Source organism: Hyperoodon ampullatus (genome assembly GCF_949752795.1).
Source record: "Hyperoodon ampullatus genome assembly, chromosome: 12".
In the NCBI taxonomy this organism is placed as follows: Eukaryota; Metazoa; Chordata; class Mammalia; order Artiodactyla; family Ziphiidae; genus Hyperoodon; species Hyperoodon ampullatus.
This window is the reverse complement of record NC_136925.1, coordinates 44,506,857-45,660,289: the sequence shown is the minus strand read 5'-3', so window position 1 is coordinate 45,660,289 and position 1,153,433 is coordinate 44,506,857. Positions and strand designations below refer to the sequence as shown.

The 1,153,433-nt window shown below is 36.6% G+C and overlaps 1 protein-coding gene across 1 annotated transcript; it reads right to left on the bottom strand.

Annotated features, from left to right (window-relative positions):
• Window positions 1-523,920: 523,920 nt before the first annotated feature.
• On the bottom strand, window positions 523,921-525,153 carry LOC307061540 (upstream-binding factor 1-like protein 1; the record flags this gene model as incomplete). Its single annotated transcript, XM_079716726.1, has 1 exon — window positions 523,921-525,153. One exon carries the CDS (start codon window positions 525,151-525,153, stop codon window positions 523,921-523,923), a length of 1,233 nt encoding a protein of 410 aa, XP_079572852.1.
• Window positions 525,154-1,153,433: the final 628,280 nt, after the last annotated feature.

Below are 1,153,433 nucleotides of genomic sequence, written 5' to 3'. Positions count from 1 at the left end.
AGCTGGTGATCCAAGGCTTTGCCAAGCATCTGCCCTATCTGAAATTCTGTTTTTCGTGGTGTACTTGAGCATATGGTTTCTGGTCCAAATGGCCTGGTTGGTAGTGCGTTTTGTGCTGACTTTTCAGGACTCTTTGCAAAGATATATTATGTGAATCACAATGGTGATACTTTGGATACTTATTCAGATTGTGTGAAAGGCCACTTTAAAAAAAGTAAATGAGGCTTTTATACATGGGTATTGGAATTGCCAGTGGGTTATCTGGAAATGTTCAGTCCTTGTATTTCCTGGCATCATTACAGAGAAGTTTTGATCTATAATCTTCAACGTGATCCCAAAATTCCATGGAGTATGCTAAAAAAAAAGAAAAAAAAAGCTGGAAAGTTTGATGGAGAATACTTCAAATCTTTTAAATCCATGACCCTTGAAATATTTTAATTTTCACAGTGTCATCTTTTCACTGCCTACATTGCCCCATTAAACTCCTTCAGATTTTCCTTTTTTATATTAAGGAACTGATAGTAAAACTCTTTAATTATTTATTATATTTAGAAATGAACTGGAGAATAAAAATAGTGTACAACCCTGACTCTCAGAGCCTTTAACAAGTTTAGCTTCAATCTGCACTCAGATGTCACTATCTACATAGGAGTTATAAGATTAAGTTATAAGGAAAGAGACACCCAATTATTTCCATTTACACTTCTTGCTTGGGTAGTTAATCTATTAGTCATCTAAAGCAACTGACTGCAATGTAACATCTTTTTCATCCTCATAGAAAATAATCAGCTCTTCCAGAAAAGGGTAGCAAATCTCGAACATGCCTTAAGTATCTAGTTAAATGTATTGCTGTACAGGAGATTCAAATCATAAATATAATAACCATGGACTCATATGTTAGGGGAAAATGGTTAAAAGCAACTAAAGTTGCTTGGTTTGGAAGAAGCTAAATATTGTCTTATAATAATTTCTTGAAATTTTAGAATAGAGGCTTTAATTGTACTATTTGTGAAGGATAAAAATTGCTTGATATTAGCCAAATTATGTTTAATTTTTATGGCCTACACAATTTCAGGATAAAAGATATGATAGCTTTTAATCATTTTTCTAAATCTACATTTAATTATAGATTCAGAAAGTGGGAAACAAAGCAGATTAGCCAGATTAATATATTTTAAAGATACCTCAGTGAGATTTTTGTCTCTAAAAAATGTGTATTTCTATATTGTACTCTTTAATAATATTTACATGTGAATGTATTACACGTGCTTAATTTATATGTGTAACAAAAGGGATAAAAAAGACCTCTTTTAATTGTACCACTCGTTATACTGCTATTACTTACTTTGGTTCAAATGCAAGTATTTAATTTTTAAAAAACTTTTTATTTCTGTGTTCTTTAAAATACTAAGGTAAAGGCTTTTCTTGAAAATATATTTTACCCTAAGTGTTCTCTTTTCATTCACACTGGGTTTGTTTATTATGCTAGTTATTTCAAACTGATTATTTTTAACTTGACTTTTAAAAGTTGACTTTATTGTTTCAGAGGTCAAGTTAGTTGTGAATCCACTACATAAATTTAATGTATTTCATAGCAAGTAAAATGTTTCCTCAGTTGACTATATTAAAAGAATTTACATTTGTATGATGGGGAAAGTCTGTGAATCCTAGGAATATGGTCTTGTTTATGTCACATATTCACTAAAGCTTGGCTGCTTTATATCACCTTTCTCAGAAACCCAAGCAAATGGAGAAACTACCAGCTCTTAAGTTGTTGGTTGCTCTGGCAGTGGGAATGAGAGTGCTGGTGGGTCTCATGTTGGCAATTAAATCCTTGGGCTTACAACTCATCGGCCACAATCACAGGGCTTCACCCAGACACAAGGAGTTCTGGATGTGCAATCCTACCATGTACCCAGATATAGGGCACCAGAGATTCTCAGTAAATAGCACTAACACTGTCATACTGCATTAAAACATCAAGTAAGTTTTAAGAGATATTGTGTGGTGGAAGGTCATGTATACTCATTTATCCATTTCTTTTCTTTAATTATTTTATTCATTTGTTCATCAAACATATATTGATTACCTATAAGTAGCAGACATTGGGCTAGATGCTTAGATAAAATCGTGAACACGAGAGAAATAGACCCTGCTTTCCTAAGTTTACAATCTGTCAAGAGAGGCAGATTGGGGTATGTGAATCTCAACTCATAAACCTATAAGTACAATTTTACTTTCTCATTTTCTTCCTAAGAATTAACTTATTGTCTGCAAGCTGCTACGCAGTATCCATTCTCTCCTTGCTCCTTAATAGCAGAACCTGTTTTCTTGGATCCCAGCTAAAAGATCACATTTCTTAGCCTCTTTTGAAGCTAGGGGTGCCTAGGAGATGTAAGAGAAAGTTGTTTGGCAAGACTTCTAGGAGTGTGTGAAGTGAGGGGGAAAGGCACAAATTAGGGCTAGCCAGGCAGGTCCTGCCCCAATCATGGGGGGCTGTGTAGTCCTGGTTAGTAATCTTAATCTTCCTGGACAGACATTGATAGCCTTTAAATTGGTAGCATAATCGAATTTGAACTTTAAAAATATTATTTTCATAATGTATGGAGAATGAATATGGGGAGACAATCTAGGAAGACTGATTGGGGGAGCGATGATAGTGGGTCAGGTGAGTGGATGGCAGGAGATAGAGAAAACAATGAACACACGTGAGACACTGGAGGTAGAACCAGCAGCACTTGATAACTGTTTGGCTATGTGGATGAGGAATAGTTAGGTATCAAGGATGACCTCACATATCCTCTAGGGGAAACTAGATATGCCATAACAGAAAAGAAGCAGGTAAGGGAGACGATGATCATTGGAGCTAATTAGCTGATCAGTTGTCATGACATCCAACTTGAGATGTTAAGGAGTTGAGTATTTGTACATGGAGCCTAGAAGTGAAGTACGAAGCCAACTGTAAATTTGGGAGGAGTTGGCATAAGAAAATCACGTAAGGGAAGGGGACCACTGAAGGAGAGAATGGAGAATGAGGAAGAAGAAGCGTTCAGCATTAGTCCCTGAGGAGATGGGACATTTAAATTTAGGTGGAGAAGAAGAGGCCAGAGAAGTGGGTGAAAAATCAGGAGTGTTTTCACAGAAGCTAAGAATTAAGGAACAGACAATTGTATTGCATGTTAATGAGAGGTCAAAGACCTTGGAAAGTGAAGGTTTTCCATTAGCTTTTACCAACTTGGTGGTCCTGAGGAAGTGCATTTTCACTGGAGAAATGGGATCAAAAGTGAGACTGTAGTAGGCTGAGGCAGAAGCGAGAGATGAGTGGGGACAACGCCTATGGCCCTGGCAGTCTTTCCCCACGTGTGGTCGTGAGTGTAAGAGAGAGACAGCAGCTCACCGTAAATATGGGATTCGGGAGGCGGGAGTGTATGTTTCTAAGAATCAGGGAGACGACACCTTGTTTGCATGCCGTTAGGATGGTTGTTGGAATTTATTTTAGCAGGAGTAGAGTACATAGTGTAGGAACATTTTTCAATTCAAAGAAATCTGAAAGAACAACTGCTGTCTTGCTCACTGAATTTGTATGAATTTTATAATATGAATATTTCGTTGTTAAACGAAATATCTTTGCTATAGGGGAACTAAGGCCTGGAACCTACAAAAACATCCTTTGAATGAATACGTCTCTGTTCCAGGACCATTTATTTTAATGAAAATTTCATGGTGAAGTTTTCTTACCTGTTTCTTCAGGATTGATCTAGTTTCCTAATATTCTGTGAGTAGATAGGTGGCTTTTCTTTGGAAATGTAAGTTTTATCTGGATTAGAGAAACAGGGCAAAAAAAAAAAAAGAATTCAAGTAATTCCAACTAAAGTATCTATTCATTTTCCTTCAATATGGATGTCACGTCTAATTGTTCAAAATGAAACAATATGGCTTATTGCAGATGAATTATGAAATCCATTTAAGAGCATGTTAAAATAGTGTCAAAGAGGTGATAAGAAAGCTGGAGTTTTAATATTTCAGGGAGAAGACATATGAACCACCCCAAAGAATATAATTATAAGAAAGAATAAAAGGGAAAAAGAAAGGAAAATAAAGCAAAGAAAGGCAAAGCTATTTTAAGAAAACATATCATCAAAGTCTTAGAAGAAATTGTTCTTCCTTTATTTGGTTAATCGGCTTATGAATAATGCAGAAACGTTCTTATTTGGCTTTAAAATATCCTTAGTTCAAACTCTAAGTTTTAGGACCTGAGTCAGACAGAAGTGATTTTGTAGTAAAAATCTTTCCTGGGCATTATCAGCATCAATATATTTTCATAGAACTGCAGAATGTTAGAGCTGGTAGAAACCTTGGAGATCATTTGTCAGTCTCTCAGGAGTTCTTCTCCATCTTTTGGAATAAAAACTCAAAAGCAAAAATAATAAAAAGAGATATTTAGTCATTTGAGAGAGATTTTCCTTCAAATAAAACTGCTTCATAGACTCCTTAAATCCTTGCAGAATTATTTGAAAATCTTCAGGAAAAGACTTGGCATAAATAAAATTGTTTCAAGTTAATTGTCTCTTCCCTGTATTTTGGAGAAACTTATGGCACTTAATTTAGAGAACAGCGTAGAGAAACTTCAAGAGTTGATTTTGTGGCTGCACATTAAAGATATTTTAAAGCATGCAAGTTGTGCTATGTTGTGCAAATGGGAATGGGTGCCAATCTTAAGTAACAGCCAAAAGTCAAAGCAGCAGGATAAATTAATTCCATAAGTTCTCAAGCTGACCAGCAGGTGGGGGCCCAGATTGCTGCCAAAGAGCTTTTGATTGGAAGAAAAAAAGAAAAGGGACCTTAAAATAATCTAAAATTCTCATATAATATTCAGTCCATGTGAAAAAAATTACTGGAAGTAGGCTCACTTGATCGTAGGTAACTATGCTCAGGCCTGCAATGAAGACATTGATTACAGATTACAACACAAGTGCTCCCAGTTTTGGAGAAATGCAAAATTACATAGTTCACTTCTCACCAAACTGTAATTATCAAAGTAACTGAGTGATCCTCACCAAAGTAGAGTTACTGGTACATAGCCCCCATGAATGTTTCTTTTTCTATATATAGGTTCTAATATTTCAGCTCTTATTTTTATATGTATTTTTATGATGCATTCAATGTCTTCCCACATGCCCAATTATATCTCAAAAGCACTGAAATCTTTTTTATATATCTTTGCTGGCTTTCTTTGCTTATTCACTCTTTTAACAAAGAAGTATGAATAGACTTCTGTAAAATTAATTTTAAAAAATTACTGGCATTTGGATTTTGCTATTAATACAAAAAGTAAAACATTTTCAGTACCAACTTGCAAAACTGACAACTAATCATAGTCCATTTTTTCAATCATAGGAGAGTTAAATTATTTTTATACCAGTGAAAAATTGTGCAATTTTTCCTACTGTGGTTTAGAACTTTTAGTTCACAAAACAGTGAAAATGATACATTGTTTGTGGCATTAACTCTACTTAATTTGGAACCTTAGAATAATTTTATTTTCTTCCATTAAATCTTTAATGCATTTTCAGCATAAAATTTAAATGTATTAATATGTCAAATATTGATTCTGTGTTAACCTTTTAAGGCTATCTAAATTACATAGATACTTTTTGGTGGATCCGAAAACCAGTTGATCTCTACTTTATTATCTACTCAATATTATGATTTTAAGTTAATTTGTTGGCTAAAGTAGAATTACATCCTTCAGGTTCATTCTATTATGATAATAAAATTTTTAGTACTGTGTAAAAGACTTAGGAAGATTCACGTACTTTTTCTGAATAAGTGATACAATTGTATTTTCTTTCTCATTTTTGACATTACATGGTTAAATTCTGGCAGTCTCTTCCATGGTGAGAAGGTTTTAAGAAAGGGAGGCACTACTTGATTAATGCTGGAAAAATGCCAGTGGAAGGTTGACTTTACATCTTGTTGGTCTTATTGTTTCTCGGGTAAGACGGATGAGAAAACATAGAATGTTAGAACCCCAGTCTGGTTCTGACAGAATGCTGTGCTAAGAGAAAATTTGCCTTTGAGCCCATTTAAGAGAACATTTGATTTACCTGTGGAACAAGCTTTCAGTAATACCTTTATAACTACTAAGTGGTTTCAGGAAAAGACAAAACTTCCTGAAAGGGCAAGGGTGGATGCTTTCTGAGGAATTCAGGGATTTTTTTCTTTATGGATCCCACAGGGGTTGTTCTATTTTCCCTACGACATACTTCCTGTGTTTGGCAAAGGGTAGGAATGAGATAAGAGGGAAAAGGAGAAAAAGGGAACTAGGAAGAAGAAAAAATGTAGTTAGCAGCAAGACGGTGAGCTGGTGGGAGAAAACTAGTTCTTCCCTCTTGAGACTTAGTAGTCAGATTTATAGTATCTATTTCAGTCTCAGCCAGAGATTTACTGACAGATCTTTGCCAAATCAAATCACTTAGTTCTATAAGCCTTTTTTTTTTTGCTCGTGGTAAGATATTATTGTTAGTATTTATGAATTGCAATGAGGATTTCATAAATATAAAGCCATGAATATTTCATGACGATCTTGAGACATTTGGATCTAAGTATGTGTTATCAAATACAACCAACTCTCAAACATCACTTAGTGGGTAATGCGTGGAGAACTTAGTTCGGGACTGATATCCCCTTGCCACGTAATATATTTCTGAGCTGTCGCCCTTCACAAGTTAGTCAGTGTGTAGTTAAGGAAAGCAATCTAATTTAATTTTAGTCTGGGCAGTAAATCTCCTGCAATAAAGGTTGAGATATAAGGAGGTTGGGGAGTAGTGGAGGAGGAACTGATCTGGGCTTTCATTTAATCATCAGTCCAACATGTAATGAACATCTGCTCCATGCGAGGGACTCGGTTAGTGTTTGGGAGTAAAAGTATGAACAGTAGAGGAAGCCTGATGTGGTTATGTGCTGAGGCTTTGGAGCTAGATTTATAGAATTCTCGATTTGGGTTACTAGTCCTTAGCCTTGAGCATGGTACTGAATCTCTTTTACCTGTTATCTGTAAAATGAGGATAGTACCTAGGTCAGAGAGTTGTTTTGAAAATTAAGTGAGAAAAGCACTTGTAGTGAGTGGTATCTGGCACATGCCTATGCACTCAATACATGTTAGCTGTCAGGATCAGGTCTCTGTCCTCCAAGATAGTCATCTATGGGGAATTTGAGTAACTGATGACTATGACATAGTGTGGTAAGTGGTGTCACCCAGACATGCATGGGCTATTAGGAAGGCTCAGGAGACACACTGAAATCAGACTAGAGGGTTAATACAAGTTGGAAGAGGATGTCAACATCAGGTTTTGAAGGGAATTGCATGCTAAGCTAAGGACCTATATTCTAGTCTGAAAAAAATATGGTATAAAATTTTCAAGCTTCTAGTCTGAGTTTCAAGCTCGGGTGATATTTGAAAACTGACTAGGATTTCAACCTGTGACCTCTCTCTTAAGACATGAGAGAACATAGTTTTACATCTTTGACTTTTGACCCTTTTAGTCCATCAAATATTTCATTTAATTTTTAGGGATCCCTTTATCTGATCAAAAATTTTAAAATTAATTTTATGTTTCACCTATTTTTATCTACCTTTATTAGCCAATTTATTCTTTACATTTTATTCCTATTTAAAAAATGTAATCTCTTTCTTTAGAGGATTTTGGAATTTCTTGGCCCTCATAAAATATGTTTATTTGCCTCACATTTTCCTTCCAGTCTGGAATATATTGTGGAAGAGGAAACCCTGATTTAGGACAGGTGGCTCCAGGGTAGCGATGCAGTATGTAATGAGGTTTGGTAGAGAGAACTCAGTATATGGAGGAGAAGGCCTGTTCTCTAACTCTGTGACCTTGAGCTGACTAATTAATCACTCTCAGTCCCATTTTTATTTTATTTTATTTTTTTATTTTTATTTTTTTTTAATTTTTTTATTAGTTTCTGCTTTATAACAAAGTGAATCAGTCATACATATACATCCGTTCCCACATCCCTTCCCTCATGCATCTCCCTCCCTCCCACCCTCCCCATCCCACCCCTCCAGGCGGTCACAAAGCACTGAGCTGATCTCCCTGTGCTCTGCGGCTGCTTCCCACTATCTATCTACCTCACGTTTGGTAGTGTATACATGTCCATGCCTCTCTTTCGCTTTGTCACAGCTTACACTTCCCCCTCCCCATATCCTCAAGTCCATTCTCAAGTAGGTCTGTGTCTTTATTCCCGTTTTACCCCTAGGTTCTTCATGACATTTTTTTTTTAAATTCCATATATATGTGTTAGCATACGGTATTTGTCTTTCTCTTTCTGACTTACTTCACTCTGTATGACAGACTCTAGGTCTATCCACCTCATTACAAATAGCTCAGTTTCGTTTCTCTTTATGGCTGAGTAATATTCCATTGTATATATGTGCCACATCTTCTTTATCCATTCATCCGATGATGGACATTTAGGTTGTTTCCAGCTCCGGGCTATTGTGAATAGAGCTGCAATGAACATTTTGGTACATGTCTCTTTTTGAATTATGGTTTTCTCAGGGTATATGCCTAGTAGTGGGATTGCTGGGTCATATGGTAGTTCTATTTTTAGTTTTTTAAGGAACCTCCATACTGTTCTCCATAGTGGCTGTACCAATTCACATTCCCACCAGCAGTGCAAGAGTGTTCCCTTTTCTCCACACCCTCTCCAGCATTTATTGTTTCTAGATTTCTTGATGATGGCCATTCTGATCTCAGTCCCATTTTTAGAACTCTTAAAAAATATGTGTATCACATGTAATAATGAATATGAAAATGGCCAGCCCACCAAAGATACTGAACAATCTAAGTTGCATCTAGTTTGTGTTCATGAATAGAACCCCACCTTGCACTTTACAATTATTTTCTTGTCCTAGAGGAAACTGGCCTCACACTACAAATGACCAAATCTTAGCACAGCACTGGCACACAGTAGGCAACCGATATATAATATTTGCATGAATAAATTAAAAAGTGAGACAGCCAAAATCTCCACAACTAAAGCACAGCTTCTGTCTTCTCAGCAGGTTGCAGGTATACCCCAAGAGCATACTGGAGATGGTGTGGTTTGCTTACACGTAGATCAGCTGGTGCCTGGTGGTCAAGTGGTGAAACTTTCTGCTTCCAGTTAAGATATCATGCAGTTGGTACCATAGAGTAAATGTGAATAATGGAGCCTAAAAGTGCCATGTCAAAAGACATTTTCCAGTATTCACCTACTCACAATTCTGTTTCTACAAAAAAATAAAGTGATAATAAATTTTTTCTTCAAAGGTTTCTACAGAGAGTCACAGGATAGGGTTCCTGATACATTTATTGGAATACCTGCTTCCAGTATAAATAGAAACAAATGGATTAAATTCATTTTCGTCCTGGGCTAAATTTTACAAGGATTCTTTATCTCCATTCCCTTCTCTCAAACAAGTTACCTGTGGTTGGGATCAATAGAATCCAAATTTAGTATAAAGATGGATCATCTCATTTACATAAACTAGGTAAAAGAAGTACTTTTGTTGTTTTTATTTTCATCCATGCTAAGAACGAAAACTAAGTACACATGGAACCTGCTGTGGGTGATATCTGTTTGTCAGGTTTGTGACTTAATAATCTGAAGCGACTTGAAAGTCAGGATAGGAGATGATCTATCAAATCTTAGACTGAGAAGTTTCCACACTATGGGCTGGTTCTTAAAAAGAGCCTCCTGAATCATAAAGGAAAATTTCAGGTGAAACAAATTTATCATTATAATCTAATCCAGGTACACTCAGGCTAAGTCTTTGCTCAAGTTCCCAGGATGATTCACTATTAGTGCTTTTCTCCATTCTGAAGATACATGTTTCAGATCAGGTTAAAGTGATCATTCTTTCATTCATTTTCATCCAGCAACTATTTATTGAATGCTTATTATGTGCCAGGTATTTTCTAGGGATAATGGGGCAAATAAAACAGAGCAAGTCTCTGCCCCATATTCTAAGGATGATTTCATGCTTAACCTTACTATGACCCAGTATTCCTGCCTGAATCCTGCAGTTTACATAATCAGAAGCATTTTAACTCCATTTCACCTTATATACCCATAATACTGCCCTTCTGCCTTGGTGATTGAAATTGGTCTCAACTGCGCTATGCTTGGAAAACAGAATTGACAATCCCATCTCCTGGTTAAATAAAGATTATCAGACTTTTTTTATCCTATAAAATTTCTGGACACATTTCCGGTAGAACTCATGAGAAATGATTTAAGTGCCTACATTAAAAAAAATTTTTTTTTTTTGCAAAAGTAACATTTCAAGCTTAGATGATCATAGTTTACATTAGGGGAGCTACAGCAGGGTACTGTTGGCAATTATAGGTCTTTTAAAAGAGAAACTGAAAATACAAATACTACTGATACAAATACAAGCATTTCACTCAGTTCTTCTATGAGGGTCCATCTGAGTTTTGTCAGTTGCAGTGTTTCTGTAGCCGTAACAAAAACAACAATACCTCTGTGTTCTTTTAATCATCTGATCAGTAGACGAAAGCTGAAAAGGGCCTTATATCTTTTTTCATGAATCTTTGCTCCCCTGCTTTTCAGACTTCTCTGATAAAGCAGGACATTTTGATATCTACTTAATTCACCTTTTCCAAGTTTGCTTTTAAAGTTAGTGAGAGTAATTTGCTTAGTGATATGGTGATTACAATCAATTGATTTTCTCCCTCTTTTTACTATTTATCATTTTTCCTCAGCAGTGGACTCAAAGGCAGAACTCTACATTCTAATAAAGTCAAATAAACACCACAGGCTTCATGATGGATGAGAAATTTGTCTCAGTTGAAATGTGGGATGGGACAGTTTGTTACTGAAAATATTCACGGGTAAAATTATAGAATCAGCATATGAAAAAATGGGTGACCAGCAGCAAATATCATGCATGTTCCCTTGGTCCCTAAATATGGGCATTTCTTTTTCTTTTTTGCGGTCACTGTTGTGGCCTCTCCCGTCGCGGAGCACAGGCTCTGGACGTGCAGGCTCAGTGGCCATGGCTCACGGGCCCAGCTGCTCCACAGCATGTGGGATCTTCCCAGACCAGGGCACGAACCCCTGTCCCCTGCATCGGCAGGCGGACTCTCAACCACTGTGCCACCAGGGAAGCCCAAATATGGGCATTTCTTAAGATTTGCTCCTGGATTTTCTTTTCATTTCTAAATATACTTCTGCTAGAATTCTGGTCTACACTTTTGGCTTTAACTGTCATCTCTACGTAGATTGAGCAACTACTAGGTCTCACTGGACACTGTGCTGGTTATTCTCTGCTTGCCCTTGAGTTCTTCTCTGCCCTGCTTTGTTCCATGAGAGGCTGATTGCCATAGACTGCATTACCCTAGCTCCTTGCCCTGCACTCTGGTTGTATGTAGACAATGGAAGGATGGGAGGAAAGTGAATTAGGGTTATTATTTATCTTCCCTCCTCACTGCTGAACCTCAATTCTGGCTTCAGCTCTTGTTGGCCGGCCCCTTCTCTACCACCAGCTCTCAGTGGGCTCAGTGTAACATCATTTCCTCCGCTTTCTCCTTTGTACCTGGCGTTAAGGGCAGTTTCCTTCTGTTGCTGGTTTATGTGACTATCTCTTTTGAGTCTCTTAATCCTGCCACACTTTGTATCCTGACAGAGGCAGCCTCTCACTGGGTACCTGGAATCATGGTAAGTGGTTAACAAAACAGGTACTGTTTTTGTCTTTGTGGAATTTAACGTCCTAGTCTGTGGGCATAGTCGATAAACTAGCAAACTAAAAGTAAAAACAACAACTACCGTTTATAGTAAAATTTATGGAAGGGGCTTCCCTGGTGGCGCAGTGGTTGAGAGTCCGCCTGCCGATGCAGGGGACACGGGTTCGTGCCCCGGTCTGGGAAAGATCCCACATGCTGCGGAGCGGCTGGGCCTGTGAGCCATGGCCGCTGAGCCTGCGCGTCCGGAGCCTGTGCTCCGCGACGGGAGAGGCCACAAGAGTGAGAGGCCCGCGTACCGCAAAAAAAAAAAAAAATTATGGTAAGAACAAAGTGGTGTAAAAAACAGACAGATGTGGGGATTTGGAGTGTGAGCTAATTTAGACATGGAAATATGTTCCCGTGGGGCTAACACATGAGGTAAGACATCAGTGATTAGAGGTAAGCTAGCCATTTGAAGGGCAGGAGAAACAGATCAGCAAATACAAAGAGCCTGAGGCAGAAAAGAGGTTAGTGATACTTTAATCAATATCTAAGTAGAGGACCTCATATTTAAAATCTCTTCTTACATCTTAAGCTGTTTATAGATGTATATTTCTATACTAAACAAAGACTTAGATTGTACTTGCCAAGTGCCAGACACTGTTCTAAGTGCTTTATATTACCTCATTTAATCTTCATTAATATCTTAAAAACAGATGCTATTTCCGTGGAAACTGTAACACAGAGAAGATATGTCCTATTGTCTCTCAGATTTGGCAGATCCAGGACCAATTTTATTTCTGATTTTTTCAGACTTATTTATATCAATGGAATTCTCATTATTTCAATCCCATGGGGTACAAACTTTGATATTGGACTTCTTTTTTTTTTTTTTTTCCATTCCTCTCATTCCCTTTATCAGGCATGAGCCCTTGTCAATTATTCCTTCAACACATCTCTTACATGTGTCACTGTCTTTCCATTATCACCAGCAATGCCCTAATGCAAGCCCACTTCCCCCCTAGATCACTGGATTACAGTAGCATCCTCTGATTGTCCCCCCGCCTCAGAAGGGGAGGGTCTGAAGAAGCTACCAGATTATTTCTTCCTAGAAAAATCAATTCATCATGTTAGTCCCCTTTTAAAAAAAAACCCGCTAAAGTTCTCCCAATTCCAAGCAAAAGGACCCATCATTAGGGCGTTTGGCAATCTAACTTGGTTCTCTTTATCCTTAATCCCCTGTTCTTTCATCGGGGGTCTTCTGTACCTACTTTTCTGATTTCTCTACTCTTTTCTGAACATGAAGGAAACAGAAATTCCATGTGTACCGCTGTCTTCAAGCATAAATCAGGTGAACATGTTAGTTGTAGGGGAAAACGTGTTAATCTAGGAATCTATTAATATTTGGAGGATTCAATTAATATATATTACAAAAAGATTACACACATGTGACTGAGAACACATTTATAAATATGAGAAATGACTCCCTCTTCCTGCATCCACCATGCTGATTAAATAACAAGGTAGTGTGTTTTGTTTTTGTGTGTGTGCATGTGATTATCACAATTTCATTTTCTTTAGTCAGCAGTGCTTTTGCTAACTTGAATGTTGTATTTAGCTATGAGGAATGTATTTAAGGAAATTAAATCCATTCATTTACTATAGTATATTTACTGAGCCATTATTATGTGAAAATTCTGTTTTAGGAGCCATAGGGAATAGGAGAATAGGATATGCTTTTCCCCGCTAAAGGACCTTAGAGACCACCGGAGTTCAAAATGAAGCTTATACAAGTTCACCTGGAGGGTTACTGGCGAATAGTGGAAGGAGCTATTAGAGGAACCCAGGCACCAGGTAGGTAGAAAGCACTCATTAATTGACACGGTACTTGGATTCACCACTTTGTAATGGAGTTTGAATTTCTTTCCCTTTAGCCCAAAGCTGCTCTCTGGTTCAGTGCTTAATCTTCACTTATACTTTTTAGCATTAAGAAACTGCCAATATTTGTCTGAAATTAAGAACTGAGAAATCAATTTTTTTAAAAAGTCCATAATAACCAATCTCCTAGGGTATTTACTCACTTTCAGAATCACGTCTATTTCAATCAATGCAAAAGCTCTGGATTTATTATCCTGCCTCAAGAGCTAGTCCCTTTTCCCCAACATGATATGTTCTTGTGTCTGCATAACTCGGTCTAGAATAATGCCCCAGGAGTTCCGGTCTGTGGTGGCTTTTGTCGTTCTCTGTACCTCAGGGTAGTAAGGGGACAGGAGAAGGAGTCTCAGTATTTCAAATCCTTTAGAACTCTTTGGGGTGGCCATGTGCACCCCTATTTCAGTTCTCCTTTGAAATCTCCCCATTAATATAAATGGTATATAGGCCTCTTAGTTTTTCTCATTGTCTAAAACAATAACTATAGGAACATACACACATTGTCACTCCCAAAGACAAACATTAGCTCTCACAGACAATACAGCTTAAACTAGGGGGTTCTAAATTCAACTGTGTGCTGAGGCCAGCTAGGAAAACCAGGTGAAAGTGGGGACACAGTGTCACAGGGAGAGATGGGGACTGTGACAACCTCTGCTTGCATCCATCTTTTTGTTACTACACGGGATTGAGAGTCTTCAGTGTTGCCATACAATTTGAATTATGTCAAGAAGAGCTAGAAATCCATATTTTTAAAATAAAAAGACATAAATTTTTAAGTACTGTGATGATAAATTTTATGTGTCCACTTGACTGGGTGCCCAGGGATTTAGTCAAACATTATTCTGGATGTTTCTGTGAGGGTGCTTTTGGATGAGATGAACATTTAAATAAGTAGTCTGAGTAAAGCAAATTGCCCTCCCTAATATGGGTAGGCCTCATCCCATCAATTAAAGACCTGAAGAGAACAAAAATACTGAGTAAGAAGGAATTCTTCCTGCCTGACGGGTTGAGTTGGGACACTGATATTTTCTAGCCTTTGGATTCAAACTGAAAAATTGGCTCTTCTTGGGTCTCAAGCCTGCTGGATTTAAAATTGGAACTCACACCATCACCACCAGCATTCCTGGTTGTCAGCCCTTTAAACTTAGATTGGAACTACACCACTGGCTCTTCTGGGTCTTCAGCTTGTCTCCATAATTTTGTAAGCAGCCAATTCTAACCTCTCTTCCCCCGCCATATCTCTCTCTCTCTCTCTCCATATATATACATACGTGCACACTCATACATACATACATATAGTGCCTATTGGTTTTGTTTCAAATAAAATAAAACAATGGCATGAAGTCCTTCATGACATGCCTGAAAGCCAGTGCCATCATTTCAGACTTTATATTAAATCTGTAAGAGAACAGGTAAACATTTCTTAGCTGCTCCACACTTTTCAAAGTTCATTGCATCTCACAATGAAGATATGATATCAAGTTAGTATGTAGAACAGTGCTAGTGATTTTATTAATCTTCCTTTTCCCTTTTAATGATCTTTTTTTAGATCTTTCTAAGGCCTTCTAGGAATAAGAACCACCCCGTTTATGGACCACACACTTGTAAGTGACTGTTCTCTTAGTGACACAAAACCCATGCCAAAGCTTACTGGGACTAGTAAATTCTTAGATCAGAGACCTCATCCTCCTTAGTCCCCATTACAGGAGGTATTAGAGAAGCAGGGGATGGAGTTTCATTATTCCAGTTAGGTAAGTAAAGAGACTTCACTTTTAAGCAAACCAAACCATATACATCAAAAGGGCTGTTGATCTTTAAGGTAGTCCCCTTAAAAACTATACTTTTTAAATAAAGATTCTGCCATTTATTCAAATAATATTTTTATTCCTCTTTCAGAATTGCGTTTTAAAACAATTTCACAAGGAAATTTTCTACAATTAAATTAGTTACTCTTTGTGTTTGACTAAAAACATGAACAGCCAAATTAAAAAATTCACCTTTTCAAATAACTTTTGGTTAAAAGGTGAATTTAAATATACCCTCAAGGAAAAAAAAAATATTTGCTACCCCTAAGACTACATAAAAGAATGCACCATAGACAGGTGGCTAAAATATTTTAAGCAATGGCCATATCACTGGAATAAATGCATATTATGCAAAGATGGCTGCTCTGAAGGGGTCCCATGGAAGGGCTTTGGTGCATTTTATTAGAACTCAGTCTTGTTACTCAAAGCGAGGGTTGCAAACTCATTGAGTGACTTGGGTTGGGAATAAGACAGCAGGAAATGTGGTGAGTTTAGGGACGAGGCTCTGGCAAGAGCAGGCAGCTGCTCTGCGGCAACACCAGATGTGGTCAGGGAGGCTTTGAGCCATGTGTTCTCAAACTGCTGGTATTTCAACATCTATGGAGAATGCAGAGGAGTCTGGTGACGTGGGGCTGACTGGTACCATTGTGGGCATGTTTCAGTCATGTGGTGGCCAGAACAAGAGCGGGGAGAAGTAGAAACCCTGAGTGCAGATTGTGCATTTGCATTTACCTGTGAAAGGAAGACAATAAATTAGGATATTAGCAAGGTCCAGTGGATTTTCATTAAGGTGGATGTAAGTGGGAAGGAAGGATTCTGAGCGTAGGATATGAGTAATATGAGTGGAAAGGGAAGAGTGAAAATGTTGTGGAGAGCAGGACTGAGGAACATGGAACCAGGGAACTTGAAAAGGATTAAGCCAAGGGTCCAGGATGAAGGGAAGGTTATGGGAATGCAGAAGGAGATCTCATCCTCTGAAAAAGAGATTTATTGTGGTAGAGTGAGATGATCAATTACTTGGATAAAAATAGAAAACACACTTATCAAATCTGTGCATACTACCAATCTGTGAGGAATAGCTAATGTGATTGATAATAGAGTTAAGAAGTCATGTTGGAATGTGGGAATGATGAATTGAAACAAAATTAAGTTTAGTGATGATAAATGCAAAATTTTGTACTTTATACTATATACTTTATACTGAAATAAATCATTTAAATACAGAAAGGAGAATAAGTGACTTTATACCATTTCCCATGGAAAAGATTAGCATTTTACCTGATAAAAAGCTTACGTATTAGTAATACCAGAAGGGTAACATAATTGCTTCAAAGCTAATGCAACCTAAGTTTAATGAATTGGGAGAGTATACGGTTCACCTCAGGAGAGTCTATAATTATGATATGTGAAATGTCTAAAATCGGGGCAGAAGGAGCAGTCTATAACTGGGGCACTAATTAAACAAACTATGATAGATCCTTATAATGGAATACTCTGTAGTTATGAAAAAGAATAAGGAGGCTCTCTGTGTACTAATTAGGAAAGATTTTCAGAATATATTGTTAAGCAAAAGATGAGGGTGCATGATAGTACATATAGCTGCTACTTCTTGTCTATGTAATGGAGAAAATAAGAATATATAATCATGTTTTTAAAGTTTACATAACTAAATCCCAAAATAATAAAAAAGGAATTAAAAAATGTGGTTACACATAGCAGGCTGAGTGGAAATACAGTAGACGATGACAGGGTAGGAACCATCACTGTCCAAATTGGATAGGGACGCTATCCAAAATTATATTCTTCCTAATGAGGGGGTTTGCACTACATTTATCTGTTCTTCTTCTGTAGTGTCTTCAATAATATTTGTCAGGTAGAAGGCTATCAACTAAATATTTGCCAATCAAATGAACAAATGAATGAGTACATGAATGATACGACATGAGATGACAACTCTCCTCAAATGTACAAATGGCTTGTGTCAAATAAGAATTAGCCATTTTTAGTTCTATGTGATCAAACTAGAACGAATGAATGAGAGTTATGGGAAGAGAAAAAAAACCAGTTTGTTCTTTCAATAACCATTTTTGAGAGACTATTTTGTAGTGGGTACAAGAATTATCAAGCAGAATAAGACATGGTTTAAGCTTTCAAGAGGGTCGCAGTTTAGAATCAGAGTGTCAGGCTCAGAGATAAGTACATTATAACAAAACAGACACAATGCTAGAAGCAGGCATAGAAAGTGTGGAGAGTGCTGAATAAACCTGGGATGAAGGGGTATGTGTGAGTTTGGGGTGGTCATAATTAGCTTCCTGGAGAATGGCATGGCTGAGCTCGATCTTAAAATAAAGAAGGGGAGGGAAAGGAAAGGGGAAAGAAGGAATAATCCAGGGAGAGGGAAGGCAAGGGCAGAGACTCAGGGCAGAGGAGAGTGGAGTGTGTTGTGAGGAACATCAACCAGTTCATCTTGGTGGGAGCATAGAGATCAGAGCAGGGATGGCAGGAGATGTGACAAGAAAGGGACGCAAACAACCTTGAACTCGGTATATTAAAGAGATTGCTAGCAGGCTGCGTCATCTAAAAGCGGGAAATGGTCCTCAGTGGAGGTTTTCACGTTCAAGCCCAGGCAGGCTACATGACCTCTTGCTAGTGCTGTAGAAAATAAAAGAGCGTGGGCTCAGAATTTAAAGTAGACTTTTGTCTTTTAAAAGAACTGCATTGCAGGAAGAAAGGAGGGTGGGGATGATTACATTTGAGTTCCCTGACACATCAGAATTGCAGGTTTTCTTTTACACAAGTGCTACTTGCGATCACATCTACCACTGCCTGCTGGTTAGCAGGAGAGGAGGGTGTCATGACACTCAGGGAAAGGAGAGAAGACCTCATGATACTAAGCAGTGGGGAGAAGGTGGATCTTGAAGTGAGTAAACTTGAAAAAGGTTGTTTGCAAAGGGTGTTGATAACATGCATTTGAAAAATCCTTGTAATCAGTAAAGCATTAAGCAGCTATCATTTTGTTGAGGCTTAACTTTCTCTAAGGACTCTCATATAGAGCGGTCTTATTATGGAGAAGCTGATTTTTTTTTTCTTCAGAAAAGACAGTAAAGAGAAGAAATCTAAGCATAGTGTAAGGGGTTGGACTAGATCGTCATTTATGATACTTTACAGTCCTGAGTTCAGAATGTGAAAGATCGCTGTTAAAACCTGCCTTAGGACTGTCTGGCCTCATATCATTCTGAGAAAAAATCTTTTTGAGAGGAAGGAAGGTTTTTTGTTTGCCTTTGCTTCCCACGACTTACTACAGAAGCTTGCTACCTAGTAGGGACATGTGCTAAGTAGCTTCTATAAATCTTTTAATACACACACAAACACACACGCACACCTTTTACAGATGCAAAAGCTGAGGAACAGCAATGTTAGGTAACCTGCCTGACATCACACAACTAGTCAATGATGGAACACACAAGGTTTTCTAACTCCCAAACTCATGGTCAGAGACTACTGTACTGGCAGATTTATTTGGCTTCTTCTATTATTCATTCTTTTTGTATGTATTTTAGATTTTATTTTTTTAATTTTTAAAAAGTTTTATTTACTTATTTATTTTATACAGCAGGTTCTTATCAGTGATCTATTTTGTACTTATCAGTGTATACATGTCAATCCCAATCTCCCAGTTCATCCCACTACCACCCCCTCCCCCGCTTCCCCCCTTGGTGTCCATACTTTTGTTCTCTACATCTGTGTCTCTATTTCTGCCTTGCAAACCAGTTCATCTGTACCATTTTTCTAGATTCCACATATATGCGTTAATATATGATATTTGTTTTCCTCTTTCTGACTTACTTCACTCTGTATGACAGTCTCTAGGTCCATCCATGTCTCTACAAATGAACCAATTTCATTCCTCTTTATGGCTGAGTAATATTCCATTGTATATATGTACCACATCTTCTTTATCCATTCGTCTGTCGATGGGCATTTAGGTTGCTTCCATGTCCTGGCTATTGTAAATAGTGCTGCAATGAATATTGGGGTGCATGTGTCTTTTTGAATTATGGTTTTCGCTGGGTATATGCCCAGTAGTGGGATTGCTAGATCATATGGTAACTCTATTTTTAGTTTTTTAAGGAACCTCCATACTGTTCTCCATAGGGGCTGTATCAATTTACATTCCCACCAACAGTGCAAGAGGGTTCCCTTTTCTCCACACCCTCTCCAGCATTTGTTGTTTGTAGATATTCTGATGATGCCCATTCTGACTAGTGTGAGGTGATACTTCATTGTGGTTTTGAGTTGCATTTCTCTAATAATTAGTGATGTTGAGCAGCTTTTCATGTGCTTCTTGGCCATCTGTATGTCTTCTTTGCAGAAATGTCTATTTAGGTCTTCTGCCCATTTTTGGATTCGGTTGTTTGTTTTTTTAATATTGAGCTGCATGGGCTGTTTATATATTTTGGAGATTAATCCTTTGTCTGTTGATTCATTTGCAAATGTTTTGTCCCATTCTGAGGGTTGTCTTTTCATCACGTTTATAGTTTCCTTAGATTTTAAATACTTTTCAAAAGCTACACAAAGGAAACAGGGTGGGATTCTTTCCCCTTAAATTAAACCACAAGGTCCTGGTGCTTGTTAAGAAGGAATCCCAGGGTAGCAGCCTGCATCCCACGGGGAGCCCGTGTCTGCTTTAGAGATTTGTCTTGTAATTTGGAGAATGGTCGAAGCTGACAGTGTAGTGAAAAGGGTACAGTCAGCTTCCTGACATGGGAAGAAAGCCTGCTAAGAGGTAGTCTCCCTGGAGCCCCTGGGTGCCAAGTGTGGGACAGAGCTAACAACTTCCAGAGGGATTTGGGGCCAGCCCTTCCTCTCCAGATGGCTCACTGCAGGATGGAGGGCCCCACAGTGGGGGGCTGTGGAAGGGGCTGTCCTGGAGGCAGGAGAAAGCGATAACAATGAGGAACCCTTCCGGTACCAACTGGGGCACGCTATCCCTGAAAAAGAAGGATCTGAACTACTGTCACCTCACAGCAGGAAGCTGCCTCTCACACTGCTCAGCTGGACTCACCCAGGCACTCCTTTTGATGTGAATAATTATAAAAGCACTAGATACAATCTTGCATATGTTTCATTCTTTGGCAAAAGTGTTTATACTAATTACTAGCATTTTGAGGGCGTGTCATTGTAGCCAGACACCTGAGGTGAATGCGTTTTTTTAACCTCATAAGAGAAGCTACAACACCCTACACGTGTGGTCCTGTATTAATGAGTTACCGAGAATATAATTTAACTGATTTTGGCTGTTTTCCTCTTCTGTGTGTTATTTCCTTTCTACTTCCCTGAGCGATTGGGCTTGCAAAGTCTGCAGCAAATGGAACCCTGTAGCCATCATTTCTCTAACAAGAAGAAAAATCAAATGTAAAACCCACAAAGCTGGCTTCCCTTCACATAGCTATGATTTTCTGTTTTCTACCTTCCTCCTACAAATAAAATCTAAGAGAAACATAATACTTTCCAAGAGCTTTTTTAGTTTTTCTAAGATTGTAATTATGATAAGATTCAGTTTTACCTTCTGTTGTACGTCTAACCTCAAAGACCTTCTACACTTGCTAAGACATTAAATTTAACACACCTGGAAACCATTGTTTGACTCCTTCTTTCACTGTTGCTCGTTAGGCAAACTGCTGTTAACACTTTACACGTTTTTTGCTACTGGGCGGGGCCATCCCGCCCCCCGCCCCCGCCCCCGCCTTCCCCACCCTCCTCGTGCCGGACCTGGCGTCTCAGGCCGGAAGGCCCCCGCGAGCGGGCCTCTTGGAGACGCGCGGCGAGCGCGGCCGTGTGGCCCGCCCTCCTGCCACAGACACGGTGACCCTTGTCCAGCTTCCTGACTCTAAGCCGTAACGCCACCACACAGCCGGCGCCCGCCGGGCTTGCGCCCACCTTGCTCCTTACGCCTCAAGACCCGCGGAGGAAGAAACTACCCTCCCTTTTTGCAAGTGGAAACCCAGGGACTGGACAGGTCACATGACTAGCCAAGGTCACACTGAACGGGGACAAGGGCAGCGGGGACGGGCCGGGCTGGCCGCCTCCGAAGCCAGGCTGTTCGTCGAGGCCCACCCGGCAGCCCGCCTCCCCGCAGAGGCCGCACGGGGCGCATTGGGGCCCCGCTGGGCCGCACGCGGGCGAGAGCTCCCAGCTGCCGAGAGCTCCCAGCTGCCGACTTCGGAGTTGCAGGGTGACGACTCAACGCCAAGGCCAACCGAGAGCAGGCGGCGGAGGCGTCAGGTAGGTGAATCCGAACGAGGGACTCGGAAGCGACACCTCTCACCTCCACAGCAATGTCCTTCCACACTGAGGGAGAAACGGACCGATAGTGTATACTTTTAAAGAGCTTTTAAGACATACGTTATGTGCTCATTAAAATAATTAGTCCTGGGCTTTTCTGGTGGCGCAGTGGTTGAGAGTCCGCCTGCCGACGCAGGGGACACGGGTTTGTGCCCCGGTCTGGGAAAATCCCACGTGCCGCAGAGCGGCTGGGCCCGTGAGCCATGGCCGCTGAGCCTGTGTGTCCGGAGCCTGTGCTCCACAACGGGAGGGGCCACGACAGTGAGAGGCCCGCGTACCGCAAAAAAAAAAAAAAATTAGTCCTATTTTGTAAGAAGTTGAGTGACTTGCAGGTTGGCAGATGGTGGGTGGAAGCTGGTCTCTGATTTGTAATTTAGGGCTTTGATCATTGCGTTTTCTTGCTTTTCTGAGAGAGAAAATTTATCTCAGCTGCTAGGAACCCTTAGGCCATTTTCCTCTCAATTTATGGCTGCTTCATGTACAGCTATTTAATACAAGGGGAAGAAGCGGAGGGTGGAATTAGACGAGTATCTCTGGAAGGGTTGGTCCTTGACTGATTTCTTCTGCCTCCCAGGAATATTGCTGTGGTCACTGTTGTTCAGTTGGAAGCACCATTTCTCTCAGAGTTGTTTTTTTTTGGGTTACTCCAGAAGAAATAAAAAGGATCAGGAGAAACTGAAAGATCAAACAACCCACCTCCTAAAAGAAGTGGGGAATGTGACAAGAAGACATCACTCAATCCTCCAGAATTTCCTGGGTCTCTTCTGCCATCTTCTCTTCTACATCTTCTCTCATCTCTTTCCTAATTCTCTTTCCCCATTCCTTTGGTGTTGATACCCATTTCTCACCTTCATCGGTTCTGTGAATCTCTTGCCCTTTCCCTTTCCTTTTCAGTGTTTCTGTGGTATCTGGAGAGGGTATGACATTGGCTCTAGGTAGAACGAAGGATCTCGGTCTGTTTAACAAATAGTTAAAGAATCAAGAACTTAGTGGCCACAGTGTCACGTCATGCTTGTCTGTGTCAAAATCTAATGAACAGTAGTACCTCTTCCTTTTACCAACAGCTTGTTTAGCTAGAGTGGGCAGTGTAGTCAGGATATAGCTCTCTATCTCCATCTCTATTTGCCTCTGCATCTCCACCTCTCCTCTATTTCTGTATCTTCATCTATGTATCTATGTATCCATGGCTCTCTCTCTTTCACTCACTCACTTGCTTTCTCTCTCCTTCCTCCAAAATGAAAAGGAGAAAACTATCAGTTATATTTTGGTTTTACACATCTAAGTAAAAATTTATTTTCTTATTTGCCCCAAGGATTTGTAAAATAAGAGTAATGTAATGATACCTATAACCAGTATGTTGATATAAAAAAGTAACATTTAATAAGAAAATTAGAAAGTGTTACAGTTCGGTTGGGGATGCTGAGAGATGTCTGATTCTTGCTAGACAAAATTCATCTGAGGAGATTCTTAACTCTAAAGGTCCAGATATCTAGGAGTCACTGAACTTGAGACTTTGCCGCCTTTTAACAAATATTATGCTGAAATTTATGGAAAATTTCCATACTACATAGTGATATTTGTTGTTAAAAGTCAGTTATCAATTTAGTAGAAAGTAATATGACAGCTTTTCCTATGTTTTTTTAATTAAAGGAAAATATCAAACATCTGTGGTAGTCAAGCAATTAGGAAAGACTGGGAGCAAAATGCTGAGAGTGGAGAAAACTTCAACAAGAAGTAAACTGGCTATATAAGTGGGAAAAATGACTATTTACATTCTTTGTGTGAAAGTTTAAGGCAGTAACTGGAGGGAAAACCCCTAAGTACTTAATACTAAAATATATACTATTAGTTTAAGACTCTCAGAGAGACAGGAGGTCTAAGATTAATTACAACTTTATATTAAAACTATTGTGACAGAATTGTTTGTTGCCTACCCAATATCCACTTGCCCTTTTCTTTATGCACTAGAAGAAAATTTATATCAATGGGTGGCTATCTACCCAGCTAAAAACCATTTCTCAGCCTCCCTTTAGATATAGGTGTTAATGAGCTATAAGCAGGAATCTTTACCAAGGGTACTTGCTCAGTGACAACTGCCTTTTTTGTGCCTCTTTATCTTTACTTTTACCTGTGTGTAGACATGATAGATGGAGAACAGTGGCTATCTTGTGACCACAAGGTGACCTTCAGAACTGGGGCCATGGGACTGGAAGGCTGATAGAAGAGCCTAGGGTATCAGTTATACCTTGGAGCTTCCATACTAGCTTTAGTCTGCAGTACATCAGAAAAATTATCCCCTTTATACCTATGTGTGTATGTATAGTTTGTGTATTTCATGTGTGTATATATACACACATATATCATAATTAAGCTGGTTGATTCCCTCAGTGTTTCTTCTCCAACTTCCAGCAGTCTCAGTCACATTACACTGTTCTACCTTTTCTTTTTTTCTGTGCGCTTATCACTTTTTCACTGCTCTACAGTTTCTTTTGTATTATGTGTGTTGTCTGTCTCTCTTTGATAAAATATCAGCTCTACTAAGGCAGGGGTCACTGTCTGTTTTGCTCACTGAAGTATCCAGAGTGCTTAGAACAAGGTCTGGCACATGGTAGGTGCTTAGGAAATATTTACTGGATGAATGGATGTGCTGCTAAATACAAATAATGTCAGTGAAATACTTGGCAACATCGAAGAATAAATTGTAAATAGTAGAGAACGTAATCTTCCATGCATATGTGGGATATTTGTCTCTGGATTTTGTGTGTAATGTTGGTTATTAAAACTTGAGAAAGCATAAGGGGATTGGGGAAGGACTACAAAAGGACAGCTAGAGAGGGCTGGATATGAAGGTGGACTTTAAAAGATTAAGATTACTTAGTTTGGTCAGCCAAGCTGAAAGGAAAGTTAACCAAAGTTCAAAAATTCTGTATGGAAGTTTCTTCCACTGTGAAGTACCTTGTTCATCCCTACCCTGCCCTCTGCCTCCACCTCCACCAGTCAGAGTTAGAGGCCCCTCCTCTGTCCTTCTCCTCTCTACTTTCATGAGATCTCCTGCCTTATAGAACTTCTGAATGCTTCACTTTCTAAGGCATTGCCTGTGAAGCTGGTGTATTAATAGGTGTTATGCAAAGAAAAATCATGTAAATAACTTTACATAAAGTCTAAGTAAATAATTTTGGATTCTTAGTAAGTAATTTAAACGAGCTAAGGCTACTTGGAGTATACAGATGACTTTTTGGAAGTTAATATCTATGGAATAATCCCACCTCCCATGAACCTATTTTGGGGTCATTCTCAGAAAAGTGTACTAAAATGGAGAAGCTATGAATCTAATTGAGTTTATCAATTTATGTTTTTGATTAATGAGTTAAACTACAAAAGAGAAAATAAAAAATTTCCCTATAGAACGTTGGTTTTTAGTATCATAACCATTACTAACCCACTTATTTGTAATCTTTCTCCTATGGCTTACTTTTCATATTTGCGTTAAGGAGAGAATTTGAAAAATCACATTGCCCTGTGCCCATTTTTTTAATGCCAGTATGGCAAAACATTTATCTGTAAAATTATTTCACCACGTGTCTTGAAGTTTGTTTCTATAAATGCCCTGATTTTGCGTTTTTATAGGCAGTATTCTAAAGGGAGATATTGTGGCATTAATTAACCTTTTTTTGAGAAAGTATAACACGGTTGGGTTTGTATATATGTGCAAAGATTATTTATATAGAAATGGGCTTAGGGAATAGTGAATTCATACGCGGAGCATTGTGGTATGTTTATCACCACAAATATGCTATTATTAAAGATGGGGACTTTTTGGATCCTCATTGGCTGCAACCAAGGAATGATTCTGGTTTCTAGGGGTGATTCTGGTTTCGACAGGTGGTTCTTTGCCAGTATTCTTCATGATGGCCTTCACACAAGGAAGTTGGGCCCTACCTATAAGGCAGTACTCTGAAAAATCATTATTAGAAAAAGGAATAGCCCTTTTGCCAGCTAAGGAAACTAATACTTTTTATCCTTTATTCCCCTCTAGTCACGATGGATAAACACATTAATTCACTGTGTACAAAGGGCATGCAGCTCAATTATTTACTAGAGGCATAAATTAAATGCTGAGCATAGTTCAGGAGGCGGAGCATCTTTCTTTCTTGAAAAAGTAAAAGGAGAGAGAAAAGCTTTAGATGCTTCTAATCTTGCCTATTCATATTATAGGGAACAAATCAGGTTTAATCCATTTCACTGTTGGGCTTTAAATTTTCATCTTTTCTCTTTGTTTTTCAGTAGAAGCTGGCGTGCAGACCAGCCATAGTGCTTGTTTGTTTTTATCAGAACAAATGTCTCCATTCCCACCAAAGGGCTTGTGTATTCTTCACCCTTTCTCTTCCCAACGACCTGTCAAAACTCAGAAGTGCCGTGTTAATGTTTTACGGACAGACTATCCCAGCTGCTTCAGGAAACGGCAGCATCCCTTCAATAATTCACATGGCATTTCTGCTCTACTTCTTTTTGTGTCTGTGAAGCTTCAGCAGTGAAAAAGCAGACAGCAGTAGGGCTTTTAGGTAGCGTATCTATCTCTAGAGCTTTGTCCACTTCTAGTCCTACTTTTTCCTTCTTAAATAAAAAAGTCAAACAATTTCCATTTTCCAGGCCAGTAGGAACCATCAGTCCATTCTCACACAGGGGCTGTGTTTCAAGTTCATTTTGTGGTTCAAGTTTCACACTTGTTTTTACCTGTTGGATTTATTAACTGTACTTTGTAATTAACAACTTATTTTCCATTAACTTGTTCATTACGGGTTCCATCCATAAATAGCTTGGTTCCTTATCTTGAAGAAAATGTCCTGGCTAAGAAGGGAGTGCATACTTCCTCTGTGCCAATTTGATTTATTCATCTAAACTCTGGCACATTAGACTCAAGTATTTTTCAAGTGTAAAAAATATTATCATGAACAAAGTCTGCTTTTGGTTTAAATATGGTGTGGTGGAAAGAGCAAAGGCTTTGCAGCCAGGAGGCCTCGAATCAAATTCTAGTTTTGCCCCTAACCTAACCTTTTTGGATCATAGTCAAGGATCTCTGTTTCTTCATCTGTGAGGTGAGAATTCTAATACTTGTCTGACATCTCACAGGACCTGTGTGAGGACAAAATGAGATGCTGTATTTATAATGTTTCATAAATAGAGGATCTTTAATCAGATCCTTTCACTCTGTGAGTCTGGAGCTGTCACACACATTGACCTTTGTATCAACCTTTCCAGGCCTTGGTGCTCTGAGTCAACACAAGTCCAAGTGGGCAGGGCTTAGTAGAAGCAACATAACCTCGTGGCTTCTGGAAGTGTGAAAACGCCCCCCAAACAAGAAAGCTGTAGCAGGGCGAGTGCAGTTTGGTGCAGTCTTGTGTCAGAGTGTGAAATGTGTTAGATAAGAGAAAACCATTTCTGCTAATTTCCTTCCAATAAAAGGATGCCCTACACCAAGGCCTGGTCATCTTTTTCTAAACTCTCATTCTGAGGCATTAAAAGGCATATACTTTTCTGAAGAACCTTAAACTTACAGGTCTTTGTTAGATATTTTTTAAATAAAAGAGCATGCGCTTTTGTTTAGGATTAATTTCCAGGGCAGGTTAGCTGCTATGCATAATCTAAAGTCTTGGTTTATAAAACAAAAATCTAGCATCCACCAAGAGGTACATATTTTCCATCTTGAAAATGTGTATTTGGAATTTTACTTTACATGTAGATTATTTTTATACATAGCACTAAGTATCTATTATGGCAACTGTATATAAATTTGAATGCATTATCTTATGTTCTGGTATGTTTAATTGCCCTGCATCTAAATGGTTTGTACATTGTACATAGTTTCAGAGATTTCCCAACTTTATTTCTTATATTATAATATCTCCCTTACCAAAATGGGTTATTGCCTTGAGGTGGGGATAGTAAGTAGAGAGGCTTAAGTCTGTCTTATAGTTACTTCTGAGCTTATCTTTTCGTTCTTCTTTTTTTTTTTGGCTGTGTGTGCACCATGTGGGATCTTAGTTCCCCGAACAGGGATCGAACCCGCACCCCCTGCATTGTAAGTGTGGAGTCTTAGCCACTGGACCACCAGGGAAGTCCCTTCTGAGCTTATCTTATCTTTCCTTTGGTGCAGGGGATTCAATCATGTTTTCATAAGTCACATAATTACTTGAATATATTAGTTGCTGAATAGATACTTGTAGAAGGAATAAATTACTGTACTTTGTACTGTCTTGACAGAATGATTTCCTAAATGATTTTCATAATCTTCTCCTTTCAGCACTTTACTATGGCAGACTTAAACCATCTAAACTCTTGGGCCTGTTCATTGTGAATTCATGAGGCAAGTGATTTCATGTCTCCAGGTATCAGTTTCCTCACCTGTAGAGTGAAGATGCTGACATGGGCAATTCCCAAGTTACCAGAAGCTGATTCCATTGTTTTTCTTATCACTCAACTCAATGCCAGTTCCCTGATTTAGATGCTGTTACTCCTACCTGGAATTTGTCATGTGCCTTAGGGCACACATGTAACCATATGGAATTAATGACTTTATCATTCTATCTGTGTCAAATTTCCCTAAAACTTCCTTGCACTTTTGAAGTAGAAATTAGGTGGAAGCGGGAGTGTAAGTGAGTGTATGTGTACAGAAATTGGAAAATGTTTGCAAAAATAGGTATTTGTTGTCTGTAGGTGGACTGATTTTTCTTAACTAATTGAAGAAAAGGAAATCAGTTTGTTGAACCAGCAAAGGATGATTTGCAGCTCTTGAGAATTCTCCAACTATCTGCAGATTAGGAGACAGACATGGGAGATCCCCAACATCTTGGAGAAGATAGTTGCAGAGAATAGGGGACCTATGTACAATTTGGCGGGGGTGGTGGTGGATATCCTTCTTAAAAATGTGTGATGCAGGGACTTCCCTGGTGGTCCAGTAGCTAAGACTCTGTGCTCGCAATGCAAGAGGCCTGGGTTTGATCCCTGGTCAGGGAACTAGATCCCACATGCTGCAACTAAAGATTCTGCATGCCACAACTAAAAAATCCCACGTGCTTCAACTAAGACCCTGCACAGCCAATAAATAAATAAATAAATATTAAAAAAGAAAAGGAGAGGTCACAGGGGAGCATGTTGCTGTAGAGCTCTAGTACCTGTAAGTCCCTCCAGAGCACTCCTGGACCTCTTCCTAAAAAAAAAAAGTGATGCAAATAACATTATTTATTCCAAGGAAATTACATTTACCAGTTAACCTAAATATGTTGCTAAGTGATGCCAGTGCCATAACTTAAGTTTAACATTTTTATAATGGAATATATGCTTATAAATACAGTTTATTATTTCTCTCATAGTTATTGTTCACTCAAATTGTCCATGGTGGTGTCTCACTGCAGCACCCTCCTGCTCACCATTACGGTGGAGAGGACAGCATCCCTGGCGGTCATCATAAGGATGTTTATCCTGCATTGTGTGGGTGCAAAGGCTCTTGTGTTGCAGAGTTCCAACTGTTAACTCTCAATTTTGATCTTGGCTTAAAGAAGGACCACCCCCCATCTGCTACTTGCAGAAAAAAATAAACCAGTTTCCATTGCTGCATGTCACCAGTCAGCAGATGTTACCACTGTCTTTAACTGGGCATGATCCATAAAAATTATTTAATGTACCAACTAACATTGTAAAATAACCTATTATTTGATTTTTTTGTATTATGATTTTTTAAAGAAACAAGCAAACAAGAGACTTTGCCTTTCCAGAGGGAAATAAAGTGGATACCGCTACCAATTTAGGTATCTGTTGAAATAATGAAATAATAATGAAAAAAGTTAAACCTAGATGAAGAATATTACTGGTCACAGTTACAGAAAGTGAGGCATAAATATTAGGTATTAAGGACTTCTTGAATGCTAAAACACGTAGTTGTGACATCTCCCTCTTGAAGGAAGCTGGGCACTAAGAAATGTGCTACGCTTTTGGCAGAAAGTTGCTGGCTCAGTTACTGAGTGGTTTGGTCCCAGCTGTGGGTTGATTGATGGCACTGCATCGGAGAGCACTCTTAGGGGAGCTGTTTACCTCCATCTTCCATCTGGAGCTGCTGGGATATAGTTCACTGTGATGATGGCTACTGAATGAGCTGCACTGGCAGGACCTCGGCAACAAGGAAGGATGTTGGCTGGGGAGCGGGCCCAGAACCAAAGGATGTCAGGGTAATGAATGGAGCTAAGCACAGAACAGCCAGCGCTTCTCAAACATGACGGGGTGGCAATTCAAAAAGAAGGATGGTGCGCAGCTTTTAAAACTACAAATCGGGGAAATATCATGTCCCTTTGTTCTGTCACTTAGAGACGTTACTTTCTAGAGATTTATTTCAAGTCAAGGAAACATTGTACTTATGACTGAAATACAGTGACTTTGTTGACAACTACCTATTTAAAATTCATTTGACCACATTAGATGATAAACTTCTTTTAAGGAAGGTATTTAATATTTATCTGGGCACATTGACAACCAGTAGAAGAGGTGCGTTCTTGATCCACAGGTTCTCTAGGAATCTGTAATTATTATGTATTAGGAAAATGACAAGAAGTAAATGTTTTATATATATATATATATTCTTTAATGGGAGACGGTACAGAAAAGTCCATAAAAATAGTACAGAAGTGATAGTGCAGAAAAGCGTTTGCAAGAGGTGGATGCACACAAACACACACTCCACCAACCACAGGTGTAGGTGGAGTGAGTGCTAAGTATTACAGGGATTTGAGAGGCTATTGTAGAGGTGAGGGCATGCCTGGGAATGAAGCCAGCAGGAGAGTGTCTAGAAAACCTCTGTGGAAGGGATTTGTAAGGAGAGATTGCAAGGAAGGAGAGATGTGAGTGTCTGGGTTGTTTTTTTGCGGGGGGGGGTGGGTAGTTTACTCTTCTGCTTGTGGCTATGTATTATCACTCTGGCACTCTAGTTTTGCACAGTGTTACTAATATCCTTTCCTTTTCATAATAAAATCCATTTCCTAAACTATGCTGAGAGTTACTGAGCATGGCATGTAAAATATCCCAGAGATGAAAAATGTAAGACTTTTAAGAAGAGTGAATACTTAGGCTAGATCCTGAGTCGGGTATGAATTGGGGCAGTTTGGTTGGTGGAATAAAATTTTGTGAGCATTACTTGTAATTTGATAAGAGATTGTTGCAGTGATGAGATCAAAATGGTAGTTGAGGGAGGCAGAGTTAGCTGCGTGGAGTTCCCGAGGATTATTTTCTGGAAGGAAGTTTGAAGGAAGGAAAGCTGGAGTAATGAGAACATAGCTGAAGCATCGACACATCTTGGTTCTCACGCAAGCAAGGAAGGTCCAATCAGAGAGTTATATCTGTTTGTCAGCACTTTCTTTTATGAAAGTTTTGTTCATTTTGCTATTTGGAGTTCATGGATTGATCTGTGATTCTCACTATCCTGGCTATGCCATGTATTATCACTTTGCTCCCCATTTTTGCACAAAGTTAATATAATACTTCTATTTTTTTTGCAATAAAATCCATTTCTTAAACTATGCTGATTAGGTAAAAGAATGTGCTTTTTGGAAGGAAAATTGCATTGTGTATTCTTTTGCTTTGTAGGCAATATTTTTTTAAGGCCTGCACTCATAGACACTAAGATTCTCATTAACTGAGGCAAGTACAAACAGGCGTAAAATAATTAACACTTGAAAATCAGTAAAATTACCAGCTAGGCACCTAATTTGTGTCCACTGCTTTGTATTTGACTGCTTTTTAATCTCTCCACAAGAGTACCATGATGTAGGCATTAAAATGGATTGAGTAATTTGCCTGGGGTTATGTGGTTAATGAAAGGATGAGCGGAGATTTGCACTCAGCTCTCTGAGTGGATGCCCACCTTTTACCCATTACTCAATTTTGCTTGGATTTTTCTACGCTTGATTATCTAGACGTTGAGTTTCTCAAATTTTTGACATCCTACAAGCTGCTTCTTAGCTAGCTGCCCCAGGGAAAATGAAAAAAGGTAGAATATAAAATTCATCAATCTTGTTACTTACTATAGCTCATAAAGAGTTTTGCTGAAGAAGAAATGGAAACAAATGCCTCAAATTAGAAGTGTATAATTGTGTAACTATAATTTAAATTTTTAAATTCTGTCTCTGATGTAGAAAATTGTGACTCAAAAACAGGAGTTACAATGTAAAACCTTTGCATCTAAAGTCAACATTTTAAGGGAATGAAAGTTTCCCATTCTTCCTTATGTTCCCATAAAGTGTGATTGACACTTTTATTAGATATAAGTATTGCTAGATATACTAAACATTATTCTAAAGCATTTAGCTCAAGTTACAATGCTTTTTTTAAAAAGAGATTTTCCTTTTTAAATGTGCTTGCTGTTTCTGTTTACTGTTAGCTTCTGAAAAATTTATGGAAAATTATTTTCTGAAAAGAATTATGATTGGATCTGTTTAGTGTATTTGAGTCAGACATTTGTTGTGGGCTGGATTGGATCATCCTAAAATCTATGTTCAGATCCTAACCTTTGAATGTGACTTTATTTGGAAATAGGGTTATTGCACATGAAATCAAATTAAGATAAGGTCATACTGGATTACAATGGAGCTTAATACGGTGACTATGTGTTTATAAAGAAAAGAAAATTTGGACACAGACACAGAAGGACACATAGGGGAGAGTGCCATGTGAAGACAGAGGCAGAGATTAGAGTGATTTGTCTGTAAGGTAAGAGACACCAAGGATTGCCAGCAACAACCACAGTCTAGGAGAGAAACATGGAACAGATTCTCCCTTAGAGCCTCCAGCAGAAATCAACATTGCTGACACCTTGATTTTGGAATTCCAGCCTCAGCACTATAAAAGAATAAATTTCTGTTGTTTTATGCCACCCAGTTTGTGGTACTTTGTTCCAGAAGCCCTTGGAAACAGATACAAAAAAATCAACAACAAAGTGCATTTTTCTCCTCTAACGAGTATTTTCTTTTTCCAGTTTTACACTTTTTCTGTAATGATATCAATAAACTCCTAATAGGGAACAACCAAGAAGTATACATATATTCCTTAAAAAATTTTTATTGAAGGCAGAACATTTCCTAGTATAAAGGCATTTCTAACTTCATAGTTCTGAGTGCATCTGGACTACATTTTATTTTTAATATAGCTACAGTGCTTTTTGGGAGGAAGACTTATAAGACTCTCAGCAGTTTTCAAATATACAATACAGTATTATTAACTGTTTTCACCATGCTGTGCGTTACGTTTTTATTTAGGAATGGCAAAGGAAGACTTCTTGGTTCAAGATAAAAGGATTCAAACCATTTATATGAATTCTTAGGCATCAAATAACATCTACACAATAAGATGTAGCAGATGTGCTACTGTTAGGAATCAATGTGTGATCCTATCTCTGAGAAAAGAGGAATGTGTTGGGCAAAAGGATGGTGGGCACACGCCAGCAAGGAGACACTCAGTTTGAAAAGTTTGAGTCCCTGCACTTGACCAACCTCGCTTATATTTTGTCATTTATAACTGGGAAAAACATCCTTCACTTTAACATCTGTTTGTTAAATAAAAAACGACTAAAAGTAAAACTCAAGATAACTATAACTATTATAAAGGATAAAGTCATAAAAATGATTTAGAAAACCAAAAACTAATTGGGTACTGTACACTTTGTGCTTTTGCATATGTGGTCTTGTTAATCCTTCAGTAAACCCCATGATATACAAATATCATGGACAATTTCCCCTGTTTTTTCAGTCAAGGAAACAGCATCAGGGATGTTTAATGACTCAGCTGTGGCTGCAAAGCTTGTTATTTGCAGGGTCAGCGTCCAAACTTGTAATCCAAATCTTCTGACTCACGTAGTCACCAGTTGCCTCTTTTATGCTAAAGTGCATTGAGATGACCTTCTGTCTACTAATCTAGAATATAGAATGCTTATGAAACATCCTGGCTGAAAGAAGGCTCAGTGAAAGAGATGCAGAAATGATTTCTTACCTGGGGACCAGAGGCTTGATCTGAAGGATCAGATCAGGTCTATGTAATTGAAACGTTTATATGAACTTGAGCATTTTACAAAAGGATCTTATTTTGAGTGCCTTCATCTGCACTAACTAAGGAGAAGTAGAAATAATCAGCAGACATAAAATGAATAACATGCAGTGGGTTCCGATATCATTTTTCAGTTTTTACTCATGAAGGGGTTGCTGAAAATGCGTCACCTGAGGCTGAGATTTGTGTGCAGCTGGTCCTGTGGGATCCTCCACAGCAAACCTCAGGGAATTCCACTCCTGGCAGGGCAGTTTGCAAGGCTTCAGGCATTTTACTAAGCCTCAGTATTGACATTTGCAGTGGACCCAACTGCAGAGAATTGAGTACTGGGTCTTGACCAATTGACACCCACAATGGTGGCATAATGGCAAAATGCACTTATTATCCATCATGCCCTAAATAGTGTAGGCTCATGTTCACAAATGCCCTTTTAACCCTCTACCCAAGATAGAATGATTTACAGACCCTTTTCTGTCCTCAGCTTGTCTGTATATTCTCTTATTTCCTAACCAAAGAAAGCTCACCTGAGATTTTTGCCCCAGCAAAGATGTATTGACATACAAAAATACCTTCCTTTTTTCTCTTCTTTCTCTTTCTCACATAGCCTCTTTTTGGCTTTGTTGTGCTTATAATAGACTTTTCCTTTTGCTTTGAATATGTCTCTGCAGGAAGGATGTTTCTGGTCATTGCAGTCAGGCTGAATTGACAAAACCATCTTCTGGGGGATCTTAGTGGGTCATTACAGCTGAGTAAGTGGTTCCTTTTGCCATTCTGAAGTCAGTTTGCTTTTTTTATATATTTTGTATGATTCTAAGTCCATCTTAGACACGATATTTCTGTTTTTTAAATTCAATATTCCATAAGAACATATTCACCATTAAAGAACTTCTTTTCTTACAAAACGTGCAAATTTTCAAAATGCCATACATTAAAATAGAAGAGGAAGCAGAAACTAGGACATAGCTTTTTTCCCTCTCCTCAAAATTGTAGCATGGAGAGTCCCCACTAGAGGGTGTCATTGAGCTGTTATGGTGTATATGACCTGCTCCCACACAGGGTTTATTGCCTGGCAGTCTTGCCTCTTGAATGGATAATGTGGATAGCCTGGCATGCAAGGGAGGAAGTAGTGATGCTTCATGGCCCTAAGATTCTACGTGTCCAAATGGAAAAAAAGAGAGGTTTTGTATATATTTTTAAATTTGATGAGCAAACTCACAAGATAACCATTCTTCACAAACAGCACACATTTGTACACACATTCACACATAAAACAAAACTTCACAAAAGCCTAAAGATACTTGGCTCCAGTAGAAATATTGTTTTCTCTAGAGTTCAATGAATCTAAGACCTGAGGTCATGCAGATTGATGCATTTTTTTTTTAACCAGGAAGATTAACAGAAACATTTCCTGAAGCTTTACTGTGTGTTACTTCCCGTTACCCCTAATTACTAGGTTTGACTGTAAAAATTCCCATCTAGATGCTTCTTTTTCATTTCCGATCTCAGATGCCTTCATTCTCCATGCCACTCACATCAGAAACCTAGGGGTCAGTCCCAATTTTTACTTACCTCTAACCTCTTTGGACTAATTAGTCACTAAATCCTATCTCTCAAATATACTTCCTGTCCAACCTTATCAAGATTGAGTTAGTTCAAGCCTTCAAGAACTCAGACAAGCCTATAACTAGTACCCTCTTTCCCTCAAGTCTCTCTTGTCTATTCACCCTCTACTTGCCTTCTAGAGTTAACTTTAAAAAAAAACAGATCTAGATAGTGCAAAGTGACCTTGGTTTTCTGTGTTAGAGTGTTTTCATTATAAAACATTGTAAATAATTTTTAAATAAAAATATTGCATTTGGCTGTAAAGAAAGATGGACCACATAGCCTGGCATATAGCAAGCTCTTGATAAATGTTTATTTATTTATTTTTTATCAGTTCTCTCCCCCAAAGCCTTTGCCATTTTATTGTAAGTGTTAGGTGATATGTTAACTTATTCTTCATTTTATTCACAGGGCATAGCATAATCTCTGAAACATAGCTGATGCTTAATAATTATTGATTGAATGAAGAAAAGTGTAATTTCATTTATCTACAAATATAGACTTTCTTAGTTTTATTGCCTTTTACATTTTCAGTGTCTTAATTTTTGAAGATGCTATTATCAGATAAAAATATACTATAATAGTTTAACAAATATTACCTAACTATATGAAAGAATTAACCCGTGAACATATTGCCCTCAAGTTGGCAAAATCCCTAGCACATTTTACAAACACATTTCTTTTGAAGTCCTGAAGGAGCAAAAGTCTTAATCTGCCTGTAGCTGGGCATGGTGAGGGGTGCGCAGAGCCCCTGAAACTCCTGAAATTCCTCCTGATACTTAGCGCATGTGGCCTATGTGTTGCTTTTGGTGGTAGGAGTAAGGAGGAGAGGTCCATTGCTTTTGTCAGATTCTCAAAAGAGATCCATGACCCAGACACGTAATAACCACTGTCATAGAAGATGGCAGGCCACAAAGCACCAGGGGTTGCGAGGTCCCATGACAGGCTAGTGGGATGTATTCTTTGGCAGCGAACAATTTTGGAACATGTCAAATCACACAATGCAGGCAATTGTCACATATTTAGGACTGAACTTTCAAAATAAATTATCTGAAGTCCATGGCCTTGAACGCAAAGTACCTGAACCCTAAGCAAGAGCCAACAAATGAAACCGTTAACTCACAAGGCTTAATTTTGTTCATGCTTATTCAGAGTGCCTCTTGGGTTTATTGCCAACACTGCTGGGGTTCACACAGAGCCTGTCATGTTCATAACCTTGGGTTTTGTTTCTTTGGTGTAAGTCTCCTGACTTTTTCTTTCATTTATGTGTTTTCAGCATGATGCCTATCATTTTTTTAATTTTTAGAATAGAAATCAGAATACATCTACAAAGAGAACAGTGTAGCTTCCCTGTTTTAAAAAGCCTGAGCAGAGAAAAAAATGAGCTGCTATTTGACCTTATAATAGCTTTTGAAAAATCATATTTGTTACATGTTTTATCAGGCTCCTTTTGAACTTTGAACTTACTATGTAGATAGTGTAACTAAAACTCAGTAAAATATTGGAAGATTCAACTTGGATGAAATATAGATTCTAAATGTAAGATCATAAGCAATGGGACAGGAATGGGTAAAGAACCTAGAAACAGTGAAGAGAACGCCCAAACTACCCACAGCAGAAGTTTTAACTAGCACCTTTGATATGAAATTCCATATGCATCGTTTGTAAGTACCAGGCTAGATTAGAATCTAGAATCCAGTCCCCGCTCCATAGGGCATATGTTTCCATTAGCCCAAGACAAGCCTAGTTTATACCCATTGCCCTAGAATCTTATTGGTTCCTTTTTCACTCTCAAAAGTATCTCAGTTTGGACAGCAAATTATATGGACTTGCTCTCTGCCACAGTGTTAAAAGTCTACTGATGCCTCTATAATTACGTACATATGCAGTCCTGATTAAAACCGAAAGGGAAAGTGAGATACTGGGATGGCCAGGCATTATGCTCCTTTTGTAGAGGCATTAGCTCATAGCCTAGGGAAAAGGCCATAGATTGTGTTGCCTTAAAGGTTCAGCATTATGGTGGAGACATGAGGCATGACTGTGTAGAATAACCTGACCTCATCATTCAGCGTGTTCTTGGTGGACAGCCCATGGCTCAGTGGTCTGTGCAAAGGGATTATGATCAAGATCTTGTTCACAGAAAATGGAGAAATGCCTCAATGGCTACCATGGTCAGCCTTTTTTCTTGTGATGTATTTCATTTCTGCGTACGTGCACGTTTGCTGAATTAACTTAGAAGAATCGAATCTGTGATGAGGTTGTGGGACCATAGGTGACCTCTGGTGCTCCAGGTGGTCTGATGGATACGGAATGTGTTTTAATCCAAATTCCCGATTATCCATTTTTTCCCCATTTGTGGCTTTTGTAAATTAAAAGTAGAACCCTTTGTTAAAATGTATCAAAATGAATGTGTTGCTAAACACTTTAAAAATAACGCCCTCCTTGAAATAGCTTAATGAGAACAGCAGCTTTTGGATAGTTGGTGCGTTTCTTTCTAACGCTTTACTGTTCAGATTCCTGGTCCTCTCCTTTTTCATTTCTGACTTCAAAAAGAGACATTTCGGGCTTTTGTATTTGTCGACTGCTCACTTATTAGACTCTGCTGGAGTATCTGTGGCCCAGGTTTGTGAATGACCTTGGTTCCACTTCTGGCTGTGATCACGCTTGTCCCTCAGCCACTCCTGCAGACACACGAGGCAGACACGTGGGTGAGTGGGATGTGATTCCTCCTTTGTTGGAAACTCTTAGACCCAGTTTATTTATTTATTCTTTCCTGTGAAACTAGAAACACATTGTATACTTCATATCATTGGAATCCTACTTACCTCAGAGTTTTCACTGCAGGTTTTCTTCCTTCCTTCTTTTTTTCTGTTTTGAAGAGAGAAATAGCTCTGGACGCTTAATGGTGTTTTTTTTACTGTCACTGGAGTTCATGTAAACTAAAATTTAAATTCCTTGCAATAAATCTTAAGTGACAGTCTCTTTTCAGAAACAAACTGCATGTTGACACAGAGCTTCTAGTTGTAGGGACTGGATTTTAAAAATAAATAGCTTTTAAACTTGCTTGATGTAAATATGGGTTTTGAACAGGTGAGTGTTGTTTTGTTTAGTGCTCTTTTGTTTTCTTGAGGTGTTTCATCCATACTTCACATTCTACCAACAGCCAGGAATATATTCCTTTTTCTTTTGCCCCACTTATTCATCCTAGTCCATATGTAATGGCTGTAAAACCTGTGAGTTAGCAATGGCCACCTGTGCAAGAGTGTTTCAGGAATAGAAGAATATACAGGAAAAGAACAATTAAATGTGGGAAATATTGAGTGATACTAATCTTATCAAGTGATAAGGAGTATGCTCTTTTAATGAAAGGCTGGCTAATGTTCATTGAGAAACTCTGAGAGGTGGCGGATACTGCACAGTATTCCCTAGTATGTTTGCCCAAGGGAATCTTGTTTATGGATACTTCTTTGGTTTTGAATATTTCACGGGGGCAGTGGCCCATGGTAGAGATTTTGGGAAATGCTCTGCTTGTCCTATTGAGTGAAAACAGATGCGGTAGCTGCATATGTGTGGATACCTCTGCGTGTATCCGTGTCTGGCTGTGTGTGTCCACGCGTGCATGCATCTATCTATAATGACTTCCTGGCAGTGGGAGGCACTCTTCTGTTGGCCCCTATCTGGATTGACGCCTGCATGGGGGATGTGTCACTCCATGAGTGAATGTGCAGGTGAGTGTAGATGGATATACTTTATGCCTGTAGTTCCTGTGTAAGACAAGGGGAGAGTCAGTTTTCAGCATGACTGGTTTCAGGCCAGTATAAGATGGTGACTGGCGTTAAGCCAAGATTACTATTTCCATACCTAATTACATATACAGATCTGCTGGCATATAGGATTTATATTTTAAACATTGCGAGAAAGTTAACTGTGAGCTTAGAGTGGAAATTGAAGCTGTGTTGAAGGGAACATATGTAATTGAGGTGCCGGGGGCTCCAGTACCATGGGTAATTGTAGCTTTGTTGCATAATGTATGTGAAATTTGTATGGACTAGGGCAGGATTCTTCCTATTTCTGGATTCTCTTTTGTTTATATGGGCAATGACACATCAATTATCACTGTTCAAATCACTTAGTGCTCCAATTACCATTCACTCCAAAGTGTGTGCTTTTGACTTCAGTGCCTAGGTCAGAGGGTAACTTGGAAAATTATGTTTGGCTAATGGCTAAGAGCTCCCTCCCACTCCCATCTTTTGATAACAGTGCTGCCCTTATTGTATGCTTCTGTACATGAATAAAAATACAGAATTGCTTCCAAGGCGAAGCAAGTAAGGTGTCTGACACAAGGGCTTCCAGTGCCTCGTCCCTAGTGAAATCTCAGTGTCCGCTTGTACTTAGAACTCCTTTGGGTCTGTGACAGATTATATAATCACAACTGAGTCCCCAGAGGAATGCTTCCCAGATTATCACCGTTTTAAAAGCAGATCCGTGTCACAAAGGAGGCAGAGTTAAAGTGACCTGAGTGGAAGCTGACAGGTCGAGAAGGTGAATTAGCCACTGGGGTGTCTGTGGGTGCAAATCGCTGTAGGGGTCGGTGACCATGGAGGGAAAGGTCCCTTCTGGGTTAGCTGCTGGGCCAATTAGGTGCTAATGGCGGCAGAGAACTATCCTTTTGGTGGCATAAGGGGCCCGTGGAGATCAGTGTCAGTAGGATTGCAAAGATGAGCGTTTTGTCATGATATGGAAACAATAGATAGTTGTAACCTTCTTTTACAGCATGCTACAAAAGCACACAAGAGCTAGCCTGTCAATAAAAATTTTACTTTTCTTAAGGACCTTTGCCTCCATTAAAAGCAATATTTCACCTCTTCACTGTTTCATCTTTGTGTGTTTTCCTTCTCTTACCGTTATCCTGTTCAGCCACATGCAATTCAGTTTGTCCGTGCTTTATAGCAAGAGTCTGGCTTTGAATTATATTTTCTGACTGATCCACCCACCCTTGGAATATGGGATATGAATTCCTCTAGAAAATAGTTTGTGCTCTCATCATAAAGAAATAACATACATGTGATTATAATTTGGCAAATCTATTTTAAAATCACACATTTTAAAAGGCAGATGGATTATTTTATTAAATTAAAGTCTTATGGCATTATTTGAATAAAATAATTATGATGCTATGAACAAATTCCATGACAAAACACAATATTTAAAATTTGTGGTGTTTACTATCTGGTAAGATTCAGTAACATCAGTTTGAAGTCCTAAGAGGTTTGATTTTAGATTCAGTCCTGGCCAAGAGAGTAAACTTTTTAATCTCCTTTATCTATGGAGTGTCTTTCGCTTTTATACCATCTTGGCACTAAGTGTCACAAAAAAGGATCTGACAAGGACATTAATCTGACAAGGAGTAATTGTAAGTATGAAACAGATCATTTCGAATGTTAAAAAGGACCCCCCCCCCCAAAATGACTGCTTAGGCAAGAGGAATGAATCACCACATACATACAGACACACACACAGGCACACACATGCATGTGTATACACACATTATACATTGAAACAGACCTTTTTGGTAGAAGGAGAGTGGCCCTTTTCTCTACCTTTTTAATCAATTCCATTAGTACACAGTCTACTCCATGTCCTCATTCTGTACAAATTTTTGTAGTATTTTAAAAATAATCCTTCTTTTATCTTGGAAACTTGTAAAATACTGGATAAATGTATTAAATCTTTTTAGTAAACTGGGGAGAGATTTTTTTTAATTATAATTTTTTGAAACAATATATAGCAATAGTCTCTTCTACTACAACTCAATTGTAGTGTTTTCAGGAAAACACAAGTTATTAAAAATTGCATTATAACAATAATAATTTCAACGAGGAGAAGAGGGAAATGTTTAAGTGCTTTAGACCTACAATAATGAAGTTACTGTTTTCTTTCAAAAATTTCAATAGTGAGGGACTTTTAAATAGCTCCAAAGACCTCTGAGACCTAAGTATCAGGGAGCGAATCCAGCATTTGATCACATCCATTTCTGCTCAAGACTAATGAAGAACTTCCATTCACTTTTAGTACCTGTATCACTCATTGTTGTGAACAACAATACACAACTCACCTCAGTTTCAACAGCCCCACTGCAACAGAACTTTTTACCTAGCCCTGACCCTAGTAGAATTGATTTCTCATCTACTGTGGTTAGTGTAATGCAGAACATCCATAATTAATCTCTTCTGTTATATCCAGTACTTGTTATGAAAATAATAATCTGACAGAGAGACAACTTTTTTTTTGGAATGGAAGCAAGCATTCATGATAGACAACATGTGGTATGTTGGGTCATTCCAAGAGGTATAGACGATCAAGGCTTTGCAAAGACCATTGAAAGTATTCCCAAACTGGACTCAAGAAACCACTAATTTATGTGTCTTGGAAGAGGGGTGGTGCCTTGTGTAAGTTACAGTTCCTTTTCCCTTTGTTGTGTTTCACAAGCTTTGTTGTGTTTCTTCTTCACCCTATGTCTCGTGAACTGTTCATCTCATTCACTTCTGCTCTGCTTTTTTTTGTTTTAACTTCAACAATAAAACATTTTTTAAAACTGAACTTTGTATCTCACTGATTAAAAAAAAATTTTATTTTACATAAGAGGATAGTTGATTAACAATGTTGTGTTAGTTTCAGGTGTATAGCAAAGTGATTCAGTTATACTTATATACGTATCCTTTTTCAAATTCTTTTCCCACTTAGGTTATTATAGAATATTGAGCAGAGCCTTTACCTTTGGGAGGTGAGTGTGTGGACTTGTTTGAATCTTGGTAAGGAGCATCTAGAGACCACAAAGAGGAAAATGAGCAAATATGGGGGAATGGAAACATTGGGAAGAGAAATAGGAATAAACAGAGGTCTGAGAACAGGGAGAAATCCCCAAGCCAACTCATCATTTTCTTTATATATCGTGGTGAAGAATTTGAGGGACCTCCTGAGCTCAGTTCATTACTTGCTATCTTTTTTTTTTTAAACATCTTTATTGGAGTATAACTGCTTTACAGTGGTGTGTTAGTTTCTGCTTTATAACAAAGTGAATCAGCTATACATATACATATATCCCCATATCTCTTCCCTCTTGTGTCTCCCTCCCTCCCACCCTCCCTATCCCACCCCTCTAGGTGGTCACAAAGCACCGAGCTGATTTCCCTGTGCTATGTGGCTGCTTCCCACTCACTTGCTATCTTTAGATGCCCATTTCTTTTCTGTGCTTTTGACACACATTTCATCTTGATTTTTCTGTCTTCTTTGTTGCTGGAGGCTGCCTGGGCCCTTCTGTGCTGGTCAGCACATAGTCTGTTGCTTTGGCACTTGCTTGTCATCTTTACGTGAAGTGCCATAGGCATTCACATCTTGTCAGCCATGTCACTACTCTGTACCTATCAGCATTACAGTTGTCACCTTCTTGATAGATGGCTTTGGAAACTGGTTAACATTTCACTTTTGCTTTAAACCATGTAAGAATGTCATCTTATGGACCAGATAGAAAAAAGTAAATTAAGAGATTAGAAAACAGGGAAAATGAAGATCACTAGAAATAAAATTTTCCTATTAAAATGCTGAGCTTGAGGATTATTGAAGCCAAAATGGATTGATGAAAAGTGACCCTAACATACTGGATCCAACTTAACTCTGTTAAATATCTTTCCATAAAATTACCATCTTGTGTATCTATATTCACTTCACACAATCAAGTCATATCTTTCAATCAAAAGTTTTTGTACTGTCCATTTATCTAGAAGAAAAAAAGTTAAGTATTAATAGTGATTACCTCTGGATGGTAAAATTATTGGTAATTTTGTTGCTTTTAGAAATGTTTCTTTAATGTCCAAATTTTCCACTCTGAGCATTAAAATAATGCTACTCTATGATTATAAAAGAAATGCTTTTATAGTCATAAAAAATTTAAGACACAGAGTCGATAAAGTTGTTTTTGTCACATGCTTGTCATCTTCATGTCTTGTCGACTGTATCACTACTCAGCTCTTTTGAGTGGGGGATAAAACAGCAATAAACTGTTGTGAATCCCCTGAATCCATCTTTTTGCCAAAGATGGTGTAACCATTCATCTCCATAATATTTATGGAAGACTATCAATTTTCTCACTAACGCAATTTGCTATTAATTGGACTGCTATTTCCTTCAGGCCAATAATTATTTTATTTATCTTTACTTTCAAGACCCTCAGTTAGTGTCTAAGATACATAGAAAAAAATAGTTACATAATTTGAATTACTTTTTGGGATTTTGGCAGTCTAGAGTACTTTTACAAAAAGAATCTGTATACTTGAACTAATATGATCCACAGATTTTATAATATCTCCAAAGAATTTATTAACACCTGGATATTATATATTTATCTTATGTATTTATTGTTTGCTTTTTCTTCTCCCACCCAAGTCAAGTAGAAATAAAGTAAAAAGTCAAGTCTCAAGATGGCAGGGCCATCGTTTGTTTATGTGCCAATTCTGTAGCCCCTGTGCCTCAAATAGCACCTAGTAGGTACTCAATAAAAATTTGTTGGATGAATGAATATAGTATGTTTCTTCAAAATTATAAATTAAATGTTTACAGCAAAAAATTAGCATATATAGAATTGTATAATAAAGACAATAAAAATCACTCACAATTCAATTACTCAGAGATAATCACTGTTAAATATTTGGTGTATTTCCTTCCAAGATTTTTCCATGCCTGTAATATAAATATGACATTATAATTATAAAAATGAAATTATACACATATATACATATATAGTTATGTAATCTGACTTTTCCCAGGTTTTTTTTTTTTTTACTTTTTTTTGGCTGCACCCAGCGCATGTGGGATCTTAGTGCCCCAACCAGGGATCGAACTCACGCCCCCTGCTTTGGAAGCACAGAGTCTTAATCACTGGACCGCCAAGGCATTCCCTGACTTTTCCCATTTTTGATATGAGATAGACATCGTGATTTGTAATGACTGCATAATATTTCACTACAACTTTTTCAAAGTTTGCAACATAGGCTTGTATTTTGTGGAAAGGGCAGAGGCTTTGGAATCAGCCCAGGTTTGAATTCTGGCTCTTCTGTTTAGTACCTGTGCAAACTTGGGTATGTGACCTACATTTCCATGCTTTTGAGGCAGGTTAGGAGAAGAGAGCAGGAGAAAGAGGTGCTAGAGAAACAAGGAAGAGGGTAAAGGAGACAGAGTCCTGAAGAGGAGGGAGAAGGGAGGCAGACAGGCTGGAGACTGGACCCCGCTGGATTCCAGTGTCACACCCTGCTATTTCAAAGCAGTGTCTTCCTCCTCTGCTTTTTGCAATCATCTTTTTTGATGGAGCTGTGTGTTCAGAAGATTCCGGCATTGATATCTTACTACACTAGCCTAGTGCTGAGATTATGAGGTGTCAGTATCAGCAAAGAGTGATTTACGGTGCCCACAAGTGAATGCTGTTTAAGTTTTGTACTAGTTGCTTTTCTGCCTTAGTTATTCATATTCTTAAAGGAGCTCATTACAGGTCATTTCATTTGTCAGGGCTTAATCACCACTTGTCTTCTTTTTCTCCTTAAAACTTTTGTCATTTAGAACCACATACAATTTTAGAATCTGTTTTTCTGGAGCATTAACTAGTAGATCACTTCTTTGGAGATGTACGAACTTCCTAGTAGGTGACCTTCATGGTGTACTTTTATTTTTAAGAAGCCCAACCTTCCCCTTTCTTCCACCTCAGTCCAATCCCCAAAAGACCCCTCTCCCACCTTGGTCACTATAATTTAGGGTCCTTTCTGAATCTTCAGTCCTCGGGATAAATGTTATCTTAAATCAAATAGCTATCTACCATTACTTACTTGGTGCCAGGATACATTTTAGAGCCATTACTGTGTGAATGATTCATCAAGAAGTAGGCAATTAAAGTAGACCCTTTATTTTAGGTTTTACTTTAGGTTCAGCAGCCTCACTGAGGTTCTTTTCTGATTGAGTTGTTGGCTGGTAAAAACTTCTCAAAATAGTTTGTAGAGGGAAGGATCTTAGAGTGAAATCCTACTTGTGCAAATGCTTCAGAGACATTGAAGTTTTTTTCCCAAGAAAACTTTGGCTCTTCCAGTAGAGGCCAAGTGCCTAGGCTCTAAAAGTTGATGTGTTATTTGGGAGAAAACATAGATCCAACTCTTGGACTTTTACAACAGAGACTTTGTCTCTCTTGGCTTCTTTGTTTTGTTTTTATTCTCAGGAAGGGAATGTTCTTCCCAAGAGGTGACAGAGTGGCAAAATGGCCACCAGCGGCTCCAGGTTTATATCCTATCAGCTTAGTGATGCCAGTGGAAAGGAACGACTTTTCTGCAAGATCCTGTAACAGTTTTGGACTTGTAGCTCATTGGTCCAGCCTGAGTCATGCATCTATGGCATGGGTGGTGTGATAAACATACACACACACATATATCCATGCACACCCACATAACACACACACACAACCTAAACCACCAGATTGCTCCCTGGTTAAAGAAAGGGCTCATAATTCAAGCTGAGCAGACCAGATTTTTCCTGAGAATCTAAATCGTTTTGTAGAGACACACAGCACAGAGGTAAAAAATGATTAGGGAGGATTCATCCTTGGTAATGGCACCCTAAAAATGGCCCATTGGTTCTTGTTTCCTCTAATAGCCAAAGGGCTGCTGGGTGGCAACCTTCTGGTGGTTCCTAGAAAATTATATTAGGCAAAACCAGAGCATTTTCAAACTCAGACAGCCAGTAGCCTCCCTCCACAGCAACAGCAACAACAACAAAATCAAACTATAGTATTTAAAGTAAGAGAGAGAAAGAGCCAACTAAATTTTATTAGATGTGCTGACAGGAGATTTTCAAGCCTAAAATTGTTTTTAGGACTTGGGACCCAGATAAAATGGCCAGTATTATTTTTCAGGGTTAGATTCAGAACATTTATATTGAATGCAAGCCAATATTGATTTGATTAAAAAATTAAATAATTATTAGAACTTGTGAGAAAAAGCCTTAGATTAATAAATTTCAAACTTTTTCTCCTAAGCATAATTAAACTGACTATGTTAAAATAGCATGATAATAGGAGGAAATATAATTTATTGCAATGTATTTGTAACTCTAGATCTCTGGTTTCAAAATGATTAAGGTGAAAGCTAAATGTCTACTCAGTTTGCTAGCACTAACATACAACCCATTTGAAAAGTCATTACCAAAAAAGGTGCTACATGGGACAAAAATATCCCTGAATGGAGGTTATGTCCTCTTTCAGAACAATAGTATGATGCAAAATGCAAAGTGGAGGTTAAGATAACCTGTTCTCTTCCAAAGGAAATACAAAATTGTCCTGTGCCCATTTCTAAATTCTTTAGTCTGATTGCTTCTTTCTGGGTTGTTCATGCCCCATCAAACACAGAACATAGAACTGCTATACTAAGTCAGATATATTATGTTCCGTTGTCAGCTGAGCGAGAGGGTTTCATATGCTCCCCCCAGTGGCACTGGTAAAGGTGAGGCCAATACCATCATCTTTTTATAGTCTCTTATGGCTTATATTCATAGGTCTATTCAAATCCTTTCAGCAATAACTTCAATCACTTCCTGTAAAAAGTCATGTATATTTATTATTCTCAGTGTAAAGTAGGACTCTGTGCTTTATTCTTAGTTTAGTTTAATATTGTTTGAACATCTCTCATGTGGAGGCGGGGTAGGCATTATGCTAGAAGCTAGAGATGGCAAGATGTAGAAGATTCCTTTGCATCTTTTTTTATTGGGGTATAGTTGTTTACAATGTTTGATTCATGGTCTGACAAGGAAGGTAGACAAGTCAAGAGATAAATCTGGTATAGTGAGGTGAGGACAGAAATCATAGTGACTAAGTTTGTAAGTGCCCAATGTCACAAAGCTGGTAGGTGACAGAACCAGGAGTCAAACCCAGTGTGCCTGATGCTGAAGTCCACTTTCTTAGCTACTGTGATAGTCAAGCAGAGTAGGTGTTAAGACATACACATGGCAGTATATGGGAGCACAGAGGTACTGAACCAGCCTATAAATTCAGGGAAGGCTTTCCTGTGTGGTCTCCTAAACTAGCCTCTCAGGAGTTAGCCAAGTGAAGGTGGGAGAAGGGCTTTCTATGCAGATGAAAGATCCCAAAGAAAGGTATTGAAGTGAAAACGTAGGATGTGTTTGGAGTACAGTACCAGGAATGATTTAGTAAAATAGGAACCTAACTTGGCAATGGCCCTGATTTCTACCCAGAAAAGATCAGAAACACTGTTACAGGTTTAGGGAACTCACTGATGGTTTTAAAGCAGGGAAGTAATGCTTTTAGATGCCTGTTTCAGAAAATGCAGTGAGGAAGATGAGTTTGAGGTAAAATTTGAGGCAAGGGAACCAGTTAGGAGATTGCTGCCATAGCCTAGATGGCACATGCCTAAATAAGATGTAATAGTGGTGATGAGGCCATGGAAGAAGGAATCAAGAGATATTTAAGAGGTAGAATGGATGAACTTTATAAAGGGGCAGTATAATATGGTAGTGTCACACAGGGTAGGCTGAAAATCTGATTCTCTTACATATTGGTTATGTGACCTTGGGCAAGTTGCTTAACTTCTCTGAGATTCAGTTTTCTCATCTGTCAAATGAGGGTAATAGCAGAACCCATCTCATTGGATTGTTATGAAGATTAAATGTTACTCTGTGTGTGTGTGTGTGTGTGTGTGTGTATATATATGGAATATTATTAAATATTAATAAAAAAGAAGGAAACCTTGCCATTTGTGGCAACATGGATGGACCTTGAAGGTGTTATGCTAATTGCAATAAGTCAGACAGAAAAACAAATAATGTATGATCTCACTTACATGTGGAATCTAAACAACAACAAAACAAAAACAAATAAACGAACAAACAATGAGCTCATGGTTACAGGGAACAGATTGGTGGTTGCCAGAGGTGGGGCCATGATGAAGGAAAGGGGGGTGTTGAGGATGGGGGGGGTGGGCAAAATGGATGAAGGGAGTTAAAAGGTACAGACTCGCAGCTATAAAACAAATACGTCATGGGTATGTAATGTACACCATGGGAGCTATATTTAATAATACTGTGTTGTACATTTGAAAGTTGCTAAGAGGGTAGGTCCTAAAGATTTTTTAAATTTATAACCACATACGGTGATGAATGTTAAGTAGACTTAATTAGGTGATCATTTCACAATATATACAAGTGTCGAATCATTATGTTGTACACCTACAACTAACGTAATGTTATATGCTAGTTATATCAAAATTTTTAAAAAATGTTAATGAGTGGAAAATATTTAGAACAGTGTCATGTATTGTTGTTTCTGACTGGATGTGAGTGATAGGGTGGCACTTATTGGTGACTTGGTGGATGGTTGTACCACCATTTGAGGTAGAAAACTCTGAAGAAGGGGTTGGCTTACAAGGGAGATTTTTGATTTTGGTCGTATATTTATTGGGCTTGATGTGTTTGAGTTACATTCTCAGGTAAAGTTGTTTAGTAGACAGTTGCACACATGAATCTGGATCTCAGAAGAGATTTCTGAGAAGCAGATACAGATCTGGGAGTTGCCAGTATTTCTATGTGTGTGCCATTGGAAAGTATAGGTATTAATAAGATTGTTCATATAGACAGTATTCAAGTAAGAAGGGAGGATGATGAAGAGCAGGACCTAGGCAAGTCAGCCATGAGGCTGGAGGAATGAGAGCTGATGGAGGCACTGAAGTAGGACCAGGAGAGATTGGTGTCTTTCCTGTGCACAACCAGAGATATCTGATGACTGTTAAGATTGCTTAGATAATACTTCCCCTCTGGAGGGGATGAAAATAAGGTGAACAACAGGCATTCTTGTGAATCTCTGAGCATAAGTGGCTGAGAAGACAGGAAGTTTACATTTCTAGGAAGGTTCTACTGACAGAAGGTGAGCAAAATTCCCACTTTTTTCACCTACTCCATGAGTCAGCTTCACTTTCCATTTTCCATGCTCTTCCTCACTGCTTTTCTTTCTGCTAGGCAGTCTCTAGTTTCACCAAGCCCACTTTTTGAGTGGCAATCAGAATGAACACGGCTGTTTAGCTATGGATGAACCACAGCTTTATGTAAAGAAATATATTTTCTGATTATTTCCAGAACTAAAGACTGTTGACTTCATCTACTGCAAAGCTACGTTGTTCTGATTTTGTAAGAATCTAGCTTTCTGTGATGACTCTTGGTTCCTTAACTGGGTTGTAAAAAAGCTCTCAACTCTTTATTTTATATGCCCTTTGCAGCCACGGATAGAAAACAGAAACAACAAACTTTTCCTCCACTTCCTCTGAGGACAAATTCTTTCATAGCCTAAATTTCTCCTCTCTCGCAGAGCTTCCCTCCATGGTTTAGGATTGTAAACGTTCCTACTTATTCACACAGTCTGAGCAATGTTCAGTGCATCTCATCTGTTTTTTATATGACACATGGATAGAACAATAAATAATGTGTATACATAAATGAACAAATGTAAGTGGTTTGATCATGCACTCAATGGAGCACATTATACATACAAGATATTATGGCATGGCATGGGACATGTTCCTATAGCAAACAGTTTCTCTTTGTGTAGAATCAGAGTTCATCATTTTCTTTGTATCCCTAAACTGAATCTTTTTTACTTCAACTTCAAAAATGTTTGAATTAGTTTCCATGTTGACTAATACTATGGATGATGTCTGCCATCTTAGTGAAATGAGCATTTTAATGTAAGGTAAATGTCATCTATGAGCATAAACTTCTTTTATTCTTCTTCTTTGGGTTTTATTTTTGAGGCAAGAATAAACCACAAAACAAGAAAACACCTGGGAAAAAATGTAGCACCAGTTTCAGAAACAGAATTCCTTTCACAATATAAAAACATTTTTCCTTTGTGAGAACTATTGATTTGTGTAGTTTTCTACAGATTATGTGTGCTTTCAACCTGTGATATAAACCTTGAGACATGAGATTGGCAGGTGCTCCTTCCTCTTTATCATCACTGAGCAAACTAACCCAAATACTGCTTGGCATCTTTGAGAGACCTGCGTGCATATTTACACTATAATTATTAAGGATTTGGCTCCTGTGGTTTTCTGTAATTATGGGTTCATGTTTCTCCACAAGGTAAAGAAATTAGCCTGTAACAGAAGAACAAGGACTGAACTATATATATTAAAAGTAGCGTTAATTTGTAAAATGTTGAAGCTGTCTATAATTCTGATTCTTGGACATTATGAAAAATCTAGTATCTGAGGTATCTGTTTTTTATTTCACTTCTTTTATTCCTTTTTTAAAACCTTATTTCTACTTAAATATGCTGCTTATTGCTTAGCAACTATGTTGGCACTGCCATGTTTCTCCTATAACTGAATAATAGGCCATGCAGTAAATAAATTTCTCATAGGATCCTTCAGCCAGGAGCTGATCAAGATGCTAAAATGCTGTAAAAGGTGGGCAAGCATAAGATTTGGCTGCAGTAACAGCATTCAAAGGCACCATCAATTTCAAATATGAGTTCAAACCTACCATGCAAGTCTCATTAACAACTGTGGTCTGGTACCTCATCTAGGTTTCATCCCCAAGTACACTACTATTAAATGTGAAGTATTTCATTTTAATGTTACCATTGCCTACTCTAACTGTAGACAAAAGGCTGTTCTTACTTCAACAGTTCTTCTAGTATTATGATTCACCAGTCAGTTTTATTATCCTAAGTCAATTTTTGAAAGACTTTTTTCACAAATATTTCTGTTGATTAAGACTTTACCCATGTGTACACACCATCCTTCATAAATGGATCGGATCTGTGTTAGAAGTTTCTTCCACTTGCCCTTAAAATTTATTGGCTAAATGTAATCATAAGTTATAGGGCTAGATAGTAATTTCCAATCCAATGTTCCCCTGTCTTTGTGCATGACTTCTATGGCTAGGTATCATAAAGAGCTTATCAGGAAAAAGCAAAAGTTCAGAAGATGTAAAATGAATATGTTTATTTGTAACTCTCTTTCTGTTTTGTAGATAAGTTCATTTGTACCCCCTTGTTTTAGATTCCACATATAAACAACATCATATCATATTTGTTTTTCTCTGTCTGACTTACTTTACTCAGTATAACAATCTCTAGAGTTACAGATGTAGAAAATAAACTTATGGCTGCCAAGGGGTAAGTAGGGGGGGAGGGATAAATTGGGAGAATGGGATTGACATATACACACTACTATATATAAAATAGATAACTAATAAGGACCTACTTTATAGCACAGGGAACTCTACTCAATACTCTGTAATGGCCTATGTGGGAAAAGAATCTAAAAAAGAGTGGATATGTGTGTATGTATAATTGATTCACTTTGCTGTACATGGGAAACTAACACAACATTGTAAATCAACTATACTCCAATAAAAATTTAAAAAAAATGTTTATTAGATTCCTTCATGTGAAGACTAGCATTAAGAAGACTTTTCAGAGGCTCATTCCACTGGTAACTGCTCAATAAGCATCACTAATGAATTGGGTAGTAATTCTGCCCCAGGGTCCAGTCCCATCAGCTGTCACAGGTTAAAGAGAATGGAACTGGCCACTCAGTAAGGTCAGCAAAGACCCTCAAGGTCCTAACTAAAATGCTCTTATTGATTCAGTAGGTGGCTCATCTTTCTACAGTTATATATATATAGGTTTTTTTTGGCCGTGTGGCATGTGGGATCTTAGTTCTCCAAACAGGGATTGAACCCATGCCCCCTGCAGTGGAAGCACGGAGTCTTAACCACTGGACCGCCAGGGAAGTCCTATATCCTTTTTTTTATGAGCCAAAGTCTCTCTCCTATACCTTTCCCCTACCTCCACTCCATCATTCTCAGTTTGGTGCTCTAACACTTACAGAATATGTTTATTTCATCTCGTATGAGTGCTATTACAGATATTTGAAATTAACTCTAGCCTCCTTTTCAGTTAGGATATCAGTAATTCTTTCAACCATTCTTCAGTAGGAGAGCAAAGTTTGCACCCCGAAGCTTCTCTTTGGCATATGGATTATTTCGAGCTGAAAACAATCAAGGCCCAAAGACTCAGGAAGAAACTTTGACCTTCCTCCTAACTGCCTAAAAGAATTTAGATAGAGGACCTGTTCCTGGAATCACTAGAGATACCTGCAAAGAATATGGGCTAGGTGTGATTGGGGAAACACTGCAGGGCCTAGAGATCAGGGTCCACTCTATGTCCCATTGTCTCTGCAAGACCCAGCAAACATTTGTTTATCAAACATTTGCTTTTTCATCTTCATATTAATCGCCTTCCTCCCCTTTGAAGTCTCAAACCATTACCCCCAACATCCTTTTTTGTCCTTAGCTGAAGATGGTATTTAAAGTAAGAGTTTCACCCACTTTGGCAAGTTACTCAGTTTTCCTGAGTCTCTCCCATGTATACCTGTTATTTAACTTTTTAAAAAATTTTCTGCTATTAATTTGTCTCATGTCAATTTGATTCTCAGACCAGCCAGAAGAATCTAGAAGGGTAGAGGAAAATTTCTTCCTCACTGACACTTCTCACCTTATAGTTGTCAATATTTAAGAATCCAGGTTATTTTCTAAACGTTCGTGAGGTAGTTCTAGTACTCACTAATCTCTTTCACATATGGTTTTAGGACACTTACTTACTCTAACTTTAGTAAAGTTCTCACGGACAGTCTCCATGTCTTGTCTTTCTTGGAATTCATTTGAGGGTCTAGCACAGATTGTATCTTTTACACATAAGTGTTTAAAAGAAACACTTAAAAAAAAAAGAATTAAAAGAGTATTACTAAAATAGAATTGTCAACTTTCTAAATCAATGAATTGTCTGAAGCAACTAGTTGTTTTTACATCTACTCAGATATATCCTCACAATATTTCATAGGCTTATAGGGATGGAAGGGAACTCGGAAATTTAAGTAGTCCAGGCCTGTTGTCACTGGGGCATGGGATTAGCTAGAAGCCTTGCTTTCATGGAGGGTAATTGAATTCCTGTGGGTTTAATGGGATCCTTCTTTTTTTAAAAAAAATTAATTAATTTGTTTATTTATGGCTGTGTTGGGTCTTCGTTTCTGTGTGAGGGCTTTCTTTAGTTGTGGCAAGCGGGGGCCCCTCTTCATCGTGGTGCGCAGGCCTCTCACTATCGTGGCTTCTCTTGTTGCGGAGCACAGGCTCCAGACGCACAGGCTCAGTAATTGTGGCTCACGGGCCCAGTTGCTCCGCGGCACGTGGGATCTTCCCAGACCAGGGCTCGAACCCATGTCCCCTGCATTGGCAGGCAGATTCTCAACCACTGCACCACCAAGGAAGCCCTGGGATCCTTCTTTTTATCCTGACTTCACTGGGTATATAATTTCAGAGTACAGTAATAAAGGTCGAATTATATTGAAGTTGTTAGGATTCTGTGTCTCCTTACTAGCTTACTATTGTTTTTATAACTTGACATGATTTATTTACATGAACATGCTTAACCCTCCTGTTCTTTTTTCTGATGCAGAAATTGAAGCATATACATGGTTAAATTAAGAACCCAAGGTCAAATAGCTATTAAGGGGCAAAGATGGATGACCTAGGATATGTTATCTTTGCATTTCCAGCACAACATAGTGCTTTTCTCTTAATATATGTTTGTTTCATATATTAGTGTCTCAATAAATATTTGTTGAAGGAATAAATATATTTGTTTGTATTTAAAATTAAAATTGTATTTGTATCATAGTTAGTTATGGATTGAACCTAAAAGGTTAAATAGTTTTGCAAGGCTTAAGATAAAATAGTACTTGGTCCTCTCATCCACCTTTCCCTGTCCCTAATTATGAGTTTTAGGGAGAATTTTCAATATTTTGTCTTGCTGATTCTGGAATTTACCCCCAACTGACTAAAAAGCATATTTATTTTGTATGTTTAGACTTTGGTTTGACTTTTTACTGTGGAAGGTAAGGACTTTGTTTCTTACCTCTCTCCTCCCACACACGTGTATTTCTTACCTCTCTCCTCCCACACACGTGTATTCATTACCCATCTCTCATCCTTCTGATATAGGTATACAATAACTTCTATTAATTAGTATTTAGTGGTTACTTTGTTGTGACAGTAAATATTTTTTCCTTCTAGTTTTATTGAGATATAATTGACTACAGCATTGTGTAAGTTTGAGGTGTACAGCATAATGATTTAACTTACATACATCATAAAAAGATTACCCCAATAAGTTTAGTGAAATCCATCATCTCATACAGATACAACGTTAAAGAAATAGAAAAATATTTTTCCTTGTGATGAGAACTCTTAGGGTTTACTCTCTTAACAACTTTCGTGTATAACATACAGCAGTGTTCATTAGATTTATCATGTTGTACACTACATCCCTAGTACTTATTTATCTTATAACTGGACGTTTGTACCTTTGACCACCTTCATCCACTTTCCTCTCCCCTCATCCACTGTCTCTGGTAACCACAATCTGACCCCTTTTTCTATGAATTTTTTGTTTGTTTGTATGTTTTTGAAGTATAGTTGACCTATAATACTATATTACTTCCTGGAACACAACATAGTGATTTATAGTGATTTGCTATTTCTGTACATTTAAAATGATCACCATGGTAAGTCTCATTGTCATCTGTCATAATATAAATATATTTCATAATTATTGACTATATTACTCACATTGTACATTTCCTACCTGTGACTCATTTATTTTTGTGACTGAAACTTTGTACCTCTAAACATTCCTCACCTATTTCTCTTCTCCCCCACACCTTTCCTCTCTGGCAGCTACCTGTTTGTTCTCTGTGTCTATGACTGTGTTTCTGTTTTGTTATTTTTGTTCATTTGTTTTGTTTTTTAGACTCCATATATAAGTGAAATCATACAGTATTTGCCTTTGTCTTATTTATTTCACTTAGCATAATACTCTCTAGGTCCTATTCATGTTGCTGCAAATGGCAAGATTTCATTTTTTTATGGCTGAATAATTTTCCATTGTATGTATATGTACACCACATTTTCTTTATCTGTTCATCTACTGATGGACACATAGGTGGCTTCCATACCTTGGTTGTTGTAAATAATGCTGCAGTGAACATGGGGGTGCAAATATCTTTTTGAATTAGTGTTTTTGTATTCTTCAGATAAATATCCAGGTGTAGAATTGCTGGATCATAATTTCTTTAATTTCTTGAAGAACCTCCATACAGTTCTCCATAGTAGCTGTACCAATTTACATTCCCATCAGCAGTGCATGAGGTTTCTTTTTTCCCCATACTTCTCAATGCTTATTATTTTTTTGCTGGCTTTTGATAATGCCCATTCTGACAGGTGTGAGGTGATATCTCATTGTGGTTTTGATTTACATATCCCTGATGATTAGTAATGCTGAGCCTCTTTTTCTGTACCTGTTGGCCATCTGTATGTCATCTTTGGAAAAATATCTGTTCAGGTCCTCTGCCCATTTTTAAATTTTTTTTGATGTCTAGTTGTATGAGTTCTTTGTATATTTTTAATATTAACTCCGTGTCAGAGATATTGTTTGCAAATATCTTTTCCCATTCAGTAGGTTACCTTGTTATTTTGTTGGTGGTTTCCTTCACTGTGCAAAGGCTTTTTAGTTTGATGCAGTCCTATTTATTTTTGCTTTTGTTTCTTTTACCTGAGGAGACATATTCAAAAAAATATTGCTAAGACCGATGTCAAAGAGCATACTACCTATGTTTTTTCTAGAAGTTCTGTTTCCAGGTCTTACATTTAAGTCTTTAATCCATTTTGAGTTTATTTTTGCATATGGTATGAGAAAGTAGTATAGTTTGATTTTATTGTAGCTGTAGTTTTCCCAACACCGTTTATTAAAGAGGCTGTCTTTTCCTCATTGTATATTCTTGTCACCTTTGTCATAGATTAATTGACCATATGAGTGTGGGTTCATTTCTGAGCTCTCTATTCTGTTTCATTGATCTATATGTCTGTTTTTGTGCTAGTACCGTGCTGTTTTGATTACTGCAACTTGTAGTATAGTTTTGAAATCAGGTAGAATGATACCTCCAGTTTTGGTCTTCTTTCTCAAGATTGTTTTGACTATTTTGTGTTTCCATACAAATTTTAAAATTATTTGTTCTAGTTTTGTGAAAACAATGCCATTGGTGGGCTTCCCTGGTGGCACAGTGGTTGAGAGTCCGCCTGCCGATGCAGGGGACATGGGTTCGTGCCCCGGTCTGGGAAGATCCCACGTGCCGTGGAGCGGCTGGGCCCGTGAGCCATGGCCGCTGAGCCTGCGCGTCCGGAGCCTGTGCTCCGCAACGGGAGAGGACACAACAGTGAGAGGTCCGCATACTGCCAAAAAAAAAAAAAGAAAAAAGAATGCCATTGGTATTTTGATAGGGATTGAATTGAATTTGTAGATTGCCATGGACAGTATGGTCATTTTAACAATATTAATTCTTCTAAACCATGAGCACATTATATCTTTCCATTTGTTTGTGTCATCTTCAGTTTCTTTCATCAGTGTCTTATAGTTCTCCCAATAAAGGTATTTAACCTCCTTAGTTAGATTGATTCCTAGCTATTTCATTTTTTTAATGCAATGGTAAATGGGATTGTTTTCTTAATTTCTCTCTGATAGTTTATTGTTAGTGTACAGAAATATAACAGATTTCTGTATATTAATTTTGTATCCTTCAACTTTACCAAATTCATTGATGAGTTCTAGTAGTTTTTTGATGGTGTTTTTAGGATTATCTATGTATAGTATTGTGTCATCTGCAAACAGTGACAGTTTTACTTCTTCCTTTCCAATTTGGATTCCTTTTATTTCTCTTTCTCATCTGATTTTTGTGACCAAGACTTCCAATACTATGTTGAGTAAAAGTGACAAGAGTGGCATCCTTGTCTTGTTCCAGATTTTAGAGGAAGTGCTTTCAGCTTTTTGCCATTGAGTTTAATGTTAGCTGTGAGCTTGTCATATATGGTCTTTATTATGTTGAGGTATGTTCCCTCTATACCTACTTTGTTGAGAGTTTTTATCATAAATGGATGTTGAATTTTGTCAAAAGCTTTTTCTGCATCTGATGAGATACACCTTAACAAACTGAAGATTTTTATTCTTCAGTTTGTTAAGGTGTATCTCATTGATTGATCTGTGGATGTTGAACAATCCTTGCATCCCTGGGATAGTTCCCATTTGATTATGGTGTATGAGTCCCTTAATGTATTGTTGAATTCAATTTGCTAATATTTTCTTGAGGATTTTTGCATTTATGTTTATTGGTGATATTTGCCTGTAAATTTCATTTTTTTTAGTGTCTTTAGAATTGGGGTGATGTTAGCCTTGTAGAATGAGTTCAAAAGCATGCCTTTCTCTTCAATTTTTTGGAATATTTTGAGAAGAATAGATGCTAACTCTTCTTTAAATGTTTGGTAGAATTCACCTCTGAAGCTGTCTGGCCCTGGACTCTTGTTTGTTTGGAGTTTATTCTTTATTACTGATTTAATTTTGTTACTGGTAATTGGCCGGTTCATAGTTCCTATTCCTTCCTGATTCAGTCTTAGAAGATTGTATGTTCCTGGAACTTTATCCATTTTTTTTTAGACTGTACATTTTATTGGCTGTGCCTACTAGTGCACCCACAGTAGTAACCCTACCAGAACAGAAGGACCCATTCAGCCCACATAGAGGACGACCCTAGAGCATAGAGCTCTGGTGACCAGAAAGGAATGCTCTGCTGCACCCCACAAGATGTTTCTTATATGAGGCCACTTCTCTGAGATCAGGAAACGTAACCGACCCACCAGATACACAGAAATAAAAACAGAAAATTAGGCAACATGGGGTGACAGAAAAATATTAAGGAACAAAAATAAAACCCCAGAAGAAGAATTATGAAATAAAGATAAGCAATCTACCTGATAAAGAGTTTAAGGTCATGATCATTAAGATGCTCAAAGAACTCAAGAGAAGAATGAATGAACAGAGTGAGAAGGTAGAAGTTTTTAACAAAGAGTTGGAAAATACAAAGAAGAATCAAACAGATTTGAAGAACACAACTGAAATAAAAAATACTCTAGAAAGAATCAACAGTAGATTAGATGACACAGAGGAATGGATTAGCAAACTGGAAGACAGAGTGGTGGAAATCACTCAAGCTGAACAGAAAAAAGAAAAAAAGAATTATAAAAAATGAGGACAGTTTAAGAGATCTCTGAGATAACATCAGGCCTACTAACGTTCACATTACAAGGGTCCCAGAGGGAGAAGAGAGAGAGAAAGGGGCAGAGAACATATTTGGAGACATAGTAGCTGAAAACTTCCCTAACCTGGGAAAGGAAACAGACATCCAGGTCCAGGAATCACAGAGAGTCCCAAACAGGATCAACCCAAAGAGGGCCACACCAAGACACATTGTAATTAAAATGACAACAATTAAACATAAAGAGAGGACATTAAAAGCTATAAAACACTGATGAAAGAAATCAAAGATGATGTAAACAGATGGAGAAATATACCATGTTCTTGGATTGGAAGAATCAATATTGTGAAAATGACTGTACTACCCAAAGCAATCTAGAGATTCATTGCAATCAACAGATTCATTGCAATCCACAGGTTCATTGCAGTCCCTATCAAACTACCAATGGCATTTTTCACAGAACTAGAACAAAAAATTTCACAATTTGTATGGAAACACAAAAGACCCTGAATAGCCAAAGCAATCTTGAGAAAGAAAAACGGAGCTGGAAGAATCAGGCTCCCTGACTTCAAACTATACTACAGAGCTACAGTCATCAAGACAGTATGGTACTGGCACAAAAATAGAAATATAGATCAATGGTAGAGGATAGAAAGCCCAGAAATAGACCCATGCACATATGATCACCTAATTTACAACAAAAGAGGCAAGAACATACAATGGCGAAAAGACGACCTCTTCAATAAGTGGTGCTGGGAAAACTGGACAGCTACATGTAAAAGAATGAAATTAGAATACTACCTAATACCATACACAAAAAGAAGCTCAAGATGGATTAAAGACCTAAATGTAAAACTAGACACTATAAAACTCTTAGAGGAAAACATAGGAAAAACACTCTTTGACATAAACCATAGCAAGATCTTTTTTGACCCACCTCCTAGAGTAAAGAATATAAAATCAAAAATAAACAAATGGGACCTAATGAAACTTAAAAGCTTTTGCACAGCAAAGGAAACCATAAACAAGACAAAAAGACAGCCCTCAGAATGGGAGAAAATATTTGCAAATGAAACAATGGGCAAAGGATTAATCGCCAAAATATACAAACAGCTCATGGAGCTCAACATCAAAAAAACAATCCAATTAAAAAATGGGCAGATGACCTAAATAGACATTTCACCAGAGAAGACATACAGATGGCCAAGAGGCACATGAAAAGATGCTCAACATCACTAATTATTAGAGAAATGCAAATCAAAACTGCAATGGGGTATCACCTCATACCAGTCAGAATGGCCATTATCAAAAAATCTAGAAATAATAAATGCTGGAAAGGGTGTGGTGAAAAGGGAACCCTCTTGCACTGTTGGTGGGAATATAAATTGATACAGCCACTATGGAGAACAGTATGGGGGTTCCTTAAAAAACTGAAAATAGAACTACCATATGACCCAGCAATCCCACTACTGGGCATATACCCTGAGAAAACCATAATTCAAAAATAGACGTGTACCACAATGTTCATTGCAGCACTATTTACAGTAGCCAGGACATGGAAGAAATCTAAATGTCCATTGACAGATAAATGGATAAAGAAAATGTGGCACATATATACAATGGAATATTACCCCGCCATAAAAAGAAACGAAATTGAGTCACTTGTAGTGAGGTGGATCGACGTAGAGTCTGTCATACAGAGTGAAGTAAGTCAGAAAGAGAAAAACAAATACCGTACGCTAACACATATATATGGAATCTAAAAAAAAAAAAAAAAGGTACTGATGAACCTAGTTGCAGGGCAGGAATAAAGAAGTAGACATAGAAAATGGACTTGAGGACACGGGGGGTGAGGGGGAACCTGGGGTGAAGTGAGAGTAGCAGCAATGTATATACACTACCGAATGTAAAATAGATAGCTAGTGGGAAGCAGCAGCATAGCACAGGGAGATCAGCTCAGTGCTTTGAGACGACCTAGAAGGGTGGGATGGGGAGGGTGGGTGGGAGGCTCAAGAAAGAGGGGATATATGGGGATATACGTACACATATGGCTGATTCACTTTGTTGTACAATAGAAACGAAGGCAGTATTGTGAAGCAGTTATACTCCAATAAAGATGTATTAAAAAGAAAAACAAATAGAAAAATAAAAGCAGAAAGGAAAAGCAGCAAGTTACATACAAGGAACTTCTATAAGGATATTAGATGACTTTTCAGCAGAAGCTCTTTAGGCCAGAAGGCAGTGGCATAATATATTTAAACTGATGAAAGAGGAAAACCTATAACCAAGAGTATTCTACCATGCAAGGCTTTCGTTCAGATTTGATGGAGAGGTCAAAAGTTTTACCAACAAGCAAAAGCTAAAAGAGTTCAGCACCACAAAAACGAGGCTTTGAACCAAGAAATGTTCAAAGGACAACTCAAGTGAAAATGAAAAGGCCACAACTAGAAACGTGAAAATTATGAGACAAAAAAAGTCCTCAGCCTACCTGGAGCTTCTTTTCAGATTCAGAAATCACTTATTGTTGTGAAGGAGTATTTTGAAAACTCTACAGGATGAAAGGGTTTAATTTAAACTGTGGTTAAAAAAAAAAAAAAGGAAAAAGTGTGGTAGCTGGGTCAGTATTGATGGAGGTGTTCCATGTACATGCAAATATTATAATTGACTTCCTTGGTAGGATGGAATTATGAGACCTCTGGAAATTTACACCAAAGAAGAAAATATGGGATAGAAAAAATACAGTTAAATAAAACAATAAATGTGGTTTTAGTGTGTGCTGTATCTTATCAAGAAGTAATGCTGCAGCTAAAGTAAAGCAATTATAATGACGTTACTTGCTTAAGATGACCCTGTTTAAAAGTTCATGTAGGGGGCTTCCCTGGTGGCGCAGTGGTTGAGAATCTGCCTGCCAATGCAGGGGACACGGGTTCGAGCCCTGGTCTGGGAAGATCCCACATGCCGTGGAGTAACTAGGCCCATGAGCCACAACTACTGAGCCTGCGCGTCTGGAGCCTGTGCTCTGCAACAGGAGAGGCCGTGACAGTGAGAGGCCTGCACACCGCGATGAAGAGTGGCCCCCACTTGCTGTAACTAGAGAAAGCCCTCACACAGAAACGAAGACCCAACACAGCCAAAAAAAAAGTTCATGTAAAGAATATGCTGGCATTCGTGCTATGTAAATAGAATGTTCCCTACAACATCATAATATTAACATGTAGGAAAAGTTTTTTTTTTTCAGATGGCCTTCACTATTGTAGAACTTTCTGTATTTTTTTCCCATTTCATTTTCAATTGATTTTGACATTCAGGCTCTCGGTCAACTCTGGGTAGCTAGCTGTCAAGCAGACAAACACCTTTAATGGTAACCAAATCTAAATGGAGATAAAAACAAACCCTTCAGTATCCTGATGGATTAATGCTTCTTGGAGATAGTTTCCTTCAATAATTGATTACTTGCTGTGGTTTGACTATGTGTGTCGGGGACAGTATGTCTGTTGTCATAACAAACTAATTGAGCAATTCAGTTGACACGGCTTCTGGTTTCTGCAGTGTGGCGAACTTCAGATGTGACTGCTGAGCACGACTGTGCTCTGAAAACAGTATGTCTGGGAGACTTGAGCCTTTTCCAGTTCCCTTCACCTGTGACTCACTTCATGGATTTCAGACTTGTGTGAATCTGATCCCAGATGGGACAGCTCACCTTCAGTACCCTGTCCTGTAGGTAAAGGGAGTAGACCATCCATTACCATCTCCTTCTCATTCTTAGGTTAATGACTACATTAAATATTAAATGAGTTTCTGTCTCCAGAGTGCCCATGTAAGTGATTTTACATTAGCTCATCCACTTTTGGCACTGTCCTTTCTTTGATTTCTGATAAAGCATGTTGCTCTGTGTAACGTAATTCAGAGGAAATCATGATTGATTTGACAACTCTTAATGTGATGCTTAGTATTAACCTTCTTCTTTAGAAATGGAGGCGGATAGTGAAGGAGGAGGCGAGGGAAAAGAAAGAGGAATCAGAGAAAGAAATGTGTCTTAGGCTTTTTGAAGGTGACAGGGATGAATGATCTCATTAACATACCACAAAAAAGTTAACATGTTTTTCCCCCTCTTTCTTCTTCAAGACATCTCAGAATCTCTGATGACTCAGAAACTGATTCTAACTCCTCCCTCCCAGAGCTTTGAAGAGCTGCACCAAGAGGGTGAAAATCATTTGGGGATACAAATATCTTGGGAATAAAATCTGTGGGATTTGCTGCAGCTTTTCAAAAAGGGTTAGGGTTTCACCTTCAGCTACCTTCTGATTTAGCATTTAATGAGAAGAGGTGCTGTGGTGGAAACTGCAAGGAGAGCAGAATTAAGACATAATCTCTACGCACTGAGATTATTATCGGAGAAGACAGACAGGCAAGACCCCTAGAAATTAGAGAGTGGAGGCGGGAGCATCAAGGAAGGTGGTTTCCTGTGGGACTCTAGCTGGAGACCGTGAGGCATCTGTCCGCAGCTGTTTTCAAAAGCTTCAACCAGTAAAGGAAAGGCATCCCTGAGGCTTTTCCTTCTAAGGCAAAGCTTGTTCTTTTTTTTTTTTTTTTTTTTAACATCTTTATTGGAGTATAATTGCTGTACAATGTTGTGTTCCTTTCTGCTGTATAACAGATTGAATCAGCTATACGTATACATAAATCCCCATATCCCCTCCCTCTTGTGTCTCCCTCCCACCCTCCCTATCCCACCCCTCTAGGTGGTCACAAAGCACCAAGCTGATCTTCCTGTGCTATGCGGCTGCTTCCCACTAGCCATCTGTTTTACACTTGGTAGTGTATATATGTCAATGCCACTCTCTCACCTTGTCCCAGGCAAAGCTTGTTCTTAAAAAAAACCAAAAAACCTCTTTTTGATATTCAGGGGAGTATAGTTGCCCATGCCTCTTTTGGCTGTTCTTTTAGGAAGGGAACTAGGTTTATATACTTTTTCATTTCTTTGCAGTAGACAGAGAAGTGGAAATCCCTGGGTAATTGCAGAAGTTGGTGTTTTTGGAGCTCAGCCCTGCAACGTGGAGTCCATTCTCACTCCAAGTTGTCAGAAAGAGAGCAGCAGTGATTTGGGTCTGTTTATGACAGATTTGTCCTTTGTCATCTCTCGGAGGCACTCTTGCACACATTTTAACAGGATTAGGAGGAGGGAACATGGGTCTAGTAACATTCCATGCCTCACTTTTCTTTATTAAGCCTTGCATATTGAATGAACCTGGCCTGGATGAAAACTTTTATTGGATTTGTATAACTTTTGCTCCCTTAGGAGCCAATATATGAGCATGTTACTTAAGTGCTGAAGATTCGTAATTGAGTAAAGTTTTACAGTGGGAAGGGATCTTTTAACTAGATCACCCTCCTCATTTGGCCCATGAGGAAACTGAGGTCTTACCTGAGTAAGTGGTCATCTAAGCTTCACGGTTGGTGGTATACAAAATAGGGAGACCCAGCCACAGGGCCCCATCTATGCAAAACCACTCTGAGATAAAAACAGACACAACAGGGAAGAGAAATACGATTGAGAGCAGGCTAGCCAGCTCCCCCCTTGTAAAGGAAAATGTTACAAATATTCTAGTAGAACATATATGACCAGATTACTTTTTTAAAAAAGTATCTTATGAAAAATTTGTCTTTTGCTGCACAGGCTGGCTGGTAAAATCAAGTAGTAAGATTTTTTTAAAAAATTATTTAACACAAAGATCCCTCTCTGAAAATTCACTGTCTTTTGATACATGCTGCTCTTTTGTCTTCTCAGTATGCATATCAACAAAACAAAAAAATCTGTAGTGAAATTCAAGTTTATGCAAATCATTTAATATGAGCTGTACACAGCAACTGACAGCGATGGGCAAGATCGCTGCTATGTGATCACTGGCAACAGTTTTACATCCCAAGTAGTCCCTGTGACCTGCAGTAGCTCAGAGGCTACTGCAAGCATCTAGCAGCGGGAAAGTGTGGAGTTTTGTATCATTAATCAGAGTTTCTCAATTAATTGCTGACACTTTGGGCCTGGGAATTCTTTTCTGGTACATTGTAGGATGTTTAGCAGCATGCATCCCTGGCCTCTAAACCCTAGGTGACGGTAGCACCTCCCCGCTACCCTGTCCCGGCCCACTGTAACAACCAACTATGTCTCTAGACATTGTTCCCTGTAGATGGAGGAGGGGCAAAATATCCCCCAGTTGAGAGCCAAGAGCTGTTGCATTAGACGATAAAGTCACTTCAGAATCAACCCATGTGACCAGTTTCTTCCAGACCACAGAAGCCTGCCTTTATTTCTTTTCTTTTTTTTTGAGGTATGTGGGCCTCTCACTGTTGTGGCCTCTCCCGTTGCGGAGCACAGGCTCCGGACGCGCAGGCTCAACGGCCATGGCTCACGGGCCCAGCCACTCCGCGGCATGTGGAATCTTCCCAGACCGGGGCACGAACCCGTGTCCCCTGCATCGGCAGGCGGACTCTCAACCACTGCGCCACCAGGGAAGCCCTGCTGCCTTTATTTCTTAAGTAGGAGATAGCAGCGCAGAGGATGGGTATGCATGTATGTATGCGTGAAAGAAGGCAAAACGGGACACACTTTCTATTTCTTCAGAGACTTCATTTTGTACCCCGCCCCCAAAGCTAATGAGGTACAAATGTAAGTGCCAGGTAGGTGAGGGTGTCTATCTTGAGGCAATACCCAAGGAATTTTACACTGATACTGATTAAGCAGGAACTTTCTAAACCAATCAGATTAAATGCAGAAAAGGAAGAGACAGAGATTACTGGATCAGTCAGGGTCTAGCTAGGAAAATAGAAACCACAGGGGAATAAATGCAGGGAATTGTTAACACCGGTGATGTGTTGAGCTGAGAGTTATATATGGAACTGTAGGGAAATCCAGAAATGAGCAACAACAACCATTACCCTAGGCTGGAGAGACAAAGAGAGGTCCTCAGGGACCTGGGTCACGCCAAAAGAAGCTGGGACCAGAACGGGCCTCTCTGGTGGGAAATGGAACCATAATGGAGAAGTGAAGCTGCCCTAGGCAGAGTAAGGAGGAGAAATTCCCTGTTTCTCTCACCCTCCAATCTGTTGCCACTTCCTCCCCATTTCAAGAGCTAGTTTTCCCACTTGCCATATATGGTATATAGAGTACAGGGGGAAGGTTGGAAATGGACCTAAGGGCAAGCAGGCCCAAGGCTGGCACAAATAACTGTGTCCTAACCTGTTCAAAAGCAGCAAATGGCATATCCTGTTTCCTGGAGAACTAGAACTGGGGGCATGAACTTATCTTGCTTAATGTCTAAAACATGACACACTTCCTGTTTCTTCAGGGCCTTTATTTTGCACCTCCCCCCGCAAAGCTAATGAGGTACAAATACAAGTGCCAGGTAGGTGAGGGTGTCTATCTTGGGGCAATACCCAAGGAATTTTATACTGATACTGATTTACAATGAAAAATCACAGTAGTGAGTAGCTTACTTTTATGGAGTATTTGCCATGTGCCAGACTCTATGTTAATGACATGCATAATTTAATTATAACTTTCTGAAAAATTTTATGCTGCAGGCACTATTATTTTCCCTTTTCTAGAGATTAGAAAACCAAAGTAGGAAGAACTTTAAGCAAATTTCCCAAGGCCACATAACTTGTAAGTGGAGGAGTGTGATTTGAATTCAGGCCTGTGGTATTGTGTACCTCACAATCTTGGCCACTATGTTACGCTATGTTGTTGGAATATGATGATGATAGCTAACATTTATCAAGAAGCTACCGGGTGCCTTGCTATGTTTTAAGTGTTTTTCTATTTATTATTATTAGCTCACTGAAATCACACAATAGCCTATTTTACAGATGAGGAAACTCAGGCACAGAGAGGTGAAATAACTAGTTGAAGATCATAGAGCCACTAAGTGGTAGAGCTAGGTTCTGAACCTAAGCAATTTTGGTTTCCGACCTGTGCTTTTAACCACTAAAGTGATAAAAAGATTTTGTGTGTATGTGATTTATTTATTCATTTTTTCACTTCAACCAGTTCTATTCAACGCAGGGCACTTTCCTAGGCCTTGGAGCTACGAAGATGAATATGACATCAGTGAGGAGCTTATCATTTAGTGGTACTTACTGTTTAGTGGAATGCTCACCAACATGTAAACAAGTGATGATGATTTCATGTGACAGATACTATAAGAGAAGTTCTTCCCAGGAGATATGGAGGAGTACAGAGAGATCGGGAATTTTCTGTACGTGGGATAGAAAATTGAAAATGGAAAATAAATGAGGATTTCATAAGAGAGCTAACTCATAAGATGTATTTGCACTGCAGAAGTTACGCAAGTTGTGCAAAGGAAATGTCAGAAAAGAAAGTGGAAACTAAAGGAATATTCATTTGGCTAAAGCATGGAGTCCAGGAGGGTTGGACAAGGAGGTCAGAAAAGAAGATAAGATCTAGAATAACAGGTCCCATATGATCCAGTAAGGAGCTGGGAAGTTTTCCTTTTGCCATGCCTTTAAAATTCCTTAGAGCATGTGCTGCATTTGTTTTATTTTTCCATCTTCTACCAGTTATAAAATTATGTTTTCTGGTGCCTTTGAGTACACTGCATATTGTTGGCAAGACCTAATGAAATCTTTCTCTGACTGTACTACACTCTAGCTGCTTTGTGAGTGACACATGTGAAAACTCAGAGCTCAATCGAGCTGGCACTTAGGAGGCTCTGGTGACCTGGATTTGGAACAGGCCTTGACCTAAGGCTATATAAGTCCTTATGGAGAGATTGCTGTGAGGTAGCTGCTGAAATGTCACTCCAGCCTCACTGTCTGCTTCATTGCTGTCCAGCTATTCCCCAAATGGCTTTCTTTGGTGGTTAGCTTCACACTGAGTGTTCAGACCCAACAGACAAAGTGGAAACCTGCAATTTGTGATCAAAATGTGTTGTCGGAACTTTAGCCTGAAGATGTCACAGCTTCTATTTTTAGAATATGCATAATATAGAAAGGTAATTAAATTCCCCCATCATGGATACCATGCTTGGCTCAGTATTTAAGGAGGAGCTGCCCTGGGCAGCTTGGCATCTACCTTGTCCACTGGACACTTGTGTGACTTCTCCAGTTTCCAAAGCCCTGTTGGGGTATGGATCGATGGGAGAGTGGGGGAGGTGACATCTGCTTGAAGGTGATTTTGACATGATGCCATTGGCTTTTGACAAGTAAAGCAATCTAATGAGCACTATTACTTCTTTCCCAAACTGTGGTTCTTTTGTTCCTTGGTTACTGATAATAATATAGTGAATTAGAGGGAAATGTTAGTTTTTGAAACTTAGAGTAAAAACACCAACAGAAGACAGAAGAACGTGGATTTGAGTGTCAGCTCTCCTGCTTTTCTGTTGTATAACCATTGGGAAATCAATTAATCTGTAAGTTTTAGTTTTCTCTACTGTAAAATAATTCCTGTTTCATGTAGTTGGTGTGAGGAATAAAGGAATGAATGCATATGACAGTGATTTGTGCACTGTGAAATACTATACAATTTAACATATTCTTCTTAACAAATTGACAAGATAAATAGCCTGTTAGCCCCAAGTATTTTCATCACATTTGAGATCTAAGTATGAATATTGGGTAGTACTAAGTGCATCTCTTAGCAGAGGGTTCTTTTTCATAAGAAAACTTTTTCTAAGAGCCCCCCTTTGTTCCTCATTTTGTAACCATGGTCCAGAGTTGACAAATTTTAGAATAAAAGTTGTTATTGAGCCACAGTGATCTCATTCTGGCTGACAGATGACACGGGAGCACCTGGACCCCTCTGGCTCGAGTCTGCTTCTGAAGAAGGGGGATAATAATACCTACGGCAGAGGACAGTTTTTAAGACTAAATGAGTTAATTCTTGCAAAATACTTAGCATAACATGTGAAACAGTATTTTCAATGACTGTTAGCACCTGTTTTTATTATCATTATTATGATACCCACAATCTGCGGGCCCATGTGATGACTGTTGACTTTCCTTCTGGCTGCAGTGGAGAGCCACTGTGGGATTTTTAAGCCACTTTTGGAAAATTAGTTTGTATCTTCAAAATCACTCTCATTTTGCACAACTCAAGGTAGTGTCTGAGTATTGTGTATCAAGTATCTACTATACCCTGTTTTCTGTAGAAAATAATGGGACCTTGTGAATCCAGTATGAAAAGCAAATTTAACCAAGATAATTCATATATTAAATAATGAATGGAAGTTGATAATTTAATGGAATCCTATAGGGAACTTTTAGAACATGTTCATAAATTTTTTTGATGAATAACCCTCTGCTAACTTATTTGAGCATGTTTAGCTTTTTATTGTACAATTGACCTATATTTAATACAGAAGAATTAGAAAGGAAAACTACCAAAGAGAAAGAAATATAAAATTTCCTATTGCCTCATTAGCCAAAGATAATCATTATTAATACTTTGGCATATACTTTTTTTTGGTTAAAATTTTCAAAGTTACACTTACTTGAATTAGATATATGTCTTTAGCTTTGAATTCTGACAAGATAAAAGGCCTGTCATGAGAACTTTACTTAAAATTCAAAAGAAATAGAATGAAAATTAAAAAATCCTAACCCAACCTAGAATCCCTTTTGTAGTCCAGTTTAAATATGTAATTCAGATGAAAAGTACAGGAAACCTTTTGTGGATTGCTTTCCCAAACTGCAATAACGACCTTTTCTACATATGTTTACCTGCTTTGCACCATAAGCAATAAATCACAAATTGTCACCTCTGTGTGTAATGCTTTGTAGCTAAATTATCTTGAAATGTCCAAAGGGAGAACCATTCAAAGAATGATTTAAAAGAGATGAGTATATCTGAGTCAAATACATTACATAAAATGATTCACAGAACATGTCTTTGTGAATTCTTGAATGTCACTCTGAGTATATTTTGTCTCCATCTTTTTTGTTGGCTTTATCCCTGCACTCCAAAAAATCGCTGTCAGTTTGTATTGACACACCTGTTCTCATAACTTACTATTTACTCTTTGTTTGATACAGTAGACATTGGAAGAAAATGGGCTAGAATATTCTAATGGAATGGTTGGAAAAATACATTTTAGAAGTGTGGATACATTACTTGTTTAAGGGCTGCCACAGACGGTTTGTACTTACCTTAATTTGTGGATTCGTGGACAAGCTAAAAAGTCACAAAGCTATGCTGTCTAAATAAATGAGTGGTGCCGTTCTCTTCCCTAAGCTGTAAAAGCTAGTCAAGAGTAAACAAAGCACCTGGACATGAACAATTATTGCAGTATCATCATAAGAAATGATTGGTTATATTTACAGCGCTAAGGGGTTTAGCGGGAGAAGTGGAACACAACTGATTCTTTCAGAATAAATTTGCATTTATTTATGTAAGACTATTTCTTCAATTGAATTTAATCCCTAGAAGCAGTAAGTAGGATTCCTTTTCTCCTATCTACCCTTTGCATATGACCACAGGATCATAGAGGTGCGGACATCAACCACCTGTCATCCCAGTTTAACTCTTATCAAAGGATGATAGAGGATGACACGTTGAAACTCGCCTCACTTAAATGGTCAGCAGCAGTGCACTAGCTTGCTCAGCTTGTCAAGTCAAAGAAAAATTGCACCAGACAAGTTAAACAGGCAAGGAAGACTTTATTCAAGACTACTGCAATAGGGGTCAAGACTATTGAAATAAGGGAGACTGAACTCAACTCCACTAAAACAAAAGGCAGAGAGTTTTTAAGCACTAGGGTAAGTGCTAATGGAAAAGACCTGGAGGATGTTACAGGGACGTTGTTAGTGTGACTAGGATATCTGTGTTTGCTGATTGACACTTATCTAAGTTAGGCTCCTATTCCCCCACAGAGTCTGGGAGATAGGGGTGCTGTCTCCCTAGATGATTACATTTCAAAGGGATGGCTCTCAGGTCCTCAAGGTCCTGGGTTTTAAAACTGGCAAGAGGCTGAAAAAGATTTCATCTCAGAGGGGAGAGAAAGAATTTACAATTGCAAGTTTTCCAAAGTAAATGATCTAAAGAAAGGGGATTCAGGGAATGATAGTCAAGAAGGAACCTGCTTAAAGGTTAGTCAATCTGAAGGAAATGCTGAGATTGTCTTAGTCACCAGAGTCAGATATTCAGAAAAGCTGCCCTGTGGTCAAGAGCCTTTGCTTCCATCCTCCCAGCTCCTGATTGATTCCATAAGTAGACATGAGATAAGGTGGGTGTGGATTTTCCAGAGGGGATGAATTATACATCTGTGATCTGCATGAATATACATACATAAAATATACATGTCAGTGCATAGTAGTATATGTGTGTACCTCTCTATTTCTATCTTTATCTATCTGTCTTTGAGGGGAAGTCTGTCTTTGCCTGGAATTAAGAATCTTTCTTAGGAAGAGGGCTCTCTGCCCTGTTGGAACAGCAACTCCTGTGTAAATTAAATGTCAGTTCTTCTCTGAAACACTTTAGTGTTGAAAGACTTCATTTAATCTCTTCTTTTTTATTATAACTTTTACAGAATCTGATTTTTTTTAACTTTTAGAATGATCAAAGTTTTTGGTAATATTTACAGTAACCATTTTTTAAACACTAATTTTTATTGAACACAATACTTAATTGTCAAGAGGAAGGTGGTGTGGCATGTAGACCTATTTTATTGTATTTATCAAACAACATGATACAAGGCTTGGAAAGTACATTTGAGAAGAGGAAATGATGAAGCTTTGTGAGCACACAGAAGAAGGAATGGTTAATTTTGACTGTGGATGAAGAGAAAGGCTTTATGGGAGAAGGAGCATTGAGGTGGGTCTTGAAGAAAGACAGAATTTTGAAAGCATGAAAGAGAGAAAAGGGCAGCCCAGATCCGGGTGCCTGTAAGCAAGAATAAAAGGTGTGAACTTGTGTAGGGTGGTCAGGGAGCAGTGAGTAGATGGATTAGGATTGGATGTAGCACCTATGGCTTTCAGGACCAGATCATTAAACAGCCCTCTGTTCTCTGCTGAGGAATTTTGATTCCATTTTTTTAGAGAATAATAACCAACTAAACATTTTTGAAAATCGAAATGATAGCAAATCTAGTTTAAGAAAGTGATGACTGGACTTGTGGATTCCTGGAAAGTGAGTGGGGAGTTGAGAGGCAGGGAGGACAGAGAGGAAGCTATGAGTGTTTTCACTGTAAGGGGTGTGGTCTGACCCAGGGCAGAGGACAGCACATATCTCAGAACATCTAGGCATTGGAGTCAGTAAATATTGGCTGAATGCAGGACTGCATGAAAAATTAAATTGGGTGTAGGAGATAAATAAAAAGGGGAAGTGGGAAAAACAACTGAGGTATTTTTAGCTAGAATTATTGCGAGGATGGTGATGCAATCCTTATACAGTTTTTTCCCAAGGGTTTATAATCTATGATGCTATGGGAGCTTGGAGGAGGTAGCAACTCCCTCTGCCTGGGAGAATCAAGGAGGATTCAATAAGGAGGCAATTGATGTTGATTGTGTCAGAAGACGAAGGAGGGCACGTGTGGCCAAGACAAATGAAGGAGCAGGTACAGGGACCATACAGCAGGATGGGAGGTCAGGCGACAGGGGCACAGGCTTGTAGTCAGGAGAGTTGGAAATGGATGGGAGCCAGAGCTGTATTTCCATGCTAAGGAGTTTTGTTTTAATCCTTTAGCAATTTGTTGCTATTATTATCGTCACTACTACTTACTATTTGCTTAGTTGAATTAAGCCTATTAATTTCTTAAATATCCTTCATAAAATGGCATAGTGGGTGAGAGAAATTCCCTAAACACCTGTGTTAGCACATAATAATCAACACTGCTACCCACTCTGCTACCCTATAACTCTAGTTGACAATAATGTAATTGCCTTTCTCTTTCTCTAAGCATCACTTTACATAGTTTTCATTGCAGAATTATAATAAATTATAATATAAATTAAAATCATTTACAGACCTTAAGAAGCTGTCACATTTGACAGATGAATAATAACCTTTTTATTACTTTAGTTTCCCTAAACTATTTTCTTCTACCCTCTTCCTAGAAATAAACGTGATGACTCAGAAGACATTTTTCAAAATTACAGTAATGATGCTATTTCATATTTCTAGTATTATGTATGCAAAAATTAGCAAACTGATATGCCTGATCTCTGTAGATCCTCTTGGCATTGGACAAACATCTTACATTATGAACTTAGAAGGAAATAGGTGGGAAGTTTTATCCCAAAAGGGCCATTATAGGTTAATTTTGGGGGGGGTGTTCAAATGAGTAAACAGTTTTGTTGCTTCAGGTAAAATTCCTTGAAGAGCAGAACAGTAGGTGATCCACTACTAAGCTGTTACATTTTTTCCGCGTTAACCTGATCAGATGGATTTAAATTCTATCAGCTCAGAACTTGAAATGTATCCTTTTTAGGGTGTTCTCATATTCATTTCATTTTTAGGGAAAATAGAGAAATTATCTAAATTTGAGATTATACCCAACATATTATTTTGGACTGAGGTATGTGTAAAGTACAAAGACAGAGCACGCAAACCACAGGAACCCTCATGGATAGGGAGCTTGCATGCATTCCAGGCTGTATCTTGGCTCCATGGCAGGAGTCTTATGAGTATAGGGACCCCAGTGAGGAAGGTCTCCTTTCACATGCTTTCACATGCTGATTGGGATCTACCAATTAATCTTAACATAAATTCTCTCAACTTGGGAGCATTTTCACTGATAAGTATTCTTAAATAATCTGTCCCTAAATATTTAATCCAGGATTTACTCATTTGAGAACACTGAGACATTTTGTCCTCTTCAATTTCTTTGTAGAACTATGTACTATTCAGCTTGTCAGTGTGATTGCTTCCCCAACCTTCCTCCCATTACATAGGTCTCTTCTTTGATGTCCCAGATTTTCAAGATGATTTTGATGATCTTCACTCCCATGAACTCTTACTCTTTTTTTTTTTTTTTTTTTTTTTGTGGTACGCGGGCCTCTCACCGCTGTGGCCTCTCCCGCTGCGGAGCACAGGCTCCGGACGCGCAGGCCCAGCAGCCATGGCTCACGGGCCCAGCCGCTCCGCGGCACATGGGATCCCCCCAGACCGGGGCACGAACCCGTATCCCCTGCATCGGCAGGCGGACTCTCAACCACTGCGCCACCAGGGAGGCCCAACTCTTACTCTTTATAACCATTGTTTTTTATAATTTTTTTTTCTCATGGAATGACTCCTTATTGAATTTGTTCTTTCATCTGATGGCCTGGTATATAAAACCCATAAATTCTGTCCCTAAGAACTGGTCCAGATAAATTAGTTCTGTTCAACACAAGTGATATTAGAAAATCAGAAATTATGGAATGTTTTAACTCTGAATGTCCAAAGGCAAATGATTGGATTTAACTGGATGCTGAGAACATTCTGGAGTGTGCCTTCTAACGACTAAAGTTTTTCCTGGAATAGGAGATTTAAAATCATTGGTTTACTAAAGTCCTGACTTTCAGAGGATAAATTTTATTACACCCAAGGGTTCTGTTCCTTCCATCCCTTATGCAAATCCAGCCTTGCAGGAAACAAACATGGGTACACTCTTCTGATTTTAGATAATAACAGAGGGATAAATTCTGAACTCCATGCCACATATGATACAGTGTCTTTGTCTGGATGTTAATCTTGCTTTGTAATAAGGTGTGCACACTCACACACAGATGGAGAGACAAATGGCTCTATTCATGATGCACAGGAACAGTTTTAAAGTACCTTGGTTAAAGTTTCTTCCTTTAACTTTTGTAAGAAATGTTCTGTGTTCTTTCTGAGCACTCAGACTTTACAAACCTCCATTGAAGTAAAAGATTTAATATTAATCCACCTTTTAATGGCTGTATTTTATTGATAACCTGTTTTCTTCTATTGTCTTTAGTCCAGTCATTTACATAGATTTGATTTCCAGGTATGTAAGATATGTGCTTATTCTCTGATATGTGTGCAGATGGTCTATACAAAGTACGCATAAGTGGCATTATTTTCTACAGGTCAATACTATGACTTTAAGAATTTTGTAAGGATTTTTAAAACATTGTCACTCTTCCATGCTTGTTCTTTTTCACTTGTTCCACCAGTTTCCTCATAACAGCAATAAAATTCTAGAAAAACAGAGATGTGTTCTTGGTATTCAGCAAGGAAAGGCAGGCTTGGAAGACAGTGTCCCTCTTCCCAGGCAGTCTGTGAGTGGGACAAGGAACAACTCTAATGATATATTAGGTATAAGAAGCTTTAAAAGGTAAAAAAAAAAAAATGCACGTTACATTTATAAGCCTGCTGAATGGGTAGAGAGGTGAGAACTGGGAGCTAGTATGGGCATGAGTAATTGAGGTTCTGAGTTGTTCTTAACCTGGACACTCCAAGACAAAAGACATGACACCACATTTTTCTGTGCTTTAGGGAGACCCACAAGCATCAAACAGAGTATCATCATACATAAGTGGAACAAAGCAAGAGTCTATGTACAAAAGGGTACTAAACGTCCATCTAGGCAGGTAGAAATGTCCATTTGTAGGAGGCAGGGTTGAGTTTGCATGGGGCTGAACAGCAGACCCCAGGGCAGAATTTGGATGGAAAAGTGCTAGAGAAGGCAACATCATTACAAGCAAGTCAAAATCCTCTTAAGATATGAACAAAGTCACCATGACAAGTTCTGAGACACAAGTGATAAAATAATAGCCAAGCCTTAAACTTGGCTTATAAGGGTTCACTTCTTAGAGACAAGGTAAAGGTACAGTTGTTAGAACTAGTTTGTGAAGGTTATCAGAGCTCAAGGTGGAATTGAAAATGAATTCCAGATCTTTTCACATTCTCATACAAAGTGATATTTCTGTTTCAAAAAATTAAAAGTATGCCTAGGGGCTAATAATGTAAACTAGGAATTATGAAAGCATAATTTACCTTGATGACTGGATGAATTATTTCTTCAAACTTAATGGGTGTTGATTTTTCTTGTCCTAGAATTCCGTATGGAAGTTTTTCCCACTGTGTTTCCACTATTTCTTTGTTCATCCTTACCCTGCCTTCTCCCTCCACCTCCACCAGGCAGAGTTAGAGGCCCCTCCTCTGTCCTTCCCTTCTCTACTTTCATGAGATCTCCTGCCTTATAGAACTTCTGAATGCTTCACTTTCTGAAGTGTGCTCTGGTATATATATATATATTTTGCGGTACGCGGGCCTCTCACTGTTGTGGCCTCTCCCGTTGCGGAGCACAGGCTCCGGACGCGCAGGCTCAGTGGCCATGGCTCATGCGCCAGCCGCTCCGCGGCATGTGGGATCTTCCTGGACCGAGGCATGAACCCGTGTCCCCTGCATCGGCAGGCGGACTCTCAACCACTGCACCACCAGAGAAGCCCTGCTCTGGTATCTTAATAGGTGTTATGCAAAGAAAATTTTTCATCAAATAAGCTTGGGAGCTTTGGAGTTAAATGTATTTTCTTGCTGCATGTTGTTTCAGAGCCTGTAGTCAGCTATTGTCATCTTGAATCTCTAAGATAGAGTATTGATCAATTCCCACTCTCTTTCTAGGCCATGGGCCACTTTGTTTTGGGTAGCATCTCAGAGGGTAGTGTTTTCTAAAACACGTTAGAAAATGCTCTATATCTCAGGCGTTTATCTTCTTTTCTTTCCCTTACTAGTTTGTGTTAGTTTTTTGAGGACTATGTCTTGCTCATTTTTTTTTTCTCAAAGCTGAGTATAGGTACTTAAATGTAGAAGGACTCAGTACTTTTTCCCCAGTTTTTAAAAAATTCTTGTAAAATACACAAACATTAAATTTACCATCTTAACCATTTTTAAATATACAGTTTAGTGGTATTAAATACATTTATAATGTACTACCATCACCACCATCCATCTCCAGAACTCTTTCATCTTGTAAAACTGAAACTTTATACCCATTAAACAATAACTCCCCACACCCGGCTCTCCCCAGCTCCTGGGGATCACCATTCTACTTTCTGTCTCTGTGATTTTGACTACTTCTGGGTACCCCATAAGTAGAATCATACATGACTTGTTTTGTTATTGGCATATTTCACTTAGCATAATGTGGACTTAATATTTGGTGAGTGAATTATTGAAAAATAAGATAAACTAAAAAAAGCTACCTCAAGATCTTTGGGCACCCAAAATATTGACACCCTAATTTGAAAGATACATATTTATTTGTATGTAAAGTATAATTACTTTTACTTTTTTTTCATTTATGGACTCAATTAACATTCATTAAGCCCCTCATATGTTCCATGTACCTTCATCAGCACTGACCTTTAATGATGACTAAGACAAAGCATCTGTCTGTGAGGGGTGGCTTTGAAGGAGAGTTTATTACATTTTCAGAAAAGATAACCCTTTGACAAAATTGGTAACCCATTATTTGTTTAGACATCAAATTTTACCAGTTTACAAGGCTTGATCTTTCAATCTCATATTTTTAATGAGGAACAAGAATATTTTAAGTATATCAGTTCTCCTGTTGAACATTGTTATGCCATTTTTATCTTTCTGAGAAGTCAGTTAAGAACAAGGTAAGAATTTTTCTGCATTTATTGATCTGGTATGTACTGCTGATTCCACAGAAAAAAAGTGTCTGTGCTCCAAAGCCTATGATCTTGTTATAGAATGAATTATAACTTTATTTCAACTCCAATCCTCAATTATTGATAGAATTTGTATGAGTGGGAATGGTATTCAATTTTAAACAGAGTAAAAGATGACTTTGTTCCAGTTTGTCATGTTTTAAATATGTGGCTAAATAACTCTGTTGAATTTTAGATCAATTGGATCCATGCCCTTCTTCCAGAACAAACTGGAAAGAATTAGTTTACTTTAAAATGATGATATTATTTAGGTGTTTATTCAATAAATATTTATTGAGGGGATAGTTTTATAAGATTCTGCATTAGGCAGAAAGATTCAAAGTTATAAAAGACATAATCTTCAAGGACCTCACATTCTATTGGGAGAAGGCAATCAGTAAAATAAAATGGCAATACTTAGCATACCAAGCAATAAAAGAGGTATATGCAAAGTGAGGTAGAAGTACAAAGGAGGAATAATTAAGACTTTGCAAGGAAGAGGAGAATATTCACAAAGTAGTTAACATTTGCATAATTAAACTAAAAGTAGAAATTTTCCTGAAAAAGAAAGAAAAGAAAGGGCATTTCAAATAGAATAGAATGTGACCAGAGCCTGAGTTGCATGACAGGGAATGCTGCATCATGAGATTGAAGAGACATGTTAGAAGCTGATTGTGAAAATCCTTATGCAGCATGATACAGTATTTTGGACCAGGTAGCAAGAAGTCAAAGAAGGAAGATATGCAGGGAATTCACAAGATACTATTTATATTTAGAAAGATGTCTGATGGTTGAATATAAGTAGAATGCGGTTACCATAGTTCTGGCAAAAGATGGTAAAGATCTGTGTCAAGGCTATGTAAGTGAAAAGGAGGGAACAGGGAATTTTGAAAAAGCACTTGATGGCTGATTGTGTGTGATGGTTGTGGAAGAGATAATAATAAAAATAAGAGTAATAAAACCCTTAAACACTTCTTGGTTACACAAATGTGATAATGTTAACTCACATTGTGAGGGCAGCTATGAGGAAGAAGAGCAGAGATTTTTTTCTTTGTGGTTTCGTTAATTGATTTTGGAGGTGGTGAAGTGGGTGAGGTTTGTGTTAGTTAAGTAAAGTGTATGAGATAAGGCAGAATGCTCAAGTACATGAAAAAGATCAAAATGACTAGGGGTGGAAAACTGTTGGATAGCATTTAATATGTGTGAAGAGGAGTAGGAATTAATGAGAGACCAAACATGAATATTTAGTGAACTAGGAAAAAGAGGGTAGAATAGTTTTCACTTTGCACTATGCAATTCAGATTCCTTCTTGTCTTTTTGTGCCTTCATAGTTCATTTCTTTTTATGGGTGAATAATAATCCATTGTATGGATGTACCATAGTTTATCATTCACTTATTGAAGGACATCTTGGTTCTTTCCAAGTCCTAGCAGTTACGAATAAAAATGCTAAATACATTCATGTGCAGGTTTTTGTGTAGAAGTTCTCAGCCCATTTGGACAAATAAAGGAGTATGATTGCTGGCTTATATGGTAAGTGTATGTTTAGTTTTGTAAGAAACTGCTAAGCTGTCTTCCAAAGTGGCTGTACCATTTTGCATTCCTACCAGTAATGAGTAAGAGTTCTGTTGCTCCACATCCTTGTCAGCATTTGGTATTGTCAAAGTTTTGGATTTTAGCCATCCCATAGATGTGTAGTGGTATTTCATTATTGTTTTAATTTGCAGTTTCTTAATGACATATGATATAGAGCATCTTGTCATATGCTTATTTTTTATCTGTATACCTTCTTTGGTAAGGTGTCCAGATCTTTTGCTCATTTTTTAATCAGGTTATTTGTTTTCTTACTATTGAGCTTTAAGAGCTCTTTGTATATTTTAAATACCAGTCCTTCATCAGATATATGTTTTGCAACTATTTTCTCCCAGTCTGGGGCTTGTCTTCTCATTCTCTTAACAGTGTCTTTGGCAGAGCCAAAACTTTTCATTTTAACGAACCCAAACATATTAATTTTTCTTTCATGGACCATCGCTTTTGGTATTGTATCTAAGAAATCATTGCCAAGTCCAATGTTTTTAATACAATGGATTTTGTTGTCTTTTGCTGGGAGTCAATGTATGAAATTATAATTTGAAGCATATTTCTACAAATTCTAGAAACCAGTTGTTGAAAACATTGTTTTAATGTTTTATTCATTTTTTAAAAATAAGAGATCATCTTATAGAGTCCTGTTATAATTTAATTCTGGATAATATTTGCTTCTAAGATGTACTTTTAGGCTTTCTTTCATTAACGTGATTTAGTTTATTCATTGCTGAGAAATTCTAAACCTATGACTTTTTGTTTTGACTTCCTAAAAAGCTAAATTTATTCCTCAGTGGCAGTAATTATCTCAGTCTTATTTCCATATATGTCCCTGTCTTCCTTCCTCTATGTGGATTTCTGGCTTACCTTTTTCCTTTAAGTTTTAATGTAGCCATCCTACAAGAAATGTCTTTAAGTTATTTCAGTCAGTTTTAGAATGACATGACATCCTGAAAGAAGCACCACTAAAATTTGCTAACTGTATGGTAACTTGGAAACTTAACTGCATAAATCAGATTGGTTGATTTAACCAGAATGCCCAATTTTAAGTCAGAAGCAACTGGTTAAAAAATAGATTTTTTAAAAATTTAGCTCTGTTTTAATCAATAGCCTATTGCAACTGCCTGACTGGGGGCCCAGGTCACACTCACCTGTCAGAGTATATGATAGATGAGCACTGTTGATGGATCTGTGATGGAAGCTGTGCAAATCCTGCCCTGTGAAGTTATTTGAGATTCCTTCTGAGGGCTTACTAAAGGAAAACATTTACAATATTTGTCTGCTGCATAGGCCATAAATAGAAAGATTTCTCTAAGATCTTCAAAAAATATGGGTTTTGTTAATATTTGGGTGTATATTCCCATTCCTTTCTCTTGTTCTGACAGCTCCTAATGGGGAAGATAGTGTCAGATAGAAAACTAAAAAGGGAATTTTAACTAATATCCTAAGTTCTATAAAACAGCTAAGGAAGGGAGCTAACACATAGAAGGGCTACATATAGTAGCTTTAGGATCTTTCTAGAAACTTACATCAATAAAAGATCCAATCCCTGAATTCCAGGGTTAGCAGTCTACTGAGGAGATAGATAATTATGATAAAATGTGTAAATTACTACTGTGTAAGATGAAGAGAGAAGAAGGAATACTGAAAACCATAAAATAAAAGACTGTATGTAGTTTCATTACAATGTGCTGACAGGCAGCATAAGGGTTTTAGGTTAAAGGCAAGAAAATATTTCCTACCAGTGGGAGCTGTTAACATTTCATGGACATTGAGGAAATTTGTTAAACCATCCTGGCTGAAAGGTCTTTTAAAACCAGGGAGATTTTCACATGTCTGAGAGGGTAAGTGTGGACCTGCCTGCAGGCTGAGGGATGGATTGGATGACCTCTTAAGAGCCTTGATTCTATTAGTGAATTTAGAAGTGGAAAATTCATCTTGTGTATTAGATGTTACCTTAAAAATGTTAAATCTGTCACAAAGCGATAATCAGTGAAATATTTCACACTCTGTGAGGCCAGAGCAACCTTGAGGCTCTTTGTGAGCCTGAAACAGTGGGATGATGGCTTACTCAAGAGTCTGATGTGCAGCTCTGGGGTCCTTCAGACTAGTTAGAGAGATAATAGTTTCTGCCTTGGAACCTGAGATTTTGACATTCAAATGGCAGTTCGCCATTTGTGCTGTGTTGGGTCATTCATCAACATCAGTGGCATTGATATTCTGTACAATATGCTTGCATGCAAGACCATCATCATGTCTCCACAATAATTTTTTGTCTGGATCACAGTTTATGTATTCCAGCTATATTTTTGATTATATGTGCTCTTCACTTGTTTAGTTGTTCCTGCCAGTGGACAGCATGACTTTTTAAATAGGAAAAAATGTTAGACTGCTTTCATGTTATATCACCTCATAGTAGGATCCAGGCAGTGATGAATAGGCAGGGCTCTTCAGCAGGGGACAGGGCAAGAACTTGGCCAATCAGGAAAGGTCTGCCAGGAACTCCATTCAAAGAGCCAGAAGGTAAGCTCTGATGGGCAAACAGGACTGGCATGTGGTGGCCTATTCAGGCCCACCTTGGGAGGTTTATTCTGAGGGAGTCAGTCACGGCAGGAGAGGTACTAGGCAGGTAGGAAGGTAGTGGTCTGGGGGAGCTCAGACACAGGAGGGCAGCTCCTGGACGCAAGCCACAGAGCAGCGAACCTTGAGTCAGGGGCAGGGGCTGCTTTCCCTCTGCTAGGCCTGGACAGCTTGGAGTCTAAACTGTTAGTACTAGAAAGATGGAGGCCAGAGCCTAAAGGTGACTGAGGAAGGGGAGTATGTGTTCTCAGGGATGCAGTGGAGCACAGTGGGTAAGGGTGGTCACTGGAATCAGCCAACCTGGGTAAAAACTCAGTTCTGTTCTCTGCCATCTGGGTGACCTCAGCCAAACAAATTAATCTCTTAGCCCTTCAGTTTCCACATCTACAAAGTAGGGGGGATGCAAGTCCCTTCACTTGGTTGTACAAAGTACAGTGCATAGCACATTGTAAGCGCTTTATGAACCATTTAATTACATAAACACACACACACACACACACACTGCTTTAGTAACATAGTAGTAAAAATTCAAGAAGTAACGTCAGAGAGTTTGGGGTGAGAACATTATCTGGCATATCCTATCTTGGCAAAATACTTTAGAATCTGAATTTCGGCTTCTTTCTATGTTAGAATGAAATAATATTTTTAGATTGCAGAGTTGTCATAAGGATTAGGGCAATATAAGTAAAGGGGCCTGGTGCAGTGCTTGACAAATAGTAGGTCCCCAATAAAAGACACCATTGCTTCTGCTGTTATTGTTACTATTATTGCTATTACTGTTAAGCCACTTTGGGATGAACTAACTAGACTCTATCCACTGAAATAATGGCCTCATTAATGGAGTCCCAGAGTTTTCATCGCTGATTAGGCAGTGTTGTGGAAAAGCAACCCTAAACTACAGGCCTAATGAATCTGCCTAGAAAGAGTCTGGCCTGGGAGGCCACAGAACCTGCACTTAGGAAAAGCAGAGAATGCTGATGCGGAAGCTCCACAGTATGCAGCTGGGGCAGATTACCCTGGCCTTCCCAGACTTGTTTTAAGAGTTTCAATTTTTAAAAAAATATATTTTTTCTAATGACAAAAATAATCAATTTAGCATGTTTGAGAAACATGAAAGTATAAGAAACTAATACATAATAATTTCCAGGTATCCTCCAAGAACTAAAAATGATTAGTCACTATTTCGATATATATTTCCTCAGTTTTTCTAATCATATATATTATAAAGATTACAAATGTTCTATATTCTACATGCCTTTTCATATTCTAATAAATCATGAATATTTTTCCATTTTGATAAATAATCTATTATACTTTTTAATAATTGAACAATACTCCAGTGAATTCTTGTAATAGCATTAACCAATTCTTCATGGTTGGACTATCAGTATTTTCTAATTTTCATGATTTTCCCTTTTATATGTGTCTTTTAAAAACAAATATCAGAATTATTTCTTAAGTGAAATTCTGTTGAATCATGTGCAGATAACCACTAGTAAAATAATTTTACTCTTTATTCACACACACACACACACACACACACACACATGCACATGCACACACACTCAAGAATATTACACAGTGTTAAGAGAAACATGTTTAGAAAAGTCCTGTAAGCAGAATGCCGTTTGTTTGGTGGTCCTTGACCGTCATGCGGGGTGAGGGTTGAGTGAGTCTCACTTGCACTGCAGAGGTTGGAACACATCATAGTGTCTAATTTGATGAATCTGGCACATTAAGTCCTAAAAGTTCACTACATTCATCCCACTGCAGGCTTTGGTTATTATTTTCCAGTTGGAATAAATTGCATGTCAGACCTTGCCCCTTGAAACATGACAAACTCAGAAGTTGTGGTTAGAGGCAGGCTGTACCCTTGCTTGCTTCTGGTTGCCTTTGGCAAGGGCCAAAGGTTTGGATCCTTAGAACTCCAGTTCTGTAGAACCCTTATCTGTTTGTTTCCTATTGCTCCTTTCACAATAACCACAAACCTAGTACCTTTAAACAACCCAAATGTAGTATCTTAACAGTCATGTGAGTAGGAAGACCAAAGTCAGTCTCAGAGGGCTCATGTCAAGGTGTCAGCCGGGCTGTTTCTTTCTGGAGGCTCTAGGAGAGAATCTGTATGTCACCTTCCCCAGCTTCCAGACGCAGCCTGGATTCTTGGTCATGGCTCTTTTCTCCTTCTTCAAAGCCAGTAACATAGCATTGTTACAACTCCTTCACCAACTCTGCTTCTATTGTCACCACTGCTTTCTCACTCTGACACTCCTTCTTTCTTACTGAGACTCCAGGGATTACACTGGACCCACCTGGATAATCCAGGAATCACAAAATCCTTTACTTAATTATATACGTGCAGTCCCTTTTGCCATGCTACATAAAGTATTCATAGGTTCTGGGGATTTGGACGTGGCTGTCTTTGAGGGGCCAGTATTCTGCCTACGACGTCCTCCCTCCTTGATATCCATCTGTGAGTCCATGCCCAGATGGACATTGACATATCTGGAAAATGTTAAACTTGATATTATTTCTGGGAATACTGTTATTAAATCTTCCCTGAATTTAATGAGTGAGTAGCTCTGGGAAGCTGATGGTAAGATGTAAAAGGACTGAACTGGACACTGAGCTCCAGAGCTCTGTCATCTCTGTGACACCGTCTGAGCCACAAATAGAGCCGTCATTAGCAGGGTCCTTTCATTAAATCTTTATAACCTGCAAATTTACAGCTCTGTCAGTGAGGCCCAGGCTTATCTACATGCACTGATTGAATATAGAAGGAAAATTATTGGTGCTATTGTCAGTAGTTGGCAGAAAATTTGAACTTGGAGAACAACTCTTTCTTAGAATGAGCGGCAAAGGCTTACAGGCTTGCTCATATGTACCAGTTGATTGCCAAACTTAAAACTGTAGCATAGGGGCTTCCCTGGTGGCGCAGTGGTTGAGAGTCCGCCTGCCGATGCAGGGAACACGGGTTCGTGCCCCGGTCTGGGAAGATCCCACATGCCGCAGAGCGGCTAGGCCCGTGAGCCATGGCTGCTGAGCCTGCGCGTCCGGAGCCTGTGCTCCACAATGGGAGAGGCCACAACAGTGAGAGGCCCGCGTACCGCAAAAAAAAAAAAAAAAAAAAAAAAAGATCAACAAATAGGTAGAGCCAGGCACCATATTAAATCCTTCAGAAACAGCAGTGAATGAAAACAGACAAGATCCTTGTCCTCATGGAGCTTGCAGTCTTGTGAAGACAGATAACAGAAAAACCATAAAAAAACACAAAACGGTTATAATTTTGAAATGCACAAAGGGATTTAAAAGGGTCCTATTATAGGGAATAATAGAAGAGTGATCATTCTGGATAATGAATTGGGTAGGGCAAAAGACAGAATTTGGTGAACAGAAAGGATGATGACTTGGCTTAAATTAGTGGCAGTGAAAATGGGAGGAAGTTGTGTTTCAGAGGAAGAAACATCAGCATTTGCTATTAGATTAGATATTGAGGAGAAGAGGAAAGAAAATTCAAGGATGATCCTCAGGTCTTTAGCCTGAGGTCATTATGTGAGAAGGTCAGAAGAGGACTGGTTTGGGAAGGTGGAATCAAGTGTAAAGTTTTGAACATGATAGTTTAGAGACATTCAATTGGAAATACCATGTGTGGTAGTTTATAAAGTCTGGACCTCAGAGGAGAAGTTGGATAATAGTGCAGAGGAGATGTAAATTTGGGAGTTATGCTTATAAAGATAGGATTTAAGGCCATGGTAATAAATGAGATATTGTAGAAAGGGAGATATAGAAAGAGAAGTTGGAGGATCTAGCATAGAGCTCCAAATCACTCTATAATTTAGAGAATCGGTAAACAGGAATATCATATATATATATATATATATATATATATATATATATATATATATGCCAGTGAAATAGAAAATTAGTAGATTGTGGTGTTGTAAAAGCAAAGAGAAAAATATATCAGCAAGGAGAGAATGCCAGTTATCACTGAGGGTGAGTTAGACCAAGAGGTACGTTTTCCAGGATTTTGGTTTCAGCAAACGTTTACAGTCCTAAAAATTATGGAGGACCCTAAGGGGCTTCTGTTTTTGTGAGTTATTTCTATCAAAGTTTACTTTATTAGAAATTAAAGCAGAAAAATTTAAAGTATATATTAATTACTTTAAAAATAGCAAAAATAAGTCAATTTCACATTAACATAAATAACATACTTTTATGAAAAACTATACTTCTCAAAACAAAAAATATTGAGAATAGGGACATTGGTTTATGTTTTTACAAATCTCTTTGTCTGGCTTAAAAGAAGGCATCTGGATTCTCATTTCTGCTTCTGCACCAGTCTGTTTTGTATGAAGAAAATCTGGTCTAACACAAAATGTAGTTGGAAAAGGAAATAATATTTTAGTAGCCTGTAAAAATAGCTGTAGATATTCTTTTATACTATGCCAAAACTTGGTAAGTGGCAATTTGTTAAAAATTAATTGCTGTGTAGAATCTAAAACCATATCAGTGAAAATTTAATACTCTGTTTAATACCTATCAGTCTACTTTATACTTTGAATGGATATTTTCACCCATGCGTGATTTTGTAATATCATGTATCACCCAGAAAATATCGGTTTACTGAGTTATACACATTGGTCAAATATTGTCATATTGCATTTGACAATATTTAAAAAATCACATTAATTAATATTGCATCTGATGTTATCAGTATTATTATAGGAATAGATTTTATAACATAAACTCCTTGAAAAATTTTTTGGTATTCCAGGGATCCCTGGACCACATTTTGAGACTGATTAGTTAGACAAAACTAGAAAATTATTCATTGGATTTGACAACATGGTGACTTTGGTAAGAACAATATTGATGGAAAGAGGGAGACAAAATAGAAATTGGAATGAGTTAAATAAAGTAAGGAAGTATTGATTTCACAAAAGAGTACTCTCCAGAGACATTTATTTGTAAAAATAAGCAGAAAATTGGGATGGTAGCTGAGGATGTGTGGTTAAAGGAAGATTTAGTTTTATTTGCTTTGCTTTATTTTAAAAACACAACCACATATTTGCATATTGATGGAAACATTTGAGAAGACTAGAAGAGATGACTGGTGTAGGAGAAAGAAGCCATGGCTTCTTTAAAGCCAGTGGCTTTAAATCCCTTTGTCAGGGATTTAAGGTGACTTACTCTAGTTGACAGGTAGCAATTGCACATTATTTCATTTTTAGAATTCAGGTAAATACTCCTTCCTCCACCAAACACAATTTACTGCAAAGTAAATACCTCCTGTATAACTGAGCAGGTATAATTAATAAAGTGCAGAAAAGACTTGGAATGTTTGCTTCATCTATGGATACTCAAGTAGAACTTTTCTTTTTCTTTCTTTTTTTTTAGTTTTTTTCAGAACACTGAGCTGTTCATATAAAATGCATGTGACAGTCAAATGGCTTTTGATTTGCAAGTTTGCAGTCACAGATCTAGAATCTCTTGTTTCTGTTGCTGGCTAGATAAATGCTTCCAGGATCTTATACAAAAGATGAAAGTCCTGATGTGCACACATAGTCAGCCTTGCAGATGTCAGAAGGGCACGAAATGTTGCTATTCTTTTCCTGAGTCAGAAGGAGAAAAGTTAAGCCCATATTTTATTGAGTGGCATGTTATGTCTCTCCTTTGGAATTCAGATCTGATCAGCCAGAGGGTCAAATAAAAAGGGCTCACAACTGGATTTTGATCCAGACTTGTGCTTTTATTCAAAAGCACCAACAGCTTGTATGCTTGGGGAGTTAAATTTGCTTTATTATTTGGAATCAAACCTCTGCTCTGTGCCCCTGAGCTGGATAATTATTCTTTTAGAGAGAATTAGTCTTCTGATGACACATTAAGAGGTTATTTTAGAAAACAATACATTTTTAACATTGGACTAAGTCCCAGGATATTTGAAATTAGTGTAAGTAATGGTTGGAAAGCCCCCAAATGATGGTTGTAAATGACACGCAGAGTGGCAGGCTCAGTGGAGGCAGGGACTTAATGGGCACAGAGACAGATGCCCTAGAGGAGCAGAACGCCATGCTGAAGGATTAAATGGCCAGTGTCTAAGAGGCTGGATGCTACCATTTGGGATTTATTATGGCTGTTCTAGAATGATTTCTTCAAAACCAATGCTGGCATTTCAAACAGTGCTTCCAGGGGGCTTGGCTTACAATGAAATTTGACTCCGCTTGAACAAAACATTTCAGATATGCTGGCTAGAAACACATTCACCTTATATTAGTTCATTTGTGTGTGTGTGTATGTGTGTATACTTTCTTCCCTGAGGGGTAGATGCTGTGATGCTAAGCAAGTATTATTGCTGGATCTGTGCACATGACTCCCATATTAATGAGATCCCAGATGAGTTGCGAGAATGTACATGAAGGGTGTAGATGAGTCACAAACTGCTGTTCTGTAGAAAAAGTGTTTTACAAACATTGCAAAATGTCATTTCATTATATAAGAAGTAATTTTTCTTTTCATTTTTCCTTTGGCATTTTGTATCAAGTGCCATGTATTAATTTGTGAAATAGCAATTGATGACTGAGTAAAATTGCTACAAATATATTCTGTCAAAAATATGAAATCAAAATTGGTCCCCAAAGGAAACAGATAATATGCAAAATCATTGTTTATTACCCTTTCATTTTTAGGTTTTTTAAAAATGATCCTTTTCTGTTCTTCTGGGTGACTCTTTTTCTTCTTCCCATTTACTGTTTGTGAATATTCATTCCCCAAGGTTTTAGCCATCATTCAGTTCTATTTCCTTCTCTGTCTATCCTTTCAGCTGATGCCGCTATCTATTATAAACGAGTAAATGGTCCTACCTAATGCTCTGAGACCTTGGTGCCATAGCCTAGGGGCAAAATGGAGAGGTGGTGAATTTTCTGTCAGTCATAACCTTTGTCCATTTTCTCATCTTCTTTGGAAGAATTTTCTGCTCTAGTATGCATACGGTTCAAACCAGTGCATAAATGTATATTTACAAACTGTGAAAATCTGAAACTACACATTGGGATATACCAAAGGGACGTGAGAGACTGTGAATTCTAGATTCTAGTTGAACATCTCATGCCAGTCTTACTCATTTATTTTGTAATGGTTGCTATTCATATTTATCTTACAGAATGGTTTTGGTACTGAGATAGAAGTTCAGTGAGTATCTTTTACGTCCAGCAATAATTTAAATGGTTTTTAGAGAAAGAGTTACATTTTCTACTTCTTTATGTCTTTGGTACTATATTGGGTATACTGTGGTTTTAAGAGATGAGGGAAGAGTCAGTGAGTTAATGCTCCCTAAATACTCTACTAGGTGTCAGTTGGGATGAGTGATATGGAAGGAAGATAGAATGACAATGACATCTGTGACCTAGTTTGAGTAATTTGAAGTCAAATACCTGTAGGTACAAAGTTGCATCTATCAATGCAGATGGAATGCAGAATTAAGCAGGCAGTGGGATCTTTTTAAAATGAAAATCTGATCATGTTATTTCCCTTGTATAAATCACAACAATATGTTCCCAGTAATATTAGGAATACCCAGATTCTTTACTTGACTTATGAGGCACTTCATAATCAGCTATTTCCTTATTTATCCAGTCTAATTTTGTCACTCCATTCTTATGAAACTACTTTTAATTGCTCTAGTATGGCTGAACTAAAAGCTGTAGAAGAAACGAAAGCTTTGGCTCAACAGATCACAGACTTCCTCTTAGGTAGTATCTATTTATTTAAAGAAGAAGGAAAAGCATGTATATACCCAATATATTTACCTAATGAAGGTGTGACTTCAGGATTCAGTTGCTAGAAGTAGATAAGGTCACATTTGGCAAGTTTACACACTTGCATTTTCAGCTAAAAACAACTCTATCAGTTGTCCAGGATCATAGAATAACATCATCCTACCTCATTCTAAGGATAATGGGATTACTAAATTCTAAATGAAATAGTGGAAGAACTTTTCTTAACCATAATCTTTGTCTGTGACTGATGCTGCTTAAATTTTCCAGGGTGGTTAAAATCAGCAGAGGCCAGGGGAAGGGATTGGGGAAGAAAAGTTTGGGAAAGAAGTTTCAAAATGAAAGGCACACTTTCTTTTCCTTTTGTTTTAGGGTTTGTACGCTGCTTTGCTGCTTAGCACATTTTTATTCAAACATCATTGATCAATAAGTATGAATAGGGTTATCTTTCTTTCCCATGTTAGAAAATAAAGTGAACTTGTTCATTTTTTTTTATTCTGACAAAAGAAAATCTATATTAAATATTTGTTTTATTGGGCAGACTTTCATTATTTCTTTTTCTTAATGCAAGCATCTGTTCCTGTTATATGATATCCTTATGTGATACTGGGTTCTCACTTTCTACTGTATCAAAGTCAGATTCTGTGGAATATTATTATTTTCAATCCCTTGACCACCAACAAACTCTCTTGTCTCTCTTTCTCACTATCAGACTAGTTTAGTCAAACTTTGACTCTGATTGAGCTCAGCTATCTGACTTAACCTACATCCAGAAGAAAGAACTATCAGTTCTGCTGATTATTCTCCATCTAAATTATGAGCATAAATCTAAAAGGGCACTGAACATTTGCCTGCATTTATCGTTTGCTTGCCTAACATGCTTTGGATCTTCTATGCCTCACAAAGACTATAATACACCTCCCTTTGAAGTTCCTAGACCCCTACCACATCTCACTCACCGTTTGTGACCTTACTTCACACATCTGCAGACTTGAACTGCCTCATCATCTCACCACAGTCAGACCTACTAGCCAATCTTCATCTGAACCTACAGTTTCTCCTACTGCAATACTCCCATCAAAGCCTTCCCTCTGGGAGCTCCAGCCCGTGTTCCTCACCAGCAGAACTCAAAGGAAGATAGAGGGCAAGGGAGCACATTGAGTAGGTGGAGGAAGTGAAGAGTAAATCTGGAGTGCCCAAATTGCCCTGGACAAAGTTAACCAAGCAAGGAAGAATTTATTCAAGGCTATTGCCATAGAGGAGTGAGGCTAGAACTCAACTACACCACAGTTAAGAGCACTAGAGTTTTTAAAGGGTGAGGTGGGCTTGTGGAAAAATACTGGAGGATGTTAGAAGGAAGTCATAGGTCATCTGTGTTTGCTAATAAACTTCACATATTTTTATGAAAAGTGGTAGTTTTGCAGCTTGAAGCAAGGCCACCACAGAAGTTAGGCTGTTACCTTACCATAGAAACCAGGAGATGGGGACTCTATCTTTCTTGATTACATTTCAAAGAGATGGCACCCAGGTCACTGAGAAAGACAGTCCTGTGTTATGAAATAGACAAGAAGCCCTTAAAAAGAGTTATATTTAAAATGGGTCAGAGAATGAATTTGTAAGTTTTCTAAAGTAAATACTCTAAGAAAAGGGAGGTCAAGGGTCTATCAGGAAGAAGCTTGTCTAAAGTTTAGTCAAGCTGAGGAGAACTTTAAAGTGTCTTGGTCACCAGGTCACATCAGCATGGTATGGTTAAAACAAACATAACAAAGTGTATTTTTTTCCTGCTGCTACTGCTCCATTTCTCTCCTTGTCTTCAAAGCAAAGCTTCTTGAAAGAGTTGTTTATAGCTATTGTCTTTGATAAATCGCCTTTTGTTCACCCTTCAATCCATTCTAACCATTTCTCCATGTCAGATATTCTCCTGTGATTGATCATCATGTTGCCAAATCCAGTGGCCAGTGTCTCTCTCTGTATCTTACTTGACCTCAGCAGCATACGACAGAATTAACCACTTTCTACTTGAAACATTCTTCTCTTAGCTTCTGTTTTTTCATCCACGTCACTGGGTGTTCCTTCTTTGACTTTGCTGGTTTCCCCCTCTCTAATGTTTAAGTTTGGAATGCCCCAGGGCTTGGTCTTGGGTTCTTCCTTTTTGGACTACACATTCTTTCTAGGACAGGGGTCCCCACCTCCCTGGCCGTTGAACAGTACTTATCCATGGCCTGTTAGGACCTGGGCTGCACAGCAGGGCGTGAGCAATGGGCGAGCGAGTGAAGCTTCATCTGCTGCTCCCATCGCTTGCATTACCACCTGAACCATCTCCCCTGCCCCGTCCGTGGAAAAATTGTCTTCCATGGAATGGGTCCCTGGTGCCAAAAAGGTTGGGGACTGCTGTTCTAGGTAATATCATCCTGGACCATTACTTTAAATATCATCCTTATGCTGCTGACTCCCATTCAGTACCCTAATTTTGACATTTTTCTACAACTTGAGAATCAGGTTTCCAACTCCCTGCTTCGTGTAGGATGTCTAAAAGACACCCAAACTTAATTTGTTCCAAAGCATACTTCTTGTCCCTTAACTCAAATTTGTTTCTCCCCCATTTTCCATCTGGTAAATAGCAGTGTTACTCACCCAATTGCTCAAGTCAGAAGCCTATGAGGAGTCTGGAGTTACTCTTTTCCCCTCCTTTCCCACATCCAAATCATTAGCAAGTATAATTGATTCTACCTGCAAAAACGTATCTCTTCTATTTCCAACAATACATGATCCAACCCATTATTATCCCTCCCTGCAATACTTATCTGTTTGCACTTCTGCCTCCCCGTAATTCATTCTCTGTAGTCAGCAGAGGGATCCTCTAAAAAGCAGACATCAAATCATGTAACTTCCCACTCACACTTAGAACAAACTCCAATTCCTCCCATTCCCTACGATATCTCACATGAGCTGATCTTTGCCTCTGGATAAATCATGGATTTTGTGTCTCAACACCCTCCCTTTGCCTACTGCTCCCAGCCATGTTGGTCTCTCTGCTCCTGCAATTCTCTTTCTCTTGATCTTTTCATGGTTTTGTGTGTGTGTGTGTGTACGTGTGTTTTGTGTTTGTGTGTGTGTGTGGTAATTCAGGTCTCAGTTTAAATGTCGTGGGAGAAGATTTCCTTGACCACTCAATCTAAGGTGACCCTGCCACTCTATTACATGACTTTATTCTAATTATTTGCAGAACATTTATTATTCTCTGACGTTTTCTTCTTTATTTTTTATTGTCTGCCTTATCCTGCCCGAATCATGAAATCAGGTCCTTCATTTTATCCACTGTCCTTGGAACATGGGCTAGCTCATAATAATTACCATATAAAAATATGTTGAATTAATGTTAATAGAGGAGTGAAAGCTACATATTCAAGTGGATTCAATTTCCTGACCATGTTTCAATCTTGAAGCTAAGTCTATATTCTATAAACTGACATCACTTTTTTTTTGTATTAGCAGTAAATCAGTGTACTTCAATTAAATCAGAAAAAAAGACTAAGATTAAGTGATTAACCAACAGAAGAAATTGCCAGAGTGATGGAATGATTTTTTCATGTGACATAGAGGTTCCTATTTATAAGGTTTTATGGTGATGGTCTTTTCCTTAATGGTGCATTACATAGATATATGTATGTATTAGGGTTAGGCCTTGAGGCTTACATGAATACCATGTTAATTCATTATCTATAGCATTTCAAACATAGAAATAAATAAGAGTGAAATCACTAAATGGTAGGCAACTATTTTAAATGACTAGAGTAAAACTAGCTAATACTGGTAAGATTTAATTTGGTTGAACAAATTATTTTTAAAATTCTTAAAATAAGTACCCATGTATTACATGTTTTGGGTTCATTGAGGAGGATTCTCCCAGAGATTTTTTTTTATCCTTTTTGACTTATGAAATTAATTAGATTCGCAATAAATAACAGGAATTCACATACTGCCAGATATCAAAGTATTTTATAAATACAAATTGACCACATGAATGGTCTTTACAGAGTAGATGTTAGGGTTTATGAAAATCTGAATGGGCAACTGATATGACCACAAATATAAGTGTTCAGGAATAAAGTATATTTGAAATACTCAAGTCTAGCACTACTTAGGGCAAGTTTGCAATAAATTATATTGTATTAGCACAATTGTTTTGCTTAATTTATACAATGTTTTAAAAATCTTTAGACTGCAACTGAAAATCCATATTTTTGTTTTTGCTCAAAAAACCTAATATCTCTCCTTCGGTGAGCCCTCATTGCCACATGGCAGCAGTCAACTGAGCAGAGTAGTTTCTGGTCCACTCTCCACCACTCCCTAGTGTTCAGTGCTTGCCCAGTTTCTCAGTTCACTCATAATTTCTTGCCTGGGCCCTGTACACATTGTGTTGACAAATCTATCAATTGCTCTAGCTGATAGCTGATTAGGTAATACCTAATTCATATGGGGGAAGTATCTATTTGCTTCCTGTCTCAATGGCACAAAAGATTATATATTTTTTGCATAAAATGTTTCACAGTTGGTGGATTAAATCAAAGGTTAGCAGAAATTTTGAGGTACTTAACAATACAATAATATAAAATAATGTTATTAATTTTGTAATTTAAAAATTTTGGCCTATTTTTATGTTAAATGGTATTAACTTGACGAATTCTTTTTACCTAAAATTGCCTAGTAAAAATGACCAATTCAAGAGTATATTAGAATATATATTAGCACACCTTTTCCATATTGATGAATGAAAATGTACATTTATTTTGCAACATTTTATAATTACAAACTATACATATTTACAGTAGAAAAAACTTACATGCAGAAAAATTCAGAAAAGATAGAAAATTACCCATATTCCAACTACATTATGATAGTGAGTATATATGTGTATATGTATGTGTATATGTTTGTATATTGTGTGTGGATATATATATCTCGAAGTATGTATAAGAATTATATATATAGTATATATATATATTTTAAAGCAAAACTAAAAGTTAAAATTAAGATTAAGTAAAATTTAATAGTAATGTTTCATTGTCTAATATATTGTCAACAATTTCCTGTGTTACTAAATTGAATGGACAGTTCTGAGAGAGGAGTTCTTTTTATTTATAACAGACAACAAATGAGAATTTTTCATTTAATTTTAAAACTAATCTTGTTAGGACCAATCAGTCTTGCTCAGTTCATTTGAAAGGGGAAAGATCTGTAAAGAAAGCAAAAAGTTATAATAAATAAATAAATTTATAGCTTTGCCCCAAAAGAAATATTTATTTTCTCCACTTTTATACTCTTTACTAATTGTCTGATTTGATTTGGCCTCAAAATTGAGACTTAGAGATATTTTTACCATATGAAAGGCAAGACATGTTATTGTAAGAAACCTGCTACTAACATCTGAAAGATCCCCATTTTTCAGTATTCTGTTTTGATAAAAATAGAACCATAACTGAAAATGAGTAATTCAAAGAAATAATGTTACCATTTGCTAAAGGGGGACCCCTTTCTTCCTTCATTTTATTAAACATGAGAACCAGTGAGTTGGATTGGGGGGAACTTTTAATTATTGTGTGTATGTTTAGAACTAAATATGGGTCCATGTATACTTCACAGCAGTTAATTCACAGCTCCACTTTGTTTTACTTATAATGGTTTCAGCTATGAAATGAGTGAGTTTTACTCAGCATACCCAATAAAACCCATGTAAAATTTCATTTCTAAACAGATTTGATAAGATTTTTATTTTGATAATTTCACTTTACAGATGAGGAAAAATATCCAAGGAAACAAATAACTTGACCCAGTAACATAGGAAGTTAGCAAGATGGTGAGGCTCAGAACTCATCACCTGACAAACAGTGCAATAAAAAATACCGAATATTACAACCAACAATGCCAACTTACTACTTAACTAAAGCAAATAAAATAGCATGCAAAGGCGATACCTCTTTGTAAATTAGTGTCTTTAGGGACTTACATTTAGGGAAAGCATTATACTATAATAGATATAGTATTACCATCTCAGATATGTAACAATTTAGGTGCGCATTTCAGTCTGGTAATACCCAAAGCAATATTTCAGGCAATACAAACATTCCCCAATTTAAAAATGGCCATTTACCATGATCTTATCATTTATAATCTGAGATCTTAGTAAAAAATATTTTGATAGACGGGATTACATTGCAGCCATCAGACCATCATCAGTGGTTTTCTAGAAGTCACTCTTTACTGCTCTCATCCCCCTTTCTACCACCCCTCCTTCCTGCTCTTGTCCACATTTTCAGCAGCTGCATTATTTACTTGGTTATTATGTTCATATCAAAAGTTCACTGGTCTCGATTGGGCATTAGAAAGTAAATCACAGCTGAGGTCCAGAAGGGCTGCCTATAGTGCAAGGTACCATTTTAACTTTCCCATGTAATAGGTTATTTTGTCATTGGCATTACTGTGCTCCCCAAGTCCTAACAACTAGGCTAAAATAACTCCATTTGTTTCAGCCACCCTCTGATTATTGAACTGTGGAACAATTTTCCTTTTGTTTCCCTCTAACACTTTAGAAAATAAAGTTATATAAGTATAGTTCTGGGATCCTTATTGTCTCTAAAGGTCATCTGCTCTGGCCAGAAAGATTTCTAGGCAATGAGAAATTGATTTACCCAGAAAACAGGGAGCTTCGTTTTTAATTCTTCCTAATGGCCTTCATGAGGGAATTAGAACATCCTCCTCAGAAAGGTTGACATGCTCTGGCATAGATGGGGGTCGAGCTGCGCTATAAACATGTTAGTGTCTTGCCTGTGAATTGCTTGCCACCTAGATGAATGCTCATCACACTCTCTGGGAGACACTTGTCACAGCCTCGTCAAGATCTGCTTATCATTCATGTGGTCACTTCCATTACTTCTACTCAGTCAGTGCTGACCTGCTATTAGTGACTCTAATTTAATTTCCCTCACTAGTGTCATGGGTTATTTCTTCCATTACTTGAGAGGTTTAATTTACAGGGTAAACTCCGTTACATGAGAGAAGGAATTTTTCATGACAGTAGGAACTAGTACCTTTTGAAGATTAAGATGATGCTGGCTATTTATCTTGGTCATCTCAGTAGCTGGCAATTGAAACTTCATTGAATGGTAATATATTACTGTATTGATGGTGCCTCTGACAGGAATTAAGCAGTGTATGTTTTACTGATTTTATGGAGTCACTTTTTGGTGCTATTCATTCAGAGAATCTTAAGTAACAGGTACAGCATGACTTATGAGAGGTAGAGAAAGAATAAAAGGATATCATTTCCCTTTTGTTCCCCTATGGACTTCAGAATCTGACTTCCTTCTGTTTTATTATACTGTTTCAAAAGAACAAAGTGGGAAAAAGTCTCCATTGTGTAAGTTCAGATTAAAAGCTTAAAAGATGTTATTCTGCCTGTATTTAGATTTGATTTGAAGCAATGCCTGATAAGAGGGTACCTTTAGAGCAATGGTCCCCAACCTTTTTGGCACCAGGGAATGGTTTCATGGAAGACAATTTTTCCATGGACGGGGGTTGGGGGGATGGTTTCGGGATGATTCAAATGCATTGATTTATTATGGTCTCTGTGCAGTCAGACCTCTCTGCTAATGATAATCTGTATTTGCAGCCGCTCCCCAGCACTAGCATCACCGCCTCAGCTCCACCTCAGATCATCAGGCATTAGAGTCTCATAAGAAGCGCGCAACCTAGATCCCTCCTATGCTCAGTTCACAGTAGGGTTCATGCTCCTATGAGACTCTAATGCCACTGCTGATCTGACAGGAGGTGGAGCTCAGGCGGTAATGTGAGAGATGGGGAGCGGCTGTAAATACAGATGAAGCTTTGCTCTCTTGCCTGCTGCTCACCTCCTGCTGTGCAGCCTGGTTCCTAACAGGCCATGGACCAGTAGTGGCCTGGGGGTTGGGGACCACTGCTTTAGAGTACAAATAATGGAGGCAGAACTGATGGTACAGCATTGGAGACTATAAAAAAATTAAAGTGTATTCATTATTTTGATCATTATTTTTTTTGATTAATTGCCAGAATGTTTAAATATTTTTCACTCACTTTTCCCCTTATTCTTCAATCTCAGGACATTGCTTAAATGACTTATTCTTTTCTCTAAGTTCTTGGCTTACAAACACTCAAGAGTCCTTACAGATTATGACTGCTTTCCTTGGTCTGAGTAATGCCCCCAAAGGACTGATGCCTTGTGAACTTAAATAAATAAAAACAAATAAACAAACAAATGGAGAGCTTTGTGTCTGTGGGCCTGGATGTTGAGAGAGAGATGACTATCTATTCCTCTCCTTTTTCCGATTTCTGTTGTTGGCTTTCTTGTTGTTCAGGTCCCAAACTTGAGTTCATCCTCAACTCTTTTCTTTCTTTTACACCATAGATCTAATTCTTCAATATATACTCTACTCTCAGAATTGACCCAGAATGTGTCCACTTCTCTCAAACACTGATTTCTCTGAGGGTGAGGGCAGGCATCTGTTGCTCCCTCTTAGAGAACAGTGTGCTGGCCACACTGGGTAATGAGGGGGTGGGAGAAGGGAGACAGAGGAGGAGGCAGGTGCTAAAGTTTATTTTAAACTTTTAGTCCTAAGAAAAAGGGAAGGAATTTCCTTCACATTCTCTTTTTCAATCCCTATTTCAACTCTTCTATTGTGCTCCTTCTCTAGGGGATGAGTAATGGTCCTTTTAAATCAGTTATGGTAATTTCATTCCCCTTTGCCAGTAATTGGGCCTGGGGTGGTCATGTGATTTTATTCTGACCAATGAGATGCTCATAAACCCCACTGAGGAGATTTTATTCTAAAATTACCAGGTGAAAGCATCCCCCCAGCCTTCCTTCTTGCGTGGAACACTAAAATAATATTTGAGGCCATACTGGGGCAGGAGGGGAAAGCATGGGGATGACAAGACAATACACGAAAGACACAAACAGCCTGGGTCCTTGGTGACATTGCCAAGTGACTGAATCAATCCTCAGACTTCTATAAATAATAGCAGTCTCAATTAGTTAAGTTTGGCTAAGTTTAGTTTGCTCTCTGCAGCCAAAACCATTTCTAACTGATGAACTTCCAAGTAATTTTGCCTTGGACTCCCTGTCATTATGTTCCACCCAATGTGGAGTGATCGTGTTCTTTTTACTTGGAATCCTGGTGCACTCAATTTGTGTAAACCATGACTAGAAAGTGCATCCTTGGTTACTATGTCTTGTCCCATAGATGAACTTCAACTAGATTTCCTAGACTTAGGGGGTCACAGGTTATAGTGGTTTTTTAACATGTTACAAAGCCAGATCTTCGGCTGTGTTCTTTCTCTCATTAGCCAGCATGTACTGTTATGAGATACCTGAATGTCCTAAGTATTTTTTAGATTTATGGCTATATTTTATTCTTCTTAGGTGGGATAATATATGTGAATACATTTTGTCATAGTTAAGAATTGAACATATGTGTGGTACTATTATTGTTGTTATAATTTTTATCATTACTGTTCATTATCGTCCTCTTCCTTCTCCATGTTCATGATGGACTCTTACTCCCAAGATCAGAATTCTGACTAGTATTTCAGTGCTACGATCAGTGTATGGAATTACAATGAGACTCTTTTAAGATGTTGGAAATAAGAAAAACATGATTGCTCTCGGAGAGTTCAGTTGGAAAATTAATATAGGATAAACCAGAACTTTGCAAGTATAAAGAAGTGCCAAGGCTATAAAACTTTATTGTTACCTGAATGAATGTATCAACATGCATAAAGAAAAAGGATATTGATTAAAGGGGGGGGGGTTGGTTTGCTAAAGAAGCATAAATAAAGAGAGTTAGAGTCAAACATTGGCAGTGCTCTTCAACACCATCCAGGGTAGAGAAACTTAAAGCATAGATCTTGAATATTCTAGCTTTTGAAGCTTTCTTAGATTCTGTCATTTCCATTTCATCAGGGACTCCTGAACTCTTCAAACAAGGTTTTCAAGCTGCTTTGACAAAGCCAGTTGCTTCCTTAGGAGGCATTCTGAATGAATTTTATGATTATACAGCTTTTACTTATTTTTGGTGGTTGAATTGTTTCTTGGAGTGTGACTCCTTACCAGCTGCCAGAAGAAAATACTTTTTATTCCTTTTACTTGGGAAGAAAGAGAGTTGCTTTTTGAGGTGATGGAGTGGACTGTACCTTGATAGAAGTTGATTTGACTCTGACAGTTGGACATGTAGAGTCATTGACCTTCAAACTATTGTGACATTTGAGAAAGTGCTGAGCTTCTGAATAGCAGCAATTGTAGACAATTTTAATAAATCTATCAGTTATATACCTAAAACTAAAGTTTGTAGAGACAAGATGTTTAGTATTATTGCATCATATAATTTTTGCTTTTTTCTATTAATGTGTGTGTACAATATTTTAAATGAATAATTCATTATGGGTTTGTTTGATTAATTCTTCTGTACACTCCTTTGTCCTTGGAAACCCAGAGGAGTAAAATATTACATCTGCTCTTGTGCCTGTCCGTGAATGAGTGGATCTAAATGCCTAGTTGGGCAGTGATTAATCAGATCTGGCCTCCCCTGGAACATCTGTGTCCAGCACATCTCCCCTTGGAGTTGGTCAGAGCATAATTTACCCCTAGGGATGGCATATGTCTCAGTTTATTTTATAATTTAGCCCAGTGATTTTTTAAGCTTTCAGATGCAGGTGACATTTTGGTAAAGTATTAAGGGAACCAGATTTGAGGTCAAAGATCAAGGTTCTAGGTTTGTCTCACCCCACTGATTAACAGACTGACCTTTAGGAAATAACCTGTTAGCCCTACATTATACTCTAGGGCACAGAGTAATACTCTCCTCCTTAATTACCTTTCCATGTTGTCAGAAGCAACAAAGAAAACTATATATATATATATATACACACACACACACACACACACACACACACACAGTATATATATATTAAAATAAATACATAGAGAGCTTTGAAGTAGTTAAAAGGGTTTGTGTTTCTAATAAAGAAAATTTATTATTTAATCATGTAAGTGTTGGGCTACAATTTTATAGCATATGCTCATGAGCAAAATTATGAAATTTTTTGTTTTCTTATGCCTGAACTTCATACTACTGGGAGTTCTCATTCCCTTTGATGGAAAAACACTTGATCTGTTATCTCCTAAGGAAATTCCAACATTTCAAAATTTGTCTTAGTAATTTTGAATTTAACTCAAGACAGTGAAAATTTCTCCCTCCTTTTCCTCCCCTGCAAAAGTAGCTCTGAATCCCTGGCTTTCTGTCATACAAAGGTGTGTTGGTGGGGAAGGAGGGGGCATCTGGTCCGTGGGTACCCTTTGCCCACCTTGGCTGTGCTCTGGAATATTCAATCATCTTGTCCATTTCTAGTGGTTTGCTCAGGGTTCCTGCATCCCCACCTGGTGCTCACACTGACCGTCTACGGGTCTACATCAAGTTCCACTGCAGTATCCCCTTGTCCCAACTGTGAGAGTTTTGCTTTGCCAGCCCTTAGTGTCACTTCTCTGCCATTCTTGGTCATGTGGGAGGGGCAGGATGGCTCCCCAGGCAGCCCTCTCTTACTTTCTATGCATGAGTGGTGAGGAGGTTGCTGTCCTGATCAGGATGGAAAGGAGGAGTTTGGTTTTCTCTTTGTCTTCCTTAAACTCTCCTGAGCATTCAGCTTTTCTCCTCTTTGACCTGGGGGATCTTGCAGGATGCAGGGCTGTTCCTTTTCCCATGGTCCAATTCCATTTTCTCTCTTCTGCTGTTAATGTATATCTAGTAGGTAGGAAATTGGAGAGGGGCGTGGCTGTTGGTTCTGCTGATCATATTCCATTCAAATTTTGCCTATCAAACCTGGTCTAAGGAATTTTGAATTTAACAGTCAAGAATTTATAATCTTTTACTGTGATTTCCCTACCAGTGCTGGGTGACTAGGCACTTGGTAAAAGTGAAGAAACTCAATGAACAAGGTGAGTAGGAGAACAAAACATTAATTATAATCTGTCATATAAATTCATGTTTGTCTGATATTTTCCTGACAAGATATCTCATAGTGTCACTCAGAATGATGATTTTTGAGAAAGATGGAAATTTGAAATGTGAACATTGGACATATGGATCTCCAAAAAGTTTAAAAAATATTCCTGGAGGTTTTAACTATAAATCTGACGCATACTACAGTAATTTCATTCTATTTCAGTAGATGTTAATGAGCTTTATTTTTCTTGTATCCTTATAAAACTGTTTGTTGGATGACTGCTACCTTTTGAGGAAGTATGTTTCCTTATATATTAAGTGGGGTATCATTTAATAGATGAAAGATCTCTGCAAAGTACTATGGACATCACTGAGGTGTTGTGTGTTTTAATTAATGCCAATCACTTGCATACACATTCGGGAGGCTTAATAAATAGTAAATAATTAATTATCTTTAAATATTTGGAGGAATGTGAAGTGGAAGTCAGGATGTAAATCAACTTTAATTTTAAAAAATTGCTAGAACGAATAGATTATATTTTACTTGGTACTATATTTGTAGAAAGGAGAGAACTTCAGGAATAGGAAGGAAAAAGAGGAAATAGAGACTCCTAAAAATATTAAATGTGAAACAGTTTTGACTTAGAACACATTTTTTTCTGATTTTGTCCTAAAAACAGATATATTTTCATTGTTGATTTTGTGAATGAAAATGGTGGCTCTGCCTCTCTGAAGTTAATAGTCTATTCGGAGCAAGAAGCAAGTAAATAAAACTAAAGAAAACAAACAGAACTCCACAAAATACAATGCTGTAAATGCTGCAATCAAGTCATGACACCAAGTAGTATCAGAGTTCTATGGGAGAACCACTAATATATCAGTCTCCTCATAGAATTGCATTATGCTCTTGTGCTGTTTGAAACTCTGTTAATAATATGAAAATATATCACAATGTCCTGATACTGACAATATTTAACTTGATAACAACTTATAATTAACATCAACCAATCTTTCTTCAGTTAAAGGTGTCAAAGTTGCATGTTATGCTGTCAGCAACATAACCAGGAGACATGACTGTGATATAATAATCCTTTAAAAATATTACAGTTTATGTGCATACCATTTTTTATAGGAGAAATTCGGAAAGGAAACATGTGCTGTTACTTTGAAGCCAAACCACCACCCCACCCTGCAAAACCAGCTGTGAACAATTTAGCTGCAATAGTCTCTCTTTTAGCCTGTTCCAGTGGTGCTACTAAGTCAGAGATCAGAGGCAGTCCAATCCAGTCCAGTCCAGGCCAGCCTAGCCCAGTCTAGCAGTCATTTTATGCAAATACCTGTTGGCTTATTTGGCTGTAGGCACAGTTATCAGTTACATGTCCTGTTTATCTTGAGCTTCCTCCTATGACCTGGCATCTTTCCAGTTTCTCTGGGTCTGTCTTCATCAAGCTTCCTAAACCTTAAGCTTTGCCTTCCTTGAAGCTGAAGCTGCAAGTATCATTTTAGCATCTGCAAGAGCGGCAGCGTAGTGTGGGTCCCCGGATGTTGGTCCTTAGGCACAGTGAAAGGCAGAAGCAGTTAAGTGGATAATAAAACTCTGCTTGCCAATACTTCACCCCAATAGTTAACAAATCAAAAATTCACCTAGATTCTTCCTAGGATGTATTTTATCTTTTAGTGTTTATTTCCAATAAGACCTCAGTGACTCTTCACATAGAGCCTTCCTTTTCTGAGCAACAGTTTTCCCTCCAGAGCTCTTACTTGTAAACAGTGATTCAACTGCCTGCCACATGGCAAAAAACCTGGATTACTGTATTCTGTGGCTGCCATAGTGATAGCTTTCATAAAACAAATGAATTCTTGAAACAATAAGAAAATCAGGTCCAGAAGCCCAGAACAGTGAAGAGCTATTATTATTTTTTTAATAAACTTTTAATTTTAGAATGGTCTCAGAATTACAGAAAAGTGAAGATAGTAGAACTAGTTCCCATAAACCCCACACTCATGTCTCCCGTTATCGGCGTCTTATGTTACGATGGTACATTTGTCATAATGAACTGAAATTGATGTATTGTTTTTTAAAGTCCATACTTAATTCAGATTTCCTTAGTTTTTACTGAAATATCTTTTCTGTTCCAGAAATGTAATGCATTTTCCAGAAGACTACATTAAATTTGGTTGTCATGTCTCCTTAGGCTCTTCTTGGCTTTCACAGTGACATTCCTCTCAGTTTAACTAAATTTTAGACAAATTTCTTCCTGATGATAGGCCCTTAGTATACCTTTCCTTAGATCATTTACTTTAGAAAACATGCAGTTGTAAATTTTTTCTCTGCACCTTTGAGATGTAAACGTAAGTTTTCTCCCAGCCTCTTGCCACTTTTACAACCCAGTGAAGTCTTTCTCAAGGACCTGGGAACCATCCTTGGAAGTATAAACATGGAAGGAGATAGCCCTCCTATCTCCCAGTCTCTATAGGAGGGTAGGAACCTAACTTTTACTTCATAAGTGTCGAGATGGTCCAGTCATAGAGAAAAATATTTGCAAACTCAGGAATAATTTGGTATGCTTGGCATATCTCATTGACAACCTCTCCTAGTACTTTTCCACTTGTTCAGGCAGCTCTTAAAAACCCTCTTCCTTTTGTTTCTGTGGAATTGAGTTCAGTCTTTCACCCCTTTGCAATAATCTAATATAAAGTCTTCCTCCTTGTGTGTTTAACTTTGGTGCAGTTTTTGCTCTGACAACAAAAATTTTCCCTTTTTTAAAAAAGATTTTGATGACCATGGCACTTTTGAGAAGTCCCAGTCAGGTACTTTGCCGAATGTTTGTCAGTTAGGATTTATCTGATGTTCTTCTCGTGATCAGATTAGAGTTGTGGGTTTTGGGGAGCAGGGAGTGGATATAAAGTGCCATTTTCATTACATCATATCAATCACAAATAATATCAACATGATTTATCACTATTATACCAGAATGGAAAAGAATATGAAGAAAAGTATATATGTGTATCACTGAGTCACTTTGCTGTATAGCAGAAATTAACACAACATTGTAAATCAACTATACTTAAATAAAATTTTTAAAAAACCCATGATTTATCACTACTGACATTGACCTTGATCATTTGGCTAAGGTGGTTTTATCAGGTCCCCCTGTCCTGCTTTTCTCTACTGTATTTAACATGTGTAGCATAGTGAAGTTACGCTCCTCCTCCTTGAAACTGGAGTATCTTCATATATGATGTGGAATTCTTTTTCATGAAAGATTTTGTCTCTTCTCCATTTATTATTTTCTTCAATCATTTATTTATATCAATATGGATGCATAGATATTTCTTTTATACTTTGGGTTATAATTTAATGCTGCTTTATTTTGTTGCTTAGCTATTGCGACCCCTTTCGGTTGACTCTCATGTCACTTTGACACACCCCCATCTTTGTTATTTACTTGTTTATTAATTCATTCATTTATCTATTCATTCATTTATTTTAGTACTTCCTTACTTTCTGGCACTACAAGATGCTCCAGACCCATTTATTTTCTGCCTCAGTCCTAGATTCAGCCATTTTTTTCAAGGAATCCTGGTTCCTTTCATTTGAGAACGATACTAGAAATCAATAGCTGGGCACTAAGTGTGCTAGTTATTATGAGGATATCCTTGCTTCCAGGATTTCTCAGCTCATAGAGCAAGAAAATGCATGTGTTAATACTAACATATGTGTATACATATATTTATAAACATCTCTATCTGTAATCTGTATCTATATTAAGCCAAAACAAAGCTATAATAAAACTAAATCAGTTCATATTGATTTCTCCAATTCTAATCCATTAACACATGGATTATTCTAGCCTCCTTCCCTTGCTGATTTATAAACTCCCACCCCAACAGGGAAAAACCTAGCTCCCACCATCTGCCTCCCATTTACTTAATTGTTCAGTTCTGTTATGTATGTAGCAATATCAGAATTGTTAACATGTGTTTCCATGGGAAATAACTTTATCAACTAGAGTATAGTGTTTATGCACAGTTCCTTTTGCCTTTAGTTTTACAGACACCATTCATTTCCAAAGTCACTTATGTCAGCTCTGCCCACCCCTCCCCACTTCAGTGAGGCTTTTTCATATATTTGTAATACAGTTAGATTCTTTTTCACATTCTACATTTCATTCTGGGATTCTCTCAACCTCCTAAATGATTTTTTTAAATTTGCATACATTAAGGTTCACTCTTTGTGATTATTAATTTTAGATCTTTCTTCTTTAATATATACATTTAATGCTACAAACTTCCATCTAAGCACTGCCTTTGCTGCATCCTACAAATTTTGATAAATTATATTCTTGTTTTCATTTAATTCAAATATTTTAATTGCTCTTGATATTTCTTCTTTGGCCCATGGATCCTGTGAAAGTGTGTTGCTTACTTTCCTAGTTTGGGGGGATTATTTAGATATATTTTTTGTTATTAATTCCTAGTTTAATTCCATTCAGTCTGAAAACATGCTTTTTATGATCTCTATTCTTTTAAATTTGTTAAGTTATGTTATCTGGCCCAGATAGGCCCAGAATGTGGTCTGTCATGGTGAAAGGTCCATGTGAGTTTTAGAAGATGTGTATCCTGCAGTTGTTGGAGTAGTGTATAAATATCAATTAGATCAGTTGATCTAGTTGATTGATAGTGCTGTTCAGGTCAACTATATACTTACTGACTTTATGCTTGTTGGATATATCAATTACTAAAAGAAGATAGATGTTGAATTCTCCAACTATAACAGTGCATTTGTCTATTTCTCTTTTCAGTTCTATCAGTTTTTGCCTCACATTTATAATGCTCTGTTGTTAGGTGCATATACATTTAGGGTTGTTCATTCTTCCTGGAGATTTTACTCCTGTTATTATGTAATGCCCCTCTTTATTCCTGATGATTTTTTGCTGTTGTTTTGAAGTCTGCTTTGTCTGAAATTAAAATAGCTACTCCACCTTTCTTTTGATTAGTGTTAACATGCCATTTCTTTCTCCATCTTTTTACTTTTAACTTACCTTAGTCTTCATATATAGTGTTGGTTTCACATAGACAACATATACTTGGGTGTGACTTCTTTTCTCATTCACTCTGACAATTTCTGTCTTTTAATTGGTTTATTTAGATCATTCACATTCAAGTGATTTATTGATATAGTCATATTACTATAGACCATGTTTGTAACTGTTTTCTATTTAGTGCATTTGTTCTTTGTGCTTTTTATTTCTTCTTCCCCATCTGGGTTTAATTGAGCATTTTATATGATTCCCTTTCTCTACTCTATTACCATATCAATTTTACTTATTTGTTTGTTTTTTTAGTGGTTGCCCTAGAGTTTACAATATGCATTTTAAAGTAATCTAACCCCACCTGCAAAGAACACTATACTACTTACTAATTAGTACAGGTATCTTATAAGAGAGAATTCCCAATTCCTCCCTTTTGTATCTTATGACATTGCTTTCATTTCATTTATCCATGTGCTATAATCACCCAATACATTGTTACTATTATTACTTTGAAAAAACATTTTTCTTTTAGATCAATTATGAATAAGAAAAATAAAAGTTTCTTTTAACCTTTACTTATGCCTTCTCCAGTGATCTTCTTTTCTTTATGTAGCTACATTTCTGACCTATATCATTTTCCTTCCTCCTGAAGAACTCCTAACATTTCTTGCAGGGCAAGCCTGCTCATGATGAATTCTCTCAGTTTTTATTTGTTTGATTATGCGTCTTTGTTTCTCCTTCACTTCTGAAGGATTATTCTATGTTGCTGTTCTTTTTTTTCTCTTATTTTGATAGTTCAATAGTTCACTTCACTCTCTTCTTATTTGCATGGTTTATGCAGATAAGTCCCTTATAATTTCTATCCTTGTTCCTCTATAGGTAAGGTATTTTTCTCTTCTGGCTTCTTTCAAGATTTTTTCCTTCATCTTTGATTTTTTGAACTATGAATATGATATCCCTAGGTGTGATACTTTTGGATATCCATCCTGTTTGTTTTTCTTTGAGCTTCCTGAATCTTAGTTTGGTATCTTGCATTAATTTTGGAATGCTTTTGGCAATTACCGCACCAAATATTTCTTCGGCTTTGTTCTCTCTTCTTATCTCACATTGCAATTCTGCATATAGTACACCTTTTCAAATTATCCCTGAGTTCTTAGATATCATGTTCTATTTATTTCTTTATTTTTCTTTGCATTTCATTTAAGGAAGTTTCTATTAATGTATCTTCAAGTTGACTGATTCTTTCTGTGTCTACTGATAAGGCCATTGAAGGCACTTTTCAGCGTTGTTGATGTCTAGCCATTATTTTTTTTTCTGAGAACTTCCATCTCTCTGCTTACATTATCCATTTTGTATGTTTTCTACCTTTTCCATTAGAGTCTTTACCATATAATTACAGTTATTCTAAATTCCAACATGTATATCATAGCTGAGTTATGTTCTAATGATTGATTTGTCTCTTCACACTGTTATTTTCTTGCTTTTTGGCATGCCTTGTAATTTTTTGTTGTGAGCTGGATATCTTGTACTGGGAAGAGGAACTTATGTAAATAATTCTTTAGTGTGAGGATTTATGTTAATCTGTTAGAAGTTGGGCTACTTCTAATGTTTCCTATAGCTGTAGGTGCCAAAGACTTCAGATTCCTTTAGTGGCCTTGTTTTTGTTTGTCTTTTATTGGGCTTCCCTAAGTATTCTTGCCCAGAGAGAGTTTAGATTTGCAACCCTTCCAGCTACGCTGTTATTATACTTGAGCCTTGTTGGTGTGATTGTAAGTTGTGACCAGTGCAGAGAGGAGGCATTTTATAATTTTCTGATTAAATCTTAATCATTTAGTGGTCCTGTGCCTTGTGACCTTCACAGTTGTATCTGTGGTGGTGTAGTTTTTTCACTCTTTCCCCTATTCTCTTCATTGGATGCAGTGTTCCCAATCCATTTCCTTGAGGCACTTAGCCCTGTTGAATTCTTCTCCTCTTAGGTGAGCAGGAAAGCTAGAGCAGGATGGAGAGGGAAGAATGCCCCTCCCTCAGAATCTCTATAAACTTCTTTGTCCTTGAAGAATAGGTTTTTATTATGAAGAACACTCTGGATATATTTCATAATGATTACTTTTCCCTTCCTCCTGCTAGAGTTATGATGTTTCTTTCTTGGATCTTCACTATAAGAACCTGGTGGGGTTGTTGGAGGTAAAACTCATGACAGTGTAGGGGCCCCACTAAGATGGTGGCACCCAGGAGCTTAGCCTCCAGCAATTTATCAAAATTACCATTGAACTGGTCCTATCAGCTTATGGCTTCTGCAGCTTTGGCATCATCTCAGCAGATCTCAGATATGACTCTTTAGATGCACTGTTTCTCTAGATTTTGTTATGGCAGTTTGCCTGCAGCCTCAGTTCTCTGATGGGTCCAAGAAAAGTCATTGATTTTCAGTTTGTCCAGCTTTTTCATGTTGTAATCATGGGAGCGACTACTTCCAAGCTCTTTACTTGTTAGAGATAAAACTGGAAGTCCAAGGATTATTTTTTATGTAAATGTCTTGACCAGTAAAATTCAGAGTGAGACAGATAACTCGTTCTCTCAGATGTCTCTTATATTAGTAGCTCCAAAAGTTCATTAAATACTATCTTACTCCTTCTACAATCACTCTGAGGAGCAGAATCAAAGAAAAACATCCTAACTGTGCAACAGGGAATATCTTGGAACAAAGAAAGCTTAAATCACTTACCAAAGGAGATATAAAAGCATCACAGCAAAAGCAGGTACAGAACTTAACATACGGCCAAGTGTTCTACTTTCTTGACCTAATTTTGCTTGCTTTCTCTCCTTTTACTTACTCCTAATGCAAACAAAATATGGCTGTATGTCTCACTATGCGAGTGAGAGGTCGGAGCTCTGCGCTAAGAGATCCTCCTGTAGCTGTGGTAATTTTGACACATATAGCACCGCTTATTCTAACACATTATCTTTGCTCGTATTCTAATCCCAAGTGATCCAGTGCTGCTCAACTATTCCAGAAAAGCACAACAGTGAAATCTCAAGTAAGGCTTTTATATACTGGGGATTTGATTAACATGACTGTATGAGAATAGAGCTTGAAGCTTTAAAATATATATTCAGTGATATACTCTGTGCATCCTACAAAGTCTCTAATAACTGGTGTAAATGCTTAAGCATCAATTTAGGGAATTGAGTCTGAAAAGTGTGGACAAGAGCCAAGCAGATTCTCTAAAGGGCAAGACAGTGAGCGTTAGTAATGCTGTCCTGCCACAGAGTCATACATGGGTAAGCATAGTACCACTGAAAAGAGACAAGCCAGGGTGCTTGCAGCCCCAAGTCACACCTGAGTTACCCAGGGCTCTCTAGTTAGTGAGGCTTAGCTTGCTGGTCTCAAGGGTGAGATAAGGAAGAGTGGATTCGATTGTGATGCTGACCCAGCAGTGTGCAAGAGTGCTGACAGCATACAGCCCTGGAGTCTGTGGCAGAAGAGCAGCTTACTTGACAAGGTTCAGGAATCCAAAAGTGATATGCAGGACGTCTCCTGTCTCAGCAGCAACCAGCCACAGCGCAGAGTGTCAGCAAAAAGAAAGGCAAATGAATTTCTTTACTTTCTGTTGTTCTCTTGCAAGACCATAATAACCAAAGTCACCTGTTATTTTGTATTAATTCTCTTAAATAATAAGTAAAGAATGTTGTTAGTTGTATTAAAATTCTGTTCCCAAGTGGCAAAAAGGTGAAACAGGAGAGTGAAAAGTGACATCTTTGAACAAAGAATGTTTGGGGAGAAAAAGGCCTTGAGTCATACATTTTACAAAATAACTTTTAAAAAATGTCCCTTTCAAGGAAGGCTCAATTATTAAATAAGAAACGAATGCGTATGTGAAGAAAATAGCTTATTGAGGATAAAGCAGCATAAACTAAAAATTATACAGTGCTTTTATATTGGATTTGAGAAAAATCCATGATATGGTGACTGAAATAAAAATATAGAAGGATGCTGGTGCTAAATAATGTAAAGAATAGAGGAGATATACATTTAGAAAATAAAAACTCATGACCATCATTTGCTTTTTTCCCCCCTAGTTCTCTGTATAAGATGACGCTGAAGGATACACTGCTCTTACAAAAACAATTTTCGAATTACTACTACAGAAAAGGCACTGAGGAAAAGTTTTGTGAGTTAGTATAAAATAGCCTCTCTGCCATAAATGATCCTGTCTAGTTGGGATGTCATGGGTGCCCAAGTCTGCAAATCAGAAAGCAGTTCAGGACTCACATCTACTGCCAAATCTCCTTCCTGTGTAATGGGAAGGATAAATGGTGTGGGAGGGGCCCTCATTTCTAGTGTTTGCTGATTTCTCTGCTGTTACATACTCCCACCTCAGCTCATTTTAAACTGCTAGTGTGAAATTGACCATCTCTCAAAGTTCCTGACAATTTATAATCAGTGATTGCACATCTATTCAGGGTTGCTGCAACACTACACCAGCTCAGAGGTTGCTTTGAGCTGTTGTGGCTAAGAAATGCATTTTGGAGAAATTGGAACTTAGGTTGAGTATTAAAGGATAGGTACTATGAAACTAAGTTTTGGAGTTGGGGGTGAAGGCTTTTAATTCAGATAGGAAATAGGCCATGAGCCCAGACGAGAATTGGCAATGCTTCTGAGTGAATAAAACAGAATGAGTGCCCTGGAAAAAGAAATCTGATGTAGGGGTGTGGAGTTGGAAAAATGACACCAAAATCCATATAGTGTCTTAAATGATAAAAGGAAAAGGTAGTGTTTTTGCTGTATGTAATGGAAAACTGTTGAAGGTTTCTGTCAAGTTTAAGACAAGATTATAAGGTAGTGACTTGTGAAGATTAGTCTAGAAGAGAGGGGATTGAAGGAGACCTGAAGCATGGAGCACAGTTTTTATCCTATCACAATGCAGGTTCCCCAGGAAGCACACTGTGAGAGAGAGATTTGCCTGCAGGCCATTTACTGGGGGGAGCTCTCAGTTGAACTGCAACGCAGTCAGTCACAGCAAGGACCTTAGTTAATCCTGTGGGGAACTCCAGCTGTGATGAGCCTTCAGAGATGTGTTGAGTTGGAGTGAGGATGGTGGGTCTTTTTATTGTGACAGCAACAGATTATTAGATGTGAACTGTTCCCAGAAGGCGATATGACCTTGGGAGGCATCTTTCTTTAGCCAAGGACAAGTCCCAGAGAGGTACTTGTAGGCAGCCAACCCTCCAGGCAACTGGGAGAATGAATGTTGCAGTCCTGGCATGGGGGACCTGGGTGGCACATCACAACACCACATACCTTTTCTTAATATGCAGGTAAATTAATGAGAAACTAGTCTAAGGTGGAAATGGAATCGGAAAGGAAGCTACACCTGTGAGATGCATTTCAAGGGGACACTTTCTATTGCAAAATCATTTTTCACTTTTACAAGTTCTAATTTCTACAGTCTCTTGTTGCTTACTCATTTTGTTATTCTGTTTTTATTTCTTAAAGTTTCCTTTAAAATGTTTATTTTTAAACATGCTCTTTACATGATATTTCAAATATCTAAAATACTTAGTGTATGTATCTGTTGTTTGTTGTTTCTCTGGAATTTCATTAATGATTGTTGTTGTTTCTCTGAATCTCATGATGATTCTCAGTTTGTGTTTGGTGATATTTGATGATGAGACCATGTTTATTTGATCACCATCAGTGGGAACCTTGGGGGTCAGAATTGAGATAGCTCTCTCCAGAGAGGATTTGAAATTGTTCCCAAGGCAGCCAGGTGCTCTAGCAGGTTGAGGTCCCTTCCAGCATCCCTAGCTCGGTGCAGGTGTCTTCGAGTCAGCCATACTTACTTACAACTTCACTCTTAGGGCAGGGCTACCTTTCTGATTGTCCAGTGGTCATCGTTCTCTGCTCCCCACTTCTCTCTCTGGTTTCAGTTTATTGTGTTTTTTGTTTTGCTTTGTTTTGTTCTTTTGAAGGGGGTGAAGATAGGGGTTTCTGTCACTTTTGGGGAGTTCACTGATGCACTAAATAATGAGTTTTATGGAGGAGGTACTTGCTCTGTAGTTAGGAGAGTACATTGAAATATTTAGTTCATCGTACATTGAAATATTTAGAGGCCAAAGTGACTGGAGATATGACATAAGCAAGATGAAGGCATGAAACAGGAATTTCAAATTTCTGGATTATAAAACTGGAATAATGATGGGCAGAAGTATGAAAGTCAGGAGAAGAAGTCTTATTGATGGTTTGGGAGGAAGGTAGTGTGTTCTAATATACTTCACTCTATTCTGTGCACAATATATAAAAGTTTAAGTACTTGAGTGTAAACCAATAGTAAATTTTTATACAAAAGTATTTCAAACAAAAGCTTGCACAGCTTTCAGGACTATTTAGTAACTCATAAATAGTGCAAATATATTTAATTTTAGTTTTTCCCTTATTATTTTGGGTGAGAGAACACTATATTTAGTATGGGACGTGACAGAAATGTGTGACATGTCAAGGAGTTGTATGTTAAAAGTGTGATCAGCTGTGAATGAAAGTAGCTTAAATTAGTAGTCAACATTAGCTATTTACATAAAAAACACTCAAATAATTTCGAAATAAGGCATATATCAGAAATATTTTGCCTCTTATACTAGGATATCCCCAAGTAAACTGTGTTGACTGATTTTATATGAGGTAAAAGTTTAATTTATGGACTAATTGTTTGCTTAGTTAATACTACACTATTAATTTTAGGAGGTTTATAATATGTGTTAATATTTCGTAGGACAAATTCTCCTACTCTCCCTTGGCTTTTATTTTTCAGATTCTTTTTTCTTGATTAATTTTTTTAAAGTACACAAAAACTTTAGAATCAGTTTGTTTAGTTTGTTTCTGAAATCTTATATTTTGTCATTATTGTGCTAAAGTTATGAATTAATTTAGGGTGATTTACATCTTTATTATATTTTCCTACTTGAGAATATGTCATGACTTATTTATTGCTTGCATATTAGTTTTTGTCCTTTAGAATTCCTTACATTTTTGTACAATAGGTCTTGTACTTTTCTTGCCAGTAAAATGTTGAATTACTGTGGTGAGAGTGGGCATCCTGCTTTATTCCTGATTTTGTGGGAAATGCATCTAAGGATAACTAGTGTGACTGAGCTGGAATGCAAGGCCTAAGTTCTTTCTGTTCTGACACACTAACTCTCAGTAAAGCTTTATTCTTAGGTGAAAATGTACACTTACATAATTTTATAAAAACATGTATATCTATAAAATATAATAATAAGAGTAGTCAAATAATAAAAGTAGTTCAATACAAGCTAACATATACCTGGGGGTATTAATATTATCTTTTTACATTTTATTGAGTCTGAGGTAAAAGGCATTGCATTTTGAAGTGGTCTTTATTTCCTGAAATTCACTTAAAATGGCACTTTCTTGTATATTTTACCCATAAATGTTCCCATGATATTTATAAACATAGATTTGAAGACTGTAAAATCTTCCTCTCACATGCTGTTCTACAATGTGACTTTGCCACTCCTTCAACAAGAGGTGGCTAATTTTCTTCCATTTGGGTCTAGGTGGGCTTATGATTGCTTTGACCAGTAGAGTACTATGGAAGTAGTACTATGTGACTTCTGAGGCTGTGTCATAAAAGGCATTGCAGCTTCTGTCTTACTCATTTGAACACTGGTACTTGGAGCCCTGAGCCAATGTGTAGGAGGTCTGACTGTGAGGTTGCCATTTAGTGAGGAAACCAGTCTACATGAAGAGGCCACATAGAGGTGCTCCAGTTAGCAGTCCTAGCCTTCAAGTCACACAGTCCAGGCACCAGACATACTAAGTAAACAGATCTTAAGATGACTTCAGTCCCCAGCCATCAGGCCACTTCCAAGCTTTGAACCTTTCTGCCTAGACCCCAGAGATCATGGATCATAGACAGCTCAAGACCTACTGTGAGTTGCTTGAATTCCTAACCCATTGAGCCCATGAGCAGAGACAACATTGAACTTTACCTGAGCCCAGTGCTCTTGGAAAATAGCAATGGTTAAGAAATCTTCTCATGCTTTGTGTTCTGGGAAATGGTTTTTTCGTGAACATTTCATGGTTTTTTTTGTTGTTGTTTGTTTGTTTTCTTTGTTTAATTTGCTTGCCTCCTGCTCTGAATATATGATGACTTATGACAAAGCCAGACGCAGATCCTCCAAATTCCCATTCTTTGTCTCATAAATGATTAGTTGAACTCTTTATCTTCACTGACCAATACAGATAAAATGACTGTTGACTTGACCAAACTTTGATTTCCTGGCCCAGAATTTTTGCCCACCCTTAAGTTAAGAAAGTGTTGGAACAATCTAGCAGTGGAGAATCTGCTGACTATAGGGAAAAAATATCCTCCCCAACCATCCGATCATGTCACCTGCTCACCCCATTGCGCCACACCCAATTCTTTCCACTGGGTTATTTTTACTTCTCTCTGCAAAAGAAATCCCTTCTCTTTGTGCTTTCACTGAGGGAGACTTGCAGATCTTATGGTTTGAGGCTTCTCCCTATTGAAATAATCCCCTTCCTCATATTGTCTCAAGAGTCCCCTTAACATAGTCTTTCCTTACTAATGTAAGGACTTGCTTTTTTTTTTTCTTTGACAGCATAACAAAATGATTAATCTGCTAACTATTAGGTTAATTAATTGACTTTTTTTCCCAGCGTATTCAAAAGCTCTTTTTACTCAGGGAAGCATAAGTTATGTCAGTGTTGATTCAAAAATTAAGTACTGTAGGCAGGATTATTTCACTACAAAACTATCAGAAATGTTTATACTCATATATTTACTGGATAATGATTTGAATGACTTCTAATTTTTGGTATTTGAGTGAATGCAATATTTCATTATTATATTCTAGACATTTTAATGATAATTTTCATGTTAGTTGAGTATGATACTGATAAATTTTATCAGTCCATCCAAAATGTTTTCTATTAGTAGGTATAACATGATATAAATTGTATAAGAGCTATGTTACAGAAACTTGATTTTTAAGACTATTGATGGTGTCCAGCTAGAGAAGAAATATACTGAGTATCAATTTTGTGCTAGGTCTTTCACATTCATTACCTCATTTAACAAACAAAGCAGCCCTGAAAAACTATGTTTTAAATTACATTTTTATAAATGATAAAATGGTCTTCCTCAAGATAATTGAATTCTTTCTTTGAAATTTTAGTTCTTGTTAAAAATTAAACTAATCTAAAACTAACAGACAAAGACAAAATCAATACTGTGGAAACGGAAAAACCTTTCCTTAGTATTTTTATGGCAAAGATAAGAGATGACTTTATCTTATCTGATCGCATTTTTTTGTAGGTGACAACTAAAATTTTAGAGAGAAACAAAGATTGTGGTCCACACACAGGCTTAGTAAATGGACATAAATAAGGTTTTTTTTTGTTTGTTTGTTTGTTTGTTTTTTTGCGGTACGCGGGCCTCTCACTGCTGTGGCCTCTTCCATTGCGGAGCACAGGCTCTGGACACGCAGGTCCAGCGGCCATGGCTCACGTGCCCAGCCGCTCCGCGGCATGTGGGATCTTCCCGGACTGGGGCACGAACCCATGTCCCCTGCATTGGCAGGCGGACTCTCAACCACTGTGCCACCAGGGAAGCCCAGAAATAAGGATTTCTAATCTGGATTGTGCACTTATTAGCATGATGGCCTCTCACAAATTTCTTGTCCTCTCTGAGTTTCAGTTTGACTGTTAGATGCTAATTTCTGATACAGATACAATTCCTGAATATTGTAAGGTTAAAATTAGAGCATGTGCTGAGTAGTGCTTGGATATCAGAGTGTTCTACAAAAGCAATGGACGTAAAATCAGAACTTGACAAGAGCAATACATACAGAATCAGAACATGTTCACATATAGTCTCTCACTTGACTCTTACTTCCAAACCATATTTGCTGAAATGCTCCTTCTACCTGGAATGTTCTCAGGTATGAATACAGACATCTAACCCCAGCGTCAGGCTCTGCCTCAGACACCATCACTTAATGCAAACTTTTTCTTAATCCAAATGGTTGTACTTGATACATCCTTTTAAAACATTTCTATGGTAATCTGCACTTTTAAAAATGATACTGTTTAACAGTTAATTTTGCTGTTTACAGGTCATTTCTCACTTCCAGGCTGAAAGGTCCTGGAGAGAAAGGAAGGACTGCTTCTTATTTCCTGAAGCTTCAATAGTACATTGCCCAATCCTTTGTGGAGAGTGGGAAGCTCAATACATATTTTTTCAATTGAATTCTATAAATCAATAACTAATATTAATGACTTCTCTCTGAGATATTGTGAGAATAGCAAATTTTAACTTTTACATAAAAAATGTAGGGTAAATAATAAAACGAAAGTTAGTAAGGTTGTATGTCTGATTTATCACTTTTGTGAAATAATCACAATTAATTTGAGTACATCCATATTCCCTGACATGTTATAGTTTTTTATGTTCCTGTTAATCAAGTTTTATCTTTGCAAAGTGATAAAAAATACACCCTGTGATATCAGGGTGTATTTGATTAATATTTTATTAATATTCCTTTTTAAAGAAGATCTAAATTAAATTGATTTCTTAACATCAGTAGTATATTTTGCTCAATTTCTATTATTAGTTCCTTCAGGGTTATTCTCATCAAAAGTAGTGGTTAAATTCTTTTTTTTTTCCTTGAAGTTTTTGACAGTCCTTGGTGCCACTGGTGGATACTTTGTTGTCTGTGTCCAAGGAATGTTAACTTGCTCAGCACATAGAGTGAATTACCTGAAGATGGCCAGCTCTTTTGATGTGGCTCTCATTCTTTTAATCCTTTCTTTTCAGATAGAAAAATTGGAAGAAAAATGAAATACATTACAATTTTAGTTGCTGATTAGCTGCTTATGATAATAGAGCCAAATGGTTTTTTGTTTTGTTTTGTTTTGTAATGGAACCTTTCTTCCATTGATGGCTGAGTTCTCTTAATCTCACTTAACCTAACTGATTTGTGCAGGATATGAAATTTATGTATCACATAAAATTTTTTAGGAAACTAATATATCTGTTTGTGAGCCACCAATGCTACGGTCTGTGAAAAGCTCTGTTAACCCCTTTTACACAATATTCGGAGTGCTGAAGAGAAATCCAATATAAAAAATGATTTTTCCTAAAAATTGTATATAGACTGGGAATTAGTTGGTAAAGAAAAGAGGAGTTGGTTATCTTATTATTCTGTATGAGTCCTTCTGTGATAATAAAAGTAGAAGTTATCTTACAATCTGAGGAGGCATGTGAAAACTCACTCTATGGAGCATAGTGACACCCTCTATTGTTAGGTAAGATGATTTAGAATTAGTTTCATTTATTCAACAAGCATATTTTGAGTACCACCGTACACCAGAAACCATAAAGTTTTCTCAGGGTGCAACAGGGAACAAAAGAGATAGGGTCCTTACCCTCATGGAGCTTGCCCTCATAATGTAGTTGGACATTTGTCTCTAGCTGAAATTGCTTAGTTTTGAAATTCAAGATGAAATAAATTACCATTTTTCATCCTTTATGCTAGCACATAAGTTCCATGTGGGCAAGAATCTTTGTTTTTTTGTTCACCAACTTATCCCTAGTGCCTAGAACAGTGCCTGGCACATAGTAGATTCTCAATAAATATTTGTTGAATAATAAGTACTTTCAACAACAACTACCCTTGGTTAAATTTCTCTTATATGCTAGACATTTTACAAGACCCTGTCTTCTAGATGTCACTGGGTGGTGATAGGGGAGGTTGGTACTATTTTATCACATTAACAGTAGAAACTCATATTTTCTTGACTCCTCCTCTTACCTTCATAAATTATACCCTAGAAACCTCTTAAAAATTTCACTCATTTTTTGGAAATTGCTCAGTGGGTGTACAAATATGAAAAAGTTGTCATGCACATCTGGCAGATTCTTCCCCTTTATGGCCCAGGTCTACTCACCGACTTCCTCTGCCAATGAAGCTGCTGGAGGGTATTTGTCATTGACATTCCTGCTGGACAATCTGTCTCCATCAGGATAATGATGTAGTTTGTGCCTAGTGTACTGCCTCCTAATGTTTCTGAAATGCATACGTATTTCCTCCACTCTGTCACACTCCACCACAGAAACTCCAGAGCAAAGCTGCTCGTGCTCTGGGTCTCAGACTTTCTTTTGAGAAGAAAACCTTCAGATTCTGTGAGCAGTGCTCTCTACATTGAGCTCTGACATAAACTGCTAAGTAGGTTGTAGGCACAGGTAGACCTTGCTGCCTTCTCCCCTTCCTCTACTCTTCTGTTCCTTGTGTAGACTGATGCTTGGACGTGGTGGATGCAGTGTGGCCCAGGCCTAGACCTGCGGAAGTAACCTGATAGCGACAGGCTCAAGGAGTAAATTATAAAACTAGAACTTAACAGGGGAGAGTACTGTTACCATCATAGGGGCAGCAACTTCTAATCTAAATTCTGTCATTAAATCTGACCATCTCCCTAAAAATTATTTTTCCTAATTTCAGGAAACTAAGTGTTCAGGTCCTTGAATAAGTAAACCTCCTGGAGAGATAGAGAGAATGTCAACACAAAAACACATTGGAGGCTTCCAGCTGCATGTTATCTTATTAAAAGTCAGTTTGAATAAAACTGTTAAGAGTTAATCAGGCATTTATTTGTGCCTGGCACAGTTGCCCATGAAAGAAGATAAAGTTCTTGTTAACTTGGGAATTATTTGGAGGGGGGATGGAAAAATCCCAAACCGCAGGCAGATATTAGCAGCATGTACAGCTACATATGTGGTGTGATTTGGGGGTTTTTAAGAAGATCCTGTGAATTCCACAGTTCTTCCTTGTCCTGCATGCTTATGCATGAAATCGTATTAGGAGTAAAACATTTTTCAATTCAATTTCAGTTAGTTCAGTGTAAGGTGGCCACAAAGGAATTAAGACATTAAACATTTCATTAAAGGAGATTTTCATGGGGTTGGGCCCAGAGAGGCTTGGAGCTATTATCAGCATACTGGTTTTCTGCAGAGGTAGAGGAGAGGGGAAGGGCAAAGTTAGGATAGGTTGAAGGCAAGCTGCAGTTATCACACAAATTTAGTAAAAATAATTTCAATGAGGATTATATCTGAACCATACAAACATTAAAACAAGGATTAATATCAAGAAGTGGAGATTTCATTGAAGTAAAATTCAAAAGAGCCAGGTTTTAGTTCTGACCTTGATCCTTGCTGACTGTGTGATCTTGGGCAAGTCACTGAAACTCACTGGGCTTTCTCATTCTAATATCTTCTGGTCCGGTTCTCAAATTTTGTGATTCAAATGGCTGGGTTGTGTGGACAGACCTAAAAAAAAGAGCAGTGTAGGTTGGAATAGTTTGTAGACTTTGTGGGAAAGGTAAGTGTTATAGATTGAATGTTTGTGTCCCCCCAAATTCTTATGTTGAAACTTAATCCCCAATGCGATGGCAGTTGGAAGTGAGGTTTTTGGGAGGTGATTAGGCCATAAGGGCAGAACCTTATAAAAAAGATTCCAGAGAACTCCCTTACCCCTTCCTCTATGTGAGGACACAGTGAGAAGATAGCTATCTATGAACCAGGAAGAGGGCTCTCACCAGACATCCCAGACATTGAATCTGCCACACCTTGCTCTTTGACTTCCCAACCTCCAGCACTATGAGAAACACATTTCTGTTGTTTATTAGCCACCCAGCCTACGGTGTTCTGTTATAGCTCCAGAACAGACTAAGACAGTAAGTCTAGAGCTAGACCACCAACAAATACAGTAAAAGGGTTCTGTACCCCGTTTCTAGTTTGGGGGGAATCTCCACAGCACCAGGCAATTCTTGGGCATCAGCTGGGCATCCTACAATTCAATTCAATTCTGACACTATCTACCCAGAGATAGTACCAGATTCCACAGGCTAAAGGGACTGTACCCTTTACCCCACACTTCAGGTGCCCATTGCAAGCCCAGGTTTTCACCTGGGCTTCTACCCAACCAGCTGTAGATTGGAAGTTCCAATGACCCTTCTCCAGCTCAGGGTGCCAATCACAAGTCCAGGTTGTCACCTGGGCTTCTGAACAGGGATGGGCTATAAATCAGAGGTTCCAACAACTCCCTCTTTGGGTTCACTTAATTTGCTAGAGCAGCTCACAGAACTGAGAGACATTTTACTCACTAGATTATAGTAAGTTTATTATAAAAGGTTTATTATAAGAGGATATGACTCAGGAACAGTCAGATGGAAGAGATGCATAGGGCAAGGTATGTAGGTAGGGGCTCTGAGCCTCTATGCCCTCTCTGAGAACCCCATTCTCCTGGAATCTCCACCTGTTCACCAACCTGGAAGCTCTTGCAACCCTGTCCTTTTGGGCTTCAATGGAATAGGCATAATTGATTAAATCATTGGCCATTGGTGATTGAATTCCAATCTCAAGCTCCTTTCCCCTCCCCGGAAGTTAAGGGTGGGCGGTGGGACTGAAACTTGTAACCCTCTAATCACCTGGTTGGCTCCACTGGCAACCAGCCCCCAGCCTTAGGGTCTAAAAATCATCTCATTAACAAAAAACAATAATTAATAACTCTCACCTATTAGGAAATTCAAAGAGATTTAGGAGCTCTGTGTCAGAAATAAGACAAAAAAGACCCAGTAAATATTTCTTATTATAAATCACAATGATCACATACAGGAACTAGATTATTGGAGAAAGAGAAGAGGAAGGAATTCCAGTAAGAAGGGCACAAAATGCAAATTGTAGATCTCAAGGAAACTGATGTGACTGGAAAAAGGTCAGGTTGGTTGTACTAAAACTGTATACTGCATTTTCTAGAATGATCTTTATGATTCCAAGCAAAATTACTCTTCTGCAATTGTGTTGTGAAATATTAAATTCCTACCCTCTTTCCTATTGCTCCTACCCTGTCAACTCTCTAATTCCCTTAAGATGCCCACTTTGTGAATTTGTTTTAGCCACTAATATCTTGATTATTGTTGTTCTAGTTTCAATGACAGGTGTCCTTTCTCTGTGCAAAGCCAAGGAGCATTAATGGAGTCTCACTTTTTGTAGTAGGGACTCTTAGTTTGGGATTGGACTTGAGGCCTCACAGCATATTCTGTTCATCTGTATTTTTCTACTCCTTTCACTTAGACTGGCTGAATTTTTTCGTCTCTGCTTTCATATTAACCTGTGCATTCCTCTATTGCTTCATTGATATTTAACTATGTGTCTTTCTACATATGTATCTTTCTTCTCAGCAAGCTCTGAGTTTCTTCAGGACAGATTTCTTTTTTTAAGCTGTAGGTGTAACATAGTGAACAACACATGGTAAAGGTACACCTGGTTGAGTGAAGAAGTTACCTGTTGTTAAGCTATACGTCCCATGTTTTTTAACAGAAAATGCCATCTTGATGTTGGGAGCTGAAGGAACTTTTGAACTCAACCATATTTTAATACAATTCTGCCCTCGATTTTTTCCCCCTAATATTCTTTAGACTCCAGCTACATCTCTCAGCAACTGAAAAAAATGTGAAGCTCTATTAGCAAAGGGAAATATTCAGACCTAAAAGACCTCAAATAGAAGATCAGTAGGCTGTGAAGGCAATTATCTGATTCATCTGGGTCACCCTCACCTTTATTGCTAGAAGAACTGGCTTTCTTTCAATTCAGTCGTAAAACTGGTGGGTTATTAGCAAGAAAACAGGCAAACAGTTCCTCCACCATAGCTACAGTTAAGAACAATTATGGTATTAAGTTCATGGATACTGAAGAGATTAATAGACTTTTCAAGGAGTTTTATGGACAATTATATGTGAATGATAACTGTACTATATGTTAAGGGGAAAGCTCATATATCTGCATTTCCTTAAATGTGAACAAATTTTGGAAGGAAAAGAAACCTTCTTGAATAAAGCTATTCTTCCTACTTAAAACTGCCAAAGTCCTAAAAAAAGTCTAGGTAAGATCAGGATGTAGCCAGCTCCATTAATGCTTTGCATTAAAGGTTTCATTAATCTTTTACAGAATGTATGATAATAAGACTATTTTATCTCAATTGATCCTGGCCTGGATTTTGCTTGACGCGTGTTTTATTAAGTGCTCTTATCTGCCATCTTACTAATCCAGTGCTGGTATTTATTAAAAAGTTTTTGTTAAATCACATTTTTCTATGCAGTTCCTTCATTTGAAGAAGTTGGAAGAGTTTTATTGTTATCTTATTAATGTATGCTGTCTTTCTCTGCTGGAGATGTGTAGACAGTGTTTCTCTTTCCAGTATCCTGTTATGTCCTTCTACTGTGCATCTCTTCTGGTTGTTATGTTTCTCCCAAGACAGAAAAGGCAAAATGGAGACATTTTCTGCTGGGTTTAGGGAACTACTCAATACTGCTTCCTCATTTAAAGGAAGATTGAAGGAATCATACAATCCACAGAGAGTTGTCTAGAAAAGAAATATACTTTGAACTATTTTAAAGAATAGTAAGCATTTTCTTGCATTCCATGGATAGGCTTAAAGTTATTCTAATACAAATTGAGCTTTTATTTTGAATGGCACATTTTGTAAGATGTACATATAGTAAAGGTATGAGTATCATGGGTGGGCTGGTTTGGGGTTTTTTGAGTGATTGTACCTAAAGAGTTCACCTCTTTACAGTGTAGAATTCTCAACCTTTTAGGGAGTGATTAGGTCCCAGAACTGATTCACTTCTCAAATTCAACAGATGGATCTTATAAAGCAATGTGACAATTTATTCATTTTTAATATGTGGTATAATTTATTACTGTGCAGAATAGGAAAGAATATATAATAAAGCATACTATCTAGAATAGTACATGAAATAATATATATACAAGCCCTTAGGTGAATCCCTGGCATTTAAAAAATACACAAGAATTGTCAGCTACATCTGAAGTAGCAAGGTACCTGGGGAGAAGACTTTAATAACCAGAGGTTGTATTTGAAGTTAGTAGCTATTTTGAGAAATCCATGAAAGCCCTTGCTTTATTACATGGCTGAAATCTCCAGAATATGAAGGATAGTTAAAAACCCTGCTGATACAGTGACTTTCAGATTACAAAATATTTTCATGTATGTTAATGCTGTCCTGATAAAAATATTGTGTTAAGTGACTACTCAGTCACTTTTGAACTGTGCTAGTAAACATTGGTGAAATTAATTTTCCCAGTTCTCAATATTGCCACATAAAGGATACATTTCTCCAGTTCTCCTTTTCTTTTTTCTTGTTTTCTTTGAAATCTTCTGGGTGTTGTTTTATTCTTATCAGTAAGTCATTGTCAATTTCAAATAATTTTATTACTTTTGGGAACTTTCCTATTGATGGCTAAGCATATTTATTTGCTTCTTTGGTCCTGCATTCTTATTTGCTTTGGTCATGTAGGGGAGCCACTTAATCAATTGACCGCTATTCCTTCTGCCTTTCTCTTTAGATTGTGGATACAAGTTTGCTCTTGGTTCAGAACTCTTTTAGTGTTCTTTCAGCAAACATTTATTCACTACTTACTTGCCCCCTGACAGCCTAGCAGCATCTAAAATGAAACACTTCCTATGGGCCTGGCCCTGTCCAGTCAATGAGCCAGAGAGAAGCAACAGTGCCTGGCTTTACATTAGGAGCTCCATCTTCATTTGTCAGGGACGTTTGTTGCTATGCCACTGATCCTTGTTCTCCTTAGAAAATAAGCAGGATCTCCCTATTTAGTCTCCCCTCACCATATGGCAGACTATCTGCTCTGGCTTCTCATTCCATTTGGAATTGGGGCTTCATTCTAGTTCCCCCTCATCCAGGTCTTGCTGTCAACTTTATTTCCATATCAAAAAACTGAACCTGGAACTTGCCTAACCTATACCTTGTCCACCTACCTGAAGCTGAGAACTGCTCCCCTGGTTCATGTCAGATCCATCAGTCAAGAATGCCCTCCCATGTCAAACTAAGGTTCACCAAGCAACCTTTAACCATGTCAGTATGAACTGCTGCTCCTTTCTAAAGAGGGTCCAGTCTACGGCCATACCACCCTGAACGCACCCGATCTCGTCTAAAGAGGGTCCATCCAGTTCCATTTCCTAAATCCTGTCTGATCTGGTTTTAAGGGGAACTTTAGCTTTTATGTTGCTAGGGCTTTGGAGAGTCTCTAGCCAGGCAATCATATACCAGGCAATGCTAGGATACCCCTGCTGAGCTAGAACAACAGCGCTTATGTTCTCCACGAGTTTTTCCTTTCCTTTATGTATAAACTCTCCACTTCGCTCTCACACAGTATCTGTGGTGTTGACTAATGAGAGGACATCTATATTTTCCCCAACATCAGCTTGCTTTCTTTTATTAGCTAAGTCCTTGGTGATATACTGTTAAGTCTGGTGTGTGGTTTTACTCTAAGAAATAAAGTAGATAAACATTGAATCCAATCTGGGGTCATGTCTGTTGTAATATTTTAAAAGAGGGACTCTTAGATTTTTATTTTTACCACCTTCTCTAAGCAAGAGCATAGAGAGAGCATAGATCAAATAATCATTATACAATTATGTTTTTCTACAGGTACAAATAAAGCCTTTTCAAATATCTGCATCCTTTCTGGTCAGCCCTATCTGAAGCTAAATGACTCAGGAAGGGTACTGCAGTTCTATCTAAATCTCAGATTTTGAGGAGAGATTAATGACTCATTTAATCTAAAGCTTCCAAGTGAAATAAAACCCTTGGGTAGAATGAGCTAGTGGTACAAAGAAAAAAGGACCATAAAATTTAGTGTGCATAATAATTACCTGGGGTGGTTTTTCATAAGCCAGATTCCATGACCCAGCGCAGAGATTCTGAGCCAGCAGCTTGGAGCAGGACCTGAGAATCTGCCTATTTCACAAACACTTTTGAAGATCTGATGCAGGAAGTTCCAGAACCCCACTTACCAAACTGGATCAGGTCTGTGTGTGGACATGGCTTTATTGCCCTCCTTTGTCACGCTCTGGCCCTACATCTCTTTGGTTTGAATGTGGTGAGAAAGCTGTTTTCATACTACTTCCCTAAAGCTGTGTTTCTCCAAGTGAATTCTGTGGACATCACAATTGCTTAGGAAACTTGTTAAGCCTGTGACTTCCTGGGCCCTACCCCAAACTCTGAATGAGAATCTCTGGGAGTAAGAATTTGTATTTTTAATATGCTCCTAATTCGCTCATGTATGCTAGAGTTGAGAACAAATATCTCAAAGATTTTGACAATGAAATTAAATAATAAAAATTCCTAATGCTTATGTATTTATATGTTTCTCAAAATACTTTCTCATATATTAATGTATAGTATGTTGGTGAGTTAGGTAACGGTATCTCCATTTTACTGATGATGAAATTTAGTTTTGTGTTGGTGGATGGCCTGGTCCAAGATGGTAAACAAGTATGTGTCTCAAATTTTCTCTGAATCTTAGGGGAAAATCATTTCTTTATTCATTGCCCTGTTATTTATTTTATTCATCCATCCATCTATCCATCCACACACCTATCCATTTGTTCAACAAATACTCACTGAAGACATGTTATGTGCCAGGTAATCTGTCAGGTGCTATAGATACAAAGATAAGCAAGGCTCAAATTTCATTTTCAAAGACTTTATAGTGTAGAGAGTGATGGGGTAAAGTGAGAAGAAGTTTAAAAAAAACACAAGAATAGGTACAGTCTATTTTCCTTGTTTTGTTAAGAGTGGGCTGCTGGGCATCATTATATGGTGAAATGGAGTTAGTTCTTACGCACTCACTCTCCCTGTCCCTCCCCCCACCCCACGTGCAAACGCTGGGGACTTCCCCTTTCATACCATCATCATAGCTTTAGGTATCTAGTCACGTTCTCCATCACAGGGGCTTAGGAATATATACTGGTCTTTGGTTTTTCAGATGTGGCTAAGGCATAGATAAAGCTTATTGTTGCTGGACAATCAGCAGGCAATTTACTGTTAGCTGTTCTTCCTGGATGACAGTGACAAGGGCAGTAATTATTGCTTCTAAGCACATATGATATATGGAAACTACTTAAATGGCTACTAGGTGTTCTGCAAGTCTTGAATCATCTGCCACGTGCTAGTAGCAGCTGGCATTCACCAGGTAGAGGGTCTGCAGTTGCTTGCTGTCAACTCTTCTGGCCCTTTCATGTGATCTCTGTTCTTCCCTTTAATCTGGTGGAATTATTAGCCCCTCTACAGGCAGGGAGTCCAGGTCACTTTCTATTTCCCTCAGTCTATTAAGCTAAGTCACACCACGGAGTTGCTGATGTTTGCAGATGGGCAAGAATGCCATCGTTTTGGTGCATTTTCTTTTTTTGTGCCTGTATATGCGTTCTTTTTTTTTTTTTTTAACATCTTTATTGGAGTATAATTGCTCTACAATGGTGTGTTAGTTTCTGCTTTATAACAAAGTGAATCAGTTATACATATACATATGTCACCATATCTCTTCCCTCTTGCATCTCCCTCCCTCCCACCCTCCCTATCCCACCCCTCTAGGTCACAAAGCACTGAGCTGATCTCCCTGTGCTATGCGGCTGTTTCCCACTAGCTATCTGTTTTACGCTTGGTAGTGTATATATGTCCATGCCACTCTCTTGCTTTGTTCCGGCTTACCCTTCCCCCTCCCCGTATCCTCAAGTCCATTCTCTAGTAGGTCTGTGTCTTTATTCCCATCTTGCCCCTAGGTTCTTCTGACCATTTTCTTTTCTTTTTAGATTCCATATATATGTGTTAGCATACGGTATTTGTTTTTCTCTTTCTGACTTGCTTCACTACGTTTGACAGTCTCTAGGTCCATCCACCTCACTACAAATAACTCAGTTTCATTCCTTTTTATGGCTGAGTAATATTCCATTGTATATATGTGCCACATCTTCTTTATCCATTCATCTGTCGATGGACACTTGGATTGCTTCCATGTCCTGGCTATTGTAAATAGAGCTGCAATGAACATTGTGGTAAATGACTGTTTTTGAATTATGGTTTTCTCAGGGTATATGCCCAGTAGTGGGATTGCTGGGTCGTATGGTAGTTCTATTTTTAGTTTTTTAAGGGACCTCCATACTATTCTCCATAGTGGCTGTATCAATTTACATTCCCACCAGCAGTGCAAGAGGGTTCCGTTTTCTCCACACCCTCTCCAGCATTTATTTTTTGATTATGGCCATTCTAACTGGTGTGAGGTGATACCTCATGGTAGTTTTCATTTGCATTTCTCTAATGATTAGTGATATTGAGCATTCGTTCATGTGTTTGTTGGAAATCTGTATATTTTCTTTGGAGAAATGTCTATTTAGGTCTTCTGACCATTTTTGGATTGGGTTGTTTATTTTTTTGATATTGAGTTGCATGAGCTGCTTGTAAATTTTGGAGATTAATCCTTTGTCAGCTGCTTCATTTTCAAATATTTTCTCCCATTCTGAAGGTTGTCTTTTCATCTTGTATGGTTTCCTTTGCTGTGTAAAAGCTTTGAAGTTTCATTAGGTCCCATTTGTTTATTTTTGTTTTTATTTCCATTTCTCTAGGAGATGGGTCAAAACGGATCTTACTGTGATTTATGTCAAAGAGTGTTCTGCCTATGTTTTCCTCTAAGAGTTTTATAGTGTCTAGTCTTACATTTAGGTCTTTAATCCATTTTGAGTTTTATTTTTGTGTATGGTGTTAGGGAGTGTTCTAATTGCATTCTTTTACATGTAGCTGTCCAGTTTTTCCAGCACCACTTATTGAAGAGGCTGTCTTTTCTCCATTGTATATTCTTGCCTCCTTTATCACAGATAAGGTGACCATATGTGCATCGGTTTATCTCTGGGCTTTCTATCCTGTTCCATTGATCTATATTTCTGTTTTTGTGCCAACACCATAGTGTCTTGACTACTGTAGCTTTGTAGTATAGTCTGAAGTCCAGGAGCCTGATTCCTCCTGCTCCATTTTTCTTTCTCAAGATTACTTTGGCTATTCGGGATCTTTTGTGTTCCCATACAAATTGTGATATTTTCTGTTCTAGTTCTGTGAAAAATGCCATTGGTAGTATGATAGGGATTGCACTGAATCCGTAGATTGCTTTGGGTAGTAGAGTCATTTTCACAATGTTGATTCTTCCAATCCAAGAATATGGTATATCTCTCTGTCTGTTTGTATCATCTTTAATTTCTTTCTTCAGTGTCTTATAGTTTTCTGCATACAGGTCTTTTGTCTCCTGAGGTAGGTTTATTCCTAGATATTTTATTCTTTTTGTTGCAGTGGTAAATTGGAGTGTTTCCTTAATTTCTCTTTCAGGCTTTTCATCATTGGTATATAGGAATGCAAGAGATTTCTGTGCATTAATTTTGTATCCTGCTACTTTACCAAATTCATTGATTAGCTCTAATAGTTTTCTGGTAGCATCTTTAGGATTCCCTATGTATAGTATCATGTCATCTGCAAACAGTGACAGCTTTACTTCTTCTTTTCCGATTTGGATTCCTTTTATTTCTTTTCCTTCTCTGATTGCTGTGGCTAAAACTTCCAAAGCTATGTTGAATAACGGTGGTGAGAATGGGCAGCTTTGTCTTTTTCCTGATTTTAGTGGAAATGGTTTCACTTTCTCACCATTGAGAACAATGTTGGCTGTGGGTTTGTCATATATGGCCTTTATTATGTTGAGGTAAGTTCCCTCTATGCCAACTTTCTGCACGGTTTTTATCATAAATGGGTGTTGAATTTTGTCGAAAGCTTTTTCTGCATCTATTGAGATGATCATCTGGGTTTTATCCTTCAGTTTCTTAATATGGTGTATCACATTGATTGATTTGCAAATATTAAAGAATCCTTGCATTCCTGGGATATACCCCACTTGATCATGGTGTGTGATCCTTTTAATGTGATGTTGGATTCTTTTTACTAGTATTTTGTTGAGGATTTTTGCATCTATGTTCATCAGTGGTATTGGCCTGTAGTTTTCTTTCTTTGTGACATCTTTGTCTGGTTTTGGTATCAGGGTGATGGTGGCCTCATAGAATGAGTTTGCGAGTGTTCCTCCCTCTTCTCTATTTTGGAAGAGTTTGAGAAGGATAGGTGTTAGCTCTTCTGTAAATGTTTGATAGAATTCACCTGTGAAGCCATCTGGTCCTGGGCTTTTGTTTGTTGGAAGAATTTTAATCACAGTCTCAATTTCAGAGGTTGTGATTGGTCTGTTTATATTTTCTATTTCTTCCTTGTTCAGTCTTGGAAGGTTGTGCTTTTCTAAGAATTTGTCCATTTCTTCCAGGTTGTCCATTTTATTGGCATAGAGTTGCTTGTAGTAATCTCTCATGATATTTTGTATTTCTGCAGTGTCAGTTGTTACTTCTCCTTTTTCATTTCTAATTCTATTGATTTGAGTCTTCTCCCTTTTTTTCTTGCTGAGTCTGGATAATGTGTTATCAATTTTTTTATCTTCTCAAAGAGCCAGCTTTTACTTTTATTGATCTCTGCTATTGTTTCCTTCATTTCATTTTCATTTACTTCTGATCTGATCTTTATGATTTCTTTCCTTCTCCTAACTTTGGGATTTTTTTGTTCTTCTTTCTCTAATTGCTTTAGGTGTAAGGTTAGGGTGTTTATTTGAGGTGTTTCTTGTTTCTTGAGGTAACATTGTATTGCTATAAACTTCCCTCTTAGAATTGCTTTTGCTGCATCCCATAGGTTTTGGGTCATTGTGTTTTCATTGTCGTTTGTTTCTAGGGATTTTTTAATTTCCTCTTTGATTTCTTCAGTGATCTCTTGGTTATTAAGTAGTGTATTGTTTAGTCTCCATGCATTTGTAATTTTTACAGATTTTTTCCTGTGATTGATATCTAGTCTCATAGCATTGTGGTTGGAAAAGATACTTGATACAGTTTCAAGTTTCTTAAATTTACACATGCTTGATTTGTGATTCAAGATACGACGTATCCTGGAGAATGTTCCATGAGCACTTGAGAAGGAGGTGTATTCTGTTGTTTTTGGATGGAATGTCCTATAAATATCAATTAAGTCCATCTTATTTAATGTGTCATTTAAAGCTTGTGTTTCCTTATTTATTTTCATTTTGCATGAAGTGTCCATTGGTGAAAGTGGGGTGTTAAAGTCCCCTACTATGATTGTGTTACTGTAAATTTCCCCTTTTATGGCTGTTAGTATTTGCCTTAGGTATTGAGGTGCTCCTATGTTGGGTGAATAAATATTTACAATTGTTATATCTTCTTCTTGGCCTGATCCCTTGATCACTATGTATTGTCCTTCTTTGTCTCTTGTGATAGTCTTTATTTTAAAGTCTATATTGTCTGATATGAGAATTGCTACTCTAGCTTTCTTTTGATTTCCATTTGCATGGAATATCTTTTTCCATCCCCTCACTTTTAGTCTGTATGTGTCCCTCGGTCTGAAGTGGGTCTCTTGTAGACAGCATATATATGGGCCTTGTTTTTGTATCCGTTCAGCCAGTCTGTGTCTTTTGGTTGGAGCATTTACTCCATTTACGTTTAAGGTAATTATCGATATGTATGTTCCTATTCCCATTATCTTAATTTTTTGGGGTTTGTTATTGTAGCTCTTTTCCTTCTCTTGTGTTTCCTGCCTCAAGAAGTTCCTTTAGCATTTGTTGTAAAGCTGGTTTGCTGGTGCTGATTTCTCTTAGCTTTTGCTTCTCTGTAAAGGTTCTAATTTCTCTATCGAATCTGAATGAGATCCTTGCTGGGTAGAGTAATCTTGGTTGTAGGCTTTTCCCTTTCATCACTTTAAATATGTCCTGCCACTCCCTTGTGGCTTGAAGAGTTTCTGCTGAAAGATCAGCTGTTAACCTTATGGTGATTCCCTTTTATGTTATTTGTTATTTTTCCTTTGCTGCTTTTAATATTTTTTCTTTGTATTTAATATTTGATAGTTTGATTAATATGTGTCTTGGCGTGTTTTTCCTTGGATTTTTCCTGTATGGGACTCTCTGCTCTTTCTGGACTTGATTGACTATTTCCTTCTCATATTAGGGAAAATTTCAATTATAATCTCTTCAAATATTTTCTCAGTCCCTTTCTTTTTGTCTTCTTCTTCTGGGACCCCTATAATTAGAATGTTGGTGTGTTTAATGTTGTCCCAGAGGTCTCTGAGACTGTCCTCAATTCTTTTCATCTTTCTTCTTTATTCTGCTCTGTAGTAGTTACTTCCACTATTTTATCTTCCAGGTCACTTACCTGTTCTTCTGCCTCAGTTATTCAGCTTGATTCCTTCTAGAGAATTTTTAAATTCATTTATTTTGTTGTTCATCATTGTTTGTTTGCTCTCTAGTTCTTCTAGGTACTTGTTAAACGTTTCTTATATTTTCTCCATTCTATTTCCAAGATTTTGGATATCTTTACTCTCATTACTGTGAATTCCTTCATTCTTTTTCACATAGACTACCTATTTCCTCTTCATTTGTTTGGTCTGGTGTATTTTTACCTTGCTTCTTCATCTGCTGTGTGTTTGTCTGTCTTCTCATTTTGCTTAACTTACTGTGTTTGGGGTCTCCTTTTTGCAGGCTGCAGGTTCGTAGTCCCTGTTATTTATGGTGTCTGCCCCCAGTGGCTAAGGTTGGTTCAGAGGGTTGTGTAGGCTTCCTGGTGGAGGGGACTAGTGCCTGTGTTCTGGTGTATGAGGCTGGATCTTTTCTTTCTGGTGGGCAGGACCACATCCGGTGGTGTGTTTTGGGGTGTCTGTGACCTTATTATGATTTCAGGCAGCCTCTCTGCTAATGGATGGAGTTGTGTTCCTGTCTTGCTAGTTGTTTGGCATAGGGTGTCCAGCACTGTAGCTTGTCGGTCGTTGAGTGGAGCTGGGTCTTATTGTTGAGATGGAGATGTCTGGTAGAGTTTTCACTACTTGATATTACATGGAGCCAGGAGGTCTCTGGTGTACAAATGTCCTGAACTCGACTCTCCCACCTCAGAGGCACAGGCCTGACTCCCGGCCGGAGCACCAAGACCCTGTGAGCCACCCCTTTGGGAAGTCTGAGGTCTTTTGCCAGCGTTCAGTGGGTGTTCTGTAAGAGTTGTTCCACATGTAGATGTATTTCGGATGTATTTGTGAGGAGGAAGGTGATCTCCACGTCTTACTCCTCCGCCATCCTGATGGTCTGTCTACCATATGTAGCTTTTTGTATAGTTATGATTGTGAGGTGCAAAATTTTTTCTGAATATAATAGTGATTTTCTACATTATTTGCCTATATGATTACTTTCAGTCAATGTGTCAGTTTTCTTTTCCCTGTTACTTTTGTTCTGATTATTTTATTGAATGCAATGTTATTCTGTTGACTTTAATAATAAAAATATATTTGTATTTTGCATATCTTTTAAATTTTATTTTCTAATTTTTTATATTTTCTTTATAAAATATTGGTATGTGACTGATTGTTATAAATTGAAAATAAAGTGGGTCCTTCACATTAATTAGAGGACTGATCTAGAATACAAAGGAACCAAAGAAAATTACCAATAAAACAAAAGATAATAGGAATATTGGCAAAAGTTACAAACAGGCAATTTTCAGAAGAGATGAAAATTCTAGCATGGGGGCTTCCCTCGTGGTGCAGTGGTTGAGAGTCTGCCTGCTGATGCAGGGGACATGGGTTCGTGACCTGGTCTGGGAAGATCCCACATGCCGCGGAGCAGCTGTGCCCGTGAGCCATGGCCACTGAGCCTGTGCGTCTGGAGCCTGTGCTCCGCAACGGGAGAGGCCACAACAGTGAGAGGCCCACATACCGCAAAAAAAAAAAAAAAACCACAACAACTCAGAATAACATAACAGATAAAGAAAGCTCTTTCATGCTGAAGTGACTGTTCTCCAAGTCATCAGAGATTGTAGCAAATCATTTCGGGGGAAAAGGCAAAGAGAGAAAAGACAAGAGAATTGTACTGTTCAGCTTTCAATAAAAAATATTGTTCAGGTTTTTTTTTTTTTTTTTTTTTTTTAGTATTTAGCTAACAAAATTAGTTCAGGAACACACTTCTGGACAGATTATCAAATACCTTGCCCACTTCTGTTTGACAAGTCCTTGCTTTCCTTTGTTTCAGTGCAAATTTTTCATTTTCCTCAAGTGAGTCCATGAAATGGGATTGATACTATGTTTGACTAGGACTCATTGTATCTGATAAAACAGATTTCAGTGCTCTGTACTAGCATGCTGCATTACAGAAAAGTCACTTGCACTCAGATTAAGTAATATTTATTGGGTGATATACTCTTAAAATGGAAGTAAATCCCTTTCTTTCATACCTGTTTCTCTGCCAGTTTTTCCTTTTCTTTTCTGTTTTTGTTTTCAAAAAACTGAGCACCTTTTCCCTAAATGGACTCCGGTAACCTGTCAATGTGAAGAAACAGTCCATACCCTGGTGATGGAAGGTCTATTCTTATCCCCAGCCTATTGGGATATACCCTCTGACCTGTCACTCTTCTCTGTAAAACTAAGACTAATTTAAAGATAAATTGTCCGGAGCTACTGTGAAGCAGAAGCAAAGATAAAGTTAATGGGAATGTGATTCGATTTATAAAAATCTGATTTACGCACAACTTTTCAGTAGCACATTTATAACATCAAATGAGGAACATCTGTAGTAAAGGAAACAACAAATTCCTTGAGATTTCATTATGAAAAGAAATCAAATTGTGAGGAAAGACAAGATATATAGGCAATTACTCAATATCAACATGGCTGACAAGTTCAACTATAACTGGTTAGAAAAAAATAATTAAATTCCTTGAACCATAAACTTGTTCACTTTTTTTTTTATCTCGACTGTCTGGGGGGAATAGAATAGTGATTGTATATTGTGAAGCAAGGACAGGTTTTGTTACTAGAAACTTCACATCTTTCAGAAGAGCTGTGATGGTGAGAGTTACACTTTATTATTGGATGATATCAGCCTCTTAGCAGAGACATTTATTGTTCACTAAGCATCCTTGTTCTCTCTCACAGTCTTGGCTTCCTTCCAGTTACCTGCAACCATGTGACTTTCTAGCCAACTGGTTGGGGTGGAAGTGACCTTGTCACTTCTGGGCCAAGGCATTTGTGGACAGGTATAAGTTCTCTACTTTTTTGCCACTGTGAACACCAAAGTGGAATCTTCACCTGCTGAGATCCCCAAGTGAGTATATGGAACAGAAGCCTTCACTGACCTACACTGACCTGTAGATGAATCAGAAATAAACTTTTGTTGTATTGAGCCACTTAAGTTTGGGGATTAATTTGTTACTGCAGCATGAATCAGTGTGTACTGATTAACACAACTGCATAGGTGTTGCTAATTCAGACTTCATACTAATTTTATTGCTCTGTTATAATTTTTTGAAGTATTTAATTTTACTTTTTAAAAGCAGAAATATTTTAGAGAGGTAAAGAGAGTGGGAAACTACCATAGTTTCTAACTTTTAATTCAACTTTATTTTAAGGCTTTTATTTTTGTTCCAGGAGTTGTTTAATGGTATCATATTCAATATCACTAGATACAGGTAAAAATGTGAACACTTCTACCAGGGTTTCAGTAATTTCATCAACTTAGAATTTTATTTCTTTAGGTAGAAACATCTTTCAATCAAGGCATCCTTCAATCAGTCCACATTCTCCAGGGTTGCTATTAAATTTGTGGAAGAGGAAGGAACAAATTTTTTAAAAGAGCTCTGACAATTTATAAATAGGCACTGGGTTGTTAACTTCAAGCCAAGTGAGAGAATATATAGTCTTGCTAAATTTATATTTCAGATATTCTAGTAAACATACCTATTGTTTAGATATGAATTTTTATTCTGCTGCTGATAGAGCCAAGAATTTAGGAAGTGATTTTTAACACAAAATCCAATGTAAAAGGCAAAACCTTGACATAATAATTTCAAATGTGGATGCAGTGTACATTAATTTGGTAATGTTAGGTTGCAAAATGTACATTTAATTTATTAATAAGTATTTATTGAAGTTCTCAAGAATATTAATTGTTTGAACTCATCATCATCAAATTATTATAAAGCCCAAAGTCAGGGCATTATGTGCAACGATTCTTTAAATTCCACAACAACACGAAGAAAAATTTATCATCGTTAGCCTTAGGCTTAAATGAAGACCTTGAAGCAGAGGAAGGTATAGTAACTTGCCTGAGGCCACATGGCTAGGAAGTGATGTAGTCAGGCTTTGGATCCAGGATACCCAGTTCCAGAGCCCTGTCTCTTAATCCCTACACCTTACTAAATCTATTACTACTTGTCAGGTATTGTATTACACATGTCATGGATAATATTTTGATTACTTCACTTATGAGGTATGTATTAATATCCTAATTTTCACAAGTAAGAAGACTGAGGGAAGAAAATGTTAAGGTAAAATCAGCTATACTCCAATAAAAATTAATTTAAAAAAAGAGAAATGTTAAGGAGCTGGATCCTAATCATACAACAGCAAATATTGTGGTAGGAGTTGACTTCTAACCATGCTTAAAGAGGAATGAATTTGATTTCCAAATGATGATGCAGATAAAAACTCTGTGTTCAGATATATACACATGACACAATGGAAGGTCCTGTGCAAACGATAAATTTGGCAATGACTTTGTGGCCCTCTAAATACATTATAGTTCCCATTCATATATTTAGTAGGGCTGTCCGATTTCAAAACAAAAACAAAACAACTATATTCCCATTTAAATTTAAATTTTAGATGAACATAATTTTTTTTTTAGTATAAGTGTCCATACAATATTTGGGACATACTTATATAAAAAATTGTTTGTTTATCTGAAATTCAAATTTAATTGGACCTCTTCCATCTTATCTGGCAATCCTATTTTCTAGAAGTTTCATTACTTGTACTTTCATTTTGTGATTATTTACCACATTCAAGGTACAGCTCCCTTTTGTTATGTCTTTGGAGTAAAGGTATTATAAAACTCTATAGTTCATTATTGCTGTTTATTTACCTAAAACAAATGGGGAAGGTGGGATGAAACAGTTTTTAATCTTTCCTTTAGTATATGAAATATATAAACACGGACATTCATATAAATTGCTTTTTTGCATTATTCTCTAGTTACAGTGTGTCAGTTCCTCCTTCATCTACTTATAAAATGTAGATATAGATGCTCATAGAGCAAAACCCCACATATTTATTAGTATTTCATACACATGTACTTGAAAGATAATATGATCCTCCTTGAAGTCAAATACATTTAACAATAGATATTATTAGATTAGATTTTTGATGGTCTGACTGTTGTTTTGAGAACATCACTGAGAAATTTTGTTTATGGATCAGATCCTGAGACTGTCTCTTAGTTTGAATATAATTTTTCTTGGAAATCTTGACTGCTGTTCTTGTATGCTCTTTCCTTTTTTTTTTTTTTTAATTGCGGTACGCGGGCCTCTCACTGTTGTGGCCTCTCCCGTTGCGGAGCACAGGCTCCGGACACGCAGGCTCAGCGGCCATGGCTCACGGGCCCAGCCGCTCCGCGGCATGTGGGATCTTCCCGGACTGGGGCATGAACCCGTGTCCCCTGCATTGGCAGGCAGACTCTCAACCACTGCGCCACCAGGGAAGCCCCTCTTTCCTTCATTTTTAACAAATCACAATGTAGTCAGAGTACAAAAACACTTTAGAACAAAAGTTTGATGAAAAATAGTAAATTATCATTATCTTGGATTTTTTTTTTCATTTAAAAACCTGTCCTTTCTCCATTTATGGAGTTGGGGGCTGTAGAGGGCACTAATTTCTGTGTCATAGCAACAAAAGCCCAATATACCTGACAAAGGAACAAAAGGTAGGATTGGAGACTTGTGGTTGTTTTGGAAAATAGTTTCCAAGATGTGCTTCATTCATCTCTGTTAATTATTAAAATCAGCTGACTGACCCTGTGACAAGAGTGACTAATTTCCAATTTTCATTTGTTCTGGCTCATCTTCTTCTCTGAAGTTCCTTGTTAATGTGTGAAAATAACTGGTGATGCTTTTCATTTTCATTGGAATGGTTAAGCTCATTGCTTGGACTGATGCAAAGTTTGTGAAAAGGAATACATGACACTATATAAATGTGAACTTTATAATAATGAAAGTACATGAGGAGAAGAGAAAAGAACCCCAAATTTTTCATTGCAGAAGTAAGAAAGGGAAAAGGTGAAGCAAGTGCTTTAATCCCAGAGAGTTGCATCTTACTCCTTCCGTCATCTGCTCTCCATCAAGTGGTCTTGGGCTGTGAGAGGCTAAGAGTGGAGTTTCTTCTTATCTACACAGTATCAAAAATCCACAGATTTAAAAATCTGGTGATCCTCCTCCCTGTCTTTTTTTCTGGAACTTCCTTGATGGTCTGTGAAATTTACTGGGCTGAAATTGAAACCCAGGAATGTTAATTATTTACCTAAGAAAAATATCTGAAAATAAGATTTTTCATATAAATTACAGAATAAAATGTATCTAAATACCTTTTTGTTTAATTTTAATATTTCAGGATTGCACTTTATCTGCACATTGTATGTATTTCCTTATAACCATGACTGAGTTTGTTAAGAAGAATTCTAATGATGGCCTGTTTTATTCAGAGAAAAAGGTCCCAGAACAGTGTTTGAGAGCACCTCTCCACAAAAAGGGAGAAATCCCTGTTAAGTACAACGTCTATTCATCTTCACTAGGAAAGCGTTTCCTAGGCTCTTCTCTTCACTAATTCTGGGGAAATTGGTCAGAAGGAGGTTAAATTGCATGGCTGTATATTTATATCAATGTCTTTATCATCTATATCTAGATTTTGCCATAGTCAGTGCAGGTTTACATAAACCTTTTCAGCTCTGAAAGGATTCTTCACATTAGGAAAGGAGGGTAAGTCATCCTCATTGCTACTTAGGAGAACTTCTTTTCTACTTCTGTGACCCAGTTAGTAGGCTTCATCGTAGCACACCAGAGACTGACAGAATTTGGGAAATTCACTTCCAAATGCATGGACTCAAGAGTAATCTTTGCAAGTCAGAGTACATCGGTACCTGGGGAAACATTTCGTGAAATCATGTGCACTGGGTAGCTTTTATGGAGCTCATTTTCAAATGGGAACATTAGGCAGGAATCTGGCAGAGGAAATGTAATCAGGATTTATAATTAAATGAGAACAGAATTTATAAACTTGATTATAATTGTAGGGTTTCTAGGCCCTTTTCCAAATATCGGCCACATGCACTGCGACTACGAAATAAGAATTTGTATACTAAGAATTCTTTATTATGATTTCAGTTCTGAAAACTTTGACAGGTTTAATCTCAAACTGAAAATATTGCAATCCTTCTAAGGAAAGTTTGGTTATGGGATATTTCTGGTAGATCCAGTCTGGAAGTATTTCAAATAATTACATAACTCAAAATAACTTCTCAAACAAAAATTCATTGTTTTTCTTAAGAATGTTAGTACTGTTCTCTTTAAATGAAAGAATTTTTGAAAGATAAAAAGTTTGCTTATTTTGTAGGTACATCTTATCCTGGTAGGACTAAAGACAGCTCCATCTCCCTCTTTCATTTATTTTATTGTTGATCTTCTTAGGAGTTTAGAAACAATAATAGAATTTTTTGGAACTAGCAGCCAGGGAGTTGTGGGCCTTGGGCATTGTGGCTGCTGAGAAAGACAGATAAGCATGGCCCTGACTAGCTGCTGTAGCAGGTAGGGCTTGGAATTAGGTGACTCATTACTCAAGACTGATAGTCTAGCTTGTATAGCATTAGCCAACATAGTGAAAGAACAGTTTAGTGGTTCAGAGTTGGGTTTTATACCTAGCCTGACCTGGATGTGAACCCTGGCTATAATACTGACCAGCTGTGAGAATATGAGTGTTACTCAACTTAAGACTCAGTTTCCTCATGTGTAAAATGAGACTAATAAAGCCAAATTTCATAATTATAAAAATTATAAACCTCATAAAGAGGTTTAAAATTAACATGTAAACATATATCCCTGATACATAGTGGATGGTCAAATAATGGTACCTATTTTCATTTTTGTTATTTCACTGAAAAGTCCTTGGCTGAGTTTCTAGCCATCTATATATCTATATATAGGACATTATATTTCCTCTCTGATTACATATAGTGTGTGTGTGTACCTACTTGTTAAGATATACAAGTAGGAACTAGTGTTTTACAATGGGGACAGAACAAAGTATAGACATTAATTATGGCTCTGTTTTTAGGTTAAATATAGGAAACACCTTTAAAACTTAAGATCCTTGATTTTACTTGTAAATAAAATCAAAATTATTGATCACCTCAAAGTATTCTGACTTCAGGGGCCTTAAAATCTGTTTAGTGAGGCAGAAGGCATGAACTCGTGAAAAGTTAAAACAGACAGAAGACAATACATTACCAGTGGCCAAAGGAGTGGATGGGAGTGAGAGACCTTCATGGCCACAGGCAGAGCCCTGGGCTAGAGAAACCTGGGGGCCCTCGACAGCAGCCCTGAACTTAGAACTCTGCTGGGGTATGTGGGTAAGTGTGGAAGTCAGGCATCAGGGAGCTCTCACAGACAACCTCTTACCCAGCCAGAACACTAAGTAGAACATTCATCGTACAAACCAGTAGTGATCATGAAGATCTAAATAAACTTAATGGAAATTAATTAAAAATATATCAGCCTCTTTATAAAAAAGAATGTGGATTCATGCATTTAAAAAGATTTCTTATGGCCTATCTTGGAAATGTGATGCTGAAATAGAATAGTTTTTGAAAAGTATCCTGGCTACTCCCACTGCAGCCTGAAGTGCAGAGACTATAGGAATCCCTGGGCGGGGCTGGTGGAGCTACGATCACAGCAGGAAGACCCTGGCAGGGAGAGTGCTGTGGGTTTTGCTGCCTGTCACACTTTATTGATGGGATTCTTGTTACCAAACAGAACATTTCATGACATATCCAGTTTTTGTTTTATTTTGTTTGGCTACCGGGAATATAAGGGTAAATTATATAGAGCATGTTGACTTGGTGTTTGTTGTTTTCATTTCCTGTACCTCTCAGGTTGTAGTGATTCCTTTCTATTACAGTGGAGACACACGCACATACACACACCTTTCTAGAATACATATATTATGAATAATTTATTAGACAGATACATAAATGTGAGGGTGGCAGGAGTAATAAAGAAGAGTTCCTGGAGTTTTGCATAGTTTGTGTCTGAACTTCTGAGGAATCTGTCCTGTGAGTTCTTTCAGGCAGTTCTGTGTCTTATTCGACATTGTATCCCAGCACCTAACAGAGGGCTTGGCATATGGCAAGTACTCAACAACTAGTAACAATAGTGAAAATACATTTTAATAGAGTAAGTCACCAATAAATGAATAATAAAATAAGAATGAACATTCACTGAATGCTTACTCTGCTTACTGTGGGTGGGTACTGTGTAAAATAACATGCACATATTATTTCATTTAATCCTGAGGTAGGTAGTTTTGACCAAACTTAAATGATTAAGTAATCATTTAAGAGCCTTTAATTAACCTGTCTGGAGAAACATAACTAGGATGTGCCAGAGGAAGATGGGAACTAAGTCAGCTCGACCAGAGAGCCCTGGACTTAACTAGGCAAACCCTGCCTCCCTAAACAGATAAAGAGATTTCATTAGTGAATCTGTTGATGCAGAGGAAGGTCTGTCCCTATAGCTGCAACTTTTCTGGAATGACAAGTAAGGGTCCAAACATAAAAAGTACGATTTAAAAATTATATATATAATACTCTCCAGTTTATTATGTAGACTTTTACTTTAACCTGACCTGAAATTTGTGTTATTCATGTTGACACTAATTTTTTCTCTATGTATATATATATAGATATACACACACAAACACATGCACGTATAATATATGTGTGTGTGGGTGTGAGTGCATTTACGTGTGTATGTGTATTTGTGTAAATACCATCCCTAAAAAAATTATAGACCAAGGACTCCCCTTTAAGTGGCATTAAATTTAGAGAAAAAATGAAATAGGAAAACTGGAGGTAGGAATATTTGCATAGTATTTTGCCTTGTTTGCTAACTTTTAGTTCAATTTTTAGAAATATAGATAGTTACAGCATGATAAGCTTGGAATTACTCTTTTCTCTATGTCCTTCTGTGTGAACAGAGCAGAAAGTGTGAGAAGGTTTATTTTGATCTCCCAACAGAGGGACCAGTATCTCTCATACAGTCAACTGTTCTCTTCTTCTTGGAACATTTTCTTAGGTCTGGAACACTGTATTTTCTGTGTTCTCTGTCTTCTTAGCTATTTCATCTAAGTTGCCATTGCTGGCTCTGTGTCCTGGGCTTGAATTCTCTCGGGTTGCTGCCGGACTCTGTCCTACACCACCTCCCTCCCTTCCCTTCTCCAGCTGTGCTCTCTCTTTGGGTGGCCTTGTGAATCTCATAGCTTTCAATGTCATCTAGATCTTCACAAACTCTATTTCCAGTCAGTGCTTTTACCACACCTCAAAAATGTAAAAATATCTTACTGTGTATTTGACATCTCTTTAACACAGACAGTGAGAACTTCTGTTTTTCTCCTGAAACCTGCTTCTCCCTTAGTCTTTTCCATCTCATTAAATAGCACCACAATATACCCAGTTAGTTGCTCAAGGCACAAACCTACGAATGATTCTCAGTTCTCCTCTTTTCCTTCTAAGCCAACATGAAATCCTCAGTAGGTTCTGTTGTCTTTCTCCTTCATATCCTTAATTTTCATTTCATTTCCAACACTACCTCCTTGGTCTAGGCCACAATCTTCTCTTGCCTAGAATAGCCTCTTAAGTACTTTCCCTGCATCTGTTTTTCCTTGTTATCATTTAAGTATCAGGAGTAATCTTTTAAAATGAGTAATAGACTCATGTCTCTTCCCTGTTAAATGAACTCAAAGGCTTTCATCAGTCTTAGAATAAAATCCAAACATATCGCCTCGCCTGGTTTAGAACACCCTGTATAAATCTGCTCTCTGTTTACCTTGTTTACTTCATGTCATACTAATAACCTCCCTCCTCCTTCCCTCCCCATCTTGGTCACTGTTTTTGCCATACTGGTCTTCTTTCTGTTCCTCAAAAACACTGTGTCTCTGCCTGACTTAGGGCCTTGATCCCAGCTGTTACTTATGCCTAAATGCCCTTTCACCCGACCTTTGCTTGCCCACCTTCTTCTTGTCATTCAGATGTTATCTTAAACATCTTTGGTTTTGAGAAGACTTCCCTGACCACACAAACCAAAGTACACACCCAGTAATTCTCTCTCACACCACCCTGTTTAAATTCTCTCCATAACACTTAACATGTTCTGACAGTTTCTTATTTACATTATTTATATATGTATTTGTTTGTTTATCAGTGTTGTCTCCACTAGAATATAAACTTCTTGAGAGCACAGACCTTATCTATCTTGTTCACCACAGTACCCAAAGGCCTAGTTAGTGCATGTCATAGTAGACCCTTGGTATGTATGTGTTAAATATTGATAGAATGAAGGCTTGCATGTTGAATTCAAGATGTTTTTGAATGGATCCTCCATAGCTCTTAGCTGGCTCCAACCCTTTAAACCATGGATCTTGGTTTATAAAGGAATAGATGGAATTGGGTGAGTTTTCTGGCAGGTACTAAGCATCCCACTGTGGGAGCTAACAGGCAGTTTGCCTTATGCCAGCCTGAAAGGCTACATAGAGTTGTTGACTCTATAATCCACCCATAATTCTTGAATTATGATCCACCCATAATTCTTGGCATCTGGAGTACAGAATGAGAAAGTAATGATAAAAAATTGATATTCACCAACCATTATGTACTAATATAATATCCCAGGAAAATTAGGCTGATAAACACTCTGATTCAAAAATCCTCATAATCTAGCCCTCTAGGAATTCAAGCAAATCAGCAGGCAAACGAACAAACATAAACTTAGTTACCAACATACTAATATTAAAGAGTCTATAGTCACAGTTTTCTAGTTGTAAGGGTTGTTTAATCAATAATGTGATCTAAAAGGCATCCTCAGTAAGAGTTGACTAAAATGAAGCTCTGTGGTTGGTAGAATTTGATGTGGCTTTTACCACCTGCTAGTAGTCCTGTGATTATGTTTTCTTAAAAAAAGAGCTCTTGCAGATGTATAATTAGTGGATTTTAATTAGGGATTATCTAGGTGGGACTAATCGGATCCCATGAGCCCTTCAATAGCTGGGAGTGGTCATAGAAGGGGAAGTCAGAGAGATTCAAAGTATGAATAGGACTGATGCCCCATTCCCAGGTTTGAAAAGGAGGTGAAGGGACATGTGAAGAATGTGGGTGGCCTCCACAAACAGAGAGCAGTCCTCGGCTTACAGCCAGCAAGGCAATGGGGATCTAAGTCCTATAGCTGCAAGGAACTGATTGCTAATCTCCTGTTCCCCATCTGCACTCTGGAGGATGGCCTCCTGCTTGCTAGTAGCTGCAGACTACCTCTGGCCTGGCCAAATCAGTGAACTTTTCTATTATCTGGTGGGCTGGACCACACCTACTCCACCCCATCCCAAGTTTATTCTCCCCTGAGCATTCTCCCTCAGCCCTAGGCAGCATATAAAGTTCCCTTACATCTTATAGTTAATCTTTTATCATAGTTAATCATTCTTTATATTAAACTTCCACTGTTTAACCTACTGTGTGATTTCTATCTCCTGATGAAACTTAGAATGATATAGCTGACCACGATGAAATCACTCATTTTAGGGCATTTAAGACCTGTTTTTGAATACATGATTTAATCAAACCTATATTTAAAGTTTCTATAGGTCATTGCCCACTATAATAGGAACAGGAGTTCAAATTATACAGATTTTATCACGGGGAAGGAAATAGTCTTGTATTTGGATTTTTATTCAGAAGGTATTTTATCTCATATAATAGAAATCACAGGAGCCTTATTACCTGTGTAGCAAAAATTTCCATGCCTATCTCTGCAGTGCAAGGCAAATTTTCAGAACAAATACATAAATAATTGCTGATGTTTTGAAAGAAGCTTAGCTTACTTACTAGACATAATTTCCAGGTTCTACTTATTTTATAACAAAGTAATTTCTACTTTAGAATACCAAGTAATGATTGTTTTAAGTAACATTACTTTTTTTGCACCTTACTTCTTCAAATTTTACAACTTATTTACTCTTATTTTTAACTTAAGGTCTTGATAGACTTCCTGGTTTTAACATATAAAGTAAGAACGTTTGGGGTCAGTCCTTCTTCTGCCGTTTGGTGGTCAATATTGAAAATGCTTTGTGTCCACTCACGTGTACTACTTGGAGCTGAAGTTGTCCAGCTGGGGAGGAGTTCAGTGGGAGAATGTGGATGGGATGCAGTGGATACAGTAGGAGAAGGTGGGCTGAAGCCCATTCCATCTTCACTGACACCTGCAATGTTTCTAAGACACGATGCACAGGTGCATATGAAATGAAACTCTCATCAAAAGAGCATATGCAAATAAATGAAATTTCAGAATAACTCAAATCTTCCATTTGTACTTAATCATCATGAAGGGGACACAATGCCCAGTAATAACTCTTACAACCTCCTTTTTTCTCCTTTCCCATCCATTGTCTAGGTGTGCCACTTCTGCTTTCAGCCTTTCACTCACAGTATCTCCCCCCAAATGCCTCAGCTTCTATCAGTGTTTGCCTCTTGCTCTCTCCTCCATCTTCCTTCCTTATTCTCCATTCAAGCAAGGGATCACCTTAATGGAAGATGGAGAAGGAGAAGAAATTTGAAGCTGGACAAGTTGGAATCCATTTTAGTGGTAGAGGTTTGACTTAAGGCTGGGAGATCTCATTTATTCTTCATTTTAAATTCCATCACTGATGTTTACCAACAGTACCAGCTCCAATGAAAGACAACTGAAAAGTAATTTCCAGTCTATATTGAGTCAAAGTTCTAGAGCAGGAAGGTGTACTGTTTCTGAACCAGTTAATCTGTGATCACAAAATCTGTTCCCTAGGAAACAGATTTTGAAATGGAGATTAATGGGCAGGACATCCATTAGGGATTGCTGTTGAGTTGTGGGAGGGAGCTGAAAAGCGGGGTTGGTTAGGAAGGAGTTGAGCTTCAGTCAATCTCCATAATTGTGTTAGCTGACTCTTTGAGGAGCTCTAGGGCTGGGATGGCCCTTTAGAGCTTTCTTGGGTGGGGATGAGAGAACATGGTCTTCATGTTCCCACACTGATGTGTGGATGTGAACTGACCCTGGAAGGAAGTATAACTTTGAGCAAGGCAGTTTTCTTCAGCTAAGGCAGTCCTCAAAGAGGGCTAGTTTTTGGAGATCATCTTCTGTCAGCATTCTCAACAGCTGGGGGAACAGGCCCTTCATTCCTTAAGAGAGATCCAGGCAGTATATCTGTGCATCCATCACATGGGACCATATGATGGCATTTGTCAGCCAGACATGTGCTTGGTCAAACGTGTCTTTAACTACTACTTGTAGGAAATCTTAATAGAGATTTATCATGGAACCCTCTAGAAAAATCAGATTTTATTTCTAGCTATCAAGGAAATTTATAGAACAGCTTTCCTTGGCTGACCCATTTGTAGAACGAGAGAGGCTACTCCAAGGTTGGAATAGATAAATTAACAAGATAAAGATATAAATGAACACAGACTGGGCCTGGAGCCCATGACTCCTAGACTATTAGGAAATACTGCTTGTGCAGCTGGAAGGGTGACAGAAGACAGAGGGCAATGATCCTAATTTGGGATAATTTTCTTTCAGGCTTCTCAGGTGACTCCTGTGCCTCCACATCAATTTCTTCCTACAAATGAGCAAGGATTGGTGGTTCAGATGAAGGTGTCTATGTCCCTTCACCATTAGCTGGAAAAGTGGGCACTCTGGAAAGTCTGAATAATAAATATACCCCGCTTTGCTCCCATCCTACATTCCTGAAAGTTTTGTTTGGAATGCCTTTCATGTTTTGGAAAATGTGATCTAAAATTCTGAAGGTCTAAATCTTTCTCACAGAGCTATCAGAAGACACATCATAGTCAATGGTTCTGTTGGCTCACTTCCTTGTTCAATTATGAGCTCCTTGTGGGCAGAAGCCATGCCTCTGTTCTCTATCCCTCCTGACCAGCATTCCAAGCAGAAAGCAGATTCTCATCAATGTTTGTTGAGTGATTGGATGAGTAAATGAATGGTTATTCTGTACTGCTGTTATGGTCTTGCTACTCAGTACTTTTTTCTCTGAGAATTTAAAATTATTTTACTAACTGGCCGCTAGCCTCCTGCACAACAGACACAGCTATGTTGGGGCTTAGTATCAAAACATACCAGGGGGCTTCCCTGGTGGCACAGTGGTTGAGAGTCCGCCTGCCGATGCAGGGGACACGGGTTCGTGCCCCGGTCCGGGAAGATCCCACATGCCGCGGTGCGGCTGGGCCCGTGAGCCATGGCCGCTGAGCCTGCGCGTCTGGAGCCTGTGCTCCGCGAAGGGAGAGGCCACAGCAGTGAAAGGCCCACGTACCGCAAAAAAAAAAAAAAAAAAAAAAAAAAAAAAAAAAAAACATACCAGGAATGTCTACTGTGTATCTAATTAGTTGGGAGCAGAGTATCTTTCCTTAAAGACCATCTGCATTTTTTAAGAGCAGAGGGAGCTTGTGTGGCCGAAGCCTCCAGATTCCAATTCAATTAGGTGCCAGACTGAAGAGAGCTGTAATTGGAATCTAATCAGGCCATCAATACTGGTAAGAGTAGAAATCAGTCAGAGCAAACACATCAGCCTGAAGAACAGAGAGTGCCTGATTTGACCTTTATTTAACCGGAAGGTGATCATGTTGCAGCTGCATATGAGTACAGAAGCTCTGTGTGGCTGTGATGGGAAGTGGAGGACAGAGTAGAAGTTGCAGACATGAATGTGAAGTGGAAAGACCAAATCCTACTGGAAAAGACTAATAGTGAACATAAAGTAAGGTTAAAAGGAATAACCAAATGGGGATGGCATAAGAACTCCTGAAGTAAGAGTAAGGATTGTAATGCGGTGGCTCTGTAACTCCTCAAGGGAGAGCTCATAGCTCTATAGATGAGGCTGCAGACACATGACCATAGCATATAGAGAAGTTCTCTCGGTTAAGAAGGTGGTCCTTCCTTATACTTTACAAAGAAAGTAAAACATGTGAGGTGCTTCTTAGGTTTTGCTCTCCCACTTTACAGTGATTCAATCCTCTTGGTATTTACCTATATACATCTAAATAACATGCTTATATTGCTAGCCACTGCCCCCATTACAAAAAAAAGTTTGGTCTCTATCTACTGACTTTCAGCTATAGAAGATGAAGATTTAACCCTCTTTCATTGCTCCCTTCCCTCACACACATGAATAGGTTGCATTACAAACATTGTAATTTCAGTTAGATCAATACACGTTAATATTATTTTGATTATGTAAGAAGATTCTCAATGAAGCCATGCAGTACGCTGTGATAAATTTTCCTTTCCTGTCTATATTTTGTCCCTCACCCCATGGCTCGGTGCTTATATTTGTCATGGTTTTTTTTTCTGCCAGTTTTCTTTGCTGCAACTGTTAAAATCTACTCTCAATGTGTTCAAACACATTAAATATCATATCAATTTCATTTCCTTGAAGATATTTCACCTGAGACCTGTAATCTGCTCCTGACTGGCTGATGCTTTCTCAATCTGCATCTCATAATCTCTCTGTATTTTGCCTTTCTCCTTGTTTTAATCTCCATGTCCTAGATCCCATATCTTTCTCTTTCCAGGTTTACTCCCTCATTTTGGTAGATCACATTGTCCATAGCTTCCTGAGACTGGATACATAGTAGGTAGAGTTTTTGACAACTCAGTTGTTTGGAAATGTCTCTATTTTACTCTTACCTATAATTAATATTTGGCTGGATTTTTATATTAGAGACAATTTTCTTTCAGATTGTTGTTGAGGAGCCTGATGATGCTCCAATTCTATCCCCCCCCCAGCTTTATTGAGATATAATTGACATACAGCATTGTGTAAGTTTAAGGTATACAAGGTGTCGACTTAATACATGAATATATTACAAAATGATTACCACCACTGGGTAAGCTAACACCTTCATCATGTCACATAATTGCCATTTCTTTTCGTGGTGAAAATATTTAAGATCTACTCAGCAACTTTCAATTATATAATACAGTTTTATTCATTATAACCACCACGCTGTATATTAGATCCTCACTGATTCTTGATCCTTTGTATAAAGCCTATTTTATTATCTCTGGAAGAATGTATTATCTTTTTCCTGAAGTTATGAAATGTCGTGAGGATGTGCACTAGTGTGAGTCCATTTTAATCCATGGTGCTGGATTCTTCTCAGGCCTTTCCAATAAGGCAACTCAGAGCCTCATTTCTGGGAAAATTCTTAAATAGTTATTTGAAGAATCCCTTCCCTTCAGTTTTCTGTTTTTTTCCTTTTGGAGCTCTTTTTATTATCTTTTCTCTATTTCTGTCGTTTTGTCTTTTTGCAACATATCCTTTATCTTCCAAACATTCTATTGAGATTTTTTTTTTCATTTCTGCTGTCACATTTTGAATGCCAAGAACTTCTTTTGTTCTCTAAATACCCACTCCCCCTTTTAAAAATAGCATCATCTTCTTTCTACACAACTATGCTTTTTATTATTTCTTTCTGGCTCATATTGATAGTATTTGTTTGAATATTTTTCCTCTGCATGGTTTCTTTTCCCTTCAGATCGCTTTCTTCCATTCTTTATTTTCTTTGTTGCCACTTTTCATACTAGATGTTGCCTCAGATATGTAGTGATATCTGCCTCATATTTAAAGATGGGACAATAACAAGCTGATAGGAGCTCTGTGCTTGTGGATGGGCTTCCTTAAATGTGATATTTACTCCTATTGTGATCATGCTGGCCCTTGCCTTGGGTAACTTGGTAACCCTGGATGTCTGTTTCTTTAGGTGTTTTCTCTTGGGCTGGTCAGATTTCCAGGAGAAATCTCCTCCAGTTTCTTGACTCAAGGGTTTATGTCTGATTGCTAGCATTCTGAGAGGCTAGAGGTGGAAGAAAGCTGAAGGTCTGAATGTTAGTGTGTCTACATTGTAAACTATTTTAAATTGAGCCCCACGCCCACACCCCAGCTAATTGCACTGTAGCTGTGGTTAGTGTTCTACAACCCTGAGACCTTCTGTTACCTTTCTAGAAAACAAACCTCTGGTCTTCTGTCAGGGTGACAGAGGGGCACTGGTTTGTGCATAAGGCTTGTTTCTTACATTTTCAACCAAACTTTGTTTTTAGCTCCATCTTCACCCCAACTTTCCAAGATACCCAGAGCCACCAATTTCTGAGACTCTGTGGGTTCTGCAATGTATGTAATTTTGCTCCTCAGCTTTCCCAATTTGGGATTCAAAAAAGATCTCAGGTTGTAATGTCGGTTACCACACAACCTTCTGCTCTTAGGTTTCTGGATCTCTCCCTTTCTCTCTATCCTCGTGGGTTTATGCCTTTAAAAAAATTCACTTACAGTCATTTTAGAGCTAAATCCCTGTGCTCAATGCTCAATACACATTTAGCCAGAAGTTTTCAACTGTGTTACTACATGTTGTTACAAGCTATCTCTATACAACAAGCTATCTATACAACTAAGCCAATTTCTGTTCAAAATTTATAGTCCAAGGTTATATTAGATGTCACTGAAGAAAATGAACGGAATTTTCTTTTGGTTTTTGCTACTCTACAAACAAGGAAAAAAGAATAAAAATGACTTTGTGCTTCTCCTATGACACACTATAGTTGTATTTCTGCTGCTAATATATTAACTCTTTTGTAGTGGAATAGAGTATCTGAGTCTCAATTTCTATCCACATAATGACAAAGATCATCCTGGCTGGGATTTGTGTCTAAGGAGTAGATGCTTGGCACTGAGTCTTAAGGGCTAAAAATTAAAGGAAAGTATTTTACTTTAGGTAGCTGGAGTCAAAAGGGAAAAGAGAGAGTGAGTATGTGAGCTAAAGTTCTTGTTAAATGTTGAGGGTCAGAATCAGGTAAACCAAAAGCAAATTTTAAGTCCATGGGTAGAAAATTAGTCTGGGATTATATCTGGAAAGCTTTAAGTCATATGAGAAATTTACATTTTAAATAGAGATGAAGGGGTATTCTTTTAATAGAGTCAACTTTAATGAAATTTAAAATATGGAACTAAATTTTCGTGGATCATTCAGAAACCCCGGGTCAAAAATGAGGGACAGAGCTGAGTGTCAGTGGCCAGGTAGATCTAAAGCCTTATGGAGCAAGGAGACCTCTGTGGGTGAATTTGTAGGGTCTGAGACTTGCTTGATATTGGTCATTAACAAGTTGTGCAAGGAGGGTATGTCTGCTTTAAAGGCACAGATGAAAGATACCACATCTGAAATGCTCTCAGTACTAATCTGAATGAGAACAGATTCATGATATCTTTTAGGACACTCTTGAGTGTAAGATGTGTTTAGTCCTTAGCATCACAGTCAGTGAAGATAGAAAGAAACCTAAGGCTGATAGAAGGATGGGAGTAATCTATATAGTTCTGAAGTCTGGCCTCTGAGGGGCTAATGGGCTGTATCATTCATTGATTTATTTACTCATTTATTCTTTTAAAAAATGCTTATTTATTAGTTTCTATTTGTCAGGCCCTGTCCTTGGTACTGAGGATATAGTAGTGAACAAGATACATTCTTCTGCCTTTAAGTATCTTATAATTTCTTGAAGAGCTCAGGAGTGGATCAAGTGAAGATTATAATGGGGATTCAGTCCAACAGATAGGAGAGTAACAAAGGGATTCCAGGAAGGAAGTGATATCCAAAGTGATACAGGCTAGTGGTAGGGTCATGGACTAGGAGGGCATCCCATTCATCCGAATTCAATCCAGAGAGAAGTGTTCATTTACTCATTCCTTCATTCCTTCACATTACTTACTAAACATCTTACAGAGTACCAGGCACTGCGCTAGGGGTTCGTAGATAGACTCTTTAGTTATATATACATGAGAAAAAATGGTTCCTGCCCCCAAAGAGCTTGCATCTAGGAATAGAAGAAGGCACGTAAATGAACAATTATAACATAGGATGTGAAGTGCTACAATAGAGGTAGTACAGGATGCATATGAACATTCAGGAATGACACTTAAACTAAACCTGGGAAATGAGGGGAGACTTCTTGGAGGAAGTGGCATTTATGCTGCGACCTGAAGGGTGAAGAGCTCCTGAGGCAAGGGTGCAAAGTACAACGAATACCCGACTTTTCCTGGCTGGAACTTATATGCCCTTCTGACTGGTGGCTTTTCTACCTTGGCTTATAGGAACTCAAAGAAAGGAAACCAATATTATCCAAGATGTGTTTAAGTTTGTACCTTTCAGAGTTTCTTAAACAGAACACAGGACTTCCAGGTTTCTTGGGTACTGCAGTACAAATAAATCTATCTGTAATATGTTTGTCTAAGAAAACCAGGACTGGTTATTATAATTCATGAAAATTCCAAATGTTTAAGCAGGCATTTGATGAAACTTTTGGAAAACAACTACAACAAAGGCTAATGGCGTGTAAACGATGTTAAATTGCAAGATCTATTTGGAAACTTTAAAAAAAAAACAGTCTATACCATAGTGATATCAAGGGGGTTGTTTGGGGGATTTTGACAATCCTTGCTCTCCCCATATCCATCGATCCTCAAATGAACATTAGTAGCAATGTACTTACTATAGTAAGCCCTGCTTCAAGTCAAGTCCCCTTTTTTGGACTAGGTAGCTGCCCATAAGCTCTTTTTATATAGAAATCTAGAGCTGCCACTGAGTCTGCATAACATAAAACTTATGAAAGAATTTGTCTCAGCAGAAAACTCTGCAGCATTTTCTGATGGAGAGGATTCAAAAGAATACTTACGTACCAAAGCAGGTTTTAATGGATAAATCTAGTTTGGGTTTGGTAACAGATGATTCTAGAGAGTTTGCTTACTGCTTTGAAGTTGTATTTATTGCCATTTTATTGTTTATCTCTTAATCCCATATTTTGTGTAAGACCGTTATCTTGCCAAACAAGTTTTGCTAACCATAGTACTTTTTAGCAATACAACTTTCAAAATAGAGGGACAATTACTAAATTCCTAACCTTGTCCAGATGAGCTTAGGAAATATGTAGGGTCAGAATTGCAAATGTTGAGTAGGGATTTAGAATAACAGCATGTGTTGTATTTTATTGTTACAATAGCCGACCCCCAGCCCTCTTTTGAGTTTCCCTAAACAATTCTATCCTTTTGTCAAAGCAATAGTAAACAATGTAGAATAATATAAAGTGAAGGAAAAATGAAGGATCAAGTTTACCTAGTACCCAACACAGGAAGTAACTTGAAAAACTTTCTTAGATATTTTGGTTCTCCAAAGAATCTCTGAGGTTGCATCACTTACTGGGGATCCTCTTTTCTCTCAGTCACTGGCCACACCCTCACTTCTCCCTTCATGCCACAGAGTTCAGTACAGTTATTCCTCTCTCTGTTTTCTTACTTACGGATAACCTCTTTCTTCTATGGTAGGAAAACCAGGCACAGCCAGGAGAGGTATGCTTTAATCCTACCTAGAGTGCAGCAAATCTTCTTTTCCATAAAACTCTTCTCTTTGCAAAGGAATTAAGTCAAACCAGACACTAAGAGGGTTCTTGAGGAGTGGCCCACAGGTAGAAGTTGACTAGGCAGAAATGTTGAGAGAGATTGACAGACAGGCAGTGTGACTGCAATGCTTACCTGAGTAGAAGTTTATACCTTTGTGGAATATATGGAGCAGTAGAGAATCTGGTCTTAGCAAGAGTCTCTGTTTATTACTCTATCCAAACTTCATGCAATCTTTTTTGCATACTTTGTGTTTAAACAAAATTTTCAAATGAACCTTTGAACTGAATGCATAATTCCTAAGGAATGGAGTCAGAATTTCTGAACCTCATTCCAAGTGATCACGTTTGAATTCACTCCAGAATATCAGGAAATTGGAGAAGCTGGAGCAGAGAGCAGAGAGGTGCTCATTTAGGAAGGTGTGCTTTGTCCCCTTTCCACCTCTGACCTAACCTCCCGGAACCAAGAAAGAGAGTGGGCATGTTAAATAACATTTCAAGAGAAAAGGAGAATGCTTAGTTTACTTGCCTTAAAATATTGTAAATTTGGCATTTTTCCTATGACTTTCTTTTTTGATTGTCCTACTTTGATTATTATTTATTGAATTACTTTTAGCAATCTCCATTTATCTACTCACTGTGCTTTTTTGGTACATTACTTAAATAGCTCTGAAATTATAACATATTGTGCTAAAAGAAAATGGCAATTTCAATTTGCCCATGTAATGAACATAAATTCCAAGGACAATAAATTGTCATAATCATTTGAAAATTCAGTAATATGGTAATTTAACAATAGGGACTTTTCTGTGACATAGACTGTTCTGCATTATACATTTTAGTGCTACCATCAATTTGGAGAGGAAGCTATCTATAAGAATATAGCACTTGTGTGCTTTTCCTATCTTTAAGCATGTGACATTAATTTATAGGAAAATGGAATAGTTTTATCTGCTTAAGGAATGAGCAAAGAAGGAAATATTAATAAGTAATGTGAGTCAGGTTACTAATGACTTATTATCTTTATTAGATTTTGTGTTCAAGAAGGTTTACCTAATGACCTCTTAGAGTTCAAAATTATTAAAGAAACTGTACCTGACCTTTCTTTTTTTCTTGTTAGCATTAAGCAGTCCAGTGAAGGCACTCAACACATGCTGAGGTTCTGGCAATATTGCCATTTTCCTATTTTGTTATCTATTTTCTCTCAATATCTTGATTATTACAGGTGCCTAACAATGACGTATTACTTGTGACCTTGAAATCAGTTAAGTTTCAGAGCCCAGAATTCACAGGCTATCAGCTAAAACCTATGGAAATATATTTTTTCACTGCTTCTTCAATTTCCACATTTTCTGTTAGAGGAGATGTGCTTGCTTAAATATCTATTTTGCTAAAGGACAAGCAGGCATTCTAATTTCTGGAAATCTGTGTTTTCCAAATGTTCATTGATGGTGTGAATTGGTGGGACACCGTGAGTGAAGTGGTGACCAAATGATGATGGCTCAGAGGTGATACATAAACAAATCCTCATTACTTTTCATATTTAACCTTGATAGGAGTTTTTACTCTATGATCCATGAGAAGAAAAAAAGTATTTCACTCACATGTTTCAGTAGATTTTCACTGCATGGTTAGTGGAAATTTTAACTGACTTGAAATCAGCAGATTTGGGTCACAGTCCTGACAGCATAATTTTCCAGCAGATCACTGACTGTATGAAGCCCAGTTGTCTCATTTTCAGATCAGGAGTAAAACGTGCAAAGCCTTGCATAATTTTAGTGAAATTCTGAGAAAATAATGACCTTTAAATATTTTTAAATATCCAGTTTAAAATCTATTATGATACATAAAGAGTGCTATGTATTTATTTATGGTGTAAACATTTCCATTAACTAATTTACTTGACTAGAACGAGTCATTAAAAGTTAAGATATGATAAAGACCTATTATTTCTGGAGTGTAGAAGGCACTATACCAGGCACATCATTTTCCTTATTTGACTTGAAAATTTTTGGCTATACATGTTACACTTGTAAATCAATCAAAACAGAAATATGTAGAGTGATTAGTGAAGGCTCTTTGTTACAGAAACGTCTATGACTGCTCTATTTTCTTTATGACTTGAACTCCGTAATGGTTTTTTATCGAGGTAAACGTAAATATTGTAATGTGCACAAATCTTCAGTGTATAACTCATAGTTTTATAAATATACAGATACCCATGTAAACACCAAAGGATCACTTTCCAGTAGTCTCCCTTATGTTATTTCTTAGTTGATATTCTCACCTTTCAGCGATATAACATATGCTGACTCCTTTTCATCACTGATTAGTTTTGTCTGTCCTTGATTCACAAGTAAATGGAACATATGTACTCTTTTGTTGCTGGCATTTTATGACTCATCACTAAGTCAGTGAGATTTATCCACAGTGTTATATATAGCATTAGTTGATGTTTTTGACAATGCTATTTAGTATCCATTGTATAAATACACGAGGACTGATTTATCTTCTCTCCTGTTGAAAGACATCTAGGTTGCTTCCAGGTTTTGGCTGTTATGAATAAAGCCTCTGTAGACATCTTGGTACTTGCCCTTTGGTGGACATATGAACTCACGTCTCTAGAAGAGAATTACACTTTTTTTTTTTTTTTTTTTTTTTTTTTTGCGGTACGCGGGCCTCTCACTGTTGTGGCCTCTCACATTGCGGAGCACAGGCTCCGGGCGCACAGACTCAGCAGCCATGGCTCCTGGGCCCAGCTGCTCCACGGCATGTGGGATCTTCCCGGACCGGGGCACGAACCCGTGTCTCCTGCATCGGCAGGCGGACTCTCAACCACTGTGCCACCAGGGAAGCCCCTGGAGTATAATTGCTTTACACTGGTGTGTTAGTTTCTGCTTTATAGCAAAGTGAATCACCTATACATATACATATATCCCCATATCTCCTCCCTCTTGTGTCTTCCTCCCATTCTCCCTGTACCACCCCTCTAGGTGGTCACAAAGCACTGAGCTGATCTCCCTGTGCTATGCGGCTGCTTCCCACTAGATACCGTTTTTTTTCTTTTCTGGGGACCTTTTTTTTTTTTTTTTAGTTTCTGCTTTATAACAAAGTGAATCAGTTATACATATACATACATATATCCCCATATGTCTTCCCTCTTGCGTCTCCCTCCCTCCCACCCTCCCTATCCCACCCGTCTAGGTAGTCACAAAGCACTGAGCTGATCTCCATGTTCTATGCGGCTGTTTCCCACTAGCTATCTATTTTACATTTGGAAGTATATATATGTCCATGCCACTCTCTCATTTTGTCCCAACTTACCCTTCCCCCTCCTCATATCCTAAAGTCCATTCTCTAGTAGGTTTGTCTTTATTCCCGTCTTGCCCCTAGGTTCTTCATGACCATTTTTTTTTTTTAGATTCCATATATATGTGTTAGCATATGGTATTTGTTTTTCTCTTTCTGACTTACTTCACTCGGTATGACAGACTCTAGGTCCATCCACCTCACTACAAATAACTCAATTTCCTTTCTTGTTATGGCTGAGTAATATTCCATTGTATATATATGCCACGTCTTCTTTATCCATTCATCTGTTGATGGACACTTAGGTTGCTTCCATGTGCTGGCTATTGTAAATAGAGCTGCAGTGAACATTGTTGTATATGACTCTTTCTGAATTATGGTTTTCTCAGGCTATATGCCCAGTAGTGGGATTGCTGAGTCATATGGTAGTTCTATTTTTAGTTTTTTAAGGACCCTCCATACTGTTTTCCACAGTGGCTTTATCAATTTACATTCCCACCAACAGTGCAAGAGGGTTCCCTTTTCTCCACACACTTTCCAGCATTTATTGTTTGTAGATTTTTTGATGATGGCCATTCTGACTGGTGTGAGGAGATACCTCATTGTAGTTTTGATTTGCATTTCTCTAAAGATTAGTGATGTTGAGCATCCTTTCATGTGTCTTTTGGCAAACTGCATGTTTTCTTTGGAGAAATGTCTGTTTAGGTCTTCTGCCCATTTTTGGATTGGGTTGTGTGCTTTTTGATATTGAGCTGCATGAGCTGCTTGTAAATTTTGGAGATTAATCCTTTGTCAGTTGCTTCATTGGCAAATATTTTCTCCGATTCTGAGGGCTGTCTTTTCGTCTTGTTTATGGTTTCCTTTGCTGTGCAAAAGCTTTTAAGTTTCATTAGGTCCCATTTGTTTATTTTTGTTTTTATTTCCATTTCTCTAGCAGGTGGATCAAAAAGGAGCTTGTGTGATTTATGTCATAGAGTGTTCTGCCTATGTTTTCCTCTAAGAGTTTTATAGTGTCTGGTCTTACATTTAGGTCTTTAATCCATTTTGAGTTTATTTTTGTGTGTGGTATTAGGGAGTGTTTTAATTTCATTCTTTTACATGTAGCTGTCCAGTTTTCCCAGCACCACTTATTGAAGAGGCTGTCTTTTCTCCATTGTATATTCTTCCCTCCTTTATCAAAGATAAGTTGACCATATGTGCATGGGTTTATCTCTGGGCTATCTATCCCATTCCATTGATCTATATTTCTGTTTTTGTGCCAGTACTATACTGTCTTGATAACTGTACCTTTGTACATAGTCTGAAGACAGGGAGACTGATTCCTCCCGCTCCATTTTTCTTTCTCAGGATTGCTTTGGCTATTCCGGGTCTTTTGTGTTTCCATACAAATTGTGAAATTTTTTGTTCTAGTTCTGTGAAAAATGCCATTGGTAGTTCGATAGGGATTGCATTGACTCTGTAGACTGCTTTGGGTAGTAGAGTCATTTTCACAGTGGTGATTCTTCCAATCCAAGAACATGGTATATGTCTCCATTTATTTGTATCATCTTTAATTTCTTTCATCAGTGTCTTATAGTTTTCTGCATACAAGTCTTTTGTCTCCTGAGGTAGGTTTATTCCTAGATATTTTATTCTTTTGGTTGCAGTGGTAAATGGGAGTGTTTCCTTAATTTCTCTTTCAGATTTTTCATCATTGGTATATAGGAATGCAAGAGATTTCTGTGCATTAATTTTGTATCCTGCTACTTTACCAAATTCATTGATTAGCTCTAGTAGTTTTCTGGTAGCATCTTTAGGATTCTGTATGTATCTGTAGTATCTGTATGTATCTGTAGTATGTGTATGTATCTGTAGTATCTGTATGTATTTGTATGTATCTGTATTCTGTATATTCTGTATGTATTCTGTAGTATCATGTCATCTGCAAACAGTGACAGTTTTACTTCTTCTTTTCCGATTTTGATTCCTTTTATTTCTTTTTCTTCTCTGATTGCTGTGGCTAAAACTTCCAAAACTATGTTTAGTAATAGTGGTGACAATGGACAACCTTGTCTTGTCCTGATCTTAGAGGAAATGCTTTCAGTTTTTCACCATTGAGAACAATGTTGGCTGTGGGTTTGTCATATATGTCCTTTATTATGTTGAGGTAAGTTCCCTCTGTGCCTACTTTCTGGAGGGTTTTTATCATAAATGGGTGTTGAATTTTGTCGAAAGCTTTTTCTGCATCTTTTGAGGCGATCATATGGTTTTTCTCCTTCAATTTGTTAATATGGTTTATCACATTGACTGATTTGCATATATTGAAGAATCCTTGCATTCCTGGGATTAACCCCACTTGATCATGGTTTATGATCCTTTTAATGTGCTGTTGGATTCTGTTTGCTAGTATTTTGTTGAGGATTTTTGCGTCTATGTTCATCAGTGATGTTGGCCTGTAGTTTTCTTTCCTTGTGACATCTTTGTCCGGTTTTGGTATCCGGGTAATGGTGGCCTCTTAGAATGAGTTTGCGAGTGTTTCTCCCTCTGCTCTATTTTGGAAGAGTTTGAGAAGGATAGGTGTTAGCTCTTCTCTAAATGTTTGATAGAATTCGCCTGTGAAGCCATCTGGCCCTGGGCTTTTGTTTGTTGGAAGATTTTTAATCACAGTTTCAATTTCAGTGCTTGTGATTGGTCTTTTTATATTTTCTATTTCTTCCTGGTTCGTCTTGGAAGGTTGTGCTTTCCTAGGAATTAGTCCATTTCTTCCAGGTTGTCCATTTTATTGGCATATTGTTGCTTGTAGTAATCTCTCATGATCCTTTGTATTTCTGCAGTGTCAGTTGTTTCTTCTCGTTTTTGTTTCTAATTCTATTGATTTGAGTCTGCTCCCTTTTTTCTTGATGAGTCTGGATAATGGTTTATCAATTTTGTTTATCTTCTCAAAGAACTGGCTTGTAGTTTTATTGATCTTTGCCATCGTATCCTTCATTTCTTTTTCATTTATTTCTGATCTGATCTTTATGATTTCTTTCCTTCTGCTAACTTAGGGTTTTTTTGTTCTTCTTTCTCTAATTGCTTTAGGTGTAAGTTTAGGTTGTTTATTTGAGATGTTTCTTGTTTCTTGAGGTAGGATTGTATTGCTGTAAACTTCCCTCTTAGAACTGCTTTTGCTGCATCCCATAGGTTTTGGGTCATTGTATTTTCATTTTCATTTGTTTCTAGGTATTTTTTAATTTCCTCTTTTATTTCTTCAGTGATTTCTTGGTTATTTAGTAATGTATTGTTTAGCCTCCATGTGTTTGTATTTTTTACAGATTTTTCCCTGTAATTGATACCTAGTCTCATAGCGTTGTGGACAGAAAAGTTACTTGATACGATTTTAATTTTCTTAAATTTACCAAGGCTTGATTTGTGACCCAAGATATGATCTGTTCTGGAGAATGTTTCATGAGCACTTGAGAAGAAACTGTATTATGTTGTTTATGGGTGGTATGTCCTATAAATATCAATTAAGTCCATCTTGTTCAGTGTATCATTTAAAGCTTGTATTCCTTATTTATTTTCATTTTGGATGATCTGTCCATTGGTGAAAGTGGGGTGTTAAAGTCCTCTACTATGTTTGTGTTACTGTCAATTTCCCCTTTTTTGGTATTAGCATTTGCCTTATGTACTCAGGTGCTCCTATGTTGGGTGCATAAATATTTACAATTGTTATATCTTCTTCTTGGATTGATCTCTTGATCATTATGTAGTGTCCTTCTTTGTCTCTTGTAATAATCTGTATTTTAAAGTCTATTTTGTCTGATATGAGAATTGCTACTCCAGCTTTATTTTGATTTCCATTTGCATGGAATATCTTTTTCCATCCCCTCACTTTCAGTCTGTATGTATCCCTAGTTCTGAAGTGGGTCTCTTGTAGACAGCATATATACGGGTCTTGTTTTTATGTCTATTCAGCCAGTCTATGTCTTTTGGTTGGAGCATATAATCTATTTACATTTAAGGTAATTATTGATATGTATGTTGGTATTACCATTTTCTTAATTGTTTTTGGTTTGTTTTTGGAGCTCTTTTCCTTGTTTTGTGTTTCCTGCCTAGAGAAGTTCCTTTAGCATCTGTTGTAAAGCCAGTTTGGTGGTACTGAATTCTCTTAGCTTTTGCCTGTCTGTAACGGCTGTAATTTCTCTGTGGAATCTGAATGAGATCCTTGCTGGGTAGAGTAATCTTGTTTGTAGTATTTTCCCTTTCATCACTTTAAATATGTGCTGCCACTCCCTTTTGGCTTGAAGAGTTTCTGCTGAAAGATCAGCTTTTAACCTTATGGGGAGTCCCTTATATGTTATTTTTTGTTTTTTCTTGCTGCTTTTTTTTTCCATTTAATTTTTGATAGTTTGATTAATATGTGTCTTGGCATGTTTTGCCTTCGATTTATCCTGTATGGGACTCTCTACACTTACTGGACTTGATTATTTCCTTTCCCATATTAGGGAAGTTTTCATCTATAATCTCTTCAAATATTTTCTCAGTCCCTTTCTTTTTGTCTTCTTTTTCTGGGACCCCTATAATTAGAATGTTGATACATTTAATGTTGTCCCAGAGGTCTCTGAGACTGTCCTCAATTCTTTTCATTCTTTTTTCTGTATTCTGCTCTGCAGTAGTTATTTCCACTATTTTATCTTCCAGGTCACTTATCTGTTCTTCTGCCTCAGTTATTTTGCTATTGATTCCTTCTAGACAATTTTTAGTTTTATTTATTGTGTTATTCATCATTGTTTGTTTGCTCTTTAGTTCTTCTAGTTCCTTTTTAAACGTTTCTGGTATTTTCTCCATTCTATTTCCAAGATTTTGAATCATCTTTAGTGTCATTTTTCTGAATTCTTCTCAGGTAGACTGCCTATTTCCTCTTCATTTGTTTGGTCTGATGGTTTCCTTACCTTGCTTCTTCATCTGCTGTGTCTTTATCTGTCTTCTCATTTTGCTTAACTTACTGTGTTTGGGGTCTCCTTTTCGCAGGCTGCAGGTTCGTAGTTTCCATTGTTTATGGTGTCTGCCTCCAGTGGGTAATGTTGGTTCAGTGGGTTGTGTAGTCTTCCTGGTGGAGGGGACTAGTGCCTGTGTTCTGGTGGATGAGGCTGGATCTTGTCTTTCTGGTGGGCAGGACCATGTCCAGTGGAGTGTTTAGGGGCGCCTGAGACCTTATTACGATTTTAGGCAGCCTCTCTGCTAATGGATGTGTTTGTGTTCCTGTCTTGCTCGTTGTTTGGCATAGGCACAAGCAAAGTAGCTTGCTGTTCATTACGTGGAGCTGGTTTTAGCATTGAGATGGAGATCTCTGGGAGAGCTTTCGCTGTTTGATATTACATGGAGCTGGGAGGTCTCTGGTGGACCAGTGTCCTGAACTTGGCTCTCCCACCTGAGGGGCACAGGCCTGACTGACTCCCAGCCGGAGCACTAAGACCCTGTCAGCCCCACTTTTGGGAAGTCTGAGGTCTTTTGCCAGCGTTCAGTATGTGTTCTGTCAGAGTTGTTCCACATGTAGAAGTATTTCTGTTGTATTTGTGGAGAGGAAGATTATGTTCATGTCTTACTCCTCTGCCATCTTGAAGGTCTCCTTGCCTTGACTTTTGAGTAAGAACTTGTCTTTGGTGATAGTTATAGGCTACCTGGGAGCAGTTTCTTTTTTTTTTTCTCCTGCTCTACTGCTTACTCCATAGGTATTCATTTAATGTCACATTTTCTAATTTGGAAGCTATTCTCATGATTATATCCTCAGGGTAGAAACAAAAGTCAGCTACTCTGTTCTTCAACTAATTACCTGGTGAACAGCTCCCTGACCATTCTTTCTCACAGCTTTAATCATGCATGAGGCCATTCTTGGGTTCTGCTGTCAGTATTCACTTTTCAGTGGTGCCCTCATTTTTCTGTATGGTTTTCCTGTGTGATCTTGCTTTCCTGTATGGCCTTGGCTCTCTTTGGTCTTCTGTCCTGCTGTCATCTGCCTTATCTTTTCTGGAAAGTTAACAATTCTGATCAACTGATGACACCATCTCAGACTTTCAGTGTTGTTGGAAATTTATTTTTATTTGTGTTGTATTATTTTGATAGAATTTAGGGTTGAGGAGAGGCAAATGGTTGAGCCTAGTTAGTTATCTTGAACCAGGTATCTCTTGTGTGTTTTTTTCAATAGCTCTACAAATTGTATAACAGGAGAGAGATTAAATAATATATCAAAGTTTATATTACTGGCATGTGGAGAAGTCTGACTGATTTCAAAATCCAAGTTCTTTTCAGTACCCCCACCTTATTTTAAAATAATAGGGAACCAAATGCCCAAAGGATCAGGTCAATGTGCTGTTTTTTAGGATTTTAAAATTTTATTTTCTGATTTCAGTAGCTTTGTGTTTAATGCTTGGATTACACTTGAATAAAATATAATTGCCAATAATGGATCTGACAGCATGAGTGGATTAGTGTATTCAACAGTGGTTTGATCATTAGAGGGAAATACTAATTTAAAACTCCACATTCCATTCTTTAAGCCCATTTCTCATTATTGTAATAATATAAACAGTTGATTCCCCTTTAAATATTATTTAAAGATGTAACTCCACTTTTGGATAGAAGAAGGAGAGGAAGAAAGTTATGTGCTTATTTTTTTTCAGGAGTTTTCTGTTTTATATTGTTAGGTTAGGTTATCAGAAATAGAGCTCATAATAATGTTTAAGTATTAGAAATATATACAAAGTCGTTTATGTAGAATAACACTATTTGTGACAAATATTTTTTCTCTCTGAAAATTACATAATTGGAATGCTAATTGGTAGTTTTATATAAGCTTTGAATATTCCTTACATTTTTCTTTGAATGGAAGACCCTGTAGGTGAAAGAAATAATCACATCAAATATGTTCGTTTTATTATAGTTGTTCAAATAATAAAACTTAATTTTATTTGTTAGAATATTGAAATTATATTAGACATTCATTATCTGGTATACTGATGTTGTAGTTAAAAAATAGCAAAATTGGTTAGCTTAATTTCACTTGAACAAAGAACAGCGAAGCAAATAGGCTTTTCATTAGTAACACTGAAATATGTGTTTTCAAAGGACATGAATTACAAGAGGGCAATGTCACTGTAGTTGAGTGGAGCTTTGTTAAGTCATATTTTTTATGTCAGTTTCTGGTGATCACTGATGGTCGTGGTAATTACGGCAGGGGCACTATTTGACAATGAGACATGGAGCACGGAAGACTCCAGCTTTTTTCCTTATTCTAAAACTGGACTCTGAGTTAAGGCTTTTTTTTTTTTTCAAAAATTTGATGTGATGGCATTATTGAAAAGGATATTTTTTCCATGATAATTTGCAGTTATTAATAAAACATCTATTACACAATAATTGAATACATTTAATTAAAGTTGATGCAATGACAATAATAGAAAAAGGCAAGACTTTCCACCAGTGGGTCAGAACTGAGTGATGGTAATCAGTCTAGATAGTGCCAAAGAGGAAATAATTCCAGGAGATGAGCTTGATGGCCCTTATTCAGGGACTCTTGGTTCCCTTACAATGAAATTTTAGTAGGAAATGCTAAGTTATGCACCCTCTTAATATACAGTGACAGTAACTCAATATGTCATAATCCTCCCCATCGTCTGACACATCTTGACACAGATCAGCAAATCCTGACTTCCTTTCAACCCTCCATTGGTTCTTCTAGACAAACTCTAAAAATGTCTTTCTGTATCCCAAACAACCAACTATGGACAGTCTAGCCTTCCACCTAGAAGGGATGATTTTCACTCAAAGGCCAAGAAAGTGTATCTGGAAACAGTTAATGAATACACATTATTAAATTATCTGTTCCTAATGATTATTCTATTAGCTAGAAAATGATTGTGGTAATTATAAGCAGAACAGATATATGAGCTCATAACAATTGTGTGGATTTAAATTTTTACTCATGGTCTCTTTCATAAAAAATTCCAAACGATGATTATGTTTCATTTTCTGTATTATTAGCATTTAGCAGCTGTTTTGCATAGATACTGAGGAATCAAAATCGACTCACAGTTCAGGAAGATTGAATTCTCCAAAGCACACAATGATGATCCATATAATGAATTTTTGGAGATTTGATGTTAAATGGACATTGCTGTGAATTCTGAAGCAAAGAAGATGCACTTAGGGGAAAAAGAAAGGAAAGTGCTGTGTTGAGAAATAGATAAAAAGGCAAGGAAAGAGTAGACACTTTCAAAATGATAGTTTTTAAAACTAAAATTATTCACATTTAACTTTTCCCCTTATTCTTTTCCATCATGTACTCACACGACAACCCACACAAACCATGCAGATCTCCAACAGATGTCACAGACACTGGAGTGTCACACTGTTACTCCTTGTCATCCACTCCTAAGGGCCATAATCATTTACATAATAAGGAAGCATCATTTTATGAGACCATGACTGTGCTCTATTCATGGGTGAAAAAAATTCAACTCCTCTCCTGATTATATTAGTCAGAGAACAGTTATTGTTTCTTCCATTTCATGGCTCTTATGAGTTTTTAGGAGGTATGGCCTTCAAATATATTAAGCAATATCAATTGGATAGAAAGTGCTTCTAAAATTTTTACAGTTGGTAAAAATATTTTTTTGTGCTGTACCCAGCAACATCACACTTGTGTGTGTTTACCTGGAAGGTTGCATGACTCAGATCCCAATTATGCCAATGCAACAGCTCAACCTTAGGTCACCATAGGTCATAGAAAAGAAGAGTTTGGTGGTATAAATGAGAGAAGGGAAGCATGGAACATTAATATCCACAATGTTTGGGTTGTCTACGTCTGGATGAAAAGAGTAAGGCATTTTTCCTCATTATAAAATCAGCAAGGTTGTTTCTACTTGTTGAATATGAAAAGATATATAGAAGGTTAGTTTGGCCGAATGTGAGAAAAACTGGACCTAAAAGATCTGGCTTTACCATCTGGCTTTGTCAATTACTAGCTTCTTTTTTCAACAAATTACATAACATCTGAACTTCAGTTTAATCCTCTTAGATGTCTCACTTCAAAATTCGTTTAGAATATTTGAGAAGTCATAATTTATAGTATAAAGTGATTCAAACATAACATAATAGAAAATAATCACAATAATATCACTTTTATATATGGGAAACTTAAAAAGTTTTGGGGAACTTAGAGAGTTTTCACACTATTTACGCCAAAAAAAAGGCTTTGTGCTTCAAGGGCTTCTGAACAACCTCTATCATCTGCTGTTCCACAATCCTCCACATGTTTGGACCAAGTGGAAAGGATTGGTGTCAGGTTTGGGGCTTTTCGTCTTCCTTCAGTGTCTTTATTCACTAATACTCAGATTAGGCATTGCTGACAAATCAAGCTCACCAAGCCACTATCAGTGGCACAAAGCTATGACTGTTGCAGGAGTGGTTTGACTTAAAATCAGAAATTCTTTGAATTTTGCAACACGCTTAAGACAATCCTGTTCGATATGTTTCTTCATTAAAGATTACTGGACCTTTTCCATAGAAATATAGGAACTTTGGAGAAATTATGCTGAATAGCCTAGCATTTTATAAACCTTTACAAATGTCTTCTGTCTGAGTCAAAATTAAGTCTGGTCCCTTCCCCATATGTTTGTGCAAGAGATGGCTCCTAACACTTCGATGGGAACAATTCTGCAAAGAAAAACAAGTTCATTGGTCAAGATTCTATAATGGCTGCTTTCTAGAAAAGAAATAAGATTCCCTTTCTTTTATATGCTATTAACTCATGCTGATGTCTTGTGACCAGTGTGAATTCCTCAGGCACTTTCTTACCTTCTCAGCCATCCACCTTCAGGCACAAGTTACTGTGATTTGATCAACCAGAGAGCTTGGTCAGGGAGGTCTTGTAACATAACATCTTCTAATGGAAAGAATACAACATAATTGGGAATCTGCAATGGCAGGTGGCCCAGGGCATCATCTTTCAATATTGCTCTTCTAGGCTTGTAGATAAGCATGTAGCTGAGTGCACAGAACTAATCAAGACCCAAGAGCAGCATATGTGCTGTTATAATTAACTGAAAAAAGGTAGTATACTATTTCAGACCTTCGCTGTAAAGCTATAAAGCTTTGCTTCTCATAGTGCGATCCTTAAACCAGCAGTCTGCATCACCTCAGAGCTAGTGGGAAATGCAGCTTCTCAGGCCCAACCTCATATATACTGAATTAAAAACTGCAAGGTCCCCGGTGGTTTGTATAAATATTAAAAAATCACCACTCTAAATTTGTGGCACATGGTGCCATAAAAGTTGGATTTCTAGCCTTCCTTGGATATGACACTTCAGTTTTGTTTCTGTTTTCTTCCTTAGCTTGATTTTTTTTCAATAATGATGAATCCAGAGACTTCTAATACTTAGGTGTCTTCTTTTATTTGCTGTTAAAGCTTATTATCTCCTAGAAGTCTCCTTATCAAGGTTTTCATAACATACCAGTCATACTGGGCCAGCTCTTAAACAGAGTCCTTGGCCTTTAGAAAAATTAAAGCAGTTAGCGTCCCACATCTTGATGTTATGGTCCTAATAATCCACTTCAACTTTTGGCCTTGACCTATGTAGTTTAGGTGAATGGGGGCACTGGTATAGATCTTTGCAGATGCCCTGCACATTTGAGGAGATATGTACTAATTGGGCTAAATTCCAACCCATGTCAAATGTTATATTGTTTATTATTGGCAATTGGACTTAAGTGGTATCTGACCAAACTACATATATCATGCCTTGTGTACTAATGTGTACAGTCAAATATAAGACAGGAGATCAGGAAGAATTTCCTAATGTATTTAGCATGCAGGTTGTGGTAGGGGAATGGAGGACTGGCATATGAAATATCAACAGTTTTGACTTTGGATATTCCCTGACACTTAAGGAATAAAAGAGAGCTAGAGAAGTAGCTGAGGGGTGGTGGTGAAGGTATTCCTTCTTCTTGAGTAGAGTATGGTCTGCTTGGAAGGGGAGCAGCACCATATAGAGATGAGTCCCTGTGACCTTATAGGAGGGAATCCATGAGGATTCAGTGACTTAATGAATCGAGATGAGTGGTCTTTAGTTAATGGTATTAAGGTTCAGTCACTGCTGATGGTGGTGGTTTAAAGAGGTTTCATGGAATTGAGATGGTTATATATTTCTAAAGACTGAAAAAAATATTGAAATCTGAATAGAACATGATACTGCAAGTTGAGGGTATATTTACCTGCTGGGTAGAAAGCCAGTGATTCGATGCCCAGTCTTTTATTTAAGGTGTTTCTATTAAGAGAATGAAAAGGAAAAACAAGACCCCATTAAAATGAATTTTCCAGTCCTGGAGGTTCACCTACATGTCACCGACATCCCCAACCATCCCCCATCATGGAGCATAAACTATTTGGAAGTTCTGGTTTATTTGGATAAGGAAATTGTGTGATGGCAATTGTGTGTTGGCAAGCCTTTGCAAAGTGTGAGAGCTTTTAATTACCTTGAGGGATTATGTGGAAATTGTCACTGGTCAGATGTTTTTTCTAATGATTTGAAGGGTATGGAACAAAATATCTCTGAACAAGATATAAACACAAGTCCAGAAAATACTTTTTATCCCCTGTATTCATTACCTGTGATTGCTGTAACAAATCGTCAAAAACCTAGTTGCTTAAAACAACAGAAGTTTAGTCTCCCGCAATTCTGGAGGCCAGAAGTCTGAAATCAAGGTGTCGGTAGGCCTGCTTTCCTTCTGAGGCTCTAGGAGAGAATTGGTTCCCTTTCTCTTCTAGCTTCTGCTGGCTGACCCAGCATTCCTGGGCTTATGGCTGCATCACTCACTCCAGTCTCTGCCTCTATGGTCACACTGCCTCCTGGATAATCCTTTCTATCTATGTCTACACTCCCTCTGCCTTTGTCTCATATATATAAGGATGCATGTGATGGCATTTAGGACCCTACTGGATAATCCTTTCTGTCTATGTCTACACTCCCTCTGCCTTTGTCTCATATATATAAGGATGCATGTGATGACATTTAGGGCCCTCCTGGATAATCCAGGATAGAGGAGTGATACTAAGTAATACTTCTTAGAAGATGATATCCACTCTTTAGCTATATAATGTAACAAAAGGTTCCATAGATTAAGACATGGATATATCTTTTGGGGGCCCACTATTTAACCCACTATACGCCCTACTGTTCTTTCTAACAAACTTTAGATCATTACATTTTGGAAGATGCATTAATTACTGTGAGTAGAGAGTCAAATACAGACTTACATTCCCAAACTTCTCACTCTTTTGACTCTAGGTTTGTATCCTGGCACTCAGATCCTTTGCCAGATAAGGAATGACCAGGATCAGCTTGTGGCTTGGGAAGAGAAACATGGCACTGGCCTATGGACCTAGGGTATTATTGTCCAGGGAACCTAGGATCGAAGCAAGCCTTTTGTATACACAGTGACATCCATGTGGATAGCCTGATGTGGAGTTGTATCAGTCTTCTGGGGAAGGGTCTAGCCACTAGTTACAGTCTGTCAGATAATGCAGCTTGATATCTTATTTATAAACTTAATATTTACACTAAAGTGGTATACATAAGTTAAAAGACTTTTAGGGGTAGGTTTCCTTTTAAGTGAGGACTGATAACTTCCTCACAAATGCCTTTGGATGAATTGAGTACTATGGGTTACAGCAAGTGGCTTCCTTGGTGAGTTGTACTTTTCACATTGATTACAGATGGGTTGAGTATCAGAGCTGTACATGCTCTGTCTCAGAGGCCACTTGTGTGCACTGACACCATATCTAATAGAGAGGTATATGCCAACTGGGAGAGCAAAGGTGCTGCCTATAGGAAAAAAGAGAGTACGACTAGGAGCTTTGGGCTATCCCCTGAGCTGTCGCCGTAGCATTAGTGACTCCTATTTTCTTACTCCCTTTGCTGCTGTTTCCAGATGAGGGGGACAGAATGGAGGGAGGTGATTCAGAGCACTATGAGATGATTCACAGCTGCAGCCACTTGTGGAGGGAGGAAAGGAACCCTGACGTTGGTAGGGATGCAGGTATCCTCCAACTTCAGGAAAACTCTGCTCTGTATGTAAATGGGTGGAATTTCACAAACTGATAGCATACTGTGTGTGGTATTGCTATGGAAGTAAGTTTTCTGTTCTTAGAAAAAATGCCTGAGGTGCTGCATTAGACTTAGGACTTTCGAAGAAGGGATAGAGGCCAGGGCGAATTAGACGTAGGTTTTTCCTCTAACCCAGGAAGATAAAGGAAGTTCAAGCAAAATATGTTACTTGTACCTAATGCATTCAGTTACATTATTGCTCCCCAAAGCAGTCTCCTCAGAAATGCTTACCTAAATTCCATTTCTTTCTCTAAAAGTAGACATTCAGAATATAAGCATTGCTGGTCACAGGCACTTTACATGTTACATCAGAACATTTTCTGTCCAGGCAGAAAAAATCACTGTGAGTGTTTTGAGACAACTTCACAGGTATGGACAACTTGCTTAGTTCCAGATTTGTAAGTTTCCTAATCATATCCATTCTTAACAAAAAAGAAAACTGGAGAGTAAGTTGCTACAGGAAATTATTTCAGTTGACAAAAATGATCATCAAGGGTCTAAGAGATTTGACAGAACTGTTAAATATTAGAGGAGTGTCTAATGATTTCCTAATAGATGAACTAAGGACATAGATGTACTAGCAGCAAAGTGGAAACACCAAGTCAATTTTGGGGAATAGTTTTATAACTGTATATTTGAAAGAAAAGGTTCAAAATAATAAAATCGAAAAATAAGATTAAGTTGAACTTTATTTTGTAGTGTACCGATCACTTTTAATTTGACATATAAACAGGTGCTCACATAATCTTTTCAGTGCTTAGGTTCTCTAAAGATATAATCGTAGCATTTTCTGGACTCCAGATGTCAAGGTGCTATTAAGAATGAACTAGTATGTGAGCTTCCTGTGCCAGGCATGCAGTGCTACTAGTATAATGTTATCAATTGCCCTCCTTGTTTATTGATATTCAGGATGGATCTAAAGACACTCATTGGCCAGGGAGGGAGGCAAGAATAGATAGTTATAACAGTTCTACAGTTAAAATAAGGAGCAACATCCAAGTTACTCACTACCTTTGGATGCATAGTGCTGTGTACCAGCAAAGACACCTTAACTCCAGTGACGGGCAAGGAAATGCAGCCCAGAGACCAGGTCCTACTGTTAATTTTGGACACATGGTATATATAAGCTAGGGGAACATGGAAAGGGCTTCTATCTAGTGGTGAAATAGTGAAGATCGTTAGTAGTTAATGGTGTGGAGTGGCTCCCCAAAACTGAAGCTGTTAAAATAATGGCTCCCAACAATAATTCATAAATTAGGTAACTTGGTGGTGAGGTGTTGGTGACCGTGGAAGCATCTGTGGTAGTAGAAGTCACCCACTGCCGCCTCCTAACAGTAAGAGCCATGACTGGATGAGCTGCAACTCCTTCAGTGGAGTGAGTCGGGAGTAAAGAGTAACCTGGAGGGGAGAGAGAGGTCTGACAGCATATGGAGGTGGAGACCCAATACTTCTCCATTTTTGAAGAGTTTCCAAAGACGAATAAATACCCCCTAAAAATGATGTCAAAGATGGTACAAATGGGACAACTCCTCCCAAAGGGCACAAGGAATTCCACCCAATGTTAAGGCTGACAAAACGCCAGAGAGGATATGTCCCATGTGGTTAAGTATTTACCAGTGTGTGAATTGCCATAGTACACCCCAGGGTGGGAAATCTTCATTAAGAATGGGTCTGGAGTAATTGGACAAAATAGACTCTCTTTTATGCATAGCTCAGGTGAGTGTTTGAGCAAGTGTCAGAGTTCATTAACAGCAAGTAACAAAAAAACAACTCTTGTTTTTTTAAAAAAGGAATTAATTAGCTAAAAATTCAGCCTAGAGAAAGATCAGGAACCAGGCAGTTCTGGGGATCTTGGGAGGAGAAACTGATGAACAACCTTTTCAGGGTTTTGCCATTAAGATGAATTAAGTTCAGCCACTCTCCAGCTGTGTGACATTCTGCTTAAGCTACAACTGTTCCAGGTTGTCCATGTCTGTTTGTCCCAGCTGGGCCATGTGTAACTGCTTGTCCAGGAGAGAGCAGAGCAGTATACTGAGAGGTCTGGAGACATCTTAAAACAGGAGAGGGCTGTCTCCTCAATGGAAAAAATAAGGTGATGCTTGCAATATGAGAGGCAATGCTGAACAGAAAAAACAAAAGTTGTGCCCTGTAGCCCAGACCTTGCCTGCCCATATTCATAACATCTTTATACCCATATCAAAAATTAACCATCAATAGAACAACATAACTATCCTATGTACAAACATAAACCCTAAACTAAAGTCTAATGTGTTTATTTAATTTCAGTTTAAAAATAATTGGATGATGAACATTTTGTTCTAGTTCAGTCTCTTTCCTGTCACAAGGTAGAAGCGGAAAAAAAAGAATATATATATATATATAATATATATATATATATAATATCTGAATCACTTTGCTGTACACCTGAAACTAACACAACATTGTAAGTCAGCTATACGTCAATTAAAAAAAAAAAGTGGAAGCAGAGACAAGCAGGCAGTGTTTCCCCACAAGCTGTAAATGGGTCATAGCCTACCATCCAAATATGATTTATAGCGCCTCCAAAATTCTCGATGAGCGAGCCCAGTCTCCCAGCCCCCCATTCCTTCAGGGGTTAGAGGTAAATGATGTTATTTGTCTTTTATTTTGGAATTTGAGGGAAGTTCTCTTAAATCTTACTGTGTTAGTTTTTTTCTGCTGCTGTAATACCTTTCCACAAATTTAGTGGCTTAAAATAGTGCAAATGTATTATCTTATAGCTCTGTAGGTCAGAAGTCTAACACAGGTCTCATTGGGCTAAAACCAAGGTGCTGGCAAAGCTGTGTTCTTTTCTGGCTGCAGGGGAAACTCTGCTTTCTTGCCGTTTCTAGCTTCTGGAGGCTGCCTTCATTCAGTGGCTTTTGACTCCCTTTCTCCATGTTCAAAGTCAGCAAGATCACATCCATCTGACCCTTATTCCATCATTACAACTCTCTCTTTCTAACTCAGCCAGAAAAAGTTCTCGGCTTTTAAGGACTTTTATGATTACATTGGACGTGGCAGAATATCTGGGTTAATCTCTCCATCTGAAGGTTCATATTCTTAATCACAACTACAACGTCCCTTTTACCATGTGAGATAGCATATTCACAGGTTCCAAGGATTAGAGTGTAGATATCTTTAGGGGAGGGGACATTAGTCTGCCCACCATAGTGATTAATCCTGATAGTGGTGCCTTGAAGAGATAATGCCATAGATCCAGATGTCAGATACCAGGAGCTGCCTGGTTCCTGTTTATTCTGAAAGCTATTGTTCAGTTATTCCCTTGGTTTTATGAATCACCATCCACTATCCAATAAATTCCTTCTTTTCCCTTAAATTAATTAGACTTAGTTTCATTTGCTTACCTAAGAAATTTATACCGTGAGTTGGGAAGGGATATTGGGCTTGAAGAAAGAAAAAAATATCAACTTTCCATTAAGACAAATTGGTAAAGTTTATAGTGCAGGGAAGAACCAATGTGGAGTTGTGATTCACTTTGGATGGGTGGCAGGTAATAAACATAGGTAGACAGGAATTAAGCACAAGTAGGAGCTAATCCTTTTGACTTAATGCCCTTGGGGTGGGGGGGCAGTGATCAGAGATTGAAACAAAGCAGGGCTAAAGCATATTTAATTTGGTCCACTTGGGGAATTGAGAATCAAGAGACATCTTTCAGTAGGCCCTGTGGTGGCTTGGTGTAAAAATGGAGGTTATAGATTTGTTTGATGCAAAATAAGTTTGTTTCAGAAATTCAAAGCCAGGGGACCAGGGCAAGACCTCTAGGTAAAAAAAGCTAACAGGAAGCAAATAAGAAACAGATTTCAGATACACAGGGATAGCGGTTGACAATGTTATGGGCTTTGACAGCAGCGGGAGGGTATTGCACAGAGGTGATGGGTAGAATGTCTGGTTACTCTCTACATATACACAGAAGTGCAGATATAGTTCCTGAAACATGAGGCTTCAAATTTCAACTGAAAATTTAGATATCGTTTCAAAGCATGCTGATATCTGGGGTGAGGGTTATTATTATATTGACCTGATATTTTCTCATGTACCTCAGGAAAGGGTTGGGTAGATGGCTTGCAAATATCTGGTCTCGTAGGAATAAATTAAGGATAAATGAGGTAAGTTAGAGAGCGAAGGCTAACTTCCTCAAGACCTCACATTCCCTTAGCACTCTGGTAGGTGTTTTTATGAAAGTAGTTAATGAGAATGATATCAATAAGTACTTGGTTTATTTTAGTAGAATCTTGTACTATTTGGACACATAATTTTTGATGGTAGAAAAACTAATTCTGTACTCATTGAAATGCTATGCCATAGATATATACCTTTTTCTAATTGTTGATGCCATCTTGTTTTACCTGTAGTCTATTCTAGATCTGCTATTAACTACCTGCTTGACCTGGGGTAGATCTTTTAGCTGTTTTGGATTTCACTTTCACATGTATAAACATAAGCAAATATTAGGTGGCCTCCATCATTCATTCACTGGATAAATATTTATCAAGCATCATGGCTAGGGATGCAAAGATAAAAAACACATCCCCATACCTGTGAAACAGACAAATAAAAGCTTAATTTTAAAAACTGTGATTGATTTCTACATAAAGGGAGACAAAGGGAGCTAAGGAGGTACTGGGGGGTGGAGATAAGGAATGGGAAGGGCAAGGAAAGAGGGGCTGTCCCTAAAAGTCTTCAGTACATGTGACATTGTATCTGAGTCCATTGGTTCAGGAGTGAGTCAGGCAAAGGTGGCCTCATATTGGAAAGATGGAGGAATCAGTGAGGGCTTGGTGCCATCTAGGAAGAGTAAATGCTTCTGCACAGTTACAGCGTAACTGTGAGAATCTAGATGTTGCTGCTAGATAAGGTCATGAAAACTAGCCTAGAAAAGTGCTAGATAAGATCATGAAAACTAGTCTAGGAAAGCTGCTCGGCTAACCATCCCTCTCTCTGAAAACATCTGATGCAAGCATCCTCAATTTCTAACCTCTGGAAGGCACCAGAATGCACAAATCTACAGACAGATACGTCCACAGCCTCACCTCCTCCAAATCTTGTTCAAAGGTTGACTCTTCATGGACGCCTCCACCACCTATTTATTGAATTAAATTTCTTTAATTTGAAATTAAAGCTGCCAGCTTGCCTTCTGACATTGCTGTCTTATTCTGCTCTGTTTTTTGTTTTTTCAAACAATTATCATATTCTAAAAGTGTGTCATAATTTACTTCTTTATCACGTTTGCTGTTTATTAAGTATCTCTCCTCCCAGAATGAAAAGCTCTATAAAGACAGGGATTTCTTTCTTTTATATTTTCTTTTTTTGTGATTCTCTGTATAGCAGTACGTGGCACATAGTAGATGCTCAGTTGAAAGAATGAACCACAGAGGAGTTCAAGCCTAAAGGACATGCAGTGTTTAAAGAATGGACATAGAGGAACATTGGAGGCAGTGGCATGTAGGTAGATGAATATAAATCGAATTTGGGGTGATAATTGACCAGGAAAGCTTAGGAGAGCAGTGGGAGATTGAAGGCACCCTAAGGGCTTTGGTTGCCTGATTAAGAAATTTCGATTTCACTTATATCCATGTTGTTATGGGTAAGAAAGAGTCTAAATAAAAATTTAAAATCAGAGTTCTGGTAAGAAATTACAAAACTGTGAGCTTAATCTGAGCTTTCAAATATTAGTGCTAATGGTGAGACCCTTCCAGAATTCTAAATATACTATAACCTTCTTGCAGTGTTAGGTCAAAAGGAAAGGGACATAAATAAGAAGATGAAAATATAATGCTACAAAAACAAAATACAGTATTTAGGAAAAAAGGAAAGAACACCTAGACATACAATGTCATCTTAGAGAAAAATTAAAGTAAAACAGAAGCAAATAAAAAGAACATAATTGATCAAAGAAAAGAAAATGTTTTAAGGAATGTAGACTTTGATGGACAGTGTAACAGGAAATGAGAAATCGAGTGAAAAGGTTGGAAGATGTTTGACATTAACAGTACAACAAAACCTATGAGGCAAATTTGATTAAAAGTATTCTGGGGTTTCCCTGGTGGCGCAGTGGTTGAGAGTCCGCCTGCCGATGCAGGGGACACGGGTTCGTGCCCCGGTCTGGGAAGATCCCACATGCTGCGGAGCGGCTGGGCCCGTGAGCCATGGCTGCTGAGCCTGCGCGTCCGGAGCCTGTGCTCCGCAACGGGAGAGGCCGCAACAGAGAGGCCCGCATACCGCAAAAAAAAAAAAAAAAAAAAAAAAAGTATTCTGAAGGCCATTTTTGTTCTGTTTCATCCATTTTTCCCACTATACTCACTGAAAAAATGTCACTTTCCTTGTTCTGTATGTTATTAGAATCATAAAGCCTTGGGTGACAAAACTCATTCCCCCCTTCCCCTTATTTGTTCAGTGCAATGCAAACTGTATATTGACAAGCACAGAAGATCCTCTCACTAATGACAGGCACAGTGTCATCTGGAAAGAACTGGAATGATAATCTAGTAGATTGGTTATTAACCTGAAATTCATGAACAGGTCAATGACCTTCTGACATTTTATGGAACATTTTGTGAGTATGTACATTTTTCTAAAGGAAGGGTTCACTCTTTTCATTACAGTTTTGAAAGAATCTATGGCACCCAAGATGTTCATGGTTATTAGAATGACCAACTATCTCTGTTTGCTTGGATGCAGAACTTTCAGTTTTAAAACTAGGAAACATCCCAGGCAAACTGGGACAAGTTGGTCACGCTAATGACTACTGTAATCCATATATATATATATATATATATATATATATATATATATATATAGACACTTAGACCCAGAAGAATGGCACTGATTTCCAAAGATTCCAGATTTGTTGGAAAAGCTGGGGTTCAAGGGTTCTTGTCTTTTCCTTGTGAATAGGTAATTCACATGTTACAATCTTCGCCTCTCTATAGTAATACCATTTTCTCCTCTAAACTGTTGAATGTGAAAGAGTTACCACAGGCAAAAATATACATCCTACACTTCTCTATATAATTTCTCTCTATAAGAACACATATATTTAGTATATTCTCTATTTAGATACTGAACTTCAAATATTTAAAAGTCTGGTATAAACGATTAGAAATGGAGAAATATGATTTGAAAAGAAAGTTTTAGCAAGGTTTTACCCTGTTTACTTCTTCAATGCCAGCCACTTTAATACTGGTTTACCGCAAGGTTAATTACAGATTAATTACAGGTTAATTAATTATAGGTTAATTGCAGAACTACAAAATGTATCATTCACTCTTCTATTAAAAGAGAGTTAATTGCCTCCTCTGACTGGATATCATTGCAGACACTAATTTTCAACTACAATGAGAGTTTTAGAGCAAGTTTGAGCACTGTGTAATTTATTGCTCTTGATGGACTCATCTACAATGGCATCATCTAAATCGTATTTCACGGGATATAGTCTATGTTTTTCAACATGTGGGTTTTTTTTATTCACAGAGAAGCTGTATCATGATAAATATTATCTTAGAGTAGTAGTTTGGTTGTTTGGCTGACACGCATATGACAGTACTGAGGTTTCAATTATCCACTTGCATCAATCAGTCTTTTCGTTTTCAACACTGTTGCCTGCAGTAATATCACAGCTTTTCTGTCAGACAGAAGAACTTTGTGGGAAACGTTATTCATTATAGCTGCAAATCTGTCACCGTGCCTGGCATGGCTTGTTAATGACAACATTTATTTCAAAGAGCCACGTTTCGCTTTGTTGCAGGAGAGTAGACTTTGTGATCGTAAAGTATAATGAAATGCCAAGAAGATGAAGTGAACAAAGTTTTCCAAAAATATACTAAAGTGATCCAAATCTGTTTTTTAAAAAAGAAGACTATGTTTGCATTCTTATTTTTATGCCCTCACTTGTATTTGCAAATGAGCACCCTTGGAATCAGGAAGGCTGTCTGTGTTTGTGTGGCTGCGGAGAGATCCAAAGACTGTTCTTCCTTTGTCTTAAGATTTCTGGTGGACACAAGCTTTGTGAAAGCTGCATAGTGACTAATAGCAGTGCATAATGATTCATGAAAACTAATATTCTTACTAATTTATGTGTGGTATTAAAAAAGTTGAGTGCTAAAAGGGATATGGGTTATTGAGATGAGTGCTAGGAAAAAAATGGAGGGATATAACTCAATTTAAACTGAGAAAGTTAATTTCTGGTTTTTTCAATGGCTAAACTGACATGTAGTTTCACATGCTTCAAAGTGAAACTAACACTGCTGGTCATAAAACTTCTGTTTGGCAGGTAGGTTTTATTTTATTTTTTTTTTGCGGTACGCGGGCCTCTCACTGTTGTGGTCTCTCCCGTTGCGGAGCACAGGCTCCGGACACGCAGGCCCAGCGGCCATGGCTCACAGGCCCAGCCGCTCCACGGGCATGTGGTATCCTCCCGGACTGGGGCACGAACCCGTGTCCCCTGCATCGGCAGGCGGACTCTCAACCACTGCGCCACCAGGGAAGCCCTGGCAGGTAGGTTTTAAAAGAAGTGCCGTAGTTCCTTGCATCTCCTTCCATCCAGAGATGGGAGGTGGAGCCTATTTCTCTACCCCTTGAATCTAAGTTGGCCTTGTCACTAGTTTTGTTCAACAGAATGGGAGAAGCAAAGTTGAACTGGTTTTAAGCCTGGGCCTCAAGAGGCCTTGCACACTTTCTCCTGCTCTTTTGGAGCCCAGCCACCAACCTGGGCTGCTCTGGTGGAGAGACCAGGTGGATATTAGATAAGCCATAGCACTAGGTGAATGATCTTAGCCCAGTCAGCACCCCTTTCATCCTGGTGGCTCCCCATAGAGCCATGAGTGACCCAGCCTAGATAAGTAGTCAGTGCAGAAGACCTGCCAACCCATAGATTCATGAGTTAAAAAAAATGGTGCTTGTTGTAACCTACCAAGTATCAGGATGGTTTATTATTCAATTTCTTTATATGGAAGATGAAAGTATTGAACCAAATGATCTTTCAGTTTGTTTCAAGATTTATCTTTCATGGATCTTGTGAACCAAGGTGAAAAGACTGTTAAAGAAGATTAAGATTGCAGGTGTGATGTAAAAAATTCATATCTTTTTAAGAAAGTAAAGTATCTATATGCATATAAGTACTATTATCTGTTCCATCTACCTTTCACCTTATTTCTTTCTCTGTATACACCTCTCTCTGTATATACCTATTTTCTAAAAACCTTTACTGGTTTCCCTCTGCTTGTAGCATAAATTCTAAGTTCTTTAGCAGGTGGATTTTTTCTTCCAGTTTCATTGATATATAATTGACATATAACATTGTGTGAGTTTAAGGTGTACAGCACAATGATTTGATATATGTATATATTACAAAGCAAGTGAATGTTTGTGTCCCCCCCAACCCCATTCATATGTTGAAACCGGACCCCGAGTGTGATGGTATCAGGAGGTGGGACCTTAGGGAGGTAATTAGAATTAGATGAGTTCGTGAGGGTGGAGCTCTCATGACTGGGATAAATGCCCTAGGAAGAGTCACAAGAGAGCTTGCTTTCCCTCTCTACTCTCTGATATGTGAGGTTACCATGAGAAAGTGGCCATTTGCAACCTGGAAGATAACTCACCAAAGCCCAACTATGCTGGCATCCTGATCTTGGATTTCCAGACTCTAGAAATGTGAGGGAAAAAAATTCTGTTGTTTCTAAGCTACCCAGTCTACTGTACTCTCTTACAGCAGCCTGGACTGAGACATCAGGACACGTAAACCACTAGGATACCCGTTCCCTTCTGAATATGCCAAGATTTGTCATCCTTCTTGGCTTTGTACATGCTTTTTATCTTCTTTCAATATACCCTTCTCCTCTTCACCTGATGAACAGCTTCTCATTCTTCAAAACTTATTTGAAATCTTATCTCCTCTGTAAAGTCCCTCCTAAGTTTCCTAGTTGGAGATATTTGTTACAGTGACAAGCATCCACTGCAATGGATTGTGATTTTTTGTTTATATGTTTGTTTCTTCTCCTAGATTATGCAATCTTGCAGAACTTCAGATATTAGGGAGAGCAAATATTTACCACCTACACTGTCCTTGCATAAAAATATGCATCTTAATAATCACATGGATGAAAAGAGAGGGAGTAACTGATTTGTCTTTTAGATACTATTCAAGGAGGTTTCTAAGTTCAGTATAGATAAAATTCATGTACCACTTTTCTCTATGATCTCACTGATTTGTCTTAAGTGTATTACTAAAGCTAAGTGCTAAGAACAAAACAACAGTATATTAAAGGAGCAGTTTATTTAGCATAAATAGGTTATTCTTCAGATCCTTAAACACTGAATATTCTTTCTATCAGTAGAAAAATATTAAAGTCTGAAGAAAACCCAAGGTAGCAGCCTCATTGGTAGTAGTAACTGTGTACATGCAGAGGATACCTTGAAATCAGTTAACATGGAAGATTATCATCGATCGATTTGTCATCTTCCAAGAGCTTGAGTTACTGAAACTCTTGAAGCAACCTTTGCAAAAAAAGTGGACAACCTTCATATTTGTTGCTTGCTAATTTTCTTGGGAGAAAAACATGAACTCACTTTGTCTAGACATGCTGATTGTAATCCATCAAGCAATGATTAAAGAGTAATACTCTTCTTCATTATACAGAACGTTAAAGAGACCCTTGAATAACAATTAGAATTCTTGAAACACAGAACGTAAAAGGTCCCAGCCCATTATATATTTTCTGTGAAACAAAGGCTTTATAGAAACTCATATGCAAAATAAAAGTGAGGATAAATTCTTCATTCTAAGAAAAAGATAATGAAATAACAACCATGTTATAGGAACCTGATTCCAAGGAATTTAAAATTAGGTATCTTATAATCCAATTTTGGGAATAATTTCAATGTAAATATGTAAGTAAAATCTTAATACATATTAAAATATATAATATATAATTATATTATATAATAATTGTATATATTTTAGATATAAAAAATTCAACCCCATGTGGATTAATCATGCCATTCACTCCAGCACTGATATTGTAGGTTCCATACAAATGCACAAGTTTTTATTTAATTATCATCTCATCTGTTTTTTTCATATATATTTCTTTGGTCTCTTCTGCTGGGTTTTAATCTGTTTAGAGAGCAGAGTATTTCTTCTTCTAGGCCTTTTGTTGTCATCACAGCTGAGTGAATGTCTGTTCAATTCTAATCAATAATTTATTGATTGAAGAAGAAATGTTAGAGAATGTAAATTATCAGTTTCTATTGTTCCTTACACATGTAATTTATCATTTTATGCAGTTAAACTATCCCCACCAAGCCTTGCTCAAATACTTCCTCCCCCAGAAAAACATTCTCATCTGAATCTTAAAAATGTTAATCAATCTCAGCCACCTCAACTCATAACATTAACCCTCTACGAATCTTCTCTATTATTTTTTTCCAAAGACATAGCAATATGTATTGCTATATTTATTGTATTTTTCTTCATCTGTTATTAACAAGTGTTTATCTCTTTTTTTTCATTAGATTGGGAACCCTTTGAGTGCAAGGAATAGCCCTTATTTATTTATGTATTGTCCATGGTGCCTTCCTCAGTTCCCGTCATATGCCATAAATGATGCTCAGAAAAACATCTGTTATTTCTAAAAACAAATGGTGATAGCTGATCTATCAGTTTTCCACTAATACTTTCATAAATCCTGACCATGTTTACCTCTGCCAACCTCATTCTAATTGTCTCTTTTCCTCCAACCTTTGTGGGAGGAGGTTTAATATTACCAGTATAGGATAAAAAATGCTTCTGTCCCTCCAAAATGAGCAGGAGTGTTTGGGAAGCAAAAAGTCACAGTAATAAACATAAGAATTACATTATTGGGGCTTCCCTGGTGGCGCAGTGGTTGAGAGTCCGCCTGCCGATGCAGGGGACACGGGTCCGTGCCCCGGTCCGGGAAGATCCCACATGCCGCGGAGCGGCTGGGCCCGTGAGCCATGGCTGCTGAGCCTGCGCGTCCGGAGCCTGTGCTCCGCAACGGGAGAGGCCACAACAGTGAGAGGCCCACGTACCAAAAAAAAAAAAAAAGAATTACATTATTAATGGAGAATGGATTTTTAAAATATCTGTTATATAGTGTTTGATACCTTAGACTAATATGTACTCAGTGGTATCAGGAGTAACACCCAGAATAAATGATTTGTTGGGTCCCCTCTGGATACATCCAAGAGTCTGTTGGCCAATTCCATTGTCTCGTCTTTGAGTATGCCTCACTTTAAGACAGGAGCTGTACTCAGGATCTGACTGAATGACAGTTATCAACTGTCACCAGACCATTTAAAAGTGAAATACACTTGCAGCCAACTGTCAGTGCCAGATGCAATGGCAAATCACTTTACAGGTTGCTGACAAATTGCACTGATATAATTTCTGAAGAGCCTCAGTAATTTACACTAATTAGGAGTGGGCCAGTCTGAAAAGTGAGACATCTGAGATACTTAGGGAATCTTTATAAGAAATGCAATTTCTTAACTTTTACGTTCAATGAGTCACATAAACTTGGTTAAAGAAGGATTTTAGGGTGTATCTGCATTGATGAGTGATTTTTCAGCATATTCATAAATAAATGGAGAAATGATGCTGGAGGAATGACCCGTATGACAGAATCAGAAATTTAAGTGACTTTCAATAGGCTGAAATATTGAGTTAAGTATAGTAAAATAAAATTCTTTAGGAGTAAATCTGTAGCTCTATATACATTTTTAGAAAAAAAACCCAAACTACTAGACATGTGCAAGTTGGGTAAGCCACAGCTAGACAGTAGCAGTATTAACAGACAGACATAAAAAGACAAATAAACAAAAATAACAAAAACTCTGAAGTTTTCATTAACCAGAAGCTTAATATGAAGCAACAGTATCATGTGGCTGCTTCCTCAAAGTAAAATGGTGAGTTACACTAACAGAAGACTACTGTTTTCTTCAATGCAGAAGTAATAGTTTTAGCCTCAGCACTGGAGAGACCTTGAAACTATAGTACTATGTCCAGTTTTGGATGCCACTGAGGACAAGATGAGTGGCAGATGAGTGGAGGTCCAGAGGAAAAGGACTGGACAGTGAGAGAGCAGGAAATCATAGCCCACAATGCAGAAACTGGAGACGTCTAGTTTAGGCCGGAACTAGTTTAGGATTGACTACAATATCTTGAACTCTCATGTGGGAGAGTTGATTAGATGTCTTATCTTTGTCTCCATAAAACAGAACCAGGGCAAATGAGTAAGAGAAACAGATACCAGCCCAATAACTGGAGTGATTGAAGCAGGGATGCTTAGGACGTTATAGAAGACTTTCATCCATGGACCCAGATCCTTTCAACCATGACATGTGATTAATGTGATAGTCTCAAAAATTTTATTAATCAAACCCATATTTATAAGGCTCCTTTGCATCATTTTATGTTTATCTTGGCGGTAAAATAGAAACTTCCTGCTTTACATTCTTACTCTCTCCTGATCTGCCTGCCTGCAGGCTCTTTGCATTCTTCACTCCCCTCTCTTGTCTAAGGCTGAGTCTATAAAGCTCTTGGAGCAGGCCTTACTGCTAGCATCTCTGTGTCTGGTGTAGGTTAATCTAGGGAAGAGCAGATGTCCCATTTCAGACTCCAGTACCACGCAGTTTTTCAAATCCCCTTTACTCATAATATCCTTCTGTTTTTGTTTCTGTTTTTGTTCTTTTCATCTGTAAACAGGGCATAATAGAAGTACTTATCTCATGGGTTGTTGTGATAATAAAATGACTTAATTTATGTAAATCATAGTGAATCAACCTGTCACATGCTTAGTGTTAGCTATATTAGTAATATTTTGGACTCAAAAATTCAAATTTGAGTTGGAGAAACAGTTAAAGGTAGAAATTAAAGAGCTCTACTTCTGTTTTGGGTGTGGTGTGGGAGGCCAGGGTTAGTTCATGGAGAAGATGATAGATGATCTAGCAAGATGGGAGGAGAAGTAGGAGAACACGTATAGGAGTAGAAGAGAGAATTTCACTGAGGAAGTTACGGTAACGCCACAGAGAGGTTAAAGGAGCCTGAGGCAGCTGGGCAATGGGGAGGCCATGATGATCTTGCTGGAGCAGCTTCCTTGGTGAAGTGGGGACAGTCACATTGCAGAGGTTTTAAGACTGAATGGAAGTGAAGAAATGGGCATCAATTGCATGTGGATTGTCTTCATAAAAGCTGGCTTTGAAGTCGAGGAGAGACAATGGGTGGTAAGTTCAAGGAAATGGAGTTTAGAGACACCTTTAAGTTTGGAGTTTTTAATGACGTAGGGTGAATGTGTTTATAGGTAAAGAGTAACACTGTTAGGGAAATCAGCCAAACACGTTTCAACCTGCCAGTGACCATCCTACGGAAAAATAACATCTGTTCTTACCTTACCCCTGAACTTTGGCATTTCCTGTCTCCTTAACTCTGCTTTATTTTCCTAGATTTCATTTTTCTAGATAAAAGCCATATATTTACAGCTATATTTTTTTATTCCTTGTCTCTCCCCTCCAAACGCTATCTCCCTTGGGGCAGGGTTTCTTGTTTACTTGTTTGTTTTATCCTCAATACCTAGAAGAGTACCTGGCCCATAGGAGGAATACAATATTATTTTTGTGGAATAAATGAGTACAACATCTGTGCTACTCTAGCATTTTTACTGCCTTTTGAAAGAGTGAAACATGTTAAAAAGAAGTAGGGTAAATCAATTTATTTTTTAGCTAGAAATAACTGGGACAAAATGCGGGTATAAGATTTATTGAGCTAAGCCTGATTCTCCTGATTACAAAAAAATGAAGTACAGTTTGCTAAGAAGATTCTTGTAACCATATGGCAGGGACAATAAATGTCGCTTTTTTTGCAGTCTGTATAACTTGGCTTATTTTGTTGCTTCAGTGTGTATGCCTCTCCAGTTTCTTTCCCTAAACTCCTTAAAATGTAAAAGTCCATGTGCCTAATTTTTATCTAAGAAATTAAGGAATTGCTAGGAATACTGTCTAGTTGGAAGAAAGGGAGAGGCCATGTCAAGAAGCTTATTAATACATACATATATTTTTAAAATTACTTTGCAGGCTCTACATCAAAACCTCTGTTAAGCCTTGGTGAACTTCATTTCAGCTTTATGTGCTAGTTGGAAGTTATGGTTATTGTACACTAAAGAGTTAAGAAACAAAGGGGAAAATGGATATGGAAAAGAAACAAACAGTGATGTATGATCCCTAACTCCACAACCTCAAATTAAATGAGCAGGTGAACATTATTCAATGAGGAGAGAAAAATCAATGAAGTACAAACAGTCTTCCTCAGAAAGTGAATGAGGCAAAAATGGACTCTTCCCTTTATTGAGTTTGGGTGCTGCTGGTATCCTGTTGATGTGTTGATGCTAATTTTATTAGTTTTCAACATCGATTTATTTATTTATTTAATCTGGGTCAGTGTTTCTCACACACCTGAGGATAGAGTCCAGTATGACCAGGGGCCCAGAGATAGCAGAGTGTGGGTCTGTTAGAGATGCCGTGAAATATGTTGAGTCACACACAGAAGGTATGGATGCACCAGTTACCTCCGATTCTCTTTAGATGCACAGTTACTTATAAATAGAAATGACTTTTCTCTCTTCTAAATACATATTTATTTTGAAACAAGGAAAGGTATAATACTTGATTCTCATTTATATTCCCCACCTAGAGGTAAATATTGATCAGGAGTGGGTGCATATCTTTGTGGACTGTTGAATGCATTCACACCCATATGCATATATCCACATACATACCAACACACAACCAAGCACACTTACACATTTTCATACTACAAATGCTGTGATGTAAACTCCCTTTTTACTTTGATGTTGGTCTGGAATAAAGAAGATAGAGAAATACAGCTTTTTATTGGGAGCTAAAATTTAGGAGGACATGCAACAGGTGATCCTAATGGATGATCCTCATCAGAGGGAAAAATTATATTACAATTAAGAGATTTTGATAGACTGATTAATGTTTTGGCAAGTGCACTTTCTAGGTGGTCATACATGTCAGGGAACCTATTATTTAAAATGTTATATTTTGGTGTGCAAAACAGAAAGGGTTAAATCAGTAGAATAAAAAATATGACTTGGTCATTAAGAAAAGTATATTTTGGTCAACAAGCTATATGGAAACAAAGATATGGTACAGGAGGAAAGAATGGGCAGACTTGAAATCCTTGAGACTATGAGAGAGAAGGGAACTAGAACGGAATGTGGGAGGAGTCTGTGCAGAGGACAAAGACTGAGGTTCTTTGGGAAAGGATTTAGGTCAAAGGTGCCAGATAGGTGATATTCTGAATACTTACATGCCTGCTGTTTCCAGCTGGCACTTTCACAATCTGTGTAAATAAAGCAAATATTTTCTTACCCATCCTTATTGACTTAACTATCTGGAAGAAATCCAGTAGTGGGAGATGATGGAGTTCATATTACCTAGCACTTCATTACATAAATCTTTCCACATCACCTTTCCATGTCATAATCTTTTTGGATTTTAATGGTTGCCAAGAAATTCATTGTAAGATTATACCATGGTTTATTAAGTCATACCATTCTTGATAGTCTTAGGAGTGTGGTAGGCAGAATAATGACCTTCCTAAGATGTCTCCGTCCTAATCCTGGGAACCTGTTAATGTGTTAGTTTACATGGCAAAAGGAACTAAAGTTGCAGATGAAATTAATGTTGTTTATCAGCTGATTTTAAAAAGAGGGAGATTATATTGGATTATTAGGGTGGGCCCAATGTAATCACAAGGGTCATTAAAAGAGGAAGGGGAAATCTGAAGAAAGTCAGAAAGGTGGCAGCATGAAAAGTACTTGGCCAGATGGTCTGAAGTTGCTGGTTTTGAAGATGGAGGAAGGGGTCCATGAGCCAAGGAAAGCAGGCAGCCTCTAGAAAATGAGAAAGGCAAGAAACTGATTCTCCTCTACAGCTTCCAGAAAGGACGCTACAACTAGATCTTGGCCCAGTGAGGTGCCTGTCAGATGCTGACATATAGAACTATAAAATTATAAATCTGTGTTATCTAGCACCAAAGTTTGCTAAGTTGTCACAGCACCAATAGAAAACTAATATAAGGTCCAATTTTAGCTATCTAATGGCTTTCCAGATTTCAGTCTAGACCCAATACAATTCTCAGAATAGTCTTTTAAAATGTAAATTTTTTCACTTTACAGCTCTTCTTAAAGCTCAGGTGACTTCAAATTGCCCTTAAGGATAAAATTTAAACTTTTGCAAGGACCTATAAAGCCCTGCATGAACTAGTCCGTGTTGATAAACTTTCCTACACCCTTCAAGCCATTTTTCTCTTCACTCTTCCCTCATCCTGTCTTTCATTAAGGTCCTTAAAGAAGCCAAGCTCTTCATATCCATGGTGGTAGGCATAGTGGTTAAGCACATAGACTCTGGAACAAAAGTGCTTGAGTTTGAATATTTGCTCTCTTGCTTACTAGCTGTGTGACCTAAGGAAAGTCACTTTACCTCTCTTTCTCTTTCCTCATCTGTAAAATGGGATTAAATCTATTTTTATGTTTAGAGTACATGGAACAGCTCCTGGCACACAGTAAGCACTTTGTATTTGGTATTATAATGTGTAAAAAAGCCTGTTCTTGGAGCACTCTTCTCCCTGCTCTTTGCATAGATGGTTCTTTTTCATCCAACAAGTCTCATCTTGAATGTCATCTCAGAGGGTATAACTGCCTCTCCGCCTTTGTTATTCATCATCCTGTTTCCTGCAAGTACCCTGTTTCCTTCAAGGCACTTATCGCCTTTTGAATTATTTCTGCATTTGTTTTTGATATATCAACTGTGCTTCTACCTTTATATTGTAATTTATGTAAGGGTGAGAGCCATGTCTGTTTTTTTAAACTTTGGTGTGTCCAGTACTGAGCATGTAGTTGGTATGGGGGTGTTATTTTTTTCTTGCTCTTCTTGGACACAGGATGCTTATCTTTATCATCTCCCTTACACTTGGAAAACTGTTCTGGGCAATGGCAGAAATGACATTTAATTGCTGTGTGAGACCCTCCAGGGCTCTCTCCCATGTTGTGGAAAATCTTAAAGTAGTATGTTGGACTGAAGGTGTCACAAGATGGAAACAGCCTGAAATGCTGAACCATTGCATAGAGGACAGCCTCCCTGGAGAGTTGCAGAGTTTGTGTGAGAGAGAAATAACTCTTGTTGGAATAAGATCCTGTGGGTGTCATCTGTTATTGCAGTAAAACCTAGTCTCTGTCACTCATACAGGTGATAATTGTATTAGTTTGCTAGGGCTGTTGTAATAAAGTACTGCAAACTGGGGGGTTAAACAAGAGACATTTATTGTCTTACAGTTCTAGAGGCTAAAAGTCTGAAATCAAGATGTCGGCAGAGTTGGGTTTTTTTGAGGGTTGTGAGGGAAGGATTTCTTGCAGACCTCTCTCCTTTGCTTGTAGATGGCTGTCTTCTACTTGTATGCATGTCTCTTCCTATCATTTCCTCTCTATGCCTGTCTGTCTCCAAATTCCCCCAGCCCACTCCAGTATGATCTCATCTTTATTTAACTAATTACATCTGCAATAAACCTATTTTCCAATAAGGTCACATTCTAAGACAGTTAGGACTTCAATATTTGAATGTTGAGAGACACAATTCAACTCATAACAGAGATGATTATATACGTACACTCAATGGAGAATAGATGAAGTTTTTTCTGAGGATCTCTGTAACTCTTTGCTTAGTATCTTTTACCTCATATTCTCCGTCATAACTAAAATTTCAAAAGAACAGAAGTATGTCCTTTTAGATGGCAAAAACTTAGACAAAATGTCAACCATTTATGAAATAAGCCTGTCCAAATGACACCACACACTCAGCCTGTCCAAATGCTTGTCTCTGAAGACTTTGTTTTAAACCATTAAGTGTAATGCCCTTCTCATCCTGTGGTCAGTCTAATTGCTACCTTTTCCTCTATTCTTAATTCTTGTTAATTAACTTATTTTGATCTGGGGACTGAGGGCTTCTGGATTCACCATTTACTAATTGCTTTACTTTGGGCAAATTATTTATTTTTTGAATCTCAAGTTTTATATCTACAATATGAAGACAGTAATACATCATAGGATTTCTGTGGAGATGAAAAAAGATAACAAATCTAAGATGTCTAACACAGAGGTATGCACACAATGGATGCCTGAATGCTAGCTATTAATAATAATGATGCTAATAATAACAACAATAATAAGAGTAACTGCTAACATTTATTAAATGTTTTCTATGTGCTAGAAACTGTTCTAAGTGTTTAATAAATATTAGCTGATTTTTTAATCTTCACAATTACCTTAATAATATTGGTACTGTTGTTTCTCTTAATTTTCAGATGAAAGTGAGGCACAGAGAGTTTGAGTAATCTGCCCGAGGGCACACACATAGTAAGTGGCAGAGTTAGGGTTTGAACTCATATAGTCTGGCTCTAAAGCAATGAAAAAACCAAGCTTATTAAAAATTATACAGAAAAATAACAGAAATAAAAACAAACAGACAAAAAAACCCCTAAAGAACTCCTGAAATAGCTGAAGTAAACTTTGGAGGTGAAACACTTTTAGACTGCCAAAATTTTGGTCTCAGAGGAACTTTTTCTTTCTATCCAAGTGGAATTCCATGTCTTTGAAGTTAGATAGCCAGTGCTGTGACCTCAGGGAACATAGCTTTTTACTCTGTGCCTTTTTACTAAAAGCTTAAATCCATTTCCCATCTGCCAGACAATTGCAGTCAGGGAGAAGAAGTGGTGAGTCAGCAAATTAAAAATCACAGGAATTAACCATCTGAGGAAGGCGTCGATGTGGCAGGGGTTCAGGCAGACTTGGAGGAGGTTATGCCTGATGGTGGTCCTGAGGTCAGGGCTGTTCTGCTTTCTTCTTATGGCTCCAGTGCATAGCCCAGAGTCAGGTCAACACTTGGTGAATGTTTGTTGAACTAATTTAAGCTGAAGTTTATCTCTGTGGCCTCCAGCCAGTCTTGTCCCAGCTGACATTTCTCATCTTCCCAAAATTAACCTGGACCAAATTCTTCCTTACAATCTGGGTTTAAATCCTTATCATTGAATAAAGCCTGTCATCTCCTAAGAGATGTGAACATTTTTAACAAGGAACTCTAGATCAGTGATCCTCAGCAAGGGGCGATTTTGTCCCCCAGGGGACATTTGTCACTGTCTGAGGACACTTTTGGCTGTCACCATTGGGATGATGGTGTGCTCTATCTAATGGATACAGGTTAGGGGTGCTGCTTAATGTCCTACAATGCATAGAACTACCCTCTCCACCGCCTGCCTCCAGCAAAACTAAGAGTTGCACGTCAAAGAGTAGGACTGATATTTTGAGGATGGCTAGTGACTTGAAAGCATAGCACCATGAGATCCATGACTTCTTCCTTGTTGGATCAGGCTGGGGCAAGAGAAAGAATATGAAGTCTTCTAAAGCCCATCCATTTGATGCATGTGTCAATTGATGACTCATTTGAAAAACCAACAAATCCTGGAGTGATTGTAATAAAATAGGAGACAATAGTAAGAATAGTAAGGGTTTAAGCTTTTAGGCAACATGGCTTGTGTTCAAACCCTAGCTAAACTGCATGACTTTGGTAAACCTATTTAGGTTCTCTGGGATTCTGTCATTTCCTTACTAAAATGCAGATAAGACTATATGATAGCAGCAAGGATTAAAAGGGCTAACATATATGAAAGGCTCAGCACATTTAAGCACTGTGTAAGTGCTAACTGTATTAGCAATAATAGTAATGTTTGCTAGTATTAAAACAGTATGGTGTATCAGAAAGAACACAAAATCTACAGTTAGAAAAGTTTAGTTTTCTCCTATGTAACGTTGGGATAATAAAGTTATAGGGGAGTATAAAAACTAATAGTAACGACGGCAATAATGTTAACATGTGTAATAAATAGGTAATATTGTATGTACTAGGCACTATTTCAGATTCTTTGCAAGTTTTAACTGATTCAATTCTCACAGCAGTCCTACGATGTGGGTAATATTATAAACCCTATTTTGCAGAAGAAGAAGGTTAAAGCGCCTTATAAACTGCAAATCCCACCAAAATGTTGATCGTTACTACTAGTCACATATTACAAAGTCTTCTCCCTACACTATCTTTTTGGCTCCATGTGACATCCCATGACACCCTTAGGTGATATTTGATGTCTCTACTTCAAAGATATTTATACCAGTCTTAATGTCTGCTGAAAGATACACATACTTATTATTTAATGGAAGCAGAGAGACTGCCATCCAGTTCCCACCATTAACTTCCTTCCAAATGTAAGGACCAGAGCCAGCTCTTTGCTGCCTTGGCCCAGACTGATACTTCAGATGCAGAAGGGCCTTCCTGACAGAGCTCACATAGATCTCAAGTGTCCCTTGCCAAGTCTCACTCAAAATGGGAAAGGAGCGTGAATTACAGATTTTGTGATGTTTTCATTATTCCAGTCAGAAGGGTCAACACTCACCAGAGAATCTCACCCCCAACTCTATTTTAGTTCTAACATGTTTGGAGGAAGAGGAGGGGAAAATAAATCTGTACTACTGTCTTCCCCCATGGCTTCGTTATGCTGTGGGTGGTGAACTGATATGATAGGTGATGACGGGAATCTAGATACCTTAAATGCTATGCTGGTGACATACTCCTGTCACACAGCTACCACACCACAACTTCTGTTTTGACATATTGATACATTGCTTTTTTGTTTGTGGAATTTGTTCTGTGGGTGACTTCTGAGACTCGACATGAAAGTCTTTGCCAGCTCTGGGCAAACTTAGCCTAGGTTCTGGTAGGAATAGAAAGAGATTTTTTTTCCCCACTCTGTATGCCCAGGAGAAAGTGTTGTTTACACTCTCATTGAAAGCTGAGAGGAAAATCACACTGATGTTATTTTTAAAGTATTGTGAATTAAATAGTGATGCTTGACCCAAGACAGGGAGGAAAATTTTATTATGCCAACTTTTAACATTCTTTGGGCACCCTAATTTGATAATATTTCTTAATTGCTTAATGTTGCAATAATGCATTTCCTCCTCTCATTTTCGTATTTAAGTAGCAGCCATTGAGTAGAAAACATTTCTGGGAATTTACCTACATTATCATATATTGCCTTTGATGATAGTTGATATTTTTAGTAAAATTTCTATTAGAAAAGGAAATATATTGAGATGAAAATATATAGCTATAATATTTCTAAGTCTAGAAAGATATGTGTGTTTTATTCTTCTGGTAACATCAAAGTTCTTGTTCTTTCTCTGACATAGATTATTGCATATTATTTGGTGTATATTTAATGCTGAATCTCCAGTTTTATCTAGACTGATTCTCCCATTCACAAGTAAGAACTGAAACTGTGCTAAAGGGGCACAAATAATTTTAAATAAATAATTTTTTTAAAAGCCCTTGTGAGTATTTTCCTTCTTGTTGCCTTTTCTTTAATTTTAAAAGCATACTGATTTTTCAAATGTAACTTACTATTTTGTGTCAATGTTTAAATAAGACAGTTGGTGATTTTTCCCTTTGAATTAACGCTGCCTATGGTCATTTTATGGTCTGTTAGTTTAATGTTGATTTTCTAAACCCTATCTTTGGTGTATGACTATTGTACAAATGATTTTTTTTTTGCCTGTAATTTGTTCCAGACAATAATCCCTGATATCACACCAGGAAATTTCTGTGTAATGTAAATTTCAGTGTTAAATTATTTATTGCATATAAATTTTCTATCAGAAGAGGATCAACACACTGAATCCACTAATGCTGGCCTAATAGAAAGTTAATGGCTTATTCCAAGTGATTCTGCAAAAACAAAGGGATACCCGAACCTCGATGACAGGGTGCAATTAGCCAAATGCCCAGGGAATAGGTTTTCTATAGTCCACATAAAGTCTGCAGAACTACAAAGGTAGCAACTTCTTTCTAAGCCATATTCCTTATTGGATTATCACCATTAAACCCGCAGAGAGATGGTGCTGAAAATCAGTAGTACACTTGGGTGGATAGAAGTCTTCTGAGACAGATTGTTTACTTAGTGAGTGCTTAATACTAGGGTATTGTGCAGGCCCGGGAAGCGTACATGCTATAACTCCTTCAAGATATCATTGCTCTACTTTTCTAGTTTGAAAATTAGAACTGAGGGGACAGCATGAAGACTAGTGATACAGATTCAAATTATTTGCTTTTGAACATGATTCCTGGAAGCAATGACTCCACTTCCTTTTGGTAAATCAAAAGGCAACCAGTTACCTAGTCAGGCAGGATTCTCTACAGCTTCTGCGGTTATTTAAGCCATCACTCTGGCTTCATCAAATGAAAAACTTATGCTATTCAAAAGACACTATTAGGAGACCTTCAAGATGGCAGAGGACTAAGACGTGGAGATCACCTTCCTCCCCACAAATACATCAGAAATACACCTACATGTGGAACAACTCCTACAGAACACCTACTGAACGCTGGCAGAAGACCTCAGACCTCCCAAAAGGCAAGAAACTCCCCATGTACCTGGATAGGGCAAAAGAAAAAAGAAAAAACAGAGACAAAAGAACAGGGACAGGAGCAGCACCTCTGGGAGGGAGCTGTGAAGGAGGAAAGGTTTCCACACACTAGGAAGCCCCTTCGCGGGCGGAGACTGCAGGTGTCGGAGGGGGGAAGCTTCCGAGCCATGGAGGAGAGCGCAGCAACAGGGGTGCAGAGGGCAAAGCGGAGAGATTCCCGCACAGAGGATCGGTGCCGACCAGCACTCACCAGCCCGAAAAGCTTGTCTGCTCCCCCGCCAGGGCGGGCGGGGCTGGGAGCTGAGGCTCGGGCTTCGGAGCTTAGATCCCAGGGAGAGGAATGGGGTCAGCTGCGTGATCACAGCCTGAAGGGGTTAGTGCACCACGGCTAGCCGGGAGGGAGTCCGGGAAAAAGTCGGGAGCTGCCGAAGAGACAAGAGACTTTTTCTTGCCTATTTGTTTCCCGGTGCGCGAGGAGAGGGGATTAAGAGCGCTGCTTAAAGGAGCTCCAGAGACGTGCGTGAGCCGCGGCTATCAGCGCGGACACCAGAGATGGGCATGAGGCGCTAAGGCTGCTGCTACCGCCACCAAGAAGCCTGTGTGCAAGAACAGGTCACTCTCCACACCTCCTCTCCTGGGAGCCTGTGCAGCCCGCCACTGCCGGGGTCCCGTGATCCAGGAACAACTTCCCTGGGAGAACACACAGCGCGCCTCAGGTTGTTGCAACGTCATGCAGGCCTCTGCCACCGCAGGCTCGCCCTGCACTCCATACCCTTCCCTCTCCCCGGCCTAAGTGAGCCAGAGCCCTCTAATCAGCTGCTCCTTTAACCCCGTCTTGTCTGAGCAAAGAACAGACACCCTCAGGTGACCTACATGCGGAGGCGGGTCCAAATCCAAAGCTGAACCCCAGGAGCTGTGTGAACAAAGAAGAGAAAGGGAAATCAGGAACAGCATATTAAATCACCACAATCAACTTGATGTACCCTGGATCTGTGGAATACGTGAATAGACAACCAATCATACCAAAACTGAGGCGGTGGACTTGGGGAGCAACTGTAGACTTGCGGTTTGCTTCCTGCATCTAATTTGTTCCTGGTTTTATGCTTAGTTTATTATTTAGAGTTTATCATTGCTAGATATGTTTATTGACTTGGTTGGTCTCTTCCTCCTTTTTTTTAAAAAAAATATATATTTCCTTTTTCTCTTTTTGTGAGTGTGTATGTGGATGCTTTGTGTGATTTTGTCTGTATAGCTTTGCTTTTTTTTTTTTTTTTTTGGCAGTATGCAGGCCTCTCACTGTTGTGGCCTCTCCCGTTGTGGAGCACAGGCTCCGGACGCACAGGCCCAGTGGCCATGGCCACGGGCCCAGCCGCTCCGCGGCATGTGGGATATTTCTGGACTGGGGCACGGGTTCGTGCCCCCTGCATCGGTAGGTGGACTCTCAACCACTGCGCCACCAGGGAAGCCCTGTATAGCTTTGCTTTTACCACTTGTCCTAGGGTTCTGTCTGTCTGTTTTTTTTTTTTTTTTTGTATAGTTTTTAGCATTTGTTATGATTGGTGGATTTGTTTTTTTGGTTTGGTTGCTTTCTTCTTTCTTTTTTTTTATTACTTTTTAATTTTTTAATAATTATTTTTTATTTTAATAAATTTATTTTATTTTTTTCTTTCTTTCTTTCTTTTTTTCTCCCTTTTCTTCTGAGCCGTCTGGCTGACAGGGTCTTGGGCTCTGGCTGGGTGTCAGGTCTGTGCCTCTGAGGTGGGAAAGCCGAGTTCAGGGCATTGGACCACAAGAGACCTCCCAACTCCACGTAATATCAAACGGCGAAAGCTCTCCCAGAGATCACCATCTCAACGTGAAGACCCAGCTCCACTCAATGACCAGCAAGCTACAGTGCTGGACACCCTATGCCAAACAACTAGCAAGACAGGAACACAATCCCATCCATTAGCAGAGAGGCTGCCTAAAATCATAATAAGGTCACAGACACCCCAGAACACACCACTGGACTCAGTCCTGCCCACCAAAAAGACAAGATCCAGCCTCATCCACCAGAACACAGGCACCAGTCCCCTCCACCAGGAAGCCTACACAGCCCACTGAACCAAACTTAGCCACTGGGGACAGACACCAAAAACAATGGGAACTACGAACCGGCTGCCTGCAAAAAGGAGACCCCAAACACAGTAAGTTAAGCAAAATGAGACGACAGAGAAATGCACAGCAGATGAAGGAGCAAGGTAAAAACCCACCAGACCAAACAAATGAAGAGGAAATAGGCAGGCTACCTGAAAAAGAATTCAGTGTAATGATAGTAAAGATGATCCAAAATCTTGGAAATAGAATGGAGAAAAAAACAAGAAACGTTTAACAAGGACCTAGAAGAACTAAAGAGCAAACAGACAATAATGAACAACACAATAAATGGAATTAAAAATTCTCTAGAAGGAATGAATAGCAGAATAACTGAGGTAGAAGAACAGATAAGTGACCGGGAATATACAATAGTGGAAATAACTACCACAGAGCAGAATAAAGAAAAAAGAATGAAAAGAATTGAGGACAGTCTCAGAGACTTCTGGAGCAATATTAAATCCTCCGGCATTCGAATTATAATGGTCCCAGAAGAAGAAGAGAAAAAGAAAGGGACTGAGAAAATATTTGAAGAGATTATAGTTGAAAACTTCCCAACTATGGGAAAGGAAATAGTCAAGTCCAGTAAGAGCAGAGAGTTCCATACAGAATAAATCCAAGGAGAAACATGCCAAGACACATATTAATCAAACTATCAAAAATTAAATACAAAGAAAAAATATTAAAAACAGCAAGGGAAAAACAACAAATAACATATAAGGGAAACCCCATAAGGTTAACAGCTGATCTTTCAGCAGAAACTCTTCAAGCCAGAAGGGAGTGGCAGGACATACTTAAAGTGATGAAAGGGTAAAACCTACAATCAAGATTATTCTACCCAGCAAGAATCTCATTCAGATTCGATGGAGAAATTAAAACCTTTACAGACATGCAAAAGCTAAGAGAATTCAGCACCACCAAACCAGCTCTACAACAAATGCTAAAGGAACTTCTCTAGGCAGGAAACACAGAGAAGGAAAAGACCTACAATAACAAACCCAAAACAATTAAGAAAATGGTAATAGAAACACACATACCGATAATTACCTTAAATGTAAATATATTAAATGCTCCAACCAAAAGACATAGACTGGCTGAATGGATACAAAAACAAGATCCATATATATGCTGTCTACAAGAGACCCACTTCAGACCTAGGGACACATACAGACTGAAAGTGAGGGGATGGAAAAAGATATTCCATGCAAATGGAAATCAAAAGAAAGCTAGAGTAGCAATTCTCATATCAGACAAAATAGACTTTATTATTATTTTTTTTTTTGCGGTACGCAGGCCTCTCACTGTTGTGGCCTCCCATTGCGGAGCACAGGCTCCGGACGCGCAGGCTCAGCGGCCATGGCTCACGGGCCCAGCCGCTCCGTGGCATGTGGGATCTTCCCGGACCGGGGCACGAACCCGTGTCCCCTGCATCGGCAGGCGGACTCTCAACCACTGCGCCACCAGGGAAGCCCCAAAATAGACTTTAAAATAAAGATTATTACAAGAGACAAAGAAGGACAATACAGAGTGATCAAGGGATCAGGCCAAGAAGAAGATATAACAATTGTAAATAGATATGCATCCAACATAGGAGCACCTCAATACGTAAGGCAAATGCTAACAGCTATAAAATGGGAAATCAACAGTAACACAATCATAGTCGGGGATTTTAACACCCCACTTTCACCAATGGACAGATCATCCAAAATGAAAATAAATAAGGAAATACAAGCTTTAAATGATACATTAAACAAGATGGACTTGATATTTATAGGACATACCATCCAAAAACAACAGAATACAGTTTCTTCTCAAGTGCTCATGAAACATTCTCCAGGATATGATCATATCTTGGGTCACAAATGAAGACTTGGTAAATTTAAGAAAATTGAAATCATATCAAGTATCTTTTCCGACAACAATGCTATGAGACTAGATATCAATGACAGGAAAAAAACTATAAAAAAGACAAACACATGGGGCTTCCCTGGTGGCGCAGTGGTTGAGAGTCCGCCTGCCAATGCCGGGGACACGGGTTCGTGCCCCGGTCTGGGAAGATCCCACATGCCGCGGAGCGCCTGGGCCCATGAGCCATGGCCACCGGACCTGCGCATCCGGAGCCTGTACTCCGCAACGGGAGAGGCCACAACAGTGAGAGGCCCGCGTACTGCAAACAACAACAACAACAAAAACACATGGAGGCTAAACAGTACACTACTAAATAACCAAGAGATCACTGAAGAAATCAAAGAGGAAATCAAAAAGTACCTACAAACAAATGACAATGAAAACACGATGACCGAAAACCTATGGGATGCAGCAAAAGCAGTTCTAAAAGGGAAGATTATAGCAATACAATCCTACCTCAAGAAACAAGAAACATCTCAAATAAACAACCTAACCTTACACCTAAAGCAATTAGAGAAAGAAGAACATAAAAACCCAAAGTTAGCAGAAGGATAGAAATCATAAAGGTCAGATCAGAAATAAATGAAACAGAAATGAAGGAAATGATAGCAAAGATCAATAAAACTAAAAGCTGGTTCTTTGAGAAGATAAACAAAATTGATAAGCCATTAGCCAGACTCATCAAGAAAAAAAGGGAGGGCTTCCCTGGTGGCGCAGTGGTTGGGAGTCCGCCTGCCGATGCAGGGGAGACGGGTTCGTGCCCTGGTCTGGGAGGATCCCACATGCCACGGAGCGGCTGGGCCCGTGAGCCATGGCCGCTGGGCCTGTGCGTCTGGAGCCTTTGCTCCACAATGGGAGAGGCCACAACAGTGAGAGGCCCACATACTGCAAAAAAGAAAAAAGAGAGAAAAGGGAGAAGACTCAAATCAATAGAATTAGAAATGAAAAAGCAGAAGTAACAACTGACACTGCAGAAATACTAAGGATTATGAGAGATTACTGCAAGCAACTATATGCCAGTAAAATGGACAACCTGGAGGAAACAGAAAAATTTTTAGAAAAGCATAACCTTCTGAGACTGAACAAGGAAGAAATAGAAAATATACACAGAACAATCACAACCACTGAAATTGAGACTGTGATTAAAAACCTTCCAACAAACAAAGGCCCAGTACCAGATGGCTTGACAGGCAAATTCTATTAAAACATTTAGAGACGAGCTAACACCTACCCTTCTCAAACTCCTCAAAATATAGCAGAGGAAGGAACACTCCCAAACTCGTTCTATGAGGCAACGATCACCCTGATACCAAAACCAGACAAAGATGTCACAAAGAAAGAAAACTACAAGCCAATATCACTGATGCAAAAATCCTCAACAAAATACTAGGAAACAGAATCCAAGAGTACATTAAAAGGATCATACACCATGATCAAGTGGGGTTTATCCCAGGAATGCAATGATTCTTCAATATATGCAAATCAATCAATGTGATAAACCATATTACCAAATTGAAGGATAAAAACCATATGATCATCTCAATAGATGTAGAAAAAGCTTTCTGCAAAAAAATTCAACACCCATTTATGATAAACACTCTCAGAAAGTAGGCATAGAGAGAACATACCTCAACATAATAAAGGCCGTATATGACAAACCCACAGCCAACATTGTTCTCAATGGTGAAAAACTGAAACCATTTCCACTAAGATCAGGAAAAAGACAAGGTTGTCCACTCTCACCAATATTTTTCAACATAATTTTGGAAGTTTTAACCACAGCAGTCAGAGAAGAAAAATAAAAATAAATAAAAGGAATCCAAATCAGAAAAGAAGAAGTAAAGCTGTCACTGTTTGCAGATGACATGATACTATACATAGAGAATCCTAAAGTTGGTAACAGAAAACTACTGGAGCTAATCAATGAATTTGGTAAAGTAGCAGGATACAAAATTAATGCACAGAAATCTCTTGCATTCCTATACAATAAGGATGAAAAATCTGAAAGTGAAATTAAGAAAACACTCCCATTTACCATTGCAACAAAAAGAATAAAATATCTAGGAATAATCCTGCCTAAGGAGACAAAAGACCTCTATGCAGAAAATTGTAAGACACTGATGAAAGAAATTAAAGATGACACAGATAGATGGAGAGATTTACCATGTTCTTGGACTGGAAGAATTAACATTGTGCAAACGACTATACTACCCAAAGCAATCTACAGATTCAGTGCAATCCCTATCAAAATACCACTGGCATTTGTCACAGAATTAGAAGAAAAAAATCTCACAAAATTGTATGGAAACTTAAAAGACCCTGAATAGACAAAGCAATCTTGAGAAAGAAAAACGGAGCTGGAGGAATCAGGCTCCCTGTCTTCAGACTATAGTACAAAGCTACAGTAATCAAGACAGTATGGTACTGACACAAAAACAGAAATATAGATTAATGGAACAGGATAGAAAGCCCAGAGATAAACCCACGCACATATGGTCACCTTATCTTTGATAAAGAAGGAGAGAATATACAGTGGAGAAAAGACAGCCTCTTCAATAAGTGGTGCTGGGAAAACTGGATAGCTACATGTAAAAGAATGCAATTAGAACACTCCCTAACACCATACACAAAAATAAACTCAAAATGGGGGGCTTCCCTGGTGGCGCAGTGGTTGAGAGCCCGCCTGCCGATGCAGAGGACATGGGTTCGTTCCCCGGTCCAGGAGGATCCCACATGCCACGGAGCGGCTGGGCCCGTGAGCTATGGCTGCTGGGGCTGTGCGTCCGGAGCCTGTGTTCTGCAATGGGAGAGGCCATAGCAGTGAGCGGCCCGCGTACCACAAAAATAATAATAATAATAATAATAATAAACTCAACATGGATTAAAGACCTAAATGTAAGGCCAGACACTATTAAACTCTTAGAGGAAAACATAGGCAGAACACTGCATGACATAAATTACAGCAAGATCCCTTTTGACCCACCTTCTAGAGAAATGGAAATAAAAACAAAAATAAATAAATGGGACCTAATGAAACTTAAAAGCTTTTGCACAGCAAAGGAAACCATAAACAAGACCAAAAGACAGCCCTCAGAATGGGAGAAAGTATTTGCAAATGAAGCAACTGACAAAGTATTAATCTCCAAAATTTACAAGCAGGTCATGCAGCTCAATATCAAAAAAACAAACAACCCAATCCAAAAATGGGCAGAAGACCTAAATAGACATTTCTCCAAAGAAGATATACAGACTGCCAACAAACACATGAAATAATGCTCAACATCACTAATCTTAGGGGGAAATGCAAATCAAAACTTCAATGAAGTATCTCCTCACACCATTCAGAATGGCCATCATCAAAAAATCTACAAACAATAAATGCTGGAGAGGGTGTGGAGAAAAGGGAACCCTCTTGCACTGTTGTTGGGAATGTAAATTGAAACAGCCATTATGGAGAACAGTATGGAGGGTCCTTAGAAAACTAAAAATAGAACTACCATACGACCCAGCAATCCCACTACTGGGCATATACCCTGAGAAAACCATAATTCAAAAACAGTCATGTACCACAATGTTCATTGCAGTTCTATTTACAATAGCCAGGACATGGAAGCAACCTAAATGTCCATCAACAGGTGAATGGATAAAGAAGATGTGGCACATATATACAGTGGAATATTACTCAGCCATAAAATGGAACGAAATTTAGTTATTTGCAGTGAGGTGGATGGACTTAGAGTATGTCATCCAGAGTGAAGTAAGCTAGAAAGAGGACAAATACCGTATGCTAACACATATACATGGAATCTTAAAAAAAAAATAAAAAAATTGTTCTGAAGACCCTAGCGGCAGGTCAGGAGTAAAGACACAGATTTAGAGAATGGACTTGAGGGCATGGGGAGGGGAGAAGGTTAAGCTGGGATGAAGTGAAAGAGTGGCATGGACTTATATATAATACCAAATGTAAAATAGATAGCTAGTGGGAAGCAACTGTGTAGCACAGGGAAGTCAGCTCGGTGCTTTGTGACCACCTAGAAGGGTGGATTAGGGAGGGTGGGAGGGAGACGCAAGAGGGAGGAGATATGGGAATATATGTATATGTGTTGGTGATTCACTTTGTTATAAAGCAGAAACTAACACACCATTGCAAATCAATTATACTCCAATAAAGATGTTAAAAAAAAGACTGTTATGAGAATGAAAGGCATATAACAGACTTATAGGATATTTTTGCAAATCACATTATCTAATAAGGGACTTATATCCAGAATATATAAAGGATGGTCAAAACTCAATTACAAGAAATAAACAAAAATAATAAAATACAAGTAAAAGGTTGGAAGAGCTAACTTCACCAAAGAAGATTTATGAATGAAAATAAGTATATGGCAAGATACTCAACATCATTAGATGGGAATTTCAAATTAAAATCACAAAATAACATATACCTATCAGAATGTGCAGAGTTCAAAAGACTGAGCATACCAAGTTTTGTGAGGATTTGAAGCACCTGGAACTATCATAAACTGCTCTTAGAAATGCAAAATGAGAATTAGCCGTAAAATGGAAGAAAACTGGGTCATTTGTAGAGATGTGGGTGGACCTAGAGTCTGTCATACAGAGTGAAGTAAGTCAGAAAGCGAAAAACAAATATCATATATTAATGCATATATGTGGAATATAGAAAACTGGTACAGATGAACCAATAGGTTCATCTGGAATAGAGATGCAGATGCAGACGTAGAGAATGGACATGTGGACATGGCAGGGAAGGGGAGGATGGGATGAACTGGGAGATTAGGATTGACATATATACACTACCATGTGTAAAATAGATAGCTAGCGGGAACCTGCTGTATAGCACAGGGAGCTCAGCTCGGTGCTCTGTGATGACCTAGATGGGTGAGATGGGGAGGGGCGTGGGAGGGAGGTCTAAGAGGGAGGAGATATATGTATACATATAGCTGATTCACTTCGTTGTACAGCAGAAACTAACACAACATTGTAAAGCAATTATACTCCAATAAAAAAAGATACCCATTTTAGTAAACTGTTTCTTAAAAATTTGATCATATATATACCATATCATCAGCCGTTCTACCCCTGGGTTTTTATATAAGAGAAATGAAAGCATATGTCCACACAATGACTTATATATGAATGTGATGGCAACTTTATTGGCAATAACCAAAAACTGCCTAAATGTCTGTCTGTCAATAGGTGAATGGATAAAGATATTGTGATGTAGGCACATAATGTAATACTATTCAGCAATAAAAATAAATAAATTAAGGCAATGTTATCAGTGAATTTTAAAATAATTATGCTGAGTGAGAGAGGCCAGACCAAAAAAAAGTATATACTGTATGAGTCCATTCATATAGCATTCTAGAAAATGCAAATTAATCCAGAGTGACAGAAAGGAGAACAGTGGTTGTCTAGAGACTGGGACTCAGGAAGAGAAGGAGATGAGGATATAAAGAGGCACAAGGACACTTATTTGGGGTGATGGATAACTTAATTTTGGTTATGGCTTCACAGGTATATGTGAAACATTAAACTTATTAAATTGTACACTTTAAGCATGGGAAGTTTATTGTATGTCTGTCATACTTAAATAAGGCTATTTATTACAAACAATAAAAAGCTCTTCAAAATAGTCATGCCTTTCCTTGGAGAAACAATTCAACAATATGTGATTTTGAAAAAAAAGTTTTCCACTTGATGAATTTTTCCTTTATCTTACCAATTAGATGCATAGCCATCTTTCTGTTTTCTTACCTCATCTCTCTTACATTCCTTCTTACTTTCTTTTATGTTAGTTATTGATGTTCATTTGTATAGTCATTTGACAAGCATTTATTGAGGATATTCTCTGTGCCAGTCACTGGTCAAGATTTGGGGATGTATTAGTGAACAAAACAGAGTGAAATCCTGATGAAGCTGATGTTCTGAGGAAGACAGACATTGACATCATTTTAAAACAAACTAAGAGACTGTTAAGGGAAGTGCTATAAAAGGGAAGTGCAGGGTGCTATGAGGGAGTGTCACAGAAACCTTACCTGGTCTACAGGATGCTGGAAGTCTTGCTTGAGGAAGTGACACTTGATGTAAACTCCTTAAAAAAGGTATAGGCTCCGTTATGTCTACAGGTAGACCTGTCTCCAGGTAGATGCTGTATATATGTTTTTGAATTAAATGGAATATTTCCTTGTACTAAGTAAGTTAAATACTTTCTTAATAGTTTGTTTTCCTTTTTTTTCAAAGTAACCTATTAATACTTAAAGCACTATTTAACAAATAAAACTAATTTAATCAGATTAAAATTACATTTAACTCTACTTTTTTGTGTTCTTTTTTTAAAAAAATGGAGATATACATCTCTACTTTGTATCCTGCCTTTTTAAAGGTTCATCATAAACCCATGACAAAATCATACTAATTGAAGACAGATAATTGAGGGGGTAATGTTCAGGGATTTTCTTTATTAAGGAGAGTGCCTAAACTGCATGTTTTCTTCCCATGATTGCACCAATAATTTTAATTTTTTTCAAGACTGATATTTTCTTTTCATGTAACGTATTTTCCCCTAGAGCTCAAGAAAGTGGGACTCACAGACATAGAAAACAAACTTACGGTAACCAAAGGGGAAGGTTGGGGAGCGATAAATTAGGAGTTTGGGATTAACATATACACGCCACTACACATAAAATAGATAACCAACAAGGTCCTACTGTAGAGCACAGGGAATTGTACTAAACGTTTTGTAATAACCTATAAGGGAAAAATTTTAGGAAAGTGTGTATATTTTATGTATATATATATATATATATATGTATATATATCTGAATCACTGTGCTGTACACCTGAAACTAACACGACGTTGTAAATCAACTATACTTCAATTAAAAAAGAAAAAGAAATGTGGGACTGGAGAACCAAAGTGATCATAATAGCTTAGTCTCTCTGGACACCATTAGTCTTCCCAAACAGACATTTTTATGACCAGTTAACATCTTCCTCCAGCCACTGGGCCTACATTTGGAGGCTTGATGGAACAAGTCTTACATATATTTTTTCCTCACTTGTCTGCTTGGATCAATTTAGGTATTTTTCATATAAAATACAACTAATATGTACTTTAGATCAATACTCACAAAAGTAAGTTGTTTCTCATCTAACACAGATAAATAAATTTAGGAGGCTCTCTTTTTGAAATGGCAGTTTAAAAATCAAAGCTAAAGTTGTTTTAGATATGAAAATATAATACATGTAATGATTTATTTTAAAAATTGTCTCTAAAATGTTACTTTTTCATTTCTTTGGCATACTTAGGTGATCAGTCCCAAGCTGTAACTCACTTGGAAGATCAGGCTACAGAAGACTTCTTCTCTGTAAACTCTGAAACAGCCTTTGGCTAAAAGCAATAAGACAGGATTTGATCTGAAGATGTGCATCAAGAAAAAAAAAAAAGGAGACTTATTTAACGCTTTTCTGCACCACAGCCTGGAGAGAGATGAGGTGGAATTTGATGTTACTTCCATATTACCAAGGAGGGAGAGAAAAATCTTGGAAAACATCTGTGACCATCAAGGAGATTGGAAGTGTGAAACATTGGGGGGAATTTTTCAACCAACACAAGTGTTCTTTGCTTCTTCCTCCCTGATGAAATTCTGGTATGCTTTCCCAGAGGATGTTCACCTTATCTTCCTCACAAGCCACTTCCTTGCCCCTTCAATGCTTTTGTAGCCTCTGTTATTGAAAGGTAACTTTCTCAGAACTCAGGCTTGTTGGATGGTGGGGGGGAAAAAAAAAGACAAAGGACACCTGGACTAGGGCATCAACATAGAAGAATCAGAAATGTATAACTCAGCCATCTCAGCTCTGGCTGCATATCAGGATCACCTGGGGAGCTTTGAAACCTAGTAATGCCCTCCCAGAAATTCTGACTTAAATGACTGGAGTGGACCCAGGAATTGGTACTTTTAGAAGTCCCCTTGTGGGGACTCCCACTGTGGAGTCAGGGTTGAGAATCAATATTATAATTTCATCATTATCCTGCTATTTAGATTTGAAACAGAGATTTTCATAGCTTTTGTGACCAGATTCTTCTAAAGGAGACACTCCTAAACACCCTCCCCGTCATTCTGCTCATTGATCAAATTCATACTAGACCAAAGGAAGAGGTTTACAAACTGTTTGCCACCTCTACGGACACTGACATAACAACTGGCCTGATAGCAGTCGCTGTGAGGCTGAACAAATCACCAGCTAAGACACCGCAGCTGCCATCCACTGAAAGAGCTGAATGGTGAGTAATGCCAAGCAGAGTGGCCCAGCCCAGGGCTTTTCTCTGAATGGCCAGTCCTTATCAAGGACCTTTGTTTATTGAAAAAAAAACTACTTTTCTTTTATCATAACCTTAAGATGCTTGGGAATGTGAGGGTAGAACTGTCTATGATTTGTGCCTTATAAGCCTTGGATGCTGATAGCACGTTAATAGGAAAGAAATATGACCATCTTTTATGCACATCTCTGAGTTAGGAGTCCAGCAAACTGAGCTTAGTGAAGCCTGATGGACATAGTAGTGGTAACCAGCTTGGAGAGATCATAGCATGGTGAGTGTGGAGAGTAATTGAGTTGGAAAGGATTTGTGGTCATGGATCTGCCACCAATTAACCTTGTTACCCTGAGACCTTCCTTTGGCTTTTGGTACTTTCTTTTCCTTCATCAAAAGGGGCCTGGGATGGGATTAGATAATACCTAAGACTTTTTATAACTCTCATATAATCCTTCAGGATCTATTGGTGGATATTTATCTATTTATAAATATAAGGTGAGATATTGGAGGAAACAGACCCTCTTCACCAATTTAAAGTGGTCATAGAATGTTAGAGCTAGAATTTAGTCAATCACACACTTAGTGAGCACCTGCTCTGAGCAAAGGACTATGTGGTGGTTGGGGGTTGAGAATCAAAAAAACCCAGTTATGGTTCTTGCCTTTCCCAGACTGGCACAGCATGGAGGACAGAGGAAACCACACAGATGGCTGAGAGAATGCCAGCTTGGATGAATGATTTAATAGAGGTGCAAAGATCAGTGGGTGATTAAAGGGAGAAATAAAGGTCATTTGACTTCATTGTGATGATTAAGAATGGCATTACAAAATCTGTATTTGTTCTTTGGAAGTGTTGGAAGACATTTGGGAAAGGCACTATGTCCTCCTTATTGGTAAGCCCTATGGTGTTAGCTGGGCATCTGTGTTGGCTGGGTGCTCAGTACGTGCTACTCTTGACTGATTGTAGATGAGAAGTTATTGTTGGTATTGCTTTCAAACCTTCTCCATCCAAGAGCAGCATTAGCAGTGGCCTGGCACCCGCTGTATAGATTTGTCATCGTATTACCAGGAGCAAAGCCATTTGGCTGGGCCTCACTCCAGGCCTCTTTGCTGGATTCTCAGATGAGAAGTGCGTAATCATGCCAGTGAGTTCCGATGGCACTTTCACAAGCTGTTCGCACTGTAATGAGGGTGTGGTGGTCATCAGACCGGAGTGTGGATGAGCAGCCTCCTGCACCTCACACAGCTCCTCTCTCATGGTGGCAGCCATTGCACACTGGGGCAATGAGCTCTGTCACTGGGGCACGATAACACTGCCAGGAAGGATTATGAACAGAATGTACCCAAAGAAGCTGGTGGTGCTTGTGAGTGCCAAGAGGAACAGGTTGCACTGCAGAGGGTGTTTAGGAAGGCCATTAGGACAACTTAAGTTATCAGAAGACTGTGACAGGAGACCAGTGATGCACAGCAGTGATAGACTTAGGGAGTGGAAAGACAAAGAAGTGACTTCGGGTACAAAGGCAAAGTAAAGAGAGCAAAAGGTATATTCTGTATTTGGGTACATGACAAAGTCATGCACTCGTTGAAATGATACATATTGCTTAAAAATGACTTTAGCTGGGGACAAGAAGGAATATAGAAAAGTCTGCATAGTAAGTCCCTTTCATAGCAGGGAACACTTAGGTTCCAGTTAATGGGGATACCTAGGTGTGGCCTACAGGAGGGAACATTGTGAGCAAGGAAGTGGCCATGAAGCAGATTCATGGTGCACAAGTGTACATGGTACACAAGGGTCCGTGGAAGGCCTTATCCACAGCTGCCATTGTATTCAGCCGAGACCCAATGCATGCTCACTTCTCTGCTAATGCCTGAGGCCTAGAGATCAGAGTAGAATATCTGGACGCTTGGATGATACAAGCTCCAAGAAGCCAGAATCTGGATCTTATTGAGATTATAAACCAGAAAGAGGCAGGCAAATATTGGAAGAATCAGAATCATTGTGTATACTTCTTAAGGCTTCAGGTCATCTCTTAGCCCTGGTTCTGAGACAATCCCCTGCCCCCTCCCTGCCGTGCAGCAGAGGGGTGCACCCTGAACAGACGGCTGCACAGCAAAGGGACTGATCCAGGTCACTGTAAGATGTTTTTTACAAAGAGATAACAGCGTATACAGTGATGCCAGCTTTGAAATTAAGGTATAATAGAAAGAGCTGGGGGTTAGTCAGACACACATTTGGTGAACAGCTATTAGTGAACAAGGTGTTGTATGTGAGGGTTCAGCACTGAGCTTAAAATGGAGCCAAATCTGGTCCCTTCCTTTCCCAGATGAGCACCCCAGGGAAGGGCAGAGGTGCCCACCTAAATGGCCGGCAGAAGCCAGTTCAGATGAATTATTTAACAGAGGTGCAACATTCAGTGGGGGAAATGAAACAGAGAAATAAAAGTCTTCTAGATCAGATTCTTCAGTTAATGGATGAGGAGTGGGAGGCCTAAACAGTCACATAGTGAGCTGGTGGCAAAACTGGGACTGGAAACCAAGTTTCCTTCAGGGAAATCTGTGAATGTGCCATCACCATGTCCTCTCATTTGGCACTGAAGGTTTTGAGATTATAATGTGCACCAAATTATATCTTAAATTTCTATTGAATACAGTCGTTTTAAACAAAAAGTTTTTGCTTGAGATTGAATCATGTATTCCTTATTGAGTCACATCTTGAAGGTAAAACATGAAACAAAACCAAACGAAGCTGTACTTTGTGATACAATCTTATTTCTCAGTCAGTGTAAGGACCACCTTGGCTTGTCTGTATCTGAGACTCGTTCCCTCGAACGCGAGGAACCCTATTTGAACAGTTTACTCTTCTTGTTTAGTGAGAGCCTTGCTGTTTAAAATGTCATCCCTGGACCAGCAACATCACCTGAGGGTTAGTAAAAATGCAGCATCTCTGCTCTCACCACAAACCTACTGAATCAGAATTGCCTTTTAACAAGATCCCTTCCTTAATGATTTCTATGCACATTAAAATTTCAGAAGCTCTGCCTTAGATTCCTTCCTGACCCCAGATTTGTTGTTCCTAATACTGACTTTATGTCTCCATCCGGCTGAATCAGAAGCAGCTTTTATCCCCACTGCAAATGGAATTTATGATCATTCTCCCAGAATGACCCTTCTTATATTTTGAACTCTTTTTGATGGTGTGACTTCCCTACCCAATCCTAAACTCCAAACACCAGGGTCATTTTCAGCTCTATTTTTTTCTTTACACCGTTCATATCCAGTGGATCCAAATGGAACTTATTCTGTCCCAGAAATGCCTCTCTCACCTGCCAAGACCTCTCTCCCCACCTCTGTTCCTTCAGTTCTGGAAGTTTTCCCAGGAACAAATTCTTTTTCAGTGTGTCACTATTTCCCCTGGAACCTCATGCCCACAGCTTCCAACCCATCCAATTTCCCTTTGAAAAATATTTCCATTTTTTTCTCAGTGGTGAGTCATCAGCTAAAACTGCTATAGGTATTTTGTGATAGCTATGGTCAACATGTTGGGGTTTTTTTTCCTAGAACAACACACACATATATACACTCCACCACCCTATTTCCCCATCATCTCTAGCTCTACTTCTCTATGTATGTGTGTACACCTGTATCTCTATCTATCTATCTAATCAATATATTATACAAAACTTTTCAGCAATTTAAGATCCAAATTATAGTGGGAAAGCAACTACTCAGTTACTCAGTTACACTGAAAATTGCAAAATTGTCTCTTTTGCTCTAGAATAATCAGAGTACTTCAGTTATGCTTGTGCCATCATATTAATAGAAATAAGCTCTGTTCACTTCTGAACTTGGCAGCTTAATGAAATAGATTATATTTTCTGACCAAAACAAGAACCAAAAAATACCCCAAACCCTTTTATGTGTTCCTTTCGGGAGAGAAGTTGTTATTAAAAGTTACTCAGGCTTAATAGCATTAAAAAAATGGAGTTATTCATTTAATTTTAGTGCTACCATATGGGAATGATGGGTTATTCCTAAAATACATTTAAATTTTTATTTTTCTGAAGAAATTTTATGACATGTGCTACATTTATGTCCCTGATTTTAATTTTAATATAATTTAAAAAATTATTAGAAGGCAAAAACAACAATACAGTTTTCAATGGGAAACCTTGGAGGTTCTTGCATGAATTAAGCTGTCTTTCTAGCTGTGATTAACCTGTAGGCTGAATCAGAGGGGAAAAAAAGACATGGCTTCAGAGGAAGCCATGGCATTACAGGCTTCAGAGGAAAAAAAAAAAAAAAGACATGATTTTCTTTGCTTGGCATGTTGAGAATTTTTATCCCCTTTGTCTGACCTTTTTATCTTCTCCTTATAAGTCATATCTACAGTTCTTAAGCGTAATGACAACACTGGTTTATTTTGTTGGCTGTATGAAATCTGGTTTAAAATGGTTCTTTTCTTGCTCAAGTTTGGCACCTATTTATTTACTTAATGAAAAACTGCACCCTTTATTGTGACATTCAAATATTAATGTTTAATGCAAGGAACATGAAAAATATATCAAAGGTATTGCTTGTGATAAAACCTGAATCAGAGCCTGATCTGCTCAATATGGACACTAATGACTCCACAGTGGTTTTGTGAGGCCAGAGTGCTTGCTCCACAAGATTTTTAGCCCCAAGCTGAAAACCTTGGCCTAATGAGTTTAGCACATCCCTCAGGATTTATTATATTAGGCTGGCTGACAGCGAGTAAGGGACAGATTTGTTCAGACCCAAAAGGGCACACCGCTCCAAGGCAGTTAAAAGTAGCCAAACACTCCTGACTTCACATCTCCATTTCCATTTGGCAGGGCTTTTTCTGCTTCAAACCTAAGTGAAATTCCAAGTTGCAGTTGTACATTTATCATTTTCTAACCGAGAGAATGCTTTTGTGTTCTTTCCCCATAATAATACCTTTTATATGTGCAGCAGTTTGCAATCTGCACAGTTTTCACTTCTGTTATCCTTTTTAACCCACACACTAACACCGGTAGTTATTGTCTTACTGTTCTCACGTTTATAGATAATGGAGTTGACGCTCTGAGAGCATAAGTGATTGTCCAAGGTCACATAGGTGGTAATTGGAGTCAGAACTCAAACCCAGGTCTTTTGGCTCCGAGTACAGCTGAGGGCTCTTTCGACTATAGACCCTTTTACAATAGAGTAGGATGTCTTAACCTTACAAATTGCCAGAAGGTTTTCAGAATTTCTTTAGAAAGTGGATTGAAACACAGGAACATTTGTAACGAGTGTTTTTCTTTCAACTAGAACCAACAGTGAGTCATTCACTGTTTTCCCTCAGAGCATTCTCATTTTTCATTCTACACACAAAATGCAGTGTTCATTACATTTGACAGTACTTTGGGAAAACTTGTTTTTAATATTAAATATCTCACTGGTGAATATTCAAAGGACTTATGCCTGGTTTTGTGGATAACCTGCTGTGTGACCTTGATAAGGTTACTTAACCTTTTTCGTGTCTCTAAATTTAGGGTAAAATCTTTCTCGTGCTTGGCAATTGTAATGCATAATTAATTAGTGCTACTGGAGTGAAATCAAAGGCTTTGCCACTAAAAGCAAGGGAAATGCAGCACACAATATTACCTTAGATAATCACTGGGGCTAACTGCTCTGAGCCCATGACTGCAGATTGGGAGCTGAGATCCATTTGTTGTCATTGATGACAGTAGGTAATGCAACGAAGACTTGGTACTTTTTTTTTTTTTTTTTTTTTTTACCACTATCTGCCCTTCCCAATACACCCCAATACAGCACACAAAAACTCAAGGAATAATGGCAAGATGTTTCTTTGTGTTCAGCACCTCATCAAAACCTCTTTTACATGTTCGTATTTATACACAGTATACTTTCCAAAAAATTTCATTCTCCTCAGAGGGACACAATTACAATTTTTGCTTTTATTTATTCAGTTTTCTAGATTTTTTTGGTCAGTTAGTTGATGGTTTTATAGTGGTGGTATTGGTGGTGTTAGCTATTGCTCAAGAGTTCTCTGCAAACAGTCTGCCCCGTCACGGAAATGGTTTGGGGATATCTTTTCTTTTTGTGCTCTTCAATTCTGTTGTCTGATGGAACTGAGACAGTATGTGTTACTATCTCTCTTTTAACGGATAAGTAACTGAGGAACTAAGAGGTTAAGGAATATATTCACTGTTACAAACATAATAAATGTCAGAGTCAGAATTTAAATTCAGCTTTGTCAGATGTTAAAATCCTTGAAAAAGATACAACAAAATAAAAACAGAGCAAGACAAAAATTGTAGAGATACTTACAAGTACTATGGGAGGTCAGAGGACAGCATTGCGTACCTGTATAGATTTCTGGCTAATGATCACGGTGAGTCACAGAGGAGTCCCCTTTGAAGCTCATGGAGGGACTAGCATCTGATCTGGGTCTGGAATGATGAGCAGGTATTCAACAGGCCATAAATAGGGAAAAATATTGGTGGCTGTAACAGTAGGAGCAGATGTACAGGGGTAGAGAGATGTGGTGGTAGAGACTGCAAGCAGCCTTGTTTGACTGAACAGCAGGTGTGTTTGGAGAATGCTAGGTCAAGCCTCTGTGGTCTATGCAGAGGAGTATGACTCCCTGACATTGCAGGGGTAATGTGATCATATCTGTGCTCTTGAGGAGTTATTCTGTGGGTGAAATGAAGAATGGAATGAATGATAAGAAGACAGGAGGTAAATAATATCGACAGAGGAGACATCCAGATTGGAGAGATATTTAAAAGGTAGATTACCCGTTACCTAGGGAGGTTCAGAGGCAGGCTCCTTGGTCTGGAAGAAAGAGCCAGTAGGAAGTTATACTGAGAAACATGCTCTAGAGCCATAGCCCTTTATCCCATCATTCCAGTGGCCCCTATTATTAGTCCTTCCTTTCATAAACTTTTAATAACCCACTTGTGCTCTTCATGACAAAACCCACCAGATGAAATCACAGCCCTGGTTAAGTAAAACTTACTTAAACTCTTACTCTTTGCCTGCACTTCAGCTCTGAATGTGGCTGGAGAAAAACACAGAACTGTTTAGTCTAGTCCACTTAAGTTCATGACGGACTGACAGCTAACATTGAGGCTGCTTGGTGCTGTCCAGCGCTCCTGCTGCGTTTCTCCGTTCCATTTTCTCTCCCACTCTCTTAAGCCGCTAGATAATTTTAATTTTTACTACAGAATCATTTTTTGTTTTAGTCATTTGGAATGAAAGAATTTCAGCCTTTTTTTTCCAAAGTGCTTACCTTCTATTTCATTTTTCATGAAGTACTTCATTATGAGTGTCCTCAGAACAAGAGAATTCTCTAACATAAACATAATAACCCTGTCACATGCAGAACTTAGATGATACCATATTATCTGTTATACAGTCCATTTTCAAATTGCTCCAGTTATCCTCCAAATGTCCTTTATAGCTGTTTTATTTTTTTATTTTTTATTTTTTTTTGCGGTACGCGGGCCTCTCACTGTTGTGGCCTCTCCCATTGCGGAGCACAGGCTCCGGATGCGCAGGCTCAGTGGCCATGGCTCACGGGCCCAGCCACTCCGCGGCATGTGGGATCTTCCCGGACCGGGGCACGAACCCGTGTCTCCTGCATCGGCAGGCGGACTCTCAACCACTGCGCCACCAGGGAAGCCCTAGCTGTTTTATTTTTAAATCGAGACTCCAATTAGAAATCCTTTATTGGTTTTGGCTTTCAAATTTATTTTCTCCTTTATTGTACAAGAGTCCTTGCGCCTTTGTTTGTTTGTTTTTCGTGACATTATGACTTCCAAATACATTGTTTTGTAGAATGTTCCTCAATCTGGATTTGTCTGATTGCTTCCTAATTACTAGATTCAGGGTAAACAAGAATATTATAGGGGATATGTATTCCCGTTGCCTTGAATCAAGAGACACATAATGCCAGTTTGTTTGATCAGCTTTGGGTTAAGGTGAGTCTACCAGATGCCTCCATTATAGAGACAGCTTTCCCCTCTTTATAATTAATGAGTATTTGATGGAGTGATACTCTGAGAGTGTGTAAACATCTTGATTGCCAAAATCTTTTACCTGATGAGTTTAAGATCTATTGATGAACTTTTTCTCCATCAATTATTACATTGATGGATATAAAATTGGGATTTTTCCATTTCATTATTTCTATAATATTGATTAACTGGCATTGTTCTGATTAGCTATCTCCCCCCTCCCTCTTTGAATATCATTACAATTTTTTTCATTTTTTATATTCAGTAAGTTATAACTCTTTACCATCATTATTCTTTCAAATGGTGAAATTCTTTCAGATTTGTCAGTGGGAATTTCTTGACGTTGCCTTGGTGTCTTTTTGACATTCCTCACTTCTTTCTTGGCACGAGGTATCCTTTTGCTTTCTCTGGCTTTGACATGGAATCTGACATTTCTTCAAGGATGACTTGTTCATTTTATTTATCCAAGAGTTATTTAACAATTCATTTAAAATGTCCCTTGATAAGACTTTCTAGGTTTATTTTTAATTTCTAGTTGAATTGCACTGCAGTTAGAGAATATTTTTGTGTTATTTCGACCTTATGAAACTTATTGAAGTTTTCTTTGCGACTTAATATATGGTCAGTTGTGTATGCTCTGGGCCCACTTGAAAAGAATTTATATTTTCTGCTTTGGGGATGCCTAGGGGTTCTTATCCCATCCATGGTTTCAAGTGCCACATAAATGCTTCAACTCCAAGAGGTGTAGCTCCAGCCTTGGCCTTGCTCCTGAATTCTCGTCTTATAAATACAATTACCTTCTAACAGCTCTCTTGGAGACTTAATAAGCATTTCAAATGTAAAATGTCCAAAGTGAAATTTTTAATTTCTGCCATCAATCCTACTATCATCTTTCTTGAGTCAGAAAGTAAACAACTCCAGCCTGCTTGGAGATGTTCAGGTCAAAAAACTTAGAGCCATCATTAAATTCCTTTTCTCTTGTACTCTCACATCCAATCAATCAGCAAATTCTGGTTTTTTTTTTAATCTTTGAAATATCTATCTATCTATCTCCACCACTACTGCACCTCTTTATTTAATTGTTGCAGCAGCCTTTGACTGACCTGCCTGCTTCCCTTTTGGCTCCTGCTGTCTAGTATCTTCTCTGCAGCCTGACTGATGCTTTAGTAATGTAGAGACTCCTTACTCATCCACATGCCATTTAGGTAAATGTGAAAATATGGGTCTGTATCTGAGGGAGCTAATCTTACTACTTAAATCAGAATACCTAAGAGCATTGAGCTCACTCCATTAGTACTGACAGGATTTTCAAAACGTAGCTTCCTCTGAGAGAATAATATTCCTGCTAGGAGACTGTCAATTTTGCATCTAAGAAAACAAGTGGAAACTGGTCCTTAGTGCTGAATATTGCAGAAGTCTTATGTATTGGAAATATATTCGAGTTTTTTTACTTCTTTTCAATCAAATCTCTTAGTTCGTTTCTTCTGCTTTGACTGAATGCTCAGTAGCTCTTTCTTGCATTTCTTTAATCTGAATTTCTCTTTGATCAACCTGCTTGATGGTCAGCACTAACCTAGCAAATATAGATGAGAAGTGTTATATGTTTTGTAGGGATGCTGATACTAATGCAGCTGATATCTGGATCATATAAATGAAAGTGCTATGTAAGTCAAAATGTGCTATTTATCAGTGTTGTCAAGTGTGATATGATTACAATTATTATCATTGTTATTATAGCTATGAACTTTCCTTGATAAACTCAGGAGTGTAAGAAATAATAATAGTTCTTATTTAAAAACCGTATCAATTTAAACTTAGCTCAGAGCTCCCTTCTTGCTTAGCTAGGAAGAAATTCAATCTTGACATTGTTGCTCACCCCTTCCCTCAGACAGAATTCTGCAAAAATTTTCATGTCTTTCCCTGAGTCAAAGCACTGAGCTGGGCCCAATGGCCAATGGCAATTAGTCAAACTAACAGTGGTTACTGAAGGAACTGCAGGTTCCTTTCTGGTCTGGTTGCTTTGCTGCTTGCTTGCCATTCTTGGGACAGAGGACTCTGGTGAGGCTGGGAACTCATGTGCCTAGAATGCTACATTCTTATCTTATAGAACATAAGAAAAATCCTTTCCACTTAGTATTTTATCAGTTAGAGCTCAGATTTGCTGGAACAGAATTGGCTTTAGCTAGTTTAAGCAAATGGGTACATTATATGGAAATAAAAAGCTTATAGAATTTCCAGAGGGGCCAGGAAAACAAATCTGGAGATTTTGTAGTTAGATAAATGCCCAACCACATGATGGTACCATTCTAACAGGACAGGAGATGCTGTTAGGCTATAGAAGTTTATCTCTTGTTTTACTGTTCCCTGATGGCACAGTAACATTTAGGGCACAGACATGCATTGGTTTATACTGGGCAAGCGTTTCAACAGTTTGTTTGCATTGCATCTATCTATATTGGTGAACTTTGACGAGAATCCAGGCTCTCTTCCTGCTGATTTTCCAGGCACCCTGGAAAGAAGGTGGTTTGATCTGTGCCATCAAGTGTCCATACCTATTTGGAAGGGGAATAGAAAACTCTGAGAAATATAGTCATATTAGGTTTACTTAGTAATTTGCATCAAGTCAAGCAGACTGAAGTCTTTAGTATTGTCTTTAGTGATAGAGACAAGATGGCTATTTTATGCAGATGCTCTTCTTCACTTGCATGGACAATTCCAAATAACTCCATTTTGTGGTTCAATTCACCAAGTCAGCTGGGGGAACATTTAGCAGCTAGCTGCTCTTGGTTGACCAATCACCATGAAGTCTGTTCAAGAATAAATGTGCTGTAGTGGCCATACTAAGGCCTTTTAAGGTTGAAGCCACTTATTTGTAGCTGTTACCCTCAGGAAGTTTTAAGACAAAATTTTCTGCTTTCTGGAAAACTGTGGCTTAGTAATGTAGGTTTTCATACGTTTAAGCAGGTCCAAAGCTGCCTCCTTAGGAAAGTCTTGGCCTTATCTTTATATATTCCTATGGTTTTCATCCTGTAAAGGTGAAGGACACTTTAGGTGGTTAAGTTTCTACGAGAAGATACCAGTTTTTCTAGTGAGAACTTATTATCTGAACAATGCAAGGCTCTTTTTAAATAACAGAGTATAATGGACACTTGCTTTTCAGCCGCAACTGTGGTTTCTTTTTAATTTTGTTTGCTTCTTGTTGTTGTTTTTTCTGCATAGCATTTTAAACAAATATGAATTAGTTGCTAAAACTTAGACATTGAGAAATTTTACACAGAAATCTAGACTTGGGTTTTCTCCTGAAAAGTTGGAAGCTCTGGCCGTAGCACTGAGGCCTCATTGCTACCTGGTAATAGAAGGCAGGTGCTGAGGAGCTGAGCCTCTGGTCTGTTTCTCTTCAGGCCTCATGGCTTCTCACTGTATTCCCCCCAGCCCACTTCACTCTGTTATATGCTGATCTCCTAGGCATTTGAGTTTGTAACCTCTAGTCTTTGCATATAGTTATTTATTTCCTTCAAGCAGGAGTTTTGAGGAGTTTTTCAGTGAGTAAGCATTTTGCTTTATTTTTGTTTTTAACCTTGGATGTCAAAATGCACATATCTGTATTTTTTGAGGGGAAGATTCACAGCTTTCATTAAACTTTCATAAGAGCTTAAGAACCATTACTTTGTATGTTCTAGGTCTCTCTTCCTCCCATGTTTTAAATCTAAATTTAAATCTATGTTTGTGTTTCAATGTAAATGTTTTAAGTCATCTTTTGGAATTAGGTATAATAGAAATAATGTAATAGAAATAATACTAATAATAAATAATAAAGAAAAATATCATCCAGAAGCTAACTTGATCTTAAAGCATGTTCCAGTCTTATTCCGTATCCGTAAGTTGCAGAGTGCTCGAATTCACTCTGGGGCAGTGGTGAAGAATTGTAGAACCTGCAATTTAGTAATGTCAGTTTTTGTTCATATTGACTCGAGGGGTTTCTAATAGTCTACCACTCTCCAACTAAGGAAAGGCTACCATAACAAATTATCAGAGACTTGACTGCCAAAGGGAGGAACACAACGCTCTCATGGATGAGCCTTATGTAGCTGACAAGCCAGACACAAAGCAGGGGCTTAAAAATAGAGAGTTGAGATGGGTAACAATGAATACATACCTCACAGAACACCTGGCAGGGAAAAACTATAGGGAATCAAAGTCTAGTGAAGAATATCAACACCCAGTGTCTCTGACAGCACCTGTGATTTATCTTTCTCAGGTACTCCATCATCTTCCTCAGTTGTTTATGTGCTTTTCCCTTTACTTTAGAAGGCAAAAAATCCTTCACTTAAAATTTTGGAGGTAAAGAAATTAGAGAATTGTGATGTACTTTTTATATAACAATATACAGATCGTAAAAATACCTTCAGAAAAGAGCACTGGCATATCTAGAGAAAAAATACTGTAATTTACCTTCCTTCTTCTTGCTCATATTAGAAGCCTTTGAATGACTCATTTTTCCATATGAGTGAACACTTGGAGTCCATGGTAAATAATCTGAAATTTTGCCAAACTCTTGATATGACTGTAGCCTCAACACACCAGCATGGCAGCTTTGAGCATTGTGCTTATAGGATGGAAATCTATTGAGTTGTACAGAGAAAGAATGAACTGGTAAGATGCCCTCTGGTATATGTATTTCTGAAGAACAGCCACTCTAGAAAAATGCATTTGGAGAAATCATTTCAAAAGAACAGAGCAAGAGGGCTTCCCTGGTGGCGCAGTGGTTGAGAGTCCGCCTGCCGATGCAGGGGACACGGGTTCGTGCCCCGATCCCGGAAGATCCCACATGCCGCGGAGCGGCTGGGCCCGCGAGCCATGGCCGCGGAGCCTGTGTGTCCGGAGCCTGTGCTCCGCAACGGGAGAGGCCACAGCAGTGAGAGGCCCGCGTACAGCAAAAAAAAAAAAAAAAAAAAAAAAAAAAAAAGAACAGAGCAAGAAAAGGGAAAAGGATGACACAATGTTGTTTTCTCATAAATTAGTATGCAAGCTTAATTGTTTTTATCATTTTTATTTTTTAGCTTTGTTAAATGCGGTTTTGTTTTTTGGCAGAAGGTCTGAGTCAATTTTATAAGCATAGTGATAATTGGGACTGTAATAACTGCCAGCAAATGGTGTTTCCTGAGGGATGACTTATGCTGGAAGGTGATTCACTCCACTTCAAATTCTCAGCTCCGTGTGAACTGACCTAGCTCTGAGAGGGTGGAAATGATTATTTAAGTGTGCCGTCTTGCTCTTCAACAAGGATGAAGAGATGTTGGGCAGGGTATCAGGGTAAGTCCCCGGGGGGCAGAAAGTGGCTGTAGGCTGAGGCAAGTGAGTGCTTCAAGGCTCCCAGCCAGGGCACAGGAGCGTGTGCACTGCCTGCCTGGCTTGTTGTGGAACTGGGCAGAAAGCTCAACAGATGCGTTTCTTCCCATTTCCTCTGTCGCTGCTACTTTCCTACCTGGTCCTGTGCCTATAACCAGGGCAGAGGAGGAAAAGTCCTGTCCCTCATCTGTGAATGCAGCTCAGCTCCTATTATTAAACTCCAGACTCAACTCGAGGGTATAATGCAATGAACTTGACTGGGTTCCATATTACTAGTGACTGCTATGACATTTAGATAAATATGAGCCTTTTCTTATCATCTTAAAAAAATATGTCTTTATAGAATAAAAAAAATCCATATAAGATAGACTTCTTTTGGTCTGTTTTATACTAAGTGGGATGAAAATGTGCATCTATAATGTAAATAATAAAGAATAGACAATAGAAAGAAGCTAGAAATTAGAAGATCTGTTTTCCAGTCCTACTTGACTACTACCTTACTATTTTTGGTCTTCTAAAATATTAATGTGCATATGGGGAATGCTGTTAAAAATGCACATTCTGGTTCAGGAGGTCTGGGGTGGGGCCTGAGATTCTGTATCTCTAACAAGCTCCTGGGTGATGCCTCTGCTGGTGGTCTCCAGCCTATACTTAGAATCACATGATCTGAGTCAAATGCTTGACTGATTTCTGTCTCTTGCCTCTTCACTTCCTTCAGGCCTTGGGTCACATGTCGCCTTCTCTCCATAGTCTTCCCTGACTGTGCTAGCTAAAATGGCAGTTCCCACTGTCACCTCATTTTCTTCATTGCACTTCTCCATAGATTCTGACATAAGTATTTATGCATTTATAATTTTCCTATTCTCAATAGAGTGTAGGCTCCATGAGGGCAACAGCTTTATTTATCTGTTTATTTATTTTCTTTTCTTACTGTATCCTCAGTCTATAAAGGAGTGCCTGGCATGTAGAGGAGCACAACATTGAGTGAATGAATGAATGGCTGGAAGGATGGAGGGATGAATGAATGAATTTTTCTCCCCATCATGCAATGTGTGACACCTTATCTGGAGTCCAGGGTCTTCTGAAAGATTGAACAATCCCACCTTTGAACAATCCCAGCATAGGCAAGAGCAGTGTTGGTAATATCTAGATTCAACTTGTAACAGAATTTGATGTTGACTAAAGGGAGTCTACAACTCTGGTTGGGCTCTTGATATTTTGCAGTTTCCATGTCATTGTAATAAAAATAATCAGAGTACAATCTTGCCCAGAGAAGTCAAGCATTCTAGGCTTTGAAAGAGAGTTCCTCAGGATTTCATGGTTAATTAAAACCATATCAGGAATCCTTCTTCCAAATTATTTCACCTAGTACTGGAAGATAGAAAACCCTTCAGCCCTTCCCGCTTATATTCATCCTGTCTCAACACAGAAGGAATTTTGTAGGGGCGAATTGAGTTGTTACAGCTCCTAAGAACACAATCATAATTGCAGCTCTCAGGAGTGGAAACCATATTAAGCAGAGGTCAACCAGAATCGTAAGGTGTAATTTGTAAAACACCGGAACAGGCGAACAACTGTAACTGCAAATCAAGGAATTTTTGTTTTATTCTGGGTAGAAAGGAAGCGAGATGGGTTATGGGATTCTCTTCTGCCGTATCACAGTGAGTAATAGTGACTTCCATCAAAATGATCATCTTCAAATTTTATTTATGTATGAAATAATTTGTGGGAGCACAAATTGTGTGAAAATAATAATTTTTCCATCATTTTCAGAACCAAACCTCATATTTTAAAGAACCCCCCCACAGCAATAAATGTCCTGTCTTCTATGTGCAACACACAGCAGAAGGCAATAATCACACAAGAGCTATAGATGACTAAGAGATGGCTTTTTGCAATATTCTAACTCCAAATTTAAAACTAATTATCTTAATCAAATTAAATAAATTGCAAACTGCTAAGAAAGAAGAGATGTGAGTTGAATTAGTCTTTGTTCTTGCCCCTTGACAAGGGTGAAAAGGAGAATAAGTTATTTTGATTCAACTAAAATCTATGATTTAGGTAAACTAGTAAAGCAATAATTTCAGCCAAAAGTTTTGTTTCCTCTTTAATTCCAAACACACCTGCTAATTTTCTCACTTGTAGAAAAGCAAATTGTAAGATTTGTGGATGATTGCTTCTCCAACAGAAGGCCCTAAAACATTTCTGACAAGGAGCTATCTCTTATTTCCAGTTATTTCACAATCATTGCAGGGAAGTAAGAAGAGAAAACCACAATGTGAATGCAAGCTAATGATGGGGCTGCTGGGGGGCATTTTCTCTTCTCTGAGACTCCCTTTAAGCCACAGGGCTTGGAAGCCTTCCAGATTTATTGGTATAGAAGCTTATCCCACCTGCTGGATTGTAAAATTCCCACACACAGAGCTTTGTTGTCTATAAATCTGAACTAGAGATGACATGGTATCAACATTTTCTTCTAATACACATCTGTTGAGAAATAGAAAAACAAGTATTAGGTGCTCATAAAATCACCACTCCGCCAAATTCATTTGTATTTCAAATCTATGAAAAAATATTATTAATGGGATAAATTAAAGATGTCAAAGATAATAAGGTGATAAATAAATTAATAAATTCTTCCCATCATGAAAGCTATCAGGATTATAGACTTGTGTAAAGTGAGTTCCCTTTAATTCACGTGATGGTACAATTAGGGCCAAGACTATGTCGTTGAGGAAAACAGTGATGTTGGTGAAAGGAAATACACATACATACATATAGACACACAAAGGCAATTTTCACAGCTCACAATGACAGAACATTTTGTTTTTCTGTTTGATTTAGTTTTAGAAAGCTATTTTCTTAGGTCTAGGTAAGAACACGGCTGTTGGGCTTTACCAGTGGTTGCATCTTTAGTCATGTAATAAATATTGATAAAATAAAATACAGAATTTCCCCAGATATTTAAAGGTCATTTATCTTTCTGGCCTACTTCATGGAGTTGAAAAGAATATGACAAGAAGGGTGCTTCCCCTGAGATACTTGGTTAATAAAGCTTTACTCCAGTAGTGGTAGTTACATAATCTTGTGCAAGAAGCATAAATCTTACTGTGCAAACCAGGACTGAATAATTCCTGGGATTTTAAAGGTATGGTGGCAGGTGATTACCATATGAGAGCTTATCGGGCACAAGGACGGGACTCTACTATTGATAAAACAAATTAGTTCATAATATTGGAATAACCATTAACTAATGGATAACCACCAGTCAGCAACAGTGCAAAAGCAATATGTAATTTAGCTCTTGCCATTATCTAAAATGGCTGTACTGTTCATTCATTATTTGGTTCAGCATCTGACCAGCCTGTGTCTAAAAATGGCACCCTCTTGGAGGGGAACAGAAGTGGGTAAAGTAATATTTCCCAACATGGTAACAAATGTTTCTGGGTGAATATGTTACCTTATAATGAATATACAGAAAGCATTGGCAATATTAGGGGTATACAAAATGGTTAAATGGATGAAAATACCATTTTAACCAAATAGGAGGACATCCTATTACATTCTCTTCATTAAACGTCCAAAAAGTAAGTGTCACATCTGGCCTATTGTTCAGTCACTTTCCAGTCAGGGTTCTTAAGTGATTCCTTAGTGCCATGAAATGCATGTTGAGAGGGGTCCTTTTCACTCTGCTGTGGCCTCTCCTCTTGAATTGACATTACACAGTGCACATCACTGTCACTGTCACAGCATGAGCTGCATATTTTGGATGAAACTTCTTTCATATGGATGTCAGATACCCCAGCCAGTGCTACATGTTCAGAATTCAGATCTTGTGTTTTAGAAATAATTTTTTTTCCACTTGGTTATATAGATTCTTTAAGATTTGTTATTAAAATATGTTCAGTGGGCCCTATAATTGGTGAATTTTTGGAGAAGGCTAATATAAATTATTTTATTTTATAGCAAATCAACAATGATCATGTGGCTAGGGAATGTCCATTATTTTAACATCTGAGAAGCCAAGACTTTTTACTTGCCATTCATTTATATGCTTTGTGTGTGTGTGCGTGTGCATATGTACACACAGACGTTTATATAGCAAATGCCTGAGTTAAGCATATTATCTTGAATGCAACCTAGAAAAAAATCAGATACATCTGAGATATAGAATCAGTTATAATATAATCAGTTAGATACATTGAGAATAATCTTTTACAATCGTTCCTTGTTAAAAGCCAAACTTCTGCCCACCAAGTAGTAGAACTCAGAAACTTTGGCGAATACGTTAACTGGATCTTTCTTCCAGGTCTGATATTTGATCATGTGACATCAGTCTTAGAGGTAAGACAAAAAATTCTTACCTCTGACATTAATTTGCAGTGTGACCTTGGAAAAGTCATTTAACCTCTTTGAGTTTTATTTACCACATCTATAAAATGTCGGGTTTGGAAAGGTTAAAGGTATTATTTTGAAAAGTAAGCATTAACTATTATTTAAAACAATTATAAAAGAAATTCAGGAAAGGAAAAAAGAAGGTAGGTTTCTTGAAGCTTTGTGTTGAGACCCAGGGTAGAAATTTAATTCAGGGTAGAATTTCCTCCTATGGAGGAAATGACTAGCTGAGAAGCATTTCTTTCGCCCACCCAAACTGCCATGAAAAGGACTGACTGATAGAGGATGTCAAAAATAAGAAAGGGTTATGGTCCAGGAAATGCATGCTGCTGTGGTCAGTTTGATGGACTTGGTATCTTGAAACATAAGTGGCAGGTCCAAGAGGAAGTGTGGGCAAGCAGTGGATATCAAGGACATTTAGCTTAGTTTATTGATGGCAGCAGGTTGTTTCATAAAGCAGAGAGAGAACCAGCTGGAATCTTAAATCAGGCCACATTCTGTAATGTGACTGACTCATTGTCAGTATCAGGGAAGTATCAGTAGATATCAAGGACTAAGAAATGATAACATCATAGGTGCTAGACTAGGATGACTAGAAAATACCAGACAGAACTCCATACTTGAAGTCTACATAACTCCAGGCAGATTATGGAAAGTTGCAGCTAAGGAAGGGAAAGATGAAACATTTCTTCACCATTCTGTGAGCTTCCTTGTAATGCAGATTAGACCATGGACCATTCATATCATTTTTGTCTCCCTGGCACCTACCCCAGTGCTGGACATTCATTATATACCTAACATAATTTGCCATTAAAAATATTAAATTATAGGATTCAGATGAATGGTGTTAATTTGACCTTTGATCTTAATAAATCAGAGTCATAGAGGTAGGTCACATTTGTTATTCTGAAAAAATTTAGGGGATTTGGTTTACAAAATAGTGAAATGAGAGAAATATATATATATATTATATAAAGATCTAAATATTGTTTATGAGACAATAGAAAATCTTGGAATTTGTGACTTGTATTACTTAAAAGAAATTTTATATTGTATTTATAGTAATTAATGGTGTAGTCACCATTAAATGCTGGTTTTGCTGCATGACACAAAATAACTACATGATAAATGTCAATGAAATAAATAATGCAATTTATAATATGTTTTTTTTCAACATCAACTTAATCTATAAGTATGTGAAATAATTACATTAATGGAATTGTGGAAAAATTGGGACATGTAATTGATAATATCTAAAGAAAATACACTATCATTTTACTTAGTCATGGGGTTAATAAGATAATTGAAAAATCACTTTGTTCATTCCATCCCCTTTAGGCAAAGCTAAAATGTTTATAGTTTCCTTTGAGAGGAGTGTACTTTTTTATAGTGCAGTTTTTATAAATGATACTTATAAGCTTTGATAAAATGTAACAAATTTTAAAATTAATATCTCTTCCAAAAAATCTGATGTAAAACAAATTTCTTTTTGTCAAATGATATTTTAGAGTAATTGCAAATTAAAATTTAAAATCTATTCTCATGTTAAAAATTTGCCCTCTAATATAATAACATTTACATGTATAAAAAAGAAAAATTCATCAAAATATTTAAGGATAAAATTAATAATTTTCTAATACAGTGTATATAATCATTGTCACAAAGTTCAAATATTCTATTGAAATTAGAGTACTATAGAGAAAAGCTATATTCTTTTGGTTCTGAGTCCTTGGAAGAACGAAATGTGGTCTACATATTGCCTGATTCTACCTTGTGTCTCTGACTTTTATCCACAGCACTTAGGTTTTTTTGGTCCTTTTTCTAATTGGGTTTGTTTATCTTGTTTGATATTTCTTCATGGTTTATTTAGTAGCTCTGGTAAGGCCTGTTAGGGGTATTTGATTTGTTTGTTTAGCATACTTTTAAGCAACTAATTCCAACATAGGATACAGGTATCATTAGAAAAGGATGGTTACCACAATATATTTTTTCTTAAAGTGCAAATTTCACTTAGTGACTTTGCTTTTTAAAAAGCATATCTATAAACCAGAAGGATAAATGAACTTTGTTCACATGATTATATAGCGATTCCTATTTTTAATGTTGTCTAATATGAACTGAAGGCACAGGGATTGAAAATTTGCACTTCTGCCTTTCCTTTTATTTGCACTGTGGTTATAATAATCCATTTAGCACATAGATAGTTAGATACCAGAAATGACTGACTAATAAATGTTACTGGTTACTTCATGCAATATTATGAGGCACTGTACTAGGCTCAGGAGAAGCATAGACTGTGCTCTCTGAATTTATAGTACTACTAAAGCCAGACAACGTTTGCATGAATCTCCTTGGCCTTGGCTAACTCATTTTCATTTCATTTCTTTTTCATTTCATTTTCCTCCCCACCTTCAACTTCTTCATCTGTAAAAGACTAAATTTACAATAGAGTTCCAGCTTCTAGCTGGAACATTCTATAATTCCATAAATAGAAATTCCAGTTTTCTCTCTCTCGCTTCTGCCTTTTTAATTTAAAAATATTTATTTATTTGTTTGTTACCAAAGACTGTGCCATTCTTTAACTTATACTACCAGGTCACTTCTTTGTGAAAGTAGAGGTGACATGTACCCCTTCAAGGTAACTAGACCCAAGCTTGTTCAACTAGTCACTCAGCAAACAAATACGAAATATCTACCAGTGGAAGCTCTGTGCTCTACCCTGTGGAGGGTTTGGAAAGCAAACAATTCACACTGTCAAGAAACTTACATTCCAGTCCTGTGGTCTCCATCTTTTTAAAGATTAGGATTCCTTTTTTTTCCCTTTAAAAACAATTGGCATTTATTGAATACATATAACCTGCCAGGTACATGCACAATCTCCATGCTAAGTTTGTAATATGCATTATCTCTATGATGTTTTTTGACTTGCAGGGTTGTGTGTGTGTGTGTGTGTGTGTGTGTGTGTGTGTGTGTGTATGTATGGTATGTCTATATTTTAAAATTTTGGTAAAATACATAAAATTTTTACCATTTTAAACATTTTTAAGTGTACAATTCAGTGGAACTCATTATGCTCACAATGTTATAAAATTATCATTACTATCAACCTGGCATTTTCATCGACCCAAACAGAAACTCTATACTCATTAAATAATTACTTCTATTCTTCCCTCACACAAGTTACTGGCAACCTGTAATATACTTTCTGTCTCTGTGCAGTTGCCTATTCTAGATATTTCAGATAAGTGGAATCATAAAACATTTGTCCTTTTGTATCTGGCTATTTCAGTTTACATAATGTCTTCAAGATTCATTAATATTGTAGCATGTATCAGAACTTCATTGTTTTTTATGTCTGAATAATATTTCATTGTATGTACATACTACATTTTTATTTACCCATTCATCTGTTGATGGACTCTCCTCTGATTTAGCTAAGCTTCCAATTTTTGTAATCATAGATCTACTTGGTGTCCTGATATTTTCATCTTTTCCTAGTGCTAAAGGCTAAAATGAAGCGATCCTCCCTCCATGTTTGTCTTCACCTTTATTCTATTCAGAATTAGCTTTTTCATTAGCTTCTTTTATTCCTGTTTTATTTTCTCTTTCTGCTAATGATTGTCTTAGCATATGTATGACTATTTTTTTCGAAGGTATAATTTCAGTGGTCCAGTGTGTTTACATAGGAACCTAGATTGTTAAATATTAAGGAAATATCAAAGCCATGATTAAGATTCCTTTGAGTTAAATTTTTTCTAGAATTCATTGCAGTGAAAATATGAATGTGAATGTTATTTCCCTCAACTCATTGATGTATTACCATTTTCCCCCCAAATAATATAAGGAACTGTACGATACTTATATAATTTACTAAAATACTAGCATTGATCTTTGGAATAATTACTTAAATTCATTGCTAAGTTTTATTATAAATAAATTTTTAACATTTTATAAGATTATTCTAAATATGATGTACTTACTAAAGTCAAATTGCAGGAAAGACTAAGGCTGTGCCTATGTAGAAAATTCTTCCATAGTTGTTGACATTTCTATAAACCCTTGTTACCTAGCTAAATTTAAAGATGTCTTTTACTGATGAGATATTAGTAAATTGGGTTTAGAAAATAAATATTCCATATATTTTATTCTTAGGAAAAAGTTTAGACCAGGCACATTAATGAATTACATTTAATGAGGACTTTTGTGGCAATAATGATGGAGTGTCAAGGTCTCTAAAATGCCTCATGCTAGCTAGCTATTTTTCATTCTCTTTAATTTACACAAGAAGGCTTAAAGAGCTCTGGGCAAGCTGCTTCAAAGAAAAGAACATCACTGCTGAACCAAAGTTAATGCAAAATTATTTGAAAACTAGAGAGTCCTTTTAACACACAACCATAGAGGAACACAGAGCTTTTATATAACAAAATATAAGTTCCCTTGTAAAGGATTTTTCCCTCTTTACTGTTCAAATTAAGTACATCCAATTTATTTTTTATTCAGTCCACAAGTTTTAAGACTGTGTGGATATGTTGGTTTGTGGAAAAATCTGATATTAAAACCAATTCTATGTTAACAAAAACCAGCTGAATTTAGTTTAACATTTCTTATATTTCCATTTATTTTAAGTAATGACATGCATGAAAATGCATGCAAGTTGCATCTTTAAAGAATCTTTGGGTGAATAAAGTAAGGAAAGGAGGAAGGGTTTATAGTACCATATATTGTAGTTGGAAATCTGATACCTGAGATTGTCTATATGTGTTAGGGGAACAAGCATAAAGACCAATTAGCCCATTCTTTTGATTATCTTCATAATCAATACTGATTTCTGTGTTTTCATTGATCTGCTCACAATTCACATTGAGTCTTAGCTTGGAAAGAGCAAACACTTTCTCTCTCCCTCTCTCTCTCTAGCTGATTGCCTGTGCAAAGGAGATGCTCACTAAATGTTTATGAAAGAACAAGATGAAAGAGGGTTTGATATCATTTCCCAGAAGAAAACATGGCCAAATGGCACTTTACAGTGCAATGCGATTTGCACTTTTTATTCTTTTGACTTCTTTTTTTAAAAAGTGGAATAAAACACAAAACAATATAATGATACTTTAGCACTTCTCTGTCAAACATTCTGTGGAGGCTCAACAAATGCCAAAGCAAAAATAGAAACACTGTATGTTCGTAAGTTAAATTCAACTGAATTTATTGTTCAAGACAAAATACATACAGCAGGCATTATTAGCCAGGGTTCATGGACCCCAGGACTGCATAGTAGTGGAGAGCTTCAGGGTATCTGTGAAGACTCTGAAACCACATGCAAATTTTGGAGTGTATTTTTCTGAGATGATATTACTTAACAGTGATGGAGAAGTTTCTAACTGTTTGGAACTGTTCTAATCATTTATAAGTTTTTATTCACTTGATCCTCATGACAACCTTAGGATATAAGTGTTCCCACTATTTTCGTATTACAGATGAAAAAATGACATACAAAAATTTCATGTAACTCACCCAGGGCATCACAGCTACTAAGCAGTCAAGCCAGCATTTAAACCCAGAAGTCTGGCTGCAAGGTCTGAGCTCTTAATCAGCACACACACTGTGCTGTCTTTAATAGGGAATAGATTTTGTAACTTTTCTTTTCATATTTTCAAGAGGAGTTTGTGATCAAAAGACAATAAATATCTGCTGGAGTAGAGGAGACATCTAGACCACAGAAGTGCTGCTTTCATTAGACATGCTGTTGCTTAAAGCACACGGGGTTTGCCATAGCTAAGGAAAATCAGATGTAGTCGCCTGCAGTCACGTAGATGTTAGGCATTTTTAAGGTCTGCTGATAAATGTCCCAACTATTTATTTATTTAATCTGGCCACCCAGGATGTCATATTTCATATTGCCTACAATAAAATGGATCAAAAATGATAAGAATCAAGATTCTGACAAAGCAGGTAAAATGAATTGATCAAAATCTGGAAAAAAAAAGTTGAAATTTAAATGGAGACCATAGAGTAAGCAAAATGCATTTACTTAAAGTTGAGCCTAGAATTCCTGTTGATCAAAGGAAAGTTCAAAAGATGATCAGTTACATGATTCACAGTGTTCCTAAGAAAACCTATTACCTCCTCAGAGAGAATAATAACATTACTTTGTTTGAAGTCAATAATACATGCTCAAAAAAATATATAGTGAACACTTTTTTCAGTAGCATCTCTCTAGTAAATGTAATAACTGCTGTAATAGACTGAATTGCATTCCCCCAAGATTCATAGGTTGAAGAAGTTCTAGCTCCCAGTATCTCAGAATGTGACTATATTTGGAGATAGGACCTTCAAAGAAGTGATTAAGTTAAATAATATGGTTGGGCCCTAATCCAATATGACTGGTGTCCTTATAAGAAGAGGACATTTGGATCTAGATATTCCCATGCACAGAGGAGAGATCACATAAGGACACAATGAGAAGCTGGCCATCTACAAGCCAAGGTGAGAGGTCTCAGAAGAAATTGAACGTGCAGACACTTTGATCTTGGATTTCTAGCCTCCAGAACTGTGAGAAAATCAGTTTCTGTTGTTTAAGCCCCACAGTCTGTGCTATTTTGTTATGGCAGTCCTAGCTTACTCGTATAAGCAGGTTCCTTAAAATACTTTGTAATAATCTGTACTTCAGCATCATTCTGGTTCTTACAGTATTTTTTTCATGGCAGTTGAGGAAGCAGTGCAAGTTAATTGAAGACCCCCAGTGAAATTCTGAGACCTCCCCCCGTCCTCCACCAAATGTAGTTCAAACACAGTGCCGTCTCTGGGACAGCTTTATTTGGAGATAAGATCTAGATTATTCAGAGTAATGGATGAACTCTATGTGTGTTCGGGCTTTTGATAAGTCATATTGCTGAAGAAAGCACTTAAACTTCATAGTAAGGCATGAAATAAAATGTCGTTTCTGTATTGCTAATTAAGAGCTAAAAATAGACTATTGGTCACAAGACTTGACCTTTGATGAAAATGGAAAGCACCACCTCCCTCCAAGGGTTGGATCCCTCTAGCTCATGGTCACCTTCTCTCCAAACCAGGGGAAATTCTACTCAGGAGCAAGAATTTTTGTTAGAAAGAGTGTGACTCAAATCTGATGCATGAAAAAATTAATGAATGACATAATGTTAAAGTTGCACACTGCAGGTTTGTACAGAATATTTTCAAAGCAAGAGTGACCAGAATAACTATACCAAAGAAAATCTCATTAATGTAGGCATATAAATGCAAATTTAAAAAACAATGAAACGTAATGGTGATTAAATGTATGAAATGATTCACCATGAAAGTCTCACAGTAATTTATGAATAATATTATAAATAATTTCACTTTTTTATACCTCTATTGTAACATATGTCACCAAGATTATAATTAGCTGTTGAATTGGTTGTGTCCTCCCTACTCAGTTACATCTTTGAGAACATGAATCTCATTTAATTTCATTTTATTTTCTATCAGTGATGCTCAATACATGTTTTTAGAATGACTGAGCGAATAAAAAAATGAATAGATGAAAAATGAGCACATGATCAGCTAAAATGTGCACAGCAATTAGATTCTTACACTTTTCATATATCATTTAATAATAATTAACAAAATATTTCTGTACACTTTTTTTTCTATGATGTGAAATTTGATGCTACCCAGTTTTTTAAAAAATTACATTTTGGAAGATAAAGTTGAGAAAATGCTCTCAGTATAGTGTTAAGTACAGAATACAAAATTATATATAGACTATAACACACACACAGAGAAATAAAAGTAAGTAAACCAAAATATTAGCTATGGTTATTACCTGGGTGAAGAAATTCATTCTAGAATCTTCCTTCACAGCCAGGTTTCCTGAAAACATTAACATATAAAATTCACCGTTGTTAGTGCATAGTTTGATGAGTTTTGATGAAGGCATAGAGTTCTATGAGCTGTTTTTTTGGACATGTGACCACAACAACCAAGTAAAGAACACTTCTATGATCCCAGAAGTTCCTCAATGTTCCATTGCAGTCATTCTTCTTGACTCCCACCCAGTACACTGCCTGTGGCATCCACTGATTTCTTTTCTTATAGCTTTGCCTTACTCCCAGATGTCATATCCTGAAATCTTAAAATATGTAGTTTATGAATTTGGCTTCTTTCATTTAGCATAATGCTTTTGATATACATCTGTGTTGTTACATGCACCCGTATTCATTTTTTTTTTCTAGTTTTGGAGTGTATGGAAAATCTCCTGCTCTATTCCTAATCCCTTCATGAGTACTCATTAGAGGTTTGTAGATAAGAGTCAGAGAATGGGTGCAAACTCCTCTCATACCTGGAGCTCCCGTGGGTTCTGCACTTTCACACTATTTGGCTTTTATAAGTTTGTTAAACATTTTAGATGAGTTGTTATTATCTACTTCTATGATGCCTTGTGTCTTGTACGCCTGTGCTCTGCCACAGGTGAGCCAATGCTTACATCCTGTTGTTCTTTCCTTAGATTTCAGACCACTTAGTTTCTGTGGTCTTCAGCTCTCTGAAGAGTTGAGAAAAGGTCTCTTCATTAGATTGTAAGTGCCAAGAAGAAAAGGCTAGAGGCCTGGAGCATAGTGGGTACTCAATGTTTGTTACATAAACAAGTGAGCAAGTGGATGGATGAATGATACTTTTGCTTGAGCAGTTCTATGTAAAATTTATTACTTCTTTATTGAATGTTAATTAGCTTTTGGGAAACCTGTTAGAAACTTCTCTGAGCATATATGCTCCAGTAGATTGGTTTCTGGACCCATACTCATAGTGGAGAGAGGCTTCATTCAGCCCCTACTGAGGAAATTATAATCTGACTACAATATACCAAGGTAACTGGTAGAAAAAGTGAAAAATTCAATCAGCAGGTTAATTTGAATAACTGATGCCAGATAGCCAGTTGGTTTGATTTTTACCCCTCACTGAATTGAATTAATTAACAGCTTATTTTCATACTGTGTAGCTATCTCTATGCCTGTTGACACAGAAGATTATCATTCACAGTAAGCAAATGATTTCCCCTGAGAGCCAGAATTCAACTGCTTTACTACTCGGATTAGAATTTCTAGCTCTTTTTTTTTTTTTTTTAATATGGCACAACTTAATGATTTTGCTCTTGTTGGTGTACACTAAAATTTTATCTGTTTAAACACACATTTAACATAGAATATCTTGTTTCTAACTTTTAACACATATGTGTGGTTTAAAATGAACTTCAGTAATTCTGGATATTGCAAAAACTTATAAATAGGCAGCAATAAGTTGTGAAGAATTAATTCTTTTAGTTTCTGATGGCCTTATAAAACTTTATGCAACAAGCTACTCATGTCTATGAAATCATACTGGGTGATACAATTATTTTTCTCAATGTTCGTTTTTTGTTATATTTTCATGCTTTTTTTTGTTCTTTTTCTTTTTGGTTAGAATTAATATTTGAGAATAATTTCACTAACATAATATGGGTCTTACTTCACAAGAAGTTATTATAACAGTAGACCAATAGACTAAGCTCATTTTATTCATCCTCTGACCATACTTTTGAATAGTATTTAGTTGTATTGATTTATAAGCTTCTGGTGTTTTTTAAAATAACATGTTTTAAAATTCTGCAAATTGACATGTTTATGGGTCTAGTTAAGGCAGGTAATATAAGTGAAGGCAGCCAGCTAGATGTGGCAGACACTACGCCCACCTCTTTAAATGAAGCTGCTATCACTTGGCTCCTGCAGGAATGCAGGTTGCAAAGACCTTCAGGCTTTCTGTTTCTGGTTCATTTTTTTACCTTCAGCTAAAAACTGGATTTTAATTTTTTTTTTTGCGTTACGTGGGCCTCTCACTGTTGTGGCCTCTCCCGTTGCTGGAGCACAGGCTTCGGATGCGCAGGCTCAGCGGCCATGGCTCACGGGCCCAGCCGCTCCGCGGCACGTGGGATCTTCCCGGACCGGGGCACGAACCCACGTCCCCTGCATCAGCAGGCAGACTCTCAACCACTGTGCCACCAGGGAAGCCCTGGATTTTAATTTTTTAAAAAAATCCTCATACCTTAACATCAGATAGATCAATGTGCAAATCCTGGCTTTGCTGCTTAAAGCATTTATCTCAAAGGCCATCAGACCATTCAATAAATAATAACTGTGAATAGTTAAATGAACATGCTAGTTATTAATTGTAAAACTAGAAAAAACTTGTAAGTTGACTTGAACTCTAGCTTCTGTATTGCTCAAGAGTTCTTAAAACAAAATGTCTAACTGCATACTCTGACCTGAGTGTGGGCATATACGTGTTCACATATATATTAGAAAATAAAACAAGAAAAGAGTAAGAATTTCTGGATAGATATAGATCAAAATTGGCCAAAGGCAGAAAGACTAACGCAGAAAGAAGAATGTTTTCTGCTAATTCTGAAAACTTACTACCTCAGAAATAAAGTGCCCTTTTCCTACTACCCCATGGAAATGCATTTGTTACTTGTTCATGTTTGGTTCCCTCAAGGGTTTTGTTTGAGTGACTGAGACTAATCTGATGAGTGAAGCTCCTAATGGCATGTAATCACTTAATGTCTTATCTCTTCCACGCAACTTTTGCATTTTAATAGAGGCCTCCTGTGCCTTAACCCAGTGGAGTGTGTAATAAGATTAGAGTGACCAGACGCAGGGCTTTGCACCTGAAAGTACACAATGGTCAATGTTAATGGATAGCTTTGAGAATTTCAGGTCCTGGCAAGGCCAGGGCCAAAATATTTTTGAGAAAGAAGACATTTCAGTACCCTTCAAATCTAGATATGGGTAGGGTTTACTAGTTAGAACACTATTTTAGGTTGTATATATTATATCTGTATTATATGAAAAGTAATTAATAATTTGACTTATTTGAAAATGTTTTTGATCAGTCATGTTGGAATAACACAGGCAGATCATTAGAAGACCAAAAAAGGGTTAATGACAGAACCTCTCTTTTTTAAGCTTCATTTTATGCTAATATTTTGTGCTTTCTCTGACCATTCAGTATAATCTTATAACGAAGATCTCATTAGCTTTAACAAGTGCTATTTTGGTATCATTTTCAATTGCACATCCTCTCTCTCCTACAGAGTCTCCCAAGATTTCTTGAAGTTCTTGGGGATGGCACGTGTGCTCACAGATTAGCCCTATATGGCATATACATTTCTCTTCTGCTCCAGCTTTTTCTCTGCTGCAAAGGCCTAAGATAGCTGTGAAGCTGTGTCTCAGTATTTCTCCCACTGGCCTGCATCCCACTGAGAACCATTTTCTCTGTTGTGCACTAAACAGCTTAATTGGGTACCATGGTCACTTTCAAGCCCTATCGCTGCCTCATCTGGGCACAGTATCTGGCAGGCACTGCTCACACCTTTGCTCATGAATTGGGGCTTCAGGGTTCTGCAGTGTTACCATGCTCTTTGGAGTCCTTGGACTCCTTGAATCCTTTTAACAACAAAGGGTTTATTTTGACCACGTCATGTACGTGCTTTCTCTTCTTTTAGGAATGGGTTACATTCTCAGCAGGAACAGGTAGATAACTTTCTCCACTCTTTGCTGTCTTGTACTTCAAGTTAGTTTTAGATTAAATAATTCTTTCAATTTTAATTTTAGACCCTCTTCTTGTGTCCATACAAGCATAGACTGAGGAATAAACTCAAGCGATAAGATACATTATGTCTTGTTTAGACTAGAAAATCCTTTTAACAACAAAGGTTTTATTTTGACCACATCATGTACCTGATTTCTCTTCTTTTAGGAAATGTTCTCTCTCTGGAGACCATATGTTTTAAACAGCCTCCCTGGTAGCTACTCTGTTGACTGTCAGACATGACCACACCTCAGCAGGGCAAAACTTGCCATCTAACTGGGCTGATGCACATCTTCAATTGGACTTAATGCCAGTCCCTACATTAAGCCACCATTAGTAGAATCTTCTATTATTGTTATATCGATGAATCTGAATTGATAAAATTCTAGCTTTAAACATCGACATTTGTTGGATAAACAACCACATTTTATATCTTATATACCTGTTAAGCCTTGACAAGTTATTTTCTAAATGAAAAGCAGTTTATACAAATGAAAGATAAAGTATTTTGGAGCTTATGTCTATGTTTTATTCAATTCATCCCCAAACTCCAGCCAATATTTTGCCCTAAGATGAAATCATCATCTTAATTGTAGCCTAGTAGGATTTAAAATAACTTGAGTTTTTCTTTCCAAATGAGATATTTAATGGAAATGCTTTAAGGGTCCAACTACTGAGTGAAGCACTATTGTTACAGCTATTTCAAAATGACATTTATGCAGGCTATGTAAAACGTTCACAGTCATTAAGTAGCATCCTATGGCCACTCATTTATCCTCCCTCAATTATGTAACAAAAGGACTAATCAAGATCAAGTCCCAGTTTCAAAAAAATTGCCTTTTTAGCAGACCGCCCCGAAGCTCAAATAAGTCAGATTGGTGCACATACTCTTAAAAGGACTTAACGCCAATTTCTATACTTATGTACTAAAGAGTTGTAAAGTGGAATGAGTTTGCAGTGTTTCTTGGGGGCTTTCTTTCATATGAAGATAATTAAGACTTAACGTTTCCCTTCTTGTTTCCTAATATATATGACACAGAAATATACATTTAAGATGAACAGTATTAATGTATTAGTCAGACTGCCAAATAGGGACTTACTTGTCCTTTCCTCTCATAATTGTAGAAGGGTGGGATGTTGCTAGCACGGTGGGACACCTCCTTCATACACAGCGTTCCTCTGTTAATCTCACTTCTGCTCTTCATGATTAAACTGTATTGAAAGACTTCTTCCATGATTCAAAAGATTGTTTTTTAATATTTATTTTAATATGAAAGAAGGATATGCTCATTCATCATCAGAAATGTTGTTAAAACAGCACTTCCTATCAACCATTGATGATGAATGGGAAGATCTTTCCTTAGTACGGGAGAGAATATTGCACAAATCTTCCTGAGTCTTACCACAAATCTCTCTTAATAAAATTCAGCTCATCAGTTTGCAGGATAAGAATATGTCTTCAGTCATAAAAGGTATAGTGACAATCGGAGACGTTTCAGAGATCTTTTATTTTTATTTATTGTTTTTACTGTGCTTGGGCTTCTAAGTAGATAACAGGCACAGCTGAAATCATATTTGTTTTTAACAGAGAAAAATTTAGGCTGATAAAATTTGTTTTGAGTGGACAGCCTATCATCTCGTCATATAGTCTCTGATATTTGTTAGCTATCAATTGAATGTGGAAATAGTTCTAGATATTGAGAGAAGTTACAACAGAAAAGAAACCAATAAACAACATTCTTTTAAGAGCTAGAGTAAACATGTATTAAATAAAAGATGGTGCTATGCTTGCTGAAATTACTACACTATGCAGTCCTTCATTAGTTACTGAGCACTTGTTATACCTGGGGTCCTGATAGACCCAGAGGTACAGCTGTGCACAAAGCAATGCTCCTGCTCTCATGGAACTAACATTTAACATGTCCCAGGGGTCTTCCATTTGTCACTTGAGAATCTAGCCAATAAACAGAGTCATATTTTCAATCATCTAACAATTCTTTATAGATTGGCAAAAAATATGCCCTTTTTAAGTTAAATGTGTTATTTCTTTATCTTCAGGAAAAAATGATGAGGAACAAATTTGGATCAGATATTGCAGTCTAAGTAGTTTCACTGGCTGCTAGGTAGTCCTAAAATAAGGATCTACAACATTGACCTTGAGCCTTGGAAGCATTAGGACTGCAAGAATCAATTCTGTGTCAGAATCTTTGAACATATCAGGAGGTCAGTTCTGCATCATTCATTCCACTGATCTTCCATTGCTATCATTTAACAGGTCAGATGTGCAGCTGGCAGACAAACATTGCAAAGTTAAGTTAACACGTGATGCAGATGGAGAGTGTCAATTCAGAACTGTGTGTCAATTCATTGGTCTCTCCAGAGTTCAGGGTCACAGCTGAAAAAACTCAGTCTTTTTTTTTCTGCCAGCTAAGCAAACATGCTTGAAAGTATGGAAGATAGAATATCTGAATACTGTTGTACTTGCTGAGGAAATTTAGGCATATCTAAATGTCTTCAGAGTCAACCCATGAGATCCTTTGAGGTAGATAGGGTCAGCGTGGGATCTTCCTCTTAAATGTTCATTGTGTCCTGCCTGTATCTTCACTTCCTACAGTGCCATTTGGTTGGGTGTGGGTGTTGGCTAGAATCTCCATAGATACAGCATTTTGTCTTAAACCCAGCTCTTGTAACAAGGAAATAATGTAGGTTTAAAATAAAGATGGTAATGAAACTTTTAGTGCAGTAACAGTCCAACTGGATACACTACCAAATTCCTTCCCATGAGATATATAATCTCTGTAATGGAAAGGGGGAAAAAAACCCCAAAAGATGTAATGAATACAAATAATGGAATGAATAATTATAAAATGGTATGAAATTAACTTTGCGTTGTTAGAATTTGCTTTTAAAACCATGAGAATATTTAGGAGAGATTTATATTTTTATGTTAATAGGCTATATATGGCTACTGTGGCTGAATAATAAATGAAAGTCCTTCTGGACTCTATGGTAGCATATGAAAATGTGTAAAGTAATATTAATTAGAATGTAATGTTTAGCCATAGTTTACCAGTTAGAATTTAAATAGATACAGTACTTAAATATTCCAGGTATAAATACTGGTCTATAAATAAATCTAGTTAACTCAGTGTTTCTCAAACCTAGCACTTTTGACATTTTGGGCCACAAAATTCTTTGTTGTGAGGGCCTATCCTGTGCATTGTAAGATGTTTAGCAAATCCCTGGCCTCTACCAACTGAATGCCACTAGAACTGCCCCAGGGGTTACAAATAAAAGTGTCTCCAGATATTGCCAAATATTCTCAGGGGGAAATATTACCTTGGTTGAAAACCGCTGAGTTAACTAAACCCTTTTTATCTCTTATTAGAATTCACATGCTACTGTAGCAAGTGTGAAAGGGAGGTGGAGTTGTAAATGGAGTGTAATGGTTAATCATTTGTTCATATTTGTAGAAAATAACTGCTACAATTAAAGTCAAGTCCCCACCAAAAATAAAACCCTTGTCAAATGGCAAGATTTTAGTTGATAAATTGAGAATTTTACAAAAGTAAAGGAAGACTCTGAGCTATGTTATTGGGAAGCTTCCAAACTGGAAGCATGGTAAACAAAAGGAAAATCACATGTAGATAGAGCATAGAAAAACTGCTTAAAGCAAAAGACAAAGAGACACTCATAATAAATAATCAGAATAAAATGATATGTTAATTCTGAAATAGGAAGAATAAGATTGGCATCTGCCTTCTCATGATAAACAGTGGAAACTAGAAGGTAATAGAATGATATCTTGAAAGCTCTGAAAGAAAATTATTTCCAACCTATAATTCTATATTAAGTGAACATTGCCTTTAGAAAATAGAGACAAATAAAAATATTGTTTTGGATAAAGATTGAGAAAAATTATCTTCATGAGTGCTGCACCAAAGGAAACAGTCAAGAGTGTTCTCTAGGCAAAAGGAAAATAATCATAGATGGAAGTTTTGAGATGTAGGAAAAAATAAAGGTCAGTAAGAACAGTAAAAATGTTGGTAAAACTAAATAAATATTCACTATACAAAACAGCAATAATTTGTTTTGGGTTTCAACATATTTAGAATTAAAATACACAGCAAATATATAGCACATAAATCACAAGGATATAGATTGTCTGAGAGGTAGTAAAAATATAGAGTGAATATAAGCTGGTTTGCATAAGCCTCTTATCAAGGCATCATTCATGGTAGAGTCTTGTTTCACCGTCAGAATGTCCTGATTTGGGTGATAAATTAAATGTTTGCCCTTTAATACTATTAATTTTTATCAGAGGTTGATAAATTAAGAAGTCATATTGTAACTTCATGAGTAAACAGTAGAAGAATAGCAACATAATTTAAACTAACAATCTAATAAAAAGGAAAATAAAACAAAAATAAGTAATATTAAAAAAGACAAGAAAGAAAAAGAATATAATGTAGTACAAATATAAATCAAATAATAATATGGTAAATTTATCTTATACGTGGAATCTAAAAACAAAACAAAACAAAACAAGCTCAAAGGTATAGAAAACAGATTGGTGATTACCAGAGGCGGGAGTTAGTGGGGGGAAGAAGTGGGAGAAGGAGTCAAATGTTAAACAACAACAACAACAACAAAACCTAACTTTGTTGCTTTCTCTGTGGAATTATCATTACCTTACCCAGGGCTGACATGGGCTTCCAGAGTTTTCCAGTCCTTCAGGGATAATGCTTTACTGGACATGGGTAAGGGAATGGCTCACTGGAAGTATGAGGAAATGATGGTGGGGGCAGAATTCTTTTGCTAACATAAGAAAAGTCTAGATTCACTTGTAAAACATCTCAAACAGACCTTTTCTACATGACAGACTTCTTTCTTGAATCTGAAGCTGCGGAGCTCAACATGGGTGCTAGACATCTCACTTTTATTTGCTTCTTGTAATGGATGAGTCAAAACATAACCCCAAACCAGAAATGAAAGTGAAATATTTGGAGCTGTGAATACGGATATTTTATTTTGTCAATTAAGTCTAGATTAATATGCTTTTGGGAAAAAATAATACAGTAAATTTAAAGCAGAATTTATTGTCATTTTGATTAAATGTAAATAAACTGTATACTACAATTAAAAGACAGAGCACCAGACTTAATATAAACAACAAATAACTTCTATCCATATGCTGCATGTAAGAGATATACTGTAATCAGAAGGATACAGAAAGTTTCAAAGTAAAGAGATGCAGGAGAAAGCTTCTATAACTACACTAATATCAAATTTAAAAATTTAAGTTAAAAATAATAGAAATAGAAGGGCACATTGCATAATGGTAAAATGTTAAATTGACCAGGAAGATACTAGCATTCTAAATTCATATATACTTAATAAAACATAGTATGAAAATATAAAGCAAAATTGACAGAATTAAAAGAATTATATAAATGCACAATTATAGTGGGAGACTTCAAATAAAAAAAGAAAAGCAACAGAAAATACAATAAAGACAAAAGTTGATTCTTCAGAAGGACAGATTAAAATTGATAAACACTGGTGACACTGTGCATGAAAAAATGAGGGAAAACACAAATAACTAATGTGGATAATTTAAAAGGTAGCATTACTAGAGATCCTACAGATATCACAGAGAGATTACTTCCAAACTTAATTTTTGAAGGAACATATACCAAAAAAAGCTGACAAGCCCATTTACAGGAGGAAAATCAAATACCAATATCTTTCATGAATTATAAAAATTCTACACAAAATATAAGCAAACCAAAGAGAGCAATATATAAAAGGAAAATACAGCAGAGATGTGTCTAAAAATAATGGAGAGAAAAATAATCATAGTAGAGTCCATTTTAATAGCCAAACACTACAAATAAAATAGATACTCACCAAGAATAAAATGGATACCTAGATGGTACTATAGTTCATGTAGTAACATTATACAGCATGAATATTAATGATTTGCTGCAATAAAAAGTATCACAAGGGATAATCTCAAAAATATAATATCAAGCAAAGAAATCAGATACTTCTGTATGATTACATTTATATAGAGTCCCAAAACAGACAGTATTAATCTATGATGTTCAGAATAGTACTGATAGTTAGTTATGGGTCTTTTATGGTGTTTTAATGTTCCATTTATTTTCTTAGGATGTGGTTACAAAGGTGTGTCATTTTGTGATAATTTATTGAGTTATACATTATAATTTGTGCATTTCCATCTATAAATGTTACTCCACAGAAAAATATTTATTTTTTAAAATGGCGGCCCATAGACTGCTTTACTTCTTATTTGATTTTGATACCTACAGTCCTTTGACTGGTAAACATTTTTTGTTAGTTCAACTTTTGTTATTGACTTAATCTAATCAAATCTATGGGCCTGATTAAGCTGGTTAATGAAGGTAGGCATGGCCTTAAGAGTAATATTATATCTTTTCTAATTGATTAAACATTTCATAAACATAAAATATCATGGCAATTAGAGGGATATATAGGGCAGATCAATATTCCTTCTAGTGATGTGAAATTATTCAATAATTTCAATGAATAATACAATAAACACAATTTTAGGGAAAGAGCATTTGTTATTGAAAGGTGCTTATCGTTTCGTATAGAAATTATGTGTTATTTGGGATAAACTAGAGCAAAATTTACATAACTAAATATTTGTGAATTCAATGTTGATTTCCATGCAAGGAGATTATTAATTGTTTCTCAGGAGGTGTCCCAGTTTCCGAGATGTGAGTAGTGATCAGCAAAATCAGGTTGTGCAGATTTGTGCAGTTACCACTGGTAACACTCCAGCTGCCATTTTTGGAAAATTATTACAAGTTCTTGTAATACGACCACACATAGACATCTTTATTCAAAGCACTGTGTGCTAGAAGGTACTTTAAAGAGTGTTCTGCTCTGGGTTTTTATCATTCTAGGTTTTGGATTGTCAAGGCTGGGAACTCAATAGGTTGACAGTTAAAAACAGCAGCAATAAGATCAAGAAGTCAAGTGTTTGTTCTTTCAAGTAATATGAAATATATCATTCCTCTTCCATAAAAATGACTTCTTTTTTTGTGTGTGTGTGTGTGTGTGTTTTTTTTTTTTTTTTTTTTTTGCGGTACGCGGGCCTCTCACTGTTGTGGCCTCTCCCGTTGCGGAGCACAGGCTCCGGACGCGCAGGCTCAGCGGCCATGGCTCACGGGCCTAGCCGCTCCGTGGCATGTGGGATCTTCCCGCACTGGGGCACGAACCCGTTTCCCCTGCATCGGCAGGCGGACTCTCAACCACTGCGCCACCAGGGAAGCCCTAAAAATGACTTCTTTTTGGTAAAATGTGCACTAATCTTATTTTAACAGAGAAGAGCAGGCATTGCTTCAGAATTTCAAACTTTACTGATTGTACCAAAAGGCAATTGTTGAGAGCTGCTCAGCAGATTGAGTTCAGTTCACACCTCCACACACAAAATCATATTCAAGACAACCCTCCAAAGCAATTTCAGTGACATGGCAACCACAGACTATTCCTGCTTACCAAAGGGAAGTCCTTCCTAGGTCACAAGCAGGAGACAGGTGTTTATTAGTTTGGGCTTTCAGATAATCTTCCCACTGTCCAAAGATCCCATTAAAGAGTACAGTAGTCATTTCAGCTTCATGACTGAGGCAAAGGTGTAGCTGTCTTTGAGAGAGCCTGTTTTCAAGATGTCCATTCACTTGAGTTTATGAGGAATGACTACTGGAGGGAAGGCAAGCATTCTTCACAGAGGGAAGAAAGCACTTTGAACTTTTTAAGCAACAGACTCTTTCAAACCATCTAGCATTGCTGACAATTATTTCCAGTTTGCTAGAGTACTACAATCATAGTTTATGATATTTTGAAAGCATAAAGCTAGGACTGGAAGCTTTGAGGTGGAAACTTCAGCCTCCATTAGCAGGGTGCATGCTATAGTTTACCTCATTTTTCACAAAGGTAGTTTTGGAAACTGGTTCCAGAGGAGACTTTGACACTGATTAATAGATCTGGCTAACACAACTGAGGCTTCTCCTCTAAGGCTCACATTCACCTTTTAAAGATCTATAATGTTTTGAATACAAATCCAGCATCATCTACATATGGAGAAATTTATAGCAAGTTAAGAAAGTTCCTCTGATGAGAAAATGCTGAGGTCTGATCTACAGACCAGTATTTTTGCAAATACATCATTTTCACTGTAGTTTGATGGATTAATCCAGACATAGACTTGTATCTTGTCCTCTGCTCAGTGGCCTCTTCCGAGAGAAGCAAATGCCCATGTCTCAGGGCTGCTGTGATTAAATGAGATCATGTTTTCAAAATACCATGCAGTAGGTGCATGATGAGTGTCATCTGTTGCTTCTAGTAACTATTATGATTTCATTAAACTGGAAAAAGTTATCAACAATACACTGTATGCATTGGAATGAATATAACTCAGACACTGGGAGTTAGATAGATGGGGATTCCAAACTGAGGAAGATCCACTCCCAAGGTTTTTGTAAAATTTTTTAAGAAAGCAAAAGTAAAAGATTCACTAAATATTTCACTGAAAATATGGCCTTCATTGCAGTAGAGAAGCAGCTGAAAGAGTTAGACACAGAACAAGCAAGAGAGAGCATGCACTCTGGAGTCTGTGTCAGTAGGTCTGGGAGGGGTTCTTGGCTCCCTTGCTTAGCTGTTGAGTGATCTTTGCAAATCACATAAACCTTTCTGAACCTCCTTTACCTTGTCTCTCTCTCTCTCTTTTTTAACATCTTTGTTGGAGTATAATTGCTTTACAGTGTTGTGTTAGTTTCTGCTTTATAACAAAGTGAGTCAGCTATATGTATACATATATCCCCATATCCCCTCCCTCTTGCGTCTCCCTCCCACCCTCCCTATCCCACCCTTCTAGGTGGTCACAAAACACCGAGCTGATCTCCCTGCGCTATGCAGCTGCTTCCCACTAGCTATCTATTTTACATTTGGTAGTGTATATATGTCAAGGAGATGAGGACATCTTCTCTGATCTTCTCACAGGGATGTTGTAAAAATAAAATTGGACATTATGTGTCTGTGTAGATATCATCATGTTATATTTGTAAACTGCAATGGAAACTTTCACGCTGTTCACAGCTTTCTTCCCCTTTCCCTGAACTGAAATGCAAAACCTTCTTCTCTACTCTAGTCCACCCTCAGAGGACAAACTTCCCATATTAAGACAACCTTTCCTTCCTCCCATCCTCCCACCTGTTTCCAAGTTTGAAGAAGAATAGCTTTGAGAGGAGAATTTCCAGGCGGGGAGATAGAGAACCAAATCTATACCAGCAAGTTCTGCCTTATATTGGTTTCCGTGGTCATTAGCTCCCCATTGCTCCCTTTTAAATAACCCACAAATGAACTGAAATCCTTTTGTTTGGCTTCCCTTGGCATAGCTGAAAACGACTGACATTTTCAAAAGCAACTTTAATAAATACATTTTCAAAACAGAAATGAAATCATTAAAAAATGCCAGTAAAACCAAAGCTTTTTCAAAAATTTATAACTCTACAGGGATGGTTGATCTTGTTTTCATATACTGGAAAATGCCAAGGAAAGTTCCTGAAGAGAACCTGTGTACCCTTTTAAATCATAATGTAACAACCACTTCATAATAAAATATCCATTTGTTTATACAGTAAGAATTACCCATATATAGTAAGAGAGGGTACATTCTTCTATACTCATAAACCTGCTACCCTTTAAAGTTACTGCTCATTTCCTTCTTTGTAGACTTGTCAGTAGTCTAGCCCACCTTCACTGACTCCATTTCTTCCCCATCCTTTGGCCTCTAACCCTTTGACATCTATTTTCTGTTGCCAGCAGTTCACTGATTCCAGTTTCCTTCAGGCTACCTATGAACTACAAGTTACAAAGTCTAACCCCTTCTTCTCAGTCCTTCTGCTTCCTGCTCTGTCCTTTAGTCAGGATTCTTGGTTGTTAGTGGCAGAACCCTTACTATAAAGAGATTGAACAAGGGAAAAAGTAGCATTTATTAGAGTGATTCTAGGGAAGTGTGCAAATTAAAATAAAGTGGTAAAAAGTCAGTCTTGAGAGAGCAGGAGTGAGGGCAGTATTAAAGCCCTCTGAGATTTGAGCTCTGTCAGGACTTTCTCCTCCCATATCTCTTTACTCTCCCTCTGCATATCCCACCATGGACTAAATCCTCCAAATTGTGGGAGACAAAACCATTAGTTCTAAGTTCCAAGCTCAGATTTTCACAGCTTTGTCAATCTTAATTCGTCCTCATCTTTTCCTCCCAGTCATACAGGAAGGGGTCTAAATGATTGGACTCTGGTTCCAAATTTGAGTCCCAGTAATTGTGGTCATGGGCTGAAGTACCATGTCTGACCCAGCTTGGGATTCTAGAACCCTTGTGTTTCAGGAGAGGGTAGACATGGTACTAGAACCAACGACCCCAGTTGGAACCACAATTAGTATTGGAAATACAATTTCTTCTCCACACTAATTGAAAGTTCTCTCTACTTGAAAGAAGCAAAGGAGGAAGTGCTCTTTTCTGAAGATGGGGACATGGCAAGTCAAAGTATTACTTATCTCCTATGATCCTTTGAATATGACATGTTTTGGCCATCTCCACTTCCCTGCTTCTGTGAGACCAGAGCAGTTCTCCTGGTTATTCTCCTGTCTCTCCAGTGTTCTTTCTGGGTAACTTTTCCTGTATTGTTTCCCTCTAAATTTAGGCATTTTTGCATTCTATTCTTGTGCCAGTTCTCTTCTCTTCTAAATACTTCTCTCTTGGTATCTTTATTTTTGTAGCTAAGCAATCCTCCTTATTTAGATGACCCCCAAATATATATATATATATATATATATCTCTAATGAATTTTTTCTACTGAATCTTGTAGACTCATATTTGGACTGTACCCTTAATAGTTCAATTGGATATATTCAAAATCAAATTTATTATCTTTCCACTTTTTTACATTTATCTTTTGTTTTGCTCGGAATAACAGGCAGTACTAGAAAATTGCTGAGAAGTTTGAAATTTTGATTCATATTGTCAGAGGCAGTAACATGGGGAGGCAGCAATTACTACTATATGGAGGTTATTAGAATTTGAGGAACTGAAGAAAAAGAGGCTAAAAGCCTTGGTCCAGAGCTGAAATTTTATAGCATTTAATCAAGGTAATGAAACACAAAACTCAAGAAAACATTGTAATTAATTCTCTTCTCTGTCTGGGTTTAGGTTTTTCGGGCTGCCTTTGTATGTGCCCTCTTATACCCTATAGCATCTTAAGGCACCACATAACACCTAATTCACAGCATTCATATTGTCCTAGTCATCATGGATCAAAGTGTCCTCCTTCCCACTCACCTTCCCCATAGAATTAGCTGTCAGGTTCCTTCAGTTTTAACTCTGTAATACCTACTTCCTTTTTTTTCTTTTAAAAAAAATACTTTTGTTAAAAATCCCTACGTTCAGGCCCTTTTTTTTCCTCCTAAACTACTTCTGAACTGGGCTCTTCTTTCTGGTCTCTTCTTGCTTCAGTACAACCAGCCTACTGATGCCAGAACAATCTGTTTAAAGTGCAGCCCTAATCATGCCACTTCTGTTGATTAGAGAGAAGGAACTGGAGTAGAAAGGTAAAGGGAGGTGTCAAGTTGATGGATGATCAGATGTAGACTTTTTGAAATTCAATCTTTGGAGATACAAAGAGCTCAAGTCAAATATACTTATTATTGAGAATCTGGGGTTGATGTGTGTGTATGTGTGGATGGAAAGTAAAGTGTTTGGCTAATGGAACATCTAAAATGATGCTGTCATGGACCCAGCTAATGCCATATAATTCTTCATCTTGAGGAGAAGATTGGTGAAATGCTTTTCTCTCTTGTTATGCTAATCTAGTTTAACTAATACAGTTACTCAAAGCAGAAGAAAGTAGTGATGAGGAACACAGATTCTAAAGTCAGATGACCACATTGGAATCTTGGATCTCTAACCTAACAAGTGTGCAACTGTGTAAAATTATTTTAACATCTTTGAGTCTCAACGACCTCTGCTGTAAAATGAGGATTGTTGTGTGGATTTATTTATTGAATAGTTAATATTAGATTACTATGTCAATTTATTGTGTGGCTTATACTGTGGATAATATCAGATAAGCTATATATATCATATAGAACAGTGCTTACAAAGTAATAGTAATAATAATAACTGACATTGAGTGATTGCTATGTATTAGGTGCTGTTCTAAGCACTACCGATAAGCAGTGCTTAAAATGCTATTTAATCTTGATAAGATGCTATTTTACATAATGTACTGTTATTATTTCTTTTTTTACACATGAGGAAAATGAAGTGCAGGGATGTTAATTACCTTGCCCAAAGTCATACGTCGAATATATGACGGTATCAGAATGCAAAGCGGTAGTCACGCTCAGAGCCTGCGATTTTTCACTCTGTACTACACTTACCTTCCTGCTAATGATAACAGTATACTTTTCCTATCTCAATCGTGATCATTTTGCATCTCCAGAATTGAGTGAGATTGGATGAGGGAATCAGCAACTCACATTCTCATAAATCTTCAAGTTTCCCATTGCCTGAAGAATAAAATCCACAGTACTTATTTAACTAAAGGTTTTTTGTAATCTGGTTTAGACTCACATTTTCAGCTTTTTCTTCTGTTTCTTTTAAATAATCATAGAATATGATAGAAAACTCTCAGCTCCTTCTAGGTTAACAAGCACATTTATTTTTTCAGTCTCTTAATTTTTTACCTTGGCTCTCTGCTGGGAATGCCCCTCACCCCCAATGAAAATCCTTCACCATCTTATGGCCCCGAAAAAAGGTCCTTTTTTTTCGGTACATACTCTCCATGAAGAATTCCTCAAACTTTTATTCTGTTTACCAGTAGCAAAATTTTGCAGCATTTAATGTGAATGATTTTAGTTATAAAAGAATCAAGATTGCACATTTATCACAAAGTCATTTCTCTAGAATTAACATGTTTTGAGATACTGAAATATCACTGAAAAGTCTCATGTTTTCTTAATTGTTTTTACAGCTAGATGGACCAAAGCAAGACAGTGATTTGTAGAGTAGTTGTGCCTAAAACATCTGTTCACTTCTTAGAAAGGATATTAGACTTAAAACCTCAATTTGGAAATTTGTTGGAAAGAGTCCTAGCACAAAGTTTAAAAGGATTGACCAGCTGACTAATGGGATAGTAATTTGGGGAAATTAGAGGATTTCCCTTTTAGAAGATAAGGTAGAATATACTTTGAATTCATACTGAGGGAACTATACTTGAGGAGTTAATTAGGGTAAATACTTTGGCAGTTTTGGGGGCCCACCACTTAGGAAAAGATTCAAACATTTCTAGCAAAAAGAAATTCCCTCATGGGGCCCTATTTAGCTTTGGGCTATTGATCAGATGTTTTAATGTGGTTGTAGTTATTGGACTACAGATGGGGAGATCCTGCAGTCTCAAAAATGCATAGAGATCATCTTTAGAACCATGTGAATTAATGGTTCAGTTGCTGATAAAGATGGAGCCTCTGGATTTATCTTCTTGAAACTACACTGTTGACAACAGCCTCAGTCACTACCACTCAGGTAATATGCAGAGTCTCCCACTGATATCTCTTGGTATCTGAATTTTACTTTTGAGAGGATGAGTTGCTTATAAAAATATCTCATTTAAAAATGTTGGTTACTGTCATAGAGAGGTTTTCACAGAGGATATTTAATCGCATCCTTTTGAGCAAAGACAGGTCATCCTGAGTTGGGGAGGTCTCTTTGTATTGTGCAAATATACAACTTGGGACACAAGTGGAGATTTGAGGAAGGGATTCCTATAGCACTAGCCAGGACCACTGAATCAGCCTTGTTGACTGAATGACAGAAATTGCAGCTGCTTTTGCTCACCTCTGTCACCCCCATATGATTATCACTTGCTACGTGATTTTTCCAGGTTTATTTGGCTTTTTAACAGATAGAGCTAAATAAAATTCTTTCCTTGATTGCCTAGATATAGAGATACTGTAAATAAACTGTACATAGAAAGAAAAGTCTTGAGAAGAAAATGAAGAAAAGTGATGTATGTTATATAGACTTCAGAAAGGTACCTGTAGAATAGTATGAAAAATGGGACAAACAGCTTTCCTTCTAATTTCTCCATTCAGTATTCTAAATATATGTATGATAAGATACAGGGACAGCAATAATGGGGACAAAAAGTATATTTTTACCCAGCCCTCTCTAAAATGGAATTAAGCAAAAATATTTCTGGTAATTAAAAACTTTTTAAACTGTTTACTAAGTAATCTAGAATTTAATACAAATGTTTCTGTGGATTTGTTAAGGGTGCCTGTAGGCTCAAATGGGGGGTGGGACTGCTTTTGGAAACCTTTAAACTTTCCTCAAAATGTCACAAAATTTCTACTGTATCAGCACCTCTTGAGATGCTAATTAAAAATACGGATTCTTAAAATTTACCTCAGACATACAGAGTCAGAATTTGGGGAGGTGGATCTGGGAAATAAGCATTTAAAACAGGTTTACTATGAGTATGAGTTTTGTTATGAATGTTTGAAAACCATTTGTTTAAGGAAATCTCAGACATTTGCCTAGGATCTTAACTATTACTGATATGTACAGAACAGGAACACAATCTTCTTAAGATGAAAAACAGTCTATCACTTTGTTTGAGAAGAGTAGATTGGGAATCTCAATTATGTTTTCGGTAAACCTACCAACAGGAAAGGTGACTCCAAGTGGTTCAGAGGAGAAAATATAGGTGATATTCCCTATACTGGGCTGGAAGAGAATTCTCTTAATGTGAGGCAGAACTTAGAAGAAAAAGCTCATATTTTTGGAGTAGTGATCATTCTATTGCCCCTGAATAAACACAGCTCTGCTAGTTACTAGAGATGTAAAGATGAATAAGACAACATGGCTATCCTTAAGGAGTTGACATTATTTTGGGGAGGCTGACTTGAAAATAGATAATGGCAAGAACAGAATCAGTCATAAGACAGCACAAAGGAGGGAAGGATCAGGGAAGGATCCATTAAGTTAATTCTTGAAGGATGAGTTGAAATATCCAGTTGATTGGTAATGGAAAAGTATAGGTGACAAGATTGAATTTTAGGCCAAGGAACAATATGTGTAAAGACATTGACATCTGAAACAACATAATGTATTTGCTGAGCTGCAGATAATTTGATTTGGCTGAAATGTCTAGAACTGTGCATATGATAGATTTCAGGTCCTAGCTGTACAATGCTTAAAATTCAGAATAGACTCTGTGAGAATAGTCTAAAGTAAGTAAACCCTAGAGAAGGCTTCAAGATGATCCTCTCCTGTCCTGTCAGTAACTATTTTGACCTCTTTATCTGCACTTTTTCCTTAAATGATTCTTTCCTGCTCTGTGGCTTTAAATACCAACTCTGTTGAGTATTTCTGATGGATATCTGCAGAACCAGTGCCAGATTGGTATCTTATTTCCCACGTCACCTCTCCATTTGGCCTCTAAATGATAACATATTCAAGGTGGAACTCCCGATTTCACCCTCATCAACCTACACCTGGCTGAGTTTTCTCCATCTCATCCAAACAGTTGTTGAAGCTGAACTCCAAAGAATTCTTCTTAATTTCTCTTTTTCAATCATCTCTCGTACTCATTTATCAGTTTTTATCTGAAAAATATGTTCCAGAATATTCTACCTCTCTTGATTGCCCTTACTCTCCATCACCACAACCATCATTAGGATTCCATCTAAAATAGTAATTCTAACAACCGGCTAGTTACTATTCATCACATTGCCCTGCTGTTTTCCTTTATTATATTTATTGATGGTTCTAGTTATCTTGTTGATGATATGTGTTTTTCCCCACTAGAATTAAGTTCTCTGTGATAGGGTCCCTTTCTCTTTTATTCACTACTGTATTGCTTCCAGCTGGAACTGTGCCTGGCACAGAATACACCAAGGGTATCTGCTGTAAATATCTGTTGAACAAATGAAAAAATAAAGGGAGTATTTTCAACTAAAACAATGATGAACACAACACAATCTCTAGAATTACCAGTAAACCAGCCATCAGCCATATGTGGCTATTTAAATTCAATTGAAAATTAATTAAACTTAAACAAAATTCTAAATTTAGTTCCTCAGTTGCATTAGCCACAACTCAAGTGTTCAACAGTCACATGTAGCTAGTGATTACTGTGTTAAACACACAGAAATAGAACACATCATTTTTGCAGAAAGTTCTACTGGGCAGCACTCTGTTCTAGAGAATGAAGTGTTTAAGCCATAATAAAAGAATAGGTGTTAAAGGAAGAAAATTTCGAACCTAGACAGGTTATATAATTTAAGGAGTAAGTGAAAAGCCATGAGATTTTCTTTTAAAGAGCTCTTTTAAATAAGATAAATTCTCAGCTCCAGAGAAGGCTTAGCAGCCATATAGCCTAGAGGTGGGTCTTTGACTTTTGACCTCCCAAGGTCCCTCTTGGATCTACACATTATTCTTGTGATCATAATTACACTTGCATTGTGCCAGCCAAATGCTAAGTCGTTCACTGAATCCACAGAAGACATGGTCTTTGATTGCAAGGAATTTTTCAAGACTCTTTTCAAACTGTATTTAAGAATAGATCACATATTGTAAGAGCTTTAATGAAAAGATTCATGATGATTGATGACTGAGAAAATGTGGGTGACAGAGCCCACGATTTCAAAGCATTTCCTTGTCCTGTTTAATTTACAAATTAGAAGAAATTGACTTGTCCTATTTAATTTGCAAAACTTCAGAAACTCTCCAGTTTAAACTACTAACAATCGTAGCCAGGTTTTATTAGATCTTGACCTATGGGCTTGTCAGACTTCTTCTAGCAGGCTAGTGTATCTTCTAGCTCATTCCCAGAGTGCATTACAGCTGCCTTCCTTGTTATGGCAAAAACAGTCAGAGCTCTTTGGAATAGTCCCTGAGACAATATTTTAAAGGAGCTTTTTACTGAGTCTGAATACAAAGGTATCCATGGGGCTTGTTTGTTTTCAATTCAAGTCAAGCGACAAGAGAGGACATTGCTTGTCTGAGAAAATACGATCATGGTTCAGAGAATTCTTCTGTTCCATAGACAGGGAGCATGCTGAGAAGAGAGCAAGAGGGACAGCAGAGGGATGGAAAACCCTTGTTTTTGAAAAACCAGCTCTGGCCTAACTTTACAGAATGGCGAATCTGCATGTGACTCCTACCTGGAGAAAGGCAGTTTATTTGATATTCAGAGGAATGAAAGAGCATCAGAGAAGGCTTTCATGAGCTGTTTTCATCTTTGCTGGCTTGCAATGTCGTCGTGTATTTCGGGCCAATAGAGTTTGCATCAGTTCAGTTGACAGGACTTCATGAATTTTAATATCCTAACTTCATATTCATGTTGGTGTTGATGCATCCTTGCACCTTTTTTTCCCCTTCATTTTTTTTAGTAAAAATCTGGATTTGTGCCCAAAGTTCAGAGAATTGTCATTCTGTAAATTATGTGAAACAGTTAATGCAGGTTAAATGAAAAATTGCATGAGTTTGTGTAATTGGTTTCAACACATCCATAGGCTATAGTAGGTTTCATTTGAATGAGTAAAATAGAAGACACATTGCATCATTTTGCTCCTGGGCTCTTGGATTTGTTTAAATTGGACTCCTTCACAAAATCTTTCAATACCTTTCAGTCTTGGGTTTAGACAACCTGGGAGTTGGTTTGTGATGTCACTGCAAGAGAGTATTAAAACTTTGTATGCCTGCAGAAAAACAGATAATGCATTTTTAAGGTTATGTTCATACATAAAAAGATGAATACAAAACCACACAGCTACTATTTGGTTATTTATTGTCTAAGAGACCTGAGTTTGACACTTTGGAATGATGTTTTCACATGAGTAACTATGGTTCTCCTAATTAACATATGGTATTTGGTCACCTGCATGTTCAGTTACCCAAAGAGGGAATGTGCACATTATAATTTGAGGTGCAGAGAAAATAGCACAAAAGGGAAAGGTTATGCTGATAGAGAAAGATACACACATTCACAGTTGCATGAAAAAAGCAGTTCAATCAGCATATTTGTTTTTCCATTCTGCAACATATTACCGTAGGGAAGACAAAATTTGTTTCTTGAATAGTCAACACCAGAACAAATTTCTAGTCTTGCTACATAACAGATGTTACTTAGAGACGCAGAAGTGCATAAGTAACTGAAAAGTTGCAATTCTAGATACAATAATTCAGAGTTCTTGAACACAGGTGTGTCATTGCTATGCTTGGTTTTAAGTTATGTTGTCGTCATATCAAATCCAAGCCCATCCTAGGAAACTGAGACAGAACTTTTATCAGCTTTCATTGCATTCAGCTAGTTGTAGAGTTTCCTGTGGGTTGCAATGCCTTAAAGGTTAGCTCACCAACTCAATATTGTTTCCTTAAAATATATTGTCTAAATAGTGCTAACAGTGAGAGTATAAGGATTGCTGTGCCTTTCTGAATTTTTGGTTTAGAACAATAAGAAGAATTTCTGATTCAGAGGGCAAGAGAATTAAGTTCAAATATTTGACCTTTTATTAGAAAATATGTAAACTTAAATCCTGATTTCCCTTTGGAAAATTGTATTGGTATATAGATTTCCTTAGCTTCATTAAATATAATATTTTTGGCAATGACTGTAAACATTTTCACCCAGTACTCCTTCCAAGATGATCATCTCAAAGTTATCATCTCAAACCAAATGTCAAGAAATTTTTTTTAATATTTCTAAGCACATAGATAAAATGTTTATTTTTGAAAAAGGGAAAGTTGAAGAAGCATCTTTCCTTTCTTTAATCAGTTATTTCAGAAATGAGAAAGGCTTTACTTGAGACCATGGTTCCATAAGAGAGTATGAGGCTATAAAAAGAGGATAATTAACAAAGGGCAAGTCCAGGCTGTTACACAATGGAATAAGTGTAGCCATCAAACTTTAAAGCTGAATGGGGCTTTAAAGAGCTTTGTCCACTTGCATATAAGCCAGAGGGGAAGGCTATGACTACCTTACTCATTGATCTCCCTGCTCCCTCCAAGTAGCTAACACAATGTTGGAATGAAGTAGATTAATAAACACTTGTTGAATAAATAAAAGAACCCAGAGGGACTTCCCTGGTGGTCCAGTGGTTAAGACTTCACCTTCTAATGCATGCAGTGTGGGTTCGATCCCTGGTCAGGAAGCTAAGATCCCACATGCCTCGTGGCCAAAAAAGCACAGCATAAAACAGAAGCAATATTGTAATAAATTCAATAAAGACTGTAAAAATGGTCCACATCAAAAAAAAAAAAATCTTTAAAAAAAATATATAAATGAACCCAGAGAGGGGAGTGGGTTTTCCAAGTGAAAACAATGTTACAGTTTTACGGTGAATTCAAGAATCAAATCTAAGCCCTTTGTAGTCTGACTTATGATATGATGCTCTTTCATGACTCTGGTACTTTTGAAAAATTTTACAAGCAAACTCTTAGCAACCTGAAGACAGCCAAATCGAGCAGTGATCATTATAAGCAACTTCATTTTCAGTGGGGTAAATGTTTTCCCAGAAAAGGTGAACTCTTGCTGCAATAAATATAACTTTAGGGGGAAAACTTACGGGAAAATAAAAAGTCACCATTTAAGGTCCAGTCATACAGGTCTAAGATCTTAGGGTTGGGGGACCTTCAGGATGGCAGAGGAGAAAGACATGGAGATCACCTTCTTCCCCACAAATATATCAAAAATACTTCTACATGTGGAACAACTCCTACAGAACACTTAATGAAAGCTGGCAGAAGACCTCAGACTTCCCAAAGGACAAGAAACTCCCCAAGTACCTGGGTAGGGCAAAAGAAAAAAGAAAAAACAGACACAAAAGAATAGGGATGGAACCTGCACCTCTGGGAAGGAGCTGTGAAGGAGGAAAAGTTTCCACACACTAGGAAGCCCCGTCACTGGCAGAGATGGTGGGTGGGTGGGGGGAAGCTTCAGAGCCATGGAGGAGAGCACAGCAAAAGGGGTGCAGAGGGCAAAGCGGGGAGATTCCCACACAGAGAATTGGTGCCGACCAGCACTCACCAGCCTGAGAGGCTTGTCTGCTCACCCGCTAGGTGGGTGGGGGCTGGGAGCTGAGGCTTGGGCTTCAGAGGTCAGATCCCAGGGAGAGGACTGGGGTTGCCTGCGTGAACACAACCTGAAGAGGACTAGTGCACCCCAGCTAGCTGGGAGGGAGTCCGAAGAAAAGTCTGGACCTGCTTAAGAGGCAAGAGACCATTGTTTCAGGGTGCACGAGGAGAGGGGATTTCTTCCCTGTCTGCCCACAGAAGGCAGAGCACCAACTAAACCAGCTCCAGAGATGGGTGCAAGTCACAGCTATTATCTCAGACCGCAGAGACAGGCATGAGATACTAAAGCTGCTGCTGCAGCCTGTGCTCCACAACGGGAGAGGCCACAACAGTGAGAGGCCCGTGTACCGCAAAAAAAAAAAAAAAAGCTTCCAACAAACAAAAACCCAGGACCAGATGGCTTCACAGGTGAATTCTATCAAACGTTTAGAGAAGAGCTGACACATATTCTTCTCAAACTCTTCCAATATATAGCAGAGGGAGGAACACTCCCAAACTCATTCTTTGAGGCCACCATCACCCTGACACCAAAACCAGACAAAGATGTTACAAAGAAAGAAAACTACAGGCCAATATCACTGATGAACATAGATGTAAAAATCCTCAACAAAATACTAGCAAACAGAATCCAACAGCACATTAAAAGGATCATACACCATGATCAAGTGGGGTTTATCCCAGGAATGCAAGGATTATTCAATGTATGCAAATCAATCAATGTGATACACCATGTTAATAAATTGAAGGATAAAACCGTATGAGAATCTCAATAGATGCAGAAAAAGCTTTCGACAAAATTCAACACCCATTTACGATAAAAACTCTCCAGAAAGTAGGCATAGAGGGAACTTATCTCAACATGATAAAGGTGATATATTGAGAAACCCACAGTCAACATCATTCTCAATGATGAAAAACTGAAAACATTTCCTCTAAGAACAGGAACAAGATAAGGTTGTCCATTCTCTCCACTATTATTCAACATAGTTTTGGAAGTTTTAGCCACAGCAATCAGAGAAAAAAGTGAAATAAAAGGAATCCAAATCGGAAAAGAAGAAGTAAAACTGTCACTGTTTGCAGATGACATAATACTATACATAGAGAATCCTAAAGATGCTACCAAAAAACTACTAGAGCTAATCAATGAATTTGGTAAAGTAGCAGGATACAAAATTAATGCACAGAAATCTCTTTCATTCGTATATAATAATGATGAAAAATATGCAAGAGTAATTAAGGAAATGCTGCCATTTACCATTGCAACAAAAAGAATAAAATACCTAGGAATAAACCTACCTACAGAGACAAAAGACCAATATGCAGAAAATTATAAGACACTGATGAATGAAATTAAAGATAATACAAACAAATAGAGACATATACCATGTTCTTGGATTGGAAGAATCAACATTGTGAAAACGGCTCTACTATCCAAAGCAATCTACAGATTCAATGCATCCCTATCAAACTACCAATGGCATTTTTCACAGAACTAGAACAAAGAATTTCACAATTTGTATGGAAACACAAAAGACACTGAATAGCCAAAGCAATATTGAGAAAGAAAAACGGAGCTAGAGGAGTCAGGCTCCTGGACTTCAGACTATACTACAAAGCCACAGTAATCAAGACAATATGGTACTGGCACAATAACAGAAGTATAGATCAGTGGAACAGGATAGAAATTCCAGAGATAAACCCACACACATATGGTCACCTTATTTTTGATAAAGGAGGTGCGAATATACAATGGAGGAAAGACAGCCTCTTCAATAAGTGGTGCTGGGAAAACTGGACAGCTCCATGTAAAAGAATGAAATTAGAACACTTCCTAACACCATACACAAAAGAAACTCAAAATGGATTAAAGACCTAAATGTAAGGCCAGACACTATAAAACTCTTAGAGGAAAACATAGAACACTCTATGACAAATCACAGCAAGATCTTTTCTGACCCACCTCCTAGAGAAATGGAAATAAAAACAAAAATAAACAAATGGGATCTAGTATCACCTCACACCGGTCAAAATGGCCATCATCAAAAAATCTACAAAAAATAAATGCTAGAGAGGGTGTGTAGGAAAGGGAACTCCCTTGCCCTGTTGGTGGGCATGTAAGTTGATACAGCCACTATGGAGAACAGCATGGAGTTTCCTTAATAAACTAAAAATATAACTACCATATGACCCAGCAGTCCCACTGCTGGGCATATACACTGAGAAAACTGTAATTCAAAAAGAGTCATGTACCACAATGTTCATTGCAGCTCTATTTATAGTAGCCAGGACATGGAAGCTACCGACATGTCCATTGACAAATGAATGGATAAAGAAGATGTGGCACATATATACAATGGAATATTATTCAGCTATAAAAAGAAATGAAATTGAGTTATTTGTAATGAGGTGGATGGACCTAGAGTCTGTCATACAGGATGAAGTAAGTCAGAAAGAGAGAAAAAAAAAAGTATGCTAACACATATATATGGAATCTAAAAAAAAAATGGTTCTGATGAACTTAGGGGCAGGACAGGAAAAGAGATGCAGACGTAGGGAATGGACTTGAGGACATGGGGCAGGGGAAGGATAGCTGGGATGAAGTGAGAGAGTAGCATTTCCATATATACACTACCATATATAAAATAGATAGCTAGCGGGAAGCAGCTGCATAGCACAGGGAGATCAGCTCGGTGCTTTGTGCCCACCTGGACGGGTGGGATAGGAAGGGTGAGAGTGAGATGCAAGAGGGAAGGTATAGGGGGATATGTGTATACATATAGCTGATTCACTTTGTTATACAACAGAAACTAATGCAACATTGTAAAGCAATTTTTTTTTTTTTTTGTGGTACACGGGCCTCTCACTGTTGTGGCCTCTCCCGTTGCGGAGCACAGGCTCCGGACGCGCAGGCTTAGCAGTCATGGCTCACAGGCCTAGCCGCCCCGCGGCATGTGGGATCTTCCGGACCGGGGCACAAACCCATGTCCCCTGCATCGGCAGGCGGACTCTCAACCACTGCGCCACCAGGGAAGCCCTGTAAAGCAATTTTGTGCCAATAAAGATGTTAAATAAAAAAAAAAGATCTAGGGTCAATGGTATCATTTTGGCTAGTACTTTCCCAGTTTCAGCACTGGAATTTCCATGTCTCAGGAGCCCCTCAGTCCAGGTCAAATCAGGATGGTTAATCATCCTATTCAGATTTGCAAGAGGCATAATAAGATTGGGGGATGTTTCTGAGAATATAAGAAACCCATAAGTGTACACATTTGCTCAAAAATATCTGTCTCATTTTGGTATTTTAGGGGAAGTAACAATTTATATCTTTATAAATAAGCACAAGATATCAAAGGAACATTCACTATCTACCTTAAAATTTCTGAGGTTCTCTGCTGCGCAAAAATTATTTGGGTGGAAAAGTATGAGAATATCCGATACCTTGGTTGGGCTGAAAGATATGGGTGAATGCAGTGACTACAAAAGTTTGTATATTTGGAAGTTCTCATGTGACCAAATAAGGCATACTCACATAAGACATTAATAAAGATAAAATATATGATACAGCAGGAAAAAGAAAGCATAGGTAGTTTTTGAATAGTCCAAGGCTTCCAGAGGCAGCTCCCCAGGGCCCTCTCAGTCACACAGGTTGAATATGCTTTGTCTTTGGATTATGAATTATCCAAGATATGTGAGAGACATTTTATTTTTGAGAGAGCTCATGCACTAGTTTCCTGCATGGGTTTTTTTTTTTTTTTTTTTGTACTCTGCTAATGACACAGCTAAAAGTGGGCTGAGTAACCAATGAAACCCCATACAAGCCATCAAGCTATATAGCCTAGACATTGCAAACAAGCTAGTACAGAATACTTCCAGGGAAGTTTTGAACTTTAAATAACAGAGTATATCTATCATGTCTCATCTTTATCTGGCCATTCCCAAAGGTAAGCATAGAGTTACTCAAGTCCAACTATCCAGCTGCAAGTTAACCCTAACCACACACCGTGGATAGTTATTGGAAGTTACTCCTTAGTATTTTCATAGTAAGAAGATGAGCTTAGAATGGAGTTATTTATGATCAGTGGCTATAAAATAATGAAAATAACTGGAGAGTAAGTCTCAGAATACTAGAACTAGGAGATAATTTTTGATGCCTGAATGCTGACTTAGAATAAATGAAATGAAGTATTACTTTACGATTCAGGTTGTAAACCCATGGAACTTCATTTTCTATGAGAAGGTTTGAGAAGAATATATCAATGACTTCAAAGAGGTTTTAGTAAGTCATGTTGACTTAACCTTGATGGGATTTTAAGGAGGTAGGAATTGTTTGCAGATATTCTTTTTTTTTTTAAATAAATTTATTTATTTATTTATTTTGGGGTGTGTTGGGTCTTCGTTTCTGTGAGAGGGCTTTCTCTAGTTGCAGTGAGCAGGGGCCACTCTTCATCACAGTGTGTGGGCCTCTCATTATCGTGGCCTCTCTTGTTGCGGAGCACAGGCTCCAGACACGCAGGCTCAGTAGTTGTGGCACACAGGCCTAGTTGCTCTGCGGCATGTGGGATCTTCCCAGACCAGCGCTCGAACCCGTGTCCCCTGCATTGGTAGGCAGATTCTCAACCACTGCGCCACCAGGGAAGCCCGTTTGCAGATATTCTTGAGTCTGAGTTTAGTATCAAAAATACTGACATACCTCTCCATCATAACTCCGTAGATGCTCTGATAGAGAACTAATGTTCTGCTCAACAGATCATACATATCACTCAGGGTAGCATTTCTCCTGTTCTTAGTTGAGTCATTTTATCAAGACTCAGGATGTGAGATGGCAGCTAGAAAATCTGGTAAGCTGGCCCATGTTCATTGGTCAGTTCCATAATCAGGTCCCACTTACTTTGTTCATCTGATCCACTACTATTCTCCACTCTCCATTATCTTGCATCCCTTTACATATATCTGCCATTGGCTCACACTGGGCTAGTCACTGTTTTCTGATCTTCCAGGCTCTTCTTCACCACCCTTGCATTTGAAAATGTAATTCTATATTCAGGGAAAATTGGCAAAATCAGCATTTGTCATCTTCCTCTTTAACTGTTATATCTTCTTCTTATTTGGGTCAAAATTACACTTGCAGTTGACCCATTGTAAATGCTCAAAATGGTTGCTAAGTAAATGAATGGATATTGGTGTATTTTCCTCCTGAAAATGTATATTTCACATGTATATGTATATGTATATTTCAATGGGGGTAATTTCTTTACACACATAAATGATCTGAATATATCATTTAATTAGGGAGAAGAAAATTGTATTTAGGTACACATGTAGCCTCACACTAAGCTTCAAATGGCACCTTCATAGGAGATCTGCACACTTCATTGCATTTTCCACATTGATGTTTAGAGGAATCTGTCAATCTTGAATCACACCAATCTCTGGACTGCTCATCATCTAGCATCATAAGATTGTGCAAAAAAGAGAGATAAAAGCATAGAGAATTCTGTATTAGGCATAATTTGACAATCTAGAATATAGAAGTGGAAAACTCATTTCTGAAGAGTATCGTACATATATGTGTATGTGGTTTTCCTAACTCAGGTGAAAATGTAAATAAAATGACATGTAAAATTATGAATTTAAATATTTAAAAATATATATAAATATGAAAATATGGAGTAAAATGGTACTTTTAATTTAAAAATAACTGGTTTTGATTCTATATATTATTAATTTTTTTCTTTCACAAAACTCCATCATATCATAAGAATACATTCATTCCACTATTCCACATAAATGACAAGCCAGTTTATTACTGGCCAGCTTTAAGCAAAGAAATAGGACACATTTAATAAAAAAAATCCTGCATTTTCTTTTGTATATCCCTATTAGGTCATCCACACAGAAACTTCTCTGTAGCTACTGGTAAAAGCTTTTTATCCAGATATAGTACTTATTGGACTGAGCATTTTAAAAGGATGTAGAGGTTATTTCCAGTTCAGCCCAATTTATTTTCAATGTGAATTTGTTCAGATATTTCTCATCCTTTTCTTTTTGCATATAACTTATCTTTAAGCCTAATTGATGTGAACATCCTTTTGCAATGATGTAAAGATTTTCAAGAACCTGCACCTCCAGCAGTTAAAATTACTTACAGTAGAATAATTTCAGCTTGGTCTTAGTTTTATTTCTTATTGATTCATTTTTTAAGGGGAGGATAGGGAACTTGGCCTATTCTTTTGGTTATTCTATAAGCCTTTTTTCTAAACCATAGTAAGTCTTTACAACTCTCAAAAAAAAAAAAAAAAAATCAGTGAACTTTTCATTGCTTGCCCCGCAAGGCTAATTCTTGTTAAAAGCCTGTTTGAGTAGATGCTGCCACTTGAATTTTAAGTTCTAACTAGGTGTCCCATGCCATGGTTACAACTTTCAATTCCCTCTCCTTTCACTTTCCAATAGAGAACAATTAAGAAATGATCAGGATCAGTTATGATTTGTGGTTTCTTTCATAGGTTACCACAAAGAAGTATATGACTCCTACCAAGCTTTCATCTGTGAATTATGGGGAACAGGGAACTGATTCAGGGGCTTCCTACAGGGCTGCCAGCATGCTGATGAATCAAACATAAGCCTGACAGTGAAGCAAGAAAACAAAAATTAATTAAAATAATTTTTGGACACAAAAGTAATACATTAGCATTATTGAACATTTAAAAAATACAAGGGAATATTAGAAATATAAAATTATCATTATGCTACCACCCAAGAAATATTAATATTAAAAAAAATCTTTATATAGTAAAAAACTGAGCACATGTTGTATTTACCTTGCTTCTTTTTATGCTATTTTAGTGTTTTCACAATTTTTAACATGATTTTGAATAGCTTTATAATGTTCCATTATGTGGGTTTCCATAATAACCTGGAGTTACTTTGACGTAAAATTTGGAGATGAGACCTAGTTCTAGAATTTAAATTTCTATCTTACCAAATATATGTTTGTTGATTTAAAAAAAATCATACGTCCCTCATTTTCATGGGGTTCCTGTCCTTTGTGGATAACTGCAGTGACATTGGAGTACATCATCCCTGGTGTTTCTACTCATGGCACTTACTAACTGTAAAAGGTATTTCAAGGTATGCTGAGAATAGAACTCTACATCAAATGTGCTAACCAATGTGAGCTTCAGAGTCTCAGTTTGGTTTTGATTGCTCTCCGAAGCGCTTTCTGAACAGGGCACTGTTTTAATGTCACAGAATCCTCCAGAGGCAAGAAACAATGCATCACGAATCTGCATGAAAAGGTAGCTAGATGAGAGCTGAATGTAATTCTTTTGTTGAAGGCAGGGCAAATTATAGCAAAGTGCCACTGTAGCAAGTTTCCAAACAAATCCATAATAAAAAACTCAGCTGAAGATAGCATTGCAGCAGAGAGTTGGCCAAAGGCCATATTTTTTGAAATCCAGAAAAAACCATATATTTCTCACCTTCAAACATGGCAGTTGAATTGATGATCTCTCTTTGTTTCTTTCTGTTTTCATTCTCTTTACTCCTGCCCTTACTCTTAGTATGTGCCTTAGATGATAAATTGTCAGTGTTTGTGGATTTTCTTGTATGATCCAAATTTCATTACTTAACCAGCAGCCTAAATCACCTTCATTGAGTGTAGTACTTGATCAGTCTCCTTAAATTCATATTGTTTATTGGCACAGCTTTGAAACTCATTTCCAGAAATTTCACGTCCCATTTCCACTCTCATACACAGATTTACTCCATCCACACCCGCACACTCAGGCACATGCATTCAAATTGTTTCCGAAGTTTGCGCTTCTCTCTCAGCTGACTTTTGTTGTCATATCACCCCCTCCCCTTACCATCTCATAGAACTAAAAGACCATGAGCCCCGAGACAGAAAATCATGTTGGAAACTGCCTGGGTCTGAGGTCCAGAAGAACTTCAGTATCAGACTGAAGCTGCCATTGATCAGGTGTGTAAAATCAGGCAATTTACATTCCTTTTGTCACTCAGTTTCCTTAAAAAGAGACAATGAATGAGCTTATACCTGAAATCCTAAATGAAATGACTTAATAAATAATGCAGGTAATTTTCATAAATAAAATAACAGAAATAACCCTGTGTAAGACAATAGCAAGTCCTGAGAACTGCAGACAAATGAAAACTATATATCCAGTATAAAAGCATTAAAATGTGTGGCCCCAAACAAACAGATAAGCAAACAAAACAAAACAAAACCACACTCTCTGCTACCTGGATTCAGTCCATGGACTAGCAGTGTGCAGCCAAAGTTTAGATTCTCTCTTTCTCTTCCTACCTCTGAAACTCTATAACATTCCAGTGTCAAAATTCTTTACAGAAAGAATTTTTAACAATAGCCAAAGCTAAAGAGGAGAGGAAAAAGAGGATGTTGGACTACTTTCAGTATCTCTTTATCAAACCTCACACTGTATACCTGAAGACACCCAAGAATAAGGAACAGGCTTGGGAGCCAGACATAGTTCCCAATCAGGAAGAAGTAAGCTTTGTTAACACTTCGTTAGGGATGATGGATCCATTGACTTTTGAAGAAAAAACAGGGTACATTCTGAATGACTATATGCACACTCTAGAATGAGAATCATATACCAAGTATTATTAAATTAAACATGAATCATTTATAAAACCTAGCAAATAACATGTACTATAGTTATCAGTTATAAAATTGGTGAAAAACTTTTTAGCTAAGTCTGGATCAGACACCTTTCCGATCTATCCAGTCTTGCTACACTCTCCTCAGGATCCACCTAACCTTCAGTGACCACAGTAGTTTTATGCCATTCCAGCCAATGCAGAGGTTTGGCTTCCTTGTATTAATTTTGTACTAGTTTTTGCTTGTGTTGTTTTTCAAAATTCAGAGTAAATAATAAATCTTTTTCAATGTATTGGAAGGAGACATGCTCCTCTGCCATAAACATGGCAAATATCAGCTTCCACTTATTTCTCCTTGAATTAATGTTTAGCTCTCAATGTAAGGTGGTCTGAGTCACAGAGTAGCATTCTTTTTCTTGCATTACATTTCATTCTTCTAAGAAGAAATTCAACTTTCAGATTGGACTCTGAGCTTCAATTCAGTTCAACACATTTTGTGCCAGGTACAGGGATAGAAAGGTGAATTAAATATGGAAAGAAGAATGAGAAGATTCTTACTCTTTAGAGAGTATATTCACTTGGAGAATATAGGCACATATAATAGGTACTTTAAGTACAAGGTGATGAGTACAATAATGCAGGTCTCCAAGGTGCTTTGAGGGCTCAGAGTAGAAACAGCTCACCCAAAGTAGACTTAAGGGGCAGAGGAAAAGAAAGCATTCTGGACGTTATGTATTCTGACTGCCTTATGGAGTGACAAGCAATGAACTGGAGCTGAAAATATTAAAAAATTGAGTGCATTCAGGAATTTTCAAGTAATTCTGTGTGGCTTTAGTATAACATGATGCAAAGAATATTGAAATGAGAGTTTGGCAAGAAAAAGCCAGGTAACAAACAGGCTTGTATATTATATTAGAAAGTTTAGATTTTATATTTTATTTTTTTAAACTTTTTTTTAAACATGTTTATTGGAGTATAATTGCTTTACAATGGTGTGTTAGTTTCTGCTTTATAACAAAGTGAGTCAGCTATACATATACATATATCCCCATATCCCCTCCCTCTTACATCTCCCTCCCAACTTCCCTATTCCACCCCTCTAGGTGGTCACAAAGCACTGAGCTAATCTCCCTGTGCTATGCAGCTGCTTCACACTAGCTATCTATTTTACATTTGGTAGTGTATATATGTCCATACCACTCTCTCACTTTGTCCCATCTTACCCTTCCCTCTCCCCGTGTCCACAAGTCCATTCTCTACATCTGTTTCTTTATTCCTGTCCTGCCCCTAGGTTCTTCAGGACCGATTTTTTTAGATTCAATATATATGTGTTCGGATATGGTATTTGTTTTTCGGTTTCTGACTTACTTCACTCTGTATGACAGACTTTAGGTCCATCCAACTCACTACAAATAACTCAATTTCTTTTCCTTTTAAGGTTGAGTAATATTCCACTGTATATATATGCCACATATTCTTTATCCATTCGTCTGTCAATGGACACTTAGGTTGCTTCCACCTCCTGTCTATTGAAAATAGAGCTGCAGTGAACATTGTGCTACATGACTCTTTTTGAATTATGGTTATCTCAGGGTATATGCCCAGTAGTGGGATTGCTGGGTCATGTGGTAGTTCTATCTTTAGTTTTTTAAGGAACCTCCATACTGTTCTCCATGGTGGCTGTATCAATTTACATTCCCACCAACAGTGCAAGAGAGTTCCTTTTTCTCCACACCCTCTCCAGCATTTAGTTTTTGTAGATTTTTTGATGATGGCTATTCTGACCAGTGTGAGGTGATACCTCACTGTAGTTTTCATTTGCATTTCCCTAGTGATTAGTGGTATTGAGCATTCTTTCATGTGTTTGTTGGCAATCTGTATAACTTCTTTGGAGAAATGTCTATTTAGGTCTTCTGCCCATTTTTGGATTGGGTTGTTTTTTTTTTTTTGATATTGAGCTGCATGAGCTGCTTGTATATTTTGGAGGTTGATCCTTTGTCAGATGCTTCATTTGCAAATATTTTCTCCCATTCTGAGGGTTGTCTTTTGGTCTTGTTTATGGTTTCCTTTGCTGTGCAAAAGCTTTGAAGTTTCATTAGGTCCCATTTGTTTATTTTTGTTTTTGTTTCCATTTCTCTAGGAGGTGGGTCAAAAAGGATCTTGCTGTGCTTTATGTCAAAGAGTGTTCTGCCTGTTTTCCTCTAAAAGTTTTATGTGTCTAGTCTTACATTTAGGTCTTTAATCCATTTTGAGTTTATTTTTGTGTGTGGTGTTAGGGAGTGTTCTAATTTCATTCTTTTACATGGAGCTGTCCAGTTTTCCCAGCACCACTTATTGAAGAGGCTGTCTTTTCTACACTGTATATTCTTGCCTCCTTTATCAAAGATAAGGTGACCATATGTGCATGGGTTTATCTCTAGGCTTTCTATCCTGTTCCATTGATTTATATTTCTGTTTTTGTGACAGTACCATACTGCCTTGATTACTGTAGCTTTGTAGTATAGTCTGAAGTCAAGGAGCCTGATTCCTCTAGCTCTGTTTTTCTTTCTCAAGATTGCTTTGGCTATTTGGGGTCTTTTGCGTTTCCATACACAAATCGTGAAAAAAATTTTTTCTAGTTCTGTGAAAAATGCCAGTGGTTGTTTGATAGGGATTGCATTGAATCTGTAGATTGCTTTGGATAGTAGAGTCATTTTCACAATGTTGATTCTTCCAATCCAAGAACATGGTATATCTCTCCATCTATTTGTATCATCTTTAATTTCTTTCATCAGTGTCTTATAATTTTCTGCATACAGGTCTTTTGTCTCCTTAGGTAGGTTTATTCCTAGATATTTTATTATTTTTGTTGCAGTGGTAAATGGGAGTGTTTTCTTAATTTCCCTTTCAGATTTTTCATCATTAGTGTACGGAATAGGAATGCTATTCCATAGGAATGTATATAGGAATGTATAGGAATGTATAGGAATGTATAGGAATGCTAGAGATTTCTGTGCATTAATTTTGTATCCTGCTACTTTACCAAATTCATTGATTAGCTCTAGTAGTTTTCTGGTAGCATCTTTAGGATTCTCTATGTATAGTATCATGTCATCTGCAAACAGTGACAGCTTTACTTCTTTTCCGATTTGGATTCCTTTTATTTCTTTTTCTTCTCTAATTGCTGTGGCTAAAACTTCTAAAACTATGTTGAATAATAATGGTGAGAGTGGACAGCCGTGTCTTGTTCCTGATCTTAGTGGAAATGGTTTCAGTTTTTCACCATTGAGGAGGATGTTGGCTGTGGGTTTGTCATATATGGCCTTTATTGTGTTGAGGAAAGTTGCCTCTGTGCCTACTTTCTGCAGGGTTTTTATCATAAATGGGTGTTGAATTTTGTCGAAAGCTTTCTCTGCATTGCTTGAGGTGATCATATGGTTTTTCTCCTTCAATTTGTTAATGTGGTGTATCACATTGATTGATTTGCATATAGTGAAGAATCCTTGCATTCCTTGGATAAACCCTACTTGATCATGCTGTATGATCCTTTTAATGTACTCTTGGATTCTGTTTCATAGTATTTTGTTGAGGATTTTTACATCTATGTTCATCAGTGATATTGGCCTGTAGTTTTCTTTCTTTGTGACATCTTTGTCCGGTTTTGGTATCAGGGTGATGGTGGCCTCGTAGAATGAGTTTGGGAGTATTCCTCCCTCTGCTATATTTTGGAAGAGTTTGAGAAGGATAGGTGTTAGCTCTTCTCTAAATGTTTGATAGAATTCACCTGTGAAGCCATCTGGTCCTGGACTTTTGTTTGTTGGAAGATTTTTAATCAGTTTCAATTTCAGTGCTTGTGATTGGTCTGTTCATATTTTCTGTTTCTTCCTGGTTCAGTCGTGGAAGATTGTGCATTTCTAAGAATTTGTCCATTTCTTCCAGGTTGTCCATTTTATTGGCATAGTGTTGCTTGTAGTAATCTTTCATGATCCTTTGTATTTCTGCAATGTCAGTTGTTACTTCTCCTTTTTCATTTCTAATTCTATTGATTTGAGTCTTCTCCCTTTTTTTCTTGATGAGTCCGGCTAATGGTTTATCGATTTTGTTTATCTTCTCAAAGAACCAGTTTTAGTTTTATTGATCTTTGCTATAATTTCCTTCATTTCTTTTTCATTTATTTCTGATCTGATCTTTGTGATTTCTTTCCTTCTGCTAACTTTGGGGTTTTTTTGTTCCTTTTTGTCTAATTGCTTTAGGTGTAAGGTTAGGTTGTTTATTTGAGATGTTTCTTGTTTCTAAAGGTGGGATTGTATTGCTATAAGCTTCCCTCTTAGAACTGCTTTTGCTACATCCCATACGTTTTGTTTTCATTGTCATTTGTTTCTAGGTACTTTTTAATTTCCTCTTTGATTTCTTCAGTGATCTCTTGTTTATTAAGTAGTGTATTGTTTAGCCTCCATGTGCTTGTATTTTTTACAGATTTTTTCTGTAATTGATATCTAGTCTCATAGCACTGTGTTCGGAAAAGATGCTTGATACAATTTCAATTTTCTTAAATTTACCAAGGATTGATTTGTGACCCAAGATATGATCTATCCTGGAGAATGTTCCACGAGCACTTGAGAAGAAGTTGTATTCTATTTGTTTTGGATGGAATGTCCTATAAATATCAATTAAGTCCATCTTGTTTAATGTATCATTTAAAGCTTGTGTTTCCTTATACCATAAAAATTAACGTAAAATCAATCATAGGCCTAAATATAAAAGCTAAAACTGTAAGACAAATTGTGGTATAGATATATAATGGAACACTATTCATTAATTAAAAAGGAATCAACTATTGATATGCACAACATGAATACATCTCAAAAATAATATACTGAGCAAAAGGAGCCATGTGATTTCATATATGTAATGTATATGTAATATATGTATGTAATATGGAATTTTAGAACAGGCAAAACTAATTTATTGTGACAAAGCAAATCAGTGGCTGCTTTTGGTAGAGGGGGTTGGAAAGGTTATTGACTGTAAAAGGCCGTGATAACACTTTCTGTTGTGATGGAAATGTTCTATATCTTGATTATCAAAATACATCAAAGTACACAATTAAAATGAGTGCATTTTACTGTACCTCAATAACATCAATTAGAAAAATAAAATGTATATATTGATAATAGAAAGATAGGAGAGACATGAAATGTTTAAAAGCTGCTGTCAAAGTGCCAATAGAAAAAAACGTTGAAGATACTGGAGAAGCTCAATTAAGTAGGGAGGTGTGGTATCTGGGAAAATAGGAGGAAATGATATCAAGGTCAAAGATGGGAGGCAGGTGTTACATGATAAATAGGATATTTTACATTCTGAGGTAGAAGGGAGGTAAGTGGTAATACCACTGTGTCTGTTTATGGGGTTAGGTCTGAAAACATGAAAAAAATCATGATGTATAGCCTTAGTTCCACTGGTGAAGTAGGAAGAAAATCTTCTGTTGAAAATGGATTGTCCTATGGGCCAAAGACTTCCTTGCAGTATTTTCAAGCCAGAAACTAACACTTAAAATAAGACTCCATTAAATGTTAAAATTCAGTCCCACTGTCAATTCCAGTTTCCCTTCTCTCTGCAGTTTCTATTCAGCTCTATGACAAGTCTTGGCTTAATGAATCTCTCCACTTAGAAAAGAATGTACAAAACAATTCAAGTTATTGAGGAAATACCATGGATATTATTAAATATTTAAATTTTGAAAATTGTAATAGAAATATCAAGTAGACTTTGCAAAATATTTAAAATTTGTGATGTGCATGAAAGTCTGAAAGAGATGATATTATTTCAAGGCTTTTAATAACAAAACATATGCTAAAAACAAGCTTATTACTTAATCTGTAATACCTTCACACTTTCCTGTTTTCCTGGCTTCATGAGATAATATCTATAACTGGGAATAACATATCCTTCTTTTTGAATTTTTAAGATGTTTATCTGTTAAATTTATTTTCCTTCAAAAATATCTAATTACTTCTGTGTTCCTATTTACAGGGTGTTTAAGTGAAAATTTAGGTTGATTAGACCATCGCAATAAGACATTATAAAAGAAAATGTTGTATAATAAAAGCACTACAGTTAAATCTTCCTAATTTCAAATTTAAATGTCATAAAGATGTTCTTTTAATTAAAAGCCATAGCCAAAAATGCCACATAAGAACACCCATTAAATGATGCTATAAACAGAAATTGACTGAGATGTGTGGAGAGCAAGAAGCCAGGGGCCCAGACTTTAATCTACAGCTACTGTAATCAATAAATAAGTGAAACAACAGTCATTAAAAGGAATACTAAATAATAATACTTTAAAACAGCCTCAATGTCACATTTATGTAATAGGCATCTGTCTACCAGGGGCCTTTTAATGACTCTTTTTATGCTATCCAAGGGACTAACTCAGACCGAGTATAGTGGCCATTATGACAGAAATAGTGCCACATTCTGGAGAAATAAGTTCATATTCTCTAACATACAATGGAAAACATGCAAAAAACACAGGATATAAATTTAGTAGAACAACTTCACGTAATTATGTATTAGATATAACAGTAAAATTTTAAAAAATGGATCAAGAACACTGTTAACCTGTAAATCACAGACACACAGTTTGAACTGGCTTAAGCAAAAGGATGAGATTATTGAAAGGCTGCTGATATATTAGATAATCCAAGAGAAAAATTTGGATCAATCAACGTATAGGAAGGGTAGAGATGCATCTAGCCTTTGGAACTAATAGAACTAGGTTTGAAGATTGATGACATCCATTTATATCTAGACTCTGCTTCTTCTCTGTTTCCTTCCATGTTCTCTCTTGCTGAAGACTGGTTTTCTTCTTATGCAAACTCTGACCACTATTTTTCCTGAAAATTTATATCTCAGCCCTACACAATAGAAAGAGTTGTGTTTTCTCTTGGTTCTATATCTAAAAATTTACAGCAGGGACTCATTGGCTGTGCTTAGAGCAAATGCCTGCCCTTGGTCCAAGCGATTGTAGCCAGGAGAGAGGGGGCTCACGGTAAAGTGGGCGCTCACGCAACAGCTCTGAAGATGGATTGGGGGACAGGGAAGGGATTCTAACCGTGCAGATAGTTCCACAGATGACCATGCATTGCCTTATTTCTCCAAGGCAATAAAGGTGTGGTTTTAATGAAAAACATTCATAGTAAGATACAGGTACAGAGTTTAAATGTCAATTTGTAAAACCAAGTATAATTGAACCAATTTAAATTACCTTGTTTAGATGCCGGAAATACACAGGGTGTTGCGTTGGTCACTTAGAGGGAGCTTAATTTCCAAGATTTATTTGTGATCTTAGAAAAATAATTGGAGGTATATTTTCTATTTGATAATGCAAATAAAGGATTCTTTTAAAAACATTACGAGTTCTGTAGGTTTGATAAATGCATTTATGAGGTCCTAGATTTTTTTCATCTTTGAGGTTAGCTGATTGGGAGGATGGCGTTATACGTTACTCAAATAACTCAAGTAACAAATAAGTCAAATAAGTCCAACAACATATAACTCAGGTTTAGTCAGGACTCCAATAAGGGAGAATTTGTAGGCAGTTACATGTGGAAAAGTTTATACACACATATTTACTAAACACTTTGACGTGTGTCCCTGAGTGCTTATCAGAGATGCACATATTGCCCTCAAAAAGCAGTATAGGGAGGAAGATACATACAGTTAACTGTATTTCAATGATGTGTATCACTTTCTCTTGTTTTCCTTCATTTCTCTCATCTCTTGTGGGATCTTCTACTGATGTTTATCTCTTAATTGTTTAAAAAGAGAAGTTATCAACTCATGTAGATCATATATAGCTTTAAAAAATTAAACAGAAGTCTAAGTGCAAACTCTAAGAATGCTTATTATATGGTCTGAAGTTGCCCTGATAATCTGTATTATTTGATCATTTGCAGGTAGTTTTGATATGCCCGCCTAGTTAGAAACTAATAGTATTGATTCTGAGATGTGCCTGGGTCCCTGTTTTCTTTTTACTCTGAATATTCTTTCTTGATAATTACATATCGTCCTGTGTCTTTATTGTTGTCCCGTGATGAAGAAGCATAAATTTATATTTTTAGCTCAGACCTGATATTCAGACAGGTACATTCAACTGCCAACTGGACAGCTCTGCTTGCAAGTTCCACCAGAATCTCACACTCAACATGTCCAAAATTAAATTCCTCATCTCCACCCAGCTCTCCCAACCAGTTCTTTCCATATTTCCTGTCTTGAGACCACCACCATTCACCTAAAATTCCATACCAGAAAGCAGGCATGTTCCTTACCTCCCCTCTCTTCCTCACCCATTTCTCTCCATCTCCACTCTGTGCCTCAGTTCAGATGCTTATCATAACTCTAATAATGTAGTGACCTACTAACTGGCCCTGACTGTAGTCCAGTCCAGAGTAATGCCAGAGTGGCCTTGCTAAATGAAGATCGGCTTGCACAAACTCCTTGCTTAAAACTCTCCAGTGGCTTCCTGTATCTTCAGCACAAGGTTAAAATGCCTTTGTCTAACAAATAAAATTTTCCTTCATCTTATATATAGTTTTTGCTTATTATTTATATGACTAGAATACAGGTGTTTTTAGGCATCAACTTAGCCTGCCTTGTTGATTATTATATTCCCTAAACCTGAAATAGCCTTGGAATACTGCAGGAGTAAACTACATATTTGTTAAATGGATTAATGTGTTAGTCAAAGACTGAAGGTATCTAATCTCTACAAACTGTTTTGACTTTGTCCTTTGTTGTATTCATGCTGAACTATTGCAATTGCAGGGACAGGCTGTGATACCACATAACAACCTTCCTCCCAGTCTGCTTTCTCTCTTGTTTGGTATTCTTCTTCCTGTCTCTTCAATTTTTCTTCTTTTTTACTCCCTCCATCCCCACAATGTGAACTCCATACACACACATACTCTGACACACATGTACACATGCATGCACACAGGCATGTACACTTATATCCACACTTGAAGCAGACTCTTATGTATCAGATTTTTGAGAATATGTTTTCTGACGTGTCTTTCTTACCACCCCTCCTCCCACTCTCAAAGCCCAGTAGGTGTCCTTTCTTTATTTCCATAAAAGACTGTCTTATGTTGCAGTTGACTTTGGGGGGTTTATCTCCTCTAACAACTATAATATTTGAAAGCTAGAGCTGCATCTCAAATTCCTGAATCCTCAATATATGTTAGATAATAAATACAGATGAATGAATAAAACAATGAATGAGTGAAGCACTAAGGAAACACAGCGAAATAAGTGACAAATAATATGAAGCTGCTAAAGAACTACTATAATGTCAAAAGATGAGTGATATTAAAGAATTTATTAAGAAGTTGAAATTCACATTATTTATCTAGAATGACATACATGCCATCTGTTGAATAATTTAATTATAGATTCTAACCGACATTACTGACCTGTTACATTGTGAATGATAAGATCACATAAGTATTCGCCTTCTAGGTTTTGGACTGCTGCAGTGTTGGTACCTCTTAAGTACATTGTCATTCATGCCGAAGCCAACCCCAGAAATAACGGAAAAAAGGAAGTTGAGAAATCCTATTATATGTAATAAAAGCATTAATAAATTCAATCGATTATGGATCTCACAGAAATTAAAAAAAGAAATACAAAAGGTGTGTAAAGTGAAAGATGGACATCTGAAAATTCTTTACAGACAAAATAAACAGGAAATAATATTGAGAAGTGAAATAATGAAAAGATAAAATAATAATAGTATAACAATAATATTAAAAATAGTCTGTATTTCTTTAAAGAGAGCTTGCAGTATGCCAGAAACCATGCTTAGAAAGGAGTTTTAGACTAAGCTAGTTAGAAATCAAGTGAAAGTGGATCACGGAGTTTCTGATGCCAATTGAATTATGTATTATTTCTTTAAGCATAGAATTAATAGAGTGGATTCTGGAATTGGTCCACATGGCCTCAACTCTGGGCTCTACCATTCATTCAGTGGGTGAACTTGAGCAGGTTATTTAATTTCTCTGTGCCTCAGTTTGCTTCCTTACTAAGAAACAAAAGGAGTATCTACCTCATAGAGATGTGAGGACTCCATGCATTAATATACATAAAACAATGAGAACAGTGCCTGGAAAAGAGTTAACACTCAGTAAGTATTACTACTGCTACTACTTCCACTACTACTATTATTACTACTACGTCTTCCACTGGAGAGCATATTTTCCCCTGATGATGTGTGCTCGTGGCCTATGACAGGTCATAACTCAGTGACCAGCTTTCAAGACTGCCAGGAGGAAGAGGAAGGTTAGATATTATCAATGCAGAATCAAAGATTAGTTCTTTTGTATTTCAACCTTAATAAAATTTTTAAAATGGGAGAAACTGAGAGCAGATAGCAGATTCTGCCAGTTCATTTTGAAACACAAGTGCTCTTCTTAAAGTAAGTTTTAAAAAATAATACATAAACTTTTTTTCTGATTCTAAAATTACACATTTATTACAGAAAATATGAACAATAAGGCTTACAAAGAAAAGTTACTCATCTCTCACTACACAGAGTTAACCACTCAGGATTTCTGAGCAATTATTCTCTATCATATTTTTTGCCTGTAACAATTTACATGTTTAAAGACTCTCCCATCAATAACTTCAGTTGTCCAGTGAGTTTCAGAACATATGCTTGTGCATTTGTGTGTGCGTGTGTGTGTGTGCACGTGTGGAGGAAGAGGGCTGGAAGAAATGGAGTATTTAATAGTAATTGCTATAAATCTTTCATTTGTAGGAAGTGGTGGATTGGATAGCTTAAAAAATCTCCCCGTATATTTTAATCCTCAGGGCAAGATTCTCCTTCATTAGGGGAAGTCTATATTAGTATATATCTAACATATGAGCATATTATCTTATATAGTTAGGATCAAACTGCATTTTAATTATGTATCCCTCTTTTCTACTATACCATTTCCTCAAAAGCATTTCCTTCTTTTCAATAAAAATAATACTTTTTATGAGCATAAGTTTAAACAGCTTCATTAAACACCATGCTGGGCTGGGATATTGAACATATAGGCTATATGAGTCTAAAGCCCATACACTGAAATCTGATTGGCTCAGCCCCCACAAAATCCCATATGTCTGTGTGTATTAGTCCTGCGAGCACCTACTACTCTCCCAATGATGAGATATCGAGAGAGGGATAATCAAAATAAATTTGATGATATACATTTTAGAGCCACCAAGTATAAGAAAATGGACAAAAAGATTAATTTTACAAAACCTTTATCAAATAAAGTCTCAACAACTGCAGCTGACTTGAAATATTTCTCATGCAGAGTGACTGAGGTGATGATATTTTATCAAACTCTCTGACTTGGCAGGAGAGGCATGCAAAGAGAGGGCATAACTACCTAATTAAATATGATAGTGGGGAAGCTGAAGGCTACTTGACTCATTTCTTTCAGTTATTCTTAAAAAATTAGGAATTCTGAAGTCAGGAAAGTTGAGCAGATCTCATGGAGACCTTGAAGCATGGTGGTGGCAGTGGAAGAAGCAAGGATAACGATAAGAAGCCATAAGAACAATAATAAAAAACGGAGCTGCATTGCTTTGAAGAGATTCTTTATATTCATTGTGTAGCCATAGCATAAATTACTTTTTCACATTTTTAAATAGTATAGGATATGTGGGTGGTTTTCAAATATTCTCTATTAAAAATAATGATATAGATACATGAAAAGATGCTCAAATCACTAGTAATTAGGAAAATGCAAGTCAGAAACACAATAAGATGTCACCTTCTGCCTGTTAGAATGGCCAGCACCAAAAAAGAGAAGAGATAACAAATGCTGGTGAGAATGTGGAGAAAAGGGAACCCTTGTGCACTGTTGGTGGGATTGTAAACTGTAAACAGTGGTACAGCCACTATGGAAAACAGTATGGTGGATCCTCAAAAGATTAAAAAGAGAATTACCATATAATCCATCAATTTCACTTCTGGGAATATATGCAAAGCAAATGAAAACACTCACTCAAAAAGATATCTGCACCCCCATGTTCACAGCAACATTATTTACAACAGCCAAGACATGGAAACAACCCGTGTCCATCAAAACTTATGAATGGATAAAGAAATTGTAATATATATGTAATACATATATATATATGAGTATTATTCAGCCATTAAAAAATGAGGAAATCCTGCTATTTGCAGTAACACTTGATGGCTCCTGAGGGCATTATGCTAAGTGAAGTAAGACAGAGAAGGGTAAATACTTTATGATCTCACTTATATATAGAATCCAAAAAGCAAAAAACACTCAAATTTATAGAAAAAGAGATCAGGTTTTTGGTTACCAGAGGTGTGCTGGGAGGAGGGAGAATTAGAGAAAAGTGGTCAAAGATGTAAATGTATAGTTGTAAGATAAATAATTACTAGGAATGTAGTGTACAGCATGATGACTGTATAGGAAAGTTGTTAAGAGAATAAAGCTTAAGAGTTCTCATTACAAGGAATTTTTTTTCTTTTTCTTTTAATTATATTTATATGAGATGATGGGTGCTAACTAAACTTATTGTGTTAATCATCTCACAATATGTCAACCGTTATGCTGTATATCTTACATGTTTACAGTGATATATGTCAATTATTTCTTAATAAAATTGAAAAGAAAAAAAACAAAAACAACTAAAAATGCAATTTTAGTAGCTAGCATTTACTGAACACTTACTATGTACCAGGCAGTATGTTAAAAGCTTTTGTTTATATTCTTTTGATTCTCTCAGCAACTTTGTGAAGTAGTTGCTTTATCATGTCCATGATAAATGGAGATTTAGAAAGTTTTCTTTCCATGTGCGTCATGCTGCTAGCCTGTAGCAGAGTGGAGCTTTGAACCCAGGCACTCATAGAGAGTGGCACACACTCTTATCCACCAAACGGTATCACTATACATTGGTAATAGCCTATGTCACATAGCTCTTTCCAGATTATAAAATGCTTCATGTTAAAAAATTATAATGATATGATGAATCTTCTCCTGCTTAAGTCTTTGTTTGCATTATGGATTATTTCTTTTCAGCGAATAAGACAAAATTTCTTAGCATAAGTTGACAAATGATGTTCCAGAGTGTTTATACCAATTTTCACTCACCTGCCAAATTAAGAGAGTGCCTATTTTTTTCATGCCCCAAAGAGAGAAGTTTGAAAACAGAAGAGTGCAACATGGTTAAATCATATATAAATAATAATGAAATGGAGATTAAACATTAAGGTGGAAACTAGTAAAGTATTTCACAGAGAAATATCAGAGGAGCTTTACATAGGTTGATAGACTTGAATACAGTATTGATGGATTTGACAACAGAAAGAAGAAGAAGGTACATAAATTATTTGGAATTAAGAAATGCTCAAGAAACTCAAGAAATGCTCTTTAAAATCAGCACAAAATTCCAATTTATGAGTTACTTTAAGACTTGAAAAGAAAAGAAAGTGGATACCTTCCTGGGACATTGATTGAGTTGGCATAAACACAGATGTTGATAAATGTGAAAAAGATAGAAAAACAAGACAGAACGATTAATTATCATTATTATGATCATTATTTTCAGTTTAAACACATTTTGTTTTGGGCCAATCTACATATGTTTATTTCTTAATCTTTAAAAAAAGAAAAGGAAGAGAATAGACAAAAGCAAATAGGCATTTGTGAGTACTAGGTTCATCAGAAATTGATAAGGAATGTGTAGAGATTTTGCTGGTGTTGGTCATGTGAAAAGAACTTTAAATAGGTAAATACCATATAAGTAAAATTTTTAAGATAAAATATGATAAAGGATGTGAAAATACTCTGAAAAGTGTAAAGCACCATGGAAATGTAATAATTAGGTTATGACTCATTATTAGATCACAAATTATTTGAGAAATAATATGTTGGTACACTTCTCTGACATGATTTATCTTGCATTAAATCCAGAAAAAAAAATCATAATGGAAGATGTCATTTTACTAGTGGCTCAGTTTGTGTTATGAGGGCATTTGTCATTAACCATGTAGTTCGTGAAGCAGTTCTGAATGTCAGTTTTCAGGGAGGGACGATTTCTACTATTATTCTTTAGACCACATAGGACCTGGTAAACTTTATAATATGTTAATGAGGTTGGACAAAGAAATACTAAAGAGCTGAGCAGTTAAATCACCTTCTAGAAAATGAGCCCTACTGTAGATAATAAATTTTATAATATTGTCCCGTCTACTTTCTGTAAACACGTGTAGTACAGGCTCTAAGTTTATGAATAATGGCTCCATTTTGAAGCAATTAGGATTCAGTGCCATTAACAACCAGATGTCTGGATAATTATAGTTTAGAATGTAATGTCTAAGAAAAGGCATTTCTGTTCTTATGACAATTATGCATGTGATTAATGGTATAAATGACAATATCCAATATACATACAAAACAGCAAAATTAACTGTATCTATCATGAGTGACAGTATGAAAATTAGATGAAATCAATAAGCAGAGGTAAAGAATAGCTCCTTTAATATTGTGTTCTCCAAGGCAGGGCAGGTTGGAGCAGGGGTCTGGGGGATGGGTAGAGATGGTACCTTTGTCAGTCTCTCTAGAGTCTTAGTGAAGATCAATCAGTAAATACTACCTTTAATTATGTGCACTGTGTAAGTGCACCAAAATCTTAAGGATGCTTGAATGCTAAAGGAACATCTCAGGCCCAATTTTGAAAATTGCCATATGCAAACCTTTCAGAAGGAAAATTCAATTCTAGGATTTATCATATTTTTAGAGTAGTGTGCCCCAGGACCTGTCCCTGTTAGATGAGGCAATGGGATTTTTCCAAGGCATGGAGCACACCTTTAGGAGTTAACCCCAGGCATCTGGGCATTTCCTTCCTCTACAGTGAGAAAATGTTCTGCAGGTCTCCAAAACCAATGACTTGCATTTAGTTTTTTGTTTTTTTCATTGAGACATATTTGTTTCTTTTCCACCTCCTTCCCTTCACCCTCACACAGCCCTGCACACACATGCATTTACACAGGTATCTGAATTGTTTTTATTTTGCTTTGTTTAGTGTTCATTTATTATAATACTTAATAAAGACTTTCATCAACTTTACTTTCATTTTTTTGAAACTTCTTCCTTTGGAGGTATCTTGTATCTTTTAATTCTCCTTTGTAAATATATCTTACCATCTGTACACACTAGACACCCATTAATTTCTATATAGTAAGTACTTCTTCCTCTTTTATTTCTCTACCATGCTATTAGTACTATTTTCAAATGTCTTAAAAAAAAAGCGTCTTGTCATGAATAAATGGAAAAAACTTATAAAACAGATAATAATATAATCTACCTCCATGTGCTTATCTCTCAGTTTAAACTATTCTCAGTACATTTCCTTTCCTACCTACAATTACTTCCACTCTTGCACTGGATTATTTTGATGTAAATCCCAGGCTTCTTATCATTTCACCCATAAATACTCTATATTTAAAATATAAGGATCATTATTTTAAAAATAACCAGGGTATAATTATCTCACATATTATGTCAAACTACTCCCTGAATTTCCCATTCTATTTTAAACAATTAGACTAAATTCACTGCTTTATATTCCTATAGTCATCATTAAATAAATAAAAATGTTTTTGCTCCCATTCTATTGTCCTTAAAATAAAACCATTCTCTTTTTTTCTTATTTTCACCTGTTTTGACCATTATTAACTAAAAGTTATGTTTCTAATGATCTCAGATCCTTCAGTTTTCTTTGAGGTACATAATTTTATTTTCTTCTTGAAGAAAATAATAGGATGTAGCCAGGCCAGCAGGAGGGAAAGGGAATTTCATTAGAAATAATTCGAAAAGAGAAACAGAAACACATAAAGTACATTTTTGGTTAGATTAAGTTCAGCAATTTCACTCTTGCCAGAGCCCAGAGGGACTAGTAGGTCTTTATAGAGGAGAAGCTGTAAAAAGAAAGCAGAGCCCCAACCTATATATCATGTATGCAAGTGTTGCTTCTTTACAGAGAAATGAAACAACCTGCTTGAGGGACTTTGGGAGAGGAGTAACGTAATAAGATCAGAATTTTACCAGGGGCACAATTGAGACAGCATGGAAAATGTATTTGCAAAGGGGCATATCTGGAGTCAAGTACACAAGTCAAGAACATATTGCAAGAGTTAGAGTCAAAGATACTAGGGTCTTAACAATAATTTAAGGTAGTGATGATGAAGAGGGACAGATTTAGTAGGAGACGATGCTGAAAGAAACTGATGGGGATAGAGGGGGGAAAATCTTTGAAGACTTTAGATTTGGGACCTGACTCAGGTTTGGATTAACTGGATAGATTTTGGTGCTTTGAAACATGGGGGACATAGAAGAACTGATTGAGGTGGGAGCATTGGGAAAGGAAGCAGGGAAAGTTGTGATTCTAGCTTGGGACACTTTGAGTTGGAGGATCTGTGGGACATTCAAGGAGGAATATGAAGCAGGCAGTTAAATTAATCCAGAGCTCAGGACTGAGGTTGTTGCTGGGAATTTCCATCAGGAATTAATCCTGCTCAGTTGGTGTGGAGGCCTTGAGAATGAGCCTGGCAGACCTCCAGAAATGCCCAGTAGCTGAGCTTTCAAGTTCATTGCCCAGGCTGAGGCCACACCCACCACACAGGGTCCTTGCCAGTGACTGAGTACAGAGAGAACAAGATGGTAGACCGACACCTGGGAGAAGCAGGACTCCTTTGCTAATCAGCTTTGGCTGAAGCGCTTCCTATGGGCTTTGCCAAACCCTTCTTAGATGGCATGTCAGTTCAGGAAGCTTCCACTCAACCCTTTCTCCCAGGCCTCCATAACTCCTTCCTATACCCCCTTTCCAAGGCCCTTCCCCCTCCCCCTCACTCCATTTCCCCTAATAAAATCCTTGCTTGTTTAATACTTTTTGGTATCACTTCTCAGAGGACCCTGAATAATGCAGTGCATGAGTAAAGTCATTTTGGTGTGGAGAGTGTAAAAAAAAAAAAAAAAAAAATCGATCAACCTGAACATAGGATAATCTGGGATTATAAACATAATAAAATATATATAAACATAAGATAACCTGGGATAATCATAAGAGGAGTGTTCCATGGAAGATGGAAAAGATCTGAAACCTAAGAGGAAAGTCTTTAGCTGAGGCATTCTTTAAGAGAAATACAGAACTACATCCAGGTTCTTAGCTTGTTAGTCCCATCGCATCTCTCATTCCATCTACATTTGTCCAGTAATCAAAATAAAAGCCCCCAAAGGCACCTCTTCCCAGAATATTCTTTTTCTAAGACTGACTCCTAATTCTTCCCTACTGACTCAGTTATTTCAGGTGGGCCCTCTAGAACCACTACTGTTGGTTAAATCAACAGTGAGTCTCATACTGTTTATAGAATGCTCCCTCTTACTTCCTTACTTAATGGAAAAATTCCAAAGGCTAGACATTAGAGCCTTTTAATTAAAGTTAAGATTTCTAATATACAATACTATCAATTACATATTGACCACTTGTCCTGTGCCAGGCATTATGCTACTTGCTTGGCATATATTATTAATTGTTAAACAATGCAGTAAGATCATTAATATATCCAACTTTAACAGATGGGTAAAATCACCTGAAGTCCCTTGGCTGGAAAATTGGCAGTTGATGCAAATGAACCCTGATTCAGAGCCAGCATTCTCTGAACCCTTGAGTGCACTCTTCATGTTCTCCAGCACTCCTCTACAGTGAGGCCTTCAAGTGGGATCAACACTGTGATCTGATCTCTGGGAAAGGTGCTTCCTTCTCTGGGATTCATCCTTCTTTATTGTATCATCTACCAAGCCCCACCTTGGTTGAGATAACACACACTACATTTTCACCTCACTTGATGTCACTTTCTCTGGAATCATAAACTCTAAACATTAATTAAAGCTATCAATATTTTTAATTTTACCATTATTTCATTCCTAATATACTTACCCTTTGGTCTCATCAAGACTTGACCATTGTTTAAGTAAAGGGGGGTGGCATGAAACAATATAATGTATGAAGAATAAAATACTCTGGCAAATAGTAGTTCTTAATTTAACTATTCAAGACAATGAAGGAAGGAAAAAAATGAATGAACATATTCTAAATAGTTCTTATCATATTATCATTTAAAAATACAGTGAAATAATGGCCACTATTTCAGTTGACTCAACAGGTATTTATAAACTATGGAAGTTTTACTATTAAAAATGTGTTCCAATATATGTTATATATGCACGTAGTTGTACGTCTATATACATTATGTTAGCTTATCTAAACTACAATCTATTTGCAGTGGATTAAGCTAATTTCAGGGGATTACAAAGATATTCAAGTAAAGTTCTGTGTTGGGAACCACAGGTTATCAGTAGGAGAAGCTAACTTGAGGTTAAGAGGTTTTTACACTTTACATATCAAGAGGTATTTTTGCTATGGTCCAGGGGATGGCCTTCATTTAGCATGTCAGTAAATATGATCTTTAAACCTTGAAAGTATAACCATTTTCTCTGATAGACTCCCATAAACTAAGCTCATAGAAATGACATATACAATTTTAAAGTCACTTTATTAATTTATACTAAGTAGTATAAGTACCAATGTAATAAGGGAAGAAGCCAAATTTTAATCAGAATATTACTTGCTGAACATGGAATAAAACAAAAAGGATATTTAATGAAGGGGTTTATTTAGTAACATTGGTTTAGAGCAGTTGACTGCATCTGTCTCCACCAAGGGCATCAGGAATGGAGTCCTTTGGTTCCAACAAGACACTCTCTTCTCTTTAAAGTGCCTGGATAGGCACTATCTACATTTTCCTTTGTGAATTTTCTGTTCTTACATGTTTGCTGCTGCTTAAAACTATCTCCTTCCAATCAAAGGAATTTTTCTTTAAACATGATAATATAACAGAGATGTAAGCTAAACATCCCTGCCCCTTGAGATCTAGGTAAAACTGCTTTTTAAACTCCTATTTCTGGAGCTTGATGGAGTCCATAGCCTTCCCCAAGATTTCTGTACATTCCCAGAGTAATCTTTTAGATTCTTCTACCATTGTAATCCTGCTTCCTAAGTGTTTTCTTCTCCTTCATGCATTTATTCAGATGTGATTATCTATCCTTCATAATTTGACATACATGCGCACATTCTACTTACAGAGAACAACAATAATTATGCTAGATTTTTACTGAAGCATTGAAGCTCTATGGGAGGCTTCATACTGGTGTGTTTACTACATGCCATCTAGCAAACTCCATAGAGAAATCTCTGTTAGGCAGTCCCATCTCCCAAAATTGCTTTCAGTCATGCTGTTACTGTGGTTCCCTTCCTTGGATCTGTCTCTTTAGGCAGAGCTTGACCTCCCATGTTCCTCCTTCTTCTTCTCTTCCTGTTCCTCACCTCTTTCTTTCTAACCTGCCCTCCAGACTTTAAATTCTTCTGTATCTTGCAGAGGATATAAGCTGTATCCCATTTTCCCTAACTTGCACTGCCCAGCCTTTCAGGTAGCTGAAAGACAGAAGAGCCTTTTCATTTACAGAAATTATTCAAAGAAAGCAATTATATTTTTTAAATAACAATTAAAAATATTCATTTGTTGTAATGCCAAATCTTGAAGGACTGGTTTTAAGGTGACTTCATGCCTCCATGATATGTTACCCTTTTCAACTTACTTTCAGAGAGGAATATCACATCCAAGTTTTTGGTAGACATCTCCTGTCACCTCTGTGTACTGCCTACAGTTATCAAAATCTAAAAAGAAAATGATGTTAGTGAAAATCAAGGGTAAAAATCAACAGCAGCACAATGAACAAATAGATGTTTACTTCTTGGTAAGAATCATTCAGTGTAGTATGTCAACATCTGGAAACATAAACTATTCTATGCATTTGTGTTACCATTGGGTCCCTATGGATGAGAATATTTAGTCAGCATAATTGAAAAATTCTAATTTCAAAGTACAGGAAACTGTCATCCAAATCAATCAAAAGGTCTTTGAAGTTTTAATGTTTCAAGTTCCTTTTTTTTCATTTCTAATGGTCTGAAAAAACTTTTCAAACAAAATATGCCCAGAGAGTCATCTTTAGTTAATTGATTTACAATTTAATGACTTCTAAAGTGCCATATTGCTTTATCCACATCAACAATTTTGCTTTCACTTAATTGCATAATTTCTTTTCTTAGTCACTATCTGTTACACAAGCTTTAAAATTGTGATTACCACTGCACAGAACCATATATTTAAATAGTGGAAAAGTCCTAGAATTTTTAAGAAGCCCTAAAGAAATTTTCTTTCTGCAACATAACCTGGACAGGTCAATATCCTGTTTGTTTGCTTCTTGTTTTCCTGAAGATGTCTTAGCTAAGAGCTATAAAACACTTAGAATTCCAGAGTCCTTAGCCTCACTCCTCCTCTTGCCACCAGAACTCCACTTGCCACCAGAACCCCACCAACTAAAATCAGTGTGTGTGTTCTGGTCCCTTTGTCATACCTGACAGTTATAGAGGAATCCAAAACCACAGGTAATAGCAATGATGTTTCACAATCAATTAGAAAGTTACCAGAAATATTTTTTAATAATTCGATCTCTTTTGTAATAAATCTGTAGGCCTTGTCTAGGGTAGGGACTATGTCATACTTATACTGGTTCAAGCCCAGGTTTGCTATTTACCAGCTCTCTGACTTGGGATTATTTAGCAAAATCCTGTGTATCTTAGTTTTCTCCCATGGGAAAGGCAGAGTTCTGATACCTACTTCATAAATTTGTGATGAAGATTAAATAAACTAATACATATAAAGGGCTTAGTAAATTGTTCAGCATATACTAAACACTATACATATAGTAGTTACCATGATTTATTTATTTATTTATTTTTAAATATATTTCATAGCAGAGCCTTTTTTTTTTTTAAGATGTTGGGGTGGGAGTTTATTAATTAATTTATGTATTTTTGCTATGTTGGGTCTTCGTTTCTGTGCGAGGGCTTTCTCTAGTTGTGCCAAGCGGGGGCCACTCTTCATCGCAGTGCGCGGGCCTCTCACTATCGTGTGACCTCTCTTGTTGCGGAGCACAGGCTCCAGACGCGCAGGCTCAGTAGTTGTGGCTCACGGGCTCAGTTGCTCCGCGGCATGTGGGATCTTCCCAGACCAAGGCTTGAACCCGTGTCCCCTGCATTGGTAGGCAGATTCGCAACCACTGCGCCACCAGGGAAGCCCAATTTATTTTTTAATTGTTAATAGTTAGTACCATGCTTGGAATATAGTAAGTGCTTATTAATGTTTGTTGAATATATTCCTAAATTACACATTTAAAAGACCTGAATGTGCCATGAAACACATTTCAGCAACTCAGTGGGAGGAGGTCTATAGTTGTACAATAAACTGAAGCAGGGAAACCCTGTTATATCTTGGTATGTTAATAAAACAATGCTTTATGGAAAGCTGCTGATTAATTGGGATTCTTATTTATTCTTTTCCACCATGACAAACAAATGAGAAGTAATCAATAAACCTAGGTAATCCTTTAGGAATCTGTTCAGTAGAGCATACTATTAGCATAGGATTATGCCCCAGAAAGCACAAGTATAATATGGGTTTTTTTGTAGTTTGAGATATGAGTCACTTATAGTTGGGGTAACCATATAATTTGTTATTTAAAATGTAACCGTTTTAAAGAGTGAGAAGATTTATTTCATGATGGACTTGTTGATCAAGGTCATTAACTCTGCTAACCATCCATCCACAATATTTTTTCCAATACCACTTATAATAACATTTTGGGTACATAGAGAGACATAGCACGTCTATTTTCCCAAGTACAGAGAGTTACCTGGGCACAAGAAGATAACGTATTATTTGTTCTGTCGTGGAATACTACAAGTACTTTGAGAACTTCACTCAGGAAGCATTCCTTAATGTTATGCAGAACCTAGAATTTACATCTGATATCTCACCACCTGATGAACTGGGATAATGGCATCTCAAGCTGTATGGGAAAAAGGTTTGCCCTGAAATCCAGGTCTCAGAGGGTGGCTCTGGCTGTGGAACTTGCTTTGGTCCCAGCAGTCCACAGTCACTGTCTCCATGGTTGACAGCCCAGACTACTTATCAGAAGGTAGTTTTTGTTGAGGACCATAGTGATAACCAACACATGGATTTTGCTACAGGTTACTGGGGACTCTGGTTTTGGTTTGTTTTCAGTAAAGTAAAACCTGGAGGATAGAAGATAGTTTATCATTTTACTTTAATTATTAAATAAAAATGGCATCTAGAGCACTAATTAATTCATTTACTTAAAGGTTATTGGGAGAATGTAATATTCCTTTCCTTCTGAAATCCTATTTTATGTGTATATTCATGTATATGAATGTACGATTGTGTGTATATATGTATGTATGTATATGAGTATATATACATATTCCTTATTGAAAATTTTATTATGTATTATTTGTCTGTAGTTCCTTTCCTCTTACTAGTTATAAGCTCCTTGAGGGCAAGGGTTAGGTCAATTATATAAAAAATAATCCTTTGTCCTTAGCATGGTGCTTTCTTTATAGTAGGTGATAAATATATACCTGCTGATTAAATGTACAGATTCTGTTAGCATCATTTATCAGTATGGCCTTATGAAATATGTACATTCCCATGAAGCTATCCCTTGCTGTAAATGAAATAGCAGTGGCATAATTATAGAGAAAACAGCAATGAGCTGTAGACTTCTTTGATTCCAGCTTTGTAAGGGTTATGAGGCAGCATGGAAAACCTTTGGTGTCCTTCCGATACCCAGGTTGTAAAGTATCTGGAAAGTTCACATCCTCACTTAATAGATTTGTCCAGGAAGTAAGATCTTCTAACTCTGGTCATTCTTTCCTCCTGTCATACTTTGCCCTGAGCTCCAAAGTCCCCTGATCCCGTCTGTGATCCTTACAAGAATCATTATGCCTCCCATATAAGGAGATCTTTCAAAAGGTTTTACAGTGACATGGTCTTCCTCTTGACAGATAGAGCCATTTTAAAGATACCTTTCTTCCAGATAATTTATTTGCAAGGTGCCACTTCCATGATTAGGTTAGAAAGACTAGCATGGAGGTAAACTATTAAAAACAAACACAAACAAATAGTACAACTTTACTGAACACCAAATTAATTCCAGATGTTTTCTTCTTTTACTGAATAGAGAAACAAATGGGAGTTTATTCAACAAAATACTGAATTAATCACTAGAGACCAAACATATCTATTTTTAAAGCTATTGAACTCTGTATAACATAAAAAAAAAAAAAAAAAAAAAAAAGGATTGACTCTCTGAGTCAAGCCATAACTGAACAGATACCTCATTTGGTCCAAGCTCCTGATAATTAGTGGGACTTAAATCTTCCTGGCACACCTCAGCATGTTTAATCACAAGCATCCAGTATTTATAGCACTTATTTTCATTCAGCCTCCGCCTCTTTGGTTTCATTAGCAAGCATTACTCTCCAGGATATTTAGGCCGAGTTTATAGGAACATTGCCAAGTGAGTCAAGATCAAAACATTTAATAGATTCAATTCACTGTTGCTTATATATACAGTTATGCCACATGTTGTGTCCTAGAAGCACTTTTTCTTTAACATGCTGTGGTGGTGTGGCTGTCTTGAGATTTTTAAAATTCATGTTGTATTGTGAAATAATATTAAAAGAGAAAATATACTTAGCATGGAGAATGACACAAAAAGATAATCAGTAAATTACCAAAGTCATACATATGAGTGAAAATAAGGACCTAAAATCTTTAATATAAAGAAATAAGTAAAAACATATATATCTAAAGTTTCCTATTCTTACAGCATATACTCTGGAGGGAGACAGGGAATAAGTGAACTCTGATGGCCCAGGCAAAGCCACCGAGCAACTGAATAGTGCCTTTGCCTCCCCCAGTTGACTTCTTCATTCAGCACACCTTTTCTCCCTTTTTATTCTCTTTCCTCTTCTTTTTTAAAATATTAATATCATGTTTATAGCAGTTTAAGATTCACCAAAAATTGAGGGAAGGTACATAGGATTCCCCCACCATGCATAGACTTCCTAATTGTCAACACACCCCCACCAGAATGGTACATATGTTATAACTGATGAACCTATATTGGCACGTCATCATCACTCAGAGTCCAGAGTTTACATTAGAGTTCCACTCTTGGTGTGGTGCATTTTGTGGGTTTTGACAAATGTATAATGATATGTGTCCGTCATTATGATATCATACAAAGTATTTTCACTGCCTTAAGAACCCTCTGTGCTCCATCTCTTAATTTCTCCTCTCCCCATTCCTGTCAACCTGTGATCTTTGAACTGTCTCCATAGTTTTGCCTGTTCCAGAGTGTCATGTAGTATGTAGCCTTTCCAGTTGGGCTTCTATCACTTACTAATATACATTTAAAGTTCTTTCATGTCTTTTCATGGCTTGATAGTTCATTTCTTTTGAGGGCGGAATAATATTCTGTTGTCTGGATGTGCTGAAGTTTATCCATTCACTGATTGAAGGACATCTTGTTTGCTTCCAAGTTTTGGCAGTTATGAATAAAGCTGATATGGATATCTGTGTACAAGTTTTGTGTGGACATAAGTTCCCAACTTCTGTGTGTAAATACCAAGGAGTGTGATTGCTGGATTGCATGGTAAGAGTATGTTTAGTGTTGTAAGAAACCATGAAACTGTCTTCCAAAGTAGCTGTAAAATTTTGCATTCCTACCAGCAATGAATGAGAGTTCTTGTTGCTCTACATCATCACCAGCATTTGGTGTTGTCTTCCAGATTTGGGCCACTCTAATAGATGTGTAGCAGTGTCTTGTTTTAATTTGCATTTCCTTGATGATATATGATGTGTGGCACCTTTTCATATGCTTATTTACCATCTGTATATCTTCTTTGGTGAGGTCCTGTTAAGGTCTTTGGCCCATTTTTGAATAGCGTGGTTTGTTTTCTTATTGTTGAGTTTTAAGAGTTTTTTTTAATATATTTTGGATAGCAGTCCTTTATCAAGTATGTTGTTTGTAAATATTTTTTCTCTTAGTATGTGGCTTGTTCTCTCATTTTCTTGACACCATCTTTTACAGAGCAGAAGTTATTAATTTTAATGAATTCCAGCTTATCATGGATCATGTCTTTGATGTTGTGTCTAAAAAGTTATCACCATACCCAAGGTCATCTAGTTTTCTCCTATCAATCCTTCTTTTTCAAGCCTCTGGTCATTTCAGAATAGCTCCTTCACTTTCCTCTACAGTTATCCCAAATCTCCCTCACAATGATTACTTTCTAATATCTTTTTAGCCCTTCAAACTCTGTGTAAGGTAATCAACAAATCCATGGTGATGTATTTAATGGCACTCATTGATTCATATATCTGCCATCTCAGATATATGAATTAATAGGGATCATCTTGGGGTAAAAATACCTTAAAGCAAATGAGAAACTCTAAGTTAGTTTTGCAGGCAACAGGATAAACAAAGGTAAGATTCCTGGAAGACAAACTTTTAGGAAGCTGTTATAAATAATGTTATAAATGGATACTCCCACTTGTGAATATTCTACATTACCAAAGAGGAAAACATCATTATCAATATGTGTACATACTCAAAGGTAATTTTTTGAAGTATAAGAAAAATTTCTCAGAAGACTTGGAATAGAGGACAATCTCTACTTGATAAACAACATCTCTAAAAAACTTACAGCTAACATCATACTAATGGTGAACAACTAAATGATTTCCCCTTAAGATAGGGAACAAGGCAAGGGTGTTTACTCTCATCACTTCTATCAGCATAGTACTGGAAGTTCTAGCCTGGGCAAGAAAGCAAGAAAAGGTTATAGAAGACATAGAGATGGGAAAGGAAAAAACAAACTCCATCTATTTCCTGGTGACATGATTGTGTAGAAAATCCCAAGGAATCTAGGGTTCCTAGAACTAATAAGTGCATTCAGCAAGGTTACATGATATAAGGTCTACATATAAAAATAAAATATATTTCTGGATACTAACAGTAAACTCATAGATACCAAAATTTTAAAAAATGAAACACTATTTATAATTGCTTAATCAAATGAATTACTAAGGTGTAAATTTAACAAGACATGTACAGGACCTCTACGGTGAACACTATACATTGCTGATGAGAGAAATCAAAGGAAATCTAAATACATGGAGAGATACATTGTCTTTGTGGATTGGAAGATTCAACAGAATAAAGATGGCCCTACTCCCCAAACTGATACACAAGCTTAGCACAATTCCTATCAAAATCTCATCAAGAACTTTTGTAGATAAAGACAAGATTATTTTAAAATAACAAACAAAGGAAATAGGATAGCTAAAACAATTTGAAAAATAAGAATCAAGTGGAAGGAATCAATCACCTGATTTTAAGACTTATTCTATGGCTACACTGATCAAAGCTGTAAAGTACTGGTTGAAGGGTAAACACAAAGATCAATGTAACAGACTAGAGACCCCAATATAGACCCACACAAATATGTCCAACTGATTTTTTTTCCACCCTACCCAGGGCACTTTTGACAATTTTGTATGAGTATCTATCTCTAAAAACTGCTTCTCCACCCTCCAGTTCTCCATAATTTCTGACAGATTAAATGGGAGATAATTTAGCTGTGCCCTGGAGTCTTGGACTCCCTTAAAATACACAGAGGCCATATTATCCTTCCACATTTAACATCATTCTCTTGAGTGGAGCACTGAATAAGAAAGATAAGGTTTTTCCTTCTGTCACTTGTGAATTTGACATCGTCTTCCCAAGCACTAGATTAATCCTTTATTTTTTGCTTTATCTGTACATTTTCCTAAATAGCTTTATTTTAAAAAGATAATGTTTTTCCATGCAATTCACCATTTAAAGTGCACAGTTGTTACTCAGCTTGGGCTGCTGTAACAGAATGCCGTGGACTGGGTGGCTTATAAACAACAGAAATTTATTTCTCACAGTTCTGGAGCCTGGAAGTCCAAGATCACAGTGCCAACATGGTTGGAATCTGGTGACTACCCACTTCTGGGGTACAGACTGCCGACTGCCTACATCTCACATGTTGGAAGGGCTCTCTGCCCTCATCTTTTTTTTTTTTTTTCTTCATCAAACTGAACTTCTTTATTAAGTGCCAAGGGTCCAGGTGGGTGCTGCCCCCTGCCTGTGCCTGGAGCATTTCTGCCCAGGCCTGTACCTGGAGCATTTCTCAGGAGCCAGAGTGCCTAGCGGTCCTGGGCTGGGGCAGCCCCTGCAGAGCAGGCTGTGCAGCCTCTGCCTGTAGCGTGGCGGCACTCACTGCACGTGCTGGGCCGCGTGCACGGAACAGTAATCGTTCTTGTGGGTGATGAAGGGGGACAGGCTTCTGAACTTGTCGCACAGGCAGCAGTACCTGTGCTGCCTTTGGGCACAGGGGCCAAGGCCCCCTGGCTGGGGGGTCTGCAAGCCCTTGTCTGAGTGGGAGGGGGGCGTCCGCACAGCTTGGGGGCCCGGTCTAGGGCTGCCAGCTGGTGGAAGTGCTGGATGAGGTTGCCTGGGACAGCACCTTGGGGGCAGTAGGGCCTGGCGTTCTGGCTTCTTGCTCAGGTCTATCTCTGCCTCCTCTTATGCAGGTATGAATCCCACTCCCGAGGGCTTTAAGCTCATGACCCAATTACCTGATAAAGGCCTCACCTCCAAATACTATCACACTGGAAATTAGATTTCAACATATGAATTTGGGGGTGGGGGGCATACATTCAGTCCATAACAAGAATTTAATGGCTTTTAAAAGTATATTTACAGTATATTGCTTCCATCACCACTGTCTAATTTTGGTACATTATTGTCCCCCACTAAAGAAACCCTGCAACCATTAGCAGTCGATCCTAAGCACTTTTTCCAATAAACATATTTTTTATTGGAGGTATAATGGGAATATTAAAGAGTTTTAACTATAAAAGACTTATTAAAAAATGACTTAAAAGACTTTAAAAAATGCTTATTTACTATCTACATATCCTTTTCGGTGAAATGTCTCTTCATGTCCTTTGCTGATCTAGTTGGATTGCTGATATTTTACTACTGAGTTTGGAGAATTTTTAATGCATTCTAGATATTAATCCTTTGTCACATAAGCAGTTTACAAATAAATAAGCAAACCTTAGACTAAGTCTCATATCCTATAGAAAAATCATTTCAAAATGCATCAGAGATTAAAATGTAATACTGTAAGACTTTTAGAAAAAACGTAGGAGAAAATATTCAAAATCTAAGTCTAGGCAAACAGTTTTTAGACTTGTCACCCAAATCATGGAAGTATAAAGAGGAAATCAATGTATTGAATTTCATCAAAATTAAAACCTTTGGCTCTGCAACCGACCCTATTAAAAAGATGAACAGACAAGCTGCATACTTGGAACAACTAGGCATAGTTATGCAATTGAATTATAGAACAGAAAAGTGTATCTTACATACTGGAATTTGCAGGTTGACATGAACCTACACAGTCTATCTTGTTCAACACTGTGTCTTCAGAGCCCACCACTTACAAAGGGTTTAATGTGTTCCTGTGCCGAGTTTGTTGTCTGAAAGAATAGTATAGTGTCAGATAGAAGACTTGAGAGACTATGATGAGAGCAAAAGGAAGTGGTTTTTGGTTTTAGGGGAATCAATCCTGAGAGTGGATGGATGGCAATACTCAGGTTTCTTCTGAAAACTTGTAGGGTATCAGTCTTGGTAGGTAGGACAATGATAGGCTGTTTACTAGGAACTTTATTCCGGCTTGGATGAAAAGAGACTCGGTGGTGAAATTCAGGCTCCCAGTACACAGTTGAGGTGGGCCATGGGGTATGTGCACTCCCTGATGCAGGCATGAAAGCTCCAGGAATTCCTTCGTGACCTCTTCCCCACCGCTCTCCACCCCACACACAGAAAAGTAGAAATTGTATCATGAAGGCGTAACTGAAGAGATGATGTGCATGATATCACCTTCCACCTTGATCCTCTCTTGGTCTTTGTTGACTCTAGCAAGGTAGAGAGACAATCTGAAAATGCTCTTATGGACCCTAGGAAGGGCATAGATGGTAACTAAGAAATAATTGCCTGACTTATGTCACAGCCACCTGGGTGCAATGATCTCAATCCTGTATGCATATTTAAATCCTGGGTCCCTTTCCCCAAAATAGATTCTGATTTTATTGTCTGGATTGAGGGTCAGAGCACCAGTTTCAGAAACGTCCCAGGTAATGATAATGTAAAGCTAAGTTTGAGAGCAGTTGCCCAACAGCAGAAACAATGTAAGAGTTCCAGCAATGGATTAATGGGGTTTGGTGGAGGGAAGGGTGCAGTCAAGGCTCAGAGGTGTCTCCATCAGAGGTTTAAGATGACCAGCTTTGGCAGGGCCAAAAATAGACCAGGGGTTGTTCCAGCTGTGAACACCACAAGGACAGAGGCCAACATATAGAGGCCAAGCTGCAGGAGGCACCTTGTGAGTCAGGAGGACCAGGAGAGAAATAGAGCATTTATTCTACAAAGGTTGAATTATATCCTCAAGACATGCTTAAGAAAATTTGTAGTGACTGTAATATAGTTTTTTCTTAAATGTTGTCTTGACCCAGTTTTAAAGCTGTGACCAGAGGCTGGTCAGTTTCCCTTCTTGAGCAGCTGATTGTCTACACCTCAACCCCTTCCCTGTACTCAGAGGCCACTGTAAACCACCGTAGTCACACCAGGCCCAGGCATAAGACAGCTGTGGACAGCCCCTATGCCCTGGAGCTGAGAAATTATTCAAATTAACCAATCCGTAGCCCACCAAACCTAGCTAATCCCCACTTGTTTGCCATACATCAGTCCCCTGCAGATCCAGCTTGCTGTTACCTTGTCCCAGGTACAAAACTCTGTGCCCTTACATAGTAGCCCTTATGTAGTAGCCTTCTTTCCTTTGGAGTTGTGAATAATAGCCTTTTGTCTATCTGTATGTCATTGTGTTATGTCTCACTATGGAAAGAAATTTTAAGTCTTATAAAATATTCCGTTATGTTTAATGGACAAGATTAAGGATCTAGTGCTTTCCTCCTTTCTCCACCCCCTCTTCACACACATTCACAGGGAAAATTAAAGTGATGAGTGATGATGTGGTCAGTCACAAAAATAGTTGCTTGATCTTGACCAACAAACTATCCTCAGTGTAGATGACGACTTGAAATGCCAGTAACTTACCAAGAGTGAAAAAGGGTCTTGGCCTAGCTTCTGACCCAGGATTGACGAGCTCAAACTGTAATAATCCTTGGAAACCTTGATTTTATATCCATCATTTTGTAATACATGTTAATTGTATTACATGGCAAGATTCAAATGATCAGGCATGTGTCTTCCATAGAACTCACTTTAATGGAGTGAAAACTAAATTTGCAAGTACTGTCTTGCTTAGTGTTCAGTGCAGGGGCACAAAGTCCATATAGCAAATCACAAAAGCCCAGTGATCTAGAAATGCGATGAGAGTACATAAGTAAAAAGTGTGGCTTAGTGTAGCATTGAAAGTACTCCTACACATAAACCCTGGAGAAGATATTTAAGAAATAGAGTATGATTTAAGCAGATATTTATAACTGAAGTCTTAAGGAATAATTGAGGGTTACAAAAAATTTAAAGTTGCATGTACAGAAAAAAATGTATTTGAAATGGATCTGATTACCATGATGAGAGTCCACCTCAGGATGGTCATAACTCTTCAAAGATCTAAAATAAATTTTTTTTAACATGCAAATACTTAAACTTCAATTTTTAGACAGAAGTAGAACTCAAAGAATCTGAGCCTATAAACCTTTTGGCTACATCATTACAAAATTTCTTTCATTATGATTTTCACCTAATGAACCAGCTTTAGTGTACTTATAGGTTGGATGACTGACAGAGACCTCCATGTATTAGTTGCTCCGATGGAATTGCTTGAAGGTAGATGTTAGGAACAAGTTTGAGTTTAGGATGCAGTTGGAAATGTCATAAATGTTGAGCTTCAAGTGCATGCAATCTCCATTTTGCATTTACAGGTCACAAAAGATGTCTTTTCCACCAATTTCATGAATAAAATACTTCCACACTTGCCATTTGGTGGACAAATATTACATGTGTCAATAAACTGAGTGATTTAATGCTTGGAAATTATACCCTTCTTTTGGTTTCTTGAAACCTTGTTTTCAATGACGTGTGTTTGGGTGCTATACTCTAAACTCTCTTTGAAAGAAGCTACTAGAAATAGCTTCTGAATATATTGTGTTTTTGAAAATGCATTCAGTGCATCAGCCCCCTAAATTAGTACTACATGGAGTTCAAGAGCAATTGCTTATGAAATGCTTTGATTTCACTTATAACCTGTATAAGTATATGCATGTATATGTATATCTCTCTGTACGTCCACGCAAAGTTAGAATTATTACATTGTTTATTTTGTTTTCACTTTATACTTTGTTTTATAAGAAGCTCAATGTAAAATTTTATATCTCAGTAAAGCAATATGGATATTTTTATTGTTTGAATGTTTGTGTTTTTCCCTCCTCTTGTCATGGACTGCTACAATTTATTGTATATTTTTTGGTCACTGACATTTATTCTTACTTATCTTTTATTACATATGTTTTGCTTACTTTTACATCAGGGCCTTTGTGGGCCATGTCAGGATACAAATAAACTGGTAACCCAACATATAAATTGGTCATAGTAAACTCAGGGACAGAAATTCTTAAAAGTTGAGACAGGACCAAAAAGACCTGGAAAATGAATGTTTGTTTTACATACAGAGATTGAAGCCTTATAGCACAAAAAACATGCATGTTCAAATTATACATATTAATCAAGAGAAAAAGAAGGGATGTCCCATAAGGTTCTAGGGACTGTTCAAAAGAGTATGAGATCTTTGGGCTTCCCACCAAGAAAGGCTTAGGGACCACAGAGTTTGGAGAAAGACCTTGTAAATCACAAGGTAGCATCTCATTTGCAAATAGATTTGAATTTGAAAGTAAGCCTGTAACTTTGTTGAAATGAAAGAAATAAAAACAAAAATGCAAATACATCAACTGTTTTTTTAATAATCATCCTTCATTTTTGGAGGTGTTTTCAGAGGACAAGGGGCAACTTCATTTTGTGTGATCACAGAGAGTTTACTAATGTGTCTTAAAGAAATAACAGACACAAAATGACTGAAAATAACTTAAGAAATAAATGTAGAAAATTAAAATTGATTACCTGCCTGTCCAATCAATCTGGGAATTTTACATTTCTCAGAAAAATATCACAATGCTTGTCTATAAGCTCTTTCTTTTGATATATTATAAAATGTTGACAATTGATACTTATGAAGGAATTGAAAATAACTATATAAAAAGGATGAAATATCCCACAAAGTTTAAGTACCTTTTGCAGATGTAGAAAGGGCCTTTTACTATAAATTAATCTATTCATATGGTTGGAATACACAATCTCTTGAGACTAGCTCTTTTTCTTATCATATCCTGGGGCCTCATAATCTTCTTCTTGGGTTAGGAGATTATGGGTACTAGAAGAGAGAAACTCTTTATACCTGTAAAGTTTGGCATCATATGTATGTATTACTTAGAATGCTACTGTAAAATCTTTTGTTGTGGTAGCTGGAGTTAAGATTTCTAGGTCAAAGAGATGTGGGTGTGTACAAGGGAGGGTTCTGAGTATGGCTAGCACACAGTGAGTTCATGTGAGGTGGAATTGAAGAACAGGGCTGGAGAAGGCCAAAGCAGATAGCATGTTTAGAACCGTCTGGACCTAACGACTGTAGAAATAATGTCTAACAGTAAGAAACAGAACCACTTTTCAAATTTTATTTAAAATCATCTCAACATTTATAAACAAACCATAAATTTCCTAGGAAGTGTATTTAGTTTGCTTGTAAATCACAGAATGTTTATTTACATTCTGGGATTTGTATTAGTCGGGATTCTACCAGAGAAGCAGAATACACACACACACACACACACACACACACACACTTACAGTTTATATATATATGTGTATAGAGAGACAATTATAATTGTATGCAATTATATACAAATGTGCTTTTGTGGGCAAAAATTATGTATATATATTTATATTTACATCTGATTATCATAGAGTATATAATTTGTTATAGGGATTTGACCTTACGCAATTGTGGGGGCTGATCAAGCAGCTTCTGTGAAGCTGTTGTCTTGTGCCTAATGCTGAAGTTTTAAGTTAGTTGTAGTCTGGCCATTTGCCTTCTGTGAACTGCATGAACCAGAGAAAAGTACCAACATGTATAAGCTCCATCATGACTGCTGGCTCACATGTGCCATCCAAATCTCCCATATATCAAGAGTTCTCCAGCAGCCCACCTTAACTAGAAGCATACATGGAAGAGAAGTTGGATTCAACCTAGTCAAGTTGACCCATTACAAAAGCCATCTTAGCCTTTTATTTTAAAGAAGCTTATTGTAGAAGAGAAAATCCTCCCAAATAAAAATTAAACAAAACCCAAAATCTTAAAATAGAAAAAATACTCTAAATTATAAGAAAGAAAAAAGGTTCTAAGGTTCTAAACCTTAGAAGTAATAAGGTATAATATTAAACTACATTTAAAACATCATAAATTTGAAGGATGTGTTTTCTACATGTTTCCTGTTAATAGGGCTACCTTCAGGACCATGTGCTTAGAGTCCATTGCTCTACAATCACTATCTTGAAATTCTTAGTAATTATATCTTTGAATTTGTGTTTTATAAGTGAATGTGAAAAGGAGCATGTGCAGAGGCCTGGATCTTACCAGTATGGATTCTTTGCCACCTTCCACCCCAGGTGGGGGCCGGGGGCCAGGCATGGGGAGGGATGGAATCACAGTGCAAGGTACTTGGTGTAGGGTGTGCAGTCAGCCTGCAGGTGTCCCCATGACCAAGGGTGTGTGACATTAAATAAATATATAAATAGATACATAGATATTCTATGATTTATATATGCATATTTTATTAATCTATTTATTTAAAGATAAATAAGAGATAACAGGTTGAGAGAGAAACTGTGGAAAAATGAAAGAGCTTTTTTCCTGATTTTTGAACAAAAGGCCCTGATTTTCATTTTAAAATGAAAACCCTGAAAATTATTTAGACAACCCTGCCTGTTCAAATGCTCTTATTATATGAATACTTTTATGTTGAAGAAACTATTAATTAACATTTAAACTACAATTTTGAAATTTTTCATATGTGATCTTGTACATCATACACACTCAGTCGTGGTTCAAACACTTATAATTTGATTTAAAAATATGTACATGGAATTCATTTGTCTAAACTTTTCTGTATTACTAGATGATACATTTTAAGTGGTATATCTTATTTTTCACTGTTTTTTTTCTTCTGGGTATTATATACATATTTGTATTCCCAATTCTTCTATGTTTCTTAAAAATGATAAATAGAAGTATGTGTGCATAACACACATGTGCACACACACACAAACACTCTCTCTTTTTCTTTTGTGGTTAGGAGACTTCTAATTAGACGCTTTCCTATGTGCCTACAAGAAAAGGTGCTCTAAAATCTGAGAGGAAGGTCAGATAATCATCTAGACACCTCTCTTAGTGGCAAGGTTGTCCCTCTGTTGTTTGTCTCCGTAACTAAGAGTGACCAAATTGCTTCATTTACCTTAATATGTTCTTGACTGTGCATTTGCAATTTACTGACTCCTCAAATTTTAGTTAGAGTTGTCTGAGTTCTGTCCTTTAGACTTTGAAAGCCTAGACTGAAAATCTTGAAATACTTCTTAAAGAAAAGACTGTCAGACCATTATTTTCATCACTTCGTGTAGGATTGGATAAGCATCAAGGAACATGGTTTATGGAGCAATCTTCCACTCTGTGGGAGATGGGAGACGATGCCTGAGATGACCTGCTACTCTGGTCATCCTAGCAACTTAACTTCACTGCAATAAGGGCTTGATTGGGATTTAGTACCAGGGCACTCGCCAGGAAAATGAAAAGTTGGCACCTGTGATATGATTAAAACCTTTCATTATCTTCATGTGGAAGCAGAAAGATCCTGTATGTTATGAAAAAAATGATTTTCGAATACCCTTTGTTCCAAGACTTGACTGATTTAATATTTGAGAGGTCAAGATACAAGACACTATTCAAAACATGGGGAGGATAAAGACAGACCTCCTGTCATTTAGGAGTTTACAACCTAGTGAAACAAGATTTATAATATAAGGTGCTCTCTGTACAGATTTTTTTAAAGTTCCATTCTATTAGAAGATGAAGGACATGAAATAGAAAAATGAATTATTGAAATATTCTGCTTGAGGGCCTCCTGCTCCCCCACCTCCCCTGGCATTGGGAAAGAAGAAGAAACCCCCCTGATTCTCTTCCCACTTACTCCTCTGGTGGTAGTAGTTGTGGGTAGCCATTGCCTCTGATGGTTTTAGGGTTACTTTCATACAATGTAGAAAAATGTCAACAGAGGACTTCAAAGAGACATAGAGGGCACACAACCAGTGATCAGTGTTTTAAAAATCAAATAAACTGTGTTTATGTTTATTTTTTAAAGAAAGTATTATGTTTAAAAATATTACTATTGATATTATACTGATATTGTGCATGTCACTTAGTAAGAGTGACGTACCTTTCAGGCTTAGGAACTGGTCTCTTTTTGGAATAAAAAAGAGATATCTTCTTTATATATCTTTATATTTTTAACTCCTAGATGGAACATCAATAACTTAATTTTATTTTACTTTTTATCCCTCATGGTGCTTAGTATATTGCCTACACATAGCAGTCTCTTGGTCTGGTTATCTCTGTGGTTTGACAAAATATCCCAAACTCAGTAGCGTAAAGCAATGACCATTTTATTATGATCACGTATTCTGTGGTTAGGAATTTGGATAGATTGTAGTGGGGTTGGCTTCTCCCTCCTGCATGTTGTCCAGGGACTCGACTGGGAGCACACCAGTGGCTGACTGGAATGGCTGAGGGCCGAAGTCATCAGAGGCTACTGCACTCATGTCTCTTGCATCTGAGATAGGATGACTCAAAGTATGGGCTTAGCTATGACTTCAGACCTGACACCCTACTTGGTTTCTCCTTGTGCCTTTGGCTTCTTAAAGTATGGCAACTATGAGGGGAAGAGACCTGAGAGTGAGTAGAGTGTTCAGATGACCAAGGTCGAAGCTTGGTTATTTGCCTGACTTGTCTTCAGAAGGCATGCAGTGTCACTGCCACTGGATTCTATTGGTTACAACTGAATCACTAAAAACCACTCAGATTCAAAGAGAAGGGAATTAGACCCCTTCCCTTCACGGGGAAATATCAAGGTCGCATTGCAAAAGAGCATGAGGAATGGCAGATATTGTTGTGATCACTTTTATGAAAAACAGTCTTTCATAATGTGCAATAAATAGTTGATGTAATTAATTTAATTGAAGCCTCAAGCAAGGGAGATGATAAGTTCCCAGCTTTCATGTTGTCTTCATGTAGTAGGGATATATCAGTTTTTGGAATTTTGTTTTTTCTTATCTCTCTTTGGTTAGTGGTTGTGATGGTTAATTTTATGTGTCAACTTGTATGAGTCATTGTGCCCAGATATGTGGTAAAATATTATTTTGGATGTTTCTATGAGGGTGTTTTTGGATGAAACCAACATTTAAACTGGTGGACTTTGAGTAAAGCAGATTGTCCTTCATAATGTGGCAGGCCTCATCCAGTCAGTTGAATAGAACGAAAGACTGACCTCCCTCAAGCAAGAGGAAAATTCTGCAGCAGGGGACCTTTATACTTTAACTGCAACATCAGCTCTTCCTGGATCTCTAGCCTGACAATCCACCCTGCAGATTTTGTACTTTCCAGACTCTATAATCACATAGGCCAATTCCTTAAAGAAAAAAAAAAGAAAAAGCCCTATCTCCCTATCTACCTATCTATCTATCCATCTATCTATCTATCTATGTATCTATCATCTATCTATATTTCCTATGGTTTCTGTTTCTCTGGAGAACGCTGACTAATAAAGCAGTGTTCTCTGGGCTGGAGAAAATAGAATTGCACTTAGAATAGATTGGACGGGATTTCCCTGGTGTTTCTGACTCAGGACTCTAAATTTTCCCATGATAATTATTCTTCTTGCTACTGCTTCCAAAATTGGAGTAGTGTTTGATCCAAATTAAAAATAAACTTTGCTGAGACACTTTCTGCTTCAAGAATCCAGAAATATGATCTTGTACCTCTCCATAATACTGGTAATATTTCCTGTCTCGTTGACTTTAGAATAGGCCATGATTAAAAAGTAACCTTTAATATTGCTCTCCTCCGAAGAGCAAGTCAATCAGATATATTTGGGCAGCTCCCACACCTTTCAATCAGCAGTTGACTATTAAGTATTTGAGGGCTGACTTGTGTATCAGCTGATTAATCATGACACAGCATTTATAACAGAGCAAAGGATTTTCATTTCTGGCACTTAGGGTATAAACTCAGGTTACCAACCAATATTCTTATATGTCTTCTGGCTGCTTGTCCAGCCTGTCTTTAATTTCCCTGCTCCATGTTGTGTTTACTCTTCTTAGTCTCTGATCCCCATTGTACTTTTATTTCACTTTGTCCTGTGAAGGTATATCCTTTTAAAAATATGTAGACGAGAGACCTTTGGCAACTGTCCCACCCATGCTACTGTCAGAAATCAGTAAGAAATCAAGGCTTATTTCAGCTGAACCTCGGTAAGGCCTGGGAATCCTGCTCCATGTGCTGTTCCAGGCAGCCACAACTGGTTGATGAGAGTTGGCGCCGGAGGTAAAGTTTGTGTGCCAACTCTTCATTTGGGGTAATTTGCCTTCAACACTCTGAATGACTATCTTTATTAGATCTCTGGACTATGGAACAAATACATTAGATACGTAGTTTTGTTGATAGCAATATACTTGTTCTTCCAAGAATCAAAATATTTAAAATATTGCTTAAATCACGTCAGAGAAAAAAATTTACTGTATATAAGCAACAACAGTAGTATTACCTAGAGGCTTCTTTCAAAGCTCTAAAGATATACCCATGAGGATTATGGACTTTGGTGCCCACTAAGTATTTTTTGGCTAATTGGCTCACACTATCTTTGAATTTATAGTAGTACCTTTTTTTCAATTCTTAATTGAGAAGTATGTGTTGGCAGAGATATGGGCAAAAAAGATTTTCCAAACATACAAATGCCCCATAACAACTCAAGGAAATTTTGGTATCCGCTATTCTTCTCTATTACTAGAGGTAACACACGGAGGTGGGATGCAAACTGTCAAGTATTTAAGCTTGTGTATAGCAGTTCATACTTTGTAACTTCTTTATATTCTCTGTACTTCCATCTTTGAGATATTCAGAAAGGGTTGTGAAATTTTCTATATATTAAAACAAATTATAACCCCTTAAGCACAAAAACAAATTAAAAAGAAAAATTAAAGTCCTGTGGTAGATCCAGATTTGTCTAGGTAGTTTTGTAGGTTGTTATGTATCCATGTTAAAAACAAAGGTTTTAGCAGTAGCAGTAGTGCATGAAGCTGAAACTTTTTCCACTATTCTTTGCTGTAATTCTCTTTATATTTCTTAGGAATGGTACAAACAACTGCAGAAGTTTTCACACACAACCTTCCATCTGCCAACAGCTCAAGCTGGCAGGAATAGGCAGCTTTTCAGGGGTGTGAGCAGAATTGATTTGTACACACTGCTGGATCTGTTCCAGTGTATTTTCTCAGCCAGGACCAAAAGTAGTGTTGCAAATGAGTGGTACGGTAGGCTTTTTTTATCTGATGTATACTAGGTTACACATACCGAGTGCTCTCAGAAGCACAGTTTAAGAGTGGGTATCACATTAATCAATTCACGGCAGGAGGGAAAAAATGACTGTTACATTACAAAGGATGGAGATTGAGTAATGGTTAGCAAGAACTTAGGAGAAATGTAGCTGTGCTTCATAGGTCCTGCTGAAGATGAAAAACAATAGCTGCAATTAAAGCCATACACTCCTAGAGTGGATTCAGAATTTAGGTAAATGAGGAAGAGAGCAGAGCGAGGCATAGAAGAGTGTGGCTGCAAATAAAACCTGCTGTCTTTTGCCAGCACCCAAATCTTACTCATGGCTTGCGAGGGATAAACAAAAGCCAAAAAGGAAAAAGTTCACATTACCTGTAAGAACACTCTAGTTTCTGCAGTGCTGTGATGTAACCAGGTAGCCTGCTTATCTGTTTGACAAATAGGGAATACCTAGCAACACATTTTCTTGCTTAATTTTCCAAGTACAAGAGGTTAAGTATTAAACTGAGCTAATATTATTCAGGTCACTAAACATACTTTGAAGTCATTTCTTCGTACATGGAATGTCTTGTTTTTGATAGTTGAAAAGGATAATATGTCTCTTAGATATTTCTAGCTTCTCAAAGGGAATTTGTTCAGGCATGTGAGATAATTTTTACTGTAGGATAGTTTTCCAATAATCATGAGTACACATTGCATATTGTGACTCATTTGTTGGAAGAAACCTGAAAGCATGTTTAATTCTTTTGATAGGAAAACTGGAAGTTTCTACAAATTCTCATATTTGAATTTTATTCTTAGAAAAAAACCTATTTATCAACTTGCCAATATACTTCATTTCTGTTCTGTAAGCATAACAATTTTCCTGATGACTCTTTTCTTAAAAAATATCAATTACAATTGCTGAAAAAGAAAGTTTTGAACAGTGTCTCTGTGGAATACTGCAGTGGATTTATAATAACATTTTTTAACATTATTTAACCTCATTGTTGGAATATATTTTAGATTTTATTTACTGATGTTGAATCCAGTTAAACAATATACAGTCTCGTTGAATGGTATAATTTTCTTTAAAAACATCACAACATCTGTGAACTGAAAAACAGGTTCTGGCTGATCTAGGGAAAGAGAATTGGGGGGCCTCTACTGGGGCATGGCAGCCATCTGGGAGCAGAATCAGGGGAGTCAAGACCAGGGCTGAGATCCAGTTATAGAGCTTTATTCAAAGTATGTGGAACAAATAAAATATCTGGACCCTAGAAACCTAGGCTACAACTAAGAGGTTAGTAAGCCGATGGCAGATGAAGCAAGGAAGACAAGTGAAAGCTTGAAGAGCAAAGGTTAGAACCTCAGTACTCGATTTCTGTAGCTAATTAATGAGGTTGTCTACTCTCAAGGGCCAAGCCCAGGACATATGGGCTTCCCTGTCCCCATTCAAGGTCCTTCCTGCCTGGCTCATGTTCCAAGCTTCTGGCTAGCCACTCGACCCCTCACTGCTCCAGCTGGGCCAATACCCCACCCTATTCCTCTCCTTGCCATCTCCTTCCCATGCTGGAACTGCTCTTCTTCGCAGTTCTTTTCCACTTCCTCTCCCTAACTTTTAAACACCTCTGTATCTGAAAGTTTCTGTAAATCTCACTTTCTCTATGGTCACCTTGGACAGACTTAGGTGTCTCTTCCTCAGTGTTCTGTAAATGCAGTATTGTTGTATGTATCATTTTACATGATAATTACTTGTTTATCAATCTGTCTTCCCTTTTAATCAGTGTTCCCCAAGAAAGCAAAAATTTTGTTTTATATAAACTCAAATCACTGGTGCCTGGCACATAGTACCGATTTATTTACAGATTGTCAAATGGAATCATGAAATGTTCCATTAACTTTCCTCCACTTTAGGAAACAAATTGCAGATTATTTACAGGATTTTGAAACTAAAAAGAAAAACAAGAAAATTCTTACGTTGATATAGTGTTCCTGATCTGCACTTAAAAAAATAAGAAAACCTTAAAAAAATCTTAAAAAATGCTAAACTTATACAACCAAAACAAAGTAAAATGATAATAATCCTACCAGTTGAATAGTTTTTTACATTACTGTCTAGAACTTGGCCGTATGTATCCATATTTCACATAGCTATATTTGTTGTTAAACTCTGTAATTTTCACTTAATATCATATCAATAAGTAATTCTTCCAAGTATTGATGTTACGTGTGTTTTTCTAACTTTGAGTAAATGGAAATGGCGAAAATCTCCCCCACTGTTCACCAATTCTGAAGGAATTTTTTCTTCTTTCTGTTTTATTTTGCCAAATCACCTTAAATGAAACAAAATTCATTGTCGGAGAATTCATTTCAATGATGGATGACTGCTATCTGTAAACATAAATATTGTTTGAAATTCTCTGGCCAGAGATTTAGACATCAACTTTTGAGAGCATTGAGATGATGCTAAATTATAACAAAGTGTTTTTGATTGGAGGGCTATAATCTGTGGGTTAAAAAGTTTAAATATCTTATGAATGTCTTGCCAAAACTAAAATCTTCGTGTATAGAGAAATGAATGTGATTGCTCTCTATGTATTCAACTTCTTTATCTGACCTTGCTCCTTCAAAGATGCACTTGTTACAGGATGTCAGTCACTAATGAGGCCTAAAGTAATTGAGGCTGATTGAGCTGGCAAGATGCTGCCTAATTAGAATGATAAATGGAACTGGCTGATCAAGAATGGAGGAGTGAATGGCACAGAGGGCATTAAGCAAGGTCATTCTGTCAAGGAGGACCACTCCTCCTCCCCCCTCCCCCCAGCCAAATAATGACTGTCCTTCATGCCCTGTGAGCCCAACACTAAACAATGTATGAAGATCATTGCTTGTGGAACTTTCTGACTCTTTCTTAGGCTAAGTGTGGGGAGGATTTAATGATTCCCTAGGTAAGTCATTCAATATAAATATGAAAACCAAATACTTTGAGCCGTATAATTCTCTATTAAGAGTGTGGATTTACAAGTGCATTTGTTTTCTAAACAGATAAATCTAGGGTACCTCAAAATTTGCCCCATGATTTCTATCATGTTAAACTTTCCACACCACATGAGAAATACATCAAGCAACTTCACATGTTTGAAGGACACAGATAACATTTAATCATTGTGTTTTAGAACCTGAATCATATGTAACTGATCTTTTTATTTCTTAAATGTATCTGTTAGCATCATTTGCATTTTATTATTTTAGCATTTTTCCTTTTAAACAATATGTTGACTTTATTCTTCAAACTGATGTGGATGAAAATGTATAAATATAGATTCATAAATATTTCAATGACAGTGTAATTTCACTCAGCTTATTTAGTGATGCCTATTCACTTGCTATCATCTGGGAGTAAATGTTCTGAAAGAAAGCGGCTCCTATTCCTGTTAAGCCATATTTAAGCCATTTTTAATAGAAATCGCTCTAAAATGTATAATACATCTGTCAGAGCACCCATCCCCAAATTTCCTGGGACATAGCCCTTGATGGCACATGACAGTCTTCTAGGATGGTTGAAACTTGTTACTCTAGGCATTATTTTAAAGTTTGTGTGTCTGAGATGCAGACTCCAACTTCTCAGAACCCCTAGCTGATGCTTAGTGTAAGAAAATGCTTTGACCTGAGATCTTTAGTCAGACATTGGCAAAAAAAATATCTGAAATAAAAGACAGATGTGGCCTACTCAAAAACAAGTAGGTAAGCACCAGAATTTTGGGGAAAATAATTAATAGAAAGTAACATTAAATTGATGTAATATTAAAATAATTCAGTAAATGGCATTTGGAAATAGTAATTACCCCCTGCCACTAAAATCTCATTCATTACTATATCTGTCACTTCCTCCAATGATGAATTAGAAGGATGTTTATCTGATTCAGCTTTCCTAGAGGTTTTCTCTCTACCTTTCTACCTCTGTAGTCTTCTATAAGGATTCAGTTACAGATACAACCTTGCAAGATTCATAGGTAGGTACATCATCTCTATGGCATTCACAGCTGTCTGCTTGACTCCCTGAGTTACTCTGAAATTCACTGACTTTAGAAAGAAATGGTTAAGATATAACGTTTGTACTCAGTGAGGCCTGGCCTTCAATATTGTCCCCACCGTTTACTAGTTATGTGGTTTTGGACAAGTTTCCTGACCTCCATAAAATGGGCATAACGATGTTCACATCCCTGGCTTGTTTTAAAGATTAAAGGAGATAATGTATCTAAAAAGCTTAGCATCATGGCTGTTACATAGAAAGTACTAAGTGGTAGATAGGGATACTGCTTACACACTTAGTGGTGGTAACTAGGAAATGAATAAAACTTTTCTGTCTGTGTTGCCATTCCTCCACCCTTCCACGCCTCCCATTCCCTAGCTTGACAAGGTATTGCCATCTTTCTGTCCTCTACAACATTCTTTTTTCTGGCAAAGAGTCACTTCCAGTCTCTGTCCTGTTGGCCACTCTCCCTTCTCCATCAGTCTGCAGCCCCTACAACCTCTCTCCATCCAGCTGTCATATTGCCCCTCCTTACCCCATTGAATATCCTCTGTCATATTGCCAATTCTCTTCCCACTGACACGAGGCATGACTAAAACTGTCAGTCATCTCTTTCAGGCTCATTTATATCCACTTTATAAATGTATTCGACAGCCCCTGCTTTATGAAACAGAATACATTGAATGGAACCTTTTCTTGATGACTCAGGGTCATGTCCATGAACACCAATGATTGTTCTGTCCTATACAGAACCATCAAAATATATAGGTTGCTTGTCCCTATGTTAAATGGATTTCTTTTAAAATTTATTGTCAGGAAAAATCCAGCCTCTCCAGACAAAGCTGGGTATGTCCTGTTATCTGACAATGAAACATATCTACATTGCCCATGTTTCATGCAAACATAGTTTCTCTCTTTTACTTTGTACTTCAGTGGTTTTCTTTTTTGCTTGCTTGGTTTTTTTGTTTTGTTTTGTTTTTTATACTACTCTATTTATTTATTTATTTTTGGCTGTGTTTCAGTCTTTGTTGCAGTGCGTGGGCTTCTCATTGCAGTGGCTTCTCTTGTTGCAGAGCACGGGCTCTAGGCTCACGGGCTTCAGCAGTTGTGGCTCACGGGCTTCAGCAGTTCTGGCTCGCGGGCTCTAGAGTGCAGGCTCAGTAGTTGTGGCGCACGGGCTTAGTTGCTCTTCGGCATGTGGGATCTTCCCTGACCAGGGATTGAACCCGTGTCCCCTACATTGGCAGGTGGATTCTTAACCACTGCACCAGCAGGGAAGTCCCTGCTTGGTTATTCTGTCTGTTTCTTATTACTGAAAAGAGTAGGGAAAGAGCTTACAGTCCAGAATTGCTAGCCAGTGTACCTGTATTCAGAATGTAACTTCTCCTGAATGTGAGGATCTCCAATCTTCCATTCAACTCCAAAATTACAATTCTAACACCTAATTGACTTTTTGTTCAATAGTTGTATTTTATATATGATTTTATTGTCAGTTCCTTCGAATCTATTTTGGAATTAGGTGGGACAAATATTATATGTATATATTATAGAAATTGTATTAGTTTCTTAAGGCTGCCATAAAAACTACAGCAAACTGGATGGTTAAAACCAGAAACTGATTCTCTCAAAGCTATGGCAGCTAGAAATCTGAAATCAGGATGATGACAGAGCCATGAACTCCCTGAAGGCTTTAGAAAGATCCTTCCTTGTCTCTTCCTGGCTTCTGGTGATTGCTAGCAATCCTTAGCGTTCCTTTGCCTGGAGACACATTGCTCCAATTTCTGTATCCATCATTACTTAGTGTTCTCCCTGTGTGTCTCTGTTTTCTCTTCTTATAAAGGCACTGGGCATTCAATTAGGGCCTATTCTAATTGAATATGACCGCTTCTCAATTTAACTGCTTACATCTGCCAAGATCCTACTTCCAAATAAAGTCACATTTAAGGTTCTCGGTAGACATGAATTTTAGGGGGACACTATTCAACCCAGTACAAACACCAAATTTCTTTGACTTTCTGTTTGGTTATATTTTAGTCAATACCACCTGCTATTATCTCTTTGTGGTAATTCTTCCAGCTATACTCCCTTATATGTCCTAATTTCGAGTCTTTAGAAAAATATGTTAGGGCAAAACAAATTAAATTAGCTAAGTCGGTTCACCTGTTAACATTTTTAACGTGGTTAACATATTTTTTTAAAGGTGACGATAAGGTAAATAGCCCATGTCTGCATTGCAGTCCTTGCTGGTCAGGATAATGGCAGAAGCTTTCAGATGACAGCTAGAATCTACAAGCTGTGAAGTATTGGTCTTTAATAGGAGGCAGTATCCAATAAGGAAGTGATAAAACCCAAAGGAAAGTAAGAGCAGCCTATAATCCCCATTGAATATATTTGTAGAACAACATGCTCAGAAATATTGTTTAGTATAAGCATTCACTATTAATCCCTCCTTCTGCATTTCCTATTGCTGTAAGGGAAACTACTGTCTGCTCACTTGCTCTGACCTCAGTGATACTCAGTGATACTCAGACTCTTCTCTGTCCTTCATTCTCTGCATATAGTCAGTCATCACATCTTGCCTAGTCTATCTGACTAATAAATATTTTATTCCCTGCTCTCCATCCTTTTGTCACTCCCTTGGTTCAGGCCCTCGTCACGTCTCATCTGCAATATAGTGAGAGTAGTGAAACTAGTCTCCCTGGTTCTACATCCTATCCGTGTGATTCCTTTCAATACCTCTGAGAAGATGTTCTTCGTAAAATAAAATACTGTTCGTACTGCTTCCTTATCAAAACCCCTCCATACCTTTCCATACACTAAAGGATAAATTTGATATATCTGAACAGGACATGGAAGAGTAGTAATGATCTGGTTGTTTCCCCCCCTTCCAACCTCATTTCCCAGGGCTCCCCACATGTAATCTGGTCTATAATGCCGTGAAACATCTGGATTATACACACTTACTAGATACAGCTCACTGTCTTTGTGATGCCTTCTATACCCATTTCCCAGGCAGAATCCAATACTGCCTTTTCTCTGCTCACATAGCATCTTAAAGTATATACCACTAATACATTGACTACATATCATTTTGTGACATTGTGTGTGTGTATATCCTTTACAAATAGAATAAGCACAATAGTGGAATAAGATGGGCTTTGAGGGCTACATACGTGGTAAGTCAAAATAGGTTCCTTTACTTTCCATTCATGTGTTAAGCAGGAGGGTAGAAAAAGGAGAGAGTAAATATTCCAAGGGAGAGAGCAACTCCTGGGAGAGCATCAGAGAAGACACTTCTATAGGTACCAAGGATACAATAGTGAATACAACAAACTAGGTTGTTGCCTTCACGGAGGTTTTACTTTGCTTTCATGTAATTATCTGTTATTTCCATTTGCTATCTTCACTGCTTCCATTTCCTAGCACAGTGCCTATACAAGGTAATCAATAAATGTTTGTTAATTTAATTGACTCAAATATAAAATCCAGATTAGATTTTTACATGGAATTGTGAAATGTGCGTGATACACAGCAAAAAATACTAGACAATCAAGATGGTCATTTTTCTAACCCAGTAGTTTATGAAGTGACTATTCCTTAAGCACTCTTCCGTACTAAAATTTTGTATGCTGTCAGACTTAAAATGCTGGCAAAGCTGTCCAAGGCAATCAATCAATATATACCAGTAATAGCAGACATCAAAATCTTCAGCATCTGTAACATCTATTACATGTTCCCACTTTTAAACTAATAGAACTTTGGCAGAGGAGGACAAAATGTGAACAGAATTTACAGCTAGTCTCCCTAGGTTATAATCATCTAAGTGTATCGGAAAAAATGTAGAAATTTCCGATGTAACATTTAGCCAGGTAATGACAGAGAGAAATAAAAATGTTAGTCTGCAAGTCTTTAATATTATCTTTGTCAAAATCGTCATCACTCCCTGCAACTAGATTTGTTGGACAGCCACTCTGTGTGCATTATGTGCTAATGTTATATTTCTTGCCTAAAAATCAAATGCCGGATTCTTACCCAGATAAAGCTTAGAATGTAATAGAGGGGATGTGAAGTACACCCGACTGGTGTTAACAGAAGTACTAGCACACACAACCATAAATGTGTGAGCCATTGCTGAAGTTGGCAAACATCAAGTGATATCTCAGCTAATTAGTAGTTAGTGCTTTTGTTGATGACACATGTTCTTAACCTAATGATTTATTTACTTACCTGTGGTCAGTTTTTAAGTTTATGTTATGAATGAAATCGAGGTTACCACATGATCACCATATGGACTACCTAAATTGGCTTTGTTAACTTCTACTAGTTAGCTGGTGAACAGTTCACAGGAAAGAAATGATGACATGTCACTGTATCTAAACATTTGCGTCACAGCAGCCAACAAAACAACTAGAAGAACATGTCTTGTTAAAAATAAACCAGGAAGATCATTTTTATCTGCTAAAGAGGAAAAAGGGTCATTTGTGATATTTAGCCAGAGACAACTTAATGACTTCATTAATAGAAAAATCCCAGTGTTAAGCAAAGAAATATCCTTCTTCTTGGTAGTATTGTTAAAAATCAAGGAAAACATTCCCTGGCTAATGAAAGCAAATATGGACAAAGCATTTGGCAAAGTTTTAGGAAGATTATGCTTTGGGGACAAGATGAACTAACCAACAGTTGTTTCTGTCATGTGCATGTGACTCTCTTTCTCAAGATCATTTCTCTGGGCAGCATATTACTTCAGGTTGATGTTGCTTTTCATGATTTGTGCCATCCAGGGACCAGTGTAATCACGAATGCAGCGTAGTGGGTTTGCTCCGAACCACACTTTTGCTACCTCTGTCTGTTCCTACATGACCATTTTGTGCTTGTGCACAGCCTCAACCTTTGTGAATGCTTTAGATCAATGTCAGAAGCAATAAACTCCTGCCTCTGTTAAATAAATATAGAGCCACCACTGTTTATTTCCGGTTGTCATTAGTAAGAAAACGGAAGAGCAGAAATAAAGGACAGGAAAACAAAAAGTGGGGATAGCTGATTAAATCTAGTTCTAGCAGCAAAAATAGTTAACACAAAATCTTTTTTTCATAGAATTTTGTTTAGAAAGTGCACCTGAGGGACCAGAAGGATTAGCAAACCTTGCCAGTCACTACAGGGTGCAGCTAAAGTAGGCTCATTGAAGTTTCAGTTCAAAAATGATAAGGTTTAATAAATCTCTGTGGGTAGATTTATCTCATAATTGCAGATCATATTTAGAGGACTGGACTAATTAGACTTGATTTGTATATGTTTTAGGCTTAATTGAAAGTCATTTTTTTCCCATGTTACTTCCAAATTATTCTTTGTTAATGTGGAAAGAGGTAACTTTCGTATAAGCTAAATTCTAAAACATACTGTGTTTATCTTCTTTACATTTGAGTTGCATGCTGCTCTGCTGTTATGAAATACAGTCACTGTGCTAAAAAAAAGAAAAGACGCTGATTTCTGTGGTCTGTGATGTGTGATACTAAAGTATGATATTTAAAGGTAATTCTTAAAGAGAACACAAGAACATATTTATGCCAAAGCAGAGTTATATGTTAATAAAGGAAACAAAAGGATAAGAATAAAATAATTTCTTCTGTGCACCACCTTTTGTTTAACAAGGCCACTCTTGGTGGCTGATTAATTGTTTAAAAAGAATACTAAACCTAAAATGCTATACCTCATTGCAATAAAAATTATAAGCCTTTGGAGTATTTAAATTAGCATGGTTACAAATATGACTGTATATGTTGGTTCCATTATTAGGCCATTATTATTTAAATTTTGCATTAGTATTCATCCATTCTGGAATTTTGTCTTTGGATTTCCATAATGTTTCTCTCGGTCCTCATTAGGGTATCTCGGTACATACACTGCTTATTGCTAATGTGGCTATATTGCAATATCTTTTGAGTTATGGATGAAATCCACAGTCATTTAAGTGCATTGCTGCAGCAATCTTTGTGTAATATAGCAAACTTCCTCATGATTCAAGTTGTTTATGAAATTGTGGAGGGGGTCCAAGGACAGGAAGAGAGCTTTGGTGTTTTCTTTGTGTCAGTGTTTTCCTGGAATTATTTTCCAGTTTTCCTTTCCTAGGCTAAACTTACGAATTAACAGCTCATGTATACAGTTACAGGACAAATTTGGAAACCATTGGGAAGTCTCTCTTACCTCAGAATAATTGTATTTGAGTCTCATTTTCTAACTATAAGCTAACTATAATCTCCATCACTAGAATTTCATTAGGTAGAAGTTAATATCCTTTTAGTTAGTAAAAATAAAGTTGATCAATTAAATACCATTAAAATTCCCAGGAAGTTATTTTGTGGATATTGATAAACTTATTCTAAAGTTTATGTGGAGAGTTGAAAGACCCAGAATAGTCAACACAATATTGAAGGAGCAGAACAAAAGAAGCTGACATCACCCAACTTAAAGACTTACTATAAGGCTACAGTAATGAAGACAATGTCATCATGGTAAAAGAATACACAAATTGATCCATGGAACAGAATAGAGAGCTTCAGCTAATGGTGCTGAAACAACTGGATATCCACATACAAAAAGATTAATCTAGACACAGACCATACACACTTCACAAAAACTAACTGAAAATAAATCACAGACCAAAACATGAAGTGTAAAACTATAAAACTCTTAGAAAATAACATAGGAGAAAACATAGATGTCCTTGAGTATGCAGATGACCTTTTAGATACAATACCACAGGCACAATCCATGAAGTAAATAATTGATAAGTTAAACTTCATTAAAATTATTAACTTCTGCTCTGTGAGAAACAATTCCAAGGAAAATAAGAAGACAAATAAGAGACTGGGAGAAAATATTTGCAAGACACATTTGATAAGGGACTGTTATCCATAATACATAAAGAACTCTTAAAACTTGACAATAAGAAAACAAACAACACAATTAAAAAATAAGCCAAAGACTAACAAACACCTCACCAAAGAAGATAAACAGATGGCAAATAAGTATATGAAAAGATGTCCTATATCATATGTCATCAGGGAAACGCAAATTAAAACAACAAAGAGATACCACTACACACCTACCAGAATGGCCCAAATCCAGAAACCTAACAACACCAAATGCTGGTGAGGATGTGGAGCAACAGGAACTCTCATTCATTGCTAGCAGGAAAGCAAAATATTACAGCAATTTGGAATACAGATTGTCTTTTTCTTACAAAACTAAAAATACTCTTACCATATGAGCCAGCAATCAGGATCCTTGGTATTTACTTAAAGGAGTTCAGTTTCTTTAATTTATGTCTACATAAAAACCTGCACACAGATATTTATAGAAGCTTTATTCATACTTGTCCAAACTTGGAAGCAACCAAGATATCCTTCAATAGGTGAATAGATAAATAAACTGTGATATACCCAGACATTGAAATATTATTCAGCATTAAAAAGAAATAAGCTATTAAGCTAGGAAAAGATATGGTGGAACCTTAAGTCCATATTACTAAGTGAAAGAAGCCAAACTGAAAAAGGTTACATATTGAATGATTCCAACTATATGACATTCTGGAAAAGGCAAAACTAAAGTGACAGTAAAAAGATCAGTGGTTGCCAAGGAGTAGAATGAGAAGGAGGTATGAATAGGCAGAGCATAGAGAATTGTTAGGGCGGTGAAACTACTCTGTATGATATTACATTGGTGGACAACATGTCACCAAGTATTTGTCAAGGCCCATAGAATGCACAGTACCAAGGGTTAACCCAAATGTAAACCATGGGCTTTGGGTGGTAATGTTGTATTTATGTAGGTTCATGGATTGTAACAAATGTACCACTGTGATGAAGGATGTTGCTAATGGGGAAGGTTGTGCATTTGTGGGGGGAGGGAATATATGGGAATTTTGTGTACTTTCTGCTCAATTTTGCTTTAAACCTAGAACTGCTCTAAAAATAGTCTTTTTAAAATTGAAAAAAAAGAAAAGAACGTTTCAATTCAACAAACAACAAAATAATGAAGTTAACCCTTATATCCATTAGGCCAAATTATTAACTTTTTATGTCTCCTCGACTTTCAAATAAATAGAAATATTAATAACCAATATTAAAAGGAAACTTCAGTTCCCTTTCCTTCCCCCCCCCAATTGTCTGTCCCAAGACTTTCCACATGCCAGATTTTGACTACTGCTCAAAGATGCCAGCCGCCTTGATGACAGAAAACATTTAATAATTGTATGTCTAAGAAGGGGTGTGTTGGCAGGTGGGAAGGTGGGGTGTGAGATCTATCAGTCTGGAACAGAGGCTAAGAAAGAGAAAGGAGAGCAAGTACAAAATCAAAGGGTTCTGAGAAATGTCTTAAGAAGGAAAACAACAGAGAGGACACAGAATGGTAAGTGAATTTGCAGAGTTCTTTCCATGGTGGGCTCAGATTCAAAGGTGGGGTGAGGAAAAGATGAGCCTTGCCTCACAAGGAAGGGATGAGAGAACAAGCTGAGATGCCCAGAGGACTGCAGGATGGCCTTGAGCATGGATGGGAGGAACCATATATGACCCACATCCAACAATAACTTTGTGTTCATCATTCAGGGCATTTATTGTAATAGGTATAGTAAAGGGTTATTGTCCCGACAATTGATTTGTAAGTCAGATACCTCTCAGTGAGTTGAGATGATTGCTTATTGTGAGATTTTTGCTAGAAATCTGGCAGTAGCTGAAAGCAGTTTTTGTTAAATAGGAAAGAGAGAAAGAGTGCTGGATTAAACGGCAGTGGACATTAGAGAGGAGAGAAACTGGCAAAGACCCATGGGATGCTTTCTAGCTTTTCCTGATCAGGTTCCCCTCTTGCTTTAGAGAGCATGGCTAGTGTGCAGTGAACCATATGGGTAGAAAGATGACAGCTATTTATTAAATAAATGATTGTGTGTAAATGTTTTCAGTAAGTGAAATTAGTTTAAATTACATTAAAGGCTAAGATTTTTTAAACTTTTTATTTTTGAAAATTCAGTCACATAGCTTTTAAATTCAGAACTGCATCAAAGAGGGTGATGCAGTCAAAGATGAAAATAGTCAAAGGAAGCAAAATTGTTTGGTGAACAGCAAATGATGGGACATGTGGAAGGCTAAGATGGCCTATAATGCTTAAGAAATGCCATTCTCAAGGGCTTTGTTGTTGGGTGAGCAAGAAAGTAGATGCAGCTAATGCAATTTGGCACTAATATTCCAATTGATGATTCATTGGTTTTTAATGTGTATTGTTCATAACTTTGCAACATAAGGGAGAAAGCAGTGTAAGCACAGGGGTAGTATTCTGACCCTAGCATTCAAACTAATGCTGATTTTTTTCATAAATTGGATCTAAAGATAGATTGGCATCTGAAATATTTTCTATATAGATTTTAAGCTCTTTTTAAAATATTGTTGATATTAAGTTTTGAACTGAAAGAAGTAATAGTTGCCAGATGTATGTAGCCTGGAATGGATAATGTATATTTTGCAATAAAATGAAGTATTAACTTTGAGAAAATACTTCATCATATTGAAAACTGAACATGTTAGTCTGATGCTTACATAGTTTATAAGGCATGTGAATTCAGATATGTGGCCTTGTTTGGGGTCCTAAGAATCAGGGACCAGAACTTATCGTAAGTTTCCTATGCTCTTAAGATCCTTATGAGTGTTTGTGTAGTAAGGTTTCTAGTTCATTGTAAGTTAAGTTACACACACACATATATACATACATATATACACATATAATTGTGGGTGTATATATGTATCTGTATATATACATGGGAGGACTAAGGGGGTGACAAAGTGTGTGAGCACAGGAGCAAAGAGTATATGAGAATCATTTTCAGAAGAAATCAAGCAAAATTGCTAAAACATCATATAATATAGATCTTAGTGAATGAAGAATCGTATCAAAACAAATTAATGGATAATTGTTAAATGAATATTGCTTTATATTACTTACTTAAAATTCTTCCATCAACCGTTTTAGATGGTAAAATATAATTGTCAAGATATTTTTCTGTCCTTCATTTTTCTCATTCAATCATTCATTTAATGAATAAGCATATAATGTCCTAACTCTGATTTAGTGTTTTGAAAAAAAGATGCAAACACTGCATATTACTAAGGATAGGGTGGGGAGGTCAGACATTTTTCTAAAGAAAGTAGCTCTGGTCTCTGAGTCATAAGTGCTGTTAATTTAGCAAAGTTGTGGGTTACTAGTGAAAAGCACATTCTGTTAAGCATCAGTATGCACAAGGCCTTGAGGCAAATGAGAACAGCAGAGAAAGCCAATACATCTGAACTGTAGAAAGGGGGCTAACCTGCAAGGTGAGGATGGGGAGTTAGAACACAGATCATGCAGTGATATGTAGGCTTTGTTACCAATGTTAGTGTTTGTCTAAGAGAAGTGTAATTCTTTGGAGGGTTTTACAAAGCGGGATGAGTAGTAGCATTTGCATTTTGCAAAGATTGCTTTGGCCCATAGAGGTAATAAATTGGAGGAGAAAATTAAAATGTGTAGATTTAGGGTTAAAGTTCGTGGAATAAAGTATTTTTATTTATTGAAACACATAGAAAGAAAAAAGTGTGTGTGTCTGTGTGCGTGTTTGTGTGCGTAAGTATCAAATAGTAAGGATGACAACAAATTTTGAACAATATCTATAATAAAAAATGGTCCAAAACAAGACAGCATGTTGAGAGCTAACACAAACTACAACCTCAGGTTGAATACATACATCTTTTGTAGAAAGTGCCATATCTCTGAAAGGCTTATCCAATGTTCCCTTGATTAATAGAAAAAAGATCAAAGGGTTTGGATGGATCAAAGGCAAAGTAGGGAGAGTCCCTGACACTGCCGGTTCCAGGTCTCAGAGTGGAGAGTGGCAAGGGATGGGAAAGTGAGAGGACACCTTTATCATCTAATAACCTGCCCCTCCTGGTGAGAGAGCCTGCAAGAGGGAAGGTGCTTGAAAGGTGGGAGGGGAAGGGGCATGGGATTAGGAGATTAAAACCCAGAGAGTATGAATAAAGGAACTTCAAACTGCCACCTCCAAAATCAGAGTGGAAAATTGTACCCAACCAAAAAGAACACAGCAGATTTTGGGAGAGTGGTTCATCAAGGACTTGAAATTATTGATAGCCCCAGGAGAGTCTCCTGACTCTCACTGTATTTCAGACTCTGCTGAATGCTACCAGTCACAGTACAGAAAGGAACAAATGCAAGACCTGTGCAGATATGCTGTAAATAAAACTAAAACACAATAAGCAAACAATAGCAGAAGCATATAAACACATGACAATAACAACAAACAACAATTGGAAAGAAAGGAAGATAAAAGTAACATCTAACAAGTTTTAGTTTTAGAATCAGAAGAGGTCTGGAATGTGGTTCTCTACACTTTGTAGCAATTCTCACTCCATCATAAAGTGGAGACAAATGTAGAGAAGAAAATAGATGGCTCATGATCTATAACCAAGAAATGCATTTTAAATTCTCATAGACTTCATAAATTTGTGGAATTTGTGGAATTCCATGATTATATTGAATCCAGTACTTTACTGGATTTGTGGAATTCCATGATTATATTTGTGGAATTCCATGATTTGTGGAATTCCATGATTATTGAATCCAGTGCTTTAATTCTCCACTGTAATATTTGAGTCACTTTATATTACATTTAGGAGAAAAAGAGAGGTGACAGATCAAATTATCCAATATAAGTGTACTCTTACATGAGACTAAACATGCCCAGGGAAAATTGTGAAAATAATATCTGTAGACTATTACAGCTGTTCTTCTAAGGTTATCCAGACTATACACACACACATGCACACGTGCGCACACACACACACGGCAATCAGGAAATGCTAAAAATTCTATTTTCTTTTCTTTAGTTGTTCTTTAGAATATTTATCTAAAATTAGAAAACATAATTGGGAAAGCAAACAATGGAATCTAATCTTAAAAATTAGGAAATTATTATTTCATTCTTACTTATATTTCACTGTTTATAAAGAGATGCATGATTTAGTCATCACCTATGTCTCCAGCCTCACTTTGTACCATTCTAATTCCTAGCTCAAATTACTTCAGCCACAGTGATCTTCTAAGTATTTTTTGAATGATCCAAACTCATTATGTACCAGCTTTTGTCCCAGCTGGGATTGCCCTTCCTCTCAATTTCGCATGATTTTCTCTTCCTTTTTGTTCAGATCTCAGGTTAAATGTCATGCAATATAAAGTAGCTATTCAATCTCTTGCTATCTCTTTGACTTACTTTCTTTTCTTTTTTTTAGCTTTACTGAGGTACAATTTTCAAATAAAATTATAATATATTTAAAGTGTACAGTGTGATGATTTGGCATATGTATACATTGTGAAAGGATTTCTACCCTTGAGTTAATTAACACACCAATCATCTCACAAGTTTACCTTTTTTCTTTTTTCTTTCTTTTGGTGAGAACACTTAAGTTCTAATGTCTTAGAAAATTTCAATTTTACAATACAGTATTATCAACTAGAGTAACCATGTTATACATTAGATCCTCAGATTTATCCATCTTATAACTGAAGGCTTTACTTTTTTTACCAGCCTTTTCCCATTTCCCTCACCTCCTAGTCCCTGGCAATAACTGTTCTACTCTATGTCTCCTATGAGTTTGACTTTTTTAGATTCTACATATAAGTAATAGTAAACAGTATTTGTCTTTCTCTGCCTGGCTTATTTCACTTAGTATAGTGCTTTCCATGTTCGTTCATTTTTGTCATAAATGACAGGATTTTCATGGTTTTTAAGGTTAAACAATATCCCAGTGTGTGTGTGTGTGTGTCTCTCTGTGTGTATCACATTTTCTTTATCCATTCATTTGTTGATAGACACAGGTTGTTTCCATACCTTGGCTATTGGCTATTGTGAATAATACTGTAAAGAAAATGGGAGTACAGATATCTCTTCAAGATAGTGATTTCATTTTCTTTGGATATACACTTAGAAGTGGAATTGTGAATTATATGTTAGTTCTGTTTTTAGTTTCTTGAAAAATCTTTATATTGTTGTCCATAGTGACTGTACCAGTTTACATTCCCACCAACAGTGCACAAAGGTTTACTTTTCTCCACATCCTTGCAACATACGTTATCGCTTGTCTTTTTGGTGACCACCATTCTAATGTGTGAGGTGATATCTCACTGTAGTTTTGATTTACATTTTCCTGATGATTAGTGATATTGAGCACCTTTTCCCATACCTGTTGGCATGTGTATGTCTTTATTGGAAAATCAATTCAGGTCCTTTGCCCATTTTATTTATTAGGTTATTTGGGTTTTTTTTTTGTTTTGGGGTTTTTTTTTTGCTATTGAGTTGCTATTGAGTTCCTTGTATGTTTTAGATATTAACTCCTTATGAGATATGTGGTTTGCAAATATTTTCTCCCATTACATTGTTTGTTTTTTCACTTTTTTGATGGTTTCTTTTGCTGTGCAGAAACCTTTTAGTTTGATAATGTCCCACTTGTTTATTTTTTCTTTTGTTGCCTTTGCTTTTGGGGTCAAATCCAAAAAAATCAGCTTCCCTGAGGGAAGTAGCCACCCCCCTAGTGCACGCTAAATTAGAAGACTGGCTCTCAGGCAGCTTTTAAAGTATGCAGATAAACCCATTTCAGGGAAAAAGTGGGAAATGGGTATTTTTATCTCCTTCCTCTGGGCTGAGCCCTAGGGGGATAGTTGCAGTGAGTGCTAGTGAATTTGTTAAGATGTGCTTCTTTGTTTGCTGAAGTCCTGTGGGTCTTGTGGACACAAGCCCTGTTAGCTTTCAGAGCTGTTCGGGGGGCCCATTCCTCCAGTGGGAGTCTTAAAAGTTAGGGCACTAGATGTGAGGTCCAAGCCCTTTGCTCCTCAGAGAGAAGCTGGGAGTCAGGTGTTCCTTTCTGATTGTATGGTGCTATGCCATGGGTGGAGATTTTGACAAGAGTGTCTCAGCCTCTCCTTTGTGTTTTGATGTGGGTATTTTCTCATTTATCTGATGTGTAAGAGTCACTCAGCTAGTTTCTGGATCTCTTTCTGATAGACTTGCTCCATGGGTAGCTGTACATTTGGTGTGTTCCTGAGAAGAAGGAAACTCAGGAGGCTGCTATGTTGCCATCTTAGTCTACTCTGACTCTCACTAATTATTTTTATATCGAACCCACTAGGATATAAAAGTCATGAGAATGGAGACCTTGCCTATCTTATTCACTGCTGAATTTGGAGTAATACTAACACACAATAAACACTTAATAACTACTTCTTGACTAATTAGGTTAACTAAATTCAAAGGCAAGAAAATGTTAGTCATCCAACTTCCTAGTTCAAATAGATATTTTGTCAGTTCAAAAAAACTTGCAATGTTATGGAAATATGTTGCTGCCTCCCTCTAATATGAATGCAAAGTATTGGATCACAATACTTTTAATCTTTAGATATGGTGCTTTCCTATAAGGCAAACATTATCAACCTTGTTTTCTTAGATTTTGACTTTTCCAAATGTTTATAAATAATTCTGTATAATAGTCTAATACAACTGTCGTCTCTTAGAAGCTTAAATTTTTAACTTAACTTTCTTTAAGTGATATCTTTTAAAGGGTATTCCATGTGCATTTACATCAATTATTAATATTAAAGAAGTCCATTTTAAACTTTTTAAGAAAATTCATGTGGTAATTTACTTGTGTTTTACTCAGCTCAGGCTGCTGTTGACTGAAGAAAAATGAACAACCTAAAAGTTGTGAGTTAAGTTTTATTTGGGGACCTTACTGAGGAGTATAGCCTGGAAGACAGCTTCTCAGCTCAGAGGAACTGCTCCAAAGAGGTTAGGAAGGAGCCAGGATATATAGGAGTTTTTGCAGGAAAAAAACAAACATGGAGTCGAACATCAAAAGATTACTGCAAATCACAAAAAGCAGACATCTTAAGTTAATAATTTTAGCACTTTTCTATGTTTGGGAAGATGCAAAAGTCTGGGCTCATTGAAATTATTCCTTAGATATTCATCTTAACTATTTAGGGCCAGTATCCTCTTGTTTTTTATTTTCCATCCTGAATTCCCCTCTGGGTGCACCGTGGTTGGGGGTGTGTGGCTGCAGTGGCTATGGCTTGATGGTGATGGAGGGCAACATTCGTAGTCTACTGGAGTAGCAGGCAACATTTTTTGTCCACACTGCCATAACAACAACAACAACAACAACAAAAAAAAACACAGACTGGGTGGCTTAAACAACAGAAATTGGTTTCTCACAGTTCTGAAGCCTAGAAAATCCAAGATCAAGGTGCCAGCAGATTTGGTGGCTGGTAAGGGCTCTCTCCTTGGGTTGCAGTCAGCTTCTTTCTCACTGTATATTCTGATGGCCTTTCCTTAGTGTGTACACATGGACAACTCTCTCTCTCCCTCTTTCTAAGGTCACTAATCCTATCAGATTAGGATCCCACTCTCATGACCTCATTTAATCTTAAATGCCTCCTAAAAACCCTATTTCCAAATACAATCTCATTGAGGAGTAGGGCTTTACCATATGAATTTGGGGGCAGGGACACAATTCAGTTCATAACGTATAGATAATTGAATAAAAATAGACATTGAGGTCTTAAAAAGTAACAGCCCTAGAGTTTCTGGTTTTGCTTTGTGAGTGTGTGTGAAAGCACAAAGAAAATATTTACCGTTTATCAATCAGAGTGTCAAGAGGAAAGGTCTGTAATTTACGAATATCTGTGGCTATACGTACATGAATCTAATCCATGCAATTGACAAAGTAAAAAAATTTAGTCAAGCGTCATTCAGGGATCTGAACATATAGATGGTTGACTCTACTGTTTATTGTTTGGTGGTGTGTATAGAGGCAGAACACATTTGCATGAAAGGGTCATATTCCTTATTGAGAGCTAAGAGCTTTTCTTCATGCAGATAATATACTCACAATTTACAACATTATGATTTTTCTTTTATAAAAGACATTTTCTAGATCACTGACTCAGTTTTATATATGTGTGTGTGTTAGAGACTTATGACACTGATAAATTTTCAATAAAAATAGAGAAAATATATTGTGAATATGCTGAAGTGCACATTCACTGAAAAATCACCCATACCCTTCTATATTTGTTTACAGTTACACAACATAAGCATATTAATTCATATAAGTCACTCAGTAATTCATTCAAAAGATATTTTAAAATGTTTTCTATTTAATAAGCCATGGGTGAAGTTGGGAAGCATTTCTTCATGTATATTGCACATGCTATTTGATCAAAATATATTTTGTATAGAAAATTAACGATTATCCTGGGGACTTTTTTTTGAGACAGAGACGGTTAGAGAGTTGAATGATAATTGTGTTAATATGCCAACATGTACATAAAGGACTGCATAAGTAAATGAATTATTTTATGTTCTCTTGTACAGGGAAAATAACACAATATCCGAGTAGATAGGAACTAATAAACTGCAAGAGACAAGATCTATTTCATTGACACATTAATGCTCTGTGTCATTAGCACAGGAATCATCAAAGAAATATTTAAATGAGGAAAGCTAGGCAAGTCTAGAATCTGGATAGGCAAGGCCTATCAGCCCAGTTTCTCTGTGTAAGAAATAATAAAAAAAATCTCAGTGATATACAATAATAAGCATTTATTTCTTGTTCATGTATCTGCTACTCATTTGGGTAAATTTGCTTCAGCTGTGTATATAAGGTTTAGCCAGGGCAGCTGTTTCAGACTATGGATCCACCTTAGCTGGGTTACAAATGGGGTTCAGTTTTCTTCCACGTGTCTGCATTTGGGAGCGCAGATAAAGGAACAACAGATGTCCAGAGGAAGCTCTTCTCATAATGATCTCTAGAGTACATTCACTGATGCACATGATAAACCTCACTTGCATCACATCCATTAGTATCTTACTGGCCAAAGCAGTGGTGTATATCTAAGCCATTATCAGTTAGGCAAATAAATACAACCCTGTATTCATGGTGGGGTGAGGGGCAGGAATGAACATATGCTGAAGAGTAATTCATTTTCACAGTGTGCCCTCTCATTCATAGGTATTCACTTGCTTTCTTCATGCAGAGTTACTATCTCCTTAGAAAGAATATGCCAAAATCTCATTGAAAAGTTTCATTCAATCATGGCGTCAAGCTTGAAGTCTAGGATCTTGTGATTTACACTGGGCCAAGATTTTGCTCCTCTGAAACCAGAAACAATGAACTAAAAAGAAGTTATTTATTCCCTATATACCCAGTATAAAATAATGGAACTGGGGCAGGATAACTTCATTAACAATCCCATCCAAAAAGGTGAGCATATAGCATTCACTGATAAATAAAAATTCTAAAATTTGGCCCAGTAAATGCTACCAGGTTGTTCTCCTGTTAGGGAAGTTTCCTTGATCAGTCACCAATTCACTTCCTCAAAGTGGCTTTCCAGTCCATAGTTTTCCACAGTTCTTGGATTCACTTTCTAGGGACTGCTTCAGTTTTTGGTTTTTTTTTTTTTTGCTGTACACGGGCCTCTCACTGTTGTGGCCTCTCCCATTGCGGAGCACAGGCTCTGGACGTGCAGGCTCAGAGGCCATGGCTTACGGGCCTAGCCGCTCCACGGCATGTGGGATCCTCCTGGACAGGGGCACGAACCCACGTCCCCTGCATCGGCAGGTGGGCTCTTAACCACTGTGCCACCAGGGAAGCCCTGGACTGCTTCAGTTTTATCATTTCCCTTGGTCATTTCTAAAGAAAGTATTGGGAAGTACGTCACTCATTGGTGAATGCACAGCTTTTCAGCCTCTTTCTGCATCTAGAAATTTGGGATCCAGTCTTCTTTTTATACTTTATATAATCTCAGTTTCTTTTAATCTGGGTGCTTGTACTTTTTCCATCATAACTCTTTCAAAAACGTTGTATGCGTTTTACTCATTAGTTTCCAGCAAATTTATTTGCTCAAAGCTATACCCACAATTACTTTCCAGACTTGTCTTTCTTTTTAGATTTACTTACCAGTAATTTGGTATATTTAATTTTTCTGCTATCAAACTTTCTAAAAGCACACTGGGCCAGCTGAAAGAATCTTCTACAATCACCTTAATTCTTTTAGAGGTCTAAAGTTTTGCAGATACACTCTTAATTTCATCATTGCCTTAGCACCGGTTCCATTTTTCAGTTCTGTAAATTCTGGGCTGTTTTTATTTCCTCTGAACTCTGCTTGCCAACAGGTCAGCTCCTTTCTGAGCTCATCTTTTTCTTGTAGTGTCTTAACTAATTGTATTAGTCAGGGCTCTCCTAAGTAACATAACTGATAGGATGGATAGATACATACATACATACATACATACATACCTAGAAGAGGAGATTTGTTATAGGAATTGGGTCATACAGTTATGGAGACTGAGAAATCCCACTACCTGCCATCTGCAAGCTGGGCAAAGAGGAAAGCTGGTGGTACAATTCAGTCTGTGTTGAAAGACTGGAGACCCAGGAAAGTCGATGGTGTAAATCCTCAATTCTGAAGTTCTGAGAACCAGGAGCTCTGATGTCCAAAGGCAGGAGAAAATGGATGTACTATCACAAGAAGAGAGAGAGAATTCTCCCTTTCTTCACCTTTTGTTTTCTGTTCGGGCTTCCAACTGATTGCATGATACTACCCACACTGGTGAAGTGGATGTCTTCACCCAGTCAACTGAATCAAATGCTAATCTCTTGCAGAAGCACCCTCACAGACACACCCAGAAGTAAATTACCAGCTATCTGGGCATACCTCAAGCTGACACATAAAATTAACCCTCACACTAAGGTACTTGATATACACTTTCAAAATATTGCCTCAAAACTGCCTGGTTCAACACTGCCAATTCAGCGCATACATTTTCTTTTTACTTCATTACTGCTAGAGTTACCAAATGTTTTGCCACTACATTACACAGAGCATTCTTCTCAACTGCATTTAACAATTTCTTTACCAGCCTGCCAATTCCCAAAATCACTGCCACTAATTTTAGTTTTTAATTTTTGCAGAACCATGCTCCTAGGACCAATTATGTATTAATCAGTTGTTGTTGCATAACAAACCACCACAAAATCTTTGTGGCACATAAAAATAAGCACTTACTTCTTAGTCATAGATCTGTGATTCACCTAGAATGTCTCTACTTCAGACTGGGGTAAGGTTACTTTGGTTTGAGAGCCTGTGTTTGAGCCCATGTCTGTTCAAGTAAATTCATTCTGTATGTAGAACTGAAAGAGGAGAGAAGCAATCTGAGGGAAGCTCTTCTCATGGCAAAATACCAGAGCCCAAGAATGTTTGCCTAAAGGCATATCATATTTTGAGTCTTGTCATGTACACTATCATCCCATTGAACAAAGAAAATCACGTAGCCAAACCCAGTATCAGTGGGGCAAGGAGGATTTTCTTTCCATGGAGACCAAGGTTTGCAGGAAATGAGTGAATGCTTGCTAAACAAGGATTGAATCTACCAAAACAAGGGAAAGCATTAGAAGAATACAGTTATTGCATGTCCTGCCGTGATGGTGATAAGCATGGGCTTCTGGGTCTCTCTGTGTAACTTAATCTTGAGACCCCACAGATATCTGGGGAAATTGATGGATTTTTTCAACCTAAAAATAGACTGTGAGACCTTCTAAGAATAATAGAAGGTGGTTGGATTCTGGTGTTTGGGAGGAGAGAAAGTAATAGTTGGCAGCTCAGAGTAAAAGGGAGCTGAATACTAGGAAAGGAAGAGTGAGTAGGAAAAGGTGTTAGGTGTGTTTTTCTTCTCTTCCCTACTTGCCCATTTCTTTACGTGAAAGGGGAAAACACAGCATTAATCATAGCAGTAGTCCATGGGCTAATATCAAGATGACATAAGGGCAAAAGTAACTATACACCTTATGCTGGGAAGCCACCAAGGAAGACTATGCAGTGGTCAAAGCCATTAAATAAAGGTACCTGTCTATGTGTCTGCTCACACAGTCACCCTGCAGGGGGATTGTTTGGGACCTACATGATTTTCCTTAAAGGAGGAGCCCTGCTGAATGGAAGATGGACTAGAGTAAGAGAGTAAGGGTAGGGAAATCAATGCTTCTATGAGATGAATAGCTGATTCTGGCAAGATTTCCAGGAGAAATATGACTATGGCTAAAATGCAATCATATCAGAATTGATTTGCTGTGCCTGACCTCATTGTATACCAATCTACCATAAACTGAATGGGAATTACTTTAAAGAGGAGGTGGGTCCACTATAAAGCAAACTGTCAAAGCTGACAAATATACATCTTTCCCCTGCTGACTTCCTCTGCTTCCTTCTGGCCTGAAGGCAGCAGCCTTTCGTATTTATTTAATGGTGACCCTGAAACATTCTTCTCTATGAACAGCCTCATTGCTGTCCTGTTGGTAAGAAAGTGGTTTGTTTTTTAAAGTAGATCTCAATTATCTTACAATCTCATGCAATGTGCTTCTTAACCCAGGAATAATAGGAATTGATATGAAAGCCCCTGTTAATAAAAGGGTAGAAAGAAAAGCAGCATTTTTCTATTCATATGTAAATGAAGGATAGGAGATGAAAAAGAAGAACAACTCCTTTTTGTTGTGATTCTTTTTCTTTACACTTTATACTATATATTTTATCAAAATTAATTTCTTATCCCTATTAAACTTTATAGTTAAAAATTTAGATACAAGTAGTATCTTATTTATACTAACTCAAGATTCTCTTTTTATCAACAAAAATAATGTATAAATCATCTGAATCATGTACAAATATTGTTGCTTCTTTCTTTCATAAATATTTGAAACTCTTTAGAGTCAACTAAAGTAGAAATCAAAAGAAGAAAGCAAACCCCCATGCTTTAATAAAATGAACAGGTAACAGAATAGAGAGATATTTGGTGCAAGGAAGAGAGCTGTCTTTAGAAAAGTAACAAGGTGAGCTTTCAGAGACCCTGTTTATGTTCACCTATAGAACCCATCGATGTATGCAGTAATTTGCAAGCAGAGGTTTGTAAATTTCATTCTCTTTTCTACTCTCCTCTATTTATTGAAATTCCTAGTCTACCTGAAAAATTTTAATAAGTGGCGTAATGCATTCAGCCAAGATTTACAATGTCATGCATTGAGTTGGTAGAGCCAAAAGAAAGTGCTTTCCTGAGTTATGATTTTGCTCTCTCCCAATCTACTTTCTTTCCTGCACCTGTACTGATTGGCTAAAATCATCGAGCATAAATGGCTGGTCACCCTTCATGTATAATTCATGTAATCAAAACTTTGCAACTGTGCACAATTTCGAAACCTATGTCCTATGTGCCCAAATGGGCTTTCTCTAAGTTGTCAGGACTTGCTGCAATGCAACATGGCTGGATCTGCTATCATAAACTGAAGCAATAATGAAATTGTCTGAATGGTTCTAGAGAGAGCAGTTTAATCAGGCACTGCTTCTACCTGGGATTGGCTGACAGATGGCCCCAAACATTGAGAGGCTTAAAAAAACAAACAAACAGCTTTCCTCGTATCAAACCAAATGCTTGTATGGCTTACTGGGAAATGTACATGAAGAGATTTTCCTTTTTTTACTTCATAATACTGTGCTAGTTTCTGTTGCACAACAAAGCGAATCAGCCATATGTGCTCACATGTCCCCATATCCCCTCCCTCTTGAGCCTCCTTCCCATCCTCCCTATCCCACCCCTCTAGGTCATTGCAAAGCACAGAGATGATCTCCCTGTGCTATGCAGCTGCTTATGGAGGTTCCTTTAAAAACTAAAAATAGAACTACCATATGACCCAGCAATCCCACTACTGGGCATATACCCTGAGAAAGCCATAATTCAGAAAGAGACATGACCACAATGTTCATTGCAGCACTATTTACAATAACCAGGACATGGAACCAATATGAAGAGATTTTAATCAGTGACTTTTCATTCCTGAGGAACAAAAGTAATGCTTTAGAAAAATGTAGGTATTTTTACTTAACAGTGTTTGTAAATCCAGCATTAAATTTAATAATTATGTAATTAGATCTGAATTACAAAAATGAATGCTTCTGAAGCATTGGGACTTGCAGAGTATGTTATCTCACATATGCACATGCCTCTGAGTAGATTAATGAAATTAGCCAATGGTAATAGGGAAACATTTCTCATTGTCCTTTCTTAGATGAATGATTTCATGATTTGGTATTGTGTCCATAACCATGAGCTAGTGATAGAAGAGAAAATATGGAAACATTATGAAATGTCACATGTTTCCCATGTGCCAAATGTGAATCACTGGAAATTTTGAAATTTTTCACTGTGGGGAATACAATGAGTACTACTTAGGCAGCTCTTTACTCCCCCAAAATATAACATTTTCATGCCTTTTTGGTTATTTTTCATAACTGAAAGATTATACCTAGCTATTTTGTCTTCAGCATTGGAACTGGGTGCTTTATCTAGCTCATTCAAAGTAAAACTATAGTCCAGGTAGGTCATCATGCTATTTGGTATTAAAACAATCTTAAAATTAAGGAAAACCCAGAAAATGTACTATGAGCTAAGATGATACACTGAGAAGCAGAAGAATACTCATTTATTTAACCAACAAGCATACCCTGAATATCTACTTCATGTAAGACACTATGCTATATACCAAAAGGTATACAAATGACATTACAATGCAGATACTGTCCTCAAATAGCTTACAATGTATTAAAGGACAGAAGAGAGTTATACAGAACTGTGACACAAATTAAGGTATGATAAGGCTCCATAAGATGTAAAATAAAACTTTCTAATATGGTTGAGAGCAAGATAAGTTTTGGCATCAAGACTCCAGATTGTTTCTTCTCTTTCTATATTCACTCTACTGACTTCACTTTTGAGACACTAGCTCTTCCCTTGGTTCCAGGATGATTATATTAGTTCCATGTTTAACACTGCAAAATATTAATATCCAGGGTCAAAAGGAGTGAGGTTATAATAAGTGAGGAAAGTGATTCTTAAATCCACACACTTTTCTTTGTCCAGAATTGGGTCATATGCCCATTGCTTCTAGATGAGGCAGAATAGAACTACTATATGAACTTAGATTAACTAAGTTCTCCTGCCTGATTTGGGCATGGGATCACCTTTCTTTGAAGTAAGGCTGGACTTCTTTATGAAATCAGATTTCTGTTCTCAAGGAAGAATAAGGAAAAAGATGCTAGGTGGACAACCAGCTGTGTCTGCTGCAGTCAGTTGAGTAGAGTAAGAGAGGAGGGCCAGGACGTACAAAGTTACATGAAATTTTGTAATTAATTTTGTTATTGGAAGCAGCAGGGATGACAGAAGTCCAAGTTAAAGCCTTTCTGGAAGTATCCTGTATAGAGTAATTCTATCAAAACATCTGGTAGGAAAATGTAGAAGAGTAATGATATATTCAGGAAGAAAGTTCAGGGTAATGAGAAGGATTTTTCTAATAAATAAAAGAAACATGGGCATTTTTATTCAGAAATACTGTCAAGGAAGAGACCAGATATTACAAAATGGAAGTAAAATCTGGAAGGAGGCTAGAGTAGTATTTTCCAATATTTGTACATAGTATTTTCCAGTAATGTACATATAAATCACCTATTGATCAGAAGGATCATGGTGAAACCTTATCAGCAATATGTATCTCAATATAAAGAGCATGATGTTTTGTTTTGAGACTAGCCTTTGTTGAGGGAGAAAAAGGGCAGAGAGCATGTAAAAAATAGGTGACTGTTAAGGGAAGGAGTGAGGAGAAAACAACTGCAAAGAAAGGACTTCAGTTGTTCACAATGGCTAGAAAGAATTTGTTTTAGAAAAGGTAGAAGGGTGTCATGGGTGACTTAAAAAACCTTAGGTTTACTCTCACCCTATTTCACACATAGGAGCCTAGCTGAAAAATAATCAAAATTCTATTTTGGAACTTTCCCAGTTTTACCAGAAAAAAGAGAGAAAAGCGGGGGGGATAAATAATTTAATTTATCACTTATACTCTAAGATTCTACAAAAGTGACACATTGTAAGTCTTGGGTTACAGCCAAGGTTAGCTATTTTAATTTGCCATAATTAAAGAATCAACCAACTAAAGATAAATATTGGAAAATGACAAAGTCCTTTTTATGAAGTATTGTAAATTATAGTGAAAAATCTAGTAATCATGAGCTTAGATAAATAAGGGGTATTTTGTCCCTTATTTATTTAAAAATTATAGCTTTGAACAAGTTCACACTGCATCTGAGCCACAAATAAATTGTGTGAGAGTTTGCGTACGTGTGTGTACAAAATATATGAGATTAAGTGTTTAGAAGCCATAGTTCATGAAGTATGGTTTTGAAAAGACAGGACAGAAAGGGATATGAGAGCTATTTTTTAAAATAGGGACTTCTCTGTAGAAGTAAGAGTAGACTCAGAAGTTCCTAGAGAAGAAGTCAATAGATAGAATTTATAAGAAGGCAAGTTTTGACTTAATAAAAAGGAAAAGATTTTAACAGTTTAAAAAAGCTCAACAATTGATTAGGTTGTTTTTGAAGGAAGCAAGTTTTGATCCCTTGAAGAATGATTCACCATCTGCCCAGGACATTATGGAGGAGATACATTTATTGATGACAAGGACAAAATGGATATTGCTTTCAATTTACTAATATTAAGCTATATGTATGGATGTGGTCTTCAAATTCCTCTTAGAAAATTTTACTCCTCATCAGGGTTAAACACATTTAATTCAACAAATAGAAAACACAAATCTGATTACATTAGTATGGATAACGAGAATTTTGACAATGTCATTAAAATATTCCTATGCCAATTAGTCTTCAGAAATATACTTTCTGGGCCTGAATCTTAGGTACTTGGGATTTGTTCAAACAATCAAAAGTTCATTTTACTACAGTTCTTGTGCTTACTGATTCTTGTTGATTGATTGGAAAGCCATGTTTACCTCAAATGAGTTACTGGGAGTATTTATATCCTATTTGCCCAAAGAACTAGGTTCAGACTACATAAATTAACCTAAGGCTTAGCTTTATATATTCTACTAATCGCCAGGTATTTATAAATATCTGTGAGATGAAGCTGATACCTCAGGAAAATGAATGTTAGCTTATAAAGTTGATGATCTTATTTCATGCCCTAAATAGCTTTACATTTATTCCTGTTAGTTTATTGCATTTACAAGGAATCAGGATTTAAAAAATTATTTTAATTCTAATTTTTTCCATCTTAAGCAATGCATTTGAAAAGAGTAATTCATTATCCTTTGACAAAGATAAACATGAGAACAAGTTCCATACCATATATTCATAGTGGTTTACACATACAATGATTACAAATTCTGTAACAGTGGAAGGAGAGATGTGACAGAGTATTTATCTTCTCATGAAAGAGGATCAAACATTTGTTACCACCATCAGTTTTTAGACCCAAATGAAAGTAAGACCACCAGGGAAGTCCCCCTTTCTTTCTTCCTTCCTTCCTTCCTTCCTTCCTTCCTTCCTTCCTTCCTTTCTTTCTTTCTTTCTTTCTTTCGTTCTTCCTTCCTTCCTTCCCTCCCTCTTTCCTTCCTTCCTTTCTTCCCTCCCTCCTTCCTTCCTCCTTCCTCCCATCTTCTTTCCCTTCCTCCCTCTCTTCCTTCCTTCTTTTCTTTTCTTTTTCTTTTTCTTTTTCTTTCTTTTTTTTTGAGTGTCAGTTGACTCATAGCTGTACTCATTTACTCATTCTGGATGTTTTTTAAAATATTAATAGAAAGTGTTGCTATAAGCATCCTTGGATTTTGTGCTAGGTGATTAGTTGCCCCCTTTATTACTGAATGGTGAAAAATCTCATTCATAGTCATGTGGGAAATACATCAACTTGAAAGTAGTGACATACATCAAAAATCAATTTTCCTAATCAGACATCTGATGTGCCTACTTATAATTGGAAGGTGTTTTTTTTTTTTTTAACTTTCTGATTTATTCCTTAGGACTTCAACTTGACAATTTGGATGTAGAGGTACCAGGAAAAAATTCCAATGGTCATTCCATAGGAGTTCCACAAAGCTCATCTTTCTTTTTCCAATGGAAAGAATATTAAAACTTTGACTAATGTGTTAAAAAAATAATTGAACCATTTTAAATGATTAATATTTTATAATTTCATTGATTTGCCAAGATGATGCTAGTAGGAGTTTGAGACCATCAAATATATGGCCCATATGATGGTGTAATCATGTCTTACCACGTACTCAATTCCCATAAACAAGGAAGCAAGAATTTTAAATAATTTCCTGGTTGGGTGGATTGTATGAGTAGGAGTTCATTGCTATGTTCTTCTACCCAGGCTCAAAGGGCAGAATTTCCTTTATGATTCTCAGTGGTGTTTATTTACCTTAGTGGAGGTATGCTTGGTTAGGGTTAATTTTTGCTCCTGCAGTCTCTGAAAGCTCGGTATCTAAAGTTTCCTTAGGTTTCTGATTCACTGATTTCTAGATTTTACCTGTTATTCAGAGACCATGGCATAGGAACAATGGTTCTCAGATAACTCTAGAACTCTTATCCTGTTGGTTTAGAGCCTTTCTTTTAGAGAAAAAAAAAATATCTTTACCATGGCACCACCTTACAGAATAGCATCCTTTGTTGAAAAATTGGAGTACTGGGGTATACTATTGCAGCAGCAACAGAGTGGCTTGGCTTACCAGTGGCATAGATAGGGCACGCTGAAATGAAAATGGAGTCAAAGCTTGAATTGTGAACATCTGTATATAATTGAGTTTTGCTTTCAGAGGATGAACCATGTTATCAAGCTTGATTGGTTTTATGCTAAATGTATTATGGCAGCTTTCCCCAAAAGAATTGGTCAACTTCTCTGGAAACTCATTCTAGAAGACAGCTTCATTCTATTTTAGGTTTCTGACAAGGTTTGCGTAACATTGCTCCATTAACTAAATTGACATGTATTTATTCATTTGTATTTCATTATTTCAGATTTACTGGGCCAATTATAAGTGCTAGTTATTATGCTAAACATTATCATATGTTTTGAAAGTGTTCCTATAAAGGTATTCACTGTGATATTGGTACAGACAAGTGAGGCACAATAAGAACTGCCAACATCAGGAAAATGATGTTAGGGCTAATGTTTGAAAACTGTAGGCACTGACCAATTAAATAAAGGACTGTAGAGATTTCTCTTAGGACAAAGCAGTAACAAGTGTCAATGAAGTAAGTAGGAGCATGTGGCTTTGTAAACAGCTGAGTACACCTGAAAGAGAGGATGAGAAAATAGGGAGTGTTAAGAGTTCACAGGACCAAGATCATGAAAGCAAAGGAGCCTTGAAGTATTTCAGTGTCAAATAATGACACAATCAGAATTGGATTTTTAAATAGAAAGCCTGGAAGAAAGATGGAAAATAAATTGGAGTTTGGAAACTTGGGGTAAAAGTTAGAAATCTTATCCAGCAATCCAAGTGCAAGTGATGAAGTAATGGAGTGGCTGTAGATATACAGAAGAAAGAATAAATAAATGACATGGAAATGGTGGAATGGACGAATCTTGATTACTGATTGTGTGTGAAAGGTTTGGGAAAAAGTCACCTTTGGGATGCCTAGATCTGCAGTTTTCAAAATAAGTACTGAGGTTCCCCGGGATGCCACAGTGAACTCACAGGATCCTACACAATATTTTAAATTTTTAAGAAAAATGCAGCAATATCCACAGGACACGTGTGAATTACTAACTCAAGGTAGTTCATAGTTTCAACATTCGATTGTGCTGCCTTCCTTTCAATGATGTCATATCTTTGTAAAGCTAGGTTTTCAGTGGTTGTTGTGATAAATATAAAATATTGCTTAAAAAATGTAGAACAAGAAATGAAGGTGGAGTTGCACAATATAACTCCATGGTTGGAGAAATTTCACAGAGCCCAGAAATACACATCCCCTTAGCAAGTAATCATGGTTATTTAAAAATGAAATAAAATATTATCTTTTAAATTTATTTTTATCATTTTTTCTAACGGCTACTAAATTGTTAGAATCTAAACACTTATTAAATTATTTGGGTCTAATTTCTTACTAAATAGAACTCTTAGGTATTTCATTTGGCTTAGGTTTTTGGTGGAAAAAAAAGCAAAAAACAAAAAAACCTGAGATACTAAAGGCACCACAGATCAAAACAGTTTGGAAATCTCTGGCCTAATGATCTCAGTAGAAAGCCAAAGAAGACAGGGGAAAAATGATCTGGGCAGACACTAAGGACATAGAGTGGTTCATAAAATGAAGTGGCCCCAAAATTTGTGATGGCTGACAAGGGGAAGAGTATGAATGGTAGTGAGAGGAGAGAAAGCAGAGATTAATATGGTAATTAATGATAAATAACCACATTTTTATTTTTTTCCTTTTTTTTTATATGGCAGGTTCTTATTAGTCATCCATTTGATACACATCAGTGTATACCTGTCAATCCCAATCTCCCAATTCATCACACCACCACCCCCGCCCACCGCTGCTCTCTTCCCTTGGTGTCCATACGTTTGTTCTCTACATCAGTGTCTCAATTTCTGCCCTGCAAACCAGTTCACCTGTACCATTTTTCTAGGTTCCACGTATATGTGTTAATATACGATATTTGTTTCTCTCTTTCTGACTTACTTCACTCTGTATGACAATCTCTAGATCCATCCATGTCTCTACAAATGACCCAATTTCGTTCATTTTTTATGGCTGAGAAATATTCCATTGTATATATGTACCACATCTTCTTATCCATTCATCTCTCGATGGGCATTTAGGTTGCTTCCATGACCTGGCTATTTTAAATAGTGCTGCAATGAACATTGGGGTGCATGTGTCTTTTTGAATTATGGTTTTCTCTGGGTATATGCCCAGTAGTGGGATTGCTGGGTCATATGGTAATTCTAATTTTAGTTTTTTAAGGAAACTTGATACTGTTCTCCATAGTGGCTGTATCAATTTACATTCCCACCAACAGTGCAAGAGGGTTCCCTTTTCTCCACACCCTCTACAACACTTGTTGCTTTTAGATTTTCTGATGATGCCCGTTCTGACTGGTGTGAGGTGATACCTCATTGTAGTTTTGATTTGCATTTCTCTAATAATTAGTGATGTTGAGCAGCTTTTCATATGCTTCATGGCCATCTATATGTCTTCTTTGGGGAAAAGTCTATTTAGGTCTTCTGCCCATTTTTAGATTGGGTTGTTTTTTTAATATTGAGCTGCATGAGCTGTTTATATATTTTGGAGATTAATCCGTTGTCGGTTGCTTCACTTGCAAATATTTTCTCCCATTCTGAGGGTTGTCTTTTCGTCTTGTTTATGGTTTCCTTTGCTGTGCAGAAGCTTTTAAGTTTCATTAGGTCCCATTTGTTTATTCTGTTTTTATTTCCATTACTCTAGGAGGTAGATCAAAAAAAGATCTTGCTGTGATTTATGTCAAAGAGTGTTCTTCCTATGTTTTCCTCTAAGAGTTTTATAGTGTCCGGTATTACATTTAGGTCTCTAATCCATTTTGAGTTTATTTTTGTGTATGGTGTTAGGGTGTGTTCTAATTTTATTCTTTTACATGTAGCTGTCCAGTTTTCCCAGCATCACTTATTGAAGAGATTGTCTTTTCTCCATTGTATATCCTTGCCTCCTTTGTCATAGATTAGTTGACCATAGGTGTGTGGGTTTATCTCTGGGCTTTCTATCTTGTTCCATTGATCTATGTTTCTGTTTTTGTGCCAGTACCATATTGTCTTGATTGCTGTAGCTTTGTAGTATAATCCGAAGTCAGGGAGTCTGATTCCTCCAGCTGCAGTTTTTTCCCTCAAGACTGCTGTGGCTATTTGGGGTCTTTTGTGTCTCCATACAAATTTTAAGATTTTTTGTTCTAGTTCTGTAAAAAATGCCTTTGGTAATTTGATAGGGATTGCACTGAATCTGTAGATTGCTTTGGGTAGCATAGTCATTTTCACAGTATTGATTCTTCCAATCCAAGAAATGGTATATCTCTCCATCTGTTGGTATCATCTTTAATTTCTTTCATCAGTGTCTTATAGTTTTCTGCATAAAGGTCTTTTGTCTCCCTAGTTAGGTTTATTCCTAGGTATTTAATTCTTTTTCTTGCAATGGTAAATGGGAGTGTTTCTTTAATTTCTCTTTCAGATTTTTCATCAGTAGTGTATAGGAATGCAAGAGATTTCTGTGCATTAATTTTGTATCCTGCTACTTTACCAAATTCATTGATTAGCTCTAGTAGTTTTCTGGTAGCATTTTTAGGATTCTCTATGTATAGTTTCATGTCATCTGCAAACAGTGACAGTTTTACTTCTTCTTTTCCAATTTGTATCTCTTTTATTTCTTTTTCTTCTCTGATCACCATGACTAGGACTTCCAAAACTATGTTGAATAATACTGGTGAGAGTGGACATCCTTGTCTTATTCCTGATCTTAGGGGAAATACTTTCAGTTTTTCACCATTGAGAATGATGTTTGCTGTGGGTTTGTCTTATAAGACCCCTTATTATGTTGAGGTAAGTTACCTCTATGCCCACTTTCTGGAGAGTTTTTATCATAAATAGGTGTTGAATTTTGTCAAAAGCTTTTTCTGCATTTATTGAGAAGATCATACGGTTTTTATTCTTCAATTTGTTAATATGGTGTATCACATGGATTGATTTGCATATATTGAAGAATCCTTTCATCCCTGGGATAAATCCCACTTGATCATGGTGTATGATCCTTTTAATATGTTGTTGGACTCTGTTTGCTAGTATTTTGTTGAGGATTTTTGCATCTATATTCATCAGTGATATTGGTCTGTAATTTTCCTTTTTTGTAGTATCTTGTCTGGTATCAGGGTGATGGTGGCCTCATAGAATGAGTTTCGGAGTGTTCCTTCCTCTGCATATTTTTGGAAGAGTCTGAGAAGGATGGGTGTTAGCTCTTCTCTAAATGTTTGATAGAATTCACCTGTGAAGCCATCTGGTCCTGGCTTTTCTTTGTTGGAAGATTTTTAATCACAGTTTCGATATCATTACTTGTGATTGGTCTGTTCATATTTTCTTTCTTCCTGGTTCAGTCTTGGGAGGTTATACTTCTCTAAGAATTTGTCCGTTTCTTCCAGGTTGTCCATTTTATTGGCATAGAGTTGCTTGTAATAGTCTCTTAGGATGCTTTGTATTTCTGTGGTGTCTGTTGTAACTTCTCCTTTTTCATTTCTAGTTTTATTGATTTGAGTCCTCTCTTTTTCTTTCTGAGGCTGGGTAATGGTTTATCAATTTTGTTTATCTTCTCAAAGAACCAGCTTTTAGTTTCATTGATCTTTGCTATTGTTTTCTTTGTTTCTATTTCATTATTTCTGCTCTGATCTTTATGATTTCTCTCCTCCTGCTAACTTTGAGTTTTGTTTGTTCTTCTTTCTCTAGTTCCTTTACGTGTAAGGTTAGATTGTTTATTTGCGATTTTTCTTGTTTCTTGAGGTAGGCTTGTATAGCTATAAACTTCCCTCTTAGAACTGCTTTTGCTGCATCCCATAGGTTTTGGATTGTCATGTTTTCATTGTCATTTGTCTCTAGGTATTTTTTAATTTCCTCTTTGATTTCTTCAATGATCTCTTTGTTATTTAGTAATGTATTGTTTAGCGTCAATGTGTTTGTGTTTTTTACGGTTTTTTCCCTGTAATTGATTTCTAATCTCATAGCATTGTGGTCAGAAAAGATGCTTGATATGATCTCAGTTTTCTTAAATTTACTGAGGCTTGATTTGTGACCCAAGATATGATCTATCCTGGAGAATGTTCCATGAGCACTTGAGAAGAAAGTGTAATCTGCTGTTTTTGGAAGGAATGTCCTATAAATATCACTTAAATCTATCTGGTCTACTGTGTCACTTAAAGCTTGTGTTTCCTTATTAATTTTCTGTTTGGATGATCTGTCCATTAGTGTGAGGTGTTAAAGTTCCCCACTATTATTGTGTTACTGTCCATTTCCTCTTTTATAGCTGTTAGCAGTTGCCTTATGTATTGAGGTGCTCCTATGTTGGGTGCATATATATTTATAATTGTTATATCTTCTTCTTGGATTGATCCCTTGATCATTATATAGTGGCCTTCTTTGTGTCTTGTAACATTCTTTATTTTAAAGTCTATTTTATCTGATACGAGTATTGCTACTCCAGCTTTCTTTTGATTTCTATTTGCATGGAATATCTTTTTACAGCCCCTCACTTGCAGTCTGTATGTGTCCCTAGGTCTGAAGTGGGTTTCTTGTAGACAGCGTATATATGGCTCCTGTTCTTGTATCCATTCAGCAAGTCTGTGTCTTTTGGTTGGAGCATTTAATCCATTCACGTTTAAGGTATTTATCGATATGTATGTTCCTGTTACCATTTTCTTAATTGTTTTGGTTTCGTTTTGTAGGTCCTTTTCTTCTCTTGTGTTTCCCACTTAGAGAAGTTCCTTAAGCATTTGTTGTAGTGTTGGTTTGGTGGTGCTGAATTCTCTTAGCTTTCACTTGTCTGTAAAGCTTTTGATTTCTCCATCAATCTGAATGAGATCCTTGCTGGGTAGAGTAATCTTGGTTGTAGGTTCTTCCCTTTCATCACTTTAAGTATGTCGTGCCACTCCCTTCTGGCTTGTAGAGTTTCTGCTGAGACCCTCCAACACTAGCAGGTAGGTCTGGTTCAGGCTCCTATGGGGTCACTGCTCCTTCCCCTGGGTCCCAGTGCACACACTACTTTGTGTGTGCCTTCCAAGAGTGGAGTCTCCATTTCCCTCAGTCCTGTCAAAGTCCTGCGATCAAATCTCACTAGCCTTCAAAGACTGATTCTCTAGGAATTCCTCCTCCTGTTGCCAGACCCCCAGGTTGGGAAGCCTGACATCAGGCTCAGAACCTTCACTCCAGTAGGTGGACTTCTCTGGTATAAGTGTTTGCCAGTCTGTGAGTCATCCACCCACCAGTTACGGGATTTGAGTTTATTGTGATTGCACCCCTCCTACCTTCTCATTGTGGCTTCTCCTTTGTCTTTGGATGTGGGGCATCTTTTTTGGTGAGTTCAAGTGTCTTCCTGTAGATGATTGTTCAGCAGTTAGTTGTGATTCTGGTGTTCTCGCAAGAGGGAGTGCCACATTTATATTTTTAATGATTATTCTTTGTCAGCCACAGTGAGGATGGGTTAGTAGGCATTATCAGTCTCAAACTTCTCAGCAACCATGAAAAATACTCTTATTATCTCCTGACCAATATGGCCAACAGGGACATGAAAAGATGCTCAATATTACTAACCATCAGAGAAACACAAGTGAAAACCAATGAGATATCATCTCATACCTGCTTTTTTTGGACTATCATCCAAAAAAAAAAAAAAAAGTGACAGCAAATGCTGGCAAGGATGTGGAGAAAAGGGAAACCTTTTACACTGTTGGTAGAATTGTAAACTGGTACAGGCACTATGAAAAACAGTATAGAGGTTCCTCAAGAAATTAAAAATAGAACTACTATATGATCCAGCAATCCCACTTCTGGGTATATATCCAAAGGAAATGGAAACAGGATCTTGAAGAGATATCGATACTCCCATGTTCATTGCAGCATTATTCACAGTAGTCAAGATGTGGAAACAACCTAAATATCTGCCTATGGATGAATAGATAAAGAATATGATATATATATTATATAATATTATATATATAAATATTTGTTATATATATAATTCAGCCACTAATTCTGCCATTTGTGACAATATGAATTAAACTTGAGGGCATTATGGTTAATGAAATAAGTCAGAGAAACATAAATACTATATGGTATCACTAGAATGTGAAATCTAAAAAAGCCAAACTCAGAAACAGAGAGCAGAATGGTGGTTGCCAAGAACTGAGGGGGGAGGTGGGAGTGGGGGTGAGGAGATGTCAGTTAAAGGGTACAAACTTCAAGTTAAAAGCTGAATAAGTTCTGAGGATCTAATATACAGCCTGGTCAGTATAGTTAACAATACCATATTATATAAAAGTTGCTGAAAGAATAGTTCTTACGTGTTCTCACCACACACACACACACACACACACACACACACACACACACACACGGTAATTATGTGAGGTAGTGGAAGTATTAACTAACCCAACTGTGGTAATCATTTTTCAATACAGGCATGTCTCTTTTTATCACGCTTTGCTTTATTGCGCTTTGCAGATATTGCAGTTTTTACAAATTGAAGCTTTGTGGCAACCTTGCATTATCAAATGATGGTTAGCATTTTTTAGCAATAAAGTATTTTAATTAAGGTATATGTATTTTTTTTAGACATAATGCTGTTGCACACTTAAACTACAGTATAATGTAAGCATAACTTTTTTTTTGACCTGGGCCATTCACTCATTTATTTAACATGGAAGTGCTGACCGTACCTGGGGAAGCCCAGATTCCTGCCTGTGCCCAAGGAGCTCCTGGTCTAGCAGAGCAGGCAGACACACAAACAGAGGTGTCCTCTGTAAGCAGTGTCATTGTCTGAGTTCAAAAACATAACTTTTTTATGCACTGGGTAACCAAAACATTTGTGTGACTCGCTTTATTGTGATATTCACCTGATTGTGGTGCTCTGGAACTGAACCTGCAATATCTCAGAGATATGCCTGATGTAAGAGTAGCAAATTATCACATTGTACTTCTTAAACTTACATGATGTTAAATATCAATTATATCTCAATATAGCTGGGGAAAAAACTCCAAATACAGATGGCCTAATCACATTGACCAGTGTCTCCCAATGTCCCCCAGTACTTTTCCTTTAGTGCACTCCAGTGCTTCAAAACCCTCCTGCCTTTTGTTGTAGAGGAGCTATGTTCAGTCTCTCTCTCCTATTGCAATAGTTTTGACATCTACTGAAACAATCTTGAATAGTCTTCTTTGCCTGTTTAGCTTCATCGATGTAATTTTTTGGCACTCTCCATTTTATAGATGTGGAGCTGAAGTTTAGAATGTTTAAAAAACTTACTGAAACTCACACAGCTGGTAAATGATGGAGGCAAGATTCTTACCCAGGTTATCTGAGTCCCAAGCTTGAGCTCACAGAGGATGGTACAGGTTCACCTGTTGGGAGATAACTGTGTACAGGCATCAGACTTCATTGATGCCCACACTGTGAAGCCCACCAAGGCCTAATATTTTTCTAAAACTCACAACATGAATTGTTACTAAATTTCCGGTAACTAGAAACAAGAACCCTGGAGTTTGGAATGGGGCTAAACTTGCAGATAATAGAAAAAATAAGAGTTCAGGAAATCTTGATTTGGGGCTGAAAACTATCAATGCTAAAGAGATTGCAGTGCCTTTGAACAAGAGCCCAGAATTTAGTCAGAGAGACTCTGTGCATCAGTTCTGTACTGCTACCAGTTATGAGATTATTCATTTAAATCACTTAGCACAGAGTAAGCACTCAAAAATACATAGATAAAAAGAAGTCTGCCTTGGTGCCTATGTTAATAGTCTTTATAAGAAATGTCTTGATTCCTGCTGTAACTACAGCTTATCTTTGGTTTAACGTGCTTGTTTAAAGAAACATGTTTATACCATAGAATCTGTTGTTTGAGATGGAAGGTTTATGTGGCATCTCTTGCGCAGTAATGAGTGCTTACACAACGCTGCGTGACTGCCATCCTTTGGGACCCACAAGAAAATGAACCTCTTGTGAGTCAGTCACAACGATGAAAACATTTACAATAAAATTGGCTTCCCTTTGTGTGCAGTTTACATCCACTTGTACAGGGTGAGCTGATACAGGATATCAGCACGTATTCTCACCAAGGGCGATCCTCTTGAGACTCGCGAAAAAAAAGATCATTTCTGCGAAGCTCAATGTGTCTCTTTTTATTTTACGCTATAACTTTTCTTTGACATTACAATGTTTTCGTATGCAAATTGTAACTATTGGCTTTGTATTGTAGTGATCTGTTCTTCTACAGGTAATGGCAGTAAATTTTATAGAAATACAGGCTTGGGTGAAACTTCCTAAGCTCTCTCTTTCCATTTGGGCAAGTATAAATCTTTCCCTCCAGTCTTGCTCAGGGATAACCAAGATGAAGCAGCAGGAGACAGATAAAACACAATCAAATCTGGGAAAAAAAGGAGGGGGGTTTCAATTAGTTGCTATCTCAACTGAATAATGGATCCAAAATATTGTTTATCTGCAAGGAGTTCCACTGAGTTTTTTGAGGCATAAGTATGACCACTCCCTGCTTCGTGTACTGGTTAACTCCTGAACAACACAGTGAGGCTTGGTTCTAGGGTAGGAGTGAGATGGGAGAACCAAACAGATGATACAGCATTGCTTTTATTTGTCACCGATATATTTCTGAATTTGGGAAATTAAGCCTTGGGAGTAAAATGAGAGGTGTAAGCAAATTTTGCTGACTCATTCCATTCTGTCGTAGTTCAGAATTAGGTTTATGATAGACATAGGTGACTTGTATGAGAGGAAAGCAAGACTGTATTTTTGAAAGTGACTGATTTCCCATGTGGATTATAGTTTTATTTAAAAACAAACTAATAAATACCAACCTAATTACCTTTCCAACTAACAAACTAATCAAACAATAAACAAATACATAAAGTAAAATAACAGCTGAGCAAGTTTAAACGTGTTTGAAGTTTACATTGGTTATACTTAATCTGTGAGGGGAGAAACAGCTCACTCCTAACTGTTCTTGTGTTATAATTCATTTACTGTCTCTGTTCTGTTTATGTGATTGCATGATTCATCAGGCCCTAGCAGGAAATGAGAGGTCTCTTATTCCCAAGAAATGGCGTGTCCCATCCTGCATTTCACTCCTTTTGTTTTTCAGATCCTATGTCTTAAAATAAAAGTAGAATTCCTCAAGGACAGCATCCTCTCTTCTACATATAATTTGCTATGGATAAAGCAAGAGGCAGTTGGTGACTGATCATAATTATATTAATATAGAGCATTGCAAGTTCCCTATATATATGTGAGATGGCTAAATTCATTAGAACTACATTTAATAATATGAGAGTTATTTTAATGTTAAGGTACCTTTACTATAAAACATATGAAGAGTATACTACATTTTGAGATTCATGAAGATGCTGGCCTGCACATGCCTAAATAGTGTCGGATTTGGCAAGCTCTACAGTCATATACACTCACATAACTGAGATCTAAACAGTTGGATGTATCTAGATAGAAAGAAGATGTATGACTTATACACCACTGAAACATTGAAACTTTCATTAATTTGGAAATGTAAACTTGTGTGTGTTTTCATGGCATAGAATTAAATTGTGAGTGTTAACATTGGAAGCCTGAATCCTTTCTGAATAACTCTGCTTCGTGCTGCCTCATGTTTTATGCAAATTATGTTTTTACTAGAATTGCATTGCCAGGCTACATTAAACTTTAATGTACTTAGAGAATAATTGGATTATAAAAATTACTGTTAATATCATCATGTCTATATAAAGAAATTAAGGAAATTATTTGAACATTTAAAAAAGAGACATAGGGAGTAAGAATGAATGATAGTAGAGGAGGAAAATGATTATTTTTAGTCTATAGTACCATTTGGTGCTTGGTATCAAAATTTAGGCCAATCCTTCATAATCAGCTTTATTATAAGATTCACATTCAAGAGTTACTATTTTCTCTTTAAAGTGAGCTGAGATGCTAATCAGTTTCTTTAAGTTAGATTCTTCTTCAGAAATGAGTGTCTAATAGTTGCAGAAATTTTCTGACTAGATAAAAAGATTATTATAATTACATAATATATTATATATTGTATATGTAATATAATTAATATAATATGACTATGAGGAATACACCTTGGTATCCATAGGGGATTCATTCCAGGACCCTCACGTATACCAAAATCCTCAGATGCTCAAGTCCCTTATATAAAATGGCATAGTACAGTTGCCCCTCCATATCTCCGTATCTGTAGGTAATGCATCTGGGGATTCAACCAACTGCAGATGGAAATCCTAGGTTGGTTGAACTCATGGATACAAAAGGCCTGACTATATATTCTTATGTGACTTGCACTTCATATACTTTCTAAATTCGATTTAGGATAGACTGAATCCTGACATTGAAGGATTTCTTTTAGAGATTTTCCATTCCTATAGGACTTGCCTAAATATAATTTGGGCTTTTTCAATACCTTTGTCTTAAATGCCTACAGACTATTTAAAAAAGTTAATAAAAACAAAAGTTTTTCGTAAGGTAGATAGATAGTGGGAAGCAGCCGCATAGCACAGGGAGATCAGCTCAGTGCTTTGTGACCGCCTGGAGGGGTGCGCTAGGGAGGGTGGGAGGGAGGGAGGCACAAGAGGGAAGGGATATGGGAACAGATGTATATGTATGACTGATTCACTTTGTTATAAAGCAGAAACTAATAAAAAAAAAGTTTTTTTTGTAACTTCCTGATATGTATGTTTACATATTATACATTATTATAATGTTATATTATAATAATATATATTTATTTAAATATATGTTTACACACATTTTTTTAAGAAAATGCCTGTTTCATCTTTTACCATTTAGTTAAGGGAGTTAGTGATTGTAAAACAAACAGAGTATTTGAAGAAATTGATAAAGGCTATTCAGTTACGTTTTGAGGTTTATCCCCAAGTGAATGTATTAGGCTGGAGAAAAATACACTCTGGAAAAGATATGGAAATAAAGACCAGTGAAGGGGGTGCTAGATAGATATATTTGATGCTTCTTTCTTACCTTATTAAATAATTTACAACTGTAGATAATCTCAATATTTATCCACATATCTTACTGATAATTCCATTCCTTTCTATAGACCTGAGTTTCTATTTGGTATCATTTTATTTGGGCCTTTAATACTTCCTTTGACATTTCTTTTACTGCAGGTCTGCTGGTAATAAATTCTACCAGTTGTTTTTCTTTTTCTTTAATCTAAGATGTCTTCATTTTTTGAAGGATAATTTTGTTGGTTATAAAATTTGGGGTGAAAAGTTTTGGGTTTTTTTTCTGTTAGCACCTTAAAGTTGTTTAACAATTGTCTTCATATCCACAATGATTATGATGAGAAGTTTATTTTTATTTATTTATTTTTTTGCGATACAACGGGCTTCTCACTGTTGTGGCCTCTCCCGTTGCGGAGCACAGGCTCCGGACGCGCAGGCTCAGCGGCCATGGCTCACGGGCCCAGCCGCTCCGCGGCATGTGGGATCTTCCCGGACCGGGGCACGAACCCGTGTCCCCTGCATCGGCAGGCGGACTCTCAACCACTGCGCCACCAGGGAAGCCCGAGAAGTTTATTTTTTAACTTTCTCTTCTACATAAGCAACCATGTATGCAATGTGTCATTTCTATTTGTATACTTTTAACATTTTCTCTTTACCTTTATATTTAGGGATTTGTTCACGATATGTCAAGGTGTTGTTTTCTTCAGATTATCCTACTTAAGATAAACTGAACTTATTAAAAATCTGTAGGTTTAAGTTTTAACTAAATTTGAGAAATATTCATTCACTTTTTCTTCAAATATATTTTTCTATCTGTATTCTTTCTTGAACTTCACTCAGGTTGCTACAGATATCAGTAGTTCTTTTATTTTATAGCTGAGTAAGTTTTCCATTGTATGGATGTACCACTATTAGTATATCCATTCACCATTTGGTGCATATTTTTTGGTTGTTTTTCAATTTTCAGCTACTGTAAATAAACCAGGACTATGGGGAGACAGTTGCAATGTGTCTTGTAATTGAAAAGAAAGGAAAGAAAAAATAAATCATTAGCTCATAGACTATGTGATCACCAAAATTCCATATGACTCAACATCAAAATACCTTGACATGAGCATTAGGCTGCCTTCTTGCATTTATGGCTTTGAGTATATTTCATTTTGGTGTATTAGAGAGACACAGTCAAGGGCACATTTTCTAATTCTTTTCTTCAACTTCTAAACAATATCCTAAAGTGATGTAATTCAATATAAACTGTGGATTTTCATTAATTTAGTAAGAGTTTCCTGTAGATGTAGAATAAGTACAGTTTGGTGATTTTTGATCTGTTTTCGTTAGAGACCAGTAGAGCATATGATTTTCAGAATTTCTTTCAGACTTTTCAAAGTCCAAAGGTGACTCCCTGCCTTTCATTTCTACAGTGAATTTTTTTCTCCAAGGACAGAGGTGCTATTGATGCCCTCTGTGGTTCCTAGTCTCAGCTAAGAATGATGAATTTGGCTTTCACAGTTATCCCAAGGGATCTCATGCCATAAACGCATTTTCAGTCATGCAGTCTGTGGAGTCAGCTTGTAGGTTTGGCAAACAGTAGAAAACAAACTTATCATACTTCTCAGCCTTACTTGTGAAAACAGCAGTGCTCCTCTAGTTTCAAATCAAAAATTGTAGAATTTTCCATAATAGATTTGAAACCTGTTAGCTTCATGGGGAAGTTAAATTTATGTTTTGTATAGCAGTTTCATTTTTTTTGCAGTTAAATCACAGTGACTCGCATACATACTAGGCCAGTCTCTAAATATTTCAAGGTACATTCAAGACATTATACAATTAATCTACCCAAGGAAACTAGAAAGGGCCTCATAGGATTTTCTTTTATTCTGAACAAATAATAAATATGTAATGGATTAATTATCCATCTGATTCCAATTTTGAAATAAATCTGATGTAAAGTTGCCATAAATTATTTTGAAATACCTCCTTTCTCCTCTCTGCAGTGTCTCCCTGCTACCCACCCCTGTGCCATCTTGGATTATTAGTATTAAAAATGAGGACTTTTATGTCCAATGCATCTGCTTAGGGGCGAGAGAGCAAATATTCATTCATGTTACACAAAAGAGTAAGCTAAAAACCAAGAATAGTAAGAGACCTAGGCTTTTATTTATAGTCAGGAAGAAATCATCTATATGCTACTGCTCTGCAGAGAGTTCTATTAAAAAAAAAAAAAGGATCTTCAAAATTACCATGAGATCCAGGTATATTTAGTTAATGCTGTTAATCATCTTTTCTTAAATGTATTTTCGTAGAAAAAATGATGTGAGGATATCTCTACCTGTGGATAAAAAACATTTGCATGATTTCCTGAATTGAGCCTGTTTATTATTGTTGATTGGCAAATAAGCCACATCACTGCATGCATACCACCTTGTTTTGACAGTGAATACAATTAATCACATATACTGATGGCCTGCTTTGTGCTAATTACTATCCAGTAGTTTGGGATTCAATGAAGAAAAGGGCATGGTTCTGCCCTCCCTGTACTCACAGCTGACAATCAAGTAGAGACATACAAATTAACAAAAGAATTATAGTACAATGAGTGCAGACATAGATGTTTATACAATTTATATGGCAGCAAAGAACAGGAAGTGTTTTACTCTTATTTATGATTATCAAAGAAAAAGAGAAAGATTAATTGGCCTTTGTTTTTATAATTAATTAATTGGTTGTGTTGGGTCTTCATTGCTGCGTGTGGGCTTCTCATTGTGGTGGCTTCTCTTGTTGCGGAGCATGGGCTGTAGGTGTGCAGGCTTCAGCAGTTGTAACATGCAGACAGTAGTTGTGGCTTGTGGGCTCTAGAGCGCAGGCTCAGTAGTTGTGGCACACAGGCTTAGTTGCTCCACAGCATGTGGGATCTTCCTGGACCAGGGCTCAAACCCATGTCCCCTCCATTGGCAGGTGGATTCTTAACCACTGTGCCACCAGCGAAGCCCCCTGACCTTTGATAGGGTTTTGAAGGTCTCTAAGAAGACAAGGAAGAGAGAGAAATTCTAGGCAGAGGAAGCAGCATATAGAAAAGTTCAAAGGTGGGGGGAAAAAAGTATCTGTATTTGGGGATATGTTAAGCCTCTGGAGTATAAAGAGTGAGAAAGAAGCAGCAAGTTAGAAGGCAAACTGATGAGTGGGGCAAATCAGGAAAGGCCCTATGTGCCAGCCGATAAATATGCACTGAACCTGCAGTCCCAGTGAATGCCATGACCACTTATGGACTGTAGGTAATTTAATCTGGATCCTCATGGAGAATAATGGTCAGAGCTGAAGGAAAGGAGACTGATTAGCAGGCACTGAGAAAGTTTAGGCATGAGATAACAAGATCTCATTCAGAATAGAGGCAATGGTGACGGAGAGAGGGAACAGAAGAACAGATATGTTTTAGATGATTTATATCACAATTGGGGGTATCAAACAGATAGGGAAGGTCTAGAATGATCCCCAGTTTTTTTGTCTTGAATAAATGAGCAGTATGATAACATTACATGATACATGGGATAGGGATGGCACAGTGACTTCTGAGAAGAAATACAATAGTATTGCTCTTTGTAGATCATATTTATACTACAATCTTTCTGTCTGGAGAGAACCCAGGACCATCATGAGTCTGGATTTACACAGGACAGTCTCAGTTTATGCCTGTTGTTTTAGATACTAATTAGTAACTGATAAGGTGTATGGCTATGTTAGCTGTGATAGATTGCCAAACTAAAAATGATTTTTCTTTCTTTTATACCTCAGAAAGATCTTCCTTTTGAATTCACTTGCACTTCTAAAAAAGTCCATGGAAGGTACATTCCTCTGTTAGACTCCTAAATTACTATAACATGTACAAAATTATTTTCTTATGGATCTACCTGCTCCAGTAGATTGTCACTTTCTTGCATATAAGAACTTCATTTAAAAAATTCTCTGGCTGCTAGAACAGTGCTTGCCACACAATAAGTGCTCGCTCTCTCTCTCTCTCTCTCTCTCTCTCTCTCTCTCTATATATATATATATATATTATCTTAAGTGTACATTGATTGGCCCTATATATGGTTATTGTGGTTTCATAATTGGTCATAAAGTTAAGAGATTCATTAGGGAAGATGTAAAAGTTTTCCTCAGAGAAAACTATGATAGGCAAAGGGTTTGGTGAATTTTGAAATTATCTGGAAAAATTCCTGGGGATTTGGATATTATGTTGTAAAAATTTTCTCTCTTATTAAATAGTTATTTTGGGGACTTTAATGTCTGTGACTCCTAGTTTTAATATCTGCAAATGTCCTTGATTTTCCATATTACTGATTGTTATTTGGATCTGCTGACATAATGGATTGGCACTTTGCACCACAAAAAAAGATATGCAAATATTTGTTGGTGTTATTATCTTATTACAGATATTAATGTTACAAGGTTTATAATGATAATATGTTTCTTTTGCAGTGGAAATTTTTCTTAATCACTGAGACTTTTTAACAACTTCTTAAATTTGGAGAATGGAAGTATAATTATTAGATAAAGAGGCCAACTGGAAAAAACAGAATAAGCAAATCCTTAGTTGAAAATAATAGTGCCAATGAATGCAATATTGCACTTGATGAAAATGAGTCAGTTTCTACAACACTGATATAGAAGTACATTTGAATTTTATTAAAACCCTGTGATTTTTAAGTTTCTTATATAGTATCCTCATTAACAATAAATGCTTTAAAAGTAAGGTGATAGTAACATTTTATAGCTATGTTTTTTAAAAATGTCAGAAAAATGGAAAAAGAAAATTTATCCAGAAAATCGAAAAGAAAAAGGGAAACAAACCTATTCACTCAGAACTGCTGAGTTCAGGGTGTCCATAGAGGGAAGGATCATGAGTATAATTAGCCCAAAAGTCAAAGAGAGAAGGAAGTGTTAATCTGAATAGACTGCAAGTGTATTATATCTGCTTTCAGCATTGATTAAGTCTTCAGAACACTCTCATCAGGGGAATAAGAGCTGCGAAGTAAATATTAAAATCCTACCACAGAATACTATTCTCAAGAAAACCAATATACCAAAGAAAAATTACACTAAGGTAAATGCATACACACATACGTATTAATATAGCTTAGTGATCTGAGAGGAGACACTATTATTCATGTTATTTTTTCTAATATATATTTATATATTATATTTACATTGTATAATTTTATTTATAAAATGGTATAATATTAGTGTTTCATATATATTTTATTTGTCCATAGATTTTCAAATATAATACTCATAATGAATATTTATATGTCATCCTTACTTTATAAAGCATTTATATATATGTATACATATATATATAGTATATATATCCAGTATGATATATATACACTTTAAAGTTGACAAAGTAAAATTGACATATAAATTCATTTTGAATCTTACATTTGAAAGTTGCTGGACAAATAAAACATATATAAACACTAATATTATACCATGTTACAACGAAATAATATAAAGAAGTGAAAATCCATTCATTTGCTCGCTTAATTCAACCCATTAGATTAAACTAGTCATACAGCTCATGTACAGACACACAGATTAACATGTTATTTGAATCGAAGGGAGGAGAATGTGGGTAAAGAGTAGGAATTGGAGTTATGAGATCAAGAAAAAGAATAGAAAATTCTTCATTAAAAAACACAGAATGAATAAAAGATCAAAATAAATCTATGTGTGCTGATATATGAATGTCTATGAGATATGAAATGAAAAAAATCAAGTCAAGTAAGTATAACTCCTATATTTGTGCCTATAGTCTTGTGTATGATCCATGAGAAAGATGTATCCATATGGGGAGGAAATGTTTAACTTTGCCATTATGCACATTTACTGATTTTTTAAACAAACAGGAATTACTTTTAAATTTGAGAAACCCCAAACAGAGAAAATTTGTAGCATAAATGACGTCATATCTTTGTCCACGTGGAGCACATGAATATATTTGTCTCTTAGACGTACTCTAGTATTGATCAAATGCATAATTAATGTATCGTGTTCTTAGATACTTAGTGAAGAGCAGATATTTACTAAATTACACTAAATGTGCTTATCTTCTAGTGTTAGGTCCAATAGGAACTGATATTAATTCTTCTTATTTCATCTCTTCTATTATTTTCCCCATTCCCATTCTCAGTCATTCTGTTGTGTATGTCATGTTGAACTCCTGATAAATATGCAAATTTTCTACAATCTCCTTTTGTATTCTATAGGACTCTGATACATACATACCCCAGGTCTCTTTCTTTAGGAACTCTGGTTATATGTTCTTCCACTAGGGAGACTTCCTGAATCCCCAAAACTGAGTCAGTTCCAACTGTTTACATACTGTCTTACTCACTGTTCAAAACCCTATCACACTGAATTCCAACTGTATCTCTACTTGCTGGTATCCTGAGATGGGCTTTAAATCAGAAGAGGGCTGTAATCATATCTGCAGTGTCTAACTCAACAATTGGTACCTAAGTGATTCTCAATAACTATTTTAAGTGAAAAAGTTAAACAGTTAAATTGGCTACTCTCTTTGAGCAATATATTGGATATTTAAGCACCCAGAATAATTTTGGTCCAGCTACTATACCTTTATTGCAGGTAAACTGGCTGATATACCTTTTTTTTTGCGGTACGCAGGCCTCTCACCGCTGTGGCCTCTCCCGCTGCGGAGCACAGGCTCCAGACGTGCAGGCCCAGCGGCCATGGCCCACGGGCCCAGCTGCTCCGTGGCATGTGGGATCCTCCCGGACCGGGGCACGAACCTGTGTCCCCTGCATCGGCAGGCGGACTCTCAACCACTGCGCCACCAGGGAAGCCCTGATATACCTTTTATTCCCACATCCATAATAACATCAATGGATATTTTATGCTCTTTCAGATAATTATTAAATCACTAAGAAAATACATTTAAACTTGGCACATTATTATATATGCCAAATTCTCTTTTGAGTCTGTATTAGACTCAAAAGATGGAAGTTAAATTTTGTTGATAGAAAGGACATAAATGTATAATATAATTAAAAACTTAAGGTATATGTATATATATACACATACGTACATATATACCTACATATATATATATGGATCTATGAGATGACAAGCTAGAGTTAATGACAATTTTAAAAGACCCAGATGTGTATCTAATATTATAAGACTACTTTTGATCGGTCCCTATTAATGCTGAGTTATCTCAAGGACTGGTTGATATCAACTAATAAAAGCACTTTTATAATGGCCACCTAGACAGCAAATACTTTGCAGGGTGCTTACTAAGGCACAACTCACTTACTATTATTGGCAATAATTACAGTGGTTCAAGGTTGGAGCCCAGGTATGCCTCTTGTTATTAACCCCTAAATCCAGATATCCACTGAACATTGGCTAGAGAGCATTCTCCCTATTGAAAATACCAAAATGATTTTGGCTTAAATAATTTGGAGATAAAAAATGAAAAGAAAAGGGCTTCCCTGGTGGCTCAGTGGTTGAGAGTCTGCCTGCCGATGCAGGGGACACGGGTTCGTGCTCCGGTCCGGGAAGATCCCACATGCCGCGGAGTGGCTGGGCCCGTGAGCCATGGCTGCTGAGCCTGCGCGTCCTGAGCCTGTGCTCCGCAACGGGAGAGGCCACAGCAGTGAGAGGCCCACGTACCACAAAAAAACAAAACAAAACAAAACAAAATATATATATATATATATATATATATATATTATTAACCTTTTTGTAAAACTCATTTGTACTGTTTCAGTTGTTTCAAATTACATATTGAAATGTGTTAAGCTATAAATAGGTGGTGTTTTCTGCTGTAAAGTGCCCTGGGGAGGGCAAACATTCCCAAAGATTAAATTGCACACAAAAAATTCATATAGTTTATATTGCTCAAGATGGAGGATCTGGTGCTGTCTTCTATTACAATGCAATGATGCATTAACCTAAACGATGGAAGTCCACAAATAGATATCCTAAAGTGGTCATACCTGGGTTTTGGTTGGGCAGAATATACTTGTAATAAAATGAAATATATTGCTGGTGCCTAAGACATGGTTAGGGAGCATGGAAAATATTCTGGTCCAGTAATTTTACGAAATAAAAGTTAGGTTTCTACTCACTAATAGAGGTTAGCAACATAGCCTGTGCAAACAGGTCCCAAACAAAATGACTACTTTAAAATTTAGGAGGAGTTGTGATTACTTGAATTAGGAAAGTTTCTGGGTGTATCATTACTGCCTAGGCTCAAAATTTATCCTCCCTTTTTAAGAATCAACTTAGGCAGGGAAAGTTCTGGAAATATATAAGCCAAATATTAATGACAGTGGTGAGGGGTAGATAGATTAAAAAAAAAGGTATAGACACTTTTACTTTATACCTTCCAATTATTCTGATGCACATTTAGGTTAAGTAGCCTTCTTTTTCTATTTGCAACTAAAAAGTTAGTGAATATATATATGCATGTATATATATGTGTGTGTATATATGTATATGTATGTGTGTGTATATATATATATACATACGTATATATAAAAGAACAGTTATTTTAAGATGATCTTTTTAAGGTATCTATGTCCTTGATTGTAGTACCTTTCTTTTTTTTTAGGGAAGAAAACAGGCCGTAAACAACTTTATATTATCAGTCCTGCCCAGTTCCTGGCACAAAGTTGTACTCCACAATTGTTGATTTATTTTATGCACTTGTGTTTCCATGCAGAAAACACACAAACAAGAAAACCCACATCTCTTTTCTTAAAAGAACAGGTAGACATTGTTCGCATTTGGTGTGACCACTGTTGGGTATCATCATTCCCTTACCGGCTCTAAGTAGTTTGATCAGAGTCACCCTTAACACCTTCCTTTCCGTCCTCAAGCTTTTCTTGCCAACCCTCGTCCCTGATCCATCCACACAAATTCATGGGCAAATAATTATTTGGTTTCTAAGTACTGTTTCTATGACTCCAAACTCCCTTTCATCCAAATCCATCTCTGCTTCTCCACAGCTGCCAGTGTAGTTCAATACCTCACCATTTTTCAGCACCTCTCACCTGGAACATGGTAATGGCCTTCTAGCTGGTCTTTCTGCCTTTAGAGTCTCATATTCCAATCCATCATACATGAAACAAGCAGCATCATAATTTAAAAAATAGATTTAGTAGTATACCTGCCATGCTTAAAACAAATAAAAACAAAATATTTATGGTTTCCTCTTGCTTACAAGACAAAATCCCAACTGTGATAAAGTGGAGATTTTTTTAAATTTGGTTAATGTTTATCTTTAAAATCCTTAATTTCCATGGATTACTCATAGGTGCCTGAAACATGTTAGCTGACTTTTGTTTTTGGAGTAAAATAATAGACATCTATTTAGAAAAATATCTTAACCTATTTAGAATTTGTCTTGAGTGTAGAGTTGTACTGGTTAAACAAATGTTATTTCCCTCCATTATAGTGATTTTTGCTATGTTCATAATCTAAAATAGGAGCAGAAGGATTCATGACATGTCAGATCTTCTTTAAATCTATTCTCAACAGCAACACAAACTGCAAAAAGAATCCATGCTATTTAAGTGGAAATACATCAGTCACAGAATGAGCAGGCTGCAGGTCCAAGTCAATACCTTCCAGCCCCTTAAACAGAGGCAAGGGAAGCAAGTTTGCTTACGTTCACATTTGCCAGAGAGCGGGGATGAATAGCAGTAGTGAACGTCTCTGACTGCAGCTTGCCAATATCAACTTGAAAAATTATCAATCATTAATCCATCAGAGTCCTAATTATTACTGAACTTCTGCATTAACAGGAAAGGAAATTTAATGAAATAGGTTAAAGAGCTTTGGTTTAAGAAATCATCTTATTATTAGATTACATCTAAAGACTCATCTTCATACTAATGAACCTAAACATTTAAAAGAAATCCTGCGGGCAAGTTATGAAAGAAGTTATGTTGCAGAAGAAATCAAACGTTTTAAGACCTACTCGTTCCCTCAACAAGAAGTCTCGTTATTCTAATATTTTTTCATATTTAAGGTGATGTAGGAAATTCCAGAGTGTGTTTATGTTATTAAATATGACCAGGGGAGGAATGGATGAGCATTCTGCTTTCCTTAATCACGTAAGACCCAATGACAATTAGAGGGAACAAAATTTTCATAATAGATTGAGATAGTGTTTAGCATTAACGTGATCAGCGGTTTAGCTGAAGAGCAGGATGATATAATGAACTCTGAGAGTTGAAGCCTGAGTAGGTTAAACAGGAAGCCAGGCTGCTCAGTTGCAAATGCCTATAATATTAAACCTGGTCCATCTGTCATTTTTATCCTTTCCTTTTCTCTGGGGAGATATAGGGATGATGCCATGCTTACTCTGTGAAACATGCCTATGGAAGATGTGCAGAGTCAAAGATTTGTTAGGATGCTTCATCATTTAATTTCATAGTATGCTTCATAAGTCTTCATAATATTTATCCTATTTTTGTTTTAAATAACTATGAAATCCTTGCAGTGCATTGTATATTTTTAACACATTAGATTCATATCTAAAGAATAAAACCAGCTAATGAAGATAGTTTTTTATATTGTTTTTAATATGAGCAATTCTTTCCAATTTCCTTTTACAGAATCTGAATGTTTTGGACATACACAATTTAATTGCTGTTGTTTTTACGAGAGCATTTCAATAAAAGAGAAAAAGACTCCATTTGGTTTTCCTGCTTAGAGAATGAAAGCAGCAGGAAAAAATGCTGTTATTCAAGTCTATAACAGTCAACGTCAGTGAAGCAAATGATACTTGAAAATAATATTTAAAGTTGAAAGCAGAGTAAAGTAATGGCCATTAGCCTCTAGTGCCTAGATGTGACTTCCCAGCTGATGGCATATATGGTAGGATATTATATCTGATAATTCAACTAGCATATATAGTCACCCATTAACCTCTGGAGAATCAGGGATCCATGGCAAGCCCAGAATGTGCCACTTAACAACGTCTCCATTACTTTCAGTGGTCAAACTCTGTAACACAGTGAATATGGATATGTTCTGAAGTACTTCTGGTGATTTTTGCAGAAAGACATATTTGGAATAGTAGTCAAAGGCTCTTAAGAGTTAATTAAATATGAATTAGATTATATTTAAAAAATGATAAAAAACCCTGCATTTGGCCGCTTGTGAAAAACATTCCTATGATGGTCGCTAAAACACTTTGCAATAATTCTGTAATACTGCCCCCTTTGCTCAAAATGATTGATCCAAGCCCACGCTATATTTCCAAAGAGATTGAAATTTGGAAAGCAAATGTTTTTAAGGTATCTTATTATCTTATTTATTTATTTTGAGCTTTACTGAAGAGTCAGTGCCGTCAAACTCTATCCCTTAAAGCTAATTCTGTAAATCTTTTGTTACCTTTTTTTTTCAGTGTTTAACTTCAGGGAACTGTGTTGTTAAAGCAATGTTTTTATTTATATGGGAACTCTGAACCTAATCATGTGTTGTGCTTGCCCTAAAATTGCCTTTCTTGTCATGATCTCTTTTGTTTTGAAGCTGAGTTAAGGAGCAAACTCAGAGTTAAGTCAAATCACTCAGGGTATATCCCATTATAAAAATGGTCTAGAAAGAGGCATTTAAAAGATAAGTGAATAAATGCTCAAGAGAAAAGTGACAGAAAAGAACGGTGAACAAGAAAAATACACTTTCTAACCACGAAGAGATTCATTTACACTTTGATTACTAAAATGTTTTGCCAGGTCATTTAGATTCTGTGATTAAAAAAAAAAAGCTCATTGATGAATATATCAGCATGCTGTTCTTTTTATCCATACTTGGCTTAGTGTGTGTATTCTTTTTACAAGCTTGCCATCAACTCTTCATTTTAATTTAATTTTTACTTTTTATGTTGGAGACAGTTTTAAAAGCCAAATAATTCTATGAGCTTACTAAGAAACAGACCAATTTCTCCCTCCCTTCAAGTCCTATATACCATAGGCTCTTACCTCTTTTAGCCATTTTGATTTTTAATTCATTTTTTCTGGTAATCCTCTCCATATTTCCAAATAACAAGCTTATAATAGGGTTCTTAATGTTTCAATTTCAGAGTTATTGGATTTTTACTATGAAAAATGTACTTCTTTGAAGATTTTACCACTTGTAGGCCTGTGCTTTCTCCCTGAGTTTTCAGTAAAACTCTCCCATGTCCAGCAAGCTTCGTGTTTCAGTTCCTCAGCTCCCATCTCTTCAGTAGCCACCCACCACAACTCTGTCTTGTGAGGAAGGGGCTCTGAGCATCTAAATGCTTAGTACACAACTTTTCAGCCAGTCCTACTTCTAGCGCCACCTGGACACTTCAGTGGAGTAATTTTTGAGCCTTCTGGGGTTTTCTGGTGGCAGTCAGCTTAACTCCCTGCTTCGGCGTCTCCAGACCTAAGTCTCAGCTTTCTTCAGTTTGCTTAATCAGCTATCACTTTTACATGTGCTTTCCGGCTTCTGAAATTTTGTCACTGTCAGCTCATCCTGTTATCTTTGTTCCTGTGGAATTATACGGTCTTTTATCCTTTTCTTTATGTATGTGAGGTTTTTGAAAAGAGCACAGGTGCACAGTTTTCATGCTTCCATGTTTGTGTCATTGATTTTTTTCTATCTGTTACGAACTCATTAGAGGTACTTAATTCAAATATAGTAATATTACAAAAATGGTTTTATATAAAATAGTTCAAATCCTTATGATCTCTTCTGCTTATTATGATTTTAATCATCTTTATTTCAACAATTTATAATCTCTATACCACTAGTTCATTTCTCATTCTTATAATAGCTACTCTTACATGTGCTTGATAATAAGACTGAATTCTACTAACAGCACAAAGAAATGCTTATTTGACGTTTGCAAATGTCGACAAAATGTCAACTCATTAGTCCTTTCTCTAGCCCTGTGGAATAGTTGCCAAGAGGCAACCTTAACTTTACATTTACAGATAGAATAGCTGAGCCACTGAGGGACTGTGAAATTCGTGAGGTCGCCCCCCAAAATCAGTTGTGGTAAGAGAATCAAGAATGTTTGACTTCAATTGTTTTAACATAACCATGAAACATCACTCAGTTCTTCCTAGTCAAATTCACCTAAGTATAATGAAATACCTTTCTACAAAATCAATCTTCACTATTCCCCAGAAATATTTGAGGAAAAATTAAGAAAAATTTTACATTGCAAGCATATCTTATAGACAGCACAAGAATTTTCACTTGGAGAAGGGCTTACCCATCTGGTATATTTTTTTTCCTCATCAATATTTGTCAAAAATTCAAAATTATGTAGTACTCTCCTGGGCAAACCTGGCACTTGGTTACCGAAGATGTGAAAACCTATATGCATGCTGTCTTTCCACTCAACCGTATAACGCAGCACTTCACCATCTCCATTAAAGACTGACTTTGTACCATGCCATGCATTTTATAATATTTCTATCTAAATGCAGATTTCTACATTCCATGTGTACCATGTAGTCAGGTTTTCCATAAAAATACCAGCAGGAGAGTACACTGAAATTCATTTTGCATACTAAAGAAATCTCTTTCTGAGAGTCCTTTTATTTGTTTTATCAACTCAAACAATAAGCAAGAAAATTAGAGTTTCAGCAATAATGGAAAAGCTTTTCATGATTTTATCAGCCTTGCCACTTGTTTCCCCTGCTTAGACAATTTACTGACTCTTAAGAGCAAGCCAGTTTAAAATGTTCCACTGGAAAATGAAATAAGTCTATCTGTATCATTTCACCCAAGTACTGTAGTACTCTATTACCTGGCGACAGCTTCACTTTGAGTAACATGCCCCCTGAATGCTTTTCTTTGCAATATCTACAGCACACATAAAACATGTCCCATAAGGATATGTTCCACTTGAAAACATTATTACAAACGCCATAATATTTTCCAGCATATATCTTGCTGGCATGGTTGGGTCAGGAATGCAGTCAGAGCCTAACAGAAAATAATGTCTCTTCACACTTCTTGCGAAATTTTTAACAGAGAAGGAAAATTTGAAAATGACTGTCACTGGAATTATGGCAAATTTAAAACGAGCTCCTTATATGCAGTTTATTGAAGCTTTCCATATGCCCACAGGCAATTCATTATGTAAGGAATAAACAGAATACATGGAGAAATAAAGTGCACATGAAATTAAAGAAACAATAGTTCTAAACCTGTAAGCACAAAAATTAAAGTTATAAAAACCCAGTTTCCCAGATTTATTTTCTAAAATCTATCATAATTTAAAAAATCATGTTGTAAAAGGAAACCAAAATAAGTTATATATACATACATTCATATACAAATGAGAGTTTATATCTGAGGTAAAGCCAATTACTGAACTGAAGGCAGTAACTTAGAATGTTTAAACAAATTTGAATAAACGACCTCATCCATGTTGGAAAATATCTAAATTTGAATTGCTATAATGACCTGAAAACTATTTATTATTTTATATGCATTGTTATTTTTCCCTTGTGTAGATAGCTTACATCTATAGCATCAAAAAATCTTTCTCTAGTCTACTTTTTATTGTCCACACAGATTTTACAGTTTTTAAGACCAAATTATTTTTTTAATTTATCTAGTTCCTTCATATATACCTTCTTTTTTGTTTAAAAATAACAATTTTTAACTTTTTCATTATTCACTGTGTCTGCAACAGTAAGACACTGTTTAGGAGAGAAATGGAATAGCGCATTTTTTTCCTAAATCTCAATAGGCCAAATTCATAACATAATAAAATATATAGATATCGAATATTTATATATTCCCACATTTAAAAAATAATGCTTTTAATCCATTTGAATAAGAGAGTATACATCATGTAAAAATGAAATAAAACAGAATACTTTAGATATTTCTGATTTTTAATAAACATTATGATGTGTTTCAAATTCAATCAAGATGGATACCATTTGGAGGAATTGGAAGTTTAATCTGTACTGTTGTGTGACTATGTCATGGCCCAGGTACAGAGGCATACTGAGTTGTCAATGATCTGGAAAATGGCATGAGGCAACATTTGAGTCTGCAAATATACTCTTCTTAGTGGTAGAATGAATCTTCTAATTACCGTACATATCAGCTATTACTAGGATGTAATTTGTGTTTTCAGTATATCACCTATAAAAATTGCTTACCTACATTTGCTCTAATCTATATTTCCTTCTCAGCAGAAGCCCAATAACTAAAACACATTTGATCTGCCTCTTTAATCATTGCCTCCTAATGTTTTATTCTGTTCAGCTGGCAAAAACAAAGGCAAAAATGCTCTATGTGGCCTTCTGCAGGAAAACAAGAAAAGGCACTGTTACGGAGGGACGAATCATGTATGTCAGAGACTTTTGAAAGGAGTTAGCATGGAAATCAGTAGAAAGCGAATTATTTTTACCTCTTTTAGAGGAAGAAGTTGGGAATACTAAATCGAAAATACTAAATCGAAAGAAAGCTCACTGCAAGGCCAAAAAGACAACTATTGTTGGCAGCTTTAAAATGAAATGAAACACCTCACTTCCAGCAGAAGGTTGCACATTGTCCCTGGTGAGACAAAGAATTAAACACTTGTCATGGGTAATCTATGGCTGACATTCTGAACGATATGGCAGAGTATGGTTGCAGCCCTCTCTGGTAGCTGTTTTCTCCCAGTTGAGCAATGAAAAGCCAAGGACAAAGCCTCAGTTCAATGGTTCTTTTCCCCTTCACACTACCCTTTCTAATTTATCCGCAGGAATGGATTCGAAAGGAAAAAAATGTTTAACAGAGTTACTCAGGTACAATGGTGTCCACAGTTTACAGACAAAATATTATTTTGCTTGAATTTCCAGTACTGTGGCATGATTAGCCTAAGTGTTAGGCATTGTGAGTCCCAGTGTTTAGTCCCTGAGAGCAGGCATTCAATATAAAGTAAACAGAATTTTACTGAATACCCCTAGTTGATCTCTCACCAGAGTCATATGTATATAAATCTAATTTGGGGCTGGCCTTAACACCTGCCTTGAATAGTGACTACCTGAATTTATATGAATGAGGAAAAGGATGGTCCATGTGTTGTACTTCTATTTTTACCCTTTCACTTCATATTTTCTGACCCTTTACTGATGAAGGAAGAAGTTTAGCAACTCAAGTCCATGAACTAGGATTTGCATTACTGAAGAGTTGGAAATGTTTGTGATTGCAAAATTGCACAGTTATTTCACCACTCTTTCAGTATACAAAGCTACTTATGCCAAGGGTAGATTCTTAGGTCATATTTCTAGGAAGGCATTTCTCCAAGGTTTTCATAGGTCAGTGTGTGGTTTTAACTTAATACAGAGCTAGTGAATCTAGAGGAATAAATGGTTCACATAGCTCTTGAGCCATTCCTCTAGAATATCTATAGGGTCAGCCAAACTAATGCAATTAGTTTTTCATCAAAGAACTGACGGTGCTGTACTTTAAGTCCAGAAACAGTAGGTGGAAACTTCAGCTAACCATAGACATAGCCAACTGCAACATGACTCTCTCTTGTATATGGCCAAGAAATTACATGGCAAATGGCATTAAAATATTCAGTGATATGTAGATGCATGAATAAGTATGTCTATTTGTGGATAGTCTATACATATGCATTATATACAAATACACACACATATTCTTAGAGTATTACAAACGATTTTCAGTCCCCTCAGCATTTCACTGTGAATGCTGTTTTCAAATCTTTAAAGTGAGTCCTTTGAACCCTCTATGATTTCTACAACCTTCTCCAATTCATGGCCCAGAGGAAGCAATGACGAATGAAATGAAAATGTATTGTCACAGTTTTTATAGATAAGCATATGGATTTTATTTTTAGTTCAGCTAAGAATCTAGAATTAACAGTTTTACATTACAAAAGAAAATGAGATTATGTATACACAAAGAATTCACATAGCAACCCAGCATCTACTGAGATTATTTTCCAGTAACATTCTCAATAATTTGTTTTCATTCTGAGTAGGCACGGTCACCAATTCACTGCCCAACTTCAGCTTGAGTCACTTGAAGTTAGTGTGCTCACCTCCAAGTTTTCCCACAAATGTCATTTCTCACTGAGGTCTACGTAAAACACCCTCTCTAGAAGTTAAACTCACCTGATTTCCTGTCATTCTTGATCCCTCTTATCCTGCTCTAAAGCTTTTCTCCATTGTAATACCATCTTCTGGAATAGCCTATGTTTTTATATGTATTATGTTTGTTGTCTGTTTTCCACATTCAAATGTAAACTCCACAGAAATGGGTATTGTTCCTTGGGTTTATCACCTAGCTGGGACCCATGACTGACATGAAGCAAGTATTCAAGAAATATTTGCTGAATGAATTTCTTCTTTTAAATTTGAGATCTTGGAAATGCTCTTTGCCAATCTATCTTTTCGAATAAGTGGGGTTATGCTGCAGTAACCAGCAACCCTTGCATCTCAGTGAGTTAAAACAGTAAAGATCAATTTCTCACTCATGCCACCTGTCGGTCATGAATCAGGTAGGGGCTTTGACCTGTTTCCATCTGTCAGGTAGTCAGGTTGAGGGAGGCTCCACCTCAGTGTTTCCACTATTGTCAGAGCATGACAGGCAAACATGGCAAATGATGTGCTGACTCTAAGGATTCCAGTTGGAAGTGATACATGACTCTTCTATTTATATCTCATTTACTAAAGCAAATCACATGGTCACATTAACTTCCCACAGCCAAGGAAGTGACATCCTGCCATGTGCCCAGATAGAAAATGGAATATATCAGTGCGTGCTTGGTGATCAACACACATCACAGTAAATAATTGTTATTTATTCCAACAAGTCACTGGTACACATATGTATGCAACATGTATGAAATGGAAGAATATAAGTATAGGTCTGCTAAAATTGAATTATTTTCTTGAAAATTTCACAATTTTACTTATGTCATGACTAGCCCTACAACTTCAATGGACAGAAATCCTCACTGCAAGGGTCCTGGAGGAAAGATCGGGTGGAAAGCATTTAATAGAAGGGAAACAAATGCAAGCACAGGAGTTGGTCTTTCTTTTTTTTTTTTTCCTCTGTGACTTAGAGTGCTAAGACCTTTTTCTTTCATAAAGAATTGAACTCTAATTTAAGTCAAAAGCAATAAACTGGCCTCAGCATTTTTCCTCCTCCTTTTTTTTTTTTTTTTTTTTTTTTTGTGGTACGCGGGCCTCTCACTGTTGTGGCCTCTCCCGTTGCGGAGCACAGGCTCCGGACGCGCAGGCCCAGCAGCCATGGCTCACGGGCCCAGCCGCTCCGCGGCATATGGGATCCTCCCAGACCGGGGCACGAACCCGTATCCCCTGCATCGGCAGGCGGACTCTCAACCACTGCGCCACCAGGGAGGCCCTTTCCTCCTCCTTTTTCCGCTACTTCTTCTGTCCTCTTCCCTTCTCTCTCTTTTTTGTTTATCTCTTCCACTTTTTAATGTTGCTCTTTTCTATTTTTTTGAAAATGGAAATAACTTACTTCTTAAATTTTTCTGTATATAAAAATAAGAGAACAGCATCAGCGTTTAGAAAAGAAGAAACAATTATCTGAAATGTCAGCTTTATTTTAACCACTATGTATGCAGTGTTACTATTTCTCCCTCCCTCTCCCCCTCTCTCTAGCTCACACACACACACACACACACACACACACCACAACATTCATTCAAATACATGGAAACACACCATCCACATTTATTTATTGAGATGTAATCATACTATGTGAACTGATTTTTGAGGATTTTGTTCCCTCACAAATATATATTGTGATCTTTTGTAAAAAATAAATTTAAATCTACTTCAATATTTTAATGTTTGTGTAAAAATAATTGATGAATTCAGAATATCTAACACACAGTCTTCTTTTTTGTGGTAAAATATATATAGCACAAGTTGTCATTTTAACTACTTTAATGTATACAGTTCAGTGGCAATAATCACATTCATAATGTTGTATAACCATCATCACCATCTATTCCTAGAACATTCTCATCACTCCAAACAGAAACTACATACCCCTTAAGCAGCAACTTCCCATTCTCCGTTAACCACAGCCCCTGGTAACCTTTAATCTTCTTTCTGTCCCTATCACTTTGCCTGTTCTAGATAATACATATAAGTGGAATCATACAATATTTCTTATTTTGTGTTTCTCTTACTTCATTTAGCATAGTATTTTCAAGTTTCATCCCTGTTGTAGCATGTATCAAAGCTTCATTCCATTTTATGTTTGAATAGTATTCCACTGCATATATATGCCCCATGTTTTGTTTATCTAGTCATCTGTTGATAAACCGTTGAAGTGTTTCCATCTTTTGGTTGTTATGGAAAATGCTGCTATGAACATTGGCCTACAAATATCTGTTTGAGTTCAAGTCTTTTGGGTATATACATAGGAGTGGAATTGCTGGGTCACATGGTAATTCTGTGTTTAACTTTTTCAGAAACTATTTTCACAGTGACTGCACCATTCCATATTTCCATCAGCAATGCACAAGGGTTACAATTTTCTCCACATCCTCTTCAATACTTGTATTTTCCTCTTTTTCCACCTTAAATTATAGCCTTCTTAGCAGTTGTAAAGTAGTATCTTATTATGGTTTTGATTTGCATTGCCCTAGTAACTAAGGATGTTAAGATCTTTTCATGTACTGATTGGCCATTTGCATTTTTTTGAGAAATGTCCATTCAAGTTCTTTGCTCATTTTTGAATTGGTTTTTTTGTCTTTTTGTTGTTAGTTCTAAGAGCTCTTTATATATTCCAGATATTAAACCTTCATCAGATATATGATTTGCAAATATTTTCTCCCCTTCTGTGGATTGTCTTGGTAGTATCCTTTGATACACAAAAATCTTTTCCCAGTGCCTACTGAAGGATGTTTAGGAAGTGTCCAGACTTTTTCAGTATTATTCACAATTTTCCAGTAAGTATTCATGTCCTTGCATCTATGCATGCTTTTTTCAATAATGCCTTGTAGAAATAAAATTGATAGATGAGGCCTTCCCACTTTTAAGACTTTTGGTAGATAATAACTCAATTCCTTTATTTTAGTTGCTCACCAGTACTATATGGAAATACCTAATTTTCCCCAGATTCACTCACATTATCTTTCTTTTTCATCCTTTCATATAATAAAATGTTTTTTTAATGACTTTATATTTTTGGAGGCCAAATTACAATGTCTGTGTAGGGAAAACTTTTTGGACAAAAAAGTTTAGAAATCTTTAAAATAAATGGATATTTAAATGCAATAGTTAAGCTTGTAAACAAAGGAAATCCAGGAACTACTTGAAATATACATTTTAAATGAATAATATTTGATTTATTAAACTAATAATAATTTATAAAGTTAATAATCATTTTGGAATTCATCTGTTGTTCAAAAATGAATTTTTGCTTTCTCACTTGCACAAATGAAGGTGCAGCTAATAATAATTCCTATATGTAAGACAAATGCATTACCATATGAACAATATTTACTAAAGACAACTCACATGCTAATAAATAGTCCCATGTCACAATTTTTTGTTTCTTAGAAATTCTGAAGTTTCATTTGGAAATTACTAAAGCAAATAATTAACACTTAAAGATATAATGATTGTAATAAAATGAATATGAGTCATTTAAAACCTGATAATTGCTTGTAGAAAATATTTATTTAAAAAAGTAAATGAAAATATTCAGATAAACAGCGTTTCTTGCATATAAAATATGTAATTAATTTAACTTATACAAACTTGTTTGTCTTATACAAACAAGAGTTAATATTTATAAACACTGGAAATAATTAGATTCAACCATTATATCACATACCGTGTTAATCTGAGATTAAGAAATACTGTAACTGGCATGATGTGAAGAAAAGATCATGAAGCTTTGCACTGAGACAGTCCTAGGTTTCAAACCTGCTTTGAGCCTTACTATCTTTGTGAACTTGGGCAAGTTACACATATTTTCTAGGTTTCATTACCTTCATCCACAAATAAAGATGATAATATCAGCTTCGTTGGGTAAGTGCTGGGATTAAATGAGATAATGTATTTATCTATCACAAGGCCTAGCAAATAATATATAATCAATATGTGTTAGTTCTGCCTTCAAAAAAATATACTAAGTGTATAGTATCCATAATACATGGAAATGAGAGCTCAAGGCTTTTCTGTATGCTATTCTTCCACAGAAATATGTGGATGAAATTGTTTGTACCTTAGTTTGATGTTTGTTACTCTGATTTTACATAGTTATTTTGTTTTGTTAAATGCTTAATAGTAGCCTGTGGTGTTATTTAAACAGTGAGCGATTTGCTTCTATAATTAGAAGCATCTTTATCTCTAATTCTAAGACTTGCATTAATATCAGTGGGAGGTTGATGTGGCTATAATACGTAAGGAGGCAATCATAGAAATTCCTGTCTAGCAACTAACCAATGGGTTCTCTCGGAAAGGGAATTCCATATGTCCCTCCTGTTGAGATGTTTTAATTCAGCACTACACACTGCCTATACTAATTAACATGTGCGGAGTTTACACAGGTTATGGAATAGATAGTATTTGTTTTTAGAAAAGGTAATTGCATGAAAAACTAAAGTTGATTCTATTAGAGCCAAAGATTTATGTGATAAATAAACCTACCCTCCTAAAGGTTGCATGCAATTATTGTGAGTCCCAGATTTCAGGACATCTAAATACAGACCTGGCACATGATAGGCACTGAATAAAAATTGTTCAGAACAATATTGAATAGATAAAGATGATAAAAATAGAAAGAAAATAAATTATTGTGACTTTTAGCATTCTATGAGGGTGCTGAAGTGGACCATGAATCGGTTACCTGTTCACAAGATAACTGCAAAGCATAAGAATTTTTCTCAAGAAACCCTGATCTATTAATTAAAAATAAAAAAGCAGGAGCCATCACTGTGTGAGGATGCCACCACCTCATGCAGAACACATGCTGTCTTCTGACCTTGCTCATTATTGGTCAGGCCTGTAGTTCTTTATACTAACCTTGATCCTGCTGATTTGCAGTCTACCACTTCAAAACGTCATGATGAAATGTAAAAACAAATGGAAGTACTGATAACTTGATTGCTCTTCTTTCACAGTTGCAAATAGAATGTTTGAGAAATACATTGAAAATAGCTGGATTTCAAATGGAAAATTTAATCTCCATTTTTCATTTACTACCCCCAACTTTACTCTATTGATTATTACATTTTTCATTTCCTCTTCTGAGTCTATTTATTTCTCCCCCTCCATTTCCTCTGGGAGCCAGCCTCACTAGGAACTGGGGAATCCTGAGGGGTACAGAATGGCTGTTTGCAGAGCCATCTTATCTAAAAGTAGTATCTATGATCCTGAGGGGAAGGAGGTGCTTGCTCAGAGATGCTTAATGCTCTCCAAGCTTATTTTTAAAAAGCACCATTTGGGCCTCCAACCAGCTCAGCTCTAGGGCTTGCTTCTTTCTGCTTTCATGTTAAAAAGCTCCTTTGTCAAAGCCCTTAGGCCCAGTGGTGATAACTGCTACAGAAAAATACTAGTGATGGAAAGATATATTTTCAATAACCCTTGACTTTTATTAGTTCAGCCACTGCTAGAACAAAGGATGAGTGGGCCCTTGATATTTTAAATGTTCTATGTCCCCCTCCATATACTTTCCAGGTCAGCATTCTTTACTGATGAAAATTCTGGTCTGGATTTTGGTTTGCTCTCATGGGGAGAAGTGTCTGCAATTATCTACCTCTGAGCTTTGGTTGTTATCCCCAAAAGCCTAAGGACAATAATGGTAGCATGAGCTTTGTAGTGTGTGTGTGTGTGTGTGTGTGTGTGTGTGTTAATTTTCATTATGTCTGAAAATGAGGCATCAGATTAATAAATCTCTAGGAGTGTGTTTGGAGGGGGGAGGTTTCCTGAAACAGGGGAGAACAGTGCAATCTTCTGTGCTAAAAAATTTAAACATAATCAGGAAGATTTTTTAAAATGTCACATAAAACTTCTCAGAAGAGCTCTGTAGCTTCAAGTCAATGTTATGGATAAATTTTTAAAACTCAATTATCTGTAAAACTTTTACTAGCCCACAATTTTTCAACATCTCTTTCTACAGTAACTGTTGCTAGAATGAAATGCATTACATGACAAGAAATAGTTAGCACAAAGATGTATGGAGCTAATGTTATTATTTTTAGAATAATTTCAAGTCTGCTCAAATTTAATCCAATCTAATTGTTCAGGTATCCTAGGATAGCAGATCCATACTAATCTATACATTACACTGGGAAAAATTTAGCTCATGCATTTAGCAATAAATTAAAAGTTGACTTTCAAATGTGTAGAGATGAGCTAGATTTATTGCCCTCTGACTTTCAAAGCAGCTTTCTCAGGCTTTCAATCAAATGACCAGTGGTACAGTGAAAAAAGCACTAATATGAAAGCTAGGAAAAGTGGGTTCTAGTAATAACTTTGAATGTGGGCAAGTTAGTTAATGCTTTCAGATCTCTAGTTGCTCATACGTAAAATGAAGGCGCTTGATTAGACAGCATCTGAGGATCATTTGAATTAGAAAATTCTGTTTTTATTAAGAGATGCCATCTATAATTTTTACAAAACTGTTGAAGTCAATTTGAGATAAAATTGGCTGAAAACTTTATAAAACAGAAGAATTTTTCATTTATATGGATTTCCAGATATATTCTGTCATCTTCGCACTGATATTATATCATTAGTTCATTGTAAAATAATTTTAAATATCATCTTACCTGCTCCTGTTCTTAGGTCTGTGTTAGAAAAGAATGTATCTAGAAAGAAGGTGATATTGCTTTTATTTTATATAGCACCTTATATATTTTATAAAGGGCTTTCTTACGTTTTATCTGGTATGATGTACAAAAGAAGTCCCATGAGGTATATAGAATGGGAATTATGGTCACTATGTTAAGTTTGAGATAAGTGAGGTTAAATAAAGTATTTGTTCAAGTTCATATAAAAATAAAAACAGAAAAGGGCACCCTGCGACACTGTTGGTGGGAATGTAAATTGGTGTAGCCACTATGGAAAACAGTATAGAGGTTCCTTAAAAAGCTGGAAATAGACCATATGATCCAGCAATCCCACCCCTGGGTAAATACCTGGAAAAGATGAAAATTCTAATTAGAAAAGATACATGCACCCCAATGTTCACAGCAGCATTATTTACAATAAGCAAGACATGGAAACAACTCAAGTGTCCATCAACAGATGAATGGATAAAGAAGATGTGGCATATATATACAATGGAATATTACTTAGCCATAAAAAGAGTGAAATATTGTCATTTACAGCAACATGGATGGAACTAGAGAATCAGACAGAGAAAGACAAATATTATTTGATATCACTTATATGTAGAATCTTAAAAAAATGCAAATGAATCTACACACAAAACAGAAACAGACTCACAGACATAGAAAATAAAGTTATGGTTACCAAAGAGGAAAGGGAAGGTGGGAGGGATAAATTAGGAGTATGGTACTAACAGATGCAAACTGCTATACATAAAATAGATATGCAACAAGGATTTACTGTATAGCACAGGGAACTATTGATACATTCAATATCTTGTAATAACCTATAATGGAAAATAATCTGAAAAAAATACACGTATATATTTAACTGAATCACGTTGCTGTACCCCTGAAACTAATACAGTATTGTAAACCAACTATGCTTCAATAAAAATTAAATTAAAAAAATAAATAACAACAGAAAAAGTCAAGAATAAGGTTTATATAAAATCAATCTTCTTTGTAAAAATAGGGCAATCTATAAGAGAAATAAATATAAGCACATAAAAAATGAAAATAGAAAACTATAAAATGATAAGAATATTAAATTTCAATATTCAGAAAGTAAAATGAGAAGGGACTGAAGTATACTTTCTTTAAAATAAATTTTAAAAAGATACTCCGTGACGTGCTAGAGGTGTCAGTTTAGGAATATCCTTAGATACCACTCTCTTTTCATCCTAACTTTGCAACTTATTACTAGTTAAAACTCATACCACATTTGCTTCATAGGAATTTGAGCTCAAGTATTTAAACGTCAAGGGTAAAGGGTTCTTTGGACTCTCTTTGCATTTAATCAGCTTATACATTCTTCTCATCCTCTGGTGAAATGAGAAGTTTGAAAGACTCGAGAGACGAGTCTGATCTAGGGAAGAATTTGGAAGAAAGATGGTGGCAGATTTCCTGAGTATAAAAGTAGTTATTTCAGCAATGTTGGAGGAAGACATCAAAAAGACATGACTGCCATTTTACCATCAAGCTGGACTCAGGCATTTGGAGGCTTTCTCCCTCCTCCCCTGTCCTTGAAATGTGCATTTCACTTGCCTTCCAAGCTTCCAGAAATTGATCCAAGTATACAGCCTTGAGAAAGTAATATGGCGTTGAGACTATCTGAACTGGGTATGTGATTGAACCCAATTAAACCCTCTATATAAATTTTTAACAATCTGGTTAACCAGTGCAGAAATCTGCTCATGTTGTGGCCACCAAGATAAGACTCCTAAGTTCTCTTTCTTAATAAACTTAATAATCTGAAATATATATATGCATATAGCTGAATCACTTTGCTCTGCACCTGAAACTGACACAATATTGCAAATCAACTATACAGAAAAAACAAACAAACAAAAACCAACCCTGCCCCACCTATCAAACTGGAATAGCCTGCCTCTTTCTTTGGTCTCTCACCTGCCCCCCTGGTACAGGTTGGTTTCAGGTTACACCCAGGAAAGCTCCCCAGGAGGTTATGAAGCAACAGACAAGCAGCAGAATTAGATTAAAAATAAAAACTAAACCTTCTTAGATTAGACTTGAATGTACTGAAACAGGCTTTGAAATTCCATAATCAATAAATATACTTTGATAAAGACTGTCATTGATTTATTCAGATGCCAGTTATGGTGTGTTTAAACAAATCATTTGAACCTGCCAGTTGGTGGAATCCAATGGTGGAATGCCATAGTAAAATTGGTTTTAGATTTCTCTAGGATTTAAAAAAATATAGTATGTTGTTTGTTTGTTTTAGATCTAAAATCCATGTAACTACAGGACAATATATGAAGCTTAAAATTCACATAATTAAAACATAATTTAATTAAGTACTATAGTTGGTATGGTCATTGATTGAAAAATACATGCACCCCAGTGTTTATAGCAGCATTATTTACAATTACCAAGATATGGAAGCAGCCTAAGTATCCATCAACAGATGAATGGATAAAGAAACTGTGGTATATGTATATACAATGGAATGCCACTCAGCCATAAAAAAGAATGAAATTTTGCCATTTGCAACAACATGGATGGACTTGGAGGGCATTATGTTCAGTGAAATGTCAGAGAAAGACAAATATTGTATGATATCACTTATATGTGGAATCTTAAAAATACAACAAACTAATGAATATAACACAAAAGAAGCAGACACAGAAATAGAGAGCAAACTTGTGGTTACCAGTGGTGAGAGGGAGGTGGGGCAATATAGGGGTGGGGGAATGGGGGGTACAAACTATTGGGTGTAAGGCAGGCTCAAGGATGTGTTATACTGTACAGGGAATATAGCCAATATTTTGTAATAACTGTAAATGGAGTGTAACCTTTGAAAATTGTACACAAAATATAAAAATTAAATTAAAATGAGAATAGTCAAGATACAAATATCCAATTCTGACTTCAGATATTAAATGTAAATACACAAAGTGTGGTGATATTGACAACAGATATGAAGTCAAAAATAAGAAGTATTATTGAGAAAGTTTGTATCATTTTAGACTTTGAGTAAAAAGAAAGTAAATTATTTTTAAAAACCTTTTAGAAAATAGAAGAGCACATAATTTCTGGTTAGTAACTGATGTTATTGGCATTAGTCAACTGTCTCATATATTTGGAAGTGATGATACATCTGTTAATTCAGACTAATGCATATATATATATGCACAATTTAAAAAACTTGATGACAGCAAATGAGTACATGGCTCTACATCTGATGACATTAAAGAGAAAATGATCTGTACATATTGCACTATAAAAATAGAATAGTGGTGGTAAATAAGCTGATTCCACGACTGTATTATAATACATGGTCACTCATTTGTGTTCCACTGTCAGTCTAATACATTTCATTTCTCTTCATGAATAAGTTCACACTGACCTATAAAAAATAAATATATTTTGGTCAAATGATAGTTAGATTTGTAAATACTAGATTTATTTGCAGCATCTGAGATAATAATATCAGCAAGTACATGGAAATGTGTTTTTCTAGAAGAAATTGTGTACATGATGCTATTAGAAAAATACTATTTCCTTCACTGTTCTACCTCCGACACCAAGTTGCACAAAGTAGATATCACTTTGCAAATATTCATGTGTATTTCTTCTTACTGGTTTAAAGTCAGTGATTATTGTATGTTTAAATAATAATGATTGGATTGTGAATGCAAATCTCATAAGATTGATGAGGCAAAAATCGTGTTATCAATATTGACAGAACATTAACTTTATCATTCAATGACTTATTAGTGGCCATTCACTGACCTTTCATAGGTGAAAATAAACAACAACAAAATACTCTAAAACCCCACATGATAGGCCCATTTGAGTTAGGTGCTGTTTCATACTTGTATGTGAATTAATTAATTGGTTTAAGCTAAATAAATAAATACATTCCAGACACTTGGGCATATAACACTGAGCAAAAGAAGAAAAACATAAAGCATAAATATACATATAATAAAAAATATACTGTAATAAAAATAATAGATGAAACTGACCAATTCCTTGAAGAACACAACATACCCAAACTCACACAGGGAAAAACAGATAATCTAAACAGGCCTATATCTATTAAAGAAATTTCATCAATAATTAATAACCTTCCAAAAAGAAACACCATTACTAGATGGTTTAACTGGTGTATTCTATCAATTTTCTAAGGAAGAAATAATACTAATTCTATACAACTCCTTCCAGAAAATAAGAGAGGGAACACTTCCTAAGGCATTCCAAGAAGCCAGCATAACCCTGATACGAAAACCAGATAAAGACATTACAAGAAAGGATAAATGCAGACCAATATCTCTCATGAATATAGAAAAAAAAGTGAAATCTTCATTATTGTGGTAGTGCTCATTTTGGATCATTTCTTCTCATAAGTTCATATGCTAGAGCCATAACACATAGTTTCCAAGTATCTAATTCAATTTGCAATATCAGGATAAACCTTGATTAGAGAACTCAGCCTGATAAGATTAAATCAAAGAGGTATAGGTCATACCTCCTTTGCAGTTGAATGACATATTTCTCCCCTGTCTCAACAGACCAGTCCTCATCCCTGCATAATTGTTTTTCCATATTGTTCAATAATCTCTTGTATTCTTCTTCTTCACCAACCTGGAATGTTTATTCCTCCCATTCTCACTTTTCTTCTTTGAGACCATTTAGAATTTATATCCCTCCTGGGCCTTCCTAAAAGACTTACTAATTTATCATAATCTATAACAATGATAACTTTAGCTTAACTAAGTTTTATTTTCTTGTTCTCCCTAAATTTAAGAAAATATGGAGCTAAAAATCCCCCACAATATGTTTGAGATATGAATGCGTGTGCTAAAGCACCAGAATGTAATCAATGAAACTCAATTATGTTCAATATAATTTTGTGAAAATAATAATATTCTACTGTGGATTAAAGGAAAAAATCAGATTTTTATATACAGGAACAATGTCAATGGAAAATATCATGGAAACAAAAGAATGTCTCTGAAACATACAAAGTGCTAGGAAAATAGAAACTAGATGTGACATAGTGTTTAAATTTGACGGCTCCTCCCTCTGATGATTGAGTATAGTTTTGCTTCTGAAGGAGTTTCAGCAAGACTAGCAATTGCTGGATGCCAAAGAAACAAGGGCTTGAAGTGATACCACTCCAAGATATCTGAGTAACAAAACCAATAGTAGAGAGAAGGAATAAGTGTGATTTGATTGAAGAGAGCTGACAAAATTATTTTAACTGTTTGCAAGACATCACACTGGTTACAGACTTAACAGGGAAAAATCAGCTCTGAGTATGGAAAAACATCGAAGATTTCCCATGGTCACTCTGGAAAAGGAGGTTTTAATGAAGCAAATGAATTTTCCAGCTGATGGATCCCTGCTGTTTTATTTACTCACTTAATGATTGATACAAACAATTTTATGATTAAAATGTTTATTCTGTTTTTCTGTAATTTAAATTATCTCATTAGCTTGGGGGACCCTGACAATTAGATGTACAACTTTTTGCACATTTAATTTATAACATTTTTGCACATTCTATTACATTTTATTATTTTCTGCCTATATTTTTCCCTTTAAATTAGAATTTCTCAAACTTTTTTTGTAAATAAAAATCCTCATAATCTTAAATGTTAGAAATATATTTAAAGTTAAATGATAGTAAGATTAATGATGAATATCAGAGTGATGAGATATTATTTAGACCTTTACACTAAAGTTATCTGTACTAAGCTTAATGGTATCTAGCCTGAACTATAGCTCAGGTTTCCTATCCAGTCATACTTATTTTTACTGGTTATTATACAAGTTAGAAACTTATGACACATAATCACTAGCTGATAAGAATGATGATGAGTGTTTCATATGTCTGACAGATAGTTCTAGATATTCAGATTGACAAGAAACCAAGATGAGATTTTACACTGAAAACCACTGGAAACTAAGGGGATAAGAATTTCAAAGGTAAAAGCTACAAGTTTTCATATTTAACTTGGGTGAGAGAAGTCAGTGGGGCCTCGATTCATTTAGCTGTGGAAAGTTTTCTATTGTTCTAGTGTATCACTTTCATGTGGTGTCGAATATTCTCAAGAGTAATATGCCATTAATTAATTTCTCTGACAAGTGAAAATTTCGAGTCTAGGGGAGAAAATTCAATGTCTCAGCAATTTGCACTAAAATTGGGTCTTAAAAAATACTCTTTCCCTAATCTCAGTTTTAAAAATCATAATTTTCTTTCACACTATTTGAGATACTGACACATCACTTAGAAAAGTAACTTAAAATTTTATAAATTATCTTTCTTGACATTATTGAGGTATACATAAATATTTTAAAATCTGTTCCTTATTTCGAAAGCTCATGCAAGTATCTTTCCCTTGACAGCTTGTGTTCTACACTCAGAGGAAGTAAAATCTGTGCTTGCTGCTGTTTCTCTGCAAAGCACAAAGCAGCAGTGTATGCTTGGTGACCACAGTTTGATTATACTCCTAGTATTTACTGTATTATTCCATATTTAAATAAAATCCTCAATCATATTGTTGACCAGCTACTATTTTCTCTGAATGAAGCCATGTAAGGATTACAACGTTTTAAAATACATTTATTAATTCCATTCCATGTTGCACTCATCTACATTACTTTTTTCAGTTTGCATTATGTGAAAAAAGTTATTAAAAACACTTTTTGTCCTGCAGAAAACCTTTTCAGTAACAAACAGATACTATATATAGTATCTGTTTATATATATGTGTGTGTGTGTGTGTGTGTGTGTGTGTGTGTGTGTGTGTGTGTGTATGTGTATATATATATATACTGAATCAATGCCAAGAAATGGTTTTACCTTTACCCATCAGCGATCCTGGGAAGCAAACAACATATTAGTTATCCATAGGGTGGTGATTTCTTTCCCCATTGTACGAAATTGATGTTGAGCAAAATTCTATAGTGCTATTTCATAGAAGGATTTTGCCAAGAACTTCTTCTGTTTTTTGAACATACGTCATTAGCGTTATATCTAGTTTTATGAACTTCATATATATTTATTTTAGAAAGTGAAACTTTTAAAATTCTATCTTTACTGATGAAGGATTAGGGGAAAATGTATCAGTAGGACAATGAAATCCAGTTTTCAAAAATTCATCTTCCAATTGGCAGTTTTGTTTTAGATTTTGTTGAAAAATAACCATTTTTTCAGGTTTATTTATTTCTCTGGCCAAGTCTTTTTTTTTTTTAAGATCTTTATTGGAGTATAATTGCTTCACAATGGTGTGTTAATTTCTGCTTTACAACAAAGTGAATCAGCTATACATATATACACATCCCCATATCTCCTCCTCCTTGCGTCTTCCTCCCACCCTCCCTATCCCACCCCTCTAGGTGGTCACAAAGCACCGAGCTAATCTCCCTGTGCTATGCAGCTGCTTCCCACTAGCTATCTATTTTACATTTGGTAGTATATATAAGTCCATGCCACTCTCTCACTTCGTCCCAGCTTACCCTGTCCCCTCCCTGTGTCCTCAAGTCCATTCTCTACGTCTGCGTTTTTATTCCTGTCCTGCCCCTAGTTTCTTCAGAACCTTTTTTTTTTTTTTTTTTTTTTAGATTCCATATCTATGTGTTACCGTACGGTATTTGTTTTTCTCTTTCTGACTTGCTTCACTCTGTATGACAGACTCTAGGTCCATCCACCTCACTACAAATAACTCAATTTCATTTCTTTTTATGGCTGAGTAATATTCCATTATATATATGTGCCACATCTTCTTTATCCATTCATCTGTCGATGGACACTTAGGTTGCTTCTGTTTCCTGGCTACTGCAGTGAACATTGTGATACATGACTCTTTTTGAATTATGGTTTTCTCAGGGTATATGCCCAGTAGTGGGATTGCTGGGTCGTATGGTAGTTCTATTTTTAGTTATTTAAGGAACCTCCATACTGTTCTCCATAATGGCTGTATCAATTTACATTCCCACCAACAGTGCAAGAGGATTCCCTTTTCTCCACACCCTCTCCAGAATTTATTGTTTGTAGATTTTTTGATGATGGCCATTCTGACTGGTGTGAGGTGATACCTCATTGTAGTTTAGATTTTCATTTCTCTAATGATTAGTGATGTTGAGCATTCTTTCACGTGTTTGTTGGAAATCTGTATATCTTCTTTGGAGAATGTCTATTTAGGTCTTCTGCCATTTTTTGGATTGGGTTCTTTGTTTTTTTGATATTGAGCTGCATGAGCTGCTTATAAATTTTGGAGATTAATCCTTTGTCAGTCGCTTCGTTTGCAAATATTTTCTCCCATTCTGAAGGTTGTCTTTCCATCTTGTTTATGGTTTCCTTTGCTGTGCAAAAGCTTTTAAGTTTCATTAGGTCCCATTTGTTTATTTTTGTTTTTATTTCCATTTCTCTAGGAGGTGGGTCAAAAAGGATCTTGCTGTGATTTATGTCATAGAGTGTTCTGCCTATATTTTCCTCTAAGGGTTTTAGAGTGTCTGGCCTTACATTTAGGTCTTTAATCCATTTTGAGTTTATTTTTGTGTATGGTATTAGGGAGTGTTCTAATTTCATTCTTTTATATGTAGCTGTCCAGTTTTCCCAGCACCACTTATTATTTTCTCAGCACTCTTTCAGGTTTATTTGATCTAACGCCAGTAGAATCACATTCTGTAACAAGCTGACTCTTTTTGACTATTTGCATCTATAATGTTACTCTGAGATCAGACATGTACATTGATAACTTTGTAATATCTTCACTAAAACAATTTTAAGTCCTTTTAGTCATTTGGTGAAATTCGACCATAAAACAGCACAACAGAAACAATACTGCCAACGATAAACAACACATAAGTGATATAAAAGAGTTAGATGGGAAAATTGTAACTTATTAACTGATATTGTACAATTTTCAAAAAAAAGAATATATCAGTCATAAAATATAGTAGGATTTCTGTGAATATAGTAATTATTATATTCCAAAAGTGTAAAATATATGTGTAGTGAGTTGAATAGTGCCTTCCCCAAATTCATGCCCACCTGGAACCTCAGAATGTGACCCTATTTGAAAATAGTGTCTTTGCACAGGTAATTAATATGAGGTCAACCTAGAGGGGTGGGATAGGGAGGATGGGAGGGGATGCAAGAGGGAAGAGATATGGGAACATATGTATATGTATAGCTGGTTCACTTTGTTATAAAGCAGAAACTAACACACCACTGTAAAGCAATTATACTCCAAGAAAGATGTTTAAAAAAAAAAATGAGGTCATACTGGATTAGGGTGGGCCCTAATGGCTGATGTCATAAGTGGCTTATGTCATAAGAGGAAAAGAGACACATATGGAAGAGGGCCATGTGAAAACAGTGACAGGGTGATCAAGAGATGCAGGCAGAATCAAAATATGTTTTAAAGGTGAAAGTGGCATACATTTTAAGATAAAGATAGAGATGAAAGGTAAAAGAAAACACAATAATAACAGAAATGGTAAGAGGGGATATTGTTATAAATTCTAGAGGCATTATAAACATAATAAGGTAATGTTATAAGTAACTTTATGGTAATAAACAACTTGTATGAAATTTACAGTCATTGAAATTACAAAAAATGCAGCAGAAATAGAAAATCTAAATGCCTCAATATATGTTAAATGGTTAAATTCATTATAAAATATTTTTATAAAAATATCCTAGGTACAGATTATTTTACTGGTGAATTTTCTTTTTAAACACTCAAGTAAGTAATAATACAAACCTTCCAGAAACTCTTTCAGAAAATAGAGAAGAAAAACTTTCACTTTATGAAACCTGAATAACCCTGATAACACAACCTCACAAAGATATTACAAGAGAAAATTAAAGATTCATATCCCTTATGAACATCAATAAGAAAATACTTAACAAAATATTAGGAAATAAAGTGCAACAATTTTTTTGAAGATGATAATGCTTAATGCCAAGGGAGGATTAATTTAGCAATGCAAGTTTGGTTTAAAATTTGAATATTAATCAGTACAATTCATCACATTACTGGGAAAAAATGATAAACCCATATCAACAGGTGTAGAAAACCATTTGAAAACAGTTCAACATTCATTCATGATAAACAGTCTGTGCAAACTGATAATAGAGGGAAACATCCTCAAACTAATAATGTCTAAAAAAACCTATACCTATGTCTACATATTTGTCTACATATGTTTGTAGCAGATTTTTCATAATAGCCTAATATTGGAAATGATCTGAATGACCATCAACAAGAAAATGGATTAAAAGATTGTTATATATTTATATAATTCAATATTCCTCAGAAGTAAAAGAAATGAACTACTGATATATACAAGCAATGTGAATGGGGCTAAAAAATACTGTGTTGACCAAAAGAAACAAGACACAAATGACTATGTACTTTGTGACCTTGTTTATATGAATTACAATAGTGTATTTGCTCTTTAACCAGTGACTACAAGGTACAGTGCACTTTAAAATGAATGTAAGGTATTCATTTTTATTTCATTGATAATAACTGATTTTGCTTGCAGTTAAGACAGGTGGTAAGATTTACAGTATAAAATATTTTACACCTGAGGAGAAAAAGTTTTCTAGGCAGCTTTTAGTACAATGATTTCAATTTTCAATATAACTACACACATAAAAAGAAAAATAAAAGTTTTCTGTGCTAGCAAAGGAAACCATCAACAAAACAAAAAGAAAACCTACCAAATAGGAGAAGATATTTGCAAATTATGTATCTGATAAGGAGTTAGTATCCAAAATATGAACTCATATGACTCAACAACAAAAAACAAACCAATTAAATAATGGGCAGAAGAACTGAGTAGACGTTCTTCCAAAGAAGACATACAGATGGCCAATAGGCACATGAAAAGATGTTTATTACTAATTATTAGGGAAATGCAAATCAAAACCACAGGAAGATTCATACCTGTTAGAATGGCTATTATCAAGAAGGCAAGAAACAACAAGTGTTGGTGTGGATGTAGAGAAAAAGGAACCTCATACACTGTTAGTAGGAATATAAATTGATGCAGCCAATATGGAAGACAGTATGGAGATTCCTCAAAATATTAAGAATGAGCTACCATGTAATCCAGTTATCTCACTTATGAGTATTTATCCAAAGAATGCAAAAACACTAATTCAAAAAGATACAAGCACCCTTATATTCATCAGGACATTATTTATGATAGCCAATATATGGAAATAAACTACATGCCCATGAAAGGGTGAATGGCTAAAGAAGATATGGTATGTATATACAATGGAATACTACTCAGCCATGAAAAGATGCAGTCTTTCCATTTTGACAACATGGGTGGAACTTGAGGGTATTATGCTAAGTGAAATAAGTCAGATAGAGAAAGAAAAATACTATATGATTTCACTTATGTGTGGAATATAACAAACAAACAAAAACCAAAATAAATGAACAAACCAAACCAAAGAAAAACGAACACATAGATACATTGAACAGAGTAGTGATTATGGAGAAAAAGTGGCTGGGTGAGAGCAAAATGCATAAAGGGGATCAACTGCATGGTGATGGATAGAAACTAAATTTTTAGTGGTGAGTATGCTGTAGTGTATACAAAAGTAGAAATATAATGTTGTGTACATGAGACCTATAATATTATAAACCTATATTACCTCAATAAAAAATAAATTTTAAAAATAAGAATTAAAATTGGGGGGGAGAGGCTAAATGGGTAAAGGTGGTCAAAAGGTACAACCTTCCAGTTTATAAAATAAGTCCTGGGGATATAAAGTACAGAATGATGCCTATTGTTAATGATACTGTATTGTATATTTGAAAGTTGCTAAGGAAGTAGATTTTAAAAGTTCTCATCACAAGAAAAAACTTGGAACTGTGTGGTGATAGATGTTAAGTAAACTAATTGCAGTAATCATTTTGCAATATATACATATATGGAACCATTATATTTTACAGCTAAAACTAATACAATGTTGTATGTCAATTATTTCTCAATAATGTTTTTAGTTTAAAAAAAAGTATTCAAAGGACAAGATGCTGAAATTTGTGTTTTAAATAAATTGGTGAGTGGAAGATGGGTTTGAAGGGCTTCAATGCTGGAGACCTGGAGAATGTAGGTTGCTGGCAGCCACCCAGCCAAGAAACTTCAAGGGCCTGAGCTGTGGTGGTGCTTTTAGGAATGGAAAGAAGGGACTTGGCTAATAAATGATGTAAGCTTGATCTTGAAGAATAATTAGGCGTCAACGAGGCAGACATGTGAAAGGACATTCCTAGGCAGGTGTGGAAGCAGGGAGGTATGAAAAAGCAGCAGATGTTCTGAGACGTGGAAAATAATTCAGTGTGACTAGAACACAAGATAAGTACAAGGGGAGTGTCAAAGAAAAACCAGAGCTGGATGATAGATAAAGTGGTAAAACTAGATTTGATTCAGGAACTATTACTGTAAGGGAAAAGAGACCCCATTATAGAACTGAGCTCAATTTGGAATATAAGAAGAAGTGAGGATTTATAGCCAAGGAATGAGGTGGAGGTGTGGTAACGGGAGGAGTAAAAAAAGAAGTATCTGTGCCAATGCTATCATGTTAGGAAGACTATTTTAGTAAAAAAGCAAAACTTCAAAATAGCTCCTAGGGAAATTATTAACTCAGACTTTGTAGTGAATTATAGTTATTTCCAAGGAAATGTTAAGTTAGTGCTGAGTTGGAATGAAATGTATGATTTTTGCAGTAAACACATTTTTGATGCTCTGAGAAATTTCATAATCTCTGTATTTGATCAATCCTAAACATACAGTTTAATGGTAAAATGAGATGCTCCTTCATCTTTGCATCCTCATGCCATGCTCCCCATAATCCAGACAGACTTGAGAATGTATGTGGTGTCTTTTGAATTAAATCTCTGGGTTCACTGACTGCGATCATAATAACATATGAGGGAGTTACTTGTTCTTTTTTATTTTAATTATATTAAAAATATTCATCAGTGCATACCAGAGGGTATCCTTCATATCATTATATCATTTGTTTACGTTTTTCTTTTGTTTTGATGAGAACTTTTTTTTTTTTTTTTTTTTTTTTTGTGGTACACGGGCCTCTCACTGTTGTGGCCTCTCCCGTTGCGGAGCACAGGCTCCGGACACGCAGGCTCAGCGGCCATGGCTCACGGGCCTAGCCGCTCCGCGGCATGTGGGATCTTCCCGGACCGGGGCACGAACCCGTGTCCCCTGCATTGGCAGGTGGACTCTCAACCACTGCGCCACCAGGGAAGCCTGATGAAAGCATTTTAATATCCACTCACTTAGCAGCTTTCAAATATGCAATACTTTATTGTTAACTGTAGTCAATATGCTGTACATTTCATACCCAGAACTTGTCCATCTTATAACTGGAAGGCTCTACCTTTTGACCTCCTTCACACATTTTCTTCTCTTCCCGGTCCCCACCTTTGGCAACCACCAATGTGTTCTCTGTTTCTATGAGTTCAGTTTTTCAGGTTTCATACATAAGTGAGATCATGCATTACTATTCCTTTATATATATATATATATATATATATGTATATATACATACATATATATATATATCACATTTTCTTTATCCATTCTTCCATCAGTGGGCACTTAGGTTCTTTCCATGTCTTGGCTATTGTAACGAATATTGCAATGAACACAGGGATGCAACTATCTTTTTTGAGATAGTGATTTCATGTCTTTTGGATATGTACCAAGAATTGGAATTGCTAAATTGGAATTGCTAGATCATATGGTATTTTTAGTTTCTTGGGGAACTTCCATACTGTTTTCCATAGTGGCTGTGCCAATTTATATTCCCATTGATAGTGCACAAGAGTTCCTTTACTCCACATCCTTGGCAATGCTTGTTATCTCTTGTCTTTGATGACAGCCATTCTACAGATGTTAGGTGATATCTCATTGTAACTTCGATTTGTATTTCCCTGATGATTCATGATGTTGAGCACGAACACCTGTTGGCAGTTTGAATGCCTTCTTTAGAAAGATGTCTATTTAGATCCTCTGCCTTTTTTTTTTTTTTTAATTTATTTTTGGCTGTGTTGGGTCTTTATTTCTGTGCGAGGGCTTTCTCTAGTTGCGGCAAGCGGGGGCCACTCTTCATCACGATGTGCGGGCCTCTCACTATCGCGGCCTCTCTTGTTGTGGAGCACAGGCTCCAGACACGCAGGCTCAGTAGTTTTGGCTCACGGGCCCAGTTGCCCCGCGGCATGTGGGATCTTCCCAGACCAGGGCTCGAACCCACGTTCCCTGCATTGGCAGGCAGATTCTCAACCACTGCGCCACCAGGGAAGCCCGAGCAAGGTGATTTTAACGTTAATTTCAGGCAAATTTATTTTCATTGTAAATTCAAAAATGTACAACCATAATAATATATTGACTTTTTATTGAATTAAAGATTCTATTGTAACATGCTTAAGTCAAAAGAAAGGAAACACGCCTCTTAGCCTTCAGTAGATCAGATGAGTAAATAATTGTGTCACAATAAACCTTTCACCCTCATCTATAAACACCAGAAAAAAGAATTCTGCTGGCATCAGTGTATAATCAGATGTTCTCCTCTGTAAATTAAAGACCTGAATAATTGTCATATTTTTGCTCAAAGAGATGTATAAGTATGAATTAGATCATGAATACAGGGCTGTAAGTATATATCTTAACAGAGGACATGATCATGTAGATATGACACATTCAGAAACAGCAAATCATTAGTTCCTTTTTTTTTAACATCTTTATTGGAGTGTAATTGCTTTACAGTGGTGTGTTAGGTTCTGCTTTATAACAAAGTGAATCAGTTATACATATACATATATCCCCATATCTCTTCCCACTTGCGTCTCCCTCCCTCCCACCCTCCCTAACCCACCCCTCTAGGTGGTCACAAAGCACGGAGCTGATCTCCCTGTGCTATGCGGCTGCTTCCCACTAGCTAGCTATTTTACATTTGGTAGCGTATATGTGTCCATGCCACTCTCTCACTTTGTCCCAGCTTACCCTCCCCCCTCCCCGTGTCCTCAAATCCATTCTCTAGTAGGTATGCGTCTTTATTCCCGTTCTGCCACTAGGTACCTTTTAAGTGCCAGGCACTATACCATATACTTTATGATGCATTATTTCATTCTGTCTGTAATGTTGGTAGAAACTAGAGCAAAAACTAAACCATTTATGTTATTTACCATTAGAACTAAGCCCAGGACCAATCTGCTGGGGAGTGTTAAACTGCATACAATTTTCCAAAGTCTTTAACTTCTAAGATGAATATTTTTGGTTCTGGTGCTATTTTATATCTTGAAATTGAATCCAGTTAGTTTTATGAAGTCTGACTGTCAACTCACTTTTTTTTTCACAAAAATAAACTGAATTTTTAAATTGAATTTTCAAAAGGATCAAAAGATTATTGACACCTACTGGTCAACAGAAGCTGTATCCCATTTGGCTGGAATCTGACTATTTATATCAGCAAAGATCTCCCATGGAAAACCTAATCTACTAATTAATATAATATAAAGTCTGTAAAGATTTTATTTATTTTCTTATTTGATATCACAGGCTTTATTTCAGTGGCTGGAAGATCATTTTAAAACCACCAGAACGAGGAATCACTGATCTAATTTTGAAAATTGTGACCATGGACCAGGAAACACTAAATAAGTGTTTGAGTATTTTCCCTCACTCTACAGCATGTCTTGTAAAATTATGCACAGTGACAAAGTGGACTGTTTTGATGTTCTGCCTGTAAAAAAGGGATCAGGGTATATAGACATAAAACTTGTTTAGTTCAAACTATCAGGAAAGTAGCAGCCTTTTCAATTGCTCTTTCCAATCTTCAATAGTAACTTTGTTTTGATTGCATCAGAAACTGCCTTCCTTGTCTTGATATTCTTTGTAGCTGCTTAAATAGATTTATTCCAGAGAGTAATCCTTATTTTCATCACTGTCAAATGTACTCTGCACTTGGGTGGATACGTTTAGGTGACAGAAGAATGTTTCCTTGATTACAGTTTTCACAAAAGGCATCTCTGGAGTGTATCCTCTTACTTGACTGTTGATTGATTATATTCCAACTCCTCAATCGTCTTCTCCTTCATTTTCTACCCAATATTTTTCAAAACTCAATTTGGATAAGAAATCTCACTCAAAAAATTGTTGATGCTATTCAGTTTATACACATGACCATTACCTAAGAGACAGAAAGTGCCCACATGCTTTCTGTCAGTAATGAGTGTTTACACAAATAGCCTGGCTTTAGAAACAGTAATAAAGCCTTTGGTTTCTTTCTTCAAATCAATCATGAGACTTTTGGAGTTTCCTGATTTCTTAAAAGTAAAATATGTATTTGCCAGTTCACTTAGGCAGTTGGACAGGAAATCCAAACTTCCCATTGTAGAAATTTTAGAAAACAAAATGATCTGAGTTCGAATAATAATGATAATTATTTATCAAACACACATATAGCACCTTCTCTGTGCCAGACATTATTCTAAGACTTTCCTTAAATAACACATGTATCATTACTACTTTCCCAAATTGTACAATGTATGAGCTATATCTCTGTACATTTTACAGATGAAGATGGACAGTAAGGCTCAGATCTGTAAATACAATAGTGATTAAGGAATTTTTCCAAAGTCACCTATCTAGTAAGTATTGAGGATAAATCTGAACCTTGGCAGTCTGATTCCAGAGACTATATTCTTAACCACTACATGGTAATAAAGTGTCCAACACAATGCCTAGAACACAGCTCAGAATCAACACAAGAGTTTGTTCTCTTCCTTTCTTCCACCTTTAGCACTCTATGTAATCTGTTCTTATAAGGGTGCTTTTATATATCACCCTCAATAATATCCTTTAAAAGTTCTGACACAGATGGCCACATTCTCAAAGTCTGAACAAAATCTGCCCCATACCACTCATGATTTTGCTTCAAAAAATAGATGGAAGACCAGCACACTAGAGCTTCTATTTGCAAATCCTGTAAGCTATTAGATACATCAAAATCCTAAACTGGTGGCATATGTGGAAAATTGGGCAGGATTCTCCCCTGAAGGAAAAGAAAATGATGACTGAAAGAAAACATTTTGAATCTTTGGTGAGACGGGAGAAATGTGGGAAACTTGTGATTTTCAGAACCAGATTTCTCTCAGATGCATCTTTTGTGACAAGGAGCAGTGATTCCCAAATAACATTTCAGTTTGGTACAGCCATTCTCAGAAAAGGATTATGAGGATGTGGGATTTGGGAGAACTTGAATTTAGCTGTATAAACTTTAACACATGTTTAACTTCTTCTGATATTCATTATTTTCATTCATCCATTAAGCAAGTATTTCTTCAGGGCTACCAGGCATTAGAATAGGAGCCGAGATAGAATAACAACTAATGTCGTACTACTACTCTTAAGGCTATGGGATATTGGGGAAGACATATAAATAAATATAAATAAATAGATAATATGATTATAATGGGATAAAGGCCATAGTAAGTGCTGTGCTTGTGTAAAGAATGGACATCCCACTTATTAGCTTTATGATAAAGAGGAGGTAGCAAGCAGAGGTGAGAAGTAATGTTTCAAGGGAAGGAACATCTTAGGCAAAGGCTCTGAGTCAAGAAAGAGTCTAAAAGGTATAGTATGTCAGACCTTTAACTTCTGAGCGATGTGCTTCAATTTCCTTTTCCAAGAAAACTTCCGTATTTAGAAAATGACTGGCAATTTATTCTCTCTGTGCAAGCTCACACCCTTATAGTTGTCCTTCCTTATCAAGATGTTATCCTCAGGACGGCTGTACTGGTTAACACTCAGTATTTCAGCATGTGCTACCACATTTCCCATTCCCATCTATAATTTGGCATCAAGTTTGAAGCCATTATTTATCATGTTAGTGTTATAATTAACTGCAAATGATTGAAGCACATTTTTTAAGTGTCCTTAAAAAATAGAGTGAAGCTTGCCAGGGTCACAGTTGACAAAATATGTGGTGATAAAAGAGACATTTGGACTGTACTTGGCAAATACATAATCTTTCATTTTCTAAGAAATGGTACTAGATGATACCCTGTTATTTCCTTAAAACTCAAATGCCATATGTAATTTTTGATAATGATTAGAAACGCAGAAAAGTCTCTTTCCTGCTCTTTAATCTAGTCATAAACTACCTTGGAGTTAACACCTGAGCATGTATTGAGTCCGATGGAATTTTACCACCTGGTATTTGGCCTGCAATACTTGAATTTTTGAAAACATGACTGTGAGCTTTCTTAAAGATTAAAAAAAAAGTTTCTGAGCTCTTTAAAATGTTCATAACTTATCTGTCTAATAAAATGTTTATTATACTTGCCTATTAAACCATCAATTGATTTTTAAAGTAAGTATATTTTTCTATCCACATAACACTGAATTTTCATGTACCTTCCCTATCTTTTTCTGAAATAAATGTTCCTAAGAGAGGTTTGTACTTTCTGTTTAATAGAACTAACTCAAATCTCTACCATTCTACCCTGCTTTTCTCAATGCTTTTTGTATACCCACAGTGTTCTCCTAATAGCATCTTGTCTTCTATTTGGCTTTGTGCTTTGGACCTACTGCTTGGTTAGAGACTCACCAGTACTTGGGATATTGCAAAGGAGGACTGTGGAGGTGCTGATATAAAAGAGTGCTATAAAGTACTTTTAAGAAAAAAATCTTACCTCCTTGCTGGTAATTTAGAGACTTTGCTCAATTTAACAAAACAAGACGATCTTAAGTGTGAGAAGTTTTGTTTGTTTGTTTCCTGAAAGTTTTAGCATTGTTACTTAAAGGTTTACTCCAGGTTTGGTTCTCCCTGATTCCACCCATTTCCTCCGTCTTACATATCCCTAGATGCTGTATTATATGCTCCCACTGAAGGGCATGCTCCCTTAGCGCTACTTTCCCATATTCTGTTTTTATTCTGCCTTCTGAGAGTGAGGGTAAAATTACTTGAGCTGAAACAATGCTACAGAGACTTACTAGTTCTTTATTTATTACTTATTTTTCTTTTTTTATTAACAGAATGTTAATTTAATAAAGGGGTGCTAATACACTGGACTCAAAAATTATTTTTCCAGCCTCTCTTGCAGTTAGGGATGTCAGTGAGATATGAAGAAAAGTTATTGGTTGGGGCGTCAGGGAAGTCCATTTATCTCTTCACCCTTCCCATTTTTTTCTGCCTGAAACACTAGCCATGATAGATGGAGCTCTAAAAGGAAGAGTCTGTGTAACTTTGAGGAAGGAAGCAATGCACTAAGGATAGCAGAGGAGAAAAAGAAGGAGTCTGGGTCCCTCATGGCTTTTGATGACTTCTAATAGCTTTGATCTGTCTAAATCTGGATTTTTCTAGAGTAATACCCTGACTTAAGACATGGCATTCAAGTCTCTGTTACCAGAAGCCAAACACAGTTCCTGAAGGATACATAGAGCAAGTAGTTGATCAGTAAACTGCTTTGACCAGTAAATCAACTGTCCCACCCCCCTCAGTCTCCATTTCTGTGTCCCTCCTCACATACCATAAAGTGGAGGAGTCATTGGAATTTGAAGCAGAAGTAGATGAGAGCCATCTCAGGCCACACAGTAACATTACTAACACTAGGAAGGTGAAGACAAGAGAAGTTGAAATGAAACGTTTATTCAGTAATACTATGGATTGGGAACTATACTGTTAATCTTATTTGATAGAAGTACTTTGAAAGATACACATCATTTTACTGACTTTTCCAGAAAAGTAAATAGAATTAGAGAAATTAAGTAAGTTTCAAGGCCATGCAGCTTATTATTTCTAGAGCTAGAATTCAAATTTTGATGTTGCCCCTCCAAAACTCTTGCTCTTTAGAGCGATGTTTTGTATTTTTTACTAGCACTTTCATTATATATATGATGAACAGACCAGACTAAGTTCAACAGAGCTCAACAAATTAGAAAGGATAGGAAATTCTACTTTTTATTTCTCAATGAAGTGGCAGCTTCTGCATCTCACCAGGCCCGCTTATAAATCCTAGCATCCCCATATGAGCTGTAATAAAATTAGGTGAGGAAGAATCTTGTTGAAGTGGAATAACAAGAACACCAGATGTGAAGCAACTGGAGAAATGAATGAATGAACACCTTATCCTTATTAGTCACACAACTCTAGATTTGTCAATAAAGTTTTTTTTTTTTTTAAGTCAAGCAGATTCTCCAACATCTTGCTACTAAACTCACAGAAAAGTGCTGTTACTTGCAAAACACAAAAACCAGGTCCTGTATTTGTTAGTATTGGTGGGGAAAAAACAAGGTCAGTAAGATATGCTGACTTGTAGCTAAAAATATGAGCATTTATTAAACTTTGCCGTATGTGAGGACACATTCAAAAATTGGGGCAGGGGCTTCCCTGGTGGCACAGTGGTTGAGAGTCCGCCTGCCTATGCAGGGGACACGGGTTTGTGCCCTGGTCTGGGAAGATCCCACATGCCGCGGAGCGGCTGGGCCCGTGAGCCATGGCTGCTGAGCCTGCGCGTCCGGAGCCTGTGCTCCACAACAGGAGAGGCCACAACAGTGAGAGGCCCGCATACCACAAAAAAAAAAAAAAAAAAAAAAAAATTGGGGCAGACACAGTTCCACGTTAATGATCATCACATTAATCAATTCCACTGCTGTTTCCTTCTATCTTTTTTTGGTATGCGGGCCTCTCACTGTTGTGGCCTCTTCTGTTGCGGAGCATAGGCTCCGGATGCACAGGCTCAGCGGCCATGGCTCACGGGCCCAGCCGCTCCGCGGCATGTGGGATCTTCCCAGACCGGGGCATGAACCCGTGTCCCCTGCATCGGCAGGCGGACTCTCAACCACTGTGCCACCAGGGAAGCCCCTTCTATCTTTTTTGAAAGTGGTTTGTATTTAATTTGCCTTTGATGCTGCAAAAGTAGGAGAGTATTTAGTGTCTGTACATGGGTGGACTCTGAGATCTTAATAATGCTCCCTATAATAGGGTCATTAATAAAACCTAAAAGACAAGGTTTTGGAAAGAGTAGCATCTAGATTTTAATCCCAGCTCTAGAAGTTGTAGAGTTACAAGGGCCAATAGGTAAAACAAGAATTAACTATAGAAATAAGTTAAATATCCAAGTCACTTTGTTAAGTTCACAATAGGGTTCAAACCCCACAAAATCCAGTAATGCGGGATGCTGCCTACAAAGCTATGGATTAACTAAAAGATGGAGATGAGAGCCTTCCTGAGACAGGCTTATCTCTGAGTGTCTGAAAAGTGGCTACACAAAGAGATCATATTTTTAAATTATTCGTGGTTCTAACAGAGAAGGGAGACTTTAGCTGTCAAACAAGACAACCACCCTGACCCATCTCCTTCCCTACGGAAATACCTTCATAATAGCTTAGGAGGGCTTCCCTGGTGGCGCAGTGGTTGAGAGTCCGCCTGCCGATGCAGGGGACACGGGTTCGTGCCCCGGTCTGGGAAGATCCCACATGCCGCAGAGCGGCTAGGCCCGTGAGCCATGGCCACTGAGCCTGTGCTCCGGAGCCTGTGCTCCGCAAGGGGAGAGGCCACAACAGTGAGAGGCCCGCCTACCGCAAAAAAAAAAAAAAAAAAAAAAAAAAAAAAAAAAATAGCTTAGGAAAGCCTAGCTTATTTAAACAATGGGAAAGGGAATCATCATTAAATTCTAAACTAAGACATTGGACAAAAACGATGAAAATAAAATGAACAATATTTCATTAGTTAAATAAAGCACCCAGGAAAAATTGTTCATGAGGAAGGTGATAATTTTAACCCAATATTTTAAAATTAGCTATATGAATTTCAGAAGTCATAAATACGGAAGCTCAGAAATGATTTCGCTAGACACACAGAAGAATACGAATCAAGAAATAGGGGACTTAAGGGGAAAACTTTTTAAAAAGAAAATAGAACAAACTTCAAAAACTAACTCTAAATAGTAATCTGAAGTAGATATACATCAAAGAAATCATAGGGAGGGAATGAAAATAAAATAAGTAACAACAAAAAAATAGAATCAAGGATGGTTTGAAGAAAATGTAATAGACATAAAAAATATGCAAAGAGACACAATGTATACCGAGAGGAGTCTGTGAAGAGGAAATGCAAAGCAATAAAACATAATAAATAGTTAAAACTATAATTCTGGAAGCTTTCTTAAAAGAAGAAAATTTGAATTGCATATTACAAAGGTACACTCTACCTTGGAAATTCTATTCAGAATATTCAAAACTGAGATAATTCCTAAAATTACACTTTAAATATAATGAAAAATAATTATTTGGGAATCTGGGAAAAGCATCACTTAAAAGAGAAAATAAGTCAGAATAGCATCAGACTTGACTGTAATATTTTATTACACTAAAATGTGAACTTAAGACCATACGACGGTATTTTTAAGATATACAAGGAAAGGGAATGTTAGCCAAGTATTTTATATACTGACAAACTGTTCTTCCAGAATGAAGGCCATATACAGATATTTTTGAATTTTTTAAAACTTGAGAAGTGTTGTTCAAATGATCCTCCCCTGAGAAATCTAGTAGAGAACAAATTTCTGGTAACCATAAAATGATAAAGTTTGGGGTGAGCACTGAGTGTATTTATGGGGAACTTAAACTATAAGAATGAGAAAGAGAAGGCAGAATGTGTTATCTTTTCTTTAAAAATAAACTGAGATAACACTAGTGACTAAAATTGGAGAGAGGAGGGAAAGAGGGAGGGGAGAAAGAATGCTGTTTATGATAAGATGGTAATATATAGCATCTAAAGAAGGGTCGGTTAAGGGGTTTATATAAGGATATGAGTATCAAAATACAACTTGGAAAAAATGCAAACTATCCATAATAAAAATAGCTCTCTAAAAAAAAACAACTACAATTAACTCTTGAATAACACAGGTTTGAACTGCCTGGGTCCACTTATACATTATTATGTTTTCAATAAATACAACAGCACTGCACTATTTGCAGTTGGTTGAATCTGTGAATGCAGAACTGTGGATATGGACGGTTGACTGTGAAATTATATTGAGATTGTCTACTGCAAGGGGTAGACAGGGTGGGCATCCCTAAGCCCTGCATTGTTTAAGGGTCAACAGTAATATAAAATTTAATATAAAGATTGTATATATATATATATATATATATATATATATAATGAAACAATATAGCAAAGTTAAAGACCAAGCCATCATTTTTTTAAAAAATGTAAATAAGAATAACCCACCTAACAAAAGGAAAAAAATCATATTTGCAAATATAGTGAAATGCAAAATTGTGCCCTCCAAGAGACACATCAAAAACAAAGTGATTCAGAAAGTTTAAAAATAAATGTATGGGGGTAAGGAGGAGACCTACTGTAGTCACAGGCTACAGTGGACACAATGGCAGTGGCAGAGCTGGCCAAGCAGGTGTAGGTCTGCAGTAGATTCATCCCTCCATTATTAATGGAGTGTTTAAATATAGAAACAAGTACAAAAAGTTGTTGGTTGTAGGCAACTTTCAAACAAATTCAAAAAGTTTGCCTCTATTTGTAATATTCATATAAAGCATTTGATTAGATTAAAAGCCAAGGTGACACAGCAACAAAAGAGGAATTTATTCCCACATCCAACTTGATCCATGTTTACTAAAAATAATTACTTGAACAATATCCATGAGTTATTTTTGCATTTTCCACTATGATCACTATTTGCTGTGAGAAATACTGCGCTTGGTTACCACTTTATCTCCCTCTAGAGGGTAGAGTCCCAGGTGCCACTCTTTCTGAATTAGAAACAGTCCTGAATGACTTCCTATAAAAAGACCAGACTACCAGATCTTGACGTTGAAGGACAGCCTAACCCATTGATTGTGCATATTAGCTAGAAGTACATTGATATGACTTTCATATCAATGTACAAAGTTGAGCACAGATGATTATGAGAGAGATTGCATGAAAGTGCTGATTTTTTCCAACATTCATCAGTAAAGTTCATACATGTGCAGGTACAAAAATTACTTCAGAACACTTCAAAAAGTGTTTATAAAGGTCTAGATCATTACACCTAGAATTACTTCTAAAAGAGGATGGCCAAAGACACATCAGGCAAATGCAAGTACAAAGTGAAGAATTATCAAGAATCTGATATGACACACACACAATGGAGTACTGTCCAGCCATAAAAAAGAAGGAAATCCTAGCATTTTTAACAACGTGGATGAACCTGGAAGGTATTATGCTAAGTGAAGTAAGCTAGAGAAAGACAGATACTATATATCACTTACATGTGGAACCTAAAATAAATAAATAAATAAAGTAAGAAAGTCAAATTCATAGAAGTGGAGAGTAGAATGATGGTTGACAGGGACTGCAGGATGGGGGAGATGGGGAGCTGTTGGTCAAAGGGGACAAAATTTCAGTTATAAGATGAATAAGTTCTGAGAATCTAGAACATGATGACTGAAATTAATAACTCACCACACGCATACACAAAAGGTAGCTATGTGAAGTGTTAGATGGGTTAATTAACTTAATTGTAGTAAATATTTGACAATGTATATGAAATCATCACATTGTACAATTTAAATATATACAATTTTATTGGTCAATTATACCTCAATAAAGTTGGAAAAGTTAAACAGGATATATAATTAAGGAATTTGTAAAAAACGTTATGATATTAATAAATATTATATATATGATAAGGCCTTTAAGACTAAAATAGGGAATGAACAGATGGACTAATAAACCAGTAGGGAAATTTCAGAAATAGTCCAAAGTGAATTTGATAATTTATGAAAAGTTGACATAGAAAATCAGTGAGGATAAGTTAATCTTTTAAATCAACGGATTATGACAAACAGATTTCCATTCAGGAAATAAAATAAAATAAAAATAGACCCATATATTACATTGTATAAGAAGATACGTCTCAAATGGATCAGATATATAAATACAAGAAAACAAAATTATACAGGTATTAGAAGAAAGCAGAGGTGAAATGCCTGGCTGTAAATAAACCTTCCTAATTATGATTCAAAATTGATAAGTAATAGTGAAAAGGGAATAATACATTTAATTAAATAAACCAAAGAAATGAATAGAAAAATGTCAAAAGACAAATGGTAAACTAGGAATTTGCAATTTATATTACAAAGAATTAATATCTCTAAAATGTAAAAAACTTCTGTAATGAGAAGGAAATATAATCCAGCAATTTAATATACAATTTGCAAATGACATGAATAATTTACAGAAAATAATACACATTAAGAACATGGAAGAATGTTTAAATTCACTCATAAAAAGAGAAAAATAAATAAAACAACACTGAGCTACTATTTCTTACCACTCAGACTGGAAAAAAACAAAACAAAACAAAACAGAAAGTCTCATACCAAGCTGGTGAGTATGTAGTGAAATAGTCTCATACATTGCTAACAAGAGTGCAAAGTGTTATAACTCCTGTAGAAGATATTTTGGCAATGTTTAGCAAAGTGATATCAAATATTGGACCAGACAATTCCACTTCTAGAATCTTATCCCAAAGGTAGATTAGCAAACCACAAAATAGCTTGTATATAATATTATTTGTTGCAATTATTTGTAATAGCAAAAAATTAGGAATAAACCATATGTCCATTAATAGGGTGTGGGTTGCATAAATAATGGTACATACCACAGTGAATTATGAAGCTGTGAAAAAGAATTAGGACAATCTGTGCCCACCAATTTATTTTTTTAATTTTCTTTTTTTTTAAACATCTTTATTGGAGTATAATTGCTTTACAGTGGTGTGTTAGTTTCTGCTGTATAACAAAGTGAATCAGCTATATGTATACATATATCCCCATATCTCCTCCCTCTTGCGTCTCTCTCCCACCCTCACAGGTGGTCACAAAGCACGGAGCTGATCTCCCTGTGCTATGTGGCTGCTTCCCACTAGCTATCGGTGTTACGTTTGGTAGTGTATATATGTCCATGCCACTCTCTCACTTCGTCCCAGCTTACCCTTCCCCCTCCCCGTGTCCTCAAGTCCATTCTCTAGTAGGTCTGTGTCTTTATTTCTGTCCTTCCCCTAGGTTCTTTACGACCATTTGTTGTTGTTGTTGTTGTTTTTAGATTCCATATAGAGTGATAGCTAACATATATGTACACAGCAGTGTGTATAGTAGAGAAAGTTTCATGTAAGAAATGGAAGATCAAAATATGTACACTTTATTTACTTAAATTTGCAAAAGGAAACACTGAAAAAAATGTTAAAAAGCTGATGAAAAAGATCGTATGGGTAACCAAATAGTTTGAATGAATTAGGGAAAGTTCTTCTATACATAATAATTCCAATAAATGCAGAAGGAATGATAAAATTGGAAAATTACCATTTTCATCGCTAATGAAAAAACTGATCCAGGCAAGTAGTCAATGGATAGTAAAACCATTAGTAAAGGTTGATTGGGAACTTTAACTTGACATAGTCTTCACCTCTTGAACTCGTGAAACAATTTTAGCATCACTAGACATCACTAACATACAGTGAGAAAGCCAGACAGTATGTGCCTACTGATAGAATTAATATCAAATGAGCTGCAGATCCTACACAGTATTATTATGTCAACAAAACAAAATAAAAAGAAAATGAATCGAATCAGACTGACAGGAAATTCAGGGACTAAAGGGACTAGTTAAATGACATATCAAGGAAGCAGTCTCAAACACGGTTATGGGGGATATTCATTGGACATCTAATGTGGTTTCTAAAAGAGGAATATTGCATACAAAAATAACAACAGATATGCAAAACAGAAAAAGAAAAGCTGTTGTAGATTGACAGACACTTAAAATACAAAAATGAGCATAAGAATCGAATGTAGTGAATATAACTTGTCTCAATCCTAGTTTGAATGAGTTGACTAAGGGCAATTGAAGTAACTTGAAAGTCGGTTAGTTATTAGATAATTTTAAGGCACATTTTAAATTTGTTACGTGTGATAATGATATAGGATTATTTAAGAAAATTATCTGTTTTTGAGAAACATACAGAATATTTCTGACTGAGTTGACATGGTATATGCATTTTGCTTTGAAATATTCCAGTAAAACAATTTTGAAAATATTTTTTAAAATATGAGTGGAGGATAGATAAAGAAGAGAAAAATACACCTTTCATCTAGCTTTAAAAAGCTATCAACATTTTGCTGTACTTGCTTTAGCTATTACCCACTTTATTTCTATAAACTAATATTGTGAAAAATTTAAAACATACCAAAAAAGTTACAGCTAATACCCTAGTCATGCTTTTATGTATATTTTCCTAATGACTTTAATTGTTTTATAGGCACTCAATAAATGATCTAGGTAATAATTAAAGTCATTTCAAAGTACTTATTTATAGATTATCTGTTAAGTATATTAGCATAGATGAGCAAGGCAATTTCAGAAACATTTTCTATTAGGTATGCTTAGTAGGCTGAGGAAACCAAGGAAGGTCCCTCAATCACCTTTTCATGAATCATTTAAAATGAGACCATCTGAAACATCTGAAATAAAATGTGGAGAACAAATCACCATGGGCAAAGCAGTGTGTTGTGAAGAGGGTATTATCTAGCACTAAACTTCCATGATTTTATTATGCTTGTAGAAGCTTAGAAAATTGTCCCGTGTTCTCACATCACTACGTTGAAATGCTAGAAGGTTTGCCTCTCAGTGTGCAGACTCATAGAAACACAGTCTAGGACTTGGTAATGTCTTCTGAAAATGCACACCTTGCTGAGGCACCAAATGATTGGAGTGGTTCATTAATCACATTTGAGTTTTGCGACTTAGAAAAACACTCTCTTCCTTCTATTTTCCTTATCAAATCTATATCTTTGGGACTGTCAACATATTAAGTAGGTGAAATTTCATAATTTAATATTTAAAGGCAGTGAGATGATGTTAATTATTGATTGACTTGGGGCATTTTAGTTTGTAATTTAATAGTTTAACATTTTAACATCATTTAGGCAACCTATTTGGAGGGCTACTTTGTTCATATAATCATTACACCATCAGGCTGTTTCAACTTTTGAATCATATGGAGATATCCAGGATTGTTTTAAGAAAAGCTCACGTATAGCACAATACAGCAAGTGGCTTGGGGAAAGATGACAACCTATAGTACCTTCCATCCTTTACAAGAATACTAATTTTAGAAGGTGAGGTTTAGTAGTAGTAGAATGTAATAGCTAACATTTATTGAGCTCTTACTATTGGTCCCACCCTGTAGTAAGAAATTTACGTATGGGATCTCATGTGACATTCATGGAAATCCTTTAAACTAAGTACTGTTATCACCCTTTGCACTTCATATAGCACCTGGAACATCATTGTTGGTTAAAGTTCGTGAATAAACGAATGAATACATTGATGTGTGGGGAAAAATCATATTTAGAAAGTTTCTGGGAAATATTTTATCTTTTCTAAATAACTTCTTTTCTCTTATCAATTGACTGCATTAGAAGCATACGTTCCCAGGATAAGAATAGAATGAAGTATGTTGCCGTTGTTCATTTTATGTTTCTAAATGTAAAATCACAATTAAGTTGAATGACAGATGATCTTCACTATTTTGGTAACTTGTGAAAAGTTACATGGTAGAATAATCAGCCATAGCTTTGTTTTTATAACTTTATTCTTAAAATTGTGGTATTCTGGTTGCATAGGGTGAGGATAAGAAGATCTATTTTCCTGTGTTTGCTTACATATTCTCTTTTCCTTTCTCTGTGGACCTGGAGTTTTGGATTCAAATCCCTAATTATTCTGCAGCTGACAAGCAGAGATCTCTGGGGTAGAAGCAATATAGCTTTGATCTGAAATTGAATCTCCCTTGGAATTTTGTGATAAAATTGATCCAGCCTAATTAAGTTAGGTGGATAACACCACTCTACTATCTGCCTTTGAGGCCTCTACTCAGGTTTATCATTTCTGTCAACGTTATTCCACTTTGTGCAACTGATTCGTTGTGTGGCAGATGAAGGGTTTAAATTCTTTTCCAAACACCGCTGAACAGCGTTAGTATTTATGTCACATTACTTTTTTTCTTGTTATGAAAATATCTGCTCATTGTGAAAAATTAAAATTACAGAATGCTATATTACTAAAATGAAAATCACTAGTATACTTGTGTATATACTTCCTGCCTTTTCTTTGAGTGTGTGATTGCATTTATATGTGATCACACTGTGCATATTTTTTTTAACATCTTTATTGGAGTATAATTGCTTTACAATGGTGTGTTAGTTTCTGCTTTATAACAAAGTGAATCAGTTATACTTATACATATGTTCCCATATCTCTTCCCTCTTGCGTCTCCCTCCCTCCCACCCTCCCTATCCCACCTCTCTAGGTGGTCACAAAGCACTGAGCTGATCTCCCTGTGGCGGCTGCTTCCCACTAGCTATCTATTTTACGTTTGATAGTGTATATATGTCCATGCCACTCTCTCACTTTGTCACAGCTTACCCTTCCCCCTCCCCATATCCTCAAGTCCATTCTCTAGTAGGTCTGTGTCTTTATTCCCGTTTTACCCTAGGTTCTTCATGACCTTTTTTTTTTTTCTTAGATTCCATATATATGTGTTAGCATACGGCATTTGTTTTTCTCTTTCTGCCTTACTTCACTCTGTATGACAGACTCTAGGTCCCTCCACCTCACTACAAATAACTCAATTTCATTTCTTTTTACGGCTGAGTAATATTCCATTGTATATATGTGCCACATCTTCTTTATCCATTCATCTGTTGATGGACACTTAGGTGGCTTCCTTCTCCTGGCTATTGTAAATAGAGCTGCAATGAACATTTTGGTACATGACTCTTTTTGAATTATGGTTTTCTCAGGGTATATGCCCAGTAGTAGGATTGCTGGGTCTTATGGTAGTTCTATTTGTAGTTTTTTAAGGAACATCCATACTGTTCTCCATAGTGGCTGTATCAATTCACATTCCCACCAGCAGTGCAAGAGTGTTCCCTTTTCTCCACACCCTCTCCAGCATTTATTGTTTGTAGATTTTTTGATGATGGCCATTCTGACTGGTGTGAGATGATATCTCATTGTAGTTTTGATTTGCATTTCTCTAATGATTAATGATGTTGAGCACTCTTTCATGCGTTTGTTGGCAATCTGTATATCTTCTTTGGAGAAATGTCTGTTTAGGTCTTCTGCCCATTTTTGTATTGGGTTGTTTGTTTTTTTTTGTTATTGAGCTGCATGAGCTGCTTGTATACTTTGGAGATTAATCCTTTGTCAGTTGCTTCATTTGCAAATATTTTCTCCCACTCTGAGGGTTGTCTTTTGGTCTTGTTTATGGTTTTCTTTGCTGTGCAAAAACTTTTAAGTTTCATTAGGTCCCATTTGTTTATTTTTGTTTTTATTTCCATTTCTCTAGGAGGTGGGTCACACCGTGCATATTTTTAAGGTTGTCCATTTAACATCATGAATATTTTCTGTTGTCCCTAGTATTATTCTCCAGTATGATATTTAATGCTTGTGCTGTATTATGGGATTAAATTGTTTAGAATGTATAGTTCAGTCTTACATTGTTGGTTACTTAAAGTTTTTTCACCATTTTACTCATTTAAATAACACTCTGATGAACATCCTTATATATAAATTTCCATGCCTAATATACTTTTTATTGGAAATAATTTTCTGGGTCAAAATATGAGAATGGCATTCAGGCTTTTGTAAAACCATCTTTAAATATACATTTTTTCCAATAGAGAATAAGTAATATTATACTTCTTTACAAACATTTTATATACATGGACAGCTTCAGACATTTGGACTCCTATTTAGGTTGGCTCCTCGAATTTCACCTTTTCTGAAAGAAATGTTTTGTTCTTGTCTTTCTTTTACACTTTTAACTCCATTACTTGTAGAGTAATTCTCTCTGGAGCTAAGCACCTCCATTTTCCAGGTTATCTTGTGACATGATGAATATTGCCATTCTTCCATCACTATTGTCTTCCTCCATTTATCTATCAGAACTTTTCTGTTAATAGACAGGATATCTAACACTATTCCAAGCAAAAAACTCTTATTCAGATATTTCCTATAATAAACTTAAAATAAGACCTGAACTTACTAATGTAAACATTATTATTATATATTTCTTGCTTTGTAGTCAAAGCTACTTTTTTGTTGTTTTATATTTTTCTAGGAAAAAACAGGATGACATAGCAAGAATCTCTGGTTCTGTAATCTTCATAACAAATAATACTTTCAACAAAGCTTCTGTGGCATGACTCCCAAGGCTAGAACTTTACACACACAGTCACAGACAGCAGCCTGGTCACTTGCTAAATCTTAGCACTTGTGAATGCTGCAAATGTATTTTAACTAATTTATATACACTAACTTGTTTAGGATAATTAGCTATTTGATCAACATGCTCTAGGTCAAGTTACCCCAGCAACAAATTTCACAAGTTGGTTCACAGTGATTAAACAGATTTATCCAGTGTTTTGCTGAGGTCTTATTATGGTTTGGATACTAAATCAATAGATAATAACATTCCACAAGAGAAAGCACCAGGTCAGATGGGTTCACTGGTAAATTCCACCAAACATTTAAGGAAGGAATTGTACCAGTTCTCTACAATCTCTTCCAGAAGACAGAAGCAAAAGGAATACTTTCTGATGCATTCATGAGGCCAGCATTACCCTAATACCAAAAGCAGACAAAGACATTGTAGAAAATGAAAACTACAGACTTATATCTCCCATGAATATATGAAATAACCCTCAAAATATTAGCAAATAGAATCTAACAAGGTATAGAAATAATTGTATACCATGGAAAAGTAGTATTTATCCCAGATATTCAAGGTTGGTTCAACATTTGGAAATCAATTGATTGTAATCCATTGCACCAGCCAGGTAAAAAAGAAAAACTGCATAATCATATCGATAGATACAGAAAAGGCATTTGACAAAATACAACACCCATCCATGATAAAAACTTTCAGCAAACTAAGAATAGATGGGAACTTCCTCAACTTGATAACAAACATCTGCAAAAAACCTACATCTAGCATCATACCTAATGGTGAGAAACTAGAAGCTTTCCCACTTATATCAGGATCAAGGCAAGGAAGTTCCTCATATAGATTTTCAGCATCATTCTGGAAGTCCTAGCTAGTTCAATAAGACATTACTATAAAGCCTCACTCATCAAGACAGTGTAGTATGGGCAAAGAATAGACAGATCAATGAAATAGAATAAAAAGCCCAGAAATAGACCTCCATAAATATAGTCAACTGATTTTCACAAAGGAGCAAAGGCAACACAATGGAGAAAAAATGGTCTTTTCAACAAATGATGCTAGAACAATACTGGACATCTATGTGTACGCATGCACGCACACACACAAATGAATCTAGGTACAAAATTTACACTCTTCCTTAATGTTAACTCAAATAGTTCATAGTACTAAATGGAAAGTACAAAATTATAAAACTACTAGAAGATAATTTAGGAGAAAATCTATATGACATTGGACACAATGATGGCTTTTATTTTTTAGTTTTTAATGTTTTCATTTTCCATTATAGTTTATTACAAGTTATTGAATATAGTTCCCTGTGCTAGAAAGTAAGACCTTGTTGCATATCTGTTTTATATATTGTAGTTTTTATCTGCTGATCCCAAACTCCTAATTTTCCCTCCCTACCCCTTTCCCCTTTGGTAACCATAAGTTTGTTTTCTGTGTCTGAGTCTGTTTCTGTTTTGTAAATAAGTTCATTTGTATCATTCCTTTAGGTTCCACATATAAGTGATATCATATGGTGATTGTCTTTCTCTGACCTAACTTCATGTAGTACGATAGTTTCTAGGCCCATTCATATTGCTGCAAATGGCATTATTTCATTCCTTTTTATGGCTGAGTAATATTCCATTGTATATATGTACCACATCTTCTTTATCCATTCATCTGTCGATGGACATTTAGGTTGCTTCCATGTCTTGGCTATTATAAATAGTGCTGTTATGAACATTGGAGTGCATGTAGGTGATGGCTTTTTAGATACGATAACAAAGGCATGATCCATGAAGGAAATAATTGGTAAGCTGGACTACATTAAAGCTAAAAACTTCTGCTCTGCAAAACATACTGTACAGAGAATGAGAAGACAAGCCACAAGCTGAGAGAAAATATTTGCTAAACACATATCTGATAAAGGACTGCTTTCCAAAATATACAAATTATCCTTAAATCAATTATCAGAAAACAAAATTTTGATTAGAAAATGAACAAAAGACCTAAGCAGACACTTCACCAAAGAAGATATATGGATGTCAAATAAGCATATAAAAATATGTTCAACATTATATACCTTTAGGGAATTGCACATTAAAATGATGAAATACCACTACACAACTATCAGAGTGGCCAAAATCCAAAATGATACCAAATACCAGTGAGGACGTGGAACAACAGGAACTCTCATTCATTGCTGGTGGGGATGCAAAATGGTACAGTTAACTTGGAAAACAGTTTGGCAGTTTCTTACAAAGCTAAACATATACTTACTCTATGATCCAGCAATTGTACTCCTTGATATTTGCTCAGAGGAGTGGAAAACTTATGTTCACACAAAAACCTGCACATGGATATTTGTAGAAGCCTTATTTGTAACTGCCAAAAATTAGAAGCAGCAAAGATATCCTTCAGTACGTGGATGAATGAATAAATTGTGGTACCTCCAGACAATGGAATATTATTTGGTATTAAAAGTAAATGAACCATCAAGCCATGAAAAGACATGGAGGAAATTTAAATACAGAGTACTAAGTGAAAGAAGCCAATATTACAAGGCTACATACTGTATGATTCCAACCATATGACATTCTGGAAAAGGCCAAACTGAAGTGACAGTAAAAAGATGAGTGGGGGGCTTCCCTGGTGGTGCAGTGGTTGAGAGTCTGCCTGCCGATGCAGGGGACACGGGTTCGTGCCCCGGTCCGGGAGGATCCCACGTGCCGCGGAGCAGCTGGGCCCATGAACCATGGCCGCTGAGCCTGCGCGTCTGGAGCCTGTGCTCCGCAACGGGAGAGGCCACAGCAGTGAGAGGCCCGAGTACTACAAAAAAAAAAAAAAAAAAAAAAAAAGAGTGGGTACCAAGGGGTAGGGGGTTAGGAGGAATGCACAGGTAGAGCACAAAGGATTTTAAAGGCAGTGTAACTATACTGCATGGCACTATAATGGTGGATACATGCTATTACACATTTTTCAAAACCGTAAGGTATAGAACACCAAGAGTGAACCCTACATAAACCTTAGACTTCGGGTAATTATGATGTGTCATTGTAACAAATGTTAAGACTCTGGTGTAGGAAGCTGGTGAGGGAGGCAGTGAGTATGTAGGGCAGGGGTGCCGGGGGAACTCTGTACCGTCTGCTCCATTTTGCTGTGAAAGTAAAATTGTTATAAAAATAAAGTGTATTCATTTATTTTTAAATCACTAGGAGGTAGGAACAGGACTGCCTGTGTTCAATTCTAAAATTATGGGGCTCCTGTTCTTACTTGCTGTCACCTGCTTCATTGAATTCCAGGGCAGGGATGACGTATGATGCAAATCCTGACCGTAGTGCTTCTCCACTGGCACAGCGTTTTCAAGGGTAGGGATAGCTGTACTCCACTGCTTCCTCACACCACCGTTGGTCTTAGAGCAGTTGTCACCAATAGTATTATGAAACCTGCCCCCGTCTTGAGAAAATAGACTTGCATACACTTAGAGATTCTGGGGGGAAAAACTGAAAGTGAAAATATTCTTGATTTATGTTGGTACCAATCCACTGACCTTGTTTCAAGTTTGAACTAAAGGAATTTTGGATTGAAAACCATCTAAATCTGTGTCTATCTGTTCATATATCACACTTAAATCTATAGTGAACAGTGAAGTGTGCAGTACTGTAAAGATCCCTAGTATTCTGAGAGCCCGTAAGAGAGAGACTTAACCTACACTGTGGAGCTGAGGAAGTAAATCGAAGTCTTCCCTGAAGAAGTGACTCTGGTGGATCGTGATTAATTGATAGGAATTAACTGAGAAAATGTGAGCCTGCTCCGCTCCCCATCCTAACTTAACCAGGCCCTTTCCTCCTCCACTTTACCAAGAAATGAGATTCATCTTCTCTGGTACCAAGCTAAAGAGAATGAGATATTAGACTAATTACAGGCATAGTAAACCTACACAATGATTGGAGACCTCCAGATCCCTCCTCTGGGTGTCTTCTGGAATGCTTACAGCCAGATTTCTATATCCCAGTAGGAAAGGTGGAAGATTTCTCCCTGGAGAAACATTTTAGCTTCCAGATACCGATATTTACCGGGTACCTGAATGCGATAATTTGGTGCTCACCTAATTTCCCATGGTGAAGCCCAGCATCTAATGAGTCCCATCACTACTTATAGAATGTCCAGTCATTTTTAGTCAAAAATCCAGAAATAACAAAATTAAAACCACTAGACTAATAAAATAGTATTTAGTAAGAATTTTCAAACTCTAAACTGACATGAAGCTCAGGGGCATGATGTTACAGGATGGCTTATAACATGAAAATGAGGAAGTTGTTTAACCTTTACAATGATTGACTATTACAATGAGGGTTCCCAGATGGCCGGGGATGGGTTAAAAGTGAATATCTTATACCAGTTTTATGAAATGATTCAAGTTTCCTTTATGATCATCAGAAGCATTTACAAGAAAAAAGTTAAGTTTTGCTTATGTTTATAAAACAAGCTTATGTAGCTTAAATGGTTTTATCTGCTCAGAGAATTTTCAAGTCTATTCTCCATTTTATATTTAATTTTAACAGAGCTTTAGTCTTTAATATGAATGAACAGCAAGGACAAGCAGATATTTGAGGAAATCCTCTAATATGAAATATAAGATTTAACCTCCCTCATAAGAAAAAAAAAGAAAACCAGAAAAGTATACCTCAGGGAACACAGACAATACTAGAAAGAGAAGAAAATATCAATAAATCTATAATCAATATTTTCAGAGAAATAAGACAAAAATTGATTTTACATGTATATAAGAATTATATGTCAAAATGAATAATTAGAAAAAAATTTAAAGCCCTTAGAATTAAAAACAACATAGAAATTAAAAATTCAGTACATTTTTGAGTTGAAGAAGTGGAATAAAAGGCAAAGAAATGGACAATAAGTTAAAAAATATAAGACAATTAGAGGATCTGGCAGGCTTACATGCTACTAATAAGAGTTCCAGAATAAATGGAAAAAAGAGAGAGGAGGAAAATATCAAAGAAATGTTAAAAGAAAATGCCCAGAAACCAATCGCATGGATTCTTAGGTAAAAACGGACAACTCAGTGCCATTGAATAAAACCCATTTTGAAATCTCAGATCATTGGAGATGTTGGAACATTGGAGGCTCTCAGATTTTCCAGAGGTAGATAACAGATGGTCTATAAGAGATCAAGTTACATGCCACGGTCATGTTTCCATAATTACAGGAAAGCTGGAAGCTAAAAGATTACGGAGCAATGCTAACAGAATTCTGAAAATAATTTCCAACCCAATCCTACACCTAGCCAAATTTCCACTCAAGAGTAAACAGAGAATAAAGGTGTTTGAAAGAGAGCAAGAATTTAAAACATTTACTTCCTATGTGTGCTTTCTTAAAAAGCTGGTGAGAAATGTTGCATCCTTATTAAGGTGTGAACCAGGCATGAGGAAGATGTGGTATCCACAAAACAGGGAATTCAGCGTAAGGGAGATTTCAACACAAGAGAGGATGATAGTGAAGGGAGTTCCAAGTAGAATAACTGTGTAGCTAACTGAGAGGATGGTTATTTGCAGATGTTTTCAAAAGGATGTTTTTCTCAGAGTATGTGCATTTTGATGATTTGAAGAAATGAGAATTTTTACTTTGAATTATTGGTATAATCTTTAAGTCTTTGATAATTATATAATAGTTTGCATTATTTAACACCTATATTGTGCCTGGCACTATTTCAAACATTTGACATATATTTATTCACTTTAATTAATTAATTAATTAATTTACTAATCCTCTGACATAGATATTATTATTCTTTTACCCTGAGGACTTAGACTGCTGCTTAGTGGCAGAGCCAGGATTCAAACTCAGGAAGTCCACCTCCTGATTTTGTGCTCCCAGCCACTCCCTATCTTCTTCTCGTACAATCACTAGTTGGACTGAAAATTTTCCTAATATGAGAATGTAATCAAAAGGCTTTTTCTTTCTAATTTTATACTGCCTTATAGATTCGAGAGTTGAAATTGTGACTTTTTCTGCCTTATCTTTATAAAAATGTAAAAATTTAGTCCTATTGTTGGGTTTTAGCAGAAATGTTATATATCAATATATTTTGCCATCAGTGTTTAAAAGAGAAGGAAATTAGTAAGTGCAACCAACTTCCAGGGGTGATTTTATAAGATAGCAGCATGCTTTACTGCTTTCTACCTAACATTACGTTTCAATTTTAAGCATTTAACAGTCTCTCTTATAGATGAAACAGTGGTTAGAAGAAAGACATTCTATACTTTTCTGTTAGAATTCAAGGTAGATTCTCCTTATATTGGAGTCCACAGAAGCTAGTATTACAACGGAGCTCTTTTGTTGTTTTTTTTTGTTTGTTTTTTGAAGTGTGGTTGATTTACAATATTATATTAGTTTCAGGTGTACAACTTGTGAGTCAACTTTTTTATAGATTATACTCCATTTAAAGTTATTACAAAATAATTGCTATATTTCCTATAATGGAGTTCTGGTATAATAAATGTCTTTATATGTAGTTCAAGTTAGTTGAAAGAGCAATTTTTGTCCACTAATAAAGCCTAATTAAGAGCTTGCATCTGTCACTAACTATCTCTGTCAACTTAGAGCCAATATCACCTCTCTGTACACATATGGAGTATAAATGGGGGTAATAATAAATGGGGGTACCCCCTCAAGTGTAGATTTATGGCTTGTATGAGGCTCAACACACATTGATGGATTATGAAGTATTTAGCAAAGCACATGAGTAAGTGCATCCCTTTTTTCATTTTCTGGGTCAAAAAGGCTGAGAAATGCTGTAGCAGACAGAAAACTAACAACGATTATTCTTGCCCTAGAGAAATTCACACTCTGATGAGGAAGACAAACAACACACTTGCAAAGCACTATAAAAATTGCTAAAATAAGGGTGAGTGCAAACTTCTATGGAGCACAGACGCGAGAATCCCTGTTTCCCTAGTCTACTGATATTCCCAGTCTCCTAGACAGCTGTCACCACCTTCTCTCCTCAAATTTCCAACACCTGCTAACCCACCTTCTCTGTCAGCTGATCAGCTTGCTCTTTTGTGGACTCTGAAACAAAGATAATGCCAAGGCCACCATCACCATATCAAGTCATCTACCAGAATGTACATCCACATGCTCTGCCGTACTGTCTACTTTCGTAAATGAACTATCCATGGTCATATGCAAAGTCTGTCCTCTCTGTGGGCACTAGGTCATATCCCGTCTCAAATCAAAGAAGACATTATTCTAGTAGCTGGTCCTCTCTCTTCTTCTACATCACCATTTCCCCGTTTACTAGGTCATTCTTGGAAGCATAAAAACATGCTGCTATTTCTCCACTCCTCCTTTTAGAAATGAAACCTTTTCTTGAAGCCACTCCACCAGCCAGCTATTGCTCGATTTCTTCCCTTTATAGCAACAGTCCTTAGAAGGGTTGCCTACCTTTCCTTTCACTCTCTCTGATTCCTCTCCCCACGTTGTGTCTTCAACAAGCTCCAAGTGAGCTGTAGTCCCCAACCACTTCACTGAAACTGCACTCAACACTAGCGACTTCTGCTTTGCTAAATCCCATGGACAAGAATCAGTTCCCCTCTTGCTTGAGTTGTGACCAGCCTTTGACACACATGTTCCCTCTCCTTAAAGAACCTTCTCTACTTGACTGTCAGGTTGTTTTTCACACATTCTCATTACTTTCTCCTGACTCCTCTTGGCCCATTTTTCCTCATCTCTCTTACATCTTAGTTTTGGAGACTTCTCCCCGCCCCCTGGGCTTAGTACTTGCTCCTCTTCAGTCCTCTACCGAGATTCACACCCACACCTTTAGCATCTTGTCTCAACTCATGGTAATGTGTATGCTTTGTATGTCAGAACCGCCATATCTGTATCTCCACTCAGGACCTCTCACTTGACCTCTAGGACCAGAGGCAAATTATATTAAAGCAAATGGAGTTTAAGCTTTGGGTCCCTCACTTGCACGAATCCCTTTCAGGGCTCTGGGTTTTGATCATATGGGCTACCATTTTTGTAAAATGTACTGAAGACTCTGTGTAATGGAAATTTGTTATGATGCTGAGTCTCCAGCTCTCACACCTCTCCTCCTGTCCTTACGCATTGGAACAGCCATGGGCATTTTGAGGATATAGGCAATGGGATGTTGGCTATAATGCAGAGTGCGAGTGATTTTTTTTGTATGTAAGGCACAGACTTCCTGCAGTCCTGTAAATGGGGAGTATGTCTGTTTTTAGTTAGAGGTGTGGGAAAAATTAGGAGGAAGGAGGAGAAAAGTAGGCACCATGTAGTCACAAGAAATAAGCTGAAAAGAGAATTTCAGCAACGTATTATGAAGAGATTCTTCTATCAGTTTAGAGCAAATGGAAAAGCAATAGACTAGAAATGTTTCAGAAAATTTAGTAGTTTGCTACACACTGGGCTTTGTATCAGTGCTGTATGATTAGAGGGGCCTTTGTATTTGTGACTTGCAACCATCCTTCCATGACAGTTGGATACATAAAATTTGAGAGAGTTCAAAAGAACACATAAAAGTTGAGAGGATTCAAAAGTCTTATATTTTACATATAAATGATCAGTAGATAATGAGAAGATACAATATGTTCAACATATTCATTGGTGTATTTATGAATTCAGTCAATCATTAACAACTATTAATTGAGTATATACTATATTCAAAGCAGTATGCGTATATGAAGCAGTCTCCACACATTTCTCTCAGGAAGTCTCCTAAAGGAGTTTACAAAACATTTAGGGTAATAAAATATAGACATGTAAGAAGTACAAGGTAATATATGAGAATAGTTAAATCACAGGTTTAGGCACAAATGTAGCAATAAAGCAAAGATCTCGTAAGGTAAAGTGAGTGGAATTGCTTAGGTAACAATGAAGAGGTGAGAAGAGAGAGCACCGGAAGATTGTATTAACCATTCATATTGGGCAAGATTACAGAGGGTCTTAGAAGAGAGGTTAAAGGGATATTAATTTTTTCTTGAAGAAATAAATCTTCCTTAGTAGTTCTATGAAAAGATACAATATTTTTTCATTAAAATTTTTTTCAGAAGTTAGTCAGGAAAATTATCTACTTATAATAAGTTTCCTGCTTCTGGGAGCAGTTTACTTTAAATACCAGAAGTGTTAAAAATATTAGTATAGCTATAGTTTAGTATATACTATATACTTAGTATAGCTATACTAATATAGTATAGCTATAGTTTAAAGAATAAATAAAAGTGGTAATTAAAAGCCACATGCTGTGAAGAGAGTTTTTTCCTTTATTTTCTGTAAGAAAACAAAAAACATATAGGAATGTTCCCAAGATGATAAGTCTTCTGTTGGGAAGGGGTGGGGGGCTGCCTTGCAGAAGTTGAGTGCAGAAGTGCAGGAGATGAGTTGTCATCAACTTTTTTTCACTAAACTTTGACTGTTACTCAGCCCTCTATCCTGGCCCTGGGTGAAGAATTAAAGATCAGATATAATCCCCAGAGTCTCTATTAATAGAGGTTAGAAATCATTCAAATAAAAATTCAAACACTGATATTGTATTTGTGTCTTGTAGAAGATTATTTTGTCCAAGGGTGTCAGGTTGAGACCAGAGGCAAGGATAGCAATAGAGTTTTGACATAATTCATGGGAAAAATAGTAAGAATGTAAGATAAAGAGATAATTGCTTGAATAAAAACATTCAACCTTAAAACCATAATATATGCAAGGATATCCTGGGTGAATTATAAATAATTTGGTCAAAGTTGAACACATTTAGCAGAGCTGAAATTTGAACCCAACAGTTTGCTTCCAGAGCATGTACTGTTAACCATTGAACTGTCTCCAAACATAAAATGAATTGAAAGGTTTATTTTTTAATGAAGGTATTGTTAAAGAAAAATAAACTGAATTTTATGATTACAAATTTGAACTGAAAAAACCTAGTGAAGTGGCACAATTATTGCCTTAACAGCCTAAGAGACATTTGTCTGAATTCTGACTCTACTACTTGATATCTCAGCAACCTTATTCAAACTATTTAATTTTCTAATTTCTCTGATTCTCAGTTGTATCATCTGTAAAACTGGAAAAAATATCTATTTTGTAGAGATTAAATATGTGTATGTGTAAAATAAATAATAGCCCATAGTACACATTTATATGGTAGGTGATGCTGCCATTGATTCACAATTCTAAGCCTAGGTAGCATGGTAAATTATGATATTATTGTAGAATATACAAAATGAGGAAAGAAAATGTATTTGTGTTGAGACTTTCATATATATAATAAATTATTTATTATTTATTTTGCTTAATTGTGAACAAACACCTATGTATAAGAAAGAGGAAAGAAAAAATAAATTTTTTAAAAGAGAGAAATTAGATTAGAATCCAAATAATCATTGCAAAGCACACTCCACTCCCTCTTTTACTGTTAAAATGTGGGGGCTTGGGCAGGATGGGAGGTATTAACAAATCGAGAGTTCATTGACACTGGGAGAGGTAAAAATAATTAATCTTATAAAGTAAAAACAAGAAATAGCATTCTTTGTGAAATAGATGAGATCCTATTTCTTCACTCTTAAGGATGGGTGAACTCTGTTGAGGCCAGCATATCTCCCATTCTACAGATTATCTGTTAGGCTGAATGACATGGCAAACCATGTAATCAGTTTTCATGCATTTACATTTACTATACCAATAGGCGTAAATGCTCTGTGGATGACTAAAAAATAAGGAGAGGGATAAAAGGAGTCATTAATGGACATGCTAATAGTAAAATATTTGTTTTATGAGGGAAGATAAGAGGGAGAATAAAGAATACTACTCCTGGAGCAATTCCCTTGAAAAAGAGGAAATTTTTTTTTTTTTAATTGAGAAGAAAGATCATGCTGTGAGATAGGAAAGCAGAAAAGAAATGTCCTCTTGTCAAGGCCAGTAACATAAGTGAGAATCCTTGTTGGGGAAGGAATATTCCAAAGTGGAAAGGACAGGAATTGAATATAGACTCCCCTAAAGATATCTTATTTTTTAAATTTGACTTTGAAAATCTGGAAATATTTTACATAATTAGGAAAGAACATCAGAGCAAGATGAGACAAAGAGAGCAACACCTAAAAAATTGTAACAAAATGAAGCAAGTAAATCTAACTGTATATCCACCATGAGATTTATATCCTAAGGTCAAACAAACTGCAAAAAAATCCTTAAACTGATTTTGTAATCATGGTGTTATTAATATTATAACATTGGCATGTTGATTCTGAAAGTATGTGCACATGTGCAAACACACACACAGGTAAGAAATCATCTTAATGTCTTTAGCGTATTAGTTTCTTATTGCTGTTGCATCAAATCACCACAAATTTAGAGGTTTAAAAACCACACAAATTTATTATAGTTCTGGAAGTCAGAAGTCTAAAGTAAGTTCACAAGGCTGCTTCCTTCTGGAGGTTCTAGGGAAGAATGTCTTTCCTTGCCTTTTCTAGTTCTAGAGGCCACCTACATTCTTGGGCTCATGGCCACATGCTCCATATTCAAAGCCAACAGCACAGCAATTTCCAAAGTACCTTTCTGTTCCTCCGCTTCCAGTATCACATTGCCTTCTCTCTGTGTAAGACTCTCTTGCCTCTTTCTTATAAGGATCCTTGTGATTATTATGGGCTTGCCTGGATAATTTTTCCATCTCAAAATCCTTAATTTAGTCACATCTGCAAAGTCCCTTTTGCTATGCATGGTAATGTGCTCACAGAGAGTAGGACATAGATCTTGTTGGGGCCCATTATTGAGTCTACCACAACTAGGGACTAAGAATTTTAGTATTATATATATTTAAATGAATAAATAAAGCTAGGTTTATTGAGCTTGCTACATGAAAAGAAATGTACTTCAGAGGTATAAGATATCTTAGAATGGGAGAATTTATGGAAGGATACATAAAGGGCTTGGGGGCCTAAGGAATTTTTGATAATTTGTAAACTAAGCAGGTTGCTGGCACATTCAGATTATGTGAAGTTACCATGAGATCAGTTTATCTATGATCTTAGTCTTGGAGCTAAGACTGAATGAGTTAATACTACAACTATTTGAGTTTAGCTATTCTGTGATGTACTTCATGGTTGGGTTTCTTAAATATATCTCTCTTATTAGACATAGTACGGTCCACTTTGCACATGCAGTTTCTGTTTTAAATATCAGTACCCTTCCTCCAGGGTGGAAGCCTAAGAAATGAATAAATCATTATCTTCTGAGGATGTAATCAATCTGAATTTATACCACTGTTTGATGGATTGTGATCATTTGTTGAATTTTTAATGCAAGGTAAAAGACAGTGGAGGAACATCTTTAAAACACTTAACCTGTCAACCTAGAATTCTAAACACAGTGAAAATACTTTTCAAAAATGAAAGCAAAATAAAGATATTTAAAGACATATAAAAGATAAAAGAATTAATCACACCAGACCAGCACTACAAGAAATGTAAAAGGAAATCTTTCAGGAAAAATAAAAATGACAACAGATGGAAATTTGAATCTATGCAAAGAAATGTTATACAAATATATAAAGTATATAAGTAGGATTAAAACAACTCCTTATTTAATAAATAAGATTTTAAAAGATAATTGGCACTTCTGATTTCTGGTCATTCAAGAAACAGAGAAGTTGCCACTCCATCCTAACAAGTTGAACAAACTAAAAAATCAACAAGATTTTTAGATCCATCAGAGAAGTGAGGTCATAGGGCAAACCTCTGATGCCAAAGGTGGACAGACAGACAGGCAGATACAGATAATCACACCTTATTGGAGCAGAAACCCATCTCTGTGTGAACCACTACTGGGCTGGGAAAACCTGAACTACAATCAATGAATTGCTGGAGTCTCAGTGTAGTCAAGCCTGAGAGATAAAATCTCCAGGGGAGTCCCAGTCTTTGGGGATGTCTCTACACTTTTGTGAGTTTAACTTCCGCTTTAGATCCCATGGACTTTAAAAGGATAAAAAGGGAATACTCTATACAGATTTGATAACCTAGATGAACTGGACCAATTTCTTGAAAGACATAATCTGCCAAAACTCAAATGAGAATAAATAGACAACCCAAATAGGCATATATCTATTAAAGACATTAAATCAATAGTAAAAACTTTCTTTAAACAAACAAAGAAAAAACAAGGTTCACTGGTGAATTTTACCAAACACTTAAGAAAGAAATTATATTGATTCTCTACAATCTCTTTCAGAAAACAGAAGTAGAAGGATTACTTCCTAACTCATTCTCTGAGGCTATCTATCATTATCCTAATCCCAAACCACACAAAAATGTTATAAGAAATGAAGACTACAGATTCATAGGTCTCCTGAACATATACACAGGAATCCTCAAGAAAATATTAGCAGATAGAATCCAACAATGTATAAAAATAATTATATTCTACAAAGAAGTGGGATTTATCCCAGATATGCAAGCCTGGCTCAACATTTGAAAATCAATTAATGTATCCTGTCAATAGACTACAGAAGAAAAATCACACAATAATATCAATAGATGCAGAAAATACACTTGACAAAATAGAATACCATCCATGACAGAAACTCTCAGTAAACTAGGAATAGAGGGGAACTTCCTCAATTTGATAATGAACATTGACAAAAATCTACGCCTAACATCGTACTTAATGAATTGAAACTGGCAGTTCTTCTGTTAAGATGGGGAACAAGGCAAAGATGTCCCCTCTCACCACTGCTTTTCATTATCATACTGGAAGTCCTAGCTAATGCAATAAGACACCAAAAGGGAAAAAAAAAAAGATATACAGAATGTGAAGGAAGAAGTAAAATTGTGTTTGTTGGCAGAAGACAAGATCATCTATGAGAAAATCTGAAAGACACACACACAACCTTCCTGGACCTAATAAACAATTATAGCAAAGTTGCAGGATGCAAGGTTAATATGTAAAAGTCAATCACTTACCTCTATGCTAGTAATAAACAAGTGGAATTTGAAATTTAAAAAAAAAGTATCATTTACATTAGCACCCCAAAACATGAAATACTTAGACATAAATCTAACAAAATATGTACAAGATCTATGAAGAAAAGTACAAAATTTGTAAATAAAGAGCAAGGATCAAGCATTTATCCCACCTTTTCAGTATAAATATACCTCAGGATAACCATAAGTTGATAACGATTCTTTCTGTATGTAAAAATTGCAGCTAATATAGAAAGAATAACAAAATTAAATGTCACTATTATACCACTTTTAATGAAAAATGGTAAAATGAGCATAATTCTCCCTCTCTCTTTCTTTCCCTCTTAAGCAAGTTTGAATTGGGTTTCTGTTACTTGCGATGTGTTAGGCAGTATAGTGGGTGATATACTAATACATTTTTAGGAAGCACAATGGATTCCTGACAACATTTATTTTACAACACAAGTCTCTGTAATAGGAGAACTCAGCCAGACATACAGGAACCTGGCTTAGGCTCAGAAAAACATTTTTGATAAATTGTCATTACGCCATTCAATACACTGTTAAGAACACTGAAAATAATAGGTAAAAGTTAATTTATGTCCTCTATTGTTATAACTAAGAGAAAATAGAAAAAAAAATATTAGAATGGAACAAAGTCTGACTTTCCACACACAACAGTAACATTTTATACTGTATTTTGTGCAGTGGTTACCCAAATGTCATTTGAATTCTTTGATCATAGGACATTCACTACTTTTTAAGGTGGTTTTCTCATAAAATTTCACTGATTCTTTCTGTCATTCCTTAAATGATATGGTTTCCAGATATTTTATCCTTCTGTTTACTTATTTCTATTTCCTATTTACTATAGTACGGTTCCCAGAACAGAAAAATAATATTACAAGTATAATCTCATCAGTGAGATTCTTCTGGGACTACTGCTTTCACTGACTCCAATGAGTAAATATTTTGCTTCCATTTGTGTTTTCAAGCATCCTACATAGAGTTTTCCAGGCTTGGTGCCTGGTCACAGATATTCAGGATCTGGGTAGACATGGGAAACAAGGGCATGCAGTACTATTAAACCAGAAATGCAGAGCCACTAAATGTGATTTTTTAAAAAAAACAGATTTGGGTATGGATATTGTGAGCAAACAAGAGTTGTTCAAGAATGGAAGACTTGGACAAGTTGTACAACTTGAAATTTCCTCTATAGCCAACACTGTTTTTATTGGATGACATGCCAATAAAGTCACATTTAACCATGGTATGTTTTACATGCTGTTTAGCTTCAGACTTTAAGGTTAATTTATTCAAATTATCAATTAATGATCTCAGTTTATTTTTTCTCTTAGTAACTGTGTTTAGGTTAGGTTTTTTCTCTCTTAGACATATGAAGTTAATTCTATCAAACCATACCTGGAGCTTTATATGTACCCATTATGACCTCCATAATTTGGCAATAGAAATCTTTTCCATTCATACCCCACTAATGTATTATGTATCACTCCAGGTTTTATGTTATTTATAACACTGATAAACATATATTCCATGTTTTTATATACAATGATAATTAATGTTAGGGACAGGTAGGAACAAGAACTGTGTCCTGTGAGAAAACACAGAAACATCACTTAAGTTTTCATGGATCCATTAATTAACCCTTTTGAAATGATTATTTCAAAGATTTGATATCTATTTAACAGGATTACCATTCTGCAAAATTTTTCCACCTTGACCACAAGAATATCCTGATAGGCTTTGTAAAATTCTTGGAGAAAATGAACACACTCCATCTTCAGGATTCCTTTGGCTTACTAATGTTAGGAAATGAGTTTAGTTTTATATCATTTATTCTCAATGGTCCATTGCTATCTTCTAATAATTCAATACAGTAAATGTTTTCAGTCATTTAAAAACAATCCATTTAAAGCTTTCTAGGGATGGATACGTTTACTTGTTTATATTTTCTAGACATAATTCTTTATGTAGTTGTGTATGTTTGTTTTTAAAAATGAGGATATTTTCCAATCTCCAAAAATTCTTTCACCCCCAGTTCTCAAATATTATCTACCCTGAACTGCTATTGCATATACCTTTCAAAAATTTCCTTACATATCATTTTCTTGAGCTTAGACAATTATTTTAATCAGCTACATGCCCTTATGGTCATGATACTCTTTTAGGATATTATCATATTCTTAATGATTTTTCTTGTATTCTCATTTGAGATAATTTTTAATGGGCAGATATCAAAATCAAAGCTGAGTTATGTAGCTGTCAGTAGAGCATCCATCATAAGTTGTAAAAATGTAGGAAAGACAAGGTACTCAAAAGCCAAAGGGAAGAATGAGGATGCCATTACTGAGACCCTAGGTCTTATGCTAATAGCACAGAATAGCAACAAGAGTAGTCATATAGAATTTTCAAATGACTGTTGATTTTACCCAAATGTGATCATATTACATGTCCTTCAGTGAAAATCATATCATGGTAATCCCTATGTTACTATGTTAATATATGAAAAAGGCTGCTTAAGATTCTGTTAGGATTATAACGTTGTTTATTTAAACACACTGTTAAAGACAGACTTCCATTTTGTTATCTGTTTTCATACACATAATAATAAATGGTACAACAAAGATTTTCATATCCTTGCATAGTAGTCCTTTGATTTCCATGAGATTGACTCTCAGGAGCAAAGTTGCTGTATCGAATAGTATGCTTACTGTTCATTTAAATAGCTATTGACAAATTGCTTCTCTTACATTTGCAACAATTTATTTCCACCAGCAAGTGTGAGCAGAGTATTGTCCCTAGGTAACCACCAGCCATAGTTGTTTCATTCTTTTAAAACTATACAGTCAAATTTTCAATAATCTCATTATGGATTTAAAATTTACTTCCCTCTAAGTACTAGTGAGATAAAAACCTTTTCATATATTTATTGGCTATTTGGACTTAATCTGTGAATTTTGTATTTGAATATTTGGCTATTTTTATTGGATTTATTACCTTTATTGAATATGTTAAATTTGTCAAGTGTCTGGTAAATATTTTCATCAAATTATAATTTATCTTTGACTAGGTTTTTGGTATGCTTTACCTTATGCTTCAATTATTTACAAGTAAGGGAATCAAGTTGCTTTTATTTTATTTATTTACTTTAGTTTCTGAGTTTCCAACCTTGATTAAGAAGTGCTGACCAACCACTGGATTATACATTTATTCTCCTTACTCTTCTTCAAGACTTTATTATTTTACACTTTTATATGAAAAACTTTTGTAAGGCTAAAATTTCTTTTTGTTTATGGTGTGAAGAAAATGTCCAAAGATATATCCTGCTTCATGGTTATCAACTTGTGCCAGCATTTTTTTTAATTGCTTTTGAATTGAAGTAATAAAATTTTCATATGTTAAACTCCCAGATATCCTGGGCTTTATTTCTGGACTCTATATTTGCTTATATATTTGTCTGTTCCTACGATACTTCCAGAAATTTTTTAGTTGTTCTAGTTATTCTATAATAGTAAGTGTTAGGGTAAGTCAGTGCCCCTTTCCCAAAATAGTTGCCTTGTTTATTATCAGATAATTATTATGCTTTCCTAAGCTTAAAATAATTTTACAATTTAAAAAATCCAGTTGGGATTTTATTTGAAATTATAACATTTGCATATTAATTTGGAGGATATTAACATTTTTATATTATTTCTTTTAATTTAAGAAAATAAAATATTCTTCCATTTGTAGAGATGTCATTTTGCATCCTTCATTAGGTTTTCTTCCTTTGCACGCTCTACTTTTCTTGTTAAATTTATTCTTGAGCATCTTATAACTTTCATGGCTATAAGGAATTAAATATTTTATTATCTATTTTTAGTGTGTTATTACTGGTAGTTTTTTTAAACCTACCTTTTAAATAATTCTAATAATTTTAACAGGCTCTTGAATTTTCTCTTTTACTTTTCAAAAAAGTATATTTCCACATTTGCAATATTTTCACTGATTGTTTAAATTTCTTTTTGAAGTCCACATAATGTTAAGTGCATTACTTTGACTGAATGAGAGGTGAATACATATTTTGGGAAAGTTGGCTTATGAGATAACTCGGTAGGATCAATTAATTCTGAGTTTTGAGCACCACTTTCTTTCTTCTGTCTTCCTCAACCTGAGGAAGTCTCCCACAGCTCATCTCTACCAGTTCCTGAGTATATTCTGAACCTTAGCAGCATGCTATAACCATTCCATTCTCTGAAAACTAACCCCCATCTTACTCATTTTCCCCTTTCCTGCTAGGTCTCTACTGAACTACTCAGTATCTTGTGGTGACTCCATTTCAGGTATAAGTAGATTTTGGAATTCACAGAGAAAATAAATGAGATAATAATAAAAATTAAAATCAAATGATTACTAAACTCACTGAATGCTTACTACATGTCAGATATTTTTTGAAATATTTTACATGTATTAATTCATTTAATTCTCACAACAACCACATGAACTATCCTCATTTAACAAATGAGGAAATTAACTGTCGTGTGGAGTAGATTTCTCCTTTTAAAACTAGGCTTCTCTGATTTGTCTTACCTTATCCATTTGAAGATAGCAAAGTGTTTCCAAAATCAGCATAGTATGTGAATATACTTTCTGCTTATTCCAATCAATCATGGATTACTCTACACTCTTAATTTTTCTTAGCACTTTTTAACGTCTTATTTAATATGTGGCCATTTTCTGATATTCTTACTATCTTGTAATATTCCTTGCATTTATTTTTTTCTAATTATGGTATTTCTCTTTTTGTATGGCTTATTTCCTTTTATAACTCAAACTCATCTGTAAAATGATTGTTCATTCACATTGCTTTTTTAAATTTTATTTTCCTTCTCTCCTCACGATGAATTATATAATAAAAATTTTAGAGCTTTCTACCATGTTGAGCGATGTTTCCTTTTTAGAGACACTTGTTACAGGATTATTTCTATACTTCGAAATCTAATTTGAGGTAAATGTTTGACAATATCCAGAACTATGTCCTGCATTTCATTCTGGAAGCTTCTATATATTCCAGTTATATCAAGATATATCCCAGGTATATCAAGATATATCCCAGGTATATCAAGATTTCAGTAAGAGTGACTCACTGCGGGTTATTTTTTGTTCATTGTACAGAGCTTTCAGTGAGTCTATTCAATCAGGAAACTTCTTTCCTTCAGGCTAGGGAAAATATCCTTTCTCAGTAATACTGTCATCACCTCAGTCTCTTTTGCTCTCTCATTTTGAAATTCCTATTAGTCAAATGTTTGTTATCCTGAATAAATAATCTTACTTCTATTTTTTTTTTCTTTCTCTTGCCTTTAGTATATGTCTTGGGAGTTGGGAATTTCTGGTTTATGTCTCCTTTGAGATATACACTGGGGGAGAAGTCACTTGTCTACTTAGTGTCTGGGAGGTAACTTGAGGGTTTAAATGATTCTTACACAGGTATTCCTAGATGAGTCCTATTTTCAATCACTGTAGTTCACCTCACATTCATAGATTTACCGTATATTTGGGAAGATTCTCCAGGGTAAATCATCTGACAGCACATTTGATTCTTCCTCTAGGGAAACTGAGTTTGACTTCCCTTTTTTTCTGATGAATCTATCACAATAATTTAATCTGTTTTTATCAAATATCGTGATTTGGATTTACAAATGTTTCCTCATTTTATTGAAGATAGAGTTAGTGCTTTTGTTTCTTATTTTCCTTGAAATTTTGGAGTGGTTTTGAAATCCAGATTGTCAAAATTATTAGAGCTGCACCACTTTCAGTTGACCATTTATATTCCACTCTTGCCTTCAGGGCTTGGCACCTGCTTTTCTTTCTTCACAGAAGACTCACCTTACAGCGCCCTTTACTTCTCTAGCACGGCAATAATACTTGGTGGTTATTTGATAAATGCTTGTCTTACACAGGCTTGAGGACCCCAGGAGAATAAAACCATGCTGTGCTTGCTGTTGTCTCACTAACATAGTGCCACTCAATTAATATGTGTTGAAAGGATAAATGTACCTTTTTGTGACTCTATCCTTTATCCTCACGTGGACCCTTAGAAGTGGAGGGGAGTGAGGTTGATGACTCTGGGCAGGCTTTCTGTCGTGTCTGGGATTCACACTCCAGAAAGACAGCATAAGAGCCAATTAGCCATGTCATCTCTGCATATGGCTGTCACCATATGCCTCACAGAAAGTCACCAGACACAAATACACCATCATTTCTTCCTGGAATTGTAACAGTGTGCATATGTCTGTTATTGCTCATGGATTTTATTATTTCTTATTGCTATTTTGTAGAATGCCCTGACTAACTGGCTAGGAGAAAATCTTCATATGTATTATATACCTTGGAAATGCTGCCTATTCTTTTTTATTTATCCACTCTTCCATTATCCTCTTTGATCTGTCAACTTCTTAATGACTTTTTTTTAAACTCTTCCTTCCCTCCTTAGAAACTCTTTATCCTTACCCACCTTCCTGGAGTATTTCCTCCACCTGGTGTAAGAATTTTTCATCGTCTTCAATAAATCATAGGATAGGGATGTTTTATAAATGCTTTTTACCTAGTGAAGAGGTCAGCCTCCATCTATAACATTTGGAATAGGAAATAGCCTTAAATAGGAAGTTTGCTAAATATAGTACATCTTGTAGTTTTCAGAAACAGTTCCAACTGTGCCCATGTGAGTCTTGCTGGTCCTGGGGATATGTAGCCATGTGGCAGCTCTTAGGAAAGACATTTTTAAGCCTTTCAGTGATTCCATTCCTGTCTCCCTAATCTTTCTTATGTATTTATGGATGGATGCCTATGTATCAAGTCTTGCTTTCTTTCAAAAATACACCAGCATAAACAACCTTGCAGATCTATATCAGCACATTTAAAAATTCTCTTTCTCACCTCTAACAGCCCTATTTACTTGTGCCTACTCACCAGGGGGATTCTAGCAGGTCACATTTTCTTTCTAAAGAGAGGGCTCTAAAAACCATAAAAGCACTCACCTTGCCACTTCTCTCATTTGAACTGAACAGCTTTAAATTATCTGATAATCTTCACCCTTTGAAAGCTGAGTCTGAAAAATAGAAGGATTTACAATGACCGTCTGTTGCTATTTCTTTGTCCTGTACCATTAAAAATGAGGCTGTAACTCACAAGGATGCATGGATGTCCCCTTTAGCACTTTCATCCCCTGCAAGTCACCACTGAGTAAGTTAGTGGGCTCACAAGTTGGCTTCCGAATAGACCCAGAGATGAATAAAGATTTATCCTTTGTAGCATTTTCCTCATTTCTCTTAACTGAACTAGAAATGAGTTGACAGGAAGAGAAAACTGGATTAGTAAAATAAACAAGTATTATGTGTTTGTGTGCATAAAAAGAAATCACATTCTTTGCCCCCAGTGGTAATCCATTTGTTATCTAGAGAATGCAGAGAATGTATCTGTTCTCACACATTCCAGAAACATGAGAGCCCCAACCAACAAGGAGAATAACCCTCTGCTGGATTTCATATTAAGGAAGCTGGCATTCGTCCTTCCCCTTTGGGCCCTTACCCTTCAAGGCCGTTAGCCTAAATGATGCTGAGGCATTGAAACAAGCAAAGAAGCCCCAGTGGCCGTCTTCTTTTCTCTGAGCCAATTGTTAAGTGCTATAGGGTTACGAAGGGAAAGTATATATCTTCCCGATCCCTACAGTGTTGAGCTTATTTTCTGAAGAGTGAGATTTGATTACTCTTATTTCTCCAAGTAGAATCACTGATACAGTTTGTCAGAAACGGAGTTGAGCTCTTTTTCTATTTAAAGAGCCAGGCAAGTTTATTAAAACTGCAAATTTCACAGGGTAATAATTTGCTGGGTGTCATAGAATTTTTTTTTTTAAATAACTACTCTGCTTGCTGTTGCTTATGTTGACTCACTTTTTTATAAGACATTCAATAAATTATTTCACAACCTCCCCATCCAGGTTTTATCCAGTTTCTCCCTGAATTCCTCCTAAGAGAGGAAGCTTACTACTTTTTTGAGGCAACCAATGATGCTATTGACACATTAGCAGTCATTATTATGTTCTTTCATCTATCAAGCCAAATCTGCTTCATTTTCACTTCTGCTCGTGCCCCTGACCCTATGAAATCATAAATAACGAGCTTCTCCTTCTTACATAGTGTGTTATTTTATGTTCAGAACTGGATTAACTATTTCTCATGTATTTGCATAGCATGTTACAACTTACATAATGCATTCACTTAAATGATCTCATTTGACCTGCACAACGACCTTATGAAGGAGAGGATATCATTATACCAGTTTTATAGGTAAAGAAACTGGGCATTAAAAGGGTAAAATGACTTGCCCCAAACTACTCAACTCTAACATAAAACAGTAGGGTTCAAACCTCATCTTTCTGACCCCTTTTCCAGCTCTATTCAATCCATAACAATGAAGAGTTTCTGGAACCTTCATGCTTTTTGTCACCATTCCCTAGTTGATATTTGCCATGCTCAACTTCTAACAATATGGCTTACAAAATCAAACACTTTAAGCATGTCCTGTCCAGTGTAGAATTTAGTGAGGTGAACCACTGTCCTGTCCAAACTGAGAATGAGATTGTTTAGTCACTCCAAGACCACATTCCCTTCCTGAGACACCCTTCGCACTGTTGACTCATGCTGAACTTACAATTAACTTAGAGTTTGCTGTCATGAGATTATTAACAATTCATGACTCCTTTTTGCTATTGCACAATTAATTTTGAAATATAAATTTCTACCAAATACTTTTAGTATATTCTCCCAATATTTCCAGATTTTTTTTTTAATTTGGTTCTGTGTTTTGAGTTTATGGCACAACTGAAATGACAGGCTTCTTATTTGGCATCTAGCAGAGCATTTTCCAATGGCTTGCAGTTTAATATTTAATATTCATTGTCAGCAAGGGCTCGGTGAACTAGAACAAATGATGTATTTTATTTTATAAAGAGCTTTCAGTACCTTATGCTGATTAGAACGTTGGGAAATTTTAGACACTATAAATAGCCAGTGATAGAGGTATATTTGGTTTGCAGAATTCTTTAATCATATTTCTCAAGTATAACTATTCTTGTTATACATAGAATGACCCTATAGATGAAAATACATAATGAGATAGCAGTGGAAAAGTTATAAATTATAATCAAGGCTCCATCAAGTAATCATATATAAAAATAAATGCCTTCTACTCAAAAGAACTCATTATTGGGAGTCATATCTTGAGACGCCATCTGAATTATTGGAAGGAGTTCTGTACCTGGTTTCAAACCTAGTAAGTGATACGAAATAACTATGGTATAAAGAAAAACATGTTTTTTATTAACTGGACTGTTTTTGTTACTATATTTTCTATATTTAAATTTTGTTTTCTCCCCTTTCTTATTGAAGTCATTTTTGAAAAACCCTGCTTGTTTCAGTTCTGCGAAGGGAAATTGGGCCCTGTCCAGGGTCTGGCTTAGGACAGGCTACAGGAAAGGGAGTGAGAAGGTCACAAGAGAACTGAAAGTCATGGGAGCGTCGAGGCCATTTAAGCGATTGCCCATCTCCTCCTGGACGATCTCTTCTCGAAAGATTTCTCTGAAACCGGGGAAGCCACGGGTTTACCTTCATGAAGGGAGGATGTTTTCCATGTGAAAGTAAATCACAGAGATAAACTTTTGAGAAATTAGCTTCATTCTGAATCATAGCCAGGATTTAGAATGTAGTCTGTGCTTATTTTTGACCGTTTTATAGTTCCTTAATTTGAAGCCTACTTGGTGAGCACCAAATAATGGATACAAAACCCAATCTTCCTTCCCAGCCGTGACTGCCACCTGTTACCGTGGTTCAGTGCCAAGGGTCTCCTGTGTGGGTGAGTCTTCTCTAATAAACAAAGGGTAAACAAAGTGCACAGATCCTGCTTCTCTTTTATTAACCTCTCTTAAAGAGCTAAATGGATGGGCAGCATACAAGAAAAAGTATCTTGTGTAGGGTGTGAATCCTAAACAGTAGGGAGTTAACCCTGACAAATGTTGGTGGGGTCGAGCACAAGTTTTGGAAACAACCAAAGGTTTGTTGATCAATAAGATCCCTTAATGCGTAATGCTTTAACTGATTATCAGGGCATAGGGCTCTCTAGGCCAGCAGGAGAGCACTAACAGGAGTACATCAGGATGTTCCAAAGCAGCACTTACATGAAATTCAGAAGTTTTTACCCAATAGATGGTTTGGACACATGCCAGTTCTTTCACATAGCCACTCCAGAGTGGCAGGCAGACTCTAGCCCACCTCCAGATGTACCAGTGATAGCTCCATTATATTTCTTGCAACAACTAACATCTCACAGGAAAACTTGACTTATTAACCATGTGATGAATCATCCTAAACTTGAAATGTCATATCTTTCCAGTCAAGCTAAATACCATGTAATTCTCTATTGGACCATTCATCAATTCTTGACCACGGTCACTGAGAGATTAGGTTCTAAAGAATAGAAGATGTGATATCATTTTAAAACATAGAAAGTAACTTCTGTGTCAGGAAAACTATTGCCATAGAGGAGATCATTCAGCTGGAACCGTCAGGGTTTTTTTTCAAGGTTTTATCATGAAACTCATGAAAATGTGAATGTGAATTGCATACCTAGATGGACTGTGATAGCTGATAACTTTCTCTATGACTCAGCAGCTCTTTTGTTTAATGATATATTTTGTCAAATTTGCAGTCTCGACAATAGCTATTGTTTACATTCAGTTAGTATATACACATTTCTAAACTGAAGATATCACAGTTGGAATAAGTTATGATTGCAAAAATAAGCTGGTAAATTTTAGAGTAATGATCTGTTAGATCAAGCACAGATTTTAGATAGTACTACCTCTAGAGCCTTCATTTTCTCAGTAAGTCACCACAAACTTGAAATGGCTATTCAGAATTATGGTATCCATTAATAACAAAACTAGAACTTAACCAAAGTTCTCTTAATTACACATGTATAGAGTTGAAACCTCAAGAGGAGATGTCAGTTCCCCTGGTGACATTTAGATGGTAAATTAGTTTAAGAGCATGGGCTTTGGAGCCAGGCAGATTTGCTTTTAAACATTGGCTTTGCTGCTTACTAGGACAATTATCTGATAAATTACTTAAATTCTCAGAGCCCTAGTTTCCTCATACCTACGTATTCTACAGATATAGAAATAATAGTATCTGTCTTAGAGTGATGTTTCAGGAAGTAAAGGAGTATGACTCTGTAACCTTTCTCCTTACTTCTTTTTATTGATAAAAAATAATATCTTTTGAGTTACATAGATTTATTTTCAAATTCCTGCTTCTTCAGCTACTACTGCTGTCACTTTGGGAAAATTACTAAATCTCTCTGAGGGTGATTTTCCTTAAATTAAAATAGGTTGGTATTTAGTGACATTATCATGTTTAAACTATCAGAAGTATGACGTAAAAGCTTAATAAAGAGCTTTGCACACATATCAAGGTTAAATAAATGGCAGTCATTAGCTCTTAGGTTTATTGTCAACAACATATCTTATAGGTCCACAAGTCCATTTATCTACAAAAAAATGTGAGTAAAGGGAAATTCTGAGAATATGATATAAACATGAGCTTCTGGTTCAATGTGGTGTTCAGCTAGTGAACTCTGATAAAGCTTGTCATTATCTTGAACTGAAAATGATCTAGTAATACACAGAAGGAAGTGAAAATCCAAGACACCTTAAAATTAAGAAAATATAATGCTATAGTTTAGGATGGTAAAACTGTCAGAGGATAAATCACTGATGATACAACCTATGGGGTTTCACTAAGAATTGTAATCTATGTCCAGTGCACATGCTTTGCTTGAGAGTAGGAAGTAGAATGTCTCATTCCTTCTCAACTTCCTGCCTACATTGAGACCCACTGTCTTTACCTGTCAAAAAACTGGATGATATTTCTCCACTGCTTAGGTACTAATATTTGGGACAACTAGAATACTGCTTTCACAGACACTTCTTTTCTCTTCTGTCATGTTTCTTTCTATACTATTTCCAAATAGTGTATTTTCTATTAGAACGTACTGTCTTCTACTACTAGAAAATAGAAGAGCAATGAATGGTAGTCGTAATGATTTGGGTAGAATATTGACAGGCATGCGTGGCTGGCACTCTAGGGTGATAGTTTGTTTCCAGCTAACAAAAACAGAAAATTAATAATTCATGCACAACCTCTGTCACCATCAATAATTAACATTTTGCTTAAAGTTGTGGTCAAAGTGATGGAACACAAAAGAGAAATTAGGAAAATCACAACTATAAGAAAGAAAAGTTTAACATTATGGACAGATAATAGGGTTCTATAACAAGGAAACCCTCCAATAGAACTTTCTACAGTGCTGGAAAGGTTCAGCTAGTGGCTGTCCACAGCAGTCGGTATTAACTGTATATGACTGGTAAGCATTTGAAATGTGGCATGCATGACCAAGGAACTGAATATTTAATTTAATTTAAAATTAATTTAAATTTAAATAACCAAATGTGGCAAGTGGCTACTACATTGAATAGCACAACCCTAGGGGATTATTTTAAATTCCTTAGAATCAAAGGGAACTTCCAGCCAAATGGCATATACAATATCAATATTTTTAAATGACTTCTTCCATACACCATCATTAAAGCAAATGAAATTATAGTTGGAAAATTTTTCAATTCATTTTTGCATTAAAATATCTAAAACTTATAATAACTCAATAAAATGAATAATTCTCTTAAGACTATTAAAATTAAAAAAAATTTAAAAGCAGCTCAATCAATACTGGCTTTGGAAATTTCCCCTAATGAAACTTTTTTCCTGTGACTATGTACTATTGTCACTTGTTTGCCACCATATCTCAGAGGGTTGCCCTACACCATACATGATGCTTCCCTTCTGATCTTGTGATCAGCCCTGGCCGTGTCTCCTCCCTCAGACCAGATGCTTCTCACCTCCCCTCTTGGATCTGTGTATCTGCCCAGACTTGAATACAATTGTCATCAGCATTAAACTGTATTTGTGCTTCTTGACTATAAAAAAAAAAAAGTTGAGCGTTCTGAGAAAAAGATTTGAATAAATGAAGAGAACTGTGTTTCTAGATGAGAAGACAGAATATTGTAAATATTCTATTTCCTGCTAAATTAATTTATGGGTTCAAAAGTGCAATGGGATCTTCCTTGGGACTTAATTAAAAATTTTAAAGTTGATTTACAAGTTGTAGACTTGTATTACATGATGCCTTTCTCTGCTACGAAATTACAGCATCCCATTCCTTTAACTCGTGTCTTACCATATGAATAGATTTGGCCAATGAAATATGGGTGCAGAGGGCATTCTAGAAGCCAGCTTTGTCTCTTTTTCCTCAGCATTAATTCTGTGATGTTCTGGAGTGAAAGCATCCAGAAAAGCTGTAGTCAACCAGGATAGACTTGTAGCATGAATAAGAAGTAAACCTTGGTTCTTGTAAGCAACTGAGGTAACTAGACATATCTATCAATATTCCTTTGTGTTTCAACAATATTAAATATGGTTCATATTAAAATGCAATAAAACTACAAATATTTTACCAATCTGGTATTGGCAGATACCAGATTCTGGTATTGGTAGAAGTGTAAATTGGTACAAATTTTCTGGAGAGCAATTTTTCATTATATATTAAGAATTATAAAAATACTATTTACATCAAGTGGAATTAATAGATTCTGCTTCTAGAAATCTGCCTGAAGGAAATAGTAATTTAGAAGAAATGTTTGTACAGCAGTTTCACTGAATTTTTTTTTATAGTAAAGGGTAATTAAGAAGTAACCAAAATACACAATAGTGGAGTATAAATTTGGTATCATCACCATTTCAGATAATATAATTCATTCATTAAATATCTTTAAATCAGTGTTTTAAAGAATTCATAATATCTTAGGAAATTATTTGCCATGAAATAATAAAAAAAGATTAATAATAATACTCTATATCATTCAAATTTGGGGGAAACATACATACATAGAGAAAGAAAATTAACTGGATTAAAATAGGAAAAAAATTTTGGGAGGTTTTTATTTACTTGAAACTATTTTCCCTTCTTAATCACAGTTGCTTATTCAATGATGAAGTTGAATTTATGAGAAGAAACAGGGTATTTAACAGATATATCAATAATAAGACTAGCATTGACTTACTTATATATTTATTAAAATAGGCGGAATAGATCTTGTGCCAAAAAAGCCTTTCTCCTCAGAACCTTTTTAATTTAAATTTTGATGAGAAAAGTATAGTGAGTAAAACTTCTTCTACTATAAATTCTTAAGCATGGCTGTTTCTAACATGGTTGTTCTAACATTTGGTTATATTGAATAGTATAATTATCTTTGGATTGCTTATCATTATAATCACTGTAATGAAATATGACCTATACATCATTATATTATGCCTCTTTTGAGAATCTAATTAGAAATGGCCAAATCAACTAGAGACAGACAATCGTTAGCATCTATCTTTCTGGTCCTGAGTTGACTGAAAATGGATCTATAAAACTTCCATTGGTTTTAAGTCAAGATTCTCAGGAAATTATTTTTTTCTTTTAACTTTTTATTTTATATTGGAGTGTAGTTGATTAACAATGTTGTGATAGTTTCAGGTGTACAGCAAAGTGATTCAGTTATACATACACATTTATCTATTCTTTTTCAAATTATTTTGCTATTCAGGTTGTTACATAATATTAAGGAAATTCTTGAAGTCTACAAAGGGAGTAGAATTCTTTGCTTTCATCAAAATGATAGTCTGAAGGATAACAGATTTGAACACAGGAAGAAGATAGAACAGATTTTACAATGAATTGCTTTAAGTTTCAAGAATTTAAATGTAAATCAGGAGAAATTGGATGAACACAGAACTGGCTGGGAGCCTCCATCATACATTTTGAGCTATTCCCTTAGTACTCTTAGCATTCTGGAGGGAGCCACATTAGCAGATGCCTGCTGCTGAGCATGTGTTGTCCACCATTAAAGATGACAGACATTTAACCTAAAAAAGCTATTAGACTAAAGAGACTGTGTTCTCCAGATTTTCTGGGTCAGTTGGTGTTCAGATGTCATTAGGTTAATACAGAAAATAGAAACTTTGCCTTTGATAAGGATTTCTGAGCTGGGAGTCTGGGCTGGGTGTTGGGGAAAGTGGAACTCTATGCAGTTTTAGTTTCTTTTATAAGATCTGCCTGCAAGTTAAACTTCTTTTCCTTAGCTTCAAAAGTGAGGTTTTAACAATTATTATTGCTTTATTATTTTTTTTCTATCATGATTTCATCCACCTATGGTCAATGGTTATATTTTACTGGAAAACAATTTTTTCCTCAGATTTTCTCAACTAGGACTTATTTTCTTCTGATTTCTCAGTGTTTGCATAAAGGATTTCATCCTAACAGGATATTCTTTTAGGTTGGAGGGTTAGGCACTGATGTCAGAAACATGAGCCCTTGAAATTGAGGAGAAAAACACAAGGATGAAAGTGGCAGATTAATTAACCAGATGTAGTGGCTGACCTTTGCAATGGCAGCCAACAATCTCACATACAATGGCAAATTTAGCTGTGGGTCGGCTGGTGTTGTTATCTACAAAGATGTAATATAGTGGAGGAAGTCAAAATGATACTCAAGAAAGACTTGAAATTCAGTGGAGGACAGGAATGAGGTTCCAGACCACCATCCATTTAAAGAGCAGTGTTTGGGGATAGAGTGAGTAGGACCTACCTCCTAAAGACAAACACATTGAAAGAGCTAATTAATGGTTCTAGTCATGTAGGCGTTGGTGGTCCAATGGCAAGAGGGAATTGGAATGATAGGCAAGGTAATGCAGAATAGTTAGAGTTAACCTGACACAAAGACGTTGAAGAGTATGTGGTCAACACAATAGGCTTGTTGTCTGAAATCCAGCTACACTGAGTACTTGGATTTAGCCAACAAAAATAATGCTAAATAATAAGGGCTGGTAGGCTGAAGATACTGAAGGACTAAGTCATCATTACTTTCAGCTGGTGATGACGGGCCAGAACCTATGTAGATAGCTTCAAGAATCCCTGGAAGTAAGGCCTTGATAAATAATAATAAAAGGGAATAGGAAGGGAAATAGTTTAATATTTGCCCAATATTCTAGAAGTAGACACTAAAACGGCACCAGTTCATTATTAGTAAATTCCGAGTAAGTATTAATATTTTCACATTATAATTGATGTGATGAGATTCAGAATGTTAGATATTAGCATACTATTTGCAGCTCTGTATGTCATGGTTTAGAAATACATACTTTGGGCCCCATACCATGATGCATCCATATCTATGGCCCTTGTTATATTGAGAGGGGCCAAAGGTGAATGTTCTCTGCATACTTTCACATACATATCATTTAATTGAAGAGATTTGTTGTAAAGTTTAGGGGAAACTCTTTTATGTTTTATGGAATTATAATGAGTAGATTACAGAACCATTTTGTATGGACAGTCACCTAAATGCAGAGTACACTGGTCTGTGTTACATGCCCTTTAAAGAACTCAGAGAGACAACTTCTTTGTCTTCAAGGTGGGAGGCAAGCTGGATGAATGCACAGATTGCCCTATAAACCTGTCCCCTCAAAAGTGCAAGATGTATTCATGGAATTAGGTTTGAGCCTGTCACTATGAAGAAAAAATTAAAATGTGAAGATCCTTGAAAAAGTTTAAGAATCTTAAGTTACGGTAAAACTCTGCAAGGCTCTGTGAAGGCATTAAGCTGCAGAAGAGTATGCTGATAACAAGTGTGAAACAGGGACAACCAGAAGCACACAAGGAGATTAAAATGCCAGTTATGGAACAAATGACTTCAAAAGGGATTAAATTAAGATATAAAGAGCACAGGGATTTGTGCAGCTCAGATTGCTGGTGAAAGTTATGAAAGTTTTCTTCACTAATTTGTCAGCCTGAATGTAGTTGAGGCTGCTATGGGTAAATTGGATACTAATAATCACTGTTTGCTTGAGCTTTTAGCTCAGATGTTCAATGATTTCCATATCTGTAAATACCAGGGAAGCTCTCAAGTTCCATTCCCTTGTTGGTCTGAGAAGAGGCTGGCAATTGGATAAACTTTCTTTAGTTGCTTTTTTTTTTTTTTTTTGGTACGCGGGCCTCTCACTGTTGTGGCCTCTCCCGTTGTGGAGCACAGGCTCCGGACGCACAGGCTCAGCGGCCATGGCTCACAGGCCCAGCCGCTCCGCGGCATGTGGGATCTTCCCAGACCGGGGCACGAACCTGTATCCCCTGCATCGGCAGTCGGACTCTCAACCACTGCGTCACCAGGGAAGCCCTCTAAACTCAAAATGGATTAAATACCTAAATGTAAGGCCAGACACTATAAATCTCTTAGAGGAAAACATAGGCAGAACACTCTATGACATAAAGCACAGCAAGATCCTTTTTGACCCACCTTCTAGAGAAATGGAAATAAAAACAAAAATAAACAAATGAGACCAAATGAAACTTAAAAGCTTTTGCACAGCAAAGGAAAACATAAACAAGATGAAAAGACAACCCTCAGAATGGCTGAAAATATTTGCAAATGAAGCAAATGACAAAGGATTAAGCTCCAAAATTTACAAGCAGCTCATGCAGCTCAATTTTAAAAAACAAACAACCCAATCCAAAAATGGGCAGATGACCTAAATAGACATTCCTCCAAAGAAGATATACAGATTGCCAACAAACACATGAAAGGATGCTCAAAATAACTAATGTGCCATTTAAAGCTTGTGTTTCCTTTTTTATTTTCATTTTGGATGATCTGTCCTTTGGTGAAAGTAGGCTGTTAAAGTCCCCTAATATGACTGTGTTACTGTCGATTTCCCCTTTTATGGCCATTAGCATTTGCCTTATGTATTGAGGTGCTCCTATGTTAGGTGCATAAATATTTACAATTGTTATATCTTCTTCTTGGATTGATCCCTTGATCCTTATGCAGTGTCCTTCTTTGTCTCTTGTAACATTCTTTATTTTATAGTCTATTTTGTCTGATATGAGAATTGCTACTCCAGCTTTCTTTTGATTTCCATTTGCATGGAATATCTTTTTACAACCCCTCACCTTCAGTCTGTATTTGTCCCTGGGTCTGAAGTGGGTCTCTTGTAGACAGCATATATATGGGTCATGTTTTTGTATCCATTCAGCCAGTCTATGTCTTTTGGTTGGAGCATTTAATCCATTTACATTTAAGGTAGTTATCGATATGTATGTTCCTATTACCATTTTCTTAATTGTTTGTGGTTTCTTGTTGTGGGTCTTTTCCTTGTCTTGTGTTTCCTGCCTAGAAAAGTTCCTTTAGCATTTGTTGTAAAGGTGGTTTAATGGTGATGAATTTTCTTAGCTTTGTCTTGTCTGTAAGGGTTTTAATTTCTCCATCGAATCTTAATGAGATCCCTCCTGGGTGGAGTAGTCTTGGTTGTAGGTTTTTCCCTTTCATCACTTTAAATATGTCCTGCAACTCCCTTCTGGCTTGCAGACTTTCTGCTGAAAGATCAGCTGTTGACCTAATGGGATTTCTCTTGTATGCTTTTGTTGTTATTCCCTTGCTCCTTTTAATATTTTTTCTTTGTATTTAATTTTTGATCATTTGATTAATATGTGTCTTGACATATTTCTCCTTGGATTTATCCTGTATGGGACTCCCTGCACTTCCTGACTTGAGTGACTATTTCCTTTCCCATGTTAGGGACGTTTTCAACTATAATGTCTTCAAATATTTTCTCAGTCCCTTTCTTTTTCTCTTCTGCTTCTGGGACCGATATAATTCGAATGCTGGAGGATTTAATGTTGTTCCAGAGGTCTCTGAGACTGTCCTCAATTCTTTTCATTATTTTTTCTTTATACTGCTCTGTGGTAGTTATTTTCACTATTTTATCTTCCAGGTCACTTATCTGTTCTTCTGCCTCAGTTATTCTGCTATTGTTTTCTTCTAGAGAATTTTTAATTTCATTTACTGTGTTGTTCATCATTGTTTGTTTGCCCTTTAGTTCTTCTAGGTCCTTGTTAGATGTTTCTTGTATTTTCTCCATTCTATTTCCAATATTTTGGATCATCTTTACTATCATTACTCTGAATTCTTTTTCAGGTAGACTGCCTATTTCCTCTTCATTTGTTTGGTCTGGTGGGTTTTTACCTTGCTCTTTCATCTGCTGCATATTTCTCTGTCTTCCCATTTTGCTTAACATACAGTGTTTGAGGTCTCCTTTTTGCACGCTTCATGTTCATAGTTCCCATTGTTTTTGGTGTCTGCCCCCAGTGGGTATGGTTGGTTCAGTGTTTTGTGTTGGCTTCCTGGTGGAGGGGCCTGGTGCCTGTGTTCTGGTGGGTGGAGCTGGATCTTTCTTCTGGTGGGCAGGGCTGCGTCCAGTGGTGTGTTTTGGGGTGTCTGTGAACTTAGTATGATTTTAGGCAGCCTCTTTGCTAATGGGTGGGGTTGTGTTCCTGTCTTGCTAGTTGTTTGGCATGGGGCATCCAGCACTGTAGCTTGCTTGCTGTTGGGAGGTGCTGGGTCTTAGCAATGAGGTGGAGATCTCTGGGAGAGCTCTAGCCAATTGATATTATGTGGGACTAGGAGGTCTCTGGTGGTCCAGTGTCCTGAATTCATCCTTCCAACCTCAGAGGCTCAGGCCTGACAGCACGCCAGAGCACCAAGACCATCAGCCACATGGCTCAGAAGAAAAAGGATAAAAAAAGAAAAAAAAATTTTTAAATAAATAAATAAAAATAAAACAATTACAATTTAAAAAGTAAAAAAATTATTAAAATAAAAAATATATAAGTTAAAAAAGAAAGAAGAAAGCAGCCAAACCAATAAACAAATCCATGAATGACAACAAGCGCTAAAAACTATACTAAGATAAACCTAAAAATCAGAAACAAGTCAGTCACAGACAGCAAACCCCAAGTCTACAGTTGCTTAGGAAGTCCACAGTCTCAATTTTGGGTTCATTCATTGTCTATTCAGGTATTCCACAGATGCAGCATACCTCAAGTTGATTGTGGGGTTTTAATCTGCTGCTCCTGTGGCTGCACGAGAAATTTCCCTTTCTCTTCTTTGTTCACACAGCTCCTGGGGTTCACCTTTGGTTTTGGCCCACCTCTTCTTATAGGTTGCCCTCAGGTTTCTGTTCCTGCCCAGACAGGACAGGGTTAAAGCAGCGGCTGATTAGAGGACTCTGGTTCACTCATGCCAGGGGGAGGGAGAGGTACGGTAGTTATAATTGGAATGTAGGACGAGCCTGTGGCAGCAGAAGCCACTGTGAAGTTGTAACAGCCTGAGGCACGCCGTGTGTTCTCCCCGCGAAGTTGACCCTGGATCACAGGACCCTGGCAGTGGCGTGCTGCACAGGCTCCCGGGAGGGGAGGTATGGATAGTGACCTGTACCAGCACACAGGATTCTTGGTGGCTGCAGCAGCAGCATTAGTGTTTCATGCCTGTCTCTGGTGTCTGCTCTGATAGCCGCGGCTCGCACCCATCTCTGGAGCTCATTTAGGCGGTGCTCTGAATCCCCTCTCCTCGTGCACCCTGTAACAATGGTCTCATGCCTCTTCGGCAAATCCAGACTTTTTCCCATACTCCCTCCCGGCTAGCTGTGGTGCACTAGCCCCCTTCAGGCTGTGTTCATGCAGCCAACCCCAGTCCTCTCCCTGGGATCTGACCTCCAAATCCCGAGCCTCAGGCGGATGAGCAGACAAGCCTCTCAGGCTGGTGAGTGCAGGTAGGCACCGATCCTCTGTGCGGGAATCTCTCCGCTTTGCCCTCTGCAACCCTGTTGCTGCGCTCTCCTCTGTGGCTCCAAAGCTTCCCTCCCGCCCACCCCCATTCTCTGCAAGTGAAGGGGCTTCCTAGTGTGTGGAAACTTTTCCTCCTTCACGGCTCCCTCCCACTGGTGCAGGTCCCGTCCCTATTCTTTTGTCTCTATTTATTCTTTTTTCTTTTGCCCTACCCAGGTACATGGGGATTTTCTCGCCTTTTGGGAGGTCTGAGTTCTTCTGCCAGCGTTCAGTAGGTGTTCTGTAGGAGTTGTTCCACATGTAGATGTATTTCTGATGTATTTGTGGGGAGGAAGGTGATCTCCATGTCTTACTCCTCCGCCATCTTGAAGATTCCCCCCTACACTCAATTTAAAGCAAACATTTTTCACTTTAGAATATCTTGATTTTTTATTTTATATCTTTATAGGAAACAGAATCTACATTGTGTATCAAAGTAAAACAAAATCTAGCCTAATCCTTTCATTTCATTTATGTAAGTACCCAAAGCATTTATCATTTGTTCTAAATAATCTGCTTAACAATCTGGTGACATACAAAACATTGACACTTTCTAGACATGAGTAAGATAATATGTGGAAAAAGTGAGTTTGTAATATCTGATAAGAAATTAGTTGATAAAAGTTAGGAGAAGATTTAATGGTTCTTATTGAATATTAACCAGTTAAGCATAAGTCTAAAAATACATATCATTGCATCAGTACTATAAATATTTATATATATATAATTTTTAAATAAATATTATTCTATAGCCATAATACTTTCCTTAACTTTTAGGATTCTAGAAACAAATGATCAGGCTTAATGTTAATGTGATTGAAAGCGAACTCTATCCCTCAGTTACTGACAAACTAGGATTCATCTCAAAGTGTTTTATTTATAACAAATGCCAAGGTTAGAACTCATATTTCTGTTTTAACTACTACATTAAAGAATAACTTGAAATTTTCAGAAATTAAATTTAGGAAAGACTGAGATATACAATTTTAACCTTATTAAGTCATGTAAATATAGAAATGATTGTTATTTCTAATTTAAGCCCAATATTATTCTTAGCATGGCAGTTATTACAGATGACAAAGAAAAAGAGTTCTGTTCTTGGGGTATAGGGTAATAAATACTATGTCCTGTTACTTTCATTATATATTTTCCAATTTTGATGTAAATGAGAAAAAATATAGTCATGGAAGTCACTTACTATTATATCAATTTTATACAGACTTGACCTTGACCAAAGAAACATGCTTTGAAAAGTAGAAATGTTCCCACTAAGTAATATACATTAGTCATTAACATTAACTCAATTTTGAGATAAATAATAAATCTCTTCTGATTTTATAGCTAAGAGTTAATCCAGTAGAGTGGTTATCATCAACTCCAAGCCTTTTAGCGTTTTTAATTGTTCTATTCAAATGAAAAGCTTTATGCCAACTTTTGTTACCACCCAATTAATTCTAAAAACCAATTAAGATAAAATCATACATAATAATCTCCTACTTATTACTAAGTGTATAAAATTTGCCTCCATCATTTAGTTATTTTGACCCACTGTTGACAACTCCTGATTAGTGGAGCTCCAATACTCTTCACTTCTCTCCTTATTAGCAATAATGGATATTTGGAAAAAGACACCCACTTCAGTTTGCTAATTCAAATCAACATTGCATATTCCCTATAATTTGAATAGCTCTGTAATTGTTTGTCTTTGAATACCTGACTTCACATTATTTGGTTTTTTAATATCATTCCTGCTTAAGAACAACAGGATACCTCACGATGTGATTAACCTGGCTGTTGGTTGGTGATTATTCTAGTTCATGTAAATCTGAGAATAAAAACCTAAACATTAGAGATAACCTTTTTAAGTTCGTAAAATCAGGTGTGTAAATTATATTTCTGATTAATTTTGTTTTGGATAATTGACTATTGTATTTCTCAAACTCTGGATATCATTCTACATAATTTTAAACACTCATTCAAGTAATTTTATTATATGGTATTAGAAAAAAGTTATAAATTATATTTAATTATTGTATTCTTTCCATAAATATAATTTAGCATTATGTAAATTTAAATTTATTGCAAAAGTACTGTGAAATAATACGGTAAGATATTTTTGCCATCTAGATTTTAAAATAATTAGTCAAGTCTATGTCAGGAAGTTAACAGCATTCAAATGCATTTTTATGCTTCATCTGTATAAACAAGTTCAGTTAAAATATTTTAAGGAAATATATATTTTAAAGATGCAAAAAATAGATTAATGAATTTGTGTTCATGATAAACTCTGGGATAAACCATAAATGTTATTAGCTTTAGGGAATTAATTTGTCTGCATAAACATCTAAAATGATAAATTAATTCATTTTTATATCCCTCTTTATGATGCTTCATTAATGGGATATTTCTGGGTTCTCATTAGGTGTGCATATAAGATATCCCATGTATCTAATACACTTTCCCAATAATAGTAATGACAGCTTACTAAAACAATGATTTCCTATTATGATTTGAACAGAGAGTGGGCACATTTGTGCAGTTTTGTGAAAGAGGTCAGTTTAAGATATACTATGGGAAGACTATGAAGATTATGATGTGAAATAAACAAAGGTATGTCTTAACTTCAAAATGTCTTCTTTGAAGCTATCACATACTTGCCTCATATTGCATATATAATATTACCATAATTTTAATATTATATTGATAGGTAGCAATAAAAATATTTTGATTGAATGCTGATTAAAAAAATGAATTCTTGGTCCAGTCCTCCAATTTAAATACCACAAGTAAAGTTTGATTAGATGCCAGTGTCTCAGGCCACCAATCATGCAAGGATTGAAGGTCCAGGTAGTAAAATTTGTCTAAGAAATTAGTCAAGGGTGGGGCAGGGTGAAGTCACCCAGTCTAGATAATTAATAGAAAATGCAGTTAAAGAATATGTTGAAACAGCAGAACCTATTAGTGAAAAGTAACCTCTATTATCTTAAAGAATTAGAAAAGAAAGCCATTTGTTTAAAAATGAAGAATTTGGTATGGTTGAAGGAGATGAAATGAGGATGGTAGGGGAGATGTTTAAAATGTAATTGTCTTTTTTGGACAATCTTACTCTCAGGTGATAAACTACTTTCTTTATGCAAATACTGGTATGCATTTTAAAAATGTATATTCTGCTAGACTAGTGATTTCATCTCAATTGGATAAATGAGAAGAAATGAGTCAGTTAGATTGTACTGTTTTTCAGTGAAACTGCCAGCTGCCCTCAAACAAAGTCTTGAATTGAAAAGTAGGAAGTTAAACAGCGTAAAAGAAATTCAGGTATCGTTTTTTAACACAAAGTGAAAATAAAATATAAAATGGAATGTCAACGGTATCAACAGAAACAGCAACCATAAACCAGCTTGAAACAGCTGGGAATGCATTCTGAAAGAGAAATCTGGAGCCCTAAGTTGCTAGCGAGCACGATCATAACAGTAACTTTTATCTACATGTGATTTAACTTTGATCAATTTAGAAGAGGCATCTTTTTAAAGTTAACTGTATCTGTATTTGCAGCCAATTTTTCACCTGGAAACATTTCATCTACAAAGCCATTAATACATTTCCTGAATAATGTTTTTGATAAGAAAATGAACCTTGAGGCTTTGTTTCCTTTATAGAGTAAAAACACACTCACATGCCTTCATTGACAGTTGTCATTTTTTTAAAGCCTCATTCAACATGGTAAATGAAGGAATATCTCTTTATATGGCTTGGTTTCATAACTTTTATACTTTATGGCTCCAGTTTACCTAAAGGAGCCTGAGAGCTCGGAACTCAAGAGAGATGCTGAAAAAACCATCCCTCTGCTAATGCTACTTTATCCATATTACAAAATTCTGGACATGAAAATGATGAATTATATTAAATGAAATTCTGACTGTATGTGTATTTTAGGTTGTTTTTCTGTGCTAAAGAAGAGTTCAAAAACTTCCATTTCCACTCATACTCAGTTGGCAGACAGCAGTGCCTTAGAAATGGCTGAATGTTTTTTGAGAAGCAACAGTGATATGTTCAACTCCTCGCTTTTGGGGAGGTAGCTACAGAATCCATCACTCATTCAATAAACCTTCACTGAGAATCTACCAGGACCTAAGTCTGCTAATCTGTGAGCTGCATGAGAGCAGATACTTGGCTAATTCTCTTCTGCATCCCCCAAATTTAAACAGATCTGGTGATAAGAAATAAATACCAAAACAGAGTCAAGGACCTGATTTTGAAGGAATGGTGTTGTATGCTGAATTTAGAGACTGTCTTTATTCTCTAGAAATTAAGGAATATGGAAGGATTTTAAGCAGATATGCTGACACTCACTGTGTGAAAGATGGAATGTAAAGTGTTGCTTCTAAGGTAGGAATGTCCGTTAGGAGACACTGGCATTATCTTGGTAGAGTGAATAAGATTCTGAACAAGAGTAGCCAAAGTGAGAGTGGTGAAAAGAAGATGGATTTGAGATATATTTCAAAAAAAATTGATAAGTTTGGATAACCATTCTCTTTTACCCACGTTTGGAGAATTAGCATCCCTCTATCCTGGTCCTTGATTCCTCTACTATTTTTTACAATGTTAGTCACACACTGATGACTCAAATTCTATCTCTAGCCTAGATCTCTCTTCTGAGCTCTAAGACTTATAAACACCTTTCTTCACCATTTGCTGTTTCAAAGGCATCTGCATGACCAAATTATTATTTTCCTGTGTCCCTTATCATAGAATGTAGCTCCATTACCTGACTGGTTTCTGAAGCAGGAAATCAGAAGCAACCTTAAAATATTATTCTTACTTTATCATAGAAAATCCATTATGTCTTTACCTTTCTAATCCCCTCTTGGACACTACTCTAATCTAGGACTCTCTCGTCTTTCACCTGGATTATTGCAGGATATTCTTTTTTTTAACATCTTTAGTGGAGTATAATTGCTTTACACTGGTGTGTTAGTTTCTGCCTTATAACAAAGTGAATCAGCCATATGTATACATATATCCCCATATCTCCTCCCTCTTGCGTCTCTCTCCCACCCTCCCAGGTGGTCACAAAACACCAAGCTAATCTCCCTGTACTATGCAGCTGCTTCTCACTAGCTGTCTGTATTACATTTGGTAGTGTATATATGTCCATGCCACTCTCTCACTTCGTCCCAGCTTCCCCTTCCCCTGCCCGTGTGCATCGACGTCTGTGTCTTTATTCCTGTCCTGCCCCTAGGTTCTTCAGAACTTTTTTTTTTTTAGATTCCATATATATGTGTTAGCATATGGTGTTTTTTTTTCTCTTTCTGACTTACTTCACTCTGTATGACAGAATCTAGGTCCATCCACCTCATTACAAATCACTCAATTTGATTTCTTTTTATGGCTGAGAAATACTGCATTGTGTATATGTGCCACATCTTCTTTATCCATTCATCTGTTGATGGACATTTAGGTTGCTTCCATGTCCTGGCTATTGTAAATAGAACTGCAATGAACATTGTGGTGCATGACTCTTTTTGAATTATGGTTTTCTCAGGGTATATGCCAAGTAGTGGGATTGCTGGGTCATATGGTAGTTCTATTTTTAGTTTTTTAAGGAACCTCCATACTATTCTCCATAGTGGCTGTATCAACTTACATTCCCACCAACAGCACAAGAGGGTTCCCTTTTCTCCACATCCTCTCCAGCATTTATTGTTTCTAGATTTTTTGATGATGGACATTCTGACTGGTGTGAGGTGATACCTCATTGTGGTTTTGATTTGCATTTCTCTAATGATTAGTGATGTTGAGCATTCTTTCATGTGTTTATTGGCAACCTGTATATCTTCATTAGAAAAATGTCTATTTAGGTCCCCTGCCCATTTTTAGATTGGGTTCTTTGTTTTTTTGACATTGAGCTGCATGAGCTGCTTGTAAAATTGGAGATTAATCCTTTGTCAGTTCCTTCATTTGTAAATATTTTCACCCATTCTGAGGGTTGTCTTTTCATCTTGTTTACATTTTCCTTTGCTGTGCAAAACCTTTAAGTTTCATTTGGTCCCATTCGTTTATTTTTGTTTTTATTTCCATTTCTCTAGAAGGTGGGTCAAAAAGGATCTTGCTGTGATTTATGTCATAGAGTGTTCTGCCTGTCTTCCCTCTAAGAGTTTTATGGTGTCTAGCCTTACATTTAGGTCTTTAATACATTTTCAATTTATTTTTGTGTATGGTGTTAAGGCGTGTTCTGATTTCATTCTTTTAACATGTAGCTATCCAGTTTTCTCAGCACCACTTATTGAAGAGGCTGTCTTTTCTCCATTGTATATTCTTGCCTCCTTTATCAAAGATAAGTTGACCATATGTGTGTGGGTTTATCTCTGGGCTTTCTGTCCTGTTCCACTGATCTATATTTCTGTTTTTGTGCCAGTACCATACTGTCTTGATTACTGTAGCTTTGTAGTATAGTCTGAAGTCCAGGAGCCTGATTCCTCCAGCTCCGTTTTTCTTTCTAAAGATGCTTTGGCTATTCGGGGTCTTTTGTGTTTCCATAAAAATTGTGAAATTTTTTGTTCTAGTTCTGTGAAAAATGCCACTGGTAGTTTGATAGGGAATGCATTGAATCGGTAGATTGCTTTGGGTAGCATAGTCATTTTCACAATGTTGATTATTCTAATCCAAAAACATGGTATATCTCTCCATCTGTTTGTATCATCTTTAATTTCTTTCATCAGTGTCTTATAGTTTTCTGCATACAGGTCTTTTGTCTGCTTAGGTAGGTTTAAACCTAGGTATTTTATTCTTTTTGTTGCAATGGTAAATGGATAGCTTCCTTAATTTCTATTTCAAATTTTTCATCATTCATATATAGGAATGCAAGAGACTTCTGTGTATTAATTTTGTATCCTGCTACTTTACTAGATTCATTGATTAGCTCTAGTAGTTTTCTGGTAGCATCTTTAGGAGTCTCTATGTATAGTATCATGACATCTGCAAACAGTGACAGTTTTATTCTTCTTTTCTGATTTGGATTCCTTTTATTTCTTTTTTCTTCTCTGATTGCTGTAGCTAAAACTTCCAAAACTATGTTGAATAATAGCAGTGAGAGTGGGCATCCTTGTCTTGTTTCTGATCTTAGAGGAAATAGTTTCAGTTTTTCACCATTGAGAACGTTGTTGGTTGTGGGTTTGTCATATATGACCTTTATTATCTTGAGGTAAGTTCCCTCAGTGCCTACTTTCTGCAGGGTTTTCTATCATAAATGGGTGTTGAATTTTGTAGAAAGCTTTTTCTGCATCTATTGAGATGATCATATGTTTTATCTCCTTCAATTTGTTATTATGGTTTATCACATTGATTGATTTGGGTATAATGAAGAATCCTTGCATTCCTGGGATAAACCCCACTTGATCATGGTGTATGATCCTTTTAATGTGCGGTTGGATTCTGTTTGCTAGTATTTTGTTGGGGATTTTTCCATCTATTTTCTTCCATGATATTGGCCTGTAGTTTTCTTTCTTTGTGACATCTTTGTCTGGTTTTGGTATCAGGGTGATGGTGGCCTTGTAGAATGAGTCTGGGAGTGTTCTTCCCTCTGCTATGTTTTGGAAGTGTTTGAGAAGGATAGTTGTTAGCTTTTCCCTAATGTTTGATAGAATTCACCTGTGAAGCCATCTGGTCCTGGGCTTTTGTTTGTTGGAAGATTTTTAATCACAGTCTCAATTTCAGTACTTGTGATTGGTCTGTTTATATTTTCTGTTTCTTCTCAGTTCAGTCTCGGAATTTCTAAGAATTTGTCTGTTCCTTCCAGGTTGTCCATTCTATTGGCGTAGAGTTGCTTGTAGTAAGCTCTCATGATCCTTTATATTTCTGCAGTGTCAGTTGTTACTTCTTTTTCATTTCTAATTGTATTGATTTGAGTCTTCTCCCTTTTTTTCTTGATAAGTCTAGCTAATGGTTGATCAATTTTGTTTATCTTCTCAAAGAACCAGCTTTTAGGTTCATTGATCTGTGCTATTGTTTCCTTCATCTCTTTTTCATTTATTTCTGATCTGATCTTTATGATTTCTTTCCTTCTGCTAACTTTGGGGTTTTATTGTTGTTGTTCTTCTTCTTTCTCTAATTGCTTTAGGTGTAAGGTTTGGTTGTTTATTTGAGATGTTTCTTTAGGTAGGAATGTATTGCTATAAACTTCCCTTTCAGTACTGCTTTTCCTTCATCCCATAGGTTTTGGGTGATAGTGTTTTCATTGTCATTTGTTTCTAAGTATTTTTTTGGTTTCCTCTTTGATTTCTTCAGTGATCTCTTGGTTATTTAGTAGTGTATTGTTTAGCCTCCATGTATTTGTATTTTTTACACATTTTTCCCTGTAATTGATATCTAGTCTCATAGCATTGTGTTTGGAAAAGATACTTGATATAATTTCAATTTTCTTAAATTTACGAAGGCTTGATTTGTGACCCAAGATATGATCTATCCTGGAGGATGTTCCATGAGCCCTTGAGAAGAAAGTGTATTCTGTTGTTTTTGGATGGAATGCCTTTTAAATATCAATTAAGTCCATCTTGTTTAATATATCATTTAAAGCTGTGCTTCTTTATTTATTTTCATTTTCGATGATCTGTCCATTGGTGAAAGTGGGGTGTTAAAGTCCCCTAATATGACTGTGTTACTGTCGACTTCCCCTTTTATGGCTGTTAGCATTTGCCTTATGTATTGAGGTGCTCCTTTTTTGGGTGCATAAATATTTACAATTGTTATATCTTCCTCTTGGCTTGAACCCTTGATCATTATGTAGTGTCCTTCTTTGTCTCTTGTAGTAGTCTTTATTTTAAAGTCTATTTTGTCTGATATGAGTATTGCTACTCCAGCTTTCTTTTGATTTCCATTTGCATGGAATATCTTTTTCCATCCCCTCACTTTCAGTCTGTATGTGTCCCTCGGTCTGAAGTGGGTCTCTTGTAGATAGCATATATACTGGTCTTGTTTTTGTATGCATTCAGCCAGTCTATGTCTTTTGGTTGGAGCATTTAATCCATTTACATCTAAGGTATTTATGGATATGTATGTTCATATTACCATTTATTACTTGTTTTGGGTTTGTTATTGTAGGTCTTTTCCTTCTCTTGTGTTTCTTGCTTAGAGAAGTTCCTCTAGCAGTTGTTGTAAAGCTGGTTTGGTGGTGCTGAATTCTCTTAGCTTTTGCTTGTCTGTAAAGTTTTTAATTTCTCTGTTGAATCTGAATGAGATCCTTGCTGGGTAGAGTAATCTTGGTTGTAGGTTTTTCCCTTTCCTCACGTTAAATATGTCCTGCAACTCCCTCTGGCTTGCAGAGTTTCTGCTGAAAGATCAGCTGTTAACCTTATGGGAATTCCCTTGTATGTTATTTGTTCTTTTTCCCTTGCTGCTTCTAATATTTTTTCTTTGTATTTAATTTTTGATAGTTTGATTAATATGTGTCTTGGCGTATTTTTCCTTGGATTTATCCTGTATGGGACTCTCTGCGCTTCCTGAACTTGATTGACTTTTCCTTTCCCATATTAAGGAAGTTTTCAACTATAATCTCTTCAACTATTTTCTCAGTCCCTTTCTTTTTCTCTTTTTCTTCTGGGACCCCTGTAATTCGAATGTTGGTGTATTTAATGTTGTCCCATAAGTCTCTCAGACTCTCCTTGATTCTTTTCATTCTTTTTTCTTTATTCTGCTCTGCAGTAGTTATTTCCACTATTTTATCTTCCAGGTCACTTATCTGTTCATCTGCCTCAGTTATTCTGCTATTGATTCCTTCTAGAGAATTTTAAATTTCATTTATTGTGCTGTTCCTCATTGTTTGTTTGCTGTTTAGTTTTTCTATTTCTTTTTTAAACGTTTCTTGTACTTTCTCCATTCTGTTTCCAAGATTTTGGATCATCTTTACTATCATTACTCTGAATTCTTTTTCAGGTAGACTGCCTATTTCTTCCTCATTTGTTTGGTCTGGTGGGTTTTTACCTTGCTCCTTCTCCTGCTGTGTGTTTCTCTGTCTTCTCATTTTGCTTAACTTATTGTGTTTGGGGTCTCCTTTTTGCACACTGCAGGTTCATAATTCCCATTGTTTTTGGTGTCTGCCCCCAGTGGTTAAGGTTGGTTCAGTGGCTTGGGTAGGCTTCCTGGGGAGGGGACTGGTTCCTGTTTTCTGGTGGATGAGGCTGGACCTTTTCTTTCTGGTGGGCAGGACCACGTCTGGTGGTATGTTTTGGGTTGTCTGTGACCGTATTATGATTTTAGGCAACCTTTCTGCTAATGGGTGGGGTTGTGATCCTGTCTTGCTAGTGTGGCATAGGGTGTCCAGCACTGTTGCTTGCTGGTCGTTGAGTGGAGCTGGGTCTTAGCATTGAGATAGAGATCTCTTGGAGAGCTTTCACCTTTTGATATTATGTGGAGGTGGGAAGTCTCTGGTGGTCCAATGTCCTGAACTCGGCTCTCCCACCTCAGAAGCACAGGCCTGACACCCGATCATATCAAAAACACCCTGCCAGCCACACGGTTCAGAATAAAAGGGAGAAAAAAAGAAAGAAAGAAAAAATAAAGTGAAATAAAATAAAGTTATTAAAATAAAAAATTTAAAAGTAATTAAATAAAGAAAAAAAAAGAAAGAAGAGAGGAACCAAACCAGAAAACAAATCCACCAATGATAACAAGTGCTAAAAACTATACTAAGAAACAAACTAAAAAATGGACAGACAGAACCCTAGGATAAATGGTAAAAGCAAAGCTGTACAGACAGAATCACACAAAGAAGCATACACATACACACTCACCAAAAGAAAAAAAGGAAAAAAATGTATATCTATATAAAAATAAAAGGAAGAGAGCGACCAAATCAATAAACAAATCTACCAATGATAATAAATTGTAAATACTAAACTAAGATAAACATGAGAACAGAAACAAATTAGATGCAGAAAGGAATCCCCAAGTCTACGGTTGCTCCCAAAGTCCACCACCTCAATTTTGGGATGATTTTTTGTCTCTTCAGGTATTCCACAGATGCAGGGTACATCGAGCTGATTGTGGAGGTTTAATCTGCTGCTCCTTAGGCTGCTGGGTGAGTGTCCCTTTCTCTTCTGTGTTCGCACAGCTCCCGGGGTTCAGCTTTGGATTTGGCCCCGCCTCTGCGTGTAGGTCGCCTGAGGGCGTCTGTTCTTTGCTCAGACAGGATGGGGTTAAAGTAGCAGCTGATGTGGGGGCTCCGGCTCACTCAGGCCGGGGGGAGGGAGGGGTATGGAGTGCGGGGCGAGCCTTCGGCGGCAGAGGCCAGTGTGGTGTTGCACCAGCCTGAGGCGCGCCGTGCGTTCTCCCGGGGAAGTTGTCCCTGGATCACGGGACCCTGGCAGTGGCAGGCTGCACAGGATCCTGGGAGGGGAGGTGTGGATAGTGACCTGGGCTCGCACACAGGCTTCTTAATTGAGTTTGTTTACATCTACTCTTTGTCCACTCCCAATCCGATCTCCACAATGTAGTTGCTATGATCTTTTCAAAATGCAATTCTGATATGTACCATCTTTTCAACTTGAAAGTTTTACTGAGTGCATTATTTTATGATAAACACTGGCATCTTTAATATAATCTTTAACATTTTATGTAATCTGGTCCATGTCAGATTACTCTCTTGCCTCTTCTTGTGTCACTCTATATTTTGCTTTCTGTTCCTCTGCTAAATTGGGTGTATTTCAGTTTCTCCAGATTATAGATGCTCTCCCTCAGGACATTTGCACATGCTATTTCCTCTGCCTAGAATGCTCTTCTAATCTGTTTTTATCTATTTGTCTGTGTAACTACTTCAAACATAAATTCATTAGGTAGGACTCTTCCAACATCTTACCGCTCCCTACCCCATTAGAGAGATAGTACACATCTCCTATGAGGTTTCATAGTTACCAATATATTTTGATTCATATAACTGATCACAGTTAAAATTTATATATTGTTGTAATTTCTCCATTAATGTCTGGCTTCCTAACTGGACTGAGGGCAAGATACTATGTTTGTTTTGCTCAGCAAAATATCTTTAGATCCTGGTGCAATGTTTAGTGTATAATATATTCTTTTAATGAATGTTTGACAATTGAATGAATGGATGAATTAATGATCATTTAGAGGGATTAGGGTGAGCAAGAGATTTCAATATATGCCAGAATTTCCTGAAAACAGATTACTTTCAGGCTCATCTAAACAAATGATCACAAGTCAAATATGTATAATTAAAGTTGAAAGTAGTTTTAGATAAATGACTGGAAAATGAAGAATAAGCTATATTGAAATGTCAAGAATGCTTTACCCTGTATTTATTTGAGTTATGCTTTAGAAAACCATGCTAATCAAAGAATATTTTGGATCTCATCATAAAGAAAAAAGTGATACAGAGCTCTATGAGATTATACCTAAATTCAGTAAGTGGTTTTAAGAAAGTGCTCCAAAAAGTTTTTGAAAGGTTACCACATGGAGACCAAAGAATTGATGAAATATGATACCATATAGTACACAATAAAAATGTTGGTTTTGTTGACCTTCTGAAATCTATTACTCATGGTGTACTCAGCAAATCTTGTTAAATTCTTGCTACTAAGACCTTTGTGAAGGAAACTTTGTTTTATAAATTCATTTACTAACAGCCTGTCCTGGTAGTGTAACACAATACAAATATTTGCTGGGAATTCTACTTAGACTAAATTGAAAAGTCTCTGACCAGAGTCCTGCTCTCCCATCAATGACTGTAACTGGGAAAATGAGTAGGTCCCAAAGACTAGAAAATTTTGTATTTCATCCAGCTCTTATGTTCCATATTTATGGTTGTTTTGAACAGAAGCATGTTTTTCTCTTCCATGTAAAGGTAGAGACGTGAAAGCTCTTTGGATTGCAAACTCATAAAAGTCGTCATATTTGAGGTGGTTGACAGCTTCCTCTCAGTGGGTTCAAATTCAGTATTTTCTGTGTATAAAAATATTTACTTATGAAAATAAGTCTTTTGCACAAAATATTAGGGGCTAGGGCAAATACAACTCAACCACTTACTAGCTGTTACTTGACTTTCACATTCATGACAAGTTGATAATAATGGTGATAACCTCACAGATTTGTGGTGCGAACCCCATGTGCTGATATATGTAGAACACATGGAACAATACCTGGCACGTAGTAAGAGCTCAATACACTTTAACCATGATCATTACTATCACAGAATTTTAAAAAATCTGTGCCCTCTAAAATCTCACAATATATTTGGATATATTTTTTAAAACACAAGGAAAATGACAATTTCCAAATAACAGTTAATACATAAACTAAAGAAATATCACAAGGCACATACAATTAATTGCCAAATAAAATGACTTTCTAGAGATTGTTATAGGAGAGCAGAGGATGGATGGAGAGACCAATTAGGGTGGGGAGCTATGGAATATTTTTTCAGAGAAAATCAGTTTTGGCTAGAGCTCGTAAAATTAGTAAATACGGGGCTTCCCTGGTGGCGCAGTGGTTGAGAGTCCGCCTGCCAATGCAGGGGACACGGGTTCGTGCCCCGGTCCAGGAAGATCCCACATGCCGCGGAGCGGCTGGGCCCGTGAGCCATGGCCGCTGAGCCTGCGCGTCCGGAGCCTGTGCTCCGCAACGGGAGAGGCCACAACAGTGAGAGGCCCGCATACCGCAAAAAAAAAAAAAAAAAAAAAAAAAAAATTAGTAAATACGGGTGTCTTCTTAAGTTAGAAATTTCTGACACATACTTGCTTATAACTATATTTTAGCTTGCATCAAACCTTGTTCTAAAAATGTTGACAATTACATGAGTAGATAAGAGCATATATCAAAAGTATGGTGAAAATGCACTCTAAAGGAATATTCTTAATAAGCTATTACAAAAAAAAAAGTCAAATGCCACTTTTCTGGGGGGTGTCTAAGAAAGATTAGGAGGCCATTCCTCTGGAGCCCCTACAAATACTGGATTACTGATGTGGGGCAGCCACTTAACCACGCCAGATCTCTGAAAGACATGCACAATAGAAACAAAAAGCCCAGCATGACATTTTATTATGAGTGAAATCTGTTAAATTGTGCTTCCTTTTGCTCAAAAGCTCCATCCTAAATATCAGAAGTCACACTCACTGGAGTCAGAGGACAGAGGCCAGGTCCAGAGCCAGAAAGCAAGCATTTGCTCCTTGGTCTGTGGATTAGCCAGCCCAAGCTGCCTGCTGTGGGCTTTCTTATGTCTGAACTGTCCAACTCTAGCTGCCCCAACAGGGGAGAAACATGAGAAGAAATAAATGTCGCAGGCTAGCCTAGATTCTTAGTTTCAGGTGAATCTCTGATATGGAAGAGAGAGGTCTTTTTTTTCTTTGAAAATCTCTCTCCAGACACTGGAGATTGGCTCCCCAGCTAATCTGGTCTCTAGGATCTAATCAGTCTGTCAGGACTTCTCCTTAGGGGCCGTGGGTGGAACTAAGTGGAGGGGCCTTCCCCTGAGAAGTATCTTGCCCTAGCAAGAAGATGGGCAGTAAAATAACAATGAAAATAATCACTCTCTCATGAGGCCAAGAGATACAAACTCAACTTTATTTACCTAATGGAAATATACGAATAGCTTCGAACCAGACTCAGTTCCAAGTTTATACTACTTAGTTCAAATGACAGTGAAAGGCGTATTTATGGCATATTGTGCTTTGGAAAAACTGAGTTAAAGGCTCCTATCATAGTTAAGAGGTTTAAACATAGGGGGGCTTGGATTACAAACAACCTGAAAATATTTAGTAACAGTTTATTTTAGAAGTCACTTCAAAAAATTACAGCATTTGAAAATCTCCTTTTCAAGAAGCTGAAATACTGAATACAAGCTCAAACTTTCAGTATAAAATGAAGGAAATGTAGAAAATGACATGTTTATTAATTCTCTATAGAAAGTCATTATTCTTCTGGTACTAATCTTGCTTTTTTCCCCCCATAAACCCAAGCATTTTTATGAAATTATCAGATATACCACCAAGTAGATGGAAAGAAACCCTGACCACTTAAAAAAAAAAATCAGCTGCCAGAATTTTGAAGGAAAAAAAAATCCTCGTGCACCTAGGAGAAATTAATTGCACTGTCTAAACTGTTGATAACAGTGGCAAGAAAAAGATGCTACTTTCATCATTTATTCAAAGCTGCCAAAATGGTATTGGAGACATTGATTAAAAAAAACTACATTTGCAATTTAAATAACACGAAATATTTCATTTTTAGCTGCTCTCTTCCTTTTATTTCTTTGGCAAATTCATTCCTCTTTTCAGCTTGGCTGAGTTGATTGCTCTCCTTCATAATATACTGTTTGGAATGATTTAAATGCACTTCCTTAAAACAGAAAAAAAGATAAGTGGAATTTTTTAAAAGCTCACGTATATTGGTATGTCTTGACAGGTAATTCTTTACTCGAATTTTTATAAAATTTTGTTTCAAACTGTAAGCTTTAAAATTTGGAAATGTGGGGAAGGAGAGAAAAAGAATTTGACTTACAGTATGAAATAGGATGTCTCTCATAGACAAATCTTCATGGGTTCCATTTTAATTAACCTGCCTTCATTTTTATTGTTGTATTATTCAGTTTCACCTTATGGTGCCATTTAGACAGTAAACTTTTCACACATCTGCAGGGACTGATAACAATGATTTTAATTGTTACAATACCAGTGCTACTAAGAATATTTGCTACAATAGCATATATGAGTGCATTCTTCATTTTCAAGAAGCCTATAGAAAGACTGGAGGTCATGCAGAGAATTTTTACCCTGTTTTTTCTTCTTATACCAAATTGTTCATTTATATTAGAATTTGGAGATCTTTAAGAAACTAAACTGTTCTTGATTCTCAACTAATTTGTTCCAGCTTCTGTATGACTAGACTAATCCTGAGTTGTTTGAGCTATAATTATTATTTGGATTTGTCAGAGTTTAATTTTACTTTTCATGGAAAAATAGGAATTTTAATTATGTCTTATAAATAGAATTATTTAAATGGCCTTGGTAGTAAATATATAATCAAGAAGTTGCTTAGTAAAACAAAGAAAATATATTGTTCAGAAAAATTAAAGGATAAAAAACAAATAAACAATATATTTTGTGGAAATATATTGTCCAGAAAAATTGAAGGATAAAAAACAAATAAACAATATATTTTCTGGAAATATATTGTCCAGAAATATTGAAGGATAAAAAACAAATAATAATAAGTGGCAATAAAATACCTTATGGGAAAAAATAATTATCTGATAGTGGTTCCACTACTTGCAATACTGTTTCACATATGCATGAATTTTTAGACAACTCTAAGTTTCTAAGATCTCACCTCTGATTATACAACTGTATATCACATTTGTATCAATATTAGCTTTCTCTGAATTCCTTCACACTTACTTTATGATTTCAAGCATATTGTTAATTTGAATATGATTTTTGGTCTTCTTCAAATCACTTCTATTTCATTGTAGGCAAGGAATATGTTTTTCACTGGTCTGGTCTTCACAAGGCCTCCATTGGTTTGATAAATTGAAAAAAAGTTAAGTAAATAGATCTTAATCCATAGATTTATTGTTAATTATACATTAAAGGAAAATATTACCAGATGACTTAACAGTAGTATGTGGAAAATATTCAGCTAACCCGGAAAATAGCACCTCAGTAAATGAGTTAATGATAAATTTAAAGTCTGTTTAACTACAACACATACACATAAACATTAGCAACTAAAACACACAAAGTAATAAATCACAACATTGTGCTGTGCACAAAATTAGGAATTTTCTAGTATTCATTAAATATTTACTGTTCTAGTCATTATTTTTATGTTGATGAGTATTTTCCTGTGTCAGTTTTGATGTGTGTGCAAGTGAAAGTACCAGAGAGAAAAATAAAGTAGGGTAAGGGCAGAAGGAGAGTTGCGAGGTTGCAACTGTAAGTAAGGTTTTAGGGAAAAACCAAAAGCATTTGAGGAGAAACCTGAATAAGGTCAGAGTGAGCCAGTGGGATATCTGGAGTATCAAACAAAGTGTTCATTATGCATTATGGATGCAATGCAAAAAATATTAGAGATGGAAGCATACCCTGTTCGCAGTGACATTTCAGAGGGTGATAGAAAGTAATAGCTGTGGATGAGTGAAGAGGAAAGGGGATAACTTTCTTAAGTGGGAGGGATGAACCTACCGAAGTCCAGAGGGAGTTGTAAGCTTCGTGAAATGGAATGATGCTTAGTCTCCACAGATTGACTCAGTGATCAGGTTATTGGTCAAGATACACCAGATACACCAATAGGAAAGCTGAAAGACTGGAAGCTAAGCAATAGACCAGAACTCATGGGAAGAGCAAAGGAGAAAGAATCGCACCTCAGGACTTATTTGGTGAGAAGGCACAGCCAAGGGATAAGAACTCACAGACTGAAACAGGAGGGAATCATATGGCTCTCCTAAGACGTTTACTTGTCCTACTCTCTGTGCTGAGAATTTTTTTGAGCTCTACTCCAATGCTCTGTTATTTAAAAAAAAAATTGAGACATAAAACATTTTAAGTGTACATTTCAATGGATTTTTATATATGTATACATTTATGCCATTACTAAGTCAAATTCTAACATAGAATATTCCCAGCACCCCAAAGGCTCTATCGTGTCTCTTCCAATCAACTTTCACTTTATATCCCAAACAGTAAGTCATTTTGCCCATCCTTGAAGTTCATATAAATGGAATCATACAATATTCTCTTCTGAGTCTAGGCTTTTTATGCAACATAATGTATGTAGGATGTTGTTTAAGTTTAAATTTAATTTAATTTTTACTCTGTACCGTTCTATTGTGTGACTATAACATGGTATATTTATCCCATTTATTATTGAATGACATTTGGATTGTTCCTACTTTTTGGTCACTATGGGTAATACTTGTCATGAACATCTCACACAAGTCTTTTGATGAATACAACACTCATTTTTGTTGGATATATGCCCAGGCGTGGAATTGTTGAGTCAAAAGGTTGGTATATATTTAGTTTTGGTAGATACTGCCATTTTCCAAAACGGTTGTATAAATATATACTGCCACCAACAATGTACAAGAGTCTGAGTTGTTCCACATTCTTCATTGTCCATCTGTTTAATTTTAGCCATTCTATAGTAGTATGTCCATGTGATTTTAGCTTGCATTTTGCTGATGACAAATGGTGTTGAGTACTTTTTATATGTTTAGTGGTTATTTGGATATCTTCTTTTGTGAAGTGCCTGCCTGGATTTTGGCCATTCATTTCCGGTGTTGTATGGATTTTTCTTATTAACTTGTAGGAGTGCTTTTCATATTCTGGGTGTGGGTACTTTGTCAGACTAATTGAAATCCATTATTTAAATGAAATCTAATGTTCAACCTTTTATTTTCTGGTTAATATTTTTTTTTCCTGTTTAAGAAATCTTTGTCTATCTCAGTGCCACGAAGATATTCTCCTATGTTTCCTTCTAGAAGTTTTATGGTTTCAGCTTTTACATTTAGTTGTGATCCACTTTGAATTTCATTTTTGTGTTTGAAGTGAGATAAGACTCAAGGTATATTTTTCAAAATGGATATCGAATTGTGTCAACCCCATTTATTGAAAAGACCACTTTTTAATGATTTGCAGTGATGACATTGACATCAACCAGGTGATTCTGTATGTTTAAGTTTGTTTCTCATCTGTTTTGTTCCACTTATCTATTTATCTCTTCTTGCCAATACTGTCACTTTATATTGTCTCCATAGCCAGTATTTTAAGTCCTCAGCTTTGTTCTTCTTTCATATTGCCTTAGCTATTCTGTTTTCTTGGAGTTTCTATAAAAATTTCTGAATCAGCACTTTAATTTCTACATAAACACAAACACAGATATTCTTCTGGGATTTTTATAGGCAAGGCATTGAATCTATAGATAACTTGGAGAAGACTGATGTCTTAGTGAGATTCAGTGTTCCAGTCCATTAACATACTATGTCCCTGCATTTTATTTAATTTCTCTCAAGTATTTTGTGTTAATCTCTCTCATTTTTGCTGGTACTAGTGACTTCCTTTCCATAGATAATACAGACAGAAACTTATAAAACAAGAAATTATGTAAATATACTTTAAAACTCATAATGTGTACTTTGTGAGATTTGTATAACAAAATATCAAAATTATCTCAGAGATTAATAAACTTTTCATATTATTTCCCTTAAGAGTTGAGCATTTTACATATTATAAATGAGAGTGTGTATAATTAATGATCTCTTTTAGGGATGAGAAAAAGCAAAGTAACAAATGCCCTAGTTCTTTCGACCTGATTATCTGGAAGTCAGGGGAAGTGGCAGGGGACATCCAGAGGAAACTTAAAACCTATACCACCTCATCCTAGAATGTTGAGGACTTTGGAGGATTCTGGCAGAAAATGTCATAGAGTGGGACCTCCCACCCAGAGTTCTATTAAAATGGTGGTAGGGACTTCACAACCCACAAAAACAAAATTAAAAAAAATTGGAATCCACAAAATGCACTTAGAACTGGATTTAGTTCTTAATGAAGCCTCTGCTGAGGGAGAGGATTCCACACACCCAGGAAAAAAAGGGAAATGAAATACTGTGACCCAGAGATTTCTCTTAACCCTATCTCCCTATATCCCTGAGAGGTGAAGCTCACTTAAATAAATCAAAGGAGCTGCCATACTTAACTGGGATGCCTGCAAGATCTTGGTATTTTGACTTAATTCACAACCTCACCCCACCTCCTGTGCTGCAGCAGTGACTATAGCATTGGGGTCCTGACAGCAATTATTAGGAAGACTCAGAGACTTCAGGGGACATACCCACACTTCGGTACCACTCATTGACCAGCTGGAACATAATCTGCTCTCATTTATCTTTCAGAGAAATCGAGTTATTTAAGAAAAAAATTTAAGGTTCATAACTAGTGAAGGGCCCTTTCTTCTCCACACCCTGCTCTAAAGGATAGTTTTAATAAACCCACATCCAGTGGAGGGAGACAAAAGGAAGAGAGAGGTTGCGGTAGACTTCTAACATTCTCTGATGTGTTCATACTATGGAAAACTCAGGTAACAACTATTATTTACATGTATTTGTGTCAAAATTTCAGTCCCCAAAGAGTGTAAATAATTATTATCATTTAAATGAAGGCAGCGACTATCTAATTATCAATTGATTTAGTGATTATAGTGTTAAAATAACAGATGTATGACTCTTGACTCCCTTCATATCTAATATTCTATCTAGAAAAACAAATTGCCCATTATAAAGTAATAGAGTTCCTGAGTTGTAAATCCCTTGACCTGGTCAAGCTTATTTCCTACATTCTAAATTCTGTGCTCAAGAATTACTAACCTCCACAAATCTGCTAATCACAGTGATTATAATAATAAAACTTTGACAGAATTAGATTATATGTTTTATCAAATTCAGAGAAAATTAGTTAGTGTAATATGGCAATCTTAATAAGACTAAATGGAACTACATACTATTTCTCTATATGTTGTTGTTTAGAAAAGATTTTTGTATTCCTGTTACATTATTTTTAAGGAAGTCAAATTAGAGTGGAACATTGTTTAAGTTAAAACATAAGTGTATGAAAATTAGCTTAAGATGAGTTTTCTCCAATTTTTATTAAAACAACCATATCTACCTCCAACATAACACAGCATTTTTCATTAATTGCTTACAATTCCCTGTCTTATCTAAATATTTAAAAGAATATTTAATTGGATGCACATATATGTGTGTTGTGCGAGTGTGTGTTCATGCATGACATTTGTTTTCTAAACTATCCAGGTACCTATCTTTGTAATTTATTTATTTATTCATTCATTCATTCATTCATTCACTCACTCACTCATTCATTTATTTATTTATTTTGCCGTACGCGGGCCTCTCAGTGTTGTGGCCTCTCCCGTTGTGGAGCACAGGCTCCAGATGCGCAGGCTCAGCAGCCATGGCTCACGGGCCCAGCCGCTCCACGGCACGTGGGATCTTCCCGGACCAGGGCACGAACCTGCATCCCCTGCATCGGCAGGCGGACTCTCAACCACTGCGCCACCAGGGAAGCCCTATCTTTGTCTTTTAAAACCATCCATCCATCCTAAACATTTCAACATATTCACTACATATGTAGAGAATATAGAGAACATTTTGAGGTTTTGGTACAAGAGCATCTTTTCTTTCTATAACATTTCTATCTCTTTTCCCCAGCCCCTTGTCATATGTTCTCTTTTCCTCACTCTGTTGTTGTATGTTATCATTCCTCATTAAAACTTGGAGGGACTTCCCTGGTGGTGCAGTGGTTGGGAATCTACCTGCCAATGCAGGGGACACAGGTTTGAGCCCTGGTCCGGGAAGATCCCACATGCCGCAGAGCATCTAAGCCCGTGCACCACAACTACCGAGCCTGTGATCTAGACCCCGCAAGCCACAGCTACTGAAGCCTGCAGACCATAACTAGTGAAGCCCATGCACCTAGAGCCCGTGCTATGCAGCAAGAGAAGCCACTGCAATGAGAAGCCCACACACCCAAAGAAGAGTAGCCCCCGTTCGCTGCAACTAGAGAAAGCCCGCGCAGCAACAAAGACCCAACACAGCCATAAATAAATAAATAAATAAATAAATAGATAGATAGATAGATAAATAAATAAATAAATAAAATTTTAAAGAAAATTAAAAAAAAACTTTGAGATAGGATAATTAATGGAATATTAATTTATGAAGTTTTTCTTTATTTTTTTTTCCCCTCTCCCATTTTAAGAAGGTTGTCAGGACATTTTAAGAAAATTTTCCTTAAGGCAGGGACATGATGAGAATTTTATACAAACTCTTCCTTTTTTAGCTTCTTGCTTTCTAAAATGTGGACTAACTAAAAAACATGATGCTAAGATGTTTCAGAAAAGGAGGGAAAAGAAGGGTACATTTTAAGAGAAATAGAAAGGAGTGATTCTGAGATCTTGGGAAGAGTTTGACTATGTTGCCAATGGGTCTTAAGCTTATTAGGAACTAAAAATGCCCTGTGGAACAGTTGGGAAGATGGCAGAAGAGAAGGCAGAGAACAAAAGTGCCATGTGTACCAGAGATGTAGAAAGGCACTAGAGTTCAAGGGACCACTGTAAGCTTGAAACATGAGGATGTCAGTGTCAACAATGATGCACTGGAGGCCAATTACCACTTTCCCAATGGAGACTATAGGCCCATTTTCTACTTCCCCATAGTCTCTTAAGTTGTGCACAAAACATAAACAGAACTCAACAGTGACTACAAGATGGACTATAATTAATTTAAAGAAAAATGTTAAAAATTGAATATTTCTTGAGGACCTTGGTTTGGGGTCTGAATAATAATTCAGACCTTGGTTTCGGGTTCAAATAATTCATATTTATCTTTGATCATCAGTGAACTTTAAGAAACTTTTTTTAAAATTTTGTTAGAAAGGTGATGGGTATAATATAATGTCAAGGGTATAATATAATATCAGGCAATTTCTAGGGGATTTGCCAAATGATCACAGAAAATTTAGGAACTATAGATGTATAGTTGTCGTGTGGATAAGTCACATAGTAAAACATTTTGTAAATACATCTCAATATAATCTCAGTATTAAAGTCTTATTTTAAAACTTTAATTAAAAAGGGTGAAGTCTTCAAATGTTCCCTTGAATTGTTGGTCTATAGTTAAGTACCATTTAAAATAGTGCAAGAATACAGTTTACTCTATATAATTCTCAGAGATTTCAAATGTTATATATACATATATGTATATGTATATATATATATTTGACGGCGATAAAAACAGGAAGTAATTCCTTAATCAATATAAGATATTGTGAAGCCTTCTCATAATCTACTTGGAAAATGGTTTATCATTAGAAATAGTCTACATATTTACATTGTATTTATTTCCTATGTCTGCCCTAAGACAGAATGACAAACTGAGTGGTTTAAAACAACAGAAGTTTATTATCTCACAATGGTGGAGGCTAGAAATCTGAAATCAGGTGTGTCATCAGGGTCATGCTCTCTCTAAAGTCTCTAAGTGAGGATCCTTCCTTCCTACCCTTATGGTGTTGTCAATGACAAATTGCACCTGTCTACTGAAAATAATGTACAACCTAAAAGTTGAGAATTATGTTTTATTTGGCAGACATAGTGAGGACTTATGCCACGGTCGCAGCCACTCAGATAGCTCTGAGGGACTGCTCTGAAGAGGTAAGGGAGGATCTGGGATATAGAGGAGTTTTTGCACCAAAGACCAGGTATTCGGAACTTCAAAACATTACTGTCAATCAAAGAAAACAAGACATCTCAAGTTAATGAATTAAGCACTTTTCTATGTATGGGAAGATGCAGGAGTTTGGGCTCATTGAAATCATTCCTTTGATACGTATCTTAGCTATCTAGGACCGGTATCCTGTTCTTTCTCATCCTGAGCCCCTCAGGGTGCACCGTTGGGGGCTGCTGTAATGGCTTGATAGCTGCACATCCTTTGTTTACTGATGTGGCAGACAATATTTTTCATTCACACACTGGACAGTTAAATAGGCAAGAAGACTTTTTTCAAGACTTGCAATAGGAGTCGGGACTATTTCAGTAGAAATGATAGAATGAATACAACTCTACTGAATTCCTGAGTGGTGGCTGTGATCCCACCTCCTTCTCTCCCAAATTAGTGACAGTGACATTATTATAGGGATAACCTTAGTAGTGGGTCACCACTAAGTCTCACCCCTATATTTTTATAGCAATTATTGTGTTTTGTTGTATGTCTATTTTCCTAAGTAAACTTTTGTGTTAATTGCTGTATCCCTAGTGCCCAGTGCAGTGTCTGACATTGACCAGTGGACAGTGATTGAATGAATGAGTGAATGAACCAAAAAAAAAAAAAAAAAGAATGCAACTCTGCTGAAACAAAAGTCAGGAGAACTTTTAAGCCCTGGGATGAGCTAGTGGAACTATACTAGAGGACATTAGGTAGAGAGGTTGGTCAGTATGATGAGGCCATCTGTGTTTGTTAATTGGCATGTCAAAGTTAGGCTCCTACTCTTCCACAGAGACTGAGACTAAAGTAAACGCTCTAAGGAAAGAGAGGCCAGGGGCCTATAGTCAGGAATAAACCTGTCTAAAGTTTAGTCAAGCTGAGGGAAGTGTTAAGGCTGTCTTGTAAGTGTTTGCTGACAATCTTTGGTGATTCTTGGCTTATAGACAAGTTATCGCAATCTCTGCCTCTGTTTGAATTCCACATCAATTGTGGGAAACTACTGATGGCTTTTTAAGCAGGTTTGTAGCATGAGCTCATATTCTTAAGAAATTCCTTTGGCTGCTTGAAAAGACTACGTAGGTTGATAGCTATTGCCATAGTCTGGGCAAAAATTTGTGGTAACTTATGGACTAGGAAGGTGGCTAAAAAGATAAATAGAAGTGAATATTGAGGTAGATATTGTCTGTAGAAACATGAGAACTTGCTGAGTGTTTGGACCTGAATAAAGATGTATATGGAAGAAATAATGATGATCCTAAGTTTTGTCATTGTCAAATGGGTATATGTTATTGCTACTTACTGAGGTGGATAATTATAAGGGTGGGGGAAAGTTAGTGGGTGAAGTAATTAAAGGAATAGTTCTGGACTATCTAAATTTAAGATCTTATGGTTTTTTTTTTTCTAAGGAGGAACATGCAATAGACAGTTAATTATGTGTGTCAGCAGTTCGGGAAAGAGATCTGGACAGAGGTCAGTTTGAAAATCATGAATCTTATATGGAGTTTCAAGTAATGGGACTATTTTATACTAATCAATATATTTAATATTTATTGAGGAGTTAGTCTGTGCTAAACACTGTGTTACATTCATTATATTTATTACCTTTACAGAATCCTCATAATTTTATCATATTTGCTCAATTTATACCTCCATTGTGACGATGAAGTTACCTAGGTTTAAAGGGTACAATCAAGATACCTTTTGGTAAAATATCAGAAAATCCAATTCCAACTGGATAAGCCACATAGAAAATATGAAATTGTAGATAAGTGTAGCTTTATATGAGGGTAGATACAGTATCTCAGGAAAGTCACAAAGGTCATTATTTCTTTGTATCATTTTATTATTCTTTCGTATTATTGGCTTTGTACTAATCCTGACTCACCTTGAGAACAAAGAGAACCACTAAGAACTCTAATCTTCCATGGTTTGTATCCAGCAGAGAAGAGGGAATATCTTCATCGCAGCCCTCAAATCAAAATCCTGAAGTTCTCTTTGTTTCAACTGACTTAGGTCAATCATATCTACCTTCAAATTAATCTCTAGTCTTCAGAAAGATCCCAGGGCAGCAAGAAGAAAGATGTGTGGCACCAGGAGATTCTAAATTTCCTAGGAAGTGCCTACTGAAGCTACAGCTGAAATCAGAGATGGGCTGAGGTGATGAGACACAGGGTTTCAGAGGCAGTTTACTCTAATAATAGGGGAGAATTGTAGAAAAAAGATAAGGACAGGAAATGGAACCAGGAACTAGGCCAGCATTGCAAATGCATGTGGTGAAATTCCTTCATTTGTTAAAATTCAGCTATAAATTTGGTAATAAACTTTCTAACAGCCAATGGGAAAATGGAAATATAATCAGTTCCACAATGACAGAAATCAGGTATAAGCAAAATGAAGATAATTAATAAGCAGAGTAACTATTCTAAGTATCAAGCACTCCCCTCCCAAATAAATTCAAGTTTCATCTAAAAGAAGGGGCTGTGCAATGTAATAAATGATATCCTCAATAACATCTTTAAAAAATGAATCCATTAAAGAAGATGTGGTATATATATACGATGGAATATTACTCAGCCATAAAAAGGAACAAAATTGGGTCATCTGTAGAGACATGGATGGACCTAGAGACTCATACAGAGTGAAGTAAGTCAGAAAGAGAAAAACAAATAGCATATATTAATGTATATATGTGGAATCTAGAAAAAAGGTACAGATGATCTTACTTGCAAAGCAGAAATAGAGAAACAGATGTAGAGAACAAATATATGGATACCAAGGGGGAAGGGGGTGGGGTGGGATGAATTGGGAGATTGTGATTAACATATATACACTATTGATACTATGTATAAAATAGATAACTACTGAGAACCTACTGTATAGCATAGGGAACTCTACTCAGTGCTCTGTGGTGACCTAAATGGGAAGGGAATCCAAAAAAGAGGGGATGTATGTATATGTACAGCTGATTCACTTTGTTGCACAGTAAAAACTAACACGACATTGTAAAGCAACTATACTCCAATAAAAATTTTAAAAAGACAAAGAAACAAACAAAAAATGTAACCATGAGTTACATACAGAGTTCTTTGTACCGGACAATGGCATTGCACTAAAATTCAATTCAGCATAAGAAATCCACGAATGCAGTCTACTGATGATCAGAATTAATCTGGGAATAGCCTGTGGAGTACCTAAAGAAATAGATGGGTTGAATAGCCTTTAGGTAATATTTTAAAATATTGTGTTTCTTAAAAAAATTTTCATTTGCTCTTGCAGGCAAAGATTTATATATTTTAAATACATCTATATATAATACTATCTCACAAATGCTTAGAAGCAGTTATAGTCTACAAGACGGGGGTTAAAAATTAATTTTAATTAACAATCAGCTAAATATGATTCTATATTATAGCATTGATGGAGAAAAAGTAAGCAAATCTAATGCAATTGTAAGCTGCATTAACATAAGCAGGATGTCTGAAGCGGGTAGTGAGAATCCCATTCTACTCAAAGTAATTCTCAGACCATACCTGCATCACTGATTCAAATTCTGGCTGCCTGGATTTTAGATAAATATCAACAAATGAGCAGTTCTAGAAGCAAGTCACAAGGGTGATTTTAAAATGTTAACCATGTTTTATAAAGAGTGATTAAAATAATGGGGGAGGCATAGTTTTGAGGGTGAGGGATGATAGACCTTAATAGCCAGCTTCCAAGATGTGAACAGATGCTGTAGAGAGACATGCCAGGGGTGTGAGTGCTGATCTAAGAGGCAGAACTAGGGCCAATGTGTACCATGTACCAGGAGATAGAGATCTACTAACTAGAAGAAAGACCTATCTAGTAGTCAGAAATTCCAAACATGAAATAAGTTTCATCAGCAAGTAATGGGTTGATGTCCTTGGAGAAATGATGATAGGAAAAGACATTGGTGAGAGATGATTCAACTTTTGAATGGATAGTTGTAGTAAGTGATTATACACTAAGTGTCCATTATAACACTAAACGTCTGTTATTTTGGTCAGCATTCAAAATCCTTACTACTTATTAATGTTAAGCCATTCAACTTTTTCCCCAAATACTATATACTATGTGCATTTCTAAGCACTGGAAGATATAGCAATGAATAAGGAAGTGAAGGTTCCCTTGAAGCTTACCCTGTTTGGGAGGAGTTGGATACAGATTAATGATAAAAAATTCTATAAATTTTTAGAAAGCAAAAGTCAGATAAGGTGCAAAATATCACTCTGAATGTTTTTGATGTGACAGGTACTGACCACTGCTGTGAGAAGTGCTCCATTCACCTTCTGGTACAGTGGCCTCTGTCTGAATGTCTGCATTGTCTCCCTCCACCCGCCATGAATCCATCCTTATGCGCTTCTCCCTGACAATCTCTCTGAGATCACTAGATACTGGGCATCCTTAGTGTTTTCAATCTGAGTGCCATTTAAGTTTCTATTCTGATTGTATGAATGTGTGTAGTTGCACAAACAGGTAATAGGATTTGAGGTAGGAGATGTTAAAGCCATGGATGGAGAAACAGTCAACAATGGCTCCTCAAGTTAGAAACATCACATTAAAAATTCAGTATCAAAGTTTCTAAAGCTGTATGTCTCAAAGCATGATCTGAAAGACAGCTACATAAGAATCACAAGAAATACTTGTTTAAAATGTAGATTCCTATTCCTTCAAGTCACTGTTGAATCTTTGTGGGTAGAGGCTGTCAATCAATGTTTTGAACAAACTCTTCAGGGATGTGTATATACACTAAAGTTTGAAAACCTCTGTATTAAAGAATAAGAACTCAATAAGAAATATGAGTACCTTAAAGGGAAGCTTCTCAGGAACATCAAAAATATAGAACTCCTGTTAACAAGAGCCTAAGAAAAGACAATAGAACTCTTGCAAGCCCATGACTGTGGTACCTAAAGTTAGGAGACATGTCAGTCTCCTTACAATTATATAAACAAGGCACAAAGGCTATGCTTTCCCCCACCCCAGCCAGTACCTGATGCCTCTGGAGAGGCTAGTTCTGTTGATACTGAATGACATAAAATAAAAGAAGATGAGTTTAATGTAAGGTTAGGAGAACTCCTTTTTTAGAAAACAGAAGGTTTCTGTAGTGGCTTCGAGAAAAATTATGAAAAATTAAAAACAATTTCTTAATTACTTTCAAGCAGAGACATATTATGTGCTAATTGTCACCTGCATACTTGTACAGTTTTCCTATCTAGATTGTAATTTCCTTCATAAAAACTTTAATAACCTTTTTGTATATAATCAGGAGAGCTTAAAAATATTTAGCACATAGTGAACAATAAATACTCAGCTTTTGGTGATGATGGGATAGTTAAACCTCTAGATTGTTTTGGCCCAATGAGGATTTTTCTAGGGTGATTAAGAAAGGGAAACAAGATTTTAATGTATTTTGTAGTTAAATCTATGCAGATACAGGGATCTAGTCATATTCTTTATTCGTTACCAGTAAATGTCCTATATTGAGAGAGACAGAAGGAGACGATGAAAGAGAAAGAGAAAGGTTGAAAGAGCATTATGGATTTGATTTATGTACCATAAAAAAAGAAAAAGTGATAGTTATGGATTATAGAAATCCATTTACCAACATCTTGAAGACAGGGGTGTTCCTGGTTAAAATCTGCGTGACTTTTTAGAGAATACAGTGAATCAGATGAATTTAAATTATCTCCAATGACAAGCCTTGTAGATCAAGACAAGTGCTAGCTACAGTTTCAATTGGTTTTTAGTGAAGAATTTGATTCTATAATCTATGAAAAAATTATAAATTAGGTGTGAGGATTTGGTACAAAACAAAAAGCTAAGTAGAAGTTAAGTGAGTGAAGCTGTCTTCCCATTTGGAGGCAGTTTTCCAGTATTTTTCTCTGTAGGTTTTTATCAAACTAGTCAGCCTTGGCATATCTACATGGTGTTGTAATTGAAGCAACTAATACTCATAGATGCCTATAATTATACTGTCACATAGATTAGTTGTGGCTGATTGGTTGAACTCAAGGTCAGAATTATTTTCTAATACTTCTGCCACAGAGCATCTGGACAGGGCCTGAATGGTGCTATGAATACTGTACAACTATTTCCACATATGTCAAGGCTCAGAGGACAAACTTTACTAACTCTGACTACAACTTTGAGAGTCATTTGTGAGATACACATGGAACACAATATCTTACAAGTTCAAAGGTAAAGTTTTAGAGGATCCTATAATAATGTTCAAAAGAGAGTACAGTTTTGAGATTTTGTAAATTCATAGAATGAAATACTTCAGATTCACAGGCAAATCAGATTTACACCCAACTACTTCAAAGATCAATGTTTAAGAAAATATAGATATTGCTTTTCAGTTTTAAAGTTCCTGGAGACATTAGCCATAAGATATTGAGTTCATAAATTCAAACAGAAAGATTCAATTGCCAAATGTTTAAGAACTAGATTAAAAGATAAACAGTACTGAAGGATTAATTACAATATAGCCTGTTCTTTTTCATGTATATGTCAATGATACAGTGCTTAACAAATTTTATTTCTCTAGACATAGCAGGGGGAGAAGTTATACAAATGTGCAATTATAAACCTATGCTTTTTTGTATGATTGCATCTTTAATTATGCTTCTTAGGTCGAGGGTGCTGTCTTGAAGAAAGTGGTAAGGTCTATCTACCTAGTCAGCATTCTAGTTATGTATCATCCCTCTCACTGTCTATATCTATCGACTCCCTGCCATACTCCAAATTTAGTTTGGTTCTTTGATGCATACTTGGGAAAATAGTGTACAAAATTTGGCAGTCTATAAATTTGAACTAGGTTATATTTGCCTATCATAAAAATAGTTCCACCTTAAGGAGGCAATACTTTTTTTTTAAAATAATCTGATTACATAATATAGAGTAATTAAGAGGTTTAGGGACAATAAATAATAATAACAGTTCTTTGATTCTCTTTAGAGAAGAGATATTATTTAACAAATAGAGTGATAACACTATGCCAAGCTATTGCAGTGAAACTTCAACACATTCTTCATTACAGCAGTAGAACCATACTGTATTCCTCTCCAGAATTCTAAGCAGAATATCCATTAACTCTCCTAATTTCTATTACATGTAGGACAAGGGTTTTCAACCCTCCAACAGTTTGTTTAACAATAATTCACTCAAAAAGTCATTCATGTGGAGGTCTCTATAACAATGTAAAGTTCTCCCTCGTGTGTAGCAGGTAATTATTTTTCTAAAGTTGAGTTGGACAATAATCTTTGTGTAAACAAGACATTCCTATGCAGTCTGTTGTTGATTGTTAATTAATTTTTGCCCATTGATGTAATGCAAAAATTCACTTAGAAGCTGTGAGTTGTATGAAATAGTAATTATATTCTAGAGGTTTCAGAGCACCACAGAATGATGAAAGTGGGCATTGATAAGCTTTTAATTGCAACCCATTCAGTTGAGCTATTATGTTTTCATAACCCCTTATTTTTCATTAGTTATCTGTCAGTTTATAATATAGTTGTTAATTGAAGTAGAAAAAGAATGTGTGAACTTTGTTTTCCCAGTTGTATGCTTGAGTTATCCAAGAAGACAAACATACACATAGCCGTAGTATTGCATTTTCAAGGCTAACAAAGCTAACAAGATGGAACTAAAAAGAGAAAAAAAGGGATAGAGAACATACATAACACAGTCGCAGGGAGTAGTTTTTCCACAGCCCTCCATGAATAGGGAGAAGCCAGATGACTCAACTGACTACCAAGTGCAGAGAAAGCCCAGATGAATAAAATCATTTTATGTCCATCCTGTGTAAAGTTGTTGGAATAGAAAATGATTAGCTATTTTTGTTCAGGATTAAATAAAGCATCCAAAAGAAAAGAAGCTTTTCTCCTGCTTTAAAAAATTTAAGCTTGAGTGAGCCTTACTATTGAAACTGCTTTATTATTTTAAAAATAATTTGTCCAAGCACTGCAGTACTAATTAACATACTTTTAAAATTCTGCAAAAATAATACTTGATGATAGAATTAGAAGAAAATTTTTATAATTTATCTATGCCCACCTCCTAGGCAATCATAATTCACTAAAAGATAAATAATATATGTATCCATTTTGTTTAATATGTAGTTTTGATCATATTTTTTAAGCTCAATTTGAATCTTCTTTGTTTAGTATTGAAGACTGTACACACTATTACTCTATGCTGGTCAGTTCTGTCTTCACTTAGAGACTGACCTCATATTTGTCAAAATAATATCTTAAAAATTATCTGGAATTGAAATAAAATACAGTAAAATTCCCACATCCTCATAATTTTCGTAAGAAAAATGCATTTTTGTTAGCAAAAGAAAGGTAAAGTGCCACTCTGCAATAAACCATCTTCTGAAAACTATAACTCTTGAAAATATCCTTTGGTTAATTATAATGATTGAATGTCCATTTCCTTCATAGGAAGGAAAAGTTAAAGCTTATGTTTTATTAAACATTAAAATAATTATTATTTCCCAAAGCTAAATAGGGCCTTCTGGCCCACAGATGCTGTTCAATATGTTTAATGAAATTTTGTTATTGTATTTTAGATGCAAAAACTGAGCAGTATGATGTGTTGAAACACACACACACACACACACACCCCACCGCATTTCATTCTCTCCCAATCTCACTTCCCTTCACAGACATTTTCCTCAACATGTCCATGAGCACACACATAATGTATACTTGTTTGGGATCAGATTATGTACATTGTTCTGTAACTTGCCTTTTCAATTCATATTCCATCAGTTGCATTATGTCAGAAATATGTATCCATGTTTCTTTTTAAATGGATACTTCATTTTACATAGTAAGAATGCACCACATTTTACCTAACCACTTCTTTATTGATAGGAATTTAGGTGGTTTTTCAGTACTTCAATATTGCAATCACCGCTGTAAAGAACATTCTTGCTAATATTCTTAAACGATTCCATCCTGTTAAGTCTTGTAGTGTTTATCAAGAGTGGTGTTCATCATTAAGACCAAGAGAAGGTTCTCTTTGAATTTATTTAATCTTCCAGATGCCTATTTTCTTTCTAATAAATTTATTTATTTTTGGCTGAGTTGGGTCTTCGTTGCTGCCCGTGGGCTTTCTCTAGTTGCGGCGAGCAGGGGCCACTCCTCGCTGCGGTGCACTGGCCTCTCGTTGTGGTGGCCTCTCTTGTTGCCAAGCACGGGCTCTAGGCCTGTGGGCTTCAGTAGTTGTGGCTTGCAGGCTCAGTAGTTGTGGCTCGGGGGCTCTAGAGCACAGGCTCAGTAGTTGTGGCACACAGGCTTAGTTTCTCCGCGGCATGTGGGATCTTCCCGGACCAGGGGTTAGTGCTACTGCTGCAGGTCAGGTTGAGAAGCAGCCAACAGAAATTTTAAAAAGAGATAATTTCCTTGCCAGCTCTTACAGAAATCTTGCATTCAGAAAAAAGTACAGGCTCTGCAGGGAGAGAGAGTCCCAGGGGTGTACAGCTTAGTGAGCAGATCATGCCTCTATTAGCAGTGGTTTTCAACCCAGGGCAATTATGCCCCTGTCTCCCCACACACACATACCTCAGGGACGTTTGGCAGTGTCTGCCGACATTATGCTTCATAATTGGGGATGAGAGGATGTTACTAACAGCTAGTAAATAGAGACTAGGGATGCTTCTAATGTGTAGGATAGCCCTCCACAACAAAGAAAAATCTGGCTGGAAATGTCAAGAGCACCGAGGTTGAGAAACTCTGCTTTGTTAAAATTAGAAAAAGGCATCCTTTGCACTGGCTTTAATAACCTAGGTCACAGATCTTGGCAAGCAGAACACCGGTTGGGTTCTGCCTCAGCTTACACATTCAACCAGGTGTCCCTGTACAGGGCACACCTGGTAGGTAACCTTGAAGGACATGCACTGAGGCTGACTCTTATCACCTTTTGCCCTCCAGATTAATTATAGGAAGGCAATTGTTTCCTAGTAGCTTCAAAAATTAACAAAACTTCACCAGTAAAGGGACTGAATGTGCAATCGAAAAACCCGTGAGTAGCTATGTTACCTGTGACATGAAAATCTTGAATTGAGTAATTCTTAGGCCACTTCCAGATCTAAAATCCTACCATTCTTAACCTCACACTGTATGGTTAAACATTAAGACTCAGGGTCCAGACAATCTAGTTTCAATCCTACCTCTGCCACTTATGAGGTCACTACCTCGAGAAGTTGTTTGCTCTCTCAATGCCTCAATCTCATCACCTGAAAAAAGAAAATAACACTAGCACACACTTCATAGGATCATTGTAAGGATTAAGTAACTTAAAATACATAAATTGCTTAAGAAATTTGTCTGGCACCTGGTATGTGCTCAATATATGATAGCTATGATAATAATAATGAAATACATATCTCTAAAAGAACTTACCAAGCCCTGGGCCCCTTACGACCTCTCCATCTTCATTTTTTCTGCGTAAGGTTGTTCTTCAAAATACATCTGCCAAGGGCTTTTGCACATACCATCCCTTCTGTTTGATATCCCCTCAGCTTCCATGTATTTTTATCCTCAATACCTGGTGCTTATTAGGTGTTTAGCAGATATGTGTGGAACGCTATTTTCTGGAGACTGCGCTCTGCGTTTCTGTTAGCTACCGCTGTGGGATGTGGGACTAGTTAGAGTAGTAAGGTAGTACTCAGAAGTGTTCATAAATGTCAGATCTCTTGTTCTAAATTCTTGGGAGGACTTCAGTCTTTCATATGCTTGAAACCAGCTACACCCGTGTAACTTGCTTAGACCAAGGACATGTAAGGAGAACTGATATGTGGTTCACTTTCTGGACATAACATAAGAGCCACTACACAGCCACGTTCTTCTCTTAGCCTCTGGGATCATGGAAGCTTGTCTCAGTGGGATTGTCTGTCAATCCAGGTCACTGAGTGATTCGGTGAACAAAGCCCCCGTGCCAACCGATAAACATGTAGCTGAGCAGGAAATCAACGGTGCTGTTTTAAGCCACTGGAGTGTTGGATTGTTTGTTACCTTAACAAAAGCTATTCTATCCTGACTGATAAAAGTGGGCTAGGATAGAGCTTCTCACAATTCAGAGTCCTTTCCCTGATTTGTGAAGGCAAGTTTTGCCTATATAAGTTATTTTATTATTGGTAAAATATGTCTAATATAAAATGTGAAAATATAAACTTAATTCAAATTAAAACCTTTACTAAACTGAGAGAATGTAATATCTTGGCTTGTCTTAATATGTACCATTCAAAATATCTTGTTAATTAAACATTTTTCAAAATCAGCATTCTCAACCTGGATGTATATAGGACTTACCTGGGGAGTTGAGAAATAAATAGCTCCCAGGGCTTCACCTCCAGAGATTCTGACTGGCCTGGGTGGGACCAGGGCCTCACTATTGTACCTAGGATTCCAGTGTGCAGCCAGGGTCAAGAACTACTGCTCTGAATGTACATAAAGTCTAATAGGAAATGACTATCACAAGACTCAACCAGTTCTAAACATTTTCTGAGTCAGTGAAGATAGCTTACAGTATAACCCTGGTAAAGTCACTTAATTTTTCTAGACCTGCTTCTCATCTATAATCATCTATATTATTCTCATCTATAACAACTTCTATTCCCAGTGTCTTGCATGGCTTTACAGGTTTTGCACATATGAGAAGTGGTCTCTGATTCACCCTTCACCCATGAGGGATCCAATAAATGTCAGATACTAGATACTAGTGGCAATGTCTGAACAACCTTCAGTTCTAATAAACAGACTGGACGTTCAAATTAGAAATTTCCTCTCATAGCATACCTATTAGTCTTTGGGATTTTTGTAGCCACCATCCATGTCAATAATAGTTGGAGTCAAGTGCTGACCTGCGATGAGTAGTAAGGAAAATGGGAATCTTTTTCCTAAAATATGAGTTCACATTTCCTTTCATTTGTCTTGAAAAGAAACTAAAAGTATTTCACAGTAAGAGAACACTTAAAACAATCTGAGTTGAAATCCAGCCCTGTACTTATGTGAGAGAATGGAGACATGTAGAGAACTATTATGTTTGAAATACTGATGTCATTGCACAGTCTACTCCCTCCTGGTTGTTTTGCTTTCTCAGGGAAATAGACAGCATCTGGTTACATGCATCCCACATAGGCTTTCAGATAATAGTAGGTAATATCAGAGTTTTTGTTTAGGTTTTATTGTTTGAATTGACTAGTATATTTCAAAAGTCAATCATTTTGCCTACATTATGCTCATTGAGTACAGACAACATTGTTTTTTTTTGGTCATTGATTTTTAAAGATAGTATCTAGATAACTCAGTTGATTGTATTCCTCATTTGTTGTTCTTCAAATATGCCAAGACACTGGGCTGAGGCAGTAGTCTTACCAGAGCTATTACACATGTTCCTGTCTTTACTTCTCCTGCACATCACACTTGAAACCAGTTCATTTGCTATTCCTTGAAAGAAGCAAGAATTATCTTACTGAAACAGGAGAGAAACAAACAGAAATTCAACTCTGTGTAAATAATTATGCTGAGGAGAGATAAAATTAGTACAACATTGAGAGAAATATTATATCCATATATACATATATTAGTAGCTATAAAATAAAAGATATTTAGTCATATATTTATATGTGTTTTTAAATTGTCATTATTCATAAATAGTCAGACACAGTTGTGTCTGTATTAATGGGTAGGATCTGATATAATAATTTGCTTATTTAATTTTTTATTCTTAGCACCATGATAACATCCAAAATCAGTTATTAGTGTGAGAAACAAAAAAGGCAAGCAGAAACACAAGGAATATTCTTTCTTGTTCAGTAAACACGAAGATAATATGCTAGTGACCACTAATGAGGGCTGCTTATGTCTGTTTAATAAATTATTGTCTTGAAAAGAGAATTGTAGACAAAACATTATGTAAAAATGTCCCAATTTTTAATAGACAAGCAGACTGTGCTTACTTACACATAGAATCCATTAGGGGTGGTGACTAATTTCAGAGTAGTAGAAAACAGTTACAAATTAATAAATAGTTCTCTCCTTAAATTTCAAACAAAATAAAATTTAAAACAAAAGTTTTATTGCAGAAGCTGAGTTTACATTTCAAAAATCTTAGAATTTCAAATTTCACTTTTTATTTCATAAATCCAATCTCTTCCAGCTTTTTTTTTTTTTTTCCGATACGCGGGCCTCTCACTGTTGTGGCCTCTCCCGTTGCGGAGCACAGGCTCCGGATGCGCAGGCTCAGTGGCCATGGCTCACGGGCCCAGCCGCTCTGCGGCATGTGGGGTCTTCCCGGACCGGGGCACGAACCCGTGTTCCCTGCATTGGCAGGTGGACTCCCAACCACTGCGCCACCAGGGAAGCCCTCTAAGTATTTTAAAATTTCCATTTGTGTTCTTTCTGTTTGTTAAATATTTGAGTTATTGGGAAGTCTCTTAATTTCCAATTGTATGTTATTATCATTTGTATTTATTATACTGATCTTTGCATATAATATCGGTTCTTTTCAAAATGTTAAATTATTCTAGTTTATTATATGTCCTAAATATGATTAAGAAGCACCAACTAGAACAGTACCTGACACATAGTAGGAGTTCAGTAAATACATGTAGAAGTAAATAAATAATATCAAGCTATTAGTTGTGTTTTCAGCTCCTCTATATTTTGGCCTGCTTCGTCTATAAAAAATGAAAGAGATATATTGAAAGCTACCATATGATGTTGGATTTGTAAACTTCTCTGTATTTCTCCTGGTTTTATAAAATAGAATTGGACGCTTTAAGTGGTTATAAGTTTAAATGTGTTTTATCTTCTTGGTAAATTAAATCATTTATCATTAGGCAGTAACACTCCCTATTCTTAGTGTTGCTTTTATCTTAAAGTTCATTTTTATTTTATATTAATGTAACTACTCTAGCCTTATTTTGGTTAGTTTTTCGCGGATACATTTTCCCCATCTTTTTCCTTTTTAGCCGTCTATACCCTTATATTTTGTGAATGGTGCCTGAAAAAGACTATAGCTGGATTAAAAGTACAGTTTCACAATCTCTGCCTTTTAACTAGTAACCTTAGTGTATTACTCTTGTTATAATTACTAATATATGTCTTCTTTTCACTTATGGTATGTTTTTAACACATCTCACTTTTTCCATGCTTCTTTTTCTTTTTTTCCCTGACTTTACTTTTATATTTTGAATTTACTTGTTTGTTTACTATTCTCATTTGTTCTCCATCTATGAGTTTAGACATTATACACTTATTCCTGTTCAATTAGTGTTTACCCTTGAAATTGTATGTACATATTTAATATAACAAACTATGAATCAACCAATATCATAACTAACCTGCTCACACTCACAAATAATACAGGGACTTAAAATACTTTATCTTAGATTAACCCTGACTAGCTTGAGTTATTGCAGTTTAGTATTATGTTTCTGCCCTTATTTTAAACCTCATTAAAAAGAATTGTTAGGGCTTCCCTGGTGGCGCAGTGGTTGAGAGTCCGCCTGTCGATGCAGGGGACACCGGTTCGTGCCCCGGTCCGGGAGGATCCCACATGCCGCGGAGCGGCTGGGCCTGTGAGCCATGGCTGCTGAGCCTGCGCGTCCGGAGCCTGTGCCCCGCAACGGGAGAGGCCACAACAGTGAGAGGCCTGCGTAATGCAGAAAAAAAAAAAAAGAATTGTTATTCTTTTATAAAGACTTTTTAGATCTCACAAATATTTTTTTTTATTTTGTTCACCATTACTTATTGGAACTCAGGTTTTCCATTTGGGGACATTTTCCTCTGTTTTGCTGTAAGTCTGCATATATGTTATGTAATAGTTATGTTATACAGAAACGCAAATTGAGTTAAACTATCACTTGCTCTAAGCTTGCTTCCAGTGCATCCATACAGTCCATACATCCTACAGTCCATCCTCATCTCATCTCTTTATTAGGGGGCTATGTGAGCTGTTACAGGGCATCCTGTGGGCAAAACCATCCCAAAGTAGTCCAGTGCTCTAGTTTTGACTTGATGAGATCTCAGTAGGTCCGTGCTGAGGGGAAAAAATGGGTTCTTCAAGTAGAGAAGAAAGGTGGTCTGGCAGTTGGTGCTAAGGAGATGATACTTGTGTTAATTATGTCCCCATAATGCTAGAGACCTCAAAATATCAACAATCAACAGAAAGTGGGCAAGACTCTAACTTTTCCCCTTTGATGGTCTCTTCCTGTTAAGGTATCACTGGGTACTTATTTTCTGAGAGTTTTTTTGGTGCAAACATGAATTTGATAGGGTGTGTGTGTGTGTGTGTGTGTGTGTGTGTGTGTGTGTGTGTGTGTATGCAATCTTTCATCACTCTGTGCCTACCTCCTCTACACTTTCTTGAATCCACTGGTTAAGAGAATAGTGTCCTGACTGCCTATTAGCCATTTGTACTTTACCTTATTTGCTTTTAGAGGAAAAAACTTACGGTGCCCAATGTACTTTGACACTTTTATTCTGGTTTACATCTCAGCATGTTCTGTTCCTTTCAAACCTGTGGCTATAGAAACATTTATCATTTTTCTTGCTTTTCATGCAATAGTTGGACATAATGTTTCCTTTTATTCAGTGACATTTAGTAGTATTAGATGGTAGAAATGAACTCAAATTCTGAATGAAGGATCAGACAAGTATTATAGTTCCTGAAAGTACGTGGAACTGCTAATCATGATGATAAATGGCTCACTGTGAGTTGGTAGAAGAAGTACAATGGATTGTCGTTAGATGCCTTTTGAGTTACAGTTGCTTTTAAGAATGTTAATAGTACCTGACCAAATGCCAAAATGGAGAGAATCACAATTATCTTGTTTTGATATAGAATGCACAAACCATGCCAAAATACATTTATTTTTAAATTAGCCAAATTTCACATTATTCTCTACCTTCTCTTTATTTAGAACAATGTGGCCTGAGTATCAATAGCCCATGAAAATATATGAATTGGGAAGACATTTTTTTTTTTTTTGCAATCAATACCTCCAGTGTACTACTGATGAATAATTCACGTGGAGTATAGCAGGACCTCGGGGTAGATTTACTCTTTTTTAATTAAAAAAAAATGTTTAAATTTACCCTTGATAATTTCTTGAGGTGGAAAATGTTATTCTCAGTTGATAGATGAGGAAACTGAGGTTACGAGAGATTTAAATGAGGTAGTTCAGAGCAGTACAATATATGTTTCCTGATACATCATAATTTTACAGTATATGTTAATTTCTTTTGCTTCTGATCAACTCATCAGTTTAAGGTTCTATTTAGTTCTGTCATGAACTATGTGGATGCCATTTGGGAGACTGTTTCCACAGAAAACATAACCAGATGCTCCTTATATTCTCTAATTCCAATTATTCAAACTTGTGGACAGGATTCTAGACTCAGAGGTACTATTTCACAAGCAAATCTATTTGGACACAAGCAGGAGAAAAGAACAAAGCAAAACAAATGTCACAAAACAAAACAAATATTAACTTTTAAAAACTCACTAAATGGGGACTTCCCTGGTGGTCCAGTGGTTAAGACTCCATGCTTCTAATGCAAGGGGTACAGGTTTGATCCCTGGTCAGGGAACTAAGATCCCACATGCTGTGCAGCGTGGCCAAAACAAAAATAAAATTAAAAAATTAAAAAACCCCACTAAATGCATGTATATAATTCAGAGGAGACCCTTTCCACACCTCAGTTGAAATCACTTTCAGTTGTTTTCAAAATGTGCTGAACATCACAATTACATGTAAAATGTTGTCATCCACACCCCAGCCCTCTGCTGTGGAAGAGGCAGTAAATCCAAGTGGATAAGAAACCCAGTGCCTGAGTCAGACAACCCAGGCTTACATTCCAACTTTACACCAATTAACTCTTTTTTTTTTTTTTTTTTTTTGCGGTACGCGGGCCTCTCACTGTTGTGGCCTCTCCCACTGCGGAGCACAGGCTCCGGACGCGCAGGCTCAGCAGCCATGGCTCACGGGCCCAGCTGCTCTGCGGCATGTGGGATCCTCCCGGACCAGGGCACGAACCCATGTCCCCTGCATCGTCAGGCGGACTCTCAACCACTGCGCCACCAGGGAAGCCCTACACTAATTAACTCTTAAAGCTTCAATTTCCTCATCTGTATAAAAATCACAAAGCCAGGACTATAAGAGGACTATCATTCTATCTTGTGTGTAATTCTAATGAAGCTTTTAGATTAGAGAGTTTCTGCAAAAAGTTATGCATACTGCGAGCAGAAGTGCCAACCCATAAAGCAGGAGAGAGAACTACTACACAGGACACACACACACACACACACACACACACTTGCTTACTCATGCATATACACTCATGCATATGCATATACATCCACAGAAAGAAAGAAAGAAAATGATAGGTTTAATACTGAGATTGTCTGCAGTTTTATTAGTTATATACTCAAGACTACAGTTATTGAGTTTATACATATTGAGTTGTATTACAGACTGACAGGCCAGAGAAGAGCATCAGCAGGATAGAACTATGTGCTTTGGGGCAGATAGTCCTTAATTCCTCAGAAAATCCTGAGTAGATCACTGTATCCCTCTCTATATAATACCATGCAAAAGCCAAAGCTTATATACAGATCTACTTTCAGAATTAAATGTGGTAAAATACTCATTAACAGATTTTGGAAGTATTATATCTAAAATATTCTATTTCAAAAGTTTATTTTAAGAGATATTTATAAAACCGAGGTATCTAGACTGACGTGCTTTGAATGGGCTAGTTGACCAAGGATTTGATGACACCATAGGAGAAAAACACTTAAATATATATGGGACCCTTACTAACAGGTGTTTATATTTTGTTCTAGGATCGAGTATAATTAGGTCAAACATCAGGCATTTATAATTTTCAGAATCTCCAAACACCACATCTTTTTTCTTATTTCCTTCTTTGTCCCCTAATTAAATTCTTGCATGTATTTAATTAAGGCTTTGAACATCTAACCTCTACTCTCACAGGTACAGATCTATAAAGAACTTGTCACTGAGCATATCAGAAGCAGGTATAGTTTGAGTTCTTTTAATGTATTCCTACAATTTTGTAATCTTGAGTCATGCTTTTCACTTTTATACAATTGATATTACTCTAATGAGACACTGCATACCATTTCTTTGAAGGTGAAATCTCAGGATAGGAAAAAAAAGATATTGTAAGACACATGAAAGTGCATATATTTTTTGTGTGAGACAGTTATACAAATTAACTTGTCAATTTTTGCACTGAAGGATCCTAAGTGTGCTGCTTTATAATTTGGCCACAAGTGTCTAAATTCCCAATTATTGCTGTGGTCTAATATTCTCCAACACTAGTAGACATGATAATTACAAGAGAGTGTTCTGTAAATAATAATAAATAATAAAATAATAAGAGCGTGTTCTATATAATAAGGATTCTGTGGCTTCACCTTCAAACTTTGATTCTTGTGAAATAAAGAAATAAGTGTTTTTTTAAAAAAGGAAATAAGTGTTTTTACCAGTTGTCTCAAGTGATTCTGATACTTCAGGCTTGTTAACTGACTGACAACTACCCTCTAAGAAGCTCTGGGTTAGGCCTCGCAGAAGCTCTGTGCTGCCCAGTATTTACAAAGCCACTTACTCACTTTCATCTCAAAATTAAATGATTTAAGCACCTAACTTACTCTCTCATATGATCAGGTTAGTTTAGGGAAAATTTCCACACTTTCTGCAGAAAAGATGGGCAGAAATGCACGACAAGCCTTCTTGAGTGCAGGTTGTCAGTTGGATTGTTGCTTTCCTTGTCCAACATTTATTTTTCTAAGTCAACCTGTTTGTTTAACTGGGGCATTAAATATATATCCATATATTCAAAATATTTATCATAAAAATTTGGAGATACATAAACTACAAAAGAAAACTATCTTATTTTTTTGCTGGGTAGAGAAAGAGGGAAATGATTACTCAGAATAAATTACCTTTTTTTGAAGGCACAAAATAAAATAGCCTCCCTAACACCACCCAAATAGCTAGTCTCTCTGTGAAACTAAAATTCAGAAAAGGAGATTTTTTTAGCTGCATTTTTATAGTTTGATTGCCATATTTACAATTTCCTTTCTCTTGCAAAATTCTGAACATATGTTCTGTTATGTTCCATGCCTCCCAGATGAACAAGGAGTATGACTTGTAGTAAATGTAAATGGAGATTTGTTCTCAAGGTTTTATATAAATAGAAATAAGGAAAAAATATCACTAGCCTATGAAACTTGGAAGGTTGTTTAGTAGTTCCTAAAGAAATACTATTAAAGATTATATGGCCTAGACACTTCCAAATCTCATTATTAATTTAAAATATGAAGATATAGCCTTTTAGAAACTTTGGACACCAAGGCACATCAGAAATTTGATAAATATTATATACCAAGTTTCAACACTTGGAAGTCTTAAAGGTGTAGGATTCACACATTTAAAAATTGTCTTTATTCTATACGAATGTATCTATCATATTGGTTTTATAAAGGAACTTTTAGGTCATCATGAATTTTACAAGCTTGTAGAGACAGGTAAAGTGTATGGGATCTTCTTTTGCAAATAGGACAGGATGTATTTTTATTTAATCCAGATGTTCTATCAAACTAGAGATGGCACAGTGGATTTCTTATAGTCTTTCCTAATAATCTTATGCATACTTGTGTATTCTTACACTTCTTTAAGAAAGAACAATGAGGTAAATGCAGCAAATTGGAAGAATTTTGTAAAAAAAAAAAAGTATGTGTTTCACAGAGAACACTGAACCATTATTTACTAATAGAATTGCAAACATCATGGTCTGAATGAGCTAAGCACCACACAAATATGAGTTACTCTGTTATAATTGACATTATTTTAAAATTTCCTAAATACTCTTGAAACTGTTTACTATCACTTAAGATTATTTAAAATAAATAGGAGGTTGTTAAAACATTTATATTAGGGCACTTTAATAAGTCCACTTCATCTGTCATAGTGAAAGATCATCCACATATCACAGAAACAGGGAATGTATACTATAATCCCAACCTCTGCAATTTTCTTGTCTCCTGTTTCTTCTCCAGAAAGTTTAGTTGTTCTCTTCAGTGTCCATGAATCTTCTGGTCGGGTAGACAGGGCCCAGGGTTGGTAGTAACGTGGTCCAGGTCCTAGTCCTATCAGTGCCAGTCTTCCTCTCATAGTCCCGAGTATCTCAGGCAAGTCTTTTAACTTCTTAGAGCTTCATGTTGTTTTGCCATAAAAAGAGAGCGTTAATATTTAGCCCCTTCCTAACTCTAACCATCAAAGCTTCCATGATCCCAAGACACTTTTCATGGTCTTTTATTCTGGCTTTCTTGAGTTAGATAACTTGCTGTCTTTTCTTTGATAACTTAGACGCAATTTTTATAGCTGATTCGCTTTCTTATAAAGCAGAAACTAACTCACCATTGTGAAGCAATTATACTCCAATAAAGATGTTAAACAAAAACAACGAAACCCCACTGGTTTGCTAATAGTTTTCAACATTTTCTTTAACAAATTTAATAAATTTGAAAAGTTGTAGACAACTGCAGTTTCTGTCAATACACATAAAGAGAAATGAAACTCTGAAATAATAAGGTCCCATGAAATAAATGTGCTAGCGCATGCATGCATTTGTGCGCTCTGGGGCATTGGGAAGGCCATATGGCTGGCAGGCTCTGTGGAGTCAGAGCCTTGAAGTCCTGCTGCTTTATGTTCTTCTTTTCAAATTCCAGTCCCTGCCCTCTCAGCAGCATGATGTACAACAGAAGCTTGACACACACAGGTGACATTACCATTGCATCCATGCTCTGATCCCCTGCCTGCAGAAAGCCAGTAAAGGAGCCAGTCGACCCTATTGGTCATTAGATATGTATTTTCTAGCTTAAACAGTTTATGGTGATCTGGAGCAGAATGGACTGTGATGAATTCAGAATATTAGACTCCTTTCTTGCCTCTGTCTAGTGGGCAAAATCAGAGAAATAACTTAGAAAGTTCCCACATGCCTCTTCTCCTTTTCCCTCTTGCTTCTTTCCCTCTCCCACCCTTTTGACCCTCACTGAATTAGCAAGTGAATTTGGTGTTCCTCTTAAAAATACCTGTTGAGGGCTTCCCTGGTGGTGCAGTGGTTGGGAGTCCGCCTGCCGATGCAGGGGACACGGGTTCGTGCCCTGGTCCGGGAAGATCCCACAGGCCACGGAGCGGCTGGGCCCGTGAGCCATGGCCACTGAGCCTGCGCGTTCGGAGCCTGTGCTCCGCAACGGGAGAGGCCACAACAGTGAGAGGTCCACGTACCGCAAAAAAAAAAAAAAAGTGCATGGAAATATTGTATTCTCTTTACACTGGATGATGGAAGCTTTCAAAATATGTACCAAATGAGTAAACTAATTTAAAATATATTTATCAGTTTATTAGGTAATGTTTTACATGGTTAAAATATTTAGAAATTATAAAAATGTCTTCAGAGAATAATTCTCTTTTTCTGCTCATTTAATGATCCAACCAACCCCTGAACAGGTTAGCTTGCTATTTGTATCTTGTGTATTCTTCTGGAAATTATTATTTCATACAAAGGAGAGTATTTATCTAAACAAGAAAGCCCCCCTTATATTCTTCACACATGGGGGCTTATCATAAAAATTGTCCTGCACAGTGCCTTTATTATTACTTTAATTTTTACTGAGACATAGTTTCCATATGGTAAAATACACAGATCATAAGTGTACAGCTCATTGAGTTTTGGAAATTGCATATACCTGTGTAACCCACAGACCTAGCCAATCCATCAGTAAATTACCTCAGCCCCACCTTCAAATTCTATCCTGATTCTGACACCAGCCCCACTATTACCTACACTGAGTTTCCATCATCTCTCACCTGGATTAGAAATGACCTCCTAAACCATTTCTAGGCTATCTCAAAACAACAGCAGAATCCTTTAAAAATATAAAGAAGATTATGCTGTGTCCCTACCTCTTCTCAAAAACTTTCAGGGAATGTCCTTAAAATGAAGAGGCTGTAAGGTCCTAAATAATCTGGCCCTCCCCTATCTCTCTGCAGGACTGGCTACATAATTTGTGAAGCTCAGTGCAAAATGAAAATGCAGAGCCCCCTTACCTACATTTCTAAGTTCGGTTAAAGTACTGAAATATAGTTTGTTTTTTTTTTTTTCTTTCTTCCATGGTCCCTCTCAACCTGTCATGGTGTTTTTAAATTGTTATTTAATGTGGCACTCCCTTGGGCAAGGGAAGGCCCTCACCGGTGCCCAGGAGCCCTGCCCCACTACTGAGTGTGCATGATACTCACTGGCTCCTGGCTTCCCTTTCCCTTCTTTCCAGCAGCTGCAGGACCCAGAGCCTGTGTGCCAGCTGGGAGCAGGAAACCCCACCCAGGCATCTCCCCTTCCCATAGCCCCTATCCACAGCTACAGCCAAGAGTTGAGCAGCAGGCAAGAGTACTGCAAACTCTGTACCAAGATACCATAGGTACCCGGATGTGGGATGGGTGAGAGGCTTTCCCTACTAAGTCACCCATGGAATGCACGGGAACCAGATGGCCACTGCTGTGCTCCACCTGGAGACACCTCAGAATGTGCTTGTCCAACCTCAACCCTCCCCACTCCCCATCCAGGCCTCACCTGGTTCCCAGGGTGGAGGGGAATAGACAGAGAAGTCAAGGAGGCCCTGGAAGACAGGACCATGCATGTACTGAGGCTCCAGACTCTTACTAGTGTTCCACTGTCTCATCAGTATGCACTTACAAAACGCAGGTTCAACAACAAAATTATTAATAATTTTAAGAAAGTGGCCATGGAGCTTTCAACCTGAAGCTCAGGGCCTTTCTGGTTACAGGGGCCTGTGTGACTGCACTGGTCACACACTGGTGCATCTAGCACGGCCAGGTCTAACTCAACCCTATTCCTCGCTCCATCTCTCTCCCTCTTTACTTACAGTGGCCTCTTGGCTATTCCTTAAGCTTTTTTGCCTTTTTCAAGTCTGTATTCACATGCCACTCTCTCAAGGAGACCTTTTGTCACCAATTAATTTACAGTTAACACTCCCCAGTACTCTATCCCACTTACTCTGTTTTTTCAAGGCGCTTATCATCTTCTAAAATTCTATAGACTTTAATTATTTATTATGCATATTATTTATCATCTGCATCAGCTACTGAAAGATAAGCTCCATGAATATAGGAGCCACTTTCTGTTCTGTGTACTGGTGTATCCTGAGGGACACTGACTAGATGACTGGCATGTGGCAGATGCTCAGTAAATTTTAGTTGACTAAATGAATAAATAATGAGTGAAAGATTTCTATCTGGAAATAAAGTGCTATAACTCTCCCAGGAAAGACTGTTGCTTCTGTGTGGATGTGTATGAGTGTGTGAGGGTGGGGTGTGAGGTGGGACAGGGGGCGTCTAGAGAGGAGGAGGAATGGGTGTCAGTATTTGAAGAAGAATGCATAGCTTAGTGGGGAAGAAGCCATTTGTAGTTACTCAACAACAGCTGGTATTTTCCACTATATTGAAGGGAGCAAGTCTCTGTAAAAATCAATTGATAAATAATAGCTGCTTTCCAAAGTCACATGAGTAGTAAATGGCAGAACCAGGATTCAAGTACAGATATATGTGACCCCAAAGCCAGTGCTTAATCTTCTCAGGGGTTATTTGCATTTAGAAAGAGATACTTCTACTTCATAGTGGATTTCTCTTGGCAGGCTTCGCGAGGGACGTATTTTTGACGGAAGGGTCTTCCCTAGTGTCTGGAGCTTTTTGTTTGTTTCCAGTATGCTCCCTTCTTTTCCTATACTTTTAGAGTACACAGGTAGACAGACACAGATAGGCTGTTAATCCCTGAGTTACATGCACCCCAATGTGTAGCTCCAATTTCAGATTAGTTTACATCTAAAATCATATCATTACTGATATCAGTGGAAATTTTGGATGATACAAATTATCCAAAGCAGTGGGTAATTCAAAATTCATTTGGCCCAGGGACATAAGAACATGCTCAGTCTGGAAAATCTCTCTTTTCTGTCTCTCTCTTTTTCTCTCCCTCTCCCTCTCTCTCTATAATTAAAACTTTTCAAGATAGACTTTTACAACATATTTATTAAGTGATAGTTAAAATGTTTGGTAAATATTACTGATTCTTATTAAAGAGTCAGCTCCAAATACTTTTTTTCTAACAGTTTTACTCAAAATTCTTTCATGATAGAGTAGAAAATAAATCTCCATCCATAGTGTATATTTCATACTAGCAACATCCTGTTGATCATTGATTCAGTATTTATAGCTCTACAAATTCTAATTATTAGTGAGGGTTTACATTCAATAGCATTTTCATGAGAAGTTCTAATTGTAGATTATTTTAAATTTTTAAATAATGGATGAATAATTGTAGGGCAGTAGAGAATGAACACATGGTCAACAGGGCTGGTGGATCCATATGTTAATATGCTGCAACTTCAAATTCAAATAAATAAATATTTATGGAGCATTTATTATAATCTCCAGGCATTTATTTTCTAGTTGAAGCATAGATAATATTCTACTCCAACCTCATGAGACAACAATTTATATTGACTATGACCACTAGTTCTAGTTTTATTATAAATGTATTCTAAAATATTTTACTGTTCCTTTTTATTTATTGAGTTTTCATAATAATCCTCCTCCCAATACCTATCATTAAATCCCTCTAGTTTTTCTTTTACCATCTCTTGACAGATAACCTTGCCCTAATTACTTTTAATAATGCCTGGATTATTACACTAACCTCTTTGTCTCCACTTATAAATTTAGTCTCAACACAGCAGCCAGAAGGATCCTTTTAGAATGGAAGACAGCGCATGTCCCTCCTCTGCTCATATTCTCCTAAATGCTTCCCATCTCACAAAAAGGAAAAGTCAAGGTCCTTACAATGGCCTTAAAGGTCTATGTGATTGCCCCTTCCTATTTCCCTTCTGCCTTCCCTTGCTGCCTACTGCTGGCTTACTTCCCTCTATCTACTCTGCCCTCCTTGTTCCTCTAACATGCAGGGCATCTGCCATGCCAGGGCCTTGCTCTCTTTGTCCCCCTGCCTGATACTCTTCTCCCAGGGATGTTGCCTATCCTTCAGGTCTGTGCAGTTGCCATTTCTCAGTGAGGCTTGCAATCTTTTCCTTATTTAAATTGTAACTCCTACCTTCTGTCCAGCATTCCCTTATCCTTCTTCCCAAATTTACTTTTCTCCACATAGAAACATCTGACATGCTATATATTTGAGTAGTTGTTTGTTTATTGTATATGTCTTCATCCTCCTCCATCATCAATAAAAAATGAGTTTCAGGAGGGTGCGGTTCTCTTCATTGTATATCCAGTGCCTAAGATAGTCCTTTGCACAGAAAATGTGCCCAACATACAGGGCATCTTTTTTCTTTTGGTCGTTTTAGCAGAAGTTCAAAACAATGAGAGAATTTGAAAGTGCTTATTAAAGTTTTCTTAGCTTCTCAGTGGATTTTGTTGTGTAACAAATATTTTGTAATGAATGATTCATTTCTACCACATCTGAAACTCCAGAATGATTTGAATAGTGCTGGTAGGTTGATATGTATAAACAGATAAAACTGAACATAGAATTAAATAATAATAGCATGTTTAAATGAACTGAATACATTTGGAAATATATCATGAGTTAATACATAAGTAAGTGATATTCTTATGGCTCTACTCTCAGAGAGCTGACTCATTTTAATGATTTCATCTATTATTTTTGTACAGGCAAGTCTCACAACTATGGCTGTATAGTTTTTCCTTAATTTCAGGTTCTTCCGGATGACTCTATATTTCTATATATGTTTCAAACATGAAGTGTGTAAAGCTAAGTCACAAGCTTTTTTTTTTTTTTTTTTAAATCAGCTCTCTTCAGAATTTCCTATTTATTATAATGGCATCATTATTTTTTCTAGTTTTCCAACCCTGAAACGCTGTAGTTAGTTACTTTGGACTCTAACCAATAGAAGAAAGGAATAATGTACTTTTTTAATGCTACTAAGTTAATGAAGAATATTTTATCAAGGATAAATTTTTCACCAGAATAAAATGATTAAAAGGATTCAGAGCAAAGTTCTTTGTTTGGGAGAAAAATAACAATTAAATAAGATTTGGGGGTCATGAATTTAAGAGTGAGGTCCAGGAATAGGATTTTATAAAGTGAACTCATTAGACCAGCAATGAATATGCAGTGGAGATTCCTTATTAGAATAAAGGACAGTGGCTTTACCATATATTCATGCTCTCTTTCCAATCACCGAAGAACTGAGGAATGGAAGATGTTCTCAGACCTTACGAGCCCAGGATATAGATGCTAACACACCTAGAATGATACCTGTTATTGGTGCCCACTTACTGACCTTTTAGTTAGACTTTAAATAATAAGTAAGATTTGGCCATCCAAGGGGGTTAGGCATCCTGAATGAAAGACGAAAGAGTTAGGCAACCAGAGGTCAAACATGTAGCAAGGATAAACATTTCCTTAGAAAAGTTAACCCATGTTCTTCTGACTCATTTATCAACTCTGAAAGGTATTGAGAGGCTATGGTTAGGGGCATGGGATTTGGCTGAAAATTTTCCCAGCCTCAAATAAACCTTTCAACCATAGAAAGAAGTTTTGTTTAAACTTTGTAGAAATTCCAGCAGCAAGCAATTCTTGAAAATCAACCAGAGCACATTTCTCAGGTCTGATATTACATGGAGCCTGGATAAAATCATGTCAAGGCAGCATTGATCAGAACTTGTGAACTGGGTTAATTTTAGGTTAGTGATTTCTATAGTCTCTTAGTCCTCAGGTTGCCATGAGTTCAACCACAGAGTCACCACCCTCTGTGGCCATTTAGACTATTGCCTTTCTTTTCAGAGTATGCATTGCATTTTCCAGTGTGAAAAAGGCCACAACCCTTTTTAGGTAGGCTTCTAAGCACAGAAATAGTTGAAATATATATAAGCCACAACTCCCGTTGCCTCTGCTATGATTACTTAATTGTAAAATAAATTACCCCCAAACTAAGTGGTGTAAAACAACCATTTATTATGATCATGGATTTTGCATGTCAAGAATTTGGACTGGGTACAAGGATAGCTTCTTTTTCTGTTCCAGAGTCCTGGGGTCTTAACTGAAAGACCCCAAAGACAGGGGGGGAAATTATCCAAAGGTGTGTGTGCATGCGACAGAGAGACAGAGACAGAGAGAGACAGGCACAGACAGAAAGAGAGAGAACTCCAGGCAGTTGCCATGAATCTTTAAGACTTGGACTTAGAGTTACACAGTATCTCTTTTGCCCTATTCTCTTTATCACAAAGTCACAAGGTCTTCACAGAATCAAGAGAAGGGGAAATAGATTCCAACTCACCATAGGGAGTGGCATGTTCCTGGAGGAGCATATGGGTCCAGAAATATTGCTGTGGCCCCTTTAGAAAAATAGAATTGCCATATCCTATTTCAAAATAAATTGAAGGAGGAAAATTATACTGGATATGTGTGTGCACCTCCTTGTGTGTATATGATAATGTGTGTGAGTGGGTGATGATATCCCACTGTATTAATACTAAGCTTATTCTAATGTCAATTTAAGGACAAAGACACATAACTCAGGTGGTTTCTCTTCTGCAAAGTTGTAAACTCTGATGGTAACTAAGTTTATTGCCCTTCTCTAGTTGGAAATCTTTCACAAAGTTTTCTGTTCTTGCTGTGGTATTTGCTTAAGTATACTGTGGATTATTGTGGTCAGAAACATATTTGTATATACTGAGGAATCTGCATTTGCTATTCTAAGGAAAATATTTTTCCACATGTGCATTGGGGGGACAAAATCCTCAAAGGAGAGTCGGCAGAGCTGCTGGCATTTTGCCTTACAATATACATGTCACTCACCAGCCTCCACTGACAGCACTTTCCAACCTTTATTTCATCCTTACTAGAAAAGAGGAAGGTAATAAATTGTATTACTGGTATTCAGTGCAGACCAAGAATTGTGCCGGGCACAGCTTTAGGTATTTTTTCAAAGGCTATTATATTGAATATATTCTTTGTTTTTAGTTTTTATTTATTATTTTTTTAATTTTTAAAAATTTTCATTGGAGTATAGTTGATTTACAATGTTATGTTACTTTCAGTTGTACAGTAAAGTGAACCAGTTATACATATACATATATCCACACTTTTTTAGATTCTTTTCCCGTACAGGCCATTACAGAATATTGACTAGAGTTCCCTGTGCTGTACAGTAGGTCCTTATTATTTACCTATCTTATATATAGTAGTGTGTGTATGTCAATCCCAATATCCCAATTTATTGCTCCCCCACTTTATCCCCTGGTAACCATAAGTTTGTTTTCTACATCTTTGACTCTACTTCTGTTTTGTAAATAAGTTCATTTTTACCCTTTTTTTAGATTCCACATGTAAGTGATATGATATGATATTTGTCTTTCTCTGTCTGACTTACTTCACTCAGTAGGACAATCTCTGGGTCCATCCGTGTTGCTGCAAATGGCATTATTTTGTTCTTTTTGATGGCTGAGTAATATTCCATTTTATATATGTACCACATCTTTATCCATTCCTCTGTTAATGGACATTTAGGTTGCTTCCATGTCCTGGCTATTGTAAATAGTGCTGTAAAGAACATAAATATAGTCTTAATCAAAGAATTATGTATAGCTGGCAACTCTAACTGCTAGTGTGGGACACCTTAATTTACATGCTTAAAGGACCCAGGGAGATGACTTAAGTGTGTGAATCTGACCAAGTGGTGCAGAGCGAGTGATGGCATCTGCTACGTAGCCCCCGGGAGGGGTTAGGAACACTTAAGGTATTCAGTGCAACTGAAAAACAAATGAAAAATAAGACACGGATCATGCCAAACATAAGGCAGGCGATGCTGGATTTGACCTACTGGCTGTTAATGTGTAACCCCTAAGTCTAGGGAGAATTGAATGCCTTGCTTCTCCAACCCGAATTCTCAAAAGGAGAGGGTTTAACTTGGGACAGTGTTCTTGGGATAAGGGGAAGGTGGAATGCTGAACTTTGAAAGGGAACCTTAGAGGCCTTGTAGATTCTCAAGTGGGAGTGGTAGAGACATTATAAATAACATTGCATGAGGCAGCTCTCTCTCCCTATGTCATCTGAGTGGTAAGAATTCAAGAAGACCAGGGTAGGGCCTACTGGAGAGGAGGCTCACTCAGTTCCATTGCTAGTGCAGGCCTTAAAATAAAGTAGTCCTGGGGCTTCCCTGGTGGCGCAGTGGTTGAGAGTCCACTTGCCGATGCAAGGGACACAGGTTTGTGCCCCGGTTCGGGAAGATCCCACATGCCACGGAGCGGCTGGGCCCGTGAGCCATGGTTGCTGAGCCTGAGCGTCCGCAGCCTGTGCTCCGCAATGGGAGAAGCCACAACAGTGAGAGGGCCGCGTATCGCAAATAAATAAATAAATAAATAAATAAATAAGTAGTCCTGAAAATCTAGCTTGGTTCAGAGGAGTTGAGACTAGAAAAGGCATTTGGGTTGAAGCCCTACATAGTAGGACACAGTGATTTTAATATAAAAAATTAAAAAAAAAGGTTAAGTGTACATTATGGGCAAACAGGGAGAACCCACAGAAGTTAGACTTCTAGAATGAAGGCATCTTTCATTGTAATTGCCTATCATTATCTTCCTGCTTTAAAGTAGATATTCACTAAAGCTTCCCCTTAGGTAACTGTTTTGGGGTAAAAATCATCCTAGCTCTCAGTTCATTTTGTAGAGCAGGACAAAGCCATGCCCTGAGTTTATCTAATGATAGAGACTACCCTCCTGATGGTGTTAAACTTTCCCTCAGCTTGATGAAACTTTAGACAGATTTATTCCTGACTCTAGGCCCCTAACTTCCCTTTTCTTAGAACATTTTCTATAGAAAGCTTGTAATTGCAAATTCTTTCTCTGCCCATTTGGGATATACGTAAATCTTTTAAAAAACCTCTTGCCAGGTTTATAACTGAAAACGCCTTTCTCAAGGACCTGGGAGCCATCTCTTTGAAATGTAATCATATAGCATCCCTGTCTCCTGGGAGGGTAGGAATCTAACTTCAGTGGACACCAATTAGCAAATACAGATGGTCTAACCACAGAGAAAAATATTTTCAAATTCAGGAAATAACTCAATGTGCTCATCACATCCCATTGATCAACCTCTCGCTAGTTTTGTCCAGTACTTTTCCACTAGTTCATCACAACCTTTAAAAGCACTCTTAGCCTTTGTTCCAGTGGAGTTAAATTCTGATTTAGTTCTGATCTCTCTCCCCTATTGCAATAGATTTGAATAAAATCTTCCTTGCCTGTTTAGTTTTTCCCAGGGCAATTTTTGCATTGACCCTACTCTGGATACAGCCTTCTCTATTTGCATTGTCTGGGATCTGAGTGATTCACTGAAGAACCAGCATCTCTTTTTCTTTCTCCTTCCTTCTTGGTTCCTTGCTTCTTTCTTTTTTCTTCCTCCTTCCAGGCTCTACAATTGTTTTCCAGAGCCAGTCACTATAGGTTTATGCTATAAAATATCAACATATAATAATAGTGAGAAGCAATTTGCTTTATACATAATTTGAGATAACAATGAGGAATCATAGGTTAAACACGTCTAGACTGATGATCTTGCTCTGCTAACTTAAAAAATATACTGTGCTTATCTCAGAAAATTGTTATACTCTTGAAATGACTTCAAATCATACAAAGTAATGGGACTTTATACAGAGAGAGTCAAATAGGACATAAAGGTTTTGAAGCAAACTACTTAAAAGAAGAAGAGAGGTCAGCTGTGCAGAGATTTGCTTTTTCTAGCTTATTCTGAGCTAACTGTTCTGGCAACACTCACCTGGCCTCAAACAATCCCAGTTTCAGCCTTTGCCAACTTGTGGAAGAATGTTTACATCTGCCCTTGCCTGGCTTCAAGGTTCTGCTGTGGGGAGTTCTGTGCTGCTGGGAAATAAATGTTCCTCCTACTAATTATAGGTCCAACTCTCTTCCTCCCACTTCAAGTGTAAATTACCTCATCATAAAGAATTCCTTTTAAAACAGGATGTAATTCCCTGTCACCAACAATTGCTTCACAGCACTCCAGGCAAGTCCCAAAATTGTTTGCAAAGTCTGTATCCTCCAAAGAGAAGAAAGGAAACAAAAGAACCATGGAAAAATGCAACAAGGAATCAAAATAAACACACCAAAATCCATAGTCTCCTGTCAATATTTTAGAAAGAAACTTTACAAGCTTTTGGAACATTGCCATATCTGAGTTTCACAGGAATTCTAATTGTCCAGAATAAAATAAAGTACACCTTACAGCAAAAACAAATGCCTATGTTCATATGAAGACTACTCAACTGCATTACACACTTATGGAATACACTTTTTAAAGAAAGTGTTCTTATTAGTAAATAGAAATAAAATTTTTATGAGAGCTAATCTAGTTAAGTATCAAAATTTGGAAATATATTCTGATAAGTGTACTGAATCAGCCCATCTTTACCCTGAGTAGAACAGGGTAAAATACTTTTGAGTAGTTTTTTCCAGAATTATATGATTATGAACATGTTGTAAGTTATAATGTATTGGTGAAGTATCCACCAGAACTTCTGGGCTCTAATAGTCACTTGAAATAAATGGACAGAAAAGAAAGTGAGCCAGAAGAATTACTGTGATAAAATGATAAAAATTTGATTCATAGAATTTCTTCTTTTGTAACAAACAAAAATAAAAAATTAATAGAATCAAGTAATATTTATTTTTTACTAAGGACAATATGACATATAGAACAATAGCAACCATACCAAAACTACTGGACAGTTCAGGAATGCTATTTCTGTGGGCAATTTATAACTGTGAGTACTTGGGTGTGGTGATTTTCTGTTTCCTGGTTTTCAGGGTTGTGGCACTCTGTCTTTTTAAAGACAGAGTTTCTCATAATAATAAAGTTATGTCAAACAGAATTTTTATAAATAATTATTTTAATAGATTTTGGGGAAAATATCATTAGATATGGTATGGAATAGTTGAATAAATGCAGTTGCATACTTAGGAAGCACTACTCTAAATCAGTGAGATTAAAAGTCCAGTCCTTGGACGAGTAGCATTGCATCATGAGGGAATTTAGAAATGCAGATTCTGGGCTCCACCCAGACTTACTGAATCAGACACTCTGGAGGTGCAGCCCCGGATCTGTGTTTTAACAAATCCCCAAGTGATTCTCCGAGGTGCACTAAGGTTTGAGAACCACTGTCTAAAAGAGGGCCGACTTGGGATAAAGTAAAGAGGAGGTTCCCAGGCAGGGATACCTTGTGAGAACTCAGTAATAAAGGGATGGGTAGCATGGATTTGGACACTGCCAGCAGACAAAAATTGGTACTTGAGAAGTCTATATAGGTCTACATTTTAAAACTACTATCTGGAAATTTTCCTATTAAACCCTAAAATGATGCTGTTGTTTTCCTACATTTATCATCACATATTTTGGAGCTCGTTATGTATTCTGTTGAGTTTAAAAAACCAATTGATTTATATGGAAGAAAATTCTGTACTTGAGAACCAAAAGAAGCTACCTATTAATTCTGTCTATAAAACTCTGCATTTTCTTTTCCATTCTAAAAATAGCTTCTGATAAAAAGAGAAACAGTTTACTTTCCTGACAGTCATTCCCCCTGGATACAAGGGATTCAGTAGGACACAAATATAAAATTTTAGGGCAACTGTATGCTACAGGGGAAAGTCTTCACATTCTCTTTAGTGAGAAGCAGAAATCATGCCTGTCTGGATGGTATCTAAATTGTAGGATGGTTAAACTATCTTGGCATTGATTTACCCATCCATCCATTTATCTATCTGTTCATTCTTTCATTCTATATTTTTTGAGCATTTCTGTCTTCTCTGCATTGGCATCTATTGTCTTTTTTTTTTTTTCCTTCAGTTTGAGAGGTTCCTGGCTTTTGACATGGTCTGTGATTTTCTTTTGTAACCTAGATATTTTAGGTATTATGTTGTGAGTCTCTGGATGTTATTTACACCTTCCTTTTGAGATGGCATCCTCCAACCTGCTTCAGCAGAGGAAGGAAGAGGGACTGCCTCACTACTTCCAGGCAGGGTTAGAAGTCCAGGTTCCCCATTCAACATCTGTTGACACATGAAGGGAGCTGGGGGTCTTCTTGTCACTGTAGAATGGAGGTGTGATTTTCAGCTCTCCATTGGAACTCTGCTGATACTTCCTTGGCTGATAGCAGGAGGAATGCCTAGTAATTCCTCCCCAGGTGGTCTTCACTGACTTCCTGGGCAAAAGAGGGCAGAGGTCAGCCTCATTTTGGCTTGCTGGTTGTAAAAATCCTGACTGTCCTCTAGGCCTTCTCTGACATGTTTCCAGTGGAGAGGGGCCTCTTGTTACTTCCAGGTGAAGGTGAAAGTCCCCATGGGGTCTTCACTGACCTTGTGTTTTGGGCGAGGCCTCCTTATCATCTGTTGGGATTGAAAGTTGTGGCTCACGTCTTTGACACCATCACAGTGAGAGGATAGGCTTGCCTTTTTATAGCCTGGTAGCATGGAAGTCTAGGCTTCCAGCTCAATTGCACTGATGTGGTGGGACACAGTTTTTCTGTGGTGTTTGGCTGGGGTAAAGCAGAGATCGACTAAGTGGTCTATCTTGTTTTGTGCTCCTTCCTGGTCCTGTGGCTAAGAGAAAGCAGACTTTAACTGGGGTTTTTTTTGGCTTGTGCCGCTTGGTGTTTTTGAGTTTCAGCTTCCTTAGCTCCAGGTCATGAGAAGGAAAAAAAAAAAAAATGCCAGGGGATTCACTACTATGCTGTGACTTGAATTCTGAGTTTCATAGCTAGTCTACCTCATTTTTTCTACTGTTCAGAGTTTTGTTGTGCTTGTTCTATCTGTAATGTCCAGGGATTTTTGTTGTACTTAGCTGGAGGAATAGGGAACAGTATAGCTAATCCATCTTCCCAGAAGTGAAAGTCACTACTCTTTCATTTATAAAAATTGTTATTTTTAAAATATTTGATTACACTTACTTAAAAACTCAATTAAGTCTGATTGTAAATTAAAGGTAATGGTACTGCAATTTAAACAATAGTATATTTGGCTATGGTTATATGATTTAAAGTCAATAATTTATCTCAGGCTAAAGAATTTTTATATTTATGTGAAGTTAACAGAAACCCAGAACACTTTATTTAGACTTTAAATAATAAGTAAGACTGGGCCGTCCAAGGGGGCCCAAAAATACTGTCATGTCACTTATTTACATGACAGTATTTTTTAAACAACAACAACAAATTTCCTGGTAAATCTCTACTTATTAGCATATAGTATTGGTGACACACTAGAGAAAATATGTTGAGTTAAATTTCCAGTAGAAAGCTACTAAAATCTTGATCAGAAAATGCCAGAAATGCTTGAATAAGTAGAATATGCTTTTGGAAAATACCAAATTCCAGACTTAGAGTCATATCTTAATACGATTCTACCTAAAGAGGTACTACACCTTCAGCTTGAATCTTAATTATTTCCTTGAAGGAGATAGAGGCAAGGATATGATAATTTATAACTCTGAAAATACTTGTTTAGTTTACTGCATAGCAATTGATAACTACATTCTGTTCATCTTGAACAGTAAAACAAAACAACTAGTTTAAAAGAAAAGGCAAACACCTGAAGTGCTTAAAATAATCAAACTTCTACAAGTAAATACAATTCATCAGCAAAATTTATCTTAAATAAATAACTGTATAAATTTGTATGTATACATACATATGTCCAGATTATTTATAAAATAATCAGGTTATTCTTGTTCACTTATTTTCATAAATTTTCTCTATTGACTTCCACCTTTTAAAAAGTCCTGTGGATGGATTTGAGATAATGCTTGTGTGGCCAAGTGCCCACTTTGATGAGTAATACGACTCTTACACTCTCAACCAAAGAAAAATATTTCTTTTATTTTATTTATAATTAATTTTTCAACAAAGTTGATGTAAGGTTGTTTATAAAACAACCTTATTGAAAATGATATTTACATGATTTAGGAAGTAGGGGCGCAGGAAAATAAGAATTATTCTAAATAAGATAAAGCTAGTGGTGATATCAGCAGACAGATATCAGTAGACAAAGCATATGGAAACTATATACGTCATTAGAAACAGAATATAAAATACAGAGAAATACCATCAGTAATATGATTCAAGTGTTCTTAAAACCACAGCTATTCAAAGTACCAATGCTTAAAAGGAATTTCTCCTGTGGTCCATAGTATTGAGCTGAATTATTGTTCTCAGCATCTTCTTTACAAAACTTCCAACATAGATTTATTAGATTTTTTTAAATTAAAAATGTTTATAAAAATGTAATTTTTATTTTAAAAATTACATTTAAAAATTAAAAATGTAAATTAAAAATTAAAATGTAAATTTAAAATGTAAATATTAAAATGTAAAATGTAAATTAAAATTAAAATTGTAAATATTAAAATATAAATATTATTTATTTATTTAAAATCAAAATGCACGTTACTAATAATTGCTTTAAAACAAATGTTAATAAATAATATAGCATTATGTAAGATAATATTATATAACATATATAATTTAAATTGTCAATGCCTTCCTGCAAAGAGCACAAGAGTCATATCTGTAGTTTTACAGACTTGGGTTCATTACCCATTGTAACAAGGGAAAACATTCCATGGAAAACCATATGGTGTCCCAATAAAAGGGTGTTAGAAAGGGCTTATTGTATTTAGGATTTGGGCAAAGTGATTTGGGGGAACAGTCAAGGAAGTTGAAGTTTCCTCTGAATTGAGGCTGTGAGGAAGCATATTAATTCTATGATCTTGGTTAGTCTTATCTAGAAGGAAGGAAAAACCTGGTGAGATGAAAGCTATAAAGACACCACAGTCACTCATGTTAGTCAGGAGAGAAGGACATTTAGTATTGTGGTTTGCACAGTGCCCATGTTTGTGCTGGGGTTTAGACAAGACTAAGAAGCAGTTATTGCTTGTTTGTTTGATCTAACTTCACTGCAGTCAGAGTGACCTCATCTGAGGTTAGTGTTCTCTGAGATTATCTGGGTTCGACAGGGCAACACCATGGCCTGCATGATAATGCCGGGCTAGCACTTAACACCAACGTACTACTGCTAGTATGAGGCCAGTTTCTGAACATCAGGATCTACTCTTCTCTTGTTAGCCCTCTCTATATATAATGTTTTCATAATAGCTATGAGTATACATATTCGTATTTGCTTAAAAATAAAATTACAGCACGGTGATACATGTAGAAATATAATTTGCTTTTCACTTATTAATATATTACTAAAACATTCCCACATCAACAAATATGGAAACAAAACTTTCTAAATTCTCACTTTTAATGAGAACCTGGTACTTGATCATATGCATGCAACTTGATTTTTTTAACTTATATTTTGATATCTAGCTTGTGAGGTAAACTTTCAAGTGCATTTACTTTTGCTAACTTTCTCTGAGGATAAATTCCTAGAAGTGGAGTTTTCTAGGCCAAAGAGTAGTAATATTTTTTAAGACTTTTAATTCATACAACAAGTTGTCTAAATTATGTCACTTTATACACATATCATCAAAGTATAAGATGGACCTTTTGTTCCTACTACCTCTTCAACACTGATTGTTGTAGGATTTTTAAAAACACATCTCTCTAGGTAGACAAGTGATAAAGTTTATCACATAGTTGCTCTAATTTGCTCCAGTAATACTAAGTAGATAGTATTTATTAACTGTGTGCTGGGCATTATGCTAAATCTTTACAAATCTCAGGGAGAGGTGTAAAAAATACACATTTCAGTTGAGTAACGAATGGCTATATGCGAAAATCAACAATCTCAAATGAAGCCACAGTTGAATCCTACCAAATGAATATTAAAATTTCATTTAAAGAAACAGCTAATTTTAGAATTTTCCTTCATCATTATTTTATTAATTATTAAAAAGTTTAGAAAATAACATTTATTTTCCAGAAGCAGTAATTTCTCAAAACTTTTAGCTGGTACACTGTTCCTATGATCACTAATTACAAGAATGACAAGATGCCCACTTCAGCTAGAATGTTTTACCACTAACCTCTTTTGCACAGTGCAGAATATATTTCTGGAAGAATATTTTTTTAGTGGAATATTTTCTAGAACAAACTTTGTTCTTAAGATTCCCAGCTTAGGAAAAGAAATCCCTTTTTTTTCAGCTACTGAAAATTGCTGATGGTCTCAAGTAATTACTTAAAAATCAAATTTTTGTTTAAATTTTTAGCTACTATAATGCAAATCTATAAGGAGTGTCTTAAAGCAATCTTGTCAAATTTACTGTTTTAACATTTAATTAATAAGCATAAAATATGATTTGAGTATTTCTTTTTTCTCTGAATTTTCTTCTTTTCTTCTTACTCTATTGTGTCTGGATGTAGATGATTAATCATAGTTTTTATTATACATGACATTAGAGTTTTTCAAAAAGTTTAAAGTGGCAGAGTTGCTATTTATTCACCCTCAAAAGATGTCAAGAATACCAGATTTCTTGGAAGACTTATAATTTAAATAAAATTTAAGAAATAAGTATTAATTAGAATTCATAAAGTTTAATTTTTAATGTGTTAGTATACAAAAAAATTATAAATATTTAAGAATATGATAAAATCTAATTTTAATTCTGCTGGCATGCCATATTATATAAGTTTGGTAAGCATTTCTTTTTTTAAGGCAATCTAGCTAAAAAATTCTACTAACCATAATTTAGGTAGATAATATGTCCTTCCTTTTACCTATTTATTCTCTTTCAATCCAGTTTTGTTAGGATAATCTGGAAATTTCTATCTAGTTTACTATCTTCCAATTACTTTTTATAATAAACCTTCTCTTTTTAGAAACACTGACATCTAATACTCTCTTATAATTGTACTTACAGCAGTTAATCTAATGCAACGCTTTGGTTTCTTTGTTATTTTAATTCTCATTTTTGTTTTTATATTTCTTTTTTCTTGGTTTTGTTTTTTTCAACAAAGACTAGCAAAAGACAAGTACAGTCAATTTTGATGTTTGGAACAAAAGAATATTTCCTTTGGAAGTATAAATATTATCTTTTGGATAGTCTCAGCATATAAACAATAATTAAAGTCATGGGGCTGATGATATCACTCAAGGAAATTGTACATTAAAAAAAGAAAAGTGATCCTAGGGCTGAATACTGTAAAACATTTGAGGGGAAAAAATGCAGAAGAGAAAACCTAACAAATAAGACTAAAGTGGGATTCCTGCTTTTATATCATAAATTTAATTTTTTTCTGTTTCCTTACCATATGACCAAGATGGGCTTTAATGTTTCCCTCAGATTGACTAAATTTTAGCCAAGCTTCTTCTTGATGGTAGGTCCTTTTTTTTATAGCATTTACTTTAGAAAATTGCAATTGTAAATTGTTTCTTTGCTCCTTAGGATATAAATCTTTTTAATAGTCTCTTGACAGTTTTAAAACCCAGAAATACCTTTCTGGACCTGGGACTCACTTCTCTGAAATGTAATCATTATGGAAGATAGCACCTTCATTTCCCTGTCTCTGTGGGAGCGTAGGAGCCTAGCCTCATGGGTGCCTTGCTCTAAGTTGTAAAACGACCTCTTCTCATGAAGTTATGAGGAACTTTGCTCTTCCTGTGGGTAAGGTCAGTGAACAAACACACATGGCCTCAGATCCCCCATGCCATCTCTTAAAACCACTTCTGCCTTTTGTTTCAACAGGAGCTCAGACTGGCTTCTCTACCCTTTTGCAATAGCCTTGAATAAAATGTCTTCCTTGTTTGTCTAACATTGTCTTATGTAGTTTTTGCTTGACAACTGTGCCTGCCAAAATCTTTTGGTTTGTTGTAGTTTCCTGGACCTCGTTGCTTGATGCCACAGACATTCTTAAATTCTGCTAACTCACAGCAGATAAAAGGACTTGAATGGAGGTTTCTTTGTAGGTTTTAGTGGGACTTCCCTCATTAGTGGGACTTCCCTGGTGGCACAGTGGATAAGAATCCGCCTGCCAATGCAGGGAACGCTGGTTCGAGCCCTGTTCCAGGAAGATCCCACATGCTGCAGAGCAACTAAGCCCGTGTGCCACAACCACTGAGCCTGCGCTCTAGAGCCCGTGAGCCACAACTACTGAACCCGCACACCTAGAGCCCATGCTCCACAACAAGAGAAGTCACTGCAATGAGAAGCCTGCGCACCTCAATGAAGAGTAGGCCCTGCTTGCCACAACTAGAGAAAGCCTGCGCACAGCAACGAAGACCCAACGCAGCCAAAAAGATAAAAATAAAATTAAATCTTAAAAAAAAAGACCTCATTAGTTTTCATTCCTTCACCTCCTTCTGGGATTTCTTGGACTACTGCTTTGCCTTCCAACTTGTAAGGTCTGGTCCTACTTGTGAGAAGTATCCTGTGTGCCAGAATTTTGTTTTCTTCTTCAATCTGATTCCATCTGCACTTGAACTGCCAACTTCTTCAAAGTTTCTGGCTTGTTCTCATCTCAGGCTTCCAATCCCAGAAGATGTTATTCTCCAAACTACATTTTCTAGGTGATTTCTTTTCACAGTGAAGAAGTATGAATCATATGTGTCCTCAAGATGCCATCATTTTCCTGGAATTCATCCTGGGAACCAAGAAACCCACTCAAAAAGCAAAGAGAAATAATAGACACATTTTAAATTCATGTTTACTTAAATAACTTATATTCCTTCTTTAAAATCAATCTTTACCCCTTTCCTCCCCACTCCACCCCAACTCTAGGGCTCAATATTTTACAACTTTATAGCTTCTTTCTGGGCACCCTTTTCTGCATACAAACTTTTCTTCCTTGACTGATGTTTTGTAAATGATATTCTATTGTCTTCAAGCTTGTCCTCACTGGCTAAGGTAGTGGGGAAGACAGTGCTGAGACTGACTTTGCATCACAGCAACATTATCTTCATCTACATCTTTGGGCGAAACTTTATGGTTCTGTAGGCATGTACTTTCACCGTTTATAGGAGCCATGTTTTAGTAGATTTCCTTCTTGTCTATGTACATAGATATTCATCTGGACTGTTGAGTGTTTAGAAATCTGAGTGTGGCTGGAAGGCCAATCAAGTGACCTTCTCTTGTTATTTCTGGAGCTTCTGATTTAACAGATTGAAAAATTATTGAGGAAAACAATTCTGAATTACTCGGTAAGCTGTGAACATGTATGCCAATCATGTTTAGACAAATCCTTGCCTTATTACTATTCTATTTTTGTTGCGGTGGTGGGTAAAATAAACATATTAATCTCTCTACATCCTCTGTTTCCTCATCTTTGAAAATGGAAGTCGTTATGATGACCCCTGGTTTGTTATGAGGACTCAATTATGTAATGCGTGAAACTGATAACACTGGTCTTGGAACCTATTATATAATCAATAAATAGTAGCTACTGTGAGTATAATCATAAGGCTATCCATGAGGAAGGGGTAAAAGAAGAGTATTTGTAGAATTTTAACTTCTCTTTTCCTTTCTACAAAGAAGTTTTTTGTTTTGTTTTTAGCTTAGAGTTGAAGTATTTATAAGGAAATATGTAGTCAGAGAGAGGGAGGAACATTTTCTTTTTTTTGTTTGGCCACACAAAGTGGCATGTGGGATCTTAGTTCCCTGACTAGGGATCTAATCCGTGCTCCCTGCTGTGAAAGCACGGAGTCCTAAACACTGGACTGTCAGGGAATTCCCAGAAACATTTTCTTAAATTCTAAGTTTATATGCATTCAAGTTTTAAAAACATCTTTCCTCCAAATAAAGTTAACTGGAAAACTCTATTACTCACGTCTAACTAGAGAAATACTACCATTGCTAACGGCAAATTAATAAGGTAAGTAATAGTTTAGTAGGGGTACTTATGTGGCCATTAAGACATGTAAATCATTTAATCCTCTTCTGTGTGTTGAGCATCATGTTGGATTTAATAAGTACATGAATTAACACTAAAGAGTTTATAGAGTAGATGAGGACATAAAGCAAATTATACAAAAGCTAAAATATACAAAAGCTTAAAAATAACATAAGTATGAAAGAAGAGAGTTCTCTCTAAAGAAGCTGGAGACAATAATGACAGGATCTTACATATTCACACTGTACAATGTATTATAACATTAATTCTTTCATTTAAATCTCACTAAAACATACTGTTTTTAAATTACAAACTAAAGATTAGCGATGTTAATTCACTTCTAAAATTCACATACACGAAAAGTTCTAGAGCTGAATTTATAATCTAAGCTTTCTGATTACATACCTATACATTTCATCGGCTTGGCTTTATAACAAATAATCAATATGACTCAGTCAGATTCTTCTTGGCTGCTTCTTGACCCATAGTTCTTTGACAATACAAGATAATACTTTTAAGTTGATATACATCATCAACTTAAAGAAATTTTACACCTTAATTGAAGTATAATAAATAGAATATATTTAAAGAATACAATGCAATGTGTTTGACATATGTATACACCTCTGAAAATATAACCACAATCAAGGTAATAAGCATATCCATCATCCCCAAAAGTTTTCATTTGCCCATTTATATTCCATCCTTTCCCTCTCTACCTCCCCTCTTCTCTCCTAGAAAGCACTTATCAGCTTTCTACTACTATAGACTAGTTTGTACTTTCTAGAATATTAAATAGAATAGAATCTGTGCTCTTTTTATTGACTGGCTTATTGACTTAGCATAATTATTTTGTTGTATGCATCAATAGTTGATTCCAGTTGCTGAGTAGCATTCCATGTTATGAATATGACATAATTTGTTTACCCTTTCACCCTCAAGGAAGAATGAAGAGTATTGCAAATGGTAAATATCTTGGTAAAGTTAAAGACAATTTGTCTTCTTACTCTACCTAAAATGTATAGGCTGGTTTAAAACAAAAATTATAATCTTGAGGGGTTTATAATATACATAACATACATACATAGGGTCCAAGTTTTAAGGATTTGCAGTAATGCAGGCCTTTGGTGAGAAATTCTTAGTTTTTTAATCTGAAATATTTTTATTTTGCTGTTGCTTAAAGGTTATTTTCTCTGGACAGAGAGTGGAGGGTGGATTGTATATTGTTGTTTTCCAGCATTGCTAGGATGTCTCACTGTCTTCAGCCCTTCATTCCTTCTGAGGAGAAGCCAGTGGTTATCTATGTTGTCATTTCCATCCATGTAATTTTCATCTTTGGTATTTAGCTGTTTATACACAGAATTGGGGTTCCCCCTCACAGGCTTTCTCATTTCTGAGATTCACACCTCAATTTCTAGTATCTATGTTTGCAGTGAAGTCTGTTCTCTAATTCTCTATGATAGTAAAACATGGATTTCTGAGTTCCAGCTACCTTCTTGTAGCCACCTGGCAGATCTCAGATCTGAAGCTGTAAAAAAAAAAAAAAAAAAAAAGATGAGAAAAAGAGAACTTACTCCATGCTCTTCTTTTCTAAATGTTAATGCCTCCATAATATTGATCTAATTTTATTCACTCTCCAGTGTCTTCAGGTAGTTCTTTTATAAATTTTGTCCAGGTTTTGTTTTTACGTATTTAAAGGTTAGTCTGACAAGGAACTTAGTCATGATGAGAAGGGAAAACTTACTTGTTTTTAATGTGGAGAGATTTGAAGACATTTAAAGGATTATGGGAAATAAAGAGAAAAGAAAGGGATTTTAAAGATAGTGGAGAGCAAGGGAACGGATGGAGCCTGGACACTAAAGGAGAAAGACAGTGAGACATCTAGTGAACAGATATATGAGCCTTAGACAGGAGGACACAAGTGGTGAAAGGAGTAAGGGAAGGGATGCTTTATGAAGATAAAGTTTGTAGGTATTTTCAAATAGATTCAGAGTGCTTCTATCATATTCTTTCTATTATCTGAAGTATAAAGAAGTGTAAGCTCTATTTATGGTGTACAGTCATGTTGGTAATACTATAGAGTACATTCTGTAAAAAAAGGAATTTTTAAGTACTCCCTAACTGAGCCTTCACATAGCTTCCTACACCTGAGATTGGCTTCACAGTGGGATGGCATGTCTACCTACATGAGGTGTTTCTCCACCTGAAACACTCAGGTACCTCACATTAAACATCTTTGTTCACAAACTGGCTCCTAACAAGCAAACTAACATATGAAAAAAAGAAGGAATAATGAAACAAAATGAAATAAAACAACCATTAATGATGCAAAAGACCTCAGAAGACATTTACTCTCTTCTTTGAAGAAATTCTTATGAACTGATTTGCAGACCTTTAATCCCTTCACAGCACAAATGGGAGAAAATTCCATGTCTTTTAGACAGATGGATGAGAAGACATGCCAAAAACAGTCACTTCACTGGGTCTAAAAGAGACCAGCCAAGCTATTGGTGACGACAGGGACAGATGGGAAAGACTGAAGTCTGCAGTATACCCAAAATGCAACAATATTTTGGTTGGTGTTATACCTATCTATACTTATCCCAATTTTGCTGAAAAAAGGGCAATAAAATTGGAATTGAACAGGAGAAATGATATGGACAGGCTCACCCAATTCCCCAGTGTCTGGAACATCCAAAGGTAATACCTTGGCTCAACAAGACTTCTGGCTTCAGACTAACACACTATTAAGGCCAACAAGACTATGGTCTCCCAGAAGCAGTAACAGCATAGACTGGTAAGGGTTGGTTTATCCAGAATGAGGTCAATCTTCCTATTACTATGGCTCAGTCCCAGACGAACTGAACACTCGGCTGCTCAGCTTAGTGCAAGACATAGAAATGAGCTCTTTCTGTTGAACAGAACACAAATTATTTCTATACTTGTCTCGTTGTTTTACATAAAACATCCTGTACAATTTTTTTTAAAGCATAGGAAATAAAAAGAAGCAAGTAATATGACATACAGTCAAGAATAAAATTAACAGAGGTTAACCTCCAAATGACCCAATCATTGGGATTAGTAGACAAAGACTTTAAAACAGCCATTATAAAAATGTTCTCAAATATGCAGGAAAAGATATAAATAATTGGTGAATAGATGTGGAAATCTTAGAATGAAAAATGAACAATAAAAACAAACAAGAATGTGTGCTTCAAGAAACCTAAATAAAACTAAAACCCCTGGACACTATATATGGAAGAAACACAAGAAGATTCTGAAAGATAAAGAGAAGAAGAGAGGCTGTCTAGGGACATGGTAGTGAATTCTCCTGGGTTTTCTTTTCTGTCTCACAGATCCCAGACATGGAGTTGAAGAAAATGACAACCCAGAAATGTCAACAGGCACAGAGAGCAAAAGCCCTGACAAATCCTACTCTCTAATCAAAGGACCAGGAAAGGGGCAGTGCAGCCAGATACAAAACTTTTTGCCAAACCCTACAGAAAAGTGTATGGCCCCGTACCCACCCATGCCAGCAAAAGCCAGGTAGGGAGCCTAGACTTGTGCCCTCATGAGGCTACACTGAGGCATTCCAAGCCACTACTGTGGTTGTTTCAGAGAAGGCAAGGAAAAGAGCTGAGAATTTCATTACCATTGGCCAGCAATGAGACTTTCACTGCCTCCCTACTCCTCAGCCCCACCCACCACGGGAGATCACATGGGGAACCTGGACTTCCACTCCCATCAGGCAGTAACAAGGCACCCCTTTCTCCCTCTGCTGGGATGGTTTTGAGAAGGCCTAGTGGAAGGTCAGTACTTTCACCATCATCCAGTGGTTATGAGGCCATCTCCAGTGTGGTGTCAGTGGAAACAACTTGGGGCACCCGAGCTCCTACCCCTACCCAGCAGTAATGAAGGACACCTCTTTTCACATGTCAATGGAAGCCAAATGGGGAACTGGGACTTTTACTGCCACCGCAGTAATGAAGTTGCATCCCACCTTCCCCAGTTAGAGCAGTGTCAGAGGAAGCCAGCTAAAACTGAAGATTGACATAAGATACAGAGTTTTATAATATAATACAGAAGTGTCAAATTTTCAGTCAAAAATTACTTGTCATACAAAGAACCAGGAAAATTTCAAAATGAATGAGAAAAAATAAGCACTAGATGCCAATAGCAAAAAGACAGATATATTAGAATCATCGGACAAAGGTTTTAAAATGGTCATCATAAAAATTGCTTCAATGAGGAGTTACAAACACACTTTTAACAAATGAAAAATTAGAAAACTTCAACAAATAAATAGTCTCCATAAAGAAATAGAACATATAAACAAGACCCAAATGGAAATTTTAGAACTGAAAAATATAAAAGCTGAAATAAAAAGCTCAGCAGATGAGTTGACAGCAGAAAAGGAGGGACAGAGGAAAGAATCAGTGAACTGTAAGATAGAACAATACATATTACTGAAATTGACAACAAAGAGAAAATAGATTTAAAACAAAAAAGATTCAGGGATCTGTGTGACTACGTCAGAAATTCATGTCACTGGAGTCCAAAACGAAAGGTGAGTAAGGAAAGGACTGAAATAGTACTAAAAAATGATGCCTGAAAACTTCCCAAACTGGGCAAGAGACATAAACCTAGAGATTCAAGAAGCTGAGTGAACTGCAAACAAGATAAACCCATGTCAAGACACATTTTTATTAAATATAAGAGAACTAAAAAGAAAAAAATTATTGTAAGTCACCAGAAAATGGCAATGACAATAGGGGAATTTTTTTGAAAGGTAGCAGATTTCTCATCAGAAACCATGGAGGCCAGAGGAAGGAACATAATATTTTTTAAGTGCTGAAAGTACTGTCAACCCAGAATCCTATACAAGGTGAAAATATACTCCGTAATTGAAGGGGAAATCAAAGCATTCTCAAATGAAGAAAATGAAGTGAATTTGTCACCAGCAGACCTACCCTAAAAGAATAGCCAAATGAAGCTCTTAAAACAGAAAGGAAACAATAAAAGAATAAAGCTTGGAATATCACAAGAAAGGACGCAGATGAGACTTCCCTGGTGGCAAAGTGGTTAAGAATCTGCCTGCCAATGCAGGGGACATGGGTTCACGCCCTGGTCTGGGAAGATCCCACATGCCGCGGAGCAACTAAGCCCATGTGCCACAACTACTGAGCCTGCGCTCTAGAGCCCGTGAGCCACAACTACTGAAGCCTACACCCCTAGGGCCAGTGCTCTGCAACAAGAGAAGATGCCAAAATGAGAAGCCCGCACACCACAACAAAGAGTAGCCCCCATTTGCCACAACTAGAGAAAGCCCGCATGCGGCAACGAAGACCCAATGTAGCCAAAAATTAATTAATTAATTAATTAATTAAAAAATATATATATATTCATTGTAAAAAAAAGAAAGGATGCAGACAGTAAGCAACGTGAATAAATGAAATTGACTTCCCTTCTCTTCAGTTTTCTAAATTATTTTTGATAGTTGAAGTAAAAATTGTAACACTTTATGAGTGGTTCTAAATATATGTAAAGGAATTATTTCAAATAATTATATTACAAATGCTTGAGGATAAAGAGATATAAAGGGATGTAAGTTTCTACACTTCACTTGAACTGATAAGTACCAGTATACTAAGTTGTGTGTATATAATTTAATGACTAGAGTAACCACTATAAAATCTGTACGAAGAGATACACTGAAAAACAGAATACACAGATCACAATAGAATTCTTTTTTTTTTACATCTTTATTGGAGTATAATTGCTTAACGATGGTGTGTTAGTTTCTTTTTTATAACAAAGTGAATCAGTTATACATATACATATCTTCCCATACCCCCTCCCTCTTGCGTCTCCCTCACACCCTCCCTATCCCACCCCTCCAGGCGGTCACAAAGCACCGAGCTGATCTCCCTGTGCTATGCGGCTGCTTCCCACTAGTGATCTGCCTTACGTTTCGTAGTGTATATATGTCCATGCCTCTCTCTCACTTTGTCACAGCTTACCCTTCCCCCTCCTCATATCCTAAAGTCCATTCTCTAGTAGGTCTGTGTCTTTATTCCTGTCTTACCCCTAGGTTCTTCATGACATTTTTTTTCTTCTTAAATTCCATATATATGTGTTAGCATACAGCATTTGTCTTTCTCTTTCTGACTTACTTCACTCTGTATGACAGACTCTAGGTCTATCCACCTCATTGCAAATAGCTCAATTTCGTTTCTTTTTATGGCTGAGTAATATTCCATTGTATATATGTGCCACATCTTCTTTATCCATTCATCTGATGATGGACACTTAGGATGTTTCCATCTCCGGGCTATTGTAAATAGGGCTACAGTGAACATTTTGGTACATGACTCTTTTTGAATTATGGTTTTCTCAGGGTATATGCCCAGTAGTGGGATTGCTGGGTCATATGGTAGTTCTTTTTGTAGGTTTTTAAGGAACCTCCATACTGTTCTCCATAGTAGCTGTACCAATTCACATTCCCACCAGCAGTGCAAGAGTGTTCCCTTTTTTCCACACCCTCTCCAGCATTTATTGTTTCTAGATTTTTTGATGATGGCCATTCTGACTGGTGTGAGATGATATCTCATTGTAGTTTTGATTTGCATTTCTCTAATGATTAAAGATGTTCAGCATTCTTTCATGTGTTTATTGGCAGTCTGTATATCTTCTGTGGAGAAATGTCTATTTAGGTCTTCTGCTCATTTTTGGATTGGGTTGTTTTTTTTTTGTTATTGAGCTGCATGAGCTGCTTATAAATTTCGGAGATTAATCCTTTGTCAGTTGCTTCATTTGCAAATATTTTCTCCCATTCTGAGGGTTGTCTTTTGGTCTTGTTTATGGTTTCCTTTGCTGTGCAAAAGCTTTTAAGCTTCATTAGGTCCCATGTGTTTATTTTTGTCTTTATTTCCATTTCTCTAGGAGGTGGGTCAAAAAGGATCTTGCTGTGATTTATGTCATAGAATGTTCTGCCTATGTTTTCTCTAAAAGTTTGATAGTTTCTGGCCTTACATTTAGGTCTTTAATCCATTTTGAGCTTATTTTTGTGTATGGTGTTAGGGAGTGATCTAATCTCAATACTTTTACATGTCCCTGTCCAGTTTTCCCAGCACCACTTATTGCAGAGGCTGTTCTTTCTCCACGGTATATTCTTGCCTCCTTTATCAAAGATAAGGTGACCATATGTGCGTGGGTTTATCTCTGGGCTGTTTATCCTGTTCCATTAATCTATATTTCTGTTTTTGTGCCCATACCATACTGTCTTGATTACTGTAGCTTTGTAGTACAGTCTGAAGTCAGGGAGCCTGATTCCGCCAGCTCCATTTTTCTTTCTCAAGATTGCTTTGGCTATTCGGGGTCTTCTGTGTTTCCATACAAATTGTGAAATTTTTTGTTCTAGTTCTGTGAAAAATGCCAGTGGTAGTTTGATAGGGATTGCATTGAATCTGTAGATTGCTTTGGGTAGTAGAGTCATTTTCACAATGTTGATTCTTCCAATCCAAGAATATGGTATATCTCTCCATCTATTTGTATCATCTTTAATTTCTTTCATCAGTGTCTTATAATTTTCTGCATACAGGTCTTTTGTCTCCTTTAGGTAGGTTTATTGCTAGATATTTTATTCTTTTTGTTGCAATGGTAAATGGGAGTGTTTTCTTGATTTCACTTTCAGATTTTTCATCATTAGTATATAGGAATGCCAGAGATTTCTGTGCATTGATTTTGTATCCTGCTACTTTACCAAATTCATTGATTAGCTCTAGTAGTTTTCTGGTAGCATCTTTAGGATTCTCTATGTATAGTATCATGTCATCTGCAAACAGTGACAGCTTTACTTCTTCTTTTCCAATTTGGATTCCTTTTATTTCCTTTTCTTCTCTGATTGCTGTGGCTAAAACTTCCAAAACTATGTTGAATAAGAGTGGTGAGAGTGGGCAACCTTGTCTTGTTCCTGATCTTAGTGGAAATGGTTTCAGTTTTTCACCATTGAGGACGATGATGGCTGTGGGTTTGTCATATATGGCCTTTATTATGTTGAGGAAAGTTCCCTCTATGCCTACTTTCTGCAGGGTTTTTATCATAAATGGGTGTTGAATTTTGTCGAAAGCTTTCTCTGCATCTATTGAGATGATCATATGGTTTTTCTCCTTCAGTTTGTTAATATGGTGTATCATGTTGATTGATTTGCATATATTGAAGAATCCTTGCATTCCTGGAATAAACCCCACTTGATCATGGTGTATGATCCTTTTAATGTGCTGTTAGATTCTGTTTGCTAGTATTTTGTTGAGGATTTTTGCATCTGTGTTCATCAGTGATATTTTTTGATAGTTGAAGTAAAAATTGTAACACTTTATGAAGTGGTTCTAAATATATGTAAAGGAACTATTTCAAATAATTATATTACAAATGCTTGAGGATAAAGAGATATAAAGGGATGTAAGTTTCTACACTTCACTTGAACTGATAAGTACCAGTATACTAAGTTGTGTGTATATAATTTAATGACTAGAGTAACCACTATAAAATCTGTACAAAGAGATACACTGAAAAACAGAATACACAGATCACAATAGAATTTTTAAAAACAAAAAAACTGAAGTAATCTACAGAGAGGGAGAATAAACAATACAAAAAATAACATGGTAAAATTAAACCCTAAAACCTCAGTAATGACATTAAATGCAAACAGTCAAAATACAATAGTTAAAGAAAGAGACCATATTTTACCAATCTCTGGATAAAAAACATGATAAATCAAACTGTATGCTGTCTACAAGAAACTCCCAAATATAATGAGATAGATTGGTTGAAAAAGAAGGATGGAAATATATGTAACATATATGTTTGTTTTATACATACAAATATATAATATATATTACTTATGTATATTAAATATATAGGTATATATTTAGAATATATATAACAAATATTAGTCAGAAGAAAGCAAGAGTACTATATTAGATAAATTAGTCTTTAGAGCAAATAAAGTTACAAGAGACAGAGAGGGATATTATATATAAGAAAAAGGTAAATCTACCAAGAAAATATGGCTATCCTAAATGTGTTTGCAACAAACAACAGTGGTACAAAATATATGAAGCAAAAAATAATAGAACTTCACCACAATTAATTTTTTTTAATATTAAAATAGATAGCTAGTGGGAACCTGCGGTACAGCACAGGGAGCTCAGCTCGGTGCTCTGAGATGACCTAGATGGGCGGGATGGGAAGGGGTGGGAGGTCCAAGAGGGAGGGGATATATGTATACATATAGCTGATTCACTTCGTTGTATAGCAGAAACTAACACAACATTGTAAAGCAATTATACCTCGATTAAAAAAATAGAATAGAATAAAAAGTGATAGAACTACATTGCTTAGACACTTTTAAAAAGTGATTTGGAAACTAGTAACAGGAACTGTTACTTTTGTTTTTGGCCGTACTGTGTCCCTTGCGGTATCTTGGTTCTGAGATCTTGGTTCCCTGACCAGGGATCAAGACCAGGGATCGAACCCATGCCCTCGGCAGTAAAAGTGCAGTCTTAACCACTAGACCCCCAGGGAATTCTCACTTTTTTGACTATAATTAAATGAGAAGGAAGAGAAATATGAAGGCAAAGGACTGTATTATGATTTTGTTAAAAAAAAAAAAACTGTGGAGACAAAAGCTTTAATCAAATGTTTACTCATATTTTCCCAAAATAAAAGAGATGAGGGGAAGAGTAGGAGAAGGGAGAGGGAGAGAATATAGGTTTTATTTTGGAGGAATGTTTTAGGACTCAGATAAATTTGAAAAATGCCTAGGGTTAATGTAAAGTGGATCCAGAATTGGCAACTAACTGTGCAGAAGCTGCTCTAAGTACTTTATAGACCTTATCTCCTTTAACACTAACTATATCCTTTCTGAGTGAGAAATTATTCCCTTTCTGAAGATGAGAAAGCTGAGGGCCAAAAAGGGAAAGTAACTTGTTCAAGGGTTATAAAACCTAAAAAAAGTTTTTTTTTAACTTGCATTGTTTCATATACACATATTTTCTTATGTGTACATTTCACTGTTTTGACAGACACCTTCACCTGTGTAACAACAGCCCAGTCAAGAGACAGATCATTTCCATTACTCCAGGAAGTTCTCTAGAAGGTTACCCTATTCCTGAGAGACACTTTGGACATCTGTCTTTTTACAACTACACCTCCACATTACTTGCATTAAAAGGGAGATGGAAGTTGTTAGAGATAAGCAGTGTGAGAGGAGCAGTGTTCATAGCTCATGTAAATAGCTCATGGAGAGCGAAGTGATAAAGGTTGAAAAAGTAAAAAGAAAACCCCAAAAATATACTTAGGCAAATTTAACTCTGTTCTTCTTCATAGTTCATGAGATTATTACTGTTTTGTAAACTAGTTCTACTTTTTAGTTTCATATTAATACTCGTACACATTAAACTATTTTATTGAGTGCTTTCTATGTACCAGACACTATACTAGGCATCTTCTATACATTCCCATTCAATACACTAGTCATTTGAGATAATTACCTTTTATTATTCCCATTTTACAAACAAAATTGAGGCCCAGAGAGCTTACACAGCTTCAGGATCTGCACCTAACTCTAAAATCAGAAACCAAATTCTTAACCCTGATGGTGTCCCATGGATCATTCTGTAATACTAAATTATATTTGGTACTTTGTTTTTTAGGAGGCAATAAATTATGTACTGTCTAGGAAATATGTAATACCTTTCCAGTAGTTGACTTTAAATCTAGTCAATATGTCTTTGCTTAGTATCTGCCATAGTATACACTAGGCAGTGGTTACGTAAAGGTGAAAATATAATCTCAAGGAGTTCAGCATATTTGATGAATTGAAAAAAACCATAGTATTTTCAATTAAAAATCCTGGATTCAGGGACTTCCCTGGTGGTCCTTTGGTTGGGACTCCATCCTTCCAATGCAGGGGGCATGGGTTCAATCCCTGGTCGGGGCACTAGGATCCTGCATGCCATGTGGCATGGCCAAAAAGTGAAAAAAAAAAAAAATCCTAGATTCAATTTCTGAATTATTTTTTTGTCTTTTTGGTTTTTTTTTAAACTCTATGACCTTAGATCATATTGTTTCTGTTTCAGTTTCCCTGTCTGTAAAATAGAAGTAACTACTTCACAGGGTTGTTTAGAGGATCAAATGAGATAATATGTATAAGAGTAAAATTCTAAAGTGTGAAGTAAAATCTTATGGATTATTGTACTAATAACTACAATAAATTTGATTAATTCTATATGAGAGACATTGCTTATGAAAGAGCTTGGGTAAAGGAGTAATTCATTTTACTGAAGAAAATAGTATGGGGAGTAAACGTAAATGGTTGTTTAGTAAACGTTTTACAGAAGAAGTGGCAATTAAGATCGACAGATTAAAACACTGTCGGTGGGTAAAGAAGGGATAAGGTTATCTATAGTTTGTTAATTGAGATAACTTACTCCTCTTGTGTTTGATAAAAAGTGTGTCACTATAATTCATAAATTAGAGCTTGAATAAAGATTCTACATGAGGGAAAAAAAAGAAGGAAAAAAAGTGATAGAACTGAAGAGAAATAAAGTCGACAGTTATATTGGAGACATCAATACTCCTCTCTCAACAACTGATAAAACAACTGGCAGACAATTAGCATGGACTTAGGAGAATTCAAAACGATTAACAAAATGATTTAATCAACATCTATAGAATACTCCACTCAACAACAGCAGAACACACATTTTTTTTCAAGAGCTCATAGAACAAATTCTAAGATAGACCATATCCTGGGCCATAAATCAAAGCTTTACAAATTTTTTAAAAAATGAAATCATACAGAGTCGTTCTCTGATCAAACAATGGTATCACATTTGAAGTCAACATAACTAACATAAGAAAATCTCCAAAGACTTGGAGACTAAATCACATACTTCTAAATAATCCATGAATCAAAGGGTAAGTCTCAGAAGAAAGAGCAAAAAACATTATCAGTGACCTAAATGCCCATTAACAGAATAATGGATACACAAATTATGGTATATCTAAACAATAGAAGACTATTCAGCAATAAAATAGTAATGAACTACTTGAACACTCAGCAACAGGAATTAATATCAAAAACACGCTGAGAAGAAGAAGCTAGACACATACAAAAAAGTTAAAGATCAAAGAACACTAACCCAACAATATAGAAATCAGAATGGCGGTTCCATATGGAAGGTGAGGGATGGACAGAAAAGGGGTAGAGGGAAACTTTCTCAGGAGACAGGGAGGTACTATATCTCGATTAGAGTGTAGGTTATACAGTTGTATATGTTTTCAAAACTCATCAAACTGTATACTTAAGATCTCAACATTGTATGAAACGTAGTCCTACTTCAATAAAGATACAAAAAATTAAATAAAACAGAATAATTCTTAACTGCATCCTCTTTTCCCTTTTCTTATATATTCTATTTCCAAATGCTGTTGATCTATCCTTCAAAGTGTCTCTCAAAGTGTATCACATTCTATTAGCCTTGCTGTCACTGCCCTGGATGAGATCTTCATTTGGATGGGGACAATCTCCATAGTTATCCCCTTGACTTCAGTCCTTCAGTCCTGTTAGTCTTAAACCATTCTCCCCAAAGTTTCCAAATGATTAAAAGAAAAAAAAATGTTAACGTCTCCCATAGATAGAGTTCCAGTGCCTTAGCACACAAGGCACACCTTGATTTGCTGTTTGCCAATGACTTTATTTTGTAATCGTCTTTTCATATGCTTGCCTTCTCATTAGACTATGTGCTTTATGAAAACAGGACTAAATCTTATTTTTTTAGTAAATCTTAATTAATGTTTGCTGAAAGGATAAGTAGAGTACATTAGTTGATTCCCCTGAACTGGCTACTCTCTGCTGTGATTTTGAGGTCTTATTTTGTCAAAGCAAATTAGATCTCATTGTACAGATGATGCAAAATATTTGTTAGAACAATATGCTTTAACCTTACCTAACATTTTGACTGCCAGCCAGAGAATGAACTTAAGTTTTTCTTTCTCAAAATTAATTTATCACAAATTGCAATTGGTGAAGTGATTAAAAAATAGATGTCAATTCACCAAAGGAATAATTTCTAATTGAAATCTATACATTGGCAACACAAAAAGTGTCCTAACAAATTTCTTCATATTTGATTTCTCTCATCTTATAAAAATTGATTTAAAAGGCTTTGTATTAGTTGGCAATACTAGTCATTTAAGAAAATTAAAGAAAATACATGCACTAATACCATGTTAAGTATAACTACAGCTCATAGCTTGAACCTAACATTCTTTTTAAAAAAATTATTCAAACTATCAGGATTAAAAGTATTTTAACCATATGTATTCATCCTATATTCTCAAAAGCATAAGCCTATAAACATTTCAAAGTCTAAAATATTTTGCCAGGTTCCTGATATTTTTTATTAAATTTATATTTTCATAAATGAAGATTAGTATTAAACAAAATCAGTTATTTTGGACACTTTGCTAATTCAACCAAAATTGCACTCAAGATTTATTAATCTTTTTTTTTTTTTTAAATAAATTTATTTATTTATTATTTTTGGCTGTGTTGGGTCTTCGTTGCTGCACGTGAGCTTTTCTTTAGTTGTGGCGAGCGGGGGCTACTCTTCATTGCAGTGTGCAGGCTTCTCATTGCAGTGGCTTCTCTTGTTGCGGAGCACGGGCTCTAGGCGTGCGGGCTTCAGTAGTTGTGGCGCACGGGCTTAGTTGCTCCGCAGCATGTGGGATCTTCCCGGACCAGGGCTCGAACCTCTGTCCCCTGCATTGGCAGGCGGATTCATAACCACTGAGCCACCAGGAAAGCCCTAGATTTATTAATCTTTTGATGAACTCTACACCACTTGAAGTCTTTGAAGATCAATTGTCACAAGTCCAACAAGATTAATGATTCCCTTTCTATGCTTCAAGAATATAAGAAAACACTGATGAGTATGTTATAAAGCTGTACTTTCAGCATCCTGTAGAACTGAACTTCAGTGCAAATGTGGAGGTCTATTGTTGACCAAAGGATTTTTTTCCTTTAGCCTAAAAAATACACTTGGTGATGAATTTTTGAAAGTAAAGAATGCCTCAGTGTTCATTCTTAGGAAAGCTTTAGATTTCAAAAATCTAAGATTATCAGGCAAATGATCTTAAATGAAGTGTGTAGTATGTCCCTGAGGTTCTTTTCCATTAAGTAAATGGGAAATAACAGAAGAAATGGCTTAGAGACCCAATGAGATGTAATGTCAGCTATGGGAAAACCTGTGTTCTTGCTTTGGCTTCACTGCTTATTAAGGTCTGGACTCTGAAGCAAGCCACTCTACTGATCAGAGTTTAGTTTCAATATTTGAAATATGTTTATAATAAAGTTTACTTTCTTTAAATTTAGGTTCTGTAAAAAAAGGGCCTTTGAGTCAGATAAACCTAGTTTTAAATCCAAGCTTTGTGTTGCCTGTGTGGCCATAGGCAAGGTAACAACTTCTCCAAATTTTGTCTCCTCATGGTATACAATAAGGATAATAGTTTCTACATAATGAGGTTGTTTTGAAATTAAATGAAATAATAGTTTTCTAATCCAAGTGTTCCTCTAAAATCTTGAGATATGAATAACATGCTCCCTAGTTTATAAACAATAGAGTACTCAAAGTGCAGCACATGAAATATTGAGCAATTTCGCAGGAAGTCTAGTCTCCTGTCCTTGCATCCTCTTAACCTGCTCCCCAATGTTGAAGTCATAGAAACTCCCCGGGTTCACACTGTCCTTTCTCATGTCCAAAGGACCAGTCTTTTTTGTACTTTCTAAGAACTGAATGCTTGACCTCAAACTCAGCTACCCCCTTTTTCTGGAGAACTTCCCAATCATACCTCAAGCTCATTGCTCCAAAATGATCCAGCTCCGACCTGCTCTGCAGCCACAACAGGAGCCCGGTGTGGTCCCTGAAACAGTCAGAAGAGGTTCCTGTTCACAGGTGCTGCTGCATCCCTTGGAGTAGCATCTGTACCACTATGAAGTGGTACAGATACTACTTTGCATCAGAGAAGGGAGGTGGGAAGTGAACCTTACAGTCAGTTTATGGCCTCCGTAACTAATAAAGCTCACCCTGGCCTGCATTGGTCCCACAAGGTATAATGTAGGACCATCTTCTGCCAGTGTTGTACTTTGCCAAAGTTGAGCCAATGTCAAAATTGAACTGTTTTCCAAAGTGCAGCTCTTTGAAAAAATCACTCACCTTTCCTCTTAAGCATTACTTTCTTTCAAGATGATGCATTTGAGAAAATTTTGGTGTCTGTCCTGAGAAACTTCAGGCCATGATTAATCAGCTTTGTATTTTCAGCATATCTTTCCCACCTTGAAACTTACTACTCTTGCCAGATACCAGTTTTGAAAGAGATCAGCTCTATCCACAGGACAGAGTTTAGTAGCCTCGAGTTTGTGGGAAAGAGGGTACCAATTTAACCTCCTTTCTTCCTAGAAGGTCCTTGGTTCCTTATATAAATTTGAATATGTCCTCAACAAAAACTATAAAAAAAAGTGAAGACAATAGAGTAAGCTTTCATTACCAAACAATAAAATCCCAATTATATTCCATATATACTACAGTGTCAAGCAAAATACTGTAGCACATTTTAAATAAATACAATTATATTAATGTCTCAAATGATTTAGGTAATACCCAAATAAGTATGGGAAAAATTGAGAAATAAGTGCCTTTTTCATAGTCATAAAATTGATTAGATATGCCCCTTTTCCTTCTGAAATATCTCATATTCAGAAATGTGCATAGTGTCCTTGAAGTAACATTGACAGCTTCACAAGACCAAGTGAAACCCTTTGAGGTTAAACTTTCCAATAAAATAAAAATGTTCCTACACTTATCTTTTAACATCATTGAATTCTGAATCTAGGATTATCACCGAGTAACAGCCAATTACTTAATAATTTGGAACTTAATACTTTCAGAAGAATTATGCTGAACTTAAATTCAGAGTTAAAGTATGGAAAACAACAAAACATATGTATAAACATATGTATGAATTCCCTTTCTGGACTAAACATTTAATTAGACAGATTTATTTTAAAAAATGAATATATTCTCCTTATTCAAATCAACACAGAAACATATTTTTAAATGCTTGATCCTCTTCTCACCTATTCTACTTTCAAATAACCAAAATAAACAGTTTGATATACATTATTGCAGGTACACATATACTCAGGCATATATACACACATTATTTTATTAGTATTAAAGGCTATTATACTGAAAATGTTTTAGGAATATATATCATATTACAAGATGAAAAGATTTTAAAGGGGTGAATTTAACAAAATATTTGTCAGGCCAAAGAGATAGACATTTATTTTATTTTATTTTTTTGAATTTTAGTTTATTTTTTATACAGCAGGTTCTTACTAGTTATCCATTTTATACATATTAGTGTATATATGTCAATCTCAATCTCCCAATTCATCACACCACCAACCCCCGCCACTTTCTTTTATTTTAAATAAAAACAAATTCAATGCAAATTTGTAAGTGAGATCTAGTTTTTATAAAGTGCTATTGAATATACTACCTACTTAAACAGGCTTTTAAAAAAATACTTGATAAATAACAGAATAGGCCCTCATTTATTTATTAAACACAAAATCATCAGATGTTTGAAAATTCAAAACAAAATTAAACATTTACCTCTTTAAGTGTATACCTAGAGTAGGTCCCTGCATACTTCTAAAGATTGCATCCTTTTTATTATTAGTCAACCTGAAATTAAAGTGGCCATGAAATTGTTATTAACATTTTTTTCTCAGTAAAACGGTCAAATAAATGAATTATTGAATTTATATCATAGTATATCATGATTTCAGTGAGATTTGATTGTTGCTCTAACTTAATTCAAAATTGGTGAATATTCACATTCTGCCTTTGAAACTTATTTTTTCATTAAATTTTTCCTGAAAATAATATTTTCATTCTCTGAGTATATTTGCCTCTCTCTATCTCTCTCTATTGTGCTTGAGTAGAGATTATTTAACAATTGTTCATGCCTGAATTCTCCTTGATATTGACAATCGAAAGTTTTAAAATGTTGGCTTCTATTTGTAAATGTACAAATTTCTGAATGTGATAAAAAACTAATTAAATGAACTATATTTCATTCAAATATATTTTCATTGGAAGAGGCCATATAATTAAAGTACAATATATTATGACAACATTTAACATCAATTCTGACCTTGATTTTACTAATTTTTACAGTGTTCACTCCCCATTCTCAGTAAGATTATACATCCTTGCCCATTGCCATGTGATTTACTTTTTGCCTGTGAAAATAATACTCATTCCTGCCTCAATGCACTCTGACTTGACTGTGACTTACTTTAGCCAATGGGAAGTGAGCCACCATGACATATGCCATGTCTGAGCAGAAGCTTCAAATACTATTGCATGGTTTGGCTTAGCCAATGCTCTTCTCTACTGTGGAGACATGCATGTCCCACAAAGAGGCTGCTTCTACAGGGTGGACGTTTTAAGCCACTGAGATGGGGACGAAGGGCTTATAACACAACAAAGCTAACTAATACTAATACAAATTGTGAGAAATAAATCTGACTGATACCAATTTTGAAAAAGAAAACCAGGTGTTTAGTTCCAAAATAATTATAAGTAAATATGCTTTGTATGGAAATGGAAGCTTGTTCATGGGGCTTGCTCTAAACTACCCCCATTCTCTTCTCTGAACATCTGATTAAAGTACAGCATACCAAGAATATGTAATTTACCTTTAAATAACAAGTTAGCAGTTTAAAATGACTTCCAGTTGCAGGGACTATAGTCAGAGGTGTAACCATAACATACTCTTCTACCTTTTTATAAGATTATATAAGCTAAAGATGGTTTAAAATACAGAACAAATTGTTTCAAAATCACACAAATTGAGTAATATCTGATAATAGTTTAGAGTCTATTGAAAACAATACAAGACATCTAAACAAAGTGATATTACTAATATTTATTTTACCATGATGCATGAAACTTGTGACGAATTCCTGCCATCTTTTTATACTGAGAAGTTGAAAGCAGTTTTCTAAGTTGCATTTAGAAACTATAAAGTCTTACAATGCATTGGAAAGTGGCAATTGGAAAGCCCAGTTGGTATTTTAAAACTACTGCTTCTTGATACTCTATATTGGCAATGAAAAATCCTGGCCATGACTGGTTTCTCAGTTCAGCCTGATATCTTATTTCAGGATGTGAAGATCTGAATGTTGCTATCCTGTTGCTACTTCTCATATATGCCCAGATGTTACCATTTTAGTGCTAAAAAACATTGCCAACTTTTTCATTGGCATCCTTTTATGTGATGAAGTAGCTAGTCTTGCTTTCTAAGATTATGCATTCTCCCCCTGATCTCCCATAAAATCGTGAATCAGGCCAGGGAATCATGGCCATGTGTGAACAGTCAATGCATTCCCCCTCCTCCTGGAATTAAAAATGATTTTAAAAAGATAAACACTGTCAGCAAATAACTCATCTGTTTACCAGGTCCCTCCAATGAGATGACCGTTTCTAACCTCTGCTCTTTGGAAAAAGAATATTGGATCCTTGATATGTTCATATCACTACAAAAGATATTTTGTCCCTCCCTCAAATTTCTTCTTTGAAGAGCTATATGAGCTTAACAATCTTAAGGAAGTTAATCACTACTGAAAAAACAATAGAGTAGAATTAATTATAGTCACCAATATATTGGGCCCTTCATGCTGCCTGGACACATTTCTATAAATCTGAATCTCATAAATTTGAATCTCCTTCTTCCTACTCACTGTTTCCCCTTACTTCGCAGAGAGATAAACACACTACAGTTGCAGTTATCAAAAATGTTATCAGTGACCTCCTTGATATTTTTGGTCTTTGTCTACTTGAATTCTTGAAGGAATTCTATATAGTTACTTATAACCCTCTTCTTTAAAAAATCTATATCTTCAATACTTCCCAAGTGAATCTTTTCTTAAAACCCTGATCTCTTCCCTAAGCTTCCGACCCATCATAAATGCATGGACCTACAAAATTTGAAGTTTCAAAAGTACTCTGAACTCTTTATGTCCATAGTATCTAACCCATCAAATCTGGTTCTCTACTTACGTGAGTAAATAGAGTGAATGGATTCCATTCACCATATGCTTCAACCAGAATCCCAAGAGCCATTCTTCACAACTCCTACTCCTTCACCGTATCTAATCTGTCATTAGACTCCTTTGATTTTACTTCCTAAACATATCTCAAATTTGTCATATTTTCTTCATGTCAAATACTCCCTGGTCTCCTAACTGTTCATCCTAACTTAGTTTTCCCCCATTTGAATCCATTTCTTTCAAAAATAAAAATGTGACTGTATCGCTAATTTGATGACATCTTCAATTGCTTTTATGTCAATATGTAAAACTTTTTCATGGCCTATGGAGCTGTTGTAGTCCAGACCTTTCCTACCTCTGCAGACTCATTTAATGCCACTGTTCACTTTTCTCTCTGAGCTCACACCTTTGGCTTTATTTCTGACCCTCAGACACAACACGCCTGAGTTGTTTGCATGGTCTTTGCATATGAAGTTTTAGTCTTTTGGCATGAATTCTTTTCTTCTGGTGATTTCCGCTATTTGCTATTGATACTTAGAGGTAAACTCAAATGTCATTTCTTCAGGAAAGACTTCCCTTATCTTCCAGTCTAGATAGCGTCCCAATTTTATTCTCTCAAATGATTTTTATTGTTAAGAGTATTTGCCAGAGCTTACTGATATATAATGTTTAGGTGACTATACAAGTTATGACAATCTCTTACACTGGACTGTAAACAGCATGGACAAAGGACCATCTATTTTACTCAAGAATGTATCCTCTAAGCAGCAGGATATGTATTGCTAAGCAGCAACAGGTACTTAATGAATATTTGTGATGAATTTTTAAAAATGGATGACTCAGTGAATTCAAGAATGAGGAATTGTCACCACATTTTTGTCAGGCTCCTCTGTTTTTTAAGGTAGATGTTATGCTTACTCCTAGATTGGCTTCTAATTTTTAAAAACTGGCACCACACCTATTTTACAACCCATAATTGGTGTATTTCACAGCCTTTTCAATGAGAATGTCATGTTGAGTTCAGGACTATTAACTATTTTTAAAGCTTCAGTTGGAAGAAATTATATCTGTAGAGACTTGCCTTAAATCTAAGTATTTCAACAATTTTCTAGATCAAAGATGTCAATCAATGGGTCTACATTTTTTCATGGGTATGCTGGTGGGTAGGAGTGGCCTGGGTTGAGATAGGGAGAAAATACAAAGTAATTGCAAAGAATTTCCAAAATCTTACCAGGAATATTAATTAGAGTGAATAATAAAGTTAGTATATGTTCTAAATTTTTAAGTATATAAAGACAGTGTTGTGAAAAACAACATGTAACTTTCTAAAAATTTTTCATTTGATTTATAGTAGTTTTCTCTCTAATGCTTTTTCTATATCAACTGATAATAACAGCATAATTATATCATGTAAGGAGGTAGAACATTTTTTAATATCATAAAGCCTATTTAATCATATGTGGGCATTACACAGACTAATAAACAGCTCCATGTTTCAATGGCTTAAAACATAATAATGTATTTGGACTCATATGTCAGCAAGTCACCCACTGGTTGGTTGCCCTATACTGGGTTTTTCTGCGCCTCAAACTGTGGGTTAGATCAGGTCTGCTGTGGATATCTCTCATCCTCCTCAGGCAAATGAACAGGTTTGGGCATATTCTTTTATTAGCAATGACAGAAAAGCCATATATATGAAAGCAAACTCTTGATATTTCTTAAGGAATAGGCTCACACCTGGCACAGTCTTAGCTCTGCCCATATGTAATTGGCCAAAGAAGACTACATGGCTAAGCCCAATCTCAATGGTGTGGAGAAAGAGAATCTGATTTCAGTGCAATAAGCTATGGAGTCACATAGAAAGGTATGAAGAATCAGGAAAAGAAAATGCAATCTATCCCACAAATTATTTCTCCTAATTGAGAAATTTGAGATCCATTATTTTGGATATTTTATGTTCTTCCATAATTAAGCCAGGGCAACAGAGGGGTGTATTCTTGAATTGCATCACCAGTTCATTTACTTATTTATACATTACTCAGTAAAATACACTCTTTTTCAGTGTATTATTTTGTGGGTTTTAACAAGTGCATCATTATACAACATTTACCATAATCAGGATGCAGAACAAGTTTGGCTGTTACCCTAAATATTCCCACAAACAGCTTCGCTTTTATACTCTGTTAACCACATATATGTTAGTTTGGGATTTTCTTCCAGACTGTCATATAAACGCAGTCATACAACATGTAACTTTTCCAAATGAACTTCTTTCACTTAGCATAACACTTTTGAGATTCATTTGTGTTGTATATATCAAAAATAGATTTTTCTCTTTCTCCTTTCAGTTCTGTCAGTCTTTGCTTCACATATTTTGCAGCTCTAAATTTCATTAAAATTGCTCAGTCTTCTTAGTGAATTAACCCTTTTATCATTATTTAATCACGTTTTATTCCTGACTTTTTTCCCTCTTCTGAAGTTTCCTTTTTTGATAACGATATAGCCACTCCAACTTTTGATTAGTGTTTGCATAGTACATCTTTTCCATCCTTTTTCTTTATAACTTTGTTATTTCATTACATGTAAGGTTTCTTATATATAAAAAATATCTTGACTTATCTAATCTGACACTCTTTCTCTTTTAGTTGGTTTGTATGTACCACATTGGATTTAGACCTTCTATTTTACTAATAGTTTTTAGTTTGTCCCCTCTGTTTATTTTTTCAAATATTTTTTCTGCACTGCGTTATTTTCCCTGTACTTCTGGGACCACCAAGATTTGGATGCTAACACTTTTGATACTGTCACACATGTCTCTTAGGCTTTTTTTCATTATAATAGCTATTTTGCAGTTATATATATAGAATAATTTCTATTGATCATTTGCAAGTTCAATGACACATCATTTTTATTCTGCTATTGAATTCCTCTGAAGTTTTTATTTCTTTTAATTTATTTTTCTTCCTAAAGTGTCCATTCTTACATTTTTATAGTTTCTATTTCTTTGCTAGTAAGTTCTATCTTCCCATTAATTTCAAGGGCTTTCACTCTTCATAAAAACATGGATACGATAGCTACTTTGAAGTGTTTGTCTAACAGTTTCAACATTTGAATTATTTATGCTTGCTGTCTATTGATTGTATTTTTTTCTTCAGGATTTTTGACATTGTTTGCTCTTTTTTATGTTGAATAATTTTGTTTTACATCCTAGAAATTTTGAATGTTATGTTATGACTCGGTATTGTTAAAATCATCTGGTGAATGGGTACTTTCTGTCTTTTAGCAGTTAGTTATAGACCACTTGTGTCCAGATTCACTTTCTGTGTGGCCTGTGATTCCAATCTCAGCTTTGATTTCAAAGTCTTGAAGTGTTATTCTCATCCATTCTGTGTATCCAATTCTCAGGAGTCAAAATGGCACCTAGGTGGCCATCTACACTGTATTTCCATTCTCAAAGGCTTTGCTCTGCTGTTTTGTATCATTTCCTCACCTCCACAGATCAGAAATGAGTCCAGGACTTTAAATAAACAGTGTTTTAAAGGATCCCTTTATCCAGCTCTCTCCTCTCTGTAATTCTCTCACATATTTTAGCTTCCAGGGGACTGATTTTGGTGCTTTAGCTAGAAAGCTGAAGTTTTTGTCCTCTGTGCTATTTCAAGCTTTCTGTGATTAGGTGTGTTTTGACGAAAAGTGATGAGAGAAAAAATAGAGAACAAGTAATGGAGATTCCCTCTATGTATTTTGGCCACAGGAGCCTCTTTCTTCAGTTTCACTTGTCAGAAAGAAGGATATTTTTATCAGTATTTTAGGTGCTTGGGTGACTGCCATTTCTACTGCCATGACCATCATCATTGCTGTTGCCCTCCTGACACAGGAGTGCTGCTTAAGAGGGACTTGCTTTGAGGCAGTGCTGAGAGTACAAAGAGAAAGAAAACAAAAAGATTTCCTCCCACTCATATACAGAGGTGGCCCTTCCAACTTCTCTCACCTGAAAGCGAGTGTTTCTCTTGGAGATCATCTGTCGATATCAAGTGAACATTTTGGGTCAGGGTTTTTAAGCTTTAATTCATGGGAAAGAGAATATACTTTCTTCATCTTACCCTGATCCAGAAGTTGGGCTAAATCATTCTGATTGCTAAAAGGATTGCTCTCATTATGCTTTCAGCCTTCCCAGAAGGATATTATCCAAAAGTCCCTTTAAAAATTTCACTGCTATGTTCACTGCAAGTATGGTGGTGAGGAACGTGTTTTGTATCACTATTGTCTTTTTGAAAACTCATAGGACATTTTCACTAGCTTCAGCATGTGTAATAATTAGGCTACTTCTGTGCACCTAATTTATCTTTTATTACAGGTGATGTGATTTGACCTTTGTCTGACATTGCAAAGAAGTATACTTTTCTCCCACATTTGGCAAGTTTATTGACTAAATTTTATATTAATCTCACTTTTGACTTTATCATAATCTGCCTCTTTTAATTTTTCTTTTGATTAACTTCATTCATCTGATTTAAATTTTATTTTAACATGTTGTGTTATAGGTATTTATGTAGACAATTTTAACTCTGAAAAAAGAAAGGATATAAACAAATAAATCCGTGTATTATAATTACACTGCATATCATAACTGAGAAGAAGTCAGTGTACATGACTGGAACAGAAAAGACATGAATATTTTAAAACAAATATTATTTTGAACTGTATTAATTTAGTCTGCATTAAATAATTTGAAGTTTACCTTTATTTTAGAAAACTTTTATTAATAGGCTCTGGAAATTAATTTTCAGAAAAATGCATTCAGGTAAACGTTTAAAAGAGATGGAATAAAATTATTTTATATTCTCTTGAAGCTCATCAGAATCATCATTTACAAGTCAATAGCTAATATTATTATGTAATCAACAGATGACTAATGCTTAAGTAGTTGGGACCAATAGGCAATATGCAATTAATTTAAATTACTACTTTTCAAAATTAAAAACTTTTTTTTTTTTAATTCCAAGAGTCTTTATTGCATGGACTTTCTCTGGGGGTGGAGTTGGGGTACAGAGAGGAAACAGAAATTTACCTACGTTGTATTGAAGAGGGAGGGAAAGTAGGAAGGCAAGGCAATGAAAGGGCACAGGGAGAAGAATGCTTTAATTTGATGCAGATGCCATGTCCATTTGCTAGGAAGTTCTCTATCCCATCGCTCAGATTGTGAACAAAGCTCAGTTGGAATCTGAGTCAGAGGAGTCCCCTGAGGTAGATGAGCTGGAGCCACTGTCCTCAGACTCACAATTTTCATCTATATCCCCACGGCTGTGGTCTGAGGAGTTGCTGCCTTCCTCCTCTTCCTCATCTTCCTTGTTTTCTTGATCTCCCTGAGGCAGGAGAATGTCTCCAATAGTGTTTGGTGATTCTATCTCTGGAGGCTGAAGCCCCTGCTCCAGTTCAGGCCCTCCTTGAAGATTCCCCGATGATGGGAACTGCAGATCCATCCTTCTAACCTTGGGGTTTGGGCCCCTTGTCACGCTCATGTTCTGACGCTTCAAATAGGTTGTCTCTCTGTAATAAGCATGTTCTTCAGGAGACAGACTCTTGAGCCAGAGATCAAAGTCAACCTTGTACTGTTTCTGCAGTTCCTCAGCCTGCTTCTTATAATGTTCCTTCTGGTTCTGTGGGACACGCTGCCAGCGTCTACTAATCTCCACCATGCGCTCCCTCAGGGGCAGCACTTGAAGCTCCCTACTCGACCACAAATCCTCGTGGAACTTGTGATATCCATTCATAGGTGGCTTCTGGGGCTCTCCATGGAATTTTCTCTTCATGGATAAATTGTTTTCTGGGGAAGACTTCACTTTTTGCACACGTCCCTGAAACTTCTTTGGTGCTTTGGTCTGGCTTCCTTTGGGGACATCAGATTTCGTGGAGTTCTGGACTAGATCAGGGTGCTGTTCTCTGAATAGTGCGATTTTCTCCTCAAACTCCTGTTTCTCCTTCTGGAAATCTTGATGATATTTCAACTTCAGCTGCTCTGGAAGCTTCTTGTATTCCTCAGACAGAACCTTGGTCAGCTCCTGGTTGCTCATCTTAGGATATTTTTGGCTGTACTGGGGTTGCATCTCTTTGAAAAAGCGCAGGTAAGCTGTCAAGGGCTTCTTGGGTAAATCAGGATGCTTCTTGTGTTTTCTGCATTTGTAAGGATTGTCAACATTTTCCTTTGCTTCCAGGACTAATTCTTTCAAAGTGCGAAATTTTCTCAAGTTATAAGAAAGCTCTAACCATTTGAGTTTGCACATTTCCCCAGAAAAATCTTTAAAAGCTACTTTTTCCCAGTCCATCTGTGACTGGGTTGTTTTGAATGCGTGCCTGTCATTGGATGGAATGTTATTCTCCATACATTCCAATAACTTCACAATGTCTTCTTTGGACCAGTCATCTTGACCTTTAGGCAACACCATTTCTAGGTCTTTGGGACACTTGTATGATCCCAGCAGTTCAGACATCTCAGCAAAATCTCCAACTCCTTCACACTCAAGATTCAGAAGGTGAGTTATTTCTGGAATCCTGTGGTTTGTGAGATTCTATGTTCCAGAAGATGGGTGTCATCAATGCTGGTAGGAAATCCATCCAATCAGGCCAGGGGTTCTATGTTCTCTGGGTGGGTCAGCAGCTGTAACTTTCAGAGTTTTCCACAGTCCAGCCAACTCCAAATGACTCTATTTTAGAAATAGAGTCTTTGCAGATGGAATCAAGTCAAAGACGTCAAGATGAGATCATCCTGCGTAGAGTGGGTCCTAAATCTACTGACTGCTGTCCTTTGGGAACAGTTAAAGAAATGTTCCACTCTTGTTCAGTAAGTAACTCTGTTAAATTCAGTTCAGTGATTGGTGCTCCCCTCCTGGTGGCAGTAACTTTCAAAATTCTCCACAGCCCAGCCAAGTCCAAACACGACAGCTCTGGGCTCTGGAGAAGAATGAGTTTTGCTCTTTGCTGGATGTTTCATATATTTTCCGAAGACCACGCCCACTTCCTCCAAGTGATAAGGTTCTCAAACCCGGTATTCCTCAGCCATCCACAAAGTGGAGAAATGCCTGTGAGCCACATGCTCCTCAGACTTATAGCAGGGTAACCAAAGCACATCTTTGGTGACCTCACAAAAGTTCTTTGTTTTCATGTGTATCTCGCATATCTGTTCTTCAGAGCTTGGTAAGTCATAGGTTCCTGCCCGTCTGGCAAGGAATGCCTGTGTCTTCAAAATGATATTGGTGGTCAAGTTCATTTAATGGGATGTTTCCCTGCACACAAGGCAGCGAGGAGGATGTTGGGATTCCTCCTGGCAGAGACAGAGACAAGGCATGCAAAAGCTGTGCCCACAGCCTAGGGTGACTGGGTCTGTGAGATACTTCACACATAGGGAACAGGTGGATTCATTCTGGAAGCTGCTGGAACTCATGTTTCTGCTAGTGTTGGAGGGTCACCTGAAGAGGCGGGGGGTGGCTGTGTCTCACCCTGAGGACAAGGACACTGGCAGCAGAAGTTCTGGGAAGTACTCCTTGGCGTGAGCCCTCCCAGAGTCCGCCATTAGCCCTACCAAATAGCCAAGTAAGCTCCAGTGTTCAGCCACCTCTGTCTTTAACATGCATTTTTCAGTGTAGCAACTCTCTATATCTTAGAGTCAAGGGAGCAGACGGGGGAGACCCATGGCTAAAACAAGCTGCCTAGCCACCATCTGTCCTTCCTCGTGTGGGATCTGTCTAACCAGCTCTTGCTTCTCCTTCTCCAGCCCAGATTTTCCACCCCTGGTTGCTGCATTCAGCAAAGCTGGCACAGACCAGGCTCTCAGCCCCTGCTGTTGACCTGCCAAAAATATTTCTGCAACCAGTCTGAATGTAGAAAGTGTTCCACCTTTTGGAAATCAGATGCTGTATGCAACAGGTCGCTCACCTCTTGTTTCTCTTAGGCCGATGTGCTGTCCCTGGAGCTGCCATCTTGCTAAAGCCAGTCGGCTTCCTCGGCTGGCTTTACCATTCCTGCCTGGACGTGATAGCACGTTTATAAGGGTCACACTACTGGATAGAGCTGGCAGCTCCCAAATGCTGATTCATTGCTCCTACTGCCAAGCGCTGGGGCAACCGGTGCTGCTCTGGGGTATTTTGAAGGGAAGATGTCCCAGGACAAGTGGCTCCAGCAGCTGCTAGGGCTTGACGTGAACGGGCAGCCATGAGCAGCAAGGCTCCTGGTGGGCTGTGCCTAAATTTGTTATCATGTCCAAGCTCAAACTGCTCACTGCACGACAGGCCAATAAATTGAGAGAGGAGCTTGGATTCCTGAAGAAGGCAGGATGAGGTCAGTCTGAGTATTACTGATTCCTTCTGTTCAGAGTTCTTGAACAAGTTCTTTGCCTTGATAAGTTGTTCTACCCACTGCTATCAACAGTGCCATCTGTGAGACCTGGGAAAGCCGCTTACTTTTCTGTGCCTCAGTTTTCTCATCCATAAAATGGTCACGATTGTAGTTTAGGGTTGTAAAGATGGTTAAAAGAAGACATCTCATTTAAACTTCACAGCCATCCAGTCGGGTCGGGGCTCAGGATCACCATGAGGCACAGGAGGAGACTGGGGTACACGACGAGGTTTAGGTAACTTTTCCAAGGTGACACAGCCCTTGGGTGGCAGAGCTGCAGGCCCGGGCCCTCCGGGTTCCGAGGCCACCGTGGCACTGCGCTGTGGGGTCCCAGCCGACGGGGGAAGGGGGGGCATTCCCATCCCAGCCCGGCTTCCATCCGGCTCGCACCTCCTCTGCAGCCTCTGCCCTTTCCTGGCTGGGAGGTGAAGTCATCCATAACGGCCCTCTAGCATGGCCCTCACCATGGAGGGTGGCCCTCGGGGGCCTAGAAACTTTATCAAAGAGAAAAGCACTTTCCGTAAATCAAGTCTACCAGCCTCCTATTGATAGCTCTCCCCAACACCCATCATGCTTAACTCTTCCATATTACAGCAAGGTATATATATTTTTTCATGCTGACATTGAGCTTATAGGCACAAACTCCTGATCTGCACATTTTAGAAAGAAATGAAGCAACTAAGTTGTCTAGGAAAAGCAATTCTACAACTTCTCACTATAACTGTGTCAAATATACTTAAAGGAATATCCCTGTGCCTTGCCCCGTTATAACCTGTTATTTTTATCTCTAGCACAGAGGATTGGCCTCTTTTCTTAGAACAGACCTTGTTCTTCTATCTACACAAACTTCTTCCTTATGTATGTGTCATTATCAGCTTAAGGGGTTTAAAATCCAGCTTTCATACCATCTCCTCTTTGATGCTATCATGGGATAAAAGTTTTTATCTTCGGAATGGACAATGCCACATATCTTTGAGAATTCTATGGGGTTTTTAAATAATAAACATGAAATGGCGTCTTAGCTATAAGCATGAACTAGGAACTATAGTAAAGGGTAAACCAGTCATTTTAAACTCACATCTTAAAGTATCCTATCAAAATTATATTTGCAAGGTCCTATGCTGGGCAGACGAGTCACCTCATGTACTGTTAATGTGTAGAATAAGAGTTGGTAATGAAAGTGATGTTACAAAACAAGAAGAACAACATGATTCTTGATGTAGATGGCATTACATGTGTGAACTGACCAATAAGGGATTCCCTGATCTCTGACAAAAAAGTAAAAGAACAGCACAATGCCTATTGAGTTGAGGGTCGAGGAAATGGATTATTTAAGTTCCACTAAAACCTAACCCTAATCTTTAATATCCTTTTGAATTATGAGAACACAGCAAAATTTTTCCAAGAAGTTATTTTTATTGAATCTGTTTTTTTTTTAATTAAGAAAATATGTGGGGTGCGTGTGTGTGTGTGTGTGTGTGTGTGTGTGTGTGTGTGTGTGGCTCTCTACAGCATTTCTCTCTTCTGCAAACTTCATTGCCTATGTTAAAAACAAGACAACAGGCTCAAAACAGAGTTGCTTATGTTATGCCCCATGTCAACAAACTGAGACTTAATTTAATTAGCTCTGGCTGTCCCTGAAATAGAATCTTAAACTGGTCAATCAGCAATTGCCTAATCAGTATTAGTTAGATAATCTGCCTGATTGACCCCTGCCAGCCCCTAAAGGAAACTAACCTCGCAATAACCAGCTCACATTTTTGCATAGTATAATTTCCTTGTGCCTGCTCCCTTTTGCTTGTAAGTCTTTCATTTTGTACAGCTCCTTCAGTTCCTTTCTATCTGCTAGACTGGACGTTGCCCGATTCAAATCGATTTTTGCTCAAATAAACTATTAAAAATTTTAATATGCTTCTGTTTATCTTTTAACACCTGTAACCTTAAAACTCCCCTTTTCTCAAACCTTTTCCTAATCCCTTACTTTCAGGCTCTCACCACTCTTCTTCCACATTCCATCCTCATCCCCTTATAGTGGTTTGACCCCTGCCAATGTCATTGGCGTCAACTCTTACTCTCTATCCTCAACTTTGTTAAGAGTCAAGCTGGTCTTGCAGGTCCTGCAGAGCAAAATGATTCTCTCCCACGAGGGCCTTCAGGCTTGTTATTCCCTCTTATGAACTATTCTCCATCCCTTTCCATTCGTCAATTAAATCCAGCCTACAGCATTGGCACCACTTGGAAGTTTGCTGGAAATACAGAACCTCAGGCCTCTGTCCCAGGTAAACTGTACCAGAATCTGCATTTTAATAAGATTCCCAAATGATTCAAATGCGCATTAAAGATTAAGAAGCCCTATCCTTTCAGAGCACTCCTCATAATTTTAATGACATGATTGGAATCTATTGTTTATATAGATCTTCCTCTTATGAAGGTGAGCCCCAGGAGGGCAAAGGCCTCATCTTTCACTTTCACTGCTTTATTCACACTTCCTGGTACAGTGCCTTGCACAAGATAAACTCAAATATAATTATTGAACAATCAACAAATTTCATATATTTTGTATTGAGCAAAAAACTCTCATTTACCTAAATGATCAGAACAGCCTAGTGAAGATGACCTACAGCCATAAAATTGCTTAAATTTGTATTCTCTCCAAAGAATAAAATAGTGTCATTATTATAGCACCTTAGATAGAGCATAATATTTTAAGCTACATTCAATTCCATATAAAAAATAAATCTAAACTTTGGCATGTATTAAAGTTTTAAGAGTTTGCCAAAATACCCAATAAATGTACTATCAAATGACTATAGTTAAAAAATAAATGGATTCTAGCTAGTGCTCAAAAGACAATAGAGAATACATTTTTCAATATGCTGTTTGTTAGTTATAAGATTGAAATCAAACAGTCTTTTTTGGGGGGGCCGTGAGAGGAAATGCTACTTTTTTCTACCTCTCAAAATAGATTTATAGGAGTGAGACTTAAATCTGTATTTGAAAGTCTGATATCCTACTAAAAACACTGTAAGAAACTGAAAGTTTATTTTTCCCATTAATTATAATGGAAACTACTAGTTCCTAATTGCTACTAATACCATAAAACATAAAATTAAGTAATAACTATTTCGGATACTGCTAAAAGCATATCTAGTGGACAAGATGAATTTCCTCTTTAAGGTTATTGTCACTATTAAATCAAAGCCTCTTGCAGCAAGAAAGTTGGGGTTGGTATTTCTTGCATGTTCTCTCCAGCTGGGTGTGATACGGATTTTTAAAGGTTCTGAGTTAGTGACACAACTATCCAATCCACTTTGATCTAATAAGAAACTGTCCTTGCATGAGCCCATAGTTTGTCTTTGCTTCTGTTTTTCTGAGCAAATCTTGATGATTATCTCTTTCACCTTATACTTATGTTTCGGATGATTGGGTGGTTCAGTCTCTGAATCACTGGACTGGAACGTTGTTTAGAATCCTGTTGTTAACTGCTTGACTAAAAAAGTCTTTCTCAATTTATAAGAGAAGCTTAGAAATGAGAAGTCTTCAGTGAAACATGTTTAGTAGTTGAAGTTTCTGGCAAATTGCAGTCAAGCTCTCAGGCTTCCACAGACCTCCTGAAGCATACAGAGTTTCTGATGGAATAGCTTCTTTCTCAAGGGAAAATTAGGGGCCAGGAAAGGCACAGTTTATCAGGGATACAGGTACCAAGCCTCTAGGTCAGTACCTGTGATTTCAAGGGAAGTAAATGTGAAGTTCTGGGCTTCCCTGCTAACTGGAAATTTTGCATTTCTTTTAAAAATGGAATCTACTATGTCAACATCTTTACATAATTGTTATACAAAAGTTTAAGTGGAATCATTTTACACTGTTCTTTTTGTTGTCATTTGTAGCTCATGCTTCTCAGAATAATGAAATGTGCCTTATAAATATCGGAAGTCAGAGATTTCTGAGTCATTACATATTTTGCCTTATACATCATTTTTCTCTTACAGTCAGCCACCCTAATATTGAGTTTATTATCTGCACCAGCAAAGTATTTTCTCCATCCATTATTTACTTGTCTGTTACTTGAAATACTTAATTTACGTTGGCAATCTCTACAGAAAATTGAAATATTGATGTGAATTACTTTAGTACTCTGCAGCATCAAGGAATTAGCTACAGAAGAAAAGAATATATATGTAATTACCTCAAAGGTGTGACTTCCACATTTTATCAAGCCCACTCCTTGGTTTCTTTCATTGTGGTCCTTGATCTGGTTAGTTGTTCTGCAATATGTTTCATCTTTATGACTTAGAAATTTAACAAATATGGCGATGGCAGCCATCAGACAGATTAATTTTGCTAAAGCGAAATGATTGTTATCTTGTTTGACATGTGCTGCTGTGAAATAGAGATGATTTGAATGGTCTGCTGAAACCCTCAAGGAGTGCAGTGGTGGAATTCCAGCTCATGTTCAACCAATACGGTGAACAGCTTCAATCAGTTGAACTCTGCTATTGAAACACTCCTTTAAAAATAATCAAAATGATATCTGCATTTTATTAGAAAAAGAAAGCATTTATTCTTACAAATAGGACACCTAAAAATGCACTAACTTTGGCGGCAGTGCTGCCCCCAGGTGTAATAAAGTTGTTGAGCCCATGTAATAAAATTTATGGAACCAGAGCAAATTCAATTTATTGAAATATGCTCAGTTATGTTTTTGTTTATTCCCATAGCAGATGTTTAATTTACAAACCAGGCAATTATGACAGCTCTTCCAAACAAATAAGAGCAGATTAGTCAAACGTTCACATCAATTTTTATGTTTATCATTAGTTTTATGAGGTGTCATGAATATTCAGTGGTAAGAAAAACTATCATTATGGTACCTGGAAAACCTCAAAATGATATTTTGCTTCTCTAAATGCTATTTCCCCCTTTTTGATAAAGCTTTTAATGTGTGTTGTCTCTTATTACAAGTTGGGTTTACAGGCTGCAGTGAAAACACTCATTCTCTCCAGGGATCTTGAACATTCTAGTCAATGTGCTGATGGCATTTCTGTGGAAAGCATGTGACAATGTATAGGTGATCATGTTTTGATTTTTAGTATGCAGATAAAAACATATTTGTGCATTCTGTAAGGTTACCATGCAGATTTTATAAAATTTTAATTTTACTTAAAAATAACTCACCATACTTTTATTTATAAGGTTAATTTGCTTCCTCTTCTTTGCAACCCCTTTTGTTATACCAAGGGAAAGTTTTACTTTTCCAGATATCAGACCTGTTGCAGCTCTTAATGTTGAATCTGTAGATAGGAAGTCTTAATGTGAAGCCATTTATAAGGGAGTTCTTCACACAGCAGTTTTAGTTTTCTTTTATGTGCTTAAACTGTCAGAAGAAAAAGGCTGTAGCTCCATTATGAATCAGTACAACTACATAGCATGATCCATAAACTAGGACGTGATATTTCCAGGCCAGCTGCCTTTGAATGGATTGTATGTACTTGGACAAGCTCTGCCCTAAAAGCAGTGATACATCCTCAATATCCTAAACCTGATTCCCACAATGCATTTTTTCCCAGTCTACTGTAATGGCAGGTTACCTGTCATTAATCAGCATTCAGTCAGAAAAGAAAATTAGGAGATCAGTGTGTTAAAATAGCTCTAGAGAGAATAGCTTCACTAGAAATATTTTCAATGTAAGTTATACCAAATGTTGAAATAGAAACTGGAGGAAAACATGATTTTACTGTTAAAGCTGCTTTGAACTGAACTATAATATCATAATTTTGTGGGCTTTTTAAAATTCTCACTAGCATAACTTTTTTGACAGCAACCAAAATATCATCTGCTTCTTTGTCATTAGTTATAGTATAAATCTCCCAGGAGTGTTAACTTTATCATACACTTGTGATAATTATATTATATGCTTTGAATTTGAATGTAGGCCACATCAGAATACTATTTAGCGTATAGTCACCTCTTGGATTCTTACTGAAACTTCTAAAAGCATTAGTCATTTTGAATTCAAAACAGTCAGAATTGATTTACATATGCCTATGATGTTTATCTGCAACGTAATTTTTAACAGACACACACACCTTTTGACTTGGCTTGCTGTATTCCATTTCTGTCAGTTAGGTGGAGGATAATAGACTTAAAGCTGATTTATAAGATGTTCCTTTTTAATCTTGCTTTTTAGATCCACTAATAACAATAATCTGAAGGAGATGATGGGGATGAGTATAGGACACAAAAAGAAACATAAACCTTAAGCAAGAAAGCATGCAGAAATAGACTTCTTACAGCTCTGGGTCTACTGTTCAGCAAAGGCGATGCCAGTCTATGGAAGTAATGGACAACTTTTTGGGGGGAGGAAAAGCAGACACTGGGGCACGTAAACAGAAAGGGCCACTGATAAATAATTGCACACGATATATTGCTGTGCAGTATTCCCCTGGGAATCCAGGAGATGCAGAAAATGGTATGCCACTTTCTATCTGTAGATAGGAAGTCTTTCTTGGTATGTTTAGATTATAAAGTTCTTAGAGTATGAATTACTAGTGGGATTTGCTTTCTCTTAACAGGAATAAATCCTTTTAGATTGAAGGCTGGTAAGATTATCTAGTAATCTTGCACACCAGTCTGTTATAAAGAACATAATGACCTCTGTAAATGATAGAATGATATTTTTTGTAAAATGCAAACCAAGCAGTTCACATTTACAGTTGCTAAACTAATAATAGTCTTCTGAATGGATTTCATAGTTTGCTTCTAACATAATTTGCTTTGGACCTTTATAGTTCATCATTGTTCTGCAGTGGCAAGCGTTATAACTCTTTCTTTCCTATGAGACAAAAACTTTTGACTTCCATGATACAAAGAAAAATTTCACAGTTTTAAGGGTCTTCATAATAATTATAGGTCAAAATTATTAAATATATTTCAAAAGCTGTCAATTTATACTAATAAACACTAAAGTTCTTATGGATGAAATGTGGGGAATTTGTTCTTCTAATGCATTTACCACAAAATCCAAGTTATTTAGATTTCCCAATTGTTAGATTTTTGGTAGTTGCAAACTATTAAAATTATATAATACAATTTATTTCCTCTTTTTATTACAATAAATGCGCTTAAGTAAAATAATGCAAATATAGAAAGAGTATATAAAACCTTTTGCATATTGGTGAATATCAATATTTTTTTACTTTACCAAAGGTTGAATTGTTTTATGTACAGCAGTTTTTTTATATAAAATATTTTAGTCCATTATCTTACATATATGTCATAAGAAAAAGATTTATATTACATCTTTTCATGTATATAACATTAACTTACAAAAATTTACTCATTAATATATTTTTAAGATTAAGACAGAGTTACTTTTTGTTTTATTAATTCCTGAAAATAGACAACAGCAACAACCTGAGAGTAAAAAATTGTATGAAAAAAATGTCAATCAGGTTACATAATTTCTCATTCTTTCATGCATTCACTTATGCAACATTGAATTGATGATTATTCAGTTAATCCTTTACTTCACACTTACTATGTTTTAGTTAATGGCATATAAATATAAATACTCACCCTCCCTTCACTTGACGAGATCAAAGTATAGTGTGGGAAATAGACTCACCATGTGAAAACTGGGGGAGCAAGTGTGTGAGCTTCAGTTTCCTTAGATGTGGAGTGAGAGGCGATACTGGATGTCTCTAAAACCTTTGTCTCTTTTTACATTCTTTAATTTGTCCACTTTGAATGGTTATTTTTCAAAACTTAAAATAATCAATAAACTAATATTAAACATCATATTTAGTATTTATATAAACTTATTATATATATGTTAAGCCCATTTTGAATGTTAGGAAATGTATTTATAATTCTCTCCAAATGATGTCTTCAATGATCAATCCTTAATGATTCGAGGGTTCTTTCATTGACATATAATTGACGTATAAGATTATATTAGCTTCAGGTGTACATCCCTAGGATTTATTTATCTTTTAACTGAAAGTTTGTACTTTTTGACCACCTTTACTAGTGGTAACCACCAATCTGTTCTCTTTATCTATGAGTTTAGTAGATGTTACAAATTAACATATTTACATTTTCAAATTATGAAAATTAAAATTAAAGGAAGAAAACACACAACATTCAAAATGAGATTTTTCTACTTACTCATATATATTAGTATTCAGTTACTGCATTCCTCTAATGATATTTTGGACTACATCTGCTCAGTGGTAGAAAACATTACGGTAAAATAAAAAATAACATGTTTGCTGTCAACAATAGTTTTGAAATATGGAATTGGTCTTTTTTTTTCTTTTTTAAATACTCTTTCAGCTTTATGTCAACTTCTTTATTGACCCTCTATGAATTTGTTTAAGCTGCCTTCCTTTTAACGCTTGCTCCAGTTTTATGTAAATAATGTACACAGTTTTAAAGGATTATTTAAACTAGTTCATTAAAGTTGCTTTCTTCAGCTTGACTCTTTAAAGGTCAAATGGCCACATGATATTGAAGTTGTAAAGGAATTCAGAGATCATCTGGAGTCATTCTTTTCTAAAATGTCACTGACAGACAGCAATCTTGTTCTTTCTGAAATAACTCTGGAGGGGAAAAAGAGTATAGCCTTTTCACCCCTGGTCAGCTCTAATTGCTAGAAAATGTTTCTTTGGCTTTACTAAAGTCTGCTTTAGGAGAGAAAAAGACAATAAGTCTTGGTCCCTACTTCCAAATGTTAAAGTTAATGAGGGGCGTATTTTTGCAAACACTTATCAACAGTAGCAGACAGTGAAAAAAGCCATCTCTACCTGAGGCAGAATGCCGTAGGAGCCCAGGGGAGGAAAGGATGGCCCCTTCCACCTGAGGGAGGGGAGGTTCCCTGGATAGCCTGTCACATAATAAAGACCTTGAAGAGAATGGGCAGAATTTAGAAAAGTGATGTTTAAGGAAAAATCATTCCAGTCACAGGGAATAAAAGGAATATAACTTAGCTATTGTTAGCAGCATTATTATTAGTAGTAATAGTATTACTTAAATTATCATTAAATTTATAAAACAAAATTTTAAATGTAAATTAAAAGACCATAGGTTTAAAACAAACAAAAAATAAACTCCTACAACTCTAGAAACTAGCAAAAGTCATTAAAGGTTTGGAGTAAATGAATAACATGTTTTATTACATCATTCTCTTCCTTACTTTGTCTTTGAGACAAAAGAACACCCCATCCCTAAACTTGTCATTTACAGCATAAGATTGACTTATGCTGGCAATGTTACTTACCAGCCCAACTAGCTTTTAGCAGTTTTGAAACCCAAAGGAACAGTTCTGGACGTGTTCTGTTTGATTTCCAAATAATCTGAGTCGGTTTTCCTCTAAGTCAGCTTTGAAGAGTTGACGCTACTCAAACAAAACTGGGTTACTTATGAATTGCCTTGGGTAAGGGACATGTTCAGTTTTATTATTTGCTGGGAAACTGAAAAGACCAATTCATGGAAGTGGCCTAAATACAGGAATTAATTTGCTTTAAGTAAAAAAAAATCCTTAATATGAAAGAAAAACATGTAAGTAAATATAAAATAAATCAAGCTGCGGTAATATAATGAAAACTATATTAGTTGCACACCTAAACTCTGTCTAATACTATATCGTAACTCCACCCCTAGAAGTGTAATTCAGAGCAAGTTAGGCTCGCTTTGCTTTTGTTCCTTCATTAGTAACAAAGGGACCATACCCTACCTCATAATGTTGTGCTATAATTTTTTTCAGGTGATCCATAAAAAGTGCTAACAACAGCATATGTTGACCATTATTTTGTTGTTATACAGTTTACATTGATACAATACAAACACTATTGATGTCTAAATTTACTTTAGTTGTTATGTAGCAATTTTTATAATTGAGGTTTGGATAGTATGCAGAGAAACAGAAACATTTAACAAACATAAAGCATAATCACCAGTCATAATAGCTGATGACAGGTACTTCTAAATCATCTCAGACCCTCCAACTTTTGCAGAGGCAAAAAGCTGTTGTGTTTATTCTTTTATTCAGTTAGTATTTATTATGTGCCTGACGTGTGTCAGGCATCCCACTTAGGCTGGGCATTTGTGGTAAATAAGCCACAGATTCTAGGGGCAATTCCAGTAAAAGGTGTCTTTATTCTTTTGGACCACATCTTAAGGGACTGTTCTTATAAGGTCATGAAAAAAAGAGAAAAATATTATACAAAGCTGAGATTTTAAAAATTGCTTATTTTGGCTGCTGCTGTAATAAACCTATTTAAAACAACAAAGGATTTTCTGCTATCATTAGCCACTACACATGCCTTTCTTTTTAACCGTGCATCCCAAGCACATAGAACACAGCAGGTACTCAGCAAATATACAGTGAAAGAAAGAATTATAAAACATTAAAATAGCTAGTGATGTTCTGGTAATATTTAAAAACCAGTTCTCTGGGAAAAGGGCTGATTTGTAGTATTTGCTGGCCAATTTCTGATTTTTGTGGTATGAAATCCACAAAATGGCCAATATCAAGCTACCAATGTAATATCAATTGACTCAACATTTCTGAAAATTTAACCATCAGCTCTCACAAATCTGTCTAAACCAGCTGCAGCTAAAATATATATGTGTTTAGTCCTGGTTAAAACAGAGGCCATTATATATATATACTGTCTCCATTTATCATTTTAGAATGTTTTTTCAGATTATTAGACACTATTTAAACAGAAAGTCTCAATTTAAAGTATCAAAATTGTTCTAAAAATTTAAGCTTAATCCCATATCAACCCTCTGAGGTATGTTCAGCAGTTTTACCTATTTTACAAATGAAGAAACTGAGGGCATAGAATACTTAACTTGCTTTAGGTCTCAGAGCTAGTAAATGACAAAACTGGAATTCCAACTGTAGTATCAATAATTTGGTTCCAAAGCCTGAATTCATAATCATCATGTTATATTGCCTCTTGAATGATGAAAATGATAAAATACATGTTTATGTTTCTTCTCAAAATTTTACTCAATAGGATTTGATGATTGATCAATTCCTTTTTCCTTTAGTCCCTCTCTTTGGTTACTTATTTGCTTGTTTCTTTGTTTTGATAAAAAACCTTAATAGGCAGGAGATAGTCAGATCCAGGAGGAAAAATAGAGATTGTCGAACCTCTGAAGATTCAGCTCTGGAATTGCTATAATTGTTATTTGTCTAGTGGAGAAACCATGTAAATATTTAACAGCCTAGTAAGATAGTACATATTTCTTCTATACACCAAAATTTCAACTATATTACAGGCCCAGTAATTCCTTAACTGTGCTTTGCTAGGAACCAGAAGCATCACACTAATTGGGAAGGTCTTTATTTCTGTCTCTCAATATCTATAGTAAAAAGAGGCTATAATAAATAACCATCAATAATTACTAAGAGCTGAATTTTAAATTTCAAAATGTACTTTTTCTGATGCATTTACTGTATTTTACCTTTAGCCTAAAGTGAATACTAAATTTTCCACATGTTAAACCACCCCTGATTTGCTCTTCGGTACCAAATTTATTTATTTTTTGATCTGTGAACAGTTTGAGAGAATTTATTATCCATGTATTTATAGAATGTTCATCAAACAAGAGACCTTGGTACTTTGGGAAATACAGTAACTTGTGAAAAACCATATACATTAGACTTGTCAGTTGGGTTCCCTAGGGCCATCCTCTCTAACTCTAAAGCAGAATTCCTACTGTTAGTTAAATACTATTTCACTCCCTCAAATTAATCATCATAGAACCTTTTTTCCACATGAATAGCAGGCTTGTGCCATAAAAGTGCTATTTTTTTAGGGAAGGAGAAGCTGTTTTATTTTTTATTCTTTTTAACATCTTTATTGGAATATATTTGCTTTACAATGGTGTGTTAGTTTCTGCTTTATAACAAAGTGAATCAGCTATACATATATCCCCGTATCTCCTCCCTCTTGCATCTCCCTCCCACCCTCCCTATCCCACCCCTCTAGGTGGTCACAAAGCACCTTAAAAAACTAAAAATAGAACTACCATATGACCCAGCAATCCCACTACTGGGCATATACCCTGAGAAAACCATAATTCAAAAAGTCCTTTATACAGGATGTCAAAATTATTGAAACTTTGTAATTAAAAGATTTGTAGTATATTAGTTATTGTTATTACAGGGGCAACTAAACATTTAAAATGGAATCTTGGTGTTAGAGGCTTTCTCAAGATTTAAGTTGTAGCCAGAAACAAATCAAATTCCTTGTGCAATAGTACGACTAAATTCACCTCTTACAACCTTACTGTCTGATTCTTCTTTGGAGAGGTGGGGTTGGGAAGGCAGCCACAGCCAGGTAATTTCCAGGTAAGGACAAAAGGCACCAAGAACTCAAATCCTGAAAGGGATGCCAAGGTTAAATAATTCTTGACACAAACCTTAGACAAATAGGCCAAAAGGATGAGTGAGAGAGGGGGACCCCAAAGTGCGAGACTAGAAATACCAGAAAAGGAGGGAGAGAGAAACAAAGCGGCACAGCAGATGCCTGGGTATCTGGGTGTGCCTGACAGTCTTCTCTGAGGATGCCTTAGTTCGTGGAAAAGGGTCCAAATGTAGCAGACACTCTTCTCACCATGAATAGAGACTTGGAAAAGATAGAGAATGAGATGTGGCTGAATATCTCACTTGTCCCTTAGGAAATCAAGAGGAGAATCCATGCTTCATTTTCGTGTTTCTCAACCCACTGTAGAAATCAAGGGATCAGGAGAAGAGAAAATTATACACGTATTAGCTAGAGTGAAAAAGTCCATATCCCTTGGGCGGTCTTTTCGACACATTAAACCACAGTGAGTGAACGTCACAGGCATGAGGGTGTGCCCCACAGGCACATTACCCATGTATTACTTTTTCTTTGAATACCTAAATTCAAGTGCATACCATGTAATTTGACACAACTGTATTCTCTCTTGTATTTTTTATTGTTGTTTCAGATACTAACAATATGTGAAAATAACATTGTTTACTAATTGTGTTAGACAACTGGTAAATGTCTCCCCTTCTTCAATGTCTGATCCATCAGTTCCCTGTTCTGCTTTCCTATGGACACACTCACAGCCAGATGCCATAGTCCTGATTCCTATCTACTGGCTGACACCCCATTGCTGCCTTCCTGGGCCCTGTCCCTATACCATTGCTACTGATTCAGTGTCTTCTGGCCCAGATCTCTCTTTGGTGTTGATTTTCCTTCGCTATATATGCACTGTGTTGTTGGCTGTCACTGAATTTATTTAAAAGCACCATGTGAGGGACAGAGATTATACTATACCCAGGTGAATCACTTAATTCTCGTATTCTTGAAACTTAATTGCACATAACTACTGTACTTGGCATTTTTATTTGGATGTGATTCTTTTTGAGCATTGGCTAAGGAAAAGAGTTTGCTTTCCTACGAGATTTACATTTCTTCTCCAAGAGAAGAAGTGCTGAAATTATTTATAATATAGATGTTCTGCAATTTCACATCAATCCCTTGAGAATTACATTTCTCACAGGTCTGCTTTCTGCCTATAATTCTAAATATAGTTGACACAGAGTTTATATTTGTGCTGAAAAGGCTGATTTCAAAAGTTCACTTTCTTTCCTGGGAATATTGTGAAGAGTATTAGCAAAGTGCTTCTTTCCTCACCAATTCAGGTCATCAAAATGAGAGTGAACACTCAGTAGACAATATAAACCAAAACTTAAGTTTAGTCATTTACATGCATTATCTCATTTAATCCTAACAACAACACTTTGGTCAGGTACCCTTACTCCCATTTTATGATGATAAAATGGACTTGAAAAAATTACTTTGCTTACCCAGTGTCACTCAGCTAGTAAATATCAAAGGTTAGACTCAAACACAGTTCTTTCTACAAGTGAATTATTTGCTCTTACACATTATGCTGTAGTTGTCTAATATTGCTTTGGTGCTTTCTAAAGTTTTATTTAATAATATAACTTATTAATCAGAGGAGTTGCTGTTTAAAACCATTCCAGTTCAAGATCCAACATGGACATTGGTTTTACAATATCTCTAGAGATAATTTATTAAAAAGCAGTAAATTAAGCATTTTTACACATGTGGAATGGGTTTGCCAATAATTCTGGGGAAGCAGAATATTCTTAATCTTTATTTTTTCAGTTACCTAAAATCAGTTGTATAAATCCTAAATCAAGTTATTGTTTTGAAATTTAATTAATTACATATTTATTCTTTTGCCTCTGATATATTTGGCAATTGTGCCTATCCCCCCCAAAAATGGAAAGAAGAAATACAATAAAAGCATTGATTTCTAAAATATAATTTTAAATCTCTAATCCTAAAAAATAAGCTACTATAAAATGAAATGCTAGTTGTTATTTATAACATTATCCTAGTTAAAAAAAAAAAAAAAGCCTGGGGCTTCCCTGGTGGCGCAGTGGTTGAGAGTCCGCCTGCCGATGCAGGGGACGCGGGTTCGTGCCCCGGTCCAGGAAGATCCCACATGCCGAGGAGCGGCTGGGCCCCGTGAGCCATGGCCACTGAGCCTGCGCATCTGGAGCCTGTGCTCCGCAACGGGAGAGGCCACAACAGTGAGAGGCCCGCGTACCGAAAAAAAAAAAAAAGCCTAGCTGCTAACCGATATAACATAGTGGCATGAAAGAATATTCATAGAGAGATTAATCTAAAAAAAAAAAAAAAGAGTTTCTCAGGAGCAAAATGAGCATATGCCTTTATGTTCATAAAGTCTTCAGATTCAAATGTCTGATAAAATGAAAGACAGGTTAAGAAAGCTGATTTTTCATTAGATAATGCATAGAAAGTACATGATATAATATCCTGATCGCAGTTTTACAAAATTACTATTTATTTTTTCTTTTTCCAAATATTAATGAGTAATGAAAATACCTTACCCCTGGCACTTTTAATCCCTCTTCTCTATTTTGGTCTGTCTGGTTTTGTCCCTTATCATTTATCACAATGCAATGTACTACTTATTTTATTTATGTATCTCATTATTGTCTGTCTTCCCATTAGAATGATAGGAATTTATGATTAATTTATTACTACTAGATTCCTAGTGTCTAGAATGATGCCTAGTCCACAGTAGGTGGTCAATGAATTCTAATTGAGTAAATAAATTTGCTTAATTTATAAAGAACTTACTCTGTTGGGAATAATAAAATCAGAGATTTAGGGCCTCCCTGGTGGCGCAGTGGTTGAGAGTCCGCCTGCCGATGCAGGGGATACGGGTTCGTGCCCCGGTCTGGGAGGATCCCATATGTCGCGGAGCGGCTGGGCCCGTGAGCCATGGCCGCTGAGCCTGCGCGTCCGGAGCCTGTGCTCCGCAACGGGAGAGGCCACAACAGTGAGAGGCCCGCGTACCGCAAAAAAAAAAAAAAAAAAAAAAAAAATCAGAGATTTAAAAAAATTTTATATCTGAAGAAGTCAGAATAAAAGGGTATTGTTGTGTGGTTGTAATCTAGTAAAATATGGAGCATGAATATGTGGAGATTTATAAATAAAAACAGAGAACTTCAGTGATATAAAAGCACTTTGAGACCAATTTGTATGTAAAAACTAAGCATTTAGCTGTCAGACATCGTGGGCAGTTCACACAGATTTCCACATTTGTCACACTCTTCCCTCAGGAACCACGGAGGCCATGCGGTATCAGCTGTTTTACTCAGCAGGTGTGATTCAACAGCTCTTTCCGGTAAGTCATGCACATATGAGGTATTTTCTTTTTTTTTTAATTCAAGAGATCTAAATGTAATCTGGTAAAATATAGTGGTTCTGTTTACAAAATTCTAAATGCCAGAAGCCATCTATCATTCTAATCATCATCACTGTTTTCCTCCTCATAGCTTTTTCAGAGGAAAGGAGTTTTGGGGAGGTTTTTTTTGTTTGTTTGTTTGTTTGTTTGTTTTTTAGAAGATGTTTGGAGTAGGAGTTTATTAATTTATTTATTTTTGCTGTGTTGGGTCTTCGTTTCTGTGCGAGCGCTTTCTCTAGTTGTGGCAAGCGGGGGCCACTCTTCATCATGGTGCGCGGGCCTCTCACTGTCGCGGCCTCTCTTGTTGCGGAGCACAGGCTCCAGATGCGCAGTCTCAGTAGTTGTGGCTCACGGGCCTAGTTGCTCCGCGGCATGTGGGATCCTCCCAGACCAGGGCTCGAACCCGTGTCCCCTGCATTGGCAGGCAGATTCTCAACCACTGCGCCACCAGGGAAGCCCAGGAAAGGAGTTTTAAACATGGTAAATGTCCCCACGTCTCAGAATGTGAAAGGAGAAAGAAGATTTAGTTCTGATTTTCTCTTCTCTTGTTTTCTCTAATTTCTTATTAGATAATAGATTTCTTATTAGATCATAAATCTGTTATAAGCCTTTAAATGTATATGGAGGTTATAGTATAGCTTTTGGAGGAAGAAAACGCTTCACTTGAATTCCAGCTCTGCTGCTGTGGAAACATCTTTGGTGATTTTTCTGTTTGCCCCCTTCCCATCCTTCTCTGTGCTTCTTGAGCCTGAGTTCCAAGGGCTGCAGCACCAGGCTGCCTTGCTCTTGGGCTGCCAGTTGGGGTTGGCCAATGGGAAGTATGAGATGGAGTCTTGCTCCTGCCCAGCCTCACAGCCATTCTGGCAGTGGTTATGTTCCTCTCACTCACAACTCCTGTTGGTGTGGGTGTCTCTTATTCTCAGGTTCTAGTGCTCACAGGGTTCAGATAACACCATTCTCTCCCCTTGCTCTTTTAAGTGTGGAATATACTGGCTTCCTGCTCTTTTGCCTGCCTGATGTTTAACCACCCCATATTAGTTCCCCTAACCCTGCCCACCACTCTGGATATAGTCCCTTCTGTAGGGACACACCAACTGAAACATCAGTTTCTTTATGTGTAAATTGGAGGCAGTGTCTACCTTTTGGCTTGTTGGGGTGATAAAATGATACCACATATTTAAATTATCTAACACAATGCCTGGCATAAATTGAACTATCTTGGTGGTAACTGTGATGGCAGGGCTAGTAATAATAATGGTTTTTATTATCTAGCCAGAATAGCAATGATTTTCGCAGTTTTTGCGTTTATTGCATATATTTCTCAAGGGCAGAACACAGATGATCGTGATAAGATTTCAAAGGGAAAAAAATGCCTCTTTTATAACTGTTTTTATAATATCAGTTTCTGTGAAAGAAACAACAAACAAACACATCTTGGCTCCTAAGGAAGGTAGTCCTACAGTCGTATGTCCATGTTGCCACAAAAGCACAGTTATGAGTTCAGTGATTGCATCTGGGTTTGTTGTGGCTAACCACCAGCCAAATCTTTTCTTCTGAAACTCCATGCACATATTCCTTGTATCCTAAAACTGAAGTATTGTGTAGGTCACTGACTATTTCCAGAAATTCAAATTGATGCCATCTATTTGAATGGAACAGATGGAAACATCTGTTTCGAATGTTACTCTGGTTATTGTTATAGCCCAGATCCTCAGCATAGAAGACACTGAGATCACTACCCTTTAACTCAAGAATCCTGCTTTGAAGCTAGGGCAGTACACACCATGATACACACCAGCTGTATCATAGTGATATTTTCTTCTGTGCTTCAATTTTCATAATTTGAATTAGGACATTGACAAATTTCCATCAGAATAACTATTAAAAGGGTGCTGTATAATTCAGAGCAGTTAGAAAACTCTTGGGTCTGTGGACTTGAGTAGCGAGATAAATTGTTGAGAAAGACAATTATTGACTTAATGGTATCATTTTCAAATTGGTATGTTTTACCAAACCAATAAATTAAAATTTGAAAACATTTTTATGAATAGAAAATAATCTTTTAGTATTAAGTGTGTCATGAGCTTGAATTAGGATGAGTTAAATGGGAGTGGTGTACTAGTAAGAATTGATGTATTGGAAAAGATACAATTACAGATACAACGTTAATCCAGTAGGTAAGTGGATTATCAAGAAAACAAATGAAATGTTTAGATAAGTATATTGGCATGTAGAAATAGAGGTGATTATCATTTCAATCCAGTGTCTTAATGTATAAAGATCGTGGTTCATTTTTACAGAAAAAGCTACTTGAAAAATGTAGATTCTAAAATTAGTTTTAAAACTCTTCCCTCAACTGATGAAGGAAAGGCAGGATATAATGTAAGAGATTTGCTTTTCCATGTAAACAATCATTTATGGCCACACGAGACAAGAATTTTGCCATAATATTTATAAATTTTTCAAAGCTTTTGCCATGAAAAGAGAAGAAAAACTGGCATATTAACTCAATTTAAAAGCCACTTATCTTCAGCAGCAATATTCATTGAGTAAATTTGCATTTTGTCATCATGTGGCTGATTTTCCTTTCGTTTGCTTGTTTTTGTTTTCCCTAAGGAAATATGCACAGAGCATAGTTTGGACTTGTTTTTCTCCCCCTCTTCCAGAAAAGCATGTTAGGTGGATGAGGACAAGATGGGAGGAGCAAGACTAAATACGTGATTGTCATGTTTACAGTCATCCATAACTTGGGGAGTAACATGCTTTTCTTTTTTCATCAAGTCAGAAAGCAAGGAAATTTACAGTAAAATTAACATAATTTTGTCGATGTGTCAAAGTGAGTTTTTAATATCTGTCTAAAATGTAAATGTTAGTCAAAAAAACAGTTGGATATCATTTTGGTGAATATTTTCCTTTTCTCTAGTTTCACCAGAAATAATTTTAACTATCCCCAACCTTTTTAAAAATTAAATATAGGAGCTAATTATGCAGAAAAAGATAAAATCATATTGGGTGCCCAATATATAGTATTACTTTTTCTGCTCTGGTATTCTAAAGTAAAGTTGTGTTGAAGGAAAAGTTCTTAAAGAAATCTGATTCCAAGTCCTCTTAAAACAGTTGTAATTAAATTCACAGCTATCAGAACTAGTCTTGTTTGATAAGAATTGCAGCTAAAATGTTTCCCTTGCTTTCACTTTCAACTTACTTGCTGCATCTATAAAAGAAGAACAGTGGAAATGTTCTGTTCCCAAAAATAAATAAATAAAGTTAAACTAGCACTTTACTTATTGGTTGTTAAATGGTTGTTTGACTTGAAAAATGTTCAAAATCTATATATGTATGCATTTCATCTCTCACAGAGGTAAGTTAGAGTTAGGAAGACTCTGAACATGCTCATTTCTTTTGCAGGGTGGTGCAAATTAATTTGTCCATGAAAAATGTTTTAAATGTTTTTCAATGCATTTACTTCTACAGTAAATCGGTTAAGTAGTACCAAATACATATTCACTAGTAATAATTTATTTTTTCAGGATACAAAATTTCAAAGATTTTTTTCTTGGTTCTGTAGAATTTGCAAGAGTAGGTGACACAGAAACAAGAAAACGTTAACCCTGAAGAACTATGTTATAAAGCTATGTGATTTAGCTACTTCCATAATTTTCTAAAATAAAATCTAAAAATTTTATGAGAATACTTTAGTTATAAGTTGTAAGTCATTACAAGAATCTTCTAATCTTATTGACACAAATTGACACTCTAGTTGTTTCATTAATTTGAACTTGAAATTGTAAGTATGTTCATAAAAAGCCTCAATTTTTTTTACAAACAAATATCATCAAAAAGCAATAGTTTAAAACATCCACTAGGTTGGAGCATGGTATTTTGCCCAATTTGGAAAAAATATGGTTCTTACATTTTTGAAGATTAGCAAAATCTCTCTTCTTACAAATGTGGCATCTGAAAACCTCCAACAGGGGAAAATGTCAAAAAATTCATTTTTCTAATCTATTACAATACTGTTTGCTTCTTGGATGAAGCCAGGTGGTAGGAGATGGGATTGGATAGGTGATTTTGATTAAATATTCTTATATAGCTTTTGAAATTTAAATTATGTGAGTATATTATTGACTCAAAAAGTCAAATTAAAATTTTAGAAAAATGAAAGCATTGTCTCTATTTCAGTTGTTAGTTATTTGTTTTCATAGTTTCACATAGTTTGTGAAGAAGCTACTATACTACCACTTCAAATTAATAGAAATAATTAAATGTTAGCTGGAAGGTTCTAGGAACATTTATCTGTATGTGGGCATAGAGAACTACATAATGCTTAGTGCCATGTCAGTTGGATAAGAGATGACTGTTTTTCCTTCTCCCTGAGGAGGAAAAATGTTAACACAAATCACAAACGCTTAGACCCAGTCAATGCTTTTGGAAGGAAATAAACTATCTTTACGCTCAAATAATAGTAAAGTCTGAGTCCCTTTATTGCTAATTCCAGATTTATTTCTTTATATTAACAAAGCCCATTAACTACTTTTCTGTTTGTATGTTTTGGGTCCTCTACTGTTTGAACTCAGAACGCATCATCATTTGAATGTTAGAAAACCCTGCCCTTAACGTACAGTGATGCCAGATCAAGACAACTGACAAACATTAGCAAGGTGTCTGAATTTGAGTTTAACATCAGAGAATGATAGAATGATGGGTACTAAAATAATGCTTTTTCCAAGAAACACAAAATGCCTTACTTTTTAAATTTATTTAGTCTTTATTCAGATACAGGTATTTGGCAGAAAGTTTCTCGAAAGTTATTGATGTAGACTATAATTTCAAGGAAAATAACTGGCAAACTTTGTTGTCAGTGATGAATTGTGAGTCAAGTGAAAATTAGGATTTTGGAAATTGTACCCACTATTGTGATCTCAATGATTTCTCAATCCTTAAAGCCTTTCCTTATGAGATAACTATAGGTGGTGATATTAACTAACACATGTAATTAATATTGTATAATGAGATGTGCCAAAACTTGGAAGATTTGCATAAATAAGTGAACCAATATTTTTCCAAATGACCAATGGATAATGTTGCACTATCATGAATGGATAAAACATCCTTTCAGAGTACAAGCTAGATCAGTGGATGTTAGTGTAAAAAGCTTAATGACAGGGCTTCCGTTTCCACATTACTTGTCAAGTTTTGGTGTAGTATCAAGGAATAATATCCACAATTATCTGAAAAATCTATTAAAATAGTCATCCCTTTTCCAACTATGTATGTGTGTGAGACTGGATTGCCTTTGCATATGACAGCAACACAATATCTGACTACAAAAGCTGATATGACTACCAAACGTAAGGCAGATAGCTAGTGGGAAGCAGCCGCATAGCACAGGGAGATCAGCTCGGTGCTTTGTGACCGCCTGGAGGGGTGGGATAGGGAGAGTGGGAGGGAGACGCAAAAGGGAGGGGCTATGGGAACATATGTATATGTATAACTGATTAAATTTGTTATAAAGCAAAAAAATAAATAAAAAATAAAGATGAAAAAAAAAAAGATGAGTCCCATTTCAAAAAAAAAAAAAAAAAAAGCTGATATGAGTCTCAGGTGCTCTTCCATTAATCCAGACATTAAAGAGTATTTGAAAAAATGTAAATAATACCTTTCTCATTTCCATTTTGGAAAATATTTTTATAAAATAATATATTTATATTAACATGTAATAAGCTTATTTTAAATTTTAAATAAATTAATGAAATTAATTTTTTTTTGTTTTACTCTCTAATGTGCTAAATATCAATATATATAACCTGCATAACCAAAACTCTTTGGAGTCCTCAGCACACTTTAAGCACCTAAAGAGGTCCTGAGAACAAAATGTTTGAGAACTTCTATTCTACAAATCCTCAACTGAATACAGTGACAAGATTAATTACACAATTTATTTGAGAATATCTATTGAATTGAGATTATCCTAATAACAAATCAATCACCGAACATAGACCGACAATGGGCAAAACATCCCTAAACATCAGTCTGCTTAAATTAAATGAAATTATATATTGCTAATCCCTTTGAAAAGCTAAACAGATAGAAGTTAATACAAGTTAATTAAAAATAACTACCTTTCCAGATATCCTGAATAATTTAACACCCTTTGGTGGTATTATTTACAGTGTTACATTTCTAAGCTTTGTTGTTGTTTTTTCTTGAGTGTTAGATGAAAAAGAAATAGCTAATTTGCATGTTTGCATATATTTGCATATCATCTTTAAAACTTTACTCCTCAGTATGTAAACTAAAAGAAAAAGAATGAATTAGCACAATTTACAGTGATTATATTCACGGCCCATATTCTGCATAAAACACCTAAACACTTTTATAATTAACTGATGTAATACAATTTGAAATTGAGAATAGTAGACATGGATACAGATCTATAGTGTAAAACATGTATAAAGAACTCAATATACGATGCAGATGACCTTGCCCAGGAGGAGGATGGGGTAGCAGGTAAATAAAAGGAATGTAGGAGCCAAGACATTCTTTGTCTGCCCTAGCTCTGCTGTTAGACAATGTATATTGTAAACATGGATAACCCTAACCTACATATAGATATATGTGTCTGCATATTTTCTATATTATACATCAATATTCTATATATTTTATATTAATATTGTATAGTTAACAAACACTTCAAGAGTTCTCAGGGTGGCCTTGACATCTTTGGCAGGTTGTCATCTCTGAAATGCAGTTTAGGTCTCACAGTTATTTAAAGCTAGAGTATATTTTGCACTTATCATTTTATTAGAAATAATGGAAACCTGAAAAACTGCTTTTATTAGTGGAAGTACAATCAAGACAAAGGCTCAAATCATTCCTCATGCCAAAATCAATGGATAGCCTCAGTAAAGTATTCCGTAGATTTAAGCTTAATGCAAGTGTGAAGAAAGAAGGAAAATGGAATGTGTTCAACATACTATGATACATAAACATAAACATACACATAATATATATAATATACAAAAGTAGTATAGGATACTGTGTTTAACAGATGACATGACAGGATGCATTAATAATCAGCCAGGGGATCTATGGAGATATTTGTAAGGACATAGCTTGGCTATAGATTCATTTTAAGGAGAAGATACTCTTGAAATATTTTTTTGGGGGGGAGACAAAGTTTGTAAGAACATTTAAAACACGTCTTACCTTCTTCCCTAGTCCATTCTCAAGATATCAGCCAGCAATTCTTCAAACTGCAAAATGAATCAAAATGGACTTTTCAAATATTGCATGTGCACTCAGGATAAAATTCAAAACCTTTATTGCAGTATATGAGGTCAACAACTTGTTTCTTTCCAAGCACTCTGGGCTCACCCAGTATCCCTCTCCCTTCCCTCACTACAGATGGCCAGTGGGACTTGCCCAGTTCTTTGAATAAGGCATGCCTTTTCCTGTCTCAAAGCATATACCCAAGCCCAGTGCTTCTGCTGGAACCTCTCTCCTCATCTCTTTAATTTTTACTGATTGATAAATGTTTCCAATTGCCCTTCTCCCCCACCAGTGCAGCCCTGCTCCAACCTAAATTATTTCCTTTTACCTGATGCTTTCCTAGAAACCTGTGATTTTCTTTCATAATTATTATCACACTATATAAGTGTATACAGTATTGTGAAAGTTTGGTTTGATATCTTTCTCCACTTTGGAGAATGTTTAAATTTTATTCACTGTTGTGTCCTCAGAATATAGACTCTTTCACATAGATAACAGTAATTTCTTGAGTGAATACAAAAATGAAAGTCAGTATTACAATCTATGCTTAATTTCTTGCTCAGTAACCTGAAGGATGCCCAACTCAGGGCCCTGCAGTTACCATCATTCTTTCTTTTTCCATATGTTGTGTTTGTTCTAATTATATTTATTGAAATATAATCTTTTGTCTTTTGAATTTAATAATAAAAATGCTGCCTTGCTTTTTTTTTTTTTTTTTTTTTTTGCATTACGCAGGCCTCTCACTGCTATGGCCTCTCCCATTGCGGAGCACAGGCTCTGGACACGCAGGCTCAGCGGCCATGGCTCACGGGCCCAGCTGCTCCGTGGCATGTGGGATCTTCCCGAACCGGGGCACGAACCCGTGTCCCCTGCATCGGCAGGCAGACTCTCAACAACTGCGCCACCAGGGAAGCCCTGCCTTGCATTTTGAGTGCCTGTCCTTTTTTTAAAAAAAAGCTTTATTTAGATGTAATTATCATATCATAAAATTAACCATTTTAAGTCTATAATTCCCAGTTTTTAGTATAGTTACAGAGTTCAACTATCACCCTAATCTAATTCTGGAACATTTTTACCACTTCAGAAGGAAACCCAGCAATCATTAGCAGCCCCTGACAATGCTCCCTCCTATCATAGGCAAACCACGAAGCCACTTTCTGTCTCTCTGTATTTCTTCTGGAAATTTCATATGAATGGAATCATACAAGATGTGATCTTTTGGGACTGGCTTCTGTTTTTCTTTTTAATTCATTTTCTTAGTCACTGATTTTTATTTACTTTTACAAAGATACCAATCTGTGATTGATTGGGAATTTAAAAAGAGGGTCTTTATCCACAGGTAGGTTGAGAAGCACTATTTTAACAAATATGTATACATTGTGCATGTAATTGCTGGACAAATGACCACTTAGATCATTAGATGTCTTAAATATGTTCATATATAATGATTAAAAGCAACCTAAACACTCTTGTACATTTGACTTTCAAAAAAGCCTTCAGAAACCCATGATAGGTGAAAGCAGGATACGACTCCTATGTGGGTACTGTCTGGGTGCGAGAGTGGTAACACAGGCAGCTTCTCTGAGATCTCCTCGACCAAAGCTCTAAGCACTAAAATGTTTATTACAAATGCCGTCAGGTCATCCTAATTAAGCAGCATGTGTGTGTGTGTGGAATTTTTTAAAAAGATTTCTTCTACCTGTGATAAAGTTTACTTTTCTCAGATATGTACATGTATTTGCATTTGTATATAATTTTTCAAACTTTATTTTCCAAAATATTTGAAGGCAAATCTTCATGCAGCAGAGGTTAGACTCAAAGGCTATGGTAGTGACTGCATAAAAGGTATGTCTGAGTAAAGCATGCATAGTGGTGACATTCTCCAGAAAATTCAAGAAAGATTTGGTAGCAGAGGAGAGGCTTATCTGTGATTAATGTATATCAAAAAAAAACTTATCTAAACACAAAGAGAAAGGGATAGAGGTGGTCATTTCATAGAATCCAAAAGTTGGTAGGTTATTTAGGATTATTCTTGTTTGAAGTGTTACTTATTTAACTGACAAAATAAAGGCAAGGGAAACGTTAGCTCAATATTCTGTATTCTACATCTAATTAAAATTGTGCTTACTGTCTGCAACTGACTATTCTATTTTAAATACGCTAAACTTTTAATTCTTACAACAGTCCCATCTCTGTCATTCCAATTAAAAATTGTGTCACATGTACTAAGTGGTAGAATGGGCTTCAGAACACACAGATTCTGGTTCCAGAGTTTATGTTCTAATTATCATTCCCTATTTCTTTGTTAATATTAGGTTCTTCACACACACACACACACACACATGCACATGCACAGGGGTTTATATATTATTCACTGAATTCACTAGCAAAGAAGAAAAAATGTCACAACCCAATCTGTTACGCTTGGTTCCAGGGTAAAATATTCTCAGGATGTGAGATGATTTTTTCTCCTCTACACAAGCAATGTAAACACAAATAGTACTTGTAGGATATCTTCTAAAAGGTTTTGTTAAAACAATGGATTGTGAGATGAGTCCATCCAAAAAATTGTTTCAACTATAACTAAAATGCCTCTAGTGGATAAACTGTATAACCAAACTAAAATTAAACTTATCTTTTTATTTGAAGATTCCCATCACGACGAAGATTCAAATTGATCATTTCTTTTATCTATCTATCTATCTATTTATTTATTTATTTTTGGCTGTGTTGGGTTTTCATTGCGGGCTTTTCTCTAGTTGCAGCCAGCGGGAACTCTCTTCATTGCAGTGCGTGGGCTTCTCATTGCGGAGGCTTCTCTTGTTGCGGAGCTCGGGCTCTAGGCGCACGGGCTTCAGTAGTTGTGGCGCACAGGCGTAGTTGCTCCGCGGCATGTGGGATCTTCCCGGACCAAGGCTTGAACCCATGTCCCCTGCATTGGCAGGCAGATTCTTAACCACTGCCCCACCAGGGAAGCCCTCTAATTGATCATTTCTGAAATTGAGATAAGTATGTAATTTGGAGTCTTAAAGAACAAATATTACAAGAGCCTCCTAACTTCTGCCCCCCCAAAATTGTTCTTTGGATTATATTATTTCTATACTACAAGCCAGGCCTATTAAACTGATGTTGACTATTTTTAAATTAAAAACAAAACAAAACAAAATCCCAGAAAGAATACCTGTCAAAGTAAAAATTTTTGTTTTCCTCTATGAAAATCTTCCTTCAATTGTCTTTGCATTTCAGATGTGAAATTTCATCTTCTGTGGGCCCCTAAACAACTTAAATGCCCTACTAATACCTTCATATCCATGCTTCATAGGTATCAATCAATACTATCAAAGGAAAAAATAAGAGGAAATGTTCGAATTGATAAATGTGTTCAACTCACAAGAGAGAGGAACACTGAATTTTCCCATGAGAAAAACTGTCCTTTCCATGAGCTTGAAAAGCATGAATCTCCTGGGCATATGAAGAAATTGGTAAAAACAGCAGCATCAGCTACTTTTACTGATAACTTGCTTTGATCGTGCTACTTAACTATCCCTTGTCTCAGGCTGAACTTTACATAAATAGTTAATTAAGTATAAATTACTAGGACATGAGATTTTCTTTTCTTTCAGTTGGGGATATTTTAGTTATTATCAAAGAATAGCCTGAATAAATAGTCACATTGTTGTTTAATTTAATAATTATATATTTTAATTATTTTTCAAGATTTTGCAGTCCTTGGTGATGCATGTTTCTAAAGTTTACAAGAACATTACAGTACTTGAAACGGTAGGTTCTTTTAGAACAAGCATAATGCATTAATTACATATCTCTAAAAGAGATACACAAAGATGATGAATAGATTCATAGCAATTAAGGCCAATTTATTTCCACCAAATAGATAATTTCAGGTCTATTACTAGTTTTCTAATTCTTTAAAAGTCTTAAAACACTGTTAACTTTGATCAAATTATTTTATAGCAACTACTAAGATAATCAATGTTAATGTTTCCCCCTTTCCATGATTAATGTAGCTAAATATGGCTTTGGATTTCTTACAGTGAGGTATCTTTGTATTCCTAGAATGAACGCTGTTCAGTCATGGCCATTGGTCTTTGAAAATATTTCTGAATTTTAATTGCTAATATTTTATTTGGGACTTTTTTTCCTAGTTTCCAAAATTAATATTGGTGTTTTGTGTGTGTGTGTGTGTGTGTGTGTGTGTGTGTGCGTGTGTACATACCCTGCATGGTAAGTTAATAAGACTTCAAAGAATCAGTTCTATTTTTAAAAAAATTTTATTGGATTATAGTTGACTTACAATGTTGTGTTAGTTTCAGGTGTACAGGAAAGTGATTCAGTTATACATATATTCATTCTTTTTTCAGATTCTTTTCTCATATGGGTTATTATAGAATACTGAGTAGAGTTCCCTGTGCTATACAGTAGGTCCTTGTTGGTTATCTATCTTATATATAGTAGTATGTGTATGTTCATCCCAAGGTCCTGATTTATCCCCCCACCCACGTTTCTCCTTTGGTAACCATAAGTTTATTTTCTATATCTGTAAGTATGTTTCTGTTTTGTAAATAAGTTCATTTGTATCATTTTTTAAAATTTGATTTCACATATGAGAGATATCATATGATATTTGTCTTTCTCTGTCTTACTTCACTGAGCATGATAATCTCTAAGTCCATCCATCTTGCTGCAAATGGCATTACTTCTTTCTTTTTTACTGCTGAGTAATAGTCCATTGTATATATGTACCACATCTTTATCCATTCCTCTGTCAATGGACATTTAGGTTGCTTCCATGTCTTGGCTACTGTAAATAGTGCTGCAGTGAACACTGGGCTGCATTTATCTTTTCAGATTATGGTTTTCTTTGGATATATGCCCAGGAATGGGATTGCTGGATCATGTTGTAGTTCTATTTTTAGTTTTTGAAGGAACCTCTATACTGTTTTCTATAATGGTTGTACCAATTTACATCCCCACTAACAGTGTTGGATGGTTCCCTTTCCTCCACACCCTCTCCATCATTTACTGTTTGTGGACTAGTTCTATTTTTTATGACATGTAATTAATTTCTGCTTTAATTTGTTCTATTTAATATTATTTTCCTAATTTTATTTATTTATATTACAGCTTCCTGAGTTAAATCTTTTATTAATTTTTTCTGTTATTATAGCAATTTTTTAAAGTTTTTAAGTTATGAATTTTTCACTGACTATAGATTTGTTTTTATTCTAAAAATTTATTGACCTATGCTCATTGAACAACAAATTTCTGTCTTTTTATTTAGTTCTTTTAAATTGTACTGATTAAAGTTCTTGAAAAAAATTGATTAAAATGGTCTTTATTAGTTTTTGTCATTCATTCTTCATTTATATGTTACACCTCTCTCATTAGAGATATTACCAAATTTAAACCTAATTTGGGGAAATACAGTGTCAGTGTTAAACTTAAGAGTTCTAATATCAATGTCTAGTTTTGAAAAAAATCACAGTAATTATTACATTACTCCAAAAATTGGTTTGGGGAGCAGTAAAAGTGACTTTGTTTCCTATTTACAAAATACAACTTTAAAAGGTAATTTTTTAATTTACAAAATATAATTTTACAAAAATCAATTCAAAATGAATTAAAGACGAGATCTGAAACCATAATAGTCCTAGAAGTAAACATACCCTTTTTGATATCAGTCTTAGTAATGATTTTTTTGGACTTGACACCAAAATCAAAGGTAACCAAAGCAAAAATAAACAAGTGAAATAAAATCAAACTAAAATGTTTCTGCACAGTAAAGGAAACCAGAAACACCTATTTTTTTCTGGGAGGGCAGCTACCTTTTGCTTGGAGTATCATCTTCCATCCCTTCGCTTTAGCTTATGTTTGTCTTTAGAGCTGAGTTGAATCTCCTGGATGCAGCACATAGTTTGGTCTTTTTTTTGTGTGTGTGGTATGCGGGCCTCTCACTGTTGTGGCCTCTCCCGTTGCAGAGCACAGGCTCCGGATGCGCAGGCTCGGCAGCCATGGCTCACGGGCCCAGCCGCTCCGCGGCATGTGGGATCCTCCCGGACCGGGCACGAACCCGTGTCCCTCGCATCGGCAGGCGGACTCTCAGCCACTGAGCCACCAGGGAAGCCCCTGGTCTTATTTTTTTAATGCATCTAGCAACTCTGTGATTTTTGATCGGTAAAGTCAATCCATTTACATTTTCGGTGATTAATAATAAATGAGGACTTAGTACTGACATTTAATCTTTTGTTTTCTGGTTGATCTTTATTTTCATTGTTTCTTTTTCCTTGTGGTTGTCTGCTGTTTTTATGATGTTTTTATCAGTGTCCTCTTTTTTGATGTTTTGTGTCTCTGCTCTAAATGTATGTTTTGTGGTTACCATGAGGTTTGTATATAATATCTCACAGATAAAACAGTATCTTTTCTGCTGATAGCATCATCTTATCTTCATTTGTCTATATGGACTCTGTCCTTTTCCTCTTCCCCTTCTATGTTTTTGTTGTCTCAAATTATTCCTTTTAATGTTGTGAGTTCATTACCAAATTGAAGTAGCTATAGTTATTTTTACTACCTTTTTCCCTTTAAGCTTTATGCCATATTTAAATGCTTAACAACCTATTCTGATGTAGAGTTGCAATTTTCTGATTCTGCCGGTGTATTTATTACCTTAATCAAAGCTTTGTGTACTTTTGCGGTTTTGTTTCAGGTAGAAGAGCTCCTTTCAACATTTCTTTGTAAGGCAGTTTTAGTGATAATGAACTCCCTCTGCTTCTGTTTGTCTGGAAAAGCCTTTTTTTTTTTTCTCCTTCATATCTGAAAGATAACTTTTCTGATTAACTATTATTGGCTGACAGTATTTATCTTTCAGTATTTTGAGTATGTTGCATTACTGTGTCCTGGCCTATAGAGTGTCTGCTGAGAAATCTTCTGATGCCTGATGGGGATTACTGTCTTTTTTTCCCCTGGCTGCCTTTAAAATTCTTTATTTTTCATGAACTTTTGACTGTTTTAAGCTAATGTGTCTTGGAGAAGGTCTTTTTGCACTTTTTGCACTTTTTAAGGTTATTAGGTGTTCTCTTAGCTTCATGAACTTGTATATCCAGTTTATTCCCCAGGTTTAGGAGGCCCTCAGCTATTATTTCTTTATAACTCTTTGCTCCTTTCTCCCTTTCTTCTCCTTCTGGGATACCCATTATTATTATGTTACCCTTCCTAATGGAGTCATGTAGTTCTTGCAGATTTCTTTATTTTTTTCACATCTTAATTTTCTATTCCCTTCTACCTGTATCATTTCTAGATATCTGTCTTAAGCTCATATTTCTATCTTGCATATATTCTGCTATTTCTACTGCTTTCTTATGCATTCATCTCATTTATTGCGTTTTTCAGCTCGAGAATTCTATCTGGTTCTTTTTTAGAGTTTTTATTTCTTTTGTAAAATAGTCCTTATGTTCCTTCATTTTATTCCTGAGCTCACTGAACTGCCTTTCTGAGTTTTCTTGTTGCTTATTGACTTTCTTCATGACAGATATTTTGAATTCTCTATCAGATCGCAATATTCTGTGGCTTTATAAGTTTGGTTTCCTGAGAAATGTCATTTCCTTTTTGTAGTACTGTGTTACCATGGTTTTTCATGGTGCTTGATGTGTTGTTCCTCTCTTCATGCATTTAATGTAAGGAACACCTTCCTTATTTAGATAAAGCTTTTTTTTTTTTTTAACTTCGATTCTAACCATTCAACAGGTTGGTAATTAGAAACCTTTCTTTTGCTTTTCAGTAGGTGGCGCTACAGCACAAATTTTTGGTTCCACTTACCTGCGCTGCCTCTGGCTATATTTGAGAATCTACACTTTCCACCTTCCACTGCCACTGCCAGATGTGTCGCTAGTTCTCTCCTTGTCTTTGAATGTGCCTCTGGGGTTGCTGGTGCCTTGCTGCTGCTGGTGCTGCTATAGCTGGCATCACCACTGGGAGCGCGGGGATGGCAGGTGCCTCCGCCACCTCCAGGGTTGTGGGCACCTATGCCTTTCTGGGGTCGTAAGGTTTCCGAAGCCCACCAAAGCAGGCAGGCGCCAGAGTCATATGTGCAGCTGCAGCTGGAGAGACAAGGTTGTGGCCTCACCAGTGCTGTTGCCCAATTCCCTATGGGCACCGCTGTGGCCAGGAGGCCAGAGTAGTGTGCTGTTACTGGGTTTTCTGGGGCTGTAGGCTTAGCCACCTGGGCTGGGGCACTGGGATCACAGGCATTGCCTCCACCGTTTCACATCCTCTGTGTGTTCCAGTCTACCACCTCGATGTACAGATGTGCAGATCTCTCTGGTGTCCTGGTGTGTTGAGAAAGTGAAACCGTTCCTGAGTGCAGAAATTAACTTGGTTTGTAAATACTTTTTTAAGGCCCTTTCTCCAGCACAAAAGTATTTAAAGACATTATGTCATCTTTAAGTAAAATTTATTTTGTGTTAGCTTTTTCACTAAAAAAATGCCATATCTAAAGTTATATGTAAAAAGTTTTAAATAATCAACTTTAAGGATATTTGCTTTTAGAAAATATCAGTTGTGTAAAATATTATTCATCTGCATTGTGAAAGACTTAATAAGTTTCTTTTCTTTTGGGTCAAGAGCTTTTGCCATTTGAAGTAGTGCCCATTAGCCTAGGAGTATTGATCTTTTCAACAACTACAGTAGACAAAAGGCAAAATCCTTTCCCTTCAACTTGAGTAAACATTCTAGGCAAAAAAATTCAGAAACATATAAACAAAAATTATATGTATAAACTTTTAAAAATATATAAACTTCTAAAAACTACTGAGATAACTTTCTTTAGTGTTTTTTCTTTTATTGGGGAAAAAAGCTACAAGGCATGTTCTATCTTCAAAAAAATCTGTTTACTGAAATCACATTGAAATATATTAGCAACTCTGCACCCATATTTTATAAGTTTACAAGACTATAATTCCAACTTTGCTTCAAAAACATAGCATCAGCAAAATACCCTCTTGTTTACATCAGTTTATGTATTCAATTAAACCACCTGGTTTTACAACAGCAAAACATTTCTACACAGTTCACAAGCCCCATCAAGGAGGAATATTTTTGTGAAACCAGGTGTAAGAGTCCCACTGTTTTTAAATGTATGATTTAACTGGAATTATTAAAAGGAAAGGATTGCATCAGCATTATCACAGATAAATCTGGGCCCCCAAAGATGATTTGCTATTTGTTTTGTAAAGGCTAAAGGTCTAATAAAATGCCTTCTGAATTAAAATATTTAGCCACTTTGATATCTTTATTCAGTATCTCCACTTCCAGTCATATAGTTCATCTCCTTGGAATATGGCATGCCTCCAAGTAAAAAATATTTCAATAATTCACTGGCTGTTTGCATATTTTGCAAGTATGATTCCAGATTTTTAAATTGGATTTTTAGATCAGGTTACTTAAGATATTTGTTTTGCCAAAAAATTATTTTGCTCATTTTTTGTGCTATTTATGCTAGAATGATTGAAATAAAATTGCCTGCAACATGTCATTGTCCTAGTACAGGTTTCTGGTAACTGACTATACTGCTGAACTGAATGAATAAGCATTTTCAGAACTCTAACGGAAAACTGATGAATTCATAAAAGTGCTAACGAAAGATCAAGATTAAAAAATTAATTACATGGGACTGAGTGAACTGATGAGGATGATTATAATTCTTGTGACTTTCTGTTTGAATTTTTTTAAAATGTGATGGTAAAAAAAGAAAAATGTGATGTAAAAAAAAAAAAAAAGATAACCAACAAGGACCTATTGTATAGCACAGGGAACTCTGCTCAATACTCTGTAATAAACTAAATGGGAAAAGAATTTGAAAAAAAACAAATAACTCATTTTATTTATTCTGTACAGAAAAAAAAAGACTGGTTGATTGTCATTATCTGAAAATAAAAGTATGAGTGTGCTGAAAAAAAAAAAGGTCATTGTCCTATGCTGAAATGCTATCTCAACATAGGCTATTAAAGTCATGTCCTAATATGTATTCATATATAAGACATGCCAAATAGAAATATTGATCCTTTACATGTCTTTTGCCAACTTTTAATTTTTAAAAGTATGTAATAAAATGTTTATATTTTCATTTATCCCCCAAAAGATGAAAATAAGCCAGTTATTTGTAAATATTTTTTCAATATTGCTCTTTTTGATGCTCTATTTTTTAAAATGCAGTACCATAGATTTTTTTTAAAACTTTTTCCAATTTCTCCTTTTTCTCAAAACGTGTATCATTTTCTTTAGAAGGAAATAAGAAACGTTAAATTCCAACTTAAAATAAAACCAGGGCTGAAGATAAGATACTAGTGACACCTCAAACTTAACCATCTTGATTTCTAGGATGAAATGGATGGAGTGATTTAAAACTATAGCTAGAACAGAACAAAGCTGGGATACATTTTCTTGGGGAAAGAACACAGGTAGATCTTCCAGCGTTCTCTTGGTGCAACATGACTTTTTTTTTGGTATGCGTTGGGTCTTTGCTGCTGTGCGCAGGCTTCCTCTAGTTGTGGCGAATGGGGGCTACTCTTCGTTGCGGTGTGCAGGCTTCTCATTGCAATGGCTTCTCTTGTTGCACAGCAAGGGCTCTAGGCGCATGGGCTTCAGTAGTTGTGGCACATGGGCTCAGTAGTTGTGGCTTGTGGGCTCTAGAGCACAGGCTCAGTAGTTGGGGCACACGGGCTTAGTTGCTCCGCGGCATGTGGGATCTTCCTGGACCAGGGCTCGAACCTGTGTCCCCTGCATTGGCAGGCAGATTCTTAACCACTGCGCCACCAGGGAAGTCCCTTATTTTAAAGAAGAAAAAAAGATTATAATCTATCAAGAAAAAGGTGCATTAAAATTATATGTGCGTGCTATTTACTACAAGTTTCATGTGTCTTGTAATAATTCCAAATCTGTAACATATTTCCTGCTTCTCACAATTACAGCTCAGACTCCTTCCTTGGGACCACACATTGCCCAATTCCCAGTGGTGAGTTTCTATGCAATTTCTATCCAATTACGCTAATTCCTTCCCAATCAGGATGTTTTCTCAGCATTTACTGGAGGCTGAGCTTATAAGAAAATATCTGTCCAATTCCCTCAAAAGTTTGGTCAGTCTTTGTAGCAACGAGTAGGAAAAATGCTCATAAAGTCTACTGGCATTTTGGACTGAACTGGCTAGATTTGTTTTGCCATTATGCTGATCATACCTAATCAGGAGTTTCAGTGTGACAGGTGTGACTACAGACCCTGGGCTCTTAGACAGGATCGTTTTCCCATTGAAAGAGCCATCATGAGCACCATCCATCAAGACCTCAATCCATTTATAGTAAGTCCCCTACATACAAACTTTCAAGTTGCGAACTTTCAAAGATGCTAACGTGCGTTCGCATGTCCAATCACATAAGTTAGTTCACGTGTCTGGCATACATTGTCACGTGTGTGCATCCTCTACAAGTGGTTGTGCTTTTGTGCACTTTTCTGTACAGCACTGTTGCTGTGCAACATGAGGGGCTTACTAATGAAGACCTGATAGAATTGGAGGCCCAGAGAAAGGATGAAGAGAGTCAAGAAGAAGAAGTAACTGAAGAACGGAAGAGATTCACGATGCGGGAAATGGCAAGAGGATTTTCTTTATCTGAGGAGGCTCTGTTAGTTTTTGAAGCACAGGATCCAAACATAGAATGGTACATGAAGGTTGCAGCAGCTGTTCAGAATGCAATCTGGTGCTACTGTGTCATCCATGACAAGAAAAAAAAGCCACTCCCCAGACATCACTGGATTGTTTTCTCAAGAGGGTAGGTAGAATTGAATCTAGCAAGGAACCAGAACCTGTGCCATAAACATCAGGCATGAGTGAAATTGCAGCTTGCCCTCCATCTTCTATTGCTGACAATCCTTCAGCTCTACCATCTCCCACCTCCTCTCCCTCCTCCAGTCAGTAACTCTTTTTGCCTGTTCACTCGATGCCAGCCCCTGGATGCCAGCTGTGGTACTGTACTATTGTACTTTTCAAGGTACTGTACTGTAAGATTAAAAATATTTTCTTTATTTTTTGTTTTTATGTATTATTTCTGTGAGAAGTATTATAAACATTACAGTACAGTACTATATAGCTGATTGTGTTAGTTGGATACCTAGGCTAACCTTGTTGGACTTACTAACAAATTGGACCTACTATTGTGCTCTCCGATGGAACTCATTTGTATGTAGGGGACTTACTGTATGCAAATGGAAGCCTGAGTCACCTTATTACCTGTACCCATTGCCACCTCTATAGTCTTCATAGCCAAAACGAGAAGATGCAAAAATAAAGACTATAGCTTCTCAGAAACTTGAGGGGTACCTACTAGTTTATTGATGTAATTGGCATGAAAATCTTATATTCTTCTTTGAAACAACTGTCTGTGCTTATGTAACATGGGAATTTGGAGGAAAAGAACTATGTGCTTCTTGCTGGCTTGAAACAAGAAAATATCTCATTCTCTTCCATTCACTGCATTAGACTTTTACAACACCACAATTATACTTTTAACAACAAACAAGGGTATTAAAAATATTTCACTATTTCATTAAATCATCACATCAAGACTTAATTGATTATTAAAAAATAAGATAACTTTACCCTCAGGGCTTGTCTAATTTATGCCATTTTTATCATTGCTTTTCTAATGCTCTGTCAAAATGTATAGTTTTCTCTGGTTGAAGTAAATGTTTCACTTGTGTTCCCATAACATGTATTGATATACTTTCTAAAATTGTTCTTCCTCATTCCTCTTCTCATTTTTTTTTTCCTGGGAAAATTTCTCAAACATGAGTAAATGGAAATTGAATTAACCTGTGACCTGCCAAGGTCAGTTTTAAGCATTGTTATTCCCTAAGCTGCACACATCAAAAAATGATTAAGAAAAAAAAATGATTAAGTGTTTCATAAAAGGGACAGGAGCATAAAATGGAATAAATAATAAAGTTAGAATTTATTAATTTCTTCTCTAGCTCTAAATTTAACCAATTTCTAGACAAATACTGGCTGTAGTGTAAACTTTAGAAGCGTATGTATACAACAAATCAGCTAAGAGTCTAAACCTTTCCCATTTACCCAAACCAGAAACATTAGTAATCTCCTAGTTCTTCCCATTTTTGTGAGAAATAAAGAATGTAGGTCACTGGATGAGGGGGAGGGAATCTGAGTTATTTTATGGTTGTCATCTACTCTTTCCATTCAAGAAAGCATAATTTCCTCCTGGAAGGAAGCAGGTTTCATGCCTCAGGCTGGGCATAAATCAAACAAATGCTATAGCATAGACTATAATTTTATAAACTATGTTGTGGAAAATAGAGTTAAGCTATAATCTATGATGAGCTACCATCCCTCTAAGGAATATTTGAGTAATGGGCAAGAACTTTGGGTGCTGTGATCTTTTGGCACCTCTAGAGAATGGCTAGGCTCCTTCAGGTAAATGATTTGGGGCAAGTTTTCATAGTGCCTTTTATACCTTAAAGGTTGCTTAGTAAAGCCATGTTTCAGTAAAGCCATGAGCATATCTTTTACAATATGAACAGATCTCTAGCTATTTAAAAAATAGCATTTCGGGCTTCCCTGGTGGCGCAGTGGTTGAGATTCCGCCTGCCGATGCAGGGGACACGGGTTCGTGCCCTGGTCCGGGAAGATCCCACATGCTGCGGAGCGGCTGGGCCCGTGAGCCATGGCCGCTGAGCCTGCGCATCCGGAGCCTGTGCTCTGCAACGGGAGAGGCCACAACAGTGAGAGGCCCGCATACTGCAAAAAAAAAAAAAAAAAAAATTTCTCCCAAATAATATTTAAATTAATAGCTCTGAAAAATTGTGAGGCGTTTCTTACAAGAGGTTCCATTAAAAAAGGAGAGAGAGAAAAAGGAGAAAACTTTCATTACAAACTTCTAGAACAAAGTTAATTGTAATGAAGTAGGAAATATGTGTTATATTTTGTAAAGTTTCTGAATATCATGGTTTAGAATTATATAAATCTAATAGGTCACTGTGAATCAGCTCCAGCAAAACTGATCAGCTGGAACAAACAGAGAGATATTAAATAGTGATTTTAAGCATTTATTTTGAATTTCCAGTATTCAAAGAATTATCAACTCTCAACTGTCCAGTGTGCTAACAGCTTATAGCTTTTCCATTCTCTGCTGCCTGCCTTCTGGGTATCTCACCAGTCATCAGGCATCTCTATCACAAGCTAGCCAGAGGAAAAGGGATGGAGGACTTTCAAATCAGTCAATTTCATTGTTCTTTTCCAGTACTTTTTTTTTTTTTTAACAGACCAATGGAAGATAGTTTGAAATCATTGCCTAAACTCAAATATTACAATAACTTCATCTGTCTCTTATCCATATTGTGTCGCTTGAAATTACAAATATTACTCATTCTTGACAACTTGAGCACAAGTTAGGTTTTTAAGTTTTGTGCAACATGGGAACCTTGGCTAAGAATTTGAGGTTCCTTGTTCATATAGTTTTATTCACACGGCTATCATCTCCAAATTGTGAAATCCTTGCATTTCTACATGATGCCAGTCTCATTGTGGAAGTGTTTCTTTGTCTTACTTTAGTTCCTCAGATTGATGTTCAAAATCTTCCATAGGTGCAATTAAATTTTAGTTCCTCAGTAGGAAAGCTTGGATAAGCTCAATAGAAAATAAATATGAGAAAGGAGATTTCTCCACATTCTCGCCAATACTTGTTTTTTTGTTTGTTTTGTTTGTTTCAATTGATAATAGCCATACTAATGGGTATGGGTGGTATCTCAATGTAGTTTTGATTTGCATTTCCTTAATGATTGGTGATGTTGAACACCTTTTCATGTGCTTATTGGCCCTTTTTGCATCTTCCTTGGAGAGTTATCTATTCTTTCCTTGGTCCATTTCTTTTCCTGGATTATTTGTATTTTTATTTTTGAGTTGTTAGAGTCTTTACATATTCTAATACTAGACCTTTATCAAAGATACAATTTGCAAATATTTTCTCTGATTCTGTGGGTGCTCTCTTCACTTTTTTGATAGTGTTCTTGGAAGCACAAAAGTTCTAAATTTTGATAAAGTCTAACTTGTCTATTCTTTGGTTCTTGAATTTTTGGTATCATGTCTAAGAAACCATTGCCAATCCTAGGTCATAAAGCTTTACTCCCATAATTTCTTTAAAGAATTTTATAGTTTTAGCTCTTAAATTTAGATTTTCCATCAATTTTGAGTTAATTATATATCATCTAAGGTAAGAATCTCACTTCATTATTTTGCATGTGGTATCAAGTTGTCCTAGCACCATTTGTTGAAAAGACTATTTCTTTCCCATTCAGTACTCTTGGCCCTCTTGTTGAGATCAGTTGGACATAGACAAATGGTTTTATTTCTGGATTATTAATTGTATTCCATTGATCTAAATTTCCATCTTTATGCCAGTATCACTCTGTTTTGATTATTATTATTTTCTAGCAAATCATGAAAATGGGAAATGTGAATCTTCCTACTTTGTCCTTTTTCAAGACTTGTTGTTGTTGTTACTGTAAGGTCGGATCTTAACAAACGGCATCGCGAAACAGAGGAAAGCTTCAAGTGAGCTTTATTAGGGGGCGCTCCCGGGCAAGGTTCACTGGTCCGAGAGAAAGGGGCCAGAGAAGTCGCACCCGGGAGAGGGTCGGGCAAGATTTTATAGGGGAAGAAGGGAAAGGGGTGTGGTGCATCTGGGAGGGCGCAGGGTATTCCTTATTTGGTGGTCTCTTCGGGTATCGTGGCAATATCTGGTGCCGGTTGCATCAGTCGTGGGACCACTAGTCCCGCCCCTCAAAAGGCGGGAAGGCTGGGCCGGGTGGAAAGTCCCCAGGTCAGTTCCTGGAACTGGGTGGTCTGGAAAGTCTCCAGGTCAGTTTCTGGAACTCCGGAGAGTTTCAGTCTGATGCACCCTGTGAAACTGATTGCGTTCCCCTGCCTCGGGCCAGTTGGCCTTACATCCCGACATCTTTGGTGTAATGGGGCGGCGTTCTGATCTCTGGCTACTTCATGCTGAATGGGGGCGTCGAAAGGGGAGTCCGGCGACCAGAGGTCCGAGGCTTAGGGGAGACAAGTGGGGGGTTCTGTAGGAAGCAAGGTGTAAGGACCGAGGAGCATTTGGTTTGTGGCCACCCGAGAGACTTCCTCCATGCACCTGCGAAGGAACCTAAGAAAACGGGGCAAACATGAGCAAGATACAGATGAGAATTAAGGGGCCTAAGATTGGTGTTAGCCAGGTATAGAGGGTGGATCGCCACCAATCGGGAATTGGGGTGGCGGACTGTTGGTGTTTGCGTTGGAGTTCTTCTCTTAAGTGATGGAGGGCGTTTACGTTGTCTTCGACGAGTCCTGTTTCATTGATGTAATAGCAGCATTCCTCTTGTAGGAAGAGGCAGGTACCTCCTTTGTCGGCCATCAGGAGATCCAGGGCTTGTCGATTCTGGAGAGCGACTCAGGCTATGGAGGTGATTTGGCGCTGGAGAGAGGAGATGGAGGCGGCGGAGACTTCAATGGCTAGCTGGAGTTTATGTTCTAAGTCGCGGGATGTTGAAACACTATGTGCTAGAGCTCCTCCCCCGCCAGGCCTGCAGCGACCAGGGAGGAGGCGAGAGAGATACCTGCGACCAGAGGAAGAAAGATAGCTCTTTTCCGTCGGGTAAAGGGCGGCGTGATTAGTGAGGAAAATTCGGCTTGGCTATACAGTGTGAGTTGTGGGACGAGAGTAACGGGGATACATGGGAAGGGGGAGGAAGAATTGATCTCTTTTGTGAGGGAACCATTGCACCACAAGAACATGCCTGGTGGTGCTTCAATTGATGTGTTTACCGTGAGGGATGAGTTGCAAAGAAACCCAGTATCAGCTAGATTTGGGCGGCTGCCATAGATTTTTTGAATCAAGGAATATGAGGAATAGTAGGTGGAACTCCTGGATGCGGGAGGGGCCCAGGAGGGAGAGAGAGACTTGTGGCCTAGGAGGTCGACCAGCCGGTGGGAGGAAAACACAGTTAGTGGGTGGGCCAGAGTCAGTTTGAGTGTTTGTTTGGTCAGTTCGGCTGCTGCTGCTAGGGCCCGAAGGCATGGTTGCCGTCCCCGAATGGTTGGGTCTAGCTGTTTGGAGAGGTAAGCCACGGGGCGGTAGGAAGGCCCTACAGGCTGGGCAAGGAGTCCAGTGGCTATTCCGGCCCATTCATCCACAAAAAGGTGAAAAGGTCGGTTTGGGTTGGGCAGAGAAAGGGGAGGAGAAGGTATCAGAGCATTACTGAGGGTGAGAAAGGCCTGTCGAATGGCGGAAGGAGAGGTGAGGGGTCCTTGAGGGGTTTCTTTAGCGGCTAGATAAGAGGGTTTAGCGAGGAGAGCAAAGTTAGGGATCCAGTGTCAGAAAATTCCTATAAGTCCCAAAAAGGAGAGAATCTGTTCCGCTGTTTCCGGAGGCTGGAGTTCACGGATGATCTGGGTGTGATCGGCTGTTAGACCTTTTGTGGTAGGGGTCAGGTGGAGCCCCAGGTAGGTTACAGAAAATACAGATAACTGAGCCTTGGCTGGGGAGACCCGATAACTGCGAGAGCCAAGGTAATTGAGGAGATCTGCAGTATGTTGTCTTGAGAGGCTGAGAGATGGGCTACAAAGGAGGAGGTCATCTACATATTGAAGGAGTGTGCTGGGGGTAAGGGAGCAGGGAGTGAGGTCCCGTGCCAGCGCCTGACCGAAGAGGTGAAGACTGTCACGGAAGCCCTGGGGAAGAACTGTCCAGGTGAGCTGACTGGAAGTATAAGTATCCGGATCCATCCAGGTAAAGGCGAAGAGGAAATAGGAGTCGGGATGTAGGGGGATAGTGAAAAAGGCATCTTTGAGACCCAGAACCGTAAAGTGGGTTGTGGATGGGGGGATATGGGAGGGCAAGGTGTATGGGTTTGGTACTACTGGGTGGAGAGGAATTATGGCCTCATTGATTAGTCGGAGGTCCTGGACCAGGTGATAATCCCCAGAGGCCTTGCAGACAGGCAGGATGGGGGTGTTGCAGGGAGAGTCAGTGGGGATAAGGAGTCCCTGGTTTAGGAGTCTGGTGATAATAGGTTGTAGGCCCCTAAGGTGAGTCTCAGAGATGGGAAATTGGGGCCTTGATGGAAATTTGGAGGGGTCCTTTAGGCGGATGAGGATGGGGGAATGGTGTGTTGCTATTATGGGCTTAGAAGTATCCCAGACTTGGGGATTGATTGGGTTCGGTGTGATTGGAAGAGGGGGATAGGAGGGGGAGGGTTCTAGAGACAGGCCGAGAAAAGGAAGCAGGAGTTGGGAGGAGGGGACCTTAGGGTCAAGTCTAACCAGCTGGAGGGAGGCCCCTAAGTGGAAAAGGACATCTTGGCCTAGCAAGGGAACTGGGCAGGATGGTATGACTAAGAAGGAATGGAACTGGGCAGGATGGTATGGCTAAGAAGGAATGAGTAAAAGGGAGTCCTTCGATGTGACATGGGAGTGGACCGCTCTGGACTGGGAAGGATGGTTTGCCATCAATACCCATGACCGAGATATGGGAAGGAGAAACTGGCCCGGAATAAGTAGGCAGGACCGAATAGGTAGCCCCCGTGTCTGCCAGAAATGAGATGGACTTACCCGCTACCTGTAGCGTTACCCTGGGCTCGGCGAGAGTGATGGGCGTCTTCGAGTCCGGGCGCCGTCAGTCGTCAGCCAATCCCAGCAGTTCGAGTGGTAATGCCGTTGGGTCGGCCTGCCCCCTGCGTGGAGACGCTGAGGGAGGGCCAGTCGTAGGGCAGTCACTCTTCCAGTGGCCCGTTAGCCCGCAGCTGGGACAGGGCTTAGAAGGAGGTCGGGGATTGGGACATTGGTGAGCCCAGTGGCCTTCTTTTCCGCATTTGAAGCAGGCCCCCAGCGGGTTGCCTTTTGCGGACCCCGTGGATGCTGTGATCCATGGGAGATGGCCGGCCTTCGGGCGGCTACAAGAGCTTGGGTTTGGAGGGCCACCTTCTGGTGCATCCGAGCCTGTCGGCTGGATTCTGCCAAATCCTCATGGCCATTGTAGACTTTAAAGGCCATCTTTACCAGATCTCGAATAGGGGTTTGAGGGCCATCTTCTGCCCATTTTAATTTCTTTTGGATGTCCGGGGATGATTGGGTGATAAAATGGGTGGCTAGGACCGCTGCCCCTGCCTGGGTGTTGGGATCCAGCCGGGTGTAAAGAGTTAAGGCCTCTGTAAGGTGATTGAGAAAGATAGCTGGATTTTCGTTAGGTTCTTGGGTTATCTCTTTTAGTTTTTCAAAACTGACTACCTTATGAGCGGCAGCCTTCATGCCAGCCAGGAGGCATTGGATCATGAGGTCACGTTTACGACGGCCATCTTGGCCATCCTGATAAGTCCAGCCTGGATCGGTGCCAGGTACGGCAGTCGCTCCGACAGGCATGGAGTTGTCGGTAAGGTGAACCTGATCTGCATGGTTTCGGGCAGCAGTTTGAATTCTTTCCCTCTCGTCAGGGGTCAGAGTAGAAGATAGGATCACAAAGATATCGTGCCAGGTTAGATCGTAAGCTTGAAAGAGGTAGCGAAATTCTTTGATGTAGCGGGAAGAGTCGGCAGAAAAGGAGCCTAATCGCTTTTCTATAGGGAAAAGGGAACAGGAACGGTAACTAATCCTTCCGCTCCCGCTACCTCCCTCAGAGGGCAGAGGAGATTTGGATCTTGGGAGTCGTGAGACCGTGTATGTGCACTAACTGGCGAGGCAAGAGGCGTGGGAGGAGAAACCGTTGAGGGAGGCGGGGGAGGGGTTGGATGGGCCGGAGCAGGTTCGGGAGGAGGAGGGACCGCTTCAGGGTAGGGTGGAGGTTGGAGAGGAGCTCTGGAGGGGGGAGAGGCGAGAGATTCGGGCGGGTCGGCTAGTGGAGAGGGGTCATCGTCAAAGGAAATTAGGGGCTTGGATGTAGGAGATGTCTGTCTGGCAAGAAGGATCTGGGAAGTGGAACAATCGACCCGGAGGGAAGGGCGGGAGCGTAAATACCAGAAGGCCTGAGCATAGGGGACCTCGGACCATTTGCCCGTCCTGCGGCAGTAATTATCTAGATCACGGAGGATGTTAAAATCGAAAGTCCCTTCAGGAGGCCATTTGGATTGATTGTCTAGAGGATATTGTGGCCAGGCCACAGTGGAATAGAAAATAAGCCGTCGGCGACGGAGATCTTAGGAGAAACCAAGGGCTGTGAAATTGGCTAGGAGACCCCCGGGGGCGTCTTAAAATCTGGTTTCGATTGTGAGGTTCCCATGACCCCCAGTCTGTCCCTGAGTGAATGGAGAGGGAGAGAGGCGTCCCTGGTCTCAGTCTCCAATTCACGGCAGGTCGTAGGGCGGTCAGGCGATTGGGACGTCTCCACAGTTGCCCGAGGCCCAGAGAGAGGATGGAGGAGTCCTTGACGCGGCTGCGATTAGGGACAGGGGGTCCAGTGGGTAGGGACTCTGGGGTTCGGAGGGAACAAGGGAGGGGGACTTACCCCGTTTTCTGCCGGATCGGGTGCATGAGTAGAGGTTCCCTGGTTGTCTCCTGGGGGAGGGGAGGAGTGGCCCGCGTGGTAACCCGCGGGGCTTGGTACCCCTCCCGGGTTTCGGCACCAAATGTAAGGTCGGATCTTAACAAACGGCATTGCGAAACAGAGGAAAGCTTCAAGTGAGCTTTATTAGGGGGCGCTCCCGGGCAAGGTTCACGGGTCCGAGAGAAAGGGGCCAGAGAAGTCGCACCCAGGCGAGGGTTGGGCAAGATTTTATAGGGGAAGAAGGGAAAGGGGTGTGGTGAGTCTGGGAGGGCGCAGGGTATTCCTTATGTGGTGGTCTCTTCGGGTATCGTGGCAATATCTGGTGCCGGTTGCATCAGTCTTGGGACCTTTAGTCCCGCCCCTCGAAAGGCGGGAAGGCTGGGACGGGTGGAAAGTCTCCAGGTCAGTTCCTGGAACTGGGTGGTCCGGGAAGTCTCCAGGTCCGTTTCTGGAACTAGGTGGTCAGTAGAGTTTCGGTCTGATGCAACCTGTGAATCTGATTGCGTTCCCCTGCCTCGGGCCAGTTGGCCTTACAGTTATATCAAATCCCTTGCAATTGTTTAGGAATTCTAGAAGCAATCAGCTTATCAACTCCTAAAATTAAGTAAATTGAGATTCTGATAAGAATTGCATTGAATCTTACACAATTGTCTGGTACGAATCTTTTCAAGAACAGCTTATTGATTTTGTTAATTTTTCTCTCATGTTTATCTATTCTCTATTTCAGCAGCAGATAACTAGAGGCAGGATAAGATATTATGCCCTTCCTGGGAAGATAGCCTTCCAACTGGGAGTGGGAGAAAGGGAACCCTGTTCTCAGCTGTAATAATCTGGAGTGGAGTTTCCATCTTGCTGAGTTGGGCCAGCAGGCTCAAAACCCTGGAGACATGATGGTGCAGATGAGGTCTAAAGGCAGTCTACTGTAGAGCTCCCTTTTGCTCTGGAGGCTTGTCATTTTGTTCTATTTGGGCTTTCAACTGATTGGATGAGGCCCACCCACATTATGCAGAGCAATCTACTTACTCAGAGTTAACTGATATAAATGCCAATATCATCCAAAATCGTCCTCCAAGTTGACATATAAAATTAACATCATAATGACAAAGGATGCACCACACTATACTGGGAAAAGTACAGTCTTTTCAAAATATGATGCTGCATTGATTGCATATTCAAATAGCACAGTGATTCGTGATCCTTAACCCACACACACACACACACACACACATGCACACAAATCCAGAATGACTGCAGATCAAAATGTGAAGAAAAAATTAGTAAAGCTTTTAGAAGGACATTTTAGTACCCTTGAAATAGAGAAATATTTTGCTAAACATACACAAAATTTAACCATAAAAGGAAAACTGAGAAAATGGAATATTAAAATGAAAGCCTTCTTTTTATCAAAAGAAACCATTAAAAGAGTAGAAAGGGACTCCACAACACAGGGGATGATATTCAAATAAATATACCCAATAAAAGACTCTTATTTGAATATGTAATATCTTATATAAATTGTTAAGGAAAAAAGGCAATATTAAAAGGCAAATAGGGACTTGCTGGTGGCCTAGTGGTTAGGATTCAGAGCTTTCACTGCTGTGGCCTGGGTTCAATCCGAGTTCCCACAAACTGTGCAGCACAGTGCCCCCAGAAAAAGGGGGCAAATTTCATCATATGAAATGATGTCCAATATCATTACTCATTAGAGAAATGAAAATTAAAAGCACAGTGTAATTTTGTACCTACTGGAAAGGTGAGAATTTAGAATCCTAACTAAATCAAGTGGACAAAAATGTGTATAAAACATAACTTTCATATACTGCTGATTGGGTATAAGCTGAAAAAAAAGAATATATATGGGAGTATTTGATAAAGCTAAATATTTGTCCCCCATAAAGCCCAGAAACACTGTTCATAGATCTACACCCAAGAGAAGGGAGAGTATATAACCAACAAGGATGTTGTGATAGAATGTTTAAACAACTTTCTTTATAATATAAAAAAACTGGAAATCCCCAATTCCCATCAGCAATATAATGAAAAATTGTCGATGGGAGAGTGATAATAAATTATGCATTGATCTAACAACACATATAAATCTCACATACATAGAGACATCCAAAAGCAGCTAGACATGGAAGAACACATAGTATCTGAGTTCATTTATATGAAGTTCAATAACAGGCAAAACTAATTTGTGGTAGTAGCATTAACAACACTGGTTATTTCAGGGGAGAGAGGTACTGACTTGGAAGAGGCATGGAGAAACGTCTGTAAATAATCTATATCTTGATCTGAATGGTGTTTACACACACACAAATAATCATCAGTTTGTACACCTAAGATTTGTTCACTTTATTGTGTATATGTCATGAATCAAAAAAATCAATACCAGCAATATGTTGGTTATTTTAATACAATCAATAGGAAGGAGAAAAATCTAAAGAAAAAAGTACTCCTTGAAAGCAAAGTACTTATTGAAGTACTCACAAAGAAGTAACAATTCTTCATAATTGTCAACATAATTGTCAAGTCTTGAAATCCACAGGTATGTAATGATGAAAAATGCTATGTTTATGAAACTCTCTAATCATGGAGTAGTCATGATTAGAGACGACATAGCCAGCTGCTTCCTAGGAGGGACACTTTACCATGACACATCTTTTTCTTTAAACGTCAAGTTCTTTTGTGACTTTTTTTAGTTTGCAATGTGATTTTGTGCTATTATAGGTGGCCTGAGTTTGTTTCATTTTGTTGGGGGTAGAAGCAAAACCTAAATTACATTTGTGCAGGTGTGAAAGGGAAAAGGATGTTAGCTGGTGATGTTGAGTCACGGTAGGCTAGGGCAATAAGGCTGAAATGTTTCCCCTATGCCACATTACTGGCTAAATGAGGTACCTAGAGCATTTTTATAGGACCTCCCTAGTTTAACCATTAGCTCCATCTAATACAATCTTAAGCATGTGAAATATTCATTTTTTAACAGTGATAGGAAAATAAAATATCTTCTTTCCTATATTTAACTTGATTCTTTGGACTTCCTTTAGTTTACAGCAGGTGTGACTGATAGTATGTAGGCTTCTCAGGATTGTAGACAAATTAAGATATTTCACATTGAACTACCCCATTCCATTTTCAGATCTCTAGTTTAATCTTGTCCTGGGGAATAAATATATTTTATCACCATCATACTATATTTTGGCCCTTTACTTTGGTTGGCTTTTCCCTGTAAACCTTAAACTGCTTCAATTTAATCCCCTCTAGGCTTTCATAAATAACCTGTTCTTTTCGAAATGCTAACTCTAGATTTGGACAGCTACTTCCCATGGCAATTTTTTTGTATTTAGGGTATGTTATTGGGATGTATGTAGAGGCTGTTCTTATACTAATTATTGTTCTTACAGTGTTATAAGTAACTGAAAGTGTAATGCAAAATGTATTGATTTCCATTAACATGTCCTTGTCTAGAACTATGGGAAAGTAGATATTACAGGACAAATGTCCTTGTGAATGAAAATGCCTTGGGAATGGAATGGAGTAGAATGACTGCAGTTTGTCCCATTGCTAATATGTTGGGGTTTCATGGAATTGTATGAAAAATGAATTAGGTAGAAGGTTGCACATTTAGTTACAATAAGTAGTCTTGGTGAGCTATATTCAATTATCTCATTGATGAAGTTACTATTCTCTCAATGCCAAGTCACAAAACCTGGTTGTCATTTTAGACTGTTTTCTCTCCCTCATTCTTTATATCCAAACAAGCACCATGTCCTAATGTAATGGCTAATGGTTTATAGTGTTCTATATCTCCCTCTTCTCTGCTTCCCCATTTCCTTAAGTTGGACACTCATCATCTTTAACATAGCTATTATAATAACCTTGTGATCTTTCTTGACTTCCTCAAGTCTCTCCCCAAACAGCTACCAAAATGCAACTCAGACCATGTACCTCCTTTTACAAAATTTTACCAAATCTTCCATTACCCATGAGATAAAGACCACCCTCCATAACACTGGCATCTCACATTCATTATGACATAGCCTTTTCCTACATCTCTTTGTCTCCATTTCTGGTTTCACAATATCTGTTTACACAATATGTAGTTCTTTGTATTACTAACTACATACACAATGGCATAAATTTCTTCATATTTTACTCCTTTCATTAAATAAATATTTACTATGCAGTTACTATATGCCAGGCATATTTCAGTGCTTGAAATATATCAGTAATTATAACTGATTAAGATCCTTGCCTTCATGGACCTGATAGTGTAGCAGTGAAAGGTAGAAAATAAACCTCTAAGAGGGATCTTAATGTTTTACAACCCTAAGACAAAGCATGTCTTGTGTGATTAATAATGTTCCCTGGGAACTGTGCCTAGAACTCTTAGATCTCTCTAACGTTTGCCTGTGTTTTCTTTGTGTGTGTGTGTATGACTCTTTTCAATTACCTGGTTCTGCAGAGTTGCTGCACAGAATATGAGAGAGAGAGAGAGAGAGAGAGAGATTGGAGTTAAGGACTACTTCAGGGTTTTGGTCTGAGCAAATGGAAGAGTTGCCATAAACCTAGCAGAAAAATGTTCAGGTATGGATTTGGGAGTAAGAGGTCAGATCAAGAGCATCATTTTGAACATGCTGAATTTGAAATATTTATTAGACATCCAACTGGATATACTGAGTATATCCACAGTAAGGTAAATGCATTTATAGTTTGTAAGAAGAGTCTGCACTGGAAATATAAATTTGGAATTTCTCAGAATACAGATGATACTTAAAACATGCTACCTATATTTTCTTCTCATGGAAATTTATTTTTTCTCGTTTTCATCTGGCAACCCTTATGCTTCTTAAAGACCCATATCAGGAACAAACTTCCCAGGAAGTTTCTCTTGCAATTTCCCAGGTTGGGTTAGGTACACTTCTTTTGTGTTCCTATAATACTACACTGTATATAAATAGTGTTTAATTTAACACTAGGAGAAACTACTTATTTTTATATCCATCTCCCCCACTATCTAAAAAACTTTTCTTAGGGCAGAACTATGTATTGTATCTTTATATTTCCAGTACTTGAAATAGTACTATAAAAAAGTTCTGTAGGTCAGGCCTCATTGTTTCCTTGTAGACTTTAGAATGATCAACACTGTGAGCAGGGAGATTATCTCTTAGAAAAGGATAGATGGTAAGACTGCCATCACAGATGCCTAGCGGAGGCCTGTGAACCCACTTATTCAGGGCCTATGTACTCAGAAGAGAAGCAACCATCTATACTTAGGCTCTGGGAACTAAGATACTGAGAGTAGGTTGCTAGCCCAAACTGAGTTAGCATCTGTTTTCTCTGGTTAGGAAGCCACACAAGGTTGTATCTGCTAACTATATCTGTGCTAGATCACTGTGGTAGACACAGGTGTCCTTAAAATCTCACCAGCCTCCTGAAGCATGGAAAAAGGAAGCAGGTCTTGTTCAAATCAAGGAGTTTCTTGACCTAGAACTGATGAGCCAGGGGGCTTATCTGAATGGACCCTAGAGGCTTTGGAGCAGTCTGAGTCTAGACCTGGGTACCTAGAATCCTGAACCATCTAGTGGAGAAAAGTCTTTTGAAACATCCACGTCCTTTCTATTATATGCTCCTCTTTCCCTTCCAATTGTCATACTTATTTATGCTTTGTCTTATTGACTCCAAAAAGGAATATCAGTAGGAAAATTACCATATATGCTGGTTCTAGACTTGGGTTCCACTTATCCCTTATGTGAAAATCAAGGGCCAAGAAAAGCCATCTTATTGACTTGTGGAGTGCTTTTAGTTTGTTCGAGACATTTTTTGAAAATAATAGCGGGGAAATTAAGAAATGTTTAAATAATTAAAACATTAGGGAAAAAAAGTATAGTGAACTCTCCTGTAGCCATGATGACCCAGCCTCAGCAATTGGCTAAGCTCATTACATCTACCACTCAAGACATTTTCTTTCCCTCCACTGTAGAATTTTGAAGTCAGTTATTGATTCTATATCAGTTTATCCATAAATATTTCAGTTTGTGTAGTCTATTAATAAAATGAAAGGACTGTTTCCTTTTCTAAATCTAAACACAATATAAACTTCAAACATTAAGACATAAAATGACTTGTAATAATGTTTTAATATAATCAGTTATCAAGATGGGCTCCAAATTCCCCAGTTGTCTCATAACTGTGTATTTAAAGTTGGTTTGTTTCAACAATATTGTTTGAACAATATCAAAACTAGGTCAATTTTATTTTGTATTTTATTGATATGTATTTTAGATCTCTTAATCTATAAGTTCCTCTACCATCTTTTTTTCTTCTCCCTTAATTCACTTGTTGAAGAAACCTGGTGTCCCACAGAGTGGATTTTCCTGCTTGCCTCTGTGGGGTATTGTTTAATGTGTTTCTCTCTCATCTTGTATTTCTTTTAAACTGGACGTTAGATCTAGAGGACTGATTTGATTCAGACTTGACTTTAGCCAAAAAATATATCACAGTTTGCACTGTGTACTTTTATGTGTGGGTGATATTAACTTCCTTTTTTTGTGATGTTAACTATTACCTAGATCCATTATTTTGTTATACAGAATGGCAATATCTTAATTCTACTATTATTTCATTTATTAGCTAAAATGACTCCATGAAAAGAAACCTACTAAAATTCGTTTATCCTAAGGTACTATTACAGAAAAACAAACTAAATCAATTATTATTTCTCTTAACTTAACATTTTGAAAAATATGAGTGTTGTCTAGCATCTTCTGGAGGTGCTAAATAAGGTTGGTGTTTTTATCCCTTTCATATTATTAGGGATTCATGGATATTAATATATTTAATGTGTATTGATTCATTGTAATTATCATTCATATTAATGCTCAATTGTCCCATTTTGTTACTACTGCCTTTTTTAAGTTGTTCCCTGATCCCTTTTGACATTATCTCATACTTTTAATAGTTTCTTTTTTCTTTCTGGCTTGATAATATAGTCCAGGTTCATCTATATTACCTCTCACAGAACTGGAATCTGTCATTTTTTCAAGCTATCTTAGTTCCCTTAACTGTAAATGGTGTTTAGAGGCTGTAAGCTGGGCTGCATTGATTACATGTTGCCACTGAGTTGGTCATTTTTTCTAGGTTTTTAAGTTTACAGAGCTCGGAAACATGCTTATTCTTAAGAAATAAGACCAGTATGTTAAATTCAGGTTTAGAATTACAGAGTTTTTACTTAACTTCTTTAATTTTATATTTGCATCTCTTTTCTAACACGGAAAATCTTGGATTTTTAACTCCATTGCTGTTCACTTTATCCTACCATATATGTAAATTCGTGTAAGCATATATAAATTATATAATTAGTAACATATTATTACGATGATAAGATAACTAGGACTTGTTTTACCCACCCCACTTAAACAATTTTTAAAAACGGAATTTTAAAAAATTTAGATAATTTAAAAAAATAGATAAAATATGTGACTAACAGGTAGTATAGGACAGTGATTCTTAAGAGAAGGAAAAAACAAAAACTGAGTCTAATTATTTTCCTAGTTTACCACTTGGACTGCAGAGCAGAGAGAGTGAACCCAAAGAGCCTGGCAGTGTTGCTGAGAGGAAGAAGCAGCATTCAGAATTTGATGAGTAAAGATGGCTAGAATTCATAGGGCAGGATGCCAGAGAGAAGAGAGTTGCCAGTGATCCGAAGAGAAAGCCACAGGTCTGAAGAGGGTCCTTCTCAAGTCTAGACAAGAACTGACCAGCATACATGTGTAAGCAATCTATCAAAGCCAGGGAAAGAACCATTGGAAATAAGCAGATGGAACAATTCTTGAGCTTGCAAAAGGCTGTTATTACCCAGAGTGGAAAGAACTCCTGATACATAAGCAGAGTCTTCAGAGCGTATTGTCTTAAGAGAGGGAGAATTTCTTAGTTCTACAATAAAGGCTGCTTTTGACCTGACAAAATAGCTTAAAAGAAAGCCTTAGGAGGACTAAACATTTTTTCCCAAATAATTTAATTACCTCTCAGGAATAATCTAAAAAGTTTTAAGGAGATAATATTAATAATAATAAATAACAAGCCTAATAATCTAAAAGTCACATGTCTGTCATCCAATGAAAATTTCCTAGGATACAAAGAAGCAGGCCTATATGATACATAACAAAGAGAAAAATCAATCAATAGAAACAGATGAAGAAATTTCACAGATAATATAATTAATAGAAAAGAATATTAAAACTATATATATTATATATATATACACACATATATATATTTTCCTATGTATTTCAGAAGGTAGAAGGAACAGGATCATGAAAAAGAGAATGGCAAGATATAAAAAAATACTGAAATGGAACTTCTAGAGATAAAACTGTCTTTCTTCCCCCTTCTGCTAGGAGAGCCTTTTAAACATGGTATCATGCTTGATACAAACACAGCCACCTTCAGACTTCTCTTCATCTTTTTAGGCAAGGATGCTGATGGGCAGATAGGGGAAAATTGGAAAATATAATGACATGTATCATTGCCTACAATTATTTTCCCAGAATGAGAAGAAAATGCAACAAGTCAGGAGGAACCAGCTCAAGTGAATCTTTCTACATGTTTCTAAAATTTTGCTCTTCTAGGAGTTATTTCTCGTGTGAGGCAAAGCCTGTCCCAAATTACTACCAAGCTTTTTTCCTACTGGGCTCTCTCTCTAGTTATTATTTACTTATTATTTACTTAAGTTGTATGTGTTTTCTTTCTCATCAAAAAAACAATGCCATGACTACAAGGTGGCACTCTTTACCAAGGGAATTCGGGGTGGAGTGTTCCCAGTTTCGCCTCGATTCTGATTTTTTTATCTAGTGTGTTAGGTCTGATACGTTCTTGGCTTCCTTGACTTTGTGGTTAAACATATGACAACCATTTCACAGTTCTATGTGTATATGCTAAAGTTTGGCTGATCTGGAATAGTTTGTTCTGAATTCACTGTATTAATTCCATTTACATGTACATCTAAACTTAATCCACACTTCTCTTCCTGAGTAGTAGAGTCCCATCTTTGAATTTTTCCTCTAATTTTATAAAATCTATTCAAAAATTTAACAAGAAAGACTATATGTTTTGAAAATAATATATTAATTAAAATAGAAGATAACCAAGTGATATGGACCCTACAATTCCAACTTTATAAACTGATTTACACTAAAAGGCTGGGAGATATCTGTAAAATTAAAATTATTTTTGTAATTAAAATATGGGATTTTGTGTGAGTTTTATAACATATACCTTAATATTATTTATAATTATTGTTTCAATTTTTAAAGACCCTTAAATATACAACTAAAATAATAATACTGAGTTTTTGTGTGATATAAATTTGCTTTTTAAAATTATAAGTACATGATGGATGAAAAAATCATAGAATTTTTGAAATTAGTAAATTGGATTTGAATAGACTGTTTTATAAAAGGCAATTAAAGAAAAGATAATCTATTGTTCTAGAGTCTGACAATCCACAAACCTGATTTTTCAAAGAGAGCAGCAATTAAAACAAATATGAAGAATTTTAGCTCGAAGATAACTGCAAGGAAGAAGATTCCACATTCTCTCTTCATCTCTTTATGTTTCCCCCTTGGACACCCAAATGGAAACTCACTACAACATGCCTGCTGTCTCACTGGAGTGCTGGGAATGGGACATATGCCCCTGTTTTCACCACTCAATTCCTTCTTCCTTTCCCTCCCATGGAGAGAAATGACTTGTATGTATGTTGGGATCAGTATTAGTCTGACATTTCTTAAAATGTTCTTTCCTTTAAAAAAGATATTAACATTTGCTTCCTGTTTAGTGTTATATGTTAAGTCTCTTCAGACTGTTTTTTCTTGCCTTTCGGCAAGCTTTGTAATATTTGTTGAAAGTCAAGAGGCATGTTGTATTGGGGAATAGGAACTGAGGAAAATAGGCCTTTAGCATCTCAATTTATGTTACTAGGAGTGGTTTTATTTAACATTTATTGTTGTTATAGGCTGAGGCTTAAAATTCCACTAGTAATCTTGGTTTTTTTCCTCTCTTGGCTTTAGGGCTTCCTCCCTTTGGTACTGCTTTTAGGATAATCTCTTGTACCTTGCAGCTCTTACAGTCTTGCAGCTGTTGTATACTGTGGTTACCTTGGAGTTTCCTTAGAAGAGTGGTGGAGGGCAGGGGGCATTCTTTGATTTTTCAATTAAGTCTTTAGGGTGGCCTGCATATTGGGGCTGTGGTCTTCACAAGTGTTTCAGACTCTCCTCCATTGGTAAAATACTTTTCTCCCTGACGCCTACTCTGGCTGCAGCATTCCCAATTTACTTCCTTGAAGCCTGGTCCGCCATTGATTATTTTTCCCCTCTTAGGTGACAAAGGAGGGCTGGAGGAGATGGAGGAAAGGAATTATAGTCCTCCTGCTGGAGTTTCTGAATAGTTTTCTGGCAAAGAGGCTCTTTGTGAAGAAGACTGTGGGACTGGTTCACAAAGGGTGCAAGAAAAACCATTGATTTATAATTTGTCCATTTGTTTCTTACTGCAAAGATGGAATCAATGACTTCCGAGGTCTTTACATGTAAGAAACTTTAAGTCCCTACATGTTATTTTAATCAGAAGCATTAATATTAATTTTCTTAAATTTAACAGTATAAAAATAGAAGTTGAATTAAGGAATTCATTAGCTTTACTAGGCTATGAAAAATATTGTGAAAAATGTTTAATGTTAGAGTGATTATTTCATACATGTGTTCTCTCTTCATATCATATTATTGAATACTTATTTGAGAAAATTAGGAAATTAATACATTTATATTTCATTTACTTTGCCATTTATGCCCCCAATATTTTTTGTTATTCTGATGTGCTTTCATTTGGACAATGTTTGTATTTTCTTTTCTTTTTTTTCTATTCATTTCCCGATTTTGGCCCTGTGCTATCCTTCTGTAACTTATAGTTTCTTCTTTGAGCCTGTTTCTGGAAATATCATGCTGTTGCCAACCTCTTTGATTCTATGACAAAACAATTACCTACATTCTTCCTTGGTACTCTTAGGTAATTCCTCTTGTGATGTATGTACTTCATGTGCTTTTGTTCATCATTTTCATCTTCTGTTGAGGGAAAAAAATTGCCAATCTTTAAGTACAGCTTCTCTCTTGATTTCTTTCATATTTCTATTCATCTTTGAATGGTGCTAGGTATATGTTTGAGAAAAGCAGGTTGGGGAAAGGAGGGAGACAGAGAGCTCCAGTAATCTGCTGTGCTGACATCAGCTTGATTCCTCTTACCAAATCTATCATTTCCTTTCCCCAGGGAGAAAGTCTCCTCCAAAGCTTTTGGCATTAAGGGTGTCAACATGGCTCACGGCTAAGTGCTTTAGTTCAAAGTTTCTCTTCATCATGTTCATTACCTGCCTGGCCTTTTTCTATGACATTTACTCCTGGCAACTTCCTTTGGCTAAGGGGCTAGATTATAGAAAAATAAATGACTTGACAGCACAATTTAATTTTTCAACTCCACTTCCATTGCTGTTCTGAATTGTCATGCTGGGTCCCTACAGGGAAAACTCTCATTTCTGCCTCGGGCCACTCAACCTCAGTTCTCTTCACTCTAATCAAAGAATCAATAGAGATATTCTTTCCTAACTGCCAATATTAATATAAGAAAAACTGCTTCCAGCTGGGGTGAGAGGGACCTGTTGGTCACCTTGCAGCTTTATTCTTTGTTTGAGCAACATTCCCCAGTATCTGGCAGAATACATTCATTGACTCTGATTGGAGTTATGGTCTTATTTCATTTTTCTTGCTGCTACATTACTTTGATGAGTTAGAGGAAGTAGTGTAGACCAGTGGGATAAAAATGTCACTTTGACCTCAGAAATAGTTTTAATTTGCCAGTTAAAATAAATAATACTGCCAGGGAAAACAACAAAAACACAATGAATACCGCTCCTCTCTTTTCTTCATTATACTTAGGAATTTTCTGAATAGCCATGAGTAAATTTTTGGCTTTGAGATGGACTATGAAATAATTGGGGCAAATTTTGAGGTTAATCTAATGTTTGTGTCACAGTGGAAATTAGCAACAAGAACCTTTTGGTGGTAGGACTTGCATCTCTAGAACTTATTCTGTGCAGACCTTTATGAAATTCTAGGATATTAGGCCTCAGAACACAGGAGCAGACCTATCTGTTACCTGAGCAATTTCAAAGGCCTGTGAAACTGAATATAAATAAGCTCTCAGAGAGTGTCGGGATTCTTTCTTTCCTTCTACAATATTATCTTGAGAGCTATTGAATTCCTTTTGTATTACTATCTCTATTTTTAAATATCCTCCTCGAAGGGTACATGTTAACATAAACTCCAGAAGAGAATAAAGGACAACACCCTTTTTAAGATAAATATATGTGTAGACTCTATTTAGGGGTTAACATGTAAGAGGGACCATATTTTTCCTTATTAGTTTTCCTTATTTTATTATAAATTTTAAATAGTTAATAAAAGAAGCAAACAGCTTTTTCTTCCAGAGTATAAATGTAAAAAGAACATTATTGTTACAAATGCAAACATCATCATTCCCTGTAAGTACCTCCTTTAGAGACACAGATTCATTCCAATTCTTTTGAGACCTAGTGTGTAGACTGCATTTAGGTTGTCTAAACACTCCCAGAGTACACTTGTACAAATGTAATGAATATTAGTAATTCTTTCATACCTACACTGAGGAAAAGCCGGACAGTTTTTATGTAATTAGAAACTCACAATATGTTTATTGCCTTTTGTTATTACCTTGCTTATCTGAAAAAGTGCCTAAGGCCATTTTTTTTACTGTTAACGGAATATTGTATAATCTCATAACAATTTTCTATAAAATTATAAGTGAGAAAATCAGACTACTAAGACGTTGAATCAGATTGTAGAAAATAAATTTAAATTCCATTAACTCTTAAAAACGCTGGAGCTCCAGCTTTCTGAATTAAAAATATAATAATTTTGAGAAAATTTCTATTTGTCACTAAAACTCTGTAAAGTATCATATGGAGTGCTTTAATATAGGAAAAATGTAAATATGATAAACATTGTATGCACTATATTATGTCAGTTTTAGATAATTTTCATGACCAAACAGAGAAACTCTATCCTTAAGCTATCATTCCCTTAACCCCTTATTCCCCTAGTTGTAAAATAATCACTCATCTATTTTTTTTTTTTTTTTTTTTTTGTGGTACGAGGGCCTCTCACTGTTGTGGCCTCTCCTGTTGCGGAGCACAGGCTCTGGATGCGCAGGCTCAGTCCATGGCTCACGGGCCCAGCCGCTCCGCGGCACGCGGGACCCTCCCGGACCGGGGCACGAACCCACGTCCCCTGCATCGGCAGGCGGACTCTTAACCACTGCGCCACCAGGGAAGCCCCTCACTCATGTATTTGGTATCTCTATAGATTTAACTATTCTGGACATTTCACATAAATTGAATCATATGATACGTGGTCTTTTGTCCCTGGATTATTTCAGTAGCATAATGTTTTTAAGGTTCATCTATATTGTAGCATGTATGAGCACTTAATTAATTCATTTGAATGGCTGAATAATATTCCATCGTATGTATATACCATATTTTGTCTATTCATTCATCTGTTGATGCACCTTTTCACTATTGTTAATATTGCTGTTATGAAAATTCTGAAACAAGTTTTTGTTTGAACATCTGTTTGCAGCTATTTTGGTTATATAACTAAGAGTGGAATTGTTGAGTCACTGGTAAATCTACATTTAATATTTTGAGGAACCACCAAACTGTATTCCATAGCAGCTACATTATTTTACATTCCCACCAACAATGTTCAAGGGTTCCAGTTTCTTTACGTCCTTGAAAACACTTGTTATTATCATTAAAAAAATTTATTATCCTAGTCATCCTAGTGTCTTGTGATTTTGATCTGTGATTCCCTAATAACTAATGATGTTGAGCATCTTTTCATGTGGTTTCTGGCTGTTTGTATATATATTTTGAAAATAAAATGTTTATTAAAATATTTTACCTATTGTTTAAGTCAGTTGTGTGCCCTTTTGTTTTTGAGTTGTAAGAATACTTTATATATTCCGGATATTAGACTCATAAGATTTGCAAACATTTTCTCCCATTCTGTGGATTGTTTTTTTTTTACTTTCTTGATAGTGTCCTTTGATACACAGAGTTTTTAAAGTTTACAAAGTCCACCTTATCTATTTTTTTCTTTTATTGCCTGTGGTTTTGTTGTCATAGCTAAGAAACCATTGAGAATCTGAAGTTATACAAATTTATTCCTATGTTTTATAGGTTTTAGCTCTTACATTTAGGTCTTTGACTCATTTTAAGTTAACTTTTGTAAATAGTGTAAGAATCCAACTTCATTCTTTTGCATGTGGCTATCTGGTTAGTTAGTGATTAACTTTCACACTAAGTTTTACACATCAGTTTTTGCATGAGTTATGGGGACTACAGAGAATTCTATATTACTTAAACTGCATTCTTAGTGTCTATCATGTCGCCTAGTAGATTACAAACCTATTTGATTCAAATAGGTACAATTAATAAATAATATATTATTCAATATTAAGGAAGAATAATTTGTGGTGTATAGCATACACAACATAATGTGAAAAATGTTTCTAATTATATAGATATTTTAAAAATATGCTAGAGATAACTTTATTTGACTTACCAAATTGCATAAATTATCTTAATAAAATAGAAAATAATACTAATGTACAGATTCTACAGCTATGAAAAACTTAGATTTACATTTTCTTTTAATCCTTAGAAGAGTTCCATAAGTAATTAAGGATAGGTATTATATCTCATTTATGTATTAATAAATTAATGGGAAAATTTGCCCAAGGTCAATAGCAATAATATGATATGGTTAAAAAGAATCAATATTATTTTTATTGACTCTAAATCCATATTCCTTCCATGTCATCATAACTGCTTCTTCCTTAAATTAGATCTTTAAGTAATTTGTTGGTCCACCTAAAATAAATGTGTTCAAAATAAATCTTTCCTACAAAGTTGGTGGAATTCTCAGGTCAAACCAAATCAAAAAATCTAAGTTTTTTTTTTTTTTCTTCTTCTTCTACCTAGCATTTTCTCTCTGGAAGAAGACTGAATTAAATAAGTCCAGTACAATTCACTCATCATAAAACCATACTGCTTATACCCTGAGAAAACCATAATTCAAAAAGAGTCATGTACCAAAATGTTCATTGCAGCTCTATTTACAATAGCCAGGACATGGAAGCAACCTAAGTGTCCATCAGCGGATGAATGGATAAAGAAGATGTGGCACATATACACAATGGAATATTACTCAGCCATAAAAAGAAACGAAATTGAGCTATTTGTAATGAGGTGGATGGACCTAGAGTCTGTCATACAGAGTGAAGTAAGTCAGAAAGAGAAAAACAAATACCGTATGCTAACACATATATATGTAATCTAAGAGAAAAAAAAAAAGGTCATGAAGAACCTAGGGGTAAGATGGGAATAAAGACACAGACCTACTACTAGAGAACAGACTTGAGGATATGGGGAGGGGGGAGGGGGAAGGGTAAGCTGTGACAAAGCAAGAGAGTGGCATGGACATATATACACTACCAAATGTAAAATAGATAGCTAATGGGAAGCAGCCGCATAGCACAGGGAGATCAGCTCGGTGGTTTGTGACCACCTAGAGGGGTGGGATAGGGAGGGTGGGAGGGAGGGAGACACAAGAGGGAAGAGACATGGGAACATATGTATATGTATAACTGATTCACTTTGTTATAAAGCAGAAACTAACACACCATTGTAAAGCAATTATACTGCAATAAAGATGTTTAAAAAAAACATACTGCTTGATATTCAGTATCCTAGAAGTTAATATATTTCAGAAGGCAGTGATGAGTAATTGTTATAGATGATTGATTGTTAGGAAAAGCAGATGGAGATGTTTTAATCTTCAAAAATAGAAGACAAGTATTTCAAAGAACTTAATGAAACTCAAAGCTCACTTTCCTTTTGCAGTAATTATCTTCAAAGAGAGTGCAGAATGGGGAATCACGCACCAGAAGAAGGGAAATTTTATTATCAAGAGAATTATTTTCCACATGTTAAGGCAATAAAAAGAGATTCATAAGTTCATAAGTATTCAACAGCTCAGAATGTATACCATCCACAGAGATTCCACCCCCCCTCCAAAACGAATAAACTAAACAAAACCAAAAAAATACTTGAGAATGTGATTTAGCCAACTGGGAAATGAATACAAAGAAGAACCTTAATGGGAGAAAGGTGGTATAAAATATTAGTGTAATGTTTACTAAATGTACAAAAGTCAGATCGACTTTATGTAATTTTGTATACATGGTTATAAAACAATTCAAATGTCATAATAAACCATGAAAGAAAGTATGACTAGTATCAAAATCATCTAAAAATTATAAACTTCTTTAGAGATTATAATTCACTCATAGAAATTGGAAATAGAGAGGAAGGAGATAAGGGAAGAAGCTTTATATTAGTTTTCTCATATTAACTGAGGACATTCAATAGATACACTCTAAAACTTTGCCACTGTTATTTGTAGTATATGTTCAAATGTACATTAAAAAGAACCTCAAATGTAACCAACAATAGGATTTAAAACATGGTATAGGACTTCCAGGGAAGATGGCAGAAGAGTAATACACGGAGATCACCTTCCTCCCCAGAGATACACCAGAAATACATCTACACATGGAACAACTCCTACAGAACACCTACTGAACGCTGGCAGAAGACCTCAGACCTCCCAAAAGGCAAGAAACTCCCCACGTACCTGGGTAGGGCAAAAGAAAAAAGAATAAACAGAGACAAAAGGATAGGGACGGGACCTGCACCAGTGGGAGGGAGCCGTGAAGGAGGAAAGGTTTCCACACACTAGGAAGCCCCTTCCCGGGCGGAGACTGCGGGTGGCAGAGGGGAGAAGGTTCGGAGCCGCGGAGGAGAGCGCAGCAACAGGGGTGTGGAGGGCAAAGCAGAGAGATTCCTGCACAGAGGATTGTTGCCGACCGGCACTCACCAGCCCGGGAGGCTTCTCTGCTCACCCGGCGGGGCAGGCGGGGCTGGGAGCTGAGGCTCAGGCTTCGGTCAGAGCGCAGTGAGAGGACTGCGGCTGGCGGCGTGAACACAGCCTGAAGGGGTTAGTGTGCCATGGCTAGCCGGGAGGGGTCCGGGAAAAAGTCTGGACCAGCCGAAGAGGCAAGAGACTTTTTCTTCCCTCTTTGTTTCCTGGTGGGCGAGGGGAGGGGATTAAGAGCGCTGCTTAAGGGAGCTCCAGAGACGGGCGCGAGCCGCGGCTGAAAGCGTGGACCTCAGAGACGGGCGTGGGACGCTGGGGCTGATGCTGCCGCCGCCAAGAGGCCTGTGTGCGAGCGCAGGTCACTGTCCACGCCCCCCTTCCGGGGAGCCTGTACAGCCCATCACTGCCAGGGTCCCAGGATCCAGGGACAGCTTCCCGGGGAGAGCACATGGCGCATCTTGGGCTGGTGCAACGTCACGCCGGCCACTGCCGCCGCAGGCTCGCCCCACACGCCGTGCCCCTCCCTACCCCCCCGGCCTGAGTGAGCCAGAGTCCCCAAAGTGGCTGCTCCTTTAACCCTGTCCTGTCTGAGTGAAGAACAGACGCCCTCTGGCGACCTACACGCAGAGGCGGGGCCACATCCAAAGGTGAGACCCGGGAGCTGTGAGAACGAAAAAGAGAAAGGGAAATCTCTCCCAGCAGCCTCAGAAGCAGCGGATTAAAGCTCCACAATCAACTTGATGTACCCTGCATCTGCGGAATACATGAATAGACAACGAATCATCCCAAACTGAGGAGCCAGGAGTCACTGCTGTGCCTCTGAGGTGGGAGAGCCAACTTCAGGACACTGGTCCACAAGAGACCTCCCAGCTCCACATAATATGAAACGGCGAAAATCTTCCAGAGATCTCCATCTCAACACCAGCACCCAGCTTCACTCAACAACCAGCAAGCTAGAGTGCTGGACACCCTATGCCAAACAACTAGCAAGACAGGAACACAATGCCACCCATTAGCAGAGAGGCTGCCTAAAATCATAAAAAGTCCACAGACATCCCAAAACACACCACCAGACGTGGACCTGCCCACCAGAAAGACAAGATCCAGCCTCATCCACTAGAACACAGGCACTAGTCCCCTCCACCAGGAAGCCTACACAACCCACTGAACCAACCTTAGCCACTGGGGACAGACACCAGAAACAACGGGAACTACGAACCTGCAGCCTGCAAAAAGGAGACCACAAACACAGTAAGATAAGCAAAATGAGAAGACAGAAAAACACACAGCAGGAGAAGGAGCAAGATAAAATCCCAGCAGACCTAAAAAATGAAAACGAAATAGGCAGTCTACCTGAAAAAGAATTCAGAATAATGATAGTAAAGACGATCCAAAATCTTGGAAATAGAATACACAAAATGCAAGAAACAGTTAACAAGGACCTAGAAGAACTAAAGATGAAACAAGCAATGATGAACAACACAATAAATGAAATTAAAAATACTCTAGATGGAATCAGTAGCAGAATAACTGAGGCAGAAGAACAGATAAGTGACGTGGAAGATAAAATAGTGGAAATAACTACTGCAGAGCAGAAGAAAGAAAAAAGAATAAAAAGAACTGAGGACAGTCTCAGAGACCTCTGGGACAACATTAAACGCACCAACATTCGAATTATAGGGGTTCCAGAAGAAGAAGAGAAAAAGAAAGGGACTGAGAAAATATTTGAAGAGATTATAGTTGAAAACTTCCCTAATATGGGAAAGGAAATAGTTACTCAAGTCCAGGAGGCACAGAGAGTCCCATACAGGATAAATCCAAGGAGAAATATGCCAAGACACATATTCATCAAACTGTCAAATATTAAATACAAAGAAAACATATTAAAAGCAGCAAGGGAAAAATAACACACAAAGGAATCCCCATAAGGTTAACAGCTGATCTTTCAGCAGAAACTCTGCAAGCCAGAAGGGACTGGCAGGACATATTTAAAGTGATGAAGGAGAAAAACCTGCAAACAAGATTACTCTACCCAGCAAGGATCTCATTCAGATTTGATGGAGAAATTAAAACGTTTACAGACGAGCAAAAGCTGAGAGAGTTCAGCACCACCAAGCCAGCTTTACGACAAATGCTAAAGGAACTTCTCTAGGCAAGAAAAACAACAGAACGAAAATACCTACAATAACGAACCCAAAACAATTAAGAAAATGGGAATAGGAACATACATATCGATAATTACCTTAAATGTAAATGGACTAAATGCTCCCACCAAAAGACCCAGATTGGCTGAATGGATACAAAAACAAGACCCATATATATGCTGTCTACAAGAGACCCACTTCAGACCTAGAGACACATACTGATTGAAAGTAAGGGGATGGAAAAAGATATTCCATGCATATGGAAACCAAAAGAAAGCTGGAGTAGCAATTCTCATATCAGACACAATAGACTTTAAAATAAAGACTACTAGAAGAGACAAAGAAGGACACTACATAATGATCAAGGGATCGATCCAAGAAGAAGATATAACAATTGTAAATATTTATGCACCCAACATAGGAGCACCTCAATACATAAGGCAAATACTAAGAGGCATAAAGAGGGGAAATCGACAGTAACACTTTCATAGTAGGGGACTTTAACACCCCACTTTCACCAATGGACACTTCTTGCAAAATGAAAATAAATAAGGAAACACAAGCTTTAAATGATACATTAAACAAGATGGACTTAATTGATATTTATAGGACATTCCATCCAAAAACAACAGAATACACATTTTTCTCAAATGCTCATGGAACATTCTCCAGGATAGATCATATCTTGGGTCACAAATCAAGCCTTGGTAAATTTAAGAAAATTCAAATTATATCAAGTATCTTTTCTGACCACAATGCCATAAGACTAGATATCAATTACAGGAAAAGATCTGTAAAAAATACAAACACATGGAGGCTAAACAATACAGTACTTGATAACAAAGTGATCACTGAAGAAATCAAAGAAAATTTTAAAATTCCTAGAAACAAATGGCAATGGAGACACAACGATCCAAAACCTATGGGATGCAGCAAAAGCAGTTCTAAGAGGGAAGTTTATAGCAATACAATCCCACCTTAAGAAAAAGGAAACATCTTGAATAAACAACCTAACCCTGCACCTAAAGCAATTAGAAAAAGAAGAACAAAAACACCCCAAAGTTAGCAGAAATAAAGAAATCATAAAAATCAGATCAGAAATAAATGAAAAAGAAATGAAGGAAACGATAGCAAAGATCAACCAAACTAAAAGCTGGTTCTTTGAGAAGATAAACAAAATTGACAAACCATTAGCCAGACTCATCAAGAAAAGAAGGGAGAAGACTCAAATCAATAGAATTAGAAATGAAAAAGGAGAAGTAACAACTGACACTGCAGAAATACAAAAGATCATGAGAGATTACTATAAGCAACTCTATGCCAATAAAATGGACAACCTGGAAGAAATGGACAAATTCTTAGAAATGCACAACCTACCAAGACTGACTCAGGAAGAAATAGAAAATATGAATAGACCAATCACAAGCACTGAAATTGAAACTGTGATTAAAAATCTTCCATCAAACAAAAGCCCAGGACCAGATGGCTTCACAGGCGAATTCTATCAAACATTTAGAGAAGAGCTAACACCCATCCTTCTCAAACTCTTCCAAACAATATCAGAGGAAGGAACACTCCCAAACTCATTCTACGAGGCCACCATCACCTTGATACCAAAACCAGGCAAGGATGTCACAAAGAAAGAAAACTACAGGCCAATATCACTGATGAACATAGATGCAAAAATCCTCAACAAAATACTAGCAAACAGAATCCAACAGCACATTAAAAGGATCATGCACCATGATCAAGTGGGGTTTATTCCAGAAATGCAAGGATTCTTCAATATACGCAAATCAATCAATGTGATACACCATATTAACAAATTGAAGGAGAAAAACCATATGATCATCTCAATAGATGCAGAGAAAGCTTTCAGCAAAATTCAACACCGATTTATGATAAAAACCCTGCAGAAAGTAGGCATAGAGGGAACTTTCCTCAACATAATAAAGGCCATATATGACAAACCCACAGCCATCATCGTCCTCAATGGTGAAAAACTGAAACCATTTCCACTAAGATCAGGAACAAGACAAGGTTGCCCACTCTCACCACTCTTATTCAACATAGTTTTAGAAGTTTTAGCCACAGCAATCAGAGAAGAAAAGGAAATAAAAGGAATCCAAATTGGAAAAGGAGAAGTAAAGCTGTCACTGTTTGCAGATGACATGATACTATACGTAGAGAATCCTAAAGATGCTACCAGAAAACTACTAGAGCTAATCAATGAATTTGGTAAAGTAGCAGGATACAAAATTAATGCACAGAAATCTCTGGCATTCCTATATACTAATGATGAAAAATCTGAAAGTGAAATCAAGAAAACACTCCCATTTACCATTGCAACAAAAAGAATAAAATATCTAGCAATAAACCTACCTAAAGGAGACAAAAGACCTGTATGCAGAAAATTATAAGACACTGATGAAAGAAATTAAAGATGATACAAATAGATGGAGAGATATACCATGTTCTTGGATTGGAAGAAACAACATTGTGAAAATGACTCTACTACCCAAAGCAATCTACAGATTCAATGCAATCCCTATCAAACTACCACTGGCATTTTTCACAGAACTAGAACAAAAAATTTCGCAATTTGTATGGAAACAGAAAAAACCCTGAATAGCCAAAGCAATCTTGAGAACGAAAAGTGGAGCTGGAGGAATCAGGCTCCCTGACTTCAGACTATACTACAAAGCTACAGTAATCAAGACAGTATGGTACTGGCACAAAAACAGAAAGATAGATCAATGGAACAGGATAGAAAGCCCAGAGATAAACCCACGCACATATGGTCACCTTATCTTTGATAAAGGAGGCAGGAATGTACAGTGGAGAAAGGATAGCCTCTTCAATAAGTGGTGCCGGGAAAACTGGACAGGGACATGTAAAAGTATGAGATTAGATCACCCCCAACACCATACGCAAAAATAAGCTCATACTGGATTAAAGACCTAAATGTATGGCCAGAAACTATCAAACTCTTAGAGGAAAACATAGGCAGAACACTCTATGACATAAATCACAGCAAGATCCTTTTTGACCAACCTCCTAGAGAAATGGAAATAAAGACAAAAATAAACACATGGGACCTAATGAAACTTAAAAACTTTTGCACAGCAAAGGAAACCATAAACAAGACCAAAAGACAACCCTCAGAATGGGAGAAAATATTTGCAAATGAAGCAGCTGACAAAGGATTAATCTCCAAAATTTATAAGCAGCTCATGCAGCTCAATAACAGAAAAACAACCCAATCCAAAAATGAGCAGAAGACCTAAATAGACATTTCTCCACAGAAGATATACAGACTGCCAACAAACACATGAAAGAATGCTCAACATCTTTAATCATTAGAGAAATGCAAATCAAAACTACAATGAGATATCATCTCACACCAATCAGAATGGCCATCATCAAAAAATCTAGAAACAATATATGCTGGAGAGGGTGTGGAAAAAAGGGAACACTCTTGCACTGCTGGTGGGAATGTGAATTGGTACAGCCACTATGGAGAACAGTATGGAGGTTCCTTAAAAAACTACAAATAGAACTACCATATGACCCAGCAATCCCACTACTGGGCATATACCCTGAGAAAACCATAATTCAAAAAGAGTCATGTACCAAAATGTTCATTGCTGCCCTATTTACAATAGCCCGGAGATGGAAACATCCTAAGTGTCCATCATCAGATGAATGGATAAAGAAGATGTGGCACATATATACAATGGAATATTACTCAGCCATAAAAAGAAACGAAATTGAGCTATTTGCAATGAGGTGGATAGACCTAGAGTCTGTCATACAGAGTGAAGTAAGTCAGAAAGAGAAAGACAAATACCATATGCTAACACATATATATGGAATTTAAGAAGAAAAAAAATGTCATGAAGAACCTAGGGGTAAGACAGGGATAAAGACACAGACCTACTAGAGAATGGACTTGAGGATATAGGGAGGGGGAAGGGTAAGCTGTGACAAAGCAAGAGAGAGGCATGGACATATATACACTACCAAACGTAAGGTAGGTAGCTAGTGGGAAACAGCCGCATAGCACAGGGAGATCAGCTCAGTGCTTTGTGACCGCCTGGAGGGGTGGAATAGGGAGGGTGGGAGGGAGACGCAAGAGGGAGGGGATATGGGAACATATGTATATGTATAACTGATTCATTTTGTTATAAAGCAGAAACTAACACACCATTGTTAAGCATTTATACTCCAATAAAGATGTAAAAAAAAAATTACAGATCTAAAAATCACAAGAGCTAGAATCAGGGACTTTATTTAATGAAATATCTTAGCCACACCCAGTGACCTGAGGTGGTAAACAACATTTATTTTCAAGATGTTCTAGTGATATGACTGATGTGATATTTAATTTTTTATTCACCTGAAGAGACAGACAGGCAGTATATCTATAACGTATCCTGATTCATCTTAATGTAGGAGACATTCTTACAGAGTGGTGTCTTCTCACCTAACATTTTTTAAATTGAAATATAGTTGATTTACAATATTTTGTTAGTTTCAGGTGTACAGCACAGTGATTCAGTTATACATATCTATATGAATATATGAGAATTCTTTTTCCGATTCTCTTCCCTTATAGGTTATTACAAAATATTGAGTGTAGTTCCCTGTGCTGTATGGTAGGTCCCCGTTGGTTATCTATTTTATCTATTTTATATACATATATATTTTATACCACATAGTAGTGTGTATATGTTAATCCCAACCTCCTAATTTATCCCTCCCCCCTCACCTAACATTTCATAGGCATGTGTCCACACCCTGTTATCTCTATAGCTACATTCTCCATTTTGTCACTCAATAAATATTTATCTATCAAAAAAAAACATGGTATATATCTTCCAAATCAGTAGAGAAAAAATATTTTCATTTTACATGTTTTCATGTAACAAAATATAGAAATCAAAATAACTTGTTTCAAATGAGAGGCAGGAAAAGAAAAAGTAAGCACATATAAATATGGGGGTCAGCAGACTGCTTCCCATGGGCCAAATCTGGCCTTGTTTTGGTAAATAAGCTTATACTGGAATACAGCGATTCCATTCATTTAGGTATTGCCTATGGCTGTTTTCCTGCTTCAGTGACAGAGTTTAGTAGTTGCAACAAAGATTGTAAGGCCTACAAAGCCTAAATTATTTGCACTCAGGAAATATCTGTGAATATTACAATTCATGGAAAAGTTTGGCCAACCCTGGTCTATAGTAAAGATATATATACATGATTCTTTCCTTCAAAGAACTCATAACCTAATAGGGTAAGAGAAGGGAAAATAAAACTGGTAATGCAAAAACTGCTGTTAAAAGCACATTCACAAAATATGGAAAAAATAACTAAATAAAGCACACTAATTCCTCAAGTTGCTTTCTTTTCAAGCAGTAGAGTGATGAGAGAGCTTCATAGGGCATGTTATTTCTGTTGGATCTTGTAGCATAATTATGGGTTTTCTAAGCAGAGGACAGAAGAGGCATCTGAGGCAGAGAAAACAGCATGTGAAAAAAGCATGAGGGTGGGAAATAGAGGGATATTTGGGGAACAGTGAGAAGTGATCAATATGGAAGAAAGTGACCTCTGCAGGTCTTTGCATTCATTATTTCTTCCCCTTGGATCTCTCTAAAGCATTTGTCATTTTCCAAAATGATCTTTCATGCTCATTAATATACTTGCCTTCACCTCCCAGAGGGTAGGCTTAATAAGTATTTGTTGAATGAATGAATGACCAAATTAATTCATGGCATGGTCCATTAAGTATGAAAGACGGCTAGGGAGTCAAACAGCATCACCACCTATTCTCAATGACCCTGGTTTAGTGACTTAGGTACAATTGCCACACCTAGTACATTTCCTCTGAGCCATGCTTCTTCTACGCCTCCAGTTGGCAGATCATCATTTTCCTTAGTAAAGATGATAAAAGCAAAAGAGGATTTGAATAGTCAGCTTCCTCCCAGATAGTTATAAGCATTATAAGGTCTGCTTTTGACCAAAGTGTTTCTTCTTCTAGCTACAAATATAGTTTAAAAGTCCTTTTCTGCAGTTTTCTCTGCAGTTTTTACAGCTGCTTCGGTTGAAAGCAGTGGAACCTGCCCCAGATGCTTACGCTGCTGCTTAGATCTCTGTGGTCCATTATTTCAGTCTTAGCCTGTGGCTACAAGAGCAAAGTCAGAGATCCAAAGTGTCCATGATCTTGTTAAATTTAGTCTATTCCATTTCCACAAACTCAAGCCTGAGACAGTCCTTGGAAATGCAGGTCACTCACAGTGAAGAAGCAGATGAGAGTTGGTGAACAAACTTTTGTCAATTTGCCCTTAATCTGTAAATGACAACTTTCCACACAGGAAAGTTGAAAGGTGAAAGAAGCCATCATCAGTTATTGTCACTTTGATACTTTCATAAGATTAGCTCAAAAAACTAATACCTTATTTTCTTCCAAAATAATATAGCTAGAAACTTTATGTAATGGATGATTAAGTTGCATTAACTGCTTTTTATGACCTTTTAAGGATTAAATAATCAGCGTAGGGCTAATAGTATATTTATAGAGTACTTTTTTTTTTTTTTTGCTGTACGCAGGCCTCTCACTGTTGGGGCCTCTCCCATTGCGGAGCACAGGCTCCGGACGCACAGGCTCAGCGGCCATGGCTCACAGGCCCAGCCACTCCACGGCATGTGGGATCCTCCCAGACCGGGGCATGAACCCGCATCCCCTGGCAGGCAGACTCTCAACCACTGCGCCACCAGGGAAGACCCTATAGAGTACTTTTTACTTCAAATGAAATGTTAAATGCATATTTACCCCATATTTAATAGAATTATAACTTTAAAATATATAACAATTGAATTTTACTCCTATCAATGGAGGAATTTTCTTAGTTCCATCTGCTTGCTAATGGAACTGAGCAGGACACTGCAGCAGCCCCACACACACAAGTACAAAAGCCCCGCTATGTCCCCTGCCTTTTATTTGTAGAAAAGTAAGTCTCCCAGGCCTTCCAGAGTCACAAAAGAGCAGGCTCAAGCAGTTAATGATTAGGACAATAGAGTCACAAACTCAGTGTCTGATGCACATTCCTGAGTTGTTTTACAGATACTGTAACTGCCACCAGAGGAAAAAAAAAACGCTAACTTTATGATGACCAGACTATAGACATAACATAAGCTACTCCATCTTGAGCAGTACTGAATCTACAGCTAGCACAATTCCAAGAACTGGCCTCAAGAGAATAGGATTAACATTACTGCTCATAGTAATCTATATCTTTGTGGGCATCAAAATAATTGTAGCTTGCTCTGCCCATATATATAAGTGGGCAACTAAAATTGTCAGCAAAGAGAGTTACAGACCCATGTTGACATCTTCCACTCTGGAATACGGTGCTCTATGTCAGCATGAAGAAGCTGCAGAAGATGGATCTTTGCCCCTAATCCCATAGAAATGGAATGATGTTTGACGGTGGGGCCTGAAAGCAGCTCTTTTGCCCCTTTCCTTTTTGCACATTTCTGTCCCCCTCTAATCTTGAAAGAACCTAATTATGGGAATGAGATCACTAGGCAATTTAACCTACCTCCTGATTTATGCTGTCCTGAATGCACACTATGCCTTGCCTAACCTGTTGATTCCTTCCCTAGATTAAAGGAAGTAAGAATGAAGAATTAAGTAGTTAGTGACTAGCTCTCTACCCACAACAGCCCCCTTAGCAATCCTGCAGGCAGATCACATGGGCAAGATAACGTCTGAAGAGAGAGTCAGTCTGTACAGGATGGAGGATGATGCAGAATCCAACCTCCTGCCTTGATGATTCACTGAGATTCTTCCCCCTTTTCTCCCTTTAAAAACTGTCATGGCTGAGCAGAATTTTCAGAGTTGGTCTTGGGACATGAGTCCACCTTCTCTCCAGATTGCCAGCTTTTCTGATTGAACCATCTTTCCTTTCTACTGACAGTTGCCTCTTGATTATTGGCTTTTGAACTGTGAGCAGCCAAACCTGAGTTCAGTAACACTAATATTACATAACAAAACTAAAGTTATCATTTTCCTTCTTTCTTTTTTAAATTTTAGAGTTATTTTCTTATGCAATAATCAAGTGATGTTCTTCAATGTAATAGCAGCTCTATCTAATGTTTCCTAGCCTTTCTGAAAAAGAAGTGACAATTTTACGTTATAGTGAAACAGTCACACAAATGGGCTGTTTCATTTTCAAATAAGATTGCCCCTTCCAAAAATGGAGGAATCAAATTCCATTCCAAATTACATAACTGGCTATATTAGGGAATGTTTGGTTCCTCACCTATGGAAACCTGCAGGTTTATGCCAGATGAAACAATTTGGATACAGAATTTTCAAGATTTATAGAGGGAACCCAGCGTTTGGGAGGTGTTTTCTTTTGAGATTATCCAAAGCCTTAGGGAAGAAAGAAATATCGTCATAGGGTTTAAAATTTAAAATCCAGGATGAAAATACCTCAAAAAATTTGTAATGCTCTGTTGAGTCATTTTGTATCCTTACACTTCTGAGAAAATAAGAGAAATGTAGATATTGTGAAATAAAGATGAGGGAAAAATTAAAAGATGAAAAAATTGGGATGAGTATAAATCAATCTCTAAATATTCCTGTGCCCAGAGATGTCTTATCTTTGAGTGTTTTTCTCTGTCTTTTTTTATTCTAAAATCAATGTTGGGATTCAAATTTGTTAATTTTTTCCAGAATAACACAAATGTACTAGAAATCATCCTATTCTTGTTTTCAGCAGTCTCTTGGGGAGGTTGGGGGTGGAAGGATACAGTTGCAAATGAATGAGCAGTGAATTCGTTTTGTGTTTTATATGATAAAAATAAGTTTATCAGAATTTCTACATTAGTTATGTCAAACATTTTTTTGAGGCTCATAGACATGTTGATAATTCCTTTCTCATATTTTCAAGTGGATGCTTTGAACTAAGTTGGAATACAAAGCAAACTAGCTTCAAATATCAGAGCTCTTTTAAACCAGGGCATTCTGAGTTATGAATGATAGACCAATATTTTTGAAGCTCTTATTTCCTAAAGATGAATTTCTACAAAAAAGGAAATTTGAAAACAAATTAATATTTCTTCCAATGAGATTCCAAATTCTTTCCATATATACCTTATCATAGAATTCATACTTTAAACATCTTTTGCACATTTAATACTGCAGAAGCCAATCTGCACAGAAAAATCATTCAGTATTTGCTATGGCCAGTGGGATTTCATGCCTTTATGTTTATTTGTTTTGAATTGTCACTATAATTAAGCAAAGTTGGCAGAGTATATCTCAGATGCAAATATCCTAAACTAAATATAGTGTTTGCCTAAAATATTCACAGCTGATCAACAATCCATTAATAGATATTTTAGAAACATGCCAAGGAATTCTCTAGAGGATTCACTCTATGTAAGGTTGTTCCAGAGATAGTATTTTAGGACAAATTAAGATTTTTTTCCCATAATACACTATCTTTCTTGGGTCTACCACATTATCCAGTTGGGCAGGTTTTAACACTTAATTGTTAGGGATATTCATCCTGAAATTTAACATCTTCATAATTACCTCTTTTATTTGTTTGTTTAAATATGTGTAAACAGGCAGAGTTCATTCTGGAAATGTGTTTACTTAATACCACACAAAATAGTCTCTAAGTATACTAAGAAATTTAGATACAAGGCACTTTAAAATTCAAACTATTTTCATATACTCTAACAGAAGGAAAGAAAATGAGAACTATTTAGTGAAGAAAGATTCTTCAGTCATTTTCTCACATAGTTACAGGACCCTGTTTACACCTACACAGCTTTTCAACAGATGATTTTCTTTGTTCAGTGTGAAGTAATTATGTTGCAGTTTCATTCCTACCAGATATTTCCAGATGCCATCAAGATGAGAGAGCTGAAGCCACATCACTGTAGGCAGCAGACAAAGGCAAACAGTTAATCAAACTGTGACCGTGATTAGCTGGATAAAAAGTAACAGTTTCTAGCAGTTCTGCAGCACCTGCATTTCTTCAGAATGTAGCTCTGGAGCAAGTATGGTCGGCTCAGCAAATTCCAATATCGCAATTAAGAAATAATGTAAAGCGTTTTAGAGAAGAAGATTAACAGAGGCACGAAATGCAGACTGCAAGGAAAACAGTATTTGAAAAAATTGTGTAAACTTATAATTTTGTGTATAAAATGGGCGAATGTCTGTAATAAGCTCAGGAAATCATCTTTAAACTGTGAGGAAGACAAGCATTTGGAAGCCATGGTAATGGTAATAATCCTGCAAGATGAAATGCCTACAAGGAAAGGAAGAGACGTGGGAATACCTATAATGCATCTGAAGAATATTAAATGTGGATTAAGGTTGTATTAACATAAGGAAATAAGCACTCAGGTTTGAATAATGAATATTGCCCTTTCACTGTTTCTAATAATTATGTCATCAAGCAGCAGGCAGTTGCTTGTTTGCATTATATACATCCAACATTGAGATGCTTATTATCTTTATGTCTGAAAGGAGAAAACTAGAAGGTGAGGGTGTGCCTTGTGAAGAGGACTTTGAAGGCATCTATAGATCTCTTAAGAAATTCAAATAATCAAGGCTTTGATGAAGAATCGAAGTAATATATTATCTGCATATTTGAACAAAGTAACGAGGGCCAGACATTTATAAAAATGTAAATCTAAGTCTATGGTATAGAATTCTCAACTACAAGAGCACCTATGCTTCAAGGAAGTTTTCTTCATTCATCCATGAATGGACATTCTGAATTTTAACGTATGTTCAAATTTCAAGCACTGAGTGGACCTGACAGGGGACTGAGGTGTTCCCCCAACTCAATCATCAACCATAGGAGTTTAGCAGAATTTCAAGCCCTTGAGGAGTTTCAGAGTAGAGCAAGAATTTAGTACAAAACAGCACCTGTACTGTCATCAGTGTCCCAAGAATTCACAGAGCTGCTAGTCTAGGCTTAGAGTTCGGCAATTCTAGAAAAATGTTTCTTACAGATAGGGGATAGGACAGTCCAGGTGACCCCTGAGAATAGACAGTAGACAGTCTGCATCTGAAGTTATGAAGACAGGAGTCCCTATCAGTGAACTGAGGTTCAGCTCACCCACCTGAGTCTCTGGGTTTTTCAGAACAAATGTGCTCAACCTAACCTAAACTCAACTGACCTTAGTAATAAGTTGCTTTACAAGAAGAAATTTATTAAAGCATACTCCACCTACTTTCTGGAACTAAAAAACCCTCAAAAAACCACTTAAAGAGAAAAGATAAAGAGATTTAAAACAAGACTAGGGAAGATTAAGCACACCTAAACAATATGATGAGTTTTCCTCAATCACTTCCATGAGGACCTGAATACAGAGTAGATGTGAGCCTTATCATGTGGAGAATTCCAACATAATATATGGCTGAGAAAAAAAAAAATGAACTGAGGTCACGAAAGTTGGAAGTGAGATAAAGGCAAGAATCTGTTACTCTAGCTTTAGTTTCATCAAAAGTGAAATTTATAGCTCAGAGTAATCTATAATAATTACCAGACAGGGCTGGTACCATTGCAGGGCTGATGGTTATCCAAAAAATGACTTCACTGGTAAGGAGGAATTTCCCAAGCTCGAGAGTGAAAACTATCTGAATGATCTCAATGATTTGTTTCAGAAGTACTATATTTTATTGAACTCACCTGAACAGACAACAGTTTTTCATTCACCTGAAAACACATATTTCTTTTAAGTCTCAAATAAGCTTAAACAGTGTTAAAATTGTGTGTGTGTATTGAGATGGGGAATACCATGTGCAACAATGAACAATAGAATCCACTGTATTATATGGGATTTAGATTTTTTCCTTTGTATTTGATTCAGAACCTAACAATGCCTGCAGAATAATGTTTTAGTCTTTTACTTTTTTACTGGCACAAAAATACCATCTCCTTTATCTCTAAACACTAAAAAATATTTAAATCTCAAAAACACTATAGTTTTGCAATCAATATAAATATGGTGAATTTTCTAAAATTTATAGTTTGGACATGTTTTTAGAGGAATGGTTTAAAATTTTGTTTTTTTTTTTTTAATTATCAGTTCTTTTGAGCTAAAACAAATAGACTTCCAGTTATTTCTTCAGCAAAAATGGGTTTATTCAGGATCAATGAAGACTTACAATTTGGGGTTTGCAACCAAGGGGAGCCACATGCTAGTCCCCATACAGCAAGGAGAGGGAAACTTTTTTAAAGAGAGGAAAAGGAAGTTGGGAGCACTATAGTAAACACAGAGCCCATTGGAGGAAATAAGAGTTCAAAGTATAGGTGCTTTTCATTGGCTGAGTACGATAGTCTCTCATTGGCTGAGCTCTTACTAGGTAAGCAGAGGAAGTCTTTCTTCTTCCTTCTGGGCTCTGCTGTTGTTGTAGACTTTGAAAGCTTCCCCTTCTGCCCTCCTGACTCTATTTTAATTGAGATTTCTGTTTATTAATTTTTACAGCTCTATGAAAATATGCCCAGTGCTGGGCTTGCCACCTTGAGAGAAGAAAAAGGAAAGCATTATGCATACTTCCTAACTACAAGCACAAGATAAAGGACATGTTGTTTCTATGAGTGAAACAATGGCTGCTCAAAGAGGGTATCAGTATAAATGGGAAGAGCCCAGTATGGCTTCCTGGAAGAGCTAGAAGACTTAAAGAAAGAAGCATTGATATTAGGCAGGATTAGACAGCCAGTCAGTATTACTTTGAGTTCTCAAGAGATGAAATCTTAAATCACAAATCAAAAAATCAAACTGACAACAATTTCTGGAGAATATTATAATTTGCAATACTCATAAAATGAAACATCTTTTTTATAGCAATACCCCAAGTCAGAGGGGTAATTTTTCCTTAAATTTTCATTATTTCCAAATATAATCATACCTCACTTTTATGAGCTTCATTTTATTGTGCTTCACTGATATTGATGTTTTTACAAATCAAAGGTTTGTGACAACCTTGCATCAGACAAGTCTATGGGTACTGTTTTCCAACAGCATTTTTTCATTTTGTGTTTCTGTGTCACATATTGGTAATTCTCCAACATTTTTTTTTTTTTTTTTTTTTTTTTTTTTGCGGTAGGCGGGCCTCTCACTGTTGTGGCCTCTCCCCTTGCGGAGCACAGGCTCCGGAGCACAGGCTCAGTGGCCATGGCTCACGGGCCCAGCCGCTCCGCGGCATGTGGGATCTTCCCAGACCGGGGCACGAACCCGTGTCCCCTGCATCGGCAGGCGGACTCTCAACCACTGCGCCACCAGGGAAGCCCTCTCCAACATTTTAAACTTTTCCATTATTAATATATTTGTCATGGTGATCTGTGATCAGTGATCTTCGATGTTACTATTGTAATTGTTTTGGGGTGCCACAAACCTTGCCTGTATAAGATGGTGAACGTAATTAATAAGTGTTGCGTGTGTTCTGAATGCTCCACCAATCAGCCATTTTCTTATCTCTTTCCCTTTCCTCAGGCCTCCCTATTCCCTGAGACATAACAATATTGAAGTTAGGCCAATTAATAACCCTACAATGCCTCTAAGTATTCAAGTGAAAGGAAGAGTCTTTCAATTTAAATCAAAAGCTAAAAAGGATTGACCTTGGTGAGGAAGGCATGCAAAAAGCCAAGCTTTGCCTCTTGTGCCAAACAGTCAGCCAAACTGTGCATGCAAAGGAAAAGTTCCTGAAGGAAATTAAAAACGCTACTCCAGTGTTAGAAAGTAAACAGCGCTCTTGCTGATATGGAGAAAATTTTAGTCATCTGGATAGAAGCTCAAACTAGTCATAACATTCCCTTAAGCCAAAACCTAATCCAGAGAAAGGTGCTAAATCTCTTCAATTCTATGAAGGCTGAGAAAGGTTAGGAAGCTGTGGAAGTGAAGTTTGAAGTGAGCAGAGTTTGGCTCATGAGGATTCAGGAAAGAAGCCATCTCCATAACATAAAAATGCAAGGTGAAGCAGTAAGTGCTGATGTAGAAGCTGCAGCAAGCTATCCAGAAGATCTAGCTAAGGTAATTCATGAAGGTGGCTACACTAAAAACGTATTTTCAATGTAGATAAAACAACCTTCTATTGGAAGAAAGCCATCTAAGATTTTCATAGCTAGAGAGGAGAAGTCAATGCCTGGCTTCACAGTTTTAAAGGACAGGCTGATTCTCTTGTTAGGGGCTAATGCAACTGGTAACTTTAAGTTGAGGCCAATGTTTATTTACCATTCTGAAAATCCTACAGCCCTTAAGAATTATTCTAAATCTACTCCGCCTGGGTTCTATAAATGGAACAACAAAGCATGGATAATAGCACCTCTGTTCACAACGTGGTTTATTGAATATTTTAAGCCCACCATTGAGACCTACCGCTCAGAGAGAAAGATTCCTTTCAAAATATCACTGCTCATTAACAATGCACTTGGTCTCCTAAGTGTTCTGATGGAGGTGTGCAATAAGATTCATGTTGTTTTCATGCTTGCTAACACAACATCCATTCTACAGCCCATGGATCAAGAAGTAATTTCTACTTTCAAGTCTTATTACTTAAGAAAAACATTTTGTAAGGCTATAGCTGCCATAGATGGTGATTCCTCTGATGGATCTGGATGAAGTCAATAGAAAATTTTCTAGAAAGTATTCATTGTTCTAGATGCCATTAAATACATTCATGATTCATGGGAAGAAATCAAGATATCATCATTAACAGGAGTTTGGAAGAAGTTGATTCCAACCTGCATGGATGACTTTGAGGGGTTCAAGACTTCAGTGGAGGAAGTAACTGCAGATGTGGTGGAAATAACAAGAGAACTAGAATTCAAAGTGAAGCCTGAAGATGTGACTGAATGGCTGCAATCTCATTATAAAATTTCTACAGATGAGGTGTTGATGCTTACGGATGAGCCCAGAAAATGTTTTCCTGAGATGGAATCTACTCCTGGTGAAGATGTTGTGAAGGCTGTTGAAATGACAGCAAAGGATTTAGAATTATTACATAAACTTAGTTGATAAAACAGTTGTAGGGTTTGAGAGAAGTTCTACTGTGGGTAAAATGTTATCAAACAGCATTGCATGTTACAGAAAAATTGTTGTGGAAAGGAAGAGTCAATCAATGCAGCAAAGTTCATTCTTGTTTTATTTCAAGAAATTGCCAAAGCCACCACAACCTTTGGTGACCACCACCCTCAACAGTCAGCAGCAGCCATCAACATCGAGGCAAGACGCTCCACCAGGAAAATGATTATGACTCCCTGAAGGCTCAGGTAATGTTTAGCATTTTTTACCAAAGTATTTTTAAATTAAGGTATGTACATATTTTAGACCTAGTTCTATTTCACGTTTAATAGACTACAGTATAGTGTAAAGATAAATTTTATATACTTTGGAAAACCGAAAAAATTAGTGTGACTTGCTTTATTGCGATATTTGCTTTATTGCAGTGGTCTAGAACCGAACCCACAGTGTCTCCAAGCTATGACTATATAATTAACTCCTCTCAGTGGAGCCAGGTGATTTTTAGAAAGACTAATTAGTCTCAGGAGAAATATGGCACTAACTTTAGAACATCTACATAGATATACATATACATAACTAAGAGTTTACAATTATTTTTTCATCTATTCATGCGTTTTTCACTTATCTAAACAATGTTGGATATGCAAAGAGCAATAAATATGGTTCCTGCTCCCAAAGGATTTAAGTCTATATAACAGAGACAGATACATATATAAATAATTAGAGCAACATGTTGAATGAATAATAGAAATAGTATAGAATAAAATAGTAGTATCAATGAGGACATGATTCACTTGAGTCTAAGACTTAGGATTTTACCATATAAGATAAAAAGCAATTTAAACACTATTAATGGCACATGCAGAAATGTAGTAAATTTTGATAGCATAGCTTATTCAAGCAATAAGAAGCAATTTAATATTGCTGGTGCCTAAGATACAGAGAGAGGAAAGTAAGCATTGTTAAATGTGGCGGATGGTAGAGTCATATTTTGAAGGTTCTTTTACTAATGAGTTTGGACTTTTTACTGTGAGTTACGGGGAGCTACTGAAAGTTTTTAATTGAGGGAATGTCATGGACAAATATAGACTTTTGAAGTGTTCTCTGTATGAAGAACAGATTAGAGATGGCAGTTGAGTTAGGAGGTAAATATAATAATCCAGGGGAGGGATGACAGCAGTCACTATGGCTGGAGCAGTGGCATCGTACCTATTTTCAAGAGATTGAATCAAAACAATCTGATGACAAATTAAGCCATGTGGGGAAGAGAGCAAGAACTATGAGTTGACTTTCAGGATTCTACCATGAGAAGATAGTAGCACTTTTCATTAAGCTAGAAAATAACAAAGTGAGATACAAAGTTGATGCTGAAGAGTTCGGGTTTTAAATACTCAGTTATTGAGTTGAAGATTCTCTTTCGATTTGAGGGGATTGTTTTCTGAAGAAGAAATTCTCAGAAGGCAAAAGGATATATAAATCTGTAAGTTAGGCGATATAATGAATTGGATATATATTTTAGAAGTCATCAAATTTCAAAACGTTGTTAAAATATGGGAGTATGTAAAATCCCCAAAGGAAATTATTTATAATGAGATGATAACCTAAAGAGCCACAATATTTGAGGCAATATTGGAGGAAAATTATTAAGAACAAAAATATCTCATACAGACATTGGAGATTGAAAGATTTTTTTAAAAAGGGAAAAAGAATGCTACTTAACCTTAGACCATAGTCTTATAGAATACAGGAGGGTTGTGTCTCAGAGGGAGAGGCACTAGAAAGGTACCAAAATGTGAGAAAGACAGAAAATCCAAAACCAGAAGGTCCAGAAGAATTGCTAATTGGTCCAAAGAATAATGAACCATTGGCTCCATATATTAAAGTGGATTTTTTACATCTTTTTTATCCATTCACCTATCAATGAACACCTAGGTTGTTTCTGTATCTTTGCTATTGTAAATGCTGCTGCTGCAATGAACACTGGGGTGTGTATATCTTTTTGAATTAGTGTTTTTGTTTTCTTCAGATAAATACCCAGAAGTGATATTTCTGGATCATACGGTAGTTCTATTTTTAATGTTTTGAGGAACTTCCATTCTGCTTTCTATAGTGGTTGCACCAATTTGCATTCCTACCAACAGTGTAAAAGGGTTCCCTTTTTTCCGCATCCTCACCGACACTTGTCATTTGTTGTCTTTTTGATGATAGCCATTCTGACAGCTGTGAGGTGATTTCTCAATGTGTTTTTTTTGTTTTGTTTTCTTTTTTTTTGCGGTACTCGGGCCTCTCACTGTTGTGGCCTCTCCCGTTGCGGAGCACAGGCTCCGGATGCGCAGGCTCAGTGGCCATGGCTCACGGGCCCAGTCGCTCCGCGGCGTGTGGGATCCTCCCGGACCGGGGCAAGAACCCACATCCCCTGCATCGGCAGGCGGACTCTCAACCACTGCGCCACCAGGGAATCCCTCTCAATGTGGTGTTGATTTGCAGTTCCCTGATTAGTGGTGTTGAGCATCTTTTCATGTACCCGTTTGACATCTGTATTTAGACATTTAGAAAAAATATCTATTCAGGTCTTCTGCTCATTTTTTGATAGTATTCTTTGGTTTTTTGATATTTAGCTGTATGTGTTCTTTATATATTTTGGATATTAACCCCTTATCAGACATATCATTTGCAAATATCTTCTCCCATTCAGTAGATTGCTTTTTTGTTTTGTTAATGGTTTCCTTCACTGTGTAAAACCTTTCTAGTTTGATGTGGTCCCATTTTTGGTTTATTTTTGCTTTTGTTGCCTTTGCCTGAGGAGACATATCCAAAAAATTTGCTGAGGCCAGTGTCAAAGAGCATACTGCCTATGTTTTCTTCTAAGAGTTTTATGGTTTTAGGTCTTACATTTAAGTCTTTAATCTATTTAGAGTTTACTTTTGTATATGAGGTAAGAAAACAGTCTCGTTTCATTCTTTTACATGTAGCTAGCTGTCCAGTTTTCCCAACACAATTTATTGAAGAGACTGCCTTCTCAATTGTATGTTAACACCTCCTTTGTCATAGATTAATTGACCATATGTGCATGGGTTTATTTCTGGGCTCTTTATCTTATTCCATTGATCTGTGTCTGTTTTTGTGCCAGTACCATACTGTTTAGATTCATTCTTCTTTCTCAAGATTGCTTTGGCTATTCAGGGTCTTTTGTGGTTCTATATAAATTTTAGGATTATTTAGTTGTCACAGTGACAATTTGATTTGTACATGGCATTTTTTCAAGAAATGTTTGATTACAGTAAATTTGTCATAAAATGCTTTTCTAAAAATATGAGAAGAAAAATATGATAAATATGGTGATGAATATTTTGTCATGCCATAATTATGTGGACATTTACCAAAGCATTTATATTTGAATGGAAAATATCTTTCCTGTTGAGGGAAATAAAGAAATTCAGGGAAACAGGTGTTATACATATAGAGGCACATCATAATGTCACCTGATATCTGGGATTGGTTGATCAGAACTTCCAGTCCTTATGGGTTCATTTCTTTGCTTTGGGGTTTTATGTTTCAACCCAAAGTCATTTAACTATAGTTTGTGACATGCGAGTACAAAATAGTTAAAGATATGAAGATAAAATAGTTCAAACATTATTTATACTGAAGGTTCTTTCTTGGGATTCATTCTAGCCAAGAATGTATGTGTGATCTTAAAATTTATCAGTTGTTATAGTAACATCCATTTGAATTTAATCACAGTTTAAAACAGAATAATTAAAAATTTTCAAATAATCTAATTTAAATTATTTTAATCAGAAATTGCATCCATTAAAACAGAGACTCCTTAAGATGTAAAAAATTAGATATACTTTAAGTCAGTCAGCTCTACATTGAGAATGGTTGTACCCTGGAAAATTCACCTCAGAGAGACTGGAAAATGTAGAGCACTAGTTTTTCCAGGGGCAATTTTGTCCACTAGGACACATTTTTTGCTGTCACTACTGGGAGAGGGGTGAATTAATGGCGTCTAATGAGTGGAGACTAGCGAGGTTACTAAACATCCTACAATGCATATCTCAGCACCCCACAACACAGAAGTATCTGGCCCAAATGTCACTAGTGCAGCTGTTAAGAAACCCTGATTGAAACAAAATAGGTGTATCCTATCATTTCCTTTTTTCATAGCTGTTTATTTCTGACTCTCCCTAGACTTTCAGGGTCTAACTCTGTCTCAACTTCCTCTTTCTCTCTCTCTTTCTCATTTTTTCATTCTTTTTTTCTCTAATGAACCTCTTCGATGAAGATCCATTATACTTGATGGCAAAGGACATCTTGTAATTAGAAGTGAGGACTAGAAGTTGTCAGAGATAAAAGACTAAATCAAAAAAGAGTGTAGTAAAAGTTGCATCAGCAAGACAAAAAAATTTGATTCAGTGATACTATTTTAAAAAATATTTCAAATTGTCCTAAAAATGAATAGAAAGATTGAAGATGGACTATTTCCAAAACTTCATGAAAGTCAGCCTCAGAGACTGTAAACAGTGACATCAACCAGTGTCAGTGAGTACAAAGGATGCTACATTTATATACACCTTGAACTTTAAAATTGTTTTTCCTCCATTTCCTCAATTAATCTTTGTGAGGAAACCCCTGGATTTCAATCACTCACATTTCTTTGTCTTTGCTTCTATCAGTTTAAGCAAAAAATAATAAGACTGTACTTCCCTTTTGATTTGTGATTTCAAAAAATTCTTCAGCTGGGTTCAACATATTATTTTTTTATTCTTTTTTCCCTCTTTTTACGGTAAAATATACTTAACATAAAATTTACTATCTTAGCCATTTTTAAATGTACAGTTGAGTAGTACTAAACCTATTCATGTTGTGCAACTATCACCACTATACATTTCCAGAACTCTTTTCATCTTGCAAAACTAAAAACTCTGTGCTCATTAAAAAATGGTTAAGTGGGACTTCCCTGGTTGCGCAGTGGTTAAGAATCTGCCTGCCAATGCAGGGGACATGGGTTTGATCCCTGGACCAGGAAGATCCCACATGCCACAGAGCAACTAAGCCCATGCACCACAACTACTGAGCCTGAGCTCTAGAGCCCATGAGCCACAATTACTGAGCCCACGTGCTGCAACTACTGAAGCCCATGCGCCGAGAGCCCATGCTCCACAACAAGAGAAGCCACTGCAATAAGAAGCCTGCATACCACAACGAAGAGTAGCCCTGACTCGCGGCAACTAGAGAAAGCCCACACGCGGCAACTAGGGAAAGCCCGTACGCAGCAACAAAGACCTAACACAGCCAAAAAAAAAAAAAAAGGTAAGCGAATAACTTTCATCCAAAATTTTGGAAGAAATTACACAAAATACAATATGATAATTTTCATTGTCATTTTTTATGAATTTAATTTACTCATTTAAATTCTACCCATAATCTTTTTCTTTGGACCTAATTGTTCTCTATAGGAAATTTCTCTTAAATTTGACTTCACATTCATTTACTGCATTAATTAATTGAAGACACGGGAATTAGAAAATGAGAAAGTCTCATTAATGAATTAATTGAATGGGAAAGTTGAGACATGGAATAATGAAAATAAAATGTATTTCCACAATCAATTGATCATTTTACACAATTCTCCTCCTTTTATTATCTCTTTCTCCCTATTAACCATTTTATTTACTTTTGCTGTGCATCTTTCCATTATTTCTTGTTTGATACAAGCACACAAGGTTAAATTTTTCATTTTCTACTTCCACTATATATTCACAGGCACAGGCAAAGCTACATCTAATCTCTTATTTCCCAGGCTTTATGACTCTTCACGTATCTATTTTACACATTGGTATATATGTTTTTACATATTGGTAAAACCATACATTTTACATATTGGTAAAATTGGTTTTACATATTGGTAAAAGATGGAATTTGTAGGAATTACTTGGTATTCAGAACCCACATTCTGAACAGAGCATCTCAAAATCAAGTGCTTACCAGTGCCAAAAAAGTGAATAAAGTGGCAAGTGTAAGTACACAGGTGAATGGAAAGGACTGTGGACAATGGACAGTGGCACAGCTTTTGTGAAAAGGGGCCAGCTGCCACTCACAATTTTAAATCTCTGTAGACTAAAGTAATCTGCATGCCAAATATGTTTTGTAAAGCTTCAGCTTCCAACTACTGATCTAAACAGACATGTACATTTTTTCACATTAGACTGTGCAGAGCGGAGAGGTTGTCAAAGTTCTGTTGAGAGTAGCTGCAGACCCTTGAGAAGGATAGCTTTGATGTTCCCACGTCTTCCACTTTTATATATACTTTCACTTAATTTAATAACTAAAATTTGTCTAAAGATACCTATATTTAAATTGGAAAAGAAGGGGGCTTCCCTGGTGGTGCAGTGGTTGAGAATCTGCCTGCTAATGCAGGGGACAAGGGTTCGAGCCCTGGTCTGGGAGGATCCCACATGCTGCGGAGCACCTAGGCCCGTGAGCCACAACTACTGAGCCTGCGCGTCTGGAGCCTGTGCTCCGCAACAAGAGAGGCCGTGATAGTGAGAGGCCCGCACACCGCGATGAAGAGTGGCCCCTGCTTGCCACAACTAGAGAAAGCCCTTGCACAGAAATGAAGACCCAACACAGCAAAAATAAATAAATTAATAAACTCCTACCCCCAACATCTAAAAAAAAAAAAATTGGAAAAGGAGAAAGATTTCCTTTCTCTCCAGCTATCACATCCTTCTTTTTCCTCCCATAATTCTCTCTTTTTCTCAATGTAGGAGACTCTGGGAATACACTATTTGCTAAATTTTATTACTTCTCTTTATTATTCATAGAAAAATTATAAATACTAATTTTTAAACAGTTTGCCATCTTTCAACACATGTATTATATATGGTGGAACTAGTATGTTTTAAATGAACATACAATCATCATAAAATATTTTTCAATATGAATTCTTAATAATCTCATACATTATGTTTCTCCTACCAACTTCCATTTTGAGAATTTCTATGTGTTGGTTCCAGATCCCCAAGCTTATATTTTATTTTTTCAGTGCATGGAATTTATTTTTAGTATTTCTGCTATTCTAGTTACTAAGTTCTTACTTATTTCTTTGAAAGAACTGTATTTTATCCTGTCAATTTTACCTTCTTGAAATTTATTTTGTTAACATGCATTGGTATCTTGACTTACAAAATAATTGAGCTCTACAAAAGTTGTCCAATTAGGAAAACTCAATGAAGAAACTTGACATTTAAATGAACACTATAATAAATATTTTACAAAACAAAAAATGAACCCCTATTTGATTTATTCTTTGTATAAAGGATTTTGTAAATGTTAGATTTGTTCATAGCAAATGTGCATTTCCCTGACATCTCTCTTTAGACTATAATTTGAAAAATACATAGGAAGTCGTCTTATATTAGTATGAATTATTCAGATTTCTTTGCCTACAAAGTATATCCTAATACTCAAAAGTCAATCCAAAAATATCTGAAGTCATAAGCGTGAGTGTACATGCATGTGTACAGGCCCACTCGCGTACAAACACACACACACACACAATTTTCCTACTCAATTTCAAGACAGCTTTAACAATTTACAGGTGAAGAATCTATTTCCATTTGATCATTTCAAATAATTACTGTAACTAAGAATTATCTCCAGGGGGCAAGAGGTGGTATCTATAGTTAGGCTGTGTTATCAGTGGGCAAAGTCTGTGGTTCTCCTTGAATATATTCTGTCAAGACTCAATTTCTTGTTTCCAAAATGACATTTAATATACGCTTGACCTTTACCTCAAATTCTAAAATTGTCAATGTTCTTTATGATAGCCTCCAGTTAGGAAATTAATCAAAAGTTCAGGAAAATAAATTAGTTATTTAACTTTTGTCACTCAGCACCAAAAATAATATGAGAAATTTCTTGCTGCTTATAAGAAATATGCAGTGTATTTTTTTCTTTAATTATTTGGTATTTCTTTTACTCCAGCCTAAATATCTTGGATTTCTTGGGGACAGTGACCTCCATGCCAGTCTGTACAGTCACTCACATAAGCAGTCACAGGACAGATTTCATTATCATTTGAATGTTTTGTTAAGATGACCTACACTGAAATCCCACACTTGACTGTGCCTCCTAATGTTTTATATCTCTCACTTCTAAATTTCTATAAACCTAGATCTTTATATTTACCAAGATGAAGACCTCTAGTTGTCCCAGTTGTACATATTCTTCCTCATCTCCTAATTCTGGCATCACCTGCCTCTCTTCCAAATTAAAACCTTATAACCAGCTGCTAAAATTATACTTTTCGTACTATTCTTTTGCCACTGTGATCCACCTTGCCAACCCAAAGTCTTTCATATCTCCAATTATGGAAAGTTACTTGATCTTCCTCTTCTAGATTTTCTGGAGAAAGTCACAACACAGTGATGAATGAACAGATATACCATCAGCCTATTCTTATATTCAAACTCAAAACGTAGTCTTGCCTAACAACTGTTTCATATTTTATCATTGATTTCTATATTGAAATGCTGTTTATTATTAAACAGAAATAAGAAACAATCCAAATTTCCACCAATAAAATGGATAAATAATGTTTCATTTCTTCATAGGGTGGAATATTATACTGTGTTTAAAGAAAGTGCATTAGGAACTACATACCCATAAGTATTAATCTCAAAAGATAAAATGATGTTGTAGACATATGATGCAATTTATATAAATTTTAAGAACATGCAAACTGAGGTTATTGTTTATGGGTACATAAAAATGTGGTAACAATATCAAGCTCATCTTAAATAAATAATTTAAAATGATTGATTGGCATTCGAAATTAAAGAAAAAGTGACAGGAGAGAGTTCTCAGACCACATTTCTAAAGATTAATTTTTAAAGAAATGATCATAAGATAAAATATTAAGATTTGATGTAATTGGGTTATAGTTAAGTATGTCATTGTATTATTTCCTTCTCTCTTCTTTTTGCATTCCTGAAATATTTCCAAACGTTTTAAGTGGGTAAAAAAGAAAATAACGCTATAATTTTCTTTATTCTTCTAAAAAATTGTAAGATCTTCACTGGAGTGGAGCGTCTTCTTGGGGGCCATCTGCTGCTGAGCATATTCTGTTCACTCAGACGTTTAATTCTTTTCATCAGTTATGTACTCTGATATTATAATATCCTCTGCATTTCCAAAAGTAGATAAAATATATTTTGTGGTCCCTTCTCCAAATGATAAAATCATAGGCATACTCATGATTTTCATTCTATTAGTTGTAATAATGACAGTGCTGGCAGGATTAGGTCAATTAGATGATCAGAAAAGCCAAGAAAATAGGAAAAAGATGGGCATATCTGAGTTCCTTCTTCTCTGGACACAGTACAAACCCCTCTGGTCCTTGTTTTGTGTCTTCATGGTGATTCTTGCAGAGGTTCAGTCATCCCAGATGAATGGTAATATTTATGTCTAAATGGCTTTGATATTTATTTGAACGTGTGTGTTTCAGTTTTATATTGTGTTCTATTTTTTCCCCACCAATTCAAATATTTTCTGCAAGTGAGAAGGGCATAAATTCTAAACTAAACAAGTACTGCTGAAAAGGCTTCATGATGCACATCAATGCAAGGATCAAGGCCACAAGCTTACTAGAAATGATGCACACCCACAGTGCCATGTAATTCAGAAGATCATTTGTAACTGTGCGAGGTTAACTCATTTACACCAGGGAAAAGAAAGCTGAAGTTTAAATAGTGTATATGTTTTCCATTTCTCAAATAACTTAAGCTTTCAACTATTTTTCCTTTAATAATTGGTACTGTAGGGCTGCTGGATTCTTTTCCGTGCCTGCCTGACTGCTCAAATGTAGAATTTCTGATAGTACAGCAGCATTGACTGAGCAGTAACAGCAGTATTCAGAAACTCCTGGAAGAAGATCTCAATGGTGTTTCTAAGCTCTGAACTTGATTTGCAAGTTAAATGTAAATGCATATGCTAGTGGAAGCCTTATGAAGTCAGTCTCTGTTTGAGACTGATTTCCCACGATAAATGTTTTTGGATTTTACTTGACTTTTTTTTTAATCAAAAGAAGAAATCTTTTAATGGTATTTGTTTATTTGTGTGCTTGTTCCCACCACATGCCACTGAATTCTAGATTTCCTCTGCGTTCCCTGGAAAGCATTAATTATGCTTTAATACATGCATACATTTTTTTGAAACCATAGACTGTCTTCAGTTTAAGCCTGTTTCTGTATTTTCAAAGGGATAGTTCCAACTGCTACAGTAACTGGGAATATGAGCACCAGTGCTCCCAAGAGCTATGCCAATATACACTCAAGCTCAAGGATTCTTCCTGAATATCTTACTTCAAGTAACTCAAGCTGGGATCCCCAGCATGGTCTTTCATTCATCCCTGTTTCTTACAACCCTGTAATCAAACTTTGACTCCTATCGATGCTGATTCTTTTATCTTTGTGTCTTTCTACATCTCTTCTTTTCTCTTTATTCCCACAGGTTCTACCCTAGAGCAGATCCTCCTGTTTCTTCAGACCACTGCAATAACTTGCTGATGGTCTCTCACCTTTAACTTGGACCCATATCTTCACCCCCATTACCCTCCCCCCAACACACACACTGCTGATAAGATCACCTTACCCAGCACTGAGATCATTTCTTCTCCCTTAAAAGAATCAAGCCCAAGCATCTTGCATAGTATTAAGACTTTCACTACATCATGAATTATATGTTAAAAGATCTTTTTATATTATGTTATTTACCAAAGAGCAAACTTGATAAAAATATATGAATCACTTTCTATTCTCTTATTTTAATTTTTCAACTAAAATCTTCCAAAAACATTCATAAACTCAAACATTTACTCAGCCCATCTGTAGATTTGCTTATTAGTAAAATTGAATACTTGTAGCATCTAGTGCTATCATTTAAAGCACAGCTTATATCAGAGGAAAACAAGAAATTAAGTGTATGCAATTCAAATAAATAATTTTAAATATCAAACTGTAATTCACCACTTTTCCCATTTTAATCAGAAAACAAGAAAATACATGCAGGACAAATTTTGAATTTTATTATCGCCTACCTTGCTTTTGACAACATATTACGCAGAGAATATTGAATATGAGAAAATTCTTTTTAAGGTATCAAATGGAAAACTTTATTTTCCAACTGCTTTACTAATGAAGGTGACTATACAGAATTCCAGTAATATCATAAGCATTCTGAAGCTTATTCTGTCTTTAACAGGAATAAGAACATTCTAATATGCATTGAAGGATTCCTTTTCTATCATAAATGTACAGAGTAAACACTACTTTATCTCTCATTTGCAGTTTCTTTTGGCCAAATAAATATGCTCATTCTCAAAGTGTAGACATGTTTTTATGCCAGTGACTAATATAATTGGGAGAAAAGCAACTGAAATTTCTCAGAATCCTACATAATTATTATTTTTAAAAAATAGCTCCTTTTGAAGGTGACTTGGTGATTAGAAACTTGTCAGTTTACAGTTAGGGATCTCTTGGTGGAATCAACCACTTTAGAGAACATAACTGGTTTTTAGTATGGCAGCTGTATGGATTATGCAGGTTCCCACTCTGAATTACAAAGTAAACATTCATAAACAGTAAATCTTCTCTCCTGTGTCAATGCTTATTTATATGGTAGTATTAGTTTTAGTGGTGGTGTTATTTTACTTTACCAAACAAAGGTAGAGGTCACTATGAATTATTTCCAATTCAATTTAGTTTGACTTAGAATGGAGAAATTTCACTGAAAAAACCTTTTTCTTTTCCCTTTCTTCCTTCCTTCCTTCCTTTCCTTCCTTCCTTCCTCTCCCTCTCCCTCTCCCTCTCTGTCTCTTTCCCTCTCTCTCTCTCTGTCTTTCCTAATACAGGCATACCTCATTTTATTGTATTTTGCTTTATGTGCTTTGCAGATACTGTGATTTATACAAATTGAAGATCTGTGGTGACCCTGCTTCAAGCAAGTCTATCGACACCATTTTTCCAATAGCATTTGCTAACTTTGTGTATCTGTATCACATTTTAGTAATTCTCACAACACAGCAAACTTTTTTGGATATTACTGTATTTGTTATGGTGGTCTGTGATCAGTGCTCTTTAATGTTACTATTGAAATTGTTTTGAGCGTGCCACAAATCTTGCCCATATAAGACAGTGAACTTAATTAATAAATGTTGTGTGTGTTCTGAATGCTCCACCAACCAGCCATTTCCTTATCTCTTTCCCTTTCCTCAGGCCTTCCTACTCCCTGAGACATAACAATATTGAAGTCAGGCCAATAACCCTACAATGTCCTTTAAGTGCTCGAGTGAAAGGAAGTCTTTCAGTTTAAATCAAAAGCTAAAAATGATTAAGCTTAGTGAGGAAGACTTGTCAAAACCCAAGCTAGGCCAAAATCTAGGCGTTTTGTACCAATCAGTCAGCCAAATTCTGAATGCAAAGGAAAAGTTCTTGAAGGAAATTAAAAGTGCTACTCCAATGAACACATGAATCATAAGAAAGTGTAACAGCCTTCTTGCCTATGTGGAAAAATTTTTAGGAGTCTAGATAGAGGTCAAACCAGCCACAACATGCACTTAAACTAAAGCTTAGTCCAGAGCAGGGTGGTAGGTCTTTTCAATTCTATGAAGGCTAAGAGAGGTGAGGAAGCTGCAGGAAAAAATTCTGAAGCTAGGAGAGGCTAGTTCATGAGGATTCAGGAAAGAAAGCTGTTTCCATTACGTAAAAGTGCAAGGTGAAGCAGCTAGGGCTGATGTAGAAGCTGCAGCAAGTTATCCATAAGATCTAGCCAAGAAAATGAATAAAAGTGGTTATACTAAACAACATATTTCCAATGTAGGTGAAATACTCTTATATTGGAAGAAGATGCCATCTAGGACTTTCGTAGCTAGAGAAGTCAATACCTGGCCTCAAAGTTTCAAAGGACAGGCTGATTCTCTTGTTAGGGGTTAATGCAACTGGTGACTTTAAGATGAAGCCAATGATCATTTACCATTTTGAAAATCCTAGGGCCCTGAAGAATTATTCTAAACCAATTCTGCCTGGAGTCTATAAAGGGAACAACAAAGGCTAGATGACAGCACATCTGTTTACAGCATGGTTTACTGACTATTTTAAGCCCACTGTTGAGAACTACTGCTCAGGAAAAGCTTCCTTTCAAAATATTACTTCTCATTAATAATGCACTTGATTATGTAAGAGCTCCACTGAGGATGGACAGTGAGATTCATGTTGTTTTCATGTCTGCTAACACAACATCCATTCTGCAACCCACGGATCAAGAAGTAATTTCTACTTTCAAGTCTTATTATTTAAGAAAAACATTTTGTAAGTCTATAGCCACGATATATGGTGATTCCTCTGATGGATCTTGGCAAAGTCAATTGAAAATCTTCTGGAAAGGATTTACCATTCTAGATGCCATTGAGAACTTTCACAATTAATGGAAACAGGTCAAAATATCAACATTAATATGAGTTTGGAGAAGTTGCTTCTAACCCTCATAGATGACTTTGAAAGGTCCAAGACTTCAGTGGAGAAAATAACTGCAGATGTGGTGGATTAGAATCTGAAGTGGAGCCTGAAGATTTCACTAGACTGCAGCAATCTCATTATAAAATTTTAACAGATGAGGAGTTGCTTCTTATGGATGAGCAATGAAAGTGGTTTCTTGAGATGGAAACTACTCCTGGTAAAGATATTGTGAAGATTGTTGAAATGACAACAAAGGAGTTAAAATATTACATAAACCTACTTGAAAAAGCAGCTGCAGGGTTTGAACTCCAATTTTGAAAGAAGTTCTACTGTGGGTAAAATGCTATCAAACTGCAATGCGGAGAGGACTGGGGCTGGCGGCGTGAACACAGCCTGAGGGGCTAATGCGCCACAGCTAGCCGGGAGGAAGTCCAGGAAAAGGTCTGGACCTGCCGAAGAGGCAAGAGACTTTTTCTTCCTTTTTTGTTTCCTGGTGCGCAAGGACAGGGGATTAAAAGCACTGCTTAAAGGAGCTCCAGAGACGGGCGCAAGCCGTGGCTGAAAGCGCGGACCCCAGAGACGGGCGTGGGACGCTGGGGCTGCTGCTGCCGCCGCCAAGAGGCCTGTGTGCGAGCGCAGGTCACTGTCCACACCCACCTTCCAGGGAGCCTGTGAGCCCGCCACTGCCGGAGTCCCATGATCCAGGGACGGCTTCCCCGGGAGAACACACAGCGCGCCTCGGGCTGGTGCGACATCATGCCGGCCTCTGCCGCAGCAGGCTCGCCCCACACTCCGTGCCCCTCCCTCCCCCCCAGCCTGAGTGAGCCAGAGTCCCAGAAGTGGCTGCTCCTTTAACCCTGTCCTGTCTGAGCGAAGAACAGACGCCCTGCGGCAACCTACATGCAGAGGCAGGGCCACATCCAAAGCTGAGACCCGGGAGCTGTGAGAACAAAGAAGAGAAAGGGAAATCTCTCCCAGCAGCCTCAGAAGCAGCGGATTAAAGCTCCAAAATCAACTTGATGTACCCTGCATCTGTGGAATACATGAATAGACAACGAATCATCCCAAACTGAGGAGCCAGGAGTCAGTGCTGTGCCTCTGAGGTGGGAAAGCCAAATTCAGGACACTGGTCCACGAGAGACCTCCCAGCTCCACATAATATCAAAAGGCGAAAATCTTCCAGAGATCTCCATCTCAACACCAGCACCCAGCTTCACTCGACCAGCAAGCTACAGTGCTGGACACCCTATGCCAAACACCTAGCAAGACAGGAACACAACGCCACCCATTAGCAGAGAGGCTGCCTAAAATCATAAAAAGTCCACAGACACCCCAAAACACACCACCAGACGTGGACCTGCCCACCAGAAAGACAAGATCCAGCCTCATCCACCAGAACACAGGCACTAGTCCCCTCCACCAGGAAGCCTACACAACGCACTGAACCAACCTTAGCCACTGGGGACAGACACCAAAAACAACGGAAACTACAAACCTGCAGCCTGCAAAAAGGAGACCACAAACACGGTAAGATAAGCAAAATGAGAAGACAGAAAAACACACAGCAGGAGAAGGAGCAAGACAAAAACCCAGCAGACCTAACAAATGAAGATGAAATAGGCAGTCTACCTGAAAAAAAATTCAGAATAATGATAGTAAAGACGATCCAAAATCTTGGAAATAGAATAGACAAAATGCAAGAAACAGTTAACAAGGACCTAGAAGAACTAAAGATGAAACAAGCAACGATGAACAACACAATAAATGAAATTAAAAATACTCTAGATGGGTTCAATAGCAGAATAACTGAGGCAGAAGAAAGGATAAGTGACCGGGAAGATAAAATAGTGGAAATAACTACTGCAGAGCAGAAGAAAGAAAAAAGAATGAAAAGAACTGAGGACAGTCTCAGAGACCTCTGGGACAACATTAAACGCACCAACATTCGAATCATAGGGGTTCCAGAAGAAGAAGAGAAAAAGAAAGGGACTGAGAAAATATTTGAAGAGATTATAGTTGAAAGCTTCCCTAATATGGGAAAGGAAATAGTTAATCAACTCCAGGAGGCACAGAGAGTCCCATACAGAATAAATCCTTGGAGAAATATACCAAGACACATATTCATCAAACCGTCAAAAATTAAACACAAAGAAATCATATTAAAAGCAGCAAGGGAAAAACAACAAATAACACACAAGAGAATCCCCATAAGGTTAACAGCTGATCTTTCAGCAGAAACTCTGCAAGCCAGAAGGGACTGGCAGGACATATTTAAAGTGATGAAGGAGAAAAACCTGCAAACAAGATTACCCAGCAAGGATCTCATTCAGATTTGATGGAGAAATTAAAACGTTTACAGACAAGCAAAAGCTGAGAGAGTTGAGCACCACCAAACCAGCTTTACAACAAATGCTAAAGGAACTTCTCTAGGCAAGAAAAACAACAGAAGGAAAACACCTACAATAACGAACCCAAAACAATTAAGAAAATGGGAATAGGAACATACATATCGATAATTACCTTAAATGTAAATGGACTAAATGCTCCCACCAAAAGACACAGATTGGCTGAATGGATACAAAAACAAGACCCATATATATGCTGTCTACAAGAGACCCACTTCAGATCTAGAGACACATACTGACTGAAAGTAAGGGGATGGAAAAAGATATTCCATGCAAATGGAAACCAAAAGAAAGCTGGAGTAGCAATTCTCATATCAGACAAAATAGACTTTAAAATAAAGACTACTAGAAGAGACAAAGAAGGACACTACATAATGATCAAAGGATCGATCCAAGAAGAAGATATAACAATTGTAAATATTTATGCACCCAACATAGGAGCACCTCAATACATAAGGCAAATACTAAGAGGCATAAAAGGGGAAATCGACAGTAACACATTCATAGTAGGGGACTTTAACACCCCACTTTCAGCAACGGACTGATCATCCACAATGAAAATAAATAAGGAAACACAAGCTTTAAATGATACATTAAATAAGATGGACTTAATTGATATTTATAGGACATTCCATCCAAAAACAACAGAATACACATTTTTCTCAAGTGCTCATGGAACATTCTCCAAGATAGATCATATCTTGGGTCACAAATCAAGCCTTGGTAAATTTAAGAAAATTGAAATTGTATCAAGTATCCTTTCCGACCACAGCGCTATGAGACTAGATATAAATTACAGGAAAAGATCTGTAAAAAATACAAACACATGGAGGCTAAACAATACACTACTTAATAACGAAGTGATCACTGAAGAAATCAAAGAGGAAATAAAAAAATACCTAGAAACAAATGACAATGGAGACACGACGACCCAAAACCTATGGGATGCATCAGAAGCAGTTCTAAGAGGGAAGTTTATAGCAATACAATCCCACCTTAAGAAACAGGAAACATCTCGAATAAACAACCTAACCTTTCACCTAAAGCAATTAGCGAAAGAAGAACAAAAACACCCCAAAGTTAGCAGAAGGAAAGAAATCATAAAAATCAGATCAGAAATAAATGAAAAAGAAATGAAGGAATTGATAGTAAAGATCAATAAAACTAAAAGCTGGTTCTTTGAGAAGATAAACAAAATTGATAAACCATTAGCCAGACTCATCAAGAAAAAAAGAGAAGACTCAAATCAATAGAAAGGAGAAAGGAGAAGTAACAACTGACACTGCAGAAATACAAAAAGTCATGAGAGATTACTACAAGCAACTCTATGCCAGTAAAATAGACAACCTGGAGGAAATGGACAAATTCTTAGAAATGCACAACCTGATAAGACTGAATCAGGAAGAAATAGAAAATATGAACGGACCAATCACAAGCACTGAAATTGAAACTGTGATAAAAAATCTTCCAACAAACAAAAGCCCAGGACCAGATGGCTTCACAGGCGAATTCTATCAAACATTTAGAGAAGAGCTAACACCTATCCTTCTCAAACTCTTCCAAAATATAGCAGAGGGAGGAACACTCCCAAACTCATTCTACGAGGCCACCATCACCTTGATACCAAAACCAGACAAGGATGTCACAAAGAAAGAAAACTACAGGCCAATATCACTGATGAACATAGATGCAAAAATCCTCAACAAAATACTAGCAAACAGAATCCAACAGCACATTAAAAGGATCATGCACCATGATCAAGTGGGGTTTATTCCAGGAATGCAAGGATTCTTCAATATATGCAAATCAATCAACGTGACACACCATATTAACAAATTGAAGGAGAAAAACCATATGATCGTCTCAATAGATGCAGAGAAGGCTTTCGACAAAATTCAAAACCCATTTATGATAAAAACCCTGCAGAAAGTAGGCATAGAGGGAACTTTCCTCAACATAATAAAGGCCATATATGAAAAACCCACAGCCAACATCATCCTCAATGGTGAAAAACTGAAACCATTTCCACTAAGATCAGGAACAAGACAAGGTTGCCCACTCTCACCACTCTTATTCAACATAGTTTTGGAAGTTTTAGCCACAGCAATCAAAGAAGAAAAGGAAATAAAAGGAATCCAAATAGGAAAAGAAGAAGTAAAGCTGTCACTGTTTGCAGATGACATGATACTATACATAGAGAATCCTAAAGATGCTACCAGAAAACTACTAGAGCTAATCAATGAATTTGGTAAAGTAGCAGGATACAAAATTAATGCACAGAAGTCTCTGGCATTCCTATATACTAATGATGAAAAATCTGAAAGTGAAATCAAGAAAACACTCCCATTTACCATTGCAACAAAAAGAATAAAATACCTAGGAATAAACGTACCTAAGGAGACAAAAGACCTGCATGCAGAAAATTACAAGAGACTGATGAAAGAAATTAAAGATGATACAAATAGATGGAGAGATATACCATATTCTTGGATTGGAAGAATCAACATTGTGAAAATGACTCTACTACCCAAAGCAATCTACAGATTCAATGCAATCCCTATCAAACTACCACTGGCATTTTTCACAGAACTAGAACAAAAAATTTCACAATTTGTATGGAAACACAAAAGACCCCGAATAGCCAAAGCAATCTTGAGAACGAAAAGTGGAGCTGGAGGAATCAGGCTCCCTGACTTCAGACTATACTACAAAGCTACAGTAATCAAGACAGTATGGTACTGGCACAAAAACAGAAAGATAGATCAATGGAACAGGATAGAAAGCCCAGAGATAAACCCACGCACATATGGTCACCTTATCTTTGATAAAGGAGGCAAGAATGTACCGTAGAGAAAGGACAGCCTCTTCAGTAAGTGGTGCTGGGAGAACTGGACAGGGACATGTAAAAGTATGAGATTAGATCACTCCCTAACACCATACACAAAAATAAGCTCAAACTGGATTAAAGACCTAAATGTAAGGCCAGAAACTATCAAACTCTTAGAGGAAAACATAGGCAGAACACTCTATGACATAAATCACAGCAAGATTCTTTTTGACCCACCTCCTAGAGAAATGGAAATAAAGACAAAAATAAACACATGGGACCTAATGAAACTTAAAAGCTTATGCATGGCAAAGGAAACCATAAATAAGACCAAAAGACAACCCTCAGAATGGGAGAAAATATTTGCAAATGAAGCAACTGACAAAGGATTAATCTCCAAAATTTATAAGCAGCTTATGCAGCTCAATAACAAAAAAACAAACAACCCAATCCAAAAATGGGCAGAAGACCTAAATAGACATTTCTCCACAGAAGATATACAGACTGCCAACAAACACATGAAAGAATGCTCAACATCTTTAATCATTAGAGAAATGCAAATCAAAACTACAATGAGATATCATCTCACACCAGTCAGAATGGCCATCATCAAAAAATCTAGAAACAATAAATACTGGAGAGGGTGTGGAAAAAAGGGAACACTCTTGCACTGCTGGTGGGAATGTGAATTGGTACAGCCACTATGGAGAACAGTATGGAGGTTCCTTAAAAAACTACAAATAGAACTACCATATGACCCAGCAATCCCACTACTGGGCATATACCCTGAGAAAACCATAATTCAAAAAGAGTCATGTACCAAAATGTTCATTGCTGCCCTATTTACAATAGCCCGGAGATGGAAACTACCTAAGTGTCCATCATCGGATGAATGGATAAAGAAGATGTGGCACATATATACAATGGAATATTACTCAGCCATAAAAAGAAATGAAATTGAGCTATTTGTAATGAGGTGGATAGATCTAGAGTGTGACATACAGAGTGAAGTAAGTCAGAAAGAGAAAGACAAATACCGTATGCTAACACATATATATGGAATTTAAGAAGAAAAAAAATGTCATGAAGAACCTAGGGGTAAGACAGGAATAAAGACACAGACCTACTAGAGAATGGACTTGAGGATATGGGGAGGGGGAAGGGTAAGCTGTGACAAAGTGAAAGAGAGGCATGTACATATATACACTACCAAACGTAAGGTAGATAGCTAGTGGGAAGCAGCCGCATAGCACAGGGAGATCAGCTCGGTGCTTTGTGACTGCCTGGAGGGGTGGGATAGGGAGCGTTGGAGGGAGACGCAAGAGGGAGGGGATATGGGAACATATGTATATGTATAACTGATTAAAACAAACGAACAAAAAAATAATTGATTAAATAGGAGCTATATTTGATGTAAAAAAAAACTGCAATGCATGTTAGAGAGAAATCGTTCACAAAAGGAAGAAAAGTTCAATGGAAGCAACAAATTTTATTGTCTTATTTTAAGAAATCACTATGGATTCATCAACCTTTCGCAATGACCACCCTTATCAGTCAGTTGCCATCAACATAGAGGCCAGACACTCCACCAGGAAAAAGATTACGACTCCCTGAAAGCTCAGATGATGATTAGTGTTTTTTACCAATAAAGTATTTTTTAATTAAAGTATGCACATTTTTTAGACATAATGCTATTGCACACTTAATTGACTACATTATAGCATAAACGTAACTTTTATATGCACTGGGAAACCAAAGAAAGCATGTGACTCATTTTATTGTGATATTTGCTTTATTGTGACGGTCTGGAATCAAATCCACATTATTTCCGATGTATGCTTGTATTCCATTAAAACAGTGTTCCTTAAAACTAGAATAATTTGTCAAAGTAGATTTTTTTTGTAGTAATCATAGACATTATCATTGCTTCTTTCAATTTAACTAATAATTTATTCACAGGTGTGAAATAGTAATGCATATATGTGGATGCCTAATGGACGTTCACACTGTGTTGAACACAGCTAACTCACAGGCATCAAAGTGACCATGACAGTAGACTACATATTACAATTTTCTTTTCCAAGGGAATATTAAAGAGGAATTTAAAATCTGAATGAATTCTGACTACTACATAAACTACTAGGACATTGCATAATCTCCCTAACAACAATGCAAATTAGAAACAAACCTCCTCATTTTCCCACACCCTCTGTCAGTAGCAGGCATATATTATTACTATAACCATCAACACATCACTACTTTAGAGGGTAATGAGTTGTGATGGTTGAGAAAGGTTCTAAAGGAAGATGAAAGTATCTCCCTCTCCTCTCCTGAGAGAAATCAAATAGACTTCAACTGTTAACTCTTATAGACAAGGAGAGTATCTACCTTGTTTGACCTTGTGTCTCCAAGGGTTATCACCATGACTTTGAGACATTCTAGTTAATAATTATTTTTTGAAAGAATTAATGCATTATTTAGAACCAGCTAATATATCTTCAAAGCAAAGTATCATCGCCTCTATGTTCAGTGGACTCACGCAACGTATTAAAAACTATGAAGAGATACACGGACTTGTCTATGTCAGCAGCAAATAGATGGACTGCAGGGTTCTTTACTTCCCTATTTCCAGTGATGTTCTATGCAAGACCACACACTTCCCATCACCACCAAACTCATTATAAAATCTAAATAAAAGCAGCATAAGTAAAATATCTTGTCAAGTGTCCTGACAAACGTCATTCCAACTGGATATATACCCAAGGGCCCTCCTATTATAAAAACGATTGGAACAACATTATTGTTTTACTTAATTTTCACAGCAAGGCAGAGATTACTGCAAAGTGCTTCATCCCATGTGGAAGAATAGAACTCCATCTTGCTTGTGGGTGTGTGAAAATAGCTTAATGTTCCTTATCTGTGCTTCACTGGGATGAACAGAAAACATATCACGAATAATAAATGTAGTAAAATATACAACACCATTTGTCATATTCTGTTTCGTGTCTCAGTTCTTTAGCTCATCCTTTCCTTGAAATGATCTATAATATTCTCCCAAACCAGTCTTGATTGTATAATGAATGCCTATGTTTTAAAATTTAGGATGTGCATTTAAACCCCCTAGGAGGCCTTCTCTGACACCACGGTTCTACAGTAATACTGCCTGCATGTCTCTCTATACTTGCTATAGAGAGTGCTATAAATATAACTGTCTCACTACACAGGTTGAGTTCATTGGGGTTATAAGCAAAAAATTATTTAATTTTTTCAACTACTTGCCTCTAATTGTGCTTCATTGAATCCTTATTTCTCTGAATTGTGCACTCTATTGATGAAATCATGTTCCCATTCCCATTTCAGAAAATAATTTACTCGAAGATTCAAGTCCCTCTCCTTCCCCCCACCACACACAGTGATTGAACATATTTCTACCCAGGAAATGAGATCTTATTCTCCCTTTCTTAAAGGGCTCCCTAAACTTTACAAGTGACTTCCTGGGGACCCCCTCCCTTACCTTCAATAAAGGGAATTAGTTGAGCCTCTGACCTTCACTAACAGGGAGATGAAAAGACACAAGACGATGGCCTCTCTTTAGGATGATATATTTACACAAATGAGAGCTCAGTTTCCCTTCCCATTCAAGGGCTTCTCCAAGGGCAGACCTCCAAAACAGGCATACTACTCTCTCTCCCATGTGCACCTGAAGACTCTCATGCCTAGAACGAGGACTTTTTTGATCTGAATCTTGTATAATTCAAAGGAAGACTATCACCACTCTAATTCTCTGCACCATTAAAAAATAAAAAAGCAAACTAAAAACAAAAGCCTCAGGGGTATGCAGATTTCAATCAGTAACTCATACCACTATTTATTTACCTATTATAGAATTATGTTCTTTGTTGCCTTGGTACCTTCCCTAATGTGTAAGCCGAGTGACACAAGGGTCTGTAGCCTTTTCATCTTTGTATCTCTAGGCATCTTGCAATACTTTAGATGATAGTAAATTTTTCTTGACTAAATGACTAAGTGAAGTTAATTCTCTGTTGAATTAATACTCTCTTGAGATATGTTACAATATTATCAACATGGAGATGTCAGTGTCGACTATACAAGATATTACACTAAGTGATTTACAGTTACTTTCTTGAGACCTCAAACTATTCTGCAGAGAATTTACGATTATCAATAATTTATTATCAAATTGAGGCTTAGAAAAAAAATGTCTCCCAAGATTTCACCTTTAGAGGCAGAGTCAGTATTCACATTTGGGCACATTTGATTCCTCAGTTTATACCATGTCTACTATAATATAAGGCCTTCAATGAAGGGCCTAGATAAAATTTGTTTTTAGAAAACTCCATAAGCATGATATGCACATATGTATATATGCACACGTGCACACACAAACATTTGATTATATTATACATATATTATGCTCATGATATACATGTGAATATATAATATACATATATACATGATAAACATAGTTATATCATGTTTATATAATTGTGATTATATATATACAATAAATATATAAACTATATTTTATATTTCCTCTTTTTTCTTATATAAGGATGTTGAAGCAATGAATAAAATTATCTGAAAATGACTCTAGGAACTCACTCCAGGTTGCCTAGAAGTTGAGCTACCAGGTACCCTCTCCTTCTTTCAATGAAAGATGAGGTACTCAGACTCAGTTTCATAAGGGCTGGAAAGTTCTCCTAGCAGGGATAACCACAACATCCTTTGGACGTGGACGTGTACAAGAGCAACTGATATTCCCACTAGTCTCTTGTAAACAACTGACAACAAGCATCAGCGCTTTCTGGCAGCTTGTTTATTCTTCCAACGTCAAGGCTGATTTTTTAATGCTTTTCTGCATAAGGCAGGAAACACATGGAAAGTATGGTCTCTTTACCAATATGGAAGCCATGCCTTACTAAACAGATGCCCTGGTATGTGTTACTATGGGATGATGGGAAGCTGGGGACGTGTGCATCTCTATCTTGCCTACCCTGATATTGAGGCAATCTCCTTTTCAAGATAGCACCTATAGCTGAACTCATTATATGATGCTGTGGATGTCATTATGAACCCTGGTGTGTGATCTGATAAAACATAGAGAAATGATTTCAGTGGGAAAACTGTTTCAAACAATAGATAAACAATTGCAAAGGCAGATTTAACAAGATTTTAATATGATAGACCTAACAAAATGGTCTTTTCTTCCTTTCCTTTTTTAAAATTCATCTTGCCTTTCATAGAAGTATAGGCTGAAATCCTGGCTTACCCTCCTATAGGTTTTTCCATCATCCTTGAAAGACTGAAACCATAAGGAGGAGGAGAAAGAGGGGGAGGGGAGAAGAAGAGGAGAAAAATAACTGAAACAACTACTGGAGTTCCAATAAACATGGTTCACTACCTTGTCAGTGAGAATTCAATGGCCATTAATGTCACCATTCCAAAAGAAAAATTACCCCCACTTTATCTATCAAATCAATATCTACACAGAAGAGGGAAAGTATCATAGATTGTAATCAGCAAGCAGCTCGATAAATTGTCTGAGGTCCCTAAGCCACATTAATCAGATCCTTGTTTTAACAGATATTAATGCAACATTTTCAAAAATTGTATTGAATATTCACATCTGTTATTTCAGGGATATTTTTGGAATCTCCTCAATCATGCAATTATTGTTTATTACTCTATGGAGGTGAGGGGCAGTAGTGGGGAGACAATATTTACATATTTGCTGAGTAATATTTAAAGTTTATGTAAAATTTCATAGTGCAACAATTTAATAAATATATTAATGCTGAGGGAAAAATGATTTATATTATCTTCATAAAAATGATGCAGCATGGTTGTGTTACATTGGATAAATCATTTTCTTCCTTACTGATTCTAGTTCTGCTATTGACCATCAGTATATTCACCCTGTATCTCAGTCATTGAATGCCTTTAAAATATTTAAAAGAAAAATCTTTTATTCACTTAAATTTTCATTTATAATCTATCATTATTTTCCCAGTATACACTGATGGGGGCTTCATTTGTTTTGAAGCAGCTATCATTAACTGAACCATCTGGCCATCCTACTTGATGAGGTAGAGTACTTTGAAACACTCCCTCCCAAATACCTTCAAGTACAAAGACTGTATTTCCCTAAAGTGAAATGTTTCTGCTCACATAATGCCTTTCCTGAGTGCATTTTGCTCTCAGCTAGACACTTTTTTTTTGCTAGGGGCCAGTTAAATTCCTGCTGAGTGTTGAGTATAGATACATAAAGAGCAAGTAGAGAAGGCTTTGCCTCCTGGAAATACTTTATTAACACTAAGCAAGGAAGTGAGATACAAACACAAAAATGCTGAATGGGATGTCACAAGATACTAGGGTTTTGCAAGAAGGAAGTGAATTTGCAGACAAGGTTAAAATATGATTTATTTTAGAGCTAGGTTGGTCATTTTATTAAACAGTTTCTTTGGTGTTCAAGAATGAAAAAAAAAAAAAAAAACCTCTCCAAAGATTCTGTGAGCTGGACTTCTTTTGGTTCTTCTGAGTCACCCCAGAATACTGGTGGCCCAACCACTGACAAAGAAGCAGCAAGTGGCAATAACTGATGGTGGGCATCAGGCACTGGCCAGGTGAAAAGGTGAGACAGACATTGTCCTCTACCTCATGCAGTTTAGTGTGTTATAGGGAGATCAACTAACATGAAAAGAAAATAATAATAAATCATAAATGATTCAAATCTCACCTATCCCAGTTTCTAAAGAAGGAGGTACTTTTTGTTGGCTGGGTCTAATGACTGGTAAACTGGCAATTCATATCAGATTTGGTTGTTATATTTTATTTTTCTGTTGTTTGTGACGTTACATATACAGAGATTGACCTCTAGATTGGAATGTTATGGTCCAACAAGGTCCAGTAACATTTCATTACATAAAACATTGTGAGGAAGTATGGAAGGGGAAATAGAAATGCAATAAAAGCACAAAGTACTGGCCCATTCTCTATTCCATGGAACTAGAGAAGATGCCTTGAGAAAATAAAGCTTAAACTAATTCCTCTTGTGTAAATAAGAATTAGCCAGGGAAAATAAGGTAGCAGGGATGTTTCACTCAAATGTGTGAAGGTCCAGAAGTGAGAGTTTTAGAAGAATGAAGGCTTTAGATGTGTGTGGTTTAATTTCCAATATTTGAATATTTTCTAGACGCATTTCTGCTGTTAACTTTTAGTTTGATTCATTATGGTCTGAAACCATGTTTTGTAAAATTTTAATCCTTTCAAATTTGTTAAGGCTTGCCTTATAGCTTGTGATATGATCTACCTTGGTGAATAGTCCATATACACTTGAACTAATGTACATTCTGCTATTGTTGAGTATAGTGCTACCAATCAATTGGATAAATTAGGTTGATGACATTATTCAGTTCTTCTATAATCTTGTTTATTTTTTGTATTGAACTATTGATTATGGAGAAAAAAAATGTTGAAGACACCATGTGTAATGGTAGATACAGTTTCTGCTTTATGTCTTTTGAACTTCTATAGAAGTAATTCTATAGAATTACTTTGTCTTCTTGGTGAATTTATGCCTTCGTCATTATGAAATCTACCTGTGTAACCCTGATGAGTTTTCTTGTTTTGAAATTTACTTTTTCTGCAACTAACATAGCTACCACAGTCTTCTTTTGATTAATGTTTGCATGTTTTTCTCCATGTGTTTATCTCTAATTTACATGTAGCACTATAGTTTAATTTTTTAGGGAAGTATGTCATTCATCTTGTTATTTTATATCATCTGAAAATTTTTGTCTTTTAAATAGAGTTCATTTGTTTTTAATGTAGTTATTTATATGGTTAGATTTTGGCTCACTATTTTAATGTTTGATTTTTGTTATTCTCTCTCATTTTTTGTTCTTCTTTTCCCAACTTCCTATCTTCTTTTGGATTATTTCAAAGTTTTGTAGAATTTAATTAACTTATATTTGTGTTTTCTTTTTCTATTGTTTTTAATATTTTATTTGATAAATACAATATACATACCTAATTTTTATAGCCTCTTCAGAGTTAATATTTTACCACTTCAATTAAAATCTAGAAATCTAAAACCATACAGTGCCTTTATGTCATATATAAAAGACTTAAAAGGAGAAAAATAATTTATTCTAATTATCTGGAAATATACCACTTCTTCAGCTCTCCCTTCCTTCCTAACATTTCAAGTTTTCTTCTGTTAAGCCTCCCTTTAGTTTGAAGAACTTTCTTTAGTTTTTCTTTTAGATCAGTTCTGTTGGCAACATAAAAATTCTCAAACTTTTCCTTCAGCTGAAAATATCTATTTTGCTTTTTTCCCGAAAGATGTTTTCATTGTATACAAGACTCTGCATTAATATTTCTTTTGTTTCAGTTCTTTACGAATAGTGTTCCTCTATCTTCTGTTCTCCTCCATTTTAATTTTTTCTGGTAAGAAATCTGAATACATTCAAATTACAGTTTCCCCTTTGTGTAATGTGTCATTTTTTTCCTGCCTTGTTTCAGGATTTATCCTTGTATTTGTTTTCTGGTAGTTTTATTTTGATGATTCTGAGCATGATTTTCTTTAAGTTTATCCTTTCAAGGATTGGCTGAGCTTTTTAATCTACACATGTATGTCTTTTACCAAATTAAGTTTTTAGCCATTATTTCTCCAAATGTTTTTTCTTGTCTATCTCTTTCTATTTTCCTCAGTGACTCAAATGTTAGAACTTTTGATATTGTTCCACAGTTCTCTCAGTCTCTGTTCATTTACTTTCAGTCTTTTAATTTGTATGTTTCTGCTCTTCGGAGTGGCAGATTTCTATCAGCCTATCTTCAAATTTGTTGCTTATTTACTCTGCTATCTTCTCTCCATTATCAAAACCATTCAGTGAATTTTTACTTTAGATGTTATGCCTCTCAGTTGTTTGATTCTCATTTGATTTCTTTGTATATTTCTTGTCTCTCTTGCTGAAAACATATATATTTTCATACATTTCTAGAGCCTTCATCTTTAACTTATTAAACGTGATTATAATAACCACTTTTATAGTCTGATATTTTTTGCTTTTGCCATTTGTTTATATTCTTTTCTCTTCAAATTGACATTTTCCTTCTTATTTTGTATTGTGTCCTGGATGTTTTTATACCATGTTGTGGGATTTGAGTCCTGTTAAAATCATATGGAGAATGTTGATGTGTGTGTGTGTGTGTGTGTGTTTGTGTGTTTGTGTGTGTGATTGCTGTCAGTGAACCCAGTTAGATTTAGAATACAAGGTTGATCTCATCTTCTGTGTTCAGTGGTTCCAATTTCAAGCTCAGTTTTCAAATCCACTGCTATGCTTTTTAGATCTGTACTATGCATGTACCGCTCTGAGGTTAATTCAGGACTTGGCGTTGGTTTATATAACAGTCCAGGTTTCAAAGCCTGTGCTGTTGTTTCTTTGGTTCTGTTCTACATATGTGCAGTTCAAGACTTAGTGCATCTGGAGCCCAAGACTTGTGTTGTTCTGCACACAGAATGAGTGGATAAACTTTTTTAGCTCTCCTTCTTTGTGATTTCTCCTATACTGTCTAGCTCCTGTAGGTCCTTTTTCCTATGTCATCTAGCCAGAAAAATTGGTTACTTCAGGGTGTAAGCCCCTGTACTCTTGTTCAGCTGTGGGCAGCTGGGGCTGTCCTTGAGGCCACAGAGTAAGAAAAAAGAGCTAAAGAAACGTGTGCTCTCTAAACACATTATTTGGTCCTCAGGGAACCCTTTTCTTGATTCCTGTGGCTAGAGGATTTGATTTTCTATCTGGATTTTAGGTACCCACACTATTGTTTTTCTTGGGGTAGTGCAGTTAGCAAAGTGACTAACCTCTTGTCAAAGCTGAAAATTAAAGGAGGAAAAAATAACCAAGCAACTCACCCCTGATTTTGTCTTTCAAGTTTTGACTTTCCTTGCCAACCCTCCTGTAATTCCTTATTTTTCATGCCCTCAAGTTTATATTCTGTCCAGGGTTTACAGTTGTAATTCATGAAGGAGATAGGCTGTAGTAGGCTTACTCCATATGACTGGCACTGGAAGTAAACAAAATGATTATGAAGGCCCTGTGGAAGATCCACATCGTTCTCTCTGGTTAGAGCTATATATCTGGATCATGAGGGCTCTCACTGGGTTCAATTCGAGATTCATATATAAGTAGATAGTAGTTAAATCCATAGAAGTAACTGAGAATACCCAATTGGTGAGTGTAAAGTGAAGAAAGAGAGCAGAATCTTGGCACAAGAAACATTTAAGTGACATTTGAAGAGAGAGCTGTACACAAGACAGACTGAAGGGGATGAGGAATGTATGTGTGTTACAAGAAAATTACAGAGTATGGATTCTTAAAACCTATAATGTTGAATGCCCCAGGAGCTTTGAAAAATGTGACTTTGAAAAGAAACAAGTTGTTAAAAATTTGGAATTCTACTCAAAGATCAAGAAGGATTAACATCTGAGAAGCATCCATTTGATTTAAGGCAAAGATGTCATTGGCAGCCATGGCAAGAAAAGTTTACATAAAGTCATTAGGGCCAAATGATAGTGATTGACTGGTGAATGGAAGGTGAAGTAGATACTTCAAGTCTAGACAATGAGAAATGGAATGTGGCTGTGAAAGGGACAAAGTAGGGCAATGGCTAGAGGAAGAAGTTTTAGATAGACTTGAGAGATTTCTTTTTAAGTTTTATTTTAGTAGATTTTTTGTGTTCCTAAACTGGAAGTGGCCTTAGTACTTTAAAATGCTAATAGGAAGGAACCAGTAAAAAAGAAAAGGCTAAAAACAGAGAAAGGAATGAAATCTCTGAGATGGCAGTAAAAGAGGGATGCTAAGCACAGGTGGAGCCACTCGCTAAGAATGAAGAAAATAAAACTTCAGAATAATGAGACCTCTTCAGAAAAAATCTTCAGAAAATTCTAATGAATTACTGGCATAAAAATGCTTATTCCTGAGTGCTTCTGAGGAACCCAAGCTAGACAACTCTATAAGTATTTATCTAGCCCTGATTTCAAATTCTTTACAATATTTCAAACTCATCCATCCAAATGCCTATTTTATATCACTACTTTTTTTTATAATATCTCAAGCCAAATATGTTCAAAGCAGAACTCTTGATTTTTTTAATGCTGTTCTTCTTTCAGTCTTCCTCCTTTTAGTAAGCTCCATCCCCCTTGTCAAGACAAATAATCATCTTTCATTTCTCCCTTCCCCTTAACCCACATCCAAAACATCAGTAAGTAGGTTTGACTTTGAAAGTTCCAGAATTTGTTAAAACTCTGTCCACGTACCTCCATCTATTCCACTACCTCTCTTGCTAAGCCCCTATTAATCTTCTACCTCTATTAGCACAGTCATCACCTGATTTCTCCAATTGGTGCATCCCTACAATCTAATTAATCAAATAATAGCCAGAGGGACCTTTGTAAATGCACCTGAAGTCATGTCCCTTGCTATTTAGGAAGCTGGTGGTTTCTTGTTGAACTTAGAAATTTCTGCTTATTACCATGTCTATGTGCAGAAAGATATGAAGTAAATATTTAACAGCTAGTGTGGAATGACCATTCACTAATCAGGTGATATACTGGTCACAATGTGTAATGCTGAAGTAGTTCCTAATGATGGAATATCAGCCTTTCCTGCAAGATGCTACAAGCCCACTCTCTCCCTCACTCATTCTTCCCCATCATGCTGTCCTTCCAAATATTTCCTTTGTCTAGAATCTTCCCATGGCTGGCTCTCCCCTATCGTTCATCTATTGTCTCAAATATTACATCCTCTGTGAGGCCTTCTCTTAACAATTAATGTCAAGTCCTTATCTTGCCTGGCTTAGTCAATCTCTCACTTGTTTGTTCCATTTTCTCCATGGAACTGAAAACTACATGAAATTATTTTATACACTTACTTACTTCTTTTGTTCCTCTAACTAGAATTTAAGTTTATTAAGAACATGGATCTTGACTTGTATTCTCACTACTGTATCCTCATGACCAAGGACAGTGTCTGGCATATGGCAGACTTTTAATGCTCACTCATTAAATGATTGAATGTATGAATAGATGCATAGAAAAAAGTAGTTATAAAAACTATAAAATACAATTATCAACTTTATTATCTATAACTTCTATTTCTAGCCTACTCATGAGTGTCAGACCAATACATCCAAATTTCTATTGAAATGCTCAATATGAATTCATCCCTTTACTTTGAAGTATTCCTCTTTTATTTTTTGTCATGTTACATGAGGTACACTCATCCTCTGAAAATTTGCAATACAGTTTAAAAGGTGGGCTTTGAATTAGAATTGAATAGGTCCAAAATTCATTTCTGCCACTATTATGTAAGGGAAAGTTACTTAACCTCTCTGTAAGTCAATATTCTCCTCTATACTATGATGAAAATGAAAATACTTATTTTATAAATTTGTTGGGAGTATTATAAAATTAATTAATTTATGTAATTCCTTGAGATTACGCCTGGCAGAGAGTAAGCGCTTTTTCAGTCATAGCTATTAGTAGTTGCAAAGCAAGAAATATGGAAATAGTCTTAGACTTCTCCAGCAATCTTACTTTCCCTATCTGGTTGGAACACAGAATCAGCAAATTTTTCCATCCTACATTTCCCCAATTTAACTTCTCTAATAAACTCTAATTACTATTCATATCTGCACCATAGTTTGACTACTTACTGCAGGAATTGCTTTACTATTCCCCCTTTGCTCCACCTCTATTTTCCTGTCAATTCTTTCTATCATAATGATCTTCCTAAATTAAAAACTGATATATGATTTTCCTACCTATAATCTCTCAATACCTTTGTACTGACTTCAGGATAAAACCGAAACCTAGCAAGATAGGGAAAGCTTTTCATTTTTCATCACTCCCTCCTGGAAATCTATTCTTTGGCCACACTGAAGGTTCACAATTGCCCCAATGTGCCAGCTTCTCTCCCACCTCTGAGCTTTTGCTTATACTGCTCATTGCGTGAAGGGCAGCCTTCTCTTGACATTCTCTTTCTCCTTCTTCCAATATCTTCTTTACTAAGCAAATGCCAATCAGTCTCTAAAGTTCTCATCATCTCTTTATTTGACTGACTTAATGAGCGAAGATCTATTAAGGGCCTATCACATGCCCGGGTACTTGTGGTTATTGTTGCCTGAATATTGTCAATACCCTCTGAGCCAGATTTCTTCTTGTACGCCATCTTTTGTTTATTCCAGACAAAGTTACATTTGACTTAAGATTTAAGATCTCAGTCTTTCTGTGGCTAGGAAAACTCCATTTTCACAAGTGATTTTTCTTTTTTCAAATAATTTTGATTTAATTGAACTTCCTTATAGTTCCTCCTCCCAACACCTGGAACTATCATCAAAAGGGCTTCTTCGCTAACTTCCAAAATATCACTTTCAAGTTTCTGTGTGTCTATGAATTTATGTGAATATTAAACTTAGAATAGAAGAATATCAATGAGAGGTTATATAATAGGTCTTCCACTGTTATTCAGCCTTCAATTTAATAAATAAGAAAATTATCATAGTTTAATTACAGGTACAACATTATTTTGTTATGACTGTTAAGTGGGAAGCAGGTAATGATGATAATTTAAATATGGTTGGTCACATCCAGAGTAATTGTGTAAATTTGCATGATATTCCTGAAAAAGAAAGCTAATGAAAATAAGTTTGCTATCATGACAGCTCTGTCATATTCAGTTCAATTTCAACTTTTATTTTTAACAGGTTAAGGCACATCAATTGCTAAGCTACAGGCATCACAAAGCTAGTGAAATAAGAACTCCCTGGTGATAAAAAAAAAAAAAAATGCACTTCTCTTAGCAACTTATCAGTAAACCAAAATGAGTCCTGTTAAGGACCACAGTTTGACTCAGAGCTTGTAAATGTTTCTGGGTTGCTAAAGATGAAGAAATTCAGAGGTATAGACTAGAAACATTTATTCTTTGGTGAAGTGTCCTCCAAAGGTTAATTACATAGACCTTAAAAGAACAATTCAGTTTCCAATTCATCATGAAGATAGATGCGGTCTTGAAGTTATGGCATCAAAGTTTTTGTTACCTTCATTCTATTGTCCACATTACCAAGAAACCTCCAGATAGTCCTTAAAAATAGGCCAATATTTGATAATAACATCTTTATATTTCAAAAATAATGTTTTTCTTGACAGGGTTCTCTCCAGCCTGGCCATGAAACAGTTGTATAAAAATTCACAAATTGCACATCATCCAAAATGGAGAATTCCCTATTATTTCCCTGGAGCCTGAGGGGCTTCACAATAGCAGCTCCAGTGATGCTCTGGTTGGGGAAGTGCTGGGGTAGAGCTGAGCTCACATCCCCAGACTGAGCTAACACTTTCACCAGAGTGGCTCTTCTTTACCTAATTATACCAGGGATATCTACGTAAGCTTTTAAAATGGATTCCAGTAAATATTAAGGGTAGGATAGGGGTTGAGGTATTTCAAAAACCTTGTACTTCAACTCCTTATAAATTGTACATTTGTTAGTTTTATAAACTTATTTTAAAAAGTTAAAATGGATTCTGAGACTATTGGATGTTTTAAATCCACTATTCTCAAGTAAGCCTATTCACCCTTTTTAAGTACATTAGTAGTCACTTAACTATCAGTTTAAAGGTGTTTATTGAAGTATAACCATTTTCTATTATACTATAAGTAGAATACTTATTTTCAAGAACATTTCATAATTAAAATTATGAATTAATTACAACTTGAAATGATGTAAATGTGTTTAGGGTGATTTGGGAGCAGTTGTAAATATTTCATGTATGTATGTAATAGAAAGCTGCACACAGACACCAATACTCTGTAATTATTTAACAAACATTTCACAATATAATGTATAATCCTTAAAGTAACTTGAGTGGTTTCTGGTGTGTTATAATTGTTCTTTGCTGTAAACACTATATAAACAATTTGTAAGTTCTCTATGCAATGCTGTATTTTCTCTCCTACATATCAGGTAGTTATTTTTAAATATATAATTCTTTTTGCTATCTGGGAATGTATCACTATGAAGTACTACTACAGCATTTTGGGGAATGATTGTCTTGAGCTTTGGAAATTATGAATTCGTGCCAGAGATTTAATCATATACCTCTGTATCAGGACTAACATGGTAGGATTCAGAAAGTAAAGAACATCATGTTTGAAATTTATAAAAATAAGTCATTATCAATGAATTATTTGTATATGTATAGCATATACCTACAAAATATTAAACATCATGGAAAATTCAAAAGTAATAAATAATATGATATGGCTTCTTCACTCAAGAAACTTGAATTTTATTTCAGGCAATAGTTATTAAACATGAAATAATGAGATGGTAATGACATTCAATTAATTGCTCCATTTCTAATACATCACTCTTATAGGTTGATGGGTAAAATCATTGAAAAATCTACCACAAATTCACGTTACCTGGAATTAATAGGCCCTAAATTCTCCTTGTCAAATATTTTATGCATCTCTTTCCTATCATATTCCCTGTAAGACTGTTCTCAATAGTCCTTGCTTGTTAACACGTTTGATTCATAACCCCAAAACCTTCATCATTTGGAAATAAGTGCATATGCACAAACAAAAAGCAGTAAATACCAAAAAAAACAAGCAAATAAAACTTTCCCTCCTAAACCAATGGTCCTTTTTTCTCTTATAACCACATTGCTTGAAAAATAATCAACCTGTCAACCCCACTTTATCACAGTTCACTCTTCACTTTGCACTTTAATTTCTTCCTTAACCATTATACTGAAAATCTTCTCTTGAAGGTTACCAAGGTCCTACCATTAATTCTACTGAAACTGTGTTAAAGATCATAGGTGAAAGTTAAAAGTTACGATGATATTTATTTTGTAAGTATCTGCTTTAAGCTATGTAATCTTGTTATAAAAATGAGCAGAGCTTAACACATCAGCCTTCAATACATATGTGCTGAATTGAATGTAATAAAATTCTTTAGCCTATGGAATCCAAGAAAGCCATAAAATAATCAAATCAGTGGTTCTAGCTGAATTTTCTGTCACTTTAACTTTAGTGTAGCATTTGACACTGTTGAACCCTAACCTTCTCCTTGGAACTTTTTCTTCTATTGACTTTCATAAAATTACTCACATACTATTGATCAAATAGGGTTTTTCAGAATGTGCTCACTTAAAAGTTGATGGGCTATGGACTTCCCTGGTGGTCCAGTGGTTAAGACTCTGCACTTCTACTGTAGGGGGGTGCAGGTTCGATCCCTGGTCAAAAAAAAAAAAAAGTTGATGGGCCAAAACGAGTTTTGAAACTCCGGGATGGCCAGTGAGGTAGGTATAGGTTTTGCAGACAGAACTGAAAGTCAAGAGCACTTATGTATAGAAAAGACCAGGTTAAGCAGTGGATGGGAGTTGCCAGGCAGACATTATAGAGGTGGTTCATCACAAGGGGAATATCCCAATATGCACACTCAGCACAGCAACTGGTGCTCAAGAATCAGGCAGATAGAAGGTTGATATTCAGGTAAGAGGCCCACACTCAGCATCAGAGAGTTAAGAATGAGGGAGCCTCATCTCCAGGCACAGACCTAGGTCTAAAGAAAGTAAGATGGCAATCTTGGGATCTTAGAATACATCATCAACAGAAGGACTCAGGTTCAGATCTGAGACTCATTTATTCTACCTGGTAGAGCGCCAAAGAGCTTAACAATTAACAGATATTTTGATAGTTAAGATTATCTGTTTACTTAGCTTTTAAGGCTAGGCCTAGGATGAGGCAAACAAGGTACTTGTCTTAGAAAAAAATATTTAAGGGGATATCAAAATATTAAGTAATCAAGGTAAATAATATTTCAATGCAATATTTTAAAAAATCAAATTAAGGTAAAAATTCATAATGAGCAAACTATGGAAGTTTAAATTTTTCATCTCTTTCAACTTAAGTAACAACATAAGAGATACCATAAAGCCTTAGGCACCTAAATGCCAAACAACTGATATAAACAATAAATACTCTAAGTGCAAAAGAACAAAGGAAAATTATGGATTTGTGAGAACTGGAAAGAGTTCTGGAGTAGGAATTGACCTGGATTTTGAAGGAGAGGCAGAAGTGGCCAATGTTAAAAGCAATAAGTACAGCCATGTTTTATAATGATCACAAACAACCTGTAAAAAAAAAAAAGGCAAAGTCGGCTTCCCTGGTGGCGCAGTGGTTGAGAATCCGCCTGCCGATGCAGGGGACACGGGTTCGTGCCCCGGTCCGGGAAGATCCCACATGCCGCGGAGCGGCTGGGCCCATGAGCCATGGCCGCTGGGCCTGCGCGTCCGGAGCCTGTGCTCCGCAACGCAAGAGGCCCCAACAGTGAGAGGCCCGCCTACCGCAAAAAAAAAAAAAAAAAAAAAAAGGCAAAGTCAATTGTACTCATCAGATTCTCTCTTGGAGGCCACATTGTTCGCCTTTGGAGGAATTATTTTGATTTGCATCATAGGGTGAGGATTAAATGTTAAGGACATACTTTGAGGAACAACATATGATTCATTAATGAACTTGTGTAAGGTATTTAACTGATAGTCTTTCTTTTTTTTAATAGTGGCAAAGATAATCATTTAAATTCACCCTCCCAACAATCTCCAAGTGCAGTACAGTACTGTCAACCACATGCACGTTGTTGTGTAACAGATCCTCAGAACGTCCCCAGCCTACATGACTGAAACGCTCTACCTAAGATAGAAGCAACAACTCCCACTCCCTTCCCTCTAGTCCCTAACTGAAAGTCTTTTTGTTTTGAAGACTGTAGATGCTCTGAAATACCTTTATGACATTTGGAGATAGAAGCTGGGTAGATCTGAATCTCTCTGTAAGAGAGGAAAGCATCATCAGAGACCAAGGTGACTTACTCTTTGTAACTACCTCAGGACAAGTTAACACACTGAATGGAAAAAGTTATACAACTGCCTCTTACTATGTTAAAAGCATTTTATAAACCAGAGAAAAAAAAGTCTGTTACCTCTTCTTCCAAGAACTGACCTTCTAGGATATAACACAGATAAAAGAAAAGGAGAAATGAACAAATATATACTGAAACCAAGATGTTTAGTTAGAAGAAATTGAAAACAAGGAAAGAGGCATAAAACGTTCTGGGAACAAGGCAGACGGGGTCTAATTTTTCATGCACTACAGTTGACTCCAAAAACACCAGTACCCTTAACATATGTGACCATATAATTCATAGAAGATTCTTCCTTTATTCAGCAGCCTTGAAATAGATCACTGATGCTTTTGCATTGCAATCAGACTGTACTCATTAATCTGAACTCTTCTATATTGTAGAATGTGAAAATATTGAGAAAAAAAACATTGAGAAGGAATAAGATCATTCCACCTCTCCAATCTGTAGCAAACATGAGATCTGGGAAATCTCTTTCCAATTCTAGGATAAAAACAAAACCAAATAGATAACAACACAGGAGCCTTGAAAGATACTGAAGCATTAAAAATAAATAAATAAAAAGTATTTGATGAAAAGAGGAACACATTCCTAAAAATAATTTCAAGGATATAAACAGAATAAATGTACTTAAACTTTTTCTCTGAAAAATGTTCACAGCTGTTTAACATAAATAGCTCATACAACATTAAGTGCTAGAAGACAATGGAGTGCCATTTATTGAGAGGAAAATATCATTCGATCTGTATAAAAGTGACAGAAGGACATGATTCAGAACATATAAAACTCCTGTGTGTATTTTTTGAGAGTGGATTCAAAGATGAAACAAAATTTTAAACTAATCAAAGTCAGGAACTCAAAAATGGAAGCATATTATTCCATCGTATAGGTATAGAATAGGTAACTAATCTCATATTGCTGGCACTAAGAAAATTAAATTAAATTTGCCCTTGTTGAAAATTATCTGTTGTTTTACTAGTCAAAGCCTGGATTCTGACACTAGACTATCTGGGTTCAAATTGGACATGAACCATTACTAGCTTTATGACTCATTTTTTAATCTGACAAACAGGAATATTAATAGTACCTACCTCCTTGGGTTGCTGTGAAATTATGCATGTAAAATTATATGTCAGGCACTTTAGTAAGTCCTTGATAAATGACAGACATTATTATTGTTAGACTTTGAGATGTTCTAATTTTTTCATTATTATAAGTAATGTTTGATTCATTTGGTATGTTTCTTTGTATGGAAGCCATAATTTCCAATGGATGAATTACTAGAAGTAGAATTTCTGCGTCAAAATATGTGAACATTTCAAAGGCTTTTAATACTGTCTCTAACCAGCCAGAGTATATGAGTATACATGTAAGAATAAATTTTCCCATCTTCCTCTTGAAGATGATTCCTTTAATTTAAAAGCACAAAATTTTAATTAATAGGCAACACTGATATACTATTACTTAAACATGGAATTTGTAATGATGAAGCTAGCATTTTTGTACAATTTGAAGTAATTTTTTATGTGCGTGAATTGCCTATTTCTTCAGGATATGCATATTTCTACTGGAACACTGATATTTTGCTCGTTGATAAATAATCCAAAAGTTATTGTTTAAAAAAAGAGAACCGTATTATTAAAGTTATAATTATATAGTAGTAGATTGAGTATATATAACAGTAGATTAAATTAACAAAGACTGAAAAATATTGAGATAATTTTTTATCCTTCATGGTGGAAAATTGTGAATATTATATTGTCTTATTTATAATAATGAGAAATAAATTATAGCCTACCAAGTCAGAAAACAAAATAATAAGCAAGGGAATTTAAACTAACAAACAAACAAAAGGGAACTAGAAAATTTGCTTAAAACGTGAGGACAGGGGCTTCCTTGGTGGCGCAGTGGTTGAGAGTCTGCCTGCCGATGCAGGGGACACAGGTTCGTGCCCTGGTCTGGGAAGATCCCACATGCTGCGGAGCAACTGGGCCCGTGAGCTAAAATTACTGAGCCTGCGCGTCTGGAGCCCGTGCTCCGCAACAAGAGAGGCCGCGATAGTGAGAGGCCCGCACACCGCGATGAAGAGTGGCCCCCGCTCTCCACAACTAGAGAAAGCCCTCGCACAGAAACGAAGACCCAACACAGCCAAAAATAAATAAATAAATAAAGCAAACTGTCAACAAGTAAAAATAAACACTATTATAAAAAAAAAAATTAAAAAAAAAACAACAAAAAACGTGAGGACAGAAATTTTAACATACCAGATTTGACAATGAATTTAAATAAATTAACATTTTATCAAATGGCTAAGTTTCTTAGAATGGGTTTTAGAAATGATTCAAGTATGTAATGGGGAAAGAAGGAAATATTAACATCAAATGTTACAGAAAATTTAAAGTATTCTTGAATTTTACAGTAAAATTGAGTAATTTTTATTTAAAAAAGGAAAAATTAGAGAATAATTTTCCTCTAAGCCATTTAAAAATGTATAAGTCTAGCCCATTTTCTTTTAAATTTGATACTGGAATAAAAATAATCAATTAGATCAAATAGTTCCTATGTATAAACATATCTGTATAAATGTACCTGGCTAAAGAATTCTAAAAATTGAGGAATTAATTATTCAATAAATTGAGTATTGGGGGAAAAACCAAGGTAGCTGGTTTGCAACTCATACAGCAACCAAAATAAATACAGATCATTTAAACCCTAAAAGCAAAACGTAATCACAGAAAGTAGAAGAAAACAGAGGTAAATTTTTACTGATTTTAACAGCGCAAAAAATTTTTCTAAGCTTACAAAGAATGATAGAAATTATACATAGTTATGTCATTAAACTTGGCACTTTAAAAATAAGATCATTTAGATGGAGAAGAATACCATAAATAAGGTATAAGGCAATTTAAAAACTATGAACATATGAGCCACAAATATGACAAACAGTGGATGAGTGTCATATATAAAGGGATCTTAAAATACATGGGAAAGCACTAATAAACCAATAAAAAGTCCATGAACTGACAATTCCCAGAATATTCATCCTCATTAGTGATAAGAGAGATTAAAATTAAAACAGCAATGGCATTGTTTCAATATCAAGTTGGTTAAAATGTTTAAAACTTATAACTATCAATATGGCTGAAGAGAAGGTGAAAATAGTCACTCTCATGCCCTCCTAGTGGGAATGTTTATCATGTGAACTTCCAGCCATTGGGAAATATGTATTAAGAGCTTTAATAATGTCCTCAGTTGACCTGGTTATTTTCTTCCTGCAATTTTTCCTAATGAAAAAAATTCAGACATAGATGTGTATATGTGACCTTTATATATAATATTTAACAGATTATTATTTATAAAAGTAAATATTAGAAACAGTCTCAATAGATTCTTGGTAAATAAGTTATGGAACATAATTATAAGGGAAAACCATGGAATAGTATTCAATGACATGATAAAATGTTGATTATGTAATGTTTAGTGAAAAACTGGAACAGTCACTGAAAACAGTACATATAAATATATACCTGGATGGTAAAATGGAAGAGACTATGCCAATATATGGATAATCACTTGTGTCACATGGCTAAATGTCAGAATTATTTAGGAAATTAAAAAAAAAAATACACCTCAGTCTCATCCACAGATATTCCACTAGGTCTGGGAGTGGAATTGGGCACCTTCTTGTTTAAAAGTCATGATTACTATTTACTTGACTGTATTGCATTACTTAAAGCTGAGAATGATTGAGAATGGACTAAAAGAAGGATTTTCACTTACAGACATATACTTCAAAAATATGTTCAGTAAGCCCTTATCCTACATTTGGAATTTTGTTAGAAACTATTCTGTTGAGCTTCAAAGATTCAGTCTCAGTGTTTGTATTAGTCAAGGATCTCCAGAGAAACAGAACCAATAGAATGTGTATATAGAAAGAAAAAGAAGATTTATTTTAAGTAATTGTAAGGACTGCAAGTCCAAAACCCATAGGGCAGGCCAGAAGGCCACAGAAGGAGGGAAGAGTTGATGCTTCTGATTCTGAAGGTGATCTGGAGACATAATTCCTTCTTCCTCAGGGCACCTCTGTCATTCTTATTAAGGTCTTCAAAGGGTTGAATGGGGCCCACCCACATTGTGGATGGTAATCTGCTTTACTCAAAATCTACTGATTTAAATGTTAATCGCGGGACTTCCCAGGTGGTCCAGTGGTAAAGAAGCCGCCTTACAATGCAGGGGACACAGGTTCGGTCCCTGGTCAGGGAACTAAAATCCCACATGCCACGGGGTAACTAAACCCATGCACCACAACTACTGAGCTCACACGCCTCAACTAGAGCCTGCGTGTCACAAACTATAGAGCCCACGTGCCCTGCAGCCTGTGTGCCACAACTAGAGAAAAGAAAAGAACCCCCACGCCACAACTAGAGAGAAGCCCGCTCACCACAATGAAAGATCCCTCATGCCTCAACGAAGATCCCACGTGCTGCAACTAAGACCCAATGCAGCCAAAAATTAACAAATAAATAAATGAAAAATAAATCTTAAAAAAAAATGTTAATCGCATCTAAAAAACAACATCACAGTAACATCTAGACTGGTGTTTGTCCAAACTCTGGATACCCTTGCCTAGCCAAGTTGACGTAGTAAAATTCCCTAGACAGTCTTCTAGTCAAAATGATAAGTCATTAAAATAAAATATTTTAATTTCCCCAAATGACATGCTCTAATGATATCAAATAAAAGCTTTCAGGCCATTTCAATTAAACTACATTTCTAAGCAACTTATAAATGTCTACTCACATTTCAGATGAAGCTGCTAGGAGATACTCTGTATAAAACTTTCTCAGGGGGCCTCCCTGGTGGCGCAGTGGTTGAGAGTCCGCCTGCCGATGCAGGGGATACGGGTTCGTGCCCCGGTCTGGGAGGATCCCATATGCCGCGGAGCGGCTGGGCCCGTGAGCCATGGCTGCTGAGCCTGTGCATCCGGAGCCTGTGCTCCGCAACGGGAGAGGCCACAACAGTGAGAGGCCCGCGTACCACAAAAAAAAAAAAAAAAAAAAAAACTTTCTCAGATTATTAACTGGTATTCTGCAATTTTGTGTATATCAATGTCTCAAACTCCTCTAAACTGTAGTCAGCCTTTTCTCCAAGTGGGTAGGAAGAAAATAGTTCAGGAGAGAGGAGCTTAGTAATACATAACTTACAATATGTTTTATTTATTTTTAATTTCAGGAGTCATTCTAAGAATGTAAAAGTGAGATTTCCTGTGTAAATCCAGGTAGATGAGGCACAGTCATTAGTTCTTCCCACCCCTGTGCTTTCCATCCCATCTGCCTGGTACATGCTCCAATACATGTAATACTCTATTATTTTTCATCATTTCCTGTGGGATGTTTCCTCAGGGTCTCAAGTGAGATCCACCACAGTACTGCATGCTCTGTTTATTGCAGAACTAAATGAAGCATGCCGGGCTGCATCTGAAAACAATTAAAAATAATTGAAATGAGCTGTGGACTCTACTAGTCTCATTAAGTTTAATATTTCATCCTCCACACATTGGGGGATTTAGATCCGAACCTCCAATCCCTCAGGCCTCCGGCTGGCAAAAGGGATCCATTTCCCAGGGCAGATAAAGGGCCATCAGTTAGGATGCTGGGGCTGTGATCTACGACCAGGCAGGGAAAAGTTCTGATTGCTGCCAAGAGGCTTCTGCAGAGGAGACGATGTCTCTCTCCACTAGCTGCCTTTGAGCAGCTGCTTTATGAATTAATAAACATCACCATGAATATGCACACATTCCTTATTAAGAATTCACAAGCACATTAATCAAGCAGCACATGCAACTCAGTATATTAAAGTTAGCTTTTGTATTGCCTTTCTCCTTCTTCTTCTTCTCCTTCAGACAGACAGAGACAGAAATAGGGACAGAGAGGAAACTAAATATTTAAATTTTTCTTTATATGAAAGTCAAGATAATAGAAAAAGTTTGAAAAACTTCCTGAGATGAGACCATACTTCTGAAGGTCATGTTATGGTAACTTGGACACAAATAACTTAAATATCTCAAATGTTATGTTGGAATCAAGTTGATGGTTTACTTATGTCAAAATAATATGTATACTCTTATGCAGAATATAAAAATGGCTATCCTAGATGGCAATGTTTCTGAGTGGATAAAGCCATTCCCTTTTTTTGTACCCAGAAAGGCCAGGGAAATTCAGCTGTGAGGTAATTATTCTTAGTGAGATATTTAACATGATTCAGTGACAGGTATGAGGAAATGAGATTAGCTCTTACCATGAAGAATGACTTAGATGTGAGCTTGGAATAATGTATGTATAAGAAAGATAAAAGTATTTTATTAAACTGATAGTACTTGTGAAGATGCTTCTATAGGCAGCACTGCGGATTTGCATGTTTGACAAAAAAAGAGCACTGGGAAGCGTCAAAGGACAATTGACCTTTTAATTTTCTCTATTTCAGGAAGATCCGATTACCCTTAGGCTCATCTTACAATGTTCCTCCCCTGTCAACTGTAGAACACTGATATTACAATTTATTCCAGATGATCGTGTTGATGAGGCTTGGAGAGTTAGAATCAAGTTAATTTCTTCTTAAATTTGTATGAGTAAATAAGCCACAAGAGAAACTCCAACATTTCAAATAAATGACCCTTTTCACATAATACTGTAAATTCATGCTTATTCTCATCAGTGCTCTATTTGGCAATAACACATCCCTTTCTCCCTCATCTAATTTCTTCCTCTTGAAAAACATGTCCTTTATGATAATAACAGCCAGCATTTATTGAACACTTGCTGTGTGCCAAGGACTATTCTCAGTGCTTTACTTGTACTTTCTCATAGTAGACAGCAGACCTATGAGGTATGGTTATTAACTCCATTGTTGCATATAAGCGCAGAAGAGGGTGAAAAGTAACTTGCTTATGTAATATTTGAGGCAGAGCTAAGACTCAGATGCTGATATTCTGGCTCTTCCATTCATGTGCTTGACCATCATATCTACTGCCCTTATTGGATCTTGTCTATCCTCCACTGGCCTGATTTAGACACAAAGTCCAGAAGAGAAGAGAGAACAGGACACTCTGAGGAACCAAAAGAAGTTCAACGAATCTGGAATGGCGGAAGCATAGACTAAGAAGGAGTTAGTGGTTAGTGGTATGAAATGAAGCTGAAGACTAAGTCAGGGCCTGGAATGTCGGTGTTCTCACAATCTATGTAACAGAGTAGGAGGCTTGTGGAGAGTTTTAATCATGACAGTTGAATGATCCAGCTTGACTTTTCAAGAAAATACTGATTGAAAATCAAAATTTGTATTGAGGCTATTGCCATGGTCCACTCAGAGGTGCAGCTCTACTTTTTGCCCGAGTATGCTGGGATAGTGTCTTATATGTATTTAAACAATGTGTAGATAGATGGAGTCATAAGAAATTGTCAGCGACAACATATATATGAATTATAGTAGGGCCCTAAGTAAATTTTAATTTCTTCACCTCTTTCATAGAACTAAATGGATACATTTCCCTAAATCCTTCTCATACTAAATGTGTTTGTAGATACTCAAGTAAGCAAGTATACAATACCAGGAAAAGATGATTTTCTATTGAGGAGTGGATTTGAAATTTTATTAGCAAATTTAATAGTTCTCAGCATAACTTTCTAGTTGTGCCATTCTTTTCCCTTCTACACTAATTTCCATGACTACATGCAATTACAACCCCCTATTGAGGGGAAAGTGAAAATGATTTTGAGATGATTATGGCTCTATCATTATGCTTCTTGCATCATAAATCTCAGATTTAAAGTGTTAAGACAGTTTAAAGGAAAGATAGTAATCAAGACTAGACTAAAATAATATAAGACACAAAATTTTCTATGTCCCTAGAATTATTTTACTCTTTATTGCTCGTCTTCCACTTGTTCAGGAATACAAAAATCTCACCCATAGGTTACAGTCCCTTTTTGAAATTCTAGTATGAGGAAGTGACTCCTGTTGTCATCAGCAAGAAAATGGGAGCAAGAATTGAAATAAAACATGCAGTAAAGAAACAGGACTAAAAGTTATTTTTATGAAATGGCTTTAGTTGGGGTTAAAAACGTTTTTAAAGCCTGAATATTATATCTAGACGCAGGGAGCAAAAAATAACTGTGAAGAAAAAAACTGACCTCCTACGCTTTGGAAAGAAGTAATTGTGGCAAAATTAAGCTATAAATGCAAATATATATATGAAATGCAAATACAGATATAGAGGCAGATGAAGGTATAGATACAGAAATAATTATATTTACATATACATAAATAAATGTATTTATATGTACATGTATAAATAACCATTTTGTATCAATATCTTAGTCTCTCTGTACATATACATATCTATATCTGTATATATATGTGTGTATATGTATGTATACATTCATGTATATATATATATATATAAAACATGTATACATATTTTTTCTAGGATTTTAGCAGAGCTTCAGATAGAGCAGGAATGTTAAGAATGGTTAAATAAAAGTCATCTAAACTTAAAATAACCAAGATTTTTAAATCATAGGATCTGTGTAGCAGTCTAGGGAAACAAGAGTCAAAGATATTCAATTATGACATCAGGAACATTTGGATAAAGGAGTAGACAGAGGAAATGTCATTCAGGATTCCTTTTACCTATAATTTGATTTGTTTTGATTAAGCCAATCAGAACTAACAAGGAGTGGATGTATGGTTGATGGATGTTATACTACCAAGTTTCTCAGAAGAAGGGAAAATGAAAACAATTGTTCATTTTTACTAATGTACAACAACGAAATGCCATTGAGATTCTGTTTATTTGAAAAGCTTTCTTTTAAATTAGTTGTAAAAATTCTCCTGAGGGCTTATTTATGACTTCATTCACACAAACCATTTTTTTCTTATTAAAGTTTTGGTTTTTAGTGAAATAATTATTTTTCATAATGATAAATGTGTTTGTGAATTCCTTCTCTTTAAATAGTCCTTGAAAAAGCTCAGCAATCCAGCAACCATCTTGTAGCATTATTATTGTCTGTTTAATTTGTTTTATATGTCAGATAGTACATGTTTACTCTATGTAGAAATTTAAATACTTTCTCATAATTGATTGGATTTGAGCCATACTGGTCTTGACTGCATCATTTCTTCCTGACATTGCGCATGTCCACATTCACCCCAAACAGTCGCAGGCTTCCAATTTAATAGATGAACTATAACCAAAATTCATAAATGAAGTACGCATAGCAACATATATTGTTACTGACCAAGATGGCCTTACCTTTCCCCTCAGCTTTACTAAAATTTAGATAGGTTTCTTCCTGACAATAGGCTCCTAACCTCCCTTTTATTAGAGCATTTATTCTAGAAAACTTGCAATTGTAAGTTCTTTCCCTGCCTTTTTGTGATGTAAATCTCCTACCAGCTGGGGCAGTTTTACAACCTAGGAATGTCTTTCTCAAGGACCTGAAGTCATCCCTTTGGAATTCAGTCATCAAGAAAAATAAGGCCCCTATCTCCCAGTCTCTGTGTGGAGATAGGAGTTTAAGGTTCAATAAAATAAACAGGATAAAAGCCAATTGGTAAACACTGATGAATAAATCATGTTGGCTAAACCCCCTCCTACATCCTCTAGTACCTGCCCACTAGCTTATACCATGATTTAAAATTTTTCCTGCCTTATGTTTCATTGGAGTTGAGTTCAGTATTCCTCCTCTATTGCAATAGTTTTCACCACTATTGCAATCGTGTTGAATAAAATTTTCCTTGCCTGTTTAATTGTCTGGTGCAATTTTCTTCAACATTACCAGATTTTATGCTTTATTTTGAAATATTTTATGGATTATATCAGGAATTTTTTCCAAAGCATAGTTGAAAAGACATCAAAACTTAATAGGAAAAAATAAAATTAAGAATTTTATGTCTGTATTAATTTGATTTTATAGATTTAATGACATAGAAAATGTCATTAAATCAAAAACATAACTTTAATGAGTTTGACATGGACCCATTTTTATGATAAGTGTATCAGTGCATTTATATGTGTATGTGTACATAAAGAAAGAAAAAGATATAGTAGCCATCATTAGAAAGTAAGATCATTATATAATTTAACATTTATTTTTCTGTTTTCCTGAATGTTTTCCAAATTTTTAAACTTAGGTGTCAATGTTTAAAATTACTACTAATATTTAACTCTTCAACATTGAATTTTTGTGCCATGATAGATTGTATTGTTGGTAACTGGCTTAGAATATTAGTTGTGCTTGATTGCTCTCTTCCCCATAAAAACCATACAAAGGGACCTTAGCATTCTCTGCAAAAAAATTAAAATGACTGAGCTATGTTTTCCCAGTTTTCTAAAGCCAATATGGAAACTTGTCTATAGAACATTCAAAACTTTCCTAGGAAGTTTCTACTAAGCTAATATTGAGGGAAAAGAGGGAATTCCTGAGTGCAAGATGTAGAAAATATATATGCCTTACAACCATAGGAGTCGGTCTCTGTCGATTAAACACACAAAAAGTTCCTTACTAAAAAATTCTATGTCTCCATCCTCAAATTTCATTTGTATACTGGTCAAACTGAAGTCCTCTTTCCAGGAAGAGTGATTTACCACTTGAATGACTTTCATTCTTGTTATATATGGACTTGGGAAAGAAGCAGCCAGAAAAGCAAAACTGCAGAGTGCAGTGTCTGAATTGTCAAGGTGCCAGAGTGACTCTCTCTACCATTTTTGTATGTGGGTAAATGTCAGTGCTGTCAGGAAGGCTTTCTCCCATTTTCTTCAAACTTCTCCTTTGTTTGTCTGGTTGAAATGTTCCATTACAGTATGGCTGTGCTAAAGCCATAAGCCTTGCAGCTGTTTATCAGAGGTTCATATCGCTGCCAAAATAGAATGCCCCCACCTTTGTAAGTAGCACTAATGCATTTAGGAAAGAAAAGCAATGATACACGAGGGGAAAAAAGCTGTTTGCATTATTGTATTATTGTATTGCCGTATTTTTTTCCTTTTTGATGGAAAAGAGTTAAAGAGAGGCTGAAGAAATGTATGAGCTGATGTGTTTTTTTAAAGAAGTTGTTAAATTATAAACATTTTGCTTTAAGAGAAGCTGAAAGGTATATGAAGATAAATGTAACATTATTTGCATAATAAAAAGATTTTTCACATCACAAAAGAATTTCAAGGGAGATTTTAAAATAGGTACCTCTTTCTCTTGAATTTTAACTACATTTTGATCCCCCAAATTAGCTTTATGTAAACATTTAAAAAATTCCATCTATTTACAAACTAAGAAATTAAAAAATAACATCTTTTTCTAAACATGGGGACAAAGTTCATAAAAATTATTAACTGCCAACAAATAATTGTAAAAATTATCTTATTGTTTTCTATTGATTGATAGACAACACTGACCACAGAAAATTTTCTCCATCTACCTTTAAATCTAATTGAAAATAATTGATACTAAATGATTGATGTTGTCTTAAGATATAATACTTTTTACAAACATAAATATTCTGTGATCTAGTGTTTCCTTTAGCCGTGAAAGATTCTAATATGATTCCACAATAGTGTTTGACTTGTGAAATAGCTGGAAATTCATTCTTATCCTTAAACAGCCTTACATGGTTCAGCAGCTGTCTTCTGCAGAAATCACTGATATGGATGATTGTTTTTTGACTTCCAACCTCTGTGTAATAGAGATTAAGTGCTCCTTGAACGGAGTCAATGTTGTCTAGTATTGTAACTAATAACTACATTAGAATCATTGGGGAAAAGTAGAGCAGAGGGGGAGTGTTAGATAAAGGTGGGGGAGAAATTAGCACAACTGGCTTTCATGTCTCTTATCTCCTTTATTGAACTCTAGATTAAGTAGTTTATAACCCTGTGTGTTCTTATTGTTTGTCTAATTAGCTTTTGGGTGCTACTGCATTTATTGGGTTTTATTTGTTGACCTGATCTTGTTTGCTAAATCCTTTGAGATTTCGAACAAAAGGTGAATCTCTAAGGCCACACTAATGAAATCGCCATGTCTTCCTGTGTAAAGAGGTTGACGAAAAACATATACTCAGTGCCATTTAAACTGGATAAAGAACCACCTTCCTTTTTACCTTAGCACATTTGCAAGTTGTATGTCTATGACAGATATATTTGGAACTCCATTCACTGTTATTGTTAGAGGGCATTATAGAAATTAATTTTATATTATCTAAAGCTAAAAAACTAGTGGAAATTATTTTAGAATTTGATAGACCAAGGTCCTTCAAAATGATGGTCAATCAGAGAGGAGAAAAATATGCTTCAACTTCCTCTGATATTCATGAAGTTCTTTAAAAATTCTAGATTTTTAAAATAAAATTATTTTATTGGAAACTAAATAGAAGATTGTTTATAAGTATTTAGTTACATAAGGGCACAGGCCTAACTTTCTCTTGATGTATAGGTAGCTCCAATAATATGAGTGAACTTCTTTGAAAGACTCATTTAGTCTGCTCTTCACTCTGTGCCAGTGGTAACAACAACTATTAATTCACATTTTTTGCACGCTGCCTTTGAGAAGCCACCCTTACTTTGTTTGATTGGGTAACAACAACCCTGCCACATGGTAGTTACTTATGAAGAGGACATTCTTTTCAGCAACCTGAAAATAAATGAACAAAAAGACAGCAAAGCAACCTAAATTAAGATTAGAAACACAGAAAATGTTGGGAAAATTACTCTGAGAAATACAATGAAACGGAATTTTTATTAGTTGTGGCCAGGAAAATCTACACAGAAAGCCACATTTAAAAATAAAATGTCGTTTTTTTAAAACAGCATCTTAAATGTTGTTTGTGGAGTTTGCAGACAGAGCAAAGGGAGTGAGTTGAGGGACTACAGAGAGCTCTGTCACGGAGCTATGAGAGCTTGCAATGCCTTCATCTCCCACTAGAAATCTACCTGTCAAGCAGACTGGAAGGCTTATATTTGCTGATGAGACATACTCACTCAGGATACCTTAAAGGCATAATGTCAAGTTTTTCACAAGGTAAGTTTTTCAATACTCAAATGATGCTTTTGTAATGTGATGCTGAGTGCACATTTCTGTCGCACAGACATTTAACCCAAAAGTGAAGAGAAAGAAGCTTCATGATTTTGACATTTTGAAAAAAGAAAAAACAATAGGTGCAAGATAACTCTCCAGGTCCTTTGAAGATGTTGTAATATTTGGCTTTGCTAACTCTGCAATTACCTCCTTCCCCTTGCATGCCCCCCCCACCCCTTTTGTAAAGGAAAGATCATTTCATTATTCTTAGAGTTGATAGGCATGCAGTGGTCCTTTCTTTTCCCTGTGGAGGCTGGGGATACTCCACCTCCCTTCAACACCCTCCATGTAGTGAGAGGAGGCCCTAAGAAAGGGGCCAGCAGGAAGGGAGACAGGAGCCCCTTTCCCTGCCTGGATGCTTACTGCTAAGGAATCAAGTGACATTTACTGACATCAGAATAGAGTGTGGTGAGGTCATCCTTGAGAAGGCATGACTACTACTTCTTTACATTTTGGTTCTGGTACATAAGTTTGGTTCTGGTCACTACTGTTTGCCACATTATGAAGGCAAATGAGGATTGTAGTGTTCCATGCCTACAATGAGAATCCCATAATTTCCCCATAGTCTTCAGTGGTTCTTGGAAACCTGGAAAGCACAGTAATGGCTTCTGTGGCTCCATCTGAAGGAACATAAAGGTAAAAGAATGGGCATAACAAGAAATTGCCTAGGTGGCTTCCAAGGAAGTTTTCCCACTAAAATCTGGGGTTGGGAGCATGGTCTACTGCCAGGGACTGAGAAAGACTGGGCTGACTCTGCCTTAGGAGGGACTCTATGATGTCTGAGGCTCTATAAAGGACAACACTGTCCACAAGAAAACCAGGCATGTCACCTACATGGAGATCACCACACCAGTAAAAGTTACAAGGAGCAAGCAGACCAGGCCTGGCTGGAGTGAAAGCAGCAGTGTCTTTCCACCACCAAAAGGCAGAGACAACCACTGCTTTCTCTCCAATGCCTTCTCTCCATCTCAACATAGGAAAGAGTAGAATCAGGCATGTGTACTTCCCCATGGCAGGAGCCTGGAGTCACAGTAAAGCATAATGTGGAGGGAAGAGGGACTGCGTGGGGAAAAATCTGAAATAAGAATACATAACTGGACAGAACTGGATGATATTTTTTTTAATCTGAAAGCAACCAGGAAGTTATGAATCTCCCTGAGATGTCATTAGAGGTGGAAAAGGTAAATTCTCCAGAGCACGATTAACGGCAATCTTAGGGAAAATAAGACAATTTTATATTTTTTATATTTGTACTCCCCATGTTGATTCAGTGCAATAAATCTGAGAGAATTCCAAATTTAATGTGGGGAACAAACAGCCAAAAAAAGGTATTTTCTATTTTTGACTGTTCATGTTCTAATTTATTTTCATCAATTAATGAACTTAATACACTCATTTGATCACGACAGAAAGCAGCTACAACATGCCACACCACACCTGATCCCTACGTAGTACCAAATGAATCTTTAAAGCTGGTTTTAGCTCAGAGATCTAGTTGCCCGAGTTCTGTTATAAACAAAAGAAAACAAACAAAAATCAAATTAATTGTATTTTATTTTTGCTTATAGAAGCCCAATCTGTAGAATTTAATTAATTTGAGCCTAAATCTTTCCAATAGGGGCTTATGTTTCCAAGATTTGAGTATCAGGAAGCAATTTGTTATAACTAAAGAACACGGGCTTTAAAAACAAATAAATTTGGGTTCTAATTACTCTTCCACAATTTAATTTCATGAGACTTTGAGCAAGACTATTCTAATCCTTAGCTTATTGAGAGGTAAAAGGTATTGTTACCTGGTAAAGGATGAGATTGAAAAAGCAAAGGCAACTAGCACAATATTTATAGAGTACCTAGTAGTACTGAGTAGTAGTCGAGCTGATATTATTGAGTCTCTGCTGTGGTTACCATCCCTTGCTGTAATTCATGGTGTTGGGGTGAACTAGTGGAATGCTCCCTCCTGCAGGCATACGCATAAATGACAGGGACCCCCTTGGAGACTGTCCTCTTTAAGAGAAGTCAGAGTTAGGTAAGAATTAGTTTCAAAAAGGGCAGAGTGATTCTGGGCACAAAATGGCATCAAAATGACCTCTAGGCCCACCTCACCATGCATTTCTGTCTGAGCCTGCAGAGGACCATGAGGTCTGGGATAGGAAAAGAATAAACAAAAAAAAAATCTTTTAATAAAAGTTGTACCATATATTACAACTAAACAGTAGCATTTCTTTGGCATTTATTATCAAGCAAATTTTGAAACTAAATAGAAAATACATAAAAGTCAAAGAGAAAAAACTTCAAAATTTGCTGAAGAAAATGACAGGTTTCAGGTGTGACTACCAGAGGTACAATTCCTGGGACATCCAGAAATTAACAGAAGGACATTATACAGGCCTATATGTCCTACAGTAACGGTGGATGCAAGAGTTGGTGAAAACTATGTTGTCTTTGGGGACTTCCCTGTTGGTCCATTGGTAAAGAATCCACCTCCCAATGCAGGGGATGTGGGTTCAATCCCTGGTCAGGGAACTAAGATCCCACATGCCACGGGGTAGGCCCTTGTGCCACAACTACTGAGCCTGCATGCCTCAACTAGAGAGCCTGTGTGCCGCAAACTATGGAACCCACACGCTCTGGACCACACACGCAACAACTACAGAGCCTATGCACCCTGGAGCCTGGGTGCCACAGCTAGAGAGAGAAAAAAACCCTCACGCCACAACTAGACACAAGCCCGCGCACAACAACTAGAGAGAACCCCACACACCACAATGAAAAGCCCGTGTGCCGCAACGAAAGATCCTGCGTCGCAACTAAGAGCCGACACAGTCAATAAATAAATAAATAAATAAATAATTTTAAGAAATGTTGTCTTTTACCTAATGTTAAAATCTTATTTAAGTCCCCATGAGCAATTTGAATAGCTAAAGCTAAAATGAGAAGTTTTTCATTTTTTGTTGCCAGTCTTTTTGTCCAGTGCAATCCTAACCCATCCACTTTATAATTTATTACCTGAGGAGGAATCCTGAATGATTCTGTGTTCTATACAGTCTCTTTTGTATTACTGATATTCAGTTTATGTTAAGTATCTTGCATTTTTTAAAGTAAGTTCTTTTTATAATCTTTCAAATGTTTCTATGAAAGAGTATTGCAGCTAAGTACTCTGACAGGCTTAAATGATGACTCTGGAACCATGCTAAAAGCATAATGTTTTAGACATTTCTGCTCAAAAAATATTTTATTGTTAATAATTTGTAAGATTCTTGTGAACATATATGTATATATATCGTTACTAAAATAACCTGTATTAGGGATTAGAATTTCTCAAATGGACAACCAATGCCACGAGATGAATACATTGAACCTAATTTTAAAAGTCTTTATGTAAGGTGTATTTATTCAGTCATCAATAAGTAGGTAGATTCCATATATATACTGATCTGTTTTATGGTAATCTTTTGCTAAATGAAACCCTTGATTTGAATTTGTTTCCTCAGCCACTACTATTGATGTTAAATTTTTATAATGTTCCTCAACCAGATTATAATATCATTGATTATTAACTCTAAAATTTATGAGGAGTTAATGAAAAAGATAAATTAGTGTTAGGAACCAAGATACTGAAATATTAAGAAACTATAAGATAATAGCTTTTCACTAGTGGCACCCCAAGGGAAGTATAAGTCTCATCTCAGGAAATTAAAAACAAATAAACTTTTTTTAAAAAACATCTTTATTGGAGTATAATTGCTTTACAATGCTGCATTAGTTTCTGCTGTATAACAAAGTGAATCAGCTATACGTATACATATATCCCCATATCCCCTCCCTCTTGCATCTCCCTCCCACCCTCCTTATCTCACACCTCTGGTGGTCACAAAGCACTGAGCTGACCTCCCTGTGCTATGCAGCTTCTTCCCACTTGCTATCTATTTTACATTTGGTAGTGTATATATGTCAATGCTACTCTCTCACTTCATCCCTGCTTACCCTTCCCCCTCTCCGTGTCCTCAAGTCCATTCTCTAAATCTGCATCTTTATTCCTGTCCTGTCCCTAGGTTCATCAGAACTATATATATATATATATATTTTTTTTTTTTTAGATTCCATATACGTGTTAGCATACGGTATTTGTTTTTCTGCTTCTGACTTACTTCACTCTGTATGACAGACTCTAGGTCCATCCACCTCACTATAAATAACTCAATTTCATTTCTTTTTAAGGCTGAGTAGTATTCCATTGTATATATGTGCCACATCTTCTTTATCCATTCATCTGTCAATGGACACTTAGGTTGCTTCCATGTCCTGGCTATTGTAAATAGTGCTGCAATAAGCGTTGGGCTACATATCTCTTTTTGAATTATGGTTTTCTCAGGGTATATGCCCAGTAGTGGGATTGCTGGGTCATATGATAGTTCTAGTTTTAGTTTTTTAAGGAACCTCCATACTGTTCTCCATAGTGGCTACGTCAATTTAAATTCCCACCAACAGTGCAAGAGGGTTCCCTTTCCTCCACACCCTCTCCAGCATTTACTGTTTGTAGATTTTTTGATGATGGCCATTCTGAATGTTGTGAGGTGATACCTCATTGTAGTTTTGACTTGCTTTTCTCTAATGATTAATGATGTTGAGCATCCTTTCATGTGTTTGTTGGCAATCTGTATATCTTCTGTGGAGAAATGTCTATTTAGGTCTTCTGCCCATTTTTGGATTGGGTTGTTTGTTTTTTTGATATTGAGCTGCATGAGCTGCTTATAAATTTTGGAGATTAATCCTTTGTCAGCTGCTTCATTTTCAAATATTGTCTCCCATTCTGTGGGTTGTCTTTCGTCTTGTTTATGTTTTCCTTTGATTCGAGAAAGCTTTTAAGTTTCATTAGGTCCCATTTGTTTATTTTTGTTTTTATTTCCATTTCTCTAGGAGGTGGGTCAAAAAGGATTTTGTTGTGATTTATGTCATACAGTGTTCTGCCTATGTTTTCCTCTATGAGTTTTATAGTGTCTGGCCTAACATTTCGGTCTTTAATCCATTTTGAGTTTATTTTTGTGTATGGTGTTAGGGAATGTTCTAATTTCATTCTTTTACATGTAGCTGTCCAGTTTTCCCAGCCCCACTTATTGAAGAGGATGTCTTTTCTCTATTGTATATTCTTGCCTCCTTTATCAAAAATAAGGTGACCATATGTGTGTGGGTTTACCTCTGGGCTTTCTATCTGTACCATTGATCAATATTTCTGTTTTTGTGCCAGTACCATACTGTCTTGATTACTGTAGCTTTGTAGTATAGTCTGAAGTACAGATGCCTGATTCCTCCAGCTCCGTTTTTCTTTCTCAAGATTGCTTTGGCTATTCGGGGTCTTTTGTGTTTCCATACGAATTGTGAAATTTTTTGTTCTAGTTCTGTGAAAAATGCCATTGGTAGTTTGATAGGAATTGCACTGAATCTGTAGATTGCTTTGGGTAGTATAGTCATTTTCACAATGTTGATTCTTCCAATGCAAGAACATGGTACATCTCTCCATCTGTGTGTACTGTCTTTAATGTCTTTCATCAGTCTTTTATAGTTTTCTGTATACAGGTCTTTTGTGTCCTTAGGTAGGTTTATCCCTAGGTATTTTATTCTTTTTTTGCAATGGTAAATGTGAGTGTTTCCTTAATTTCTCTTTCAGATTTTTTGTCATTAGTGTATAGGAATGCAAGAGGTTTCTGTGCATTAATTCTGGATCCTACTACTTTACCAAATTCATTGATTAGCTCTAGTAGTTTTCTGGTAGCATCTTTAGGATTCTCTATGTAGAGTACCATGTAATCTGCAACAGTGACAGTTTTACTTTTTTTCTGATTTGGATTCCTTTTATTTCTTTCTCCTTTCTGATTGCTGTGGCTAAACCTCCAAAACTATGTTGAATAATAGTGGTGAGAGTGCACAACCTTGTCTTGTTCCTGATCTTAGAAGAAATGCTTTCAGTTTTTCACCACCGAGAACGAAGTTGGCTGTGGGTCTGTCATATATGGCCTTTATTATGTTGATGTAGGTTCCTTATAATGCCTACTTTCTGGAGGGTTTTTATCATAAATGGGTGTTGAATTTTGTTGAAAGCTCTTTCTGCATCTATTGAGATTATCATATGGTTTTTATCCTTCAATTTATTAATATGGTGTATCACACTGATTGATTTACATATATTGAAGAATCCTTGCATTCCTGGGATATATCTCACTTGATCCTGGTGTATGATCCTTTTAATGTGCTGTTGGATTCTGTTTGCTAGTATTTTGTTGAGGATATTTGCATCTATGTTCATCAGTGATATTGGCCTGTAGTGTCTTTTTTTGTGACACCTTTGTCTGGTTTTGGTATAATGGTAATAGTGGCTTAGTAGAATGAGTTTGGGAGTATTCCTCCCTCTGCTATATTTTGGAAGAGTTTGAGAAGGATAGGTGTTAGCTCTTCTCTAAATGTTTGATAGAATTCGCCTGTGAAGCCATCTGGTCCTGGGCTTTTGTTTGTTGGAAGACTTTTAATCACAGTCTCAATTTCAGTGCTTGTGATTGGCCTGTTTATATTTTCTCTTTCTTCGTGGTTCAGTCTTGGAAGGCTGTACTTTTCTAGGAATTTGTCCATTTCTTCCAGGTTGTCCATTTTGGGGGCATTTATTTGCTTGTAGTAATCTCTCATGATCCTTTGTATTTCTGCAGTGTCAGTTGTTACTTCTCCTTTTTCATTTCTAATTCTATTGATTTGAGTCTTCTCCCTTTTGCTCTTGATGAGTCTGGGTAATGGTTTATCAATTTTGTTAATCTTCTCAAAGAACCAGCTTTTAGTTTTATTGATTTTTGCTATTGTTTCCTTCATTTCTTTTTCATTTATTTTTGATCTGATCTTCATGATTTCTTTCCTTTTGCTAACTTTGGGTTTTTTTGTCCTTCTTTCTCTAATGGCTTTAGGTGTAAGGTTAGGTTGTTTATTTGAGATATCTCTTGTTTCTTGAGGTAGGATTGTATTGCTATAAACTTCCCTCTTAGAACTGCTTTTGCCACATCGCTTATGTTTTGCGTTGTTGTGTTTTCATTGTCATTTGTTTCTAGCTATTTTGTGATTTCTTCTTTGATTTCTTCAGTGATCTCTTGGTTCTTCAGTAGCATATTGTTTAGTTTCCATGTGTTTGTATTTTTTACAGTTTTTTTTCCTGAATTGATATCAAGTCTCATAGCATTGTGGTTGGAAAAGGTAATTGATATGATTTCAATTTTCTGAAATTTACCAAGGCTTGATTTGTGACCCTAGATATGATTTGTCTTGGAGAATGTTCCATGAGCACTTGAGAAGAAAAGTGTATTCTGTTGTTTTTGGATGGAATTTCCTATAAATATCAATTAAGCCCATCTTGCCTAATGTGTCATTTAAAGCTTGGGTTTCCTTATTTATTTTCATTTTGGATGATCTGTCCATTGGTGAAAGTGGGGTGTTAAAGTCCCCTACTATGATTGTGTTACTGTCGATTTCCCTTTTTATGGCTGTTAGCATTTGCCTTATGTACTGAGTGCTCCTATGTTGAGTGCATAAATATTTACAGCTGTTATATATTCTTCTTGAATTGATCCTTTGATCATTATGTAGTGTCCTTCTTTGCCTCTTGTAATAGTCTTTATTTTAAAGTCTATTTTGTCTGATATGAGAATTGCTACTCCAGCTTTCTTTTGATTTCCATTTGCATGGAATATCTTTTTCCATCCCCTCACTTTCAGTCTATATGTGCCCCTTGGTCTGAAGTGGGTCTCTTATAGACAGCATATATACTGGTCTTGTTTTTGTATCCATTCAGCCAGTCTATGTCTTTTGGTTGTAGCATTTAATCCATTTACATTGAAGTTAATTATCAATATGCACGTTGCTATTACCATTTTCTTAATTGTTTTCGGTTTGTTATTGTAGGTCTTTTCCTTCCCTTATGTTCCCTGCTTAGGGAAGTTCCTTTAGCATTTGTTGTGAAGTTGGTTTGGTGGTGCTGAATTCTCTTAGCTTTTGCTTGTAAAGGTTTTAATTTCTCTGTTTAATCTGAATGAGATCCTTTCTGGGTAATCTTGGTTGTAGGTTTTTCCCTTTCATCACTTTAAATATGTCCTTCCACTCCCTTCTGGCTTGCTGAGTTTCTGCTGAAAGATCAGCTGTTAACCTTATGGGGATTCCCTTGTATGCTATTTGTTGCTTTTCCCTTGCTGCTTTTAATACTTTTTCTTTTTATTTTTTTTGATAGTTTGACTAATATGTGCCATGGCATGTTTCTCCCTGGATTGATCCTGTTTGGGACTCTCTGCACTTCCTGGACTTGATTGACTATTTCCTTTTCCATATTAGGGAAGTTTTCAACTATAGTCTCTTCAAATATTTTCTCAGACCCTTTCTTTTTCTCTTCTTCTTCTGGGACCCCTATAATTTGAATGTTGGTGCATTTAATGTTGTCCCAGAGGTCTCTAAGACTGTCCTAAATTCTTTTCATTCTTTTTTCTTTATTCTACTCTGCAGTTGCTATTTCCACTATTTTATCTTCCAGGTCACTTAACTGTTCTTCTGCCTCAGTTATTCTGCTTTTGATTCCTTCTAGATAATCTTAAATTTCATTTATTGTGTTGTTCATCATTTGCTCTTTAGTTCTTCTAGGTCCTTGTTAAACGTTTCTTGTATTTTCTCCATTCTATTTCCAAGATTTTGGATCATATTTACTCTCATTACTGTGAATTCTTCTTTGGGTAGACTGCCTATTTCTTTTTCATTTGTTTGGTCTGGTGGGTTTTTACATTGCTCTTTCATCTACTGCATACTTCTCTGTCTTCTTATTTTTTAATTTCTTTAACTTACTGTGTTTGGGGTCTCCTTTTTGCAGGCTGCAGATTTGTAGTTCCCATTGTTTACCGTGTCTGCCCCCAGTGAGTGAAGTTGGTTCAGTGGTTTGTGTAGGCTTCCTGGTGGAGGGGACTGGTAGCTGTGTTCTGGTGGGTGGCTGGATCTTGTCTTTCTGGTGGGGAGGGCCATGTCCGGTGGTGTGTTTTGGGGTGTCTGTGAACTTAGTATGATTTTAGGCAGCCTCTCTGCTAATGGGTGGCATTGTGTTCCTGTCTTACTGGTTGTTTGGCATGGGGCATCCAGCACTGGAGCTGCTGGCCATTGGGTGGAGCTCTGTCTTAGCGTTGGGACAGAGATCTCTGGGAAAGCTCTCACTGATTGATATTATGTGGGGCCAGGAGGTCTCTGGTGGTCCAATGTCCTGAACTCGGCTCTCCCACCTCAGAGGCTCAGGCCAGACACCAGGCTGGAGCACCAAGACCCTGTCAGCCACATGGCTCTATAGATTTCTGATTTAGTGCTTCTTAATTTCAGTCTCTGTTGGATATTCTCAGGCATCTCTACTACTTTAATTAAAGCCAATGAACTCCAGAAGAGTCAGTGGAGAATCCTTAACTGACATTCCCTCTCTCTCTCTCTCCAAATAAACCTTCTTGTACACATGTTCTAGTCCATAGATTGAAGGGTCACTTTATATTTACAGTAGAAATGGAGAAAATATGCTCTGAGTATCCCAAGATGATATGTTTAGTTTAATGTGTATATTGAATGTGAAACTTAAGGTTAAGGAAAGTAATTGCTGATAGGGTGCAGAGAACAAAATGAACCTTGGTTGATGTATCTCAGCTCAGAAAGGTAGCTAAGTTATTAAAGGCCCCAACAGCACAATTCCAATATAGATAAATTATTTCCAACATAAACTATTCCACTAATGTTCTATCTCTATCCTGTCTTATCATCTGTATGATAAGAAACTGTGAAACAATACACTATACCTGTAAAGACTTTCATTAAATAAAAAAAGGTACAAGAAAATGAACATGATTTGCCAAATCTCACTATTTTATTCTTCTGTATCCATTTTACAAATAGGAGCAACCATCAAACTTCAGATATTATAGTCAGATTCAAGTTAACATAGAGTTCTGAAGAAATATATGAATTGAAAAGATGCAGTTCCATTTTCTAGTGGTCCACAGGGAAATTTCACTTATGGATACTTCTTGGCCTTGATACTATGTCATTTTCTGAACCTGACATAAATCAGAGGATGTGGAAATTTAAGGAAAATAATATTGTCTATTTTATATTTGGCACAGCATACAGTCATAATGTCATTTTACCTGTTAAAATGCATAAGTGACTGAGCTTTTGGTATTTAGAACATGTCTGTAATGCCTAAAAAAATTTTTTTCTCAATCCTCTTTATTTTTTTCAATGAAGAGTTGTTGTATCCTGTAATTGAAAAATAGTACAGCAGTAGGAAAAATGCAACATGATCAACATACTCTGTGATGGTCTTCTTAAGGAAATATTTTAGAACTAGTAAGAAAGAATTTTTTTTCTTATGATCTTTTTCTACTCCTTGCGTAGGACTTTTATTTTATCGATATTTTGTCACTGTTAATAAATTCTTCAAGTCTGGTAAACTTAAGTGGTTGAATTTTTAGGGTTTCCGTTTTTTTCTAGCATGTGCTTTCACCTATTTTCCTCTTTCTCTCCCTTCATAAGATATCCTTACTGTCCTGCAAGTGATTACTTATGTGAAAGAAAAGCTTCTGAAAGGTAATATATCATGGAAAAAGTAGATCAAGTGCTGTGTCCTCCCTGAGGGATAACAGACTTGCTTTGCATTATGCAGCAAATGGTCTTGCCTTTGCTCAAACAAAGAATGACTCATTATATTAGGTGCAATTATTATTTAACTCAAAGTTGCCTTCATATTTTTGTTAGCATTTAGATTTTTTCAATCTGCTTTAGATTAATTTTTATCTATTTATTTTATTTAGATATTGTGTTATACAGAAGCAAAATATAAATTCAATTGTATAAAAAATAAAATTAACATTCAACAAACTGTTTCTTTTAAGCAGTAGTCACTTAGTAAATATTTGTCCAAATGAATGTATTTAACTCAAATATATGCCATGTACTTTGAATATATAAATGGTATGATGTGGAATCTGAGATTACAGTTTTTGGTGTTAACATAAAGAATATTCTAACCCTTAGATCTAAAGGTGTTCTGGTTCAGAAGATGCAGAATTACTCCTCTCTAAGTACTCAAAGGAACATGCGTGACCCCTAGGTAGGAATATAGAAAAGGTATTCAACTATGTGGATGGTCAACATATACATCCTTACAGTTCTAGAAAATGCAGGTTTGAAGGTAAGAAAATTTAACTGTCTGTTCCCAAAGGGTTTTATTAATTAGATTCTTAGTGCTATTGAGACAGGCTGGGACCTGAAACCCTTTGCTGCAGTGCTGCAATGCTTGCACCTGGACAAACCTCTCCTTGAGAAACAAAATACAAAGAAACTATATAGGAGTAAAAGTAAGTGAATGTATGCACAGTAGGGGAAAGTTCTGGGCCAAAATATACAAAAAAACCAAACAAACAAACAACTGCCGCTTCTGAAGAGCTAGGAGCAAAAACCAGGTGTCGGGTGTTGGGAGCAAAAGCAGGCAGGGTACTGTGTATGCCCCCTTCACTCAACACCACAAAGGGGTGGGCAGAACACCTAAGCCGTCCCTCTGGCCCAACCCCTGGACACACCCCTACCCTCACCTCATTTAAGGAACCAGCTCGCCCCTCCTCGGGGAACGAGCAAGGGAACTTGTTACTTGTTCTTGATGCCCCCTGCTGCAGCATGGGCCTCAGTAAAACTTTGCCTGAATTTCTTGTCTAACTTCTAGTCAATTTCTATTGATTGGGAAAGGCTAAGAACGCTGGTCAGTATCACTATGAAGATGCTGTAGAGGATCCAAAGAAACATGCTTAGCAGTTGGAAATAGAAATCTGTAACACAGTAGAGATGTCTTATTTAGGAGAGAGGTTATAAAAAAAATACTGAAACAGCTAATTATGAAGAGATTTTCTAAGGAACCCGTACATATGAAGGCCCTTTAGACAGCAATGACAACCAATGAAGAGAAAAGGGAAATGAGTAGGGATAAATGTTGTGATGATTGGCCTAACTTCTCTTTCCTTGTGTCCCCCTCTCCACAGTGTTCAAGATGTTCCATGTACCTGGATGAAAGGTACACAATGCTCCTCAATATTTACAGACACACAAGTGTACACACACATACACACACACACACACACACCACACACCACACACAGGCGTGTGTGCCAGCATCCAGATTAAGATAAAAACATTTCCAGCATCTTGGAAAGCTCTTTTCCCCTTTCCTGGTGAGTTAACATCTCCAACGCCAGTAGTGACTACCATTTTGACTTCTATTACCACATTTAGTCCTTTTAGAATGTGCCTTCTCTACTCAAAGGTGTTTTTTATGTTGTTTTAGTTCAATATTAACTACACAAAAGAATTATTAAAATATGTACAAATTATTAAAACAATGAAATAGACAATTGTGTACTCAACTATGTTAAAAAATTTTTTTAATTAAAAAAAAATTAGAACATTGAACATAATACCCTCTAGGTTCTTATGGCTGAGTAATATTCCATTGTGTGTGTGTGTGTGTGTGTGTGTGTGTGTGTGTGTATATGTGTGTATGTGTATATATATATGTATTACATCTTTTTTATCCATTCATCCACTGATGGACACTAAGGGTGCTATGATCAATTAATCTATGACAAAGGAGGCAAGTATATACAATGATAAAACACAGTCTCTTCAATAAGTGGTGCTGGAGAAACTGGACAGCTACATGTAAAAGAATAATATTAGAACATTTTTCTATACTATATACACAAATAAACTAAAAATGGATTAAAGGTCTGAATATAAGATGAAAACCATAAAACTCCTAGAAGAAAACATAGGAAGAACACTCTTTGACATAAATCATAGCAATATTTTTTTTGGATCTGTCTCCTCAGGCAAAGGAAACAAAAATGAAAATAAACAAATGGGACCTAATTAAATTTAAAAGCTTCGGCACAGCAAAGGAAACCATTCACAAAATGAAAAGACATCCTACAGACTGGGAGAAAATATTTGCAAGTGATATGAGCAACAGGGAGTTAATACCCAAAACATATAAATAGCTCATACAGCTCAATATCAAAAAACCAAAAAACCCAATTAAAAAATAGGCAGAAGAATTGAATAGACATTCTTCCAAAGAAGATATACAGGTATCAACAGGCACATAAAAATATGTTCAACATCACTAATCATCAGAGAAATGCAAAATAAAACCACAATGAGGTGTCACTTCACACCTGTCAGAATGGCTACCATCAAAAACTCTACAACAGATGTTGGTGAGGATACAGAGAAAAGGGAATCCTAGTACACTGCTGGTGGGAAGGTACAGTGGTGCAGCCACTATGAAACACAGTATGACATTCTTCCAAAAACTCAAAATAGAACTACTATATGATCCAGCAATTCCACTGCTGGGTATATATCTGAGGAAAATGAAAACACTAATTCAAAAAAATACATGCAGCCCAATGTTCACAGCAGCACTACTTATAATAGTCAAGATATGGAAGCAACCTATTAAATATTTTTAACATAACTTCCTTTCCCCTACACCTTTGTTTTCCATGTACTGCCCACAAACACTCTCAGCTCCTCTTTCTTAAAAGCCTCCTCCTCCAATCCATATTAGTCAGCGAGGCCGTGCAAATCCCTCCTGCTCAATAAGGCCAACTCTTACCACTACATTTAAATTTGCACTAAGTCCCCTATTACCAACCATGTCATCCTTGCTCTCCACTCATCTTATTCTTTTATCCTGAAAATGTTAATCTTCTAACAAACTACATAGTTTACTTATTTATTGTGTCTATTATCAGTCTCCTTCTGCTAGAATGAAAGCTTCAAAAGGGTATGGATCCTTCTTTCTTTCGTCCACATGCCTAGAATAGCACCACACCTGTAGTTCATGCTCAATAAATATTTCTTTTATTACAGCTTGTGCAGCTAAGTTTTTTTTTTGCGGTACGCGGGCCTCTCACTGTGTGGCCTCTCCCGTTGCGGAGCACAGGCTCCGGACGCGCAGGCTCAGCGGCCATAGCTCACGGGCCCAGCCGCTCCGCGGCATGTGGGATCTTCCCGGACAGGGGCACGAACCCGTGTCCCCTGCATCGGCAGGCGGACTCTCAACCACTGCGCCACCAGGGAAGCCCCAGCTAAGTATTTTATTTCAGCCCTTGAGTATAGTAACAATCTCTTACCCTCAATATTTCTCCTTCTCCTGCTACTCCACAGGCCCTGTTCTTTACCACACACTCTTTGAATCTGTTTATGAAAGCCTCAGTGTTGTCTTTTAAAAGCCTAGGGGGGAAATGACAATGAGGATCTTACATGAAATCAGTTTCCCTCTGGGACACTGGAGAGGAAGGACATTCGTAAATACTCCCAAAGCAATTATTTTTTTTTTTTCCCATGTACTCCATGGTTTTATTTTATTTTGCTATTATGATAATTGTTTTTCTTAACTGCAAAGAAAAGGTATATAGAAGAAAGTTGAGTTACTTGCCTGACAACCAAGAATGTCATGTATTAGGATAAGAAGTAAATGGAGCAAATTGCAGGACAAAAATCACTGAGTTGTCTTCTGAATTATTCAATGACTCCCTACTGTCATACTAATTAGCCTTAAATACCTAAATTATAACATATATTGACTTTTCCACCTTATATTTAACCAAACTTTTTAAGCTTTACGTCCTATTTATCTCTTAAATGTAGTTTAAACACATAGCAAGTTGAACTACAGGAAGCTGATCTTTAGTATTTTTCATACTAATATATTGGACACACTTGCATAGATAGGTTTGATATGATACCCTAAACCTCTTCAGAAAAACTAGGATGGAAGATAGCGATGCTGAGTTTCTGTAGGTATACATGGGATTGACGTAAGTCAGGGGAATTTGGGTAAAAATCTTAATGCAAACTCTTCCTTGCTTGCAGGACCCTGAGGGCTGAAGATATTCAAGTTAACCAAAAATACAAATGGTTATTTAATGGACTACTTTAAAATACTGGTGATAATACATAAAGTCCATGCTTTGTTGAAAAAAAAAAAAAAGGTTTACGACAAAATTTTAAAGTCATTTCATTCACTGATGTTTTAATACTGGTCACTGTAGAATCTGTAAATAATACATGAAGTATACAATCTCAACAGCCAAAAAGTTAGTAGTACCATTTCATACTCTCTAAAATTCTTTTTGGCTCAAGTCCCCAAAATATATGGTAGTGAATATGTCAAATGACTTCTATTTTTCATCTTTTGAGAATATTTGGATTCTCACCTCTGAGAAAGCATAGAATGTAAAATTTCCACTTAGGGTCAAAAGAAAATCAAGAATTGCTGAGAGGCCCACAAATGATTAAGCTGCACCAGTAAAGAATGTATTAGAAATATGGAAACTTTACATGCTAGGAGAGACTTTCCTGCTGAATTGGGTTAACGGGTTCCGATAAGCTTGTGGCCTAAGTACGTTCTTCACTACTGAGCTTCTTCCTTTAAGGACCCCTCCAGGTGTGTCTGCTGTGACAGCAGTTTTAGTACTTCAACAACATAGTGCCTTTTGATTTCATTTCAGCTGCTGTGATTAAACAGACACACATCACTTGCTGTGCCACAGTGAAAGAAGCTTGTGGTTCATCTTTGCTGAATTAGCACCCACTAAGCACTGCAAATATTTAAAATGTCAGTCCATTAGATAATGTCAGAGCGGGCTGCAAATACCACAAAATGGCACCAAGGAAGCATTCAACACAGACAAAAGAACATTTAACATCTCTCTCCTTCAAGGTAAAATGAGAGCTAAATAGAAACAGTAAACCTCTGATGAAGTTACTAAGATCAGAAAATTTAATAACTGTAAGTGGGACACAGGCTTATAACTCATTCTTTCAGTACATTCTCTCACAAAAAGTGTTCTATTGCTGATCTTAAACCCAGTGCTGTTGCAGGAGAATTAATTTATATTGACACAAGATTAGGGAGCTCTTACAACAAAATCCATCTGGTGTCATTCTTAGGCAATCTCCAGATACTTGTTCCAAGAGCCCAGCTTCAAGTGGAGACTTCAAATTTCAAGTGACATCTTTATTTCATGTTCAAGTATTTAATTCCAAAAGGCAATAAGGGAAGACACCATACCTGTGTGACGTTTGGAAATGTCAGCAAAACCACAGACCACCCAGAAGTTTCATGATCTTTTCATAACCTGGTATTCAACTCAAACCCAAAATGCAACTATGTTTTTGGAATATTTTTGTTTTGTTTAGATTATAATTGATACACAATGAATAAAATTTCAAACTTTTTTGTTTTTTTGGTTTTTTTACTCACATATGTATTAATGAGGGTAAAACGCTTAGCTGCTTTGTGAAAATACCCAGGTCATTCCTCAAGCAAAGAACATTTAGAAGTATTCAGTGTCTATGGACAGCTCTGATCCATAAGTCTGTTTAGGGTCCAGGAGGGCAATTCTGCCATGTTCACAGAGGCCTTCCAAGGCCATCTGAGTCACTATCATTCTTGCCTATGGAACAAGGGAAAGAACTCTAGATTTTCTCTCAAAATGTGAGGTAGAAATTGTACATCTCCCTTTCTCTCATATTCTACTTGTGTGAACTTAGTCACATGACCATACTTAGCTACAATTCTGGGAAACATAGTCTTGTGTCCAAGAAGAAGTCAAGGAAATTAATTTCTCTTCATGGCATATTTGTTCATCTATGTGTTTCAAAGTGATTCTATTCTATCATCATATGGGAAAAAGTATGAGACTTTGAACTGAACCTGACAAACGGAGAGAAAAAGAATATGTGAATGCAGATATCAAGAATATTCAAATATTGATAAATATAAAATTCCCATATAAAATTTTAAAATAATATTGAGACATTTGTGTTAGCAGTGAAGATTACAAATCTCTCTTAATGAACACAGCTTTATTTTTTTCATGCTTAAAAAAACAGTAAATTTTATTTTTGTCATTAGATGCTTCTAATTTTCTAATGTAAAAAAATTTAAAAGATGGAATCAAACTTAACTTAAAATATAATAAATATTTATAATGACCAAAAGCTTGAAAATTATAGGAAACTCATGTTTGAAAGAAAAGACTATTATATTATACTGCATTACATTTCCAATATTTGCTTTATTTTAATTTTATTTATAATGCCCCATCTTCAAAACCACCCCAGTCTGGCTATTTCTTTAAATTGCTGCATAATGGATATTATGAGAATTCACTCATTTTAGAAAAAACAGTATCTTGAATAGGAATTTTATGCTTGATTGAAAATTTCCCAAGTTTAATTTCATTCTATTAATCTTAGAACTAATTCTTCTATCAAATACTTTTTATCCTCAACTGGTGTTTGCATGCTTTCAATAAACATAGATTATTATCATATTTCTTTAAACCATCTCTGAGCCATGCCTTTGAAGTATAATTATTTACTTTCTTTCTTTGGAAAAGAACAGTCTAATTAAATGTATCACAATTAAAATAGTAAGAGTGGAGATCATGACATAGAAAACAAGTTCTGTCTAGACCATGAAGAATGCTACTTCAAATTCAATGCTGGGCTGATCATTATTATTTTTCCCACTTGAGTCAGTTCCTCTAACTCATTAATCATTTCACTGCCTTTCTTAGAAGTTCCTCCACTTTGTCTTTATCACATACCATTTTTCTAACATGTTACATGTAAGTGATACTATTGTTTTAGATTTAGTCTTAACAAAAATCAAATAGTGTTACAGTATCACACTTTTAGAGCTGGTAATTGTTCTTAATTTTAATTTAAATTTCTGTCAAATTAGCAGTCATAATAAAGATTCCTTTCAGTATCGGAATTTCAATTCTTCTAAGTATAATACTCATAATTCATTCATTTTTGCTATCCAGTGAATATTCCTTGAGTTCCTACTAAGTGCCAGGCAGTGTACTAAGTATGGGGGCTTCCATGATGAGAACAAAGAGACACAGAACCTGTTCTCACAGAGTTTAGAGTCTAATAGGGAAGACAGATGTCAATACAAGAGTTGAATACTTAAATTCAAAACTTTAGATGTAACAAACACTAAAAAAGAAGAGTTACTAAGTATTCTCCAAGTTTACAATAAAGAAAATTGACCTAGTCAGTGAGGATAGGGAAGCACTCCCTGAAGATGATCTGATTAAGCTATGATTCAGGGAAGCACTGGAAATAACTAGGTAAAAACTAAGGTTAAGAGAAATGTCAGAAAGTAACAGTCTGTGCCATAAAAGAGTATAGGTGCATCCTGGAAAACTACATATAAGCCAGCCTTGCTAAAAGCAAGTTATAAAGTAAGACAAGGGAGGTAGGGAGGGATTTACAAAGCTAAGCTCTATCAAGAACTTGGTTCTTTATCTGGCTCTTAGAGTTATTTTAAGCATATGGATGATAAGACCAACCTTATATTTTGGAAAAATCACTCTTGCTGGTGTATGGAGTGCATAGTGAGGGTGACATGAGATGATCCAGAGAGTGAAGTTAGGGGGCTATTCTGTGCTTTATATGAGAAATTATTGTAGTTTGGACCATAATTTTGGTAAGAGAGAGGCATAAAAGTGAGTTTACTCAAGAGCTACTTAGGGGGTAACATTAGTATGACTTTGTATAATACACAAAGATGAAAAGGGAGAAAGAGGTCATATTGAGAATGGTCCCTTGATGGGGAATGGTGCTTAGAACCAAGGGGGAAATATCATAAAGTTCAATTTTGAAAAGTTTGATTTGAATTACTCTGCAGATATTCAGTAGAACTGTCATGTAGGCAGTTGGATACATGGGTCTAATGCTCAGAAAAGACACAGTCTGGATAGAAAAAGATTTGAGCTCCCCCCACCCCGCCCTGCCCCCTTCATAAAGGTGAAATTTAAGCCATGGGCATGGATGCAATTAAGTGGGTACAAGATATGGAGTGAAAAGAGAGAATGTACAAGGAAACTACTTGAAGAACTTCAACTTTTAGAGGCTTGTAGAAGATAAGCCTATGAGAGAGAGAGAGGTACACATAAAGAAATAGAAAAAGAAATGTTAAAGTAGTGTTATATCAAGTAAGTCAAGGTAATAAAGTGTTTAGAGATGAAGGCCAAGGTCAACAATGTCAAATGCTTTTGAAAGTTAACATAAGATTGATACTGAAAAACGTCCATTAGACCTAATGACATTGCCATTACAGATCACGTTAGAATGGAATGAGAGATATAAATCAAACTGGAAGGGCTGAGGATTCAGTGATAGGTGACAAAATGGAGATAGGAAATATACGTCACTCTTACAAAAAGTTGACTATGTAAAGGTAGGGTGAGATCAAGCAGCAGTTGGAAGGACTGTTGTATTCATTGTTTTTATTAATCCTTTTGTTGATATCTTTAAAAATGCTTGAATTAGAAATATTTGATTATGTGTAAAGATTGTTGAAAAGAAACAAATGAGCTGAATGAAGAAGTGAGAGAAGGGATAATCAAAGTGGAGAGAGGTGTGAGGACTCAGGTTGCAAAACACTGATGGGAAAGAGGAGACTATTTTTTCAATAGAGAAGGAGAAAATGGTGGGTAAGTTTAACAGAGGGGATTTACTTGCCCAGTGGAGGTAATATCAGGCATTTGGCCTTCTGACGGCCTCCACCTTGTCTGTATAAGAGGCGCTTCTCTGTCAGGAAGTTGAGAGGATGGGAAGGTTTGAAAAAGTCCTTGCAAAAAGAAAGCGAGTACGTGTTAAGGAAGCAATTGGTGACGATTGTTGATGCATCTCTTACTGGAAGGCATCTCGTTTGGTAAATCCTAATTTTATTGGGGTTATTACATTAATAGAAAAATAAATGATCGTGTCTCTCTTTTCAGCATCCATCTGTATATGAATGACACTAACGGGTACAGAAAAACATCATAAGAAACCAAAAGGGCCTCTATTAAATTGGGCTTATTAGATTTATGGTACAAAAAAACTGTATGAATCATTTAATTAAAAATTATAAAAGTATACTTTAATATATGTTAATTCAGGTGATTATTTAATCTAATAAAATAATGCAATCCTGAATGTAAATATGCAACCAGAAAGATGAAACTAGAATGACAAATAGAAATGGCATGAAAAGAAGAATCTAAGAAACGTAGAGAAAATGGAAACTACTTTTAATGTCTATTTGATTACCATAATATCTTAATTCTTTTCTAGAAGAAGTTTAAAATTTAAAATTTTAATAACAATTACTAACTTATTTAATAATTGAATTAGAAATGTATTAAGAGTAGGAACTGTAAGGAAATGATTAAATAGCTATCAATATTAATCCTATTTTAACTGTCATTCTTGGAAAATTGGCAAAAATGTTAGACATTTAATACCCATAATGGATAAAATTACTTAATTCTTTTATTGCAGTACTTATTTTTGAGACCTAAAATTACTAACTAAAGAGCCCCAAACACAAAACTCTGCCTCAGTTTCTAAGTGAAATAACTCAAAATTCAGGCAAATCAGGCAACAATAAAGTTAGTAACCAGTTAATAATACAGCAAGAATAAGAATAAATCTATGGAAATAATAAACATCATAATAATAGATGCTTATTCACAATATGCCAAGTGACAGACACTGCAAATCACTTAATCCTACAACAATGTTACACGATAGTTATTAACACCTGCATTTAACAAAGAGAAAAAATGAATCTCAGAGAACTATTTTGCCAAGGTTAATTTTTTCCATCAGCCTGAGCTGTCTCCCGTGGTGCCTATTAAATTAAAAACACCAATGCCAAGATAAAACTCTATAGAAAGGGCAATTTTTGGAGCTTTTTGTAACAGAAACAATCTCAAGGAAATAAAAGAGGTAGTTTACTTTAATTAGTGAAAGTTATCCCATGAAATCCAATGGCAAAAGCAATAATGGTATCAGTTCCCATTTATCAAGTGCTTACCATGTGCCAAAATCTGCTCTAAGCTCATTACATATATTAGCTTATTTAATCTTTCGAAAAACCCCATAGAATTACCATTGGGATAATATACTATAATTATTATAGTAATATACAGTATTACTATGGAGTAATATACTATTACTATTATTTCCTTTTTATAGACGAGGAAACTGGTGTACAAAAAGTTAATTTTCTTGCCTTGGTCACAAGGACAGAGGTAGAATAACCTGATGGAAAGGCCACTGGTCTGGTGCCACAGTCTTCCTGCCTTCTGAAGAATGTAACTAAACAGTAGAGCTAAAAAATAAATCCATCAGAACTTTCTTTCTCTGATCTCCTATTTTGTGTACATATTCCACTCTTTCTTTGTGTCTGACTTTCTCTAGTCATTGGGCTGTAAGAGTATGAACCACTGCTTCCAAATTTACATGACTTAGCTTGGTCATAAGCCACTCACAGCCACCTCTGAACCTTGCAGTTCTAACAACTTGCAAGGAAACATCTATTCAGCTCAGCTTGAGTCAACTGTCCAAACTTGGTCAAATAAGTTATGAGCAGAAAGAAGAGATTATATATGACAAATTTCTGGGGTTTTTTGCTAGGCTCTCCACGGTAGATAAAGAGGAGAGAAAAACTTCTCCCAAAAGAGAGTCACTCTGAATAGACAAAAGAAAAACTACTACTGAGGCAAAAGTAAGAATCAAGAAAAACAGAATGGACCATTAGCTATGGCACAGTATGATCATTATTTGGTTCCATACCAGTTTCTCTTTCTAGACAGCCTATTCCCTCAAGTCATTAACTGTGTCTTGCTCAACTTTCTGTTTCCACATTTGGGAGCACTGTCTCATATAATAATCTGCCTTAAAATGTTTTTGGAAGTGAACTGAATGACATACTAATTATTATTCTTCACATGACATGTATAATCTGTTAAGTATTCTTCCAGGGAGTGAATTTGTCAGAGAAAATGACTAAGATTTCTAGATAATTATTTTCTTTTAATTTCTGTAAGTTAATTAGCTGGATATTTTCTTTTTTTTTTTTTTTTTTTTTTTTTTTTTTTTTTTTTGCAGTACGCGGGCCTCTCACTGCCGTGGCCTCTCCCGTTGCGGAGCACAGGCTCCGGACGCACAGGCTCAGCGGCCATGGCTCACGGGCCCAGCCGCTCCGCAGCATGTGGGATCTTCCCGGACCGGGGCACGAACCCGTGTCCCCTGCATCGGCAGGCGGACTCTCAACCACTGCGCCACCAGGGAGGCCCTGGATATTTTCTTAATCACATTAATTGAGAGTGGGGTTCAAGGAATAATAGGAAGCAATATGTTCACAAAAAATAGACATTAAGGAACCTAGAAACCCTGAATGTATGGTGCAAACCTCATCCCATTCTTCGAGGTGCCCAGGAGCACAATGAAAAATTTTATGATCTCCCACAGTTCAGCAGACTACTAAAGAGCCAGAAAGGGTTCAGTATTGGGCCATTCTTTAACAGAACTCAGAAGGAAACAGAAATTGTCCAGCTTAATTTATGTAAATAACAGAGGTTCACCCAATAACTTTCATGCTGTAATTTAAATATATATATAGTATATTAAATAAACACAGAGATATTATGGAACAGAAAGTAAAAATTGTATGATTTCTAAGAAAAAAACAGCAATTTTCAAGGAAATATGGGTCTGTGGAGGGCTGTGTCCCTGTTTTGCCAGATGTCCTAGTTTCTTCCTTTCTGCCAAACTGTGGTTCTTCACCTTACTCTGGATCACAAATAGGTTATTGTATTTGATGAAAGTTATTTCTGAAAATATTAATATAAGCATAAAGACAAAATTTTACATACAATTTTAGGGAGTCCTGACCCACCCATGTATTCTGTATTGGTTATTACACCCCCAAATAAGAAGACCCACTGGATCAGAGTACACCAGTAGAAAACTCCAGAGTCCTGCACAAAGCATAGGCCAAGAGTGGTGGGGAAACTTCTTAAGCCATTGTTAATAATTAGCTTTTTTTTTTTTTTTTTTTTTTGCGGTACGCGGGCCTCTCACTGTTGTGGCCTCTCCCGTTGCGGAGCACAGGCTCCGGACGCGCAGGTTCAGCGGCCATGGCTCATGGGCCCAGCCGCTCCACGGCATGTGGGATCTTCCCGGACCAGGGCACGAACCCGTGTCCCCTGCATCGGCAGGCGGACTCTCAACCACTGCGCCACCAGGGAAGCCCAGCTTTTTTTTTTTTAAACATAACATACTACGGGATTCCCCAAAGTATATTTTATTGTTATCTGAAAGAGAAGTATGTCAAATGTGGCAGCAGATCATTTCCAGACTCAATTCATTTAGTCACTTTTTGGCAGAAGAATCATGCGTTGGAGGGCACATATGCCCTGGGGACACTCAAGGGTATTCACTATGTTTAGCTTAGTCAGCCATTTTGAGTAAATAGAAAAGGCTTGATCTCACATACAACAGAGGGTAAAGTGTGAAAAAAAACTTCAAGATTCAATTTAGGGTAGATAAGAGTTCTCTCCTTACTCGACAATTTAAAAATGTGTTTCAACTTCATTGAGATGAGAATTCAAGTATTTTCTTCTTGTTGGAATGTTAAATAAGGAATGTATTCTCAGAAAAGGAGTTTACTGAAAAGTGAAGATATACAAATAAACAATTCCTAATCAAAATTCTATACAATATGATAACTAGAATATATTAGCATAATATACAAAGCAGAAAATAGAGTGGTGGTAAAAAAAAAATAGGGTTCAGGGAAAGGTAATAAAGGAAGGTGAACAAAATTTTGAGAAAGAAATTTCAAAAAAGATGTCTTACAATCTATTGAGGTTCTTCTGTCACAAGAGAATCATCCATGATAGTAGAACATATATATTCACTGAAACTTGGAGTGGATCAATGAAACAATTATGTGATGCATATGCCATCTTTGTATAAAGAAAATCTGTAACTAGCACAAGATTACCACTCAAGCCTTAGTTTGAATGGAGGTGAGATTAAATAAACTGAAAATAAGCTAAATAAACTGAAGTTAGAAGATTACTTTGTACCTACACAGACAAATACAGAAGGATTCAGTATAAAGGTACACAACACACTTCATTAACTATGTGTCTCCAGATATAACTTTATAACTCTTTTTCTCTTAAGTATTATTTTTTACTCACTGCAGTACATATTCAGTCTAAAAAAAATTAGGAGAATTTATACTGGGATCCTGGTCAGATGGGTAAGGTAATGTAAAACATTTTGACAATCTTTAACAAGATTAGCCTGAAAGCAGATGAGACTGATGGAGAGAAAGCTCTAATATAGAAAGCTGGGCAAGTACAGAGAGTAGAGCTAGTAGGAGAAGGTCTTAAACTCTTAATCAAAGGTAAGAGGAGGTAGTCAACCATTATCTGGGGATAGAATAAGACTTGATACTAATGACTGCCTTTTACTGTGGTGACACAGCCTTTCATTTGGCAATCTCCCCAGGGACTCATTCAATTGGGAAAGTGTCTGTGCAACAGGATAATAAGGATTTGATGGTCTTTTTTCAATGAGGCAGAGAGTAAACATCCTTTTTTCTGAGTGTGTCTCCCAAAGCAGCACCTGGTGCTCTCACCAAGGTAAAAGAACCATTTTGTGTGCCCCAGATTTGCAGTGCATGATTCCTCTCATATGTTTCTCTACATAACGCATTTGATTATTGGAAATTTCATCCATATGCCTCTGTTTCATCCAAAAGAGTCCCAGCCAGTATACCAGGATCCTTTAGAATTTCTGAGTCTGGTCAACCCTTATGAAAATAAATATTGTGTCCTATTTAATATACTTAGGATATACTGGGAACAAAATTCCCAAATACCTCCAAAAGTAGGAGAAATGTCAAGGTTACACTCAAATATTTCTACATTTTTACTTAAGGAAATGAGAACCAAAATAAAATAACCTAATCTTTACCTTACTCTCTAAATTTTATCCAAGATTCTAGCATTCTTTTTCACATGTCATGAAGCACTTTTAATGCAACAGAAAATCTCATCTGAGACCATGTTTCATGTCTTTGGAATATTGGTAGTGGGTCACAATTAGGCTCAATTTAGCATTTTGAAGACTAGTTGGGCAGATAGAAATAGGAAAGAAAAAGTACTTAGTATTATGAAAACATATACAGATCAAATGATGCCTATCTATTAGAAAAATGTAATGGCATTTAAATAAAATATTACATCAAAGAGATTGAATTGGCTACAGGTTCAGGCATTAATATGATGAAAGAAAAATAATGTTGAGAGATATAAGACTCAGGAGAATAAATATATTATGATTGCATTTATACAAAGTGAAAAAGAAAAAAAAAAGGAAAAACTAAGTAATACATTGTTTAGGGATCCAAGCCTACATGTTAATGCCATCAGCACACACTGTAACCTCAGGCCAAATACAACCCTCCACCTGTTTTTGTAAATAGCACTTTTTTTTTTTTCTTCAGAACACAGACGCTTCCATTTACATATGCACTGTCTGTTATTGCTTTTACACTACAATAGCTGAGTTGAGTAGTTATAACAGAGACCATATGGTCTACGAAGACTAGACTATCTGGCCCTAGGTAGTTTTTATATTTTATGAAACTTGATAAACTTCTTTATAATGAACATGGAAGAATATAGTCCAATAATTGACAACCCCATCTTGAACAAGAAAAAAGTGGTGCAATATGTCTTACTAGACATCAAAAATTATTATACAGTGCTACTGAATTAGAGCACTCAGGTATTCTGAGTACAAGGATAGAAAAATAGATCAAAGGGAGAACTATGGAAACTTGAAATAGATTATAAACTAAACTGATTTGTAACTTATCTAATATTGCAGATGAGTAGAAAAATAAGGGATTTTTAATGATGGTGACATAATTTTTTATTTAGAAAAAATGAAAATGGACATCTACATATACTATACACAGAAATCCACTCCATATGGATTGAATTTATAAATGTTAAATTTTGTAAAATACTTAGAAGAAAATACATGAAAATATCTGAATATGGAAGGATTTCTTAAGCAAGAAACAAAATTTGCAAACCATAAAGGACAAGATTAATATATATGACTACGTTAAAATTAAAAGCTTCAGTTCCTCAAAATACATCACATAGAAAATGAAAATAGGGGCCTCCCTGGTGGCGCAGTGGTTGAGAGTCTGCCTGCCGATGCAGGGGATACGGGTTCGTGCCCCGGTCTGGGAGGATCCCATATGCCGCGGAGCGGCTGGGCCCGTGAGCCATGGCTGCTGAGCCTGTGCGTCCGGAGCCTGTGCTCCGCAACGGGAGAGGCCACAACAGTGAGAGGCCCGCGTACCACAAAAAAAAAAAAAAAAAAAAAAAAAAAAAAAAAAAAAAAAAAGAAAATGAAAATAATAAATCACAAATAGGAAAATTCATTTGTATTACTATTAAAATAAAACTTTTAGAGAACACTTCAAACACCATCAAAAAGAAGAAGAAGGGCTTCCCTGCTGGCACAGTGGATAAGAATCCGCCTGCCAATGCAGGGGACATGGGTTCGATCCCTGGTCTGGGAAGATTCCCACATGCCGCGGAGCAACTAAGCCCGTGAGCCACAACTGCCAAACCCGTGCGCGCACCTAGAGCCCGTGCTCTGCAACGAGAAGCCACTGCAATGAAAAGCCTGTGCACCTCAACGAAGAGTAGCACCGCTGGCTGCAGCTAGAGAAAGACCACGCGCTGCAACAAAGACCCAACGCAGCCAAAAATAAATGAAAATAAAATAAATTAATTTAAAAAAAAGAAGAAAACCAATCCAAGCAGAAAGAGAACAAAGAAATTTTAAAGTCACTTCATAGGATATTTTTTAAAACTTCAACAAACATGAGAATATAAAATTACAATTAAATACAATATATACCTTCTCTCCTTTCTACATCTACACTTGCTTTCATTTGACATATTAATTCTTACATTCTGATGGATATAAAATGACTAATTGTCATTGGTCACTTGTTTTTCTGCATGGTACAACTACCTATTCAATTCTTCATACCATGTAGATACCATAAGTAATAAACTTATATTATATACTACATCTTGTTTGTGAAGGTCACTCTCAACTAAGCTGGAAAAAGTCTTACAGATCTTCATGGGAAAATAAGGACTTTACTTGAGCATGATATGCTGAAGACCACTGGTTACTTACAGAGCGAGATGCAGGTGGGGAGAAAAGGAGAGCATTTCAGATGGAGTGTCAACATGTACGTGTGCTTACATTTCTTTTCTTGAACATTTATTCAGTAGGATCAAACAGCATTGTAAACTCCTCCTTTGGGCAGCAAACTGTGTCCTAACTGTATTAAAGTCTTTAGTCTACAGAAGAACTAAGCAGTGTCCAGATGCACTGATTTTGCTCACTGCAGGAGGTAATGAGTCAATGAGCTGTTTTAGAGCCACACAGTGGGGGTTTTTCGTTAGAACAGGACATGCCCACTGGAAATAGGTGAGGAGGATAAGAACTGAGAAACTGGCCACAGGAACCTGTGGTTCAGAAGAGGACTAACAATGGAGAAATTTAATTACTGGAAAAAGAGGTATGGAAGAAAAAGACAATTGTGTGAAGGAAGGGCACATATAACTACAGAGAAGAAGACAGGAACCAAACAGGCATAGTCAGAGACTCCACACAATCACACAATTAAGAAAGACAAATTTAAAGAAAAAAAAATTGCTTCTTTTTCTTATAGCTTATTCAGCTGTACCTGTTTTTTTTTTTCCCCAGCTGTATCTGTTTTCAACCACATAAGGATCCCATTTTCTTAGGATTTTAATTTCAAAAATAACAGACTATTCCATTTCTTTTCCTTCCCCTTTAATTGCATGTTGAAACTTTTCCAAAAGCAATATAAACTATGTATAATTCTTCATTCTTACTACTGAAATCCTATATTGATATTTCTGTAAAGCACCTTTGCTGTCAATTATCTAACTTCCTTTATTGTAGCCCCACATTCTCTCCTCTCCCTAAAGCCAATCTTAGTGTCATACTTGACTTTGTCCCTAACATCATATTCTAAATACAGATACCATTTAACAGGATGTACTTCAAATGATTGAGTAACGAACTGAGTGCTTTGATTTTTTTGATAGATTTATCAATCTATCAAAAAAAGTATGTTTTGATACATTTATCAATAGAGAGGTTTTCTAGTGAGCATTGCAGTATATCCTCAGAAGTGACTTTTTAAAGTGATTTCCTTGTCTTCCCTTTTCAGTGTTTGAATGTAGAGTTTTGTTTCAGTCAGGGTTCTTCGTTGCAAGCAACAGTAATCAATGAACTAATTGAAGCAGAAAATAAGGGGTTGAAATGATATTTCAAGGTTCACAAACTTGACAGGAAAGCTAGAGAACCGGGCTTGTAAAATGGTTAGGGACCAAAGAGGTTAGTCATCAGAGAACTCATCCAAAATTATACCCAAGAATATTTCATTTAACACAGTATTGATGACACCAGTATCAGACAGTTCGCCACTTCTCTGCTTCTACCACTAGAACATCGCCACTGCTATCACCTCCATGGATAATGTTTCAAATGACCTTGTGTCTTTGGCTTATTCCCTCAAGATTCAAAGCCCCAAAGAGAAGCATAGAAACTTGAATTATGTGCCTGTATCTTATTTCCCAGTAGTTATTTAAGACAAAATATTTAGTTTTGAGGGCTTCTAATAATGGGAGAGTTTACTTCTGACCACAACTTACACAATAAGGGCTACCCTTAAATTCAGAATGGTGTTTGGATGTAAAACTCAAAAGGTAACAGTTGTCCACATATCACTATTAAACTCACTTTTCTCTTTGCATATGTCACTGAGTTTTCTATGGTTTACCATACTTTCCTTATACCTAAGACCTCTTCTCCAATGTTCCAACAATGAATTTCCTAATTTACCCCACCTACCAGAAACCACTTCCCTCTTTGCAGTCAATAACCTTATCAGTGTTCTTCAAACCCTTTTTGAAGATAAGGTCTTTCTGTTTCAATATTGTTTATGCCATACTGTGAGATAAAAGTTAGTCATGTTTTGACTCACTTGGTATGGAAAGTAGAGATTAAAAGTTATGAAGTGACTGTATACATTAAAAAAATTATGTTGAAATGTTATCCTCTTAAAATAATAGAAAATAGGATATATAGACTTGTACCATGTTAAAAAGAAAGTATCTTTAAGAGAAAACCTGTAATTTTTGCTACTATATTCCATTCAGGAAACATATGTTCTGGGAACAAGTAGGTCCTGAGAATTAAGGGATGAAAAAGATAGACGAGATCCCTGTGCTCATAGAGTTTGAATTTTCATGTACTGTATATTTATAATTCTTTCCTTAGATTGTCAATGCATATAGGTTAGGAATCATGGATTTTATTATTCTCCATTGCTAATCCTATGACAAAAGCACGATATACAATTATGTAGATACATATTTAGAATTTCAATTAAATTTTGACTATTTCATCATTATTATTTGATTTTTTTCTTTTATATATAAGATGTCTCTTTTAAGTTGAGAGAGGAACTTTTATCTAATCAAATACCATATAATCAAATTTTGTAAAATTGAGACTAGTACTCAGGTATGATCTCCTTGAACTAGAATTTTTGTTGATTGATTTAGAGGAATACATGCTCAGGGTGAAAAAATTAAATAGAAAATTGCAAAACTATATACAATTAAAAGTATCTTCCTGATAAAAATCCCAGCAAGTTATTTTGTGGACACTGACAAACTAGAACTAGATTTTATATGGAGCTACAAAAGTCGCAGAGCAGCCAACATAACACTGAAAGTGTGGGAGGGAAAGGTGCTCACCTATTAACTTTGGAAATGAGTGGAGTCTATAAGACTAAAGGCAAAAAGAATTGTGCATAATAACTGAACTCTAGTTGATAAAGTTGTTGCCATGAGGGTACAGATTAATAATACTGACATTGCTATACATGCATATACGAATTGAATAATTAAGGAAATGGACGGTGGGTGATGGGAAAAAGACTTCTCATTGTTTGGAGTGGAAAGTTACAGATAAGTAAGGGGAGGAAACTAGAACGATCCATGTTGTAATGAATTAAAGTTGGAGACTCCACAAGAATTCATATTTAGCTTCATATACCTTGATGCAGATTCAAATGCTTACATATAGAAATCTTTATAGGTACATGTATGTACACAGATTAGTATACATATATTTCTTTGTCCTTTTTATTAAGAGGCCCTAGAAGTAAAACCAGCCCAATGGTAAGGAGCACTTACTCCAATATTGGTTTTTAACACCTTTCTCCAATTAAAAAAAGTCAGGAATCCTTGGGGAAATAGCTGATTCTGGGACTGAGGTAGAAAACAAGATTAGCCTGAAGCACCTTGTAGAGCCAGAAAGTAAGGAAGAACTCAACAAACAAACAAACAAACAAACCCACTTTGGGGTATGTTAATGTGGCACAGTTCCAACTAAGAAAGTCCCCAATGTTGAAAGCTGAAAAATTTGAACAGTTAATAGTATTAAATTACAACCCAAGTATAAGGTAAATATCTGTGAGTCTATGCAGCTATGACTAAGTACATGACTGGGGGAGATCAGACAAATCACCTGTTCATAAGCATTGTATACAAGCACTCTCACACCCAAGGAAGTGGAGCATAACTCTTCATTCCTTAAGTGTAGGCTGAACATTATGACTTATTTCTGAAGACCTCAGTATGAAGAGGGGGAAAAAATAAATTTACAGTGAAGAAATGGCAAACACTACCTTTGCCCAGTGATCAAGGTTAATATCAACAATGATAGTCATGTTGATAATATGTATTCTGATAGTATGATAGTATGTGATGTGATGACAGTGGAAATATATGTCTGTGGTCTTCCTCTCCCAAAACTCAAATCTTAGTCTAATCATAGGAAAACCATCAGACAAGCCCAAATAGAGGGACATCCTGCAATATACCAAACCAGTATTCCTCAAAAGTGTTGAAGGTCAAGGGAAGTCTGAGAAATACCCGGAGTCAAGAGGGGCCTAAAGAGTCATGACAGTAAATGTATTGTGTTATCCTGGATGGGATCTTGGAACAGAAAAAGAGCATTAAGGAAAAACAAGAAATTTGAATAAAGCATGACTTCAGTTAATAAAAATGTATCAATATTGGTTCATCAATTTCAAGAAATGTACCATACAGTTAAGATGTTAACAACAGAAGAAACTGATTGTGGGATACATGGGAATTCTCTGTACTGCCTTTGAAATTTTTTTAGTAAAGTTAAAACTATTTTAAAATAAAAAGTTTATTTTAAAAAAGATATACCTCTGTTCTATGCAGGGCCTAGTTCTGCAATCCTCTTCTCAGAGGTAAACATCAGACCCAGTTTCTTTGTTGCCTTTCATAGTCTTCATATTTATGGCAACAAACCTAATAATAATAATAGTAATAATAATAACCTATATGGTTAATCATATTTATGTTCATAACATCATATGCTTTATATATTTAAAAGCATATATACTTATAAACATATATATTTCTGCTTACATGAACTTTAGCATTCTATACACACATTATTCTGAATATTTATTTATTGTTTAATATTTCTTGGAAATAATTTTATGCCAATACATATAGATCCACTTCATTTATGTTCCAACAGCTCTTGGCATAGCACTGAATGAATGTAACTTACTAGAGTTAATGAATCTCTTGTTAATGGTAAAGCATGTTGTTTTTATATATATATATGTGATTATATTGATTCTATAAGTAGAATTGCTGTATCAAAATGTATGTGCATAGGGAATTCCCTGGTGGCCCAGTGGTTAGGACTTGGTGCTTTCACTGCGGGGGCACGGGTTTAATCCCTGGTCAAGGAACTAAGATCCCACAAGCCACGTGGCAAGGCCAAAAGGAAAAAGACAAAAAGAGACAAACAAAAAACAAAATGTATGTTCATATAAATTGTTTGATATAAATACCAAATTGCTCACCGACTAGGCTGCACTACTCTACCCTCCATCAGTTAAGTATGAAAATACCTATTTTCCCTCACAATCAGCAGTATCATCTATTACCAAATTTTTAATATAAAGTGCATTCTATCGTTGTTTTAAATATACTTTTTAAAAGTATAATCAAGGTTGTGCACCAACTTGCTATCTAATAGCCCTTTGTACCAAAAGTTATTGGTGGTAAATATGAACCTATTACTTAATAATGTTAGACAAATGGAGAGCCATTTAGAAGAGGATGAAAACTGGATCCATATCTCATACCAAACCACAGGTATAAATCTACGAAACTGTCAATAATTAAAATGCTTGAAAAAATGAAACCTTAAAGTAGTTAAAGAAAACAGAGGTAATTATTTTATGGCTTTGGAATTGGAAGGCCTTTTCCAACCATGCTCCAGGAGCTACTAAAAACTGCCCAGGAGCCATAGAAGAAAATTTTAGTCTTTAACTATATGGAAATTAAAATCGTCTACAAATTTAAGAGAAAAAAGCAAAATAAACAAAACAAATGCAAAACAAATACGTAACATATTCATATATGTACATATACATATAGGTAAATGCACACACAAAAGAAAAGCAAATGATACTAAAAGATATAGTCAATCTCATTCATATTAAGGAGAATTACACTATATATATCACCTATACAGACTGTCCAAGAGCTAAACGTTTGACAACACTCTATTTGCACGCCTTTGAGAAAAGAGGTACTCTTATATTGATGGAATTGATGGCAGGAGTGTGAAATAGTTCAACTTCTAACAAAGGGAAATGTGACAGTATCTTTTAAAATTGCAATTACATTTACTCTTTGACTCAGGAATTCCACTTGGGGAAATATGTCTTACCGATAGGCCAATAAACATAGAAGATGATTTATGTACATCTTTCTTCATAGAATTCCTGTTCATAATAGCAAAATATGAACACAAGCCAAAGGCCCATCTATATAGAAGTTGTTAAGTAAACAGTAGTATATTTATATAGTAGAATATGTAAATCTCTCTAAAGAATGAAAATGCTGCCTATGTAAAATAAAAGAAAATTTCACATTATATTTTTATGTCAGAAGAAGAAAATATGGTGTAGAAGCATGGATATTATATGGTATTTTAAAATATATTTGCATTTCTTATGTGTACATGATAAAAACTGAACAGATACATTTTAAGGCCTAATAAAATTTGCTTCTTTCAGAGGGTAGAGGTATGGTGTGTACATGGACACAGGGATAGAAATGACTTTTCAAAGTTTAGCATTGTGTATCATTTGGATTTGATCCCTGTGAATATATCTTATTGAAAAAAATAAATTAAATGATAAATTAAAAGCTACACACTGCTTCTGTGTGCCCCTTGTCCATTTTTATATTGAGCTATAGATTCCCTTCCTACTGAATATCATAATTCTTCACAAGGTAGAGAGATTGATCCTTTGTAATATATTTTGTAAATATACTTTTTCACATTTGATATCTGGGCCTTGTTTGTGGTATTTCTTCTCTTGGAAAAGTGCTTCATTTGTAATCAAATTTGTCAATCTTTATTTTATGAACATTTCTGTTGTTTGAAACCAACTTAAAATGATCTTTGCTGCCTCAATATTATTTTTAAAAATTACCCTTTATTTTTATCTAGTTCTAAGGTTTCTTTATATTTGACATTAGTCTTTGATTTGTTAATTTATTTGTGGTTTAAAAAAAAGTAAGTAGAGATTTACCCCATCTTGAAAAGTTCTAGCCAGTTATTGTTATAGTTATTGAGTGATACACCTTTCCTCCCTGACTTAGGTAACATTTTCAATACACACTCAATCCTTTTTACAAATTACACTCTATTATTTTCCTTTATAAATTTATTTCTGATCATTTGATCTATTATGAATAGAACATTTTCCCATTATATTTTCCCTAGATTTTTGTTTATAGAAAATCTATCAATTTTTGTTAATTAATCATTTAATCAGATGCTTACTGAATATTTCTATATTCCTAATAGTTTTAAAGTTAATTTCTTGGGTTATACAAATATAAAATAATATCAGTCAAAAAAAGTAAATTAATTCACTGCATAAACTTAAAGTCATAGCAAGTGTTTTAATTAGTGTGAAATTATCTAAATGAAATCACTTCTTGGTAATCCACATACAGTAAAGCCATATTAAAATTCCCTGTGTTGTCTCTGGGTGCTTTATTTTAATAATTTGTTTTGTGTCCCAGCACCCAGTACTGGTGAAAATGGACAAGGAACAAGAGCATACAAACTGCAGACTATTTTTTTCTGGTTCCAAAGCCTATTTCTTATAGGTTGAATTTGGAATTATTTTTTCACAATCAGCCACAAAGATAATATCCAATTTTATAGTGAAGGAGGAGGCTCAAGGTTCAGAAGAGAATGCTTTGCCTCCAGAAGAAGAGTATAAATAATGATGGAGGTCATTAAATCAGCAATATAAACAGATTGCTTAGTAATGTATAGCCTTATTTTCATCTTGGAATATTACATCCATAATTCTCAGCTAGTATTTTTGCTCTAGAATAATCAATATTCAATACAATGTAATAATGTAAGGTAATGCTGTAGAGAGTTTTCACAAATGTTCTGCAAAACTCTGTAGGACAAATTGTCCCTTTTGCTCTTTGCATTAGTTGGCTGAAATTTATTTATGTTCTTCAGTTGTTCCTTGTTTCTTAGCAAAATTAATAGCCATTGGAGTTCAGTTGCTTTACAACTTGGGTAGTTATCACTGTGTCCTGTTCAAATGTTTCTCTTAAGAATATGTTAAATCCTTGGGCTTCCCTGGTGGCGCAGTGGTTGAGAGTCCGCCTGCCGATGCAGGGGACACGGGTTCGTGCCCCGGTCCGGGAAGATCCCACATGCCACGGAGCGGCTGGACCCGTGAGCCATGGCCTCTGAGCCTGCGCATCCGGAGCCTGTGCTCCGCAACGGGAGAGGCCACAATGGTGAGAGGCCCGCGTACCGAAAAAAAAAAAAAAAAAAAAAAAAAGAATATGTTAAATCCTTTTTACTACCTTTTCAATTTTCCAAAGCTGGAAATGGTAACAAATTCCTGGTTCAGTCTTTTATATATCAACACTTATAGATATGTGCACTATATTCTAAAGATTATGTGATATCATGACATATATGTTACAATAAAAACTATTTTATTATCATATTTCTGAGACCAGTACATTCCCTTCTGGAAAAGGGAGGAATAAGAGTCCAGGCAAGTCACCAAAACATAGCCATTCTGAAATTCCTCTGCATAAACACTGTAAAAAAAACTTCTACTCTGGGGGTTGGGCAGTTCCTTGAATTGGCCATGATTCTGCTCTCTGTGTGGTTTACTGCATCCATTTTTCTCCTGAAATATGCTCTGGAAAGTTTCCTTTATCTATTGATGAGGAAGATGCTGCTTTGCAACCTCCTCCCTGATTTTGGATTATTTTAAGGCTCAACTATCAATCTCAGGCATTTTAAAATCTGGCCCTAATTTTCTTTCTACCAATACAAATCCCTGCAAAAATCAGTAAGCTTCTGATACATTTGCTTTCAGAAAGTACCCTGTATCAGTAACCACCACCCAAATGTTATTTTCCTAGACAGAGTTCTACAGTCTTTTCTCCATAATTTTTCTTTCAACTTGTTGCAGCTGCTTGGTGGCTAACAGACTTGTGTGAACAGGACAAAACCTTTATCCATTCTTTGCCACAGGCTGAGTCACTCTGTTTGAAGTCCTGCTGGGTCTTTATTACTCAAAATCTATTAGAACCTCATCTATTACTAGGTCTAGAAGTTTTCTTTCCAAAATCTTTAACTCCAAGTTCTTGAATAGTCTTTAGTTCTTTTCATTTCTACTCCCTATCTGGATCAATCCTTTTTTTGTAAACTCATATTTTCTTTTAATTATCTTCTAATTGAAGCCTATAAAAACCAATGTAAATCATTACTAATTTTTTTTTTTTTACCTAGAGCTACAAGCTCAGTAAGCATTTGGTTTGCTTTCTAATTTTCACAGGTGATAGTTTTAGGAAAGGTATTACCATTATATTTCATGGATATTTAGCCATTTACCCAGTTTGTTTCCTCCTAGGATCTACCCTGAACCACTCAGCCATTTACATATTTGCCCCTTCTCCCTCCTCTCAGGTCCAGTTCCCCCACAAATACAGTTCCTGTATTAGTCAAGATAAGCTAACTATGTAACTATCTCCAAAAATCATGTTGCTTATTATAACTTTGAATTATGTATATTCTTTATTATTATTGTAATCAAATATTCCCTAAGTTGTAACTTCATCTCTCCCTATCTATCAAAGCATATTCATCACTATTTAAACTTGCTTAATCTTTCCCATTGGAAAAAAAATCTAACTTTCATTTAATGATGGCAGTATAAAGTCTTATCAGAAAAACTTTCTCCTATTTCTAAAGAAATAAGCACACACAGAAAAAAATGAAGGGGCAACACTTAGCACCGGAAATATTTTTTAAAGTGTTGGTCAAGAAAAAAAGCCAAAGAACTTGTAACTGTACTGCACAACTCCAAGTAACACACCCCCTTCCCTTTTGAAGTCATAATGGTGAATGGGAAAAATCTAAAGAACTCTTTTGAGACCCTCAAATATAGAGATATTCAAGATGTTCTTATCTTTTCCTTCTTAGAATTGAAAAGAAAGCTATCACTGAGAATATATAGGTAAAATAGGAGAGGAAATTACTAGAGTTATCTGAAAGCAGTAAGGCACTAGGGTTCACCCTGAAAGAACTGCAGTGATCTCAAATTTGAAAACTCTTGTCAAAAATTTTAAAAAATAATAAAAAAAAAAACACAGAGTGAAGTAACTGAGAAAGAGAAAAACAAATACTGTATGCTAACACATATATATGGAATCTAAAAAAAAAAAAAAGGTTCTGAAGAACCTAGGGGCAGGACAGGAATAAAGATGCAGACGTAGAGAATGGACTTGAGGACCCGGGGTGGGGGAAGGTTAAGATGGGATGAAGTGAGAGAGCGGAATGGACTTATATACACACTACCAAATGTAAAATAGATAGCTAGTGGGAAGCAGCCGCGTTACACAGGGAGATCAGCTCAGTGCTTTGTGACCACCTAGAGGGGTGGGATAGGGAAGGTGGGAGGGAGACGCCAGAGGGAGGAGATATGGGGATATATGTATATAAAAAAGAAAAAATATATATCACCTGAATAAATGTAGTGCACATTTATTGACACATTTTCTAGTTGTGTTGCTTTGGGCAAGACACTTAACCTTTCCAGTTTCAGGTGCATTATCTGAGAAATGAAGGTTATACTTCAATGAGTTGTTATGATTAAATGAGAAAAGCCTAAAGTGCTTAGAACTATGCCTGGCACTTAGTAAGTGCTCAATAAATATTATCTATTATTACTATTTTTTAATTAATATTATTACTATTATTTTAGTATTATCTATTATTACTATTTATTTTAATTTGTACTTAATTTAGCCTGTTTCCCTAGCCTGTTTTGGAGTCATTTTACCTTCCACGGTAGGTCCGCTGGCTCTTAGCTCAGTATCCACATGTAGACACTAAGAACAGCTTTGGAAAACCTAAAACAGAGGATCTCCTTTTGCCTGATCACCTGAGCTACTTTTCTTTTTTAGTTGCCTCAGGGAAGCCTACTTGCACAGAATTCCAAGTGGTTACTTGAGAATACCTTCTCTTTTCTCTCAGTGTTACCCTTAGTTTCTTTAAACTACTTCTCTAATTGCTGAGGACAAGAAAATCAGGATACAGGATTCTTTCTCTCCCCTCCCCTCTTGCTTTCCCTCTTCTCTCTTCCATTCTCTAGAGCCAGAATACAGTTTGCTTTATTTTATTCTTCTCCCCTGCTGTATCTTACTATTATACGAAGGCCTTAGAGGCCATAGAATAATAACCTCATTTTTTAAGTGCGTTTTTACCACTATACCATAGGGAAAATAAATCTATGATTTGAGATATCCAAATCCTTTCTCACTACAACAGTGTGGTTTGCAAGACTGTTTACTTGTTATATAATCCTATTTTGAATGCCAAAAGCTGAAAATTATCTTGATCTTTCTCTTTGTATACTCCAATAAAAATTAATTTTAAAAATCCTTCTGGTAAGATATAAAAAAAAGACAATTATGACTAAAACATAGAGAGCCAGGAGTTATGGAGTGAGGGTGGAGAGGCAAGGACTTGTGGCAGAAATGTGTGATGTTTCCTGTAATATAGCACTTTTTCAATTATTTTGTTTGAGAGAAATCCCCGTTTCATGCATCCTACATACTTCCAACTCAAGCAGAAGCCAGAATGCCAGTTTCTCAACCTCTATTTGTACCCAAGGTAGTGGTATATGACCTAGGCTCTGCAATTCAGACTCAACTACATGAGACTTTAATTCAGACATGGGCAATATGAAGAAGCAGAAACCGAGTAGAATCCATTTGGGGAAGATAGTAGCCATAGAAGCATGCAGGTTTCAGGGCAGTGAAATGGAAATTCTGCCACCTAGGTCAGCGGCAATTATGATGGCACTGGGGTCTGCATCTACAGTGGCTGGTATACCCAGCAAGTGTGATATGAGCATTATTCCAGGCTGTGTAACCTTTAGACGTGACCATTGGGCTTTCCTAATCAGTAAACTCTTAAATAACTGTTTTCAGAAGTTTCTACTGTTTGCATTTGAGATCTTGAGTTACTCATAAAAAGACATCATATCATATGGAGGTGGCTACCTTAATAGGATAGTTAAATTCAACAAATCTTAATCCACGACTATGCATATAACAGGTGTCATGTTGGACATTTGAACTATAATGATAAATTAGCACAATCTCTATCTCCAAAGAACCTATAATCCAGGGGGACAAGATTTTTAACACAATAGCCTTCCATTCTTTCTCACAGGGTTCCTAAATTAGATAGTAATATAACATCAATAGTTTACATTTTTTAAATTAAGGAAATGTCTTAATTTTCTGATAAATAGTACAGACAGAAAATTTAAACATTTATATATAAGAATATACACTTTTAAAATTATTGGATCTGGCATTATGTATATTAAAAGGAATATATTTTCCAAATGATAGTATGAGTATAGTGGGCTAACAGATTCTTTGGAGGTTAATAATGAACAATTATCTGTGCTCTGTGGTTCATATTAACCTCTTTATCAGTACAATCTTACCCTTCCAATGTGTGTCTTAAGACTCATGGATTAAAAATAAGGAGGGTTGAAATAAGATCAAGTGAAAAATAATAGTATTAAAATAGACTAATGTAAGCATAGCTAGTCTAATGTAACAAATGAAAGATTATTGGTCATTGGAATTTCCCTGGTGGTCCAGTGGTTAAGACTTCACCTGCCAATGCAGGGGGTGTGGGTTCGATCCCTGGTTGGGGAGCTAAGATCCCACATGCATGCCTTGGGGCCATAAAACCAAAACATAAAACAGAAGCAATATTGTAACAAATTCAATAAAGACTTTAAAAATGGTCCACATCAAAAACACAAAATCTTAAAAAAAAATTTTTAATAAAGATTATTGGTTATTATTACAGGTTCTATTGTTTCTACATAATTTATGTTTTCTATCTATAGATTTTATTGCTCCTAAATGTACTATAAAAACTTCTACATAAAGTTGTGCTAATAAGTGAATTGGATGAGATATTTTACTCTATGATTTAAACTGTTATTTCTGGAGAGATGGCTCATGGGCAACCAGTTTTTCTAACCCTGACTTCTTATACTTTTGGGTTTGGAAAACTTTTGCCAATGCTACCTTCTAAATATGTGTACTTACTGTATTGATGGTCCCTCAGAAAAAAACAAAACGGTGTGCAGGGTTTGTTAGTTCTAAGCAACTAAAGAAGCACATACAAGTTATCATAAGAATTTATATTTGGAATAGCAATAAATTATTTTCATTTGCCTTTCATATTCTCTCCACCAGAGATAAGTCAACCTTGCTTATCTATCCTGAGACCTGTTCTCTAAGGAGTCTGCAAAATTTACGCACGTAACTCAGCCTATAAAGTGCTTCCTGGACAGCATTTCAGAAACTCCAAATTCTGGAGCAAGTCTCTCCATTATACTGTAATGCACTTCACATTAACCATGCAATCATAAACAATGTTAGTAACTTATAAGTTATTGAAAATATATTATACTCCACATTTTGTTACAAGTGCTATATGATATTTTGTTTCTTTAATACACTCTAAATCTTAACTTCATTGTTTAGATGAGGAAACCAAAGCTTAGAGAAAATTATAAACACTCAATCTTTCTAGCCCCAAAGACACCATAGATATCTATCACAGATACCAATATATGGTCTCTAGGAGGCTGGATCAAAAGAGGGGTACAGAGAGTACTGGGTTTGGGTATAGAAGACATGTTTTCAGGTCTTCTTTCTGAGGCTTTTCAACTGTATTCTGGTCTCAAATTCAGAGTGTTCTGTATTGGTGGTGGTGGTGGAGGTTTGTTATTTATTTGTTTTTGCTTGTTTTGTTTGAAACTCCAAATATGAACAAAAAATAAATACCCCTAGACTGACTAGTTGTAAGGTCGTCATGATATGTGACATTTTATAATCTATAAAGACCCACACAACTGTGAAAAATACAGTAATTGCTATTTTACACAAGTCAAGACCTCTGATCTCTCTAGAAAAATCACATTAAGGAATGAGATGAACTGTAAGAATGTTGATATTGGAAGCCAACTCCAGTTTCTAATAAAGACTAAATAAATGTGCTTCTCTACCAACTAGGTCCAAGAGAGAAAGGAGTTTATAAAGTTTTAAATCAGTGTGCTATACCAATTATAGTTCAAGTTTCTTATTCCAAAATGTGAAATTATTATATAGCCAGAATGCATCTTAATAGATTCTATAAATGTGAATCTATGGATTAGATAAATTTGGAATAGCTTCTAAACTCCTTTCAAGTTAAAAAAAAATACCATATTAAATTTTAATTAATTCAGTCACTTAAATTATCATCAAGACTCTTCCTTCAGAAATAGATTCATGTAAACGCAAGATTGAATAGAAAGAATATGCATGATTGGTAGAAATATCCTTTATATTTTTAAAAAATATTTTGGTACATACCCTTGTGCCAAAGAGGGTTAAAGAAGAGTAATCTCACTGTCCCTTACAGACCATGACACTTGTGATCATGTAATAAAATACTTGATGGCTGAGATTCCAGCTCTATAATTCCACTTCACTCCGGAAGCACAAGTCATTTTACCTCACTGTCACTAAGGTATGTAGTACTGCCTTTCTAGTTCATGTAGTAGGAATAAAACTAAACAACTCTGTTGCTCTAAGAGCAAGAGCATTTTCACCGTATTAAGACCAGGCAGCTGATTTTGGTCTTGTTTCTCAGATGTAAGTGAATTTTAATGCCAAGGAAATTTAGGGAGCTTACACCAGGGATCTGGAGTTAGAAGACAAAGATTTAAGGTTTTGTTCCATCATTTACATTCTATATGACACTGAGAAAATTGATAAAATTTCCTACTTCTTCACCTATTAAATGGAGTTAATAATAATCTCCACTCAATATCATTATGATTATGTAAAGACTGTACACTGTAAAATATTAAAATGTTGTATCTGGTCAAATTTCAGGCTGTACGCAGTGAAGCCAGATGGCCACAGCTGTCCCAGATGTGACATTAAGGCAAAACATAATTGGAGGAGAAGGAAATATTGATTCTCTCCATCACTTTTTGTATTGTTCTCGGTACTGAATAAATCAAGATCCATTTTGCAAGCCGTATTTGTTTCTTTTTTAAGTTTGAGGGCAACGACAAAAACCAGTTTCTTTGTGCTTCAAATAATTTATAGACTCTAGTGTTTCTTTGCTCTCAAATTCTGGTTAAAAATAACAATCCAGCCATTCATTTATGATATCATTACAAAAAATTTAACATGATTAGGCAGCTTTCTTACTTTTCTTCCCAATTATGGTTTAAAGTATGTTTACTCATGACTATGTGTACGTATGTTCAAAATCCATATGTGAACTCTTCCAGCAATAGTTTGTCTTTTACTATACCCAGACATCTGATGGGTGCCAGTGACCTAAGAACAATTAATTTACTTCCAGGTCCCATCCAGTATATATAGTTGAAGAAGAGAAAACTTGAGACCTGAAATCCAAATTTTAGAGGGAGGGAACATAGAGACTTTCCAATCCAGTCTCTTCTTTGTGGAGGTGAGAAAGCTGAGGCCTGGTGATTTGAAGTGACATGCGTAAAGTCACATTGTTAGTTAATAGTGAAGTCAGGGCTGGGCCGGTGCTATTCCCAGGGCTCCACGTAGCTTCCATCTGCATTCTTCAGTGCTCTCAGTCACTAATTTCTTCTGTTCTGAAACAGTTATTTATTTTGGCTGTGAACAATAGCTTTCTGTGACACCTTCAGGACTGCTTTTTAAAATACATCTCTATTTTTGGTTTTGTAGTATCTCCTGACTTCTCTGACTTGTAATGATTCATAATATGGTACTTCCATTAAGATATAGCCTCAAGTACTGGCTGCACCAGACATGCATATAAAAGAAAACATTAAAACTTTTAAAAAGACCTCAAAATAGTGATGCAGCTGTATAGAGAAACAGACAACCTGATTTCATATATTACTGGAAAAACAAAGTTTTTTAAACAAATGAGAAAGCAAAAGAAGGAACAAAGAAAACCCTAGACACTGCACACCCTCAGAATAAATCCTATATTCTCAGAAACTACAACCAAGTTCCCTAAGTACAATATGGTTCTAATTAGACTTTTGTTGTTGTCAAGATGAATAGTGCAAATCAAAGAAGAGAAGAAAGAATATTGCACTAGCTAGTTCATAGACCACTTCATCTTTCTGCATTTGTTTCCAAACCTGAAAACTGAGGAGTTTGAAACTAAATTACCTCTAAGTTATTTTCCAGTTATAAGTTATGTAATTTTCAAGGCATTTAACCCATTACCTCTACATTTTGTACTTCCTATATTGACTAATCAGCACCAACAAACTTACAGATTGCCATAACCCTGAATGTTCAAAGCTTTTCACACTTTATTCGTATTTTGTAAATACCCATTTACAAAAATTTTAGCACCTCATTCTTAAAAATTTCAGCACCTCATTCATATTGCATAAATATCCATTGGTCAGGGTGGTGCAATATTCCTTGAACCAGACCATCTTTGAATTAATAATTAATTAATTAATTAATTAATTAATTAACAAAGTTGGAAAAAAAAGTAAGGGATGAGGGCTCTGAAAATTAATATATTACATTTCTAATTTAATTGTTAGAGTCGAAATAACATGTAAGAAAATACTGTCAGTGTGATGTAGTTGTCTAGGTAATTGCAGGATATGGGTAATGTAAATCAAACGATTCTTGAATTAATAAATGGTAGGAGTACTATTACAGTAGTGACTGCTTATTAGCTTACTTCTCGAATGAAATGTTGGTCTCTACACATTTATTTATTAACATACCATTTAAAAAGCAGATAGATCACTAATTCTAATCTACTAAATGTTGTATAATATTTTTATTCCACAAAGAAAATGAATGACAGTAGAAAAATAAAATGACCTATATGTAAAATTATAGCTCAGTGACAATTATCCATGACAGGTGAGATGGTGACTGCCTTGGATGACCAGCATCAACAATCACATTTCAGACTGCATCAGCTTCTAGCAAACCCTCTACCAGAGTTGTTGCCAGAATAGATTTATTTTGGTTGTTAGCTCAATTCTCAAGTCTGAGAGGAGATGCCAGTGAGCCATGCCACTAAGAGAACAGCTATGGAGGGGCCTGCCTGTATAATCCTCACCAGAGAGCAATTCCCCTCAAATGATGTTGGAATAAGTCATTTAAAATAATTCAATCTGATTCTAGCTTTAAAGATATAAGAAGCTGATCATCTCAATAGATGCAGAAAAAGCTTTTGACAAAATTCAACACCCATTTATGATAAAAACTCTCCAGAAAGTAGGCATAGAGGGAACTTTCCTCAACATAATAAAGGCCATATATGACAAACCCATAGCCAACATCGTTCTCAATGGTGAAAAACTGAAAGCATTTCCTCTAAGATCAGGAACAAGATAAGGTTGCCCACTCTCACCACTATTATTCAACATAGTTTTGAAAGTTTTAGCCACAGCAATCAGAGAAGAAAAAGAAATAAAAGGAATCCAAATCGGAAAAGAAGAAGTAAAACTGTCACTGTTTGCAGATGCCATGATACTATACATAGAAAATCCTAAAGATGCTACCAGAAAACTACTAGAGCTAATCAATGAATTTGGTAGAGTAGTAGGATACAAAATTAATGCACAGAAATCTCTTGCATTCCTATACACTAATGACAAAAAATCTGAAAGAGAAATTAAGGAAACACTCCCATTTACCATTGCAACAAAAAGAATAAAATACCTAGGAATAAACCTACCTAAGGAGACAAAGGAACTGTATGCAGAAAACTATAAGACACTGGTGAAAGAAATTAAAGGTAATGCAACAAATGGAGAGATATACTATGTTCTTGGATTGGAAGAATCAACATTGTGAAAATGACTATACTACCCAAGGCAGTCTACAGATTCAATGCAATCCCTATCAAACTACCAATGGCATTTTTCACAGAACAAGAATAAAAAATTTCACAATTTGTATGGAAACACAAAAGAACCCAAATAGCCAAAACAATCTTGAGAAAGAAAAACGGAACTGGAGGAATCAGGGTCCTGGACTTCAGACTATACTACAAAGCTACAGTCATCAAGACAGTATGGTACTGGCACAAAAACAGAAATATAGACCAATGGAACAGGATAGAAAGACCAGAGCAAACCCACGCACATATGGTCACCTTATCTTTGATAAAGGAAGCAAGAGTATACAATGGAGAAAAGACAGCCTGTTAAATAAGTGCTGGGAAAACTGGACAGCTACATGTAAAAGAATGAAATTAGAACACTTCCTAACACCATACACAAAAATAAACTCAAAATGGATTAAAGACCTAAATGTAAGGCCAGGCACTATAAAACTCTTAGAGGGAAACATAGGCAGAACACTATGACATAAATCACAGCAAGATCCTCTTTGACCCACCCCCTAGAGAAATGGAAATAAACAAATGGGACCTAATGAAACTTAATAGCTTTTGCACAGTGTAGGAAACCATAAAAGACAACCCTCAGAATGGGAGAAAATATTTGCAAATGAAGCAACTGACAAAGGATTAATCTCCAAAATATACAAGTAGCTCATGCAGCTCAATATCCAAAAAACAAACAACCCAATACAAAAATGGGCAGAAGACCTAAACAGATATTTCTCCAAAGAAGATATACAGATTGCCAAGAAACACATGAAAAAATGCTCAACATCACTAATCATTAGAGAAATGTAAATCAAAACTACAATGAGGTATTACCTCACATCGGTCAGAATGGCCATCACCAAAAAATCTACAAACATGGGGCTTCCCTGGTGGTGCAGTGGTTAAGAATCCGCCTGCCAATGCAGGGGACTTGGGTTCGAGCTGTGGTCCGGGAAGATCCCAGATGCCACAGAGCAACTAAGCCCGTGTGCTACAACTATTGAGCCTGTGCTCTAGAGCTCATGAGCCACAACTACTGAAGGCCGCATGCCTAGAGCCTGTGCTTTGCAACAAGAGAAACCACTGCAATGAGAAGCCCGTGCACCACAGGGAAGAGTAGCCCTCGCTCACTGCAACTAGAGAAAGCCCACATGCAGCAACGAAGACTCAACACAGCCATAAGTAAATAAACAAACAAACAAATAAATGTATTTATTTTTTTAAAAAATCTACAAACAATAAATGCTGGAGAGGGTGTGGGTTAAAGGGAACCCTCTTGCACTGTTGATGGGAATGTAAATTGGTACAGGCACTATGGAGAACAGTATGGAGGTTCCTTAAAAAACTAAAAATAGAACTACCATATGACCCAGGAATCCCACTACTGGGCATATACCCTGAGAAAACCATAATTCAAAAAGAGACATGTACCACAATGTTCATTGCAGCACTATTTACAATAGTCAGGACATGGAAGCAACCTAAGTGTCAATCAATAGATGAATGGATAAAGAAGATGTGGTACATATATACAATGGAATATTACTCAGCCATAAAAAGAAACGAAATTGAGTTATTTGTAGTGAGGTGGATGGACCTAGAGTCTGTCATACAGAGTGAAGTAAGTAAGTCAAAAAGAGAAAAAAAAATACCATATGCTAACACATATATATGGAAACTTAAAAAAAAAAATGGTTCTAATGAACCTAGGGGCAGGACAGGAATAAAGACACAGACGTAGAGAATGGACTTGAGGACACAGGGAGGGGGAAGTGTAAGCTGTGACGAAGTAAGAGAGTAGCACTGACACATATACACTACCAAATGTAAAATAGATAGCTAGTGGGAAGTAGCTACATGGCACAGGGAGATCAGCTCGGTGCTTTGCGACCACCTAGAGGGATGGGACAAGGAGGGTGGGAGGGAGATGTAAGAGTGAGGGGATATGGGGATATACATATGCATAGAGCTGATTCAGTTTGTTATACAGCAGAAACTAACACCACACTGTAAAGCAATTATACTCCAATAAAGATGTTTAAGAAAAAAAGGTATAAGAAGCCCATTTCAACCCAATATTAAATCAGAAATAAGTGTTAAATGTGGGGTCTATTAATAATTTTTGTGCCATTTTTTGCTGAAAGCATACACTTTTACTCAAATAACTTTACTCCCAAGTTGTATATTGTCTCCTCAAATTTCTTTTTTTTACATTTTTCTACACTTTAGAGAAGCTTTTTGGCAATGACATTATTATAAAAGCTCAAGATAAGATTTTTCCTCCTTTGAGTATTAATTTATAGTGTTTCTAACTATTGATGAACCATCCTCATTCCACCCCTCACTCTCCATCCCTCCCACTCCCCAAAATCAGTAGTTTTATTTCTGTTTAACAAGTTCCCTGCGATCAACTGTAATACAGCGAGGATAACAAAAATGAACCTAGATGGTGGAGGGAAAGGATTCATGTAGCAATATTCTTCTGATTTTCTTGTTAACACTTGGGATTTCTAGAAATAATGCAGCATACATGTTTTTCTCTGAACTTCTCTCTTCTTTGGAAAGATCAGACTGAGGCATTAGGGAAGGCAAAATTTCAGGCTTTCAAGTCATATAGAACTTGGATTCAAATATAGGATTCACTAACTTTCTTGCTGTGAGACCTTGGGCAAATTGTTTAACTCAAAACAAACTGCTCATCTGTAAAATGGGCACATAAACAGGACCTACTCTGAAAGAATCATGAGGATGAAATGATATAATATGTGAAAATATAGAGCACAATGAATGCTTGGCACAAAGAAACACTCCATAAGTGGTATTATGTTTAATATAGTTATGCGTTGTTATGTTATCCATTATTTTAAGTTTCTCTTATATGGTATTTTTTTCATATTCATTCATACATGTTTAAGAAGGAAGGAAAGCAAGATTACAAAATTAAATGTATGCACATACACGTGGAAAAGCTTGACACTTTAAAATATGATTGCCATTTTTTGTCATTTAATTTTTCTAGAAATTAATTTTTATGGCATTTTACAAAAAGTCCACAATTGTTAGGAGTGGGTGGCCTGGGGGAAACACACTACTGGTCTTTCACCACAAATGGCTAAAGATGCCCTGTCTAGAACAGGGCATCTTTTACTTTAATGTCAATGCAAATCACCTGGGCTAGGTGAGGCTGTGATTCTGTATTTCTAACAAACTCCAGGTAAAGCTGATTGCTGCTCAGAGAAACACACTTTGATCGGTAAAATATTAGAGGATTCAGACTAACCTGAAGACTTCTAATCCATTTATAGTTAGTAGACAACATATTCGTCACCTTAAATCAGCTAAGTGGACTGATGAAGTATATATAAAAATTAGGAGAAGTGAAAATGTTTCAGTTATGTAAATTGTATTATTATATATCAGTATTTTTGTAAGCATTTATAGTGTAAATATATGGGAATATCTTTACTCTTAATATAGACAGGATCTTGGCTCCTTCAAGAGACAAGGAAAAGGGCTTTGGTATTCTAATCTCTCTGGGAACAGAGGCTGATTACTGCATCACAGTGGAGGTTGCCTGGTGTACCCAGAGGATTGGTAGAGCCTCCTTGTGAAGAGAGGAGATTGGAAGTTTCTCAGACGTTTGCCTTCTTTACAATGGGGGAAGGGTGAAAGTAGAAATTTTCACTGAACTCTCAGATTTGGTTAAAAATGCCTGTGGTAAATTTCATCTAAAGACAGAAATGAATTAGTGAGGAAGAGGAACACTGGAAGAGACTCCTGGGCTAACAATATGATGAAACTAGAGCCACACCTACTAATTTCTAGTCTCTCCATTTTGCCTCTAATCAAATCACAACTCCTCAATAGTGAGACTACGGATTTTTACTGGATATTGCTGACCTAAATGCCCTCCCTCATCCAGCCATCTTTGCCCTCACCATCTAGCGGACAAACATTGCTTTTGAAATGAATAATCAATCCCTACTAAAATTAAATTTTAAAATATCTCTTTGAGCCAGATATTAACGTGCAATTACTTTGCCTAGAATACCCTCCTCCTCTGCTGAAACATTAAACTATCACATGAAGATTACTTTGTCCAAGCATATGAGACTCTAACATATTTTATGAAATTTCTTCCTACTTCCTTGAATCCTGGATGTCAGTAAAATTATGGTTTTCTATGTACTTGTCACATGTTTATATTTTTTTGACCAACTGGAGTGACAAGAAAACCAAAATACCTTCAGAGGCAGCCTATGATTTTTCCATTTATTAAAATCTCTCATAGCATTTAATTTGCCATGTACTAAATATTGATTTTTTATGTTTTTGCTTCTGGAACAAGTATTTTCTAGAATTCTGTTTTGTTTTCTTTTAAGTGAACATGCTAAAATAATAAAAGTGATAGTTAGAAAATAAAAAAAAAATTGAAAGCATTTTGCACTACTCAACTGTCTATTATGATTAATTATTAGCATTTAGGGAAATTTATTTTATTTAAATCTTTGCAACATATCTATAGTGATTCTGCTTTCTGTTAATTAATTATAGCCCAGATAATACATTAACTTTTCAAAAATTGATAGCCATCGCCTATGTGCTAGACATTGTACCAAAAATGTAGTAGGAAATGCCTTGTGAAGCCCACAGTTTGCAGGGGAAAAATGCATTTATAATTAGCAGTCTTTTATAAGTCGTAATAAAAGTTCAGTCTGTCTGGAGTGTATCAAGGAAAGTTCTACAGAGGAAGAAATCAGAGTTTTGTAGCACTGGTTGAGAGGGAATGCTCTGGAGTCAAACAGACCTGAGTTGAGCCCTCATTTTGCCATTGATTAGCTATGTAATCTCAGATAAACTTAACCTCTCTAGGTTTTCGTTTGCTTAGCTGTAAAATGGGTGTTGTTAGCCTTATTGTAGTCTAAGCTGGATCATAAGGAAAGAGGGACAGGGCATCAACTGCAAGAAGGCAGAGGTCTCATATTCCTAATCATCCAGGCCTTGGTGAGGAGTTTGGATTTCATTCTCAGCACAAAGGGAACTCACTAGAAAGATGTTATCCAAGAACTAACAAGATGTGACTTACTTTTTAAAAGATCACTTTGGTTGTAGTGTAGACAAGATTAACATAGAAGAAGAATGAAAGTGTGGAGTGTTGAAGTCTGAGGGTCCGGTGAGAAATAATGATGTTTATAGACCTAGAGATAGACAGACAGTGAAGATGAGCCTGGAGGTTACTAAAGTAGCCTATGGAACAGGGTATGAACTGGGTCAAAAGCAAGTGGAATAGATAGGAAAAATGGATCTGAGAGATTCTGTAGAAATAGAAGTATAAAAATAGAAACAATATTTATATAGGGAAAAAGACAATGGGGCAGCATTCACAGGGCAAAGACTTTCAGTGTACCTAAAAAAAAGGTATCGGTCTGATATAAGAAGAATAAGTATAGGAAATGAGTCAAACATTTTTATAATATTTTTCAGGCAGAAAATAGTTTTTGAGGACCCATATATATTATTAGGTATATTTTCTCTATCTAGGTTCTTGAAGGAAAGAGTGATCATTTAAAATTAATTTTATATAAGAAGCCACATATTTATTTAAACACCAAAATATTAGTTGCTTTCTCAATATGAAATGGTATCCTTTTAGCATTCTGAAATAAAAGCTGTACCCTCTGATCAATGATTAACTTGAAGGGCATTTAGCACATCTTTCACAGAAAGAGGTTATATTTACAAACAAAATGATATCACATGTCTGGTATGAAAATTCTGATAGAACAACTTTTCCTAAACAACCTGCAACTTCTGGTGAAATAGTGCCTGAGAACTGAGGAATAATATTTTACTTGATTCTTCAGTAAGCCTGGGCTTATTCTTGTCAGAGTAATTTATTTTATCTGTTAGACATATCATCACCTTGAAAAGAAAAAAATCTTTTATTAATATGAACTCTATAAAATCTGGCAAATTTTCATGAGAATTAACCATCTGTGTTCAGTAAACTGCCACTTGGAGGTCTGCATTGTGCCTGCGTCTACCCGTGGGCAGACTCCAAGGGGGGCACCACTTATTGAGCATCTGCTGTGAGCTGATGTCATGGTAGTCCTGGGTTTGCACCAAGAAAAAAAACTTCGATTTTTAGACCATTTAAGTATTAAATCATTCATCCATGAAACAGGTATTTAATGAGCATCTACTACGTGACAGGAACTGTTCTGGATACTGTAGATACAACGTTGAATACATTAGATAAAAATTCTTATCTTCATGGAGCTTACAATCTAGTGAGGAAAAAATTATTTACTAAAATGAAATAATAAACTTGCATATACACTGGATATGTAAATAAATTATTTGAATTTGTTACTTTAGCTTTAATTAATAGAAGAGATTATTATATTAATAAACTTTAACCCATATGTATGTATTGATGACTTCAAGTAATTATATAGTATATGCTTGCATCTATTACCTTGTTCATTGTTACACATGAGGACTGAAAGTGCCAATCAGACTTAAAAAAAAATTTTTTTTAGTTTAATTATAGTTGCTGAACAATATTATATGTTACAGATGTACAATATAGTGATTCATAACTTTTTATTTATTTATTTATTTTAAAGATTTTTTTTTTTTTTTTAATATATAGACCTTTTTTTTTTTTTTTTTTTTTGGCGGTATGGACCCAGCTGCTCTGCGGCATGTGGGATCTTCCCGGACCGGGGCACGAACCCATGTCCCCTGCACTGGCAGGCGGACTCTCAACCACTGCGCCACCAGGGAAGCCCTATATAGACCATTTTTAAAGTCTTTACTGAATTTGTTACAATATTGCTTCTGTTTTATGTTTTGGTTTTTTTGGCCATGAGGCAAGTGGGATCTTAGCTCCCTGACGAGGGATCAAACCCGCACCCCCTGCATTGGAAGGTGAAGTCTTAACCACTGGCCCACCAGGGAAGTCCCTGACTCATAACTTTTAAAGGTTATACTCCACTTATAGTTATTATAGAATATTAGCTATATTCCCTGTATTGGACAATATGTCCTTGTAGCTTATTTTATACCTAATAGTTTGTACCTCTTAATACCAAAAAAACTGATTTGTTTTCTATATCTATGAGTCTGTTTCTTTTTTGCTATATTTACTAGATTGTTTTCTGGATCTCACATATAAGTGATACCATATTGTATTTGTCTTTCTCTGCCTGACCTATTTCACTTAGCATAATACTCAGCAAGTCCATCCATGCTGTTGCAAATGGCAAAATTTCCTTCCTTTTTATGGCTGAGTAGTATTCCATCATGTGTGTGTGAGTGTGTGTGTGTGTGTGTGTGTGTGTGTGTGTTTGTATTACTTCTTTATCCATTCATCTGTTGATAGACACTTAGGTTGCTTCCATATCTTGGCAACTGTAAATAATGCTGCTATGAACACTGGGGTGCATGTATCTTTTCAAATGAGTATTTTTTGGGTTTTTTTGAATATATACCCAGGAGTGGAATTGCTGGGTCATATTGTAGTTCTATGTTTAGTTTTTTGAGAAACCTCCATACTTTTTTCCACAGTGGCTGTACCAATTTATATTCCCACCAACAGTGTATGAGGGTTCCCTTTTCTCCACATCCTCGACATTTGTTGTTTGTGTTCTTTTTCATGATGGTCATTCTGACAGGTGTGAGGTGATGTCTCACTGTAGTTTTGATTTGCATTTCTCTGATGATTAGTGATGCTGAGAATCTTTTCTTGTGCCTGTTGGCCATCTACATGTCCTCTTCGGGAAAATGTCTATTCAAGACTTCTGCCCATTTTTTAATCTTTCTTTTTTTGATGTTGAATTGTATGAGCTCTGTAAATATTTATATATAAGCTTACCTCAAGAAACAAGAAAAATTTCAAATAAACAACCTAAGCTTACACCTAAAGGAACTAGAGAAAGAAAAACAAACAAAACTCAAAGTTAGTCAAAGGAAAGAAATCATAAAGATCAGAGCAGAAATAAATGAAATAAAGACTAAAAACTCAATAGAAAAGATAAATGAAATGAAAATCTGGTTCTTTGAAAAGATAAACAAAATTGGTAAACCTTTAGCCAGACTCATCAAGAAAAATGGGAGAAGGCCCAAATCAATAAAATCAGAAATGAAAAAGGAGAAATTACAACTGACACCACAGAAATACAAAAGATCATAAGAGACTACTACAAACAACTGTATGCCAACAAAATGGTTAACCTAGAAGAAATGGACAAATTCTTAGTATTGTACAATCTCCCAAGACTAAACCAGGAAGAAATAGAAAATATGAACAGACTAAATACCAGTAATGAAATTGAATCAGTAATTAAAAACCTCACAACAAACAAAAGTCCAGGACCAGATGGCTTCACAGGTGAATTCTACAAAACATTTAGAAAAGAGTTAACACTTATCCTTCTCAAACTAGTCCAAAAAACTGCAGAGGAAGGAGCACTTCTGAAATGATGCTATGAGGCCAGTATCACCCTGATACCAAATCCAGACAAAGATATCACAAAAAAAGAAAATTACAGGCCAATATCACTGATGAACAAACATAGGTGCAAAAATCCTCAACAAAATATTAGCAAGCCAAATCCAACAATACATTAAAAGGATTATAAACTTTGATCAAGTGGGATTTATCTCAGGGGTGCAAGGATTTTTCAATATCTGCAAATCAGTCAGTGTGATACCCATTAACAAGTTGAAGAATAAAAACCATATGATCATCTCAATACATGCAGAAAAAGCTTTTGGCAAAGTTCAGCAACCATTTATGATAAAAACTCTTCAGAAAGTGGGTGTAGAGGGAACCTACCTCAACATAATAAAGGCCATATGTGATAAACCCACAGCTAACATCATACTCAATGGTGAAAAGCTGAAAGCATTTCCTCTGTGATTAGGAATAAGACAAAGGATGCCCACTCTTGTCACTTTTATTCAACATAGTATTGGAAGTCCTAGCCACAGCAATCAGACAAGAAAAAAGAGATAAAGGAATCCGAATTGGAAAGGAAGAAATAGAAGTGTGACTGCTTGCAGATGACATGATGCTATACATAAAAAATGCTAAAGGCATTACCAGAAAACTACTAGACCTCATCAGTGAATTCAGTAAAGTTGAAGGATACAAAATTAATATAGAGAAATCTGTTGCATTTCTATATGGTAACACCAAACTATGAGAAAGAGAAATTAAGGAAACAATCCCATTTACCATCACATCAAAAAGAATAAAATACCTAGGAATGAACCTACCTAAGGAGGTTAAAGACCTGTACTCAGAAAACTATAAGATGATGAAAGAAATTGATGAAAGAAATTGAAGAGGACACAAACAGATGGAAAGATATACCACATTCTTGGATTGGAAGAATTAATATTGTTACAATGACCATACTACACAAGGTGATCTACAGACTCAGTGCAATCCCTATCAAAATACCAGTGGCATTTTTCACAGAACTAGAACAAATAATTTAAAAATTTGTACAGAAACAGAAAAGACCCCAAATACTGAAAACAAGAAGAACAGAGCTAGATGGATCATGCTTCCTGACTTCAGACTATACTACAAACCTACAGTAATCAAAACAGTATGGTACTGGCACAAAAACAGATGCATAGATCAAAGGAACAAAATCGAGAGCCCAGAAATAAACCCATGCACTTACGGTCAATTAATCTATGACAAAGGAGGCAAGAATATACAATGGAGAAAAGACAGTCTCTTCAATAAGTGGTGCTCAAAAAGCTGGCTGGCCACATGTAAAACAATGAGATTAGAACATTCTGTAACCTCATATACAAAAATAAACTCAAAACGGATTAAAGACCCAACTATAAGACCAGAAACCATAAAACTCCTAGAGGAAAACATAGGCAGAACACTCTTTGACATAAATCATAGCAATATTCTTTTGGATCCATCTTCTAGAGCAAAGGAAATAAAAGCAAAAATAAACAAATGGGACCTAATTAAACTTAAAAGCTTTCACACAACAAAGGAAACCATTGACAAAATGAAAAGACAACCTGCACAATAGGAGAAAATATTTTCAAATGATTTGACTGATAAGGTGTTAATAGCCAATCAGACTTTTAAATTAAATTTTAGAGTCCTTCTCTCATATGTAATTATCACAAATATTGAGATACCTGTGGTTGATTTGTTGGTTGTTTTGTCATATTTTGATTCATTTTCATGGACACATCAGTAGCACTTCAAAATGATTGTTAATAGATTTTAAAGTTGTGACTTAAGTGAAGGTATGACACAAATACTTTAACTACAATTTCAAATACCTATAATGAGTTCTTTCAGAAAATTATCTTGGAAGCTCCTATTTTTTCTTGGAGGTTCGAAAAGAAATGTCTTAAATATTTCTTACTGTGCTCCAATGCAGATAGGAGAGTATGACCAAATGAAATAAGACCCCTGGATAATAATGTACATTTCTGCAGCAATCTGTAGAGTGCTTTATAACAGTACCCTCTAGAACTACATAAAGCAAACATTGAACTGTGTAGCAATCAGCTAAAAGCCTGATTAAGCAAGTAATGTTTAAGCAAATATTTCAAACACTCAAGATTGATCCCTGAAGTTTCTAAGCACAAGTGGCCTTCTTTTTACCACAAACAATAAGCCCACGGAGACAGAATCAAATCTCAAATGTAAAAGCAGGACTTCTGATATAACTGAAAAGCAAGAGTAAGGCGCAATTCCAGCAATCTAAACAATGAACTGCATAATTTAGAAGTTGCATCTCTGGCTTATAGGTCACCAGTGTCAATAAAGTGTCATATGTGCACCTGAGGGCTGTCCTGAGCCAATGAGGTAGGAATAGATGCCCAGATACACCAAGGAATTAGAAAGTGCACCTTCCTTTTATTGGATCACTAGCTTTGAGAAACAATGTATCAGCTAAATAATTAGGTGCTTCCAGTTTGGGGAGATATATTCTGAGTAAAAAATAATAAAATAGATACCTTCTTATCTATTAACTACCAAAGTTAATCAATATTTCTTGCTCCACCACAAATACTCAGAACCATACACACACACACACACACAGAGAAAGACAGAGAGAGAGAAAGACAGAGAGAGAGATGGAGAGAGAAAGACTTACGTCCCTTTTGTGACCATTTCTTGTTGCCTCTTGGATGTATAATTTGAACTGTGTCAGTACATTTCCATAAACAAGTTAAATTACTTGAAACAGTTGTTATTCAAATTGTGAATCAGGTGACAAAGTGACAGGATACCACCTCTCCAAAAGCAAGACAGTAACTACCTCAAAGGCAATATGTTAATAAATGGCTTGGTAGCATCCTCATTAATTATCATCATCTTAGGCATTCCAGCTATAACAATACTAGTTAATACTTAGTTTCTCATGTGCTGGGATTGTGCTTAAAGCTTTGAAGTCAAAGATCTCACTTAATTCTTGTAAAAGCCCCTTTAGCCACCAATGCTTTATAGATGTTAAGCTAATTGTCCAATATCACATAGCTAGTAAGGGGTGATATCCGAATGCACATTCAGGCATTGATTACAGAACTCTAATCACTGTGCTCTGCACATGTGATTTTAATATTTTAATCATAGGGTTTATATGTAGTATCAATATCTTCTTTTATTTTTTTATGTCCCCTTCTAGCCAAGTTAAGAAAAGAAAAACATTTACAATTTTTGTTGCTGATGAATTACTTTTTCACATTCAAAATGAATTTTTCAGTGGGGACACTATGGGAATCATTCAAAAGCCAATTATTTATTATTATCAGAAATGTAAATCTGTTGCTCCTAGAAGAATGTTTTAGATGAAGGAACACATAGAGTTGGTTAAAAGTATCCATTCTACACTTCCTCCTTCTCAAATGGGAAATGTGTGATAAAGATATTTCCTTGATATTGGTGGTAACTGCACAGACTCCATGAGCAATTACTTTTAAATATTGAGGGTTAAAATTCTGTACCAGCTGAAGTTTCCAGATGGTGTATAAAACAAGAAGCCAAAGACAAACTGGCTCCAGAATATATCCTTGAAGTAGCTGCATGAGAACAGAATTGCATGAAGATGGTAGTGTCATCATTGATGATAAACAAAATATGTCTGGACCCATGGGACCAGTAACATAAATAGGAAAACTAAGAATAATAGGTTCACTCATCTGATGAGGATATCTGCAAAGTGCTTGACTAAGAATAATTTGCAAATATACAAAATTACATGTTAAGTTTGAGAAGTTCTAAGTCCAAATAAATTAAACAAAGTAAATCAATGCAACCATCTCCAACAGCATTCATATATAATGTTTGACAGAAGCTTAAGACTGAAAAGACCATAGAGTTTACATATCCTACCCTCTCATTTTACAGATGTGCAAACTGATTGAATGCATGACCTAAATTCAGCAAACAGCGTTATCAATCAATTCATTTAATTACATTGTTGTGATAGTGTGGCTTATAATAAGAAAGGTATTTTTGGTCTTTGTCCTTTTTCTGCCACAGAGCTCCTAATACTATTGAAATTTCCTATGTGATGACAGTGATAAAAGTGTCATTTTTTATGTTTATGAGATGACTTTTGGAAGGCAGTAGTTAAACTAAGAATGGGGACTGAGTGCCTAAAGACCTAACCTTGTGTTTATAGGGTTGAAACTTTCAGTCCCACCCACCCCTCCACCTCCAGGGAGGGGAAAGGCAGTAGAGGTTGAATCAATCACCAATGGTCAATGATTTAATTAATCATGCCTATGTAATGGAGTCTCCATAAAAACTCAAAAGGATACGGTTCAGAGAGTTTCCAGTCTGGTGAACATGTGGAGATTTGGGGAGAGTGGGCCCTGGGAGAGCATGGAATCTCCATACCCTTTCCCCATTCCTTACCCTATGCATTTCTTCCACCTGGCTGTTCCTGAGTTATATCCTTGTATTATAAACTGATGATGTAGTAAGTACAGTGTTTCTCTGAGTTCTGTGAGCCACTCTAGAAAAATAATCAAACCCAAGGAGGGTGTGTTGGAACCTCCAATCTGTAGCCTGTCAGAAGTGCAGGTGACAACCTAGACTTAAACTGGCCTCTGAAGTGGAGGGGTGGGCAGTCTTGTAGGACTGAGCCCATAACCTGTGGGATCTGACACTATCTCCAGGTAGATAATGTCAGAATTAAATTGAATTGTAGGACACTCAGCTAGCCTCCAAAAATTGCTTGTTGGTGGTATTAAGAAAATACCCTCCTCGTTCACATTAGAATTGGGTACAGGACTTTTAACTGCAAATTAGGAGATTATGTAAATGTAGGTGCTTGTTTTCTCCTTTTTTAGTATTCACACAACACTGGTTAGAAAAATGACTACCAAGGTATCAAGTGCCCTAGGTCCTAGTATAGCACTAAAATTAATACTGATATGATAATAATACGTTAAAAATAAAATAAATAAAAGACACATTATGAGAATCAGCTTATTTGATTTACCTCCAACTGGAATTTCATAGGGATTATAAAACTGATTTAAAAAAAAGAGAAATATTAGAAAAGAAGGGAAATGAAAAGTACAGCCAACTTGAAAATAACTTGTTCTCTCATCTCCAGGTGAGGTCCTTTGTCATATGGATAAATCTCTAGCTCTTAAACGTGTCAAAAGATCTTGAAAGGCACAAAAAATGATAGGACCTAGGCAAGGATTTTTAAAACACTTTTCTTTTTGAAATAATTTTAGACTTACAGAAGAGTTGCAAAGATGGTATGGAAAGTTTTCAAATAACCTTCACTCAGCTTCCCCTAATGTTAACATCTTACATAGCCATCATGCAATTATCAACACCAAAAACTTAATATTGACACTATCCTATTAATTATTACAGACTTTATCCAATGCTTTTTTCAGTTCAAGAATCTGACCAAGGATGCCGTTGCAATTAATTGTCATGTCTTTTTCATCTCCTTCAATCTGTGACAATATTTCCTTGTCTTTCATGTCCTTGACACTTTTGAAGGACGTGGGTCAGGTATTCTGCAAAATGTCTCTCAATTTGGGTTTCTCTAAAGTGTTCTCATCATAAAATTGAAGTTATAAATTTTTGTCAAGCATACCACAGAGGTTATGTGCCCTTGAGAGAAGTCACTGTATCATATCAGGGGTACATAATGTTCATATATCTTACTATTGGGGTGTTAACTTTCACCACTTGGTTAATGTGATACCTGCCTGGTTTCTCTATTGTAAGTTATTTTTTCCCTTCACACTGAGTAAATATTTTGGGGGAAACATTTTGCAGCTATAATGGTTAATTTTATGTGTCAGCTTGACTGGCCATGGTATGACCAGATTAAACATTATTTTGGGGTGTATATGTAAAGGTGTTTCTAGGTGAGACTAGCGTTTGGATTGGTGGACTCAATAAAGCAGTTTGCCCTCCCCAGTATGTGTGAACATCAACCAACCTATTGAGGGCCTGAATAGAACAAAAGACAGAGGAAGAAAAAATTCATTTTTTCCTGCCTCACTGATTGAGCTAGGACATCTCGTATCATCTCCAGCCATTGGACAGGGATTTACACCATCTTCTCCCCTGGTTCTCAGGCCTTTGGACTCAAGCTGAATTATACGACTGGCTTTCCTGGGTCTCCAGCTTGCAGATGAGACCTATTGGTTCTGTTTCTCTGTATGACCCTGACTAAGACAGAAGGTATGCAAATATCCTGTTTCTCCTTAAACTTTTGTCCACTAATTTTACCATTTATCTGTGGATCTTGCCAGCATCAATTATTGCAATGATATTCTAATAGTGATTTTCTATTTCCCTCATTCATCTACATTTATTAAGTAGAATTAAACTGAAAGGAAGAGCTGTTCCTTCTTTCCAACCTATTTGTTTTTCAATATCCATTTATATCAATAAGATTGATATTTATTTTATTATATAAAATTATGTAAATTTATATAATAAGTATAATAATTGGAAAAATTCAACTGTGTTTATTTATTTAGTTGTTCAATTTTTTTTCAACTTTAGCTAATGGGAACTCTTTCAGATCTACTCCTGTGTCTCTTTAATATGCCCCTATATTTTTGGTTTTTGAGAACTTCCTCATAACTAATATTATAAGATGCTCCAGGATCATCTAGCAATTTGCCTATCCCAGCCTTGGATTCATTTATTTCTCCAAGAAGACCATTTTTTAAATTGGAGAATGATTTTTAGAAACCAAGATCAGGATATTAGGCATATTCATTGCTACTGTGTTATCACTGCTTCTAGACAATCTTAGTGAACAGAGCTAGGAAATTACATATATATGTGTGTGTCTATATTTATATATAGACCCACATACAAACATATATATCATACATACACAAACATATATATCATACATACACAAACATATATACACACACACACATATATATTGCTGTTTCTAGCTATTTCTCTGTGTGTGTATGTGTGTGCATAGACAAGTATACACAAGCATGCATGCATACACAAGCATGCATGCATACACAAGCATCTATGTAATTGTTTTACCTATTTATGTGTGGATATTTATGAATATATACACTAGGTTTATGTAGAATTCCTCCTTTTCTTATTTGTAATATTTCTCCAATAGTGCAATACATGGATTTTATTATCTACAAATATTTACTTATTTGTTGTATAGGTAAAGTAGTTTCAGAATTGATAACATATACCTTTGGGAGAAACAAGTTTTACCAACTAGAGTTCAGTATTTGTATGCTATTCTTTTTATCATTAGCCTTACAGTATCCAGTGAAAATACTTTTTTTTTTTTTTAAGTTACTGGGTCCACTCCTTTCTTTCCCACTCTCTTCTGGTGCTGATATCACTTATTTGTAATACAATTAGATTCACTGCCACAATTTGCATTCTGTTTTGGTTTCCCCAATATCCTGGTTTATTTTTTAAATTTTTTCAGATATTAAAATTCCCTCTTTTTGGTGTACAGTTCTATGCGGGTTTGACAACTACATAGAGTTCTGTGTTTACTATCACAGTGTCACACAGAACCATTATACCAACTAATTTTTGACACTCCCTAAATTCCTTTGTGCTGTTCTTTTGTAGCACGACATATCTCCCATGCTTACAATTTTGAGTTTTCCAAATTGTCATAAAATGGAATCATACCTATCAGGTAGCCTACCAGGTCCTCTTTCTTTCACTTACTTAACAGGCAACCATCTGGTTGTAAATTGATAGCACTTTCCTTTTTATTTCTGAAGTGTCTTCCAATGCATGGATATTTCATAGTTCATTATCCATTCACCTGTAGAAGGACATCTTGGTTGTTTCTAGCTTTTGGTGATTATGAATAATGCTGCTATAAACTCCACACATAAATATGTTTGACACTATATATTTTAATTTTGTTTTCATCAATACCAGGAGTAGGAGTACAAGACTGTATGGTTAATTTTGTTTAATTTTACAGTAAACTCCTCACACTGTTTTCCAAAATAGCTATATCATTTTGCATTCCTACTATCAATGAATGCCAGCTGTCTGGCATCCTGGCCAGCACTTGATAATGATAGGGGTTTGTTTGCTTCTTTGTTTGGTTGTTTTGTTTTGCCATTCTAATGGGTGTGTAGTGGTAGCTCCTGGTTTTAATTTCTGGTACCCTTAAGGCAAATAATGTTGAGCAGCTTTTCATGTCTTTATCATCCAGTCACATATCTTCTTTGGTGAAATTTCTGTTCAGAACTTTTCCTCATTTATTTTTGTTTGGGTTGTTTGTTTTCTTATTGTTGTTTTAAAAGTTCTTCATATATTCTGGATATAATTCTTTGTCAGACATATCATTTGAAAATGTGTTTCCCAATCTGTATCTGACCTTTTCATTCTCTTAATAGTGACTTCCACAGAGCAAAATTTTTGTAATAAAATCTCACTTACCACTTTTAAAAATAGATCATGCATTGGGTGTTGTATTTTAAATGTATTTGTATTACACAAATGCACCCAAATTTTCACCTACATTTTTTCTAGAAGCTTCATACTTTGATGTTTTTCTTTAGACATCATTCATTTTGAACTTTAATTTTTGTATAAGGTATGAGTTATGCATTGAAATTCTATTTATGAAAAGTAGTTGTCTAATTTTTCCAATACCATTGTTAAATATACTATTGCCTTTCCATTTTATCACTTTTACCTTTTGTCAAAAATTACTTAACTAGGGCTTCCCTGGTGGCGCAGTGGTTGAGAGTCTGCCTGCCGATTCAGGAGACACGGGTTCGTGCCCCAGTCCGGGAGGATCCCACATGCCGCGGAGCAGCTGGGCCTGTGGGCCGTGGCTGCTGGGCCTGCGGGTCCGGAGCCTGTGCTCCACAACGGGAGGGGCCGCAGCGGTGAGAGGCCCGCATACCGCAAAAAAAAAAAAAAAAAAAAAAAAGTTACTTAACTATATTAGTGAGGGTCTATGAGCCCTCTATATTCTATACTATTGATTTATGTGTCTATACTTTTACCAATACCACAGTGTGGTTTTTTTTCTTTCCCACTTTTCATTTCTTTTTCCCTCCCTTTTATCTGGGAAATTTTTCTTAAATATTCTTTTGGAAATGTTAGTTTCTGCTATGTGATAATTAATTTAAAGGAATTCTTTTTTGTTCTCTGAATGTTCTATGTGTAAATATGTATGTATATGTTGTTTCATGGATGTAATGTATTCTCTTACTTTTCTGAATTATTAATCTTCTTAAAGTGTTCTTCTGCTATTTTCATTTTTTATTTCCATGATGTTTTAGTTTGCTTGCTTTCTTCTCTGTCTTTTGTGTTAGAGATTTTCTTAGATGGTGTAATGATCTTTGCTGTCAGATCATACGTAAGAGTGAGGATCTGAAAAGCAGGTTAGGACTCCATATGCATTCATGGGGCTTGGAAATTGATGAGCCTAACTGGGGAGTAATTAGGAGAGACTTGGTTCTTTCTTTGGGGGCCTTTTCTTTTGAAACCAGTCACTTTCATCTGAAAGAAATTCCTCAGCTGCAAGTTGGGATTGGGCAAGTGTTCAGCATATTTGCTAGAATTCTGGGACCTGAGAAGAGAATGTTGGAGGGTGGTTCTCACCTCTCAGTAAGTAGACTTCTGTTATCTCCACCCTCAAATTGTTCCTGATGTCCCCAAGTCCAATGTCAGTCTGTCTGTTTCAGGTTCTTCAGCAGGTAATCTCTAGCCTTCTGCTGAGGCTCAGAGGAGGAGGTCTCATGACTTTTTGGTATAGGGAAAGGATGGGTGAATTTAAGTGCTCTATTTATATTCATTTTTCCTGTTTTCAATCTACCCTGCACTTCTGTTTTTATTGCTACCTATTCCCTTCAACATCTGAGTTACCATGAGAATAGTCATGTTGTTTCTTGTGAGCTTTATACACATACTGGTCCAAATTTTAGCTTTCTCTTGTCTGCTAGGTTAATTATCACCTGCTTTCCAGTTCCAAAATGTTGCTGACATAAATCATCCTTCCCTCCCATCTCTTTGTTTCTGTGGGGTTTTGTCCTTTTATTTATTTATCATCCTTTCAGTGAAGTTTTGAGAGGAAATGGAGATAAATGCATGATTTCATCTTGGCGGTCATGAAAATGCACTTCTCAGATGTCCTACTGCAGGGAGACAGTGTCTCAAATAGGTACCTTTATATTAAGCAATTAATATTGGGAGATGTAAATCCTTCAAATTATTTTTCTGTGTCAAAATTGTTCTAGCTATTTCAGTCCCTTGTTTTTCCATATAAATTTTAGAATCGGCTTGTTGATAACTCCAGAAAGACCAAAAAAAACCCAACCTGCTATAATTTTCATTGGGATTGTATTGAATCTGTACACAAAATTGAGTTAAACTGCTATCTTAACAATACTGAGTCTTCCAATCAAGGAACATAGTGTTCAGGAACACAGTAACATCTCTTAATTTATTTAGGTCTTTTAATTTATTTCTTCAGTATTTTGAAGCATTCAGCATACAGATACTGTAATTTTTAAATATTTTTAAAATTTCAAATTCCCATTGTTTACATTTATTATATAGAAGTGAAATAGATTTTCATTTATTAACTTTATATCCTTCAATTAGGAGGGGAGTATTAAAATCTCCAACTGTAATTGTGGATTTTTCTATTTCTCTTTTTAGGTCTGTTAACTTTTACTTCATTTATTTTGAAACTCAGATGTTAGGTATATACACATCTAATATTGTTATGTCTTCTTGGAGAACTGCCTCTTGTTCATTATGTAATAACCTTTGTTATCCCTAATAAATTGTATTGTTCTAAAGTTTACTTTCTCTGATATTATATAGAAAATTCAGCTTTCTTTTGGTTAGTGTTTGCATGGATTGTTAAAGGTTCATAAGACTACCCTAAGGCCCAATGATGTTAGGGACACACAGGACTCACAAGTTTTTGTGATGATGGTTATGACTTATTACTGAAAGGATGTAGAGTAAAATCAGAGAGGGAAAGGTACATAAAGTGAAGTCCAGAGGGAACCAGGTACAAGTTTCCAAGTGACCCTTCCCAGTGGATTCACATAGGACACTCTTAATTCCTTCAGCAATGATGTCTAGCAATATGTACAAAAAGATGCCAACCAGGAAAGCTTATCCTAACCAAGTTTTCCAGGACTTTATTGGGTATTTGTCATATGGGCATATGGTACCTATATGACTGACCTTAATTCCTCAAGATCCAGAACCCCGGAGCAAAAGTAGATATTCACCACAAATCACATTGTTAGCACAAACTATCTAAACCAACTAATTCAGCATAGCCCAAAGTTGTAGGCCCACAAAAATACCCTTTTTTTCAAACAGAACATTCCAAGAGCTCATTGCCCAGAAGCCAGCCAAAGGCCAATAATGAAAACAAGCCTTTCTTTGGAATGTGCAGGGTTTAAACAATCCAGACCTGTTGAGTTAACCTTTCCCATACATATGGTATAACTTTTTTCATCCTTTTTCATTTAAATGATTAATAGCTTGATTTTTAAAATGGGTTTCCTTTAGATGGCATATAATTGGATCTTGCTTTTATAGCCAATATGGAAATCTCTGTATTTTAACTGTTGTGTTTAGACTATTCATATTTAACATGATTACTGATGTGATTGGATTAAAATTTATCACCTTAAGCAAAACTTTAACCAGGGATATAGAGACATTTGGTGATCTAATAGGGGCCTCTTTGGTGATCTTCAGGGGCCTCTGCAAACCTGTGTAAATTGTATGTAAAATTTTGTGTGTATATATCTGAGTACAGTTTTTATGAGAGAAACCAACAATCCATCAGACTCTCGAATGCGTCTATGATGTTTTCCCCACCAAAAAATATTATTTAAAAGGAAAGAGAAGTAGAACATAATAATAAATACCATTTTTCTGAGTACATATCTATGTAGGTCAGCACTGTTGCAAGAGACCTGCATTTATTAACTCACTTGTGATTTTCTTAAAAATCCCTGAGGAAGTTACTATAGTTATCCTCATTTAATAGATGAAAAAACGGAGAGAGTTTAAACAACTTGCATGGGTATACAGCTAGTAAGTGGTTAAATGGATGTCAAATCCAGGCTCTCTGGTCCTAGAGAGTACGCTCAATAATATACTGCACTACCAATCATAAAGCTCTCATAGACCCTGAGATTGTTAGTCTGTCCATAACGACACCAGCAGCAAAACATCATCTTCCACAGATACTGATATTCATTTGGCAAATAACTGCATAAAGCAGTTCGTAAATTCTATACTTTGGTAGCCATTGTCCAATAATTGATAAAGAAAGAAGAAATCAATCTAGAGGAGCTAGTATGTGCTTTTAGAAGCTGGTAGACATTATTTCAAATGTGAGAAACACAGATCCAGTTAGTAAAACAAGTAAATATGGATATCCCTTATACTTGGCATATTTTACACATGACATATCTGGCCATTTGAGCCTTATTTTTTTTTTTTTTTGCATAATCATTTACAGCTTTCTGTAGTGCAGTTTTAGGGCTTGAATAATATCTAACCTAGCCAGCATTCAAGCATATTATTGCTGCAAGACCATAAAAATATAAAGGGAATTTCCATTTCACTTTGCAAATATATTGTCTAAAAGCCATAGGTCAAATTATATGTAATATCTACTTGCTGAATCTGAAGAAATTTCCTTCAATGTCTGGAAGAAGAGCATGCCATGCCAAAGGAGAAGACAACAAAATAGCCGTGAGATGGAGCGTGTTTGGGACGATCCAAGAATAGAAGAGGGTCCAATGTAGCTGAAAGTTAGGTGAGTGGTGAATTTATTAGAAGATGAATAAATAAAAGGAGATGATCCAAGCACTGAAATGGATCTTGTAAATGCTTGAAGGGCTTTGTGTTTTGTTCTGACTAAAACAGATTAATCTCACGGCTGAGTCTGTCTAGGGAAAAAGAATGGAAGCTGGGAGACCAGTTAGGTATGTTTTGCAATAACCCAGACAAGAGAAGATGCTGGCCTCCACTATGTTAGCAATAGAGGTGATGACAGATGTTTAAAATCTAGACATATTTTGAAGGTAGAGTCAACAGCATTTGCTTTTGGAAGGGATATATAGTATGAGAAAAAAAAAAGTCAAAAATGACCCTAGATTTTTTTGATCTAAGCAACTGGAAGAATAGCTTGAATTTTACTCAGATTGGAAAGATGTGAATGGAGTAAAATTTCACAGGGAAAATTAAGAGTTCAGTTTTGGGAATGAATTTGAGGTATCAATTACACACCCATTAGGAAAGACTGAGTAATGGTAAGTGAATGAGTGAATAATACTCTTATACGAGATGAAGCAAAGAAAGTGTAAAGTTCTTGTGAAAAATAAACTGACTTTTGTCAATTAGAGGCATTGTTAACCTGATATACCTGTTATGTGCCAGATGCCTTTCTGAGGCTCTGGGAATATATTAGTGAAGAAAACAGGCATAAATCACTGTTCTCATGAAGATTACATTCCAGTGGGTAGAGATAGAAATTTTAAAAATTAAATAAATAAGCAAAATATATAATAGCTTAGAAGGTAACATATGCTTTGAGGAAAAACAGTGTATGAAAGGGTAGGGGATATTGGAAGTATCCATAAGGCAGGGATGGGTGTTATTAAAACAGTCACTGTATGCCTTGCAAACTATGGCTGTCCAAAACATCTAGGCAGTTATACAGCACCCAGAGAAGCTTCCTCAGAAGTTACAATATTTATAATGTGCTTGAGGCAGAGGACCGTGAGCATCATTTTCAACCTTTAACTTAACCTAAGAGGACATTTCAAATGGAAGGAGTCTACAAACATATCTGACACCACAAATAACACTGAGATATGAAGTTTGCTCATATCCATTCAATTCCATCATTCATACTTAAACAGTTCAGCTCCCACTTGTGGCCTGGTGAGGTAAGGGAGTCCTGCTTTTCAGCTAGTACAATCAAGATTTCAGCTGTTTCCAGCCAAGGAAAAGATGGAAACAGGAAGATGGGCGGACAATAAGAGCTTTGGAGAGGAAAGAGACAGGTTGGTAGAGAGTAGAGTAAAAGAGTCATATATTCTAAAGCATCAGTGAAAACCAAGGCTGAAAAATCTGAGAATGGTAATAATTAAAATGTATTGAGTATTTACTGTTTGATAGAAACTGTTCTAAGTGCTGTACATTTATTAACTCATCTAATATTCATAACAACTCTAAGAAATAGATATTATTTTTGTCCCCATCCTACAGATGCAGAACCTGGGACTCATAATGTTTAAATAGCTTGTCAAATTCACACAGCTAGTAAGTGATGAAGCTGTGGCAATCTGATGCAGCATCATATGTTCTAACCTGTAGGCAATGCAGCCTGCCTTACTCTCAGGTGAGAATAGCCTGCCCTACTTTCACATAAGATTTGTCACACATTCCTTTTAGTAATCTTTGTGCACTTACCAAAATAGACTACAGCACTGGAGAAAACAAGGCTCAAGGTAAATTGCCACATTACAGAAATTTTGATTTTGGAGGTATCTTTCTCCTTTCAGAAATGATTAGCAATTTAAGTGAATATGGTACATTCAACTATATAAAATTAAGATATTTATACACACACACACATATATATACAATTAGTGGTATTAAACTTATAATCACTAATCTGTAAAAAAATTCTTATTACATTATTTGGATGTTAACAAATTAATAAGTAACATTGAATTGGTTCTCTTTCTTCTACTGCTGCTCTAACCTTAGTTTTAACCACTTATAAAATATGATAGTAATAACTGTCTTTTTAACTTTTGCATACAATATTTTTTCAATGTTTACACCAACCCAGTGAGGTAGGAATTGTCTCCATTTTGGAAGACAAGGAGTTTCATAGACAGATAATGTTACTCCACTAAATAATATCAGAGATGGATCAAAGCCAGTTCATCCAATCTCATGCTCCTTTACATTCTGCTCTATCGTCATGCACAAATAGACTGACAGCAAAAACTAATCTACAAAGGAAATGAGTATAGGAAAATGGTTTATTATGCCTAAAATTTTACTCTCTGCCACTTAATCACCAGAATAACTTACTGCCAGCTATGATAAACAACCTAAAAATTTAAATCTAAATCTCTTTCTAAAAAGAGAAAGGGAAACAGAAAAAGAAGAGAAGACAGGGAAAAAGAAAAAGGAAAGGGAATAGAAGCCCTTCTTTTGAAGGATTGTAAATACTTTGGCTACAATATTGGTAATAGGCAGAAAAGCAGTGGTGAGTATTATCAAAACAGATTTTAAAGATAGTACCTGACCTTGCAGTTAAGTTAGTACTGTCATATAAATGGGATTAAACTCTCTCCATGTTCTAGTGTAACCATGATTTGAATTTTCTCTATGCCTTTTTGATAATAGACACAGTCATTTTTAAGTGGTGAAGGGATTAAATATTTGGTCTTTACTTAAGTAAAGTAGCATTCATCTTTTAACACTGGAGAAAATAGCAGTTGTCATGGCTGATTTTTAAAAGCCAATGCACTTAATAGGGAGATCCCAAATAGTGAACCTTCAGACTGTGAATCATGATGATCTGTAAAGCCATCCTATGGATAGTATTTAGGATATATGATTAAGAGCCCAGAAGGGAATGAACTTATGAAACTTTCCTACAATAGTCTATAAGTTCCCATGGTCTCTCTTTGTTTTTTTGGGAAAGAAAATGTAGTTTTAGAGCTTGATTTTATGGTTTACACCAGGGTTTTAGTTAACTATTATCTTAAATTATAAGGCCTGCTATTGGACTTCATACCAAAATAAATTTAAAATGTCTTCAGTTTCAGGGACATGAAGCACTGTTAAAACTCAGGTAAATACAGTAATGTGAAAGAGTCCAAAGAGAAGCAAATGAGGCAAGTTAGAAAGTGATGTCTTAAAAAACTTCATTGAATTCTTATTCATTTTAGAATGTCTTATCTTTCCAGTGTTTGTCATTGCTGATTGTTCTAAATAGAATCTAGTTTATTGTCCCTTGAACACTAGATACGATGGGTTTTATTAAAATGACATAACTTGTGAAATTCCCTGGGAAGTCTTACAGACACCTGAATTAATAAACAATCTATTAAATTATAGATATATAGCTTTGATGATAAGTTCACTTTCACAAACTCTAGTTGTTTTGGTCCCATGGCACAAAAACTCAGCTTAAGGCACTTGAAGTTAACACAGTGGAAGAATAATGGAATTCATATAATGTAGCAATAGATTACAATTGACTGTATCAGGGTTGGGGGCAGGGGGAGCACCTTCCATAGGGAAGCATAAGCATGCTGCATTTCACTGAGTAACAAAGAGAAGGAAAAGTGTCAGATGTGTGAGGGAGAATTGTGGCAAAAAGGAAAATGAATTAAGAAAAAGAAGAGAAGCTCAGAAAATGGTGGCATAAACAGGCTTAATACATTCAGAATTATCAGGTGAGAGTGATCACATGAGCCTTCTGAATTGCACTATGACATGCAGAACATTTAACAGAAGATAATGGCAAGCTCTCAAATCACTACCAATGTGCTTTTAGAATTTAGTTAGCAATCAAGTAGAGAAGGAGCAAGGTCATGTTCTTGCAAAGAGGTGATGACATCTTTATTTCCACTTTTCTGTGCAATTGCACAAACAAAGGGTAAATGTGGATTATTCCTCTTTCAACTCTGCACCTCAACCTAGATTGAACTATCAACAGTGACAATGAGATGGAAGAAAGATTTCTCTTTATAATTTTTTTTTTAGCTTTCTTTTTCTTTCTCTCTCTCTTTTTAAAAGAATGACACTTTGGGGTTTATTCTCAAAATAGCATTTTCTAAATGGAGTCCAACCTATAACCCTATTTTCTCAGATCTAACACTACCTTATCAAATGATGCAAAGATCTGAATTAAATTGTTGGAAAGAAGTCTTTAGGTTATAAAGGGAGGAATTTCTTCTAAGACATGGAGTCAATGATATTCTCACATTAAAAGAAGGATGATGGATAAATCCTTTCATCATTCAATTTCACATAGTTAAAGGAAAAGGATTTTTTTTCATGAAATATTGCCCTTTGGAATTCTGTTTGAAAATAAATATATTACCTGTAAAGCAATTTATAAAAATATAACTAGAACACTGCACCCAACGATGACAGAATTCACACCCTTTTTAAGGATTCACAGAACTCTTAACAACATTAACCATATACTAGATGAGTATACAAGTCTCGACAAATTTCAAAATTAAAATGTTTTAGTACTCTCTGATCACAACAGAGTTAATTTGAACATCAGTTAAAAATTCACTAGGAAGTCCAATCTGCTGGAATATTATATATTTTTAGAAAATCTATTGAACAAAAAGAAATCAGAATAAGAATTAGAAAATATTTTAAACTTAATGATAATAATAAGGAACATATCAGAATGGATGGAATGTAGCTAAAACAGGGCTTAGAGAGAAATATAGTTTTAAAGACATATTTAATCAGAAAGGTTAAAAATCAATATCCAATGTTGTTTCTCAAGAAACTACAGGAAAACTAACCCAAATAAACTGGAATAATAATGGTAATGCCAGGAGAAAATGAAATAGAAGTATACAATAAAGAAAATCTAAAGGCAAAAATTTAAGACTAAGTAAGAATAACAGAGAGAGAGAGAGAGAGAGAGAGAGAAAGAGAAGCACACTACCAGCAACCCTACAGACAGAAAAGGCATTACTTCAGAAATATAGGGAAAACAGACAAATTCCTTAGAAACACAATATATCAAAACTGGTAAAAGAAAAAATATTTGCATGCTCCTGTATCTCTCATAAATTGAATTTGTTATTAAAATTCTTCTAACAAAGAAAAAATCCTTCAAACAAAAAGTTAAGAAAGAGATAACACTAATCTTATAGATCCTATACAAACTCTTTTGAAAAACAGAGAAAGAAGGGTTCACAATTTGTTTCATGAGGTCAGAATAATACTGACACCAAAACTTGACAAAGCTATAGTCCATCTTCTCTCATGAACATGAAGGTAATAAATTATAATCAAAATATTAGCAAATTAGTTCCAGTGATCACTAATAATGATTATATCAACATATCACAAACATTGTTGATTATAGGAATTCAAGGTGGGCTCAGCATTTGAAAATCAATCTATATATTGTGTCATATTGACTGCAAAAGGGAGAGCAATTTAATGATCATCTCAATAAATGTAGAAAAAGCGCTTGGTAAAATTCTTCAAATATTATGGAGAACAATTAACAAATATCTAAATAAATGGATATATCATACTATATTAGTTATCTGAAAACTCAAGTTGTAAATAAGTCAGTCTTCTCAAATCGATCTACAAATTTAATGAAATCCAAGTCAAAAATTTCAGGGTTTTGTAGAAATTGACCAGCTGATTCTAAGATTTGTAGATGAATCAATCTTAAAGAAGACAAAGTTGGAGAATTTAAACTACTGAGTATTAAGACTGATTGTAATGCTACGTAATAAGAGCAATGTAATATTGGCACAAAGGTAGACAAATAAATGGAATGTTATAAAGTCTAGAAATAGATCCACATCTTTATGTTCACCTGAATTAAGGCAGTACAGTAGTGAAAGGATGGTCAATTGAAAATCATATGAAAAAAAGTAAATGTTGATTCTTACTTTACGCCATACAAAAATAAAACAACTGTAGATCAATTGGAGATTTAATGTGAAAGTTGACACAAAGACCAAATGTGGTTTATTCATCAAAATCCCAAATGTCCAAAATAGGTCCAAAAATAGGTGAGTGATTAAATAAATTATTGCCATTAAATTTATGTTTGAAAAATATTTAAGGGCATAGAAAGTATCATAATTTAAAATATGGAACTTATTATACAAAATTGTGTACAGAGTATGATTCTAACTTACATACGTATAATTTGGGTGTAAAATCTGGAATAAGTAAACTGATTCCATAGTAGTTATCTTCGTGTAGTAGAAATACTGGTAACTTTTTGTTTTCTTTATCCTTCTTTGTGTTTCTAAATTTTCTGTAGTGTGTATGTATTCCCTTTTTCACCTGGAACAGAAGTTTTATAAAGTTGCCCCAATTACTTCATAATTCATGTAATGATTTCCAATTCATGTATATCTACTTAAAGTCATTTATAGCATTTGATCATGGCAAACTGTACTTCCCAAATGATGTGACCCCTGGACTAGAGTTATTCTTTTTACATTAAGTGATTTTGTCAGTCTTGATATTTTTGATTTGTCTGTGTTTACCTCACACATTTGATTTTTCTAACCACAAGCTGAAAGTGCCTCTAAAATTTATATTTAGATTAAAATTTTAGAACTCAGGCTGTGCTCTCAAAACTCAACAGTGAAAGAAGCAAACAATCCAACTAGATCATGGGCAAAAGACATAAAGAAACATTTAACCAAAAGAGATATACAGATGGAAAATTAGCACATGAAAACATGTTCAACATCATTAGCCATTAGAAAATGCAAATTACAACCACAATGACGTACCACTATCAACCTATCAGCCTGTGTTATGGCCAGAATAAAAATAGCAGCAATACCAAAAGCTGACAAGAATGCAGATAAACTGGATCACTCATACAGTGCTGCTGAGAATATAAAATGGTACAGTCACTGTGAAAAACATTTTGGTAGTTTTTTTAGAAATAAAACATTCAACTATCATAAAACCCAGTTATTGCATTTCTAGGAATTTACCTAAGAGAAATGAAGGCTTTTGGTCACATGGACATGCATGTTTATAACAGCTTTATTTGTTATTTATCTGTACCGCTCAAAAGTAGAAACAGCCCTGACGCTCTTAATGGGTGAATAGTTAAACAAACTGTTGTACATCCATAACATGGAATACTAAGCAGCAATAAAAAGGATGAACTACTAATACACACAACAATGTGGTGAATCACCAGGAAATTATGCTGAATGAAAAATGTCAATTCCAAAAGATTACATTTATATATGACTGCATATATATAATGTTCTTGAAATGACAAAAATACAGAAATGGAGAATGAATTAGTGGTTGCTAGGGGGTAAGAAGGGGGTGAGGTGGGAGAGAAACAGGTGTGGTTATAAAAAGGCAACCAATGGATCCTTGAGATAGAAACGCTTCTTAATCTTGACTATATCAATGTCAATATCCTGGTTGGAATGTTGTACAATAGTTTTGCAAGATGTTATTATGGGGGAAACTGGGTAAAGAATACATGGATTTTCCTGTATTATTTCTTACAATTGCATGTGCATCTATAGTTATCTCAAAATAAAAGATTTAATTGAAAAACATAAGCATAATTATAGGCCTTCACATATATTAGTTTAAAAGAAGCAGTAAAAATAAATCAAACTAGGTGATTTTTAGTCAAAGAAAAGAAAACATTTCATGAAATCATTTAATCTGGTTTTTTTGCTATTACATAGACATTGTTTCAGTGGAACTTTATATTAATTTGAGAGAGCCATTTTATGTTCCTTTTACGTACTGCTATGTATAATTCAGCAATGACCCTTACATACTCAATCGCCCTTAAATGAAAAACGTAATAATAATGCCACCTTCTTAGGAGTATAAAGGCAATCTACACAATGAAGAGCAACTCATTAATGAATTCCACACTCCGTCTACAGAGCTTGAGCAAGACCTGACTGGGAAGACTATAATTAGGAGCATTACAGCGTTCTGTGAGAGAAAAGAGTAATATTTGGACAAGTCAAGTAACCTTAAGGGAAGCAGTTCATTGCATAATTGAAAAGAGCTGGGTTACACATACCTTAGAAAAAGAATAATTTATTTTTTTAATATAACGTTGGCAACAATGAAAGTATCCTCAATTGTATCTGGTAACCAAACACAGTGCAACAAACACTTAAGTTATGTAGTCATTTCATGTTAACTCAGCACAGTATCAAGAAGGACAATTTATCTTTGAGTTTCTTGATTTAGAACTTAAGTATTCAAGGCTCTGACAAGCACTATTGTCAGGAAGCAACAAAAAAGAAACAGCTGTCATGAGATTTACAAATCAGATCCAGGAAGTGATGATAAAACTGCAGAGTTATTTTTATCTATTTTAACAGACAGTTTCTGAAGGTGTTGACTCTCTTATAAAGAATGTAAATCAGAAGTCAGAAAAGTTTCATTAAGTACATAATTGTCAGAGTACCTAGAAAATATGCCTAATGGCATAATTTCCTCATCTTGACTCTGCTTGTTTTGTTTTCACCTAGTATTGCCATATGCGAGAGCCACATACATTTTTAATACTGATAGGTTTATCATCCTCAGTACAGTGTTCTCCTTTCATTTTAGCCATAAAACATAATCTTTTTTAAAAGGCCATTGCCCATTTTTTTTAATGAGTAGGCTTGTGACAACCACGACATAGTTTTGGGGTTAACTGGATCCTTATTCCTTCATGGTCAAGCAGGAAATGAGGCAGAAGCAATAAGGTCTGATCAACACACATCTCAAGATTTCAGTTATCTTCCACCTACCACCATATCTTATAACTGAAAATCTGCTCACTGTCCCTCCTTGGCACTGGAAAATATTCATCTCCAGTTCTTTCTTCCACAGGAGAGATGCTATATTGCCCCTCTTGACCAATATCTGCTCATTGCCTCTTCAAATCTAGTTAAAATTTGAATTACATATACTTCACCTTCATCGCTGCATGACTGACGCAAGGTAGTATTACAGTACTTACTGTTTTGATGTGTAGTAATGTTGATCCTTTAAAATTAGCTTCTGCCACTCAGATCTTCAAATCAGACTCAGGACTGGGGACAGACCTAAGGAGGTAGGGGGACAAAATCAGTTAAAGATCATAGTGCTTGGGTTCTCTATGAGGCTCCATCTCTTCCTCAGGAAAGTGATAACATTATGTATCAGTAGAGGCAACCACTGATAAGATTCCCTAACCATTTAGCTGGCTTAAAGTTTTCAAGTGATTTGGGGAACTAAGTAAAAGTTTGTCTGAATTATTGGAGTTTATATTAAAAACTCAACTCAATGATGCCTTTAGAATCACATTATTAACCGAAAATATGGACTTCAAAGTAGAAGCCTGGAACAGGTTTGGTCTAGTTAATCACACACCAAAAATGTGCATATGCAAATTGAGAATTTGTGAAAATCTTTGTGAAATTAGTGATAATTTTGTCTAATTTTAATATTGTAGGCTAACCTTCTGAACAGATGCTAAATGAATTGGATAATTATGTTAGTCTGAATCTAGTCACTGTTTTTATGGGCAGCTGCATTTTAACAGATTAAAGGAATGCAAGTGGCAGCACTAATCAGTGAATTAGTTTGAAAGACCAGAAAATATAATGTCCATAAATCCAAGACTATAAGCATTTTCCTATGGGACCCATTTATTGTATCTTTAACTTTTTCTAGCCATACTTCTATTTTCACAGTACATAAATCTCTATATGTAAAACCACATTCCAAATATACTGGTGAAGTGATTTTTTAAAGCAACCTAGAAGTGAGTTTTAGGAAACAAAGATAATTGGCAATGGGAACCCCTGTTAATAAGGTTTTCAATAAACTTGTGTATCTGTAATACATATTGATCATCTCACAACAGTTAAAATTTCACTTTCCAGAGAATTAGACAATTTCAGATATAAAAACACCATGTCATCCTGGTCCAAGTAGAACAACTATGACAATCAGTGTTGGCTCCTCAAGCAAATGTATGGTAGTGCATATGTGTTAGTACATAAGAGATGATAAGAGAGTTGCTTGTGTAAAATGTTTGCCAAGGGAATAATATACCTGAATTTCCCTGCAAGAGTCACCATTTTAGGTCAGGGTACAAACACCCTTATTTAAATATATTTTGCCTTAATTTAAGTTAGTTTATCAGCTTAACCTTAAATTCTTTAGCAAGTCCCATGAAGAAGCACCCATAAATTAAAAATAGAAGGACGGAATCAAGTAAAAGACTATAAGCTGCTACAGAGCTTTCAAGTAGAGATTGGGACCTGTATTAATTTTCTATCGCCGCTACAACAAATTCTCACAGCTTAAAAAAAAAGAAAAAAGACCCACTGCCAGGGGTTAGGGAGTTGAGGGATGACTAAGCAGATTATAGAGGAGTTTTAGGGCAGTGAAACTATTGTGTAATGTACTATAATGGTAGATAGATGTCATTATAAATTTGTCCAAATCCACAGAAGTTACAACACCAAGAGTGAATCCTCATGTAAACTTTGGACTTTGGGTGGTTATGATGTGTCAGTGTAGGTTCATCAATCATAACAAATGTACCACTCTAGTGGAAGATGTTGATAATGGGGGAGGCTATGCATTTGTGGATCAGGGGATATCTTCCACTCAATTTCGCTTTGAACCTGTAACTGCTCTAAGAAAAAAAAGTATATTTTTAAAAAAGCACCCATTTTATTATTCACAGTTCTGTAGTCCAAAAGTTTGAATATAGTATGATTGAGTGTGACTGTAAGAGCTTGCAGTGGCACAGTCAAGGTATCAAACAGGCTGTTTTATTTATCTGGATGCTCTAGGGGTGAATCTGCTTCCACGTTCAAGCAGAATGTTTTGCAGAAATCAGTTTGTGCAGCTGTAGTACTGAAGTCCTTTTTTCCTTACTGGACATAGGCCAGTGGTTGTTCTCATGTTGTAGAGAGGCTGCCCGCATTCTTTGGCTTATGGCCTCCTCCATCTTAAAAGCCTGCAAAGATGTAGAGAATCCTAATCTTATTTCTCCTGCTTCTTCCTGCTTTAAATAAATATTTGCCTTCCTCTTCTGCCATAGTCTTCTATTCTTGAAGGACTCATGTGGGTACATTGTGCCCACCCAGATAATCCAGGAAAATCTCCCTATCTTAAAGTCAACTGGTTGTAACCTTACTTACATTTTCAAAGTCCCTTCACAGCAGTACCTAGACTAGTGTTTGAGTGAATGAGCAGGAGTTGGGAATCTTGGAAGGACATCTTTAGAATCTTCCCTGCCCACAGAAGCACATCTACTTCACTGGATGAAAACTGGGGAAAGGAAGACCAACTTTACCAAATTACTTATGGCAATAACCATAAATCCAAATATCCAAAACTGCTTTTTTTTTTAAATTTTGGATTTTTGGAAAGTAAGTTTTTTGTAGTTGTTTGCTTTTTGTTTTAAAGTGAGATTTATTTGTAATTTAGATTAAACCTAATCATTATAGAAAATTTGAAAAAAAAGAGTGAAAATGTTACACATATTCCCACCACTCAAAGACAAAAGCATTAACAATTAATGTGCTTCTTTTTGTATGCCTTAGAAACAGTTGTGTGTGTGCTTAATAATTCCCAATGCTTAAGCATAATTGTAATCACATTTATTTGGATTTCTTTGTACAACTCTCCTTGTTTGTTTGTACAACTCTCCTTGAAAGGTGACAGTTATACCCAAAACCTGTGTTTGCCAACAAACAATGTATATGAATACTATTGACCCTGTTATGTCTTAATTTCCTTCTCCTTCAGATGGCTAACTGAAAAAACAAAATGAGACTCTAGATTTTAAAATGAAATTACTTTGTTTAAAATACTCTTATTGAAGGCGGGTCTTTCACACTTATCTTGCTCTCTTCCCTCTAGCTTTATGTTTCTCTAAATAGGCAGGCCACTTGCATTACCAAAATCTTTATTATGCATTAGTGACAAAGCTAATCTTGACTGCCTTGACTACAATTAGCATGGTCTAGTGAGAATATAGAAAGGCCTACTTTTGAATCACCACCCTATCACTTTCTAGTTTTATGGCTTTGGGAAAGTTTCCTACCCTTGTTAAATCTGTTTTCTAATCACTCACTTCCAGGATGATTGTGTTGGTTGTGTAAATTATATGAAAAGACACATGTAAAGTTCCTAACACTGGGCATACCACATAGATGAAAATAAGTAGTAGATTTAAGTATTATTACACTCCCAGGATGTAATGAGTCACCATCAACTACTCTGTCTTCCTGTCCAGGCTTTCCCCTCAGTGTTGCAGATTTTGACTAAACATGAAAAGCAAATTTATACTGAAGCATGAGATGGGGTAGGGTTAAGGTTTACACTTTGCTTCAATAAGTGGCACACCCCCAGAAGACAGACAGTTAATTACTTTTACTACTGGTATAGGTCTTGAATGTAGGAGCCAAAAGGCAGAATATCTCTGCTAACAAATTGCAGGCAGAGACCATATAAACTAACAATTTTATTTTTCAATCCCATTCCCTCAGGGTTTTTAGTTGGAGGAAATCCCTCACAGTTTAATACAATATGTTGACAGTCATCCCTTACTGTTAATATAAGTGTGTTTGTGTATATACATGCCTTAATAAGTATTTTAGTGGGTAGCTAGTCTACTTCAGAAGTTGCTACTAGATGCCACTTGGACCAAAAAGCTATGATTTAGTAAAATTTCCCTCTTTAACTCAGAATTCTTATGGTCTTATTTTAGAAATTACCAACTTTCATATGGTAGTTATATGATAAATTAGTCAAATTCATTTGGGAAATACTGGATTGGAAAAAGGAAACAAAAAGTTTCTTTATTGCATTACTACTTAAGAGCTATAATATGCTATCATGCATCATCAATCTCAGAAGGAGGTATAGCATGTAAGGTTTCTCACATTAGTCTGACCATGAAAAGAGTTTGGAAGGTAAACACCTACAGTGGACATTCTTGATGTGCCACCTAGAAAACCTCACATCCCTTTACTGGTACTGTGCCCCACCTCTCAGAATCTGCTTGGTTTGCTGCTAAAATGCCTCACTTGGAAATGTCTTCAAAGTATCACTCTTGCCCTGCCAGTTGGATGAACTGGAAATGCAGAAAAGTTTATACACATTTTCATTCTCACTCCTCCCCCATATTCCTACTGATTCACAGCCAATGACTGGTGTGAGAATACAAAAGTCCAGGTTCTTTGCTGGGAAAACTCTCTGGTGTACTCCAGAACTCCCCTGTGGATTATGCTGGGTCTGAGACTTGTCTTGAAGTTCCATCTTTACTTGGAGGTGCCCTTCCCTGCCCTGCTTCCCCACTCCCCCCACTTCCCAGTGGTTTCTCCTGGAAACATATGTTTAATAAATCACTTGCATTCAAATCCTCAGCTCAGAATCTCTTTCTAGAAAGACACAGTCTAAGGCACTAGAATATTTTGGACCTATTACTTGAGAAAAAAGAAAACACTGCATTATGACTGCATTCAAAATTTCTAGAAGTGTGTTTCAGAATTTGGGTATTAACAAGCAGCTCAAGTAATTTGATGCAATTTAATGTTTAAGAGTAAAGTAACAAGAAGTATATATTAGTGCATATTAAATATGTCCCAACAAAGAAAGTTGTCTACTGGTTCCAGTCTATCACTGCATTCTTCAGACATATTTCTATAATTTCTTTTGAAGACTTTTATTCTTTACTTTCTCAATTATTTTAAGCAATCACCTCAGGAAGTTTCACTACCAAGAGTAAAATTCACATTAACCTATTTGAATTTCAACTAGTAGGCTATTAGAGCTGGGAGAGACCTTAAGGATCATCTATGTTAACCCTGTCATTTCAAAGATGAGGAAACTTAAATTTAGAGAATAAAAGTTATGGCCCAAGGACACACAGAACCATCTCAAATTTTTTGATTCCTATTCAGAGGTTTAATTTTTACAAAGGGTGCCTGTCTAATTTTACAAATCATGATTGAGCAGGAATGCATCACATATCTGGAGTGTTCGTTTTAGCTATATTTCTAGTCACAAAAATATGATTATTGCTTTACATAGAGATCTTATTTAACATTCTAAACTCCACAAATTGAAAACTGATTTTTCTGTTTATCTTGATTGTGAGAAAGGAAGAAAATATTTTAAAATTCATATATGCAGCAAAAGGCAATAAAATTGCTAAGACTTTCCATGATTGATTTTACTTTAAAATGTTTAATTATTATAACAATCTTAATAATATTGGCCCCAAAATAAAAAATCTTTTTTGTTGTTGTTCAGAAAAGACAGCAAGCAGTCCTTTAAATACTGAAACGAAACACATTTCAAAACTTCTCTATAGCTCAAGTTATAACAAAAATTTTGGTGTAAGAAAGGATAGTTTTGAAAATGAAAGAGGGTGTTAGTAGTAATTATGCTGGATCTGTCCCAGCAAACTAGGGGTGTGGTCATTCTTCTCATGAATGTATTAGTACTCTGTGCAACTCCTACTGCCTCCAAAATGAGTTCCTCATTTGCCCTTTCATAGACAAGCTCTTTTTCTCACTGACCATTTTTAGCCTAGGGGCATTTCTCTTCTTTACCTTAAGTTACTTGGTTTCTCTCTTTCTGTCTGTCTGTCTGTCTGTCTCTCTCAGCACATACTGTCTCCTCCACAGTGGCTAAAATAATACATTTCTAATCACTGGGGCCCAATAAGTGATGTCTCAGTTTGATTACTTAGGATTCAATCATACATAGATGACTAGACCTCAGCCTAAATAACACACATATATCAAGTCAAGTCAAGCTCCAAGTCCCTTTTTCTACATTTTGTTATCAAATGCAGAGATATTATGATGCAGAGAAGTGATAACCAATGCTCATTGCTATACACATATTAAGGGGCTTCAAAAATATTTGCTGAAATGATAAAATATATGTGTATATGCCTTAATTATTTCTTACTTACATTTTAGATTTTATATTATATAAAGAATTCAGAGGAGTTATAGATGTTTAGTGACAAGTCAGATCATTCATTAGTTTTCTATTCTTTTCTTGCAACCCAAGCTACTTCTCCTAATAGCTAATGATTCTTCTAATTTCATTACAAGCTCAGTGAATATTGATCCCAATGCAAATATGGAGGAAAATAAGAAATGAATAAAATCAAAAAGAGAAGGTAATGCAAATTCTTCTCCTCACCATCTCCTTGCTTGCGATGTAATGGTTTTTGATACTTAGAGTAATCAGCATCTCTGTCCACCTTGTTCTACTACAACAAGACTGATTAAAATATCAGTCCATTGTAATAAAATCAACTTATGCGGTTATTGCTACTGAAGCATTAATATCACAACACCACTTTACATTCTTCCTACATGGAGTTTGAGTGGAGACTGTTATTTTAGCCGTGTTAGGGATCATGGCCATGTTAGTTTCTTTCCTACAGCTTCAGAAAATCCTACAGCTTAGGTGGTAACATTTCCTGATGTTTTCAAATACCAGAAAGATAATTTGGAACCTACTGCCCTTGGAACTGCTTGTTCCATATTACAGAAAAGGTGGAAATGGCTCCAAGGTATAGAAAAACCATCAATCTCTGGGATCAATTTTGTTAACTATCCTTGTCCCTAATTAGGCTAATTCGATAATTCATAAAGCCTGCCAGTAGACATTTTATGAACATTTACAGTGAAAAAGGACATCAAAGAGATGTACTAAATATTGAGCAGATTTCACTTTAGGCACTTTCATGTATTATTTCATTTTATCCTCAAAATAACTCTGGCAGAGAGATATTATGATTTTTGTCACCGAGATGAGAAAACCTGACTGACAGAGGTTAACAGAGTCCCTCAATGTCCACCACCCACTAAGTGGCAGATCTGTGATTTGAACTCAGATTTTTTTCTACCTCCAAGTATGCTTTCCAATATAACAGACAGCTGTGAATTCTAACCACAGACAAAACATATTTTGAAATTACTTTTATTTCAGTTCCTTATTTTTATCAGTATCAATTCTATTATTAGTTCACTCATGATGTAAGGACATGAATTAGGGTAGCTGGGGTAGTTGCAAGAAAATAACCTTGGAAGTTGAAGCCTGTGTGATTTGGGACAAGTCACTTAACATCATTATTCTCATCTTGAAAACAGAATTAAGATAACTTTCTCAGAGCTGTGAAGACTAAATGATAAAGTACCTGGTATAGCCTTTTATTAACCATAAGACACTGTTCACATGTAAGATATTTGTTGTTGTTCTAAGACTGAATTGAATATTTACTGCAAATTCTCAGCTAGGAAATTTTGTTTTCACAAAGTAGCAATGAAGTAAGTATCACATATCAGCACGTATTACATATTGTTATGCTCTGCATGTTAAATCTCATAACTCCAGCTCTGCACCTGAAATGCTAAATTCTTAGAAGTGAAGGTATCAGAAATTCAAAAAAAGGCATCAGAGATAATTTTTGTCTAAACACTCTCTATATGCTGATTATATGTTTATTTAATGAGTCAGTCTTGCCAGCATGAGTAGCTCACTGAGGATCATACACATTAGATTGTAACTTACAGCATCTATCAACTGTGAACATATGTTAAGACTAGGTAGTTATTACTCAATGATTTTGTGAGAAATGGGACATTACTAATTAGAAAATATCCATTTGTGATCATTTATTTAAAACTTGGCAGGGAATAAACCATTCCCCCTCAGCCTTCTTCCTATGTAGAACTTAAGAATTTGCACTTGACAAAGCATCTAAATGGATGAGTCAGAAAATTAAGTACTTTGAATAGTAGGCTCAGACAGGCAGAGGTGATATTCTGTTTGCACACTGCATTGCAAATAGGTTCCAGCCTAACAATGACAACTTTAAGTATAAGAAGAAAAAATAGTGGCTAGTAGCAATAAAAATGCATTAAACACATCGCTGCTTCTCTGGGAAAATTGGTGTAGAGACTCCGCCATATTTTATACTATTGGTTAAATAATTTCTGTCTTTAGGAGTGTATAGTGTTTTGTTTTGTTTTTTCCTGTGATTGTGTAATGCCCAAGGCAAATCACGTTGGGTGCTGATCCCCATTCTGACATGTTTTGCACATCCCATTAGCACCTCTGCATGTATTTTTTAAGCATTCTTTAATCCTTAGTGTATTTTAAATATTTGTGTGGCTATTTTTCAACTTAACTATAAATTGCTTAAGTCGTAGTATTGCTTTCTACTCTTAGTAACTGAAACCATTTTCAGTACACTATTAAAAAATGAATATGTGGTTGGTATTGAAGGGGAGAATATGTCACCCCAAAATATGCCACTTTGGCAAGTGGATTATTTTGAGCTGAAGGCAGTTATGACCCAGCAGAGTCAAGAAAATATTTTACCTTTCTAACTGCCTAAAAGAATTTAGCTATGGGCCTGGTCCAGAAAGAGAGCTATTACCAGAGATAACTTTTTATCTGAAAGATCTATTTGCAAACATCTGATTACCAAACATCTGCTCTTTTTATCATCCTGTGAATTGCCCTCCTGCCCTCTGAAGCCCCAGGCCCCAATCTCATTCCTTAGCTCAGGATGGCATATAAGTCCCAGTTGTCTGACTATCTTTGGGTTTCATATTTTTATGGGACCCCCATACATATGAAATTAAATTTATTTTTCTCCTGTTAATCTGTCTTATGTCAATTTAATTACTAGACCAGCAAAGCACGTAGAAGAAGGAAAATTTTTCCTTTCGGCGTGTTAAGCAGATACGTCTTTGCTCGTATGCTTGTTTTCATCTTATGACCCTTTTCCCATTTCTATTTTCTGTGATCTCTGAGCCCTAGGAAACTGATCTATGTTAATGAGCTACATCACCTGGGCCCTCTTGCCCTGTGGCTTCCCTAACAGTTCTGCCAAAGCAGAGCAGAAGGCAGGCGAAGAGAAAGGCCAGCATATTTATTCCGCCCTACCGCACCTTCAGAATCCCCTGTGGCACCTGCCTGGCTGAGTGGAGGTGGAATCTGCATTCCTTTGCAGCCACAACTCCTATTGGGGGGTCTCTCTTCCACAGCTTCATCTCTACTAGGCAATATATAATTTGTAAATCAAAATGAGTTACAAATTAAACAAAATTAACTCTACCAAAAATTAAATAATTAAGTTAATAACAATATTTTGATATGACAAAAGTTTGCTGCAATTAAATAGCTATTTCAGTCCAATATGATGTCATGAATATACTATTGAAACTTTATGCAATTTTCTGGTCCTTTCTCCTTTTAGAATTTTATATAAAAGACATCATCATCGGGCTTCCCTGGTGGCGCAGTGGTTGAGAGTCCGCCTGCCAATGCAGGGGACACGGGTTCATGCCCCCGGTCCGGGAGGATCCCACATGCCGCGGATGCCGCGGAGCGGCTGGGCCCGTGAGCCATGGCCACTGAGCCTGCACGTCCGGAGCCCGCAACGGGAGAGGCCACAACAGTGAGAGGCCCGCGTACCGCAAAAAAAAAAAAAGATATCACCATCTATGTAGGAGATCAGATGAAAACACCTGGGTGCCATCTGGAATCCTTCTTATCTACCCTCCCCCAGCATGCAAATTGATCCAATTATTTCTACCTTTAATGCCACTATAACATTGCAAATTACTACTTTTTATATACTGGGTTGTTGAATCAACCTAATCTTTCTTCCTTTAATTTGTCTCACTCCAATCTACCCTCCATTTTGAATCCCATGTCATTGTTATAACATGCAAACCTGACCATGTCACTTCCCTTCAGACTCTCTAATGACCTTTAGAGCCCCTGTGATAAAGTCAACACCCTTTACACAGTTTATAAGGCCTCATGTGATCTGGCCCCGGTTTGGAACTCCACTTCAACAATAAGCATCCATCATTTTACACTCAGTCGTTTGGTCCTTCTACCATCTTGGAGTTCTACAAATAAATCCTTTGTTGTTTGGGCCTCCACACTTGAAGTTCTCTCCCTAACACATGCTTTCCTTTCCACATTTTTGCCTAGCATATCTCTAATCCACCATCAGAGCTTCTTCCTCCAGGACTGATTCCTTTAATCTTACTTGTATCTAGTTTAAATGACCCGGTTCTTTCCTTTCACAATGTTACAAATTTCAGTTCTCTTGTCTGTATGCCTCTCTCAGATTCTGTCTAGACAGAAAACATAGCCATCTTTTTTTAAAGGCTTATTTCCAGTGTTTGGCATGTTATAGGGATATTAGCAATATTTATTTATTAAATGAGTGAATATATAATTAATGAAACATTGCATTTGAACTCATTAACACATTTCTTAAGATTATTTTCATGATTTTTTTAAATTTAGGATTTCTTCATTTTAACCTCAGATATTCAAATCTTAAACGGTTAAAGGCTCAATACACATTTCAAAGTTCTTAGTAGTTGTACCCTCAAGTACCACATAGAAAAACACTTTTGGTTATTTTTTTTTTTCTAATATTTCTGATAGTCATAGAGTCTAAGAAAAAGAAAAGACCTTAATATTGATAAAACCAACAGGCAGATTCAAAGAAATATTCTCTTATCTATTACCTTTAAAAGAAATATGCTAATTAGTGTTTATTTTACTAACTAGTAAAAAACATTTTACTGCTATTTTACATTCTGTGTAAGTTACCAAAAACACCAAATAAAATTATTTTAATTTAGATTTTTATATGGAATTCAGAATAGTGACTAAAATAACACTATCTTATATATTCAGTAATAAGTGTCACACAGTGAAAAATCTACTGTATTGAATTACAATATACTATTCAAAATATAATTTCCATACGTGTTTCAAAATCTTATAGAATTATATTTTAATAAAATGTTTCCAATATAATGCTAATACAAATTATAAAACAATATGTGTACTGTACCTACATTTTTGGTTGAAAAATAAAAAAGTTCTTTGAATATAGTCTAAAAGGATATACAAAAACGTTTACCAGATGTATTTTTAGGCAGCAGGATAGCAAATATATTTAATTTCAAATTTAAATTAATTTAAAATTTAGTTTAACTTAAATCTTTAGAGTTATCTGTGAATCTTAATTTTCCAAAATAATTAAGAATTATTTAATAAAAGTGTAAACTCCTTCAAATCAAAAGATCCATTGCTTCCAACTCACTAAGAGTTCATATGATTCTGTGAAGTAGAGCAAATTTATTGAAATAATGAATAGTTAGGCAGAAAGAGCAAAGAGAATTTTCAGCATTTTAAAAAATCAGCTTGGTTTTTTCAAATGTAAAAATAATATGCCACAGTGTATCTGTTCTTTTTCTTTTGTATAGAACCACAAAAGGTAAATTCACTTTTAGTTATCTTGAACATTAATTTATGCCATTTTAACTATCCTGATATGATTAACATGTGAACAGATTATTATTGATGTATGTAGAGATGTTTTAAATTTTTCATATATAAGCATGATGCTATTCCTGTACATAAAATGATCTTATTTGCTTTTATTTCTTTGAAAGCATATATGGGCAAAGAGTATTGCCTTCTCTAAAGTGAATCTATTCTTTCTTATTTTTACTTAGGCTTCTACATACCTTTGGGAATGACTACTGTGAAGGAAAATTTATTATTGTTGTTATCATTATTATTGATTATTAATTAAAGCCATATATTTGCCAAGCTTTCATGCTCTCACCATTGATCTTTCACAGTAAATTATGTCTCTGAAGCAATATTTTACGCAACTATGTCTAATATGCTGTTATGATGACATATGGGTTTGCCAACTTCTTTTATTTTATAATTATAGTAAGTACATTAAAATATGAACTTGGTTTCCTTATTAAATTGATTTGCAAATAATTTCTAAATTGGTACTAACTTGTAAAACCTGAATAAAGCATTATGAACTTAAAACTAAATGCTTAGAGTTGATAAAAATCAATCTATTTCACTAACAATCTCAATATTTATATCATATTGTGCATTCAATTGTTGCTAAAATTATGGCCCAAGACTATGTCAATTATTAATACTAATCAAGAAAATTGAAAACAAAGGAGACTCTTCTTAATAGCATAAGAAGAATGAAGCTGAATTCGAAAGTACTAAATAAGTTCTTCTTAAAAATAACAACATATGGTTCAAAGAAGCTTACTGAACTTATGTTTCCTGAGAAAAACAGTATATTCTATCTCCAAATACATTTCCCAAATCACATCTGATTTTCAATCCTAAATTTGCAATAAAACCAAAGTCTTTTCAAGGCTCACATACTAACAATCAGTACAGATCTTATAGATCAAAAAGGAGGGGAAAACCAACAAGAATATACAGGAGTCAACAAACTAGACTAGTAGTGCTGCAAACCCTGACACGTAAAAAGCCTCATCACACCTCTGGGTCTGAATGTTTAAGTTGTGATTTGTGTACTAGGTAGATCTTTTGCTGCTTTCTAAGGAGTCACTGAATTCCACCCTTGTAATAGGTAAATGCAGAAAGCATACAGGAGTCCACACATGCTAATATTTTATCTCTAGTTCTACTCAAATTTACTGCCATCATTTTAAAATACAATTACAGATAGCATTAAAAATAAACTTGGAAATATGAAAGGGTTATAGTGACTACTAATTAAGGGACAGATTCATTATTTGATAATCTCTGGTCCCTGGACATATAAATATGCATCACCAGTCTCTAACTCTGTGCTTTGCCATTAGTGTAGTGTGTGGTAGAGGCCATGCTTGACACTCTGGTGGGATGCTTGTGGTGTTAAAGAAACTGATTTAAAACCTAATAGCAGCTTAGTGGATTAGAGATCAGGAACACCAATAGCCTCCCCTGCCTGCTCCACACATTCTTGGCTTTTTCAGAGTCAGCCCTAAGGGTTATCAGACAAGCATACACTCCGAGCTGGACACACTCTGCACACCAGAGTCAGAGCACTGAATAATATCTTTATGATAAAAACATTTAAATTAGATATTTGATTGACCCAGATACAGGGTTCCATCAAGAAAAAACAGCAGTCCCCAGGAAACCAAATTTTTGATTCACTCAGCTTGGGCTCTTATCTTCTGGTAACAAAGGAAGTCTACTACTGGATCCAACATATGAAAAAGGTTACAGGTTTAATTTTTTCTCAACCATTTTACCTAGTATTCCCCCTTTCAAGTTCAGTGCAGTAAACGTATTCTTTCCTCTGAGACCTTAGAGTTAAAATGAAACTAGGATACTCTGAAAATGCTGAGACATGGGTTTTCCATAATTGCATCTTACATGGTAAAAAGAAATGAGCATATTGGGCAAAGTTCTGAGATACAATGGTTCCTAGTAACCTCAGATTATTTGCATAAAGTCAGACATGAAGAAACAATGTGATAACCAACAGAACATATCTCCAAAGCCAAGCAATGACTCCATATGCATATTTGCAGCAATGGATAAAATTGTTCAAAAGAGAGAACAAATATTTCATAGAGCAGTAGATGACATTGAAGTCAGAGAAAAAGAGAGGGTGAAAGAAATATCAATAAAGTATTAGTTGCTCTAAACAGCAGTATTCACACAGATAATTCAAATGAAATTTACTGGTGTGCTTTACCTAGGCACATGCCACGGAAAGATCATAAGGGTCAAACCTCAACCTCATAGGTTTTAGACATGTATGCATTTAGGTAATGGACACATGGAGGCTGGGCTTTCAGGGGTACACTGAAATGTAAGTGGCCATTGATTGCACAGTTTGCCCACTTCAAAACTATCTCTTTCACTACCTATCCCACAACAGTAACAGCAGGGAATATGACAATATATCTTGCAACCCACTGGATATAAACTGGAACCTAACCCAGGATGGGCTATTTGGATTGAAGGAACATGTAAACAATGAAACCAAGCCTGTTTACTGCTGTGTGCTTGGGGGACAAAACAAGTTGGACTGCAGAGAGAAAATGATGAGGCAGATGAACAGAGCAGGACATAGATTAGGCAAGTGCCCAGGGTCTTGATTTGTTTTCTAGCATCAGTAATCCTTCCAGGGGCCTAACTGGCTTATTGTAATGAAGAAAATATATTTTCCTATCTTGTAATATTAGTGCCTTGGGTAAAAATCACTTTAGAAAATATATGTTTTATGTGTTTACCAACTTCTAGTCAACATATGACCACACAAGTATCAGAGTGTATTGTGGTAGATTTTTACTTTTATTAGTGTATTAGTCAGGGTTCTCCAGAGAAACAGAAACAATATATATATAATGTCATATAGGTCACTGTTTATGCCATTCTACAGGGCTGAAATGTCTGACCAGTCTCGTCTATAATATAACGGAAGGTATTTACTGGTTGCCTACTTTGCCAACAACTTTTTACGTCTACTGTGTTTTAATTCTGCTCCAAACCTTCAACCCAGATGCATTATTCCTATTTTACCGAAGATGATAAAATATCTATATTTGTTTAATTTTACTAAACTTCTGTGAGCTTACTGATATTAAAATCCTTACCATTATAAAATGCCATACTGCAGTTAGAGTACAAATATGATGTATATAAATGTAAAATTTGGAAAGTTTTAATAACAAAATAGTTATTAAAATTCTAGAAATTTTATAGTTCTTCTTTCATTAAAAAAATCCAAATATGCATTTAAGATTTTGATAGATTCAGTCATCAAAGTTACAAGTCCAATATTAAGTTCAGGAATAGTCAAATATATTTGTGTTGATTCTGTAAGAAAATAGCTTTGTGGTGACAAATAGTGATTGAATAATTTCAGGATAATTTTTATTAAACAGCTATTCAGGTAATGAGCAAATATAAGGCTAAAAATATGACAGTTAATCACAAGTCATGAGAATCATATGCTAAGTTATTTAAGCTTAATATGGCAAGTTCAGGCAATAGACTGAAGTGTTTCTTCTTAATGCATATAATTTCCAAGGAACAAAATACTATTTAAATGTGGGTAATAACATGGTGGTGCATTTTACATGCTTTATGCCTTCAAGAATAGAGACAATGAATAGCAAAATTTAATAAATTATTTGGAAGAATATACACATCATGGTAGTGTGTATGTGAAGGAGGGAGGTTCAAAGAAACAGATAGTTTTGATGGTTGGAATAATGCTATGAGACTAAGGATAACATTTTCTCTAAAATTTAGATGGTGAGCAAGGAAATTCCTCATAGGTTTGTGGTGATGATTAAGTGCAAGTGCTCTAGAATAATGCCTGGAGCATGTCAAGGGCTTAAGACATGTTAGAAAGTATTAGAATATATGAAATTATAATTTAAGTTTGTAAGAAAAAATATTATCTGATATTAGTAACCAATATATGAATAATCCATGGTAATTGCACAAATGCTTAGTGTGGTTTAGATTGTTTTCTAATGGATCATCTATCTTGTCACCAAGCACTATGTGTTTTGGAATTAGTAGAACTGAGTTTAAAATCTAGCTGTGCCATTTACCAGCTGGGTAATCTTGGGTGATTTTTTAAACTTTTCTGAATATCAATGTGATCATCCTATCTATAATGGAGACTATCTCTACTATACAGCCACCCTGAAAGGGTTAAGTAATAGCATGGTACAGTGCCAGTGGAGTGCCCTAGGATCTCAAAAAGTGATAGCTATTCGTAAGTAATAAAAATAGCAAAACATCTAGTGTCTAGTGGAAATGCAGGATACTTGTTTGTTAAATGAGTAAGGATACTTTTCAACCTGAATATTATGCAATTTTAAGCTAGTGAAAAATATCTATGTATTGTACTTATGTGTATTTCCCACAGCAGCAACCAGAGAGAGAGGCCCATAAGAGGTTTTGACAAACACTTGTTAAAACGCTTTTTACTTAAGACATTTCACTATGATCTGACAAGTGTGTACAACACTTCATAATCTCCCCACAGAATCTTGGAGTCGAGAGGTCATAGAGGTGAAGTCTCCTAGTCTTGAATCTCAACCAGTGGAGGAAATCAACCTCCAATACTTTTTACATGATTAGCAATGTGCTGGTTGAATGTTTTCATAATTATGGACTACTACTCCTCAGACTGTTCCTTTTGTAAAGAAATAGCTCTATTTTTTTAAAGATTGTTAATATATTTGGCAAAAATCTGATCCCCCGTAACTATTTCCCTTTGGCCAAAACACATCACTTTGTGCATGGTATTTCTATTATGGGAGTTACCACACTGCATTATGCTTCTTCTTTTCACATGTCTTTCTTCCCTTAGAGCATTTTTAAGGTAAAACCCTGTCACAGCTCCAATTCTGTTCCCAAACCACACAAAGTACCTGGCACACAATAGATGTTTACTAAGTTTATGGAATGACTGAACAAAAGATTATTCTTTCTGAAGCCACATATAAGTTAACTCCTTGTTTAGCATGATAGATATCAAAATATATTAATTTCATTGTTTCTCTTTTAAAATATCATTTTCAATTGCTTCTAAAGTATGATTCCAACATCTATTTCCACTAGTATTCCTCCCATATCCCTTACTTTTATTAACCAGCCTTATTTTTTGAGTGACACCAAAGTTTTAATAAAAATGGATCAAGAAAAGTTATTGAATGAATTGAGAATGATCACCTTAGGTTCTATGTCCCTGTTTCATATTGCTGTTTTATTTTCAGGAAATGCAAGCTTATTTAAAATTTTGTCTTGTTGGGGCTTCCCTGGTGGTGCAGTGGTTGAGAATCTGCCTGCTAATGCAGGGGACACGGGTTCGAGCCCTGGTCTGGGAGGATCCCACATGCCGCGGAGCAACTAGGCCCATGAGCCACAACTACTGAGCCTGCGCATCTGGAGCTTGTGCTCCTCAGCAAGAGAGGCCGCGATAGTGAGAGGCCCGCGCACTGCCATGAAGAGTGGCCCCTGCTTGCCACAAGTAGAGAAAGCCCTCGCACAGAAACGAAGACCCAACACAGCAAAAATAAATTAATTAATAAACTCCTACCCCCAACATCTAAAAAAAAAAAATTATTTTTGTCTTGTTTATAACATTAGAAAAACGATGATGCTTTGGAAAGGTAATAAAACTTTTCTTGAAACCAAAAACAAACAACAACAAAAAAACCCACCCTCAACATTTTTTCTATTAGCATAAATATCTAAGTAATTTTATGGCAGCAAAGAAAAAGTAATGAGTAAATACTTAGGGTTCAATTTTGTTTTCCTTTCCTGTTACTAATTTAGTTATAATATAAAAAGCAGGAATAATAGTAATATCTTACAGACTATATGTATGATTAAATGAATTAGTATTTTTAAATGGCACTTGGCACATTATAAGTCCTATATACAAAACTAGTAACAAGAAATAAATCAATCAAATACTCATATATAGCACATCCACAAAAGCATGTTGTATACATAAAGTTGACCTTTTTCCACTTTTCAAGTAATTGCGGAAAACTGCTTTCATTTACATACTCATGACTACCTGATATTCACCTATTAGATATTTACTACCTAATAGATAGTTTTCCTTTAAATGCATTTACTTATTTCTCCATGAGTTTGCTTTAGCATCAGTGTAATATAAATGAAGACCTAAAATATTTTTACTCCGTAATATGTTCCTAAAATAGAATATAGAGCTTTTCACAAAAAAGGATGCTGATTAAAATGTGAGCATTAATAATAGTACAAAAATCTTATTTGTTAATACTCCAAAGTACCAACAAATAGAATTCAGAAATGTGTAAGAAAAATATTGACCAAGAGGTTTATTTCAGGGATGAATGGTAAGTTCAATATTGGAAAACCAATCAATGTCATTTATTTTATTAACAAGATAAAGAAGAAAATCATATTATTACATTAATTGATATAGAAAAGGTAAATGATAAAATTCTACATTTATTCACAACAGAAGTTCTCAGAAAAATAGGAACAGAGGTGAACTTCCTCACATGATAAAATCATCTACAAAAGAATCTATTAACATTATCTTAAATGATGAAACAGTGAATGCTTTCCCACTAACATTGAGAATAAGGCAAATATGTCCTTTCTCACCACTCTCATTCAATGTAGGGCTTGAAGTTCTAGGGCAATAAGGCAAGAAGAGGAAATAAAAGTCACAAAAATCAGAAAGAAAGAAATAAAACTTACTCTTTGCAGAGAACTCGATTATTTGTGCAGACATATATAAAAATCAGCTATATTTCTATATACTTGCAATGAAAACATAGATTCTGAAATTAAAAACATCACACCATCTACAATCACTCAAAAAATGAAATAGTTGTGTGTAAATCTAACAATACATATACGGGACTTGTATGCTGAAAACTGAAAAAAAACTGATGAAATCAAAGGAGATCTAAATAAGTAGTAAGACATATGTGTTCCTGGATTGGAAGAATCAACATAGTAAAGATGTAAGTTCTTCACAAATTGATATACAGGCTTATGTAATTCCTATAAAGTCCCAGCAAGACTGTTGTATAAATATCAATGTAATTATTCTAAAATATAAAGTTTAAAATTTTGAGAAAATCAGAATGCGGGAGTGTGGTAGAAATTATAATCTTATTTGAAGGGTTATTGTCTGGAGGAGGGACCAAATGTGTTCTCGATGTCCCCATGATGTGGAACTAGGTTTTATAGGAAAGTATATATAAAAGTATATGTTTGGTTAAGATAGAGACATTCTTCCTACATCAGTCTGTGAAGTTCAAAGATAGGACAGACTTCCCCATCAATAAAGGAGTTCAACTGTAAATCACCTTAGCCGGAGAATAATAAAGGGAATTTGGTCATCAGACCAAGAAGTAGACTAAAGTTGACTGACTCATTATGAGCTAATAAAATTACAATGAGCAAAAATATTCACAATGAAAAAAAAGTAGACTAATTCAATTCTAAAGCCGGTTCCTACCCAGACGCTGCTTTGATTTCATGATTTCAGGTTAAAAGGGAAGTGTTAGCTCTGCTTTAGAATTGCACAAGCTGAGATTTGAAGATATAAATATGTAAATTAGTGTTGCTTAAAGCATGAAGGAAAGAAAGCATTATAAAAGAATCATGATTTCTCAGCGATGACTGAGTTCTCAGCAAACTATCATACATTCGTACATGAAAAGAATTCTGAACAGTATTTCCAAGCTGTATTTTCCTCATTTTATTTTAGCCATCAAAAAGATTGTATATCTACTTGCCTTTCATGACCAATGCCTTTCGTAGGCTTTTTAGTGGGGTACTATACAGTACTATATGCTGATTCCATGGCTGGCTTCTGACATGCCTTATGCAATAAAGTACTTATCTTTTCAATTGATATCATCCTTTATAGCTACCTAATCAGTTGTTCTCCATAAACGTGCTTATTTATTGCATTTTCTCAGGAAATGTATTTGTAAATAGGTTGTTTGATTAATAAAAGTATGGTAATTATTACAATCCTTGCCTTGGTACATTGTAGGTTAATAATCAAGTCTCAATTTGAAAATTGTTTTCTAATTTATATTTTTCCTAAGAAGCCTTATTTTTGGACATCCTATTAACTTACATTTCATTTTAAAACTCTGTAAACTGGTCTTTTAAAAATTTGGTAGTACAAGAATTGTTTTTAAAAGCAATACACTTACTACTAAAATTGTGATAGGAACAATTGAGAATGAAAGATAATCGCAGTTCCATGACTGCTGTGAATTACAAGGCATAAAATATCAGTAGGCACATGGGAGAAATAAAGACAAGTATCATTAATTGACACACAGTAAAGAAGTTAACCTCAATTCTCCATTGCAATATAATGATCTATAACATTTTTGAGGAGGCAAAAATCTTCACGCTATACACTGCACTTGTTGAATTATTTTTTTTATTTTCAAAATGTTTTAGTATTTCCCCAAAAATTCCAATTTCACTTAATATTGAAAAACATTAAAATAATTTACTGTAATTCTTCTGATTGTTCCTAATCAAACAACAGACTCTCTATAGCTTCACAATAGTGAAAATAGATAATAATTTCTTTTTTTCACTTTTCAAATATTTTCTCCCAGATTGCTCTCCATTCCACCACACCTATCTAAATAATTCTTAGGGGGGAAAAAGGAACCAACATGGAGCTTATTGTTCGTTCAGATGCCTGGCAAAAGGCCAACTGAATTCCTTTGTTCAGATATTATATCATTGCAATTATTTATCTATCAAACAAGTTTACAAGCATAACATTACATTTTTGCTCCATAACTGACCTCATTTTTATCTAATAAAATCATACCCTAACCCCAAAGCCATCAGTCCAACGTTAATAAACATTCATACCTAATTCAGCCTTCAAAATGTCTCCACACACCTGGTCCAGTCGTGTTTCAAAAGCCCAGGCTTTCTGTTTTGGACTCTTAAGACTGCATTTAAATGGTAAAGAAGGTATTTAAAAGGGCCCTGTCAGCTTGTTTGGTCTTATTTTTGATTTGCCTTAAAATTGCTATAATCGAAAGGGAAACTGTAAGATGAACCATGACCCTCCCATCATTTTGCAATTTATGAGGAAGAGATGAAAATGGTGTAAAAAATTACTACCGTCCTAGAAAGTAGTGAATTTTTAACCTAGCCTTTGTCCAGATAGGAGGCTGTGTTTGTTTACAGAAAACTGTAATCCTGCATCTTTCTGAAAAAGTTAATTATCTAATCATTCCTTCTCAGTTGCCCACTTCCTCTAGTGTTCACATATTGTCAGATAGGATTATTCTCTGAAAAAAACTACAATTCACAAATGACAGGCAAGAATAACCAGATTCATAACCCTGTATCTCCTGGTGGTCACTTACTCTATCCAGAAGAGTTGGCTCTATGTTTTATATTTTTAAAAAAGAATATTAAATTACACAAAATATAGAGATTAATTACCAAAAAGCCATGAATCCAAACCTGAACTTCACACATTTTTAGGAGGGAGGATAGGACAGCAAACAAACATAAACTAGAATCAACAAATCCTGATTATGTGGAAAAGAAGAAGGAAAGAACAGGGAGAGGGAAGAGACAGGAGATGGGGGAGAGGGAGGGGAGAGAGAGAAATGTTACAAAAATTAGAGAAATCATGGAAATGAACGCTCACAGAAAAGTCAAGACATGGTGTGCCTTCTCTTCTAAGCCAGACCTAGCTGCCTGGAGTCAGTTAAAAATCAAAAACCTCACCTCTTCAACTACGCGGGAGCTAAGACAGGAAGTTCAAACAAACAAACACAAAAACACGTTAACTCAATCACATCCTGTGCTTCGCTATCTAAGTGACCGGCCCACAACAGAGGCTTGGTAATTTGTTAATTTGATTCATTTAAACTATTATCTAATTTCCTTAACAATGCTTTAAAGGTGGACTAAAATTTCTTTGGGGATACATTCTCTGAACCCTCCCCTCCCCTCCACAGAAACCAACAATGGAAGTGGGCTTAACACTTAGCAAAGACTTGTTGGGCTTAAAGTAACAAAAAGTCATATAAACATGATCATTCAAAAAATAAGCAATTAGCTCTACTATGGCTAATGTATAATAAGCTGAAATATGCTTACTTCATAAGCCCTTAAGAATCAAGAAAAACACAAACTCATATTTGCAGATTCTCTATTAACATTTAGGGGTTTGAATATAACAATGACAAAATATTTACTTTTTCCATTGTTACATCTTCATTTCAGTTGTTGAAAGCTGTGCCATGTCCCTTTGGGAAGAGAAGAAATTCTAAGTAGCACATGATGACACAGTGTTTCAGAAAAGAAAAATCGCTTCCTGAAAATACATCACGAAATCAATATATTTCCACAAGTGACCAGCTTAATCACCCAACCCTCCAGTCAAAACAATTCCAATTGAAATGCTGTACTGCCTCTCTGTCTTCAAAACTCAAGAGTCTGCTCAACAATGCATTGACCATTTTATAGAAGTAAGTAGATCTGGAGAGCTATGTATTGACTTGAAAGGAGAGCATTGCAAGTCCAGCCAGAAGGCTGCAATGCCTGTGCTTAGAAGTAATCAGTTAAAAAAAATTGTATTCATAGTTCTATCTATTTATTTCTCTCAGATGTATTATGGTGATCCTTTACATTCCAAGAGTGGCATAAATATAAAAAGAATACATTTTCTACTAGATAATGGTGCTATCTGGCTTTACAAAAATACCCTCAAAGTTGCAATTTAGTGTTCTGTCAAAAATAAAAAAGAAACCTTTTTCTACTATGATAGGTGCCAAGAAAACACCGTGAATTTTAAAGAAAGATAATACATATGAAATATTTAAAGTTCTTTTTCAAATATCTCTTACTCAAGATTTCATTGTGTTCTAAGAAACTACTTATTAGAAACAGAAAACACCACTTTCCTATTTTTTTCTTTCTCAGAAAAAAAGTGAAATAACGATGGGATTAATTTAGCTAAAAGTAAAATATCACAATCTGCCTGTCCACTTGGTAAAACAGAAATACACGTCATTCTCTCTATGAGGGACAGACTCCTACCTTTTCCATATGAAAAAGAACTGTTCTTATTTCTGAAATTGGTCCAGAACCACCATGGTATTTTAGGTGGAAGACTCCCATCTAGGAGAGTGATGTATGGCCCACAATACCCTGTTTGGAGCTTCTGTTCTAATAAAGGAGATGATTGAGACAGTAACTATTGTTCCTTTATCAGAGCTGTGTCTCTGCATTCTGTCACATACTTCTGTGTTATCCTGTACTGCCTACCCAACTGAGTCTATTATTCTATCTATTTTAAATTAAGCCACAAAGTTTGTGGGTCTCTACGCCAAGGATTAAGACCCAAACAAATGTACAAATAATAATAATTGCTTCTTTTAGTAATTCCTTGCATTTGGTTCATATTCAGTTTATACATTTCATTGGGGGTTAAGCTCTTCATTTTAAATTCTTCACATCTCTGCACTAAATTAATGTGGACAAGTCCTTCAGTGATAACAGCATACATTACTTTTATTACAGATGTCAGCTCTGACATGCTCCCCGCTTCTGACCTCGGACACGTTACTTAACCTCTCTATGTTTCAGTCTCTTCAATAGTAAAAATGGAGATAACAAGAGCATCAGCTTTATGTGAGATAATATTACATAGCATTATATTTGATACCTTATGTTATAGCTCTTAGTAGGAGAAGAGTCATTAAAATTATTCCTGCCATCAGAAGGAAAAAGAGCAAGGACTCTCCTCAAGAAAAGAGAGCAGTTATATCAACAGCAGAGAAGTTTCATATATCAGAACTATTTACATCTAGTATAGATAGAGTGAGATTTATAAAGGCAATTAGAGCAACAGTCAAGACTGGAGAGATATTTGAGAATGAAATTGTGTTGGACTTAATTTGGATTTGAGCCTGTATCCAAGTAACAGTGGATTTAAGAAGAGACCATTTCTGTGATGGAAAAAGATGTCTTAATGTATAAGGTAAAGTAGAAGCCCATAAGAATGGAATCAGGGGCAGCGATTGTTAAACCTTTTTGATAGTACAGACAAAGGATAATTAAATTGTTTACTAAAGCATAGGGAATGAGGTTGGAAATGGAAGTGGGAGGAGAGATTTTCAAAAGTAGAATTTATAGGACTACATGGCGGGTTTGATGTGGGACATGAGGGAAACAAAGGAATATCAGGATATATGGGCCTACCACCTGGGAGAAATTTGTGCTGGAAGTTCAGATTTGGGGAAAAAATCTGGACGAGATTATTAGAGCTGCTGAGATCCACCAGCGTATACAGAGTGAGGCTAGAAGGCCAAACAACAATGCTAAGAGGATAGAATTACCTTGACCCTGTTTCTGTTGTTAGATATTTGTCTAATAATCCATGGTCAACAGAAAAAAATGTATTCGAATCAATAATAAAAATTAAACAATAAATAAACAGTTTGACACACTCCATTAATAAAGCCAAGGGAAAACCCCTGGGTTAGACATTTACAGGACTGTCTGCTTAACCCTCCCCTTCTCTTGGAGATTTATCCTCACTTCCTAACTATGCAGCAGTACTGTGATATTTGCCTTGTTCCTTTGTTACAGTTGACTAGTCCAGAGAAGTTACCTTACCTGAGACACATACCTCAGTGCCAGGCACACTTTAAGTGTTCAGTTTATTACTCTGTAGGAATTTAGGAAATTAATAAAAAATACTATTGGTAGCCAAACTTAGTATCAAGGGCAGTTCTTAAAATTAGAAATTATAAGGATATAGGGACTTGTTCAGAGAGCATGTTATCTGTAGATTTGGGACTTTAAAAGGCATTGTAGAGGAAGACAAGGATGAAAGAACTGAGTACCTTTCCTAGCTCTCTTTATCCAGAAAAGAGGAGAATGCAGTTGAGGAAAAACCTAGATGAAGTATAAGTATCTCAGAAGAACTAGTGTGGTACAAGTTCTGAAACAGAGCACAAAGAATCTGCCTCATCAGGAAATAACAGAAATTGTTTTTGTTTAAGATGCAAAGGTTTCAAGCAATGGTAACAACAGACAAACAACAAAAAAAGATAGGTGAGCCACCACAAATCAGGCTTCAGAGAGCACAGGAAAACTTGGAGGACAGAAAGAAATTAGAATGACGATTTAAGCTGAGAGAAGTCAAGTTAAACTAAATATTTTATAACTGTCATAATGTGTATATGCAGATATGTACACATACTAAATATAGCTGTGATTAAATACTAAAAATTTTAAAAATTATTAAAATAGCCAACAAAATATTTTTTCTTTGACAAAAATATTTGAAGTCTCTACAGGGAAGTTAGTTAATTTTCTTTTTATCAGTGGTTATTTAATGTTCTCTAATTCTAAAAATGTTTTTCTGTTTTTCTCCCATTAGTTATGCTATCATTTTGCTTTTGATGTTTGGAAATATTGTATTGAATTTGATTTTAAAAATCTCAAATGAAAAGTAAGAAAATAAAATATTTGAGTTACATTTGTTAAGTATTCTAAAGAGAAAGCTATTTTATAAAAAAAATTTTATTTAAAAAAATTTTAAAAATTTTTTTATAAAAAAATTAATTAATGGAATTCTACTCAGAGTCTTATAGTAAGGTAGATAATCTTTTCTAGAGATCAGATATAGAAGCTGCAAGCTTTTCCCCATAATTCTTCATTGGGAGAAGTACTTAATATTTATAGCATGAGCATCCCAAAACCTTCCACATGAGCCCAGTATACATCTAATCAAGAGAAATGCCAACAGTCAAGGTAAATTCAATGTGCTTTACTTCCTGATTTACTCTCTTTGTATCCCTGCAGAAAGACTGCAACCTTGTATGGGTATTAGAATTTGTATTTACCAGAAAAATAGTTTTGAATAGAGAATGAATATCATCTGTCTGTTCTGCTTGGCCTGTTGTGGGCCAGTATAAAATATACAGGAAAAGAATTTACCAAAAGGCAGTTGACAATGCATCGAATGCTAGATGGAGACAAAGAAGAGGAAATCGATGGCAGTTACAAACTTTGTAATAACATTATTTTCGAGCTACACAAAGGAGATGGAGGAGATAGAGAGAAATTATGAATCTACATGTGCAAGAGGTCATGTTAAATGTATTCCAGATATTTTCATGTCCTCTGCTTAACGAATAATTGCCTCAAAGATAAGTTAAAAGGAAGAAAATAAATGTTATGATATTGTGCCCTATATACTCTAAAGTGAAATCAGATTTTTAAAATAAATTGAAAATCATCACTTTCTATTAAAAAATAATCACAACTGCAAAATACTCCTATGAGGTGTTATACACTAGAGACTTGCATAAGTGACCATTCACATAGCTTACAATGTTAATGGGACCCCTAGAAATTGGCAATAACCAGGTAAAAACGCTATTTTCATTATTTTTCTAGAATCCCCAATACCTTATATTTAATATTAGAATGATAAAAGACCACTTGGAAACAGTTGGAAACCCTCACCTTGAATTCATGTAATTTTACTTGTTAAAGGGTCAAAGAATAGCAAGAACTATCAATTATATGATTTGAAATTTTAAGAATGTACTTTTCTATTTCAACGATACCAGGATACTTTGTTGAAAAGTTAGCAGCACAGTATGGGTAATCCTTTAAGCAATGATAACACGCCTGCTCTCTATATAAAATAATCCATCTCTATTGATCTTTTGCCTTAATATTCTCTAAATCCAATTTCAAAACCCACTAAAGCACAACTTTCATATTATAAGGTATTCAGAACTTCACTAAGTCTAAGATGTTTTTTCCTCCTTATATTTCAACACACACACACACACACACACACACACACACAATTTAGACACAGATTAGCATTCTTACCTTATGGGGAAGTTTATCTTCCTTAGAATTGTCAAATATAAAAATTTCACTTACCGCCAACTTCAGTGATTTAAGTACTTTTATTAGTAATTTGTGAGTATTTAATAAAATTATTGTAGCAATATATATTAAAAAAACAAAGCTGTCAGTGGATATACATCATTCTAATATGGCACCAGTGAAAAAGAAGGTGGGTTAGCTTATTTTGTCTTGGGAAGTTAAAGGGGTAAGTTAATTTATGCCAACAAAGAAAAATCAATAGCCCATTGTGCACAAAAGAAGAATCAATCATTATCTCTATGGCCTCTATATTCATTATGACATGAATTTATTGAGGAAAACATTGCATTCAAGTATGAATTGAGTTTGCCTCAACAAGTCACTAAACTCATCGAAGGCATAATCAAGGCCTTTGCATCAGAATCTTTTACTGACACCCAACATTAACATAGCAACCAGCAAAAAAATGAATAATGAATAAGTATATTTGTTTGGCTTCAGCAGCATTTTGAGAACCATAAATCTTATATTTCAAATACCACAATAATAGACATTTCCTTCTGGTGTGTCTTCATACATTAATTCAAATTTTATCAAAAGTTCCCTGCAAAATGGCTCCAGTATACCAGGACCTAACGGTTATTTTTGTTACTTTCTAATAAATATATATACAGTTACTTGTGCCCATTCCTCATTTTTGTTTTGTTTTTGTGTTTGTTTTTTTCAGTCATTCTTTCTCTGAAATAGTTTCCCACCACTATGGTAACACTTACTAATCAGAAATGTTTCACTTTCTTAAAAGCAAATTTTATGTATTTTTCTTCATAATTCAATTAACATATTACTACATAAAAGAAAGTGGTGTACTGTGAAAATACAATTCCTGAATGAACAAAGTGTTTTCCAATATTAAATATACCGAGAATAAAAGCTCTTTGAAGAAAAATAATATGTCTTCTATGTGCTTTCATGTCTTCTGTGTAACTTGTATTTCCTGGGTCATACATAACAGTGGAGAAATCAAGATTCCCGTTAAAGTCCATGATATTTTAGCTCAAACAGAAGCTTAGAGTCACTTGGTCAAAGCAAGTTCACCCGTGTCTTCATGGAGCTAATAACCATTTGAATGTTGAAAAAGTGTGTAAACCTCCTCCCTCCACAGGCTTTTCCTTCCCTGTTAGTCCTAGGACTACAAGCTGAACTAACCAGCTACTGCCACTGCAGCATCAACAATGTCGTTCTGAGCCTCTCCTGTCCTGACTAAGCTAATGTGGCTTCGAATTGCTCTGCCAACCCATCCTGATTTCCAAGTCCTGTTCCAGCTCTCTGATAGCAACACAGTCACCTCTGCACCAATCTGGTTTCCGGGAGGTAAGGTGAGTTACTGTTTCCACTGATTTGAAGAATACTCTGCTGCCATAGCAGGAACTGTCTTGATCTCAGGACGAGATCTATTAGTTTTTTTTTCAACCGTGTTCATGGTTATAGTAGTTTCAAAGAAGGTGTAGAGTGAGTCCTGAGGTCAGAAGAGGGTATGCAGAATTGTGCATGCGCTCACACACGCACACATGGTTATGAAGCAGACAGAACACTTTTAGTTAATAGTGTGGACCATAAAGCGCAAAACAGAAATTCCAGCACAGATGATGTACGACCAGATCGACCTGAGACACAAAAGAAAAGCCAGGCTGGAACCATGCATCTCCTTAGCTGTGGTGTTAAGGACCAGCCCTTAGGAAGAACTGGATACCCCAACACAAGTAACTCTACCTAGTAACTGAAGTTTTGATTCTGGTGCCCAGAATAGGCAAAATGAGAAAAGGATTTTCCTTTACATTTCCTTTTTCCTATAAGACTTCTACTATAAGGACAAGTGGGTATCATTCTGCTGCTGGGCCTTCCTCTCCAGCTCTTCCCTGGCCACCCTGTTCCCACTAGGGCTCTGTGGCTGCAGCTGTGACTCCTTCTGACTCCCAGTACCCACTAGGGCTCCAGTGTCCTTTGTGACCCAACGCCTGAGAGTCCCTGCTTCAGGCCTACTTCCAATGTGGCTCAGAACTGCGATTCCTTCCATCATCCCAAGTCATCTACTAGTGATATAATGCAATAACTAAAATGAGAAAAGAATCTTTGAAATCAAAGAAGCCACTTGTTAAATATACCATTTGGGGAAAATTATTTCATATCATTGAAGCTCAGTTATCATTAGAAAAAAATTTTTTAATTTATTAATGCAATAATATACGTAAACAATTTAACTCATCGAAATTATTCACTATTTGTTAAGTCTTATAATTAGCATTATCATATAAGGCCAAGTTAATTAATTTTATATTCCTATCCAGGTCTCTTAGACAACTATGTCTTCCCACTATACCAGCTGATGCTGGCTATGTAGGCTATGTATCTGCATAAAAATAATGCAGCTGTTTGGTATATATCCCAGAACTACTTCTGTATCAAAATCACCTAGTGTAGAGTTCTACCACAGTTTATTTTAGAAAGCTTCGAAGGTACTTTTAAAGGGCAACCAAGGTTGGGAACTTCTCTTTTTAGATATGATGTTATACAAAAGTTTACTGAGTTCATGAATTAAACACAGAATGAAATGAAATTCTCCAGATGTGGCACAAGAATATCTCCTTCTGACATTGAAAGTCTATTTATGTTAATGCAGCCTATTTTAATTAAGAGCATCTTAAGAGCATCTTACTGTTTTTCCTTGTGAAGATTTTTTTAAAATTTGCTTTATAAATCTGGGTTTGTCCTGTTGATTTTGTTGTTTTACCAAATATCAGGCCTTGACATATTTTTCTCTATTGTATATTCTGTTGGTATTTCCTGGAAATGCTCTGGAGATAAATCACGATTCTCAAGTGTATTTCATTTAGCATATTTATGGATAAATTTGATAACTGCACCATTTGTTTCTTCATCAAAATTGCTAACTATCATGTCTAATCAGAACAGAGAGCAGGGTTTCCCTGGTGGCGCAGTGGTTGAGAGTCCACCTGCCAATGCAGGGGACACGGGTTCGAGCCCTGGTCTGGGAGGATCCCACATGCCGCGGAGCAACTAGGCCCGTGAGCCACAACTACTGAGCCTGAACGTCTGGAGCCTGTGCTCCACAACAAGAGAGGCTGCGACAGTGAGGGGCCCGCGCACCGCGATGAAGAGTGGCCCCCACTTGCCACAACTAGAGAAAGCCCTCGCACAGAAATGAAGACCCAACACAGCAAAAATAAATAAATTAATTAATAAACTCCTACCCCCAACATCTTCAAAAAAAAAAAAGAATAGAGAGCAGAGTATATAGAAGGAGATGGATGACACAGTATCTCATTACTCCACCAGCACCTCTCAGGCCCCAAAACACCTAAAACATTCTTCTTTAGAATTTAAGCATAATTTATTTACAAGAGTGAGTGGAAAAATCCAAATGTACATTTTTTTCAGTTATGGTCATAAATTCTTATAAAGGTTGACAAAGGCTTTTATTCAGCAAGTGGAGTTAAAAGACATTGATATGGAAATGCCCAGAGAACTATATCTTGGTCCAAAAACATTTAAAAATGTAAATGATAATACTTAATATATTCAAGTAAGATCTATTGAAGACTAGCACACGCCACTTGCTCATTAAGGTCCCTGGAAATGCCAGTATAGAGGAAAGGAAATAGATGAAATTTCAATTCGTGAAATTGTATAGCAAATCACCTTAAAGACTGATTGCAAAAGCAAATGAAAGAAGTAAATAAATGACTTACTGAAGGTTGCATACTTAAATAGTGGCAAAATTAAAACTAGAACCCAGATCTATTGACTCTTAGTCAACATTTTTTTCACTACACTAGTGTTCAAACAAATCTTAATGGGTCTATGACAGCAAGCAAATCAGAGGTAAAAATCTACAGCCAAGTATTCATTTACTAATATTTGATGGTGTCCCAATATATGCTATATTTACTTTCATTTATAATCCAACTTCATTTAAATTTCTATCTTAGAGATACACAGAATCATAGGAGGAAATCATATATGTTATTACATTTGCAAATACTATAACAAGAAGCTATAATTAGGATAAGAACGATCCTCTTAATCATCCACATGAATAAAATGTAAACACCTACTTTCCTGACTTGCTTTATAAACAGATGCAATTTAGAGAGTGTTTTTTGGAAAGCCTCTTTGCAGTAAGATTAACAAATACCTTTGCTTAAGAACACTTGTATGGTATAGCATTGAAATATAAATCAATTATTTTCGACCTAACACTAGCCAGAAGCTGTACTACTAATTAACAAGATGAACTCTGGGATCTCTTTGCTACTGATCATTAAAGAGTTCATCACAAATGTTAAAAAGTCCCAGGATAAGCAAACTCTATAGCATTGCTATTTAGAGAAGAAGGCAGATGTCCATCTGGTTGGGATTATTAAAAATTCAAGTATGAACAAAATGAAGAATATGTTCCTGGGGAGATACACTGTCACATGCATTCACAGAAGGGATGCACTGACATTTAGCAGAATGATATCTCAGTGTCATAAAATAAGTTAGTGCAATAAGCTCATGGTCACTTAGAGCAGCTATGATGCCTCAAACACGTAAGAGGATGCAACTGTGAATGCAGTTACGTATCTTACCCCTTGTACGGATGTTAGCTAAAGCAAGGACAGATGAAAGTCCTCAGCCTTCTCTTAGTACCTTGAACAATATTCCCTAACATGTTAAATTTAAACTACTAATCTCCAATTTTTCAGAGAAGACTATGAAGCCATTTTGTTTTAAATAGAGAGCTACATTAAAAACAACCAAAATCATGTCATAACTGTAAAGGTGAGGTAGCTGGGCAGCTGCTCCTGAAAAGGAAGCATTTCACTCTTCTTAGTGTCAGGTTTCTCGGGCAGCTAAGAAGTAGGCAAGGCTATTCTCAAAGCAAGTATGTGTTTTAGGTCCACTGCAAGTGTTCTAAGGAAAGAGTCACATCAACACCTGATTTCAGGTGGAAGTTCTGCCTGACATAGCTGAGGACACAACCAAAATAGGCCTAGAGAACTAAGGGACCCCCAGTTCAGTTCACTGGAAGGGTAGGGGAAGGGCAGGGAGGTCACTGGCCTTTTCTAGCTCTCTGCATATTTCACTTTCTCATAGCTTTGCCTACAAATCTAATTCATAAGCCTACCAAGCCAAGCCTCTTATTTATCTTCTTTCATTAACATTTGTTTCTTTCCACCCACCTGCAATGTTCACCATTCCTCTTATGTACCTGAATTCTCCTCATTATTCAAAGGTTTATTTCAAAATATATCTACTCTCAAAACTTACTCTAAATTCTATGACCATATTGCTCTTGCCACTCAAGCCACAAACATAATTTCAACGTGTCACTCATTTGGCATTTGTATTGTTATTGGTATATTTATGTATGGGTCATTCTTTTCCAATCAGACATATGCTCTGTGACATAAGAAGCTATGTTTCATGTTGCTTTTTTTCACTCCAGTGTGCTTATATTTTATTGTACAAGGGAAGAATATCTCTCTTATTGTAAGAGTTCAATGAAACTTTGTAAGCTGACCTAGAGTATAACTGCTCTATTTAAGCCATTCTTGCTGACAAACCTATTCCCAGTTCCAAATAATAACACATAAATAAATTTAGGGAATGAAGTCAATACATAGGTTAGGAATTGTATGTATTTTCTCAATACATGGAAACAAGCTGAAAACCTAAAAAGCACACACTATCTTATTTTAAAAGTTTAAAATCAAATTGGAAGCTAAACTTTTCTTAACTCATTCTAGCTCCATTTACCCTGCAAATATAGAGTTAGCATTTTGATCAAGAATTCTGAAAATTGGGACTTCCCTGGTGGTCCAGTGGCTAAGACGCCATGCTCCCAATGCAGGGGGCCCGGGTTTGATCCCTGGTCAGGGAACTAGATCCCACATGCCACAACTAAAGATTCCACATGCTGCAACTAAGACCTGGCACGGCCAAATAAATAAATAAATATTTTTTAAAAAAAAAGAATTCTGAAAATGTATTCCCATCAATTCCTTGGGCAAAGCAACTCCAGGTTATTCCAACACACATGTTGTGTGAGAACCTGCCTCACCTAGAAAAAACTGTGGAAGATATCACTATAGATTTTCCAGTTTATCGATGTAAGGGGAAAATGTCAGCTGTAGGAATACTGTAATAATTTTAAAATATCCAACTTAAGTGTAGGCACAATACAAATACTACAGCTTTAACTGTAACCTTTGGCAATATTTCTTGGGCCTGTATTTACCTTCACCAGAAAAAAATTTTTCTCTGTCTAGCATGTTTTTCGTATCCTAATTCTGTTATTGTAAGCCATATACAATGCTGAACTTGTTATCACCCCAACTTAAACATTGTTTAACCACTCCAAAGATATATATCATTAAACAAAAACAAAAATTGTCAAAATTAAGCACTGCAGTGGCTTGCACAGTGCTGCCGTGGTAAGGCACGTTTACTGTGATTATCCATGCAGAGCATCAGGGAGGATTATGGATTGGTGAAAAGCACTCCCACTCTTACTTGGTAATCTAACACTACAGCTCACCATTAAGCTAAGGAAGTCTTTAATACATTAACAACAGTCAGTCTAAAGTGCCTCACAGAGAAAATACTATAGAACACTGCAATTATCTTAAACACGTACACAACACCATTAGATGTTGAGTATTTTTAAATGTGAATCTGTTATGTCTGTCTTAGGGATTGTTACAATAAACATGTCTAAATCACTACAGTTTAGAGAGATATCATTGATTAGTCATAATTTTGCAACACCATAAAAACTATCTAACGTAATGTGAGCAAATCCTATCCTTCTTTATCTGGAAACCCTCCAAAATTCTGTAAATATTATGAAAATGTTTAATGGATCTCCTGTGAAAAAAGGGTCTCAGGCTTCCCTGGTGGCGCAGTGGTTGAGAGTCCGCCTGCCAATGCAGGGGACACGGGTTCGTTCCCCGGTCCTGGAAGATCCCACATGCCGCGGAGCGGCTGGGCCCGTGAGCCATGGCCGCTGAGCCTGCGGGTCCGGAGCCTGTGCTCTGCAACGGGAGAGGCCACAACAGTGAGAGGCCCGCGTATCGCAAAAAAAAAAAAAAAAAAAAAAAAAAAAAGGGTCTCTACGCTTCTCATCTGTCCTTTCTCAGTATAAAAGTAAAATTTAAAAGTTTCTAAATGATAACTTAGACAGGATGATCAGGTTAATTTTTTCCCCAAAATGGGAGATGATGCTTCCAGAAATCTTTTCGTTTAAAAAAAAAAAAAATCTAAACTCAGGGCCTCTGCTGCTCTCCACTCATTCACTCCCTACCTTGCTCCAACCTGGCGGCCCTACCATTACTATCACCAGAGTTTTCTCAGGGCACCAGCAATCTCCATTGCCAAGCTGTGAACTCTTTCTTTTGTTTAGCCTACTGACTGCTTAGCAATATTCAGCACAGTTAACAACTCTCTGTTTTTTGAAAACCTCCTCTTTCGGAACCCTCTTGAATTTTCTGTTACCCACTAACCAATTCCTTTTAGTCTCCTATGCTCAGTAATCCTCCTCAATCAGATTTCTATAATGTGTCACTTAGATTCAATTCCCGGCCTTGCTCTACACTGTCGTCTACCTCCCACTGTGATGAAACTTGCAAAAATCTATACTACTCACTATTATATACCCCATGCCTACAATAATATCTACTCCATAAAAGATGCTCAGCAGATATGTAGCATGATTAGATTAATCCATCCCCATGGATTTAAAGATCATCTTTATTCTAATGGCTCCCAGATGTATATTTCAAGGCTGTATCTCTCTGTGAGCTGCAGGCTTACAAATGCACACACATACTTGATCTATACCTTAAATGTCACAAAATTTTAAACTTAATAAGTATAAAACATGAATTCTTGATTCGGCTCAACAGGTTACACCCAATTTTCTCCTATCTCAGAAAATGGCATAACCATCTATCCTGCTGCTAGGTCTGGAAATAACTATATATCATCTTTGAAATCTATCATTTGCTCAACCTCGTGTCTAATACCTTAGATGATTCTGTCAATTCAACCTGCAAAATTAATGTACATTTATCCACTGGTGTCCATACTCATTGTTACTACCTAACTCTGGCTTTCAGCATCTCTTGTCTGGACTATTACATAGTCTCCTAATTTTTCAATACAAAGAAAAGGTGAGAGGAAGCCAATTTAAGATGATAGGCCTGAAAGTCTCCAAGGAACTCTGGGCCAAAATACAAATCTGAAGTAAAGAATTTAAGCCAATCTGATATTGATTCCTTACCCCAATCTCCCCACTTCCTGGACCAAACTCACTCTCATGATGCTGCCAATCTGTTTCTACTTAATATCAAAAAGTTTATTTAAAAATGTATATCTGATTATATGAATCCCACACTTGACATTTTTATGGGATTTTCATTGCACATAGAATAAAATCCTTATTTAATACTATGCTTGAAAGGTATATCAATGCCTGGACTACAGTCTCTTCTATTTCCCACTCTTCCTGCTATACACCAAGTCCCTGAAACTCTGTTTTCTTTTTTTTTGCGGTACGCGGGCCTCTCACTGTTGTGGCCTCTCCCGTTGCGGAGCACAGGCCCCCGACTCACAGGCTCAGCAGCCATGGCTCACGGGCCCAGCCACTCTGCGTTATGTGGGATCTTCCAGGACCGGGGCACGAACCCATGTCCCCTGCATTGGCAGGCGGACTCTCAACCACTGCGCCACCAGGGAAGCCCTGAAACTCTGTTTTGTCTTTTGTCTTTTTTTTTAACTGCCGAAGTGCTTTCTCATCTTCGGAGCTTTGTATGTTTGTTCCCTCTGTTAACATCACTCTTTCCACATCTGCCTAACCTGCTACTTCTCATCATTTCTCGGTCTCAGTTTACATACGCCTCAAAGACGCTTTTCCTGACCATTTTTAAAATAGGTCATCTTTGGTTTTTCTGTCTCTGTGTGTTCCTTAGTAGCATGTATCCGGTTAAACTTTGTTTGTAATAATTTATATTATTTTTTTCAGTTCTATTGAAGTACAGTTGACAAATAAAATTAACACTCAAAATACATGACATGATGATTTGATATACATCTACATTGTGAAAGATATACACACTGTGATATACATCTACATTGTGTTTACCCATGAGGTAAACAAAAGGGTCTGGCTTTTCACTATTGTAGGGTATTTGGCAAATAGTTACATAATATTTTTGGAATGAATACATAATGTATATATTTAAGCATTGTGTAGTAAAATGGGTATGTAAACCCAGTTATTTTTAGGCAATAACCTTATGGTCTTTACCAATAACAACAATAATAAACATTATGTGCATTTCCAAGAAGAGATGGATCCAGCATTTACAATCACAATTCTGAAAATCAAACTGAGAAGTGCAGGTCATCACCCTCTTCCAAATGGTGCCTGGATGAGGTTTATTAATGTGTGTTTAATAACCTTTCATTAGTAAATAGTAGGTACTCAATAAGTGTGTGTTTGAGTCATTAAAGAAAATAATTAGCAGAAAAGATTTCTCATGTCCATTTTTTTTTGGACTGTGCTGTTAATTGTTCCCAGAATCTGTCTGGCTCCTAAAATGCAGAAGCTGCATTCCTGGCAGGCCTCCTCAAGCCTCTGTAGTCAGCTTATAATTTGAACTCAAGAAAATTCATGATTTAATATGCAAATGTTTTAGGTAAGTCCAACATTATAGTTAGCACATGTCAGTTCATGGGTAAAGAGCTAAACCCAATGCACAGGGGATTCTAAAAAGGTGATGGTTTGACTAAGTCTATCCTGGTCACATCAACTCTTATCTCCTTCTCCTCAGTTACTACCTCTGGCTGTAGACAGCAGGTAGGCAAGGTCAATGGGATGCAAGTGAGGCCCCAGCTCCATGGAATCTTGACTGAGAAATAAATGGAAGAGAAATGTCTCCCCAGGAAGTCTGCCAAGAGCTCTTTAGGAAGAGGGCTGGATCCTCAGAAACCTATGAACTCCCCTATTGTCACCCTGTGGAAAGGCAATGTTTGTTCCCTCACCTGTGCTTTGCCTCACTTCTCCCCAAAGAGCTGAAGAAATTGACCTGGATGTTCTCTACCTCTCTACTTCTAAGCCTGAAGAGTGTGAAAAGACCAGGGAGCAGAGAGGTTTCCACATGCAGAATCCCTAGGAGACTGAGAGGTTCTTCTTGCTACAGGGCCAGGTCACAGGAACAGAGTTTAGCCACCACAGCACTGCTGAGAGGGTATATCCCAGAAACTAGAGATGAGCTGCCATTTCTGACAAAGTTAAAGAATAATGTACCAACGGTTGGTAGACATCAGGGAAAAAAAGAAAAGGCAGTGCACTCAGAACTAGCTCTATCATAGAGAAGGATAAAACCTGAAAAGAAATAGTAAGAACATTAATAAGATTCAAGGACTGCACCAAATATAGGATTTTTTGAACTAAAAAGCACACTTTTTCAAATATAATAAAATTAGTGATTTTATTGACTGAATAGAGTATGATATTGTTAATTACCAAAGTGATGGCCTGATAAATGAGCAGAAATTATAAAAGATGTGGAGAATGAATTTGTGAGGCTAAATATTAGAATAATGAAAATTTAGAGGAAATAAAAAGGAACAGAAGGAAGAGAGGCAATAATTAAACTAATAAAGGAATGAAAAAATGTTCCTGAGCTGTAGAAGAACCTGGGACTGCAGATAGGCTCAATACATTCTGGACAGAATCTATGCAAAAAGGCACTCACCAAGGCATAATTTAGTACAGACAAGGAGAAACCTCTTACAAACTCTCAAGCCAAAAGAATTAGTTACTTAGAATGAAAAAAAAAAAGAGAGAGAGAGAGAATGTCATTGGGCTCTCACCACCTCAGCGGACCACTGAGAAAAAAAAAAAGAGTTTAAACTAAGAATTCTGTATTCATCCAAGGCAGCATTTCCCTGTCAGGTAAATGTGGATACACAAAGAAGTAAAGAATATAACAGTCATATGCCCCTTCCAAAGAAACTATTTAAGAAAATACTCTTTCTAGACAGTAATAATTCAGAATGGAATTTTCAAAATAGGAAATGATGGGAAGGAAAATAAATAGTATTATCAATAAACATAGATTTGATAGGTGATAATAGATAGATAGATATGGATGTGATTAATAATCTATGTATACGATTTATAAATACTAATTAAGAATTTTTGAAATAGGGAGAAAACAATACAGGAAGAAACTAATTATAATCTAGAACAAAAATTCCAAAATGTCTCAGCAAAGTCTTTGATAGTGGCAAGCAGAAGAGGGAGAGGTAAAAGTATTTTGGGACTTGATGGAAAGAAGCAGTAAGGAGATGGAATCTATGAGTAGGTGGAAAGGGCATTGTTTTAATATGTTAGTAAACTGTGTGTTTGACTATGAGTACCAGGAAGGAGAATATAATCAGAAATAAAATGAAAAAGTAAAATAAAACTTCCAAAATGACAAGAGGGGTGAAGGGAATGAATAACAATTTGATCACTTCACCAAAAGTTGGCTAAAGGAAAAAAATAAGAAAAATAAGTGATGAACATTTAAAAATTAGTGAAAAATAAAATCAGTTTTATTATTTATTGCATTACATTAAAAATAGACTAAAATTTCCCATTAAAAACCAAGTACATTTATATTGGCATAAAAAACATAACATAGCTTTATGCCATTTCCAAGTAACACATTTAAAAGAGAAATAAAAAGGCATGAGAAAAAAGTAGTTGAACAGATAAAAATGTAATCAGACAAAGAAGGACAAGCAAGAAGAGGAGGATAAAAAATATAAAGAGTGTAACAGGATACAGAATAAAGAGGAAAATATATGTATATATACATATACTCACATGCATATGTTTGTGTATAAATATATATACACACACATGTATATATTTATATACACAAAAAGTCTTAGAGATCTGAGAGAGTACAAGCAGTTCCACAAAAATACAAGTAGGTTAGGGTCACTGGTGCCATGTGAGGTGGTTAAAATGATGACATAGACATTGACCACAAATGTATATACTTCTCTAAATCTTCCTTAGGCTGATAGAATTCAGGCCTATCTATTACTGCTTACAGGATCAGAGCCATATTAGCAAAAATATTAGGTTACTAATTTAAATCATATGTTTTAAATAGCCACACAGTATCAAAAGGTGAAAATCTTACAAAGAGACAATTCTGAGATTTGTACTATGCCACGTTGTAATTTTTTCAGGCTTTTAGGTTCAAACTCTGTTCATTTTTGACATACCACATTAACATGAGATAAAGTATTAACTAATTTACATTCTAATGTACTTCTGGTAGAACAAATTAACTATATTTCAAGTAGCCAAAAAATTACTAAGTATAGAATGCTGGAGATTATCAAAATTCAAAGATTTCCAGTAATGTTAACTCAGTCATGTTAAACATAGTGTACATTTCATGCCTATCATTTAAGTACCACTTAATGTCTATATTGACAAGTTACTGTAGAAATGGTCATAAAATTTGGAAAACAGAGCTATTTAAACTTCAAAACAAATAAATACACAGGTTACACAAGTATATTAGTAAGCTTCCTGTTTAAAAAATGACAATATTTTGAGGAATAAAAGAGAACTAAGAATAGTAACATTTAAAGGAATTCTCATTCTTAATAGAATACCTTGCCAGGATTTATAATTTTCCTAATCAAAAATCTGTAAACAGAGGCCAGCAATATCTATTCTCCTCTTGCAGTCATTGATCTCAAATTTAAAATGTGATGTTGTAACAGGAATTGTTTACTTTCCTCAGTACCACCTTACATACTTACATACTGAACAGACTTTTAAAATTGCAATTATAACTCATTTAGCCTACGTTTATTAATTTAAGCTACAATTTATTAGTTTTTCCATTGTTAAGTATCATAACCTTTTTCCTGGCATTCCTGTTAGCCTTGTCCCATTTAAGTTCCTATACCTGGATGCTGTGGTTATTTCCATTAATTTTTCAAAAAACTTTCATGAAGAGCATTCTGCAGAACAGTTTTAGCTCCAGCAAAATATATATATAGATACTATATAAGTTGACTAGAGACTTTCTTCTCTTCTTTTCACCATAACTCACTACAATACATACCACTGGAGAATTATTTCTCCAGATAAAGTGAAATGGTAAAAAAAAAAAAAAAATGTAAAAGTTGATTGTTTCAAAAGGGTGACATGTAGATTCTGAGAGAAAATGTTTTCTTAAGGTTAGTAAGATCTTTTCAGACAATATGTTTGTCTTTTTCCTTATTAAAAATCATAAATAATAAGTATACATTTGAAAACTTGTAAGGGAAAAAACACAAATAACATTGTAACTAATCCCAGGACCCAGAAATAACCGTTACTAATATTTTGGCACATATAGATTGGTGGTTACCAGGGGTTAGGGGTAGAAGGTAATGGGGATTAACTGATTAATGGGTGCAGGGCTTTCTTTGGGGTGATGAAATGTTTTGGAACTAGATAGACGTGATGGTTGCACAACATTGTAAACATAGTGAATGCCACTTAATTGTTCACCTTAAAATGTTTCATTTGATCTTATATGAATTTCCCCTCAATTTGAAAAAAAATAGGACACTAGGCTTTGAGATGTAATGTTTTTTACCTAAAAGTATGAAAGAGGTAAGTGAGGGATTTGAGCTCTATACTCAGGCAGTCTAACAGGAGATTCTGTGCTATTTTTCCTTTTGCTGTACTGTCTCCTGTGCCTTTGTTTAGTCTTTATTTAAATGTTTTCTATATATCCACAGAATATTGGTGTCCTTTATATAAACCGTCTGTTTGTAACACTGGCCTACTTTTTTTTGCGGTACGCGGGCCTCTCACTGTTGTGGCCTCTCCCGTTGCGGAGCACAGGCTCCAGACGCGCAGGCTCAGCGGCCATGGCTCACGGGTCCAGCCGCTCCGCGGCATGTGGGATCTTCCCGGACCAGGGCACGAACCCGTGTCCCCTGCATCGGCAGGCGGACTGTCAAGCACTGCGCCACCAGGAAAGCCCCACTGGCCTATTTTTGATCAGATTGTTTTTCTTTCCTTTTTTATTTCTAAGAGTACCTCATAAACTAAGGTAAAAATAATATATCTGTTACATATTGTGCTAATATATTTTTAAATTATTCCATTTGTTTTTTAGTTTCATTTCTCATGTTTTTGGCATAAAGATGTTTGCTCTGAAAAATCTATCAATCATTGCCTTTAGGGTTTTGCCTTTACCTTGCCTTTACAAGGTAATGAAAGAGACTAATTATCAAGAGGTCCAAGAAGATTTCCTGATGAAAGACAGAATTCTTTTAGCCCCTAGATAGCTATTTCATCTATTTCTAAAGCCCCAAACTAAAACTTCCAAAGATCTTTAAATAAGAAATTTGAAAATTCAAGTTGTTAAAAAGCAAATAAAAGTTATTTTAGAGAAGTTGACATCAACTAACTTACAAAGTCTCAACATTTTCTTTAGGGGGAACTTGCATTTGTAGTGCCCAGCCAACTGCCAATATCTGCAATCAGCTCAAGCTCCTACAGGAAGTAAGAAGCAAACAATTTAACCTTAATTCATTTGCTTCTGTTGCTACACATACCTTGGGTGGCTCTGTGTTAACATGAATTTTCCACCCACTATTATCATTGTGGGAGTCTTAGATATTTAGTTTGATCAAAGTGCAGAGAAAAGAGAAAGTGCATATTACTAAGCTGTGGGAAAGAAAAACAAGGGAGGATAGTCAGTGACTATAAAGAATATGGAAAAGAAATGATAGTTTGGAATCCATCAACAATAAGTAGTCTTAGTGGCTACTTAAGAATTATGGAGACAATCCAGAGAGATTTCACAGAATGAGAGAAGAAAGGAAGGAAAGATCAAACACAATGGGGTATTAGTAGTTAAGGGCAGGGAGGTGAAGGGACACCATAAATGATGTATTTATCCATGAAAAATACAGGGGGGAGGAAATAGCAAAAGAACTTTGCCATAGGCATCATGGGAATAAAGCAAAATACAAGAGATAAATGGTTCATGTTGTCATAGAGGGATCAAGTAAGATATTAAATTAAAATGATACATTGAACTTGACATTTAGGGATGAAGCAAGGGCCTAGGGAACATAATTTTAGTCAGAAGCCTGACTGGTAGAAAGCAGAGATGAGTAAGATTCTGGAGGGAAGGAGGGAGGAGTGCACTACAAGGGGACGAAATTTGTGGAAAGATGAGAGACCTCATATGTGTATATGCTGAAGGAAAAAGATCAGTGAAGCTGTGGCTGAAGAAGACGTGATAGAGAAGAGATAACAGATAAAAAGTAGTTCTAACTATGAGGTAGGGCAAAATTTAGAAGATAGGAAGAGTTTAGACACTGAGAAAGGGGGAACTACATTTGATTCTGAGTGAAACGTAGGAGGATAAATCTGAGAGCTCATTCCTCTATCATGTGTGTTGAACCCATCTAGTTTCTATCCATCTCCTTAAACTAAGTTGACACGATCTCTCTCCTACACTAAGCAGTAGAGTCATAATTGATCTGTAAGATTCCACTCTTACCCCACTCTCAATTCATTTCCCCCAGGAAAGCCAGAATGATTTGTTAATATGCAGGTTGGGTTATTATTTCTGGTCTGACCCCAGGACAGCTCCCCATCACATTGAAGATTATATCAGATGTCTACAGTGTCTTCCCAGGGCCCTGTGAGCACAGATCACTACCTGTACTTCGGTTACACTCATCATCAAGGCTCACTTTATTCACTATGACCCAGTCAACTTGATTTTCCTTCAGCTTCTTGATTATGACTACTTCTTTTCAAGGATAAGGTCTTTGCTGACACTGTTCCCTCTACTTATTTCAATACTCATCTTAATACTCCACAAATAGGTGGCTACTTCTCATTTTTCAGGCCTCAACACAAAACTCACTCCCACAGAGAAGGCTTCAGTGACAAATCAATGTAAAGCAGACATTCCTCCTCTCAAAGCATCCTTGCTAATATTTATAACAAATGTATCTGTTTGCCTTTTTATATTTATTTTCTCAACCCAATGTGTTAAACTCTGATGAGAAAGATCATAGTACACACAGATGCCCAATAAATATTTGTTGTATGAATGGTAGATAGATAGATACATACATACATACCAAATGAACAGAATTGAGCTATTAATAGCTGATATACCACAATTTCTCTGTGAATTAAAAATCAAATTCAATTGCTTTTGCTAGAGACCCTTAAAAAAGATTTTCAAGTTTTGTTAGGGGCCGAATTAGCAGTATCAGATGAAGTTTTCAGATGAAGCTAAGATTTGAAGGCTAAATAAGATTTAGCTACATGAAGTTGAGAGGGAGGGTGTTTACAAACATAGGAAAAGGTTGACCAGAGGTTTTGAAATACAGTCAAGAAACTCTTGGTACCACAGTCCTGTTTACCGCCTAGTGGAAGAGTTGCCCTGTTATTTTATTTTTATTATTACTGTTGTTGTTATATTTGTTTCAATGATTTTCATTTAAGATAAGTGAGTCAGAAGAAGAAACAATTTATGAAGGGTAGCCTGTTTTTCTATTTTGCTTTAAAATTTTTTTAAACAAATACACAGAAGATCTTAGTTTTTATCAATAATGTGCTACCCTATCCCTTAACTCCCCAAAAGGAATCACTTGAAAAACCAAACAAAAAACTTTTTTAGACCTTCTGGTGATCATCCATTACTCTAATATAACTTGATCCCTATTTCTGGATCTGCTACCTTTAAGTTATCTCTTGACTTCAATCTACTCATCCATCTCTTAAAATTATATCACTATTCTAATTTCTCTACTGATCTGTACAACCACAAATGATGGACTTATATCTTCATTACATGTCACATCAAACACAGGCAGAATCTTTTGACCCCAGCTTTATTAAAAGAAGCATTAACTTGAATCATCCCTGCCTCCTTTTATGGATCAGTCTCTAACCACTGTAATTTTGTTTTGACACTGCCAGAGATAATAACATTTACATTTTGTCTGGTAATGATAATAAGGGTTTCCTTGCCTTGTCATTAGTTTGATCTTAAAAATTAAAAATCAATGTAAGGGAGATATATTTTATAAATAACTCACCATCCATTCTGCTCTGTCAGTAATCTAGTGGTCCTCACCCCTGCAGCCTTTCTACTGTGGGAGAAAGAGAAGGGCAAATTTCACCAGAAGAAGAGAAAGAAATTACACCTGGGAAGTTCCCATCAGGAAAGAAAATAAAATATAAACTTCTTCCAGGTTAGGAGGAAAAGAAAGCAATATTGATAAATATTCAGGTAGTAATACACAGCATCTGAATTATCACCCCTTTCACTCCCCCTGCACCCTCCACATTTCTCTAGGTGTCAAATTCCAGGTTCAGAAGTTTATAAAAACAAACAGGTTTAATAGAAATCTTTTTTTCCCCCTCAAATGTATATTGAAAATCCTGTTCTGTTTTTCATGTACATGCTCCATGAATATATGTCTCATTTCCAAAATACACCTGTAGACAATTTCAAGCCCCTTAGAGAAGTACTAGATTCCACATGGTACTGGTGTTGCCATTTACTAGACATGACAAATAAACTACCTAAGCTGGAAGTCTGAAGGGAGATCCACAGAGCTCTGCCCTCTTTCTGCTTAGCCTCAGGTCAGGAAAATACTATTTTTGTTCATCAACTGTTTAGTAAGAGTATACACAGTGTAAGGTGATAAAAAGAAGAGAGATGAACCAAAACAGCATTATCAGAGAGCTAGATGGAAAAAGTGAAGACATAGAAAGTATTACTGATATATTTAACAAGTTTAATTGAAAGGTTTATATTGTAAGTTTTGTTACCTATAAAAAGTAAACATACTTTCTTTGCTAGTGCCCACTGACTGCTAATTTTTTTTTAAATCAGCTTTCAGACAATACATGAAACATCAGTAAGCACAAAAAAATCTATTTTGTAGGCCATGTTATTTAAATTAAATGTATTAAAACTAGCAGTTGATGATAAAACTTTATTTTATTTTATTTTTTTGTTTGTTTGTTTGTTTTTGCAGTACGTGGGCCTCTCACTGCTGTGGCCTCTCCCATTGCGGAGCACAGGCTCCGGACACACAGGCTCAGCAGCCATGGCTCACAGGCCCAGCCGCCCCGCAGCATGTGGGATCTTCCCAGACCGGGGCACGAACCCGTGTCCCCTGCATCGGCAGGCGGACTCTCAACCACTGCGCCACCAGGGAAGCCCAAAACTTTATTTTTAATACTGAACGGGAAGGGGAAAAATCATACTCCTTGAAACAACTCCACAGTCTACGAAGAAATCAAAATTGGCATTTACTAAGATTATTTAGAGAAGATGATTTTTTAAACACTACTCATCATTATTTATGAGATATAGTGAAAGCAAATTTATAGTTTTAAATATTTTAATTAATGGAGAATAAAAAATAAATCAATTGAACATTCAATGTAAACTACAAAGAAAACAATAAAACAAAAATAAAATCAGAAATAATTAGGAGATCAAATCAGCGATCAGTAAATTAGAGAACATTTTATCAATAATTAAATCTAAGACCAAGTTCTATAAAAATTACAGAATATACCAATTTTGGCAAATATAGTTAAGAAAAACGGAGAGAAAATCGAATAAATGATATCCAGAATATATAAATGACTATATATGTATAGACATGGCAGATATTTTCAAAGGTATGAGAATGCTATATATATAATTGTGATAGTAACTTTGAAAAACCTCTATGAAATGGATAAATACCAGAGAAACTATAAAAAGTCCAAATTGATTAAAGAATTGATAGAAAACTTAAATAGTTGTAGAGTAATGAACATGTAAAATTTTAGAAAAAAATTTTAAAGATCTGCCTCCAAAAATAACATCTGGCCCTGACTTATTTGCATAATTTCTAAGAATGTGATTATAAATAATTCCTTTCCTACTGATACTGTTCCAAAGCATTAAAAGATCCTTGTTTACAAAACTAGCCCAAACTCAACTCAAAAGCTTGACAAACTTAATAAACGCAGAGATTAACTATAATACAATCTCAATTATATTGGGTTGAACTCTGTAAAATTGCTGTTAGATATACTTTACCTACAATTATGGCAAATTAATGAAGTGTAACATAATTAAATACAAATTCAAAAATCCTAATTAAATTACTAACAAATAAATCCAGTAGCACATTCAAAGTATAATACATGGTATTCCTTTGCCCATAGACAAACATTCAGATTTTTAAATAATTTTAAGTATATCTTGAATATACACAGGATTTATTTTGTTTTGTCAAACAGTATTTTTTTCTTTTTAGAAGTGCATGTAACACATTAGAGTTTCCTAATATGACAGATATGTCTGGTTTTAATTCTATCACATTGTACACAATCTTTCAATTTGTGGTCTGTATTTTCTTCATCTTGTTTCATTTTGGTATTCCTTATGATAGTTTTATGGTGTTTACTTTTTGTCCTAAAGCCTAACCTTACAAATATAACTTTTTTTTTTTGCGGTACGCGGGCCTCTCACTGTTGTGGCCTCTCCCGTTGCAGAGCACAGTCTCCGGATGCGCAGGCTCAGCGGCCATGGCTCACGGGCCCAGCCACTCAGCGGCATGCGGGATCTTCCCAGACTGGGGCACGAACCCGTGTCCCCTGCATCGGCAGGGGGATTCTCAACCACTGCGCCACCAGCGAAGCCCCAAATATAACATTTTATGATGCCCAATTCTTTAATTGTTGAGAGTATCTGTTGAATCCTTACTGTTAGCAATGATGAAATTAAAATATTCTAATTTCCAATCTCTCATAATTTTTACTACTCAGTAGTTTTTGATTAGTCTCTTTGTATATTTGAATATTCTTATATTTCTATATCATATTTTGTATTTAAAGTATATATTTCAAACTTCAGGGGTAAAAGCTAAAATCAGCGTGTTTATATTTCTCCCACACTTTCCTTTTTTCCCTTCTAACTACAAATATATATATATGTACATAATATATTTATAGTGCATATAGTATATATGCATATATCAATATTTTCAGGCTGTATAACATAGTCTATTCCATAACCAAATTTATCACATTTATTTTAGTTTTAGTAGTTAAATGGGTTCATTGTTTACCACGTTTTTTGACCATGGTTTTTGTTTTAAGTCATCTCTTATTTAGTTATATTTCTTCCCCTCACAGTTTTATCAAGAAGAAGAATAAAATGTTATCCAAATGTATATAACTGTTTACATTCTAAGGGCAAAAATCAAATTCTATCTTCATGTATTACACTAAAATGAATTTCAGGCTATTATACTAAAGAGATAAATATAAAAACAAAAAGTTTAATAAATCTTGAAAGAAAATATAGATCAATATTTATTGGACCCATACATTTCATAGATTTCATAAAATCTATGACAATATGACAATGGTAAAACTTGTAAGATATTATTATATAAAATTAAAAAAAACTTTTCCATGTCAGATATTACTTAAACAATTTCAAAAAACAGAGAAAACTGAAATTAAAATATTTACAACAAATACAGATTTAAACTAATGTTTAGAACCTTATAAATAATTGATTCTTATGTTGAGATGTCTTATTGTTAAGATCTTTATTTAAGAGGTCACTTATTCAAGGTTTTAAAGGTCTTAAATAGGTAAAGAAATACATTTCAGACATTACAGATGGAAGGTATAGTTTGAAAAAAGAAAACTACAGCTGGAGTATTTGAAAGAATTTGGAAGGAGATAAAAGACCATAAAAGACTGCCATTGAAAATGGGATAATTTAGAAGTAAGTATGAATATACTCATTAGCTGATTAAAGAATCATTAGAATAGTAATCTGGGTATATTTTGATTTTCAAAACTTACCTAATTCTCCAAGATTTTTATTTTTTTCCTATATTCAAGATTTGAATATTGCCTTGTAAATCTGTCTGATTCCCAAAACCAAGCTCATCCAGTTTCTTACAGACCTTCTCCTAGGAGCCATCCATAAAGCTGAATAATATCCTCATTTACTAAACATCTAAACCCAAATTAAAAATACGTGTTAGGATATTCTCCCTGCAATCTTTTCTCCTGAATAAGTACTGGAGGAGAGCATTTTCCAAATAATTAGCTTGATAAGATAAATAAGAATAACATAGATTTTCATCCATTCTATTAAAAAAGAATGATGCCCTTTCTGGCTGAGAATCCACTGCCCCAACCATGAAGACACAAGGCAGTTTTCAACCAAATGAAAGAAAAGTAGGAAAGGAAACAGAGCTTGAAAAGTTTCATTACACAGATGCTGATTATCTGAAAGTGCCCAGGGTCAACAGAACCTACTGGCCTGCAACAGCTGAAGATGGAGTGGTTTAATTTGTGGAAAACTATTACACTGTCCATATTGCAAAGGCAAAACCTACTGCCAACAATGGAAAATTCTGCAGGCCATGGCCCTAGCTACTGTTCAGAATACAGTCTGTCACCTAAATAGCGTGTATGACCTTGGGCTACCATCCGTCTTTTAACCGGCAAGTGGCCCCACTATGAAAAGTGAAACCTTAAAAATAAACATGGATGATGTATTTTATCTGTAGGCAAGAAGTGGACACCAAATGTCAAACTCTACAACTCTAACATCTACATCTAACATCTAATGTCTACAAAGGGCTTTCCACTCTGGCTTCCTATGTTATAATAATGGAACATTACCTCAAAACTGCAAAATCTTTTAAAGCTTACCCTCTTCTGGGAAGCAATCACTCTTATTTTCTCATGTAAATTATTTTTCTCATAATAAAGAACGTTTAATTATAGCAGCAGTAACCCATTTGGAATAGAAGTTTGATATCTACTTTTTTTTTATGACAAGCTAGAGCTTCTTGAAGATGTATATTTTTTTCTTCCAGAAGATTCAAACAATTCCTCAAATTAGTTTGAATCTTCCGTTAGGATAAAGGTACTTATATAGGTTTGGAAGAAATGGCACTTATATAGTGGCTTCAATTTTACTTTGCCAGATAATGATATAAACCGCAACACATCAGAGAGGATAATGAGCTTCTAGAGCTTTTACCGAAACCTCATGAGCTTAAATCAGATCTCACTGTCTCTAACTCACATCCGAACATTCCACTGGACATGCAGAAAATTGCTTAAAGACAAAGATGTATGGTTTTGAGGTTTTAAAATCCTTATAATATAGACACATATCACACAGATTTTGACAAGCCTCCCTGGATACCAAAGATGAGCTGTCACTCCCATGGAAAACAAGCTCCAATTACCAATTTCACCAGTAATGTATCTAGCTTATGAAAACGTTAACCCAATTCTGTGCATAGCAGTTGAATTCCCACCCCGTCCCCCTCCCGGGGGACTAAAAACTCCCAGAAATGAAAGTTTCTTATGAAAAGCAAAGTAATACTTTTCTATAGCACATTATTTTTAAAATTTTAAGTTATTTTTAGTGATCTAAATGATTCCTATTTTTCACTCATCTTTCCACCCAATCAAAAAAAAAAAAAAATTAAGGGCTTCCCTGGTGGCACAGTGGTGGAGAGTCTGCCTGCCGATGCAGGGGACAGGGTTCGTGCCCCGGTCCGGGAAGATCCCACATGTCGCGGAGCGGCTGGGCCCGTGAGCCATGGCCGCTGGGCCTGCACGTCCGGAGCCTGTGCTCCGCAACGGGAGAGGCCACAACAGTGAGAGGCCCGCATACCGCAAAAAAAAAAAAAAAAAAAAATTTATATCAGCTTCCTAAACAAAATTTTATGGTAAAACAAGCAACAGAAAACAAACCAGAAGTAAACAAAACCAATCAAACATACACATTAAAAAATGGCAAGAGAGATCACTACATTAAATTGTCACTGTTATACATTTTCAGCAACAAAATTTAGATATTAAGTACCTTTCTGATTCTGAAAAAACACTAACATTGAGATATTTTTACATACTGTGAAATGTGGGGAGTTTTTCCCCATACTCTTTCAAATGGAGAAATAAAAGGAGAACACAACACACTTTAAAAATGTACCCTGATTTAAGAAAAAGTAACTCAAATGTCAGTTATTGACTTTTGTTTCAGGAGACGGTGTTATCTGCACCAAACTTCCAGGAATTAAAACAGTACCCTCCTAAACAAGACCCTCCTAAAACATTAATAGACAGCCCACAGAGATGTCCAAAGACAGTTTCAAAGAATATAGCTCAGACTATCTAGGATCTCCAAAAAGAGCATCAGATCTGAGAACTAACTCTTTATTGAGGAGAAACTTAATAATCGAGAACCTCAAAACAGTTTGTGCCTAGCCAGGGCCAGCTACATAATTCTCTGGGCTTAGTGCAAAATAAACATGTGAGGCCCTCTGTTCAAACACCAAAACACAAAGTTATTTCCTTTTTTCTACTCTCTCTCTCTCAACTTGCCTTGGTTTTTTATTTGCTATTTAAAGTTGAACTTCTTTCACCATAAGGATACTCCCCGCAAGAGAAGACCTTCATAGGAGCACAGGACCCAGCTGGTGATTTAGCACACTGGACACATGTGCCCAATCACTGCCCTCTCCATGTCTGTACCCAACCTGCTCCAGGAATGGAGGGTGAGGGTGGCAGTGGTCCCTGGGAAGGAGCAGTGAGCAGGTGGCTGAGAAGCTGCCACAAGGGCATGGGAGGTATGGGAGCCACAACCCTGTATGAGCTGGGAATCTAGGTCCCCAGAACCAGTGCTTCATTGTCCCATGGGACTCCATGGACAGAACGCAAATCCCAAAATATAATTATTAAGATTTTTGAGATAGTGACCACAGGTATTAAACCTTAAGCCCCTCCTGAGTGTGTGACCTTGTGAGACTGCATTGTTCACGGTCCCAAAAAATCAGCTCTATGTCCAGCCCTAGACCAGAATTTCTCAACCTCAGTGCTATTGACATTTGGGGCCAGATGATTCCTTTTCGTGAGGAGTTGTTCTATGCATTGCAGGAAGTTTAGCTGCATCCCTCCTGCCTTACCCGGTAGTGTCTCTAGACACAGTTAAATGTCCCCTGGGGAACAAAATTGTGCCTGGTTGAGAACAAAAGCCTTAGATGAATATCTATCTATACAAACCCAGGGCAACAACTATGTACTTCTCATATTCCCCTTTTGATAGGCAGATAAGGGAGAGACTACAAGATGCACAACTACCTTACGATAATCATTTAGCAGTTACCAGTTAAAGAAAAGGAAGGCATCAAAAGATGGATTTTACCACAGTCTTTAGGTGCTCTGGGCTGACTCCCTACCAGGCCATCTCCTGCCTAGGGCAAGAAGCAGGGGACTCAGCCTTGCAGGAGTGCTTAGGAGATAAGCTCAAAGGACACATTTAACATTCTTCCAACAGAAGGCATACAGTCTAGTTATTATTCTATCCATCTCCTATTTCCTCTGAGATAAGCAATTCTCCCCAAAGTTGTAAGTCTCTTGGGAATTGTTGCTTGGGCTTTAAAGGCTTTGTGGAGTTGACAGCTGTAAAGGAAGATCAGACAGCTGTGAGAGCACCACTGGGTCACTGCCCAGGATGCACAGGATCAGATAAAAGCTGTTTTCTCCTATCAACTTCTGTGGTTGACATACTGATTTTTAGTATATTTTTTATATGCTTATTTTCATTGCATCTTCCTAATTTTAAGTAGCCAAGCCCTAGTATATTAGTTGGCTTAATATAATTGGTCAGCAGCTTCTTTACCATCTTGACTCCCTCTTTAATACCTTCCCAGTTCCCGTTCCATTCCTCCCTACCTTCATCCCTGCCTTCCACCCCTCCCAGAGACCCTCTCCACTTAGCAACTCTAGCAACTCTTCTTCCTTCAGGACCAAATCAGGTCCTGTTACCTGAGGAAGGGGAAGTGGGTGTTATGGGGAGCAAGTACAACAGAGTCCACAAAACCTCCATTCCAGTCCTGGTCCTGCCATTTTCCTACAAGAGCTGACAGCTGACAAGGATGTACTCAGTGTCACGTGATTCGTACTGCCTTGTTTTTCTCCATGATGTGTCCATGCCAACTGCTTATGCCCACATCTGTTGAACTTCTCTTACTCATCCAGATCCAATGCAGCTTCCTCTCTGAACCTTCTCTGACCATTCCATTCCTCAATAATCACAGCTTTCTCAATTTCATGAGCACACATGGTGTGTACAGTATATGGGGCATATTGCCTGGCACATAGCAGTCAGTCAGTTACCATGTTTATTTAAAAATCACCTCACATTTTAAGACAGGGTTACCTGTTACAATTTTTTTTTGTCATTCTTTCAACAATATTACAACTCTGAGACCAGAAGCTATCTTCCCTCTGCTAAATGAAGAGTGGATAAATTAATACATAATTAGTCACGACTAGAACTCTATTTCTCTTGATCTGTTTCCTTCTCAAACTGAAACAGTTATTACCAAGGAGCTTTTACTCTCTATTCTTATAATCTGTATTAGTCCCTAAACTCAGCTCTTCCCAGGTTCTCTAGATATTTTCCCCAAAGAAGAAATTGAGAATATTGACATTTTCTCACTGCTTCCTACCAAACTACCAAACTACTGACAATTTATCAGCTTTCAGATTGTGTTATATTGGCTAAATAACCATCCTACTGGGGCTATGCCTCTATGTTTACAGTCTAAGTAGCACCTGACAGGCAATAAATATTGTGATTATTATTGTAACAAAATGGGCACAGTTCCTTATGCTCTTACCACAGAATTAATGCACATAAAAGAATTGTTTCTGTCCAACGAGGAGCAAACTTAGAACAATTTTTTGCTATAGGTATTCAGATAAATCTGAATTGCATAAATGATTAATAAAAATGTTTGGTTAATGCACTTTCCCCTATATCATAAGAAGGTAAGTATTTACTATAAACATGTCTAAAAAAGTATGCATAGGAAAAATTTATGATGTAATGTAAGTATAAAAGAATTCAAAAATATATTGATAGAGACGTGATTTAAGCTGCATAAACACGGAAGGGAGATGGAAAGAAATTTAAATGTTATAATTAAAATGATTGTCTCCGAATGAGAGAGGTGCCAGCGAGGTTTTCTTTTCTGCTCTTATATGCTTTTCTGTATTTTCTAAAGTTTTATTCAATAATGATTTGTTTTGTTATCAGAAAAAAATAAGCAAATCTAACACACATGAAAAGTCATGACTAACAGAAGAAGGAATGGGAATTTTCTTTTGGTCTCAAAAATATTCTTGAATCCCCAAAGCTAAGGACCATAAATGCTAAGGACTCCTGTATAAAAGGATTTCCAGACACATTTTTAGGACTTGCTCAGAGTGAACAGAACAGTTCTGCCAGTGAGCAAATATCACCACCACACAACATCCCCACTACCCTAGCCCAGCTTGGGAAAGATGACTACAGTGGTTGTTCAGTGTTTCAGATTTGTCTGCTCAGGGGTTCAGTGATGTGACTTCCTCCTATCCTTACTTAAATCAAGCAAAAGAACCACCCCCAGAGAACACAGGTGCTGGCAAAGAAGAGGAGAATGGGATCTCATTTTTCAGTTGGATATATATTTACACACTGGATTTGCTTCCCTGTGTTTTCTGCCCATCTAAGCAAAATCAAAGAAGCTGCAGAGATGGCAAGAAGAATAAAGAGAACAGCTGTTGATTTGCCTGAATTCCTTCTCTTTGGCAAGACAGCAGTAGGCGAGATCCCCATAGTTCAAGTAGATGTTACAAAATATGGAACTTGAGTTACTTGCCACGCAAAGACCCTGACTACAAAACATGTTACAGGATGGATTACCAGGATTTCTCACGGAAAGAAGTTGGGAACACATCGGGACACAGTAGACATTCCCGTGTGAAGACCTGTGAGGGACTTTGATGTTAATTAGCCGGAAGAAGATCACCACAGTAGCAATTAAATGAAAGAATTTTGCCTCCTCCATCCATCTTCCAGGCTCTAATTCTATGAAGGAGAAATAGGGACTCAGAATGGCCTGTTAAATACATTATCTTTCTAAACATAAAGATAGATACATAATGGTTAGATATATAAATGGTTATTTCTTGCAGAGAAACAACATTATACCTAAACTTAGGGGCTTAAAAGAGCAACTACTGTGTTATCTATCATTTTTTCTGTATTCTAAAATTCTATATTTTAAATGCTATATATAAAATACTGTATCCTAAAATCCAAAATATACTGAATTTCAAAATCCATCTGGCTTCAAGAGTTGTGGATAAGAAATTATGGACCAGTTTGGGATCTTTAAGTCACATCTTTTTAAAAGATATGCTCCATATCTACTATACATAAGAACATACCAGAGAAAACCCTTCCTTTACCATTCTTTTTGGCAGATGGTTTTCTATTAATTATTTTTCATAATTCATGTTTGTAAGCACCCATTCTACATGTTCTCAGGCATAAAGACAAACAAAAAATGTTCTGTTACTGGTAAGTTCACAGGTCAAGAGCTAAAAAGCAAAGCCTCTGGACAACATATGTGTCCTCAAAAAGCCCTATATAAAGGAAGCATAGTTTTTCTAGGTCACAGCAGAGCCTTTGCTATGTAACATGCTTATGATCTTACAAAAGCATGAATACATTGGACGTTATTTGTTGCCTCATAGAATCAATTGTCTCTTTACACTGAAGGTAGAACAACATAAGATGAATCAGCTGAGCTAGTAAAAAGTAAAATAACAAGAGCGAAGAAAAATAATGAACAGTTATGGTTCAAGACTGGCAAAATAGTGAGGGAGTAGTCAACCTATGTGGTACTAATTAAAATCCTTATTTTATTGGAGTATTTGTCATCTCTACACATCAAAGAATAAGTTATGTCTCAAAGGAAATGTTCAACAGATATAGTCAAACTTGGCCAGAAGGAAGAGGAAGTTACTACAGTTAATATAGGCCAGTTTTAATTATGAATATATTTTGATTCTTGCAACACTTGTTGACCTAACTTTGATCACTCTAAAAGAAGTATAAGATATATAAGATATGCATTTATAAGATATGTTACTTATACGGTATGATTTGGCCTTTTTTCAGCTTTGTCTGATTGTTCCAGGGATTAATATTAGAATATCACCCAGTCTTTTAAAATTAAGACTAAATATACAAAAAAACTTTCAAGTGAAGTGATTTTATATAACTAAGACCTACTAAATGAGACTGTAAATGCTGGAAGGGAAGGCCTTGCTATGCTAGTTTATTTTTCTTTTAATGGGAAGAACTTATTTATAATAGATTCTGGGATTTAAAAATTATATTAAACATATAACTAAATTCTCTTAGTAAAGTGGATATTTCAATTAGGGAATATTAGAGAAAAGAAGAAATGAAACAAGCAGCAAAATGACCAAATAGCAGGAATCTTTATGTGTCAATGAAAGACAGACAAGATGGGCTGAAAGAAGAGCAGTCGTGACAGAGTCTATCCAGAACAGATGGACCAGGGAAAGTCCACCTGCACCAGCAGCTTCAGAGGAAACTGATACCCCACTGGATTTTGAATATAGTGTGTTTTAAGCTTCCACTCTTATAGGCACTCAGCAGGAAAGAATTGCCATCAATTCATTCCAATCAGTGTCTCATTCTGGCATGGCTGAAATCTGCCCAATATGGAGGTCCAAAATTTGTAAATAAATGGTTTCAAGATTACACGGGGGTAACATGCAGTGTGAGAACCACGGAATTGTCAGAAATTCATTGAACAAGTAGATTAGGCTTGAAAAAGCTAAATATCATATGGAAGTACCTGAGAAGAGAATACATTTTCAATCCTGAAATAGATTTTTTCCTTCTTGCTTTGTCTCCCATGTCCAAGAAAGAATGTGCTCAAAGGTGCTTGTCAAAGTTTATACTTTAATGAATGCAGAGCAGCCAGGCTTGAAAACGAATTTCTGGATGTGATCCTGGAAGCCTAGTGTGTCGTTCTAATCATATGAGTGGCAGCCAGAAACTTTGGGTTTATCATCTCTTTTGACAAGAACCCATCAATGTGCATTACCTTCTTGCCATCCTGCCTTCATTTCTATCTGTAAGAATACTGTAGTAGACACTATTAGCACAAAAATTACCATTATGCATAATGAGTGCATGAGGGGACATCCAAGTTACTAGAAAGAAATTACTTTTTGGACTGCAAATTTCCTATCATATCTTGGGGACAAATTACAAATGCAAAGATATGACCCCTTATGAGATGCCTGGCATGTTCTCCAGTGTATGTTTAGTCTTTCCTCCTTCAGCCTGCTATCAGAACCAAACTGTAATCAAGGAGACTCAGGTAAGTGGCATTTATTCACTCATCCAATCATGGCTTCTTGACAAATGACAGACTCAATTTTTTTTTTTTCTTGCAGTACGCAGGCCTCTCACTGTTGTGGCCTCTCCCGTTGCGGAGCATAGGCTCCGGACACACAGGCTCAGCGGCCATGGCTCACGGGCCTAGCTGCTCTGTGGCATGTGGAATCCTCCCAGACCCGGGCACGAACCCGTGTCCCCTGCACTGGCAGGCAGACTCTCAACCACTGCGCCACCAGGGAAGCCCTGACAGACTCAATTTTATTCCAACAAAGGAAAAGTATGGAAAAGTGTTTAATATGATTGATAGACAATTTATTCCCTCTCTCTTTGCTTTTCAGTAATCAACACTTTCCATATTATATAAACGTCACTGGCCATTCTTAATGTGAATAAATTATTTCCTATTTCTTAAAATTGTACATTAAGAAAAAATGTTGTTTATGTAATTTTCTTCTATTTCATTAAAATAGTTCTGTACTCTTAAATATTGATATATTATCATAATCAATAATGAACACAATGCCCTAATAAAATATTGCCCTATTAAGTTATTTTAAAATACAGTTTACTTTAGATTCATATAGAAAATCAATTAACAAATTTTTTATTAAAGTAAGTTAAAATATAATGTTCTCTATAGCAAATAAATACAAGAGAGAGAGAAAAAAAGATACAATAAACATTTCTGTGTCATCAAGTGGAAACAAGATAAAAATCTCCTTTTTAGAACTTCCAAGAAGTATGCCCTACCAAAATTAACCCAGAGGTTTTAAGGGGTATTTCTGAATGCCTGGTCCTTCAGAGATGTGGATGATCCCCAGTTGTGCCATGTTCCCAGTGCACTACTAGCAACCCCTCAATAACCCTTCCTCTTTTTGATATCGTAACTCTGAAAGTTGTATTTTATATATACCATTGATGCCAGATTATTTAGACTAGACTAGGACAAATAAACATGTTGCCAAATATCTATATCACTTCATCACCTAAAACAACCAACACAGAAGACTCATATATTGCTAGAATTCTGGTGACTGAATGGTGAAAAATACAAACAAGCATCATACTCACAAGAAGCAATGCTCATGAGGGAATGGAGTTCAAATGGAAAACTTTGTTTAAAGTATTAATAAGTACTCTAATTTCATGTGTGAATATTTGGTTGATGAAATAATATTTTTAGATTACAAATAAATATAAGTATAAAATAAATGTATGTTCATTTTCTATAAAAATCAGTAGGTATAAATCCTCCTTTCTTCATGTGAATGTTTCCAGGCTACATAAATTAGGGTCTATAATCTTTTCAACATGTTTCACAGTCAGTACACTCTTCTGAAAATGAAATTCGCCCAAAATATTGGATGAATAAACAAATTCTAGAATCACTGAGCTTTGACACTCAAATCCTAGTATTTGGTTTCATTCTCATTGCACGCAACAGGGTCCTGGCAGGAAACATCTGACACACTTAGATAGCGTTAATTGAGAAAAGTTTGATAAGGAGACATTTATGTGTGTGGGTAGGTTTCAGGGAAATGGACAGGCAGGGCTGGCTTCAGGGGTGTGCCATCTCTAGTGCTGCATAGGTCCTCACACTTAAGTGCCCTGTGTCTGGTGTAATGTTCTACTGTTGTCATCTTGAAATTCTTAATATTTTTTTAACAAAGGCCCCCATATTTTCATCTGCACTGGGCCCCACAAATTATGTAGTCATTCCTGTCAATAGGAAATAGTGAAGGACCTAAAGGATTCTGCTCCAGATTTCCTTCTGACTCAAGACTGCAATATCAACTCTTCCTTGGGTCTCCAGCCTGCTGCTGACCTGCTCTGAAGATTCTGGACTTGCCAGTCCCCACAATCATGTGAGCAATTCCTTAAATAAAAAATCTAAATAGACAGATATAGACAGATATATGGATGGATGAATGGACAGACAGATGTAGACAAAGAGAGATATACAGACTTATCTATATCAACACCTCTATCTAACTATCATCTATCTATCTATCTATCTCCATGACAGTTTACTCTCTCTAGTTTCTTGTTCCTTCTTCTTGTTCCTTTAGGGTTATAAATGATAAAGTTTCTTTTTTATATAGTAAGAGAAAGAGAGGCATCCAGGGGAATAAGTACCCCACACCTAAGCTTTCTCCACCCTGAAATTTCCCTCTTGGATTCTCTCTTTGCCCTAAGCTGACTGAAAGCCAAAGGACAAGAGAATTTGTTTATGTGGCCCACAAATGCCAGCCTCTTGAAGCACAGAGCAAGATGGAAAAAAGTGGTAATGAATCTAGAGGGCAAAATTATAATACTCATCATCCTAAAATAGTTTTATGATTGTAAAATTCTAAATACAGCTCCCAGTTAATGCAGTACATAGCTTCAGTATAACGGTTGATCTATTATATTCACCTTCTTTTAACTTCATGAGATAGTTGTTATACCCTCTTCACATATGAGAAAACAGAGACTTAAAAAATGTAAGTAATGTGTCCAAAATCATACAGCTAGTAAATGACAGAGCTGGGATTCAAGTATTAATCTGTCTGATCCCAGAAACAGTGGTCTTGGCTACTTTCTAAACTGATGTGGGTATTTTTCTCTGGTGCACTCCTGTCTTCAATACACCCCTTCACACAAAATATTCAATTTATTCCCAATAGCTCCCTTGTATCATATGAACAATATATATCCTACCCCTACAATCTTATTTGACCAGCTTATTCTCTTAGCAGAGGAGGAGGTTGCAAAAAGCTGACCTAAACTGAAGAGACAGAAGAAAAATAAAATAAAATAAAACTAAAGGGGACCAGGAGAAGAACCAGGACCTCTAGACTGTCTTCAAGGATAAACTAAGATTTTACTGCTGGAAATTAATGAATTTACCAAAAGAAAAAAGCAGACTACTAAGTAAATCAAAAGCCAGTTCTTTGCAGAGAAATTACATGCTAGGTAAATTATTAGCTACCTTCTCAAAAAATAAAAATGAAAGCTCAAGCAAAATAGATAAAAATGAGAATGTGGAAATAACCAAAGTCAAAGGGAATTAAAGTAATTATAGGATTTGTTTATATGTATACAAAAAAATTGAAAATCAGAGTTAAATAGATTTTTTTCTGTGAAAATATAAATATGCTCATTGCCTTAATGAAAATTTTAATGAATTATTATTTCCAAACATATATCAAGCAATTGTACAGATTAAGTCTTTCAAATGTATGTGGGAAGAAAGGAGAAAATCTCTGTCTCTTGTTTCACCTGTGAACTGCCTGGGTTCAAAACCTATCTTCAACTAGCTTTACTAGAGTTTCCTAACCTCTTTGTGCCTCCATATTATAAGTTGCAAAACAAGGATGCTAATAGTATTTCCTTCATAGGTCTATCATGAGGGTATTTGTGAAGCATTTAGAACAGTACCTGGTACACAGTGATATATAAATTTTTGCTAAATAAAATAACAAAATATTTAACAAATACAATCATTTTTTTAAAACCACTTATCTACAAATATTAATGTAAGCATCATAAATAAATATTAGCAAAGCTATTTAATCAAAGCAATAAATGAACAATATACAATGAAAAACAGATTATATATCAGGAATGCAGTGATAATAGTCTAGTAATACAATTTACTAAATTTAAATATTAAATCATATAATCAATTCCATGGATGTTGAAAAGCATTTAATAAAAGCTTCATATTTATTCTAGATGAAAACTCCTAATAAAACATGAAGAATAGACACAATTTTATATATGAACGTATAAATAAATTTAGCATCAATTTAAGGGTCAAACAATAAAAGTAAAATTAGGAACAAGAGAAAGATGTTGTCTTATTTGGTGTTATTCTAGAGATGTGGGCTGATGGAATTAGAATTGAGAAAAAATCAATATGTATAAAATCTTAAAATTGATCTGCATAATTATCATAATTTAGAAATTATATAATGGTATAAAAAGTACCCAATAGAGTCAACTGGAAAAGTGTTACCAAAAAGAGAAAAAAGGCTACAAACACAAAGGAGAAAAAGACATATAATTGTCTTAACTTTTGTAAACTACTGATTAAAGGACAGTTGGGGTGGGGAACTTTGGTAACTGTAGCAAAGTGACTCCAATGATGTCTCTTCTATTTATTTCCAAAGCCACATTCTGCTGGAGAAGTTTTCTAAATCTCCTGACCAGAGCAATAGGAAGCAAAAAATAATAGGGCAGAAAATCTAGACTCTCCTTCCAGCTTTGCAAACCAGTTATTTGACCACAAAGAAGTTAGAAATTGAACCTCTCCAGGATTCAAAACTCCTCATCTGAAGGTAAGGAAGTGAAGGCACGATGATATGGGTTCTCACATTCCATTTCATATAGATGTAGGAGAGAGAAGACCCATCTTTTCAACATTCCAAAGCTCAGCAAACCATTTGGGTCAGCAACGGAAGCCTACTGTAAGAATAATCATAATGTCTTCATTGAGTAGGGAAGATATGAGGCTAAAAAATATTTAGCAAAATATTGATAATGGTTGAAGCTGAGCGATAGGTAAATGGAGGTTCATTATACTCGTCTCATCATTTTTTGTTTACATTTTAAATGTTTCATCAGCTCTTATGATAAGGGTTCTTATCACAAAGTGATAATAATAATGATAATAATAATAAAAGAAAAAGGGTAGGAGAAAGGAAGAGATGGCTATGTTTGTGGCATAGATTGTGATGATGATTTCACAAATGCATACTTATCTCCAAACTCATCTCGTTGTAACACATTAAATACATATGGCTTTTTCTATGTCAATCATACCTCAAAAGTGGTTTTAAAAATGCTTCATTATAAAAAGTTTTTAGAAACCAAAATTATGTCAAAAAATGTTCCTCTCTCTAATTACCACTCACATAGAGGAAAAAGATTTAAACAATTTTAAAAAGAACAAGTAAAAATAACACTACAGGTAGGTAACACTTTTCAAAAGTTCTCAAAAAGACTCTGGAGAAATAGACATTGTTCATAGAAGAACTCCCTTTGAACTGAGAAAAAATTAATCTAGGTAGAATTAATGCTTTTTAAAGATCAAATTGTCTACATTTTAAAGTGTCCAGAGGAAATAGAAGTAATAATATATTCCTTATATTTCCTTTATACTAATAATCATATTTTTAAGAAAAGTGAGGCTGAAAAGTTATTTTGGTATAATTATAATCAATATAAATTCTAATATTGTGAATTTCATGCTTGCAAACAGAATTTTTTGCTACCATGAATTGTCTTCCAATTTTAAACTGTCTGGATTCATAAGATAACTTTTGGCTGGATATCATGAATTCCTATATTAAGCAAAGAAAAAAAAGAAGGAATACATATACAGGAAAAAAAAGGTAGGGTCTTTTTCTTTTTTTCTTGTTCCTATATTGTTAGGCACTTTACATAAAGTATATCAAAAACAGTCTTTAATCTCATATTTAAGATCAATATAAGAACAAACGTTTGTTGAGAACCTCCTATATTTCCCAAATTCTGTAAGGGTCTATGGGAACTGAAAAGGATGAAAAACGGTTCTTTTCTATGAGAAGCTTATGATCTGGCTGGAGGGAACAACACAACCATAGCTGAAACAATTTGAGAATAGTTCTGTGCTAGAACATGTAGTACTTATGGTAACAGAATGTAGTCTCAGAGCAGAAAAGTGGGGAGTGAGGTCAGTGAGAGAATGGCAAGTGTGGTCTTAGGATATAGCACTTGAGCTAGGCCTGGAAAAGTAAGTGGATCTGAGTGGGCTAAAGGGAAAGGAGGGAGGGGAATGATATTCAGATAGAAGGCAAAGAGTCTGATTTGGGCAGTGTACTGTGGAAATTGTCCAATCTGTAAGTCTAGAATGTTTGGAATGTGAAATGAGATTTTATAACAAGATTCAGCTCATATTATGAGTTAGTCTTTATAATTTAAAAGGAGGTTATGAGCAACATTAGAACTTAGACACTGGAGTCAACTTGATGTAGGAGTTACATGAAACTTCTTTAAATTCTTAAGCCGTGAAGTAACATGAGGAAAGATAATTTGGTACTCTCTGCCAACTGGATTTAAAGAAAGAAAATCTTAGAGTCAGAGAGATTTGCCTGGGGTCTGTTGTAGCACTCCAGATGATAGAGGGTATAGTGGTTTTAAAATGTGTCCACAAATTCTTTAATATTCCTCCTTTCAAGAGGTAGAGCCTAATTCCCCTCTCTTTTGAGTCAGCTAGACTTAATGATACTCTAAGTGTATTCTAATCAATAGAATACAGTAGAAGTGACAGTACATCACTTCTGAGACTACATCATAAAATGACTGAGTATTCATCCTTGCTTCCTTTTTCAGAGTAGTTAGTTGTCATGTCACGAGCAGCCCTTTGGAGGCCAGCTAGATAAAGAAGCCTCTATCCAACAGCCATGTGAATGATCCTTCTTGAAGCATACTTTCCAACCCCAGTCAAGCATTCAGATGACTACAGCTCCTGCCAATATCCTGACTACAACTTCATGAGTGACTCTGAACCAGAACCAACTAGCTAAGCCACACCCAGGTTCCCAACATTTGGAAATTATATGAGATAATAAGTATTTATTCTTTTAAGCAACTAAGTTTTGGGTAATTTGCTATGCCATAATAGAAACCAATAAAAGAATGAGCTGACAATAAATTGGTTGGTTTTCTGTCACTGTTTGCTTTGGTTTCTAAATTTTTTTTTTTTTAGGGAGGAAGAGAAATATGTGTAGTATGTAAGACTTTGACCATTTCAAGTAAAAAGAAAAAAATTCAAATGACTTCTGTAATACAGTAACTTTGGTGAAGTTGGAGGACAGCCTCATTTTAACCTAAAGGGCATATTGTTAAGATCATCACATTCTGGAATATGGTCATAGTTTTGACATTTAAAGACAAAGAGAGATCAGGCACTGAAAAACAAAATCAGGTGATCAATGTAAGTTCCAGAAAAAGAAAAACAAAAACAAAACTCAGCTACAATGGTCGAAACACTCTGAAGAAAGTATGTAAATTTGTCCTTGCTCTGGGGCTCCAGTCCAAAATCTGAAAACATACATGGGAAATAAATTAATAGTCAGATGTGAATTTGGCAAGGATAGGAGTAAAGCAGACATGTCTGATTGAAATGGTGATAGAAACTGAAACTTCAAAATAGAGAGGCTGGGGACTTCCCTGGTGGTGCAGTGGTTAAGAATCCACCTGCCAATGCAGGGGACACGGGTTTGAGCCCTGGTCCACGAAGATGCCACATACCGCAAAGTAACTAAGCCCGTGTGCCACAACTATTGAGCCCACGTGTCACAACTACTGACATCCTGTGCCTAGAGCCCATGCTCCACAACAAGAGAAGCCACGGCAATAAGAAGCCCGTGCACCACAACAAAGAGTAGGCCCCCCTCGGCCCAACTAGAGAAAGCCCACGTGCAGCAACCTAGACCCAACACGACCAAAAATAAATAAAGAAATAAAATTGATTCTTTAAAAAGAAAAAAAATAGAGGCTGGCTGCTTTGTGTGACCTCTTCTCTTTGTATTTATTAGCTAAGGTTTCTTTGTCCTAGGCAGTATTGAAAAAATACTTATAATCATGTATGTCAGTTTCTTCACTGACATGCCCAACAGTATGTAACTTATTTATGTTAAGTATCTTTTATGTTGGTTGTTTCTTGATGATATACTATACACCCTAATTCTATTAATAAATAGTCTCAAAAACTAATGGTAGGTAATTTTACTCCTGGAATTAGCACCATGCACTGAGTGTGATATTTTTTTCCCACCTCTATCAAAAGAAAAATAATGCTTTTTATGATATTTGTATGTGTGTATTCTGCAAAATAGACTCAATGGAATTGGGAAATATAGTCAATGGACAGAGTTTGATTTTAAGATCTAGTCTTTCTGCCTTAGTGTCTACAATAGCATAAAAATTTGTACCTTCAAAATAGAAGAATGGTGATATTACTGACAGAAATAAAATAGTTGATATTACTGACAGAAATAAAATAGTTGATATTACAGCCAATTTTAAATGGAAGTAAAGTTGAGCGAAATTTGTTTTCCCCAAAGAGTGTTTATCAGTATAGTAATACAGTAAGTTAATAGAAACTGTTCATAAATAGACTCTGTAGTCAGAATATATGGGTAGCAAGACCCTGGCAAACACATTTTGGTATGTGATAGACTTGATGATCTTCATGTTAATTTTCATTGCTTGAAACCTATGATAAATTCAGTTAAGTCATACAGATGGAAATAGCAAGAGCACAAGTTGAATCATGAACCTTTAAATAACAGTTTAAACAATACCACAGTGCTCTAAAAAGTTGTAATTATCTTTACTGCACTGATTTTAAAATGAATAAAAACCAAGACACTTTGTGAAATGGATCCATATGTTTCTCCCTACATTCTCTCTAATAAAATTGAATCCCCAAATGAAAATAGCTGAAAGGCATTATCTTATTATTAATCCAATTATATATTAATATATATATTAATCCAATATGTATATATTAATATTATATATTAATCCAGTAATGTGCAAACAGCTTCCTTGTGCCTAGACAAATACAAGTTGTCTGGATTGTGATTATTTTAATGATTCAATAAGTAGGAAAAATTAGAGGGTTAATAGAGTCAGTAGGCAAATGTGACTCTTGCTATAACAGTCATTTCCCAATATTCTCAGGATATAAAAAGAAAGGCAGTTTTCGTATCTTCCAGTTTAGCATCTTCCTACTAATTAGAAAAGCAATACCCATCACTGCATGCAATAAGCTAAAAGAAAGATGAGACATTTGAAATTATAGCAAATGATTAGAAAAAGGCCTCAGGATGAGAAGTATGATCCAATGTGCCCTGGTGATATATATAATGGAATAATGTGGCTATAAAATGTTCCACCCACTAAATGTCGAAGCATCTGTATTCTATTCAAAATAGTTCCAAATAGTATACAAAAAACACTCTGGGAGATGTGCAGGTAGGGTTGAAGGAATGCTTTACATCATTGGGCCAAGTAAGAGTGAAGATCGGATTTTATTTAAAACTTTGCTCTGTTCCCGTGATTTTTTTTTGAGTTTCAGTCATGGTAGAAGTAAGTATTTAAAAAGTCACAGTATGGTATTTCCCTTCCTTTGTGAAGTTGAAAGTTCTCTTATAAACATCTAAAATTTTCTACTTTTTTCAAATAATTATGGTAATGGAGACCTCTGCAAACTATTTGTAGAGCAACAATTTGGCATGTCCCATACTAATACACAACTTTTACAACTGGTTCTCAAGTTTATTTTTATCCTTATATAAACAATTGGTAGGGTTTTCAGATAAAATGTATGACACCTGGATAAATTTGAACTTTAGATAAACAACACTTTTTTGTTATAAGTATTTCCCCAATATTGCATAGAACATACTTATGTGACAAAAATATTTTTTTATTTATCTTAAATTTGAATTTAATAGTGTCATGTATTTTCATTTGACAAATACGGTAACACTAACAATTGGCAATGATCTTTACAAATTAATTGAAAAATTAGGGAGTGTAAATAGGATTAATAATATTAGATTAAGTGAAGAGATGAGTAACAGAGTATCAGAAAAAGTATTTTCACTGAATTCTAATAGACAGTAAAATAGCTTTCCCCCCAAAAAAGGAATTTACATGATTGTGAAGTAAATCTTAAAGTATATTGTACAGTTTCCAATTAGGTTAATATAAACTCATTATCTATGTGGTACCTTTCAAATAGGTAGCTCAATTACTTTTTTATAATTCCTTTATTGAGTATAATTCACACACCATAAAATTCACCATATTAAGGTGTGCAATTTAGTGGTTTTAGTATACTTACAAAGTTGTGCAACCATCACCACAATAAATTTCAGCACATTTTCATCATCCCTAAAAGAAAAATAATGCCCACTAGCAGTCACACTCCATTCCTTATACCTGCCCCCAAGCCCAAGGCAAACAATCTTCTTTCTATCCCTATAGATTTGCTTATTCTGGACAATGTATATTAATGGGATCATATGATATGTGGACTTCTGTGGCTTGATTCTTTCATTAGCATATTTTAAAGGATCATCCATGTTGTAGAATGTACCATATCTTATTTCTTTCTATTGTTGAACAATATTTTATTGTATGGATATACCACATTTTATTTATCCATTCATCAGTTAATGGATATTTGGTTGTTTCCAATTTTTAGCAATTGCTAATAATGCTGCCATAAAATTTGCATTTCCATGTTTGTGTGGACCAGTGTTTTCTCTTCAGTTCATACCTAGGAGTGAAATTGCCAGGTCATATTGTAACTCTACAACTGTTCCTTTGAGGAACTGCCAAATTTATTTTCCAAAATGACTGTACCATTTTACATTCCCAGCAGCAGTGTACAGGGTTCCAATTACTCCACATACTTTCCAACATTTTTTATTATCTCTCTTTTTGTTTATAACCAACCTAATTGGTATGAAATTGTATCTCACTGAGTTTTGATTTGTGTTTCCCTAATGGTTAATGATGTTGAACATTTTTTCATGTGCTTATTAGACATTTGTATATATTTGCTGGAAAATGTCAATTAAAATCTTTTGCCCATTTATTAATTGGGTTGTTTGTCCTTTTATTATTGAGCTTTGTAAGGAAACAGTTTCTCCCTGAGAGACACCAGAAAAAAAAAAATCTTCCAAACCATTTTAGATCTTTGTGGGAACACATAGGCTGAGGTCTCCGACTCCATCACCCAGGTGATGTCATTGTCTCCTGCAACCTTAATGAATTTATTTATTACTTCTACAGTTTTTTTTGGTTGTTGTTGAGTCTTTAGAGTTTTCTACATATATGATCATGCCATCTGAAAACAGAGATAATTTTGCTTCTTTTCTGACCTGAATGCATTTTATTTATTTTTCTTGTCTAACTGCTCCAGCTAGGGCCTCAAGAACCATGCTGAATAGAAGTGGTGAGAGCAGGCATCCTTAGCTTGTAACAGATGTTAGAGAAAAAGCTTTTATTTTTTCCCCATGGATTATTATGTTTGCTGTAGACTTTCCTTGTATAGCCATGCAAGCTGTCAAAAATATAGTAAAAGAAACAGCCAAGGAATCAAAATGGTACACCAGAAAATATCTATTTAAATACAAAAGTAATAGAGGAAAAAAGACATAAAATATGGAAAAAACAAATAGCAAAATGGTGAAGAAAAATTGTACTTTATCAGTAATTACATTAATTTAAATGGACTAAACAGTTCAATCAAAAGACAGGGATTGGCACATTTCATAAAAAAAAATCCAAATACATGCTGGAGTACAAGAGACGTACTTTAGATTCAAAGACAAAATAGGTTGAAAGTAAAAGGAAACAAAAAGGAAAAAGATAGCTCTGTAAGGTCTGCATCTAAATTCATTTATTTGCATTTAATATCCAACTGTTCTAGCACCACTTGTTGAAAAGGCTATCTTTGCTCCAATGCATTTATTGCCTTTGCTCCTTTGTCCAAGATTAGTTGATTGTATTTATGTGGGTCTACTTCTGTATTTTCTGTTCTGTTCCATTTATCTATTTTCCTATGCTTTCTTCAATACCACACTGTCTTCTTTTCTGTAGCTTTACAGAAAGTCATGAAGTCAGGTAGTGTCAGTTTTTCAACTTTGTTCTTTTCCTTCAGTATTTTGCTGGCTATTCCAGGTACTTTGCCTCTCCACATAAAGTTTAGAAACAGTTTTTCTATATCCACTAAATAACTTGGGATTTTAATTGGGATTGCATTGAATCTATATATCAAGTTGGGAAAAACTGAAATATTCACAATATTGAGTCTTTTTATCCATAAATATGGAACATTTCTCCATTTATTTATTTCTTCTTTTAGCTCATTCATCAGAGTTCTGTAGTTTTCCTCATATGATCTTGTACATATTTTGTTAGATTGTATATGCATTTCACTTTTGTGTGTGCTAATATAAATGGTATTATGTGTTTAATTTCATATTCCTCTTGCTTACTTATGGTATATAGGAATGTGATTGACTTTGGTATATTAACCTTGTAGCCTGCAACCTTGCTATAATCACTCATTACTTTCAGGAGTTATTTTGTCAACTCTTTTGGATTTTTCTGCATAGGTGATTCTTTTGGATTTTTTGCAAAAAGACAATTTTGTTTCTTCCTTCCCAATCTATATACTATTTTTTCCTTTTCTTGTTCCTTGCATTAGCTAGAACTTTGAGTAAAATGTTGAAAGGGAGCAGTGAGAAGGGACATCCATGTTGTGTAATTGATCTTGGTGGGAAAGCTTTGAGTTTCTCACCATTAAGTACAATGTTAGTTGTTTTTTGTTGATATTCTTTCATCAAGTTGAGGAAATTTCCCTATTTTCCTAGTTTATTGCGAGTTTTTATAATGAATTGGTGTTGGATTTTGTCAAATGGTTTTCTGTATCTATTAATATGATTATGTAATTTTTCTTTCTTAGCCTGTGACGTGGTGGATAACATTAATTGATTTTTCAATGTTAGACCAGCTTTCCATGCCTGGGATAAATCCCACTTTATGGTGGTGTATACAGCTGACCTTGAACAACACAAGATTGTATTGCACAGGACCACTTATATGCAGATTTTTTACAAAAGATATATGGAAACAAATTTTGGAGATTTGCGATAATTTGAAAAAGCTCAGATAAACCATATAGCCTGGAAATATGGAAAAATTAAGAAAATTTTAGGTATGTCATGAATGTATAAAATGTACAGATAGACTTTTTTATTATTTACTACCATAAAATATATACAAATCTAATACAAAATGTTGAAATTCATCAAAACTTACACACACATTTACAGATCATACATGGTATCATTCGCAGTGGAGAGAAATGTAAACAAGTGTAAAGATGCAGTTTTGAATTATAACTGCACAAAATTAACTCTGGTACATACTGTACTACAGTAATAATTTTGTAGCCACCTCCTGTTACTATTGTGGTGAACTCAAATGTTGTGAGTATCTGCTTAAATCACTTTGCAATGCTAATCATCTTTTTGTGAGCAGTTTCTCTCCAGTAAACTGCATATCACAGTAAAAATGCATATCTTGTGGTTCTCACATATTTTTCATTGTGTTTAGTGCAATATCATAAACCTTGAATAATTCTGTGGGACCCATATGAAGTGCCACTAGTGATGCTGGAAGGGCTCCTAAGAAGCAAAATCATGACATTATAAGAAAAAGTTGAACGGCTTGATATGTATTGTAGATTGAGGTCTATAGCTGTGGTTGCCCACCATTTCAAGATAAATGAATCCTATGTAAGGACCATTTTTATAAAAAAAGAAAAGGAATTTCATGAAGCCATCACTGCAGCTATGCCAGCAGGTACAAAAAGCTTGCCTTTTTGGGAAATAACCTTTTATCTCATATTGAAAATGCAGTTTTTATGTGGGTGCAGGATTGCTATAAGAAAGGTATTCCTATAGACTTTAATACGATTTGAGAAAAGGCGAAGTCATTGTATAACAATTTAAAGCAAAAGGAAGGTGAAGGGTATAAAGCCAGAGAACTGAGTGCCAACAAAGAATGGTTTGATAATTTTAGAAAGAGGTTTAGCTTAGAAAATGTCAAGATAACAGGAGAAGCAGCCTCTGCCAACCAGAAGACAGCAGGTGAGTTCCCAGACGCCATTAAGAAAATTATTGAGGGCTTCCTTGGTGGTGCTGTGGTTAAGAATCTGCCTGCCAATGCAGGGGACATGGGTTCGAGCCCTGGTCTGGGAAGATCCCACATGCCGCGGAGCAACTAAGCCCATGCACTGCAACTACTGAGCCTGCGCTCTAGAGCCCGTGTGCGACAATTACTGAAGCCCACATGCCTGCTCGCCACAACTAGAGAAAGCCTGTGCGCAGCAATGAAGACCCAATGCAGCCATAAACAAACAAACAAATAAATAAATAAAAAGAAAATTATTTAGGAGAAAGGATATCTGCCTGAATAGGTTTGTAATGCAGACGAAAGTGCCCTATTTTGAAAAAAAAGAAATAGTGCAACAAAGGACATTTATTAGTAAGGAAGAGAAGTGAGCAACAGGATTTAAGGCAGGAAGTGATAGGCTAACTCTACTGTTTTGTGCAAATGCAGTCCAATTTATAATCAAGACTACCCTTATCTATAAAATTGCTTACACCAGAGCCTGGAAAGGAAAAGATAAACACGAGCTACCAGTCCTTTGGTTGTGCAACAAGAAGGCCTGGACAACAAGAACCCTTTTTCTGGATTGGTTCCATCGATGCTTTGTCCCTGAAGTCAGGAATACCTTGCCAGTAAGGGAGCGCCTTTTAAAGTTCTTTTGGTGCAGTCCCACCCCCTGCGCCCAGAACGGAGCCCGCGTTTCCGCAGAGCTGGAGCTCCCGCCTCGGGGTCTCTTCCTTCCGCCATCACAGAACTGCCCCGGAGCCCGAGGGGAGGGCGGCCTCACTGAGGCTGCCGGCTCTGGAGGGGCCGCGGCGGCCAAAGCCGCGACAATCGTGCGGACGGCGGGCCGGACAAAGGGAAGATGGCGGAAGAGTAAGACGCGGAGATCACCTTCCTCCCCACAGATACATCAGAAATTCATCTACACGTGGAACAACTCCAACAGAACACCTACTGAACGCTGACAGAAGACCTCAGACCCCCCAAAAGGCAAGAAACTCCCCACATACCTGGGTAGGTCAAAAGAAAAAAAAAAGAATAAACAGAGACAATAGGATATGGACGGGACCTGCACCAGTGGGAGGGAGCCGTGAAGGAGGGAAGGTTTCTACACACTACAAGCCCCTTCGCGGGCGGAGACTGCAGGTGGCGGAGGGGGAAAGCTTCGGAGTAGCGGAGGAGAGCACAGCAACAGGGGTGCGGAGGGCAAAGCGGAGAGATTCTGGCACAGAGGATCGGTGCCCTCAGGCACACACCAGCCCGAGAGGCTTGTCTGCTCGGCCGCCGGGGCGGGCGGGGCTGGGAGCTGAGGATCGGGTATCGGCTTTCAGTCGGAGCGCAGGGAGAGGACTGGGGCTCGCGGCAGGAAGAGAGCCTGAAGGAGTTAGTGCACCACGGCTAGCCCGGAGGGAGTCCGGGGAAAGGGTCTGGAGATACCGGAGAGGCAAGAGACTTTTTTTTCCCTTTTGTTGCCTGGTGCGCGAGGAGAGGGCATTAAGAGGGCTGCTTGGCGGTGCTTTGTGACCGCCTGGAGGGGTGGGATGGGGAGGGTGGGAGGGAGGGAGATGCATGAGGGAGGGGATGTGGGAACAGATGTATATGTATGACTGATTCACTTTGTTATAAAGCAGAAACTAATTTAAAAAATATATAAATAAAATAAAATTAAAAAAAAAAAAAAAAGAGGGCTGCTTGGGGAGGCGCTGGAGACAGGCGCGAGCCGCGGGTAAGGCGCGGACCTCGGAGACGGGCGTGGGACGCTGGGGCGGCTGCTGCTGCTGCCGCCGCCGCCGCCGCCGCCCGCCGCTGCCGCCGCCCGCCGCCGCCGCCGCCCGCCGCCGCCGCCGCGGGGCCTGTGTGCGAGCGCGGGTCACTGTCCGCCCCGCCTTCCGGGAAGCCTGTGCACCCCGCCACTGCCGGGGTCCCGGGACCCGGGGACGGCTTTCCCAGGAGGGCGCACGGAGCGCCACGGGCTGCTGCAACGTCACGCCGGCCTCTGCCGCCGCAGGCCCGCCCCACACTGCGCGCCCCTCCCTCCCCTCTGCCTGAGTGAGCCAGAGCCCCCGAATCAGCGGCTCCTTTAAACCCGTCCTGTCTGAGCGAAGAACGGACGCCCTCCGGCGACCTACGCGCAGAGGCGGGGCCAGGTCCAAGGCTGAGACCCGGGAGTTGTGAGAGCAGAGACAGGGAAATCTCTCTGTGCAGCCTCGGAGGCAGCGGATTAAAGCTCCACAGTCTGTTTGATGTACCCTGCGTCTGTGGAGTGCATAAATAGACAGCGAACCATCCCAAATTGAGGAAGTGGACTTTGAGGACAAGATTTAAGACTTTCCCCCCTTTTTCCTCTTTTTACAACGAATTATCCCAGATTAAGGAGGTGGACTTAGCAAGATTTCAGACTTCTCGCCCTTTTCCTCTTTTTACAACGAATTATCCCAAATTGAGGAGGTGGACTTGGAGAGCAAGATTTTTGATTTTTCCCCCTGCTCTCTTTTTGCGAATGTGTATGTGTAATCTTCTGTGTAAGATTCTCTCTGTATAGCTTTGCTTCCACCATATGTCCCTGGGTTCTATCGGTCCGTGTTTTTTTTCAATAATTACTTTTTAATTTTAATAACGCTACTATATTTCATACTTTATTCTATTTTACTTTACCTGCTCTTTCTTTTTTTCCTACCTTCCCTTCCTCCCTCCCTCCCTCCGCTCCTCCTTTCCTTCTTTCTTTTTCTTTCCTCCCTCCCTCCCACCCTTCCTCTTTCCACTTTCTTTTTCTTTCCTTCCTCCCTCCCTCCCTCCGCTCCTCCTTTCCTTCTTTCTTTTTCTATCCTCCCTCCCTCCCTCCCACCCTTCCTCTTTCCACTTTCTTTTCCTTTCCTTCCTCCCTCCCTCCCTCCGCTCCTCCTTTCCTTCTTTCTTTTTCTTTCCTCCCTCCCTCCCACCCTTCTTCTTTCCACTTTCTTTTTCTTTCCTTCCTCCCTCCCTCCCTCCTGTCTTTCTTTCTTTCTTTCCTTCCTTCCTCCCTCCCTCCCTCCCTTCTTCCATTCACTCTTCCTTTTGCTTTCATTCTTCCCTCCCTCCCTCCTTTCTTTCCTCCTTTCTTTCCATCCTTCCTCCCTCCCTCCCTCCTTTCTTTCTTTCTTCCTTCCTTCCTTCCCTTCTTCCTTTCTTCCCCTCTCTCTTTCTTTCTTCTACTAATTCTTTCTTTCTACTTTTTCTCACTGTTATTCTGAGCCGGGTGGATGAAAGGCTCTTGGTGCTGCAGCCAGGAGTTAGTGCTGTGCCTCTGAAGTGGGAGAGCCAACTTCAGGACACAGGTCCACAAGAGACCTCCCAGCTCCACATAATATCAAGCAGCGAAAATCTCCCAGGGATCTCCATCTCAACACCAGCACCCAGCTTCAGTCAACGACCAGCAAGCTACAGTGCTGGTCACCCTATGCCAAGCAACTAGCAAGGCAGGAACACAACCCCACCCATTAGCAGAGAGGATACCTAAAAACATAATAAGGCCACAGGCACCCCAAAACACACCATCGGACGTGGACCTGTCCACCAGAAAGGCAAGATCGAGCCTCGGCCACCAGAACACAGGCATCAGTCCCCCCCACCAGGAAGCCTACACAACCTACTGAAACAACCTTAGCCACGGGGGACAGACACCAAAAACAACGGGAACTACGAATCTGCAGCCTGCAAAAAGGAGACCCCAAACACAGTAACATAAGCAAAATGAGAAAGCAGAAAAACACACAGCAGGTGAAGGAGCAAGATAAAACCCTACCAGACCTAACAAATGAAGAGGTAATAGGCAGTATGCCTGAAAAAGAATTCAGAATAATGATAGTAAAGCTGATCCAAGATTCTATTTCCAAGATCCAAAATCTTGGAAATAGAATAGACAATATGCAAGAAACAGTTAACAAGGACCTAGAAGAATTAAAGATGAATCAAGCATCGATTAAAAACACAATAAATGAAATGAAAAATACTCTAGATGGGATCAGTAGCAGAATAACTGAGGCAGAAGAACGGATAAGTGAGGTGGAAGATAAAATAGTGGAAATAACTAATGCAGAGCAAAATAAAGAAAAAAGAATGAAAAGAACAGAGGACAGTCTCAGAGACCTCTGGGACAACATTAAACGCACCAACATTCGAATTATAGGGGTTCCAGAAGAAGAAGAGAAAAAGAAAGGGACTGAGAAAATATTTGAAGAGATTACAGTTGAAAACTTCCCTAATATGGGAAAGGAAATAGTTAATCAAGTCCAGGAGGCACAGAGAGTCCCATACAGAATAAATCCAAGGAGAAATACGCCAAGACACATATTAATCAAACTGTCAAAAATTAAACACAAAGAAATCATATTAAAAGCAGCAAGGGAAAAACAACAAATAACACACAAGGGAATCCCCATCAGGTTAACAGCTGATCTCTCAGCAGAAACTCTACAAGCCAGAAGGGAGTGGCAGGACATAATTAAAGTGATGAAGGAGAGAAACCTGCAACCAAGATTACTCTACCCAGCAAGGATCTCATTCAGATTTGATGGAGAAATTAAAACGTTTACAGACAAGCAAAAGCTGAGAGAGTTCAGCACCACCAAACCAGCTTTACAACAAATGCTAAAGGAACTTCTCTAGGCAAGAAACACAACAGAAGGAATATACCTACAATAACGAACCCAAAGCAATTAAGGAAATGGGAATAGGAACATACATATCAATAATTACCTTAAATGTAAATGGACTAAATGCTCCCACCAAAAGACACAGATTGGCTGAATGGATACAAAAACAAGACCCATATATATGCTGTCTACAAGAGACCCACTTCAGACCTAGAGACACATACAGATTGAAAGTAAGGGGATGGAAAAAGATATTCCATGCAAATGGAAATCAAAAGAAAGCTGGAGTAGCAATTCTTATATCAGACAAAATAGACTTTAAAATAAAGACTACTAGAAGAGACAAAGAAGGACACTACATAACGATAAAGGGATCGATCCAAGAAGAAGATATAACAATTGTAAATATTTATGCACCCAACATAGGAGCACCTCAATACATAAGGCAAATACTAACAGCCATAAAAGGGGAAATCGACAGTAACACAATCATAGTAGGGGACTTTAACACCCCACTTTCACCAATGGACAGATCATCCAAAATGAAAATAAATAAGGAAACACAAGCTTTAAATGATACATTAAACAAGATGGACTTAGTTGATATTTATAGGACATTCCATCCAAAAACAACAGAATACACATTTTTCTCAAGTGCTCATGGAACATTCTCCAGGATAGATCATATCTTGGGTCACAAATCAAGCCTTGGTAAATTTAAGAAAATTGAAATTGTATCAAGTATCTTTTCCGACCACAATGCTATGAGACTAGACATCAATTACAGGAAAAGATCTGTAAAAAATACAAACACATGGAGGCTGAACAATACACTACTCAATAACGAAGTGATCACTGAAGAAATCAAAGAGGAAATTAAAAAATACCTAGAAACAAATGACAATGGAGACACGATGACCCAAAACCTATGGGATGCAGCAAAAGCAGTTCTAAGGGGGAAGTTTATAGCAATACAATCCCACCTTAAGAAACAGGAAACATTTCGAGTAAACAACCTGACCCTGCACCTAAAGCAATTAGAGAAAGAAGAACAAAAAACCCCCAAAGTTAGCAGAAGGAAAGAAATCATAAAGATCAGATCAGAAATAAATGAAAAAGAAATGAAGGAAACGATAGCAAAGATCAACCAAACTAAAAGCTGGTTCTTTGAGAAGATAAACAAAATTGACAAACCATTAGCCAGACTCATCAAGAAAAGAAGGGAGAAGACTCAAATCAATAGAATTAGAAATGAAAAAGGAGAAGTAACAACTGACACTGCAGAAATACAAAAGATCCTGAGAGATTACTATAAGCAACTCTATGCCAATAAAATGGACAACCTGGAAGAAATGGACAAATTCTTAGAAATGCACAACCTACCAAGACTGACTCAGGAAGAAATAGAAAATATGAATAGACCAATCACAAGCACTGAAATTGAAACTGTGATTAAAAATCTTCCAACAAACAAAAGCCCAGGACCAGATGGCTTCACAGGCGAATTCTATCAAACATTTAGAGAAGAGCTAACACCCATCCTTCTCAAACTCTTCCAAACAATATCAGAGGAAGGAACACTCCCAAACTCATTCTACGAGGCCACCATCACCTTGATACCAAAACCAGGCAAGGATGTCACAAAGAAAGAAAACTACAGGCCAATATCACTGATGAACATAGATGCAAAAATCCTCAACAAAATACTAGCAAACAGAATCCAACAGCGCATTAAAAGGATCATACACCATGATCAAGTGGGGTTTATTCCAGGAATGCAAGGATTCTTCAATATACGCAAATCAATCAATGTGATACACCATATTAACAAGTTGAAGGAGAAAAACCATATGATCATCTCAATAGATGCAGAGAAAGCTTTCGACAAAATTCAACACCCATTTATGATAAAAACTCTGCAGAAAGTAGGCACAGAGGGAACTTTCCTCAATATAATAAAGGCCATATATGACAAACCCACAGCCAACATTGTCCTCAATGGTGAAAAACTGAAACCATTTCCACTAAGATCAGGAACAAGACAAGGCTGCCCACTCTCACCACTCTTATTCAACATAGTTTTGGAAGTTTTAGCCACAGCAATCAGAGAAGAAAAGGAAATAAAAGGAATCCAAATTGGAAAAGAAGAAGTAAAGCTGTCATTGTTTGCAGATGACATGATACTATACATAGAGAATCCTAAAGATGCTACCGAAAATCTACTAGAGCTAATCAATGAATTTGGTAAAGTAGCAGGATACAAAATTAACGTACAGAAATCTCTGGCATTCCTGTACACTAATGATGAAAAATCTGAAAATGAAATCAAGAAAACACTCCCATTTACCATTGCAACAAAAAGAATAAAATATCTGGGAATAAACCTACCTAAGGAGACAAAAGACCTGTATGCAGAAAATTATAAGACACTGATGAAAGAAATTAAAGATGATACAAATAGATGGAGAGATATACCATGCTCCTGGATTGGAAGAATCAATATAGTGAAAATGACTCTACTACCCAAAGCAATCTACAGATTCAATGCAATCCCTATCAAACTACCACTGGCATTTTTCACAGAACTAGAACAAAAAATTTCAAAATTTGTTTGGAAAAACAGAAGACCCCGAATAGCCAAAGCAATCTTGAGAACGAAAAACGGAGCTGGAGGAATCAGGCTCCCTGACTTCAGACTATACTACAAAGCTACAGTAATTAAGACAGTATGGTACTGGCATAAAAACAGAAAGATAGATCAGTGGATCAGGATAGAAAGCCCAGAGATAAACCCACGCACATATGGCCAACTTATCTTTGATAAAGGAGGCAGGAATGTACAGTGGAGAAAGGATAGCCTCTTCAATAAGTGGTGCTGGGAAAACTGGACAGGGACATGTAAAAGTTTGAGACTAGATCATTCCCTAACACCATACACAAAAATAAGCTCAAAATGGATTAAAGACCTAAATGTAAGGCCAGACACTATCAAACTCTTAGAGGAAAACATAGGTAGAACACTCTATGACATAAATCACAGCAAGATCCTTTTGGACCCACCTCCTAGAGAAATGGAACTAAAAACAAAGATAAACAAATGGGACCTAATGAAACTTCAAAGCTTTTGCACAGCAAAGGAAACCATAAACAAGACCAAAAGACAACCCTCAGAATGGGAGAAAATATTTGCAAATGAAGCAACTGACAAAGGATTAATCTCCAAAATTTATAAACAGCTCATGCAGCTCAGTAGCAAAAAAACAAACAACCCAATCCAAAAATGGGCAGAAGACTTAAATAGGCATTTCTCCAAAGAAGATATACAGACTGCCAACAAACACATGAAAGAATGCTCAACATCATTAATCATTAGAGAAATGCAAATCAAAACTACAATGAGATATCATCTCACACCAGTCAGAATGGCCATCATCAAGAAATCTAGAAACAATAAATGCTGGAGAGGGTGTGGAGAAAAGGGAACACTCTTGCACTGCTGGTGGGAATGTGAATTGGTACAGCCACTATGGAGAACAGTATGGAGGTTCCTTAAAAAACTAAAAATAGAACTACCATATGATCCAGCAATCCCACTACTAGGCATATACCCTGAGAAAACCAGAATTCAAAAAGAGACGTGTACCAAAATGTTCATTGCAGCTCTATTCACAATAGCCCGGAGCTGGAAACAACCTAAGTGTCCATCAACGGATGAATGGATAAAGAAGATGTGGCACATATATACAATGGAATATTACTCAGCCATAAAAAGAAACGAAACTGAGCTATTTGTAATGAGGTGGATAGACCTAGAGTCTGTCATACAGAGTGAAGTAAGTCAGAAAGAGAAAGACAAATACCGTATGCTAACACATATATATGGAATTTAAAAAAAAAAAAATGTCAGGAAGAACCTAGGGGTAAAACGGGAATAAAGACACAGACCTACTTGAGAATGGACTAGAGGATATGGGGAGGGGGAAGGGTAAGCTGTGACAAAGTGAAAGAGAGGCAAGGACATATATACACTACGAAGCGTAAGGTAGATAGATAGTGGGAAGCAGCTGCAGAACACAGGGAGATCAGCTCGGTGCTTTGTGACCGCCTGGAAGGGTGGGATGGGGAGGGTGGGAGGGAGGGAGATGCATGAGGGAAGGGATGTGGGAACAGATATATATGTATGACTGATTCACTTTGTTATAAAGCAGAAACTAATAAAAAATTTAAAAAAAAAATTAAAAAAAACAAACAAACAAACAAACAAACAAAACCTCTCTCTTATCATTTAAATAGTCAATGTTGGGACTTCCCTGGCAGTTTAGTGGTTAAGACTTCGCCTTCCAGTGCAGGGGTTGTGGGTTCAATCCCTGGTCAGGAACTAAGATCCCACATGCCTCGGCCAAAAAGCCAAAACATAAAACAAAAGGAATATTGTAACAAATTCAATAAAGACTTTAAAAAGATTAAAAAAAAAAAAAAAAAAAGTTCTTTTGGTAATGAACAATGGCCCTGGCCACCCAGAACTGCATGAGCTAAACACTGAAGGCATAAAAGTGGTCTACTTTCCTTCAAACATAAAGTTTCTAATTCAGTATCCAGATCACAGGATCATAAAGACCTTAAGGGCTCATTACACAGAGTATTTTATGGAAAGCACTGTCAACACTATGGAAGAGAATCCTGACAGAGAGAACATCATGAAAGTCTGGAAGGATTATATCATTGGGGATGCTAATGTTGTTACAGAAAAAACAGTGAAAGCCATCAAGCCCAAAACAATAAAGTCTGCTGGAGAAAACTGTGTCCAGATGTTGTGTAATGACTTCACAGGATTCTTGACAGCCAATCAGGGAAATCTTGAAAGAGATTGTGGATATGAAAAAAAAAAAAGGGTGGGTGGGTGAAAGGTTTCAAGATATGGATCTTGGAGAAATTCAAAAGCTAATAGACACCACATCAGAGGAACTAAACAGAAGAAAACTTGATGAAGATGAGTGTTTCTAAACCAGTGCCAGATGATGAGGAAGAAGAGGTTAGAAGAAGCAGTGCCAAAAACCAAACTGACATTAGACAACCTGGCAGAAAGAAGGGTTCCAATTATTCAAGAATGCTTTTGACTTCCTTTACAACATAGACCCTTCGATGATACAGGCACTGAAACTAAAGCAAACCAAACGGTGGAAAAAGGATTGGTACCGGGGTGGGGGAGAGTTGGAGAGAGATAAATTAGGAGTTTGGGATTAACATATACATACTAGTATATATAAAGTAGATAACCAACCAGGACCTACTGTATAGCACAGGGAACTCTACTCAATATTTTGTAATAAACTATAAGGGAAAAGAACCTGAGAAAGAATATATATATATATGACTGAATCACTCTATTGTATACCTGAAACTAACATGATATTGTAAATCAACTATGCTTCGATTAAAAAAATAAAAACAAAGATAAAAAGCTAAAAAAAAAAAAAAGGATTGGTACCATATAGAAACATTTTGGGGCTTCCCTGGTGGCGCAGTGGTTGAGACTCCACCTACCGGTGCAGGGGACACGGGTTCGTGCCCAGGTCCGGGAGGATCCCACATGCGGCGGAGCGGCTGGGCCCGTGAGCCATGGCCGCTGAGCCTGCGCGTCCGGAGCCTGTGCTCCGCAACAGGAGAAGCCACAACAGTGAGAGGCCTGCATACCGCAAAAAATAAATAAATAAATAAATCCTTAAAAAATATTTTAATCCTTGTATGATGGCTGGAACTGGCAAGTAACGTGGGTCTCATTTAAACTGAAAATAAACAGGGAGAAGGACTTAAAGATTTATGTGACATATCCCAGAATTTTCAGTAGCATGTGGAAAAATTAGCTGTAAATATCTAAAAGTTCAGATATTTATTTTTATTTTGCTTCAGGAATTTGCTTCAGAAATTTCTTCAGAAATTTTCTCTGGATTTTGCACATTGGAAATGGGATCTATCTCAATAAGACTGAAGAAAACTACAAAAATATTTTTGGAGGAAATCTCAGTTTACTATTTCAGATTCTTATTGCTCCTTTATGATGACAATGGGCTGCACAGTTGTGACAGCACATTTTGAACAGTTAGAAAGCAATGACAATGATTTTATGAAGTACAATAACTAAATTTTCTATAAGAGAAGCAGGCATTTTTCCAAGTTTTCCATAAACAGTTTCCAACAACTTTCACTCTGTGGAAATTGAGGATGCACTATAGCATGCAACGGTTTTAGAGTTCATTTTACTCTTGATGATATGTTCAGTTTTGCTGTAACTTGAGGTAGTACCTTTCTAAACAGGTTAAATTGTGAAGAAATATATAAATCCTGAAATAAATATGGCACTATATCTTAAAAAAAGATACCTGAAATTTACTTGTAGCAGTGAACATAAGAATGTTTTCAGATTGTGAGTTATTGTTAAATGATGAAATAGGTTTATCTGAATTAGGAGGGAAAGTTGTAACTTCAGATGTGAACAGGTGTCTCAGAGACATGTGGAAACTGGTGGATATTTGAGATCTGCATATGTGTGTCTGTTTTTTTCCTTCACAACTCCATTCAGCTGAGTGCACATTTTGCATTCACCTAGTGTTTCTTGTGGGGGAAACTGTACATAGGCAAATGTGGAATTCATGTTCTGCTCCAATTATTTCTTAATATATCAATTGCTTTGGAACAAATTTGAGTTTCAAAACAAACATCATAACAGAGCTAACCGTATCTGAAAACTTCTACATTAAAAAAAAGAAAAGCGGTTGATTGCAGATCCATTGTAGATATATTCTTGAGTAAGGAGATTGAGCAAATAAGCCCGTCTTTTATAGTTGGCAATCCAGGGGCTGTTTGGAAGTCATTTGAACTGACACAGTTGAGGTAGCAAAGATATGTTATGGATCTGTTGAAGAAACTGAAAATGTGCTGCATGAGGGAACAGCTACAGCATTTGTAAGCCTCAGAGAAAAACACTTGCCCTTGCCCAGTCAGCTTTACAATACAGCCATTCTTGTACTCCACTAAGCCCTGGGTCATATATATATACATATATATATATATATATATATGTATATATATATATATATATATAAAACCTAAACATTGATAAAGTCTTTTTTCCTTGTGCTAAGGTAAATATAGATAGCTATTATTTAAATTATTTCTTGGAGAATAATTTAAGGAAAGCTGATTTCATTTCATGCCACCGGCCTGTCTCACTAGTTAATATGTTCCTCTGTACATAAGTTACATGAAAACAGAACCAAAACTTTAAGGGTATCTAACTGCAGAGTGTCCATGATGTCTTTATTTGCATAATTTCATATTCTTGAAGATTTTATTTACATAGTAAATATGAAAGGGGGGGGTATAAGATTGATATGAAGATGTTATGCTTTAAAATTTTTCCTTTTTTCATAAATAGAATATTTATTTTTAAGTCTTTGGCATAACATCATTCAAATGTTTCTTCATTTCTGTCCTATCTTACATATAGTTTTGTGTCTTATTCAGTAAGTCATATCTTACTTCAGTATTTTTTTAAATCTTTTTGTTATTGGTATTTGAATAAAGGTATGAGATATTTATTACTTTCAATTATTCCTATGGTCCTTTGACTAAATGTTTGCAAGCTGCATTCAAGTCTAAGTGCTTGAATATTTGATACTTTTAAATGAGACTTAAAGAAGGTATTATATTTTCTATATTTTATTTATATTTTTGTATTTATTATATATAATTTATCTATATATTATAAATATATAATGTCTATAATTTTGTAATATATTTAATTATTTATACAAGATATATATACAATTTGGAAGAGGTGAGCCACAGGTATTTTTCAAGGATTTTTACAGTGACATCTTTACAATTTAATACATAAAAAGCAAAACTTCAGAGATTATAGAATGTGCCTGCTATCTATACAAACAGGAAAAATGTTTTTTAAAACTTTGGTTAGATTTTAATGGTTTCTATACCAAGAATCATGCTATTGCCCTCTTGGTTCCTTGAAATTTGGAGTGAAAGAAGTAATTTCATGGTACTAGGTGTTAGAAGCTGCCAGATGTACCCACCATTCAGTCTTTCTTTTCTTGACTAAACTTCAGGCAAAGAGAATTATCCAAATTCTATTCCTTAATCATTACTGGGAAAATTTCAGCCCAAGTATTAGACTTGTAGGTAAATTGCAGGTGCAGGCATTCTTTGGGTGTTTTGTTCCCTTCTGTAGCCCATGATTATAGCTGGCCTTGGACTTTGCTCCCTCATATTAGAATAGGTTAAATTATGCTATCAAGTAGCCTAACAATGAACTCATGGCCCTAGCATAATAGCACTATAGTTCCTCACATGTCCTGAATGTAAATTGGATTTCCAACAGAAGTTTCCTTCTTAAAAACAAGATTTTACCTTATCAGCCTTTTAAGTTTTCTTTAACTCATACCTCATTTACTAATTTTAGGAGTTCATTTCAAATTGTTAGTTCTTATACCATCCCTATATCCTACTTTGGTAATATTCAGATATTTTTTGCCTAAAGAACTTCAAAGGTATATTTTGTCCATAATTTTAGTATTTTTAGATAAATTCAGAACTCGGAATTTTACAATATTAATCTTAATTTACAGTAAATGATTTTATTTTATCTAAAATTATTATTTACAGACAACTAACTCAAGGATTAAAACAGAGCTATGCTCATCACCTTAGGCTTCATGCAAAGATCTCAGTTCAAAAGCACTCAAATTCCCTAATTCTGTATTAAGATTTTTATTTACATAACAAACTCAAGGGATATATGAAATCAAATTCAAGTGAATTACCAAACAAATGAACTTCACCATAATACAGTAATTATTAAGCTGGTTAAATTATTCCATTAAAAATAGTTAAACAATAAAACCTGAAACTAGTCACCTAAAACAGAATCTACCTAAAATTCTCACACTGACAACATCAGAGTATTCCATGACACTCTCAATATCTACACGGAGCACATTCTGGCAGACTCTCACACTGACAGAAATTTTATCTGAAACTGATTACTAATTTCATAACCAAACATTGGGTGTAACTCTTTATTAGAAGCTGCATGCTCACAGGTACTAGAAATTTTTTTCTGAAATAAAGCTTAATATACTTAAGTCTGATTTTATTCTAGTATTGATATTTTGACAAAAGATAAACAAAAAATATTTCTTTCCAAACACTGTTTCAGGACATATTAGTCACGCAGTTTATTTACTAAAATTCAGATTTTATTGTCATTTTCCTGAAACATTATTTGTATTATTTCATGTTTCTTTGTATCAAATATTTCTGATACTTCTTACATGAAAGAGTCAATAAAACTTGGCACCACCAGCATTACCCTTCTTCCTAAATTATGTTTGCATTTCTCAAGTTCTAGGTTACTGCCTATTCTATCCAGTCATTCATTCACTTATTCATCTATGTTTTAAAACAAGTATTTATTTAATATCTACCATGTATGAGATAAATGTTATAGGTGTGAAAAATCAGGAAGACTAAGCCACTAATTTCAAGATGCTCAGAAGAGAAAGGGGAGAAAGACAAGTAAAAACAAGATAAAGATACATATGATACATGTTAAAATAAGCCTAAACATAAGAAACTATGAATTTCCTGGAGTAAATTACACTGGGCTAAGTCCTGTAGTATTAATAGGAGTTAGCCATGTGGAAAGCAAAGGGGTACTGGGGGAAAGTACCAGGAATTTAAAGGACAATCATGAGCAAAGGTTTTGAAGTGCACAACACAGTACATGAAGGTGAATGATGAGTGAGAAAAGTAGCACAGGAAGATGGGATAAGGGAAGTGATGAGCAAGGAGGCTGGAAAAATGCCGAGATAAGACCAAGAAGCATGTGCCCAAAGTCCAATGAGTCACCAAGAATTTCAAGAAGTGTCTTCATTAAATCTTTAGTTTAGAAAATTATAAAAGTACAGAAGACAATCTGAAATATAACACTAGTAAATTGTGGATATAATTAGGAGGCTGTTTCAATCATCCAGAGCAAAAATATTATGAGAAGCTGAACTAAGAGAGTGAAGTGGGAATAGGGACAACAAACAGACTTTAGCAATATCACAGAGATGATTTGTATTTGACTTGTAGCTCATTTAGAGATAAGCGATGGAGTAGAGAGTCAAGGTTGGCTTTCAAGATTCTGCTTTTAACATTAAAAGCACATTAGACATATATGAAAAGGAGCAAATTTAGACAAGAAGAAAATCAGTGTGGTTTCTACGTGCAGTTTTGGGTGTCTATCTTATATATGTTTAGAGAGTTGGACATGCTGATTTGAAGCTAAGAGAAAATTGGATTAGTGATATAGATTTGGGAGTAATTTGCCCAAAAATGGTAATTTCAGACTTGGGAAAAGGTGACCAGGAAAGTTGAGATTCAAAAGTTGCCAGGCAGGTTTTTTGAGTCAGTAGGGTGTTTATTAAATATGTGCATTGAAGCATTCTTTTATGGGGCAGGTCCTCTCTAACTGTCCCAGTTCTCACCAGGCACTATCAAGGTAAACATAGTACAGCCTGGTCTACTCCCTTGTGTTAACCAGCTTGGCCCCTAAAGGCAACTGATTGCAAAACCCAATGTAGATAACAGAAGAAAGGATTGATCTCAGAAAACATTTCTGGACAGATGAAGATAACCACGTGAATGATAGTGAAAGGGATCTACAGAGAAAGAAAAGAAGATTCAGACTAACCTTACTTGGATTGGTATTCTTCAACTGATTTTCTCCCCAATTGCTGTGTCTATTCTCATATATATTTAATTTACTAAATAAAGAAAATACCTCCTATTTTTCTCAATATTAGGGATATCCTCCCACATTTTTTTCACTAATGGTTCCAAGTTATTTAGGAAAATCATAGAATAAGATTTGAGATACCAAGATTTTAGTGTAGTGTTCTCCTTCATTTTGTTTGTTCCCCTCTTTCTTTTTTTTATTTTGGAGAGTACCTATTATTAAGGTGCCTGACATATAGAAGTTTCTAAAAACATGTTTATTCTTTTCTTCACATAGCGTAATTTTTTTTGCATAAAGTTGGGAATGCAAATGTGTTTAATAACACCCTCTACCTCATTAATGGCAAATTTTTATAAAACTGAAGGAAAATTAAAAGGAGAAAGGGCTGGAATAGAGAGATAATCATTGTTTATTCTTGAGAGGCAGTTTAAACTGAATTTTTTTACTAGAAAGGAAAAATTTGTGGGAGAATTTTAGTGAGGAAGAACTAACCCCATCTGATATTAAAATGTATGGTGAAATAACAGAAGCTACTTGGACTGGAGAGAGAACACATAAATTAACAGAATAAAATAAAAAGCTCAGAAATAAATCCATATATATATATATATACACACACACACACACACACACACACACACACACACACACACACACACACACATACACACATACATATCCCTAACATACAAATATGACATTTAAGGACAGGGAAGTCGCAAAGGTTTCAGGAACCTAATAAAGTTTCCAGTTATTGTTATTGGACTAAAATTCTTGCTATTATTAGATAGTGCTATAAACTTCCCATTATCTTTCTGTATGTATCCCTAAATAATGTACAAATAACGAAAAATACCATTACATAAACATTTTTAAACTGGAATAATAAAAGGCACCATTTACATGGTGAAAATGTAAATAAAGTACTGGATGAATAATTTTTAGTACTAGTTTTTAGAAGAAACATGGGATTAGTTAACCACAATTAATAGTTTCTATGAATAAATGACAAAAAACATATAACCCAAAAGAATATGGGCAAGGAAAATAGACAACTTGAATAAGAAAAATATTGAAAGTTTGCTTAATCTCATATTAAAGGAAATACAAATTCAAATAATGAATTATGTTCTTCTGCCCAACACCTGGACAAAAGAGAAAAGATTGATTGCATTTATTAATCATTTATCTTGAAGAAATGCCATTCGTATACTGTTTTGGTGGAGGATAAAGTGGTTCAACTTTTTGGAAATCATTTCAACAGTATTTATTACAAATTAAAATTTTCAAACTGTTAGATTCAATTTCCATTTCTATGTAACCATCCTAAAGAAATACGTGTGCATATACATAGAGGCATGTATAAAAAATGCAAATGAAACACTGTTCATAATACTGGGGAAAAAATCTCCATCAGTACGGATATAGTTAAAGAGTACCAGCATACTATGGAATATTACCTGGCAATTAAACAACTGAAACTGGAATTCTTTAGGACACGTGAAGAAGGAGAAGCAGTGAGGTTGAACTGATGATTGGGGTGGGCTTTTTTGGGTTTGGGTTGTCACTATTAAGATCAGTGTTCCTCATTGGAAGTTCACAAAAAAACCAGATAGAATCACATGGTATCTGGGGTAGGACTCAGGAATCTGCATTTTGACATTTTATTCTTTTTAAAAAAAAATTTATTAAGCATATTTTACACATCATATGATTCACTCCAGTGTACAACTCAATGATTTTTAGAAATTTTAACAACTTGTGACACCATCACCATAAATCAGTTTTACAGCATTTTCACCACCCCAATAAGATCCCTCACATCTTTTTACTGTTAACTCAATGCCCACCCCTGCCTCAGACAACCATTAATCTACTATCTGTCTCTATCTATTTGCCTTTTTTGGACATTTCATTTAAATGGAATCACACAGCATGTCTCAAACTTTAACATGCATAGAAATCACGTGGGAATCTTGTTAAAATGCAGACTGAGCAGGTCTGGAGTGAGGCCTTAAAATCTGCAGTTCTAACGAGTTCTCAAATGATGCTGAAGCTGCTGGTCCATGGACCACATTTCCTGGGGCAGGACCCTAGGATGCTTCTGATTCTTACACACAGAAAATTTTGAGGACCACTGTTGCATATCTGTCTGCACTTTGTTAACAATGAATATTTGTTCCTGTCTTATAGCTATCTTTTTTTTTAAGAAGAAAGTTAGATAATAGGAAGTTTATAGCACTATCTAATAATAGCAAGAATTTTAGTCCAATAACAATAACTGAAAACTTTATTAGGTTCCTGACACCTTTGCAACTTCTCTGTCCTTAAATGTCATATTTGCATTGTCTTTTATTTTCTAGAGAGAGATTAGTCAAAAACATGAGTATTATCTTGATCAACAGAAAAATGGAGAGCCAGCCTCATGGGGATATGAGTCTCAGGAAATAAAGAAGAAAAATATTTAAAAGGAAAAGATCATCAAATTCCTGGGGCCTATGGGAAGAGTGCACAGATGGACAACCAAGAAAGGATGGAGGTAGGACTCAGGCTGTTCCCAACTCTTAATACTACAAATAAATACAAAAGGTATTTTACTTATTTGCATTCTCTATTGACAAGTTTATTTTTAGTGCCTGCCCTTAAATTTTTTTCTCCAATTTATTTATGTTTTCAGACTGATATTTTCTATACGTTGTATAACATAAACTCCTAAGGCAGCACTTTTCTAATATTATGTACATCTATTCAGGGCCTGAAGAATGCATCACTAGTTATATTAGCATTTAGTTTCTCTCTGAGGAATATTCTATTGTGAATACAAATAAAGAACAATAATAGATGCCCAGAACATTCTTATCTTTATTGTGAATTCTTGGTTGAGTAAATCTAAACTATGTAATTTAAACCCAAGCCAATCAACTTTATTTAACATGTACTTACCATACCCCAGTGTTCTTCTCCTGCTTATTTTCAATACTACCAACTATTAAGTCTCTGTATGAAGAAAAGCTGTGGTTTGGGTAATCCAAAGCAATAGTTAAATCTAAATAATTGGTTTTGAAATGTTTTATAAAATTCTGTTGCTTCTGTTTGCTTGAGTTTCCAAACCCCAGAAGTTAGGTACAAGGAATGCTGGGACTATAAGAGGTATCTGAGTAATATCAGAAAGAAAGGAATAGGATATGTATTTCTATTTTCCACTGCTTTTTGTATTCCTGCAAGTATATCTTTTCTCATATTGAACATTATTCACTTTATACAACAATAAAACATCTTTTGACCTGAAATTTTATAATATAAGGAATCTGTCATTTCTCTAATAACCTTAAGAGGTAAATTGTTTTTTCTTAGAAAAATTGCTTGACCATGTATTATCACTTGTACAAATATACCTAAGAAAAACTATGGAAAGCAGAAAAATCTTTACATTTGAAGATGCTCATCACGTTATTTATAAAAGAAAATATTGAAAATCACCTAAATGCTGGTTAATATGCAAATAATTACATAATTATGGAACATTTGCTTGAGTAAATAAGCCAAAACTTAAAAAATAGTTTTTATGGTAAATTTCAACATGCACTGCCTACAATAACTATATTCATTAATTTATTCATGTATTTAGCAAATGTCTTTAGCATGTGCTAGACATTGTATAATAAAAAAGTATTTATATGATGTTTTTAAAAGCAGCATGCAAAATTATAAATCATATATTATTGAAACCATTTTAGTACCACAACAAAAATTATGAACATAAAAATATCAGAAGTTAGTAACTGTAAAAAATTAATTTTGAACTTCCAATTTTCTGTATATTTAATATTACTATACTGATTTTTACAAAAACAGCTTTAAAAATTCAAGAAATAGGTAGAGCCTGAAAACCCTGACTTATAAAACTTAGTGACAAAAGAATTAAAATACACTCTGTAGGCTTTTATGTATATAAAAAATGCACTGTCTTACTCAGTTCTCTATTCTCTTTATGCATAACAGAGCTTGTCTACTCTAGTTATTTGCTATTTCAGTATCAGCGATAACCAGGGTCAAAGGGCTCCCAGTCTTTGAAAAGGTACTGTATAACAGATTAGTTATAGGGTATCAGTAAATTGGATCTAAATGCAAGGCATTTCTCACAACATGTCTCAATGTCGCTTTTCAGATTCTCCCTTGTAACTTCAGTAGCAGCACATGTAGAAAGCTAGCTTAGCCTAAAGAAAAAAACCTTTTCAACTGGTATTTATTTTTATGTCCAAAGTAAAAAATTTCAGAGGTTGACTCACTGGTTGGCTGCATTAATCCCAAACCAAATGAAGTTTCTATATAGTCATATACATAAGTTTCCCTCAGCAGGATTCCTAAACCTTTTGCAGAATATATCTGAATTTTCTGGCCACAAGACAACGGTAGGAGAAACAGTGCACTGTGGAATAATTAATTTAATCAAAATGTGTGTTTTCTGCTAAATATTCTCCTATTTAAGAAGCTGTGAAGACCATCTGTGATGGTTGATTTTATGTGTCAATTCTGGCTGGGCTGCGGTACAAATTTATTTATTTATTTATTTATTTTTTGCGGTACGTGGGCCTCTCACTGTTGTGGCCTCTCCTGTTGTGGAGCACAGGCTCCGGACGCACAGGCTCAGTGGCCATGGCTCACGGGCCCAGCCGCTCCGCGGCATGTGGGATCTTCCCTGACCGGGGCACAAACCTGTGTCCCCTGCATCAGCAGGCGGACTCTCAACCACTGCGCCACCAGGGAAGCCCGGTACCAAATATTTGATCAAACACCATTCTACGTATTTCTGTGAAGGTATTTCTGGGATGGAATAATATTTAAATCAGTAACCTTGAGTAAAGCAGACTGCCCTCCATTATGTGAGTGGAACTCATGCAATCAGTTGAAGGACTTGAGAAAAAGACTCATCTCCCTCAAGAGAGATTTCTGCTGGCAGGCTGCCTTTGGATTCATAATGCAACTCTTCCCTGCTTCTCTAGCCTGCTGATCTACTCTGCATATTTTGGACTTGCTGGTATCCACAATCATGTGAGACAATGAGACAATTCCTTAAAATAAATTTTTCTCTCTCTCTCTCCCCACCCTTCACTTATACACACGCACACGTGCACACACACACACACACACACACACACACACACACTCACACATGCTATTAGTTTTGTTCCTCTGGAGAACCTTGACTAATACATTATCTTACGTGTCTTCTTTCTCTCTCTCTCTCTCTCCCCCTCCCCTTCTTTTACACACACACACACACACACACACACACACACACACACGCTCACACATGCTATTAGTTCTGCTTCTCTGGAGAATACTGACTAATACTTTATCTTATGTGTCTTCTTTGTCACATTGTCTATTATCAATACCCAGTGTACTGGCCTCTTTCTTAAGTGTCGTCATTACACAAAGTTGCTTGTGGAATATAAAATAATTAATCATGTTATAAATTCAGAGAAAATTCTCTTGTAATTCAGCTAGTGAATCGGGTCCTAGTTCAGGTGTCTCCCCCATCCACCCCTTTTTAATACACTGGCCAATAAGAGGATACTTTGGATACTAAGGCTAGGGAAGATCACCATATCATTAAAACCATAAATAACTTAGGTTTTACAAACAAGTTTGGGAGTTTAAGTACAGTCTAGCTATATCACAGAAATGGATGTTTATATTATTAATTGACAATATTTACCAGGTGAAGGAAGTACCTTTCAGTATACTAGGTTAAACAGGTAAATCCTAATGGGTTTATAGAATTTTACCTCAGATTCAACGTCACAGATTTTTTTATAAGCTTTGCATTTGCCGTGAACTCATTTTTAGGACTCCCAGTCTATCACAATAAAAGGCTTCCTGTCTAGAAAGCCTTGTGGTTAAGACTGGCACATTTTTTTCAGTGTTTTGCCTGACACCAAAGATGACATCTTAAGTAATTTTACATTTAAAGAAAAGAAAAAAATAACCTGTAAGAGCAAAATTGCTCCAATCGAATAAGAAAATATTTTTCTACCAAGAGTCCTTATACATAGCTCTTACATCAGCACAAAAGATAATATTTCAAAATGGAAAAACCAAATCAAAATCAATATGTCCAACTGACACTAAAATGAGCTCAAAATTAAACTCCAGGTTTAAGGGTTTCATTGACTGGATAGGATCTTGGACATACCCAAGGAAGGAAATGTTGTATCAGTAATGTTTCCCAGTTTTTTCTCAGTTGCTTTTTTCTTTTCTTTTCTTTTTTTAGCTATTACTAGCAGCCACAGTTCACCATGACAAAACTTTACAGACGCAAAAAGTACACATCACATTTAAAGGTTTTGTGATATACCAACTATACTGTAGAGCTTATTCAGAGATATGTGGTGATGGAATTATCTGCACAGCTTTCTTATGAACTTCATATCTTAAGGTTGTAAAACAGGCCTCCCTAAGCTACTGAAAAAAAAAAATAAGACACAGAAAACTGGGTGAGATATCCGTGTCCTCAGCTGTAGGGATTAAGATAGCTAAATAAAGAGGAGGATAAGTATGTGTAAGAGTTAAATGGATAGAGACAGACAGCAACTTCATATGAAAAAGTATGGCACATCTGGACAGGACCATATCAGCTGTAGTAAACGATGCTCTGGTGTGTAACAGGAAGTCATTCAATGTCTTCAAATATAACTCCAAGATACTGCACAGAACTAACCTGTGGTAAGTTGGAGAAATTATCCAAACTCAAGTGTACCTATACAGTAAAATGAACAGAAGTCAAGAATCTGCTAATAACTAGAGTCACAAATAAAGTGAGAACAGAAACATGGTTTAGACAAGAGGAAGAAATGTCAGTCATGTGAGAATATGAACCACCTAGCAGCAGTGAAAAAAGAAACTGCTGGCAGCTTGCACTTCCAGTAGTTCATAGGGAAGTTGAACAGGACTCAAAGCCATTATAGCTACTCAATTCTGGATTGTTCTTGAAGGGAGGATGGAACCAAGGGGCAGTGACCTAAGGTACACGTATTTAATTCACCTTATTTTCTAAATAGCAAAATGATGTATATTACCAGAATATTGACTCAGATACTTCTACAGTCTACATTTTCACAATTCGTCAATAAAGAAGACTAGTAAAATTCTTATTTCTCTGAGAAAATACAATCAACAATAAACTTTATTTGAAAGAATAATTCTAAATATAGCCCTAGTGTTAAATCATAATTGTCAGCCCCTCCTTGAATGTAGTTATCTCCTTAAAAAAAAAATATTCCAAAACATGCCACAAAAGTTTAGCACCTAAATTACCTTTTCTCTTGGCTTTCATATATGCACATCTCTAGATTTCTCCTTGTCTTGATGTCACCTCCTCAACTTCTGTGGCAAGATTCTCAGTTATTCAGACTACTTAAATAATCAGGTTTCTCAGTGTTAAGTATTGGGCTCTCTTCTCTTCAAACTCTACACTCTATCTGTATATTATTTGTTAATTCTTATGCTTTCTATTCAGTTACCATCTGATGGCCAATGACTCCCATATCTCCATTCCAATTATGTTGCTTATTTAATGCATATATATATAGAGAGGCTAGAATATATGAGTAGCTTGGCATCTTAGATGTCAATTTGGATGGCTCACAAGAATTTCAAACTTCTGAATATTCAAATATTTGAAAACATGAATTATTAATCTCATTCTGTAAAACTTGTTTCTTCCCAGTCTTTGTTGTATTGTTAAAGGGCATTTCCTAGCCTTGTCTTTTCCCTCTTTATCATTCTCTATGTTCAGTTTACTACCAAATCCTCCGGATTCTACTTCCAAAAGGATATATGTGATTCTCTTCATTTTCACTGTCTCCACCTTAATTCCATTCATCATTACTCCTTACCTGGATCGCCGAAAAGGGCTTCTAATGGGTCTCCCTGCTTCACCTTTATTTTCACTCTAATTCTTTCCCACACATATACTAACATGATCTTCCCAAAACCTAACCTGGATCACGTCACTCTCCAGCACAAAATCCTTCCAGGCTCCATTGTATTCTGATTAATATCTAAAATCCTCATCATGGCCTAGAGAATCTTTTCAGATTCATCTGATGCCACAGTTCTTCCATCTTCACTTCCACTGACCTGTGTCCATTGATCTCTCAACTCCTGACTCATTAGGTGTCTCTCAGTTCTTCTCTGTTCAGCTCACAAAGGTGCAGTTTCCTCTAACCAAATTATTCTTTTTTCTTCCCTGTCTCCTGTCATATGATTCTCATTAACTCTTAGTATCTACCACATCACATATTCCTCTGAGAAGATTTCCTTAAGTACTTAACCGAAGTTAGAATCCCCATTATACTCTCCCATTGCATACAGTGCTTTCTTAGGAAAGCTTTATGCTATATAATCATATATTGGAGTAATTGTGTATTTAATGTTTTCCTTTCCCATTACACCCAGGAGAATGGGGTCAAAATAGTTTTATTTAGTATTATATATTCAGTATGCAGTCAATAAATGTCTCATGTTAAATAAAATCTAGATTTTATTCTGTTCTATTCCAATATGAAATATTCATAGTAACACTGATACAAGTTGTTTTCCTCAAAATGCTTTCTGTTAAATTTATAAACTCAATATGACTTATAACTTTGTCAACAGTTGTTTAAAAATGCTTTATAAATAATCTTTCTTGTTCCATGAAGGAATTCTTGAAAACTCCCAGCCATAGGACTTAAGAGTACTGGCTATATATATTATAAATATATATATTGCTTAGAAGTCACTTTTTTTTTCTTTAAATAAGTTATTTACCCTTAATTTGAGTGTAAAATCTTTGAGGACTTTTCCCTCTATATGTAAATTATATTGCATTTTTTCAAGCAGGTAGACCCTCATACTGCCAATTTTTTTTTCTATTTATAATTATATGGAGTTGGCATGTGTTACATCATTAAATTTGTAGAATCATTTGTATTTTCCGAAGTGTTCTTAGCATGCAGATGATCAGGTTTGCAGAAGATAGGATACCTCACTAGAAAAATATTTACAAAGAAAAAAAATAACTATGCAGTATTGGCATAGCCACTTATTCCAGAAACTAAAGTAAAACAATTTGATTTTAATATTATTTTAGAGAGTTAGATGTTTGTGTAAGTTTGAGTCATGTTGTTTTGCTTTTACTCTCACCAATTCCAGTGTAATTTTGCTCTCTCAAGTTAGGTTTTCTATTAAAAGTCTGAAACTGTACCTTACTTCCTCTGACCAGTAGTTTGCTCCCCCTGGTGGTCTTGCTAAGTTCAAACTGTTAACAAAATACAGATATTTAATTTATAATTTGGCTTTCTTTTCTTGATGTTTTCAAAGACTGACATCTCAGCACCTTATTTCTGGGGGAGTAGGAGATGTCACTAAACTTACTGGCAAGAAATGCTGTCCATTGGTTTGGAGGGGTAATCCCAGTATCTCTAGTTCAAAAATTTCTCATTATAATCCCTAAATCAAACCATTTTTATAAGAATTTAACATTAAGAAGCATGGTGACAGGATGATAATTATAAGCTTGTTATAAAGATCTATCAAGATAGACCAATATCTAGAAATACTGCGGGGCAGGGGCTGGGAGGTGGCAGGGGGGAAGGCAAAGATTTCCTGCTTGGGAAAAATCTTTCATCTGAGACTATAACATTATTTCCTATTTCACTGAATATCATTACAACGTAAGGAGTTTCTTTTGAAATCACGGAATGTTTCTGATATAAAAGAGATACAGGCTGAAAAGGAATTGGATTAAGGAAAGTAGCACTTACTTGAATCCAGTCTTCTGAAATAAGGTAGAGCATTAAAAATAAATGGCCACATTTCTAAAGACCATTAAAAATAAATGGCCTTTTCTAATTTGACATCACGTAAATACTTCAAATATTTAATGGTGGCAGAGTACAAGCTAAATTCTGAGACAAATGCTGAAACAGTATATTTGTGTCAAAATGTCATATTGGCTTCCAAGTTAAGAAGCCTTCAGTGAAATGCTCTCAGACAAAGGAGAAGGGAGCTACCTTCAGCTGAATGTACGCATGCTCCCAAGCTGTACTTGAAATGTTTTACTCTGGGCTCAGAATGCTGGAGAAGGCATTCAGAAGAAAATCTACAATATTTTTTCCTCAGATGTCTTATCTTGAAGACTTTTTGCATTTTTAAAGCCTCCTTATCTGTCAGAGCCAGTGAAGAGATGGATTCACTCCAGTAAGTTTTGAAAAAGCTACTGGCTATTAAGAATAATGAATGAAAAGAGAAAACAGAAAGGGAGCTGAGAACAAGGCGGGGAAGAGAGTTGAGCATTTACATCTGAAGTATAAAGGTCTTTAGAAAGTTTTTGGCTTAGCAATATTGTTTACATAACAAACACTTGAGAAGATTTAGAACTCCTTGGAATCATAAGGATTTAGGTGATTTTAGGAACTTTTCATTCAACCACTATTCAGTGCAGACTTATATTAATGCTACTGGGTTTATCCCATCAACATTAGCTGCTTATGGACTAGTAGGTACTGTAACTGTGCAGAAATAATAACTAGTAACTGCGGCGTATTAAGAACCCTCTGGAGAAATCATCTGTGACATTCTTTTGTAAGATCAGGGCATCTATGAAGCTTTTCTGTATTGATTTTGAGATATTGGAGAATCTGAAAGGGGGTTAAACCTTTTCCATTTATGGTAGCCCTAATCTTAATAGAGGGCCAGCTGGTCCCCTGTAAAGCTCTCTGTTACATTTAGGATGAGGCTTTGTTGTACATAGTTCTCTTAAGCCAATTAAAACTTGACATTTTGTACACCCTGTAATTAAAATGCAAATGAAGGGATGAATTTTATTTTCAAAAACAGATTACACAGGTTAATTAAAATGAAAACTTACCTAGACCCAGGTTTACAGATAAATAGTGTTTTCAAAGAGCCTACTAACATGGCAGAATATGAATTCTGAGCCTGTGCTCTACATAATAGAAAGATCCATTATCTACATGTCAAAGCAAGGGAAGGAAGTCCCAGAGACTGAAAAATATAATTATTAGGTAGACTCTTTAAAGTAATGGTATAGAGAAAGCAATTCACCAGTTTCTATTTGAAATTAACTTTTCTATGGTTCCATTTTGCCTCAGACTTAGAAAATGCTAGCTTTAAAAAGCACATAGCCTTCAGATGGTATGGATAATGAAAATTACCACAATGAATGCATTTATGAAAACCATAAACCTTTGTGCACTTACTCTATTTTTATCTGTCCACTTGAGTAATTAAAGGGGAGCTTCTGGACACACTAGGGACATTTGGGTCACAATTCAAACATATAACCTCCCTGTCTCAGAGGAAAGGTGAACAAAGCTAAGAAAAGCAAACACTTTAGAAATGACCTTGCATTATTCTTGTTGCTACTGCAAGAAGATGCAATTCTAAGGGCAATGATGGAAAGGAATAAAATGCAACATTCATTTTCCACACTGAAAAGCCACAAAATGCTTTGTTATTGGTTTTTCTAAGGAAGGATTTTCTAGTCTTTGCCACTTAATCACAGCTGAACTCCTTGCACATACAAAACACGACGTCATATTTAATTTTTAGCGATTAGGAAGATGGATACCTTGTAGATGTTAAAAGCAGCAAAGACAAAGAAACAATTATATAATATTTGTGGCATAAGAAATAAAATACTCCTAGATATCATTGATCAAATACAATAATTATTTTAAAAACTGAAAGACATGACACCAAACTGAAAATTTGGGGCATAGATAATTAACATGGGGTTAGAAAAGGTCACCTTAGCTACCGTGAAACTGAAACTATTGCCACAATTTAAATTAGGCCATTAGAAACTGAGTGTGGGAGTTGAACCAGCATCCACAGCATGATATAGCACCCTGGAACATCTCATTAAATACTTCAAATTGATGAAGTGCTTTAACATCCTTATGTTTTTATTTACTGATTTAAATTCAGTCCTACAGAGCAGAAAAGGAGATAGAGTACAGCTTAGAACCTAAAGGAGAACTAGAAGGGAGGAGATATTTTACTGGATTCTTTAGAATGTATTTGTTTCTTATGCAAGTCGCTTCAGTGGGCTTCCAGGGCATGGCTTTTCTCAAGACAAAACGAAGACTGCAGATTTTTCTCTCATTTAGACACTGACCCCTTCATTTTCTTATGCCTTTTTAAGAACCAAATCCCTAATTTCTCTTACCTTTATTCTACAATTTGGACATAACAAGATATTAAAGTCCTAAGATAATACAATCTGTCTGCTTTTTGCTTCTAAAATAACAAATGAATTTTCCAAAGATACTGCTTACCATTTTCATTATATTCTTAGTGTTGTTAGTCGTTCTTTAGTGTTTTTGTTATCTTGTTCACACACACACACACACACACACACACACACACACACACACACACACTATTTTTAATGTTTTACTTTCTGGAAAAGTTTTCTCCTGAGCCTTATAAACATTTTTAAGCATCCCAAGAGTCTTTACTTTCAAGTACGTGGTTATTGGCTCCCTCTCTCTTTGTAAGACTGAACCCCTTTCTTTGAATCTTTTAGTTCACTCTTTTTTCCCCCTCATAATTTTAATCATGTAGTTCCGGAAGGCTTTTGCTATGGGACATCAAGATCTGGCTAAATGTGGGGTCTCTGCATGGCAAGCTAATAGACCCTGGTTATTTAGGAAACTCAGCCCTTTCCTCTACTCTGAGGACATAACAGGAACTCACAGGCCCAATGCAGAGCACGCTTCAACAGCAGAAAGGCAATGATTGTGCCCATGGGGCTGCTCATGCTCTTTCACTCTCCAGCTGCTAGTCAAGTCCTTTAAAGAAGCTGATGGGCAGCAACACATGAGTGTTACCAGGGGGTATTCCATCAGCCCTGGAAAAAAGCAAACCGTCCCTTTGGGATAAATAGAGACTGTCACCACAGAGCCAGGCTTTTCCCTCATTTACTTTCTCTCCTTTGTGACTGCATATCCAGTTCTCAGAAACAGTTTGTTTCTCTTTCTAAGACTTTCTTTCAGTCCACCCCAGGGAAGATTCCCTGTTTACATCTTGCTCCAGCTTTAGGAAAGGCTACTTTCCTTGGTTATCAGCTACCATCTCAACAGGGAATCAGGAATCAATACCAAGGATCATTACTCTAAGAACTAGTTTAGAGTTTCCTGGCTCATTCTGAAGGAGTAAACGTTTTTCCATCCACCAAAAACTGATACGATTACAAAGAAGGAATATGTCCCAGGAACTCAATTATCTTTCCTCTCCAACCTTAGTCTAGAATTTTCCAGGAGCGTTATAATGAATTCTCCCTGACAATCTGCTGGAGCTCTGAAGGACAGTCCATCCGCCTACATCATGGATTATCTGACTCAACCTGGAACCTGGTCCCTTAGAAGTGCTGAAATAGCAACAGAGATACATGGAACTTTGAGATACAGCAAAACACCACACTTAACATCCTGTCACCCTTAATCAGAACCCAGTGATCTGTTCACTCTCATTTCCATAGTTTCATGCTTTGTTTCCTACTTAGACTTCACTGATCTTCTCCTCCCAAAACTTTATATATTCCTTCTAAAATCCCTGTTCCATGGCAAACAAAGCAAAGCAAAGCAAAACAACACAGAACAAACAAACAAACAAAAAACACTCTTTTACATCCCTTCATCAAACATTCCCTTCAGTTCCTTGCTTTTGCTAAAAATAGTCTTCTCCTTTCCACTAAGCCCAGCTCTCTGAAATGGAGACTGTGAAGTCACAGGGTCAGGATGTTCATGTCAGGAGGGGTGTCAGCATTCTGCTAGCCTAGCTCCACCCCATCCATGGACCTGGCACTTAGAACCCTAACTCCTCACCCCCATGGAGAGAGCCTGCCTCCTCTGACATCATGCCATTCAACTCTACAATCCAGAATCATGCACAAGCCTCTGGGTCATTTTCCCACATTTATCAAAGGATTTAGCGCCATGATTGTGGGCTTCCCCTCCACTCAACTTCTTGTCAATACTCTCCCATGCAGGTGACTAGTTCAAGTGCTTGCTTCATAGTTTCTGGAGCTTTTTGACTCTGGTGAACTTTATATTCACCTTGCTGCAGGCCCTCAAACCCAAAACTACATCTGGGATCTTGTAATCACATGGAACTACTCCATCTCTGAAGTTTTCAGCTGTAAATTCTCATTTGTTCTAATACCTATCCTTCCATTTTCTCACTTATTTATTCCTATTACAACTATAATTGAAGCCCATAAGCCTCTAGTTGCTTATCTCTATACCTTTCCTCAATCTATGGACAAACTCCATATTCCTTCCTATCCAATCTAGAGCCACCAACTTGAATGCATCTCTTGTTAACAACATCTGCTTCCTTTCTCCTTTAAACTCCTGCCATCCCTACTCTGAAAAATCTCCAACCTGGATCTGGAACATCCCACCTCCTCTACTCTCACACCAGAGCTGCCAAAATGAGATTGGAGACAACCACAGAGCTGTGCACATTGGGCCACAACAAAGTCCAAGTCTTGAACCTCAGCTTGGTACCTTACATTGCATGGCAGTCTTTCCAGTTAGCTCCCTTGTACAAGTACCAGCTATTACAAGTATTCTCAATCCTTGTATCTCGATGCATCCCCATGTTTTAAAATTAACTTTTTATGAAAGCATAAAATGACATAACAAAAAATGCACATAAGTTTACATCTTGATGGGTTTTCAAAAATTTAATACACCTGTGTAATCTGGCAGTCTAACCAGGAAACCAAACATTATCGGCAACCCTGAAGCCCTGCTGGGCTCCCTTTTGCGCCATTCGCCTGACTTTAAACAATACAGGTTATTTTGCTTTTTAAAAAATTTCCTTGTTTCCTTTCTTTTTCCTTTTTTTTTTTATGAATATACCATAGTACATTTATCTATTATAGTATAGGCACACATTTGGTATGCTTCTAGTTTTGGGGTATTAAAAATAATGCTGTTGGGCTTCCCTGGTGGCGCAGTGGTTGAGAATCTGCCTGCCAATGCAGGGGACACGGGTTCGAGTCCTGGTCTGGGAAGATCCCATATGCCGCGGAGCAACTAGGCCCGTGAGCCACAACTACTGAGCCTGCGCGTCTGGAGCCTGTGCTCCTCAACAAGAGAGGTTGCGGTAGTGAGAGGCCTGCGCACCGCGATGAAGAGTGGCCCCTGCTTGCCACAACTAGAGAAAGCCCTCGCACAGAAACGAAGACCCAACACAGCAAAAATAAATTAATTAATTAATTAATTCCTACCCCCAACATCTTCTTTGGAAAAAAAAAAAAAAAAAAGAATCCGCCTGCCAATGCTGGGGACATGGGTTTGAGAAAAAAAAAAATAATGCTGTTATAAAAATTCTAGTACATTTTTTGGGGTGAACACAGTTGTGCACTTCTGATGATGGATGTATACATAGGAGTGGAATTATTAGATTACATGGCCTGCCTATGTTCAGCTCTACTAGAAGTGCCAAACCACTTTTCAAATTGAGTGCACCACTCTATACTCTTATGCAGACCTTGAACTCATGAATTACCTTTCAGTAAGAAAAAACAAATAACAAAAAAGTAAACAAATAAACTAAATAATTATAGGTTGTGGCAAGTGCTATAAAGGATATAAACAATTAATGGGATAGATAGTGCTTGGGAGATTAAAAGTGAGCTACTTCTGCGATGAGGAAAGAGCACTCTGTGGCAATGACATTTGAACTTGGACTTATCAGGAAGAGATTCCCATAGGAAGAGCCAGGAAAAGCACATGCTAGGCAAAAAGAAAAGCAAATATAAAAGCCCTCAGACAGGAAAGAGTTTGGTACGTTCATGGTACACAAAAAAGGCAAGAGACCCATTTGGCTGATAGATTATAAGAAAGAAAGGGAGGGGCACACATTCTGAGATGAGTTGGGAAAGGTGAACAAGGATCAGTTCATGCATGGCCTTCTAGACTACTGGCTGGAGTTTGCTTTTAACTTTATATTCAGTGGAATGCTCCAGGAAGTCTGAAGCTGGGAATGAGTGGGGGGGGGCAGGTGAAGCTGGGGAGGATTGACACCATCTGATTACTTTTCATTCTGGCAGCCACATGAAGAACAGACTGTATACCGACAAGAGTAGGAACTGGAGCATCCATTAGTAAGGTGACCACGTGTCTTAGGACCCTTAAATTTTTGTCTAATGTTCCACTTGAACATAATAGCATCCTTTATCAATCTCAAAAACGCTTTCAGTTAGGAAGTTAAGCATATGATCACTGTAACCATTAAGGGACTTCAGGAGGAGTATACAAGATAGATACTGTTGGCCTGAATCGGGCTGTTGGTGTTCAAGAAAGTAAGAAGTGATTCAATTGAAGACCTATTTTGAAGGTAGCACTGAAGGATATATTTATGGGTTGCATACGGGAGATAAGGGAAAGGCACAGACTGAGCATGATTTCTAGATTTTTGCCCGAAATTTATGGGGGTACCATTTCTTAGATAGGGACATCTGAAGTACGAGAAAGATAAATCTACCCAATTGACTGAGAAATCAGAACAGGAGAGATGGAAGAAAAAACAGAAAGTAAAATTGCCAAAATAAATATTTACTTTTTTAAAAATAAATTTATTTATTTTATTTATTTTTGGCTGCATCGGGTCTTCGTTGCTGCATGCGGGCTTTCTCTAGTTGCAGCAAGTGGGGGCTACTCTTCATTGCGGTGCACGGGCTTCTCATCGTGGTGACTTCTCTTGTTGCGGAGCACGGGCTCTAGGCACATGGGCTTCAGTAGTTGTGGCTCACGGGCTCAGTAGTTGTGGCTCACGGGCTCTAGAGCGCAGGCTCAGTAGTTGTGGCGCATGGGCTTTGTTGCTCCGTGGCATGTGGGATCTTCCTGGACCAGGGCTCGAACCTGTCTCCCCTGCCTTGGCAGGCAGATTCTTAACCACTGCACCACCAGGGAAGCCCAAATATTTATTTCTTTTCTTCTTCTGTTAGTAGAAGAAAGACTGTCTTTAACCTGAAGTATAATCCTTCCACTTGTTCTCTAAATCTTCTCCCCTTCCTTTTTTATTTGCCTCACACTCCCAGTTATCCCTGCTTCAATTTTACCTTTTCCATCTTATTCACTCTTTCTGAAAGTCTATAGATGTGAACAACTATTCATCTTAAAAAAAAAAAAGAAAAAAAAAACAAGTAAGCAAACCCCCAACACTCCCTGAACCCTACATCCTTTCTTTCACTACCACAGCTCCTGGGACTTTCAGAGCCAAATTTCTGAAAGTGGTAATCTACAGTCAAGATCACCCTTTCCTTGCCTCCCATTTCCATGAAATCACTGGCACTATGATTTCCATCCTCATCATTTTGATTAAAATCTCTCCCACCGGTTACCTCCACAGGGCAAATGAATGAATACTTCTGATTCTTCGTTTATTTGACTTTCAGAATCCTTTATCACTTTTTGGATACTGTCTCGTACATTTTTCCTACCCTTCCATAAAATTAATATTCTTCAGAAATCTATTTAGTCCAGTTTTCTTCTCATTTTAAAAGGTATTCCAGGACTTCCCTGGTGGTTCAGTGGTTAAGACTCTGCACTTCCAATGCAGGGGACACGGGTCTGATCCCTGGTCAGGGAACTGAGATCCCACAGGCCACACGGCATGGCCTAAAAATAATTAAAGCAAGTCCTCCAAAAGATTCCACTCGGTTCTTATACTCACCTCAAAAGGGTGATAAGGGCTTCCCTGGTGGCGCAGTGGTTGAGAGTCCACCTGCCGATGCAGAGGACACAGGTTCGTGCCCTGGTCCGGGAAGATCCCACATGCCGCGGAGCGGCTGGGCCCGTTAGCCATGGCCGCTGAGCCTGCGCGTCTGGAGCCTGTGCTCCACAACGGGAGAGGCCACAACAGTGAGAAGCCCGCGTACCGCAAAAAAAAAAAAAAAAAGGGTGATAAATATATTTACTGTCTTGATTGTGGTAATGTTTCCATGGATGGACACAGAAAGCAAAGCTTATCAAATTATACACTTCAAATGTGTGAAATTTATTGTAAATAAAGCTGCTTAAGAATTTGTCCCTTAGTTTGAATGAATCTTGGCAGAAAATCCATAAAAAGAGAAGACTTGTTCCCATAACGCTCTTGCTAGGTGGATATTTTCTAATCTCCAGTGGGACATACCTGCCATGTGAGTTAAATCTTATATCACCTGCTATTTATTGCTCAGATGTTGACAATATGTTCCTAAAAGAAAAATTCAATAAAATTAACTTGAGTGACTTTTCAGGTATAAATCTAGTTATGATTTTTCAGATATAAGTCTGGTGTGAAGCTTTCTGAATGGGTAATTTTTTTTTCTCATGAATGCCTCAGGTACAGGTCTCATGTTTTGTCTGAACACTCTAGCCTATGTTACCTCAGAAGAACAAAGACTGAGTTAGCTCTATGTCTATTTTCTTTCTGGGCCTCCAAAGTTACTACAGCTTATTTCCAGAGTATTATAGTATGCTAGAGAGTACCCCCATTATAAAGTAATATACGATAGTTCCTAGAGCAGCAGTTGCTTGCCTTTGGAGGAAGTGTAATCTCTGCCACCAAGACTCAGTTTTTCCCTCCTAAGATCACTGTCTGAAACTCCAACTCACTTTGCTAGGCAGCAATCATCAGGCCTAGTGTTTCATCATTACTGCAGTGTGGATTCCAGAGAGAGAGCCCCAGATATTAGCTTTGCCGAACTTTTTAGGATAAAACAATCTGTTTGCAGCCCCAGAGGTTCTACACCCGCCTTGCTAGGTGGGATACTGGTAAACTGAGACTACAACCTGTGGGATAGAGCAAATGCATCTCTTTTCCTCAAGCTTGACCTAAAATAAAACCTAGAACATAGTCTCCAAGACCTGCCACTCTGAAATGTCCCGTAGCATCCAGTTAATGCTGCTCAAGACTAAAGGCAAGGAGATGTTATCAGTCCACACTTAGAAGAAGATTCTATACGTATACCTCTGATCATTATCTATGGTGAGCCATTTCAGCAGTAAAAACTTACATTTAGAAATGAAGCCTCAGACTTAGCTGTCAGGTTTCTAATAGGAACTATCCCTGGGAATTTTTCCTGGAGTTTGGATATAGTACCCTAAGCTCTCCAAATTGACTTCAGTGGTATTATGAAAATGTTTTGGGGGGTGGTGAGGGAAAGTCAATACTGGAGTGTTATTAGTCAATAATTCAAGATCACTGTCAGGCATTCCCTGTCTCTTATCTGATCCTTAGATTTACTTTTGGGTATGTATATTAATAAATATTCACTTAACATTAGCACCTTCTATTTTGCCTAAACCAGCCCTAGTCCAATTTGTCCAGGATAATGCCAAATTGACTAGCTCTAATAGTATTATCTTATCTGATCCTTAGATTTACTTTTGGGTATGTATATTAATAAATATTCACTTAACATTAGCACCTTCTATTTTGCCTAAACCAGCTCTAGTCCAATTTGTCCAGGATAATGCCAAATTGACTAGCTCTAATAGTAGACTCCAAACTTCTTTGATCAAATACTCATATCATTAACAATTAATTAAAATATAAAAAATAAAATAGCCATGCATGATCAGAATCTACATATGCATTCCTTTTCTTTAAAAGTGATACGTGTGTGTACTACTATTCTAAGCCAATATTTCAAGGCATAAAATATGCTTAAGATTAAGTTTATTGCTAAATATAGTACATAAATTTATATTTCAAATAGTTTTCTTAATAATTTTATAATTTCAAAGAATTTAGCTGACTTTTTTTATCAGACCTGATTAGATCTTCATTGATCTTGCCTTGACATGTGGCTGGCAAAAAAACCCACATATACTAGTAGCAGAAATTTCAGCTCTAACATTCTTAGGGGGTGGAGAGGAGGGTTGTTTGCTTCTACTTAAAAACATTATCCTCAACCCAGGGTTATTCTGCAGGGTTCATTTTGATCCACGTATTCATTTCCACAAGTTTAGTGTAGTTAAAACTAGATAATATAATCCATATAACAACTTAGTGAGACACAACTAAACTACACAGCCTTACAAAATGCTGAAAGCAAACATCTACTTGGTTTTATGCAAACTCCACTCTTCCGCCAGATACCTTACGGATTCTTCATGAAACTGCAAATATGACACAATGACCTAGTGAAGATTCCAGTGCCTATTCACATTTCAAATATCAACAAGACTTAATTTTTATTTCATCTTCAGGAAAAAATATAAATATCAGTGCTAATATTTTCTTCACACTCTTCAAAGGGCCATCCATGTATCTAATGGTGTCCTCACCAAAATTTAGAGACCACTGATTTACACATGAGTGCTTAAGCCATAATTCCTATTGGTTCTATCTTCTCTGTATATTTCAACAGTGCAGGCAAGATCTCTTCCACCACAATAATGTGTATTTATTTTAATCACAATTAAGTAAAACATTATATCTCTTTTTTTCTTAGTCTGTATATTTAACTACACCTCATTAAGATCTTAAAAATTCTACAACTCTTTTTTATATAAAAAAAGACAATTTTAAATTTTAAATTTATGCTATGACAGTATTTAATTACTACATTCAATATTAGTGAATACAGCTAAGTTTGACTTAGGAAATCCTTCAAACAAACACTAATATACAAGTGGTATCGACATCTCACAGCCAACAATCCAGGCCCCCAGCTAGTTCTATTTGATGGACACCCACTTAGTTTCACCCTCAATAGCAAACTATCTATCTATATGCTCAAGAGATGCAATGATTGTTGTTTTACTACCATTATCTAAAGGAATAAAATATGAATCCCATTTTTATATATTCCTGCCCTCTAAGAACATTAATATTTAAACATTATTAAATATTCAATAGTTTAATTTCACAGCTAGATATTTAGAAAAAGTCACTGAATCTTAGACATGCATAGTATTGAATAGACAATACCTGTAAAAGCACTATCTATGAATAGAGCAAAATAATCTAAAATTGGACACTCCACTTCAGCAATAATTGCATGAGTGAAACATGGAATTAATTCCATTTATTTAATGAGTGGCCTCTATGTTTAGAACAGGCTAGAGGATCCTGTTATGACTCATGAAGTTGACTGAAGGACTAATTTAAAAAAAGAAATATATGATAAGGACAAGCACTAAATACAAAGATGAGGAAAAATAAATGTATGAAAGTAAAGGGGATAGGGATTTTCACTGAGAAAATTAGAGGAAATAAACAAATACTCCTTTTCTCAGTAAATAAAAGCTCTGGCATTCAGAACTCAGCTTGTCCCAGAATAACATCTTGATTATCTTTCTAAAATTCTAATTTATGACTCCTGGATTGTCATCTTTTTTAGAAAATAACTTCTACTTAAGATTCAACACATTTTTGTTAAGTAAATGAAAATGAATAAATTAGAAAAAAATGGGTATCTGATATAAAGGGGACAATTTTTGTTTTGCACTGCCTAATACAAACTTGCATTACTTCTTTTGTTATTGTCCAAAATATTAAGATTATATTGTACATAATTTTACATGGTCTCTAGTACTGTGAGGAAAAAATTGTTTTTAAAATGTTATGTAAAGCAATTATACTCCAATAAAGATGTTAAAAGAAAGAAAGAAAGAAAAAAGTCAACCAAAACAAGTCATAAAAATGCTATTTTTACCAAGGGAGGAAAAGTTTCCACAGGAAAATAAAAGTAAAATTTATAATCATCATTTAAGAAAAAATGTTAAACATACAGTTGACGTTGCTACTTACGGAGCAATGTGGTTAATATTAGGGTTAGGGTTTGGATTGGGATTGGGTTAAGAGAAATAATGTTCATAATCTATATAATATATGCTCAATGTTTTGGGGTTATTTGTAATTATTGTTGGACTAATGTGACAGCAAACATTTTGCAAACAGCCCACAGCAGGCCTTAGATTGTTTATGTTTTATGAGCAGCTTTTCTGACTGAAGAATTAACTTAATAATAATTTTTGAAAATTAGAACATTCTACAGAGTAAAAAGAATACAATAAGTCTACCCACAGTCAAGATTAATATCTTGGTAGGTTTCAAGCATGTCTTCTCTGAGATATATACATTTGTCACATGAAATTACATTCCACAATATGTACCAGATGTAGTTGCATCCTATTTTTTTTTATTTAACTCCCCTATTACAAATATTTCTCCATTCATTAAATACTCCCTAAAACCATGACTTAAACATTTTTATAATATTCCATTCTATACTTGTACTGTAATTTATAAAGCCTTTCTCATTTTTGTGGATATTTACATTATATCTGATCAAACCCCACATATTTTGAAAAATTCCTAAACATGGAATTTCTGGTCCTAAGGTTATTTAAAACTCCTGCTGCAATTTTCCAACTGTCCTTGCAGAAAGGTTCTTATACCCAAGCTAGTATTGCATAAAAGAAACTCCCATTTTACTATAGATAGTCTTACATGCACTAGATATTATGCTACTAACCGTCACTTCATGGGAGATTAAATAGTATTACATTTTACTTTTATTTTTCTTATAAACTACTAATTAACATGCTTTAACATGTTTGCTTTTATAGATAATTCTTGACTTTACTGTATATATTCCTTTCTGAATTTTCTACTGGTGCCATAATTTTCTAACTGATTTTAAGAACATATGTCTTTACATATTAAGGATGATACTGCTATATTTAATATATATGTTTTGAATATTTCCCCGTTTATTTTTTCTAATGTTTTGAACCTCAAAGTTTAAATCGTTATTCAATCTTTATTCTTTTTCTCATGCCATTTATTCTGCTGTTTTTGTTCTTAGAAAGTTCTCCATTCTGAAACTATATAAATATTTATCTAAATGTCCATCTTGTTGTTACAGTTTTGTTTTCTTATATTTTGTCATTTAATCCATCTGAAATAATTTGATTCAGGGTATAAGAAAAAAACTTTATTTTTTATTCTGGAACAATTGTTCCAGCACCAGAGAGTGAATCAACATTTTCATTCAATAAGGACTCCCTACTCACAGTGAGCCAGCCTCTGCCCTAGGCACTGAATCATTCCTCCTTTGCTGCATTGGTCATAGTCAACCTTTTTAAACTATGCTGTATCACTTCTTGTGCCAGGAACATATTATTTTAAGTATTGTCTATTTACAATTCACTTGAATATGTAGAGAGGCAGCTCCTCTTCAGATGTCCCTACCTATTCGGTTTGTTTGTAAACTTTGGGAGAATATGTGGGGCTGGATGAGGACAGTAATCTTTTAAATTTCATCATTCAATTATGTGTGGTTTTAATTTTAATAACATAGGTTACTTTTACAACTTTACTTTTTTACTGCTTTATCACTTTTTAACTCCTTCAACAAGTTTAATATTCCTCCCATTATTCTGTTTAGAATCACATCATATGAATGAATATGAAAATGATTAATGTATCTAATGTATCTACTTTCACAATATTCAATTTCCCATTTGAGAATATATTTTGTCTCTTTGTTTAGCCATTTAATTTCATCCTCATGATTGTTTGTAATAGTTTTCACAATGGCTTTGTGTGTTTCTTTTTTATAATTCAAGTGTTAGATTATTGGAAATGCAATATTTAAAAATTACTTTTGCAACTATTTTTGGCTACTATATTGAATTCTATTGTTTGTATATTTATTTGTAACAATTTTCTTTTAAAAACAATATTTCTAATTTATTTTTAGTAGAATCCCTTGATTTATACTTCTTTTTTCTGAGAATGCTGTGATTGTGTTTCCTCTTTTTTTAACAGTACTCTTATCCCAGAACAATGCTAATAGTAATGTCAGTGCCTCCTGGTCTTGTTTTGATTTTAATGGGAATGCCTCTGCTGTTTCAAGGTTAAGTATAATGTTGTCTGTTGACTTCAATAGATAGCCTTTATTATAAGTGATAACTATCTTTCCATTACTATCTTTCTATAATTTTAAAATAAAAATTTATTGTTATAAACTGTAAAATTTCCTTTCTGATTCTTTTAAAAATAGTGTTTTTTCCCTCTGACTTATTGATTGCCAAAACTTACTGATTGTCCAAACTTTTTTATTTTGCTATAATAAGCCCCACCTGGGTATCTGGGTATGTTTGATGAAAAGATCTGAAATATAAATGGTTTGTAGTTTCGTCTTTTGTGCTTTCTTCTACAGGTGTCAGTTTGTAGATTATCATGGTTTAATAAGTGATACATTTTCAAATAGGATTTTTTGGGGGAGAATGGAATGGATTATACAAGAAGAGAATTACCAGTTATTTGAAAACTGAAAAGAATATATTAATTAAACTGATTGGGTTTAGAGACTTTGGGAAGTAATTCTTTCACTTTTTGTTTCCAGTTTTTCATGGGCTTAGTCAATAATATCTAACAATTTTACATTGCATTTATTTGTTGCCGTGCTATATAAATGGGGTTCCAGGTAAATCTTATTGCATTTGATATTCAATACAACATGATGAATCAAGTGTATGTGGTTGTTTCCCCATTAAAGATAAAAATAGTAGCTCAAACAGGCCTGACTTGTCCGATGTCACACTGGTGTAACAAGCAGCAGTCAAGGATAAAATCCCAAATAATTCAGAGGCCAGTTTTCTTTTGAGCACACTATCTTGCCTCTTACTCTAACTTTTAAATGGCCCCATGGGTCACCTTAATTTATTCCTCCAATGCAACTTAACACTTATCTTCCTATGTTTTCCTTGAGATAGACTCCCATCACTTCATTTATCACACTGAATTGACCAATATGTCCTTAATGTTGCTTCTGTTTGACTAAACTTGAGACAGGTTTCTTCCTGCCCTGACCTCCCTTTTCTTAGAGCATTTACTTTAGAAAACAGTTATAAATGCTGTCTTTGTCTCTGTGAGATGTAAGTATTCTCCCAGCCTCTTGCCAATTTTACAACCCAGGAAGGTCCTACTCAAGGACCTAGGAGCCATCCCCTGGAAAGGTAATCATCAAGAAAGATAGCACCTTTATCTTCCAGTGTCTGTGTGACATAGGAGCCGAAGCTTCTAAGATAAGCACCATTTAGCAAACACAGAAGGCCCAATTTCACTGACCAATCTCCTCTTTAGTATCCTCCTGTATTTTTCACTAGCTGACCCCAGTGCTTTAAAACTCTCCTGTCTATTGTCTGAGTGGAGTGGAGTTCAATCTCTCTCCCGTGTTAACAATAGTCTTGAATAAAGTATTCCTTGTCCATTTAACTCTGTCAGGTACAATTTTTCTTTTACAGTATTAAAATATATCTATTTATTTGGTAGTTTTCCACTCTGTTCTTTGAAGTTCTTAGAAGCTATACTGGGTTTCAATCCTGTTTTTAATTCCTAACACAACAAAAGTACCTAAATGTACGAGGTATTTAATAAATGTTGATTGAATACATGGAATATGTTTTTTTTGTTTGTTTTTTTTTTTTATTATTATTATTATTTTTTTTTGCGGTACGCGGGCCTCTCACTGTTGTGGCCTCTCCCGCTGCGGAGCACAGGCTCTGGACGCGCAGGCTCAGCGGCCATGGCTCACGGGCCCAGCCGCTCCGCGGCATGCGGGATCTTCCCGGACCGGGGCACAAACCCGTGTCCCCTGCATCGGCAGGCGGACTCTCGACCACTGCGCCACCAGGGAAGCCCACATGGAATATGTTTGAATGAATAAATGAATGACTGAAGGAATGGGCTGCAGGAAGGCAATTTGTGGTCCAGAGTCCCTGTCCCCATTATAAGTATAGCCCTCTCAATTTTTTTAAAATAACATTTGGAAGTGCTGACCCATAGCAGATGCCTCCTGCTATGCAAAGACAGAAAATTAACAAGTGACTGCTCTGTAAGTGGTACTTCTTTTAAGGAGATCCAGATATTGTTAAGGGGGTGATCTCATCCTTCTAATTTAAATCCATCCTCCATTTTTCCCAAGGATCGCTAGTTGAAATAATGCTGTCAGGCCTGTGCCCCAAGAATAATAAGTTAAATGAGTGTTTTGTTGGAATACAGCAGCTCCATAATGCTTTGTTTCAATGAGAGAGTTTGATTTCACCACCAACATTCACCTTTCCTCAGATATCAGAAGATCAGAGAGACTTTCTGTTATCAGCTTAAGGAATAGGCATGTAGTTTGGCAAAAGTATAAAGTAGGTGAATAGCAATGCCTTCTTCAGCCCCTTTCTTTTAAAAACTGTCTTCTGAGATGGTGATGTAATTGAACTTCTTTATTAATGAAGGTCAGCTCACTAGATTTCCTATCATGATGCAGCTTGATATAGCAGCTTTTCTACATCACTAGTAGCCAAGGTCTTGCCATTTCTTTTTGCTATCTTATCATGTTTGTTTTAATTCCTTATGTTTTTCATTGTTTTATATAGCCAGCCAATATGTACATTGTTTGTAATTGTGTCTGTTTGCCAAGTCATACTCCTTCATTCAGACTGAACCAACCTCACTTTTGTTTTAGTTCAACTTCTCTTTGTAGGGTATGTGCATTTCCACCACCCTCCTTCCCAGAAGTTCAGGCTGTTTACCTTTAAGGGAAGTAGACTCAGCAGGGGCCCAGCCAAGGGACCCTTCTCTTCTGCCCACGTCACCTGCTTCCTTACCATTCCTTGTATTGATGTTTCCTTTATAACACTTAGCACAATCGGCAATTATGTGTTTATTCCTGTGTTTATTTGTTCAACGTATGTCCTTTCCATTAGACTGAAAACTATGATTATAGGCCACATCTTTTTACTGACTGCTGTATCCTGGCACATGGTAGCCATTGAACAAATACCTCTTGACTACGAAATGGTAATCTCAAAGGAGCTAGGTCACGACTGAGAGAGGTAACCCACATGTGTTGGGTGGAGAGTTCATAAAAGGCCAGCAGTCCAAAGCAGAGCCCATGCCTGAAACTCTGACAAGGTCTTCCATCTCCCTCTACCAGGAAAGGATGAATACAAGGCCTGTCACCAGCATCCCACCCACAAGCTGCCATCAGTTCTTTAAAATACTTGAAACTGTATAGTCAAAATTGCTACCATTTAGGAATATAGCATTTATTGGGCATCTATAACATCTTGATAACTTTCTATAAAGCAAATCATTTTAGCAGCAGTGTTTGTAATTTTTGAAAATCTTTTCTAAAAATCCAGAAAATCTAACTTCTAAAAATAAACAACCATATATTTATTTATGAACTGTCTAGGCCTAGAGCCGGGGGAGCAACTAGGGCCAACTAAGTCCACTTTCCATCCTGGGACTGTTCTCCTCTGCCCACTTCACCTGTGACTGCCTTCAGGTGCTCCTCTATCACTCGTCATTTTGCATTTTTCTAACACAAGGTACACATTTCAAGTAAAGTATTGCAAGAAGGAAACGAAAAGGTGAGAGGTGTCCTAGAATGCTGCCTAATATTAAAATATTTACCTGAAGGTATAAAAGCCAGAATGGCAAATTATGCCACTCTGTTAATCTGATATTTTTAACTGGACAGTGGTGAGAATAGCTGTGGGCTGACGTAATTAGTGGTTAGAACACAGGTCTGAATTAGTGCCTTAGCTCCATAACTTAGTAATTATACACACTATAAGCAATTTTATTCACCATTTTTAGAACTGTTTTTTATGACATATAAAATAACACAGTATTATCTTTTTAAAAGCCAAGGATATAATATTTGTAAAGTGCCTAATGCAGTGCCAGGCACATTATTAGTGCTCAGTAAATGGCGATGATGTGATGAAGGTAATATTAGTGATGACAAAGAACACGTAACTGACACCTTCATATACTGAATAACTTAAAGTTTTGTTATAAACCACATAAGCCATAAATACATCCCTCAGTTTTTAATTTTAAACTGTTATATTTGGCAGAAAAACATGTATACATACTACCCTTCAATCACTCTAAACTATTATTCTCTCCTCACACCTGTTTTCCTCCCATCAATAGCCTCTTGTTTTTGTTGTTTCTGTGGTAAGATCCTGTATTATCCTGGGTTGGAGGGTAGGATAGGGGCAGGGAGGTATCAGGAAGGCTGACCACTGTCAGAAGAACTATCAACCCAAGATGTTTGATGCCTTTTCTCTGGAGACCTGGGTTCCAGTCTGGGCTCTACTACCAGTTAATGATATAACCTTGGGCAAGTGACAACCTGTCTAGGCTTAGCTCCTCATTTGTAAAATGAAGGGATTGGCAAAGAGTCCATTCTAAAGCTCCTTCCATTTCTACAAGGACTATGATTAGTCCCTATCACTCTAGGCAACATCTTACTGTCTTAGCTAATAAGGTCACGTATGTTCAGGCTATCAGTGGTTACATTTAGTAACCATCATTTTGCAGAGGTATTACAATCCTCTATTGATGTTCTCCTGATCAGTTTGAATGAGTGCTATTAGTAGAAACGTTCTCCCTAAAAATGTACCAGGTAATAAACTTGTAGTTTAACCCACACAATCATTAGCAAGTTATTCCCAAGAGTTCAATAAAGAATATTTCTTTAGGCACACTCCTATCTTTGTAGGTATCACCTAGGTTAATCCTGACATCAATGGCCATCATTATCCTCACCAATTACTATGAATAGTGATCACAACAGACACAAGCTTCCTTAGGACATCCAGAAATTATGCACCTTAGCCTCTAAGAAGAAAAACCAAGAGAAATAAAATAGCTCTTTACATAATTCCTATGTTTTTCTCTTATTTTCCTTTGTTAAGAGTATTAGGAAGTGGGGCACTTTATCCTTCCACTTAATTTTGAGGGTTGAATTTAATGATTTTTTTTTAAATTATGTAATTTGTACAAACAGTTTTTACTCAATTTTTTGTTATTTATTTCTCTTCCAGAATCATATTTCTAGGCTTTAGTAACTTTGTCTCACTTGGTCTCAGCAGGATTTAAACACACACACACACACACACACACACACACACAAAACACACATACACACACAAACACTCAGTTGTTTTCCTTTCTTTGTAATGCACATCTCTTTACAGGACTTGACTTCATCAGATTCTTTAGAAATGCTTACTACATGTGACACAATAACCCTATAGATAAATGTCCTGAATAGATAGCATAATTAAATTAAACATTGGAGGCCAATTTTCTTCGCCTTGTGGTGCTGGTAGCTGGATCAGAGTATTTACATTCACATTTTAATCCATTAATCTAGGAATCAATGTATGACCTGAGGCAACAAGTAAATAGCTTGCCAAAACTAAGCCTGGGCAGGTGGCAACACTGATCCAGACTGCAATTTCCCAAGACCCCTGGAAATATCTGGCGCAAGAGTCTGACAAACAGTCACAAAGGAGTCAGGGCCCTGCCCACGACAGCTCTCTGATCCCTGTGACATCGCTTATCTTCTCTCCCAACTCAAGGCACTGAGTTTCCTGCATTTTCCATAAAAACTATACATGTTATTAACAAGTCCTGCTTTCTCTGGGACACCATGGATCAAGCAAATCATATTTCCATTCAATTTACCCAGGCCACGACAAATATGCCCTCTCCTTTCTCAGTAATTCCAGTAACATATCCCTGTAACTTTGTGAAAGATTTTCTTTCTGTTTTTCTTTTTTAATTCTGCCTCACTTATTTGTCACTATCTATTCTTTGGAACTCTTGAGATTTTATAATTTATTCTTTTTTTTTTGAGAAAAATTCCCAAAACATCTTAAGATGTCAAATATTTCTTTTAGGTAAAACCTTCAGGGCCTTGGCTTCACAGCAGATGGCAACACAATGCAGTGGTATTGTGTTTGGCCAGTGAGTTTCCATATTTAAAGCAGCGGTATTGTTCCTGGTAAGCACTCAGATGAATGTACTGAATCTCTCTGCTATTAAATTTTTGTGCTCCTTGGTCAATAGCACACTTCTGCACGTGTTTGCCTTGTCTTTTGTTCATGTCTTTTCCTGTAACTCACAACCTGAAAGCCATATTCTTTTCTTTCTATTGCCTGACTTTTTACCTTGCAGGTTGTGTTTGCTCCTGATGTTCCAGTGGACATTTAGTAACCATCAAATAGTCCATTTGAAGGTGCTATTTGCAGTTTCTATATGTTCAATTGAATAGATCCCATCTTTATCATTTCTTTCATTTCCCCCAATCCTTAATTAATGAAGGATAGTTAATTAATTGCAATGACTTAGTTGCCTTGCTTATTTCATTCTCACATCTAATGCACATGGCCCTAATAGTTCTCTGATCAATTTATAACCTTGATCAAAATCTGACAGTCCCAAATCAAATAAGCTTGTTTTCCACTATTGCCCAACAAGCCACTTCCACTTCACTCAGGTTGCCTCTTCCTTTTTCATTGAACACTCAGTGCTCATTTCTAGCTCTGCTGCTTGGCCTGCCTGAACCACTTTGTCCTTTCCATGGATAACCTGTATCTCTGTCAGCCTCCGTGTCCTTGCAGCCATTCTGCCTACAGCAGCCCACATAGTCACTCTCCTTTGTACCTTCGCAGCACTTCAATCAGGCCTTACAGCCTAATACACATCAAATACACTTTTGTACTGTTCCAACTAGATTGCAAGCTCTCTGCCTACACTCTCTCTGAAGGTGCCTTAATGCCATCTATGACCCCACACAGTAAAGATTTTGATTGAACTTTATCAGTGGGCCACTTGGTATTACATCTTATCTTCTACAGCCTTGAAATACAAAACCTCTTCTTAAAATTAATATGTCCAGTTTTTCCCTATTAAAACATAGCATAAAATACATGAAAAATATAAACTATAATAATAATCTCCATTTTCCAAATACTCATATAATATCTATTGTTAGTATGTTGATGTATTTCTTTCCAGTCTTTTACAGATAGAGAAATAGAAAAGCCACATACTTATGTCTTTAATTATCTGAAAATGTGTATTTCCATTTTATTTTTTCCACTTAGTCAACCATGAAGATTTTCATAATGACCTTGTATAGCCTTCAGAAGCATGATCATATACTTATATAATCATCTAATTACTCTCACATTATTGGACATTTATATTTAGTCTAATATTCTAATTTTTTAATACTATTAGTAATTCTGTTATGAACACACTTCACATAAATTTGTGTGTTTCTGATTATTTCCTTAGAACAGACTCCTGAAGTGGAATTGCTAGATCAAAGTGTAGGAATTACTTTAAGACATTTGATTAATATTGATAATTTGGCAGGGTTATAGTGTCCTCTTGATTTCTTTTTGATTCATTATTCATTCTCTTATCAAATTCATTAATTCTACCAACATTTGTTGAGTATGGGTATCTGCTACTTGCTGAAGAGATCCTGAAGCCAACTTCAGTCCAGTGCTGCTGTTGTTACAATGAGGGGAAATCCCTCCAGGATTACAGTGACAGACTGTCTGTCAGTCTATGTGCCATTATGTTTTACTCTTTTAAAATGATGTGATTTTCTTGGCTTCGCTTTACACTCAAGTGATTTCAAGAGACTTATCAGAGGTCCTTTTACCGTGTCCCACTAGATTAAACCCGAATAAAAGGCAACTTAATGGTACTCACTCTTTTTCAAATTTCTACCCCTCAATATAAAACACCAACCATTTTGCCAGCACCATTACAATCCAAGTTGGAATGTTTCATACCTATGGAGAAGTTCTGTAGCTTCTCCATAATGTTTCTCTCATGCAATGGTGTCCTTTGATTTGAGCTATGAAACTGAATAAACTTCACAGTTTACTTAAAAATGTAGACTATCGGGAATTCCTTGGTGGTCCAGTGGCTGGGACTCTGTGCTTTCACTGTCGAGGGCCTGGGATTAATCCCTGGTTAGGGAACTAAAATCCCACTGGCCATGCTGCGTGGCAGAAAAAAAAAAAAATGTAGACTATCACAGAGGTATGGAATTTTACTCCTAGATTTTACTCTTATGACCTAGCTCTGGCAGGCTAAGCCATTATCTTCTACTGTGAACACTCCAGAAAGAGAAAAGTCATATAACCAATGAGAGTAGTCAGAAAATAAAAACTAAAAGGCAGAGGAAAACTGAATGAAGCATTGGAGAATCAATCTTTTAGATGGTGCCGATAAACAGAAAGGAGATATCTATCTGGCTCCTAGATCGGCTCCTTGCCCCTAGCCTAGCAGATAGATCAGGAGGGAATATCTGAGTCACATGCAAGGTCAGGAGGGTATTTGTTCAGCCTATTCCTCACTATCATTTTCTTTTGCCTTTAATTTCCTTACTCTTGCTCCTTTTGCCTTGCTCCTTTTCTCTTTCATATGTGATTTTCATCCTTTATTTCACCTCAGGATTGCCTGATCTGAAACATGATTACTTTAAGTTTGTTCAACTTCTTTAAATCATTCAGAGACAGTTTCATATTTGCATTTCTATTTCTGGAGTCGAGGGAGTGCTTCCAAATTCCCCCCATTGTTCTTCAGAACCACCTTTTTCTTATCACATTTCTAATCAAATTTTAGTCTTAAAATACCTGTCATTTCTTATAGACTTTGGAAGTTTTTGGTGTTCTGAAAGAAGTGGTTGAGGAGGCTTTTTAAAATTATTATTTGTAAAATAAAATAAAACTATAGTTTGAGAGAATAGTTTGACTTATCCCAATGGCTTTATTCTATTAATTGTAATCATCAAGGACAAACTTTACATTGTTTTCTCTCTCTTTTTTTTTAAGTTTGCTAATAGGGTTGAATTTCATTAGTCACAGAATGGTTTTAAATCACTTTGTCTAAGATCCTTTGGATGAATTCAGAAACACACATTTACATGAACTTTAGATTAATGCATTTGTATCATTTTCACCAGTGTCAGCAACTTGTGGAAGATCATGCTTGATTACCCTACTTCCTCTCAGATTCTTCAGGTGTATGATTCAGGGAGGGAAGCCGAATATGTGCTGGCAACACTTATCTGACCTGAGCCTCTTGGTTCCTCCATAGCTACCACCTAAACCCTCCTTTCCCATAGTCCCCACTGGCTGAGAAACTGGGTTGTGGACCCCTCAACTCCTTAAGGGAGACTCTCCCCATCCTCACCCATATTTAGGCCCCATCCAAAGGGCTAGGTTATGGCCCAGGTGTCCAACCTCAGTTTTCATCCTATTGCCTTCTCAGTACTTCTTTGTAGGACTGGAGCTCTGCTCATCTGCTAGTCTTCTGGCCCAGATCCGGGTCTTGTATTCCACTATCCCTGTCTACTCCCAAGTGTCCTGTCATAGAGTGAAAATCACAGTGCAAATCAAAGAGTGAAACCACCTTTTGCTTTTTGGTCATTTCCTCAGCAGGTCTTCTTTAGACACCCTATTTATAGACGATGTCCTCCAGAAATGACTCACAAGTCCAATACTGTGTATGGATGCGTGTTTCCTTTATGACGCTTATTACAACTTAGAGTCATGATATTTATTATCTGGAAATGTGGCTTTTGTCCACCTCTATGGAAGCCAGGGATGTACCTGTCTTGTTAGCTTTTTATTATCAAATTTTAAGATAGTGTTATAAACATAGTGAGCACCAAATAAATGCTCACTAAATGAAAAAAATGAGCAACACTGACCTGTTGATCATTTTCATGTCAGGTTCTATGCTACTTTCATCAAAATTACCAACTTATCCTCAACTGTCCTGAGAGTCTCAATATGAACCCAGACATCTCTTATGACATGTACTTCTCTGATTCTAGCACCTACTCAAGGTGCTTGCTCTAAAACCTCAATGCCTCTTCTGAAGTGAATACATGATTACAGAATCAGAAACCTATTTTAGGTATTAGAAATTCTGCGGTTGTCACAAGGATATAACTCAAACAGAGAATGTACTTGGGTAGTGCTCATGTTCTTGTTCTGAATACACATGAGAGGCCATTTCTAGAAATAAGTACTTCTCAGCAGCTTCCTTGTTCTTGCCCTGACTAAATACACACAACACAGCTCTTCAGACAGCCTATGCAGCCCTGCCTCAGCTTCAACTCAGCCATAATCAGGTCTGGTCACATATCAGTAGCTCTAGCCCCTCAGCACTTGAGGTCTAGATTTACCCACTGCTCTCATTCTGGCACCCAGTAGATCTGGAACAAACCAACATTCATTTGCATGCTAACTAAACTGCAGACTTTCTCCCTGACTTCTAGCCTGTATATAAAATATGCACGACCAGATATTTATCCTGAATCCTGATTTATACTCGAGTTTTCTCAACTGGAACTGAAGCAGTCACCAAACCTTAGATCATTTGGCTTTACTAGAACAACTCTGACATGCCATCTGGTTCTTGCCAGCATTCCTTTCCAAGAGCAAGACACACTTCTCCCTGCAGCTGCTAGCTCCAAACCAAAACCACAATGCCACTACCACCTGTCAATCCTGGCACTGCTTGCTCCTCACCCAAGCAGAGCCCATGTGCAGGCATCAACCCAGATCAGGTCAAGGATGTCAGAGACCTTCAGGTTTGCAGTTTGTATTGTAAGCTTTCAGTCTTCAGAAATGAGACTTTGAGACCAGGAGAGGGCCCTTGCTCTTGTCCCACCCATCCTCTGATTATGATGTCTCCCAAAGAAGCTGCCATCACCTCTGGTATACTCTGAGGCCCTTGAATTATGAATGTGCTCCTCAGAAGAGCACAGGTTAACCACTGCTAACATAAAATCCACCAGAGATAGGTATTTAGTCTGTAGCAAGACTTACATGAGTAGTGACAGTTTCTGAGACACATTCTTTTCTTTTCCATTCTTTAGCTTTAAGGATCTACATTATTTAAAAAATAAGTTAACAATTATCTAAAGACAATATCGAGACTCCAAGAACTATAGTAATCTAGTGCCTTCCTACTCAAAGTGTGTTCCCAGTACCTGAGAACCGGTAGAAATGCAAGCTCTCAGGTCCTGACCTAGACCCACTAAGTCAGAAACTGCATTTGTAACAAGGACCTCAGGTGATGTGTATACACAGAAAAAATGATAAACATTGATTAGCAAATATGAGAGAAGTATTCAGATTGCCTCTAAACACAGAGTAATGCTGTTTGGCTTGCACTGAAAATTAATCCTTCCTTTGCCTACTAGGCAAGCTTCCATCTATCCTTCAAAATCCTGCTCAAACATTACACCTTCCATGAAGACTTTTCTGTAAGAAATCCAAGAAAGAGTGGTTTACTCTCATCCTCTCCTTAGCTGATTTATCCTTTTCTTTACACAATGTTATCCATATCAAGAGGTTTTCATAAATAAGTAAAATTAAATAAATCATGTGAGTTCCCCCATAGGTAAAATTATGAACACATAGGTCATAATAATAATAACAGCTTACAGTTTTTGTTTGTTTGTTTGTTTGCAGTACGCGGGCCTCTCACTGTTGTGGCCTCTCCCGTTGCGGAGCACAGGCTCCGGATGCACAGGCTCAGCGGCCATGGCTCACGGGCCCAGCCGCTCCGCGGCATGTGGGATCTTCCCGGACCGGGGCACGAACCCATGTCCCCTGCATCGGCAGGCAGACTCTCAACCACCGCGCCACCAGGGAAGCCCCAGCTTACAGTTTTTGAACACAATGTGCAAACAATGTTCTGACCACTATAAATATATTAATTAATTTAACCCCTAAAAGCTGTTTGAGGTGGATGCTATTATTATTTCCATTTTCAGACTCTGTTAGCTGTAAACTCATCAATTTAGAATAATAACATTGGGAAAGAACCATGGTTCACAAATTACACTGGCTTGTATTTTCTTAAATCTAGAAATAAAATGTAGATTAGAAACTGGCCATCTACTAAACGCTTTAGTTTCCAAAGTGTCATGTTTCTAATGCAATATCAGACATACAGTTGCCTTGAAACCTCATTTTCACATTCAACAAGGAGTTATTTTTTAAATAGATGGTTTAATCTTTAAATCCTTATCAGGAATAAAACTAGAATCTCCTATATCACCTCTGCACTGTTGCTTCTCTAATGCGTAGTATTAAATGTTACACACACAACGCAGTTAAATGTATGAGCTTGACTGAATTTCTTCAAACCTATCTAGAGAGATGAGATACACCTGGCTGTTCTGCTAACTCTTCTTCACAGGTTACAGTTACACACAGAGAAGACAAATTATAAGCAGGTCCAATTCTGAAACAGCTGTCTCAGGTTTCTGCAAAGCATGGGCTAACACCACAGCATTCGATCTGATCAGAGCCAGGTAAGCTCTGATTGGCTGTTACATAGCAATAAGCATGGCAGGGCGCCACCCCTAAGGGACATGCCAGGGCCAAGACTCTTTAGCAGTGCCTCCAAAGGGCCCTTGCAAATTCTCATACACTGCCATTTTCTTCGAGATATTTTATAGGACTGGAATCTCTGACCCCTTAAATTGTCTTCATTACACACTTTATTTCAGAGACTTAAAAGAAAAAGGAGAAAGAATTAGAAGGTGAGGGCAAGGTGAATATGTTCATCAACAGTGTGAGGACACCACTTATAGTATTTCCCTGTATTATTCCATATGATTCTGTTTATTGAGGCCATTACATTTGCCAAAGATTGTGTGCTCCCATTCCCCACTCCCCAACTAAATAAAAAATTTAAAATAAAGAGTGCCGGAGTATTAAAAAAAATCAACCTAATACAGGACATACATTGACCAGACTAGTGATCTAATATAATAAATGATTTAATACCAGGGGAAAAAAATTCTCTGAGTCAGGAATTACTTTGCATTCAACTGTATTGTATAAGATAATACAGAAGCCAAATTAAGAACCCACAGGCACTCATTTAAACTGAGAGAAATGTGTCTATCCTTTATCAATCTCATCAGATTTCTAACACTATTTCATAAATATCAAAAGAAAATATAAAGTCATAGGTTGCTAACCTTCAGATACAACTGAAACATATGATGCCTATGTTTGCAAAATGAAAAACAGAGGTTTGAAAGTTCAGTAAAATATCCTACTAAGTTTATTCGCTATTTCTAACTCATCATTTACTACAGAATTACCCACTTGAAGTATTTGAATAAAATTTATAATTTCTGGGTCTCTTACACATTTCTAATGCATGTTGAAGTACAAAATTTGGGGAGATTTGAGACCCTCAAATTTCCTTAATCAGTTTTGCACATCTGCAATCTGTTGTCATGCTGCTATTGACATAAACAATGATACTTATTCTGTCAATAAAAACAGCATTGATGCTAAGAAGCATTTTAGAATATTGATCCCCAGAAGTCTCATATAATCTAAAGACACTGTTTATTATCCATTATCACCCACTGCTAGAAAAACACTTCCCGCTCTCAAATTTCAGACCATTATCTAACTGCTGAGACTGCCATTGCTGTTATTATAGAGTCAAATGCTTTCAGTATGTGACTCCATAATTGTACTGCAGGGGAAAATTCCATAGAAACTCCACTTCAGTTTTAAAGAACAGGGTGGAATGGGGAGAAAGATTTTCTGAGGAAGCTGTCTTACTAGCGTTCCTGGAATAGCCTGGCTTCAATGGATCCACTGTGCTTCCATCTGAACAACCTCTATTGATTCCAGCTGCTGTCTAATTGGCCTATGACTGAGTAACACCCCTGAATGTGTTGCATTTGTATCACCAAAGTAAACAAGGAATCTTCGCCCTGCATAACATTAGTGGCTGCCTGAAGGAAAATGCTCTTAGATATCTGAATGTTTCATCCCCAGATTTCTGGATACCTGTGGCCTTTTGTACAATCTCTATGATTGAATTCCCTGACAAGTAGAATCTTAACAGGCCTCTGGTGGGCTGCCATACACCACATTTAGACAATTTAATAATGATAATAGTGGTAGTGGTAGAAGTAGTAATCAACACTTGCAGGAAAGTCCAATGAATGGTGTGCAAAAGCTTCAAAGAAATGAATTACTGCCATAATACATATACGGAAAAATTACTTTTAATCCTGTATTCTTGAGTTAAAAAAAAAAAGATAAATTCTAACTTCAGGAACATACCAAGAATCTTTTCTCCTACTCTATTTCTGGGGGTAAATTTGCTCTAAATATTTAATTTTGGAAAAAGAAGTTGCTGTCCTTTTAAGCTGAATTTCTTTTCCCCTGAAGTAAAAGAGAAGAAAATAAATTTATTTTATAATTGATCTGGGAGAGCTTTTTGCCATCCTTTTTTGTTTTCATTATGGATGACTAGAACAGCTGCCACCTGCAATGCCAATGGTGAAGTAAAACTTAATTATCAACAGCTGGCGGATGAGGTTAAACTTGCTTACTGATGACCCAAGACAAGATCTAAATAAGGCAAAAAAATAGAGTAGATAAGATTTGGGAGGTTTACCTTCCAGTAACCATTTTCAAGAGATGTGTTAATTTGAGTAGAACTTCCAAAATCTTACTTTCAATGAATAAGGCATATAATTTTATTTAAAGGGGAAAAAATGTGTGTCTATATACTCTCTACATCATACACATGAAACTATAATACACTTAAAAAAATCCTTACTGATATAATTATTGCAATATTGTGAATATATATTATAAGGATCTATCACATTATGGAGGCCACATTTTAGGGACTCAAGGATCTTCTTTTTTTCCTAAATTATGGTAATCTGGTTTTATTTTTTTTAGGTAATTTTCACTCCTCTGTGCAAAATTTCTAACCCCAAGCAAATAATTTGGAAGATGTAAGTGATTTTTTACAAGTAAGGCTCCAGAGAACTTTGGCAATTATTTCCTGATGTGTACACACAACACCTGGCTATATAATTAGCTTGATGACTGAGAGCAGTTTAGTTTGTTGGAAACTACCTTTTGATTTTGACAAAGCTATGTCAGATTTAAGGTGTTGTCCTAGGAAACCTGGGAGCCAATAATGTTTATATGATGAAGATAGTACAGCTGGACTGAGGACTGAGTTTCATGAATAGAAAGGACCCAAATACTAAGGGAAGGCATGCTTATAATTGAGAACCCTGAAAATGCAAGGCCTGTTCTATCTAGTCAAGTGGTTTTGAAGTCCAAGGTCCAAGCATTTTTAGAACATGATTAACAGAATATCTATGTCAAAGTGCAAAAGGGCCTGAAACTACTATAGTCCAGTATTCTAGGCAAGTAAAATTATAGGTACAAGGCAGTACTGACTTCTATTGTTTTCTGTTTAGTACAGTTATTCCAAAGATTCTTCTCAATAAGAACATTTTACAAAATAAAATGAGGAACTCGGCCAAATTTCCAAAACGAGAGAAATAAAAGCATTGTTTTGACAATTCCTAGCCCGAGAGTTCTGGGAACAGAGAGGAAAAATGACATTCTCATCTTCAAGAATTCAATTTCTGTGTAGATTCCAGAAATAATATAAAATCTTTAATCATGCCCTATCATCTCTCAGGGCTTCAGTTTCCTCATCTGTAAAAGTGCAAATGGAATTAAATAATAAGGTCCATTCTACATCTCTTATCCTATAATTCAAATAATAGTCCTTTTTACCTGAAGTAATTTTGTTCTACTAACATATATTTGAATTTTTAATACGCTTTATTGCTTCTGTCTCCTTTCCAGCCAGCAGCCATACTTGGATTTAAATTTTAAATACTTAACAGAACCTTCATTTCAATTCAAAGGTACAACTGCAGCCACAGAGTATCCCAACTAGAAGAGTTCTCATATTTTATGAGCAATAACATTTGAGCTTGAACTGGAGAAGTTTACCCTTTCCGTAAGAAAATTAGGCCCTCCCAGCATGCGTACTGCAGCGAAATATGACTCATCAGTGAAAACGAGAGGTCCAAGAACTTAGCTTTGTTACCCACTCACCTATCTCTCTGGATGCTCTGCATAGCACCAAAGCATGATGGCTCATGACTAATAATAACCAAGGGAAAAGAGATAAGCATTGTCAAAGTCAGAAAGCACCTGCCCACTATTCACACCAGTGGCTCTACAGAATCTAGGAAACAAAAGTGAACTCGCTCCTATGTAGAGATTTTCCAACTGCCAGAGAGTTACTTAAACCATCCCTCTCCAACCTTCAAAATTAACTGATGTAAAAGGATGCAAATTAAAACCTGTAATGTAATTAACAAGAAGACTTAATTAAAAGCAGGCAAGTCTTAATAAACCAAAATAAAATACAGGAATTTCATCAAGAAAATTTTGTGTTTATTTTATGAAACAGGTTTGGTTTCTCTCTTAAGACAGAAAAAAATGAGCATAAAGAAAGCAAACAAATTTAATAAATTTTATTAAAAAACATTAAATTTTCAAATAATTTATAGTTAGTTCATAGTTTGTAAAGAAAGTATATAAATCTATACATTTTATTCTATTCTGTTGGCAAGGCTACTTTAAGTAAAAATGACCACTTTCATTATTCAGCCAAAAGTGCTATTTTATTTTTTATTTTTAACATCCTTACTGGAGTATAATTGCCTTACAATGGTGTGTTAGTTGTTGCTGTATAATGAAGTGAACCAGCTATACGTTTACATATATCTCCACATCCCCTCCCTCTTGCGACTCCCTCCCACTGTCCCTATCCCACCCCTCTAGGTGGACACAAACACGCAGCTGATCTCCCTGTGCTATGTGGCTCCTTCCCACTAGCTATCTATTTTACATTTGGTAGTGTATATATGTCCATGCCACTCTCTCATTTCATCCCAGCTTACCCTTCTCCCTCCCCATGTCCTCAAGTCCATTCTCTAAGTCTGCATCTTTATTCCTGTCCTGTCCCTAGGTTCGTCAGAACCATTTTTTTTTTTTTTTTTTTAGATTCCATGTATATGTGTTAGCATACGGTATTCGTTTTTCTCTTTCTGACTTACTTCACTCTGTATGACAGACTCTAGGTCCATTCACCTCACTACACATAACTCAATTTCGTTTCTTTTTATGGCTGAGTAGTATTCCATTGTATATATGTGCCACATCTTCTTTATCCATTCATCTGTCGATGGACACTTAGGTTGCTTCCATGTCCTGGCTATTGTAAACAGAGCTGCAGTGAACATTGTGGTACATGACTTTTTTTTTTCCAAATTATGTTTTTCTCAGGGTATATGGCCAGTAGTGGGATTGCTGGGTTGTATGGTAGTTCTATTTTTAGTTTTTTAAGGAAACTCCATACTGTTTTCCGTAGTGGCTGTATCAATTTACATTCCTACAAACAGTGCAAGAGGGTTCCCTTTTCTCCACACCCTCTCCAGCATTTATTGTTTGTAGATTTTTTGATGATGGACATTCTGACTGGTGTGAGGTGATACCTCATTGTGGTTTTGATTTGCATTTCTCTAATGATTAGTGATGTTGAGCATTCTTTCATGTGTTTATTGGCAACCTGTATATCTTCATTAGAAAAATGTCTATTTAGGTCCCCTGCCCATTTTTAGATTGGGTTGTTTGTTTTTTTGACATTGAGCTGCATGAGCTGCTTGTAAAATTGGAGATTAATCCTTTATCAGTTCCTTCATTTGTAAATATTTTCACCCATTCTGAGGGTGAAAGTGTGAGTGAATTAGACTAAAATATGATCTGATTAGACATACACATGTACACACAAAATATCTCCTGTAAATATTACAATTTGTGATATATTCTTGTCAACTGGGTTTGCTTAATCAGAATATAAAATTTTATAAAAGCTATAGCTCAACAGAACAAAATCACCACACTCCTAATATTGCAAACATAATTAACTTTGAATTACGTGAATTAACAGTGCCTAACAAATTATCATTCAGCTCTGAAATTAAATTCTTTCATACCATTAGATTTGTTTGTTAAGCTCAAGTAGGCAAAATTATATTTAATATAGTAATAATGGTGCTTTTCTAAGAATGCCTTTGAGAAACATAGATTTATCCAAAACAAATCAAGAAATTTCTATTATTAGTTAATTTGTGAATATCATAACATCTACATAATAAAATTAAGAGAAAAGTCTGATGCTCTTACAGGATACTGTATGTTTATTACAGGAAACCCTTTTCTAATTACCTTTTTAATTAGGTATTTTATATGGTTATTTTGTGGTTGCATACACGTAATACAAATACATTTAATACTGTTTTAGATTCACAGGGTTTTTTCCATTAAAGTTATACTAGCACCTCCATTTACAAAAAAGTAGGGTCATTTAAACTTCATCTTACACTGGCCATCTCAGATAATTCCCTCCATCCATTCACAAAATATATTTAAAGTTATCAAACAAAAAATCAAGGAATACAGTATTCAAATATTTTCATATGACCAAAGAATTGAAATTTGGAATACTTCTTATATTGCAGAGTCTATCTACATAAATTCTAATGTTTCATTGGACTGAAATTTTGCTATATCAGGAGCAGGGGTGAGGGTATACTTTCACTTCTTTGTGTAAAGCAAGGAAATTTGCTCATATATTTGATTAGGTTCTCCTGCAGGGTATCATCTGAACAGTATAAATCCAAGCATGTTAAAGGGGAGGCTTCTGAGAGGCCAGTGGAATAACTGTGAGTGAGACAAAAGACAAATGATTTAAAAACAAAACAAAATAAAATTCTAGCAGACTCAGTTGACTTGAATGCCAACATAAGGCATGTGCTTTCTCATTCAAAAATGACCCCAAGATAATTTCTCAAGATCAAGGGACCCTGGTAAACTCAGCCAACTTAGGTTCTTCAATAATATTTGAGTATGGTTTGAGACTAAGTTTGTCATCAAGGGAAACAGGAAAATGTTTACATGGAAGGTGTTTGGAGCCTGAGTTTGATCTTAAGGGTCATGTTGAAATACTGCAAAAGCTTTCTGTGTATTCCAATCATAAAATTCAACTGAAGAGATGGCAAGGAGGATGCTTATCAGGAATTCTATACTGCTGTGAACGGTGTTGCTATTGTTGAGAACATACTAGCCTTCTTTCATAAATCATCTCACCTATCCCACCTTTAGTAGGGCTTGAGGTATTAAAGTATTTCTGTAATCAGAGTGACAAGTTTGTTCTTGTTCCTAATTCTATTCATAACCCCTTGCTGGATCCCCCTCGTAACGAGAGGCTCAAACACTCAATGTGGATTGTCAGTGTCAGGTGTTAGTGGCCATGGTGAAAGAAAGAAAGGGGGGCAGGGAGAGGAAGAGAGTGAAGGAAGGAAAGAAAGAAGGGAGGGGGGGTAGGGAGGAAGGGAGGGAGGGAGGAAGGAGGGAAGGAAGGAAGGAAAGAAGGAAGGAAAAGAATAAAAGGCAGATATGTACAGGTAGATAAATAGATGATAGATAGATAGAACCACTTTCTGGTTCCCAGGTAGATAGACGTATCTTAAAATTAGTACAGACCACCTAACTCCAAGCCTATGTTTAGCTGAAAAATCTCTTCTATGATTTCAATGAAAAAATAGTACTTATTATTCCAAATCTGAGTAAAATGAAAAGGCTGTGCTATTAGAATTATTCATAGCAATGCTGTTTGTTTAAATATTTAGTAAAATAATTTTCCAAACAAAAATAATACTTAACCCTTTGAGAGAAAGACAAATACCATATGATATCACTTACATGTAGAATCTAAAATATGACACAAATGAATTTATCTAAGAAACAGAAACAGACTCACAGACATAGAAAACAGATTTGTGGTTACCAAGGGTGAGGGGAGGTGGGGGAGGGACGGACTGTGAGTTTGGGGTTAGCAGATGCAAACTAGTATATACAGAATAGATAAACATGACTTCCCTGGTGGCGCAGTGGTTAAGAATCCGCCTGCCAGTGCGAATCCCCCTGCCAATGCAGGGGACACGGGTTCGAGCCCTGGTCCAGGAAGATCCCACATGCCGCAGAGCAACTAAACCTGCATGCCACAATTACTGAGCCCACATGTCGCAGCTACTGAAGCCTGCACACCTAGAGCCCGTGCTCCACAACAAGAGAAGCTACTGCAATGAGAAGCCTGTGCACCACAATGAAGAGTAGCCCCCACTCGCCACAACTGGAGAAAGCCCACGCACAGCAACGAAGACCCAACACAGCCAAAAATAAATAAATTAATTAATAAAAAAAAAGAACGGATAAACAAGGTCCTACTGTATAGCACAGGGAACTACACTCAATATCCTGTAATAAATCATAAGGAAAAATATGAAAAAGAATGTGTGTATATATATATACACACACACAAATACATATATACATATATACACATATATATATATAACTGAATCACTTTGCCATACACCAGAAACTAACACAACATTGCAAATCAACTATACTTCAATAAAATAAATTTAAAAAAATACTTAACCCTTTGAGACAGTTTTATAGTTTTGAAAGTTCATACCAAAGTTGTGGTTCACCAGAGATAAGCTGGCTTGCTCGCCACCAAGACGTGATCGCCTACAGTAAGGCCTTTATCTAGTAGATTCATGTTAGTTCAGGATCTGGCTTTCATGGCAAGAGTTTTTGTTCATATGAGCAGGCCTGTCTCCTAAAGGGGGCAGATTTTCATTAACTAAGCTCATGACGATCCACGTATGAAAACTAGAATGTCAACTTATCAAACAGGAAGCAAAATTACCTAGGTGATGGGTCTCTGAATGTTTGTGCGGCAGAAAACCTTCTTCAATGAAACCCCACAGAGGAATAATGCAATGTACACATGAAAAATATATATATTCTCCCATGTAGGTCTGGCCATTCTTTTAACATATTCCTTCTTCAGAAGAGGAATAAAATGATTATCTAGAAAGAGACTTTCTTAGGAGCACACAGAGTTCAGCTGTGCCTGAGATCACACTCCCACAAGAACTTGATTGCATTCGGGCTTCTCTCAGACAGCCTCTTGAGTTGTTCCTACAGAGAGCTGATAATATACTTTGCTGACTCACCTTAACTTGTGGTTCTTCCTAATTTTATTCTCAGAAAATATGTTTCAGTGATTTTTTTAATTTAACTCAAATGACTGCTTAGAAGAAACATCCATTTAATTTTTCATGAGTAAATATTTTATTTTGAAAATATTGGCCAAAGAAGGAAATAGCTGCATTTAGTCATTATCATTCCAGTTTGAACCTCAAACAATTCCAGTACTTTAACTTTTATAGAATAATTTCTTCGTTAGTTGAGGCCCTTGACATCACATTGCTAACACTGATTTTCTTCCAGTTTCTTTGGATGCTCTTCAATCTACTTTGAAGGTTTTTCTTCTTTTGCCAATTGCTTATGAGTTGGCATTTCTATCCTTGGTCATTGCATCTGTTCACTCTGAGCCCTCTCCCTTCATGGGTTTCATGAGAACCAATATATACTATAAGCTTGTATGCTTGGATGTCCCACAATTACCTCAAATTCAACTTGCAAAAATACTGTGCTAGGAAAATCCTGATCCTCTGTCACGTGACCATTTGACCATCCCATAAAACAGGAAAATATTATTTTTTCCACTATATCAAATACTTTCCAAATTCTACTGATTAGATCTCACAAAATTCTAAAAATTTATATTTTCTCTCTGCTGCTCTTGTCCTAGTCACCAGCACTTCTCTCCTGTGTTACTAAAACAGTCCCACCCTTGGCTTCTGTATCTCCATCATTGCCTCCAACGCAATTCATTCTCCATATTGTGAAAGGAGTGGTCCTTCCAAAATGCATCTCATTTTCCTGCTTACAAAACTTAATGACTCCCTTTTCTTCCTGATATATGCTTCCTAACATTGGACTGACTGTATCACACAATAATTACCTCATTACTTACCCAAAGTTTTCCTAAAGATACTCACTGGATTTTGTCTATCATTTTACTCTTATTTACCTAACAGCATCTGACAATGATAGTAGCTCAATAAATACTTATCCAGGGAATCAATGAATTAATATAAACTTTGTATGGAGGCATATCTGTGAACACAGAAAATAATACATTTATAACATTAGGAACATGTTAGGGACATGCAAAAATATAATTTAAAAATTGATATATGTGTATAAGGCAGTGTTATGCATGGTAATAAATAGGGAGGGAGATGATCCCATGTCCATTGTCTTATTTGACCCTCAAAACCAAGCTGTGAATTAAAATTCTCAAGAACAATAAAAGAAGATAAAAGTAAACATTTTAGAGGATTGACCACTGATCTCCAACTGTGCAGTGACTGCTTTTAGACATAGCATCATTATGATTATTGTTTTTTCTTACAGTAACGTATTACTTTTACTCGCTATTAAATGTTTTGACCCACAGAATATTCATAGATCAATAATATTTAATGTTATTTTCTTAATGAGTGCATATTTGTATATTTCGTACTTGCATAGAGAAGTTGACTGTAGGTAGGACTGTGAGCTCTGCCAAATGGCCTCTCTATGCTTCAGTTGCCTTTTCTATTAAATAAGTAATAGTACCTACTTCATAAGTTTGTGTGAGGCTTAAATGAGTTTACTTATAGAGTAAAAAGAACAGAGCCTGGCACATAAGTACACACATTAATTATTAGTTCTTATAGTTATTATACATACATGATGTTATTAATTTGGATCCTATAATTTTATCTGGAAGCTAACATCTATCTATATAGAGGTCATTCTTAAAATTTTTATTACGTTTACTAGGAGGCGATTGATTATAGCCTTTCTTTTCACTTAAATTTTGTGTATGCCATGTTTTCTAATTATGTAGTTACTTTCCTAGGTTTTTGTCTTCCTTTTTTCAAATATTGTTTTCATTAATTTGCAGGAAACTTAAGGATTATAATACCTAAACAAATTTCTTCTATAATTAATTTGCATTCAGCAAAGTCTACACTCAGATTTCTTAAGTACTTCTTAAATATTTTCCCTCTTCCCTAAAATTTATATAGCATTGTCATTACTTAACTTCTAAGAGCAAATGACTCTTATTAAAACCAAAATTTTTATATGCTGTTAGTTCCTAGTGCAGATGATTGCCTCTAGGTGTTTCAGAATCAATATGAGAACTACTAAATAATTTAGAGGTAAGTTAGCAATTAACTGAAAATGACTTATCACAAATTGTGGTTCATATGTGTCAAGTGGGCTGGCAGAATTGTTACAATCTGCCAGATCAGAACTCTCTCTCTCTCTCATTCTCTAAGAGATAATAACCAATAATGGACATAGAAATATATTTACATAATGAAAAATAATTAATACAGCTTCATCACTCTTTTGTAAAATTGTGCCTAAAACTCTATAATGTGCTAGCATATAATTGCTACTATATGCTTATCTGTTAGAAAAAATCCTGTGCATAGAAACAGGAGGGATACTTGATATTGAGATAGAAATTTGTAATTTCATCTCATTTTCTATTCAGCTGTACTATAACACCCCAAATCATTTAATTATTTTAAAGAAAATAGAAAATGGAAAGTTTTATTTAGGGCTAATATAATATTTCATTTTGTTAATGCCTCATATTGGAGAGGAAAAATAAACATGGTGACAAATACTATCTTTTGTTTTCAGACACCAACATAAAAGTGACTGAAAAATTCATAATCATAGAATTGGAAAGGATCTTATAGATTGCCCCCAGGTTTTATAGCTGAAAGAAGTAAGATGCAAAAGGGATTAAATGTCATGCCAAAAGCAACACACGTTTGTTCCATTCCTGGAAAAAGAACCTCTGTCTTCCAATGCCAAGTCCCATGTGCTTTCTGTGTCTCAATCCAAAACAAATTATTGTGGATCACTGGCTTCTGCTAACTAATTTGTTTTTAAGATAAAATACTTCTGTCACACAAAATCACCCATACCTTAGAGCACAACAAATGTAGTTTGACTTTATGTCCAATAAATAGAAGCAAAGGGCAACAGGGTTGCAGCAATACACCGAAGTTCTCGTGTTGCCCACTTTTCCCAGACTACGTCATCATATCAAAACCTCACAAGAAAAAGAATAATTGATTATGCTTAACTTGACCTCCATAGAAGAAAGGCCTCAATATCCTGTTCTACCATTCTAACATCTAAGAATCCAGTTATAGGTCTCAATTCTCTTCTTTCTCATCTGGATATCTAGGGGTTTCCTTCGTATTATTTGTCCTCAGTGGGAAAATGAAGACCTGATCAACCATTGTCAGTCCAAGACTGCTTTCTCTCCTTATAAGTTCATTCAAAATTTTGCTAAATCATGACATTTTTGAGAACCAGATTAGTTCTTATTTAATGCTACCTTTCTAATGTACCCAGCACCTCACAGGTGCCCAGTACATTTTAGAGTAAATAAACTTTGGATTCAATCAGTCATTGGTCTTGAGGACTATTTTCTTCATGCTGAAATTCACTTTAACTTTTTTCTACCTGTTTTTCTTTTTAGGGAAAGTTTATTTACCCTTTTAATTTTCCTCCCAACTTTTCTAGTAAAGAAGTACAGAACTGTCCACTGTGCTCTAATAAGAGCACAAACATTCAGTATTTAATGGAAAGATTATTTCATCATTTCAAATTGTAATAAATTTTTTGGAGTTTTTAATATTATGTTTCCTTTAAAAAAATAGTGCTTTTCTGCTGACCCAGGATCAGCCAACATCCATTCTCACCACCCCCAACCCTTGGGGTCTCTTTCTCTTGTACTAGCACTTAGGCAGTCATCCAATATGATAGAATCCCAAGACAGAAAGACAATTATCTTTCTAAATGAGCTTGCTTGTAATTAGTGAAAAAAGAAAATACCTAACCCAGAAATGTTTATTTTCCTTGCACCTCAACATACTTGAATAGTATTGTTTTAGTTTTCAATCAAGATTATGCGTATCATTTCCTTTTCTCCTTTGGCACCAGGATCTATAGGCAGTAAAGATGCATTAAAGACCCAAAACCAAGAAAGCGTCTGTAGAAGTGAGCCAATAATAGAAGTCAGTGTCATACATGTAAGGTCAGGGCAAGGCAGGAAAGAATGCCAGGTAGACAGATCAGAGACTGATGGATGCAGAATCAAGAGGTCAGATAAGTAGCTGGGACTAGAAATTAAGCTAAAAGCTATTAGTGGAGAGATTTTCTACTTTGGGGAAAGCAGAACAAGAGCAAAAAAAATTAACTGATGCAGGATTTCCTGTTGGTTCAACTATTGGCTCAACTGTTGCTCTGGCTTCCTCAAAACTAGCTTTTTTTCTCTCTCGTTCTACATAAGACTGACCCAAGGGCTGCAAAAGTGGCCACTGAACAAGCCAGCTGGGGAGAAGAGTGTGGAAGAAGGACATACCCACTGATTGCAGAGAATTTGTAAAAGATCTATTGCTCCCAATCTGGAAAAGCCAAACTCAGTTCACATTGAGTCTTGAACACTACAATAATTCAATCAATCTTGGTAATATTACTTCATTTATTGACATTTAGGAGCTTAATGACCCTTAGATCTCATGTTTTTTGAAGGGATTTTTCCATATTGTCTTCTCCTGCAAGAGACTATTTGGTTTGGAAGTCAAAGCAGAAAAAAAGGGCAGAGCTAATGAAACTACGGGAGAAATGCTGAAGAACTTGCCACAGTTCTCAGCAAATGTAGCTTTCCTGTCAACATTGCTTCTCCTATCATGATCTTCTAGGAAATTTGACAGTTTTTTCAGTAAATTGTCAAATATTTATTGAGTACCTACTATGAGACCAGTGGTCCATTAAAAAACTAAAGACTGTGATACAGGGATGGACAGTAGGAGATGAAGGATTCAGGGAATGCCTCTGTCCAGTCCCCCTGATTTCTACCTTATAGTCTTGAGATTTCCCATTCTACTTCTGGCTTGAAACTTTATTTCTCCTAAACCAAAATCAAATGCACTACTCACTTTTATATTTACCAAACATTTTCTGAGACTCTTTAGGATGTGCCAGTTGGTAGGAAAGCAAAGTTTAAAAATATACATCCCTTGCTTTAGATATTGCATGATTTACAAAGGATACATACAAACAACTTGAATATTATTTCTTGTTATAAAAGTATTTGCAAATACATGTTTCATCTCTCTTATGAGAAATCAGGAGAATTTTTGATTCTGGTATTAGAAAAATATCAAATCGCTCCTACTGAAGATTATAAAAGGAGAGAACTGAAGAAATGAAGTTAAAAAGTACAAAACAAAAATAGAAAAGAAGGGGTGTGTGTGTGTGTGTATTTGCATGTGTGTGTACTTTTCTTCTTCTTTTCCTAAGGAAAGATAAAACGTATAAAGGAAAAGTCAAATTGGGCCATATGGCTGCATTTCTTAAGCACCTATGTGAAGAAGAATTGAGTAAGCCCTGCAGATAGTTGCTAATTTGACGGTCACAAGTGAAAGTAGATTTTAAGGAAGTCTTTGGCAGAGATATGGGAGAAATGATCAAAAGACAGTAATAATATTTTAAATAGCAGTGCTTACTCATCACCTAATATATTCTGGATATTGCGCTAGATATATCAATATAATTTAGTATAATACTCCTCATAACCCAGTGCATTAAGACAGATTCCCCAAAAATGGTTCCCAAAGGACTTTCATAGATGTCTTGCATCACATATCCATCAAATTAATTAGTTTTCAAACACATTAATGACATACTAAGCTAAAACAAAATTCAAATGAGTTTTTTATATTACAGATCTTGTGGTCTCTAACACATTAAAGTAGAAATTCTAAGCAGGAGAATATGGTATATAGCAATCCTCATACTATTTTTGGATGATGGAACCTATTTTTCAGGGACCATATTGGAGGTTGGTGTATTAGTGCCCTGAGAAATATGCTTTGGAAAATATTGTGACTAGGCATTAAGTATTGGGAAGAAAAAACTTGAGACAGAAAACAAAAGACTGTTATTATTCATTTACCTGCACCAAAATAAAATAAAATTTCAAGTTCAAACTTAGGAGACCTTAGGGAAAGATTTTCTACAATACTTTGCACTGGAATGGATGTTACTAATATATTTCATTGTCATTGCTATTATTTTGGTGTTCTATATTTACTGCACTATTTTGGTGAACTTAAGACCACCTCATATCACAGAACTTTGATCACTTTACTCTTAAGTCTCAGCTTCCTCAATCACAACTTCTTCTACCATGGAAAATTTTAGGAACTTAATCCCTAAATGGGGAAAAAAAATCACTATAATTACAAGAGTCATGAACAAAGTGATATTGACATAATGAGGAGAAAGATCTGACCCTTCCTGGGGTGGGGAGATTTTATAAAAAGATGACAAAGGAGCTGTTCTATAACTCCCATTGAAGCTGCTTTGGTTTACCTAGAGACTTGGTGCAAGAAAATATTTGAAAAGAACAGAGGGAAATGATTATGTAATGGGTCTTGTCAGGCTGTTTGCTAGAAAGTTCCTGGTTAATATTCTGACCCATCTCATAATACATTGTGGGTCATTATGGTACATAACATTTAGTTATTCTTGTGGCCTCACTTTGTCTCTGATTCAGAATGATTGTCTGGGCTAACTTCATTTTTATAACCTATTTAAATTATCCCTGGCCTGGTTCCAAATTTTATCTGAAGTACCATTCTTTTTTTTTTTTTTTTTTTCATTTTAAAGACTTTTTTGATGTGGACCATTTTTTTAAGTCTTTGTTGAATTTGTTACAATATTGCTTCTGGTTTATGTTTTGGTTTTATGGCCTCAGGCATGTGGGATCTTAGCTCCCTGACCAAGGATTGAACCCGCACCCCCTACATTAGAAGGCGAAATCTTAACCACTGGACTGCCAGGGAAGCCCCTGAAGTACCGTCCTTAAAGCTATATTAGGTTCATGGACAAAAGGGGAAATCATTCCCACCCAGCCAATCCTAGAAAAACTGAAGTGCTTTGGGTCTCAGACAACTGTAACAATGGGCCAGATATAGTACTGACTCTATCAGCCCCAGATGAAATCCCAGGTGGTTTGTAGTTTCTACTTCTTCATCCTTTAAACTACCCCCTAAACCTAACCAGCACAGGATTAAATTAACTCCCTCCCTTTTCATACTTCTTCCAAAGTTATTCACAGATGAGCAGCAGAGGACAGAGACCGTGGTCCTCTCTCACTGGTTTCTTCATCATAGGCACATTGAGAGGCAAAGTGTCTTTTGTCTTACCTCAGAAAACAAGTTAAATACCCCAGATATTTTTCTGATTTGTTCTTCTTGATCATTATAGATTTATCTTTGACTCATGATTTAAGTTAACTCCAAAACAAACTTACTGAAATGGGAAACTGTATGCTTTGTTTGTTCTTGTTTTTGTAAGAAAATAAAGATAAAGCGTAAAGTTTCCACTCACAGGCTGAAACATTTCACCTTTTAACACCTAATTATCAAGCTTAATAAGCTTTATATTATGCTTCTTTTCTTGTTTTTCCCTTCTTTGTTATATTTGATAGGCAACTGTAAAACTCCAAGATAGTTTCTAGATCAAGATAATTATAAACAAGCAAGATTATGATGACAAAAAAAAAAGTCAGCTGAGAATGTGAAACTAAAGGCTGCATAAGTGAAGTGAACTATAGTAGAAAATGAATGCTGATTATGTTAAAAAATTAGCAGCATGAAAAGGCGTTAAATAGAAAATCACTTGAACCATTGGTAAAAGTGGATGTCTAGAGTCCTTCATTATTTCTGAACAGATGCGGGTTACTAAAACCGGAAGTTATTTCTACAAATAAAGAAGAGGTGGGTCACCAAGCTACAGCAGGATTTAAGACTCAACTAGAATGTTTGCAGAAAAAATATAACAGTTTGAGATAGATCAGAAGAATAGTATTATGGAAAAGAGGACTGCAGGGAGATCCAACTTTCTGTCCTAGAATTATGTTTGCAAGGACTCATGCCACTGCCACTACAATATTTAACAAAAGGTCTATATAATTATATAAGTTTTACAATAAATACAGTAAAGCACCTATTTAAAGTATAAGTCCTATTTATTATTTTTTCCTCATTGATTTAGCTGTGTATTTCTTGTTTCCTTTTGAAATTTTCTAATGGTTTGCCCTCAATGTGCCAGAGGGAACATAGTGCCAGCTGCCATTGAGACTGATGTAGTGAAAGGGCAATTAAACCAGTATTAAGGTTTCTGTTTCCCTCAGAATGAAAGAAATGAAAGTCTTTGAATTCTACCTTAGGATAAAAAGGTAATCAAGTTTATTACTAGAGTGCAAGAACAACTAAATCGTATATGAAATTATTTTGTTAATTCAATGAGTATGATTTTGAAATAATTCATATTTTAACTATATGTGTATCATCTAATAAGAATGTGATGATTTCCAGTTTTTAACAATTAATTAACATCTTGCTCAAAATATTTTTCTTTTTGTTTTAGTGGCTTTTTGTGGCTCTTGGAAATACTGAAAAATATAACCATAAAGCTCACAAGAGAAACGTAATATCTTTTGAACTAAATGCTCCCTCATGCTTGACTAAAGAGTAGTAAACAATTTAATCGGTGTCTCATATTATGGTCTGTGGATGAACGTATGCAAAAACAGTATTATGGTCTATGAAAATGGTATGATCTTAGAGATCCTAGCTCCTAGCTTGTGTCTAATCAGATGGCTTAAAATGTAAAATGAAGAGAGTTAAAATAATCGTATAACAAAGAAGTGTTCAATTATTTTAAAAGCTTTCTTATGACAAAGTATTTAATCTTTCTAAGAAAAACATTTTATCATTTTTGTTTATAATGACTTCAGGTAGAGTAGTGTTATGGTGCTTTCCAATGGACATTTTATTATCACAGGTAAAAGTATTATAGATGGCATGAGGTTTAGTGAGTGTGTAGACCCTCTTCAATACATATGAAGAAATAAGGGTACAGGTGGGAAATACCGTATTATTGGTGGAATCCTTTTCTCTTCTCCACTGGAAGTGTGTTGGCAATTCCTCTCTTCCTATGGATATCCCCACTTGGTTTCAGGCTGATCAGAGCCTATATCATCAAATGGGTAGGCTAGATATGCTCCAGGTATATATAATTGAACCTGCACCTGACAGGACCTGCGGAAGCACTGCTACTTCCTCCGGTGATTCACTGCTTCAAGAGCTCAATAGTAACATTTTTCCAGAACCATTCCAGTTCAGATCAGCTTTGTCAGCAGAAGCTTCGTTTCTGGACAAATGCTAACAAACTCATATTGTGCTCTACAGTGATAATATAAATAAATACAAAATAAGAGCAAGATTTAAATAGCAATGTTTTGGGGAATTCAGTAAATGTTCAGTAAGCTAACTCCTTTTTATTTGATAGCCACATTTGTTTTTGCAAATGTATTCTGATAAAATATAATGCCATGAGTCTTTCAATTTGTAAAATGTAACATCTTGATTTTTCTCTAATTGACAACTCATATGTTGAATATAACCTTCGCCAGTAAATTGGTCTCCTGATAAATAAGAACAGATTTCACAAAGTCAATTTTCTTTTCTTTCTTTCTTTTTTAGATGTTATTTTTATAACAGTTTTATGTTCACACCAAAATTGAGCAGAAGGTACAGAGATTTTTCATATACCCCTTGTCTCCCCACACACAGCTTCCTCCCCTATCAACATCCTGCACCACAGTGGTACCTTTGTTACAGTCAATGAACCAATATTTTTAAACTCTACTATAGCAAGTTTGCAGAACAGAAGATTAATATACAAAAGTCAGTCACTTTCCAATATAATAGCAACGAACAAGTGGAATTTGAAATTTAAAACCCAGTACTATTTACATTAGCACCCCAAAAATAAAATACTTAGTTTTACATCTAACAAAATATGTACAAGATCTAAATGAGGAAAACTACAGACCTCTGATGAATGAAATCAAAGAAGAAACAAATAAATGGAGAGATATGTCATATTCATGAAAAAGAAGACTCAAAATGTCAAGATGTCAGTTGTTCCCAATTTGATCAATAGATCTGATGCAATTCCAATTAAAAAATTATGTTGTGGATACTGACAAACTGAGTCTAAAGTGTGTTTGGAGAGGGCAAAAGACCCAGAATAGACAACACAATATTGAAGGACAGAATAAAGTTGAAATATTGATACTACCTGATTTCAAGGCTTACTATTAAGCTACAGTAATCAAGACAGTATAGTATTAGAGAAAGAAGAGACAAGGAGCTCAATGGAAGGAACAGAGAGCCCAGAAATAGACTCACATAAATAGTCAACTGATTTTTGACAAAAGAGCAAAGGCAATAAGTGTAATGAAGCAGATAGTCTTTTTCACACATGGTGCTAGAACTACCAGACATCTACATGAAAAAAAAAAAAAAAAAACAACCCAGTTACACCCTTCACAACAGTTAGTTCTAAATGGTTTGTAGACCTAAGTGTATAAAACTCCTAGAAGATAACATAGGAGAAAACCCAGATGACCTTGAGTATGCATGTGTGAAGGCAAAGAGTATGTGGGAAGTCTCTGTACCTTCCCCTAAATTTTGCTGTGAATCCAAAACTGCTCTAAAAAAATAAAGTCTTAATAAAGCAAAAAAAAAAATTCAAAATAGTAAGATGATGTTTTGATAAAAACAATCATCCCTTGCTCATTGACCACAGGATAAAATGTTACATACACATAATGTAGGATGAAGTATCCTGATTCTAATAATTTTGTCAATTACCGCAAATCAAGCCCTTCAAAAAAAATTCTAAAAAAAAAAAAGAAAAAAACTTTTCCTAGTTCTTCAGAAATCACACTCATGTTTGATATATCTCACCCTTCACCCAGAGGGTCATGATACCATAGATGTCATGAATTATAGTGTCCTCTGAACTTTTGAGATTACTTCATGAAAAGTCCATTCCTCATTATACTAATGGCTTGAGACACGAAAACTAAGTTGATAACGCTTATCCACTGAACATTAATCAAGACAAACCTGAAGCAAAAACTCTGCAAACATATCACAGTACCCGTCTGAGCTGAAACTGAGCCAATAGGTAGTTGATGAATCCTTAGTGGAAGACTCATTTGCCATACGATATTTGAGTTGCAGAAGTGTTTGGGAACAAAAAGAACTTTACCTGTCCACATGTATATATAGGCTGTAAGTATCAGGTTCCCTCACATCTATATATCACTAACAAGAGTATTAGGAAAAGTTCAGAAAATCCCAGCAGTCATCAATTCTCATCTGTGTTTAATTACCTGAAAAATCTAGACAAGTTTGAATCATCCAAGCCAGTGGTGTTTCCATAACCAACTGTTTCTAATAAACATACATGATCAGAAGCAATTCTGCTTTCTTAACCCTCAGCATTTTGAAATATCTATAGAGAGAAAAGCAATACTAGGGAGAACACAAAATATTCCAAGGCAGTGGAGTGTTCCAAGGCAGCACATCCATTAAGTACTTCTTATGACACCTTAAAATTTTTACCATATAAAATTACAGTCTTTCTAATGCTGAAATTGGGATTGCTTGCCTTATTCTATGTCCATTTCCACCCCCTCCCCATGATTTTTACACTTCATTTTTCCCCAAAATATACCAAGAGCTTCTTTTCTATAAATTCAGATTGGTTTCACCACTTCTAGATAACCATTCTTGTAGTTGTTTATGGTTTTTAAATGATCCTTTGTGATATTTAAATAATCATTTATCACTGCTACCACATTTAAAAATCATCTGATGATGACATAATTGAACAACAGTTAGAAAATCATTAACTGTAAACTGATACTGACGAGCTCTTCAAAAATCTAGATGACATAAATTATTTGTAATCCATAACTATATGGAGAATAAAAAAACAACGTGAGGAAAAGTCATATCTACACTAACCCTAAAGGGAAATTATATAATAAAACCTCTGGAATTATATAATAAAAAATCTGGAATAATAGAGGAAAGTTTGCTTCAATTATTGAATACGTTACACAAATGCAGCATTAGTACATTCAAACAGACAAACAAAAAACCAAATGAATAAGGCAATTTTAATTTAAGGGCCTACTTTTCTCATCTAAGTTATTATCAGAATAAAAGGCTATTTTTAGACTTGCCATTTGGATTAAAAAAAAATACATTGAGACTTAGTTTAGACAAATCTTTTGTTTTAGCCACATAATGGCGGTCCCTATCTTCCCCAGCTCTAGGTTGTTGTGGGTATGAAAGACATAGAATCTATACAACCCCACTCAATATTTGCCCTTCAAGATCTTTTAGATCAGTGAAGAAGAAAGTTACATAAACATACAATTGCAATATAATGAGATAATGTTATATTAGACAAATATAGCAAGACCACAGATGAGAAAGAAAATGTGGTGTAGCATAATACTTTCCTGTTTGGTTTTAATCAGCTTTACTATATGATAAGCAACAACTAAAACTGGTAAGTTAAGCCAATATCAGAGCTGAAGTGCCATTTTAAAATAGTGATCATGAATAACCTTTAGAGAAACTGCTACCTTACAATCTTTAAAAAGTTCAGCTATTATGGCTTTTTGAGACTGGGCTACAGAAAGCAGAGCTGTGTGACAGGGCAATAAATCAAGGATGTAGTTTCCTAAGGGTCTTAACTAAATACGTTTCTACAATTAAGTTAGCTCTTGAACTTAAATATTTTTAACAGTAAGAATATTTCTTATTATATATGCATAATGTATCTAACCGACTGCTACATATTGACATACTAGCTAGGAAATTATATCCTGGGTAATCATTTTTTAACACATGTATTTTATGTCAAGTGTGACTTAGATGAAAATTGAAAGGTACATCACTTTTTTTGTTGTTTTATTTCAATCACTCCCAAGAGTCTTAAAGTTATATTTCTCTTTTTTTCATAAGCACAAAGCGTGAACAACCAGCCTTTCACTTCCTCAAGAGGCTACACCTCATGTTAAGCCATAATCTTCCTCTTGCTCTTGATGTGTGAATTCTATTTGTACTTTGTGAAGATTTTAATCAATTACATATTTCAGTTCTAGTAAAGCTATAAAGTTTCATGAGATTCTATCCAGAAATCACTTGCCATGAGAGATTTGCTTTCAAATATGCATAACTAAAGTACCCTGGTATGTATCAGTGTAAACAAATACAAGTCCCCCCCTTCCCACCATTTTATTTCTATTAATCTAAGAGTTGAGTTAAAATTTCAGACTGAGATAAAATGGTTGCTATTTTCCAAAAAATTATATGAGAATCCTTTTAAGATTATGTTAGTCCCCAATAAAAATATTTTACTGTACTGACATCTCATGAGTTATTTTTAGCTTTTGGTTAATGATAAAAAAATTATCAAAAGGCTATCATGAACTTATAATACTCTGCAATATAAGATGATAATCTCTGAGTTTCTGCTATAGTGTCTAATAGATGTATACAAATTACACTTAAGGTATGGCACCCTTGTGTATATATGTAATTATGAAGATTAAAGGAAGTGGATTAAAGAAAGATAATGATTAAAGTTTACTGAGGTACAAACGGCCCTCTAAATCTGCCTCTTATAGCTTAATACTGTTCCTCACTGATTCCAGCTTTATGAATCTTTGAGTTTTTCAAGGTTGACATGAGTACCAAAGCAAAATAGCCATATATACCAAATACATTAAGGCAACACATCATTTAGGGCCAGTGAAAGCATGTTGGTAGCAAACCAGTGATCATCTTACAAACCAAACAAAGGTCATATCAAGACTTGACATACATACACTAATATGTATAAAATGGATAACTAATAAGAACCTGCTGTATAAGAAAATAAATAAAATAAAATTCAAAAATTAAAACAAACAAAAAAAAACCCTTTGCCTGAAAGCCATCAGGGAGTTGGGTCTTTTGAGCACTAGCAGCCTGGACTCCTTGCTTGGTGCCCTGCAATAAACGCTGTGCTTTCCTTCACCACAAAAAGAAAAAAAAAAAAAAGACTTGCCTCAAAAATCCAACTCTTCTAATAAGCCTTCCTCATGGATTCTACTTTCTCTTCAGAACTTCTACTGTCTGTATTCAATGCAGCACACTAAAAAAGAGATGGTACTGGGTCCTAACCCTATTCGGGTCCCCAAAAATCTTTATTGCAGTAACTGTGATTATCAAAGAGGACATCCTAGTTGAGCAATCGCTTTCTCTCTCTCCCTCTCTCTCTCCCTCTCTCTCTCATTCTGATATATTTATATTATTTATATCTGTATAAATACCATAAAATTACCTCATAATAATACCGTGAAGGAGTATTTAAATAAATACTTTGAAAGATGACAAAAAAATGTAGCTAGAATGAGTTCACATCTTATACAAAAAAAAAAAGCAATGTGCTGGACAAATTAATATTATAAATGCTGTATAACAGAGGAGAGCAGTTTTCAATTTCTCTTTAGTGAGGAGCAAGGGGTTGGTGCTAACTAAGTGACTAAGACTACATCCTTGTCCAGTCACCCTGGTTGCCCTCGGTCTGTAGTTCCACATAGCCAGTTTTGCTTCAGAACCCTTATGACTGTCACACAATGCTGCTGGTCTCTTTTTATGTACTCTAGGAATAGCTGATACATTGTTATGTTCAATCATGCTGATATGATCCATATGTGTATGCTGTGCTGGCATTAGGGGTGGTATGGGTGTTAATGGGGGTGGTACAGTGGGATGTGTGCCTTTTTGTCAGATTTCTTAATTTGTTAGGTGAGAGTTTCCAACTGTTCTCCATGTGGGCAGCAACATGATGTATCCTTCAAAATAACACTGAACATTCCTTCAGTGGCTGCTTAATCCTCTCATGTCCCATTACATGTCAGTTACATTTGCAGAATATATTTTAAAGCTTTATAAAATCAGAAGAGCATTGGGATAAAAAGGGTAATACGTAGCAAAAACCACAGGCTCTAGAATCAACAACATGGTTTGATCTCAGAGCCACAATTTGCCAGCTATATTAACCAAAGAAAGTTATTGATTTCTCAGTTTTCTTATCTCTTAAATTCCATAGGACCTCACTCTTTTAGTGAGGATTAATTGAAATATTATGAAGCAAATCATGTCAGGCATGAAGTAAACACTATGAACTTTATTTGTATTATAAATCCATTAGCAGAAAGGGACATTAAGAAAGCTTCTGTTCAGGTTCTTTCCTTAGTGGCTGGCAAACGTTAAATGATGGAGTGTAGACTGAAGCACAGAGCAGGGACTTATGATCTCTCAGGCAAAGTGCTCCTTCTCCTTGGTCAGTTCATTATTATATAAAGGCCTATGCTGTTCTTTAATTGCTATCTTTGTGTTGAAATTAATTCTTCAATTCAAAACCCTTGTTAGATCAAATTCACATATTTCTTTAGTGCTCTAAACAGTCTAGTGCAATGTTGAGCATGTAGCAGATTCTCAATAAATAGTTGTATGCATTTTAGACTTGATAACAGAATGAGTAAGGCAGCACTTTTCACTATGGATGTCATTCATCTATTTTTTAAATCTATTTTTCCTAGTTAGTCTTAATACCATCTTGGTAAAGGATTCCTGCCATGCTAGTGTGCTTGTATAATTTTATTTCCCTTCTGTACCCCAATCCCCCCAAAAATGTTTGATTAAAAATATGCTAAATATAAAAGTGTGTTTAAAAAATCCTAAACTATTTCCCCTCTTCACCCACTTCTCACATCTAAATTTTAAAATGCCTAAGTCCTTGATCATAAATGGTTAGTGGAATATAGCTATTAAAGGAAGACTCTTTATCCAGTTTTATGGTCTAAAGTTCACTCTATCCTTTATCAGCTGCTCTCATATCATCAAGTGACTTCCAGACATTGTATTTGGCTACAGTCTAGTTCAAGGTACAATAAGTATTATTTTTCTTTGTAATGATTCAAAGTATTCTAATCAGTACCATTAAAGTTCTATTGGCCAACATAATATTATTACAGATTATAGCTAAACTATTACCTGAATATTAATACCTGAATTTAAATACATTTAATTTTATTATCAATTAAAAATTAAAAGTCATTCATCAAACACTGTTTACTGTATGCTTCACCTGAAAAATTTTCTTTGCCTTAGGTTTAAAACCTATTTTTAAGGAGTTCAAGAAGTCAAAAAGAAAGCAATAAAGAAGTAAATTTTTTATTTATTTTTAATTATTGGAATGAACATCATTGATGTGAATTTTTGAGAGCTTATAGATGTCAGGTGTCATTATACTATTTATTAAAAACTAAAAGTCACAGTATGCCTTATCCCAAACTTTAATTCTTCACTGTCAATCACCCTTACCCACTAAATCTGCTTGCACTCCATCCATCACACCCCTCTTTTAGTTCTTATTATTTTATATCACATAGCTGACTGTCTTTTGTTCTCTCTCAGCCAATTTTTTAATGCCTTTCCTCCATCTCTGGTTTACCTCTACCATATTCTCAATCAATCTCATGGGTCATAGCTCATGGAATTGCAGACTGTAGCTGCTCCTAAACACTCTTAACTAAAAATCTCATATCCATCATGTTCAGTTTTTGTGAAACGTAAGTTACGTGTGGGAGAAATCAAGGCCTACATGAAGAATCTGATATTTCAGCCTAACATCGGATAATGCACTGCAGTTGCTAACCCATGCTTAGAGCAGGGCTTTTTTTTCTTCCTGGAAGTTCAGGTTAGGATTTCAGAATGTTACCAATGACGCTGATGTTTTCATTAAAACCTTCATCCAACACTTGGAGAAACAAAGATTGATTAACTGACTTACTCAAGTTCACTCTGATAGTCAATGACAGATTTTGAACAGATGGGGACCTTGGGCTCCCCATCTCCTTCCCTTTCTGCTTCACCAGAGGGATTTGCTATTATAATAATATTATGAAATTTGGTTTAAGTAGGGTTTAACAGTTATGGGTAGGAAATATTTCTTGTATAAATACTCATTTGGATTTGTGAAAAATTATGATTACAAATCCACCCTCACAAAAGATGAGACAGTAATAACAAATAGCCAGAGGCACAAATAGGTCAATTTAGCCAAGAACGCATATTTCATTAATATTTTTATGAAGCAAATAATTTACAATTTATATAAAGGCATACCTCATTTTGTTGCTCTTCACTTTACTGCTCTTTGCAGATACTGTGTTTTTATATATTGAAGGTTTCTGGCAACTATGTGTCAAACAAGGCTACTGGTATCACTTTCCATTAGCATTTGCTCATTTTTTGTCTCTGGGTCACATTTTGGTAATTCTCACAATATTTCAAACTTTTCATTATTATTATATTTGTTATGGTGATCTGTGATCAGTGATCTTCAATGTTACTATTGCAAAAAGATTATGACTTGCTGAAGGCTCAGATGATGGTTAGCATTTTTTAGCAATAAATTATTTTTTAATTAAGGAGTATACATTGTCTTTTTATATATAATGCTATTTCACACTTAATAGACTGCAATATAGTGTAAACATAACTTTTATATGCACTGGGATAAATTTGTGTGACTTGCTTTATGGCGATATTCATTATATTGTAGTGATCTGGAACCAAACCCACAATATCTTTGAGGTATGCCTATATTTTATTGCTATTTGCCTAGGTTACTTTCATAAGGGAGTTAAAAAATCAGATCAGAATTATTAGTGTCATTTTACAGAATGGTTTAAAATAAAGGCAAATATACACTGAAAGCAAAGAACAGGGAAATGGACATTTTGAGTGGAAGTGCTGACAGAGGGCTCTCTCAAAATCTACCTAAAAATGTTGAGCTGTGAAGCTACAGGAAAGGATATTTATTTTTGCAACTGCAGTGAGAGTCAGGCAGTTTCTTCCAAGGATTTGTAAACATTCCTGTGGGTGGTCTATAACCAAAATTTGTTCCCTTAGCATTTCCCATATCCTAGCAGCTGGCTGCTTAACCACTGTTAAAGATATTACCATGTACATGTGACTGCTAACAATTTTGAAAACTTGATGAAATGGAAATTGTCATGTGCAAATAAAATTATTAAAAGTGATACCATACAATATAGAAAACCCAAATTGATTAATAAAAAGAAGAAAAAAGAGAGAGAGATAAGAGACAGAGTCAGGGAGAGATGCAGAGAAAGAGAGAGGGAGAAAGAGAAGGGAACTAGTTTAGAAGGCATAAGACTCAGTTCTACTATGATTTATCTTGAATTGTAGGCAAATGCTTTATACAATATATTGTATATCTCTCTCATAGAACAGGTAAAACAAATTCTTGACTATATCACAGAAATGTTATAAGAGCTAAAGAAATAAGTCTCTTAATGTGGAAAAAATAAGGCTTTGAGGAAATATAAGTATTATCAAAATTCCTTAAAAACCTGAAAAGGCTAGTAAAAAAAACAAGCAGAGGTTTTTGTAGATAAATAAACAATATAGATGAAAGGAATAGAAGCCAGCTCACAATTTTTCCATTAAAAAATTGAGATTTTATTAAATCTAAAACCCACTATTAGAATTCAGCAATTTACCTGTAGAAGATGATTATGATTTTGATTTTGATACCAGTTTTGATAGGATAAAAATTTAAACAAAAAATACAGATCAGTCAACTGAAATAACCTCAATTTATAAAATATATGTCTACAATTTATTTTTCCAAAGAATTTATGAAGAGGAGGGGGAAAAACAGAGAGATTGAAGGTATATGTCATATAAAGCTATGATGTGAAAGCTGTTTAATCACACCAGACAGCATGAAAAGAAAAAATGTTGACACAATCCTAACAAATATCAGCTGACATCACTGATGAGAGGGGTATTATCTATTCTGGCAAGAGGATCTTCTACGAAACTGAACGTTACTTTAAACACTAGAACCTCAAAACCTAAGTCATAACTGGTGGCATACTCTGTAATGACTTTCACTTTTACCCCATCCTTAAACAGGATCATATACACAAAAACATAGAGATACACAAACACACACACATATATACACACTCATCACCAGATACCTGTGCTTTCTAAGGAGACTCAGATATAAGTGTCTATATGCCATTGAGTGTGATGGCATGGTGGTGGTCCTACCTGTTGTCTACTCATTACGGGCTTTCCTCTGTGTGTCTTATTGACCTCAAGCCAGCCTTTACCCTTCACTGCTGATGCACAAGGTTTTAATCACCCAGATGCTGCCACTTCTGCTACCATCACTTCTAATCTCTACTACTCTTCTCATCTCTTCTCCCCTTTTTTAAATTTTTGATCTTTTATGTCTCTGGCTGCTCCCCCTTTTTATTGGATTTTTATTGAAAAGACTTTAGAGACCTCTTTGCAGAAGGCTTTCTCTTCTGACCCCTCCTACAATCCATGTACCGAGAAAGCATAAATATCTTGTTATATAGATATATCTAGTACTAGAACATATATCCCACTATAATTGCTTGTATTTGTATTTTGTATATGTATACCTTGTGTTAAAAATTATAATTATATATAATGACATTTATACTATTATATATAATATATTATAATGTATAATTTTTATTGTAATACTTTATATATAATTATATATTTATATCTACTTGTAGTGTGTATATGCGTGTGTGTACATATGTGCATGTATACATATACACATACACATATACATACATGTCCCTATAGTAGTTCCTCACTTATTTGTGAGTTCTTTAAGGAAAAGACTAAATTTCATCCAATTATTTAGGCACATGCTGAGCAATCAATAACTTAAAGGATGAATAGATGATGGGCACTGGTCTGTTTTTTCTCTTTTTGATATAAAACCAAGCATTCACAGTGAGGCAGTTATCATATTTAAAACTTTGGCTTGACATATGTGTTTAATTACTTCTTTCTGCTAAAGAGTTCTTTCTTTTCAGTCAAAAATACTCCCTCTGTTACTTTGGTCATTTTCCTTCTTAGTTTTTAAAAAATTATTCTGAGAACTTGGAAGTCTAGAAGTGGTTCATAGATAACCCAGGCATTACTCTAGACAAAAAAAGTATACAAACATATTATATAGATTATATAAAGCTATATAACACATTGAATAGATAAACATATGAAGTTTAATGTACTCTTCTGCCCTAGGAGTACATGGGATGTCTTTAAGGATAAGTAGTCACTTTGAAGTAATTGTGGTAAAAGGCTACCAGTTATTCTAACAATTGTTATTCTAACAAGAATGACTCACCTCCATTTTTAAAAGAAAAAATGTCATTAAGAAATCAAATGTTCACTGGAAGGAGATTATTTATTATAAATTAAATTGATTTTAGGCATTTAGCTTCCTCAAGCTTAGACCTTTTTTTTCTGTTATCTTATTGACAGAGTTGAGACTGATAGCTGGTCAAGGAAACCCCATCAGGTCAACACTTTGTAAAGAGAATTAATGGTCATGCCAATATAATAATCTCACTAAGTGCTTTAGTTCAACAATGAGAACCTAAGCTTAGGCAACCCCAGGCCAGTCTTTCCAGGTGCCACAACTCAATAAGCCCTGAATGACGATAGAACCACCCAATAAAGTCATGTGAAAGGTCAATCTATAAAATTTTGTCCTCAAGTACTCTGGAGCTTTCAGATTTATATCAAGCTTTGATATAGGAACTTGAAACAGACCTTCTGGATTGATGCTCTTGAGGAAGGAGATACAATTATCTGTTCCTTGAGAAGCAAGCCACTGTTGGTTTCCAGAAATTAGTCAGAGTACTTTATTTAATGATTGCAAAATAATTATTGATGTTATCAAATATAATAAACTAATTTAATATTTTCTTGTAATTCACATCACATGGATATTTGTGATGCAATCTCAGATCTACTTTCCTACCTTTGTCATCCACTCAGGAGCTTCAGTAGGCAAAACAATTCAGAATAAGTGATTGTTCTATATATTTTTTAAATGGTGCTTTCACTTCAGGTAACAGAAGCTCTTGTGCTATAACTGTGGTAAATATCAATATCTATTAAATTTAGTAAAATAAAAATCTACCTAAAATGCCAAGAAGTATTTGGAGTGCCTCTCTTACTCAAAAAGAACATTTCTATAATTTGAAAGGAAGGAATCATTATAGTATCACATTTCTGAAAAACAAAAGATGCTGGCTTTCACATTTAAAATACTGTATCTGTTGGTGGTTTATGGGGTGTGTAGGAAAACCAGGAGTTACTGATGTAGGACCCACTCACTTCTTTGATAGATAAATTTCATGCAGCTGTAACAGAATGTTTAAATAAGTTATTTTTGAATGAGGTCTTTTATGTCCCATGCAATTCAGTGCCTCAGGCTGTGAGCTCCTATAACTTGGGTTGAAGGATGTCTAGTTTCTGCTGAAACAAAAGTATGAGATGAATTGTGTCAAGAGAAACCCTAGTTTATGTGCTGTGCCCTGGCTTACTCACAGAGGTTTCTTTGTAAAATACCCTGAGGGTGCAGTCAAGGAGCAGATTCTAGTACTTCTCTGGTCAATTTCAAGCAAACAAATGAAAATGAAATAAAATGGCAGTAATACACTCTTAGGAGCAAAGGGAAGCTTGATCTTTCTGTCAGATTCCTTAACTTTTTCCAACTGTGTTTAGTGTTCTTCCTTTATTATTTGTTGACTTAGAAGCAAAGGTTTCTTTGCACTTATCTACTGGCTGTACAAAACTTAAATCTCCAAGATAATAGCATCCAACTAGTATGTCCCAATTTCTAAAGCATTCCTTTTCAATGTATTTGCTTCTAAATTTCACCTCCTCAGTGAGATCCTCGTGAACATACAACACTCTTATTTCCTATCCCCTTTCCCTGCTTTACCTTTCTCTAAAGGCTTTATAATGGTCTAATGTACTGTAAACTTTACCAATTTGCTTTTGGGATTGCCTGTCTCCCCTTCACGCTAGATCATAAACTCCTTGAGAGAAGAACCTGGTGTCGGTTTTGATCACTGCTAAATCCCCAGAGGCTTAAACATTGCCTGGCACATACCCTACCAGCCTTGGTTTAGAGTTTTAAGAACTGGAATTCATGGGATAAATAAGAGAGGTGGAAAACTAGGTTGAAAATACAACAGGGGTGGTATGTGTGATCTTTATAGAATGTTTCTTCACTGATTCGGGGTGGATGATTGACCCAAGGGCATTTTTTGAACTATTCAATGCTTATTTTTTAATACTATCCTTTCTACCCCTTTTCTAAGTTCCTGTTTGTTCTCTCTCCAGGTGCCCAATACTCTTTCCTGCCTTACTGCCCCATATAACCCTCGTACTCCTACTTCAGAAAGGTGTGTAAAAAAGTCTTCCTTCCTTTAAAATATAAAGTGCCCCATGACTCTAATTACTTCAGTTTTGATTCCTCCCCACATCTTTCCCAAAACTCCCATTCCCTTTGAGCTTAGAATAGATAAATTGTAGAGCCATAAGTTTAAACAAATTCATTTTTAACCTCTTAGACTCTCCAGGTTCTATCTGCCTGTTTATCTGTTTTTCTTGTTAAATCAAACTTCAAGTATTTTCATACTTGGTTTATTAGCTTCAAATAATTTCCTAAGATTGTGCAGCATACAATTTCTTTACTCTTTCCTTTTTCCTTCCTAATCTCCATCCCTGTCTCCATCCCTGCTCATAAATACTTCAAAACCCTATGTGTTTTGAGGATCATCCTGCTATCACCATAGATTAATTGTAATATTATCTTGCACTTGAATGTGGATCCATTTGAATACATTATCCTATAAATATAATATTTAAAGAGTTAAAAAAAATTTATATTATCCTTACTGTGTATAGAATATGGCCAGTGGCAGCTGTAGGGTACCTATTTTTGATGTTTCAAAATGTCTCTTTCAATAAAATGCTTCCTAGAAGGCAGAAATAGACTCTGGGAAATAAAAGTGATCTAAAGAGCTAAATAATCATCACAAGCAGTGATCAGCAAAACGGAATCATCTCTCCCCCACATACACATATGTTCAGACTGAGATAAACAAGCACATACTTCAATTACAAGCAAAACTTTCTTGAGAGACAAGTGGCAGGGAGCACTGAAGCTGAAAGCAATGTGACAACACAGTGGCACACAATGGTGAGAAACAACTCAACCCTGTAATTAATTTCTATCATTAAAGTCCCATTAATATCACTTAGGTGGATGGCTCTGACAGGATGGGAATACTACCTAGAGACAGATTTCCTACTTCAAAGGTTATAGTACTGTTTGCATATGTAATTTAGAATAAATTATAAAAAGGTGAAAAATATGGAAGGCATTATGTATAACCCGAGATTAACTTAACAGAGCATAAATGTATGTGCTTGACATTAGCTGTGGTGAATATAAAGCTTGACACATTTTTCCCCTCTAAAAAGAAATGTAGAGGTTCAGTTCCCAAAATTGGATTCAGAAAACGATGTATATTTAGGATTAATTTATACAAAATCCTAGTACTTTTTATTTGCTGTCTATAATGGTTAATACTAATGAAGTAAACAAAATTGCCTGAAACTGGAGTCATTATTAAAGAAAACAGAAAGGAAGGAGAAAAGGGATTAGATGTAACCAATTACTTTTAGGACACAATTGATTAAATCGATATAGAATAAACAACATGGAAAAAACTCCCTTTGCAGCTATACCAGTATGGCCAAAGAAAGCAAAATTTTAGAATAGTGATCGTCATGAAAAAAGTTATTTGAAAAGCTGTAAAAATTTCTTAGGCTCAAAATAAAGTTTCTTTCATTCTAACCAAAGTCTGGCAAGTGATTTATTTGGAAGACTATTCTGAACTCCCCCAACTGAGAAACACCACATCATAGAATCCTCCCTGTCTAAGAAAGATTATTGCATAAGGTTTATTGTATCTTTAAAGCATAGACACATCACTTAAAATGACTTCTAATCCTCAAACTAGGTACTCATTTCACTCCCTTTCTTTGAAAATCTGAGTAGATTCCAAATAATGAAATAAGGATAATTCAACACTATTTTGTGAGATATGACAGGCTCTGGAATTAAAATTACATACAATTTGAACTTAAATTAGTACATGAAATAAATCAAACTTTTGAAATCCTTTCTCAGACTAAATCGGTGTAAGCAACAAAATGACCCTTTGTTGTATATTTCTGATTTTTAAAATTTTCACCTTGATAAAATACAACTTAAACATGCTTCAGGCATATATGTGAATAACATGGTGACATTTCCTTCAGCATTAAAAAAATAAAGTTTAAATGTGATAAGGTGAGTTGCTTGTGGAAAAGAAACTCATTATTTCTTCTTAACTTTGCCTCAGAGACAACATCTTCATTTTACTAACTCTCAACTTTTAAATGTTTTTTTTTTTTTAATTATCTCATTGTAAGACTCACAATCAGTGGAGGGTAAAATGACAGAATTCAAATATCATACTCTCTGCAGGCAGGTAAAGTTCAGAGTTCAGATTCTACATATGTACCAGATGTGGCAACACTGTTTATTTGTTAATTCATTAAACAAATATTTTTGAGAGTCTAAAGTACACCAGATATTGTGCCAGACAACATGGTAGGCACTAGGAATACAGAAATGAATGTGACAGCTATGATCCTGGTGCAGGGGAGAAAAAAAAAACATACTTTAGTAATTAGAAAAGATGAGTGCAATGAGAGAAACAAATAGGATTTTGTAAAAGAAGATAACAGGAAAGGACCAGATCTAAATGGAAAAGCCAAGGACATCTCTCAAGGTGATATTCAGGCTGACATATCAAGATGAAGCAGCCAAGGGAAGACTAGGAATAGAGATTTCTCAGAGTAGAAATGTAGCTTATCCATAGTCATGAATAAGGAGAGAGCTTGCAATGTTGTAAGAACAGATAAAAGGCCAAGGGGACAGACACAAAGGTGAACTTCTACAAATGGTGCACAAAGGAAAGAGAGCATGAGGTGATTTGGGAGATATAAGTCAAGCCCGTTTATACAGTACTTCTTGATAAGCTATAGTAACTATACTTAATGTTTTATTCTAAATGGGATGGAAGCCATTGAAAAATATTAATTAGAAACATTGTAGCTGACAGATTTTCCATATATGATTATCTACTTCAGAAATAGTTGTTTCAAACTAATACTCATAACTAATGTACACATACTAAGGGACAAACAGTAGATGAAACACTACAATAAAAATATGGAGAGTTATACTAAGAAAACTTAAATATCATACTGGGCATAGAAAAATTATATAATGCTATTTAAATAGAGTGGTTTGAACATATTCTAAGATTAGGTTTGCTTTCCATCCTTCTAGGTGATAAAATTTATTATAAATGTGTCAATAATGAAGGAAATATAGTGACTACTGCATCACCACAGTCATGACCATTGCAGAAATTTTCATAGTGTTTTAGGCTCTGACTATCCACTTACATCTATAGAAGATAATATGTTACATAATAATTAACAGCCAAGAGCTCCTGCCTTTTTTTCCCTCTAGCTGAGGAAACTGAAGCTCAGAAAAGTATAGCCGGGACTTCCCTGGTGGTGCAGCAGTTAAGAATCTGCCTGCCAATACAGGGGACACAGGTTCGATCCCTGGTCTGGGAAGATCCCACATGCCACGGAGCAATGAAACCGGTGTGCTACTGAAGCCCACGTACCACAACCACTGAAGCCTGAGTGCCTAGAGCCCGTGCTCTGCAACAAAGAGAAGCCACTGCAATGAGAAGCCCGCGCACCACAATGAAGAGTAGCCCCTGCTCGCCACAACTAGAGAAAGCCCGTGCGCAGCAACGAAGACCCAACACAGCCAAAAAAAATTATTTAATTAATTTTTTAAAAGTACAGCCACTTCACCTTGTCAAATTTCACCCTGAAGTCAGTGGCTAGAGAGATGATAATACAGGCCTTTCACCAAATAGCTCTTAAAATTATGACTGAGAAAAGTTTTTAGGAGAATAGTAAATTTTAATTTGGTTAGTTTGGTTTATGTCTAGTTTTTGTTTGTTTACTTGTTTTTTATTCTTCAAACATTTTGGAGGCTTTTGTGTTTTATGGAGGGTTGATTTTGATTGTTCGTTGAAATACAATATTTTACTAGTTTTAGGTGTACAATATAGTGGTTCAACACTTATATACAGTATGAATTGATTACCACAAGTCTAGTAATCATCTGTCACCATACAAAGTTATTACAATATTATTGACTATATTCCCTATTCTGTACATCTCCATGACATTTATTTTATAACTGGAAGTCTGTACCTCTTAATCCCCTTCACCTATTTCCTTCAACTCTCACTCCTTTCTCCTCTGGTGATCACTAGTTGTTCTCTGTATCTATGAGTCTGCTTCTCTTTTGTTTTGTTTATTCATTTGTTTTGTTTTCTAGATTCCACATATAAATGAAATCATACAGTATTTGTCTTTCTCTGTCTGACTTATTTCACTTAGCATAATGACCTCTAGGTCTATGCATGTTGTCACAAATGTCCAGATTTCACTGTTTGTGTGTTTTTTTTTTTAATGTGGGCCAATTTTAAAGTCTTTATTGAATGTGTTACAATATTGCTTCTGTTTTATGTTTTGGTTTTTTGGCCACAAGGCATGTGGGACCAGGGATCGAACCCACACCCCCTGCATTGGAAGGTGAAGTCTTAACCACTGGACCACCAGGGAAGTCCCAAGATTTCATTGTTTTTTATGTCTGAGTAATATTATATTGTATATATATGCTACATCTTCTTTACCCATTCATCCATCCAGGGACACAGTTTACTTCCATATCTTGGCTATTGTAAATAATGCTGCAATGAATGCAGGGGTGCAGATATCTTTTCAAATTAGTGTTTTCATTTCCTTCAGATAAATACTCAGAAATGGAATTGCTAGATTCTATGGTAGTTTTATTTTTTAATTTTTGAGGAAGCTCCATAATGTTTTCCATAGTGGCTATACAAATTTGCATTCCCCAAAACAGGACACAGGGGTTCCCTTTTCTCCACATCCTTACAACACTTGTTATTTCTTGTTTTGATGATAGCCATTGTGATAGATGTGAGGCAATAGATCATTGTGGCTTTGATTTGCACTTCCCTACTAATTAGTGAGTTTGAGCACCTTTTCATGTGTCCACTTGCCATATGTAGGTCTTCTTTGGGAAAATGTCTATTCAAGTTCTCTGCCCATTTTTTTAAAATTTATTTATTATTTATTTATTTATTTTTGGCTGTGTTGGGTCTTTGCTGCTGTACGTGGGCTTTCTCTAGTTGCGGTGAGCGGGGGCTACTCTTCGTTCTGGTGCGTGGGCTTCTCATTGTGATGGCTTCTCTTGTTGCAGAGCACGGGCTCTAGGTGAGCAGGCTTCAGTAGTTGTGGCACGCGGGCTCAGTAGTTGTGGTTTGCGGGCTCTAGAGCACAGGCTCAGTAGTTGTGGCGCATGGGCTTAGTTGCTCCACGGCATGTGGGATCTTCCCAGACTAGGGATCGAACCCGTATGCCCTGCACTGGCAGGCAGATTCTTAACCACTGCACCACCAGGGAAGTCCCCTCTGCCCATTTTTAAATCAGATTGTTTGTTTGTTTGTTTGTTTTTGACATTGAGTTAGTTGTGAATTGTTTGTTGGGAGTTTTTTTTATTACGGATTCAATTTCACTACCATTGATCAGTCTGTTCAGATTTTCGATGTCTTCCTGATTCAGTTTTAGAAGATTATGTTTCTAAGAATTTATCTATTTCTTCTAGCTTGTTCAATTTGTTGGCACATAATTTTTGTAGTAACCTCATGATATTTTGTATTTCTGTGGTGTTAGTTGTAACCTCTCCTCTTTCGTTTCTGATTTTATTTGGGCCCTCTCTCTTTCTTTCTTGATGAGTCTGGATAAAAGATTATCTATTTTGTTTATCTTTTCAAAGAACTAGCTCTTTATTGATCCTTTCTGTTGTTTTTTAATCTCTAGTTCATTTATCTCTGATCTTTGTTATTTCTTTCCTTCTACTAACTTTGGGTTTTGTTTTTTTGCCTTTGCTCTTGGACTCAAAGCAAGTGGGCTTGTACATGAGCCCTTCATGAGCAAAGTCTTGGTTTCCCACAGACACCCAGCTCTTCTGAATATGAGCCCCACTGCTTTTCAAAGCCAGACACTGTGAGGCTCATTCTCCCAGTACAGGTCTCCAAGGCTGGGAGTCCGATGTGGGGCTCAGACCCTTCACTCCTCTACAGCTGTGATATCCCTCCTGCTTGTGGGTTGCTGCAGTGGGGATGCGGGTTCTGATTAGACCATGTCTCTGCCCCTCCTACACATCTTGATGTGGTCTTTTCTTTATATTCTTCGTTTTAGAAAATCAGTTCTGCGAGTCTTCAGGTCATTCTCAGAGACAGTTGTTCTATGTGTAGCTGTAGTTTTGGTGTGTCCATGGGAGGAGGATCTTCCTATTCTGCCATCTTGATAGAGAACTCCCCTCAGATGATTTTTGGATATGTGTGTATGTGTGGTGTGATTCATTGGGGATGGAAGGACACTTACCACATATCTACATTTTTCTTAAAGCTATTATGCAAGCAGCTAAACATCACCAAGATTTACTGAGCTCTTATTAGTATCAGGAAATGGTTATGCCATCCATTAGGATTTCCATGCCAAACAACTGTGAGTTATCTTGACAGCTCTCCCTTCTTTACACTGAACATTTAATCAAGTAGAAGATTCTGTGAATTCTACCTACTAAATATGTCTCCAGTCCAATGATTTTTCAATACTGTCATTGTCACCATTCTATATCAAGCCTCCATCTTTTGGCCTACACTGCTGTACTAGCTTCCCGTATCTTCTTTTAATCCTTCCAATCACACTCAGCACAGCAACCAACTTAATCTTAACATATTTTCTCTACTTAAATGCTTCAATGGCTATCTTGCCTAAAGAAAAGAACCAACACCCTTAATATGAGCTGCAAGACCCTACAGAGTCTCTCAGTTTCCTTTTCTGCAGCTCTCCTCATTGCTTACTGTGTTAGTCACTCTGTTTTTGTTTCGGTTTTTTTTTGTTTTACTTTTTTTGTATTTTCTTCATGCTCCACCTTGGAGGTCCAATTTTAAGGTCTGCACCATCACAATTCCCTTTCCCCGGAATATTCAACATCTCTATCTTCCATTAGTAAAATTCTCCTCATCCAGAGTCATCTTATATTCACTTAAATAGATAATCTTATATAGTAGGAAGTATCCTAAGAATGAGCTTCCTGAGTTGGCAGGGTACCCCTTCATTTCCCCATTCTAACACTTATTGCAATAGTAAATTAAATGATTATTTATGTATGCATTTGTTTATGATCACATATTGCCTCCTCTTCTAGTTTGAAAGCCTCAGGAGTGTGGGAACCCCATCTGCTAAAATCATGATTTCAGATTTTTAGCCTTCAGAATTGTGAGACAGTAATCTATTGATTAAGCCACCTAGGTTGTGGTACTTTGTTACAGCAGCTCTAGAAAACTAATAAAAATTGAATCAAGAAAAATAAGAGAAAAACACAAATAAGACTAAGAAAAAGAAAACAAGCTATTATAGGAGTACAGTATACATTATAATTCTATGTTAATAAATTTGGTGATTAGAAATGGACCATATTCTGTAAAAAGGTAGATATCCAAATTCCTTTAGAAATAGACAATTAAAGTACAATTAATTACAATAAAGAATTTTTAGTGATGTTGAAAAATGTCAATGATATATTATGCTGAGTAAAAGGCAGTAGGATAAATAAGTATATTCAGAGTAATAAGAAAAATAGAAATATATCGTAGAGAAAATACACCAAAATACTAGCAATTTTTATATAAAGGATTATCTATAAGTGAATGTGTTATGCTATTTATTCTGTACACCTTCCTATATTCCTTACTTTGTTTAAATATTACTTTTAGTGCCAACAACAGTCTACTGACAACATATATGAATATATATAACATATGAATATTTTTATTAATAACATGATTAGAAAGATAAGTTCTCTTTCTATGAGCCTTACATAAAATGCATAAACTCTTTTTAAAAGCAGTTACCAAAATATTTTAAAGTTGTCATTTCTTTTTGACAATGACAAAGATAAGTTCATCCTACTATAGTTTAGGTACAAATATTTTATTAGATTCAAACTCCAGGTGGTCTATTATTATAAGTATTTCTGTTATTATCTGACTTTTTAGGCAAATTAAAGGAAGAAGTTAGTGAATGTTTTTAAAACAGTTTGAAAAAATGTTCCTGTAATATTTTTAAACATTACTATGAAAAAGAATATTCAAACTTTTTTCCCAGCTTCATTATAAAACAGTTATACTGCATGAAGACCAGAAAATACATAGGATAAGAAAAAAGAAAAATATGCCTTCATCCAGTATTCAAACTGAGAAGAATACAAGAAGGAAATGATGACCTTAAAGAATGAAAATAAATTGGATTTCTGAAATCCTTTAGTTTTAATAATCTATACAATATTATTAGTATTAGGGAAAATTAAAATGTACAAACTTTATTTTGTCAATGCAACGTTATTTTAATTGGTTTTCTTTATTTTGAGATAATGAACATTAAAATCACATTTTCAGGATTTTGTGAAGACTAGAAATTTGACCAGAGTTTTGTTCAGTGAATTACTTCCATCATCTTAAATTATTTGATTCCTATAAGAATCAATTTAATTTATTAACAAGGTAGATACCATAAAATAATACTTACATTCTGACCCCAGAATGTATTTATTACATTTTTTCTATTGCTTCTGAACTTTCTGGATGAGATTAATATTCTAATAGAAATTTATTATTGTCTTTATAATTCTGGATAATAAAAACCAAACAATGTCTTTTCTCCAAGGAGAGTAGCTACATATTAAAACAAAAACATGACTATAAAATTTTATGTTAAAATATTTGTACATTATAGATACACTGTATATATACACAATACATCAATATTGTATATACATAGTAATATTGTATATATATAGTAACATTCCATTGTGTTTGTGTGTGTGTGTGTATATATAATTCATCCATGAGAAAGAAGAAATCTGCTATTTCCAATAACATGAATGGACTTTGAGGGCATTATGCTAAGTGAAATAAGTCAAACAGAGAAAGACAAATACTATATGATATCATCTATATGTGAAACTCTAAAAAAGTCAAACTTGTAGAAATAGAGAGTAGAATGGTGATTACCAGCATTGGGGGGCTATAGGGGAATTAGAGAGATGTTGGTCGGGAGGAACTAATTTCCAATTAAGAGATGAATAAGTTCTGGGGATCTAATGTACAAACATTATGACTATAATTAACATTACTGTATTGTATATTTGAAAATTGTTAAAAGAGTAGATGTTAAATGTCCTCATCACAAAAGGAAATGGTAGTAATGTGGTATAATGGAAGTGTTAGTACTACAGTGGTAATCATATTGCAATATGTAAATGTATCAGATCAACAAAGTCTATACCTTAAACTTAACACAGTGTTTTATTTCAATTGTGTCTCAATAAACCTGGAAATAAAATAAAATGGTTAACTAGAGGGAGAGTGAAGGTGCAGGATGAGGGATAAAAATAAGCCTTTTTTCAAAAATAAATAAATAGATAAATAAAATTAAAAATTTAGAGTATGAAAGAAGGACTGAGACAGGCTTACTAAAATCATGCAGTTCAAAAGTAGGAAGACTTCATGTAGACCAATGCTCTGCTAAAATAGGAACTTAGTCTGAAATATTCTCAAAAATGTTTCCTCAACCTCAGTGAGGAGATGGGAAGTTGTGGACTTACAGGTGGCATGTGATGTCTCTCAGGTTACAGGGTCCAATTAACAGATCACTCCCCTTCACAGGCTTCTTATTGGCATTCTAATGACGTTACAAAAAGACCTCTCCAAAATGTGAACAAGACCTATTAATGTAATTGCAACAGTGCCATGCCGAAGCATAACGGAACCAGAAGAAAAAAAAAATAAGGAAGAATACTGACATGTTCTTTATTTAAAACTTTGACATTTTGTTCATCATTAGCATTTTACATTTTTTAAAATATTGCATTGAAATATTCACCTAGATTATTGATTGTTTGGCATCACCTTAAATTTTGCACCTAAGGTAAGTACCTCACTCACCTCACCTAGTCCCGGCTCTCAGTTATAATTTCTGTTGTGTTTCTGGTTAGTATTATTTAACAAATGAATCCCTAACATGCTTTTGTTTGTTTTTCTTTTTACAAAGAGAAAACAATCATGCCTGTAGAAACAGAATTTCAAAAGATGTATATAATTCAAATAAGTTCAGATAATCTACATACAAGGCAAGGAGTGTAATTTACCAGGTGTTGGTGGTTGATGGAATTTTGCCAAACTTGAGAAGGGAGCAAAGCAGTGCTGACTGAACTACTTTTGAGCTTCTTTATCCCTTGATTATTACAAGCCTCAACTTCATATTCTTTGGGGAAATGGATCAGGAAGAAGCCAAGATCTCTTAATATGAAGCTATATTATATCCCAGAACTCAGAAGAAATCCAGGGGTAACCAATAGAACTGGCCTAATCCTCTAAAACCAGATGCTTAAAAATCTCTAAAACAGTTATAGTTGCCAAATTGCTTTGTGTTTAATTTTTAGATTCTTAAAACTTTAGTGATGAAGAACATTGTCTTACTCTGTGGTTGACAAATGCTGGCCACTTCATGACAACTTTACTGGGCTGCTATAAAAAGGTTTAACAACAGGACAATATACAAATATAGAGAGAAACAAGTATAGACACACTCAAATATCACTTAACATTTCTTATAAAAGACTTGCCTTAAGTAGGTAATTATACCCTTTCTACATTTTGTTTTTAGCATATTTCTTTTATGAAATTATGGTAAGAGTGCATAGTAGTTTTCTTTTAATATATTTATTTGGCAAAATAAATACTTGGTAACCTTATATTGTTTACCCTATTTAACAAAAATATTCATTGACCCATGAAAGCAAAAACGAAGTACAACTTCTCACCAAATACAGGGTGTAGCAACCCTGACAACTGGTTACTCTTCCTCCACAAACTCATAATAAGAACAACAGTAACATTTATTGCATTCTTATTATGTGACAGGCACCAGGCTAAGCTACTTTCCACTAGTATTTGTTTTTCATGTTAGAGTATGATATTTATTAAATTTCATCATTTATGATCACTCTCATAACCAAATTAACCCTAACACAAACTTTGACATTTAGAAACACAGACAGCATACTGATTTTTCAACTATTTTGCTTACGTGTACTTTTCAATTGTCATGTAGTGCTCATAATTAGGAGATACTATACATTAACCCTCTCATATTATGCTTATTAAGAACCAAATTCAGGGGTAGAAAAATGCCGACATAAATTCATTCTCCAAAATTGCCCATGAATGTACTGTCACTGTTCTTTCTAATCATATACTTATGGTACATTCTTCAGTAAAATGTATAACTGTAGTCACATGACAACAGTTATGATGAGGCAATATCATTTCAAGAAAGAAATACAACAAATGAAACTAAAAATTCAAGAGAAGCGATCGGGGCATATAAAAATCATTTGAGGGGCTTCCCTGGTGGCGCAGTGGTTGAGAGTCCACCTGCCGATGCAGGGGACACGGGTTCGTGCTCGGGTCTGGGAGGATCCCACATGCCGCGGAGCGGCTGGGCCCATGAGTCATGGCCACTGGGCCTGCGCGTCGGGAGCCTGTGCTCCGCAACGGGAGAGGCCACAGCAGTGAGAGGCCCACGTCCCGCAAAAAAAAAAAAAAAAAAAAAAATCATTTGAGAACACCACACAAACTTCAGTGTTTTCCACTTTCCAGTTGGAAAGAACATGCACAAAGTTTTCTTAAGACAGTTGTCAGGTGTGCATAAAAAACTGGCTTTCATGTCATGTATGTTGAGAGGAGATCAATTTCATTGAGGAAAAAGAACTGTGTTCATTATCTTTTGGGTCTGTCTATATCATCTATAGCTGAGAGAAGTTTTTATCTTGCTTTCTTATCCACTAGTATTTTATTTAATCCTCACCACAGCCATGACATAGACATTATAAAGACAAAACCCTATGAGCCTGCCCCTAGCTCTCATCCACGTAATTCATACTGTGGCAGCTCTCTGACTCCAGAGCCATAACATTTAAATCCTATAGTTGTTTTCTCCACACTCAGAACATTTCACTCCTTCCATGGTTGTTCAGTTCCAATCACTACAGAGGATTTCAAAATGAGCCCTGGTCCCCCAACCTCTCACCACAAACCAACCCAACTTCACTCTGAAGCAACATATAAAACACCCAAAAAACAAAAACCACCTCTTTCCATCCAAAACTTCACATATTTGAAGGCAACACTAGTCTACCTAGGTTCTCTTACTGTCACTTCCTGGGGATGATTATCTCAGTTCTTCAACCATTTGTCGTGTGGTATGGCTTCCAGTTCACCCAATTAGCATTCTTACTGTGACTGTGCAGTGTGACCCAAGGCACGAGATGTGACCTGTTCAGGGCAGAGGGCTATGGATATGGCCACTGCCTGTGTTTATTGGGATGCTATAACATTTTCTTGATGCAAACTTATTTGATATTTCCTCCAGAAGTCATGTTTTCTTCAGCTTAGAGTCAACTTCAAATATTACTGATCCCCCCACCCAATCTTTTGTGTATTACCTACTTTCAAATCAGGTTTCTTCATGGGTTGGAAAACTGTTAGTGTGAAGGATCAGAGAGTACATATTTTAGGCTTTGAAGGTCATATATATTCAATCACAACAACTGACTCTGACATGGTAGCACAAGAGCAGCCTAGCCAAGACAAAAAAGAAGGGTGTGCCTGTGTTTTGATAACTTTGTTTACAGAAGCAAGCAGCTGACCAGACTTGGCTCACGCATCAGTTTGCCAGCTCCTGCTACCCCATCCTGTGCTTGCTAAGTAACTTCTAGAACAGCAATGCAAAACTCTCTTTCATCTTGGTTTAATTCTACTGAAGTTATTTTAATCCTCACCTCAATACCTCAGGTGCATTAATCGACCTTCTCAAATTGGTGTGCTTAGCTTTTTGGACATGTGTGCCTGCTAGACCTTCTAAGTCACCGGGGGGAGAAAAAAGGTAAACTAGGACATAGACAGTGACCTAAAGCACATTACTACAGTCTTCCCTGTACTAAGGTTATCCTGTTTTCTGTCTTACACTATGGATTTACACTGGGATTTGCATGCATGAGGTTTGTTAAGAAATACCTTCAAGAACATTTGTGACTGGTAATGGGAGATGGAGAGGTTGAACACTAGTAGTTATAAACAGAGGTCTTAGCCAACACTATAGGAGCTCCAGATCTGGGATGGACCTTCAGAGTTATCCCAATTGAAAAAGGAGACTGGAGTTTTGTACCCCCAACATTGGCCAGTCATTGGATGTAGGATGCCCCCAGGAAAGAGGAGTAGACAAGGCAGCTTCCTTTGGCCAAATGTAATTCCTAAAGAGGAGCCCTGATAACTCATCAATCAAAACCCCTGGGAGCTGGGGCTGGGGAAATATGTGTTTACTTCTAAAGAGAGGATCTGGACAGCACCTCACAACATCCACTTGAGCTACTTGGATCTATTTGCTCCATAAAGTAAATTCACCTCATCTGGAACACAGCTGATCCAGGATTATGACTGGTCTCTTTTCATAGGGAAACTTACAAGTGGGTCATGAATAAGAAGAATCATTGCTGTAGCTGGTCTTGAGGTCACAATAATACTCATCATACATTTACTAACCATTCTAGATTACACTCACCCTCAGCTAGCACTTCCACTGGTCCAGGCACTATGATGCATTGGTGTAGACCATGATGCAAAATGATTTAGACCCACAGCCCTGGTCATCTTGCCCTTCTCATGCTATGGTTGCTGCATTTGTCCATTGATTCCCAATACTGGACAAAGAACTATAAGAAAAGCTCCAATAGATCACCTGAATCCCAAGTATATTCCTCCCTGCCCAAATTATGTAATAGCATCCCTACCATATCCTGATGATCACAGTCAATTACCCCTGCTAGGGTAGCTCTTTCCTAGTCTGCTTATCTCTTGGTACAAGAAATCCAAAGGAACAGGTAACAGACATAGCTTAAGGCTTAATGGAAGTCTCACTGTGTCCCAGATTAGAAGCATTTCCCCACTGGAACAAGAACCTATAGATCCAAGGAGACTAGAATTGTGGGGAAGACAATCACAAATTACCCAAGTGGGTTACTTGTTAAAAGTAAATGGTAAAAGTGCTGATAAGCAAGATCACTCCAGCTTCCATCCCCTGTTTTGGAGACCCATTTATTCTGTCATTAGCCTCTGTCCAAGATAAACTAGGATGGTTGCCCACTCTAAGATGAAGGGTACCAACTTCTGAAGGACACCAGGGATAATCTGGTGTCAAAGTTGGAGGCAGTGAAAGCCAAAGTGGGCTTCAGTCCATACTTGTAAGTTTCAGCTGTGTTCACAGGTTCCAATTTGTTTTGTTTTCTCCTACTTTAAATCCATTTTCCCTTCCCGATTACATGTCCTATGGATTTCAAATCCCAATATCATACACAAAGGCAACAACTTTACAGAGGCTACTTAACTAGTTCCCACAAATGGGTAAGTTCAAATACCTAAAAGAAGCAGTTCTGCTTCTCTGATTGAAGCTTTACTGATATATTTGGTGTCCCCACAGTCTAGAAGCCTCCAACTATGAATGCATTAATTTTGTGATGGTATCTCTTGAAGTATTATTATGGAGTAATTAAGAGCACTGCTTTTGGAGATAGGCACACCAATATTTGAATCCTTTCTGTACTATCTACTGGGTGTGAAATCATGAACAAGTTACATAAATTCCATGTGACTCTTTCTCCATCAATAAAATGTGGGAAAACTCAAAAGTTATTGTGAGGATTAAATGAGAGGCCATTTTAAATTAATTAATTAATTATTAATGTGAATTAAAATTAGCACCCAAAAATATTTTGCTTATGATTATTAAATTATGTCAGCTTTTTTCAAAATTCTCTGGAAATTTAGAGGTTTTGTCCTCTCATCAAAAACAAACAAACAGGGCCTCCCTGGTGGCGCAGTGGTTGAGAGTCCGCCTGCCGATGCAGGGGACGTGTGTTCGTGCCCCGGTCTGGGAGGATCCCACATGCCGCGGAGCAGCTGGGCCCGTGAGCCATGGCCGCTGGGCCTGCGCATCCGGAGCCTGTGCTCCGCAGCGGGAGAGGCCACAACAGTGAGAGGCCCGCGTAACGCAAAAAAAAAAAAAAACAAACAAAAACAGCAAAAAATAAGGGGAAAAAACCCTCTACCCTATAACCAGCATGAATGGAACACAAAATTATTCCAAAATTGGCAAAAAATGTTAATATACTTTTTGGTAAATAGTTACTTCTTTAAATTATAGGAAGGGAGAAGTAAAGCCATCTGGGGAGGAAAAATATTGTGTCATCCTTCTGGAATCCCTTTGATGCATTTCGATCAGGTTCTGATTTCAAATCATCTATAAGAACCCATAGCCTTGAGAAAAGAGCTATACTTAGAACTCTATTTCTGTGTAGTGTGAGCCTTCATTTTTTTCCTTCCTCATACTCTTTGTACAAAGACCCTGTAAGGGCTCCCACCTGTCGGTCTACTTAAACCGCTTCCCTTCAACAGAACTGACAATTGCTGATTCCCTAATGCCCTCAATAAGTCATGATCAGGTAATTTTTCTTTTACATTTTCTAGAATAGCAAATAAAATCCTCTCTCCTAGCTGTCTCTTATGATCTATTTACTGACCCCCATAGATTACTCTGGCTTTTCTTATTGACCTGCTGCTGAGGCACAGCTGACTCCTCACGTGTGGTTTCTTCTTCCCGAGGAAGGTAAAAATCCCTCTTAATATGACTGGGTTCTTTACCCTGGTACTGAAGTAAAAACGTCTGTAAGATAGGAAAGGAAGTTTTATGCCATAAAAAATTCAGAACTGATGGAACATTGTGCACCCTGCAGGGTTTTTTCCAGATTTGCCAGAAATTTCAGGACTTTCTGATTTTCTCAGACTATTCCAGTTTCTTTTAGCAGCATCAAGAAGAAGGGTATAGTCAATGAAGGTGTTAAGGGCCCAGAAGATCATGAAAGCCTTAAACACCTCTTTCATGTCATCATACCATGAAACTGTACAGGACCATCACCATGTCCTATACTCCGATCCTTCTAGCCCCAGGATCTTTATACAGGTAATTCTGGAGCAGTTTTCATGGAAAACAACAGGCAGTATTGTGGTTTCCCTGGATCCACCCCAGTTTTAGTAAAGCCATCTGGGGTGGGAGATGTGGGGCTGCATGTCCCACATTCTAGGAAACCCTTCAGTCCTTGGCACACTAGGGCAGCTGGTCACCCCATACAGAGTCACTAGAAATATGGACCCTGGAGACAAGAAGACCAAGGAGCAATTCCTGTCTCTACTTATTTCTAGTTGTATCACCCTGGACAAGTAATTCAACCCCAATCAGACCTTAATTCCCTCAACTGTACTTAAGAGCAGAAATACCTTTTTAAATAGATTTGTCCCAAAGAGAAAATGATATAATGAATTTAAATTATTTCACATGGCTTCAGGGACATTAATATTAGCTATTGTGAGTGTTGGTGATGTTACTTGATATTGAGTACCTCTTAGGTTCGTTCCTATAGCTTTTGAAGATGTTGGTAGAATAGGAACGTTGTAAGTTTACTCTTGAGAATAGTAGGTATGTGGTCCCAGAATCAAGAGCTTCTGGATTCCTAAGCAATTTCTCCACTGAGATATTAAAACCCTGCAACATTTTATGCAGGTGAATTCTGTAACATACTTCATGAGAAATGACACCCGAAATAGGAGTTAGCAAGACCATGGTTAGCGTGTGGCTCTGGAATTAAAAAGATCTGGCCTTAACTTCTGGCTTCATCTTACAGATTGTGCAGCCTAATCTCTTTAAGCCTGAGCTTCTTCATCAGCAAAGTGGAGATAATAATACTGCTCTCACAGGAACTGGGGGGATTCTTAAGTGAGATAATGCTTGAAAATTGTTTAGCACACTACCTGGCCATTTGAAAGTGCTCAATAAATATTATAAAACAATAGCTGACATTTAAGGCTAACTATGTGCCTTGCACAGTTCTAAGGTTTTTCATGAATTGACCAAATTAATATTCAAAATAACTGTGTGAGATAGATATCATTACTTTTTTGCAAGTGATAGATGTGAAAACCAAGGCAGAGAGATTAAGTAGCATGCCCAAGTTACACAACAGAGGATGTGTGATTAAGATTTAATCAAAGCCATCAGGCATCAGAGCCCAAACTTTTAACCATTAAACTATTATTAGAGTGTCTCAATGGTAGAGCATGGAAATGTGAGAAAATGAGAGAGATACTCTTAAATATCGACCTCTGAGAAACAGGAGGTAGAAGAATGGATAGTGGAGTTATCAGCAGATTGGATGTTCAGGGACCTTGAAGGGTGGAACTACACTCATGATCACACTAGACTTCCTAACCAAAGGACAAGTTTCTACTCACCCAAAAAAGTACGCTCGGGGAAATCACTTTTAAGTATGGACAGGGAGTGATAGCTTCATGTTCATCTCTGAAGGACACAGCTAAACTGGGCTACAGACACACAGCCAGATAGGAAAAAAGCATCTTAGCCTTTCTCTTATTCAGTCCTGGGACATATAAACCAAGGTTTCCCTGACTAAAGTTGAAAGTTCATGTTAGGTTGCCAAAGAATTACTCTTTTCACATTTAGAATGATCTTAATATCACCATTAATCAGTGACAGATAAATCAAAAACAGGACAGCATAAGATCAAAGAAGTTTCTTTCAGCTGTAGGAACAACTTCATGTCACTAAAGAACTCAATGCTTTTCTGTATCTATTATTTGCAACACCAGTGAATTAAAAGCAACATGCCTATTTTGGACTCCTGCTTCCAGTTAAAAAGACTTGCTCCCATACTAATAATGAGAACAAGTCAGATAAGCCTCACTATTATATTTTTATCTTTTTAAACCCACCAGAAAGCCAAGGTCACAAAGAACATGAATGAGTTAAATTCCAGAAACTCATGAACTCTTCTAAGAGAGAAGGCACCTGCCGTTGCTTTCATCAAAACTACCTGAACAGCAGTAAGGAGAAGCCAGTTAAAATTTGATGAACTTTTAATGGCCACATGGAGGCTGTAGTGATGGACTGAAATCCTAAGGAGCCCAGCCACCCGGAAGCTACACTCACTCATTAACCTTTCTTCATGAGTCTTCAGTGAGCATATGAGTAATTGTAATGCAAGAAAGTCTGGGAAAGCTGATAGAGTGCCCCATTCCCTAGAAATGGGCCTTTCCCACAAGTAAGACTAGGACTTGCTGGAGACTGGTGACAGGGCAGGATGTTGAGAGAAATTCATCTTATGCACTCCAGGCTGTTACGGAATGCACTGTAGAGGCTCTCAGAAAGCTGTGGAAACGTCAATAGAATGGAAAAACATTTCATTGTTTAGAAAGCCAGAGATGGGATTAGAAAACAAGAACACCTCAGTGACTGAAATCTGACTGCCAGAATTTAAAGCAGAGAGAGAGAGAGAGAAAGAGAGAAGAAAGAGATCCTACCATTCAGAAAGTTGTCACCTAAGTTGTAAAGCATAAAGAGATTGTTAAAGACTTGGCATGCTGAGATCTCAGTCCCTGATAAAGGAAAAGTCCTGACTCTAAAAATTTGAAACCTGTTGTAAACTAAAACTAACTAGAGCTGCATCAAAGTCCAAACTCAAATCAAATTTCTATTAGATCAATTCAGCTCCCCACACTAACAGCCTGACCAAAGAAGGAACATAGCTTTTACTAGCTATAAATATTTATTTCAGTCTCTATTTTACACACAATGTCCAGCATATAATGAAAAAGTACATGACTCACAAATAAGTATAAAAATGTGATTTACAGTAAATAGAGGAAACACTCAACTGAAATAGACATTGAGATGGTCCCAGGTGCAACAGTTATCAGATAGAGATTTTATTTGTTTTGTCATTTATTTTTCTTTTTCCTCTGATATGAATTATTTGTGGATTATAATATACATTAAGTGAAAAGTAGAATAAAAATCAGAAAATATCAAATATCTAGAAGCAAATATAACCAAAGATGCATGTTTAAAATTTTTAAATATTGAAAATAATAATTAATGAAAATATAAATATTACATGCTAATAGGTTGTAAGGCTCAATAATGTTAACAAGTACATTTTCCCAAAATTGATCTTCAGATTCAATGCAATACCAGCAGAATTCTAGAGATCTTTTGTTTGAAATGGACAAATTCACTCTAAAATTTGTATGGAAATTCAAAGTACCTAGAATTGTCAAAACAATTTTGAAAAAGATGAACAAATTTGGAGGACTTTCTATATGTGATTACAAGGCTTACTGTAAACCTATAGTATTTAAGACAATGTGGTAATAGCATATGGAAAAATAGAGATCAGTGGAATACAACAGAGTTTATAATAGTTGCACATCTATACAGACAATTGATTTTTGACCAATTTACCAAATCATTTTAATGGGGAAAGAAAAGCTTTTTAAAGAAATGGTGTTGAAACAATTGAATGTACTCATGGAGGAAAACAAAAAATGAAGATCAACTTCTACTCTACTCTATACCTATGAATTCATTAGAAATAAATCATAGACTTAAATGGAAAAGCTAGATTCCTAAACTTCTACAAGAAAACACAGGAGAATGCCTTCATGACTTAGAATAGGTATATTAGTCAGGGTTTTTCAGAAAAACAGAACAAATATGTATGTATGTATGTATGTATGTATGTATGTATGTATGTATGTGTGTGTGTGTGTGTGTGTGTGTGTATCTGGTGTGCATGAGTGAAAATATTTTTTATAAGGAATTGGCTCACACAACTAGGGAGGCTGGCAAATCCCAAGGACTGCAGGGTGGGATGACAAGCTATAGATCTAGGAGAGTCAGTGGCTTAGTTCCAGTCCTAAGGCCATCAGGCTCAAGATCCAGGAAAAGCCCATGATTCATTTTGAATCTAAAAGCAGGAAGAAAGCCAGCGTCCCAGTTTGAAGGCAATCAGGCAAGAAGAATTCTCTTATTGAGGGGAAAGTCAGACTTTTGGTTCTATTCAGGTCTTCATCTGATTGGGTGAGGCCCACCCACATTAGAGAGGGCAATCTTCAGTATTCAGTTTACTGATTTAAATGTCAATCTGATCCAAAAACACCCTCACAGAAACCCTCAGAATAATGCCAGAAAAAAAGACCATGTCTCACAACCTCTAAACTATTTTTATAAATCTGTATGGAAAAAACATCTTGCTCTCACTAGGTGTACTAGAGGTACTTAATAGCATCACATTATACTTTTAATATCTCTTAGTGAGCACAGCCATTGACAATAAATGAGTATCTTCAGAAGAGCAACAGATAGATTCCTTCTCTTTGATCTGAATTCATTTAAAGTGTGTGCTAAAAATAATGGGTATCAAAGTAAGATATTTGCTTTTAGTTATCCGTTTGATTTTGGTAATAACTTGGGGTCTCTATGAGCCAAAAAGGAGCGCTTTTAATGGAAGTTCAGGTAATATGTGGCTAAGTGCCCATTAGGGTGGATATCGTATAGTTTACGTAGGGACGAGGAAGCCATAGAGGTAAAGGCTAGGGGGGTACATTGTCTCTTGAACTGAAAATTCTATAATGGTCTGTTGTAGTATGATCTGCTCCAATTGTACAAGAGCTTATGAACTTTTAACATAATGTACAGTAATGTAGATTTCATCTTTGGAAAAAAGATTGATTAAAAGAACTTGGGTTACGAGGATTTTTTAAAAGACCATATCTTTACATGAAAATCCTTGAGAATATATAACTTTATTTTTTTCTTATACTTGATTGGCCATATTCTTTTTTAAAAAATTTTTATTAGAGTATAGTTGATTTACAATGTTGTGTTAGTTTCTACTGCACAGCAAAGTGAATCAGTTATACATATACATATATCCACTCTTTTTTAGTCTTTTCCCATATAGGTCATTACAGAGTACTGAGTAGAGTTCTCTGTGCTATCCAGTAGGTCCTTATTAGTTATCTATTTTATATATAGTAGTATGCATATGTCAATCCCAGTCTCCCAATTTATCCCTCACCCTCTCCCAGCTTCCCCTCCTGGTAACCACAAGTTTGTTTTCTATATCTGTGACTCTATTTGTTTTGTAAGTAAGTTCATTTGTACCATTTTTTAAGATTCCACATGTAAGCAATATCATATGATATTTGTCTTTCTCTGTCTGGCTTACTTCACTCAGTATGACAATCTCTAGGTCCATCCATGTTGCTGCAAATGGCATTATTTTGTTCTTTTTTATGGCTGAGTAATATTCCATTGTATCTATATACCACATCTTCTTTATCCATTCCTCTGTCAATGGACATTTAGGTTGCTTCCATGTCCTGGCTATTGTAAATAGTGCTGCAGTGAACACTGGAGTGTATGTATCTTTTTGAATTATGGTTTTCTCTGGGTATATGCCAAGCAGTGGGATTGCTGGGTCATATGGTAATTCTATTTTTAGTTTTTTAAGGAATCTCCAGAAAGCTCTCCATAAGTGGCTGTACCAATTTACATTCCCACCAAGAGTGTAGGAGGATTCCCTTTTCTCCACACCCTCTCCAGCATTTATCGTTTGTAGATCTTTTGATGATGCCCATCCTGACCGGTGTGAGATGATACCTTTAAATCTGCTTTGTTAACTGTTACAACACTTAGTTGGTAAAAAATAAACAGCAAAGTACATATTCCAATTTTATAAAACTACGATTTAAGATGTGCAAAATATTTAATAATAGTATTCTAAATGTGTAGTACTTGGAAATTTTATTCCCTATTATCAGCGTACATAAAATTTTGGAAGCTACTGTCATTAAAGTAATGTGCACTAAAACTGAAGTTACATGATCTTGTCCTGTTTTTAGCTTCATAGTTTATAAAATAATATTAAAAGCCTAAAATCACAATCTCTACAACTACTAATTATGAACTCTATTGAGCATATATTGAATTTTTTAGCATGTTTTATGAACTTTATAATTCTGACTATATTTAATGGATTCTCTGGTCCAGGAATGAAAAAAACTCAAGGGCTGTGAGAGGGCACATAACAAACAAAATTACTATAACCTTTTAGTTTGATTATTTTTAAAATCTGAAATTATGGTTATTAGTTCAATTCTAAAAGATGGACCAGAAAGTTTTAAGAGGCTTTCTATCTCAAAAATGTAATTCAATAGTTCAATCATTTTAATTTTTTTTTTTTTTTTTTTTTTGCGGTACATGGGCCTCTCACTGTTGTGGCCTCTCCCGTTGCAGAGCACAGGCTCTGGATGTGCAGGCTCAGCGGCCATGGCTCACAGGCCCAGCCGCTCCACGGCACGTGGGATCTTCCCAGACCGGGGCATGAACCCACATCCCCTGCATCGGCAGGCAGACTCTCAACCACTGCGCCACCAGGGAAGCCCCTAAATTATTTTATTTTATAGGAAAGCAGGAATAGAAATCTCACAGTACAGCTCTTCATCTTACTGTCCTTTTTCTACACAGCAAAATAAGGGAAAGAGGCAATTATCTAGAGACAAGTAGTCCCCAGCCTAGGAACTGGTTGTGTTCCAAAAGGTCCTTCAATGGTCAGTTGAATGTATTAGACTCAGGGAAGTCCAGCAGCAAAACGTTAGGACCTAGCCAGTGACTCAATGAAAAGGGGGAAACTTCAGTTCTGAGGAAGAAGTCAAGTTCCCAAGAGAAAGTTGAATAATGTTAACAGGCAAAACACAGTTAAACAAACAAACATAAAACAGACACAGTATTAAAAGAAGCATAATGCCAATGTCAACCACCACTGCCCCCCACGTGTTTTTGCAGGAAACACAAAGGTCTGGCTCAGTCTCTTCCAGCAATGTGGCCATCTGTGAGCATGGCAAGAATGCAGGAGCAGCCCTTTCCTCAGTAACGGTGGTAGCTGGGACCTAACCAACCCTTGGAACATCCTGAAATAAACTATCCACCAACAGGATGTCACCACTCACTCCCTCCTAACTAGCTCACTCAAATTTAGGACTTCTGCTCTGAACTGTCTTCCGCACTCAATTTCCCAACCCAGATTATGCTTTTTGCTTTTACGTGTCCTATAAGGTGCTGCATTCTGCTAGGCACATGGAAGCAACAATGTAAATACTTGTGGATCTATTTATTAACTAAACAATCTGGCTAATTACATGGATCAATGATGATGATGATTGATAATTCCAGATTAAATACACCACATAGATCACCATCCACGCATAGTGTTAGGACTTTGGAAGGATTCAAAAACAATTCAAATATTTCATAACATTTTAGTTTCGGTAGAACTACATAGAAAAAAGATTATGGTACATCAAACACACTAGAAAAGGAGTATATTTCCCAAATTCAAAGTGATATTGTCACCAGCAAGGCCCATTATCAAGTGCCAGGAAATAAAAATAGAATCTGGGTAATAAAATAAGGTCTAACCTATTTTTCTTCTTTTACTTTGTGCTTTGTCTAGTTTCACTTCTTCACTGGGTGCCCCGTGCAGAGGCTTCACATCTGGCACTTCAGACCCGAGTTCCTAGTGTGAAAGGGCTGTGCTGACACCTCAGCTGGCAGGCCATGTGTAGAACCACTCTGCACAACACTACAATTCAAGATGGCAGCAGTGGGCCTTGTGCAGAGACGCTGCACTGGGAGCTGTGGATCTGGAGCTGTGAGCAGCACAGCTGCACCTGCCCGGCAAGAGCTCACCGCCTCCAGCTGCTGACAAGACCCCTATAAAGCAGCCCTGCCCATGACGTGTCAGGGAGAGTACGTGCTCTAGACCACGAACTCGCATCTCTCCATTCTCCGATCAAAGCATAAAGCTTTCCTTTGCTTCTGTACCAAACTGAACTTAGTCTCGTTCTATTGGCTCAAACACTAAGCAGGAGGACCCTTGTTGGGACCCGCCTAAAACTAGAAGACAGCTTAGAGGGTTCCTGGGGATGGCTGGGTTTTGCTGCATCTGTATCCTTAACTATGGTCTAGTAGCTAGGCCTCTATATAAAAAGTTGAAAGACTGATGATCCTTTTGAATGGAATTCAGAATGTAAAAGGGCATTTCAAGAATTGGAAAAGCAATTACTTCAGGCCCCTGACCTGGCCTTCCCAGATTTAGCTAAACCCTTTGACCTTTACATTCAAGAGAGAAGGGGAATCACCCTTGGGGTATTAGCTCAAAAACTGGAACCCCTTATTCAGGTGGTTGCTTATTTCTTTAAACAATTAGCTCAAACCACTAAGGGTGGCCTCCTTGCCTACAGGCAGTAGCAGCTACTACAACCCTGCTGAAGAAGGCTGAAAAGTTAACATTTGGTCGGCCAATCACTATATGGACTCCACACCAGGTTCAAGCTTTAGTAAGTTCTAAGGGAACAGAATGGCTATCCCCTAAAGGTTGATTCAAGTTCATGCTATGCTTTTAAGACACCCCAGCGGTTACCATAAAATCCTATCACATGCTAGATCCTGCCACCCTGTTACCCACAGAAATGGGGCCCCTGGAGCATGATTGTATAGAAACCATAGACACTATCTGGAAAGTGATCAGCTGCCCTGACCTAGGAAGTGAGCCTCTTCCTGAAGAAGAAGAAAGGTCCACAGCAGTTTTATGAGAGAAGGGGAAAGGCTGGCAGGATACACAGTAACCTCCCTGACCCAAGTCATAGAAGCACGAAGCTTACCCCCAGGGACTTCATCCCAAAAGTCCAAGCTGATAGCCCTCACCTGAGCCTTAGAGCTCAGGACAGAGAAGATATTAACTGTGTACATGGATTCCCAGTATGCATATGTCATCCTACACACATGGGGCTATTTGGAAGGAAATGATAGGGACAGAATAAAAAGTAGGTAATTAAATAGTTAATCCCACTAGGGGTATGTAAGTAAAGAAAAAAGTATGGGAGATCTCTTTAAGTTAATGATCACTCAAGAAAGCAGGTTTGCTTAACCACAAAACCAAGCAGGCCTGCTTAGCAACAAAACCATGCAACAGAAGCATGAGACATGCCCCAAAACAATAAAACAATGGTGGCATGAGACCCACATTCTGCCCAGTGAGTCAGTAAGTTAATGACCCCTAGGACATGCTCTCTGCACACAAAAAAATGATGAGTTATGGAAAGGTGACATGTCAAAGTGAAAGACCCTCACTGTACTGAGACCTGAAATAATTTTTCCATAGTGCCGTGACAGTCCTAGTTTGACCACGTAGGGACAAGAAAACTCCCCTGCCCCACATGGAGGAGGAGCTGATGACGGAAGCTTGAGGTCTACTCAAGAATGAGGAAGAAGGGGTCCTTTCCCCCTCCCCACTTTTCCTTTGATTATAAAATTGCTGCCCACTAACTTCTCGGGTCACAGCACCCTCTCGTCCGCCCACTTGTAAGTCTCACAAGAGCCCGATTCTAATAAATCACTTTTGATCTATCACTTTGCCTCTTGCTGAATTCTTTCTGCGCTGAGACATAAAGAACTGGAGCTCCTCGGAGCCCACCGAGATGCCACTTAGCAGTTTCAGAAAGAGGTATGCTTATTGCAGAGAATAAACAGGTGAAACACGGCGTAAGCATGTTGAAGCTTTAAAAACAATACAGCTACTAAAAAGGTGTCAGGGACTCATTGCACGGGTCACCAAAAGGGGGATGCAGAGGTAATAAAGGGAAACAACAGGCAGACACAACTGCCCAAAGGGTGGCCCTAGAACCAGTAACTTGGCAACTATCCCTCATGCCTCGAAGGCCAGATCCATCCAATTATTCCCCAATCTACACAAAGGAAGAATTAGATAAAGCCCTAAAACAGGGCTTCAGTAGAGATCTAGGAGGCCATGGGTGGTTAGTTAATGAACACGGGCAATACTTCTTTCCCCAAACTGCATCTTGTCAAGCCATCAAGGAGGCTCATCGAGGAACTCACTCACTACAGGAGGGAAGTCCTATATAATAGGTTAGTTGAGGTCATGGTAACTTCTGGCATGAAAAGTATAATCAGTCAGATAGTTGAGACATGTCCCATCTGTACAATGAACAACTCCAACACCAGACCCCCAAAAGGCCCCAGATAAGGCCCATTCAGACCAGAGGGACATATCCTGGGGAAGACTGGCAGATGGACTTCACTGTCATGCCGAGAGTACCAGGCAATTTCAGGTATCTCAGTGCTAGTAGACGCATTTTCTAGGTGGATAGAAGCATTCCCTGCTAGAACAGAAACAGCAACTGAAGTGGTTAGGGCATTACTGGAAGAAATAATCCTCAGATTTGGGCTTCCAGGATCCTTACAAATTGATAATGGTCCAGGATTTGTGTCTCATGTGACAAAGGGGATAACGAGGGCCCTGGGCATAAAATGGACCTTGCACTCAACCTGTAGACCCCAGTCGTCAGGGAAAGTAGAGAGATTCAATCAGACCTTGAAAGGGGCCTTAGCCAACCTATGTCAGGAAACTTAAGAAAATTGGATTAAGTTGCTTCTGATTGCCCTGCTCTGCCTGATGTTAGTCCCAAGGGATAAAGTTAAGTGAATTTGAACTCATGTATGGTAGACCCATTCCCTAAACCAGAGAGAAAGGATACCTTAATACCTTTGAGATAGAACAACACAAGTGTGCCCTCCAGGTAGGAGAAATCATGAAAGCTCTCATGGCATGTGGTAACCAGGTGCTGCCCACACCCACTGACCTGGCCCCCCACCCCTTCTGGCCAGGAGAGCTGGTGAACCTAAAACCCTGGAAAACCGGCAGCCCACAAAATTAGCTCACTCCTAAGGGGAACAGACCCCACTCGCACTTGGTGATCCTAACCACTCATTCTTCCCAAAGCTTCAGGGGATCACTCTGTGGGTACATCAGACTCAAGTGAAGAGGACCCCAAGCCCCCAACTCCAGAGAGACAACCTGGGGCAAAGAACCCCCTTGACTACTCATGTGAACCTCTCTCTGACCTGAAGCTTCTCTTCCAAAAAACAATAGAAGTGCAACCAGAAATATTCAGGCCAGCACAGTGAGCCTCAGCATCACAGCACACTTTTGCCTGCAGGCAAAAGAACTAGATACCTTCATTTCTAGGAAAATTTGACATGTGACCATTATTCTCTTGCTAATTTTGGGCCATGCATCTTAAATTGTCTGGTGTTCTTTTTCTCCAAAAGGTTAGACAAATGGTGATCACTCAGGGATATGAACAGTTAGGGCCAAGGCCAGGCAACAACCAAACGTATCTAAAAGCAGCTGGAGAGAAGTTCCACTCCTCTCCCTGGGGTTGTGACAACGCCCCATGTCAGCAGAAAGAAGTTACAGAAGCTGGACCATCGCCCCTCAGCGCCCCTCAAGAATGCGGAGCAGAACAAAAGACCAAGGAGGGATTTGCCACCAGCAAAGCCCATTAACAATTCCCAGGAAATAAAAACAGAATCTGGGTATCAAAATAAAGTCTAACCTGTTTTTTTCTTTTCCTTTGCACTTTGTCTAGTTTCACTTGCTCATAGGGTGCCGCGTGTAGAGGCCTCACACCGGGCACTTAAGACCAGGGTTCCCAGTGCAAAACAGCTGCGCTGATGCCTCAGCTCGGCGGGCGGCCAGGCGCAGAGACACTGCGCCTGGCACTGCGATCTGGAGCGTGAGCAGCGCCCCTTCAAGATCACCGCCCCCTCCCTGCTGACGCCCAGGAGATCCCTATAAAGCATCCCCACCTGCGGCCTGTAGGGGAGTGTGTGCTCTAGAGCAAGAGCTTGCACCTCTCCATTCCCTGATCAAAGAATAAAACTTCTCAGGGATCGAGCCCAGGCTCCCTGCCTTGGGAGCGCAGAGTCTTAAAAAAAAAAAAAAAAAAAAAAAAAAGAATAAAACTTTCCTTTGCTTCTGAACCAAACTCGATCTCCTTCTATTGACTCAAAACGAAACTAGGCAGGAGGATCCTTGCTGGAGCCCCACTCAGGAGGGTTAGTAACAATATCACTGTGTCAAGGTCTGTTTTCCACACTCTCTGGTATCTCTACGGCCGGGGGTGGGGGTGGGGTGGTCCTTGGACGTTTGGTGCTTCATTTGCCCTCCTGTGGCCTCCCTATATGAGCACCACAGTGTCTCTCCTCTGATCACCTCCTACACTTCTTCTGGCTTTGGAGAAGAGATTATACTGTAGGGTGGGTGTCAAGTGTCCATTTATCACATTATCTTAAGCACAAAACAATCTTTTCCTCTAAATTAGGGGATGGCAAAATAGAGTCCTCCAGCCCTGATACCTGTTTTTATAAATAAAGTTTTATTGGAACATAGACACACACATTTGTTTTAGTGTCACCTATGGCTGCTTTCATGCTACAGTAGCAGAGTTGAACAGTTGAATCAGAGAATTTATGGCCCACCAACATTAAAAACTTACCACCTTGCCTTTTATAGAGTTTGTCCACACTTGCCCTAAAGCAGCATAGCCACAGCACGTACTGTAACATTTTAGAGTTCTACATGAAGGTGTAGGGAATACAGCATGATATAGAAGCTACTTACAGCTGCTATTTGATGAGACCATTCTCATGGTACCCAGGTCAGATTTGCTCACAGTTTCCTTCTGAGAAGCTCTGCTTAGTTCCTGTCAATCCCTTTGGAGCTACTTATTCACATTAAAGTAGTATGCCTTGGGGTTCAGATCCAAACGCTGTGCTGCCTGTGTGAAAGAAGTGTTTTCTCCTGCCCTCCAGCATAAGTCCTGCATCCCCAGTCTCACATTTTTTTCTCAAGAGCTACCCCTTTACAGAATGATAAATTGGTAGTGGAAAAGTCCACATCCTAGAGGGGAAATTGTACCTCCTGCCCAGAGGATGAAGTGTTACCCTATAACCCCACAAAATGATGCCATTCATTTTACACTGTATCATTGTTCTCAATTATTTACTGTCTTAACTTGCAGTGTCCTCCTATGCAGGTAAATTTTCCCACATGACTGACTTCAGGCTTGACCATACAACTTGCCTTGGCATAGCAAATCTCAAGTATTTGATATCCTAGCAGAAATTTGAGCCATCACATAGTTCAGCATTCACACTTTTCCTTCTGCTTTGAGGAGATCATGTTCCAAATCATGACTGGCAATATGGTCTGCATCTTGGCATGAAGAAGACACATGACACACAAATAACTCACAGCTGCCTCGGCTAACACATAACATGAGTGAGAAATAAACTTACGTTGTTATAAGCAACATGACTTTTAAAATTTTTGTGCTGTTACTTAGGATAATGGTGAAAGACAGCCTTCCTAGGCAGCTCAGGCTGACATCATGAAATATCATAGACTGGATGGTTTAACAACAGAGATTTACTTGTTATAGTTCTGAAAGCTGGGAAGTCCACAATCAAGGTGCCAGCTGATTCAGTTCCTAATAAGAGCTCCCTTCTTGGCTTGCAGATGCCTACTTCTTTGCTATGTCCTCAAATTGCCTTTCCTCTATATTCTTCTTCTTATAAGGGCCACTAATTTCATCCTGAGGTCCCCACCCCCATGACCTAATCTAAATCTAATTACTTCCCAAAGGTCCCATCTCCAAATACCATCATATTGGGGATTAGGGATTCAATGTATGAATTTTGGAGGGACAAAAACATTCAATTCATAATAATAACTAATGTAGAAATTGGTAACAGAAATGAAGTACTGACATAATTAAAACTCTAAAACATGTAGCATTAGATTAAATGTCAGAGATGGTAAGACTGCCATCACCTGGGACAATTTAGAAGGCTCTGAAGGAATGGAATGGTGGTTTTAGACCAGTGGTTCTATGCCAGGGACAATTTTGCTCTCTAGGCAACATTTTGCAATGTCTGGGGACATATTCAGCTGTCACAACTGAGTGAGGGGGGTGCTACTGGCATCTGGTCGATAGAGACCATAAATACTGCTTAACATCTACAGTGTGTGGGATAGCCTCCCACAACAAAGAAATACTGATCCTAAAAATGTAAATGTTGTCAAGGTTGAAAAGTCCTGCTTCAGAAACAGAGATTACTAGTAAAAACATTAGTGTATTTGGTCACCTTTGACAAGTTATTTCAAAAAAAGAGATAAACTCAAAAGAGTTGAGCAATTTGCAAGCAGGTATGATGCTGAGTATGACTAATCCAAAATCAAAACTTTCTGAGTTTTTTGTTATTAACATCACAACTATGGCATCTACAAAAATATCTAAGCTCAGGTACACAAAGAACAGTTCATTTCCTTTTTTTAAAGCCTCTCTTAATGACCAAGTCAAAAGTCTTCTGCAGTTCTTTCACCTTAGCTCACCATCTCCTGTAAGCTACTGCTCAACTACGACGCAGCTCCACAAATACAAACTGTGTTCTATTTTATAGGCCAAGAACAATTCAAATCCATCGACAGGGGAAAACAATCCCCCTCACATAAGAAGCAACATACTAGTTTTCAATGTACACAGCAGCTTAAATTATTAATCAGAATTCTTAGCTGCTCTATCTAAAAACAACCGTTCAGATTTCTACAGTTTTCCTCAAGACCAGTGAATGGGTGCTTCTTATATCTGTGAAACAAAAGGGACAATCTAGATGGTTTTTCCAAAACAGGCAAACAAAAACAGTCTGCTTCAAAGATGAATTCAAATATCTATCTTTTTATAAGAACATATATGAAGAAATAATTGGTTTTATTTTTTCCATTTTCTATCTATCAAGATTTCAGAAATCAATGGGCTGATGTTTGAAGTCTTATTCCCTAACTCCATTCAAAATAGCAGGGCGGTGATATGAGTAGAAAAGATGGGAAGGGGGAGGCTCAAGGAATTTTCTATACCATGACTGATACTAAATAATTATATGCACATCCACTGTTACAGAAGCTACTCCCAAGACTGTGCTCTCTTCTGGGGAAGTAAAAGGACCTCTCATTGTTACAGTTTCCGTACTGAGACACTCAATTAAGTAAGACTTTACTAATGATCCTCTGAACTTCTCATGCATAAACTTCCTTTCCAATGAATTAGTTCAAAAATACAGCCACATTTCAGTGTGAGAAGTTGTTCGGAACTTCAAAACAGGGAAATGCTTCCAGAATGTTCTGCCAGTTTGAAAACTCCAACCTTGCCAAACTTATAAAAGCAATGCCAGTGAGACTGAGGCACACGAAGCCAATGTGCTTAAGCTCTACCAGGATGGGAAACAGTCCATTCCCAGATAGCATCCCAAAATGAATAAAATGAAACAAAACAAAACTTGTCTTCCTGTTACTGCTACCTCTGAATATTAAAACTCTCCACTGAAGACAAATAACCCCAAGGAAGTCAAAGGATCACAACTGTATGAATGTAAAAGAAAAAACAAAGGACAGACTTAAATATCACTAAGTCTACCAACTTCATATTTGTGTGAACATTAAAACTAAACAAGAACATAAAGTATTAAATCCAGTCAAAATGTTTCAGCCGAGTTTTAGCTATTCAACTCTACAAATAAAAATAACTCATTACATTTTTCTCTACAATGACAGCAATTACAAATTTTTTAATACAGTACAAGTAAATTTTTCAACAGGATTGACACAGGTAGGGGCTAACTAGCCGAGAACACTCATGCTTACAAAAATTCAAGTTTTCCCTCTTAGTTCTTGATCCCTGCTAGATCACATTTCTCAGCCCTTTCCAGTTTAAGTGGATAGAAGTGATGTACACCACTTCTACGATTAGTTTCTACAAGCTCTCTGCTGGTCCTCCAGCAGGTTCTGTCTCTTTTCTGGAAAAGACCCTAGAAGATGAGAGAGCCACAAGATGGAAAGAGACTGAAACCTGAATCTCAGTGTGAGCGAACAGATGCCCACTAAACACTCAATTAAAGCAGGAGGTAACCAAGATCAAAGCCAGTGGGGTTTGAGGTCTTCTGCTGCAGCTGTTCACCTCCCTTTACTACTGATTTGATGAACCCAGGGCATGTTTGTGCACCCTGAGAATGGAGGAGACCTGCACTGTCCTTCCCACATATAGCTTGGGAAGATAGCAAGAGCCTGGAGAAGGAAGGAATGCATGTGGGTCTAAGCAGACAGAGACAGGGACAGCTTCACAGAGATTCCCAGTGCCTGGTGTGGTCTCAGAGCAGACGATTTCAGGGCACAGTGGCAGAGCAAGGACAAATGGCACACACAGTTGAATGCAATGTGTTTTTGCCCTCACTCCACACTGCTGCAGCCACATTCCCCTTTGCAGTGCCTCCAGAAACTGACCTATGCCCCCTCTACACAGCCTTTGCCATGGCCCAGTCCCAGCACAAAAGTATTGGAGAGAGTTTGCAGACCAGAAGAGACCCAGAAGGAATCAAAATGTATAGTGACCATAATCTGGTTTGCCTTATATTTGTTCTCTTGGTGTAGTTATTTCCAGCACCCCCTTTTATTCTGGAAAGTATCTGATGTAGATGATAAATAACATGGTTTCTATAGGAATAGGGATGTCTATATAAAGGTCTGTTCATGAATATACAATATTAAGGATGACATGTCCCTCCCTGGCCATATTCCAAGACAAGCCCCCTAAAACTTAGATTCAGCCTGAAGAAAAAGGTACAAAGTTGACTAAGATTATATTTCTGCCACTGGGTAGAATGTAGGCTCAAAAGAGAAATTGAATTTAATTATAAAAAATAAGTTCTATTTCTTACATTCCTGAGTTGTAGTGAAATTTTTATCTCTACCCATACATGTCACACACACACACACACACACACATATACACACTATAGTATAGGATATATCAGGCTTCAAATCCAAGTTCTTTTATTCACTATTAGGATTTGGGTTTGTTTCTCAGCCTCCCTGAGCCTGAGTTTCCGCAACCTCATCTATAAAATTAGGATCATAATTCTTGATTTTTATTGTGAGAATTAACATGTTTAATAGGTTTGCTTGAAAATATGATTCTTTAATGAAATTTATACTTAACCTGCATGTACTTACATATAGCAAAAAAAAAAAATTCAGTGGAAAGAGAGTTTACCCAGGTCTATCCATTTGACTATGCTGGAAATAATGAGTATGAAGAGTCGTATGACGTCTGGTCCTTCGTTCCCTGCCTGCTCACATTTCCCTGCTCACACTGTCACACGTGTTCAATTTTGATGATGTATCTAAAACAGAGCCAACAGCCATGGCCCTGCCAGAGCAGATTTCCAAACATTCTTAGAGAAACAAAAGGCAAAGTAACCTGGAGATCATTGGTGTTGGCCAGGTCGGCCACATGATCACCCTACACTGATGCTGCTTGCACCAGCCTCTGGGCTTTCAAACACAACTGTTCATTCCACCCAGCACGTGTGTCCTTGTGGCAGCACCACAAGCATCATTCATAGAGCTGCTCCTGAAAGTGAGGCTTTGTATCATGGCGGCAGCCTTTCCCTGCCCGACTGGCCTAACCTAGCCCTCCCCATCTCGCTGCATCCCATCCTTAAAAAAGTAGCACAATCACATAGCAACAGCCTCACTGGTAGGTGTGTATAGACACCAGGGTAATCACGTCCAGGAGGGCAAAGTAGAAAACCAAGAGGATGACAACTGATAATGATAACACAGTCACTAAGCACTGGATTGATGCCAGCCATTGTACGAAGCACTTTCTATTAATTGTCTCCTATAAGCCTCACAACAATGCTGTGAGGCAGGGGCTATTTTATCATCATGTCATAGGTGAGGAAGCTGACACTTAAAAGGGTAAGTATTAGGAGAGATATTTATTGAGGGCTTACCAAAAGCCAGACACTATTTGAAATTTTCTGTATATATTTCATTTAGTTGCTGTAGCAAGTCTATGAGGTAGTACTAATATTTTACCTGTTTCACAGATGAGGAAAATGAGTATACAAAGTGAACTGAATTTTCCCAAGGTCAACAGTAGCTAGTGGTGGGGATGGAGTCTGAACCCAAGCAACTTAGCTCCAAAGTGTACATTCTTAACCACTTTAATATAACTAAGAACGGGTTGGTTAAGTCTTCTGGATTCCAAGGCCCAAACCCTTAACCTCTCAATCACATCAGATATCAAAGTGTTATTAACTGTCATGATGCCAAATGGATTCTTTTTATTTTGCATACGAGGAACCTGCGATCGATCAGAAGGGCTCATAGGTCTGCAAATCTTCAGCAAGCTCTTAGCAGGACTTCCTGTAGTGCTGTGCACTGTGAGGGAAGCTTCCAGTGAAGTGACAGCCCCTTACACAGCTCTGGGGCTTATGTGAGCCCTCTGAAGCAACCTGACACTTTGGGCAGAGCTGTGACTCCAAGTACAGAATGTGCTAGATTTTTCTCAGTGTGGATACATAAGAATGTATCCACATTCAGCCTGTTACTCTCCAAGTCCTTCTGCTTACACACAAAGTAAGAAGAAAATCAAATAGTTGAAGCAAATTCTCCAGTTGTCCAGGCTCACAGGCATATATTATTGGGAAAAAAATTATATAGAAAGGCAGTATGGCAAGTAATTCATATGGAAGACCACAGACCCTGGAACCACACTTCCTAGGTTTAAAGCTCAGCTCTGCCATTTACTAGCTGGGTGGTTTGGGGCAAGTAACTTAACATCTATTTTGCCTTTCTGCATCTGAAAAAGGGGTGGTAATAAAATCTTCCTCATATATATATAATATATATATCACATAGTAAGTTCTATTTAATTTTTTTGCCATTATAATTACTAGGTCCTTTATCTGTTAAGGAGCTGAAAATTCTGATAGAATATACCTTCAAAACATTTTCTCCTGTCTCTTCTAATCAATGTGCACTATCAACCTTCTCCAGTCTTTCATTTTTCTCTATCCTCCCACTCTCCCAGACTGTACTTTTGAAGTCAATAAAGGGGCAGGCTCTGAATACAGTGGTATATCAGGCTCATTAAAACATTAACAGCTATCTTCTCACATCCAGGTCACTTAATTTTGATAAATTAAGAAACTAAGTACAGGAGGTTTTAGAGTGAAAAATTTGAGAATTAGGGAGTAAATTTGTAGTTTCTTTCAGACTAGCAAATTGCATAGACTGGAAAGTTATAAAATTTGGAAATTAAACTTAACGTTGTCCATATAGGGCATTTTAGAAACTTCTTTGATTAGTCATCAGTTTGTTTAAATTTTCATGCTAGAAAATGCTCATATTTTACAGTTTTCTAAATTTCAATTCCTAGGTTCTTGTATTATTAACATAATTAATACAGTATAATTTTGTTAGTAGAGTATAATGCTTGACCAATAGCATTATAATGGTGGAATCTGAAAATTTAGACCAAAATCTTTTACATTTCTTGCTTTTTACTTAACAGTATAGCCTTGTGTTAATTAAGTTGATTTTGGGAATCCTTTCACAATGTATACATTTATCAGATCATTGCATTGTACACTTTAAATATATTATAATTTTGTCAATTATATGTCAATAAAGCTGGCAAAAATATCCAAACTTTTATAAAGAAAATTTACTTCATTTTTGATTCAAATATTTACCATGTATTTCATTAAAATATTATTTGCATATGTAAAGCACATTAAAGAATAACATACAATATCTATTTTTTAAAAATTAAGTTTCAAGTTATTCTATACTATTCTTTACTCACAATAGGTAATTTTTTTCAGATGACCAAGATAACTGTTTCCAACAGAAGGCTATGCTAGAACAAATACTGTCTATATAAAACTCTTTATTAAAACAAATTATTACCAATAATTGTATAATAATTGTATAATAGAGTACAAGTTGCAAGTTACTTTATAATTGACACTGTTATTTTGAATTTAACTTTTCTACTGGAAAGCACCCTATAAATTCAGGATTTCATTTATCTGTTAATATGCCAACAGTTACGAAATTTTCCGTAATTCAAAATCCAGTGATTAAATAGCTCTTCAATAACCGTCTTGCAAAACAAGCCAGTGGAATTATGCTTATTATAGAAATACTAGAGTTGTATCTAAAACCTTTCCATACTACTTCAGCTTTTCAACTCTTAAGGGAATTAGAAATTAGACTCTATTTCTAGCAAAATTCCAATTGGGAATAAGGGATGACCTAAAAGAAGGGAATAAACCTGGTTATTACAAAAGAGACTCAAATAGATTTTGAATAATAAGCTCTCATGTCCTTTTCCAAGTGTAGGAAAATTTTATCATAAAATGTATGACCCACTAGTCACTTAGAAATCCAGTAAAAATATAAACATAAAATATAAGTGTGCTTCAGGTAAATTCAACATAGCAGAAATCGAGGGAGAATAAAATCAAACTTGAATCAAATCCAGAAGGTATAGTCATTTTTTTAAAGATCAGGATATAACTGTATTCCTATGGCTTGATTTTTTTTTTTTCTTTCAGGTTGTTGGATTACCATCCTTTCTGCATCAGCCTTTGAGTAAAAAAAGAAGTTCAAGTACCTGAAAATTCATGAAGATTTGATTCTGGTGTTTTCCCAATTCCTGTTCCACCTGCAGCCAAAAGAACAGACAGCAAATAAGATAATCATTATCTGAAAATCTTGTCTCTGTTGTGCTGTTCCAGGCAGTAGACTAAGAAAAGCATCTCCTGGGCACATAGGTATTCAGAGAAGGCAAAATGAAGATATCAACGGGAGTAGGCTCTGATTTTGAACACCCACCCAAAGTCAGCTACCACGACATGGAGCACTGGGCTAACTATCCATGGCTAGCTAGCCACTGGTCACCATTTGAGAATTATGTAGGAACCACAGAATAAGTCACAAGCAACAGAGCAAATCAATGGTTCTCCAAATTACAGAAATTACAGAGTTTTGCCCAGTCCCATGTTCACCCACACCCCCATTTAAAACTCAGTACCTCAGAATTTGCTCAGATACACATGAAATATGAGCAGTATTTTAAAGTATGATATAAAAATGAATAGAAACATATTGATATTCTCAAAGTATCAGGTTTAATTCTGATTTTTTTTTTTTTTTTTTTTTTTTTGCGGTACACGGGCTTATCACTGTTGTGGCCTCTCCCGTTGCGGAGCACAGGCTCCGGACGCGCAGGCTCAGCGGCCATGGCTCATGGGCCCAGCCGCTCCGCGGCATGTGGGATCTTCCCGGACCGGGGCACGAACCCACGTCCCCTGCATCGGCAGGCGGACTCTCAACCACTGCGCCACCAGGGAAGCCTTTTAATTCTGATTTTGAGGGTCTATAATAAATTAATATTACAATCAGTCAAAATTATTTGCATAATGAAGTGGAGAAAAAAATGAAAGTGGGACAGAAAGTGAGGGAAGGAAAGACAGAAGGAAGAAAGGAAATTATAAATTCAAATTTAATTTTATTGGATTACTTGTCTCTCTATATTTTATCTTTTAAAATGCATCTAAATGGCACCAAGGCAACTAATTAATTTAGCTAATCAATATGTGGAATTCAGAGAACAATTCTATCTATACTAAGAAATAGGATATTGTTGGAATTTTGTATTTTTCAATATCTATCAGTATCAAGCATACAGGACCAAAATGTCTTTGTATGTCTCTCAAGCTCCTTTAGTTGCAGCTTCTTTAGTCAGACTTTCACACTTGTTTATCGCCTCTATTTAAGGTTTTAAGGCTATATGTTCTTAGTGCAAGAACAAACTCTCCAAAAATATAGTATCTCAAATTTAAACAAAAAATGCTAGCCTGTTATCTATTATTTGTATAAATCTACTTTATAATTTAATTCTAATACAAATGTGTGCTAATACTTAGATGCAGCTTGAATCCATTAATTAATTTGCATTTTATGGATATTGATGGAATCTTAGCAATATTATTATACCTCTTAGTATAAACATTGCAGCCAAGGAAGCACATCTTCCAATTATCTTATTACCTGGCATATGCTTAACTATTGTTGTTGTTACTATGAAGACTTTGCTAAGGTAAGGCTCATAAAATTACATTTCAATTTTCAATTATTCCTAAAAAAAATCTTGTGGCAAAATATTGCCATCTCTGCTGCAGATGAAGAAAGTGATCAGCAAATTGTTTTTGTGTGATTTAATCATTTATTTCACAACAAACCTCATCCACTATTGTAACAGCCAATTTCTAATTGATAACAGTTTGCAGGTGACCACATGTCATTTTTGTTTATGACAATTTTCAGATGGTCATCTCAGTGCTTTTCCTAGTAGATATGTATTCAGCAGCCAGTGCAACATCACAGGTGATCTTAATTGATACCCAAGTGAATTGCCTCAACAAAGAGGTCTATAATTAAAAAGCCACATGACTGAAAATGATGAATTTCCTCCTTACCATCCATGCTGCTTCTTCTCGATCAAGGTTGAAATACATATTGTGGCAGCAAGCCTGAAACCCTGTGACAGCAGCACATAAGCCATCTATCTCTGTTCCAGCCAACCAAGACTTTTAACCAATATTACATCCACTTACAGTGACAAATTAATAATTACCGAAAATGTTTTAAAGTGCAAAGAGAACACAGTAGGTACTTAATGTGTGGATGAGACATTCCATTTAATATCACATGTTGACTCTCTTATATATCAACTCAGTTTCCAGTAGTAAATCTGTATTGTAAAATGTGATAATCTGATGTAAAAAGAACTGTAAAACTGAAATGTTTACAAATAAAAAATTTTCTGAATAACATTATATAAATATCATAAGATGAGAACTGGTCAGAACTTCCCACAAATAACTAAATCACTGATGTCTTTAAAATTTTCAAAGAGAAAAATTAAAATTTCCTAAATGGGATGATAAAGGCAGCAAGGTAAGTATCACTGTTGAGCATGATTCCTCCAGGGTGCACACGTGGTCCAGAAGTCTCCTCAATGGAGAAATATTTGTTATTTTTTATAGAGTCACTGTCATCCAAAACCAGGCTGTACAAAAACTCAACAGTGTGGGTTATTTTTTTTTTCAAATTCCAAATTAGATAAATGTGTTATTCTCTGCCCCCTTCATAGACTCCTTGGGAAGGAATGTATGGTCAAAGTTACAGAATTTACAGGAAATGAAGACAAAGTGTTTGAAATAAACATCTACAATAATAGGCACAGCTCATAAAAAGGAAGAGTGAGAGATAAAACTCAGTCTTTCTGGATTGAGTTGTCAGGCTGAAGTCCCTGAAAGGTACAGAATGCTAACTAAAAAAGGTATCCGGGTGGTAGTTCTTTTCAAACGCATATATTTCTCAGTCTATGTAGTAACTAGAACACTTGAAAATTCACTATAACAATATCTCATATGGCCTGGTCATGGTTTTTCTCTCCAAGATGGTTCATTATCTTTCTTCACATTTTACTTTTCATTTTTCTGACCTGCTGCTCTTCAAGGACATTTTTCCCCTAAATGATGTTAACGTGAAGGACTTATTAAGTACAAAATGGAGTGATATGTTCTGGTCATCATCTTATCCAAGGGGACTGACCATAAATTATAAATTGTGTGGTCTTACGAATGCTATTTCTATCCATACAATTCTTACCATCATCCTAAAAAATAACATTCCTCAAAAAACATTTTATCAAATGAATAATGGGGCCATATGGACACATATAGGAAAACATAAGCAGTTTTCATAATAGATGTCTGAAAACATGATATGTTCACTGATGTTTGGCATTGTTTTAGAAAAATGCTTTGCATCTCTCTGCTAATGCTTTTTGTCTTAAAGCATCTTGTAGTATCCCCATTAATCTGAACAAACTCAACAAACACAGAGCAAGGCTGCTTTGGCAGAAGGACAAAGGACACTTTCCCCTCAGCTCATAACAAATTGCTTTCATTAAGAACAAATGGTCTTGGAGCATTATTCTACTTGAATCGCAGCCTGGTGACAAGCCCAAAGGGTAGACCCAATGTTCACTGTAAACAATAAGAATGGGTCTCAGCTAGTAGAATGTCCTTCTGTAGTTTAAAAACTCCATATTCTGGGAGCATGAGATGGGCCACTTCTAATAATAAAACACCAATTTGTGATAACTTTCAACAGTTGTTACAGCTTTGGACTTCGTCTGTGATTAAGACAATTCCAAATAAAATGGAAATCACAAAGTGGCAGAAAGTTTTCAGATACTTTTATGTTTATTATTGGAGATAATACTTTTCTGAAGTTGCATTAAGAAATGAATAGTTTATAGATATCTTAAAAGAAACATCTATTTCAAGGTTTTTCTACACTACCAGGAACTTGATCTTTAGAGAAATATTCATTGCAAATGTCTTTTTAAAAATTCTTGTAGGGCTTCCCTAGTGGCGCAGTGGTTGAGAGTCTGCCTGCCGATGCAGGGGACACGGGTTCGTGCCCCGGTCCGGGAAGATCCCACATGCCATGGAGCGGCTGGGCCCGTGAGCCATGGCCGCTGAGCCTGCGCGTCCGGAGCCTGTGCTCCGCAACGGGAGAGGCCACAACAGTGACAGGCCCATGTAAAACAAAAACAAACAAACAAAAAAATTCTTGCAAAACTTAAAATATATGACACTAAAAATAAAACAAATTTCAGCTTAAGTGCAAAATAATAGAAAAGGGAATTGTAACATAAAATAAAAATAATATTCTGTGTTCATTGTTTGAGCTGTTTTTTTTGAATCACTGGGTATTTTTCTTATAAACTTCCAATCAGTGAAGCTTACAAAAAAACAACAATTTATAGATATTTCATAATGTGACCTTTAACTCTTTTCTATTTTTAAGCATGTTTGATTTTGAAATAACTTAGTAATTAATACATGAAAAATAGGTTTCATGTATGCACATCAACTAACTCTCTTCATAATGCTATTTTATTATTTCAATTACCACATTACGTCTTTACTACGCATTTATAAATTATAGGTTGCAGCATACTATAACTCAGCTGTTTAAACTGAATCAGATTTCCAGACGCAGAAGATGTTTTTAAAAGGAAGATTAAAAGCCAGCTAAGCCAGAGCACTTCAAAAGCTCCTTGGCCTTGCCCTGAGCAAGAAGTTGAGGAGAGAGGAGGGGTCATAAGAAGTACATTTTGTGTTTGAATAAGGAATTGATTTGGGGAAGAACTCCAGGTTAGCTGAGACAGAAGATTATAATTTTCTACTCCTCCAACACTGTGTCAATAAAAGAATATTAGAGAATCTATCTTCTAAAGAAGCAGACTGTCTTTTGGTTTCATCATCACCATCAAAAAGCATTTTTGTTATTCACCCAGTGGCTTCTCCACAGGAAGCAGTATGGATTGGCTTGAGTATGGGAGGGAACCACAGGAGAGTCACCATTATTTAATAAATCCTTACATCATATACGAGGCAGGTTGTAAAGAGTATCTTTACTGTAGCTCTCTTTGCAGCCTCATACATACGTGCCAATAGGAAACAAACAGATACATAAATAAACCCATTTTAGAATCAAAAAAAAATCAAAGCAAAGCAAACATAAGTGACTCTATCAAAACACTATAGATAAACTAATATTCTTCATTTATATTGTAGGTGTATGATCACTTTTTTCATTCCATAATTTACTGACTTCAATCCTGTAACTATTTTAGGAGTGCCTAGTATGTGCAATTGCAGAGATACAAAAGACAAAGTCCCAACTGAAAAAAGAGGCACGATTTCTATTTAATGGCCAATACTTTACAACTTTACACAGTTGAAAGAAAAAAAACATTTTATAGAATATTGACTCTATTAATTAATAATGTGTTAATAATTTTTAATAAAAGCCCAAAGCCTTGAATTTGAGAAACTTTCAGCTGGAGTACATCATAAATTAAATGATGGCAATATTGTTGAAACATTATCTGTAGCCTAATTCTCTGCGACATTTCAAATAACTAGGGGGGGAAAAAGAGAAGCCCAAATTATCAGTAGGGAAGACAGAAAGATCTTTGTTATTTGACAGAACGTAAGAGTGGTTTTGATTTGAGAAAGTATGGACTTCATTGTCCAGAAAGTAATGTATATATCCCTCCTGCAGCTCTAATTCCTGCTGTACGCTTTGACAGCCCAACCTCCAAGGTGGCTTTGTCCTTGGAAACAGGGACCATAATCTGGAAAAGAAGGCTTTTCCTCAGAAGCTTGTTTAAATGACGTCTTCCACTTCCTCTCAGCTCTGATTCATGATCACTGATTCTGAGCTCTGCCTTACATCTTTTCTGATTCCATTTGATCCTATATTGAACCTTGAAAGTACTCCATTCTCACTCTCTCCCTTGGTTTTTCTTACTGGGTCAAAAGGTGTTCAGCCTAAAGCAGATATTTTCTCTTGCTTCTTTCTCCATCTGTCAGAATATTTATGGTAGTTAATGGAATGAACCATTACATCACATTTTATCAGAAGGTACTGACCAGGGACTTCCCTGATGGTCCAGTAGTTAAGACTTCACCTTCCAGTATGGGGGGGTGCAAGTTCAATCCCTGGTCGGGGAGCTAAGATCCCACATGCCTCAAGGCCAAAAAAATGAAAAAACATAAAAAAAAGAAGCAATATTGTAACAAATTCAATAAAGACTTTAAAAAAAAAAGAAGGTACTGACCAATTGTAACCAGTTCACTAACCAATGTCATCATGGACTTCAAAATATTAATTACAAGCAATGTTTCTAGATGTTACATAGAAAAAGTTTCAGAAGTCAAAGGAATTTGTGAAAAAAAATAGGTGAAATAAACTTAAGTTTTTTTTTTTTTTTTTTTTTTTTTGCGGTACGCGGGCCTCTCACTGTTGTGGCCTCCCCCGTTGCGGAGCACAGGCTCCGGACGCGCAGGCTCAGCGGCCATGGCTCACGGGCCCAGCCGCTCCGCGGCATATGGGATCCTCCCAGACCGGGGCACGAACCCGTATCCCCTGCATCGGCAGGCGGACTCTCAACCACTGCGCCACCAGGGAGGCCCTAAACTTAAGTTTTTTATTGACTCATAGCTCAGGGCTCTTTACTATGCTAATAAGCACATGAATTTCCAAGGGGAGGTGTGTTGAAGCTTATCCGCCATGTGTAAACCTGTTTGATCAAGGTACTCCCCACATTTTATTTGCAGAACCCTTTCAAGGCCTTATGCAGAACCCATTTTGGAGACACTCTTTTGCTGAGATAAATTAAATAAGCCAGGCTGAAAAGCCCTCAAGTCTAAATTTTCAAGACATTTGGATAAATAAGTTATCAAGATTTAATTTTTACATGAATAGTTTTTAAAAAATAAAACTCTTGGAATGTCTAAGATTGATAAATACAACTATTCTCTATTCTCATTTAAAGTTTTTCATAATAAAAAAACCATGTCTCCATGCTCTTGGTCAAATAAGAAGTAATCACAACACCATCCTATCTAATTACTATCAGATCCAGAATGACAAGAACCTAAAGTAATTATGTGACACAACCTCTTATAAGTCAATGTAACTAGGCCATAACAAAGTAAAACAACTAAATCTTTTGGAATATATATATATCTCCAAAAATACAGAGATATACATTGTATATGTCTATATGTATAGATAATATAATATTTTATATAATACATATTCCTTCCAGGGCCCAAGTTACAATGTCCAATAGTAATTAATACTAGGATGTAAATTCACTAAACTCAAAAACGATGTCTTTCTTTTTCACTTTTGTTTCCTCTGTAGCATTTACACAGTGGCTTTTACAGAGTAGGTAGTCAGTGTATATATGACATATGAAAATACACGGATGAGTGTCATGGTGATAGAAGAAAAGAAGGGAAGGAGGAGGGAGGAAAAATAAAGGTCATGCAATGTGTGCAGTTAGTCATTTTCTAAGTATTTATTGGCTATCTTGAGCTTCCATTTTCTATGCTAAACACTAGCACAAATATAAAAATGGCCTGAACTTAGGAATAGCTAGCCTAGTAAAAGAGACAGGTATTTTAATAAATAATACATTAACAATGTATAGGACTGTAATAGAGGAGTGTACAGATATAATGAGAGTAAGGAGAGAACAATAACTCTCGGGCAGGGAAAGGAGGGTTTCAGAAGCAATTAATACCTGGATTGGGTTGTGAAGGATTTTACTAAGTGGAGAAGAGAAGGAGAGCATTCCAGAGGAGAGGAAATGTCATCAGCAAGTACACAGAAACCTGAAAAGGTATACTGTATTCAGAAAATAGCATATTCAAGAAAGTACTATCAGGGAGGTGATGGGGCTGAGAGGTAGGTGGGGAATGAGAAACAGCTAGATGCTATTGCTGAGAACTTGGATTCATATTACCCATGTTTATTTAATCAAGAGATTTTTTAAAGTAATGATGAAACTTCAATATGACTCATGACACGGATAAAGAAAAAAAGCCCTCATCAGAGACAAATTAATTGCAGCAGTAAATTATCAATAAAGGCAAAAATAATATCACAAGTATGTATGAATTTGTGAGATAATACATAAATAATTTATCCAGTTTAATCCAACAGACATTGTACCACTTACAGGAAAGTTGATAAATGATGCCTATTTGCTAAGGGCAATGCATAATGTGATCACATTTGTGACTTCCTGGAATTCTTAGCTGTGGCACAAAATTTAAAAACAACTATAAAACCTCTTTACATATGTAACTGAAAATACATATTGAAGGAAAACTCTTGACATCATGAATTTTCTTTTCTCTCCATGGAACAGAGTTTGGGAATCACCACAGTAGACACTGGGGAAAGAAATGAAAGAAGACATTCCCCTTGGCAATGAGATACACTCCATATGCTCTATGTAACTCAGTTAAAAAGGAGCAAATTGGTCCATAGAACTCCTTAAAAAGTGAAGTTACTAATAAAAATTTCAAGTACCATGGGAGGACAAAAAGGGGTCATTTTTATTAGAAAAGTCCTATGATGCCAAGAATGTGACTAACTACCTATTCATGGGAGGGTAGATCCTTACACACAAGTGATTTGGGAAGGAAACCCAATTAAATTTTGAATTACTGTCAATTAAGAAGAAAAAATTTTAAAGATAAAACATAGACTAGACTAAACTATCTTTGAAAGCAGATGGAAAATGGCCAATTTAAATTAATGGCTATGTTTTTAACTTCGAGTTATTATTCTCTAGATATTCTACTGTTATCACTGCTACCGGTCATGTTGATAATTATACCAAGAAGATAGTAACTTTTAGAGCAAGATACACCTAGAATAAAATCTCAGATATGTCGCAATCAATTGGATTGCCCTTGAGTTATTTTCTTGATCACTCTGAGACTTAGTTTTTTGCTTTTTATTTTAATTTTCAAAATGAAGACTTATTCATTTCATTGTGTTATTGCAAAGATTAAATAAAATAAAATTGTGATTAGCATTATGATATATACTAGCATGGTTTGAGTTCCCACAGAAACAGACCCTTAGACAAGGATTAGAATTTAAGCACTTTGGGAAGTGATCCCAGGAAAAACTTTTAGATACATGCATGAGTGGGAAAAGTATGGGAATAATCAATAAAGTGCACTATCTGGTCTGCTACCCCTGGGGATACTACTGCTCAAACCTGTTGGGTACTCTGTGAGATAGTGTAAAAAACTCCTCAAAGTGGTCCCAGCCAAGGGATAAGAAAAATGAGGAGGTTTATCCACTGAATCCCCATCTATTGTTGGCGGAGGGCTGGGTACCTACAGCCTGGGAGTAGGAGGCAGATGCACAGGCTCAGTCAGAGTATCACAGGCTTAAAAAACTAAAAGTTAAAACTCAAGTCATTAATTTGAATTGGCCATTTTCTTGCCTTCAGAAAGTGGAGAATATGGCAGAACACTGACAGCATCTTCTACATGTACTAAAATACCAATCCTGGGGGTAGGCACTAGGTGTTATTCAGATTTGTATTCCCAGTACATGTTTGTCATGATAGGTACTGAACAAATGGATAAATGAATACACAAATGAACGAGTGAATGAATGAATAAATGAGTGAATGAATGACCATTAGTTTTGGAACAAATATCACTTTCTTTTCCCAGAACATTGTTTACCCCTCAGAGGTGTTGGATGTAAAAATGTATAAATTAGGGCTTCCCTGGTGGCGCAGTGGTTGAGAGTCTGCCTGCTGATGCAGGGGACAAGGGTTCGTGCCCCGGTCCGGGAAGATCCCACATGCCGCGGAGCGGCTGGGCCTGTGAGCCATGGCCTCTGAGCCTGCGCGTCCACAGCCTGTGCTCTGCAACAGGAGAGGCCACAACAGTGAGAGGCCCGTGTACCACAAATTAAAAAAAAAAAAAGAAGATAGAGTTGGGAATTCAGGGAGACCAAGCAGCAAGAGTTTGCCATACAGAGTACAGGAAAGAAGAGAGCTATCCAGAGAAAGAAACCTCAGATCTTTAGAGGGTATCATTGTATATTTAGCAGAATACTGATTAGCATGTGTATAAGGAAACTACCTGGGGCCAGGAAAAGAGCTACTCAAAAGGAGTAGATTGAGCAGTGCATAACTGACACAGTGTAAGAATAGTCCCTATCCCCACCAGCCAAACTAGAAAATCTCATAATTCATATGACACTGTGCAGAGTGAAGGGTCTTAGTTGTCAGGAATAATTGGCCTTAGATTAAATGCAGTTCTGGTATCAACTAATCAATCTTAAAAGAAAGACCTGAAAATATCAAATTGTTTCCAAGTAACTTAACCAGCATTACAGAACAAAACAACAATATTTATAGAAGTGCAAACACATCCAACACCAAACAAGGGTAAATTGACAATGTCTGGCATTCAATAGAAAATTACACGATGTTTAAAAAAGAAGGAAAATATAACCCATAATAACAGAAAAATCTACCAATTGAACTGAGTCAGAATTCAAAGAGATATTAGAATTTGCCGATAAGAATATTAAAATACTTAATACAACTGTGTCACATATGCTCAAAAACTTTAGTTGAAATATGGAAAATATAAAAAAAGTCAAACTTCTAGAAATAAAACCATAACATCTTAGATGAACTATTTACTGGATGATATTAACAGCAGATTAGATATTGCACAAGTATTTGTGAACCTGAACTCATAGAAATTTCCCAAATGAAATGCAGAGGTGGAAGAGAATGAAAGAATAAGAAAAACAAGGAGAGGGAGACAGAGGCAGGGAGAGAGAAAGGGAGAGGGAAAAGGAGAAGGAGAAGAAGAAGGAGAAAAAAGAGGAGGAAGAACAGGAGAAAGAAAAGGAAAAGGAAAAAGCTTCACTGAGCTATAGAAAATGTCAAGGGGTCAATTATACATGTAATTAGAGTTCTCAAAAGTGAGAAGAAAGTAGATGTGTTAGAGGAAAGGCAGGAAAATATTTTAATAAATGGTGGCTGAAATGTTTCCTTATCTGATGAACACTATAAACCTACATATCTAAGAAACTCAATGAACTTAAGCACACAAAATATAAAGAAAACTACAAGAAGACAAATCACAATCAAATTACTACAATATAATGATAAAGAAAATCCTAAAAGTAGTCAGCAAAAAGATATATTACCTAGAGAAGAAAAATATAATGGCAGCAGATTTCTTGTTGGAAAGAAAATATTTTGAAGACAGGAAATCAACATTTTTAAATGACTGGAGAGAGCAAGTGACCTAAAATTCTGTGTCTATTGAAAATAAGTTTCAAAAATTAAGGCAATGTGAAAGTTTTTTTAGACATATAGTGATGAAAGAATTTATCACTAGCAGGTCCACACTACAGAAAACAGTAAAGGAAGTCTTTCTAGAAAGTAGACAATAATATTTGTCTTTCTCTGTCTGACTTACTTCACTCAGTATGATGATCTCTAGATCCATATAATATTGCTTATATGTGGAATCTTAAAAAAAATCATAAAATGAACTTATTTACAAAACAGAAATAGACTCACAGATGTAGAAAACAAACTTATGGTTACCGGGGGGAAAGCTGGGGCAGGGGGAGGGATAAATTGGGAAATTGGGATTGATATATACATGCTACTATATATAAAATAGATAACTAATAAAGACCTACTATATAGCATAGGGAACTCTACTCAATACCCTGTAATGGCCTATATGGGAAAAGAATCTATAAAAGAGTAGATGTATGTATATGTATAACTGATTCACTTTGCTGTACAGCAGAAACTAACACAACATTGTAAATCAACTACTCCAATAAAAATTTTTAAAAAAGAAAGTGAAGGCTTCCATGGTGGCGCAGTGGTTGGGAGTCCGCCTGCCGATGTAGGGGATGTGGGTTCATGCCCCGGTCCGGGAGGATCCCACATGCCGCGGAGCGGCTGGGCCCGTGGGCCATGGCCGCTGGGCCTACGTGTCTGGAGCCTATGCTCCGCAAGTGGAGAGGCCGCAGGGGTGGGAGGCCTGCGTACCACAAAAAAAAAAAAAAAAAAAAAAAGTGATACCAGATGAAAATATGGATCTATACAAAAAATTGAAAAGCAGAAATGGTAATTACATGAGTAAATATATAAATCTTTTACAATTTAAATATCCTTAAAATATAAATGTTTATAAAATATAATTGATTATGTAAACAATAATAATAATATAATGTGAGTTTTATAACATATTTAGAAGTAAAATATATAGCAATAGTACAAAGGCTGGGAAGAAAGAAACAGAAGTGTAATATGTAATATTCTTACTGTATGTGAAGTGTTATAATACCATTTGAAGGTGGACGGTGATAAGGTTAAAATGTAACAATAAACACAAAACAACAACTAAATAGAAAAAAAGATGGTTATGCTAATGATCCAACAAAGGAGATAAAATAAAACCATAAAAATATATTCAATCTATGAGAAGGAAGCAATAAAGGAAAAAGGGAAGAAGAATAGATGGTACATTTACACAGCTGACAGAAAGCTGAAAGTTTAAACTTAGCTATCTCAACAATTGCATTAAATATAAATGGTTTACACACACTTTTAAAAAGTCACAAATTGTCAGAATAGATAAAAAAGTAAGATCCAACTATATACAGCCTAAAAGAAATACACTGTCAACACAGAGGTACAAATAGGTTAAAATTGAAAGGAAGAAACAAAATGTATTTTAATAATAATCAAAATAAAGCTAGAGTGACTATATTATAGCAAAGTAGATTTCAGAGCAAAAAATATGAACAGCAATAGAGAATCTCATTTCATAATGATAAAAAGGTAATTTATCAGATAATATAACAATTTTTAACATACAGGAAGCAAAAAGTGATAGAACTGCAAGAAGAATTAGATAAGTTCACAATTATAGTCATAGATTTCAATACTTTCTAATCAATAATGATAGAAAACTAAACAGAAAAATCAGTAAGGATATAGAGATTTTAATAATACACTGTTGAGAGAGGTTAAATCCTCAAAACATAAAAACCCTGGAGGAAAACATAGGCAGTAATTTCCTTGACATTGATCTGGCAATGATTTTTTGGATCTAACTCCAAAAGCAAAGGCAACAAAAGCAAAAATAGACAAGTGGAAATACAATCAAACTAAAAAGCTTCTGCACAGCAAAGGAAATCATTAATGAAATGAAAAGGCAAACTACTGAATGGGAGATGATATTTTCAAATCATATATCTGATTAAGGATTAACATCTAGAATACACAAATAATTCATACAACTCAGTAACAAAACACTGAACACTCCAATTAAAATTGGGCAGAAGAGTTGAATAGACATTTTCCGAAAGGTACACAAAAGGATGCTGAACATCACTAATCATAAGGGAAATGCAAATCAAGATTACAATAAGATAACATCTCATACCTGTCAGAATGGCTCTCATAAAAAAGACAATAAAGGACAAGTGTTGGCAAGGATGTGAAAAAAAGGGAACCACTGTGCACTGTTGGTGGAAATATAAATTGGTGCAGCCATCATGAAAAACAGTATGGAGCTTCCTAAAAAAAATAATAAAAAATAGAAGTACTGTGTGATCCAGCAATTCCATTTCTGGGTATTTATCCAAAGAACACAAAACACTAACTTGATAAGATATATGCACCCTCATGTTCATTGCAGCATTATTTAAAATAGCCAAGATAGAGAAATGACCTAAGTGTACATCAATACATGAATGGATAAAGAAGATGTAAGATGTACATATACAGTGGAATATTATTCAGCTAGAAAAAAGAAGGAAACCTTGTCATTTTCAACAACATGGATGGACTTTGAAGGCATTATGCTAAGTGAAATAAGTCAGAGAAAGACAAATACCATATAATCTCACTTATATGTGGAATCTAAAAACAAAGCAAAACAAAACAAACAAAAACACCCACCTCATAGATACAGAGAAAAAACTGGTGGTTGCCAGGGATGGTGTAGGGGTGGGAGTAGGGGGTCAAAAGGTACAAACTTTAAATTCTAAAATAAGTCATGAGGAGGTAATGTACAATATGGCAACCATAGTTTAAAATACTGTATTGCATATTTGAAAGTTGTGGTGACCTAGAGGGATGGGATATTGAAAGTTGCTAAGAGAGTAGATCTTAAAAGTTCTCATCACAAGAAAAGAAAATTGTAACTATTTATGGTGATGGATGTTAACTAGATTTGCTGTGGTGATCATTTTGCAATGTACACAAATATTGAATCATTATGTTGTATACTTGAAACTAATACACTGTTATAAGTCAACTATACCTCCATAAAAAAATATTTTAAAAATGTGTTTTTGAAATGTGGCAGTTAAACAACAGATTCAATTTCAAAAAGAGAAAGGCAAAAATATACATCATGTTCTTGGGTTGAAAGACTAAATGTAGTTAGGAATTGATCTAAAGATTCAAACTGACCAATAGATTCAAATGCTTCTCAGGCAAAATCCCAGAAGAGTTTTTTTTGTAAAAATTAACATGCTAATTCTAAAATAAGCAGAAATGCAAAGGACCTAGGATAACCTGAACAACTTTAAAAAAAGAACAAAGTTGGAAAATTAATGCTACATTATTTGAAGACTTATTATGAAGCTGCAACAACTAAAGGTGCAATATAGGCATCAAGATAGATAAATAGATGACTAGAACACCATAGTGTCCAGAAATATGCCTGCTTATATATGGACAACTAATTTTTGACCAAGGTGCAAACTTAGTTCATTGGGGAATGATAATCTCTTCAATAAAAGGTACTAAAATAATTGGATATTCCTCTGCAAAAAAAAAAAAAAAAAGAGTGAACTTTGATTCATATCACACCACATATCAAAATTAACTCAAAATTCATGGATCATAGTCCTAAATGTAAAGCTTAAAATTATAAAGCTTATAAGGGAAAACAGGGAAAAAAATTTGTGATTTTGGGCTTCCCTGGTGGCGCAGTGGTTGAGAGTCCGCCTGCCGATGCAGGGGACACAGGTTCGTGCCCCCGTCTGGGAGGGTCCCACATGCCACAGAGAGGCTAGGCCCGTGAGCCATGGCCGCTGGGCCTGCGCGTCCAGAGCCTGTGCTCCACAGCGGGAGAGGCCACAGCAGTGAGGGGCCCGTGTACCGCAAAAAAAAAAAAAAAAAAAAAATTGTGATCTTCTGTTGGACAGAGGGTTGTTAGTTATGACTCTAAAAGTGCACTCTGCATAAGAAAAAAATGAAGTGGACTTTTTAAAATTAAAAACTACTGCTCTTTGAAAGACATTGTTAAGAGAATGAAAAGACAAGCTAGAGAGTAGGAGAAATATTTGCAGATCATATATCTGATAAAAAAAATTTGTTTCAAAATATATATGGAACTCTCAAAACCCAATAATAAAAAAGCAAACAACCTGATTTTAAAACTGGGCAAAATTTTTACCAGACATTTTCCAAAGAAGATATTCAATGGCAAATAAGTTAATAACATCATTAGTCAACAGAAAAATGCAAATAAAATCAAAAGGATATTTTATGACACATCTATATACCAACTATAGTGATGTATAGAAAGACTGACCATATCAAATGTTGGCTACAATGTGGAGGAAGTAGGACTCATACTCTGGAGGTGTGAATGTAAAACAATATAACCACTTTCAAAAGCAGATTGGCTTTAAATGTTAAACACATACGTACTGTATGATCCAGCCATACACTCCTGAGTATTTTAAACACATATGTACTGTATGATCCAGCCATACACTCCTGAGTATTTGCCTAAGTGAAAAGAAAGCTTTCCGAGTGAAGGAAGTCAGAAAGAGAAAAACACATATCGTATATTAACGCATATATGTGAAATCTAGAAAAATGGTACAGATGAACCTATTTGCAGGGCAAGGATAGAGACGCAAACGTAGAGAATGGATGTGTGGACATGGTGGGGGCAAGGGAGGGTGGGATGAATTGGGAGACTGGGATTGACATATGTACACTACCATGTTTAAAATAGATAACTAGTGGGAACCTGCTATATAGCACAGGGAGCTCAGCTTGGTGCTCTGGGGTGACCTAGAGGGATGGGATGGGGCCGGGGGGTGGGAGGAAGGTCCAAGTGGGAGGGGATGTATGTATACATACAGCTGATTCACTTCTTTGTACAGCAGAAACACAACATCATAAAGCAACTACACCCCAATTTAAAATAAAATAAAATAAAATAAATAAAATAAAATAACAAGAAAGCTTTTGTACACACAAAGACTTCTATATGAATGCTCATAGCAATTTATTTGTAACAGCCAGAACACTGGAAACAATATGACTGTCCATCAACAATGTCCATGAACAATTTTGGATTGTTCATTTCTAGTATATAGAAATAAATTTAATTTTGTACATTAGTTTTATTAGTTTTGTATCCTGCAACCTTACCTAACTCATTTATTAGGTCTAGTAGATTTTTTGTATGGATTTTTAAAAGATTTTTCTGCACACAAGATTAAATTAAAACCATAATGTGATACTACTATACACCGCAAGAATGGCAAAAATAAAAGTAACAGAAAATAGCAGAAGTTAGCAAGGATAGAAAATAATAGCAACTCTTACAGAGGGCTCTAGAGAGTATAAATTAATACAACAACTGTGGAAAACTGAAACTAAACCTATGTATACCTTGTTACCCAGAAATTCCACTCTTTGGTGTATACCCAACAGAAATAAATATATAGATTTACTAACAGACATGAACGTGAGTGTGCATAGCAGCACTATTCAGTAATATTTCCAAACTGGAAATAACACAAATGTTCATCTACAATAGAGCATAAATAAATTGTGTTTTTTTCACACAATAAAATACTATACAGCAATGAATGAATTATAACTATATTCATCAATCTTTATGGATCTCACAAATATTGAGCAAAAAAAGTCTGGTCACAATAGAGTACTATAGGATCCTATTTACATGAAGTAATAGACGACAACAGTCTACAGTGTTCGGTTAGCAATTCCTCTTGGCAGTGCTTGTGATTGGAAAATGCTTAATTACACAGGTATATTCACTTCGTGGAAACTCATTGGGCCTCACACTTGAGATTTATCCACTCAAATGCTTCCTACATTCCAAGGCATTGCGTATGTCTGATGTCAGCAGCTGTACATGCCACAAACCTCCCTGGCATTGGCATGCAATCACCTTTCATTTCAAGATCATAGGCAAAGAGATGTAGAAGAAGCATCCATTTCTTTGGGGCTTAAATGATACTAGTCACAAGAGCAGATGTTTAGGGTTACAGGTCACAAGTGCCAGATCCCAAGTGACAGATGGCCAATGTGTTTTATATTCAATGAATTTCTGTGTTTGTGACATGCAGAGCTCTCTGAAACACAAGGCCCAGAGCAGGGGCTGCCCTTGCCTGGGTCTAAGGTGGTCCTGATCTGGTTAGAATTGAACTGGCATGTTTGGCCATGGACTAAGGTGCTTATTTGCCTCTACTACTTTTTATCCACTGCTTCTAAATATTTCTCCCATTTTTGAGGGGTTTTTTCTCATAAAATTCTCTTTTTGGGGACATATTGCCACCAGGTTGTATCTAAGCATGTTTAAATTCCATTAAAAGACAAAAAAAAAGGAGAGAGAGAAAATAATTTGGTCCCAAATAAACATGAACCTGGTTTGAACCCATTGATCTGTTAGATTTGTTTTGATTAACTGTACCCCATTTTTGTACTCCTTATAATGTGTAAAAAGTTATAAACATCTAACTTGAGGTCTTTTAACAGGCCATGTTGATTTTAAGTGTCATATTCAGGACCCTATGGATGGAATTGGCTATACGTGGCTAATTCACTGCTAATTAGATGTGTCTGCAAAATGGAGTTTCTTATATCATGGGAATAAATTCACTAGAGGCTTGAGTATGGAGAAGTAACCTAAAGAAGGAAGCTATATTCAGAGAGGGGTATCACTAATTATCACTTCTGCAGGCAGGTGTTCACCCAGATCATCAGAGGAAAGCAGTGGAGGGCTTTGCTTTATACTGTATCTGTCAGCCAGCTGATACCACCCTGCTTCAGCTGCCCTCCAAGAGAGGAGACAGGCTTTTTCATAGAAACTAGCAGGAGTTCTGTGTGCTTGACTGCAGCGTGCTCTGAGAAGTCTCCTGGGTAGCCCAGAGAGACCCGGCAGAACAACGGCTAGCACAAAAAACAAATGACTTAGGGTGAGGTGGATGGAGAAATAAAGAGGAAGCAAAGATGGGAAATGAGAAAATTCATTTATCCTTATATTACAGCAAGAGGTTCTGTGAGCACTATACATTATTTCAAAGTAAAAGAGGAGAAAAATAAGTTTATGAACTATATAATTGTGCACAGAATATATTAAACATTTAAAAAATCAATTTACAAGCATCCAAAAGTTCATGAGGAATTGAGAAAAAGTCCAAAAATAAGCTTGTCTGCCTAATCTAACTTCCTTCTAACAGAGTAACAGGGCTGCTGAATCAATAGTTATAATTAGTTTGATGGCCCAAAGGGGACTGAACATAGTAAAGGTGCAAAACTTTGTCTTTGTTAAATCTCTAGTCCTAGGCCACTTGGCAAATGTCTCTAAAATGGATAAGACAGGAAAAAGACAGGGTTTAGATTATCTTGGGTGTATAAGAGGATTCTTGTGATCAATGCTCGTGTCATCCTACAGGGGAAAAAGGGGTGGTATGCATTGATGTATCAAACTGAATTCCTCAAGAATGTCATGCCTGTTCCTCTTTCATATCTTTAGTAATCACTTAGATAAGCCTCAAACATCAGACTCTTGAGCACGAATTGGAGAGCTTTCCCTCAAGTCTGTTACTCCTGTTGTTGGAAAATACATCTTCTCTCCTCCTCAAGCCCTTTTCTCCCCAACATCACATATTTATTTGGTCATACTTTCAATGGAGTATGATATTTAAACAAGACTCCTTGATTGAAATGAGGCCAGGAAAACTCAGAAGAGACTGAAGGAAATAGAATGAAATAATCAAAGCTACATTTTAAATCAATCCCTTCCTTTCAATTTTCTCTCCCTATAGGTCTGGCCCTTCATTATGTCTTGCTTGAATCACAGTAAAAGGCTCATATTCCCAAGACAGCATGCTTACATTCAACCAGACTTGCTTTCAGAGATGTCCCCTAAGCCTATATTGCATTGCCAGTTTGCTGCTCAAAACCATTCATTGCTCCCAAACTTATCAAAGCACACAGGTCCTTCACAATCTAGACCCAATCTTTCTTTCCCACCTTACCCACTACCGCCATAGAATACCCTTGATTTCACAGTTACATCCACTTTCTTTTGGTTTCCCTGACTTTGTTCCAATATTATACTGCTGATTTCTGTGTGATCTTGTACAAAGGGGATTACAGACTGCAGATGATTAGAAGTATTTGTTTCACTGAATATCACCTAAATTTTAGAAAAGTTTTGGAAAAGGCTCAACACAAGTACCTCCTAAAGGATATATTTTACTAATTATGAGTTTAACTGTAGCATCATGACTGCTAAGTGAATACAGAAAGTAGTAGTGCAATCTTTTCTAGAACGCAAGCATCATACTAATAATCAGTGATTTTTAAATTTATATTACCAAGCAAAGCTAATATGTTCAGGAAGTTATGAAAGAAATTGCTGCTATAATAATTTTTTCATATTGACAAATGCTCACATGACAAATATAGAGATACTTGTTATTGCAAATATACAGTTTATTGCATTTTTTTTTTCTTTTTGCGGTATGTGGGCCTCTCACTGTTGTGGCCTCTCCCATTGCGGAGCACAGAGCTCCGGACGTGCAGGCTCAATGGCCATGGCTCACGGGCCCAGCCACTCCGCGGCATGTGGGATCTTCCTGGACCGGGGCACGAACCCATGTCCCCTGCATCAGCAGGCGGACTCTCAACCACTGTGCCACCAGGGAAGCCCCCTATTGCAAGTTTTTAGACAAAAATTCCAATAAAGCCACCTACATCTTCATCCCTTAGTAACAAACTAATAGAAAAATGGGGAAATAGAAACTGAATAATCAGATAATATCCAATTTGGATAACTGTACCATACTGATTCTTCTAATATTAAGTTAGCAGTTAACCTGCACACAATGTGTGGCCACAGTATACATGTGCAGACATTACTTATTGTTCCATAAAGAAAATACTTTATGGTTTCTTTGCTGAAAAAGAAAAGTCTTTTTTTTGGAAATTCTTTTACAACACCTAAAAAAGTATAATTGAAAAAAATATAAACAACATTACTGATTTTATGCCTTTCCCCTCACTTCCAAGCAAACTGCCCCAATCCAGCTTTAGATATTGTCCTTGACAATAAGCATCTCTGTGATGAGAAAATGCCCATTCATTTATCTCAACACTAGTTATATTCGCCAAGTTAATATAAGAGCAACAAACAGTCCTGAGCTATGGTACAACTGGAAGCAAACTGGGATTTACAGTCTTTAATGATAACTGAACCTGCTTAATAAAAGCAACTGTAAATTTAGGGATAAAGGTCATATTGTCAATCCCTGTGAACAGTAGGATTTTAAGGAGGAAAGTGATTGTATATTCTTGTATTTCAGATCCAGAGAGAGATGATTAAAAAAAAAAAAGGACAAGTTTCTCTTAGAACTCTCAAATTGCTGTGCTCAATGAGGATCCATTGTTGTGATCACAGAAACAGCGAAAAATTTGGCAACACCAGCAGAAACATATCAAGGAGTATGTTTGACATTGGCTTTTTCCAGTTTAATATTTGTAGTTTTGATTATTCTCCAGTGACCAGTGTCTGTGACACATTAGAGTTGAGCAAGGCGAGGGCATGCAGGGCCAGTGCATCACTGCCCCAGCCAGCCCCAGGGCCGCCTCTGTCAGGCTGTATGCCTCCCTCCCTAGTTATGGTAGAGTCCACATTTAAAAGGACAAGGTGTTCCCCACTACTTGCAAATTGGGGACTGGGGTTGTGAATACTGAATATACTACACAAAGCAGACACTAATGTAGGTTGCACTATAAACTCCTCAATTGTAACTCTTCTTGCAGACATTTTCTGTTTGTGAGTTGTTTTAATCATATCTGAAAAGCCAATTTAATCACATAACATATTTCATCGCATATCCTGTGTTTTTTTTTAACCTGACATTGTATGGTATGTAATTTTTTAACATTTTGCATAAACTTTAAGATTTTTATTTCAAAAAATAATAGCTAACACTTTGATCGTATGTAGGTTACCGTTCCAAACATTTCAAATGTATCAATTCAGTTGATGCTCACAACAGTTCTATGGTTGCGAGGTATATACCATTACATCTCAATTTTTCAGATTAAAAAAACAAACTGAGGCACAGAAAAGTTAAGTAACTTGTTCATTTTTACACAGCAAGTAAGGGGCAGAGCAGGGATACAAATCCAGGCAACTAATGAGAATTTACTGTATAGCACAGGGAACTCTACTCAGTGCTCTGTGGTGACCTAAATGGGAAGGAAATCCTAAAAAGAGGGGATATATGTATACGTCTAGCTAATTCACTTTGCTGTACAGTAGAAACTAATATAACATTGTAAAGCAACTATACTGCAATAAAAATTTTAAGAAAAGAAAATCCCAGGCAGTCTGTTTCTAGTATGTACTTTCACCCCTGAGCTATTCTGTCCCAGATAACTACACTGGATGGCATGAAATATGTTTACCAGAAATTTTCAAAATAGTACTCAATAATTAGACATTTAAGTTCAAAACAGTTGTTTTCTTTGTTTTCTATGATAAAAGTATTTAGGGACTTATTAAAAATCACCTCACCATAAACTATTTTTTAATTGGTAAAATATAATGTAATCTGAATTTTTATTTGCACATTTAAAAAATCATTTTCCATTAATTAACTTAATCTATTTTTTAATAATTAGAGATTTGTAGAACATAGTAAAATATTTAAACTTCAGAATGTCATATTTCTCCACAAGTTTTTTTGTTACTTTTTACATGATGTGTCAAAAGCATATTATAGAAAATATGGTTACCCTAAGGATAAGATTTCTTTCATGTTTCTTTAGCATTTTCATCCCAGTTTAAATAAAATCTATTTATTAAATTCTACATGACTTAAAACTTAATCTAAGATAATTCTATGATTATAGGTGTCTACTACAAAATATTTTGTGGAGCTTCTTTTTCAGATGTCTCCACAGGCATCTAAACACCCAAGGAAAAAAAATTACTCAGAAGGACCTTTAGAAATACTGTAGGGGATTGACTGCCTCCTGCCTAGGATCTGCGTATGACATTTTGCCCTTCTAAGTATTACTCAGTCTCCAATATGAAGGTACACACACAGTCACAAAAGTAAACATCTAGTTTCCATGTAAAGAAAACACAGATGATTTTTAAAGGTCGATTACAGAAAAATAATTTTTCTATTTCCCATCTAGAATTTTTATACAAACTTTATAAGCAAAGTCACATTTAAGCTACATATTTTTCATCCTAATTTTAAAAATATAATGCAATCAATCTATTTGGAAACACTAGACCAAATTTTTCTAGCTGTGGGCATAAATGGATTTTTATTCCTTATGAAGGGAACAGAACTGCTCCTTTCTTCACCTTTTCTATGTTCTTCTAAGCCCCTGCATATGCTCTGTTCTTCATGGGATCATATATGGACTAAATATTTGATTCACTGTCTTCTGTATTTGACAGACCAGTTAAATCTTAAAATTAAATACGAGGTCATAGAGTGTCGACTTCTTTCAAAAATTAAGCATGATATAAAATAAAAAGAAGTACTACCCATTATTGCCATAAAAATTAAACAGGATGTAACCTCAGAATCACAGTTTCTCAAATACAGTTGAAAATCTTACAATGTTCCTGTTTTTCTCATTTTACCATAGATTATTGCAAATATCTGTATCGTCTATATTAATATCATCACAGACAGCCAATTATGCTCATGGACTGGCATTAAGGAGCCACCGGACTAAGCTGTGTTAGACAGAAACTTATTCAAGTCGTTATACTTTAATAATGCCTTTAAGCTTTTGCTGTTGAGGAGATATTTGATGATTGTACAAAAACTATCATAGCATTACCAAAAAAAAAAAAAGAGATGCATTTTTAACTGAGAGTCCAAGAAAGAAGTCATTTTTTTTCTAACAAAATAAATTTCAAAAAGCCCTTTCTTCACTAAAGTTATCAGGTAAAACTGTTCTTCAGGGAAGTCTCATCACACCAGCAAAAATGTACCTGGCAGGGATCATGGCCACAAAGCAGAGTACTCAGCTTGGTTTGAGAATCAGGGAGCTACAGTGTTACACAGCCACTCTCATACCTAGAAAGGCTGGGTGTCAGTATTTTTCAGAACTTGAGCTGCTGGAGCAAAGCAAGATACTCAGTAGAAATTAATGGATTAAGAACTAAAGATTGTACCTCACCAAGTATATAACGTGTTTGGATAGAACTAAAATGCATTTTAGTAATTACCATTGAGATAATCGTATTTACTAAATTGCAATTTAGTCAATTGTAATTACCATTGAGATTCTAAGTAACATTCTAAGTAAGAAATCCAGAGCCTGTCTCAGAGAGCCACTTAAAAAAAACATGGAAGACAGAATATAATTTCTTCTCAAGTGCTCATTGAACATTCTCCAGGATAGATCATCTCTTGGGTCACAAATCAAGCCTTGGTAAATTTAAGAAAATTGAAATCGTATCAAGTAACTTTTCTGACTACAACATTATGAGACTAGATATCAATTACACAGAAAAATCTGTAAAAAATACAAACACATGGAGGCTAAACAATACACTACTAAATAACCAGGAGATCACTGAAGAAATCAAAGAGGAAATCAAACAACACCTAGAAACAAATGACAATGAAAACACAACGACCCAAACCTATGGGATGCAGCAAAAGTAGTTCTAAGAGGGAAGTTTATAGCAATACAATAAGAAACAAGAACATCTCAAATAAACAACCTAACCTTACACCTAAAGCAATTAGAGAAACAAACCCAAAGTCAGCAGAAGGAAAGAAATCATAAAGATCAGATCAGAAATAAATGAAAAAGAAATGAAGGAAACAATAGCAAAGATCAATAAAACTAAAAGCTGGTTCTTTGAGAAGATTAACAAAATTGATAAACCATTAGCCAGACTCATCAAGAAAAAAAGGGAGAAGACTCAAATCAATAGAATTAGAAATGAAAAAGGAGGAAAAATAACTGACACAGCAGAAATACAAAGGATCATGAAAGATAACTACAAGCAACTATATGTTAATAAAATGGACAACCTAGAAGGAATGGACAAACTCTTAGAAAAGCACAACCTTCCGAAACTGAACCAGGAAGAAACAGAAAATATAAACAGACCAATCACAAGCCCTGAAATTGAGACTGTGATTAAAAATCTTCCAACAAACAAAAGTCCAGGACCAGATGGCTTCACAGGCAAATTCTCTCAAACATTTAGAGAAGAGCTAACATCTATCCTTCTCAAACTCTTCCAAAATATAGCAGAGGGAGGAACACTCCCAAACTCATTCTACAGGGCCACCATCACCCTGATACCAAAACCAGACAAAGATGTCACAAAGAAAGAAAACTACAGGCCAATATCACTGATGAACATAGATGCAAAAATCCTCAACAAAATACTAGCAAACAGAATCCAACAGCACATTAAAAGGATCATACACCATGATAAAGTAGTGTTTGTCCCAGGAATGCAAGGATTCTTCAGTATATGCAAATCAATCAATGTGATAAACTATACTAACAAATTGAAGGAGAAAAACCATATGATCATCTCAAAAGATGCAGAAAAAGCTTTCAACAAAATTCAACACCCATTTATGATAAAAACCCTCCAGAAAGTAGGCATAGAGTGAACTTACCTCAACATAATAAAGGCCATATATGACAAACCCACAGCAAACATCATTCTCAATGGTGAAAAACTGAAACCATTTCCACTAAGATCAGGAACAAGACAAGGTTGTCCATTCTCACCACTATTATTCAACATAGTTTTGGAAGTTTTAGCCACAGCATTCAAAGAAAAAGAAATAAAAGGAACCCAAATCGGAAAACAAGTAAAGCTGTCACTGTTTGCAGATGACATGATACTATACATAGAGAATCCTAAAGATGCCACCAGAAAACTACTAGAGCTAATCAATGAATTTGGTAAAGTAGCAGGATACAAAATTAATGCGCAGAAATCTCTTGCATTCCTAAACACTAATGATGAAAAATCTGAAAGGGAAATTAAGGAAACACTCCCATTTACCACTGCAACAAAAAGAACAAAATACCTAGGAATAAAACTACCTAAGGAGACAAAAGACCTGTATGCAGAAAACTATAAGACACTGATGAAAGAAATTAAAGATGATACAAAAAGATGGAGAGTTATACCATGTTCTTGGATTGGAAGAATCAATATTGTGAAAATGACTATACTATCCAAAGCAATCTACAGAGTCAATGCAATCCCTATCAAACTACCAATGGCATTTTTCATTGAACTAGAACAAAAAAGTTCACAATTTATATGGAAACACAAAAGACCCCGAACAGCCAAAGCAATTTGAGAATGAAAAACGGAGCTGGAGGAATGAAGTTCCCTGACTTCAGACTATACTACAAAGCTACAGTAATCAAGACAGTATGGTACTGGCACAAAAACAGAAATATACATCAATGGAACAGGATAAAAAGCCCAGAGATAAACCCATGCACATATGGCCACCTTAACTTTGATAAAGGAGGCAAGAACATAAAATGGAGAAAAGACAGTCTCTTCAATAAGTGGTGCTGGGAAAACTGGACAGCTATATGTAAAAGAATGAAATTAGAACACTCCCTAACACCGTATACAAAAATAAACTCAAAATGGATTAAAGACCTAAATGTAAGACCAGACACTATAAAACTCTTAGAGGAAAACACAGGCAGAACACTCTATGACATTAATCACAACAAGATCCTTTTTTAGCCACCTCCTAGAGAAATGGAAATAAAAACAAAAATAAACAAATGGGACCTAATGAAACTTCAAAGCTTTTGCATAGCAAAGGAAACCACAAACAAGACCAAAAGACAACCCTCAGAATGGGAGAAAATATCTGCAAATGAAGCAACTGACAAAGGATTAATCTCTAAAATATACAAGAAGTTCATGCAGCTCAATATCAAAAGAACAAACAACCCAATCCAAAAATGGGCAGAAGACCTAAATAGACATTTCTCCAAAGAAGATACACAGATTACCAACAAACACATACAAGGATGCTCAACATCACTAATCATTAGAGAAATGCAAATCAAAACTACAATGAGGTATTACCTCACACCAGTCAGAATGGCCATCATCAAAAAAATCTACAAACAACAAATGCTGGAGAGGGTGTGGAGAAAAGGGTACCCTCTTGCACTGTTTGTAGGAATGTAAAATGATACAGTCACTATGGAAAACAGTATGGAGGTTCCTTAAAAAACTAAAAATAGAACTACCATATGACCCAGCAATCCCACTACTGGGCATATACCCTGAGAAAACCATAACTCAAAAAGAGTCATGTTCCACAATGTTCATTGCAGCACTATTTACAATAGCCAGGACATGGAAACAACCTAAGTGTCCATCGACAGATGAATGGATAAAGAAGATGTGGCACGTATATACAATGGAATATTACTCAGCCATAAAAAGAAACGAAATAGAGTTATTTGTAGTGAGGTGGATGGACCTAGAGTCTGTCATACAGAGTGAAGTAATTCATAAAGAGAAAAACAAATACCATATGCTAACACATATATATTGAATCTAAAAGAAAGAAAAAAAAAGGTTCTGAAGAACCTAGGAGCAGGACAGGAATAAAGACGCAGATGTAGAGAATGGACTTGAGGACACGGGGAGGGGAAAGGGTAAGCTGGGACGAAGTGAGAGAGTGGCATGGACGTATATACACTACCAAATGTAAATTAGATAGCTAGTAGGAAGCAGCCGCATAGCACAGGGAGATCAGCTCGGTGCTTTGTGACCAGCTAGAGGGGTGGGATAGGGAGGGTGGGAGGGAGAGGCAAGAGGGAGGAGATATGGGGATATATGTATGCATATGGCTGATTCACTTTTTTATGCAGCAGAAACTAACACAACATTGTAAAGCAATTATACCCCAATAAAGATGTAAAAAAAAAAAAACAAAAACGTGGAAGAGAAGGTAAACTTCAATAGAAAGTGAATTCTTAATACTGGTTTAGAATTCCTACCAATTTCTGTGAGGACCTGAAAACTAAGCTCAGGATCCCCTTAATAATTTCTTACATAGTAAAGTATACAAAGCTCTCCTTTATTTTAGGTTTAGTCTCTCTCAACAGATCTTTTATAGTTTTACTCATCACCATGCAAAGGAACTTCTCTCGGTTTTATTATAAATTGGTGCTGGCAAGTGGAGGACTGTCTATTATATTTAAGATTTTTTCACCTAAATTGGGTAATATCTGGTAAGTAACCTCACTTTTTAAAATCCTAACTTTAATTTTCACCATAAAGTTTTCAATGCCCTACTTTGGTGTGGATGTGCTACAAATAACACAAAACCATATTAATTAGTTTCAATTTAAATTCATGCCCACAAATTAAGAGGGTTTTTATGCTCCCCAATCATGCTATGTTTGACATGTCCAGTTACTCTCCTCACCTAGACGTGTCTCATGTCTTCTTCTTTCTCTTCAAATTCCAAATATTTCTTTACCTATCCTGAATTACAACTATGATCTTGCCTCCTACTTCACTGAGAAAACAGGCAATCAAAGAGAGCTTCCACAGACTCTCACCACCTCCTCTGCTTACCCACCAGCATTTGTCACTGCATTTTCTGCCCTCCTATCTGCTACTCTTGCTGCCAAGCTTCATTCCTATACATGACTAGTTGCATCCATGACATCCTATCTAGTCAAGGACATTGCTTCAGCAATTACTCTTTTTCTCTAATACATCAATATTTTCCTCTATATTGGATTATTCCTATCAGCACATATCATAATGGATTGCCCCCTCCTGTTTGAAATCTTTCCTCATTTAACTACTAGCACACCACATTCTATTGGTTTTCCTGCTATTATTATTTCTCTTTCTTGGACTTTTTAGCAACTCCCTCTTCTTCCCAAGCTTTATAAAAGTTGAGATGCTTCAAGCCTCACTATAGGAAGGCCACAGAACCTCTGTCCTTCTTTATCTATACTCATGTCTTTTGCTGTATCATTCAGTCTCATGGTTTTAAATTTCATCTACATGCTAACAAAAATTACAATTTCAGCTCACAGCTGTGCCCCAAATACTTTTGCAATATCTTCCTTTAGATGTCAACATGTTAAGACTACCAGATTAAATACACACTTAAATACAAATTTGACCAAGAGAACTTCCACGGACTTGCCTTGTATTTTTATTTGCTAAATCTGGCAACCTTCCAACAGGTTCAAAGCTGAACTCTTACTATTACCCACAACTTTTCCCGATGAGCTGTGGATGTCAATTCATCTTTCCAGCCACTTAGGTTGAAACCTTGGAGCCACCCTTGACTTCTCTCTTTCGTTCATATTCCCCACTCCACAATCCAAATCTTCTTGGTTCTACTTTCAAAATATATCCAGAATCAGACTACTTTTCATGTCCTGTGATCCCCTTCCCATAACCAAATCACCATAATCTCTCTCCAGGATCACTGCAATTGACACCTAACCAGGCCTCCTTTAATAGACCCTGACCCTCTTACAGTTTAATCTTCCTAAAGCAGTCTGAGTGATCCTCTTAAAACATATGGGAGATCATGCTCAGAGTAAAGGCCACATATCTTGCAATGAACTATAAGACTCCTTGTTTTTTCCTTCTGACCTCATTTCCCACAGATCTCTTACCTAGCCTTGTTTACTCTGATCCTTGAACACATCAGGCAAGCACATGCCTTAGAGCATTTACACTAGCTGTTCCCTCTGCCTGGAGCGTTCTTTCCTTCCAATATCTGAAAAACAAACCCCCTTACCTTTTTAAAATATTTACTTTAGTGTCACTCTTACTGAGGGAAGCTGGATGACTCTATTCAAAATGCCACTTGTTCCCTCTCCCTCACCGCTTCCAGTCTCTTTATTCTGTTCTTTCTTTTATAGCACTTATCATCCTTCAATATCCTTCTTACTCAGGTTTATTGTCTGTTGTCTGTCTTCCTCTACTAGAATGTAAGATTCACAAGCACAGGGATTTTTTTCTTTGGGGTTCAATGTGTAACCTTAGTGCTTAGAAAAGTATCTGGCATGTGGTGGTGATCAGTAAACATTCATGGAGTGAATTAATGAAAATTCAGGCTCAAACTGGGGCAATGGGGCCACATGCCTAGTGCAATACTCAGAGTCTGTTGGAAATGTTATTTCCTCCATTTCTTCCTGTAAGGCACAAGCTAAGGAAAATGCATACATACAAAAATTCCTATTTCTTTCTGAAACACTATCAGAAACAACTTCAAAAGCATAGGCATTTAAATCAGAATAAAACAGGCCAATGGAAAGAGCTTCTCCTCAGACCTCTATATGACACTGCTAAGTCTGCTTTCCTAGATATAAAACCAATAACGAGAAACTAAATGTAGTAGTAAAAAATCAACATGAGGATGTTGAACATTTAAATAAATACTTCCATCTGATTCTCCTTTACCTTAATGTATATTAAATGGAGTACATTTGAAAGTAGCTTCATTTTAAGAAAGTTTCACCCACATCTGTTTGCAATATGCATTTTTCTTATTCATAATAATATCTGATTGAAAAAATCCAACACAATATGAAATTTTGGATGGGTCTACATATATATGGCTCAAAGTCTACAAATTAGCTAAAACATATCAATAATTAGAAGTTCAGTAGATCATAGATCTGCTGATTCTTTTGTTCTTAGCCCAACAGAATATTTATTCAACAGATGACTACTGGCATTGTTAGAAGGCAGTAATGCATGTAAACCATGTTTGCTTAGCCTAGCAAAATAATAAATTGTGCTGTGTTTATCCTTTTGTTTCTAAGGCCAACTTAACATGCTAATAGCTCCTAATGGTCACATCAGTTAAACAAACCACTAGGTTGAGAAAAGAAATTTCAATAAAGGCAATTCACTAATTTGTTAATTGTTAATGGACATTAGCCCATTCAGGACCTTAGCCTAGACATATAGTTTAACTCAGAATCTATTATTGCGTTTCTCTATACATAGTAAAGAGGCTAATTCAGCATTTTAAGTATTTCTATTTCCAGAAGACATGCTACTTAGACTTTTATATGCAAATTAGATATTTTCAATCTGTGACATATGCATAACGAAAAGAACCTGCCAAAAATAAATTGACTTTCAAATTATATAATTTTCACACAGTTTATGATTAAGAATAAATTTACAAGGGTCTTCTTAATCTCTTTCTCAATTATTAAAGCACTGTTACTGCTATTTTAGGTTTAGAGCTCAGTCATTTCTGTTTTAAATTCAAAGTATCTTTTATACAATCAAAATACCACATTATTATACCAGAAAAATGAAACTCAAAGACATTTTTATAAATAAGATTTTGCTGTGCACTTATTGCTTGCCTTCACTGACAAGAGTTTAAATAGATGAAAACATTTTTGTGTGTTGCACTTTCATCTAATTTGTTTATTTAATTTTTAAATAGAAGTGGGATTCGATGACTCTTTTCAGAACATTTACTCAAAATCTGATATTTGAAGTAGCAAAGAAAAATAAATGCATAGTCCCTCAATCTTAAAAGGTAAGTTAAGATACATCTATGTTTCTTTCTGTAGTTGAATTATTTTTCTTGTGATAATTCCAGGACTTGTATAAAGCTACCCAGCACCCCTTTACTTCACTGTAAACTCTATTTTATACATTGACAGACACCAAAGCACACACAGGACTGTGGAAAATCATTTAATTGTACTCATAGTTTACACAGATGCCATTCACATTATCCAGTAATAGGGTAACTAGAGCACAATTAGATTTGGCATGTAGTATGAAAGCCAAGCAATGAGTGAACTCAGGATTTCGCTTTTTTCCCCTCTGTCTTCAAAAGTAAGCTTCTTGAATAACTACTGAGGTGAGCCTGAAAATTCCTGGCACTTTGAAGGTATTATCACCATACCCTAACATAATTTATTCTTTTACACAATTCATGGTGAAGAGGTTTCAGGTGATTAAAGCAACCAAAGACTTAGGAATCAAGTTTCTCAGCTTTGAAATGTGAAGAAATATCTTATGGACATGCAGAGTTCTCACAACAAATTAACAAGAGTTCCAAAATCATTCTCCCTCATGCCACTGAATCATTTAATTACCTCAACCTGTAGAAACTAAATGTCCTGGTGATACAATCACCTATTTATCATGATTGGATCCCATAATAACTTATGTATACATATTTTTTTAAACCACAACACAGTAGAGAGGAAAATACTTGAATGCATTTCATAGACATCTCCAAATTTATTATATATAAACTAAATGAAGTGTCCATACTTTAATTATTTTTTGTTTCAGTCAAAAAAATCACTAGAAGTATATACCACTGGGTAGCAGCTCCTATTTTTAGGTATTAAACTTGCAAAGCTTTTCCTGAAAATTTCTTAGAAGATTAATTTGTCTATTTTAATCTATACACTATATCTTAATTGTATATTACTGTTTTTCATGTGCCATGTTGTACTTTTAACATATATTGAAACTTTATATAATATAAATGTTTTTAACATAATTATATAAAAGTTCAACATATTAACATATTGAACAAATTATTAATGTTTCCAAATCTCAAAATGTGATTATAACCACCACTTTTAATAACCTTAAATAATCAAAACAATCATTTTATTTACTTAGAATTAAATACATAGACATTGATTAAAAATGCAGGCCTTGCAGTGTTGCTGTTAGAATTAAATATGATACATTATATGGTATAATATTGAGACCCACTAAATTTTAGATAGCTATCTTGGTGTAAAGATAGAACTTAGATGGTGGAGAGCTTGGAGTGGGAGAGGATGATTCTGCCATGCTTGTGGAGGAGAATGAATAATTTTCCAGTAATTAATAAAACAAAGCAGGACCCTTAATTTACTCTTATCTAATGTTGTTTCTGACTCTACCTAAGAAACATAGTCATGTTTAACTTGTTCTGCTCACAAGGAAACCAGCTGGGAACACAGTCTATTTTTCATTCCACCATTGGTATTGAAATGATAAGTTGGCAACTGTAAATGTTTCTTGCCCATAGCTCATTACAAAATCACCATGTTGATCTATCAAGTCAGGGAGTAATTCAGTTGATTGATTTGAAACCATTATTGGATTCAATGGCCTTAAATTGCCTCTCTTTCCACAAAGCAAATATTTTCAGCTAAGAGATATTTTACTTGACCAGTATATGAGCTTAATCTGATTAATCAATTAAGACGCTGAGTTCTGTTGTACTATGAAATACATACCAACAATTATTGTACGGTAAATACAACCACTGGAAAAAAAAATGATGACTTAGAAAATCTTATAGACCAGCAGTTGTTACCTACCCAGCAGTTGTACAACAGCAGTTGTACTTACCACAATTCTAATCATGGCATCTTTGTCCCAGACTGTGAGAGACAATCAAAATCCAATCCTTTCAAAGGAAGAATTGAAAAACATTTACAAAGCATGTATCCTTTGTTCAACTTTGTCCCACTGTTTCTCTTTATGTACTTTGGAGCTCACTTATATGACAGCCTCCCAGTCAGGTTGAAACTGGCTGTTCCTTTGCACATCTTTCCACACCTGTCCCTAGGTGCACAAGGGGTCCTCTTTACTATGACCTAGACGTATTGTGACCATGTTTTCTGTCTTCCTCAGTGGGGTTTTGTTTTATGACCATTATCATTATTTGCTGACTCTAAATTTCCTCTCCTTTTCATTCATTTATTCATCAAGAAATGTAATCGAGCACCTTATTATATGCCAGCATTGCTCAACATCATAGGAAATCAGCAGTGAATTCAAAGATTGGAGAAAGCAGAGATTATAGTTTTGAATAATTTCTGGTATAAAGGAGAACTGGATCCAAACCTTTTAAGTTCTCTTACTTTTCGTGCATTAAGTTCCTTCACTGGTGATTTGATTACCTAGCTTATAAGGAGTTTTGGGGGAACATTTCACCCAGAATACTTCTTCCTAATTTGGTTTCAGAACTCCAGTAAACTTATTAAAATCTTGAAAGTTGATTCTCCCAGAAACTGTGTAATGATTGATGGAATGAAAATGGCATTGTCTTATTAGTTCTTCCTTTAACTTGTATGAGAAATAGCAAGAAATTACTAAAGTATAATCAGTCTTTTTTTATTTTTAGACTCGATTATAAAGGTGGTTTTGTCTATAACTGCAAACTGAAAAAAATATTTCACATTGTACATGACAACTACAGATAGACATTACAGTTTAAAACAGCCAAGCCCAGTAAGATAGAGAGTGAATCCCTTTTTTTTTTTTTTTTTTTCAGCTTTAGGAGTATAGAAGAGGTCATGAAATGGAAATTCTGGAACATGAATATTTCTCTCTAGTCAGGTGATTTTTTTAATTCTATTATATTTTCAATTAGAAATTTTATATAACATTTCAGAATCTGTCTTTGCTTACAAATTACATGAGCTGGTCTAGCAATAAAAGACAAGATTTCCCATATGGGACATTCAGTGGCAGCTGAGTGATGGCTGTCCCATTAGGTCGCGTATGCACTTTCCAGATGACCACATTCTTACCACTCCTCATTGCCAGGGGCACTGCTTGTTTTATTCATGTTTATTCAAATTTATTATTTGTCAAATCCCACAGGCATTTGAGTTTGTGGACCATACCCAAATTAGACAGTCTGATATAGGGAGAAGTCACTGAGTACTGGAATTCCAAGTAATTCATTGAGGTGAGAAATGGGAAGCTCTCCTAAGTAGCATCCCGTCTGAAAGTTATTCTATTCCTACCCTAATCTAAAGAATGGTTTTCATATTTCCCAGCACATCTTAGCTAGGACAACATGAATACATTTTTATAATAGAAGTGCTCATTGCAAAAGCAGGAAAACGTGTCACAAAGTCCCACTAGACTAGACTTTACTAGATAGTCTTTAAGCGAATGAGTAGAATTCATTCACTCTCAGAAGGAATTCTCTGAGAATCCGTTGTCAGCTCAGATACAAGTGAAGAGCTAAAGTGGTTTGGAATGATTTAACATGCAACCAGCAAGGGATAACATGTATCCCACAAGGATACAGAAGATTGTCAGCTCAAAGATGGCTTGTATCAACTTTATAAGGGTGTGGAACATAAGCCAAGCACAATACATTTCCTAGAGTAGGCTCTCAATAAATATTTTTTGAATAAACAGATAAATGGAAAGAAAAGTTTAATCAAAAAATGACCCCACCACCTAGAGGGGTGGGATGGGGAGGGTGGGAGGGAGGGAGACACAAGAGGGTAGAGGTATGGGAACATATGTATATGTATAGCTGATTCACTTTGTTATAAAGCAGAAACTAACACACCATTGTAAAGCAATTATACTCCAATAAAGATGTTAAAAAAAAAAGGTTAAAAAAAATGACCCCAAAATTAAGAATTCCTTTCAAGAACTACATTTATCCCCAAGCCTCTACTATTTTCAATTACCATGAGAATCACATTGAAGTCTTAGCTGAATATTATTTCTATTTTGTTGAAATTTATGCCTCACTTATTTATCAACTTCTCTGTAGTTTAGTCTTACTAACAGTTAAGTTCTTTTCAGTTAATGTCTCTGTTTTCTTTAGATGCCCTGAACTACAAAAAGCCATCTGGAAAATTAAATAAGCAAGAAAACCTACCTTTTTGTTTACAGATATTATCTTGAAGTACTGGTAATAAACAGTATTCCTTATTATATGGTACCTAATCTGGCCCTATTTCCATGTGGGTGCAATAAGTACTTCAAGCACACTACAGCTAATGACCTTGTGATATTAACTATAATAGAAGCAGTAGAAGAGGCAGGAAAATTCAATACACTATTCTATAGATTGTAGAATATCAGAGTTAGAAGGACCTGATGTTAAAGTTTGTCTTTCTCAATACTTCTCAGCCAGGGGTACCAGAACCTCCCACTATGAACCCACTCACATGGGTTTCTTGGCTGGCTTGAGAAGGAAAGGTGAATATTCTGAAAAGATGAAGTTTCTCACCCAACCCTGCCACCACAGTACAATGTCACTTAATTTACCTTACCTGACACTACACTTTCCTGCTGTGTTGGAAGTGAGTTTACAGGCCACACAAGTGAGATTCTGAAATTTCCTCTCCAATCCCGAATCCATTATCACTTGAAGTTTGAATTGATTGTCCAAACCACATTATGCCTCCAGTCTAATGCTGAATACAGTTTGCAGCTCAGATTCCTACTGCTGTGACCCAGCCGTGGATACTGAACTCCCTTTATTACCGGTGCCTCCTTGAATAATCCTGAGTTTTCACAGCCCACTTGGACAGCACACTCCCCTTCACCCCTTTCCATTTTGCCCTGACTTAACGGTACCTCACAACGTTATTCCAGGACTTCTAATCAATAAAGATCTGTACGGTCACACTTTGAAGCATCCCTGCTGTTCTAAACACATAGCATTGAGAGATAGGTAAAAAGAGAAAAAACAAATATCATCAGGAACTAAACACACACAAAAAATGAAGCAAAACCAAAGTGCACACAGGAAGTGGTAAGAGGGGCTAAAGCCACTATCTGCTGGGTTTTGAGCCATAGCAGAATAGGCCTGATATTTGGCTTCTTTAGGGAAGCAGAAACTAAAATTGATCCCCATGGAATCATATCTTGTTTCTTAAAACCAGGCATTGGAGTGCAATTCTTCATGCATGAAAGGAAGCAGGAGATGCAGCTGACTGCCACTGCAGAGTCTGTGGCTAATGTAACACTGCAATCTAGGAGGCAGGAGGATGCAGACAAAGCTAGACCAGGAAGTGACTCAAGTCACCTGCTGATGTAGTCACTAATTTGGAGATATATCCAACACCACCGAGATGCTGCAGCCTAGAAATGCCACACCAGACCTGGTTCAGGATTAGAGGCTCACAATTTCCCTCTGTCTTGAATCCTCTTCTTACCATCTCATGTACTTGTGCTCTTCCCACCCTCCAAGGGATCATATTCCCTCTATAAATACTCTTGGAAAATTTTTACTGGACAAAAACAGGATGTCTTCCCAGTAGTTTTTTTTTTTTTTTTTTTTTTCGCGGTACGCGGGCCTCTCACTGTTGTGGCCTCTCCCGTTGCGGAGCACAGGCTCCGGACGCACAGGCCCAGCGGCCATGGCTCACCAGCCCAGCCGCTCTGCGGCATGCGGGATCCTCCCGGACCGGGGCACGAACCCGTGTCCCCTGCATCGGCAGGCGGACTCCCAACCACTGCACCACCAGGGAAGCCCCTTCCCAGTAGTTTTTGATATACGCATCTTGTGGAAGCAAAATTCTAAGTATATGTCCTACTGGTAACTCTGGCCTGAGTGTATGAAGACCTCACGTTGAATCCCGGTCCATCCACTCACAGCTGGATAATATTGAATAGTAAACTAAGTTCTCTGAACCTCAGGCTGTTTATGTGTAAAAACAGGGTTGCTGTGAGAGTTAGCCATAATGTTTGTAAAGCCATTAACAGAGTAAGCCTTCAACGGATATGAACTATATCCTTACTGGAGTTTTGGTAGACACCCATCATTCTACAATATAAGATTTTGTGGGTAGATTTTGTCTCAAGAGACTTGTGTGATGGAGTCAGACATACTTAGCTTTGCGTTCTGGCTCTATCCCTTAGTGCCAAATGACCATGAGGGAGTTATCTAACCTGCCTAAACCGGATTAGCTACAGGTCTGCTGGGCACTAATACTGAAAAGTAACCTATCCTGAAAGAATAAAACATTCTGTTAGTAAAATCAAGATTTGTAAATACATTCAATCTGTATCAGAAATCAGTCAGTAATCTATCTGATTTTTTTTAAAAAGATACCACTTCATACCCATTAAAAGTGCTATTATTTGAAAAAAGACTAAGTGTTGGCGAGAATGTGGAGAAATTGGAATCGTTGTGCACTGCTGGTGGGAATGTAAAATGGTGCAGCCACTCTGGAGAAGAACAAAACAAAAAGTTTAAAAAAGGACTACCATATGATGCAGCAATCCCACTACTGGGCATATACCTAAAGGGATTGAAAGCAGGGACTCAAACAGATATTTTTACGCAAGTTTATAGCAACATTATTCACAACAGCCAGAAGTTGGAAGCAACCATAGTGCCCTTAACAAACGAAAGGATAAACAAAATGTGATATATACATATGATGGAATATTATTCAACCTTAAAAAGGAAGAAAATTCTGACACACACTAACATGGAAAAACCTTAACAACATTATTCTAAGTGAAATAAGCCAGTCAAAAAGGGACAGATACTATTACATGATTCCACTTGTATGAGGTACCTAGAGCAGTCAAATTCATAGAAACAGAGAGTAGGATGGTGGCTGCCAGGCACTCAGGGAGGGGAGAATGGGTGTGGAGTTCCAGTTTGGGAAGATGAGAAACATCCTGGAGATGGATGGTGGTTAGGGTTACACAACATTATAAATGTACTCACTGCCATTGCATTATATCTTTAAAATGGTTGAAATGGTAAATTTCATGTTTTGTGTTTAAAAAAATAAAATAAAAAACAATAGCAAAACGTAGTGAACTCAGAGTTATTCAACAGCATCACAAAACTCCTCCATTCTTTTCCCTCCCAGCGATTTTACTTATCATTACTGCTTAACTTTTGTTTCAATAAGTTTATATTTCTCTCTTATTCAAATTGAAAATTGCATTTTAGATATAATTAAGACTATTAATCAAGGACACGCCAAGTATATTTTGCAAATATCTCGAGTTTCTGGATTAGCGTCTTATACCAATACTCAGGGCCTCCTGGTGATTTAGGGAAGAGTGAAAATAAAAGTTCACATTAACATCTGATTTCTGTAGTGAAAATTAGCCATGGGTTAAAGAAACACTATTCTGAATATTTTCCTACGAATTTTCACACACAAACACATACACACACACACACACACACACACATGGGTTTAGCTGCAAATGATAGCGTAAACAGTTCCCTTTCGGCATAAAGCTCAGCAGAATAACTGTTCCAAAGGCAACACACATACACAGAGTAATGGAAAGTGTTTTTTCAAAAACCCTCCCTTCAGTGAATTACCAGGCCCTGTGAGCAATTTAGGTGGTGCCAGTGGGGAGCGCACAGCTATTTAAGGCTTCTCTGTTGGGGAAATATTTTCTGGTGTCTGTGCTGTATACATTTATCCCATCTGAGAGTTTGTCCCTCACATCTTTTATCTTTTTTAAAGCAAGTCTAATAATCTTTTTCCCCGAGGCAGAGAGACAGGAGATTTGTGTTTTCCCCATGGCACGTATGCTCCAAGTACCACTCAATAATCAAGTCGTCAAAATACATAAAAATCGTTATTGCTCTTTCTTATCCTCCTTGCTAAGTCTGCTACTTCAGAGACTCATTTCCCTAGATTTCTGATTTCTTCTTTTATTCCCAACATTCCCTTTTATGACCTCTCAGAATTTGTCTGACCCTCAAATTTTCCTGCAACATTCCTCGACGACATCTTCTCAGTTTGGGGGACACATGTTAGCCTAGACCTGCATGGAGGCCAAAGGCATTTGGTTTATGCAGCAGAATAGGGAGGTGTCCTGCCCCACACTAGTCATCCTAACTGATACAGAGGCTGACACTGTGTTTTCTGGTGGTAAATCATGTCAATAACAAAGAATTTCTATACAAAAATCATATTCACTGATCTTCATCTGGCAGTTAAGAACTGTTCGGCTTTTAGTTTTTAAGTATAGGATACTTTTTCACATCGCAAGTATAATTAGAACACCTCTTGGTAGCACTCCCATTTCCAGAATGTGTTAGTAATACACAAGAAATATCAGCAAAGGACAGCGGTGAAAGGCAGGGAGTGAAGGAAAAGCATTAGATGGTGGTGGAGGAGCAGGGAAAGAAGGAAGATGAGAAACATATGAGGAACCCATCCTGAGAAGACTACAGGAAGGGCCGGACGGAGCATCCTAGGTCCTAGCTACCAGGGTACCTTCTGCCTTCACAATAGTCATATGACACTCATGAAGAAGGGAAGGTAAACCACTCTGCCTCCAGGCTAACGTAAAGTTCTCCACCTGGGTGTCTCAGCAAACTGAATATTACACATTGTTTGCCCCTAAAAATAGTTAATGAGGTTTGTGAATTATATTCTTTACAACTTAAAGATGACTTGAGTAATCACTGCAGTAACATCCCTCTCACTTGCTTTCAGTGTGTTCTTGTGGAAGCAAAAAGGGTAGAGCTACTTTGCAGGGAACTGTGCTTATACTGCTAAATATATCTCCACATGCACTCAAGACTGATGAGAGTGAACATTTAAATGGCTTACTTTATGATCTATGTGCTTAAAACATGATTTTAGGAGGACCAAGACCCTCCCCCTCACCACACAGTCAAAGGTCTACAGCTCTACAGTTCTTATTTTCTGGAATAGACAATAAATGGGAGTGTGTGATGTACCTGTGAAAATCATCCTCTGCATCTGCAGAGACTAAAAAGAGGTCAGGACAAGCTTCTTCCTGTCTTCCAGCACTGCCCCCACCTTGCCCTTGTTCCTGTGTATTACTTGTATGACACTTTATGGTTATAAAGCACCACTATGTGCTCTGATGCTCGTAACTCTGAGATGGACAGTTTTTATCCCATTATATAGACAAAGAAAGATGTCCTCTTAGACTGCACTCTAAATGTGATTTGATTTATGAACTACTTTTCACGTGGAAGATCGCTTCTAAAACACACTGTTTCTTATCCACAAAAATGTGTTCTCCTCCTGTTTCTTGCCATATTAAATCCAAGCATCTTTGCCTGGTTTTTAATCCCCCGCCTCCCCCAAAGGTGGCTTACACCCTGCTTATCCAATCTTAGATGATACCAGTCTTTTCTAATGAAGAGCCAGGCATGTCTTTGGAAGAGAAAGATCTTAATGTAAAATTAAACTCATAAGAGCACGTAAGTATGCCTGGCTTACCTCTACAAGGCAGGTACTATGGCATCCTCAGTTTACTGACAGGCCACACATCTAATGAGAGAAATGGCATTTGAATTGAAGTCTGTTTCTTTCACGTCCACTCTAATACCTTCCTGTGAGCCTCAAACGTGCCTTGTTGATGTGTCCTCCAAAAGTGGCCATCTAACATCCCCTAGAGTTCACCAGCAAGTCCATTGCTAACATATCCCCTTGAAAAGAGCACTGGAAACAACATGTTTACAGTTATGACTGAGAAGATGGGTTCAGATATGCCCTGCGACAGCCAAGTGTCAGCAACCCCTGTAAGGGAAAAAATATTTTCAATTGTATTTTTAAAGAAATATAATTAAGGTCTGTGAGGTGGCCTCACCTTTCAAAGACTAAATTTAGCTTTCGATTGGGCTTATAAAGTTGAAAGTATTTTCTATACTGCTTTAAGACAAAAGGCCTGCAGAGAAAAAGAGATGGGGATTTATTACACTATTACTTTGCAGCTTTTTATTATTACATTTCCTCTTACTTCTATTGAAAACTCCATACCCTGTTTGAAAACAGATTTTTTATTAGATTTTCAACTTATATTAATGCCCTCCACCACATTTAAAATATCATATCATATGACCCAGCAATCCCACTACGGGGCATATACCCTGAGAAAACCGTAACTCAAAAAGAGTCATGTACCCCAATGTTCATTGCAGCTCTATTTACAATAGCCAGGTCATGGAAGCAACCTAAGTGTCCATCAACAGACGAATGGATAAAGAAGATGTGGCACATATATACAATGGAATATCACTCAGCCATAAAAAGAAACGAAACTGAGTTATTTGTAGTGAGGTGGATGGACCTAGATTCTGTCGTACACAGTGAAGTAAGTCAGAAAGAGGAAAACAAATACTGTATGCTAACACATATATATGGAATCTAAAAAAAAAAAAATGGTTCTGACGAACCTAGGGGCAGGAGAGGACAGGAATAAAGATGCAGATGTAGAGAATGGACTTGAGGACACGGGGAGGGGGGAAGGGTAAGCTGGGATGAAGTGAGAGAGTGGCATGGACATATATACACTACCGAATGTAAAACAGATAGCTAGTGGGAAGCAGCCACATAGCACAGGGAGATCAGCTTGGTGCTTTGTGACCACCTAGAGGGGTGACGAAAGAGGGAGGGGATATGGGGATATATGTATACATATACCTGATTCACTTTGTGATACAGCAGAAACTAACACAACATTGTAAAGCAATTATACTCCAATAAAGATGTTAAAAAAATTTAAAAAAACCCACTGCCTTAGAGATATCATTTAAGAACCTTCTCTTGTGACTGGAAAATGACTGGAAAAATAAATTATTTAAAATAAAATGGTTCTCAAATTCAAAAAGAAAAAGTACAGCATTATATTTCACTCTTGGTTGAGGATAAGGGAGGAGAATATATTCTTTTGTAGCCTCAAGCATCTAGTTCATGGAAACTGGAAAACACAGGAAGTATGCAAACATAAAATGTATGTGTTGTTCCCACTTAATAAAACATCTAGTTTTCCTAATACTAAATAAAGTGTTATATAAATAAAATTGTAAATTGGTTAAACATGGATTTTAATAATCCAACCCCCCCATCCTCTGTGAACACCAATATTTTAAAATATAGTCCCATTGTGAAGTTGATGAGTACCAGAAAGACAGCCCCAAGGATATAAAGCTGATCAATTAAGTAGAGAATAAAACAGGCTACAGATCCTTTGATGTAGTTTAGAGAGGTTACGTAGAAATATGAGCAACAGAGAAAAATTTAATTCTGAATCAGAGGCAGAACATTAAATTACATCAATATGGATACGGGGAAAATGATGAAAGAGAAAACATCATATTGAAACAAGATCACTTAACATCCATCTGTAAAATGAGTCTTGACATTAGGATTATAATAAGCAGAAAAAGAGACAATTTCAGGTCAATCTGGCCAAAACTGATATTGCATCAAATGTGGAAAAGTTATGTAGGACTCAAATTTGAATTCAAACATGTTCTTCTCCTTAAAGATCTCCATCTAACACAGGAATAACAGAAATTCATAAGTATTTAAAATTCAAAGAGGAATATTGTTAGTTCCTAAGAACAGAATGAATAAATGGGACGTGGAGAGAGTAAATCCCTATTGAAGTTCATTATAAGATGAGAAAGTCATGTAATGGAGTTTTAGCAGAAAAGGACAATAAGAATTGGTCGGGTCCAACTCCTTCATTCTATAAATGTGCAAACTAAAGACCAGAGATGTTAGGGACCAAAATTTCTCAAAGGACACAAAGTATTTGGTAGCAATACTGGCTGGCCAGGAACCCAAGTCTGGGAGCTCCAAGTATGTCATGTTGTCACTCAATCCAATGTTAAACTGACACTTAAATAATGAAACATGCTCAACTACTTTCTGGTGAATATGCATGCTGTTATTTTGTATTATTAGCACTTCAATTAAGTTCAGGATTGCCCCTCCAGTACCACAGAAAAAATTTATGAATTGTGTTGACTTTTATAAATATGTCATAAATTCAGACATAGTGACAAATCAGTCAGGTATTTGCCAAGAGTATTGTTTCCTCACTTACTTAAAACTGTTGCACTAAGTTGGTAGCTAGAAATCCAAATTATTGTGAAGCAAAAAAGTATTGAACATGGGAAAACAAGCCTAAAGGAAGTGAAGAGTTTGATGATGAAGAGCTGAACATGATTTAATAAACAGGGAAAATAAACTAGGAGAAAATGATTCATCCCTGAAAATCAATGAGATAAAAATTGTTTTTCCCTTATTGAATTATGTTTGCTTGGTTATTACTTCATTTCCTTCCTTGGAGATGATTCTCATGAGTAGGCATGAGGTAAGGCCTGGAGTACTTGGGGACCACCTCCTCCTCTGAGGTAAGCTCCCCTGCCTTTTGAAAACATAGCAGAGGCTCTTGTTACCACAACCAGGGATATCTACTTTTAAGAGCCAAAGCCACAGCCAGGAAAATCATGGCACAGGTGTGTTTGCCTCTGGCACTCCCCACTCTATTCATCCTTACCTCTCCTTGTTTGGTCCAGCTCCCTTACTCTCAGTACCCAAGGCCATCCCAAAGTCCACTGGGATCTCTTTGAGGAGTCAATGTATTTACTAGAATGTGCTCAGTTTGGGGAAGGATGAGTAGTTAAGAGGACTCCGTGAAAAGAAACCCCCCAAAACACAATTTTTATAATAGATGATTCTGAGAGTAAAACATTTGCTCAAGTCTAAATATTTGTGAAGAACATAATCTCCAGCATATTGCAAATATTGCCATTTAAAATATGATATACTTTCACATGTTTATAATAGCAGTTTCATACCATCATTCATTGAAAAATGAAAAGCTCTTTTTAATGGTCGGAAATTTAACATTTTATTTTCTCCTTAAACTTGCATTATCATTCCACCTCTCCCACAGAATTTTTTCTTAGAGGAACATATTATTTTGTTTGAATGTTTATTGTTATTCAACTTATCATGCTTTCCTACAACTGTATATATTTCATATATATTATATATTATAATATGTAATTTTAAATATGTTATGTACAATATATTATATATTATATATAAACATATATATTTTTTTGTGATTTTATTTTCAGAGATTCAAAAGCTCTAAATGTTTAAAAAAATTTTTCAGTATTGTAATTATTGTTAATATACTATTGGTCAAAACAATATAAATGTACTTGATTGATAATAATTAAACATAAAAAGTCAAGTTTTATTGGAAATGCATTTAATGAGATGTATGGAGCTTTCATTCCTCTATCAGTAGGTGTAACCCTGGGTGAATACTATTTTTTGATAAAATGACAGAATTTTAGCATTAATTCAATTCTTATTTCTCATTTTTATACATGTAAGCATGGGTTACATGAACAATTAGATGGGAATGGAAGGAGTTTTGTTGTAATAATTTATCTCAATTTATTACACTACTTCTGAATTACCTGAGAAAAGCCATCACAGCCAACAATTCAATTGGGTCCTCCTTCAACTGCATTGAAAGCAAAGAATTGGAATCAAATTCACTTGCAAATTGGTTTTTACTAAGCAAATTTAACTCACTTTCTTAGCACCTACAGCAATATTTCCCATGATACCTTTACACAATGCCCCAAGGGGTTTTACATGGCAGAGCAATGAACCATAGCAATGCACCATGGTATGATTCTGGACAGGTAAGAGAGTTTCTTTTCTTTTGTAGAGTGGGAGAAGGGTGTGAAAGATGGGAAAGGACACTCAGCATGACCTCAGGCTTATTCGAAGGCAATCAGTTTTAGGAAAAAGTGCATAGAATTTGAATATCTAGAAATTAATTTTTTTGAAACTCTTGGTGTCCCTGTACCCCTTGGAAAATGTTTGTGTTTCCTCAGGGTTATCTACATCCAGTGGGAAGACTACTGCTTTATAGTATCACTTAACAAACAGAGACAGAGGTAAAATTTGACTTTGATTTCCCTAACTTTCCTATTTTTCTCTCATGGTAGTCCTATTACTTTCCTTAGATTCTCTGGGACCATAACATCCTTCCTCCTGCCCTTTCTTTCTGTTGAGAAAAGACCTAAAACTCACTTATAATTTTAAAGCATGATGGTTGATAATAGCCCAAAGTTGTATATTTTACACTAAAATGTACGGACTTGTGTACTCAATGGAATCAACACTTTAATTTTAGAGCAATGAACTTTGATCATGTATTTCCAGGCATTAGTCAAAAGGGACAGAGTTTGAGCAATAGATCTTACTCTGAAGGCACTTCACACAGGAGTTTATCTGCTCAGAATCCTACTTTGACTCATCAGTTGCCTGCTGAAAGCAACAGTGATAAATGTCTGCTTCAAAATATTAAAGACAATGTTACCTATCATTTGATATTCAATGCCCAAGGGTCACTGAAAAGTAAAGACTTTGCAAAGGGGAGGATGCTTAATCTGAGTCCAAACAGTGGTTCCTAACATTTTAAGAGTCACAGAATCCTCAGAAAAATCCATCTACCTAACATTTGAACCCATGAAGCTTATATATAGATTCTTCTACATGTCTGTAGCTTTCAAGGCTAGAATCTCCATATTCTCCAAAGAGCAAATGTAGACTTGCAAGGAAGATAAGAGGACAAGAGTATTTCATGCAGAGAAAGCAGCACACACAAAGACATGGCACATTTAAACTAACTGCCAGTGCACTGTGTAGAAGAAGAATAGGATGTATTACCAGGAGAGGAAAGTTGAAGATAATATAAAAATAATAAACCAGGTTATGAAGGACCTTAACTGGTTGTGAATATCTTTGGCTTCACTTAATGGCAGAGTTGTTGTAATATTTGATAAAGACCAGTACAGTGTTCATACAGCTCACTGAAAGATGACTTTGGTTATACTATGGAAGCTGGATCAAAGGGGAAAATATTTGGAAGGGGATAGTTAAATACTGAAATACATCGTGAGAGTTATGATAATGGCACAGATTACACAATAGCCATGGAGACTGTAAAAGAGAAGTATTTCCAGAAATATTAAGAAGGTAGAACTGGCATAACTGCATGGGAGATATGAGATAGCAAGAGAAGTAGAAATAAATGCAGTTTTTTTTTTTTCTGCTTCAATGACTGGATGGTAACAATAGTTAGTATTTACTAAATGCCTACTGTTTGGGAAACAGCATGCTAAACACTTTGCATTCATTACCTCTAATCATCACCACTAACCTGCAAGGTCAATTATATTGTCCCATTTTGCAGGAGAAATTGTGGCTCAAAGATGTTAAGAGATTTGCTTAAGGCCACACAATTACAGAGTGCCAAATCTATAATCCAAAACAGATTTTCCTAATTCCACAATCCAGTATTTAAGGAAGAGGTAAATACTTGAGGAATGAGAAATTACCATATATTTATATGTGGCTTACAATTTTTAAAGAATTTATACACCCATTTTCTCTTTGGGTCTCCCAAATTCCCTCTTCATAGGATGATAAAAATGATATATTACTATCAACCTCCATTCCACAGCAGAAATAAACTTGCTCAAAGTCGTACAGTTCTTAAACGCCAAAGATAATGGTGGGTCTTCTTTCTAGTCCCTATACTGTTTCTCTGCTATCATCTCTATATCCTGCCTGATAGCTACAAACCACTCCTAATCCTACGCTGCAGCTGGCTAGTTTGTGAATGTGAATTAAGTATCAAGGGAGACTTGTTGAGAATGTAGAATTAGTTCAGCACAGACCCTCACCAACTAATCTGATCCATGAATGAATGTCATATGAATGATGGGCATCTGAAAATATCTACAGCCTGTGTTTCTATCTCTGTCTCTCTCTTACACACACACACACACACACACACACACACACACACCCTTACACCAACTTTTGCCATAGGAAAAGTAAAACTGAGGAACAGTAGAACCTAATTTTCTTAAGTCCTTTCAAAACCTCAGGTTTTGTTTTTTTTTTTCACATTTCCTCAGGGACAAGTTCAGGAGCTTAAACGTTTGCATGAGACATTTAAGTTAAATGTAAGGAAGAATTTCTGACACAGAGAATTATAAAACGTTAAAAAAAATGGCTTGCCACTAGAGATTGTAGCATCTCTGTCTTTAAAAGGCTATAAAATAGTGGAGGTTGCCCTTTGCCTGCAGTGGTTTAGATATGGTTCTAAATGGAAGTGGCCTCTTTGGGAAAGTGGTGGACCAGGTGACCTTTCATACTCTCCCTTAGTCTCTAAATTTCATTACTCTGTAATCCTATTAAAGGGATCAAATACATGCAGTAATGCCCACTCATTCAGAGGTCAAGCTTCTGGAAACCTCAGGAGTTGATGTATGGCTTTAAACTTAAAAGGCAAAAAAAGAAAGAAAAAGGAAGCTCTCAAGCATGAAGAAATATTAACTGTTATACTGAGACCATTATACTTATTCTACTGGAAAGGTAGAGCCATTCACAGAACTCTTCTAGACAACTAGATGTAAAATAAGACATTGGATAAGGAAAATAGTGCAAGAAAGAAACAAATCAAAAAGAGCAGAAGAATTAAGCTCGTTTTTAAGGAATCTGATTCTTCTACATCCCAAGAGTCCCTGAAAGCATGACGATGGTACACTACAACTAAATTATTGCTTCATAATAGTTACTTTAAATTTGTACAAAGAAGTTTGAATTATTTTTCACTATTGACTGCTTAAAATTTTTGTATTTCTCTATAAAAGTTCACAAAAATTATTAAAACTAAAAAATTAAGGACTTTAAAGGAATAAGCCTAAACTACATGAAAAATGTGCTTGTATGAAAGACTTCATTGTTCAGTTATGCTCGGTAAATGTGTATATTTTATGGTCTATTATTTTTAATAACATATTTTGAGATTCCATTAGTAAGAGAAAAAAATCAGTGTGATAACAAAAAGGAAATATCTAAGATAACGGGTGGTGTTTTGGAGAGTGGTATGGCAACTGTTTGGGTTACTCTTACCATCCACTTTAGATCTCAGCCATAGTGCATGTGTATTAGGTTATTTTTAGATACACATTTCTCACAAACTCATTCTTCTCTACTTACCTTTCAAATAAGTTATTTATTTATATACCACTTTCCAAAAGAGTTGAGATAGCTTATAAAATAGATAATTATAATACAACACAATATAAATAAATAAATAAGAAAATTAGGATTAAAAAAAATAGATAAAGCAAGTTGAATCCAGGTATAAAATTAGAATATAAACTATGTATTTTTAGATCCTGTCCTATTGCAAGAAGTGGGCAAAATTTGCTATGCTTAAAATTTTTTTTTGCTTAAATACCTATTATCCATTCAGCCTTACCACCAGCTTTTCTAAGCTCTTTTCTGTATTGCACAAGAGAATTTGACAATATATTTCTCAAAATCTCTTTCCCATATTGTCCAGGTTAGAATATGCCAAGGAGAAGCACTCATGTGGGTTTGGAAGGCAAAGGTAAAAAGAGGCCATATTCTATAGAAGCAGAGGCAGATGTGAGAGCATAACAGCTTCCACAGAGATTTGAGAATCACTCCCTTTGCTGCTTCAAATTGTAACCTGCAGTAGTGACAACTTTCATAACCCACAGATTTTCTAGCAGTTATGCAAAACTCTAACCTTCCAAATTATAATTCTTCATACTTGGAAAGCATAGAGTGACTTCTGTTTTCCTGTCCAAATCCTGGCTGATATAGTTCCACAGAGGCCAAAGCAGACAGAAAGCCTACTAGTCATTCAATTCACCATATTTATAAGACATATACAAACCATTTGCTCAAAAGAAACCCAGTTTTCCCTGTTATAGAATATGGAAAGAAATTTTTCCTGGAGTTCTCGTAAGGAACAAGTGCTTGACGAGGTTTTTACAATATGTATGATAGTGTCTTTCCTATGGCTGTTTCTTACAATGTCCCTCAACACAAGCTGATGGCATAAATCTAAAATGCAACTCTGACCAAAAAAAAAATAAAATAAAATAAAATAAAATGCAACTCTGTACAAGCAACTCCACAAGCGGCTGAAACAATGCAAAACGAGTGGGCAGTTCCTGACGACCTGGTTGAATCCAAATACAAAATTTAGAGCAACTGAAAGGGTAGATTTATAATGTAAACTTCAGGAAATGTTTATAGATATCTTATACTATAATAAAATATTACCAGCACTAAATGAAAAAAGAAAAATGAAGCTTCAAATACCAGACCATGATTTGAAAAACTGGAAAAAGTCAGCTTTAAGGTCTTGATTTCTACCACCTCATCCATGAAATCCGTCCTTCAGGAATTTATGAATATCTCAGACTCTTTCCTTATTATTCGTTTGACTGAACAACTCAATAATGAGAAGTTTATAATTAGATTTCAACTTGAAAATTTCCCAAATGATCTCTTTACTAGCCTTGCCAAGATTTTTTTTTTCCTACCTAGCAATCCTTGTCAAATAAGACACTAAAAGAATAAACCGAAGTATTGGGCTAATATAACTGCTACCCATTTATCACCAATTTTTGACAAGAATGAAATAGGTAATAATCTCAGATAGCTGAAGATCAGCACCAGATTGAAAGTCTTTCAGCTCACTACCATTTTCTCATCCCCTTTATCTCTCTCACCATTTGTACCATAACAGCAAACAATCCCTGGAATATCTCTGCCACATGTTTTAGATTTAACTGAAGGGGAAAATGACTACTTTCTACATAATCCAAATGTTCAAATTAGGGCAATAGTGTATAAAAAGTGACTACCTATAACAAGCTCTATGGATTTGACATTGAGACAGAAAGAGGAGTAAAATATGGTAAATAATTTCATGTATCTCTATCAAGTTTTTTTAAATAAATAGGTTTAGTAAGAATATTTTCATGTTGATGTAGCACCAATCCCTAAAAAAAATGATGTGCCAGACCCCAGCCCCCACTACCTCAATAGCTTCAGCTATCACACCCAGTACCACTTCTGTCATTCAAGTAATCCAACATAATTATTAATTATTTAAGCAACCATTTGTTGAGTCTCCACTAGATGCTCTACACTGCTTAAGACTCTGAAGATACAGTAGTGAACAAAGCTTACAAAAATCTCTCATTCTTGAAGCTTAGATTATAGTGAGGGAAGAAAGACAAAAAAAGTCAGTAAAATTTGTGTAAGTAGAATGATGATAGGTGCTAGGAATAAAAACAGAGCAACAGTGGGGGATAGAAAGTTTAGAAACTAGAGAACAGAGGATGCAAGCTTGCAATTTTAAATAGGATGGTTGGGAAAAAATTCACCAAACAGGTAACAAAAGACCTGAGATGAGATGAGAGAACAAGGCATGTGAACATGCAGGGAGTTCTTGCACCTCAGGTGAAGAAATCCTTGGCCAAGGCTTTAGGGTGGACAACTCAAGCCTAGGCCAACATGAGGGTAAAATTGTTATCTGCATATTTTGGTAATTATCTTATAAAAGTGGTGCTGCAGAGGAATGAAGGAGTAAGGAAAGTGATCACATGGGGGACACAACTGTGCACAAAAAGCCAGTGGCCACAGGAGTGGGAGTGAAGCCTGGGGATGGAGCTGCTCAGAGGATGGTCAGGAGCCATGTTACTGGGGAGAAGCAAGCTGCAGTGTGGATTCACCCAGAAGCAGAAGAACGCATCCCCAAAAAGACTCGAGAAAGCTCATGCATTACTGAAATGAGGTCTAACACTAGGCTTTTTTATGATGTGAATAGAAGACAGCTAAATGCAGGCAATGGAGTTACAGGGTTGTTGACACAAGTCAAGAACGTCCTCTCTAATTATCCCACCATGCTGTCAGTTACTGTGGTGCAAGCACAGGCCATGGCAAGAGATGAAAGACCTCACTATGTAGTAGAGTTTAGAATCACAAAACTCTAAGGCATGGATAGCTAAGATTTGACAAATTGGGTAAAAAACTCTTCTAGGCTTCAATTTGCTTATCTGTAATATGGACATAATATCAAAACTGTAGATGTTTGTAAACATTATAAATGACATAAGTAAGCTGTCTGGCATGTGGAAAACACATACTGAATGTTTTATAATAAAATGACTCCAAGAAAAACTTTGAAATTAGCAAAGTCTGACACCCTAAAGAGTTCAACTGATCATTCTACATCCTCCCTTCTGAAATATTATTTAATAGAGTATTATTTATTATTATTTAATAATAAATATTTAATATTATTTAAAATAAATATTATCTATTATTTATTCATATACTTTTAACAAGACTTTTATTAAGTCTTTTCAAAGTTTTTTTTAAAAATAATTTATTTAATTTATTTATTTTTGGCTGCGTTGGGTCTTCGTTGCTGCGCGGGCTTTCTCTAGTTGCAGTGAGTGGGGGCTACTCTTTGCTGCGGTGTGTGGGCTTCTCATTGCGGTGGCTTCTCTTGTTGCGGAGCATGGGCTCTAGGTGCATGGGCTTCAGTAGTTGTGGCACGTGGGCTCAGGAGTTGTGGCACGCGAGCTCAGCAGTTGTGGTTTGTGGGCTCTAGAGCGCAGGCTCAGTAGCTGTGGTGCATGGGCTTAGTTGCTCCATGGCATGTGGGATCTGGACCAGGGCTCAAACCCGTGTCCCCTGCACTGGCAGGCAGATTCTTAACCACTATGCCACCAGGGAAGCCCTGTTAAGTCTTAATTCAAAAGAAATGACGAAAAGAAGCGATTTTTGACAACATGACAGGAGGTGGGAGGGGACATTTTTGATAATATATGTCAAGCCATACCACAGAGATGACCACCTAACTGGTCTGCCCATAGTCCTCAGCCTCAGGAACAATTTCTTGTTATTATTTCTCCTTCATTTTGCTGCAGCTAATGGCTCCCCTCTCTGCTCCTGTCCTAACCAGTAATGTTACGTGAGGGTAAATCACCCACAAGAGTTAAGTGAGAGAAAGGAGGAAGAAGAGTTACTCAACAGGGAGTCAATCAATCAGTCCTTGCTTAAGAGCCACTGCCTATTCTGTTCAATTCTATAAACATGAGTTGTGTCAGGCACTGTGGGTGGGTGTAATTATGAAAATGTTCTTTGTGCTCTAGGGACATACTGTCTGGCTTCAGAGATTGGAGTTAACTACAGAAGTCAGTTAGGGAATAATAATAATAATAATACATATTTTGAGCCCTCATTATGCTAGATATTTTAAATGTGCTATGTCCAATCTCTACAACAACATTATTAAGTAGATATTTTTATACTAATTTTATCGAGGAAAAAATAAATTTAGAAAGGTTAAGTAGCTTACCCAACATATGATAGTGTGTAATATTGAAAAAGCATATGTTAATTGTGAACATGACTTTATAAACAAGCGCATGTACCACTGATATTCTAAAGGGCTACCACGAACAGAATAAATGGCCAAACAAATGAAGAGATGAATGCTGAAGGACAGAAAAAGGAAAAAGACCAATTAAATTAAGTGATATATTGGTCAAGGGATAAATCTATTTTGATTATAGCAAATGGATAGATATATAGATAGATTTATTATGGGAAGAGGCTCACATGGTTAAGGAGGCCAAGAAAACCCATGATCTGCCATCTGCAAATTGGAGAACCAGTAAAGCCAGTTATAACTCAGTCTGAGTCCAAAGGGCTGAGAACCCAAGGGGCGGCTGATACATAGCTTGGAATCCAATGGCCTGAGAACCAGAAGCTTCATTATCCAAGGGAAGGAGAAAATATATAACTCAGGTCAAAAAGAGAGAGAATTTACCCTTCCTCTGCCTTTTTGTTCTATTCAGGCCTTCAAAGGACAATATGATGCCCGTCCACATAGGTGAGGGTGGATCTCCCTTATTCAGTCTAATGATTCAAGTGCTAATCTCTTCCAGAGACACCCTCACAGACACACCTAGAAATAATGTTTTACCAGCTATCTGGGCATCCCGTAGCCCAGTCAAGTTGACACATAAAATTAACCATCACATGTTCAGTACCTATTGTGTTCAAGAAACTGTTCAATGCTTTAAAGGCTTTAAGAGACATTTTCAACCTAGGTGGGATGGGAAGGAGGGCAGAGAAAAATTAAATAGTAAAATAAAGTACCATTTAACACTAGAAAACATGTTCAAGAGTGTTTATAGCAGTTTTAGTATAGCAAAGAACTTGAGACTATCAAAATGCCTCTCACTGGGAAATCAAACTACAGAATATTAAAAGAAGCATTCTATGGAAGCAGAAATTAAATAACTACTGCAATATGAAATAATATATATGAACTTCACAAAAAAGCTGCTGACAAGCAAAAGCCACCTGATTTTCAAAAATAAAGAATATATACAGTGTGGTACCACTTATATAAATTTTTTTAAGTGCTAGACTAAAACAATATAATTTTTAGAGATACAAGTGTGATAAAATTTCTGGCAGAAACTAAGAAGTATGTACTGGAAAAAGGTGCATACTGGTTCAATGATATTGGGGAAGCTCTATTTCCTAAGTGAATATTTACTTATATGTATTATATAATACATACATTTGACATATATGTATATATATATCAATTATTTGAATGCATATATTTCATAATAAAATGAAAAATCAATTCAAAATAGTAACACATGAGTTATCATCAGGCAGAATAGAATTAAGTAGCTAATAATAACAGCTAGTGTGATTTGCATATTAAGTGTTAGTAACTTCATTCATTCAATCTGCAGCACAGATCCTTGAGACAGATGCTATTCTTATCCTCTTACTATAGGATAATAATAGGAGAAACAAAGCACAGAGGAGTTTAGAATGTCTGACTCCCAGAGCCCAGTCAGTAATGGCTACAGGCGTTCAAAGGAAGTCATACCTTGGGTGGGGAGGTCAGGACAAACTTTAAGGTAAGGTTTGCTTTTTGGAGAGAAAGTTGAGTTTGGATGAACAGAGTGAGTTAGTGATTCACTTCAACCTTTAGAACTCTTTTTTTTTTTTTTTTATCCATGGCAACCTTTGTTTAAATGAAATACTGTATGGGAAAAAAATCACAAAACCCATGAAAGAAGAGCAATTCTGATGACAGGGTGGGAACCTCTCTTCCCCTCCTTATCCCCCCTTAATCCTTGCCATACTCCAAATGTTCTTCAGAATTTGAAAATAACTGCTCAAAGGTAAGTTTAATCTTCTCCTTTTTTGCTTCATATCTGCCTTGAGGAATATGAAGAGATATTAATGTAATACTGTAATATTAATATTATTAATGTAATATTATTAGGTATTATTGATGCATGGGGTGATATTTTTGATAGGGGGTAAATGAATGTGTGATTTTCCTAAGAACCATAAGATCTAGAGCACCAAGTTATAGTACTGAGTCATGGGGAAAGTGAATCAAGACCAGAAAAGCAAGAAGCATCTCAATAGGTTCTTTGTGGTCTGATTTGGTTCACAGGAGAATGGCTTCTTCACAGGAGCTAGGGGAGACAACCTCATAAAAACAAGCTGTGGTTTCCCCCCAGCTATCCACTCTGCATATTTCTCTTGATTCTGAGGCAGAAATAAGCAACAAATTCTGGGTGGGCAGGGGGCAGTACAGGGAGATATCTTTATGTAAATATTTTTTCACTGAGATCCACAAATAAAAAGAAGAGAGAAATTGTTTCTTTTGCATGAAACAACATAAATAGACAAAATAAAACAAACATGAAACAGAGGTCGTATAGTACCTAAGAGACACACAGTAGGCCATTTCAGCTAGTGTGAACAGTCAGCAAAGCTGGAAAGGCTGGATGATGGAAAGGAAAGTTAATGAATTTAAATTTTTATCCACAAAGCAACAGAAACATACTGAGATATTTTAGGGAGCCTCATGTAGTCATAGTAAAGCATCTTGGTTTCATCTCCATGTCTGATTTTCCATTCTTTCTAATGGTGAAAACTTTTACCTATAATCTGCACCATACTTAGGGCGAGTAAAAGGTAGAAAACATCCAGTATAGAAAAAATAATCAGGAAATCTTGTGAAAAATAAGTCTTGAAAATTGTCTCACTTGGACCTCAAAGTTCAAAGCCCAGCTGAAATTGCAAGGGATGCATCGGTTGACAAACACCCTTCTTTGTCAAGTATTTCTGGTGGAAGGGAATTATTGCAAAGGAGAATAAAGGTCGTTCTAGACACAATCCAAGAAAACTGCTGTCTATTGGTGTCTATCTATAAATGCCTTCTCAACATTTAATTAAATAGTAAATGTTATTTTCAGTGTCACGTTCTGCAGATTATAAGGATAATTTTACAGCAGTGCACTTTTCTAACATGTATATAAACAATTCAGCATTTGATCTATTTGATACCAAGCAACTTTGACCTTCACAATGCTGACAACTTGTTTTGCTAAGGCACAGGCACACTTTATACCACAAAAAAAAGATGTAATTGCAGATCCTATTAATTCACAATTTCTGCTGTGTTTGAAGATTTTTGCACTTTCTTTGAATTGAAATTAAAAAGAGAGACATATGCACACAGCATGCTATTGTAAAAGTGGCCCATTCCCTTCTCTGAGCTATAGCATTTAAAGAAGAGAGTGTTTGAAAAATGTCAGAGTACTTAAAGCATAATATTTCTGAAATTTTCATTATACAAGGTCATGTTCGAACATTAAAATCACCTTCAATGTGATTTTATGATTCACTATTATAAAAGTGAATCATAAAATCACAGTGTATTATTACAGAAGACAACTGTAGTTTGGTTTACCAGAACAAAAAGATAAAACCTGAGAAAAATCAAGATTTACACCTAGAACTGGAAAACAGCTCCTGTGCATTCTTTATTTTTCTTTAAAAAGAAATGAGCTGTATTAGCAATATGTTAGCATAAGACGTTCCTTGTCACAAGTTCTGTTAGGATCTTGAATTCCATGGAGAAAAAAATATAATTCCTGTCATCATTAAAAAAGACAATAAATGTTGTTGGGTAATGCATGTGTTGGATAAGGCACAAGCAACTCATTAATACCTAATCATCTAAACTAGCAACAAATAACAATTTATTTTGAAGATAACATTTTATTATCAGCTATTAATTTAAATTAAGAAGCAACTTATTAATACTCTGTTTTAACTACATCAAGAAATTTTAAAAATCTTCTGTAAATAGAATTCACCAATTCTTACCACTTATTCTTTATTCTCAGCAATGAAATAAAATGTTATGAGTTTAGTGTATTATTTACCAGTGAGTATATTTACTAGTATTATTATTGAATTGTGTAAGACATAATTTAAATGCATATCGTTTCTTCTTCTTCTTATATCACTTCTTGATAGCACCTTAATCTACTTTTAAAATATATTTTTCCCCAACTTGAGTGCTAAAAATTTAACATCCCCAGACTACATTTAGTGGCCATTTCTGCAAATGTTTGTATCATTATTTAGGATGTATTTATTAGTGAGCCAGTGGCTTGAGAAAAACAATAATAAATTGTTGAGTTGACACCTCTGATAAGCTATCAGAGGGATTTGTTTACAAATTCTACTGGTTGTCTTCAGAAATATATCTTATTAAATGGAGCCTTTAGATACCTAAAAATGGGACATGTGGAAATTCCAGAGGAGAAACCATCACCATGCAACTGAATTCCCACTGTAATCAATATATACCTTTAAATGCAATAGCTCATAGACCTCATCTTCCCTACAAACCTCTGGATGGCCTTCCTCAGTCAGTGGCATCATCATTAACCCAACTTCCTAAACCAAAGAGGTGGAGATCACTGTCAAACCCTCTACTTCCTTTACCTCTCATCACAAAGTCATGTCCATTTTACCACCAAATTATTTGCCAAATTTTCCCACTTTTCTCATCAAGATTCCCTTACCTTTGTCCAGGCCACACAGTGTAAGGCAGAGCATCTTAACTGGGTACATTGACTCCAACTTTATCCTTCTCTAATATGTTCTTCAAGTTGCAGCTATAGATCCTTAATTTTATTTTTTTTATTGAAGTATATAGTTGATTTACAGTATTATATTAGTTTCAGGTGTACAACATAGTGGTTCAATATTTTACAGATTATACTCCACTTAGTTATTATAAAATATTGGCTATATTCCCTGTGCTGTACAATGTATCCTTGTAGTTTATTTTATACATAGTAGTTTGTACCTCTTAATCCCCTACCCCATCTTGCCCCTCCCACTTTCCCTCTCCCCACTGCTAACCACTAGTTTGTTCTCTGTATCTGTGAGTCTGTTTCTGTTTTGTTACATTCATCTGTTTGTTTAACTTTTTAAATTCCACATATAAGTGATAACAGACAGTATTTATCTTTCTCTGATTTATTTCACCCAGCAGAATACCATCCAGGTGTATCCATGTTGTTTCAAATGGTAAAATTTTGTTCTTTTTTATGACTGAATAATATTCCATTGTATATATACACCACATCTTCTTTATCCATTAATCTGTTGATGGACACTTAGGTTGCATCCATATCTTGCCTTTTATAAATAATGCTGCTATGAACATTGGGGTGAATATATCTCTTAGAATTAGTGTTTTCATTTTCTTTGGATATATACCCAGAAGTGGAATTGCTGGAACATATACTAGTTCTATTTTTAGTTTTTTGAGGCTGTTATGCTAATAATAAACTATCAAAAAGAAAAAGCAAGGAAACAATGCCATTTAAAACTGTATCAAAAAGTACTAAATACTTAGGAATAAATGTAACCAATAAGGCAAAAGACCTATAGTCTGAACACTATAAAATGTTGATGAAGGAAATTGAATATGATACAAAGAAATAGAAAGGTATCCCATGTTAATGAATTGGAAGAATTAATATTGTTAAAGTGTTCATACTACCCAAAGCATCTATAGATTTTATGCAATCCCTATCAAAACACCCACGACATTTTTCACAGAACTAGAATAAATAATCCTAAAGTTTATATGGAACCACAAAAGCCTTGAATAGCCAAAGCAATCTTGAGAAAGAAAGAACAAAGCTAGAGGTATCACACTCCCTGACTTCAGACTATACTACAAGCCTACATGTAACCTTAGGTGTAAGGTTACTTTATTTGAGATTTTTGTTGTTTCTGGAGACAGGATTGTATTGCTATAAAATTCCCTCTTAGAACTGCTTTTGCTGCATCCCATAGGTTTTGGGTCATCATGTTTTCATTGTCATTTGTTCCTAGGTATTTTTTGATTTCCTCTTTGATTTCTGCAGTGACTTCTTGGTTATTAAGTAGTGTATTGTTTAGCCTCCATGTATTTTTTTTTTTTACAGTTCTTTTCCTGTAATTGATATGTAGTCATAGCATTGTGGTCGGAAAAGATACTTGATTTCAATTTTCTTAAATTTACCAAGGCTTGATTTGTGACCCAAGATATGATCTATCCTGGAGAATGTTCCCTGAGCACTTCAGAAGAAAGTATATTTGGTGATTTTTGGATAGAATGTCCTATAAATATTAACTCCACCTTATTTAATGAGTCATTTAAAGCTTGTGTTTCCTTATTTATTTTCATTTTGGTTGAACTGTCCATTGGTGAAAGTGGGATGTTAAAGTCCCCTACTATGATTATGTTACTGTCAATTTCCCCTTCTATGGCTGTTAGCATTTACCTTATGTATTGAGGTGCTCCTATGTTGAGTGCATATATATTTATAATTGTTATATCTTCTTCTTGGATTGATCCCTTGATCACTATGTAGTGTCCTTCCTTGTCCCTTGTAACATTCTTTATTTTAAAGTCTATTTTATCTGATACGAGAATTGCTACTCCAGCTTTCTTTTGATTTCCATTTGCATGGAATATCTTTTTCCATCCCCTCACTTTCAGTCTGTATTTATCCTTAGGTCTGAAGTGGGTCTCTTGTAGACAGCATATATATGGCATTTCTTTTTGTATTCATTCAGCCAGTCTATGTCTTCTTGTTGGAACATTTAATCCATTTACATTTAAGGTAATTATCAATATGTATGTTCCTATTACCATTTCTTAATTGTTTTGGATTTGTTTTTGTAGGTCTTTTCCTTCTCTTGTGTTTCCTACCAAGAGAAGTTCCTTTAGCATTTGTTGTAAAGCTGGTTTGGTGGTGGTGAATTCTCTTAACTTTTGCTTGTCTGTAAAGGTTTTAATTTCTCCTTCAAATCTGAACGAGATCCTTGCTGGGTTGGGTAATCTTGGTTGTAGGTTTTTTCCCTTTCATCACTTTAAATATGTGCTGCCACTCCCTTCTGGCTTGCAGAGTTTCTGCTGAAAGATCAGCTGTTAACTTTATGGGGTTCCCTTGTATGTTATTTCTTGCTTTTCTCTTGCTGCTTTTAATATTTTTTGTTTGTATTTAATTTTTGATACTTTGATTAATATGTGTCTTGGTGTGTTTCTCCTTGTATTTATCCTGTATGGGACACTCTGCACTTCTGGACTTGATTGACTATTTCCTTTCCCATGTTAGGGAAGTTTTCAACTATAATCTCTTCAAATATTTTCTCAGACCCTTTCTTTTTCTCTTCTTCTTCTGAGACCCCTATAATTCAAATGTTGGAGTGTTTAATGTTGTCCCAGAGGTCTCTGAGACTGTCCTCAATTCTTTTCATTCTTTTTTCTTTATTCTCCTCTGCGGAACTTATAGCCACTATTTTATCTTCCAGGTCATCTGTTCTTCTGCCTCAGTTATTCTGCTATTGATTCCTTCTAGAGAATTTTTAATTCCATTTATTGTGTTGTTCATCATTGTTTGTTTGCTCTTTAGTTCTTCTAGGTCCTTGTTAAACGTTTCTTGTATTTTCCATTCTATTTCCAAGATTTTGGATCATCTCTACCATCATTACTCTGAATTCTTTTTCAGGTCGATTGCCTATTTCCTCTTCCTTTGGTCTGGTGGGTTTTTACCTTGCTCCTTCATCTGCTGCGTATTTCTCTTTCTTCTCATTTTGCTTAACTTACTGTATTTGGGGTCTCCTTTTCCCAGGCTGCATGTTCATAGTTCGTGTTGTTTTTGGTGTCTGCTCCCAGCGGGTAAGATTAGTTCAGAGGGTTGTGTAGGCTTCCTGGTGGAGGGGACTGGTGTCTGTGTTCTCATGGATGGGGCTGGATCTTGTCTTTCTGGTGGGCAGGGCTCTGTCCGGTGTGTTTTGGGGTGTCTGTGACCTTAGTATGATTTTAGGCACCCTCTCTGCTAATGGGTGGGGTTGTGTTCCTGTCTTGCTAGTTGTTTGGCATGGGACGTCCAGCACTGGAGCCTGCTGGCCATTGGGTGGAGCTGGGTCTTAGCACTGAGCCAGAGACTTCTGGGAGATCTCTCTCTGATTGATATTATGTGGGGCCAGGAGGTCTCTCGTGGACCAGTGTCCTGAACTTGGCTCTCCCACCTCAGAGGCTCAGGCCTGACACCAGGCCAGAACACCAAGACCCTGTCAGCTGCACAGCTCAGAAGAACAGGAAGAAAAAAAGCATTAAATAAAAATAATTAAAATAAAAAAATTAAAAATTATTAATATTAAAAAATTAAAAATAATTTTAAAAAAAGGAGAGCAACAAAACCACTAAAGAAATCCAGCAATGATAACAAGTGTTAAAAACTATACTAAGATAAACATAAAAATCAGAAACAAGTCAGTCACAGACTGCAAACCCCAAGTCTGCAGTTGCCCCCTAAGTCCACTTCCTCAATTTTGGGTTGATTTGGTGTTTATTCAGGTATTCTGCAGATGCAGGGTATATCAAGTTGATTGTGGGGATTTAATCCGCTGCTCCTGAGCCCTCTGGTAGAGATTTCCCTTTCTCTTCTTTGTTCGCACAGCTCCTGGGGTTCAGCTTTGGGTTTGGCCCCGCCTCTGTGTGCAGGTGGCCTGAGGGCATCTGTTCCTACCCAGACAGGACAGGGCTAAAGCAGCGGCTGATTAGGGGGCTCTGGCTCACTCAGGCTAGGGGGAGGGGTACAGTAGTTATAATTGGAATGTGAGGTGAGCCTGAGGTGGCAGAGGCCAGCGTGACACTGCAACAGCCTGAGGCGCACCACGTGTTCTCTCAGGGAAGTTGTCCCTGGATCACGGGACCCTGGCAATGGCAGGTTGCACAGGCTCCTGGGGGGGATGTGGATAGTGACCTGTGCTTGCACACAGGATTCTTTGTGGCTGCAGCAGCATCAGTGTTTCATGCCCATCTCTGGGGTCCAAGCTGATAGCCTCGGCTCGTGCCCATGTCTGGAGCTCGTTTAGGTGGTGCTCTATTCTTTTGTCTCTGTTTTTTTTTTTTTCTTTTGCCCTACCCAGGTACGTGGGTCATTTCTTGCCTTTTGGGAAGTCTGAGGTCTTCTGCCAGCGTTCAGTAGGTGTTCTGTAGGAATTGTTCCACATGTAGGTGTATTTTTGACGTATTTGTGGGGAGGAAGGTGATCTCCACGTCTTACTCCTCTGCCATCTTGAAGGTCCCCTCTCTCTACTCTATATTTAAATAAAATTATTTTGTTGACTCAGTCAAAAATGTTTATTTTCAGGTATATCCCCATTCTCCTTATTTTCCATGGCAATAAGTCTCAACTTCACAGTCTAATATGAGTGTTGAAAGGTTGCAAGGGAGAAAAATAAAGTGAATTACCTACAAAGAATAACATTTAGGTGATATTTCAAAGTATCATTATCCTGCTGTACATCCCTACCTTCCAATCCTACTTATCACTCTGTACCTCAAGGAAAAAATAATAAGGCAACAAGACACAGCAAATATGGTGGGTGGAAATGTTCCTTGGCTCTTGGCTACTAGGCAAAGTACAGAACTCTTCAGAGTTTCTGTTTTCTAAATTCATTCTCTTTGTAGCTCTGGTTGGTAACTGGAATTCGAACTTGTAACTGGACCAAAGCCAGTGCCCAAAGTGGCCTTCTCTAACCTCTATGGTGCATATGAAGCCAAGTTCTGTGGTACCTTCTTTCTTAGAAATCTTCAGTTGTGACATTTCATTCTGTGGCATTCTGACCCATAAGCAAAATAATAATAATAATAATAATAATAATAATATATATATATATTTAATAGAAATGGCAAATTCTGGCTATGGTGAAATGTAACTACAAAATATGCTTGCCTAACTCTGTTTCAGTTGGACTTTGCATGTTGTTGTTAACTCAGAGATAGTTATCATTATGAGTGCCATGCAGTTTCAATAGTTGGTCCAGTTCCTAATAAGCTGAGCGTCTGGAAATGATACCTAAACATATTAGCATGCTGGAAATCTTCCTCCCTAAAAATAGGTGTACATCTCATGGAGACAGTCAGTGTGTGTTTTGTGACAGCACATCTAGAGATGATATGCTGAGTTAAATTAGATTTTGCTCCACTTTAAATGTTCATGTAAAAGAAATCTGCCATTTTCATCATATTAAAATAAATCACAGATTTACTATTTTGTTTGTTGCCGTGACTTGTTAATTAAATCACAATGTGGTTGTGTTTATTAAGTTACAAATTATACCTTTTGGGGAAGCACAGGTTCTGAAGTGGAACATGTTTACTTGATGTTTTCCCTCCCATCTGCCTTAAGGGGAGATTTAATTAAATGTAACAAAGCAAAAGGCAAGTGAATGTGAGAAGAAAACACTGTGAGAAAATTTCTTCCAGCTGAATAAAGCTGTAACATTCTAAAGGCAGACAAATTGCTACAGATGAAAAGCTAACTTAATCTAAAATAAGATTTAAAACTAGGAGATTTTACTTTTCAACCTCTTTTCTTGGACTTTCAAAATTGTCTAAAACATAATGAAGATTAAGCACCTTACATTGTCTCTCCCTCATCTACCCAATCATCTTCCCACCGCCAACCTAAAAGCGCCCAGATGTTATGTACGAGCCAATGGCAAACAGTATCCAACTTCATTTTCGGACTCCAGTGATTGAAAATGTATGATATTCTAGACCTGGACTGTCCAATATGGTAACCACTAGCCACATGTATCTTTTTAAATTTTTATTTATTTAATGAACTCATAATTAAAATCAAATAAAACTAGGAATTTAGTTCTTCACTAGCCACATTTCGAACGCTCAATAGCTACATGTAGCTAGTGAGTATCGTATAAACAGCATTTCTGTCATCAGAGAACGTTCCATTGGACAGCACTGTTCTAGCTGCACGTTAGATTGAATTTTGTCCTTTTTATGGGCTCTTATGGAGCACTCCTCAATAGGACTTCCTGTGGTGTTGGTAATGTTTTATTATTGAAATTAGCCACAGCAAAGAGACAATACCAAGGAACTGTCCCTGAGGCTCAGACTCTGAGAAGACCAGAAAATATCACCTCTGTGGTATGACTTGATACATATGAAAATACTCTCTTTAAAAATGCCTTCTCGGGGCTTCCCTGGTGGCGCAGTGGTTGGGAGTCCGCCTGCCGATGCAGGGGACACGGGTTCGTGCTCCCGTCCGGGAGGATCCCGCATGCCGCGGAGCGGCTGGGCCCGTGAGCCATGGCCGCTGGGCCTGCGCGTCCGGAGCCTGTGCTCCGCAACGGGAGAGGCCACAGCAGTGAGAGGCCCGCGTACCACCAAAAAAAAAAAAAAAAAAAAATGCCTTCTCTTGCCTGCATAACAATGTTTAAAATTTCTAGTTTTAGTCAACCATCTAAGACAATAAAAGTCTTATTAGCTATGCTATACTGAAGTGATAATTCATACGAAATGTTAACACCTTAACCCCAAATAGAACTTTCTGTGATGGTAGAAATGTTCTATAATTGTACTTTCCACTGCCACATGGCAGCCACTAGCCACATATGACTATTGAGCATGTAAAATGTGGCTAGTGTAACTAAGAAACTGAATTTGTAATTTTATATAATTTTAATTCATTTCAGTTTAAATTGACACCTGTGGCTCCTAGCTTCTCTCTATAGGGAAGAGCTGAAGAAATTAATAAGCAGCTTAAAGAGTGTGGTAGACTGAATTAAAAGATAGCCCCAAGATTTTGCTCCCTGGTACATATACCCTGCGTGATCTCTTCTCCCTAAGAGTGGGTGGGAGTTGTGAACATAATGGGATTTCACTCTTCTGATTAGTAGTCTGTTAACGTCTAGTTAATCAAAAGAGAGGTTATCCTGGATGGGCCCGACCTACTCATGTGAATCCTTACAGAGAACTATGCTTTTCTTGAAGATAGAGATTTGAGTATGAGAGAGACTGAAGATGCAAATGTCATGTCATGAATAGGGCCACATGGCAAGGAATAGCAGGCTGTCTCTAAGACCTGAAGTAGTCTCCAGCCAGCAGCCAACAAGGAAATAGGGTTTCAGTTCTACAGTTGCAAGGAACTGAATTCTGCCACCAGTCTGAATAATCCTGGACAAGAACCCTGAGCTTCAGATGCTATCACAGCCCTGCCTACACTTTGACTACAGCCTTGGGAGACCCCGAGCAGAAGATCCAATTAACTCATGCCTGGACTCCTAACCCTCAGAAACTGTGAGATAATAAATGTATGTATGTTGGTTTAAGCCACGAAGTTTGTGGTACTTGTTACAGCAACAGAAAACTAATACAGAGAATTTGAGCTTAACCTATTTAAGAGAATATGCTTAAAAACATTCAGCAGAATGACTCAACTTATAAAATTATGTGGTCTATTCTTAACTTTCTTAAAGTAGATATTAAGGTATTTCTTTGGAAATTTTTGTTAGCCTTTTGTGAATTGGAAAAGGAGGAGGAGGAGGAAGAAAAGGAAAACTGCATGACGATGATGAGGGCAGCAGTGATGACAATAATACTATTCAAAGTGATAATGGTAATGATGCTGATAATAAAAATACACATTTACCAATTTACGCCATGCTTTAAATAATTAGAATATCCAGTGAAATTTTACTCTATGTTTATTTCAATGGGCAATTTGATATTTCTGAGAAATTTTTCTTGTCATTATTAAGGGAAATACCATCTTTGAATCAGGATCATTGTTTTTATTCACAAGATAATAGTGAATATGTAAAACACATGATCTGAATTCAAAACATTAGACAGTTAAGATGCGAGACACAACAAAGCAGATATACTTATCAGGAATTCATATTTTAAAATAATCTCAAATTTAGCATTTTTTAAAAAGAACTATTTGTAGCTTCTTGGATTAGAGACTAAAGGCATTAGGATCATCTTGTTAACCTCAAACAGAAAGAATTATAGTGCTAGAAAAAAAGTTTTGACCTCTCTATTGATTTAGTTTATCCATTTTATAAAATTAAATTCTGTATCTGAACAAAATCTATATAAAAGGATTTTCACTGTGAGAATACATTTCATTATATATAGATACCTTGACCCAGTAGAAACTGAAGATCATATATATCTACACACAGAGACATAATCTTCTCTTATAATAAACCATAAGTAGAGTACAATGTTCTTTTACATGATAACAAAAAGATAAAATGTAGGCCAGACATTCAGAGAACTAAAAAAGGAAAACATGTCTTTATGATTTTACTCAGAAGAACTAAGTGTTCCAGGTCAGTCCCAGTTCTTTGGAACACAAAGATGATGTGCTGATAATAAACAGGAAGGCAGACCAGGCTACCAGCAATCAGAATATCAGGATGCTAATCATATTATTCCAGCTATAAATGTTAATAAAGCTTTATTTGCCTCAAGAAGGATGTGCGTAGACTAGATAACTTCTTGAGGTCCTGAGCTCTTTTTAAATCCTTGTCAATCAAAATCCTAAACGTACATGGGCAATGGTACTCATAGGAATCTTCCTATCAAAGATCAGTTGACATGATGTGGATATCACTTAGAACTGTTCTTCTTCAACCCAGTGCATACTTCAAGCAGAGATGCTCTGCTGTTCTAATCCTAAACTTTGGGAAAGAACTGTCTTGCCCCTTTTGTCCTTGTTATTACAGACAGAAGCAGCACTTCTAGCTAGATGTAGTTATATCACAAGGCAGCAGCAAGAAACATCAACTCCAGGTTGAACACACAGCATTGAACAAATGTTCTCTCCTTTTTGGACACTTATCTATTTCTGCCTCAGAGAAAGAATGGAGCCCCTGGTAAAGACATCTGCTCCTTGTACCCAATAGAGGAACTTCCTTTCCGAGAGCACTGTGGTAAATTGTGGTTATGTCTGAGGGGGAAAAGGACAGAGACATCATCTTCCCCCATGACTTAAAGCCAGTCTCTTTTATTTATCCAATAAATATTTATTGAGGACCTACTCTGAGCAGATCTTAAGTTAGACACTGGAGATGCAAGGTGCAAAAGCACTGTCAGAACGTTCTAGAGATTGGCTGACAACAGTGTGCTTATACTTAACAATACTGCACTGTATAATTAAAATTTTGTTAAGAGGGTAGAACTCATATTACCTATTCTAACCACATTAAAAAAATAATGTATATTTGTCATCCCAGTAAATATGTACAAATGAGGCAATCAATACTTTTTGGGAAGTTACAAAAGAAGAAACAGCATAAATTTTTTCCCCTCATGGATCTTAGAGCCATGGAGGGAGCTAAATATTAACACACAAACTCATAAAAATATATAATTAGAAGTGTGATAAATATTCTAAAATGTAGAGAATAATACACAGAACCTACTTTAGATTAGGAAGAGCTCTAGTGAAACACTCACAAGAGATGCCAACATGTGAGCTAAGGACAAGTAGGTGCAGGAAGAGGTCCTGCGGGTGGGAAGGCATGCTCTAGACAGAGGGAGGAAGGAGGGAATGTGGGTGGAGACTCTAAATAGGAACAGCATCATGCATTTGAAGAGCTAAAGGGCTAGTATGGGGAGAAGGGCAGACAAGGAGCCCTGTGAGTTGGGACTAGCTCATGCAGAGCCTTGTGGGCCACTAAGAAGTGTGCATTTTTCCTGAGAGCAATCTATTTAAACTGTTCTAAGCAGATGAGTTTCATAATTCAATTTATTTTTTAAAAGAAAGTTTGGGGGGAGATATTTATAAAGTTCATAGGGCTCATTAAACCTAAACTATCTTACTAGTTTAAAATGCTTCTTAGCAATATATTCTCTAAGCTCATTCGGTTGTCATTACACAGGTTTCTGACTTTACAAAATGAAATTGCATGTGAACCAGGACCCACAGGTCATTATCTTTTCCTCAGCCTAGACCTCCTCCATGTGTTAGCTAGTCTAGGCTTTCTCAACCATGGCACTAATGACATTTGGGGCTGGATAATTCTTTACTGTGGAGGCTGTCCTGTGCGTTTTAGGAAGCAGTGTTTAGCAGGGTCCTTGGCCTACACACTGGATGCCAGTGGCACACTGTTCCCCCACCCCACTCCCAGCTGTGACAATCAAAATGTCTCTAGATATTACCAAATGTTCCTAGGGAGCCAATATTGACCTCAGTTGGGAAGCACTGAGCTAGTTGTAGTCAAAGAGGCAATAATACTATCTTAATGTACATTATTCCTGCAGGAGCCAACAGCCAAAAAGGACCCCAAAAGCCATGCTAGCAATTACCTCACCTCTTCCCACACACACAAAGAAGAGTTCATTTCTGACTGTTGTCCAAAATCACCTTGTTATTCTAAAATATTCATGTCAGCCAAACCCTTTAAATTCAGGAGAAACTTGGGTTTGGTGAAGTCATCTGGCTTTGTGGAGAGCACTAGTCTAATTAGCCCCAAGACCCTGCAAGGGAAGATGAAGAGTAAAGAAGACCCTGTCACTATCAGCTGACTTATTTCTCATTCTACCTGCTCTAAGGTTTCTACTTGACACGTTCATTTCAAAGTATTTAACATCAGATTGTCATTGACTGCCTTATTTAGGAAGGCCCTGGAGATCACTCATTCCAAACAGCTCATTTGAAAAGGAAAACTAGATTGTAAGAGGTGTGACTTGCCCAGGATCGCGTCCAATGCATGTTTACTGGTGGTAAGCAAAAAGAAGGAAGACCCTTTCCAAATGCTTGATTCAGCATCCTGCAATCAAACCTACTCTGCAAACATACTGCTTTGTGTGGTTTTTACAGATGATTATGGCATAAAATTGTAACTGTGTGTATTTGGGGCCACTAATATGGGGTATTGTAACTGAAGTCTCAATGACTAAGACAGTTCTGAGATCCTTTTTGCATTTGGACTATTAAGGGCATTTCCTTTTCAGACCTATATGGTCTTAAAGTACACAGAGGGAATCCCTAATGAAGGCAAAGGAACAGCGCATCTCCCATGAGATCTAAGAAGAAGCCTGTTTACAGTATCTCCCCTCCTCACAGTGCTTGGAGTTTCTGTTTCTTAGGTCCCATCTCTTCAGGTCTCTGTAATGGTAACGGTGCAAACACATTGAACCAGAAGCGTTCATTAAGTACATTTATAGATAAGCACATTTATTTGAAGCCAAGTTATCAAGGTTGGAATACTGGTTCTGCCCCTATTTGTTTGGGCAGTAATTTAGTCTTTCTATGCCTCAAGTTCCCCACTTATAAATGGGGTTATTAACTAAGCCTATGTCATTTGGCTGTTGTAAGGAACAAATGAATTAATATGTTTGAATATGAATTAATACACGTGAGAAGAGTTCCTGGAACATTGGAAGTACTTTTTTTTTTTTGTATTTTCATTATTAGTTTATAAAAGTCTAATTGTATTAACCATCCTGTATTTAGGTGTATATATTTAAAAGGGGATGAATCAAAGAATAGATAAATCCAGATGGAATAAAATAAACAGCAAAAGCCTAGAACATGGGAAGCTACCTAGGGGCCACAAATCAAACTGAAATAAAAATCAAGTATTAATATTTGAGGATCTCCTACTATATCAGTGGTCTGTGTTACACATTAAGGGAGAGGGAATAAAGAAATAGAAGACCTAATTCCATTCTCCAGGGGGCTTACACACAGCACAAAAAAACTGAACATATATTAAAATATATACTAACAGTGCCAGGTACAACAAAGAGCATATTAAAGAGCCAGCTACATGGCACAAACAGGAAGTGCCAGGAAGGCAAAAAAAAAAAGGTGGTGGCAATTTATTGGGATGCTATAATTGTGTGCCTTGGACAGACATGGGTGACTCAGTTTGTAATAATGAAAAATTTGGGACATAACCTATGTGTTCAATAGATAACTAGTTAACTATATCATGGGACATACATCCATTTAAAATGATTACATAGGTTTCTTTTTATGAAACAGAAAGATTCCCATGGTATATTATTATGAGAAAATGTAGGTTATAGAATAAAACGTATGTCATGGTCCACTTTATAAATGTGTGTGTGTGTGTGTGTACACATTCTCTATGAATACCTACAGATGAAGAAACATACCATAGCTTCAGTACTTATTTCTTTGGATGGGAACTCTCTTTGGAAACTACCATTCATTTTTTATATTTATATCTACTGTTTATATTTTTTTACACTAAGCACTGAAACTCTTATTTAGGAGAGAAATTTGGAGAGAACAGGAAATAGTAAAAGAAAATATGTTTTTCCTAACACTGACAAGGCATATTAAAGAGCTGACATGGTGTGCATTTTATTTTGTAGACCTCTCAAAATTTATTATAGAGCCACTCGATGCACTTTTTATATAATGATTAGCTTATATTATGCAGTTCTTTTGTAGAATTTGGGTCAGCGCTGCATGCTCATTATTTGTGCAAGAAGCCAGGACAGACAACTTTCACAGCATGAAAAGTATTGATGCCACTGATGGATGAAATGTTTTCTGAGCACTGAAATGGCACTTTAAAAGGGTAAGGGGAAAGCTGTAGGTTTCCTGGTCACTGGAATATATATAAGGGTCATTTAAAGAGTAAGAGTTCCAAACACTAACTCTGTAATCAGAGAACACAGCTGGAGAAGAAGAAAATACTGGAAAATACTTGAATTTCATGGCCCGAGTCTTGTGTTTAGTGCAACAACTCTGCAGCAGAGAAGGTTTGTTGCTTGAGACACTAACACAAAGGAAAGTCCCAAACAAGTTAGCTTCTCCATTATAAAGTAGATAACACCCAAGTTAAAGACTATAAATACTTCTATTGGGGAGGAAATGATTCAAAACCTTAGTAGACTTTATGCCAAACTACCCTTTTCCTCTGCATGTTCACAAGACAATAGCAGCCAACCAACCGAGAAGAAGGTGAAATCCCTCTTGTATTTCTACCTTCCACCTTCACCCATTTTGTCCTTTCTGTGCCCACATGAAGCCCAAGACTCTCAGGTCCTTGGGCCTTGCTTCTCAGAAAAAACGATCCACCATCACTAAGTAAAAGCAACCAACTAGGACACATATAAACTGAGCTAGTTCTGCGTTCACAATTGTGATTTGGGACCAGTTACCTAAACTGCCTGGGCTGAGAGGTGAATTTGGACCTTTAAGCTTATCTTTAGCTCCACAATTCCACGATTCCACAACGATTAAATTCATAGGCGTTAATAAAGACCTTAACGACATCAAGGAATATTTGGGCGGTCACACCTGGAGGGGTGGGATAGGGAGGGTGGGAGAGAGACGCAAGAGGGAGGGGATATGGGAACATATGTATATGTATAACTGATTCACTTTGTTATAAAGCAGAAACTAACACACCATTGTTAAGCAATTATACTCCAATAAAGATGTAAAAAAAAAAAAAAAAAAGGAATATGTGGGCTTCAGGTCAGCAAGGAATAGAAAATACTTACTAAAAAAAAAAATCCTCAGGATAAAATTCCAAGCACTGACAACCTGGGCAAGAGAGAGAATTTGGAGTTTTTCTAAAATCCTTCAGACCACACAACAAATGTGGCTACCCACTGCCCCACCCACTCACATCTACTGTGCTGAGATGTTATACTATTCATAATGCCTCCAGAAAGCCCAGAAAATTCTTAAATGGATCAAATCAGAAAACACTGATAGCCCCATCGAAAATTCTTCTCTTTTATGTTTCCAATAAAATATCCAACAATTCTAATAAAATATCTAAACAATTTAGTTTCTAAACAGTGAGCTTTAAACTTATGACTTCTCATCAGAACTAAATCCTTTTAGGATTCTACCCATGACTAAGTGTTACACAGCAAAGTACATATGAATTCTTAGGAAAGAGCTCAATATTTTGTAGTACACTTAACATTTTGAACAAAACATTTTTGTTTGTGGGGAAATTATACAGACTATAACGAACGTGTTTTGTCTAACTAGATTGCTTCACATATTGCAGTATGTAGGAAAAGACAAATTAAAAACTGAGCTTCTGTATGAGTTGGCAATGTGCTTTTGTACCCTTTCTTCTTTGACTCGATTAATGGTTGATTCCACATGTTAGGATCATTCAATTACTTCCCGCTCCATTTCCATCTTTTAGTAAAATATCTTTTTCGTCTTGCTTTAGGCTTTCATTCTGTTTCCTGTACGTCTTTTGTTCAAACTTGGTTTTTTTCTCCAAAGCTCTTTATTATTTCCCTCCAAGCTTATTTTTCCTGCAACTCTGTGTTTTCTCTCTTCAGGCACCCAAGAATCTGTTCTCTTTTTTTTTCCCAGATGGCTTTAATCTCATCATTAGTCTTTTTTTTCTTAGTTTCAATATGTACTTCTTTCTCAACTGGTAAGCAAGGACAAAGTCTGCACACATAATTTTGACTTCATTTTATGCTCTCACTGATTTGAATTGTCATCTCTTCCATTTGCAGCAAGTAAACTAAGCAATCACTATAAAATTAAGTTACTTTTTCTCAGGTCAGATCTGTCAGTGTGGGCTTTCTAAATCTAAAAACAGGTCACATCCGTTCCTTACCCTAGTCGGATTAAAATCTTCAGTGAATCCCTAGCCTCTCTGGATTGGCACAGTAACTCCTGCCATAAAGTATCAGGATCTACAATATCTTGGAAATCTTCCCCCTGCAGTGAACCCTAAGCTATAACTTGTAAATTTATAGTAAATTGTGCCCTTCATTTCTTTATTTATTTACACCAGTGGTCCCCAACCTTTTTGGCACCAGGGACCAGTTTCATGGAAGACAACTTTTCCATGGAATTGGAGAGGGTGTGTGGTTTCGGGATGATTCAAGCACATTACATTTATTGTGCACTTTATTTATATTATTATTACATTGTAATAGATAATGAAATAATTATACAACTAAGCATAATGTTGACAGGAGGCGGAGCTCAGGCAGTAATGTGAGTGATGGGGAGTGGTTGTAAATACAGATGAAGCTTCCTCGCTTGCTGGTCCGCCACTCACCTCCTGCTGCGTGGCCTGGCTCCTAACAGACCACAGACCCATACCGGTCTGTGGCGCAGGGGCTGGGGACCCTGATTTACACCGCAAAAGTTTAGCTGCCACAAAATAATGTTTGTGGGAGAAATTTATTTGTACTATGAATAACAAATGAGAAAGGCCACTAGAAATCTTAAGCACCATACAATAAGATCCCACAACAAGGTAATTCCATTAGCATTGTAAGTGTTAAAAGGGGAAAAGGTCAAGGATGTAGGTCTGCATGCAACTTCTGTAAAGATTGAATCATTGATAGTACACTTCTACTTTTGCTTGAAGCTTGTAAGAGAAGGAAGCCTCCACAGCAAAAGCCAACTAAAATTAAGCTTTCCTACCATTTCTCCCACTCAGGCAGCCTTTTGCCCTGTACTCAGCATAAAGTATTCCCAAACCCACTGTTAAATGGGGAACGGGGCCACTGTAAAAGGGACCGATTGTGGCAAGGCCCCTCAACCCATCTCATCCTCATACCTCTATCTTCTGGGAGGGAAACATTGGATGTCTCCTTCAGTGGGCTCAGCCCATTTAGTCGATTGCCCTCCTTACTCGGCTTGTCCTATGGATACACTCTGCTAAGCAGCGTATAATCATCATCTCATTTAAAGCTCACACCAATCTCATGATGTTAGTTTTATTATATTCCCCTATTTTATAATTAAAGGAACCACGGCTTGAATCAGTTAATTTGCCCCAAAGTGAAACAGACAGAAAGAGGCAGAGCTGGGATTTGAACCAGGTTCTGGCCAACTGCAGATGCTGAGCGCTTAATCACTGTTCAACACTGCTTCTCTTCAATGGGGATGGACTCCACCCCTGTCTGACACCCTTTATGCAAATGGTCTAGAAATAAATTTTGTTCACGAATATGTCTTTAATTTCCCCTTGCATTCATGTTCTCTTTGTTCATCATGCCACCCGGTAAAATATTTTCTATTGACCCTGGATATTGATGGGGATGAATGGAAACTGAAGTTACTTGTAGTTTAAATTCCCTAGTTAGGATTGTCACAGGGACAATCCTGAGACTGGGCTGGGACCAAACCTGTAAACAATAATGAACATTACAATAATCAACATTTATTAGGCATTTACTATATCCCAGTCACTTTGCTCTAAGTTTTGTTTGTCTCGTTTGATCTTCATATCAACTGCGTAAAGTAGGTATTTCTGTTATCCTCCTGATACAAATGAGGAAACTGAGGCAAAGAAAGTTTACATAACTTACTCAAGTTCACATATTTGTAATTTCTGAAACTACTTGTCAAAATCAAGCAGGCTGACTTCAGAGCCCAAGCTCCTAACCACTAAGCCATACTGACTCTCAGAAGGCTGGCGTCTGTTGGCGCAGCTAAGCTTCTGTGGGAAGGGGAGGCACAACAGAGGAACAGGAACTGTTAGTACAGGCCCCTCAAGAGGTGGTGCATTTCCCATCAGTGGAGGCAAACGCTGAAACGATAATTCTTTAGAAAACTTGCAGTAGGAATATTTCGTACTGCAGTGGAAGAAGTCCATGATATTCCTCCAGAACAAGAAAGAAAACTTCAAACCTAGAAATCTGGAGATGTGTCTGACTACTAATTTTCTAACACCTAGACAAATAATTAGGACAAATCAGTTAGGTTCACATGGGGTTCCTATATAGGCTGTATATATTTGGCATAGAAGTCAAAGACTCTAGCTTAACCTACTGCTTTAGGTTAGCAGGGCATTGAGGCTAGGTGTTGATTTCCCTGCGTTGACTATGGACAGCAAAGTAATTTGTATTACAGCATTTATCAAATGCACTACAGTGGTTGGTTTACAAAGTCATCTCCCCTCCTAGACTTTTATGTATTTGAAAGTAGAACTGTCTTAGTTCTTGCTAGCATTCCCAATATCTGACACAGTGTAGGCCCTCCATATACACGTAAAATGTTTCTTCTACTGAAAGTTTTATTGAAGGGATTACAGATCAAGACTTTAATATGAATGATGTAATCTCTGGGTTATCATACAGGATTTATTTAACATCTTTATTGGAGTGTAACTGCTTTACAGTGTTGCATTAGTTTCTGCTATACAACAAAGTAAATCAGCTATATGTATACATATATCCCCATATCCCCTCCCTCTTGAACCTCCCTCCCACCCTCCCTAGCCCACCCCTCTAGGTGGACACAAAGCGCTGAGCTGATCTCCCTGCGCTATGCGGCTGCTTCCCACTAGCTATCTATTTTACATTTGGTAGTGTATATGTTAACGTTACTTTCTCACTTCATCCCAGCTTCCCCTTCCCCCACTGTGTCCTCAAGTCCGTTCTCTACGTCTGTGTCTTTAAGATTTATTTTTTTTATTTGGGGGGTCAGTTTACACTCACACATATTTCAATATTCAAGGGGTCAAAAGGGCATGCAATGCAAAAATCTCTCTCCAAATCTTGCCCTTAACCACCTAGTTATCCAGCCAGGGACAATCAAAGGTATCCATTATTAATGTAAACCTCGAGAAGTATTTTATGCATATGCAAATGTAAATTCATTTTCTTTCTCATCCCCTTTCTACAAAAATGTAGCACATGAGTCCCACTGTTTTTTTTTTTTTTTTTTTTTTTTTTTTTTTTTTTTTTTGTGGTATGCGGGCCTCTCACTGTTGTGGCCTCTCCCGTTGCGGAGCACAGGCTCCGGACGCGCAGGCTCAGCGGCCATGGCTCACGGGCCCAGCCGCTCCGCGGCATATGGGATCCTCCCGGACCGGGGCACGAACCCGTATCCCCTGCATTGGCAGGCGGACTCTCAACCACTGCGCCACCAGGGAGGCCCAGTCCCACTGTTTTGGAACTTCAGTTTATCCCTAAACAAAATATCTCAAAGTTCATTCATATGAATATGAGTTTTCTCAGTTGTTATGCTTATGTTTCTTTGCTTTTTAAAAATTTATTTTTAAGGGTTATATCACATTCTAATGTAAGGATGTTTCATTATTTACTTACACAGTCCCTACCATGGTCATTGAGAGTGTTTCCAACAAAACTTCCATGATCTTTCTAGTAAAACTTACTGTTTGGGAGCAGATTTTGGAGGGCATTTTATTAACTCCATCATGTAATATTTAGGTTGTATTTTTATTAAAATTATACATACGTATAATTAAAGAGCAACGTTATTCTACAAGGTTTTTTAAATAAAAATTATAAATATGACAGAAATTCAACATCAAAATTACAGGTGTTCTCACGAAATGAATTTAAGTCCTTTGAAAAAGAAACAATCCAATATATTTAAGGTTGGCATAAGTTTTCCTGAAGTACAAAAAGCCCAGAGGTGACAAAAGAAAAATGGTCAGTGTATTACAGGGAAAATTATACCTAGACACATTCTGTCAAAATTTTTGAATTGCCATAAAACATTTAAATCTAGGCAGAAAATATATTCATAATAAAAGAAAAACCCAACTTAGACTTATAATCCCCTACGATATGAAATAGTATAAGTTATGGAAGCAGCATTTGAGAGCCAAAAGACAAATTTTAATGGTATTAGAAATCGATTTTTATGAAATATAAAGATTAAGAAAAGATACAAAACGAATATAACGTGTACTTTGGTTGTAGAAAACAGAAATCATTCTAGCTGCTTTTAAGTAAAAAGAACTTGAATATAAGGAAATAGAGTCTTAAAAATCACTGTAAGGGATGCAGGAATGGGTTCCATTGTCTGGTATTCTAAGAATGACACCCAGAATAAGCCATTGTCGCAGATACAAACTTCATGTCCCTTTAAAATAGAGTTGTTACTGGGAAATGACTGCCCAATGATCACATTTCCCATCTTCCTTGAGTGTAGGTAAAGCCAGGTCACTTAATAATAGACTCACCAGTGGGATATGGTCAGAAGTTATGTGTGTCATTTCAGGAACGGGGATTTTGAGAGGAACATGTGTTTTTTCCACAATCCCTTTCTCTTTCTGCCAGTTGGACACAAAGATGATGAAGCCTAGGGGATTCCAGAGCCACAAAATGGAAGGAAAGTGTCAGCCAACCAGGAGTACTGGCGCTGAACTATTTAAAAACTATTAAAGTGTGTTAAACTATTAGGTATAAAATAAGCTACAAAGATATACTGTACAACACAGGGAATATAGCCAATATTTTATATTAACTATAAATGGAGTATATAACCTTTAAAAATTGTGAATCACTATATTATACACCTGTAACATATAATATTGTACAGCAACTAAACTTCAATTAAAAAAATTTTTAAACAATAATTTTTTAAAAAAACATAAAAAATAAAGTGTCAAAGCAGTGACATTTTAGGGTTTGTTACAATAATTGAATAACTCTAATTAATAAAATAGCCAACTTTCCCTATGGACTTAAAATCAGCATCACAATTGAGAAGTTGAAGAATCAAGAGATTCTCTGGAATCATTTACATCCAAGGATTTAGAAGCTACTGCTATCACTAACTTGCCCCAAGATACCCATGAAGCAAGCAAGTGGATCCTGGAAGGCAACTGTAGCAAAAAAAAAAAAAAAAAAAAACATCTCTACAGCTGTGTTTGCTAGTGGCAACAGCAAGAATGTTTACAAGGCAGAAAGCTGCTGCCCAACCTAACCCCTACAAAACTCACAAGAAGCATCTAACTGCCAAAACCAATTTACATCCGAAATGTTTTTCTACAAGAGCATCTAGAAAATATACTTTTTTATCTTTCTGCCTTCTGCAGTACAGTAAAGCACACTGGAAGGAGGTGGGATCAGCTGCTGAGTGACAATCCACCACAACCACCACTGCACTATGGCTTCAATGTTTTTGCATAGAAAACACACACATATGTATATGTAGGTCTAGAAGAAAATGCACTAAAATATTAAGAATAGTTTCCACTGAAACGGGAGAATATGGGCATATTTCACTTTCTTTTTCATATTTTCCAAATTTTCTACAATGAGCATTGTATTACTTTTATCATGAAAGCATAGGAACATTTTTTAAAGTATAGTATACTGTTGTTGATAATAATAAGTATATTATTGTTAATAATGATATAGTAACTTAATAATTCCTCTTTTTATCTTTGAAATTTACTGTAATTCCTTTCTTTACTTCTACCACCCAGAATTAGCCTCATAAAAGGCCCAGAAAAGTATAAAAAGAAAAGGATTGCTGATAAATGTTAATCAACGCACACATTACTTCTCTTTTGCTCCTATGATAGACTGTCTGTATGTGATTTGCTTTCATAACTAAATTGGAAATTACCTTAAATACAGGGACCATTTTTTTGCACAGAAATAATCAAGTTAAGAAATGGATTATTGATTAAGCTAAGTAGATTTCCCCATGATTAGTAATGATATGAAAAGAGTTTGTCAACAAAGATTATCAAAAAAAAAAAAAGTACAGACTTAAGAAAATATGTTATTCTGATAACAGGTATAGGAACAAAAAGAAACAGATGAACCAAAAAATTATATGACCATACGTTTGTATATATCTCATTCACCTTAGAAAAGGGAATGGTTTAACAGAAAATTCCAAAGGAGCAGTAGTCTTATTGTTTTCTCTTCAGTGGGCCAGATGGCAAAAACATAAAAAATGAACAGTTGATGATTAAGTGTGGGCAATTCTAGAGTCTCCACTCAGTGAAGGGAATTGTGGTTTTTCAAGCAACATTCAGAATCCATTTTTCTGCCATCATTTGTCTCTATTGCATACCGAATATTCTATCTTTCTAGCCAGCCACTCTGATAAAATGTAAGTGAAGAACCACCAGTGATGTTATAAATGAAGTACTTAGAAGCTTGCAGTAATAGGAGATATTAATAATAACCTTAATGAAAATTTGTAGCAACTCAATTTATCATTCGAAAAAATTAGTGACAAATGGTATTTTGTGCTGTTGTCCAGAGCTCAGAAAAAAAAAAACTTAATTAAAAATGTGTAAGCGCAAAGTTGCAATACTGTAATCTCGACTGAGTTGTATGAGTATCCTGTAAATTACCTCTCAGTGTTCCTAATCATTAATATTTCCTTAGGCTTTTTTTCCCTGTAGAAATAGACTTAGAAGCCTCTAAGACAATGTTTTTACCAAAACCCCTCCCAACCTGCCAGCAGCTACCAACAACCATGGCAGATTATATTTCCCCAAATCTCCCAGTATTCTGTATACACACTATAGACTATATTCTATGGTGTGACTTTATCCTCCTTATCAAGCTGTGGAGTTAATTCCCCTCCCCTGGAATCTGGAAGGGCAGTGCCTGCTTCATCCAATATACTATGCATACTACAGAAGAAGTGACCCTATGTGGCTTCCTCAGCTAGGTTATTTAAAAAAAATCCACTTCTGCTTTGTCTCTTGGAATGCCTGCCCTATGGATACTCTCTCTTGGGACCTTCATGCTAGGAACCCAGGTGCCATGAGTAGAGAGGTCCAAGCCAAGGTGAGACTGCTTTTGGTATGATGGGTGATACTTCCAGCTGAGCCAAGTCTTCATTAGCTGAACTGGGCTCTCATCTTACACTATACAGAAAAATCAACTCAAGATGAATTAAAGACTGAAAAGTAAGACCTGAAACCATAACACTTCGAGAAGAAAGCTTAGAGGAAAATTTCCTCGACCTTGGCTTTGGCAATGATTTTTAGGATATGCTACCAAAAGCTTAGGCAACAAAAGTAAAATTAAACAAGTGGGACTACATCAAACAGAAAAGCTTCTGCACAGCAAAGGTAACAATCAACAAAATAAAAAGGCAACCTATGGAATGGGAGGAAATATTTGCAAACCATACATTGGATAAGGGGTTTATATTCAAAATATATAAGGAACTCATACAACTCAAGATCAAAAACAAACAAACAAGAACAAAAAACAAAGAATAATGATTTAAAAATAGGCAAAGGACCTGAATATGCATTTTTCCAAAGAAGATATACAACTGACCAAAGGTACGTGAAAAGGTACTCAACATCATTAATCCTCAGGGAAATGCAAATCAAAACCACAATAAGATATCACTTTGCACCTGTTAGGATATCTATTACAAAAATAAATAAATAAATAAAGATAACAAGCATGACCAAGGATGTGGAGAAAAAGAACACTTGCACACTGTTAGTGAGAATGTAAACAGGTACAGCCTCAAAAAACTGAAAATATAACTACCATATGATCCAGCAATTTCTCCTTTGGGTATATAACCAAAAGAAAAAGATCATTACCTTGAAGAAATATCTGCATTTCCATATTCATTGCAGCATTATTCACAATAGCCAAGATATAGAAAAACCTAAGTATCCATCAACAGATGAATGGATAAAGAAATTGTGGCATATATATACAATGGAATATCATTAGGTCTTAAAAACTGCATGACCTCACTTATATATGGAATCTAAAAAGTCAAATATATAGAAGCAGAGAGTAGAATGGTGGTCACCAGGGACAGGGAGGTAAGGGGAATGAGGAGATGTTTGCCAAAAGGTACAAAGTTGCAACTATGTAGGATGAATACCTCTAGAGATCTAATGTACAGAAATGTGACTATAGTTAATAATACTGTATTGAATACCGGGAATTTGCTAAGAAAGTAGACTTCTAGTGACACACAGAAAAAGTGGTAACTCTGTGTGAGGATAAGATATGTACATTAGCTTGACTGTAGTAATCACTTCACTATGTATTAATATATGTGTTATCAAATCATCATGTTGTACACCTTAACTATAAACAATTTTAAAAAATAAATCAAATAAAACAACCTTATCACAAAGTCTCAAATTCTTTGGATTGGTGTACAGTGTTCATGATTCCTTCAGCCTTGTTTCCTACCTTTTTCCACATTGTACTTTATGCTATCAGAGCACCGGATCTCTTGCAGTTCCTGAGTGGCACTTGCTTTCTCTCAGCAATGTTCACAACTTTGCACTTATTGCCTCTGTCTCAAATGTTCGCCTTACACTTCTCCAGTTGTCAACATTCCTGATCCTTCAAGCAGCCACCCAAGTGGAGTGTCTCTCAACTCCCTTAAGATAAATTATGCCTGTATTCTCACTGCACCTGATATATGTCTTTATAACTCAAGAGTTTACCACAACGTCTAGCACATATTATGGATCCTGTGGACACTTGTTGGGTTACTAGATAAAGAGCTGGGTGGATGAGTAGATGCATGGATGGAGAGAAGGACAGATGAGTAGACTTAGGAGGATGGTGAAAAAAATAAAGAAGATATATTTTTGTATCAGTGTTAAATATTGCCTAAGACTGAAAAGACTGTAGTGAAGAAAGGAATACATTGGGTAGAATAATCAGAAGAAGAGTGAAAGAAAGGTGAGAAAAAGCTTTATAGAGACAGTGAGTTCATCTGGAGTAAAGTCCTTATATAGGAGAGTAGTAAAAGATAGCTAGATACTAAAGTTGTTGAAGGAACAAGGGGAGAAAAACACTAATGTCATATTTTAAGGCATTCGGGTAGAGGTGATGGAGCTCAGTAGAAAACAAGCTATTACACTTGCAGGCAGAGAATGTTAAGAATGGAGAGGCATGAAGTGGGTTTTATTTGCTTTTAAAATTGTATGGGTTGATTTATGGTCAACTCTGTCAAAGGCATGGAAAAGTACTCCTTCCATTTTTAAATACCAATGTAAAACATTACATTATTTAGTTTTGTTATAAAAATCATCAGATCCAATATTGTATCCACTTAAAATAATGTTATACTTATATATTTAGGCAGGAATATGGATACATTTTATAAAAATCTTTTGGCAGAATTTTATTCATAATCCATTAAGCTAGAACATTATCTTGAAACACAAGATAAGACAAAGTTTCAAATAAAGGTCTAAGAGGTTGTTTGCAAACAACTAGAAAAGCAACCAAATATAAAGAACTTTGAGAATCCTTCATGCTCACCTTTCACTCAGGGGATGAATCTACTCAATTCTGAAGGCTAAACTGTTTTATTCCTTTGAATAGTGCAACAGGGAAGTTTGAAGTTAGGCAACAGGGAAGCTGTTAAAGTGACAAGAACAAGAATGGCAAATTCAAAGTTTTCCAGAGCCATAAGGAAGAAAAATGAGAATGGGATTGTTACTATACATTCAAGGAGCAGGGAGTAGTAGTATAATGAGACAAATTAAATAAATTCAAGAACTTTGGAGGCAAGGTAGTGATGAAAGTTATCTAAGAATTCCATAAATATTTAAAAATTGTGGCAGATTATCACATTTCAATATAATAGCAATGGCCTAATTTATAGGATGTCTGTAGAGAGGGAGAAGGTCTTAGTGGACAAAGTAAAAGCATTGAAATAAAAAAACTCCCTGAGTCTCAGTGTTCTCACCTGTAAAATGAGTAAAATAAAGTGTACATTGCATAAACAATTGTGAGGAACGAGAAAAAATATATATTTGGTGCAAAATAATCATTTGATAAGTAATCCTTATTGCTGCTAATATTATCAAAGTTTGATGTACAAATAAGAGGAATTTAAAATTAGAAAAGAAAAAAATGGTAGGAATTATGGAGAGTCATAGAAACAGCATCAGATGATCAAAGCATCAGATGATCAAGTCTTATGCTGGTAGAATAAGGAGGAAATAGTCACAAAGGATCCCTCTTGAATGACTGGATGTACACATTTTCTCTGGTCTTTTCTCAGAGAAAAGTTAGTCTACAGCAAATTAACAACGGGTGGCATTACTGACTCCTCAACACTGCAAGGTGTAGGTAGTTGACACTGAAAGAGGGACAGCCTCATGTATATACTGAGCCTGATTCCAGGACAGCAAATATATTAAATATAAGGGAAGGTGATGATTTCAGCAGGTTTTGTCTGAAAGACAGGAGTGTCAACTTACAATATTTCCAGGAAGAGATTTATGTTTTAAATGCATTGGCTCTTTAAAATGTTTTTTTTAATTATTATTACAGCTCCAAAATACACGCACACAAAACAAAAAGCTTTGACCTATATAGACAAAAAATGAACTCTAAGCCTCACAACTCAAACAAAAATTAACTCAAAATGGATCAATTTAAAATATAAAACTATAAAACTTTTAGAAAAAAGTCAGAAATTTTTCAGGATTTAGGGCTAGGCAAGGAGTTCTTAGACTTGATACCAAAACTTGATCCATGAAAGGAAAAATGGATAAATTAGACTTCATCAAAAGTTAAAACTTTTCCCCTCAAAAATACATCGTTAAAAGGATGAAAAGACAAGCAATAGACTGGAAGAAAATATTTGCAAAACACATATCCAACCAAAGACTAGTATCTAGAACTCTAAAACTCACAGAATAAAAAACAATCTAATTATAAAATGGGCAAAAGATATAAACAGACATTTCACCAAAGAGGATACACAGATGGCAAGTAAGCACATGAAAAAATATTCAGCATCATTATTAGGCAAAGGCAAATTAAAGCCCCAATGTAATATTCTCAAGCTCAGAGATCCTTTCCTCAATGTCCAATTGCTGAACATTTCAGATAACCTGGACTTCCTGCAAAAATAAGCCCGTCCCTCATCTTTTCTATGCAGATACTGAAGCTGTGTCTTGACCTTTGTGAATATAAAAATCATGTCACAAATTTGCTGCTTTCCGCTTTGAATAGATTGATCTGAACTCAGAAACGTTCCTAATTTCACAGGGTATTTTCTTTTTAAATACTCAGCATTGTGTTATTTGGAGAACTAGTCTTTCTTTGTAGGTCAACTCTTTGTTTCTTTTTCTAGATGTTTATAACTTTGAGTTTTCCTTTGACAAACCCTATGTTGGTAGAGAGCCAGGCAAACAACTACACATGTGTTTAGTGCCACAAATTGAGCCACTATTGCTGGAGAACAATCTGAAAATACACAATAAACAGTAAAATTAGTAAAAAAAAAAAAAAAAAAAATAAGTGCAGTATGTAATTAGATACAAAATAAGTGGTTTCAAAAGTAAATGCAGGACTTCCCTGGTGGCGCAGTGGTTGAGAATCTGCCTGTTAATGCAGGGGGCACAGGTTCGAGCCCTGGTCTGGGAAGATCCCACATGCCGCGGAGCAACTAGGCCCGTGAGCCACAACTACTGAGCCTGCGCATCTGGAGCCTGTGCTCCGCAACAAGAGAGGCCACGATAGTGAGAGGCCCGCGCACTGCGATGAAGAATGGCCCCCACTTGCCACAACTAGAGAAAGCCCTCGCACAGAAACGAAGACCCAACACAGCCAAAAGTAAATAAATAAAAATAAATTAAAAAAAAAAAAAAAAGTAAATGCAAAAGGACATCCAAAAGGGACAAATCAGGCTGGGATAGTGGGGCAACTCTTCTGAGAAGCAGTAATGTTGTTGCTAGGTAGATATGAGGTGTGAAGAGAAGAGGCCTTGATATGGGAGAAAAACAAAAGTGAAGACAGAATAATAAAGCACTAACTTTTCTCCCTGTGAACTTAAGATTTTCCTTGACTCTTTGGCACACATCTTTCTATCATACTTAAGAACTTCACGCAAGAAAAAAGAATTATTATGAGAAAAATTTTAGAAGTCAAAATAAAAAGTCATACAACCTCCTGGAATTTCAGAGTTACTGGATTTTTGAGAAACTTAAAAAAGGTCTTCACTTATTTTTAGAAAAAGTAAAGTTAAATTCATTACTACCTCTCTAGGAATACTAAAACAGTTTTCAATAGTTTCGAAGTAAAATTACACATTCCCAAATATAAACCGATTTTTGCAGTGAGAGAAAAATATCATCAGAATATTTTCTCTGCTAAGACCAAAGAGATTCAGTGCATACTCAGGGAAGACTCGCCTTTGATCTTTATTCTGCTATGGACATTCCTTTGAGGTATTTTTGCTTTGGATACTCTGCCACCAGGGGACTGGTAGTGGAAGTTGAGTTCACATTGTTTCCCTATATGCTTAATTTTTAATGACAAGTCTCTGAATTACCAGATTGTGTCAATTACCATCCAAGAAATCTAATTTTGTTTATGAAATTAGTTGCTTGGAAGAGTAACATAAGCATTAATTTCAGCTTAGCAGCGTCTCTGATCTGTAGCAGGTGCTATTTGAATGAACTGCCAGCACTTGATAAAACAGTTCATCAGGCCTTGCAGCCAAATCAAATCAAGCCTGTCCCAACAGCTCTGCAGCCAACATGGCACGTGGCCGTACATCTAGAATACAAACTTTCCAAACCTCAAATAAGACACAGAGTCACTTCTCTGAACAGGATAATCATGAGGATTTTTTAAATTATCCCAAGGCTAAAACTTATAAATACAAAAGAAAGTGAGAAGTTAAAGAAACTGCCTATGATAGTTCAGAACCAAAATACTTTCTTCCAGGAATACTTCCCTAAATAAGGTTAAAACGTAATTTTTATTTGCATTATCAAGATGATTCCCTATTTATTGTTTTATTTCACTTTGATAATAGAAAACTCTGGTTCTTTCCATATTCTAACTTGCTATGGTTTTCAATGCACCATGGCAGTGAGGGCCTGTAATGATCATTCCTATTACAGCAAAATCACAGGACACATTTTTATTCATCCATTTTTTCACCCATTTTTATTCCCGATGAATTTGAATATTATTTCCTTGACACAAAAGTGCAAGAAAGTTCACAATTCCACTGAAATGCAACATATTTTACCACCATATGAAAGTACACTGAATTCTTAAAATAGAAAACAAAAATTTTAACTTCAGTCAAGGATTTCAACTATCAATCTTTGCCCCATAGCCTTTTAAAATGACCATCCATGGGGCAACAAGTATTTACTGAGCACCTACTATATACCAGGCATTGCTCTAGGTTCCAAGGAAACAGCAAAGAATAAAAACAAAGTCTCACCTCTCTTGGAGCTGACATTCTGGTGAAAAGCTTACCAAACGCAATCTCTGTCCTTGAAGAGCTACGGCGCGGACCCTTAATAGAGCAGGGAAAGATTCCCTGAGGAAACCTCATTTTTCGGACAGAAAGAATGAGCGGGAGGAAGAAGGACATCACAAGTAGCATACAGGTGGTCAGGAAAGGCTTTGCTGAGGAGGAGGTGTTACTGAACCAGCTTCGTTTGCCTGACACGGAGCAAGCCAAAACGCTAAGACGCCAAGTTTTGCAGCAGCCATGCGAGGAGATGGGAGAACAAGTTCTCAGGTGCACCTCCACGAAGGTGACAGCCTCGGGATATTTATGAGATAAAGAAGCAGGGTCGTCTGAGGCATGGGAGGCATGCGAAACTTCGGGAAAGGTGATTGGAAATAAGAAAAAGCTGAGGTAGCCGTCTTTCCGTGCGGGGCTAACCAAACTACAGGCTTCTTCGGGGTACGCTTGTTTTAAAATGGGGTCACTGGGGCTTCCCTGGTGGCGCGGTGGTTGGGAGTCCGCCTGCCGATAAGGGGGGCACGGGTTCGTGCCGCGGAGCGGCTGGGCCCGAGGGCCGTGGCCGCTGGGCCTGCGCGTCCGGAGCCTGTGCTCCGCGGCGAGGGAGGCCACAGCAGTGAGAAGCCCGCGTACCGCAAAAATAATAATAAAAAGTAAATAAAATAAAATAAAATGGGGTCACTTACCATAACCAAAGCGTGGAGCTTTCAGCCTTCTGACTCCGAAGGATCGCTGAGGCGCACTGGCGCATGCCCAGTTGGAGGATGGGTGGTCCTACTCAGCTTTAACCACTTCAGTCCTAACTAGACACAGCTGACTCTACTTTCCTGGAAAACAACTCCGGCGAACCTCTTACTGTTAGGGTAAGTGTGGCTTGGAGGAGAAGCTAGGTTTTTTTGTAGCAACAACTAAAAAGACCTTGCTCGGGGAAGGCAGGTTCCAGGCATAATGGATTTAACTGATGATTCCCCACGGTTTCAGAGACACCTGAGTGGGTCTTGCAGAATGAATATGAGTCCAAAAAAATGTGCTACAGTAAGAAGAAGGAGTAAGTGCTAAAGGCAAGGAGGCATGAACCAGGCTTTGTTTGGGACTGTTAAGTTGCTACTTGTTTAACAAGTCGCTGGGAGGAGTTAAGTCTGAAACTATGGGTGGGGCCTGACTCTCGGTGGCCTGTGGGCCCAGCTGCAGGGATTTGGGGAATCTTCTTTCCCCAGCCTCTCTACTCATAAAGGGATACTGATTAATGGAATAACTAAAAAAGGAGAAGGAAAGGCACAAAAGCATTATGCAATTGTTTGATTAGATAACTGATTTCTGAAAAGTTCTCTGTACTCTGCGTACTTTTCCTTCCATTGTATTTTGAAGGCAACTAGGAGAGTTTAATAGTTTTAAAATTACAACTTCAAAAATAATTATAATAACTAATATTTTATAACACTTGACAGCTTTAATACTTTAGGACAAAAATACTTTCTCATATATTATGTCATTTGATCATCTAAGTAATGCTGCAGGGTAGAAAAAGTGTGATTAGCTTCATTTTACACATGAGGAAAATAGGTCAAGAGGTGGTTTTCCCTGCGTCAGACTTCAAACAGTGCCCTTCTACCTCCAAATTCTGGGATCTTTCTACCATACTAGATTAACTTACATGCAAAATCTAGTTGCTTTATTCCAGTAAAAATTCCCTTTTAAAGTAAAGCTTGGAAACTGTAATGCTGGGCTCCTCTGGGTTTGAATCATAGGTGTGCTAACACCATGTGTGGTGTAGTCCCTGTCAACAGCACCATCTCTCCACTCTGCAGCTGGTACTCCCCAAAAGAGATTCTCCAGCAGCTGTGCACCACTGATAGTTCCCTAAGCCTTTGCACTTACTTCCTGTACTGCTTTTCTGGCTCCAAAATTTGGCTCTCATTCTTCCAAACAGTTCATCTTTCTTTTCTGTCAGTGCTGACTTGGGCAGCGTTGGGTTTTTACCCCTCTGCTCTCCAGGATCTCCTTGAATGCAGCTCTCCTATTGTTTGTCTGAACTGCTGGGTGGGACCCAAACTCTGCCCTCAAGAATTTACATTCTCTTGAGAAATAAAATAAGTACTCACATGAAACAATAAAAAAAAATTCAAAATGGCGAGCAGTAAATACACTCTCCCTTCACCTTGATTACACCTGACTTTTGAGGAAAGCACTTTAGAGAACTTTATAACATTTTCATTTTGGACTTAAAAATGTCCTAGTCTATCCATGTACTACCTGGGGATTTTCTACTTCCTCTACAACTTTGTGTGGCAAATAATACCAATACATTAGAAACATTGTTGCTACTAAGGATTACAATATTGTTGAATTTCAAGGTAGCACTAGAATTAAAATGCTGTATATTTATTTCCAGTCCTTTGAAATTATGAAATGTAAACTTATCAAATCTGATTCTTATGAAAATTATGACTCTGTTGTTACTATGAGTATATTCCCACCGTGAGTATGTCACTGTGGGTATTCACCAATATCCACCAGGTGAATTTGGGTGGGGAGTGGTATAGGAACCATTTACTCAATACTGAGCCATCGAGAGGTAGAAGGTAGGTGTTTCTGTCCTACATCATCATCTATTCATGTCAGAATCCTGAGTCATCCCTTGTTCTTGGCATCCTTCAGAACTGGCTCTCTCTCTCTCTCTCTCTCTCTCTCTCTCTCTCGGTGAACTCCTACAAGTCCTTTCTGGAGTCATTCTGCCTTTCCTGCTTCATTTTGAGCCTGGAGAAACTCAGTTGAGTTCCCCCATGCAGTCATTTTCCTTTTCTGTGCTGCTTTCCCACATCCAGGCGTCATTCAACTTTCTTTACACCCCAGTGAAGTGCAACAAACAATAAGTCAATTGTAGATCCATCTGTCTACATACACTGCATAGATACACTAAGCCATAACGTCCTTTCTGAGTTGAGCCCATGAAAAGTGTCCTCTGCTCTTCGATCTTCAGGTCTCCATGGGGTGGCTGTGGTTTCCTTTAGTCCACCAGATCCTGTTAGGGATCACAGCATCTGCTCACTCCTGGTTTCCCTTTTATCTCTCCTCCACATCTCTACTGTGTCAATGAAAATGGTCATCTAGTCTGGAGATAAACACCAGTGGTAGACAAAGTGAGACAGAACTTTATTGCTCTTTATATCACTTTCATCATTTTGCATTATCCAGATTTTATGTTCACTGTTGGAGGCCTAGGCTCAAACCCTCAAAAATTAAGAATTAACCCCTTGTTTTCTCTTTCTACTGTGTTTTTCTTCCCTGAGGCAATGATGCAAAATGCCCAGCTGACTAGGGTTATTATATAAGAGAAAGTATGAAAAAAATAGCAATGAACATAATATCCCTTCATACTACTGGTAAAATCATATATAAACTACTTACCCATTTTAAATGTTCATGGGCCCAATCACTCACTCTATAAATATTTAGAAGGTGTTTAACTTTTACATTTACCATTTACATACCATTCTTACCATTCTTTCTGATGATATTAAACCATTCCCTACTAAAGGAAAAACTTTATATGTAACAACTGTTCAATTTGGCCAGAGAGGTGGTGAAAGGGCAAGATACGCATTAACTGTTAGAAAAATTTCCTATTTCCTTAAGGCTAAGAAATCTTCCCGTCTCTTATGTTCCGAAGGCAGGACTCTGATGAACAAGTTAAGGACCTCTCACTTGCACTTTTCAATTTCCTCCTCCATCCCAAATTCTTTCCCACCTTCCCTTTCTCTTTCTCTCTTTGTCCTAGATTTGAAAAAGAAGTGCCCCTCCTCTTTGCCAAAGTGAATGCCTCTCTTCACTGGTACTTCTGATGCCCCCCACCCCCTCCTCCAGGAGCTGAGATCACAGCACAGCAGGGAATAAGGAGTTTGCAATCACAAGTGGACTCATAGCATGGCTCTGCCCCTTTTAGTTGTGGGATCCTGCGTAAGTTACTGAACAGCCCACGAGCTCAGGTTCTGCCTTTGAAATATGGAATCCTATGCCTGCCACATAGTAAGTTCTTAAAAATTGAGAGGTGTTCTACCATTGCTTCTTTTTCTTGAATCTTCAGTCTTTTCTCTTATACTGATTCTGTTTCTTCTCCCACAAATCTCTTCAGTTCTCTCTGAATTTAAACAAAAACAATTCCTCAACCCTCACAGGTAAGCATCCTGTGCTTACCACCCCATGATTCTCCCTTTACCACCAGATTTTTGAAAGAGTAGCTATTCCTGTAGTCTTTTTCTGATCACTCAAAATTTCTTAAATTTCATTACTGACCTTATCAAATTTACTTCCTCAGAGGTGATATGGACCTTCTAATCACTGAGTCCTGTGTCTTTTCTCTATTTTTATTTTTTTTTGCAGTATGCGGGCTTCTCATTGTTGTGGCCTCTCCCTTTGCGGAGCACAGGCTCCGGAAGCACGGGCTTAGCGGCCATGGCTCACGGGCCCAGCCGCTCCGCGGCACGTGGGATCTTCCCGGACCGGGGCACGAACCTGTGTCCCCTGCATGGGCAGGCGGACTCTCAACCACTGCGCCACCAAGGAAGCCCCTTTTCTCTATTTTTAAACTCTTTGAAACATCTGTGCCATTCAACATTGTTGAATACCCCCTTGTTTGAAATAATTTATCCCTCAGCATCTATTGTTGGGCTGTATCTGTGTGTTTTTTTGACTGATCATTCTCTTCCTATCTACAAATGTAGCTGTTTCTTAATTCCTTTGCTTAATCCACTCCATTTAGATGTGCACAATCCTTCCTGAAATTTCACCAAGTCTAACACCCCTATTTGAATGACCCAAAGGGTCTAGCCTCCACACTAAATTAATAATCTCATTAATTATCTGCTTGGATATTCTGCCAGACCTTTGAACTCAGAACACCCCTTGAACCAAAGTCATCCTGCTCCCCCAGACTAACCCTTCTTCTCCTCTCTGTATTACAGATACTAGCATTCTCCCTGGCAACCAGATTCAAAACCTTGAAGTTCCTTCCTTTCCTACCACCCATCTCCTATCACCAGTCACTCACCAATCCTATGAATTCTAGCTCCATAATATTTTCACATTACCATTATCTTCCAGTTCGTCGCCTCCATGGTTTGGGGTTTATTATGTCTTACCTGAACTACTATAATAACCTTCTAATTTGTTCTAGTTGCTCTTAAATCTCTCTCTCCAGCTCCCCTCCCAACCATCATTTTTTCAACTAATCCATCAACAATGCCAGAGAAAGCCTCAGTTTAATTTAATGTGTTTATGAATAAGAAAATTACTACAGAGAGAAAAGAAGAAAGCATTTTGGTACAGCAGCTGGGTGCTATGATATATATGTAACTATATTATTTAACATTAAAAACAAATTGTGATGAACATACTTGGTTGCCCACACAGTATCCATTTCCCCCTTCCTTCTTCCAAATACAATGATGATTTTTTTTTTCAGGTTTCTATCTCCATCCCTTCCAAAGGAGGATTCTAATTAGTCTATGCTAGTTTTCTGAGTCTTGTTATTGGTCTGTGGGTGATTGTGTGTCCTAAAATGATTCAGAAGAGTAAAGGGAAGAACTTGTATTTCATGGTTGGCTAAGAATCTCTCTTTCTCACTCTAGGCAGGAAAAAGGAGCATCTTGCCCAAGTTGCCCCAGCCACCAACTTGGGACCATGAGAGGAACCAGACTGAGAACAAAATTGACAGAGAGAGAAGGGCTGAAGCCAAAGAGTAGTAAGAAAAATGTCAGAAAGTGACACACTGTACCTTCATCCCCCGACTACTGGTTACACAAGGTAATATCTTTCCTTATTTGTTAAGCCATTTCAAGTAGGGTATTCTATTACTTGCAGCCTGGGTATGCCTGCTGAGCAATCCTTTGATGTGGAGATAGGCTCAGAGAGGCCCAAGTTCCCATGGTTAGTAGCAGCTGAGCCAAGATTTGAAACCAAGCTTACTTGCCTACAAAGCCCTTGCTTTTTCCACTAACTCATGTTCATATTAACTGATTAGGACTCTCATCAGGTCAAAACCTATAAGAAATATTTCAGACATTTATTGAGATGTTACTGTGTATTGTGCGCAGTTATCAGTGCTTTACAGATGCTAACTCATTGACACTTTGAAATAACCATATGAGACCCAAACACTATCCTCATTTTACAAAGACTGAAAGAGTTAAATAAGTTTCTCAGAGTGACACAGCAAGTAAGTTTCAGAACATGGCATTGACCCAATGCATTCGGACTCTAGAATGCCTGCTCTTAATCATTAGTCTTACACATTTCTTGATTTATTCTTTGCATGTCCACAATGCTTAAAAAACAGGTTATGTTGCTTTCATGCACTATATTTATGAGAAAAGTTGTGGGAGCCTACTGCAAGAGAAAGTTGGCTTACAATATCAGTGTGCATGTATCAGACAGAGGCTGGCAGGAGGATGGATAGAGGGGCTATTTGAATGGAAACACAGGATCTGAAATGAAATAATCTTTTGGCTGAAGAGGAGACAGCCCCCACTCACACCTCTCACATCAGGGGCAAAGCCTGGTAATGGTGCTGGCAGTAGAAGTTCTCAAAAAAAACCTTCACCTGTGGCTTAAGTTTGAATTTGCAATGATACCCAGAGACCCACGCCAATTACTATAAGGGGTTCTCCAAGGTACTGGAATTCATTCCAAACTCCTTAGCTTCATGTTTATGTTGTACTCCCATCTACCTTTCTAATACCCCCAACCCCTGCCCCATCCTTCTCTTTTGTACATGTCATTTCCTCTCATTGAATTTAGGTAATCAAAATTGTACATTAGTACCGATAATGCTTTCAAAAGGAAATTTAACTTGCACAGGGATACTTTTAGAAATATAAGTAGCATCTATTTACTAGAAACAGAAGTAACCTTAGCAGTTTGATGTCTTTATAATAATGCAGTGGGACATATGGTGAGGGCAATGGTAGAATCCTAGAAAATGAGGTCAGCTCAGTGGGAAACTCTGTTTTATATTTCCCCCAGAAAACTCTGTTCAACTTCTACTGAACTAACAAATGAAATAAGGTCCCTGTTCATGCTACATCATGGAAATGTGTGCTATCTGTCCTCGCTCTTAAAGAGAAGCCAGGGGCACAAATTAAATAAGCCTGGAAAAGTTTCACGCATGTGTAATTTAATAAAATAACTAGAGAATAATAGCTTTAGGGTTTATACCTAACTCTTAATATTTTCCCCCCTGTTGATATAAAGTAACCCCTCCCTCCAAAGTTTCTGTTAAAATGATGTCTTGAGAATAAGTGAAATGTCATTTATTCTCTTCATTCAATAATGGTAGATTATTAAGGTCCTATTTGTCACTGGAATAGTAGACCTCATCAAAAGGTAATATTCCACTTTTTTCTTAGGATTAGAAGTGCTCTGTCTGAACAAGATGAATCATGGGCATTCATTTTTCTTCTTCAACTGTCACTAAGATATTGGGGGGACCATAAATAGTAAAGAAGCACATTAACAATTTTACACAGTCAGTAATATAAGGAGTGAGAGAAACTTTGTCAAGTCATTGTCAATCTGAAGTTTTTTTCTTTTTCCAAAAAAATCCAGATGCTTTAAAATCCGTCTAAACACCACAAGGCACACCAGAGAGAGAATTCAAGGAAGAGCAAAAACAAAATCTGGTATTCTCTGGAGGTTTTGCATGTTACACTAAGTTCTCCTGGCGCCCCACCGAAAGGTAATTCACATTACATACAGCATAGCAGCAGGCTAAATTTTATTAGTGAAAACATATTGCCTATCCAGTTGGAGGAATGAAGAGGGCAAATAGGTTAAAGTTTTCTCTTAACTATTAATTAATGTGCCTCAGGTGGTCTCCTTCCTATTAATTTCATTGTACTAAAAGAAAAATAGTAAGAGCATCTGTAGATGTTAATCAGAGCTGCTTGCAAAATACAAGACAGAGACCTGAATGTCTCCCTATAAATCAGTAACAATAACACCACCACCATCAGAGCAGAAACTATTAAACAGAGCCCATGCCAGCACATACTCTATGGCTAATTCTACCTAGATTGGTGTTCATGTTAAGATAACCAAATCAGTAGTTGTAGCAACCGGAACACAAATTGAAGTATGCAAATAAAACTTGCATTATGTTGATTTTACTTAATTTGGGAATATGTAAATATTATTCAATTTTTTAAACAAAGAATATTTATTAACTTACTTTAATAACCAGATATAACATGTGGGAATTGGAATCTCAAAAGGTCTTTTAAAAAAATAAAAGAAAATATATCAGGACTTCTTCATAGAAAGTTACAGGAACACATTCTAGGTGACTTAAGAAAGAAATAATTTATTGCTCAAGTGATTGGGAAGGCAAGTGCTGGACACAACTTCAAGAATGAATGGGATATAAAGACTATCTTGTTCCTCTTTGCTGTGTTTTGTTTTCTCTTCTCTCTTCTTTTCCTTCCCTGTTTCTAGCTTCTCCTATGTGGTGGCTTCATTCTCTTCTTTTTTATTTCAGTTTTTTTCCAACTTTATTGAGGAGTAATTGACAAACATAAATGTATATATTTAAAGTGTACAACATGATGATTTGAGATATCTATATTGTGGAAAGATTACCAAGATAAAGAAGATAATTAACACATCATCATCTTGCATAGTTAACTTCTTTTTCTTGGTGGTGACAACACCTTAAGATCTACTCTTAGCAACCTTCAAGTATACAATACCTTATTTTAAACTATAGTCACCAAGCTGTACATTAGATCCTCAGAACTTACTCATTACATAACTAAAAGTTTATACCCTTTGACCAACATCTCGCCATTCCCCCGTGTGCCCAACCCCTGCCAGCCACCATTCTATTCTGTTTCTATTGAATTGGTTTTCTCTGTAGATGTATTTCTCCATGAGTAATCACACATGAATGAACGTAGGCAGAAAAACAAGAACAGAATGGCTGGAGTAAGAGAGAAGCAATTTCCCAAAGGACGTTGTGGGGCATTGGAAGGGATGCTGTAGCAAGAAGAGAACAAGATGGACGGAAACCCAAAACAACAGAATCTTCTACATCAGTGTTTCCCAGTGTGGTCTCCAGACCAACAGTGCTGGTAACACCTGGTAGGCTGTTAGATATGAACATTTTCCAGCCTCACCCCAGACCTACTGAATCAAAAACTCTGGGGGTGGGGCCAGCAATCTATTTCCACAAACCTTCTAAGTGACACTTACACATGCTAAGGTTTGAGAGACACTGTCCTATAGGAGGATTCCAGATTGTCATCATGAACACAGATCCTGTATGTCCAACTATCCCACCTTAATATGTGTACCTTAAATTTCAGGAATTTATGATAGAGCTCATCATAAATTGCCAAAGTTGCTTCTCCTCTGCTATTTCTAGTCTCAGTTAATGCCACCACATCCATCTGGAAGCTTGAGATCATCCTCTTGTTCTCCTTCTCCTAACCCCTACTTGCAATAAATTATAAAGTCTTGCCTATTTGACCTCCTGTATATGTATACCAGTTTCTTTACTGATCTCTCCAGCACCTGTCTTTCCCATGACCTTAAATTCATTTCTTCCTATACTCTATGCCTAATTCTACCTAGATTGGTGTTGATGTTAAGATAACCAAATCAGTGGTTGTAGCAACAAGAACACAAATTGAAGTATGCAAATAAAACTTGAATTATGTTGATTTTACTTGATTTGGGAATATTATTCAATTTTTAGACAAAGTAATATAATTAATGTGCAAATCTGACAATGTCTTACCTCTGCTAAAGCATTCTGAATGCTTGCAAAACAAAGCCTACACTGGGAAAACTGTACAGCTACATGTAAGAGAAAGAAATTAGAACACTCCCTAACACCATACACAAAAATAAACTCAAAATGGATTAAAGACCTAAATATAAGGCCAGACACTATAAAATTCTTAGAGGAAAACATAGGCAGAATACTGTGACATAAATCACAGCAAAATCCTTTTTGACCCACCTCCTAGAGAAAGGGAAATAAAAACAAAAATAAACAAATGGGACCTAATGAAACTTAAAAGCTATTGCACAGCAGAGGAAACCATAAACAAGACAAAAAGACCACCCTCAGAATGGGAGAAAATATTTGCAAGCGAAGCAACTGACAAAGGATTAATCTCCAAAATATACAAGTAGCTCATGCAGCTCAATATCAGAAAGACAAACAACCCAATCCAAAAATGGGCAGAAGACCTAAATAGACATTTCTCCAAAGAAGATATACAGATTGCCAACAAACACATGAAAGGATGCTCAACAGCACTAATCATTAGAGAAATGCAAATCAAAACTACAATGAGGTATTACCTCACACGGGTCAGAATGGCCATCATCAAAAAGTCTACAAACAATAAATTCTGGAGAGGGTGTGGAGGAAAGGGAACCCTCTTGCACTGTTGGTGGGAATGTAAATAGATACAGCCACAATGGAGAACAGTATGGACGTTCCTTAAAAAACTAAAAATAGAACTACCATATGACCCAGGAATCCCACTACTGGGCATATACCCTGAGAAAACCATAATTCAAAAAGAGTCATGTACCACAATGTTCATTGCAGCACTATTTACAATAGCCAGGACATGAAGCAACCTAAGTGTCCATTGACAGATGAATGGATAAAGAAGATGTGGTACGTATATACAATGGAATATTACTCAGCCATAAAAAGAAATGAAATTGAGTTATTTGTAGTGAGGTGGATGGACCTAGGGTCTGTCATACAGAATGAAGTAAGTCAGAAAGAGAAAAACAAATACCGTATGCTAACACATATATATGGAATCTAAAAAAAAAGAAAAAAAATTGGTTCTGAAGTACCTAAGGGCAGGACAGGAATAAAGACACAGACCTAAAGAATGGACTTGAGAGCATGAGGAGGGAGAAGGGTAAGCTGGGACGAAATGAGAGAGTAGCACTGACATATATACACTACCAAGTGTAGAGTGGATGGCTGGTGGGAAGCAGCCACGTAGCACTGGAGGATCAGCTCGATGCTTTGTGACCATCTAGAGGGGTGGGATGGGGAGGGGGAAGGGGGACACAAGAGGGAGGGGATATGGGGATGTATGTATGCGTATGGCTGATTCACTTTGTTGTACAGTGGAAACTGACACACCATTGTACAGCAATTATACTCCAATAAGGATGTTAAAAAAAAAAAAAAGCCTACAAAACTGCACACTCCTCAGCTAAGGTACTAACTGTATGTGCAAGCCTATACTTTGCTTTCCCCACATTGTAAACTGTTCTCCACACTAGAGATTTGTAACTCCCTAGGATTCTGTAAAAAATTCATGGTATGTTTATATGTGCATTTTTCTAGGGTGTGGGTCCTCGGCTTTCATCAGATCCTTGCTGACCCAAAATGTTTAAGAAATATTGATACAGCAGGCAGAGGAGAAAAGTAATTTGGATTGTCAGGTACATGTCAATGGGTTGTCAGGTACATGTCATGTCAGTCCTCTGAAAAAAAGTGAAGACTAATATAACACATCATTCAATATGAAGCCATTCTTGTGCTTTTAAGAGAGTGACAATATGGGTAAACTGCAATACAGTTTCCCTGTGCTGAATTAACCATTGTGAGAAAGATTTTTCATAAGGGTGAAATACCATACTTTTATTAATTAGACTCATGCTAATTATTTCCTGAAAAGCTTGATGGTAGAGCTGGAACACAAACAAAAAACAAAACCATGTTTCAAAAAAAGAGTGCATTTAATTTGAAAATTGGCAAGGAGATTGGGTAAAGATTGTGATAGCTATCTGGGTGGACTACCCGGCTCATTTCCCATTAACTCTCACTATTTTTCTAGCATCCTGAAGTTATTCCCTTTCCCATCCTTAGTGGTGGACGTGTATCTCAAACATGACCAGTTAATGTGACCAATTTCCCTATCACAGTAATTGACTCTGGGGTGAGCATTTAACAAATAAGCAAGACCAAAGAGATGCCTTCCTAAATTGATAAATGGATATTGGAAAGACATTCTCATTCAACTGAATGTACTAAGAAATTGCTGTGTAAACCAAAGGCTACCAGTGGCAGCAGAGACAAGTTGTCAGAAGAAAATTGAGCAATAGGCAAGGAAAAGATTTTTAAAAAGTAAAGCAAGAGAGATTGGGAGAGAGAAAAAGCCCTGAAGACATTGTGTGAACCCTTGAACTCTCAGACTTGTTTATCTATACTTTAAGTCAGGTTCACTTTGGACTTGCTAGCTATATGGACAAATACATTTTCTTTTGTTGCTTCAACTACTTAAGGAGGATTTTTCTCATTTGCAACAGAACTAGACCTACCTAATATAGTAGAACTCTGACTCCATGCTTTGCTGTCATCCCATTTGTCACTGGGACAGATACCAAATCTGAACCCCAGTCCAAGACCCTCTTCTTAGAGAAACTCACACCATTACTAGTGATTAAAGGTGCCAGGATGAGTTGCTTGCCTGTTGGCATTCTGTGATCATCATTCGCTACATGTATGTTTTTCTTGCTTGACTTTCAACAAATGGAATGTGGTAAAGTGCTCTATCTGATCTATACACAAGGCATTATGGGAGCATGAAGTGATGAAGGCAGTATGAACTCAGCAAAATTGCCAGTCACCAGCTCTGTACATTTGGACAAGTTAGTTAACCTGCTAAGCCTAGGATTCCTCAGTGATTAAATAGATATATCTACCTTAAAAGATTATATGGGGGCCTCCCTGGTGGCGCAGTGGTTGAGACTCTGCCTGCCGATGCAGGGGACACGGGTTCGTGCCCCGGTCCGGGAGGATCCCACATGCCGCAGAGCGGCTGGGCCCGTGAGCCATGGCCGCTGAGCCTGCGTGTCCGGAGCCTGTGCTCCGCAACAGGAGAGGCCACAACAGTGAGAGGCCCGCGTACCACAAAAAAAAAAAAAAAAAAAAAAAAAAAAAAGATTATATGGATAAATGAGATAAACAACACAGGTTAATACTGTGTCCATCACGTTCTTGCACCAGTAAATATTCTTTGTCACAGATACATGCATACGAATAGAAGAGAGACCAACTCTCTTTGGCTGGGAAGCACTGTGAGTCCATATAGAATATTTCTCATGAACTGAGCCTTGACGAGTAATGGGGATTTTGCCAGATAGAAAAGTAGGGAAGGGCGTAACAGTTAGACAACAACATGTGTGTTCTAGTTATTCTTCATTGGCCTCTCCAAATCTCTTCCTGTGCATCTCTTTGTGACCTAGTAGAGTGACCCCTACAGACTGCATTACCCAGGATTCCTTGCTCTCTGTTTTCTGTTGGGATCAGCCAGTGGTAGGTACCTACAGGATAATGGAGGGTGGGAAGAAAGAGAGTTCAAGGTATTAATCTTGTTAGACCATATAATTCTCATGGTCTAGGGGTGGTAACAGCATTCTAATACTGCAAGTCCCTGTGTACCTCTAAATTGTCCCAATATTTAGCTCTCTGCAGTTAAACCCTTTAAGTGTGTATCTATTTCCTGTCAGTCCCCAGATATATACAATATGCAAAGCATAGGGAGTAAAACTGCATGGTCTATTTAGGTAATGATAAATAGTTCATTTTCTCCAATTTTCAAAATACCAAAAATAAATAAAACCCAAAACACACCTTCCTACTATCCTCCTGGAACTATCACCCTTTCCTCCTTTTCCCATCATAGACAAGGCTTGTACAGTTTACATTGAATTCCTCTGTTCTTCATTCCTTTTCAGACAGGCTTTAGCCCCCACACCCCCAACGTCATTCCATGAAAATACTTTCCAAGTGGCTGTAGCAACTGTTTCTGAAGTGCAAATATTCTTTGTTTGATTAAGAAAGTGTCCTTAAATTTCTGGTTTGCTGAGAATTTTTATCATAAATGGGTGTTGAATTTTATCAAATATTTCTTTGCATCTATTGAGACCATCATATTCTATTAATGTGATGAATTACACTGATCGATTTTCAAACTTTAAACCATCCTTGCATTCCTGGAATAAACTCCACACTGTCATTTTTCTTTCTACATATAACTGATTTCCAGTTATATATAACTCAACTCAGAATTTTTTAGTCCATGTTGATAAGGAACATTTACTGGCAATTTTCTTTGTTATTGTTCTTATCCACTTTTGGTGTCAGGATTATTCAAAAACTGAGCTGAAACATATTCTTACATCATTCTCTCTTAGTTTATTTCCTCCATATTTTTTTCATACTGTTGTTTCTTCTCAGCCATTTTTTTTTCACTTATAATTCTGTGTCCATCCTTTATATTTTAGAGTTTCCCTAGGTTCTACTTTTAATCTTGGTGTGTTAGAAAAAACTGGTAGAGTAAATAGATTGGGTCCAGATTATAAAGAGATTTATATTAAGAACTTGATACATTTCACCCACTTAAAAATACCAATGGAATCCTATGTGATCTGCTGAGGTGTTTGTCCAAACTTCATCTTAAACTTCACTGCCTAAAACACAACTCAAATCTCTATCAAAAGCCATTATAAGCCCCCTACTTGCTGGCAAAGTTAAAACTGCATTTGGTTCACACTTTTCCCTCCTTCTGATATGCCTTTCTTTCTCTGATTTTAAAAACTTTATTTTTTCCAATGTGTATTTCAAAAATAGCTCCCTCCATGAAGGCTTAATAACCCTCTCAGTCCTAAAAGAATGACATCTATTTGGGCTTGTTACATTATAGCACTGTACTGATAGCTCTTTAACAAAGCCCATTTACTCTTGCTTCCTATAACAGCTACATATGTACAAGTTTTATTGCCTCCCCCAGAACCCAACCAAACTAAACTACTTAGGGGATAAAGGATATCCCATATGTTTATTTCCTGCCCAGTCCAATCCAGTGTCTTATAATTTTTAGACCATTAGAAAACCATTTGTTAAAGTGAATTGAATTAAAATTGGAAAAGACTATCCAGGATGTCTGGCCATTTTAATCTACGTCTTATTGAACAATATGCCAACCAAAATCCCCTTTTAGGCAAAGTCTTTCTCAGCACTCATTTTCCTTTCCTAAGGCATTTTGAGTCCTGCTGTTAAAGTAGATGAGTTAGGAAAATGTGTTTTTCATAAGTGAATGGAATGTAGATAAAATTATTATAAAAATAAAGGACTGGATCTGAACATCCAATTAGTAACTTCTAATAAATCCATGAACTTAAAAGTTACCATAAAGTTCTATAACAATTCACAAGGGGAATCTTTCCAATGTTTTATATATATATATTTTTAAACTTTATGCTTTTTTCTTTCCCAAGTGTTTATTCTTTACAAATGTTTGTTATCTATGCCAGATCTCGATGAAAGGAAGAAAACGGAAAAATAAACTATGTCTGAAAAAGGAAAAATAAACTATGTCTTACAAAACTATTTTCAGCCTGTAGTTGGTAACCTGCAACAAAATGCACATATCTATGTTGACTTTCTAGTCAGGAAAAAAATGATAAACAAACAAACAAACAGCAATAACAAAAGAGCAACAGACCTTCCATCCCCAAGAGTGTTATTAAGGCTTTGTGCTAAAATAAAACACCCAGCAGTCAGGCCATCAAAGCATAGTATGTAAAGTCTAAGAAAGCATGATATTTCTAAATCAATAAAACATCAAATTGGTCCTAGTTTTGCTGAAAAAAAAATCTAGTGGTTTAACTTAAAATGTGAAACACAGAAATAAAAAAAATAGATCAAATTTTTACCCGATATTACTTGTTTTTTAGGGTTTTTTTCCCAAATAGTATGTGTACACCTAAGATAAAGTTACATACAACAATGCATGTTAGAATTAGTAACGTTTTCTGCATGAAAGAGGCTCTCAGCTAAAGCTATCGTTGGCATCACAGCCATAGTTGGAAACTGTTGCTAGGATGAGTTCACATCTCTGCATGTTTGCTGATCTTTCTTCCACATAACTAAGTTATTCAGCACTTTTCTAAATACATGTTTCAGATCCTGTCTCTAATTTTCCTTCTGGTCCATACTCTGTTTTCCTAGTTTTCTTCTCCCCCATGCTGCTTCTAGAAAACTGTCATGGAACACATCAGTTCAGTCATATATGCACATATAAAAATAAAATAAAGGGCTTCCCTGGTGGCGCAGTGGTTGAGAGTCCGCCTGCCGATGCAGGGGATGCGGGTTCGTGCCCCGGTCTGGGAAGATCCCACATGCCGCGGAGCGGCTGGGTCCGTGCGCCATGGCCGCTGAGCCTGCGCATCCAGGAGCCTGTGCTCCGCAATGGGAGAGGCCACAGCAGTGAGAAGCCCGTGTAACGCAAAAAAAAAAAAATAAAATAAAATAAAATAAAATAAAATAAAATAAAATAAAATAGACTTTAAAATATAATTCAAAACACATCCAATCGTCTACATATTCAGAAATATTTAAGAAAAAATGGACACCTAGAAATCTCATTCTTATGTTGTTTTGTGTTTCTGCTTCTGCACTTCAGATAAGAGTTACCTTATATAAATAAATTAATCTGTAAATTTAAATTAACGTTGGATGGGATTCACTTTGATGACATTGCTCATGGAGAAAAGAGAATAAGGGCAGATGGGATGATCCTCCTTAAGGAGAAGGCAGGGAGGGATACAGAGCCATGCGAGGGAAATAAGGTACCAATGGAAAAGCAACGAGTAGGCTTCTAGGACTGTAAAGATGAGAAATATCAAAAAGGAAGGAATTTGAAAGAAGGGTTAGTATCAGGAAGTGGGCATAGCAATAATTAGTGAATATTAATGTCAGATATCAAGGAAAAGAAACAAGTTTAAAAGTATGTGTGTAAAATGTTTTTCCAGTGTAGAATGTGATGATTCTGCCACTTGCATCATGGAATACGTGAACAGTGCCTCCTGAAATTGTGCCTTGCACCCTGAGTGTGACCATATATGAGGGCCCTGGGTATCAAGAAAATGGTTCAATTTAAACAGCATATCTGTCTTTGGAGAATCTTTCAGAAAGTACTTTGTTTTCTATATCAAGCAAAAAGCATGGTCTACTAGAAAGGCCCTTCCCTAGGAGTATAAAGACAAAGCATAACATTATTATTTTTAACTATATAAAGTCACCATTATTAGACAGTTATTTTAACTTACAAAAATGTTGATTTCATAGAGTTCAACATACCAGTTGCATAATCTCGGTTAAGACATTTTACCTTTCTTGGTAAAAGTTTCCTTACCTGTAAACTAGACTAGATCAGTGAGTGCCAACCTGTATTTTGCTCTGCCACTTTTTACATCACTACACAGCACTATCTGCAATAACTCTCCTTATGCACAGTGATTCTAAGTGGGGACAGGGGTGAAGCTTTCACATTTTTTCTCTCCTGCAGACAGTTGTTCTGATATGCTTCTTTATTGAACCATTCCATTTTCCTGCCTCATTGAAAACATGAGAGTGAGGAGCTGGAATTGTTCCAGTGAACAGAATAGTTCTTTGAATGTCAGGTACCAAAAGTTACAGTCTAGTTAGTACTCAAAGTCTAGAAGAGGGCTTCTCTGGTGGCACAGTGGTTAAGAATCCGCCTGCCACCACAGGGGACACAGGTTCGAGCCCTGCTCTGGAAAGATCCCACATGTCACGGAGCAACTAAGCCCATGTGCCCCAACTACTGAGCCTGTGGTCTAGAGCCCGTGGCCACAACTACTGAAGCCCCTGCACCTAGAGCCCATGTTCCGCAACAAGAGAAGCCACCGCAATGAGAAGCCCGTGCACCACAATGAAGAGTAACCCCCACTCACCGCAACTAGAGAAAGCCCGTGTGCAGCAACGAAGACCCAATGCAGCCAAAAATAAATAAATAAATAAAATTTTAAAAAAACACCCAAAAACCCCAAAGTCTAGAAGACCTAAACCCCATAGTTACAAGTTTAATCTACCCACATGTATGTTGCATATCCTGAGATTCTTCTTCTGCAGCAAATAGAGGTCACAGGCCAGCATCAATGGGTTGAGAGTGTGATCATTTTGATGGTCAATCACATAGGAAAATCAGTGGCCAGGAATAAAGGTCAAGGCTCAGGGTTAAAGTAACATACTAAAGTGGAGAATCCTCTACTGTCTTTTGGGAGGGCAGATGAATCTGGAGAATACAACCAGCTTCACTTAGGAAGAGGTACAGTAGAGCTATTTAGATTATAGCACTTGTGACACCATTTTGTAACTCCTGTTTAATTTCCTGTTTTCACACAGGGCTTAAAGCTTCCTGAAGTCATCTGTTTTTGCATCCTATCTGTTTTTGTATTGCAAATATCTCTAAGAATGGCACTTGGCACTTGGTAGACACTCAACATTTTTCCTTTTTTAAAAACTTTATTATCATGAAACAATTTGGACAGAAAATTTGCAAAAATAGTACAAAGAACTCTTTTATACTTTCTATCCAGTTTCATGTGTCATTAACATTTTGTCATATTTACTTCCCCATTTTCTCTCTCTACCCAAGAGAGAAAGTCATATACTTCATGGCCCTTTACCCCTAAATACTTCAGTGTGCATTCCTGAAAACAAGGAAATTCATATATAGTCACATTCCACTTGTCAAAATCACATTATAATCCATATCTATAGTTCATGTTTATACTTTGTCAATCACCCACAATGTACTTTATAGCAACATTTCCAGTCAATGATACAGATTGCAGTTAATTTTGATTTCCTTTTTAATTTATTTTGATTTGGAAAAGACTAATACTTCTTGAATAAAAGCCAAGGAGTATTCTATCCTCCCAACTCTCTTTTTCTTAGTACTGAATTTAACACCAGGAATTTCATAGACAGTAGTTGAAAGGAAATGAGACTTGAAATCAAAAGACTTAAGGTTCAGACTGAAGTCACTAAATATGTAAACCAGAGTAATTTTCATAGCTACAGTCTTCTTGTGAAGTGTTTATCACCCTCACTCATACATTATGAAGTATATTGTAAAAGAGGCAAGACCCCCAAATAGCCAAAGCAATCTTGAGAAAGAGGAACAAAGCTGGAGGTATCCCACTCCCTAACTACAAACTATACTATAAAACTATAGTAATCAATACAGTATGGTACTGGCACAAAAACAGACACACAGATCAATGGAACAGAATAGACAGCCCAGAAATAAACCCACTCACACATGGTCAATTAAGGAGGCAAGAATATAAAATGGGGAAAAGACAGTCTTTTCAATAAATGGTGTTGGGAAAACTGGACAGCTACACGTAAAAGAACCAGTCTAGAACATTTCCTCGTGCCATATATGAAAACAAACTCAAAATGCACTAAAGGCTTAAATGTAAGACCTGAAACCATGAAACTCATAAAAGAAAACATAGGCAATATGCACTTTGAAATTGGCCTTAGCAGTATTTTTTTTTTTTTTTTTTTTTTGCAGTACACGGGCCTCTCACTGCTGTGGCCTCTCCCTTTGCGGAGCACAGGCTCCGGACGCGCAGACCCAGCGGCCATGGCTCACGGACCCAGCTGCTCCGCGGCACGTGGGATCTTCCTGGACCGGGTCACGAACCCGTGTCCCCTGCATCGGCAGGCGGACTCTCAACCACTGTGCCACCAGGGAAGCCCCTAGCAGTATTTTTTTAAGACAAAAACAAAGGAAAGGAAACAGCAGCAGTATAGTTTTTAAATGTCTCCTCTGACAAAGACAACAAAAGCAAAAATAAACAAATGGGACCACATCAAACTAAAACTTTTGTACAGCAAAGGAACCCATCAACAAAATAAAAAGGTAACCTACAGAATGGGAGAATATATTTGTAAATGATATGTCTGTAAAGGGATTAAATCCAAAAAATATAAATAACTCATACAACTCAACATCAAAAAACAAACAACCTGATTAAAAAATGGGCAGGGGATCTGAACAGGTGATTTTCCAAAGACCTACAGATGGCCAACAGGCACATGAAAAGATGCTCAGCATCACTGATCATCAAGGAAATGCAAATCAAAACCACAATGAGTTATTATCTCACACCTGTCAGAATGGCTATCATTAAAAAGACAAGAAATAACAAGTGTCGTTAAGAATGTAGAGAAAAGGGAATCCTTGTGTCCTGTTGTTGGGAATGTAAATTGGTACAGCCACTATGGAAAATAGTATGGAGCTTCCTCAAGAAATTAAAAATAGAACTATCACACGATCCAGTTTTTCCAAAGAAACAAAAACACTAATTTGAAAAGATATGCGTACCCCATGTTCATTGACAGTAGCGAAGATATGGAAGCAACCTAAGTGTCCATCAACAGATGAATGGATAAAGAAGTAGCATATATATACAATGGAATAGTACTCAGCCATAAAAAAGAATGAAATCTTGCCATTTGCAACAATATGGATGCACAGGAGGGTACTATGCTAAGTGAAATACGTCAGACAGAAAAAGACAAATGCTTTATGTTTTTACCTATATGTTGAATGAATAAATATAACAAAACAGAAACAGACTACAGATACAGAGAACAAACTAGTGGTTGCCAGAGGGGAAGTGGGTGGGTGGACTGGTGAACTAGGTGAAGGGGAGCAAGACGTACAAACTACCAGTTATAAAATAAATGAGTCGAAGGGATGTAATGTATAGCACACTCAATATAGTCAATAATATTGTAATAACTTTGTATAGTACATAATCTATAAAAATATCAAATCACTATGTTGTACACTTGAAACTAATACTGTGAGCCAACTATCCTTCAATTTAAAAATAAATAAATACATAGAATCAAACATAGATGTGTGGGGGTTTTGTTTTTGTTTGTTTACTCATTTTGTCTAGCTTCTTTCACTTAACATAGTGTTTTTGGGATTCCTCCATGTTGTCATTTGTGTCAGCAGTGGATTATTCGTTACTTCTGAGTGGTATTTCATTGTACAAATACTATAATTTGCTATTTGTAATCCTGTTGATGGACATTTGAGTTATATCCTTTTATTTTTGGCAATTAGGTATAAAGCTGCTTCTCACACAAGTCATTCTGAAGACACATTTTTATTTCTCTAAGGTTAATACCTAGGAGTAGAATTGCTGAGTGATTGTTATATGTTTAACTTTATAGGAAACTACCAATAAATTTTCCAAAGCACTTGTATCACATTACCCTGCCATCAGCAATGAATGAGTTCCGGTTGTTCCACATCCTTGCCAGTCAGTACTGGACACTGAAAATTTTTTTTTCTAGTCAATGTACAATGGTAAATCATTATGATTTAATTTGCATTTCCCTGATGATTTGTAATGTCAACACCTTCTCATATACTTTTTGACCATCATGTATCTTCCTTTGTGAGATATCTATCTAATTCCTTTACTCACTTTAAAGGATTATTTGGCTTCTTACGGGTTTGAGGGAATTCTTTACATATCCTGGATATAATTTCTTTGTTGGATATATGTATTGCAAATATATTCGCCCAGTCCATAGTTTGACTTTTTCCTCTCTTATTTGTATATTTTAATTAGCAAAATATATTTATTTGGATGAAGTGTAATTTATGATTATATTCTTTCATGTTTAGTGCATTTTTGTCCTAAGAAATCTTTACCTATGCTCTCAGGTCACAAAAGTATTCTCCTGTATTTTCTTCTAAGAGATTTATGATTTTAGCGTATACACTTAAGGCTATAACCCATCATGAATTTATTTTTGTTTGTGGTGTGAGGGGGAGTCATGATTCCTTTTTTAACATATATTTATCCAGTGGCTCCAACACCATTTGCTGAAAATGTAAAGCGCCTCTATAGTCTCCTGGTCTTTGCTGTTTCTGATGATAATTCAGCCATCATTTATATAATTGTTCCCCTGTGTATAATTTCTTTTTCTCTGGCTGCTTTCAATATTTTGTCTTTATGTTTGGTTTTCAGAAGTTTTATAATGATGTGCCTAAGGTGGTTTATTTTGTATTTATCTTGCTTGGAGTTATTCAAGTTTTTGGTCCTATAAGTTTATGTTTTTGAACAAATTTGGGGAATTTTTGGCCAATATTTAAAAAAAATAATTATCTGCCCCTTCTTTCTTTTTATATTTATCTATTTTGAAGTTTATTGACCTTTTTATATTAGTTTTCAATTGGTGCCATAACGAATTACCATAAATTTAGAAGCTTAGACCCACATACATGTATTATCCTACAGTTTTGTGGGTCAAATATCCGAGGCAGGTTTCACCAGGCTAAAATCAAAGTATCAGTGAGGCTGTCTTCCTTTATGGAAGCTCTAGGTAAATCCATGCAGATTGTGGGCACAGTTCAGTTCCTTGTGTTTGTGAAACTGAGGTCCCTGTTTCTTTGCTCACTGTCAGCTGAGGGTCGTTCCCAGCTTTACAGGTTCCCCTGCCTGCCTTAGCATGTGGGCCCCTTTCTCTATCTTCAAATTCATCAATATTTGGTGACATGTCTCTCACACTTCAGATCTTTCCTGTCTTCTTCCATTTTCTCAAATCTATGACCCACTTCCACCTTTAAAGACCCATGCGATTACATGGGGACCACATACATAATTCACGATAATCTCTATTTTGAAGTTTGTAGTCTTAATTTCATGTGCAAAATTCCTTTTGCCATGGAAAGTTACTGTAAAGGAAAAACTCACTTCCTCCTGTGTGACTCTTTTAATATTACTCACACTCAGTACTTCTGGTCACCAAATGTGTCAGGGGGGTTGGAAGGGGAGGCAGAGAAGGGGTGCAGGGTAGTTTCTACACACAAAGCAATTCTGTGACACCAGCTAGGTGTCTTACAATTTAACTCAATTATGACATTACCTACCTGGAGATAGCATCAGATCCCATAAGTTGAGGGCTCAGTCCTACAAGCCTGCTCCCCATTCTGAATGCCAACTGCAAGTCCAGGTTGTTGTTACCTATGCTTCTGACCAACTGGCTACAATTCAGAGGTTCCCAGGACTCCTACCTCAGGCTGGATTAATTTGCTAGAGTGGCTCACAAAACTCAGGAACACATTTTACTTACTAGATTACAAATTTATTATTTAAAAATGTAACTCAGAAACAGCCAGATGGAAGAGATACCTAAGGCAAGGTATGTGGGAAAGGGCCGAGGGGCTTCCATGCCTCCTGTGGGCATCCCACTCTCCCAGAACCTTCACGAGTTCACCAACCTGAAAACCCTCTGAAACTCATCCTTTTGGATTTTTACAGAGCTTTCATCACAGAGGCGTGATTGATTAAATCACTGGCTGTTGGAGATTAACTCAATCTCTAGCCCCTCTCCCTTCCCAAGAGGTTAGAGCCTGGGACCGAAAGTTCCAACTCTCTAATCAAGGTTGGTTCCCCTGGTAACCAGCCCCATCCTTAGCATACCTAGGGACTTTTCAAAATTCGCCTCAGTAATATAAACTCAGGTGTGGTTGAAAGGGGCTTGTTATGAATAACAAAAGACACACATTTCACCTTTATCACTTAGGAAATTCCAAGGGTTTTAGGAGCTCTGAGCTAGAAACTGGGACAAAGATCAAATATATATTTATTATAAATCATAATACCACAGTTACATATTTACAGGTTCCAGGGATTAGGATGTGAACATCTTTACAGAGCTATTATTCTGCCTACCAAAACATTTAATCTGCTAACTCCAATCTTCTACTAAATTCATCCACAGAACTTAATTATTTCAGATGCTAAATTTTTCATTTCTAGAAATTCTTTTTGATTTTTTTATAGCTTTCATTTCTCTACCAATAATTCCCATCCGTTCACTCTCATTGTGACCACCTTTTAAATTAAGTCCTTATGATAGATACTTAAATGTCCTTTACTGTTAATTGTCTACTAATTATCAGTGGTCTACTGATATTGATTGCTTTCATCCTTGATAATAACTCACATTTTCCTATATCTAATAAATTTTTTATTGTACTCTTGGTATTGTGAACTGAGACCCTGAATTCTGTTTTCTTCCTGTGAGAAGTGGTGTTTTTTTTTTTTTCTGATAGTTAAATTACTGGCTGATCACATTGAATTTTTGAAGCGTTGGTTTTATACTTTGTTGGAACATATTTGTTTCCATTTTGCTCTTAGCACTTGGGCAAATCAGGGAACATAGTATTTGCATCTAATACGGGGAATTTCCTGGGTTTCAATGGAAAGTCTGAGGTATTTAACAGGTTCCTTTTACTTGGCAGGACTCAGCTCTAAACCTGTCTTCCCAATATGGGTCAAGAGCTGAAATTTATGCTGAACTTTTTCAGCCACCACGTTGTTGATTTGGATTCCTTAATGTATGTAATGCTTGCTATATATGAATTTCAGGAAATCGTCCACAGGTTGGAGGGGAGTTTTGCGGGACCCCAAAAACAGATTTGGGGGTCCTGTGTCTGTGGCTCCTTTTCTCGGCTTTCTCCCCTTAATTTCCAGTCACTCTGGTAGCTCCTACCTTGTAATAAAATTACAAGTCAATAAGTGGCTTCTGCTTAGTTTTATCCAACTGCACCACACATTAATTGGGTGTTGCCATCAGGAAAAAAGCCTTTAAATGTGGCTGTTACCCAGCATGGTACCCTTCTTTCAAATGTTAAAACCGTCTCAGCGTCTGCTTACTTTTTTTTTTTTTCATTTTTTTATTAGTTTCTGCTTTATAACAAAGTGAATCAGTTATACATATACATCTGTTCCCATATCCCTTCCCTCTTGCGTCTCCCTCCCTCCCACCCTCCCTATCCCACCCCTCCAGGCGGTCACAAAGCACGGAGCTGATCTCCCTGTGCTATGCGGCTGCTTCCCACTACCTATCTATTTTACATTTGGTAGTGTATATATGTCCATGCCACTCTCTCACTTTGTCACAGTTTACCCTTCCCCCTCCCCATATCCTCAAGTCCATTCTCAAGTAGGTCTGTGTCTTTATTCCTGTTTTACCCCTATGTTCTTTATGACTTTTTTTTTTCTTAAATTCCATATATATGTGTTAGCATATGGTATTTGTCTTTCTCTTTCTGACTTACTTCACTCTGTATGACAGACTCTAGGTCTATCCACCTCATTACAAATTCTGCTTACTTTGGATTATGCGCCAGTGCTAATCCAAAATAGGCAGACACTGAGGGATTTAACTGCTTTTTAAAAAACATTTTGTCCAGGGTTTATAATTGCTATCTGCAGGAAAGTTAGTGCAATACAAGCAACTCCACCAGTATCTAAGCTGGAAATTTGTCTCAAGTTTTTGTTTTTGTTTTTTTTTAAACCGTACATTTGAATCCTGCCATGTTCTTTGCAGTTTTCTTTTATTTATTTATTTATTTTTGCGGTACGCGGGCCTCTCACTGTTGTGGCTTCTCCCGTTGCGGAGCACAGGCTCCGGACGTGCAGGCTCAGCGGCCATAGCTCACGGGCCCAGCCGCTCCGCGGCACGTGGGATCCTCCCGGACAAGGGCACGAACCCGTGCCCCTTGCATCGGCGGCGGACTCTCAACCACTGCGCCACCAGGGAAGCCCTGTCTCAAGTTTTTAAAGGATAGGATACACTTTTAAAGGATAGCTGTCTTCTGTGTTGAGAATATATAGTGGGGGAGGGAGACAAGGATAGAAACTGAAAGACAACAGGGAGTTTCTTGAAATGATACAGCAAAGAAATGAGATTAACTTGTCCTAGAATGGTAGCAGTGAGGTGGTGAGAAGTGGTCAACTCAGGATATAGTTTTCAAGTACAGCCAGAAGAATTCCCTAATAGATTAGGGATAGAGTGTAAAAGACAGAAGTCAAGGAACATAGCAGCTGGCATGGGAAAGTTATCTTGAACTTTGGAAGAATGAGAACAAGGAGCATGAGTTTAGCTTTAAACATGTTGAAATCAAGATGTCTATTAGACATCTAGGTAGAGATAGCAAGTAGGCAGTTGGATATTCAAGTCTGGGGTTCTGGATAGAGGTCTGATGGAGATGTAAATTCAGGGGTTGCATTACTTATCTGTTGCTATGTAACAAACTGTCCCAAAATTTAGCACTCTAAAGCAAAAAAAAAAAAAAAAAAAAAAGAATCTCACAGTTTCTGAATGTTAGAAATCCAGACATGGCTTACCTGCGTGGTCCTTGCTCAGATTTCCTCACCAGTTTGCAATCAACTTGTTACTAAGGCTGTATGTAGTTTCTGAACACTTGATTGAGGCTAGAGAATCTGTTTCCAAGATCACTCATGTGGCTCTTGGCAGGAGGCTTCAGTTCCTCACTATATGGACCTCTACATAGGGCTTCCCAGAGCATATCTTCACACAGAGCAATTGATGACTGAGAGAGAGAGAGATAGAGAGAAAGAGAGAGAGAGAGATAACCCAATATGAAAGCCCTAATCTCAAAAGTGACAGTCCGTCACTTAGTCATACTAGAAGGGTCACTATGTATAATCCACACTCTATATTCAGGGAAGTGGAATTAAGCTCAGTCTTTCGGAGGAGGAACTATCAAAGAATTTGAGAACATGTCTTTAAAATTAGCACAAAAGTAATCAGCACAGAGATGATATTTAAAGTCATAGGACTGGATAAGATCATCAAGGGAAAATGTGAGACAGAGAAATCCAAGATCTGATCTTTGGATCATACCAACAGAAAGAGGTCAAAGAGAAGAGAAGAGGGCTTCCCTGGTGGCGCAGTGGTTGAGAGTCCGCCTGCCGATGCAGGGGACACGGGTTCGTGCCCCGGTCCGGGAAGATCCCACATGCCGCGGAGCGGATGGGCCCGTGAGCCATGGCCGCTGAGCCTGCGCGTCCGGAGCCTGTGCTCCGCAACGGGAGAGGCCACAATAGTGAGAGGCCCGCGTAACGCAAAAAAAAAAAAAAAAAAAAAGAGAAGAGAAGAAACAAATAAGGTTTTAAGGGAGAAATCAGTGAGATAGTAGGAAAATAAAAAGATTGTAAGGTCCTTGAAGCTAGAAAAATAAAGTGCATTGTGTGCTAATCCCTGTAATAGATTTTACAGTAAGATCTGCTTTCTACTTTTTTACACTTAGTTTACAGACATTAATTGCACCTAACATGTACTGCATAATTATTACATGTGGCAGATACATCTGGGCATTTTAAAGTATGTTATTTCATCCTTATAATAAATCAATGAGGAAAGCTTTATTATTCAGCATTTTAGAGATGAGAAATGCATGGTTCAGAGAGTTAAATAACTTGCCCAAATTCACATAAGTAAGTTGCAAAGCTCATAACTGAATTATGGTCAGCTGCATCCAAAACCCAAGTTCTAGCACCAGCTTTCAAAATATTTGCTAAATTATTAACAATTTAAAATGGCTATCTCTTTCATCTACCATTATTTAGTTAATTATTTTAGCCATAGAAATGAATGATGTTTATTAAAAATTGACCATAATCCTTAAGAATTTGAAATACCATCTTTGTAAATGAAGGCATTTACTCCAATATGCAGAGTATACAAAAAATACTATCTTATAAACACAATAAAGTATGGTAATTCTTCAGCAATGTCCATTGCATTCAACTTTTCCTTTCCATTTCCACTGCTACCTATTTTATTACTTACCTATTAGTCATCTTATTAGGCTCCCATTTCTCTGCCCCTAAAAATATATAACTGGACATGTTAACTCTATACATAACTGTCATGTTAACCTTCCAAAACACAAATATCATCCTGGCTTATTACTAAAAAAATTTCAATGATTAAATGCGGCCAAGTCCAGGCCTGTAATTCTGGTGTTCTTTTCTAATCTCGTCTTCTTAGCCTGGCCTCCAGTACATCCAGACTATAAATCTTTTATGTAGTCCTATTTCCATTTCTTTTTTTCTTTCCCTTCCTGAAATGTTTACTATCTCTTCCAGTCTTCCTCCAGTGTAATCAATCAATCTATATCTTGCCTGGGGCCAGAAGAATCTCTCCATTCTCTAAACCCCTGATGTCACCAAGTTCCTACCATGCTGCTTTATATTCTTAAACTTTTGTGTTTGTGCATTTCTTTACCACTGATGTACAAGCTTCTTTTGGAAAAATACTATGTCTACTGTATTTGTGACTCTGATAGCTTATAGTATTATAGCCACTAATGCATAACAGTTGCTTAATATTCATTTAATATTAACTAATATATAAATCCTTAAGTTGACAGTAAGTATTCTATATATAATAATAGCAAATGCAGAGAGCTTACTTTGCAACGTTTGCTTTTCTAAGAGTTTTATGTATATTAACTGACAAATATTCTCCTTTACTTTCATAAAACTTTGCCCAAAATGTCTAAATTTCACTTTTGGTAAAAAGAACTGTTGAACATGCTAACTTGTGTATTTTAAACAACATGTGTGGCATACCCATACATATCAAGTTTGTAAAATAAGTTTGTAAAATAAGCAAAGAGCTATCCGAAGTTTCCGGCTTCCACACCAGAGTACAAATGGTGAATAATGAAGTGAATGTGAGAGGTTATCACTCTTTTAGTAGCACCTCATTTGTCTCCATAAACCATCATCCTTATCCCATCTACTTTTTATTTATTTATTTATTTATTTAAACATCTTTATTGGAGTATAATTACTTTACATTGTTGTGTTACTTTCTGCTGTATAACAAAGTGAATCAGCTATACATATACGTATATCGCCATATCACTTCTCTCTTGCACCTCCCTCCCACCTTCCATATCAAACCCCTCTAGGTGGTTACAAAGCACCAAGCTGATCTCTATGTGCTATGCAGCTGCTTCCCACTAGCTATCTATTTTACATTTGGTAATGTATATATATCCAAGACACACTCTCACTTTTTCCCAGCTTACCCTTCCCCCTCCCTGTGTCCTCAAGTCCATTCTCTACATCTGCATCTTTATTCCTGTCCTGCCCCTAGGTTCTTCAAAACCATTTTTTTAAATTCCATATATATGTGTTAGCATACAGTATTTTTTTTCTCTTTCTGACTTACTTCACTTTGTATGACAGACTAGAGTCATACAAATAACTCAATTTCGTTTCTTTTTATGGGTAAGTAATATTCCATTGTATATATGTGCCACATGTCACATCTTCTTTATCCATTCATCTGTTGATGGACACTTAGGTTGCTTCCATGTCCTGGCTATCATAAATAGAGCTGCAATGAACATTGTGGTATATGTCTCTTTTTAAATTATGGTTTTCTCCGGGTATATGCCCAGTAGTGGGATTTCTGGGTCATATGGTAGTTCTACTTTTAGTTTTTTAAGGAACGTCCATACTGTTCTCCATTGTGGCTGTATCTATTTACATTCCCACCAACAGTGCAAGAGGGTTCCCTTTTCTCCACACCCTTTCCAGCATTTATTGTTTGTAGACTTTTTGATGATGGCCATTCTGATGGGTGTGAGGTGATACCTCATTGCAGTTTTTTTTTTTTTTTTTTTTTTTTTGCAGTACGCGGGCCCCTCACTGTTGTGGCCTCTCCCATTGCGGAGCACAGGCTCCGGACCTGCAGGCTCAGCAGCCATGGCTCACGGGCCCAGCTGCTCCGCGGCATGCGGGATCCTCCCGGACCGGGGCACGAACCCGTGTCCCCTGCATCGGCAGGCGGACTCTCAACCACTGCGCCACCTGGGGAGCCCCCCTCATTGCAGTTTTGATTTGCATTTCTCTGATGATTAGTGATGTTGAGCACCCTTTTATATGTTTGTTGGCAATCTGTATATCTTCTTTGGAGAAATGTCCATTTAGGTTTTCTGCCCATTTTAGGATTGGGTTGTTTGTTTTTTTGATATTGAGCTGCATGAGCTGCTTGTATATTTTGGAGATTAATCCTTTGTCAGTTGCTTTGTTTGCAAATATTTTCTCTCATTCTGAGGGTTGTCTTTTGGTCTTGTTTATGGTTTCCTTCGCTGTGCAAAAGATTTTAAATTTCATTAGGTCCCATTTGTTTATTTTTGTTTTTATTTCCCTTTCTCTAGGAGGTGGGTCCAAAGGACCTTTCTGTGATTTATGTCATAGAGTGTTCTGCCTATGTTTTCCTCTAAGAGTTTTATAGTGTCTGGCCTTACATTTAGGCCTTTAATCCACTTTGAGTTTATTTTTGTGTATGGTGTTACAGAGTGTTCTAATTTCATTCTCTTACATATAGCTGTCCAGTTTTCCCAACACCAAATATTGAAGAGGCTGTCTTCTCTCCATTGTATATTCATGCCTCCTTTATCAAAGAAAAGGTGACCATATGTGCATGGGTTTACTTCTGGGCTTTCTATCCTGTTCCATTGATCTATATTTATGTTTTTCTGCCAGTACCATACTGTCTTGATTACTGTAGCTTTGTAGTATAGTCTGAAGTCAGGGAGCCTGATTCTTCCAGCTCCATTTTTCCTTCTCAAGATTGCTTTGGCTATTCCGGGTCTTTTGTGTTTCCATACAAATTGTGAAATTTTTTATTCTAGTTCTGTGAAAAATGACATTGGTAATTTGATAGGGATTGCATTGAATCTGTAGCTTCCTTTGTGTAGTATAGTCATTTTCACAATATTGATTATTCCAGTTCAAGAACCTGGTATATCTCTCCATCTGTTTGCATCATCTTTAATTTCTTTCATCAGTGTCTTATAATTTTCTGTATACAGGTCTTTTGTCTCCTTAAGTAGGTTTATCCTTAGGTATTTTATTCTTTTTGTTGTAGTGGTAAATGGGAGAGTTTTCTTAATTTCTCTTTCACATTTTTCATCATTAGTATATAGGAATGGAAGAGATTTCTGTGCATTAATTTTGTATCCTGCTACTTTACCAAATTCATTGATTAGCTCTAGTAGTTTTTCTGGGAGCATCTTTAGGATTCTCTATGTATAGTATCATGTCATCTGCAAACAGTGACAGTTTTACTTCTTCTTTTCCGATTTGGATTCCTTTTATTTCTTTTACATCTCTGATTACTGTGGCAAAAACCTCCAAAACTATGTTGAATAATAGTGGTGAGAGTGGACAACCTGTCTTGTTCCTAACCTTAGTGGGAATAGTTTCAGTTTTTCACCATTGAGAATGATGTTGGCTGTGGGTTTGTCAGATATGGCCTTTATTATGTCGAGGTAAGTTCCCTCTATGCCTACTTTCTGGAGGGTTTTTATCTTAAATGGGTGTTGATTTTGTTGAAAGCTTTTTCTGCATCTATTGAGATGATCTTATGGTTTTTCAACTTCAATTTGTTGATATGGTATATCGCATTGATTGAGTTGCATATATTGAAGAATCCTTGCATTACTGGGATAAACCCCACTTGATCATGGTCTATATCCTGTTAATGTGCTGTTGGATTCTTTTTGCTAGTATTTTGCTGCAGATTTTTGCATCTATGTTCATCAGTGATATTGGCCTGTAGTTTTCTTTGGGACATCTTTGTCTGGTTTTGGTATCAGGGTGATGTTGGCCTCGTAGAATGAATTTGGGAGGGTTCTTCGCTCTCCTATATTTTGGAAGAGTTTGAGAAGGATAGGTGCTAGTTCTTCTCTAAATGTTTGATAGAATTTGCCTGTGAAGCCATCTGGTCCTGGGCTTTTGTTTGTTGGAAGATTTTAAATCACAGTTTCAATTTCAGTGCTTGTGATTGGTCTGTTTATATTTTCTGTTTCTTCCTGGTTCAGTCTTGGAAGGCTGTACTTTCCTAGGAATTTGTCCATTTCTTCCAGTTTGTCCATTTTATTGGCATATAGTTGCTTGTAGTAATTTCTCATGGTCCTTGTATTTCTGTAGTGTTAGTTGTTACTTCTTTTTCATTTCTAATTCTGTTGATTTGAGTCTTCTCCCTTTTTTCTTGATGAGTCTGGCTAATGGTTTATCAATTTTATCTTCTCAAAGAACCAGCTTTTAGTTTTATTGATTTTTGCTATTGTTTTCTTCATTTCTTTTTCATTTATTTCTGATCTGATTTTTATGATTTCTTTCCTTGTGCTAACTTTGGGTTTTTTTGTTCTTCTTTCTCCATTTACTTTAGGTGTAAGGTTACATTGTGTACTTGAGATGTTTCTTGTTTCTTCTGGTAGGATTGTACTGCTATAAACTTCCCTCTTAGAACTGCTTTTTCTGCATCCCATAGGTTTTGGGTCGTCATGTTTTCATTGTCATTTGTCTGTAGCTATTTTTTGATTTCCTCTTTGATTTCTTCAGTGATCTCTTGGTTATTTAGTAGCTTATTGTTTAGCTTCCATGTGTTTGTATTTATTACAGATTTTTTCCTGTAATTGATACCTACTCTCATAGCACTGTGTTCGGAAAAGATACTTGGATATGATTTCAATTTTCTTAAATTTACCAAGGCTTGATTTGTGACCTAAGATATGATCTATCCTGGAGAATGTTTCATGAGCACTTGAGAAGAAATTGTATTCTGTTGTTTTTGAATGGAATGTCCTATAAATATTAAGTCCATCTTATTTAATGAGTCACTTAAAGCTTGTGTTTCCTTATTTATTTTCATTTTGGTTGATCTTTCCATTGGTGAAAGTGGGATGTTAAAGTCCCCTACTATGATTGTGTTACTGTCAATTTCCCCTTTTATGGCTGTTAGTATTTGCCTTATGTATTGAGGTGCTCCTATGTTGGGTGCATAAATATCGACAAATGTTATATCTTCTTTTGGATTGATCCCTTGATCATTATGTAGTGTCCTTCTTTGTCTCTTGTAATAGTCTTTATTTTAAAGTCTATTTTGTCTGATATGAGAATTGGTACTCCAGCTTTCTGCTGATTTCCATTTGCATGGAATATCTTTTTCCATCCCCTCACTTTCAGTCTGTATTTATCCTTAGGTCTGAAGTGGGTCTCTTGTAGACAGCATATATATGGGTCCTGTTTTTGGATCCATTCAGCCAGTCTTTGTCTTTTGTTTGGGGCATTTAATCCATCTACATTTAAGGTAATTATCAACATGTATGTCCCTATTACCATTTTCTTAATTGTTTTGGGTTTGTTTTTGTAGGTCTGCTCCTTCTCTTGTGTTTCCTGCCTAGAGAAGTTCCTTTAGCATTTGTTGTAAAGCTGGTTTGGTGGTGCTGAATTCTCTTAGCTTTTGCTTGTCTGTAAAGGTTTTAATTTCTCTGTTGAATCTGAATGATATTCTTGCTGGGTAGAGTAATCTTGGTTGTAGTTTTTCCCTTTCATTGCTATAAATATATCCTGCCACTCCCTTCTGGCTCGCAGAGTTTCTGCTAAAAGATTGGCTGTTAACTTTATGGTAATCCCCTTGAATGTTATTTGTCGTTTTTCCCTTGCTGTTTTTATTACTTTTTCTTTGTATTTAATTTTTGGTACTTAGATTAATATGTGTCTTGGCATGTTTCTCCTTGGATTTATTCTGTATGGGACTCTCTGTACTTCCTGGACTTGATTGATTATTTCCTTTCGCATATAAGGAGGGTTTCAACTATAATCACTTCAAATATTTTCTCAGTCCCTTTCTTTTTCTCTTCTTCTTCTGGGACCCCTATAATTGGATGTTGGTGCATTTAATGTTGTCCCAGAGGTCTCTGAGACTGTCCTCAATTCTTTTCATTCTTTTTTCTTTATTCTGCTCTGCGTAGTTATTTCCACTATTTTATCTTCCAGGTCACTTATCTGTTCTTCTGCCCCAGTTATTCTGCTATTGATTTCTTCTAGAGATTTTTTTATTTCATTTATTGTGTTGTTCATCATTGTTTGTTTCCTATATAGTTCTTCTAGGTCCTCGTTAAACATTTCTTGTATGTTCTCCATTCTCTTTCCAAGATTTTAGATCATGTTTACTCTAATTACTCTGAATTCTTTTTCAGGTAGACTGCCTATGTCCTCTTCATTTGTTTGGTCTGGTGGGTTTTTACCTTGTTCCTTCATCAGTTGTCTATTTCCCTGTCTTCTCATTTTGCTTAACTTACTGTGTTTGGGGTCTCCTTTTCGCAGGCTGGAGGTTCGTAGTTCCCGTTGTTTTTGGTGTCTGCCCCCAGTGGGTGAGGTTGGTTCAGTGGGTTGTGTAGGCTTCCTGGTGGAGGAGACTGGTGCCTGTGTTCTGGTGGATGAAGCTGGATCTTGTCTTTCTTGTGGGCTGGACCGAGTCTGTGTCTTTCTGGTGTGTTTTGGGGTGTCTATGACCTTATTATGATTTCTGGCAACCTGTCTGCTAATGGGTGGGGTTGTGTTCCTGTCTTGCTAGATGTTTGGCATGGAGTGTCTAGCACTTGAGCTTGCTTGTCGGTGAGTGTAGCTGGGTCTTAGTGTTGAGATGGAGATCTCTGGGAGAGCTCTCACCGATTGATATTATGTAGGGCTGGGATGTCTTTGATGGTCCAATATCCTGAGCTCAGCTCTCCCACCTGAGAGGCTCAGGCCTGACACCTGGCTGGAGCACCAAGACCCTGTCAGCCACATGGTTCAGAAGAAAAGGGAGAATAAATAAATAAATAAATACATAAAATGAAGTTATTAAAATAAAAAAGTAATTTAAAAAAAAGAAGAGAGCATCCAAACCAGTAAACAAATCCACCAATGATAATGAGCGCTAAAAACTTAACTAAGGTAAACATATAAGTCATAAACTAGTCAGTCACATATGACAAACCCCAAGTCTGCAGTTGCTCCCAAAGCCTCAATTCTGGGATGATTCGTTGTCTATTAAAGCATTCCAGAGATGCAGGGTACATCAAGTTGATCGTGGAGATTTAATCCACTGCTCCTGAGGCTGTACGGAGAAATTTCCCTTTCTCTTCTTTGTTGGCACAGGTCCTGGGGTTCAGCCTTAGATTTGGTCCTGCCTCTGCATGTAGGTTGCCCTCTGGCATCTGTTCTTCGCCCAGACAGGAAGGTGTTAAAGGAGTGGCTGATTATGGGGCTCTGGCTCACTCAGGCCGCGGGGAGGGAGGGTTGCGGGTGCGGGGCGAGACTGCAGCGGCAGAGGCCGGCGGGACGTTGCAACAGCCTGAGGCATGCCGTGTGTTTTCCCAGGGAAGTTGTCCCTGGATCATGGGACCCTGACAGTGGTGGGCTGCACAGGCTCCCTGGAGGGTAGGTGTGGATAGTGACCTGTGCTTGCACACAGGATTCTTCACGGCTGCAGCAGCAGCCTTAGCATTTCATGGCCATCTCTGAGGTCCGCGCTGATAGCCGCGGCTCGCGCCCATCTCTGGAGCTTGTTTAGGCGATGTTCTGAATCCCCTCTCCTCGCGCACCCTGAAACAATGATCTCTTGCCTCTTCGGCAGCTCCAGACTTTTTCCTGGACTCCCTCCCGGCTAGCTGTGGCGCACTAGCCCCCTTCAGGCTGTGTTCACGCAGCCAACCCCAGTCCTCTCCCTGGGATCCGACCTCCGAAGCCCGAGCCTCAGCTCCCAGCCCCGCCCACCCCGGCAGGTAAGCAGACAAGCCTCTCGGGCTGGTGAGTGCTGGTTGGCTCTGATCCTCTGTGCGGGAATCTCTCCGCTTTGCCTTCTGCACCCCTGTTGCTGCGCTCTCCTCCGTGGCTCCAAAGCTTCACCCTGCGCCCACCCCCTGTCTCCTCCAGTGAAGGGGCTTCCTAGTGTGTGGAAACCTTTCCTCCTTCACAGCTCCCTCCCACTGGTGCAGGTCCCGTCCTTATTCTTTTGTATATGTTTTTTCTTTTTTTTTTTTTTTTTTGCCCTACGCAGGTACGTGGGGAGTTTCTTGCCTTTTGGGAGGTCTGAGGTCTTCTGCCAGCGTTCAGAAGGTGTCCTGTAGGAGTCGTTCCACATGTAGGTGTATTTTTGATGTATTTGTGGGGAGGAAGGTGATGTCCACGTCTTACTCCTCCACCATCTTGAAGGTCCTCCCCATCTACTTTAAATAAATATAACCACTGACTTATGTTTCAGTGTACACTTAGCATTGTTAGATAACTGTATTAAAAAGCACTTCTTTACATTGTGAATATAGGCCTAATTTAGGCAAATTGCATCTTCTATAGTGACCTCAAGTGTTGTTAAATCAACGTAAAGAAAAAAAGTTTACACTATTTTGTTGATTTTAGTACCTGGAATAATGCTAATTGCAGACACAGAAAGCATCAAATAGCCTAATACCTACGCTATGAGGTTTGATCCTCTGAAATGCTGAGGTTTGTCTTTTTTTCACACAGACTTAGAAGAAGAGAGATCTAAGATTTACTTTTTCTTGATGAAGAATAAAGCTGTATTGATAGCTGAGAAAAGAAAATCAACCTATTTATTTTTACAATCATCAGATTGTAATCTATGGTCTTCTTTTTATACATTGCCCAAAAGAGGCTACTGATTTCTGTGGATCTAGCAGTTTCAGAAATGGAACATTTTATGAGTGATATCAAAGTAATACAAAAGTTCCAAAGTAACATACCTGGAATTGAAAATCCTGATAAAGTAGAAACTACTTTGCAGTTTCCTCAAGGTGCTCATTTAGTATTGTTTCCTAGTGCTTAGCAGATTCTCTTCCTCATCTCTGTCTCATGCACCTGAATGCAAAGATAAATGGACCCATAACATACCCATCTCAAAAGGGAAGAGAGAGAAATTGCATTTCTGGGCTCAGCAAAGAATTGTGGCAGGAAGATTTGGTGGCCTCCCCCGATCCCAGTCATGATGTTTACTGTGGTGTGGATTTAATCAGAAGTGTATATGGAGTTTTAATTTTAAAAAAACAACAACTATTACTTTCTTCAGCTGTTATAAAGGAATGATTATCTAGTAGCATATTGTTCTCAACAAACCAGATGAAACTTTAGTACATCCTTCCAAATCCCCTCATGATTTAGTCTTGAATTGAGTAACAGGGAACAAAAGAATCAATTTGCTTTTTAAGAAACAAATGTTTAATCATCACACTGGACCCAGGCCAACCTGCAAAATCCTTAGGACTGGCAAAACACAAAAATAAAAACAAAAGACACAAAATTTTTTTTTTCAAAAACACTGCTAGCTCTATCCAGTATTATTAAATCATTCAAGTTTGTCTTTGGCAAATCCAAGTACCTTGCTTCTCTGTCCTTTTTCCACTTGCTATTACTCCTCTCCAGCATCTCACCTTAGGCTCCTAGAGCTTTCAGATCTATCCCTGAACCTCAGTTTAAATATGTAGAGAAATAAGCTAAAAACATTTTCTAAGAAATGTCAATGGTATTACTTTTTCCAGGGTTTTTGTATTTTAAATTTAATTTTAAAAAAATCTCCTGAGCACCCATTCTGTTCCAAATTCTGAAAAAGAGTGAAGAAGAGGCCTGGACCCTGCCCCTGGGTTTTCAGTCTAGGAGGGGAGACAGAATTGTAACAGATGCCCCACATACACTGAGTTAAGGTTAGGACAGAACAGTGTTAAAGGTACAGAGGAAGATGAACAATTTTACTCTCTATTTTGGGGGTCATGGATGCCTTGGAAGAAGTACTGAGTGTGAGCTATTTGTAGGACTATAATCTGGAGATACCCAGGAGAAATTGAATATTTGGGTCTGGGACTCTAAAACATCAGGGCTGAAGATATTAATTTGAAAAGCATCTGTGTCATCCATCCTCAGATAATAGAGAAATCTCTAAATGAGTATTTTGAAAAGCCTATAACTTGGACTAATAATCTCATGAGATGGTCTGGAGAAAAGAGGGGTCTAGGATCAAATAAGATTAAGGAATACCACATGCTTTACCCCCTCCTTTGGAAATTTGTAAATGACATTAACATTTTTTTTTTTTTTTTTTTTTTTTTTGCGGGCCTCTCACTGCTGTGGCCCCTCCCGTTGCGGAGCACAGGCTCTGGACGCACAGGTTCCAGACGCACAGGTTCCAGACACACAGGCTCAGCGGCCATGGCTCACGGGCCCAGCCGCTCCGCGGCATGTGGGATCCTCCCAGACCAGGGCACGAACCCATGTCCCCTGCATCGGCAGGCGGACTCTCAACCACTGCGCCACCAGGGAAGCCCGACATTAACATTTTAAAGGAACTGACAAGTCCTACAATTAGTCCAGATGTAGGAAAAGAACTAGAGGAAGCCAAAAGAACAAGACATTTCAAGAAGATAAATATGATCATTTGTATAAATCTTAGAAGAAATCCCAAAAGTTAAGAATTGGCAGGAGAGTATTTTACTCAGTTTGTTGTTCCACAACTCAGCAGAGACCATGGCATATATTATGCACTCAATGAATATTTGGCAGATTAATCAGTGAATAAAGAAATGCAACAGTAAAAGCAGTAATTCCTCATACAATTCCATTCAACATTCTACAAAAGGCGTATAAATACAGAGAAAAAGACTGGCAGCAGTACAAAAAATTTCACATAAAAGAACATCATTCAGTTTTGGAGAAAACTTCATAAAATACATAGCATTTGTTATGGATTTGGAAGTATATTCTTAGACTCTATAGCAGTGGTTTTCAATGGGAAAGAGGGAGGGCAATTTTGCTTACCAAGGAACATTTAGCAACATCTGGAGACATTTTTGTTTATTACAACTTGGGCAGGGTATGGCTACTTTAATGTATGGCCACCCTACAACACACAGAACAGCCCTCCACAGCAATGAATCGTCTAGTCCAAAATGTCAACGGCACTGCTGTTGAGAAATCCTGCGGCACAACATATGATACAGCGGCACATACAAAGCAACAAGGGTGAGTCCAAACCAAGGGTAGGAAAAGTCTTCGATTTACCCTCCTTTATCTGCCCTAAACTCTGGCCACAGAAATTACACAGACCAGAAAAACATGTGACTTTTTTTTCCAGCTGCCAAAGAATCATTTGTTAAGCCAACCAGAGTCTGCCCATATATCCATTCAGGGGCTTCTACCCTTAAAGCCGTCAGAAGTACATGTTGGCCAACACTGGCTGAAATGCCTTTCCCCTTAAGGAAAGAATTACTAAGTCCATCCTTTCTGGACTAATCACTATTAGAAACAAATATTCTAAGGTCTGTGCAAATCAATATGCCTTTGGTTCTAGAGCTGAAACATGGCAGTGCCTGTACCTAGGAGAAGAGCAGCCCAGGCTAATGAAACCAAGAAAGCGTCTTTTGGGACATGCCAGGTCTGGGTGAATCTCCACCTGTGTAAGAATGAGCAAACAGAAAAGAACAGTAGGAAAAAGGCAAAGTTTAGCAAACTATGCTTGATGTCTTCAAAAACATGAAAGAAGGAAGTGTCCTCTGGAGTAAGAGATGACTAAAGAGTGTTAGGTAAAGGCAGAGATACAAAGAAATCTGAATAAAATAATGAGAGAATGTACAAAACCCCAGAGCAAGAGCAGAACTGAAATTCCCATTAGAGATGATATAAATGGATGTGACCAAATCAAATTGGTAATAAGGATAGCAGATTTGAGAAACCTTAAGTCTAAAGGTAAAGGACAGAAGTGAAAGTGACAGGAAAATTTATAGATATGGAGGAAAGGGAATAAAGATACAACCCAAGAAAGTTCTTTCTGACACAACTAAAGGAATAGTATGACACAGAAAAATCTGCCTAAGGTAAAATAAAGAAACCCAAATTTATAGATTTAAAAGCTTCACTAAATATCAGACTAACATAGTAAGACTCATTCTGGAAACAATGGAAATCTGGGATTATAGAATAATATATGAATACTAGAAACATCAAAGAAGAAGGGTGGCTTGCCCACAATTGGATAAAAGTCAGGCTGACATTAGACTTCCTGAATCCCGAATAACACTATATACCAAAGGAAAACAAAGCAGGATATATATATCCTGTGAAATAGAAATGAAATCTGTGAAAAATAATAAGAGAAAATTTACCAAAACATAATTGTGGTGAGAAACTTGTGCTTGCCCTATCAGTTTGTGGCAAATTAAGCATAGAAAATAATTAGAATTTGATTCCAATTGATTAAAATACGATTTTCATATTTTAATGAATAAAACTGAAGTAATGTTGCATGTCAAAGAGAATAAATTTTTTCAACATCAAATATTACTGATATTTTATATATATTATATATTAATAATAATGTCTGTCCCCGCTTCTTGCAATGACTTCGCTCCCTTCCTCTTTTTTCCAGCTCAAAGGCAGTGTTGTTTTGGTAAATCAGCTCTCTGAACAAAAAAAAAGTCCTGCTTTGTAGCACTTGCCAGTTTCCTTGGGGTTGATATTCCCACCATGGCCAATTTTAAGTTACAAAAGGTTTTAACAACCAGCTGTCAAGATTCCTGAATATTTAATGATGGAGATGGTAAGATCCAACTACATCCCACTACTGAGAAATTTTACCTTCTCTGGTGAAGCAGTTCCTCACTTACCACGTTTCATTAAGGTTAGCTATTTGCATTCATGTTTTTATCACCAGACTAGGAATCACTGGAGAGTGGGGGCTGTAATAACAACAACCACATCGACAACAATAATAATAATGATGTCATCATTTGTTTGCTAAAGAGGGGAAAGATGGCTGAGAATATTGAATCCTTGACAAAATAAGGCTACTGGCACTACAGATGGAAAAGACCATTGGAAGAGACCAGAAAATATACAGACTTTATTACTGGAGTTTGGCCTCAAAGCTTGGAAAGGAATCCTAAGCTCCGGTGAGCTAGAACAGACCCCAGTTGAGTCACAAAGTATCTTTGTTGAGTCCCTGGCCTATGTGAAGATGTATCAGGTATTTGCTCCTTTTCCCTAAACACGCACTGAACTAAGCTTAATATCTTTCTACCTTAATAGTATGATGAAGCCATGAAAGATAATTTCAAGGCCTAACAGAAAGCTAATGCACCCACTCCAGTACTAGACTGTGGAATCCATCTGATTACCAATGGGCTTTCTGAGGAAGTTACAAAAAAGAAACATTTCTCAAAGGAGAGAAGGCTTTGGATCCCTGTATGACAATGACATAGGGGAGAAGCCAAAATCCAACAAATTCAAAAGTTCATTCTGTGACTACCTGATAGTTTAAGTCCTTTGCTCATCCCACCCAGAACTCTGCCCTCCAGAGCCCTAGCAAGGTGCTGTCGCCTAGGGGTTCCTATTGTCCCTGATCTGAAGCAGAGTCAGATCTCTAGGTAGGATGGAGGGACAACTGGTGTTGTGAGTGGAAAACAGCCTTCTCACTAGAGCGGGGGTAGTAACTCTGGCAAGGTCAGCAAACTTTTTCTTAAAGGGCCAGATAGTAAATATTTTAGACTTACAGACAATACAGTTTCTGTTGGCAGAAATTAAGGGTACACAGTTCCCAATTCATAACAATTAAATTCTCTTAATTTTCAGCAGCGCCAAGTCATAAAAGAAGAAATATTAATAATGATATAGAATAGAACCTAAGTATTTTGATCATTTCACCATAATCAAAACTTGAATAAGAACAACATAATTGCAAGGGTCAACATCCTCTTCAGCATTGAAGGACAGCAATATTTATTAATATGCCTCATTGTTAGTCTGGCAGTTTCTTGTTATACGAGAACCTTAAATTATGTTCCATGTGGAATTTTATTTTTAATGTGCAAACTGTGAGAACAAGATGGTTCTTGTTAAGATTTAAGATTTAATCTTGTCAAGATTAAACCTTATTTTGAACACAGGTTTAACATTTAGATGACCATTTGAGAATGTGAGGCATTTTATACATATTTCAAAAGTCCTTCTCTGATGCCAGGTCCGTACAGCTGAATTAACAATTGCAACAGTCAATCCAGTGTTTGCAGCTGTCTTAACAACCAAACCAGATTGCTGCATGGTCAATCAGTTGATCAATGCATAATTGATTGTGAAGATAGCCAGAAATATCAGCCAATTTGTTAACTGTGCAGAGATATAGACAAAGCCAATGAGCAAACTGAAGCAAGGAAATTAAAAGAATGTAATCAAGATTGTTCTGATCAAAGGTACTACTTGGATGAATGAGACCTAAATTTTATTTATTTTTTTTTCCTCTTGGAAAATCTTGAGTATTTCATGCTTAGAATTCTTGACATTTATTAACTATCTCCAGCAATTCTCTTGTGGAATGTGCTTGAAATACACTCTCCCTTGGCCCTACACCAATATCACCACTTTGTTAAAATAAAAACAAAGGTATAAAATAGTATGTTTTCTGAAATAGACACAGACAGCAAGGTTATGTAACCAATTATTTTACAAGCATGATACAATAAAGCAAAGGGGAGAGGAAGCTACAGGAGAAGGTGAATGTTAAAACCAGCATTTAAGAAAGAACATTTAAAAACTAGATAAGAGCTTGAGAACACATCCTCACACATAATTTAAAAGTTAAGTTTTAACAAATCATTTAATTTAGTATATAATATGTATTATATGTGTATCTAATACATATACAAAATTAAATGACATTATAATTACGTATATGTTTACATGTGTTTTATTTTATAAATGTTATATAATTTTAGACAGGCAGGTTATTGCCTCTTGGAGATAAAGCATGCAGATACTCTGGCTGATTTTTTTAAAACTCTATGTTCAAAATATTTGTGGCCATGTATATGCAAACAGATACTATAAAACTATAAAATTTTTATGGAGTTAATATTAAAGTACTAATGGAAAATGAGCTTTATATGGCATTTGAACACTTTTTTCCATTTATAATTTAATTTGAGCCTCACAGCCTTATTCTGTAGGTCAATCAAGAACTAGCATCAGTCATATTTTAGAGATGAGGTACCTGGAGGTCGAATGAAAGAGGTGACTTTGCTGAGGTCACACTAATAGCTAAAGGGTGAAATAGATACATGATCAAGGTGTTCTGACCTTTTCCGTTGAATGATTCTTCTTTCCACCATATCAACACTGAGATGTAAAAAATAAGTTCTTTATTTTACAGATAATCCTTTTTCCTGAAACTTGCTAAGAACCTGTGTAAATATTATGTATAATGCACATGTTTATCAAGAAGAGTCAGAATAAGTTAAGCCACCCCAGTGAGTTAACTGTCTTTGGTTGTAGAACAATATGAAAACACACCCAGTCACAGCCTCATTTTGGTGTATATTTTAAGAACTTAATTGCCTGTTTGTCCAGACACACTGTGCTAACCACAGGGGAAGGAAAACAGACTTGCTTCTGTTTCAGACTGGTTGATATAGGATCAATAATTCCTTATTGTTTTAGAACTGTAATTTAAAATTATCAATATTTAATGGGTAAATATTGGATTTACCAAAAAAATGGATTGGTGCATATACTTTCTTCAAAATAGGTTTTTCTCTTCTCTTCTTCTTTAGCTATGTCCTGTCAAAAAGACAGTAAAACAAAAGTTTTAAAACATAGGTACAACAACATCTAGATATTTACCACCAGTGGGGTTTGTAGTTAATCAGGATGAAGAATGAGAAATAACTGAGGGAGACTTCCCAGTGACTAAATGTGGAAAATTAAGTTTTCTTCTAAAACCTATGGTATTGTTTCTGCATCTGAATAGTGTTGGAAACATGATTCTAGAAAACAACCAGCTGGTTTTGGTTCCACTGAAAAAGAAAGTCACTTTCTAGTTCTCCACCCTCTACATATCCTTTACCAATCCCCTTCAAATGCAGCTCATTTCCCACTTAAATCTTCATGATACCTCAGAATCTGCAACATTTGTTTAGTGTCTGTTATCTGCCAGGCATTGTGAAAAGCAGTCCTTACAGTTCATTATTATTTAACAGTTCAAGTCTACCTTTCTTAATTTTACAATTTAATAACACGTAGAGTCCTTCAATATTACTCGTGATTTTTATCATTAGTGTTTCTCCCTTAATTTTTTTGTTTTGTTTGCTTCATATCAATATTCTGACTTCTATTATTTTCTTTTTGCAAATTTTAGTCACAATTTTTGAGGTTTTGGTATACACCAGACCCAATACAAATACTTTATAAACATTATCTTATTTCATCTTACTTGACTTTCAAAATCCATAAAGTAGGCAGTATTACCCCTATTGTACAGGTGGAAAGTAGGCTCAAATGTTCATTAATCAGAGGTCACACATTCATTCAGTGGCAAAACCGAAACTCAAATGTAAGACTCTGATTTCATGTCTCAGGTTTTTAACTTCTAACCAACTCAGCATCTGATTTGTTATATTTTTGTATACATAGGAACAACCAATATAAATATAGATTGAAAGTATATACCTATGATGAATATTCCTCTAATAGTTTATACAGAAGAGGAATAATTCATTGACCTTCCTTCTACACATTACCTCCCCATCACACCCTCTGCCCCAGCCATGGCCCATGAGAATGTCTTGATTTCTTTCTATTGACACTAAAAAGAGCACCAGGCTAACATACATTCATAGGTGTAAACTCTGCACTCCTGTGTAAACAGATAGGGGAAAAAACCATTTCTCCCTGTCAGGCTAAATCATATTTCAATTAGTACATGTAGCAGATAAAGATAAACTCAAATTCTTTCATACTTCTCCCACTTTCTTTCTCTTCCCTTGAATCTTGGCTGGCCTATTGCTTTGACCAATAGAGTACAAAGAAAGTGATGCTCTGCTATTTCTAGGCTCAGCCTTTAAGAGGACTGGATGCTTCAGCCTTGGCCTCTCAAAGTCCTAAGTCACCAAGGAAGAAGTCTAACTACCCTTCCACCCAGAGAAATGTCATGAAAAGGCCTTGAAATTACATGAAAAAAAACATGGGCTTGGCAGAACCCAGTTTCTACCCATCCCCAGCAAGAGTCCAGGCATGGAGTCTCTTAAATCACATTCCCAGGAGACAGACTCTGAGATCAGAGATTTGTATGTAAGAGGTCATTGGAAAGTTTGCCCAAGAACAATACCTATGAGAGATGAGCCAAGCAGGTTGGGCATAGGGAGAATGTGAACTGTGAAACAGTTGTACCAGGTGAGCTTTGAAGATACGATGGCCCTTGAGAGTGTCTTGTCTTGATGCAAAGAGACAGAGCCTTTATGCTTCAGCATGGAGGAGTCATTGGATGCAGGCTAGACCCACCCACGCAGTAGATGGTATGCCCTTGGACAAGAAGGTTCAGTCCTGAAGAGTTCTGGGCATTGTACCATAGCATCCACTAGGTGGAATTTCAAAGAAAAACATTCGTTAATTGACTGACCTTAATTCATGGAGATTTCAAAAGGGAAAATGCTCTGGCAGAAAAGGTTTACTCCCCTTAACTCAGCTAGACCATCAGATCAAAAAGGGCTTAATTTTGCAATGAATGTTAAAGTAAACATTGTCTTATTTCTTCCAACTTTTTAAAGTATAAGGAGTACTAAGTGTGAGTCCAAAGAAACTATTTGTTAGCCACATGATCTCAGGCAAATCACTTACACAACAGTAGACTGAGTTTGTCTTGTGCCAAGAACAGTATACTGGAGGTACCCTGAGGGAAACCTTAGGACTATCAGGGAAGTAAAGTCAGTGACCTTCTCAGAGCTTCAGAGGCTTCATTTTTAAAAGGGAGACAATTCCATCTGTCTAAATTGTATACTAGATTTTCGACATCAGTTAATAATTTATGTGTGTAAAATTCTACAAAAAGGACTATAGAAAGTTAAGTTATTATTATTACTGTTATTCTTAATAATATTTTTCCTGCTGTCAAGTATCTGATCCAAAAACTTCAATCAAAGTGAGTATGTATTAATATATGTATTTATTATCTTAAGCATCCACTTGAAAATAACTGCTAAAGTCAGTTTATAAAAAATGAAAAAACAACTTTCCTTTAAATGGCTTTTTATTTAGGAGTCTATACAAATCAATTTTCATTGTTCTTCCTTTTCTAAAAAGGTATTGTCTCTTTAAATATGCATTGCTAGCATGTAAGTTATATAACACTTTTGAAAAATGTTCTAATTAAAATTGACAAGATTCTTCTTGCAAAACCTATTCCAATAGTACTTTTCTGACACGCACGGCCATCAAAATAACTTTAGTGGAGAGTACAATTAATAGCAGTACACTAGGAATATCTTGCCCCAAATCCTTCCAATCCCTATTAGATTTTGGCTCCATTTTTGTCCTAACTGGATATATAGAGAATCAGTTAAAGAAGTATATAGACAAAAAAAATGAGATCAAGTCTGACGGTGTTCAATCAATAAGAAAACCTTCATTCCATCTACCTCTGATTTCCCAGACAACTTATGACACAGGGATCACAGAGTAGGCTGCACATAGTATTGCTCTCGAAATTGGAGAAGAAGAAATTGTTTTCCTGACAAATTAATTTTCAATTTCAAATGGCCTAAAGGAGCCCTGAGCCCTTGTTACACTTTTAATTTATATTAAATTAGTAGATGCAGGTCTTGACGAAGTGGGGGCCTTCTCTTTAGTCACAGTTAAGAAGGAAACTATTACTTTTCTCTGGGTCAGTGTTCCCATTTTGCTTTCATAAAATGGCCTTAAAAAGATACTGAGCCTGTTTTCTCTTGTTGCCATTAATCAATAAGAACATGGTTTTGCAACGGCTTAAACTAAAATGAAATGACCTCGCCCAAGAGCTCCACTCATTCCACTGTTTAGAAGCTTTTTCACCTATTTAGGTAAGCAATGAGATTTTACTCTTATTCAAAATCTCACACTTTTATTGAGGTGTTTGAATTGTTCATTTTTGTTTCCATAACAGAGGTAGATTATAAGGCCCAAATCACCTCTTCGTTAAGTATCTGGTGCAGAACCTAAACATCTCAACTAAATACATCTTTACCTTCTTATGAGACAATTTTTTTTAACGTGATATTCTCAGCATCCCCAAAGCCCACCTCCATTCAATTGGAAAAATCTTGAAGCTGAGCAGAAACTCAAATCAAGCTCTCACATGTTCACAGTAGCATGGATCTGTGGTCTGTGCAGCTGGTATCTAAAGCATACAGTTTCCCTTAATTCAACAACACAGAGTCCTGGCCTTTAAAGCACTCATCAGAGAATTTTCCTGAAACCTGACTTCCTTCCAGCATTTGCCAAAGACCCACTTAAGACAATGAATGTTTGATACAAATGGGATAAGGGACATTTTAATTATCCATGAATCCTGGATACTGTAAACACAATATCTTTATCACCAGCTACACAGAAGCTTATCAAGAGTTTACAGAAACAAACACTTTCATGTTTTCTTGTTGGAAGTGAAAACTTATTCACACTTTCTCTTGGGCATTTAACAATATGAACAAAAATTGAAAATGCACATTTGATTTGACTTAAAAACTGCATGTTCAAGTATTTATTCTAAGAAAATGATTAGACTTTACACCAAGTTGCATGGATGCTGACTGAAACATTTTTATAGTGCAGAAAAATTGGAAATAACCTTAATACTCATAGATACAAGATTAATTAAATTAAGTATGACACAGCAATACAGTGTGATACCATGAAGCTATTAGGAAGACTAAGGTAGCTTTCTCTATATGTAAATCTGTAAAGATTTATTGTTAAGTTAAAAAATGTGGGAAAGCAAATATAATTTGATTTTTTGTTTAAATGTATATAAACACACACATCCATTTTAAAAAGTATAGAACTATAAGTATAGTTATTCAATGGTTATGTAAATTCCTTCATTTTAGACATTATACATTTCTGTATTTTTAATTTTTGATAATAAGCCTAACATTGTTTTCTTATTTTAAGAAAAATTAATCTTTTCATTACAAAAATATTCTGAATGAAACCAGATTGTACCATATTACCTTAGTTCTCATTTAACTTGTACAGTTTAAATTTAATGTTAAATTCCCAGATGTATAGAAAAGATGATATAAGAAAATTTGGACAATATTTCTAAGCTAAACTGCAGTAAATCACGATAACTACTTCTGAAATCTAGTACTGTGCTAAGTGCCTTACTTTTTTTTTTTTTAAATATTCAGAGCTACCTAAAAGAGATACTACATTAAAGTACTACTAACAAAGGTACTGTTATTATCCATATCTTACAAAGGGGCAAATATATATATATAGGTATATTGAGTAAATTTGCCAGTCGGTAGTAGAATTGAAAGACTAAACTAAATATGTCTAACTCAACAGCCAGTGGTCTTAACCACTATGTTAGACTATTTTACTATTTTATTGTATGAAGGCCATGGCCAGGAAAACAACAGCCGCTCTTTGCATACTAGATATGACACATTTAATACAGGAATTCAAGGCTTTAAAAATTTGAAAAATCTGCAGGGAAGAAGGTCAGAGAAGTCTCCACAAATTTCTAAGTCATAAGGTCAGAGGCAAGCGGTTCTTAACAGCTCACAGAAGCTTCTGCATTTCTTAAAAGTCTCTGGAAGTTGTCCATCGACTATTTCAGTCTGTGATAGGAAAGCAGGTGCCTCTCAAGAGTTTGTTGGGAAGCCTCCATGACATGTCAGGTCTGTTCATACATCTGGCCGCAACTGCTGCTGTAGGAAACTGGCTTCTTATGTTCCACCCTCAGCCTCACCCAGTGCCTCTCATTGGCAAGCTCTAAGCTGAAGCAACACAGAATAAAGAATTCTGGAAAATATAATTCCCAGCTTCTCTACAGAGCAGAAGTGACATTAGAAAATGGAGGTAGAACCCTGAGTTGACAAGAGACAATCCAAATTATTGATTTACTAAATATTATATATATATATGTGTGTGTGTGGCTATCTATATCTATGTAACCATATGTAGATGTATAGATACACACACATACATATATACATGTTAGGTGTATATATAAGCAGGATAGCATAATAGTTAAGAATATTGACTCTGAAGCCAAATGGCTTGTGCTCAAACCCTGGTTCCCCCATTTATTTACTGGGTGAGTTTGAGCAAGTTGCATACTCTCTCTGTGCCTCAGTTTTTCCATCTTTAAAATGGGAATAATAATCCTACTTCATTGGATTATTGTGAGGATTATATATAAATTATACGTAGCTTACAATATTGCCTGGCACATAATAGTGCTGTATAATGTTTTAATTATTATTGTTGTATTTGTTATTTGACATCACACACAAAAAAAGCTTTTAGAATGCAGTGTCAGGGAAAAGTTCACTTTTTTGAGACAATGTGAATCAAAATCTCATATTTTGCTTTGTTTTTGTTGAAGTTCAGGAATAAAATTAGCACATGTTCAAAATAACCAACTCATGCCAGTTTCAGATACGTGTATTTATTAACTACTCTTGATAGATTTTTATTCTGAATTTTATTCTCCATTGTCCCATTTATATATTCAATTTGGAAGGTAGTGGAATATAAATATAAAGAGACATTTAAGAAAAAAGGGAGAAAGAGGGCTTGCTTACATATTCTACATTGCTTTATTTCTACTCTCCACCTCCCCCAATTAATGTTAGATTCTTCATTAGACTTTTATTTTAAATTTATTTCAATTATTATTTCTGGTTATTGGATAATTCATTTATAAGAGGTTTTTATATTGTCTGTTAGCTGAGCTTCCCAACTTTTCTTAGGAAACTCACCAACCATGAATTAATTAAAATATATTTTAAAAAAATTCTTGCTGCATATTCTACAATTTGCCCTAGAGTAAGAAACAAAGTTTCCCATGTGAGAAATAGCTCAAATGCAAACCAATACCTGAAATTCTGAGCATCTGTCCAGTTATTTGTTAAAACCACCGATTGTTTTCACCATTCCATGTGTCTTCAAATGTAGGATAGTTCTTTCCCAATGAGCAGCAAATGGACCTTGATCTAACTGTATTTAACCTCTGAGGTTGAATTTCTCTTTACCTGAGGTGTCTCCATTTTCCCTCAAAAAAGAACTTCAGGCATGTCATAGCCTGCTTTAAAGTCAGATGATCCCCCACATATCTTTCATATGTACTGAAAAATATATATCTTCACTATCTCTCTCCTTGAGGTGGTCTTCAGAGCCCCATCAGAGTGAATTTCGTAAATACTACACGGCTTACATTTTTATGTCAGACCATTCGAAACTTACTCTATAAATCTGGTGACAATTCACACGTTCATTTTCTCATGATGCATTAATAAACCAAGCAGACAAATTTCATTTTTATGTAGTTTTGAAAGATTAGGTAGATGGAGGTAATGTCTCTCCCACGCATAGAATATTTAGATACGATTACTTCTAACTCAAGCTGTCAGTTTATTGCTAAAACTTGAAAGAATCAAGAGATTAATAAATGTTTGCAAGTCCTGTGAAATCATGAAAGGTTCTTCTCATTTGACAAGCTTGATGATGGATTTTGGAATGCATGGGGGGATAGTGCTGACATTTAAAAAATCTATACCACTAACTCTCATAAATGCAGTTTTCAAATATACAATTGTTCTACCTGCCACAACAGCATTTAACATTTAAAAAAATTCAAGCATTAAAAATATCTGTAATAAGAACCTGCTGTATAAAAAAATAAATAAAATAAAATTTTTTAAAAATCTGCCTCTTTTCTTTGAACAGCCCAACTTAGTAGACACGTACACATATATCAATTATGTTTTGTTCTTCATTTATGTTTGCATTATTGAGAGAATATAAATAATGTTAAAATCAGTCTAAAGAAGGAAACTTGAATTCCCATATTATTTCCATTGAGCTGATGTTTCAATCTCATAGAGAGCCTATCCTACCCCTATCCTTGTTTTATGACTATGAAAAAACCTAAAAGGGGTGATGCAACAGTTTACATTTCTATACACAACAGGTAATATGTCTTTGTGCTTAACTTCTTTGAGGTCATTGACTCCAACGTTAATCCAATGCCAAAAACATCTGCAGGTCTAAGTACATTTGAAAACGGTGGAGGGAGGACTCATTCAAGATCACTATGATCCAGGCCCCAGCCCAGCTCGTAGAAGTGAAAACAGTGTACAGGGTTCCAGACTCCAGGAGCAAGACCTCAGGTATTCATGCTCTCTTGAAGCTCTACAGTCAGTACTGTTTGAGAGGTCTAATCAGATGAGACTCAGGGCCCTATGTATCCTGAGTGTAGAAATCATCTGAACCCCCCAGACTCCAGTCCAAGTGACCCCTGCCACACAGCTTCCTCTTGACCAGGGGATTCTGGTGCCACTCAGCTCTCCAACGGTAATCCCATGTCCCTTACTCTAGAACTTCAGTAAACTTGCTTTACCACTGCCCTGGTTCCTGGTTCCCTGTGACCCTTCCATTCTGAGTGGCATGTTACTGTCTAGACTGTGTCATTTAAACCTGTTCAACCTAAATTGACACTTTTGGGACTGTACCCTGAACCAACACTGCTACCAGCTTACATGACAAAGGTTCTACTTGGAGTTTCACAAGCTCCATCTCACCTATTCCTTGCAAGCTCATCTGAGGGGATATTGAGTGCCCTCACCCTACAGATGAAGAGACTGAGATTCAGAAATTAGGTAGCTTCCTGAGTCATAGAGCTAGTAAGTGACAGAGCCAGGCTTTGCACACACATCAGGCTGAACATGGACTATATGTGCTTAATTGCTTCACTAGACCATTCTCTACTAAAGAGACAAACTTGGCTCTGACTTGGAAACAGAACAAGGCCAAGGCAGTACACGTATATGTTATTAATCAAAATATTCTATTGAAACAAGAACATTTCTCAATAGTGTCCCCAAATAATATATGTAACTTAACACTCAAAAAAAAATGATTTAGCTTCATAAATTAAGCTCAAGTTTCTGGATCTTTCTATGACCTTCCACTGCTCAGTCAAGGATACTAAATCCATTCCCACTCGTCTACACAATCTTTTTCCTGAAGGCACCTAGTTTGAGGAATCCAACTAAGCCTACTCCACTTCAGTCCACACAGACCTGGACCTTCATCATCCGCTACAATGAAGTCAAGAAAGGAACGTCCAACTTGGCCACCCACAGATGGATGGGCAGAGGTTTGGAAAGACAGTACATCCACCTGGGCATGATTTACCTCCTTCTGGACTGTGTCAACAGTCTTACCTCACATCCATTCTACTCCCCCCTGACCAATATGTTCACCACAATGCAGCCGGGGCTTTTCAGAAAACAAATCTGATCCTGTACCTTGTCTTAAAACAGTGTTCCCTCCCCACTTCCCCTGGTCAGTTCACTTATCATTCAGGTCAAATTTCATCAACTCCTACCATCACTTCCTGGAGAAACTTCCCCCCCAGCCTTTCTTACCTGCTTAAATTTTAAATTGATTCTTTAAATTGTTAAACTTAAGTTATTTAAAATATTACTATGAGCTTCTTTTTCATAGGTCATGTCACAAGTTGCAGTTTCATATTTATAGCAGTTTGCTTTTCTTTCTCAGCATCTCTCTAGCTCCCAGCACAGTGCATGGCACAGCCTACTCATGAGTATCTGTTGAATGAAGATAAGTGATCTGGTGAAGTGAATGGGGCATTGATTTACACTCACACCTGGGCACAGTGAAATTTGACTCCGGTGATCAACACATACAACTTAATTAAAGTAAAAGGTCAGTAAAACCTTTACAAAGGATGACTTTTTGGCAATATTACAAGGACCATTGTTCATATACAATCCTGGAAAAATTTGTATGCGATAAATTATGATAAATAAAGAAGTTGTACTTCTTATAGTTATGAGACATTGCTTGGTAGTTCCTATTTTAAGTTTTGTACCAAACTAAGTGGCTAATTATGCTCTGCTTAGGAAATCTATTCCTCCTCAATTATAAGCTAGTATGTTACTTCTTTCTTCCAAGGAAATATGAATGAGTGGCTCTCTCGCCTTGAAGGCATTTACCTGAAATATCAAATGGAGGAACATTCCTATTTCATTACTTAATCTCCAAGTTGAGATGAATCACCAAACACCGTACTTTTGCTAAATTCATGTATTACAGAGTGACAACCCAGCATCAAATCATGGTTCTAGTGTGCTTGCGACAGTCAGGACACACATTCTAGTGACTTTTTTGTTTCTCCCCTTCATTCCCTTTAACATGGTGATAATCAGAACAAATTGGTTTTGTTTCTCAGATTGCTAAAATCTTCCCAACACTTTCTTCAACACTGGAGCTGAATAAATCATTGTAATGTTCCCCTGAAGTGAATTGAAAATTAATTTACACAACCAAGATGATCCTCCTAATAGCAGGGTATATGGAATGGGGAAATTGGAAATCATTACCCAGCAAACATTATCTGCATTATTTTTGTAGCTGCTTTAGATTGCATTGTAATAGAAAATTAGGAGACCGGCTGTGAAGAAGTTTAAGAGGGTCTCCTGAAGAGTGTCTCCTTTAAAATTGATTCTTTAAGAAAGCATTAAAAAGCTATTGGAATTGATTGCCTGCTAATATAAAGGAAAAAACTCTTCACCACCATTTGAGTTAAAAAAGAGCATCTTCATTCATGCATGTTATTAAAACTACTGGCCTGAAAGCCCCTGTAGAAAGATAAAGGATATGGATGGGATATTAAAACAGCAATCTTTACCTTATCGGGGATTTAAATTTAATATGTTGCTTTTATTAATTTAGCAGGAACCATTAGTTAGGATGTCAAAGAGTGGATTTACAATTAAAATGTTATAGAATGGTGGTATCTTTAACAAACAATGGACCAGGAATTCTTCATTAATCTTCCAAGCATGGGGAACACCCCTACAGAGAATAAATCCTGAATTTACAGTTTTCTTTATTGCTAAGTTTTCTGTGCAGCAGCAATAAAAGTCATAGCTGATAATACTCCTGATTAGCTCTTGAATCTTCCCTTGAAATGGGGTAACGACCAATCAGATCCCAGCAGTTGGCCAGATAGAAAATAGCATTCACCATCTTAAAAATATGTCTTTAGAGCTTAGAAAGGTTTCCATGTATCTGATGCAGTGGGCTATTGTTTGAGAAATGATACTGTAGATAGATTATACAAACACATAAGCAACCCAATAGGGTGCCTCAACACTATTTTCTTTTTATAGCCTTTTGATTTTTACCACATTCAAGGGAAATTGCCTTGTCTTTTTTAATACATGATAAGTAGAACTACTTAACAGCAAGGAATAATGAGTAAGAAATGCCTTTTTCAATACAATATATTATCTTTTTCTTTAAAAGTTATCTCAGAATTTAAACTTCACCCTCACCTCAATCACTTTTTTCTCTCTCTTCCTCTGTTTTAATGGATTGTGAATAATTTCTGCACAGATGAGTTATCTCAGCAAAAGTTTGGTATAGAAATAGTAGTATAGATATAGAGCATGTAAACTAAAATTGTATTCTAGAAGGAAAATCCCACCCAGTACCACCTTGGAGCCTCCCTCTCAGTGCCATCAGCAGGTCCTTGGTGATGTAATAGAAACAGCCTCATAAAGAGGCCCTTTGGGAATTAGGAACTTCGGGAGTTAGTTAGGAACCCTTTGGAGATAATTGAAATGGACCCACCCGCATTATACTGAGTTTTGAATTATTCTGACTAGCCTAGTAATACATTTCTCATATATCAGCTTCAAAGATTAACATGAAACCTAAAATGCTATTTGGACTAAACACCAGAACAATTCTTTATTAAACCATATTAATCAAAATAGATTCCTTAATAGGCTTTTTATATCTATTTTATTAATATGTTACTTTTAGTTGATTAGTTGTAACCATTCCTGTATGTCCTGGTTTACTTGGGACAGTCCCTGTCAAGGCCTGTCACTTGTAGTAATTTTTAATTAAGACCCTCCTTCACTCTCAAAAGTATACTGATTTAAAGGATAAATTATATTCCCAATCTATTTATAAGTAATTTCTGAAATATAGAACTTTTAGGTCATTTGTAATAGAACCTAGAGTTATTTTTGTCAAAATATTTAAGCTTAAAGTTAAAATAGCAAAGATTTATGCTTCCAAAATAAATTTCAATTTCACTGCCACACACAAAACTCCTTAACACTTTCAGATTACAGAAGTCATACATGGACTTTGTTAAAAAGATTTTAATGACTAAAATAATAAGCGAAAATTCTCCATAAACTTGCTCCACAAAGGCAAGCATTGTTAACAGATCTTTGTCTACAGATACAAAAACAGAGGTAAGTTATTTTTCAAAATGGAATCATAACATTTTTAAACTGGTCTTTTCACTCAGTTGCAGAAACCAGAAAGTAAAGAAGATGGCTTAAATAGCAAACAATCTTATTTCTTTGTCATGTTTCCCGATTCTGTTGATAAAAGGCAAAGATCAAAATAGCATATGCTGACAGAGAGTAAAGAAAACCTGGATAGCACATGGCAACCCCAGCAATACATATATGTCTCCCAATCTACCTCTTTCGTGCCCAGGTTCCTGGGCTCCTATAAGTTTTCTTACTTAAATCCTTCACCAATATTACCAGTATTAAGCACCACACTAAAGCTAACACTAAGAAAGACAAAAAAAGGAGCAAAGTTAACATGAATACTTTAATTTTTTAAAAAACCTCTAAAAATCAAGAGTCATGTTTAAATTGAAAGGTCTATTTATTACATGGGTGTTATGTGTCAATGCATATTATAAATAATACAGGTTTCTTAATGTTTATGGCAAAGATAATTGTATTATAAAAATATAAACAAGCAGTAGAAGAAATTAATAAAAACAATAAAAATTAAAATCATCTTTATTAATATTTTATTATTGATATGTAACTTTTTACAATGATAGAAGTTATATATAATATAGGAGAGATCTATATGAAATTATTCCTTGTGTGAGCTTTGGAATTTTCTTCTCTCATACAAGTTTTCATTAGTTAGAATTCTATTTCAACCAACATGCTGGCACAAACAACCTCTAACATCATGTGTGCTGGATATCAAAATAATTTTAATATTAAATTAGATAAAAATATTTTCTACAATCACTGATGATAGCAACATAGAAACATAGACACGGTCTTATTGTCCTAAAATTAAAATGGAAGAGCATCTATTTTAAAAGTTGGGTTTTTTTCTAAGAAATTATATTTTATTAGTTCTTTTTAAAGACAATGTCTCTCCCTCTTAAAGGAAGCACAGAGCTAGAAACTTGTTCTTTGAATCTAATGGATTGGAATATCAGTAAACAGAAGACATATTCTTCTAGAAGAAAGTAGTTGAAAAATGATTCTAAAACCATCTCCACATATCAAAAGACCAAAGGGGAGGGAAAAAAGGGATGAAAGTGAGATCATCTGTATATCATGTATCCCACAGAGAGATGTAGTTCCTGTCCTCCAAAAGGGGAAGAAATTAACTGGGAAAGAAAGTATCTATAATCTTTAAATTAGTAGAGCTTATCTTCTCTTATTCATTTCTTAATAAATCCAAATTGCTACTCCACTACACATATACAAAAGGAAAGCCCAACAATAGTTCATCAGAAAACTGAGAAAATATATATCCCTTAGATGAGCCTACAGAAGTGGAAAGAAGTCAGGAAATGAAAAGGAGAGAAAGCTAGCTTTATCTTCATAGTTTTTAAAGAGTTATAAAAGACTAAATAGCACTGTTTGTATATGGTCACCATTCTTTAGCCTTTGGAAAATAGATGAAAGAACACTGAAAAAGTAAATACTCTTCACCTTTATTATGTGTTAAGTTGGTTTCAAATAACCAGTGGGCACATCAGCTAAATTGCTTACACCTTGGGAAAAGTAGTACCTAAACACACACACACACACACACACACAAGAAGAAAGCCAAAGCTGAGAGAATATCAGATATTTCCATTTTGTACTGAAATGTCCAAGTCATTGTCAAACTTCTTTAGAAATGTTTAAAATGAGAAATACAGGAGTTCAAAATCTCACATATATCATCCTTTTAAGAAGCACTTCTCTCACTTTTCTTCCCTTAATTAACATGTTAAAGGAAAATGAACAAACTGAAGGACTAGCACATTGAAGGACATTCTCTTTAATAAGAGTAGACATCATCCTTCAACTGTCTTGACCAGATCTGGAAATTGACAGGTACCATGTCCCTGCAGGAAATTCTAGATAAAAAGGCCCCCCACCCCAAGCTGCAGATCAGCCATGCTCATCCTTCTCTCCATTGTGTGACAGCCATCAAGACAAATTATTTGCAGAATCTCAAACAGATGGCTTGGGGACAAGTTAGAAATGAAAAGAACCTATGAGAAGAAAATTGTAAGTCGATCCTCTTTTTTGAGAGATACAGTCTCCTCTGACTGGACCCATTGGCCCAGGAACTATGCATAAACCTTGCCTAAACTTTCTTAGAACTATACTTGCATTCTACAACTTTTCCTGCCCAACCTTCTCTCCTTCCCTCTCTCTTACACAGAGGCTAGACCTACATTATGACTTGAAAGCTCTCCCAGCCCCGTCCTATGTTGCCTGTAATCAAACTTATGTGTTGGCTTCTTGGGGGAGCCAAAATAACACAGTAGCTCTGCCTCTTTACTTATCCTAACCTGTTGTGATATATTCCTTGAAGGTCTGCTCCTTGTCGGAAAAATTTATGCAAGTAAAGGGGGCCTAGTGTGTAGATTTGAGGAAGTCTAGAGTCAGCCATGTGGCAGAATGCATTGGTGCACATGAACAGTGATACAGAGGAGAGAATCGAAGGATGGGATTCAGAGTCAGAAGCTCTGGTGAAGATGCTCATCTTTGATGCTAGGAGAGAGCAGGCACACACAAAATTCCTTAAAGGCATTGTGGAAGAAACAAATTATGTGGTAAAATGAATGAAACAGGCAGAAAGTACATCTAGGACAAAGATCTCTTTCTCATTCAGAGACATCCTTTTGTATCAACTGCCTAGGATAGCATAGGAGATATAAACCATGCTGCTTAGCAAGATCTAGATAGTAACTGTGAAAAACAAAAAAAAGGAATAAAGTTCTCAGGGAAAAGATTATCTTGAAACTAGGGTCAGCAAACTTTTTCCCAAAAGGGCCAGTTAAAATGTAAAATCATTCTTAGTTTGGGTTCCATACAAAAATAGGAAGAGGGTCAAATTTGGTCCAGGGTCTATGGTTGCAACCCCTGGCCTAGAGCAGAGGTGAGCAGCCCTATCTGCCTAAGAGCCAATTCAGGAAACATAAAAATGCCATAATTATATTTCATTCAAAATGAAAATAACTTCATAGCATCCTAGCAGAGAAGTGCATATTGTTACAATTTAAATTATCGACTTAATTGAATAGGAATTGAATTGAGTGTTGCTGAGGCAATCTGTCTTCTTTTTAAGTCACTAAAATGTTCATTTTATTAGTTATTTGAGAAGTAGCAACAAGAAGGCAGCTTTCTGATCTTTTAGGCATAAATTCCATTCTGAGCTACATTATGCAACTAAATGGCTCCTTATTACCAAAGGTGATGGATTCTGCTTCCCTGTTCTGGTACCATTCAGTGGAGCACATGGTGTCCAGACTCTGGCTGGCCTTGTCACTTTATTTTATTTTCAGAGAGGAGTCTACCCTTCATCTTTTCTGATACTTTGGTCTCCACTACCTGAAATTTGCCACATATTATGTTTGTTTATTATAAGTAGTAACAATGATATAGTTATTTATTAAGCATTTGTTTCTTTGTGCTTAACCTTGCTACGCACACTACCTTATCTAAGTTGACACCACGAGGTTGATGCTTTTATGGATGATGAAACTGGTACTCAGGGAGGAGATATGATTTGACTAAGGTCACAGAATTAATCTTTCTGTAGTAGAATATTTTTGTCTTAGCCAGCATAGTACTATTTCCCTTTCTTCTGTTAGTAGAAGAACCATTTTTCTACTGTCCATTCCACACTATAGGATTCTGGTAGGTCTGTCACTTATACAGCCCGGCTTCTCACTGACCTAGCCCTCAAGTGTGGGTCAGTCACCAGAATGGATAGTCAGGATGGATACAGTTATTGATCTAGGAGTAACCATGTGATCTTTGCAGGACCAGAGGCCAGGACAATGGGTATGGATGCTGGGAGAGAAATGATCTTCCTGCTTTCATGATACTGTTTTGAGTCATATATATTTAAGGTACCAGGGACCTTCTTTGTCACTACACAAACACAGCCTCCTGGAGAGTGATTCCAGTATTGAGGAAAGCAGAGCTGAGCGATGGAAAAAAAGTGAATCGTACGACACCTTCTGAATCCAGGTGTAGCTGAAGCTAATGCCAATCCTTGAACTTGCCAGTAACAAAAGTCGATAAATATCCCTTTTGTTTAAACCAGAGTTGGATTTCTATTAATGTAACAGGAAGAGTTCTGGTTAATACAATACTAGAGCCAGAATTTAACCCAATATATCTGATTATATAACCATATTAATTAAGTCTTCACTAAAGACAAATTAGAGGTTATAGTTATACCATTGTTAACAGTGTAATCAAGATAAAAATGTAGAAATGGCAGCTAAATGCCCTGTGAATAGCTCTAATCATGGTAATTAGCATTTTTGTTATGATTAATTTTTTATATTTTTCCATGAGCATCTTGAAGACAGGTACTGTATCCTTATCCACCCCTGTAACCCTGCTGAGCCCAGTCCCTAGGACTTAGAAGGTGTTCAGTAAATATTTTTTGAATAAACAAATATTTATAGCAATTTATTAATAACAGAAGTCTACCTTTTATTTCAAGTTAACTTGGAATACTCTTTCAAAGTTAGCTGCATGTCCTAATCTCTCACTTTACTCAGATCTTTGCTTAACAATCTGACCTTAACTGAAAGGTTTTCCAACAGAGGTTTCTAACACAGTCTCCTGCTCATCACTCTTCCCCATCTTACTTTAGTTTTCTTGATAATAGCTATACCTACTGATACAATTTATTCCTTGTCACTCTCACTAGAATGTAAGCTTCTTGAGAGTACTACCTCATACACAGAAGGCTCTCAGAAATGATTGAATGGCTGAATATTTACATTGTAAACAGTATAACTGGAGTGCAAATCAAATCCACATTTCTAATGCCTTCTAACACCTTTTAGATATTCATTTAATATTTTATAATTAAAACGTAGTTAAATTTAATATTTATATATGCTAATGTAATGAATATGTTTTAAAAATTATGAAATATGGTCTTAAGTAAAATATTTTGCCATTGTGTAAACTCTGAATCTAAAACTCTTCTACTAAATCCATACTAGTAATCATATTGATTAATGCAGTATTGCCTTAAGACAATCTGTTAAATCAGCCATCTGTTTGCTCATGATGTTATAGTAATGATATCTTAGCCTAGATTAACTGTAATAATATATTGAGGCTTAGTGACATCTAGGTGTATATCATTACTGATCCATAGAAACTGGACTTATTTTTAAAAATACTCGCTTTGACTTTGTTTTTTGGTAGAATGTAAACCAATTGTCTAAACCATCAATTATTTTTTTTATTTATTTTTTATTTTTTGTGGTACGCGGGCCTCTCACTGTTGTGGCCTCTCCCGTTGCAGAGCACAGGCTCCGGACGTGCAGGCTCAGCGGCCATGGCTCATGGGCCCAGCCGCTCCGCGGCACATGGGATCTTCCTGGACTGGGGCACGAACCTGTGTCCCCTGCATCGGCAGGCGGACTCTCAAACACTGCGCCACCAGGGAAGCCCTAAACCATCAATTTTTAAGTAAATACAGATATGGACCCAAAGCAATGATAACTTACTAGTAAAATTATATTTTGAGAAACTCTACAATGTAAAAATAATATAGCTATGTAGGAAACATTTTATTTTATTTTATTTATTTATTTATTTATTTTTTTGCGGTACGCGGGCCTCTCACTGTTGTGGCCTCTCCCGTTGCGGAGCACAGGCTCTGGACGTGCAGGCTCAGCGGCCATGGCTCACGGGCCCAGCCACCCCGCGGCACGTGGGATCCTCCTGGACTGGGGCACGAACCCGTGTCCCCTGCATTGGCAGGCGGACTCTCAACCACTGCGCCACCAGGAAAGCCCGATGGTCACTTTTGAATTGAGACCAAAGAAGAAAAACAAATCATCATAATTATAGTGTATTCAGGAAAATAGATTTCTTTCTTGCAGTTTTAGTTTGTTTTGAAAAAAATTCCCCTTTCTTTGTTGTTCTAGTCATGAATTGAACTCAAGTGAATAAAACTCAGTAATTTTTATGAGAATGAATTTACCTATTTGTATCAAAATTTCAAGTTCACAATATATACAGTATACATATATATATATACACACACACACATATAGACATTAAGATGAGTATTTTACTTCATCTTCTCTATTAATTCCCACTAAGAATTTCTGGAAGCATTTTGCACCTCTTCCTTTTCCAATGTAACTTTATGATACATATATATATAATATTGCTTTTTGACTGTACCTGTGTCCCTAGATAATGCCTTTTCTTCCACCCTATTTGAATATCAATGAAAAAAAGTCTATTTTCTTTCATTACTTAATACTTGAATCATATCCTCTACTCACCAAATCACAACTTGCACCACTACAGTCATAAATGACACCATCATAAAATAATCCTGTAGCTAAAAAATTAATAAGTAATCTATCCTAAAACTGAACATAGGGAGAGGAGGACCTTCAAGATGGTGGAGGAGTAAGACATGGAGATCACCTTTCTCCCCACAAATACATCAAAAATACATCTACATGTGGAACAGCTCCTACAGAACACCTGCTGAATGCTGGCAGAAGACCTCAGACTTCCCAAAAGACAAGAAACTCCCACGTAGCTGGCCATGTGGCTGACAGGGTCTTGGTGCTGTGGCCAGGTGTCAGGCCTGAGCCTCTGAGGTGGGAGAGCCGAGTTCAGGACATTGGACCACCAGAGACCTCCCAGCTACATGTAATATCAATCAGTGAGAGCTCTCCCAGAGATTTCCATCTCAATGCTAAGACCCAGCTCCACTCAATGACAAGCAAGCTCCACTGCTGGACGCCCCATGCAAAACAACTAGCAAGACAGGAACACAACCCCACCCATTAGCAGAGAGGCTACTTAAAATCATACTAAGTTCACAGACACCCCAAAGCACACCACCGGACTCAGTCCTGCCCACCAAAAAGACAATATCCAGCCTCATCCACCAGAACACAGGCACAATTCCCCTCCACCAGGAAGCCTACACAACCCACTGTGGGCAGACACCACACAAACAATGGGAACTATGAACCTGCAGCCTGCGAAAAGGAAACCCCAAACACAGTAAGAAAAGCAAAATGAGAAGACAGAGAAATATGCAGCAGATGAAGGAGCAAAGTAAAAACCCAACAGACCAAACAAATGAAGAGGAAATAGGCAATCTGCCTGAAAAAGAATTTAGAGAAATGAGAGTAAAGATGATCCAAAATCTTGGAAATAGAATGGAGAAAATACAAGAAAGGTTTAACAAGGAACTAGAAAAATAAAGAGCAAAGGAACAATGATGAACAACACAATAACTGAAATTAAAAATTCACTAGAAGGAATCAATAGCAGAATACATGACACAGAAGAACGGATATGTGACCTGGAAGATAAAAAGTAGAAATAACTATCACAGAGCAGAATAAAGAAAAACGAATGAAAAGAATTGAGGACAGTCCCAAAGACCTCTGGGACAACATTAAATGCACCAACATTCGAATTTTAGGGGTCCCAAAAGAAGAAGATAAAAAGAAAGGGACTGAGAATATACTGGAAGAGATTATAGTTGAACACTTCCCTAATATGGGAAAGGAAATAGTCAATCAAGTCCAGGAGCAGAGAGAGTCCCATACTGGATAATTGAAGGAGAAACACGCCAAGATGCATATTAATCAAAGTACCAAAAATTAAATACAAACAAAAAAATATTAAAAGCAGCAAAAGAAAGAGAACAAATAACATACAAGGGAATTGCCATAAGGTTAACAGCTGATCTTTCAGCAGAAACTCTGCAAGCCAGAAGGGAGTGGCAGGACATACTTAAAGTGATTAAAGGGAAAAACCTACAACCAAGATTACTCTACCCAGCAAGGATCTCATTCAGATTTGATGGAGAAATTAAAAGCTTTACAGACAGGCAAAAGTTAAGAGAATTCAGCACCACCAAACCAGCTTTACAACAAATGCTAAAGGGACTTCTCTAGGCAGGAAACCCAAGAGAAGGAAAAGACGTACAATAGCAAATGCAAAACAATTAAGAAAATGGTAATAGGAACATACATATCGATAATTACCTTAAAAGTAAATGGATTAAATGCTCAAACCAAAACACAAAGACTAGCTGAATGGATCCAAAAATTAGAACCTTATATATGCTGTCTAAAAGACACCCACTTCAGACCTAGGGACACATACAGACTGAAAGTGAGGGGATAGAAAAAGATATTCCATGCAAATGGAAACCAAAAGAAAGCTGGAGTAGCAATTCTCATATCAGATAAAATAGACTTTAAAATAAAGACTGTTACAAGAGACAAAAAAGATACTACATAATGGACAAGGGATCAATCCAAGAAAAAGATATAGCAATTGTAAATATTTATGCACCCAACATAGGAGCACCTCAATACATAAGGCAAATGCTAACAGTCATAAAAGGGGAAACTGACAGTAACACAATCATCGTAGGGGACTTTAACACCCCACTTTCACCAATGGACGTATCATCCAAAATGAAAATAAATAAGGAAACACAAGCTTTAAATGATACATTCAACAAGATGGACTTAATTGATATTTATAGGACATTCCATCCAAAAACAACAGAATACACTTTCTCTTCAAGTGCTCATGGGACATTCTCCAGGATAAATCATATCTTGGGTCACAAATCACGCCTTGGTAAATTTAAGGAAATTGAAATAGTGTCAAGTATTTTTTCCGACCACAGTGTTATGACGAGATATCAATTACAGAAAAAAAACTGCAAAAAAAAAAAAAAAGAAACACACACACATGGAGGTTAAAAAATACAATACTAAATAACAAAGAGTTTAACGAAGAAATCAAAGAGGAAATCAAAAAATGCCTAGAAACAAATGACAATGGAGACACGACGACTCAAAACCTATGGGATGCAGCAAAAGCAGTTCTAAGAGGGAAGTTTAGAGCAATACAATCCCACCTTAAGAAACAGGAAACATCTCAAATAAACAACCGAACCTTGCACCTAAAGGAATTAGAGAAAGAACAAAAAAACCCCAAAGTTAGCAGAAGGAAAGAAATCATAAAGATCAGATCAGAAATAAATGAAAAACAAATGAAGGAAACGATAGCAAAGATCAATAAAACTAAAAGCTGGTTCTTTGAGAAGATAAACGAAGTTGATAAACCATTAGCCAGACTCATCAAGAAAAAAAGGGAGAAGACTCAAATCAATAGAATTAGAAATGAAAAAGGAGAAGTAACAACTGACACTGCAGAAATACAAAGGATCATGAGAGATTACTACAAGCAACTCCATGCCAATAAAATGGACACCCTGGAAGAAATGGACAAATTCCTAGAAATGCACAACTTGCCGAGACTGAACCAGAAAGAAATAGAAAATATGAACAGACCAATCACAAGCACTGAAATTGAAACTGTGATAAAAAATCTTCCAACAAACAAAAGCCCAGGACCAGATGGCTTCACAGGCGAATTCTATCAAACATTTAGAGAAGAGCTAACACCTATCCTTCTCAAACTCTTCCAAAATATAGCAGAGGGAGGAACACTCCCAAAACTCATTTTACGAGGCCACCATCATCCTGATACCAAAACCAGACAAAGATGTCTCAAAAAAAGAAAACTACGGGCCAATATCACTGATGAACATAGATGCAAAAATCCTCAACAAAATACTATCAAACAGAATCCAACAGCACATTAAAAGGATCATGCACCATGATCAAGTGGGGTTTATTCCAGGAATGCAAGGATTCTTCAATATGCAAATCAATCAACATGATACACCATATTAACAAACTGAAGGAGAAAAACCATATGATCATCTCAATAGATCCAGAGAAAGCTTTCGAAAAAATTCAACACCCATTTATGATAAAAACCCTGCAGAAAGTAGGCATAGAGGGAACTTTCCTCAACATAATAAAGGCCATATATAACAACCCCACAGCCAACATCGTCCTCAATGGTGAAAGACTGAAACCATTTCCACTAAGATAAGGAACAAGACAAGGTTGCCCACTCTCACCCCTATTATTCAACATAGTTTTGGAAGTTTTAGCCACAGCAATCAGAGAAGAAAAGGAAATAAAAGGAATCCAAATCGGAAAAGAAGAAGTAAAGCTGTCAGTGTTTGCAGATGATATGATAGTATACATGCAGAATCCTAAAGATGCTACCAGAAAACTACTAGAGCTAATCAATGAATTTGGTAAAGTTGCAGGATACAAAATTAATGCACAGAAATCTCTGGCATTCCTATACACTAATGATGAAAAATCTGAAAGTGAAATTAAGAAAACACTCCCATTTACCACTGCAAGAAAAATAATAAAATATCTAGGAATAAACCTACCTAAGGAGACAAAAGACCTGTATGCAGAAAATTATAAGACACTGATGAAAGAAATTAAAGATGATACAAATAGATGGAGAGATATACCACGTTCTGGGACTGGAAGAATCAACATTGTGAAAATGACTCTACTACCCAAAGCAATCTACAGATTCAATGCAATCCCTATCAAACTACCACTGGCATTTTTCACAGAACTAGAACAAAAAAGTTCACAATTTGTATGGAAACACAAAAGACCCCCAAAAGCCAAAGCAATGTTGAGAATGAAAACTGGAGCTGGAGGAATCAGGCTCCCTGACTTCAGACTACACTACAAAGCTACAGTAATCAAGACAGTATGGTACTGGCCCAAAAACAGAATATAGGCCAATGGAATAGGATAGAAAGCCCAGAGATAAACCCACGGACATATGGTCACCTTATCTTTGATAAAGGAGGCAGGAATGTACAGTGGAGAAAGGACAGTCTCTTCAATAAATGGTGCTGGGAAAACTGGATAGGGACATGTAAAAGTATGAGATTATTAGATCACTCCCTAACACCATACACAAAAATAAGCTCAAAATGGATTAAAGACCTAAATGTAAGGCCAGAAACTATCAAACTCTTAGAGGAAAACATAGGCAGAACACTCTATGACATAAATCACAGCAAGATTCTTTTGGACCCACCTCCTAGAGAAAGGGAAATAAAAACAAAAATAACAGATGGGACCTACTGAAACTTAAAAGCTTTTGCACAGCAAAGGAAACCATAAACAAGGCAAAAAGACAACCCTCAGAATGGGAGAAAATATCTGCCAACAAAGCAACTGAAAAAGGATTAATCTCCAAAATATACAAGCAGCTCATGCAGTACAATATCAAAAAAAACTAACAAGCAATCCAAAAATGGGCAGAAGACCTAAACCGACATTTCTCCAAAGATGATATACAGATTGTCAACAAACACATGAAATGATGCTCTACATCACTAATCGTTAGAGAAATGCAAATCAAAATTACAATGAGGTATCACCTCACACCGGTCAGAAGGGCAATTATAAAAAATCTACAGACTTCCGGGGAAGATGGCGGAAGAGTAAGACGCGGAGATCACCTTCTTCCCCACGGATACACCAGAAATACACCTACACGTGGAACAACTCCTACAGAACACCTACTGAACGCTGGCAGAAGACCCCAGACCTCCCAAAAGGCAAGAAACTCCCCACGTACCTGGGTAGGGCAAAGCGGAGAGATTCCCGCACAGAGGATCGGTGCCGAGCGGCACTCACCAGCCCGAGAGGCTTGTCTGCTCGCCCGCCGGGGCGGGCGGCGCTGGAAGCTGAGGCTCGGGCTTCGGTCAGAGCGCAGGGAGAGGACTGGGGCTGGCGGCGAGAACTCAGCCTGAAGGGGGCTAATGTGCCACAGCTAGCCGGGAAGGAGTCCAGGAAAACTCTGGAGCTGTCGAAGAGGCAAGAGACTTTTTCTTCCCTCTTTGTTTCCTGGTGCGCGAGGAGAGGGGATTAAGAGCGCTGCTTAAAGGAGCTCCACACACGGGCGCGAGTCGCGGCTGAAAGCGCGGAGCCCAGAGACGGGCGTGGGACGCTGGGGCTGCTGCTGCCTCCGCCAAGAAGCCTGTGTGCGAGCGCAGGTCACTGTCCACACCGCCCTTCCGGGAGCCTGTGCAGCCCGCCACTGCCGGGGTCCCGAGATCCAGGGGCAGCTTCCCTGGGAGAACGCACGGCGCGCCTCGGGCTGGTGAAACGTCACGCCGGCCTCTGCCGCTGCAGGCTCGCCCCGCACTCCGTGTCCCTCCCTCCCGCCCGGCCTGAGTGAGCCAGAGTCCCCGAAGAGGCTGCTCCTTTGACCCTGTCCTGTCTGAGCGACGAACAGACGCCCTCCGGCGACCTACATGCAGAGGCGGGGCCAAATCCAAAGCTGAGACACAGGAGCTGTGAGAACGAAGAAGAGAAAGGGAAACCTCTCCCAGCAGCCTCAGAAGCAGCGGATTAAAGCTCCACAATCAACTTGATGTACCCTGCATCTGTGGAATACATGAATAGACAACAAATCATCCCAAATTGAGGAGCCAGGAGTCAGTGCTGTGCCTCTGAGGTGGGAGAGCCAACTTCAGGACACTGGTCCACAAGAGACCTCCCAGCTCCACATAATATCAAATGGCGAAAATCTTCCAGAGATCTCCATCTCAACACCAGCACCCAGCTTCACTCAACGACCAGCAAACTACAGTGCTGGACACCCTATGCCAAACAACTAGCAAGACAGGAACACAACGCCACCCATTAGCAGAGAGGCTGCCTAAAATCATAAAAAGTCCGCAGACACCCCAAAACACACCACCAGACGTGGACCTGCCCACCAGAAACACAAGATCCAGCCTCATCCACCAGAACACAGGAACTAGTCCCCTCCACCAGGAAGCCTACACAACCCAGTGAACCAAACTTAGCCAATGGGGACAGACACCAAAAACAACGGGAACTACGAACCTGCAGCCTGCAAAAAGGAGACTGCAAACACAGTAACATAAGCAAAATGAGAAGACAGAAAAACACACAGCAGGAGAAGGAGCAAGATAAAAACCCACCAGACCTAACAAATGAAGAGGTAATAGGCAGTCTACCTGAAAAAGAATTCAGAATAATGATGGTAAAGATGATCCAACATTCTATTTCCAAGATCCAAAATCTTGGAAATAGAATAGACAAAATGCAAGAAACAGTTAACAAGGACCTAGAAGAACTAAAGATGAATCAAGCATTGATTAAAAACACAATAAATGAAATAAAAAATACTCTAAATGGGATCAATAGCAGAATAACTGAGGCAGAAGAACGGATAAGTGAGGTGGAAGATAAAATAGTGGAAATAACTGCTGCAGAGCAAAATAAAGAAAAAAGAATGAAAAGAACAGAGGACAGTCTCAGACACCTCTGGGACAACATTAAACGCACCAACATTCGAATTATAGGGGTTCCAGAAGAAGAAGAGAAAAAGAAAGGGACTGAGAAAATATTTGAAGAGATTACAGTTGAAAACTTCCCTAATATGGGAAAGGAAATAGCTAATCAAGTCCAGGAGGCACAGAGAGTCCCATACAGAATAAATCCAAGGAGAAATATGCCAAGACACATATTAATCAAACTGTCAAAAATTAAACACAAAGAAATCATATTAAAAGCAGCAAGGCAAAAACAACAAGTAACACACAAGGGAATCCCCATCAGGATAACAGCTGATCTCTCAGCAGAAACTCTACAAGCCAGAAGGGAGTGGCAGGACATAATTAAAGTGATGAAGGAGAAAAACCTGCAACCAAGATTACTCTACCCATCAAGGATCTCATTCAGATTTGATGGAGAAATTAAAACGTTTACAGACAAGCAAAAGCTGAGAGAGTTCAGCACCACCAAACCAGCTTTACAACAAATGCTAAAGGAACTTCTCTAGGCAAGAAACACAACAGAAGGAAAAGACCTACAATAAGAAACACAAAACAATTAAGAAAATGGGAATAGGAACATACATATCGATAATTACCTTAAATGTAAATGGACTAAATGCTCCCACCAAAAGACACAGATTGGCTGAATGGATACAAAAACAAGACCCATATATATGCTGTCTACAAGAGACCCACTTCAGACCTAGAGACACATACAGACTGAAAGTAAGGGGATGGAAAAAGATATTCCATGCAAATGGAAACCAAAAGAAAGCTGGAGTAGCAATTCTCATATCAAACAAAATAGACTTTAAAATAAAGACTACTAGAAGAGACAAAGAAGGACACTACATAATGATCAAGGGATAGATCCAAGAAGAAGATATAACAATTGTAAATATTTATGCACCCAACATAGGAGCACCTCAATACATAAGGCAAATACTAACAGCCATAAAAGGAGAAATCGACAGTAACACAATCATAGTAGGGGACTTTAACACCCCACTTTCACCAATGGACAGATCATCCAAAATGAAAATAAATAAGGAAACACAAGCTTTAAATGATACATTCAACAAGATGGACTTAATTGATATTTATAGGACATTCCATCCAAAAACAACAGAATACACATTTTTCTCAAGTGCTCATGGAACATTCTCCAGGAAAGATCATATCTTGGGTCACAAATCAAGCCTTGGTAAATTTAAGAAAATTGAAATCGTATCAAGTATCTTTTCCGACCACAATGCTATGAGACTAGATATCAATCACAGGAAAAGAGCTGTAAAAAATACAAACACATGGAGGCTAAACAATACACTACTTAATAACGAAGTGATCACTGAAGAAATCAAAGAGGAAATTAAAAAATACCTAGAAACAAATGACAATGGAGACACGATGACCCAAAACCTATGGGATGCAGCAAAAGCAGTTCTAAGAGGGAAGTTTATAGCAATACAATCCCACCTTAAGAAACAGGAAACATCTTGAATAAACAACCTAACCTTGCACCTAAAGCAATAAGAGAAAGAAGAACAAAAACATCCCAAAGTTAGCAGAAGGAAAGAAATCATAAAAATCAGATAAGAAATAAATGAAAAAGAAATGAAGAAAACAATAGCAAAGATCAATAAAACTAAAAGCTGGTTCTTTGAGAAGATAAACAAAATTGATAAACCATTAGCCAGACTCATCAAGAAAATAAGGGAGAAGACTCAAATCAATAGAATTAGAAATGAAAAAGGAGAAGTAACAACTGACACTGCAGAAATACAAAAGATCATGAGAGATTACTACAAGCAACTCTATGCCAATAAAATGGACAACCTGGAGGAAATGGACAAATTCTTAGAAATGCACAACCTGCCACGACTGAATCAGGAAGCAATAGAAAATATGAACAGACCAATCGCAAGCACTGAAATTGAAACTGTGATAAAAAATCTTCCAACAAACAAAAGCCCAGGACCAGATGGCTTCACAGGCGAATTCTATCAAGCATTTAGAGAAGAGCTAACACCTATCCTTCTCAAACTCTTCCAAAATATAACAGAGGGAGGAACACTCCCAAACTCATTCTACGAGGCCACCATCACCTTGATACCAAAACCAGACAAAGGTGTCACAAAAAAAGACACTACAAGCCAATATCACTGATGAACATAGATGCAAATATCCTCAACAAAATACTATCAAACAGAATCCAACAGCACATTAAAAGGATAATACACCATGATCAAGTGGGGTTTATTCCAGGAATGCAAGGATTCTTCAATATACGCAAATCAATCAACGTGATACACCATATTAACAAATTGAAGGAGAAAAACCATATGATCATCTCAATAGATCCAGAGAAAGCTTTCGACAAAATTCAACACCCATTTATGATAAAAACCCTGCAGAAAGTAGGCATAGAGGGAACTTTCCTCAATATAATAAAGGCTATATATGACAAACCCACAGCCATCATCGTCCTCAATGGTGAAAAACTGAAACCATTTCCACTAAGATCAGGAACAAGACAAGGTTGCCCACTCTCACCAGTCTTATTCAACATAGTTTTGGAAGTTTTAGCCACAGCAATCAGAGAAGAAAAGGAAATAAAAGGAATCCAAATCAGAAAAAAAGAAGTAAAGCTGTCACTGTTTGCAGATGACATGATACTATACATAGAGAATCCTAAAGATGCTACTAGAAAACTACTAGAGCTAATCAATGAATTTGGTAAAGTTGCAGGATACAAAATTAATGCACTCTCTGGCATTCCTATATACTAATGATGAAAAATCTGAAAGTGAAATCAAGGAAACACTCCCATTTACCATTGCAACAAAAAGAATAAAATATCTAGGAATAAACCTACCTAAGGAGACAAAAGACCTGTATGCAGAAAATTATAAGACACTGATGAAAGAAATTAAAGATGATACAAATAGATGGAGAGATGTACCATGTTCTTGGATTGGAAGAATCAACATTGTGAAAATGACTCTACTACCCAAAGCAATCTATAGATTCAATGCAATCCCTATCAAACTACCACTGGCATTTTTCACAGAACTAGAACAAAAAAGTTCACAATTTGTATGGAGACACAAAAGACCCCGAATAGCCAAAGCAATCTTGAGAACGAAAACTGGAGCTGGAGGAATCAGGCTCTCTGACTTCAGACTATACTACAAAGCTACAGTAATCAAGACAGTATGGTACTGGCACAAAAACAGAAAGATAGATCAATGGAACAGGATAGAAAGCCCAGAGATAAACCCACGGACATATGGTCACCTTATCTTTGATAAAGGAGGCAGGAATGTACAGTGGAGAAAGGACAGCCTCTTCAATAAATGGTGCTGGGAAAACTGGATAGGGACATGTAAAAGTATGAGATTAGATCACTCCTTAACACCATACACAAAAATAAGCTCAAAATGGATTAAAGACCTAAATGTAAGGCCAGACACTATCAAACTCTTAGAGGAAAACATAGGCAGAACACTCTATGACATAAATCACAGCAAGATCCTTTTTGACCCACCTCCTAGAGAAATGGAAATAAAGACAAAAATAAACACATGGGACCTAATGAAACTTAAAAGCTTTTGCACAGCAAAGGAAACCATAAACAAGACCAAAAGACAACCCTCAGAATGGGAGAAAATATTTGCCAACAAAGCAACTGACAAAGGATTAATCTCCAAAATTTATAAGCAGCTCATGCAGCTCAATAACAAAAAAACAAACAATCCAATCCAAAAATGGGCAGAAGACCTAAATAGACATTTCTCCACAGAAGATATACAGACTGCCAACAAACAAATGAAAGGATGCTCAACATCTTTAATCATTAGAGAAATGCAAATCAAAACTACAATGAGATATCATCTCACACCAGTCAGAATGGCCATCATCAAAAAATCTAGAAACAATAAATGCTGGAGAGGGTGTGGAGAAAAGGGAACACTCTTGCACTGCTGGTGGGAATGTGAATTGGTACAGCCACTATGGAGAACAGTATGGAGGTTCCTTAAAAAACTACAAATAGAACTACCATATGACCCAGCAATCCCACTACTGGGCATATACCCTGAGAAAACCATAATTCAAAAAGAGACATGTACCAAAAGTTTCATAGCAGCCCTATTTACAATAGCCCGGAGATGGAAACAACCTAAGTGTCCATCATCGGATGAATGGGTAAAGAAGATGTGGCACATATATACAATGGAATATTATTCAGCCATAAAAAGAAATGAAATTGAGCTATTTGTAATGAGGTGGATGGACCTAGAGTCTGTCATACAGAGTGAAGTAAGTCAGAAAGAGAAAGACAAATACTGTATGCTGACACATATATATGGAATTTAAGAAAAAAAAATGTCATGAAGAACATAGGAGTAAGACAGGAATAAAGACACAGACCTACTAGAGAATGGACTTGAGGATATGGGGAGGGGGAAGGGTAAGCTGTGACAAAGTGAAAGAGCGGCATGGACATATATACACTACCAAACGTAAGGTAGATAGCTAGTGGGAAGCAGCCGCATAGCATAGGGAGATCAGCTCGGTGCTTTGTGACTGCCTGGAGGGGTGGGATAGGGAGGGTGGGATGGAGACGCAAAAGGGAGGGGATATGGGAACATATGTATATGTATAACTGATTAAATTTGTTATAAAGCAGTAAAAATAAAAAATAAAGAAAAATTAAAAAAATATCTACAAACAATAAATGCTGGAGAGGGTGTGGAGAAAAGGGAACCCTCTTGCACTGTTGGTGGGAATGTTAATTGATATAGCCACTATAGAGAACAGTATGAAGGTGCCTTGAAAGCTAAACATAAAACCACCATACGACCCAGAAATCCCACTACTGGGCATATACCCTGAGAAAACCATAATTAAAAAAGAGTCATGTACTCCAATGTTCATGGCAGCACTACTTACAATAGCCAGGACATGGAAGCAACCTAAGTGTCCACTGACAGATGAATGGACAAAGAAGATGTGGCACATGTATACAATGGAATATTACTCAGCCATAAAAAGAAATGAAATTGAGTTATTTATACTGAGGTGGATGGACCTAGAGTCTGTCATACTGAGTGAAGTAAGTCAGAAGGAGAAAAACAAATACCTAACACATACATATGGAATCAAAAAAAAAGAAAAATGGTTCTGAAGAACCTAGGGGCAGGATAAGAATAAAGACGTAGATGTAGAGAATGGATTTGAGGACACGTGGAGGGGGAATTGTAAGCTGGGACGAAGTGAGGGAGTGGCACTGACATATATACACCACCAAATGTAAAACAGACAGGGAGTGGGAAGCAGCCACATAGTATGGGGATATCAGCTCGGTGCTTTTTGACCACCTAGAGGGGTGGGATAGGGAGGGTGGGAGGGAGACGCAAGAGGTAGGGGATATGGGGATATATGTATATGTATAGCTGATTCACTTTGTTATACAGCAGAAACTAACACAACATTGTAAAGCAATTATACTCCAATAACGATGTTCAAAAAAGAAACAAAATTTTAAAAAAATGTAAAAAAACACCTGAACCTAGGAACAGATATTTAGTTCTTTGCCCACATTCTCAAAAGAGTTTCCTTAGTTCACCATTAGTTAGCTACAGCACATGCTAAACAACAACTCCAACCATTCTTTTGTTTAATTTATTAACACTCAGTCATCGCAGTTCTGACTCTAGTTAAAATCAGCTGGTTAGCCAACACCTTGTCCAACAGAGCCTACAATTATGAGAGCCACATCTCTCAAAGACTAAGTGCTCAGGGACGACTGTAGTCTACAGATTGTCTTGTTAGGAACTTTTAACAGCTTCTACTTACGGATTAAGCAACAAGAAATAAAAGGTCAAGCAACATTTGGAGAAACTGAGGAAAAAGACCTTTTAAAATTAAAACACCACAGACACATACACACACATTCATTTAAATCCCTACAACTGGCCTTTGTTAGTTAAGAAAGTTATTTTTTTATTATTAAAAACAGCATTTAAAAAACTAGATTGCTATATGAAGGATACTTAGTAAGTTAGCCAGAATAGTGGCCTATGTATACTCATGGGCAGTTGTAAATTCCATCTCCCCCCACCAGCCCTAAACAAGCCCAGGTGCCTGGCATGCACAGTGTACCTGCCCCTCAGGACGTCCGATGTTCCCCCACTGGCCTTGCCGGTAATGGTCACAACCCTCTTCAACAGTCCCCTGGGGAGGAAATAAACCTGCACTGACCCTCAGCTTTCAAGCTCATCACATCCTCTCAACTTCCAGGTCCCTGTCCAGTGAGTCAGCTTCCCTCTCTCTTTTTTTTTTTTTTTTTTTTAGCTTCCCTCTCTTTTGCTTGATATTGTTTAAACCCCTCTAGGCCACCACTATGTTTAGAAAATTGATTCACCCCACACTCATTATCCCCTTATTTTCTTCTCTCCAGTTCAATTTCTATAATTGAAGAGTATTATTTAACTACTCCTATGTGCCAGCACCATTATTTGGGAAAATACATACACCCTAAAATATGACCTTTGTGGAACTTTTAGTGAAATTGAAGGTTAAAAACTTGTCAGATTGGGCTTCCCTGGTGGCGCAGTGGTTGAGAGTCCGCCTGCCGATGCAGGGGACACGGGTTTGTGCCCCAGTCCGGGAGGATCCCACATGCCGCAGAGCGGCTGGGCCCGTGAGCCATGGCCGCTGAGCCTGCGCGGCCGGAGCCTGTGCTCCGCAACAGGAGAGGCCACAACAGTGAGAGGCCCGCGTACCGCAAAAAAACAAAAACAAAAACAAAACAAAAAACTTGTCAGATCTTAAAAAGAGGATAGTACAAGCCACTGCATATTTAATTACTAAATGTTGTATTGAAATATCAAGGAGCACTGTTCTTAACCCCCTCAGGTACAGGTCCAGGCACTGACATTTTTAGAAAGCTTTCTCGGTTATTCTAATACATAGCCAGTGATGATATCTACTGTGCTGGAAAGTCTCCACCCTGACTGACAACTGGCTTTCAGTTGTAGGTAGGGAATCAAGAGGGTAGAAGCTACAGATACTAACCCATTGCTTCTCAAACTTTTGTGTGCACGAGAATTATCTGGGTTTCTGCTAAACATACACAGTTCTGGGGCTTAGCCTATAGAGAATCAGATTCCACCAGTCATATGTGGGGACCCAGAACTTGCATTTTCAACAAGGGGCCCTTATAATTCTGATCTGGTGGTCACCAGACCACACTTTAAGGAAGGCTACTAAAAATCTAGTCACTATCTAGACTTGGGTTAAAATAATATTATAACAAGGTAGCCCAGAATTAACAAATCAACATGACTATCTTGAAAAACTAAATTATTTTATAAATTTATTTTAATATTCTTGTATTGCACTCTTTGACTAATATTCTTAATGGGTAAAATGGGTTATCAATATCACAGTTTTGTTTTACAATCACTAGATAGATGTTCAGAGCACTTTGAAAATTATCTTCCCCTTGGCACCATCATGACTTATTTAAAAAACTAAATGAGATCCACTGTTTTGAGAAAGATAGGGTAGAAAATACGAAAAAAAACAAAAAAAGGAAAGAGAGAAAAAGACTTTCTTTAGTTGTACAGGCACATGTCTTTATGACTGTGTTTTCCGTTTCTTATTTTTTGGGGGAGGAGGAGAGAGGGGTAACAAAAGCCAACTTAGGCTTTTTTTTAAAATTACTAAAGCTTTTAACTAATGATGTGCACATAAAATAAAATTCTGTGACTGTTGTTCATTTTAGCTCAATGTAACCAAATTGTCTTAATTAAAACTAAACTACTGAGTAAGAAGACGATCAAAAATATGTCTGTTCCTCAAGACAGAAATTTTACATAAACAAAAATAGGATGGAAACAGAGCTCCCTGAAGAAAAATGCACATGTAAACTGTAACACATAACAGTACAAACTGCCTGATGCTGTACAATGCATAACAATGTTAGCTAATATATAATGGATACATTACATTGATCTTTATTCTACTTTTTAGACTAAGGTTTCCTGAACGATGTCAATAAAAAATTCATATTTATACTTTTAAATTCTTTTAATTTTAAAATTGAGAGCCAGCATTTTATTTAATTTTATTTTCTTCCAAATCAAGGCCTGAAATTCACTATGCTAAGCCATCTGAATCCTACCTCCCTATGAACAGGCACATCTGCCGAAGATCAGAGTTCTCACTGACCTTGGGCACGCAGCAGTTTCAAAGGAATAATCTCATTTAGGAAAAAGAAAACCATATGTGAATCAACATTAACCGCTCTTAGCCCACATCAGGGATGATGGCTCCCTTGGCACCAGTCTGAATTTTGAGCTAAGGAATTTGGCCTGAGCTTCCTCCTGCTTCGCCAGGACAGACGGATAAAGAGGTGCAACATTAGCTCCATATTTCTGATTTTTCTAAATATATCCTTTGTAAGTTTGTTTTTGATAGAAATACAGAAAAGATGTTTTCATACATGTTTTTTACTTCTGAAATCAGTTCCCTGTGCATTAGAGAGAATTGAGTGTAGCAAGTATGAGTAACAACTACTAACACATGTATTGACTGCCTACTTTTTGCCAAGGACTAGACTAGGAGTTTTACATATTTTAATTCTAATATCCACAATAATATCTCTAAAGTAACTGTTATCATCCCCATTGTACAGATGAGAAAAGTAAGGTGCAAAGAGCTGAATAATTTGCCCATGGCAAATTAATTACAGGGACAACAAAATACTTACAATATGGTAATGATCCATAAGCCTTGAATCACATTTTTCTACCTTCTGTGCTGTATTTAAAAAGTAAACAGCTAGCTTTTATTTAGTGTTTACTTCATGTTAGACATTTTTCTAAGTACTTAAAGGCATTAATTCTTTTAGAAAGTATTGTTGTTCTTCCCACTGTATACCTGATGAAACTGAGGGACAAAGAGGTCAAGTAACTTGCCTAAAGCCTCAAAGTTGATCAATGGAGGATCTATAATTTAACCCAGGCAACTAGCTTCAGGTTATGTACCTTTAACCATGATGTTATAAGAATATTAATAGGTTCCAAATATCCATTTTTAAATTTAGTTCTGGGGCTTCCCTGGTGGCGCAGTGGTTGAGAATCTGCCTGCCAATGCAGGGGACATGGGTTCGAGCCCTGGTCTGGGAAGATCCCACATGCCACGGAGCAGCTAGCCCCGTGAGCCACAATTACTGAGCCTGTGCGTCTGGAGCCTGTGCTCCGCAACAAGAGAGGCCGCGATAGTGAGAGGCCCACGCACCGCGATGAGGAGTGGCCCCCACTTGCCGCAACTAGAGAAAGCCCTCGCACAGAAACGAAGACCCAACACAGCCATAAATAAATAAATGAAATTTAAAAAAATAAATAAATTTAGTTCTTAAAATTCACAACCACATATACTCCAACCCTGTGCATCAGGATTTGTCATAACAAGACAGAATGTAAATGTGAATAATTCTAGTTGAAAAAAAAGGAAGACTAATCCTCTACCTGCCAAAATTTGGGCAGCAGAGACTGACCAGACATCAGAGACACTGTACTAGGCTTTTTTCAGCTTTTTTCAAGAAATTTCAGTCACATGCATTTCATCCTAAATAAAGGTGTTTTTTGCAAATGCATTAGCATATCTAAATGATACAACAAACAGCAAATGGGAAGAGGTATAGATAAACAACACTGCAGTATTGGGAGAGGCAACACTACAATAATGTCCATCAGGTTGTCTTTTCTGAGTTTTTGCATCACAATTGTGATACATAAAGATAAGTATAATGAATCTTATAGGAAATATATGTATAGTACTTCATAGAAAGGAAAACTCTGAGAGGAAAAAGAAGGGGTAATCTTTATAAGATCCAGTAGTTTCTGGTAGATTTGTCAAATTTGAAATAGAGGAAAAGAGATAATTATCACTCTGTCTTGTGGGAACTGGTGATGATGTAACAGCTTGAGTTCAGAGACTTGCTTTACAAAAGCCATAAGACTTGTTAGCAAACAATAATTCCTTTAAAAGAAAGAAAAAAATCTGTATTTGCAGAGGAAGGAAAATTGCAACACTTTTACTTAATAAAATAGCAAATATCAACACTGAATTACTCAGACATACATACTGACTAGACCTAAATGTGGAGATATTCATAAAAATGGAGTCTCTCTGAGCTTTGATGTTGTTGCCTCTCTCTACCCCACCTCCTTTACTCTCCTGGGAGTTCAGCCCAGGACAATTATAGGGTTGCTATCACAGCAGCTGTCCCTGTTTCATGGTGCTGATTTTCTGCATGCAAAAATGTGTACTCCAGAGAGACACAATGGTGAGAGTTAACATTAAATCTGATTCTAGTCTTCTAGGAAGACTAAGGTTTATTGTGTTATATAGAAAAAAATACTGAGTAGAAGTGTTCTTAGAATTTTGACTATTGTTCTAGTCTTATTTAACCATTAATACTCTGAAATGAATTATTTATATAGAATTAATGAAGCGTACATACAAATAACTTAAGGAATTTTTTAACCCCTAGCTTCTGATCCCTGCATACAACTTAATGAACAAACCAAAAAAGAAAAGAAATGGACAAAGGCTTTGCATTTAAAATGAGTGTATTTTTTCTCTTAAATAGATGACATTGTTTTTGAAAGTTTCATGTTTTTGAAAGTTTCATATTCTCCCTTAAGCTATTAAGATGACTTCTTTTTTTTTTTTTTTTTTTTGTGGTACGCGGGCTTCTCACTGCTATGGCCTCTCCCGTTGCGGAGCACAGGCTCCGGATGCACAGGCTCAGCGGCCATGGCGCACGGACCCAGCCACTCCGCGGCATGTGGGATCTTCCCAAACCGGGACACGAACCCGTGTCCCCTGCATCGGCAGGCGGACTCTCAACCACTGCGCCACCAGGGAAGCCCTAAGATGACTTCTTTAAAACTTTCCTTTTTAGTCTCTTTCTTAGAATTGTCTGATCCATCTAAGAGACAGTTTCTACATTTCTAAACTTGACTGCTCACTACCCTCAAGAGAGGATTTCGATACAATATTTTAGAAACAAAATGCATGGTGTTTGGGAATTAAGTATTATTGTGACTGCATTCAAAGCTTGGTATCACAGGCTACATTATTTTTTCTTTTGAACTATAAATTCTGCAACTTAGGTGGCATGGCACTATTGAAAACAGCTTGCCATATGCCTTTGATTTCACTGAGAGACATGCCATCTGCCACCACAGTCAATGATGATTCCAAAAAAATATGAAGAAGGAGAAGAAGAAACAGAAGAGAAGGAGGGAGGAGACAGAAGAGGAGGAGGGGAAGGAGGAGGAGAAGAGCAGAAGATTATGATCAGATGCAGGAATATTGCCCATCATGTTCAGTCTAGGGTCTAGCCTGGTACTAGTTCAGATTATCTCTAGTCATGAAGCCAAAGCCCGACAACAACAACTAAATCCTCCCTTTTTCTGTAGGGGATGAACTGAGTACAATGCAGTTCACTCAGCGTGATTATTGATATAGGTTTAGAAAGAAGTCTTTGATATGAAAGTGAAAGCCAAAAATCCTAGGGCAATTTATATTTTAAAGGAGTTTTGGCCTAGGGAATGGAATTAAAACAGGGAGAACTTGCTTGTACACAGTTAATTTATTTGTAAAAAATGCAATCCTTCATGGAGGGTGTGGAGAAAGAAGAAAATGGCAAAAAATCAGGGACTTGGGGGAGATTATTTATAGTGAGGAAAATATCTAAATCTATTTTGGTACTATGTTTTATTAAGTGTGAAATAATCTCAGCATATATATTTAACTCTACATAATAGAATTACTGTAATAAATCCCTTAAGATGACTCCCAAAGAACAGAAGTAATTTTTCTTAGAAGTTTAAAAAAAGAAGTCTTTCTCAAATGCATCCAGACAGTGCCTTCACAGTCAATACTTTGCCAAAGAAATAGAATAGAATAGAATATGTATATATGTGTATAACTGAATCACTTTGCTGTACAGCAGAAATTAACACAACATTGTAAATCAACTATACTTCAATAAAAAAATAAGAGTAGAATAAATTATAAATTTCACAGGAAAAATTTTACAAATAACCATGTGTTTAGTTGGTTTTGGTTATTTGAAAGAGGAAAAGATTCAAACCTTATGGACCAAATTTTGTCTAAGAGAATACTACATGAAGAACACAGCTGGATTTTAACCAAATTTTTCCTTGTAAAAGGAAAAAAGTTAACAAGAGTAAGATGTGTTTTGAGAATAAAATGTAACCCTCTTTCAGAAATCTATAGCCAATATTACAAGGTTGTCTTGTACCTAGCTTGTGAGCTTTATTTTAAATGTTTTGTCCCAGATATCCGAAAGAAAAAAATGGTTTCCAAATAACTGAATTTCCAGTACACTTCTAAAAAATAAAATTTAATGAAATGATATGCAGCTCCCCAAAAGTGACTAATTATAAGAAATAATTATATTTGGGCTACTGTAAAAATTTCATGTCACTATTTATTGAAAAGTATTTAATGGGCACGTAGAAAAGCATTATGGGAAGTATAAAAAAATGAATTAATAATATATGGCATTTGTATATTGCTCTATAATTTGTTTACAACATGCTTTACCTACTTTATCTGAAAAACATATTTTTCTATTTTATGGATAAGAAAACTAAGGCTTAGCAAAGTTAATCACATAGTTAAGGTCAAATCGCTAATAAGAGTTAGAATCAGAAGTGAATTCAGGTCTTATGATGTCATGTCAAAGCTCCTTGTACTCTGGCACCTTCCCTCTCTGCCAGAGACACCGGTGCTTCAACTTTCAGAGTTAGATATTAATCCCACATAGTTACCCTCATGTTTTCCATCTACTGTGAATAGAAGTGCTTTGGAAGCAGTAACATTTTAAGCTGTTCTCAGCAACAGACACCTCTATAAATTAAGGATTTAAGAGTTTACTGGGGAAAGTGAAGAGAGGTGAATTTATGTCACAATTTGACACAAGCTAGTCATGTGACAAGTTATACATTCATGAAATAAATACTGTTGCAAACAAGATATCCTTGCTAACAATATCATATATTGATATATTAGAGTGATAATTTGATCAACACAATTAGAGAATCAGACATTATATAACAGGGTTCACCATAGAATAAACTTCTCACAATTTACTTATCCAGGTCAAATTTGTGCATATAATTTATTAAAACCTGTTAGCATAGCACAGTGGTGTTAGTGAATTTTAAGTACTAAATAATTATTCTGCCAATTATCAAATAACTTATTTGTGGAGAAGGTCTAATCTCAGAAACTCTTTTGTTGCTGTGGAAATAGAATTTGAGATGTAGGGACACTTCAAACATAGGGTGTCTCCCAGGGATATCTTCAAAGGCAATATGAGTGGGGTAATGCAAGAAAAGTTTAAAGTGTGCTGAATTTCTTGGAGAAAAAAGTGTAAGTCCTTGAATAATCTTTCTCTGAATCATATCACACCTACCATTTTAGACATATAGAGAGCTGTTTATAGAAAAAAGCAAAAGAAGCAGTAGGAACTGAGAAAAGGCAAGGAAAGTAAAGCAGGTAATAAAACAAAAGTCTTCAAGGTGCAGCCCTTGGGGGTTAAAACTGAGTCAAAATCTCCCAGGTCCATGAGACGGTGGTCTGTCTGGTAGAGAGGAAGGAATTGGCACATCGATGGAGAGATTGATGGAGTCGGGTCAAAGCCCCTGAGCCATTCCTTGTCTGTACTCTGAAAGAGCCAGCAGAAAACTGCAGTTTCATTCACAGGGAAGTGTTCGCTTCACTTAGCCAAGCTGTGTTAATAAAACTTTGTTATGTTTTCTATATGTTAATAAAACATTACCCAGAGCTGTTCCTACAAAAAGCACCTATCAAATAAGAAGTGGGATGAGATGATCTCCAAGGTCTCTTCCAGCTTGAACATGAGAATTCGATCAGTGGTAAAAGCCTAATTGTATTTTTAATAAATAAAAATTTGGAAATGTTTGTTAAAAATCCATGTTTCAGGGACCCTTTTATCCAGAGGTCAAGAGATGGGTAGCTAAATTTACACAACCAGTTTTCTGCTAAGTTTGGGGTATAATTTTTGTCGCTAGATAGTGGATGAAATTCTCTCAATTTCCCATTTGCCAGTTGCTCTTTTTTTCACTTGCCTCTTTTAGGAATTTGCTTGGCTCTTTTCCTCCATTTAATGACTATATTTAAGAAGGGATTTGGCTAGGTGCCTAGAGACTCTTGGGTGTTGGATGCCATATAAATGAAATTAATTACTAATTTTGGTGCCAATATCAGATCACTGGCAATGAGAGGCTAGTTGACAAAAGAAAAAAGCAGACAGTATCGAAAATTTCAACAAATAATAGTACGCTTTTCACATAAATCAAGAATATGCAAAAATTAATAGGAAGAACCCTATATATTTGTTTACATTTATACAGTGTTTTATGGGTTTTTCTTAATGTTCTCATATACGTTATTTAATTTGATCGCCAAAACAACCTCACATACTGGTTACTACTATTACTAATGTCATTTTATGAAATTAAGGAACCTCAGAGCTGTTGTGCTATCACATGCATTTTTTTCATTCACTCAACAGATAATGTACTGAAAATCTACTAAGTGTCAGATGTTACAGTAGGAGCTGTAAGGGTGACCAAGCATCCCAGTTTGCCCAGAGCTGGAGGAGTTCCCTGGGATGCAGACTTTCAGTGCTAAAATAGGACAGCCCTGGGCAAACTGGGATGCTTGGTCAACGTTAACATAATTCTGGTCATTTTTAACAGCACATCATGGTTCAAGTCACAGAAGAAGCTGTATACCAGAAGGAGAGCTCTGTCTCTCTCCTACCTCACTCAGGGCTTTTCCTTCTGGACCCCACTCCCAGTTCTGTACTAAAAATTCTCTCAATGTCACCAGTGATCACCTAAGCATCAAAAATAGCCCTCCTGTTCCCAACTTCTCTGAGATTTTTGACATTTCAACTACCTGGTATTCCCTTTGACTTCATTTTCTCTCTTTCCTTTCTCTCTCCTCTAGTAAGCCCGACATTTTCCCATCTAAACTTCCACCATCAAGCACTGACCCCCAAATTTTATATCCATAGCTGCAATATAATGGCTTTGACACGAGGATGTCTGACAGAAAAAAGAGCCCCTCTCCTCCTGGCCATCGCACCAAGTATTCAAAGGAATCAAATCTCAGAACAAAAAGGTTCTGTTTTTTTCCCACAGTCAATTCCTCCTCTTGACTCTTCTGTCTCTGTTGTTAGGCAGCACCCTTGCTATCCAGGCTCCATTTCAGTCATAATTGGTTTTTTTCAACCACATCTAATGTATCACCAGTTTTTAGCAAGAAGTTCTTTAGAAAGTTCTTCATGTTTGTCTTTGCTTTTCCCGCTGTCACCGCTATGGCTAAGTTCCTCTTTATCTCTCTCTTTTGCATTGCTCTTCTAGTATTTTCCATGAACTAGCTACAGCCTCCCCTTCCATTTCTATCTTCACACCAGTTTAGTCTGCAGTGTTCCCAGGTTAAAGTGCATTCTGGTCTTCATTCCTAATGTTCTTTTATATGAACCACATTTTCCAGCCAAAATAAACTACTGCCATGCAGTCCTTTGGTCCCTATGCCTTTGCTTATGTTATTCCCTACATGTGGAATATTTTTGCCTGTCAAAATCTTACTCATCTTTCAAGCCAATCTTTTTATTTTTTTATGCGGTATGCGGGCCTCTCACTGTGTGGCCTCTCCCGTTGCGGAGCATAGGATCCGGACGCGCAGGCCCAGCAGCCATGGCTCACGGGCCCAGCCGCGGAATGTGGGATCTTCCTGGACCGGGGCATGAACCCGTGTCCCCTGCATCGGCAGGCAGACTCTCAACCACTGGGCCACCAGGGAAGCCCGCCAATCTTAAATTTCCAAGTTTAACTGAACTTTTTTTGCAGTTCCAAAAGGATGTAAGCACTCCCTCCTTTGAAGTCATTTTACTTGGTACCTCTGGATGACTCATCTCACCTGCTTTATATTATAATTCTTTGCATCCTCTTCTCTATCCTCCAACTGGATCATACACTGCTTGAGACTAAGACTGTGTCTGACTCATTCCGGGATCCCTGCTTCACCCAGCAGGCATTCATTAAGTTTCTCTTAAAGACTGAACTGCTCTAACTCCCCTCCCCATTCTGGCTTTAAAATGCATTTTGTCGTTAAGTCATTTTGGATATTTAACAATTAGTGTGCAACTTAAACAAATATATAGTGAATGCGTGAACATTATAATTAAAAAACAAAAACTCAAACACCCAAGGACTGTCCAACATCAACTCAAAGTTTCTGAGTACAGAAGCGTTCACACTAGGAGACTAACTTCCAGTTGTGTGTTTGTACACACACATGTTGTCCACCCAGCCAGCTCCTTATCAGCTCCCCTGCAGAAAAGGCCACAGAGAAGGAGAGTTATTCCAGGAAGGGCAATCACTTCCATTCAGAAAAGAGACTTTAATTGAGTAATTTTTCACATGGTTGAAACTGAATTGGTACAGCACTGCAGGAAGAATGCCTGTTTGGGGCCTAAATTGTTTTTCCCCATTTAGAGGAGGGCACAATGTAAGCATGAGATTCACACAGTTAGGAATAAATACCTATGTGGATTTTAGGACAATTCCAAAAGACACCCATCAGTGTGACCCTTGAAGGGTTTCACTTAATTAACCTGGAATCAATTAAAACATTAGAACTTAAAAGTTTCATCACAATATTTGTTTAGTTTTTACGGAGACAATTTCAAAAATAGCAGAGTTGAAGAGAAGTAGTCATTTTTCGTGACGTTTTCAAAATATTCTCCTAAAGACTTTGGGTCTGCATATGGAAGGAAAACAAGAGATTGATGTGAAGAAAATCATGTTATATCTTATGTTATCCACTGTCCCTTCCCCTTTAAATTCTCTCACCATCATCAAGTTTCTCAAGCTGTGCACAAACATTTGAGGGCCTCCTACTTCGGGAACTGCTGGCAACATCCAAGGATGGAGACCTAGTCTTTGCATCTTAATACAGCTGACTCTTTTACCCTTGTTCTGAGCTGAGTTATATCAAGGAAAGGGGGAGATGAATGAATGACCCATGCATCTCACTTCTAATATCTGCTGCTTCAGATTTGGAGTTTGATTTAGTGTCTCTATCAGAGAGTTTAAGGAAACAAAGTCTTTTATCTTCTTTAAATAAATTCATGCACTGACACACGATTTACCTTCTCTGGCAGTTTTATTATTCAGAACAATGGGCTTTTTTAGTTGTTCAGTATTTTGGCTTTTCCCTTTCCTCTCACGTTTATAAACAAAAACATTCAGTCTGGTAACTTAAACAAGGATAAAACAGAAGAGCTGCATGCCATCGAGACTACAAAAGTGCCATTTTTGTCATTGTCATTTGTTATATAAAGGGTATAGAATGGAAAGCAAAATAACCCTCACCTTTGTAGTGGACATTAAGTAGTATTTTACAGGGAAATTGAAGATGAGCTGCTGACACCTTCTGTACCTTAATTATTCATCAATTTAATAAGTATTGATTAAGGACTTGCTCTGCGCCAGGGATAGTAACTGGTACTGTTTATACAGATGAACAGAGAGACAGGTGCCTGTGTCCTTCAAGGTCACTCGTCTAAACAGAACCACCTGTATTCACATTCCTTCTTCCTTTCTTCCTGCCTTCCTTTCTTTATCAGATCTTATTAAATTTTATTAGATCTATATTAGATCCTCTATCTGGTCCTTATCCCATAAAGAGTTTCTCATTGTTTGTTTTTTTTTTTTAACTCTTTCCTTTCACTCCTTTGTCTTCTGTTTCTCCTTCCGATCAGCATGTAATATTCAGTTTTCTGTGTTTTAAATTCTCCCTCAGATTCTGGTCACTGGTCTTGCCCTTTGAGCCTCTTCCTCACGGATTTCATGGACATGTTGCTGGCTCTGGGCATGTTTACTTCCTCACCTACCATTCTACAATTGCCCAGCTTGCTTTCCCCAGCATCACTAAATATAACGAATATCTTTTAGGACTCATCATACTGATTTCTTGGTAGCATTTTAAATGTTGAGCAAACTTTCCTACATTAAAGAGTCCCTCCTTTGGGCTTCCAACACAATACAACCTCTAGTTTTCCTCTTACATTTCTGGCCACAGATGCTCATTGTCCTTGAACTGCTCTTCCTCTGGCCTTCTGGGACATGCTGGTGTGGTGCTAGGCCCTCACCTCTTTACAGCGTTCACCCCCTTGGGTGATCTTGATAGTGAGATGGTTTCAGTTATTTTAACCAGTGGAGTTCAAATCTTAGTGTACATAAGAATCAACTGGAAAATCTGATTTAATAGATGTAGGCTGGGGCCAGATTTAGCATTTTAATGAGCACCCCAGACAATTCGGAGAAAAGCAGTGACCACCTGCAGATCATCTTTCAGCACTGAACTAAACCATAATTTTTATAAAGGCATAAATTGAATCTGTTTTACTCATCATGGAATTTTCAAAGGCAGCAGGGCAGCTAACAAACAGAAGTGTTCAGTTAATATTTGCAGGACAAATGAATGTATAGGTGGGTGACTCCACCACATCTGTAGCTCCAGCCCAGATTTCATTTTGCATTCCCAACCAACCCCTAGTGAACGGCCTCATAATCCACTGATAACAAATCAGAATCCCTGATTCTTCCATCTACCTCAACCCTTCCATCCAGTTAATTAGTAAGCATATCTATCTCAACCTTCTAATATCTTGTAGAACCCTCCACTCCCTTCTATCACTGATGTCAATGTCCTAGTCCAGGCCACCATCATTTCTCAACTAACTAGGCATACTGCCTCATTCTTACTCCAAGTTTCCTTAAACAAATATTGCATCATTAGGGTCCAAACACATTAATATGATGTGCATGGTCCTTTATGAAATGGCCTCTGCCTGCCTCTACAAATATTGTTCACCTCTATTCACCCCACTTTATGTTCTACTCATAATGAATTGTAGGAAGTATTTATCTTGTTTTTCATTCTAATATTGTTTCCTTTAACAAAAACTTTAAAACATATATTTATTTAAATGCCAGCTCCAGGTGGGAGATTTCACTCTAAGTGTCACCTACATAAGCTACTGAGTTGTTCACATTCTTACTCCTTCATTATACAGTTCCCAGCTCTCACTTCTTAGCCTTTGTTAAGTGAGTCTGGTGTCTTTGATATGTTTATTGTTATTATTGTGTTTACATTAAGTTACTATTGCGTTATTAATTTTATATGATATATCCTATCTTTTAAGGATAATTTTTTAAATTTGCATTGTTTCATAAATTTTTAAAACTTTTCTCTAACTTGTTTTAGTGAAAATCTTTCTTTAGTGCTTTTGTGCTTTACCTCTCATTCTTTTGAAGTATATAACTAAATAACTTTTCAAGAATGTGGACAGGTAACATATTTTCTCAGACTGAATAAAACCCAAAATTATCTTTCTGTTTCCTAAATGACAGATTGATTAGATAAAACATTTATAGATTGCAGAATTTTTTAGCCCCTCAGACTTGTTTCTGGACATTAATTTTTGCCTCAGATGACCTGAGGCCAAACTGGATTTTCTTTCCTTGAAGATAAATTACATTTACCTGCTTAGATACTATAAGGTATTTTAATCTATGCAATTCAATATTTTTTATTCAGTGAACAAGTAGAGATATATTTTCACTGAATTTTTCCTGGATTACAGTGAGTTTTTTCAATACTCTGTTGAATGCTGGTTTACCAAATGAGCCTGTTAACAAGACAAAGCTGAGTTACCTTGATAAGAGAGCATGCTACCTCCGAAGTATTCACAGCATCTCTGAGGAGAGAGGGCAAAGTTGGGATATTGATAAGATTTTGAAGCCTCATTTAAAGTAGATCTTTTCATGGGGAGGAGAAGAGAAGGAGAGTAAGGATCATGATATAATAGCATAGGATTGGTAAACACAGCAAAAAGAAGATTTTGAGAAGAGAGGTTCAAAGTATCTTGGGGAAAAAAAATATGATCAAAATACCATCACTATACCTAAATAATTAACAGCATTTCTCTCTTTTTGAGGTATAACTGACATATAACATTATATATTAGTTTCAGGTGTACAACATAATGACTTGATATTTGTATATATTGTAAAATGATCACAATAAGTCTAGAGAACATCCATCACTATATAGAGTTATGAATTTTCTTATGATGAGAAATTTTAAAATACGCTCTCTTAGCAACTTTCAAATATACAATACAGTATTATTAACTATAGTCCCCATGCTGTAAACTACATCCCCATGGCTTAGTTATTTTGTAGCTGGAAGTTTGTACCTTTGACCCCCTTCACCCATTTTACCCATCTCCCACCCCCTGCCTCTGGCAACCACCAATCTGTTCTCTGTATCTATGAGCTTGGGGTTTTTATTTTATCTTATATTTTAGATTTCACATATAAGAGAGATCATATGGTATTTGTTTTTCTCTGCCTGACTTATTTCACTTAGCATAAAGCCCTCAAGCTTCATCCATGGCACAAATGGCAAAATTTCATTTTTTCCTATGGCTGAATAATATTCCATTGTATATATACTACATTTTCTTTATCCATTCATCTATCAATGGACACTTAGGTTGTTTCCATATCTTGGTTATTGTAAAAAAATGTTGCAGTGAACATAGGGGTGCAGATATCTTTTCGAGTTTAGTGTTTTTGTTTTCTTTGGATAAGTACCCAGAAATGGAATTGCTGGAACATATGGGAGTTCTATTTTAATATTTTGGGGATCCTCCACATTGTTTTCCATAGTGGGTGAACCCATATACTCTCCCATCAATAGTGCACAAGGGTTCCCTTTTCCCTACACGCTCACCAACATTTGTTATTTCTTTTCTTTTTGTTAATAGTCATTCTAAGAGATGTGAGATAATATCTCACTGTGTTTTGAGTTGCATTTCCCTGATGATTAGTGATGTTGAGCATCTTTTCATCTACCTGTTGGCCATCTGTATGTCTTGTTTGGAAAAATGCCTATTCAGATCCTCTGTCCATTTTTTAACCAGATTATTTGATTTTTTGCTATTGAGTTGTATGAGTTCTTTATCTATTTGGATATGATCCGCCTACAAGATATATGATTTGTAAATATTTTCTCCCATTCAGTAAGTTGCCTTTTCATTTTTTGATAGTTTCCTTTGTTGTGCAGAAGCTTTTTAGTTTGATGTAGTCCCACTTGTTTATTTTTGCTTTTGTTGCCTTTGCTTTTCATGTCAAATCCAAAAAATTATTGCCAAAACCAATGTCAAGGAGCTTACCATCTATGTTTTCCTCTAGAGGTTTTATAGTTTCAGGTCTTACATTCAAATCTTCAATCCAATTTGAGATAATTTTTGTATATGGTGTAAGATAGTGGTCCAGTTTCAATAAGTATTTTTTATTGTCATTAAAATCCCCCAAATTATCTAATAAATTTTGAGGGTTAAAAAGTTGCCTTGGGATATAAACTTTCCTTCACCATTTTCTGTTGAAGAGTTAATGGGTCTTTCAAGATGTTTCTAGAGAGATCAATAAAGTTATTTGCAACAGTGTGTTTGGAAATCATTTTCCTTAGTCTCCTCTGAACTTTGATGGTTTCTGTCTGCCCTTGCTTTTTATGTCTTTGAAAGTCTTGAGCAGGATCAGCCAGGTATCCTTTAGAGTGACCCCCAACCTGGGTTTGTATCCACTGGAAAAACAGAACAAGGATGAACGGATGGATGGATGGATGGATAGATAGATAGATAGGCAGATAGATTGCAAAACATTGGCTTAGTGACTGTGGAGGCTAGCTAGACAAGTCCAAAATCTATTGTTCAGGCCATCAGGAAGGGTAGGCTGGAAACTGTCACTGCAGGAGCTGACACTGCATGGCAGAATTTCTGCTTCCTCAGGGAAACCTCACTTCTTCTCTTAAAAACTTTCACCTGATTGCATCAGATCGGACACACTAGATTTTGGAGAATAATCTCCTTTGCTGAAAGTCAACTGGTTGCAGAAGCTGATCACATTTACAAAATGCTTCACAGCAATACCTAGATAACAGTTTGATTGAACAACTCTGTACTATAGCTTAGCCAAGTTGACAAATAAAACTGACCATCACACTGGAGTTATGGATTATATTAAAGAAAGAAACAAAGGTGCATTATATCATATTAAGGGGTATACAATATCCACATGACATTACTGTGATGTTGATCTTCATTCACTTGGTTAAAGTAGCATTTGCCAGGTTTCTCCACAGTAAATCTATGATTATTTCCATTTCTTACTCTATTTTTTGGAAATCAGTCACAAAGTCTAGAGCATTTTAGTGAGTAGAGGAAATTAATCTTCACATCCTATAGTGGGGAATATCTACATACACTATTTGGAATTCTTCTGTAAGAAACATTTGTCTCTTTTCCCCCATTTATTTCTTTATTCGATCATTTGTTTTTGTCAGCATAGACTCATGTATATACTTTGGATTATAATCTATTGAAAACACCACATTTTTTTGTTGCTCAAATTGTTCCATCTCTAGTCATTCAGAGCTCTTTCAGGTTGGTTCTTGTGTCTCTTTGACATGTCCCCCATCCTTTTGCTTTTTGAGCACTTCTTTACTTTCTTTTTTTATTTTTTATAAATTTATTTATTTTATTTATTTATTTTTGGCTGTTTTGGGTCTTCGCTGCTGCGCACTGGCTTTCTCTAGTTGCAGTGAGCGGGAGCTACTCTTCGTTGCAGTGTGCGGGCTTCTCATTGTGGTGGCTTCTCATTGCGGAGCACGGGCTCTAGGTGCACGGGCTTCAGTAGTTGCGGCACGCAGGCTCAGTAGTTGTGGCTCACGGGCTCTAGAGCACGGGCTCAGTAGTTGTGGCACACGGGCTTAGTTGCTCTGCGGCATGTGGGATCTTCCCCGACCAGGGCTTGAACCCGTGTCCCCTGCATTGGCAGGTGGATTTTCAACCACTGCGCCACCAGGGAAGCCCACTTCCTTACTTTCTGGTACTTACAGGTAATTCAGACTCATCTGGTATTTTCCCTGCCCCAGTCCTAGAACCAGCCATTCTTCAAGGAGCCCTATTGCTTTTATTGGAGAATGGTATTTAGGGTGTGGGGTATGCTTGTTGCTACTGGGGTGTCACTGCTTCTAGGCTCTCTCAGCAGACAGTGCTGGGTACTATATGCACTTATACTAACCTGTGTACCTTTAATTGTTTCTATATTAATCCAGTTCTTCTATATTAAGCTAAACACAAATTCTTACCAATGTCTCCAACTCTAATGAATCAGTGCAGTGTTCATACTAGACTTCCTTTTTTGTTAATGTGTAACTTCCCTTTATTACAAAGAGAAACTTGGCCCCTACCACCCAAAATCCATTTACTTATGTGTTCAATCCCATTATATATGTTAACCAGTTTCAGAATTGTTAATCCATACTTCTGTGAGAAACAGATTTGCCAACTAGAGTACAGAGTTTATGCACAGGTTTTTTTTTTTTTTTTTTGGTTTGTATATATTACACTGTACTTTTGTTATGTACAGTTCTATGGATTTCAACAAATCAAGTTATGTAACCATCACCCCCAGAACATATGAAACATTTCCTTCACCCCAAAATTTTCTCTGTGCATCCTCTTTGTAGTCACTACCCCCACTACTATAATTTGCCTAAGTTTTAAATATTATTTTTGCTTTTTAGTCTTTTTCTTTGTATATTTATGTTTATTTTATTGGATAATTATAGGGCAAGCGCAACTGGGGTATGATAACCAAATGGTTATCTTTCCATTCATTCTATTTTGAACAAGTATTTAACAAGCTATTCATATTACCATGCATTTTGATGAAAGCAGATTATATACTGAAGAATATTTCCATATTAAAAGTTACGGTTATTGCAGATAAACTTTCAATTATTTTATTTCTCTCTAATTGACATTTAAGGCTTATTTGGAAAATGAGCAGAATCTTTATTAAAAAAATTAGAGTTATAAAAAGTGCTTAATGTAATACTAACAAAGGTATATTAAGAAAGAAAATGATACAACCTTTCTGAACTATACTTGCTCTTAGTAATGGTGATGATATATCTAATTCAATGTTTTAAAAGAATTCTATACTACATGTAGCAATTCAAAATGGATCAACTAAATAACATATGAATATCTCATTGTCATATTTATTTTGATTTTATACATATCAAAGCAATAGACCTTGCTTGTTAAGTTTTATTTCTCATATACTTAAGAAAGTTCAGAAGACCACTTTGCTGTCTGATAAACTGATAGCTCAGGTCAAGCGTACATGCATATGTGTATACTTATTAGGGAAAGAGGTGAGATTCATTTTTTAACAATTCATAATTTTATATTCCCAGCTATTTTCTTTCCTTGACTCCATATAACTCAGTATGCTTAAATTTCAAATATTATAGTATTGGAGAAAACATATTTAGAGAATTCTTAAATTAAGTATATCTTTAAAAGAGACATAGAATTGGATTATGCTCTCCATTATAAGAATTTTCTATTGTGCAAAATAGCAGTTGAAAGAATTTTAAAAACTAGAGTTAAGAAATAATATTTGTAGTCTCATTTCACTATATCATTGTTTTAAGACAGAAAATTCCTGAATTAGAAATCACCTATTATAAGAATCTCAGAGGGGCTTCCCTGGTGGCGCAGTGGTTGAGAGTCCGCCTGCCGATGCAGGGGACATGGGTTCGTGCCCCGGTCCGGGAAGATCCCACACGCCGCGGAGTAGCTGGGCCCGTGAGCCATGGCCGCTGAGCCTGCGCGTCCGGAGCCTGTGCTCAGCAACGGGAGAGGCCACAACAGTGAGAGGCCCGTGTACCGCAAAAAAAAAAAAAGAATCTCAGAGACCTTTTCATTAATTTTCATTCCTCAAATCAACTCATAGAAAAATATTGCAATTCTGCTTCATCTGCAATTTTGTGAGCAAAATGACACACCTGCTTTAACCTGTATGATCAGATGACACTGCTTTCAGAAATATTTTAGGAAAGACTGCTGCCTTGACAAATATGTTTTTGCCAGAATTTATATAATGGATACTGAACAATTCCTGCAGTAGAAGAGAATACAAAAGCATTTGTAACTTTGCAAAATAGAACTGAAGGCCACAAGGGGTGTGGATGATAATCTTGTTGTATAGACTTGGTAAAACCCTCCTTTGATTTTAATCCCAGGGTCTGAGAGTTAGAGGGAATGACAGAGGTCATCTAGATACAGGTTTTGTAATTCAATCTTGTGTTTACAGTTGAATGTCCCTTGTATTCCCGTTATCTCTTCACTAAAAATAAATGTGGTGAATGCTAATAAAATGTGATCTCTTTGGGAAACTATTCAACAGAATGATTAATTAATTGAGAGAAAGGTTGTATGATAACTGAAATGAAAACAGTATTTTTTATTCAACATTCAAAACACATTTGACATTTTGTTGTAAACTGTATGTTTCTAGCAGCTGTTAGGGTGATTGTTTTGCCAATTTCTAATTGCAGTTGTTGGCAGCTGGAAATTAGGAGCAAGTAGTAGTTTCTTTAGAGAATATAGAATTAAATGTATAAAAACATGAGATTACATCATACTTTTTCAGTCATCTTCAAAACTGCTATGAGGAGCAGCGTTTTAGAATCTCTACTAATTATTGTAAAGGTCTGATAACCTTAAACATTAAAAAAATTTAAGTCTCTACTAGCTATAAAAAAAAAAAGCATGTCACTTTTCATAAGTAAATTAGATGGCAAAGAAATCTCCATGGCCAGAGCAAAGAAAGAAAAATAAGGAATACATAAACTCCTTTTATTTAATTTGAATAATTAAATAAAAGGAGTTTTATTAAATTATTCAGATAATTGCTTCAATTCTCCCATTTAGCCTTGCCTGTGAAGACCTGACAAAATGCCCTTTCCTCCTACAATAATCTCCAGAGCAGCATAAAAGGATGCTGATAAACATTAATTTTGCATTATAAGATAGTCTCAGTAAGTGATAGTAGTTTCAAGATGAATGTGTTGGCCTCCTGAGAACAGATTTTAGGAATGAAAAAGGAGCTCTTAAAACTGCTTCTTTTTTTTTTTAATTTTTATTTTATACTGGAGTATAGTTGATTAACAATGTTGTGTTAGTTTCAGGTGTACAGCAAAGTGATTCAGTTATACATATACATGTATCTATTCTTTTTCAAGTTTTTTATAATGTTGGTTATTATCTTGCAATAGCATTTTCCAATCAAAGAGACTGCTGAAGATACTGCTCTTCTGGCCATTGATTACTTCCTCCTGCAATTAGAAATAAGCAGTGTCTATTCCTAGAGGTATAGTTTACATAGTGTGGTCCACTCTGCTAGTCACTTATGCTAAGTCTATAGGGTGGTTCTTTAAGATATACATTCAAAGGAGTGACATCATCAAGTTGGCAACATAGGTTTTTCTCTGACTTTACTTCCCCTCACAAGAAGAACAACTAACAGCTATTCAAAAATAAGACACCACTGAGAAAATCTTAGAACATGTGGATAAGCTGAAGCATCCTGAACCTCAGAGACTGCTTTAGAAGAGTAAGAGAAGTGGCTACACATTGCGAACAATAGAAAGAAAATAACTGTCAACAGAAAATTCTGTACCTGGTGAAGCTATCCTTAAAAAATAAGGAGGAACATAGATTTCCCAAACAAAAGCTGAGGGAATTCATTACAACCAGACCTACCTTACAAAAAATGCTAAAGGGAGTTCTTTAAGTGGAAGCAAAAGAATGCTAATTAGCATCATAAAAAAATAAAGGTAGTATAAATCTCACTGGTAATGGTAAATGGACAATCATAGTTAATTCTGCAATATGGTAATAGTGGTACATAACTCACTACAACTCTAGTTTAAAAGCTAAAAAATGTAGCAAGAATAAGCATAAATACATTAATCTGTTATTAGTTACACAATATTTAAAAACCATGTAACATAATAGCAATAACATAAAATGTGACGGAAGAAGTAAAAATGTATAGTATATTAATTCTATTGAAGTTAATTTATTATCAGTTTAAAACAAGGTGTTATAAGATTACATTTTACGTAAGCCTCATGGTAACCACAAGAGAAAGTCTTGTACTAATTACACAAAAGAACATGGTAAAGAAGTCAAAGCATACTGCAACTAAAGATGTCAAAACACACATTTAAAAAGAGAGAAGGATAAGAGACAAGAAGCAATGGATCTACAAAACAACCAGAAAACAATGAACAAAATGGCAATAGTAAGTCCTTACCTAATAGGTAAGCCCTTACCAGTAATTGCTTTAAACATGAATGGATTAAATTCTCTAATTAAAAGATATAGAATGACTGAATGGAATAAAAAACACATAAAATCCAACAACATACTGCCTACAAGAGACTCACTTTAGTCTTAAAGACAATGAGACTGAAAGTGAAAGGATAGAAAACGACATTTCAAACAAATGGTAACCAAAAAATAAAGCAAGGGTAGCTACACTTATATCAGACAAAATAGACTTTAAAAATTGTAAATAGAGACAAAGAAGGTCATTATGCCTTCAACTTCTACAGTGCTATATGTCAATTATTTCTCAATAAACCTGGAAAAAAATTTATAGTGTAGTATAGGATAAAGTCAATAAATATGGGAAATTAAAAACATACCAAAATTTTGCTCTTAGAAGGATACAGCTAAAAGAATGAAAAGATCATTTACAAACTGGGAGAACATTTGCAAATAACCTTTTTTTTTTTTTGCAGTACGTGGGCCTCTCACTGTTGTGGCCTCTCCCATTGCGGAGCACAGGCTCCGGACACACAGGCTCAGTGGCCATGGCTCACGGGCCTAGCCACTCCATGGCATGTGGGATCTTCCTGGGCTGGGGCACGAACCCGTGTCCCCTGCATCGGCAGGCGGACTCTCAACCACTGCGCCACCAGGGAAGCCCGCAAATAACCTATTTGACAAAGAGCTTGTACCCTGAATGTAAAGAATGCCCAAATTCAATAAAATTTGAACAGATATTTCACCAAAGAAGATACATGAGTGGCAAATAAGAGCATGAAAAGATGCTCAACATCATTAGCCATTAGGGAAATGCAAATTCAAACCATAATGAGGTACCACTATGCACCCATGGGAATGGCTAAATTTTAAAATATCTGACAATGCCAAGTACTAGCAAAAATGCAGAGCTATTGCAAATCTTATACATTGCTAGTGGGTATGCAAAAAGGTGCAGCCACTCTGGGAAACAGGCAGTGTTTTATACTGAAGTGTACACTTAGCCATATGATGCAGCAATTCCACTCCTAAGTATTTACTTAGAAAAATACAGACTTATGTTTATGCAAAGCCTATACATGAATGTTTTTATAGCAGTTCTCTTCATAATCACCTAAAATGGAAACAACCATATGTCTTACAGTAGGTGAGTGGATAAACAAAGTGTAGTTCATTCATATAACGGGACACTACTCAGCAATATAAAGGAGTGAGGAATCGATAGACACAACATGGATGGATCTCAAAAGATTTATGCTGAGTTCAAAAAGCCAGTTTCCTAAATTGGGACTATTAGATTAATAGATACAAACTACTATACACAAAAATAGATAAGCAACAGAGATTTACTGTATCACTCTGGGAACCATATTCAATATCTTATAATAACTTATAATGGAAAATAATCTGGAAAAAATAGGTATATTTTACAGGTATGCCTGTATCCTAAGCCCCTTAACTTAGGGTCTCTCCCTGACTAGTCCTCAATGTGCAGCCATAGGGCTATTATATCATGCTACTTTATCCCCTCTAGGTCATCCATAAGCTTCTCATTTACATAGTGTATATTCTGCAATGTACCAGTGTCTATAGTTTTTGCCATAATATATCCTATTACTTATGATATTTAATTTTAAATGAACACATAATGTCTTCTTTCAAAGCAAAATGAATTTCCTGATTAAATTTACAGGGAATCTGTTTATATTGATGAGTGACAGTTTAGCTAGAGTGTTCCATAAGTTAGCTTGCTGCAACAATAAGCATATTTACAGGGGAAAAAAAAATGCAGCCACTTCTATGTACCCAAAAGCTTTCTCTTAAATTCTTCTTAAAACTTTCACTGAGGAGGCTCGAGGAGAAGATGGTGGAAGAGTAAGACGCGGAGATCACCTTCCTCCCCACAAATACATCAGAAATACATCTACATGTGGAACAACTCCTACAGAACACCTACTGAATGCTGGCAGAAGACCTCAGACCTCCCAAAAGGCAAGAAACTCCCCACATACCTGGGTAGGGCAAAAGAAAAAAGAAAAAACAGAGACAAAAGAATAGGGACGGGCTTCCCTGGTGGCGCAGTGGTTGAGAGTCCGCCTGCCGATGCAGGGGACGCGGGTTCGTGCCCCGGTCTGGGAGGATCCCAAATGCCGCGGAGCGGCTGGGACCGTGAGCCATGGCCGCTGAGCCTGCGCGTCCGGAGCCTGTGCTCCGCAACGGGAGAGGCCACGACAGCGAGAGGCCCGCGTAACGCAAAAAAAAAAAAAAAAAAAAGAATAGGGACGGGACATGCACCAGTGGGAGGGAGCTGTGAAGGAGGAAACGTTTCCACACACTAGGAAGCCCCTTCGCGGGCAGAGACTGCGGGTGGCGGAGGAGGGAAGCTTCGGAGCCGCGGAGGAGAGCTCAGCAAGGGGGCTGCGGAGGGCAAAGCGGAGAGGTTCTCGCACAGAAGATTGGTGCTGACCGGCACTCACCAGCCCAAGAGGCTTGTCTGCTCACCTGCCGGGGCAGGCGGGGCTGGGAGCTGAAGCTCCGGCGTCCTAGGTCAGATCCCAGGGAAAGGACTGGGGTTGACTGCGTGATCAAAGCCTGCAGGGGGCTAGTGCGACACGGCTAGCCGGGAGGGAGTCCAGGAAAACGTCTGGAGCTGCCAAAGAGGCAAGAGACGTCTTCTTCCCTCTTTGTTTCCTGGTGCGTGAGGAGAGGGGATTAAGAGCGCTACTTAAAGGAGCTCCAGAGACGGGCGAGAGCCGCGGCTATCAGCGCAGACCCCAAAGACAGGCATGAGACGCTAAGGCCGCTGCTGCTGCCACCAAGAAGCTTGTATGTGAGCACAGGTCACTGTCCACACTTCCCCTCCCGGGGGCCTGAGCAGCCCGCCACTGCCAAGGTCCCGTGATCCAGGGACAACTTACCTGGGAGAATGCACGGCGCGCCTCGGGCTGGTGCAACGTCACGCCGGCCTCTGCCGCCACAGGCTCGCCCCGCATCTGTACCCCTCCTTCACCCCAGCCTGAGTGAGCCAGAGCCCCCGAATCAGCTGCTCCTTTAACCCCGTCCTTTCTGAGCGAAGAACAGACGCCCTCAGGCAACCTACACACAGAGGCGGGTCCAAATCCAAAGCTGAACCCCGGGAGCTGTGCGAACAAAGAAGAGAAAGGGAATCTCTCCCAGCAGCCTCAGAGGCAGCGGATTAAAACTCTACAATCAACTTGATATACCCTGCATCTGTGGAATACTTGAATAGACAATGAATCATCCCAAATTGAGGAGGTGGACTTTGGGAGCAAGATATATTATTTTTTCCCCTTTTCCTCTTTTTGTGAGCATGTATGTGTATGCTTCTGTGTGAGACTTTGTCTGTATAGCCTTGCTTTCACCATTTGTCCTAGGATTCTGTCAGTCTGTTCTTTTCTTCTTTTTTTTTTTTACTTAAAATTTTTTTTCATAATAATTATTTTTTATATTAATAACTTTATTTTATTTCATCCTACTTTATTTTATTTGATTTTATTTTATCCTCTTTCTTTCTATTTTCTCTCCCTTTTATTCTGAGCTGTGTGGATGAAAGGCTCTTGGTGCTCCAGCCAGGCATCAGGGCTGTGCCTCTGAGGTGGGAGATCCAACTTCAGGACACTGGTCCACAAGAGACCTCCCAGCTCCACATAATATCAAATGGTGAAAATCTCCCAGAGATCTCCATCTCAACACCAAGACCCAGCTTCACTCAATGACCAGCAAGCTACAGTGCTGGACACCCTATGCCAAACACCTAGCAAGACAGGAACACAGCCCCATCCATTAGCAGAGAGGCTGCCTAAAATCATAAGGACACAGAAACACCAAAACACACCACCAGACGTGGACCTGCCCAACAGAGAGACAAGATCCAGCCTCATCCACCAGAACACAGGCACTAGTCCCCTCCACCAGGAAGCCTACACAACCCAGTGAACCAAACTTAGCCACTGGGGACAGACACCAAAAACAACGGGAACTACGAACCTGCAGCGTGTGAAAAGGAGACCCCAAACATAGTAAGATAAGCAAAATGAGAAGACAGAAAAACACACAGCAGATGAAGGAGCAAGGTAAAAACCCAGCAGACCTAACAAATGAAGAGGAAATAGGCAGGCTACCTGAAAAAGAATTCAGAATAATGATAGTAAAGATGATTCAAAATTTTGGAACTAGAATAGAGAAAACTCAAGAAACATTTAACAAGGACCTAGAAGAACTAAAGAGGAAAAAAGCAATGATGAACAGCACAATAAATGAAATTAAAAATACTCTAGAAGGGATCAATAGCAGAATAACTGAGGCAGAAGAACGGACAAGTGACCGGGAAGATAAAATAGTGGAAATAACTACTGCAGAGAAGAATAAAGGAAAAAGAATGAAAAGAACTGAGGACAGTCTCAGAGACCTCTGGGACAACATTAAACGCACCAACATTCGAATTATAGGGGTCCCAGAAGAAGAAGAGAAAAAGAAAGGGACTGAGAAAATATTTGAAGAGATTATAGTTGAAAACTTCCCTAATGTGGGAAAGGAAATAGTTAATCAAGTCCAGGAAGCACAGAGTCCCATACAGGATAAATCCAAGGAGAAACATGCCAAGACACATATTAATCAAACCATCAAAAATTAAATACAAAGAAAACATATTAAAAGCAGCAAGGGAAAAACAACAAATAACACACAAGGGAATCCCCATAAGGTTAACAGCTGATCTTTCAGCTGAAACTCTGCAAGTCAGAAGGGAGTGGCAGGACATATTTAAAGTGATGAAGGAGAAAAACCTACAACCAAGATTACTCTACCCTGCAAGGATGTCATTCAGGTTTGATGGAGAAATTAAAACCTTTACAGACAAGCAAAAGCTGAGAGAGTTCAGCACCACTGAACCAGCTTTACAACAAATGCTAAAGGAACTTCTCTAGGCAAGAAACACAAGAGAAGGAAGAGACGTACAATAACAAACTCAAAACAATTAAGAAAATGGTAATAGGGACATACATATCGATAATTACCTTAAATTTAAATGGATTAAATGCTCCCACCAAAAGACAGAGACTGGCTGAATGGACACAAAAACAAGACCCATATATATGCTGTCTACAAGAGACACACTTCAGACCTAGAGACACATACAGACTGGAAGTGAGGGGATGGAAAAAGATATTCCATGCAAATGGAAATCAAAAGAAAACTGGAGTACCAATTCTCATATCAGACAAAATAGACTTTAAAATAAAGACTATTACAAGAGACAAAGAAGGAAACTACATAATGAGCAAGGGATCCATCCAAGAAGAAGATATAACAATTGTAAATATTTATGTACCCAACATAGGAGCACCTCAATATATAAGGCAAATACTAACAGCCATAAAAGGGGAAATCGACAGTAACACAATCATAGTAGGGGACTTTAACACCCCACTTTCACCAATGGACAGATCATCCAAAATGAAAACAAGTAAGGAAACACAAGCTTTAAATGATACATTCAATAAGATGGACTCAATTGATATTTATAGGACATTTCATCCAAAAACAACAGAGTACACATTTTTCTCAAGTGCTCATGGAACATTCTCCAGGATAGATCATATCTTGGGTCACAAAACAAGCCCTGGTAAATTTAAGAAAATTGAAACCGTATCAAGTATCTTTTATGACCACAACGCTATGAGACTAGATATTAATTACAGGAAAAGATCTGTAAAAAAAACAAACACATGGAGGCTAAACAATACACTACTTAATAAGCAAGAGATCACTGAAGAAATCAAAGAGGAAATCAAAAAATACCTAAAAACAAATGACAATGAAAACACGACAACCCAAAACCTATGGGATGCAGCAAAAGCAGTTCTAAGAAGGAAGTTTATAGCAATACAATCCTACCTTAAGAAACAGGAAACAGCTCAAATAAACAACCTAACCTTGCACCTAAAGCAATTAGAGAAAGAAGAAGAACAACAACAAAAGAACAAAGTTAGCAGAAGGAAAGAAATCATAAAGATCAGATCAGAAATAAATGAAAAACAAATGAAGGAAATGATAGCAAAGACCAATAAAACTAAAAGCTGGTTCTTTGAGAAGATAAACAAAATTGATAAACCATTAGCCAGACTCATCAAGAAAAAAAGGGAGAAGACTCAAATCAATAGAATTAGAAATGAAAAAGGAGAAGTAACAACTGACACTGCAGAAATACAAAAGATCATGAGAGATTACTACAAGCAACTCTATGCCAATAAAATAGACAACCTGGAGGAAATGGACAAATTCTTAGAAATGCACAACCTCCCGAGACTGAACAGGAAGAAATAGAAAATATGAACAGACCAATCACAAGAACTGAATTCGAAACTGTGATTAAAAATCTTCCAACAAACAAAAGCCCAGGACAAGATGGCTTCACAGGCGAATTCTCAAACATAGAGAGAAGAGCTAACATCTATCCTTCTCAAACTCTTCCAAAATATAGCAGAGGGAGGAACACTCCCAAACTCATTCTACGAGGCCACCATCACCCTGATACCAAAACCAGACAAAGATGTCACAATGAAAGAAAATTACCGGCCGATATCACTGATGAACATAGATGCAAGAATCCTCAACAAAATACTAGCAAACAGAATCCAACAGCACATTAAAAGGATCATGCACCATGATCAAGTGGGGTTTATTCCAGGAATGCAAGGATTCTTCAATAGACGGAAATCAATCAACATCATACACCATATTAACAAATTGAAGGAGAAAAAGCATATGATCATCTCAATAGATGCAGAGAAAGCTTTCGACAAAATCAACATATATTTATGATAAAAACCCTGCAGAAAGTAGGCACAGAGGGAACTTTCTTCAACATAATAAAGGCCATATATGACAAACCCACAGCCAACATCGTCCTCAATGGTGAAAAACTGAAACCAATTCCACTAAGATCAGGAGCAAGACAAGGTTGCCCACTCTTACCACTATTATTCAACATAGTTTTGGAAGTTTTAGCCACAGCAATCAGAGAAGAAAAAGAAATAAAAGGAATCCAAATCAGAGAAGAAGAAGTAAAGCTGTCACTGTTTGCAGATGACATGATACTATACATAGAGAATCTTAAAGATGCTACCAGAAAACTACTAGAGCTAATCAATGAATGTGGTAAAGTAACAGGGTACAAAATTAATGCACAGAAACCTCTGGCATTTGTAGACAATAATGATGAAAAATCTCAAAGTGAAATTAAGAAAACACTCCCATTTACCATTGCAACAAAAAGAACAAAATATCAAGGAATAAATCTACCTAAGGAGAGAAAAGACCTGTATGCAGAAAATTATAAGACACTGATGAAAGAAATTAAAGATGATACAAATAGATGGAGAGATATACCATGTTCTTGGATTGGAAGAACCAACATTGTGAAAATGACTCTACTACCTAAAGCAATCTACAGATTCAATGAAATCCCTATCAAACTACCACTGGCATTTTTCACAGAACTAGAACAAATAATTTCACAATTTGTATGGAAACAGAAACGACCCCAAATAGCCAAAGCAATCTTGAGAACGAAAAATGGAGCTGGAGGAATCGGGCTCCCTGACTTCAGACTATACTACAAAGCTACAGTAATCAAGATAGTATGGTACTGGCACAAAAACAGGAATATAGATCAATGGAACAGGATAGAAAGCCCAGAGATAAACCCACACACATATGGACACCTTGTCTTTGATAAAGGAGGCAAGAATATACCGTGGAGAAAGGACAGCCTCTTCAATAAGAGGTGCTGGGAAAACTGGACAGCCACATGTAAAAGTATGAAATTAGAACACTCCCTAACACCATACACAAAAATAAACTCAAAATGGATTAAAGACCTAAAAATAAGGCCAGACACTATCAAACTCTTAGAGGAAAACGTAGGCAGAATACTCTGTGACATAAATCACAGCAAGATCCTTTTTGACCCACCTCCTAGGGAAATGGAAATAAAAACAAAAATAAACAAATGGGACATACTGAAACTTCAGAGCTTTGCACAGCAAAGGAAACCATAAACAAGACCAAAAGACAACCCTCAGAATGGGAGAAAATATTTGAAAATGAAGCAACTGACAAAGGATTAATCTCCAAAATTTACAAGCAGCTCATGCAGTGCAATGTCAAAAAAAGGAACAAGCAATCAAAAAATGGGCAGAAGACCTAAATAGACATTTCTCCAAAGAAGATATACAGATTGCCAACAAACACATGAAAGAATGCTTGACATCATTAATCATTAGAGAAATGCAAATCAAAACTACAATGAGATATCATCTCACACCAGTCAGAATGGCCATCATCAAAAAATCTTGAAACAATAAATGCTGGAGTGGGTGTGAAGAAAAGGGAACACTGCTGCACTGTTCATGGGAATGCAAATTGATACAGCCACTATGGAGAACTGTATGGAGTTTCCTTAAAAAACTAAAAATAGAATTACCATACGACCCAGAAATCCCACTACTGGGCATATACCCTGAGAAAACCATAATTCAAAAAGAGTCATATACCAAAATGTTCATTGAAACTCTATTTACAATAGCCAGGACATGGAAGCAACCTAAGTGTCCATCAATAGATGAATGGATAAAGAAGATGTGGCACATATATACAATGGAATATTACTCAGCCATAAAAAGAAACGAAATTGAGATATTTGTAGTGAGGTGGATGGGCCTAGAGTCTGTCATACAGAGTGAAGTAAGTCAGAAAGTGAAAAACAAATACCATATGCTAACACATACATATGGAATCTAAGGGAAAAAAAAGGTTATGAAGAACCTAGGAGTAAGACGGGAATAAAGACACAGACCTACTGGAGAATGGACTTGAGGATATAGGAAGGGGAAAGGGTAAACTGTGACAAAGTGAGAGAGTGGCATGGACATATATACACTACCAAACATAAAATAGATAGCTAGTGGGAAGCAGCCACATAGCACAGGGAGATCACCTCAGTGCTTTGGGACCACCTAGAGGGGTGGGATAGGGATGGTGGGAGGGAGACAGAAGAGGGAGGAGATATGGGAACATATGTATATGTATAACTGATTCACTTTGTTATAAAGCAGAAACTAACACACCATTGTAAAGCAATTATACTCCAATAAAGTTGTTACAAAAAATAAAGAAAATATACACTGATTGACATCAGAGTAAGTGAGATTCCTCAATACATAGTCCCTTTTTTGTATGTCCCAGTTTTTAAATGAATAGAATAAGATCTATTAAAGAAAAAAATATATCCAGGTAGTTGCTTTAGAACCTCTTGCTCACAGATACAATATCACAACACTGGCCCCTTCGGACATCGAAACCATGCCTTTCTAACAATCCTGTCTGCTAGCTCTTCTGTTCCACTGATCTTTGTTCTCATGATCCCACCAAGCTGTTTGAATTCTTGTCACTTTATAATGTGCTTTGATAACTAAGAATAAAAAATTACTTAATTTTGATTTTAAAAATAGCAATTCTCACTGGTTATTCTTACTGATATAATAGAATCATTATCTCAATGCCTCTTTTCATCCCTTCTATAAAATTAAGAATTTTCTTAGAATTATATTAATTTTTAACTAATAAAATTACATACTCTGCCTTCTTTGTGGGCAGAGACCCTAACTTGCCTTTCTATCTCTCACACTCAGTGCAAAGCCAGAAAGAGAGTCAATAGGAGAACTTCCTAGTGTTTACTAATACTTGCTACATGTTTGCTGAATGAATAAATAACTGTCATCAGACTTCACCAGTGCTTCAGGAGGAAAAAAAAAATAGTTCTTCTGATAAGTCTAATAGCTGTGTCAGACCTTTGGGGTGGGAAATTTTCTCTTTCTCTGCCTGCGTTTCATAATTTACCAAGACCTCTCCTCCAATGGTGAGTTCTGTTTGTGACTTTTGATCTAGCCTCTTTCCTCTAGAGTGTTCTAGTCCAAGATTAGGCAACTTCTGAATTGATTCCAGATCCATTTACTGGCTCATGCGACTTCACCTTCTCTACCTCCGCTGCCCCAGAAATCAGTCAAATATTTGTGTTTTATCTTTTTAATAAATGTAAGTTCATTGCAACTGATGGAAGCAATGCTTCTCTTAAATTTTTTTTACAGTAAAAAGAAAATTAAGTTAAACACAAAGATAGTGCAATTGCCTAATAAAATAGTTAAGAAATGGAAAGCATCTTTGGTTTATTCAGTAAAAAAATAACCATTGTTTATTGAGAACTATGTGCCAGGCTCTGTGCTGACCACTTTGCTTAGACTATTTAATCATCACAACACTATGAGATAAATATCATTTTAATTCCTGAGTTCCAGATGACAACACTGAAGCTTGGAAAAGTTAAATAGATCTGCAAAGAAGAGGTAGGGCTGGCATTGTAACCCAAGTGAACAGGGCGCTTAAGCACGATGCTATAATATCCCTCACATTTACATGCACAAAATAACATTTTACACCAAGACTGAAGTTATCTTTAAAACTAGAGCCACAGTCACAGCTACATTTCAGTGTGCTGTACTCAGACCGTTTCTCCTGGCTCCTACCAATGGAGATAACATCCGATAGTAACAAACCCTCCAGGCTCCAGGTAGAGGAAGCCCTCAATATTCTAGTGGTGATGTTCAAGGATAATTTAACCAAGCGAAGTGGGCAAAAGGTGAGAAAAATGAGAATGTAAAACAAAGAGAAAGCAGATGTATTTCCAAGGCAACTAGCTTCATACAGAGTACCCTGGACTTGGGAATACTGAGGAAAAACTGCCAATTCACAAATCCAAACTGGCTGGCAAGCAGGGCAATATCTGTGCAGGTGGGAGTGTAGCAAGTCATAGCTGCCCGTATTTGCAATGTGTCTTTATCCACCTCGGTGCAACCACAGGAGTTCCCCCATGCGCCCATTTAATACTTAAATACGTAAAGTGCATTTTAAGGTCTTGTATCAGATTTGTCCTCTTGAAAAGCTATTAAGCTAGTTACCCTGCAGCCTAGAGGGCTCTTCTTCAAGTAAAACTGATTGTACCACACCATCAGCATTGGAACAGACCTGCATGTCTGCCTGCATAATTCCTTTGAAAGGTCACCAGTACTTCAACTCTGAAGGCCTTTCTTCTTTTGCAAAAAAAAAAAAAAAAAAAAAGGAAGAAAATGGTAAGTCAGCTATTTTTCAATTTTTTCCAGGACAAAACAAACATAAAAGCCCAGGAACATTTTTTTTCTTCAACATGCTTATAATAACTGTATTCAATTGAAAAATCTTGGAATAAAAGTTATCTCGATATGTTATGATCTAAGCCAAAATCCATTTTAATTTCTATTCCTGTATCTAGATATTGATTCCATTCTTCAGCTATCCCACCTGTAAGTGTGGAATTTTCTAGTATTTGATGACATGAAGCAAAATCTGGGCACTATTTTAGGCCAGCATTTAATGATAGGCCAATCCACTCTGTAGTGGTGTTAACAAGCTCTCTGCAAGGTGCCAATGGGGGGACCACAGTAAGAAATAGCTGATCTCCTGTGTGACATTAGCTCAAAGCATGTGTCCTACAGTCAACCGTGAGACTGGGGTAAGACTGTTTGTGATGGATTTACACATGGTAGGATATAATAGGGCTGTAAGTTGTATCAAAGCAGTACAGTAGCAGATTATCAGATTATCAATTTTGTCTTCATAAATACCCTACCTTCTCATAACCAAGCTACCTGTAAGTATTCATCTTTTAAAATCTCTCTCTCTCTCTCTCTCTCCTGTTTTCTATGAGCTCACTATCCATGAGCTGTATAGTCATAGGAAGAAAGGGCACCTTTAATAGAAGGAAAGTTAAGAACTAGAGGAATTTTCCGTGAAACTTGGCTTTTTTGTTTTAAAAAACAGATTCTTGAAATAGTTCATGGATGAAATATGATTTGTTTAATACTCTTTCTTCTGATTTCCTTTAAATAGACAAGTCTTTCTATGGATTCCCTCTGGATTGTTTAAGGACAAATTTTCTATTGTTTCTGCATTAAAAACAGCTTTTTCCAAGAGGAGATGAAAGACTGGGAAACTCTAGAGTTGTTGTGAGGTTAAGGACTTTGAAGAACAAGGCTCTTACTAATGCCTCTCCCAATCCAAAATAAATAAGAGCAAAGAAAATTTATTTCAACATTTGAGCTTCTTGTCCTTTGTGGTAAAATGAAACTGTTTCTTTCTATAAGTAACTCAGGGACAAAGTTTACTGAAATCATAGACAATTTTAGCATTTAAGAGGGGGAACAGGTAGTGAACTGTGGGGTAACCTGGCTATTTGGTGGATAAGCGTAGGATGAAGGAAGTAGACAAGAAGATGTAAAAGAATCACAGTAGTCAGGCAGCCCTAAAAATTCAACCTAGTAGCTAACTATTGTTAGAATTTTCCAGCTGGCTTCTTGCAGTTAATTGGCCCTGTGATAGAGATGAAAATAAAGATGGCAAAATGGAGGCACTAAAAGATTAAATGATTTACATGAGATCTGGTTCAAATTCCCACAGCTTTTTTACATTGCTTAACTGGCCCATTTGCTCCACCTCTGATGTTTTTCACCTCGGAAGGAGCCCACACCAGTGAAGGAGCCATGCAAACTTAAGCATCAATCTCTTTGCAGTAAGCCTGTGTGTCCTCAGCTTTTTGTGACTGAACGCTTCCCTTCACCCTTCTCTCTCAGTCAATTCTTTCTCAGTCTTCACGTGGATGCCAAAACGTTACAATCTTCATACAATTTTCTCTGACATTTGACACTCAAATAAGAAGCACAGTCACTCTAGAGCCGGTGCATTTTTCTGTCATCAATACCACTTACTTAGTTGTTTTGTAACCGTGTGTGTATCTTTGAGACCTCCGCTAGACTGTGGGCTCCTGGAGGGCAGAGCTCCTGCTTTGGTAGTCTTCATGTCCACCTTACAGGGCTCTCAATAAAAAGATAATTGCATGATTGAATAAATTATGCTTTTGTTACAGAATTGCTCATGCTTAAAATGACAAAGTACTACTATATTTATATAAACATATAAAGTTTATTTTGCATGATTTTTGCTGTTGATTAAAGAGCAGAGCCTGAACAGCAGCTTAGGTTTTTCACATTTCTTTCTTATTCCAAGAAGAGAGCTGATTTCAAAGAAGTGCAGAGAGTTTCAAAAACTGGGATATAGAGGCAGTCAAAACCACTGCATACTTCTCCAAGCAGCCTAGCAAAAGCACTTTATTCCTAGTCATGATTATCATTTTCAAATGGAAAATTGAGATTGGAGTTTTGCAAGAAAAACAAAGGTTCAGTTGGGAAATATAACCAGTAAAATCTTTGATTAACTAAATATATTGTGCAAATAACAATGAGTTAGTGAAGGTACCATAAGGAAGTTCAGAAAAAAAAATAATTTTGTACTATTTGCTGGGTTGTGACTTGGATCTACACAGAGGGAGACTAAATAGAAATTAGAAAAAGCCTGAAGTTTTGCTTCTCTAAGATTATTTTTTGTAGCAAAGCCTATAGGGGTAATTAAATGGGAAAATAGGAAACACACTAGCTGTTTATTTTTTTATAAAGTCACAAAGAAAAATATAAATATAGAACTACATTAAAGCACTAAGATATAAGAAAGCAAAATTTTTTTATAAAACATGCTATTTTGTGTATCTTTTTAATTCCATATCCTCCCAAAAAGATATCTTCTGCTTCTGAGGTTTGCTTGCCCTTATTTCAGACATATATAGCTTATAAGCATCACTTAAGATATATTATTTTTAATATCTAAATATTATGAGGTATAGATATTATGACAATAAAATAAAGATAATACAGATGACTAAATTATAAAATGCTTAAGGGTTGAAGTACTGTATTTAGTAGATTTACATAGATACTGATGATTAAAATAATACAGGTGGTACAACATGGGTTTTGTTTCTCGCTTGGTTTCAATCAGAGCTTCGTGTTAAAGGTCAAGTCTACTTTTTCTTTGAATTCATCAGCAAATATTTGCACATGGACAAGTTATAGGACTGGCGACCTTGTCATGTTACTCCTTTCCTCTTTTATGTACAATTCTCATATGACAAGAGAGAACAAGTTCAAACAACTATCTAGAGAATGTAGGTTTATGATTATTAGCTATACAAAGGGCCTTTTCTAGGTTAAGAAGTAACTTATTGGGGAACTGTAGAAATTCTGGTATGATCTGGAATCACGTATGTTCATTAATTTGATTTTCAATATGATACAAATTTCCAAAAATTAGTTTTTCTCAACTTCAGCTTCCCAATCCCCTTCTATTCCACTATCAGCAAACAAGATGTGAAGAAAGGGTACAGAGAATGGAAAAAGATGATTTCAAAGAAAACATACTCTTTCATTGGGATTTTTAGTTGTTTGACAGAAGGTCACTATTTAAAATTATGAAAAAATTGCACAATGAAAAAGAAATAATTTTGGCATCACTCTGGTTTCATTAAATAAGATAATTTGGCAATCATTACTGAAGTTATCAACTTTTTACAACATTATCACCATACTTGGAGGAGTAGCATAATTCTAGAAATTATCACAAAATTATATTAAGCTTTACAAATATTTTCTGTATTTATACTTCGAAAATGTTGTTTAAAATGTGTTCTTCTTATTCTACTATGTAAATACAAAGATCTGCTGTCCTATTTGACTTTTATTTCTCATAAAAATGAAACTGAATTGTATATGCTACAGTGCTTTCTTTTAATTAAGGCATAATTGACATATAACATTTTATTAGCTTCAGATGTACAACAAAATGATTCAGTATTTGTATATATTGCAAAATTATTACCACAGTAAGACTAGTTAATATACATCACTATATAGAGTTACAAACTTTTTTTTCTTGTGATGAGAACTTTTAAGATTCATTCTCTTAGCAACTTTCAAATATGCAATACAGTATTATTAACTATAAGCACCATTCTGTACACTAACTATAAGCAGATGACTTATTTATTTTACAACTGGAATGTACCTTTGACCCCCTTCACCCATTTCACTCACTCTCCACTCCCCGCCTCTGGCAACCACTAATCTGTTCTCTGTACTTATGAGCTTGGCTTTTGGGGGGGTTTTTTGTATGTGTTTTGTTTATTTGTCTTTTAGATTCCACATTTCAGTGAGATCATAGGCTATTTGTCTTTCTCTGTCTGACTTATTTCACTTAGCACAATGCCCTAAAGGTCCATCCATGTTGTCACAAATGGCAAGATTTCATTCTTTTTCCTGACAATAATATTCCATTTATATACATATTTTTTCTGTATTCATTCACCCATCAATGGACACTTAGGTTGTTTCCATATGTTGGCTATTGTAAATAATGCTGCAATGACCATGGAGGTACAGATATCTTTCTGAGTTAGTGTTTTTGTGTTCTTTAGATAAACACCCAGAAGTAGAATGGATGAATCATATAATAGTTCTTTTTTAAATTTTTTGATGAACCTCCATAGTGTTTTCCATATGGGTGCACCAATTTACATTCCCATGAACAGTGTACAAGGGTTCCCTTTTCTCCACATCCTTACCAACACTTGTTGTTTGTTTTCTTTTTGATGATGCCATTCTGATAGGTGTGAGGTGATATCTCAATGTGGTTTTGATTTGTATTTCCCTGATAATTAGTAATGTTGAACATCTTTTCATGTACCTATTAGCCATCCATATGTCTCCTTTGAAAATAAGCTATGTTATCTATAGGTTTTAGCTTATTGTTATATTAAATATATTTGTTTATGACTGTAACCAAATTATATTGACAGCAGGTGAAAATGTCATGTATATGCTTATATTGTTAGCCTTCGCTATATTTCAAGAAGTGGGGTAATTTCATCCCCCAAGATAAATTCACTCTAAAATTATCATGGAGAAAAGATGCAATTAAAAATACAAAATGCCAAATTATCAAATTGGAATATAGTTTGCTTCATTCACATAAATATTTGGGGGGACAAGGGATTCAAAGAATAAGACAAGGAGAAAGGAATGAAGGAGAAAGAAAAAAGGGAGTGAGGAGAGAGAGAAAGGAAAAGGAAAAGGAGGAGAAAGACATAATGCTTTTTCTTGCCATTTTCAAACTTGATGTGCTTCTAGTCAGAAAAAGAGTCTATATTTTTCTTTTAAATTTTGAAAATCAACTTCAACATTCAAAAATTTTCAAGACTGAATTATAGGGCTTTAAGAGATGGTAACACTTGCAAAGAAAAAAGAAAATTAGACTTTAGTGTTTTCTTGATTCGATATCTGAATGAGCAAAGAGTAAGAGCTGCTTTTACATTACTCGGATGGGTTGATTTCTCTGGATTAATACTCTCTATTAACTTACATCAACAGTAATGTCCTTAGAGTTCTGGATCTTGTTTTCACTTGTTTTCATCTTGTTTCATTTGTTTGTGTCCCAGGTGTGATGTTAATACACTCAGTAAGCTTAGCATGTGCAAATCATAAGAAAAGCCACAGATCACAGCCTTTGAAGTCTCTATTCTGAGGTTTCAAATGGCCAAGCAATAGAAAATAAATAGACCCCTGAGCCCAAGAGACAAATGATTTGAATGCTGAGGGAGCTGCAAGTATCAGCTCTGATGATTAGAAAATGGATGTGCACTCGATTCCTAGATGTGTAAGAGAGGTGTGAGAGAGAAAAAGTTGAGAATTACACTACTTGGTAGGAAGTCAATGTAATTATATTCATCGAAGAAGCACGATCTATTGGAAAATAATGATGAACCAAAAATGTGCAGTGAACTCTGCAGGACAAGTAAAGCATAGTAGTTCATTGTCATTTCATTTGCTCATTTCTAGAGTAGGCATTGACTCTTCAGTCAATGAATAAAGATGTGAGGTGGGGAGTAAGACCAAAAATAAAGAAAAAAGAAGTGATGGAGGGAGGGAGGGAAGAAAGGAAGAAAGTGTGAGGTCAGTTTCTTAACTTCCAGTCAAAGAGAGGCTAGAAGTTCTTATTAGGATTTTTCAGGAAAAAATAATATTTTAAATGCCTTGTGACAAAGAGAGTTCTATATGAATTGCTGATATAATGGGATAAATTTATATTTTGCATCAATGAAAAATTGTGTATTCATGTCACAACCTTATTATTTAAATGTCTACATACATTCAACAATAACGTGTGTTGCGAGGAGATCAGCTCGGTGCTTTGTGACCGCCTGGAGGGGTGGGATAGGGAGGGTGGGAGGGAGGGAGATGCAAGAGGGAAGGGATATGGGAACAGATGTATATGTATAACTGATTCACTTTGTTATAAAGGATAAATAAACAAACAAATAAATAAATAAATAACACACAAAAAAACAATGTGTGTTGAATGAGCTTACCCAAAGAACATGTTGTGAGTCCTTGAATATATGCACTCTTTTTTTGTAATTTGAATATTCTTGTTTACTGGATAAGCACTTAGAAGTAATGCTACATAAAGTATTAATTTCTGTGATTTTTTTTTTTTTTTGCGGTACACGGGCCTCTCACTGTTGTGGCCTCTCCCGTTGCGGAGCACAGGCTCCGGACGCACAGGCTCAGCGGCCATGGCTCACAGGCCCAGCCGCTCTGCGGCATGTGGGATCTTCTTGGACCGGGGCACGAACCCGTGTCCCCTGCATCGGCAGGCGGACTGTCAACGACTGCACCACCAGGGAAGCAACACCAGGCTATTTTTTTTTTCTGTGAATATTTTTAATCTCATAATTTAAAACTTTGGCTAAAGTATTTAATTTAATTAGAGCACAAGATGAAAATTGCTTCTAGTAGTAGTATGTGGACTCTAATTTCTGGGATATGATGAATGCAGCAATTCTTGAGCACAGAATTGTTATAACAGGATAAAAGATTGTTTTTTACTAAAATACTGCTTGAATTCATTCTAAAATTGAATTTGGTTCATAGACCTAAAATATACAGCTCCAATTATAAACTCGAATCAAATTTTAGTTAAATATACAACAAAACTATAATGTGTTTATTCAACATATATTAAGTGACTACTATGTGCCAGGTGCTGATGCTCTAAGCCCTTGGAACACAGAAGAGGAGCCCTGCCCTCATGGAACTCATATTCTAGTGAGAGAAGACAGACAATAAGTAATCATTGTAATAAATGAGGAAACTATCTAGTATGCTAGAGGTAAGAAGTACTGTGGGAAAATAAGAGCAGAGTAACCAGTATTGGAATAGTTGGGAATGGGGGGGGAGAGATTCAGTTTGTGTGTTTTTTTTTTTTTTTTTTTTTTTTTTGCAGTACGCGGGCCTCTCACTGCTGTGGCCCCTCCCGTTGCGGAGCGCAGGCTCCGGACACGCAGGCTCAGCGGCCGTGGCTCACGGGCCCAGCCACTCCGCGGCATGTGGGATCTTCCCAGACCGGGGCACGAACCTGTGTCCCCTGAATCGGCAGGTGGACTCTCAACCACTGCGCCACCAGGGAAGCCCCAGTTTGTGTTTTAAATAGAGTAGTGGAAAGAAGTAGTCCAGTACGGATACATTTTGAAGGCCAAGCAAATAGAATTTCCTGATGAATTGGATATCTGTCTTGTGAGAGAGAGCTCCATAAGTCAAAGATGGCTTCAGGATTTTTGGTTGAGCACTGAAAGGATAGGGTTGCTGTCAACTGAAGTGAGGAAGATCGCTAATAACTGTCTGGATGCCAAATCCAATGAGCTTTCCCCAGTTATGATCCCTAACACTGTTCTGTACCCTACTTTTTCCTGAAATCTCCTCCTCCCGAGGTTTTGGTGATGGCAGTTTCCTGAATCTCTTACTTCAATATCTGGCTGCTCCATCTCCCTCACTGACACCTCTTTCTATACTGGTTCTTACATGTCCATATGTCCCCAAGACTCTTTCTTCTAACTTGTTCCTTAATTTTGCACTCTTACCAGAAAAGTTATATCTACCCCATCTTTCCACCATCATCCTTTGCTACTTATCTCTCAGTTATTTACACTGTAAAACCTTCTCTGACAGGGTCATCCCCAAATCGTTCCGTAACTTTACCCAAAATATCTAATTCTAGTTCTAGCAATTTAGCAACTTGAAAAATACACCCTCTCTTTCCTCTTTCTCAGCCCTTGGCAACAATAATATAGAAAGTATGAAGCATACCAAAATATTTAAAATATTGTCATGCTTGAAATAAATACTAGAAGTTTTTATAAATGAAGAGGGGAGTCAAAGCCAGAATAAAGAACACATAAGCTAATGCTGCAGAAGGTCAAAGAGACTTGGATATTGGCCGAAGGAAGTTTACCACTCACGTGGAAACTGAATAACCCTGGGCTTGTGCAAGGTAAAAAGCTAGATGTAAGACCCTGCATAAAAAGCCAGAAATATGGAAAGGCTGCATCTGACTGATACTGAAAATAGCAATTAGTTTAGGGTATCCACAAGGAAAGCTTATCTCTACCAGAGCTGAGCAAAAGAAGATAGTGTGTGGGGATAGTATGTGGATAGAGTCTAATAAGAGAAATTCAAACCTTAAACCTGTGCTATCCTAGATGTGAAATTTGCATTTGTATTATTAGGGTTACATGGAAATATCAAGTTGAAAAACTAACATGAAAACTAATACAAACTGAGGAAACACACAGAGCTCTAAGAAACTGCCATCTAAGAACATTTCTGCAACCCAGGCCAAAAAAAATAATAATAATAATTAAGGATGAGCACATTATTTATTTTTTTTTTTGAATTTTTGAATTTTATTTATTTTTTTATATAGCAGGTTCTTCTTAGTCATCAATTTTATACACATCAGTGTACACATGTCAGTCCCAATCGTCCAATTCATCACACCAACACCCCCATCCCCCACCGCTTTCTCCCCTTGGCGTCCATACATTTGTTCTCTACATCTGTGTCTGAATTTCTGTCCTGCAAACTGGTTCATCTGTACCATTGTTCTAGGTTCCACATATATGCATTAATATACGATATTGTTCTTCTCTTTCTGATTTACTTCACTCTGTGTGACAGTCTCTAGATCCATCCATGACTCAACAAATGACCCAATTTCTTTCCTTTTTATGGCTGAGTAATATTCCATTGTATATATGTATCACATCTTCTTTATGCATTCATCTGTCGATGGGCATTTAGGTTGCTTCCATGACCTGGCTATTGTAAATAGTGCTGAAATGAACATTGGGGTGCATGTGCCTTTTTGAATTATGGTTTTCTTTGGGTATATGCCCAGTAGTGGGATTGCTGGATCATATGGTAATTCTATTTTTAGTTTTTTAAGGAACCTCCATACTGTTCTCCATAGTAGCTGTATCAATTCACATTCTCACCAACGGTGCAAGAGGGTTCCCTTTTCTCCACACCCTCTCCAGCATTTGTTGTTTACAGATTTTCTGATGATGCCCACTCTAACTGGTGTGAGGTGATACCTCATTGTACTTTTGATTTGCACTTCTCTAATAATTAGTGATGTTTAACAGCTTTTCATGTGTTTCTTGGCCATCTGTATGTCTTCTTTGGAGAAATGTCTATTTAGGTCTTCTGGCCATTTTTGGATTGGGTTGTTTGTTTTTTCAATATTGAGCTGCACGAGCTGTTTACATATTTTGGAGATTAATCCTTTGTCCGTTGATACATTTGCAAATATTTTCTCCCATTCTGAGGGTTGTCTTTCCGTCTTGTTTATGGTTTCCTTTGCTGTGCAAAAGCTTTGAAGTTTCATTAGGTCCCATTTGTTTATTTTTGTTTTCATTTCCATTTCTCTAGGAGGTGGATCAAAAAAGATCTTGCCATGATTTATATCAAAGGGTGTTCTTCCTATGTTTTCCTCTAAGAGTTTTACAGTGTCCGGTCTTACATTTATGTCTCTAATCCATTTTGAGTTTATTTTTGTGTATAGTGTTAGGGAGTGGTCTAATTTCATTCTTTTACATGTACCTGTCCAGTTTTCCCCGCACCATTTATTGAAGAGACTGACTTTTCTCCATTGTATATCCTTGCCTCCTTTGTCATAGATTAGTTGACCATAGGTGCGTGGATTTCTCTCTGGGCTTTCTATCTTGTTCTATTGATCTATATTTCTGGTTTTGTGCCAGTACCATATTCTCTTGATTACTGTAGATTTGTAGTATAGTCTGAAGTCAGGGAGTCTGATTCCTCCAGCTCTGCTTTTTTCCCTCAAGACTGCTTTGGCTATTCGGGGTCTTTTGTGTCTCTATACAAATTTTAAGATTTTTTGTTCTATTTCTGTAAAAAATGTCACTGGTAATTTGATAGGGATTGCATTGAATCTCTAGATTGCTTTGGGTAGTAGAGTCATTTTCAAAATATTGATTCTTCCAATCCAAAAACATGGTATATCTCTCCATCTGTTGGTATCACCTTAAATTTCTTTCATCGGTCTCTTATAGTTTTCTGCATGGAGGTCTTTTGTCTCCCTAGGTAGGTTTATTCCTAGGTATTTTATTCTTTTAGTTGCAATGGTAAATGTGATTGTTTCCATAATTTCTCTTTCAGATTTTTCATCATTAGTGCATAGGAATGCCAGAGATTTCTGTGCATTAATTTTGTATCCTGCAACTTTACCAAATTCATTGATTAGCTCTAGTAGTTTTCTGGTGGCATCTATAGGATTCTCTATGTACAGTATCATGTCATCTGCAAACAGTGACAGTTTTACTTCTTCTTTTCCGATTTGGATTCCTTTTATTTCTTTTTCTTCTCTGATTGCTGTGGCTAGGACTTCCAAAACTATGTTAAATAATAATGGTGAGAGTGGACATCCTTGTCCTGTTCCTGATCTTAGAGGAAATGCTTTCAGTTTTTCACCATTGAGAATGATGTTTGCTGTGGGTTTGTCATATATGGCCTTTATTATGTTGAGGTAGCTTCCCTCTATGCCCACTTTCTGGAGAGTTTTTATCATAAATGGGTGTTGAATTTTATCAAAAGCTTTTTCTGCATCTCTTGAGATGATCATGTGGTTTTTATTCTTCAATTTGTTAATATGGTGCATCACATTGATTGTTTAACGTATATTGAAGAATCCTTGCATCCCTGGGATAAATCCCACTTGGACATGGTGTATGATCCTTTTAATGTGTTGTTGGATTCTGTTTGCTAGTATTTTGTTGAGGATTTTTGCATCTATATTCATCAGTGATATTGGTCTGTAATTTTCTTTTTTTATAGTATCTTTGTCTGGTTTTGGTATCAGGGTGATAGTGGCCTCATAGAATGAGTTTGGGAGTGTTCCTTCCTCCACAATTTTTTGGAAGAGTTTGAGAAGGATGGGTGTTAGCTCTTCTCTAAATGTTTGATAGAATTCGCCTGTGAAGCCATCTGGTCCTGGACTTTTGTTTGTTGGAAGATTTTTAACCACAGTTTCAGTTTCACTACTCTGTGATTTGTCTGTTCATATTTTCTATTTCTTCCTGGTTCAGTCTTGGAAGGTTATACCTTTCTAAGAATTTGTCCATTTCTTCCAGGTTGTCCATTTTATTGGCATAGAGTTGCTTGTAAGTAGTCTCTCAGAATGCTTTGTATTTCTGTGGTGTCTGTTGTAACTTCTCCTTTTTCATTTCTAATTTTATTGATTGGAGTCCTCTCCCTCTTTTTCTTGATGAATCTGGCTGATGGTTTATTAATTTGGTTTATCTTCTCACAGAACGAGGTTTTAGTTTTATTGATCTTTGCTATTATTTTCTTTGTTTCTATTTCATTTATTTCTGCTCTGATCTTTATGATTTCTTTCCTTCTGCTAACTTTGGGTTTTGTTTTTTCTTCTTTCTCTAGTTCCTTTAGGTGTAAGTTTGGATTGTTTGAGATTTTTCTTGTTTCCTGAGGTAGGCTTGTATAGCTATCAACTTCCCTCTTAGGACTGCTTTTGCTGCATCCCATAGATTTTGGATCATCGTGTTTTCATTGTCATTTGTCTCTAGGTATTTTTTGATTTCCTCTTTGATTTCTTCAGTGATCTCTTGGTTATTTAGTAATGTATAGTTTAGCCTCCATGTGCTTGTGTTTTTTACGGGTTTTTTTTCCCTGTAATTCATTTCCAATCCCATAGCATTGTGGTCAGAAAAGATTCCTGATATGATTTCAACTTTCTTAAATTTACTGAGGCTTGATTTGTGACCCAAGATGTGATCTATCCTGAAGAATGTTCCATGTGCACTTGAGAAGAAAGTGTAATCTGCTGTTTTTGGATGGAATGTCCTATAAATATCAATTAAATCTATCTGGTCTATTGTGTCATTTAAAGCTTGTGTTTCCTTATTAATATTCTGTTTGAATGATCTGTCCATTGGTGTAAGTGAGGTGTTAAAGTCCCCCACTGTTACTGTGTTACTGTCAATTTCCTCTTTTAGAGCTGTTAGCAGTTGCCTTATGTATTGAAGTGCTCCTATGTTGGGTGCATATATATTTATAATTGTTATATCTTCTTCTTGGATTGATCATTATGTAGTGTCCTTCCTTGTCTCTTGTAATATTCTTTATTTTAAAGTCTATTTTATCTGATGTGGGTATTGCTACTCCAGATTTCTTTTGATTTCCATTTGCATGGAATATCTTTTTCCATCCCCTCACTTTCAGTCTGTATGTGTCCCTAGGTCTGAAGTGGGTCTCTTGTAGACAGCATATATATGGGTCTTATTTTTGTATCCATTCATCAAGCTTGTGTCTTTTGGTTGGAGCATTTAATCCATTCACATTTAAGGTAATTATCGATATGTATGTTCCTATGACCATTTTCTTAATTGCTTTGGGTTTGTTTTTGTAGGTCCTTTGCTCCTCTTGTGTTTCTCACTTAGAGAAGTTCCTTTAGTATTTGTTGTACAGCTGGTTTGGTGGTGCTGAATTCTCTTAGCTTTTGCTTGTCTGTAAAGCAAACAACAGATTTCTCCATCAAGTCTGAATGAGATCCTTGCCAGGTAGAGTAATCTTGGTTGTAATTCCTTCCCTTTCATCACTTTAAGAGTATCTTGCCACTCCCTTCTGGCTTGTAGAGTTTCTGCTGAGAAATCAGCTGTTAACCTTATGGGAGTTCCCTTGTATGTTATTTGTCATTTTTCCCTTGCTGCTTTGAATAATTTTTCATTGTCTTTAATTTTTGCCAATTTGATTACTATGTGTCTTGGCGTGTTTCTCCTTGGGTTTATCCTGTATGGGACTCTCAGCCCTTCCTGGACTTGGGTGGCTATTTCCTTTCCCATGTTAGGAAAGTTTTAGACTATAATCTCTTCAAATAGTTTCTCGGGTCCTTTCTCTCTCTCTTCTCCTTCTGGGACCCCTATAATGTGAATGTTGTTGCGTTTAATGTTGTCCCAGAGGTCTCTTAGGCTGTCTTCATTTCTTTTCATTCTTTTTTCTTTATTCTGTTCCATGGTAGTGAATTCCACCATTCTGTCTTCCAGGTCATTTATCCGTTCTTCTGCCTCAGTTATTCTGCTGTTGATTCCTTCCAGTGTAGTTTTCATTTCAGTTACTGTATTGTTCATCACTGTTTGTTTGTTCTTTAATTCTTCTAGGTATTTGTTAAACATTTCTTGCATCTTCTCGAGCTTTGCCTCCATTCTTTTTCCGATGTCGTGGATCATCTTCACTATCATTATTCTGAATTCTTTTTCTGGAAGGTTGCCTATCTCCACTTTCTTTAGTTGTTTTTCTGGGGTTTTATCTTGTTCCTTCATCTGGTACATAGCCCTCTGTCTTTTCATCTTGTCTATATTTCTGTGACTGTGGTTTTTGTTCCACAGGCTGCACGATTGTAGTTCTTCTTGCTCCTGCTGTCTGCCCTAGGATGAGGGTATCTAAGATGGTTGTGCAAGTTTCCTCATGGGAGGGACGGAGGAAGTTTAATTTCAGGAATTTAAATTAATCAAATTATTGGAAAAGAAGTATAAAGTAGTTAAAGAATTTGTTAAAGGGATCAGAATCCTTGAAAAAAGAGGCACATAAAAAAAGCATATTTGAAAAAAAGCCCAATATAAAGGATGTATGATTGCCTTATAGAGCTACTTTATACTCAGGCATGTGTAGTATTTGATATAAAAATATTTCTTCTTTTCAAGCTACCAGGAACATAAATTTTGGGGGAGGTAGACAATTGATCACATAGTTACTTACAATCTTTAATGTATTAATTTTGTTACAACTATATTTTTAAGTAACATTTTATAAAACAGTATTTTAATCTATAAATAGTGCTTTTTTTCTATATTTCCATTTCATGATCCTCTAAAATTTTTAAAAACCCTAGAAAACTAAATGGCCTCCCAACTATGGTAGTAAATTTCATGGAGGTTCACTGGTCCGTGTCTGAGAAATGCTGATTGAGTCAATAGCAACGTCAAAATTCAAAGTCTTTAACAGAGACAGGTTTAAGAGCAATTTAAGAAAACTTGATAATTACACTGAACTAAATCTTCTAACAGATACTGACCTATCCTTATAAGAAAGGCATTAATGTAGTTCTCATATTAAAAATTGAGAAATGTAATCTTTAAAAATTAGTGAAATTTTTATTACCCTTTTAATTAATGTTTTTGAGAAATAATTTGAAGTTGGTAATGTGCAGTACCAGGGGTTCTGGATTTAGAAATAATGCTGTGATAGTGAGAGAGTCAACCAAATTACATGTCAGTTATATTTTCTGTTAACTAAATAATAATTAATAAAGTTGGTGACTTTCCAAGACCAATTAAAAGTTGGCTTAAGGTAATAATAATGATCATTTATATTTACAGATAAATGTTATCTAGGTGTATTTCCTGGCATTAAAAAGTCCAATGGAGACTATACACTTTTGCCCTTCTTTGACTTTATGATGTCCTGTCTACAAATTCTTGTTCTTCAAGACACAAGAATGGCTTTTTAAATGCCATTCCCTATGTGAACCAATTTCTTTCTCTTTAGGTAGCTTTCATGGATTTTCTTCTCTGGACTACAATATGCACTAAAATTTTTCTGGACTACAAATGCATTATTATATTATAATCATTAGCCAACCCATTGTTTTCTCCTGGGGACCATAAGCTTCTCAAAAGGCAGAAAATACTTGTGCTCTGGTGCCTTCCAAAACTTCTGATGTATTCTACTGACAAACATTTCAGTGTTAAAGTAAACTACTTTGAATCCCTTTATGTCCTCATTTACAGTATAGCACATTTTAATGCTTAAATACATAGTACAGTAAGCAGTCTATGAAATCAAAACAAAGATTTATTTACCTTCTATTAACAATAAATCTTAAAAATACCAAAAAAGATGTTAAAAAAAACCCCAATAAATATACATGGAGATACCAAGAGGAATTCATACGCACAAACAGAGCAAGTTCAGTAACTAGACACATCTAGATAAAGCTAGTGACTTAAAAAACTTAAAATGTGTAGCGTCTCTGAAACTATACACTCCTGTTTATGTGAATCAATAAAGTTAATCTATAAATTAGTAAAATCCACTGTATGGACCAAGTATTCTACATTACAAAGAATACTACTAAATCTCGCAAACTCTGAAAGTGTGTATATGTATGGATGCAACAATTAAGTATGACTATAAAAAATTTAATTTTGGGCTTCCCTGGTGGCGCAGTGGTTGAGAGTCCGCCTGCCGATGCAGGGGACACGGGTTCGTGCCCCAGTCCGGGAGGATCCCACATGCGGCGGAGCTGCTGGGCCCGTGAGCCATGGCCGCTGGGCCTGCGCGTCCAGAGCCTGTGCTCCCAACGGGAGAGGCCACAACAGTGAGAGGCCCGCGTACAACAATAACAACAAAAAAAAAATTTAGGGGGAAGGGTAAGCTGTGACAAAGCGAGAGAGAAGCATGGACATATATACATTACCAAACGTAAGGTAGATAGCTAGTGGGAAGCAGCTGCATAGCACAGGGAGATCAGCTCGGTGCTTTGTGACTGCCTGGAGGGGTGGGATAGGGAGGGTGGGAGGGAGGGAGACGCAAGAGGGAAGATATATGGAAACATATGTATATGTGTAACTGATTCACTTTGTTATAAAACAGAAACTAACACACCATTGTAAAGCAATTATACTCCAATAAAGATGTAAAAAAAAATAATAATTTTACTTGTTAAAATGGAATTATTGACATTATTTTCAATCTCTATTCTAGAAAATTCCTGAAAGATAAAGTTCATTTGACATGTCCTCAGTAATAGTAAGTGTTCAATGAGTAAATCAACTGAATGAATATGCCTATTTAAAATATGATTTTACAGAATATTGGTTTTAATTTTTATATATCAGTTAGTAACTTGTGAATTTGCCTAAGCAGAGCTCTAAAATGCATTTTCATCAGGTAGGTTCATCTGAATATATTCTTATTTTAAGATTTATCAGTACAGGGCTTCCCTGGTGGCACAGTGATTAAGAATCCGCCTGCCAATGCAGGGGACACGAGTTCGAGCCTTGGTCCGGGAAGATCCTACCTGCCGCGGAGCAACCAAGCCTGTGAGCCACAACTACTAGCCTGTGCTTTGGAGCCCGTGAGACACAACTACTGAGCCCGTGTGCCATAACTACTGAAGCCTGTGCGCCTAGGGCCCATGCTCAGCAACAAGAGAAGCCACCGCAATGAGAAGCCCGCGCACCGCAACGAAGAGTAGCCCCTGCTCGCTGCAAGTAGAGACAGCCCATGCGCAGCAATGAAGACCCAACACAGCCAAAAATAAATAAATAAAATAAATAAATTTTTTAAAAATAGATTTATCAGTACAAAAATTAAACTATGTTGTTTACAATATGATTACATAGGTGATGGAACTATAAGGAAAAGATAACAATTATCAGGCAGGAGTTATCCCTGGGGGAAGGGAGTAGGCTATAATACAGGGGTATAGAGAGAGAGCCTTTTAGGAAGTTAGAAATATCTTGTTTACTCACCTGAATGATGGTCAGATGGATGCTTGCTTTATAATTATTTGTTAAACTGTATATATATGCTATGCATTATACATATGTTTCATTTCATAATTCTTTTAAATGAGAAAAAGATAGATTTGCTTACAGTATCTATATTAGTTCCCTAGGGCTGCTGTAGCAAACTGCCATAAGCTGAGTGGCTTAAAGCAACAGAAATTCATTCTCTCACAGTTCTGGAGGCTAGAAGTCTAAAATCAAGCTGTCAGTGGGGCCACGCTTTCTCTGAAGGCTCTAGGGAAGAATCTGTTCCATGCCTTCTCTCAGCTTCTAGTATTGCCCACAATGACATTCTTTGGCTTGTAGATGCATCACTCCAATCCCTGTTAGCACATGATGTTCTCCCTGTGTGTCTTTTTGTGTGGTTCTTCTCTTCCTATAAGAACACCAGTCATATTGCATTAGAGCCCACTCTAATTCAGTGTGACCTCATCTTAACTTGATTACATCTGCAAAGACCCTATTATCAAATAAGGTCACATTCACAGGTACCTGAGGCTAGAACTTCAACATAGGTCATGAGGGGGTGGAAGAAGGGACACAGTTCAACACAACTATCTCAGAAGCCTTGCTAATGATGATAAGAAAGGAAAGTTAGAGCTATTTTTATACATTCATGTATTCATTCGTTCAGTAACTTGGTCAGTATTAATGGTAAAGACTGTATAGGATACATGGAAATGTGTATGTGAGAGGGAAAGAAAGAAAGAGAAAAAGTGAGCCATCAGAAATTAAGTGCTATCATGAATCAGGCCTGAGTTAAATTTGGCCACATCCATTAATTCCATTAGTTAAATATGCAGTCAATGAGAGTTCACATTGTAAAATTGAGACAATGAGGGAGGGTTATAGTAGAAATCTGGCCTCCCTGTTCTTTCAGTGTCTGCTCTTTTCACTTCTCTGGAACCTTTAACATGTCTGTCTTGCTTTTTGTTGCTTTTGCAATAGTTGGTTCTCAAACTTGCATTCAAAAGTTCAGTAAAAGTTTCTGTTTATTTTGCAGCAGTATTCTTAAATATTTATGAAGGATCTTAAGTCTGACTTGCTTTGAGGAAATATAGATGCATTAATAATTGATGCGGCTGCTTTGCAGAAAATTAAAGTTTGGAAGCACGTGTTAAAAATTAAATCATCTATAGCCAAGACAGCAGATGTTATATATTTAAAATCTCGCAAAAATGTGCAATTAGGTTCTTTCTTCAGTCTAAGTCAACTGAAAACCTAATGATTCATTCCAGCTTCTCAGATTCTAAGACCTGAGGCTAGTCAAAGACTAGACAATAAAGTAAAAGAGAAACTTCAATTCCTTACCCCAGGATGTTTAAGAATGTTGCTTATTTACACAGAAACATAAATAAGTAGGGAGGAAGAATCTGTATGTTTTGTAGGATATGGGTCCAAAGGCAGGACCCATTTACAGTTTTAGTATTCATTTATAATTATAGAAATCATATTGCTTATTAGCCATTTTGGCACAAAATATCTTTGAAAATAATTGTAGTTCTTACACATGGACATTCATTTATGTATTTAAAGTAAACAAAGTAATGAAAGACAAAGATGCAGAAAATGTTGGATTAAAAATGCTTGCTACCACTGGGCATAGGTAATTCCAGCAGCTGGTAAAGCATCAGTTCACACTTTTGCACAAGATTTATGGAACTTGCAGTCTTGGCTGGAAGTATTATTTAGAGGGCAACATTTCTATAAAAGTTCAGCAATTTTATTTCTGCCTAGAGAATAAGAGAAAGTCTTAATCAAACACTCTCAGACTATTCTACAGGCAGAAAAGTGAAAAGCATAACCTCTACGAGTCCTTACCAAAGTCTCATTTTCTTATCTCACACTGGAAAAAAATATATAAATCACTGAGCAAGTTCAATCACTAGCAAACTATAATACTGTTGTACCATTAAACTATTACTTGCTGTCTAGTCTTCTTGAAGGTATCATTTTTAATGGGCATTTGTTCATCTAACCAGATTTAGAGCCTCTTTTATTTCTTTGCAATAAAACTCTCCATAACTTAGCGGATCATCTTTTATAATTCTGGTTTACCAATTCTGCTCCCTTAAAGCACCTGCCCTTCTAAGGAATGGTTGGTGTCATCAACTTGCAATACACAGGGCAGTACTTTATATATTAATTAAAAATACGAATGAGGAAAAATTTTCCTGGGTTCCTAAAGAGTGAAACTTTTAATACTTTTTATGTGGGCAGACTTTAAAGGTCACGTTTATCCCTAGTGTTTCTAAGGTGTCCTGAAATCTGAAATATTTTTCGCAATTTTTCAGAATTGACTATTTTTCTGAAGACTTCATGTAATTCAAACTCTTATATTTCCAGTTGGTCCTATCAAAGTAGTCACACAAAAAAAGGGAAAGCTACGTCTCCATTACAGAATTGACTGGAAATCCCTGTTATGTGATTCCCTCTGTGTTCAGGGACGCATTCTGGGGTTGAAGCAGTGATTTGTTGATAGTCTCATGAATGGAGGTGTCAACAAAACACCCTTATTTCATCTGGCTTCTATGAAGTGTCCCTTGGCCAGCTGATGGAGGTCACTGGGCTTGCATGTCCCACAAAGAACTGATGTTTCTGCACATATCATTGCTTTTACATTGTCATATAATTTTTTTTTTAATTCAAGTAAAATAAATTAATTATTCTATTCTTCCCTAAATACCTAGTTCTCATCTCTTCCAATTAAATAGATAGCCTGGGATCCTACTTTATGATCCCAAAATGTGCTTACACATATCTTGCCCACAGGCCACTATGAAATGAAAAGATATTGTGCTATTGAATAGTTGGTCTCCTCCACGTAGTTAAAATTTTAACAGTATCTTCCAAGCATTGTTATGTAGTGTGTCCTCTTGGTATAATCTCTGCAAAAATATTATACAAAATCAATAAATCTTGTTCTCGATTTAACCAATGTATTCAAGGAAACACCAGAGAAGTGCTTTCAAAGCTTAGAAAAAAGAGTAGACTGGGATTGTTCATCTGGCTTTCAGTTATATTAGTAAACTTATTCTGCATCATGATTGAAATTTGTAGTCTGTATAATGAAAAGTAGCTGCCCAGTACTCCGATATTTAAAAATATAAATTATTTTGGGGCTTCCCTGGTACCGCAGTGGTTGAGAGTCCGCCTGCTGATGCAGGGGACGTGGGGTCGTGCTCCGGTCCGGGAGGATCCCACATGCCATGGAGTGGCTGGGCCCATGAGCCATGGCTGCTGAGCCTGCGTGTCCGGAGCCTGTGCTCCGCAGCAGGAGAGGCCACAAAAGTGAGAGGCCCACGTACCGCAAAAAAAAAAAAAAAAAAAAAAAAAAAAAAAATATATATATATATATATATATAAATTATTTTATTGCAGTATTGTAGATTAGAACGTAAAACAATCTTCCTCATTTTAAAGCTGTAGTGGATGCTCTGATGAGCAGCCATATTCCCCTTCAGGACTTCAGGACTTACTATCCCAGCTGATAGAAGAGGTGTCCTCAGCTGTCAGTCTTCTGAAACTGACCTTGGAAAGTGCCCTGAACTAAAGAAAGCTGTCTCAGCCAACTGCAAGCCTTCTTCATGGGACAGCAGTATCCAACGACTGATGTAAATTATAAAGTATAATACATAGTACAAACTACATATAACTATATAGTATAAACTATAATATATAATATATACTGTATGATAATATATTATATAGAATAAAATGATTAGTATACAGTGTATACATAGAATTAGTATAGTATAGAGAATAGTATATAGCATATTAAATATAGTATATAGAATATATACTATATGGAATAGAAAATAGCGTATAGTGTAGTGTCTGGAATATATAGCATAGTATACAGTTTACAATGTAAACTATTAGCATAGTATATAGTATACAGTGTAAAGATCCAGCGATAACTCTGTTATTGAGACAGTATCACAGCTCCAGCTTTGCTCTCTGCCCAGTCCTGCTTCGTCCCCTCCCTGCCCCTCCGTCACTTCTCTTCACTCCCACTCCCAACCCATTTTCTCTCCCCTCTCCTCCCCCTTCCCCCGTCCCTTTCCCTTTCTTTGCCTGCCTTCTCTTCTCTTCTATAGTTGTTGATGCAGAGAACAATCCCTAATAAAGTCCTGCATGTAACTGCATCCTCCCAGTCAGCTTCCCAGGGAACACACTGCAACCAAAGGCTAAGAAAAAAGAGAATTTAACCCACACAAGTTTGTGAGATTCCTTTTCTGACAAGATCTTAAAAAGAATAAAGTAAGTGATCATCTTTCTTGGAATCATTTAGGTCTGAACCAACCTAGAATTTTTAAGGTTAAATGAAGCTGATATTTAATTGTGGGCTGGGTTGAAATAGTTTAAAAAATCGATCAGTATATACATAAGAACGATTCAAGAGCAGAGAGTAAATACAAATCCTATTAAAAACAAAAAGTGGGACTTCCCTGGTGGTGCAGTGGTTAAGAATCTGCCTGCCAACGCAGGGTACATGGGTTTGAGCCCTGGTCTGGGAAGATCCCACATGCCATGGAGCAACTAAGCCCGTGCACCACAACTACTGAACCTGCACTCTAGAGCCTGCGCACCACAACTACTGAGCCCACGTGCCGCAATTACTGAAGCCCACATGCCACAACTACTGAAGTCTGCACAACTAGAGCCCGTGCTCCACACCAAGAGAAGCCACTGCAACGAGAAGCCCATGTACCGCAACAAAGAGTAGCCCCTGCTTGCTGCAACTAGAGAAGAGCCTGCGCACAGCAATGAAGACCCAACGCAGCCAAAAATAAATAAATAAAAATTTTTTAAAAATGATTTTATCAGTGGTCCATCTCTGTGTATTTCCACATTATTATTTTTCTATTAATGGTTATTGTTACTTATAAATTCTTCTCACCTTGCAATGATATATTCATTCTTACCAGAATAAATCAAATATGCAGTTTATCTACTCTGCAAATATCTGTATTACATTCCGTTTTGAGAGATAAACTACAAAGACTTTAATGAAGGTCTAGAAGCTCATCTATATGCACCATTGTCAAAAGAACCACATACAGTATTGAGAAGCATCAGCAACCCAAAAGTTGGGGTGCTCACATTAACAAGGGGCCCTGGGCATTTTATTTTATTTTATTTTATTTTATTTTATTTTATTTATTTTTTTTTTTTTTGCGGTAGGCGGGCCTCTCACTGTTGTGGCCTCTCCCCTTGCGGAGCACAGGCTCCGGAGCACAGGCTCAGTGGCCATGGCTCACGGGCCCAGCCGCTCCGCGGCATGTGGGATCTTCCCAGACCGGGGCACGAACCCGTGTCCCCTGCATCGGCAGGCGGACTCTCAACCACTGCGCCACCAGGGAAGCCCGGCCCTGGGCATTTTAGTAGGCAAAAAAAGCCAGGTACTGAGTCACTCTGCATTACCAACAGTCACATCTCTGTTTAAAATAGCAAAGTACCACTTGGAGCCTCTTGCTTTATTTGTTGTTTTTTTTGAGAAGTTTTCAAACTTATTTAACTTTCACATTATTCTAAATCACAAGCAGCTGGTTTGCATGAAAAATTCTGCCATCATTTCAGAATGGCTACCTGTGTCTGAAACAATGGCACATATCTAAGCTGAAAAAAGTGTGTTCTCCTTTACATTTTAGTATCCCTGTCTCATTACACAGTTAACGTTGTTTAATCATCTAATGTAACATAATATGACAAGCAAGGTTCAAGAAAAGAAGTTACTTTTTATATCAGGTAGCAACTTTCTATTTGAAAAGCTGCCATCTATCTCCACTTCCCTGAACACACCAAATAGCTCCACAGCACAAGGCAACATCTGCTTGCGGACACTGGTTAATGAGTTTGATGGCTGACTTTTAAAAAATATGAGTAGTTTGGCACATCACATTCCACCCCAAAATTATGACATATGATGTTTTATAGCTTCCAGTTTTCTTGAAAAGGCTGTCTTTTTCCTGCGCTATCATCTTTTCCTGTCTTGTTTATATATTTTACCACCTACATGGATTCACACAAAAATATCGAGTTCCTTTTCGTTTCTTTAATTAAGACAAACTACATAATTCCATAAATGCCAATGGAGGAAAATATTGCTAAGTTCTGTTCCTTCTAAGATAAAAGCACAGAAAAGGATGGGCCAAGACTGTCTTTGCTTCCGTTATGTTCCAATCTTGAAGAGAATATACTTCTTTGACCCAGGTGATGGGGTGCCCAAGAATTTCTGGGTGAAAATATATTAATCTCCCTCCAATAGCATATATCTCAATATCTAAATAAGGTTTTCATACACTTTTACAACATTAATCGTTAAATGTTTATTATCTCGTCTGAAACTTTTAAAATTACATCAACTATTAATATAACATTAAAGACATCTCATATTAGAGGATCAAATTTTAAAGTATTGATGTTGAATCACTGATCATCCTCCACTATTCTTATTAATATTGTTTATATTGTTGTTATTATTAGCTCTATGTTCAACTTTTCATTTTTACCTCATTGATTCTGAGTTAAGACAATGGAGATATCCTATGGGGAAATGTTCCTGAAGTTTAAGGCTGAGTGTTCTTTTCTTATTTAAAGATAATACGTTTAATAGCTAGTAGCAATGGTGTTGAGGAAAAAATGACATTTAAAGTTTTTAAAGGTCTAACTAACCTATTTAATTTTTATAAAACATTGATTGTATAGCTGATAAAGGATAGAATTTTGAAATTCCAATTCCATAATAAAAGATTAATCAGCCTACCATCTGTTTCTGTATGGCTCACAAGCTAAAACACCTTTTACATTTTAAAATAGCTACATTTGAAATGGCTATAGAAGTACGTACATAGTACCCTTGATTTTGCCTCTTAACTTGAAAAATCTAAAATATTTATTATGTGTCTCTTTAAGAAAACATTTGCTGGCCTCTGATCTGGAGGAAAGAATCACTGTGCCTTTATTACTACTATGTAGTTCTCTGTGAGGACTGTGGTCTACAGAAAACATGAGCAGTTTGGATGAATGTAGTAGGAAGGGTGTTTTGGGGGAAAATGCTTAAGTTTATTTTTCTACCTGTTTTCTATTTTTAGGGTATTTTTTGTTTTCCTCATTTCTTCAATATGCTTTGCCTTCCAGACAGAAATATTTTATTTCTTATAGACTATAATTGCAACATAGATTTCATCTATTTGTGGACAAGGGGGGACTGTGATGTTATCATCTCTCCACTCAAACTCAAATAATGTTGTTACAGATATTCACAACATTGAATAACAAATACACAAAAACTAAATTTAAAATAAATCAATAATTTAAATATAAAATAAGTTTTAAAGAAAAGAAAAACGGTAGGTTTTTCCTCTGGCCAAGCACTGAATAAGAACATAGGTATAAAATTTGTATAAACTAAAAACATGCTAATAACTAACTTGAATTATCAACTTAATGTGTTCGCTTAGTAAAATTTCAGTTTTGTTAAAGTTTTTACACTTTACCCTTTCCTTGGAATATTTTGACATGAATATTCTACCTCATGATGTCAAGAACTTTGTTACTGATGCCTCAGACACTGAGTTTTGGCTTCCTGAAATTGCAAGGCATCATCTTTTATAAAAGAACAATCCTTCTGTCTATAAAAATGACCTTTTCCATGTTCCTCTACTCTAAATAAGCAAAATTTTCATACCTAGATAAGTAAATGCCTTTCTGACGTATCATGCATACTGTATTCTGCCTTTCTAAATTATTGCATGATAATGAGTTTATAATAATGCTTTAAGAGAGTTGAACATCACACTAGATATTTCATTTTAAGACCCAAAAAAGTAACACATTCCCTGTCAGGCAGGTCTGGCTGTCCAGGCTGTTCAAAATTGAAAAAAAAAAAAAAAAATTCTAAATTGTGATTGGGGATAGCAAACAAGAGGCATGACATCTGAAAAATAACCTGAACCCTTTTGTTTTAGAGAAGAAAGAAACTGAGATCCGGGACCCTTAGGGGAGCTATGCAAGCTCTTCCAACACTTAGCTTCTGTGGTTCTTATTTCTAAGTCTGTAAACATGAGCTTTTAATTCTTTTTTTCACACTTGGAGCAGAATAAAATAGTATCTAATGCAATTCAAAACAGCTTTAGTAAGTCATCCTACTGGTATCATAACATTTCTTGTTTTGGTATATCTTTCTTCCAAACTCAGTTTTTTATTTAGCACCAAAAGAGATTACATTGCAGCACTCAGAAGAGAAATAAAGGTTTTATTTTTAAAGAGTGTTAAGTCTACAAGTGACTAAAGAGTCTTTGATACCAAAAACATTCTAGGTAAAGGGGGAAATTTTTCAGTTTGAACAATATGCAGTCATAAATGTGGCAGGTTTTCTATTAGCCCAGATACTGGAAAGAACAGTTGGTGAGGCTGCAGCTCTGCTGAGAAGCACAATACATATAACAGGGAACATGGAATCAGGACCCTTCCTTCTTCCATTTGTACATACACACCTACACACTCACATGCACACTCATGCTCATTCTCATATACACAAATGTCACATATAAACACACACTCAGAAACACACATACCTGGTCACAGACACTTAGACACACACATGCTCAAACATTCTCATGTGCACAAATACATAGACTCAGAGACATACATACCAAGTCACATGAATACACACACACACCTTGTGTCACACACCTTGTGACCTCTTTATTACAAAAAGTCTTATCACCAAATTGACAAATAACGTCTTACAAATATGACAGAAATTTGGTCAACTCAAGAATATGTCAATATAATGACAATAACAAAAATAAATAAATAAAGAGAAAATTGTATGTCTAGGAGAATATGGCCCCTAGACTATTTCTGGGAAAAGCTAAGTGATTCACCTCTGGAAGGTCACTCTGGTTCCTCATTTGTGAAACGTAGGAGCTGCATTAGTGTCTCCCAAGCTCTCATGCTCTAGGAACATGTACTTAGATTTGCATATGAACAACAGTCATGAACCCTTATTGCCTAACCCCAAATGGCCCGCCAAAGCATTTGGGTAAAACATTTGCTGTACACCTGAACATTCAGCATTAGAGGAATTACAGGGTTTTCCAACAAAACATGTAGTGTGCCTAAACTAAGCAGGGGAATGGTCAGTTGGTTGACACATCTGCCATTGACCTTGACCACATGGATGCTGAGAGAGACTTATAATCCTTAGGACTTATCAATAGTAAACTGTCTATATCACCATAAAATAAATCATTTGCTAAAGGCATGACTGCCTTGGTGCTATATAAACACTGTGCATGTTGAACAAACTTCAAGTAATGATGGTGAGAGTGATAAACTGTATATTAAAAGCAAAACTTCCTTGTTTGAGTCTCTTCAGGAGTTATATCTGCCACTAGATTCTGCTCATTCAATATAACTTTAATATTGGATATCCTTTCAAAATCTTTCAGATTTGGGAAAATTAATGGTATGACTTTAGTAATATCATATGCTCATCTCAGCTCTCATGTAGGAAAAACAGTGAACTACCCAAACTTATTATCAGCCAGCAACTATCGAATTCCTATTATGATTGGGCAATTTGATACTTTAACTCTCCCAAGAACAGGCCCACAATGGTTAAAATTACTATTTCCACCTAGCACATACAGTACTAAAGCTCAGAGGAGAAGTAACCTGCCCAAGGCCACACAGCCAGTAAGTAGCAGATCTGAGACCGGGGCCCAGTTCTGATGGTCCCTTATCAGTGCACAACTGGCCTGGATCATGCAGAAGTCCGTGTGGACAGAGATGGTTTTCTGGAGTTCCTTAGAAAGGTGTTCGATTCCTGGGGTCCCATGTTAATCACAGGAAATACAGAAGCTCTTTTCATCTTCTAGATAGTGGTTCCTGATCCCAAATGCACATTAGAATCATGAGGAAGTTTTCAAGAAAATGACTGGGCTTCATCCAAAACCAATTATTAGGAGATGAAGCATAGGCCTGGGTATTTTTAAGAAGCTGCCCAGGAGATTTTGATGTGCAACCAGAGCTGAGAATCACTGGTTCTCAAAGTATAGCCCCCAGGTCAGTAGCATCAGCATCACCATCACCTGGAAAGCTGCAAATTCTCTGGCCTCACCTCAGATTTGCTGAATAAAATCTCTGAGGCTAAAGCCCAACAATCGTACTTTAGCAAGCCCTCCATCCAGATTCTGATGCACGTTAAATTTTCAGGATCATTGCTCTACATCAAGCATTCTAGAGATATGCTTTTCAAACTTTAACATGTATAATTTAAATGTTAAAAAAAAAGTTGTAATTCAGGTCTGGGTGGAGCCTGAGATTTTGCATTTCTAAGAAGCTTCTTCCGGGTGATGCTGACTCTATCCACAGAGGACACTTTGAGTAGAGCTGGACTCCAGTCTATTTTTTTCTTAATTGTATCACCAATGCCAATTTTCCATTCAAGGCAATATTCTGATGTCAAAAAGGGGACTCAGAAAGATCTCCCTCAGTGGTAGATAAGGTAACATGAGCTTTTCACTATAGCACACAAGATGCTGCAGATGAAAGAGCAACAAAAGGCTTCCAAATCTAGTTCTGGAGAACCTTGAACTAGTCCCATGACTTCTTTGTGTCCACTTTTCTTTTCTTTCTTTTTTTTTTTTTTTAAAAAAAAGAACATAGAGTAGATTATTTTAGTGTTTTTTGAGCTCAAAAAATTCTTTGTAATTAACTTTGTTTCACTCTTTATTACTCTATACCTCCCTACTCAGAACATGATGTTGAGTGAAGGGACTGTGACCTGTAAATCTTTAAAACCCCTACAGCACTGGGATGGTATTCAACACATAGTAGGTTCTTTCCAACTGCCTGATGAAAGCACTAGAAGCAAATAGTAAATTCTTTTCTCAGAAAATTCTAATTATTAAAACAATAGCTATATATATATTTCCTTTATAGAGATATCTCTGCACTAATGAGAAAGATACATCCACTTCAAAATCTTGTTTTAAATAGTCACAAAAAAGAGGCTTGCAGGAGGCATCTGACCTACTGCATCGCTCATGGAACATCTTCTTTATGCTTATGCAATCCACACATAGTGGGTGAAAAATGCCAAAGGATTTAAAAGTACTGAAAAGGACTTTTCTCTTGGACAAGTAGCATTTTAATTTTAAACTACAATTTGCAGATATTAAAGATTGTCATTTTGTCCCTTTCTCTCTTGTTGTGGTTGAAAAGCAAAGTAGGTTAAATTTTTGAAAGAGCAACCACAAATGACCAAAGAAAATGAAATGCATTACTTCATGGGTTCAGTATTTTCAGTGACACTTGCTTCAAACTCTCGTCCTTTGTCCCTAAAACCATAGTTGTAAGATAAATACCTCCCCTAAGGGCTGGAAACCAAAGACAAAGGGTGTCCTTGAGACCTGGGGGGAGGTCAGCCGACTTGGAGAAGTGGTGAAACCTGAGAGTCAAAATTAGTTTACCAGGAAGCTGTGATTATCAGAATTAGGCCAGGGAAAAGAGCGAGACTAAATTGGTCAGATTGACAATGAACAAAATACTCAGGAAGTTCTAACAGATGGAGTTCAGATCCTTAGAGAACATGGAGACCTGTCTTAGAAGCAGATGGCTGATGACAGAGTACAGCCTTGAGAACCAGATGAAAAAATAAATACATGAACACACTGTAACCTATCCATTAGTGTTGCTCTGAAAGATTGACCTGGGTACAAAAAGCAAAGTCCAAATGGTGAAGAATAAAAATAATAATGTATTTCCTGTCCATATAAAGAAAGTACCTTTCATTCAGCAAGGATAATTCACGGATGTACAAAAATGCAAAAGAGGCAGAGAGAGATGAAGGATGCTAAAGTAACAGAAGCAGAAAACCAGCATCACCAGTTAGACATACTACATCAGATGTTAATATAAACAAGCAGAATTCTGAATCAACCCTGAATCCAGCATAAGTGCCATCACTATGTTGAGTATCGGGGACACAATACTTAGTAAAAACAGACACAGTGCCTGCTCATATAGAGTTTATCATCCAGTATGGAAGATGTCCATAAAATATCCATGCAAGTAAATGTGAAATGTGATTGGCACTAGGAAAGGAAAGTGCGGTGATTCTCTGAGAGTTTGTAGGAGGGGGATTTGATCTAAAAAGGATGGCACAACACAACATGCTTGAGGAAATCATGAGTTTCCTGAAATCTGAACAAGGAGTAGGTGTTAACAGGATGATGGTGTGTGTGGCGGTGGGGAGGGGTGTTGAAGAAGAAGGGATGAGACTGAGAAGCCCAGAGGAAGGAATGTGTAGTGACAGAGGGAGCAGGACGTAGGGGGAAAACAACACAGAAAGGCCACGTTAAATATCTTGGTCTTTATTCTAAGAATCATGAGAAACCATTCAGTTGTTTAACAGGGGACTGGCACGCGAAGTTACATTTTATTTTTAAAAGATCATTCTGGCAGTGGCATAATGCACAGTGTAGTACAGCCCAGATTTTAAAGTACTAAAGGTAGAAGGTTTTTGGAGGCTCTTACAGTTCTCCAGGTGAAGATGATGGCGGCTTGAATTAGGATGGTGGTAATAAAAACAGAGAAGTTGTTGGCTTGAGAGACATATAGAAAGTAAAATCAGCAGGACCTGGTGATGGATTAATTAGACATGGCATATGAAAAAAGCAAGCTGTCAAGGATGATTCAGGTTTCCAGCTTGCTTATCTTTGAAATAGCAATGCTAGATAAACATCTTACTTTGTTTTGTTTATGGTGGGAAGGTGATAATGATAAGTTCCATTTGGGATGGGTAGAATTGTAAATGACTTTAAGATGTCCAGGTGGAGATACCAAATAGTCAACTGAACATACTGGTCTGGAGCTCAGAGGACAGCTCTGGGCTGAAGTTAAAAATAGATAAGGCACTACCAAATGTAAAACAGACAGCTAGTGGGAAGCAGCCACATAGCACAGGGAGATCAGCTGGGTGCTTTGTGACCACCTAGAGGGGTGGGATAGGGAGGGTGGGAGGGAGATGCAAGAGGGAGGAGATGTGGGGATATTTGTATATGTATAGCTGATTCACTTTGTTATAAAGCAGAAACTAACACACCATTGTAAAGCAATTATACTCCAATAAAGATGTTAAAAAAAAAATAGACAAGGCATGTAAGGCATGGAGATGGTAATCAAAGCCATGAGCCTGGGTGGGATTGCCTGGAAAGAGTGAATAAAGTGAGAAAAGGAAATCTTAGGATGAGATTTGAATAAATCTAATGGGTGGGGAGAAATCTGTCACAACTTCCTCATTCTGACTAGACTTTACCCTAATCTAAAAAGATGTTATCAGCAAAGCAGAAAACAACAAATAAAGGAACAGAGCAGAATACACTAATATCATAATTTCAAAAGTCAGGGAAACGCATGAGAGCAAGATGGCTTATAAGGTCTCTGATTTAAGTAAACTACAAAAAAAAAAACCCTCAAATAATCAAAAATATATATTAAGGTCTAATTTTTACCTTATTGAAGGATGTTTTCATTTACCAACCAATATATTTGTCCCATGTCTACTGAAAAGTAATTTATCTCCAAGCATTTAAAATGAGATTTGCTTTGGCTTGTAGGAGACCAAGCGAATTGTCCATGCCCTCACCAGGTGTTAACAATGGTGCTGAATCTTTGATGACAGCCATGTACCACAGACATGAAGTGCAGGCTTCCTTCCAACACATCCTGGGGAGAGAGACTCCGTTCCAGACTTCAGCAAGCATGTTTGGTTTCCAGGAAGGAGAGAGTTGGTTATAAAATAGAAAAAGAGTATAGTATCTCCTCTCTGAGCACAACATATGTATTCATGTAGCATATCTCCTAACAAAGCTCCTTCCTCAGTGACACTCAGGAAATACTGATTCTGTGGGGATAATCGGGCTGTTGTTTTTCAATCACTAACAGGAAGTTAAGGATAACCTGGAAGGACCAAGGAGAACTTAGTAAGGTATTTCTAGGAAGAAAATAACATACCTCTATCTTCCTTTCTATATTTCTTTTTAAAAAAAAATAATGGTTGAGTCCATTTATTTTATATAGCAACATTTAAAAGGCACATGTACTGGAAATGCATAATCACAGCAAAAAATAAAATATCTGTAAGCTCGTTTTTCACATCTGAGTTTATGCAAGCATTAAATTTTTTTCCATTTTAAAAACAATAGCTGTTAAGGGAGCCATAGTGGTACGCAGTGAGGCAGGTAAACACACGGAAGAATTAGTGAAATACTCCCAGTTGGTAACTTCATCATGAGAAAGAAATATTTTCTCAAGGCTCTCAAAGAGATTTTTAAATCTTGTGATTGAGTTTTTAAAAAAATATATCTACTATTCTAAATTGTTTTGAGAAATGTTTTTGTTCTCTGGAGAGAACTAATGAAAACATAACTGAAATACATGTAGCACCTTTTTCAATGTCTTTGTAATCTTTAATTTCTCTTTTATGTTTCCTTTCAAAAAATGTTTTTCTTCTGACATTGTTATTCTATTATAAATTTTAATTTTCTTATTCTAGCTTTATCTAACTTTACAGATTTAAATACCTTGACAAACTTAAAGGATAAGGACAGAAAAAAAAGAAACTCCCTGATGTGATATCAGCATGCCAACTGAATGGTATTTATACTTTGTAGTCAGAAATGTTACAATGAAATTGTCTCTGCTTGTGATCTCACATTATGGAGAGTTCTGAGGGTCTGACAACTCCTGACATTATGATGTACTCCTGTTACATGCTTAAAGCAGACAGCCAGAGCAGAGTTCTCAGCAAAGCATAAGGAAAGATTTACAGACATGGCAAAAGAACACTTTGCCTGTTCTCTTCTTTAAATAATTATGACTTTCCATGAATCTCTTTCTAAATTAACTACAGAATGACAAATATCTGTGCAAAGAAAAGGCCACAAAACTATCACTTACAGTAAGCACTATTGAGGTTTTAGAAGCACAGTATTCAATTCTCTGTTGTACATTCTACGTATGATTCATTATATGGGACGCTCCCCACCTCTCCACACACCATATATTTCTACCATTATCATTCAAAAAGAACTTTTAAAACTCCCTCTTTCTGTCAAGCTCTTTCTTTTCTCAATACAAGAGGGCAGGAAGAAAATATTTCAGGGTATCTTGAACTGGATAATTTGAGGGGATGGATAGAAATATTTGCCTAATTGGTTATATGATGTGAGTACTCTGGAAGGAGTTTCCAGAATTTTGAAAATAATTTATAAGTATATTTGGGAGGCCGTTTCCATTTAATCATGAAGATTTATATAAAGTAAAATTTTGAAACACTGATTATTTTTTAAATGTCCTTTTTTTTTTCAGAGAAGGGAAGGAGAACTAATATTTATGGAGCGCCTATTCTACAAGGGTCTTTCCATATATTATATCCATCAATCTTTACAACAGTCCAAGGAGGGACGGGACATCAGCCCCATTTTACAGGTAAGCACACTGAGTTTCAGACAGATTATGTTTCAGACAGCCCAAGACCACACCACTAATAATAACAGACCCAGAATCTGAACTTTGTCTGGCTCCCAATTCCATGTTCTTTCTTGAGACCTGACTATCATGTACTCCACAGAGACACTGCATACAAACACAAATAAACAAAATAGAAACAAAAATATTCTAACTCTGGTATTTTACTACTGTAATGTAAATGCATAGTGGAGAAAAAAAGGAGGTGAGTGCTTTCTGATTTCACGTTTTATGTGATTCCACATATTTGAAGAGTCTAACAACAAAATGCTTGAGGGATATAATATTTACAAATTTGCATATTTGCCAAGCTCTGAGCTAAGCATGCTACCTGCATTATATCCTGTAACAAAATAGTTCAATAATTAAAATAATAAATAGTTAAAATAAATCCTCACAATAATAACACTAGGTAGATACAATTACCGTCTCCATTTTAATGATGAGGAAACAGGCTGATAGGTTCAAAAGCTTATCCAGGACCACGCAGCATGTCAGCGGCAGAGCTGGGCTTGAACCTGTGATCGCATGGTGCTAAAGGGTTCCTGCCTACTATGTTACTGGCTCCCTCAATTACATAATCACTACAAAACTAAACTGTAACAAGCTACTGATTGCTTTTATATTTCTATATATTTTTAAAGCAATATATTGCATTATATACAAAAACTTTATGATTCACATTTTAATTACCTAAGTAATATATAAACACTGTAAAAAAATCTGTAAAAGAATAATACTGAAGTTAACTTTGAAAAGTAACATATGGATCTAAAATGTTGTACACCCCATTAACCCTAGCTTCCTTCCTAAAAGTAATCACTGTTAACAGATGCATATTCTTCCAGAAGTTTTCAATGTATCTTATACATGTATGTATGTTATACAAACATGATTTTGTCATATTGTACCCTGTTCTATTTTTCTTGACTTAATAACTTGTCTTGGAGCTCTTTTCATATCGGGACACTTAGCTTTCGTGCTCTCATTCTTTACTGCTTAATAGTTTACCATGATACAGATATGCCACGTTCTACAACTGATAGACATCATGTTATTTTATGGGTTCCTTAACTTTTCTCTGAAGCACATATCGTGTGCTCTATCCAGTTACCTATTGGAAATCTCTGTTTGGATGCCTAACAGGGGATGCCACTTGCCCATGTCCAAAATGAAATTTATCACCATCCTTCACATTGCTAATCCCTATATATTCTCTAGGTCAGTGCTACTGACAGCATGAACCATGGAGAAGTGACGGTCTGGGGATTATTTGAACTGGTCCATGAAGTAAGTACAAAAACTGAGAGCAAGCACTTGGAAACTTTCATAGCAATTTGACAATGCTGCAACGTCTAACTGCATGAGCATACTTCTACTAAATCATTTTTATTGTAGTTTACAAAAGTATACAATGGGGCTTCTCTGGTGGCGCAGTGGTTGAGAGTCCGCCTGCCGACGCAGGGGACACGGGCTCGTGCCCCGGTCCGGGAAGATCCCACATGCCGCGGAGCGGCTGGGCCCGTGAGCCATGGCCGCTGAGCCTGCGCGTCCGGAGCCTGTGCTCCACAATGGGAGAGGCCACAACAGTGAGAGGCCCACGTACCGCAAAAAAAAAAAAAAAAAAAAAAAGTATACAATGAATGAGAATTAAAAAAACAAAAACAAAAACTGATCCTTCACCACAGATAGTTTGAGAAACACTGTGCAGTTCAGTGAAAGGAACAACTATTCAACGAGTCACTTAAGCCAGAAATGTGGGCATCATCCTTCATATTTCTCTAAGAATACATGGACAGACAAGCAGGAGGAAAACCAGGAGAAGGTTTCTAGAGCAAAGGAATTGCTTTTAAATTCTTGCCTTTATTGGGCCCTTTCCCATAGGATTAAAACACACTGATTTTCTTTAATCTCTTAGGTACGCTCTCATGATCCCTCATGACCGTCCAACAGTTATTACACTATCTCATTCCTCCCCTTCATAGTAACACTTTTGTTAAAAAGTTTTTGGAAACATCATGATCCCTTCCATGATCCCCTTTGGTTTTGATGACCAAAACAGTGTGATTTTCCCCAAGTCCTCTTGAAAGTCTTAACGAAGTAAACATCTTCTCTGCCCTCTGGGCAACACTTTACACAATCCACTAGCCTCTCCTTCTTGATACTCAGTCTGGCCTATGGTTTCAATTTCAAAACTGTGAAGGAAGATGTGAGGTCATCTGTCATTCGGTGTAGAAGATCTAAAATTGCTCTTGCAGAAATTAATAGAGGGCAGTGTCTACAGAAAATAAAAAGACAACCAGGCAGTGTTGAAGGCCTGGATCAGCCTGGAGACCACTAATGTGGTGGAGGACCCACTGCTTCTTTCTCTTATTTTCTCCAGTGAATGCAGCCCTGGTGTGGGCACAGAGAGCGTGGGTGGTTGAATTGACCCAGAGCTTGTCATTTTAAAGGTTTTTGGTGGTGGCTGAATACCACTAAAGTAGATAAGATCCCCTAAGGAAAACATGTTGCAGGAGAAGCAAGGAGGACCAAGGATAAAATTCCAGACAACATTAATATTTAAAGAGTTGACAGAGAAGGTGTTTACTGGTGGTGCCGAGGAAAAGTTGTAGCTAGATAAAATGATGAACGTAAAGAAGTAGGGCTGAGAAGTTATTAGAGAGCATTTTAAAAGGTAGATATCATCAATAGTAGCAACTGTAAACAAATTATGCAGGATGAGGAAAGAAAATACAGGATTGGAAGTGAAAATTATTGTCATGAGTGATTTTATCAAGAGTAGCTTCAGAAATACAGCTACAGCTTCTGCTGAATCAGACACAAACACTGCTTCTTGCAGCACTGGAACTTATACTAGTGGCCATGGTATTCCCAAAGCCATAAAATATATGACCACAATTAGCGGGCAGAAGCAAATCTCCCTGGAAAAATCCTTCTACGCACATTGCCATCCCAAAGGCCTTGAAGTAAGAATGTTATCTGTCATCATCTACTCTACTGCATAAACCACCCAGGCCTCTGTGGAAGCCACTCAATCAAGACAAAACTCTCCTTACTCTGATAAAGAGCAAACTAAAAAGCTGACACTATTTAATACCACTCCCAAGCTCTGTCTGAATTGATTTCTATGCTTCCATGGCTGATTTTTCATAATGATTTTCTTCTCTCTCTCTTCTCCAAGACTCATTCTTCCTGCTTTAAAAAAAAAAAGGCACTAAACCAAAACCTTCTAAAGCAATAAGAAAGTTATTGTTAGAAAAGACAACTTCTTTAGCTCTTTCTCTCATTTTCCATTTACATTTCTCATTCCAAAGGATAACCTAAGAATCCTCCATGTTTCAACACATGCGACATGTAAATTCCAGTCAATTCTTCCCACTAGCAAAGGACTCAATGAAGGGAGCACAGATTTCTCACCATTAAACTTGAGGGATAAGAGTTTGGGTATTTGGAAATTCCTGATGTGTTAAAAACCCAGGAGAAGTCTTAGAACTGCCCTACAACATCAAGAATCATTCAGTAAAGAGAAAAAATCTCCTGCTCTTTCAGAAAGCACTGAATGACAGATGTGTTCTAAATGCCATGATATTAAAGATGGGACAGGACAGACAATTCCATGGGACACACTTCCTGCTCTATTCTGATTTAGCACCATAGCAAAGATAGTCTGAGTATCCAACAAATTCCATTTAATAGTTGTCTTTCGAGGATGTAATAATGATGACTACATATCCAGCTAGCTACCTTGCAGTTAGGTAAGACCATGATTTTTGTTCTGGCCAGTGAAATGTGAGCAGAAGCAATGTGGCTTGAAATGGGGCCCCTGCCATGGAGAAGGGGGATTCTTGTGTAAAGATAATAGATACACAACATTCAAGCACCCTGGTTTACTGAGACACCACAGGGAGGACAGTCATCTTTAAGTATCTTCCAACTTGCAGTCAGGCTTTTCACGTGTGACAAAACTTTATTGTTTAAGCTATGAGATTTGGGGTTTAATTAGTTACCCCACAATCTCATCTTTCCTGTCTTCACTAATACAAACATCATACAATTATAGACCTAAAAGGGATAATTTCCCCAATTTCTCTTTTTATAGATAAAACTGAGGCCCCATGAGTCTGACGTGCTCAAAACCATGAAATCAGAGGGGTGTAGAGGAACCTAGAATGCAGGTCTCCTGACATTTGTCCCACTGCTCTCCCATTTATGACAAAGCTTATAATCTAAGACATTGGAATAATAATGATAAATATATGAATAGCATGTCAATATTTTAGAAAAGTAGTCACATTTATATACATGTACACAATAAACACATGCTATTAAACATATGTGTGTGTATATATGCAGAAGTATATGAGTGACAGCTACAGATATGAGAAGGCCGACTCCTTCATGACTTTGTAGGGGCTCTTACATGACGTTAGAACTTGGTGCCACTCATCCTGATAAACACTGAGGAATCATATTGTTGTTCATACCAGGCTATGTCTTACATATTACTGTTTATTTCTCCCTTTGTTATTGGTAAATGAGGACGTTAAAGCCCAGGGAAAAAAAAACAGTATTCCAAGTGCACGCTATCATTTGGTGATAGAAGCAGAGCAGGAATTATGCCCCGTCCCATCCCACCAGATGCTTTGTGTTGCATTTAAAATTTTCACCCTGCCTCTCAACTTGAGGAAGTAATTGAAAGTTGAAGTGATGTGGTTAAGTATGAGGAGGGAAAGGAGAAGAGCTCTTTCCACAGAAGTGGTGGGACAAGGAGAGTACTTAGAATTGGAGAGATGGGGCATGGAGGGGGTGGAATAAGGCGAACGGCCTGACGAGAAATGAGCAGGTGACTATAGTGGTTAATATCAAATAAGCTTGTCCTTAAGTATTCATGAGCTCACAGGATCTGTGGGAGGGTAATTTTTGTGAGGAGAATACGTTGGTCATCTTTGGGAATTTTTTATTACTACTGTCTGTGGGGGTTAGGAACAAAGCAACATAGTATGAAGAGAATTGCTGCCCATTACATAAGACTGGGGCAGTCTCTTGAATTCTCAGAGGAAAAGTGTGATGAAAATAATGTCATTCTAACTCATGTTTTCCCTTGTGGTTGAAGAAGTCATTATGATAAATAATCTCTCACCTCTTGTGCCCACATGATGTCTCTGAACAAGGCTTTCTTTTTTGTGGTGTTTTAATCTCCTTTCTCAGATACATACTAATGCCCTAGATTCAAATGACCATCTGTTCTGAACTTCGACTCTAGTCTGTAAGTGAGGCCCTAAGGTCTCTGCTAGAGATCTATTTGATTTGTAATAGTCAAAGAACAATGAAATTCCTTCTGAAAGCCTGCTTGAAAGATAGGATTGCAAATGACCTCATGTTTATGAAGTATTCTTCATTAGAAAAGTGAGTATGTATGTGTACATATATACAAATTCAACAACCATCTTCCATGGTATGGGCTGAGCATAAAAGATGAAAACTCTGTGATCCTATCCTGAGTAACCCAACTCGCAGACCTCCCCATTTCAATCTGTTAATTCGCTTTAACCTTACCTTCATTGGTCAACCAGTTTAGAGGCTTTTTGAAAAGTGTTACATCCAGCTGAAAGCAAACGGAGACCTCAGGCACGATGCAATTACTCAGACAGAACATATTTACTTCCATCTTAAGAACTGCCTGTTTGTCTACTAAGAAAATCACCCCAGCAGCAACACTGGTAATCTCTCCATTGAAAAACTTCTGCATACAGCATAGCCTCCTACCAGTTAGCAATAACCGTATCCTCTTCTGTGCCTCCACAGTACTTTGGACATATGTTCATGATACACTTTTTCATTTCAATTTATTAGAATTCATTTTTATAAGTCCATCCTATTAAACTATAAGTGCTTTAAGGTAAGGAATTGCTTTGAGTGTATCTATCATCCCCAACACTGACACAAAAGAAGTTCAAATTTTGTGTCAATAAATGAATGAATGAATTGCTATAGAAGCAATGCTTGATGGTAGGGGAGAGGATCCTACAAATGTAAGTAAATTACATGGAATAGAAGGTAAGAAAGACAGAATCAAAGCTGATTCTGACTTTGCTGATCATGAGTTATATATCTGTCCATCTTTCAAGGGGGTCGGGTTCTCATGCAGCTTTCCTCCTTCTAAGAGGAATATTTTTCTAGACACATGGAAATACTCATTCTTGACTTGGGAACTAGGAAGCCAAACCCAGATGCTGTGTAGAAATCATAAGCTAGAGCAGGACCCAGAAAGATGGCAGCTGATAAATTCTGTTTTCTAACAATAAAGAAGAAAATGCCCTTTCCACCTAACTCAGCCAGTTTGGGCTCACCATATCTTCAATAGGTGGAAATATACAAAGCAGAGAGAGGAAGGAAGGGATCATTCTGGAGTATAGGATTTGCCTAAATCCTGAGCAGAAAGGACATAGAAAGGCATTGATGTCAAGTCATTATTGTTTTTACATTTTTATCTTTTTAAAATACAACTAAGAAAGCAGTCTGCTTCAAAAAAAAAAAAAAAAGAAAAGAAAAGAAAGGCATTGGAAGTGAAAATCTGGAAGCGAGAACAATCCTGACAGCAGCGTCCAGTGGGACTCCCTCTAGCCTGATTGCTAGTTAAGTGCTAATGAGAAACCTGGGAGTCCCCTCAGGTACCATGTGCAAGACTTCCAGGCCCAGTAAGACTTCTCTGCTCTCCATTTCCTCGTCCTCAATCTGAGAAACATCATACCATGCACTTATTCACAGGGGCAGATAACAGGGTGTTTTTAATATGGCTTAAAAACCCTAGATGAAAGCAACTTTCTAAAGACAAAGCTGTGGTGATATATCTAACCTCCTCATGCTTCCTGTAACTTGCAGTGTTTCTTAAAACTCGATTCTCTGGGTTGACCTTGCTTTCGCTTGAATTATATTTTAGATAGGCCCATCTATTAATAATTTACTCATTTCTCATTTACATTATGTTACGTTTCTTTTCTTAAGGAAGTAAGAGTATTGATTTTAATTCCTATATCATGAAGCAAATTATTTCTGACCTCTGTATGTACAGAAGATATGCACTTAAGCTGCAACTCTTGTGAGCTATAAAATACCCTGCTGAATCATGAATATTAAAGCAAATAACTTTCCATCTTAAGGCCAAGAATGTATACATACGTCCATGGAAAAAAATGAGGACATTTAATTTTAAGTTAAAAAAATTAATTGGATCATGTAGGAGTTGAGGGAAGTTTCAAGGGGAATATACGACTTTAATATTAAAAATCTAAATGTTATTGCCATAATTGTAATGCTCCAAGAGAAAACACATTCAGAGTTGTATCATTCCATTCTAATTAAAAGAACTATATTTTCCTCAGGAAGTGAGGTGCTTCTTTAGTGATAACTAATCATTACCTTCCTTTTTTAGAATATTAATTTTTGCTTTGTCTAGCCACCCCCTTGAGGTATGTGAGATCGTGGCCTTGGAATGACTCTTCATAAACACACATACATGAGATAACAAATATCTATGATATAATTAAAAGTTCTTAAAACTGATTTTGTTCCCAGCTCACCATAAAATTATCTTTTAAGACTTTTTATATACCATATTACTACTCTTTCCTTCCAAAATCAAGATTTTTCTGAATTTTGAGAGATTGACCCTCCCTGAAATGTTTAAGCTAGATGTGGAAAGAAGTATAGATTCGCCATTGGGAAAAAAGGAAGGAAGGACATAGCTGGGGGGAGGTTTCTCTCACCTAGGATCCCTGTGAAAGTAAAAACTAAAGAAGGATTAATTACAGGGTTGATTTGCAATAGAGTCCAAACTCTTAGCATTTCTTTGACTCTTTGTTCATATCATGATGACACAAGCCAAAGCATATTCAAGGAGTGAAGAGTCTCCTCTTCAGGACTATAGTCATCAGTATCCTCACCCCTGCTTCCTCTCATGTTGCACCATACACTGCCCTCTACTTCTGTGTTCACCTACCCTTGTAGCCTATCCCTATATCAAGTTGCTTATACATAATCATATTTCCAACAGTTTTCTTGTCTCCCCAGTAATACTGTAAACTCCATAAGGACATGGTGCATTTTTCTATGCACCAACAAATCCAGCACTGTGTTTGCCTCTTTACTTTCTTATCTTCTATACAGGGCTTGGTACATAGCAAGTTTTAGATAAGTTTATATCTAGTTATATTTTACATAGTTAATCCAAAATACACCTGAAGAATGATTTATAGTATTTATCTAGAACCTAAAGGTGGTATTTGCATTTCGATAAGCAGATAGAACACTATCGTGCCCTTGATCTTCTTTAATGAAATTACAATAGAGCTGCAGAGGGGAAAGTAATCTATTCCATGCAGTTTCCTACTAACAAAACTAAAAAGGGATCATCTAAACCTCTGGGACAGGTGTGAATTTATATGGCTTCCCTCCTGCTCCAATGTGAAAAACACTACTCAGCAACTGTAAAGTACAAGTGAACATCAGAATATCAGGATTTGTGATTTCTTGGCATTGATTCTCTAATGTGCAGTTTTACATATTCATCCAGTTGGTCTTTAAGGTGATTTTTGTGGTAGCTAATTGTTTTTATCATTGTTTAGATCTGAGTTAGTTGTACCATACGGTCATTAAATTCTTATATCCTTAAAAAACTGAGATAAGGCATTGGTGAACATACTTCTTAATGTTATTATAGTTATCATGAAAAACTTCATTTCATAGGTATATAAGAAAAAATCAATATGTAGTTAAAACAAGGCATGCCAGTAATATTTAGATGCAACAAATTGCATTTTCGTAGTATCAAAACACTTACCAAGATGGTTCATTTTATATTATAAATATTATTTTTTTTATTTCCTAGAGGTGAAACTATACAGAGAATTATGTTATAATCAATCAAGTAAGATAAGGAAAATATATTAAGTCTGGGCTGCAAAGGAATATCTTTTATGTGCTGTGATCCACCTCCATTTAGATTTATTGATATATAATAGGTATCAAATAACTCTAAATGGTTGTCTAGTGATAATAATTCCATTTGGGGGCCACATTTTATCAAGTTGATTCTATACATAAGGATTTTACTACCCAACCAACAATGCTATAATGGACTCTTCTCTTTTAACTAATGACAGTCTATTAAATACCATGATCAAAGCCTAAGCACTTCTTGAAATTAGGTTAAAGACATCTTGCAAAATTTACATTTCACATGCATTCAGAGTTTCAGCCATATGGTTAACTCTTGAGACAGAAGGGAATCAAGGAATAATATTTAGTAGTTGTTTTTCTTTCAACCTATTTCTAGATAAATATAACACGGACCTGAAGAAGTAAATTTCCCTATGATTTCTGTAATCTCTAATATCTCCTTCCATGTGTATATTTATGTTGGTTCTATCTCCCTAAGCAGGCTCAAAGTTGATGGTCCAGCAGCCCCTCTCCTATTCCCTGCATTAAATTCACAGTACATGCCTCCACCAGCTTTTGTGTAATTAAACTTGCTATTTTTGACGCTCAAGTAAAAGCCATTGAAAATGTAATGGTAACTTTTATGTGGATGAAAAAGGCCTATTTGCCACCATTTGTTATGCCAATTCAGCCATGATAAATTAACAGAAATGGAGTGTTCTCCATATTTCTAGTGTGACTCCCCTTAAGCCTCATGGCTTGAATACTGAGAGAGGACCTTGTGAGGAAATGGCACCCATAATGCCGGAATGCTTAACAGCACTTTGCAGTCTGGAGCTCAAATGGCCCCAGTCTGACTCATCTCCATGTCAAACTTGTTTGGCATTTGACTAATGGGTAGTTTTGTTTTGACATGAATCACTGAAACTTAAACATGTTAAACTAAATATTTAAACTCTGTATAAATCTTTATGAAATATCTAAAGTATATATCTGAAGCCTTTTAAAAAGCACCTTAGTTAAACATAAAATAATTATACGTAATAGTCTCAAAGATTCCCAACTTTTCTCTTTTGAAGGGGTGGACTATTCTGGGGATATTGATGTTTTGCTTTCAATGAAAGGAAAATTATTTCAGTATGAACTTGTCTCCTCAGGATGAGGTGATGTGAAAGCTCAGCATTCAGCGAGTAAGCTAGAAATTCGGTCCATCAGTGACGGGGAATCTGGGGTCTGGAAACACCAGAGGGCAAATCTCTGCAGTATCCGGGTAAATACTGCCTTTCTCTTTAGGCCATTTAAAATTGAATAGAGGGAGTTCCCTGGTGGTCTAGCAGTTAGGACTCTGCACTTTCACTGCTGGGGGCTGGGTTCAATCCCTGGTGGTGAACTAGGATCCGGCAAGCAGAGCTGCGCGGCCAAAAAAAAAGCTCCTTTTAAAATAAATCAATAAATAAAATTGAATAGAGACCAGGAAAGTTAAAAGATAAAGTAGTGAGTTGTTTTTTTTTAATAGCTAAACATATTTTTCAGATGTTATCAATATCTGCAATTGATGAGCCACAGAGTAGTTGCAACACTAAACCCTAGATTCAGCTTACGTAGTTAATTGTCCACTGGGCATTAAAGGATGGAAACCAACTCTGAGGGGAGACTTTCTGGGTCTAGCTAAGAAACAGCATTTCAGTCTAGTCCAACAAATCTTTCATCCAGCACAGGCATTTTGAAACTTCCAAATATTATGAAAGACCGCACTTTACTTCCTTCATTTTAGAAAAGTATACTGTGGATACTCTTGAAGCCTTACAGTACTGAGATCAAAATTGTAAACCTTATAAGCTGACTCTAACTTGCCTCTCCTTTCACATGGATTTCCCGGAACTGTCTCTTGACTCAAATATGGGAAGAGTAAAAAAAAGGTATTTTTTCATGACAAACTACAACCAAATGTTGAAGAAAGCTCAACAAATAAAGCTAACTGAAATATAAAAGGCAATACTGAATATTTTTAAAGACAATAAAACCTAGTCCTAAATACTACTTCAAGCTGTAATAAAATGAAATGCTCTCAGTCTTTATTTGGATACTGCATTAATATAGGAAATACAGAAATACTTGAATTTCTAGTAACAAAAGGAGATAAAAGTAGCCTGTAATAATGTTGCCAAATGCAAAATTGTGGCCCTCCAGCAATGGTTAAAGCAATGGGCTCAGCGAGTGGAAGGGTGTGAAAGGATGAACCCCTTCCCCCCTGACAGCTGCTTAATTCC